Source organism: Podarcis gaigeae (genome assembly GCF_964106915.1).
Source record: "Podarcis gaigeae genome assembly, chromosome: 16".
Taxonomy (NCBI): domain Eukaryota; kingdom Metazoa; phylum Chordata; class Lepidosauria; order Squamata; family Lacertidae; genus Podarcis; species Podarcis gaigeae.
In genome coordinates this window covers 1,615,428-2,756,154 of record NC_139693.1, presented here as the reverse complement: position 1 = coordinate 2,756,154, position 1,140,727 = coordinate 1,615,428, and the positions used below count along the sequence as shown (strand labels likewise).

Below are 1,140,727 nucleotides of genomic sequence, written 5' to 3'. Positions count from 1 at the left end.
TCAAAAGCATCCATTCTTCGGCGATCAGCCTTCTTTGTGGTCCAGCTCTCACTTCCATACATCACTACTGGGAAAACCATAGTTTATTATTATTATTAGCATACTTTCCAGTGCATGCCACCTTTTTGCAATGGCTCTAGGTGTGAGGGGGAGCACCCCCAGAGCAAGAGCCCCCCTTCTCTCCTGTCTGTCTGTCTGTCTGTCTGTCTCTCTGCCTAATCTGTACCAGTGTCCAGCATAATAGAGGAGGGTTTCGGGTGGTTTTGTTGTTGCAAAGGAGGAGCAATAGGAGCAGCAAGCCGAGACAAGGCCCAAGGCATGGGCAGTGCCCTCTGCCACACACAGGTCTCAGCCAATGCCCCACGCTGCTGCTGCTGCTCCCCAGTGCCTTTCAAGGCTGGCGATTCCCTTCCCATCTCACCCCCACCCCACCCCATGGCTAATAGCCTCAGCGCCGCCACCTCCAAAGCGTTAGACTTGCGGAACCTCCTCTCTCGTAAGAGGCCCTCGGCGCCTCGGCGTGGGGATGGGCGAGATGCCCGCCCGTGTAATATATATTGGCATCTGTCGAGGAGCGTGCACTGTTTGTTGATATTGGAGATGACAAGATGATTTAAGAATTTGCTCGTTTCCACGATGATCTCATTCGTGCTTGGGGAGGGGGGGGGGCGTGCAGAAGAATGAACTCTCCACTTTCCCTCTCTTTCCCTCTGTCTGTGTAACATACACACATACACACACATACACACACCACTTGTCTTATGCTAGCAGCCTGGTTCTGAGATACTCCCCACCCTCCCAGAGGCCAGTATTTAATTTTTCAAAACGAACGGTGTTTTGCTCAGCTGTAATCCGTTTTGACCTGGATTACGGTGGATCAAATCAAGCGGAGAGGCAGTAGATCTAGAGCGCAGGAAAAGGTGTGCTTAAAAAGGGAGGCAGGCGGACAGCCCTCAAGACTCTCAGGGAGCCAGAGTTGGAAGGGACCCTCAAGGATCATCTAGTCCAACACCCCCCCCCCCACAAAGCAGGAATCATAACGAAAGAATCCCTGACAGTTGTTCTCTTGCAAAAGCATTCCTACATTTTCTGGGGGTGATGCCCTGTAACCAGAAAGGTCCATCGCTGGAGAGCTCTAAGCAAAAAAGGGCTGCGTACCATTCGGTGGGGGTAGAATCAGATTTGCAGGGAAAGTGTTTTCCAGGCAAGGCAGTGGAGTCTGGTGCTGCTCAGTTAACTCCAATGCAGTCTGACCAAAGCTTGTCCAGGTGGGTTGATGCTTTAATTCTAGAGCATTTTAGTCCAAAAGCAGGTTATAAGTCAGGGACCAAAGGTGCCCTTCAGGTAGGGTTACCAGAAGTCCCCATTTCCCAGGGACAGTCCCCGGATTTGTGAATAAGTCCCCGGACAAATTCCATCCCCGGAATGTCCCCGGATTTCATCTAATGTCCCTGGGAAGCGTAGCAGCGGCAGTCTTAGCAGCCTGGAGCAGTTGGCTCTGGCTGGCTTCAGGAGCTGCTCAGAAGTCCCCATATGATGGTTGTGCAGGGGCTCCAAGACGCAGCTTCCGGGCTGCCTCCACCTTCCCTGACCCCAGCAACTAAGCTGCGAAGGGAGGCTTCATGCTGCCTATCGGAGCTTGTGTGCAAGTAGGAGGGGGCAGGGATCTCTCAGTGAGGCAACGGGAAGCCTCCCTTCCCAGCTGAGGGATCCCTGCCCCCTCCTGCTTGCACGCAAGTAGGAATGGGATTGGGGCTGCCCCGATGGGAAGGGAGGCATCGCGCTGCCTGAGAGATCCCTGCCCCCTTCTGCTTGCACGCAAGTAGGAGTTGGGATGTGGCTGCTGCTCAATGTGTAGTCTTTACATATTTATTTAAAGTGTCCCTAGATTCAATGGAAAATAAATCTGGTAACCTTACCTGGGCTTCAGGTGCTGTTGAACTCCCAGCTCCCATCAGTCCCAGGCCTTAGAGGTCCCGGGCCCTAAGGAAGTCAGACTATCCTCCACCAGGGCCAGGGCCTTCTCAGTGATGGCTCCAACCTGGTAGAATGCTCTTTCCCAGGAGACCAGGGCCCTGCAGGATTTAACTTCCTTCCGCAGGGCCTGTAAGACAGAGCTATTCCGCCTGGCTTTCAACTTGAACTTAACCTGATCTTTTATTCCCCTCCCTTCCCTCCCCCTCCCCTTTTTATGAAGATTACTTGCTCTGGGATCCCACAGCTAATTCTCCCCTGGTCTCCTCGCTGGCCCAAATAGGACTAATTTAGCCAGCTAGCCCTGGTGATCATCTTATGTTTATTGGATGGATTTCCCCCCTAAATTGATTTTTGAATTCTGAATTTACTGTTATTCACATTTTATACTGTATTTTAAGCTGTTTTTTGTTGCATCAATTAAGTGTTTTAAGTTTGTTGTTAGCCGCCCTGAGCCCGGTTTTTTGAACCGGGAAGGGCGGAGTATTGATAAAAACTTCTTCTTCTTCTTCTTCTTCTTCTTCTTCTTCTTCTTCTTCTTCTTCTTCTTCTTCTTATTATTATTATTATTATTATCAGAATTTAAAGACCCATTCTAGCTAGGAATGATAATAACAAAATGAATGTGGGCTAATCTGGGCTGGGGAGAATCCTAAGGGCCAGAAAGACAGGGCTGGGGGCCACATCCTAAAAACCTGCTCTAATACTTTTGGTTTTGAGAGCCCGTTTAAACCTGGGAAGGGGTGCAGAATGTGCTTTCTTCGACAGCTTTGTTATCCGTCAGCTTTGTACCAAGGAGGGGGGGGGAGCTGGTTGGATGGAAGGAACATGCACTGGGGAGGGGGGGGGGGGGCGTCAAGGCGAGCCTGAACAGCTTGAGCCCTCCATGCCAGGGGGTGGAGGGGAAGGAAGAGAGAAAGTGGGTCAGGAGGCAGCCCGTGGCTTAGAGAGACGGAACAGCTGCTGGAGACGGAGGAGGGCAAAAGGCAGGTTTGGCGGAGGGGCGAGAGGGGAGGGGGTGTCCCTCCATCCTGATTTGGAGACCTGCCAAGGTGAGTCTTAGCAAGAGTTTGGGGGGGGGGAAGGGCTGCTGGGAATGGCCTGCCTTTTCCTGGATGAGCTGACAGGTTTCCCCAGCTTATTTCTGACCGTGAGAGGTGATAAGACGTCTCTGCACCCCAAAACTTAAACCAGCTTTTATACAGTCACAGATAACAGGAAACACAGGGAACTGGCTTGTGTTCGGTTAGGACATAGGTCCATCTACCTTAGTACTGCAGACGCTGACTAGCAGAAGCTGTTCAGGGCTTCAGGTCTTTCTTGGCCTTGTATTGGGAGATCTCACTGGAAGGACAGATCCTGAAGCTGAGGCTCCAAGACTTGGGCCACCTCATGAGAAGAGAAGACTCCCTGGAAAAGACCCTGATGTTGGGAAAGATGGAGGGCACAAGGAGAAGGGGATGGCAGAGGACGAGATGGTGGGACAGTGTTCTCGAAGCTACCAGCATGAGTTTGACCAAACTGCGGGAGGCAGTGGAAGACAGGAGTGCCTGGCATGCTCTGGTCCAGGGGGTCACAAAGAGTCAGACATGACTAAATGACTAAACAACAACAACAATTGGGAGATGTTGGGGGTTGAACCTGGAAGCTTGAGAATGCAAAACAGGCATGTATGTGATAAAGGGGAGCCATACCGGGGTGAAGGTGTCTTCTTCTATTTGTCTCCGTGTCAGTTTTAGTTTTGGGGACGCAAGTGGCGCTGTGGTTTAAAGCCCACTGAGCGTAGGGCTTGCCGATCAAAAGGTCGGCGGTTCGAATCCCTGCGAAGGGTGAGCTCCCGTTGTTCAGTCCCTGCTCCTGCCAACCTATCAGTTCAAAAGCACGTCAAAGCGCAAGTAGATAAATAGGTACCACTCCCGCAGGAAAGTAAACGGCGTTTCCATGCTCTGCTCTGGTTCGCCAGAAGTGGCTTAGTCCTGCTGGCCACATGACCCGGAAGCTGTACACCGGCTCCCTCGGCCAGTAAACGAGATGAGCAACGCAACCCCAGAGTCAGCCACGACTGGACCTAATGGTCAGGAGTCCCTTTACCTTTACCGTTACAGTTTCAGTTTATTGGTTAATTTTTCTAGTAGGGCTGTTTCCCATACTATTTGGTACCACAGTGCCCCAGTTCACACAGGATTTTGCTCCGAAAGTTAAGACAAGGTCCCTTTCTGCTGTTTGGAAGAACTGGGAGCTGAAACCCAGAAAGAAATTCAAATTCCAGCAGTATCTCCAGTTAATTCCAGGGAAACCTCAAATGCAAGGATGACCCAGGGGGATTGGGATAGAGATGAGAAGTTGCACCTTCTGAGACCATATGTGCCTATCCCTTCAGATTTGTACTTCTTTAAATGTTGTGATGTTGTTCTCCAGCAACAACAAAAGTGTACAGAAATGCTTATATTACTAGGGTAAAGCATGCATAAGGACACATATGTTAGTGAGAACAACCTGCCAAAATAAATCAGAGGAAACTGCAAATCCTCATACTGAAATCCTCACTTTCTACAAATTTTGCGATGCTGTTCTCCAGCCAAGTTATGTGCACAAAAATGCATATATTGTACTGGGATACAAGTATGCATATACTGTAAACATATATATTAGGGGAAGTTGCTTTGCAAAAAAATATATGTGTGTACTTTGGGCCAGACAACATACAAAAACGTGTATATTGGGAGTAATTTGCACTAAACCACTGAAGGTATTTTGCATGGACTTTTTAAACAACAAAAATGTACAAACTGATGGAGAATGTGGTGAACGGAACTTAAGATTGTGGAAAAATGAGAAACTGGAATTGACTGTATTTGCTCATCCTTATCCTGTCCCAAAGGGGATGCGGATGGCGCTGTGGGTTAAACCACAGAGCCTAGGACTTGCTGATCAGAAGGTCGGTGGTTCGAATCCCCACGACGGGGTGAGCTCCCGTTGCTCGGTCCCAGCTCCTGCCAACCTAGCAGTTTGAAAGCACCTCAAAGTACAAGTAGATAAATAGGTACCGCTCCGGCGGGAAGGTAAACGGTGTTTCCGTGCGCTGCTCTGGTTCGCCAGAAGCGGCTTAGTCATGCTGGCCACATGACCCTGAAGTTGTCTGTGGACAAACACCGGCTCCCTCGGCCTATAGAGCGAGATGAGCGCTGCAACCCTAGAGTCGTCTGCGACTGGACCTAACGGTCAGGGGCACCTTTACCTTTAAAGGTAAAGGGACCGCTGACCATTAGGTCCAGTCGTGACCGACTCTGGGGTTGCATTGCTCATTTCGCTTTACTGGCCGAGGCAGCCAGCGTACAGCTTCCAGGTCATGTGGCCAGAGTAGTGCACGGAAATGCCTTTTACCTTCCCGCCGGAGCAGTACCTATTTATCTACTTGCACTTTGACGTGATTTCGATTTGTTATATCATGTTGTTTTTTTTGAAAGAGAGAAGGGGGTGTTGAAAGGATGCAGCTGATCATTTGACAATCAAGGAGAGAGATAAGGGACGCTAGAGATAAAGGAGGCTGCCTGGGAGGGGGGAGGTAAAAGCTCATGGATCCTCAGGGTTTTTACATTGGGTCATCCCAAATTCACCATCAGATCACATGTCTGTGGCCACAGCATGAACCACAAAAACCATACATCCACTGTTGCGTTCAGAATAATTTCCCCCCCCCCTTGTTTTCCTCCTCTAAAAGCTAGGTGAGTCTTATGGAGCGAAAAATACGGTAAACAGCAGAGCTCAGGGTTGAGGAAGAACCATTTCCAGCTTGAGGGCCACATTCCAGACAATGGGCCCAAGTTAGCCAAATCCCTTAACCTTAATGGGTCTACTCAGAGTAGGACCAAGACTGGCAACAACCCTAGCCAGATTTCTACATGTGCTCCTCTCTATCCAAGGAAGGAAGGAGCACGGCTGGAGTCCGAGGGCCCAATCCGACCAGGCAAAAACACTCCAGGAGAGGGTGCAATGCAGGGTTGCAGAAGAGGGCAGCCTGGGCTTTTATAGAGAGGACTTGACGGTCGCATTCAGCCACTGGCTTTGCCTTTCCAACCAAGGAAATGGAAAAACCACGACCCACCCCCTCCTGACTTTGCACCCCTAACCAATGCCTCCCTTGCCAAGCTCTTGCCAGCTGCCTCCTTGCCTCCTGCTGGGATGAGGGAGAGCAGCTGGGGCACCTCCTACGGCAAAACATGGAAGGACCGCGGGAAGCAGCTTTCTTCACGTCTATTATCTGCTCCCCACAGAGAGAGGGGAGGAAGGAGGAGAAAGGGGGGGCACAGAGGCGGGGCTACAGAAGGGACCTGTCTGAAAAGCTGCGGAGTGGGTGGGGTGGATGGGAGATGCTGCCTTCCCAGCGGGGGGCCCTGAAGACGTCATCTCTTGCAGAAAGGGAACTGGGCTGATACAGCTCCAGTGACTTCTGGGAAGGCCTGGGCCGTATTCAGCATATCTGGTGCCGTGGTGCAAAGATCCCTCTGATGCACCCCCCTGGCAACTCCAAAACAAGGGGTGGGGTGGAAAATGTCCTCTGCCTCCCCCACCGCCACAATCCCTGGCGTGGTGGCGGCGATCGAGCAGGAAAACGTGCTGATGGACAAAAGGAAGGCTGCGCGCCACCTTTTGGAGGACAATGATGACTGGGATCAGGGCCGTCTTTAGCAGATGCAGAGGGCTCTGCAGGGGTCGCTCTCCTCCCGAGGAGGCTTAGGAAGGAAGCTACACGCCTGCTGTCCATATACCGTATTTTTCGCTCCATAAGGCGCACCTGACCATAAAGCGCACCTACTTTTTTTGGGGGGGGGGGGATTCAAGAAAAAAAAAACGCGGCTCTTGGGGGCTTTTGTGGGAGGTGGGGGAAGTGAGAGAGCCTCGCTCTGTCCCTTCCCCCACCTTCCGCAAAAGCCAGGGACAGCTGCGCGAAGTCTTCCCAGGGCAGCAGGATGAAGCCTTCCCGCTGCTCCCCAGGCCTGGCGGTGGGGGAAGTGTGGCTTTCCCCCACCGCCAGCCCCCAAGCTGGGGAGCAGCCTTTCCGTTGCTCCCTGCGTTTGTGGGGCTGGCGAGGGAAGCCCAGGTCCCCCCTCCCAGCCCCAGGGACCATACATTCGCTCCATAAGATGCACAGACATTTCCGCTTAGATTTTAAGAGGAAAAAATTGCGTCTTATGGAGCAAAACATACGGTAGTTGGAGGGGCGCAGCTGGCTGGCGTGCAAGGAAAGGGGAGTCTGTCGGCAAAGCCGCGCAGCCTCCCCTCTCGCTGGGGCGCCCCTGAGTGGAGGGCGCCCTGGCACAACACACCACTAACACCAATGGGAAAGACGGCTCTGGGGACGGCAGAACTGGCTCCTTTCTAAAGGTGGCCACAGGGCTCCTGTTTCCCAATATGCCTGTGGCTGCCCCTCCTCACCCAACCGCTGCCTGGTCGCCTTCACAGCGACAGAGAAAGCAACTATATAAGAGGCAGCGTGGCCTAATGGTCAGAGTGTTGGACTAGGACCTGGGAGGCTGGGATTCGAATCCTTGCTCAGCCATGAAGCTCCCTGGGTGAGCCAGCCACTGCCTCTCAGCCTGGAGTTGCCAGGGGCCGACCCTCTGCATGCAAAGTGGGGGCTCTTTCCCTTAGAATAGGGATGGAAGAACTGTTAAGGGCACTGGGAAAGGGTAGCTCTGTGAGGGGGGAGGCTCCTAACAATTCTCAGCACCCCAAGCAGCCTACATTTCCTTGGGGGGAAGCTGTGACTGTTTGAAACAGCACAATAGTGGTTTAAGAGCACAGTGTGGGTGCGACCTAGCTTCAGATATTGTTGAACCAATATGGCATACCAGATGACAGAGGGCGAGATGGTGGGACAGTGTTGTCGAAGCTACCAGCATGAGTTTGACCAAACTGCGGGAGGCAGCGGAAGACAGGAGGGCCTGGCGTGCTCTGGTTCAGGGGGTCACGAAGAGGCGGACACAACTAAACAACAACAATATGAGATTTGGAAGGACTCAAGCCAGGAAAGCTGCCTGCTGCATTTTGGACCAGCTGAGGTTCCTGAGCAGTCTTCAAGGGCAGCCCCACATAAGGGACATTGTAAACAATCAAATCCAGCCAAAAAGGATGTGTGTGTGTGTGTGTGTGTAACATCAGATCGATTGCCCGGTGCTTTGCCAGGTTGCAGAAAGAGGCCCGTGGGCTGCTGATTGCCCTTCAAGGAGCAAATGTTCAAACGACTGTGTTTAGCGATGCCACGGCCGCCTCCGCTCGTCAGGAGATAATTGTAATTATCCTGCCAGGCCAGCTTCCCACCACTGGCAGCGCCATGCGCAGCAGCCTCTGTGAAGTGACGGGAGGCGGCGAGGAGAGGAGAGCCCGTCCTCTCAATTGGCAGGGCTTAATTTGCAGCGAGGCAGCCGACAGATCAGTTTCCAGTTGCCATGCTCATGAGAACGTAAGTGGAGCCTGTTACTTTAGACCAGGGGTAGGCAAACTGGGACGCAGGTGGCGCTGTGGGTTAAAGCCTCAGCGCCTAGGACTTGCCGATCGAAAGGTCGGCGGTTCGAATCCCTGCGGCGGGGTGCGCTCCCGCTGCTCGGTCCCAGCGCCTGCCAACCTAGCAGTTCGAAAGCACCTCCGGGTGCAAGTAGATAAATAGGGACCGCTTACCAGCGGGAAGGTAAACGGCGTTTCCGTGTGCGGCTCTGGCTCGCCAGAGCAGCGATGTCACGCTGGCCACGTGACCCGGAAGTGTCTCCGGACAGCGCTGGCCCCTGGCCTCTTGAGTGAGATGGGCGCACAACCCCAGAGTCTGTCAAGACTGGCCCGTACGGGCAGGGGTACCTTTACCTTTACCTTTAGGCAAACTAAGGCCCGGGGGCCGGATCTGGCCCATTCGCCTTCTCAATCCGGCCCACGGACTCAGTGGGTTTTCATGAGTAGAATGTGTCCTTTTATTTAAAACGCATCTCTGGGTTATTTGTGGGGCACAGGAATTCGTTCATTATTTTTTTCCTTCAAAAATATAGTCCGGCCCCCCAGAAGGTCTGAGGGACAGTGGACCGGCCCCCTGCTGAAAAAGTTCCCTGACCCCTGGATTAGACCAAAGGCCCATCTAGTCCAGTAACCTGGTCCTACTGTAGCCAAATATCCCTAAAAATCTAGGAATCTAGATAGACTCCCCCTGGAGCTGGAGGTTTTATAAAACAACCCTGGCTGAATCAGGTCAGGGGCTCCCCATCTAGCGCAGAATCCTGTTCTCACAAGTCATTGCCACTAGTCCTTTGTGCAACAAAGCACATCCTTTGGCACTCAAAGCATCTCTCTCCATCTCTCTCTCTGCCAGTTTCTCCTTTCCTCCTTCCCAAAGGTCGCTGCTCTACCCAGAAATCTCAAACCAAAAGTCATCTTGGCGCAAAATATCGACTCTGGAGTGTGTGGCCTTCTTGCAGGCAGCTATTTCGGGCCCTCCTCGTTTTCCCACTTTCCCTCTTTTAATTAGAACCTGGAGTGGAAACACCTCTCTCCATCCCTCTCTCTTCCCTTCCCCATTCCTCCATCTGACATTCACTTGAAAGAAAAACTTCCCTACAGGTTTAAAAAAAAAACAAACACGGGGGGGGGGGACGACGTTAATATATCCAGGAGAGTGAATTTGGCAATGCTTGCCAAACCACACCCCCCCCCCGACTCCACCTGCCCAGAGATGCTGGCTGGTTTGTGAGAATTTCTTCTTGAAAACTCACTAGATGGAGGCCTTGCTGGTTTGTGAGAATTTCTTCTTGAAAACTCACTAGATGGAGGCCTTGCTTACACACCCTTGCCAAACCCCACGACGCTCCAGGGGGCAGCCGTTGCCAGCTCTTAGCCTTGCTACAGGGAACCAGGCAGAGGGCCTTCTCGGTGGTGGCGCCCGCCCTGTGGAACGCCCTCCCACCAGATGTCAAAGAGATAAACAACTACCTGACATTTAGAAGACATCTGAAGGCAGCCCTATTCAGGGAAGTTTTTAATGTGTGACATTTGAATGTATTTTTAATCTTTGTTGGAAGCTGGGGAAACCCAGCCAGATGGGCGGGGTACAAATAAATTATTATTAACTATTATTATATTAACCCTAACCCCCCCAAACTTGAAGCATGGGAAGTCCCAACAAAAAAATTATAATTTAGGCAGAATATTTGGACTATTTGAAACGTATTTGTAACATTCAATGTGATTTGATTGGATTGTTAAAATGGGAAACTTAATAAAAATGTTTTTTTAAAAAATAAAAAATTATTATTATTATTATTAATCATTATTTATTATTTATTATTATTATTGTTATTATTATTATTAATTACTCATTATTATTATTATTATTGCTGCAGTGCCTTGGTGCTGTGCTTACCTCTTTACCTGCCCCGCTCGGAGCATTGCAAGAACGCAGCCTCAGTTTCCCTTACGGTCTCCTCTCTGGGCAGTAAGGCAGCTCAGGGGCAGAGGGCATGTAGGTGGCATGGCTTTGGAGCGAACCCCTGGTGGGGCACGAACCCCAACAAAAAGCCTGTCGGAAGATGAGATAGAGAAGGAAAGCTTCTGAGCATGGGCAGAGTGCCCACCTTGCCAAAGGGCAAGAATGAGTTGCTGGGTCAGCCTGCACCACAATACCGTGCTGACTCTTTCTGTCTCATTTTTGTTTTCCTTAATTAACCAACGCTGATACCCCATTCAATTTTCGTGCCCTTGGTGTGGGGAGAGAACTTTGGAAGGTTGGTTTTAACCTTTCCGCCGCCATCAAACCATTTTGCTGCAAATTTCTCTTTTCATTTTGCCCCCCACCCCGCACTCCCGCTCCTTGGCCATTTTCAAGGGAGGACTTGCGGTCGCTCGGAGAAAATAAATAAATCTATTTATACAACCGCACAGCGAAACGAAAGAGGCTGCAGATAGGACTGGGAGGCTGCCAAGGCCCTGAGGGCTGGAGAGGCTTAAGATAAACTCACGGGTCAAAACACTAACTGCCAGTGCCTGCCCAACACCCCGGAGGCTCACATGCCTTTCCCAGCTGCACATTCAGCCAGAAATCCAACTGGTGAAGTTCTCTCCCCCCCCAACTGCACCTGAAGAATTCCTGCCTGTGTTAAAGGCACAGCGCTTGTGCCAGCTCTGCTGATCGTGTTTACTTCTTCACCTTATTTATTTGTCGACTTTCTTACCCTTCGACAATTCTCAACCTCAGCTGCCTCACAAGGTTGTTGTGTGAGTGCAGAATGGGCAAAGAAGTGGGAGAGAGAGTCAGGTATGGCACACCTTGAGCTCTTTGGAAGAAAGGTGGGATATAAATGAAATCCCTTATTTTTCGCTCCGTAAGACGCACCTGACCATAAGACACACCTAGTTTTTAGAGGAGGAAAACAAGGAAAAAAATATTCTGAACGAAACAGTGGATGTACGGCTTTTGTAGTTCATGCTGTGGCCACAGACGTGTGATTTGACAGTGAGTTTGGGGTAGCCCAATGCAAAAATCCCGAGAATCCATGTGGATCCGTGATTTGTAACCACGTTTTTGCGCCATTGTGTCCCCACGTAACAGCGGATGCGTGATTTTTTTGGTGCAGGCTGTAGCCATGGACATGCTATGTGATCTGATGGTGAATTTGGGGTGACCCAATGCAAAAATCCTGAGGATCCATGGGTTTTTATCTACCCCCTCCCAGGCAGCCTGTGCTAGTCCCTTATCTTTCTCCCGATCCCACCGATCAGCTGTTTCCTTTCAACATTCCCTTCCCTCTTGTTTGCCTTAGTGTCTTTTCCTTAGCTGGAGCAGTTTTTTGCTCCTCCTTTTCTTCTAATTTCTCTCCTCGTTGCTTTCGTCTTCCTGTTTCGCCCCCTTTGCAAGTTTGCTGTCTTTACCTCCCCCCTCCCAGGCAGCCTCCTTTATTGCTAGCGTCCCTTATCTTGCTCCCAATCGCTTGCCGATCAGTGGCTTTGTTTCAACGCCCACTTCCCTCTTTAAAAAAAGAGAACACGATCTGCTTTTTGCCCCTGGGCAATTCGGCTCCGGGGACCACACATTCGCTCCATAAGACGCACAGACACTTCTCCTTACTTTTTAGGAAGAAAAAAGTGTGTCTTATGGAGCCTGAGGTATAAACAGTGCATACCCTGAAGGAAGGAAGGAAGGAAGGAAGGAAGGAAGGAAGGAAGGAAGGAAGGAAGGAAGGGAGAGAGAGAGAGAGAGAGAGAGAGAGAGAGAGAGAGAGAGATGGAAGGAAGAAAGAAAGGAGAAGGAGAAGGGGGCAGAGAGAGAGAGATGGAAGGAAGGAAGGAGAAGGGGGGAGAGAGAGAGAAAGATGGAAGGAAGGAAGAAAGGAGAAGGAGAAGGGGGCAGAGAGAGAGATGGAAGGAAGGAAGGAAGGAGAAGAGGAGAGAGAGAGAAAGATGGAAGGAAGAAAGAAAGGAGAAGGAGAAGGGGGGGAGAGAGAGAGATGGAAGGAAGGAAGGGGAAGGAGGAGGAGGGAGAGAGAGAGAGAGAGAGTGCGAGTGCCTGCTTCCGGAGGAATCTGGCGGGGATCCTGGCATGCGTCTCTGTGTGTCTCTGTCCCCATGGCAACGCCAGCCGCCTGCCTGCCTGCCTGCCTGCCTGAGCATGGCGCTCCGTGACATGGTGGACTTGGACTCCGGCCTGCAAGGCCAGGACTGGGGGGCCCTCAACCCAGAGCAGCAGATCAAGCTCTCCCACTTCAAGGTGGGTCAAGGGGAGGAGAGGGGGGTGTACGGGGGGGGTCCCTTAGAAAAGACCCACAAAGCTCGGCACTGTGGCTTCGCTTTCCCAAGGCATGCTGGGAGTCTGGTTCACGCTCCCTGCAAAGGGGCTTCTCTTGTAGTTTGGGGGGGGGGGGGGCAAAGCGGGTTTGGAGAGGATGCCTTAAGGCAGCTGGGCAAGAAATAAAGCGGATGAAAGGTGCGAAGATGGGGAGCACGGGGAAATAGGCAGTTTAGTTTTGGGGTGTGCAAAAGTCACAGCCCCCTGGAGAAGTTGCTTAGCATAATCACATTGTGGTTATGTTTATGATTACTATTATTAAACCTGTTTCTTTCAGAACAGAGTTTTAAATAACTGCCTGCTTCGCATTGGCTTCTTTTTGTTCTTCTCTCTCTCTCTCTCTCTCTCTCTGTCTAATCTCTCTCTCTAATATCTATATCTATCTATCTATCTATCTATCTATCTATCTATCTATCTATCTATCCATCTATCCATCTATCTATCTATCATCTATCTATCTATATCTATCTCTCTGTCTAATCTCTCTCTCTCTAATCTATCTAATCTCTCTCTCTCTCTTCTATCATCTATCTATCTATCATCTATCTATCTATCTATCTATCTATCTATCTATCTATCTATCTCTATCATCTATCGCTCTCTATCTCTGTCTAATCTCTCTCTCTAATCTATCTATCTATCTATCTATCTATCTATCTATCTATCTATCTATCTAATCCAGTGTTTCCCAACCTTGTGCCTCCAGATGTTTTTGGCCTACAACTCCCATCATCCCTAGCTAGCAAGACCAGTGGTCAGGGATGATGGGAGTTGTAGGCCAAAAACATCTGGAGGCACAAGGTTGGGAAACACTGACTAATCTATCTATCTTATCTCTCTCTCTCTGTCTTATCTATCATCTTTTGTCTTCTTTTATGTGATGGCGCAATTTGGAGCGGGATTGACTTTATTTTTCCAGTGCAAAAGCTTCCAGTATTTGTCCATTTTGGGCGAGCCTCTGGGGCTGGCGTTAGCGATGGCTGCAAACTTGGATGGGTTTGAAAGAGGACTAGGCCTGCTCACAGAGGATATAGCTCTCGGGGGGGGGAGGGGCTGGCTGCAAGTGCTCATCAGCACTCTACACATGCTCAGAGGTACTTATTTTGCACTCAAAACACTTGCCTGCAATTAATGGTGATCTTTGCAGGTTGGGCTGTGCTGATACGACAAGCAGCAGTTAACTGTACTTTCCGGAAACAATCGAATACATTTTTATTTTATTTCCAAACTGGATAAAAAGATCTCTGCTTTGGCTTTTCTTTGCTTACCATCTTCAAAACTCTCTCTCTCTCTTTTTTTTTAACGATACGACGGCAAATGGCCTTGAGACATGAATGTAAAAGCAGATTCGTAAATTAATAAATCATCGCCATCCTTTTAAGTAGACGCCCTCCCCGGTTTGCAACAGCATCAGGATTGTTTTGAGATATTTTAATTGCTTTCTCGTTTGTGCAGTTGCTGCCCTGGGCTCCTCTGGGAGGAAGGGTGGGATATAAATTTAATAAAATAAAACAAAACAACCACAACCACCATAAAAGCTAACCGAGGCCGTATTTTAACTGTGACACGTTCCGGAGAGGGTAGCCTGGAGTTACGTCTCGATTCAGCCAACACGGGGGAAAAGAGGAGCGCCGTGGCATCATCAAGACAAAACAGATTTATTGTGGCAGACGGTTTCATGGACTGGAGCCCAGCACATCAGGCGCATCCAGTCTGCGAACATTTATGCCACAATAAATCTGCTAGTCTTTAAAGGTGCCACATGGATCTTTGTTGTACATTTTAATGGCCCTCTCTGCAAGCTAAAGGTGTCTATATTATTATCGGAGTGGGTGGGGAGGATCCCTGTGGTCTTGATTTTCTGGGTAGTCTATCCCCTGCCCTTATTTTCCCCTTTAAGGAATGTTTTACTAAAATGGCTCATGTGGACTACAAGCCCCATCGTCCCTGACCATTGGCTCTGCTGGCTGGGGGCTGATGGGCATTGGAGTCGGAGAACATTGCTGAACTATAATTCACACCCCCTTGGCCACTGGCTGTGCTCAGGGCTGATGGGGCTGTAATAAGTTACCTCCCACTGATTCTTCAAGACCAACTTTGCTGGGCTGGTCATGTTGTGCGGGTGCCTGATGATTGTCTTCCAAAGCAACTCCTCTATTCCGAACTTAAAAATGGAAAGCGTAATGCTAGTGGTCAACAAAAGAGGTTCAAAGACTCTCTCAAGGCAAATCTAAAAAAATGTAGTATAAACACCGACAACTGGAAAACACTGGCCTGCGAGAAATGGGTTGTGAACAGTCTCCTTCAACAGCTACCAGGTTTTTCGCCATAGCCTGCAATAAGATTTGGAACTGGGGAAAAACCTTGCCTCCAAGTCAGGACAAATATGCTTAGATGCTCAGATCTTAGCTTCTTCTCAACTCTTTCCTCCACCCAGATAAACACCAGGATCGCTAATGAGAAATACCTTCGTGCGCACAAGGAAGTGGAAATGCTGCTGTCAGGATTTCTCAGGTAAGTTTTTCGACTTCTATGATTGGCGTGTGTGTGTGTGATCAGCCTTGGAAGAATCAGCTGGCGACCCACCATTTCACTGAAAAAGTTCTTTTAATTTACAAGGTGCCCAGGGTATTTCTTGCGAGGCTGCAGTTCACCCTCACGGAAAAAAAGTTTGGCAATTTCCCCCCACCCACCTCGCTTTCCTAGCTGCCTTGCTAATTGCTTTATCGATTCCCAATGAAGGAACCGTTGTAATTACGAAGAGGTCTTCTTAATTGTTATAAATATTTCCTCGGCCCTGTGACGGTTGTACGTTCTTGTTCCTTGTTTTTAATATAAAACTCCATCACACACACACATCCAAAGGTGAATGCAGATGTAAATTAAACGTTTCTCCCCGGTTGCTAATTGGCTTATCGATTCCCAATAAGGAAAGAGTGATTTACCAATTTGTCTTGCGTACCTTTGACAAGGACTTACAAAATCAACAGAGAGGAGAAAGGGGGGGCACACAATCAACTGCTTAAAAAACTCCCTTTTAAAAGTCTTTTTTTTCCCCTGTCCACCTCTCTCCCCCTCCTCCCTGCTCCATGTTTCCAGGGAAGTTCTGCTGCAAAGACCAAATAATATTCGGGAGTTTGCTGCTGGTAAGAGTTCCATTTCCTAGCCTTACATATTGAGAGATTTTACTTTTTCACATACCAGGTGCTGGAAGGAACTGGAGGGGAGTATTTTCTTGGGCTCAAATCACGCACGTTTCCCACAGGCATCTGGTTGCACTCAGGATGTTCAAACAGAAGGGCCAATGGCCTGATCCTGCAAATGCTTCCTATGCTATTAGAGCAGGTAGCACAGCAGCGCCTGGCGATGGGGTACCTGCAGCCATCTGGAGGCTGTTGGGACTCCCAGCATCCCCTCACCCTTGGGCACCCATAGGTGTCCTCCATCCATCGCTGGCCTCGTGCGTGCAACACCCGTGCAAAAGATTGTGGAGTCCGTCCCTGGCCATTACCTCCACAGCTGGCAGGACCAGCTTATGTGAGATGGCACTGGGCGTCACGGAACGCCCACAGGCATTTCAACTGTGCAAGGGAGAGAACAGTCACGGTCCAGTTCCCGGGCGGTCGAAGTCCCGGATAGGGATCTTGGAACCGGGGGCAAGATGGCGGGGTGGGAGCAGGAACGGGGGTCCAGAAGCCAGGAAGCCAAGAGTCCAAGGGTCAGAGAGCTGGGAGTCACGACGTCAAGGGGTCGCAAAGTCAGGGGTCCAAGGGTCAGGAAGCAAGGGGTCATGAAGTCAAGGGTCCGAGGGTCAGGAAGCAAGGGGTCATGAAGTCAGGGGTCCAAGGGTCAGGAAGCAAGGGGTCATGAAGTCAAGGGTCCGAGGGTCAGGAAGCAAGGGGTCATGAAGTCAGGGGTCCGAGGGTCAGGAAGCAAGGGGTCATGAAGTCAAGGGTCCGAGGGTCAGGAAGCAAGGGGTCATGAAGTCAGGGGTCCGAGGGTCAGGAAGCAAGGGGTCATGAAGTCAAGGGTCCGAGGGTCAGGAAGCAAGGAGTCATGAAGTCAGGGGTCCGAGGGTCAGGAAGCAAGGAGTCACAAAGTCAGGGGTCCGAGGATCAAGTAGCAAGGAGTCACGAGTCAAGGGTCCGAGGATCAAGGAATCAAGGAACCAAACGCAGCAAGGCAGGGAATGTGTTGCTGTGGCAAAGAGCCGAAGGGAAATGCTGACCTTATATCCCTTCCCGGCTCTTGCCACCAGGTGCAGTAAGTTACCAATTGGCCTCACCTGTGCGGCCGCGCCTTGCCTCTCCAGAACAAACTTAGGAAGGCCCCAGTCCTGCAAAGCCCTATTGGTCACAGGGCCTGGCTCCTGCACGCACACCTGGCAAGAACCAAGCACACCTGAATGAACAGCACACCAGTTTCTGCGCGGAGACGATGTGCGCTTGAGCTTCTGCCATGTACCAAGGAGGTTCCCACCTTCCCGATTCTCGTCCCTTGTAAATCAGCGCCCCCGTTTTTCCCTTTCGAGAGCGTCCGGTCAAAATTTAGCCAAGAGTGACCAGTACTGTTCTCCTTCAGGGAACCCAACCCATGGCCTTCTGAAGGCTGATGGATCCCAGTTCCCACCAGCCCCAACCACAGGAATGATGGGAACTGTAGTCCCAAGAACAGGTTGGGGGCCATGGCTTCCCCTGGAGTGCCTTTCCCTCACGACACCACAGGACCCACCTGAAAAATCAAGTTTTTTTGAAAGAGGAAGGGGTCTCTCGAAGTGCAAGGGGCGCCCAACTAACAACCCAGCCGCGTCAGAAATCAAATATCAGGAGGGAGACACGGCTTGCAGAAGGAATATAAACCGAAGTCATTCCAACAAGGGCTGATGGGCTGGTCCCCTGGGTTTCCATGAGGCATAGTCTGAGTCCAGTCCGAGGTCGAGGCTGCAGTATTGAGGCCGTCTGTCAAAGCTGAAGCTGGGTCCAAGGCAGGGAGTCGGGTGAGGTCAGGAGATCCAGCAGGACAGGATGCAGGCAGGATCTGGCTCCCGCAACCTGGGACTGGCTGGCTTTTATCTGTCCTGAGGCATAGGGCGGCCCCGATCCTCAGGTGACTCGCCTCTCCTGGCCTGGAGGCGAGCACTCCTCCTGCGGGAACTTAGTTCCCTCCGCCTCTCTGCCCTGAGCCTCTGCAGCTCAGGAGAGGCTGGAGGGTTACCGGTCCCAGAGGTAACCTCCTCTTCCCCTGATGGGGCTGAGAGTGGAGTGGGTCCTCCATCACCTCAGGGGCCAGAGCAGACTCAGCTGGTGCCTGCACCTGAGGATCCAGCACAGGTGAGGACCCCAGGCTCAGCTCATGCCCCAGGCTCAGCTGGTTCTGGAGGCAGGGAATCCTGTGCAGGCTGGGATCCCTCAGGTTCAGCATCTGAGTCCGAATCCCAGGCCATCACAGCTGATGCTCTGGCACTGGGAGTGGCGCTCAGGAATGGCCAGAGCATGTAATACTCGTTGGGTCTGTGACAAAGAGAACACCCCGTATGGATGTGGCCATTCAATCATGGCTGGGGTGGGTGGAAAGAGAACAGGAAGCCGAGGCCTTGCTGTCCCTTTCTACTCTGCGCCCTGGAGCTTTTATGGAGGAGCATGAATGGATGAGGCAGGCAGATCAGCACCAGGTGTGCCTGGGGGCTCCATGCGGCCCCCAAACCTCTCTCCCTGGCCCTCGGGGAGCTCTCGCCAGGCCACGTCCCTCACCAGCCCTGCCCCACAGATTCCTTGCTTGTTTTTCTCTGGCTGGGATGTGCCCTCTAGGGCAAAGGATGGGGAACGTCAGGAGCCAGGTGCGGCCCTCCAGACCTCTCCGTCTGGCCCCCGAGAGTCTCCCCAGGCAACACTTCCCTTCCACAGCCACACACGACCGGAGGGCTTTTGCTTGGCTGGGATATGGCCTTGAATTCTTGAGGACCCCTTGGAGATGCAATAAATCTGTTAGCGGCACCCAGCTTCCCTCTCCCTTTGGCTAACCTTCTCGTCTTCCTTCACTCTCTCCTCCCAGACTACTTCACCAACCCGGAACTCCCCAAGAAGATCAAGCAGCAGATGATGGAGAAACTCAACGAGGCTGTCTAAGCGATGCCTCGCACTCGGGCCCCTCTTGGAGGAAAATGCAAACTCTTCGCTTTTGGACTTCCCATCGCAAATGAACAGACCTTCCCCTGGAAATGGGTTGTTTGCGACTAGCTTCTGCTCAAGAGGAAAACCTCTGAAACCAACGTCCACCAATTTCAGTGGGTCTCCTCAGAGCAGGAGTGCAGAGCAGACAACCCAACTCTTTTACTCTTTTGCATTTAATTTAACCTCTTCTCCTCCGGGTCCGGAGGGGAGAGAATAAAGCTGGACTTCCAAAACAAGGGTGATGTTGACTTCATTTGCCTCGACAATTATTTGCTTGGGGATTAAAGGTGTAAGGCAGAGAGTACCCACGAACGGTTAGAACAGGGGTCAGCAAACTTTTTCAGTAGGCCTTGTGGGGGGCCAGACTATATTTTTAAGGGGGGGAAAGTAAACAAATTCCTATGCCCCACAAATAACCCAGAGATGCATTTTAAATAAAAGCACACATTCTACTCATGTAAAAACACACTGATTCCCAGACCGTCCATGGGCCAGATTTAGAAGGCGATTGGGCCGGATCCGGCCCCCGGGCCTTAGTTTACATACCCATGGGTTAGAAGGTATACCTTTGTAAAAGGAAGTATGCCATTCTAAGTAGCCTTCCTTGGGAGTAAGGCCACATTTACTTTAAACAGCAATACCACTGTCAGGGCTACCCCCCAAAAAATTCTGGGAGCTGCTTTTTGCACCCTAGTCAGAGACCCCAGTTCACCTCACAGAGCTACAACTCCCAGAACTACTCTGGGAATTGTAGAACGAAGCTGCATGCCGGTTCCCTGCTCAGTCCACTTTTGCCCAGCGTGGATTCAGAGTTAAAAAAAAACCCCTCTCGTTTCCTCTTTGGTTCATCTAGCTGGTCCCTGGATACCCAATGAACCCTCTGCTATTTGTGAGGCATGTTCTTTGAGGGATGTGCTTTGATAGCAGGCTCAAGGGACAGCAGGGCCTGGGCAGGGAGGGCAGGGTCTTTAGGATACCTGCAGGATACCTGCACCGCAAGGATGTTAGTTACAAAAACAAGGTAGTTTGGGGAAATGGGTGGCGAGAGGCAGAATTCGCTTAGCGGTTCGAGGAGTCGAGGGCAGGATGAGGGCAAACAAGACAGGGGAACGCCCTCGTAAATCACCCAGAGGTGTGATTCGGCTGCCACCTGGTGGTGCCAAACAGGAAGAGGGGGGAAATTTACGTTGTCAGGGCTGCAAAATGAATAAAAATAGCAGCCAAACTGTAGGGAGGTAGACACCAACAAAAAAGGGGAGGTGAATCTCTGCTTCATTAGTGCAGATTGTTCTTCCCCTCTGCTCACAGCTCCCCAAGACTCCTAAGAAAATAACATCATCATCATCATCATCATCTTCATCATCATCATTTTATTACTTATACCCCATTTGGCTGGGTTGCCCCAGCTACTCTTGTGTCTAGGCCCTGAGCTCTCACTAGGGTCCCAGATGGCATTTGTTTCATTATTTACTGTATTTTTTGCTCTAAAGACTCACTTTTTCCCTCCTAAAAAGGGGAAATGTGTGTGCGTCTTATGGAGCGAAAGCAGGCTGCGCAACTATCCCAGAAGCCAGAACAGCAAGAGGGATTGCTGCTTTCACTGCACAGCGATCCCTCTTGCTGTTCTGGCTTCTGAGATTCATAATTTTTCTTTCTTTCTTTTTTTCCACCTCCAAAAACTAGGTGCATCTTGTGGTCTGGTGCATCTTATGGAGCGAAAAATACAGTATATTCTGCTTTCCTACTGGAACAAAGCTGCTCAGAATTTAAGAAAGGGGAGAGGGCAATGGTGACCAAGAACTGGTGGCCACCCCTCTAGTTCCACTGGTCAACCTCTGGAAGAGCCGGTGTAGCAGTGTAGCAATGCCAGGCCAGGACTCTGAGTGACGAGGGTTCAAATCTACACTTGGCCATGAAGTTCACTGGGTGCAAGCCTTTGGCCCTATCTGAAGTAGCGTCTCCACCTCCATCGTTCTGCCCGGACATTGCGGTCCAGTGCCGAAGGCCTTCTGGTGGTTCCCTCACTGCAAGAAGCCAAGTTACAGGGAACCAGACAGAGGGCCTTCTCGGTGGTGGCGCCCGCCCTGTGGAACGCTCTCCCATCAGATGTCAAAGAGAACAACTACCAGACTTTTAGAAGACACCTGAAAGTTTGATGCATTAAAAAGGTAAAGAGTCCCCTGACCATTAGATCCAGTCGTGACCGACTCTGGGGTTGCAGCGCTCATCTCGCTTTATTGGCTGAGGGAGCCGGCGTACAGCTTCTGGCTCATGTGGCCAGCATGATTAAGCCACTTCTGGCGAACCAGAGCAGCGCACGGAAACGCCGTTTACCTTCCCACCGGAGCGGTACCTATTTATCTACTTGCACTGGTGTGCTTTCGAACTGCTAGGTTGGCAGGAGCAGGGACCGAGCAATGGGAGCTCACCCCGTCGCGGGGATTCGAACCGCCGACCTTCTGATCAGCAAGTCCTAGGCTCTGTGGTTTAACCCACAGCACCTTTAATGTTTTGTTGGAGGCCGCCCAGAGTGGCTGGGGAAGCCCAGCCAGATGGGTGGGGTATAAATAATAAATTATTATTATTATCACTTCATCTCAGCCTGACCTACCTTGCAGGGTTGTTGGAGGCACTACAGAGAAGGGGGAGAGCCGTGCATATGCCGCCTTGAGCTCCTTGGAGAAAAAAAAGATATGGAAGAAATTCAATAAATAAACGCTAAATGGCTGGGGAGTATCTACAGGGGATGGGGAAGAGGCAGTAGGCCACACAATGGCAGGAGAACACTGCAGGGATAGCTAGCACAGCTTCTTCCAGATATTGTTGCCACTGGCCAGGCATGCTGCTAGCAAAAATGCTTCTGAAAATTGGTTGCTGGAAACCACAGGAGGGGAGACAGTTTGAACGCTTTCCTTTGGGGCGACTGGTTGGCCACTGTGAGAACAGGAGGTGGACCAGATGGGCCATTGGCCTGATCCATGAAGGCTCCTCCTGTGTTCCTATGCTGATGGGAGTCTGGCAAGATGTAGAGGACCAAGGGTTAAGGCACCCCTGAGCTAGCTGAGGACGGGTGTCTATAGACTGTGGGACGGACTCTCTCAGAAGGCAGCGGACTCTCCTTCGCTGGACGTTTTTCAGCAGAGGCTGCATGGCCATCTGTCAGGAATTCTTGGGCTGCGAGGGGGTTGGACTGGATGACCCCTGGGGTCCCTTCTATGCTGGGCTCAGGAGTAACCCGGGTAACGTGGTCCAGGTCCGGTCCTAAATCCAAGTGTGCCGCGAGGAGTCAGTCCGCCAGGACACGAGGCAGGAAACCAGGCAAGGTCAGGCACCGGATCTCAGGCAGGATTTAGCATACAGCAATGTTGCTCCTGCAACCTGGGGCAGGGTCCAACAGCCTTTTATCTTTGTTAGGGTAGTGGCCGGTCCTGATCCCCTGGCTACTCACCTCCCTGTCTTGCCCAAAGGCGAGCACTCCTCCTGCGAGTACTCAGGTCTCTCCTTCTCTCAGACCTGAGTCTCTGCAGCTCGGGAGACGTCGGTGGGTTACTAGACCCAGGGGCCGCCTCAGCCTCCCCTGACCCAACCGGTAGTGGAGCAGCTGTAAGTGATGGCCCAGCTGGAGGCAATGAAGGAATCCCCGCATCTGGAGCCAGGGCAGGCTCAGGCCCCGGACTCAGCCCAGCTAGTGCTTGTTGCAGGGGAACCTGTACAGACTGGGGCTCTTCAGGATCAGGCCCCAGACTAGGTTCAGATGCTGCCTGGGGCAAAGGATCCAGTGCAGACTGAGACTCCTCTGAGTCCCAGGCCATCACACCTCCCAACTCTACCATTCTATGACCTTTCAGGTGCTGTTGGGATTCCCAACTCCCACCAAGAGCGACGGAACTGGGGGTCCAACCACATATGGATGGCACCACGATGACCGACTGCGCTTCGCAGCAAAACCAGTGTGTGTGTGTGTCTTTACTCGCTAGCGGATGGCCAGATATTTGCATCCCAGCTGGGAGATCAACTTCCCACATCCGTTCCATTAAAGGACGAGACAGGGGTCAGTGCGCCACACCCTCTCCCTCCACCAGCCCCACCCCCCGTCCTCTGAGCCGCCTTCCCCTCCCTAGCTTGGAAGAACCATCCTCTGACATTATCTCGGGAGTCACCTTGACGAGGTGGGACGTCAGCCTCGCCATAACTGATGGGCCTTCTGCGGCAAAGGGCCGAGCGCCTCTGTGAATATTCATAGCTGTGTTCCGTCTCCCACCGGCAGAGAGAGCCCCTCCGCCGGCCCACGTAAGGGGCTTAATGACACTTTTGGCAGCTTCCTCTGCTTTGCTTTTAAGAGGGAGGAGGGAGGACGACATAAAAAGCTTTCCCGGCTATCTTCCCCGCGGGGAGGACGCAGCAGCACGCCCACACTTTCTTCCTGCCCGGGCCGCTCCAAGCGCTTCGCGGCTAAAGTGAGCGAAAGCTCGTGTTCCCCTCTAGCGAGGGAGGGTGGGTTTTTTTAAAAGGAGGAGGCAGAGGGCCCCATCCATCATCTGAAGGGCTGGCTCCGAAGGCACACCGCCCCAGGCGTGAATTATTCCAGGGCGCGCTTCAAATGCCATTGTTCATGCCGAAGGTGCGCAATGCTGTAATTAATGGCTGTGGAGGAGAGACGCAGACCCGAATAGGTGAAAGTCCACAGGCTGGGCTGCCAGGTATCGTCCAGGATGGAGCCATCGGTTCTGTCTCCTTTTGCACGAACCGGGGAAGGGGTCGCCAAGGCGGCAAAGTCTCCTTAGTGGCGGGACACACCGCAGAGGAAGATGGGTCGCTGCCGCAAGTCCTTCCAAGAGTTCTGTTCTCGAAAGGTTCAAAACCTCAGCTGGGGCACTGCTCAACCCACGCAGACTGCCAGCAGCTCTCCAGCGTCTCAGACAAGGATCCCAGCCCTATCTGGAGGTATCATGACACAATGACCCTAGTACCTTCTGTATTGCACTGAGCGACGGTGCTTCCTTTAAAAATAAAGCAAGATTCCAACTCTGGATACATGATTCTGATGATGCATGGGTTTCTCCGACCCACAAGCGCCTTTCCTCTAAAAGGTAAAGGGGCCCCTGACCATTAGGTCCAGTCGTGGACGACTCGAGTTGCAGCGCTCATGTCGCTTTACTGGCCAAGGGAGCCGATGTACAGCTTCCAGGTCATGTGGCCAGCATGAGCAAGCCACTTCTGGCAAACCAGAGCAGTGCATGGAAATGCTGTTTACCTTCCCGCTGGAGCAGTACCTATTTATCTACTTGTGCTTTGATGTGCTTTTGAACTGCTAGGTTGGCAGGAGCAGGGACCGAACAACAGGAGCTCACCCCATCACAGTGATTCGAACTGCTGTCCATCTGATCGGCAAGCCCTAGGCTCAGTGGTTTAGACCAAAGTGCCACTCCTCTAGCCTGCTCCTTTTCCTGGTTTCCTGCCCTCGCAACTCTTCCTCCTCCTGACCGTCTCCCTGTTTCCCCTGGGACCTCTCCCTCTTCAAACCTTCCCGTTCAAGCCTTCTTCCACCTCTTTGCTGGGATATTCTGCCAGCCCCACCCCTCTAGAGGAAACCGGGGGCAACTCAGCCAATGGCCATTGACAACTGCCTCAGCGTCAGGGCAAGCTCGGCCAATGGCAAATCCGTAACCTTTAGGGTCAGAGCAAGGCTCGGCCAATGGCAGATCAGCGGCTCCCTTCCATCTCCACACCCCACGACCGAGGCAATCAATGGAGGCCAACTCGTCCATCGCCATCACAAAACCCTTTCAGCGCTTTACTATCCAGATGCCCTTGGACATTAAGAGAGGAGAGACGCAGAGTGCTTCAGCGGCTGATCTCCCTCCGACTCTCCTTCCTGGTCCACAGGGGATCTTGGCCAAATTACTCACTGCAACCTGGAAGAGTTTCTGATTTTGAAACATTTTTATTCGTAAGAGTCTCGACATTCTGTTGCTCCTCAAGAGAGGAGAGAAATCATAGAACTTTAGTTGGGGTTTTACTCGAGAGAAACGTGTCCGTCAGAGATGCCTTTGAACATTTAGGACAGGAGTACACCCCCCCAAAAAAATCTCCCACTAATCTGATGAAGATCTTGTCCAAACCCGATCTGATGAAGGTCCCTGGATCTCCTGAGCTGTGCAGGCAAGCTGGGGGGCCCCCCAGTCTCCATCGCTTGTTTTGAGAGCCCCCGCTGCTCCCTTCTCCTCCTGGGGTGGGGCGGACTTCAGTGATATTGCTGAGGAGCGTCTTCCGGCTGAGCCAGCCAGACTCTGTAGCTTTCAGGCTTGGGCTCTGCAAACCGCACCACGGAAAGAGGGACCCGGACGGTGTTGAGGTCATTCACCTGCAAAAAGAGGGCAGAAGTGGGACAGGGGGCCCGGGTGTGTCCCCCAGAGCCAAGACGATGGTCAATCGAAAGAGGAGATGGGGAAGACATTTAAACTCCCCTGCTGAGACTAGGACTGCCTTTCCCCATCCCTGGCCAGCTACGGTCCCTTTCAGGCAGACGCATCGGCCATGGGACTCTAACGTCCAGGCTGGATTATCGCCCCCACAGAAGGCAGTGATGGCCTCATCCAGCAGACTCTTCTTAAGCTTTCATTATTACTGCCATGCGCTCTATGTGGGGCTGCCCTTGGAGATACTTCGGAAACTTCAACTTGTCCCAAACACAGTGCCCACATTACTAGCTGGGGTTCCATTTAGATGAAACGAAATACTTTACTGTCACTTGTACAACTTGTATACAGTGAGATTACACGAGCACCCCCCACTCAGCTCTCTTAGTCTTAATTTAATCTTAATTAATCTCTTAGTCTCATATGACGCCACCGTTTTTAAAACAGCTGCCTGGGCTGCCAGTTTGTTTCCAGGCCCAAATCAAGGTGCTCACTTTAGAGTTTGAAAGCCCTAAATGACTTGGGCCCCAAATATTTGAAATATCATCTCTCTGTACCCCACAGACACTCTCGGGTGCTAGGATCAGTCGAGGGGTCTCTCTTGGCAGTTCCAACACCCTCAGAAAATTTGGGGAATGTCCCTTGGCCTGGGGAGGGGGGGTCTTCTCTGTGGCAACCCCCTAACCTGCGAAATTTCCTCTCCTGGCACCATATAGAGCTTCTGTTGTATACAGAAGACACACCTCTTTCCTCTGATACCTGAGATAATTTTTTTTAAGATCCGCCCTAATCTTGCTCCCATAACTTGTTTTGAACTGGCTTTCATATTGTACTTCTTAAATTGCTGGGACGTTGTGGTGAAGAGTGAGCAAAAAACCCCGAATAAACAAAGAAACAAACGAACGTATTTTACACAATACATGCATCATCTACCCTGGCATTTTGGAGAAAAAGAGGGCACAATTTTCCTATTACAAATATCCCAAACATTGACCTGTGCCAATGTACAGGAGGCAAACTTACCGTAACTTCGCACCAATATTCCCCCAATTCTGTGATGGGCTCGTCCGGAAGCTTCAAGGTATGCGGCAGAACCACGACCCCGAGCTGGAAGGACCAGGGCACAGCGTTATCAGAGCAAACTACTTCAAGCGGGGCAGGGGCACGTTGTCGGAGACCTCCGCATCCCCTAGGAAAACTCCTCCTCTCCCCTCAACCCTACCTGCAAGGATATATGCCGCCGAGAGCCCTCCCTTATCAGGTAGAGATCAACTCAACAAAATGCTCTTAAAACCCTCCGTTGCTATACCTCACCACCCCGTAACTCATTAGGGCTCTCACCCAAACATCCTTGCCTTTCTTTTTTTGCAAATGGAAAAACGCTGTCACAAATCTAATGGGCAAAACAACAACAAACCTCTGGTTACGCGAAACATTCAATAAGCACACAAGACATAACTGGCTGTACGTTTGAAAAAAATAATATGTATTAAATTGTAGATTACAACAGAAGTAGCTCAAAGTTCAACGAAAAAAGTAGAAGACCCAGTGGATCAGTTCATTCTCTAATCGGTTTATGCATAAGGTCCATATATGTGACAGTGTCTATTCCACCTGCCTGTTCATCGAGTCCAACAGTCCACACAAAAGTTTGTTGCAGTTTCACAGAATCCTTTCACAGAGTCTAAGACAAGGATTTCTGGAATATGAGTCTTGTTTCGCCATCCTAGGCTTCATCAGTAGTATAAACTCTAGGCAATGCAAATAAATACAGTATCGTAATCTCACACCTTTTTACAGCAAAAATAATATAAAAACCGTCAACAACCATACATACCATATATGATATCACAGGACAGTGGATCTTTTACAGAGCGGAGTTATATGGGCAAGCACAATACTGATTCGAGTAACAGGTGTTGGCAATCAACAGAAACAAAATTTCTTTCTTAAAGTGACCCATATGGCACAGCAGAAGTAAAACAAACTTAATCCATACTCAGATGTTATAAACAGTAATGCAACTCATACAAAAATGTAATCAAATATCAGAACATATTATTTTTTCAAACGTACAGCCGGTTACGTCTTGTGTGCTTATTGAACAAGTCTAATGGGCAGCATGGCCATTTTGGCTGACGATTCCTACCATCCCCTGCCAAGACGGCCATTTTTGTACTACGGCTCCCATCAGCCAGCCCAGGACTGCGTCGGCTGGGACTGAGAGGAGCCAGCCAGATCCCCTCCGTTCCCCATGCCAGGAAGGCAGGACGCCAACGGCCGCGCAGGCGGGTCTCACGTTTCTCAGGAAGTGCCGTGCCACGATCTCGTGGGTCAGCTCAAACTGCTCGCAGTCGTTCACTCCGACTTCCAGGGTGCACTTGCGCAGGAACCGGACGGTCTGAAAACCGGGAGAGGAACAACAGAAAGCCTTAAGAAAAGAAGCCCTCCAAAAAACTACACCCGGAAGATCGTCTTTCGCCCATGGCAGAACACCTGCTTTGAATGCAGAAGGTCCCAGGTTCAATCTCAGCATCTGGGGCTAGGGGAGACCCCCCCCCCAAATAAAACCCCTGGAGAACTTCTGCCCATCAGTGTAAATGCGGAGCTGGATAGGCCAGTGGTCTGGCTTGTGTAAGGCAACTTCCTCTGTTCCTATTTATCAGCCCTTCGTTCAGAACAATGAGGACTAGACGCTTGCTTTTCTTTCAGGGGAAAGGTTTAGCTCAGCGGACAGAGCAGAAGGCACCAGGTTCAATGGAGAATGGGAATGGAGTTGAGAGATGACCAAACCTGGGGAGAAAACAGCCAAGACCCGATGAAGAGAGCACAGCAGAGGTTATATTTTCTGAGAAGCCTCCGGGAAAACAATCTCTCAAAGGACCTGTTGATGGCATTTTACCATTGTACTGTGGAGAGTGTATTAACTTATGGTCTGTGTGTGTGGTTTGGGAGCTGCACGGTCAGGGGAAAAACAATGCAGTCCAGGGTTGTAAAGCCTGCGGAGAGAATAATTGGGTGCACTCTTCCCACCTTGGATCAAATCTACGCTTCCAGGTGCCATAAGAAAGCTGCAGAGATAGCGCAGGATAGTGCGCACCCCGGAAATGATCTCTTTCAGCTTCTGCCTTCTGGAAGAAGGTCCAGGGTTATAAAGACTAGGACCAGCCGCCTGAGAAACAGTTTCTACCCCAATGCAATTCTGGTTTTAAACGCAGTATAAGGAGTCTCTGGTGGATGATAGTCTGACTTCCTTAGTGCCTGGGACCTCTAAACTATGGTTATTCATGGACCTTAAGGTCCTCTGCGGGGCAGACCAGGAGAGGCGGTCCCGTAAATACAATGGCCCTAAGCCACAAAGGGCTTTAAAGGTCAAGACCAGCACCTTGAACCTGACCCTATTCTCCACCGGGAGCCAGTGCAACTGTTGTATTCAATGTACAAGATGTACTCATATTTTTTTAAAAAAATAATATTTATTAAATTTTCCAGAATAAAAAGGAAAGATAGAAAGAAAAGAAAAATATAGTTTACACTTAGTTTCAGTAACATCTTTCCCGGACTCCCCCCCTCCCCCTCTTGTATTCCATTTCCCTTAAGTTGATTCCACAAATTCTTACCCCGAATTTTAAAGCCTTATTATAATTTTAAATAACCCATTTATTCCAAATTAATTTATCTTATTTATCTTATTTAACCATTTCTCCTTATATTTTATATACTTCCCTAAGGTCGACCCCATTTCCCTTCCACGAATTCCCCTATTTTCAAACAACAGACAAGAAAAAAGAAAAGAAAGAAAAAATATGTGATTTTACAGCCTTTGGGTTCCAAATCTCCCCCCCCCCCCAATCCCCGGTTCCGATCCCCAAAGTTCATCCATTGTCTACTGCCAGCCTGGTGCATCCATGTCTATATCTCAGTTCCACTTTGCCGTCTTTTGATAGCTTTTGATTTCAGAAAGTCCAATCCCGGAGAAACTCTCAGAAAAGTTCATTCTTCTTCAAGATGTATTCAATGTATAAAGGGAGGTTAAGGATCCGGCCTGCTAGCTATCTCCAGCTCCCTACCCCTCACCCCCACCCGGGAATCCATGATTTAGGAACTCTCACAAGATTTGCAACGTTCACGAAAGCGGCAAGCACTCAGCCACATGCGTTGCCACTGATCTGGTAGTGCCAGGTTCTCCCTCTTGTGCCAGGCAGGGAACTTGAAGAGTTTTAGTAAACTTCCACTTCCCAGCATTAGATTTTTGTGCTCAATTCCTGCTTTCAGGTTTCCCAGTGGACACTGTCCTACCAAAAAACTGCATTTACACACACGCCGCAGATCTGCATCAGTTTACCTTTTCGCCAGTGTGGGTCTGCAGCCTCGGCAGTTTCCCTTCCTGACGTAACTAAGGGGTGAAAAAACAGAAGAGAAGTCAAGGACGAGCGAGACAGCTTCCATATTGTCCCACTCAGCCCAGGTGGACCAAGGCTACAGGCATACACATATCAATATTGAGGAGGGGTGTAAAAAATAATAATCATGCGCTTTCAGGAGAAAGCGGATAATCTTTTCTCCCTCGCATATAATACGAGAGCACGGGCCGTGCAATGAAGCCAGATAACGAAGATTCAGGGCAGAACAATGCACTTTTTCATACAGCAAATAATTAAATGATGCTGCCACAGAGAGTATGTTGATGTCCACCGATTTTGTTAGCTTCGCAGGCATGCATCATCCTCAAATCCACCTTTTTGTACACAATTCTGGCCAATATGCATTTTTTTGTTTTGTTTTTGCAAGCTGTAGAGACATAAGAGGTTTCTCTCACTCTCTCATCATAACTAGAAGTTGGGGACATCCAATGATGATGATGATGATAATAATAATAATTTATTTATACCCTGCCCATCTGGCTGGGTCTCCCCAGCCACTCTGGGAGGCTTCCAACCAAATATCAAAAACAATACAGCGTCAGACATTAAAAACTTCCCTAAACAGGGCTGCCTTCAGGTGTCTTTTAAAAATAAAATAGCTCTTTATTGCCTTGACGTCTGATGGGAGGGCATTCTACAGGGCAGGTACCACCACCGAGAAGGCCCTCTGCCTGGTTCCCTGTAACCTCACTTCTCGCAGGGAAGGCCCTCGGATCTGGACCTCAGTGTCTGGGCAGGATGATGGGGGTGGAGACGCTCCTTCAGGTATACTGGACCAAGGCCATTTAGGGCTTTCAAGGTCAGCACCAACACTTTGAATTGTGCTTGGAAATGTACTGAGCTTCAGAGATTCAGTCCAGGCAAAGGGAAAGATCTCTTCACACAATGTGGTTAAATTGTGACGCTCAATCCCACGAGAGGCATCAAAGGCCCCCAACTTGGAAGGCTTCAAGAGAGAACTGGACAACTCCATGGAGGTGAAGCCTATCAATGGCTCTGTTCTGCTGTCACTGTCAGAAACTGCTTTTGTACTTGTGGGGCACCTGATTGGCTGCTGTGAAAACAGGATGCTGGACTAGATGGCTCCCTTTGGCCTGATCCAGTAACCAGGCTCTTGTGAGGTTCTTCTGGAACCTCCAAGTCCAGGGGCAGTCTATCTAGATTTCTAGGTTATACGGGGCATTTGGCTGCTGTGAGGACAGAAGGCTGGACTATGATGAGCCCCCCCCCCCCCGGCCTGATCCAGCAGCCAAGGTCTTCCAGTGTTCTTACAGCACTCACCCGGTTTTCCTCCTCAAATATCTTCTTGTTTTCCGGAGAGGCGTAAACGGCTTTGTTCTGGTTGAGGAGACGGCTGCGGCCGAAAGATTTGGGCACCCGGACTGTGTCGCCTCGGCTTCCCACATCTGTGAACAAGAAATGTGGAATGTTTTCGCCTGCAAAGCGGGGTAGGAACTAAAGCGCTCTCCCAAAACACAGGGCAAGAGAGAGAGAGAATATGCTCCCTTTACAAAACACACCCGGTGTATAGTTCCTTCCTGGGAATCCCAGCTCAATTTTAAAATAAAAATTAAGGCAGGAGAGAAGTTTCCAGTCTGTATCACAACAGCTCCTAACCTGATGCTCTCCAGATGGTTTCGGACTACCCCCTACTAAAGATACTTGCATATATATTTAACTGCACTATCCTAGCATCTATGTTTGGATGAAGATGCGATTTAGAGAGCATGAAGAAATAAATGTGTGGTCCCTGGAGCCGAATTGCCCAGAGGCGAAAAGCAGATCATGCTTTTTTTTTTTTTTTTTGAAAGAGGGAAGTGGGTGTTGAAAGGAACCAGCTGATCTGCAAGCGATCAGGGAGGGAGATAAGGGAGCCTAGAGATAAAGGAGGCTGCCTGGGAGGGGGGAGGTAAAAGCCCATGGATCCTCAGGATTTTTGCATTGGGTCACCCCAAATTCACCATCAGGTCATACAGCATGTCCATGGGCTACAGCCTGCACCACAAAAATCATACATCCACTGTTTCGTTCAGAATATTTTTTTTCTTGTTTTCCTCCTCTAAAAACTAGGTGAGTCTTATGGAGCGAAAAATACGGTAAATTCGGATTAGCATGGACTTCTGCATCTTCTGCAGAATAGCACCGGATGTGCAAGTAAGATGAGGAGCTACGTACCGTCCACGGTTTGGGTGAGGATGAGCTCCAGAGGCTCCTTGGGTTTGTGTTTGGTGTCCTCCACCAAGCGGTAGACCTTATACCGGCGGTGCTTAATTCGAGGCTCCCGGCCCACCTTGCTCAAAGGCACCTTCCACCAACGCTCCACGATGCACGTTTCCTGAGCAGTGGAGACAGAGAACTTGGGATAAGCCACCACCACCTCCGCTCTTGGCCTGCCTCCTTGCCACTCCCTGTTAGGAAGCCCCCTCTCTAAAAACAAAGGTTCTAGTCCTCATGGTTCAAATACAAGCATAGGAAGCAGCCTTGGGGCAAAAGCCAGTTCTTTTTTTAAAAAATTATTTGCTATAAACTTATTACATACATACAAAAAGGAATGTTGTTGTTGTTGTTTAGTCGTTTAGTCGTGTCCGACTCTTCGTGACCCCCTGGACCAGAGAACGCCAGGCACCTCTGTCCTCCACTGCCTCCCGCAGCTTGGTCAAACTCATGCTGGTAACCTCGAAAACATTATCCAACCATCTCATCCTCTGTCGTCCCCTTCTCCTTGTGCCCTCCATCTTTCCCAACATCAGGGTCTTCTCCAGGGAGTCTTCTCTTCTCATGAGGTGGCCAAAGTCTTGGAGCCTCAGCTTCAGGATCTGTCCTTCCAGTGAGCACTCAGGGCTGATTTCCTTCAGAATGGAGAGGTTTGATCTTCTTGCAGTCCATGGGACTCTCCAGAGTCTCCTTCAGCACCAGAATTCAAAAGCATCAATTCTTCGGCGATCAGCCTTCTTTAAAGGTAAAGGGTCCCCTGACCATGAGGTCCAGTCGCGGACGACTCTGGGGTTGCGGCGCTCATCTCGCTTTACTGGCCGAGGGAGCCAGTGTACAGCTTCCGGGTCTTGTGGCCAGCAGGGCTAAGACGCTTCTGGCGAACCAGAGCAGCGCACGGAAACACCGTTTACCTTCCTGCCAGAGTGGTACCTATTTATGTACTTGCACTTTGACTTGCTTTCGAACTGCTAGGTTGGCAGGAGCTGGGACCAAGGAACGGGAGCTCACCCCCTCATTGCGGGGATTCGAACCGCCGACCTTCTAATCGGCAAGTCCTAGGCTCTGTGGTTTAGACCACAGCGCCACCCGCGTCCGATGTGAGTATTGTACCCCTAAACAATTTTTTAGAAAAAAAGCACTGGACACACACACACACACACACACACACATAAGAGAGATGGACACTTCCCAGACACCGTTCCCACCTTGCATTCTCTCTGAATTCCCCCCTAGTCACCCCACTCCAGAGCCCCCCAACTGCATTCTCTCTTCTCCATTTTCTCTTGCATCCCCTTACCGAAAGAAAAGTCTACTCTTAAAGGCAGCAAATGCCTAGATTTAAATACATAGCAAAACATGGCCACGTGCTTCTCTTGTGCTCCAAAAGCAACCCCAAAGCCCCCCTTCCCCCCCCAAAAAATCTTTGCTCTCCCCCATCTCCTTTGTCTAAACTTACACCCCCTGGCAGCAGAGACATACCTGCACTGTAAAGACATAAATGCACAGAGTCCATTGAACACCCCCTTTTACCGTCTCTCTCAGCTCCCACCCCCCAAATAAAGAAATCCCAGGGCCCCCTCTCCATCTGCACTGCCCCCTATATTGTGTGTCTACTACATTCCCCCCCCCCCCCGCCCCACAAAAGAAACTCAGCCAGATGGGCGGGGAATAAATAATAAATTATTATTAAGGCAGCAAAGGCATAGATTTAAATTCAGCCCCACACCTGCCCCCTGAGACTCCCCTCCCCAAAAAGCGACCCCCAGAGACACCCCCCGCCCTGTAATTTCTCTGAAATGACCCCCAACCTTCGTCCCCCCCCCAAAAGAGCCTCGTTTTAAAGGCCTCCATTTAGATAGGCATCACACTCCTGCCCCCTTTCGCCCCCTTAGCAGTCTCCTCCAAGCGACCCCCCTGCACCCCCACCCCCTATATTTCTCCCCAAATCTAATATTTTAAAATATTACTCTCTTTCCCCCAGGGGTCGATTTGGGGGCCCACCCACTTCTCCCCATACATTTTACCCCCCCCCCCTCTTTCCTCACCAGGGGGGCCGAGAGGCGAATCCCCCTACATACGAGCGGGACCCCCAGGGCGGCCCCTGCCAGGATCAGGCCCCTCGCCGCCGCCGCCGCCGCCAGCATCGCCCTTCCCCTCACGCGCCTCGCCTCGCGCAGGCCCCGCAGAAGCCTCGGCCTCGCCTGGCTCCGCCCGCCGGGGTGGGTCGACCGCGGGGCGGGCAGCGCGGGAGGGAGGAGCCGTCGGAGGGACGGGGCACCCGGCACGCTTTCTTCCCCCAGGATTTATTTACTCCTTTTCTCTCTCTTTCTCTTGCCTATCGTGACACGGTAGCAAAAACCCAGCTCCCTCGCCGCCCCCCAAATAAAAGCATGTCAAGAGTGCCACTGAGCATACGCAGAGTGCAAAAATTATTATTATTTTTTGCCAAGAGGAGTCCTTTGCTGCAACCCGCCTAGGGTTAAGGCTGAGTAATCGATTTACATTCACTAGTTGTTATCCCTAGAAAGTTTTTGAATTGATTTTCTGCTGAAATGAGGCTGCATTTTAATGTTGTGTTTTAATCTTAAATTGTATTTTAATCCATTTTTTAAAATGAATTTTATTAGTATTTTCCACACAGCAACAACACGAAAGATATCAAAAAATAACTACACAACACACAAAAATCAACATTCGAAAACTAAACAAAAAACAACAACAAAAACAAAACAAACAAATCCATATCTTACAAGTTAATATTATAAACACTAAAACAACAACAACAAGACATTCAATGTCTTGGAAGTCAATGTCTTAATCCATTGTTTTTATACCTGGTGTTAGCTGCCCGATCTTGGCTGGGGAGGGCAGGGTATAGATAAAAATTATTATTAATAATAAGAGATGGTGGAACAAGATTGGAAAACTTAAAGTTTATTTATGGAAATACTGTAAAATTAATGAGTGATAGAAAAATCGTGGAATGTTATTATATGGATTTAGTAGAAATGTTAGAAGAAGTTAAGAATAGATAAGTAATTTAATCTTAAAGGGAAATAAGGTTAAAAAATATGTTATTTACAAGACGATAAAAAACAGAGAAAGATGGAAAGGATTTGCTGAAACAATTAGAAGAATTGGAATACAAAAAGGGAGGTGTGAGGAAGTCGAGGAAACAAGGAAATGAAGGATAGAATATGGAAAAGGAGAGATGTATTTTAAATTGTTTTCATTTTGATTTATTTATGTATTTAGTTTAATGGGATTGGGATGGGGTTTATACTATATTGTATTGTGGTGTTTTTTCCCACTTTTTTGTTTTCTTTCTTTCTTCTTTTTAAACTTTCTTTTCTCTTCTTTTTCTGTAACTTTTAAAAGTAATAAATATTATTTTAAAAATAAATAAATAAAAATTATTAATATTATTCATATTTCTATTGCCAGCAAGTTCATCGTTAAATTTATTTACTGACGCCCTGGACGCCGGTGCGGTTGGGCTGCATGGTGCCCGCAAGATGGGCACTGGAGCCCAGTGCGGAAGCCTGGTGAGTAATGGGGTAATGATCTCCCTTGCTTTGAATAACCTGGACCAGTGGCTCTGGGCTGTGGGCCGGCTCCAAATACGTACTGGGAAACAAGATTCTAGTCCTCATGATTGCAGCCGAAAGCTTTGCTATTGGGCTCTGGGCTCCAGGCAGGTTTGTCCACAGACAGCTTCCGGGTCATGTGGCCAGCATGACTAAGCCGCTTCTGGCGAACCAGAGCAGCGCACGGAAACGCCGTTTACCTTCCCGCCGGAGTGGTACCTATTTATCTACTTGCACTCTGACGTGCTTTCAAACTGCTAGGTTGGCAGGAGCAGGGACCGAGCAACGGGAGCTCAGCCCGTCGTGGGGATTTGAACCACCTACCTTCTGATCAGCAAGTCCTAGGCTCTGTGGTTTAACCCACAGTGCCACCCGCATCCCTGTTAAGACAACAACTAAAAATCTCGGCCCAATATGGATCATAGAATCCTAGAGTTGGAAGAGACCACCAGGGCCATCGAGTCCAACCCCCTGCCAAGCAGGAAACACCATCAGAGCACTCCTGACATATGGTTGTCAAGCCTCTGCTTAAAGACCTCCAAAGAAGGAGACTCCACCACACTCCTGGGCAGCAAATTCCACTGTCGAACAGCTCTTACTGTCAGGAAGTTCTTCCTAATGTTTAGGTGGAATCTTCTTTCTTGTAGTTTGGATCCATTGCTCCGTGTCCGCTTCTCTGGAGCAGCAGAAAACAACCTTTCTCCCTCCTCTATGTGACATCCTTTTATATATTTGAACATGGCTATCATATCACCCCTTAACCTCCTCTTCTCCAGGCTAAACATGCCCAGCTCCCTTAGCCGTTCCTCATAAGGCATCGTTTCCAGGCCTTTGACCATTTTGGTTGCCCTCCTCTGGACATGTTCCAGTTTGTCAGTGTCCTTCTTGAACTGTGGTGCCCAGAACTGGACACAGTACTCCAGGTGAGGTCTGACCAGAGCAGAATACAGTGGCACTATTACTTCCCTTGATCTAGATGCTATACTCCTATTGATGCAGCCCAGAATTGCATTGGCTTTTTTAGCTGCCGCGTCACACTGTTGGCTCATGTCAAATTTGTGGTCAACCAAGACTCCTAGATCCTTTTCACATGTACTGCTCTCAAGCCAGGTGTCACCCATCTTGTATTTGTGCCTCTCATTTTTTTTGCCAAGTGCAATACTTTACATTTCTCCCTGCTAAAATTCATCTTGTTTGTTGTACAGCCCAGGTTCGCTAGCACCCTATTTAACGGGCAAGGAGGGTCGAGTTTGTTCAGGGGTGGGGAACCGGGTCCTTCACACCAACCACAAGCCCCTCTTTCCCCTTCTGATTTCAGGACATCGACGTCGGTGCAGAGCTGGTGCGGTTGGGCTACACTGTGCAGTGCCCGCAGGATGGAGACGGCGGGGCTGGAGATGGGCCCGATCCGTCAGACAAAGGTTCCCAGCACCCCTGGTGAGTAATGGGGTCATTGATCTGCCCTCCCTTGCTTTGAATAAGTTGGACCAGTGGCTCTGGGCTGCGAGCCGGCTCCCGATGCTGGGAAACAAGATCCTAGTCCCCATGATTTCAGCCGAAATATTTGCTCTTGGGCTCTGGGCTCCAGGCAGGCTAGCAAGTGATAAGAACACAAGATTCTAGTCCTTAGGATAGCAGCTCTTGCTTGAAACGGGGAGTGGGTGGGGGGCAAGATGTGGGGGGGCGCTGTTTGATGCATCCCAAAGTCTGGACTGCATCCGTCCACATTGGTGGAGCAGGAAGTCACAAAAGTCACAAATTAGCAGGGTGCTCTCTCTCTTTTTTATAATACTTTTTATTGATTTTAACATATAAATTATAATACGTTCCACAAAACTTTATCACTTATATAATCTTTTTGGACTTCCATCAGCACCTCTGATGATCCACCGTTTTAATCACTTCTTATGCATTTCTTAACTTTATTTTACCTTTAAATGTCTTAACTCATCATCCTCCCCCTTATCCATTTTTGCAATAGTTCCAATAATACTCCTCACAAAACTTCTTGCAAACCTACAAACATCGTCTGATCTTCACAAATACTTTTCAAATAATCCGTAAATTTACTCCAGTCTTCTGTGAATCTCTGGTCCCACCGATTTCGAATCCTTCCTGTTAGTTTGTCCTGTTCTGCACAGTCCATTAATTTCATCCTCCAAATTAGCAGGGTGCTCTCAATGGCCTCTGAGCATTCACCGAGTGTGTTTCTCCTTTCCTTTCTGCAAGCACAGCATAAAGGTGATTTTTAAATTTATTTAAAAAGTCGTAAGGACAAAGTGACCCAGAACAAGCACGCTGTGTCTTTCTCTCACCAACAACCCCCACAGAATCGAGGCTCTTCAAAAAGGAAGAGCAACGTGCCTCTGAGCGTGTGCAGAGTGCGCCCCTGAAGATAATTCGCTTTTTTTTTAAAGAAATGCATAGAAAAAAATGAAATGATTTTAGAATGTTGCACCATTTTAATGTTGTTAGCCGCTTCGGCTGGGAAGGGCGGGATATAAATAAAATTATTTTATTATTATTATTATTATTATTATTATTATTATTATTGTTAATGCAGAAGGTCCCAGGGTTGGTCTCCAGCATCTCTTAGACCCCTGCCTGAAACCCTGGAGAACAGCTGCCAGTCATTGTGGACAATACTATGGGCAGTCCCGAACCATAGATTTAAAGCACACCCATGCACATTTCAAACACATGGCTTCCCCCAAGGAATGCTGGGAACGGTAGTTTGCCAGGGATTCTGCGAGGGAGGGAAACTACAGCTCCCATGATCCTCCTGGGGAAGCCGTGAGCCGGATATATGTGTGTTGGATGTGCTTTAAATGCATCCCATTTGGTGCGGACCCAGAGCCAGGTGTCCTTAGGAGGGAGAGGATGCTGTGGTACCCAGGAGTGGGAGGAGCTTCGTCTGGGTGTGGCCAGGAGGGGGCGTGGCCTCTCACAATGATGCTTGTGTCACAGCCGAGTTGCCATGGGGCAGAAACTCACGCAGGTCACAATAGGGGTCCCTCGGGTACTTAAGGCGGAGGCCCTGCCACCTAGGACCCACTTTGCCCGGGGCCGGGAGGCACTGCCCAGCAAAACGCGGCCGAACCGGGCACCCAGAAACACCCTTTCTTGGACCAAGAAACGGCCTTTCTCCGCTCTCATTCTCCATCCCCTCTTTCTGCGCCATCAGCAAGCGCCGCCTTAGATATCGGCGGAAAATGACGCCCAGTGGCAAGAGGTAAGAGGGGGGCTACCTTGGGTGCAAGGGACATGGGTGGCACTGTGGGTTAAACCACAGAGCCTAGGTCTTGCCGATCAGAAGGTCGGTGGTCTGAATCCCAGCAACGGGGTGAGCCCCATTGCTTGGTCTCTGCTCCTGCCAACCTAGCAATTCAAAAGCACATCAAAGTGCAAGTAGATAAATAGGTACCGCTCTGGTGGGAAGGTAAACGGCGTTTCCGTGCACTGCTCTTAGAAGCGGCTTAGTCATGCTGGCCACATGACCCGGAAGCTGTACGCCGGCTCCCTCGGCCAATAAAGCGAGATGAGCACCACAACCCCAGAGTTCACCACGACTGGACCTAATGGTCAGGGGTCCCTTTACCTTGGGCGCATGGGTGCCACATAGGTATCTTGGAGGACGCCCCCCCCCCCCGCCACCCATACAGTTGTACTTCGGGTTAAGTATTTACCGTAATTCGTTCCGGAGGTCCGTTCTTAACCTGAAACTGTTCTTTTTTTTTCTTAATACAATAAATAAAAACAAACAAAGTAACATACAATAATCATACTTTCTTCACTTCATTGGACTTCCTCACGTCTCTCATTCCTGCGTTCCAAGTTTATCAAACTTTATCCAGCAATTTATTACCTTATTTCAATTCTTATTTTATAATTTTCAAATATTGTATCCCTAATTTTAGATAATTTAACCCTAACCTTAAAAGCTTAATTTTGACATGATATTTATCCAAAGTTTAACTTTTCTTATATTTTCACTTATCTTCATATTCCTTTCGACTAATTTAATGGTGCCATATTATTTATAATCTTGCATCTTTCTTAACACTCATACAATTTACAATATTTTTGTAAATAGTCCTTGAATTTCTTCCAGTCCTCTTCCACGGCCTCTTCTCCCAGGTCTCGAATTCTGCCGGTCATTTCTGCTAACTCCATATAGTCTATCAGTTGCATCTGCCATTCTTCCAGTGTGGGCAAATCTTGGGTTTTCCAGTGCTTGGCGACTAGTATCCTTGCTGCTGTTGTTGCATACATAAAAAATGTTCGGTCCTTCTTTAACACCCTCTGGCCGGCGATGCCCAAAAGAAAGGCCTCTGGTTTCTTAAGGAAGGCATACTTAAATACCTTTTTCAACTCATTATATATCATTTCCCAGAAAGCCTTGACTCTAGGGGAGGTCCACCAGAGGTGAAAGACCGTTCCTTCAGTTTCTTTACATTTCCAACATTTATTATCAGACAAATGGTATATTTTTGCAAGCTTGACTGGGGTCATGTACCACCTATATATCATTTTCATAATATTTTCTTTCAAGGCATTACATGCCGTGAATTTCAAACCGGTGGTCCATAACCTTTCCCAGTCAGCAAACATAATATTGTACCCAATGTCCTGTGCCCATTTTATCATAAGCGATTTGACCGTTTCATCTTGTGTATTCCATTTTAACAGCAAATTATACATTCTGGAAAGTACCTTAGTCTTAGGTTCTAACAGTTCCGTTTCCAACTTTGATTTTTCCACCTGGAATCCTATCTTTTTATCCAATTTAAAAACCTCTTTAATCTGAGCATAATGTAACCAATCTCGCACTTTATCTTTTAATTTCTCCATACTCTGCAACCTCCAATTATCTCCATCCTTTTCTAGTAATTCCCAATACTTCGGCCATTTGGCCTCCATATTGGGTCTTTTCAGAGCCTTAGCTTCCATAGGCGACAACCACCTTGGGGTCTTGTTTTCTAATAAGTCTTTATATTTTGTCCAGACATTAAACACTGCTTTCCTAACAATATGGTTCTTGAAAGTCTTATGAATTTTAACCTTGTCATACCACAGATATGCATGCAATCCAAACGCGTTATTAAATCCTTGCAAATCTAAAACATCAGTGTTTTCGAGAAGCAGCCAGTCTTTCAACCAGCAGAAAGCTGCTGATTCATAATACAACCTTAAGTCCGGCAGGGCAAACCCCCCTCTTTCTTTTGCATCAGTTAAAATTTTAAACTTAATTCTGGGCTTTTTGCCCTGCCAGACAAATTTAGAGATATCTCTTTGCCACCTCCCGAAACACTCCATTTTATCCACAGTCTGTAAAGTTTGAAACAAAAACAGCATTTTTGGCAATACATTCATCTTTATAGCAGCAATTCGGCCCAACAAGGAAAGTTTCAATCTTGACCAACCTTCTAAATCCCTTTTAATTTCTGACCGACACTTTTCATAGTTATCCTTAAATAGACTCAAGTTCTTAGCTGTTATATTTACCCCTAGGTATCTTACTTTTTTAACCACGTTTAACTCTGTCTCTTTCTGAAACCTTTCTGATTCTGAAGGTGTCAATTTTTTTCCCAATACCTTAGTTTTCTGCTTGTTAAGTTTGAATCCCGCCACCTGACCAAACTCCTGAATCAATTGTAATACCCTTTTCGTACTAGATTCTGGCTCCTATAAGGTCAAAACCAGGTCATCTGCAAAAGCTTTGAGTTTATACTGTTTCGCTCCGACCTGAATTCCTTCCACCAACCGGTCCCCTCTAATCATGTTCAGGAGCACCTCCAGGACCGAGATGAATAACAAAGGGGAGATAGGGCTACCTTGTCGTGTTCCTTTTTCAATTTTGAACTCTTCCGTCACCACATTGTTCACTATCAGTTTAGCCTTTTGTTCTGAATAAATTGCATCTATCCCATTCTCAAAACCCCGTCCCACTCCCATCCCTTCCAAGTTTTTCTTCATAAACTTCCATGAAATATTATCAAAGGCCTTCTCCGCATGTATAAATATTAACACTGCTTTTGTATTAATATTTGTTTGCAAAAGTTCCAAAATGTCAATAATGTTCCTTGTGTTAGCAAACAAATATCTACCTGGGAGAAAGCCTGCCTGGTCCTTGTGGATTACCTCATTTAAAACTTTTTTAAACCTACTTGCTAAAATGTCAGCAAATATTTTGTAATCCACATTCAGGAGGGAGATGGGGCGGTAGTTCTTGAGTTGTGTCTTTTCAGTTTCTAGTTTAGGTATCAATGTGATGAAAGCTTCTTTCCACAACCTGAAGCTGTTCTTAACCTGAAGCCCCACTTTAACTAATGGGGCCTCCTGCTGCCTCTGTTCTGCTGGAGCACGATTTCTGTTCTCATCCTGAAGCAAAGTTCTTAACCTGAAGCACTATTTCTGGGTTAGCGGAGTCTGTAAACTGAAGCGTATGTAACCTGAAGTGTATGTAACCCGAGGTACCACTGTATATTGCTAGGCACATATAGTAAGCACAGCTAAGGATCAGAGACTATGGGAGTGGCTGCAATGTCCCCCATCCCTGTATTAGGACTGGGAACTTTTGGACCCCCAGATTTTGTTGGGACAGCCGTCTGGAGATGTAGAAGCACCATAGTTCAATGGTGGCACAGCTGCTTGTCATACAGAAGGCCCCGGGTTCTAGGCCTGGCTTCTCCAGGCAGAGCTGTGTCAGAGACATGTTTTCAGAACGATGAGGACTAGGATCTTGCTTCATTTTTAAATCTCAGTGGTAGAGCATCTGCCTTCAAGCAGAAGGTCCCAGGTTCAGTGCCCCCACCATTTCCAGGTGGGGCTGGAGGAGACCCCTCTCTGAAATGCTGTTACGCTGCTGCCGGCCTGTGTAGACAATATTGAGCAAGATGGACCAATGGCCTGACTCTGCTTAAATCCGCTCGCTTGCTATTTCCCTATTTAAGTCAGCCCATTATACTGCAGATATTAATATTGCACAGCTTGAAGCAAGTGGAAGCATACAAACTGACTCCTTGTTGTCCAGACCCACAGGTTTGATTTGAGCTTTGCTTTTCCTTCAAAACAAAACAAAAACATCAGAGATACATCCAGATAATTCCATGCACTTATCTTGTGCGTGTCTAGCACAGGCTCAGCATCTTAAAAATAACTTTGAACAGGATTGAGATCAAAACTCTTGTCTGTCCCCCATTCCAGCCTGAGACTGCAGGCGCCTGGAGAGCTTCCTTATCGCATCTGGCTTCTACTCTGTTTGGGAACAAAAGACTATAGTCATACATTGGGTTAGATGTGCTTCAGGTTGAGCATTTTCAAGTTACACTCCACGGCAACCCGGAAGTAATGGAGTGCATTACTTCTGGGTTTCGCCGCTCGCGCATGCGCAGATGCTCAAAATGACGTCACACGCATGCGCGGAAGCGGCAAAACGTGACCCACGCACGCGCAGTCGCGTCTTACATTTTACTCAGGATGCGAACGGGGCTCCGGAACGGATCCCGTTCGCATCCAGAGGTACCGCTGTAAAGGCATCTCCCTTTCAACATGAGGATTTGCAACCCAATACTTCCCATGTGATCTAAAGTTAAACACATTGCCAGAACTAGCAGATAACAGTAACAGTTCATTTCCAACCCATCGAGAACCTCGGAGGAAAATCTCCCATGTTAAAAGCCTTCAGGCATTTTTCATTTCAGTGTGAATTGAGCCATTATACTTTGCACATTATTATTCAGAACTATGGGGCCTAATGTCAAGTTTCCAGTCCCTTCTGTTCAAGATACCTGCCAATTTCAGAACCTGCTTCCCGGGCTTATCCATGCCGTCTTATTTTCTTGTTTCCGTTCTGCGGCACAGCTCAACCCTTACCCAACGTGAGAGTTTGAGTATCCGGCCTCGCTACTGCCCGCAGTGCTCCTGAGTTCGTGGGCGGCTGCCCAGACAGGAGAAGGAGCCTCGAAGGAGACCAAGCGAGCCTTAAAGAGGTATATAAGGTAGGCCTCTTCTGGCTCGGGCCTTTCCGGCCTTGCATATGATCATTATTTATTATTATTATTATTATTAGAAAGTTTATTACGGTCCAGGGACCCAACAAATCCTTACAAAGCAATGCACAATTCATACAGACTACCTCCAGGTTAAACAAGCATTTTGTTCAGACTTAAAGATAGAGATCATTGGTTCTTGCAACCACCGATAAAAACTTCACCACTGCTAGTGTTCTAGCTTTTGTTCGGTCTTCCAATAGGAACCTGACATAGTGAGCCTCTGATTTTCCCGGGAAAGGTACCAGCAAAGGTAATATCAGCTCAGCCCTGGCTTGCTCATACTTTGCACAGTGCAGCAAAATATGCTTTATGGAATCGATGTCTTGAGCACACGAGCAAAGTCTGTCCTGGTAGGGAACTCCTCTCCACCTGCCATCCAACACTGCAGAAGGAAAGACGTTTAGTCTGGCTTTGGTGAAAAGCCTTCGATAGTTAGGTACTGTCAGGTTTTTAATGTAAGATGTTAACTTAAAGACATACCCATATTGAACTCCTGCTGCCAGTGGACTGCGTGTGATCGAGATCGCAAGTCACTGTGTGCATTATCCCATAATATTTGCTTTAAAATCTTTTGGGTGCCTTCATAACCCAGGTAATACAGTTGGGGGGGGGGGAGACAGACCAATAGAGGTGGCTTTTCTAGCCCTGGTTTTCTGCCAGTTGCTGACAAACTCCTCATTGGTCAGGTGTTGGTACAAACCCTTCCCTATATCAAACACTGAAATCCTGAGCCAATGTTTTAGGGCAGCCCATTATGCTTTAGTTAAAATTGGGCATTCACTAGCTTCTAACAGCAGTATGGCGTTGGGGACACAGTTGGGTACCTGCAGCAGAGATCGGAGAAATTTTGCCTGAAAGCCATCTATAACTTAGGCAGGTCCCCATTATGCCAGACATTTGCAGCGTACAGGAGTTGGGAAATGGATTTTGAAAACCCTTAAGGCTGCTGGAACGTATTTGCCGCCCTTTGTGTTATAATAGACCACCATCTGCTTGCACAATGCTGTACAAAAGTGCACAGAAAGGGTCTCAGCCCCAATGAGCTTACAATCTGAAATCTGACAACAGGGCTCCCACCCCCATTATATATCTACCCCACCTTTTTTCTGCAAGGAGCTGAAGGTAGTATACACAGTTTGCCCCTACCCCCCCCCCAACCTCAGGGAAATATCCTCTGCCTGAAGTCCTGAACAGCTGCTGCCAGTTTGTGTAGACAACACTGGGTTTGATGGACTCATGGTCTGGCTCAACACAAGGCAGATTTCTCCGGGGAGAATATTCATTCAGCCTTTACTGACACAATTTAGACAATAAAAATCACATAAAATATTTGCAATACAGACCTTTTGAACACATATAAAACATATAAAAGACTCAGTAGCCACCATTAAGTAGTTTTAAATGAGACTTTGAAAAAATCTCAACTAAATAGTCTGAAACCATCTCAGTAGTTGGGGGGCATATCATCCCTCTGCGGATATTGGATTACAGATACTTTGCAAATAGATACTTTCAGCTTCAAAGGAGTCGCCAGCAGGTCTCTCCGAAGAGCGTCGATTTCACAAACTGAGTTAGGGGGGAAAACGGTTGTGGACTCATTGTTTTGTTAGTTTCCTTCCTTCGACTGGTTTAAATATATTGCATGGGATTGGGCAATATATACGCTCTAGGGTCTCCTTCCAAAATCTACAATTTTCTAATGAAATGTTGCCATAACTCAGCAATTGTGCAAACCAGCTGACATCTCCCTCTTGCGCAGGGATGGAGGCATTTTAGCAAATCAATCAATCAATCAATCAATCAATCACCAGCACTCACCACCTGAGGGTTGGAAAGAAGGGGGATTTTGCTAAGGTGTTTTCTAACCAGTAGTTGCAAACGTTTCACCCAATAACGGCACAGGCTGGGAATCTCACTGTTTTTGCCGGCGAACGCCAACGTCCCGACCAGCCGGTTCAGTTGGACTTCCATTTTGCCCACGGCAGCCAGGGGGTCAGCCACTGGCACGGTCTCCTCCAGGCACGCACGGTTTTCCTCGACACGCCTCACCTCGCCCTGGACTGCAACAGCCGCGAAAGGTGAGAGCAATTCTCGGCTGCAACTGGGTGTCAGAAGTGGGTGGCTTTGTCATTGCGCGCAGTGTAGATCCATTGAATGTCCTTACATTGGCTGTGCCCGTTCTTCTCAAGACATCTGCTCTGAGTTAGGACTAACGTTGGAAACAGCCCAGCTTTTTCCCAGCAATTTAATTTAGAGACCACCACTCATCCCGAACCCCAGCTCTCATGGGGGGAAATATTAGAAGCAAAGCGAGGGAGGCAATAGTTCGGAACCAATGGAACCCAAACCCAAGGCACTGAGGATTTATTTATGGGCAGAGATGCTCTTGGTGCTGTCGCCTGCACCTGACTGTGGGAACCTAAGATTTACAGAAGTAGGAAAAAAGTTGATGGGTTGGGGTTGAACTTCAGAAACAGCCCAGAGTGTTCTGAGCATGCTCAGTGATAATGGGTTGCTAATTTTTGCATGTGTAATAGAAGAGCCAGAGGGAAGGAGGAAATGGAATAGAGTACTGTATTTTTTGCTCTATAAGACTCACTTTTTCCCTCCTAAAAAGTAAGGGGAAATGTGTGTCCGTCTTATGGAGCGAATGCAGGCTACGCAGCTATCCCAGAAGCCAGAACAGCAAGAGGGATTGCTGCTTTCACTGCGCAGCAATCCCTCTTGCTGTTCTGGCTTCTGGGATTCAGAATATTTTTTTCTTGTTTTCCTCCTCCAAAAACTAGGTGAGTCTTGTGGTCTGGTGCATCTTATAGAGCAAAAAATACGGTATCTTCAACAAGAGCTCCTTGCGCTGCAATTCTTTGCTGCAGCTAACGTCAATAGATTTCCACCTCCCAAAATGGCCGATTTGAACCGCTAGCAAACTCAGCACTATGCTTTGGCTCCGTAAATAATTGTGGGGTGTGTTCAAAGGGAGTGGGGTCAGACTGGGGCGCTTATGGCTGGACCTCCAATTTTAAACAGGGAAAAAATACACACCACCTTTCTCTGTATGTAGAAATCTAGCATGTCAAGGAGAAGAGTAGCCTTTTCTGTGACAGTCTGGTTTTCTAGGTCCAGGGAATTCTTTCTATGGATACACTCATGGGAGCTCTCACCCACATTTCAGTGGTATGGGCCACACACAACCTGAACGCCTTACTGAGGACTAGTCCCTTTGCAAGCCCTGCTTGCAAGAGAACAGCACCCTTAATAATAATAAACGCTCAATACGTACCCTGTGGCTGTTTCTGCTCCTAGCCTGACTGCAACGCTGGAATACGTGGAAGAAAATACAGAGGCGGACCAGGTGCTTGTTAACTTCCACAAGTCTCGACGGGACAGGGGTAAGGAAAGAAAAAGATCCCCCTTGCTAACAGAATCTGGGTTTTGATTCCTGGACTATTCCACATGCCAGAAATCTGGAAATGATATAGAAAAGGGCAAAGGGGGGGGGGGAAGGATCCCAATTCCATATTTGGGCTTTTATTAGCCAGAAAAAACCACCATAAAAAGCATTAAAAAGGGCCAGAATATTTTGGTTGAGCGTCATCCAATTTGGTCACCAGGCAGGTCCAGGAGAGAACCTTACCTGAAACCGCAGAGATGCTGCCGATCAGTGCAGACAGACCTAGCTGGACTAATGGTCTGGCTCTAAGGCAGCTTCCTATGTTCCGATTCAAAGCCACGTTTTTTTCAGAACCATGAGGACTGGAACCTTTACTTTATTCCAAGGGGGTCCCAGGTTCAATGCCCAACGGCATCTCCAGGTAGGGCTGGAATCTACCTGTCTTTAGAGTGTGAAGTGGAAAGCGGAGTGAAAACCAGTTTGCTACTGGACCACTTATGTTCATTCACAAAGCCCTCCAACAGCTGGGTGTCCAAACACTCCCTGATCCTTTATGCTCTGCCACGATCCTCTGGCAGGGCGCTTTCAGAGGTTGCTCATGCACCTCTTGAAGTTCAGTCAGCTCTGTGGCCCTGCGGAACTCCTTGCCACTAGAGGTTGGGCAAGAATAATCCCTGCCTTGCTTTTGATGTCTGTTAATCTGACAGGCCTCTGCCATGCAGTTTTATTTTTACCAGCCAGCACCAATTGCTGTTTCTACTGCTCTTAAGGGAAGCGTGTATATACAGTGGTACCTCGGGTTAAGTACTTAATTCGTTCCAGAAACTATTCTTAACCTGAAGCACCACTTTAGCTAATGGGGCCTCCTGCTGCTGCCGGAGCACGATTTCTGTTCTCATCCTGAAGCAAAGTTCTTAGTCCGAGGTACTATTTCTGGGTTAGCAGAGTCTGTAACCTGAAGCGTAGGTAACCCGAGGTACCACTGTACACTGCATTTTTATGAAAGTGTGGCTTGACAAACATGCAGATAAATGGGATAAACCAGAGGAAAGATCTTCTCGCCCTTGGTTTCCTAATCCTCTTCTTTTTCTCCCCTCGCTCGAAGGAGACTTGCTACGAGCCTTTGGCTTCTTGGGTTTCACGCTCCTGCGGCCGGATCACCCTTCCCTTCCTCCCTGGGAGGACGTCATCTTCATGGCTTACCCCATGGAACGAGAACTTTGCCAAACGGAGGAGGATGAGAAGTGGAGGACCCGGAAACCAGACCCATCTGGGCGGCAGCCTGGGGCTGTTCTAGGCGGACAGGCTCCTTGAATGAGCAGATCACCCATTCCCCCAGAGGGTGGCATTAAACTGGCACCACAGCTCACAGCATCCCGTTTGTTTCTTTGTTTAAAGGTAGAGGGACCCCTGACCATTAGGTCCAGTCGTGACCAACTCTGGGGTTGCGGCGCTCATCTCGTTTTATTGGCCGAGGGAGCCGGCGTACAGCTTCCGGGTCATGTGGCCAGCAGGACTAAGCCACTTCTGGCGAAACCAGAGCAGCACACAGAAACACCGTTTACCTTCCCGCAGGGCCCCCAACCAGTGACTAGTTCCTAAGTCAGCTGATGGCAAGCGCAGTTTGGGTCTCCCTCTTCCCCCTCCCCATCTCCTAAATCCCTGTTATGTTAAGACGGAACAGGTGTCCTTTGTTCTCTGGTCATGGTACCACATCTGTATGAGGAGGGTCAGTTGAGGTCCAGCGCCGAGGGCCTTCTGGTGGTTCCCTCACTGCGAGAAGTGAGGTTACAGGGAACCAGGCAGAGGGCCTTCTCGGTGGTGGCGCCCTCCCTGTGGAACGCCCTCCCACCAGATGTCAAAGAGAACAACTACCACCAGACTTTTAGAAGACATCTGAAGGCAGCCCTGTTTAGGGAAGCTTTTAATGTTTAATAGGTTATTGTCTTTTAATATTCTGTTGGAAGCCACCCAGAGTGGCTGGGGAAACCCTGCCAGATGGGCGGGGTATTAATAATAATAATATTACTATCATAGAATCATGGAGTTGGAAGAGACCACAAGGGCCATCGAGTCCAACCCCCTGCCAAGCAGGAAACACCATCAGAGCACTCCTGACATATGGTTGTCAAGCCTCTGCTTAAAGACCTCCAAAGGAGGAGACTCCACCACACTCCTTGGCAGCAAATTCCACTGTCGAACAGCTCTTACTGTCAGGAAGTTCTTCCTAATGTTTAGGTGGAATCTTCTTTCTTGTAGTTTGGATCCATTGCTCCGTGTCCGCTTCTCTGGAGCAGCAGAAAACAACCTTTCTCCCTCCTCTATGTGACATCCTTTTATATATTTGAACATGGCTATCCTATCACTCCTCAACCTCCTCTTCTCCAGGCTAAACATGCCCAGCTCCCTTAGCCGTTCCTCATAAGGCATCGTTTCCAGGCCTTTGACCATTTTGGTTGCCCTCCTCTGGACACGTTCCAGTTTGTCAGTGTCCTTCTTGAACTGTGGTGCCCAGAACTGGACACAGTACTCCAGGTGAGGTCTGACCAGAGCAGAATACAGTGGCACTATTACTTCCCTTGATCTAGATGCTATACTCCTATTGATGCAGCCCAGAATTGCATTGGCTTTTTTAGCTGCCGCGTCACAATGTTGGCTCATGTCAAGTTTGTGGTCAACCAAGACTCCTAGATCCTTTTCACATGTACTGCTCTCAAGCCAGGTGTCACCCATCTTGTATTTGTGCCTCTCATTTTTTTTGCCCAAGTGCAATACTTTGCATTTCTCCCTATTAAAATTCATCTTGTTTGTTTTGGCCCAGTTCTCTAATCTGTCAATGTCATTTTGAAGTGTGATCCTGTCCTCTGGGGTGTTAACCACCCCTCCCAGTTTGGTGTCACCTGCAAATTTGATCAGGGTGCCCTATCCATCCGTTTTTCTAAACCTCTTTTAAAGCCCTCCATACGCCCTGCTCTTGAGGCAATCCCATGGTTTACCTATGCGCCGTGCTCAGCACTGGTTTCTTGCTGACAAGAACTCGAGAACAATCCAAAAACGAGCCTTTATTTAAAGAGGAAAACAAGAATCAATGTAATAATGCATGTAACGCACATCGAGTTCAAACACCGCATTTTGTTTGTGGGGGTAAGAGGTGGACACAGCGCCAAAGGCGCTTCCAACTTTTATGTGCGATGCCCAGTCTTGTCTGTCCCCCCCAGACGCAGACATGAGAAACTCCCACCATGTCCAAAACTAGGATGCTTTTAAAAAATAATGGGAGCAGGAGGAAATGTCTCTTTTGGACAACACAATCTTCTTGCTTCTGAGAAAAGGCCAAGCCCCTTTTAACACCAAAAGAATGGGGCTCACCCATGGATGATGGGTGTTGTAGTCCGGGAACATCCGGATGCACAAAGGTCCCCCTGCCCTGCTCTAAGCTGGACTCAGCCTCCCTTCCCTGGCCCATTTCCATATCTGAAACGTCAAGCTTCCCATTGCCACTGCCATTTACAACCACCCTTGTGAGAGGACGGCTGTCGTTCAGCCTGTCATCTTAACGATGGTTTGCCTCCTTTGAGCTTGGCCTAATCGATGGTCTTGCAGCCCATCAACACATGCAACAAAAGTCACCCGATGCAATCCTGGCGGGCTGTACTATTTAAGGATATGGCTGGGGGATAGGAGAGCCCTTTGCGGACAATCCCCTCCATTTCAAATGCAACAACGCTGCTAGGAGAGAACTCCACTGCCCTCTCCGCAATATGATAAGGAGGCATTGAATTTGGACTGGGTGTGGTGGGAGCATTCGCACCGTTCCCCCCGGGCAAGTCGAAAAATGGTACGGCCCTGGAAACACGTGACCCACAGAGACCGGATGAACGAAGGTCGCTGCAGTTGGTTCCCTACCCACCCTGTGACAGAGGGAAGAGGAGCAGTTAGCAAAGCCAACAGAACTTAGAATAAGGTTGGCAACATTCCTCTGCCGAGGCCAGCTGACCTGCAGGAAAAAAGACGATGACTCTAGTAGCTGTGCTCGTCTCCCAGCTGCTAGTGCCGGTCGAGGATCAAGAGGACAGAGTCTCAACCCACAGCTGGGCATCTGTGCGTTGGCAAGTTCCTCAACGGAGCGCTTGACCCTTCACCACAACGGCGCTAACAAAACTTTGCAAATAAACAACAGCAGCACATGCGGATCCTTCTCGGAAATCCCTTTGGGAAAGCTGTGACCATGCGGAACAGAACACAGCTCTGGGCCTGCCGAAGTCTTACAGTTTTGCAAGCTTTGAGAAGGAGCAAAAGTCTTTTTTTAAAAAAATAAGGCTCTTCGCGGCTACAGCCAACAGGTGACCCCTTCCCCTCGGACGTGGTGACACGCTGAAAGCGTCAACTTCCCCCGGCCGGTCAAGAAGTTGGGATGTTCCCAAGTCACTGAGCAAAGCTGGAGGAACAGGCGATTCCCTGTGCTGCTCAATTCCAGCCAGAAAATCTGGAAGCAAAAGTGAGGACAAGAGAAGGAGAGATCAAATTCCCTGTGATTTACAAACAGCTGCCACCCGTTCCTTCTAATACCCAAATCGGCTGCTTTTGTGCCAAGCGTTTGCCCAGCACAGCAGCTGCCCATTTCTCCCCAAATGGTTTCTCCACGTTTGGGAGACTTGCCAGGTACGTAGAAATGTTAAGTGTGCAAATTTAAAGCCCCTCAAAAGTGGGCAGGCAGGAACTTGAGAAGAGCCTGTTGGATCAGGCCAATCGATTGGGCACCGAGGTTCTTGCTCGCTCACGATCCTTCCTCTCTCAGGAAGGGCCCCCTAGGGACTCGGCACCCCTAGGAACTCACCGGCTTCACAGCGGGGCTCCCCACCTGCGTAGCTCAAGGGGTCAAGGAGCCACTGTCCAATGGAAGGAACTCACCAGCCTCTGAGACAGAGGCAACTTCTGCAGAGTTGAGAAAAAGTGAGTGTTAGGACGAGGTTTGTTGGGGGGTTTCGCACTACCGTTAGCAGCGACAGTGTGCCACAGGGAGTGTAGCTGTGCTCAGAAAGCACCCCAGGAGTGCAAGCCCCTTCGAGCGAGTGCGTTAAACCCCACAAGAAGCAGGATGAAACCCGGGATTTGAGCCTGACAACCACCGACTTGGAGACCCGTGCTGTTACATCATATTCTGCCTGGTGCTACCAGAGGATGGGAGATCTTTCAGCAAAGCGGACCCCAAAGGTCCGAGTGGGTGCTGCTGCAATGGGCAACAAAGAGGACGGACAACCACGCTTGTAATTTTTAGCTGATCGCATATAAAACGGGCGGCTTTTCCAAGATGCTGAGGACAAGGCAATAGCTCAGCAAATCATGAAAGAAAGCTACAGCCTGCGGAAAGGTCCCTTTCACGGAGTACGGTAGATCCAGGAAAACCTGAAGGAGGTATTGGGATCGTGCTACTCGCGTGTAGGACCCTGGCAGAGACATATGCCCGACTGGCACGTTCTCTCCCTCTTGGTTGTCGTTTGGGAGCTTCAAAAGCTTTCTTCAGCCCGAACATCACAGTGACTGATTCCAACAGACACCGGCACACATAAATAATAATAATAATAATAATAATAATAATAATAATAATAATAATAACAACAACAACATTTATTTATATCCCACCCTCCCCAGCCGAAGCCGGGCTCAGGGCAGCTAACAACAATAAGGGATCCGCAGAGTTTGCGCACTTGCATAACAGATCTCAGCAACTCAGCATTTTGGCTAATCTACTTTATTTATATATAATACACTTGGGGCATTCTGCCTTAAGCTCCTTCCTCTTTCTCATCAGACAGCAAAGAGAAGAACACAGGAAAATAGTCCCACTTCATGAAACACAGTAATACCAAAACATCCCGTCTCTGTCACTTCCCACACTGTGGAATGAAAACATACACCATCATGTGATAGAAAACAATCCCATGACTGCGAACACAGAGCAAGAATCCTAGCAGGAGGTCGTGTGTCAACTTCCAGTCTCGATGGCTCCCATTAGCCTTCAGGGGTCAACCAACTTAAATGAAAATCGATTAATCTACGCATAAAAAGTAGCGGCTTTCCCCCAAATACCTAAGGTCCCAGTCCTCATGGTTCTGAATAAAAGGGTTGATACTTGAAGTCTGGTGGGGGCCCCACGGTCTCCTACCTAGGGATGTTTCCCCTCCACCCCCAGAGCTCTCCAGAACACAACCGCCGTCCCAAAGCAGAGGTGACCAAGGCAACCGAAGCTGGCGTCCCGTGTGTGGCAGGCAGTGTGCCCAGTGGCCCCCGGCTCAAGCGCAGTGCTCCCCCTTCAACACCTCCAGGAGTGCCGCTTCAAGCGGAGAGGACCATACCTTCCCTCCCGCTGCCTTCAGAAACGGGGCTGGAGGGGCTGCAGGACGTGCTGCTAGGCTCGTCGTCGAGAGAGGGGGACCCTTTGCAGTAGAAGACCGAGGAATCGCAAGTGTCCCCAGACGAGGAGAGGTAGTAGAAGTAGCCCCGGGGAGAGTAGGTGCTGCTGTCCGCCTGGCTGATTGACAGGTCCTCCTCGCTGGGGGAGCCTTCACTCGAGAGCCAGGGGGACGAGGCCCCCTCTCCGGGTTGGCAAAGACCGCTGGGGGTGGAATGCTGTTCCGCTTTGGCCGCCCACAGCTCAACGTCCGGCAGAGGGGTCAACTCCATTGCCGCCTCTGCCAGAGCGGGCGTTTCTGGAGGCAGGTTCGAATGGGAGCGCCCACTGCCGCCCCCTGTTTCACAGGGGCGAGGTGTGGAGCGGTAACCCTCCGAGGGGGTGGCAAAGGGGAGGGAGAGCTGCAGGGACTCCAGCGAGGGGGGGAGACCTTCCAGGGTGGATGCCAAGCAGTGGGGGGGCTCCATCTCGTCCCGAGGTCCTTCAACAGGCTCATCTGAAAAGGGCTGAGTTCATTTCACACACAAAAAGACACACACTGCCTGGTTGCAAAAAACCTCAATGCGGTTTACAAAAAAAAAGAAAAAGATTACTGGTATGAAACAATCTTAAGAATTCCGGAAAGCTTTTTTAAAAAATAGACTTAAAGACAGATTAAAACTCGCATCAACTTCCCAGTATGCTTTTAATATTCATAAAATAAGTATTAAAATATTGGAGGGAGCTATTGGTTTTATTTTTATTATGTATTTTGTGGTTTTATATCTTGGTTTTATTCTGTGAAGTGCCCTGGTATAGGGCGGTATATAAATTCAATAAATAATACTAATAAATAATGTCAGGGGTTCAGAAGGTGAGACACAGGAGGGGGAGCAAATGGAGAGTGAGGAGGAGGAGTACGAGGGGGGCGCAGGCAGTGACAGTGGCCAGAGTTATTCCACAAGCCTCTCTAGCGAATCGGAGGACTCACAGAAGGGAGCGCCGGTGGCCAGAGCGAGGGGGGTTCCAGGGGGGAAGCCCCAGGAGGAAGGGGCCAGCGGGGAGTCCCTGAGCAGCAGTTGGAGATCAGGACCAGCGTCTCCACCAGAGCGCAGTGGGGAGGGGGAGTCCCAGGAGTCGGGACCAGTGTCCTCACCACCAGAGGGAGGAGAGGAGTCAGGTTTGGCAACGCCCACATCAGGAAGCGGGGAAACGGTCAGAAGGAAAGTCACCGGCTGGGCGCGCGCGCCAAGTTCAAATGTACAGGAGCGCGGCACAGCGGGGAGCCCGGGAAGGGAGCCAGGTCCTAAAGCCCGCCGGAGGGAGGGACAAGACTCAGGGGGCTCAGCGTCAGAGGAGTCCAGGAAGGAGGAAACCCCAGAGGGTAGAAGGACCCAGCGAAGGAAAGAACAGCGTAAGAGGTGGAGCCGGGCTAGAATCTTAAACTGGTGTGGGTGGAGCAGTGAGTCAGAGGGGACTTAGCCGGTCTAGCGTCAAGACGTGGGTCTGCGCGCCCAGAGCTTTGAAATGGAAACTAAACTTCAATAAAGACTTTTGTACATTATATCCACCGGGCGTTGGTCCTCTGTGAGCTGGGATCTAGAGGCAGACCTGACAAATAATAACTTGCGTATTGCCCTACACCCGTAGCTCTCAGGGCATTTCACATAATACAATATAAAAAACACACAAAATACATAGTAAAAACAAGAGCTTGTGTAAACGCACGTGTTTTTAAGCAGGTGGCAAAAAAGAGTACAGCGAAGGCGCTTCGCTTCTCAATCGGCAGGGAGTTCCAAAGTGCAGCTGCTGCCACGCTAAAATGTTGAGTTCTTACAAGGGCGGAATCGGTGGTAGATGGCACTTGTAGAAGTGTCGATTCTGCCAGGGCACTTATGGGGTAAGGCTATCTCGTGGGTAAACTGGTGCCGAGTTGTTAAGGGCTTTATTCACTAGTAGTAACTCCTTGAACCTGGCACCGTTAAACACGCACCGGAAGCAGCCATCCTTCGCAAAGGGCTGCTAAGACTCTAAAGCTGGAGACAGGACACTTTCTAAGGGAATCAGCAAAAGGCTGTCTCTTGCTCTAATTCCCTCTGTAAAAAAACAACAACCCCAAACACACTCCATTTACACTGTGTCAGGAGTTATTCAAGGTGCAGGATAGAGAAGGGGTTGCATTCAATGCAACACTAATAAAATTGTTCCAGAACTTTCTTCCTCTCTCCTGAATGGTCCTGAGTTCCCCCCAGACTGCAGGAGCAGATTTGGGGGCAACATGAAACACACATTGGGGAGTTTTTTTTGGGGGGGGGGAGGGAAGGGGAGTCACACTGACCCCTGTGTTAGCGCAATTATTGAGCTGAATACTGAGCAAAATATAAATGACTCTCCCCATAGTGCAGAAGATTTGATAGGAAAACTACCGTCCAGAGATGTTCATACTAAATGCGGCCAAGACAAAAGAAAATGGTGGTGCGATTTATTTATATATAATGGAAGTGTGGCTTAACGGTTAGTGGGTTAGGCCAGGGCTCAAATCCCCACTAGGGATAGAAAGCTGACTGGGTGTCACTTTCTCTCGGACAAACCTACCTCGTTGTGGGGATAAAGAGGATGGGGTTGTGGTAGAGGAAGAATGCTGAATGTCATTTTGAGAAACTTGGATATAAATGTCAGTAGCGAATACACCAGTTGCTGATTTGCTACCTGGCCAGGTTCTAGGTGCTGTTTTCAGTCAATAAAATAAAGCCCCTGCTCTATGTTTGTGAGAATCCATCATGGGAACTCCCTGCCTATTGAGGCGCCTTTGCTGTGCCCTTTTCTGCACCTGCTGAAAATGGTTTTGTTTGGAAACTGAGAAGGCTCGAGTGCGAAAGCAGGGACTGGCAGAGCTGTGAAAAGCCTCTCTGCTTTGAGAGCCTCTATGGGGCTCACAGACCAAGCGCCCAGAAGTCAACTTTAGGCGGCTTCCGGTGTCCTTGCGTTCCTGTTTTGGAAGTGACCAGGGCACACCGGTGCACAAACCCACCTGGCGGGACAGAGGAGCTTACCGGAAAGGCTGAGGCAAGACAAAGTGAGGGGCATCTCGTCGGGGGTCTTCTGCGTGTCTGAGAGAAGGCTCTCCAGGGACACCCCTGTCGCATCTCCCTAGGGGCCGAAACAAGGGCTTTCAAGGCACATGCAGAATGAGAAAACATTTGGCCCTGTCTCTCTTTTTCCACTGGAAATATGGCTTACAGAGTTTGGTGCTTCTTCCAGATTCATAAAGCGATAAAGAAATGTAGAGTTAGAAGGGACCCCCATGGTCATCTAGGCCAACACCCTGCAATGCCAAAACATCTCATAAAAACAGGCTGCTGGATGAGGCCCAAGACTCTGGCATCCTGTTCTCACAGTGGCCGATGAGATGCCTCCTTGTGAGCAGAACGAGAGCGCAAGAACCCTCTGCCCCTTCCACCAACCGGTATTCAGAAGGGTATCTGAACGTGAAGGCAGAGCACAGCCATCGTGGATGGACAAAGCCAAGACTTTGGGGTGCAGCATAAGTGGAAGTCACAAACTATACCCACAAAGGAGGAATGGATTTGTAAACTAAATGAATATTTAATTTTGGCAAAATTAACTGCTCTAATAAGAAATCAGTCGAATCAAATTATTTTAAAAGGAGTGGAAATGTTTTGATGAATACTGTGTATGGCAAAATATTGCTAAAAAAAAAAAAAAGATATGCTAATGTGCCTAGATTAAAATGTGAAGTACTGGATGGAAGAAAAATTAGTAAGGAAAGATAGAAAGACTATATAGATGATCTGAGAAGACTGTAGAATGCAAAGATTATTGTAAATTGTATAATGTGGAGGAAATCAATTGATGGATTGAGGAAATATAAATGTAAGGGGGGGATGGGGAGGAAACGGTGTTGGCTTTGGAACATCTGTATTGTAATGCAATATGTGAAAACCAATAAATAAATTTTAGAAAAAAGAAAAGAGAGAGAGAGACAGAGAGAAAAGACTTTGGGACGCAGCAAACGGCACCCCCCCAACATCTTGCCCCCCACCCCACTCCCCGTTTCAAGCAAGAGTTTCAGCTGCCATCCTAAGGACTAGAATCTTGTGGTCTTCTCACTTGCTAGCCTGCCTGGAGCCCAGAGCCCAAGAGCAAATCTTTCGGCTGCAATCATGAGGACTAGAATCTTGTTTGGAGCCGGCCCGCAGCCCAGAGCCACTGGTCCAACTTATTCAAAGCAAGGGAGGGCAGATCAACGACCCCATTACTCACCAGGCTTCTGTGCTGGGCACCTTTGTCCAACGGATCGGGCCCATCTCCAGCCCCGCCGTCTCCATCCTGCGGGCACTGCACAGCGTAGCCCAACCGCACCAGCTCTGCACCGACGTCGATGTCCTGAAATCAGAAGGGGAAAGAGGGGCTTGTGGTTGGTGTGAAGGACCCGGTTCCCCACCCCTGAACAAACTCGACCCTCCTTGCCCGTTAAATAGGGTGCTAGCGAACCTGGGCTGTATATCCATATTGGGCTGAGATTTTTAGTTGTTGTCTTAAGAGGGATGCGGGTGGCGCTGTGGGATAAACCACAGAGCCTAGGACTTCCCGATCGGAAGGTCAGCAGTTCGAATCCACGTGACGGGGTGAGCTCCCGTTGCTCGGTCCCTGCTCCTGCCAACCTAGCAGTTCGAAAGCACGTCAAAGTGCAAGTAGATAAATAGGTACCGCTCCAGCGGGAAGGTAAACGCTGTTTCCGTGTGCTGCTCTGGTTTGTCCGGAAGCGGCTTAGTCATGCTGGCCACATGACCCGGAAGCTGGACGCCGGCTCCCTTGGCCAGTAAAGCGAGATGAGCGCTGCAATCCCATAGTCGGCCACGACTGGACCTAATGGTCAGGGGTCCCTTTACCTTTTTAAGATCTTAACGCTCAACCCACAGAAGGGCGCCACACAAACCGTGACCTACCTGCCTGCTGGTGGTATTGTACAATCTGACGTGAGGCCAGGTGCTGCTCCCAGCAGGCAGGTAGCTGGAGATCTTCGCCAGCACCGGCTTCCACTTGGCGCAGTGTGTGAGGCGGTCAAACTCGTCCAACGCGGCTTCGGACCAAGACTCTCCTGTTCAAGACACGGAAGCAAAAAGACATGAAGGTCAAGCAGCCCCACCCTAAGCGCGTCTCCCCTGGAAGGGGGATCCCTGCCAGATTAAAACTGTGCACCCCCAAACCAAGCGGTGCATGGAGGGTGGCAACATGAGAGCAGAATGCTTTCCTCAGGGAGATGTGCCTGGCACCGCCCTTGCCAGTCTGCGGCCTTTTAACTCAGGCCTTTGGCAATCAAGTTTCCTTCTCCCGCGCTTCTCAACTTTTAGTGTTTTAATTGATTCAAAAAAGTGTATAGCCGGAGGCCTTTACAATGAACGGCAGAGGGCAAGAGCAAGAGCAAGGCTTTCTTCTGAAATCACACAGCATAGCCTATGAAATTTTACAGCATTAAACATTCGCAGCATAAAGTTTTAAAATGAGAACGCATCAGCAGAATGGAAGAAAGCAGCAACGGAGCTGGAATGGAGCTTCTCAGCTGCCAGAGCAAATTTGACTACCAGGCATGTAATTTGTAGATCTTTATCGGCTAAAAAGCTTGACTGTCACTTCCTAGGGGAGGCGACACCTTTTAGGAGGGTAGACTGGACTTGTCTTTATCAACAGCATGTTGCTGGTGAAACTCGAAAAATTAGAATATTGTGGAAAAGTTCATTTATTTCAGTAATTCAGCTTAAAAGCTGAAGGCTGCTATTGAAGCATCCTGGTCTTCCATGACACCTCAGCAGTGCTACAGGCTGATAGCATCTATGCCATGCTGCATTGAGCCAGTAATTGATGCAAAAGGGGCCCAAACCAAGTACTGAGTATATATGCGTGCTTCTACTTCTCAGAGGTCCAATATTGCTCTATTTGCAATCCTTGTTCTGCTGATTTCATTTAATATTCTAAATTTCTGAGATTGTTAATTTGGGGTTTTCATCAGCTGTATGCCATAATCATCACAATTATAACAATTAAAGGCTTGACATATCTCGCTTTGCATGTCACGAGTCTATCTCATATATTAGTTTCACCTTTTAAGTTGCATTACTGAAATCAATTAACTTTTCCACGATATTCTAATTTTTTGAGTTTCACCTGTATATCCTGGTTCCATTGCCTGCTTTGCAGGGCGACTTGGTTAAGAACATAAGAGCATCTGAGCTGGATCAGGCCAACCAAATCCAGCACCCTGTTCTTACAGCAGCCAAACAGATGCCTCTTCTGGGAATCCCGCAAACGGGACCCAGGCGTGGCAGCAACGCTCCCCACTTGCGATTCCCAGCATCTGGTTTTCAGAAGCGATTCACCTCTGAGAGTGGAGGGAGAACATTGCAGCTAGTAGGCTTTGGTGGCCTTTAATAATAATAATAAATAATAATAATAATAATAAATTTTATTTATACCCCGCCCTCCCCAGCCAGAGCTGGGCTCAGGGCGGCTAACACCAGTAAAAGCACAGTAAAAACATAACGGGGGGTGGGAAAGGGGGGGACCAATTTAAAATACAGATTAAAATGCAATTTAAAATGCAGCCTCATTTTAAAAGTAGCCGATAGATCAAGACCATAAGGGGAAGGCAACATAAGGGTCAGACTGAGTCTAAACCGAAGGCCAGGTGGAACAGCTCTGTCTTGCAGGCCCTGCGGAAAGATGTCAAATTCCGCAGGGCCCTGGTCTCTTGGGACAGAGCGTTCCACCAAGTCGGGGCCAGTACTGAAAAGGCCCTGGCCCTAGTTGAGACCAGCCTAACCACCTTGCGACCTGGGACCTCCAAAGTGTTATCATTCGTGGACCTTAAGGCCCTCCGCGGGGCATACCAGGAGAGGCTGTCCCGTAGGTACGAGGGTTCTAGCCCGCATAGGGCTTTAAAGGTCAAAACCAGCGCCTTAAACCTGACCCTGTACTCCACCGGGAGCCAGTGCAGTTGGTAAAGTACTGGATGAATGTGATCCTGCAGCAAGGACCCTGTAAGGAGCATTCTGCACCCGCTGGAGTTTCTGGGTTTCTTTATCCTCTGTGGATGTGTCTGTGCCTACGAAGACTCAATCTGGTGGTTCCTGAGCATGCAACTCACCCGCTGGAGCGATTCCGGCAAGGCCACACTCTATCGCTTGGAAGGGGAGGCTGAGGAAGTCACTCCTGGGAAAAAAGAAGATGGGGAACAGGCCTTAACCACCTTAAACAGGGGCTTATGCTTACTTCCAGGGAACAACAACCTCCCAGATGCCTTGGTGCACAGTTTCAAAAGAGCCAACAGAAGCGGCGAAGGGACTTAAACCTTCAGAAGGGGACCAATTTCTCTTGCTTTGGGGGTGCCGGGGGGGGGGGCGCTAAACGTACAACCTCCCAAAGGACTGGCCGCCGCTGCCACAAAGGCAGCGGTCGAAACTCCCATTGCTCCAGGCGCATTTTGCAACAGAGAATTCCACTTTTTTTAAAAAAAATAAATTATAAATTTTATTAGTATTTTACAAACAACAACCACAGCAGGAAAAATATCGAAAAATAACAGTACACAAAACACAAAAACCAACATTCAAAAGAACAAACAAAAACCAAATCCATCTTACAACTTAATAATATAAACACTAAACAGAAAAACAAACATTGGCTTCCACCAGTCCCACAGCACCTCCTTTATCTCTCATTGTGTCTTCCTGTTTTCCTGATCATCTCTAGTCTAGCATCCCGATACAAATCCCTCTTTCTTATCCTTTCACTTCACAAGGTTATTCCAGACTCAGCCATATTTCTGTCCTCGAACCTTGGCTTTTAAGGTATTCATTTAGACCCTCCCGTTCCTTTTTCACTTCACTTTTTGGTTTTTGTCTTATTATATCTGTCAATTTGGCTAACTCTAAATATTCTGAAAGCTTACATAACCATTCTCCCCTAGTGGGTAACTGATTCCCTTTCCAATACTTAGCCACCAGGGAATTCCATTAGTGCGAGCAGTTTCTGAGCTCCAGGCGCAGCACTGCGGCTAAGATTTCAGATTAAAATTGCCACTAGGGGAGGAGAAATTCCTCCCCGCTGAACTCCCAAGAGATGCCAATCTGGCTTTCGACACAGACAGACCAGTTGCCTCGCAGCAGCCGCTCCATCAGGCTACCTGGAATCGTTTCCCCTTAAGACCCGGGGTCTGAGATTGCCTTCTTCCTCTTCCCTCCCCTTCCGTTTCTCCTCCTTTTCAGACTACAGATGTCTGGCCGCAGATGTTTAAAGCGCTCTCCAGACCCGTCCCGGTTCCTCCCGGGAACTGCGGTTTGCAAAAGGTGCCCAGTGTTGTTAGGGGGACCCCAACACAGAATCACACCTTTAACAAGCTACAGTCCCCGGGGTCCTTAGGGGGAAAGGCACAATTCTTAAAAGTGGTGCAAGAGTTGAGGCACGTAGAGAAACCATTGACCCCCTGCTGGTGAGGCTTGCTGACCTCCCAGTAAAGCAAAAATTCGTTCTCCTGTTAGGCAAAGACCACAAGATGACCCGAATTGTCACCAGATTCTGTGCACAGATCTGTAGGCGCAGACCACCCCCTGATTCAATCTAGTTTGTTAAGAATATTCCCAAACCCAGATCCATGGGCGACTTTGGGTCATTTCTCTAAGGGAGTCTATTTTAAAGTTTTTATGTGTTTATATGCCTATCGTTGGGACATGGCTGGCACTGTGGGTTAAACCACAGAGCCTAGGACTTGCTGATCAGAAGGTCAGCGGTTCGAATCCCTGTGACGGGGTGAGCTCCCGTTGCTCGGTCCCTGCTCCTGCCAACCTAGCAGTTCGAAAGCACGTCAAAGTGCAGGTAGATAAATAGGTACCGCTCCGGCGGGAAGGTAAACGGCGTTTCCGTGCGCTGCTCTGGTTTGCCAGAAGCAGCTTAATCATGCTAGCCACAGGACCCAGAAGGAAGATGTACGCCGGCTCCCTCGGCCAGTAAAGCGAGATGAGCGCCGCAACACCAGTCGGCCACGACCTAATGGCCAGGGGTCTTTTTTGATATGCCTATCACACTTTTAAACTTAAAATCCATTGTTGTATAGTTTTAAATGTTTGTTTTGCTATTGGGATTGTAGTTCCATTTGTGTTTCTCAAGCTGGTCTCTGACTGTAATAAATTTCATGTTCAAGTAGTGCAAGGGTGTGTTAAATGCATGGGGCGGATGTCTCTTGCTGTCGGGTTTTCACAACCTGCTCTGGGGAGCCTAAACAGCAGGATAATAATGCTTTACAGCAGGCTTCCTCAACCTCAGCCCTCCAGATCTTTTTGAGACTACAATTCCCATCATCCCTGACCACTGGTCCTGCTAGCTACGGATCATGGGAGTTGTAGGCCAAGAAACATCTGGAGGTCTGAGGTTGAGGAAGTCGGCTTTACACAGAAATGAATGCGCTTCTTTTAAAAAAAAAACCTCGACAGATAAAATCCAACAGGCCAATTGATTAAATCCTCTTTTTTTAAAGGAGCATCCCAACACTCAGGAATCGGGACGCAGGTGTGGCGTTTGCCTCCTAGGTGAGTCATAAGGAAAGGGTTAAATAAGTGAGATGTGATTGGCCAGTGGGAATGCAAGGGGAGGAGTAAAAGTTAGAGTGGGAGGTTTTGAAAGTCAGTTGAGGTTTGGGAGTTGAAGAAGGAAGGGGGAGGATTAGATGTAGGTTGGTAGAGTTGTATTGTGAGAGAGTGAGAGGAATTGTTAGGTGGAGTCAGATAGATAGTTGGAATAATCAGTTTGGAGTTGTTAGGAACCAAGATTAAAAAACTGACAAGAAAAAAATAACTGAAACCATACGTTTGTTCCTGCATTTAAAAATAAAGTTGATTATTTGTTAATGTTAACACCTGTCCGGACTCCATGTGTCCCCGTGAGAAACGAGATGGTGGCAGCGAAGAAAGCAATCACAGTGATGGCACAGGGTCAATAGACCGTCAAACGTCTGGGGGCCCTGTGTGATCGCCACAGCAGGTTAGAGGTCTCAGCCTCTTTCCTCCCTCACCGTAACGGCTGCAGCTTCTCCAAAGGGGCCTCTCCGTTGTCACCAAAGTCCACGTAGTACAGGTCCATGTTTCCATTGCCCAAGGTGCCGAGGACTCTGGCCCTGTACCAGGCGCGGTCTTCGGGGTACGGGGCGGCCACGATGTCCCCCACGTTCACCTTCAGGGGTTCCGGCTGGGGAGCCTGAGTGAAGGAATGGGTTTCCCAAATCTAAAAGCGGACTGTGCAGTCACTCTGAAACGGGCCCCAAAATCCCATTCTCCCTTCTCCAAGGGTGCATTAGCTAAAAACCATTAACTTGAGCTCTTGAACAAATGTATAACAGGAACCCATCTGTATAAACAGAGCTCTCTCCTTTATCAGTCCGTGATGCCTAATGAATGGCCTTGTCAGTTCCAAAGTGAGCAGGGATGACACATCTGGGTCTTATCTTACATCCTGACCACACTGACGCACAGACCTTGTCAGTCACCCGGGAAAGGCGCCAAGAGTGCTCTTAGAGTTGGTGACCTTCTTACCGCAAGATTAAGGAATACAGGAACAGGAACACCCTTTTATGGTTAAGAGTACAGGAGCAGGAACATCTGTGATGTCAACCTGCGTGTATAAGCTGACGTGGCTGGATTCCTGAGGAAGGGGGGGAGAGGGTGCCTGAAGGATATATATACTGCATGGAATCTCTCATTTCTTTGGACTTGCTGTCCGCGCAAGTGCCTTCTGCTATCTGGAGAGCAGAATAAACTCTTTCTCTGAATCAACCTCGGTGTCATTTGACTTCCTTTCTCCCTCCCGGGAGCAATGCATACCCCACCAGTTGGTAAAGTCTAAGAAGGCTACATGAGGGACAGAGGCACTAGGAGGGGACCCTCGCACACCCACACACTAGCACTGAAAAAGGACCCGGAGTTCAGACCGGGCGGGCGAGTGAACGAAGGGGGCGCCCTCCTCTCCCCCACGCCAGGGGCCTCCCCTGCCGCACAAAGCCTCACCGAAAGGCTGCTGTCGTAGTACTGTGTCATTTCGCGGGTGAGCTTGTCCAGCTGGAAGGTACGCGAGCCGATAATCTGGATCCAGAAGTGGTTCGGGCTCTCGGAGGCCGAGACGTAGACCTCCAGGTGCTCATTGGCGTGGAAGCTGAAGTCCGGGCTGGGGACTGAAGACCCAGAAAGCGAAGAGTGAGGAGCAGAGGCCAGCCCTCTCTCTAAACCAGCCTTTCTCAACCTGTGGGTCCCCAGATGTTGTTGGACTACAACTCCCATCACCTCTAGCTGGCAAGGCCAGAGCTCAGGGATGATGGGAGTTGTAGTCCGACAACATCGGGGGACGACCCACAGGTTGAGAACCGCTGCGAGTCTAAACCCTCCCAGACGCATGGCCAGAGGGGTCAGGGTCTGACTCATAGCTTCCCTCCCATCTCTTCCTCCCTAGACAATACCCCAAAGATGGCGCCTCCACAGGACCCCCCAGCATCAGATAAGACTGCAGTTGTGGGAAATCTATTTCAACCTATCCTACCAAGAAAAAGGCACTAGTCCTCATGACTACCGTATTTTTCGCCCTATAGGACGCACCGTCCCATAAGGCGCACCTAGTTTTTTGGGGGGGAAATAAAGGGAAAAAAATTATTTCCCCCCCCAGGCGCGGGGCTGGGGCGGGGGACGCCCGCCGGAGCTTCCCCTGACCCCAGCCCCCAAACAGGCAGCTCTCTGCAAGCCGTGGGAGCCCAGGGCTGGCTCCCGCTGCTTGCGGAGAGGTCCGCGAAGCCTGGACGCGCTGAGCTCAGTGCGCCCAGGCTTCCGCATGCAGGCACCTCTCCGCAAGCAGCGGGAGCGCTCCCCCCGCTTGCGGAGAGGTCCGCGAAGCCTGGACGCGCTGAGCTCAGTGCGCCCAGGCTTCTGCATGCAGGCACCTCTCCGCAAGCAGCGGGAGCGCTCCCCCCGCTTGCGGAGAGGTCCGCGAAGCCTGGAGAGCGAGAGGGGTCTGTGCGCACCGACCCCTCGCGCTCTCCAGGCTTCAGCGAAAGCCTGCATTCGCCCCATAGGACGCACACACATTTCCCCTTCATTTTTTGAGGGGAAAAAGTGCGTCCTATAGGGCGAAAAATACGGTACCTCCTGGAAGCGGGTTAGCACACGGCAGAGAGTCAACTATCTATTGTCAAAGGTAACAGTTGCTTCTACAGTTGTAGATATCTACGCAGACCAATCTAGCAACTAGGTCAGGCATAGGCAAACTTGGCCCTCCAGATGTTTTGAGACTACAGTTCCCATCACCCCTGACCACTGTTCCTGTTAGCTAGGGATGATGGGAGTTGTAGTCCCAAAACATCTGGAGGGCCGAGTTTGCTGATGCCTGGACTAGGCAGTTATAGAAATATAATCATCACCATCATTATCATTCCCAGGTGGGAAGTCAATACATGAAACAATGTAACTGTTTAATTTGTTGTTTTTAAAAAAATTATTTGGTTTTTCAGATTAAAATTTTAGCCACATGTCAAGCATACAACATAAAAACAAGAATCCAAGGAATCTCTGGAACTTCCCTCCTACCCTTTGTGGGTCCTATTGTTAATAATTTTCTCCTGCTTCTTTTAGAATACTGTTGTACCTCGGAAGTCGCTCAAATGCCTTGTGTCTTGAATGTTTTGGCTCCCAAACGTTCAAATCCCAGAAGTGAGTGTTCTGGTTTTCAAACGTTGTTTTGGAAGCCAAACATCCGACGGGGCTTCTGTGACTTCTGATTGGCTGTAGGAACTTCCTGCAGCCAATCGGAAGCCATGCCTTAGTTCCTGAATGTTTTGGAATCCGAACAGACTTCCGGAACAGATTCCGTTTGCCTTCTGAGGCACGACAGCAATCCAAATCTTTTTGTCTCTCCATTGTATCCAAAATTCACAAGGAATATTCTAATCCAATGATTTCAACTGTTTACAGTGGTCTTTGAGATAAGATATAAATTCCCCCCATTCCTTATTAAAATTTAGGTCTTCCTGATTTCTGATTCTTTAAATTGAAGCTAATTTGTAAAAAAAAATGGAAACACAATAAAAATTATATTGGGTGTGGGAAGGTTTCTAGTCCCCACAACTGAATTAACCTAGCGCCACTAGGTATGGGGCTGCCCACCGTCTTAAGACGGCTTCTAAAGCGTCGAGGAAGAGATCAGACAAGCTCACAGAGAAGTCAACCAGCAGCTGATAATTAAATGGAACCTCCAGCTCCAGAGACAGCCTACCTCTGAATGGGCTTGCTGGACAACAGCGCAGGAGGCGAAGGGGAAATTATTATTTTTTAAAAGAGAGATATAAAGGCTGCCTTGTTCCGCTTACCTTCAAAAGCATAGCTCAGGCAAGAGGTTTCCGATAAGGACTCCTCGGAGGAGCCGCCTTCGCTCCTCAGCTCCTGGGGTTCCTCGGGGGGATATTCTGGAAATTTCCCAGCGGCTCCTTCCTGGCATGGGGTCCCCAGCGGCTGGCGGAAAGCTTCTCCGGCGCAAGGAGAATCCCCCCTCCGATCGCCGCTGCCGCCAGCGTCCTCTTTCCTCGTGCCCAGAGGCTGCTTCCGCTGGGACCGGGCCAAAGCCGCGTGCGAGAGTTTCTTGTGGAAGGCCTCATCCTCCAAAACCTTCTCCGCGATCAGTTTCTATGGGAGATTTGGAAGAGTAGCAAATGATGCTGATGGGCCGGGTGCGAGTTCCCTTTGTCTAGGGCAGGCTGCAGTCGGAACTGGCTCCCAACGTATTTCAGGGGTCCCGATTCAGCTTGCAGCCTGGCTGGCCAAGGAATTACACCCCTGCAGAGGCCTAGGACTTGCCGATCAGAAGGTCCAGCTCCGAGGGCCTTCTGGCAGTTCCCTCCCTGTGAGAAGCAAAGTTACAGGGACCCAGGCAGAGGGCTTTCTTGGTGGTGGCACCCGCCCTGTGGAACGCCCTCCCATCAGATGTCAAGGCAATAAACAACTATCTGAAGGCAGCCCTGTTTAGGGAAGTTTTTAATGACTGAGGTTTTAATGTATTTTTAATCTTTTGTTGGAAGCCACCCAGATTGGCTGGGGAAACCCAGCCAGATGGGTGGGGTAAAAATAAATTATTATTATTATTATTATTATTATTATTATTATTATTATTATTTGTGTGTGTGTGTGTGTGTGTGAGAGAGAGAGAGAGAGAGAGAGAGAGAGAGAGAGAGGAGGGAATGAATGAAACTTCCTCACCTCTGCCATACAACGAAACAAAAATCTTTTTAAAAAAAAGAACAAGGAGCCCAGTATAGTAGCAGCCAGGCTTACAAAAAAACCCAGCCTTGGAAATAGGTTGCACTTAACAGCAATTACAATTGAAAAACTAATAAATTTGAAAACTAATAATAATTATAAAAAAGGAAATGAGTTTCACAGCGAAGCTTCTCGCCCCCCCAATAAAAAATAAAAACCCAACAGCGCCACTTTCTGAAATAGAACTGGCATAGACACCACATATTTACCTCCTCTAGAATCCCCAAACTGTAGTTTAACCCTCACAGAACTACAACTCCCAGCACCCTTAAACTGCACTTCCCAGGATTCTTTGGAGAGGGGTGTTGGGCCCCCTGCTCAGAAAGGAGGTTAGGCCTGGAGCTTCAGAGGGAGTAGGGCAGGCCTCCTTGGGGCCAGGATCCCAGCACACGGCGAGATTTAATCGGGGTCGCCCACCACGACCTCACAGAACGACGCCGGTAGCTGGGGAGCAGTGCAGGGGGCTCACCTTAGCTGCCAGCACCTCCTTGCGAGTCCCAGAGAGCGTGATCTGGCGGGTGAGCGAAAAACTCCCTTCGCGGTCGCAATCAATCTTGGCCCCTGTGCTCTGGTGGATGGCTCGCACTGTCTCCCCGCCCCTGCCTGGGGGACGAGAAAAGGTTAGCAGAAACCGCAAGGATCATGTCCTGTCCCCTCCGCTGTCCTCTGAGGGCACCTCCGTTGCAGCACTGGGAGAGACTGGAAGAGGAAGGCTCCCTCCATCAGCTTCGCCGGAGGCCCATTTGGTTATTGGAGCAGCTGTTTAGAAATCGGTGCCTGAGTGTTGGGGCTTTTGTTTTCCTCTACCCTCCCAGTTCCTCTTTCCTTGTGTGCTGTCCTTAAAAAAAAAAAAGATCGCAAGCTCAGAGGTAGGGACTATCTTCTTTTGACCGTATGTAAATCACTCCTGGAGTCTTTATGCCTGAAGCGGAGGGCACCAAATGCTCCAAATAAATAAGAACAAACTATATAGGCCCAAAAAGACTAATCTACAAGTTGCAAAATATTTGCCCTGTTAACTTTCTGCTCGTTTCCTCCTAGGGTGATGAGTCTGCAAACTCTGTTATGGGGGGGGGGTAAAGGCAGAGTCCAGCAAAGTGACTGATTAGAGTTTGCAGAGCCTGGGCTTTGTGGAGACCGCTGACCTGTGCAGGTAATAAAATTTAAAAGTAATATTTAAATATCTAAAGGGCTTTCATGAGGAGCAAGCTTGTTTTTTTCCTTCAATTTTTTTTACTGTTTTTCAACATTTATCACAAAAACATTAACACACAACAAAGAAAAACACACCACACTACAACAAACTAAATACATACACAAAAAGTTCTTCAAATATCCAACTCCCATCACATTGATAACTGACTTCGAGTCCTCTCTAACTGAACTTCATTATATCTCCTGCATAACAGTTCTCCAAGTTCATATTTCTAATAAAATTATCTCCTTTCATTTACTAACTTCTTCTCCTTTATTGATATTCTGATCCTTAACATTTACTACCACATATTCTTATTCTACCCCTAGGCCTATTTGTTACTTCCAAGAATTTTCTATTTATCTTATATGACAATATTTAGCTAAATATTCCTTGAATTGGAGCAAGCTTGTTTCCTGCTGCCCCGGAGGGCAGGACCTGAAGCTATGGATTCAAGAAAGGAGAACTTTCTGAGCCATTCAATAGGGGAAGAGATGGCTCTTGGGGGAGGCTGCTAAACGGAGTCGGGTGGCCGCCTGTCGGGGATACTTCAGCCGTGCTTCCTGCTTTGGAGAGGGCTGGTCTAGATGGCCCCTGGGGTCCCTTTTCCAACTCTACAATTCTATGTTTCTATGAAATAATAATATAGATGGTCCCCGTCCCCCCCGCATTTCACCCTCACAACGCAGCAAGGCACATTAGGATGAGGGACTGTGACTGGCTCAGTGTCACCTGGTGAGCTTCATGGCTAATAAAAATAATAGGGTGAAAAAACCCAATTTAAAATACAGATTAAAATGCAATTTAAAATGCAGCCTCATAGTAGCCGATAGATTGAGACCATAAGGGGAGGGAAAAAGAAGGGTCAGACTGAGTCCAAACCAAAGGCCAGGTGGAACAGCTCTGTCTTGCAGGCCCTGCGGAAAGATGTCAAGTCCTGCAGGGCCTTGGTCTCTTGTGACAGAGCGTTCCACCAGATTGGGGCCACAACTGAAAAAGCCCTGGCTCTGGTTGAGGCCAGCCTAACCTCTCTGTGGCCTGGGACCTTGAAGATGTTTTTGTTTGAAGACCATAAGGTCCTCTGCGGGGCATACCAGGAGAGGCAGTCCCGCAGGTACGTGGGTCCTAGGCCGTATAGGGCCTTAAAGGTCAAAACCAGCACCTTAAGCCTGACCCTGTACTCCACTGGGACTTGAACCCTTGTCTCCCAGGTCCAAGTCCAAGACTCTAACCACTAGGCCACACCAACCCCCAACAGCAATGGCACCTGAAGTTCCCTTGCTGTTGGTTTATAAGCCCAGGACAGGCGCCAAGCGTGCAGGCTTCCCGCCACCCAATCAAAACAGAGCGCAAGAAAGTTTTGAGGGATTTAGAGGACGCAGAACAGGGATTACCAATGATGCGCCCCACGGCACGCTGGGGCACGAGGATCTTTTCCGTCACGGCCATGTTCTCCTCCAGGATCTGGTGGATGGCGGCTTTGGCCTTGCACACCTGGACGGCGGAGCCACAGATGCGGATCAGGCGCTCCTCGCCAGAATCCTCCACGTCGACGTCAATGCGGGCCTGGGTCTCCTTCCGCAGCTGCGGAGAGAGGGGACAGGGCTCTTCAATCTCCAAAACAGCGACAGCTGGGCCGGGTCGGAGTGCGCCCGGTTCCCAGTAGCCTCTACGGTGGGGGCCTCATCCAATTTTATAGACAGCGGCAGAGCCCCATTCATACCAGTGTGATGATTAAACGGTCGCCGCTTCCCTCAAAGGATTCTGGGAACTGTTGGTTGTTCAGAGTGGTATGAATTGTTAGGGGACAGCCCTCCATTTCCTTCCCAGAGCTACGATTCCCAGAAGGCGGACAGGTTGTTAAAGCCCTCTAGGAACTGCAGCTCTGTGAAGGTGTAATAGGGCGCCTAACTACCCTCAACACCCTGAAACTACAGCTCCCAGAATTCTTTGGTTAACTAATTCTACCCTTAATAATTCTAGCCTGGTCCTGATGTCCTCTTCCCTGATTTCTGCAAGGCGATGTAGAGACTAAGGCTGCATTCACACCAAACATTTAAAGCACCACGATACCAATTTAAGCAGTCGTGCCTTACCTCAAAAGAATCCTGGGGGGCTGCAGTTAGTTAAGCGAGCTGTTAGGAGACCCCCACTGCTCCCCTCATATAGCTACCCTTTCCTGCCACTACAGATCCCCTCTTTTTGGGTGACTCTGGGGAACCGTAACCCGGTGAGGGCCTTAACCAGGGGTCAGCAAGGGTTACTGGGCATGGGCTGAATCACTCCCACGGAGATCCTCCATGGGCCGGACCAGCGCAGCCGGACGCCGGAAATCGCGCCTGCGCATGCCCAGATGCTGAAAATCGCGCTTGTGCAGAAGCGATTTTTGGCGCGGCAGACATGTGAAGACACAATTCCCAGCGTCTGGGCATGTACAGAAGTAACTTCTGGCACCACAGACACACGCAGACACAATTTCCAGTGTCTGGGCATTTGCAGAAGTAATTTCTGGCACTACGGACACACGCAGAATTAATTTCCGGCGTCTGGGCATGTGCAGAAGTAATTTCTGGTACGGCGGTCCAGCGCAGACACAATTTCTGGAATCTGGGCATGTGCAGAAGCAATTTCTGGCACCGTGGACATGCGCAGACACGATTTCTGGCATCTGGGCATGTGCAGAAGCGATTAGTGGGGCCGCGGAAGAGAGTCCCCACTCCACCGGTTTAGCACAGTAAGCGGGGACTCACCAAGCGGGCAGCTCGGTTCGGGGGCAGCTCATGGGCCAGTTAAACAGCCTCCATGGGGAGCTTCCGGCCCATGGGCTGCAGGTTGGGTATCCCTTGCCTTAACCCAGAGATGTTGGGGTCAGGCCCTAGGCGCCGTTTTCTCCCTCCCCGTTGGGCTGAGGGCAGCGCCGAATTCACACGACTCCAGGAGTCAGCAAACCTACCTGCTTGACGTTGGCTCCGTGGCGCCCGATGAGCAGCTTCACGGCATCCTTCGGGACCTTCATCTCCACCTGGAGCTCCTCCTCGCCCACAAACGTCACCCGCTCCTCTGGAAGCCCCAGCCAGGGAGAAAGACAACAGACACACAGGGCGATGAGGACCCAAAACTTCCCTCCACTTTTCAGGCAGCTGTCTCTCCTCGGCAGCCGTGAGCCCATCACCCCAGGGAAGAGATGGTGGCCGGCCTCCCTGCCCACTCCTGAGCTCAGGGACCTGCCCACCTACTAGCCCCAAAGGCTCTGTGCCACCTCCGCTGCGGGAGGCACAGTGCCACTGAATGCCCGTTGCTGGGAACAGCAAGCGGGGAGATGTGCTGCTGTGCTGGGGTCCCGCTTGTGGGTTTCCCTTGGGGGCGTCTGGCTGGCTGGTGTGAGAACAGGATGTGGGGTTAGAAGGGCTCCCTTTGGCCTGATCTTCTCAAGATATTACAGAACTAGAGGAATTCCCTATCAATGGCTGCTGGCCATGGCTATTATACTCTGTTCTGCACGGTTGGAATCAGCAAGACTCCTGAATACCAATGGACATAAACCACGGCGGGGGGGTTGCACTTGCTTTTGAGGGCCTGCTTATAGGCCTGTGATGTGGGCTAGATGGGCCTGATCCACCTGTATTTTAAATTTGCTCCCCCCCCCCATTATGTTTTGATTGTAATTTTACTGGTGTTAGCCGACCTGAGCCCGGCTCTGGCTGGGGAGGGCGGGGTATAAATAAAAAAATATTATTAAGGGCTCCCGTAATATTCTTGACCAACACTGCTACCCCCATGGAGCAGGCTAGAAAATAAGGATGGGGAACGGTGAACCCGGCCAATTTTTATTAGTACAGTACTGTTAATAATTCAGACGGCGGCTGCGCTTTCCCTCTGCCATCACAGCATCTCCTTGACACAGCATAGTGCATTTCAAGAGGAGAAAACAAACTCTTACGCATTGCAATGACTCTTTGGGTTCCTTCCAGCTCTCCAATTCTGTATGAACCTGTCTATAGAGACCCAGCACTTTCCTTGCTGGGGTGAGGGAAGAGGAGACCAGTAAGTTGGAAGAGCAGAGAGCAAGCACCCAAGCAGCCCGCGCTCTCTCCGGGATTTCAAAAGGGGTCCTTGAATTCCTGATTCTGACCCATCACGTGCCATGTGGGGATTTAGGAGGCTCCACCAAACACAGCTGGACTCAACTTCCAAGCAAGAATAGGCTGAAAGCACTTAAAACTTTACACAAATATTTATGTATGCAACTACAGTGGCAAGGTTATTGATTGCCAAAAATTGGAAAAGCAGCAGCGTCCCACCTAAAACAAACTGGTTATCTAAAATGATGGAATACTTCCAGATTGCCGAACTAATAGGGAGCATAAGAGGAGAAATGGTATAAAAAGTGAATAAGGAGGGGGCTATCTTTAAGGAATACATCAACATTTATGTGGAAAAAGTAGAATTTCTGACAGATACTGAGTGAATCCAGAAAATGATTGTGAAAGGAGAGTAAAGTTAAGATAGAAGAAGAGATTAAAGAAATAAAAGAAATGCGTTTAAGCCAGTTGGAAAAATAAAGTAGAGTAACAAGAACGGCTTGAAGTCAAGTCACTTGGTGGGTGTCCGTGTGGGGTAGGTGTGTTGATATGTATAGTATAGGTAGGTATTATATAGAGTAATGTAGGTATGTTTTATGTTATGAAAACTAGGTAGTGGGTTGTGTATGTGCATTGTGTAAATGTATATGTATGTGTTTTATATGTCAACAAAATAAAAGAAAAAAGAAAGCACTTAAAAGCTCCGCTTGCCACCCATCGGGTTTCACCAACGACCCTGCCCTCCGCCTGAGCCCAAGGGTGGAAAGATGTCAATATGGGATGCGTGTACGAAATGACAGAAAGTGTCAAGCGAACGCTCGAGGGCAGGCTCTGGAAGCTTTCCCAGAATGAGCGGCGCACGCAGACAGGAGAGGAGTACAGCAGGCAGGCGCGGTCGATTGTTCACAGCCCAGTGCCACCCACACAGCAGATGCCAGCCGCACAGCCGCGCTTCCCTCCGGCCCAGGGCGCACACCCACCTTGGCTCTCCCGGTAGCGGCGGTACAGGATGTAGAGAATCGCCCCGCTGGCGGGGACCCCGAGCGCCAGGGCCACCTTCTGCAGCGTGGTCAGACTGCTCCAGGAGCCCTTCCCGGATGCCATGGCCCCTGCCGGAGGCGCCCTAAATGGGAAGGGGAAAAATTTCCTCAGCTGCATCTCCCCTCGGGAGAGGCCGACCAAGTACATCGCCCTGCAGGGAAGCAGCAGCAGCAGACGGGATCCGCCAGACAGGGACCGCAGCTCCGCGGTGGAAGCAACCCGGCCAATGCCTGAGAAATGACTTTGCTTCTCAAAGGTTTGGACAGCTGCCTGGAGCTGCCTGCAGCCAACCTTGCTGTCCCAGGCGGAGGTTTCCCCTCCCCACCTCGGGAGAAAGGAAGAAACGGAGGTGGTGCCAGGTATTGTGTTTCAAAGAGGATGGCCGAGCCAAGGAGCTAAGCCAGGGTGCGTGTGAATCAATGTGGTTTCAGAAATGCACTTTCAGGGCTGACTTCCACCACCCACTCCTGGCAGAACAGGCCAAGAGTCCATTTAACCAGGCCTGGGGAACACAATGTGGCCCTCTGGACCCCTGCATCTGGCCCTCATAAATTCCCCCAAGCCACACCCTTCTATGGCCCTGTTTTGCACCCAGGGTTTTCTGCTTTTTGCCTGGCTGTGAAGTTTGAAGGGACGCGGGTGGCACTGTGGGTTACACCACAGAGCCTAGGGCTTGCTGATCAGAAGGTTGGCGGTTCGAATCCCTGTGATGGGGTGAGCTCCCGTTGCTCGGTCCCTGCTCCTGCCAACCTAGCAGTTCGAAAGCACGTCAAAGTGCAGGTAGATAAATAGGTACCACTCCAGCAGGAAGGTAAACGGCATTTCCGTGCGCTGCTCTGGTTTGCCAGAAGCGGCTTAGTCATGCTGGCCACATGACCCGGAAGCTGAACGCTGTCTCCCTTGGCCAGTAAAGCGAGATGAACGCCACAACCCCAGAGTCGGCCACAACTGGACCTAATGGTCAGGGGTCCCTTTACCTTTACTTTAAAGTTCCCTTGAACTCTTGAGCATGCCTCTGGATGAAGGATTGCGGCATCTTGAGTGGGTGCAGAAACCAGTCACATCAGTTCCCGTACCCAGTTCTGCCCACCACTGGCAAGCGGCCCTTGGAAGGTTTCCGAAGAGGGAATGTGGCCCTCAGGGTGAAACACAGGTTTCCCCCGCCCACAGCAGCATGTTCCCATGAAGCTTCACACACACACACGGGTTGAGGATTGCCTTCCTTTCTTCCTTCCTATGTCCCCAGCATCTAACACTCAGGTATACTGCCTCAGTATCTGGAGGTTCCACTCCTAACTAGCATAAAGACCAAAAGAGCCCTGCAGGGTTGGAATGAAGGACTGAATTCTGTCTCCCACAATGGCCAGGCCACATAACCCTGGGAACTGCAAAAGGAATGCTTGAAGCACAGCCCTGTTTTTGCCCCTCATTCCAGCAAGTGGAATTCACATGTTAAGCACTCTGAACATGGACATTTTGCCTAGCCTTCATGACCAATGTCTTGATTATTTCCCCTCCACAGTGAATTGGCTTGATGGCCTTTTAAAGCCATCCAAGTCTGTGGCACTCGCGACTTCTGGTGGCAGCGAGTTGCACAGCTCAGGACACACCCTACACAGCAGCCCGTATTCTTCTATATGCTCCAAACCTTCTGCCCACCAGTGTCCCTGAGTCACTACCAACACCCTGAAATGTTTTAGCAAGGCAAGGAAGGGTTTTGGTTTTTTTTACATGCATGCCCCTGCATCACAAAAGGGGGTGGGCCTTTGGGAACTCCATATACTGGTGACACAGCTCCCATCAGTTGCAGATGAGAGGTGCAACCCCGCAACATCTGGTTGCAGCCGCTGCCTCACCATTGCTCTGAACCTCTGTGCAAACAGCGGCCATTAACCCATATGCCTGTTGTTGCTTTTTTATTTAAACGACCCCAGAGTTGAGGGATTGAAAACAACGCAAAAGCCGTGGTCCAACATTTGGAACGTTTGTTGAAATCACAAGATACATGATATACATCTCTATCCTTTTGAAATTTGCTCTTTGCTCAGCAACACACAACTTTCTCCCCAACCCCACACAGAGCCCTTCTCAGCCACACCCTGTGAGGGCTTTGATATCCCCCCTCAATGTAGCTATTTGGGGGGCTTCTTGGAAAGGGGTGCTCTGTAGGAGCAGAAAATTAGGTTCAGGTAATTATAAAAACGTAGGGCTTTTAAGAAAAATGATGCAATCTTTTTCATAGGTTAGAAAATATTTGCGTCCCACTTTATTCAAAATGTCTGATACGCTACTTGTATCCAGAAACACTTAAAAAATTTATAGCACCTATTAATTAAAGACACTCAGCCTAGAGAGTCATCTCCCAGCAACGGACAGCGGGCCTTTCTGTAAAGCCTATGAAACAGGCTCCCTTCTGCGAACCAACAGGCATCTGCTGTAAAACATATTAACTTGGCAATAAAATTAATTAAAATTATCGACAACATGCACACATAATCTTAGCCTCCCCACATGTGGGGATATTGACACTATACAAAGCACCTGAATTTCAGCAAGGACTGCTGGGAACCTTAGTTTGTTAAGAGCGGTTTACTATGTCAAGAGAAAACTACAGTTCCCAGGATTCTTTGGAAGAAGTCATGTGCTTTAAATATATGGTGTGTTCCTCTGCTATTCTTAGTGTGATAGGCAATGAAGGAAATACTCAGAGTAGACACACTGAAAGTACATGTAAACAAGGCCTTGGTTCAAATTTATCAACCTGGTAATAAAATGAATGAAAAATACAAGTAACACGCACACAGAATCCTGGCCTACCTGTTTTTATCTGATAAAATCCTATAAACCCGACAAGCAAACGAACGAAAAAGTAAATAAAAGCCCACAAAGAGAACGCTGTCATCCTTATTTCTCAGTTAAGACATATAAACCTGACAATAAAATAAAATGAATATAAATACTCCCACACAGAATCCTGCTCTCCGCTTTTAATCTGAGATAATCTAAACCTGGTAATAAAATAGATAACGTAAATGAAATTCGAGCAGAATCCTGGTTCGTTCCCATTTCTCCCAGCTGACCTAGTAAGCAGGTAAATAAAGAATAAGATATAGATGGAGAACCTTGCCCTTTCAAATTCCTCCAAGCAAAACCCATTAGCTTGCTATTTTAAAAACATCACATCTGCAGAGAATCCTAATCTCTCATTTGGGTTTTTTTTAGGTAATAAAATATATAAAGCCCACGCAGAATCCTGTGCTCTGAGAAGATCCTAGAAGCCTGGTAGGAAAAATGAATGAAAATGTAAATTAAAAGCTGTGCCTGTAAATAATGCAATGCAAGTCCTGCCGTCCCCGTTGCCTTTAGTTAAAATACATTAAACCTGGCAGTGAAATGAGCATAAACAGAGGCCCTGGCCTCCCCACGACGACACCCGCCAGAGACCTTCCTGAGCGCCTCCCCGGAGCCCTCCGCTCTCCTCCGCGCCGGAATACAAATGAGAACGACGACGCCCAGCGCAGGCTGCTCCTCCCTCCCGCTTACGTAGCAGCTGCTTAGCCGCGCCCCTTGCCCTTCATTGGCCGAGGGGAGCGGCCACAAGCAGTAGGGCGGAGAAACAGTTGTCATTGGGCGAGATACCGGGACGGACGAACCATTCTAATTCGACGCTACCCTCAGAGAGGGAGGGGGGGTAAAGAGAGGAGTCCATTCTAATTGGGCGATTGCGGAGGAGAGGAGGTTTTCATTGGGCACCAAGGGCCGGAGGGCGTTGCGAGGAGAAGCCCCGCCCACCAGCTTCCCAACGAGTCCTCGACCAATAGGCAGAGCGGTGCTGAGTTTCTGAGGCAACTGGAGGAGGGGTCGTAGTTACTATGGGGGCGGAGGGAGAAAGGTGGCAGCAGCCAATTAGGAAGAAGCAAACCGCCCGAGGCGTAGGGGTGTGAGCGAATGTGGGGATAGGTGCCTGAGGAGGGAGGACATAAAAGCCGACCAATAGGCAAGGGAGAAGTCCAGACGGCAGCCAATCCCGCGGGTGGAAGGGGAAGCGAGCCTTAACCGTCGTCCTCTCGCGCAGGTGTAACTGTTTAAGCATCACAGGTGGCTCAGAAGTGGTCCCATGATGCGCTGCGCCCATAGGAGCCAGCTGGCTACCCATAATGCACTGCGGGGGAAAAAATGGGCCTACGGGGTTGCCATGGTTACGCACATAGCATATGAAATTAAAAAATTAAAAAATTGTCCAGTAGCACCTTAGAGACCAACTAAGGTGCTACTGGACTATATATATATATATATATATATATATATATATATATATATATATGCTTTCGTAGATTTTCACGGGTACAGGAATGCAGGTTTTGGTGTCCTCGGGTGTCTTCCCGTGTAAAAGTTGGGGTGTCTAGGCGACGTTTCGACGAGGTCTCACTCGTCATCTTCAGGCTGGTGCTTTCGGCTTCTTGTTACTGGAACAGAGCGGGATCTCAATGTTTGAGTTCCTATAAATACTGTAGAGGGGGTGTGGTGTCTAGCCTCCAATGTTCTGGGCAGAGAGGAAGTTCCCAGGCTAGTGTGCCTTTTCTTCTTTTGTTCCTTAATTACTTGAGAGATACCTTGAGTGATTTCTTGAGTGATATCCTGAGTACCACTTAGGTGGGTCATTAGGTGTGGATTAGTTGCTAAAGTCTTTGTGTCTTGACCTCTTGAACTTTGTGAAGAGTTTTCCTGAGAAGATGGCTGTATTGCACTTAGTTGTGCTTTGGCTTGGCTTCGTGTATAGGGGCGAGCTGTGGTTTTGTGGCTTGTGTCAGCCAGATCTGTGTAGGGATTGCAGGGGGGTGCAGCATCCGGAGGTGCCACCATGGATTGGCTACTGGATGGTGTCAGTAATTCATCTGTGGAGAGGGTCTGGGTTTGGGTCTGGTGTGGTTGATTGGTGTTGGCGTTCTGTGTGCCTCTGGATCTGGTGTCAGTTTTTGTGAGAATAATCATGGAAGCCATCGAGATAGAGAAACACCCTCACAACATGAACAAGCGTGACGACACATCCCGCTTGCCAGACATCTGGAAATTAGCCCTCCCCACAAAAACTGACACCAGATCCAGAGGCACACAGAACGCCAACACCAATCAACCACACCAGACCCAAACCCAGACCCTCTCCACAGATGAATTACTGACACCATCCAGTAGCCAATCCATGGTGGCACCTCCGGATGCTGCACCCCCCTGCAATCCCTACACAGATCTGGCTGACACAAGCCACAAAACCACAGCTCGCCCCTATACACGAAGCCAAGCCAAAGCACAACTAAGTGCAATACAGCCATCTTCTCAGGAAAACTCTTCACAAAGTTCAAGAGGTCAAGACACAAAGACTTTAGCAACTAATCCACACCTAATGACCCACCTAAGTGGTACTCAGGATATCACTCAAGAAATCACTCAAGGTATCTCTCAAGTAATTAAGGAACAAAAGAAGAAAAGGCACACTAGCCTGGGAACTTCCTCTCTGCCCAGAACATTGGAGGCTAGACACCACACCCCCTCTACAGTATTTATAGGAACTCAAACATTGAGATCCCGCTCTGTTCCAGTAACAAGAAGCCGAAAGCACCAGCCTGAAGATGACGAGTGAGACCTCGTCGAAACGTCGCCTAGACACCCCAACTTTTACACGGGAAGACACCCGAGGACACCAAAACCTGCATATATATATATATATATATATATGCTTTCGTAGATTTTCACGGGTACAGGAATGCAGGTTTTGGTGTCCTCGGGTGTCTTCCCGTGTAAAAGTTGGGGTGTCTAGGCGACGTTTCGACGAGGTCTCACTCGTCATCTTCAGGCTGGTGCTTTCGGCTTCTTGTTACTGGAACAGAGCGGGATCTCAATGTTTGAGTTCCTATAAATACTGTAGACACCACACCCCCTCTACAGTATTTATAGGAACTCAAACATTGAGATCCCGCTCTGTTCCAGTAACAAGAAGCCGAAAGCACCAGCCTGAAGATGACGAGTGAGACCTCGTCGAAACGTCGCCTAGACACCCCAACTTTTACACGGGAAGACACCCGAGGACACCAAAACCTGCATATATATATATATACACACACACACACACACACACACATATATATATATATATATATATATGCTTTCGTAGATTTTCACGGGTACAGGAATGCAGGTTTTGGTGTCCTCGGGTGTCTTCCCGTGTAAAAGTTGGGGTGTCTAGGCGACGTTTCGACGAGGTCTCACTCGTCATCTTCAGGCTGGTGCTTTCGGCTTCTTGTTACTGGAACAGAGCGGGATCTCAATGTTTGAGTTCCTATAAATACTGTAGAGGGGGTGTGGTGTCTAGCCTCCAATGTTCTGGGCAGAGAGGAAGTTCCCAGGCTAGTGTGCCTTTTCTTCTTTTGTTCCTTAATTACTTGAGAGATACCTTGAGTGATTTCTTGAGTGATATCCTGAGTACCACTTAGGTGGGTCATTAGGTGTGGATTAGTTGCTAAAGTCTTTGTGTCTTGACCTCTTGAACTTTGTGAAGAGTTTTCCTGAGAAGATGGCTGTATTGCACTTAGTTGTGCTTTGGCTTGGCTTCGTGTATAGGGGCGAGCTGTGGTTTTGTGGCTTGTGTCAGCCAGATCTGTGTAGGGATTGCAGGGGGGTGCAGCATCCGGAGGTGCCACCATGGATTGGCTACTGGATGGTGTCAGTAATTCATCTGTGGAGAGGGTCTGGGTTTGGGTCTGGTGTGGTTGATTGGTGTTGGCGTTCTGTGTGCCTCTGGATCTGGTGTCAGTTTTTGTGGGGAGGGCTAATTTCCAGATGTCTGGCAAGCGGGATGTGTCGTCACGCTTGTTCATGTTGTGAGGGTGTTTCTCTATCTCGATGGCTTCCATGATTATTCTCTTGTGGTGATGTTCCGTGTTAAAGAGCAATTTGGAATCTGCAAAATTAATTTCGTGTCCTGTTTCTTTCATGTGTTGGAAAAGAGAGGAAGTTTTTTCTTCTTTTTTGACGGCATTCTTGTGTTCTGCGATACGTGCATTTATTCGTCTGTTTGTTTGTCCAATGTACGTGGCTGGGCAGACTTTGCAGGGTATTTCATAGATCCCTTGGTTTTCCAACTGGATTTTATCCTTGGGGTTTCTGAGGATATTGGCTATTTTTTGGTTGGTGCAAAAGGCTGTTTTGATATTGTGTTTATGGAGGATTTTGCTAATTTTATCTGTAGTGCCCTTGATATAAGGAAGGAGGGCCATGCCATTGTTTTCTTCTGTGTCTTGGTTTTTGGGGGGTGTTTCCTTTTGGATTAGCTTCGTAATCCTGTTTTGCTGGTATCCATTGGCAATTAACACATTTGAGAGATTCTGTAACTCAGTTGTCAAGTGGTCTTTGTCAGCCAGGCGTTTGGTTCTGGAGATGAGAGTCTTGGCTACGGAGTTTATTTGTGCAGGGTGGTGGTGTGATTGTGCATGTAAGTAGCGGTTGGTGTGTGTTTTTTTCTGGTAGATAGTGTGTCCTAGGGAGCCATCAGGTTTTTTGTAGATTAGGACGTCAAGGAAGGGAAGTTGGTTGTTGGCTTCTATTTCCATAGTGAATTGTATTTTGGGGTGTAAGTTGTTGAGATGTGTGAAGCCGAAAGCACCAGCCTGAAGATGACGAGTGAGACCTCGTCGAAACGTCGCCTAGACACCCCAACTTTTACACGGGAAGACACCCGAGGACACCAAAACCTGCATATATATATATATATATATATTTACTACCTCAGACCAACAAGGCTACCTACCTGAATCTACAAAGCAAATGGTTTTGGAATTAGGGCGTGTGAGCAGGAAATGAGTTCATCAGTATTATTAGGATTGTGCCCAACACGTAAAATTCCCCTTGCAATTAAAGGTCCCATTCATTTCAATAGGTCTATTCTGAGTAGTGTGGCTGGATGCCCAGCGTAGAATAAAAATAAAGAGTTAAAACCACAGCAAGCGTTAAATCAATTTATTCACTCATCAAATCTATAGCCCCCTTTTTTCCTCCCAAGGTGGCGTTTGTAGTTCTCACCCTGTGAGGTGAGCACCCCATGTCACGCCCAGTGAACTGCATTCGCAGAAGCGGGATTCGAACCTCGGGTCTTTCCTGGCGCTCTAACCACTGCACCACCCTGGGAATATAGAAACATTTGTTTGTTTTGTTCAAAAAAAACCTTTTCAAACTTTATTGACAATATTAAACACTTTATTTTTTTCTGCAAACCGCTTAAGAGGTTCTATTTACAATCAAGCGGCGGATACATTTTGCTAAATAAAATAAATAGCATCCCTGGCGTCTGTCCTAACACCATCGTCCATGCTGTTTTCCCACAGTGAACCGACCAGATGCCTCTGGGGATCCCCAAAACAGGACTCTCCTCACCCATCTCCCCCAGCAGCTGGCATTCAGAGGCATGGCGCCTCTCAACCTAAAATATGAACCCCACCACTGGAATTGTCCAGAAATTGCTGAATCTCTTTTTAAAAGCCAATTTTCCCAGTAACTTGTGGGCAGAGAAGAGGCGTAGCGTGGAGGGTCTGTGGGGTCTGTCACCCCAGCTGCAATTTTGTGAAGGGGGCGCACACCCATGCTTCAGCCCCGGGTATCGTGGGCATACGCTCCGCCGCTGGGGCAGAGGTGCAGTTATCTTAGAAGTTTCCTGGTTCCTCTCTTTCAATTCCCAAGTTTTTTTTTGGGAAAGAGCATGCAGCCTTCACCCCTCTTGTGTTTGGTTCAGTTCATTATGCATTATGAAACCCAAAACCCCTTCTCCACTTTCAGCTGGTCATCAACCCACGGTTGCATTCCTTCATAACTGAAACCTTCCTCTCGCTCCTTTACAGAACCTTTCCACTGATTTATATATATATATACAAAATGCACTAACTGCATGCACTGTTAGGATTGTAAACATTATATAGGCTGGGCCTTGCACACTGACAAACTGGAAAAAGAAGCTAGGAATCATTGGCGTGAGGGTACGACGGCAAAAAGCGTCCAACTTTGATCTTTTTGAGATAATCCGCTTCCGGGTGAATTCAAAACACACAGGCAGTTGAGTTCTGGCAGATGTTGACAGCTGTTTTGGCATCCAGCTTATGAAGTAAGGCAGAAGTTTGGCCAACATTTGCTCCAAAATGGCAGCCCAGGCCCAGAAGCTGTTTCGCTACATAGAAATCCCAATTCTTAAGAGTTGGGCATGGAACCCAAATCAATCCCATGGCTTCTAGCAGTAAAGATTTCACAGACTGTGCAGCTCATGCAGCAAGACAAAGCCTTGGGTTATTATGTCCAGAATCTAGAACAGAAATGTAACAATAAAGTGTGGAGTGCATTTCTTTTCATTACTGGAAAATGGTTTGCTTAAAAAAAGGAAATTAACTCTGGGTAAACCCTACCCACGTTGGGAAGGGCCACTGGGAAAACAAAATGGTTTGCGGGGTTGGATTGAGCCAGATTTTAGTCCAGGATGGCTCAATAAATATTCTTTCATTGCTAATCATACTGGAATGGACAAATCAAACAATCAATGACAAGTCTTGCCTTCCTTGATTCTCCTCTGACTCTCAGCATTTCCTAGTGAAAGGCTATTCTGGAATTAGGAGCCGGGGAATTAATTCTCTTTTTGTGTGTGTGGGATGAAATAGTGGACTTGGAGAAAGTTGATGGATGATGGATCCATTTTTGTTGAATTGGGTGCGATTTGCCCAATGCTCAAAAATGGGCAGGTGGGTTGGGATAATTTGGTGCCCCTTGTTTCGTTTTCAAAGACAGACAGACAGACAATTCGTTGGCAGTGTGTGAAGAGATCTGCAGCCTGGTCTATAGCAAGAGAATTGTTATGGTGAGGAACAAGATGCCCATAGCCATGACTGCCACGGAGACCTCTGGGATCCGGCCGCTGTTGAGGGTGACTTTGAAGGCCGTGATTTCCTCTTGGTAACCTTCTTCTCTGGAAGTGCATTTAAAGACCCCCTGGTCCATCGGGGTGCTCTCTCCGAAACGGAGGGTGCAGGACTGTTCGTCCATGGAGCATGGGTACGTCTTGTCATCTTTGACCCAGGTGTAGATGGCGTGGTGAGACCGCAGAGGGCACGGCAGGTAGATGTAGCCAGTGGGATCTACACTCACTTTCTTGAGAGCCTCCTGGGCTAACTTTTCTTTAAGGGTCAACATTTAAAGAGAGAGAAAGAGAAAAAAACAGAGGAGAAACCATTTTTAGGTTTGTTTGCAGGTTCAACTAAGGCTCCTCTTCCAGAAGGCCTTCAGAAAGTTGCTCTGAAAGGAAGGCAGCTTTCAGTTGGATAAAGGTTCCCAACCCCTGTTCTAGAGAATTGGCACCCATGTAGAACTTCACTTACCATCAAGACATTTAACAGAAACCAAGCCTCGCATCACTTAAGGCCAATGGGCTTGCATTGAAACAGCAGTTTATTCCATTTCCCCATTATATCTGAGCTTTCATGTGATGTAAAAGCCACTTAATGGAAACCTAATGGAATATAGCACATGCTCAGCATTCATTTCCTTGTTTTCTAATTCCAGAAAAAGCTCATTTTGCAACCCACTGAACCCAGAATATTGCAGGGGTAAAGTGACCAAATGTGGGACAGTATGTTAGCACTCAGTTCTTTCTTGAGGTTTCCATAGAGGAACAGAAAGCATGCAAGTGTAGTGATGTTGTCCAGTGGCATTCATTGTACTGTATCATATCACGCCCACTGGTGTGAATGCAATTTAGCATAAAATGCTGGTATATTTGTCAATAAGCCACGGTTCCATAATGCAACAGGTACTGTGTAGAATCACAGAACTGCAGAGTAGAAAGAAACCCGAAGGGTAATTTAGTCCAACACCTTGCGCTGAATGCTCTGCGCAAGGAACATTAGAAAATGGGACACAAGCACAAGCGTTATAATCAGGAAAACTAATGCAATATTCTCCCCCTCTGAATACAGCCTAGGCCTAGTCCTGCCCTTTGGAATCAGCAGTAGAGAAGAAATCTTTGGTAGTTAATTGTTTCAGTCCTTGGGCCAATCAAACCTGTGTTGGAATTATCTGAGGGTTCAGGGAGAAGAGGGCTAGAAGAAGCCTCAAGTAAAAAGAAACCTAGGCTTTTCATTTCCCCATCATCTGTGACCCTTAAAGACAACCCAACCCAGCCGTTTGCATCCACAGGCCTAAAAGGTTTCTATGCGGCATCGTCTTACCTTCAGCGTTTTCGCACATGGAAGCTGTGCTCGATGAATCTAGGTTCTGAAGCAAGCTGTTGAAGGAAACATACGGGTGTAAGAAGAGCCCAGCCGGAACAAACCAATGGGTTGGACTGGGTCCCGGGGGACTCAGCTACGTTAGTCAAAAAACAACGCTTTGAATGCATGATAAACATGCAAGACCAGGGACTCAGCTACATTGGCAAAGAAAAAACGTTTTATATGTTTTGTTTATGCATTCTAACACTGCGACGCCAGATGGCGCTGTGGAGTCCTGTTTTTGCCAACCTGATTTCTCATACAAAGTTTGCAATGTGTTAACTGAAACAGTTCTTTGATGTGTTTAGACCTAGCCCTGATGGTAAGGTAAAGGTAAAGGGACCCCTGACCATTAGGTCCAGTCGTGACTGACTCTGGGGTTGCGACACTCATCTCGCTTTATTGGCCAAAGGAGCCGGGATACAGCTTCCGGGTCATGTGGCCAGCATGACTAAGCCGCTTCTGGCGAACCAGAGCAGCACACGGAAACGCCGTTTACTTCCCGCCGGAGTGGTACCTATTTATCTCCTTGCACTTTGACGTGCTTTCGAACTGCTAGGTGGGCAGGAGCAGGGACAGAGCAACGGGAACTCACCCTGTGGCAGGGATTCGAACTGCTGACCTTCTGATCGGCAAGTCCAAGGCTCTGTGGTTTAACCCACAGCGCCACCCGTGTCCCTTAGCCCTGATGGTGCTGGAGAGCAAATATCTATCTATATCTATCTATCTATCTATCTATCTATCTATCTATCTATCTATCATAGCGTTTCCCCTCCTTTTGTTATACTGGTTTAATTTCTGAAGTATTTATAGTGGGGTTTTCCTGTGTGTAGATCCACCCCAACTCTACAATTCTATGATTTCTATTATCCTGTTCCCCACAGTGGCCAAAGAGATGTTTCAAAGAAGTATAAAAGCAGCACACGAGGGCGAAAGCTCCACCCTTGTGTTTTGGGGTTTCCTTAGTCCCAAGCATGGGGTACTCAGAGGTGCAAATGGACCAGCAGTTAGAATGGATAAATATGTCAATTTTGTTTCCTATCTCCCTTTTCCACGCTGAAGTTCAGCTATCCACATTTCCATATCAGCTTGTGCTTTTCTTAAAACAAGTCCTCATGAAAATTTAGCAGGGTACCAGTGCAAATTCTTCCTAATGTACACGTTTTAGGGATGCAATTTTGCCAAACACCCTCCCCACCTTCCACTAGTCTGGAGGGGCCATCAGTTTCAATAGATCAACTTTGAGTATCACTTAATTGGATGCAGGTAAAGGTAACGGTAAAGGTAAAGGGACCCCTGACCATTAGGTCCAGCCGTGGCCGACTCTGGAGTTGCCGCGCTCATCTTGCTTTATTGGCCATGACAGCTTCCGGGTCATGTGGCCAGCATGACTAAGCCGCTTCTGGCAAACCAGAGCAGCGCACGGAAACACCGTTTACCTTCCCGCCGGAGTGGTACCTATCTATCTACTTGCACTTTGACGTGCTTTCGAACTGCTAGGTTGGCAGGAGCTGGGACTGAGCAACGGGAGCTCACCCCGTCGCAGGGAATCGAACCGCCGACCTTCCGATCGGCAAGTCCTAGGCTCTGTGGTTTAACCCACAGCACCACCCACATCCAATTGGATACAACTTCATAGGAAAATGCAGCAATTAGACTAAAGCAACATGCGGACGATGGGGAGGAGGCGCTTTGGAAAGTCGATTTATCAGGATCAGACACCCCAAATTTCCCTTCCCCTTTTGATTTTGGTCCAGACCTGCCAGTGGAGTTACTGTCCTGGGAGACGGCGGAGCAGGTCTTCTGTTCCCCATCCCATCCACAATATGGGTCACGGGCCAGGATACACTTCCAGCAGTTTTCCTTGTACTGGTCGCAGTCCGCCAGCAGCAGGCGCACCACCTCGAACTCGGTGCTGGCGTACAGGTGGCCCTGCCGGAGAGAAGACGGATTAGAGCGAAGGGCAGAAGAAAGAAAGGGAAAAGAGCTGCCTGAAGGGGACCCCACCCATTGCAAGGAAGAGAGGTCCGTAAGATGCTAACCTACGTAGTTTGGGAAACTAAGATGGATCACTGAGAAAGGGATTTTTTAAATTTTCTTTTTTTGAGAAAAGCAACCCTGCTTGGCTGTTCTTTTAGGAGGGGAGAAAACATTCTTGCACTTGCCCAACTATGCTGTTTGTCTGCACTCTTACCGAATCGTCGTCCAAGATCATAGAAGAGACAGGGGCTTCCTTCTTGAAGGGACTCAGCTCAGCAACAATCACCGTCTGGTCTTTGCTTCTCAGCACCTTGTGGATCTTCCCTTTTGCTGCGGCAGCGAGAGAAGGAGAGGCGTTGTGTTTAAAGGAAGCTGCTTATATTGAGTCAGACCACTGTTCCATCTACCTCAGTCCTGTGTACAGTGGTGCCCCGCAAGATGAATGCCTCGCAAGACGAAAAACTCGCTAGACGAAAGGGTTTTCCGTTTTGGAGGTGCTTCGCAAGACGAATTTCCCTATGGGCTTGCTTCGCAAGACGAAAATGTCTTGCGAGTTTTTCTGACTTTCCCCCCTTTCCCCCCCTTTTCTAAGCCGCTAAGCCGCTTATCCGCTTATCCGCTAAGCCGCTAAAAGCCGCTAATAGCGCTAATCCGCTAAGCGGCTAATGGGCTTGCTTTGCAAGACGAAAAAACCGCTAGACGAAGAGACTCGCGGAACGGATTCTTTTCGTCTTGCGAGGCACCACTGTACATTGACCAGGAGTGTTGCCCTCTGCAGTTTCCTGGCAGAAATTTCTCCCTGCCTTACCCGGAAATGCCAGGGATTGAATTTGGGACCTTAGCGCATCAGGCGCTGCACCACTGAGAGTTGTCGGTTTCCTCCTCCTCAGCATCAGACCACATTCACTCTGTGCTTTTAAAGCACTGCAATACTTTACAGTGGTCCAGTGGTCCAGGCTGATTGCCAAAGAAATGATGCTTTTGAATTCTGGTGCTGGAGGAGACTCTTGAGAGTCCCATGGACTGCAAGAAGATCAAACCTCTCCATTCTGAAGGAAACCAGCCCTGAGTGCTCCCTGGAAGGACAGATCCTGAAGCTGAGGCTCCAAGACTTTGGCCACCTCATGAGAAGAGAAGGCTCCCTGGAAAAGACCCTGATGTTGGGAAAGATGGAGGGCACAAGGAGAAGGGGGCGACAGAGGACGAGATGGTTGGATAATGTTTTCGAGGTTACCAGCATGAGTTTGACCAAACTGGGGGAGGCAGTGGAAGACAGGAGTGCCTGGCGTGCTCTGGTCCAGGGGGTCACAAAGAGTCAGACACGACTAAAGGACTAAACAACAACAACTGTACAGTGGTACCTCGGGTTAAGAACTTAATTCGTTCCGGAGGTCTGTTCTTAACCTGAAACTGTTCTTAACTTGAAGCACCACTTTAGCTAATGGGGCCTCCTGCTGCCGCCGCACCGCCTGAAGCAAAGTTCTTAACCCAAGGTACTATTTCTGGGTTAGCGGAGTCTGTAACCTGAAGCGTATGTAACCTGAAGCGTATGTAACCTGAGGTACCACTGTATAAGGGCAGGCACACTTTTGTTCTGGGTTCCTCCTCCCTCCTACGTGTGGTGAGTCAGGACCCTGTTGCAACAGATCAATGAAGATCAAGTTTACTAAGCTGCTTTGCTTCTCAATATTCTCTGGTTGGCCTCTGTTCTTTTCTCCTACCAATAGGGAACCTATGTAAGGACTCTGTATGGGCTCTTGGGTACCCCATAAAGGAAAAAGGGCAGATTATTTTGTTTACAACACCTCATAAGGGAAAGGGAGCAGTTTTTTCTTATACCACAATGATCCCCACAGACAAGCCGTTCCACAGAGCAAGAGTGTGGTGCCGGAAGGCTGGTCTCCCCTCCGTGGCCGCCAGCCAAGCTCACCTGTTCCCAGGAAGAGGACATCGCGGGAGATTCCGGCAGCATCCTGCACACTATCCACCACCACCTGGGTGTATGTGTCATTGTTCTGGAGGATGTAGAGGGGGTGCTCTTCATCCGGGTAGATGACCGAGTCTATTTCGGGGTGGTCCTTAATGAAGGTCAGGGTAGATTTGGGCAACGGAGGGTGACCATCTGGTGGCACACACTGAGCAAGAGGAGAGAAAGGTAGACAGGGATAAGTCAGCGCATGTGTAGGAGAAATGAACATTTTGTACAAAAAAAAAATAAAGATTCCTGCTTTTTGGTTGTTTATCTTTATTAAAGATTTTCTTGATTTACAAAAGTGTGTGCAATGTCTCTCTCTGGTATTCCCCCCCCCCCCATGTAACATTTTTTACAAATCAGTTTCTTTTGTGGAGACTTTAGGAAGAAAAGGGGGAAAGATGGGTGGGGTCGGGGTCAGGTGGCGATGCTTCTATTTTACGTACTATATGTGGGGTTTGGTGTCAGCGTTGCTTGTGCAAGTTCTCTGCTGTTCACTCGTGTTCCTTTGGTGGTGAGAGAGGTTGGGGTTGGCCAAAGTGTGGCTGTTCATTTGTGGTTGGCTGTGGTGGTCTTTGTTTTCGTGTGTGAGTGGGGTGGGTGGGTGTTTTGGATCAGGTTAGCCATATTGATTTGTATGCTGTTGGTGGATTTTTGTCGTTGTCTTGTTGGGCTGTGTATGTGATAAAGGGGAGCCATACCGGGGTGAAGGCGTCTTCTTCTATTTGTCCCCGTGTCCGTTTCAGTTTATTGATTAATTTTTCTAGTAAGGCTGTTTCCCATACTATTTGGTACCATTGGTCCATGCTTACTCCTGATAGGTCTCTCCCGTGTCTGGCTATGATGCTTCTGGGTGTGATGTACTGAGTGGAATAGGATTCAGAATGCAGCGGTCTGATTGGTCCTAGAACAATAGGATTCAGAATGCAGCAGTCTGATTGGTCCTAGAACAACAGGATTCAGAATGCAGCAGTCTGATTGGTCCACAGGAGCCACCCAACCCAACTCCAGGTGGAAATGAATCCACAACCTGATTGGCCTACAGGAGAATCCCGGAATTAGCCAATCACATGGGGCCCATTGTGTAAATAATGTATATAAAGCAGACATTTTGGGGGAACTTCCATTCCTCCTCACCACTATGACCTGAATAAAGAGCATGAAATCCACTCTCGACTCCCAGTATATTTCAGTCATTCATTTCAGTGGGTTATGAGTTCTTTGTGGTGTAAGTGGGCATTATTGTCTTGGAAGATGTTTAGTAAGGTTTCTGCTTTTTCAAAAACCCAGAGACCAAAGAATGACCTTACCATGCCAGGTCTGGGCACAGGGATGGGGCCAGTGACCCCCTTGAACTTCGAAGTCTTGAAAACGTCGCTGATCCGGTTCATCGAGTACGAACAGACAGCAGATGAACCCCTAAAGGGGGGAAAACCAAAAACACTGGTGTAATGTCAGTCTTACAGCCGACTGACCATTCCAGGAAGCACAAAATCACAAACGCAAAATCGGCTTTTCTCTGCAGTGAATACTCCTAGCACGTATGTGAAACGATACTACAAAGACATTTGGTCAAAAGCAGCTTCTGACATAGATGCTGCCGCCTGTCAGGGTCTCTGAAGCGCAACAGTAGAAATGGCATAAAAAAAAAAATCAGACTCAATTATTGTAGCATTAAAAGAAATCTGGAATTGATTTACTTCAGGAAGAAAGTAGCACACAAATTATGGGCCATTTTGACTCAGTTGTGGTGGTATTTTATTCCATATAGTTTAGTTTCAGATTTACAGGTGCATCCGCCATGCTGGATAGAGAAATATGGGTGTCATGATTTTAGATTGGGTGTTATCATTCAATATGTTTAGGTTTTGCATGCCCTTGCCTTTAGTTAGATGTACAGTGGTACCTCTGGTTAAGTACTTAATTTGTTCCGGAGGTCCGTTCTTAACCAGAAACTGTTCTTAACCTGAAGCACCACTTTAGCTAATGGGCGATTTCTGTTCTCATCCTGAAGCAAAGTTCTTAACCTGAAGCACTATTTCTGGGTTAGTGGAGTCTGTAACCTGAAGCGTATGTAACCTGAAGCGTATGTAACCTGAAGTGTATGTAACCCGAGGTACCACTGTATTATTGAATTTTTATTACCTGTCTTCCTGGCTTTATAATAATTGGAATTGATGGAAAGGAGAGCGTCTCTCCAGGGCTGTCTTACGCATATGCGGCGCCGGGGGGCAAAGATCCGCCTGGCGCTCCTTTCCCAGGTTGCCCAGTCCCAGGTGCGCAGGAGGGCGGAGCCGACGGACCGCTTCAGCGTCTCGCTGACTCAGTCGCCCCCGAACTTGTGGCGCAGAGCCGCCCGCAGCAGAAGAGCCCGTCACGGTGCTCTGACCGATGGGCAGACTCTTCCCAGGACTCAACTCTCGGGCCCCTGACTCTCGGCCTGGCGCCCCTGAGAGCCCAGCGCCCGGGTGCCCCGCACCCCTAGTGCCTATGGGTAAGACGGCCCTGTAGCTCTCCATGAAGGGAACTTCGCCAAACCTGTTGCACAGGATCTTGGAAGGTACAAACCTTATAGCGCGCTTAATGCGACTAATAATAATAATAATAATAATAATAATAATTTATTATTTATACCCCGCCCATCTGGCTGGGTTTCCCCAGCCACTCTGGGCGGCTTCCAACAAAGTAATAAAATACAGTAGTCTGTTAAACATTAAAAGCTTCCCTAAACAGGGCTGCCTTCAGATGTCTTCTAAAGGTCTGGTAGTTGTTTTTCTCATTGACATCTGGTGGGAGGGAGTTCCACAGGGCGGGTGCCACTACCGAGAAGGCCCTCTGCCTGGTTCCCTGTAACTTGGCTTCTCGCAGCGAGGGAACCGCCAGAAGGCCCCCAGAGCTGGACCTCAGTGTCCGGGCAGAATGATGGGGGTGGAGACACTCCTTCAGGTATACTGGACTGAGGCCGTTTAGGGCTTTCAAGGTCTTAAAAGGCCTACTTAGGTAGACTGGCCTTGATATTGGAGCTGGGTTGAATCCTGCCCTGCCCTTAACTCACCACGCACTGGAGAAGACGCCGTACAGCACCGTCTCGCCCTTACCGCCCTCCTTCTTGGAGACGAAGGCGTCCTGGAGGCGGTGGAAGCGCATGGGCTCGGTGGGGTGTCCGCACACCAGCCTCGCCTTGAGGAAGGTGCTCCAGGAATCCGCCATGACAGGCCTGCCGCCTTGGTCCACCTGGAAGGGCAGAAGACCTGATGTCATGGGCAGGCTGGGTCCATGCAGAGGAGAGGAGGGAGGCACCAGCTGGAGAAGAAGACTCAGAGCTCAGGGAGTGGTGGTGGGACGACAACAACGGGTGGTCACAGGGAGCAGACTGGGAGGAGGTGGGCGAGGTAACAGGGTTTGGTGAGCAGGAGGAGGCTGTGGCAGAGAGCAGCCCAGACTCCGAGGCAGAAGAGGAGGCTGGAGGGGAGTGGGGCCTGGAGACAGGGAGGAGCCCAGCTGGTGAAGAAGCGAGGGCAGACCCTCCAAGTGTCTCTATTTTCCAGGGACAGTTTGGGATTTACAGAATCCTGGTTTCTGATTAGATCCTGGAATGTCCCATTTTCCCTTAGGAAATCCCTATTTTCATTGGAGAAATGTTGGAGGGAGTGGAAGAAGATGTCCCTCTTTTCATCGGAGAAATGTTGTAAGGTATGGAAGGGGTAATAATAATAATAATAATAATAATAATAATAATAATAATAATTTATTATTTATACCCTGCCCATCTGGCTAAGTTTCCCCAGCCACTCTGGTTGGCTCCCAATCGAGTGTTAAAAACAATATGACCAGTTCTCCCAGAAGAGGGATGAAGTGGAGCAGAGACAGACAAGGCAAGGAAGTCTCAGATTGCTTGGGAAGGACCCAGGGGTAGGAACAGACTTATGCAATTGTGGGAAGGCAGGGATCTTTAGTTGGGACGCGGGTGGCGCTGTGGTCTAAGCCACTGAGCCTAGGGCTTGCCGATCGAAAGGTCGGCGGTTCGAATCCCTGCAACAGGGTGAGCTCCCGTTGCTCGGTCCCTGCTCCTGCCTACCTAGCAGTTCGAAAGCATGTCAAAGTGCAAGTAGATAAATAGGTACCACTCTGGCGGGAAGGTAAACAACGTTTCCGTGTGCTGCTCTGGTTCGCCAGAAGCGGCTTAGTCATGCTGGCCACATGACCTGGAAAAACTGTGGACAAAGCCAGCTCCCCCGGCCAGTAAAACGAGATGAGCGCCGCAACCCCAGAGTTGTCCGCAACTGGACTTTACTGTCAGGGGTCCTTTACCTTTACCTTTTAGGGACCTTTAGTCCTTGCAACTGCCTCATATGAGCAAGTTCTATTGTGACAGGTTGCTGTGCTCACTAGGCCTGGGTTCCTGAGCTGCTTTGTCTCTGAATAAAGAGCTTCACTGACTCCGTGAGTTATTACTGACCTGCTCCCGGCACTTGTCTAAGCGGCCTTCCAGGTGCTGCTGGGACTAAAACTCCCCCTAGCCCCTGCCCACGGGCCATGTCACTGGTCCGCACCCCATCCCTCCATCCTTCTCAGATGTCGCTGCCTCGCTCTAACCTTGCAGACACGCCCGAGCCCAGCTTTGTAAGGCTCCTCGTCCAGCCCGGCCGACTGGTTGACCTCATTGTAGAAGAAGAAGATTTCGTCTTTGGTCTGGTCCTTCTCCGCCAGCAGGGCGGCGCCAACAAACTCCACTCCTGCTGGGGCGGGAGAGAATTGAAATGGTACGGCTGGTATTTAGGACCTGTGCTCAGAAAAACACACACAAGAGGAGCCCTTCTCAAGGGATAGACTGGATCTACCCATGGAGGCCCCATTGTTGCAGTCAACTGCTGATGGGCAGCCATGTATTGCAAGGGATTATTCCTGTTAGATGTATCTAACCAGATTCCAAAAGTCCTCTGCAAGCTCTCCGTTAATAAGCAAGAACAATAACTACAGTGGTACCTTGGTTTGCAAACAGTCTGGTTTGTATATGTTTTGGATTACAAAGACGTCAAACCTGGAAGTGCATGTCCCGGTTTGCAAACTTTTTTGGGATTACAGCCCATTTTTTTTTGGATTACGAACAACTTTTTTTGGGAGGCCCCATTGGCGAAAGCACGCCTTGGGTTACTGTTATGTACTGAAGTTCTCACCCTGGGCCAGCAGGGGGATACTGTAGATAGTTCAGGTCCACATATGCAAATAAGGGATTGAAAGTGACGTTCAATGACTGGATAAGTACAGAAAGTGGTTACTGTTGCGTTCTAGTGGAGCTCTATATAAGCAGGTTGGCTGAACCCTTCAGTTCAGTTCTGTTCTGGCCTGTGAATAAACAAGAGCTGTTTGAAGAATCGCTGTGTCGTCTGATATGTTCACCCACAACTTAACAGTTACAACCTGTTTTGGTTTACAAATGGACCTCCGGAATGGATTATGGTTGTAAACCAAGGTACCACTGTACTTCCCCTAAGAGCCAGTGGGACAGGAAGGAACAGACTAGCAAAAAGGAGGTGTTAGGAAGAGAGACAGAGAGATGGGGAAAGGCTGGTACCACCCATGTTTGTCATTGGGCCTGTGGACCAGGACAGGCTACCCGCAAACAAATGTGTCTGTCAAAATGGCGGGGGGAGAAGCATTTCAGAGGAGAGATGCAAAGACATTAGCTTTATGAGCAATCACGGCCGATGGCTGATGTAGGTGCCTTCCCCCCAATGATGGGGCTGAAATAAAAAAATTAAGGTATTTTATATATATAATAAATGTTCATAAATGTACCAAGCAAAAACGTACATAAATATATAAACCACATGTTTGAAGCAGCACAGGAAAAGAGCCCTGAAACCATTTTGACTCCCAAACTGACCAAATGATTTCTCCGCAAGGTCAAGGCAAATGGAAAAGCCTCCCCATTGTCTTTTCCTTCACAAATCCTGTCTTGAGGGTATGTCTGTGTATGAATAGGGTGAGCCTGTGACTTGGCTCAGGAACTAAGTATTTGACATTACAAAAGACTGGCCAGGCTCCCCAGGGTATCCAATCAAGTGAGCATTAACAGGTAACCTGCCAGACAGGAGGTAAACAATGCACTCAGATTTCTGTTGTAGACCGCCCTTTCTGTGATGTAGGTATGATGTTTCTGGGGGTGGTCTTGGACTCCAGGGCGGGCAATTTAAAATGTCTATATAAGGGTGGACACACCTTTGTTTGGGGTCCTCCTCCTTCTCCTGCGCGTGTGAGGGGAGCACCCTGTTGCAACAGTTCAATAAAGATCAGGCTTACCAGCTGCTTTGCTTCTCAATATTCTCTGGTTGGTCTCTGTTATTTTCTCCAACCGATGGAGAACCTGCAAAGGACTCTATAAGGGCTCTTGTGTTCCCCATAAGGGAATAAGGGCAGAATTTTCGTTTATTACAGGGTGATTGATGGCTGCCATTTTGTGGCCATGCCCATTTCCTGCCCTCTTAAAAAGTACAGCGGTTTGTGCTACGCCGAGCCTCCACGGCAACCATTTTGTGTTTTGCACAGACACTCGCACCACTTCCTCAGAATTACAAAAGGCCAGAGACCCTAACGGTGTTTTCCTTATCCACTCCCAGCCTTTATTACTTGCAGACGATGTTGTATTTATTTTAATGTATTTATTTCACAGGGTTTCCATACCGCCCAATGACCCGAAACCTTGGAGCCGTTTATCTAAAATATTCCTAAAAATGCCAGTGAAAGCAACTGTTCAAAAACAAGCCATTTGATGCACATGGCATCTCCCTTGCAGAAGAGTCATGAGAAGTGTAGTATGCCCCTCACAAAGCTATGCTTCCCAGCACCCTTAACATACTACAGTTCCCAGAATTCTTTGGGGGAAGTCACATGCTTTAAATGCAGGGTCTGTAAGCTGCCCCCGGTTGATCCCAAACCAACCAAAATATAAATAAAAACCAGGAGTTTTAAGGCATATACAAAGGGATGGAAGAGGGAGAGAGTTTCTTACGGGGCAGCCAGCTGTTTTCTGTCTTCAGTCCCTTCTTCTTCCCATAGCTTCTCTGGATGCTGCTTTTTTCTCCAGACAATGCAGAGTAAAGGGTGTCTTCTGAAATTGGAACATGCAGGGGAAGGAAAAAATGTGAGTTGCCCATTGCAAACTTTGAAATTATGAGAGCTGAAACAAACACTGCCTTCTTCCTGACTCCTGGTGCCTGTGATCACACTTATACACTTACATATTTCTTCCACCATATGGACTAGAATTTTACATCAGTGCAATTGACTCCATGAAGAATTAGTGGGACGGACAAGAGCCCTTTGTACAGTGCCGGATTCACGTATAAGCTAAACAAGCTATAGCTTAGGGCCTCACTCTCTTGGGAGCCAGTGTGGTGTAGTGGTTAAGAGCGGTAGACTCGTAATCTGGGGAACCGGGTTCGCATCTCCACTCCTCCACCTGCAGCTGCTGGGTGACCTTGGGCCAGTCATACTTCTCTGAAGTCTCTCAGCCTCACTCACCTCACAGAGTGTTTGTTGTGGGGGAGGAAGGGAAAGGAGAATGTGAGCCGCTTTGAGACTCCCTAGGGTAGTGATAAAGCGGGATATCAAATCCAAACTCTTCTTCTCTTCTTGGGGCCCCCCAAAAAAATTAAAGGAAGAAACACACCTGGATGTACATCTCCAAAATATAAGATAAAAAGCAAATAAAATAAAACCTACATACAGCAAAAGTGTTTTGTGTTGTGTAGGCTCCTATGATGTAAGTCATGGGCCCCGCCTGCTAGCCTGCTCCCTAAATATCACTGCTTTGCTCCTTTCTATATATAGGGTGCCTACATGGAATGACTGCATGGCAACATGTGCAAATGGATTTAGATACCTATGAGATCCATCAATTACCATATACAGTGGTACCTCTGGATGCGAACGGGATCTGTTCCGGAGCCCCATTCGCATCCAGAAGCAAATGCAACCTGTGTCTGCGCGTGCACAGGTCGCGATCCGCCACTTCTGCGCATGCGCGTGATGTCATTTTGACCATCTGCGCATGCGCGAGCGGCGAAACCCAGAAGTAACATGCTTCATTATTCCTGGGTCGCTGCAGCGCACAACCCAAAAATACTTATCCTGAAGCTACTTCAACCTGAGGTATGACTGTAGCATATATTCAACACAAAAAACAGTGACAATTTGTTGCGGACAAAGGACAGCTGGACAGGGCCTCATCAAACCTAAATCGTGCTCTGCCTTTGTGAACCAAGACTGTTATGTACTGAAGTTCTCGCCCTGGGCCAGCAGGGGGATACTGTAGATAGTTTTCACTCAGGTCCACATATGCAAATAAGGGATTGAAAGTGACGTTCAGTGATTGGATAGTTACAGAAAATGGTTACTGTTGCGTTCTAGTGGAGCTTTATATAAGCAGGCTGCCTGAACCCTTCAGTTCAGTTCTGTCCTGGCCTGTGAATAAACAAGAGCTGTTTGAAGAATTGCTGTGTCGTCTGATATGTTCACCCACAACTTAACAAAGACATTTTGCCGTTTGAACATTCGAAACCCAAAATCTGAGCAGAACAAAACCAGCCAGGAAGATTCCCTCTGCGCCTTTCCTTACTCCGTACCTACAGTGATGACCACGGCGTTCTGGGATGGTGATGCTGGGGAGATGTTTTCCCCTGAGGCGGTGATATTCCGGCCTTGCTTGTCCGTTTGGAAGGTCGTGGTGTTGACCTTGGAGTAAAGAGACAAAAAAGAAAATTGAATGCATTTTGATATATCAGCTGAACTCGTGGCCTCTCGATTTTCATGTGACTTCCTGCCACGTTTTTTAAAAATTGTTTTTACAGATAATTTCATTGCTTTATTCTTATTTAAACTGCTCTGGGGGTAGATTTCCCCACCCCCAATCAAACAATATATAATTTATATGAAATGAAAATAGGCAAAAGACCTGCAGATTCCATTGACCACTCTGATATTTCTCAAGCTCACCAGAAACCAGCACTTGGGAGAAGCCGCGTTGGTTCCGCAGACCATCATTTTGTTGTCCAGCTTCTCAATCACTTGGATGAAATTATCGCAGTCCTCCTTTGAGGAAAGGTGATGGGGAGGGGAGAGGAAAAACACAGAAGCGTATTGATTTATTCTAACATTTATGACCCACACTTCCATGGCATCCCTCAAGGTGGCTTCAATAAAACCGATCCATCAATATTTGTAAAACAACAACAACAAAAACACAAACCACAATAAAAGCAGCAATGTATATTCGTTAGAGATGGGGACAGTTCTACTCTGTTAAAAAGTGATCTGTGCTCCACTGTGAATTTAAAAATTGCCGCTGTTTCTCTTGGATAGAAGTTGTAGGGAAATACCTTTTTTTCCTCAAGCCACCCTCTGCTTGCCATTGATAACCTCATGCTGCTGGAAAACATGAGTTTGCATTTTGCATACACACACTTGAAATATTAGCATTTAACATTTTCAGTGCAATAAATGCATTTTTTTTAAAAAAAACAAAACAGCAAAAACTTTCTACCAGGAAATAGGGGAGGGGGATACAGAAAACAGAGAAGAAATAAAGGTATATATACGGTATATATGGGTGTGTGTGTAAAATAATACATTTCTAGCGAGCATGAGTTGATTAACCATGCCCTCCTTGCCATTAGGGGGCGCCAACTATTTACCGTATTTTTTGCTCTATAAGACTCACTTTTTCCCTCCTAAAAAGTAAGGGGAAATGTCTGTGCATCTTATGGAGCGAATGCAGGCTGCGCAGCTATCCCAGAAGCCAGAACAGCAAGAGGGATTGCTGCTTTCGCTGCGCAGTGATCCCTCTTGCTGTTCTGGCTTATGAGATTCAGAATATTTTTTTTCTTGTTTTCCTCCTCCAAAAACTAGATGCGTCTTGTGGTCTGGTGCATCTTATAGAGCGAAAAATACGGTAATTTAATGCAGCCTTTCTAGCCCTAAGGGTTGGGTGGGTTATACAGTAAAATGCATCCCAAAACAGACGCCCAGATTGGCTGTGGAGGTGCTGATCCCAGGAGATTTACACAATGGTCTGTGCCAGCTGTTGGCTTAACATCTGTGAAGGGTCCTCAACAAACATGGAGGCCGGGAGTTCTGTCAGGGTGGCCCCTAAAAGCTGCATTGCGCAGACTGAGACCTGAGTCAGCGGTAGCTTAATTGGGCCAGCTGGGATCCTATTGGCTCCTTGCGTCGTCACGTGATCCCTGCTGGCGCTGCAGTACCCCCTCCAGCCACTGATGGCGCTGCAGTACAAGTGGGACAGGAAGTTGAGACACGCCCCCCCCCACCATAGTTCCTTCTTACTTAGGAAACTTTTTGTAGACCACTGATACCGGTCCCCACAACTCCCTCCTTACCCACGCTGCTTTGGACTTGCTTTTACAGTCCTTTTCCGCCTTCTCATCAGCCTTCAGGGGGACCTGGAGCAAGGAGAGAGACCCTGGTGAGGAAACTGGGGGGCGCCAACCCTACGCCCCCCGCGAAAACTAGGAGGCTATTTCGCTCCGCGCTGGTCCTGGGATGCAGCTCACGAGAAAGAGGACATCAGGATAGGAACCCAGGAATTTGCCTTCTACTGAGCCGGACGTTTTCTCAGACTGGTGATTGGGAGCGGCCACCGAGACCACATAACACCTGAAAGACCAACATTGGCTCCCAGTACGTTTCCAAGCGCAATTCAAAGTGTTGGTGTTGACCTTTAAAGCCCTAAATGGCCCATGAAGGAGCATCTCCACTCCCATCATTCACCCCGGACACCGAGGTCCAGCTCCAAGGGCCTGCTGGTGGTTCCCTCCCTGCGAGAAGCCAAGTTACAGGGAACCAGGCAGAGGGCCTTCTCTGTGGAACTCCCTCCCCATCAGATGTCAAGGAAATAATTAACTATCTGACGTTTAGAAGACATCTGAAGGCAGCCCTGTTTAGGGAAGTTTTTAATGACTGATGCTTTCATGTATTTTTAATCTTTTGTTGGAAGCCACCCAGAGCGGCTGGGGAAACCCAGCCAGATGGGTGGGGTATAAATAATAATAATAAAAAATAAATAATTGTCTACAATGACTGGGAACATCTCTCCAGGGTTTCGGAAAAGGGAGATTCCCAGCCCTGCCTGGGGAAGCCAGGGATTGAACCTGCGACGTTCTGCAAGCAAAGCAAGAGCTCTACAGCTGAGCTACATCCCTTCCCTGGTTGTTCGTTTCAGCACCACGGACACCTCCTAGGGAGAAACGTGCTCCCTAGTAACTCAAGCTCTTCTGAGCCTTGACCTCAGAACATAAGAGCTTTGCTGGATCAGGCCAATGGCCCGTCTACTCCAGCACTCTGTTCTCACAGTAGCCAGCCAGCTGCCCCAAAGGGAAACCAGGATTCGAACTCAAGAGCAACTCTTCCCTAGCTGCAGTTTTCCAGCAACTGGCATTAGAAATATCACTGCTTCCAGAGCCCAGCGATCAGGCCTAGCAGCCACCAAGGGGCTCCATGAATTTGTGTAACCCTCTTTTAAAACCATTCCGATTGCTGGCAATCTGTTCCTCCTGTGGCAGTGAGTTCCGCAGATTAACTGTGCCGCCTGTACCTCTTTCGGAGTGACTTCGGAGTCCGTAAACGTCAAGAGCAACAGCTTCCCCCGGCCTCCGACGAGGACCTGGTTGGAGCCGGGCTCGTGGAACATGGCCGCCGGTCTCTCACGTTCACTGAAATTGAACCTCTGGGCATCTGAAAAGAGAGGGGGTCATATTGGTCATTGTTGGAGATGCGGTGGAGAAATAGGAACAACAATACAGTGGTACCTCAGGTTACATACGCTTCAGGTTACATACGCTTTAGATTACAGACTCTGCTAACCCAGAAATAGTACCTCGGGTTAAGAACTTTGCTTCAGGATGAGAACAGAAATTGTGCTCTAGCAGTGCAGCGGCAGTGGGAGGCCCCATTAGCTAAAGTGGTGCGTCAGGTTAAGAACAGTTCCAGGTTAAGAACGGACCTCCAAGAACGAATTAAGTACGTAACCAGAGGTACCACTGTACATATGTGGTGGAGGTGTCCTCCAAGAACGAATTAAGTACGTATCCAGAGGTACCACTGTACATATTTTTAATTAATTTTTTTTATTAATTAATTTAATTAATTAATAAATAATTTAATTAAAAAAATTAAGAATTTTAATACGGCGTAGGACCCTCGTACCTACGGGACGCCTCTCCTGGTATGCCCCACAGAGAAACCTACGGTCTGCAAATAATAACATCCTCAAGGTCCCAGGCCTCAGAGAGGTTAGGCTGGCCTCAACTAGAGCCAGGGCCTTCTCGGCTGCGGCTCCAATCTGGTGGAACGCTCTGTCACAAGAGACTAGGGCCCTGCGGGACCTGACATTCTTCCGCAGGGCCTGCAAGACAGAGTTGTTCCACCAGGCCTTTGGTCAGGGCGCAGCCTGACTCCCTCCTCTGGCAACCTGCTTAGAATCTTGCTTAATTAGTTGCCATTAATTTGATTTTAATTGATTTTTATAATGAAATATTTTTAGAATGTGTGAATATCTGATTGTTTGATTGTTGATTGTTGTTAGCCGCCCTGAGCCTGGCTTCGGCTGGGGAGGGCGGGATATAAATAAAATTTATTGTTATTGTTATTATTATTATTATTATTATTATTAGTGGTGGAGGTGTGAGTGGTCATAAAGTTATTATTTAGCGACTTTCAGAGATTTATAAGATTTCTGTTTATTTGGTTTTGGAGTTCCTACGGAGCAGGCTTCGGAGATCTTCGCGACTTGCAGTAGAGACTCTCCCACGAACCTCAGCAATCTGCTGGGCATGCAAGGGATAAAGCCGTCTTTTGAAATGTTACTGTCCTGTCCGCACCAGCATGGGGCTTTGGAGCCTGAATGGATCTGGGCCCTGAGGTCTCCTTGGAGGAAGGGGGCGTGCGTGTAGAGGAGCTGTATGATTGCATAGAGGGAAGATTTGCTTTTGTTGCTCCGCCTCCTCTGTGGCCCCCAGATAGGCTGCCGAGAAGGGATCATGGCCCTCAGACTGGGAAAAAGGTTCTGCTTTCTCTCTTCGGAGAGAGAAAACAGGAACTGGCTTCCACTTAAGCGCGTGTACAACGGAACAAGCTCCATTCTGCTGCCTCATCCGTCCAGAGAGCTCCTCTTCCAGGGCGGCGATATTAATGCGGTTAATGCATAATACATGGGCTTAAAAAATAAAATCAGGCAGAGAAAGGGCAGAGGAGAACACTGAACAGTGGGTGGCGGCACAGAAACCAAGAGCGGCAGTGGGCTCTTTACAAAAATATACAATTAAAAATAAACCTGCCCTGTTTTAATTACACCCCATGAGCAGGGCTGGAGAAGCAGGGCTGGAGGGCCACCCTTGGCCCTGAACCCGAAATTCCCCGTCACGGATTGATCTTATATCTTATCCATCCATCTATGGCAGGCATCCCCCAAACGCGGCCCTTCAGCTCTTTTGGGACTACAACTCCCCTCATCCCTGACTACTGGTCCTGTTAGCTAGGGATGATGGGAGTTGTAGTCCCCAAACATCTGGAGGGCTGAGTTTGCCTATGTCTGGTTTAGGGTGTGGTTGTTTGTTTGTGATTGGCTGTGGCGAATTTTATTTTCATGTGTGAGTGGAGTGGGTGTTTTGGATAAGGTTAATAATAATAATAATTTATTATTTTTACCCTGCTCATCTGGCTGGGTCCCCCAAGCCACTCGGGGCGGCTTTCAACAAAACACTAAAATACAATAACCTATTTGTCAGGGGTTCAGAAGGAGAGACACAGGAGGGGGAGCAAATGGAGAGTGAGGAGGAGGAGTACGAGGGGGGCGCAGGCAGTGACAGTGGCCAGAGTTATTCCACAAGCCTCTCTAGCGAATCGGAGGACTCACAGAAGGGAGCGCCGGTGGCCAGAGCAAGGGAGATTCCAAGGGAGAAACCTCAAGAGGGAGGGGCCAGCGGGGAGTCCCTGAACAGCAGCTGGAGATCAGGGCCAGCGTCTCCACCAGAGCGCAGTGGGGAGGGGGAGTCCCAGGAGTCGGGACCAGTGTCCTCACCACCAGAGGGAGGAGAGGAGTCAGGTTTGGCAACACCCACATCAGGAAGCGGGGAAACGGTCAGAAGGAAAGTCACCGGCTGGGCGCGCGCGCCAAGTTCAAATGTACAGGAGCGCGGCACAGCGGGGAGCCCGGGAAGGGAGCCAGGTCCTAAAGCCCGCCGGAGGGAGGGGCAAGACTCAGGAGGCTCCGCGTCAGAGGAGTCCAGGAAGGAGGGAACCCCAGAGGGCAGAAGGACCCAACGCAGGAAAGAGCAGCGCAAGAGGTGGAGCCGGGCTAGAATCTTAAACTGGTGTGGGTGGAGCAGTGAGTCAGAGGGGACTTAGCCGGTCTAGCGTTAAGACGTGGGCCTGCGCGCCCAGAGCTTGGAAATGGAAACTAAACTTCAATAAAGACTTTTGTATATAATATCCACTGGGCGTTGGTCCTCTGTGAGCTGGGACCTAGCGGCAGTCCTGACAGTAAGTCCCCTCTCCTTTTTTCACCAATTTTGCAACCTCGTGGAGTGCGGGAAAGCAGCGAGGGGTGAAGATTGGTGCTTCGCGAGCTCACGAAAAACAGGGAAATGACTACCGAAGAGAGGATAGCGAGTTTGCAAAACGCAGTGACGCAGTTGACTGCAGAAATTGCGGCTTCCAGAAAGAAAGAACAGGAAGCAGCTGCTGCCTGCCAGGATCTGCGAACCAGGTTAGAAGTGCTAAGTACACAGAGGCTACCGGCCACCAGACCAGAAGGGATTGGGCTGGGAAACAGAGGAGGGAGCCTGGTTTCTCACTTCAATGGGGACCTGCAGGAGTATCCTAACTTCAGAGCAGATGTAATTTATGCATTGCAGCTGCTGGACAAAGACTTTAAAAATGAGGAAGAGAGAGTGGGATTTATTATTTCGCATTTACGGGGGGAGGCAAAATCATGGCTGCGCAATCTATGGAGAGACAAGGATCCAGCCCTCCAAAATGCGGCTGCCTTCATTAAAGTGATGGATGCGTGTTTTTTATCTGAGATTGATGTGGATATCGCTAGGAGGGAGATTCACGGACTAAGACAAGGTAAAGCCACTGTGAGGCAATATCATTCACGTTTTTTCGGATTGGTGAATGTACTAGCCTGGGAGAAAGAATCGCCTGCCGTCAGAGACCTGTTCTGGGAGGGGTTGAGCGGAGCTGTGAAAGACGAGATCGCAAGGGGGGGAAGACCCCAAACCACCAAGGACGTGGTGGAACGGGCACTCTCCATTGGGGTTCGGTTGGAAGGACGCCCTTGGGGCAAGGAGGAAGGGCATTTGGGACGCACGCCAGCGAGAGGACTGCCTCCCTTCCCCAAGGAGGCGGCGCGCGCTCGATCCATGCCTCCGCTGGGAGGGGGAGAGGAGCCGATGGAGATAGGTGGTGCTAAGGCTCACTCCACAGTCGGAGCCCTAACTCCGGGAGCAGTCAAGATGAAGCCTCCTAGAGGAACCAGGAAGTGCTACATCTGCGACAGTGCTCAGCATATGGCAAAAGAGTGTCCCCAGAGGTTTCACAAGCATACTGCAGCCGCAGCGACAGTAACAGACGCAATTCAGCAGAGGGAGTCGCAGCAGGAAAACTCCACTGTCTGGCTGGAGATGGCGTCTCTGGGGACCAGCCAGACAAGTCAGTGAAGCAATCCCCAGGGATCTTACAGCCCACCGACCCCCTCCCACCCAAACCAGTAGTGCAGCTCACCGCATCCCTTCAGCTCCCCAATGGGCTACTTGTGGAAATTCCCATCACCATCGACTCGGGGAGCAATGCAGATTTTATAGACATGCAGTTCATCCAGCAACATGGCATAGCCCTTCTGCCAGCGGCGGTACCTCTGAAAGTCGTCACAGTGGACGGCAGGGAGCTACTGGGAGGGCAAGTGCTACAGCAGACGCCGCCAATGGTGATGCGCATTGGAAACCACCGTGAGGTCATCAGCTTCAACGTCACCCGCCTGTCAGACACGCCCATAGTGTTGGGAATGAGTTGGCTGGATAGGCACAGCCCGGCATTAGCTTGGTACCAGCGGCAACTGACCTTCGGCTCCTCTTACTGCGCAGAACACTGCATCCTGGCGGACTTGGAAGATGAGGGGCACGAGGATGGACCACAGCTGAACTTGGGCATGTTGCAAGCGGTGCCTAACAAATACAAGGAGTTTTTGGAGGTCTTCTGCGAGAAAGAGGCGGATAAGCTGCCTCCCCACAGACCCTACGACTGCAAGATCGACCTCCTGCCCGGGGCGACGCTCCCAACGGGGAAACTGTACTCCATGTCTGAGGATGAATTGCAAGAGCTCAGGGAGTTCATAGATCACAACCTGAAGCGGGGATTCATCCGGGAGTCCAAGGCGGCAGGGGGCAGCCCTGTATTCTTTGTAAAGAAGCGGGACACGCCCCAAAAGAGGCTGGTCGTTGATTTCCGCTTCTTGAACCTTAAGACCAAGCCCTCAGCCTTCCCTATGCCCAAGATCGATGACCTGCTGGCGACGGTGAGGAAGGGTCGCATCTTTACCAAGTTGGATCTGCGCGGAGCGTACAATCTCATTCGCGTACGGGAAGGCGACGAGTGGAAAACAACCATGTTTACGCCGCTGGGCACTTATGAATACAGAGTTATGCCTTTTGGATTAAAAAATGGTTCCCACTGCTTTCAAGCCTTCATGCATCATGTCTTGGCGGGTCTCCTCTACAAGAAGTGCGTCTGCTTCCTGGATGACATCCTAATCTTCTCGGAATCGCCGGAGGCTCACGAGAGAGATGTTAGGGAAGTTCTGCAGAGGCTGCGGGAGCACAGGCTGTACGCCAAGCTGGAGAAGTGCCAGTTCGACAAGACGGAGGTGGATTTCTTGGGCTACAAACTGTCCGACAAGGGACTGGCTATGGACGGTGCCAAGGTACGTGCAGTACTGGACTGGAAGAGCCCACGCAATAGGAAGGAAGTACAGAGGTTTGTCGGTTTTGCCAACTTTTATCGCAAGTTCATCAAGGGTTTCGCCATGCAGACAGCGGCCATCACCGACACCCTCAGTTCCAAGAAGAAGAGGTTCATCTGGACGGAGCAGGCAGAGCAGTCCTTTCAGAAGCTCAAGCAGCTCTTCGCTTCCGAAGAGAACCTACTGCACGTAAATCCCAGCAGGCCCATGAGAGTGGAGACGGACGCCTCAGACAGGGCCGTGGGAGCCGTTCTGTTGCAGCAAGACCACCAGGGGGACTGGAGGCCGTGCGCTTTCTACTCCAGAAAACTCAGCAAAGCGGAGCAGAACTACACCATCTGGGACAGGGAGTTGCTGGCCATACATGCAGCCTTCAAGGCGTGGCGGCACTTCCTCGTCGGAGCCAAGCACACGGTGCAGGTCCGCACAGACCATAAGAACTTGGAGTACTGGCGCACGGCGAGGTTCCTGAACCAGCGACACATCCGCTGGGCGGAGTTCTTTGCAGATTTCGACTTCAGAATTGAGTACATCCCAGGAAACAGCAACGTCTTGGCGGACGCGCTGTCCAGAAAACCGCAGTATCTGGAGGCAGAGGCACCGGCGGCGGCCAAGCACATTTTCACACCACAGGCGTGGGCATGCGCGTCAGCCACGGTGGACCTGGACGCGGTGCGCCGCGCGCTGCAAACGGACTCGTTCGCCCGAGCCAAGATGGAGGAGGTGTGCAGTGGCAAGGCGAGGGGCGACGAATTCCAAGTGCGCGACGGCCTGCTCCTACGCAAGGGAGTCCTCTACGTACCAGGAGACAGCCTCCGCGCGAAGGTCCTGCAACAGCTGCACGACGCGCCCAGCGCGGGGCACTTCGGCAAGGAGAAGACGGTGGACTTAGTAGCCAGAGACTTTTGGTGGCCTAAGATGCGGGGGGATATCGCGGACTATGTCAATAGGTGCGACACCTGCCAAAGGGCTAAGCCTGTGCACCAGCCGCCGGCGGGCCTGTTGGAACCGCTACAGACACCGTTCGTACCGTGGGAGAGGGTGGCCCTGGACTTTGTCACAGATCTACCCAGCTCAAGGGGCAAGACGGCAGTGCTCGTGGTAGTGGACCTGTTCACCAAGATGGCCCACTTCATTCCGTGCGCGAAGGTGGCCACGGCCGAGCAGACCGCTAAGATGTTCATAGACCACGTGTTCAAGGTGCACGGCCTACCACGGTCTATTTTGTCCGACCGGGGGCGCCAGTTCATCTCCAACTTCTGGCAAAAGCTGATGGGATTCCTGAACGTCAAGGTCAGCCTGGCGTCGGCGAGACACCCGCAAACTAACGGGCAGGCGGAAAGGGTCAACGCCATCATGCAGCAGTACCTGAGATGCTACGCGAACCAGCAGCCATCGACCTGGGTGGACTATCTACCGTTGGCCGAGTTTGCCTACAACAACACGAAGCACGGGTCCACGGGGGTGACACCATTTTTCGCCAACTACGGGAGGCATCCCAGAACCTTCCCGGGTCTGGACACAGTGCGGGAGGGGGAGCCACAGGGAGCAGAGGACGTGGCAGCGGAGTTGCAGGAGATCCACGAGCAGCTCAGGAGGCAGTTAGAGTTGGCAAAACAGGCTTACAAAGTGCAGGCAGATCGACACAGGAGGGTTGGGGAGGACATCCAGGTGGGAGACTGGGTCTGGTTGGCAGCACAAGCAGTTCCAGCCAGATCGTTAGCCAAGAAGAAACTAGGGCACAAGCAGCTAGGGCCTTACCAAGTAGAGGCGCAGATCAACCCAGTGGCCTTCCGGTTGACACTCCCGGAGGGTTCCAGAATGCACCCGGTCTTTCATAGATCAGTGCTCACGCCCTACAGAGAGCCCCACAGGTTTCAAGCACCGGGGAAGGCGCCAGACCCGCTCAGGGAAGCGCCCAAAAAAGGGGGGTCGCCGAAAGGGGAGCCACTTAATGAAGCCACTGAGATTTTAGACTCAAGGTGGGGGGAGGACGGGATTGAATATCTTCTCGCCACAGAGGACACCCCGGCCAGCGCCAACAGGTGGGTGCCGGATTACGCAGTGGAAGAGCAGTTGCTCAAGGAAGAATTCCACACACTTTTCCCGCACAAGCCTATGCCGGCGGGCTTTTTCGAGGATTGTTTGTTCACACCCACACTCTCGGCCAGCACTTTCCGGGGTTTCTCGTCAGCTGAGGACTCGGCTCCGGGAGGCAGCTCCCCGGAGGGATCGCTTTCAGGTTTTGGCACGGGGGGATCTTATTGGTGGGAGGACCAACCCGAAGTGGGCTGGCGCAGAGACATGCCGAAGGGGCCCTGGGAGGTGGACCCCCATCAAGCAACAGGGGGAGGAGGGCTCTTGGGTGATTTGGGGTCGAGCTCAGATTTCGAGCACACCGCGCAGGAGATGGAAGCGGAGGAGGTCGTCGTCGACGAGCCCATGGGGGACTTCCCGGACTTATCTCGATGGTTGCAAGCCTCAGGGGACGAGCTGTATCCTGGACTCACCCCTACAACAATGGAGCACCCGGAACCCGCACCGGAAGAGGGGGAGGGGGGAAGGGGGGGCTTCGAGGGGGGGATGGATGTCAGGGGTTCAGAAGGAGAGACACAGGAGGGGGAGCAAATGGAGAGTGAGGAGGAGGAGTACGAGGGGGGCGCAGGCAGTGACAGTGGCCAGAGTTATTCCACAAGCCTCTCTAGCGAATCGGAGGACTCACAGAAGGGAGCGCCGGTGGCCAGAGCAAGGGAGATTCCAAGGGAGAAACCTCAAGAGGGAGGGGCCAGCGGGGAGTCCCTGAACAGCAGCTGGAGATCAGGGCCAGCGTCTCCACCAGAGCGCAGTGGGGAGGGGGAGTCCCAGGAGTCGGGACCAGTGTCCTCACCACCAGAGGGAGGAGAGGAGTCAGGTTTGGCAACACCCACATCAGGAAGCGGGGAAACGGTCAGAAGGAAAGTCACCGGCTGGGCGCGCGCGCCAAGTTCAAATGTACAGGAGCGCGGCACAGCGGGGAGCCCGGGAAGGGAGCCAGGTCCTAAAGCCCGCCGGAGGGAGGGGCAAGACTCAGGAGGCTCCGCGTCAGAGGAGTCCAGGAAGGAGGGAACCCCAGAGGGCAGAAGGACCCAACGCAGGAAAGAGCAGCGCAAGAGGTGGAGCCGGGCTAGAATCTTAAACTGGTGTGGGTGGAGCAGTGAGTCAGAGGGGACTTAGCCGGTCTAGCGTTAAGACGTGGGCCTGCGCGCCCAGAGCTTGGAAATGGAAACTAAACTTCAATAAAGACTTTTGTATATAATATCCACTGGGCGTTGGTCCTCTGTGAGCTGGGACCTAGCGGCAGTCCTGACAGTAAGTCCCCTCTCCTTTTTTCACCAATTTTGCAACCTCGTGGAGTGCGGGAAAGCAGCGAGGGGTGAAGATTGGTGCTTCGCGAGCTCACGAAAAACAGGGAAATGACTACCGAAGAGAGGATAGCGAGTTTGCAAAACGCAGTGACGCAGTTGACTGCAGAAATTGCGGCTTCCAGAAAGAAAGAACAGGAAGCAGCTGCTGCCTGCCAGGATCTGCGAACCAGGTTAGAAGTGCTAAGTACACAGAGGCTACCGGCCACCAGACCAGAAGGGATTGGGCTGGGAAACAGAGGAGGGAGCCTGGTTTCTCACTTCAATGGGGACCTGCAGGAGTATCCTAACTTCAGAGCAGATGTAATTTATGCATTGCAGCTGCTGGACAAAGACTTTAAAAATGAGGAAGAGAGAGTGGGATTTATTATTTCGCATTTACGGGGGGAGGCAAAATCATGGCTGCGCAATCTATGGAGAGACAAGGATCCAGCCCTCCAAAATGCGGCTGCCTTCATTAAAGTGATGGATGCGTGTTTTTTATCTGAGATTGATGTGGATATCGCTAGGAGGGAGATTCACGGACTAAGACAAGGTAAAGCCACTGTGAGGCAATATCATTCACGTTTTTTCGGATTGGTGAATGTACTAGCCTGGGAGAAAGAATCGCCTGCCGTCAGAGACCTGTTCTGGGAGGGGTTGAGCGGAGCTGTGAAAGACGAGATCGCAAGGGGGGGAAGACCCCAAACCACCAAGGACGTGGTGGAACGGGCACTCTCCATTGGGGTTCGGTTGGAAGGACGCCCTTGAGGGTGGTGAAATTACCTAGGGGGTGCCAAGAGGCGGTGGGGGGTCACTGGGGGTGTAAATGACCACCAGACTCCGAAAAGCTGGCATCACCAGAGCACGTACATTGAATTAATTAATCTGAACAGTTTTGGTTACATTTGCAATTAACCGTTACTGTTTCGAATGTGATCGTGTTTTTATCGTGCAAACTGCTATTCTGAATAATGCTTTTTTATAGGGGAAAAGGACATTGGGGTGGGTTGGCGCTGTGGGTTCAACCACAGAGCCTAGGGCTTGCCGATCAGAAGGTCGGCAGTTCAAATCCCCACGACGGGGTGAGCTCCTGTTGCTCGGTCCCTGCTCCTGCCCACCTAGCAGTTCGAAAGCACGTCAAAGTGCAAGTAGATAAATAGGTACCACTCCGGCGGGAAGGTAAACGGCGTTAACGCGCGCTGCTCTGGTTCACCAGAAGCGGCTTAGTCATGCTGGCCACATGACCTGGAAGCTGGACGCTGGCTCCCTCGGCCAGGAAAGCAAGATGAGCGCCGCAACCCCAGAGTCGGCCACGACTGGACCTAATGGTCAGGGTCCCTTTACCTTTTTACCTTATGGAGCAAAGGTTTGGGGACCACTGATTCTTGCAATGCCGTGGTTTGGGCTAGATCCTTCTGGATCCTTTCCAGGTCTGCGATTCTGCAATCCTATGCTTCAAACCTCCCTAGCTCCTTTGCCCTGTGCTAACATTTTTGAATTCTGGTGCTGGAGGAGACTCTTGAGAGTCCCATGGACTGCAAGAAGATCAAACCTCTCCATTCTGAAGGAAATCAGCCCTGAGTGCTGACTGGAAGGACAGATCCTGAAGCTGAGGCTCCAAGACTTTGGCCACCTCAGGAGAAGAGAAGACTCCCTGGAAAAGACCCTGATGTTGGGAAAGATGGAGGGCACAAGGAGAAGGGGACGGCAGAGGAAGAGATGGTGGGACAGTGCTCTCAAAGCTACCAGCATGAGTTTGACCAAACTGCGGGAGGCAGTGGAAGACAGGAGGGCCTGGCGTGCTCTGGTCCAGGGGGTCACGAAGAGGCGGACACGACTAAACGACTAAACAACAACAACAACATTGCAGTGGGGTTGAGGAGCGGGGAGAGCGTTTATGGGGAAATTTCCCCAAGGTCCCTCTTGGCTGGAAACTGTCCATCATCCACAAGTGGGGGAGCTGAACTGGGAACCCAGAATGGGCATTCAAAGGGCAGGAAACCAGAGCATCCCACCTGGTCCTTGAGAGACTCTCTCTCTCTCTCTCTCTCTCTGTCTCTCTCTCTCTCTCTCTCTCTCTCTCTCTCTCTCTCTCTCTCTTGCAGAAATGCTGCTTAAACCCACAGGCTTTCCTTTCTGGGGGCTTTGCTAACAAATGTGTCGTGATGAAGAGCAGCGTGCAATTTGGGTCTGCGAGGGCGAGCCCTGCGGGTGGCAACCGCGTATCGGAGAACGAATCTGGGGCGTTGTTTTTGTGTTCCCTGCCTCCCCTCCTCTCGGAGCTCGCAGCTCTCTTTTTATCCGCACTGCAGAGAGTGCCAAGTCTAGCCTGACCCAGTCTATAAAATCTCCTCCTCCTCCTCTTTTTCTCTGCAAAAAAAGCCTCCTGTTTTTGGAAGAGAGTGGCTGTCTTGCTGGCTGCCGGCCAGGCCCTGCAATCCAATCTCAGGTGTGGCACTGCCTCTGGTGCCAAGGGGAAAGAGATGCCCAGGTCTCAGGTATGCCTGAAAGCAGCACTATCTGGTCTGGGAAACCTCCGAGTGTGCAGCGATCCCCTGAGGAGGTGCAGAGTGCCTTTCCTACCTTCTTTAAAGCGTTGAGAAAAACCCGATGTGCAGAGATTCTCTGAGGACGTGCAGAGTGCATCTTTCTGCAGCAAAGGGGACAAACACCTGCTTGGCATCTTCAAAGGCCATTTATTCCTACCTACTAGACGTTGCTCAGATCCCAGGGGGCAGAACCGGTGTGTGTGTGTGTGTGTGTGTCTAGACCCCAGTTGTGCCAGTTCCTAGATGGCTATGGAATTTGGGGCCATGATTTGGCAAAAGCCAGTTAATCTGGGGGAGAGGGGCAGCATAGGGGTTTTTAATGGCTGTAGTTAGCTATGAAGACCCCCATGGAGCATCCAGATGCAGAGGCAGTCTACCTGTAGCAACGCGGATGGAGAAGGCTGTTGCCATGGTGGCCTTGTGGAGGGCTTCACAGGAGTGTCTGAATGGCCATCGTGGGGAACTGATCTAGGCCAGACCCCATCAGAGGGTTCTTCCTGCTAGCCATGGTCGTTCAGAATAGAACCTCCATTTACAAAGGCAGTCTACCCCCTTCATTAGGGCACAGGGAGAGCCTCGCCTTGCAGCGTAAAGGAAGAGAGCTGGTGGTTTCAGACCTCATGTGTGGGCTTCCCTTGGTCTGACACATCGGGGCTGTCCTTATGTCCATCCCCGTCCCCCCAAAAGACCCCTCGTAGTGTGGTCGCTAGAGTGTCAGACTAGGACCTGGGAGAGCCCAGGGTTCAAATCTGCACTCGTCCACTTGGGGGCCAGTCACTGCCTCTCAGCCTATCCTACCTCGCAGGACTGTTGTGGGCATTAAATGAGGAGGAGAATTGAGCTCCGTAGAGGAAAAAGGTGGAACGTAAACGCAATAGCAAGAAATAAATAAAAGCCAAAGCATTCGTGCATTTGAGGCCTTAGCCCCAGAGTAAAACAAAACAACAACCCAGCCAGAGTGAAAATGTTGGGCAGGCCCAATGTCCAGCCTCCCTGCTTTCGCATCAGCCAAATGCCCCCGGTTACCTAGAAGTCCAGATAGACTGCCTCTGGACCTGGAGGTTCCACAAGAATCTCAGAAGAGCCCGGTTGCTGGATCAGGCCCAGAAGGGCCCATCTAGTTCAGCATCATGTTCTCACAGCAGCCAACCAGGTGCCCCAACGAGAAGCCCTCCAGCAGGACCCAAGCGCAAGAACACCCCTGTCCGTTTGTGGTTCTCAGCGACTGGCCTCCAGAGTCCAACAGAGGATGGAGAACATAATCATTGTGGATAGTGGCTTCTCCTCCATGAATTTGCCTCGCCCCTCTATTAAAGGGTTGCTAAGCTGATTCATTTGCTGCCGAAATGGCCTATTTAGTGGCACAAGGCCCTCAGGAAGCTGGTCTTATGTCCTTGGTCTATCTAGCTTAGTATTGCCCACACTGACTGGCAGCGCCTCTCCGGGCTTTCAGACGGAGGGTCTCTCCCGGCGATTGAACCCGGGACCGTCTGCAGGCGAAGCAGATCGCGCTAGCCGCTGAGCTGGGCCACTTCCTTCCCCTAAAAACAACAGTCAAGGTCCCTTGCTTGTGTAAAGAGGAACGCTGAGAGCAGCCTTGTGCAAGCCAGGCTCCATCCAGTTCAGTATTCCCTGCACTGACTGGTAGCAGCTCTTTGGGTTTTCAGAGGGAGAGGGGCGGAGATTGAAAGTGGGGCCAAGCAGGTGTTGTGCCCCAGAACCGCTGCTCTGCCCAACAACATCAAGATGGAAACTTCTTGTGCCTCTTCAAATCACGCACCTGTGAATCACAAGGGTGAGATAAGCCAAGAGGCCATTTGCCACCCGCCCCAGATGTCTATGGGTCCAGGAAAAATTGTGGGGGTCTTGGATTAGGGATGTAGGAAACCCATCTCCTACCAGATCAGGCTGTTTGTCTGTCTGGAGCAGGCCTGTCAGCTCTGAGTGACGGCATCTTTCCAGGATCTGAGGCCGGGGGGAAACAAAATCCCCTTTCATCTGCTAACCTGGTTTTTATTTTTATTTTTAAATCCCGGGGACTGAACCCATCTGCTGATGCCCTACCCCTGAACTACAGTTTCCCCAGCAAGTTCTGCTGAAATCATTCCGCAGAAGTGGAAGCCGGTCTCACGATGACACAGCCCTCTCCCTTCTCTGAAATGAAAGAGACTCCTGCCTCTGGAGTTTAAATGATTTTAATTGCGAATATGGAGGTTTTCACAATTATAAAATGCACAGTATATTAGGAAGGTGTATGCCTCTTGAAAGGCGACGATGGCATTTCATAAACAAACAATTCGGCTTCGGACACACCCTATATTTAGAGCCCAATGCTGGGAACTGTAGTTTAAGGGTGCAGGGAATTGCAGTTTGGTGGGCGGTCAACCACAGTTCCCAGGATTCTCAAGTGGTGGGAAGTCATGTGATTTAAATTTAGGGTGTGGAGGTAGACTTCGTCCCACGCAATGGTGATGCTTAATCCTAGGATCACTCAGAGAAGCTCGCAAACGAGTTTGGTGCCTAATTGCTTGTACTGCAGCATCCCTGATTGCCTATCACCACCGATTTACAGAGTTCAATGCACTCATCGCTATGACGCCTCATGATGTTCAGGCTCCTTCAGGCTTTTGCCACTGAGCTCATGGCTCAGTATAGGATCAGAGGAAGCTGCCTTATACCCAGACAGAGCTTCACCGAGCTCAGAAGTGCCTACACTGACTGGCAGCAGCTCTCCAGGGTTTCAGGCACGGGTGCGGGTGGGATCTTTCCAAGCCCTATCTAGAGATGCCAGGACTTGAACCCGGGACCTTCTGCAAGCCAGGCAGATCCCCTACCACCAAGTAATGTGCCTTCCCTGCTGCAGACTAGCAAGGACCACACCTGAAAGCTGCAAAACTGATTTAAGGAAGGCGTTCGCTCCAAATCTTCCAACCGACCCTAGATATGTTTTTAAAAAACCTGTCATTATCTTATGTAATATTTGAAGCATGTATGGAAGTGAGAGCTGGACCATAAAGAAGGCTGATCGTCAAAGAATGGATGCTTTTGAATTATGGGGCTGGAGGAAACTCTTGAGAGTCCCACGGACTGCAAGAAGATCAAACCTCTCCATTCTGAAGGAAACCAGCCCTGAGTGCTCACTGGAGGGACAGATTGTGAAGCTGAGGCTCCAGTACTTTGGCCACCTCATGAGAAGAGAAGACTCCCTGGAAAAGACCCTGATGTTGGGAAAGATGGAGGGCACAAGGAGAAGGGGATGGTGGAGGGCGAGATGGTGGGACAGTGTTCTCGAAGAGACCAACATGAGGGAGGCAGTGGAAGACAGGAGTGCCTGGCGTGCTCTGGTCCAGGGGGTCACAAAGAGGCAGGCATGACTAAATGACTAAACAACAACAACAACAATATTTGAAGCCTGTTGGGCCTCCCTCTCCGCGCTGCTTTGGAAAAGCAGGATTCTAGCTGCTCAGATAGACTGCACCTACTCAGAAAGCTCCGGTGCAAATAGATAAAGGAAACCCCCCCCCACCCAATGCTGTCTAGTGACACAGGGACATCGCCCGCCTTCCATCTCTGCCCGGGCAGCGGGATGATCTGCCTGGAAGCCACATCTGACCCCCTCCCCAGACATCTGCATTGCACAGCAAGCAAGATTTGGTTCCAGCAAGAAAGATTTGCACTGCCGGGTCTGGCAAAACAAAACGTCTTGACCCAAAGGAAGGGGCAGATGGTATTATAATTGCCTGGGAGGGGTGCGCTTGGAATGCACTTTGCTGTGTCAGGCTGTAGCCACCAGAAGAAGGTTAATAATAATAATAATAATAATAATAATTGCCTTTGCTGCCACGCCCTGTGACCTGACTGCTTTCCTTGGAAGTTGCAGGCTGGCTTCATTCAAAAGAGACTTTTGTCTGGCAACAGGGCGTGGGGTATCGAAGTTCTGAGTCGGCTTGTTGGCAGGACACCTGCCTGGCATGCAGAAGGCATGCAATCCCCAGAGACATCATCCCCAGGCAGGGCTGGGAAAGACTTCTGGTCTGGAACTCGTTAGAGCAGCTGCCAGTCAGTGTTGGCCATGCTGAGCTCCAGAGACCAATGAGTCTGTCTTGGTAAAAGTCAGCCTCTCATGCGTTGCCTCCGGCGCTAGGCGTTCTCAGAGTGGACCCAATGAAACCAATCCTTTCAATGGGTCTACTCTGAGTAGATGGGGCTGCCCATCCTGCCCACAAGTGAAATCCCCGCCTGTCAGACTTGAGAGCGAGAGATGAAAACAAGCAGCTTGGTCGGCTCAGAGTGACTGAGCCAGACCTGGTCCTCTCCAAAATGTGCTTAATGATAAACAGGTTTCCGTGGCAACCGCCTCCTCCTCCTGCAACATGCCTCTGTGCAAAAGGAATGCATAACATCTTAGGTTATATATCTGTTTTTCTACCGAGTATCTCACAGCTGAGATGGGGGGACAACACCCACAAATGACCATGAAAGAATCAGCAGACCCCCAATTTTCAGGCTGGTGGGGTGAGCCCCTCCTGACTCCCCAACAAATGCAAAGCAACCACCTAGGATGTCCTGAACTCCTCTTTGCAAATCTGCAAATAGTTTCTCATGCAGAAAGCTGAACAGAGGCAATTCTAACCTGTTCTTATTTCTAATCTCCTGCAACTACCATGCATTAAATAAACTTAAAAGCTATCGTATATACACCCCCCCTTTTCTTTGAGGCGAGGGAATGTTTCTGGTTAGATCATGTAAGACGAATGCAAGATTGGCTTTTTTTTTAAAAAAAAAAGAAATTGCGGGCACTATTATAATAAAAAAAATAGTTCTCTCACAAACCTTGCAGATTGAGCTTCAGCCTGGGCACCTTTTGGGAGGAGGCGAGGCAGAGGATGGAGAGCAGGTAAAAACGGAGGCCTCTCATCTTTTTTTTTGGGGGGGGGGTGGGTATCTGTGTGGGGAGGAAGAGAGAATGTCTGCTTGCTGAGGATGGATGTCTGCAGCAAGGAAAACTCCACAGGCGCTGTTTTTCCTCTGGCTTCTGTCAAGAGCTGAGTGCACTCCTCCTCCCAGCCCTCGCTATCCTAATTTATAGCCCCTTCGAAATAAATAAATAACTACATCCCCACCAACCCGGCAGAGGAGAAACAAACGTCAGCATAGCTTCCTCGAGGAGAGAGGGGGGCGGGAACCATGACCAACCATCGCTGCCTGCCCTGCCCCTTTTTTTAAGTCGCAGGCGAAAGAGAACCACACAGCAAAGAGATTTGCAAGGTGGCAGAAGGAAAATGGGGAGAAGTCCAATCTGGTCGCTCGGGGAATGTCCCTGGGGGGAAATGGCCAGCCCAGAAAGGGGTGGGATGCTTTCAGAGCCGGCTCTGTTGTTGAGTGATGGGCAGAGGTGGCCCTTAGCGCCTGGCTTATGATGGACACATTGTCAGTCAGTCGGTCAGTTTTATTGCACATAGCCAAAGGCTGCCGCAATGTAAAATATCCTGGCTATTTTCAATGATGGTTAATTAATTAAAGACTCCCTGCTTTAATGACACAAAGGGGGTAGAGTGAAGGGGTTGTGTTCATGGGATAAACGCTCATTTATGTATCAGTTTATATATCAGTGGGGCTGTGGGTTAAACCACTGAGCCTAGGACTTGCTGATCAGAAGGTCGGCGGTTCAAATCCCTGCGACGGGGTGAGCTCCCGTTGCTCCGTCCCTGCTCCTGCCAACCTAGCAGTTCAAAAGCACGTCAAGGTGCAAATAGATAAATAGGTACCACTCCAGTGGGAAGGTAAACGGCGTTTTCATGCACTGCTCTGGTTCGCCAGAAGCGGCTTAGTCATGTTGGTCACATGACCCGGAAGCTGTACGTCAGCTCCCTCAGCCAGTAAAGTGAGATGAGTGCTGCAACCCCAGAGTCGTCCGCAACTGGACCTAATGGTAATCCAAGCGGGAGATAACTAGAGCATAGAATCATAGAATCATAGAATCCTAGAGTTGGAAGAGACCACCAGGGCCATCGAGTCCAACCCCCTGCCAAGCAGGAAACACCATCAGAGCACTCCTGACATATGGTTGTCAAGCCTCTGCTTAAAGACCTCCAAAGAAGGAGACTCGACCACACTCCTTGGTAGCAAATTCCACTGTCGAACAGCTCTTACTGTCAGGAAGTTCTTCCTAAGGTTTAGGTGGAATCTTCTTTCTTGTAGTTTGGAACCATTGCTCCGTGTCCGCTTCTCTGGAGCAGCATGCACCTGCCTATTTAACAGCCTAGCAGCCGAGTCCCATACGAGCTTCAGCCTCTGGACAGTCTTCCAGGGTAGCCCCACGGACAGCACATTACAGTAGTCCAAGCGGGAGGTCATCAGAGCACGGGCAACTGAAGCCAGGGAGATCTGCCTACTCAGACATTTAGAAAGTTAATGCAGGTCTTCACCTGCTTTTAAAATCTATTGTTATTTCCTAAGGGCTTTCACTCCTGCTGTTAATTTTCCCTAGCGGCAAATCTTATTGCTTTATCTTTTTTTTTTTTGCATTGAGGTTTTTTTAAATACGTATATAAACAACCCAGCGGCGTATAAACTTTATGAAATAAATAAATAAAACGTGGACACTCTGTTCCGTTAGCACAGGTTTAAGTGCTCCCAGGACACCAATGATTGGCGTGTACTGGCTCAGAACAAGATAATAAAAATTTCCCACGCAGGGCAAGTAGGGAGCTTTCTACAGTAGTTGCAGAAGTGAACACAGTGCTTTTTTTTCCTCCCCTCAAAAAATGTTTAGGGGTACTCTCACTTCTCTACTCCTATTGAAATACTGCCCCCCGATGAAGCCAAACTTAGATTCACAAAATGTTTAGGGGTGTGCGTACCTCTGCGTTTCCCCAGGGAAAAAAAGCACTGAGTGGACATAACAAGCGTCTGGCCGTTCAGTCAGATTAAAGACAGGCTCCTAGAGTGCATTGTCCTTTTCTCAAAACAGATTCCGCAACGGGGAGCCTGCAAGCAGCACCCCAGGACAAGACCTCTCTCTCCCCTCCTCTGGTTTCCAGCAACCAATATTCACAATGCTGGGGGAGACTCTGGAGAGTCCCACGGACTGCAAGAAGATCCAACCTCTCCATCCTTAAGGAAATCAGCCCTGAGTGCTCACTGGAAGGACAGATCCTGAAGCTGAGGCTCCAAGACTTTGGCCCCCTCATGAGAAGAGAAGACTCCCTGGAAAAGACCCTGATGTTGGGAAAGATGGAGGGCACAAGGAGAAGGGGACGACGGAGGACGAGATGGTGGGACAGTGTTCTCGAAGAGACTAACATGAGGGAGGCAGTGGAAGACAGGAGTGCCTGGCGTGCTCTGGTCCATGGGGTCACGAAGAGGCGGGCATGACTAAACGACTAAACAACAACAACAACAACATTTGAAGCCTGTTGGGCCTCCCTCTCCGCGCTGCTTCAGAAAACCAGGATTCTAGCTGCTCTGATTCTAGGGTAGAAGGAGAAGGGGACGACAGAGTACGAGATGGTGGGACAGTGTTCTCGAAGCTACCAGCATGAGTTTGACCAAACTGCGGGAGGCAGCGGAAGACAGGAGTGCCTGGCGTGCTCTGGTCCAGGGGGTCACGAAGAGGCGGACACGACTAAACGACTAAACAACAACAACAACGATATTCCAAAGCATTTCTGCCTGCACCTGCGGAGGCTGAACAGACATCATGCCATCAAAAGCCCTCTTCCCCAAGAATACGCTTTTATTTTTTATTATAATTTTTTATTGATTTCTTAACATATCAGTTCCAACAGTCATACAACATATCTTCTCATCTTATACAATGTTTTAGACTTCCATCAACACCTCTGATGATTTTCCGTTCTTTATCACTTATTCTGCATTTTTTAATTTCTATATTGCATTTAGTTGTCCTTAATTCTTTCCATAGTCTTTCTTGTAATATTTCAAGAAAACCCACCTTACACAACTTCTTGCAGTCCTACTAGCATAATCTGTTCATCACAATTACTTTTCAGATAGTTCATATATTTACTCCAGTCCTCTAAGAATCTCTGATCCCGCAGGTTTCAAATCCTTCCTGTTAATTTATCTAATTCTGCATAGTCCATCAACTTCATCCTCCATTCTTCTTTCGTCGGTAGTTCTTCTTGCTTCCATTTTTGTGCCAATAATATTCTTGCTGCTGTCATTGCATATAAAAACAGCTTACAACCCTGTCTGTTAATATCATCTCCTACAATGCCACCAAGAATCCTCTTTTAAAGCCATCACCGCCTCATGTGTCAGGGAGTTCCATAGTCCAGCTATGAAGGACTGTGCTGGATCTTCGCTTTGCTGAATGTCCACATTCCCTAGTCTTACGAGAGAGGAGGAAGAGCTTTCCTCCGCCTGCTTCCTCCAGGTGAAGCATCATTTTGTAAACTCCCGTTATGTTTTTTTAAAATCGCTTTTCCTATGTGTGGAAGAATACATGACCAAAAGATGCTCCAACAAGAATTTATTGATATGTATAGACTGATTTCACAAAGTTAAGTTAAGATAAGCTAAGCAGATATATAAGAATGAATGTTTAATTATTAAGATACAAAATTACAATCTCAATAATAAAGTTACAAAATAATAACAAGGTTGGGTGAAGACACAGGGCAAGAAATAAGAAACGGATAAATGTTGGTACATAATGAAATGTGAAAGTGTGAATTTGCGAATCTAATGTATATGTGTCAATATGTAAAGATTTCATTATGTATTGCAACATTAATAATAAATAAATAAAGTGCATTTTTTTTTAAAAAAATCGCTTTTCCTCCAAACTAAAAAAACAAAACCCAGAGGCTTTTCCTCACAGGGGAGACACTCCACCCCCTTGATCCTGTGGATCGAATTCCCCGCTGGAGGCGAAATCAAGCCTTAGATGAGCTCTCCTTCCAAAGGAATCGCAGGGCTGGAAGGGAACCCCTGAGGTCATCCATCCCAACCCCGCCCCTGCAATGCGGGAAGTCGGACCTGATCTCTCTCTCTCTCTCTGCCCGCTGGAGTCTCGCCAGAGGAGAGGAAGCATCGCACCAGTTGGAGAACGAAGATGCTCTTCTGGCACAGCTTGAACTAAAAAGGGAAAGCATTTTAAGATCAATTGGGGATTGCGTGGGAAACAGGAGGCAGCGGAGCTGGCAGGACATCCATTTAGTATTGCCCATCACAAGCAGAAAGCCTCCGGCCTCCTCTATCTCCTCCTCCCAAAGCATCTCTATTCCTGGTGCCTGAAACCTTAATCGCTTCTGGGAACAGCAGGTTGGGTACCAACATCAGCACCACCGTCTCTGATGCGGCGCCCTCTTCTGGTCACGCCTGGGCTCTGCAGCCCCCTGGCGCACCCAAAATGAAGAAATAAATCCCCACGTTGCCGTGTCATGCATCTTTAAAGGGAGCCGGAGGGGGGAAAGCGCTTCTTTTATTTATTTCCTTAACGCGTGCGTAAAAAAGGGCTTTGTATCCGAAATCAAACTGCCCATCTTCACCGCCCTCCCCAGCAATAATGTGGGCAGAGTCCAGGTAAGCGCTACTACTCAGAGTAGACCCATTGAAATGAATGAATCTAAGTAGTGTCTGGATTTTTTGCCTGCGTGTGACTATGCAAAAATATGCACGTTGTATTCAGAATTCTGTTTTTTTTAATTTTCAAAGATCTTTATTGAAACTTAACATATAATACATAATAACCAAAATTCCCAATGATTCCCTCACATAAAATATAATACCTAAATTACAACAGATGCATAATTATACACTTAATTATAAAACCCACCTCCCACCCTCTCTTCCCTCCACAGCAATTCAACTTCTTTATATTTCTTTCTACCTTTTCCCCTTGCATTCTATAATAAATTATTTTTGTTAAATTCTGATTTTTCCTTCCTTCTTTCTTTTGTTATTGCTTACATTTTTTTTTATTCTAAGCCTATCAACATGTCAATTTTAGAACAAATGTATTAGGCAACTATGGCAAGTTCTTAAAGAAATGGGAGTGCCTGATCACCTCATCTGTCTCCTGAGAAATCTCTATGTGGGACAAGAAGCTACAGTTAGAACTGGATATGGAACAACTGATTGGTTCAAAATTGGGAAAGGAGTACGACAAGGCTGTATATTGTCTCCCTGCTTATTTAACTTATATGCAGAATTCATCATGCGAAAGGCTGGGCTGGATGAATCCCAAGCCGGAATCAAGATTGCCGGAAGAAATATCAAAAACCTCAGATATGCAGATGACACAACCTTGATGGCAGAAAGTGAGGAGAAATTAAAGAACCTTTTAATGAGGGTGAAAGAGGAGAGCGCAAAATATGGTCTGAAGCTCAACATCAAAAAAACGAAGATCATGGCCACTGGTCCCATCACCTCCTGGCAAATAGAAGGGGAAGAAATGGAGGTAGCGAGAGATTTTACTTTCTTGGGCTCAATGATCACTGCAGATGGTGACAGCAGCCACGAAATTAAAAGACGCCTGCTTCTTGGGAGAAGGGCAATGACAGGTCTAGACAGCATCTTGAGAAGTAGAGACATCACCTTGCCAACAAAGGTTCATATAGTTAAAGCTATGGTTTTCCCAGTAGTGATGTATGGAAGTGAGAGCTGGACCATAAAGAAGGCTGATCGCCGAAGAATTGATGCTTTTGAATTCTGGTGCTGGAGGAGACTCTTGAGAGTCCCATGGACTGCAAGAAGATCAAACCTCTCCATACTGAAGGAAATCAACCCTGAGTGCTCACTGGAAGGACAGATTGTGAAGCTGAGGCTCCAGTACTTTGGCCACCTCATGAGAAGAGAAGACTCCCTGGAGAAGACCCTGATGTTGGGAAAGATGGAGGGCGCAAGGAGAAGGGGACGGCAGGGGACGAGATGGTTGGATAGTGTTTTCGAGGTTACCAGCATGAGTTTGACCAAACTGCGGGAGGCAGTGGAGGACAGAGGTGCCTGGCGTTCTCTGGTCCATGGGGTCACGAAGAGTCGGACATGACTAAACGACTAAACAACAACAACATTAGGTTGTATTCAGAATTAAGCTGCCCCTCTTTCCTCTCTTAAACAGCGTTTAGCTACTCAGAGGAGACCCACTGAAATGGATGGGCCAGAGTTAGTTTGCTCGGAGTGGAATTAATGTCGGATAACCCAGCCCCATAATTTTGCAAAGCGTTTGCTGGAGTGATTTGCAGAGATGTCTGAGAATTATGAGCAATGTTACATCAGCACGGCTTTCAGTCAACAGGAATCTGCCATTTTTGGCACCCACAATCCGTTTGATTTCTTGTCGCTATGGGGACTTGGAATAAATTTTCCCACAAAATGACAGAGGGCAAGGCGGATCTGTTGCTGAGTTTCATTGCTTCAGCCCAGATGGGTGTTATTTCTTTGGGAGAACAGCCCAGTCACTCTGGGCTTAAGGTAAAAGGTAAAGGTACCCCTGCCCGTATGGGCCAGTCTTGACAGACTCTGGGGTTGTGCGCCCATCTCACTCAAGAGGCCAGGGGCCAGCGCTGTCCGGAGACACTTCCGGGTCACGTGGCCAGCGTGACATCGCTGCTCTGGCGAGCCAGAGCCGCACACGGAAACGCCGTTTACCTTCCCGCTGGTAAGCGGTCCCTATTTATCTACTTGCACCCGGAGGTGCTTTCGAACTGCTAGGTTGGCAGGCGCTGGGACCGAGCAGCGGGAGCGCACCCCGCCGCAGGGATTCGAACCGCTGACCTTTCGATCGGCAAGTCCTAGGCGCTGAGGCTTTAACCCACAGCGCCACCTGCGTCCCTCACTCTGGGCTTAAGGCGTCCTAAATAGGTGTTCCCTGATTCCTTTTAGTATGTCCCCACAAATTTTGTTGTTTAGTCGTGTCCAACTCTTCGTGACCCCCTGGACGAGAGCACGCCAGGCACTCCTGTCTTCCACTACCTGGTCAAACTCATGCTGGTAGCTTCGAGAACACTGTCCCACCATCTCATCCTCTGTCGTCCCCTTCTCCTTGCGCCCTCCATCTTTCCCAACATCAGGGTCTTTTCCAGGGAGTCTTCTCTTATCATGAGGTGGCCAAAGTCTTGGAGCCTCAGCTTCAGGATCTGTCCTTCCAGGGAGCACTCAGGGCTGATTTCCTTAAGGATGGAGAGGTTGGATCTTCTTGCAGTCCATGGGACTCTCCAGAGTCTCCTCCAGCACCAGAATTCAAAAGCATCCATTCTTTGGCCATCAGCCTTCTTTATGGTCCAGCTCTCACTTCCATACATCACTCCTGGGAAAACCAGAGCTTTAACTATACAGACCTTTGTTGGCAAGGTGATGTCTCTGCTTTTTAAGATGCTGTCTAGGTTTGTCATTGCTTTTTTCCCAAGAAGCCGGCATCTTTTAATTTCGTGGCTGCTGTCACCATCTGCAGTGATCACAGAGCCCAAGAAAGTAAAATCTCCCACTGCCTCCATTTCTTCCCCTTCTATTTGCCAGGAGGTGATGGGACTAGTGGCCATGATCTTCCACAAATTTACGTATACTAATTTATTGCAGCTAAGAACCTTGTGCTTGAGTTTGCTTTCTTTCTCTTCCCTCCCAATTCATTTTCCTTTTGTGCTGTGCCTTTAAAAAAATATCAGGGGTGGGGAACTTCTTTTAACCTGAGGGCCAGATCCAAAACCAGTCCACCTACTGTGAGTCTTCTTTTTAAAAAAACCAGATGGGGAGGGCCCCTATGACACCTGGTGACTCAAAGTTCATGCTGGGAGACAGGCAAAGAGTTGAGCAGCCTCTCGCCTCTCTCCAAAGGAAGCTTGTGGTAATCCCCTTTATTCCGGCGCCAGGGGTCCCAACACTCTGCGTTTCGTCATCCTACACACAAGGTCTCTGGAACAGCTAGGGAATCCTAGTTCAAGTTCAAGCTGCCCCAAAAGGAACTGATCTCAGTTCACGTTTGACCCTTTATGAAACAGACTAGTTAAGTTGCTAGTTCAATCTGAGCTCCTCTCAAATGCCTCTTGGCTAAATTTCTTTCCAGCGTTCAAAGCATTGCAAGCTGCTCTGCTGAACTATGAAATAGACTTAAGAATGCTAAGAAAACATCAAAACACACACAGCAGTGGAATGTAAATGACTCATTTCCTTCCTATACTTATGATCTTAAAGGCCTAGAGTTCAGAAACTACAGAAGAAGTCAAAGGTGACTGTTATAAGTTTGTGGGGTGAGTGGGCAGATCCCCCTAAATTCTTTAATTAATAAATGTTATAATTTAGCTAATATTTGGAGTATTAAGGGAAGAATGCCAAGCAAAGGCCGGTTGTACTAGCTAAGGCTTCACAATTGGGACGTTCAGGAGATGACAACTGTGAGATATAAATTCCCTTTCCATGTTTTTATAATTTTAAGGATGCTTTTAGTAATGCTTTCCCATGCGGGTCTAAAGACCTAGATCCATACTTCTGACATTTTAAAGTATGTTCTTAAGCAACAAGGATGTTCTTAAGCAATTGTCTATAGGACAATAGTGTGTGTGTGTGTAGAATTTGACAGGAGTTGCAAAATCTGCTCCCCTTCCCTGGGGGCGGGGGGCGTGTTGCTAACTGGCATCTGGGACCCCCAGTGACCTGGATTGGGGGCGGAGGACTGCCGCCCACGTCACCAAGATTCCCGGCCGCATCACGCCCGTAGCTGACCGTGGCCACAGGATATTTAAACTGAAGCGCGGCATGACCTCCTTTCGCCTCTTCTATGGATCTCCCAGTCCACCCGCCCTCTTTTTTCCCCCCAATAGATTTTTATTGAGATTTTAAAGGTTACAAAAAGAAAAAATAAAGAACAATACAAGAACAAAGAAAAAAAAAGAAAAAAAACACACGAAAAAAGATGCAGATAATAAAAAAAAAACAAATCAATCCTTTACATAACTTTCTTTCCTTTGCTTATTTCCTTGACCTCCTCACACCTCCCTTTTTTGTATTCTAATTCAATTAGATATTTCAGCAAATCCTTTCCATCTTTATTTTTATCCTAATGATTTATCTTAATATACTATAATTTTACATTCTGTTCTTTCACCAATTAACAATCCACTTTTACTTAATCCTTTATATCATTTCTGCTAAAACCACATTACTTCATTCCAACATCCTTCTAACATTCCTTAATTTTACAATGTTTCTGTAGATAAACTTTAAGTTTTTTCCAATCTTCTTCCACCAACTCTTCTCCTTGGTCTTGGATTCTGCCAGTCATTTCCGCCAGTTCCATGTAGTCCATCACCTTCATCTGCCATTTTTCCCGCACCCACCCTCTTTTTAAGTTTCCATATGACTTGACCTTGCTAGGGACATATGTCGGCCACCATATTGGTGGGGCCGGGTAGGAATTTTCCCCACTTGGCAAATTGGCACCAGCCTTTTGGTTTTTGCCTAGCTTGTAGCAATCGTCACAACTTTGTTAGGGAAACCTTTGGTAGCCTATACCTGCCCCTATCCCTTCAAAGGGGGTGTGGATCCTGTCCAAAGCTTGGTCATGGGCTAGGACCATGTCATGACCCACCGGCGCCCCTGGGGGCACCCCAATTTGATGTATATCATGTAATAAACAAAAATCTGCCCTTATTCCCTTATGGGGGACACAAGAGCCCTTATAGAGTCCTTTGCAGGTTCTCCATCGGTCGGAGAAAAGAACAGAGGCCAGCCAGATAATATTGAGAAGCAAAGCAGCTCGTAAGCCTGATCTTTGTTGAACTGTTGCAACAGGGTGCTCCCCTCACACGCAGGAAAGGAGGAGGACCCAGAACAAAGCTGTATCCGCTCTTATATAGACATTTTAAATTGCCCGCCCTGGAGTCCAAGACCACCCCCAGAAACATCATACCTACATCACAGAAAGGGTGGTCTACAACAGAAATCTGAGTGCGTTGTTTACCTCCTGTCTGGCAGGTTACCTGTTAATGCTCACTTGATTGGATACCCTGGGGAGCCTGGCCAGTCTTTCATAATGATAAATACTTAGTTCCTGAGCCAGGTCACAGGCTCGCCCTATTCACACACAGACATACCCTTAAGACAGGATTTGTGAAGGAGAAGGCAATGGGGAGGCTTTTCCATTTTCCTTGACCTTGCAGAGAAATATTTGGTCAGTTTGGGAATCAAAATGGTTCCAAGGCTGTTTTCCTGTGCTGCTTCAGACATGTGGTTTATATGTTTATGTACATGTTTGCTTGGTACATTTATGAATAATATATATATATATATATATATATATATATATATATATATATATGACCTTAATTTTTTTATTTCAGTCATAAGGCTCCCCCTTCCAGTGGTTTACCCTTAGGAGACTCCGTGCAGATGGGCAGAAGTTGGGATATAATCTGGTGTCACCCAGTTCCTAAGTCAAACCACTCACATCTGTAACCAATAAAGTTGTGGCCTATTTTTGCCCATTAACCTAAATTATCAGTGTCCTCGTGTATTTATTATACAGTGGTTCCTTGGTTCTCAAACGCCTTGGTTCCCAAACGCCGAAAACCCGGAAGTAAGTGTTCCAGTTTTCAAACTTTTTCCAGAAACTGAATGTCCGATCTGGCTGTTGGCTATTGTTTCCAGGGCACCCGCACCAATCAGAAGCTGTGCCTTGGTTTTTGAACATTTCAGAAGTCAAACGGACTTCCGGAACAGATTAAGTTTGGTGCTTTTGCTATTTATTTTGTGTTTTTGTTCTTGAGGCTTTTTCGGTTAATTTGTTTTTGTGACTGTGTGGAACCCAGTTCAGCTACTGATTGATTGATTGATTGATTGATTGTGTGACTGCGGAAACAATGATTATCATCAGTGCAGGTAAGAAAAAAAAATAATTTTATTTTTTATCATCTACAATACTGTCTTATTTATTTTATAGTACAGTGGTACCTCTGGTTAAGAACTTAATTTGTTCTGGAGGTCCGTTCTTAACCTGAAATGTCCTTAATCTGAGGTACCACTTTAGCTAATGGGGCCTCCTGCTGCTGCCACACGATTTCTGTTCTCATCCTGAAGCAAAGTTCTTAACCTGAGGTACTATTTCTGGGTTAGCGGAGTCTGTAACCTGAAGCGTCTGTAACCTGAGTTACCACTGTACAGTACATTGATTATTGCTTTCATTTTATGGATCAGTGCTCTCGTTAGATAGTAAAATTCATGTTAAATTGCTGTTTTGGGGGTTGTTTTTAAAGGTTGGGAACGGATTAATCTGTTTTGCATTACTTTCTATGGGAAATAACACCTTGGTTTGGGAACGCTTTGGTTTTGGAACGGACTTCCGGAACGGATTAAGTTTGAGAACCAAGGTAGAATCTAATAAGGGTTGCAAATGCTGAGAATGTATAACTGATAGGTGACCACAAGCTGAGAACATATATATCTGATAGCTGACCACAAACAGTTTCAAGGTGACAGATATACACATTTAGCAGAACTCGTGGTTACAGTGCTTGTAAGATGTGTGGCTTGTGGTCAGAGACCCAGACATGGAGACCTCTTGCACCTGGGACTGGATCATTTGGTAGGCAAATTGTGGTTTGCCTTTTAGCTTTGTCAGATGAGAAACTAGCTTGTGCCTGTATATGTGGTTAACGCACATAACTGGGACAAATTGCGGTATATTGTTTACGTCAAATAGAAGGGGGCTTTGACCATATTTGCACAACGATTAACAGGGGAAGTGGGGTGGTCATATGTTAATAAGGCGGACGCGATACGCTGTAAACTTTGCACACCCCTTCCTGGTGGGCGTGTAGAGGAGGGACTTTTAAGCTCAGGAAAAGGATATAACCATAGCTGTCAACTTACAGATTTGAAAATAAGGGACCAGCAGCCTTGAAAATAAGGGATCAGCAGCCAAAATAAGGGATTTCCCAAGGGGCACAGGTATGTTCAACCCCTGGCCCCTCCGAGCCAAAGGCACAAAGCCCAGCCAGCAGCCAAACGAAGCCTCAAGCGGTGGTTCCCACAGCGCAGCAACCCGGCAAAGGGGATGCAGCAAGGGAAACCACCGTCACCTCTCCGCTGGGATGCGCTGAGCAAAGGTGAGTCCCCAGGCATCGCGGCCGATTTGATTGGCACAAAGCATGCAAGCTCCACCCCCCAGTCATTCTCAGACTCCTTATTGGGTGAACAACGCAGCCAAGCAACACAGTTGGAGCCTCCCTCCTCCCTGGCCGGCAGGGAGGGAGGGAGGGAGAGGAGCTGCTTCCTTTGAACCCAGGAAATTTAAGGGACATCATCAATAAGGGACAGCAGCGGTACACGGCACTGGGATAAGGGACTTTCCCGCCAAATAAAGGACGGTTGACAGCTATGGATATAACGCTGCGTTGGTCACCCATCTTGCAATGATGTTTTTCTTTCAATAAACTTTTGCTACTTTGCCAACTTTGCCCAGAACTTATTTAAAGGATTCTGGGATTTTTAAGTCTTAGGAACCAGTGGTGTTTTTTGTGTGTTTTTTTTGTTATCTCTTACAACAACCCAGCATGGATCATTTCTGTCCAGAGAGAAAAGGCACCAGAGACGGAGAGTTTCATGTGCAAAAAAAGAAGAATCATATTTATTTATAAATGTACAGGCTGATTCGAAATCATTGAGCACCAAGCGTAGGCAGAAGGGATCTCAAGGCAGGGTTCAGATCCCAAGGAGAACATTATTATTATTATGCCTCTTCTTCCTCTTCACCTGAAACTGCAGGGAGCTCAGCTGTCAGAATTCGAACCCAGCGCTGCTGAGAGCTTTGCTGCTGACATTCATCTGAGGGAAGTGCCCTAAGAAACTTGCTTATGGAATTGAAGGCAACACCATTGTCGTGTACTGTACTGAAGTCATTTTCCTCGTGGACCCTGTTCTTCGGCACAGCTCCCAAATCTGATGCCGTCCCCTGGGGTGAATTTATGGCATCCCGTCTCACTTCCAGGGAGCAGAAGGCGCTGCGTGTGGCAAATATGATCCCTCAACAAGAAACCCACAGACAGGACCTTGAGAGCTACAGCAACTGGGATTCAAAGACATCTCGCCTCCGGCAGCTGATAAACCTATCCGTTGTGGCTAGAAGCCACTGATAGTCGCAAGAAGAATTACTGACAAAAGAAGAATGGAGGATGAAGTTGACAGACTATGCAGAATTAGATAAATTAGCACGAAGGATTCGAAACCTGCGGGATCAGAGATTCTTAGAGGACTGGAGTAAATATATGAACTATTTGAAAAGTAATTGTGATGAACAGATTACACTAGTAGGACTGCAAGACGTTGTGTAAGGCGGATTATCTTGAAATGTTACAAGAAAGACGATGAAAATAATTATTAGTTAAGGACAATTAAATGCAATATAGAAATCAAGAAATGCAGAATAAGTGATAAAGAACGGAAAATCATCAGAGGTGTTGACGGAAGTCTAAAACATTGTATAAGATGAGAAGATATGTTGTATGACTGTTGGAACTGATATGTTAAGAAATCAATAAAAATGTATATATATATATATATATAGAAAAGAAGCCATTGATGGTCTTCTCATCTGCAAATTTGTCCAATCCTCTTTTCAGGCCACCCAGGTTGTGGGCAGTCTCCTGTGGCAGGGAGTTCCCCTGTTTAACCCTTCACTCTGGGAAGAAATCCTTCCTTTTCTCCGTCCCAAATCTTTCAACGTTCAGATTCCAGTGTTACGAGAGAGGAACAGAAAGCTCTCTCTGGTCGCCTCTGGACAACTCTTTTACAGAGCATTCGCCCCGATTTGTTCGCGGTGAGGTCAGATGCTGCTATCGGGCACTTATTCTGAATTTTTGGGTGCCATTCTGTCAAGCAAGTATCACCTCAGGGCATTTCACCGTCACTTTCCTGAAAGCAAGAAAATGGTGATGTTCGTGGCGAAACTGGCATTCATCGCGCAACCCTGAATTTGTTGGCATGGAATCGAATCCAGCAGAAAACAGCCTCTTCCACTAGGGTTGCCATAAGTCCAGAATTCCCCGGACGTACCTGGAATACTGTGGTCGAAAGCAGTGTCCGGGTGGAAATAGGCAAGATGTCCGCATTTTCACTTTTGAAAAATATGGCAACCCTCCACCCGCTTTGCCCACAGTCGTTGGGGCCCTGATCCATTGGCCCCTAATAGGCTGGCTTCCAATGGATGTGACTAAAGAGTCCATATAGTCCGCCATCTTGCTTCTCTCAGCGGCCAACTAGACGCTTGCGAGGCAGGAGATGAAGGCGGCGGTCCCTCAGCCACTACCGTTCACCTCCAAAAACAGCCCCTGGGCACACGGCGGGGCTTACTCCTAGGGAAACATGCATAGTAGTGCAGAATTTCATCCCACCCAGGCGCTCAGGTCCTGGAAGTGACAGAGGACGAGCCCTTTTTGTTGTTGTCCATTTGCAACCTAGTATAACTCTTACAGGACGTGGGTGGCGCTGTGGGTTAAACCACATAGCCTAGGACTTGCCGATCAGAAGGTCGGTGGTTCAAATCCCCGCCACGGGGTGAGCTCCCGTTGCTTGGTCCCTGCTCCTGCCAACCTAGCAGTTCGAAAGCATGTCAAAGTGCAAGTAGATAAATAGGTACCACTCCGACGGGAAGGTAAACGGCGTTTCCGTGTGCTGCTCTGGTTCGCCAGAAGTGGCTTAGTCCTGCTGGCCACATGACCCGGAAGCTGTATGCCGGCTCCCTTGGCCAATTAAGTTTGATGAGCGCCGCAACCCCAGAATCGGCCACGACTTGACCTAATGGTCAGGGGTCCCTTTACCTTTACCTATAACTCTTACGCCCCTGGGGAGACATCTGAGCCTGGAGAAAACGTGGCCTTGTTTGGGGTGGCTCCATTTCACTTCAAAAAAATGAAAGGCACTCGGTTTGGCATTAGAAGTGAGCGGTGGCTGATTCAGGTATGAGAGAAGAATGGGAGTGGATTTGCTTTCATGGAACCAGTTGCAATGTTGATTGGGATTCCTGGCAACGCCCTCTGAGGGACCCCCCCTCTAACACCGGCACCCCAACTTTGACAGGAGGTAGCAGCAGATAAAAAGCCCTAGGACACCCCCCTCCTGGGAGAGCCCTTATGCATGCAAAGCAGATGCTCAACCACTGAGCTATCAGGTTTAGTGACAGATATAGTCTCCGTTTACTTTTTATTGGAATATGCAACGTACGGGGAATGGGACCATTTTTGGCCAGAGGCTTGGGTCAAAAAGGGAGCAAGCCTCTGCAACTGGGGCCACTGTGATAGGTGAATGCCCATCTGTCAATCACTGGGTACCCTGTGACGTCAGGCACATCATGCGACCTCAGGTGTTTCCTCTCAGGTGAGGGAAAGTTCAAGGTGCAGGAGCTAGGGGAGAACCGGAAGCCCGTTCTGAGCCTGAGGGGGGGCTCCCAATTCTTCATTTCCGCCTGCTGCTTAAACTTCCCTCTTTGAGGTGTCGTATTCTCATTACTCAACCCGAATTCACGACCTTTTAGTGTTTAAAGGGCTCTACCTCTAAATCAGAACCAGTGAAGGCGGTGAAGGTCCTGTGTGAGTGTCTGGAGGCGGTTGGAGGATGGATGGTGGCTAACAGATTGAGGTTGAATCCTGACAAGACAGAAGTACTGTTTTGGGGGGACAGGAGGCGGGCAGGTGTGGAAGATTCCCTGGTCCTGAATGGGGTGACTGTACCCCTGAAGGACCAGGTGCGCAGCCTGGGAGTCATTTTGGACTCACAGCTGTCCATGGAGGCACAGGTCAAATCTGTATCCAGGGCAGCTGTCTACCAGCTCCATCTGGTACGCAGGATGAGACCCTCCCTGCCCGCAGACAGTCTTGCCAGAGTGGTGCATGCTCTGGTTATCTCCCGTTTGGACTACTGCCATGCGCTCTACGTGGGGCTACCTTTGAAGGTGACCCAGAAACTACAACTAATCCAGAATGCGGCAGCTAAACTGGGGACTGGGAGCGGCCGCCGAGACCGCATAACACCTGTCTTGAAAGACCTACATTGGCTCCCAGTACGTTTTCGAGCACAATTCAAAGTGTTGGTGCTGACCTTTCAAGCCCTAAATGGCCTCGGCCCAGTAGACCTGAAGGAGCGTCTCCACCCCCATCGTTCTGCCCGGACACTGAGGTCCAGCTCCGAGGGCCTTCTGGTGATTCCCTCCCTGCGAGAAGCCAAGCTACAGAGAACCAGGCAAAGGGCCTTCTCAGTCGTGGCACCCACCCTGTGAAACGCCCTCCCATCAGATGTCAAAGAGAAAAACAACTACCAGACTTTTAGAAGACATCTGAAGGCAGCCCTGTTTAGGGAAGTTTTTAATGTGTGACATTTTAATGCATTTTTAATATTTTGTTGGAAGCCGCCCAGAGTGGCTGGGGAAGCCCAGCTAGATGGGCGGGGTATAAATAATAAGTTATTATTATTATTAAAGCCCTAAATGACTTAGGCCCCAAATACCTGAAAGACCACTGCCTTCCCTACAAAGCCTCTTAGGTGCCAGCTTGCCAGAGGAGGCCCCCTTCGTTCTTACTCCCCCCTCAGAGGTTCAGGGGTGGCAGCTTGGGGGAGGGTCTTCTCTGTGGTGGCCCCTCAGCTATGAAGCTCCGTCCCCACAGAGATGCATGCCTGGTACCTTCACTAGACAGTTTTCGTCGTATGCGGAAGGCGCACCCTCCTTACCTTTGACACCTGATACATCTGTAGATAATATTACGACTCTCGCTAGCCTCGTGATTATAATTTGTTGTCATTTGTTTCTGATATCATAGTTCAAATTGTCGTGACCACCCTGGGTTCTTATGGTCATAGGCGGTTAAGAAAAGTAATAATAATTCTCATATGATAATAAGAGCCTCCTGGATCAGACCATTGGCCCATCTAGTCCAGAATTCTATTCTCCCAGGGGCCAGCCGGATACCTGGATTCAAACCCAAGACCAACTCTCCCTTTCTATGGTTTCCAGCAACTGGGATTCAGAATTATCACTGCCTCTGACTAAAAAGCATCCATCTTGGTTCTAAAATTATCTGGGAGCAGGGGCAGGGAATCTACACCTTCCTTTGGCAAACTTTACACTGCCTGGGGCCAAAGAAGCAGGCGAAATTCTGTGTAAACTATGAAAATCAAAATGGCTTCCTTTGGTTCGTAAAGCACTGGCATTCCAAGAGAACCAACATGGCGGCCTTCAGACGCTGAGCTGGTACCTCATCTGGGTTTCTGGGCCACCCTTTTGTGCCTGTTTGTTACGGCCTTGTAGCCCCGGGAATATCGGGGCACGGCGTTGATGATGTGGTGCTTGGCGGTCCCTCTGCCCTTGTTCCAGAGGGAGATGAAGACGAAGCAGACGGCCACCGAGCAGAGGAAGGGCACGATCCCAATCGCCAGGATCCCCGCCAAGGTGCTGACGTCAAGGAGGAACGGGAGGGAAGTGCTCGAGGTGTTGAGGGCGCTGGCGTTGACCCTGACGGAGAAGTTGCTGAAGACGCGGAGGTGGGCCCACATGGTGTCATTCCCAGCGGCATTGCGGGCCACGCAGAGGTAGGCCCCGCCATCTTGAGGGAAGGCATGGTGGATCCTCAGTGTGCCGTTGGGAAGGACCGCAAGCCGGCCTTTGCGGCTGGCGTCCAGGGAGACGTTGTGGGGAGACACCCAGGAGATGGTGGGGGGCGGGTCGCCGTCGCCTTTGCAGGTCAGCATCGCCCGGCCGCCCTCTTCCACGTTCAGTCTTTGAGGAGGGCTCTCCTTCTCGATGGTGGGCTTCCTGCAGGTGATGTGCCCGGGAAGGATGTCGGAGAATTTGCGGAAGACCTTCCCCTCGCCCGTCGAGTTGGTGGCGCAGACGGGTTGCCGGGCCTCGAAGTTCAGCCTCCGCTGCCTGCGAATGATCCAGAGGAGGCGGCAGTCGCAAGCCAGGGGGTTTCCGTCCAGCCGTAGGACCTCTAGGTTCCCCACCGAGTGGAAGGCGCCCTCCTCGAGAGTCCGCAAGCCGTTGCCCGAGAGGTTGAGGACGCGGAAGTGGACGAGGCCGTGGAAGGCGTGGGCCTGGACAGTGGCCAATCGCCCGCCCGTGAGGTGGAACTCCTGAAGGCGGGAGAGCTCGGCCAGCTTCTTCCCACGGAGGACAGATATTGGGTTGTGCGAGAGGTCGAGGAACCGGAGGTGGACCAAGTGCTGGATGGCTTTGTAAGGCACATCGCGGAGGCTGCACCGGGTGATGGACAAGGCGGTGAGGTTCAGGCCCGCCAGGCTGTGAGGCCTCAGCGCCGTCAGAGAAGGCCACTGGTGGATCTCAAGGACCTTGAGACGATGCAGTTTTTGGAAGGAGTGGTCGGGGACAGAGCCGATGCTCAGGACCTTGAGCCGCAGCTCCACAAGATGGCGGAGATGTGAGAGGGCTTCTGTTGGGACGCCGGTCAAGTTGCACTTCTCCAGAGTGAGTTGCCGCAAGCTCTGGAGGCCACTGAAGGCCTGGGACGAGACGAAGATCAAGTGGTTGTCTCCGGCCTCCAGCTTCCGGAGGCTAGAGAGGTCCTTGAAGCTGTGGTCTTGGAAGAGGACGATCTCGTTCTCGCTGATGTCCAGGACGGCGAGGCTCGGAAGCCCCGTGAAGACGCCAGAGGGGACCATCTTCAGCTTATTGCCGGTCAGACGGAGGGTCATCAGCCTCTTCAGGCTGTTGAAAGCGCCCGGCTCGATGTTGCAGAGGGCGTTGTAGCTCAGGTCCAGCTCTTTCAGAGCCTGCAAGCGGGAGAACATGCCTTGTTGGAGGGTGCGGAGGACGTTCTGGCTTAGGTCCAGGAGCTCAGAATCCGGAGGGATCCGGCCCGGTACCGCCGTCAGGTTGCGGCCGTTGCAGAAGACAACCTTGTCCTGGGACAAGCACCTGCACCGTGAAGGGCAGGCGTGCCTGGATCCTGTCAAGAAGGTGGCTGGGATGACGGCGAGGAGCAGCACCAGGGGCCGCCATTTTGTCCCGGGGAAAGCCTTCATCTTGCGTGTTTTCCTGAAGATAGTAATGACAGCAAGAGAGCCTTGCGGTTAGAGGGAGAGGGTTGGAAAGAGAGAAAGCACAGCTCCCTGATCGTGTGGAGACACGTCCGCCTTTGAGGGCCTTCTGGCGGTTCCCTCATTGCGAGAAGTGAGGTTACAGGGAACCAGGCAGAGGGCCTTCTTGGTGGTGGCGCCCGCCCTGTGGCACACCCTCCTCTCACATGTTAAGGAAATAAAGAACTACACAATTTTTAGAAGACATCTGCAGGCAGCCCTGTATTGGGAAGATTTTTTAAAAAGAAATTTAATGTAATATTATGTAGTTATATAGCTGTTGGCAACCCAGCCAGATGGGTGAGGTATAATAATACAGTGGTACCTCGGGTTAAGTACTTAATTCATTCCGGAGGTCCGTTCTTAACCTGAAACTGTTCTTAACCTGAAGCACCACTTTAGGTAATGGAGTCTGCCGCGCTGCCGGAGCACGATTTCTGTTCTCATCCTGAAGCAAAGTTCTTAACCTGAAGCATTATTTCTGGGTTAGCGGAGCCTGTAACCTGAAGTGTATGTAACCTGAGGTACCACTGTAATAATAATAATAATAATAATAATAATAATAATAATAATAATAATTTGAGGTGTTTGTGTGAAACAGGGAGAGCATGTGAGAGAGGCTCTGTGTTATGTGTGACACAGAGAAAAAGAGTGGGGGAGTTGTGTGTGTGTGTGTGTGTGTGAGAGAGAGAGAGAGAGAGAGAGAGAGGGGGGGGGGATTTTCCTGCATTGGAGGGGGCTGGACTAGATGACTAGATCCAAAAACTCCCTCTTGGAGAGCCGTTGGTGGTGCCATGCTTGCAAAGTCAGACATAAGACTAGGCAGATTTGATTTCAAATCCCCTCTTGGCCTCAAAACTCTCCCTGGGCGACTTTAGTCTCTCAGCCTAACTTTCCTGGCAAGGTTGCTGTGAAAACTAGACCAGGACAGGGGAAAGAAAGACCGCTGCCTTGCGCCCCTCCCGGAGCTTTGCACAAAGAGCAAAATGCAAATGTTAAGTACTTTCTCTTCCCCCCCTCTTTTTTTTTAATTGCAAGAAAAGCAAAAAGAGAAAACACACATACCAAATTTCACACAGGAATAACCATAGACCCATAATGTTCTTAACAAACGATAACACATAACTTGGTCTTCACACTAAAGACCCAACCTCCCGTCAATTTCATATAACATTGCCAGTACACACTTTATCATCATTAAACTTTTCCGTAATATATCTTAATTCTTATATCTGCCTTTCAACTACTACTGAAGTTCCTCGAATGCTGCAACCGTTTAAACTACAATATTTATATTTCAAATATTCTTTGAAAACCTCCCATTTTGAAACAAATTCCTGTTTTGATTTATTCTTTATTTTTTCAGATGGACCATCTAATTCTGCATATTCTGTCGGGATACAATCTTCTATATGAGAAGAGAGCAAATGTTAAGTACTTTCAAGTGCTTAGGAAAATAAATGAAATGGTTTGGTGCCTGGAGTCCTTGGAGGAAAACAGGGGCAAGGGTCTTCGTCCTCTCGGCTGGCAGAGGGAGGATTTGCCTTCCCTTCTCCACCACCCTGCAGATCAGGGACGGACTTCTCAATTTCCCCCTGTCTTCACCTCCATTCACCACATTTCCAAGTCAGTTTGTGTGCTTAAAACGAACAACTTCAAACTTACACAGTGGCCCATCTAGTCCACCATCCTGTTCTCACAGTGACCAACTAGGGAAACCCACAAACAGAAGAGCCCACCCATTTGTTGTTGTTGTTTTTTTGGAAATGTTATTTACAACATAACATAAAACCCCCACCCCCCAATACAGAAATCCACCCTCATTAAACGTGAACATAACATACAATAAGCATAACATACAACAATATAAACAACCAAATAAAAGTCTTCCTTCATCCTGTATCTGGCCTCCTTATTTACTGTATTTTTCGCTCTATAGGACGCACTTTTCCCCTTCTAAAAAGTAAGGGAATATGCGTGTGAGTCTTATGGAGCGAATGCAGGCTGCGCGGCTAAGCCCAAAGCCAGAACAGGGAGACAGAGCGCTGCTTCAACAGCTGTCCCCGAAGCCATGACAGCAAGAGGCTATCCCAGAAGCCGGATCCCTTAACTAGCCAGAGAAAGCCGCTATGTTGTCAAAGGAACTACTTCATCTGGCTTCCCCTTACACATCCTACCTGACGCACATCGGATCACAGGTTTAGAAGGGGAACCAGGGCTTCATCCAAACGGACCCCCAAACACTTAACTATATACAGTCATACCTCTGGTTGCGTTCGCTTCATGTTGCGGATTTTCAGGTTGCGAACGCGGCAAACCCGGAAGGGTATACTTCCGGGTTTCGCCGCATGCGCAGAAGCGATCTTTGCACTTTGTGCATGCACAGAAACAATCTGCAAGCTTCACACATGTGTAGAAGTGCTCTGTCGCACTTCGCACACGCACAGTAGCGGTGCTTTACTTACGGACTTTTCAGGGTGCGGACGGTACCCCGAAACGGATCATGTTCGTAAGTAGAGGTACCACAGTGTGTGTGTGTGTGTGTGTGTGTGTGTGTGTGTGTGTGTGTATGCATTTTAATGCACACTAACCCTTAAAATGTGTATTGATGCACACCTATTTTCGCTGAAGAACTGCTCTGGTGTGAGTTTCAAAGGATATCGGTTTCTCGGATTATCTCGGGAACGAAGTACGAAGGAAGGTTTGTGTTAAAATGCAAACTGCATAGAATTTCTTTCTCTCCCCTCCCCCCTCCCCTAAACCAGACTCATGCCCACTTTGCAATTTCTTTTTATAAAGAATCTATGCGATTTTACTTACGTATAGTTGTGCGAAGAAGAACCGTCCTCAAAAGGCGCCCAACTCTTTTCTTAAGTTCCTCCAAACGCACCCGATTTCCGTTTATACGCTTTTTATCTGCGCCTGCCCCTTTTGGAAACAAAAAAACACAAACAGAAAAAGTGCTGTACTGCAGGCGGAACCTAATTTGAGGTGAATCATCGTTTCATATAGTTAGATCCTCATTAAACGTGGCATTTAGCTCAAAGGACCCGCGTAACCCGTTGAGGCCGAAATTAGCCACGGCCCGCAGTTGCAAATTCCCCTGTGCCTTTCGAAAAAGACAACAAATCTTTGAAGCTGGCGGTGAGGAACTTGTGCCGCTACAGATGTGGAGAAAATTGATGGGGATAAGATCCTTCCCCCTATTTCTCGCTGTGACACTTGAACTCGCGTTTAGCTGCCTCTGGAGACAGTTCAGAAACTTCAGCCAGAGGCACGCCAACGAACAAACGTGTTTGCATTAGGGGATTTCCTGAAGTAGAAGACAATGTGCATTATATTTTGCACTGTCCGTTATATAATGAAGCAAGAATTATGGAAAGAAGGTTTAAAATTTACTGCATGTAATGCGCTAAAAGAAAATGTGATGAAAATGATGTATAGATGGTACATTACACCAGTAAAGTTAGCAAAAATGTATAAAGTAAGTAACAAATGTTGGAAATGTAAGGAAAAAGAGGGAACATTTTATCACATGTGGTGGGAATGTAAAAAGGTGAAATGCTTCTGGGAGATGATATATAATGAATTGAAAAAAATGTTGACATATACATTTATAAAGAAACCAGAAGCATTTTTACTGGGCAATGTGGGAGTGATATAAATAGAAAGGAATGTAAGCTCTTTTTATATGCAATAACAGCAGCAAGAATGCTATTGGCCCAAAAATGGAAGCAAGAAGAATTACCAACAATGGAAGAATGGAGGATGAAATTAATGGAATATGCGGAACTTGACAAACTAACGGGAAGGATCCAAAACCAGTGGGACCAGAAGTTTACCGAGGACTGGAGTAAATTTACTGATTATTTGAAAAGTATTTGTGATGACCAGACGATGTTTGTAGGTTTGCAAGAAGCTCTGTGAGGAATAATATTAGAAATATTGCAAAAATGAAGGAGATGGGATATATATATATATATATATATATTGAAGCAAGAGAATGATTTTTTAGCACCTATAATGACAAGCTCCCCTGGCCAGAACCCCTCTGACATGATTTTATATCTCTTCGCAGACACAGATGAGTATGTGACCTGGCGTGTAGCACTCTGTGCAACTGCCGCTGGGAAAATCAGAGCAAATTATATAGCCAAGGTAGCTGTAAAGGAGATGAATTTATTTGACCCTATCCACATCAAGCTATATTCTTTATCACCATACTCCGAATATAAGTGCACACTGTATTAACATTTTTTTAAAAAAATATAATAGTGGCCATGTGATAATTTTAGGTTATAAGTGTTATTCTTTAATGTCTTAATTTGTATATTAAGGTACTTTTATAGCTCTGTTTAGAGTAGGGAATGTCTTGATAATAGAAATGTTTTAGGTTTTTTTTGATCAATCCAGTATATTTTCTTTTAATTGTTGAATGATTTTGTGTACATTGCGGCAGCCTTTGGCAATGTGCAATAAAACTGACTGACGGAAACTTCAGCTGGTGCAGAATTCAATGGCCAGGTTGCTCAGTGGACCATCCTGGTCTGACCGCACCGGCTGCCAATTAGTTTCCGGGCCCAATTGAAAGTGCTGGTTTTGGAGCCTTAAACGGCCGAGGACTGCAACACCTCAAGGACGGCCTCTCTCCATATGAACTTTACCCGGACCCTGAAATCATCATCAAAGTCCCTTTTTCATGTGCCTCTTCCAAGAGAATTTCAGAGGGTGGCAACACGAGAACAGGACCTTTTCTGTGGTGGCTCCCCATTTGTGTGATTCTCTCCCCAGAGAGCCTCAGCTGGCACCTTCCTTGCATATCTTCGTGCACCAGGCAAAAACATTCCTCTGTAATAACTATCTGTGGGCTTTTAGACGTGGGTGGGATGTTTTTAACACACTCCCCCTCCCCGCTTTCAATGTATCTATGTGTGCGGGATGTGTGTGTGTGTGTGTGTGTGTGTGTGTGTGTCTTTGTTTGTTGCTTTGGGTTGCCTTGGGAAAGATAAAGCAACTAACAAATTTAATAAATAATAATAATAATAATAGTAACCACAGCATCTTGGGAGCCTAGCGAGCTTCAGGGCTGAGTGAAGATTCGAACTCTGCTCTCCCAGGTTACTTAGCTTGACACACTAATTGCGATGCACATACTGTTTGTCTCTGCCCATTGTGTTTCTTGTCTTGCTCTCCCGGCTTCAGCAAAAGGAACCCGAAGCCTGCGGAGCGCAGCGGGAACTCGCGCTGCGCTCCAAAGGCTTCGCGTTGCTTTCGCTGAAGCCTGGAGAGTGAGAGGGGTCGGTGCGCACCAACCCCTCTCGTTCTCCAGGCTTCAGCGAAAGCAACGCGAAGCCTCCGGAGCGTGGAGGGAGCACTCCCTCTGCGCTTCGGAGGCTTCGCGTTGCTATCGCTGAAGCCAAGGAGCCTGCATTCGCTCCATAAGATGCACACACATTTCCCCTTAATTTTTGGTGGGGGAAAAGTGCGTCCTATAGAGCGAAAAACACGGTGAATCTCTAGTGTTGATGGGATCAGCAGAGGATCTTGCAGCCATCCCTTCCTCGCTCTGGAAGGCCTTCCACGTCCCTGACTGGCCGGAGCACAACACAGCCTCGCCGTCTCTGCCAGGGAACCAGAACTCAATTTATTCTAAGTGTCCCCTTGGCACGACTCCAGAAGATGCATTAAAAGGGAGGGATCAAAGATGATTTATAAGCAAAAAAGGCCGAGAGAGAGAGAGAGAGAGAGGCATAAGGTGCTGGCCGAGGTGGGTTTGGAAAAGGACGCAGGCATTTTGGGACGGGTGACGGCACTTCCTGCAAGGCTGCTCAAAATCCTGTCCTTCCCATCTGAGACCAGAGGATGGCGGAAGGTGAAATCATCTCCCGTTTTCTTCAGCCTATGGCTATAACGTTTGAGTCAGTTCAAGGCAATTGGTGTAAATTTGTGGGATACTGTATCGGAATAAAAAAATTGTACACAGTATTTTTGTAGTATTTTTGTACTGCGTACATTTTTTTTTATTCAGATACAGTATTCCACAAATTTTGGAAGATCCTAAGGGATCTAAAGTGATGGAAGTGAAGAGCAGAGGTAAAGGAGAATTACGGTAAATAACAAAAGAAGTGTGGTTTAGGCGATGGAAGTCTTTTAAGATATTTTAATTAAGATTTTTATTTTATAATGTATGTAAGTGTAATTCTGGAATTACTGTTTATGGAAAACAGCATTTTCTCTCTTTCTTCTTCTTTCCCCCCATTTTTTTTTCTTATTTTCTATCCTCTTTCCCAGTTTATGTTTGGCAAATATGTGAATATTTGTGTTTTTGCAGAAATTTATCTGGAAATTTGTATAATTCAATAAAGTTATATTTTTTTAAAAAAATGTACACAATTAATTTCATTAGTAGGATTAAGGTAAAAATCAGGGAAGTAACTAATAAATGGATTAACGTAGGTGTCAGGACTGCCGCTAGGTCCCAGCTCACAGAGGACCAACGCCCAGTGGATGTTATATACAAAAGTCTTTATTAAAGTTTAGTTTCCATTTCCAAGCTCTGGGCGCGCAGACCCACGTCTTGACGCTAGACCGGCTAAGTCCCCTCTGACTCACTGCTCCACCCACACCAGTTTAAGATTCTAGCCCGGCTCCACCTCTTGCGCTGCTCTTTCCTGCGCTGGGTCCTTCTGCCCTCTGGGGTTCCCTCCTTCCTGGACTCCTCTGACGCTGAGCCTCCTGAGTCTTGCCCCTCCCTCCGGAGGGCTTTGGGACCTGGCTCCCTTCCCGGGCTCCCCGCTGTGCCGCGCTCCTGTACATTTGAACTTGGCGCGCGCGCCCAGCCGGTGACTTTCCTTCTGACCGTTTCCCCGCTTCCTGATGTGGGTGTTGCCAAACCTGACTCCTCTCCTCCCTCTGGTGGTGAGGACACTGGTCCCGACTCCTGGGACTCCCCCTCCCCACTGCGCTCTGGTGGAGACGCTGGTCCTGATCTCCAGCTGCTGCTCAGGGACTCCCCGCTGGCCCCTTCCTCCTGGGGCTTCCCCCCTGGACCCCCCTTCGCTCTGGCCACCGGCGCTCCCTTCTGTGAGTCCTCCGATTCGCTAGAGAGGCTTGTGGAATAACTCTGGCCACTGTCACTGCCTGCGCCCCCCTCGTACTCCTCCTCCTCACTCTCCATTTGCTCCCCCTCCTGTGTCTCTCCTCCTGAACCCCTGACAGTAGGAAATGCAGTGTTAAAAATTAGCATTATAAGAAACCTCAAAGGGGTGAAGGAAAGGCCTCTTTCTCTCTCTGTATATATACGTATATGTGTGTTTATTGGGAAGTTATTCGATTTGTATGTCTGTAAAAAAAAAAATCTAAAATTGGGGTGGAAATGTATAGAGACGAATGAATGAATGAATGAATATGAAGGAATGGGTTTCTGTGTAGCCAGTTTGAAACGGGACCCCAAACCCCCCTTTTCTTCTTTCTCAAAGGGAGAATTTCTAAAATGCATTAACTTGAGCTGTTGAGCAAAATGCATAACAAGAACACAACTGTATAAACAAAGCTCTCTCCTTTATCAGTCCATGACGGCAATAGATAGCCTTGGCTGTTCCAGTGGAGCAGGGATGACATGTCTGGGTCTTATCTTACCACACTCTGATGCGCAGACCTAGTCTGGAAACAGCGCCTGAGTGTGTTCTTGGAGTTGGTGACCTCTTGCTCCAAGATAAGAGTATAGGAACAGGAATACCCTTTTATGGTCAGAAGTACAGGAAGGAAAATCCTTTTATGGTTAAGAGTACTGGAGCAGGAACATCTGTGATGTCAACCTGCGTGTACAAGCTGACGTGCCTGGATTCCTGGGGAAGGGGGGAGAGGGTGCCTGGAGGATATATATACTGCATGGAATTTCTCATTTCTTTGGACTTGCCGTGGACTGACTACGCAAGTGCCTTTCTGCTGCTCCGGAGAGCAGAAATAAAGAACTCTTTCTCTGAACCAACCCTCAGTGTCATTTGACTTCCTTCCTCCCGTCCGGGAGCAACGCAGAGCCCACCAATCGGTAGAGTCTAATAAGGCTACAAATAAAGTGAAACCTTTGTCTTTCTCCGGGGGGGGGGGGGCAGGGGGCAGGAAAGGCCAGAACTCGCAGGCATCTCAGGAAGCTGAATGTTGGAAGAGTCAGGACAGGTGGCGGGGGAAACTGACAAGCAGCGTAAATTAATAATGCAGGGTTTTAAAGAATAAAAGCTTTACTGAATTAAAATAAATTTAAAATTAAAATAAAACATGGGTTTCGGCATGCAGCGCAGAGTTAAAGACTGTGGAACTCCTTCCCACAAGATGCAGCGATGACCAACAAGCCGGATGGCTTTAAAGGACAAATTCATGGAGAAGGAAAGGGCTATTCATGACTACCATTCATATGTGGTGGGATTGTCCGTTAGTTAATGAATTTTGGAAACCGATTGGTATAGAAATATCGGAAATTGTGGGTAGGAAGGTAGAAATATCTAAATTAATGGTTCTTATTAGTCTGAGTAGCACTGAGATAAAAACAAAAGAGGAATGTAAATGGGTAAAACTGATGGTAATTGCAGCCAGACAGGTTATAGCGAGTAACTGGAAAAATGCTGAAGAACCCCAATGGAGGGGTGAACCAATAGAGGAAAAAACTGAATAATATTATAATTTTAGAATATCTAACTGGGAAGATACACAGAATGAAAGGGTTTAAGGTCAGTGAGAAAGAGGAGGACTGGCTTGAGAAGATGTTGAATTATTTGGGTAGGGTTGAACAATTTGGGGCAATTAAAATGTTAAAAGTTAAATAATCCTTGTGGAGTGAGGAGTGTTAATGTATATGGAATTGTACATACGGTCGATTTGAATATTTTATTATTGATTAGGTATACTCAGTGTATCAGCCGCCTGGGGGGGGGGTTCACTGTTGGGTTTTGGTTGTTAGTAAAAAATAATGAATAATAATAATAATATGACTACCATTCATGATGGCTGTGCTCTAGCTCCACAGCTTCTGCATCCCGGTTGCTGGAAAACTGCAGGAGAGGAGAGCTGCTCTTGAGAGTTTGGTTGGGCCCCTGGGAGAACAGCAGGTTATTCTCAAGTTTTTAGGAAAGAATGAGAAACCTCTGGGGCAGATCCTGAACCCCACAGGCACATGTCAGCCCCAGATGAGCCGCTTCCAGCCCCTCTCCTTGTCTCCGCTGAAAATGTAGGAAAAGCTCTGCTGGATCAGGCCTAAGGCGACCCATCTAGGACGGTGTCCGACTCTCCCAGTGGCCAAACAGATGGCTGAGGAAACCACCCAACGCAGGAGCTGAGTTGACCGGGCTCCGCTCCCCACTTGGGTTGGGTTTCTGAGCAATTGGTATCCAGTGTCTTCTTGCCTCTGATCCTGAAGGCAGGAGACAGCGCTGATGATTAGCAGCCACGGACAGTCAACCACTCCAAAAATTTCTCTAACCATTTCTAAGGTCGTTCAGGCCGCTGACCATCAGTTTTGGTAGTGAACCCCATGGTTTAACTCAAGGGTAGGCAAACTAAAGGGACGCGGGTGGCGCTGTGGGTTAAACCACAGAGCCTAGGACTTGCCGATCAGAAGGTCGGCTGTTCGAATACCCACGACAGGCTGAGCTCCCGTTGCTCGGTCCCTGCTCCTGCCAACCTAGCAGTTCGGAAGCACATCAAAGTGCAAGTAGATAAATAGGTACTGCTCCGGCGGGAAGGTAAAAAGGTAAACGGCGTTTCCGTGCGCTGCTCTGGATCGTCAGAAGCGGCTTAGTCCTGCTGGCCACATGACCCGGAAGCTGGACGCCGGCTCCCTCGGCCAATAAAGCGAGATGAGCGTTGCAACCCCAGAGTTGTCCGTGACTGGACCTAATGGTCAGGGGTCCCTTTACCTTTAGGCACACTAAGGCCTGGGGCCCGGATCCGGCCCAATCACCTTCTTAATCAGGCCCGTGGACAGCCCCAAAATCAGCATGTTTTTACATGAGTAGAATATGTGCTTTTATTTAAAATGCATCTCTGGGTTATTTGTGGGGCCTGCCTGGTGTTTTTACATGAGTCAAATGTGTGCTTTTATTCAAAATGCATCTTTGGGTTATTTGTGGGGCCTGCCTGGTGTTTTTACAGAAGTAGAATGAAACTTTTATTTAAAATGCATCTCTGGGTTATTTGTGGGGCCTGCCTGGTGTTTTTATAGGAGTAGAATGTGTGCTTTTATTTAAAATGCATCTCTGGTTTATACTTTTCCAAAATATAGTCTGGCCCCCCCCACAAGGTCTAATGGACAGTGGACCGGCCCCCTGCTGAAAAAGTTTGCTGACCTCTGGTTTAACTGTCCCCCCAGTACTTCATTTTGGCTGTCCCGAATCTCCCAAACATTTCGTTTCATTAGATTTGCAAAAACGGCACTTTGCAGCAGTGGCTGTGCAACTTCTTTTCTCTTTCAGAACAAAAGTTTGCTGGTGCCAAACTGATTATTATTATTATTATTATTATTATTGATAAGAAACACATTGGAAAACAAAAAGAAACAACTCCCAACATGACTTGATTTAAAGCGCAGAACACAACAACTTAATAATATGATCATGGGACATGCAGAAAGTATAAAACAGCACAGCTACATAAAAGCATGAATCATTTGCAAAACGTAGTTATAAATGAGCCTCTTCAGCATGTATTGCAAGCTCAATGAGAGGTGTGAGCTTGCTTTGGCCGGGTAATCTCATTTGCATGAGGTCTAATTTGAGAGAGAAACTCTCATCTCCTCTTCAACACAAAGAAGCCTTTGTCTTTTCTGACCTTTTGTATTTGTCAGAGTTGAAAATCCCTGCTCACGACAATATGTCATGGAGAACTCTAGGAGAATAGCCAATGCTTTTGAATATCCAGTGCTTTTTTTTGGAGGACGGGACACACGTTGTTGCTGTTTAGTCTTTTAGTCGTGTCTGCTTCGCCAGGCCCTCCTGTCTTCCACTGCCTCCCTCATGCTGGTAGCTTCGAGAACACTGTCCCACCATCTCGTCCTCTGTCGTCCCCTTCTCCTTGTGCCCTCCATCTTTCCCAACATCAGGCTCTTTTCCAGGGAGTCTTCTCTTCTCATGAGGTGGCCAAAGTCTTGGAGCCTCAGCTTCAGGATCTGTCCTTCCAGTGAGCACTCAGGGCTGGTTTCCTTCAGAATGGAGAGGTTTGATCTTCTTGCAGTCCGTGGGACTCTCAAGAGTCTCCTCCAGCACCAGAATTCAAAAGCATCCATTCTTCGGCCACCAGCCTTCTTTATGGTCCAGCTCTCTGTTTAGGGACACACATACCCCTAAACATTTTGTGAATCTTTGTACTTTTGCCCATTTACTATATTCATTTCCCTCCAATGTGAACTATAAAATTGTGGTTTTCTTGAGTGAAAATGAGAGTACACTTAAACATTTTTTAAAGAAAAAAAGCACTGTGAATATCTATCCATATTCTGCAAATAATTACACACACACACACAGACCTAAGTTTAAATGTTTCTTTGATTGTCCTTGAATCTTCTCCTGCCAGGAGCTCAGGGAGAGAGCGTCTGCTTTGCATGCAGAAGGTTCCAGGTTCAGTTCTTGGTGGCATCTCTAGGTAAACGCTGGGAGGGACTCCTCGCCTGAAACCCTGGAGGGCTGCTGCCAGTCAGTGTTGACAGTACTGAGATAGTTGGAGCAGTGGCCTGACTCAGTCTAAGACAATCTAAGACATTCATATTTTTTTTGCAGGGGGAAAGGGGAAACCAGGCCTGCAGGGGGATGGGGGGAGGAACATCTTGAACAGAAGCACTTTGTGCCGCAACATTTTGTTGCAGCTCCCACGTTTTTATATGTATTAGTGCCATGCTAGCAATGACTAACCTAGACAGCATCTTAAAAAGCAGAGACATCACCTTGCCAACAAAGGTCCGTATAGTTCAAGCTCTGGTTTTCCCAGTAGTGATGTATGGAAGTGAGAGCTGGACCATAAAGAAGGCTGATCGCCGAAGAATGGATGCTTTTGAATTCTGGTGCTGGAGGAGACTCTGGAGAGTCCCATGGACTGCAAGAAGATCAAACCTCTCCATTCTGAAGGAAATCAGCCCTGAGTGCTCACTGGAAGGACAGATCCTGAAGCTGAGGCTCCAAGACTTTGGCCACCTTATGAGAAGACTCCCTGGAAAAGACCCTGATGTTGGGAAAGATGGAGGGCACAAGGAGAAGGGGACGACAGAGAACGAGATGGTGGGACAGTGTTCTTGAAGCTACCAGCATGAGTTTGACCAAACTGCGGGAGGGAGTGGAAGACAGGAGTGCCTGGTATGCTCTGGTCCAGGGGGTCATGAAGTGTCGGACATGACTAAATGACTAAACAACAACAACAGCGCCATGCTTTGAACGGAGGCAAGAGAGGCAAAGCGGTTGTGGGAAGGGCCTCGTTCCCTGAATGGCAGGAGGCGGGGGAAATAACCTCTCTCTGACAGCAGAGAATAGCTGCCAGGATGTGTCCTCAGCCTAGCGGAGAAACTTAATCAGGCTAATGCGATCACATACAGGCCAGAGACCGAAGGAACAAGGTGTCTGGAGCTTCGTGCGGGGGAAATATGAAATGCTTTCTGCCAAAACCAATCTCCTGATGGCCCCGCTTTGGCCGAGGCCCCGACCCTCTACCAGCAAAGCAGAGAGAGCCTGCAAAAGGTGCGAGACTTAAACGGGACTGAGGAGAGATGCACAGATCTGCATTGAACCCACCAAGCAAATAGGATGGCTTCTTAAATTCTCCTCATCTGAAGCTCTCTCCAGATTTGGGGCTTCCAAATTCCTTGGTCTCCTTTCCGAAACAGAATCTGGAATGTTTGGGTTCTCATTGAGGAAAAAGGGGATTTTAAAGCTGTCTCGAGTTGGGCAACAGCTTGCAGGGTTCTAGACCTCATGGAGGAAAAAGAATTTTCAACTGTGCTGAGCTGAAGCCCAGCTTCTCAGAGCTAATTCTTCACCGGTTCCCTTTGGCTGTGAGTGTTTTCATTTAAGAAACCCCCCTCATTCGGTGGTGCCCATTGTCCATAGCAGACCAGTAGCAGGGGTTTGTCATGATGACCCTGGAGTCTTCCTGAACTACAACTCCCATCACCGGTGACCTTTGGGCCATGCCTGGCAGCTGGGGCTGCTGGGAGTTGTAGTGCAGAAGTACTGTTTTGGGGGGACAGGAGGCGGGCAGGTGTGGAGGATTCCCTGGTCCTGAATGGGGTAACTGTGCCCCTGAAGGACCAGGTGCGCAGCCTGGGAGTCATTTTGGACTCACAGCTGTCCATGGAGGCGCAGGTCAAATCTGCGTCCAGGGCGGCTGTTTACCAGCTCCATCTGGTACGTAGGCTGAGACCCTATCTGCCTGCGGACTGCCTTGCCAGAGTGGTGCATGCTCTGGTTATCTCCCGCTTGGACTACTGCAATGCGCTCTACGTGGAGCTACCCTTGAAGGTGACCCAGAAACTACAACTAATCCAGAATGCGGCAGCTAGACTGGTGACTGGGGGCAGCCGCCGAGACCACATAACACCGGTCTTGAAAAACCTACATTGGCTCCCAGTACGTTTCCGAGCACAATTCAAAGTGTTGGTGCTGACCTTTAAAGCCCTAAATGGCCTCGGCCCAGTAGACCTGAAGGAGCGTCTCCACCCCCATCATTCTGCCCGGACACTAAGGTCCAGCGCTGAGGGCCTTCTGGCAGTTCCCTCACTGCGAGAAGCCAAGTTACAGGGAACCAGGCAGAGGGCCTCTCGGTAGTGGCACCCGCCCTGTGGAACGCCCTTCCAGCAGATGTCAAAGCGATAAACAACTACCTGACATTCAGAAGACATCTTAAGGCAGCCCTGTTCAGGGAAGTTTTTAACGTGTGATATTTTATTGTATTTTTGGTTTTTATGGAAGCCGCCCAGAGTGGCTGGGGAGGCCCAGCCAGATGGGCGGGGTATAAATAATAAATTATTATTATTATTATTATTATTATTATTATTATTATTATTATCTGGAGGTCAGAGAAGGCTGGAGTATACCAGTGTAGAGAGGCAGCGGTGGTGTAGTGGTTAGAGTGTCGCACTAAGACCTGGGAGACTTCGAATCCCCACTCAGCTATGAAGTTCGCTGGGTGACCTTGGGCCAGTCTCCTGGCCTAAGCTACCTCACAAGGTTGTTGTGGGGATTAACTGAGGAGGTGCAGAACCACTTTGAACTCCTTGGAGCAATAAATAAACAGCAAATAGTCCAAAAGGACATGAGGATCTGAGGCTGAAAAACATCGCCACAGAGTTGGGTAGGCAAACTAAGGCCCGGGGGCTGGATCTGGCCCAATTGCCTTCTAAATCTGGCCCACGGACGGTCCGGGAATCAGCATGTTTTCACATGAGTAGAATGTGTCCTTTTATTTAAAATACATCTCTGGGTTATTTGTGGGGCATAGGAATTCGTTCATCCCCCCATATAGTCCGGCCCCCCACAAGATGTGAGGGACAGTGGAGCGGCCCCCTTCTGAAAAAGTTTGCTGACCCCTAGACGGAGATATATATTTACTGATTACATGGGTCTTCCTTATTTTATCCTCAACTTTGTGAGATAGATTAGGCTGAGAGATCCATCTCTGTCCCACCCCCCAATGTGCCTCCTGTGGCCAATGGGGATTTGAACCCAAGACTCCCAAGATTCCCAGGGCTCTAACCACTACACCACACTGCCTCTCAAGAAGGATGGAGTCTCTCTCGCACGAGTAGCCATGGCTTCTTGAGTCTGGGCGCAGGAGACCCCAATGGCTGGCCTGCCAACGCTCAGCGATTTGAGACTGAGAAGCGGTGGGCGGCGGCGGGTCAAGCCTCCCTCCCCGCAGAGCTTTCCCCTTCCAGATCCTCCTCCCCCAAGCTGCTTTTGCTACTCATTACGCATGTAACACCTCATCCCACCCGCTAAGCTCAGCCTATTCCGAAGAGGGGGCGGATGTATTTCCCAAATGTGTGCAAGCCTCCGTTCCCAAGTCATCGTTTAATTTTCAGATCTGGCAGGAAACATCCATTTAAGTACGCGGGAGTTTGCGCGGGGGTTTTTGCGCGCGCGCGTGTTTCTGCAGGGAGAGGGGCGTGGGGTGTTGAAGTCGGAGTTAACTTACCATTGTCTGCTGTGGATCTCTCCGCGCTTTAAAAAAAAAGCCGGTTAGCATTTGCAGCTGAAGCGCAAACTCACCCCCTTCTCCCAAATGTCGCGAAAAGCTTCCCACGAAGACTGGGAGCCACCTGGATCTTGGCAGACGGAGCCGGCAGCATCATATTCGCTGTCCGCCTTTTAAAAATAAAAATGAATGAATGAACAACTGGGGAAACGGAAGAGAACTGTGATGCTTTCGGGCTGGAAAATCCCTTCAGACGTGCGGGTCTGGGGGTCCATATTCCGGCAATGGAGTCTGGTTCATGGGGGCAAACGGGGTACAGACTCACTAGCCCCCCATAGCCAGCCCCCTTACTCACATCCAGTCCAAGGGGTGCCCCTCCCTGCCAGTTAACATCCTCTTTTTCCTTAGTCCCAGTGTTGCCCCTTGCAGAAGGATGGGGACAAAGCTAAAATCATTTGGCTCCGCCTCTTGTTGGCTTTGGCTCCGCCTACCGTTTTGGGTCCCCTTTGCCAGCCCCAATGGGCAAGAGCCACAGCTGCACCGAAAGAGATTTAGTGGATCTCAGCTGTAAGCCAACAGCTGCAGGGATCAGGAGCCACAATCGTGATTCTAATGAAAATAATTATCCCTTCTAAATTCCGCTCAGAGCAGCAGACCCAGCGAAATTCAGAAATCGAGGTGAGCCGCGCCCATTTAACTTCAACAAGTCTACTCTGAGTAGGACCGGCACTGGGTACAACCCAAAGCATCCCGCCTCCTAATTTTCCAAAAAAAATAAACCCAGCTAATCTTTATATCTGCAACATAGATTCTTTCAAAGCTGTAAATGAGGAGGTATGAAAGGCAGCAAAAAGCAAAAGTGAGTTGTAACTGAAATACGGAGTGTGTGTAAATAAATGCAGATGTTCTCCCCCCCCCCAACCCCCGCTCAAATTTCTCTCTTTCCTCTGGAGTCCCTGCTGTGTTGACTTCCTGATTGGAAGCTCTTCGCGGGCAGGGACCTTTCAAGTTTGGGACACGGTGGAGCAGAGCTGGTTTGTTTCAAAGCACCCCCATTCCCAACCTCACGCGCACGGATGTTGCCGGCAAGTAAGCCTGGGATTTCCGCAGCACATAGAAACCTAGAGCTGGAAGAGACCTCCAGGATCATCTAGCCCAGCCCCCTGAAGTGCAGGAATCATGACATGCTTTCATTCTGAATTCAGCAACCCTGCCTTTATACTGGAGCAGACCATTGGTCCATCCAGCCCAAGATGCTCGACTTGGACTGGCAGCAGCAGCAGCAGCAGCAGGTATTGGCCACGATTCCTTCCTTCCCTCGCCACGGACGGAGGCAGCAAGGACTCGCCGGTGGAGACAAGAGTCCTGCTGTTGCGCTCCTCCCACGGGGCATCTGAGAAACCATGACTCCGGACCAGATGGATCCAGAAGGGCTCTTACGCCCAGGTCACCTTCTGTCCCAAATCCTCCCCCCCAAAACCGGTTCCAAACCGGGAATCCCAGGACAGGATCGTGAGAGCGCTCTTCGCGCAAAGGAGATGCGCAAACCAGGTGAATGGTTTTGCAAACCTCTCTCACCCTCTTCCTCCCTCCTTGAGCTTTCCGAAAGGTCCAAAAAGCACGCAACCAGCTTTCTCCCGTGGCAAAAAGGATCGAGCCGCTTGCCGATACCCCCCCCCCCTTTTTAAAATCTGCTCCGGACTCTCCAAGGGAGCGAGCCGGGCGGCTTACCTGGAACGTGCTTCGGGGAGACACAACAAGGAACCTTCTCTCTGCCCAATGATGTCTCATGTGTGTCTCTTCCCCTGCCTGTCTCTCTCTCCCGCCCCCCCCCCCCGCTTCGCCACCTCCCTCTCTCTCTCCCCCCCTCCCTCCGCCAGCCACGTGGATGTCATTTTGCCAAGGGAATGTTCCATCCCAGAGTTTCTTCTCTGTGCTGAACAACTCAGCGCAGACGGCGGCGTCGTCGAAACAGCCAAAGTCACCATCGTTCCAAGACAAGGTGGCCTGACAAAAGAGGCGAAGCGAAAGAGAGTTAATTGCTGGCACCCATCTGTCTCGGGAGACAACGGAGAACGGTGCCTTTGGGGGCGAAGTCAGACTGTTGGAGAGTTACAGCGCCTGCTGTGGCTGTAGAGAACAATACGGGAGGGAGATGTTTTGTTGCAGCTGGGGCAGGTGAAGGCGTCTGGCACCTGTTCGCTGCTGCAGGTGCCCCATGGTGTTTCTTCTCTCTGCCCTCCTCCCAGCGGTCATTCCTCCTGTGGTCACTGCTATGGGCACTGAGGTCGGTCATTTGCAGGGGATTCCCACATGGTTGGGTTGATGTTGCCGAAGTCTTTGTAGCACAGATTTGGTCCGACAACCAGTCTGGTGCCTGAAGCCAGCTCCCAGTAGAGCACATCCTTAATAATAATAATAATAATAATAATAATAATAATAATAATAAATTTATTCTTTATACCCCGCCCATCTGGCTGAGTTTCCCCAGCCACTCTGGGCGGCTTCCAATTGAGTGTTAAAAACAATACAGCATTAAATAATAAAAACTTCCCTAAACAGGGCTGCCTTCAGATGTCTTTTAAAGAGAAGATAGCTGCTTCTTTCCTTGACATCTGAAGGGAGGGTGTTCCACAGGGCGGGTGCCACCACCGAGAAGGCCCTCTGTCTGGTTCCCTGTAACCTCAGTTTTCGCAATGAGGGAACCGCCAGAAGGCCCTCGGCGTGGATCTCAGTGTCCAGGCAGAACAATGGAGGTGGAGATGCTCCTTCAGGTATACTGGACTGAGGCTGTTTAGGGCTTTCAAGGTCAGCACCAACACTTTGAATTGTGTACTGGGAGCCAATGCAGCTCTCTCAGGACCAGTGTTATGTGGTCCCGGTGGCCACTCCCAGTCACCAGTCTAGCTGCCACATTCTGGATTAATTCAATTAATCCTTGGGGATTCTGCCGTCTTCCATTCTGCGCACATGGCCAAGCCAGTGTAGACATTGTGGGATGTGAAACCCAAGAGCTGTCAAGTACAACATTCCTAGAGTGAACCTGTTTACACATGGGGAGGAATGTTTGTCCAGCCAGCAGGTAAACTTCTTGTTTCCTTCTAGGCTGGGACAGACTTCCTCTGCATGGGACTAGAGGTGGGCGTGGCCTCACCTGTGCAGGTAACAACAAAAGCACAGGGCAGGGTCTCTCTCTCTTTGACTACATGCATCGAAGAAGCAACATCTGCTTAGCCAGAGATGCTCTCTTGGCCTCTAGCCAAGACAGGACAAAGGGACTCCTCTCCTTATGGGATAGTTTCCAGGTGTATGTTGCTTTTCTAAGATAAGTCTGCCTTCTGGGATCCGATTGTGAACAGAATGTGAGTACAGTGGTACCTCGGGTTACATACGCTTCAGGTTACGTATGCTTCAGGTTACAGACTCCGCTAACCCAGAAATAGTGCTTCAGGTTAAGAACAGAACAGAAATCGTGCAGTGGCTAAAGTGGTGCTTCAGGTTAAGAACAGTTTTAGGTTAAGAACGGACCTCCGGAATAAATTAAGTACTTAACCTGAGGTACCACTGTAAACTCTTTATATACTTTTATAAAAGACTGTGTCGTGTCTTATCTTTTATGAGGGAATAAGGGGAAAATACCAGAACAGTTATTATAGAGGCTTTAGCGAGCCTGAGCAAACGCATCCGCTGTGAGTTTAAAAGGGGGAATGTTACTCTGCTAAATTGTGAACTTGTTCATGCAAGTTGGAAAGGCTATAATCAAACAATATATCCTCTCCTGCATCCCTGAACATTCCCACAGACACCGAGACAGCAGTGCGAACGTGCTGGGGATGTGAGCTTAGCAGAGAGCATCTTTCTTTCAGACTCTGCCCTGCCCAAAATCTTCCTGACACAGTGCATGTGGCAGCTGTTGATGTGTTGTTCCTGGAGGGTTCAAGTTCCCCATGTCTCACAACCACAAAGCAGTGTGCTCAACATGCAAGCCTGCTAGAACTTCACCTTGGTATTGGCCGCTAAGCATCACATTCTACCAGACCCTTTCGGAGAGACGAGCCATTGCTGTAGCTGCCTTGCCAATACAGTGGTACCTCAGGTTACATACGCTTCAGGTTACAGGATGAGAACAGAAATCGTGCTCTGGCAGCGCAGTGGCAGCAGGAGGCCCCATTGGCTAAAGTGGTGCTTCAGGTTAAGAACAGTTAACCCGAGGTACCACTATACACTTGTACAGCTCAGCATCGATGGAGAGGTTGCTGGTTACGGTGGAACCCAGGTAGACAAAATCACCTACGTGTGTGGTCACCAATTCTGAGGCGTGGAGTGCATGGCCATTCAAATGATGTGTGTGTGCGCGCCATGTAAGTGATGCGTGGCAGGGCTTACCTGGTCCCTCCCTGCCACATTTTATTTTATTCAAGTTGGTGCCCCTCTGGAAAGCCCAAGAGATGTTTCCCCATTATGGTTGCCAGGCCAGGTACACCCCACTTGCTGAGACTTCAGGACCCAAACCTGAGACCTAGGTGATGTGCCCCTCTCAGCGCTGAGCTCAGGAGACGGAGGTTAATTAGGAAAGTGGAGGCGGTGGTTGTGGCGGAGGGCACACCCCGCAGAAAGCTATGCAATGATTTGCAGAGATGGAGGTTAATTGGGAGCGGAGGAGGCCTGACCCCCCCCGACAGTCTTATGCAATAATTTGCATTCGTCTCCTGCCAGCCTGAAGCTTAGAATCATGGTGAAATAAATAAACTCCATCGAATTCTGTGGAACCTAGGCCACAACCCCACTTTAAAAAGCCATGGTGTCCCCCCAAAAACCCTGGGGACTGTAGGTTTTTTTTAAGGGCGCTGAGAGTCGCTAGGAGACTCCCTTATTCCCCACAGAGACGTACAATATCCATTTCACAGGGGACTCTGGGGAATGTAGCACTAGCACCTCTCGGCACCCTGAACGAACTACAGCTCCCAGAATTCTTTAGGGGAAGCCACAAAGGTTTAAAGCGGCATTGTGGTGCTTCAAATGTGTGGTGTAAATTTGGCCCTTCTCACTCCCTTGCACATTCTGAATTTATTGTTATTCATGTTTAATACTGTATTTTATGCTGTTTTTTGTTGCAGCAATTAAGTGTTTTAAATTTGTTGTTAGCTGCCTTGAGCCCGGTTTTTTGAACTGAGAAGGGCAGGGTATAAATAAAAATGTATTATTATTATTATTATTATTATTATTATTATTATTATTAGGAAATATACACTTTTCAGAAATAAGCCTTGGCATCCCTGTGATGTTTGTCACCAGCAGAACTTTTTAAAAATAAAATTCAGAGAGGTTTTGGGATGCACACACACAACACACACACACACACACGTGTGGGGAACACGTGGGCAAAAAAGGGAGGCTGGTGCTTTTATTTTGCTTTTATTTTTGCTTTCTGACCTCTCACGTAATTCATAGGCGGATTTAATCCGCCGATCCAAACCCATACAACAAACTGACTAAGCGTACTTTAACTGAGAGACAGTCCTAACAAAAGATACAAGGAAAAGGTAGGTTTACATCACCCAGTGGTAACAGTTCCCCCCTTCTCAATCCCGTTCCGGAAGAAGAGACAAGGAGTTTTCCACACGCCCGGTCCCCATTTCTGTGCAAATTACAATCCCCAGAATTTGTTGAGGCAAATGTTAAACTGGAACAAGACTGATAAAAGTTTTTAAGTGCAGGTGTGGTTTGGGGTGAAGGAAAGCTATGAGGGCTGGTTAAGCAAGACTGGAAGTTGCTGGTGGTGGGGGTGGGGAAGCTACAGAAAAATGTGACTTTGTTAATTCAAGTCAAGTTTTGCAGCTATTCCCCTCCTTTCTTGGGCTATCCAGTCCCAATCCAACCTCAGTTTCCATTTATTTGCTGTCCTACAAACACAACGGTCCTTCTGTGCTTAAGCCACACGGGAGGTTTCTCCCCAGCCAGCCTGACCTCCTCACTTCCCTCACAGAAACCGCACAAGCTGTCGACATCCTTCCGTCGACCTTTTTGTGCCCAATCTTGTTTTAAGCACAGAAGGAGCGTTACAGAAGGTGACATTGGCTTCGCGAGACATTTGACATGAGGTAACCCCAGGCAACTCCTCCGGTTCATCGGGAAACTGCTTGGGCAAAAGTTACCCAAAAGCATTTGGGTTTGGTGCATATGTGCCAATATTTCCCCCCTCCCATTTTAAAAGAAAGCAAAAGCAGCAGGATGTGAGGTTTGCGGGGCGTTGTTGGTTTTTGGAAGTTGCTGGTGAGTTAGAATCTAAACCGAGAGGTCAGTCTGTGTGTGCGACACACACTCACAATGAGAGAAAAAGACAAGAGACTCTTTCGTTATCAAATACAGAAGCGGACAGACACTGAAAAATAGAGATCTATCTTATAGAACCACATTTGTCCACAATATATATATATATATATTATATTATTTCTTAAAAACTTGGTTTCAAGAAAAAACACAAACAGAACAGCTTGGTTGAGTCTTGTGCCATTAGGCAGCAAAAATGAGGTATTTCTTGGCTACCTAAGTCAGCCATTTTGGCCTCGGCGTTACAACGTGGGCAGCTAATTGGACTTTGCCCCTCCAGTGAGACTTCGTCACGGCGAGAGCTTCCTCACGCTAGGAGTGCTGTTTGTCCACAAGACCCTCCCCTTACTTAATACTTTGAAGCTTCCACAGCGGTAGACTTCCGAATGCTTTCCAAAGCGCTTCGCACACACGTGGCCTAGTCCCTCAGCCCCGCGTTTTCCTGTGAGGGGTTAGTGTGGGCTCGCTCCGTGCTTATCCAGGGACGAAGAGACGCGGTCAAGGTTGCGTACCAAAGCTGGTGTCAGAAGTGGGGATCTTTCGAACACAAAACCCAGGCATTCCACTCCAGCTGCTCCGCTCCGCTTTGGGCAGGCAAACATGGCAGCAGGATTGTTTTGGTCTTGGTTACCATCTCCTGCCCCTTCCCACTCTGGTGCCGGTTGCAGAGGAGAAGCTGGAGAAAGGCAGAGAGAGAGGGGGTCCTCGCCCTGCTGGGAGTGGGGGGATTATTCCCCTGCTGTTCCCTGTAGAGGGTCGTAGTCTGCGCTGAAGAGCTCTTTGTACAGGGGCGGGAAGACGGCGTGGACAATGATAGGGTACATCTGGCGGAAGGAACGCAGTTTCTCCACATGCTGGCAGCAGAGGCTTCGAAGCTTCCCTTTGGGGGGCAACTGTCGGAAGTGAGAAGAGAGAGAGATTACATATATCTTCCTATATACATAACAATGTAAGGCTGTCGTCATGCTGCAGTCTGCGTAGCTGGCGAAAGGGGGCCACATCAATTCCAGCATGACGACAGAATGGCAGGCAGGCAGGCAGGCAGGCAAAGAGGGAGAGCTTGCTATATCTTCCTATAGACAAAAAATGTAAGGTTGTCAACATGCTGCAGTCTGCGCAGCTGGTAAAGGGGCCACATCAACTCAACCATGACGACAGAATGGCAGGCAGGCAGGCAGGCAAGCGGGCAAAGAGGGAGAGGTTGATATATCTTCCTATAGACATAAAAACGTAAGGTTGTCGTCAGGCTGCAGTCTGTGTAGCTGCCAATAGGTGGCAGCATCAACTCCAGCGTGATAATAGAACAGCCAGCAAGCAGGCAGGCAAGCAGTACAGGTAGCTGGTGATCTAGGTGAGTGTTTAACGGAGGGAGGTGCTTAAGACAGGGGGAGGGTCTCTCTCGCAGCCACCAAAGTCCCCAGCAGATACTCACCTTGGCCAGGATGCCTTCCCGGTGGTTTTTCCGTAACATGTGCCTGAAGGCCAACTCCAGATTGTTCTGCAGACGCTCCACCTTGCTCTTCTCTTGCAACCAGGGACGATCTGCAAGGAAGGACAAAAACTTGGAAAGAGTCCATTGCGGCTGTTGGGAAAGCTGGCTGGCTTACAATTTGCCTGGGGTGAGTAGTGAACTGTCTGCAAGCGACACCTGACCTCTTTCGAACATGCAGATCAACTGGCTCTTCAAAGGAAACATCAACATTTGTGGTGAGGAACCTCAGTCCTGGGGGCTGGATGAGGCCCTCCAGGGCTCTTTACCCGGCCCTCAGGACTCTCCCAGACCACCCCCCCACCACTGGATTTTCTCAGTGCCCCTCTCCATTGCGGATAAGTATAATCACTGGGTTGAGATCAAACCACTTGGTGTCTCTGGTATATTAAAGGGGGGCGAGTTTCTTCGCTCCGGTGGAACCCTAGAGTCCCCACTCTTCCGTGGGGGGTTTCTTGGGGGTGCACTGAGCCCTGGCGGCACCCTCAAGCCTTATTTTCCGGGACCGTGTCATCTTTTAATCGGATGACACGGAGCTCGCCGCCATTAGCCTCCCGCAGCGGACCGGAAGTGAGCTCTCTGGTATATTTAAGGCAGCTACGTAGAGCAGTCTAGGTAGGATTGTAAGTAAACTACAACTCCCAGGATCCTCTGGGGGGCAAAGTAGGGGAAGAAAGTGCAAGTGTAGCAAAAAGTTTACAGCACAGACTTCTCCACCGGGGCATGATGGGAGCTGAATTGGCAGCCTCTTACTTGAGTTAATAAGCACCAGCGCCGTGAAGAGGGCCATTTCGTTCTCGGAGAAGTGCAGAGCGCAGAGACTGTGAGCGAAGTCGAAGATGGAGTTGATCAACTCGTTGCATCCTGGAGGTAGAGAATGGGGAGACTTGGGTCAGTGACAACAGCAAAAAGGTAATCAACCTATTTATTAGTGAGTTCCTATCTCTATTTCTAGGGATGCGGGTGGCACTGTGGGTTAAACCACAGAGCCTAGGACTTGCCGATCAGAAGATCGGTGGTTCGAATCCCTGCGACGGGGTGAGATCCATTGCTCGGTCCCTGCTCCTGCCAACCTAGCAGTTCAAAAGCATGTAAAAGTGCAAGTAGATAAATAGGTACCGCTCTGGTGGGAAGGTAAATGGCGTTTCAGTGTGCTGCTCTGGTTCGCCAGAAGCGGCTTAGTCATGCTGGCACATGAGCCGGAAGCTGTACGCCGGCTCCCTCGGCCAATAAAGCGAGATGAGCGCCGCAACCCCAGAGTCAGCCACGACTGGACCTAAAGGTCAGGGGTACTTTTACCTTTACTTTATCTCTATTTATTTGGGTTCCAAAGCGTTAATAAAGCAGAACTTTCTTCAAAACAGACTTACAACAATAGCGATACGTTCAAATAGTTGCCCAAAATCATGTGCTTGTTCAAGCACAGGTACATCTTCATAGAAATGTAAAATTACTCCAAACAGAACTGAAACCAAAGTTCTTTCTCTCCATGCAGCCTGCATCTCCACAGAGAGAACCATCTGCACAAGGCGGCTTGAGAACAAAGACAACTCCCGCAAAATGGAGATTTGCAGCTGAATACCCCTCCCATGTAATCTAAGTTAAACACCGCATGAGAGAGTAGCAGAGATGCATTCTCAGTTAATTATCAGCCTGTTTGGTTTACAGAGAGCTTCACTTAGCTTTAATGGGCATTTCCTTTTTAAAAACTATTTGTTTGGGGGGGGGGCATTCATATCTCACCTTTCGCTGCCCGGAGCTCAAGGTGGCAAATATGTGGGTCTGTCTACCCCCTCATTAAATCCCCGCAACAAACCTGCAAGGTAGGCCAAGCCGAGAGCTCAAAGCATGGCCTGTTACACCCTGGCAAACCCCCGCCTCCAAAGACTTATCCCCCTTTCCTCAACTTCTTTTCGATGGCACAACTATCGGCCTTGGGACCCATAGCGGGCTCATTCCCTTTTTTTAGTCTATCGTCCTGAGATGTCGGTTGCCGTCGTACCGAGGGATTTGAAGAGCTCTGGGCCGGCATATTTCCCTTCAAAGAAGACCGTCCGGTTCTCAGAATTGAAGGCACGGCACATTCTCACCAGAACTACTTCCATGGCACCTGGGGAGGCAGAAACAAAACGAAAATAAAGACTTAAAAGGCAAGGATGAAGCAAAAATAGGAAGGTGCAGGCTTTTCTCTCAAAACCGGCCTCGCCTTTGGAAGGGGCCGGGAATGTGAGGGGCAGCAAAGCTCCAACACCTCATTCCCAGGACTAGAGTGGGAAGAGACCCCCCCCCGCAAAAGCAAGTATCAATTTTTCATTCCTCCAGCCTTGTTCACCAGTTTGAGATTTAAAAAAATATCTTCGCCGAATCAGCTTCCCTAAGCTGTAAAAAAGCTATTGCAGATTGCGATTCTTCCTGTAATCTTTCTAAATGAACATTTTCAATCTCTAATACCCGTTTTTGCAAACCTGCAACTTCTGTTTTAACCTCTTGGAGGTCTTTGTGCAAAATTCCAAGGCCTTTTTTAAATTCCCAGAGACAGTGCTCTGACCTCAATTGCAAGACTCTGCAAACCCTGCTTAATATCTTTCATAAATTCCAAAATTTGCTCTTGGAAAGTCTGATCTTTGGAGGCTTTTCTTGTCTGTAGTTTAAGATTTTAAAAAATATCTTCACCAAATCAGGTCAGCATATTAATGTTTGCCTTTCTCCTTGCCCAACATAATATGTTTTCAAGCAATTTAATACTACAATACACTGCACTGTATTATTTTTTGCAAATATACCCATTTTTAATTCAAACTTTCCCCCCAATACATTGGGTTTGCATCCACCGCTTGTCCTCCTCAGAGTGGGCTCGTGGTTCCAATCATTTCGGTGGGTCTACTCTCGAGTAAAACTGTGTTGTAGACAACCAATGTGCAGGGCGTGCATGTGCGGATTGTTTAACTACGCTGCAAAATCCAGAGAGCTGCGAATTTCCGAGAGCGGCTGTAAAAGGGCTATTTTCTCAGGAGTTGGGTAGGATTGTGTACAAAATTAATGGAATATTTCTCCCACCCTGGGTGCCAGCAGTAAAAGGGCAGATAAAGAGAGCTGGGAAAGAGGAGACTTGGAAGAAGCATAAACGCCTTAGCCCTCAGACGTGAGCTGGGATGGCTCAGTCAGTACAGCAGGAGACTCTTAATCTTAGGGTTGCAGGTTCGAATCCCAGGTTGGGCAAGAGATTCCTGCATTGCACAGGGTTGGACTAGATGACGCTCGTGGTCCCTTCCAAATCTACAATTCTAGGATTCTATGACCGTTGCCATAGCAGGAACTCAAAACTCATCTCAGACTTGGGCCTAAATCCTCAGCTCTCTCCCCAAACGAAAATGAAATTTCCCTGCCTCTCGCTGCTTCCTCCTCATTTCCCAAAGGTCTGTCTTCGGGTTTTAGCCAGAAGGCAGAAATATAACCAAGAAGGAGCCAGTCTAGATTCTCTTGGGAGGGTAAAGCTTCTGGGAAATGATTTACAATGAGATGGAAAAAAATGTTGAAATCTACATTTATTAAGAAACCAGAAGCATTTTTACTTGGCATTTCAGGAGATGATATAAATAGAAAGGATTGGAAGTTGTTCTTATATGCAATGACTGCAGCAAGAATACTATTGGCACAAAATTGGAAGCAAGAAGAATTACCGACGGAAGAAGAATTGGAGGATGAAAATGGTGGACTATGCAGAATTAGGTAAACTAACAGGAAGGATTCGAAACCTGCGGGACCAGAGATTCTCAGAAGACTGGAGTAAATTTACAGACTACCGTATTTGAAAAGTACTGTAATTGTGATGAACAGAATATGCTAGTAGGTTTGCAAGAAGTTTTGTAAGGTAAATTATTTGAAATATTGCAAAAAAGACAATGAGGAGAATTATTAGTTAAGGATACTAAAGGCAATATGAAATTAAGAAATGCATAATATGTGATAAATAATGGAAACCACCAGAGGTGTTGACGGAAGTCCAAAAAATACTGTATAAGTTCTGTTGTATGAATGTTAATTTATATGTTAAAAATGAATGAAAATGTATATAAAAAAATAGATTCTCTTGGGAGGGGATTCCACAATCTGGGAGCAGCCACAGAAAAGCCTCTCTCTCCTGTGTCAGTCTGTGATATTGATGGGAACGAGAGACAAGGATTTTAAGCTCCTGGGCAGGTATGTATCGGGAGATGCAACCTTGCAGACAGCCTGGGCCAAAGCCACATCGACTCTCCTCTCTCTTTCTCAGCTGATTTCGCTCCATAAAATGTCCGGGGACTACAGAAGCCGAACTGTGACCCGCCCAAAGAAGCGCCCTTCCTCACCCGCTTTGAGGAGCACGATCTGGTCGTTTTGGCACAGGTCCATGAAGCTGTCCATGCGCTTGGCAAACTCCACCACGTACTGGATGGCCTCGGTGATGCGGCAGGCGCAGCGCTCCCACATCTCTTCCATGGACTGGAAGGAGAGAGAGAGAGAGAGAGAGAGATTGGGGTGGGAGGGAAAACCCAGTAGAGTGACAGGAACGAGCTAGCAGTAAATCACAGTGAGCAAGCAAAAGAGAGGGATTCATCCCAGGGCTCTCTCAGGCTGGCGCTGAGAGGTGACTTGCCCGCCTCCCTGGCCCATCTGCTAGGCTGAGTCACTGGTTCAGTCATTCAAGGCACACACGGAGCAAAGGATCACTTGTTACGGGAGCGGCTGAAATCAAAGGGAGCTTTCTCCCTCGCCCCAAACCACCCCATTCCACACCGGTTTAGGCATTCCACCAAATTAAGCGCATGGCAGCAGAATGCTTAAGCATGGTGGCGTTGGCAGTGAGGGAGAGGAATCGCCCCAAGCCTGGGGTGTTACCATTAGTATATAAATAATAGCGCTTAAGTGCTTGGGGCTAGTTCACCTGTGAGATCGCCTCGCCCCCCCAATTTGCCCACTCGGCTGGTTCAATCTGCAGAACTGGCGCAGTCACAGAAGCCTTTATTTAATTCTGCGAACCGCCCTGAGAGTGGCATATAAATTCAATAGCAGGCTTGCCGGCTGAGTTTATGTCGACAGACACCACAACCTGCAAGGACTCCATGAGATTTTCGTAAGCCGTCAGGGCTTATTAATCTACTGATAAATTGCTAATTATAATTGGTCTTAACTTCAGTTTGTGAAATCCATCTCTTCTCAGCTGCAATTGCGATCTCAGGTGTCCATTTTTTTCTGCGCAATGCTGGATCATTTGCTTTATCTATTTCCTCATGTTTTACCTAAGAGCGCTGAATTGAATTTTGGCCAGTAGTGGAGATGATTAGAGGTAGGTGGTCACTTTCAGTCCTATTATTGATGTTGAATTTTTTAATTGATTCAAAAGCCTCCCTGTTAGTGAGGCAGTAGTCTACTATGCTGGCTCCATTTGTATTTATGAATGTGTACTTGCCTTCTCTGTCCCTGGGGAACGCCCCATTAACAATGATAAGGTCAAGACTTATTTGTAAAAAATTCAGGCAGAAGCCGGCATAGTTGATTTGACAGTCTTTCAGATGTCCACAAGGGGATGGGTTTAGAAAGAGGGCATTATTTTCCTTTAGATCTCTTAATATTGGGAATTTTATTTCCAGGCTTTCATTTGAGCCTATTCTGCCATCCATATCTCCCATTATGTAAAATGGCAAACTGATGTACTTAATTTGCAGGGAGTAAAGGAAACTGTAGGGACGCAGGTGGCACTGTGGTCTAAACCACAGAGCCTAGGACTTGCCGATCAGAAGGTCGGTGGTTCGAATCCCCGCGAGGGGGTGAGCTCCCGTTGCTCGGTCCCTGCTCCTGCCAACCTAGCAGTTCAAAAGCACAAAGTGGAAGTAGATAAATAGGTACCGCTCCGGCGGGAAGGTAAATGGCGTTTCCGTGCGCTGCTCTGGTTTGCCAGAAGAGGCTTAGCCATGTTGGCTACATGACCCAGAAGCTGTCTGCGGACAAACACCGGCTCCCTTGGCCTATAGAGCAAGAAGAGCTTGCAACAAAGGAAACTGTGGAATTTACACCATGTGCTCTCGATCTGTTTGCACTGGATATGGTGGGATATAAGCTGAAACCAGAATGATACTCTTGGATTCCAGATGCAAAGTTATCCCCAGCGCCAGCTGCTCGAAAACTGAGTGCTCAGAAGAAGCGTTTGGATTTGATATCCCGCTTTATCACTACCCGAAGGAGTCTCAAAGTGGCTAACCATCTCCTTTCCCCTCCTCCCCCACAACAAACACTCTGTGAGCTGAGTGGGGCTGAGAGACTTCAGATAAGCGTGATTGGCCCAAGGTCACCCAGCAGCTGCGGGTGGAGGAGCAGGGAAGCGAACCCGGTTCCCCAGATTACGAGTTGACCGCTATTAACCACTACACCACACCTGTGACGCCAATTGAGTGGAAACCAGAGTTACTAGGTGCCCCCCCCTCGGTCACCCCCTTCCAGTCTCTGGACCGTAATAAAGATTGATTGATTGATTAAGTCAATAAATAATAATAATAGGACAGCTTAAGACAATACCCCACACAGTAAAGAGGCGGAGCCTTTCGGCACTGAGGAGAGCCCCCTCACCTTTTTCTGGTAGCTCCCCACTTCCTCCCGGGTAAAGGTCTCCCATCTCAGCAGCTGGAGGTCCTCCAGGCGCAGCTGACACGTCTCTCGGTAGGACTTGATGACGTTCTGTGTGAGGTGCTCTGCGGAACGGCGGAGAAGAGGCGAACAGGTCAGGGTTTGCGCGGACTCGGCTAGCCACTCCCCCTCCTCTTCTGGCTCCTCCCCCTGTCCCATCGGAAAAGAGGGGAAATGGCGGGTGTGGGTGCTTCTGACCCAAATCATAGCCTGCGCATTCCCTGTTCTTCCATCCACCCACCGGAGCAAACCCGGAACACAGGGCGGTCTTCCAGACTTGACTTCGTGACTCCTTGCTTCTTGACCCTCAGACCCCTGACTTCATGACTCCTTGCTTCTTGTTCATCAGACCCTTGACTTCGTGACTTCTTGCTTCCTGACCCTCGGACCCTTGGCTTCTTGACTCCTGGCTTCTGGACCCCTGTCCCTGCTCCCACCCCACCATCTTGCCCCCAGTCCTGATGCCCCTGCCGGGACTTTGATTGCATGTGAACCAGACCGTGACACCATGGTGTTGGAGAAAGGGACCTTATTGCAGAGCCAGCAACAAGCCTTTGACCTGCCTGGCCACCACAACCCCATACTGCTTCACCCCTTGGTGCCATGGCTCAAAATTGCTGAGCTAGACAAGTCCACCCTCTTCCTTCCACTCACCGATCTCCGTCAGGGACGAGTTTGGGGACTCCAAGAGGCTGGTGAAGCTGGGGGCAGTGTAGAAGTCGAGGCTCTCCCCCTCGCCGCACGCTGGCCGCTTGGCCCCGTGGGTGTCTGGGTGCGAGAGCTCCGGCGATGCCTGCGTCCCCAGGGCGTAATAGACGCTACCCCGGCTCTCCATCTTGATGCGCTCCGGGCTGTACTCCTTGGTGAAGGGGGCGCGCAGGTCCTCTCCCAGAATGCTCTGGGCCTTGGCAAGTCCGTTGGAGTAAGCCAAGGCGGTCGTCTCGTCCGGGCACTGGCTGAGGCGCGCCTGGCCGTTCAGGAGGGCGGTGGTGGAGCAGGCCGAGGCCTCCAGGAGGTCCGGCGGGGGAGCCAACTTCAGCTGCCCGTTGGCGACACCCAGGGAGTAAGGCGAAGCCTCTCCGTCCTGCTGCTGCTGCTGCTGCAGCTGCTTCTGGACTTCAGCGTGGAGGCTGTCTCGCTGCTTCTTGGACATCCGGCCAAATTTGACGGCTGGGGAGGAAAAATGCGATTTGTTACTTGTCGGTCGGATGTTCCTGCCTGAACCAGGCAGAGGGCCTTCTCGGTGGTGGCACCCGACCTGTGGAATGCCCTCCCAGCAGATGTCAAGGGGATAAACAACTACAGTGGAGGCTCGGGTTGCAAACGTGATCCGTGCGGGATGCATGTTCGCAACCTGCAGACTTCGCAACCCGCAACAGTGTGTCTGTACACTTGCGGGTTACGATTCGGCACTTCTGCGCATGCGTGACCCCCAAAACCCGGAAGTAACCCATTCCGGTACTTCCGGGTTTTGGCGGGTCCGTTCCGTAACCTGAAAAAACATAACTTGAAGCGTCTGTAACCTGAGGTATGACTGTATCTGACTTTCAGAACATGTTAGAACACCTGTTTAGGGAAGTTTTTAATGTTTGATGTTTTAATATTCTGTTGGGAGCTGCCCAGAGTGGCTGGAGAAACCCAGACAGATGGGTGGGGTATAAATATTTATTATTATTACAGTGGTACCTCGGGTTACATACGCTTCAGGTTACAGACTCCACTAACCCAGAAATAATGCTTCAGGTTAAGAACTTTGCTTCAGAATGAGAACAGAAATCGTGCTCTGGTGGCGTGGCGGCAGAAGGAGGCCCCATTAGCTAAAGTGGTGCTTCAGGTTAAGAACAGTTTCAGGTTAAGAACAGACATCTGGAACGAATTAAGTACTTAACTCGAGGTACCACTGTATTATTATTATTATTATTATTATTATTATTATTGATATGATTAAGGCCACATTCACACTAGTCAGTAAGACTTGATTTAAATCTTTTTTTTTTTACAGAAAGACTCATTCTTGTTGGTACAATCTTATATTTTTACAACCAGATGAAGGTTTCATTTTTGGAAGAATAAATTTCCAGAGTAGTTGTTACAGTTATATCAAAAACACTGATTTGGTTATACTATTAGAAACACATTGACAGATAATCATGAAATTATTGTGAGGTTCAATAAGCTCACTGTTTATATTTGGACAACTTTTCTGCTGTACTTTATTGGAAGGAGAAAAATAAACATTTCCTTAATAAAAATTTAAGCAATTTATTTAACTAAAGCAGTAACATTATAGCATATGTATCTATTTTTGTTAACTGATGTGGTTAAACGGTTTGTTTCTTTTTAAACACCTTAGACTGACTTTTAGCACACATGAAAAGCTTAAAACAAATCCTTATTTCCCAATGAGTAGCCTTTGGAAATTGAAAACTATCCTTAGAAAGATTTTTCCTCCAAAAGCATTTTATTTTAAAATCTGATTTAAATTTTAAAAAAATCATTGATTTTTATCCACCCTGCCACCCCCCCCGTCTCTTACCGTCCCGAGACATGCCGAGGCTGAGACATTTCTGCAGGCGGCAGTGCTGGCACCGGTTTCTGCTGGTACGGTCGATTTGGCAGTTCTGCTGTCGGGTGCAAGAGTAGGTCACATTCCCTTGCTGGCTCCGCCGGAAGAAACCCTGAGAGCAGAAGGCCGAGAGAGAGAGAGAGAGAGAGAGAGAGTGAGTTGGACTGTTAAGTTGTGGGTGAACATATCAGACGACACAGCGATTCTTCAAACAGCTCTTGTTTATTCACAGGCCAGGACAGAACTGAACTGAAGGGTTCAGCCAGCCTGCTTATATAGAGCTCCACTACAACGCAACAGTAGCAACTTTCTGTAACTATCCAATCACTGAACGTCACTTTCAATCTCTTATTTGCATATGTGGACCTGAGTGAAAACTATCTACAGTATACTCCTGCTGACCCAGAGTGAGAACTTCAGTACATAACATGGACCCCCTCAGAATACGGGCATCATCCGCACTACCCATTTAAAGCACTATCACCCCACATTAAACCATTGCGGCATCCTCCAAAGCAGCCTTTCTCAACCTGTGGGTCCCCAGATGTTGTTGGACTACAACTCCCATCACCCCTACCTAGCAAGGCCAGATGATGGGAGTTGTAGTCTAACAACATCTGGAGACCCACAGGTTGAGAGCCGCTGCTCCAAAGAATCTCGGAAACTGCACTTTGTTATGGATCAGGGCCAGATTTAGGTTTGACGAGGCCCTCAGCTACTGAAGGTAATGGGGCCCTTTCTATGTCCAGCTGTCCTTAAAAAGGTAAAGGTAAAGGGACCCCTGACCATTAGGTCCAGTCATGACCGACTCTGGAGTTGCAGCGCTCATCTCGCTTTATTGGCCGAGGGAGCCAGCATACTGCTTCTGGGTCATGAGGCCAGCATGATTAAGCCGCTTCTGGCGAACCAGAGCAGCGCATGGAAACGCCGTTTACCTTTCCGCTGGAGCGGTACCTATTTATCTACTTGCACTCTGACATGCTTTCGAACTGCTAGGTTGGCAGGAGCAGGGACCGAGCAATGGGAGCTCACCCCGTCATCGCGGGGATTCGAACCGCCGACCTTCTGACTGGCAAGTCCTAGGCTCTGTGCTTAACCCACAGAGCCACCCACGTCCCTTCAGCTTCCTTAGGCAATATCAAATTGTCACTGTTTTTTTGTTGTTGAATATATGCCATATGCTAATTTATGGACCTAATAAGTATCTCAAGCCATTTGCACATGTTGCCCTTCAACCAGTCCATGCAGAATGTAGGCACCCTATATATAGAAAGGAGCAAACCAGTGATATTTTAGGGAGCAGGCTAGCAGGCGAGGCCCATGACTTACATCCTAGGAGCCTACACAACACAAAACACTGTTGCTGTATGTAGGTTTTATTTTATTTGTTCTTTATCTTATATTTTGGAAATGTACACCCAGTTGGTTTTCCCTTTAAATTTTGTTGGGGCCCCCCAAGAGAGTGGGGCCCTAAACTATAGCTTGTTTAGCTTATATATAAATCTGGCACTGTTACAAAATGCTGAGAGATGTTGTCTTCCCAGAACGACAATCCCCAGAGTTCCTCTGGGAAAAGGGATCGATTGTTAAACCACCCTGGGAAAACTGCTGCTCTCTAACCCTAACCCTAACAACACTAACAGCTAACACTAACAAATAGAATTAAGAATATTGTATTGAACGTAACATTCCATAATACATAACACTATCCCCCCCCCTTTTTATAGCAGTCATGGTTTTCTTTCCTAACCTACAACCAAAACAACATCCACAATTAAATCCACATTTCAGTTTTCGTAATTTGCCCAAAGCTCCTATTTTTACTTAAGAAGACCAAAAATGTTTTATATGGAGCTGGAATGGATCTACCAAAATCCTAGTTTATTTATAAAATCAGATGTTTTGGGGCCACGACTCCCACTGAATTGTTGTTGTTTGGCCTTTGCAGGATAACACCCTTAGCTGATCTGGGTTTCTATGGCACTGGTGAGTGCCATGGAACCCATAGCCATAGCTGTCAACTTACAGATTTGAAAATAAGGGACCAGCAGCCTTGAAAATAAGGGATCAGCAGCCAAAATAAGGGATTTTCCAGGCACAGGTATGTTCAACTTCTGAGGCCCTCCGAGCCAAAGGCAGAAAGCCCAGCCAACAGCCAAACGAAGCCTCAAGCGGTGGTTCCCACAGCGCAGCAACCCGGCAAAGGGGATGCAGCAAGGAAAACCACCGTCACCTCTCTGCTGGGAAGCGCTGAGCAAAGGTGAGTCCCCAGGCAATGCGGCCGATTTGATCGGCACAAGGCATGCAAGCTCCACCCCCCAGTCGTTCTTAGACTCCTTATTGGGTGAGCAACACAGCCAAGCAACATAGTTGGAGCCTCCCTCCTCCCTGACCGGCAGGGAGGGAGGGAGGGAGAGGAGCTGCTTCCTTTGAAACCCGGGAAATTTAAGGGACATCATCAATAAGGGACAGCAGCGGGACACGGCGCTGGGACAAGGGACTTTCCCACCAAATAAGGGACGGTTGACAGCTATGCCCATAGCAGGTTGTGGTTGCCTCTTCTGACTCACTTTGCACCCTTCACAAGTGATGACGCCGTAGTGGATCCCAGAGGACTTGTCTCCGCAGATCTTGCAGGGGATCACCTCGATCTGGGCTGTAGTAAGGGAGGAGGGAGAAACAAAGAATGCAAAATCTGGTTAAAATAAGAAACAAAGAAGGCAAAATCTGCTTAAAATAAAAAACCTCCATTTTAGGCTTGCGTTCATTAGGAGCTTGCAGAAATTAGGGTTGTTTTTGTTATTGCAACTGATTTGTTAATCGCTTTCCAAACCGGCGCCTCAAGGCGATTCACACATACACAAGGTAAGCGATAACAGTTTTAAAAACACAAAAGCAACATATAGGTTTAAAAGAAGGCTAAAACTCTAACAAGTTGCAAAGGCCCATTTGTGCAGCTGGGTAAGCCTGTTGGAACAAAAAATGTCTTCAGTGATTTCTGATGCCTCTCGCCAGGGATGCTGTTCCACAGAACAGGGACAGCCACCCTAAAAGCCCTGCTCTGGGTTCCTGTGGAGGATGATTGTGAGATCTTTGAAGCTTGCGGGAAAGGCTTTCTCGTGGATTGAAGTGCTCTACTAGGTGTATATGGGAAGCGGGTGGCGCTGTGGTCTAAACTACTGAGCCTCTTGGGCTTGCCGATCAGAAGGTCAGTGGTTCGAATCCCGGCAACGGGGTGAGCTCCTGTTGCTCGGTCTCTGCTCCTGCCAACCTAGCAGTTTGAAAGCACGTCAAAGTGCAAGTAGATAAATAGGTACTGCTCCGGTGGAAAGGTAAACGGCATTTCCGTGCGCTGCTCTGGTTCGCCAGAAGCGGCTTAGTCATGCTGGCCACATGACCCGGAAGCTGTACGCCGGCTCCCTTGGCCAATAAAGTGAGATGAGTGCCGCAACCCCAGAGTCAGCCACGACTGGACCTAATGGTCAGGGGTCCCTTTACCTTTACCTGTTTTACTAGGTGTATAAGGGCTAAAGCGGTCTCTCCATTTACCTGCTTCTGAGCTGAATAGGGAGTTAGGAACTCATCCCAACATTCGTTTTGTCATTACAAACTTGGTTCACTTCATCACACATTAGTTAAAATGGCATTGATCTCACTCAGCCCTGCTTGGACTACTGCAATGCGCTCTACGTGGGGCTACCTTTGAAGGTGACCTGGAAACTACAACTAATCCAGAATGCAGCTGCCAGACTGGAGACTGGGAGAGGCCGATGAGACCACATAACACTGGTCCTGAAAGACCTACATTTGGCTCCCAGTACATTTCCGAGCACAATTCAAAGTGTTGGTGCTGACCTTAAAAGCCCTAAACGGCCTCAAAGACCCAGTATACCTGAAGGAGCGTCTCCACCCCCATCGTTGTACCTGGACACTGAGGTCCAGCACCGATGGCCTTCTGGTGGTTCCCTCCCTGCAAAAAGTGAGGTTACAGGGAACCAGGCAGAGGGCCTTCTCGGTAGTGGCACCCTCCCTGTGGAATGCCCTCCCAGCAGATGTCAAGGAAATAAGCAACTGAGTTTTAAAAGGCATTTGAAGGCAGCCCTGTTTAGGCAAGCTTTTAAGGATTGAAGTTTTATTCTGTTTTTTGTGTTCTGTTGGTGGCCGCCCAGAGTGGCTGGGGAAACTCAGCCAGATGGGTGGAGTATTATTATTAATAATAATAACTATTATTATTATTATTCAGTAGCCAAACCTGGATTTGTTTTGCTCACTTGCATTCGGGTTTTTAAACTCTTAAGGAGCGGCCTTACTGCATGCATCAGATCCATATGAGCACAGGATGATGAGCCTACTGAGTCAGGCCAGTGACCCATCTAGGTCAGGATCCTGCCTCAATGGGAAACCCACAAGTACGGTCAGAGCCCTCTGCCCTCCTGTGGCCTCCAGGAACCGTTATTCAGAAACTGGTATTGATTGATTGATTGAAGCAATACTGCCTCCAACTCTAGCAGCCATTCACACCCTTGGCCTCCATGAATTTGTTTAATGCTCTTTGAAAACCTCCTGAAAGACCACAACTCCTATGCTAGGTTACTTCCTGCTTTTGAGATATGGAGTCCAGCTGGTTGTGTCCTCACTTAAATCTGGATTTATTTATTTAACTTCTATACCGCTTTATATTTTTAAGAAAAAAACTCAAAGCGGTTTACAGTATATTAAATCAAGAAAACATAAATAAAACAATGTGAAGAAAAGTCAGATATAGAGTATAACGTGGAAAACATGCTCTGGTCTTAAATGGAAGCAGAACCTCTGCTTTTTCAGCCCACATGTGAGGATCTGAAACGAGGTCCAGATCTCGCAGGTTCTGATTTGAACTCCAAACTTCACTGCCTAGAGCACAAAGTACCCTGTCGTCCTTGAAAGATGCTACCTGGTGATTTGGGGCATAATGTACATTTAGAAGATTGGGAAAAACTGTGGAAAGAAGGATTAAAATTTACAGCTTGCAATGCTTTGAAAGAAAATGTGATGAAAATGATGTATAGGTGGTATATTATCCCTGTGAAATTAGCTAAAATGTATAAAACAAGTAACAAATGTTGGAAATGTAAAGAAAAAGAAGGAACTTTTCATCACATGTGGTGGGAATGTAAGAAAGTGAAAAACCTTTGGGAAATGATATATAATCAGATAAACCAGAAGCATTTTTACTTGGCATTGTTGGGGAGGATATTAACAGACAGGATTGTAAGTTGTTTTTATACGCAACAACGGCAGCAAGAATATTATTGGCACAAAAATGGAAACAAGAAGAATTACCAATGAAAGAAGAATGGCAAATGAAATTAATGGACTATGAAGAATGAGATAAATTAACAGGAAGGATTTGAAACCTGCGGGATCAGAGATTCTTAGAGGACTTGAGTAAATATTTGAATTATTTGAAAAGCAATTGTAATAAACAGATTACGCTAGTAGGATTGCAATAAGTTATGTAAGGAGGATTATGGGAAATACTGAAAGGAAGACTGAAAAGAACGATTAGTTAATGATAATTAAAAGTAATAGAGAAATTAAGAAATGCAGAACAAGTGATAAAGAACAGAAAATCTTAAGAGGTTGTTGATGGAAGTCTAAAATATTGTATAACATAAGAAGTTATGTTAAATGACTGTTGGAAATGATATGTTAAAAATCTAATAAATATATGTAAATAAAATAAAAAGAAAGAAAGATGCTACCCTGCTTTTGCTACTGCCAGGAAATAAGGCAAAAAAGTTAGAGAGGAAATGGACGTCTTTGGAGCCCAACATCCCAGCGAGTGACATTATGGGGCTTGTTAGGAGAGAGTTATTCTTCTGTCTTTTTCCAGACTGTTTAGGAAAGATAGGGGCATTTTGTCCCCTTTTGGCAAAAAGCACCAGCTGCAATACAGATCTTGGTCCACTGGGGGGCACCCTTGCACTACATTCTTCCTTGCTGGCTTTCAGAACACCACCCGGCAAGAGAGCCTCTGAGCATATGACAAGTGTCTTTCCCTTTCTGCTTTCAAAATCCTTAGCAGCTCACATGTTTTCGGTAGGGGTTTGAGGTGGTATGGGAAAGGACTTCCTGCTCATACTTTCTAGGAACCAAAATAAACCTCCCCAACTTCCACAGGGACCTGAGTTCGAATCCTGCCTGAACCAGTCACCGCGGAGAAATCATTACCTCTCAGTTTTGCAGGAAAATGGGCCTAGGTCCCCAGAGTTGCTGTTAGGACCAATGAAATAGCTCAGTGCTTTTGCAAACTGAAAAGGATGGCGTGAGGACAGATTTTTAGCAGGGCCCTTAGTCTGGAGCTGCCTGCCTGCCTGCCTTATGTAAGTTACACAATGCCGCTGCCTGGATATTTCCCCAAAAATCCCCTACACTGGTTTGGGGCAGAGCTAAAAGGATCTGTGTTGTGTGTGAGAAAATAAATGGAATACACCCCAATATCTCCAAATCTCACTCCCTGGGAACCAAGATGTTGGTTCCTCTCTTGTTGCTTTCATGCTGGCGATGAAAAATATGCCATTTTTAGTTGTGAATTTCTTCCCCTCGACCCCTTTTGGGTCGTTTTGGTTTTTCGCTTGCAATTGAGATGGTTCTGCCTTTGCTATCATGCTAACAGTCGCTGCAGGACTCCTCTGTCCAAGTCCCTAAACTGCAGAACCTTCTTTTTCAAAGCCACCGCGCAGCCCCGGGACCACGAGCCGCGAGTGGCAAATTGTCATCGACAACAGTGCCCCAAAGCGCGTGCAGAGACCATTTCCCTGCTGACCCCGCTGAATAACCGCAGCTCAGCTGCGGCGAGCGATGGCAGTGGGAGCAACGAGGCAGCTGCTTCGAGGCGGAACGACCCCCTCGCTTCTCGCACCAGAAATGTTTAACCACCCTGGGGTGGCTCCGGGGAGAACCCACTGTGCGAAGGCAGGGATGTCGGCGTGGCAAACCACATGAAAGTGGAGGGGGCTGCATCACACCTCTGCAGGTGGCTGTGGGAAGGGGGGGACGAAAGACCCCCCCAGATGTGAGACAGAAGCACAAGAAAATCTATTTTCCCACCCTTTGTCACGGCATTTTATACGACGTTAAGAAGAGCTTGGCTGCTGGATCAGACCCCAAGGACCCATCTGGTCCAGCATCCTGCACTCTTTCACACGACCCCTTGCCCATGTGCAGAGAGGCGGCTTGCACCCGTGTCCAGAGTAATGTGAGTACAAGCCTTGTCTCTCAGCTCAAGTGTGTGGGTAGAAATTAGATCTGGAGTGGGTGTGTTTTGCTGCAGGGCTAGGTCTTATGAGCTACACCTCATCTCAGTCCTACTCAAACAGATCCACTGAAAATAATAATAATAATAATAATAATAATAATAATAATAATAATAATAATAATTTATACTCCGCCCATATGGCTGGGTTTCCCCAGCCATTCTGGGCGGCTACCAACAGAACACTAAAATACAGTAACCTATTAAACATTAAAAGCTTCCCTAAAGAGGGCTGCCTTTAGATGTCTTCTAAAAGTTTGGTAGTTATTTTTCTCTTTGACATCTGGTGGGAGGGAGTTCCACAGGCCGGGCGCCACCACCGAGAAGGCCCTCTGCCTGGTTCCCTGTAGCTTGGCTTCTTGTAGAGAGGGAACTGCCAGAAGGCCCTAGGAGCTGGACCTCAGCGTCCGGGCAGAACGATGGGGGTGGAGACGCTCCTTCAGGTATACTAGACCGAGGCCGTTTAGGGCTTTCAAGGTCAGCACCAACACTTTGAATTCTGCTCGGAAACGTACTGGGAGCCAATGTAGGTCTTTCAGGACCGGTGTTATGTGGTCTCGGCAGCCGCTCCCAATCACCAGTCTAGCTGCCGCATTCTGGATTAATTGCAGTTTTCGGGTCACCTTCAAAGGCAGCCCCACGTAGAGTACATTGCAGTAGTCCAAGCGGGAGATAACCAGAGCATGCACCACGTGGCACACCCTCATTAATTTCAACGGGTCTACGCTGAGTAGGGAGTTATACTGCTGGCTACAAACCTAAGTCATTTGCGCCTGACTCAAGTTGCCAGCCCCCGGAAGTCTAGTTTAAAAAATAATAATGAAGTCAATCTGGAAAAGTTGGCATCTTTCCATTCCTGCCTTAGCCCACCTTGCAGGGCTGTCGCAAGCAGACCCTCAGGGCACGATTTCTGCTTCGTGAGAGTCTCTGGGTCTTCACAGGCAGGGAAAACGACACTTTTTTTTTGCATTGCATCACCTGCAGCTACCTAAGTGTAATGTCATATTAATAATAGAAAGGGGGGTGGAAATTAAACCACGGAGGCCAGTGGTTTCTTCCCTGAACCACAAGAAGCCGCATGAGTCAGCCCCTAAATTAGTCAGCCCATCCACCTTGAAGATTCTGCCAGTAAAGAACAACTCTCACTTTTATACACAGATTGATGCCAGTAAATCCGCCCTCCTGACGCGAGGTCAGCAGAGCTCTGGGTGCACACGATTGGGTCGATTGCAAAATGAAGTGGAGAGCAAAAACACACAAACCAAATAAGCAAAAAAAAATCATATATGTATCTGTATTTTATATACGTGCTGATGCAGTTCGGAAACGGGGAGTTAATTCCCGTCTAAGCTCCGCGTCACAGCTTCCATTGCCTCATCGGAAACGGCGCTTGCGTCAGCAGAAAAAGGAAGGAGGGCGGACCCCATTCGCTCCGGGTGAGGAGCTTTGCTATAAATCCGCTCTTTCGAGACAAACAGAGCCCCCTCCCCAATTCTCTGTTGCCCCTCAGGCTGGGGAAGAGATTCGGTTCTGTTTGCAGCGAAAAGCAATCTTCACTTCAGCTGCGTTCGCACCATATATTTAAAGCACTGTAATACCATTTTAAATGATCATGGCTCCCCCCCCCAAAGGATTCTGGGAGCTGTGGTTTGTTAAGGGTGCTGAGAGCTGTTAGGTGGTGCTTCAATTTCTCCCACAGAGCTAAAATTCCCTGAGAAGAGGGATTGATTGTTAAACTACTCTGAGAATTGCAGCTCTGTGGGGCTGTCCTAGCTACTCCCAGAACCCTTAACAAATTTAAGAATTCTGGGAGCAGCCATGACTGTTTAAAATGATATAACAGGGCTTTAAAAGTATGGGGTGAATGTGGCTCTAATCTGCACTTTTAGAGAAGTATCCTTTGAAATTTGCACTGCTCTGAATTTTGCAATCTAATTATCTAGGCCAGTCCTGTGCATGAAAATACTATACTAGTGTAAAGCGTGCCTTGAAATGCATGCTTTTCAGTGAAAATAATACACTTAAAATGCGCGAGGGAAACCGTTTTGCAAAGAAACGTGTGCATTAAAAAAGCGCACATGAAAATGTGTGCAACGGGAGAAATTTTGGACTGAAACATTGATGAATTTTCACGAGGACTTTAAAAACACATATCACAAATTGATGAGGAAACACGGAGGACTGAACTCAAACTGAAAGAATGAGAAACCAAAGTGGGCACATTCGCCCACCCCTAGTTGCCACCATCTTGAATGTAATGCCACTTGGAATTGAAGAGCAGGGTGGAAAGAAAACGACAAAGAGATTTTTGGGTGCCAAATGGTGTTACAGAAACTAGAAAGGATGAAAAATATCACTGGGTTGGACTCCAGGCTCAGAAACTACAGGAAAACTCCCTTCCCTCTTGTGAAACTGCTGACTATCAAGAACGGCAGGCAAATTGGAGGGCCTGCCTGACAGAAGATGGCAACCCCAGGCTGCGTTACTATAGCAACCGGACAGGGCCCGACACCATCTTGCCTTCGTTTCTCAAGGACACCACACTAGGGCGCCTTTGAAAGGCCCTACCCCGAACAGAAAACATGGGCTCCCTTGGGCATGAGTGAATTGTGTATGTGTCGGGTGTCATCTGAACCGACAAACACAACAAGTACACAATCTGGGCATCACACGAAGTCACAGCAGGGTTCTTTGTTCGTGCGGCGTTCCCCCAACGTGTCCACGCACTCTCACGCATCAGGAAAAGCAAAGCATAGGAACGAACGATGCAACCTATGACTGCACTAAGATCATTCTCTTTTTTTGGCCACATTTCTTATCCCTTTCCATTTACGAATCCATGACCTGAGGGGTGGGGTTCATGGCCTGATGCATCAAAGTGTGCAGGGACGCAGAGCTCTCAGGAGAAAATGGGGAAATCAAAACGAGGTCGGAGCAGAAGATTTCTAGATCGGCATCACTCCAGGAACAACTTTCTTAAGGGGGAAAGGTTGTCGTGTTTGGGATTTTTTAGTGCAGAGAAAAGGGACGCAGGTGGCGCTGTGGGTTAAAGCCTCAGCGCCTAGGACTTGCCGATCGAAAGGTTGGCGGTTCGAATCCCTGCGGCGGGGTGCGCTCCCGCTGCTCGGTCCCAGCGCCTGCCAACCTAGCAGTTCGAAAGCACCTCCGGGTGCAAGTAGATAAATAGGGACCGCTTACCAGCGGGAAGGTAAACGGCGTTTCCGTGTGCGGCTCTGGCTCGCCAGAGCAGCGATGTCACGCTGGCCACGTGACCCGGAAGTGTCTCCGGACAGCGTTGGCCCCTGGCCTCTTGAGTGAGATGGGCGCACAACCCCAGAGTCTGTCAAGACTGGCCCGTACGGGCAGGGGTACCTTTACCTTTACCTTTAGTGCAGAGAAAAAGCGAGGAAAAGGTGATGTGATAGAAGTCTGTAAGATTATGGCCTGGCCGAGAGAAAACGGGTAGAGAGAAAAATTCCTCCCTCTCATGACACTGGGACTTGGGGACATTCAGTGAAAGCTAAATGTTGGAAGATTCAAAACAGAGAAAAGAAAGCCCTTCTCTGTGCAGTGCAGAAACTGTAGACCTTGATTCCACAGCCTAACCACCAACTAGGACAACTTCAAAAAGAGAATTAGACAAATTCATGGAGGAGAGGGGCATCGACGGCTACAATGCTTCTGAATACCAGTTGCAGGAGGGGAGAGCTGCTATTGAGTTCAGTGTCAGGAGTGCGTGCAGGAGCCGGGCCCTGTGACCAGTAGGGCTTTGCAGGACGGGGGTCTTCCTAACTTTGTTCTGGAGAGGCAAGGTGCAGCCGCACAGGTGAGGCTGATTGGTAACTCACAACACCTGGTGGCAAGAGCCGGGAAGGGATATAAGGTCAGCATTTCCCTTCGGCTCTTTGCCACAGCAACACGTTTCCTGCCTTGCTGCGTTTGGCTCCTTCTTTCCTGTATGTCAGACCTTGACTTTGTGACTCCTTGCTTCTCAACCCTCAGACCCTTGACTTTGTGACTCCTTGCTTCTCAACCCTCAGACCCTTGACTTTGTGACTCCTTGCTTCTCAACCCTCGGACCCTTGACTTTGTGACTCCTTGCTTCTTGACCCTCGAACCCCTGACTTTGTGCCTCCTTGCTTCTCGACCCTCGAACCCTTGACTTCGTGACTCCTTGCTTCTTGCCCCTCGAATCCTTGACTTCGCGACCCCTTGCTTCTTGACTCTCGGACCCTTGACTTTGTGACTCCCTGATTCCTGACCCTCGGACCCCTGGCTTCTGGACTCTTGTTCCTACTCCCACCCCACCATCTTGCCCCTGGTCCCGACATCCTCAGCTGGGACTTCGATCGCCCGTAGACCGGACCCTGACACTCGGATCCTGCTTGCAACTTTCCCACAGGCAACTTGGTTAGCCACTGTGAGAACAGGATGCTGCCCCAGGTGGGCTCCTTCGGCCTGACTCTGCAGGGTCTCCTTTTGTTATTAAACGGGGGAAAGTAACCCTGGTTTTTTCCAAATCCAGAAGGGACCTGGATTTGGGAAGGCAGCCAAATGAGCATTCCTAGTTGCACATGGGAGAAGAGGACGATTGTCTGCTGGCTAGCGCATGCACCACAATGCTCTGCGCTAAGGAACGCATCAGCAGCCACCCTAAGGGCTTGGGCGTGGGGCTCAAAGCAAACCATCGCTTGCAACTCTCCCTGCACACAAGAGCAGTGTTTCCCAAACCGGTTGAGATGACAACCTGTTTGATGCGGCCGTTTAACCCTTCGCCCTTCGGGGCTGAAAACTCTTTCCCCCCTCCCTGATTGGGGTCATGGGGAAGAGGCGCCGAGGGGGTATGTGAACTAGGCGAGAGGGGCGGCAGCGGGTGAGTGGGGCAGAAAAGCGCCTGTTGGCTTTTCGGAGACCCAGGCTGGGGTGTGTGGGTTTGGTTTCCTGGAAACCCTAAACTTTATTTTATTTTTTGGTGTGCTTTCTAAGGGGGGCTGAAGATGACAGTAGACCCAGGAGCGGTATAGCTGTTTGTGCACTGCCAAGGGTCCTGATAACATCAGAGGATGCCGTGGCGAGGAGAACGTGATCAGTAAGGGGGCTCATTTCTACTCCCAGCTGTGGTATTTGGGGTCACAAAGGCACAGGCATCAGCTGTGACAGACTGTGGGTAGGAGATTAAAAAAAAGAAAACTCACCTAGTTCTTCTATACAAAACAGAGAGAGCTGAATAAACCTCAGGCACCCAACAAGCTACAGAGCGCCACTCTGGACCAATCTGAGACCACTGCTGCCCTCATTTCCCAAGGTACCCAGAACAGCCCTGAGTTTTGGTTTCCTGGGAAACCATCCTTTTCCTGATTTTCCCTTTGGGGGCAAGGTTTGTTTTTTTTAATGTTCATATGTAGAGTTGAATAATAAGTGGTATTCTGATGTGTCACAACTCTAGCTGGGGCTTTTGAAAATTCAAGCACTGTAATCACTTGAATCTGTGATGGCCCATTTGCGTGTGCAAGATGTTCCTTGCAGGTTAGAACCATCCAGCGGTCGGTCTGAATGTGAGGATGTTAACGGCACTTTCCGTTCTCTGATCCTAGACACCTATAAATACCGTATTTTTCGCTCCATAAGATGCACTTTTTTCCTCCTAAAAAGTAAGGGGAAATGTGAGTGCGTCTTATGGAGTGAATGGCGCTGTGCAGAGAGGTAGAGCTGCGCAGCACCCCTTCAGTGAAGCGGGAGGAGGAACGGAGCCCCTTCAGTTCCTCCTCTTGCTTCGCTGAAGGGGTGCTACGCAGCTCTACCTCTCTGCACAACGCCTCTCCTGCGAAAGAGAGGCACTGCGCAGAGAGGGAGAGCTGTGCAGCGCCCCTTCAGCGACGCACCTGTCCTGGCTTCTGCTTTCGCCACGCGCAGCCTCTTCCGGCAGGGGGAGCCTTCATCCCGCTGCCCCGAAGAGGCTTGGCGCAGTTATCCCAGAAGCCAGATCCTCTTTGCTGTTCTGGCTTCTGGGATTCAGAATAATTTTTTCTTGTTTTCCTCCTCCCAAAACTAGGTGCGCCTTATGGTCAGGTGCGTCTTACGGAGCAAGAAATATGGTACTTCCAAGCAGCCAAATGGCTCCTTTTGGGAGGAACAATGGACACGTATTCCCACAGTTGTTCCTGAACTACGATGCTATTACCCTCGACCGTTGCTTGCGTTCGTGGCGACTGATGGGAGTTGGAGTCCTAGCACCTGGAAAACATTACAGATGCTCCCCGCCCCTGTGTTAAACTCTTACTGATGTTGGGGTTATGGTCATAGCTGAGTCACTGGCTCCCACTCGGTTTGTACCTTCCCGCTCAGAGCTCTCCCTTCCCCAGAGAGGGGATCCATCCCACTGCTGACACCACTTCCTGACCTCCCGGGAAGATGAAGAGCGCACCTTTCAAACCACAGCCTGCCTTCCTGTCCCTACCGCACCCCTTGGTATCTGGGAAGTCCACAACATGCCAGGAAAGGGTTTTGAACCTGGCCAACTCTAGGTTTGAAAGGCTACCACCAGCACGTTCGACATGGCATCGAAATCTGCTCTCGCTCAAAAATTGCACCTGTTATAAAAGAGAGAGCAAAACAAAGCCCAACCGCAACGCAGGATGAAAGGCAAAGAGGCATTCGAGATGACTGTGTGTTTATTGCTGCCGATTCATGGCCCCCCCTCCTCTTCCTTCCCCCTCTTGCAGCGTAGGGGCAGCCGCAGCAGCAGCCTGGAGGAGGGCTGAGTCGTTGACACTCTCGCCACATGAATCAAAGCAGGAAAGACGCACAACACAGCAGGCGCCCCCGGGAGAGATGGAAACCCAACTCCCACCCGCTTTGCGTGTCTTACTCAGTCCGCCCGGGCGCTCTGGCAAGAGTGAAGGTGCGAGGGAAACAACCCCAAACTCCCTTTGCCGTGACCGAGAGCGGCAGGATCCCAGGGGTCCTGGGACGGAAAGAGCCCTGTGAGGTTTGGGGATGGAGAATCTCAAGGGGAGCCAGGGTGGTGAAGCGGGTCAAGTGCGGACCTTGGGGAACCATGGTTCAAATCATTCCCCCAGGAAGTGGATTTTGGTGGGTCAATCCCTGCCTCTCGACCTAACCTACCTCACAGGGTTGTTGCAGGGGTTAAACGAGGGGGGGGGAACCATGTATAGCACCTTGAGAACATAAGAAGAGCCTGTTGCATTAGATGGGAACCTTGCAAGCAGGCACCAAGCGCAAGAGCAATTCTCCCCTCCTGGACTTTTTATCATATGTGGTGGGAATGTAGAGAAATTAAAATTTGGGGGGAAATGATATATAACGAGTTGAAGAAAATGTTTCGATTAACATTTGTAAAAAAAAGCCTGAAGCATTTTTGTTAGGGATTGTAGGGAAAGACCTGCCAAGGAAAATGAAGAACGGCGGCAAGAGTTTTAATAGCACAAGGATGGAAGAATGAAGAAATCCCGACCAAAGAACTGTGGCAAGGGAAATTAATGGACTATGTGGAACTGGCAAAACTGATGCACAAACTACGTGATAAGGACAGCTGTGATTTTAAAGAAGAATGGGAAACTTTTACAAAGTACTTAAAAAACAACAACAAAATGAGCTGGACTCCTTGGCAGGCTTTGAATAAACATACACAAATTTCTTTGTTAGTGTAATAGATGGATAACTTAGAGATTTTTACAATATGCAGAGAACAATACATGTTAATAAACCAGAAAGAGGAACTGAGGGAAATCATAGGGGGGAGGGAGGGGTGTATGTGGGGGTGGGAGGGGGAAATGGGGGGGAGAAATACAATTGTTGAAATAATTTGTTATGTGAAAATAGTCAATTTTTAATTTTTTTATTAAAAAAGGGCAACTCTCCCCTCCTGTGGTAACTAGCATTCAGAAGCATCACTGCCTGAAATTGCAGAGGCAGATCATAGCCATCTTGACTAATAGCCATTGACAGCTGTCTCCGAGAATGTGTCTCTCTCGCCCTGACCTAGCCACTGTGGTCCACGCGACGGTCACCTCCAGACTTGATTACTGTAACTCGCTCTACGTGGGGCTGCCCTTGAGACTGACCCAGAAACTCCAGCGGGTGCAGAATGCCATGGCGAGACTCCTTACGGGGTCTTCGCTGCGAGATCACATTCACCCGGTGCTTTACCAACTGCACTGGCTCCCGGTGGAGTACAGGATCAGGTTTAAGGTGCTGGTTTTAACCTTTAAAGCCCTATACAGCCTAGGATCCTCGTACCTACGGGACTGCCTCTCCTGGTATGCCCCGTGGAGGACCTTACGGTCTTCAAATAAAAACATCTTGGAGGTCCCGGGCCACAGGGAGGTTAGGCTGGCCTCAACCAGAGCCAGGGCTTTTTCGGCTGACTGGACCTAATGGTCAGGGGTCCCTTTACCTTTTTTACCTTTAGATCACAGTCTCTTGGAAGTTGGACATGCCTCATTTAGACCATACTGAGGTGCACGGATCGAGGGTGTAGTTCACTCTGGTTTCAGATAGTACATGGGGAAAGGTAAAGGTAAAGGGACCCCTGACCATTAGGTCCAGTCGTGGACGACTCTGGGGTTGCAGCGCTCATCTCGCTTTACTGGCCAAGGGAGCCAGCGTACAGCTTCCAGGTCATGTGGCCAGCATGACTAAGCCGCTTTTGGCGAACCAGAGCAGCGCACGGAAACACCGTTTACCTTCCCTCTGGAGCAGTACCTATTTATCTACTTGCGCTTTGACATGCTTTCGAACTGCTAGGTTGGCAGGAGCAGGGACCGAGCAACGGGAGCTCACCCCGTCGTGGGGATTCGAACCGCCGACCTTCTGATCAGCAAGTCCTAGGCTCTATGGTTTAACCCACAGCGCCACCTGCGTCCCTTGACTCAGAGTAGACCCACTGAAATAGACTCCTCCTTATTGCCCCAATGATGACTGTGCCCCACTGAGCACAGGATGTGTACACCAACTGCCTGAACCTTCGGTTGCTCTGGTAAAGAGCAGGGTTGCTATCACAGCAGAACATCACCTGCGGGGCAAAGCTCACCTGCCTCTGCCCCCACTGCCAGAGAAAGGATGCTTTTGGGTACCAGTTGCTGGGAACTTCAGGTTGACGATGGAGAAACTTTTCCATTTCTGGCAATTTCTCCTGTTTTCCACCCAAGTTTGCAATTTTATCTTAAACTCCTCACAAAAACATGACAATATTTTACACACCATTTTTCCTAAAATGCATTTTTTTGGGGGGGTGCCATTGTCTCATAAAACATTTTAAAAATATTATTTTTTATTAGATTTTTTCAAAGGTTTTTAACAAGTTTACCTCACATACAATATATCATTCACTTATATTTCCCTTTTTGACTTCCCACCCCTCGCACCCCGGTGTTTTTATTCTTATCTTTATTCTAATCTTATTAATTGCTGCATTATACTTATTGCTCACCCCATTATACTCCATCTTGTCATTTTTTTTAAAAAAAGATTTTCACCAACATTCCCCAAATAATAGAGGAAATGAGGAGGTTAAGTCGGTTATGATTCATTGGGCCAAAGATTTTTAGTATAATATACCGTTGAGTGATTGGATAAAATTATGGAAGGAAGGCTTAAAATTTACTGCACTAAAAGAATGTAATGTAATGCACTAAAAGAAAATGTAATGAAAATGATGTATAGATGGTATATTACACCAGTGAAGTTAGCAAAAATGTATAAAGTTAGTAATAAATGTTGGAAATGTAAGGAAAAAGAGGGAACATTTTATCACATGTGGTTGGAATGTAAAAAAGTGAAATGCTTCTGGGAGATAATATATGAGTTGAAAAAAATGTTGAAATATACATTTATAAAGAAACCAGAAGCATTTCTCTTGGGTATTGTTGGAAACGATATAAATAGAAAGGAATGTAAGCTTTTTCTATATGCAGTAACAGCAGCAAGAATACTATTGGCCCAAAAATGGACGCAAGAAGAATTACCAACGATGGAAGAATGTAGGATGAAATTAATGGAATATGCGGAACTTGACAAACTAACGGGAAGGATCTGAAACCAACGGGACCAGACGTTTACAGAGGATTGGAGGAAATTTACGGATTATTTGAAAAGTATTTGTGATGACCAGACGACGTTTGTAGGTTTGCAAGAAGTTCTGTGAGGAATAATATTAGAAATATTGCAAAAATGGAGAAGGAGCCGTGATATGTTAAGAAAGTAAAGGCAATATTAAGTTAGGAAATGCGTAAGAAGTGATTAAGACGGAGGGTTGTCAGAGGTGCTGATGGAAGTCCAATAAGAATGTATGCGATAAATTGTGTGGTATGTTTTATAAATTTTGTATGTCAAAAACCAATAAAAATATTTTTTTTAAAAAAATAGAGGAAATGAAGAACATTGGAAGAGCTGTGCTGGATGAGCCCAGCACCCTATTCTCACAGTGGCCAAATGCCCTGAAGAATCTAAGAATCGAGATAGACTATTCTGGACCTGGAGGTTCCATAAGGACCGAAGAAGACTCCAGTTGAATCAACCCAGTATACTGTTTCCACAGTGGCCACCCAGATGGGAAACCTGAAAACTGAATATGAACCCGATTTGAACACAGGCTTCAAAAAGGCAAGGAGGATTATTTTGGAAAATATGTGTGTCTTCATATTTCCTTGCTTCTCGCCCCGCAACCTGTCTCTGACCCGAGACTGTCTTCCCACAGCTCTATGATTCAGCTTTGCTGCCTCGCCCCTTACCGGCGGCGATTTGCCCCCAAGCAAAAGTTCCTCTGCCGTCAGTCGTTTATCCCTTTGATTGTGACTCACAAAACAGGAACATGACTGCAGTGATCTCGGCACCCAAACAAAGTGGCCGCGGTTGCAGCGACCAAGTCTAGATCAGCCCTTCGCCCACCTGTGGAAGCCCAGCCAACGTGGCGACCAGACACGGATGGCCTTTGAATTGATCGAATAATAATAATAATAATAATAATAATAATAATAATAATAATAATAATAATAAACTTTTATTTATATCCCGCCCTCCCCAGCCGAAGCCGGGCTCAGAGCGGCTAAAAACAGTAAAAGTAACAGTTTACATAAAATCACAATCAATTAATCCTCTTTTAAAGACACCTGCGCTGGTTTGAGGATGTAAGATTAATGTTTGTTTATAGAAAGTTGCTTTGTGAGGTGTTATATGTCGGATTGGACGAAGTGAATTTTGTTTCTGCATAGTGGATGGAGAAAGAATTGGAGGTTCTTTATTTTCTGAATCTTATTTCTATCTTTGTCTTTTAACCTCCTTCCTTCCTTCCTTCCTTCCTTCCTTTCTTTCTTTCTTTCTTTCTTTCTTTCTTTCTTTCTTTCTTTCTTTCTTTCTTTCTTTCTTTCTCCTCCTCTATTTCTTTCTCCCCATCCTGCCCCTTTGTGTTTTTATTGTACCTAGATAAAAGCCCTGGTTCGGTTTTTTAAAAAGGCAAAAGATTTTAAGTTTGGCATTTCCCCTCTACACACCTTAATAAAATTTATTAAAAGATAAATACAGTCGCCCAAGATGGCGGCCATCTCTGCCTGCTGTGCAGTTTAACCATGCACTGGATTAAGGACTTTTTTTTCATCTCTCCTGAATCTCCCAACACTCCGCTTCCTTGGAAGTCCACAAATTCTAGTGTTACGACAGGGAGGAAAACATTTTCTTTATCCACTTTCACAGAATCATAGAATTGGAAGGGACCCAATGGTCATCTAGTCCAACCCCCTGGAATGCAGGAATCTCAGCTAAAGCATCCATGACAGATGGCCATCCAACCTCTGCTTAAACACCTCCTAGGAAGGAGAACCAACCACTTCTAGTGGGCGTCTGTTCCACTGTCGAACAGCTCTTACCGTCAGAAAGTTTTCCTGAATGTTTAGTGGGAATCTCCTTTCTTGTAGCTTGAAGCCACGGGTTCGAGTCCTACCCTCAAGGGAAGTATCGTTTCATAAACCTCTATCAAGTTACTTCCTTCTTGACTTTTCTCTAAACCAAGAAGTCCCAAACGCTGCCCCCTTATCTTACAGGTGAGTTGCTCCACCCCTTTGATCATTTTGGCTGCCCCCCATTCTTTTACACTAATGGGGTCTGAACGGAAGGCCTTGGGGCCGTAGCACATAATATAAATGCTGACCCAGTGCGTGGGAAATGAAATTCCCATCTTATGGACCATTAGGAAAGGGCTTGGAAGCAAAACTGCCAATAACTTAACACCATTATCTATCTATCTATCTATCTATCTATCTATCTATCTATCTATCTTGGAATAAATGTAAGTGGGAGGGTTCAAATCACAGGTGCAAACGGGGATGGGATAATTTCACTTTCTCCTAGTTTCCCATTTCTCCAACCTTAAGGCCGGTCACTGACCATAACAATAAATATTTGATCTCCAATTTTAAGTTCCGTTCTCCATATTGGTTTGCGAATTTCTTTCCTTTCCTTTTTCTTTAAGGCAGTCATCATGAAAAACCATTTTGTGACAAATTTCCCCTTATACCTCTGCGTGCAATTCCCCCTATTTCTGCTGAACAATTCCTCCTTGTAGAATGGTTTTGTACATCATTTTCACAAATGCATGCGTTTCTCGGCATACTCTACTCTGTCGTATGCCTTTTCTTGGGCACATTCCTTAGCTGGAGAGTTGCACAGCAAAAATCTACAGAAGTGCTTATTTTTAGAGAGACAGTGGTGGTGGTGCAGTGGTTAGAGTGTAAGATTAGGACCTGGGAGGGACCAGGGCTGAAACCCCCACTCATTGGGACTATATGGAACTGGCGGAAATGACTGGCAGAATCCGAGACCAGGGAGAAGAGTTGGTGGAAGAAGATTGGAAGAAATTTAAAGACTATTTGCAGAAATATTGTAAAATCAGTGAATGTTAAAATGATGTTGGATTGAAATGAAACAGCTTTAGCAACAAGGTTAAAAAGAGTATGAAAAAATGGATGGATAATCAGATGAAAATATGAAGTTATAATATGCTAAGATATAGAATTATGATAAAAATAAAGAGGGAAAGGATTTGTTGAATCAACCATGTGAACTGGAATACAAAAAAGGGAGGTGTGAGGAAGTCAGGAAACAAGTAAACAAAATATAAGATATGAAAAGATTCATTTGTTTTTAATTGTTTTTATTTTTTATGTATTCTGTATTTTTCCTTTGTATTTTTGTACCTTTTTATTTTTATTCCCCCCCCTTATTCTGTAATTTTTTCTGTATGTAAAACTTTAATAAACATCATTTAAAAAAAAATGAAACCCCCACTCATTGGGTGTGACACTGGGCCACTCGTTCACTCTCAGCCTACTTTAAACGGGTGTTGTGGGGATTAAATAAGGACAGGGAAAGCTGTGCTTCCCACCCTTGAACTCCTTGGGGGGAAAGGCTAGGATGTAAATGCAACAAAATAAATAGATCTTTCAAACTCCATCCCCAAAGAAGTAAGGACACTGAGGTCCAGTGCAGAGGGTCTTCTGGCGGTTCCCTCGCTGCGAGAAGCCAAGTTACAGGGAACCAGGCAGAGGGCCTTCTCGGTGGTGGCACCCGCCCTGTGGAACGCCCTCCCACCAGATGTCAAAGAGAAAAATAACTACCAAACGTTTAGAAGACATCTGAAGGCAGCCCTGTTCAGGGAAGCTTTTAATGTTTAATAGGTTATTGTATTTTAGTGTTCTGTTGGAAGCCGCCCAGAGTGGCTGGGGAAACCAAGCCAGATGGGTGGGGGTATAAATAATAAATTATTATTATTATTATTATTATTATTATTATTATTATTATTATTATTAGAACACCAGAAGAGCTCAGTTTGTTGGAGGGTGGTCCTGATAACGTCATGGTTGCAGGTTTGATCCCTGTATGGTACACCTGCATATTCCTGCATTGCAGAGGGTCGGGGCTTGATGATCTGCAGGGTCCCTTCCAATTCTATACTTCCATGGTTCCATAGCTCTGTGGCTGGATCAGGCCAGAGGGGCCCATCTAGCCCAGGATTCTGCTCCTACAGTGGCCACATGCCCTTAAGAACCTGCAAATCCAGATAGACTGCCTCTGGACCTGGAGGTTCCATAAGAAGAGCTCTGTAGCTGGATCAGGCCCAACACCCTTCAAAGTCCAGCATCCTGTTTTCACTGGGGCCAACCAGGTAAGATGATGATCTCAAACTCCCGAACTCAATTAGATCAGCACTTTTGAATTGATTTGTTTCGGACTCAACCAAAAGCTCACACAACTACAGGTATTAATTCGGCAGAGTGAAGTTAGGAAGTTTGCATCATTACCAAACGCTAGAAAGGTCGTGGGTTTTTTTTGCGTGTTTGTATATCTGCGATATCTGCTGTCGTTCTTTTTCTCGTTCTTCATTTGCTGTGTTTTGACGGCTGTCTTTTTAAAGTATCCGTTTCCTCGTATTTCGGCGCATTGTTTTTATTCTCTGCGTTTTTTTAACGGAGAAATCGCTTTGAGGCATTTCACCGGAGGCGATTCATAAATGGAATCAAAGAAAACACGCAAAACAATATAGCGGTTTAACGTTGCAAGCAACCACCCTGCTAAAGACAGAGGACATCTCTATAGAAATCTTATTCGGCGGCATTTCTAGCCAGTGAATGGGGACACAGGCTTTAGAAACACATTTGAAGAAAAGTAAGAAAGAGACCACAAGACAGAAGGTTATAAAATTATGCTTGGCATGGATTAGGTGGATGGAGAATAGCTTCCCTCTCTTTCTCTCCTAACATTAGAACTTGCAGTCGGCCAATGAAGCCGAATGTTGGAAAATTCAGGGCAGAGATAAGAAAGCATTTCTTTAGTTAAACTAGAACTCCCTCCTGCAGGGGCCAGAGTGATTTAACAGCCAACCTCTCTTCTCAGGGGAACTCTGGGAATTGCAGTACTCCGAGAGAAATAGTGGCTCTCCTGACCGCTCTCGGCACCCGTCACAAACTACAGCTCCCAGAATCCTCTGGGGAAAGCCAGGACTGCTTAAAGTGGCACCATAGTGCTTTACATGGAGGAATGTGACCTGTGTGTTTGTGTGTGTGGAAACTAGAGTACCGTACAAAGGAGAAAATGCATGTGTCACCCCCTCACTTAAACCTCTGGCCCTGTCCATCACAGGCATGCAGCCCTCAGGAAGTCTGCCAAGAAGGGAGTGTGGGCCTCAGTCTCACTAATAATAATAATAATAATAATTCACCCACACCCATCTGACTGGGCTGCCGCAGCCACTCTGGGCAGCTCCCAGCAGAATATTAAAACACAAAGAATATCAAACATTAAAACCCTTCCTGAACAGGACTGCATTCGGAAGTCTTCCAAAAGTCAGATTGTTCCTTGACATCTGATGGGATGGCATTCCTCAGGGCAGGTGCCACTACCGAGAAGGCCCTCTCCCTGGTTCCTTATAACCTCACTTGTTGCAATGAGGGAACCGCCAGAAGGTCCTTGGAGCTGGACCTCTGTGTCCAGGCTGGATGATGGGGGCCAAATATGTTTAAAGATGAAGCTTCCTGCCCCCTGATCTATCTGCTTAACATTTCTCAAGGGGAATAAATAATAAAAAATAATAATATAATATTTCTACCCTGCCCATCTGGCTGGGTTTCCCCAGCGACTCTGGGCGGCAGAAGGTTAAAAATACATTAAAACAGCAGTCGTTATTAGCCAAAAATTGGAAATCGCAAGAAATACCAACAATAGAAAAATGGCAGATGAAGATGTTGGATTTTTTGGAGCTGGCCGACCTGACTGGAAGATTCCGCGACCAGAAAGAAGAGGAGACACAAGAGGACTGGAATAAATTCAAAGAGAAAATCCTTGAAAGTAACAAATAGGCCTAGGGGTAGAATAAGGATATGTGGTAGTAAACATTGGAATATTAATAAAGGAGAAGAGATTAGTAAATGAAAGGAGTTAATATTATTGGAAATATGAACTTGGAGAACTGTTATAAATGTGATTTAATGAAATTCAGTTAGAGAGGATTTGAGGAAGTCAGTTAGCAATGTTATGAGAATTAGGTATTAGAAGAAATAATTCCTTTTTGTGTTTAATTTTATTGTACTGTAGTGTGTTTTTCTTTGTTGTGTGTTTCGTCATGTCGTTTTCTGATAAATGTGGAAAACCAATAATTTTTTTTGAAAAACAAAACAAAACAAAACAAAACAAAAACACCAGTAGTTAAAAACATCCCTAAACAGGGCTGCCTGCAAAACCTACAGAGGTGCTTGTGGCCACGACAAACCCACCGGACTCTAGAGGTGCTGCAAAGCTCTCCACAGGCAGGCGCATGCTTTAAAAGGGGGTCTCCGGCGGCAACTTGAGGGGGTCTCCGACGGGTGCTACAAGCGGCGGCAGTGCGGTGGGGGGCAAAACTGCCACGAGGAACGGAGGAGGAGGGTTTGCATGCAAAGCTTAAGCCACAGAGCTGACGCTTCAAAGAGGAGCTCGCTGGTTCCTCTGGCAGGCCTTGAAAACAAGCCTCCCCCCTCAATTTCCTCCTCTTGCTTTAACATTTCGGTCTGCTGGCGCATGGCGTCAACCCACATCCGAGTTCCATCAACCCCCTCAAGGCTTTCTCCCCACATCCCTTCTTTTCAGCCCCCTGCGAACGGGAAAAACCTTCTCTGAAAGGAGCCCATGGGTGGCTCCCGGACCGGTTCCGGGTGCAACCCCCCCAGGGCAGTTTATTCCATCTCCCCAACATTTCCCTAACCAGTAATTTCTGCGTTATATTTGAGTTTCTGCACTGCGCAGAAACTAATGCTAGGAAACTAATGGACTACCACACATGCTTAAACATCAGAGGGGAATTTCTGATGGTAAGGGCTGTTTGACTGTGGAACGGTCTCTTTTGGGAAGTTGTGGTCTCTCCTTCCTTGGAGGTTTTTAAGCAGAGGTTCGGTGGCCGTCTGTCATGGATGCTTCCAGTTGAGATGGCTGCATTGCTGGGGGTTGGACTAGATGACCCTGGGGTCCCTTACAACTCTACAATTATACGATTCAGTGTTTTCCGATTCCATTAAAAATGTGTTTCCCTGTTTAATTCCGCATGATATTTGAGCTTTCCTATGACACAAAATTAAGAGACGCCTGCTTCTTGGAAGGAAAGCAATGACAAACCTAGACAGCATCTTAAAAAGTAGAGACATCACCTTGCCAACATAGGTCCGTATAGTAAAAGCTATGGTTTTCCCAGTAGTGATGTATGGAAGTGAGAGGTGGACCATCAAGAAGGCAGATCGCCGAAGAATTGATGCTTTTGAATTATGGTGCTGGAGGAGACTCTGGAGAGTCCCATGGACTGCAAGAAGATCCAACCTCTCCATTCTGAAGGAAATCAGCCCTGAGTGCTCACTGGAAGGACAGATCCTGAAGCTGAGGCTCCAAGACTTTGGGCCAACTCATGAGAAGAGAAGACTCCCTGGAAAAGACCCTGATGTTGGGAAAGATGGAGGGCACAAGGAGAAGGGGACGACAGAGGACGAGATGGTGGGACAGTGTTCTCGAAGCTACCAGCATGAGTCTGACCAAACTGCGGGAGGCAGTGGAAGACTGGAGGGCCTGGCATGCTCTGGTCCATGGGGTCACGAAGAGTCGGACACGACTAAATGACTAAACAACAACAACAAAATGACACAAAAGCCACTTCCACAAACATAATGGACTATAAAGTAGGTTTAGCATCTTATTTGCATGTTATTTGATTCCGGGGGGTGGGATTCCAGTCCTCATGGCTCTGAATGGAAGACAGATTTAAATAGGGGCATAAGAATGCTGCCCTACTGAATCGGAAAGCATCTAGGTTCCCATGCACCCATGGAAGACCTTCTCCACGTGCAAAGTGGAAGATCTTGGGATCAGGGCCACCCGTTGCAAAGAACCTTTAGGCCACCAGGGGTCACTGTGCTCTCACCAGTCCCAGCTAGCAATTGCAAATTGCGCAGGAAGGTAAAGGGAACAATGAAGGGAACAACTATGAGGAATTGGGGAGGGGGAGAGAGAACAGCCGCAATCAGCAGTATAAAATTAAAACCACACACACTAAAATTAAACTTGCCCATGACCTTTTGCAAAACCTTGGGATCCCCTACCTCTCATCAGATAGGCTGTGACAGATGAGCCTAGCAGATTTTATCTGCCACAGACGAAAGGCGTTTATTTCTCAGAACAGAGAGTGGGAAGGAAAGTGTGGGTCGGGGGGGGTGAGAAGGAAAGCAAGAGGAGGGGGGAGCCTTAAAAAACCGGTGCCCATTTCACCACACGCAGAAAAACGGAAGGTGGCAACTAATTTTGAAGTCTTCACACCCTTTTCAAAACCCCGGAGAGAGGCGTTTTGCGCACGGAAAGGATTTAAGCTGAGTGAGCAGTGATCTCCTTTTGGGGAGATTGCCAAAGGAACGACTTTTCTGGTTTCTGGGCGCCTGCCGGAAATTTAAGTTGTGGGGAGCGGGAACAACGTTGTTAACTCAAGCGCAAAGTGTTTCCTTGAGAACAAACTTGCGGACGGGGCAAGCAAAAGAGGGTACCGCTGAGTCAAAGCCAAGGTTTTGGAAGTCCTAGCAGAGATTTAAATGTGGGCTTAGACAAGTGGTGGTGTTGGTGGAGACAGATGTTGTTGGACTCTAAGTCCCATCAGTTTGCATAGCTAGCAGTCAGGGATTATGAAAGCCTAGCAATGTATAGAGACCCCCAGACTCCTCATCCCTGACCTAGGTGAATTCCTATTTAATAATAATAATAATAATAATAATAATAATAATAATAATAATAATTTATTATTTATACCCCGCCCATCTGGCTGGGTTTCCCCAGCCACTCTGGGCGGCTTCCAACAGAATATTAAAATTCAATAACCTATTAAACATTAAAAGCTTCCCTAAACAGGGCTGCCTTCAGATGTCTTCTAAAAGTCTGGTAGTTGTTCTTCTCCTTGACATCTGGAGAAGAACATTTGGTTGTTATTTTTCTCTTTGAAATCTGGTGGGAGGGCATTTCACAGGGCGGGCGCCACTACTGAGAAGGCCCTCTGCCTGGTTCCCTGTAGTTTGGCTTCTCGCAATGAGGGAACGGCCAGAAGGCCCTCGGAGCTGGACCTCAGTTTCCGGGCAGATCTTTTGCATCATCATACACAAACTTATCAGTGTTGTGTCCAATTACTCAGCTTATACCGACTGAAATTAATGAACCTACGGTAGTTGCACTCATTAACTCTCAGTAGGACTCCCATTTAATGTGACTCTGCACCGCTAAATCAAGAAAACAAAACACTCTCAAAGAGGTGTCTGAAGAGCAACGGTAGGAATAAAATAAAAAGGCAAAGATCAGAATGACGTAAAACTTGGGTCATGTTGTATGTAGGAGCGAGGGGAGAAATGCAATCCATTTCACACCTAAAAGTGGACCGGCCTGCGCTCAACTTTGCAAAACGATACAGGAATTCAAAACAAACCCATCCTTCAAAACCCGCCCTTCTCAAAGTTTTGTAAAGCAGATCTTTTTGTATTCAAAAAGGAAGTTGCCAGAATAAAATATGCATAGAAAGCCATATGCATGTGAAAATGGCACACGAAGTTGTGCTGTGTTTTTTGGGGGGGAAATGGATGCATTGGCAAAGTGCCACATAAATTTGTGGATATTAGAAGAAACTTTCGCAAAAATGCTGACGAATATTCAGTGGGACCTTTTCTTTTTGAAAAATAACGATCACAGACTGGTGTGGGAATGTGCAGAACTGAACTTTGCAGTGGAAAAATGAAAAAGAAAAAAGAAGACGAGAGAAACTGAAATTGACACTTTTGTCCAACCACAGTCACCCCAGCAACAAAAAAATTAGAAGCTGCTTTTAAAGCAGAGGCCATAATGGGCTGAACATATTCATGCTTGTGATATTAAGGGACCCATCCTTCCAGATGTTATATAAGGGGAAGTTAGCAATGCTTCTCTAACAGATCTCAAAGAACCTGGAGGAATTTGTGGAGAAAGATAGTTCTTCAAGCGGGGGAGGAAATATACATTCCCTTTCTGTTTTTCCAAATCTCTGTGTTTTTTAAAAAATGCAACCCAAAATGTTGCAGCAGAAATAAAAACAACCATAATCAACACCCAATAATATTCTCCCGCCGATCCAATTTATTTCTATTTACTTAATGCATTTATATCCTGCCTTTCTCCTGAACTATTTGGGTTATAGTTCTCTTTTTGCAATGTTCCTGGGCTTTGCTTTGCTCTTTAACCTCCTAAGCAAAGGAAGTTTTCAGACTTCCGTCAACAGATGAAAGAGAGATGGAGAAGATTTCTCCTCTCTCTTGACGTGTTGGGAAATCATGGCTTTAAGACGGGGCCCAATACTCTCGGCCTGTGAAAGAAAACTCACAATCTGCAGCATCACTGAAGCCAAGGAACCCCTGAATTATGGGATCAGTAGAGCTTCATAGTAGCATAAATTAACCACCTCCAAAACACAGGGATGCGTCTGTGCTCACTCGTCACAATGTGTTGCCTTCTGAAATTGATAATTTAAGGGTTGTAGTTGAGTGAACATCTGCTTTGCACACAGAAGGTTCCCAGTTCACTCCTAGCATCTTCTGGTAGGGCTGGGAGAAATCTGCTGCCTGAAATTATACGATTATAGGATATCTTTATTGTCATTGTCCCATGCAGAACAATGAAATTGAAAAACTACATAAAACTACATAAAAACTACATAAAACATTCAAAACTCTGAAACCCCATTTTAAAATACACTATACTATAGAGACCCCTTAAGCTGCGTTTAGAACCAAAATCGCGTTTGGATAGAAACTGTTTCTCAGGTGGCTAGTCCTGGTCTTTCTAACCCTGGACCTTCTTCCAGAAGGCAGAAGCTGAAAGAGATAGGTGAAGGTGATAGACTATATGGGACTCGCAGAAATGACTGGCAGAATCCGAGACCAGGGGAGAGAGACAGAGGAAGAAGACTGGAAGAAATTTAAGGACTATCTCAAGAAATATTGCAAAGTTAATGAATGTTAGAATGACGTTGGTTTAGAAACTGTGTGGTTTCCAGCTGGATTGGATAAATATTAAGAAAAGAAGGGTTAAAAACTAAATGAAATTAAGGGAAAGGATTTGCTGAATTAATAAAATAGAAATTGGAATAGAGAGGGGAGGTATGGGGAAGTCGGGAAAGTAAGTTATAAGAAAATAAGGGAATGAAATTATACTTGTTTTTTGTTTGTGTTTGTTTGTATTGTTGTTATGTTTTGTTTTTAATATAATTTTTGAAACCTTAATAAATATCTATTAAAAAAAAACAAAGATAGGATTTTGCAAAGCTAAAAAAAAGAAAAAAGAGATAATTTCTGGGGTGCGCACTATCCTGCGCTATCTCTGCAGCTTTCTTATGGCACCTGGAAGCGTAGATTTGATCCAAGGTGGGAAGAGTGCACCCAATTATTCTCTCTGCAGTCTTGACAACCCTGGACAGCATGGTTTTTTCAGCTTCTCTTGGGAGAGTCGCTGCCAGTCGGTGTATACAATACTGAGGTAGATAGACCAGCGGTCTGACCCACTAGAACACAGCTTCCTGTATAAATGGATAGTTTGAGAAGACTGGAGTTAACAGATGCTTTTGTCTGAGTGGAGCTGGAGCAATAGGCTGCTGATCAAGTCCTTGCATCATAACTTGTATAGGGAGTGCAGAGAGAGAGAGGGGTTGATTTTCCCTCTATTTAAGACAGGCACCGCCAAACTCGGCCCTCCAGATATTTTGGGACTACAATTCCCATCATCCCTGACCACTGGCCCTGCTAGCCAGGGATGATGGGAGTTGTAGTCCCAAAACATCTGGAGGGCTGAGTTTGGGGATGCCTGATTTAAGAGCTCCTTTCTATAGATTGGGTATATTTTTGGTTAAGGGACACTTCTTCCCATATTACTGAGACGGCTGCAAAATACATTCAGATCCAGACAATTTTTCGGGTCACTTCCTAGTAGGGTGGAATTTACAGGTGGTATTCGATGCTAGTCCTACGCTGAGTAGACCCACTGAAGTTCATATACATGACTGAGTTAGGCTTCTTAATTTCAATGGGTGCAACTTTGAGTGGGACTTCACTGGATGAAACCATTGGTATTTTTCTGTCTTTCGGTTCCTGGGTGCTGTTGATTTTGGAAGATTCACAATGCTGATTTGTGTGATTTCATGTTTTGAAACAACATTGCTAGTTTTTAAGGCTGAAACAGGTGTTGAGGACTACCTCATTTTTTTGTCTTGAGTTCAGTTCCCAACATTTATGCATCAGTTAGAGATTCTTTTCTTTTCTTTTCTTTCCCCAAGTCCTCGTGAAGATACTTCACCATTATATTTGCGTCTTGTTTTAACCAGCTGCATAGTTTAATTGTGGATTCACTTCTATCGGTCAGCGACCACAACAAATAACCCATTCATTCAAGTGTATCAGAGCTCCTTACTAACTGCTATTACTAAGGATGACAAAATGAAACAACCCAGCTTTCTTCTGAATTTCTCACCTCGCCATCAGGACTAGTGGCAACCAGTTTCAAGATTCAAGTTTCAGTTCCTGCCTGTAGATACTTGCCTGGGCATTTGCTAAACCCCACAAAATCATCCAGACCGCTTTATATTGAATCTGAGCCCCCCCCCACTAAAACACCTTGAGGACTAGCACCAAATATTTTAATTTTAGATTTATTTTCAATTGCCTAAACATAGAACTGTTTCATAAGAGCCCTTTTGAAGAGGCCAAGACTAATAAAAATAGTTTAAGAATGACTTTCAGAGTGCAGAGAAACACGCCGAATTAGTAGTTAATTCAAACAATTAGCTTTAAAGATGACACATTTTTTAAAAAAACAAACAAACACAGAAATATTTGTGGACCAGATGCAAGAAGATTAAAGCATGTGGGAGTGTGGCAGAGCTAAGAAAATATGAATAGTTTCAGTTGCATAAGACAGTGCTGGATATCAGAAATACATCTTCTACTGAAATGCAGAAAAGGGTGGCTGTAAATTAAGTGGATGGGCTCGATCCTGACCACCTTTTGGAAAGAAGTTATATACTGATTTTAAGAGTATTGCAATCTAACAACAATTTTGTAAGGTAGGGCAGTTCTTACTAAGACACACTCAAAACTGGGGATGGGCAAATCTGTCCACTTCTGCTCCTCTCATTTCCCCCCAGTCTCAAGTTCATTTTCCTGCATTTCCGTATCAGTTTGAGAATTTTTGAAAGAAGCCCTCAATTAAAGTCATCTGCAGATTTCGCCTCGTATACACTTTTGCAATTTTGTCCAATATGTAAATGCTTGCAAAGCGATTTTCCCTAATTTTAATGCATTTTTGTATGCTGCTGTCGGAAATGTGCATTTTTACACACCCGTAACCCCAGTTATTATGTCTCCTTGGAGACATGATTTTGAGGGAAGACTGCACTGCAAAATTCAGAGAAATGCAAATGGCAAAGGATAGCCAAGTTTCAGTTTGCCTACCATTTTCGAAAGGGCAAATTATAACGGCAGACCCCCTCCTATTGACCCTAACCTTAAGTCCATGTTAATCAGACACAGAAGCTTGTTCTGTTCACCTTCGCCTCTTTCTGCCGTCTCCCTGGTGTCAATTTTTTACAGGTCCTTGGGGGGCAGAGGATCTGGTCCATCCTTTCTACTTTGTCAAATTCAGATCAATGGTAGTCCATTAATAGCATTAAAACCATGATTCTACCCAACTAGAGTTTCACACCTGACCAACTGGGGGTGCTCCGTTTAACCCTGAAAAACTCAGGTTGTCTTTGCGAAAGGAGGAGATCTGGGGAGAGGCTGACTCAAGAGACTTCTAGATGGCCAGGCAATGGAGAAAGAAAAATATATTTGCCCCCCAACCCAGGAAAATCAACATGTTGTAACATGACTCAGCAATGCCCCCGCCCAGAAAGAACAGAATATGCATGAGCCTGATTTGAATTAAATGTTATGAAGGTGAGAATATTTTAACTGGGGTGTGTAGAGAAACAACCCGTGATTCATTACCAGAAGGAAACGGTTTTAAATCCCCCGTCATTTTCGACTGTGTCGAATGCCGAGTTCCAGCAAGAAACAGGCAAACTCCCATTGCAAATCTTGACGCAGCACAGATACGTGAAGAGGTCGCGAATTAAACTATCACGGTTTCCTTTCATCCGTAAAATGGAGAGAATAAGAGCAAACTTTCACTGACTTTCAGTGACAGTATGACCAAGATACATCGAAAGGTATCCCGAAGACTAAAAAAAATTGATGACCGTATTAGTATTTGCTTTTGCTTATTTAAATAACGTCAGTGCCAGAGAAGGGGTCCTTGTAAAGCCATCTAGTCAAACCAACTGCTCAATGCCAGATATCGAGAGTTAGGTCCTCCCTGACGGACGGCTGCCCATCTGGAAGAGCTCTGGTGAGAGAGAGAGTTCACCACAACCCTTTTGGCAACTGCTGAATTGCTCTGAACTGCTGAGAACCTTCAGCCAAAATCTCTCCCTCCCTCCATAACTTAAGCCCATTACAGTCTCACCTTCTTGCAAAGCCCAGAAAAACCCTACGGCCCCGTCCCTGTGATAGACAGAGATCTGAGGTCGCATTTTCTTCCTTCATTGGAAACATCTATAATCTACACCCATAAATTCCAGAGTTAAAATTACAACCAAGATGTTTAACCAAGGACCATGAAATCCATCAATCTAGGATGTAAAATAAAATGAAATGTCCTCATGAAAATTCACTAGCCTTCTTGTGCAAATTTCTCCTAACAGACACACGGGCAAATATTTTTCCCAACCCACATTTTGGCAAAGCCGTTTCCCCGTATTCCCTAACATGACACTTTGGGGGGGGGGGTGCATATCTCATTTTTACCATTGTGCATATGCCTTTTTTCCTTTTTGATGCGATGCTTGTCCAGAGAACCAGACTGCAAAATTCGCAGGTGTGCAAATTTCAAAGGACAGCAAAGTTTTGGCTAGGAAAGTACAAATTAGGGCCGGATCACTTTCCAGTGCGAACCAGTTTAATTTGAGCTAATTAACAAGGCAACCAAACACAGGTTGCAGCCAAACAGACCAGACAAATGTAAAACACGCATACAATTTATATATAAGCTATACATACAATTCAAATTTCTCGCCAAACCCCTACTCCACAGACTCCAGGAATGTAGGCAAGGCAAGAATTCAGCATTGCACACTATTATCAGCTCACCAGCGATATTAGCATTATTATTATTCTGAAGGGGGTTCCTAGAGCAACACAGCCATTAAATTAGGAAAGCCACAACTTTGGCCCCGCTCAGGGATTGGGCCTTTTGGGGTCCCGTCAAAAACACGATTGTTCCATGTGGTGGATATGTACACAACCAAAAAGTTTTGGAGGAAATGATATAGAATATAATGAAGAACATGTTTAAATGGGCTATTTCCGAAAGACCAGACCTTTTCCTTACATGTATAATAGGGACAGGTGTCCCAAAGAGGGTGACCAAACTATTTATGTCTGTGACAACAGCAGCTGGAATATTATATGCACAGAAATGGGAAGAAGAGACAGTTCCAACAAAGGAAGAGTGGCTTTTGAAAGCAATGGACTATGCAGAAACAGCAAAATTTAGAGATCAAAATGACCAACTCTTCATAGAGGACTTTTGTGGACTATATATATATATTGCCGAAGAATGGATGCTTTTGAATTCTGGTGCTGAAGGAGACTCTTGAGAGTCCCATGGGCTGCAAGAAGATCAAACCTCTCCATTCTTAAGGAAATCAGCCCTGAGCGCTCACTGGAAGGACAGATCCTGAAGCTGAGGCTCCAAGACTTTGGCCACCTCGTGAGAAGAGAAGACTCCCTGGAAAAGTCCCTGATGTTAGGAAAGATGGAGGGCACAAGGAGAAGGGGATGGCAAAGGACGAGATGGTTGGACAGTGTTCTTAAAGCTACTAGCATGAGTTTGACCAAACTGCAGGGGGCAGTGGAAGACAGGAGTCCCTGGCGTGCTCTGGTCCAGGGGGTCACGAAGAGGCGGACATGACTAAACAACTATATATATAGTTGTGTTTGTATGTATGTTTGTGTATACACACACACACAGTCAAATCGTGGGCAGTATTTGAGATCAAAGCAGGGGAAGAACCATGATAAAATAACTTCAATAGAGAAACATTTTTTTGTGATAGGCAAAGATATAATGCAGTAGGAAAGGTGTGAGGAAAAACACTGCGGAGGTGAAGGTGAGAAAGTCAACTTAGGAAACAATGCATTTGATTTGAAGGTTACCGTGAAAACGTTTGAGAAATTCAGTGCAAACACACACACACACACACACACACACACACAGCCCGATTGTTCTGGGCTCTGGAGCTGGCTTTAAAGCCACAGGTGGCATGTTGCAGCCTTGCCTCCGCTCAGTTATGGGTTTCTGGGGGCCCCATCAAACACCCCATTGCTCGGGCGCCGGCTATAAGCCAACAGGTGGCCCCAAGCAGTCGCTTTGCCTCCCCCAACCTCTCCCCACATACCTCGCATGGTGAAGACGGCTTGTGGGGAAGGGGACTGGCAGCGGTTTGATTCTGCAACACCTGTTCGTCTCTGGGCATCAGCTGCAACGAGCGAGAAGCACTCTTGGTGTGTGTGTGTGTGTGTGTGTGCAGTCAGATTTCCTTTTTTTAAAAAGGCAGCATCATCAGCAGACTGACAGGTGACGCAGCACCCCACAGACTGGCGCTCCCAACGGCCAATCAGAAACTCCGGTTGTAATTTTTTTTGGGGGGGGGATAAGAGCGAGAGACAGCAGTGAGTTGGAAAGTTCCAAACCCACAAAAGGCCAAAGAGAAAGGCAGAGAGAAGATGAAAAAGCCACAAGAAAAGTTTCCGTTTGCGGGGGGGGACGTGGATGGATGAGAGGGTCTGAGGCGGGAGATGGCGAGAACACAGAAAACTCTGAGGCTGGAATGTGGCTTTCTGTTTCAAGGGGAAAGTCATGTCAAGGGTTGGCCGCCATGGCAATGTTGTCCCTGGGATGGCCAAAGGTACCACACTCCGGCTCAGGATGTTTAAGGGTTAAAAATCAGCGCCCAGATTTGGGCCTGGAAACAAACAAGCAACTGGCAAAAATCGGAGCCGAATCGGTGTGATATGGCCCAAAATGCCTGGTTCCAAAAGCTGGATCAGGCCAGAGATGCATTGCTCCAGCACCTCGTTCCCACAGTGACTTAACACAGTGGCCCCCAAAGAGAAACCAGCGTGGTGTAATGGTTAAGAGTGGTAGTCTCGTAATCTGGTGAACCAGGTTCGATTCCCCGCTCCTCCACATGCAGCTGCTGGGTGACCTTGGGCCAGTCACACTTCTCTGAAGTCTCTCAGCCCCACTCACCTCACAGAGTGTTTGTTGTGGGGGAGGAAGGGAAAGGAGAATGTTAGCTGCTTTGAGACTCCTGAAGTGGAGTGAAAGGCGGGATATCAAATCTAAACTCTTCAAACAGGACTCAAGCGCAACGGCTGAACTCTCCTCGCTCCTGCAGTTTCGAGCAAGAGGTCTTCAGACCTGGGACCCCTTCGGACACCACTGACTGCGTGCGCACAGTTGATGTGGCTAAAACCAAGCGTTCCGGATGCGCAGCGTACAGCCGTTTCTGGAGTGTCAAGAAAGGACTCCAAATACGGAAGTAAAGAAGGAGAAGGAGAAGAAGGAGAAAGGAAGTGTGTAGCTGCCCATTTAGGGAGATTTCTCCCCACAAATAGCACCCCAACAGCGCACCTGTCCAGCACTCAGATCAGAAAGGAAAACGTTACTGGTGGTGCCAGTTTCCCCCCCTCCCTCATGACGCTTGAACTCATCAACACGCAATGGATCACAGGTGGTACCTGGTGCCAGAAAGGCTGGCAAAAATGAATAAAACATATAATAATAAGTGCTGGAGATGTAAGAAACAAAAAGGAACCTTCTACCATATGTGGTGGACATGCCCCCAAATTGGGAAATTTTGGAGCACGATCCACAAAGAAATAATGAAAATACTAAAAATACCATATAGTAAAAGGCCAGAGGCATTCCTTTCAGGAATTGTAAATGCTGATATTCCAAAAGACAAAACTAAATTTTTCTTATACGCGATGTCTGCAGCAAGAATCCTGGTGGCTAAGTACTGGAAAGGGAATCAGCTACCCACAAGGGGAGAGTGGTTATGTAAGCTTTTATAGTATTTAGAATTAGCCAAATTGACAGATATAACAAGACAAAAACCAAAAAGTGAAGTGAAAAAGTAGCGGGAGTGTCTAAATGAATACCTTAAAAGCCAAGGTTCGAGGGCAGAAATCTGGCTGAGTCGGGAATAACCCTGTGAAGTGAAAGGATAAGAAAGAGGGATTTGTATCTAGATGCTAAGACAGAGATGATCAGGAAGACAGGAAGACACAATGAGAGATAAAGGAGGTGCTGTGGGACTGGTGGAAGTCAATGTTTGTTTTTCTGTTTAGTGTTTATATTATTAACTTGTAAGATATGGATTTGGGTTTTTTGTATGCTGGTTTTTGTGTTTTGTGTATTGTTATTTTTTGATATTTTTCGTGTTGTTGTGTGGAAAATACTAATAAAATCTACTATTAAAAAAGGGGGGGGAGAACACACAATGGATGTTGCGAGATTCAGGGATGCTGGACTATAGATGGGTCCTCTTTGGTCTTCTGAGGTTCTTATGGAACCTCCAGGTCCAGAGCCAGTCTATCTCGATTCCTTGGTTCTTTGGGGGGCACCTGAACGTATGGAGAGCCCTGCTGGATCAAGCGGGTGGCCCATCTAGTCCAGCGTCCTGTGCTCAAAGTGGCCAACCAGATGCCCATTATGCAAAACCCACACCAGGATTTGAGTACAAGAGGTCTTCTCCCCTCCTGCGGTTTCCAGAAGCTTAACTGCCTCCAACAGTGAGGGAAGAACATAGAAATCGTGGCTAATAGTCATCGGTGAGGGTGAAAGAGGAGAGTGCAAAATATGGCCTGAAGCTCAAAATCAAAAAAACAAAGATCGTGGCCACTGGGCCCATCACCTCCTGGCAAATAGAAGGGGAAGAAATGGAGGCAGTGAGAGATTTTACTTTCTTGGGCTCCATGATCACTGCAGATGGTGACAGCAGCCACGAAATTAAAAGACGCCTGCTTCTTGGGAGAAAAGCAATGACAAACCTAGACAGCATCTTAAAAAGCAGAGACATCACCTTGCCGACAAAGGTCTGTATAGTCAAAGCTCTGGTTTTCCCAGTAGTGATGTATGGAAGTGAAAGCGGGACTATCAAGAAGGCTGATTGCCGAAGAATTGATGCTTTTGAATTCTGGTGCTGGAGGAGACTCTTGAGAGTCCCATGGGCTGCAAGAAGATCAAACCTCTCCATTCTGAAGGAAATCAGCCCTGAGTGCTCACTGGAAGGACAGATCCTGAAGCTGAGACTCCAAGACTTTGGCCACCTCGTGAGAAGAGAAGACTCCCTGGAAAAGACCCTGATGTTGGGAAAGATGGAGGGCACAAGGAGAAGGGAACGGCAGAGGACGAGATGGTGGGGCAGTGTTCTCGAAGCTACCAGCATGAGTTTGACCAAACTGCGGGAGGCAGTGGACGACAGGAGTGCCTGGTGTGCTCTGGTCCAGGGGGTCACGAAGAGGCGGACATGACTAAACGACTAAACAACAACAAAGCCCTCTCCTCCACAAGTTTGTCCATCCACCCAACATGGCAGCCATGGCTACATTTGGCCGTGGTGAGAAGAAGGGGCGAGACAAGGTGGGCCTCAAGACTCAAGGCCTGCACCCTTGTTTGGACACATCTGACAAGGCCGACCTGCCTCGCCCTCCCTGTTTATCGAGGTCAAACACCCCCTCCCACCGCAAAGCACGACGTCAGGCCAGGACGCCCTCCGTTTCCCGAGATGGAGCCCCGCTCAGCGCCTGGGCGAGCCCAACCGCATCCCGTCGTGCAGAGAACCGTGGTGCTGATCTGCGTCCCACAGCGACAGGAAGGGGCCCACCACACAGATCTTGTTCCAGGCACCAAATAAGAGGGGGAAATACGCCAATGTCCCCATTTCTCTCCCCTACCAGCCCCAACCCACAGAGGCACCGGAGGTGGAAAAGAAAGTAGGTCCTGGGGCGTCAAGAGAAAAGCAACTGAGCACAAGGCGCTGCAATAGAACGAGGTACGACAAGGGCCCACTGGCACGACCGTGCTGAAGGTGGCTGGACTCTGGCTCCTGGCAACCAGCAGGACTAGTGGTCTGAATAGACAGTTCCAAGCTAGACGAGCCAATGGACTCCAATTCCCATCATCCCTGACCTTTGGCCATGTTCATAGGTGCCAACTCCCTGGGGCCCTGGCTGCCCGAGTCTCAGGGAACTGCCATCGCCTCAGAGGCGAGAAATAGAAGGTCAGTTGTGTTACAGGGAGCCTCTGAAAATCTTCCAGGGAGGAGGAAAGCCCCACCTCCAGTGGGGAAGAGAGGCAAGGACCAGAGGATGCTGGTGGGAGCCTTAACACCGTTTCTGGGCACGCCGGACAGGAGGGAAACACACCCTTGCCACCACCCATCCTGCGCAGTAGTTTGAGGCGCAGAAAGGGGAGGAGACGGTTGGGGGTAACGAAAGTCTTATGTTGGGGGAGGTCCAAAAAAAGACCACTCCCGGATTCTGCTAGCGATTGAGCCAGACATGAGCTTTGGGGCTCTTCACTGTAAATAGTTTGCACCAAAATAAAGCCTGTAAAACACAGGTCGGAGTCCTCCCTGGTTACTCTCGAGCAATCGCAACAGCCACCTGACACCAAGCATCCACAAAATTCCCCGTGAAGGGTCTGGGCACCCACAAATATCCATGCCCCTAAGCTGGCCTCAAAACCAATCTCTGTATATGCTGATGATGCGGTCCTCTTATCCCAAACAGAAATAGGCCTAAAAAGACTGATAAGAAAATTCTCAGTGTATTGCCAGAGATAACACCTGGTTGTAAACTACTGTATCAGAAAACCAAAGTTATGGTTTACTCAAGAAAATAGAGGCCCCACAGTTGGCGTATGAACAATCAGCCAATCGAACAGGTCAACGCTTTCAAATATTTGGGCCTTATCTTCCAGTCCACGGGGTCATGGGCAGCACACCAAAAATGTGCAAAAAAAAAAAAAAAACATCCCAAAGTGCCAAGACTTTGACTCGCTTTTTCCATGAAAAAGGGTGGCAAACATATACCATCAGCCCTAGAAGTCATCCAAGCTAAACCCCTAGCACAGCTACTATACAGGGCTCAGATTTGGACTGGTAACCATCTTAGCACTTTGGAAGCTGTTCAATCAAAGTTCTTAAGGCAGATTTTTTTCTGTACCGCCATGCATCCCAAACGCATCATTGAGACTGGAGGCAAGTCTCCCTTCAGTAGAAGTATGGACTTGGCAAAGAACTCGTAACTTCTGGCTCCGCCTAAACTCAAATCCCCCTTGTTTACTACCCCTAGTACTTCAAGACTCCCATAAAAGTGCCTGGCTTAAAACCATCTATCAAAAACTTCACTCTTGTGGCCTGTCCCCACAACACCTACTCACTATGGGCCCTACTAAAGCAAACAGTCTAATTGGTCAATGTCTAAAAGAGATCAAGCATCAGAACAACCTGGCCACTATAAGGAAATTCTGCCCTTGGTATGTTCATTTTCCACCTCTCCATTTTGATTCTCTGGCCCCGTATCTGCACAAACTTATTATCCCAAAATACAGACGTGCTTTTACACTTGCAAGACTGGATGTTTTGCCATCTGTGGTGCTTGAGGGTCGATTCCAAAAGATCCTGCCTGAGAAACGTTTTTGCCCCTGTGGAGATGGTAGCACCGAAACAGCGGCACACGTCCTCCTGTCCTGTACTCTCTACAAAGACCTGAGGAACGAGATCATCACCCCACTCGTACTAACCATCCCAGGGCGCTCAACCACTGCCGCAATGTCCTTTCTTCTATCAGATCAAAATGAGCAGATAACAGCAAAGGTTGCCAGGTTCATAGCAGGGGAAATCAGAATAAGGGCCACTAAATGACTGCTGATTCAGGACTTTAAATTGTGCTCTTTTATCAAATTTCCTTTATACTGTAATGTTTTACTGTTGCTATGGCCATTGGTTAATGCGAATAAAGTTTTATCAACTCAACTCGGTGCCAGGTTCACAGTAGCCATGGCCCCCGGGCACCCACAGTTGTGGGGCCAAGTTAGTACTCCTGGCCATGTTGGCTAGGGCTGATGGGAACTGGAGTCCAAGAACATTGGTGGTCCAACCATCCCTGCTGGCCATGTTTGCAGGGGCTGATGGGAGTTGGAGTCAAAGAACGCCATTGGACTACATCTCCTGTCAGCTTCAGTCGGCATGGCCAACAGGCAGGGATGATGGGCGTTGTAGTTCTATGATGTTCGTGAACTCCAACTCCCATCAGCCCCAGCCATTCTGGCCAACTCTCAAGGATATTGGGAGCTACAGCTCAGCAATAGCTGGAGGACCATAGGCTGGGGAAGGCTGCACCTAACCTATTTGACAAATACACAGAGGAACGGGCCGAAGATGGTCGCCAAGCCACAACTGCTGAATGGAGCCTCCATGTGCGGTGACACTTTACCTGCAAATGCCAGTTACTGAAGGCTGATCCCTGGCACTTCCAGGTAGGGGGCACCCTGGTCTGAAATACTGGAGAGCCTCTGCCCGTCAGTGTAGGGAGTCCTGATCTAGATGGGACAATGGCCTTGGTTTGGTGTGAGACATCTCTCTGTGTCACTAATGGATTTCAAGACCTGCTTGCAAGATCCTTTAAAGGTGCTGACCTTTAAAGCCCTAAATGGCCTCAGTCCAGTAGACCTGAAGGAGCATCTCCACCCCATCGTTCTGCCCTGACACTGAGGTCCAGCGCTGAGGGCCTTCTGGCGGTTCCCTCGCTGCAAGAAGCCAAACTACAGGGAACCAGGCAGAGGGCCTTCTCAGTAGTGGCGCCCGCCCTATGGAACGCCCTCCCACCAGATGTCAAGGAGAAGAACAACTACCAGACTTTTAGAAGACATCTGAAGGCAGCCCTGTTTAGGGAAGCTTTTAATGTTTAATAGGTTATTGTATTTTAGTGTTTTGTTGGAAGCCGCCCAGAGTGGCTGGGGAAACACAGCCAGATGGGTGGGGTATAAATTATCATCATCATCATCATCATCATCATCATCATCCTAGGACGCTGTTCTTTTTAAAGCATTTGAGCGTTGCGTTTGCAGCTGCCGATCATTAACTCGTGAAGGAGCCCACCAGTTGTTGCAAAGTGCTTAGCAGCTGCCAGGAAGATACAGGGGAGAGACTTTCTAAGCGCTTAGAAAGTCCGTTCTCCGCTGTGGTTAACCTGATGTTGAGTAGTGGGTAGGTCTGCACTCGCTCAGAGATCGGGGTGAGCTGAGGAGCGAGGGGCAGGAAAAATCTGGTAATTTCATGGATTTGCAACACCTTTCCTTTTTTTTAAAAAAAAGCTACCGTCCTCCTACCAAACCCAACAAATAATGAAATTCCACTCACACGTGTGCGTCTTCTTCATTGCTGCTGACCCTGTGAATCAAGAAGAGGGCGAGTTAAGATAGGTTCATTCGTTTTCAAGAAATAAATAAATGAGGCCAAACACAAACCAATGGTCCAAAGGAGCATAAGCTGCCTGCCTGCCTGCCTGCCTGCCTGGTGAAATATCTTCGCCCACAGCCCTGGCCTGCTATTGGCCAAGGTGCTGTGATGTCACAGAACGTTCGGCAAGCCACGAAAAGGTTGGCTGCGGAATTAAAGCCTGCTCAGAGCGACTGGGAAAGCTTGGCTGGAAAGAACTTTGTCAAAGGGAAATGAGATGGGGCGGTGGAAAGGAGGGAGAGAGGGGCATGGTCAGGTGAGGTCCAGTGCCCAGATATTAAGGAGGAAGCAGAGCTAGGGGGTAGCAGCAAAGAGGCAAAGTGGCCGAGAAACCAAGAGGTAAGGACAGAAAAGGGCAGAGGTCTGTGGAAGAGAGAAGTCAAGAGTTTGGTATTTGACGTACCAAAATTGCTTTTTCAGGGAGCAGAAAATATCGGGTTTTTAGGCTCCATATTAGGGATGCGGGTGGTGCTGTGGGTTAAACCACAGAGCCTAGGACTTGCTGATCAGAAGGTCAGCGGTTCGAATCCCCGTGACGGGGTGAGCTCCCGTTGCTCAGTCCCTGCTTCTGCCAACCTAGCAGTTCGAAAGCATGTCAACGTGCAAGTAGATAAATAGGTACCGCTCTGGCGGGAAGGTAAACGGTGTTCCGTTGAGCTGCTCTGGTTCGCCAGAAGCGGCTTAGTCATGCTGGCCACCCGGAAGCTGTATGCCGGCTCCCTCGGCCAGTAAAGCGAGATGAGCGCCCAAAACCAGAGTCGGCCACGACTGGACCTAATGGTCAGGGGTCCCTTTACCTTTACCTTAGGCTCCATATTACCACTAGTTTGCAAGATGGGAGCAGCCTCCCCTGATCCAAGGGCAGATGGGAAAGTTAGGATGGTATAATTCAGAATGGGTTCAAGTGCTTTGTGGTCTCAGCACAACAAATCCCTTTTAGGGCATAGCCCCGAAAAGTGTGAGGTGGGAGACCGATTAACAGAAAGTTGGGATTGTAGGATTTATCTGTTTCAGTTGTCGCAGTTTCTTAAATTCGCTTCTCCACATTCCCAAATCAGTTTGTGACTTCTTTTTTTTAAAAAAAATCCTAATGAAAATTCTTCAGCATTTTAGTGCGAATCTCACCCCAATGCGCAGATTTTTACACACTGTCTTGACAAACGAAGACATTTTTGCAAGCAATTTCTCCTAATACAATACATTCCCTCCTATTATTTCCACAGATGTATTCGTTTTATGCACTTTTCCCTGATACAAGACATTTTTAAAATGTTATCATCACAGATATATTCATTTCACCCCCCATGCATGCATTTTTGCAAACTCTGTCCGAAGAACTCCATCGCAAAATTCAGATTAGCGCGGATGTCTGCTTCGAGGTTCTCATACTGTTTCTGAAATTTGCAAATTTCATAAATTCGATGTTAAATGCAAACTGAATCAATCCCCCCCCCCATCCCTAATGGGAAAAGCTGTCTGACACCCCACAAGCAAATCAGGATGGATTCCCAGAAAACATCTGGATTTCTATTTGACAGTAAACATTCTCAAAAAGTGTTGCAGTTTTGCACTTTGGCCACAAGAGGGAGACCCAAACAACCTGGTAGCGAGGAGAGTTAAAATAACTTCTTCGATCGAGAGAATCAAACCGATCAATTGCTTTTGGATAAAACCCTGGAGTTTCGCTGCAGCACGCTCTGTCCTTCGCATTGGAGCAACAGTTCCCAAATGCTCGCCCACCCCCCAGCACAGACCAATTGAAAATAGTTGAGAGGTTTTGCCGGATCAGTTAAATAATTTTCCTGCCAGGTGCAGGAATTTTAACGCTGTGTGCTAGACGTGGTCTGATTTTTCAATTGCATTCCTTATTGCTCCTTTTATTTATTATATTGCATTACAATTTGAATTCCAGTTTTTGTTGTTGTTGTTGAGTCGTTTAGTCGTGTCCGCCTCTTCGTGACCCCCTAGACCAGAGCACGCCAGGCACTCCTGTCTTCCACTGCCTCCCGCAGTTTGGTCAAACTCATGCTGGTAGCTTCGAGAACACTGTCCCACTATCTCGTCCTCCGTCATCCCCTTCTCCTTGTGTCCTCCATCTTTCCTAACATCAGGGTCTTTTCCAGGGAGTCTTCTCATAAGGTGGCCAAAGTCTTGGAGCCTCAGCTTCAGGATCTGTCCTTCCAGTGAGCGCTCAGGGCTGATTTCCTTCAGAATGGAGAGGTTTGATCTTCTTGCAGTCCATGGGACTCTCAAGAGTCTCCTCCCGCACCAGAATTCAAAAGCATCCATTCTTCGGCGATCAGCCTTCTTTATGGTCCAGCTCTGGAGGAGGAACCGGCAAGCTACTCCAGTATCCCTGCCAAGAAAACTCCATGGACAAAGACAACAGGCATTCCAGTTTTAAGATTTATTATTCACAGAATCACAGAATTGCAGACCTGGAATGGTATGGATAATTATTTTTGCTACTTCCACGACATTTGCTCCCCGACTTTTCCTCCAAGGAGCTCAGGGTGGCGCATAGAGTTTTCCCTCTTTTCCGCCACGTCCTAACAACCACCCTGTGAGGCAGGCCAGGCTGAGAGAGTGAGACCGGCCCCAGGTCATCCGCAGACTCTGGACTGCAATGCAATAAACTATAATGTATGAAATGTGCACAGAACACGAGACTCTCAATCTCGGGATTGTGCGTTCAAGACCCATTTGGGGCAAAAGATTCCCCTGGGAACACCTTCCACGATTCTAAATATAAGAAGTACCGTATTTTTCCGTGTATGACACGCCCCCTACCTTTGGGGACCCCAAATTTAGAAAATGGGCACATGCACTATCCATCTTTAAGGCGCCCCCAGATTTTCAACCTTATTTTAAAGTAAAAAAAACAACCATAGTCTTATACACGGAAAAGTACGGTAATTGAAATGGAATTGAAAAGATAATATATTTGATGCGTACACACTGCAGACCACCTGATGAAACACAACTTGGGAACCTCTGAATTAAGGGCAGGTTGCTTAATCCTGCCTAACCCCACAAATCACAGGGACCATATTACAGACATGGTCAATGGGCAAGGATCCTGCTCGCTGTGCTTGCGATTGAACCATGGGTGTAGCAGTGGCAGCCACTTAAGAACGGAAGAAGGGCCGTAGCTGGACCAGGCAAAAAGTCCGTGTAGTCCAGCCTCCTGCCTCTCAGAATCTAGATAAGACTGCCCCTGGACCGGGAGGTTCAGGAGAACTTAAGAAGAGCTCAAGGGAAGCTCACAAGCAGAACCCGAGGGGAGCAGCAACGCTCCTTATTGCGACTCCCAAGAACCGGTAGTAATTCAAGTTGCACTGCCTCCAACCGTGGAGGAAAAACAGCCATTGTGGCTAGTAGCCACTCTCTGCTTCTGACGAAGGACGGTACAGAAATCTAACAAATAATCCTCTTTCAAAGCCACCCAGGCAGCAGCAGGGAGTTCCGCAGATCACCGTATTTTTCGCGCCATAAGACACACCTGACCATAAGACACACCTAGTTTTTAGAGGGGGAATGCAAGAAAAAAAATATTCTTTAAAGGGAGCGCTGAGCAGAGCCTGTATGCATCTCAGGCCTGTATGCATCTCAGGCTCTGCTCAGCGCTCCCTTTCACAAGCCGCACGGAGCATGTGTGCGGTGCTTGCAGGCTTTTCCCCAGGAGGGAGAAGGGCAACCCACCAGTCCCTTCTCCCTCCTTGGGGAAAAGCCCCCAAGAGCCACACGCACACTCCACGTGGCTCTTTAAAAGGAGCGCGGCTCTTGGGGGCTTTTCCCGCCTGCCTCCCGCCTGCATTCGCTCCATAAGACGCACACACATTTCCCCTTACTTTTTAGGCGGGGAAAAGTGTGTCTTGTGGAGGGAAAAATACGGTATCTGTTATGCCCCGCTCTGAAAAAGTCTGCCCTTGCCGTTCTTGCAATCGCTTTGAGCTGTTTTGTACACCTCTTCCACATTACTCACCTTTTCTCAACTCCATCAGTGGCGAACACCTGTGGACTGCCAGAGGCTGCCGGACTCCAAATCCCATCAGGCCTGCAGATCGCCACGGCCAACAAACAAGGACAATGGGAGTTGGGGGTCCTGCAGCAACTGCGGAAAGGGACAAAGGTGCCCCACGACTAAGCGGCCCCAAAGGTTGTCGCTAGTCCCCATAGGGGGCTGGCTGCAACCCCTCGATCATTTCGGCCGCCCTTTCCTTCAAAGCCGTGCTGTGTACGTGTGGCAGTGAAATCCCCGTACCGTTGATGAGCTAATTGGAAGATCCTCTGCGGTAGCTAAGCCACGTCTAAGCCGCTTTACCCTTTCTGTTCTTCATCTTCACTCCTTTATCTCTGGGTCTATTTATAATTGGGCTAGGATGCACTCTGCACATTGCAAAACAGGAGCACCACTCTCCCAGCCCACTCCGCCTCTGAGAAACTCAGCTCTACCGCTTTATTCTATTTTTTTGAGCAAGTCACTAGTCCTTAAGGGTGCAGAGCTATTCCGCAAACAGAATAATAATGATAATAATATTTTTTTATTTATATCCCGCCCTCCCCAGCCGAAGCCGGGCTCAGGGCGGCTAACAACAATAAAATAATACAACATTCTAAAATCATTTCATTATAAAATTAATTCAACTCAAATTGATGGCAACCATTGGGCTAGAGTTCTGTGAAGATTGCCAAAGGAGGGAGTCAGACTGTGCCCTGGCCAAAGGCCTGGTGGAACAGCTCTATCTTGCAAGCCCTGCGGAAAGATGTCAAGTCCCACAGGGCCCTAGTCTCTTGGGACAGAGCGTTCCACCAGGCCGGAGCCACAGCCGAGAAAGCCCTGGCTCTGGTTGAGGCCAGCCTAACCTCTCTGTGGCCTTAATAATAATAATAAAAATTTAATAAAGAACTGGGGGAGCAGGGCATCACACACCCGCGATCTGGCACAGAACTAGCCTTCCTGAGAAACTTAGCCAGGTTTCATTTTCAGAAAAGAAACAGAGACCTCCGTGGTTCTAGACCTCATGACGGCTTTACAAGGACAGCACCTGCCGAAGTCTCAGGGGCGATTTGCAGCGGCGGCTGGGTAGGTGTGGAGAGAGACGCAGGACTGACAGGGGTGGGATTGCAATTCCTGCATCCTTTGGACCTTTTCCTTTGTATTTATTTAGCCCAATTTTCTGCCTGTGGAGCAGCGGTTTAAAAAGATCTGAAAAACAACAGCACAGTTGCACTAAAACCCAAACTGTTTAAAGACACCCCTTCCTCTCCTCTGGTCAAAAAGTCAACCAATCCCTTAATTATGGCCAATAACCATAATACGAGTCACAAGTCTAGAATGGATACCAAGCCAGTCCTCTGGTCATAACCATGAGAACGGGAAACTCGCTTTTCAAAGCTTAGAGTCACTGAAAATTGGTGTTGGTCTTCTGCCAGTGTATTCCGTAAGATCTCATCGCCACAATCTCAGCGCATTAGTGGTACAGCTGTACAGTGGTACCTCGGGTTACATACACTTCAGGTTACAGACTCTGCTAACCCAGAAATAGTACCTCAGGTTACGAACTTTGCTTCAGGATGAGAACAGAAATCGTGCTCTGGCGGCGCAGCGGCAGCAGGAGGCCCCATTAGCTAAAGTGGCGCTTCAGGTTAAGAACAGTTCCAGGTTAAGAACGGACCTCCGGAATGAATTAAGTACGTAACCAGAGGTACCATTGTACCTTGGTTTTCGAACAGCTTAGTTCCCGAATGTTTTGGCTCCTGAACTGTTCCGGTTTGCAAACTATTTTCAGAAGCCAAATGTCCGGCTTGGTTTCCGAATGTTTTGGAAGTCAAACGGACTTCCGGAACGGACTCCGTTCGACTTCCAAGGTATGACTGTACACAGATAATGGACTGTCCACACATCTTTCTAATTTCTTAGTTTGTTCTGAGTTGCTTTCCCAACAGCAACGCATTTTTGCTGTCCAAAAGGGTCACTCTTGCACTCCAGCGCAAGAGATTTAAACTGGAAGATTTGTGATATAAAAAGATACAGGATTTCAGCAGGTTACAGGCCGGGAAACCTCTGGAAATGAAACAGGATCCGCCCCCAAAAAAACATTCTCCGAGGAGTTCCAGGCAGTGTACAGACTTATCCTCCTCCCCCTTTTATCCTCACGATAACCCTGCGAGTTCAAGGTCACACACCCAGCGGGATTTGAACCCGCGTCTCTCCCAGGGTTCTCTGAACACTACACCACCGCCGGCTGCTTTGAACTGGGGGTTCTTTTGCCAATACAGTCGTACCTCGGAAGCCGAGCGGAATTCGTTCCGGAGGTCCGTTTGACTTCCAAAACGTTCGGAAACCAAAGCGAACGTTTGGTTTTCTTAACCTATTTCTTAACCTTCCGATTGGCTGCAACCGATTGGTGGAGTTCGGGAGCCGAAACGTTCGATTCCAAAGGCGTTCGGCTTCCAAGGAATGACTGTAATTTAACCATGTTATTCTTTCCATCAACCGCTTTGAGGTTTTATCGCCACATCTCGTAAGATAAATAAATTAAACACATCTGGCATGTTCTAGCATTCTGTTTCTCCCCATCTGAACTTTTTATTTTTCATAAGAAAAACAGCAAAGGTTTGTTTGCCTTTCGTTTCTGTTTGCTTCCTTTGCCCCTGAACTTCGATTTCTCTGAAGAAACTGCAAAATCCATCAGTTTTTGGGTGGAGAAGAGTTCTCTTCTCCTAGCAGCCAGCTTTCATAATCACTAAAACGCTGCCAGAACGTAGAAGGTCCTTCTCTGACAAACTGGTACCATGAAGTATAGCAAACACAGCCCTTGTGGAAACATTTAAATAATAATAATAATAAAAGGATTGGCACAAGGCTGAAGCACGAACACACTTTTGCAACCGAATGGCAGAGCTTTATAAAGCACATGATTAAAAAGAAAAAAAATGAAAATAAAGGACAACCTCTCATGTTATAAAACGGCTAAAGATTTGCCTTCTCTACAAAGAGCAGCCTGCGACAAGAACTTGCTGTGTTATTTTGCACGTATCGCCTAAACGTGCAGGCTAGGGTGGGATATTCCATTATTTTTACGTATGCTGTTGCGATATGTTGAAATAATTTTATAAAGAGGGAGGGTGGGGAGGAAAATCAAACCAGGAGGAGACAGGAAGAAGAAGAATAGGATGAGGAGGAAAAAAAGAACTCTACAGATCCGAGGGCGAACATGGTCATTTTGCACTCACTGCCTAAACACCCAACTTCTGGGTTTGAGCATTGATCTGCATGGTGTTGTTGCATGTTGAAATAATTTAATAGAAAGAAACGGAGGAAGGAAAATCAAAAAGACGGGAAGAATATGCGCACTGCCTAAACACCCAACTTCTGGGTTTAAGCATTGATCCTCACGGTGTTGTTGTCGTATGTTGAAATAATTTAATAGAAAGAAACGGAGGAAAATCAAAGCAGAAAGAGAGGAGGGAGGGGAAAAGAGGAACCGCACGGATCCGAGCGCGAGAAGCGAGTCCCCGTTCCTTCCCCTCCGCCAAATCCCTCTCCCTCTCTTTCCTCGGATGAGGTTTAAATAAGGAAGTGAGCCGGTCGCTAGGGGAGCCTGCAGCCAGATGAGAGAGCTGTCCTCACGCGAACCCGGCCGTTACATAACTCAGCTACCAAGCTTTGGCAAGCGGCCAGGCCCCAGCGGGTGGAAGCTTCTCCAGCAAGCCGAGCCGAGCCAACGCCAGCTGGGGAGTGCCTCTCGCCTTCTCCACCCCGCTTGCAGCCCTGCACAGGCCAGGAAGGGGAGAGGGAGAGAGAGAGAGAAGGGGAAGGCTTCGAGAAACGGCTGCTAAAAGAGGCAGCAAGAATAAGGGACCCAGCCCCTGTGATCCATGCAACAGCAAAGCAGTCAACTTTCAGATTTGAAATAAAATGTCAGCAGCCTCGAAAATAAGGGATCAGCAGCCTCACCTGTCCAGGGGACAGTCTAGTTCAGGGGTCTGCAACCCGCGGCTCCAGAGCCGCATGTGGCTCTTTTATACCTTTGCCGCGGCTCTGGGGCGGATACTAGCGAGGGGAGGAGGCGCATTGTGTGCCCCGACATTCCTCACTATGGCGGGCGCTGTACTGGCTGTGACGTCACATGGGGGCAGTGCGTGCATTGGTCACGCACCGTCCCGACGTCACCTTTCCGCCCGCCCGCTACATTGTAAGGGGCATGTACGCTGGTCACTGTTTTGAAGGGGAGTGAAGAACACACACACACACACAAAAGGTAACTTGTTAATTTAACGTTTATTTCTATGAGGAGGAGTAATTCTGAGGGGTCAAACAAAGAAATAATAAAAAAGTGCCAAAAAAGTTATTTTTATAATGACGAGTTTTGCGGCTCCCAGTTTTTTTTCTCTTCGGAAACGGGTCCAAGTGGCTCTTTTTGTCTTAAAGGTTGCAGACCCCTGGTCTACGGGATATCTAACAATCCGGGATAGCAGCGGGAAGCAGCGCTGGAATAAGGGAATTTCCCGCAAAAAAAGGGAAGGTTGGCAGCTATGTGCAATAGTCACCTCTCGACTCGATTATTGTAACTCGCTCTATGTGGGGCTGCCCTTGAAGCTGACCCAGAAACTCCAGTGGGTCCAGAACACCGTGGCGAGACTCCTTACGGGGTCCTCGCTGCAGGATCACATTCACCCGGTGCTATACCAGCTGCACTGGCTCCCGGTGGAGTACAGGATCAGGTTCAAGGTGCTGGTTTTGACCTTTAAAGCCCTATGTGACCTAGGACCCACATACCTACAGGACCGCCTCTCCTGGTATGCCCCGCGGAGGACCTTACGGTCTTCAAACAAAAACATCCTGAAGGTCCCAGGCCACAGAGAGGTTAGGCTGGCCTCAACCAGAGCCAGAGCTTTTTTGGCCGTGGCCCTGATCTGGTGGAACGCTCTGTCCCAAGAGACTAGGGCCCTGCGGGACTTGACATCTTTCCGCAGGGCCTGCAAGATGGAGCTGTTCCACCAGGTCTTTGGCCAAGGCACAGTCTGACTCCCTCCTTTGGCAATCTTCGCAGAACTCTGGCCCAGTGGTTGCCATTTATTTGACTCTGAATTGATTTTAGAATGCATTTCAATTAATTGATTGTGATTTTATGTAAACTGTGTTATTTTTACTGTTGTTAGCCGCTCTGAGCCCGGCTTCGGCTGGGGAGGGCGGGATATAAATTAATTATTATTATTACTATGATTATTATTAAAATCACCCACAGAAAAACAACAACCACACTCTCCCTACCGCCTCTCCAAATCTCTCTCCCCCCTCCCCAAAAGGCTCTCGCAGTGCAGCACTCCGAACACCCAGCTCTCAAGCGTGGCAACAGACGCCACTGACTCAGCCCCCAAAGCAGGGCAGGTGGGGCAAACGGGAATCGATCGCCTGGCACGGGGCTGCGGCCGGTTCTGGGGTGGAGCAGGCCACCAGCCAGTTTCCATTTATACATTTGGAAGTGGGGAGGTGGGGAGGGATAGGCACCCGTATATATGCTCTAAATTTGGGAGAGTCGGCAGAGGGGAATAATAATAATAAATAATAAATTTCTATTTAAACCCTCCCTTCCTGGTTCAAAAACCGGGATCAGGGTGGCTAACAACAAATTTAAAACACTTAATTATAAAAGCAGCATAAAATACAGTATAAAATCATGAATAACAATAAAATCCAAAAATCAATTTAGGGGAAATAAGCATTAGATAATCCCCAGGGCTAGCTGGCTGAATTAGTCCTACTTGGGCCAGTGAGGAGGCCAGGGGAGAATTAGCTGTGGGGTCTCAGAGCGTGTGATCTTCATAAAAGGGGAGGGGGAGAGAAGAGAAGGGAAATGAAAGATCAGGCTGAATTCAAATTAAACACCAGGCGGAATAGCTCTGTCTTACAGGCCCAGCGGAAGGAGGTTAAATCCTGCAGGGCCCTGGTCTTATGGGACAGAACATTCCACCAGGTCGGAGCCATCACTAAGAAGGCCCTGGCCCTGGGGGAGGATAGTCTGACTTCCTTAGGGCCCTAAGGGAGGAGGTGGCTCTTACGGTGCGGTCCGCTTTGGAAAAGAGGGGAAATGCGATGCAGAGGGAGAGCAGACATCCCCCCAGGCTTTGGGGCTGTGTACAGAGTGCTTGTAGCCATGTGCAGAGTGCTGCCCCCACGGGAGTTCAAAAACACGTCAAAGTGCAAGTAGATAAATAGGCACCACTCCAGTGGGAAGGTAAACGGCGTTTCCATGCACTGCTCTGGTTCGCCAGAAGCGGCTTAGTCATGCTGGCCACATGACCCAGAAGCTGTACGCCGGCTCCCTCGGCCAGTAAAGCGAAATGAGTGCTGCAACCCCAGAGTCGGCCATGACCGGACCTAATGGTCAGGGGTCCCTTTCCCTTTCCCTTTATCTCTCCTGGCCCTCGATCCGACATGCTGCGCTCCCTCAACACCGCCCCCCAAATCATTTTGCAACTCTGTGAGAACGAAGTCTGAGAGTTCCTCAAACAGCAATTAAGCCTGATTTAAAAATCTCTCCTTCCCACCGCTCTCTGGTCGCCCCCCCCCTACCCTCACCAGGTGGCTGTGTACCATAGCTGTCAACTTTCCCCTTTACTTGCGAGGAATCCTATTCAGAATAAGGGAATTTCCCTTTAAAAAAGGGAAACGTTGGCAGCTATGCTCTGTACAATGGACTCAGGGGCTGCCTTTGCCTTCAGTCCAACCTCCTGGGTCCTACGTGTCAGAGGTGGGCGGGGCCAGAGGCAAAAGGGGCAGAGTAACGGGTGCGAATCGCACCATCGTCCAGCAGATTAGCTTCTGCGCATGCACAGACATACTTACCTCTCTGCCTTCATTTCGGGAAGGAAGAGGAAAATTCAGACACATCCCTCCTAGACTGGGGCTGCAGAGCATGGATCTGTGGCCCAGGGTAAGTCTCAAGGGCCACACAGAGGGGTCTGGAGGGCCACATCCTGCTGCCCCCCCCCCCCGGGGCTGAAGCTACCTGAATACTGCCGTACAGACTACCTAGAAACATGAAAGGCTTTGTAGAAGTGGAAATCCAATGAAGCCAAACGTTGGAAGATTCTGGACCAATAAAAGGTTTTTTCGCCCCACAGCAGTTAACCTGTGGAACTCCCCTCCACAGGAGGCCAGTGACAAACACCAAGATGGGTGGTTTTAAAAGAAGATTAGACAGACTGAAAAGGCTATCAATGGCTAGGAGCCGGGAAGGCTCTGGTCGGCCACTGTGTGTAAAGGATGCTGGACTAGATCCAGTGCTCTTGTAGAACCTCCAGTGCCAGAGTATAATTTCAGGATTCTTGGGGATATTTGGCCACTGGGATAAGACAGCGCTGGGCCAGATGGACCACTGGCCTGATCCAGCGGGCAGGCTCTGGATAACCATAGTTTAGAGGTCCCGAGCCCTAAGGAAGTCAGACTATCCTCCACCAGGGCGTTCTCAGTGATGGCTCCGACCTGGTGGAATGCTCTGTCCCACGAGACCAGGGCCCTGCAGGATTTAATCTCCTTTCGCCGGGCCTGTAAGACAGAGCTGTTCTGCCTGGCTTTCAACTTGAACTTAGCCTGATTTTTATTCCCCTTCCTCCCCTTTTTATGAAGATTCCCCACTCTGGGATCCCACAGCTAATTCTCCCCTGGTCTCCTCGCTGGCCCAAATAGGACTAATTTAGCCAGCTAGCCCTGGTGATCATCTAATGTTTATTGGAAGGATTTTCCCTCTAAATTGATTTTTCAATTCTGAATTTATTGTTATTCATGTTTTATACTGTATTTTGTGCTGCTTTATTGTTGCATCAATTAAGTGTTTTCAATTTGTTGTTAGCTGCCCTGAGCCCAGTTTTCTGAATTGGGATGGGCAGGGTATAAATAAAAATTATTATTATTATGTTCTGAATGCACACAGAAACAAAGCAGGACATTTTGTGGAATATATTGAGGCGATGGCGGAAAGGAATAGGGAATATTTCTAGTATTTCCCCCCCCCCCGCCCCGAAGCGATACAGAGATTCTCAAACAGATGCAACCACCCCACCCATCTCCCCGCTCCCAGATTTGGAGTTTCCTGGAGTTACCACATCAGGATTTCGTGGGGACACAAAATCATTCCATGGGGTTTTCCCCTTCCTCTCCCCCTAATTCCCCCTTTATTTCCCCTCCTCTTCTAAAAGTTTCCACTTCCTTCAACACTCCTTCCCTGCAGAGCCTTCATTTGCTGTTCTCCCTGCAAGTACAGGAGTGCCTTGGTTCTCAAACGCCTTGGTACTGAAACAACTAGGAACCCAAACACTGCAAACCCGGAAGTACAGTCATACCTCAGGTTACAGACGCTTCTGACGTTTTTGGGTTACAGATGCGCCGAAACCCGGAAGTACTGGAACGGGTTACTTTTGGGTTTCAGTGCTCGCACATGCGCAGAAGCACTAAACTGCGCTTTGCGCATGCACAGAAGTGCCGAATCGTGACCTGCACATGCGCGGACGCTGCGCTGCGGTGTGTGAACGTGCCTCCCGCACAGATCACGTTCGCAACCCAAGCGTCCACTGTAAGTGTTCCGGTTTGCGAACTTTTTTCAGACGAGTTTGGGGGTGCCTGTTTCAAAGGATTGTAATATGTGTCTTGGAAGTCTAGAAAATTAGCAAGAGTTTAAATCTGTGTTCCGTCTGTTATTGCTTTAACCTTTCCGACATCTTAAATTGTTTTTCTTGGTGAAAATTTGCCTTGCCAGCAAAGGTCCGTATAGTTAAAGCCATGGTTTTCCCAGTAGTGATGTATGGAAGTGAGAGCTGGACCATCAAGAAGGCTGATTGCCGAAGAATGGATGCTTTTGGATTCTGGTGCTGGAGGAGACTCTTGAGAGTCCCATGGACTGTAAGAAGATCCAACCTCTCCATTCTGAAGGAAATCAGCCCTGAGTGCTCACTGGAAGGACAGATCCTGAAGCTGAGACTGCAATACTTTGGCCACCTCATGAGAAGAGAAGACTCTCTGGGAAAGACCCTGATGCTAGGAAGGATGGAGGGCGCAAGGAGAAGGGGACGACAGAGGACGAGATGGTGGGACAGTGTTCTTGAAGCTACCAGCATGAGTCTGACCAAACTGCGGGAGGCAGTGGAAGACAGGAGGGCCTGGCGTGCTCTGGTCCAGGGGGGTCACGAAGAGTCGGACAACAACAACAATGTAATATGGATTTAAACTGGTAAGAAAAGAAATGAAGATTGTAAATGGAAAGAGTTAATCATATTAGAAAGATAATCTTGGAGAACTGTCACAAAGGTGTCACAATGAAATTCAGTTAGGGGGGATTTGAGAAAGTCAGATAACAATGAAAGTTAATTTGGATTTTAGAAGTAATAAGTGTTTTTATTTTTATTTTATTTTTAGTATTGTAATGTGTTCTGTTTTGTGTCTTTTATATGTTATATTTGTTATAAAGGTAAAGGGACCCCTGACCATTAGGTCCAGTCGTGGCCGACTCTAGGGTTGCAGCGTTCATCTTGCTTTACTGGCCAAGGGAGCCGGCATACAGCTTCCGGGTCCTGTAGCCAGCATGACTAAGCCGCTTCTGGTGAACCAGAGCAGCACACGGAAATGCCGTTTACCTTCCCGCCGGAGTGGTACCTATTTATCTACTTGCACTTCGAGGTGCTTTCGAACTGCTAGGTTGGCAGGAGCAGGGACTGAGCAACGGGAGCTCACCACGTCGTGGGGATTTGAACCGCCGACCTTCTGATCAGCAAGCCCAAGAGGCTCTGTGGTTTAACCCACAGCGCCACCTGCGTCCCTATATTTGTTATAAATGTGGAAAATTAATAAACTTTTTTTGAAAAACAAACAAACGTTTGAGGAAGCCTGGTCTAATAGTACCTGGCCCAGTAACAAACTGGGAACCAGCGCAGACCTCGGAGCGCAGGTGAGATACGCAAACCCAGCCTCACTCCCGTCAGCAATTGCGCTGTAGTTGCAGCTTCTATGATCAGGCGCGGGAGAAGCCCCACGTAGAGAGCATTGCGGCAATCTATCGTCCCACCCGCAGCTCACAACAAGGGCATTACACACACACACAAACACATTCCATCCGTGGAGACGGTTTGGGCTTTGGCACGGACGCGCCCAGGTGTGCCAACGCCAGGCGGCACGCCCTCCCCTGTGCAAGGAGATTATGTAACGCCCTGATGCGAGGCATGCGCCTCCGCCCAAGTCACGCACCCTGCCAGATCTGCTTACTTCATCCCGGCTCCGGCCCCCGGGCACGCAGCAGGGCGACAATTAGGTGAGCCGCCCTCGGGTGTTCGGCCAGCTGTTGTCAAAGTGGCCATCGCCCAAGTAGGCACCCGGGCACGTGGACCCGGTGGCGCTTCCGGGAATTTTGCTTCTGTGCGCAACATGGGGCAAGGAGTTCCAGAGGCAGCCGGCAGCTCAAGCCGGTCCCAAAGGTGGACTCTGTGTTGGGAAGACAACTCACAACGCCATGTTACCGTCAGAAGAGCCGGGTTGTTTGGCGAGACCACAGGAGGACCATCTAGGGCTGCCATACGCCTGGAAATGAAAACAATTTCCAGGGAAAATCCCCACTTAAATGTTGGGGAAATCCGGTTCTATGGCAACCCATGTTGGAAGTTGTAGATTTTGTATAGCTCAAATATAGCTCAAAAACTTCTCTTTTGGGGGGAGATTTTGCCACCCCGAATCTGAACAACTTGGCCAAAGCTCAACAACTTTTGTGTCCGGATTTTCACTGTTTGAAATATGGAAGCCTAGGCCACTCTAGTCCAGTTTCTTCTTCTTCAGCGATCCCTCGTAGCCGAGTAAGATTGTCTTCCATAAACACGGTTTTAACAATGAGTCCGTAAGTGACTGTGGAGGCCAATTCTGGACCCTGACAGTAAGAGCTGTTCGACAGTGGAATTTGCTGCCAAGGAGTGTGGTGGAGTCTCCTTCTTTGGAGGTCTTTAAGCAGAGGCTTGACAACCATATGTCAGGAGTGCTCTGATGGTGTTTCCTGCTTGGCAGGGGGTTGGACTCGATGGCCCTGGTGGTCTCTTCCAACTCTATGATTCTATGATCCTATGATTCTATGGACCCACACGTCCTTCCACAGCAGGGACATTGGTATGGCTTGTTTGGAAGGTTTGCCAGGAGAAAGCCTCATCTCTCCAAAAAGAACATGGCAGCATAGCTTAGGTTTGCAAAGTTGCATCTGAACAAACCACAAGACTTCTGGAACCATCTCCTTTGGACAGCTGAGACCCAAGTCCACAGCTGTCAACGTTTCCCTTTTTTTGCAAGGAATCCTATTCAGAATAAGGGAATTTCCCTTTTAAAAAAGGGAAACGTTGAGAGCTATGCCCAAGTCTTCTTCTTTGGCAATCCTTCGTAGCCAAGTAAGATTGTCTTCCATAAACACGGTTTTAACAATGAGTCCGTAAGTGACTGTGGAGGCCAATTCTGGACCCACACATCCTTCCATAGTGGGGACATTGGTTCCCGGGCGGGAGTTAATCATGGTGTGGATTTGCCAAGCGTGCCTTCCTCCTAGCACATTTCTCCCTTGCGTCCTGAGTTCGAATGTCTTCAAAGCCCATGACACCTTTGGCAAAGGCTGTTCTCCAACTGGAGCGCTCACAGGCCAGTGTTTCCCAGTTGTCGGTGTTTATAGTACATTTTTAAAGATTTGCCTTGAGAGAGTCTTTAAACCTCTTTCGTTGACCACCAGCATTACGCTTTCCATTTTTAAGTTCGGAATAGAGGAGTTGCTTTGGAAGACGATCATCAGGCACCCGCACAACATGACCAGTCCAACAAAGTTGAAGAATCATTGCTTTGACACTGGCGATCTTTGCTTCTTCCAGGACACTGGCAATAGTTCGCCTGTTTTCACTGTTTGAAATATGGCAACCCTAGGCCCATCAAGTCCAGCATCTCATTCTCACAGGGGCCCAATGACCCTAAGCTTATGGATAGACTGCCTTTGGACCTGGAGGCTCCATACGGACATCAGAAGAGCCCTATAGCTCTACCACCCCGTCCTCGCATCCCAACTTTTTTGCATAGCTCCGCCCCTCTGCTTCCTTTTTTGGGGGGCTGCAGAACATTGGCAACTTTGAGGAGCTGCTAGTTAAGCCCCGCCCTCCTTGGAGGGGTGTGGCTTCAGCTCAAGGGGCGGGGACACTGCCTCTGAGGGGAGGGGCTTCTGCACAATACATTAACTCAGCCCCTGAAAAACCTAAACGCGGAAGCAGATCCCAGGAGCAAAACTCTGCAAGACAGCTTCGTCCTTACTTAAAAACTCAAGCGACAACCCTGCCTGACGCACGTCAACAGAAAATCTAAATCTCTCACCTGAGGGAACATTTCTGGGGAGTGCGTTTATCTCCTTTCTCTCTCCCCCCCCCCCAAATCCGAGTAAACTCCTTTCTCTGAGCTAATTTCTTTCCCGCGAAGCCAGAGAGTCGAAAGTGGGGAAAGGGGCTCTGTTAAGACGGAGCAAATCGGCTCTCGGCTAATAATCCGCCTTTATAAATAGCTGTGCTTTCTCCACAGGACTCAGGAAAGGCCAGTTAAGGGCGCTGGGAAGGGACCTTACAATGCCTAAATCCCATGAAGACAAACCGTTCATTAAAAAAACAGACACCTTTGAATTTTGCGGTTATTTTCTTCTTAAAGTTCCGTATCAAGGAAAGCTCAATTCTAACTAGTTGGGCATCTAAAACCCTAACCCGTTCCACAGTTGTAAGAACTCTATTCTTTTAGTGTGGCAGCACCTGAACTTTGGAACTCTCTGCCTCATGAATATCCGACAGGCGCCTTCTCTGTGCTCTTTTTGGAGCCTGCTGAAAACATTCTCATTTAGACACGCCTACCCAGATGTTTGGAAAGTTGATATGAGTTTTAATCAGTTTTTAGTCTCTTGTTATTTTAACTTTTGAAAGTCTTCTGTTTTTGTTAGTCTTTCTTATGGATAATTTTATTGTTTCAACTTCTTTTGTAAGCTTCTTTCAAGTAGCTGGTTCTTTTCTTTCGTTTACAATCAAGCAGAGCACAAGTTTTATGAAAACAACAACAACAATAACAACAATAATAAATTAATTTGTACCCAGACCATCTGACAAGACACAAGCAGTTCAGATCAACGCAGGTTGCTGATACCCAAGGCAGCTCAATGCTAGTAAAACGAGATTGGGTCAGAACCACCCATCTCTGAGTATAAATCCATCACAGTGAGGTTTATTAAATCTGGAATTCGGCTCCCGCTTAAAAATCCAAAAGCAATCTACAAGAAAGCTTTTTAAAATGCAAAATTAAACAACCACCAAGCTGCTTGCCCCCCCCCCCCCCTTATGACGGAAAATCACATTCAAAGGAAGGACATTTCGGAATATATTGTCAAGGAGAGGTTTCTAAAATGCAACACAGGTGGCTTCTTCAGAAACACTTCTAAGTGCACACACACACAACAGAAAAAGCCCTCCCCAAACCCATCACAACCACAGATCCTGAAGGGACCCGAAGAGTTATCTAGTCCACCCCCTGCAAAATGTCTTCTTTGCAAATTCTCTCTCTGAAATGTCCCACGAGAGCAGACACTCTTGGAGGTATTCTGGGTTTCCAGAACCCGCTTCTGAAATCTGTGAGTGGCTGGGGAAACTCAGCCAGATGGGTGGGGTATAAATAATAAATTATTATTATTATTATTATTATTATTATTATTATTATTATTATTATTAATCTGGAAGATCAGATCCGAAAGGATGGAAAGGCGAGAGCGATAAACTCCTTCCTTTTCTTCCAATCTACGTCTCCCAGAAGCGGAAGGAAGATCCAGCTGTGTTTTGCACAAAGGGAAAAAAGGACGGTCCCTGAAATCTGGGATGTTATAGCAGGGACTTACCGTTCCAGGGTTCAGACACACAGAGGACACGCAGAGAAAAACTCCCCTTGAAAGCAGGGGAAACCCTTTGGGTGAAATCTCCAGGGACCCAGTGGGGCAAGAGAGGCAGAAGTCGGCGGAGCAACACACAGACTGCTCAACATTTTGTACAGTAGTCGAGCATCTGCGGGGGGTCTCCTTCTCCCAGGAATGCAAGAGGCGTTGCCTAAGTTCAGGGGCAAATTCCAGCCAGGCCAAAGCACCTGTGGGGGGCAGTGTGGAACCCCGAGGGCCAGGCAGGGAGTCCTGGGGGCCGCCTTCTTACAGCGACCAACCAGGCACCTCCAAAAAACCCTGTAAGTGGGGCTCTCACTTTTCATGGTTCCTGGTACCTGCCAGAAGCATGGCTGTGTCTTGGTAGCTACAGAGTGCCTGCTTTGAACGCAAACGGTCCCAGGTTCGGATCCTGGCCTCTGCAGGTAGGCTCCCCTGCCTTAAACCCCGGAGAGTAACTGCCTGTTAGAGTAGGCAGCCACAATCTGGAGAGGCTGATGGGCGGACTGGGAATACAAGGCAGTTTTCTAAGTTCCTGCCTTGCCGATCAGAAGATCGGCAGTTCGAATCCCCGCAACGGGGTGAGCTCCCGTTGCTCGGTCCCTGCTCCTGCCAACCTAGCAGTTTGAAAGCACGTCAAAGTGCAAGTAGATAAATAGGTACCACTCCGGCGGGAAGGTAAACGGCGTTTCCGTGCTCTGCTCTGGTTCGCCAGAAGCAGCTTAGTCCTGCTGACCACATGACCCAGAAGCTGTACGCCGGCTCCATCGGCCAATAAAGCAAGATGAGCGCCGCAACCCCAGAGTTGGCCACGACTGGACCTAATGGTCAGGGGTCCCTTTACCTTTTACCTTCTATCTAGAACCATGAGGACTGCCTCCTTGGTTTATTTGGAAGGGAAGGGCTAACCCTGGGTGGCAAGCCACGCAGTTTGGCTCAGCCTCCGACATCTCCAGGCAGGCAGCTCCTGAGCAAGACGGGCCGAGGGTCTGCCTGGGCCACATCCTAGGCTCCTCCTGAAATCAGTTCGATGCAGAGTCATGAGGACTGGAAACTTGCTTAATTTCATGAGAGCAAAGGCCACACAGCTCAGCGAGCAGAGCACTGGCTTCGAATGCAGGATAGCTCAGACAATGCCAAGGTTGCTGTTCTCCAATTAGAGTGCTCCCTGGAAGGACAGATCCTGAAGCTGAGGCTCCAAGACTTTGGCCATCTCATGAGAAGAGAAGACTCCCTGGAAAAGACCCTGATGTTGGGAAAGATGGAGGGCACAAGGAGAAGGGGGTGACGGAGGACGAGATGGTTGGACAGTGTTCTCAAATCGACCAGCATGAGTTTGACCAAACTGCGGGAGGCAGTGGAAGACAGGAGTGCCTGGCGTGCTCTGGTCCAGGGGGTCATGAAGAGGCGGACACGACTAAACGACTAAACAATAACAACACCATCACACACACACACACACACACACACACACACACACACACACACACACATATAGTTAGGATTTTACACCAGGACATATACTGCCACAGGGACCGGATTAAATCAATCAAAGGCGGATTTTTGACATGCCTGAACTAGATGATTCTCAAGGCCCCTTCTAACTCTGCAAGTCGTCTAGGAAACCCCGGCAACTCCATCTCAGGGCTGCTGGGGAAATATCTCCCCTTTGGAGAGCTGCTGCCAGCCAGTGCCAGAAATACTGCGCTAGGTGGACTCGGCGCAAAGGCAGCTGTTGACGTTACTGCCTTCCAGCTGCTGCCTGAATATAAGGGGAGCGGTGAGGAATGTCCCCAAAGCTTTTCGCCCAGGCCTCCGGAAGCAAGGAAGGTTCGAAAGCCAAGATTTCTGTGGCACCTTCCTAGAATTCCTCAGCGCTGAGCTGGCTTATCCGATCTCTCTCTCTCTCTCTGAAACGCACACATACGTGAAGACACACACACATACAGCCTGTTCTCCCTGATCTGCTCCAAGAGCTTCGCCCCAAGAGACGCACCCCTCCCAAATCCTGCCCTCCTCCTCCTTCTCCTGCTGTTGTTCCAGCTCCTTTTTGGCTTTCTCTCCCGAGTGCCTGAACTACCCATCGCTCCACCCCAGAATCAGGTGCATTTTGCCGCTGGGAGAAGCAGGGAGCTCCAAAAGGGAGCCGACTCTCCAGTACCAATGGGCAAATGAAAATGTGCCATTTTCTCTCCCTCTTTTTTAAAAAGGAATTCGGTTCTCCAGATTGATGCTTCAAGTTGCCATCCCTTCCCCAAAACGTCCGCATAGCATGGCTCAATAATGTTCCTGCCTTTCCGGGGGGTTTGACTAGATGTCGCCTGAGGTCCTCCTTCCAGCTGTTAAGGTTCTGTGTAGTCTCCACATATCTGAGAGGTCATATTTGTCTACCATATCAAAAAAACAATTTTGGAAGTCTGCCTGCATTTTGCACGCTCTGCTCTTGTGATTTATCCATAAATGTGGAGACTATTCCATTCAAATCTCCCATTAATATTATTTTCTATTCCAGGTAGTCATTAAGTTTAGAGTCCAAATTTCTGAAAAATTCTACTTTTCCATCATTTGGTGCATAAATTCCCCCAAAAAGATATTTATCGCTTTGTGCTGCAATTGCCACGGCAATGTATCTTCCTTCCTCATCCTTAAACAACAACTTGGGGTTTCATTTTTCTTTGACATGAAAAACCACTCCCTTTTTTTTAACTTTGTCTGATCCCCCTTCCAACTCTTAAGGTTCTGTGATTTAAAGTCCGGGATCAACCGTCAGCATAGCTGCCATCTTTTCCCTTTTCTTGCAAGGAATCCTATTTGGAATAAGGGGATTTCCCTTTAAAAAAGGGAAACATTGACAGCTATGACCGTCCGCACACCTGGCAAGGCTGGAACCCCCAACCCAGTAATAACTCGGGGCTCCCAATCCAATTTGAAACCATACCGGACCCTGCCTTAAGCTCTGTTTTATTGCCATCAGTTGCTATCCAACTGTCCCCTCCGCATTATACATACAGAATGCAGCACAAAATGAAATTTAAAAATATATCTTCACCATCAAAAACAAAAAAAGGACAACCATCTCGGATATAACCGTGCCTGAATGTCTTACAGAACACAGACGGACGAGGTTAAGCTAGCTGTTCCACTCAAACTGAATTGAATCCCCCCCCCAAAGGACAATGGGGGCTTTATAATAATTAACAACAATAATAATAATTTATTATTTATACCCTGCCCATCTGGCTGAGTTTCCCCAGCCACTCTGGGCGGTTCCCAATCGAGTGTTAAAAACAATACAGCTTTAGGATTTAGGCCCAGGTTTAGACCAAGATGACAGCACAGGTTGAAAGCATCAGACGTCAAGGAAATAAAGAATTCTCTGACTCTTAGAAGACATCTGAAGGCAGCCCTGTTTAGGGGATTTTTAAATGTTTGAGTCTATTTTTAATATTCTGTTGGGAGCTGCCCAGAGTGGCGGGGAAACCCAGCCAGATGTATAAATAATGTATTATTCTTATTCTTATTATTTATTTTAAACACTTTAAACACTCCTGGTTTCCCCCAAAGAATCCTGCAAGTTGCAGTTTGTTATGAGAGTCGCTGGGAGATTCCCTTCCCAGAGCTATAATCTCCAGAGTGGTTCAGCAATCAATCCCTCTTCCCAGGGAGCGAGGAAAGCAGGATAAAGTGTGGACAGTCCGGTATCAACCAATTACTGGTGCATTTGTTGTTGTTTAATCGTTTAGTCGTGTCCGACTCTTTGTGACCCCCTGGAGCAGAGCACGCCAGGCACTTCTGTCTTCCACTGCCTCCTGCAGTTTGGTCAAACTCATGCTGGTAGCTTCGAGAACACTGTCCCACCATCTCGTCCTCTGTCGTCCCCTTCTCCTTGCGCCCTCCATCTTTCCCAACATCAGGGTCTTTTCCAGGGAGTCTTCTCTTCTCCTGAGGTGGCCAAAGTCTTGGAGTCTCAGCTTCAGGATCTGTCCTTCCAGTGAGCACTCAGGGCTGATTTCCTTCAGAATGGAGAGGTTTGTTCTTCTTACAGTCCATGGGACTCTCCAGAGTCTCCTCCAGCACCAGAATTCAAAAGCATCAATTCTTCGGTGATCAGCCTTCTTGATGGTCCAGCTCTCACTTCCATACATCACGACTGGGAAAATCATAGCTTTAACTATACGGACCTTTGTTGGCAAGGCAAATTGTCACCGAGAAAAACAATTTAAGATGTCGGAAAGGTTAAAGCAATAACAGCACCAGAATTCAAAAGCACCCATTCTTTGGCAATCAGCTTTTTTTATGGTCCAGCTCTCACTGGTGCATTATCATTGTGCAAATCACAACCTCCCACCCCCCAAAAACCCCCAGTCTGGAGGGGCTCTTCAGTACGACCAACGATGCAACCTTCTCCAGGACAATGGCTGAACCCCAGGACACCCTCCTGAGGAAAGCACCCGTTGCATTCTAGGAAATAATAATGATAACGATAATGATAATATTAACCCGCCTTCTTTCCTGATGGACACTCAAGGCAGGTTACAGATGAAATGAGTTCAGCTAAAAACATGGGCGGGGGAAAGCAATAATTAAAACAACAACAAAGCATTAAGAGAATTAAAACTACACGCACACGTGAATGCACACACAAATGTATTTAAACCATACCAATAATTATAATAAAAACATCATGGCACCAGCCCTTTCATTAAAAGTAGTCAGGTCCCAGATGTTCTGTTGGAACAAGAAAGTTTCCTCCAGCTGTGCTGGAGCCCGGCTGGCTTCTCCAGGGAGCGAGTTTCTGGGGGCAGAAAGGTTGAAAATAAGCTGCCTTCTGCAGAGCCAGTAGTTTGGGATCGCCAGCACTGACCGGTAGCAGCAGTGGACCTCCGGGGATTCAGACAGGGGACGGAATCAGAGACCTTCTGCATGCAAGGCACATGTCACAACCCTCCCCACTGGTCTCGATCCGCCTTCTCAAAGTCAGCTCCAACCTTCCCTTCCAAGAAGGGCTCTGCCCCACCGACAGCTGCCACTCTCAACGGCCTTAACTTTCAATCTGCCAAATTTCTGCTGTGCTTGCCACGTTTCCTTTTGAAACTTCAATTTCAGTCTTTTCATACTCGGTTATTTTGATAAGCCGCACCTCGAGTGGTTGTCGTTGTTTCAATAAAGAGAAGAAAGGCGAAGACGCTTTCAAGAAAGAAACCCTAAATGGCAACGTAATTTTATTACGTGGATTTGTGATTCTTAGTTGCTGGGCTTTATATTTTGATCATCTTATTACAACTACCTATTTTTTTTTAAAAAAAGTGACAATTTTGGGCTCCTCTGATGACCGGCAGGCTCATCTAGTGGCTCATTTAGTCCTTACAGTGGCTCATCTAGGCAGGCTCACCAGTAGCTCATCTGGTCCTTACAGCGGCCAACCAGATGCCCCGATTGGAAACCCCAAAACGAGACCCAAACGCAAGAGCAATTCTCCCCCCTACTGCGGTTTCTAGCAACTCATATTCAGAAGAATTGCTTGCTGATTGTAAGGTCGGTGGTTCGAATCCCCGCAACGGGGTGAGCTCCCATTGCTCGGTCCCTGCTCCTGCCAACCTAGCAGTTCGAAAGCACGTCAAAGTGCAAATAGATAGACGGCGTTTCTGTGCGCTGCTCTGATTCTCCAGAAGCAGCTTAGTCATGCTGGCCACATGACAAGGAAGCTGTACGCCGGCTCCCTCGGCCAGTAAAGCGAGATGAGCGCAGCAAACCCAGAGTGGGCCACGACTGGACCTAATGGTTAGGGGTCCCTTTACCTTTAAGCTGGGGGCCATTCCGCTCTCTTGTGGCAAGGAGTTCCACAGTTTAACTGCACTGCACAAAGGACTTTCTTCCATCTGTCCCAAATCTCCCAAACCTCATACTCCCTTGGAAGTCCACAAGTCCCTGTGTTATGAGACAGAAAGAAAAACCACTTCCCCCCTCTATCCACTTTCTTTATCATTTCATAAACTTCTAGTAGGTCACTTCCTATTTGACTTTTCTCTAAACTAAGAAGTCCCAAACGCCGCCACCTTTCCTCACAGAGTTGCTTCACCCCGTTCATCATTTTGGCTGCCCTTGTTTTACACCAGGGGTCATCAAACTTTTTCAGCAGGGGCCCGGTCCACTGTCCCTCAGACCTTGTGGGGGGGCCGGACTATATTTTGAAGAAAAAATATGAACGAATTCCTGTGCCCCACAAATAACCCAGAGATGCATTTTAAATAAAAGGACACATTCTACTCATGTAAAAACATGACAATTCCCGGACCGTCCGCAGGATGGATTTAGAAGGCAATTGGCCTTAGTTTGCCTACCCGTATTTTACACTAATGGCATCTGAACAGAAGGCCTTGGGGTCGTGGCACATAAAACAAAATGCTGAGCCACAACGAAAGAAGAGTGGCAGACGAAGATAGTGGACTTTGCAGAACTGGCGAAGCTGATGGGAAAAATCCGAAACCAGCACAACCAAGTATTCCAAAAAGACTGGAGTAAATTTACACAATATTTAAAAGATCGTTGTAAGCAACTAACAACACTAGTAGGGTTATCCGAAGACTAGTAATAAGAATCCCCCCCCCTTCTATATTTATTTATATTATGAGGTATTTTGTAACGAGTTATATTAGAATTGGAAAATATATAAAATGCTGTGATTACTTTTGAAAGCAAAGGGGTGGGGAGGGAAAGAGGTTGACAAGCTCTAAAGAGTCAAGGAAGGAAAGCGAATAATAACGATGTTACTATATACGTTTAAATGGAAAATCAATTTAAAAAACTATATATATATAAAACAAAAACAACAGAATGCTGAACCAGTGTATGGCAGCTGTAAAAAAAAAAAAGATCCCAGCGATCGTTAGGAAAGGACTTGGAAGCAAAACTGCCAAGATCCTAATGGCGTTATGAAAATCTATGGTGCAGCCACACTTGGAATGTAGATTTATAAACTTCTGTTGTGTCAGCTGTTAGTCAGGTCAAGAGAAAGCCGTATCAGTTTCACCAGTGACTCAGTTTCTCCTTGATGACGCTTTAATTGATGGGATGTGCCCCCATACACACCTTTAGAAACTGGGGGTGGGTGGGGGGAGGAAGGAAACAGAAACAGCTTTCTGGGAAATTGGCCTCATTCCCACAACACTCACTTAAAGCACCTGAATTGTAGATTGTCGGAGGTGCTGGGAAACGTAGCACGGCAAGGGGGTAAACTACGGTTCCCGTGATTCTTCGTGGGCATTAATTATGGAATTATGGAACCGAATGAGACCTCATAAGGTCTTCTAGTCCAGCCTGCCTGCGCTAGACGAGGGTGTTAGTTTCACTGTCAAACTGTTCTCACCACCCATATTTTTCTCCTAATGTTGAACGGAAATGTGCCTTTCTTAACATTTTATCACATGTGGTGGGAATGTAAGACAGTAAAAATCTTCTGGGAAATGATATATAATGAGATGAAAAAGATGTTGAAATATACATTTCTTTAAAAACCAGAAGCATTTTTACTGGGCGTTATAGGGGAGGATATTAATAGACAGGATGCAAAATTGTTTTTATACGCAACAACAGCGGCAAGAGTATTGTTGGCTCAGGAATGGAAGCAAGAAGAAATTCCGACAAAAGAAAAATGACAGACAAAATTAATGGACTACGCAGAATTGGATAAAATGACAGGAAGGATTCAAAACCTGCTGGACCAGAGATTTACAGAAGATTGGAAGAAATATACAAACTATTTGAAGAGCAACTGTAATCAACAAATTACGCTAGCAGGACTGCAATAAGTTTTGTAAGGAGAAATATATGAAATATTGCAAAGAAGAGAAAGAAAAGAGATATTAGCTATGAGATTTAAAAGTGAAAGCTCCGATCTGGTGGAACGCTCTGTCCCAAGAGACTAGGGCCCCTGCGGGACTTGACATCTTTCCGCAGGGCCTGCAAGACAGAGCTGTTCCGCCAGGCCTTTGGCCAGGGCACAGCCTGACTCCCTCCTTTGGCAATCTTCACAGAACTCTAGCCCAATGGTTGCCATCAATTTGATTTGAATTAATTTTATAATTAAATGATTTTAGAATGTTGTATTATTTTATTGTTGTTAGCTGCCCTGAGCCCGGCTTCGACTGGGGAGGGGGGATATAAAATTATTATTATTATTATTATTATTATTATTATTATTATTATTATTATTATCATTATTAAAAAAAATAAGAAATGTAAATAGAGTGAATAGATTGAAAAATTTTCAGATGTGATTGATAGAAGTCAGAAAATTGTATATGATGTAAAAGTACGTTTAATTATTGTTGAAAATGATATGTTGAAAAACTAATAAAAATTTATATATATAAAAAAGGAAATGTGCCTTTCTTTTGTCGCTTCAAGCCATGCCCTCTGGAGCAGCTGAAAGCGCCAGCAGAACCCAACCAAGTCCAATGCAGAACAGAACCACGGAAATTAATGGAATAGAGGAATTGCAGCTACCGAACCCCACTGATTCTCTGAGCCCATTGATTGATTTTGCTGGGTCTGAGTAGGGATGGAGGAGGAGTAGACAATCAAAAACAAAGTCGTTTCATTTGAAACACGCACTTCTCCAGATGTTGCAATGCAAAATTCCCCAGTTCAGTAACGTGTCGCCAAAAAATGCACATACCAGGGTATTTATTTGTTATATTCGCACCCGCCTCTTCCTCCCCAAAAGGAGCCCAGGACAGAACAGACACAAAACATTTAAAAACAAGAGTGCAAAGCGTTCTCACGTTTAGTGCAAAAGGTAAATATTTGAGTGAAAATAGCGGGAACCGCATTGTTAAAAATGGGTGCCTTAGGCAAAAATGCATACAGACATGGGTATATTGGGAGGGCTTTGCACTTGAACGCTGAAGGACTTAAAAAGACAAGCTGATGTGGAAATGTGGAGAACTGAGTTTGATACTGGAAAAACTGAAACTGGATTTATTCGCCCACCCCTAAGTCCGAAACGGACTTAGTTGAACGCATCAAATCTTTGACCTCTTCTCATTTTACTGCCTGGAGCTGGAAGAGTTCATCCAGGAAGATGGAAAAGGGATTGTAAGGGTCTAGGGACGCCGGTGGCGCTGTGGCTTAAACCACAGAGCCTAGGGCTTGCTGATCGGAAGGTCGGCGGTTCGAATCCCCGTGACGGGGTGAGCTCCCGTTGCTCAGTCTCTGCTCCTGCCAACCTAGCAGTTCAAAAGCACACCGGAGCAAGTAGATAAATAGGTACCACTCCGGCGGGAAGGTAAATGGCGTTTCCGTGCGCTGCTCTGGTTCGCCAGAAGCGGCTTAGTCCTGCTGGCCACATGACCCGGAAGTTGTACACCGGCTCCCTCGGCCAATAAAGCGAGATGAGGGCCGCCACCCCAGAGTTGGCCACGACTGGATCTAATGGTCAGGGGTCCCTTTACCTTTACCTATGGTTTTCTCTGTGGAATACCTTTAACCAACAAGGAAAAAAACAATATCCTCTTTCCTGACAAATCAACCCAGGACAAATGTTAGCTGGGTGAACGGATTAAGGAACTGCAAGTTCTTGGAAATGTGTGGCGGGCTCACAAGACAGGTGAACAAGGGGGTCCCTATTGGTTCAAGGTTGACACCCCTACACAAAGCGCTAGCTGATGTTCTGAATTCTTTTTCCGTGTGGTTTTTACTGTTTATAACAAGCACACGAGGAAAAAAACCCTGAGAGGTCAGTCCAATGGTCTGTCACAGCCCAGCGTCCTGTTCGTCCTGGTCAAACGCCCCCGGGGACCCAGAAATTCTAGATAGACTGTGTCTGGACCTGGAGGCTCCATAAGAAGAGCCCCGTCAAGGATCAATGGTCTCGTAAGATAGCAAAACCCATGTTAAATTGCTATTTTAGGGGTTGTTTTTAAAAGTCTGGAACGGATTAATCCGTTTTGCATTCCCTTCTATGGCAAAGCGCACCTTGGTTTTGGAATGCTTTGGTTTCGGAATGGACTTCTGGACCGGATTAAGTTTGAGAACCAAGGTACCCCTGTACTTTATAAAACAAGCAGATTGAGAGAGGAGTTCCAAAGCCTTTACGTTCAACAGTCACTTTCTGAGTGGAGAGACTCGCGGCTCAAAGCGCTGCCGACCATCCCTCCCATTTCACAGATGGGGAAACCGAGGTGCTGAACCGAAATCCTGCCCTGGTGGTTCTCTCTCTGCTAAATTTTGCACATCCCAAATCAGCATCACCCTTGGGCAGGTGAGAATGAATCGCTGGGTGCTTGTGTGTGTGGGCCTCTCCATCTCCCTGGACTTTGCTCTGCTCTGCTGCTGCCTTCAACTCTCCATGTCTCCCTACCCTCCTTAATTGCTGTGAAACTTTCAGCTAGCCCCGAGCCAGGATCCTGGGGGTACTGCTGAGTATCTCCCGCTCTGCTAACTCCAACTCTTGAATTGGCCTGGAGCTTCTATCCCCCAGCTCTCCTTGTGTTCCTTTTCCACCAGAAAAGTGCGTTCTCCAGAGAATCTGTGGCCCCTCCAAGAAGTTGCTGGGCCTCCACCTCCCATGGGGAAAGGATACAGCTCAGGGGGGAGAGCACTGGCTTCACCTGCACCAGATCCCGGGTTCAAGCCCTGGGATCCGCCAGCAGGGCTGGGAAAGGCTCCCACAGCTCCTGCATCCCTGCCGGTCCAACTCGGCAAAGCTGAGCGAGGTGCAACAGCGGTAAAAAGCAGTTCGCTGCATCCCCCTCCCTAGGGCACCGGATGGGTGCATTTGGGGCCCCAATCCTGAGATTTTCCACCATTTGTCGGTCAGGAGCAAACTGTTTTTAAAAATGCCTTTGCAGCGGTACCTTGGTTCTCAAACTTAATCTGTTCCAAAACCAAAGCGTTCCAAAACCAAGGCGTGCTTTCCCATAGAAAGGAACGCAAAATGGATTAATCCGTTCCAAACTTTTAAAAACAACCCCTAAAACAGCAATGGATCCATAAATTGAAAGCAATAAGCAATGTACTGCAGGCAGACAATCAATCGATTGATCAATAGCTGAACTTGGTTCCACACAGTCGCAAAAACAAAAACTCAAAATAAATAGCAAAAACAGACAGACTTCAACGTAACACTCAAAACGAAAGTATAACACTCAAAACGGAGCACGTTCGGCTTCTGAAAAATGGTTTGCAAACTGGAACATTAACTTCCAGGTTTGAAGTGTTTGGGTTCCAAGGCGTTTGAGAACCAAGGTACCACTGTATTCAACCTCCTTATTCAATGCTAGCCCTGCTCAGGGCAGTTCACAGACACAACCAGTTTAGTTCCGTTCATTTCCACAGGTCTACCTTGAGTAGCATTTGAACACAGCTCCCAGAGGAGCCCTGGGTGGCAAACGCACCTGCTTGTTGGTTTTTAAATTAAAAATAACATTTAAACCACTGCTAAAAACACGGAGAAAACAATTAAGCATGACAAATCACTTTAAAAGCAAGCAAAACGAAAACCCGCAAATGTAAACCAAATCATATGTCTGGATCTAAGCCTGTTACAGCAGCGATGTCTTCCGTGGGGGTCTTAAAGGGAACAGTGATTCGCCAACTTAATGTCAAGTGGCAGGGAGTTCCGAAGGAGAAGTGCCACCTCACTATTGGGGGAAGAGATCAGGGGCGGGGCACCCCTGACCAGCGGCCCTTCTGGGTGGGGCTGGTGGGTCAAATCCATCCCTTCATGTCCACCGCAGGTTCTTCGGAAGGAAGTGGAGCACCGCTGTCGCCAGGCCGCGAAAGATTTCCCCTTCTGAAACCCAGGAGCGTCGCTGCTGCCGGTCAGTGTAAGCAGTGCTAAGCTAGGGAGGCAATTGGTCTAATTGGGTACAAGGCAGCTTCTGAAATTCCTCATCTCCCTAGAGCCGAGGCCCCAAAGTTCAAACAAAGAGGGTTTTTCTGATTTGCTTTATGCAGCAAAAGTCTCTCCGCCTACGCAGGGGAGAAAATTTGAGTTTCTTGTGAGGGAAAGGCAGCCGGTTTCTTGAAAGCGCCCTCCCCGCCCCGAAGGGTGCAGCAAACCCACCTGACGGCCGGCTTGACCGGAGGGGGCCATGCCAGCCCGTTTGGGGGGGGTGATTTTGGAGCTGGGAGGTGGGGCAGAGATTACCAGCAGCTTAAGAATCACGTCTGAGGGAGATCAGCTGGTCCCCCAGCAAAGAGCCCTTGCCCGGCGCATTAACATATTAGCTGAAATCCTAAGCGGTTAAAAATAAAAGCAATTGCTTGCAAGAAGGGAGCGGGAACAGAGTTTACCCGGGTCCAACTCCCGGGACGCCAATCAGCCGGGAAAACTGCAAGGTCTCCGGAGGGTTCTTAGATGTACCTTTTGTCATTTCCTTTCCAACTACATTCCACTTAGAATAAATTCACTGAAATGGATAGGCCCCAGGTTAGGTATGTTTTCCAATTCAATGAGTCTCCTGGGAATAGCGCTAGGTGAGAGGCAGCGGTGGTGTAGTGGTTAGAGTGGCGGACTAGGACCTGGGAGAGACCAGGGTTCGGATCCCCACTCTGCCAGATGAAACTCACTTGGCGACTGTGGTTGGCTCTGAGGTTGTCGTACCTCACAGGGTTCTTGTGGAGATTAAACGAGGAGAGCCTAATAATAATCATAATAATAATACTAATTTATACCCCACCCATCTGGCTGGGCTTCCCCAGCCACTCTGGGCGGCTTCCAACAAAATATTAAAATACAGTAATGCATCAAACATTAAAAGCTTCCCTAAACACTATATGGCCCAGCTGCTAGACTGATGGAGCCCTTGTGCTTGAAAAACTCCCCCACTCTGTACATGCTCAGAGGCACCGTGACCACAGACAAAGTGCGCGCTGCACATTCGAAGCACATCAAAAGCATGGTTTTCCATACACACATCCAAAGAAAGAATACTGGGTGCTGGGAACTGTAGCTATGTGTGGGGAATATACTACAGATCCCAGCGTTCTGTTTCGGGTGGGGGGGGAATGGGCTTTCGATGGGGGCTCCAACCCAGCTCAGGACCAGAGCCTGAATAATTTGTCTTGAAGCCCACCGGGAGCATCTAATAAGAATGGAAAGAGTGCCTCTGAGCAGATGCAGAGTTCACCTGGCTTTTCTTCCAAGCAGACCAAATCATGGGTAGGCAAACTAAGGCCCAGGGGCCGGATCCGGCCCAATCGCCTTCTAAATCCGGCCCACGTATGGTCCGGGAATCAGCGTGTTTTAACATTAGTAGAATGTGTCCTTTTATTTAAAATGCATCTCTGGGTTATTTGTGGGGCATAGGAATTCATTTATTTTTCTTTTCTTTTCAAAATATAGTCTGGCCCCCCACAAGATCTGAGGGACAGTGGACCGAAAAGTTTGCTGACCTCTGGACCAAATTTAGGATTTTGGCAAAGAGGGGAGTATTAAGGTTAGAACAGGCACCCCCAAACTTGGCCCTCCAGATGTTTTGGGACTACAACTCCCATCATCCCTAGCTAACAGGACCAGTGGTCAGGGATGATGGGAGTTGTAGTCCCAAAACATCTGGAGGGCTGAGTTTGGGGGTGCCTGGGTTAGAAGATGAGCTCAAGGGACATTGTGATAACACTCTCTACACGCAAACACATGTTTACAGTCCTGAACAAGTCAACAAGAGAAACAGATGCACTGTAGTTAAATGAACAACATCGCAGCCGCATGAAGCTCTGCTATGCCAGCTACCTGAAGCCATGGGTTGCCTCTTCCACTGTCCCACAATGCACACACTTCCAAGGAATCCAGTCCTCAGCTTTTGAGATTTGCAGACTACACACGTCCTTTCCAGAACTGGCCACAAACCTCTGCTCTGACTGTTAGGCATCACTACCCTAACTGGGAATAAAAATCCCAGCAACGTGACATGCAAGCACTCTCCCCCAATGTTCCTAATCATCATGGTTGTGGAGCCAGGATGGAAAATATGGTAGGATTCTGCTTTCAAACCCCAAACTGAGCACCCAGGCAAACAACCCAAGACCATCCTCATCTGCTAGCTCTGCAAGGAGATAAAAAATTGGGGAAGACGCGAGATCCAGGTGTAAATATTTGGCAGCTGTTAGCTGGGAGAAGAAATCAGACTATGGAGAAAATAGGCTACTGGGGTGCAGGGCTACAATTTGGTAACAACCAGGCTACTTTGTGGACAATATTTGGGCTAACAGGCTACTATAGTAGGGAGCCAAAAAGGCAAATCTATTAGAAATCAGTGGAAAGGGGAAATAACTGATTAACACAGGTCATTCATTTGAAATGGGTCTACTCTGCGCTGTGTCCTCACCGCATTTTCAAAGCGCACAGCTTCCCTGAATTTCTGGGAAGCGTAGTTCGCAGAGGGTGCTGGGAATTGTAGTTCGGCGAGCCGGCAAAACTATACATCCCAGGATTCTTGTGTTGGGGGAAAGGTTGCAGGCTTTAAACGTATGGGGTAGAAAACAGCCTGCTATTCTGGAAGCTCTGATATGAGGAACACAACTTCTGGAAGAAAAACCAAATAAATAAAGGAGCTAGACATTACTGAGAAGGCCGACAGGGACGGACTACATACTTGTGGCTTTTTTAAGTCTCAGGGGCTTCACCCTGTGAAACAAATGTTTAAACATTTTTAAAATAGAAAAAATAGAATCAAAGAATGGTAGGGCTAGAAGGGACTCCAGGAGGCCATGTAGTCCGACCCGCCGTTTGGTTAGCTGAATATGTTTTGATTCCCACGAACCGCCTCAATTTCTTTTTACGGCACGCAAGTGTTTTCATTAAATAAATGAAGTAATTAACCTGCACCCCAATTTGCATATGCTGATTCACACACAGAGAGATGCAAATTTAAGCCTCTGCCCTAAGCGGAGAGGGTTCTTCGTGGAGTGCCCGGGAACATTGAAAAGCAAAGTAATATATATTTTAAAATAATAATAATAAAAAAGGCAGAAAAAGCCCCTCTCCTTTAACAACGCCCCCACCAAACTCCTGGAGACAAAACATGTCAAATTTGCAGAGTGAAAACGGAAGCCAGATGTTGAGCTGAAAACTTTGAAAGTATTTTTGTGGGGAGGTTGAAAAAGAGAGGTTGAAAAAGATTTCGGCGAGATGAGAGCAGCGCCGGTTCTTGGAGGTGATGGCTGGGGAGCAGTTGGGGGGGGGAGGAAGAGGAAGAAGAAGAAGAAGAAGAAGAGGAGGAGGAGGAGGAGGAGGCTGGGTGCACCCTCTGTACCAGGGAATCCAAAGGGTTCTGGGCCACCTCAGTCCCAGGAGAGATGGAGAAAGGGAGTCTCCTCTGGGGTGGCAGGAGATGGCTTTAACAGGAGAGCGAAGGTGTTCATTAGGGAGGCAGAAGACGCTGCGGAACGAAACCCAGCTTCGCTCTGAAACTGGCCAAGCCGCGTTCACAACTCATCTCTCTCTCTCTGCCTCGGAGAGAGAGAGAGATACGATCTCTTTTCCTCTCTCTGCCGGAGAGAGCGAAGGACTCGAGATTGCCGCTGTGCCGTAACCACCATGCAAATGACTTAATTGGGGCGCTCTCTCTCTCTCTCTCTCTCTCTCTCTCTCTCTCTCTCTCTCTCTCAGATGGGAGGCGGGTTTTGTCAACAACCCCAAAGGGGACAAAAATAAAAAATAAAAAGAGAGGGTAGAAAAAACCGCAGCGAAGAGGTGGCGGTGGCAAGCTGGGCCTTAGAATAATTAATCCTACCAGGATTTCAGCCCAGGGCTCCCTTTGCCTGTGTAAGCACCATAGATTAAAGCACCCCCCCCCCAATAAAAGGCACATGGGAACTGTAGTTTAGTCCTCACAGAGCTACAGTTCCCAGCACCCCCAGAAACTACAGTTCCCAGGATTCTTGGGGTGAAGGAAAATGTGCTTCAGATGTATGGCATGCCCCCAGGAAGGTGCCTCAACAGGGGATCAGGCTAGAGAGACATAATCCCAAAAGGTTTGGGGGTTGGTGTCAAAATGCGCAGGGGAAATGTCCCAGTCTCACATTTGACCCCAGAATGCTGTGTACCATGTGAAATTGTTAGTCCGCCCAGCTCAGCCTCGTCCACACTGACAGTTTTCCTGGTTTTCAGGCAGGGCACATTCCTGACCTCACCTGGAGATGCCAGGATTTGAACCTGCAACCTTCCACCTGCAAAGCAGACATCTAGAGAATGAACTATATGCCTTTACCCTTCTTAATAGCGAAGGGTGTTTGCAAGCACATTTCGGATACTTTTCCTTTGGGGGCTTATTTGGGGAGAATGTGCCTTCGTGAAGATTCTCTCCCTTGAGAAAGAAACAGGAGACGGTTCCTCGAATTCAGGACTGTCAACCCCGACTGCCCAGGACCTGTACTCAAGGTCCAGGACTAAGATTCTAGTCCACCTAAGTTATGCACAAAGGCCTGGTTTAAATGAGAATAAACGAGATGCCTTCATACAGTCAATGAATCCTTTTCATGGATATCAACAAAGTTTTATTTTTTGGGTGGGAGCGTAATCACAGCTAAGGGTCGCTGCAGAGCTGGTTCTATGGTAGCCAGGACAGAGGAAGAACTGGGTGGCTGTCAAAGGTAGCAGAGCAAGCTGACGTTCCAGGGACCAGGAATTTCATTCTGCACATGCCACCCAACTCTGAAACAACTGGGAAGCCCCTTCCCCAACCCCAAGAACAACAATTCTCCAACACACTTAACCTGCTTTAACCCTACTTCTGTTCCCACACACTGGTAAAGAGGAGCTTGCACCTGCCTCACAGAGCTGCCTCAACTTTCCTCCCTGTGAAATGGGCCCCACTCCCAAGAGACTTTTTTTGTTCAGAAAACTGAGCATGTCAAAACTGAAATCCCGCAAAAATAGAGGAGGAGGAGGAGGAGGGAGGAGGAGAAGGGAGGAAGCAATAAAATACATTGAGGCATAAACATGGCTTCTCCTTATTTTGGAGAGGTGGTTCCGATGGCCAATAGGTCATTTTGCAAGGGAAGATGTGGGACAGAAGATATATATATATATATATATATTGTAAACAATGCAACCACTCGCGTCTCGCAGGGGAGGGGGCTATCAGGGGCTACTGGCCATAACACCTATGATCGGCCTCCCCTGTCGGAGCCACATTTGACTCTCAATCCCAGTTTTGGGGAATCCCAAGCGGGGAATCTAGTGGTTGTCCTCTGAGGCTCGGATGGAACCTCCAGGTCCAGCGGCAGTCTATCCACACTCCTGTGTCCTGAGGGCATTTTTGCCCACTGTTCAGAACAAGATGCCAGATCACACAGCCCTATCCAATGTCTTTATTGCCTGATACAGAGGGAAAACGGCAGTGCTGTTTTTTTTAAAAAAGAAGAGGTGCCGGAATTCACCACGAACAATTCCCTCCTTCTTTTAGAGTGGCAACGCCACACACCTGAGAGGGGCCGGAACTGAGTTCCGGTGAGTTCCCCCTGGGGGGGGAAAGCTCTGGAAGAGAGAATATAACATACCCACCCCCAAAACCCCCACACGTTGGGCACAGCCTGATCCCAACAGATTGAGGAAATAATCCATGGCACTTCTGAACTTCTCTCGGAGGTGAAGGCAAAGAATAACCACCGCTGGTTTCATTGAGGGGATATAACTGCAAATCACTCTCACCAAAAAAGCAACAAAACAAATCTGATTTTTGCAAAGCATAGTGGAAAAGCATGGAAAGACAACATTTTAAGGGGAGTGGTTTTTTTTAGTGGGGGGGACAGCAGCAGAAGAGGACACACTGGTGCTCAACGATCTCGAAGTGATTGCAAAAGGGTTAGAAACCCCTCTGGCTAGCCCCCCCCCCCAACAATTTTTGGGAAAGCTGAGTCCCTACAGCGATACTCTCTAAATAGGGTTGCTTAAAAGAGGGTGGGAAAAGAGCCCTACTTTGCGGACCCCCCCATATTTCTGCCAGATATCGCCGCCCTCACTGGAGTCACCGATGCCCCTTGCTGAGATGCAACCACCCCTTTCTCCACCCACCCAAATAGCCCCCTCCCAACTTAATTCTCTTTTGATACCCCCCCTCCCATAAATAACTATGCCTTTCCCCAAATAACCCTCCTGCCTCTGGATCGTGGAAGGTGGGCGTGTCCAACGCCAACCCCCCCTCTCCCTGTGCCACCCACTTTCCCCCGCTGGATACCCGCTTGCCAAACTTACCTCGCCTCGGAAACCACCTCGCGTTCACCCCGCCTCGCCCCCCCCCCGTCTTTAAGGACCCCCCTTTTCACTTTTTGTCCCTCCCATCGGGGAAGGAAACAGCTTTGCTTCTCTCCATCCCAACACCAGAAAAAGCCCCGCGCCCCCTCCCTTTGGGGGTGTTTTCCTCCCCACCGCCTGGACCCCAGCGGGGCAGAGCGCGCCTCCAGGACGCACCGGGGCGCATTCGTGGGTAGCTTTGCGCGCTTACCTCTTGCGACGGCGGCGGCGGCGGCTTCTCTACCCCGCTTGGCTCCCGCGGGGCTGCCGAGGCTGGCGTTGAAGTCCATGGAGCCGGCGCGGAGTTTGCGCCGCCCTGCGCCTCTCCAGCTGGCTCCGGCCGCGGAAAGAGCGCGCAGCCGCCGGCGCTCCGGGAGGACCCTGCTGGGCTGACTTGGCTAGAGGCAGACGCGGCTCCGGCGGAGCAGGGGAGAGCAGTGGCGCTCCGAACCGGCGGCGGCGGTGGCGCGCTTGCACCGGCCGCACGCGGCCGCCAGGGGCGCACCGACGCGGCCCGGCTCCTCCCCGCGCGGCTTGCCTGCGCAACAGGCGGCAATTAAACCGGTTCAGCTTCCCCGCCCGGACCGCGGCATTCTCCCGGCTGGAAAATCACGCGACGGGCCCTGCGCTTTCTGCCTCTCTGCCTAACCAAACTCTCGCCAACAAACACCTCCCGTCTGGGCAGCAGGCAGAAGTTCGTCTGGTCAAGCTTCCCCGCCCTGATGCTTCCCCGCCACCACTCGCCAGCGCTGCGTTGGAAAAGATTCGTCACCCATTGATTTGTTTTCCCTTCTGCCTGTGCTTAACTCTCGTCCCCCGTGCAACAGGCAGCAATTAGACTGGTCAAGCGTCCCCTCTCTGATTAATGCTCCTCCCTCCTCGTTGGAAAAGATTTGTCACCCGTAGACTTTTCGCCTGTGCTTAACCAGACACTCGCTCCCTTCACCCCGTGCAACAGGCAGCAATTAAACCGGTCAAACGTCCCCTCTCTGATTAATGCTCTGATTCTGCCTGCGTCACTCAAAGCGCCGCTTGAAGTTGTTTTTTTAATGCTTAACAACTGGAAAACAGGCTGTCGTTAAACTGGTGAAGCTTTCCTAACCACCTTGGGTCGGGGAAACGCGCGCACAGCACCAGTTGCATTCCTGTCTGCTTCGTGGCGCTTATTTTGTGCCAGGTGTTCCATAGTTATTGTTGTTATTCTTAGGGAGAGGGTTCTGTTAGCCGCCCCTCTCTTACAAGGCGTCTGAAGCTTTTAATAACTGCGGCAACAGGTTTTAATTAAACAGGTGAATCAGAAGGTGTCACCGTGGCTGGAAAGCAGACCTCACCAGTTGGATTTTTGTCTGTCTCGCAAACGCTTGCTCTGCCGCAGCTCTAAAGCTTAGATACTGAAGAACTGCACAATTATGGGCTGTCATTAAACAGGTGAAGCGTCTACTTATCCTTCTCCCAAACTTGAAGAAACATCACCTGTTGCTCTACCGCCTTTATCCTGGCAAGGAAGGCTTTTCCCCCCACTCCCTCTCTCATAAGACATCTGTGCCTTTAAGCACTGAACAGTAAGCCCACACCAAAAAAATCTAGGGGGGCATTACCTGTTGAATTTCTGTCTGCCGCATTCCCTACTCTGACCCTTTGCCATTAAACCAACGAAGCTTTTCCCTAAACAACATCACCAGTTGCATTTCTGCTGGCCACGCAACCCTCGGCCCCTCCCTGCCTCGTTATATAAGACTGCCACCCCGCCCCATGAGGCCTCTATTCCTACCAACATCGCAGCAAGGCCATAATTAAACAGGTGAAGCTTTTCCTGCAACTAGCACCTCACCTACCTGGAAGAAAAGACACTGCCAGCTGTATTTCTGCCTCTCGGGCGGCCCTACTCCACCTGTTGGATGGCAAAGGGCTTTATCTGCTCGCCCCGCTCCGCATGCAAACGTGAAACATTAGGCTTGCCAGCTGTCCCAGCGAGGCCTGCTCTTTTGCGTTTAACACCCGCGTAATAGCTTGCACATCAGACAGAAACTCAACAGGTGGTGTGTCCCTCTAAAAAACGGAATCAGTGTTTTTAACGCGCATTTGCCAAACTACACGCTGCAAATTAACTGGGGTGAGGTCTGCAAAACAAATAAATAAAATGATTTCCTCTTTGTAAAAGTTTTTATAGGGACATTAAGTCCCGTATATACAATCTCCCCCTCTATTGGATTGTGCAGGTTGCTATTATATCTCGTTTATAAACAGAGCGGCTGTATTTTCATAGGCATTTGTTAAAACAATCTTTTTAAAGAATTACATTTTGGGGGACAAAGTTTCGGATAGGAATCATTTTGCGGAAAAAATGAAGGAAAGCCACATAGGCCCAGCCCGTATTTTCCCCAAAGTGCCCACACTCTCATCTCCTGCTCACTGAAATGTCCCACGGCGGGCAGAAATCCAACTGGTGCTGTTCTTCGACATCCCTACCCTGAAAACGTACTTTCCACTAGAAACCTGCAACCTTTTATTTTCTTTTTTTCCTGGTGAGGCTGTGGTGGTTTTAGCTACTGCCGGACAGGCAGAAATATAACTGGTGCAGTTGTCTGGGTATGAAACGCCGCCTGCCCTTGCAGTATTTTCTGATGTGTCCTGCAAATGTCTCCTTCCTTAAACGCCTTCTTTGACAGGCACAAGTACAACAAAAGCAGTTTTCTAGGCATACAAATCGCGCAGCCTCACAAAGAATTGCCCAGCAGTTGCCATTCTCCTCCTCTTGTTTATGCGTAACAGTTGCACAGCTGGCAGAAATGCAACCGGTACAGCGCCCTGCGCACGCAGTTCCCGCTCCTATCCCCCAGCCCCCCTATTTCTCCCCAGCTGGTCTTTGGCTGCCTCTCCCACCCCCGATTCCCCACCTTTCTCTCAGGCAGAAATGCAACCGGAGCGCCTCTCCTCCCAACAGTACTTGGGTTATCCCCTCTTCTCCTCAAACCACTCGGTACTTTAACAGGGGCAGGCAGGAATCCAACCGGTATAGCTCCACTACCCCACCCTCCATACGTTTCCCTGCGGTATCTTCCTTTAATTGTTGCATTAACAGGCGGGGGGGGGGGGGAAGGAAGGTTAAATCTCTCAGGGATTCTTCCAGTTGTGATGCCTGCATTCCGGTGGGTTGGAGTAGATGACCTTTGGGGTACCCCGTTCCCATTCTGTTATCCGACCAACGTCCCGTTCTGGCCGCCCGCTCTCCTTCCTCTGACAGCTGCCTCAACAGGCAGCGATACAACCGATAGAGCTCCCCTGAGAGGCACGGGAAGCCTAACCCTACGAAATACCCCCCTCTCTTTTTTGCATTTGTGTTTCTCGGCACATCTCAGTCCTTGACAGGCAGAAGCACAACCGGTGCAGCTCCCCTGCGAGGCACGGGAACCCTAACCCTACGAAATAACCCCCTCGCTTTTTTTTGCATTGTGTTCCCTTTTCTCGGCACATCTCATTCCTTGACAGGCAGAAACACAACCGGTGCAGCTCCCCACGAGCACGCAACCCCCACTAGCCAATCATTTCCCAGCGGATGCCACTTGCAATCCCCCTTCGCGGCCGAACTGCCTCCCCCTCTTTAACATCTCCCTCGACAGGCCGAAATCCAACCGGTGCAGCACGCCCAAAACCCACGGGTTTGGGCCCTTTTCCATTAAAAAAAGAGCGAGCCCGGCTGGTACCCAGCGGCTCCGACCAGCAGCACTCGATTAGCCGGGGCTGGGCTTTGCTCTGCCACATTACACAACGAGCTCTTGCTCCGTGTCATTCCAGCCCGGGCGCTGGATCGGGGCCAGCAGCGCCTCGCCAAACTCCGGGCGGTAAACACAGCCGCGCAGGCAGCCACGCCGAGGCCGCGTGACTCCCCCTGTCCATCATCCCCCTCGGCCCCGCCCACCCCTTCCCCACCCGTCACGTGGAGCCGGGCATGGGCGTCGGGAGGCTTGCTTCCTTTATTTTATTTTATTCTATTATTTTATTTTATTATTTCAAAACTCCTCCTCCTCCTCTCTCTCTTATAAGGCTCTTAGTTCCTGGAAGGTTTTGCATTACATATGCAATTGAAAGAATCCTAGAATCCTAGAGTTGGAAGAGACCACCAGGGCCATCGAGTCCAACTCCCTGCCAAGCAGGAAACACCATCAGAGCACTCCTGACATATGGTTGTCAAGCCTCTGCTTAAAGACCTCCAAAAAGGAGACTCCACCACACTCCTTGGCAGCAAATAACACTGTCGAACAGCTCTTACTGTCAGGAAGTTCTTCCTAATGCTTAGGTGGAATCTTCTTTCTTGGAGTTTGGATCCATTGCTCCGTGTCCGCTTCTCTGGAGCAGCAGAAAACAACCTTTCTCCCTCCTCTATGTGACATCCTTTTATATATTTGTACATGGCTATCATATCACCCCTTCACCTCCTCTTCTCCAGGCTAAACATGCCCAGCTCCCTTAGCCGTTCCTCATAAGGCATCGTTTCCAGGCCTTTGACCATTTTGGTTGCCCTCCTCTGGACACGTTCCAGTTTGTCAGTGTCCTTCTTGAACTGTGGTGCCCAGAACTGGACACAGTACTCCAGGTGAGGTCTGACCAGAGCAGAATACAGTGGCACTATTACTTCCCTTGATCTAGATGCTATACTCCTATTGATGCAGCCCAGAATTGCATTGGCTTTTTTAGCTGCCGCGTCACACTGTTGGCTCATGTCAAGTTTGTGGTCAACCAAGACTCCTAGAATTCCACTCGTGCCATCTTTGAAAAGGCGTTTTAAAGAACCTCAAGTTCATATGGTAGCTTGGCATTTAAAGAATCCCCTCTTCCTCTTGTCAAGGCATCTAAAACCCCCCAAATTTATATTGGATTTTTGCATTGAGAAGAATCTCCTCCTCCTGTTGTCCGTTGTTTAAAATCCCCCCAACTTTTGTGTTGTTGTTGTTTAGTCATTTAGTCGTGTGTGCCTCTTCGTGACCCCCTGGACCAGAGCACACCAGGCACTCCTGTCTTCCACTGCTTCCCGCAGTTTGGTCAAACTCATGCTGGTAGCTTCGAGAACACTGTCCCACCATCTCGTCCTCTGCCATCTCCTTCTCCTTGTGCCCTCCATCTTTCCCAGCATCAGGGTCTTTTCCAGGGAGTCTTCTCTTCTCATGAGGTGGCCAAAGTCTTGGAGCCTCAGCTTCAGGATCTGTCCTTCCAGTGAGCACTCAGGGCTGATTTCCTTTAGAATGGAGAGGTTTGATCTTCTTGCAGTCCATGGGACTCTCAAGAGTCTCCTCCAGCACCAGAATTCAAAAGCATCCATTCTTTGGCAATCAGCCTTCTTTATGGTCCAGCTCTCACTTCCATACATCACTCCTGGGAAAACCAGAGCTTTAACTATATGGACCTTTGTTGGCAAGGTGATGTCTCTGCTTTTTAAGATGCTGTCTAGGTTTGTCATTGCTTTTCTCCCAAGAAGCAGGCGTCTTTTAATTTTGTGGCTGCTGTCACCCTCTGCAGTGATCATGGAGCCCAAGAAAGTAAAATCTCTCACTGCCTCCATTTCTTCCCCTTCTATTTGCCAGGAGGTGATGGGCCCAGTGGCCATGGTCTTCGTTTTTTTGATGTTGAGCTTCAGACTATATTTTACTCTATATACCCATTTAAAAGTCTTTTCTCCTGCCTCTCTTGCAAGAATGTTTTCTCTTTTTTGTGGGAAGACCAATGCTTTTCATCTGTTTTGTTTTGTTTCCTTTTTTTTGCATTTAGAAAACTCGCCTTTTTCCTGGTCGGGAACAAAGATCCGCAGGAAAAACCACACCAAGACAGTTGAGAGCTCTGTATTAAATTGGCAGTGGGAGCTGCACCAGTAGTATTTCTGCCTGCCATGGCTTGCTCCCAGGTTAGGACTGCAGCCTTTGCCTTTTTCATGAGGGCCTTACCCTGCAACTGGACACTTCTTGCATAAGCTCTACCCACTAGGCCAGCCTTCCCTAAACCTCACCTCCTCTGCATGCTGGTCTGCAAACTTAAAGCAGAATCAGACAGACCTGCTTCAAAAATTATTATTGAATAATTATTCAATTATATTATTATAACACTTTATTTGATGGTTGATTATAAAAGCAAGAAACAATTACCAAGCCCTCTAACCAGGCTTCCTCATCCTCAGCCCTCCAGATGTTTTGGGACTACAATTCCCATGATCCCTAGCTAGCAGGACCAGTGGTCAGGGATGCTGGGAATTGTAGTCTCAAAAACATCTGGAGGGCCAAGGTTGAGGAAGCTGTTTACAAAAATATAAAGTAATAAGGCATTGAGCTTTTCTCTCTCTTGCAGTTAAAGAAGCAAACTCTAAACAGCTGCGCCGCAGGCAGAAGTTCAACTGGTGCAGCGCTGAGAAGAAATGTGGAAATTTGCCGTTTGGTTTAAATAGCAAAAGGCTTGGCAAATATATGGAGGAGATTGGTCAGTAGTTGTCGGAGGCTACTTCCACTGTTGGATGGCTACTGGCCAAAATGGCTACGTCTATTTAGTGCAGCTTCTCAGTCCAACCGGATGTTTCTGGCAACTACAGCTCTCTCTTCCTCTCTCCCTCTCCCCTCCCTCCCTCCCTCCCTCCTTCCTTCCTTCCTTCCTTCCTTCCTTCCTTCCTTCCTTCCTTCCTTCCTTCTTTCCTTCCATCTCTCTCTCTCTCTCTCTCTCTCTCTCTCTCTCTCTCTCTCCTTCCTTCCTTCCTTCCTTCCTTCTCTCCATCTCTCTCTCTCTCCCTCTCCTCCCACCTTCTTCTTCTTCCCACCAGGGCTTCTTCTGATCTCCTTATGGAGCCTCCAGGTCCAGGAGCAATCTATCTAGATTGCTTGCTTCTTTAGATTGCATTGCAATCTAATCAAAATCTCAAACAGGAATGGAAACTTGTAGAAGAATACATGACCAAAAGATGCTCCAAGAACATATTGATATGTATAGACTGATATCACAAAGTCAAGCTAAGCTAAACTAAGCTAAGCCGGAAGCAATATCAACAACCTCAGATATGCAGATGACACAACCTTGATGGCAGAAAGTGAGGAGGAATTAAAGAACCTTTTAATGAGGGTGAAAGAGGAGAGCGCAAAATATGGTCTGAAGCTCAACATCAAAAAAACGAAGATCATGGCCACTGGTCCCATCACCTCCTGGCAAACAGAAGGGGAAAGAAATGGAGGCAGTGGAAGACAGGAGTGCCTGGCGTGCTCTGGTCCAGGGGGTCACAAAGAGGCGGACATGATTAAACAACTAAACAACAACAACAAAAGCTAAGCAGGTATATAAGATTGAATGTTTAATTATTAAGATACAAAATTACAATCTCAATAATAAAGTTACAAAATAATAACAAGGTGGAGGGAAGACACAGGGCAAGGAACAAGAAATGGATAAATGTTGGTACATAATGAAATGTGAATTTACGAATATAATGTACATGTATCAATATGTAAAGATTTCATATATGTATTGCAACATTAATAATAAATAAATAAAGTGCAAAAAATAATAATTCCTAGGTTCTTATGGAAGCCCAGCCAGATGGGCGGGGTAGAAATAATAAATAATAAATTATTATTATTATTATTATTATTTGGTCCCTGTGCCAGCAGAATGCCAGACTCTTGGCCACAACCAGCCAGCCAGCCAGCCAGCCTGTTCCTTATGTTCTTTATGTAATTATTCCTTTGCTGCTTTTAAATACCCATGATTAGAGCAAGGTGTGATCATACGAAGGTGAGGACCTTAAAGCATTTAACCACAACCTCCGTGAACTGAGGAAGTCTACCTGTGACTTCCAAGCGGAAACTCTTGTTATAAAACACCTATTGGAGAGACTGAGATCCGGCACTAGGGGGCAGTACAGAGGCCATCAAATATGTCAGCATTTTTTTGGGGGGATATGCACCTCTAAATAGCCCCCTGCCCCAACCAGGGAAGGATGGGAAAATTGATGTTCAATAAGTGCTAATGGGAAAGTGAGCTCCTTTATTTTCTGTCCAAGGGAGAACTCCACTGGTAGAGTATGATTAATGTCAGGGTTGTGGGTTCGAGTTATACACTGGGCAAAAGTTTCCTGTATTGTGGTCCCTTCCGACTCTACAATTCTATTTATTGCATTTGCAGCTTGTAGCTTTGCAAGGCACACCCTCAAGTGCCAGGGTGGTGTAGTGTTTAGGACCTAGGAGAGACCAGGCTTCGAATCCTGACTCGGCCACATGAACAGGGCTGCATTAAGCAAAATAAGCCTGGGGTTTTAGGGAGAACCACAGAAATTTCCACTGGTGGATTTTTAACATTAATGGTCCCAAATGGCTCAGCTGAGCATTCGTTTTTTTAGTCAAAGTGTATCAAAAATCCCAACTCTGCACAACTCTGCAGCAAGGCCGGCTGGTTGCCGTATCTCTGCTAAGCACAGAAGTCGATGTGTTACGTAAGATTTGTTTTGAAGATCTGATCAAAGACTTTGCCATCAGAAAAAGTAGGAGGAACTGATGGAACTCCTATTTGGGGACTTCCCTGGCTTTTTTCTGGCCCACGTAGGACCAGTCTGGATAGTTAGCCTTGGTGAAGACTTGACGTTTTCATCCCCAAAAAAGTTTTTGAGTTTCTGCTGAAATGAGGCTGCATTTTAATGTTGTATTTTAATCTTGTTTTTTTAAGTTGTATTTCAATCAATTGTTTTATATCTGGTGCTAGCTGCCCTGAGGAGGGCAGGGTATAATAAAATTTATTATTATTATTATTATTATTATTTTCATGTATAAATAAAGTGGAAGTATACAAAACTAAAACACCACTTCCCATCTTACATTTCGGAAAAAGACAACCACCAAATTTTATTTTACGTTTTATTATTGTTTCTGTTTTGAATTAGATATCTGTGGGGGCAGTGGCGTAGCGTGGGTTATCAGCACCCGGGGCAAGGCAAGTAATTTGCGCCCCCTAACCCATGGATTTGCGCCCCCTAACCCGTGGATTTCCCTAACCCCCAGATGTTGCGCCCGGTGCGGCCGGCCCCCCCTGCACCCCCCACGCTACGCCACTGTGTGGGGGCAGCAACATCTTTTGAGGGTCAAGACCCAGCCCTGCGCATGAAATGCATTGGGTGTGTGACCTCAGGGGCCAGTCAAAATCCCCCTCAGCCTCAACTACCTCGCAGAGTCGTTGTGAGGATTAAAAGTTACCTTCAGCTCCTTGGAGGGGAAAAAAAGAGGCCATAAATGCATACATTGGGCGACATCCCCATTAAAAATTCCCAACCCCTTTCTCCTGTGGGACACACCCAGTTGCTTGACCCAGGGATAATTACTGTTTACCGGGATGACTTTCGGAGACACATGGCTCCACACCTGGGGCTGCACGTGGACAGTGACGCTCAGTGGCTAGAGCACAGGGTGCGGCTGGGCTGAGGGGCCCGATCCTGCCCACCGCCCCCGGGCTTCGCCTTCCCTCTGCTCCTTCTGGCTCCCTGACAATGCCAGGTGTTGCTGAGCCTTTGAAAACAACTCGCCCGGGCAGGATGCCACCTTCGCTCCTTCTCATCGCCAGAAGGGCTCTGGCGGTGCTTCTAATTCCTCACCAAAGATATGCGGACGGGGAGCACCGCAGTTTCACAGGTGCAGCTTTTACCGGCACAACCGTATCACAGGTGCAGTTTGGCCAACGCCGTATCTGTTAGGGGCTGGCTGACGCAATGTGCAGATTAGGAAGCCTCTTGGCCCATCTCGTTCAATAATGTCTGCACGGACAGGCAGCTGCTCTCCAGGGCGCCTTGCCCAGCCCTGCATGGAGCATAGCTGTCAACTTTCAGATTTGAAAATAAGGGATCAGCAGCCTCACCTGTCCCGGGGACAGTCTATGGGATATCTAACAATCTGGGATAGCAGTGGGAAACGGCGCTGGAATAAGGGAATTTCCTACAAAAAAAGGGAAGGTTGACAGCTATGGCGTGGAGACACCTAGAATCTAAGTGGGGAATTTCTGCCTGCAGAGCAGGAACTCAGCCTCTGAAATTGGCCTTTCCCTGAATTGTTCAGAATTGGCCTTATCCTCATTGTGTTCATGTTGGTTCTTTTATGGAAGGACCATAGCTCAGTGCTAGAGGATCTGTGTTTCATGGAGAAGGTTAAAGGAAACTGCAACTAATCCAGAATGCGGCTGCCAGACTGGTGAGACTGGGAGCGGCTGCCAAGACCACATAACACCGGTCCTAAAAGACCAACATTGGCTCCCAGTACGTTTCCGAGCACAATTCGAAGTGTTGGTGCTGACCTTGAAAGCCCTAAACCAGGCACAGGCAAACTCGGCCCTCCAGCTGTTTTGGGACTACAACTCCCACCATCCCTAGCTAACAGGAACAGTGGTCAGGGATGATGGGAGTTGTAGTCCCAAAACATCTGGAGGGCCAGGTTTGCCTATGCCTGCCCTAACAGCCTCGGCCCAGTATACCTGAAGGAGCATCTCCACCCCTATCGTTCTACCCAGACACTGAGGTCCAGCTCCGAGGGCCTTCTGGTGGTTCCCTGCCTGCGAGAGGTGAGGTTACAGGGAACCAGGCAGAGGGCCTTCTCGGGGGTGGCGCCCGCCCTGTAGAACGCCCTCCCATCAGATGTCAAGGAAATAAGCAACTATCTGACTTTTAGAAGACATCTGAAGGCAGCCCTGTTTAGGGAAGCTTTTAATGTTTAAGGTTTTTTCGTGCTTTTATATCTGTTGGAAGTCACACAGAGGGGCTGAGGAAACCCAGCCAGATGGGAGGGGTATAAGTAATAAAATAATAATAATAATAATAATAATAATAATAATAATAATAATAGTTGATATGTTTATGGCCACATACACACCATGCATTTAAACAACCACGGCTTCCCCCAAAGCATCCTGGGAGACACAGTTTGTTAAGGGTGCTAAGAGCTGTTAGGAGACACCCCCCCCCCTCAATTCCCCTCATGGAGCTATTATTTCCAGAGCTGTTAAATGATGTCTCTTCCCAGAGAACTCTGGGAATTGTAGTTCTGGGAGGGGGGGTCTCCTCTCAGCAACCTTAACAAACTACAGTTCCTCAGAATTATTTTGGGGGGGAGGAGCCATGACAGTTTATAAAGTAGCATCACAGTGCTTTAAATGTTGGGTTGTGAATGTCCTACTCAGTCCTACTCAGAGAAGACTCATGGAAATATTATTATTATTATTATTATTATTATTATTATTATTATTATTATTATTTCCTCCATGTGTGCTTGCCTAAAAGTAACCCTTTTAAGATGGGTGGGGTAACAAAAATAAACAAAACAAAACAAGAACAACAATGCCCACCGGTGGTTTCTGAGATCTTGTGGACTCCCAAGGCTCTCTTGAGGACCGGAAACTTGATTCTCTTTTTAAAGAGATTTGGAGCGGGGGATGTTGTGCCTGGTTCTGAAACCTTCACGGATGAGGAACTGTTTCAGAACTGGTGCAGCTCTGCCTATTCATTCTCCACTCATTCGCAGATATACCTGAGACCCCATGTTCCCTTTTGAAGCGCATTAAGGATCACTCGCGCAGCCCACTGTCCTTCAGTTAATGTGTCTTTCTCGTTACTACCCCCGAATTAATGCCCCCCTTCCCTTAAGGTATCACTATGCCCTGTCCGGTTGGGATGAGATAAGAGCTGGCTACTGACTAGTAAGGCCTTCAAGGGTCTTGGGACATCCCAAAAGATTGTGTCACCCTGAATATTAATAGATAAATGTGTAAAACTTGCAGGGGTAAGCAAGAAAAAAAAAATAAAAGAACCAATTGAATAATTATTAAACTACAACAATACAACAATATGGAAGAAGTAAAAAAAAAATTGAACTCACACATGGGTGAAAGGGAGTGGGGGGTATAGGGGAATTTATAAAAATTACTACTGTAATATTTCGAATTGTGTTGCATTTATATACAGCAACGGGAAGTCTATAGCAATTAGGTATATTTTAATCTAGTCAACTATGTAATAGGCTTATATTACAAAACGAATATGGATTTTGAATTTGATGCTTGTAATTCTTTTTCGGTTTTGAAATAAAGTTTAAAAGAGGGAAAAGAAAAGAAAAAGATTGTGTTGCTCTGCAGTTAGGGGAGGTTTGTGATAACCGTTCCCCAAACAGGTCAAAATCTTCGGAAAAGGGATATGTTTGCTCAGGCGGTTGATCCAAGAAGAAAAAGGAATTCTGGGTGTCACCCTGGCACTCCCAGAAAGCCTGTTTATGGGACAGTTTCTGAATCCTGTAATATGACTCTTGTTGTCATTGTGCTGTTTCAAGTACAGTCGTACCTCTGCTTATGTATCCCTCTGGATACGTAAACTTCGGGTTGCGAACGCGGCAGTGTATACTTCCGGGTTTCACCATGCGCGCATGTGAAGAAGCGCTTAATTGCGCCGCGTGCGTGCACAGAAGGGCGCCTCCGGTTACAGACTTTATGGGACACGGCCAGGCCTCCGAAACGGATCCCCTCCGTAACCGGATATACCACTGTATAATTATTTTTAGTTATTTTAATCGTGTTTTATAGATTGCAATGGTTTTTACTGACATTTGCTTGCTATTCTGTATGATACATGTTTGTGATGTTCTAATACAATATTGTCATTGAAATTTTGCAAGCTGCTTTGCGAACCATGCAAATGAAAGGCGGGAGAGAAATCCAATCGATCAATCACACCAAGTTCACAGGTTTGATCCCTATAAGAGACAGCTGCACATTCTTGCATTGTAGAGGGTTAGACTAGATTATGCTCAGGGTCCCTTTCTACTCTTATCCTTGATTCTATCAATCAATCAATCAATCAATCAATCAATCACCCTCCTCCTGCATCACCCTCCTCCTCAACTTTGGCTCTGGGTCGATCACCCATTCTGGTTTGTTTGTGGGGAGGCTGGACGACGGCGCATCAAAGCAAGTTCTGTTTCCATTGTGTTTCCCCATCACTTTCCTTACAGCAAAACATCCTTTCTTTTGCGGAAACAGGTTTCGTGGTGCCACAATTATCCAGTCTGCTCTAATTGCACCATCTGGATTTGCCGGCATGTGATTGACTCTCATCCGAACATGGCAACAGCCCGGAATCTCCTTGCATAAATCCACCTTCGCATGTGGGCAATTGGATTTTTTTTGGGGGGGAAGTCCCAATCTAGTTTTTCTTTTTCAAAAAACCCCTGCATTTCTGTCTTTCGGGAGGGAGGTGAATCTCACTCGCATTATGCCAAGTAGTTGCCCTTGGGCCAAGATGGGCGTTTGAATATTGCAGGGCTGTGTTGCCACTGAGCCCAGGTCTGCGAAGGTGCTTATCTGCCCTGCGTGCCAATCTGGAGTGACTCCTGTCTCTGAAATCGACACCCTCTCCCACTCCTGCGAGGGAGACGCCCGGTTTAAAGGCAGGTGATCCCTCTTCCCTCCCTCCGTCCTGCGTTTGAAGTTGTATGTTTCCCAACTCCGGTTGGCTTTCCTCCTAAACAACGCTCTTGGCAATCGGTCAAAATCTTTCCAAGGCGCAAAGAGCTTGTTGTGAAATATTCCATGTCTGATGATGATCGATTTCCCCCTATGTCTCTTGGTCACGCCTGCCTTCTGGTGCGCTGCCTCCTCCTGACCTCTAGCGGGCTCAGGGAGGTGGGTGACCATGGGACACCAAGAGCCATAACCTTGTTGTGTCGCTGTTGTTGCAACACAGTTTTCTTTTTAATTGCAACAGAAAACCAAAACCAAGGAACCCCGTCTTAAGAGACTAGAAAAATGACGACTTTTAGCTGAGGTTTTTGGACTTCTAAACAATGCACCCAGTTCTAAAAACTCTCCATTTGCAGGGCACTATAGAAGGATTGCTGTTGTTTAGTCATGTCCGCCTCTCCGTGACCCCCTGGACCAGAGCACGCCAGGCACTTCTGTCTTCCACTGCCTCCCGCAGTTTGGTCAAACTCATGCTGGTAGCTTCGAGAACACTGTCCCACCATCTCGTCCTCTGCTGTCCCCTTCTTCTTGTGCCCTCCATCTTTCCCAACATCAGGGTCTTTTCCAGGGAGTCTTCTCTTCTCACGAGGTGGCCAAAGTCTTGGAGCCTCAGCTTCAGGATCTGTCCTTCCAGTGAGCGCTCAGGGCTGATTTCCTTCAGAATGGAGAGGTTTGATCTTCTTGCAGCCCATGGGACTCTCCAGAGTCTCCTCCAGCACCAGAATTCAAAAGCATCCATTCTTCGGCGATCAGCCTTCTTGATGGTCCAGCTCTCACTTCCATAGCTTTAACTATACGGACCTTTGTTGGCAAGGATAGACTCACAGAATTGTGGAATTGGAAGGGCCCACGAGGGTCATCTAGTCCAACCCCTTGCGATGCAGGAATCTTTTTGCCCAATGTGGGACTCAAACTCGCAGCCTTGAGATTAAGAAGCTCATGCTCTCCTGACTGAGCTATCCCAGAGGATAGCTGAAACAGTTTCTAAAAAATATCTAATACGGTTCTATCCTCCAAAAATGTCCCACAGTCAACATAGAAGCATTTCAAAACCCAACAAGTAGTCAGCAATTAGCAAAATCCAATATAATGGATTTCATATAATATGGCAGGAATAATATCCACAAAATGTCAGCAAATGATGATGAAACCATGAAGTTCAGTGGGAGCCTAGCCACCCTTTCTCTCAGCCGAAACTTCCTCATGGGGTTGTTGTGAGGCTGAAATGGGAAGCTGTCAGAAATGTCACAATAAACGGAACTCCTTGTCCTTGCACTGGTTTTTTGCATTCTTGTTTAGGCAAGCCTACCCAGATGCTTAGAAAGCTGCGGTGAGTTTTAATTTCTTCCTAGTTTACTGTTATGTCAACTTTTGGAAAGTTTTCCATGATTGCTAGTTTCCCTTATGGATGATTTTATTGTTCCATCTTTTTTGTAGACTGTTCCAAGGTTTTGTTTTTAAAAATGAAATAAAATAAAAAAGAAACAATCTGGCCGTGTATAATTCTTATATTATTTTTTTATAAATAAAGATGAACAATTAAGCTCACCTCCTCGTCGATTACGACAGATAAATTTGAAAAATTTGAAACGGTCCCCAGCAATGCTTATCAAACTACAGTTCCCAGAATTATTTGAGGGGCAGGGGGCGTGCATTCCAAACATGCCTTAAAGTCCTGGCTCGGCAGTAGACATACTCACTTACACATGTATATACACATGATTGGCATCTGTCTGTCTCGGGGGACAATGGAGGAGTGCGCCTTAGGGGCGGAGTCAAGCCATTGGAAAGTTAACAGTGCCTGCTGTGTCTGAAGAGACCGATACAGGAGAGACATGTTTTGTTGCAGCTGTGGCAGGTGAAGGCATCTGGTTGTGCTGTTTTTTCTCTCTGCTCTCCTTCCAGCGATCATTTCTCCTATGGTCTCTGCTGTGGATACATGACCTGTCTGTCTGTCTGTCTGTCTTTCTGTCTCCAGGTGCTGCAGTCACCTGCAAGGAATCCCCACACAGCAGGGTTGAGGCTCCCAGCCGTCGTGTTTCGTTTTCAGAACATCTCTGTGATGCACAGCTGGTCCACCAGTGGGCCTAGGGCCTGAAGCCAGCCCCCCAAAGAACAGATCCTTGGGGGATCCTGGCATCTCCCCTTCTGTAAGGTAAGGTAAAGTAAAGATAAAGGGACCCCTGACCATTAGGTCCAGTCGTGGCCAACTCTGGGGTTGTGGCGCTCATCTCGCTTTACTGGCCGAGGGAGCTTCCAGGTCATGTGGCCAGCATGACTAAGCCGCTTCTGACGAACCAGAGCAGCGCACGGAAACGCCGTTTACCTTCCCGCCGGAGCAGTACCTATCTATCTACTTGCACTTTGAGGTGCTTTCGAACTGCTAGGTTGGCAGGAGCTGGGACAAAGCAACGGGAGCTCACCCCGTCATGGAGATTCGAACCGCTGAGCTTCTGATCGGCAAGTCCTAGACTCTGTGGTTTAACCAGTGCCCGGGCCTTAGTTTGCCTACCCATGCCCAAGAGGCTCAGTGGTTTAGACCACAGCACCACCTGCATCCCTTTACCTTTACCTTTCCATTCTGTGCACATGGTCAAGCCAGCATCTCTGAGGCAGAAGTGCAAACACGGAATTGTAGCGTTAGAAGGGGCCACTAGAGAGTCATCTAGTCCAACCTCTTGCAATGCAGGGATCTGTTGCTCGGCACGTGTCTCGAACCCATGACCTTGAGGTTAAGAGTCTCATGCTCTATTGACCGAGCTATCCCAGCTGTGGATGTGGAACTGGGAGAGAACACCTTTGTTTGAGACTCTGTCCTGCCATGTAGATCGAGAGACACAGATACACAATTCATAGCTGGTTCCCTTTTTTAAAGGGAAATTCCCTTATTCCGAATAGGATTTCTTGCCAGAAAAGGGAAAAGTTGACAGCTATGATACTGAAGCTCTGGTTTTCCCAGTAGTGACGTATGGAAGTGAGAGCTGGACCATAAAGAAGGCTGATGGCCAAAGAATGGATGCTTTTGAATTCTGGTGCTGGAGGAGACTCTTGAGAGTCCCATGGACTGCAAGAAGATCAAACCTCTCCATTCTGAAGGAAATCAGCCCTGAGTGCTCACTGGGAGGACAGATCCTGAAGCTGAGGCTCCAAGACTTTGGCCACCTCAGGAGAAGAGAAGACTCCCTGGAAAAGACCCTGATGTTGGGAAAGATGGAGGGCGCGAGGAGAAGGGGACGACGGAGGACGAGATGGTGGGACAGTGTTCTCAAAGGTACCAGCTTGAGTTTGACCCAACTGCAAGAGGCAGTGGAAGACAGGAGTGCCTGGCATGCTCTGGTCCAGGGGGTCACGGAGAGACGGACATGACTAAACAACAGCAATCCTTCTATAGTGCCCTGCAAATGGAGAGTTTTTAGAACTGGGTGCATCGTTTAGAAGTCCAAAAACCTCAGCTAAAAGTCATCATTTTTCTAGTCTCTTAAGAGTCGGACACGACTTACCGACTAAACAACAACATGATACTGATACAAGCTGATCCCCAGAGCCACGCTGCCCCCTAGTGGAGACTCGCCCACCTGCATCGCCCAGCATCTTGCCAACAGCCTCAAATCACGTAGGTGCCTCTGCCAGGTGGTTATATAACAGGCTGGATGACTCAACATACTTTTGATCGCGGAGCCCTTGGGTGGGGCTCTGTTTCTCCTTCTCTTAATTTCAGTTCCCAAAAAAGTTGTGAAGAGCCGTCCCTGAAGGGCTGTATGGGTGGAGGGGGCTCCTTTAGCCCGCAGAGCTTTTGACTGCGGGGTGACAAGGCCTGGGAAAAGGTGCCAGCCTGAGATCAGCACTGCAAGGGTGTGTGGGGCGGAGATGGAGAAAGCAGATTTGGAGAGGCTGATTCCCTGCCCCCGCCTCCCGTCTCCAGCACATCCCAAGTCACTCACATGATGTATGCGGAAGTTTCTTGGCTCATCGAGAGCAACTCCCCAATCATAGAATTGTAGAGTCGTCAGGGACCCCCTTAAAAGGGACACGGGTGGCGCTGTGGGTTAAACCACAGAGCCTAGGACTTGCCAGTCAGAAGGTCGGCGGTTCGAATCCCTGCAACAAGGTGAGCTCCCATTGCTCGGTCCCTGCTCCTGCCAACCTAGCAGTTCAAAAGCACAAAGAGCAAGTAGATAAATAGGTACCACTCTGGCAGGAAGGTAAACGGCGTTTCTGTGCGCTGCTCTGGTTCGCCAAAAGCGGATTAGTCCTGCTGGCCACAGACCCGGAAGCTATACCCCGGCTCCCTTGGCCAATAAAGTGAGATGAGCACCACAACCCCAGAGTCGGCCACGACTGGACCTAATGGTCAGGGGTCCCTTTACCTTTTACCTTTAAGAGACTCCCTTGCAATGCAGGAATCTCAGCGAAAGCAGCCATGGCACACGGCCATCCGACCTCTGCTTAAAAACCTGCAATCTCCCGAGGTAGACCGTTCCGCTGTCAAACAGATCTTGCTGCCAAAAAGTTCTTCCTGGTGTTCGATGAACTATGCAGAACTGGTGAAACCCAGAGTTGTCTGCGACTGGACCTAATGGTCAGGGGTCCCTTTACCTTTTATACAGTTTTACAATATGCAGAGAACAACGTGAGTTGAGAAATCAGAGAGAGGAGGAGAGGGAATACTTCGGGGGGGGGGAGGGTTTGTTGGGGAGCTGGGAGGTGGGGGAGAAATAATGAGGAAGATTTGTTTTGATAATTTGTTATGTTGAAATTGTTAATAGAAAATTTATTTTAAAAAAGTTCTTCCCGATGTTTAGTCGGAATCTCCTTTCTTGTAACTTGAAGCCACAGGTTCGAGTCCTACCCTCCAGAGCAGGAGAAAGCAAGCTTCTTTCATCTTCTGTGTGGCAGCCATTCAGATACTGGAAGTTAGGAAAGGGAGCCATGTTTGGGGCTTTTTAGGTCAGTGAAAAGGGGAGGAAGAGGAGGCATGAGAGAAGTTTATAAAATTAGGAGAAAGTGGGCAGAGAATTTTTTTATATACCTCTCTCGTCACCGTAGCATAGAACATCTGATGGACATCTGAAGAAGCTGAATGTTGGAAGATTCGAGACAGGTGAAAGGAAGGGCATCTTCATATGGTACATAGCTAGACTTTGGAACTCCCTGACACAGGAGGCAGTGATGCAATGTGACCAGCAGCCCTGTATTCAAAGCAAACTTGTTTTTTTCAAGGATTTTAAAAATAACGAGAAAAAAGGACCCTGGATCTCTCCCTGGTCTAATCTAACACCTACAGTCCAAAGTCACGGCAAAGTATGAACTTCCATTACCTCCGTCTGTCACGGTTTGGATGTTGCAAAATAATTTCTGTTCATCAAGGAATGCTGATTACCCAATCATTCGAGCAAGCATTATATTATTAATGCTTCCTTTAATTTTTTTAGTTAATGACATTTACGCCGCTGCTTACTGGTTTGCTCAATCTACGAGTGCATAAGAGCAGCCTTTTCCAAAGGTTTAAATCTCTCAATCGAGCGATCAGTTTGGTGTTTGATTAACTTTTTATTAGGCCACCCTGCGCTTCTGAAAAACTGGCCTGTTTTGCATTTAGAGTGGCAATTTTCTGGAGAAAAGTTTGTGGGGGTGATACAGGTTAAATTATTCAGGGGAGCAAACTCTTATCTGACAGAATACATGGTATTAATAATTATTTTAACTCTCTAATGCATTTTATTTTGTTTTATGTACATTGTCTTTCATCATGGCTTCGGCCGTGCAAATAAATACCGTATTTTTTGCTCTATAAGACTCACTTTTTCTCTCCTAAAAATTAAGTTGAAATGTGTGTGCGTCTTATGGAGTGAATGCAGGCTGCGCAACTATCCCAGAAGCCAGAACAGCAAGAGGGATTGCTGCTTTCACTGTGCAGCGATCCCTCTTGCTGTTCTGGCTTCTGAGATTCAGATTTTTTTTTCTTGTTTTCCTCCTCCAAAAACTAGGTGCGTCTTGTGGTCTGGTGCGTCGTATAGAGCGAAAAATACGGGTAATAGCCATAAACGTTTGTATAGCGCATGATTGCAAGAAAACCTCCAAGAGGTTTGCAAAAACATATTAGAAATAAAAGATATACAAAATAAAAGATTAAGATTCTCAGTTGTTAAAAACAGGTCTTTAAAAGGTGATTAAAATCAACATTAGCTGGGAGATAAGCACCTGTGACGTCCAGGTGTCTGGGTAGGGTTGCCTAAGCGAAGGAGGCACCGAGAAAAGGGCAACAGAGAAGGCTGCCCGTCTGATGTCACCAGGCAGGGAGTTCCAAAGTGTAGGCACTGGGATGCTAAAAGGCCAATTTCTTAAAGGGTGGGGTGTGTATTGTGTGGCACCTGTAAGAGTGCCAGTTCTGCAGATTAGAGCGGTTGAATGGGCACATAGCGTTTGTGGCGAAAAAAATGAAGTGTCTTGATTTGGGTACCTCAGTTGCTGGAGGGTATGAAACTGGTACCAGTCTAGAGGGTCCCCAAGGCAACATGATCTTTATCTCGGCAGTTCCTAGCTCCTTCCTAACACAAGGAGTGTTGTAAACAAAAGTTGCCCTTTCCCCTTATGGGGTATCCAAGAGCCCATATAGAGTCCTTACGTAGGTTCCCTATTGGTAGGAGAGAATAACAGAAGCCAACCAGAGAATATTGAGAAGCAAAGCAGCTAGTAAGCTTGATCTTTATTGATCTGTTGTAACAGGGTCCTCACTCCCCACACAAAGGAGAGAGGAGGAACCCAGAACAATAATCCGCAAGGCCTTATATGGACTTTTGAAATTGCCACCCTGTAGATGAAGACCACCCCCAGAAACATCATACCTACATCACAGAAAAGGCGGTCTACAGCAGAAATCTGAGTGCGTTGTTTATCTCCTGTCTGACAGGTTACCTGTTAACACTCACTTGATTGGATACCCTGGGGAGCCTGGCCAGTCTTTTGTAATGATAAATACTTAGTTCCTGAGCCAGGTTACCCTATTCATACACAGACATACCCTTAAGACAGGATTTGTGAAGGAAAAGACAGTGGGGAGGCTTTTCCATTTTCCATCGACCTTGCAGAGAAAACATTTGGTCAGTTTGGGAATCAAAATGGTTCCAGGTTGGCCTTCCTGTGCTGATCTATGTACGTGCTTGGTTGGTACACTTATGAACATTGAACATATACCTAAGACCTCAAATTTGCTATCACAGGAGCAAGCAGGTGAAATCACGGCTGGTTGTCAACATGACATAGCAGGCCCGACAAACAGTTGTTTTGGGGAGCATCTCCTGCCAAGGTCAGCCCAGGACACTCCCTGGCATTCCCACGGGAGACGGGCATGGATTAGAGGAGGCGCAGGCCGTGTGGGGCGGGGGGACACAAAATTGGGGAGGTATTTTTTGGAACAGCAGGCCGAATGCTTTCATTTCAGTGGCTCCACGCCTCTCCTCAGCTCCACCACCCCAGGCAGGCCGCTCTATCGCCACATCTGAGGAGGCTTCCAGGAGAGTGAAGGGCGCAGCCCAGGAAATGGGTGCCAAGACAGGAGAGCGCAATATTGGTTCGGCTTTTTGCAGTGAGCCCCGAGGACTCAGTGGGGAGGATCTGAAAAGGAGAGATTTCTCATGAGCCCCGTGGTGCTGCCAGGATCGGGGTGGGATTGGCAGGTCCTGACGGAAGAGGAGGAAGAAAGAGAGGCAACAGAAGTGGGGTGCAGCGGAACTGTGGGAACCTGCTTTCTTGTATTGCAGAGCTAGAATGACCCTCTCGACCCCTTCCAAACTTGAGGTCCAGCGCCGAGGGCCTTCTGGTGGTTCCCTCCCTGTGAGAAGTGAGGTTACACAGGGAACCAGGCAGAGGGCCTTCTCAGTGGTGGCTCCTGCCCTGTGGAACGCCTTCCCACCAGATGTCAAGGAAATAAACAACTATCCGACTATTAGAAGACATCTGAAGGCAGCCCAGTTTAGGGAAGTTTCTAATGTTTGATGTTTTATTGTGTTTTTAATATTCTGTTGTGAGCCGCCCAGAGTGGCTGGGGAAACCCAGCTAGATGGGTGTGGTATAAATAGTAAAGGGAACCCTGACCGTTAGGTCCAGTTGTGGTCGACTCTGGGGTTGAGGCGCTCCTCTTGCTTTATTGGCCGAGGGAGCTGGCGTACAGCTTCCGGGTCATGTGGCCAGCAGGACTAAGCCGCTTCTGGCGAACCAGAGCAGCACACGGAAATGCCGTTTACCTTCCCACCGGAGCGGTACCTATTTATCTACTTGCACTTTGACGTGCTTTCGAACTGCTAGGTTGGCAGGAGCTAGGACCGAGCAATGGGAGCTCACCCCGTCACGGGGATTCGAACTGCCAACCTTCTGATCGGCAAGCCCTAGGCTCTGTGGTTTCACCCACAGTGCCACCCATCCCTAATAATAATATTAATAATGTTCTTATGTTCAGGAGGTGGGGTGAGAGGCAGGATGTCATCACCCAATGCTCTTTGCCTGATTTATTTCCCTACACGCATCTCCAGTTCTCTGAACTCCACATGCACACATGAGATGTGCATGTCTCAGCTCAATCACGGCTTCTGTTTTCAAATCGGATGGAAGATGTTTCGAAGGAAAGCGCACCAAACAAGTGTCTCTCACAGGAAGCGACAGGGATAACTATGAATCTCAGTGTATGTCGCAAGCAGTGGGACTCCACCGGAGCAGGAATAAGCGGCTAGGTGTCAATTTCCCCCAGGTGAAATGGACTAAATGTTATTCCCATTTCGAAAATAAAGATCTCCAGCCAATGCCCCTTTGAGATAATAGCTTGGCCGGCTGCCTTAGGTGCCGGCGACCTCTTTTCCTGACTCCGCATCTGGCAATTAAAAGCGGTGCGACTGGTCCTTATGATGGCATTGTTGTGGTCAGGAGAAACCCTGGGATGCCCAGCGCTTTTTACCCCCATTAAAAAACGGGGAGTGGCTGCCTTGCCCGTAATTTACCAAATTAAAAACTGCCAACCCTGCCCAGGTACAGGGAGGCAGCAGAATTGGCCAAGAATAAACACGAGTCTTTGCTGGAGAATTGACATACGTTTCCCGTCGCTGAAATTCTTGGTCCAAGGTTTCCATCTGGTGGTAGAAAATGACGTGACAACATTTCCCCCTTCCTAATTCCTGCATTCCTCCCCGGAGTGAGTCAGGGCCACACAGCAGATGTTAAAGATGCATTTAACATGGCAGGTGGTTTTTTTTAATGACTGAGGGATGGAGGCTGAAAATAATCAGATTTGCAACAGGCGTGAAGCATGGGAGGGGGGAATTTACCCTTTCCTCTCTTGCTGTGGTCCCGCGGGAAATCTTTTCCATCTGAACTACACAGTTAAAACTTTACCATTCCATTTTAAAACAGTCGTGGCTTTCCCCAGAGAATCCTGCAAGTGTGGCTTTCTCCCAATTGAAGTGCAGAATGTTTGAGGACTGGGACATTCACAGGGAAACCAAAATGCTTGTTTACAAAGCAATTTTACTACCAACCTTACTATATGCTTGTGAAACATGGACCACTTACAATCGTCATCTCCAACTCCTCGAAAGATTCCTTCAATGGTGTCTCCAAAATTTTTTACACATCACTTGGGAAGACAGGTGAACTAATACTAGTGTATTGGAAGAAGCAAAGATCACCAGTGTCAAAGTAATGATTCTTCAACATCAACTTCGTTGGACTGGTCATGTTGTTCGGATCCCTGATGATCGTCTTCAAAAGCAACTCCTCTATTCCAAACTTAAAAATGGAAAGCATAATGCTGGTGGTCAACAAAAGAGGTTTAAAGACTCTCTCAAGGCAAATCTTTGAAAAGGTAGTATAAACACCGACAACTGGGAAACACTGGCCTGCGAGCGCTCCAGTTGGAGAACAGCCTTGACCAAAGGTGTTGTGGCCTTTGAAGACGCTCGAACTCAGGACGCAAGGGAGAAACGTGCTAAGAGGAAGACACGCTTGGCAAATCCACACCGTGAACAACTCCCGCCCGGGAACCAATGTCCCCATTGTGGAAGGATGTGTGGATCCAGAATTGGCCTTCGCAGTCACTTACGGACTCATTGTTAAAACCGTGTTTATGGAAGACAATCTTACTCGGCTACGAGGAATCGCCAAAGAAGAAAAAGCGTTTGTTAAAGGTGCCAAGTTGTTAGGACACCCCCCAAAATTCCATTCACAAGGCTACAATTTCCAGAGTTACCTGGGAAGACGGATTGATAATTAAACAGCTATAAAGTTTCTAGCTCTGTAGGGGGAATAAGGAAGGGCTCCTAAGAACTCCCAACAAATTACCCTCCCCGTGATTCTTTTGAGGAGTGATACTGCTTTAAATGTACAATGCAGAAGGGGTCTAAATCTTTTTTTTTTTTGGGGGGGGTGTTATATGCCCTATTATCATCCTCCCTGCCTGCAGTGCAAATTATGAATTTTAAAAGAAGCCTGTGTCTTGGAATCACAATGGAGACTGACTGGGAACAAAACCCTGAGTTCCTAGCAGTAACTGTGAAAAAGGAGAATCCCACGCTAAGGATTGTTAGAAAAGGGATTTAAAAACACACACAAAAACACCTGCCAAATATTGTAATGCTGTACAACTGCACTTGGAAGACTTTGATAGAGTTCTGGTCGCCACACTTGAAAAAGGATATTGCAGAATGACTGGAAGAGTTAGAGGGTACTCAATGCAGAAGGTGAATAAAGAATGGATAGTGTTTAAAGAATATTTGAAAACCTATTACGATAGCGAAAACCTCCTGGCAGACCTTAAATGATTCTTGTAATGTATAGACAACAAACTGAAGAATATTTCTCTGAAGGAAATTAAGGAAACAAAGTATAATAATATGATACTGTGTGAAAAACAACAAATGAGACTTAGTTTTTTGAGAACAATCGGAAGTTTCTTTTATGCTTCTTACTTTTGTTTTTTTATTTCCTTTTCCTTTATTTTTCTTGTGTGGTGTTTGTGCATAAGCAGTAAGATGGCAAATTGTTGTGTAAATATGTGTTGAAAGTTGAATAAAGATTTATTTTAAAAAAATTAAAAAGAAAGAAAAGAAAAAGGATATTGCAGGATAAGGATAAAGGATAAGACAATGATCAAGGGTCTGGAGAGTCCCCCCTGTGAGGAAAGGTCATAGCATTTGCAACTTTTTAGCTTAGTTTCCTGCCCTGCAGGGGGGTTGGACTGGATATCCTTTGGGTGCCTCCCAACTCTAAAATTCTAACTTAAAGAGGATTGCCCTCTAGTGCTGGAACCCACTTTTTTTCCCAATTTCAGTCGGCATCGCCCAACAGGCTTTCATGCCCATCTTCTCCATCAAATGGACTAGAAACTTTGTTGTTGTTGTTGTTACAGCTACAGTTCTCAGGAATCCGATTTCTGTGGCGCTTCTGGTGACATGAGGAATCTTCCGCTACAAACCTGTCTCTCTAATCAGTTCCCGCACATCTCCGGGATTCATCCCTCCCTCCCTCAATCCATTAAAACATTTTATTTTTACCCACGCAATGGAAACTTGCCTGCGTTGGAAGCCCACCTGACGCAGAATCAATATTGATATAGGTTTATTAGACCATCTGTCTTCGTTTTCAGTGGTGGTGGAATATACCGTTTCTGCACGCTCCCGCAATTCTGTCAGAGACGGAAGGTGCAAAAAGGCTTCTCTTTCAAGCAAACCCGGAGAGTGGATTTCAGGATCGCAGGAAGCGGGCTTTGCAGAGTTAGGCGACTGGGAGATGCCAGGATTCGAATCTGGAACCTCCCGCATGCAAAGCACTGAAAACAAAGTGATACGCACCTATTCTCCTGGTTGCGGAAAAAAGGCTGGATTTTAAAAGGGTTGCAGGAAACTAAACCCCTGGTTCCTTTCGCTCAGTAACCTCAACCCTGGCAGTGCTTAGGGCAGGGGTCAGCAAACTTTTTCAGCTGGGGGCCGGTCCACTGTCCCTCAGACTTTGTGGGGGGCCGGACTATATTTTGAAGGGGAAAAAATGAATGAATTCCTATGCCCCACAAATAACCCAGAGATGCATTTTAAATAAAAGCACACATTCTACTCATGTAAAAACACTCCGATTCCAGGACTGTCCGGGGGCCGGATTTAGAAGGCTATTGGGCCAGATCCGGCCCCTGGGCCTTAGTTTGCAAACAAACTATTCCGCAATGTCAGATGCGTCTTTTCAATCAATTTGTGGCTTTTTAAAAATAAGTAAAGATAAAGAGCTGGACCATAAAGAAGGCTGATTGCTGAAGAATGGATGCTTTTGAATTCTGGTGCTGGAGGAGACTCTTGAGAGTCCCATGGACTGCAAGAAGATCAAACCTCTCCATTCTGAAGGAAATGAGCCCTGAGTGCTCACTGGAAGGACAGATCCTGAAGCTGAGACTGCAATACTTTGGCCACCTCATGAGAAGAGAAGACTCTCTGGGAAAGACCCTGATGCTAGGAAGGATGGAGGGCGCAAGGAGAAGGGGACGACAGAGGACGAGATGGTGGGACAGTGTTCTCGAAGCTACCAGCATGAGTTTGACCAAACTGCGGGAGGCAGTGGAAGACAGGAGGGCCTGGCGTGCTCTGGTCCAGGGGGTCACGAAGAGGCAGACACGACTAAATGACTAAAGAACAACAACAAAATGTAAAAATCTTCAGATGGAGAGGGGCAATAATTATCGAGATCCCAGTGAGCAGAGAGAGCTGTTTAACTCTCTTCCAAATACACTTGTAGGCAGGGAAATCTGTGTCTCAAATAGGATGGAATGAATCTGTCAACATCAGTTTTTCTAGTATTTGAGTGGCGTTCGCTACATTTTGGCATTACTGATGTTTATAAGACCTCTCGAAAATTCATCAGGATCTCACGACGCCTTTCTCCTAAAACGCACAAATATTTTGCATGCTATCTACCCCGATATGCACCTCTTTGCAAGAGACGTTTGCTAAATTCTTTGCATTTTTGACCATCATTTTCACAAATAGACACCCGTTCCCTCAATCTCTGCACATATAAATATTTTGCCACACTTTTTGGTGCCTTGTAAGGTTTGGCAAGGGATGTGGGTGGTGCTGAGGGTTAAACCACAGAGCCTAGGACTTGCTGATCAAAAGGTCAGCGGTTCGAATCCCCGCGACGGGATGAGCTCCCGTTGCTCGGTCTCTGTTCCTGCCAACCTAGCAGTTCGAAAGCTCTTCGAAGTGCAAGTAGATAAATAGGTACCACTCTGGCAGGAAGGTAAACAGCATTTCCATGCTCTGCTCTGCTTCGCCAGAAGCGGCTTAGTCATGCTGGCCACATGACCCGGAAGCTGTACGCCGGCTCCCTCGGCCAGTAAAGAGAGATGAGCGCTGCAACCCCAGAGTTGTCCGCGACTGGACCTAATGGTCAGGGGTCCCTTTACTTTTAAGGTTTGGCAATGTGAGGACAGTTGCATTTTGGACTGTGGGTGGTTTTGGGAGGAGTTGAATTTCTTCCCCAGCCCTCACCTGGAAAATAGACCCTTCTGCATCTATTTGAACTTTTGGAGTGACCCAGAAGTCTCAGGTTCTGCACCTTTCCTTGGCGCAGCTGCATTCTTAAATGCCCTCTGTCATTCCTTTCTGTCACCCACCGGCTATTATTAGAGGAAAGATGAGACAGGATTAATTTCTGCTGCCCTGGTAGCTAACCCTCCTCTTTTTAAAAAAATAAATAAATATTGAACTGCACTGAAAATGAAAAGTCTGCTGGCACCAGCGAAACTGTCACTTGACCACTTTGATTGGCAGAACTGGCACCAGAAGCTACAGGCACCACATAATACCTGTTCCGCATTTGTGAGAACTCCCTTGTTTAGTGTGGCAGCGCCTACACTTTGGAACTCCCTGCCTCTTGATTTCCAGCAGGCACCTTCACTCTTTAGGTTAGTCTACCCCAGATCCTTAGACATGCCAAGGTGAATTTTAATCTGCTTTAGTATACTATATACAGTGGTACCTCGGGTTACATACGCTTCAGGTTACAGACTCCGCTAACCCAGAAATAGTACCTCGGGTTAAGAACTTTGCTTCAGGATGAGAACAGAAATCGTGCAGCGGCAGCAGGAGGCCCCATTAGCTAAAGTGGTGCTTCAGGTTAAGAACAGTTTCAGGTTAAGAACGGACCTCCGGAACAAATTAAGTACTTAACCCAAGGTACCACTGTACCAGTGGCGTAGCATGGGGGGTGCAGGGGGGGCCGGCCGCACCGGGCGCAACATCGGGGGGGGGGGGCGCTTGAGACTTGAGTGCTAAAATCCATGGGTTAGGGGGTGCAAATTACTTGCCTTGCCCCGGGTGCTGACAACCCAGGCTACGCCACTGCACCGTACTAGTATTTTATATACGTTAAAGTATTGCATTTCCCCCTTGGTTTCCTTGTTTAATCTTGTTGTAAACTGCTTGGAGCGTTTTCTTTTTTAAAAACAACAACAACAATCAAGTAGTGTGTAAATTTTATGAAACAAACAAATACCATAAGAGAGTTGGTATATTTTAATGTAGACACATTCTGCCACAGCAGTTCCCAAACCTTCTCTTCCCAACGTCCTCTTGAAAACAGGAGCTTCCTGCAGCCAATTGGAAGCCGGGCTTTGGTTTCCGAACATTTTGGAAGCAGAACGGACTTCCGGAACAGATTCCAAGCTCTGACTGTATTTCAAACCCTTGGAAAACATGGAATCAGAGAGTTGGAAAGGAAGCCTGAGCGTCATGTAGCAGGGCGATAGCTGATGGGAGGAGGAAATGGATGTGAGAACTTGGCAGCCCAAAAGGAAGGTGCTTGTTCTGGGTGCTGGCCGGCCATTTCTTTCAAAGCAGGGAACACAATACAGTGGTACCTCAGGTTACACACGCTTCAGGTTACACACTCCACTAACCCAGAAATAGTGCTTCAGGTTAAGAACTTTGCTTCAGGATGAGAACAGAAATCGCGCGGCAGCAGCAGGAGGCCCCATTAGCTAAAGTGGTGCTTCAGGTTAAAAACAGTTTCAGGTTAAGAACGGACCTCCGGAACGAGTTAAGTACTTAACCCGAGGTACCACTGTAATAGTATGAGCTAGATGACTGGCAGACCGTTATACCAACCCCTCCTTTGCTCAGGGCACAATCTTGTGACCACAGCATCCCTAGCCGATGGCTGTCCACCCTCTGCTCACATATCTCCCATGAAGAAGACCCCATCATCTCCTGAGGCAGGCTGCCCCAATGCTGAATGGCTTGGGTGCAGGGAACCAGGCAGAGGGCCTTCTCGGTGGTGGCGCCCCTCCTGTGGAATGCCCTCCCATCAGATGTCAAAGAGAAAAACAACTACCTGACATTCAGAAGACATCTGAAGGCAGCCCTGCTTAGGGAAGTTTTTAATGTGTGACGTTTTAGTGTATTTTTGGTCTTTGTTGGAAGCCGCCCAGAGTGGCTGGGGAAACCCAGCCAGATGGACGGGGTACAAATAATAAATTATTATTATTATTATTATTATTATTATTATTATTATTATTAGGTATTCCCCACCCGCAGTGCATGTGTTTTCCCTTTCGTTTCCCACCAAGTAGACCCAGCGGCGTAACGTGGGTTGTCAGCACCCGGGGCAAGGCAAGTAATTTGCTCCCCTAACCCCTAACCTGCCGCCGCTGCCAGCTTCTTCTTGCTGCTGCCTGGGCTGGTTGGGTGTGGTTCTCTCCCGCGCTGAGCGCTGCGCTGGGCGGCCGCTGCACTGTCCCTCCCCCAGATAGTCCCTCCCTCGCTCTCTCTCCGCTCTGCACCGCAACGCACGCCTGGCACCCTCCCCCTCCACAGTGGGCGGCGACCCGGCAGCTCGGATCGGATTCGGACAGCCAGCACTGTGAGAGAGAGTGAGTGAGCCAGGTAGGGGCAGAGAGATGCGAGTGCGCCCCTCCCAAATGTTGCGCCCAGTGCGGCTGGCACCCCCTGCACCCCCCACGCTACGCCACTGAGTAGACCTTGCAGTTCCTTCTGACACCTCCCCTCTGCTCCACTCAGGCTGTTAATCCTGTTGGCCCTTGCTTCCTGCATTTGGCATGAGAAGGAGTGGTGGGAGAATCACAGAATCATAAGACTGTAGGGCTGGAAGGGACCGCGAGGGTCATCCACACCAAGCCCGTGCAATGCAGGGATGTGTCACCTTGGAGACACACATTTCAAGCGTGGAGAGGATTCCAGCGGCTCATATTGAGGGTTCCAGTCAGGCCAGTGTCATGGGCCTCAGAGGGCATCATTCTTGGTCCCCCAACAATTGGCCACCTCAAAAACTGCAGATCCTCCTGCTGTGTTGGTAGCACCCAAGTGCTGAAATGTGTAGCCCGACAGCGCCCTCTGCTGTTGGCATCCAGTCATGAGCCTGGATGTGGTTACCAGAGTCCCCACTTTGAGACCTTTCCCCCGGAAATATTTGCAGGGTGTGTGTATGTGGTGTTGTTGTCAAACGCAGCCCGGCGGCTCAAAACACAGGAAGAGCTGTTTCTTCACACCATCCACAGATTGATTTGAAACAAGACCCATCCGGCTGCGGCCCAGAGGTCTTCCATGACACAATGGCGGCCGAGTGGGCTTGTGGGATTCCCAACGCAGGCCTTGGGTGTCTCATGGTGAGATGCTGGACTGGATGGGCCTGATCCAGCAACCAGGCTCTTCTTTCATTCTTACAAAGGTCTACCCGGCCGGCAAAAAGACCCTCTTTGCTAAGATGGAAGACCCTGAGCAAGAGAAGCCACGCCTCTTCCTGCCAACTGAACCGACTTCCTGCCGACAGCATCCACTTCCTGTCAGGGAGTTGCCCATGCCTCTTCTTGCCAACGGAAGTGACTTCCTGCTGACAGCATCCACTTCCTGTCGGGGAGTTGCCCATGCCTCTTCCTGCCAACTGAACTGACTTCCTGCCGACAGCATCCACTTCCTGTCGGGGAGTTGCCCATGCCTCTTCTTGCCAACGGAAGTGACTTCCTGCTGACAGCATCCACTTCCTGTCGGGGAGTTGCCCATGCCTCTTCCTGCCAACTGAACTGACTTCCTGCCGACAGCATCCACTTCCTGTCAGGGAGTTGCCCATGCCTCTTCTTGCCAACGGAAGTGACTTCCTGCTGACAGCATCCACTTCCTGTCGGGGAGTTGCCCATGCCTCTTCCTGCCAACTGAACCGACTTCCTGCCGACAGCAGCGACTTCCTGTCAGTGAATTTCCCACCCACCGGCGCCCCCTTCAGGGCAGCAGGCAATCCAGCGGGACGTCGCACTCCCCCAGCACCGCGTCCCTCCGGAGGCCAGAGCCCTTGTTGAGCACCTTGAGCCTCAGGCTGCACCTGGACAGCTCCTCCGGGGAGACGCCCTCAAAGAAGAAGTCCTCGTTGAAGATGGGGTTGCGGCTCCTCTTGACGACGGCGCTGCGCTGCCTCAGGCCTTCCCCGGGCCGCAGCTGCAAGGAGACGCAGCAGCTGAAGTGCCGTGGGTCGCAGTGGGGAGGATAGAAGGCCTCAGCACACACCAGCCGGATGCGGAGGCGCCCCTGGGGCTGCAGGTACTCGCTGGAGAGCCTCAGCCGCCCGCCTTTGCTCACCGTCAGCACCACCTCCTTGGTGAGCCGCTCGTGGCAACGGATCAGGTCCAGCGGGAAGAGCGGCAGTGGGGCAGGGGAGCCCCAGGGGGGATCCTTCTCCCGGCGAGGAAAGCTGGGGCTGGTGTCGGCAGAGCTGGTCTCCTCCGTGGACAAGGAGCTGGGCCGCGGGACAGCGCTGAGGTCGGTGGAGCAGAAGGCGAATCTTCGGCGATGCCGGTAGGCCGGACAGAACGGAGGGCAGCTCAGAGGCCGTGTCAGCAGGGGAGAGCTGAAAGGGGACGTCTCGGTGGAGGAGGCCGTGTCGCTGTCAAACATCAAACCGGGCTGCAGGGAAGGCCTCGTTGGCGGGCCGGAGAACCGGGCCCCTTGCAACCGGCGCGGCAGGCGTCCGCCGTGGAAGAGGGACTCTCGGCGGCGAGTGTGCGGGCTCTCGGGTAGGTAGGGCAAGCCTGCGGGGCTGGCAAGGTGGGGCATGGAGGAGGTGCTGTAGAGGCGCCCCACGGCCTGGACCTCCCCCTCCTCTGGGCTCTCCACCTGGATGACGTGCTGCTCGGCCGACCGGGCCAGGATCCCTCGGCCGTCGGGGCTGTCGCTCCTGCATGAGAGCCGCCCCTGCAGGCTGGCCAAGTTGGGAGGGATGAAGAAGGTGGGGATCGTGTCCGGCGTGATCACGTTGGGGCAGGCGGGGCAGGGGCTGGGGGGCTTCCTTCTGGAGAACATCTCAGGGCAGGAGGAGGCCGGGCGAGGGGGAATTCACTGCGGGATGGAGGGCAGAGGTCTTGTGAGAGCACCAAGGATTCTCAGGGTGGTCTGGAAAGAAAGATGGAAAATGGTTAGCACCTGAGGGAGGAAGAGGCTATTTGCCACGGCCAAAGTCCCAGGGACACGTTCAATCTCTCTGCTACAGCTTTGGAGGGTGTCAAGTATCCAAACCAACCCCTGTGTTGCAAAGAGAACATCAACAATGTCTAAGCAACACAATGACCATATATACCTAATAGACAATCTTTATAGAATTGTTGCTTTTGAATTCTGGTGCTGGAGGAGACTCTTGAGAGTCCCATGGACTGCAAGAAGATCAAACCTCTCCATTCTGAAGGAAATTAGCCCAGAGTGCTCACTGGAAGGACAGATCCTGAAGCTGAGGCTCCAAGACTTTGGCCACCTCATGAAAAGAGAAGACTCACTGATGTTGGGAAAGGTAGAGGGCACAAGGAGAAGGGGGCGACAGAGGATGAGATGGTTGGACAGTGTTCTCGAAGCTACTAACATGAGTTTGACCAAACCGCGGAAGGCAGTGGAAGACAGGAGGGCCTGGCGTGCTCTGGTCCAGGCGGTTACGAAGAGTCAGACACGACTAAATGACTAAACAATAACATAGAATTCCTTCAAATCATAAAAAGTTCAAAATGAAATCTTTAGTCTCAAAGTCTCTGAAAATCTTTAAATGAAGTGATTGCCAAACCTTGTACGGTGGAAAACAAGCTGTGAAGCTTTGTGTATTCAACAATGATGTCCAACACTGAACTGTAATTCTGGATATTGACTACTGTTTTGTAGAATTCTTCACCAGCGTGGTGGGTGGATATAGAATTCTTCATAAACCCATCTTATTTCAAATGAGTGTATATAAATGAAAATATCAAATTCTGTGGAACAGTGCTCATGTAATAATGTAGTTACTGCTGAAATAAGATGGTTTCACAGCTTGTTTTCCACCGTACAAAATTCAGTGTTGGACATCGTTGTTGAATACACAAAGCTTCAAAGCTCGTTTTCCACCGTACAAAGTTTGGTCCCTCGCTTCGTTTAAAGATTTTCAGAGACTTTGAGACTAAAGATTTCATTTTGAACTTTTTATGATTTGAAGGAATTCTATAAAGATTGCCTATTACGTATATATGGCCATTGTGTTGCCTAGGCATTGTTGAAAGAATTGCACATGGCTGATAGTTAACTCTTTGTGGTCAAAGGTAACCCTCTCTCGGCTCCAAATACCGCCCCCCCCCACTAGCCTAGCATCTATGCAGCTATTCCCAGGTCTATGGAGCAGTTGCAGAAAGAGGGGACCCCCTCCCCAGTTATATACCTTTCCCTCAATGCGCTATGCACAGACAGCCAGAGACTAGGCCTGCATGGAAATGCCCTTTGCTCCTCCCTTTTCACCCCCTCCTGGTTCTGGGAGGCAGTGGTGCCGGAAAGGGTGGGAAAGTCCACTTGCCTGGCCTGCCTCTTCGTCCTCTTCCTCCAGCGCTCCACCCTCCAGCTCTGAAGCTCCCCCTCCCTCCAACTCTTGCCTCCTGCCTGATACAGGTCCCCACAAATCACAGACCCCTCTCCCCAGTCAGACTCCAGCCCCCCTTCCCCCGGTGCACATTCACCAGTGTCCAGCCAGAGGGTAAAGAACAAAGCATTTTCAGGTCTCATGAGGACTAGAAACTCTTATTTTCTTTCAGGTTTCCGAATTCAAAACCAGATGCTGGGTTCCAGGCTCGACAATCTCATGGATTCCCGCACCCCCCCCCCCCCAGAAGGGGACCTGCCTTCCTCCATTACTATTTCCACCCTTCCACAGAGAATTTGGAGGATGCTTTCTCCTAGAGCGAAATACTTTACAGAGTTGCCACAAGGCTGAAAGGAGCTAAGGGTGTTGGAAGAAAATCTACTTGCTGTGCACTGGTGCAAAGTGGCTGATCCACTCACTAGGCACTGCTGCCTTTCAGCCCACCAATACACTCCCATCAACCCCTGTTTATTTGTTTGTTTTCATACTTCCTCCTTTCCTAAAACCACAACCCCTTTTGATTCTCACATGCGCCACTAAATGCAACTGTACTGAACAACCCCCTTCATCACCGCTCATAAGAACGTAAGTTTAGCCCTTCTGGATCCGGCCCATGGCCCATCCAGTCCAGCACCCCTTTCTCGCAGTGCCCATCTAGATGCCTGCGTGGGAAACCAGCAGTCAGGATTCGAACACAGGAGTGCTCTCCCCTCCTGCTGAGCCACTGTGGCACGCAGCCATTGATATCATTTTCCTTCACGGTTTCCCCCAGTCCCCTTTAAAGCCGTCCAAATGGGGTGGCCACTCCTGTGGGAGGGAGTTACACAGTCCCGTGAAGAAAGAATTTGTCCCATCCTCTTTCAAAGTCATTTGGCCACCTGAAAGCCTCTTTGCAAACTGGAGCAGTGCCCTTTCTATTCCCCATGACCCCGTGGTCTTTGCTTCCTTCGAAAGGGACGTGTGGGAGAGAGCGAGGGAGTTGTTGCCTCTGGCAAAAGCCGAAAGGTGGCTCTAGCACCTCCTAACAGAGTCATTAAACCGGCTGCCTGTCGGAGCGTAGCTAAGTAGCTCTTTGCCACTGACGTCATTCTGCTCTCGTGGGCCCTCTGAAAAGTTTTCAAATGTCAGGAGGAGGAGGGAATTCGAAGCCGGAGCTCTCTCTGTACAGGGTGGAAAGCTGAGCAACGTATCTCCTTGTCGAGGCTGATCCTGGGATCTCCTGTGCTCAAAGCAACTGCTCTAACCCATGAGCTATGGCCCTTCCACAAAGATTCTAGTCCTCACTGTTTTAAACCAGGGCTTTCTCCTATGGAATAGGATGTCCCTATTATCATCAGAGAAATTTTAGAGGATATGATGTTCTTAAAGGTAAAGGGACCCCTGACCATTACTTCCAGTCGTGGCCGATTCTGGGGTTGCGGCGCTCATCTTGCTTTATTGGCCGAGGGAGCCGGCGTACAGCTTCCGGGTCATGTAGCCAGCATGACTAAGCCACTTCTGGCGAACCAGAGCAGCGCATGGAAACGCCGTTTACCTTCCCGCTGGAGCGGTACCTAAATATCTACTTGCACTTTGACATGCTTTCGAACTGCTAGGTTGGCAGGAGCAGGGACCGAGCAACGGGAGCTCATCCCGTCACGGGGATTCAAAACGCCGACCTTCTGATCGGCAAGTCCTAGGCTCTGTGGTTTAGACCACAGTGCCACCCGCGTCCCCAGCACCACTTGCCTGGTGTCTAATGAAGGCACAAGCCGGAGCTCCCTGGGGAGAGCATTCCAAAAATGGGGAGCCACCACTGAAAAGGCCCTAGGAGTTGGTGCCTATAGTGCCAGACTAGCTGAGCCACTGGCCTGATCCAGAAGGGTCTTCTGACATTCTTACGATTACAGTCCTGTCGGCAGTGGCTGGCTCCACTCGCTGTTACAGGGAATGATATATGAAGAATCGTGAAGCGGGAGTCCCAAATCTGGCTGGTTTGTTGTGTGGTCATTTATGTCGCCACACCACAAGAGGACGTGCCATGCAAAGCAGGAGAGTATCCTGACCGTCTTGGCAACAGGGACATATTTCCTGTCCCCTGTCCCTCAAGGCAGTCCTGCAAACCTTTCCACGGCAATGCAAAAAGTGACCCAAAATGAAAGGCTTGTTTCTTTGTGGGAGGGTAAGCTGCTCTCAAAAGGTGCACCTGAAATTCCAACTTGCACACTCCTAATTGTCCTCAAACATAGTGGCATGGCAGCTGTGGCCAATGGCATGCCTTGCGTTCTGTGGTCCCAGAAATTGGATGCCTCCGATCAGCCTGGTGAATGCCAAAAAGGGAAAAACATAAATATGCTGTGATTTTTCCTGCAGGAGCACAGATCTCACCTCTCGTTTCCGTTTTAAAAACAGGCAAATTCCTGCTCCATGTGCCCCCCAAGAAACACCCTTTGGGTGTTTCCAGCTGAAATCTCCAAAAGCCACACGGTGCAATGGAATTTCCCATCGCTGCAGGCCGAGCGTAGAAAGTTCCTTGCACGCCGTTGCCATCGCATAGACGTGTGTGCACGATGCACGACAGAATGCAAAATAGATAAAAGGTGAAAAATTTCAGGATCTGTAGAGCTGGCCACCTCTGGAGTTTCCTGGCACACACAGCCTTGCAAGGTACCAGCCTCAAGCAGTCTGCTTTCCTCCATCGTACATCACGCAACCTGTCTGCTAGGAAGAAAAAGTTATCCCCACCACGTCTTGAGTTTTCTCCCCGCTCTCTCTTTCCTGGGAAAACCTCTCCAGCTAACTTGCACCCCACAACCCAGCCCAACAGAGCCAATTACCTGCCATTGTTCCTTCATGTCCCCCTTTCTCCTTTCCTTGAATTCCCCCGTCTCGTTTCTTCGGATCTCTGGGTGACCAGCTGGCATCAGACAAGCTTTCCGTCCCGCTGTTTATACCTTGGGCTTTCCGACGTCACTCTTTTGTGTGACTCACGGCGAGTTGCTCAGTTTCCCACTAGAGGGCTTTCGGGCCGGATAAACACAACCATTCATATTTTTTTCCTTTCCTAAACCCACTAGCGTGCTAAGAAACTCAAGAGTACATTTGAGGACGGTGCACAATTTGGAGGGAGGCGGAAACTCCAGCCCATGATACAGAGTGTCCAGTTCTGTCGACATGACAGCTGATCTATCTTCTTGGGTTCTTTCTGGATTCAGTGCCGGGCTGAAATATTCTCCCTGCTCCCCGATTCTTTGGCAAGCTGCCTGCCTTGGTTTTGCTAGGTAGCTTAGCACAAAGGAATCATTCTTCCAAGCGGTGGCAAATGTTTGCAAATACTTTAGCGGCAAGTCCTTCCTGCCTCTTTGAAACGATGCGTTAAAGGGGAGTTTGTTTGGCACATAACAGCTCGAGCAACTCACTTCTCTGGTTTGGCGCATAACAGCGCGGCCTCATTTATCCAGTCGACATTTGGATAACTGGAGAGATAGGAACTGACAACTTTGTTGTTGTTTAGTCGTGTCCGCCTCTTTGTGACCCCCTGGACCAGAGCACGCCAGGCACTTCTGTCTTCCACTGCCTCCCACAGTTGGGTCAAACTCATGCTGGTACCTTTGAGAACACTGTCCCACCATCTTGTCCTCTGCCGTCCCCTTCTCCTTGTGCCCTCCATCTTTCCCAACATCAGGTCTTTTCCAGGGAGTCTTCTCTTCTCCTGAGGTGGCCAAAGTCTTGGAGCCTCAGCTTCAGGATCTGTCCTTCCAGTGAGCACTCAGGGCTGATTTCCTTCAGAATGGAGAGGTTTGATCTTCTTGCAGTCCATGGGACTCTCAAGAGTCTCCTCCAGCACCAGAATTCAAAAAATTCAAAAACATGAATGGGCATCATGTTGCATTCCGCCCGTGTTATGTACTGAGTTGACTAGGATCCAAAAGGCAGTAGTCTGATTGGTCCTAGAACAATAGGGTCCAGAATGCAGCAGTCTAATTGGTCCACAGGAGCCACCCAATCCAGCTCCAGGTGGAAGTGAATCCGCAACCTGATTGGCATACAGGTGAATCCCAGAATTAGCCAATCATGTGGGGCCCATTGTGTAAATAATGTATATAAAGCAGACATTCTGGGGGAACTTCAATTCCTCCTCACCACTATGAGCTGAATAAAGAGCATGAAATCTACTCTCGGCTCCGAGTATATTTCACCCCTTGTTTGCCTCAAGCAACGGCGCTTCCCTTCCGCTGCAGAACTCCTCGATGAGAGATACAAATGAGGCCAAATGTGGGAAGATTCAGGAGAGACAAACAAATGGACTTCTTCACAAAGCTCATAGTTAAACAATGGAATTTGCTCCCACCAGAGGCAGCGATGGCCACCGAGTTGGATGGTATTGTTATAAGAATTCTATGGTTTCAAATACAAAATAAATATTCACAAATGTACGAGGCAAGCACATACACAAGTATATAAACCGCGTGTACAGGAGAACAATCCTGAAGCCATTTTGTCTCTCTCAAATAGACCTCAAATATTTCTCTGCAAGGAGGAAGGAAATGGGAAAAGCTTTCAGATTGTCTTTTGGGCTTACACCTCCCTTTTCAAATGCAGTCTGGGAACTACAATTCCCACAGCCAGTGCTCTCTTTTCCCAGCCAGAGTGCGCTCTAGCGCAGTTCTGGCACCTCTCAGTTGGGCGCCATGAGCCGCCACTCCCCCTGGGGTTTTACCTGCCAAGATCATTTTTCACCTGTGATCTCAGCCTTGATAAGCTGTTTAAGAGGGAAAGAAAACCCAGAAGCTTAATAGGTCGAGACAGAATTGGGCAATGTTTATTGAAACCTGGCATAGTTCTCCACAAGATTCAGAATGTTTACTTGAGAGGATATCGCGTATACCAAGTGACGAAAGCAACAGCTTTAATGTTAAAACTTGAGTTACAACTTGGCCATTTGACAGACTAGGGCAGCCTTCCTCAACCTCGGCCCTCCAGATGTTTTGAGACTACAATTCCCTGAAAATGATGTATAGATGGTATATCACTCCTGTTAAGCTAGCGAAAATGTACAAAACTAGCAATAAATGTTGGAAATGTAAAGAAAAAGAGGGAACATTCTATCATATGTGGTGGGAATGTAAAAAGGTGAAATGTTTTGGGGAAATGATATATAACGAGTTGAAAAAAAATGTTGAAATTTACATACATTTACAAAGAAACCAGAAGCATTTCTATTGGGAATTGTGAGAAGTGATATAAATAGAAAAGAATGTAACCTTTTTTTATATGAAGTAACAGCAGCTAGAATACTATTAGCCCAGAAATGGAAGCAAGAAGAATTGCCAACAATTGAAGAATGCAGGATGAAATTGATGGACTATGCAGAATTAGACAAATTAACAGGAAGGATTCGAAACCGGCGGGACCAGAAATTTACCAAAGACTGGAGTAAATTCACGAACTATATGAAAAGTATTTGTGATGAAAATTATGAAAAATAGAAAATTTATAAAGAAATAAAAAATAAAGAAGTAACAAAGATAAGAAACAAAGAAATCAAAAAAAGACAAAGTTATTTACATAGTAAAAGGACTCATCGGCACAATCTTTCCCATCCTTCTCATTATACTGTTTGATATAACATTCTCTTTTACACAGGTTTACACTACATAATATCATTTCTTTCTGCATGGTATACACTCCTTTCATCTTTTTCTTTACAAATATCACTCAGTTTCTGCTAATGTGGAGTTACTTGTACAATAAAGTTGCTTTAAATGTGTTACTAGCCTAAGACCTTCTCTAAACCAGAGTTGAACCCATCCACGTCTAAACAGAGAAATCTGAGGATTAGGAAGTGTTGTGTTTCCAAGACATTCCAACCTTGCAGAAGTGAAGGTCAGGGCCGTCTTAAGCGTATCTGGCGCCGTGGTGCAAAGCTCCATCCGGTGCCCCCCCCCTGTTTCCCAGAGTTGTCCACCTTTGGCAGCTAACAGATTGAGGTTGAATCCTGACAAGACAGAAGTACTGTTTTTAGGGGACAGGGGGCTGGCTGGTGTAGGGGACTCCCTGGTCCTGAATGGGGTAACTGTGCCCCTGAAGGACCAGGTGCGCAGCCTGGGAGTCATTTTGGACTCACAGCTGTCCATGGAGGCGCAGGTTAATTCTGCGTTCAGGGCGGCTGTCTACCAGCTTCATCTGGTATGCAGGATGAGACCCTCCCTGCCCACAGACTATCTCGCCAGAGTGGTGCATGCTGTAGTTATCTCCCGCTTGGACTACTGCAATGCATTCTACGTGGGGCTACCTTTGAAGGTGACCCGGAAACTACAACTAATCCAGAATGCGGCAGCTAGACTGGTGACTGGGAGTGGCCGCCGGGACCACATAACACCGATCTTGAAAGACCTACACTGGCTCCCAGTACGTTTCCGAGCACAATTCAAAGTGTTGGTGTTGCTCTTTAAAGCCCTAAACGGCCTCTGCCCAGTATCCCCGAAGGAGCGTCTCCACCCCCATCGTTCTGCCCGGACACTGAGGTCCAGCTCCGAGGGCCTTATGGTGGTTCCCTCCTTGTGAGAAGTGAGGTTACAGGGAACCAGGCAGAGGGCCTTCTCGGTGGTGGCGCCCGCCCTGTGGAACGCCCTCCCTTCAGATGTAAAGGAAATAAGCAGTTATCCTATCTTTAAAAGACATTTGAAGGCAGCCCTGTTTAGGGAAGTTTTAAATATTTAATGCTGTATTGTTTTTAACACTCAATAGGGAGCCGCCCAGAGTGGCTGGGGAAACTCAGCCAGATGGGTGGGGTATAAATAATGAATTATTATTATTATTTTAGGGAGGACCGTGCTGCCAGCGGTGCTGGAGGAGGTGGGCAGTGGCTGAAGGGTGGCTCCTCTGGCGGGGAAGAGGCACAGGCTGGACTCAACCCCTCTTGGCTCAGCTGACTGCTTCGTGCCACAGTGGCCACGGCAGATGGAGGCTCTGGGCGTGGCGTGGCGCTGCTTTGGCGCGGCCTGACGGACGAGGGCAGCGAGCTGATGCCAGGAAGCGCCGCATCCAGCCTTCGCCTTTTTCCCTGGAGCCCTCCAGAACTTGGTGCCCGGGCGCCCCGCGCCACTAGCCTCTATGGGTAAGACGGCCCTGGTGAAGGTAAAGGCTATGGGGGTGGGGAAAAGAACCCTCCTTTTCTTGTTTTGAAGCAATAATAATAATAATTTATTATTTATACCCCACCCCTCTGGCTGGGTTTCCCCAGCCACTCTGGGCAGCTTCCAATGAAACACTAAAATACAATAACCTATTAAACATTAAAAGCTTCCCTAAACAGGGCTGCCTTCAGATGTCTTCTAAAAGTTTGGTAGTTATTTTTCTCTTTGACATCTGATGGGAGGGCGTTCCACAGGGCGGGCGCCACCACCAAGAAGGCCCTCTGCATGGTTCCCTGTAACCTGGCTTCTCGCAGGGAGGGAACCGCCAGAAGGCCCTCTGTGCTGGACCTCAGTGTCCGGGCAGAACGATGGGGGTGGAGATGCTGCTTCAGGTATACTGGACCGAGGCTGTTTAGGGCTTTAAAGGTCAGCACCAACACTTTGAATTGTGCTCAGAAACGTACTGGGAGCCAGTGTAGGTCTTTCAAGAAGTACCAAATCTGCGTCACCTTCATGCCCCGCCTAAATTACTGCCAACAAATTTTCCCATTCGGGGGCAAAGGTCCTGCTGGTGGGTGATCTAAATGAAAGGTTAGGGCCAGATGACTCCAGTTTAGCAACCAAATACCGGTGCAAAATTGGGTTTCCCGAGACGTCTAGCCCAGAAGCCTGCCAGACCCCAAGGCTATCTAAGGACCAATATTCAAACTATGCCGGCGCCTGCCTTTTCAAATTTTCGAGGCAGCTAAGTTTACACATTCTAAATGGTGATATCTCTGGGGAATATACATTCCTGTCCACCCCAGCTTTTACTACAAAAGAGAGTGATACCCTTTTTGGAGGCTTGCAAGAAAAGGCCGTTGGAAGGTAGACTCGTTGACGTCATTCTTGGTCAGCGTCCAGTGAAAAGAAATATAGGTCAGATCCTGTCTCCTCACCAACAACTCCCCGCCCTCTGCGTTGGGAACAGCAAGACTTTTTCTTGGCAAAGGAGAGGTTGGCGTGGAGAAAACAAACAGAGCAGAGTTGTCTTTCGCCCTGCTAGGTGCTGAGGATATGTTTAGTCCCTTGTTGCTGTTTCGTAAGGGCACCATTACCATGACTGATAGGCTGCGATTTGTGAAATCCGCAACAAAACGTTGCAACACGAAGTGTCCTGGTTAGGTTGACAGCCAGCCATAGCCTCAGGAAGGACACTCCGTTCTATTTCAGTTCCCACCTGGTTTTCCGTGCAGTCAGTCGGGCATTCTGTGGCCGCTGAGCATGCTCAGTCTTTTTCTGATGTGTTTGAGATCCCACCACCCACCAGCACAAAGTTTTCCCCCAAGGAGTACTTCTGCAAACCTCTGTGGTCCCACTGTGGGTGGATCAACACATGGGGGGGGGGGGAACCAACGCTATAAATAAGTCAGAAATTAAATCGTTATAATGAAAGAAAGAAAAAAAACCCGCTATGCAAAGTTGCTTAGAATTTATTTTGCTCTCCAGTGCCACATGGTGTTGCATGTTTATAATGCATTCAAAACACTGGCTTTTTATTTTATTTTAACTAAAGTAGCTGAGTAGCTGAGTTTTCTAGTGCCTCTATATTGCTTGTGGTTAGCGCTTTCCGGGGCACCTGCACCAATCAGAAGCTGTGTTTTGGTTTTTGAACATTTTGGAACTCAAATGAACATCTGGAACTGATTAAGTTTGGCGCTTTTGTTTTTGCTATTTATTTTGCGTTTGGTTTTTTTTAGGCTTTTTTGATTAATTTGTTTTTGTGACTGTCAGCTACTGACTGACTGATTGACTGATTGTGTGACTGCAGAAATGGATACCCCCCATCCAAACAATGAGTATCATCAGTGGAGGTAAGAAAAAAAAACATTTTCATTTTTATCATCTACAATACTGACTTTTTATTTTATAGCGCAGTATATATATATATATTTTAAGTCTGGAATGGATTAATTTGTTTTTCATTACTTTCTATGAGAAAGCGCGCCTTGGTTTTGGAATGCTTTGGTTTTGGAACAGAGTTCTGGAACGGATTAAGTTTGAGAACCAAGGTACCACTGTACTTAATTTTTTTTTTTTGCGAGCAGATGTTTTCCTGCAGAGTGTGACCGTTTAATCTCTTTTCCATTGAAGAAAGAAAGAAAAACAAAACAGGTAATCTGTGACACATGAAACAGGAAAAGCATTCACTGAAGCCAAGAAATGATGGGAAAAAACAAGAGAGAGGGAACTCTCTGTCTCCCTGAGAAATGATAAGCAAATAAAATCCCCAGCCCAGTCACTTATTGAGAAGTTATCACAGGTTCTTCTGATAATGCACAAGGCAGTGTGCATTTCAGATGACAAATATTGGAGCATTTCTGACTTGTTCATCCAGATAACTTCACTTTATCTTTCCAAACTAGCAGCTTCCGAGGCCTCATGGCTGCAAAGAGAAATCCTGGAATCACAGGGATAGAACAACTTAAATTGTACATAAATTTATTCATGTATGCGGCTACAGCGGTGAGAATGTTACCTGCCCCAAAAACTGGAAAGAAGAAGAAGTCCCAGCAAAGGAAGAATGGATACAAAAACTTACGGAATATGCAGATGTGGCAAAACTTAACGGAAGAATAAGAAATCCAGATAAACTTTTTATAAAAGAGCAGAAATGGTTTATTGGATATTTGCAGATAAATTGTAAACAGATAAAAACACTGACAGGATTACTGAAATAACCTGCAGCTACATCAGAGTATAGGTACGTGGGTGGCACTGTGGGTTAAACCGCAAAGCCTACAACTTGCTGATCGGAAGGTCAGCGGTTCAAATCCCCGCGACGGGGTGAGCTCCCGTTGCTCAGTCCCTGCTCCTGCCAACCTAGCAGTTCGAAAGCACACCAGTGCAAGTAGATAAATAGGTACCGCTCCAGCGGGAAGGTAAACGGCGTTTCTGTTCGCTGCTCTGGTTCGCCAGAAGCTGCTTAGTCATGCTGGCCACATGGCTCCCTTGGCCAATAAAGTGAGATGAGCGCCGCAACCCCAGAGCTGGTCATGACTGGACCTAATGGTCAGGGGTCCCTTTACCTATTTGTTGTTTAGTCGTTTAGTCGTGTCCGACTCTTCGTGACCCCCCTGGACCAGAGCATACCAGGCCCTCCTGTCTTCCACTGCCTCCCGCAGTTTGGTCAAACTCATGCTGGTAGCTTCGAGAACACTGTCCCACTATCTCATCCTCTGTCATCCCCTTCTCCTTGTGCCCTCCATCTTTCCCAACATCAGGGTCTTTTCCAGGGAATCTTCTCTTCTCATGAGGGGGCCAAAGTATTGGAGTCTCAGCTTCAGCATCTGTCCTTCCAGTGAGCACTCAGGGCTGATTTCCCTAAGAATGGAGAGGTTTGATCTTCTTGCAGTCCTTTACCTTTACATCAGAGTATATATTTAAAGGGGGGGGGGATGAGTAAGTTAAGTTGATATGCAGAGGATATTAAAAATAGATTTAAGGAACCGCAGAAAAAGGGGGAAGGAAGTTGAGTTTTGAAATGTCATAATGATTGTAAAACCAGTGAAATGTATATATCTGAAAAGTATAAATAAAATTAAAAGAGAAGAAGATGTGGGCGTTGCATGTTGAGGGTTAGGGCCAGCTCTAGCTCTGAGGGGAAAAGGGGTGCTGTTGTGCCCCCTCCACCTTGAACTGTGCCCCCTTCCTTCTCTGCTGGGGGCAGAAAGCGGCGCTCTGAACAGCATTGCAAGGAATACCAGGGGATTGAGTCTAGCTGGAGCTCAACAACTCTGTCTGGATTTTCCCTTTTGGGGATACAGAAACCCTATGTCTGGGCAAACACCAGGACTGTTTTAAAGTTCCTATTGAATGTTAATTACAGACACACCACATTCTACAGACGGGGAGCCACCACTAAGAAGGCCCTGCCCGGGGAGGGGTCAACGTCAGCCAGCCAGCACCCCGCAGCAACAACACTAATAGGGGAGCCCCCTGCTAATCTTAGGGCCTGAGGTGGTTGATATTGTGGAATTGTGTGGCAGTGAGATAAAGCACAGGAAAGGAAGGATGATCAAGAATGAGGCAAGCCTTGTTTTTGTGAGTAACGGGTTGGCTCTAGAACACTTCAATTAAGTGGTTAGAATTAAAGTCCTTGGCCAGTTCATGCAACGTTTTCGGAATGGTTTCAGGAGATCGCGATTTGTGTGTCTTGGTGTGTATGTGTGTTTTTCATCATTTGCGGGAACGGATGTGAGTAACGTTGTACTGTGCACACCTGAGTTACTGTCCGATGCCCAGCTGGGCTAATTACACCCTTGACCCTTTCGGTAATGACATCTTAAGGGATTCGCTCATTAAATTTGGGCGGGACTCTTCCAGAAAAATTAGAACATCTCTCTCTCTCTCTCAGCATTTTTGCATAAAATAATGCATTACGTGGGAAGTGGGTGGCGCTGTGGGTTAAACCACAGAGCCTAGGACTTGCTGATCAGCAGGTCAGCAGTTCAAATCCCCGTGACGGGGTGAGTTCCCGTTGCTCGGTCCCTGCTCCTGCCAACCTAGCAATTCAAAAGTACGTCACAGTGCAAGTAGATAAATAGGTACCGCTCCAGTGGGAAGGTAAAGGGTTTTCCGTGCGCTGCTCTGGTTCGCCAGAAGCGGCTTAGTCCTGCTGGCCACATGACCCAGAAGCTGTACGCCGGCTCCCTTGGCCAGTAAAGCGAGATGAGCGACGCAACCCCAGAGTCGGTCACGACTGGACCTAATGGTCAGGGGTCCCTTTACCTTTACCTTTAATGCATTATTGCATGTTACCAATATATGCACCTCTATGCACGCTTTCCCTCGGTGTGTGCATTTTTGTACAGATTACTCAGCAGGAGAAGCGCCTTGCAAAATTCAGGGAAGCGTCAATCCCGAAGGATTCGCTGCATTTCCATTCGCGTGATGTTTTCGGAAGTGTGAAATTGGCCGTGGGTTCGCCGAAAATGATTGCTAAGGAAAAGTGGTGGTGACGGCGATGGGAGGAAGAGGCCAAAGGTGGCTACACCTCTGAAGTTACACCTTTGGAGGAGACGGTGAAGCAGACAGGGTGGTGCTGGAGATGAGTCAGGCATCATCCAAGGAGGAATTTGACTTCCACTCCTACAATTAGGCGCCATTTAAAAAGGGGTTGGATCTCCAGCGTTCGCCAGCCTACTCCCTTGAAGCCTGCAGATTATTCCTGTTACTGACCTGGGTGAGTTGAAATATTGCGGTATCTTGGGCACAAGAGATAGGTGATAGTATACTGTTTGAAGATTGGGAAAGACTGTGGAAAAATGATTTACAATTTACAGATTGTTCTTTACTGAAAGAAACCTATATGAAAATGATGTATAGATGCTACATAACACCAGTACAGATAGCAAGAATGTATAAAACCAGCTCAAATGTATGTTGGAAGTGTAAGGAAAAAGAAGGGACTTTTAATCATATGTGGTGGGATTGTAGAGAAATTCATTTTTTGGGGGGGGGGAATAGACATTGTTGAGCTAGATGGACCTATGGGTTTGACTCAGTACAGTGGTACCTCGCTTCAGGTTACATACGCTTCAGGTTACAGACTCTGCTAACCCAGAAATAGTACCTCGGGTTAAGAACTTTGCTTCAGGATGAGAACAGAAATTGTGCTCCAGCGGCACAGCAGCAGCAGGAGGCCCCATTAGCTAAAGTGGTGCTTCAGGTTAAGAACAGTTTCGGGTTAAGAACAGACCTCCGGAACAAATTCAATACTTAACCTGAGGTACCACTGTATATGGCAGTTTCTGATGTTCTGACTCTTCCCTCAAGGAGTAAAGAAGGAGATGCATGGATGGCAATTGTCTTCCTTTCTTTAACAAGTCCCAGCGCAACCTTCGGAAAGATGTCTAGCCTTCTGGACAACATCTGCGCCATCAAGGGGATCTTTTACAAGCACGCCCAACATTGCGGCGGGAGATGAAAAGGCTGATTCAGGAGGAGTTTGCTGAGGTCATTGAGGTGAGCTCGAACCACCATCAAAAACATACTGGTTGCAGTGGTGGCTGCAAGGCGAAAGGCAGGGAGCCAGACACAAGAGCCAGTGAAAGGTGGGGACAACTCATTCTAGGGCAGACTGGGGAGGAAGAGGTAACTGACAGGCAATGCCAACCCCAGGACAGCTTGTGAACAAGAGGACAGGTAGGTGGGGGCTGGGTGAGGGCAGACCGAGGGCGGTGCGGCAGTAAGCTTGAAAGACTACATAGGCTCCCAGTACGTTTCAGAGCATAATTCAAAGTGTTGGTGCTGAGCTTGAAAGCCCTAAATGGCCTTGGGTCCAGTATATCTGAAGGAGCATCTCCACCCCCAACATTCTGCCCGGACACTAAGGTCCAGCGCTGAGGGCCTTCTGGCAGTTCCCTCACTGCGAGAAGCCAAGTTACAGGGAACCAGGCAGAGGGCCTTCTCGGTGGTGGCACCCGCCCTGAGGAACGCCCTTCCATCAGATGTCAAAGAGAAAAACAACTACCACCAGACTTTTAGACGACATCTGAAGGCAGCCCTGTTTAGGGAAGCTTTTAATGTTTAATAGGTTATTGTATTTTAATATTCTGTTGGAAGCTGCCCAGAGTGGCTGGGGAAACCCAGCCAGATGGGCGGGGTATATTATTATTATTATTATTATTATTATTATTATTATTAAGCTGCAGTTCCCAGAATTCCCTGGAATGAAGGATTGATTGTTAAACCACTCTGGGAATCATAGTTCTGGGAGAGGAATGGGGGGGTCTCCAGAGACCTCTCAGCACCCATAACAAACTACAACTCCCAGGATCCTTTGGGGGAAGCCATGGCTGTCTTTAGTGGTAAATCATGCTTTAAATGTATGGGAGTGAATGTGGCCTTTGTCAAATTCAGCTGGCCATCTGGTTAGATTCCCACCCCACCCCCCGGATTGGAGATTGGGTGAGGGGCCAGCCACCACTTTCCTTTTCAGGTGGCGAAATCCCTGGGATCAGCCCCACAAATGCACATAAATACATGTTGTGCTCCGCTGCCCATGTACAAACCGAGTCCTTACATAAATATTACTTATCACCAATAGCAACGCTTTGCAAGAACAAAGCTATGATTATAACATAAGGCAGGGTACCTCAGGATGCTGTGAATCAGGGTTTCCGAAACTTGGGTCTCCACCTATTTTTGGACTACAATTCCCATCACCCCTGACCACTGGTCCTGCTAGCTAGGGATGATGGGAGTTGTAGTCCAAAAACAGCTGGAGACCCAAGTTTGCTGGGGGGAAATGAAGGGAGGCATACAACTGAAGAATTTGGGTTCAGTTTGTAAATAAAGAAGATGTTGACGGATGACATGTGGTGGATTGATCCAACATTCTAGCTCCATTTCTCCCCCTCTTCCAGAACCCTCGTGACCCTCAGACCCTTGAGCTGATGTTCCAGCTGCTGGACATCAACGGGGATTGTTTGGTAGAGTTCAACGAATACCTGATTCTCATCTTCAGAACGGCCACGGCTTGCTGTTGTCGCCTTGAGTCCGGAGAATGCGGGAAAATCTGCCGAGAGCCGTGTGAATGGGAACTGCGGGGAGACAGAAGGGACTGTCACCAGCTGCGGGGCGGTGAAAGGAAATATGTCGGTGAGAGACGAGGTGAGCCTGAGGCCCGGACGGATGAGCGGAGCCACCAAGTGTGTGACCCGGAGTCGAGAGATGACCACAGAGCCCGTCCCTCCTGCAAGGCTCAGGAATGGGAAGATATTTGTGAGTGCCGGAAATGTGGATCCCAGCGACAGTCCAAGGTGACCCGTGACCTTGAGCCGCAAAAGGTCAAAGCCACACCTTGTCATCTGCTAGGAGAGGATGGCCAGGGACGGCAGCAATACTGTGACATGAAAGACATGGAAGGAGAGAGTGAGAGGAGGAAGGTTCAGCTGATCACAGCTGAACTGAGGGACGAGAAGAGGAAGAGGGGTCACAGCCACGAACGGCGTGCGAGCGAGGACGGCCAGCGAAAACCGCAGGGTTGTGAGCCCGAACTGCTGGGGGGTCAAAGAAGATGCTCTCTGGTGCGGGGACGGCTCCTGAGACGAGGGCGAGTGCAGTATTATGAACCTGAGCCCCTGGACAGAGATGCTGACCCAAGGAGGACTTGAGGATGCGAACCCACACGGAGAGAGACTGCATCTTTGGAAGGAGACTCTGACCAGGAATGTGATGCCAGACCCAGGGAAGTCAAGAGGAGGAGGTCTCAGTCGTGCGGGCCAGAACTGAGGGAGAAGATTGAGAGGGATCAACAGTCTTGTGATTCTGAACCCCTGGGAAAGGAGGGTAATAGGAGAAGGCCTCAAGGACGCGGGGTGAGCCTGAGAAAGGATGCTCAGAAACAGCGTTGTGATCCTGAGAGTCTGGAAAGGGATGCTCAGAAGAAGACGTCCCAAGCTTGCGCACCAGGATTGCGTGAGGACAGTCAGCGGCGTGGTGAGGTAGGAGGGTTAGAAAGAGGAGACGAGATGAGGAGGTCTGTGCGACGCGAAGTCACTCGCAGAGAGGATATTTCGGGGAGGCAGGAGTCTTATGAGACCGGAAGCCTGGAGAGCGATGATGATGATGATGATGATGAGAGGAGGAGGCCTCAGGTGTGAAAACCAGGATTGAGAGATAGTGTCCTGAATAAACAGCTGTGTGGTGAGCCCAGAGCCCTGGAAGGAGAACGTGACAGGAGAAGGCTCCAGCCTGAGGTGGAGAGGAGAAGAGAAATTGCATAACGCAGAGTTATGGAGCCTCAGAATTTATCCAAAGACCTAAAGCAGCACATGCCTTTCCTCTGTCCCATACAATTGGCGACTCAAGACAGATTTGGCTGTAATATAGTCAGACGTCTGAGATAACTGATCAAGCTCTGCCCCAACACCGCTTGAGTTCTCTTGAGTGCCTAGATTTACAAAAAAATAATTATAGCTGCCTTTCCGCTCTTCTGTATTGCTTCTGCATGAGACAATAAAAAGAGATTGCAAATCAGAATAGGTTTTTATGTTGTTTCTCTGTACAATTCCAGCATTTCCTTATTAGGAGAAAGGGAGCTCCTTTACTTACGAGTCAGATCACTTAAAGCAGGGGTGCCCAAACTTTTTCCAAAGAGGGCCAGATTTGCGGTTGGCTGTGGTGGTCTTTGTTTTCGTGTGTGAGTGGGGTGGGTGGTGTTTTGGATCAGGTTAGCCATATTGATTTGTATGCCGTTGGTGGATTTTTGTCGTTGTCTTGTTGGGCTGTGTAAATGAATAACCACACCCTAGGCCAACCCCAACCTCTCTCACCACCAAAGGAACACAAGCGAATAGCAAAGAACCTGCACAAACAACGCTGACACAAAACCCAACATATAGTAAGGGAAATAGAAGCATCACCACCTGACCCCACCCATCTTCCCCCCTCCACCTCTTTTCCCCTTTTCTTCCTAATGTCTCAACAAATGAAAATGATTTGTAAAAATGTTACATGGGGGGGGGGGGAAACCGAGAGAGAGACATTGCACACACTTTTGTAAATCAACAAAATATTTAATAAATAATAATTAAAAGCTTTTATTAGAGGTCAGGGAAACAAAAAGAGGGCGAGATTTGATAAAGTGAACATACATGAGGGCCGACCAAAGTTGTTGACTTTTTTTTAGGATTGAGGTTCTTGAGCTTTTTTTTTTTTAAGATGGAAGGAAATAAACTGCCACAGGGGCTGGATTAAACCGACTGGTGGGCCAGATTAGGCCCCCCAAAACAGACTTTGGACATGCCTGACTTAAAGGGTCTCAGTTTTGAGGGAGTTGTGTGTTAGTTTTTACCCGGATTGCTACCTGAGATTGCTCTGGTCGGAGATGGCAGGGGTGGGAGTGGAGCTGTTTGCATGCAAATTGTGCACTTAAAAAGAGGTTGAGGGACATTTGAAACTTAGCCACCCCTCCATCAATCTGACTGCTTTCTTCTCTGATGTGGAACAGACCCTCTCTGGGGCCTTTCCAGTTCCTGGAATTCTAATAACTGGAGTTTAAATTTGGCATGGGCTCCACCTTTGCATTTTGGTGCTTCCCTGCAGAAAAGTCTTTCGGCTGTCACCCTTTCATGATAAAGCAAGATCTCCATTCAAGAGTTTTATGACCTGATTATTTATTTGTTTATCTAGTACCTTTTATACACACACATCTCAAGGTGTAGCACGATAAAAACAGCTTTAAAAAATTCAAAACACAAAAGAACTGCAGATACATTTAAAGCAAAAACACAAACTAGGCACTCATGACAGAACCCCTTCATCCATTCAGGGAAGACAATAAAGATTCAATTGATCAAGGCCTTTTGTTGATAAGCCAAGATGTTAATGCAATATTATCCATGACGCTTAAAGGTAAAGGTAAAGGTACCCCTGCCCGTACGGGCCAGTCTTGCCAGACTCTAGAGTTGTGCGCTCATCTCACTCTATAGGCCGGGAGCCAGCGCTGTCCGCAGACACAATTTAAAATGTCTCTATATAAGGGCAGGCACGCCTTGGTTCTGGGTTCCTTCTCCTTTCCTGTGTGTAAGGGGAGCACCCTGTTGCAACAGATCAATAAAGATCAGGCTTACTAGCTGCTTTGCTTCTCAATATTCTCTGGTTGGCCTCTGTTATTTTCTCCTACCAATAGGGAACCCACGTAAGGACTCTATACGGGCTCTTGGATACCCCATAAGGGAAAAAGGGCAGATTTATTTTGTTTACAACAGGTGATGCACACAATTTGCACGCAGGAGGTCCCAATTCAACCCCTGGTGTCTCCAGCAAAAGCAATCTCAAGTAGCAATCATGGTTAAGCCCTCAACCCTGCACCCAACTGAGACCAGAGATCTGACTCATTTATAAGGAAATTCCCTGTCTCCAAATAGCAATACGGTGGACCTCTAGCCTGGGGAGGGGCAAGTGGGCCTGGGGTGTGTGAGCCAAGGAACAAAAAAAGAATCCTGGGTGTGTGATATTAGATTCCTGGGCCTGAGATTCCACACCTGCGGCACTGAAGCCATTATAGAGAACTGAACGGTTAATGTGGAGGCTCGCTGTCTCTTAATAAAGATAGCGCAGGATAGTGCGCACCTCAGAAATGATCTCTTTCAGCTTTTGCCTTCTGGAAGAAGGTAAAAGTTAAAGGGACCCCTGACCGTTAGGTCCAGTTGCGGACGACTCTGGGGTTGCGGCACTCATCTCGCTTTATTGGCCGAGGGAGCCGGCGTACAGCTTCTGGGTCATGTGGCCAGCAGGACTAAGCCGCTTCTGGCGAACCAGAGCAGTGCATGGAAATGCCGTTTACCTTCCCGCCAGAGTGGTACCTATTTATCTACTTGCACTCTGACGTGCTTTCAAACTGCTAGGTACAGGGTTATAAAGACTAGGACTAGCCGCCTGAGAAACAGTTTCTATCCAAATGTGATTTTGGTTTTAAACGCAGTGTAAGGTAGTCTCTGTGGGAGTATATTGTATTTAATTACGGGGTACCAGAGTTTTTTGGTGGTTAACCAGGCTAGGAGAGCTGGGATAGCAGGCTTGTGGGTTTTTGAATGTCTGATGTAGATTTTTTCAGTTGCGTTGTTCTGTATGGGACAAAGACAATAAAGATTATCGTATTGTATCATACAATGGGGTAGTACGGAGAAAGGACACGCAATCACATTCTCATTTGCAATCTCTTTATTTTTTCATGCAGAAGCAAGGCAGGAGAATGCGGTGGGGAAAGCACTTATTTCACTCTATCTCAGACGTCTGGATACATTAAAGGCTTGGGCGATGCTTTGACAGATATGTGCTCTTGCTGGTCTTCCTCCGAGTTGGGCTAGCAGAGGCTCCTTCAGCATTTGGTGCTGGGGTCAGCAAAGTTTTTGTGGGTTGGGCCAGTTCACGGTCCTGCAGACATTGTGGTGGGCCAGAATGTGTGTGTGTGTGTGTGTGTGTGTGTGTACACATGGGCATGCACAAATGCATGCAGCTTCCTGCAGCCAATGGGAAGCCGGCCAGCATCACAGAAGGCGATCCCCATTCTGTTCCACGCCTGCTTCGCATGGCGCACAGGAGTCGACCGAGTGGGCAGGAGTCGACCTGCTTCCAGACAGGAATGATCAAATTACTTTAATAGTGGCTGGATTTTTGAGTGCTGTGCACGTAGAAAGACTGGGCCATTATAAAGAGATCTAGTAGTTCTTAATTGATCGGTGATGTGGTAGTGTTGTATTGTATTATTTATGCAAATTGATTTCCTCTGGAATTAAAGTTCTGACTGGGACAAACCTTGTTGTGCTGAGCTCGTATTTTGCACAATTTATATACGGCGTCTGCTTGATAATGTGTGGTTTGCTATGCCTAATAAAGGATATTTGATTGACTCCCCCCCAGGGCCGCTTGTGGTCCATGGGCCTTAGGTTGCTGACCACTGATTGGGTGGCTCAGACCCTGTTCTTTTTTGGGGATTCCTAATCCCGTCTATAGATTGACTCTGCCAAAGCGGGAGGCAAAAAGGAAAAGCATGCACTGCTCTGGTTCCTTGGCTAAACTTCAGGACTCTTTGGTCAATGTTGGGTGATGGCTCTCCTCCTCTCAACCTCTTGCTGGCCCCCTCCTCTCATCATTGCCTTTCAGGGGTTCAGACTCATAACGCTCCCGTCTCCCGTTGCTGTCCTCTCGGCTCGCCACTTCACGTCGTATAGACCTCTTCCTCTCAGCACCTCTTTCAAAGCGCCCAACCTCACAGTGCTGCTTCAGGCTATCTGCACATGGTCCTGGTTTACCTCGAAGAGACCTCCTCCTCTCAGCTTCCCTTTCGAAGGCCTCAGACTCACAGTGCTGTCGGTTCTCCAGGCTGTCCTCACGGACTCCTGGTTTGCACCGCAAAGACCTCCTCTTCTCAGCACCCCTTTCGAAGGATCCAATCTCACTGCGCTGCTCCTTCTTCTGGATATTTTCACAAGGTCCTTGTTTACAAACATGAGATCTTCTCTGCTCAGCGTCCCTTTCTGGCGTCTCAGGATAACATTGCATCCTCCGTTGAATAGCTTCTTGGGAAGCAACCTCACGCCGTAGAGACCTCCTTCTCTCCTCTCCTCTTTTGAACCCTCCAAGATCTGGATTCGGCTCCTTCTTTTGATTATCCTCACATACTCCTGGCCTGCAGGCATGACACCTTCTCCTGTCGCTCTCATTTTCCAGGTGTTCATGCACATAATATCGTTGATTTCTCTGAGCCTTGTCACACAGTGCTGGCTCAGAGGACGGAGACCTTCTCCTCTCACTTTCCCTGGAATCAGCACAGTATACTTGTTGGGACCTTCTACCTTCAAGCCCTTTTCCCAGCGGCTCCTTCCTCTTAACATCATCTCTCAGTGCTTCCACTATCAGAAACCTTCGCCTTCCACCATCTCTTTGCAGGGTTTTCATTTCACGATCCTCCTTGCTCTCTTCTTCATCATCTTCTCTTCGTGGCTGTGTCCTCCTCCTCTCACCTTCTCGGGGTCCACGCTGCCGTGGTCTCCTCAAGTTCTCCTCCTCATCCTCCACATAGCACTCTTGTGGCCGACATTGCCTCCGATCGTCTCCTCTTTGTGTGGAACCTTCCTCCCTTTCATCACCTTCCCGTAGTTGAGACCTACGAGAAGGAGGACATCTCTCAAGGTTGTCCCTCTTCACAAAATCTCGGCCGCCAGCTTCATCCCTTTGCAGGTCTTGTTTGTCCGATTGTCGGCAACTCTCCACATCTTCCTTTTCCAGATATTCACTTGATGAACTGCTTGATGAACTACTTGAAGAACTGCTTGATGAACTCTCAGAATCACTTTCCGATTCAAGATCGCGTCTATAGCAGCTTCTCTCATCTACTTGTGTCACAGACTCATGTAGAAGGCTGTCTCTCCTCTCTTCTCTTCTACTGGAACCATCAAATGGATGAGGGCCCATCCAGTCGGAATCTCCAATCTCATAATCATCACTTCCTTTCCGTACCACATTGCGGAGCTGGCGGGGGATGGTTTCATTCCTCTGAAGTTCTCCTTTGCAAAGATCTCTTCTGACGTCTCCTCTGGGCTCCCAGTGATAGAGGCAGGCCTTGGCCATGTTGGAGAGGAGACGCAGGTACCCATTGACGTCAACCAAGCCTTCTTTGTTGTGCTCCAGCTGTTGGAAGACCAGCTCCAGGGTCTGGGGGTCACAAGGGTTCTGAAAGGTGCGGAAAAAAGGCTTAGCGCGTTCGGTTTTTAGGTTAGAGGTTAGTTTTGTAACCATTCCTGCAAGCTCAGTACTCCAAAACACACCAGTCTCCTTTTCTCCCTTGTCTTCTAAATTATTCTTAGTGGTACTAATGGTCTTTTTTTACTTTTCAAAGTTATTGTGTGTAGGAAGGACATGTTTCCATATGTGAATGAAGAGTGCATATTTATTTCTGCACAAGTAGACCTTTTATTCACACATACAGAGTCAGCGAGGACTGGGACACCCAATGTCAGGAGTGGAGAGTAGGCAGCCTCATCACGACATCAGCTACACCATCAGATCTTTGCTATGTGGGTTATACCACAAAGCCTTGGGCTTGCTGATCAGAAGGTCAGCGGTTCAAATCCCCGCGACGTGGTGAGCTCCCGTTGCTCGGTCCCTGCTCCTGCCAACCTAGCAGTTCGAAAGGACGTCAAAGTGCAAGTAGATAAATAGGTACCGCTCTGGCAGGAAGGTAAACGGCGTTTCCGTGCACTGCTCTGGTTCGCCAGAAGCGGCTTAGCCCTGCTGGCCACATGACCCGGAAGCTGGACGCCGGCTCCATCGGCCAGTAAAGCGAGATGAGCGCCGCAACCCCAGAGTTGGCCACGACTGGACCTAATGGTCAGGGGTCCCTTTACCTTTACCTTTAGGGATCCCCATATCTCAGCTATTCCTGTTCCTTCAACAATCACCTAGTTTGCTCTGTTCCGAATCCCCTCTAGACTTTCTTGGGGGGTAAACATCTTCTAGGAACACTGTAACTAAGCTATAAGGTAAAGGTAAAGGTACCCCTGCCCGTACGGGCCAGTCTTGACAGACTCTGGGGTTGTGCGCCCATCTCACTCAAGAGGCCAGGGGCCAGCGCTGTCCGGAGACACTTCCGGGTCACGTGGCCAGCGTGACATCGCTGCTCTGGCGAGCCAGCACCAGCGCAGCATATGGAAACGCCGTTTACCTTCCCGCTGGTAAGCGGTCCCTATTTATCTACTTGCACCCGGAGGTGCTTTCGAACTGCTAGGTTGGCAGGCGCTGGGACCGAGCAGCAGGAGCGCACCCCGCCGCAGGGATTCGAACCGCCGACCTTTCGATCGGCAAGTCCTAGGTGCTGAGGCTTTAACCCACAGCGCCACCTGCGTCCCTTGTAACTAAGCTATAAGCTTGTTTAAAAGGAACCTCTCCAGCTATGGAATGTAAAACAGCAAACTTCACATGTCATGATGCCTTAGTGTTCATGCTCATGCATTTAGAAGAGAAGAAGAGTTTGGATTTATATCCTGCTTTATCACTACCCTAAGGAGTCTCAAAGTGGCTAACATTCTCCTTTCCCTTCCTCCCCCACAACAAACACTCTGTGAGGTGAGTGAGGCTGAGAGACTTCAAGAAGTGTGACTGGCCCAAGGTCACCCAGCAGCTGCATGTGGAGGAGCAGGGAAGCGAACCCGGTTCCCCAGATTATGTGACTGCCGCTCTTAACCACTACACCACCCTGGAAGAGGGTGGTGACACCACGAAGAAAGACTCCACTAGGAAGCCGCATCATGAAATATATTTCCCAGACACAAGCTGCAGAGACACATAGTCATCAGTTCCATCTCACCTTTATGATTTCAGAAAACTCCTCCTGGATCAACCTCCTCATCTCCCTCCGGCTCAAGGTGAAGCCGTCCCCATGACGCAAGGCGTGCTTGTAAAAGACCCTGCTGATGTCATGGATGCTGTCCAGAAGGGAGGCCATCTTCTAGAAGGTTCTGCAGATGTAAGGTTTCAGGCAATCATTGAAAGCATTCAGGACTTTCCAGTTTACCAATAAAATGAAATACTGAGTGTTGTGGCAGTAGCTGATAATGTTTTGAAAGATGTGGATTAATGGGAGAGAAGAAATAATGTGAGAATATGCGGTCACTCAGCGAAATAGATGGCTGTCACGTTTAGAACAATCAAAAGGAAATACTTTAATACAACACAGACAGTTGGACCCTGGTTGTCAAACTCCTTGGTTCTCACACTTAACGGCTCCCGAACGATCAAAACCCGGAAGTGGGTGAGTAATCTGAATGTTTTTTAGGAAGCTAAACCTTCTGCTATTGTTTCCAGTGTGCCTGTGCAACCGGAAGCCAATTGGAAGCCGCGGCTTGGTTTCCGAACATTTCGGAAGTCAAACGGACTTCCAGAACGCATTCTGTTCAAAAACCAAGGTACGACTGTATTTAATTTAGAGGCGTTAATCAATGAAAGCCTTGATGTCACCTCATCTGGGCTATTTGTAACATTTCGTTAAGCACGTGACATTGCTTGTTGATGATTGTGCCCAGCATTTAATATTCAGAGGCAGGCTGCCTTGCTCAATGAAAATGCTCTGTTTGGCTATCATGACTAACACTCATCAAGGAACCCTCCAGTTCCATTAATCTGTTTTAAATCCTCCTAAGCCCTTGTAACATTTTCTGAATTCCAAATGTTCATTCCAAGTCATGAACCTCCTCCTAGGTAACGGGTAAAGGGACCCCTGACTGTTAGGTCCAGTCGCGGACAACTCTGGGGTTGCGGCGCTCATCTTGCTTTATTGGCCGAGGGAGCCGGCGTACAGCTTCCGGGTCATGTGGCCAGCAGGACTAAGCCACTTTTGGCGAACCAGAGCAGCACATGGAAATGCCATTTACCTTCCCACCGGAGTGGTACCTATTTATCTACTTGGACTTTGACGTGCTTTCAAGCTGCTAGGTGGGCAGGAGCAGGGACTGAGCAACGGGAGCTCACTCCGTCGTGGGGATTCGAACCACCGACCTTCTGATCAACAAGCCCTAGCCTCTGTGGTTTAACCCACAGCGCCACCCACGTCCAAACCTCCTCCTGGTAAGCTTTAAATGGATGATCCCAGGAGTGTCTCTCACTGTATACCATTCATAACTTCATAAATCACTGTAATATTTCCCCATATGGATTTATTTCCCCTTCCAACTTTCAGCTTCTTCCGTTCTTCATGGAAAATGGGATCCCTCCTCCTGATCATCTTCCCTTTCCCTTCTTCAACTTCAATAACATCCCCCCCCAAAAAAAACAAGGCTCCTTCTAGACTTATCCCCAATCACCTCCTGGAATACCCCTACCCCCATCCTATGAGTTATAAAACGCCATAAGAGACCAACTCACCTAAGTCAGAAATGGCCACTGCTTGCCGGCTTTGGAGAATCAGGGTGGAGAATACTCTGGCACTGTCCCTTTTTATACGGTTCTTAATTGTACCTGTGGAAGACAACACCCTCCTATGATGATGGTTTGATTCATCTCTAGCCCAGCCCAGCTCAGCCCCGTTATACCGTCACCTCCTCCAAATGGAGTGTTTAACTCATTTCCTGGGCTTTTACCTTAGTGCTTTCCCCTCCCTCTCTTATCCCAAATTAGCTACATGACAACTCTAACAGCCGACAGAATCACACCTTTCCTGGTTAGTTACTGGTCTCAGCGTAGCTGTATCTGCAGAGAAAAGAAAAAGCAATAACTATTTAGTTTTATTCATTTATTAAACTTGTTAGTTGCATGTCACTCAAGGGTCTCCAAGCTGCTTCTAGAATCAGAGTTGGAAGGGACTCGGAGCGTCATTTAGTCCAACCCCTGGCAGTGAAGGAATCACAGCATTTACTTACATTTGTGTGTGTATATATACTGTGTATATGGGTGGCGCTGTGGGTTAAACCACAGGGCCTAGGACTTGCCGATCAGAAGGTCGGTGGTTCGAATCCCCATGACGGGGTGAGCTCCCGTTGCTCAGTCCCAGCTCCTGCCAACCTAACAGTTTGAAAGCACGTCAATGTGCAAGTAGATAAAGAGGTACCACTCCGGCGGGAAGGTAAACGGCGTTTCCATGCACTGCTCTGGTTCACCAGAAGCAGCTTAGTCATGTTAGCCACATGACCCGGAAGCTGTACACTGACTCCCTTGGCCAATAAAGTGAGATGAGCACCGCAACCCCAGAGTCATCCGTGACTGGACCCAACGGTCAGGGGTCCCTTTACTCTTATACTGTATATATACATAAATACATTATACCATAGAAATGATGAGAAGAGAATAATCTAATACATTAATATTCCATGTAACATATTGGGAAAACAAAAACCACACTCCAGCACCCTGTACTCTTGATGGATTCTCTTGAAAACATAGAACCAAATAAACATAAGTCTTATAGTTACAGATAGGTAGCCGTATCTATAGGTAGTGTATCTGAAGAAGTGTGAAGGTGTGATAGGTAGTGTATCTGAAGAAGTGTGCATGCACACGAAAGCTCATACCAAGAACTGACTTAGTTGGTCTTTAAGGTGCTACTGGAAGGAATTTTTTTGATAAGTCTTATAGGTCTCTGATAGACCCACTGTTTCATGGAACTCTTCTTCAGCACAGCAGAAGGATACAGAAATGCTTCATAAACTCATCTATATGGTGAATGGAGTTGTATAACAACAATTGCTATGGAGCAGTGGTCATAAAATTATGTATATAAAGTGGGTATATCCGGAATCGCTGTTCACTACGTCTGTTTCGGCAGCATTGGACATCATAAAACAAAGCTTTAATGGCCTGTTTTCACCTGATAAGAACCTGACCCATTGCTTCTATCAGAGACTTTCATAGCCCACAAAGACTTTCAGAGACCTATAAGACTTATGTTTATTTGGTTCTATGTTTTCAAGAGAATCCATTCAAGAGTGCATATTTTGTGACTTTCAGAGATTTAGGAGATTTCTGTTCATTTGGTTTTGCAGAGGGTGCATATTTCATATATTTCATATTGTTCAATGTTCTGTATAGATTATACAAAGAGTTTACAGTGACATCGTGTTGTTATACTTGGTCATCGTGTTGCCTTTGAATATTAGGGTAAAGAGGAGACGGAGAGGAGATAAAATAGCCATCTTCAAATATCTGAAGGGCTGTCAGCTGAGAGTTGTTTTCTGCTGCTCTGGGAGACAGGACACGAACAAATGGATTCAAGGACACTGACAAACTGGAACGTGTCCAGAGGAGGGCAACCAAAATGGTCAAAGGCCTGGAAACGATGCCTTATGAGGAACGGCTAAGGGAGCTGGGCATGTTTAGCCTGGAGAAGAGGAGGTTAAGGGGTGATATGATAGCCATGTTCAAATATATAAAAGGATGTCACATAGAGGAGGGAGAAAGGTTGTTTTCTGCTGCTCCAGAGAAGCGGACATTTTTTGTTTTGTCCTGCTATGGCTGTATGCTAATGCAATAAAGGTTTGATTGATTGATTCCACCTAAACCTTAGGAAGAACTTCCTGACAGTAAGAGCTGTTTGACAGTGGAATTTGCTGCCAAGGAGTGTGGTGGAGTCTCCTTTGGAGGTCTTTAAGCAGAGGCTTGACAACCATATGTCAGGAGTGCTCTGATGGTGTTTCCTGCTTGGCAGGGGGTTGGACTCGATGGCCCTTGTGGTCTCTTCCAACTCTATGATTCTATGATTCTAAGTTTCAAGAACTGGGGTTCTGACTAAACGTTAGAAATAACTTCCTGATGGTAAGAGCTGATTGACATTGGATCAGACTTCTAATGGAAGTGGACTCTGTTGCGCTGGAGGTTTTAAAGCAGAGGTTTGGTGGCCATCTATCAGGGATTCTTCAGCTGTGACTCCTGTCCCTCAGGGTCCCTTCCAACTCTACAATTCTATGATTCTATAAGCATCTTATCATACAGGAGCAGGGGAGCTTTTTTAGTCCATACCCTTCTGGGGGCCACATGTTGACAGCAGGCAGGACCAAAAGCCAATGTCCACTTAGACCATTTCATTCACATAATTGTGCATTTAGTCAGTGCTTTTTTCCTGAGGGGACGCAGGGGGACGCATACCCCTAAACATTTTGTGAATCTTTGTACTTTTGTCCATTTACTGTATATTTTCCCCGATTTGAACTATAAAATGGTGTTTTTCTTGAGTCAAAATGAGAGTACCCCTAAACATTTTTAAAGGGAAAAAAAGCACTGCATTTAGTTGCATTTAAATAACCTTTTGTACATTTGTTACACATAAGAATAATACGAATGGTTCTGTTCTACTTACTGAAGAAAAGAGAGACCTAAGTTAGTCACATCCATTAATTTTCTTGGATCTGCTCTGAGTATGACTAACTTTGGAAACAACAAAATAATAATGGTAAGAGTGGCTCTTTTTTGTTCCATTTTGCACTGCAATGTTCCAGTTTGTGAGAAGAGGATGATCCAGACTGAATGACCAGCTCGCTTAAGATCTCATTATCCAAAGGGTCAATGGTGTAATTAGTCCAAACTTGGAGATAAGAGTCTAGCGCCGCTGTCTACAGCACAGTCTTACTCATGCCCTTTTTGGAAGCAAGCAAGAATTAAAGGGAGGAGGAATGTGGGAATTCATTCAAGTCATTTTGTAAATGAGGCTTAGCATGGGTGAGGATTTAACAACCATGCAATTTAATTCATGCTTTTTTCAAACACAGCCAACCATTTACTCACAGAAAGCAGGGCTTATCTAAGCCTCCTTGACCCCTGCTTCTTCATCCTTTATTTCCCAGAAAGTGGAAGAAGCAACAAGGGATTCATCTGTCATGGAACTGGTCCTCACCAACAGGGAGCAACTGATTAACAAAGTGGAAGTAACAGGAACCTTGGGAGAAAGTGATCAGCCCTCCTGGGTTTCACGATACAGAGGCAAGGGAAAACTGAGTGCATTCGGACATGCACTCTGGACTTTAAGAATTAGACTGATTTCAAAAAGCTGAAAGAACTACTGGGTGAGATCCCATGGTCAGAAATACCCCAAGAGAAGGAAGTCCAAGATGGACGGGAGTTTCTCAGAGGTGAAATTTTGAAGGCATACATGCAGACAATTCCAACGAGGAATAAAAAGTGGGAGGCATCTAAATAAACTGGTGCGGCTACATAAGGAGCTTACAGATGAACTGACATTTAAGAAGAGCATGTATAATAATAAATAATAATAATTTTTTATTTATACCCCACCCTTCTCGGTTCAGAAAACCGGGCTCAGGGCAGCTAACAACAAACACTTAATTGATGCAACAAAAAACAGCATAAAATACAGTATAAAACGTGAAGAACAATAAATTCAGAATTCAAAAATCAATTTAGGGGGGAAATCCATCCAATAAACATTAGATCACCCCAGGGCTAGCTGGCTAAATTAGTCCTATTTGGGCCAGCGAGGAGACCAGGGGAGAATTAGCTGTGGGGTGTCAGAGCAGGTGATCTTCATAAAAAGGGGAGAGGGAGGAAAGGAAGGGGAATAAAAGATCAGGCTAAGTTCAAACTGAAAGCCAGGCGGAATAGCTCTGTCTTACAGGCCCTGCGGAAGGAGGTTAAATCCTGAAGGGCCCTGCTCTCATGGGACAGAGCATTCCACCAGGTCAGAGCCATCACTGAGAAGGCCCTGGCGGAGGATAGTCTGGCTTCCTCAGGGCCCGGGACCTCTAAACTATGGTTATTCATGGACCTTAAGGTCCTCTGCGGGGCAGACCAGGAGAGGTGGTCCCGTAAATACGAGGGCCCTAAACAACAAAGTATAAGAAATGGAAGAAAGGAGAAATCACAAAGGAAGATGAGTAACCAACACTTGCAGAGAGAAGGTCTGGCAGGCCAAAGCTCAGAATGAGCTCAGGCTTGCAAGAGAGGTTAAAAGTAACAACAAAGGTTTATCCAGCTATGTTCGAAGCAAGAGGAAGAACAAGCAAGTGGTAGGTCCTCTGCGTGGGAAACACAGAGAAATGCTGTTGGGTGACAGAGAGAAGGCGGAACTGCTCAACACCTGCTTTGTCTCTGCCTTCACACAAAAGGAAAGAAGTGTCCAACCTGTAGATAACAGACTAAATGAAGGGGGAAAGGGAGTAGCAGTCCAAGAAAGGGAAAGTAAGGGAACACCTGGCTAATCTAAATGAATTCAAATCTCCAGGGCCTGATGAGCTGCATCCAAGGGTACTAAAGGAGCTTGCAGATGTAATCTCAGAGCCTTTGTCTATTATCTTTGATAATTCTTGGAGAACAGGTGAGGTTCCTCAGACTGGTGGTGGCCAAATGTTGTCTCCATCTTCAAAAAGGGGAGAAAGGAAGACCCAGGTAACTACAGACCAGTGAGCTTGACATTGATACCAGGGAATTTTTGGTGTCTTCCTGAAAAAACCTCAACAACTACTTTCATGGTTACAGGTAGGTAGCCGTGTTGGTCTGCCGTAGTCAAAACAAAATACAGTTGTATCTCAGGTTAAGTACTTAATTCGTTCCGGAGGTCCGTACTTAACCTGAAACTGTTCTTAACCTGAAGCACCACTTTAGCTAATGGGGCCTCCTGCTGCCGCCGCGCTGCCGGAGCACAATTTCTGTTCTCATCCTGAAGCAAAGGTCTTAACCTGAAGCACTATTTCTGGGTTAGTGGAGTCTGTAACCTGAAGCGAATGTAACTTGAAGCGTATGTAACCCAAGGTACCACTGTAATAAAAAAAATCCTTCCAGTAGCACTTTAGAGACCAACTAAGTTTGTTATTGGTATGAGCTTTTGTGTGCACGCACACTTTTGGTGCTAGAGGAGACTCTTGAGAGTCCCATGGACTGCAAGAAGATCAAACGTATCCATTCTGAAGGAAATCAGCCCTGAGTGCTCACTGGAAGGACAGATCCTGAAGCTGAGGCTCCAAGACTTTGGCCACCTCATGAGAAGAGAAGACTCCCTGGGAAAGACCCTGATGTTGGGAAAGATGGAGGGCACAAGGAGAAGGGGAGGACAGAGGACGAGATGGTGGGGCAGTGTTCTCGAAGCTACCAGCATGAGTTTGAGCAAACTGCGGGAGGCAATGGAAGACAGGAGTGTCTGGCGTGCTCTGGTCCATGGGGTCACGAAGAGTCGGACAAGACTAAACGACTAAACAACAACAACAACACTTCTTCAGATACACTGAAACAGAAGTCACCAGACTCTTCAATTTAGTGAGAGGGTAGGGAAGGGTATTGCCACGTGGTGAGTCCTTTTGGATAGCTCCATTGCTTTTGTAAGACTACCAGCAGGGAGCCAATGGGAGCTGTAGGCCCCCAAAACTTGGAAAGGCCGCCCAAACTGGGTAAGGCTGCTTTAGATCAGGGGACCTCAAGCTTCTTGGTGGTGGCATCTCCATCCCATAATGCCTTCCCTAAACCAACCAGGCTAATTCCTCCAGGGAAGCAGAGCCTACCCAGATCTCATCAGCCCATATTAGGATTTCATTGGCCCTCTGCAGAGAAAGCATGGACCAGTTGGATCCTCTTGGGACCTGTTCTTCTCTGACTTTTGCTTTGATCTAACTTGCCTCTACTGGAAACCGCATGTCCTGAAAATGCAAAGACTAACATTGCCACATAATTCCCCCCACTCCAACAACTTGTAAGCCAATCCAGAAGCTCTGAGTTGGGAGAGAAACCCAATAAATATGTAAAGAAACTGGGCACATTTCCACTAAGCTGGTGGCGATTTCTTAACATTGGGAACTGTGTTAAGATGGACTGTTGGTCTGATTGAAACACAGTTGACCCAAGGTCTTTGGCAGACTGAGAGCAAGCAAGGGAAATTTTCCTTCTGAGAAAACACACACACACAAACCAATCAAAGCTTTTTATTCTTTTATTTTGGCAAACACTGTTTTCCAGAACACTCAGCAAAGTGCCAGGAGAGTTAACAGATAGTCAAGTAGTTATGGATGAATCTGCCCCCTTTTTATTTTTAATTGAGCTTGACAGACCGCACAGCTTCCCAACAAAGTAGAATAGTTTTTGCCAACCTCATCTATGAACCAAATTCATTCCCTGACAAGCCCAAGTGACATCAGCAGCAGAACAAAGAAGTCTAATCTCTCCCTCGTAATCCAGGTTTGAGCTCTCAGACAGAAGCTTCTGCCTGGCTGCTCTGTCACCAGTGGCTGGGAGGGAGGTTTCTGCCCCCAGTCCAACAACACATAGAATTCCATTCAAAAGGTACTAGGGAAATGAACTTCCCCATCATCACCAATACCCTCATTATGGCGAGTTGGGAAAATTATACAACCCAAGGCTCCTACACTGCTGGTGGTGGAAGAAGTGGAGTATATAGACAACACCCACTGTCACAAATGCTGCCGTCACACACCAGAGAGCTGTGTCCCAGCCTGAAGCCTTTGGGTGGTGCTCCACAACACAAAAATACATGCAGATGGGGTCTCTAGCCCAACCCTCCTTACACAAAGGAGGAAGCAACCTTCCATGTTTTGTAGCCATTTAAATGCTCCCAAATGTCACTCACTAAAAACCTCTGAATGTTTCTTTCTCTGCTCCAACCTACAGTTGCGTCCAACTAAGTTCTTTTCAGAGCAGACCAACCGAGGGTGACCCTAAGCTAGCCACGTCTATTGATGACAATGGATCTACTCTGAGTAGAACTAGCATTTGCTACACCACCGTTTTCCTACGCGGTTGGCTGCTGGCAGGAGGGGAGAGGACAGAGAAGGGCCTCAAGAGGATTTCTCACCATGTGGGAGGCAAATTTCTTTCCAAGAACATCTTGTGAGTCAGAGGCAGCCAACACGAGGCCCTCCAGATGGCGGGGGACTCCAGCTCCCATCATGCACAGGGGGAGTGAAGTGCAATGACACCTGAAAAGCCCCCTGTCTGACAGCAAACTGACCCTTATTGCATACTTAAATGGTAAAAAAACACACGTGAATTTCCACTACTGCTAGAATGCTATGGAAGAACCAGGCCCCACCAAACACCCTGGCGGGAGCTTAAATATATTTGATCTGCACAAACTCTTAAGGTTTATTGGGAGGGAGGGATTGGGAGAAGCAGCACAGGTCTCTTTCAGGAGTGGGGAACCTTTGGTTCTTCTACAGATGTTGCGGAACCACAACTTCCATCAGCCCCAGCAAATATAGCCAATAGCTAGGGATGGTGGGAGCAATAACTGAGGGGGGGCACAGGCTCCCCACACCTGCCTTATTAGAAGGCCAATAGAAGAGCTCCCTTGGCTGCACCCCTCAAAAACTTAGGAGGAAGAAGCTTTGATATGAAATATCAGCTTACATGGAAGCTTTATAGGCACTTTTTTGTTCCTATCAACAGGCTCAAAGGGAAGCTCTGAACATGTGTTCACCAGCTGAAGACCGGCCGAGGGTTTGCATGCGTGGCGCTCAGCCCAGACGCATAGAAAGTGCACAGTGCACAGTTGCTGTGATTTCTGGAAGCCATCAGCTCAGTTTGAGTATTCGTGGAACTAAAAGGTTAGGGCAGAGAATATGCCTCTTTGGGAAAACACGGCACTACATGAAAACACACAATGCATGTACGACCCAGCAGTTTCCAGTAAAATGCTATTATGAAAGATGGGTGTGTTGACACTGCAGATTTTTATGATTTGTATTGGGCCTTGATTTGTATGAAGAGCGTTTGCTTTCCACCAGCTAAGATTCTCTCTCTCTCTCTCTCTCTCTCTCTCTCTCTCTGTGTGTGTGTGTGTGAGAGAGAGAGAGAGAGAGAGAGGGAGAGAATAGCAGGCAATGATCCTCTTCTTGTAGGGCACCAACACCTCTGATGTAAAGGTAAGCATGGATTGCACTCAACTAAGTTTTACTCAGAGCAGGCCCACTGAAATTAAGAGACCTGTGTTGGCCACATCCATTGAGTTCAATGGGCCTACCTTGGGTAGGGCTAATGGTAGGATACCACCCTACATGTCTGGACTCCAGAGAACACCTCTGCTTACTCCGGTTCAAAAATGGGACATATCTGGCCAGGTTTCCCCACCAATAGTTAGACTGCCTGATAAGCGACCAGAACAGCACATGGGTACAAGTGGAGCTGATCAGCAGGTGTTTGAAAAAAGGCAAGGTCTGCTATGGAAGGCATAGTGAGAGGTTGCCCTAAGCTTGCTAGATAAGCTGTTTTACAGAAAATACTTTCCATGGTGCTATGAGTTAAGTTAGGCACACGCATCCCCCCCCTGCAAATATATTACTCTGCTTATTATATAATATATATATATATAAATTTGCCCTATATACAAAAAACCCCCTATGTGCCCTAGACGTGGCACAAGTCTGCTTAAATAGCAATGACAACACTGTTTGGCGTAAATCGTTTTCTCCAGAAGAAACAGCCACCTTGAATGTAGAAAGGATCCAGATTTCCCAGGAACCAGTTTCTAGGATTGTAGCATTTCCCCAAAAGGAAGGTTCTTAGGCAGGGTGGAAGGAGAAAGAACTTGCCCATGTGAAGACCACCTGGTGGAAACCCTTACACATATGGTTTTTAATTGTAAACTATATGCTGATCTCTGCCAGCAATTTCTAGATCAACTCTGTATCCCCCGATGGAAACCAGAGTCGGAGGTCATACATTTTCTATTACTGGGGAATGATCAGGAGCTCACCAAGTTAGCGGCTCAATATCTCTATTTGGTTTTCTCTCATCGAAACACACTGCAGATGTCTGATCTCCCTGGAGACCAAGAGATGTGACGATAGACTGCTCTGCCTCCTTTCTTTCAGCAAATGTTTTGTGCCACTGGGGAAGTGGTAATTCCGTACTGATTTGTTTGGATGTTGCATGTGATGCCAATAAAAGGTTTGAGGATGATGATTTCCCCAAAAGGTAGAGAGGCAAGGTTCCTTCCTGAAAGAGGTGCTGTGTTTTCTGGACAAGCTGAGGAGGGTTGTTGGCAATCGGAGGCAGACAGGTCAACAAGAGAGGAAGTGGAAACCCATTGTTGATAGCAGGCGAGCTTAGCTTGGCAAAGGCCGGAAAACACTGCTTCAAAGTTCAATACTGCATCACGGAGAATGGTATATGAAAGAGCTGCCACGGTTCAGCTCTGAGAGCTCTGTTTAACAGGAACAGCCCTAGGGATACGTTGAGGAGATACTGGCCAAGAAGACAGGACGCACTTTGAAGTCAAACGTGGGAAGAGGAAATGCATGCTTGCCAAAGTGCGCAGAGGTGGTTTAGGAGGGAGCCCAAACGCTTTTGCAGAGGTCGGTCTCCCCAGGCTCAAGTGCTTAAGGCTAGGCATTGGACTGGACCTGTTCAAGACGCCCAGCTTTCAGGGGGAAAGACTGGACTTCCTCTGGTGGGCTATTTGGAAGAGGCTTGCTGCTGGATGGAGTCCTTTAACTGGAACTGGATGAAGAGAGCTAAAACAGAAACAGGAGGGGGACAATAAAATGCTGTGTGAGTACCAACATTGAAAGATTGGCAACATAATTTTTTTTGAAATGACTGAATTAGCAAAAATGACGGCAACAATTAGAATGCAATCTAATCAAAATCTCAATCAGGAATGGAAATGTGTGGAAGAATACATGACCGAAAGATGCTCCAACAAGAATTTATTGATGTGTATAGACTTCACAAAGTTAAGTTAAGCTAAGCTAAGCAGATATATAAGATTGAATGTTTAATTATTAAGATACAAGAATACAACCTCAATAATAAAGTTACAAAATAATAACAAGGAAATCACGCACAGGTGGAAGGAAGACACAGGGCAAGAAATAAGAAATGGATAAATGTTGGTACATAATGAAATGTGAAAATGTGAATTTACGTATATACTGTATATGTATTATTATGTAAAGATTTCATATATGTATTGCAACATTAATAATAAATAAAATAAAATAAAATGCTGTGTGAAAGCTTTGACGTAGCACCAATGACAGCAGCAAACGATAGCAAGAACCAAGCCATTACCTGTGGCCTCTGTGTGAACCGTCTCCCCATCGACACTCTGCACATGCCCAGTCACAAACACCTTCCGGCCCTCTATCCGGTCCAGCTTGCTCTCCACCAGGACTACGGAGCCCAGCGGGATAGGACTAACGGGGGGGGGGGGGAGATGTTATTTTATCCCAAAATGGTTAACAACAATAAAACAGCAATAAATATTTTTATACAGATTAATATTCTTCATAGTTAGATCTATACCCAAATATTTTGCTTTCTTAACAGTATTTTTACCATAAGTTTTATCTTTTCCATATTCATTTTAAAGCCAGACACTTTGCCAAAATCATATATTATCTTCATTGCTTTAGCGATACTTGCTTCTGGTTCTTCTGTTGCTAACAAAATATCATCCGCAAAGGCCCTGATCTTACAACCTCTTTTCCCAATGTTATTCCTATGATCTCTTTGTCTTTCCTTATTTCCAACAACAATATTTCTAATGTCAATATAAAAAGGAAAAGTGAGAGAGGACACCCTTGTCTGGTGCCCTTCTCCACTGGAAAGCGTTCTGTCCTGACACTATTAATTATTAGACTAGCTGCTGCTTCTCGTAAATCACATTTATACCTCTGCATAAATAAATTCAATAAAACACATATAAAACTGTCAGGGGTTCAGGAGCAGAGACACAGGAGGGGGAGCAAATGGAGAGTGAGGAGGAGGAATCCGAGTGGGGTGGAGGCAGTGACAGTGGCCAGAGTCATTCCACGAGCCTCTCCAGCGAATCGGAAGATTCACAGAAGGGAGCGCCGATGGCCAGGGGAAGGGGGGTGCCAAGGGGGAAACCCCAGGAGGAAGGGGCCAGCGGGGACTCCCTGAGCAGCAGTTGAAAATCAGGACCAGCTTCCCCACCAGAGCGCAGTAGGGAGGGGGAGTCCCAGGAATCGGGACCAGTGTTCTCACCACCAGCGAGAGGAGATGAGTCAGGTTTGACCACGCCCACATCGGAGAGCGGGGAAACGGTCAGGAGGAAGGTTACCGGCTGGGCGCGCGCGCCAAGTTCAAATGTACAGGCGAGCGGCACAGCAGGGAGCCCAGATAGGGAGCCAGGTCCTAAAGCCCGCCGGAAGGAAGGGCAAGACTCAGGGGGGTCAGCGTCAGAAGAGTCCAGGAAGGAGGAGACCCCAGGGGGCAGAAGGACCCAGAGGAGGAAGGAACAGCGCAGGAGGTGGAGCCGGGCTAGGATCTTGAACTGGTGCGGAAGGGATAGTGACTCAGAGGGGACTTCGCCGATCTAGAGTCAAGACGTAGGGCTGCGCGCTCTGGGGTTTGAAATGGAAACTAAACTTCAATAAGACTTTTGTACATTACATCAACCGGGCGTTGGTCCTCTGTGAGCTGGGACCTAGAGGCAGTCCTGACAAAAACCATTATATATCTATTAAAATTCAAATCCACAGCCAAAACAGACTGGGATTTAAAAAACCCCTCAACCTTTAATCAATCATTTATTGTGTTTGACTAAATGCCATTACAGATCCAGTTACAAAACGAGAAACTGCAATAAAACCTATTAAGGAAGATCCAGAAATAAACAACCATTTACAATAAATCCAATTAATGAGTCCTCTGCACAGTCTACAGCATTGTCTTTTAGGTGACTAGCACAAACACTTTTAGCGGCTTTTGCAAATAAGTCTGTTTTATATGTGAGTTGCAGTCAGATAATAGCCAACATATCTTCACTCCAGGGTTCTGTCCCTGTAGCGGTGCCAACATCTGTTCAAAAAAATCTCTGGTGTTTTGATGGAGCTGGCAATGAAGTACCGTATTTTTCGCTCTATAGGACGCACTTTTTCCCCTTCAAAAATGAAGGGGAAATGTGTGTGCGTCCTATGGAGCGAAGATGCCATAGCCTCGCGACCCTCTCCCGGCTGGAGAGTTGGCGCGGCTATGGAAGGAGCCTCTATAGAGGATAGCAGCCTGCTTCCCGGAGCGCCAGGCACGCTGAAATCAGAGCGCCTGGCGCTTCGGGAACACATCCGCAGCCTAGGCAGCCTTGCGGGAGTTCCCCACAGGGCTCCCCATGCTGCGGATAGTAGTCTGCCGCCCGGCGCGAGGGGCGCCCTGAAGCAGAGCGCCCCTCGCGCCAGGCAGACATCCGCAGCGAGGGGAGCCCTGCAGGGGCCATAGCCCCGCGCCTCTCCGCTGTGCCTTTCCGCTGCTCCCTGACCTGCTCTTTGGGGCTGGTGGTTGGCTTCCCCCCGCCAGCCCCACAGAGCAGGTCGAAAGGAACCTGAAGCCTGGAGAGCGAGAGGGGTCGGTGCACACCGACCCCTCTCGCTCTCCAGGCTTCCAAGGTAGCCGCCTGAATGCACCTTAAATGGCACCTTGTTTTAGAGCGGGAAAACAAGAAGGGGGAAATTCTCCCCCTCTCTGCGCAGCGCCTCCTGCCACTTCGCTGAAGGGGCGCTGCGCAGAGAGGGGGAGAATTTTTTTTCTTGTTCTCCCCCCTCTAAAACAAGGTGTGTCCTATTGTCTGGTGCGTCCTATGGTGCGAAAAATACGGTATGTAATGGGGAAGGTCTTCTATTTCATCTACGCCACAAATACTGAATCTTAAATGCCTTGGAACTTTCCTATATCTTCCATCTAAGACTGATGTGGGCATTGTTTGAAAGCGGAGAGCTTTAAGTGCAGTTATCAGGGAGGCAAAGATAAGTGTCTGCAAATATTGGGCTCTGGTGTGGTTAGACTTCAGCAAATGGTACCAACGGGAGAATTTTGAGATATAGATTAAAGATAAGTCTTTTATACTTCTTTATACTTCTTTTATAGTCCGTTATCCTGCTTATAGATCCAATCTCTGAGCAGTCTTTTAACTCCAGGGAATACAAAAACGTCTGTTGTCAGGTTTTTTGAGGCTAGGAAGTCTTGTACTAGCCTGGCCCAATCACCCTTCTTCCACTGTTTCTCCAGGCAGAGTAGGCAAACAGTCCTCTCGGATATCCAGGACGCTTTTATAGTACGAAAGAGCAGCCATCTCCATCTTAGCTTTTACAGACACCACACCTGTCTCTGTCCTAAGGAAAGCAGCTGGGGTACCTGGAGGTACTGCCAACAGACACCTTAGGAACTTACTCTGGCAGACTTCCAGGTCATTATTATTTATTATTTATTGAATATATATACCACCGTATACCCAGAGGCCTCAGGGCAGTTCACAGAACAAAATCAAAATATAAAACCACAAAATACATAATCAAAATAAAAGCAACAGCCCAATAACCCCTCTCCCAAAAAACCCCCCACATTTTAAAAGGGCATAGGGTGTCAGTCAAATCAACCCAAGGCCTGGTTAAAAAGGAACGTTTTGCCTGGTGCCGAAAGGTGTATAATGAAGGCACCAGGTGAACTTCCCTGGGGAGAGCATTCCACAGAAGGGGAGCCACTGCAGAGAAGGCCCCGTTCCCGTGTTGCCACTCTCTGGACCTCTCGGTTGTTGTGATTTATCCCCCAGATCTCAACACTATACTGCATTTGAGCTACTACTTCCCCTAGTTAGACTTTTAGGGCTGGAATTACCAGCCTGCCACCTTTAGAATAGAAAAACTTCAGAGTAGCATAGGCTGACTTCTGTACTGTTGCTAGTTTGCGGCTTAGGTCCCTTGTCTTGACAGGACCGCCTCTCCTGGTCTGCCCCGCAGAGGACCTTAAGGTCCATGAATATTCTGATTTCCTTAGGTCCTGGGCCCTAAGGAAGTCAGACTATCCTCCACCAGGGCCAGGGCCTTTTCAGTGATGGCTCCGACCTGGTGGAATGCTCTGTCCCACGAGACCAGGGCCCTGCAGGATTTAACCTCCTTCCACAGGGCCTGTAAGACAGAGCTGTTCTGCCTGGCTTTCAATTTGAATTTAGTCTTTTATTCCCCTTCCTTCCCTCCCTCTCCTCTTTTTGTGAAGATTACCTGCTCTGGGATCCCACAGCTAATTCTCCCCTGGTTTCCTCGCTGGCCCAAGTAGGACTAATTTAGCCAGCTAGCCCTGGTGATCATCTTATGTTTATTGGATGGATTTGCCCCCTAAATTGATTTTTTAATTCTGAATTTATTGTTATTCATGTCTTATACTGTATTTTATGCTGTCTTTTGTTGCATCAATTAAGTGTTTTAACTTTGTTGTTAGCCGCCCTGAGCCCGGTTTTCTGAACTGGGAAGGGCAGGATATAAATAAATTTATATTTATATTTATAATACACACACACACACACACACACACACACACAGTATGTTTTGTAGCTTAATCAACTTGAAACCAGACGGACCCTTGGAAAAATTTAAATAAGAACCTAGGAGAGTATATGTTCTATTCAAATGTCCAGAATTCTTATTATTGAATGGACTCTTGCTTTGCCAAATGTGTTGAAAGATTTGCAGGGTGCTTAAAATCAAACCCATGACCTATGCTGGTCATGCGCCAATTCCCTAAGTTCTTAGTTCTACAAAGGCAGGTTTGCTCACCTCTTGTAGTTTATGGTGAGGTTTGCAGTCAACACCCTGCCAGCGACGAAGATGGCACATGTGCCAAGGACGCTGTCCAGGATGGTGGCAATGCAGCCGCCGTGTACAAACCTGTAAAAATGAAAAGTTAATTTAAAAATAAAAACCACACAAACTTTGTGGGAACAAAGAAGACGATGCGCAAAGATGACTTCCGCGCATGGCTCTGGAGGCAGGAGAGCGTGGATTCAGGGAGACACGAGGTCCCAGAGCAGGAGTGGATACCAAGTACTCCTGGACGACTGCCTGTTTAAAGAGGCACTACATTTGCCCCCTGTTGCAGGAGAAGGCATATTGCCATTATCGTTGGAATAATTATTACTGAATTTATAACCCACCCTTAAGCAACAGGTCCCAGAACGTGGGTATAACAATGCAAGATTCAAGATTCAGAACATTTAAAACAGATCACAGGCACAGGAATAGGGTAGTGAGAAATATAAATAAAAGTTTTAATATACAGTGGTGCCCCGCAAGACGAACGCCTCGCAAGATGGAAAACCCGCTAGACGAAAGGGTTTTCCATTTTGGAGGCGCTTCGCAAAACGAATTTCCTATGGGCTTGCTTCGCAAGACGAAATGTCTTGCGAGTTCCTGCGGGTTTTTTTCCCCTTTCCCCCCCTTTTCCTAAGCCGCTAAACCGCTTATCAGGTGATCCCCCTCTCTGCACAGAGTCCCTTCAGCGAAGCGGGAGGAGAAATGGAAGGGGCTCCATTTCTCCTGGCACTTCGCTGAAGGGGTGCTGAGCAGAGAGGGGGAGATTTTTTTTTCTTGTTCTCCCCCTATAAAACAAGGTGTGTCCTATAGAGCGAAAAATACGGTAATTCCACTGGATCCTGCTTTTATCCACATCCCTTGGAAAAGTGAGGTGTATACATGTGCAATTTCTCTATTGGGAGCGCTGATCCAGGGAAGGGCACAAAAAAAAGGCCAGTTAAGTGGTGCCCACCAAACTCACTCAAACACCTCCAAGGGCCCATGGTTTAGAAAACGGTTCATGGTTCTGGTTCACTCCTTACCCTGGAGGCCCTTCGAGGTAGGGACCAAGCTGGAACATGGACACCATCCTTTTCTCCGATGGGTTGAGAAACATCGCATATTCAAAGCCCATGCCTTCCTCGTCGAGGTTCCTGAGGAAGAGACGGCTGGCTCTGTCCTTTAGCTCGTTCCCTTGCCTCATCCTTACTGTGGGAGCAGCATCAAGTCGTGAATGAGCACGGTCTTATTATGGACTCACCTGCATGCAGTAACAACACCGAGTAACTCTCAGTGCCTGGGAAAGAGGAAGAGGCAGGGACGAGGGCAGGGTTTCATCAATTAGCTTTTAGGTGTCTTCCTTTTAGGTGCTCCTGCCACCGGCCTGCTCAGACAGGCGCCTTATGAATGATTTTTAAGGCGCCCACTAAATATTATTAGTTATTAAATGGATATGCCAACCTTCGCCCCAAAATCACAGGGAGGTATACAACAAAATACAAAATGAAAACACAAATACACAACAACAACAACCCCCTTTCAGCCACAACACTAGAAGCCCAATTCTGACATTCTGCAGAACAGAACAAGAACAATTGGAGTCCACAGAAGGGAACAAATGCAATGAATAAAACAAATACAAACATCTGTACAACTATTTAAAAATCAATTTCAGCAGAGATACAGACTGGGGAAAATCTCTACTTAAATGGCATCTTGGAAATGGAAGGTCTTCAGTGGGCACCTGTATAGTAGTATTTAAGAGGAGGGTGATTCCAAGGGAAAGGAGATACAACACTAGAAGCCCAAATTTGACATTGGGCAGAACAGAACGAGAACAATTGGAGTTGGAATCAAAGAACATGCAGAGGACTACCAGTTTGCCATCCCTCGTATTCTGGATGAAACAGAGGCTGGTGGCAAAGGTTTTAGCAAGGAGAGAAAGAAAGGAATGAAAAAGAGGTCCTTGCCTGGAACGTGATCTGCAACATTCCTATAAGAAGGCAGCCTTTTCCACGTTCCGTCTTCCGCCATCGCCATGAATCTGTTGAACTGATTCACCATCTCTGGAGTCCAGCTGGCGTTGGGGATGGCATAGTCCTTTGCATGCTCAGACTCATGGAATAGTGCCTGTAAAGAAGGGGAATGTACGTAAGCCAGGGAACTAAAGGTGCGTAGAAAAGAGGGGGTAAGGATCCAGGTTATAGCACAGCAAACACATCACCTGCGACTTGCTGCAATTTTCCACCCGTGACTCACACAGCTTTCTTCCCATCCTGCTCTGCTCTCCCACCCTTCAAAGCTCCTAGGTACAGGCCCAGCTCCAGTTTTTGCCCCTGACACTATCACCAGCTGCTGAATGCATTCAATCTAGGGGTAGGGAACCACTTTCAGCTTGAGGGATGCATTCAAACTCTTTGAATCTTCCAGGACCCAGGTTCGGGGGGGGGCGGGGCATGGGCAGGGGCCAAAAAGGGGGGGGGTCACCTAAGCATGAGGAAGCAACAACAACACCAAAACATTTATCAAAGTTTTTCCCATGAATTCCTGTTCAAGTCCTCCTTTGAATTCATATACATATACACACACACACACACACACACACACACACACACAGTGGTGCCTCGCAAGACGAAAAGAATCCGTTCCGCGATTCTCTTCGTCTAGCGGTTTTTTTGTCTTGCGAAGCAAGCCCATTGACAGCTTAGCGGATTAGCGCTATTAGCGGTTTAGCTGATAAGCGGCTTATCAGCGGATCAGCTGATAAGCGGCTTAGGGCTTAGGAAAAGGGGGGGGGAAGGGAAAAAACCCCGCAGGAACTCGCAAGACATTTTCGTCTTGCGAAGGAAGCCCATAGGGAAATTCGTTTTGCGAAGCGCCTCCAAAACAGAAAACCCTTTCGTCTAGCGGGTTTTCCGTCTTGCGAGGCGTTCGTCTTGCGGGGCACCACTGTAATTTCATTTTTAATTTGTATACCACCTTTCTATATCACTATTCACAAGGCGGTTTACAGCAACAAAGTATACAGCGAAGAACACACACCTAAAACATAACTTTAAATTGGAGTAACTTAAATCAAATAAAGTAACATAATTAGAATATAATAGTACACAGTAAAATCATGATGTTCCATCAGGGGTCAGCAAACTTTTTCAGCAGGGGGCCGGTCCACTGTCCCTCAGATCTTGTGGGGGGCCTGAGTATTAAAAGGACACATTCTACTCATGTGAAAACACGCTGATTCCTGGACCGTCTGTAGGCGGGATTTAGAAGGCGATTGGGCCGGATCCGGCCTCCAGACCTTAGTTTGTCTACCCAGGTGTTACATGATTGCTGGATGAGTGGGATAGACCTGGGTGTGTGGGTGTGAATCACTACCAAAAGCTGGAGGCTGCTTTCTGCTTTCTGACGTAATGGGCAGACAGCTAAGATGACACTCTGCCTCAGCTGGCTCCGAGCCAGTTTCAGTGGTAATTATTTATTTTATAAAAATTATACTCCACTTGATTGTAAAAAAATACCTCAAAGATAAAACAAGAAAATCAAGAAAAAAATAACAGCCATACTCTAAAAAGACGCAAAAATTAAAATACTAAAACAGATTTAAATTGCCTCAATGTTATAAGCATTTGAATAGACTTGTCTAAACCAGGGTTTCTCAAGCTTGGGTCTCCAGCTGTTGTTGGACTACAGCTCCCATCATCCCTAGCTAGCAGTACCAGCGGCCAGGGATGATGGGAATAGTAGCCCCAAAACAGCTGGAGACCCAAGTTTGGGAAACCCTGGTCTAAACAATAATGTTTTTAGCTGTGGGTTAAACCAAAGAGCCTAGGACTTGCCGATCAGAAGGTCAGCGGTTTGAATCCCCGCGACGGGGTGAGCTCCTATTGCTCGGTCCCTGCTCCTGCCAACCTAGCAGTTTAAAAGTATGAAGTGCAAGTAGATAAATAGGTATCACTCCTGCCGGAAGGTAAACAGCGTTTCCGTGCGCTGCTCTTGTTCGCCAGAAGCGGCTTAGTCATGCTGGCCACATGACCCGGAAGCTGTACGCCGGCTCCCTCGGCCAATAAAGCGAGATGAGCACCACAACCCCAGAGTCAGCCACGACTGGACCTAATGGTCAGGGGTCCCTTTACCTTTACATTACTCTTATAGTCACATCAATGCGCAATAACGTGACATGGGCTTCACACTCGATACAGCACCCATCTTGCATGAGAGCGTAATCTCTTTATTTACAACAGGGGTGGGGAATCTTTGGCTCTACAGATGTTGCTGCATTCCTGCCAGCCCGAAAGTCAGGGAACATGAAAGCTACGAAAGAACTGGCAAAACTTCAGCTCCCCTAATAAACTTCTGTTTCCTGTGAAACTGGTCTCGCTGGCGCTCAAAACTGATACTGTATCTGAATACACACCATACGTTCAAAGCACCCGACTTCCCCCAAAGAATGCAGGAAACTGCAGTTTGTTGATGGGGCAGGAAATGGTAATTCTGTGATGGGCAAATTACAGTCCCCAATATTACGTCAAGGGCAGATGCGAGCTTTAAGAGTAGGTTGTGTACACAGCCCCGAGCTGTTGAAATCTGCACTTACCGAGTCCGAGCACCTATCCTGCTACCAGCACAGTGCTATTAGTACAGTCAGGCTGTGTGACAAGAGCACAAAGGGTGGTATGTTTGTGACAGATAAAAAGTGCTCCTCCTCAGAACCAGAGAAGGATGTTAGGTGACATTGCAGGGTAGGGGAGTAGTATCAATAAAATCATAAAAATCAAATTTAAAAGAAAACCAATAAAAACACAGCAAATCAGACAACTGGGCAGCAGTCTCTGTGCCCAAAAGCACAGGCAAAAGGTCAAGCTTTAAGCCGTCATCGAAATAATACCAAATTTGACCTCATTTGGTGGATCTCGTTTAGATGATGGCTTGAAATGTCAGTGTCCCAGAGCCACAAATAACATCCACCTCATGTACGCTGTGACTGCAGAGGGTTGGACTGGATCACCCTTGAGATCCCTTCCAAATCTACAGCTCTATGATCCTATACTCACTGCGGCTTTCCACAACGGCATCTGGGAAGAAGGCAAGACTCCTCGAGATGCTGCTTCTGCTCCTGGGGGACCACATCTGGGGGCCCCCCAGCGAGCGAGCCCCTTAGCCAGCCGGGCGAAGCTCCTCAGCATGTCCCACTCGTACGCGTCTCAGGGATAAGCGCCAGTCACTCTTCTTGCTGATCAAGATGCGGCTGGAAGGGACGACACCTGCCAAGGGAGATTGGCCCAGTCACAGTTTGGCAAGAGAAATGCAAACCTCGCAGGTTCTCCTGGCATCTGGGCTTCGGAGGGATGCTGGCTTCTGACTAAGAAGGGACAGCGGAGGACTTGGCAGCCTCACCCTCTTAATAATAATAATTATAATAGTATTTTTTTATTTATACCCCACCCTTCCCGGTTTAAAAACTGGGCTCAGGGTGGCTAACAGCAAATATAAAACAATGATCGAAATGGGACTTAAGAACAGCAGAAAATACAACATAAAATGCAGCATCAATATCAATGAAATTCAGGGGTCGTTTTGGGAAAAACAAAAGAAAACAAAACGCAGTCAGTAGACATCAAATGATCACCAGGGTTAACTGGCCAAGTTGGTCCTACTAGGACCAGCAAGGAGACCACGGAAGAATTTAAATGTGGGGTCCCAGAAAGGGTTTCATCATAGAAGAGGAAAGGGAAAAGGGGGTAGAGGATCAGGCTAAATCAAATTGAAATTACTGTATTTTTCGCTCTATAGGATGCACTTTTTCCCCTTCAAAAATGAAGGGGAAATGTGTGTGCGACTTATGGAGCGAAGACGCCATAGCCCCGCGACCCTCTCCTGGCTGTAGAGGTGACGGCGGCTATGGCTGGAGCCTCTATAGCCGCGCGTCACCTCTCCAGCCGGGAGAGCGCGCCAGGGGGCTAAAGAAGCCATAGCCCCGCAACCCTCTCCCAGCTGGAGAGGTGACGCACGACTATGGCAGCAGCCTCTCCGCTGCGCCTTTCTGCTGCTCCCTGACCTGCTCTTTGGGGCTGGTGGTGGGCTTCCCCCACCAGCCCCAAAGAGCAGGTTGAAAGGAACCTGAAGCCTGGAGAGTGAGAGGGGTTGGTGCGCAATGACCCCTCTCGCTCTCCAGGCTTCCAAGGTAGCCGCCTGAACGCACCTTAAATGGCACCTTGTTTTAGAGCAGAAAAACAAGAGGGGGGGAATTCTCCCCCTCTCTTTCGCTGAAGGGGCGCTGGGCAGAGAGGGGGAGAAATTTTTTTTCTTGTTCTCCCCCCTCTAAAACAAGGTGCGTCCTATTGTCTGGTGCGTCCTATGGTGTGAAAAATACGGTAAGATTTTGTCCTGTCCTGGCCATCACCATCTGCAGCGGGAGCAGAGTCCAGCTTTAACTACGCACCGTGCGGAGAAGGCCTCCCTTCTGCCCCTCCCGAAACTTATTCAGCTTTGTTGGGTGGCAAAGCACTGCAAGCATGGAGCAAAAACTTGCTCATAATTGCATTCCCCACTAACACAGGTCCCCACCCGGCAATTTTTACTAACTGCCAGGAAATAAATGAGAAGCTTGCCTCATCCTGAGTCGGACCATTTATGCATCTGGGTCAGCACTGCCTACACTATCTGGCAGCTCCTCCTCCAGGGTTTGAGAGCGGCAGGGCCTCTCCCAGACCTCCCTGGAGAATCTGCCAGGGACTAAGCCAGGGGCCTTTCTGGCTGCTCTGCCACCACGGAGCCCCTCCTGGAGGAGCTTTGAAAGGACTTAAGATCCCAGTCCACATGGCGCTGCTTTTAATAAGGTCAGTTTAGGAACCTTAATACAAATAAGTCACAAACGTCATCACAGCAGGCGGCATTTGGTGCTTCAATTAAATCTATAAAAAGGTAAAGGTACCCCTGACCATTAGGTCCAGTCGCAGATGACTCTGTGGTTGCACCACTCATCTCGCTTTACAGGCCGAGGGAGCTGATGCTTGTCCGCAGAAGGTTTTTCCGGGTCATGTGGCCAGCATGACTAAGCCGCTTCCGGCGAACCTTCCCACCGGAGTGGTACCTATTTATCTACTTGCACTTGGACATGTTTTCGAACTGCTAGGTTGCCAGGAACAGGGACCGAGCAATGGGAGCTCACCCCGTTGCGGGGATTTGAACCGACCTTCCAATAGGCAAGCCCAAGTGGCTCAGTGGTTTAGACCACAGCACCACCCGCGTCCCTTAATTAAATCCATAGGTAAAGGTAAAGGGACCGCTGACCATTAGGTCCAGTTGCGGACGACTCTGGGGTTGCAGCGCTCATCTCACTTTATTGGCCGAGGGAGCCGGAGTACAGCTTCCGGGTCATGTGGCCAGCAGGACTAAGCCACTTCTGGCGAACCAGAGTAGCGCACGGAAACGCCGTTTACCTTCCCACCAGAGTGGTACCTATTTATCTACTTGCACTTTTTTGTGTGCATTTGAACTGCTAGGTTGGCAGGAGCAGGGACCGAGCAACGGGAGCTCACCCTGTTGCGGGGATTCGAACCTTCTGATTGGCAAGCCCAAGAGGCTCAGTGGTTTAACCCTGAGCGCCACCCGCATCCCTTAATTAAATCTATATATCACCATAAAACATATATAACATAACAATTTCAAAAAAGTTCAGGAGTGTCTTTATGTATGCTACAGTTGCTGCCAGAATTCTTATCGCAAAAGGTTGGAAGGGAGAGGAAACCCTCAGACTGGCAAAATAAATTAAGAGAGTATGCTGAACTGGCGAGTCTATCAGCGAGGTTACAGACGAAAAGGTTATCTATCAGAGAGTGGGACATATACAGAGTTTATGGAAAAGAATATCAATCCGTTGGCAGGTCTTGACTGAAGTTCTGTGTGTAAATAGGATAATCTTCCAAGATTTAAAGCAAGTTAAATAACACGGAGGGAAAAAGAGAGATAAGTGCGCAGTTAAGGAATTCAATTCGGGAACATAATGGGAAGATCGGAGGTCATGTTAAACTTAATTACAAAATTATGTGCAAAACAAGTATCGCTTAAGGATACTTATCTTTATTTTGTCTTTAGTATTTATTGATTATTTCTGTTATACAGTTGGCAACCAATAAAGCATTCATAAAACAAAACAAAACAAAATAAAGAATAAAACATATAAGTTCATAAAACCAACGAAAACAAAATACAAATTAAAAATAAAACATATAAATTCATGAAACCAAAGAAAATAAAAAATAAAACATATAAGTTCATAAAACCAAAGAAAATAAAAAAATAAAACATATAAGTTCATAAAACCAAAGAAAATAAAAAAATAAAAATATAAGTTCATAAAACCAAAGAAAATAAAAAAAATAAAAATATAAGTTCATAAAACCAAAGAAAATAAAAAAATAAAAATATAAGTTCATAAAACCAAAGAAAATAAAAAATAAAACATATAAGTTCATAAAACCAAAGAAAATAAAAAAGTAAAACATATAAGTTCATAAAACCAAAGAAAATAAAAAATAAAACATATAAGTTCATAAAACCAAAGAAAATTAAAAAAATAAAAATATAAGTTCATAAAACCAAAGAAAATAAAAAATAAAAATATAAGTTCATAAAACCAAAGAAAATAAAAAATAAAACATATAAGTTCATAAAACCAAAGAAAATAAAAAAGTAAAACATATAAGTTCATAAAACCAAAGAAAATAAAAAAATAAAACATATAAGTTCATAAAACCAAAGAAAATAAAAAAAATAAAAATATAAGTTCATAAAACCAAAGAAAATAAAAAATAAAAATATAAGTTCATGAAACCAAAGAAAATAAAATAAAAACATTAAGTCATGAATATTCATATCCCCCATGACTCCAGGAAACTCCACGGTCACCCCTCCCCCTCCTCTGACCTTTGACCCATATTCCCCCCCCCAAAAAAAATAATAATTAAATTCCGGATACAGCAAACTTTACCTCTTCCCTCCTTCTCCGCTCTCACCTTCTGCCTCAGTCAATATCAGGAGCCGGCATCTGACGTCCGTTAACGTCACTTCCGCCAACCCTCCCGAGGGTGGGGGGAAAAGAGTGAGTCAGGCTCTGCTTCTGCGCATGCGCCTATGTGCTTCTCTCGCTCTCCGGGCGAGAGGAATCCTGGGAGGCGGCGCCACGCTTTGCGCCACTGCGCGTGCGCGAGAGGCTCCCACGCTTCCCGCCCGTTGCTATGACAACGCGGAGAGAGGCGCCCCGGGGTGGGAGAGAGATAGAACTGTAGGTTGGATGTCTATTGGTGACTGACGCTACGCGCAATCCTTCATTGGCTCTGGCTCCTGTCAATCAACTTGTAAAAGCCAATAAGGCGCCTCCCATCTTTCCCTCCGAGGCTTCGAAATGAGCGGCTGTTCCGCTTTGCCCGCCCTTCCAACTGATACCGGGTGCTGATTGGAGAGCCGGATCATATGTCTTTTATGCTAATTTCTGAGAGGTTCTTAGTTTTCATTGGGCGGAGGAGGGAGACCCGGATGACCAAAGGTTCTGGAAACCAAGCCTGATGAGAAACGGTTGTAGCAGCTGGGGGTGTTTAACCTGGAGAAGAGGAGATAGGCTGGGCACCTTCAGATAGAATAATAATAATTAAAAAATTATTATTATTATTATTATTAATAATAATAATAATAATACAAAATAATTCTATTATTTATATGCCTGTTGTCTTTGCCGACAAAGGTCCGTATAGTTAAAGCCATGGTTTTCCCAGTAGTGATGTATGGAAGTGAGAGCTGGACCCTAAAGAAGGCTGATTGCCAAAGAATGGATGCTTTTGAATTATGGTGCTGGAGGAGACCCTGGAGAGTCCCATGGACTGCAAGAAGATCAAACGTATCCATTCTGAAGGAAACCAGCCCTGAGTGCTCACTGGAAGGACAGATCCTGAAGCTGAGGCTCCAAGACTTTGGCCACCTCAGGAGAAGAGAAGACTCCCTGGAAAAGACCCTGATGCTGGGAAAGATGGAGGGCGCAAGGAGAAGGGGATGGCAGAGGACGAGATGGTGGGACAGTGTTCTCGAAGCTACCAGCATGAGTTTGACCAAACTGCGGGAGGCAGTGGAAGACAGGAGGGCCTGGCGTGCTCTGGTCCAGGGGGTCACGAAGAGGCGGACACGGCTAAACGACAACAACAATTATTTATAATTTATACCCTACCCACCCTGGGTGGTAATAATAGAATATGGAGCAAGCTTGTTTTCTCCTCTCCCGAGGGTAGGACTCGAACCCATGGCTTCAAATTACACTGGAGATTCCGACTAAACATACAGAAGAAACTTTCTGACAGTCAGAGCTGTTTGACTGTGGAACGGTCTTCCTCTCCTTCCTTGGAGGTTTTTAAGCAAGAGTTTTTTTAAAAAATTTATATATATATATATTAATTTAAAATAAATACATTTATGAAAAAACAGGTGGACAAACAAGTAAACAAACATACAATCAAACAAACAAATGACAGAAAAATCAAACAAACCACCACACTATAAGATTCAACAAGATTAATATAACCATTGTCACATATACTCCTGGGCAGAGTTTTTAGTGGCCGTCTGCCATGAATGCTTTAGCTGAGACTCCTGCGTTGCAGGGGGCTAGACTAGATGGCCTTTGGGGTCTCCTCCCATTCTACAATTCTAGGACATCTACGGATCGGGTTCTGCCCTAGAAGAAGTTCTCTTCTTGCTGTGTTTTGTTGCTTTGTCGGCATGCAAACCGCCTTGTGCGCAGCAATATAGTAAGGCAGTATACAAATTCAAAAGTGAGAGGAAATGGAAATTAAATTTGGCTGCTCCTCTTCTAAAGCCGTCCAAGTTGGGTTACCATCCCTGTCTCTTGTGGGTGGGAGTTCCACAGCTGAACTATGTGCTGCGTGAGCAAGTCCTTTCTTTTGCCTGCCCTGAATCTTCTGCTTTTTCAGACGCAAGAGGGAGCAATTGGGCTAAACTGCGCATGGCCTGTTCTGCTAACTCCAGACAGCCTAACAATGGTGCTTTTGCCAACTCTGATCCTGACGTTTTATTTGCAGGGCTTTCAGGGCGGATGGCAAGAAAACTCTTGTCTCTGCTAAGCAACAGGAACGTGATCAAATACTGTACCGGAGGGTGGAGGAAAGAACAAAAAAAACTACTAGAACACTGTGTAACAGTAAATATATTTTTATATTCGTAATGCTTCATTTGGCAACTTATCCTGCCTGCAGCCCTGGCATTAAATCCACACTGCGTCCCTCGGAAACTCTGTCTGGGCTATGGTGCTTCAGGGATTGCAGCGGGAGTTATGCAGTGTTAGAAACTGAGATATGAAATCTAGGAGCTATATGGCACCTTAAATCGAGGTTATGGGTGCAACAACAGATTGTGTAGGCACTCTTTTTTAATAACGAGAATACAAAGCTGGAAATGAATGAACTGCAGCTAAAATATTACGCTCATTTTCCACATGGTCTAGTCCAGGGGTCAGCAAACTTTTTCAGCAGGGGGCCAATCCACTGTCCCTCAGACCTTGTGGGGGGCTGGACTATATATTTTTTGGGGTGGGGGAATGAACGAATTCCTGTGCTCCACAAATAACCCAGAGATGCATTTAAATAAAAGGACACAGTCAACTCATGTAAAAACATGCTGATTCCCAGACCATCCGCAGGCCGGATTTAGAAGACGATTGGGCCGGATCCGGCCCCCGGGCCTTAGTTTGCCTACCCATGATCTAGTCCTTCCCCTGCCCACCCCCCTAATATTCTTAAGAGGGTCTCTTCTCCAGTCTTCAGAAAGTGGCTAGAAGTGGTGAATGGTGACTCCCAGTCCCTAGTCTGGCTGCCGCATTCTGGATTAGTTGTAGTTTCCGGGTCACCTTCAAAGGTAGCCCCACATAGAGCACATGGCAGTAGTCCAAGCAGGAGATAACTAGAGCATGCACCACTCTGGAAAGACAGTCCGCGGGCAGGGAGGGTCTCATCCTGCGTACCAGATGGAGCTGATAAACAGCTGCCCTGGACACAGAATTGACCTGCGCCTCTATGGAAAGCTGTGAGTCCAAAATGACTCCCAGGTGTGCATTTTAGGTAAGGCCCCTGTTCGGTAGTCAGGCTGGCGCACTGCTCACCAATAGACCAAATCTCTCCAGTGGATGCTCCTGATTGAGTTACACTGTAAGGCGAGGCTGGTTCCCAATCCATGAGAGGCCTCCCCTTCCCTGCTAGAAAATGCTGACCATCAACCCAGATCCTCTTGGGGAAAATAATGTATCCTGGGTGGAGAAGAGAACTGGGGGAGTTGAGCATGTGTGGAATGCGCATGTTAAAAAAATTTTCAGGCCTGACTTCCACCTTAGACTGGAATTCAGCTCGCATGCCTGGGAGCGTCCACTTCAGTCTGGCCTCGGTCCATGAGGTGTGCTGATAATGCTCAAAGCTGCATCTGCTACACGTCTCATTCCAAGGATTGCTCCGTAAGCTTCACCCTCCCGCTACACCACTGAGTACTGTCGGAGACTTTTTGCCATCTTCCCATGAGCCTTTTTTCAGACTGTTCTGGGCAAATTTATTGGGGACCCCTTGCCAGCAGCGGGCGAGGCACAATGGACAAGTGGGTGGGACACTGAGTGCAAATTTCACCCTTGATTTTGATCTGATTACCTCTGATTTAATATTTGCACTCCACTTTTACAGCAACGGCGTTGTGAGCTCAAAGTGGCTCACAGTGATAACAACATCACTGCTATATAATAAAATTGTAGGACTGTTGTCACGCTGCCAAAAGGCAGCTACGACAACTCCAGCTCAATAGCAGGAGCTTGTGCCTGAGTATGCTTTCCCCTCCTCCCTCCTGTTCCTCTTTCCTTGTGTGCCATGCCTTCTCAGAATGAAAGCTCGAGGGCAGGGGCTGTTTTTGAATAAATGGTGGGGTAAAAAGGTAAAGGGACCCCTGACCATTAGGTCCAGTCGTGGCTGACTCTGGGGGTGCGGCGCTCATCTCACTTTACTGGCCGAGGGAGCTGGTGTACAGCTTCTGGGTCATGAGGCCAGCATGACTAAGCTGCTTCTGGTGAACCAGAGCAGCGCACGGAAACACTGTTTACCTTCCCTCCGGAGTGGTACCTATTTATCTACTTGCACTTTGAGGTGCTTTTGAACTGCTAGGTTGGCAGGAGCAGGGACCGAGCAACAGGAGCTCAGCCCATCATGGGGATTCAAACCGCCGACCTTCTGATCAGAAAGCCCTAGGCTCTGTGGTTTAACCTACAGCGCCACCTGCGTCCCTAATGGTGGGGTACTAATGCCATAAACAAACGGTTACCAGGGACGGAGCTGAGCGATGGCCAGCCCAGAAACCAAGCAGGCTGGGTTGTAGAGGGTGGGAGAGACATCTCCTTCCTCAGTCCTCCCACTCGCCCTTTGTGGAGTTCCTGGTCGCCTATGGCGATCAGATGAGTCGTTAATGGCAACCCTGCTCTAGCTAGTGCACCCTGAAACTCTCCCAGGTCTTGCTGTTCATCATTTGATGCAAAGTCTGAGTCATCAATGTCCTCTCCTCCATTCCCCCAGCTCTCTCTTCTCCACTACAAGACTGGTTGTACAGAGTGACTGTTTCATTCCTTTACGAGCCTCTGTGGTTTGCTGTTCGGCAAGAATGAGTCAGGGGCTTATGCACAGGAAGGGCGTCTCTTTCCCCTCAATTTTTTTCTCTCTCCAAACAAGTATCTTGATTACGGATCCTGTTCTGAGAGAAAGCGGCTCTTTCCCCCTTGGGCTGACTGCCGGAATTAAGATAGTGCAAAGCCCCCCACAATTATATTTTAAAAAAATATATTTTGTGAAAATTCTAGCTGAGCCCTTGCTACTGCTTTTTTTCCACCTGTTCTCTGGGTGAGTTCACACAGCCGACACTGAAAACACATGGAATCCCACATCCCTGCCCTCATGAGATCCTGGGAACTGTAGCTTAGCCCTTTCATTTGTAGATAAGGAGGAGCATGGTCAAGAACTGGTGTGCACCTTGCAGCCCTAAGTCTTATTTTCCAAGCTGTGGTTGCGTTGCTTGCTTAAAGAACCATGTGTTGAGTTGGAAGGCAAGGGTCGTCTCCATAATAAAATAAGAATAAAAACGATTTACAAAAAGAAAAGTTATCTATTGCCTCATCCCTGGAGATATACCCAGAATTCCGCAGGCGAGGCAAACCCACTTCCTGCGCAACCGTCCCAAGTGAGCTAAGCAGTTGCGAGCAAGCAAGAGCGAAAACAAGAAACCCCACACGGCAACTGCTGTGGGTGGTGGTGCTGTGGCAGGAATTCATCCCCGTCGCCCTGGCAACATCAAATATTTTTGGCAAAACACACACCCGGGACAGGAACCGTGGTGGGTGACTCATAGCCGCTGTAGTGTGGAGTTTGTGTGTTTGTGGTTAAAGTTTGATAGTGAGCGGTGCGCAGGGAGCTGTTTCTCATTCAGCAGAGAAGCTCGCTTGTGCCAGGCCTACGGAAGGGCAGACTGACTTTTCGTCTTCCGCGGAGAAGATCCCAGTTAACGGGGAAAATTGAAGACGACGGGCTGAACTTGCGGCTGCTCAGATTGTTAAACCCCTCTGGGGCATTGTTCAGAGACCCACCCTGTTCCCCTCGCAGAGCTACAATTCCCAGAGGGGTCAGAGAATCAATCCCAGGGTACTCTGGGAATTGTAGCTATGCGGGGGCTGCAGTTCAGAGCCGCCTAACAACAGCTCTGAAACTACAGTTTCCGCCCCCTCCCCCCCATCCTGCATTGCTGGGGTTGGACTAAAGGTAAAGGACCCCTGACAGTTAAGTCCAGTCGTGGCTGACTCTGGGGTTGCGGCGCTCATCTCGCTTTACTGGCCAAAGGAGCCGGCGTACAGCTTCCGGGTCATGTGGCCAGCAGGACTAAGCCGCCGCTTCTGACGAACCAGAGCAGCGCACGGAAACGCTGTTTACCTTCCCGCCAGAGTGGTACCTATTGATCTACTTGCACTTTGACGTGCTTTCGAACTGCTAGGTTGGCAGGAGCAGGGACCGAGCAATGGGAGCTCACCCCGTCGCGGGGATTCGAACCGCCGACCTTCTGATCAGCAAGCCCTAGGCTCTGTGGTTTAACCCACAGCGCCACCCGCATCCCTTCTAACAAAGTGACCCTCTGGCAAATCCTGCAGCTGAGCAGAGTAATACTACTGGAACATCTGCTGGCCTTGCAAAACACGCGCTGACAATTCCTCCTTTCTCTTTGCCCAGCTGTGAATTCTTAGCATCCCATCTGCGCCAATGGAATTCATTCCAGGGGGCTATTTCTGGACTGCTCCACCTCAACAAACCATGTACTGTCCTGCCTCAGTCATGCCTCCGGTATTTCTGTATCCCAGCCCAACCCTGGGGGGGGGGTGTGTCATCCTGCTAGCCTCTCAAGCTGGCCGGTGACAACATCTTGAGGCGTGAATCGGGGTGTGTCATAGCTGTCAAGCGTCCCTTATTTGGCGGGACAGTCCCTTATCCCAGCGCCATGTCTCGCTGCTGTCGCTTATTGATGATGTCCCTTAAATAAGCTGCTGAAGGTAATGGGGCCCTTTCTATGTCCAGCTGTCCTTTGTCAACAACAAATTGTTGCTGTTTTTTTGTGTTGAATATATGCTATATGGTAATTTATGGACCTAATAGGTATCTAAAGCCATTTGCACGCAACAAAATATGTATTTTATCAAAGTAATTGTTGATCCCTTATTTTGGCTGCTGATCCCTTATTTTCGAGGCTGCTGGTCCCTTATTTTCAAATCTGTAAGTTGACAGCTATGGTGTGTGTGTGTGTGTGGACACAGCAAGCAATCTTGAAGGTGTCCGAGTACAAATGCCACGAAATGTCCATTCTGCACCGGGAAGGAAACAGCTCTTTTTGTGTGGAGGCACCTATCCTTTGGAACTCTCTGCCCATTGAAATTAGGCAGTGGCTGTTCTCTTCTTGGTGCCTGCTGATAAAGCAAGCCTAGCTGTAAAAATCGGACATGCATTTCAATGTATGTGTTTTTATAAAGCATATTTCAGGGTGTTTTACCCATCAATACGTCTTCCCAAGGAACTCTGGGAGTTGTAGCTCTGTGAAGGGACACCCATAACAAACTACAGCTCCCAGAATTCTTTGCGGGGAGGCAATGACTGTTCGAAGCAGTACGGTACTGCTTTAAATATATAGGGAGGATGAGGATTTAAAATGTATAAATGGAGATGGATGCACTGATGGTCATTGTTATCAGTAAAGTTAACAGGTGTTTTCTTTCTCCTTCCCTTATTTTTAAATCGCTCTTAAAACATAAAGCGATCCCTGATAAAGATGAGCTTGGGAGTGGAAGTTGAGAGGTTGGGAGTGTTTTTGTTTTTCATATTTTGCCTCGGTTCCAGGAGCTTCCTTGATAAAATTCCTCTGAGCTGATTGTTTTGCGCTTGCTCGTGACACACATTCCTATGCCGAATGAACGAGGGGGAATCTGGAAGCGGTCTGTTTCCTGGAGATGAAAAGCTCTTCGGGATTGTGCAGCGTTCGGGGCCGTAATTACACCAAGCCGCCTTGGCGACACATTAATCCGCAGGGGATTCCACCTTTGCCAGCTCTGGTAATGCCATCGCAGACTAAAAGCGAGAGAGGGGGTGATGCCCGTCGACAGTTGAGACAAAACGAAACTGGCGGATTGTAATGTGGATGGGGATTGAGAAGCCAACGCAACCAACAGCACCGTGGAAAACAGGCCTTGGCCGCCATCTTCCCAAATAGTACTGCCAGACTGAGGTGCCACACAACACATAGTTAAACTATGGAACTCACTGCCACTGGAGTGGGGAGGTATACCACTTTTAAACAGCCACGGCTTCCCCCAGAAGATTTATGGGAACTGTAGTTTGCTAAGGATTATGAGAGTTTTTAGGAGACCCCTATTCCCCTCACGGAACTACAATTCCCAGAGTCCCCTGAGAAGAGAAATTGTTAATCCACGCTGAGAATTGTAGCTCTGGGACTGCCAGACTGAGAGGAGGATAGGGACTGGAAACTTTCAGCACCCTTAACAAATAAAAGCTCCCATCATGCTTTGGGGGAAGCCATGATTGTTCATAGTGGGACTGCCCATTTAGGATGCAGCAACACCATACATTCAAAACACATCAACTCCCCATAAGCATTCTGGGAGCTGTCATTTCCCCTCGCCGAGCTACAACTCCCAGCACCCTCAGCAAAAGACAGTTCTCAGGATCCTTTGGGGAAAGCTATGAGCTTTAAACACACGGCTGAGAACGTCCCAAGTCCCCTCACCGTTTTGGGTGGGAGAAATCCACATGAGCTTTGTGGAGTAGTTCAACCCTAGGCTGGTGCATATTAAGGCTAGTTTACAGGGCACAGGGGCCGTGTTGACAGATGTTAGAAAAACTATACCTGGTGAGGAACCGTGCTCAACTTGGGTGCTTTGAAGCATTTCTTTTCCTTTCCATCAGCAGACCCCTGACCATTAGGTCCGGTCATGGCCAACTCTGGGGTTGCGACGCTCATCTCACTTTATTGGCCGAGGGAGCCGGCGTACAGCTTCCGGGTCATGTGGCCAGCAGGACTAAGCCGCTTCTGGCGAACCAGAGCAGCGCACGGAAACGCTGTTCACCTTCCCGCCAGAGTGGTACCTATCTATCTACTTGCACTTGATGTGCTTTCAAACTGCTAGGTTGGCAGGAGCAGGGACCGAGCAACGGGAGCTCGGTCCCAGTCAAGGGGGATTTGAACCACCGACCTTCCGATCGGCAAGTCCTAGGCTCAGTGGTTTAACCCACAGCGCCACCCGCGTCCCTCTTACCATATATTTACCCTGGATCAAAACAAGCATTTGCATGTTTTGAAGCTGTTTTCGTCTAGAGAAAAGGCAAGAAAGGCAAAGGGACATGGTAGAAGAAAGGAAGTTTATGTTTGGCATGGATGACCCAACATTAGGGACATCGAATGTTGGGAGGTTCAGGGCAGGCTAAAGGAAGGACTTCAACACATGCCACATTGTTATAACTGTGGAATTTGTACCATGAGATGACGTGAAGTTGGACGGCTTCAATTCACAGAGGACAAGGCTATCAAAGACTATTGGTCACCAGTGGCTACATCTAGTTTGCCCATGTGGAGACCACCTGGTGGAAACCCTTACACATACGGTTCTCAATTGTCAACTATATGCTGATCTCCGTCAGCAATTTCTAGATCAACTCTGTATCCCCAAATGGAAACCAGAGTCAGAGGTCATACATTTTCTATTTGTTGTTGTTTAGTCTTGTCCGCCTCTTTGTTGACCAGAGCACGCCAGGCGCTCCTGTCTTCCACTGCCTCCCGCAGTTTGGTCAGACTCATGTTTGTAGCTTCGAGAACACTGTCCCACCATCTTGTCCTCTGTCATCCCCTTCTCCTTGTGCCCTCCATCTTTCCCAGCATCAGGATCTTTTCCAGGGAGTCTTCTCTTCTCATGAGGTACCCCTGACCGTTAGGTCCAGTCACGGACAACTCTGGGGTTGCAGCGCTCATCTCGCTCTATAGACTGAGGGAGCTGGCATTTGGCCGTAGACAGCTTCCAGGTCATGTGGCTAGCAGGACTAAGCCGCTTCAGGCGAACCAGAGCAGCGCACGGAAACGCCGTTTACCTTCCTGCCGGAGTGGCACCTGTTTATCTACTTGCACTTTTGGGTGTGCTTTTGAACGGCTAGGTGGGCAGGAGCAGGGACCGAGCAACAGGAGCTCACTCCGTCGCGGGGATTCGAACAGCCGACCTTCTGACCGGCAAGCCCAAGAGGCTCAGTGGTTTAGACCACAGCGCCACCCACGTCCCTAATGACCATACTAGCACTGCTCAATCTCTGGCACATTCATGAAAAAGCTGCAGCTCCGTGGTGGAGCCTCTGCTTTGCATGAAGAAGATCCCAGATTCAATCCTTGGAATCTGCTTGCAAGGAGGGAAAGATCCCGTCTGAGAACCTGGACAGCTGCTGCCAGTCGGTGGAGGCAGTGACAGGTAAATAACTGCCTTTAACAGATGCCTGACATGCATCAATGTGTGGGAAAGCACATATTTTCCAAGGGACCCTTCAATCGGAAGAATTCTAAAGGAACGAGCAAGAAACAAACACCTGGGCTGCGCACCCGGATTCGAGTCCTGACATCCGTCAGCTGCGACCTGGGGTTGACGGAACCAGTTCTTCTCCCTTTCAAAAGCTAAATCCCTCCAGCTCCACCCTCGCCTCACAAAGATGGGACGAGCTTGAAAGAACACGTTGCTCTTAGGGTATTTATCTTTTCTCGAAAGACAAAAACAGGCCTTCTGGGTTTTAGAAAAATGTTTTATTTCACGGCCAAGGAGAGGGCACGGCTGAGGGAGGAACGAAAAGGGCTGACACATCCCTGGCAACGAAGCTTTGGGATTTCACAGAAGGGGTGGACAGGGAGGTCTTTGTTAGGGACTGCATTACTCCGCACGTAAGGCTGTAAACTTTAAAGCGCATCCCAATCGCATTCCCCCGTCAAAGAAACTCCATCGCCCAGAATCCTTTGAGGGAAAGATGCTCTGCGTGTATCAATGGTACTTCAAAGGTACACAGCCGCAGTTGTGTTATTATTAAGATCGGAGGCACGACACGACCTTTTATTTTTAAGCAGGAACAGTCGGCTCTGGAAAGGTTAAGCAGGTAAGCTTTTCTGGGGTTATCAGCACCGTGAGCCTAGCTGCGCCAAAGCGCGCCGCCAGTGCTCTGGGTGCGAGATGATGCACACTATTCTGTCAATACTTCTTGACTCCCGTTGGCTTCATCTTCTTCACGTAATACTCGTTGCATCCATTGGTCAGCCCAGCAATGAGAGAGAGGTAGCCCTCAAAGTTGACTTTGCCATCCCGACACTCTTCTAGGTTTTTCATGATCCGGTCGATGGCCATCGGATCTTTCTGGTTCTGAGAGAAAAAGAGGGGGAAGGCAGGGAAAAACAACAACAGGCCATTATCATTAGGTAAAAAGACCCCTGACCATTAGGGCCAGTCGTGACCAAATCTGGGGTTGCGGCGCTCATCTCACTTTACTGGCCAAGGGAGCCGGCATACAGCTTCCGGGTCATGTGGCCAGCAGGACTAAGCCGCTTCTGGTGAACCAGAGCAGCACATGGAAACGCCGTTTACCTTCCCGCCGGAGTGGTACCTATTTATCTACTTGCAGTTGGACTTGCTTTTGAACTGCTAGGTTGGCAGGAGCAGGGACCGAGCAACGGGAGCTCAGCCTGTCGTGGGGATTCGAACCGCCGACCTTCTGATCGGCAAGTCCTAGGCTCTGTGGTTTAACCCACAGTGCCACCCGCGTCCCTGCCATTATCATTACTGTTACCTAAAGGGCCGTCCCGTGGAAGACGGAAGCAAGCTAGCTTCCTGCTGCTCCCGAGGGCAGGATCCGAACCAAGGGATTCAAATGACAAGGAAGGGGATTCTGAGTAAATGTTGAGAAGAACTAAATGAGGGTAAGAGCCGGCGGACAGTGGAATGGACTCCCTCGGAACGTGGCCTCCTCTTTTTCCTCGGAGGTTTCTAAACAGAGGTTGGGTGTCCATATTTCTAGGGCTATTTTAGCTCCAATTCCTCCTTTTGTAGAAGGAGAAATTACAAAGAGGTAGCGGCCTTGGCCAGTTGCAGGATCGACTCCCACCAACCCCCGCTGCTGTGCCCCAAATAAAAAAAAAGTAAAGGTAAAGGACCCCTGGACGGTTGAGTCCAGTCAAAGGCGACTCTGGGGTTGTGTCGCTCATCTCGCTTTCAGGCTGAGGGAGCCAGCGTTTGTAGACAGCTTTCCGGGTCATGTGGCCAGTAGGACTAAACCGCTTCTGGTGCTGTGACACAAACCAGAGCGCACGGAAACTCTGCTTACCTTCCCGTCACAGAGGTGCCTATTTACCTACTTGCACCGGTGTGCTTTTGAACAGCTAGGTTGGCAGGAGATGGGACAGAGCAATGGGAGCTCAGCCCGTCACGGTGATTCAAACTGCCAACCTCCTGATCGGCAAGCCTTAGGCTCTGTGGTTTAGACCACAGTGCCACCTGCTCCCTTTTCATGTCCCAAATAGCACAATTTAAAGCCAGTGCCCTCCAGACATACTGGATTTCTGCTGTCACCAGCCACCGTTGGTCAGGGATGATCAGAAAAACATTCGGGATGAATTGGGCCCTGTGGTCTAAACCACAGAGCCTAGGGCTTGCCGATCAGAAGGTTAGCAGTTCGAATCCCCGTGACAGGGTGAGCTCCCGTTGCTCGGTCCCTGCTCCTGCCAACTTAGCAGTTCGAAAGCACACCGGAGCAAGTAGATAAATAGGTATCACTCCGGTGGGAAGGTAAGAGGCGTTTCCGTGCACTGCTCTGGTTTCACCAGAAGCGGCTTAGTCATGCTGGCCACATGACCCGGAAAAACTGTCTGTGGACAAATGTCGGCTCCCTCGGCCTGTAAAGCTAGATGAGCGCCGCAACCCACGACTGGACTTAACGGTCAGGAGTCCTTTACCTTTATTGTCTCTGCCTGTGATTGGCTCTGGTTCCACCTATGCCTTCCTACACCCTCCTCTGCAAACAATGACATCAACGTCATCATCTGCAGTCTGAAAAGTAATAATAATAATAATAATAATCCAATAACAATCCCGTTTCAGCCTTACTCACTTCCATATACCCAGGGACTTCCTTCTCCATCAACTGCCGAAGATCATCCTTCGTCAGATAGTTCTTGTCACCCGCAAATTTGTGGAAAGTGAACATGATATTCTCCATGGCGTGTTCTAGCTGGGATGGCATCTTGGCGCTGGTTTCTGGGTCACGAGGAAGTCTGTAGAGAAACGGGCGAGAGAGAAGGAGATGTTGAGTTTTGCTGTCTTAAATTCCCCTGGTGGTTGATGGAAGAAGCGTAGGAAGTGAAGACTACTAGACTGGACCAATTCTCTGTTGCTGCATTGATGCTTAAAACAAGAAAAAGCAGGGAAAAGGAAAGGAAAGGAAGGAAGGAAATAATCTAAGGCCAAGCAGGTGTTTCCTGCTTGGTAGGGGGTTGGACTCGATGGCCCTTGTGGTCTCTTCCAACTCTATGATTCTATGATTCATACTGTCATGAACCCAAGGGCCACACCCCCTCCTGGGCAATGTTTCAGGGGCCACATGCCAGGTGGGTGGGACCAGAGGGGGAAATGGGCGGAGCACAAACACCCCCTTCTGTATCCTCCATCCAATGAATGAAAAGGCATGATCAAAATTCGCAGACGCGCTCCAGTCTTGCAAAACCACACACAGAGTGGAGCCGAGAGAGTGTGCGGCATAAGGAGTTTCTTGAGGGCCAAACAGAGATGCTTGGAGGGCCACACTAGTCTCCCAAGCCTGTGGGTTCGCCACCTCTGATCCAAACTGCCAGAACTATGCGAATCACAGGCATTGAGCAAAACAGGCATGATTTATTTCATTTGGTGGAATGTTTCGCAGTGTGTTATTTTTAACTATTTTGCATAATCCGTACAGTCATACCTCAGTTAACAGACGCTTCAGGCTGTGTTTTTTGGGGGTTGCGGACTGCCGAAACCCAGAAGTCCCGGAACAGGTTTCTGGGTTTCGGCGGTCACGCATGCGCAGAAGCGCCAAATCGCAACTCGCACGTGCGCAGACGTGCATTGCAAACGTGCATTCTGTATGGATCACGTTCACAACCCGAGCGTCCACTGTACTGGTTTTCCTCGGTCATGGGCAATGGGATGAGGAGCCAACACAGGACAACCTAGCTCATTCCTCAACCACCGTTCCATCACCTCTTGGGCTTCAGAGCAGACTTAGCCGAGACACAAATATCTTGGCGGCACCAAGGCCTGGAAAGTTTGATTTTTGAAAAAGAGAGTGAAGATTCTCTGTAAGATGCATCCTGTGTACCCTTCGTAGGAGCCAACTCCCTGGGGCCCACAAAATGCCCCATGAAGGGGCCGGGCAATCACAAATTTTGGTGCCAGGGCCAGGCACTCTGCATGGCATCCCTGGCCCTGGGCACCCACAGTTGTGCGGCCAAGTTGGCACTTCTGGTTCCCGTGGAGTACCGGTGCAGCTGTGCTGCTCTTAAAATGGCCTTGGTGGTTCTGAGGAGTTTTTTAAAAATTTAAATAGCATATGTTCCTAGTCCTCATGGTCAGACAGAAATGCACAGCAAAAGAACAAGTATGGGTGTGAGAAACAGGGCCATGGAGTCTGGCTTTCTTTCGCTGGCCATACACTGGAAGACAGGACAAAATTCAACCGGTGCAGCTGTTCTTGGAAGGGTGATTGGTTTCAGTTACCTCTGAAGTCATCCCCCCAGATGAACAACAATCCCCATATTCTGTGTGTTCATGAAGAAAGGAATATGTTTCTAGCATGTGCAGAAACTGAGTTAGGTGGCAAAGTGTAAAGGCACTATTTTCTGTCAGTGCGAAACTGGCCTGTTTCCCCCAGTCTCTTATTTTACCCTGCCCTCCACTTAGCAAGAGATTCCTGCAGACGCCACAAAAAATGCCAAGCCTCTGGGATGAGTGTGTCGCAATGCTCAGGAGGTCGTCTGAGCATGTGCAAAGTGCACCCCACCAACAAACCAACACTGCGCAACTGGGATGGTGATAGCAGGTCCTGACCTCTTGGGAAATTCCTCCCTAAGGACAGAAAGCACCAATCCTGACTGGCTGGTTCTGTGTGGCTCAGTGGAGTTCATTCCCTTTCCTGCTCCCTTCACATTCCTTCCACTAAACGCTTTGTCTTTGATCCCTGGACCCTGCAGGCTGCCAAGAACATCTGGACTGGGGACAGACCATCTGGTTCCTATCTGGGGAGGGCTGTGCCTGGGGCAGGAGGCGTTGGCCGGCGTCCCAGCCAAAGAGTCTCTCCCACCCATCCACCCGCCTTCCTCTTGCTCCTCCTGGCTGGCACTACGAGGAAGAAACACAAGGAAACAGCACACGCTGACCCGGGATCAGCCTCCTGACTCAGCCTCTTAACCCTTCACCAGCAAAGACTTCCCTTAAGCACATGGCACACTCCTCTCCAGACAAGAAGTGGCGCTTCAGGCTCCCACTGGGAGATTTGCACTTTGTACAAGCACACCAGCCGGCCAAAATGCCACCCTTCCCCCCTTTTTTAATTTAAATTTTATTAATATATAAAACACATACATATACATTTACACAATACACATACACAACACACTACCTTATTTTCATAACATAAAACATACCTACATTACTCTATATAATACCTACAGTACCTATACTATACATATCAGCAAACCTACACACGGACACCCACCAAGTAACTTGACTTCCAGCCATTCTCGTTACGCTACTTTATTTTTCCAACTAGCTTAAACGCATTTCGTTATTTCTTTAATCTCTTCTTCTATCTTGACTTTACTCTCCTTTCACGCTAATCATTTTCTGGATTCACTCAGTATCTGTCAGAAATTCTACTTTTTCCACATCAATTTTGATGTATTCCCTAAAGATAAAGGTAAAGGGACCCCTGACCGTTAGGTCCAGAGTCCTGGCCGACTCTGGGGTTGCGGCGCTCATCTCGCTTTACTGGCCGAGGGAGCCAGCGTACAGCTTCCGGGTCATGTGGCCAGCATGACTAAGCCGCTTCTGGTGAACCAGAGCAGCGCACGGAAACGCCGTTTACCTTCCCACCAGAGTGGTACCTATTTATCTACTTGCACTTTGATGTGCTTTCGAACTGCTAGGTTGGCAGGAGCAGGGACCGAGCAACAGGAGCTCATCCCGTCGCGGGGATTCAAACCGCCGACCTTCTGATCGGCAAGTCCTAGGCTCTGTGGTTTAACCCACAGCGCCACCCGCGTCCCTTTACTGTACATATCAGCAAAGCTACACACCTACCCCCACAGGGACACTCACCAAGTGACTTGACTTCCAGCCGCTCTTGTTATGCTACTTTATTTTTCCAACTAGCTTAAACGCATTTCATTATTTCTTTAATCTCTTCTTCTATCTTGACTTTACTCTCCTTTCACTCTAATCATTTTCTGGATTCACTCAGTATCTGTCAAAATTCTACTTTTCCCACATAAATTTTGATGTATTCCTTAAAGATAGCCCCCTCCTTATTCACTTTTTGTACCATATCTCTTCTTATCCTCCCTGTTAGTTTGGCAGTATGGAAGTATTCCATCATTTTAGATAACCAGTCTGTTTTAGGTGGGACGCTGCTGCTTTTCCAATTTTTGGCAATCAATAACCTTGCCACCATAGTTGCATACATAAATATTGGTCAGACCGTTCTTTTTATTTCCTCTGACATGACACCTAAGAGAAAGGATTTTAGTTTTCCCCCCAAATGAAAATCTAAACATATTTTCCAGTTCGTTATAGATATTTTCCCAGAATCCCGCTATCTCGTTGCACTCCCACCACATATGTAGAAAGGTTCCTGCTCCGTTGTTGCATCTGCAACAGACATCACTACAGTTTTTATACAAAACACCACCCTTCCCAGTTCACGGGCAATTTCTTTTGACATTTATATTGATATCTGACAGCCAAGCAAAAATGGCATGCGCCAGAGTCAGAGAGATAGCTCAGTTGGTGAGAGCATGGCACTGGTAATGCCAAGGTTGCAAGTTCCATCTCCCTGAAGATTCCTGCCGATGTGAGGTTGGGCTAGAGGATCTTCGGGGTTCCCTTCCAATTCTATGAATCTATGATTCTACAAGACCAGACCCGCTAAGAGATGACTATGAGCTCAATTCCCGGCGCAAATTGCAGATGCACAGAAACACCAAACAATCTTGAAGAAAATACACAAGACGGAGAGCCAGCAAAGATCATTTACAGATTTCTAAGCTAAGGAGGAAAACTGTCTGGGTATATAACACATGCCCATCGTGGGTGGCAAGAAATTTGGCAGCGGGTGGGGAAGGGCGGTTGTCACAAAACAAACCCAACAGAGGCAAAGCCCCTGAGAAGTAACTCCTCTAAGTTGTCCGTTACCAGCCATGACTTTTTCTACCGCCGCTAAATTGCCAGACCCGACTCCACTGTCCCTTTAAGGTGAAGTGGAAAAGGTACGGCCGACTCTGGACCAGTTCCAACCTGGCTGCTGTAACCAGGTGTGCAATTAGGATAATGAATTAATTCAACTATTAATACATTAATCCGCTGGCATTTTCAGCTGTGAATTGCATCTTGGTCATGCCAGGGCGGTTTCCTCCCTGCGAGAAGCGAAGTTACAGGGAACCAGGCAGAGGGCCTTCTCAGTGGTGGCGCCCGCCCTGTAGAACGCCCTCCCATCAGATGTCAAGGGGATAAACAATTACCTGACGTTTAGAAGACATCTGAATGCAGCCCTGTTTAGGGAAGTTTTTAATGTTTGAAGTTTTATTCTGTTTTTAGTGTTCTGTTGGTAGCCGCCCAGAGTGGCTGCGGAAACCCTGCCAGGTGAAGAAGAAGAAGAAGAAGAAGAAGAAGAAGAAGAAGAAGAAGAAGAAGAAGAAGAGGAGTTTGGATTTGATATCCCGCCTTTCACTCCCCTTCAGGAGTCTCAAAGCAGCTAACATTCTCCTTTCCCTTCCTCCCCCACAACAAACACTCTGTGAGGTGAGTGAGGCTGAGAGACTTCACAGAAGTGTGACTGGCCCAAGGTCACCCAGCAGCTGCATGTGGAGGAGCAGAGAATCGAACCCGGTTCCCCAGATTACAAGACTACCGCTCTTAACCACTACACCACACTGGATGGGGCAGAAATAATAAAATTATTACTACTACTACTACTACAAGGAGAAGCTGGACAGCCCTGCATTTTAGAAGCTCTGTTTCCAGGCTGCCTGCTTCAAATGAGTCGGGTTGGTCTAGCAGACCTTACATGGCCCCTCCTACACTTACAAAGTCTCAACTCCTACTTTCATGTGGTGGCATCTTCCCTCTCTCTTGGGAGGTCAACAAAGAACTGTGTTGAGGATGCCCTGGCTATCTGCTTTGAGCTGGGTGGGCTGTTCTGGGCGACCTTACGGGGGCCAATGCCAAGCTCTCCAAAGTCCTGTTGGCATCCTGCCTGAAGGCAAAGACACCATCCGCTCCATCTGGAAACCGGACGCGGCGTAGAAAGGCTCATGGCACAACTGTTGAGTCTCTCTCCCAGAAATCCCACAACCCTCGAGGTTGCTCACATTGACTGAGTTTCCCCTCCCTTCCTCAGGAAAGTTCCCAGAGGTTTAATAATCGCAAGACTGGAACGGAGCCAAGTCTGAGATAAATCTCAGTGCAAAGAGCAGGGTGGGACGAGAGAGGCAGGAGGAGTCCAAATACCCGAAGGGCATGGCCCCCAGGTTGTCTTAAGGCCTAAGCCGTCTCCTCTTGGCTCCCGGCCCATTTGCCTGCTCCTAACCTGCGGCTTCTTGCCTGACGCCTGGAGCCTTCTGGAAGGAATCCCATACTGCCAATGGGGCATTGGTTCCCTTACAATTGCAATTCCTCCCCCCCCCCCCCCGGCATGGTAAATCTTTATTGATTTAAAATACAAACGTACAACGAAGATAAGTATAGAAGAGTTAAATACAGAAGAGGTAAAGGTAAAGGGACCCCTGACCATTAGGTCCAGTCGTGGCTAACTCTGGGGTTGCGGCGCTCATCTCGCTTTACTGGCCGAGGGAGCCGGCGTACAGCTTCCGGGTCATGTGGCCAGCAGGACTAAGCCGCTTCTGGCGAACCAGAGCAGCACACGGAAACGCCGTTTACCTTCCTGCTTGAGTGATACCTATTTATCTACTTGCACTTTGACGTGCTTTCAAACTCCTAGGTTGGCAGGAGCAGGGACCGAGCAATGGGAGCTCACCCCGTCGCGGGGATTCAAACCGCCGACCTTCTGATCGGCAAGTCTTAGGCTCTGTGGTTTAACCCACAGCGCCACCCTAAATACAGAAGAAGAAAACATCAAAACATAAAAGAATTTTTTTTTAAAAAAAGGAAAAAAGACAAAGAACAAACAATTTATACAAAATCATATCCATCAAATAAAAAATTTCTGCATAAAACTTCCAATCGTTGTCATTATACTGATTCTATTGTCATGGTTTCATCACAGTTGCAATTCCAGTCGCTGCTGGAAACTGCAGGAGAGGGGAGAACGCTCTTGAGTTCGAATCCTGCTTGCTGGTTTCTCACAGGGATCTGGTCGGCTGCTGTGAGAACAGGATGCTGGACGGGCCCTTGCCCTAATCCTGCAGCTCTCTTCTGATGTTCTTACTTTGAGATCCTTCCTGCTAAGTAAAGTCAGCACTGACTGGCAGCGGCTCTCCAAGGGCAGGGGAGATTCCCAGCCCTACTTGGAGACGCCAGAGATTGAATTTGGTACCCTCTGAATGCAAAGCATGAGCTTTAAGGCTTAGATATGGCTCCCGCCCAAATAAGAAAGAAAGATTCCAGTCCTCATGGTTCCAAATGAATGGGCTCTGAGACAGGGGACGATTGCCAACCCTTCGTGCAGAAGCTGGGGATCAAAGCTGAAACCTTTGGCATGCAATAATAATAATAATAATAATAATAATAATAATTTTTGATTTATACCCCGCCCTTCCCAGTTCAAAAACTGGGCTCAGGGCGGCTAACAACAAATTTAAAACGCTTAATTATAAAAGCAGCATAAAATACAGTATAAACATGAATAGCAATAAAAATCAAAAATCAATTAGACAATCCCCAGGGCTAGCAGGCTGAATTTGTCCTACTTGGGCCAGCAAGGAGGCCAGGGGAGAATTAGCTGTGGGGTCTCAGAGCGGGTGATCTTCATAAAAGGGGAGGGGGTAGGAAGAGAAGGGAAATAAAAAGATCAGGCTGAATTCAAATTAAACGCCAGGTGGAATAGCTCTCTCTTACAGGCCCGACGGAAGGAGGTTAAATCCTGCAGGGCCCTAGTCTCATGGGACAGAGCATTCCACCAGGCCGGAGCCATCACTGAAAAGGCCCTGGAGGATAGACTGACTTCCTTAGGGCCCGGGACCTCTAAACTCTAAGCCACAAAGGGCTTTAAAGGTCAAGACCAGCACCTTGGCAAAGGCTCTGGCCCAGAACTACTGCCTTCCCTCTAAAAAAGAGTGCAAGGTTCTGGTCCTCATGGGGCTGGCTGAAGAGGAACACAGAAGGCTGCACACTCCAAGCTATGGCTGCAGAACACTCTTTCAAATGGGAAGCGATTTTGCTTAATCACACATGTTTCCTGTCATTGCCCGCTCCCTTCTGGGTGTTCCCCTTGGGTGGGTGTTGGCTGGAGGCTGCAGAGGAGAAGTTGTCTTAGGAGGAGGGCAGGAGGGGGGCAGAGGGGAGGGGAAGGACTCCTCATCCCTTGGCTGTTAACACAATGACTAAACAGGGCTTAAGAGATCCTGGCAAACTCCCCAGCTCTGCTGCTGTCTCTGGAGTGGGACAGCCCTCCCCACGGAGTGCCAGGCGGATGGGCGAGGCCTGGACTTGGTTAGCATTTGCCAACAGACGGCCTCGTGGGTAGATGACTCTGGGAGATAGCATCTCCAACACAAGAGACAGAGGACACAAACTCCCCGAAAACAAGATGAAGCAGAATTGTTGTTGTTGTTGTTGTTGTTGTTGTTTAGTCGTGTCCACCTCTTCGTGACCCCCCTGGACCAGAGCACTCCTGTCTTCCACTGCCTCCCGCAGTTTGGTCAAACTCATGCTGGTAGCTTCGAGAACACTGTCCCACCATCTCGTTCTCTGTCGTCCCCTTCTCCTTGCGCCCTCCATCTTTCCCAACATCAGGGTCTTTTCCAGGGAGTCTTCTCTTCTCATGAGATGGCCAAAGTCTTGGAGCCTCAGCTTCAGGATCTGTCCTTCCAGTGAGCACTCAGGGCTGATTTCCTTCACAATGGAGAGGTTTCATTTTCTTGCAGTCCATGGGACTCTCAAGAGTCTCCTCCAGCACCAGAATTCAAAAGCATCCATTCTTCGGCGATCAGCCTTCTTGATGGTCCAGCTCTCACAGAATAGAGGGAAAGAATTTAGGATGTCCTGTTTTGCAGGTTGCACCATCTTTTTGCGGACCGTAGTCTGGTGAGCAGCTGCTTTGCATACAAAATGAGCTCTGGTCAGACCTCACCTGGAGTACTGTGTCCAGTTCTGGGCACCACAGTTCAAGAAGGACACTGACAAACTGGAACGTGTCCAGAGGAGGGCAACCAAAATGGTCAAAGGCCTGGAAACGATGCCTTATGAGGAACGGCTAAGGGAGCTGGGCATGTTTAGCCTGGAGAAGAGGAGGTTAAGGGGTGATATGATAGCCATGTTCAAATATATAAAAGGATGTCACATAGAGGAGGGAGAAAGGTTGTTTTCTGCTGCTCCAGAGAAGTGGACACGGAGCAATGGATCCAAACCACAAGAAAGAAGATTCCACCTAAACATTAGGAAGAACTTCCTGACAGTAAGAGCTGTTGGACAGTGGAATTTGGTGCCAAGGAGTGTGGTGGAGTCTCCTTCTTTGGAGGTCTTTAAGCAGAAGCTTGACAACCATATGTCAGGAGTGCTCTGATGGTGTTTCCTGCTTGGCAGGGGGTTGGACTCGATGGCCCTTGTGGTCTCTTCCAACTCTATGATTCTATGATCCTATGATTCTATCTCCAGGCAGGGTTGGGAAAAACGCCCTACCCAAAACCCTGGAGAGCTGTTGCCAGTCAGTTGTTCACAATATAGAACTAGATTGACTGCAAACTTGGCTGCAAGGCTGTTCTTCGCTGGCCTTTTCTCGGCCCGGAATCCATCTCACAAACGCCAAAATCTCAGTCCTGATGTTCAGCAGCTCTGAGATAGTCCCTTGGGGTCAGTGCTGAGAGGTTTTCCAGGCTCCAGCTGCCCCGAGTGTGGAAATTGAAGGTCCATCTGCAGCCGGGAGCCTCGGCCATCGCACAGAGAGAGTGTAAAAGATTTATAAGCAGACGTCAGCCGGTGCTGAAACCCACAAACCTTTTTAACGGCTTCTCGGAAGCGTCTGTGCAATGCAGAGAACATATACTGTACCGGGAAGAATACAAACTGTTTTTCTTTCCCTCTCTCTTTAAAGACACCCACAAATACATATGTTTTAACACCCCTGGACATACAATGAAGCTGAATGTTGCAAGATTCAAGACAGAAGAAAGAAAGAATATAGAAAGAAAGATAGACCAATGTATCACGATGTCTGAAATGAAGATGTAACTTTGTAGAGGAGGACAGGGTCATATCCTGGCAACTGGTACTACTAATTAGGTAGGGCTGCCATGTTTCAAAAAGTGAAAATCCGAACACAAAAGCTGTTGAGCTTTTTTGGGGGGGGGGAGGGGGTGGCCAAAGTTGCTGAGCTTATGTTTTTGAGCTATTTTTAATGAAATTCGCCAAAATCTACTCTTCCGACGTGGGTTGCCCTAAGTCCAGATTTTCCCGGACATTTCAGTGATTTCCAGTGTGGTGTAGTGGTTAAGAGCGGTAGTCTTGTAATCTGGGGAACCGGGTTCGAGTCTCCGCTCCTCCACATGCAGCTGCTGGGTGACCTTGGGCCAGTCACACTTCTGTGAAGCCTCTCAGCCCCACTCACCTCACAGAGTGTTTGTTGGGGGGGAGGAAGGGAAAGGAGAATCTTAGCCGCTTGGAGACTCCTTAAAGGGAGTGAAAGGCGGGATATCAAATCCAAACTCTTCTTCTTCTTCTTCCGCCCATGGTTTCCAGCAGGCAAATCTCAGCTATCTCTGGGTAATTCCGGACATATCACAACCTTAATTTAGGGGTCTAAAACTAGCACTCTTTTTATTTTACTTTTATTGCTGCAACTGTTGTTTTATAGTACAGTGGTACCTCAGGTATACAGTGGTACCTCAGGCTAAGTACTTAATTCGTTACGGAGGTCTGTTCTTAACCTGAAACTGTTCTTAACCTGAAACACCACTTTAGCTAATGGGGCCTCCTGCTGCTGCTGCGCCGCCGGAGCCCGATTTCTGTTCTCATCCTGAAGCAAAGTTCTTAACCTGAAGCACTATTTCTGGGTTAGCGGAGTGTGTAACCTGAAGCGTATGTAACCTGAAGCGTGTGTAACCCGAGGTACCAAAGTACAGAGCAGAAGGGCGGTGGGAATAATAAAAGAAGCGATGTCTGGCTTCACGGTTTTTCCTACATCATGTCTTTTTTTACATAGCACAGGCACACATCATGATACATTGCCCGGCCCTAATGAGTGTGTGCCTGGGCTATGCAAAAGTCACGATGCAGGAAAAACCTTGAAGCCAGATGATGCCTCTTCTAGACAGCGCCATCCTTATTTCAGACATTGTGATATATCGGTATATCGCGATGTTTAGCTGGCGATAGACAGTATCTTGATCTTGAAAACCGGATACCGCCTTGTCCTAAGCGTGTGGACCAAGAAAGAGGCGTGGCCTGGAAGGGGCGTGGCTTAGCAAGAGGCCACTCCCACAGCATCCATTCAAAGCGCATGGCTTCCTGCAAAGGATCCTGGGAATCTTAGCTCTGTGGTGGGAAAAGCCACTTTGGGGGGAAGCCATGACCGTTAAAGGAGTAGACATGTTCTTAAATTGTATGGTGTGGATGTGGGCAGAGATGTCCAGAGGACTGCATCTGGTTCTGGGGCCTGAGGTTTCCCCCCGCCTCTGCACTAGCCATCACACGATACTGCCTTCCCTCTTGATACAGGGCAAAGAGAATGATGGTGCTCTGAGTCAAGGGTTAATCTCTTTGGTTAAGAGTGTGAGCAGCCTCTCATTCTCCCCAAGTAACTCAGAGATGGAATTCCATTCATGATGAGTAAGTCTAGCAATGGGGTCCTATGCTTCCGAAGGCATGCGCTCATGCGCCCACACCGTGCCAAACCCTGTTTATTTTAAGGGCTGTCCTTTGTTCAAAGAGCAATCCCTTTCTTACAGACTCCACCCAGAATTCTGCTCAGATCTCGACAGTCGGCCACAGATGCCCTTATTCCATGGTGAGATTTCTGTCTCTCTCTGTGTGTTTGTGTATTTGCACACGCACAGACATGTACACACTTGCACAAACCACTGGGTTTACCAGAGTCTTCTAGCACAGCGGATCCACCAATATCAAAACAACTATTTTGACAAGCAATAGGATTTAGTTTTCTAGCACACAGTTTCGACAAGCAATAGAACTTAGCAGCTGTAAATGGAAAGGTATTGGTGCAGATATAAGAGGATAGGAATAGCCTCCAGAATCAGGCCAATGGCTCACCAATGAGCCCAGGATCCTGTTCTCACAATGGCCAACCAGAGGCCTCTTTTTGGAAAACTCCAAAGCACAAGAACACTTCTCCCTCCTCTGGTTTCCAACAGCTGATGCTCAGGAGCATCGCTGCCTCCAGCCACGTAGGGCAGAGCCGAGCCACCAGGACTACGAGCCATCGATAGCCCTCCCTTCCTCCAGGAATGGCTGTGTAATCCGCTTTCTGAGCCATCCAAGTGGGTGGACATCCCTGGCTCCTGTGGCAGGGAGTTCCACAGTTCAACTGTGTGCTGCGTGAAGAAGTCCTTCTGTTCATCTGCCACAAATCTCCAAACGCTTGGCTACGTTGGATGTCCAGTGTTAGGAGGGAGAAAAACATTGATCTGCTCACTTTCCGCAGGCCAAGAACCATTTTATAAACTTCTATCACGTGGCCTTCCTCTATCTATCTATCTATCTATCTATCTATCTATCTATCATCTATCATCTATCTAACTACCTACCTACCTATCATCTACCTACCAATCATCTACAGTATCTCTCTCTATCTATCTACCAACCATCTATCTATCAATCAATTATCTATTTATCTACCTACCTACCTATCATTTATCTATCAATCAATCAATCATCTATCTATCTTTCTATATATTTATCTACCAATCATCCATCTACCTACCTACCTACCTACCTACCTACCTACCTACCTATCATCTATCTATATCTATCTATCTATCTATCTATCTATCTATCTATCTATCTATCTCTATCTATCTATCTATCTATCTATCTATCTATCTATCTATCTATCTATCATCTATCTACCAATCATCTATCTACCTACCTACCCACCTACCTATCATCTATCTATCAATTATCTATCTAACTATCCATTGATCTGCCTCCCCTTCCTCCCAAGGGGAGTGAAGAGCAGCTAACTAGATCACTTACATGATAAATAATAATAATAATAATAATAATAATAATAATGAAACAATGTGGCGGATTTTGGTCCATTTTAATTGCAACGGGTCTCCTCTGAGCAGGACTTTGTTGGGACACCCCTGCCCTTCTCTGGCAGCTTGCCACAGTGGGCTGAAATTGGCACTCTTAATTCCATTTACGCATCTCTCCCCCAGGAGGCAGCTCAAAGCATTTTACAAGAAAGCAGTCCCATCGGTTAAAAAACAATTGCATGTAATTGTTTTTTTTGTTTTTTAAAAAATGATGAGGCAATTATAAGCATAGAGACGCTTTTAAAAACAACAACTCATACACAGAATCAATTCAGAATCTGGGACAGGGCGAGACAAATTCATGGAGGCTGTTCAACGGCTGCTAGCAGAAATGGCGCTGTCCCCTGTCGGAGGCAGTATGCTTTGCAACGCTAGTTGCTGCGAAATCAGAGAGGTTGCTGTGAGAACCAGGTCAGGCTTTAGATTCGGATCTAAAGCACATCTGAATCACGTTGGAAGTGCACGCCTTCCCCCAGAGAATTCTGGGAGCTGTGGTTTGTTTATTACTGGCCCGGGTTCGAAACCCGACTTGGCCACATGACACTCCCTGTGGGCCAGTCACTTATCCCTCTGAGCCTATAGCCCTACCTCACAGGATTGTTGTGGGGGTCAAATGAGGAGACAGAGAAACATGGAACCCTACTTTGAGTTCTTTGGAGGGAGAAAAACGCAGAAAATAAATGGAATATATAAAGAGGAAGCGTTCTTTCCTCGCATGTCATGCTCACAGCCAGAAGGCATTCTGAACTGGCTCGCTTCTTCTTTTCCACTGGGGCAACCAGTTAATTTATTCAGGGTGGCCCACGGCGTCATCGGAGGAATGCGAGGAGAGGAGGGCTGGGGAATCCTTTCCGCCCCGAGGGCCAGATCCGTAGTCTGCCAGCCCTCCGAGGGCCAAGTGGGTGGGAGCAGGGAGGATGCTTCATCTAACTGTTGCAGCACTGTTGCATCAGTTCCATTGGTCCACCTACCTCCATAACGTCTACACTGACTGGCAGAGGCTCCCCAGTGTTTCTGGCCCATGCAACCTTCCCAACGCGACCTGGAGAAGCCACTGGGGACTGAACCTGTGACCTTCTGCATGCAAAGCATATGCTCAAGCCGCTTGGCTATAGCACTTGAATGAAAAAAACTAAAGCAGGTTTCTAGTCCTCATGAATTAAAACCAGAGTGATTTAACAGCGAATCCCTTTTCACAGGGAACTAGAACTCTGAGACAGTTTCCCAAGAGGTCTCAGCGCCCGTAACAAACCACAGCTCCCAAACTACAGTCACATGTCCCCCCCCCCAAATAACCCAGGGAACTGTGGTTTGTGAAGGGCACTGCAAAACGTGTGGGGCAAACTACAGTTGATTCCTGGCCATTAAAAGTGGCAGAAAATAATTAAATGTACTGTTTGTGGGCATGGCCTGTGACTGCGAGGAACTGAACCTCCAGGGACAGGGATAGTCTACCTCGGAGGCTTAGATGGGGGTGACAGGCGTGGCTGTATTACGACCTGCTTGGAGGAACCAAGGGAGGAGGAGGAGGAGGAGGAGGAGGAGGAGGAGGAGGAGCTGGCCTTTGCTCTGATTCAGAATGGCTCCCTGCTTATCTTATTATGACCCTGCGAACAGCTTTGCCACCCTGGGAAAACAAATATCCTTTTGAGAAACTTCGGAGGCACCCCACCCAGCTCTCTCTCTCTCCAGATCTGGGAAGAGAAATTCTCTTCACCAGGACTACTGATCCAACTCTTGTGACATAGCCAGGGAGGGTCTCCCCCTGCCAACAAACATGTGGTCTGACGCTGCCTTAAGTAGGTCGCAGAAACGCACAGGGGGAACGTCTTCTCCAACTGTGCTGTCTGGTTACAGTTCACTCCGGGCCCTTCCATTTCCTCACCCTGAAGCCCGACATCAGAGTCCCCTTCTGACAACTATGCCCCACAATTTGCCCCCAGAAACTGCGGCTTTAAAACGCTGCAACGGCAGAGCTTTTTAACAACACACAAACCCTTCGAACCGTTTGCTGGCTTCCTTTGAGATCTCGACAGGCCTGCAACCTTCGGACACATTTTATCGAGCAACGGTTCTATCTCTACGGTGACGCTTAGCCCCATGTTGGGCAAAAGGTCCCTGCATTGCAGAAGGTTGGACTAGATGACCCTTGCGGTCCCTACCAGGCTCTCCAGATGTTTCTATAGAACCTCCAGTTCCAGGGGCAGTCTATCTAGATTCCTAGGCTCCTCAGGGCTTTTGGCTGCTGCAAAAACAGGCTGCTGCAGGAGATAGGTCCTCTTTGGCCTAATCCTGCCACCAGGCTCTGTGTGGCATCCCATACAGCAGAAACATCATTTTCCAAGACCACCATCGTCGCAAGCCCAGCAAATCCCAACCATGAAATAACCCAAATCTTCCTTCTTTAGGCGAAGAAAACATCTCGCTTTTTTCCTTTCGCGACTCGGAGATACGTTCCCAAACCCATAGGCAACCGAACTTATTTTAACGTGCCTGTTTTGCATTTTTGGGTGTTTTAAAAAACATTTCAGTCTGTTGCTACAATTATCCTCTCTGTGTTTCCTATGCATGAAACAACAAACCTTTTACCCAGACGCAAAACTGTTTGTTGTTACTTTAAGGGGTCGAAACCGAGGGGAGAGGATGGGAAGATCAGAGAACTGAAATTCAGGGCTCCGTGGAAAGAGCTGTAGCTGAGCGGTCCCCCAAATCCAATCCCCAGCCCATCCTAGCAAGGAAGGAAGGAAGGAAGAAAATCCTCTATCCTTGTCCTGTCCTGTAACAGACTCTCCCTGTTATAAGAATGCTCCTTGGGTAATCAGGCTGCATGCCACACCCTGGGAGGGGGGGGCGGAATTGTAGTGTGAAACAGGGGAAAGCAAATAAGAGCCTTTCTGCCCATAGACTGGAAGCTACATCAAGGACTGCTGGCCAAGTTTCGAATGGGTGGATACAAAGCACGACCCTCCAGACCAGGGATCAGCAAACTTTTTCAGCAGGGGGCCGGTCCACTGTCCCTCAGACCATGTGGTGGGCTGGACTATATTTTTTGGGGGGAAATTGAACGAATTCCTATGCCCCACAAATAACCCAGAGATGCACTTTAAATAAAAGAACACATTCTACTCATGTAAAAACACCATTTTAAATAAAAGGATGCTGATTTAAATAAAAACACGCTGATTCCCGGACCGTCCATGGGCCGGGTTGAGAAGGGGATTGTGCCGGATCCGGCCCCCCGGGCCTTAGTTTGCCTACCCATGTTCCAGACTGACACCCAATGCCAATTCCCATCAGACATAACGGCCCATGGTCACTCACATATCATGCATTCTACACACCCCTTTTAATTTATTCAATCATTTATCAATCATTAACAAAAACCCAAGAAACTGCTCCAGGGGAAAAACCCACGCCCAGATCGCAATATTCCGCAAGAAAACACAACTATCGCAAAATTAAAACATCTCTTCTAAACCTGCAAAAGCAACTTGGCTTTGCTTTCATGGGAGGTGGTTATTTTCTCAAAGAGAGCAACCAGTTCTCCCAGAATTTATTTCTGAATTTGCTTGCAATGCTTTGCCTTAGATATTATTTTTGTCGTTGGAGACGGCTTCCCCAAAAACTTCATGGGGCCACTCTTTCCAAGCTGGCAGCCATGCGGCTTTCAATTTTTGAGCCACACACCATACATTTAAAGCACATTCTCTCTCCCCAGCACCCCAGAGAATCCTGGGAAGCACAGTTTGCCAAGGGTGCTGGGAATTGTAGCTCAGTGTGGGAATAAAGTGCAGTTTCCAGGATTCCCCCCACCCTTTTGGAGTTGTGTGTGTGTTTAAAAACGCAGCCAGTAGGGTCAGTCTGACAACATCTGAAGGCAATAGCTTTGGCTGTCTCTGGCCTAGGAACCAAGACTCATTCTGAGCAAGATGGACTTTGACCTCAGCTGGAGGGGCTGGGGCCTATCTGGGTGTGGAATGCAGGTAACCTCACACAGATCCATCACAACTTTGGAACCTTCTTATGCGTGCTCCCGTAGCAAATGCAAGGGGTTTCAGTCCCCAAAGGAACAGGCTACGCTAGATTGACAGTGGCGCGGTCTAGTCCCAGAGAAGTAGCTAGGCCCTACTCAAGAGTAGACCCACTGGATTTAATGACCCCAAACTAGCCATGTCTATTAACGAGCCTACTATGAGCAGGACATTCATTTGGATCTATAACCCGGTTCATTTCTTTCTCTCAGTGCAGAATAGTCACCCTCGGCTACGGGTCCAGGACACCCCCAAAAGGTGTCCTTACTCAGTGGGAGAGCAGGTGCTTTGAATGCAGAAGGTGGCAGGTTCAAGCCCACCATCTCCAGCTAGGGGTGGGGAATGTGCCCCGTCTGAAACCTCAGAGAGTTGCTGCCAGTCAGTGCAGACAACACTGAACTGGATGGACCAATCACCCGACTCGGTCTAAAGAAGCTTCTTCTATTCCTACATATTTCAGAAATGCACCCATTTCATGGATCCGCACTTTCCCGCTCTCCACAACTGGGATTAGTCAGCCACATGGCTGGGTGGGGAACTCGAACTCCAGACATGTCCCTAGTGGGAAGCACACCCTACCCAATGATGGCAGGACACACCCAGCCCCATGTCCCCCAAATTCGGCCTTTGGAACCCCCACATCCTCTAGTTTTAGTTTTGGGGTGTTGATGGTCGGCTCCTCCGCCCCTTCAAAGCACTAAACTTGGGGTTACCCCCTTCCACAACCCCCTCCCCCTAAAAAAAGTCTTCCTGTGGAACCCAATCTCCCCTATTCTAAATGGGGAGGGGAAAACGAATCACCCTTTTTGCTCAGGACACCAGATTTTAAAATCCCCCTAAAATAAAAATAAATACGCCCTCCCCAATTTTAGCGATGCTTTTCAGACCCAGAGGTTTTATTTTATTTTATTTCTACTGCAAGCCCGTACGCAAGAATAAGGACGCGGGGTTTCAATCCACTTGGTCCGGTTCACGAGTAGACCCAGTGGAATCAAAGGGACCTAAGCCCCCCCCCCCCGTGGCCATTCACGGCAATGGACCTGCCTCTATACTCCAAGCCAGATTAACGCAGGACACACACGAGGACTCCAAAATGAATTCTGAGCGGAGACCGATTGATTCAGGAGAAAAGACCCCCTTGCCCCAAGACACCCAACCCACTTTCTCAAGAGGAGACCACCCCGCTCTCATTCCCCAGGGCGGACCACACCCTTTCCCCAGAACTGCAGGCTTTTCCACTGCAGAAAAAACAAACGTTCCCTTGCAACCCCCCCAAACTTATTTGGTTTCCAATAAAACTGCACAGCAACCTCAGTCCAGTTTCCCCCCCTCCCTAGGGTGCAGAAATTTTTGGGTGAGGAGGAGAGTGTTCCATTTCAATGGGGAGAACCCCACTTTTCTGAATGTTTCTTCCAGCCCCCCCCCCGCCTCACCCCTTTTCTATCCTCCTCTAGCAAGCGAGCGCGCAAGCGAGGCGCGCGTCTTTTTCTGCGCCTCTCCAAAAAGTCCCCGTTACGCGCGGCTGCAACGCCCCAAAGAGACTCACCGCGGAGGAGCTGCAGAGAGCGAAAGAAGGAGCCCGGAGCGGCGGCTGGCAGGAGGCAGAGTGAGGCCTCTCGGCCAACGCCTCCGCAACCCTCGCCAGGCTGGGCTGGGCTGGGCAAGAGGGGCGGAGACCGAGGCCGGCAGCTCCAGCCCCGCCGGGGGAGAGCCAGAGAGGACCGGCCTCTTGGAGAGGAGCCACGTGGGGTTTCCAGGAGGAGCCCAGCGCGCCTCAGCCCCACCAGCGAAGGGGATCCGTTTCACAGGATCCACTGGACATTTCTTGCTTTTTCTCCCTTTTCCAAAAGGGCTTTTCTGCCTCTCTAGAACAAACGCAAGGCAGACATTCAGCAGGTGCAGAAAAAGAGAGAGAGAAAGGATGCTGGACTAGTTCACTGGCTAACTACAGGGATCTTCTGATATTCTGGTGGAACCTCCAGATCTAGGGGCAGTCTATCTAGAGTTTTAGATTCCTTGGGACATTTGGCCACTGTGATAATTAATAGGGTGGTGTGGGCCTTTGGCCTGATCCAACTCGGATCTGCTAGACATCTTCTGTCCTCTGGCTGCCCTCCAAATGGAGGAATTGCATTTCTTTACCCTGAACTTTAGGAATGCGGGTGGCGCTGTGGGTTAAACCACTGAGCCTGGGACTTGCCGATCAGAAGGTCGGAGGTCCCTGCTCCTGCCAACCTAGCAGTTCGAAAGCACATCAAAGTGCAAGTAGATCAATAGGTACCGCTCCGGTGTGAAGGTAAATGGCGTTTCCGTACGCTGCTCTGGTTCGCCAGAAGCAGCTTAGTCCTGCTGGCCATGTGACCCAGAAGCTGTATGCCGGCTCCCTTGGCCAATAAAGAGAGATGAACGCCACAACCCCAGAGTCAGCCACGACTGGACCTAATGGTCAGGGCTCCCTTTACCTTTACCTTACCCTGAACTTTGACACCCAAGTTCTACATTCAAGGACTCATCCTGTTCTCTTGACTGTGTTTTGGTGTAAACTGATTTTAATGTGGCGTTTTTAAATAGTTCCCACACTCGGACCTTATGGTGAGTTGCAGGTAAGTAATCAAAGTATAAGAAAAACATCAACAATGAACCAAAATGGCCTGATCCCTCATATTCCACTGAGATCTCTGGGGGAGTTCCTGCTCCTCACCCACTAGAAGCCACAAATTCAGTATAATAGGCCGCAAAGCCTCTGGAACTCCCACCCACCTGACAGCCACCCTCCTTGCTGAACTCCAGAGCATGACTAAGCCTTTTTTGTTCCAGAAGGGATTTTAAGGTAGGGTTCGGTTTTACGATAATTTTTTATTGTTTCTTTTTGCTGCCTGGGTTGCTTTTTATGGATGCCACTTAGGAATGCCAATTATTCGGTGGCGCATAAATGTCTCCTGTAAAATAAATGATCAATAAATCCACGAGAGCTGGATGCGACAAATGGTCTGGCTTGTTCTCAGCCAGCTTCTTAACACTGCTGTTTAAACCACCCCTTTATTCAGCACCAGTGAGGACTGGAATCTTAACCTTTATTTTCAGGGAAAGGGTTGCTTAGCTCGGGGGCAAAGAAACTGCTGTGTGCCTGTTGAGGATACTATTTGTAGGAGACACACAGGGCCACTTTCTTTGACTTCTGGCAAGCAGGGCCTGAGCACAACTATTATTCAATTATTATTAATTTATTATGTGAGTTTCCCCAGCCACTCTGGGTGGCTTCCAATCAAGTGATAAAACAATACAGCATTAAATATTAAAAACTTCCCTGAACAGGGCTGCCTTCAGATGTCTTTTCAAGATAGGATAGCTGCTTATTTCCTTCACATCTGAAGGGAGGGCGTTCCACAGTGCAGGTGCCACCACCGAGAAGGCCCTCTGCCTGGTTCCCTGTAACCTCACTTCTTGCAATGAGGGAACCGCCAGAAGGCCCTTGGCACTGGACCTCAGTGTCTGGGCTTAACGATGGAAACAGCACTCTTTCCCCATCTGATTGCAAGCAACTGGGTCCCCTCCAAACTGAATTGGCTGAGATCCTTTTAGCAGCTTGGAGAGACACAATGCCTTTAAAACACGTAAAGGTAAAGGGACCCCTGACCATTAGGTCCAGTCGTGGCCGACTCTGGGTTTGTCGCTTTACTGGCCAAGGGAGCCAGTGTACAGCTTCCGGGTCATGTGGCCAGCATGATTAAGCCGCTTCTGGCGAACCAGAGCAGCGCACGGAAACGCCGTTTACCTTCCTGCCAGAGTGGTACCTATTTATCTACTTGCACTTTGATGTGCTTTCGAACTGCTAGGTTGGCAGGAGCAGGGACCGAGCAACGGGTGCTCACCCCGTCGCAGGGATTTGAACCACCAACCTTCTGATCGGCAAGTCCTAGGCTCTGTGGTTTAACCCACAGTGCCACCCACGTCCCGTAAAATCCATACAGTAGTTTAAATATGACTTTCCTTAGGTAGTCATCCTTGTGGGTGGCTGTAGACTACATATGCTGTTTTAAATGTGCATTTCATACCTTAGATTCCAAAGTCAAATGTTTTGGCTCCCGAATGCCGCAAATCTGGAAATGAGTGTTCCGGTTTGCGAACGTTCTTTGGAACCTGAACACCCTCCACGGCTTCTTATTGGCTGCAGAAACTTCCTGCAGCCAATCAGAAGCTGTGCCTTGGTTTCCTAAAATTTTGGAAATTGAACCGACTTCTGGAATGGATTCCATTTGACTTCTGAGGTCCCACTGTATTTGACTTCCTTTTGATTTTGAAACATTTAAGATTATTTTGATACGTTTGATTTTGAAATGTTTAAGATTATTTTGTTGCTAACTTTTCTATGTTCAACGTGACCTCCATTGCAATGTTTTATTTTGAAACTTTTTAACATAATATTTTAGTTTCCCATTAATTACGCTGCTTTGAACTTTGTATTCGACTTTCTTTTGGATTGCGTTGTTTGATGTTTTAATGTAGGGCTGTAAACCACTTTGAGATTTTTGGCTTGGAAACAGAATGCGGTACAGAAATGAAATGAAAAATAATGATAATGGCTCCCCATGCACGCACACAAGAATCCCGGGGACTGAACTTTGTGAAGGGTTCTGGGAATTGTAGTTCTGTGAGGGGTGGAACTATGGTTCCCAGGATTCTTTGAGGGAAGCCATGTGCTTTAACTGTTCAGCATGGATCTGAGAGAGGAAGAGGAAAATGAGTGTGAAAGAGATGTTGGAGTGGCAGAGAGAGAGAGAGAGATAGAAGGAATGAGAGAGAGAGAGAAGGATGACAGAGAAGGGTTATTTATATTGCCACTACTGCGGTCCATGTTTTGTTAGCCCCAAAATGGAAAACGCGCGAGATTCCCAGCCAAAGAAGAATGGCAATTGAAGTTGACGGAATATGCGCAGCTTGCAGACTTAACATATAGAATAAGAGAACAAGAAGAACATATGTTTAGAGAAGATTGGAAAACGTTGATTGAATATATGGGAAATAACTGTGTACAGGTGGAAACTCTGACAGCATCGAGATACATCCAACAGTGTAAATAAGTTTTGATGGATGCAATAATGGAACACTGAATGGTTTAGTTCACGCATAGGCAACCTTCGGCTCTCCAGATGTTTTGAGACTACAATTCCCATCATCCCTGACCGCTGGTCCTGCTAGCTAGGGATCATGGGAGTTGTAGTCCCAAAACATCTGGAGGGCCGAAGGTTGCCTATGCCTGGTTTGTTGTTGTTTAGTTGTTTAGTCGTGTCCGACTCTTCATGACCCCCTGGACCAGAGCACGCCACGCCCTCCTGTCTTCCACTGCCTCCCGCAGTTTGGTCAAACTCATGCTGGTAGCTTCAAGAACACTGTCCCACCATCTCGTCCTCTCCTGTCCCCTTCTCCTTGTGCCCTCCATCTTTCCCAACATCAGGGTCTTTTCCAGGGAGTCTTCTCATGAGATGGCCAAAGTATCGGAGCCTCAGCTTAAGGATCTGTCCTTCCAGTGAGCACTCAGGGCTCATTTCTTTAAGAATGGAGAGGTTGAATCTTCTTGCAGTCCATGGGACTCTCAAGAGTCTCCTCCAGCACCAGAATTCAAAAGCACCCATTCTTCGGCCATCAGCCTTCTTTATGTCTGGTTTAGTTTTTGTAAAAGCGGCAGGGATTTATGACCTGCAAAACGAACCATGGAAAGATAAGAAGGGTAGTTTAAGGATGTTCAAATGAGTGCTTTAAACTGTAAAACAGAAAAATTTGATAAAAAAATATATATTTACAAAAGAGAGAAAATGTGACAAAGTATGTGAAAAGGGAAAGGGTGGCTCCACCCAAGATCATCTGGGTGCACAGCAAGGACCCCGCCCACTCAGCTGTCAGCCCACCCTGCTGCGCTGATGTTTCTTTTTCCATCACACGATAGATAACCCTGGCCATCTCCCTCTGCCCCCCCCCGTCCCCCACCTTTCCCCTCCCCAGTGCTCTTAAAATTCCACTGGCAGAGCGTCAGCAGAAGGCTTGCATGTTGTTCTTGGCTGTCCTCCCCATGTTGCAAACGCCTCCACTCATACGTGGTTGGGTTTCCCCCCCTTCTTTTTGTTTTTGCAGAGGTGGGGAGGGTCTTCCTCAATGGATGGGTGTAGTGAAATTGGGATATCTTGGCATGCCAAAAGCTGGTTCATGCAGGAGTGAGGCATTATGGGAGAGATAAAATTGTGGCCTTCTGGGGAATGGGTGTTTGGTCTCTTTAAATGTAAAGCTATAGAAGGGTGAGTCAGTTATGTCTTGGCTCTAGGCAGGTTGAGATGTTATCTGATTTGCAGACCCTGGCACAGCTGGGGGCCTGAGTGTGGATTGGGTTGTAAAAAGGCACAGGAGGCTATCAAGTAATTTACAATTTAGGAGCCTGATGCCTGGGAAGGAAGGAAGAGCCTTTTGGTCTTAAGGTCTCTGAGACTAAACAAAGTTCAGCTGTGCTGGTCTCCTGACAATCAGGAGATAGAGTCATACAGCCATTGGTAAATTGGTAATTAACCAATTAAGTATGGTTTTAGCTAGTTATATTTTGCAATGTTTTTATTTTTTGTTCTCCCTTCTGAGAGGGAGGTGGGTGGCGATGTGGGTTAACCCACAGAGCCTAGGATTTGCCGATCAGAAGGTTGGCAGTTCGAATCCCCACGACGGGATGAGCTCCCGTTGCTTGGTCCCTGTTTATTGAATTGAAGATTGGAAGACGTTTATTGAATACAGTGGTACCTCGGATTACATACGGTACGTTTCAGGTTACATACAGACTCCGCTAACCCAGAAATAGTACCTCAGGTTAAGAACTTTGCTTCAGGATCAGAACAGAAATCGTGTTCCGGCGGCGTGGCAGCAGCGGGAGGCCCCATTAGCTAAAGTGGTGCTTCAGGTTAAGAACAGCTTCAGGTTAAGAACGGACATCCAGAACAAATTAAGTACTTAACCCGAGGTACCACTGTATATGGGAAATAACTGTGTACAGCTGGAAATGCTGGCAGCATTGAGATAAATTCAGCAGTGTAAAGAAGTTTTGACGGATGCAATAATGGAATACTGAATGGTGTCGTTTCTGTAAAATATGCAGGGATATGTAAAATGAGCCATAGAGAAGAAGGGAAGTCATTTGGTATTTTAAGGATGTAAAAATGAGTGCTTTAAATTGCAAAACAGAAAATATATAAAAATAGAATGACTGTGGAAGCAGAGCCGAGCCATCTTGCTGGTAGCTCTCAGTATCCCTTTCCTCCCCGAAATGTTGAGGAGTGCCTTTCAAACTTGATATCTGCCGCGTTGCATTCTTAAGTGTTGATTTATGGCTCAAAATTGCTTTGGGAAGAATGCGATCGGTGGTGTTTTTCCCCCTCCCAAATGTGAGCCCCATTGTTCTCCTGAAGGGCGTAGCACAGCTGCTGCCGCACAGAGGTACGATGCTTCCTTTGTGGCTTTGCTGCTGTGGTTAGGCTACGGAGCTTTCCACGCCTCACCTGTTAATCCCATTCCTGTCTGAAAAAGCAGAATAAAATGGGAGAGCCATCTTAGAGTAGCCCACCTACTGAACACTGGCGGAACCGCCCCAGCTTGTTCAACTGGATCTTCCCTAGATCAGATGACACAGGAAGTGGCTTTACCCTGAGTCAGGCCGGGGGGGGGGGGGGGGTTCCATCGAGCTTAGTATTGTCCCACGGACTGGCAGCAGCTCCCACAGGGCAAATCCTCATGGTTCTGGCTGATTTAAATAGGAAGATAGGACACTGCCTTCTTGCAAGTCAGGCTATTGGTCTATCTCACTCAGGATTGTCTGTGCCAGGGGTCAGCAAACTTTTTCAGCAGGGGGCCGGTCCACTGTCCCTCAGACCTTGTGGGGGGCCGGACTATATTTTTTGGGGGGGAGGGTGTTACGGAAGGGGGGGCATGTCTTCTTCACCTTCTTCTTCGCTACAATATATCAATTTATTTCCAATTGTCAATGTCAAAAGGGACTAAAATCTATAAAATTCATAGAAAATCAGCGTGCCAGTTTGCTCAATTTCTCTAGGACTCCATCACACCTCCCCTGTCCAGCATAATCCCTCAAGCAAGGTGTCAAGACCCTAATCCTTTCAAATTGCTCTGATCAGCCTTTCCTCCAGACAATGTCAGGTGGCAGACTATGCATATTTGGGACCATTGTTTTCTCATCCCCAGGAAGTGTTTATCTGTGCATATCTCCAGCTCTGCATATTCCCCCCTCCCTCCTCCATATGTTAATCTGTGTAACCCAACCTCCCTTTAATATATTCATGATGTAATCTGTGTAACCAAACCTCTCTTTAATGTATTCATGACGTGTTTTGCACTGTATTCTGGGACATGGAGGGAGTTTCAAAAAACTCATGTCACCCCTTTCTCGCTGTTCAATCTCGCCTTGAACCTGTTGCGCAATAAACTTGGATCTTCTGCAGTTTGCTCCTGTCTATGGCTGAGCTCATTTTTCCTCCGCAGGGACCCACGGACTTAGTCCGATGAGCTGGGTGGCAGAGCAGCCTCGCACCCAGATTTTGCTGTAACAGAGGGAATGAATGAATTCCTTTAAAAAAAAAAAATCATTTTTAATGATTTTCCAACAAAAAACATCCAATTAAATATGCAGTCATAATACTTCAATAAAAAAATTAAATTAAAAAAATCAAATTATAGTCCAAATTGTCTTTATTAATTTCTTGGGGCTCCCCATGGTCTGGAGCTCTGGAGCATATCTCTGCATCTTAGTCCTGCTTCTCAAAATGAACAAATTCCTATGCCCCACATATAACCCAGAGATGCATTTTAAATAAAAGCACACATTCTACTCATGTAAAAACACGCTGATTCCTGGACTGTCGGCGGGCCAGATTGAGAAGGCGATGGGGCCGCATCCAGCCCCTGGGTCTTAGGTTGCCTACTCACTGTCTGTGCTTTCCAAGATTTCAGGCGCCAGCCTTCCAAGCCACACCTGGACTGAACCTGGGACCTTCTGCCAGGACTCTTCCCACTGAACCTCCTCCCCCATTTTGTGAACAAAATCTGCCCTTCTTCGCTTCTGATTTGATGAAGTGGAGGGCTGTGAGGGCCAGCCAAAGTTGTTGACCTTTTTTAGGGTTGAATTAGTTGAGGTTTTTTTAAGGGTTTTATCCCAGGAGATAAATTGCCGCAGGGGCCGGATTAAATTGACCAGTGGGCCGGATTAGGACATGCCTGGTTTAACTACTCTGGGAATTTCATAGTCTGGGAGTAGAAATACCCTCTGTGTTCTTTCTTGAGCAATACAGTCTGACTTCCAGAGTGTTCCTGCATCCTCCGTCTAAGTTTAAATTTATGTATTTTTCAACTGTTGCTATATCTGTATTGTCCCTGTTATACCTGATTGCAAATTCAAATGTATCCCTGTTGTATTTTATGACTTCCTTGATATTGTATGTGGGCTGGAACTGGTCTGGGACCGAAATGATAAAATTCATTCATTCATCCTCTGTTATCTTTGGTGTGTGTCCCTTGATTTCTTCGATTGCTTCTCGGCCTTCCCTCCCTCTCTGGCTCCTTGTCTCTGGTCTGCTTCTACTTTCTTGCTGTGGAAAAGCTGAAGAAAGATCTGGAGGTCCATCGGTTTATAGTTTTGACACCTTCCCAGACCATGGATGCTGGTAGGCTGGAAGAAAGGGAGCCCAGCAGTAGGTGGCGCCAGAGTGCCGATGGCAGACCAATTCTAGTTTTGTTCCCACCCTCCTCCCTGTTCAGTCCTAGAAGGGGTCAATGCTGAGTCTGAGGAGGAGAAAACTGATAGCCAGCCCCATCCTTGGGGCTGTTCATCAGTCAGAAGGTAGGCAGAGGTTGGTGAGGCAATGCCCCATTTGCCCAGAGAGACCAACTGGCAATGAGCCTTCAAAGTAGGACACCTTGCCAGGCTGAGATTAGGTGATTCAGTGAGAGAGATTGAAAGAGAAAGAGAAGAGTGTGATTAAGCTGTTCTCTGAGTTTCCAACAGGCAGAGAAACCTCTGTATTCTTTGGGGAGCTGCCAAGCCAGCAGGAAATAGGAAGTGATGGCTGGGGCGATAGCGGCTAATGGGCCTTTATTGACGACAGCCCATTGGAGTCCACCTGGAAGAGGGGCCGGAGGAGCCGCGCAATGGGAAAGGAGACCAGCTAAGGTGAAGGGTGGACTTTGCTGGACAGTTAGCTTTGGAGCAAGCAGCCATACGTTTTGCCCAGACTCTGGACGGATTGCGGTAGACGTAGCAAGTCCCAGGTCCTTAGCCTCTTCAGGTAGCGCTGAGGGAGAGACACCCCTTTGGCCGAAAGCTCAGAAATAATAATATTTTATTACTTATACCCCGCCCATCTGGCTCTAGTTTCCCTAGCCACTTTGGGCAGCTTCCAACAAAAGATTAAAAATACATTAAAACATCAGTCATCAAAAACGTCCCTAAACAGGGCTGCCTTCAGATGTCTTCTAAAAGTCCTTGACATCTGGTGGGAGGGCGTTCCACAAGACGGGAGCCACCACCGAGAAGGCCCTCTGCCTGGTTCCCTGTAACTTCACTTCTTGCAGTGAGGGAACCGCCAGAAGGCCCTCAGAGCTGGACCTCAGTGTCCGGGCAGAATGATGGAGGTGGAGACGCTTCTTCTGGTCTACTGGGCCGCTGCCAGTCAGTGCATACAGTATTGAGCTTCTTGGACAATGGCCTGAGGTGCTGCGAGGTGGCTTCCCCTGATCCTTTTTAAACCAGCCCTTCAGAACCATGAGGACTAGAACTGTACTTTATTGTTAGAGGGAGGGCCGTGGCTCATGCGCCCACTTTGCTTGCAAAATGTCCCGGGTTCGATCCCCAGCATGTGCTGGGAGCTCTGGCAATGCCCCCTGCCTGAAATTTCAGGGGGTTGGGCTAGATGACCCTCAGGGTCCCTCCTACAATTCTACGATTCTATAAAATGCTGTAGAGCTTCTGGCGACAACTGCAGGCGATACCCAGGTTCCTGTGGGAAACCAGCAAGCAGGATTGGAGCTGTGGTTTTTTAGCAACTGGTATCCAGAAGCATCGTTGCCTCTGGCTATGGAGGGCAAAGTATAGCCATTGTGGCTAATACAGTGGTACCTCTGGTTAAGTACTTAATTCGTTCCGGAGGTCCATTCTTAACCTGAAACTGTTCTTAACCTGAAGCACCACTTTAGCTAATGGGGGCTCCTGCTTCCGCTGCGCCGCCAGAGCACGATTTCTGTTCTCATCCTGAAGCAAAGTTCTTAACCTGAAGCACTATTTCTGTAACCTGAAGCGTATGTAACCTGAGGTACTACTGAACCATATGTAACCTGAAGCGTATGTAACCTGAGGTACCACTGTAATTATAATAATAATAATAATTTATTTATATCCCGCCCTCCCCAGCTGAAGCTGGGCTCAGAGCAGCTAACAACAATAAAAGTAACACAGCATTTTAAAATCAATTCGTTTTAAAATCAATTCAAAATCAAATTACAGTCATACCTCGGGTTAAATACGCTTCAAGTTGAGCACCTTTGAGTTGCGATCCTTGGTTTCGCCATTTGCACATGCGCAGACACTCAAAATGATGTCACGCGCATGCACAGAAGCGTCAAAAAGCGACACGCGCTTGTGCAGACATGCCGTCACTAGTTACATTTACCTCTAGATGCGAACGGGGCTCCGGAACAGATCCCGTTCGTATCTAGAGGTACCACTGTAATCGCGTTGGCCATTAATAGTCATTGGGCTAAAGTTCTATGAGGATTACCAAAGGAGGGGTCAGACTGTGCCTAATTTCTCTAACGCAGAATCTACACACACATTTTAAAAAAACGCTGTGAATTTTTAAGGTTTTAAAATATAGATGGAATTTGCCATTAGCTCACCAGCGCCACCTGGTGCCACCTTTGTACAATGCACCTAAAACACACTTAAAATGTTATATTTACAGCTGCCTAACTGAGTCCTTGTTGGAGATGCTGCCCAGAGAACATGTCCCTGATTTAATCCCTGTTGAGGAGCAGTTCCTTTATTTGAGTTGCATGTACGCTTTCAAAAACTACTGCACCTTCCTGCCCCCACCCCAGCATTTCTGAGAAAACAAGGAACTTTCCAATGCCAACCTTCAAACTGGTTGCACAATTTTGTGGGTTTTTGCGTGTTCCCTGACGGGAGGATGTTGGCGACACACGGTGTGTATCAACAGAGGGTTGTTGCCTCAGAAAAGTTTCCTTCCTTATAAACAAGACCAGTTGAGATCATGTGGTTTTTTTTGGGGGGGGGGAAGGGTTGCCAGATTTACCTGACCCTAAGTAGGATCTGAATAGATTGAGTTGATCTAAGCAGTGCGGTCAAGTTTATAGGGCCACATTCACCCCATACTTTTTTATAAAAAAAAAAAATATTGATAATTTCAACATACAAACTATCTAAACCTAACATATTCATTATTTCCCCCCTTTCCCCCTCTTCAAACCCTTCAAAGACTTCCCTCAGCTCCTCTCTGATTTTTCAGCACATGTTATTCTCTGCATGTTATAAAATTGTACATATCCTTACGTTAACTATCTGTCATGTTATCAACCAATAAATTTGTGTATGTTAATTCAAACCCTGCCAAGGAGTCCAGTTCATTTTGTCGTCTTTTTAGATAATTTGTAAAAAGCTCCCTCGGACATGCAGATGACACAACCTTGATGGCAGAAAGTGAGGAGGAATTAAAGAACCTTTTAATGAGGGTGAAAGAGGAGAGCGCAAAATATGGTCTGAAGATCAACATCAAAAAACGAAGATCATGGCCACTGGGCCCATCACCTCCTGGCAAATAGAAGGGGAAGAAATGGAGGCAGTGAGAGATTTTACTTTCTTGGGCTCCATGATCACTGCAGAGGGTGACAGCAGCCACGATATTAAAAGACGCCTGCATCTTGGGAGAAAAGCAATGACAAACCTAGACTTGCCTAGCTCAGCCTTTCTCAACCTGTGGGTCCCCAGATGTTGTTGAACTACAACTCCCACCACCCCTAGCTAGCAAAGCCAGAGCTCAGGGATGATGGGAGTTGTAGTCCAAGAACATCTGGTCACCCAACAGGTTGAGAACTGCTGGCCTAGCAACTCTCAGCACCCTTAACAAACCGCAACTCCCAGGATCCTTTGGGGAAAGCCATGACTATTTAAAGAGGTATCCTAGCACTTTGAGGGCCAGTGGGGTGGGATGATTAGAGTACTGGATCATGACCAGGGAGAGCAGGGTTCAAGTTTCCACTAGGCCATGAGAACCCCCTGGGAGACCTTAATAATAATAATAATAATTTTTATTTATACCCTGCCTTCCCCAGCCAAGACCAGGCTCAGGGCAGCTGACACCAGCTATAAAAACAATTGACTGAAATACAACTTAAAAACAAGATTAAAATACAACATTAAAACATTAAAACCCAGGGCCAGCTACACGCTTTGCTTGGCTTTCATGACTTTCCTTCAGCCAGATCAAGCCCTATCTTGTTTGCACAGAGAATTTGCTGCCTCTTTTTTTCTGTTTGATTAAGAACCGCTTCCGTTTACGGCTGCTTTAAGTGTGCTTTAAATAAATACACTAAACCTGGACTTTAAACAAATACCTACTCAAACTAAACAAAGGCACCCAAACTGGCGAGCCTAGATATTTTTCCGCGTCCGGCTTTTGCAGCCTCTACTTCCAGCGGGAGGTGATATTCTGGCTGCGTTGCAACCGTGTGGATCTCACTTGGTGGTTCCCTCATCCTGGCTTGGCAGAGGTGGGTATCTGCTGGAGGGAAGATTTGCCAGGCCCTTGGAATAAAGGAGGCTGATTCTTCCAGCTGCTGGCCAGATTGTTGTTGTTGTTGTTTAGTTGTTTAGTCATGTCCAACTCTTCGTGACCCCCTGGACCAGAACACGCCAGGCCCTCCTGTCTTCCACTGCCTCCCGCAGTTTGGTCAAACTCATGCTAGTAGCTTCGAGAACACTGTCCCACCATCTCGTCCTCCATCGTCCCCTTCTCCTTGTGCCCTCCATCTTTCCCAACATCAGGGTCTTTTCCAGGGAGTCTTCTCTTCTCACGAGGTGGCCAAAGTCTTGGAGCCTCAGCTTCAGGATCTGTCCTTCCAGTGAGCACTCAGGGCTGATTTCCTTCCGAATGGAGAGGTTGGATCTTCTTGCAGTCCGTGGGACTCTCAAGAGTCTCCTCCAGCACCAGAATTCAAAAGCATCCATTCTTTGGTGATCAACCTTCTTTGTGGTCCAGCTCTCGCTTCCATACATCACTACTGGGAAAACCAGAGCTTTTACTATACGGACCTTTGTCAGCAAGGTGATGTCTCTTCTTTTTAAGATGCTGTCTAGGTTTGTCATTGCTTTTCTCCCAAGAAGCAGGTGTCTTTTAATTTCGTGGCTGCTGTCACCATCTGCAGTGATCATGGAGCCCAAGAAAGTAAAATCTCTCACTGCCTCCAGAGCAGCTATTATTCAGCAGCAATAACAAGGCACTCATCCTGCACTGGGCATGGAACACCCGCTTGGCAGTGAATCCCACCGGAGTCAGTGTGGGCTTCAGCAGAAGTTTGTGAAACATTGGCCACCTTCACACCAAATGTTCAGAGCACTGTGATACCACTTTATTATTATTTTTCAATTTTTTAATTGATTTTCCAAAATTATAACAAACATAACGACAAACAAGAAAAACATTACAATATCAAAGAACAAACAAACAATTATCCTAACTGTTATAGTCCCACTTTTGTTATCATTGTTGGGTGACTTCCTCAAATCCCCCTAGCTGAGTTTCCATATAGCTCATTGTAGCAGTTTTCCAACACTATTTTCCTATAAGATTTACTTGTTCAATTAACATCTTTCTTTCTTTTCATTTTGACTTCTATCCATAGTGTTATACAATTTCACATATTTAAATCCTAGGCCAATCTGTTACTCACAAGTAATTCTATTTAAGTTATCTTAACATATTTAACTAAATAATCTTTAAATTTCTTCCATTCCTCTTGATACTCCTACTCCTTCTGGTCGCGCACTCTTCTGGTCAGGTCGGCTAGCTCCCAAAAGTCCATCATCTTCATCTGCCATTCCTCCACTGTTGGTACTTCTTGTAATTTCCAATTTTTGGCCAGCAAAATTCTAGCTGCGGTTGTGGCATCCAAAAACAACCTGACATCTTTCTTGATACCACTTCAAGTAGTTATGGCTTCCTCCTAAGAACTCTGGGATCTGTAGTTTAAGGGTGCTGAGAGCTGTTAGGACAGTGATGGCCAAACTTGGCCCTCCGGCTGTTTTGGGACTACAATTTCCATCATCCCTGACTACTGGTCCTGCAGGCTATGGGTGATGGGAGTTGTAGTCCCAAAGCAGCCGGAGGGCCAAGTTTGGCCATCACTGTGTTAGGAGACACCCCCCATTCCCCTCCCAGAACTACAATTCCCAGAGTTCCCTGGGAGGAGTGATTGACCCTTAAGCCACTTCTTGCCATGAGCCCGATCCGGCAAGCTCGTTTTATGTTGTTGGAAGCATTTTAGTATGGATTTTCCCAAGGGTGCAATATTCCTCTTTCGGGTATTGCTCAAGTTGCACACTTTTGCAAAGCAATTCCCACTAATATATTGACTTCCTTGTGTGCAATTTTCACAAGCATATGCAATTTTTTATTGCACAGGTTATCCTAGGGCAGTGATGGCCAAACTTGGCCTTCCAGCTGTTTTGGGACTACAACTCCCATCTAACAGGACCAGTGGTCAGGGATGATGGGAACTGTAGTCCCAAAACAGCTGGAGGGCCACGTTTGGCCATCACTGCCCTAGGAGATAACATTTTGCATACCCTTCTCTCACACTGCATTGCAAAATTCAGAGAGGTGCAGGTTTTGAAGGAAGGTAGCTTTTCGGTTGGCATGTTGTGTTGGAAAGTGTGAATTTTGTAGGTCCAAAATTAAATGTGACCTGAATTGAACCCCCGCCATCCCTAAAGAAACATGGGAGTTGTAATCCAACAACATTCAGAGGGCCACACGTCCCCCTGCGCGGCCCTAGGAGGACCTGTGGCCCTTCATAGGTTGTTGGACTCCAATTCCCATCCTCTCCGCTGGCTATAGACTATGCTGGTTTACCGAGGCTGATGGGATCTGTAGTCCAACAACATCTGGTGGGCAAGAAAGAGGCTTCCCTGTGTAAGAGATGAAAATTCTGCCCTTATTCCCTTATGGGGGACACAAGAGCCCTTATAGAGTCCTTTGTAGGTTCTCCATCGGTCGGAGAAAATAACAGAGGCCAACCAGAGAATATTGAGAAGCAAAGCAGCTAGTAAGCCTGATCTTTATTGATGTGTTGCAACAGGGTGCTCCCTTCACACGCAGGAAAGGAGGAGGAACCCAGAACTAAGGTGTGTCCACCCTTATATAGACATTTTAAATTGCCCACCCTGGAGTCCAAGACCACCCCCAGAAACATCATACCTACATCACAGAAAGGGCGGTCTACAACAGAAATCTGAGTGCGTTGTTTACCTCCTGTCTGGCAGGTTACCTGTTAATGCTCACTTGATTGGATACCCTGGGGAGCCTGGCCAGTCTTTCGTAATGATAAATACTTAGTTCCTGAGCCAGGTCACAGGCTCGCCCTATTCATACACAGACATACCCTTAAGACAGGATTTGTGAAGGAGAAGGCAATGGGGAGGCTTTTCCATTTTCCTTCGACCTTGCAGAGAAAACATTTGGTCAGTTTAGGAGTCAAAATGATTTCAGGGCTTCAGACATGTGGTTTATATATTTATGTACGTGTTTGCTTGGTACATTTATGAACATTTATTATATATATATATAAGACTTTAATTTTTTATTTTACCTGAAATGCAGCTCACACCCTGCGACTCTAAAACTCAAAAGAGAGCCATGGATTCTCTCAGTGCCCCTTGGGAGTTGTCCTTTGGCAGGAGCCCAGCACAGTGGCGTAGCGTGGGGGGTGCAGGGGGGGGCCAGCTGCACCGGGCGCAACATCTGGGGGGGCCGCTAATCTAGTGGAAGAGACTCAAGTGCTAAAATCCATGGGTTAGGGGGCGCAAATTACTTGCCTTGCCCCGGGTGCTGACAACCCACGCTACGCCACTGCCCCAGTATTCCCTATGAATGGGTCAGTCCCATCGCGCCGGATTGCAATCTCCCTAAATCCCCAGAGGCTGGGTAGAGGAGAGTCAGCTGGACTGTGTGTGTTATATCAGATTAGGCAGGAATGCAAATGGCACTTAAGAATTTGGCCTTCCGCCACAGAGAGCTTAGGCTAGCTGATTCGTAGGCATGGCAGCGCCCCCCAGTGGCTAACCTGCGCACCAATCGCGATGATGGACTTTTCAGAGCTAGCTGACCTGACTGAAAGAATCCGCGACCAGAAAGAAGAGGAGTTCCAAGAGGACTGGAGGAAATTTAAGGACTATTTGAATAAATATTGTAACATAAAAAATTAGAAATTACTTGAAAGAAGACAAATAGGCCTAGGATTAAATTAAGTTATAATTAAATAAATGGGATTTAGAATGTTAAGAAAAATGAATAAGATGGACTATAATTGGAAATTGTTTTAGTTTAATAATGATATTGGAAAGCTGTTGCTTTTAACTACAAGGAAACTCAGAAGGGAGGGACTTGAGGAAGTCAACCAAGATGCTTAAAAGGTTGGATTTGTGAAGAAATAAGTTTGTTGATATTGTTTATCCGGTTATTCTTTTTCTTTTCTTTTTATCTTTCTTTTTCAGTTTTTGTGTATCACTCTGCTTTGTGGTTTTTGTTATCATTGTAGAAAATCTAATAAAGTTTATATATATATATATGTGTGTGTGTGTGTGTGTGTGTGTGTGTATATATATATATATTATATATATAAAGTTATATATATATACATACACACACACACACACACACACACACACACAGTTGGAACAAGCCTTCTTTGCAGCGCCTGAAATCTTGCTTCAGATTTTGCCTGCGCCTATTTTTTGCCGCAAGGGACCGCAGAATGTTCCCTCTAAACCAGCGGTTCTCAACTTGTGGGTCCCCCCAGATGTTGTTGGACTACAACTCCCATCATCCCTGAGCTCTGGCCTTGCTAGCTAGGGGTGATGGGAGTTGTAGTTCAACAACACCTGGGGACCCACAGGTTGAGAAAGGCTGCTCTAAACTGACCACATATAAGATGTTCTTGAACTAAAACCAGCTTTTCCCCTAACTGGTACAGTGTTACCTTGGTTTTTGAACATAATCCGTTCTGGAAGACCATTCAATTTCTGAAATGTTCGAAAACCGAAGCATTTACTTCCAGAAGCATTTACTTCTGGAAAACTCAGTACAGAAGCCATGTGGTATATTTGACTTCCGAAAAGCATTTGAAAATGAGTTACTTCTGGGGTTTTGGTGTTTGGAAACCGAAAAGTCTGACTTTCAAGACATTTGAAAACCGAGGTACCACTGTGGTACGAAAGGGTAAAAGCACTTGGTCTTTGAAAAAGCATTGGACAAAGTACCTCACCAAAGATTCCTGAGTAAGCTGGGAATAAGGGGAGAGGGCCTCTTGTGGATCAGGAATTGGTTAGGCAGCAGGAAGCAGAGAGGAGTGAAATAAGTGCACAGTTCTCTGCATGTAAAGGGACCCCTGACCTTTAGGTCCAGTCGTGGCCGACTCTGGGGTTGTGGCACTCATCTCGCTTTACTGGCCAAGGGAGCCGGCGTACAGCTTCCAGGTCATGTGGCCAGCATGACTAAGCTGCTTCTGGCGAACCAGAGCAGTGCACGGAAATGCCGTTTACCTTCCCACTGGAGCGGTACCTATTTATCTACTTGCACTTTGACGTGCTTTCAAACTGCTAGGTTGGCAGGAGCAGGGACTGAGCAACGGGAGCTCCTCCCGTCGCGGGGATTCGAACCACCGACCTTCTGATTGGCAAGTCCTAGGCTCTGTTGTTTAACCCACAGCGCCACCCACATCCAAAGATGGAGGTCCCCCATGGGTCAGTATTGGGACTTGTGTGTCACTGTGTACATGTCTGCAAAGCATTTTGAGGATGAAATCACTTCCACCCGCCAGGACCTTGGCTGCGATCCAGAGATAGGGGTGAGCTGTGAGGTGCTTACTGTTTGCTAATGAGATTAAATTGCTCAGGGTCTTTTAAATACAAAGAGCTCCAGAAGGACCTCTCTAAGCTGAGTAAAAAGGCAGTAAAATGGCAAATGCAATTTAGTGCAAAGAAGTGCGAAGTGGGCAAGGAAATATTAATTTCACAAATGCACTCAGGAGTTCTGAAATTGGTGGCAATAAGACCTTGGCGGCGTCATGAACAGTTCAAGGAAAACGCCAACCCAGCCATGAAAATGGCGAATCCCACACTGGCCATCATTAGGAAAGGAATTGGAAATAAAATGGCCGGTATCATAATGCTGTTATGAAAATCTGTGATGCTGCTGCGTTTGAAATACCGTGTGTGGTTCTTGTCAGCTCAGAAAGGATATTGGAGAGTTGGAAAAGGGGTGAACAAAATGATCAAGAGGTGTCCAAACTTTTTTTCAAAGAGGGCCAGATTTGATGAAGTGAAGGGCCGTGGGGGCCGACCAAAGTTGTTGACCTTTTTGAATGATTTTACCCCACAGTTCGGCTTTTTTTTAGGATTGGAGTTGTTGAGCTATTTTTAGGATTGGAGTTGTTGAGCTTCTTTTAGGATTGAAGCTGTTAAGGTTTTTTTTAATGACTTTACCCCAGGAAATAAACTGCCACAGGGGCCAGATTAAAGTAACCGGCAGGCTGGATTAGGCCCTTAGACATGCCTGGTAGAGGAACTCCCCTAAGAGGAATGATTACAGCATTTGGGACTTTTTATCACCTTTGTGCTCAAAGGATCTCCCCTGCCAGGAATGTTTTGCTGCCTCTGCAAAGGAGAAGGTGGTTTGTAGTGGTGTAGCATGGGGGGTGCAGGGGGGGCCGGGCTCACTGGGCGCAACATCTGGGGGGGCGCACTCGCCGCCTCTGGAGTCGCCGAAGAGCCTCGGGCGCAGGCTGCAGCAGAGCCCCATGTCTTGCGGAACCGGCGAGCTGTCCACGCGTCCGGGCTGAAGGCGTCTGGCAGGCAGCGGCTCTCAGCGCTCGCCGCAGTCCCCACGCGTCAGGGCCGCAGAGGGCGCGCCAGACAGCCCCTCCTCACAGCCCCACCACCGCCACTGCTGCTGCAGCTGCTGGGCCATGTTGTATTTTCCTCGCCTCTCTGCCCTCCTCCTCCGGGCAAGCGGCGTCGTTTGGGCGGCAGTGCCAGCGGCAACTCGCCTCGGATCACCTGACACGGACCCGCCGCCGCCACCGTGGCTACCTTACCGTAAATACCCCAGCCCAGGCCGCAGCAAGAAGAAGCTGGCAGCGGTGGCAGGTTAGGGGTTAGGGGCGCAAATTACTTGCCTTGCCCCAGGTTAGGGGGCGCAAATTACTTGCCTTGCCCCGTGTGCTGACAACCCACGCTACGCTGCTGGTGGTTTGTGGCCTCCCACTCCCCATTCAGCACCCAGAAACCAACCGGGTTGACGGTTATCTCTTGGACGCCGCCAGTGGGGCAGTTTCCACCACCTCTCATGAGGTCAGCATGCCAGCTTTTAGGGGGATCAGGGCAGGCTTCCCAGTACACAGAACTCTGCAGTGTTGGCTGGTGCCCATTGCAACTGGTCAGAGCCGTCTTTCCCATTGATGTTAGTGGTGCGTTGCGCCTCTCAGGGGCGTCCTAGCGACTGAGGAAGCTGTGCAGCTTTGCCGGCAACCTCCCCTTTCCCTGCACGCCCGCCAGCTGGGCCCCACCAACTATATGGCGTGCGGGCGTGCAGCTTCCTTCCCAAGCCTCCGCAGGAGGAGAGTGATCCCCACAGATCGCATGCAGCTTCCCTCCCGAGACTCTGCATCTGCTAAAGACGGCCCTGATCCCAGTTGTCGTCGTAGTCCTCCTGCTTCCTGGTGAAAGGCGATGTGCAGCCTTCCTGGGCTGCCTTCTCGGGCGCCCCGACACTGGAGAGCATATCCGCCAGCTTGATCCTGCTTGATCGCTGCCACCACGCTGGGGATCTGGATGGTGGGGGATGCAGAGGACATTTTCCACCGCCCCCTCTCTTGTTTTGGAGTTGCAGGGGAGGGGGCATCAGAGGGATCTTTGCACCACGGCGCCGGATATGCTTAATACGGCCCTGTAACTGGTAGAGCAGAAACGGGGCCAGATTTAGGTTTGATGAGGCCCTGAGCTCCTGAAGGTATTGGGGCCCTTTCTATGTCCAGCTGTCCTTTGTCCACAACAAATCGTCGCTGTTTTTTTGGTGTTGAATATATGCTATATGGCATTTTACAGACCTAATAGCAGTTCGAAAGCATGTCAGTGCAAGTAGATAAATAGGTAAAGGACTATAGAGTCTTATTTTTTAATTGTTTTTTAAAAAAGGGAAAGTTCAGAATTCTGGGGCAGGGGCCTCACATGGGTAAGTCCTCTGGCAAGAGTGCAGTCAAATGTTTCCTACCGGGTGCTTTGTACAGAAAACAACGAGACCTTTGTGTTTAGCCCATCCGTTTTATTGAAAAAAAAATAATATGAAGAGAGGGTCGCTCGCTTTTCCGTGTCGGATGTGTTTTGGTGACTCACAGAAGTGCAAGATTTTGGAATGTTTGGGAGGACGTTGGTCTTGGCTCGGAAAGGCCAAGAAATTGGGGTGTTTCATGGTTTTGGGGGGACACCAGCTGTGGGGGATGCCAGGACCTGGCTGTGGCAGGCCTGGGCCAAGCCCCCAATGAGGTTCAAGAACTCGCCAAAGTCCAGCTGTCCATCGTTGTTCATGTCCAGCTTCTTCATCATGCGATCGAGGACACCCGGGTCTTTCTGATTCTGAAAGGAAGAGTTTTGGATGAGGATTCACTCTGCATAAGGCTATACAACACACACACACACACACACACACACACACACACACACTACATTGAAAGAACCACGATGCCACAATAAACAGTCATGGCTTCCCCCAAAGAATCCTGGGAGTTGTAGTTTGTTATGGGTGCTGAGAGTTGTTAAAGGTAAAGGTAAAGGGACCCCTGACCGTTAGGAGCGGTACCTATTTTACCACTGGAGCGGTACCAGTGGGCTGGATTAGGCCCCCAAAACGGACTTTGGACATGCCTGGTTTAACCGCTCTGGGAATTTCATAGCATGGGAGTAGAAATGACCTCTGTGTTCTGCCCCTTTCTTGAGCAATATAATCTGAGTTCCAGAGTGTTCCTGCATCCTCCGTCTGTTTAAATTTATATATTTTTAAACTGTTGCTATATCTGTATTGTCCCTGTTATACCTAATTGCAAATTCAAATGTATCACTATCGTGTTTTATGACTTCCTTGATATTGTATGTGGGCTGGAACTGGTCTAGGACCGAAATAATAAAATTCATTCATTCATCTTTGGTGTGTGTCCCCTGATTTCTTTGATTCCTTCTCGACCTTCCCTCCTTCTCTGGCTCCTTGTCTCTACGCTGGTCTGTTTCTACTTTTTTGCTGTGGGAAAGCTGAAGAAAGATCTGGAGGTCCATCAGTTTATAGTTTTGACACCTTCCCAGACCATGGATGCTGGTAGGCTGGAAGGAAGGGAGCCCAGCAGTAGGTGGCGCCAGAGTGCCGATGGCAGACCAATTCTAGTTTTGTTCCCACCCTCCTCCCTGTTCAGTCCTAGAAGGGGTCAATGCTGAGACTGAGGAGGAGAAAACTATAGCTAGCCCCACCCGCTGGGCTGTTCAGAAGTCAGGAGGCAGGCAGAGGTTGGTGGGGCAATGCCCCATTCGCCCAAGGAGACCAACCTTCTCTGCTCCAGAACCTTTGGAAACCATACCTTGCTGAAACTCGCCAGCTCGGTGTTCATGAAGGTCAGGAACTCCCTTTTGGACAGGGTACAGGCGTTGCCATCCCGGCCAGCATAGCGCTGGAAAACGGCAAGGAGCGATTCGATGCAGCGCTCTGTTTCCGTGGGACCGACAGGGTACTTGGACGACTGGAGGAACGAGAGAGCGATTTGTTTTGTTTTGTTTTTTTAAGAGAAGAATAATACTTTATTTAGAATTCAACACCAACAAAGGAAAACACCCGCAGTAATTGTTACATCAATTCACTACAATTCACCGATTTTAACAATATATATGGTAAATAGCAATAGAAAAATTACACAACATCACTTCCGACTTACTGAAGTTTTCATATGATACTTTTATGGTTGAAAAAATTAAAGGATTTCAGTAGGAAGCTATGGGCCATGTGCTGATCAGAAAGAAGCAGGAGCTTAATTTTTTTTACGAATACAGTGGTACCTCTGGTTGCGCGTGGGATCCGTTCCTGAGCCCTGTTTGCAACCAGAGCAGAACGCAACCTATGCCTGCAGGTCGCGATTTACAGATTCTGCGCATGACGTCATTTTGTGCATCTGCACATGCATGAGCGAAGAAACCCTAAAGTTAGCTGTTCTGTTACTTCCGTGTTACTGCGGGACACAACCTGAAAACACGCAAACTGAAGTGTCTTTAACCCGAGGTATGGACTGTAATTGGATGTTAATCAGTGAATACTATATTTAGCTGTAAGACACAGAACCAGAAGTATTTTTTAAAATCTTTTCCCCTTTTCTTTTTCCTTTATTTTGCTCTTTTTCCTTGTTAGATTAGATTTTTAAAGTATTTCTTTTATTCTGATGTACGGTGGTACCTTGGTTCTGGAACCTAATCCGTTCTGGGAGTTTGTTCAACACCCAAAACCGTTAGAAAATGAAGGCGAGGCTTCTGATTGGCTGCAGGAGCTTCCTGCAGCCAATAGGAGGCTGCGTCGGACATTCAGCTTCCAAAAAATGTTCGCAAACTGGAACACTCACTTCGCGGTGTCCAGGAGCTGATCTGTTCGGGAGCCAATCCGTTTGACAACCGAGGTTCCATTGTATTATAAAAATATACTTTGTATTGGGTATCAATCTCTCTGTGTGTACAATTTTGCAGCTGCAAATGGTATTGAAAACAGGTGTGCAGATAACCACCCTGATATTGTTATCTTTAATGCATAATAAAAGGAACATCTGGAAGCAGCTCACCTCCTTAAAATCTGTGTTTGCACTGGATTCGAATCACAGTGGTGCCCCGCAAGACGAATGCCTGGCAAGACGAAAAACCCGCTAGACGAAAGGGTTTTCCGTTTTTTGAGGTGCTTCGCAAGACGAATTTCCCTATGGGCTTGCTTCACAAGAAGAAAACCCATAGGGAAATCTCCGGGAACCTCTTTTAAATGCTGGCGGTGGGGAGCAAAGCCTTTTCCCCCCCTCCGGCCTTCAGAAGAGGTCCAGGAAGGCCGGCGGGGGCCGAAAGGCTTTGCTCCCCACCACCAGCATTTTAAAAGCGGTCCGGGATAGCAGGGAAGCGCTTCCCGCTATCCCGGACGGCTTTTGAAGGCGGGGGGGGGGGGGGAGCAAAGACTTTTGCTGGACCTCTTTTGCTGGACCTCTTCTGAAGGCCAGCGGGGGGCAAAAGTCTTTGCTCCCCCCTGCCTGCCTGCCTTCCCGGGAGAGCGGAGAAACGCGTGTTTCTCCGCTCTCCTGGGAAGGTAGGCAGGTTTTTTAAAAATGCTGGCAGGCAGCAGCGAAGGCTTCTCTGCCGCCCACCAGCATTTTAAGATCGCCCCGGACAGCGGAGCAGTCCTCCGCTGTCCTGGGTTTTTTTTAAATGCTGGGGGTGGGAAGAAAAGCCCTTGTCCCCCCCCACCCCCAGCCTTCAGAAGGGGTCGGGGGACAGACTGTCCCCGGACCTGGTCTGAAGGCGGTTTCCATAGGAACGCATTGATTAGTTTTCAATGCATTCCTATGGGAAACCGTGCTTCGCAAGACGAAAAACTCGCAAGACGAAAAAACTTGCGGAGCAAATTAATTTCGTCTTGCGAGGTACCACTGCATTTGTAAATCTGAAATTGTTTTAATGAAGAACATCAGAAGACTAGGCCAATGGCCTGCCTTGTCTAGCATTCTGTCCTTGCCGTGGCCGCATACCCCTGAGAACATAGGACTCTGGATCAGGGGTTCGCAACGTGTGGCTCATAGGCTGGATGCGGCCCACAAAGACCGTTTTACTGGCCCATGAGCCGCCCCTGAACTGAGCTGCCTGCTAAACCGGTGCGGGTTCTCAGTGAGTGGCACCGGAAATTGCGTCTGTGCACGTGCAGATAGTGGAAATTGCGCCTGCGCATATCCAGACGCCGAAAATTGCTTCTGTGCTGGCGTGATTTCCGGTGTCTGGGCATGCATAGATGCAATTTCCGGCGCCATAGACATGTGCAGATGTGGTTTCCAGCGTTGCGCTGTGCCAGTCTGCTCCACGGATGATCTCTGTGGGAGCGATCCGGCCCATGGCCGGTACACCTTGCCGACCCCTGCTCTAGATAGACTGCCTCTGGTGGACCTGGGGGTTCCAGAAGGACACCGGAAGACCCTGGCTGGATCGGTCTAAAGGGGGGGGCATCTAATCCAGCCGGAACCAAGCCCTTTTCCTACCTGATATTCCCAGTAACTAGGAAGCCTTCCTGCTATCAAATAGGACTCTTGGCAGAGCCGGGTTCAGATTCTCGCTCGGCCGTCAACCCATCTGTGTCTCTCAGCCTAACCTACCCCACCAGGTTGTTGTGAGGATGAAATGGGGAGGGAGAAAAATTGTGCATGTCCCCCCCTTGAGCTTCTGGGAGGAAAAAGGTGGAATGGGTACGCAGAGAATACATTTAGACCAGATCCAAAGAAATATAAGCTGCCCTCATTCCGCACTCTTGTGGCTTTATGTGTCCTTGCAGCCTCTGAGTGCGAAAGAGAGAGAGAGAAAGAGAGAGAGAGAGAGAGAGAGAGAGAGAGAGAGAGAGAGAGAGAGAGAGAGAGGGGAGCCCTGGGGCAGCAGTGGGGTGGGGTAGAGTGGTGTGTGTGTGTGTGTCATGGGTGATGAGTCATTTTTGGGAGCTGCTCCCGCGCTGACTCTGCCCTGCCAAGAAAGCCTGTGTGAAACGGCCTGTTTGCTCAGAGCAAAGGAATGAGCGGACCGGGTGGGTGGATGGGAAACTTGGGCGGGTCTGGATGAAATTTGCGGGTTGTGTTTTTTTTTTGGGGGGGGGGGCGTTGGAGGGGAGGGGAAGGAGGCAGATGATCCCTTGGGCCTCCTTTCCAGCCTAGCCATTTTTTTGCCCTTGTGTGACAAAAACCTGGAAGGCAGAACATCGGAATCGGCCTTCTACTGAGTCAGGATCTGCCTAGCTCAGTTTTCTTGGCACTGACTGGCAGCTGCTTAGATATGCCTCCTCTTCTCCCCAAATTAAAGTAAGATTCTAGTCCTCATGGTTCCAGGTAAAAGGGTTTTGAAGGAGGGGCATTAAAGATGCCCAAGTTTATTTGGGTTTTTTTGCAGGGGATGTAAGAAGCTGCCTTATGCTGAGTCAGGCTACTGGCCCATCTTGCTTGATACTGTCTACACGGGCTGGCAGCATCATTCCAGGGTTCTAGGCAGGGGAGATTCCCAGGTAAAGGAATTTTGAAGGAGGGGCATTAAAGATGCCCAAGTTTTTATTTTTGCAGGGGATGTAGGAAGCTGCCTTATGCTGAGACAGGGCACTGGCCCATCTAGCTTGATACTGTCTACACGGGCTGGCAGCATCATTCCAGAGTTCCAGGCAGGGGAGATTCCCAGCCCTACTTGGGTCCTCTTGCATGCAAGAGAGAGGCTCTATTGGAGCTGTGGAATTTCTGCAGTTACTAATTTATGACTTGGGGTGTCATGAGGAATTGAATAGGGACTCTTCAATTGCGGTTCCTTCCCTTCGAACTCTAAAATTCTGCGATTTTTTAAACAGGGGCAATCAAATAGGGGAAAGGGCCGTTCCTCATGGATTCAGAGCTCAAGGTTCCCCGCCAGGCGAGGAACTCTCTCTGTTGGGTTTCTGCCTGTTGGAAGCGCAGTTACGCTGTGAGGAAGTTGGCAACCCCTCGGATGAGCCACGCAGAAGGGAGGAACAATTGGCATCATTGTGGGGTGGGGGGGAGAGCATGTTTGAAAGGGAAGTATGACGAATAAGCATTTCTTCCTCATTCTTCCAGCCGCTATTGTCTTCTAACCCCCATTCCCCGGAAATGCACGAAGCTAAAATAACAGGGCCTTTTTTGGCTGAAAGAGGAAAGCTGCCAACTCTTCTCAGCACTTCTGTAATCCAATATCCTGGTGGCTCAAGAGAACAGCAGGCTAAGATCACAAGAAGAGCCCTGAATTTGGGTCAGGTCCTGAGGGGGCCCATTTGGTCCAGCGCCCTGCTTCTGGCAGTGGCCAAATACCCTCTAGGACAGTGTTTCCCAACCTTGGGCTTCCAGCTGTTTTCAGACTACAATTCCCATCATCCCTGACCACTGGTCTTGCTAGCTAAGGATGATGGGAGTTGTAGTCCAAAAACAGCTGGAGGCCCAAGGTTGGGAAACGCTGCTCTAGGAATCCAGATAGACTGCCTGTGGACCTGGAGGTTCCATAAGAACGTCAGAAAAGCCCGGCTGCCGGATCAGGTCCAAGGAGACCCACCTAGTCCAGCATCTTGTCCTTGCATTGGCCAGCCAGACACCCCAGCAGGAAGCCTGAATCACAGCAACCCTCTCTACTTGCGAGTTGCACCAACTGGTATTGAGAGGCTTCCTGACTCTGAAGGTGGAGAGATTTCATTTCGGGTGCAAAATCTCCACCTCCTTAGCCCTAATAACAATAGTAATAATTGTAAACATTTGAAAACGTTTGTAGGCTTAAACTGAAATGTTTTGTAATGTGAAAAGAAGGACCTGATTTACATATAAGGAGGTAATTATCATAAAAAAGAAGAAGCTTTAAGGTAAAAAAGTGATTATAGAAATGCGAGAATTTAGCAAAAAATGTTTGGAAGTCAGAAAGAGGGGGAAGGAAGTCAATGCTCAGTATGAGCAATGTTTTATGTTATAAATTTGTGTAATGAGATGTAATTAAATATGAAAACTCAATAATAATAATAATAATAATAATAATAATAATAATAATAATAATAATACATTTTTATTTATACCCCGCTACCCCCCCTCCCCGGCCAAAACCGGGCTCAGAGCGGCTAACATCAAGTGTGCAACACATTAACATAAAATCAGGCAATCAATTAAAATACACCCTAAAATCAGATCAGGATCAGAATAAAATCCAATCGGATGGCACCCCGCAGATTAGGGTTAGGAACCTTAAATATTCTGGGCTGGTCCAGTTTGGGGCCCAGGAGGAGTTGGGAATATATCCATGGTGTTACTGTGTCCGACGCAACAGCTCTTTTGCTTGCTCAACTCAATTGGGAAATTTTATTTATTTGACTTTTCTTTTTCTGTGGGGAAAGACTTCAGCAAGAGCCGACCACCGAAAGGAGGCTTGACCTTCTCTGCGTTTTCAGTAGCATCTTGTTCAGGGTAGAAAACTGAAATTATGGCACCCTCCCAGCACATGTGCGCCAAAGTAAGAGACGGAGAGTTCAGTGCGCTGGTGTGGGAGATGTTCAACAGGTGAAGCTTTTAACAGCAAGGCGGAACAGCACCGGGGCAGGCTGTACCTGTTAAATATTTCCCGTTGCACAGATTAAATGGCGGGTTGTTGTCTTCTCCTTCGTGGTAAAGGTGCCCATGCCACGTGGCAGGCAGAAATCCAACAGGCCTTGCTAAGCACTCATGCAAGGAAGGAAAGCTTCACCTGTTGAACGGCTGCCAGAGTGGGAATCCTGTTACATGCTGATGCTTCCCTGCCCTGGGATCTATGGCATTTTGCTGGCCTCAAGATGCTCATCGTCCTCTACAGCGCATAGAGGCACACAAGCTGATGTGCTGTGCGCTATGGGTGTGTGCATGTCTCGAGGTGGCAAATGCAGCCACACCCTTACCTAGGTCTCCCTTGAGCACAACTGAAACTAGCCAGGAATGATTCCAGAGGTCTTATTATGATAATAATGCCAATTTTTGACCCTTGCTCTGAGTGGTTATGGTGGGATCCAGCCAGGCCCCCTGTCTGTGGCCTGCAGCCCTTTGAGGGAAGACATGCATCTCAGACGTCGGGCATGCCCGCCATGTTTCAAAGGGAGGCACACCTCTCTCCAAACACCAGAGCATTTTTCCCCAGCTTGCCAGAACTCTGTTCCGGCACCTCTCATTGCCATTATAAGAGAACGAGGGAGGTGTTCATGGTGAGATGTAGGCAGCTCATTTTTCTAGAAAAACAGCACCGGCAAACACCATGGCCATGCATGGCTCTCTGGCGCACAGCTATGCGCCGCCATGCACCTCCCCTCTCCAATTGAAATGTTTGCTGCAGGGAATGAGCGGCGTCTTCCATGCGACAAACACGAACGAATGAGGAAAACTAGAACTGGTGCCCGCAGGGCTCAGCCATGCAACATGCGTGTCTTCCAGGAGCCTCGATTGGAGAGGATGAGCTCCCTGCCAAGGCCCTTTCCACTCCCCGCTTTGCCTCCCCACCAAACGGAAACAAACTTTCTGGGCCTGCTGTCTTGTTAGAAAAACTGGACGAGAGTTCTCCCTTCCCCTGTTCCTGCGCATCACAGCGCATAAATCCCTCTGCCCTCTTGCAAGGAGGGCCAAGTGCCGGGGCGTCAACTTACCATAGTGCTGGTAAGCTGTCAGTCGATAGGACGCAGAGACTTGGCTGGCCGGCTGCTGAGTTGGAAAGCTAGCTCTGAGCGAGGGATTTGATGCGCAACGGGTGGCTCTGTGGCCCCTCCCCTCCCGGCCAACGCCCTGCTCCCCCCCTGTTAAAAAGACGGCCTCCCCCTTCCCCTCCTTGCTTGAGCAATTGCTTTCAAATGACAAAGCCAGACTTGCCTGTTTGGAGAGCATACAAGCCCCACCTTCCTTATTCGCTCAGGAATGTGAGACGAAAGGGGAGGCAGAGAAAATTTGTTTCTCTTGGCTTCCCTGTTATCTCTCCACACACCCCCTTCCCTCTTGCTGTATATATAAGTTTTCTGGTTGTGGCGCTGTGCAGGCAGGCAGGAATCCAACAGGCGAGGCTCCCCTTTTCTCAGAGTCAGGGGAACTCTGAGATTCAGCTTCTCAGCTAAAGCCTCTGTTCAGCTTGATCAAAATATCTTCCAGGTGACCACCCTTTAGATATTCAAAGATATCTATCAGCTGGATCAGACCAAAGGGCCCCGATTCACAAATCTACAGGCTGAATAGGTGGCAAGCCAGCCCAGCAGTTTAGAGGCAATGTCAAAGCGATACTGAGACACCATCCCAATCTCTCAGCAGCCCTCAAACTCCAGTTCTAGCTAAGGGCTGGAGAGGATCTAAGGAGACAAAGATTCAATATTTTGTGGGGGAAAGAGGACATTCCTCTTGAGTAACTGGACTCCTCCTGTCATCAGACCAAGAAGAGTTTCCCCATCGCCACTTGTATTACCCGTTGCCAAAGGCTCTTTGTTGCCTCTGCTGTGTCCACACATTCTGCAATAGCCAGTTCCTTATTATGTTACCAAAAGAGAGAGAGAGATGTGCGCTGCAACAAAAAGTTGCAGTATAACCTCTTGCCCATCAGAAGTGCTGGAGGCTTCCAGACAGCCATTCCTTCCAAGCAGGGCTTTCCCCTCTCTCCCCTCTCTTGTTTCCCTCTCCCCATTTCTCTCCCCCCTTTCAATCAGATACATTCAGGGTCTACTGAGCATCACTGGTTGTGTGGCTTTGTGTGTGTGTGTGTGTGTGGAGTGAGGCCTGAGACTGGTGGAGATGGTTCACATTTTTTGCTCTGCCAGACATGCATCCCCCAGAAGGTTGCATGTGGCAATGCAGCCCTCGGGCTTAAAAATCTTTCCTACCGCACATGAAAAAGGGCTGTATCTTCTGAGCCCAATTCTATGAAAGGGTCTGGGGGAGGGGATGAAAGGGTCTATTCTGTGGGGTGGGAGTGACAGGGGGTGAGAAAGCTGGGAAGGTGAACTGAGATGCAAAATCCAGCTTCCTGGGAGTAACTATATATATATGATTCCATTCCTTATCATTGTGAAGTTCAGTGGAATGGCCCATCTATGAGTGTTCCCAGTGTGATGGAATGCACAGACGTGGGTTGCATTCCTTTCATGTTGCGAACGAGGCTCCAGAATGGATCCCGTTCACAACCAGAGGTACCACTGTATAGGACAATGAAAAACTTTTGCATCTCCAACAGTTAGATACCTTAGGTAAAGGTAAATGGACCCCTGACCTTCAGGCCCAATCGTGGCCGACTCTGGGGTTGCGGCGCTCATCTCACTTTATTGGCCGAGGGAGCTGGTGTACAGTTTCCGGGTCATGTGGCCAGCATGACTAAGCCGCTTCTGGTGAACCAGAGCAGCGCACGGAAATGCTGTTTACCTTCCTGCCAGAGCGGTACCTATTTATCTACTTGCACTTTGACGTGCTTTCGAACTGCTAGGTTGGCAGGAGCAGGGACCGAGCAATGGGAGCTCAATCCCCTAACACGGGGATTCGAACTGCCGACCTTCTGATCAGAAAGCCCAAGGCTCAGTGGTTTAACCCACAGCGCCACCCACGTCCTTAGATACCTTAGATAGCCCTTTTTAAAACAAACATAATGGGGTCCAGTATATTCTGCTTTTACAGGCTGTTTGTAAGGAAGACCTTAGAAAACAACAACCAAGAGTTGATATCTGGTAGGCATCGGCTAGCAGGAAGTCTGTGCCCTCCCTGTGACTTTTCGGACTTGGTCACTTTGCAGAGGTCCTGCTAAGATTTCTTACCCTGCAATGTGCCCAGACAGAAGATATTGTGGTTGTGACGCCCTTCCAGGGCAAGAGTCTTGCAAATTTCAGAAGAAATGATGAAAGAGGCCCTGGTGAAATTCTAAAGCCCTGTAATGTTCCCTAAACAGAGAATCTCTATCTAATACTTACAGAAACAATGTACAGTAATGAAATGGTCTCACTAGCAGGTTTTGATTAAATACAACTACCAAAATAAATGCAGAAAATATAACAATGTTAAAATATCAAGAGGATAATAAGAATTATTTTAAAGGCTTTGAAAGTAAGAATAACAAAACAAGCAGGAGAAATCAATATGTAAAAAAACTAGAAGAGAAAGTTGAGGGAAGTCACGAGGGGGATGACGAAATGAGAATTGTATTTTTCTGTTATGTGATATGACATTGTGATGATAAAGTCATGCAAAATTTTATTAAAAAATATTTTTTTTAAAAAAAGAGTTATGTGTTATGTGATATGACATTGTGATGATAAAGTCATGCAAAATTTTATAAAAATATATTTTTATTTTTTTTAAAAAGAGTTGAGCGGAAAATTCTCACTGCCCTGGGAAAATTTCAGAGATTTTTCTTTTAGCTCAACCTTTGAGGTAGGGCTGGGGATGCCCTGTCTGAGATCCCAGAGGGCCACTGCCTGTCAGTGTAGACAGTACTGAACGAGGTGGGCCAATTGTCCTACTTTATTGAATATTGATTATTCTGATGAGTTTGTCGTTCGCTTTATTTATGTGTGATATGTACGATAGTGATTGCAACTTTTTTTAAAAAATGCTATTATGATTATTGTGAGCCACTTTGAGCTCAACATGTGCTGTAGGAAAAGCAGAACACAAATATTAAATTGAACCAGTGTAAAGCCACTTCTCCTTTAAATCAGCCCTTCTTAAGAACAATGAGAACTGGAAACTTGATTTATTTTTAGGGGAAGGGCTGCAGCTCAGCCTGAGAGCTTGTGCTTTGCGTGTAGAAGGTCCTAGACTCAACCCTTAAAGAGGTCCTCTGGCAGAGTTGGGCAAGGCTCTGCCTGAAACCCCGTGAGCTGCCAGTCAGAGTCTGGGCAGCATAGGCCGAGGTGGACCAATAATTCAGCATCCTGTTTTCCTACAGGAAAACAAAACAAAAGGAAAACAAGTCTCTGCACCTGGGATACCTGGGCAGGTTCCAAAAATATCGTGAGGAAAAACGAGGGAGTGCCTGGCGACGGGGAGGAAACAATGGCTTGGTTTCAGATCAACGCCAGTGAGTTGGTGGAAGAAGAAGTCAAGCTACACACCCAGGAGTGTGCAATTGTGTGTGTGTGTGTGTGTGTTTTAAATTCTCTGTTCCATGGGGGCAAGTTCCAACAAGAAAGAAGGGGGAGAAATCAATAAGCTTCACAAAATCCCTGTACAAACTTTCCAGTGACTCATGCGATTAATCATCGCCTTCCCAGAGGCAATTAAGCAGCTGTCAGGTTGTTGGCTCTCTGACTCCACCTGGTGGTCGAGAAGGGCCATCTCTACCGGCTCGCTGGCACCAATTTGAAGACCTCCTTTTCCCCATTATCCTTTCAAATACTTCTCTGCAAGGAGGAAGGAAATGGGAAAAGCTTTCCGATTGTCTTTTGACTGTAGGGGCTTACACCTCCCTTTCTGAATACAGTCTGGCAAGTATCTGTTAAGCTGAGCACACTATCAAAATATTATAATAATAATAATAATAATAATAATAATAATAATAATAATAATAATAATAATTTATTTGTACCCCGCCCATCTGGCTGGGTTTCCCCAGCCACTCTGGACGGCTTCCAACAAAGATGAAAGATACACTAAAATGCCACATATTAAAAACTTCCCTGAACAGGGCTGCCTTCAGATGTCTTCTGAATGTCAGGTTGATGTTTATCGCTTTGACATCTGATGGGAGGGCGTTCCACAGGGCGGGTGCCACTACCGAGAAGGCCCTCTCCCTGGTTCCCTGTAACTTGGCCTCTCGCAGTGAGGGAACTGCCAGAAGGCCCTCGGAGCTGGACCTCAGTGTCCGGGCAGAACGATGGGAGTGGAGACACTCCTTCAGATATACTGGACCGAGGCCGTTTAGGGCTTTAAAGGTCAGCACCAACACTTTGAATAGTGCTCAGAAACGTACTGGGAGCCAATGTAGGTCTTTCAAGACCGGTGTTATATGGTCTTGGCGGCCGCTCCCAGTCACCAGTCTAGCTGCCGCATTCTGGATATGGGTAAGAGATTCAGGAACTATTTACCATCTCAAATGAATGACCCGGCTACCCAGAAAAGGCACTCAGATAAGGCATGATCAGGTATCCTGGCAGACAGGAGAGAAGCAACACACTCAAATTTCTGTTGGGAACCACCTTTTTCTGTGATGTATGTATGATGTTTTTTGGGGTAAAGGTAAAGATACCCCTGACCATTAAGTCCAGTCGAGGCCGACTCTGGGGTTGCGGCGCTCATCTCGCTTTACTGGCCGTGGGAGCCGGCGTACAGCTTCCGGGTCATGTGGCCAGCAGGACTAAGCTGCATCTGGCGAACCAGAGCAGCACATGGAAACGCTGCTTACCTTCCTGCCAGAGCGGTACCTATTTATCTACTTGCACTTTGACGTGCTTTCGAACTGCTAGGTTGGCAGGAGCAGGGACCGAACAACAGGAGCTCACCCCGTTGCGGGGATTCAAACCGCCAACCTTCTGATCGGCAAGTCCTAGGCTCAGTGGTTTAGACCACAGCGCCAGTTGCAATTTCAAAAGTCTATATAAGAACTTGCACACCATGGTTCTGGGTTCCTGTTGCAACAGTTTAATAAAGATCAGGCTTACTAGCTGCTTTGCTTCTCTATATTTTCTGGTTGGCCTCTGTTATTTTCTCCTGATAGAGAACCTACATAAGGACTCTATACGGGCTCTTGGATACCCCATAAAGGAGCACTTGTTTTTTCTTATAACACTTCTTTGATGTTGGACATAGTTTTGAGAAAGTGAGGCATTGGGAGGAGCTGGCTAATGGGCAAGCCAGTGGGCAAGCCACACAGGTTATCTATAAAATTGGACGGTTTGGCAGTGGCGTAGCGTGGGGGGCAGGGGGGGCCGGCCGCACCGGGCGCAACATCTGGGGAGGGCGTGCTCGCACTCGCAGCTCTCTGCCCCCTGCTAAAATCCACGGGTTAGGGGGCGCAAATTGCTTGCCTTGCCCCGGGTGCTGACAACCCACGCTACACCACTGCGGTTTGGGCAGAGTTTTGGAGAAGTTTGTGCATGGACTGATTGGCCGCAGGGCTGTGCAAACTGAGGCTACCGTTTCTTGAGGGCTTCTAAGTGGCAGATTGAAGTGGTTGCTTGTATATGTCTACAGTGGTATCTTGGGTTTTTGAACATAGTCCATTCCATAAGATCTTTTGAGTTCTGAAATGTTTGAAAACTGAGGCACAAAGAGCGGTCTGCAAATTTAATAGAGAAAATTGAGAAAAATAACATATACAGTGGTTTGACTTCCAAGGTGTGTTCGAAAACCGAAGGGCCTTCTCGGTGGTGGCGCCTGCTCAGTGGAATGCCCTCCCATCAGATGTCAAGGAAATAAGCAGCTTATTTTTCAAAGACATCTGAAGGCAGCCCTGTTTAGGGAAGTTTTTAATATTGTATTGATTTTAACACTCGATTGGGAGCCGCCCAGAGTGGCTGGTTTAATTCAGCCAGATGGGCGGGGTATAAATAAATAAATAAATAAATAAATAAATAAATAATTTACTTCCGGGTTTACGGTGTTTGAAAACCGAAATGTTCGTAAACGGAGATGTTCAAAAATCAAGGTACCACTGAACATTGCTTGCTGTTTTAGAATAAAATATTTAATCTTCTCGCTCAGTTGTGTCTTCTGTATTGCTTCTGAATCTCGTTTTAAAAGAAGCAACTTGCCTTGGGCAAGACAGCCTCTTCGAAAGCCAGCCAGCTTGGTGGGATTCACAGCTTCCTGAAGCAGTGAGTTCCTTAGTTTAACACAAAGAAGGACTTTCTTTGATCTCTCCTGAACCTCCCAACATTCAGCTTCACTGGATTCCCACAAATTCTAGCAGGAGAAAAACATTTCTCTGTCCACTTTCTCCATGCGGTGCATCGTTTTTATACAAAAAAACTTCTGCAATATGTCCTCTTACTTGCCTTTTCTCTAAACTAAAATGTCTGAAGTGTTGCAACCTTTCCTCAAAGAGTTTATGGCCTGGGACTCGGGCTCAGACTCCAGCCACAGGAGTCTCAGTCCGCACTGGATCCTTTGCCTCAGGCGGCATCTGAACCAAGTCTGGGGCCTGATCCTGAAGAGTCCCAGTCTGCACAGGTTCCCCTGCAACAAGCGCCAGCTGGGCCAAGTCAGGGGCCTGAGCCTGCCCTGGCTCCAGATGCGGGGATGACCTCGTTGCCTCCAGCTGGGCCATCACTTACAGCTGCTCCACTACTGGTTGGGTCAGGGGAGGCTGAGGCGGCCTCTGGGTCTAGTAACCCACCGACGTCTCCCGAGCTGCAGAGACTGAGGTCTGAGAGAAGGAGAGACCTGAGTACTTGCAGGAGGAGTGCTCACTTTCAGGCGAGACAGGGAGGCGAGTCGCCGGGGGATCAGGACCGGCCACTACCCCGACAGAGATAAAAGGCTGTCAGACCCTGCCCCAGGTTGCGGGAGCAATGTTGCTGTTTGCCAGAACCTGTCTGTGATCCTGTGGCTGACCTTGCCTGGTTTCCTGCCTTGGTCCTGTTGGACTGACTCCTCGCGGAACACTTGGATTTGGGACCGGACCTGGACCGCGTTACTCAGGTTATCCCCGGGGCCAGCACAAAGAGGAGTCACTAGAATAACAGGAAGAATAAGGGACCAAGATGAACAGAAATTTCATGACAACTGGAATAAATATTGGATGTATATTGGAACCAATATGTAGATGTCACTGGCGGGGTTGGAATAACTCTAACAGTAAGGGATTACTATGTAAGACTAAAAATAAAATACGTGACTATAGAATTTATTTGACACTTACCAAAGGGGTGGAGGGAAGTCCAAGGCTTGGCAGAGCCTAAAATAATGTTTTTTGGTTTTTTTCTGTTTGATTTGGGGAGTGGATATACTGTAATATGTGTAAGTTATATAAATGAATTTTGTATATGTTTGTATCTTTATTTGTGTAATACTAATAAAAATGTATCATAAAGAAAAGAGGAGTCGCTGCACCCACTTGATCATTTAAGTTGAAAAAAGAGGATGAAACAGGAGCCAATGCTTTCATTCTAGAGCCATTTATTGAGTACCATGACGTAATACAGAAGATCTATAGCTGCAAGCACTGGAGGGCCCTGCCTTCATGCCCCTACAGCAATCCAACTCAACCCCCTTGCAAAGGAGGTCAGAGACAAGGGTTCTGTTCTTCAACCAACTGCTGGTGGAGAGGTGTTGCATCTGAAGGAGGCAGAATTTAATAGGCAGAGGCATTTAATCACAGTCCCTCTGAAACCGCAATCATTATCCCCTTGCCAGAAGCAGGAAAAGAGTCGGGCTGCCACCCAATTCAATCAACGTTAGCAGATTAATCATATATGTTTTAGTTGTGATTATTGAGCGATTATTGAGGAGTACAAGTGTAGCTCTGAAGGAGAAAAGCAAAATTCCGTTGTGCTTACATGATCCCTGATTGGCTAGGATCGCCTTAAGGATGATGCGTGTGGGTGCCTGCGTGGTCCCTGATTGGCCGGGACAACTTTGGGAATGATGCATGTGGGGTACTGACGTGGCCCTTGTTTGACCACATGAATGATGTGTGTGGGTGCCTGGCTGACTGGGATCACCTCAGGAGGAAGGCCATTTTTTGAAACTTAAATGGCACCAAGACAGCAGATTATCAACAGAAACAGATGTGACCTAGGACAAAGATCTCACCAAACAAAGATAAAGAAGGGGTGTTTGTGTGTCTTCCTCCCCCCCTTGAAAACCCCTCTTTTAGTCCTCAGGTTTTTGCGGGGAAAACTCAGCACAGTCCCAATTATAGGTAGTCTAGGTCCTTAATTTAGAACATTTGTTTATACCAGAACCCAGTCCATCCTGATCTTTCAAAGCATACATAATCTGAGTTGGCTCTGTTGAATGTAGCAGGGCTTACGTCAGAGTAAACACGAGTAAGATTGTGCTGTGTGAGAGAAGTGTAAGCCATGAACCACTATGCCTTTCGAGTAGGGATGCTCAGCGTACATATATATGGTAGCGTGCTAGCATAAATACCAATTATGTGAAGCAAAGGGCTGATTTAGAGCTGATTAGAACTGATTAGAAGATCTACTGAGGGAAACAGGCGATCTAAATTAATGGCTGTCATCTAAGAGGCCAGGGACACATCAATGGTGTGCTCTCCCTGATTGGTTGGGACCACTGATGTAGGGTTGATTAGAAGAGTGGATGAAAACTCAGGAGGGTCATTGGCAACCCAAAGCAGGGTTGGGGGGACACCTGTGGCCCTTCAGATCTTGGTAGACCCTGACTCCCACCAGACTGTTCATTGGCCATGCCAGCTGGGGCTGATAGAGTCCAACAACATCTGGAGGGCCACAAATGTCATCCACCCCTGATTTTGATTGCACACTGTGGATGGACAGATGGCAGAGGAGGTGTGGTCTCAGCCTGGGTTGCCTATGGCTGCTCTTGCTTCTTCTGGGCCAGGAGATATTGATAGAGCGGGTTGCAAACCAGCGGCACTTTGTCACCACACAGAAAACCCGGCTTCTCCTGGGAGCTGGATTCAGGGGTGCTCTCGCTCACGGCGCCACCTGGTGGTCTTTCTGCGCCAGGCTCGCCAACCTCCTCCAATGGTGGCTGGGCTTCTCGGGCCTGTGGGCTGCTTCTGTCACCGTCCTCGGACTGCCGTTCCATCGACCCAGGGCAGCCACTTTCTTCTTTGCAGGATACGCCCTGAACTAGGTTTTGGCGTTGTTCAGCAGCCCTAGACTGTTGTTCCCGAGCCCCTTCTCTCCCTTCAGATTTGCCTTCAGCTCTGGGTTCTGTGTTGGGTCTTCCTCGCTGGCGCTCCGTGGCCTGTGGCTCACGAGGCTGGGAGGTCTTGCCATCAGTGGATCCAGGGTCTTGAGTCTGTTGCCTCCTTGAGTCTCCTTCCTGGGCCCCTGGCTGACATGGCTGGCTTCTCTCAGCCCTTTCTAGACCACACAGGCCTCTTGTGGACTGCCTTGGATCGGGCCCACCTGGGCGTGCTCTGCCCTGCTCCCCATCGCTCCTCTGAGGCTCACGTGACTGGGCTCTCTCCCGTTCACTTGGTCTTGGTTGAGCTTCTCCAGACACAGCCGGCCCCTGCCTTCCCACCACCCTCTCTGCAGCTTCCTGCTCTCGTGGTCGTGGCCTCCTGGCCATGTCAACACTGGGTGCAACCTCACGTGGGGGTGCTCTGCTCCCCTCAACATCTTGCGCTAGAGGCTTAGCTTGTCGGACACTGCTTGGCTGAGCCATTTGGGTTTCTGGCACAACTTGCCTCCTTTGAACATTGTCCTTGGGTTCAGAATGACGGGGCTCTTCTTGGGATGCCGCCTGCTCGGTGTCACGTGACTCGGTTTGTCTTTGCTGCCCTCTCTCTCTTGGGCCAGCCTCACTGGTCTGGGTTTGCCTCTGGTCACCGTCTATTGGTTCAGTGTCACTTGACTGCATTCTTCTCTGCTGTTGAGCATCTCTTGAGTCAACATCACGGGTCTGAGTTCTCCTTTGCTGCCTGCCGTCACTTGCGGCAGCAGTTCTGGCATCCACACTGTGCAGCCTTTGCTCTCTGTCACTTTGTTCAGGGTCCCGTGACACGACTCGACGCCGCTGCGCATCATTTCTGGGGTCAGCATCACGTGTCGGTGTCCGCTTCTGGTCAACATCTGCTGGTTCAGCGTCACGCGATTGGGTTCTCCTTTGCTGTTCACCTTCTCTTGGGTCAGTGGCACGGGCCTGGGTTTGCCGCCGGTCAACATCTGTAGCATCAGTGTCCTGTGATGGTGCTCTTCTTTGCTGTCCATCACACCTTGGGTCCCCTGATCGGGTTCTTCTCTGCTCACCATCTGTTGCATCGCTGTAGTGTGACTGGGTTCTCCTCTGTTGGCTGTCTCTTTGTTCAGTGTCATGTGACTGGGTTTGGGTTCGCTGGTCGCCATGTCTTGGGTCAACCTCATGAGTCTGGGTTCGCTCCTCGTTACTCCCTCTAACATCAGTGTGCCTGGATAGGGCTCTCCGCTGCTGTTCACTATCTCTTTGGTTAGTGTCACGTGTCAGCACTTGCCTCTGGCCACTATCCCTTGCATCAGTGTCACGTGACTGGGTTCTCCTCCACTGCTCACTGTCTCTTGGCTCAGTGTCACGTGACTGGGATCGCCTTTGCTCAGTATCTTCAGCATCAACGTCACGCAATGGGGTCCTCCTCTCCTGTTCTTCACCACTTTGGTCAACATTGCGCCTCTGGCCATCAGTGTCACGTGACTGGGTTCTTCTCCGCTGCTCACTGTCTCTTGGCTCAGTATCACGTGACTGGGATCGCCTTTGCTCAGTATCTTCAGCATCAATGTCACGCAATGGGGTCTGCCTCTCCTGTTCATCCCGACTTCGGTCAACAGTGCGCCTCTGGCCATCAGTGTCACGTGACTGGGTTCTTCTCCGCTGCTCACTGTCTCTTGGCTCAGTATCACGTGACTGGGATCGCCTTTGCTCAGCATCTTCAGCATCAATGTCACGCAATGGGGTCCGCCTCTCCTGTTCTTCATGACTTTGGTCAACATTGCGCCTCTGGCCATCAGTGTCACGTGACTGGGTTCTTCTCCGCTGCTCACTGTCTCTTGGCTCAATATCACATGACTGGGATCGCCTTCGCTCAGCATCTTCAGCATCAATGTCACACAGTGGGGTCCGCCTCTGCTGTTCATCCCGACTTTGGTCAACAGTGCGCCTCTGGCCATCATGGTCACGTGACTGGGTTCTTCTCTGCTGCTCACTGTCTCTTGGCTCAATATCACGTGACTGGGATCGCCTTTGTTCAGCATCTTCAGCATCAATGTCTCTCAATGGGGCCCGCCTCTCCTGTTCATCCCAACTTCGGCCAACATTGCGCCTCTGGCCATCAGTGTCACGTGACTGGGTTCTTCTCTGCTGCTCACTGTCTCTTGGCTCAGTATCACGTGACTGGGATCGCCTTTGCTCAGCATCTTCAGCATCAATGTCTCTCAATGGGGCCCGCCTCTCCTGTTCATCCCAACTTCGGCCAACATTGCGCCTCTGGCCATCAGTGTCACGTGACTGGGTTCTTCTGCGCTGCTCACTGTCTCTTGGCTCAATATCACGTGACTGGGATCGCCTTTGCTCAGCATCTTCAGCATCAATGTCTCTCAATGGGGCCCGCCTCTCCTGTTCATTGCCACTTTGGTCAACAGTGTGCCTCTGGCTTCGCCTCTGGCCATCAGTGTCACGTGACTGGGTTCTTCTCTGCTGCTCACTGTCTCTTGGCTCAGTATCACGTGACTGGGATCGCCATTGATCAGCATCTTCAGCATCAATGTCTCTCAATGGGGCCCGCCTCTCCTGTTCATCGCCACTTTGGTCAACAGTGTGCCTCTGGCTTCGCCTCTGGCCATCAGTGTCACGTGACTGGGTTCTTCTCCGCTGCTCACTGTCTCTTGGCTCAATATCACGTGACTGGGATCGCCTTTGCTCAGCATCTTCAGCATCAATGTCTCTCAATGGGACCCGCCTCTCCTGTTCATCACGACTTAGGTCAACAGTGCGCCTCTGGCCATCAGTGTCACGTGACTGGGTTCTTCTCCGCTGCTCACTGTCTCTTGGCTCAATATCACGTGACTGGGATCGCCTTTGCTCAGCATCTTCAGCATCAATGTCTCTCAATGGGACCCACCTCTCCTGTTCATCACGACTTAGGTCAACAGTGCGCCTCTGGCCATCAGTGTCACGTGACTGGGTTCTTCTCTGCTGCTGATTGTCTCTTGTATCAATATCACGTGACGAGGATCGCCTTTGCTCAGCATCTTCAGCATCAGTGTCACACAATGGGGCCTGCCTCTCCTGTTCATCATCACTTTGGTCAACTGTGTGCCTTTGGCCACTGTATTCCTGTCGCCTGCCCCAATTGCACTCCCTTCGGCTGCCTACTGATGGATAACACCTGTCATCTTCTCTTGGTCTAGAAAGGGACTGTCTTGCCTGGGGCCTTTCCCTCTCATCATCACTGAAGTCAGCCTCCTCAGGTCTCCTCCTCTCATCTTCCCGGGACTCAGAATAACGTGACTGCGGCCTTCTCCTGCTCCCTCTTTCTTGGGTATCAGGGTCAGAATACTGCTGCCTTCCTCGTCTACCCTCTCGTCGAGCAGATTCTGGGGCTTCAGGCATCCTCCTCTCAACATCTCTGTCCAAAGGCTCAGAGTCATAATATTGCTGCCGCCTCTGACCATCACCTCTTTGTTCTCGTTCACGTCTTTGAGGCCTGCAGGATTCATAGTCATGAGGTTCAAGGTCACCAGACAGGGGTCTCCTCCTCAGATTCTCCTCCTCTTGGGCCTCATCCTGATGGTACTGCTCCCGTCTCCTGCCTTCTTCTGGTGTTTGTGCATGTCTTTGGGACCTTCTCCGGTCACCCTCTCTGAGCTCTGACTCACGAGATTGGGGCCTTCTCCTCTCACCGTCTGTAGGTTTACGTTCGTACGGATGGAGCCCACTCCACTGACGCTCTCTGTGTTCTGGATCACGAGACCCTCGCTGATCTTCCAGCTCTGCTCTTGTGGTTGACTCCCGTGGATAAGGTCTGGTCCACTCGTCTTGACCCACAGGCTGGCGCCTCCTCCGTTCAGATTCTCTTATGCCAGGCTCATGGAGCTCAGCCTCTCTAGACTGAGCTGTGTATCGTCTTCTCTGCTCATCCACTCTGTAGTCAGGATCACTAGACCTGGGTCTCTCTCTGTATTCTTCCTCAGGCATCTGAGACCTTCTCTGCTCTTGTTCTGCATCACGGGACCGAGATCTCCTCTCGCCCTCTCTAGGAAATGAGTAGCGTTCATCATCAAAGTCTACTGGTTCACGGTCAGATCTTTGGTCCCTGTGTGCATCAGATACACGCTGGTCACGTCTGCTAGACCTCCGCTCAGCTTCACGTACGTAATCCTCCCTCCTTCCATCTTCCCGTTCTCGGGGTTCATGGGATGGGCGAGATCTTCCATAATCAGATCTGATTTCCTGTACTGCACATCGACGGTTGTGGCTTTCTTCATCCATCCGTGGTCCAGACATATGTGGCCTTCTCAGGTCCTCTTCCTCCTCCAGTTGATGCTCAGTCTCTCGTACTTGATGTCGCCTCTCATCTTCTTCTCTTTGTGTGGCCTCTTGGGAATATCGCTCACTTTCCCCCCTTTCCCGTAGCCGAGGATCACGTAGCAGAGGACGTCTTTCACCATCTTCTCTCTGGACACGCTCCCGCGATTGGCGCTGATGGTCGTCTTCCATCTCTGGTTCTCTACGTCTTAGTTGACGACGGCCAGCATCACTCCTACGTGGCTCATCTCCAAGGGGCTGCTGACGAGTCCCCACATCTGCCTGCTCTTCGGACTTACGTGGCCAGTCCTCATGCTCATTTTCCGAATCCTGAGGCTCACGGGATGGATGGTCCCTCCCACGATCATCCCTCAAGTCCTGATCACGAGCATGACGGCTCCTCTCAACTGCTCGGGCAGCAGTGTCCCGTGGAAAGGAATCTCTTCTCCCCTCGTCTCTAGTGGCAGCTTCCAGCTGATGAAGTCGTGGGCGGTCAGAGTCCCGCCTCTCGCGATCGTAGCTTCCTTCCCTTTCATCCTCCCTTAGATGGCGATCGTCTCGTCCTTCTCCTCGAGTTTCCCTTTCACGTAAGGCTCTACGGGCTTCTCCCTGCTGAAGGAGGCATTCTCTGGGCTGCAGGTGGCTGTAGCAGGCCTTGGCCACTCTGAAGATGAGCAGCAGGTATTCGTTGAAGTCCACCAAGCCGTCCCCATTGATGTCCAGCAGCTGGAAGGTCATCTCAACCGTCTCAGGATCAGAAGGGTTCTGAAAGATGGAGAAGGCAGAGGGTGTTACCCTTTAGCTCTGTTGAAATTCTGTTCCTCAGCAAAGGTTCTTGCTATCTCTAACCTTGGTTGTGTTAGATATGTTTGTGGAGAATTAGATCTCAAACTTAAACAGCTGTTGAGCCGTGGTAGCTTAGAACTGGGATACCTTGCAGAATTTGCATCCTGAGCAGTGGCATGGAAAACGTTGGGAAAATGCTCTTTTATCTTTTTTATTATTATTGGAAATTTTATTTACAACATAACATAACCCCCCCAATACAGAAACCCACCCTCATTAAATGTGAGCATAACATACAATAAGCATAACATTCAACAATACAAACAACCAAATAAAATACTTCCTTCATCCTGTATCTGGCCTCCTTATTTACTTCTTATAAGCTGTTTCCTTTATGAATAATTATTAAGATTTTTCTAATTATAACTTAAATTTCCACAAAGTCTCCTGCAGACATTGTTCGAAACAAGTCCAGGTGTGTATTTTAGGGCACTGTTTTGTGAAGTATTCTCTGCATTTCCCCCATGCTTTTTTGAAACTCTTGTCTAGTGTGATCCCTAATTGCCTCCGTTAATCTAGCCAGTTCTATATACTCTAACAGTTTGTCTTGCTATTCCTTTTTTGTTGGCACAGTTTCTTTTTTCCAGTTTTTAGCAATTAGGATCCTTGCCGCTCCTGCGGCAAAGAGGAATATTTTCTGATCTTCTCTTGCTAGGCAAAATGCTCTTTTAGATCAAGCAACACAAAAGGGGACAACAGATAAAGGACCCATTTGAGAAAGTATGGAAAGGGCTTATGGACTCTACAAGTCCAAAGGTTAATGCCTCCAGGAACCTTTTGATTTACCTTCTTCACCTCGAAACTCCATAAAGAAAATATACACATGATGGAAAGTATTACGATGATCTGTGCATATTGAACTGCCTTGAGCCTGTTGCATCTGTTTCATTTATTTATTGTTTCATAAAAATTAATTTCTGTACCCCCCCCAGACCCTCAAAGCAGTTCACAAAAAGGTAAAACAATAGATTCATCAATAAGAAGAATTAATAGCAATTTAAATTTTCCCAGAAAAATGAAATAACTATAGACTAAAAACAAGATGAATTTTAACAGGGAGAAATGTAAAGTATTGCACTTGGGCAAAAAAAATGAGAGGCACAAATACAAGATGGGTGACACCTGGCTTGAGAGCAGTACATGTGAAAAGGATCTAGGAGTCTTGGTTGACCACAAACTTGACATGAGCCAACAGTGTGACGCGGCAGCTAAAAAAGCCAATGCAATTCTGGGCTGCATCAATAGGAGTATAGCATCTAGATCAAGGGAAGTAATAGTGCCACTGTATTCTGCTCTGGTCAGACCTCACCTGGAGTACTGTGTCCAGTTCTGGGCACCACAGTTCAAGAAGGACACTGACAAACTGGAACGTGTCCAGAGGAGGGCAACCAAAATGGTCAAAGGCCTGGAAACGATGCCTTATGAGGAACGGCTAAGGGAGCTGGGCATGTTTAGCCTGGAGAAGAGGAGGTTAAGGGGTGATATGATAGCCATGTTCAAATATATAAAAGGATGTCACATAGAGGAGGGAGAAAGGTTGTTTTCTGCTGCTCCAGAGAAGCGGACACGGAGGAATGGATCCAAACTACAAGAAAGAAGATTCCACCTCAACATTAGGAAGAACTTCCTGACAGTAAGAGCTGTTCGACAGTGGAATTTGCTGCCAAGGAGTGTGGTGGAGTCTCCTTCTTTGGAGGTCTTTAAGCAGAGGCTTGACAACCATATGTCAGGAGTGCTCTGATGGTGTTTCCTGCTTGGCAGGGGGTTGGACTCGATGGCCCTGGTGGTCTCTTCCAACTCTATGATTCTATGAGGTTAATTAGGAATCTGCACCTTCAGCAAAGTGCAAGAAAGGTTTATTCATTTTTTTAAAATAAGAGGGATGGTCCTGATTGCACTATCCTTGTCCCTGGCAGACTGGCCAATACTCCTCCCCCCATTGGTGATTTTTTCTCCATCAGAACTCCAGCTCACCTTGATGACCTCACCAAACTCCTTCAAGATGAGCCGCTTCATCTCCCTCCTGTTCAGGGTGGAGCAGTCGCCATGCCGCTTTGCATACTTGTAAAAGACCCCGATGATAGTGCAAATGCTGCCCAGGAGGTAAGGCATCTTCACGAGGGTTCTGCTGGGACTAGTCAGAGAAAGCGTCACCATTAGCACACGATACTCCCCCACCCCCCGCAGCGCCCCTGAGGGCTGAAACAGATGGCTTAATTAAAAAACAACAACCCTTTTTTGTTGAATTAAATAAATAAATTCAACAGTGTACAGTGCAACCTCAGGTTAAGTACTTAATTCGTTCCAGAGGTCCGTTCTTAACCTGAAACTGTTCTTAACCTGAAGCACCACTTTAGCTAATGGGGCCTCCTGCTGCCACCACACCGCCGGAGCACGATTTCTGTTCTCATCCTGAAGCAAAGTTCTTAACCTGAAGCACTATTTCTGCATTTGCGGAGTCTGTAACCTGAAGCGTATGTAACCCGAGGTACCACTGTAAACGAGTTTTGGCGGATGGAATAATGGAATACTGAATCATTTAGTTTATGTAAAATATGCAGGGACATGTTATGCAAAACGAACCATGGAAAGAGAGGAAGGGAAGTCGTTGATATTCTAAGGTTGTTTAAATGAATATTCTAAAATGTAAAACAGAAAATTTAATAAAAAATAAAAATAAAAAACCTTTTTATTGAGATAGACTTATTGGAGGAAAATATCCCATAAACTGAAAATCTCTGTTCGGTCCAGTGCAAATGACAGGTTTTAGGCACAATGAAAGCATACCGAACTCTACTTACCGTAGCTTTGCAAATGTGCTAGCAGTTTTATTGCCGCACCACTAGGAGTTTGGTTTGCTTTAATATCATTCATGAATACGGAGGAATACGGACCAAGGGTCAGTTCAGTTTATGTTATAGAATGGGCTACATGAAAAGGCGATTGATAAGATACAATACACCCATGCTCTCTTATTTTATTTTATCATATTCTTACCATATCTCTGTCTAGATGGTGTACACATAATAAGAAGGCAAGGGAATTAGGATAAACATTTTCGTTTGATCCACCATGTGTTCAACATATTGGTAAAGGTATGCTTTTTTGTGATGTGCAAATGACATGAGAAAACTTGGTATACTTATTTGTATAACATTCTTGTTTATAAAATAAAATAAAAACAATATATATTCTGCCTTCATGTTCCATGTCTGCATTGATGCTACATAGTGATATTCTTCTGGCATCACCCCACCCCCCTTCTCATTCTTATTTTCCTCTGTAAGTTTCTTTTCTTTTCTTATTGTTGTAAAACTTCAACTTTGGGTTGACATGGGAGATATGTCTGGCTAATTTACTAGGAATCCCCTTCCTCCACAATTCAGAACAGGGTTAGAACAAGCATGTGGGGGTTGTGTGTGGTCAGGCAATTGTGGTCCTCCAAGTCTGCCTGCTGGAGGAGACTCTTGAGAGTCCCATGGACTGCAAGAAGATCCAACCTCTCCATTCTGAAGGAAATCAGCCCTGAGTGCTCACTGGAAGGACAGATCCTGAAGCTGAGGCTCCAAGACTTTGGCCACCTCATGAGAAGAGAAGACTCCCTGGAAAAGACCCTGATGTTGGGAAAGATGGAGGGCGCAAGGAAGGGGACGACAGAGGACGAGATGGTGGGACACTATGGAAGTACCGGAACGGATTACTTCTGGGCTTGCTGCTCGCGCATGTGCAGGAGCACAAACTGCACGTGCGTGCACAGAGCGGCACTTTGTCGAGCGTCTGGGTCTCTGGAACGGATCCCGGACTCAAAACAAGGTACCACTGATGTATAGATGGTATATTACACCAGTGAAATTAGCTAAAATGTATAGGACAAATAATAAATGTTGGAAATGTAAAGAAAAAGAAGAAACAATTTATCACACGTGGAGGGAATGTAAAAAAGTAAAGAACTTATGGGAAATGATATATATAATGAGATGAAAAAGATGTTGAAATATACATTCTTAAAAAAAACCAGAAGCATTTTTACTTGGTATTAAAGGACAAGCCATTAATATACAAGATGTCAAATTGTTCTTATACGCAACAACAGCGGTAAGAGTATTGTTAGCCCAGAAATGGAAACAAGGAGAAATTCCGACGAAAGAAGAATGGCAGACAAAATTAATGGACTATGCAGAATTGGACAAAATGACAGGAAGGATTCGAAACCTGTGGGACCAGAGATTTACAGAAGATTGGAAGAAATATACGAACTATTTGAAGAGCAACTGTAATCAACAAATTACGCTAGTAGGACTACAAGAAGTTTTGTAAGGAGAAATATACAAAGTGTTACAAAGTAGGAAAAGATAGAGATATTGGTTATGAGTTTTAAATGTAATAGGGAAGATAAGAAATGCATACTAAGAGATTAGACTGGAAAATTTTCAGACAGGACTGAGGGAAGTCAAAAAAATTGAATAAGATGTAAAAGTATGTGTGTTTACTGTTGAAAATGATATGTTAAAAAACTAATAAAAATTTATATAAAAACAAACAAACAAAACAAGGTACGACTGTACTCCCAAGATACATACGCACTCCTTCAGAGGGAGTGTTACCCCACCGAGTGTGGGCAATCTGAATTGTATTAGTTCCCCTACTTCAAAATAGTTCATTAGCGCATTAAAGCTGCATGAATAGGCATGGGAGGTAAAAACAAAGGCTCTGAACAACCCCCACACACACACATGCACAGCAACTATGGATGTTTTGCCAGTGCCATCATTACCAACAAAAACATCTAAACATAAGAAAATAAAAAAAGCATTGGTTCTTGACCAGGTCAGATTTGTTTGTGAAAGATTTAAGCATTTCCCAATGGCTTTGTTTAGGAACCGCTTGATTTCAAGTGAGATGAGCTTAGGCTAATCCACGCATGCAATAATAATAATAATAATAATAATAATAATAATAATAATAATAATAAATAATTTTATTTATATCCCGCCCTCCCCAGCCGAAGCCGGGCTCAGGGCGGCTAACAATAATCAAATAATCAAACAATCAAATAAGCACACATTCTAAAAATATTTCATTATAAAAATTAATTAAAATCAAATTAATGGCAACCGATTAAGCAAGATTCTGTGCAGGTTGCCAGAGGAGGGAGTCAGGCTGCGCCCTGACCAAAGGCCTGGTGGAACAACTCTGTCTTGCAGGCCCTGCGGAAAGATGTCAAGTCCCGCAGGGCCCTAGTCTCTTGTGACAGAGCGTTCCACCAGATTGGAGCCACAGCCGAGAAGGCCCTGGCTCTAGTTGAGGCCAGCCTAACGCATGCAACAGGAGTGAATGGGCTGCTTCTGCTCCTATGAGGCACAGGAGCTCTTGGATCCTGCCCGGTTTGTCACCCAACAATGGCAGATGAATCAAGCTGAGAGCCTCTTCTGTTACTAAGCGGGATAAACATACGTTTAATAACACTAATTAAAGGTTGTAGCCAGCTTAAGTTCCACTCAGAGCAGGCACATCAGAATGAATGCACATGGCTGATTTAGGTCCATTGTGTTCAGTAGGGCTACACGGAGTAGATCTTTGTTGGCTACCACCCTAGGACCCTGCCAGCCAGTGTTGACAGCACAGTCATACCTTGGATCCCGAACGCCTTGCGTGTCTAATGTTTCGGCTGCCAAACGCCACAAACCAGGAAGGTGCGTGTTCCAGTTTGTGCACGTTCTTTGGAACCCAAACATCCGATGCCACTTCTGCAGCTTCCGATTGGCTGCAAGAGCTTCCTGCAGCCAATTGGCAGCCGCGCCTTGGTTTGCAAACGTTTTGGAAGTTGAAAGTACTTCTGGAACGGATTCTGTTCGATTTCCGAGGTACCACTGTACTGAGTAAGATGGGCCAGTGGTCTGCATAATGCAGCTTCCTAGATTCCTAACATTCTAAAACCTTTTCTGAAATGGAGTGCCTATTATTATTATTATTATTATTATTATTATTATTATTATTACCACTACTACTACTACTACAAAAATTGTCTAGAAACAGTTGCATAGAATTAGAAAACACTGAGTGATATCCAACGAAGGCCACATTCGCACCGTACATTTAAATTGTTGTGACACCACTGTAAATAGTCACGGCTTCCCCCCCAAAACCCAGGGAGCTGTCATCTGTTAAGAGTGCTAGAAGTTGCTGGGAGACCCCTTGCACCCCCTCTCTGGGTTACAGTTCCCAGAGTGGTCTAACAACCAACCTCTCTTCACAGGGAACTCTGGGAGTTGTAGTTCACAGAGGGGAATAGGAGGGGTGGTTTTCCCTATAGTGATGTATGGCAGTGAGAGCTGGACCATAAAGAAGGCTAATCACCGAAGAATGGATGCTTTTGAATTCTGGTGCTGGAGGAGACTCTTGAGAGTCCCATGGACTGCAAGAAGATCCAACCTCTCCATTCTGAAGGAAATCAGCCCTGAGTGCTCACTGGAAGGACAGATCCTGAAGCTGAGGCTCCAATACTTTGGCCACCTCATGAGAAGAGAAGACTCCCTGGAAAAGACCCTGATGTTGGGAAAGATGGAGGGCACAAGGAGAAGGGGACGACAGAGGACGAGATGGTTGGACAGTTCTCGAAGCTACCAGCATGAGTTTGACCAAACTGTGGGAGGCAGTGGAAGACAGGAGTGCCTGGCGTGCTCTGGTCCAGGGGGTCACGAAGAGTTGGACATGACTAAACGACTAAACAACAACAACAAGAAGAAGAGTTTGGATTTGATATCCCGCCTTTCACTCCCTTTAAGGAGTCTCAAAGCGGCTAACATTCTCCTTTCCCTTCCTCTTCCACAACAAACACTCTGTGAGGTGAGTGGGGCTGAGAGACTTCAAAGAAATGTGACTGGCCCAAGGTCACCCAGCAGCTGCATGTGGAGGAGCGGAGACACGAACCCGGTTCCCCAGATTACGAGACTACCGCTCTTAACCACTACACCATACTGGCTCTCAACCTCCAAGTGAGAGAAGGAATGTGTCTCCAGCTGGGCTTGCGAATGTCACTGCTTCCTTAACACCCCCCCCCCCCGCCCCAAGAGCCATTAGCAGTCAATGTAGACAATCCTGAGCTAGATCGACCAACAGCGCAACTCAGTAGAAGGCACCTTCCTACGTTCCGTGCAACGGAAAGTTCTTTCCCACATCCCTGCTGACCACTGATTTCCCCCTCCGCCCTTCAGGCTACGAGACAAGGCTACTCACCTGGCTCTGTAAAATCGAATGGTTCAGAGGCTTTGGGGAAGTAGCTTTCGTTGCCCTGTGGAGCAGGTCCCTTTTTATACGGTTCTTAATTGTGCCGGCAGAAGGGAGGCGACACCCTCCTGGGATGACGGTCTGATTCATCTCCAGCCCAGCCCAGCCAGTTACACCTTTGTCGCCTCCAAACGGGTTGTTTAGCTTTATATATATTTCTATATTTTCTGGCTCTTCTAAAACCAATCCGTCAAAGTTATATATTTTAAAAAACCTAAAATAGCACCATCTGCTCTGTGGCAACAACCAGGGGGAAATGGACACCCACCTTTCTCAGTGAGCTATTGGACTTGACATACCCCCACTCACCTTCACAGCATAGGTTTGGGTGAACAAGGATGGGGTGGAACATAAAAACATTATGTCTCTTGAATCAGGCCAAAGTCCAGCATCCTGGACGACCAATTGCCTGTGGTACGACCACAAGCAGAATCTGAGCAATGGGCAACCAGAGATATACTACCTCAGTAAAAGGAGAACGTCATGACTCGTAGTCATTGATAAACTTATCTTCCAGAGAAACCATCTAAGCTGGGAAGTGACCTTCGAAATCAGACCAAATGTCAATCCGGGTTGCCATCCCATCTCCAATTGCAACCATCTGGAGATACCTCTTGAGGTTCCAGCATAACATGAAGGTATAGTTCCTCTGAACACAGAGTTGTAGTCATAATAAGAACCACTGAAAGCTCCATCCTCTTCCATCAATTTGGTCCAATCGGCATTGAAAGCCATGAAAACAAGACAGGGCCAACACTTTTGTTTCATTATAAGGAAGTTCTAGAATTCATGCTTTCAGGCTTCCCACTGGGGCATCTAGTTGGCTTCCATGAGAACAGGATGCTGGACTTTAGGGGCCTTTGGTCTTAGGTACCCAGATATGTTGGGATGCGGGTGGCACTGTGGGTTAAACCACAGAGCCTAGGACTTGCCAATCAGAAGGTCGGTGGTTCAAATCCCCACAACAGGGTGAGCTCCCGTTGCTCGGTCCCAGCTCCTACCAACCTAGCAGTTCGAAAGCATGTCAAAGTGCAAGTAGATAAATAAGTACCACTCCAGCGGGAAGGTAAACGGCGTTTCCGTGCACTGCTCTGGTTCGCCAGAAGTGGCTTAGTCATGCTGGCCACATGACCCGGAAGCTCCCTCGGCCAATAAAGTGGAGAAATGCAATTTTCACAGTTTTTGGCATGACTTAGCAATCTCTCCCTGTTCACAGGCAGCACCAGATTTAGGGCGGTGAAAGCAGTTCATATGCTGCTGGACTACAACTCCCATCTGCCTGGCAACAGCTGACTGTGGATGATGGGAGTTGGAGTCTAACAGTGTCCATATGGCCTAATGGTCTGGGGTCCCTTTACCTTTACCCATATAAGTTATTAGGTACACGGAGGGAGGGCTTCATGCCTTCATCCCCTACCTGGGGGTTTCCTGAAGGACTCTGGTTGGCCACTTTGAAAACAGGGTGCTGGACTAGATGGGTCTTTGGGTCTGATCCAGAAGGCTCTTCTGAAGTTCTGAGGCTCTGCATTCTCCCCTCCCTAACAATTGGGGGCAGAATCTTGCCCTGTAATTTCTCTATCCTCCCCAGGTTTGGATATGTTTTTCCCGAGTCTTGCTGATCGAGTTTGTCTACTTCGATATGCATTTTGTTTCCACCACTGGGAGGGGATACCATGCCAAATTGAGCTCCATAACAAACCAATCAAGGTGGGTCTTTCATACGCTTGTCATGGCTGTCGCAGATCAACAGTTGCTATTTGGGGCCGTGTTGAAGGAACGGCAGCAGATCTTCTCTCTTAGGAGCCCAGATTTTACAAGACAAAACCATGTTAAACTTCAACCACTATGTGATCGGTTCAGGGTAAAAAGGCATCGTTTCCCCCTCTGCCCTGTATGCATCGCATGCAACGCTGTTTCTGCTCTGCTGCGGTTCGTCTTCCACAAAAATGAAATTTCGTGATGAGTTACAGAAATCATGTATATTACATTGTCATCATCTTATTCCACCACATTCATTTCGGGGCAACAGAAACACAATGCAAATGGGGGGTGGAATCACCACCACTTAACGCAGGAACATGACAGGAAGTTGCTTTACATGGTTAGCTCAGTGGGTTAGAGCATGGTGCTGATAAGATCAAGGTCACAGCTTTGATCCCCATATGGGACAACTGCATATTCCTGCATTGCATTGTGTGTGTGTGTGTGTGTGTGTGTGTCTGTGTGTCTGTGTGTGAAACACAATGATGCTCAGTGTCCCTACCAACTCTACAGTTCTGTGATTCTACATGAAGTCTCGCTCAGTATTTTCAACACCGCCTAGCAGTGGCTTCTCCAGAGTTTCAGCCACAACTGACTCCCAGTCCTACCTTGAGATGCCACCAAAGATTGAACCTTGGACCTTCTGCATGCAAAGAAGATGCTCTACCACTGAACTGCGGCCGTTCCCCGTATCACTTGCAGACACAAAGGACCAGCAGCAGTGCATACTGAATGTGATGGACTATATGGAATTGGCGGAAATGACTGGCAGAATCCGAGACCTGGGAGAAGAGTCAGTGGAAGAAGATTGAAAAAAATTTAAAGATTATTTACAGAAATATTGTAAAATTAATGAACTTTAGAAAAATGGTGGAATGAAGTTATATGGCTTTGGCAGAAATGTGATAAGGAACTAGGTACAGATAGATTGTTAATGCATTAAAGAGAAAAAACAAGGTTAGAATATGTTAAGATTAATTACAGGACAGAAAACAGAGGTAGATGGAAAGGAATTGCTGAAACAGTTAATTGAAGTGGAATACAAAAAGGGAGGCGTGAGGAAGTCAATGAAACAAGTGAATGAAAGATAAGATTGAAAATATTGGAAGTGTTTTTAATTGTTCTTGTTTTGTTTTGTTAATTCAATGCTTTATGTAGTGTTTTTGTTTTTGTTTTTGTATTGTATTATATTGATTTTTTAAATTCTTTTCCTTTCTTTTTGTAATCTTTAAAGTCTTAATAAATATTATTTTTTTAAAAAAGAAGCAGTGGATACTGAATGTATTTGCTGAATTACGGTAATTTCCATCCCGGACGTGAGACGACTAATCAAATACCAGTGATTTCTACCCCTGTTTTGGTTGTAATTCTCTGACATGCCTAGTTCCCGGTGGTGGGTTCCAGTCTCCCTCAGAATTCTCTCTTTGTGTGTGTCTGTCAACATGCATTAACAATCCAGGCCCAATTCAAAGCGCTGGCTTTGACCTATAAAGTCTTATGCAGCTCAGGACCCCAACATCACAAGCACAGCCTCTCCCCACATGAACCGACTCAGATCCTGCAACTGTCCTCTGAGGCTCTTATTTTTTTATTTGTTTATTTATTTAAGCTTTTTAAAAAAGAAAGAAAAATATATATACAAAAGTTAACATCAAATACCAAGCATTTTTAACATGAAAACTAAAAGAGAGAAAAGAAGGGGAAAAGAAGACCTCTGATTTTCCATCTGCTACATGTTTAGTCGTTTAGTCTTGTCCGCCTCTTTGTGACCCCATGGACCAGAGCACGCCAGGCCCTCCTGTCTTCCACTGCCTCCCGCAGTTTGGTCAGACTCATGTTGGTAGCTTCGAGAACACTGTCCCACCATCTTGTCTTCTGTTGTCCCCTTCTCCTTGTGCCCTCCATCATTCCCAACATCAGGGTCTTTTCCAGGGAGTCTTCTCTTCTCCTCAGGTGGCCAAAGTATTGGAGCCTCAGCTTTAGGATCTGTCCTTCCAGTGAGCACTCAGGGCTGATTTCCTTCCGAATGGAGAGGTTTGATCTTCTTGCAGTCCATGGGACTCTCAAGAGTCTCCTCCAGCACCAGAATTCAAAAGCATCAATTCTTTGGCGATCAGCCTTCTTTATGGTCCAGCTCTCACTTCCATACGTCACTACTGGGAAAACCATAGCTTTAACTATATGGACCTTTGTCGACAAGGTGATGTCTCTGCTTTTTAAGATGCTGTCCAGGTTTGCCATCGCCTTTCTCCCAAGGAGCAGGCGTCTTTTAATTTCGTGGCTGCTGTCACCATCTGCAGTGCCATCATGGAGCCCAAGAAAGTAAAACCTCTCACTGCCTCCATCTGCTCCATAGACTTATGCAAAACCCTTACTTCAGAATAGCACCCAAATCTTCTATCCATAAATCAACATTTTCCCATTCTTTAAATCCAGGTATCACAACTTCATTTTCCTTTAGGCACAAAAAGTCCATAAGGGGCTTGCAATCATTAAGACATGCCAACATGATGTTTCTCTAATTAAACATGTCAGCTTGGCCATCACAGTCAGATCCATCAATTTCTATAATCATTCTTCAATAACAGGTAAGAGTAACTCCTTCCATCGGAGGGTCTCTTCTGTGTGCCCCCTCCATGGGAGGTCCGGGGAACAGCAACACAAGAACAGAGCCTTTTCGGTGGAGGCTCCCCATTTGTGGGATGTTTTGCCTGAGAGTCTCCACTGATGCCATAATTACATACCTTCAGACACCAGGCAAAACCAATCCTGTTTCATCAGGCCATTGGCTTTTAACTGTCTATGGCAGGGGTCATCAAACCTTTTCAGCAGGCGGCCGACCCACTGTCCCTCAGACCTTGGGGGGGGGGGGGCGGACTATGATTTGAAAATAAAAATAAAAATGAACAAATTCCTATGCCCCACAAATAAACCCAGAGATGCATTTTAAATAAAAGGACACGTTCTATTCATGTTAAAACACGCTGATTCCCGGACCGTCTGCAGGCCGGATTGAGAAGGTGATTGGGCCGGATCCAGCCCCTGGGCCTTAGTTTGCCTACCCATGGTCTATAGCCTTTCTGCAAGGGTGACACAGTTGACAGGAACCCAAAGGAAACCAAAGGGAAGGAAAGTCAAGTTGAAATTTGCAAATGATTCACATCCGCTCAGATTTCCGGTTTAATTATTCAGATGTTTTCATTTGAAAATTCAGATGTGCGTTGAATGCCAAGTTCCATAGAATTGTAGAGTTGGCAGGGTCCTGAGGGTCATCTAGTCCAACCACTGCAATGCAGAAATCTCAACTAAAGTATCATTGACAGATGGCCATCAAACTCTGCTTAAAAACCTCCACCATTTCACTTCAGTGTTTCAAACTCAGCTGCTGTAGATTTACCGGCTGTCCTTGATCAATTCACCTGGTGTCGTATATGAAATCCCAGGAGGGGTAGGTGTCAGATGCTCAGCACCACTGCATGTTAGTTCTTGGAAATGGAATACAACCATTGCATGTCAAGTAGCAAGGACTGTCGAATACCAAACATCAACGGGAAAGACCCAGCACTGAGATAAACAATAAAAACAGCACCAAGATTGAAACACAGATTTCAAACATTTCACAAAGAATCTGTTCCCTAGAACCGGGATGGGGAACCTGTGGCCATATGGACACTGTTAGACTCCAACTCCCATCATCCACAGCCAGCTATTGCCAGGAAGATGGGAGTTGTAGTCCAGCAGCATATGAACTGCTTGCACCGCCCTAAATCTGGTGCTGCCTGTGAACAGGGAGAGATCACTAAGTCACGCTGAAAACTGAGAAAATTGCACTTCTCCACTGAATGTTCTCCATCCACTATATAGGCCATATTAAAGGTAAATGGACTCCTGACCATTAGGTCCTGTCATGGCCGACTCTGGGGTCGTGGCGCTGATCTCGCTTTACTGGCCAAGGGAGCCAGCGTACAGCTTCCGGGTCAGGTGGCCAGCATGACTAAGCCGCTTCTGGCGAACCAGAGCAGTGCACGGAAACACCGTTTACTTCCTACCAGAGCGGTACCTATTTATCTACTTGCACTTTGACGTGCTTTCGAACTGCTATGTTGGCAGGCGCAGGGACTGAGCAACGGGAGCTCACCCCGTCGCGGGGATTCGAACCGCCAACCTTCTGATCAGCAAGTCCTAGGCTCTGTGGTTTAACCCACAGTGCCACCCGTGTCCCAACATATCTGGGTACCCCCATTTTTTTAAATTAAATTTTCCACAATTATAACAAATATAACATAGAAAAAAGAAAATATTCCTCTTCCTTCTGGTCTCGGACCCTTCCAGTCAGGTCGGCCAGCTCCAAAAAGTCCAACATCTTCATCTGCCGTTCTTCCACCGTTGGGATTTCTTGAGATTTCCAATTTTTAGCTAACAGCAGTCTTGCTGCTGTAGTGGCATACAAAAATAATTTAACATCTTTTTTGGGCGATTCCATTCCTATTATTCCAAGTAGAAAGGCCTCTGGCTTCTTAATAAATGTATTTTTCAACATTTTTTCCAATTCATTATATATTTTCCCCCAGAAGTCTTTCACCTTGGGACACGTCCACCACATGTGAAAAAAAGTGCCTTCTTTCTCTCTACATTTCTAACATGTATTATCATTCATGTGGTAGATCTTTGCCAATTTTACTGGGGTTAAGTACCATCTAGACATCATTTTCGGTTCTTCCACAACCTTTCCCAATCTTCCAACATTATATTATGTCTAACATCACTTGCCCAATCAGGGGGGAAGCTTTGACTGCTTGCAGTGTTGCAGGGGAACTTCAAAAGTATGGGGCATCAGCCTTGACGTCGCCTCATGGCATGCGATGGAGGAAACGCTGACTGCCTCAGGTGTTGCAATACTCAAACTGGATCCCTCCAGGTGCCCTGGACTGGCTGAGGACAAAGCGCTGTTACTAATATCCCTTCTTTTGTTTTGAATCAAATCTTGCCTTGGAGATAAATGATCCTATGGCGCAAATTACACCCCACGCCCCTAGACTAATGATACCTCTCCTGGGGCAGTAATTTCATGTTAGGGACAAAAGACATCTGATAGTGGCGGCTGCTGGGGTGGGGGGGGGGAAACTCTGGAAAAACCTCTTCTGTGGCGGGGCAAAGACGCCAGCTGTGGAGCCGCCCTACACAGCCCTGTGGTTAGGAATATAGGAAAGCTCATATATATATATATATATATAGTACAAATTAGAAAACATACATATTCACAACAAAAGAAAATACAAAAGAAAAAGAAAATACATCTAACCAAGGGGGAAAAAATAGAGAATATTTTGTCTCTTTTCATATTTACAGTTATTTATACCTCTATAAAATGCTATTCACAATAAAGCAGTGAAATGAAAGATATCAGAAAAAAGAAAAAAAGAACAATCTCATATCCCAGATCTATCTCATATCCCAAATCATGCTCCCATTTTAACATGTTTTCCTCTTCTGTCTCTTGTTCTAAGGTGGTTTTTTTGCAAGTATTTTTTTATCACTTTGGAATATTTCCTTTTCTAATTTTGAAGTTTTATTTTCAAATCTCCCCCTTTTTATGTCTTTTTCATTTGTTGCTTTGAATTGATAATATTGTAACCAATTTATTCCAAATGATTGTAATTGTTCGTAAGTTTTTAATATAGGAATATAGGAAAGCTCCTTATGCAGAGTCAGGCCACGTGAAACGGCTGCGTACTGGGCTAGACTCTGGGTCCATCTAGTTCAGCATTGCGTGCACTGGCTGGCAGCAGCTGATCTCTGCCAATCCTACCTGGAGATCCAGGCTTTACCTCTGAGTCACCGGATTCTGCACAAGTGCCGCTTCTGAGCCACAATGTTTCCTGTTGACTCTGCTCTGAACAAGCAGATTCCGTCACGACTACGCTTGCCTTGACCCGGCCGCCAGCCTCACCGCTCTAAATGGCTGATTTGCTCATGGAGGTGCACCCTCTCCAGCATTTTGGTGAGGTTCCTGGGTGTATTAGCGCTAGTTTCCTTGGTGGCGCTGTGGGTTAAACCACAGAGCCTAGGACTTGCCGATCAGAAGGTCGCAGGTTTGAATCCCCGCGACAGGGACGGGGTGAGCTCCCGTTGCTCGGTCCCTGCTCCTGCCAACCTAGCAGTTCGAAAGCACGTCAAAGTGCAAGGAGATAAATAGGTACCGCTCTGGCAGGAAGGTAAACGGTGTTACCGTGCGCTGCTCTGGTTCGCCAGAAGCAGCTTAGTCCTGCTGGCCACATGACCCGGAAGCTGTATGCCGGCTCCCTCGGCCAGTAAAGCGAGATGAGCACCGCAACCCCAGAGTCGGCCACGACTGGACCTAATGGTCAGGGGTCCCTTTACCTTTACCTTGGTGTTAGATACCACCTGTAAGTGAGTTTCAGAGTGAGTTCTTTCCTTTTTGCTGATATGGATTTAAAGAGAGGTTTAGACTACATCCTGATCTACTGAGTGGGGTTAATCTCATAGCCTATGTCGCCCTCCCATTGTTTTTTGGATTACGTCTAGGGCATTTGTGGGATTTTCGAGTAGTACAGGCATCCCCAAACTCGGCCCTCCAGCTGTTTTGGGACTACAACTCCCATCATCCCTAGCTAACAGGACCAGTGGTCAGGGATGATGGGAATCATAGTCCCAAAACATCTGGAGCCGCGCTTGCCTATGCCTGCCCATGGCCAACCCCGACCTCTCTCACCACCAAAGGGGCGCAAGCAAATAGCAAAGAGAACCCGCACAAGTGATGCTGACCCCCCCATACATGAAGTAAAATAGAAACATTGCAACTCGACCCCACCCCACTCACCATTCCCCCCTCCACCTCTTTCTTCCTAATGTAACACTAATGTCTCAACAAATGAAACTGATCTGTAGAAAATGTAACTTGAAAAAAGAGACATTGCACATACTTTTGTAAACCAAGAAATCTTTAATTAAAAATAAAGGTAAAGGGACCCCTGACCATTAGGTCCAGTCGTGGCTGACTCTGGGGTTGCGGCGCTCATCTTGCTTTACTGGCCGAGGGAGCCGGCATACAGCTTTCGGGTCAGATGGCCAGCAGGACTAAGCCGCTTCTGGCGAACCAGAGCAGCGTGCAGAAACGCCGTTTACCTTCCTGCCAGAGTGGTACCTATTTATCTACTTGCTCCGGTGTGCTTTCGAACTGCTAGGTTGGCAGGAGCTGGGACTGAGCAACGGGAGCTCACCCCGTCATGGGGATTCGAACCGCCGACCTTCTGATCGGCAAGTCCTAGGCTCTGTGGTTTAGACCACAGCGCCATCCGTGTCCCTTAATTAAAAATACGTTTTAAAAAATAAATGATAAATAAATGGCTGATTTGCATGATCTGTTTGCTGAGGGAAGTCTCTTTGCTGTGCTCAGAGTTCCTAGGAAAGTAGGAAACAGCCATGTACTTCATCAGTCCTAGATCCATCTGGGTCTGTATTGTCTGCACTGAACGGCAGTATCTCTCCCAAATTTCAGGCAGTAATCTTACCCAGTCCACCCGGAGATGTTGGCGATTGAAACTGGCACCTTCTGCATGCGAAGCAGGTGCCCGACCCCTTAGCTGGGATCGAACACAGCCCATAGTAACACAGGATGCTGTTGCATGCTTCATCAAGCTCTTTGGTCCATCTAGCTCAGTTCTGTCCTCAGAGACCAGCAGCAGCAATTTCAGGTGTTGATATTTCCCAGATCTAGCTGTAGACCTAGCTTCTGTATAGTAAAACCTATGGTTTTCCCAGTAGTGATGTATGGAAGTGAGAGCTGGACCATAAAGACGGCTGATTGCTGAAGAATGGATGCTTTTGAATTCTGGTGCTGGAGGAGACTCTGGAGAGTCCCATGGACTGCAAGAAGATCCAACCTCTCCATTCTTAGGGAAATCAGCCCTGAGTGCTCACTGGAAAGACAGATCCTGAAGCTGAGGCTCCAAGACTTTGGCCACCTCATGAGAAGAGAAGACTCCCTGGGAAACACCCTGATTTGGGAAAGATGGAGGGCGCAAGGAGAAGGGGACGATGGAGGATGAGATGGTTGGATAGTGTTCTTGAAGAGACCAGCATGAGTTTGACCAAACTGCGGGAGGCAGTGGAAGACAGGAGGGCCTGGCGTGCTCTGGTCCAGGGGGTCACAAAGAGGCGGACATGACTAAACAACAAAGCTGTAGATGTTGGGAGGGGGAGGGATTGAATGTGAAGCCTTCTGTGTGCAAGGCAGGTGTTCTGCCACTGAGCTTCTCCCATTCCCTAAAAAAAGGAATAGCAGGATTCCAGTCCTCATTGCTCTCTATAAAGGCCTGATTTAAAGAGGAACACAGGCAGGGCTGTCTTTAGCATATGCGGCACCAGAGTGCAAAAATCCACCCAGTGCCCCAATTTTTTTTGGGGGGGGGGGTGGGGTTGGCAGGTCAAAGTTGTTGAGCTTTTAAGGAGGGGGAAACTGCTAACATGAATGTGTGTGTGGGAGGTTTTTGTGATCTTGTGAGAATGAAAGACACCACTAGGGGGTGGCGCCGGATACATTGATTCTGCAGCTCTTCAGGAAATAATAATAATTTATTATTTATACCCCGCCCATCTGGCTAAGTTTCCCCAGCCACTCTGGGCTGCTCCCAATTGAATGTTGAAAACAATACAGCATTAAATATTAAAAACTTCCCTAAACAGGGCTGCCTTCAGTTGTCTTTTAAAGATAAGATAGCTGTTTATTTCCTTGACATCTGGTGGGAGGGCGTTCTACAGGGCGGGTGCCACCACCGAGAAGGCCCTCTGTCTGGTTCCCTGTAACCTCACTTCTCGCAGGAGGGAACCACCATAAGGCCCTCAGAGCTGGACCTCAGTGTCTGGGCAGAACGATGGGGGTGGAGACGCTCCTTCAGGTATACTGGACCGAGGCCGTTTAGGGCTTGAAAGGTCAGCACCAACACTTTGAATTGTGCTCGGAAACGTACTTGGAGCCAATGTAGGTCTTTCAAGACCGGTGTTATATGGTCTCGGCGGCGGCTCCCAGTCACCAGTCTAGCTGCCGCATTCTGGATTAGTTGTAGTTTCCGAGTCACCTTCAAAGGTAGCCCCACGTAGAGCGCATTGCAGTAGTCTAAGCGGGAGATAACTAGAGCATGCACCACTTTGGCGAGACAGGCCACGGGCAGATAGGGTCTCATCCTGCGTACCAGATGAAGCTGGCTGACAGCTGCCCTGGACACAGAATTGACCTGCGCCTCCATGGACAGCTGTGAGTCCAAAAAGAGACTGGAAATGACCCATCGACCGCAGTCACCCAGGGGTCGTGGTTAAGAGCTTAGGCAGCTTCAGCACTGGGTGCCCCCCAGAATTCGGCGCCTGGGTGCACTGCACCCCTTGCACCCCTGGGTAAAGACGGGCCTGAACACAGGTTAGGCTATGGGTCCAGCTAGCTCAGTATGACCCTGATTGCCAGGGGCTCCTCTGCATTTCAGTCAGGGGGTATTCCCTGCCCTTGCGGGAGATGCCAGAGATCTGAACCCAGGGCCTTCTGCATGCACCTGCTCTGCTGCTGATCTGTTGTCCTTCCCTGTGAGGAAGCCTGCTAAAGCATGTTTGGTGTCTGTGAAAAAGGGGAAACCAGAGACATTTATAGAATGTTAGTAGAAATGGAAGATCAAGAAGACAAATAAAAAGAGGTGTGGGGGAAAGGAGACAGTCAAACTGGGGGGGGGGGATATGGGAGAATTGTACGTAGAAAAAGTTGTCCATAAGAATAAAAGAAAATTATTATAAATTAATTTGGAGATGGTCTTTAAACACCAGCCAGATTAAATCAAATAAACAAGGAATATTTGGTGTTATGTTGGCGGGGATGCCAGGAAACAGGGAATTATGTTCACATGTGGTGGAGGTGCAAATATGTAGAATTTTTGGGGGGTGCAAAGGGTGTTTATGGAGATAACAGAAATCACTGGGTTAAAGCTGACCAAAAGTCCAGAGGTAGCATTAGTATCAATTTACGATGGGGTGGAAGGTTCACAGGTCATGAAGGACTTGCTCAGAAATTTATTGTCAGCTGCACAAATTATTATAGATAGGAAGTGGAAGGGGTAAGCAGAATATAAAATGGAAGAATGGTATAAAGAGGTGTGGGATATAGCTATTAATTATAAATTAATATGTGCCATTAAGGTAAGATGGGGAATATGCAGGAGAAATGATTCTGAGGAGATACGGAAGGCGTTTGTAGAATTTGTACTGTTAAAACGGAAAGGGGTCAAACCATCGCAAGAGGTGTTGAAATTTTGGGAGGTTGGTTAGTTACAATGGAATGGTCTTGGTGGTGGGGTGCACATCTTTATTTTTGTTTATGATTATTACTTTGCAAAAGAAATGTAAAGAAATGTATAAAATATAAATAAAAGAATGAATGATGATGATGATGATGATGATGATGATGATGATAATGTCTATCATCCTGGCTCACCACCTTTGATGGAGCAGGTGTCCTTGGCTAAATGGCTGAGCCTTAGATGATCAGATAGATCCAGTGATCTCTGAGAAACCTTGGCAGGTGGTTGCCATTCCCAACGGAAGTCAGAACATGACTCAGGATGAGTGATGGAAATAAATTTCCTTTAGCCTGTGTCCAGCAGTTAATTCACCCCAGTTGTGAACTCCTTTCCAAGTTAAATGGGATATATTTTGCCACGTCAGGTCATGGGTTCATCTGGCTACATCTGGTCTATACCAGGCTTCCTCAACCTTGGCCCTCCAGATGTTTTTGGCCTACAACTCCCATGATCCCTAGCTAGCAGGACCCTCCCCTCTCCTCTCCATGTGCACTGTTTTTTTTTTTTTTTGGGGGGGGGTTCTCCCAACCACCCCAGAACCGATTTTGGGGGCAAGGTGTGTGTGTGGGGGGAGGGAAGAGCCCTGTGGCAGTAGTGGAAGTCCTTGTGTTGAATTCCATGAGTGGAAACATTGATTGATTAATTGATTGATTAATTGATTGATTGATTGATTGATGATTGTGTTTCTATCCCACCATTTCCTCCCAAGGAGCTCAAGGAGATGTACATGGTTCTTTTTTTTTTTAAAATAGAATATTTATTAAAGTTTTCCAGAAATAATACAATGTAAAATAAAAAAGGAAAAATAACATAAATACAAAAATATAAAAATACAAAAAAATTAAAAAACACATAGAATTTCCATTACTTATTTTCTTGTAACTTATTTTCCACACCTCCTCATACCTCCCTTTCTTGTATTCCAATTCAAATTGTTAGTTCAGCAAATCCTCACCATTTAATTTTTACTTATTTCTAGACCTTATTTTTTCATATCTCTTAAGCATTACAGCTGGAAACCCCTTAATTTCTGTCCAACATCATTCTAACTTTCATTAATTTTGCAATATTTCTGTAAATAGTCTTTAAACTTCTTCCAATCTTTTTCCGCCGACTCTTTTCCGTGGTCTCGGATTCTGCCGGTCATTTCTACCAGTCCCATATAGTCCGAGATGTACGTGGTTCTCTCCTTCCTTATTAATCCTCCCAAGGCTACACAGTGGGCTTCATCAGCAAGTGAGGATTCAAGCTCCTAGTCTTACACTTTAAATCAGCATTTCCCAAACTTGGGTTGCCAGCTCTTTTTGGACTACAACTTCCAACATTCTGGGCTAGCAGGACCTGTGGTCAGAGATGCTGGGAAAGGTAGACCCAGAACAGCTGTTTGGGAAACACTGGTTTAAACACTACTTGACAAAGTAGGACTAACAAGGGCTACAACACTCCAGGTAATAGCCAACTCAAGAGTGAGTCCATTGAAATTAATGGAAACTAAGGGGGGCCCTAAATTCGTCATGTGGTTTTATTTCAATGGGTACGACAAACATTTGATGCAGTCCTCCATCCACCCATGACCGGATTTAAGTGTGATGAGGCCCTGAGCTATTGAAGGTAATGAGGCCCTTTATATGTCCAGCCATCCTTTATCAACAACAAATTGTTGCTGTTTTTTTTGTGTTGAATATATGCTGTATGGTCATTTATGGACCTAAAAGGTATCTCAAGCCATTTGCACGTGTTGTCCATGCAACCAGTCCATGCAGAATGTAGGCACCCTATATATAGAAAGGAGCAAACCAGTGATATTTTAGGGAGCATGACTTACATCATAGGAGCCTACACAACACAAAACACAGTTGCTGTATGTACTGTAGGTTTTATTTTATTCTATTTTTATCTTATATTTTGGAAATGTACATCCAATTTTTTTTCCTTTAATTTTTTTGGGGGCCCCCCAAGAGAGTGGAGCCCTAAGCTATAGCTCAGGGGTCAGCAAACTTTTTCAGCAGGAGCCTTGTGGGTGGCCGGACTATATTTTTTTAAAAAATAATAATGAATGAATACCTATGCCCCACAAATAACCTTCAGATGCATTTTAAATAAAAGGACACATTCTACTCATGTAAAAACACGCTGATTCCCAGACCATCCATGGGTTGGATTTATAAGTTGATTGGGCTGGATCTGGCCCTCGGGCCTTAGTTTGCCTACCCACGCTATAGCTTGTTTAGCTTAGACGTAAACCCAGCACTGTATCCACCTACTGTCTGTCTTTGGAAGAGGCCAGTTTTCCAAGTGCCGATCATTATATAGCTATAAAATGGGGTTGAGATGGGAGAAGGAAGCCCCAAAGACGGCTCAGCTGTCTGCAGCTCTGGACAGGAGTCCTCCACGCTGCAGCAACTCATCACAGGTCACCCTCGCACCACAATGGTTATTAACAGCAAAACACGTCAATTTGCAAACAGGTGACTGTCACCTCCAACAGTTCCGTTGGCCCCATGGCCCTGAAATATCCTTTGCACCTCATTCGTCAGGGACCTTGCCCTGTTACGACACAGCTTTTCCAAGGTGACTCCAAGTGACCTCAACGTTAATAAAAATGTGTATTTTGCTGTTGGCAGGAACGGATGTGAGCAACTGTGTTTGGCACACACCTGTATACCCAGCTGGGATCTAATTACAGCCTTGACCCTCTGGGCTAATGATATCTTAAGTGATCCAGGCGGTTAATTTTGGACCAGGTTCTTCTCCAAAGGCTGGAACATGAGGCAAGGGGATCCGTCCTTACGTAAGGTAAGGAAGCTGGTCGGACAGGGATGCGCTTACGTGAGAGGTCAACGTACACCCATCGGGAAGGAATGCCGTGCCTAATTTCCTTTCTTCCTCGGCAAAATTGATTCGCGTTTTGTGACGGTCTCCACGCTGTAAAACATCCCCACCCTCCTCTCTCGTCAGCCTCCTCCTTTTCAAAAAATACTTCACACCCAGCCTTCTCCAAGTCATCAAGTGTTTCGTCATGGGGCTTAAGGGCTGTGATTTCAGGAGGGTTTGGCAGCAGGTACGATGGATGCAGGAGCAGGCAGGGAGAGATATGGCCTGCGATGGCTCCATGAGCCCGGGAGACTCCCCAGCTCATTGCTGGGACAGTGGGACCAAAACCCCAAATAAATCCTTTTTGTGGCGTCCCAATTTGGGCAGCTGTGGAGCAGTGTGTTGGGATTGCAGAGTTTGTGTGTGTGTCAACGACCCACTGGTATTGCTGCAGGAGAGTCCTGTTTCCCATGTCCTCAACATCTCAAGGCAGAACTGCCAAAAATGGTCCACAATGTTGCTTTCCACGATGACATGAAAAGGCAGCGCTTATTCCAGTCACAGAGGGATATGGGGAAGGATAGCAGAGAAACTGGCTCTGGTTTGCACTGTAAGGCAAACACAGAGGCTTTGTGGAGTAGTGGTTAGAGTGTAGGACTAGGACCTGGGAGGTCCTTCACTTTGGCCATGAAGCTTACTGAGGTGACCTTGGGCGTCAGTCACTCACTGTCAGCCTAACCTACCTCAGAAGGCTTTTCGGGAGCTATTTAGGCACTGAGAAATGGACTTCTCTATGTTGTTGTTGTTGTTTAGTCATTTAGTCATGTCCGCCTCTTAGTGACCCCCTGGATCAGAGCACGCCAGGCACTCCTGTCTTCCACTGCCTCCCGCAGTTTGGTCAAACTCATGCTGGTGGCTTCAAGAACAGTGCTGGGTTTACGTCTAAGCTAAACAACCATCTCGTCCAACCATCTCGTCCTCCATCGTCTCCTTCTCCTTGCGCCCTCCATCTTTCCCAACATCAGGGTCTTTTCCAGGGAGTCTTCTCTTCGCCTCATGAGGTGGCCAAAGTCTTGGAGCCTCAGCTTCAGGATCTGTCTTTCCAGTGAGCACTCAGGGCTGATTTCCTTCAGAATGGATAGGTTTGATCTTCTTGCAGTCCATGGGACTCTCAAGAGTCTCTTCCAGCACCAGAATTCAAAAGCATCCATTCTTTGGTGATCAACCTTCTTTATGGTCCAGCTCTCACTTCCATACGTCACTACTGGGAAAACCATAGCTTTAACTATACGGACCTTTGTTGGCAAGGTGATGTCTCTACTTTTTAAGATGCTGTCTAGGTTTGTCATTGCTTTTCTCCCAAGAAGCAGGCGTCTTTTAACTTCTCTGTATTGTAACCAAAATCTTTAGACCACTGGATCACCACTGATTTAATCTCCTCCTCTTTCACCTCCCAATCCAACAGGAGCCTATACTTTTGGAAAGTAGTCTGTCCCTGCTTTGTAGTAAGTCTTTCTCAAGTTTCGATGTTTCAGTAGCAAACCCTTTTCTTTTGTCTAATTTGAATATACCACTCAGGTGGTGGAATTGTAACCAGTCAGTTAAATGATTTCTAATTTCTTCAATTTTTTCCCCAATTTCAACTGACCTTCCTCCTTCTCAAGTAATTCTTTATATGTTGCCCAATTTTTGCCATATTCTTATTCTATAACGGAATCGCCTCTAATGGCAATAGCCACCAGGTTGCTTTTTGCTCCAGCAAGTTTTTGTATTTACAGCGATATTCTTATTGCGTGCTTTAAAAAACCTCTGTGCACTTTGACTTTTTCATAACATAAATATGCGTGCTAACTGAATCGGTTGTCAAAGCCCTCGAGATTCAACAAATCTGCATCTTGTAATGCCATCCATTCCTGTAGCCAACAGAGGCAGGAAAAAAACCTGGATGTACACTTCCAAAATATAAGATAAAAAAACAAATAAAACCTTCATACAGCAACAGTGTTTTGTGTTGTGTCGGCTCCTATGATGTAAGTCATAGGCCCTGCCTGCTAGCCTGCTCCCTAAAATATCAAACTTAATCCGTTCCAGAAGCCTGTTCCAAAACCAAAGTGTTCCAAAACCAAGGTGCGGTTTCCCATAGAAAGTAATGCAAAATGGATTAATCTGTTCCAGACATTTAAAAACAATCCCTGAAACAGGAATTTAACATGAATTTTACTATATAACGAAACCATTGATCCATAAAATGAAAGCAATAATAGTGATAAAATACATATGTTGTTATATGCAAATGGTTTGAGATACTTATTAGTTCCGTAAATTACCATATAGCATATATTCAACAACAACAACAAAAAACAGTGACCATTTGTTGTGGACAAAGGACAGCTGGACATATGAAGGGCCCCATCACCTTCGGTGGCTTAGGGCCTCATCAAACCTAAATCTGGCCCTGCCATCAACCAATGAACCCCTTTGGTTTCAGATAGTACATGGGGAGACAACTCTAAAAAGCCTGGGACACAAATTTTTATGGCGACTACAGGGGTTCATTAACCAGAAGTCATGTGTTTAGTGTTAACTCTGGAAGTGTAAGCTTGACCAAACTAAGTTTCCCAGAGCAAAAATATACACCAGCAGGTTGAGTTGGATCAGAATTGAGTATACCTTCCAACCTTTCTCCTAAGGAAAAGTAGGACATTCTGGGATCGAATCAGAAACTGGGACAGCATAGATCTGGGGCTGTCCCTGGAAAATAGGGACACTTGGAGGCTCTGGCATGGGCCTATGGTGTAAGGCAGTTCCCCATGTCCTGAGGATAGTATAAGTATAAGCCACTCAAGTTCCCAAACCAGCCACTCATTGCCACACTGTCCCCGTACCCTCAACTGAGGCAGAATTATACCCTTGTTCCCATGAACCAAAAAAAGACTTGTTCTGGCTACAGGCTCCTCCTCCTTGTTCTTGCCTACTTGAACATGAAATTACCACCCCAGATAAGGTATTATTAGTCCCAAGGGTGTGGTGTAATTAGCAGAGTGTATCATTTGCCTCAAAGGAAAGATATATTTTCAAAGGGAGGGATTGTTAGCAACAACCCTTCATGCTTATATATCTCAGCGCTCTGATGGACTCAGTCAACAGTGATGCACATGAATTGTGAGGCATCTGGTCACTCAGATGGGATGCCGTGCTGGTCCTTCTCATTGCTAACTTAGGTTCATTTGTGGGCTGCATCCATTGCAGCACTCAGCTCTGCTTAAGCTGGGACCTTCTGCATGCAAGGCAGCCGCTCTGCTACGGAGCCAGGCCTCTTCCTTTACAAATATTCTAGTCCTCACCGTCCTAAATAGAAGGCTGATTTGCACAGAGCTTTGGTGGACATAGCTCAGGATTGTCACCACTGACCAGCAAAAGCTCCCCAGGGTTTCAGACATGCAAGGAGGAATGAATTTGTCATTTACTGGAAGCCAATGTTCAAGCATAGCTGGCCAAGGGCTGGGGGCAGGTCCCCCCTCCCAGAGTTAAAGGATAAGCTTGCAATCCGTTTCTATGTAACAAAATAGAATGCAGAAATGGTGTTCTTTGCTTTGTAGAAATAGTGTTCCTCGTTCCGTGGCAACTGTATAAGCCTAATGGCATGACCCACCCTGTGAAACTGGAATCGATATGGTTTCCCCTCCTCCTGGTGACCCAAAAATAATAATAATAGTGCCTGGAAATCACCAAACATGGTGAGCAAGGGCAGTGTAGCAAGAGACCCCCAACACCTCTCGGCAAAGCTGGAGGGAGCAGAGAACATTCAAAGGGAAGGAATGCGGAGGCAAGGTGTTTTGAGAAAGGTGAGTTGCATTTCTCAGGGCTGTGCTATGATGATAGCCAAAAACTGCACCTTGTAGGTTCCTCCCAATGGGATGAAGGACGGAAGGCAGGCAGGCTTCTGCAAACAAGCAACAGCGCTTCACCAATGCTGAGACTCCCTCTGCATCCTTGGAACTACCTTCAGGTGGAGAAATTTGATTGGGAGAAGCAGAAGAAGAGGAGGAGGAGGAGGAGGAGGAGGAGGAGGAGAAGAAGAAGAAGAAGAGGAGGAGGAGGAGGAGGAGGAGGAGGAGGAGGAGAAGAAGAAGAAGAAGAAGAGGAAGAAGAAGAAGAGGAGGAGGAGGAGGAGTTTGGATTTGATATCCCGCTTTATCACTACCCTAAGGGACGCGGGTGGCGCTGTGGGTTAAATCACAAAGCCTAGGACTTGCCGATCAGAAGGTCGGCGGTTCAAATCTCTGCGACGGGGTGAGCTCCCGTTGCTCGGTCCCTGCTCCTGCCAACCTAGCAGTTCGAAAGCACGTCAAAACGCAAGTACATAAATAGGTACCGCTCTGGCGGGAAGGTAAACAGCGTTTCAGTGTGCTGTTCTGGTTCATCAGAAGCGGATTAGTCATGCTGGCAACATGACCCGGAAGCTGTACGTCGGGCTCCCTCGGCCAATAAAGCGAGATGAGCACCGCAACCCCAGAGTCGGCCACAACTGGACCTAATGGTCAGCGGTCCCTTTACCTTTACCTTTTAAGGGGTCTCAAGGCGGCTAACATTCTCCTTTCCCTTCCTCCCCCACAACAAACACTCTGTGAGGTGAGTGAGGCTGAGACTTCAGAGAAGTGTGACTGGCCCAAGGTCACCCAGCAGCTGCAGGTGGAGGAGAGGGGAAGCAAACCCAGTTCACCAGATTACGAGTCCACCCCTCTTAACCACTACACCACACTGGCTCTCAAAGACCCCCGCTCTTGTGTTGTCATCCTCCGGACATCCTGTGGAGGAAGCACAAGGAAAAGGCCCTCAAATGATGATTTCAGAGTCTGGTTTAGGCAGAGCCATCTTTCCCATTGCGTTTACTGGCACGTTGCACCAGGGCGCTGGCCTCTCAGGGGTTCCCCAGTGAGTAGGGGAGCTGTGCGGCTTTGCTGGCGGCCTTCCCTTTCTCTCCTGCACTCTCGCAAGCTGCGCCCCGTCAACCATATGGCTGGTGGGCATGCAGCTTGCCTCCCAAGCCTCCGCGGGAGACTAGCTATCCCCGCAGAGGCTTGGGAAAAGGTTGACAACTCTGGGAAACGGGGGGTGGGGTGCCAGAGGGATCTTTGCACCACGGTGCTGGATATGCTAAGACGGCCCTGGGTTTAGGATTGAACCTGGGGACCTTTGCACGGAAAAGCACGTGTCCTGCCACTGAGCCAGGGCAGTCCTCCTTAAAGTGAGATCCCAGTCCTCATGGTTCAGAATACGAACAGAGGAAACTGTCTTATGCTTTCTGAGGTTCAGGCAGGATTCTCACTCAAGCCTACCTGAAGTTGAACACTGGACCTTTTCCACGCGAAACATTGTACAACCATTTGTTGGAATTTGACAGCCTGCAGACTATTTTATGACAATTGAGCTGGCCTAATGCGGGTGGCGCTGTGGGTTAAACCACAGAGTCTAGGACTTGCCGATCAGAAGGTCGGCAGTTCAAATCCCCGTGACGGGGTGAGCTCCCATTGCTTGGTTCCTGCTCCTGCCAACCTAGCAGTTTGAAAGCACGTCAAAGTGCAAGGAAATAAACAGGTACCGCTCTGGCGGGAAGGTAAACGGCGTTTCTGTGCGCTGCTTTGGTTTGCCAGAAGCGGCTTAGTCATGCTAGCCACATGACCTGGAAGCTGTACGCCGGCTCCCTTGGCCAATAAAGCGAGATGAGTGCCGCAACCCCAGAGTTGGTCATGACTGGACCTAATGGTCAGGGGTCCCTTTACCTGTAATGCAAAGTATTGGCCCTGATATAGAAAAACAGGGGAGCCACCCATGCCTATTTTTCTATATCAGCCCCAGTTCTGGTATTTTCATGTGCACCAACCATAACTGCCGTATTTTTCACTCTATAAGATGCACCAGATCACAAGACACACTTAGTTTTTGGAGGATGAAAGCAAGAAAAAAATATTCTGAATCCCAGAAGCCAGAACAGCAAGAGGGATCGCTGCGCAGGGAAAGCAGCAATCCCTCTTGCTGTTCTGGCTTCTGGGATAGCTGCGCAGCCTGCATTCGCTCCATAAGACGCACACACATTCCCCCTTACTTTTTAGGAGGGAAAAATTGCGTCTTATAGAGCGAAAAATACCATACCTTTAAACTTTACTTACTCGACAGTATACATTTAAAGCACTGTGATAACTCTATAGCAGCCAGGGCTTCCCACAAAGAATGTTGGGAGCTGTAGTTTGTTAAGGGCACCGTGAGTTTTTAGGAGACCCCTTTATTCCCCTCCCCACAGAGCTACAAATCTCAGAGTTCCTTATGAAGAGGGACTGATTGTCAAATCAGTCTGGGAATTGTAGTTCTGGAGGCAAAGAATTAAGAGTTCTCCTAACAACTCTCAACACTTTTAACAAACTACAGCTCCCAGGATTCTTTGGGGAAAGCCATGAGGGTTTAAAGTGGCATCATAGTGCTTTAAATTTATATTGCAGGTGGGGCCTAATACGCAAACTGAAACAGATCTATCCTTCGAAATGTGCGCTTCTCCGAATTCTGTGAGCCCCTTCTCCAACGAAACATGTACAAAAATGCATTTCTTACAGCGCATGGAAAATGCTCCTTTCAGTGCAAGCAAAAAGAAAAAAAGAAAGCCATTCTGTTCTGGAAAATTGCTTGCAAAAGTGTGTTCAAGTTAAAATTGCACACAAAAACTTGTTGATTCGCTGAAATCCATCCTAAAAAGCTGATGAATTTTCAGGACTTTTTTTTTTAAATGGCAACTTACTGCAGAAATGCAGAAACTGGGTCCTCCCCCCAATGGGTCTACTCTGAGCAGGTCCAAGGTTGAATACAACAACCCTCTGAGTTCATCAAGTGACAGGTATAGTGACGGATTGGAGGTGTGTAAGAGAGAAAGGAGTTGAAATGTCCACTTGTAGGTGATGAAAGTACAACAGGCTAGTCTGGATGAGTGCATCATTCAAGGAGGTTGCCGCCTTCCATCGGGATAACCAGCCGCTGTATAAAAAAGGGACCAGCTCCACACATTTCTTCAACCCGCTACTTCGAGTCCAGTGAGCTGTTGCATTTACCGACTCTGGTAAGTTGAAATTTCCATGCTTTCTTGCAATCAAGCGGGGGGTGGGGGGAATTGGTGGATGGTGGAGACGTTTAGAAGGAGCCCTGATTTTTCATTTAATTGTTTTGATTATTATGCTAGAGATGGAAAATCACCATAATGTGTGCCTTCTCTGCTATGAAAGGCTTAATGGTTGTTTTTATTTTGAGAAAGGCAACAATTCAGATGAAGAGGCATTGGCTGAAGTTTCTAAATTTGTAAGATCGTGAGAGATTAGGGATGGAGGGGAACTGCGTCAAAGAAGGAATGCCTCAATGGTATTAGAAGGAGCATTCTCTGCTGTGGAGGAGAAGTGGTCCTGAGTCACAGCGGGATCAAAGAGCCATTATTGTTTCTGCGGGAGGGTTCCAGCATCCTAGATCGCCCCCCAACAACCAGCAAAAAAGGGAAGGTTTTTAGCTACTGAGAAAACCCTTTGTGCCGGTTGGAACCAATCAAAGGGAAAGGAGGTTGAGTCAGCCACCGAGGATGGGCTCAGAGGGTCACTCTGGAGACGACACGCAGGAGGAACACTGAGAAGCATCTGCTCTGAAGCTCAGGAACATGGAAAACATAAGGTGCTTCAGTTTCAGGAGAATGGTGTGCAAGTTCTGTTACATGCAATGGAACTTTGAGGAAAACACAACCTAGGTCACCCTGAAGCAAGATATTTGAGCGGTTCAAATGATTTGCCCATTAATAGATCTAGCCCAGGGGTCAGCAATTTTTTTAGCCGTGGGCCTGTCCACTGTCCCTCAAACCTCATGGCAGGTTGAAGAAGTGGCACCAGGGGGTGGGGAGCTGGAAGAGGCATGGGGGTCAAGTAGACACCATTTAGGAATGATTATGTGGTATATGTTGTTGTTGTTGTCGTTTAGTCGTGTCCGACTCTTCGTGACCCCCTGGACCAGAGCACGCCAGGCCCTCCTGTCTTCCACTGCCTCCCGTAGTTTGGTCAAACTCATGTTAGTGGCTTCGAGAACACTGTCCAACCATCTTGTCCTCTGTCGTCCCCTTCTCCTTGTGCCCTCCATCTTTCCTAGCATCAGGGTCTTTTCCAGGGAGTCTTCTCTTCTCATGAGGTGGCCAAAGTCTTGGAGCCTCAGCTTCAGGATCTGTCCTTCCAGTGAGCACTCAGGGCTGATTTCCTTCAGAATGGAGAGGTTTGATCTTCTTGCAGTCCATGGGACTCTCAAGAGTCTCCTCCAGCACCAGAATTCAAAAGCATCCATTCTTTGGTGATCAGCCTTCTTGATGGTCCAGCTCTCACTTCCATACATCACGACTGGGAAAACCAGAGCTTTGTTGGCAAAGTGGTATCTCTGCTTTTTAAGATGCACTCTTTTATATACATGGTATATTAATGTCTAAAATGAATAAAATGAACATAGGGCTCTTCTATGATCTTAGAAGAGAGATTCCACACTGCATCAAGGAGAGGGATAAACGTCTCTCCTAATGTGCTTTTAGCATTGCATCCTGCATGAAGGATAAAGGAAACACCTTCCAAATCACATTTCTCATTAAAAAAGAGGTGTTTTCAGTTGAGGAAGCAGCTTGGAAACATTACAGTCCATGGAGATGTTGGTCCTGCGCTAACCACTGCTGTTACCTCCAACAGGTCCCAGCAGAACCTTCTGAAAGATGGCTCATCTCCTGGACAAAATGTGCACCATCATGGGTGTCTTTTACAAGCACGCCAAGCAACGTGGAAACTGCTCTGCCCTGACCAGGAGGGAGATGAAGACGCTTCTCCAGGAGGAATTTGCGGGGGTCATAGAGGTGAGTGGAAGCTGCGATGGGGAACAAGCAGTGATGGATGAGGGGGGTCTGGGGCTGGACACTCTTACAAGCAGCGGTGGGTGCTACCCAAGGAGACTGGTAGGGTGGAAGGCAGGGAGACCAACAGGAGGTGGCACCAGAGCCAATAGTAGGCAGAGGCAATTAATTGTGTGCTGAGAAAAATATAGGAGGGCCCTAACAGACCAGACAACTTCTTGGAAGGATTATAAGTCAAAAAGAGGTGGGTCGGGACTGGCTGAGGTTGGTGGGGCAGTTCCCCTATGTGCAGCCTCCATTGCCTGCCAGAGACCAGGTAGAAGACAACTAGGGCTGCTTCTGATGTACAGCATCTAAATGAAGCTGAAAGTTCACTCTTTGTGCTTTCCTCATTCTTCAGAACCCTCACGATCCTGAGACACTCGAGCTGACCTTCCAGCTTCTGGATGTCAATAAGGACTGCTTGGTGGACTTCAATGAGTACCTGTTCCTCATCTTCAGAGTTGCCAAGGCCTGCGACAGCCACCTGCAGCCCAGAGAACGCCGCGTTCAGTGGGGAGAAGCCCGCAGAGCCCCACATGAAGATGAACTTCGAGGGGAAGCACGAGACCACCGCCAGCTACGGGAGGCTGAAAGGGAAAGGGGTTATGTCTGTGAGCGACAAGACTCTGACCGCCCAAGACTTCGTCAACAGGAAGGTGCCACTAGACGTGAGGGGAGAAGAGATCACTTTCCACAGGAGCCTGTTGCCCGATCAGATCAGAGGAGCCGCCAAGCTCATGATCAGGACTTGAGGGATAATTGTGGGAGGCACCGTCCATTCCAAGCTCGTGATCAAGAGCTGAGGGATGATTGTGGGAGGCACCGTCCATCCCATGAGACTCAGGAATGGGAGGATGACTGCGAGGACCGGCCACGTGGGTCTGATGAGCAGGGAGAAGTGGAGACCTGCCAGCAGACTCATGAGTGTGAGTCACGAAGGGATGAAGCTGGCCATCGTCAACTAAGACGAAGAGAACCATCAAGGGAAGAGGACCATCAGCGGCAGTCATGGGAGAGAGATTATGATCAAAGAGATTGTCTTCCACGGGGAGGAGGTGACAGACAGCGACATTCCCAGGAGGCCACTCAAAGAGGAGAAGATGAGAGGCGACGTCAACCAAAAGTGACTGAGTGTCAAATGGAAGAGGAAGAGGACCTGAGCAGGCCACGTGTGTCTGGACGGCAGGTGGGTGAAGAAAGCCACACCCGCCGGTGTGCAGCACAGGGAATCAGATCTGATTATAGAAGATCTCGCCCATCTTGTGAACCCCAAGAACTGGAAGATGGAGGGAGAGAGGATTACATATGTGAAGATGAGCGAAGGTCCCACAGACGTGACCAGCGTGTAGCTAATGAGTGCTGGGACCAAAGATCTGATCGTAAACCAGTAGATTGTGATGATGAGTCCCACTCATTTCCCAGAGATGGAGAGAGGAGATCTTTGTCCTGTGATCCAGAACGTGAGCAGAGAAGGTCTCAGAGGTGTGATGCAGAACACACTGAGAGATCCATGTCTGACGGCAGAATGTATGAGCGGAGAAGCCAGGGTCAGTACAGACCTCAATCCAGAGAGGCTGAGCTCCGTGAACATGATGTAAGAGAATCTGAACGAAGAAGACGCCAGCCTGTGGATCAAGACGATAGGACCAGACCTTATCCATGTGAGCCAACCATAAGAGCAGAGGTGGAAGACCAGCGATGGTCTCGTGTTCTAGAATGCAGAGAGCGTCAGAGGACTGGGCTCCATCCATCTGAATGTGAACCTGCAGATGGTGAGAGGAGAAGGCCCCAGTCTTGTGAGTATGAGCCCAGAGAGGGTGACCGGAGAAGGTCCCAAAGACATGCACAAACACCAGAAGAGGATGGCTGGGGACGGGAGGAGTGCCATCAGGATGAGGCCCAAGAGGAGGAGAATCTGAGGAGGAGGAGACCCCTGTCTGGTGACCTTGAACCTCGTGACTATGAATCCTGCAGGCCTCAAAGACGTGAACGAGAACCAAGAGGTGATGGTCAGAGGCGGCAGCAGTATTATGACTCTGAGCCTTTGGACAGAGATGTTGAGAGGAGGATGCCTGAAGCCCAAGAATCTGCTCGACGAGAGGGTAGACGAGGAAGGCAGCAGTGTTATGACTCTGAGCCTTTGGACAGAGATGTTGAGAGGAGGATGCCTGAAGCCCCAGAATCTGCTCGACGAGAGGGTAGACGAGGAAGGCAGCAGTGTTATGACTCTGAGCCTTTGGACAGAGATGTTGAGAGGAGGATGCCTGAAGCCCCAGAATCTGCTCGACGAGAGGGTAGACGAGGAAGGCAGCAGTGTTATGACTCTGAGCCTTTGGACAGAGATGTTGAGAGGAGGATGCCTGAAGCCCCAGAATCTGCTCGACGAGAGGGTAGACGAGGAAGGCAGCAGTGTTATGACTCTGAGACCCTAGAAAGCAGAAGAAACAGGCCACAGTCACTTTATTCTGAGTCCTGGGAAGATGAGAGGAGGAGACCTGAGGAGGCTGACTTCAGTGATGATGAGAGGGAGAGGCCCCAGGCAAGACAATCCCTTTCCAGACCCAGAGAAGAAGACAGGTTCTACCCATCAGTGGGTGGCCGAAGAGAGTGCGATCGGGGCAGGCGACAGGAATACGAGTCTGAGCCCCGGGAAAGCGAGAGGAGACCACGTCAGCGACGTGAACCTGAGGATTATGAGGAGAGGGGGCAAAGGTATTGCACACCAGGAGCCAGAGAGCAAGAAGGGAGCAGACCCCAGAGATCATGTGATACTGACCCAATAGGTGTTGACGGGAGGCGATGCCAGACTCGGGAGGATGACCCAAGAGAGCAGCAGAGGCGAGTCCGGTGCCGTGACACTGAACAAAGGGACCGCGAGAGAAGCCAGACCCTGAGACGTGATGGTGAGGCAAGGCAAGGTGACCATAGGAGGAACTGGTCCCATGACACTGACCGAAGGGATAGTGAACAGCAGAGGAGGACCCAGTCCTGTGCTGATGATGTTGGAGATGTTGAGCCCAGGAGAAGAGGGGTGGACCTGGGACTCAGTGAACAGCAGAGGAGAGGCCCATCACGGAGCTCTGGTGCTGCAGACGCCGACCAAAGGAGAGTCCAGGCACGTGAAGATGACCTCAGGGAAAGTCAGAGGAGAAGGGTCGTGCCTTCTGGGCTAGAGCATGAAGCATCTCAACAGCGTAGACCCCATTGCTGCGACTCTGAATCCAGAGAGAGGGAGAACAGGAGGCAAGATTTACATGACCCAGAAGAACGCAGTCGTGAATCTAGAGCGGGCAATCGACATGTCTCCAAGCCACGTCACACCCAATCTTGTGCATTTTCTTGTAACTAAGGGTGTCATTCTGGCTCGACGATGGCTGCGTACACACCATACGTCAAAGCACGTTCCTCTCCAAAGAACCCTAGGAACTAGTTTGCTGAGGATGCTGGGAATTGTAACCTTGTGATGGGGTAAACTACAGATCCCAGAATTCTTTGTGGCCAGGAGAAATGTGCTTTGAATATATGGTACTTATGCAGCTGATGGCATGGTTTAATGTTGAACAGTTCTTAAGTGATCTTTAATCCAGAACATCCTTGTATATCACAGGGGCCCTTCAGATGTTGTCAGACACTAACTCCCACCTGCCCCAGCCACCGAATGTCAGGGCTGATCAGAGTTGGGGTTTCTCAACGTCTCATGGGACAAGGGGAAGGTCTTTTCTTAGATGAGGAGAAGGAAAGCTGGTGCCCTCCAGGTGTTATTGGGCTCCAAATCCCAGCCAGCCTGGTCAATGGCAAGGATGATGGCAACAGTAGTCCAGGAATATCTGAATGGCCACATACTTGCCACCCCTGATGTACATCACGAAGGGCAATCCTGTCCTTTTTAATTAAATGAGACATTCTTCCTTCCTCCCTGCATGGAACATCATAAAGTAAATTTTCAAGGAAAACAGAGGGCCTGTAATGGGTAGAAAAAATTAAATGAGTTCAGTTCAACAGACTTCTAAAAAAAAAAAAAGGTATGCAAATCCTCCTTGGCTTCTCTGGCTTCAAATCACTTTTCTGCGGCCTCTCATTGGCCTCCTGCTTAGCCTTCTTCCTGATTGGGTGGGCAATCCTTGGTCCCCTTCCTGGGTCGGCTTCCTAGTCCTAGATATTTCAGGCGCAGCATGTTCCCTGCTTCTCTCTCTGCCTCTAAAGGCAAGAGATGTGGTGTAGTGGTTAGAGTGTTGGACCTGAGAGACCAAGGTTCCAATCCCCAACTCATTCATGAAGCTCACTGGGTCACCATGGGCCAGTCCCTGTCTCTCAGCCAAGTCTACCTCACAGAGATGTTGTGAGGATCAAATGGGGGAGATGGCAGTATGCTACCTTGAACTTTTTGGAGGAAAGGCGGATAATAATAATAATAATAATAATAATAATAATAATAATAATTTATTTCTACCCTGCCCATCTGGCTGGGTTTCCTCAGCCACTCTGGGCAGCTTCCAACAGAATTTTAAAATACAATAACCTATTAAACATTAGAAGCTTCCCTAAGTGTGATAAAGCGTGATAAGTATGATAAAGAATCCATAGATTAGTTGATTAATATCTTTGTTGCTTTATCAGTGTGTTTGTGTATGTGTAGGGGGAATATGCTGTAATCTGTGGGGCTCTGCGGACCATTCTTCGATGCTTAAGGGAATTTGGGTTCTGGTGTGTTACTGCAAAGCAATAAAGACAAACTTCCTTTCAAACAATGAGTGGTACTTTCTATTCGCTCAATTGCAATATATATAAAGGTGGAATTTCTTATGGTTTCCTTAGGAGGAGGAGGTGTGCAGTTTCAGGTCTCCCAAGATTGGGGTGGGAAACCCTTTTCAGCCTGAGGGATATGGTCCATTCTGGGAATGGAGTGTTCAGTGCTGGGCGGGACCAGAGGCAAAAGTGGGTGGAGCTACATATGCAATTTTTACCTTTGTGTAGTCAATAGTCTCTGCCCACACTTTCCTCCCTCTACTCTCCATCCAGACAAGCAAGAGGAGACCTTCCAGCCAGGCAAAACCTCCCCAGCTGCAGAAGCAGGGCCAGTGAGGAGTGTGGCCTGGGGAGAATTCTGAGGGCCAGGTATAGGGGCTGGGAGGGCCACATTCCAACCAGCACCCCCATGGCAATAATAATCACCAAATGTGGGTGGATTTTATAGAGGATTAGACAAATTGATGGAGGATGAGGCTGATAATGATAATACAGTGGTGCCCCGCAAGACGAATGCCTCGCAAGACGGAAAACTCGCTAGACGAAAGAGTTTTCCATTTTGGAGGTGCTTCGCAAAACGAATTTCCTATGGGCTTGCGGGTTTTTTCCCCTTCCCCCCTTTTTCTAAGCTGCTAAGCCACTTATCAGCTGATCCGCTAAGCCGCTAAGCCGCTTATCAGCTGATCCGCTAAGCCGCTAATAGTGCTAATCCGCTAAGCCGCTAATGGGCTTGCTTCGCAAGATGAAAAAACCGCAAGACGAAGAGACTCGCGGAATGGATTCTTTTCGTCTTGCGAGGCACCACTGTAATAATAATAAGCTCCCATCCCTAACCAATGTCCACTCTAGGGCTGGCGTGAACTAGAGTTCAACAACATTTAGTTGGTCTCCAAGGTGCTACTGGAAGGAATTTTTAAATTTTGTTTTGACTACGGCAGACCAACACGGCTACCTACCTGTAACTAGAACATTTGGAGGGTAACAGGTTCTGCATACAGCAAATACTGCAAGGAAGAAAAGTGCTTAAAGATCAAATGAGCCAGATGAACTTATGAATAAACACTTGCAAAAGTGACAAGGGCTGGGGATAAACTGATCTGTTCCTCCCAGAACAAACAACAACAACAATATCATTTGTACCCTGCCCATCTGACTGGGTGGCTTCCAACATATACAAGAACATAATAAAACATGACACCTTAAAAAACAGGGCTGCCCTCAGATGTCTTCTAAAGGTTATATAGTTACTTATCTTCTTGGGAGGGCATTCCACAGGGCGGGCGCCACTACCGAGAAGGCCCTCTGTCACCTGATTCCCTATAACCTCACTTCTCGCAGGGAGGGAACCGCCAGAAGGCTCTCGGCGCTGGACCTCAGTGCCTGGGCAGAACGATGGGGGTGGAGATACAGGACCAAGGCCGTTTAGGGCTTTCAAGGTCAGCACCAACACTTTAAATTGTGCTCGGAAACGTACTGGGAGCCAATGTAGGTCTTTCAGGACAAGTGTTATGTGGTCCCAGCGGCCGCTCCCAGTCGCCAGTCTAGCTGCCGCGTTCTGGATTAGTTGCAGTTTCCGGGTCACCTTCAAAGGTAGCCCCACATAGAGTGCATTGCAGTAGACGAAGCAGGAGATAACCAGAGCATGCACCACTCTGGTGAGACAGTCCCTGGGCAGGGAGGGTCTCATCCTGCGTACCAGATGGAGCTGGTAGACAGCTGCCCTGGACACAGAATTGACCTGTGCCTCCATGGACAGCTGTGAGTCCAGAAAGAGAATAGAAATGATCCATCAACCGCAATCACCTGGGGGTCGCAGTTAAGAGCTTAGGCAGCTTCAGCTGTGGGTGCCCCTCAAAATTCAGCACCCGGGTGCACTGCACCCCTTGCACCCCTGGGTAAAGACGGGCCTGAATACAGGTCAGGCTATGGGTCCAGCTAGCTCAGTATGACCCTGATTGACAGGGGCTCTTCAAAGGTAGCCCCACATAGAGCGCATTGCAGTAGTCCAAGCGGGAGATAACCAGGGCATGTGTCACTCTAGCGAGACAGTCTGTGGGTTGTGTTTATCCTCCGCTGGGGAGAGTTGCTGTTGCTCTCGGACCCTTTTTCTGGGCTTCCCCATCGGGGCATCAATGAGAAGAAGATGCTGGAATAGTTGGGGCACCAGCCTGACCCAGCCGGGCTCTTCTTATGCTTCTACAAGCGACTCATGATGGAAAGTAGGGAATGGAATTCCTCCACACCCAGATTCTCACTCTTCACTTTCGCTCAAGGAGCCTAAAGTGCTTGATACCATCATTAAAGGCTGCCTAGAGGCCTACTTAGGCCTGTTAGTCATAAATTGTATCTTGGAGACAGTGCTGCTGAATACACTTTTCATGATGGCAACATCACAGTTTGACGGGAAGGGCGTTCTGCTAAAAAGCCATCATTTGAAGGAGCGTGAGGAAGAACAGCATCTTGTCCCAGAGAATTCAATGGGAATCGCTGAAGACCTAATCTGTGCTTCTCTCCTAGGGACGGGGGAAAACTGGTTTTTGTTTTAGTTTCAATGAGAAATCACCTCATCTGCACTTCTTGATTTGCAAACGAACTGAAACCAAATGCTCACCGAAATTTGCACTTCCCTGAACTTTGCAACCAAGCCACACAATGTGTACAGAATGCATATATCCGAGGGAAGTATGCATGAAAATGGATGCCGTACAAAAACACAGTAGAAAAATGCAATATATAGGGTAAAATTGCATGGAAAAGATGTGTATTAGTCAAAAGAGTGCACAAAATATTTATATTCAGGGAAATTCATTCTAAAACACTGGCAAATAATCATGACTACTCCCCCCCCCCAATTGCTGAAGAGACATGAAGAGGTAAATTTAAAATTGGGAAAATGAAAAATCATCCATCCGCATTCTCTCCTTGCTCTTGCCTGGGTGCTGACATTGGTCACATGAAAGTGTGACAGATGGCTAAAGCAGTGGTTCTCAACATGTGGGTCCCCAGATGTTGTTGGACTACAACTCCCATCATCCCTGAGCTCTGGCCTTGCTAGCTAGGGGTGATGGGAGTTGTAGTTCAACAACATCTGGGGACCCACAGGTTGAGAAAGGCTGGTCTGAAGTGTTGCGTGGGTTCACTTAAGGTTTCCTAAATTCCATTATCAAGGGAGAGACTGGTAGAACTGTCAATGATGCTGGCTGTAACTTTAAGGACTTGCACTTGAACTTTGCTTTTTCCTCCTCTCTCAAGTTCCTTCTTCCTCCTCTGCTGTGACTTCTTAGATTATGAACCCAAGGGCCAGGGCTGGATTAACCAATAAGCAAAATAATCATGTGTTTATGGCATCAAAGGAAGGGGGCACTACATAATTTCACCATTGCTTGATTTACCATGGACCATATGGTACAGTTGAAAAAAGGCTCCCATTTTGAGTCCTTTTTGTTGGGGATAATTCAGATGAAAATTCCCAGGTGTTGAAAAAGGTTTCTTATGTATTCCACTGCTGTGGCCCATGTTTTGTTAGCTCAAAAATGGAAAATGAGCGAGGTCCCAACTAAAGAAGAATGGCAACTTAAACTGATAGAATATGTGCAGCTTGCAGACCTAACATATAGAATAAGAAAACAAGAATAACATGTTTAGAGAATATTGGAAAACGTTTATTAAAGATATGGGGGGGGGGGAATTGTGCACACTTGAAAACATTGGCAGCATTAAGATAAATTCAACAGTGTAAATAAGTTTTGATGGCTGTAATAATGGAGTACTGAATGGTTTAGTTTATATAAAATAAGCAGAGATTTATGTTATGCAAAATGAACCTTGGAAAGAGAAGAAGGGAAGTTTTTGATATTTTAAGGTTGTTTAAACAAATATTCTAAATTGTAAAACAGAAAATTTAATAAAAATTGTTGAAAAAGGATCCTATTATAAATGAAAAAATAACACACACACACAAAATAAAATAGTAATACTAGATATTAATGTTACACATTAGTCTTGGGGATACAACAAAATTAGAATCTGTTAACTGGTAAGCTGCCACTCGGTCTACCAAGGCTCACATGTTTATATTTTGAATTAGATACATATAGGGGCACCAAAATCTTTTAAGTGCTTAGGGTCTTAATCTGGGAGGGGTATACAAACTGTCAATAAATAATAGTAATGGCAATACTGCTGCTTCATTGCATGATTGCAAACACAGCAGCCAGAAATGGCAACGCTCCTGGTATTTTAAGAACAGCAGATCCTGGGGCGCAGCGAGCAAACAAAACGTCAGTTCTGGACACAGACTTTATTGGACTCAACGTTTCAAATTCTACACCATTTGGCTGGTCAAGCCTGCTGGACCCTCCCCTCATGACATGAACTCCAGCCACCACGAGATGGCAGCATAGCACCATGGAATTGTGCATTATAAATCCCACCCCTCTCCCCACCTCCCTCCCCCATTCCACTCCATCCTTCCGCCATATGCATTTGATCATTTTATAGATTTCCCTCTCCTGGAAGAGAAACGCTGGTTGCAAATTGCTGCGGCTAGATCAGGGTTTTCCAAATTTGGGTCTCCAGGTGTTTTTTTGGACTACAGTTACCATCATCTCTGACCACTGGTCCTGCTAGCTAGGGATGATGATGGGAGTTGTAGTCCCAAAATGGCTGGAGACCCAAGTTTGGGTCTAGATTGTTGGTGGGGACAGATTACCACCAGCCCACAATCCCAGTGCTAAATAGACTCAGAGTTCTGATATTATGACAGAGGGGAGAACCAATCCTCTCTCAACAAATACTTATAAAAATATTTACACACCATGATTCCTTAAAAAATAACAACAGAGGGGTTTACAACAATCACATTGGCAGTACTACAGATGTCTCATAATACAGTGGTTCCTTGGTTCTCAAACGCCTTGGTTCTCAAACACCGAAAACCTAGAAGCACCTTCGTACCACCTCTCTGAGCTTTCCCCACCTGCCCATCAGAAGACAAAACAAGGAATTGTCATTCATATATATATATATATATATATATATATATATATGGTATATCTTTTTTATTGAATTTTTCATTGTAGATTTAAATTCAAACAATAAGCATCACCGTCATCATTTAGGATTCCCTGAAGCCTTTGACTCTACCGCTTCACTTATTTTCTCTATTTTTCTTATATAATCCAATTTTACCTTAGTTTTTAGAACATTACAGTGGTACCTCAGGTTACAGATGCTTCAGGTTACAGACGCTTCAGGTTACAGACTCTGCTGACCCAGAAATAGTACCTCAGGTTAAGAACTTTGCTTCAGGATGAGAACAGAAATTGCGCCATGGCAGTGTGGCGGCAGCGGGAAGCCCCATTAGCTAAAGTTAAACTCAGCTTAAGAACAGTTTCAGGTTAAGAATGGACCTCCAGAACGAATTAAGTTCTTAACCTGAGGTACCACTGTACAAACGTTACTCAAATCCTGCCAAAGTTTTTTACAGTGTTCTCTTTAAGTACATTGTAAACTTTCCCCATTCTTTCTTAAAGTTCTTCTTTTCCTGGTTTCTGGTTTTCCTGGTCAATTTCGCCATTTTGGCTTAGTCCATCATCTTCATCAGCCATTCTTCTCTGGTCGGGAGTTCATCTTCTTTCTATCTCTGGGCCAGTAGTATCCACGCTGCTGTCATCGCCAGGGCTGGATTTAGGTTTGAGGAGGCCCTCAGCTACTGAAGGTAATGGGGCCCTTTATATGTCCAGCTGTCCTTTGTCAACAACAAATTGTTGTGGTTTTTTGTGTTGAATATATGCAATATGGTAATTTATGGACCTAATAGGTATCTCAAGCCATTTGCACATGTTGCCCTGCAACCAGTCCATGCAGAATGTAGGCACCCTAGATATAGAAAGGAGCAAACCAGTGATATTTTAGGGAGCAGGCTAGCAGGCGGGGCCCATGAATTAAGGGATCAGCAAACTTTTTCAGCAGGGGGCCGGTCCACTGTCCCTCAGACCTTGTGGGGGGCCGGACTATATTTTGAAAAAAAATAATGAACGAATTCCTATGCCCCACAAATAACCCAGAGATGCATTTTAAATAAAAGCACACATTCTTCTTATGTAAAAACACCAGGCAGGCCCCACAAATAACCCAGAGATGAATTTTAAATAAAAGGACGCATTCTACTCATGTAAAAACATGCTGATTCCCAGAATGTGCGTGGGCCAGATTTAGAAGGCTATTGGGCTGGATCTGGCCCCCAGGCCTTAGTTTGCCTACCCATGACTGACATCCTAGGAGCCTACACAACACAAAACACTGTTGCTGTATGTAGGTTTTATTTTATTTTATTATCTTATATTTTGTAAATGTACATCCAGTTTTTTTCCCTTTACATTTTTTGGGGGCCCCCCAAGAGAGTGGGGCCCTAAGCTATAGCTTGTTTAGCTTATATGTAAATGCGGCACTGGTCGTCGCATACATAAATCATTGTCTCTGCTCCTCAAAACAAGGGATTTCAACTCACACAGGTCTGTAAGTGCAACAGCTCAGAGAAGCACAGAACTGGTCCTTTCTTCTACTTTTCTTAATTGCGGGAGTGGAAGACAACACCCTCCTTGGGCGAATCTGATTCACTTCCATCCCATTCTGCCTAGACCAGCTGGCTACACCTTCTCCACCTCCAAACAGGTTGCTGGGCTTATGCTATCTGTCAACCCCGCTATTGTCATCATTTTTGATGTCCAGAAATAGTATCCGTTGCCACAGGGCAACTACAACAAGCAATCGGAATATCACTTTTAATTTCCTAATGGGGGGTCTCCTAATACAGTTTCCCAGGATTCTCTGGGACTTTTTAAAGTGATGAGATACTCTTCTTCTCTGGCGATCCCTCATAGCCAAGTAAGATTGTCTTCCATAAACACAGTTTTAACAGTGAGACCATAAATGACTGTGGAGGCCAATTCTGGATCCACATGTCCTTCCACAGTGGGGACATTGGTTCCCGGGAGGGAGTTGATCACAGTGTGGATTTGCCAAACGTGCCTTCCTCTTAGCATGTTTCTCCCTTGCGTCCTGAGTTCGAGTGTCTTCAAAGCCCATGACACCTTTGGTCAAGGCTGTTCTCCAGTTGGAGTGCTCGCAGGCCAGTGTTTCCCAGTTGTCGGTGTTTACACTACATTTTTAAATATTTGCCTTGAGAAAGCCTTTAAACCTCTTTTGTTGACCACCAGCATCACACTTTCCATTTTTAAGTTCGGAATAGAGGAGTTGCTTTGGAAGATGATGATCAGGCCTCCGCACAACATGACCAGTCCAACGAAGTTGGTGTTGAAGAAGCATTCCGGCCTGTGGGACGCCCTCCCATCAGATGTCAAGGGGATAAACAACTACAGTGGTACCTCGGGTTACATATGCTTCAGGTTACAGACTCCGCTAACCCAGAAATAGTGCTTCAGGTTAAGAACTTTGCGTCAGGGTGAGAACAGAAATCGTGCTCCAGCGGCGCAGCAGTAGCAGGAGGCCCCATTAGCTAAAGTGGTGCCTCAGGTTAAGAACAGTTTCAGGTTAAGAACGGACCTCCGGAACGAATTACGTACTTAACCCGAGGTACCACTGTATCTGACTTTCAGAAGACATCTGAAGGCAGCCCTGTTTAGGGAAGCTTTTAATGTCTGATGTTTGATCGTGTTTTTAATATTCTATTGGGAGCTGCTAAGAGTGGCTGGGGCAACCCAATCATATAGGAATAATAATAATAATAATAATAATAATAATAATAATAATAATAATAATAATAATATGGGTCAGTGTGTGTGGCTGTTAGCCAGAAGGTTGGTGGTTCGAGTCCACCCAGGGTTGGCTGTGGGCAGAATTCCTGCATTGCAGGGGGTTGGACTAGATGATCCTTGGGGTCCCTTCCAACTCTATGAGTCTATATTATTATTATTATTATTATTATTATTATCACTTTTAATGTATATTTTATATTTTACGTATACCGCTCAGAGGATTTGATGGGTAAGTATATATAAAAACTGCTGAATGAATGAAGAAATATGTCAATATGTATTTATTTGGACAAAGGATTGGACAGATCCATGGAGGGGTAGGAGGAGGAGGAAGAGGAGGTGGCTATTGATTGTTACTCGCCTTGATGGCTCTGCTCTGCCTCCACGGTTCTGTGGGATGTGAAACACAAGAGCAGTCAAGTACAACATTCCTAGAGTGAACATGTTTACACATGGGGAGGAATGTTTGTCCAGCCAGCAGGTCAACTTCCGTGGCCTCCAGCCAAGAGAGGACAAAGGGACTGTCTCCTTATGAGATAGTTTCCAGGTATATGTTACTTTTCTAAGCTAAGTCTGCCTTCTGGGATCTGATTGTAAACAGAATGTGAGTGAGTAAACTCTTTATACTTTTATAGAAGACTGTGTCATGTCTTATCTTTTATGAGGGAATAAGGGGAAAATATCAGAACAGTTATTATAGAGCCTTTAGTCAGCCTGAGGAAATGCATCCGCTGTGAGTTTAAAAGGGGGGATGTTACTCTGCTAAATTGTGAACTTGTTAACACAAGTTGGAAAGGCTATAATCAAACAATGTATCCTCTCCTGCATCCCTGAACTTTCCCACAGGTTGGAGCAGCAATACGTCTGAATCCCAATTGCTGGAAACCACAGGAAGGGAGACGGTGCTCTTTTGCTCAGGTCCTGCTAGTGGGTTTCCCATAAGAATTGGCTTGATCACTGTGAGAACAAGATGCTGGACTAGATGAGCCATTGACCTGACTCAGCAGGGCTCTTCTTATGCAATTCCCACTGTAGTTCAACAGGACTTACTCTGAGATGAGTTTGCCTAGGATTTCGGTATTAAAAGCCAATACATTAACCCAAAATGGTCAAAGGCCTGGAAACGATGCCTTATGAGGAACGGCTAAGGGAGCTGGGCATGTTTAGCCTGGAGAAGAGGAGGTTAAGGGGTGATATGATAGCCATGTTCAAATATATAAAAGGATGTCACATAGAGGAGGGAGAAAGGTTGTTTTCTGCTGCTCCAGAGAAGCGGACACGGAGCAATGGTTCCAAACTACAAGAAAGAAGATTCCACCTAAACATTAGGAAGAACTTCCTGACAGTAAGAGCTGTTCGACAGTGGAATTTGCTGCCAAGGAGTGTGGTGGAGTCTCCTTCTTTGGAGGTCTTTAAGTAGAGGCTTGACAACCAGATGTCAGGAGTGCTCTGATGGTGTTTCCTGCTTGGCAGGGGGTTGGACTCAATGGCCCTTGTGGTCTCTTCCAACTCTATGATTCTATGATCCTATGAAAAGCATGTGCGATAAACCTTTATCAGCCTCAGGGCTGCATTACCCTGTGTTAAAACCTTCTGGGGGCACATGCCAGAAGCAAAAGCAAGTGGTGCAATGGATGTGACTTTATACAATAGGCCACTGCGTGGTCACACACGCATATCTGTTCATATACACCAAGATGATAATCAAGAGGCATTGTGATCTTTCAAGGTCACATTCTAGTCAATCGAAAGCATTTACGGAGGGCACAGAGCAGGGCTGACAAGGAACATGGCCCAGAGAGAGATTCAATGGCCTCGCCTCCAGCCTCCAGGGTCTCATGGAGTACAGCTGAGATGTCATGATAGCCAGTCCTAGCCCAGCATGGCCGCATGTTTGTTTTGAAGCGGGGGGGGGGGGGAACCATCTCAGTTGCAAAGACAAAGGACGCGACATTAAATTCTGGTTGCGATTTCTTTTATTGACTATCAAAGAAGCAAGAAAGCATTCCTTTAGACTAATCTATGCAGACAAGAAGCCAAAGTGTACCATGTTGTATCCTGACAGCCCTGAACCCTCGAATCCAGGCAGCTTCCTCCCAGTCCTGCCATTGTATGAGTGGGACATCAGCTTTAATAGAGTGATTTGGGGCCAATTCTTGCATTAACCTAACACAGGGATAGAAAATTCATGCCCAATAATCCCAAACATTCTAGCTGGGTCTTACAGCATCTAGAGGGCCACAGGTCCCTCATCCTATCCCTTGAGCTCATCTGAGGACTAGACAGGAAGTGGGTGAGAATGAATATTTTGCTACTTGGCCGGGGTGAGGGTGAACATGTCTCTTTACAAGGAGCAGCAATGGTACATTAACTAAAAAGCAAAGCGGCTCAATGATTCTCATTCCCAGATGCCCACAATTAAGCCTGACACCGTCCCTGCCCAACTAGTGACCCATCAAGCTAAATACAGCCAATCAGCCACTTCTTCTTGGCAATTGCTTGCACACACACCTGCCAGAGTTAGTGGGAAACAAACCAAATCCAGATGTTTTCCAGCTCCTGTGAGCCACCCACCCTCTTCTCTCTGGGTCACAATCTTTTATACGTCAGCCTTTTTTTTTTATCTAGAAGGGTTTTGGTTTCGTTGGGGAGACTTTAGTGCTTTGGGGACCATGGAGAAGGGAACTGCAATGCTCTGCGCTGTTGCTGAGGCCAAGGTCGGAAGGGCTGCCTGGCCAAAGAATCGATCAGCCCCTGGGAAGCTGGACTCTGTGTCGGTTCACAGCTCCCTTCTCTCTCCGACGTCTGAGGTGTTGTCTCCTCTTGAGGGAAAATGGCCTGCTCTGGTGTCAGAGGCCGGCATTCATGAGGGCAATATTGGATCTGCCCAGAGTTTTGAGGTTTCCCCTCCTCTGGGTGAGGCTGATGCCTTGCTGATGAAGACTGACATTTCCAACGGCCAGTTGTGGCCCTCTCTGGAGCCTCTGTCTCCTGACTGCTTGATTCTTGCTCTTGTTCACAAGGATTTGTTTCCTCCTGAGGGGAAATTCCCCGCTCTGATTCTGAAGACTGACGTTCATGGTGATCTTTGCTCTGCCTTGGTTTTTGAGACTTCTGTTCCTCTGGGCAGGTCTGGCTTTGTTCTGATGTTGAAGACTGGCATGCATGACCACCAGATGAAGCCTTCCTAGGAGTCTCCACAGATTCACAGCTTGCTTCTCTCTTTGACACCTGAGGTTTCATCTCCTCCTTAGGAGAAAGAGCTTGTTCTTGCACCAGAGGCTGAGATTCTTGACAGTGATGCCTTGGTCTTTGAGGTTTTTGTTCCTCTGAACGGGATTGGCATCGTTCTGATGTTGAAGGCTGACATGTCCGACCACCAGATGTGGCCTTCTCTGGAGTCTCCACCGACTCACAGCTTGCTTCTCTCTTTGACACCTGAGGTTTCATCTCCTCTTTAGGAGAAAGAGCTTGTTCTTGCACCAGAGGTTGAGATTCTTGACAGCGATGTTGGCTCTGCCCTGGTTTTTTTGGCTTCTGCTCTTCTACATGGGGTTGACATTGTTCTGATGGCCGACTTCTAGAAGTGGCCTTCTCTGGAGCTTCTGGTGGCTCACAGCTGGCTTCTCTCTCCTGTGTCTGAGACATCTCTTGAGCAGAGGGGACCTGCTTTGGTGTCCGAGGCTGGCATGCATGACTGCGATGTTGAGGCTTACTTTCCTCTGGACAGGGCTGACGTCTTCTTAAAGATGGACATTCGCAACGGGCAGTTGTGGCCTTCTCTGAACCCTCTGCTTCCTCTCTCTCCCGTTTCTGAGATGTTGTCCTCTCCTGAGGGAAAGGGCCCTCCTCTGGTGTCAGAGGTGAACATTCATGACTGAGATATTGACTCTGCCCTGGCTTTTGAGGCTTACTCTCTTCTGGACAAGGTTCATGTTGTCTTCTTGTCAAATGTTGACCTTCATGACAGCCAGTTGTGGTCTGCTCGGTACTCTCTGTTGGCTCACCGCAGGCTTCCTTCTCGGATGTCTGAGGCTTTGTGTCCTCTTGAGGAGAAACAACTTGTTCTGGTGTCAGAGTCTGACATTCATGGCGGCGGTAATGGCCCTTTCCAGAGCACTGAGGCTCCTGCACGTCTTGATGTGGTTGATGTCGTACTGTGGTCAAAGGTTGACGTTCATGACAGCCAGTTGTGGCCTCCTCTGGGGATTGAGACTCTTGCTCTTCTTGGCCAGTCAAGGCCTGCTCATGACCTTGTGACTGACATTCCTGTTGGTGAGTTGATTGCTTTCCACGTGTCAGAATCCCACCATCTGGCTTGCAACTCTGAGCCTGTTCCGGTTCTTGAACTTCCTTTGTTGGCTGTTGGCAAGAATCATCCTTTGCTTCCTGATACTCTTCTACAAGTCTACGAACGGCACCTTTCCCCCGTGTCTGAGGCTTACATTCCTGTTGCTGCTTTGACCGCTCTCCTCTCCAAGGTTCCTGCTCTTGACAACGGGTTGAATGTTGCTCAGACGTTGACGTTCTTTCTTTCCCACAGCCCAATGAAGGCTGTTCCTCCTGACGATCTCGGCAGGACTGGGAAGTTGATTTCTGTTCTGGTGCTTGAGGTTCCTCAACCCCCCTTTGGGCTGGTCTTTGAACCGCTTTCTGTGATTCTTGCCACTTGGGCTTCACTACATCCTGTTCCCTCTTCAGTGGCTCTTGGGTCTGTCTCAGAGCTTCCTTTCGGTGGGAAGTAGGTTGCTGAGCTGCCTGCTCTTGCTCCTGTGGCTCCCTGTGGCCCTGTTCCTCCATCTGACATGGCTGGGATGGTTTTTGGACTGTGCTCTGTTGAGTTCCCTGAGTCTGGCATTCATCTGGTGTGACAGGTTCCTGGCGGCTTTGTCTGCTTATCTGCTCAGCTACGATTTGGGGTTTCCGCTGCGAGGGCTTGGAGCGATGCTGCACTTCTCTCTGAGAACCTTGGCAAGATGGCTCCTTCTCTGCTCTTTGGCCTTCCTCTCTCTCCCTCTGGGCTGGACACGTCCCCGATGGCTTCTGTGAAAATCGGGAACCCCGTTCTTGTTTTATGGGTTCTTTACTTTGTCTGTCAGAGAGTGTCTCTGATTTAGGGGACTCCTGTTTCTCTTCTTGAGATGGGCACTGAGACTCAGGTTCAGAAACCTTCTCCGGTTCTTGGGCAGGTTGTTGAGTTGAGCCTTTGCTCAGCGCTGATGTCTCCTGTCTCCTTGCACTGCTCCTTCCCCTACTGGACTGCCCTTCTGCTGTCACTCCACACTCGTGTTCCTTCTTATGGCAGGCCTTTGCCACTTTGAACACCAGGACGGTGAACTCCTCAAAGTCCACCTTGCCATCACAGTCTTTGTCAAGCAGCTGCAGCATGGTCTCAATTGTCTCAGGGTCCTGTGGGTTCTGAAAGGAAACGCACCAAGCTTGTTACTCACTTAGCAAGGCAGTATAGCACCATTATATTGAGTTGCGCCATTGGACCATCTACCCTATTTTTCGCTCCATAAGACGCACCTTTTCCCTCCTAAAAAGTAAGGGGAAATGTGTGTGTGTCTTATGGAGTGAATGCAGGAGGGAGGCAGGCAGGAAAAGCCCCCAAGAGTCACACACACGCTCCACATGCTCTTTAAGGGGAGCACGGCTCTTGCGGGCTTTTCCCCAAGGAGGGAGAAGGGACTGATGGGCTGCCCTTCTCCCTCCTCGGGAAAAAGCCTGCAAGCACCACACACACTCTCCTTGCGGCTCATGAAAGGGAGCGCTGAGCAGAGCTTGGGATGCATACAGGCTCTGCTCAGCGCTCCCTTTAAAGAATATTTTTTTTCTTCTTGCATTCCCCCTCTAAAAACTAGGTGCGTCTTATGGAGCAAAAATACGGTATGTCCCTGTTGCCCAGATGATGCATATCCCTAGCTCAACCTGGAGATGCCCAGGGATTGAACCTGGGACCTTCTGCATGCAAAGAAGAAGGTTCAAAGGAGGTGCTCCTCCATACAGGTATGTCCCACCCTCTCAAAAATCAATTAAGAATCCCAGTCCTCAAAGTTCTAACTAAACGGCTGGTTTAAATAGGAACATACTGAGTCAGGCCATTGTTTCATTTAGCCCAGTATTGTCTGTGTTGACTGGCAGCAGATCTCCAGAGAGACAAGGCTATCTCCCAACCCTACCTAGATGTGCCAGGGATTTGAACCAGGGACTGTCTGCATGTGGAGCCGATGCTTTGTTGCTGAGCCACGACCCTCTACTTAAATAGGAACAGAGGAAGCTGCCTTAAACAGAGGCCATTGGGTTCATCTAACTCAGCATTGTCTACATTGACTGACAGCAGCATTGTCCACAACACTGACCGACAGTGGATACTTCCCAGCCCTACCTAGAGATGCCATTGGGGGACTAAGCCTGTGACCTTTCGCTTGCAAAGCAGAGGCTCTGCAACTGAGCCATGACCCTTCTCCAAAGCTTCATTAACCTTGGCCAGCATTGTTCCCTATCTCCTGGTCTACAAGGCCTCCTTCACTCCCTGGTCCTCCTTAACTTGAAGCCCATTCACTTGACTTCCCCAATAGCTTAAATCCACCCATAGCATGCAAGTCTTCCATACTTGGTCTCTCTTCCTCTGCCCTGCGATCCTCCCATCCCATCCCATTGTCCAAGAAGACCAACGTAGACACTCACCACGATCACCTCGGCAAACTCCTTCTGGATGAGGCTCTTCAGCTCGCCCTTGCTGAGCGTCGCACATTCCCCATCGTCCTTTGCGTACTTGTTGAAAGCACCGATGATGCTGTGGATGTTCCCGAGGAGCTGAGACATCTCTTGGCAAGTTCAAGGGGGATCCTAAAATGAAAGAGCAAGGTGTTCACAACTGCGCTGCTCAAAAGCTTGCGCTGGCTGCCCATATGGTACCAGGCCAGGTTCAGGTTTCTTGTATTCATTCACAAGGCCCATAACAATTTGGGTCCAGGGTGCTTTAAGGACATCCTGATCGCTGAAGTCTTCAGGGAAGTCAAAGTTAGGGCTTAGCCACACTTTCCTCCAGGCTTTCTATGCAGGTCTCTGAGGGGAATAGGGGTGATCTCCTAACAACTTTCAGCACCCTTAACAAACTACAGTTCCCATAATTCTTTTAGGGACAACATGGCGGTTCAAAGCAGCACCATAGTGCTTTAAATGTGCAGTATGAACGTGGTCTTAAAGCTGACTTTAATTGAGCAACAAATTGTCGAAATAAATGAATAAATAATAATCTTCAAATAGCAAAAGGCTGTCACAAGGGAGATGGAGCAAGCTGGTTTTATGCTGTTCCAGAAGGGAGGACACCTGAACCAATGGATTCAAATTACGAGAAAGGACGTTCTGACTAAACATTAGGAAGAACCTTCCAAGGGTAAGAGCTGTTTGAAGGTTGAACCGACTCCCTTGGAAGGTGGCGGACCGACCTCAACAGAGGCTGGATGGTCATCTACGAGGGATTCTTGAGTCGTGATTCCTGCATTGCAGAGATGAACCCTAGAGATCTTTTCCATCTCTATATTCTATGATTCTAGAACAGTACAGAGAAGCACACTTAGCCTCAGATACAGCAAGACATGGTGTAGTGCTCAGCACTGGCTGACTGATTCCTAATGGGTCAAACAATCAATGAATCAATTCAATTTTTGGAGAGGGGGTGCTCCTACTGGCTCCTCATTCCTTGCAACCATTCCAAATCCTTGCATTTGCTGAACTCACCTGTCCTTCACACAAGCAGAGGCACGTTAGACTCCAGGTCTCCGTTGGTGAGCAGGTTGGCAGCCGGAGATCATTATATAGGAGCCGCTTAATCACCGCCTTGCAGCGGGAGGCTCCCTCTCTCTGAGCAGACCTCTGATTCAGACCCTGGCAAAGTCCACAGGCACCTCCTTCACTCAGCAAGTCCCCGGCAGAGCTGACACTCACCTGTATTGGCTTTGCTGCACAGCTTCCGATGCTGGCCGACCCACCTGCCTTCGCACCCGCCCAGGAGTGACAGATCCTTATTTTTTTAATTTTACACGCAAATTCTATTTCTGACCTTTTGTAGCCTTTAGCGGGACACGGTCCTCTCGAATCCCGTTTGGCAAAAAACCTGTTGCGCAAGGGCGAGGCACGTCAAGCAGAGGTCCCTCATTGTCGCTGGCCCTGCAATTATGACTTTAACGGCAGTGAAAGAAAATCCACGGGGGTGAGTGGATTTCCGGCGTGGTCCTGTTATCACCCCTTGTGTTTGTTTGGAGCTGCCTTCCACTCTGGTCTCCTCTGTACCACATATTTAAAGCACTACATAAGTGGACTAGGAAACCCAAATGCTTGTTTCTAATGTTATTGTACTACCAACCTTACTGTATGCTTGTGAAACATGGACCACTTATAAATGCCATCTCCAGCTCCTCGAAAGATTCCATCAACGGTGTCTCCAAAAATTGTTACACATCACTTGGGAAGACAGGCAAACTAATGCCAGTGTCCTGGAAGAAGCAAAGATCACCAGTGTTGAAGCAATGATTCTTCAACATCAACTTCATTGGACTGGTCATGTTGTGTGGATGCCTGATGATCGTCCTCCAAAGCAGCTACTCTATTCCGAACTTAAAAATGGAAAGCGTAATGCTGGTGGTCAACAAAAGAGGTTTAAAGACTCTCTCAACGCAAATCTTAAAAAAGTAGTATAAACACCGACAACTGGGAAACACTGGCCTGTGAGCGCTCCAGTTGGAGAACAGCCTTTACCAAAGGTGTCATGGGATTTGAAGACACTTGAACTCAGAACGCAAGGGAGAAACGTGCTAGGAGGAAGGCACACTTGGCAAAGCTACACCATGATCAACTCCCGCCCGGGAACCAATGTCCCCACTGTGGAAAGACGTGTGGATCCAGAATTGGCCTCCACAGTCACTTATGGACTCACTGTTAAAACCGTGTTTATGGAAGTCAATCTTTCTTGGCTATGAGGAATTGCCAAGGAAGAAGAATAAGAAGACACATTTAAAGCACTACATAAGTGGGGTAGGAGAGCTGAAAATAATGGCAATATAGTTCACATCTGGAAACCAATGTGCCTCCTTTGGTTTCAGATAGTACATGGGTAGTACATACGTTTATTGAATATTTGGGGGGAATATATGTGAAAACATGGGCAGCATTAAGATAAATTTAACAGTGTAAATAAGTTTTGATGGATTTGCTGGCATGTCCAACGGGTTGATCGTGATCTACTGGTCAATTGCAGGGGTGCCCCAGGTTGATGGTGGGGATCTCCCCCCAAGAAGCTCAACAACTCTGGGCAAAGACAATGGGTAGATCACTGCCAGTTTTGTTATACTAGGAGTAGATCTCAGTGTCTATGGAGCTGGACGTGGCTGTAATAATGGAATACTGAATGGTTTAGTTCAGGCTTCCCCAAACTCGGCCCTCCAGATGTTTTGGGACTACAACTCCCATCATCCCTAACTAACAAAGAGAGGGAGAAGAACTTTTCCCTATTCACTTTCTCCAGGCATAATTTAATTTAAAGGATCCTGGAAACTACAGTTTCTTGAGGACACTGAGAGTTGCTGGGGGAGACTCCGACTGACTGCAGGCTCAGGAGCAGTGGAGTCGGTGACAGGGTGGAAGTACACGCAATTGCAGAAGAGACGGGGCAGCGTTGGAATGAAATAAGGCCCCAACTTTATCAATTACAGATGGGATGAGGCAGGGTGAAGCGTCTTCACTTTGCCATGTCCCTTTCACAAAGGCAAGGTGGCTGCAGTGGTTGGTTGGTTAGTTAGGTGGGTAGAGGGCTGAGTCGGCTTGGCCCAGTTGGGTGGGCATCACATATGTGATGTCATGCATACGCGAGGGACCCCCCCCCCCACATTGGGCACAACTCAGCGCTTCTGCAAGAGGGAAGGATGCTGTTATACGTACACCAGTGGCCAAAATTGTTGGAACCTTTTGGGGAAAGTGTATTTCTGAGGTTGGTGGCAGTCCACTGTCCCTCAGACCTTGTGGGGGGGGGTGGACTATATTTTGAAAAAAATAATGAACGAATTCCTATGCCCCACAAATAACCCAGAGATGTATTTTAAATAAAAGGATACATTCTACTCATGTAAAAACACACTGATTCCCAGGCCGTCCATGGGCTGGATTGAGAAGGCTATTGGGCCGGATCCGGCCCCTGGGCCTTAGTTTGCCTACCCATGCTTCAAACACTCATGCTCATTGGCTATATTCAAATGAAGGAAAGCTATCAATCTAAGCAAGCTGTGCTTCCCTTTTTCTGGTTATTTGGCTATAACTTTTGATAGGATAAAGATAACTAAACAAACATTATTGCATTACATTCCTCATTAAATTATCTTTCCATTGATGTATAATGTTATGGTATTACTCCAAAAGAAAGTGGTGTTATGAGCCGTCAAACCTCAGAAGTACACTTTCCCCAAAAGGTTTCCGCAATTTTGGCCACTAGCGTAGGTCCTGCTTATGGGCTCCATAGAAGATGCTGGACTAAATGGACCATTGGCTTGATCCAGCCGGCTATTCTTACCTTCTTAAGAGTAATTTCATCTCCAGTTTTGCTTTAAAGCAGTGTCACCCAGTGGCCGATTCAGAATATGACAGGGGAGGAAAGTTGGCTCAGAACCATTGAATTCAAAGGAAGAGAAATGGACTGGTGAATTCGAAGGATATTGAGAGATGTGATTAGAAGAATGATGTGAGTTTGTAAAAAAAAAAAATCAAATCACTTTTAACACTTTTTCTTGCATTCTTTCCCACATTTGCTAATGCATAGCTCTCGGAATAAAAAACACCCAGACGTCTTTGTAAAATTATATAGGTTTTTTTTTTAATTAGTTCCATTAGGGATGGGGAACTTGCAGATATCTTTGGACTCCAACTCAGCTTTCTTAATGTTCCAGCTCTCACTTCCATACATCACTACTGGGAAAACCATAGCTAGAACTATACGGACCTTTGTTGGCAAGGAGAAATGTCGGAGCGTATGTAAACTTCTGGCTGTGCTCTCTTTCCCCTGCCAGAAGCAGGATATCCCAGAATTATCCTGGAAATCACAAATGGGGAGTGTTGCTGTTGCTCCCAGGTCCTGCTTTGGGGCTCCCCCCCCCCCACTGCGAGAAGAGGATGCTGCACTAGGTAAGCCATTGTCCTGACCCAGCAGGTTCCTATTCGGTTATCTTCTCAACAACAACCCTGTGAGGAAGGTTAGTGAGATCTACATAGCTGAACGGGGGGATTTGAACCCTAGTTTGCCAGGTCCTAGGTACGCGGGTGGCGCTGTGGGTTAAACCACAGAGCCTAGGACTTGCCGATCAGAAGGTCGGCGGTTTGAATCCCAGTGACGGGGTGAGCTCCCATTGCTCAGTCCCTGCTCCTGCCAGCCTAGCAGTTCGAAAGCATGTCAGAGTGCAAGTAGATAAATAGGTACCACTCCGGCGGGAAAGTAAACGGCGTTTCCGTGCGCTGCTCTGGTTTGTCAGAAGCGGCTTAGTCATGCTGGCCACATGACCTGGAAGCTGTACGCCGGCTCCCTCGGCCAATAAAGCGAGATGAGCGCCGCAACCCCAGAGTCAGCCACGACTGGACCTAATGGTCAGGGGTCCCTTTACCTTTACTTGCCAGGTCCTAGCCCACTCCAATTAGGATGCAATTGGATGTTGCCCAGGGAGAGAGATCACAACGGTGACATCTTGAATACAAATGCAATTAAATCACCGCTCTAATAACAGTGGCCATCAACAAATCTTGTGGCGGTGAATTCTGCATGTTCCTAAAGTGGGAGAGGCCATTAAGTCACAGCTCTTTAGTCACCTTTGTCTAGGCATCATGGCGTCTTTAGGCATTTCAAAGTTTTCTTTAAACGTTCCGCAGAGATGTGAAGTCTCCTACGCTTGGCCTAGTCACTGAAGGTGCTCCAAAAACAGAACATCCCGGTCAAGTTTAGATGCCAGCTTGGTCATTCGCTGCAAACAACAGCTGACAACCTGGATAAGAATGCCTTCCCTGCTCCCCAACTGACAAATCTGTGGCAGCATGGCAAATCTTTAAAACATCCAGGAGCTCATCATGATGGCCTCATTGCCCTGCCCCAAGAAAAGCCACAAAATGCTGTTTAAAAATTGGTGCTTGACTTTGCTTTTTTCCTCTTCCCTCCCTGTGCCTTTCCCCTTGTGTGCTGTGGTTGTGTGTGTGTGTTTTTTTTTTAAGATTGTAAGCAGGCAGGCAGGGGCTGACTTGTTTTCATTGATTGCCTGCAAATCACTCATGGAGCCTTTTTGACTGAAAAGCAAGATACCAATGTTCTCAGTCAATAAATAAAACATGGGGAGCTGTTTTGATCCATATCGATACCCTTCCCTGAAAGGAGATGTGCACAGTAAACAGCTTGGGAAACCACCAACTTTTGGGTGCAGACGTGGCCCTCTAGGAAATCTCCAGGTTCTTTGTGTGCTCAAGTAACTCTGTTTAATCCCTAGCATCTCCAGGCAGGGCTGAGAAAGGCTCCTTCTTGGAAACCCTGGAGAGCTGCTGCCAGCCAGTGTCTACAATACTGGGTTAGATGGACAAATAGTCTGATTCAGTAGAAAGCAGCTTCCCACGTTACGTTGTTGAATTGTTGTTGAATTGTGACGATACCTGCTTGCTTCCCTGGATAGAAGGAGGCAGAGGGGTCTCTCTGTGTGTAAAACCCTAAGGCCTGTATCTTAGACCCATTAAAATGAATCCACATTGCTAACCTAGGTGACATTTTCATCCTCCCAAAAGTTTTTGATTTGAGTTCCTACTGAAATGAGGCTGCATTTTAATGTTGTGTTTTAATCTTTTTTTAAAGTTGTATTTCAATCAATTGTTTTATACCTGGTGTTTGCTGCCCTGAGCCCAGTCTTGGCTGGGGAGGGCGGGGTATAAAAATATTATTATTATTATTATTATTATTATTATTATTATTATTATTATTAACCTGGGTCCACTGATTTCAGTGGGTCTATACAACCCTATGACTTTGGGGCGCTGGGATTTTGCAGACTGTACAGAGGCAAGAATCGCACTTGTGGCGCCACCCAACTTTTTCATTCGGCCCCACCCATCACTGACCCATGCCCCTTGGGAAGCTGAATAGGTTTCCCCAAGCCTGACATGGCATGACATCAAATGTATTAGAGTCAGCTGACAGTCACAGAGGGTCCAATTGTGCTATTCATGTAAGTGGTACAGTGGTACCTCTGCTTGCGAACAGGATCCGTTCCAGAGGCCTGTTCACAACCTGAAAGGAACGCAACCATTGTCTGTGTGTGTGGGGGGCATGATTTGCCGCTTCTGCGCATGATGTCATTTTGCGCATCTGTGCATGCGCCAGCAGTTAAACCAGGAAGTAACCCTTTCTGGTACTTCTGGGTCGTCGTGGGACGCATCCTGAATATGCTCAACCTAAAGCAAACGTAACATGAGGTATGACTGTATCTCATTCCCAACTTAAAAATGGAAAGCGTAATGCTGGTGGTCAACAAAAGAGGTTTAAAGACTCTCTCAATGCAAATCTTTAAAAAAGTAGTATAAACACCGACAACTGGGAAACACTGGCCTGTGAGCGTTCCAGTTGGAGAACAGCCTTTACCAAAGGTGTCATGGGCTTTGAAGACACTCGAACTCAGGACGCAAGGGAGAAACATGCGAAGAGGAAGGCACGTTTGGAAAATCCACACCGTGATCAACTCCTGCCCGGAAACCAATGACCCCACTGTGGAAGGACGTGGGGATCCAGAATTGGCCTCCACAGTCACTTATGGTCTCACTGTTAAAACTGTGTTTATGGAAGACAATCTTACTTGGCTATGAGGGATCGCCAGAGAAGAAGAGTATCTCATCACTTTAAAAAGTCCCAGAGAATCCTGGGAAACTGTATTAGGAGACCCCCCATTAGGAGACTCCCCCCTTTTCTCATCACAGAGCTATAATTCCCGGAGTTCCCTGCAAAGAAAGAAATGATTGTTAAATCACTCTTTGATTTATAGCTTTGGGAGAAGAATAAGGGGGTCTCCTAATTATGCTCAACAAACTACAGCTCCCAGAATTCTTTGGGGGAAGCCATTGCTGTTTAAAGTGATATCACAGTGGTTTAAAGTGATTTCATGGTGTGGAAGTGGATTTCTCGGACCGTCTGCAGATCTGTGTTCAGACACTAGAGGCCTCTCTCTGCTCAGGTGAGGAAAGCCCTGGGGACAGTGGACAGAAAACAGACACTGCAGCAAATGAACCAAGACTCACCCACACTATCTCAAAAGCTGCCTTGCTTTTCAGTTGCTCCATCATGTCCCCCCACCCCCCAGATGAACCATATGCCGTTTCTACTGACTGGCTGACATGCTGATTTATGTAAGGGAAAAATCCAGCTTTCCACTAACCCGCAGTAATGCCCAGTAAGGTCAGAACTGATCAGGGACAGGATAGTGCATTTGCTAGAGTCTGAGACTGTTAATCTAAGGGTCGTGGGTTTGAGCCATGAGAGATCGCCAAAGAAGAAGAAGGTCATTTTGTGGTTCACCTCAGGTGCCAAGATGTCTTTGGCCAACCCAATTATATGGTGATTTGCTAGGCAGCATGTGGGTGGCACTGTGGGTTAAACCATAGAGCCTAGGACTTGCTGATCAGAAGGTCGGTGGTTCGAATCCCTGCGACGGGGTGAGCTCCTGTTGCTCAGTCCCTGCTCCTGCCCACCTAGCAGTTTGAAAGCATGTCAAAGTGCAAGTAGATAAATAGGTACCGCTCCGGCGGGAAGGTAAACAGCATTTGCGTGCACTGCTCTGGTTCGCCAGAAGCGGCTTAGTCATGCTGGCCACATGACCCGGAAGCTGTACGCTGGCTCCCTCGGCCAGTAAAGTGAGATGAGCGTCGCAACCCCAGAGTCGGCCACGACTGGACCTAAAGGTCAGGGGTCCTTTTACCTTTACCTTTATGCATTTAATATATAATGGTTCCATACCCTCCAATATTTCTCTGATGAAAATAGTGACGTCCTATTTAACAACAACAACAACAACTTTATTATTTATATGCTGCCTACCTGACTGGGTTACCCCAGCAACTCTGGGCGGCTTCCAACATATATAAAAGCAAAATAAAACACCAAACTTTTTTTTTTATATAAAAAACTTCCCTATACAGGGCTACCTTCAGATTTCGCCTTGGGTCAGGGGTCGCATAACTCCATACCCTTCAACATTTCTCTGATGAAAATAAGGACATCCTAGGGAAGAGCGTGAAAAATCAGAAACCGGCTTCTGTAAATCCGGGACTGTCCCTGGAAAATAGGGACACTTGGAGGGTCTGTCATTCTTCTGTTGCCTCAGTTTTTTGCCCCTTTCGAAACCCCACCTATTTGTCATTATGCATGTCTACATTGCAAGGTATGGAAGTATACAGAAATCAACATTACTTTTCATTTCAGTGTAGGTTTTGTTTCATTTTGAAAAACAAAAAAATATTTTATCATTTACTGTTTATTATATTAGATATATGTGGGGGTACCAAAATCCTTTGAGTGCTTAGGGCTTCTAGAGTTCTTTATCTGGCCCTGGTGGAACCAGAACCAGTGATAGGTGGAGCTGCGTTTGACAAGGGGCAACCTGGTGGATAAGGAGGAGGAGGAGGAGGAGGAAACCCCTTGGACTGGTTTTTAAGAAGGGAGGTAAGCAGGAAGGGAGTTGGCTGAAGACAGAGGGAGGATGTTGGGGCAAAAGGTAAAGGTAAAGAGGTAAAGGACCGCTGGACAGTTAAGTCCAGTCAAAGGCAACTATGGGGTTGCGGCACTCATCTCGCTTTCAGGCTGAGGGAGCTGGCATTTGTCCACAGACCATACCTGTCAACTTTAACCTTTTCTTGCAAGGAATCCTATCCGGAATAAGGGAATTTCCCTTTAAAAAAGGGAAATGTTGACAGCTATGCCACAGACAGCTTTCTGGATCATGTGACCAGCAGGACTAAACCGCTTCTGGCACAACAGAACACCGTGACAGAAACCAGAGTGCACGGAAATGCTGTTTACCTTCCCGCCGGAGCAGTACCTATTTATCTACTTGCACTTTGACGTGCTTTCGAACTGCTAGATTGGCAGGAGCAGGGACCGAGCAACGGGAGCTCACCCCTTCACGGGGATTCGAACCGCCGACCTTCCAATAGGCAAGCCCAAGAGGCTCAGTGGTTTAGACCACAGTGCCACCCGTGCCATCCCATTCACTCAATTGGACCGGCCCCCCATTGGTTATAGCAGGATATGAATTTAAAACAAAACAGAAGGAAATATTACATAATTGGTGGTTCGAGCATTGCTGGAGCACCCTGGCTTCTATTTGGCAAGTCTTGTTTAGCCAGGTGCTGTCGGAGGAAAAGCAGCAGTAAATCAAATCAGTTTGCTGGCAGGGAAATGACTTCATTAAATCTGAAGTGGCAGGTGGAAATTTAGATTGCTGGTCAGGACAAGCCAGCTGAGCTGGAAATAAAAATTAAAAAATAGCTCCTTTATATATATATATATGGTAGAAACAGTGTCATAAGAAAATGAGAGAGCAACCTTTCAGGATCAGACTCATCTAGTCCAGTATTCTTTTCTCCCAACAATGGCCAGCAAAAGCATAAAACCTTCAGGTCCCATGTCAAATAGTTTTAGAGGTAGACTGCCCTCGAACATGGAAGTTCTATCACTATCTTGGTGAGCCAGGTTTTTGCATTTTGTGCAGAAAGGCCTCTGAAACTGCTTAAACTTCCTTGATTCGCCAGGCATTTGAAGGCTTCTTTTGTTCTAGGGGCTGTGTGCCGCCACGCTCCGCTCAACATCCCCTCTGCCATTCTGTCCTGCGCGTTCACTCTGCCAAGGGTCTGGGAGAATATCATGCGAATATCCAAGAAGAAGAAGAAGGTCTAGCAGGCTTGCATTTTGAGCAATCCCATCTCTTGCGAGGGCTCAATTAGTGCCAGCGCCTTCTGTCAAGAGCTTGGGTGTAACCTTCGAGGCCTCCCTTTCCATGGAGGCGCAGGTTGCAGACACAGCAAAGGTGGCATTTTTCCATCTCCGCCGTATTAAGCAGTTGGTCCCTTAACTTGCTCGCCCTGATCTGGCCACAGTGATCCATGCAACGGTCACTTCCAGGCTTGATTATTCTAACTCTCTCTATGCAGGGCTGCCCTTGAAGCTGACCCAGAAACTCTAGTGGGTGCAGGGTTTCTTTCTAGCGGCGGCGAGGTTCCTTACGGGGTCCCTGCCACGGGAGCATATTCATCCAGTGCTTTGCCAACTGCACTGGCTCCTGGTGGAGTACAGGGTCAGGTTTAAGGTGCTGGTTTGACCTTTAAAGGATCCATGTACCTATGGGACTGCCTCCCCTGGTATGCCCCACGGAGGACCTTAAGGTCCACAAATGGCAACACTTTGGAGGTCCCAGGTTGCAAGGTGGTTAGATTGGTCTCAACTAGGGCCAGGGCCTTTTTTAGCACTGGCCCCGACTTGTGGAATGCTCTTGTCATAAGAGACTAGGGCCCTGTGGGACTTGACATCTTTCCGCAGGGCCTGCAAGACAGAGCTGTTCCTCCTGGCCTTTGGTCTGGACTCAGTCTGACCCTTATGTTTCCCTCTTATGGTTTTGATCTATGAGCTACTTTTAAAACGAACAGGAACAGCTGAGAGGCGGGAAAAAGGGAGATCCCCGGCTGTGCCTCCGTTAAATAGGGCAGGCCACACCCCCAGAGCCAGCCGATTGGCTGGCCAGGGGGTGACGCGGCCGGGGATTCCCCCAATCACACGGGGGCTGGGAGCGTGAAGCCAGCAACCCCACCTCCTCTGCAGGGCGGAAGTAGCTTTGCAGAAGATTAAGTGCTAGTCTTACATCTGCTCAATGATGAAAGCTAATTGGGGGAAATCCATCCAATAGACATTAGATGATCGCCAGGGCTAGCTGGCTAAATTAGTCCTATTTGGGTCAGCGAGGAGACGAGGGGAGAATTAGCTGTGGGGTCCCAGAGCGGGAAATCTTCATAAAAAGGGAAGGAAGGGAAAGAAAAGATCAGGCTAAGTTCAAACTGAAAGCCAGGCGGAATAGCTCTGTCTTACAGGGGACGCAGGTGGCGCTGTGGGTTAAACCCCAGAGCCTAGGGCTTGCTGATCGGAAGGCTGGCGGTTCAAATCCCCGCGACGGGGTGAGCTCCCATTGCTCGGTCCCTGCTCCTGCCAACCTAGCAGTTCAAAAGCACGTCAAAGTGCAAGTAGATAAATAGGTACTGCTCTGGTGGGAAGATAAATGGTGTTTCTGTGCGCTGCTCTGGTTCGCCAGAAGCGGCTTAGTCCTGCTGGCCACATGACCCAGAAGCTGTACGCCGGCTCCCTCAGCCAATAAAGCGAGATGAGCACTGCAGTCGGTCACGACTGGACCTAACGGTCAGGGGTCCCTTTACCTTTACAGGTCCTACAGGAGGAGCCATCACTGAGAAGGCCCTGGCCTTGGTGGATGTCTGCAAAAATGACACAAAGGCTGGCAGCACCAGCTTTGCTGTGTGGGACTCCCTTGCAGGCAGCCGCAGTGCCTGGAGGAAGACAGCGAGGTTGTGCGTCCACAGCAGTGACCAGTAGAGAGAGGAGCGCAAAGAGAAGAAATATCACCGTGCAACTGCAGCAGCGCAAACGGGTGCCTACTTCTGCCCCAGCTGCAACACAGCATGTCTCTCTTATATCAGGCAATGCAACTTTCCAACAGTTTGACTTCACTCCTCTATTGTCTCCCGGGACAGACAGATACAAGAGACTGGTGGCGCTTATACAAATGTTTCATATTGCAAGAGGAAAGTCCCCAGGGCATAATTATGCAGATCTGTTGAATGTTCGTTATCTCTTCTTTCTCATTTAAATACTGTATATCTGCATTTATGGGGGGGGGGGAATCTGTGGAGTCTGCACATAGAAACTTCTCGGCATTCTTGTTTCTGATTTTGATCAGTTGGTTGGAGTCTAGTTTTTGGGATGTCCTTTTCCCTTTTGATAATTTTTTTGATGGGCCGTGCTTGTCGCTCAACTTGAGAAGATAAGAAAAAAGCATTTATTACTGAATATTATTGAATATGTATATTATTGAATATTGTATGCCCAATGGATCAGCCGCCTGGGGGGTTTCACTGTTTGTGTTTTGGTGGTTTGCAAAAAATAAAATATCATATATTTTTTTAAAAAGACCTCCCAAAAGTATTATTATTATTTTTTTACAAAGTTCTCTCCCGACACATCCTTGTTAGCAAAATTTGCATGATTCCCTTTGAAATGACAGCGATGGGCCAAGACTTCTTACATCACCGCAGCCCTTTGTTGACCAGGGACCAGAATGTTCCCTCCTCCTAAGGTGTGAACCCTATCGGCCAGTGAAGGTGCTCATTAAACCAGAAACAATTTAAATTACAGAGCAAGGCAGATCCATTGGTCCATTTAAACATCCGCTGTGAATCAGCATCTGGACAGGGAACCGAAAATAGCCTCCTAACAATGTTGTGGAGATATACCTTCATCTAATAATGGCTTTTAAATTCCTGACTAATGATAGGGAAGGCATTCCTGGGCGAGGCTTTCGGCTTAGAGGTGTCCCATGACCCTGTGTTCCTAAGCAGAGTTCTATTTTAATTTTTTCCCTTCCCCTAATGCAATCTGTGCCTGCCAGGGTGCAATTACGCCGAAAGGAAGATGAGTAGATCCTGAACCAATAACTTGGCGCCAAGAGATCTTTTCTGAATTCGGATGTGCAGTGGGGAAAACAAAACAGAGGATTCCTTCTCTGCCTTCAAAAGATTATTTGCTTGTTTAAGAGGAAGTGAGGTTGGTAAACGTAGGATAATAATAATAATAATAATAATAATAATAATAATAATAATAGTAATAATAATTATAGCCTGCCCATCTGGCTGGGTTTCCCCAGCCACTCTGGGCGGATTCCAGCAGAATATTATAATACAATGATTCATCAAATATTAAAAACTTCCCTAAACAGGGCTGCCTTCAGATGACTTCTGAAAGTCAGATAGTTGTTTGTTTTCTTGACATCTGATGGGAGGGCTTTCCACAGGGCGGGTGCCACCACCGAGAAGGCCCTCTGCCTTGTTCTCTGTAACCTCACTTCTCACAGGGAGGGAACTGCCAGAAGGCCCTCGGCGCTGGACCTCAGTGTCCGGGCAGAACGATGGAGGTGGAGACGCTCCTTCGGGTATACAGGACCGAGGCCGTTTAGGGCTTTCAAGGTCAGCACCAACACTTTGAATTGTGCTTGGAAATGTCCTGGGAGCCAATGTAGGTCTTTCAAGACAGGTGTTATGTGGTCTCGACAGCCGCTCCCAGTCACCAGTCTAGCTGCCGCATTCTGGATTAGTTGCAGTTTCCGGGCCACCTTCAAAGGTAGCCCCACGTAGAGTGCATGGCAGTAGTCCAAGCGGGAGATAACTAGAGCATGCACCACTCTGGTGAGACACTCTGCGGGCAGGTAGGGTCTCATCCTGCATACCAGATGGAGCTGGTAGACACCTGCCCTGGACACAGAATTGACCTGCGCCTCCATGGACAGCTGTGAGTCCAAAATGACTCCCAGGCTGCGCACCTGGTCCTCCAGGAGCACAGTTACTCCATTCAGGACCAGGGAATCCTCCACACCTTCCCGCCCCCTGTACTTCTGTCTTGTCAGGATTCAACCTCAATCTATTGAATGCCATCCATCCTCCAACTGCCTCCAGACACTCACACAGGACCTTCACCGCCTTCACTGGTTCTGACTTAAAAGAGAGGTAGAGTTGGGCATAAGAAGAGGAATAAGGGATAAGTAATAAATGATGATGATGATGATGATTATAAGAGCCTGCTGAATCAGTGGCTCATCTAGCCCAGCCTCCTGTTCTCACTGTGGCCAAGCAGATACCTGTGGGAAACCAGAAAGCAGGAGCACAAGAGCACTTTCACCTGCAGCACCTGATCTTCAGAAACATTGCCGTGGTGGTCAGCTAGTGGCCATTGATAGCTTTGCCCTCTGTTAATTTGTCCAATCCTCTTTCAAAGCCATCCAAGTTGGTGGTAGTCATTGCCTCCTGTGGGAGGGAGTTCCACAGTTCGATTATGAGCTGTGTGAAGGGATGCTCGCAACTCACACAGGGGTTATGTCGAAGGGATCACGCCTAAAGCCAAAATCGCGTATAGTCAAAATAACATTGGGTGCAATGGTGTGTGGGTGGGTGCCAACTTGAATATAAAATGGTAAGATGTAGGGGTGCAAATATCCAGAGTGTGGGGGTCAGTTGGGATTGCTATGAGGAATTACGAAATATGTAGCAAGCTGTTGTGTCCACAATGAAAGCATTGCGTCGACTGGGTATGATTCACTGGCAATAATTTCTGATCAAATCCCACAAGCCTCCGCACCTCTGCCATTTGCTTTCTCTACGCCTGACAGGCACCTACAGTGGTGCCTCACAAGACGAAATTAATCTGTTCCGCGATTCTCTTCGTCTAGCGGTTTTTTCGTCTTGCGAAGCAAGCCCATTGACAGCTTAGCGGATTAGCGCTATTAGCGGTCTAGCGGCTTTTAGCGATCAGCGGAACAGCTGATAAGCGGCTTAGCGCTTAGGGAAAGGGCGGAAAAAAGCGGGGGGGGGGAACCGCGGGAACTCGCAAGATTTTTTCGTCTTGCGAAGCAACCCCATTGAGAAATTCGTTTAGCGAAGCGCCTCCAAAACGGAAAACCCTTTCGTCTAGCGGGTTTTCCATCTTGCGAGGCGTTCGTCTTGCGGGGCACCACTGTTTAAGGACCCTAAACACACAGGCCAGTTGTTCACCAGGCATCCTGGGTCACAAAGATAGAAGGTAGCTTTGATGTAGTTTAATCTTTAGATAGATCTTAAAGGCCAGGAAGAGAGTTCACAAGGAGATGGCAAATACTGCCATCATTCTCCTCCTGTTTATGACCTCTGCGGTTTTGCTGAATGCATCCCTCCTTTTATTCCTATTTTATTTACTCTGAACTACACATGCATGCTCAAGTAGGAAATAGTTTCCTTGTAGCTGAAAGAATTTCTTCTGACCTCACTTTGTCCCGCGTAGGTTTTTTTTTGAAATGCTCAGAGGAAATCTGATTGGTTCTTACAAACACTGTGTAAAAAGTTCTTTTGTGAATAAAACGACCTGGGCCAAGGAATTATTATACGCACTCCTCCCAGAGTCTTGCTGTTCAAGCCTCATGTGTATTCTATTAATCATAGTCCAATCCTTCCTTGTTTTGGGAACGCAGATAAGCCCCACTCCACCCAATGGATCACATAACACACACACCGGATCTGAATGGCAATGCGCTTCAACTTTGGGGCCCCTGCCCCCCCCCCCAATATTTTGAAATGAAATTTATTACGGTCCCAGACCAGCGTCACATACCATACGAAGCACCCCTCAAATATTTTATTGGGGAGATCAAAGGGACCTTGGCCCCTAGAAGTTGGCTCCTATGGGTGGGTGTGAAGTCTTCCCCCCCCCCATGCCTGCCTTCTTTCTGTCCCCAGTCTTATTTTATTTTTATTTTTTTGCTGAGAGCAGAAAGTCGAATGCACGCAAGTTAAATTGTGCATAAGTTGTGGCCTTACTATATTTCCCTTTGTTAGAATTCCTGCTCCGTGATTGCAGTCATGGGATTATTGTCTATCGCATGACGTTGTATGTTTTGACTCTACCGAGTGGGAAGTAACGGAGACAAAATGTTTGTTGCTGTGTTCCGTGAAGTGGGACTATTGTCTTTTGTTCCTTTTCTCTCTGCTGTCTGATGCTAGAGAGAGAGGGAGCCATGTTGCAGTGCTCCGTGTGTGTTTATATGTAAATAAAGTCGATTAGCCAAAATGCTGAGTTGCTGAGGTCTGTTACGCAAACTGTGAAGACTCTGCGGATCCCTAAGTCTGCCGTTGTCTGTTGGCATCGGTCGCTGTGATGTTCGGGCTGAAAAAAGCTTTTGAAGCTCCCGAACGAACGACCAGGAGGGAGAGAACATGCCAGTCAGGCATGTCTCTCTGCCAGGGTCCTACTCGAGTGTAGGACGAGCTCCTGACACCCTTTACCTGTACCGAATCTTCCAACAAAGTCTGGGTTATAATAATAATTTATTATTTGTACCCCGCCCATCTGGCTGGGTTTCCCCAGCCACTCTCTGCTGTCTGATGCTAGAGAGTTGTGTTACTTTGTTGGAAGTGTAACTTTGAGTAACTTCGGAGAAGGTAATGGGTCTTCTTTGCCCGACTATGCTCCTTTTCATTCCATAAAGTGGTGGGGAACATCTGTGTCCCTCCAAATTGTTGGAATGCAGCTCCCATCAGCCCCTGCCAGGTCCTAGCACTACACTCTAACCACTACACAACACTACCTTCCTCTATGTTCAGTTCCAGATATACTGTTTTTTTACATCTGCTGTTATACTTTGTTGCATTTTATTAGAAATAAACTTACAAGGGGTGAAATAGGCACAGACTATTCAGTCCCTCTCTACCCAGATACCCAAATATTTTCATCTCTCCCCAGTCTGCCGATAACAATCAACACCTGCACAGCGCTGTTGTTACTGCTGTGTACATCATACCCGGGCGCTGAAGCAATACTTTGTGGTGAGAAGGAGTCAAAACAGCATGAATAACCTCCAGGGGAATGTTCCTCGCAGTATTCCTCACCCAGGCATCCTTGTGTGACTTTCCACTCGTCAAAGTTTCTTGCCTATGGAATTCTCCAGGGAGGTGGCAACTGAAAAGCTGGCCGTGATGTTATTTCCGTCCCTAGGGAATTATCTCCCACAATGCATTGGGCAGCCAGTCTCCTGAGACCAAACGCCTGGAGTTACACTGGCAGCACATACCATACAGTATTTGGCTAATAATAATAATTTGGCTAATAATAATAATAATAATAATAATAATAATAATAATAATACTTTTTATTTATTTATATCCCGCTCTCCTCAGCCGAAGCTGGGCTCAAAGCGGATAACAACAGTAAAAATAACACAGTTTACATAAAACGACAATCAATTAATTGAAATACACTCTAAAATCAATTCATTCTGAAAACAATTCTAAAAACAATTCCGAGTCAAATTAATGACAACCATTGGGCTAGAGTTCTGTGCAGATTGCCAGAGGAGGGGGGTCAGGCTGCGCCCTGACCAAAGGCCAGGTGGAACAGCTCCGTCTTGCAGGCCCTGTGGAAAGATGTCAAGTCCCGCAGGGCCCTAGTCTCTTGTGACAGAGCGTTCCACCAGATTGGGGCCCTTGCTGAAAAGGCCCTGGCTCTGGTTGAGGCCAGCCTAACCTCCCTGTGGCCTGGGATCTCCAAGATGTTTTTATTTGAAGACTGTAAGGTCCTCCGTGGGACATACCAGGAGAGGCAGTCTCATAGGTCCGAGGGTCCTAGGCCGTATAGGGCTTTAAAGGTTAAAACCAGCACCTTAAACCTGATCCTGTACTCCACCGGGAGCCAGTGCAGCTGGTATAGCACCGGGTGACTGTATCCCGCGGCAAAAACCCCTTGAGGAGTCTCGCTGCGGCATACACTATTCTATTATTTTTTTAATTAGGAATTTCAACATAACAATTTATCAAAGATACATCCTCCTCCCCCCATTTCCCCCCTCCCCACAAAACAAAACAAAAACAACAACCCAATAACCCCCCATCCCCAAAACCCACATTTTAAAAGGACACAGGAGATCATTCATTCATTCATTCATTCATTCATTCATTATATGGGACACTAAATATCACAATTCACTGTGTAGCTTACAAAGATAAAATGATAAAATACTATCTTAAATGCCTTAAAAATATATATGACAGCATCAATATCCATATGACCAATGAGATAAAAGCATTTCTCAGCTATGACCAGCAGAGGGAACTGAATACCAGATCAAGAGAGAGAACTCTAAGCAAAGCTTGTGAAATTGTAGGGTTATGAGAATGCATTTTGGAATGCTTTTAAAAAAATAAAAAATGAAGTCCAGGAAACCCAGTTTAAGGTATATACTCAGTGTATGCTCAGGAGCACTCTGTCAATATTTTCATTTTGTTTAAAATTGTGCAATTCTATCCAAGGTTTAGGGACACAGGTGGCACTGTGGGTTAAATCACAGAGCCTAGGACTTGCCGATCAGAAGGCCGGCGGTTCGAATCCCCGCGACGGGGTGAGCTCCCATTGTTCAGTCCCAGCTCCTGCCAACCTAGCAGTTCGAAAGCACGTCAAAGTGCAAGTAGATAAATAGGTACCGCTCTGGCGGGAAGGTAAATGGCGTTTCCGTGCGCTGCTCTGGTTCGCCAGAAGTGGCTTAGTCCTGCTGGCCACTTGACCCGGAAGCTGTATGCCGGTTCCCTAGGCCAGTAAAGCGAGATGAGCGCCGCAGCCCCAGAGTCGGTCACGACTGGATCTAATGGTCCCTTTACCTTTTTATCCGAGGTTTAAGGGCACAGAGAAGATTGCATCTCCGTGGCTCGACCAGGATGTGCAAGCAGAATTTGCAGGAAGGATGGAGACAGACAATGCTAAAGCTTTGCTGATCAAGCTTTTCTGCGCTTATGCATGGCCAACCATGAAAAAAAGATCATTTGGAATGAGAAGAGTTTTTATAACACAGGGAAATCAGCAGTGTGAGAATCGCAAGCCACGGCTTGCAGCAGAAACATTGCCAGAAGGAACATTAAAAGGAAACACTGCAAACTTGTGTTGTGTTTTGTTTTTTTAAAAAAAGAAAGCCGCAAAATTTAAATTACATGTCACAATAACTTAATCAGATGCCTGATTTTGCACCATGAACTGTGTTGCATCAACAATGTCAGACTAAGGCGGCGGCAGTTGGATTGCTTTAGGGCAGTAAGACTCCCACAATATAAAACTTTGAAAAGATGCGAGTGATCTTGGAGATCAAATGGGAAGGAAAACAAGGCCCCCTAGACATCAATAGGAGTATAGCATCTAGATCAAGGGAAGTAATAGTGCCACTGTATTCTGCTCTGGTCAGACTTCACCTGGAGTACTGTGTCCAGTTCTGGGCACCACAGTTCAAGAAGGACACTGACAAACTGGAACGTGTCCAGAGGAGGGCAACCAAAATGGTCAAAGCCCTGGAAACGATGCCTTATGAGGAACGGCTAAGGGAGCTGGGCATGTTTAGCCTGGAGAAGAGGAGGTTAAGGGGTGATATGATAGCCATGTTCAAATATATAAAAGGATGTCACATAGAGGAGGGAGAAAGGTTGTTTTCTGCTGCTTCAGAGAAGCGGACACGGAGCAATGGATCCAAACTACAAGAATGAAGATTACACCTAAACATTAGGAAGAACTTCCTGACAGTAAGAGCTGTTCGACAGTGTTATTTGCTGCCAAGGAGTGTGGTGGAGTCTCCTTTTTGGAGGTCTTTAAGCAGAGGCTTGACACAACCATATGTCAGGAGTGCTCTGATGGTGTTTCCTGATTGGCAGGGCGTTGGACTTGATGGCCCTGGTGGTCTCTTCCAACTCTAGGATTCTATGATTCTATGACATTGCGCATTCATGATAAGATGTGCTTACAGTGGGAATCAGGGCAATTGTATGTGTTTCCACTTTCAATATTGTTTCTGCCTGCAAAAGTTTTGGAGCAGACATGCTGCTTCGTTTCCAATCAGAATATGTCCCATAACTTTCTGCTGAAATCATTTTTGCTTTCATACCACAAATGGCCCGGTTTATTTATTTTTCTGTCCTGCTTTTGTTCTGTTGCAGTGTAAGAGTGTCCCTCCAGATGGCAACATTTCAGTAGCATTGGGGAAGCATCACAGAGTAACTAACACAGTGGAAATGAAGGACCCGTTCCATATCTGCTATTGGGTCCCCGGAGCACAGATTCACACCAAGTGGCAAATGACCTTGCAGGATGCAACAGGATTTATTCGAAATGCCTATACATAGCAAAGGTGCAGCGCAATAAGCTCGCAATCTGCACACCCAATTCTGAGTGTGCCAACTTTTTATACATTTGCAGAATACTAAACCACCTGATTTCTTGTAAACCACCTGATTTCTCGGAAATAGAAAGTTATAGTAAGTTTCTATGTCCTTACATGGGCATTGCCCCCCTCATCCTTGCAATGGCCCCACCGGCCCCACCACGCCACGGCAACGTGCATTCCTGAGTCCTCCTTATCTATTTACAACCTTGAACAAACATTTGAGAGGCCCCTTAATGCCAGCTTTGTTCTCCTGGTGGACCTCTCCTTTCTCAGAAAGGCTGTTGGGGGGCGGGGTTCCTTATGGCCCTACAGAATGAGGTCTGAATGATCCAGGATCAATCCGCCCCTAATGCACTGTTATTGCATCAATGACATGTTGCAGAATACACTCACCTACCAACCAACCCTTGTGGAAGACAGGAGTGCCTGACGTGCTCTGATCCAGGGGGTCACGAAGAGTCGGACACGACTAGACGACTGAACAACAATCAACTGACCCCCCAACAAACAAACACTATCCAGAGGGGCCCAAAATTCTTTTCCTTCTTCCTTTTGAAGTTGTGGGATAGAGAAGGCAGGGTGGACAAGATGCATTTTATCTGCAAATAACAATTGCATTTTATCTGCAAATAACTTGGATGATTTCTACCATGTGTGGTTGAAATGGTGCAAATTAATGGCATACAAGGAAGAGAGCTTAAAACTTCCATTTGCACTGGGCTTTCCTGGCACAAAAATCGATTACCAGGTTCTGGGATACTCCTGCAAGAGCATCCCATGCCCTGTGCAAGAGGATCCTGATGTCTGGTTCGTAAGGTGGAGAACCTGATTAACAATAACAATAACAATTTTATTATTTGCATCCCACCCATCTGACTGGGTTGCCCCAGCCACTCGGGGCAGCTACTAAATTATCTATCTATCTACTATCTATCTGTCTAACTATCATCTATCTATCTATATCTATCTATCATCTATCTATCTATCTATCTATCTATCTATCTATCTATCTATCTATCTATCTATCATCTATCTATCATCTATCATCTATCTATCTATCTATCTATATCTATCTATCATCTATCTATCATCTATCTATCATCTATCTATCTATCTATCTCTCTCTCTCTCTCTCTCTCTCTCTCTCTCTCTCTCTCTCTCTATCTCTATCTATCTATCTATCTATCTATCTATCTATCTATCATCTATCTATCATCTATCTATCTATCTATCTATCAATCATCTATCTATCTATCTATCTATCTATCTATCTATCTATCTATCTATCATCTATATATCTATCTATCTCTATCTATCTATCTATCTATCTATCTATCTATCTATCTATCTATCTATCTATCTATCATCTATATCTATCTATCTATCATCTATCTATCTATCTATCTATCTATCTATCTATCTATCTATCTATCTATCTATCTATCTAATCTATCTATCTATCTAATCTATCATCTATCTATCTATCTATCTATCTATCTATCTATCTATCTATATCTATCTATCTATCATCTATCATATCTCTCTCTCTCTCTCTCTCTCTCTCTCTCTCTCTCTCTCATCTATCTATCTATCTATCATCTATCTATCTACCTATCATCTATCTATCTATCATCATCTATCATCTATCTATCTAATCTGTCCATCTATCCATCTATCCATCTATCCATCATCTATCTAATCTATCTATATCTATCTATCTATCTATCTATCTATCTATCTATCTATCTATCTATCTATCTATCATCTATCTATCTATCTATCATCTATCTATCTATCTATCTATCTATCTATCATCTATCTATCTATCATCTATCTATCTATCTATCTATCTATCTATCTATCTATCTATCTATATCTATCTATCTATCTATCTATCTATCTATCTATCTATCTCTATCTATCTATCTATCTATCTATCTATCTATCTATCTATCATCTATCTATCTATCATCTATCATCTATCATCATCTATCCCATGCTGATCTCTGGGGCTTGGAGAGAGCTGTGAAGGATTGGGAAAAGGATTGACATGTGGAGCAAGAAGGAGTGGCAGCCCCTCGTATTATCTATATATTGGCAAGTGGCTTGTTTGGTCACTGGACATGTGGACACTTCATACGATATAATAACAAAATTTCACATGATGGTTCCTGAGCTAGAGGAGCAACTTGCTGTCTAGGTTTGGGTACAATTGGCTGCCATCTTGAATCAAGATGGCGGACTGCCTCTTTCAAGCCTGCACAGATTATAGGCCAGTTCTACATGATGCAGTTAGACCCTATTTTGAATCAAAATTCAGGACTGAACCTTCCAAAACTTCCCGGAAACCCTGAAGAATGGCTGTCGGACACTAGACGTAGCAAATGACAAATATAATCAATCAGTCAGTCAGTCAGTCAGTCAGTCAATGAATAGCTTCCTTCCCAAATAATCATCCTAATAAGGGACCTCTAGAGAATTCCATGCTGTAATTGGTGGTTGGCTCAGTGAGAAGATCTTAACCACCCTTGACTGAGATGATTCACCTCCCATTATCTAGTGATCGTTCTTTCCTCTTCCTGGAAACGTGAAGGCATGTCTCTCTGCGTGGATGGAGACATTTGGCGCATGCAAATGGGCTCATGGATCAGGTCCACTGTTTGCGTTGGAAGAAAATCTCCCACTGGTGTGAATTGGATTTGCCCCTTCCTTTCGTCGCAGTGCAGATCGGCAGAGGGGAATCTTGATCGGGAATGTAGCAAGGATCATGGGTTCATTTATTTAAAGCATACGTATCTCACTGCCTAAGGGATAAGATGGCTGAAAAGGGGGAGGGGGGAGCCAACTCTAGCACGTGCTTCATTACAGAGTTCTTGTAATGTTTTACTTTTTGGTGCTGGGGGGCAATTAATTGGTGTATAGATTTGATGGCATTTAGTATTTATACCCCACCCATCTGGCTGGGTTTCCCCAGCCACTCTGGGCAGCTTCCAACTGAATATTAAAAACAATACAGCATCAGACATTAAAAACTTCCCCAAAGAGAAAACAAAAAAATTCCTTCCAGTAGCACCTTAAAGGCCAACTGAGTTAGTTCTTGGTATGAGCCTTCGTGTGCATGCACACTTCTTCAGATACACTGAAACAGAAGTCACCAGACCCTTCTATATAGTGAGAAGGTGGGGAGGGGTATTACTCAGAAGGCTGGTGGGAATGGGTGATTGGCAGATAGCTGTGATGAGCCTGTTGACGACTCTTAACGACTGCAATAGGTCTTACAGGAAAAAGCAAGGGGTGAGAAGGTGAAAAATGGCTTTGTCATGTATAATGAGATAAGAATCCAAGGTCTTTGTTCAGACCAGGTCTCTCCATGGTTTTAAGTTTGGTGATAAGTTGCAATTCAGCAGCTTCTCTTTCCAGTCTATTTCTGAAATTCCTTTGTAGTAAAACAGCTACTTTGAGATCTTGTATAGAATGTCCTGGGAGACTGAAGTGTTCTCCTACTGGTTTCTCTGTCTTGTGATTCCTGATGTCCGATTTATGTCCGTTTATTCTTTGGCGTAAGGTCTGGCCTGTTTGTCCAATATAGAGAGCTGAAGGACACTGTTGGCCCAAAGAGGACTGCCTTCAGTTGTCTTTTAAAAGTAAAATAGTTATATATTGCCTTGACATCTGCTGGGAGGGCGTTCCAAAGGGCGGGTGCCACCACCGAGAAGGCCCTCTGCCTGGTTCCTTGTAACCTCACTTCTCGCAGGGAGGGAACTGCCAGAAGGCCCTTGGGAGATGGACCCCGGTGTCTGGGGTGGAGACGCTCCTTCAGATATACTGGACCGAGGCCATTTAGGGCTTTAAAGGTCAGCACCAACGCTTTGAATTGTGCTCAGAAACGTGCTGGGAGCCAATGTAGGTCTTTCAGGACCAGTGTTATGTGGTCTTGGTGGCCGCTCCCAGGCCCCAGTCTAGCTGCCTAGGACCTTCTGCATGAAAGGTCAGTGCTCTTTTGTGGACCTTACCCCTCAAGATAAAGTAATATTCTAGTCCTCATCGTTCTGAAGAAAGAGCTTCTTCTAAAAGGAACAGAGGAACCTGCCTCAGATTCAGTCCATTGACCAACAACCGCAGTACAGTCATACCTCATGTTACGTTTGCTTCAGGTTGAGCATATTCAGGATGCGTCCCGCAACGACCTAGAAGTACCGGAAAGGGTTACTTCCTGGTTTCGCCGCTCATGCATGTGCAGACACTCAAAATGACGTCACGCGCATGCACAGAAGTGAGTTGAGTTCTGCTCATGTTGCGAACAGGCCTCTGGAATGGATCCCATTCGTAACCAGCGGTACCACTGTATTGTCTAGACCAGAGCTTCTCAAACTTATTTGGCTTACTGCCACCTTTTCAGAAAAAAATTACTCAGAACCCTCCTGGAAATCTACCATTGGCCAAATAGGCAGGCAAACTGCAGTCCGCTTTCTGGGTCTGGTTAAAGTCGAAAAGGGGCTCCAGCACGACTGTCAGATCCAGGGAGAAATTGTCACTGTCCATCAACACACCCTACCTAAGTGGTAAATATTATTTCATAACAGATGAAACATGTACAAAGGCACCTTTTATCATATGTGGTGGTCTTGTAATAAAAGCATTCTGGGAAACGATATATAATGAATTGAAAAAAAATGTTTAAATTAACTTTTATTAAAAAACAACAACCAGAGGCTTTTTTCCACTAGGAATTGGAGGTGCTGTTTTGCCAAGGGAGCAGAAAAGACTTCTAATGTAAGCAACCAGAGCTGCCTGGATGCTGTTAGTCCAGAGATGGAAGGAACATTAAGTCCCTACTAGAGAAGAGTGGCAAATAAAATTGTTGGGCTATGCCGAAATGGCAAAACTGACCGGAAAGCTCAGGAACTGAAATTTCAACAAAGAATGGGGGAAGTTTATAATTTATCTTGGAGACCACTGTAAGCAGATGAAAACATTAGCAGCATCGCAATGAGACTCGTAACGTTGCAATTACTGTGGAGTTAATGGAGTTGATTAAACATGGACTATTGAAAAAGATGGAGTAGAAAAGCTGTAATAAGAGGAACCATGGAGGGGAAGGTGGGAAGTCAACACATTTGGAAGAATCTATTAACTGTTGATGCGCATGGTTGTATTGTTATAAAGCCACTTCCAGCCCCCGCGAGATTGAGGGAATCCTCTGGGGGCGTTAGCTCCCTGCCTAGCCAATCGGCTGGCCAGGGAGGCATGGCCTGGGCTATTTATGCCCAGCGTGCCCGAGGTCCGCCCTCTCTTCACCTCTCCAGCTGATCAGGTTTCCCACCCTGCCCGCCCTTTAGTTTCTCCTCTGACCTTGCTATGGACTTCGGTTGGTCGCTCTCAAGGGGCCTGGTATGAATTTTTTCCACTTGGCCAATTGGCACCTGCCATTTGGTTTTTTTCTCCTACCTCATAGCAAATCGTCACAACTTCTTGGTATTGGAGGTTAGGCATTGGTAGGGGTATTTTTATGCAAATGAGGGGGGAAGACAGTGCCATCACCTTCCCCCAAAGCAAAGGGTAGTCCGGTAAAGGATTCCGGGGGGCGTTGCCCTGTCCAAAGCCTATGGAGGTGTGGGCCTAAGGCACGCCCCCGAGCGGTGACCCCGGGGGAGATCCTAGTTGATGTACATTAGCAGGACTCCCCCTACTGGTGGTTAACCCTCACCGGTCTTCATGCAATCGGGCTGAAGCCGGTTAGCTGATAGGACCAATGCCTAAGCCAATACCGCTGAATTCCTGCAATCAACAAAGTTGTGGCCATTTTCCGCCCATTAACCTCATATACCGTGTCCTGTGTCTTTATTTCTCATGGGGGGAGGGGGACTTGCCACACAATTTTGTTTTTGTAAATTCAAATAAAAATTGTTTCAAAAAGAGAGAGGAAACATGTACGAATGGTTTCCCAAAATTCCTTTCTCTTTTTTCTTTATGCTTCCACCGCCCCCTTATTTTTATTCAATGCCTTCCCCAATTGCACCCGAGGCTACTACACCACCCCAAGGATCGTTCCAGCACCTGTGGGAGGCGTTATTGCCCACATTGGGAAACACTGGTTGGCGGCGGCCTCCCAGGGTTTCAGACAGGGCTCCTCTCCCTCACCCTCAGCTCTGCCTGGAGATTCCAGGACTTGAATCTGGGGCCATCTGCATGCCAAACACATGTCTACCATGAAGCTATGACTCTTCCTGTGCCCGGAAGCAGAAGCAACTAAGAATGATGTTGACGCGGATAAACTCCTTGACCGCTCTAGAGAAGAGCGGAATTTGCGGAAGGGCGATGGCACGAGGCTTCACCAAGCAGGAATGTTTCCTCAGCTGAGCCATTGATGGAGAATATGGGGAGTTGGCCCTAGTGAGATCTCATTGGGTCAATTAGATAATTGAGCAATCTCTCCTGTCCACATTTCTCTGCCCGGAAGAGACAGTGTGGAATCGGGTATAAAAGAGAGGCTGGCAGCTCCTGGCTCCTCAGTCCATTGGGTCGGCTTCACCTCTTTGCTCCGTCTTGTGAATTTGGGTAAGTCTGGCCTTCTCACTGCTCTCTGAGCTGTGCAGGTTAGCTGTGCATTCTCTCTGTTTTCCTCTATGAGGTTTTGGGAAAAGGGCTGTAGATACGATCTCCACAGAGACTGGCATGATGTGGAAATAGCAGTCCATGGCGCTCTGCAACTCAGCCCCGGGCTGGAGCATGAGGCAACACCATGAGAATCTCAAGCGAGGTGGCATACTGATCTCTTTGCATGGAGGTGGGATTTAAATAATCTGTTTACTGGATTTCCTCTAGAGTTTTCCTCTGGGGAAAAATGATGGCTTGTCGATGTGGTAACCACAGTGCCACCTCACGGTTGATTCCCAAGTTTTGGGAAATCCTAGAGTGCACTGCCCTGAAAGAGATGTCCCTCTCCGTGCCATAGTTGGAGCTTTGGTGGAACACCTGCTTGGCATGCAGAAGGTTTTTTGCAGGTTCTGCTACCTTCATGCACTGGCCGTGGGCTTCTGAGAAGCATCTGGTTAGTCTACCATTGTGGAAGGAAGGAGCCAGGGTGGATGGGTGCCTTGGCTCAGTAGGCAGAACAGCTGCTTGGCATGCAGAAGGATTCAGGTTCAATCCCTAACAACTCCATGTAGGTCTGGCACTGCCCCTGCCTGAAGGGCCACTGCCAGTCCATGTAGACAACACTTCCTCCTACATTCTCAGCCCTTCTGCATGCTCTAACCACTGAGCTGCTGCCCCATTGCACTATGGTCTCTAGTTGGGAATGGAGCCTCCAGGGAAAGAGACAGTGTATCTCAGAATCTCGATTACGTGGCGAGTTCCCGCATCCCCCCATCGGAAATAAAAACACATGGCACCAATATTTTAGGTTAATGGGCAAAAAATGGCCACAACTTTATTGGTTACAGGTAATAAGCGGTATTGGCTTAGGCATTGGTCCTACCGACTATCCGGCTTCAGCCTGATTGCATGAAGTTCGGTAAGGGTTAACCACCAGTAGGGGGAGTCCTGCTGATGCACGTTAACTAGGAGCTCCCCTGGGGTCACCGCTTGAGGGCGTGCCTCGGGCCCACACCTCCATAGGCTTCGGACAGGGCCACCCCCCCCAGAATCTTTTACCAGGCTACCCTTTGCTATGGGGGGAGGTGATGGCACTTCCTCCCCCCTCTCATCTACATAACAATACCCTTACCAATAACTAACTGCCAATGCCAAGGAAGTTGTGACGATTTGCTACGAGGTAGGCAAATAACCAAATGGCTGGAGCCAATTTGCCAAGTGGAAAAAATTCCTACCAGGCCCTTTAACGGCGAGCAACCGAGGTCCATAGCAAGGTCAGAGAGTCAAACCTAAAGGGTGGGGTTGGGGGTTGGGAAACCGGAGCAACTGCAGTGCTGAAAGAGGAAGCTCCTTGGCCGCGCTGGCCCTAAATAGCGTGAGCCACGCCTCCCAGGCCAGCCGATTGGCTGGCAAGGGGAATGACGCGGCCGAGGATTCCCTTAAGGAGGCGGGGGCGTGAAGCCCGCAACCCCACCTCCTCTCTAGCTCGGAAGTGGCTTTGATGGGAGAGAAATCAAAAGGGGAGGGTGGTCACTGCCACGTCGTTCTTACAGGGCTTCTCAGAAGTGTCTGGTTAGCCCCTGTTGGGAACTGGAGTCGGGGATAAGGTCAACCTCTCTTTGCTCCCCTAAATTATTCTTTGTTCCTTCATTCTGCCTCTGCAGGTTTATCCACCCACTTTTGGAAACATGTCCCAGTGCAAGCAAGGCTGCAAGGCACCCCCCACCAAATGCCCACCCAAAACTGCCCAGTGCTGCCCCCCAGCCGTGAAGTGTCCCCCCAAAACTGCCCAATGCTGCCCCCCAGCTGTGAAGTGTCCCCCCAAAACCAAGCAACCTCCCAAGGGCTGCTGTTGATTATGTTCTTTCTCGGCCGCTGGAAAATTGAGGGGAGCTCCCTGCGAAAGCAATTCAACATTGATCACCTGCTGGACCTCACTGATGCCATCGAAGCCAGTCCCTTCTGCACTCTGCTTTGACGTTTTGCTTTCTCCAAAATGTTTGGGTTTTGCTTCATCCTATCCTATACAAACATCACAGCATTTCAGGGAGTCTTGTTGACCAACTGAGCTCCTGTCTGGAATCTCCTTCTTGATATGTCGTGACCCAGCCATGCTGGTTGTGAAAAGCTCAATGCCCTGATGGGTTTCCTCACCCTCACGGGCAGGTGAATGGCAATAAAAGCAACTAGTTTCCCAGCACCAGTAGATTGTTGGACTGTTCTTTCCTCTGTTCTTTCCTTCTTAAAGGTAAAGGTAAAGGTAAAGGTAAAGGACCCCTGATAGTTAAGTCCAGTTGTGGACAACTGGGGTTGGGGCACTCATCTCGCTTTACTGGCCAAGGGAGCCGGCGTTTGTCTGCAGACAGTTTTTCCGGGTCATGTGGCCAGCATGAATAAGCTGCTTCTGGCGAACCAGAGCAACGCACGGAAACGCCGTTTACCTTCCCGCAGGAGTGGTACCTATTTATCTACTTGCACTTTGAACTTTGACGTGCTTTCGAACTGCTAGGTTGGCAGGAGCTTACTAATTTGTTAAATCAATGTATTGGGGCCAAACACAACCTTACACACACACACACACACACACACACACACACACACACACACACTGCTAGAGATGGAGAGACAGTGGTGGGGATTAGATTCAGTTTGCTTTTTAAGGTGAACTTTGCTAAACTGAACTTTACAGAATAACCTGTGAACCGAAATTTGCACTTTCCTGAATTTTGCAATGCAGTTCTCCAGTCAAGTGACGTGTACAAAAAAACAACAACAACCAGGGGAATGCGTGGATAAAAATGCACATATCCGTGAAAATAAAATACAGAAATGCATTATACAGTGGTACCTCTGGTTAATAACTTAATTCGTCATGGAGGTCTGTTCTTAACCTTAAACTGTTCTTAACCTGAAGCACCACTTTAGCTAATGGGGCCTCCCGCTGCTGCTGCGCCGCCAGAGCACGATTTCTGTTCTCATCCTGAAGCAAAGTTCTTAACCCGAGGTACTATTTCTGGGTTAGTGAAGTCTGTAGCCTGAAGCGTCTGTAACCCGAGATACCACTGTATTAAGAGAAAGTATCTTGCTTAGAAGGGTGTATTAGGCAAAATTGCATGCAGATATGTGTACACTAGGAGAAATTGGTACAAAAATTTCACCAGGACTTTTAAAAATTGCAAACCGAGGTAGGAATGTGGGGAAGTCAATTTAGTCTTGTCAAAATGAGAAATGGAGAGAATTTGAAATTGATGGATTTGCTCATCCCTGGATGGTAGCTGTAATGGCTTTAGGGGTTGCTTGTGCCTAAGTTACCGCCTCTCTGGGCTAGGTTGCCTGGTTAAACCGTTTCTCGCTGGACAACCATCCACTCCGTGGCTGTTCAGTCGCTGGCAGAATCCGTCAGTGGGCGTTTCTTGAACCTCTTCCAGCAAAGAAGCTCTTTGACACCAAGTCGCCGCCTACTTTCCCTGCACGGAAGTCTTCTGCGCAGGGTGGGTGTGGGCAGCAGAGGACCTGTGCTCTCCTCGCTGGTCTCCTGCGAAGAGTCCTGGAGCCTCCTCTCTGCTTCCCCCATCAGCCCCCCTCTATCCCTGGTGTAGCGCTGATTTTCTTCCCCAGCCGGAAACCTGCCTCTCTCCCTGCTTGGCCCCTCTCCAGCATCGCTGTGGAGCCTCGCCTTCTCTGCTAGTTGCGATGGCAGTTCCCTGACAGTAGCATAGTGGGATTCAACGCCTACTTAACTTCCACGAGGCCCTATGCACTGCCCCACTTCTCTTGTCTTGCCATACTTACAGTAGGGATCAGGGCAGTCTTAAGCATATCCGGTGCTGTGGTGCAAAGATCCCTCTGGCACCCCCCCTTTCCCAGAGTTGTCAACATTTTTTAGGGATGGAGGAGGAGGGCAATGGCTGGAGGGCAGCTCCTCTGGCGGGGAAGAGGCAGAGGCTGGACACGGCACCTTCTGGCTCAACTGGATTGTGGCTCAGCTGGATTGTGGTGGCCACGGCAGATGGAGGCTCAGGACTGCTTTGGTGAGGCATGGCAGAGGCGGGCAAGGGCAGTGAGCTGATGCCAGGAGGCACCGTGTCCAGCCTCTGCCTCTTCCCTGGCGCCCTCCAGAACTTGGTGCCCTGGCGCCCCACGCCACTAGCCTCTATGGGTAAGACGGCTCTGGTAGGGATGCCCCAGCCCTCCTTATCTGGCTCTGTAAAAATTGCAATGGCAGCATCCGAGAGGAGCCAGGGATCTTCAGGAAAGCAATCTCCCCAGGCTACCCAAATCCTTGGTACAGTGGTACCTCAGGTTAAGAACTTAATTCGTTCCAGAGGTCCGTTCTTAACCTGAAACCGCTCTTAACCTGAAGCACCACTTTAGCTAATGGGCCCTCCTGCTGCCACTGTGCCACTGGAGCATGATTTCTGTTCTCATCCTGAAGCAAAGTTCTTAACCTGAAGCACTATTTCTGGGTTAGCGGAGTCTGTAACCTGAAGCGTATGTAACCTGAAGCATATGTAACCCGAGGTACCACGGTATATACAACATTTCCCAGTTACAGATAGGTAGCCGTGTTGGTCTGCCATAGTCAAAACAAAAAGAATTCCTTCCAGTAGCACCTTAAAGACCAACTAAGTTAGTTCTTGGTATGAGCTTTCGTGTGCTACTACACGAAAGCTCATACCAAGAACTAACTTAGTTGGTCTTTAAGGTGCTACTGGAAGGAATTCTTTTTGTTTTGACAACATTTCCCAAGTCGCCTTGCCCTGAGATGTTGTTGAGCACTCTCATTTCTCAGATTTAATCTCTCTGAATCAGTCTATTCTACTCCCATGCTACTCCAAGTAGCCGTCCCCACACCTTCCTGCTTAATATATTTGTTGATACATACATTCCTCTACCGCTGAACCACAAAAAAGGTCTTTCAATGCAGGATACAAAAAAGCAAAAGTAAAAAAACAAAAAGGACAAACGGGTGCTATTCGTCTGAAATTTACACAGAACAGAACTGTTGAAATTAATGGACTGAACTTACATTCATTCATTTCAATGAGCCTATTTTGGGTAAAGCTGTCCAAACGCAATTGTGACTTCTTGCTGAAGATGTGGTGAGGCGGAAGGCTCAATGCTACATATGTGGTGGACCTGCAAGAAAATAAAAGAATATTGGGATGTAATCTATAATAAACTTAAAAGAATAATTAAGGTGCCCTTTGTAAAACAAACAAACAAACTTTAGGCTTTCCTTCTGGGGATTTTAGGCTCACATACCCCAAAATGTGAGAGAAATATTCTTGTATGTTGCTGCAGCGGCAAGAGTATTAATAGCTATGAACTGGAAAGGGGAGAAAACACTGACAGAGCTGGAGTGGCAAAATAAAATGTCGGAATACGTGGAGACGGCAAAATTAACAGGAAAACCAAGAGGCCACACCGGTCAAATGTTTATTAAGAAATGTGATATGTACAAAAAAGATTTAAAGGATTACTGTAACTATATGATGTCTGTGGCAGCCTTTGAATGACTTTTGTGGGAGGATGAATAATTAAGAGATTTCACAATTTTGACGAAATGTAACAAAAGAAAACAGAAATATATAGTGCGTTAGATAAAACACGGTGGGGTGACGGAAAGTTGATATAAACTTAAGAAGAAAAACGTATCATGATGCAATGTAATAAGTTTTATTATTTTTCTTTTTTACATTTATGGATAACTCTTCTGTATGTTTCTTGGTTTTAATATTAATAAAGCATTTTTATTTTTTTTAAAGAATTATGTAACTTCCATTCCCCCTTCATGGATCACTGCCTTGCCGTGGCGAAGGGGCTTGAAGAACTCAGAGAAGCTATGAACTATGCCGAGCAGGGCACCCAAGATGAACAGGTCATAGTGGAGAGTTTTGACCAAATGTGATCCACCTGGAGGAGGAACCGGCAAGCTACTCCAGTATCCCTGCCAAGAAAACTCCATGGAGTTTTCTCCCAAGGAGAAGGGGACGACAGAGGACGAGATGGTTGGATAGTGTTCTCGAAGCTACCAGCATGAGGGAGGCAGTGGAAGACAGGAGGCCCTGGGGTGCTCTGGTCCATGGTGTCACAAAGCGTCGGACACGACTAAACGACTAAACAACAACAACAAACTTCCATTCTGTGTCAAATTTAGGCTAGTGTGGTTCATGGCCCACAACACAGACCAGTCATGTTGGGAAAAGGGAGCCCGACTTTCCTCCTTTCCTCAGTTCCATGGAAGAGCAGAAGGATATCCATGTAATTAAGATGCTTGGGCTGATGGCTCCTAATTAACTTGGTTAGCCTCCAACGTGCTACTTGACATAATGATGGCTTTGTTATGAAGACAGGTGCCTCCATGGTGGTCCTCCCTTTGCAATCTGAGGCCAGGATCTCAATGGCTTCGGAGGGAGAGAGTGAGACAAGAAAGGAACCCCCTCTGGCTGATACAGATTTCACGTCCCTTCTCTGATGGCGTTAATTGTCACCAGGAGCATTGCCTGTCCCTTCTGCTGGCTCAAAGCTTATCTTTATGCCTTTTTGATCGTCCCTAAATGAGACAGTAATTAAGGGGTGAGGCAAGGTGTGGCAAAGCACAGCTCAGCTGCTGCTGATGGTGGTGGCATCTCAAGAACTTCATCCCATTTTCCCCACGGATGAGTTTCAGAAGGAAGAAGTGCTGTCGCTATGCTTTTAAGTGTGCGTGCACACGGCAAACTTTATAAAATGAAGTCCCAGCAGGAGAGTGGAGCTTGGAAGAAGCTGCCATGCCATAGGCAGTTAGGGTTAGGTCAACACCAACACTTTGAATTGTTCTCGGAAACGTACTGGGAGCCAGTGTAGGTCTTTCAAGACCGGTGTTATATGGTTATGGTGGCCATTCCCAATCACCAGTCTGGCTGCCGCATTCTGGATTAGTTGCAGTTTCTGGGTGACCTTCAAAGGTAGCCCCACATAGAGCGCATTGCAGTAATCCAAGCGGGAGATAACCAGAGCATGCACCACTCTGGCACAGTTACTCCATTCAGGACCAGGGAATCCTCCACACCTGCCTGTCTCCTGTCCCCCAAAAGCAGTACTTTTGTCTTGTCAGGATTCAACCCCAATCTGTTAGCTGCCATCCATCCTCCACACAGGACCTTCACTGCCTTCACTGGTTCTGATTTGAAAGAGAGTAGAGATGGGTATCACCCATATATTGATGAACACCCAGCCCAAACCCCCTGATGATCTCTCCCAGCGGCTGCATATAGATGTTGAAAAGCATGGGGGAGAGGACAGAACCCTGAGGCACCCCACAAGTGAGAGCCCAGGGGTCTGAACACTCATGCCCCACCACCACTTTCTGAACACGGCCCAAGAGGAAGGAGCAGAACCACTGTATGACAGTGCCCCCAGCTCCCAGCCCCTCTAGATGGTCCAGAAGGATGTTATGGTTGATGGTATCAAAAGCCGCTGAGAGATCTAGCAGAACTAGGAAACAGCTCTCACCTTTGTCCCTAGCCCACCGGAGATCATTGACCAGCGCGACCAAGGCAGTTTCAGTCCCATGATGAGGCCTGAATCCCGACTGGAAGGGATCCAAATGGTCCGCTTCTTCCAGGCATGCCTGGAGTCGTTCAGCAACCACTCACTCAATCACCTTGCCCAAAAATGGAAGATTTGAGACTGGGCAATAGTTGGCCATATTGGCCACATCTAAATATGTTTTTTTAAGAAGCGGTTTGATAACTGCCTCTTTCAGCGGGTCTGGGAAGGCTCCCTAACAGAGAGAAGCATTCACCACCCTGCGAAGCCCATTGCCTAGCCCTTCCCGGCTAGCTTTTATAAGCCAGGATGGGCAAAGATCGAGGAGACAGGTGGTTGGTTTCACTTGTCCAAGCAGCCTGTCCACATCCTCAGGGGTACCAGATTGGAATTGATCCCACGCAACTTGACTAGACAGGACTCTAGCACTCTCCCGCCCCAGCCCTGCTCCCACAGTGGAGCTCTTCCCGAATCTGAGTGACTTTATCTGCAAAAAACTTTGCAAAATCATTGCAGGAGATCATGTGGCCTGTACTGGGCCCCAATGTAGCAGATGGTTCCGCTAAATTGCAAGCCACCTGTAAGAGTGGTTTTATCTTAAACAATTGTAAACACAGTAAATAAAGAGTTTGTAATATGTCAGTGGTTGAGTCTCTCTGAGGATGCCTCAGATAAAAAAACATTGGCAGGATTATTGTAATAACCTGCAATTTCATAAGAGTATACATTTAAAGTAGATAATTAAATGAGCAAATGAAATGTATTTGGATATGCAGAAGATATTAAAAAATAAATTGAAGGATTTGCAAGGAAGAGGGGGAAAGAAGTCAAACTTTGAAATGTTGAAATGATTGTAAAATTAATGAAATGTATAAACTTAAAAAGTATAAACCACACGCACACATCAGTGGTTCAGTGCTCATTTCTTCTCTTTCCAAAACAGATTTTATCTTGAACAATTGCAAATGCAGTAATAAAGCGTCCATTTGTGATATAGCAGTGTTTCAAGTTGTACTTGGAGTAGACCTATTGAAATGAATGAATGAGCTCAAGTTTGTTGTGTCTATTAATTTCTATAGGGCTAGCATTGCATCCGACCCTCAGTCTCGAACCTTTAATTTCAAGCATCTATTCTAAGTGTAAGGAATGTTGAATACCCTTTGATATTTAACCAATTAACCCATCATTTAAATATTCATGCTTTATTTAAATTTCTAGCTTTGTTATCTGTGGCAGCCACTTATTATTGCCTGATCTCATGATGGATGGAAGCTTACTTTGGAATGATGGGTATGGATTAGAGAGAAAAAATAAATCAGTTTAATCCACAATTAACAATTCAATGTGTCCTGGAAATATGATTCAGGAAGTGCTGACTCAATATTTCAGAGTACATCCTGTTTGCCAACAGTGAACTTATTCTTTGAGTGTAGGTCCTTAATGCAGACAACTCAGAACAAAGCAGATGGAGGAATAACCAGATTTTCAGTCTTAAATTCAGCTCTTCCCATTGCCAAGTTTTTCAAAATAGAATAGGCCCACATGAAAATATACACTCAAATATATCAGGGCCTCCCTTAAAGAGGGGACATATTGTGGTGAGACCTGGACAAATGACACCCTGTGTTGTGGGTGGGTATGATTGGTCAGCCACAACACCCGATTGGTAGGTCGCTCGAAGCTGGGTGCAATCTGGCCAATGGGACACAGTCCAAACGGTTTGAGGGACCTATTTATGCCCATGCACGTGACCCAGAGCTTCCTCTTTCGGCTCGTGCATTCGGAACACCCGCCCACCTCTCCCTACTTTTAGGGCATTTTGTGCTTGACCTTGCTATGCCGCCGTGTGTCATCTGTCATTGGGACAGGGGCACAGCAGGAATTTTCCCAACTTGGCTGATTGGCTGTTGCCATTTGGGTTTCACCTGCTATGTGGCAAATCGCCACAACTTGTAAGGTTGCAGATAGGCTCTGGTTCAGGTGATAGGGATGGGAGAACGCTCTTGCCATCCCTATGTGAAAGGTATTCCATTAAAGGAATAATAATAATAATAATAATAATAATAATAATAATAATAATATCTTTATTGTCATTGCCCCCTCTCGGGAACAACGAAAATTACTTGGCTGCTCCATCCACCCAGGTAGGGCACTCCACACAAAATCAGAACAACTATAAAAACACTAATTAAAACAATACAGTATAATACAGCAAGGAAGATTAGATGACTTTCAAAGTCCAGGCTTCCCATTCAGGGCCGAGATCGCTCTGGAGAAGAAGCTGTTCTTGAGACGGCTTGTTCTTGTCATCATCGTCCTGTATCTCCGTCCCGACGGCAGGAGCTCGAAGAGACAGTGACCAGGATGCGATGGATCTTTTACTATGTCCAGTGCCTTCCTATGGCACCTTGTGGCATAAATCTGCTCTAAGGTGGAGAGCGGGCAGCCAACAATGCTCTCTGCTGCCTTCACAACTCTGCACAACCCCATCCTGTCCTGGGTAGTACAGCTTCCGTACCACACACATAAGCCATAAGTGAGCACGCTCTCAATGGCACAGTGATAGAAGGCAAGCAGCAGTTTCTGCGGAAGATGGTTTTTCCTTAGGATTCTCAAAAAGTACAGTCTCTGCTGCGCCTTCTTCACAAGCCCCCTTGTGTTGACACGCCAGGACAGATCCTCTTGTAATTCAATGCCCAAAAATCTGAACGTTGTTACCCTCTCCACACAGACCCCATCAATCAAAAGTGGCTGGACATTGCTCTTCTGTCTCCTGAAGTCCACCACAAGCTCCTTTGTCTTCCTTGTATTTATGAGCAAGTTGTTAGCTCTGCACCACTCTGTCAGCCGCTCCACCTCATCTCTATAGTCCGTTTCACCCTCCCTTTCAGAGATGAGCCCAATCACGGTTGTGTCATCTGCAAATTTGACAACCCTATTACTAGGGTGAGCAGCGACACAATCGTACGTGTAGAGAATATAAAGGAGCGGACTAAGTACGCATCCCTGTGGTGTTCCTGTGTTAGTCTTAAGTGTATTAGAGGTATCAGGGCCCAACCGAACCCTCTGGGGGCGGTCTGACAGAAAGTCCAATATCCACCCACAAAGTGATAACGAATCCAGGGACTCAGTGGTTGGGTCAACCCCTGAGTCCAGGGGGGGGGGCATTTGGGTGGCAGAGATAGCCTGTTCCCGGCTTTCCGTTTATCCAGGTGTTCACCCTTGGCTGACCTATGCTGGAACCCTGGTTCAGTGCTACCTGCAAGGTACCTCCTCCTCCTCCTCCTCTTCTCCTCCTCCTCCTCCCAGTCTTCTCCCTCTGACCACTCATCATCCCACCACCAATCCCTGGCCTCTGAGCCTTTATCCTTTGAGGGTTGCCCAGTTGGTTCCTCGCACCATTCCTCTGTGTTCAGCCAGCCCATGGCAACTCAACAGGCCAGAGCTAGCAACAGAAGACCTTCCCTGACCCCCCAACCCTCTGTGAAATCTTTTGGAAAACCACACCCTTTTGGAGAGATGGATTTCATTGAGTCAGTGCTCCTCCCCCCGGGTGATTTTGTGATTTTGAAAGAGTGAGTTTGCAATGGCTTTGTGGCTTCCCGGGAAAATTAGAGCGAGGAAGATCTTTCTTTCTTTCTTTCTTTCTTTCTTTCTTTCTTTCTTTCTTTCTTTCTTTCTTTCTTTCTTTCTTTCTGATGAAAGGCATTTTTCCTTAAGTGCCCCAACCTGCTTGCCTGCACCCTCTCATTAGTGGATTAGATTCAGCTAATTCCTCTCAGTGGGAATGTTGAGGGAATAAGTTCCCTGATTAGAGGATGCCTCTCAGATGCCGGTAAACAAGGATGTTAAAAACAACAACACACTAAGCCTTAGATCCCTACAACCTCTGGTTGCAGAAAAGGTGGAGAACAGCAGGCTCTGGAGAGAGGGAATGATTCCTAGACATCTCAACTTTTTATAGATTTTTCTGATCTGTAACAAAAAAAAATCTGATCTATGACCTGTAAGAAAAGGTTGCACTGTGGAAAGCGGTTTTTCAGATTCCAGACATGCATGTCCAATTTGAAGGTGCTCCATTCTATTCGGCTCCCCCCTCACATTTTAATTTCTAATTTCTTTTTTTCCCCTTTTACCCACAACAGACAGACAGGAAAAAGCCGATCTGTTGATGACAACAAGTTGTTGGGGATGAAATAAAGAAAATGCTTCTTTGAAACATATGTTTACACAGTGTTCAGTGCTGGGAATTTTTTTTGGGGGGAAATATTGCCTATATAACTCTTATTATGGGGAAAGGGTTAAAAATTTCAGAAGATAATGTAATCTTAAATTATATACCTAATATATGGGGCATGACTACTGGTCAGCATAAATGGATTCTCTCTATCCTTAAATCTGTAAAAAGATTGATATTGATACATTGCAAAAATATGGCCTCTTTTCATCAATGGATAGATGACATGACAACTATTGCAACCCCTGAACGGATCACTTCCTGAAGAAGATTATGTATGGACAGATTCAGTGGTATTTGGAACATATTTATCAAAACCATAAAGACTCACAAATTTGAGGGAAACAATAAGTTCATACATTTGCATATATTATTTTGTAAATAATAAGCAATATGCCATGTTTCAACTGCACATGTCAGCCAATGCATTAAGGCAATGCTCATGCTGCTATTTTGAACCCAGCGGGTTTTTTTCCAGCTGCGGTTCACATGTCATACAAAATGTGGTGGGAAGTAAGTACATATTTTGCAGCAGTTTGTGAACTTTAAAAATCCTCACGGAGATTAATCATTTTAGGTTGAATTTCTCCTAATAAACAATTTTTACATGAAGTTCTGGCTAACGTGCACATTTTTGTCAAGCAATTTCCCCTAATATGATGAACTTGTAAATATTTGCATTACTATCTTCATTTTTCTGCACACTTTCCTTTATTGCAGGGTTTCCCAAACAGCTGTTTTTGGGCTACAATTCCCATCATCCCTTGACCACTGGTCCTGGAGACCCAAGTTTAGGAAAAATGCTCTGATGGACGCAATTTTCTTGTTTGGAGAACTTCACCGCAAATTTCAGATAAGTGCAAATTTCAAAGGATAGCTGTGCTTTGGTTCTCACATGGTATTAGAAAGTGTGAATGTGGTGCATTTAACTTCAAATGCAAATTTCTCTTCCATCCCTAGTGAAGGGAAAACTACAGTTCCCAGAATTCTTTGGGGGGGGGGCAATGTGCTTTAATAGCATGCTGCTCACACAGCCTAGGTGAGTTGGATCCAAATCTATGAATCTATTTTCCCCGTTTCCATAGGCTAAACATTCCCAATCCAGCCCTCGGAAGAATACTCCATAAAGCAAGCTTTAAAAACAAAAACACACACGAAAGAAACACCCTCCAGAAAGTTTAGTGACAGAACATAGCTTTTTATTATACAGACCCATAGGCACAGATGAGAAGTTCCGCAAAAGCTCCCCAAAGTTCTTGTTGTGCTAAAGCAGCGATGGCAAGTTGAGACAACATCAAAGGTGCAATTCCTTATTCCGCAGGCCGAGACACAGATCTCCAGACACTGATGAGATAATCAGCTGACGACATCAAAGCAGAATGTCAAAACCACCACCAAAAATCCCCTCTCAGAAGCAGGAGAGCCCATGGAGCTAAATGAACACCGCTGGGAACAGGAGGAGACAACCCCTTCCAGGGTCGGTTCCACTGTGAAATTGAGTGAAGCAGGTGCCTCAGGTGGCAGATTCTGGAGGGTGGACAGCAGGACAACCACTCCTCTAATCTGTTTCCTTCAGTTGTAGCAGAAGTTGGGTATCTGTCACTACTGTTGGGGTATGATTCAGATACCACTTCAGTTGGCTTCTGTGCCTGGAATTTTGGGTGGTGTTGGAGCCATCTTCTTCACCGTAGGCACCAGATTTTCTTGCACCAGTCCTGAGCAGGTTTCTGGGGTTTCTGGGTTCGTTGGGTCTTCAAGTCTCAGGAAGGGTTTCCTCAGAACCAAATTTTGCACCCCTTCTAGACTGAGGGTTGGATGGTGGGGCTAAGGTTTTGTGCACCAGTAAATAGTCTGAAAGCAGCTCTTTGTCCACCAAAAGGAGGAAGTGAGACAAAACCCAATATTTGTTTAGTTCCACAGAGCCCACGAAGCCTAGAGCTGGTGAATGCATAACCCCAAGCAGCCTGATTAGTAGTCTGAAATCTAATCTCTAAAGCTCTGCTTTTGTAGCAGAAAGGATGCAGGCCCCGCAAAGGGAAGGACTTAGGGGAATCGTTTCAAAGTTCAGTTTGGGTGGAAGGGAAAGAATTCACAGCAAGGGTGTAGCAGGGAATTTGTTCCACCACAATCCCAGCCCACCATTTTGCATCTCGTTTTGGTTGGTGGGTTTTGAGCTTCTAGAAAACAACAGAGAAGATCCCACAAGCCTGAAGTGTGCTGACGTCTGGTCCTTCCTTCTTGATTCATCCACCTATTATTCCAGAGACATCACCTTGCCAACAAAGGCCCATATAGTTAAAGCTATGGTTTTCCCAGTAGTGATGTATGGAAGTGAGAGCTGGACCATAAAGAAGGCTGATCGCCGAAGAATGGATGCTTTTGAATTCTGGTGCTGGAGGAGACTCTTGAGAGTCCCATGGACTGCAAGAAGATCAAACCTCTCCATTCTGAAGGAAATCAGCCCTGAGTCCTCACTGGAAGGACAGATCCTGAAGCTGAGGCTCCAATATTTTGGCCACCTCATGAGAAGAGAAGACCCTGATGTTGGGAAAGATGGAGGGCACAAGGAGAAGGGGACAACAGAGGACAAGATGGTTGGACAGTGCTCTCAAAGCTACCAGCATGAGTTTGACCAAACTGCGGAGGCAGTGGAAGACAGGAGTGCCTGGCGTGCTCTGGTCCAGGGGGTCACGAAGAATCAGACATGACTAAATGACTAAACAACAACAAATTATTCCTTACTTTTGCCTCCCTCTCCTTCCCTGATGCATCTCAATCCACTCACCCACCGTTCTTCCTGATCCATCTCCAACTGCCCATCCATCCATCCATCCATCCATCCATCCATCCATCCATCCTATTCCTTAATTCATCTTCACCTAGCCACCCATTCTCCTTCCTCATATATCTCCTCCATCAACCTACCAGCAATGCACCCCTCCACCCACCCTCCATCCATCCATCCATCCATCCATCCATCCATCCATCCCTCCATCCATCTAATCTATCCACCCATCCTTCTTCTTGATACGTATCCACCCACCCATTTCTTACAACTCCCCTCCTTTCCTTCCAGACCCCCCACCCACCCACTCCTTGAAGAACCTCAGTTGAGGTTAATACGTCATGCATCTGACCAAGTGGTTTCCTTAGTTCATGAAAACATCTGCCACCATCAATCCCTTTGCCGCCCAAGTGCCGTGAATACCCCTTGCTGCATTTTAGGAAAAGTGAGGGATGTAGGCATTCAGAAAGACAGACTCGCAGCTCCCCACTTCCACCTCAGGGCCTGGCTTCACCTCTACGTGGCCAGACGGATTCAAGGACACAATGGAGCCTGGCACCACGTAAGACCCCACAGCTTCTCCGCTCGGGGCTGCGGAGGCCCCTGAACATTCCCAGCTGCTGCACAGGGTCGCACAAGGGGGAGCGCATGGATCTGCATTGGCTGGGATGGTGGGCAGCTCGCATGGAGCAGAAGACACCTCCACACTGGGAGCGGCGCAGAGCTCTTCACAGGCACTGCAAGTTGACGCGGGCGCTGGTGCGCTTTCGGCCTGGCACAGCGGCGTGCAGACAGGTGGCGGGAGGCAGGGCTGCTTGGACTGGTACGACGCAGCCGAACACGGCTCTGCACATGGATCTCCGCAGGTCGGGGCGCATGCGCCTCCACTGTCAGTTGCGCACTGCGGCACACCAATGGGCGGAGGCAGGCAGGGCTGTCTGCACTGGTACGCCATGCTGGTGGGTGTTTGAGGTTTGCTGGAAAAGCAAATAGAGAAAAAGAAACCTTCCAGTTATGATACCTGGTAATTATAATCATTATCCCCGTAGCGCGGCAGACAGAGGACAATTTGCAAGGCGAAACCACAGCTTTGATGTCGGGCAGGAGTCTGGGTGAGACATAAGAGCTCTCCGAAACCTACGAGCTACTTGCTAGCTTATGAATTGCATATTCTTTTGGGGAGTCAGAAGAAGAAGAAAAAAGTGTCCTCCTGCTATTTGGAATGAGATGGGGTGGCCTTTTATACAATCCCTACTTTTCCCGAGGAAGCAGGAGAAGGAAGCGTGGGGAAAACATCTGAAGAAGTGTGCATGCACACGAAAGCTCACACCAATAACAAACTTAGTTGGTCTCTAAGGTGCTACTGGAATGAATTTTTTTTATTTTGGGGAAAACAAAGTATTTCTAAGTTAGAAACCCCAGGACAGGCTAGGGGAAGAGGACATACCTAGTTCTTACGTTACTTTATTAAGTCACACTATACATTGAAAGCACTGTGATAGCATTGTAAACAGACTTGCCTTCCCTCAGATAATCCTGGGAGCTGTAGTTTGTTAAGAGGGCTGAGAGTTGCTATTCCTCTCCCAGTTCCCAGAGCTCCTGGTGAAGAGGGATCGGTTGTGAAACCACACTAGAAATTGCAGCTCTGGGAGGGAAATGGGGGGAAACCATGAGTGAATAATAATAATAATAATAATAATAATAATAATAATAATAATAATTTATTATTTATACCCACCCATCTGGCTGGGTTTGCCCAGCCACTCTGGGCGGCTTCCAACAAAACACTAAAATACAATAACCTATTAAACATTAAAAGTTTCCCTAAACAGGGCTGCCTTCAGATGTCTTCTAAAAGTCAGGTAGTTGTTTTTCTCTTTGACATCTGCTGGGAGGGCGTTCCACAGGGCGGGTGCCACCACCGAGAAGACCCTCTGCCTGGTTCCCTGTAATCTCACTTTTCGCAGCAAGGGAACTGCCAGAAGATCCTTGGAGCAGGACCTCAGTGTCCGGGCAGAACGATGGAGGTGGAGACGCTCCTTCAGGTATACTGGACCGAGGCCGTTTAGGGTATCATTGTGCTTCAATGTATGAATGCTGGATCAGGCCAATGGCCGATCTTGCCCAGCATCCTGTTCTCACAGTGGCCAAGCAGAACCTGTGGGTAACCTGCAAGCAGGACTTGAGCACAAGAATATCTCCTGTCTCCTGAGGTTTCCTGCAAGTGGTGCTCAGAAGCATTGCTGCCTCCATCTCTGGAAGCAGAGCACAGCCATTGTGGCCAGCAGCTGCTGGTTGCCCTTATCCTCCACGAACTTCTCCCATCCTCTCTTAAGGCCATATGGGTTGATGGCCATCACTGCCTCTTGTGGGAGCAACCATGCGCTGTGTGAAGCAGTCCTTTTCTTTGCCTGTCCCGAATCTTTCCACATTCAGATTAAATGGATGCCCACAAGTTCCAGTAGTAGTAGTAGTAGTAGTAGTAGTAGTAGTAGTAAGGTAAAGGTAAAGGAAATCTGCAGATGACACCAAACTGGGAGGGGTGGCTAACATCCCAGAGGACAGGATCACACTTCAAAATGACATTGACAGATTAGAGAACTGGGCCAAAACAAACAAGATGAATTTTAACAGGGAGAAATGTACAGTATTGCACTTGGGCAAAAAAAATGAGAGGCACAAATACAAGATGGGTGACACCTGGCTTGAGAGCAGTACATGTGAAAAGGATCTAGGAGTCTTGGTTGACCACAAACTTGACATGAGCCAACAGTGTGACACGGCAGCTAAAAAAGCCAATGCAATTCTGGGCTGCATCAATAGGAGTATAGCATCTAGATCAAGGGAAGTAATAGTGCCACTGTATTCTGCTCTGGTCAGACCTCACCTGGAGTACTGTGTCCAGTTCTGGGCACCACAGTTCAAGAAGGACACTGACAAACTGGGACGTGTCCAGAGGAGGGCAACCAAAATGGTCAAAGGCCTGGAAACGATGCCTTATGAGGAACGGCTAAGGGAGCTGGGCATGTTTAGCCTGGAGAAGAGGAGGTTAAGGGGTGATAGGATAGCCATGTTCAAATATATAAAAGGATGTCACATAGAGGAGGGAGAAAGGAGCAATGGATCCAAACTACAAGAAAGAAGATTCCACCTAAACATTAGGAAGAACTTCCTGACAGTAAGAGCTGTTTGACAGTGGAATTTGCTGCCAAGGAGTGTGGTGGAGTCTCCTTCTTTGGAGGTCTTTAAGCAGAGGCTTGACAACCATATGTCAGGAGTGCTCTGATGGTGTTTCCTGCTTGGCAGGGGGTTGGACTCGATGGCCCTTGTGGTCTCTTCCAACTCTATGATTCTATGATTCTATGAACCCCTGACCGTTAGGTCCAGTCTTGGCCGACTCTGGGATTGCGGCGCTCATCTTGCTTTACTGGCTGTGGGAGCCAGCGTACAGCTTCCGGGTCATGTGGCCAGCATGACTAAGCCACTTCTGGAGTACCAGAGCAGCGCACGGAAATGCCATTTACCTTCCCGCCAGAGCGGTACCTATCTATCTACTTGGACTTTTTGGCATGCTTTTGAATTGCTAGCTTGGCAGGAACTGGGACCGAACAACAGGAGCCCACCCCGTCGCAGGGATTCAAACCGCCGACCTTCCAATCGGCAAGCCCTAGGAGCTGCGGTTTAGACCACAGCGCCACCCGCGTCTTAATAATAATAATAATAATAATAATAATAATAATAATAATAATAATAATAATTTATTTCTACCCCACCCATCTGGCTGGGCTTCCCCAGCCACTCTGGGCAGCTTCCAACAAAAGAGTAAAAATTCATTAAAACATCAGTCATAAAAAACTTCCCTAAACATGGCTGCCTTCAGATGTATTCTAAATGCCACATATTTGTTTATTTCTTTGACATCTGATGGGAGGGCATTCTAGGGGGGAAAGCTCTTCTCTAACCACTTGCTCCATGCCATGCATAGTTGTGTGTACTTCTGTCATGTTGCCTCCCACTCGCCTTTTGCTTTGGCAGAGTTTTATCAGCATGGACGTGGGTGGCGCTGTGGGTTAAACCACAGAGCCTAGGACTTGCTGATCAGAAGGTCGGCGGTTCGAATCCCCGTGACGGGGTGAGCTCCCGTTGCTCGGTCCCTGCTCCTGCCAACCTAGCAGTTCGAAAGTACTAAATGCAAGTAGATAAATAGGTACTGCTTTGGTGGGAGGGTAAACGGCATTTCCGTGCGCTGCTCTGGTTTGCCAGAAGCGGCTCAGTCATGCTGGCCACATGACCTGGAAGCTGTACATCGGTTCCTTCGGCCAATAAAGCGAGATGAGCGCCGCAACCCCAGGAGCAGGGACCGAGCAACGGGAGCTCACCCCGTCATGGGGATTTGAACCGCTGACCTTCTGATCAGCAAGCCCTAGGCTCTGTGGTTTAGACCACAGAGCCACAATTCTAGGGTTCTATGAAAGGAACGCACAGCCCGCATGGGGGAATGACCCCCAAATGCTATCAGAGAAATGCAATGCTTCGTTTTGCCCTGTCTCCTGCTCTGCAAAATGTTGCAATAGGCTCAAGTTGGGGAGATACTCGCAGCATCTCAGACAACCTTTGGGAACAGATTTCAAGCCATTCTCTCCCTCTCTCTCCTTCTCTCTTCCTCTCCCCACCCCATCTCTCTCTCTCTTAAAAATTCCCTCCCTGTTTGGTACGCTTCCAATAATATTAGCAACAATTCAACAGGGGACTTACCCAACTTTCCAAGCACCGGCAAGGAACAGTGCCAACGACGAAAGGGGCTTGTTGAGAGGCGTGGTGAGCTGGGAGCTCTTTTTTATACAGCTGGCGTAGGAACCAGGACTGCAAGGATGTCTCAAGTCTGCTCCGCCTACACCTCTCTTAATGGATTATATTAGGCTAATTATGAACTGTGGCAGCAACAGGCTGAGATGCCCCTTCTCTACACCCTGTGACTCCCGCAGAATATAAATTTGAATCACTCCAACCTGTTATTTTCTTGTGAATGTGATCCAGGAAAATACTGAGGTGTGACCAGGAACTTATGATTAGGGATGAATTAAGCTATCAATTTAAGCTTCTTTCAGTTTTCCTCTTTATATATATATTATATCATCACCATTGATTTATTAGTTGCCTTCTAAACTGATGTCTCAATGTGATTTACTCACAAGATAATTAAAAACAACAAGTGCATTTAAAACTAGATCAAAACCTTTGAAAGTGGATAGTCACAGGGGAAGCCTGTCAGAACAAAAACATATTTGGTTCTTTTTGCCTTATATTCACATGTTTTGCACATTGCATGTTATTTTCATCTCTCTCTCTCTCTCTCTCTCTCTCTCTCTCTCTCTCTCCCTCTGTTGCGTACATTGTTTGCCCGGGAAACTACATTACAAAATTCAGATACGTTTCAAATTTCAAAGGAGGGCACTGCCTTGGTTCACATATTGCTTCAGAAAATTTGAAATCACTAAGTGTGCCTTTCCAAATATTATTATTATTAATTCAAATTACATGTCACCCTTTATCAAAAGATCCCAGGGTGGTGTAAACCATTAAGAACACATGAACCAAATTGAATATCTCTTAAGTCTCCATCTGCGATATCATCTGGTTTCTCTTTCCTGGTTGATCTTGTTGACTCCATGGGTTGTTATCCAAATGTGAGTCCTGCTCAGTGTAGACCTGTTGATAAGAATGGGCATGATTAACTCATTTCAATGGGTCTACTCTTAGCAGGAACATCGCTGGATAACAACCTTAAGCTTTAAAGGGTAAAGTTAAAGGGACCCCTGACCATTACGTCCAGTCGTGACCGACTCTGGGGTTGCAGCGCTCATCTCGCTTTATTGGCCAAGAGAGCCAGCGTACAGCTTCTGGATCATGTGGCCAGCATGACTAAGCCGCTTCTGGTGAACCAGAGCAGTGCACGGAAACGCCGGAGCGGTACCTATTTATCTACTTGCACTTTGATGTGCTTTCAAACTGCTAGGTTGGCAGGAGCAGGGACCGAGCAACGAGAGCTCAACCCGTCGCAGGGATTCAAACCGCCAACCTTCTGATCTGCAAGTCCTAGGCTCTGTGGTTTGACCCACAGTGCAACTCGCGTCCCTTAAGCTTTAGGTAGTCACAAATGAAGACCCTCATGATTTGGAGCTGAATTGCCTAGTCTAGTGAGCTGCCTGGGATAAGATAATCTTATGTATCAGAACCATGTTAAGAGCATAAGAAGACCCCAGCTGGATCAGAGCAATGATGCATCTAGTCTGAGGGTAGCCAATGTGGTGTCTTCTAGATGTTGTTGGACTCTAGCCAGCCCTAGCCAGCAGGCCCTTGGTCAGGGTGATGTTGGAATTTGAGTTCCAACAACATATTGAGGATAACATATTGTCTATCCTCAATCTAGTCTAAAGTCCTGTTTCTAAAAGAGGCCTAGAAGACCTCTCTGGGCGGCCCTCAAAGAGGACAATCCTCAGAGACTGATTTCTCAGAAATAGACGGCATCTGTACACGTAGGCTGTCTCTATCATTAACAAAATGAGAGGCACAAATACAAGATGGGTGACACCTGGCTTGAGAGCAGTACATGTGAAAAGGATCTAGGAGTCTTGGTTGACCACAAACTTGACATGAGCCAAGAGTGTGACGCAGCAGCTAAAAAAGCCAATGCAATTCTGGGCTGCATCAATAGGAGTATTGCATCTAGATCAAGGGAAGTAATAGTGCCACTGTATTCTGCTCTGGTCAGACCTCACCTGGAGTACTGTGTCCAGTTCTGGGCACCACAGTTCAAGAAGGACACTGACAAACTGGAACGTGTCCAGAGGAGGGCAACCAAAATGGTCAAAGGCCTGGAAACGATGCCTTATGAGGAACGGCTAAGGGAGCTGGGCATGTTTAGCCTGGAGAAGAGGAGGTTAAGGGGTGATATGATAGCCTTGTTCAAATATATAAAAGGATGTCACATAGAGGAGGGAGAAAGGTTGTTTTCTGCTGCTCCAGAGAAGCGGACACGGAGCAATGGATCCAAACTACAAGAAAGAAGATTCCACCTAAACATTAGGAAGGACTTCCTGACAGTAAGAACTGTTCAACAGTGGAATTTGCTGCCAAGGAGTGTGGTGGAGTCTCCTTCTTTGGAGGTCTTTAAGCAGAGGCTTGACAACCATATGTCAGGAGTGCTCTGATGGTGTTTCCTGCTTGGCAGGGGGTTGGACTCGATGGCCCTTGTGGTCTCTTCCAACTCTATGATTCTATGATTCTATAAGGAGAGCACTGCTAGATCAGAGTAAGGGGCCATCTAATTATCCAAGTGGGTTTCTAAATGGAGAGGCTACTAGCCATATGGCAACGTTCTACCTTCACTGTTTGAGGCAGCATGTTACCAGGATCACAAGCAGGGAGAGATGCTTTTGCACTTGGCTCCTGCTTGCCAACTTTCCCTTGGGGCATCTGGTTGGCCATTGTGAAACTAGGATGCTGGACTAGATGGGACTCCTTCAGCCTGATCCAACAGAGTTATTTTGTGATGCCCACTCATGTTCCTCCGCAACTGCTATTTAGGATCATGGTACCTATTGTTCTGGGACGCAGATGGCGCTGTGGTCTAAACCACTGAGCCTCTTGGGCTTGCCAATCAGAAGGTCGGCGGTTTGAATCCCTGCGATGGGGTGAGCTCCTGTTGCTCGGTCCCTGCTCCTGCCAACCTAGCAGTTCAAAAGCACACCAAAAAAGTGCAAGTAGATAAATAGGTACCAGTCTGGCGGGAAGGTAAATGGCGTTTGCGTGCGCTGCTCTGGTTTGCCAGAAGTGGCTTAGTCATGCTGGCCACAAGACCTGGAAAAAACTGTCTTTGGACAAACGTTTGTTTGATTGATTGATTGATATATTTATTTATTTATTTGTTTATTTATTCATTTCATGTATATATGGATAAACCCACTGTTTACCCCATTAGAAATCCTAAACAAGAAGTGCTATGAACACTTCCTGTTTGAGCTCTAGGTGGACTTTTGACCTATGGCTCAGCTCTGTGATGGAACTGCTAAAGTGCCCTTTCCAGGCCTACATTGAGTGATTTGTCCCCTGTAATGCATTGGTGATGTCAGAGTCACACGCCCAGCCTTTTCCACCTTCTTTATTGTTCCTTGAACAAGGTGAAAGGGTAAGCACTTAAGACGTGCATTTCCTTCTAAGGTGACATGCTGTCATCATAGTTTCCTGTCACACGAGTTATGTTTGGTTGTGATGGGAATGAATTAATTCCAATTACGGGATCTCTCAACTCATCTCACGGGGAATGACAGGCGATCAACATCGATGATTTAGGCGAGGTGAAATGCCTTCATGAAGGGACGAGGACATTGGATGTTGATGGTGGGTGGGTTGATGGGGGATGACTGGATGGTTGAGTGATGCTTGACGATGGGTTGACTATGGATGCTGTTGTGGCTGTTGACAGTGAGTGAGTTTGTACACATGGTCCAAGATGAGAAATGAGAAACTTGGGAATTGGATAGCTTGTCCAATAGTCAGGGATGATGAAAGCTGTAGTCCAACAACATCTGGAGACTTATGGGCTAGTCCAGTGGTGCACAAACTTTTTTCAAGGAGGGCCAGATTTGATGAAGTGAAGGGCCGTGAGGGTCAACCAAAGTTGTTGCGCTTTTTTTAGGATTGAAATTGTTGAGATTATTTTTTTTTAGGGTTGAAGTTGTTGAGGTTTTTTTTGAGGATTTTACCCCATAAACTGCCGAAGGGGCCGGATTAGGGCCCCCGAAACGGACTTTGGACATGTCTGTGGTAGAGCCTTTGGCCAACAAGGGAATCAAAGGTGTGCTAAAGGTGGGAAAGGAGATTGCAGAGGAGCTGAACGGATTATTTGCATCTGTCTTCAGAGCAGAAGAAGACTCGCGAGTAACATAAAAGTAATAAGGTGAAACAGAAGAGATGGGAGCCAGGAAGGGCGACGGAAGGGCCCACCGGGCGGTGACTCACCTCGCAGGCGGTGCCCCATCCCTTTGGCCCAGGCGAGGTGGCGAGGCGGTGGCGGCGGCTGCTCGGCGAGCTCCTCGCCCGTCTCCTTGTGAGGAAAACGCGGCGTCGGCATCAGGGTGCCTCTGGCGGAGCAAGGCCACTGGCCTTCACCTTCCCCTCCGCCTTCCTCCTTTTCGCCGCGCTGCCTGTGCGTCCGCTGCCTACCGCTCTCGATGGGCCCTGTCAGGCGTTGGGCTCCGAGGGCGAAGGCACCCCTCCTCAGCCCCACTCCACCATGCCCATCTGCAGCATGGGCTCCACCGCCGCGCTCCCACCAGCTGCCCTGGCCGCTTCGCCCACCTCCTCCTCGGGCTCGAAGCCTGGGTTGTCCTGGCTCCAGGCCTGCCTTGAGCAAGATGAGAGCAGCAGCGATGGCGAGCAAGATGGAGGAGGAGGAGGAGAAGCAACCGCGACGACTCCGCCGCTGCCACTGCCTGGCGGGTCCCGCAGCCGACCCAGCTCCAGATGCTCCAGGCCGCCGGGAGGGCAAAGTCCCGCCATGGCCCCCCGACCCTGAACGAAGGCTGCTGCCGCCTCAGAAATTTTCTCTCAGGCCGGCTGAGTAACGGTGTGGGAAGGGAGTGCCTTCGCTTTCTCCACCGCCCACCTTCCAGCTCCCCATCCTCGCCCACAGCACGCCGCCTCGCAGGGGGAAGCAGGCAGGCCGGGCTGGTGGCTACATGGGCCACATGACGAGGTCTGGCGGGCCGGATTCGGCCCACGGGCCTTGTGTTTGACACCCGTGGGCTAGTCAGTCTCCACATACACAATACTGAGCTAGGGGGACAAATGCTCTTGTGTGTTGGTTACAACACAGAAGATAATCATCTGAATAAGGCTACACATAACTGTATATGTGAATGGTCTGATGAGCATGCGTGTAGTGGTTCGGCCTTCACACACCCTGGTTTCTCTACACCAAAGAACACGGGTGGCGCTGTGGTCTAAACCACTGAGCCTCTTGGGCTTGCCGATTGGAAGGTCAGCAGTTTAAATCCCAGTGCCGGGGTGAGCTCCTGTTGGTCTGCCCCACCTCTTACCAACCTAGCAATTCGAAAGCACACCAGTGCAGGTAGATAAATAGGTACCACTGTAGCGGGAAGGTGAATGGTGTTTCCATGTGCTCTGGTTTCCATCACGACAGAAGCGGTTTAGTCCTGCTGGCCACATGACCCGGAAAGCTGTCTGTGGACAAATGCCAGTTCCCTTGGCCTGAAAGTGAGATGAGCACTGTAACCCCATAGTGTCAGTATCCAGTCTCTTACGGCTTCTCCGCCAGAAGCGTCTTGGGAAATCAGGGCTTGATTTTGCTAATGCACAAATAATGATGTCTATTCTTGGTGCACAGGGACATATACAGGGCAACTGTGAAGGGCAGACCCTGTCCAGACACCTTATTCAAAGTCTCTTGTAAAAGATGTTGCAAGGTGAAAGTGCGGTTGATCTTTGATACTCTTATACTGGACTGTATGGAATTTATTTATTTATTTAGCCTTTAATAAATAATTTTTATTTTAATACTTTGGCCACCTCATGAGAAGAGAAGCCTCCCTGGAAAAGACCCTGATGTTGGGCGCAAGGAGAAGGGGACGACAGAGGACGAGATGGGTGGACAGTGTTCTCGAAGCTACCAGCATGAGTCTGGCCAAACTGCGGGAGGCAGTGGAAGACAGGAGTGCCTGGCGTGCTCTGGTCCAGGGGGTCACGAAGAGGCGGACACGACTGAACGACTAAACAACAACATGCAGATGGTGTGCCGATCTAATTCTGACAGTTGACAACTGAAGCCCAGTCATCAGCGTCTCAAACTAGCCAGGGATATCACATCCTGAGGCTAAGATCTAGCCTAGTAACTAAACGATCAATGACTACCGGCGTATTAGGCGACTGGGCATATAAGACGACCCCCCCCCAATTGGTAGCTGCCAATTTGGGGGGTCGACTTATACACCCAGTCTTATATGTGGCAGCTTTGCTGGGCAGCAGCAGTGGGCAGCGGGTTCCGCTCTGAGCCGGGAGGAAGCTGCCTAGCGAAGCCGGGTTAGAATCGCTGGCCAGCTTCACCAGGTGGCTTCCTCCCGGCACGGAGACCGCCGCCCACTGCCGCTGCCCAGCGAACCCATATCTGGAGTATAAGATGACCTCCGACTTTTTAGAGGATTTTTCTCGGGTTAAAAAGTTGTCTTATACGCCGGAATCTACGGTAAGTCTCTCTCTCTCTCTCTCTCTCTCTCTCTCTCTCTCTCTCTCTCTCTCTCTCTCTCTGCCTCTCTCTCTCTCTCTCTCTCTGCCTCAGAGCCCTCTGGAGGCAGGTTTATGTATAGCTTTGGGACTTCCAAATGGCAGGCATTCTATAGACCAGGGTGGACCAACTTTCCATACAGAATAGGCTGCAAGAGGACTTTGACACGGAACCTGCGGGTCACACACTGCCTTGGTGTGTGCCAAAATTTGACGCCCACCTCTCGTCCTCGAGCTGCTGTCCCAAAGCCAGCTAAGCAAGGCATTGGGTTTTGGGAAGGGGGAGCTAGGCTTTGAGAAGGAGTCAGGAGGACTCTAGGACCCTGTAAAAGCCCTTGCGCCTCCTTCCCAAAGCCCAGGGCTTCACTTCCTCTCTGAATTTGGGAAGGCAGCTCAAAGGGGGGGGGGGTATCAAATGTGACCGAGGGCCGTTTAAAAAGGTTGCCCTTAGGCTTTGCATTGAGCCACTCTGCTATAGACACTTGGTTGGATAAAATATATTCCCCATAGTAAATTTGTAGCATTTGTAGCATTTGTAAGTAAAGGTAAAGGGACCCCTGACCATTAGATCCAGTCGAGGCCGACTCTGGGGTTGTGGCGCTCATCTCGCTTTATTGGCCGAGGGAGCCGGCGTACAGCCTCCGAGTCATGTGGCCAGCATGACTAAGCCACTTCTGGTGAACCAGAGCAGTGCACGGAAACACTGTTTACCTTCCTGCCAGAGTGGTGCCTATTTATCTACTTGCACTTTGACATGCTTTGGAACTGCTAGGTTGGCAGGAGCTGGGACTGAGCAACGGGAGCTCACCCCATTGCGGAGATTCGAACCGCCGACCTTCTGATCGGCAAGTCCTAGGCTCTGTGGTTTAACCCACAGCTCCACCCGCTTCCCTTCTTGTAGCATTTGTAGAATGAAATAAAATCAACAGGCACTACTCTTTGGAGGGTGAGAAACTAATGGGTCCCAACCCATTGTGGGTTGTTTCCAGATGATTTTTACTCAAAGCAGACCCATTGAAATGAATGAACCTAACTTAATAACGTCTATTGACTTCAACCAGTCTAGCATTAGACTAGCATTGGATATAACATGCAGTGCTTTAGTTTGCCCCGGAAATTTAAGCAGACCCCCAGGCACAGTGACATAGCGTTGGTTGCTAGTGCCCCAGGCAAGGTAAGTATCTTCTGCCCCATCCGCTGATAAGCTGGAATGAAGGGGTAGTAGCTCAGTGACCTACCTGAGTGGCAGACCTGGCACCCTCTGAGTGTCAAATATAGCGGAGAGTGGGACAGGGGATTGGGTGGAATCAGGTACCTTTCTAAAACCCATGCAAAGGTCGCCTTAGCAACTGGCTGTCACCCAAATCCACTCCCAAGTCCACTTGCGCAAACATTGGGAGATTTTCTGGGTGAGGGGGAGGGCGCCCTGTTTTTTAATTTATTATTACTGCTTTTTCTTTTGAATTTTTGGCCCCCAAATAATTTTGTGCCCAGGGCAACCGCCCCGGAGGCCCCACCCTTGCTACGCCACTGTCCATGCATCAAGATCAAGAGTGTTGTAGTGGTTAGTCCTGGACTCAGTCATGAAGTTTCCTGAGTGTGACCTTGGGACAGTCCCTGCCTCTTTTAGCCTGTGGGGAGAACCATGGGTACATGGGTACAGAATGCTGCAGCGAGGCTCCTCACGGGGTCTCTGCCATGGGAGCATATTCACCCAGTGCTTTTCAAGCTGCACTGGCTCCCGGTGGAGTACAGGGTCAGATTTAAGGTGCTGGTTTTGACCTTTAAAGCCCTTCATGGCCTAGGACCCTCATACCTACAGGACCACCTCTCCCAGTATGCCCCACAGAGAGCCTCAAGGTCCATAAATAGCAACACCCTAGAGGTCCCGGGCCCTAAGGAAGTCAGATTAGCCTCAACCAGAGCCAGGGCCTTTTCAACACTGGCCCTGGCTGGTGAAACGCTCTGCCTCATGAGACCAAGGCCCTGCAGGATCTGATTTCTTTCCGCAGGGCCTGTCAGACAGAGTTGTTCCACCTGGCCTTTGGCTTGGAGCCAATTTGATCCCCTCCCCCTCTTTCCTTTTTCCTTTCTCCTTCTGTGATGGAACTCTTATTTGGGGACTTCCCTGGCTTTTTTCTGGCTCATGTAGGACCAGTCTGGATAGCTAGCCTTGGTGAAGACTTGATGTATTCATCCCCCCAAAAGTTTTTGAGTTTCCACTGAAATGAGGCTGCATTTTAATGTTGTATTTTAATCTTGTTTTTTAAGCTGTATTCTAATCGATTGCTTTTATATTTGGTGTTAGCCATCCTGAGCCTGGTCTTGGCTGGGGAGGGCGGGGTATAATTATTATTATTATTATTATTATTATTATTATTATTATTACCACCTCCAGCTCCTTAGAGAGAAAGGTGGGGGGTATAAATGCAACAAGCAAACATTTTGGGTGTCAGGGATTGGCTGGATGAGGAGGAGTGGTGGAAGCCACCTGACCCCTGGGAGCCCATCTCCCCTGGGAAAACTTAGAGGGAGAGGACTGGGATGCTGGCTCCTGGGGGTGGGAAACCGGTCGCACCCCAGAGGAGGGGACAAGCTGAGAAGTACTGGAGGCCAGGAGCTTGAAGGATGATGAAGAGGAGGAAACAGGTGCCCCAGGACAGGGCAGGGGCAGAAGTTAGACTTGGATGCTCTCCCACAGACCCCCTCTGACAGCTTCTCCGCTAACAGCATGCAAGTCCACCACAGAGCCAGTGTGGTGTAGTGGTTAAGAGCGTTGGACTCGTAATCTGGTGAACTGGGTTCGCTTCCCTGCTCCTCCACATGCAGCTGCTGGGTGACCTTGGGCTAGTCACACTTCTCTGAAGTCTCTCAGCCCCGCTCACCTCACAGAGTGTTTGTTGTAGGGGAGGAAGGGAAAGGAGAATGTTAGCCGCTTTGAGACTCCTTCGGGTAGTGATAAAGCGGGATATCAAATCCAAACTCCTCCTCCTCCTCCTTCCCAGAATGAGGCGTTTATTGCATGTTGCTGAGCAGAGAGGGTCCCCTGAAGCTCACCATAGACAGAGGGAGGAGCCTGGAAAAGAGGGCCAGGAGTGAAGGGGGAATTACAAGCCAGGCCAGGCAATTGCTTCATCTAGACAGGAGCAACCCTTAGCAGTTTCCGCGTGTTCTGTGTTCTGCTTCCTCAATAAATAAACTAACTGTAAGTCAGCCAAGTTTCACTCTCTTTCTCTGACCTATGAACGACCTGTTCTCCTTGTCAGCTCCATGACCTTGGGCCAGTCACTGCCTATCACCCGAACCTACCTCACAGGGCTGTTGTGAGGATGAAATGGAAGAGAGGAAGAACCAGGCATGCCGCCTTGAACTCCTTGGAGAATAAGTGGCGTGGCATTTGCCCACCTAGGTGTGTGACATCATACTGGGTTCATAAGGGAAGGGTTAACTAAATCCGCTCCACTTCCCAGTGGGGAGGAGTTGCGGTGGACCGCGTGGCGACCCTCTCCCCACCAGGGGCGGGGGACTTTGTCCCCCGTTGCCTGGGGGATCCCAGCCACGTCACAGCCCATCCAGCCAATCCGCTGGCCGGGGGTGGGGACGTGGCCAGGGGGCGTGGCCGGAGGAGCGAGCCAGAGGACTTCCTCTTTGGCTCGCTTCCTCAATCACCCACCCTCCCTCCTTATTTTGCAGGTTAGGCAATGGCCTTGCTATGGACTTCGGTTGGTCACCTTGGTTGTCCGAGGGGCCTGGTAGGAATTTTTCCACTTGGCAAATTGGCACTGGCCACTTGGTTTTCGCCTACCTCATAGCAATCATCACAACTTTGTTAGGGTTGCGGTTAGGCATTGTTTGACCTTGTGTGGGGGAGGGGAGGTGTGGCCACCACCTGCCCCTCCATGCTTAAGGGTATTCCGTTAAAGGAATTTGGGGGTGTTGATCTAGTCTGAAGCCCGGCTGGGGGCTAGGGCCTTGACACGACCCCGATGGGGACACCAGGGGGAGCTTGAGTTGGTTCACATCGACAGGGCTCCCCCTACCGGTGGCTTACCTTTACTGGGACTTCCTGCACAATGGGCAGAAGTCAGATATAGTCAGGTCCAATCAATGCCTAAGCCAATACCGCTCACATTCTGTAATTTCAATAAAGTTGTGGCCAAAATTTGCCCAATAACATAAACCTAATATCTGTGTTCTTGTGTGAGTTATTTCCAACGAGGGGGTGGCTGCGGGGTCTCGACACGCAATTGTAAAATGACTAACCAATGGGAACCCAAGGGGCAGAGTTAGGGTGGTTGAGAATACAGTCAGAGGTTTGGAAGAGACAGAGAGGATAAATCTGTGGGTTGGGCTAGTCTGGAGTGAGAGAAATTGTTAAGAGGAGTCAGTCAAACAGTTGAGATAATCAGTCAGAAGGTATTAGGAGGGTATAGGCCAGTAAAGATACTGACAGGAATATTATCTGAGAAACCATAAAATTGTTAATGTTTGTAAAATAAACTTGGGGGTTTTTTTGGTTCACTTTTAACAACTGTCTGGACTCAGTGTTTTACCAGAGAGTAACGGGTTGGTGGCAGCGGGGAAGGGAGCACAGTGGTGGCACAGGGATCAATAGACCGTTAAACGTCCGGGGACCCTGTGTGATCGCCACAGGTGGGTTATGAACGTAACGAACCAATAAAAATAAAAGCTCTTGACGAAGAATATCAGAATGCAACATGTAGATGTCTTTATATTTGCTCTTTATTGCTGTCTATCTAACATGGAAGTTCTGGGAAGGCAATGCGGGGTGTGTGTGTTTCCCACCACCAAAGAATATTCATAGCCCCTCGCTCTTTCTCCAAGCCAGATGTGATATCTTGGGGAAGATCGTTACTTGTACATCGAGATTCAGGGCATCTAGAGGAGAGGAGAGCAGAGAACGTGGACCAAGGAAGACTTGAGGAAGGAGATGTCATCCACTCTCGGAAGGAAGCTCTGCAAAAGCTGGGCTGCGGGGATTCAAATTAGGATCTGACCTTGTGGCCACTTAGCATTTCTTGACGTTGCATTGCCCCATGTTGATGGAGGGACAGGCCTTCACACAGGTTTGGTCAGAGCACACGGTGACGCAGGGGTTCCCGCACTTTGTGGCGCATGTCTTCACCCCGCTACAGGGGTTGGAGCACTTAGTAGCACAGGGAGTGATGCTCACGTTGCCGCAGGCGTCCTGGCAGATGGTGGCGCATGAGCCCCCAGTTGGGGCTGGGATGGGAGCCACGCAAACAGCCCCGCAGGGATCCTGGCACACAGAAGCGCACTGACCCTTGCTCGGGGCCACGCAGACGGAGCCGCCAGAGCTGGTGCACACCGTGGCGCATGAGCCAGAACTCTGCTGTGGGGTCACACAGACGGAGCCGCAGGGACCCTGGCAGGCGGTGGCGCACTGGGGCTGCTGCGGTGTCACACAGACGGAGCCGCATGGGCCCTGGCAGATGGTCGAGCATTGACCCTGGCCTTGTGACACGCAGACGGACCCACCGGGGGTGGCGCATACGGTCGGCCCCTGGTTCTGCAGGGGGGTCACCGAGATGGAGCCACAAGGACCCTGGCAGACGGTGGCACACTGGGGCTGCTGTGGAGTGACGCAGATCGAGCCTCCTGGAGTGGCACACACGGTGGCACATTTAGGAGTGCACGCATCTGCGCACGATGACTGAGATGGGGTCATGCAGACGGCGCCTCCAGGGGCTGCACACACGGTGGCACTCTTAGTCTTCACGCAGGAAGGAGGAGGCAGGCAGGGTTGCTTGCACTGGTAAGACATCTTGGTGGGGAGGTTTTAAGCTCTGGAAGAGAAATAAATCATATGAACAAAGGAGGGACCCACTGAATCAGGCCAGTGGCCCACCTAGTCCAGCCTCCTGGTGTCACAGTGTTCAGATCCCACCAGCAACTGTGAAATCTAGGCCTCTGGAGCTGGAGGTTCCATAAGAGCCTAGGAAGAACCTGCTGGATGTGGAGACTGTGGCCCTCCAGACGCTATTCAATGAGAGCTCCCATCGTCCCTGACCATTGGCCGTGCCAACAGGGGATGGTAGGGTTTAGACTCCAAGAACATTGGCTGGTGGAAGGTATAGTCCAAGAACATTTTGAGGGCTACAGATCCCACATCCCTGATATAAAGACTGCAAGTTAGATTAACCTCCACCAGGGCCAGGGCCTTCTCAGTGATGGCTCCGACCTGGTGGAATGCTCTGTCCCATGAGACCAGGGCCCTGCAGGATTGAACTTCCTTCCGCAGGGCCTGTAAGACAGAGCTATTCTGCCTGCCTTTCAATCTGAACCTGGCCTGATCTTTTATTCCCCTTCCTTCCCTCCCCCTCCCCTTTTTGTTAAGACTACCTGCTCTGGGATCCCACAGCTAATTCTCCCCTGGTCTCCTTGCTGGCCCAAATAGGACTAATTTAGCCAGCTAGCCCTAGTGATCATCTAATGTTTATTGGATGGATTTCCCCCCTAAATTGATTTTTGATTTTATTGTTATTTAAGCTTCATACCGTATTTTATGCTGGTTTTTTTGTAGCATCAATTAAGTGTTTTTAATTTGTTGTTAGCAGCCCTGAGCTAACACCGGGAAGGGTGGGGTATAAATAAAAATTTATTACATTATTTATTATTAAGCTCTCTGATACAATAGTTCCCTGCAGTTCTTGTCCAGTTCTCCCTGAACAGTGTTGAACTCAATCCTGCTGTGACATCACAGCTGCTTAGCCAATGACAAGGGATCTTGACACCTTTGCTTGTAAAGACACACAACGACACTGAAGGAGATGAGCCAATGGTTCCAGCCAGGAGCACAGAGTTTGGGAAGAGTGTTGTGATAGTGGAGACAGCAGAGGTTATTGTGGGGGAAGAAAATTACAGATCATACAGATGGGCCCTTAGCTATGTAAATCATAAGCAGCAGCAGAGCAACTGTTAATTATAGTGTCTAGGGCTGAACAGCTGCTTCTAACAAGTTCTTACGAATGCATTACGAGTACATTGGCAGTTGTTCCTTGAAAGTTGCCCCATAGCTCTTAAAGGGTATGGGAGATGCCTTTCGACCGCAAGTGGGTGTCCATAGATGTTGTTCAACACAGTCTGGGTGTATCATAACCTCATTTTTAAATGAATGGAGGTTGGGGCCACACTGATGCACACAAACCAGTTTGCTCACGGTGACCTTAAATAATGCTGGGTTGTCTCAAAGGAGATTATGGCACCTCCTCAGTCCCTTTGCAGAAAAATAACAATGAGAGGCTCTAGTTAAGTGTTGGAGGTGACTCTTGAGAATCCTACGGACTGCAAGAAGATCAAACCTTTCTATTCTTAAGGAAATCAGCCCTGAGTGCTCACTGGAAGGACAGATCCTGAAGCTGAGGCTCCAATACTTTGGCCACCTCAGGAGAAGAGAAGACTCCCTGGAAAAAACCCTGATGTTGGGAAAGATGGAGGGCACAAGGAGAAGGGGACGACGGAGGACGAGATGGTGGGACAGTGTTCTCGAAGAGACCAACATGAGTTTGACCAAACTGCAGGAGGCAGTGGAAGACAGGAGTGCCTGGCGTACTCTGGTCCATGGGGTCACGAAGAGGCAAACACGACTAAACGACTAAACAACAACAAAGTTAAGTCAATGTAGCTCATATGAGACTTGAGATAGATCTCTACCTGTGGCCCTAAAAATATTGTTGGGCTGCAACTCCCATCAGCCCCAGCCAAAATGGCCAATAACCATACATGATCGAAGGTGCAGCCTGGCAACATCTGCCTATATACTGCGATTCCACTGGAACACAGAAACCCTGCAGGATGTGACATCAGCCATGGACTTCCTCTTTTTCAGAATGCCATTTTCAGCTCCCCTGCCTTTATGGTTCCCATGTTGTGCTTGAAAGAGCATGGGCAAAGGGGGCTGAAATGACAGAAGCCGTCATGGTGGCTGCATAAGATTGCCAGTGGGCAAGGGAAGGGGTCTTCAGCGCTCCTCCATCCTCCTTGCCCTTCTCTCACTCAGAGGAACCTGGCTGCTGGATCAGACCAATCAAAAAAAGTTGGGGATGAAAACGTCAAATCTTCACCAAGGCTAGCTATCCAGACTGGTCCTACATGGGCCAGAAAAAAGCCAGTGAAGTCTCCAAATAGGAGTTCCATCACAGAAGGAGAAAGGAAAGAGGGGAAGGGGATCAAGTTGATTCCAAGCTGAAGGCCAGGAGGAACAACTCTGTCTCACAGGCCCTGCGGAAAGAAATCAGATCCTGCAGGGCCCTGGTCTTATGAGACAGAGCGTTCCACCAAGTCGGGGCCAGTGCTGAAAAGGACCTGGCTCTGGTTGAGGCTAATCTGATTTCCTTAGGGCCCGGGACCTCTAGGGTGTTGCTATTTATGGACATTAAGGTCCATAAATAGTCTACCATATCCTGTTCTCACTGTGGTCATCCAGATGCCCCAAGCAGGACCTGACTGCAAGAGCAACTCTCTCTCCCTGATTGTGGTTCCCTGCAACTGGTGTCCAGCGACATCCTGTCTCTGACCGGAGGGAGAACGCAGCCCTTCCATATAGCATATATTGTCAGCCTTATGCCGCTGTGAATTTGCCTAATCCTGCAAGACGAATCATCAGCAGATACAGAGTACATTATGCAAATGAGGAAAATTTTATGAGTGCGTGTTTCATTTGCATAATTTTAACAGGGCGTTCAGCTTCTGTTGTCCCAGAATTTTGAACGGCTGTGGCGCAGCCTTGCAAAATTCCACAATTCATTGCTGATGGATATATATTCAATGTGCGTGTTAGCACAAGCCTGGGATGCGCCTTGCATGTGGAGGTGCCATTGCTCAGAGGCAGAACACCAGCTACTCAGGCAGTAGGTACCTTTCTCAGTCCCTGCACATCTCTAGGTAGGGCTGCTGGGAGGGATCCTTGCCTGAAATCTTGGAGTGTTGCTGCCATTTGGTGTGGACAGTACTAGATAGACCACCTGTCTGACTTGGCATAAATCAGCTTCCATGTTCCTTTGTAACCTGTAGCTTACTAGTAGAGCGCATGGTTTTTTCCCCCATGCTGATGATCCCCAATTCAATGGCACCTCCAATTGAAAAGATCAAACAGCTGATGACAATAAAGACTTCTCTGTCTCTTCGAGACCCCAGAGAGCCTCTGCTGGTCACAGTAGACCAGCGGTTCTCAACCTGGGGGTGCCCAGATGTTGTTGGACTACAACTCCCATCATCCCTGAGCTCTGGCCTTGCTAGCTAGGGGTGATGGGAGTTGTAGTTCAACAACATCTGGGGACCCACATGTTGAGAAAGGTTGCAGTAGACTATTCTGAACTGGGCTTGGTAGTAGACAGCTTCCTGTTTTGCCTCTACTGTCAACACAAGAGCATCAGAAACTGCACTAGATCCATGGATCCTATCATCTATACTGATAGGATCCATGGATCCTATCATCTATACTGATCTCCAGGATTTCAAGCAGGGAGCCTCTCCTAGTCTTACTTGGAGATGCTGAGGATAGGATCTGGGACGCTAAGCGTGTAATTCATAGAATCATAGAAGTGTAGAGTTGGGGTCCCATCTAGTCCCACCCCCTGCAATACAGGAATCTCAGCTCAAGCATCCATGACAGATGGCCACCCAACATCTGCTTCAAAACCTGCAAGGAAGGAGAGCCCACATCATCCTGAGAGACTCCGTTGTGAGAAAGTTTAGTTGGTATCTCCTTTCTCCTCACTTGAAGCCATTGGCTCACGTCCTCCCCTCCAGAGCAGGAGAAAACGAGCTCGCTCCATTCAGATGCTCCACCACTGAATTATGGCCACATGAAAAGTGTCTGCTGGATGTGGCCCAGCACCCTGTTTTCACAGTGGCCAAACGGATGCCTACGGCAACCAGAACGAGAGTGTAACAGCCCTGAGGTTCTCAGCAACTGGTAATCAGAAACATACACTCTCTGATACAGCTCCTTCCCTTTCAATGCATGTTTGAAACATCCTCATAGACAACCAGCAAGCTTTGCTCTCCCTGACACTCCTCCTTTCTGTATGGGTTGGCCATATTGCAATATGGTGGATAGGGACAGTGGCTTCCACTGGAAACAGCTTAAGTTACGGGGTGCAGGCCAGGCTGTGTGACACACATAGCTTTGCTCTCTCCCACACTGTTGTCACTTCTTGTTCACTGTTCTATCTAGCTTCTGCCACAACCTCATCGCAACTGTTGCCCAAGGCATCTGCCCCACTCTGCCTTATGGTAGAGATGGTTGCAGACAGCTAGCGGACAGTTTTGTATGGAGGATTCATTCAGACTAGACCCTATCTGCAGTCTGAAGTGGTATAAAGGCATCCTGGCCTTCTCTTGGTGAACATCAACAAGAGGAGAAGCAGGAGAATCCACCAGCCGTATTTCTGAACCTGTTGGGTTTGAACACTAAGATTTGTCAATGGTGGGTTGTTGTTTTCTGTATTAAATTTTTTTTTAATTGAGCTTTGAGCAGTTGGAAGAGCACCATATATATAATCTATTTGAATGAGTGAATAAATAAATAAATAAATAAATAAATAAATAAATAAATAAATAAATAATATTTGGGACAGCCTCAAACGTCTATTTAAATGGGCAAACAAATACTGAACAATAATAGAACCAACAGCATAGTGAAGCAACAGGAAGAACTTTCTGACTGTAGGAGCTGTTTGGCAGGGAAATGGTCTCCCCTAGGAAGTTGTGGACTCTCCTTCCTTGCAGGTTTTTAAGCAGAGGTCAGGGATGCTTTAGCTGAGATCCCTGCATTGTGATGGATTGGATGAACCCATCCCTGGCGGTCCCTTCTAACTCTACAATTCTATGATTCTATGATACTACTTCTCCAACGAAGATCAAAAACTGGGGTGGCCCAAACTGGTAAGTAATTTGGATGAGGAATGACTGTTGTTGGGCCAAGCCCTAGTTGGCATGGCCAGTAGTCAGGGACGATGGGAGTTGTAGTTGAACCATGTTCTTGGTGTCCAACTCCAATCAGCCCTCGTTGGCATGGTCAATGGTCAGGGATGATGGGAATTGTAGTTGAACCATGTTCTTGGTGTCCAACTCCAATCAGCCCTAGTTGGCATGGTCAATGGTCAGGGATGATGGGAGTTGTAGTTGAACCATGTTCTTGGCGTCCAACTCCAATCAGCCCTTATTGGCATGGTCAATGGTCAGGGATGATGGGAGTTATAGTCCAGCAGGACCTGGAGCTTCTGCATCCCTGCAGTAAAGGATGTAAGGGCTCTTACTGCCTATTGTAATTTAGAACCCATTATTCCACCCTCCTGCTCCTACTCCCTGTTATTATTCCTATTTTTTACCATGCCACCAAGGTGTCGGCTGCTAATCCCATGTTTAAGAGAAGCCACTTACACCTCCACTGAAGAGAGAGCTGCTGATGGTATCACCACCATCAGGCATTCTCCTTCTACCTCTCTTGTTCTCTGATCTCCTTCCTTACGTCTTCCTTACATCTTGGTTCTTTCGCCCTCCTGGCACTTCTTCACTCCTCTGTAATTCTCCTCTGTTGCCACTCATTTATTTTAAGAAATTGCCTCCTCTGAAATGAAGGCAGGGAAGTCCCCCAAAGGCAGCACCTTGAACAGAATGGCCAAAATCTCATTGGCTGTCGTAAACCTTCCCCGAAGCCATCGGCGGAAATTGCAACCTTTGGTACTACTAATTTTTCCTCCAAGTGGGGAATAAAACCCAATAACCAAAAGAATGCTGTAATAAGCAAGCAGCCTGGCTGTAGCCTAAAATTGTTTGTCAAGAGCTCAATTGAGAAGGGCTCTTCCATGAGAACAAGAGAGATCCCAAGATACTCACCACGGTAGATGCAAGAGTAGGATGATCCAAGAGTCCAAGTTGAGTTTGGTGGACACACCGAGCTGGCCGCCTCTTTTATATGACTTCCAAGAGGCAAGATCCCGGAAAGATGGTGCCCCGAGGGATGGGAAGCTTGTTAAGAGCACCCAAAGCTCGCCCCACCTAGTCATCTCCAAATTGCTGACAGCCCTCATTAGTTTGAATGGAATCCTCCTAACATGAGCGGAAGGACTTTGGAAATGAGAAGGCTGGGTCACGTGAAGCTGGCTGGACCCACATGGAAGTGGGAAAACAAAGAACGGGGATAAATTGTTTATTTTAAGGAACTAAATATGGATAGATGGATGAATGGATGGATGAATCCTCACATCTGCTGCTGTCCTCACATCCATTCTTTAGGCCCTGAGTCACACAGTATGGAAAACCACCCTATTCCTTGGGATGCTCTTTGAACCTCCAAACCATTCCTTGGTACTGATCACAAGCTCAAAAGTTCAGAACAGGCATATTCAACCTCTTCAGACCCACTTTTAACCCATCTGCGGACCCATGGCTTCATCTTTCACCATATATCCACATGGCAGCCGTGTTCCTGTTATGACCCACCTTGGACCAGGCTGTGATCCACTAGCAGCTAAGGACCACTGGTCACAACGTATGGATGGAGGTCTACCAGGGGAGAACCCAGGTCCATCCAGATCCAAGAGAGAGAGCTGGCCTCTACTCCAAAAGCAAAATGTAGGGGAAGGGCCATAGCTCAGGGGTGGAACATGCAGAAAGTTCAATCCCTAGCATCTCCTAGTGGAGCCACGAATGTCAGAATGAGAGCCAGAGGGGACATCAGGAAGGAGGGAGAGAAAGCCACTTCCGCCCTACGAAGGAGGTGGGGTTGTGGGCGTCACGGCCCCACCATGCGTTGGGCGGCTGGAGCCCAGCCCTCATTGATTGGGGGGATCCCCGGCAGCGTCACCCCCTGGCCAGCCAATTGGCTGGCTCTGGTGGGATGACCTGCCCTATTTAAGGCAGGACATAGCCGGGGATCTCCCTCTTTGCTGCTCATCAGCTGTTCCTGCTTTTCCCACCCTCCTGCCCTACAAGGTTTTTGTTCCTTGACCTTGCTATGGACCTTGGTTGGTCGCCATTGAGGGGCCTGGTAGGAATTTTTCCACTTGGCAAATTGGCTCCAGCCTTTTGCCTTCCTCGTTGCAAATCACCACAACTTTCTTGGTATTGGCGGTTAGGCATTGGTATTGTTCTGTAGATGGAAGAGGGGAGGTAGCGCCATCACCTGCCCCACATATTGAAGGGTAGTCCATGAAAGGACTCTGGGGGCATGGCCCTGTCCGAAGCCCGGGGAGATGAGGGCCTAAGGCATGCCTCCAGTCGGTGACCCCGGGGGAGTTCCTAGTTGCTGTGCATCAGCAGGACTCCCCCCACTGGTGGTTAACCCTTCCCAGACTTCAAGCGAACGGGCTGAAGTCGGATAGTCGGTTAGGACCAATGCCTATGCCAATACCGCTCATCACCTGAAACCAATAAAGTTGTGGCCTTATTTCGCCCATTAACCTTAATAATTGTGTCATGTGCCATTATTTCCACTGGGGTGGGCAGGAACTCGCCACGCAAAAGAGGCTGTCAGACTGAGTGACAGAGTATAGTTTCAGGAAGAAGGAGGGAAAGTGGTGCCAGGCAGGGGCCTATGAAGGGGGGCGAGTGAGGTGTGGTCCGCCCTGGGTGTCACCCTGATGAGGGGTGTGTGACAAAATGGCGGGCGGCACTTGTCACCGCAGGGCCTGCAGCGTGCAGGAGGCATGTGTCTTGGTGCCCGCAGGCTCCACGCTATCCGCCTGCTGCCCCCCCCCCAGCTGTAGGGCGGCTGAGGCCCTACTATGCGCCCCGTCTCTATGGCCACCGGGCACCCCGTCTCATCCTGTATGGGTGCCACACGCCCTGACTCGTCCCTATGGGTGCCACGCCCCCGAGGCATGCGGCGCCCATAGGGACGGCACTGGACGGCACGTCATGGGGTTCACGGCGTCAATAATAATAATAATAATAATAATTTATTATTTGTAGCCCGCCCATCTGGCTGGGTTTCCCCAGCCACTCTGGGCGGCTTCCACAGAGACCAAAAATACACTAAAATGTCACACATTAAAAACGTCCCTGAACAGGGCTGCCTTAAGATGTCTTCTGAATGTCAGGTAGTTGTTTATCTCTTTGACATCTGATGGGAGGGCATTCCACAGGGTGGGCGCCACTACCGAGAAGGCCCTCTGCCTGGTTCCCTGTAGGTTTGCTTCTTGCAATGAGGGAACTGCCAGAAGGCCCTCGGCGCTTGACCTCAGCGTCTGGGCAGAACATGGGGGTGGAGACGCTCCTTCAGGTATACTGGGCCAAGGCACGGATGCCACGTTCAAAAAGATCTTTCCAGAATTCCCAGTTCTTGATGTCATCGTGAGCTGTTAACATTTTGGTGGAATGCAATGTTGTCATGATCACCTGGAGAGAGATAAAATGAGATTTATTGTGTTTTAATAAATGGGTTCTGAGTCATTATTCTTACCTTTGGAGCCAAGAAGGACAGATCAGTCAATCTGGGAGGGTGAGGTGCCTGGGATGGAATTCTGCCCAGTCACCTCCGAAGAGGATAAACAATGGAAATGGGAAGGAGTTCCATTGCCCTTTCATCTTTCCAATTAATTAATGGCGGATGCCGCGTGAGTCAATAAATGTCTTCTTCCTCCTCTTTTATTTTCCCTCAGCTGAACAAAAGCTACCAAGATCTGTCCTTCTGCTTCACCCCTTGGCAGGATTTGAACCCGTCCTGCGATGATATCTGATGGGAATGTGGTCTATGTGCAAAACTCAAAACAGGTACTGCCTCTCCCTGGGAACGGTGCTCCTTAAACGAGATACATACACCAGAGGTGTTCTTAGTCCTGGCTGAAAACAGGGTTAGTTCTAACTGAAAACCAGGCTTTTAGTGTTGAATCGCCAGGAATAAATTGTCCGGAATAAATTACCAGCCGGGATGAAGCATGTGCCCCATGTCCTGATGTTTATGTGCCCATTGAAGATGCTTTTGTTTAAGGAGGCTTTCCAAGTCATTCATGGAATATTAACTGTACACCTGTAGCAAAGGTTGTACCATTGTGGGACAATTTTGAGAGTAATAATAATAATAATATTTATACCCTGCCCATCCAGCTGGGCTTCCCCAGGCACTCTGGGTGGCTCCCAACAGAAGAAAACATCAAACAGAAGAAAACATCAAACATTAAAAACTTCCCTAAACAGGGCTGCCTTCAGATGTCTTCTAAAAGTCAGATAGTTGTTTGTTTCCTTGACATCTGATGGGAGGGTGTTCCACAGGGCGGGAGCCACCACCGAGAAGGCCCTCTGCCTGGTTCCCTGTAACTTGGCTTCTCACAGGGAGGAAACCACCAGAAGATCCTCGGAGCTGGACCTCAGTGTCTGGGCAGAATGATGGGGGTGGAGACTCACCTTCAGGTATACTGAGAGATCTTTACTTTTCCCTGACCCCCTTCCTTTCATAATAAATGTAGAGGATATATATACACAAGTAAACTTATACTTTTTTCTTTTGGGCCAATACTACAAGATAACTGAATTGCTGTTTACTTTAATATTGGGAAACCTTGGACTACAATTCCCAACATCCCTAACCACTGGTCCTAGCTAGGAATGATGGGAGTTGTAGTCCAAGAACTGCTGGAGACCCAAGTTTGGGAAACACTGTGTTACAGGAAAGTGTGCTTTTGTCTGTGTGCAATGAACGGGTGGTGCTGTGGGTTAAACCACCGAGCCTAGAGCTTGCTGATCAGAAGGTCGGCAGTTCGAATCCCCGCGACGGGGAGAGCTCCCGTTGCTCGGTCCCTGCTCCTGCCAACCTAGCAGTTCGATAGCACATCAAAGTGCAAGTAGATAAATAGGTACCGCTCCAACGGGAAGATAAACGGCGTTTCCGTGCGCTGCTCTGGTTTGCCAGAAGTGGCTTAGTCCTGCTGGCCACATGACCCGGAAGCTGTACGCCGGCTTCCTTGGCCAATAAAGCGAGATGAACGCCGCAACCCCAGAGTCGTCCACAACTGGACCTAATGGTCAGGGGTCCCTTTACCTTTGAACAATGATGGTATATTTGGGTTTTGATGTATCTCCAAACACTCAAAGATCCCCTTCCAAGTTCACCCCAAGGGATTATCTTTCCCACTTACCTTTCCTCTTTTCTTTTCAGGCATGGTCTTCACCTTAAAGCTCAAAGCCTGAGCACCCTTTCTTCCCCTCTGGAGTTTCCTCTGTGAAAGCCTGCTCTTTAGCTCACAATCGGAGCAAACATCCATCTGCGAAAAACCCAAATTGATGACCCCTTGAAAGGTTCCAGCTCTCAGATACTCTTGACCTGGATGTTGGCACCTGCTACAACCTCAGTTGCCCCAAATGGAAAACCTTGCAACTTTCACTTGGGTATAAAAATTATTTTGGAGTTTAGAATCAGCTGAAAAAAATAACTCATAAATTAGGTGGTGCCAAAAGCTTGGAAGATGCTGAAAAATTCTATGCTGTTTGGTGAGATTTTACTCTCTATACAACAAGTACAGACACACAGGACTTCTTCTCCATGGTAGAAAATGAGATTCTGTTTTCCTAATGGTTTTAAAATTCTTTACCAACCTAATATTAAGTCTCTCTTGGATATACTGTGCTTTTTTGTACTTCTATAATTTTTATTGGAGCAATTTGTTTTATTTACTTCAATGAAATCTTTCAAAAAATGCATCCCTTTTTGTGAATTGATCACCAGTGAAGAAAATGCTAACTCTCCATCCTTGTGAAAGTATTCATGAAGATGTCAGATTCCATACTATCTCTAATTTGAGTTTTAGAATGTGTAGAAATTGTTTTATTCTGTTTGTACATTTTTAGAACTTCTACTTTTTGTGTTTTATTTATTGGTTTAATTTATCTAGAACGTTTGGTGCGATCAAACAAGATAGGCCCTATCCATAGGCTTACAATCTAAAAAACACCACACTCAAAGAAAAAGGGAGAAGGAGGGGAGAGGAAAATCAAAATCAAAACTCAGGCACTAATTTTAAACAGTTGTCCCTATAATGACCAGCTGGCACAGGTCGGGGCAGAGTTTTGTGGTGTAATAATAATAATAATAATAATAATAAAAATAAATTTTTTTATTTATATCCCGCCCTCCCCAGCCGAAGCCGGGCTCAGGGCGGCTAACAACACTAAAACAGTACAACATTATAAAACATTATAAAAATGAATTAAAATCAAAATTGATGGCAACCATAAACTAAAGTTTTGTAAAGATTGCCAAAGGAGGGAGTCAGGCTGCGCCCTGACCAAAGGCCAGGTGGAACAGCTCTGTCTTGCAGGCCCTGCGGAAAGATGTCAAATCCTGCAGGGCCCTTGTCTCTTGTGACAGAGCGTTCCACCAGGTTGGAACCGCAGCCGAAAAAGCCCTGGCTCTAGTTGAGGCCAGCCTAACCTCTCTGTGGCTTGGGACCTTCAAGGTGTTTTTATTTGAAGATCGTAAGTTCCTCTGTGGGGCATACCAGGAGAGGTGGTCCCGTAGGTACGAGGGTCCTAGGCCGTATAGGGCTTTGAAGGTTAAAACCAGCACCTTAAACCTGATCCTGTACTCCACCGGGAGCCAGTGCAGCTGGTATAGCACCGGATGAATGTGATCTCTAAGCGAAGACCCCGTAAGGAGTCTCGCTGCGGCATTTTGCACCCGCTGGAGTTTCTGGGTCAGTCTCAAGGGCAGCCCCACGTAGAGCAAGTTACAATAATCCAGTCTGGAGGTGACCGTCACATGGATCACAGTGGCTAGGTCAGGGCGAGAGAGGTAAGGAGCCAACTGCTTAGCTTGGCGGAGATGAAAAAATGCCGCCTTTGTTATAGCTGCAATCTGCGCCTCCATGGAGAGGGAGGTATTGAAGATTACACCCAAACTCTTAACGGACGGTGCTGGCACTAATTGCATCCCCGCAAGAGATGGGAGTTGCCCCCTCAGTCCCATGTCGTCCCGTCCCAGCCAGAGGACCTCTGTCTTCGAAGGATTTAACTTCAACCAGCTCCCACGTAACCATCCAGCCACAGCCTCCAAGCATCTGATCAGTGTGTCTGGGGCCGAGTCTGGGTGGCTGTCCATCAACAGATAGAGTTGGGTGTCATCAGCATACTGATGGCAGCCCAGCCCAAAACTCCAGACAAGCTGGGCGAGGGGGCGCATAAAGATGTTAAAAAGCATCGGGGAGAGTATTGCACCCTGGGGCACACCACACACCAAGGAGTGGCGGGATGACAATTCCCCCCCAAGCGCCACCCTCTGTCCCCAACCAGAGAGAAACGAGCGCAGCCATTGAAGGACTGTGCCCCGGATCCCCACGTCGGCAAGGCGGTGGTCCAGGAGTTCGTGATCGACCATGTCGAAGGCTGCTGACAGGTCTAGAAGAATCAGCAGCCCCGACCTGCCTCGATCCAGCTGCCTGCGGAGATCATCTGTTAGGGCGACCAGAGCCGTCTCGGTCCCATGACCAGCGTGGAAGCCGGACTGGAATGGATCCAGAGCCGATGTTTCATCCAGAAACCTACCAAGCTGTTCAGCAACTGCTCTCTCAATCACCTTACCCAGGAATGGAAGATTCGAAACCGGGCGGTAATTGGATAGATCTAAGGGATCTAATGATGTTTTCTTTAAGAGCGGGCGCACCACTGCCTCCTTCAGTTCCCCTGGGAATGTCCCGGTGCCAAGGGACAGATTGATGATATCCCCCAGGGGGGCCCGCACCTCGTCTGGACGTGCTCTAATCAGCCAGGATGGGCACGGGTCGAGAGGACAGGTGGTGGGCTTTCCAGCTCGGAGGAGTCTGTCCACATCGGCTGGGGATATCCGGTCAAAGTGGTCCAATACTGAACCCGAGGACAGTCGAGGGGCCTCCAGTTCCTTTATTGTATCCAAATTGGCAGGGAGGTCATGGCGGAGCATCAAGACCTTGTGGTTAAGAGTGGTAGACTCGTAATCTGGTGAACTGGGTTCGCGTCTCTGCTCCTCCACATTCAGCTGCTGGTTGACATTGGGCTAGTCACACTTTGGGTAGTGATAAAGTGGGGTATCAAATCCAAACTACTACTACTACTACTACTACTCTTCTTCTTCTTCTTCTTCTTCTTCTTCTTCTTCTTCTTCTTCTTCTTCTTCTTCTTCTTCTTCTTCTTCTTCTCCTCCTCCTCCTCCTCCTCCTCTTGTTCTCCTCTTGTTATTTTTATTTATTAATTTGCTATATCATCCTTCATTCGAGGATCACAGGGTGGCATACAATATAAAAAGACAAAAATGCACAACATACTAACCAACAAAAACAACACCCCACCATAGTTTGAAAGGCCATAGGTTGTTTAATAATTAGCCAAAGGCCTGGGTGATATTATATTATGCATTGTTGCCCACTGCTTGGATGACCTCAGGCTGTGATTTGGTTTATAAATTTGGAAGAAGAAGAAGAAGAAGAAGAAGAAGAAGAAGAAGAAGAAGAAGAAGAAGAAGAAGAAGACAGTTCCCCCATGGATGCAAAACTATGCTCCCTTTATGTGGCTATTTCATGCATTCTTTGTGGCTGAGTATTCCAGAAGCTGGGAGCTGTCAGAACGAGTAGGAAAGAGATCAAGGGTTGAAATTCCACCACTGAGCCGCTTTCCTAATCGTTTCCTGGCCCAGGAGATCACACCAATAATACTCAGAACAACCACAAGCTCATCTAGTTAATTCTCCTATTTGTGTAAGGTGTCGTTAGGCAACAGAGATTACTCATGATCATAATCCCATTGTCATTCCTTTGCGGACATGGCATTCCAGTGTGTCCGGCATCGTTGTAAGGGATGGACTTCGGGGAGAGTTCTCTCCGGTGGTAGCTATATTATTGAGGACCCTCCAATGCCTGCAGAACCTTTCTTATAGCAGGTCCATATAGCATAGGGTTGTCTACTGGCAGGAGCTCTCTGAATTTTCAAGCTGGGGGCATATGACTGAGAACATGTGACACTTGTTAAAACAGCTGTGCTGGCTGCCCACCTACTGCTGAGACAGATTCAAGGTCCTTGTGTTGATTTATGTTTCTGTGCACAGTTCAAAGTGTTGGTGCTGACCTTTAAACTGGGAGGCAGTGTGGTGTAGTGGTTAAGAGCGGTGGACTCGTAATCTGGGGAACCGGGTTCGCGTCTCCGCTCCTTCACATGCAGCTGCTGGGTGACCTTGGGCCAGTCACACTTCTCTGAAGTCTCTCAGCCCCATTCACCTCACAGAGTGTTTGTTGTGGGGGAGGAAGGGAAAGGAGAATGTTAGCTGCTTTGAGACTCCTTCAGGTAGTGATAAAGCAGGATATCAAATCCAAACTCTTTTCTTCTTCTTCTTCTTCTTTAAAGACCTAAATGGCCTTGGCCCAGTATACCTGAAGGAGTGTCTCCACCCCCATTGTTCTGCTCGGACACTGAGGTCCAGCTCCAAGGATCTTCTGGCGGTTCCCTCCCTACGAGAAGTGAAGTTACAGGAAACCAGGCAGAGGACTTTCACGGTGGTGGCGCCGGCTCTGTGGAACGCCTTCCCATCAGATGTCAAGAAAATAAACAACTACCTGACTTTTAGAAGACATCTGAAGGCAGCTCTACTGGGAAGCTTTTGGTGTTTGATGTTATGTTTATATGTGTTGGAAACTGCCCAGAGTGGCTGGTGTCACCTTGCTAGATGGGTGGGGTATATTATTCTTATTGTTCTTATTATTAATATTATTACCCTGAACAACTTAAGTGAAGGATACTCCAGGGACTACTCAGTCACTGAGATCATTAGCACGAGTGTTGCTGGAACAGCTCATTTGGCAACAATGAGAAACTAAGCCATTGGAGTCATGGCTCCAGTACTGTCAAATACTCTGCCAACAGAGATTGAACAGACACTTTCTGTGTTTAAGACACTTGCTAAAAGCTTTTCTATTCTGCCAGGTCTATGCAGGCAATTAAGAAAACACACATTTCCATAGCTGAGAGCTGATTTCTGATTCTAAACAAATTTATATGGTTTTTATTGTGGGGCTCTACATTTAATTGTTGTAAACTGCTCTGATGCTTTTCTTTTTTAAAACAACAACAACAACTCGTGTATACATATTTTTTATAAATAAAGAAACTTTGGTTCCCCAGATGTTGTTGGACTACAACTCCTGTCTTCCTTGACCATTGTCTAAGGCGACTGGGGGATGATGGGAGTTCTGACCCACTGAGACCTGTTCACTCAAAAGCTGAAGGACTGATCTAGTCCAACCCTTTGCTCAGTGAGGTCCTTGAAAGGTCAACATCTGTGACAGATGCTGTGGTAATTGATAACATAATTTCCAAGGATCCCTCCAAACCCACTTCAAGTATGGAAACCACCATTCTGGGATAATGATTTCATACCCTCCAACACATCATGACAAAAAAACAAGGTGCCATCTTCCAGGGCCACACTCCAGGGTGAGTCAAATGATTTGTGTGTGATTGCAGCCCTGATAAAGCACTTTTTGGGGATTGTGCCCCTGAAAAAGTAGTTTTTTGGGGGGTGATATTGCAGCCGCTAAAACAGCCAGCATGCTCTCGCAGGAAAAAAAAAAGGGGGATGTCCCTATTTTTCCAGGACAGTTGAAGGGTATGTGATTTGTTTGGTCCCTGCTTTCCATTCTACTTTCACAATGTGTTTTTGATTTCCTTTTAAATCCCTGGAACTAGGAGGAGATGCTTCCTGAGTGAAGAAGCTATAAGTCCTCCTCTTTAGGTGATCTGGAATTTTGGCATGTGATATGGAGGACACACACACACACACACACACACAAATGCACAAACACATCTGATTTCTGAAACGCTTCCATGCCCTCCAAACCCCTTCTGTGTACCCTGGAGGTAGAAACTTGCTCTTTTCATTTTTAGATGACGCTAATGTTGCCAGGATGCTTCCCTGACCTTTGATGCGACACCGTAAAAGATCTAATTCATTCCTAGTGAATTCTTCGTGACTTTCTGTCTCCATTTCATCTATCTCTGCGATTCTCAGACCGAACATACAGGAAGATATACAGCAAGGAGATAGATAAACACAACAATGGTAATGCCCCCCTTTTTTTTTGGTGCCACAAAACCGTAGCGTTTATTTGCTGGTTTTTTTTTAAAGCAAGGAGGAAGAGAAAAGATTATCTAGACAGGGGAAAGGGGAATAATCCAACACCAAGGGGTTTATGCAGGCCTGGCGTACCCCGAAAGGTCATAGCTGGCCATTTCCTTATTCCTTAAAGCAGGGGTGGGAACCTTTTCGTTTGTTTGTTGAGGACCACATTCCTACAGAAGTAATCTGCTTGAGGCAGGTGCTAGTGATAGGTGGGGCTAAATCTTGGGTGGTCAGGATTAGAATTGGTGAGCCGGCAATCTTTTCTGTCCGTCCCCCTCTTTTGACACCCATTCTCTCACTTTATGACATTCCTTTGCTCCTTGAAATCCCATTCTCTTTCATTTGGATAACCCATTTCTCTTTTCCCTTTCTCTCTCTCTTTTTACACCCCCTTCCCCTCTTTTTTTACACCCCTCTCACACATTTTGAGGACGCGGGTGGCACTGTGGGTTAAACCACAGAGCCTAGGGCTTGCCAATAAGAATGGTGGCGGTTCGAATCCCCGTGATGGGGTGAGTTCCCGTTGCTCGGTCCCTGCTCCTGCCCACCTAGCAGTTCAAAAGCACGTCAAAAGTGCAAGTAGATAAATAGGTACCGCTCCGGCGGAAAGGTAACCGGCATTTCCGTGCGCTGCTCTGGTTCGCCAGAAGCAGCTTAGTCCTGCTGGCCACATGACCTGGAAGCTGTACGCCAGCTCCCTCGGCCAGTAAAGCGAGATGAGCGCTGCAACCCCAGAGTTGGTCACGACTGGACCTAATAGTCAGGGGTCCCTTTACCTTTACCTTTACCTTTACCACACATAAGCGGCCTCGGTCCAGTATATTTGAAGGAGTGTCTCCACTTCCATCCTTCTACCCGGACACTGAGATCCAGTGCCGAGGGTCTTCTGGCGGTTCCCTACCTGAGAAAAGTGAAGCTGCAGGGAACCAGGCAGAAGGCCTTCTCGGTAGTGGCACCTGCCCTGTGGAACGCCCTCCCACCAGGTTTCAAAGAGAAAAATAATTACCAAACTTTTAGAAGACATCTGAAGGCAGCCCTGTTTAGGGAATCTTTTATTGTTTAATGGGTTATTGTATTTTGTGTTTTGTTGGAAGTCGCCTAGACTACTACTACTACTACTACTATTATTATTACTATTATTATTATTTTGACCCTCCCTCTCTCCCTCCCTCCCTCCCTCCCTCCCAGACCCCCTCTTCTTCCCTCTCTCCCTCTAGGCTCCCCATGCCATCATGGAATGAGGCCGAGGGCAAACGTGCGCCCACCCCTGCCTTTAAAGGATAGGAGAAAATGATACCAAGAGAGAAAGGAGGAAAAAAGTTAGGAATGAAACGAGTAGGGGATTTTTCAGAGAGCCCGAATCATTGTTAAACATAGCAAAGGCAGGCAACAGCTTGCCCCATGCTGCTCTTCGATCCGTTCGTCAATTCCTCATCCATCAGTCCCATCGCTGCCATGTGCCCGGGTTCTACACACATCCAGGGGCGGCACAGCAGCTGGCACTGGTACAGGGCGCGGCAGCGACGCAAGTGGGCTGCACCAGATTCAGTGTTACCGGTACACAGCTGCTCAAGGGAACCCCGCCACAACCACATCCTGAGGAGATCACCAAGGGAGATGAGACACAGCTTGGGACCAGTGTGGCCTGTGCCCCACAGGTGGTCTGCTGTGGCAGGCCGCACACAGTCAACGCCGGCGCACCGCAGCAGGTGGTCTGCTGTGGCAGGCCGCACACGGTGAGTGTCGACGCACCGCAGGTGGTCTGCTGTGGCAGGCCGCACACAGTCAGCGTTGGCGCCCCACAGGCAGTCTGCTGTGGTACCCCACACACGGAAATGGTCTTGGCCCCACAGGAGGTCTGCTGCGGTATCCCACACACGGAAATGGTCTTGGCCCCACAGGAGGTCTGCTGTGGTATCCCACACACGGAAATGGTCTTGGCCCCACAGGCGGTCTGTTGCGGTATCCCACACACTGTGACAGGCGTATCAGCACAGGCAGAGCAAGGCGACGGGGCTGCCCCACACACTGTGACCCCTTTGGTGGCCTGAGGAGCAGCGCAGACCGCAACTCCCTTCACACAGGTTGGTGGGGCCGTGGCAGGCAGCTTGCACTGGTGAGTCATCCTGACGGATCGAGAGCTGGAAGGAGAGAGAAAAGTCCTTACAGCCAGGAAAAAAACATTTGCTCCACTGGAAGTCCCCATCGCCCCACTGCAACAACCCTGGGGTCTGCAGGCCTGCTGTGGGTGTGGCCACAAACTGGGCGCGTCCTCCTCGCAGTCTCTCACAAACCCCACATCACACTTCACATCACAGCCCCTGCACACACAGAGCTCAGTAGCCAATGCGGAAGAGGCACTTATCTGGCTGCATCACTGCTCCTTATCAGGAGGTAGAAGAGGAGCAGCTAGGCAAGAAGTGAGGCCGGCGCGGTGCAAACACGCCAGCGAAGCCAGTCTGATGCTCCTGACGGCGTGTTAGCACTGCACCGACATCACTGCTAGGACTGGGCCAAAACCGGTTTGAAGTCCATCTCTTGATATCTGTTTCACAATTTCTGACCCGGCGCTATATTATGAATTGTGATGTGTTTAGGGCTGAGCAAAGTCTGGCTTTCAACGTCATGATATATCGCCAATATATCACGATGCCTGAAATAAGGATGCAACTATGCAGAGGTGAACAAGGTCATGTCTTGGAAAACTGCTACTACTTAGGGGTCTAAAACTGCAACATATTGTTAGAACTGCTATTTTATAGTACAGAGCAGCAGGGGTTGCAGGAATAATAAGAGAAGCGGTGACCTCTTTTTTTTTTTACATAGCACAGGCACACATCGTGATTTGCGATATATCTCCATGTTGAATGTTATGAAACCATTACCACGATGTGGGCTTCAAACCAATTTATGATGATGTATCAATATTGCCTAGCCCTAATGAGTGTGCTGTGCAAAAGTCACTATGCAGGAAAAACCATGAAGCCAGACGATGCCTTTACATAAAGGTAAAGGGACCCCTGACCATTAGGTCCAGTCATGACCGACTTTGGAGTTGCGGCGCTCATCTCGCTTTATTGGCCGAGGGAGCCAGTGTACAGCTTCTGGGTCATGTGGTCAGCATGACTAAGCAGCTTCTGGCGAACCACAGCAATGCACGGAAATGCCGTTTACCTTCCCGCTGGAGTGGTACCTATTTATCTACTTGCACTTCGTGCTTTCGAACTGCTAGGTTGGCAGGAGCAGGGACCGAGCAACGTGAGCTCAGCCCGTCGCAGGGATTCGAACCGCCGACCTACTGATCGGCAAGTCCTAGGCTCTGTGGTTTAACCCACAGCACCACCCGCGTCCCTTTACATAGTTCCATCCTTATTCCAGAAATCGTGATGTATTGGTGTATCACAATGTTTAGCTGGTGATATATCACCATGTTGAAAGCCAGATATCGCCGAGCCCTACTCCCTCCCCCAAGGCCTCTCCCCCTCTACTTTCTGGTAAACTGCAGCAATGCAACCAGTCAGAGGTCAGATGAGGGCTGCCTCCTCACCATACCCACCCTATAGATAGGGCTTAACCACATTTGCTTATCCTTCATGCTTTGTAGGCATGGTCCACATGCCAAAGCTTCCTCTCTGAGTGCCAATTTTATTGCTCTCCCTGTGAAAAACCACTCTTTAAAGTACAATCAGAGCAAATGGCAATTGATGAGAAAGCTGAATTGCTGTTTGTTGATTGAGTGGGGAAATCTCTGGGGGTGGGGGGCAGGAAAGGGGCTTGGACACGAAGCTTTAAAGCATGGCTCTGTGCCCAGAAAGAGTGGGGGCAAAAGGTTAGTGAAGTCCAAAGAGCTTGTCCAAGCAACTCTGTACACCATCACAGCCCTGGGTAGAATCTCCACAGTGTTGCCAAAATCATCTGGGGAGCCAATAGCAATTGCTTGGGGGCTGGGCAGCGTCCAGATTGGCAGCTGAAGGCTTGTCATTCCTGTTTTGCATAGATCTCAATTTTGTAAATGGTTAACCTGTTTCTCCTTTGGTGGAGATACGGATCTCTTTTCTGCCTTTCACCATAAAGTCCCAGGGCAGCTTACACCAACATCAAAATGCAACAGTATATTCAGTTTGAACTATTTACCAGCAGGAGAACAGAGTAGGTCCTAACATCTGTATCTATATCTGTACCATCTATTTATCAGGTGTCAAATAGATCTCAAAGTACGCAGATGTTTAAGCTGTCAAATATTTCTCAGTGCAATCACTGAGATATAATAGGTCTTCAAGACGAATTTTGTAATAAAATACATACTGATGTACAGATTTCTGTGCAGATTATTTTTAAAAAACACAGATGCACAATGGAGCCATATCTATACCAGACATTAAAGCACTCTTCTACTACAATAACAGTCATGGCTTTCCCCACAGAATCCCAGGAAATGTAGTTTATTAAGGGTTCTGAGTTGTTAAAAAAGGTAAAGGGACCCCTGACCATTAGGTCCAGTCGCAGACGACTCTGGGGTTGTGGCACTCATCTCGCTTTATTGGCCAAGGGAGCTGGTGTACAACTTCCGGGTCATGTGGCCAGCAGGACTAAGCCGCTTCTGGCGAACCAGAGCAGTGCACAGAAACACCGTTTACCTTCCCGCCGGAGCGGTACCTATCTATCTACTTGCACTTTGACGTACTTTCGAACTGCTAGGTTGGCAGGAGCAGGGACTGAGCAACGGGAGCTCACCCCATCGCGGGGATTCGAACCGCCGACCTTCCGATCGGCAAGTCCTAGGCTCTGTGGTTTAACCCACAGCGCCACCCGCATCCCGTCTGAGTTGTTAGGAGGCCCTTATTCCTCTTGCAGAACTACAATTCTCAGAGTTCCCAGGGAAGAAGGATTGGTTGTTGAACCAGTCTTGGAATTGCTGCTCTATGAGGGGGGAAAGGGGGATTTCCTAATAAATATCAGCGCCCTTGATAGCCCCCAGCATTCTTTGGGGGGAAGCCCTGCCTCTAATGTATTAAATGCATGGAGAAAGTGCAAGCTGGGAAGGGCAAGATCTCTGAATCAACTCCTTCGAAATTGACATGAGTTGGGATTAATACCCTGATCTGACCATCCCCAGGCTAAATAACCGCTGTCTGGAATGGGAGAGTGGCAGCTGATTTTCAGGTTAGATATGAAGAAGGCTTTCTTCTCACACCACTGACTTTTGATGAAATTGTCCCAGAGGCACCAGCAACTACAAGAGGTGTCAACTCTTCCCAACCACTTTAAACTCTTCCTTTCATCTAGGCGGCTGCTCTCATTGCCCACAATTGCTCTGCTTTGGGGCTTAGTCATTTAAGTGCCGTGGAAGCTAATGTACAGATTTTCACCTTGCCTTCTTATGTTCTCCTCCCCACACCCTTTGAGGTCCTTATTATCCCTCTATTCTTCTGGTCTGGTCTAAAACCGAGTCTAAAACAGGCAACCCATTCCAAAGAAGCAGCCACAACATAATCTCTGTGTAGATCAGATCAGATTCTGTAAACCCTTGTTTCCTAAATTATTTCTGAAATACAGTTGCCGAATGTGTTCCTCCTTAAAGGACAAGATTGACCACCATGCACTTATTCCACCTCATTTCTGAATCACTTTCCATGTCTGCACTGACTGGCTATGGCTCTCCTGGGACTCAGGTGAGAGTCTTTCCCTGGGAGATTCAACTTGGGACATTCCATGCACAAAGTAGTTCTCTGTTTCTGAGCTATGGCTTTCCCTTAAAGACGACTGCAATATTCCATTCCTCATGGTGCTGAATAAATAGCCTCATATGGCCTTGTACTAAGCCAGAAGACCCAATGGTCCATCTAGCTCACTATTGTCTACTCTGCCCAGAGTGGCTCTCCAGGGCTACAGACAAGAGGAGACCTGGAGAGGCTGAGGATTGACTCACCATGCAAAGCAGGTGCTCAGCCACTGAGTTTATGGCCCTTCCCCAAGGATTCAACCTCCAGGGAATCCAGATCTTCTTTTTCCAATCACACTCCACACCTGATTTTTCTGCCAGAAGCTATGGGCTTCACAATCTCTTCTTTATTAAGTCAAATGAGGATTTGGAGAGCCAAGGTGGCTTAGCTCCTTCACAGCCAGGCTCGGAAGCCGGCGGACTGCAATATATTATCCTCCCCAAAATCCCACACATCCAAGGATGTTCTCCATTGCCAGCATCAACTCAGCCCAAAATGACCCCAAAATCTGCTCCATCCGTATCCTCCCATGGTCAATGTCAAAGGCGTGGAGCAGCGTCCCCAAGGCAGATATCCACCAAGATAAGTTCTAGCAGAATCGGGAGACTTACCTTATTTCTGGTTGTCAAGGCAAGATGAGGAGCAAAGTAGAATGGGCAACTTTGGGATCGGATCCCTTTTATATGGTTCCTAGGAATGTGAACTCCGGAAATGAGGTGCCCGGGGGAAAGACACGTCCCTATGAATTCCAGCTGGCTATACCCACTCATCCGTCAATTGCTTGCTTCCAAGTCTCATTATATTTAATGGAATTTTCTTAATTTGAAGGGAAGCTGATCATGGGACCTGGACTTGTGTTGTTTACTGTCCTCTGATTTCCGGCCTCCATCCTTGTCCTTATATGGTTGATTGCAACCAACCCAATTTTATCTTTAAACACAGCTTCAACGTTTCTTATTGTTGCGTGTGTTGAAGTATAATAGATTTGCCCCAGATTCAGGTAGCTAACTGTGTTGGTCTGACGCAGTCAAAAGAAAAAAATTAAAAAATAGTCCGGTAGCACCTTAGAGACCAACTAAGTTTGTTCTAGGTATAAGCTTTCATGTGCATGCACACTGAATTATCTGAAGAAGTGTACATGCGCACGAAAGCTTATACCTAGAGCAGATTTGCCCCAGCCGTCATTCATCGCTAGTCATGCGTAAATCACGTGCATCAATGTTTCCATTCCACTGCGGTTCACCTTCCACGGAATGCTCCATTAATAGTGGTTAAATTGCACAAATCACACAATTAACTATGGGCTTTATCCTACTATCCTCCTACTGAGCTTTAAAGAGTGGATTTTTGAAGGGAAAGCTCCAAAGCAAAAAGAAGTGTGCTTGAACATGGAACTTTAAACCAAGGACTGTGCCTGGATAGACCGGAGGAAAGGGAGCAGTGGATAAGCCCTAACTCTTCAGGATAGCCTTCCTTCTAGAGTGGCTCCTGGGCAATGTATTGTAGACACTGAAAGCAACATGATCTAGGCTTGATCTCCAGAGCATAGCCGTCAACTGCCCTGGTGAAAAAACGGGACACCCTGTTTTTTCTCACAATAGGACAGCAGTCAAAATGACTGCTGGGATATAGAACAATTTCAGGTTGCATTTTTTGGGGGGGTTGGCACACTTTTGGGGCACTGTGAGCGAAAAAGGCATTCAGGGGGGGCCTGTGATCTCACACAGGTCACATGACTCATGTGGGAGTGCGGGCCCGGAAGATGGCACCCCAGATTTGGGCCATGTCATGTTGGAACGTATGCTGGAGTTCCCTGGAAAGAGGAATTTATTGGAACTGCCATTTGCTAAAGGGGCTGAGAGCTCTTAGGAGACCCCCTCATTCCCCCCAGAGAGCAATAATCCCCAAAGTGGCTTAGCAATCAATCAGTCAGTCAGTCAGTCAGTCAGTCAGTCAGTCCATCTGTCCATCCATCCATCCATCCATCCATCCATCCATCCATCCTCTGGGGAACTCTAAGATCTGTGGCTCAGGGAGGGGAATAGGGGGTTCTCCTAATGAATCTCTGCACCCTTAACAAAACGCAGTTCCCAGAATCCTTTGGGGGAAAGGCATGATTGTTTAAAGTGTGGCCTCTTTCTTTTCTATAGCGGCAAATGCCTGTTCTGAAAGTCAAATATACATAAGGACCTGAAGTTCATGGAAAACTGTCTCTCTTTCGATTCTGGAATAAATCCCCCCCCCCCCTTTCACTTCCTCGAAACACAACCACCAATTTAATCGAGGAGGAGCGGAAGACATGGAAGAGGGAACCAGGGAATGAAAGGGGAAAACCCGCTTGTTGCTAATAACAGTAATAATAATAATAATAAAAGCAGATTAAATAATTGGTACTTTTATGAGCTCTCAAAATCCTCTGCCTGAAGCTGATGCCTCATTTTGACTAATGTGAGGCTGTCAAGTCCCCAGTGTTGAGTTGACATGTTATAAATTTAATGTTTAGTTTCCATCTCTTTTTATTGTGTATCTCCATTTCCTTGCTCTGCTCTGCCTTCTGCTGAGGATAGAAGAATCTGTAAATTTGTCTTTGTTATTCATGGTTGGATGAGCAGGAGTAAAGAACTCTGTTGTTGTTTTTTTAAGAAGGTTATTGACAAGCTGGAAGTTGTGCAGAGGAGGGCAACCAAGATGATGAAGGATCTGGAAACCAAGCCTGATGAGGAACAGTTATGGGTATGTTTAGCCTGGATAAGAGAAGACGGACAGGAGATATGAAAGCCAGCTTCAAATATCTAAAAAGCTGTCCAATGGAGGTTGGAGCAAGGTTGTTTTTTTGCTGCTTCAGAGGGTAGGATCTGAACCAACAGATTCAAAGGACAAGAAAGGAGATTATGACTAAATGTTAGGAAGAACTTCCTGGTGGCAAGAGCTGTTCAACAGTGGAATGGACTCCCTTGGAAGGTAGTGGATTTTCCTTTATTGGAGGTTAGATGGCCATCTGGCAGGGCTTCTGTTGCTGTGATCCCTGCATTGCAGGAGGCTGGACTAGATGAACTTTGGGATTCCCCCCAAATCTACAATTCTATGATTTTATTAGTTATAGTCCCACCTTTTCACTCCAAGAAGCTCAAGATGGTGTACATCATTCTCTTTCTTCTTCATTCCCCTTCCAATACTACAATTCCCAGAGCGGTTTAACAACTGATCCCTCTGCATAGTGAATATTGGGAATTGTCGCTTGGGGAGGGAAGGGGGAGTCTCCTGACAGCTCTTGGCACCCTTAACAAACTACAGTTACCAGGTTTTTGGGGGGATGTGTGTGTGCGAGCCATGACTCTTAAAGTGGTATCATCATGCATTAAATGCATGGTGTGAATGTGACCTACGTATTCTTAAAAAACAACAATACGCAACAAACAAAAAATTGGCCATAATTAAAATAAGAATCCAGGTGACCCCTGGGCATCTCAGATCATGGAGCTACTGTATCACTAAAGTCTTTAATGAAGAGGTGCAAATTCATCTTTCTTCTGCCCCAGAGCTGTTTCACAAACCTAGGGCTTTTGATGTTGATTAAAACTTAAATCAGGTGCTCTGTCCCATTCTGACTGTCTCATTACAGGTGTCAGAGCAATCAGCTGGACCTGAGTTCCCCTAACGAGTTTCCCCATAACCCTTAATTAGCATACGCTGCAGCAAACAAGATGCTTGCGAATATATGAGTTTCCGCCAGTATGTGACTGTGTCAAGTATTGGTTGGAACCGATACGCGAATTCTTGGCGTTCCACAATGTTCTGTCATACCTTGCCGTGAACAAGAGATGGAACCCCAAGATGGGGCTAAATGCAGATAGTAGAAACTAGGGCCGTGCGTCGGGTTCAGCTGAGAACTTAATCCAAACCTGAATTTGGACCTAATCCAAAACAACCAAAGTGCTGCACCAAGAAGTACAAAACAACCCCTCTGCAGGGCAACAAATTCAATTCAATGGTGTAACTTTGGAAAGTGTTGATCACTTCTCCTACCTGGGCTTTACACAAGGGTCAACATTGATGCCGAAATCCAGCATCACCTGGTCTCTGAGAGTGCGGCTTTCTCCCGATTGAAGTGCAGAGTGTTTGAGGACCAGGACATTCGCAGGGAAACCAAAATGCTTGTTTACAAAGCTATTGTACTACCAACCGTACTGTATGCTTGTGAAACTTGGACCACTTACAAACGCCACCCCCAAATCCTTGAAAGATTCCATCAACGGTGTCGCCAAAAAATTTTACACATCACTTGGGAAGACAGGCAAACTAATACCTGTGTCCTGGAAGAAGCAAAGATCACCAGCGTTGAAGCAATGATTCTTCAACGTCAACTTCATTGGACTGGTCATGTTGTGTGGATGCCTGATGATCGTCTTCCAAAGCAACTACTCTATTCTGAACATAAAAATGGAAAGCGTAATGCTGGTGGTCAACAAAAGAAGTTCCCACCCAGAAACCAATGTCCCCACTGTGGAAGGATGTGTAGATCCAGAATTGGCCTCCACAGTCACTTATGGATTCATTGTTAAAACCGTGTTTGTGGAAGACAATCTTACTTGGCTATGAGTGATTGCCAAAGAAAGAGAGAAAGAAAGAAAGAGAGAGAGAGAGAGAGAGAGAGAGAGAGAGAGAGAGAGAGAAAGAAAGATGTTAGGTTATTTTAAACATTTTTTTCCCCAATTCATTATACAGTCGTACCTTGGAAGTCAAACAGCTTAGTTGTCGAATGTTTTGGCTCCCAACCGTTGCAAACCAAAACGTTCGGGAACTAAGCTGTTTGACTTCCAAGATACGACTGTATAATGAATGGGGGGAAAAATAACTTTTTATTAAAAAACCCTGAAGCCTTTCTTTTAGAAATTCTAGGTGCTGACATCCCAATGGAGCAGAAAAGACTATTTATGTATGTGACCACAGCTACGCAGATGTTATTGACCCAGATATGGAAAGAAGATAAAGTTCCTGCCAGAGAAGAATGACAGATTAAGTTGATGGATTATGCCAAAATGGCAAAAATGACCAGAAGAATCAGAAATCAGGAAGACCAAAATTTTAATAAGGATTGGGAAAAAATTATAATTTATCTTAAAAGCCATTGTAAACAGCTAAAATTGTTAGTAGGATTGGAATAACACTTGTACAGTGGCACCTTGGTTTACGAACTTAATCCGTTCCGGAAGTCCATTCTTAAACCAAAACTGTTCTTAAACTGAGGCGCGCTTTCCCTAATGAGGCCTCCTGCCGCCAGTGCCCTTCCACCATTCAGATTCCGTTCTTAGACCGAGGTAAAGTTTGCAAACACTGCTTCCGGTTTTGGGGAGTTTGTAAACCGAATCATTCATAAACAGGGCTACATTCATAAACCAAGGTACTACTGTAGTTTAATGGTAAATTTTGGACATACTGGAGATGTAAAAGATTTGGAGTATTATGAAAGATGAAGGAGGAAATGACTAACAATAGGACCCACAAAAGGGAAGAAGCAAGTCCAGGAGATTCTTTAGAATTTTGCTTTTGGATATGTGATTGTAAAACTTTAATCTGAAAAACCAAAGAAACAAGGAGACGTGGGCATGAGCGAGGAAAAGACCAAGAAACTGCATAAAGGCGAGATCTACCAGATGACCTGCTTCTTCGTAGGAGAAGTTGGGAGATTCCTCTCCCACCAGGCATCTCCTACATAATCATTTAAAATATTCTTACGAAAGGTTCTCTGATGTGGCTATAAAGGAAGCTTCGTTTAACCAGTTCGTAATAGAGAATGTAGAAGCGTCCTTCCAGCCTTGAGCCACAACTAAACGGGAGACTCTTAGCAAATGACTTATCAGTATCTTGCTATGTAAATCGGAGTTCTCTCCCACCAACATGGAAACCCATTCATTTCAATGCAAAAGAAATACAGCGCAAAGTGTGTGTGTGTGTTGTGTTGGAAGGGGGTTGTTTTTGTGTAATAAACAAAAATCTGCCCTTATTCCCTAATGGGGGACACAAGAGCCCTTATAGAGTCCTTTGTAGGTTCTCCATAAGTCAGAGAAAATAACAGAGGCCAAGCAGAGACTATTGAGAAGCAAAGCAGCTAGTAAGCCTGATCATTATTGAACTGTTGCAACAGGGTCCTCACTCACCACACGCAGGAAAGGAGGACCCCGAACAAAGGTGTGTCCACTCTTATATAGATATTTTAAATTGCCTTCCCTAGAGCTCCAGACCACCCCTCCATACATTATACATACATCACAGAAGGGGTGTAGCCCAAGACCACCCCCACAAACATCATACCTACATCACAGAAAAGGTGGTCTACAACAGAAATCTGATTGCATTGTTTATTTCCTGTCTAGCGGGTTACCTGTTAATGGTCACTTGATACCCTGGGGAGCCTGGCCAGTCTTTTGTAATGATAAGTACTTAGTTCCTGAGCCAGGTCACAGGCTCACCCTATTCATACACAGACATACCCTTAAGACAGGATTTGTGAACGAAAAGACAATGGGGAGGCTTTTCCATTTTCCTTCGACCTTGCAGAGAAATATTTGAGGTCAATTTGGGAGGGACAAAATGGTTTCAGGACTTTTTCTGTGGGGTTTCAGACATGTGGTTTATATATGCAGTTATCAAAATTTATTTTATATATACATATGTGTGTGTGTGTGTGTGCGCGCGCGCACACACACACACACACACACACACACATACATAAAGCTATGGTTTTCCCAGTAGTGATGTATGGAAGTGACAGCTGGACCATAAAGAAGGCTGATTGCCAAAGAATGGATGCTTTTGAATTCTGGTGCTGGAGGAGACTCTTGAGGGTCCCATGGACTGCAAGAAGATCCAACCTCTCCATTCTGAAGGAAATCAGCCCTGAGTGCTCACTGGAAGGACAGATCCTGAAGCTGAGGCTCCAATATTTTGGCCACCTCAGGAGAAGAGAAGACTCCCTGGAAAAGACCCTGATGTTGGGAAACATTGAGGGCACAAGAAGAAGGGGACGACAAAGGACGAGATGGTGGGACAGTGTTCTCGAAGCTACCAGCATGAGTTTGACCAAACTGCGGGAGGCAGTGGAAGACAGAAGTGCCTGGCATGCTCTGGTCCATGGGGTCACGAAGAGTCAGACACGACTAAACGACTAAACAACAACATATATATATATAATCTTTTTTTTATATTTCAGTTGTAATCAATTATGTATCATTTGCACACTGAAAACAACAACAGTGAACGCTAACTGAATTTGCTGCGTTGATTTTCCCATTCTGGATGTGGGACATCCTGCTTTCTGTTTCATTTTTTTGGCAGATTCTCCAAAATGCCTTCATGCCTCCCTCAGCCAACTTGCAATGAGAAGGTAAACTCAAAACTGTTTCCTAGGAGGAAAAATGGATTTTCTTCCATGGGAGGCAGGGACTTTTGAAAAAAATGGAAGGCAGATGACAACAAAGTCCAAGGTCAAACCAAGCTCCCAGTTAGCTTTCAACCAGAATGAATCACCGCAAGGAAGCACAGCGAAGGAAATTCATACATTTCATTGCACTATCTGGTTCAGGGATCTGCAAGTCAGATTTCAGGTTGCATCTTAAAATTACAGCTGTAATTTTGTCTGGGGAAGACAAACAACTCAGAGGACAATAATTAGCAAGGGACAAATAAGAAAACATGTTCTTCAGCAAGAATGCCAAGAGGGATATTTTCTGCAGATGTGGACCTTAACCATGGAAAGGTGTGGGATACAACCCACTGAGAGATCAGTTGCAGCAGAATTACCACTGGGATGAAGGTTCTTTGCAGAACCTTTTCACTTATAAGAACATAGTAAAGTAAAGGGACCCCTGACCATTAGGTCCAGTCGTGGATGACTCTGGGGTTGTGGCGCTCATCTCGCTTTATTGGCTGAGGGAGCCAGCATACAGCTTCCTGCTCATGTGTCCAGCATGACTAAGCTGCTTCTGGCAAACCAGAAACGCCGTTTACCTTCCCGCTGGAACGGTACCTATTTATCTACTTGTACTGGCATGTTTTCAAACTGCTAGGTTGGCAGGAGCTGGGACCGAGCAACGGGAGCTCACTCCGTCATGGGGATTTGAACCGCCGACCTTCTGGTTGGCAAGTCCTAGGCTCTGTGGTTTAACCCACAGCACCACCCACGTCCTGTTATAAGAACATAAGAAAGGTAAAAAAAAGGTAAAGGACCCCTGGACGGTTAAGTCCAGTTAAAGGCGACTATGGGGTTGTGGCATTCATCTCACTTCAGGCCGAGGGAGCCGGCGTTTGTCCACAGACACAATGGTGGAGCTTCGTGCTCCAGCATCAGGGGGTGGAGAGCAAGTGGGGACAGGGCTGGGGCATGGCCCAAGGGTGTTGTAATCTCACAACATCTGGAGGCCTCCAAGTTGTCTACCCCTGCCCTAAACAAATGATGCTCTTAGTCTAAGCATGGGACATGCTCAGGACTTTGTCCGCATTAACACCCCACTGCTACACCGTGAAGACACACGCCTGTAGATTGACAGCTGTTATCAAAGGCTTTCCTAGATGAGGCTAATTGCTCTGTTGACTGCAACATGAAAGCAGAGATTGAAGACCTACCTGGGTGTTTTCCTGTTTATGTTGGGCAATGAGTGATGGAAGACTTAAAAGTATTAACTGGAGGCTCATAGCCTCTGGATTTCCAAGTGGAACACTCCTGAATCAAGGCCCTCGTGACTGCCTTTCTTCTGCCTTTGGGTCTACAGCTGTTCTGAAGCTTTCGTTCAGAACTTATCTGCCAGTTTGGGGGAAAGACAGATTTGTGTGAACCAAAGGGGGAAACGAATGCATCTTTGAGTGTGGCTGACCAAACGCTTCAACTGTTTTACAATTAATATTATTTGTACCAGGGGCTGCTGCCCTTGCTTGCTCCCTCTGAGATCCGTGTATATAGGGCGATATACAAATTTAAGAAATAAAATAATAAAAATTTTTTGTGGTCCTCTAGATAGGAACAGGTGAAATTCATGTGAGGAATGGGAAAAATTTATAAGTTACTTAGGAGACCCACTGCAAGCAGATGGAAACGTTGGCAGGATTTTGATTTCACTTGTAGTGTAACCATTACCAGGGATAATATGGATTGATATAAAAGTATGGAAGAAGCAGCAGTTGTAAACGTTCAAAATGGGACCCCATGGATATATATATATGGATACATAGTTGGATTTTTATAATTTTGTATTTGTGAAATCAAATAAAAATGATTTTTAAAAATAATAAAGTTATGTTGATTATTTTCAGCAGGTCTACTCTGAGTAGGTCTCATGTTGATTACAGCCCTACATGCACTGTTGTGAAATCCAAAGAATGGGAGGCTAGCTGTTAGTATTTCAACATATTTATTTATTTTTATTGTGAAATAAATAACTGCCGGAGGGTGGAGGATACCTTGAAGGCTGAGGGTGGTGGAAATGGGTAAGCTGAAGGCCTGGAGGCAAGGCCTGCAGGCAGTTTGTTGTTGTTGTTGTGATGCCTCTTTGTCAGCGGCTGATATAGTCAATCCCATGGAATTAGGTTGCGGTGGCTGTTTGTAAAGACCAAAGCAGAAAGAACTGTATTCATAGATGGAAGATGAGATCTGGTGGTTCCATAGACATAAGCCCTATTTAGAGGAGATGGCATTCAGTGGCTACTAGGTACCTTGGTTCTCAAACTTAATCCTTTCCGGAAGTCCGTTCCAAAACCAAAGCGTTCCAAAACGAAGGCACGCTTTCCCATAGAAAGTAATGCAAAATGGATTAATCTGTTCCAGACTTTTAAAAATAACCCCCAAAACATGGAGTTTACTATCTAATGAGACCATTGATCCATAAAATGAAAGCAATAAACAATGTACTGCAGTCACACAATCAATCAATCAGTAGCTCAACTGTGTTCCACACAGTCACAAAAATAAAATAAAAAGAGCCGCAGAAACAAAGCACAAAATAAATAGCAAAAACAGACGGACCTCAGCTTGTAACGCTCCAAATGGAAGTGTGGCACTCAAATTGGAAGCGTACCACTCAAAATAGAGCTCGTTTGGCTTCCGAAAAAGGTTCACAAATCAGAACACTTACTTTTGGGTTTGTAGTGTTTGGGTTCCAAGTTGTTTAAGTACTAAGGTGTTTGAGAACCAAGGGACCACTGTACAATGGCTATGTTCTACTTAAGAACCTTGGAAGAGCTTGCTGGATGAAGCCAACAGCCCATTTAGTCCAGCATTCTGTGATCACAGTCGCCGACCAGAAGTCCACATGCAGAACATGAGCACCATGAGCCATAATGGCTATGTTCTACTTCAGGGGTCAGCAAACTTTTCCAGCAGGGGGCCAGTCCACTGTCCCTCAGACCTTGTGGGGGGCTGGACTATATTTTGAAAAAAGAAAGAAAAAAGAATGAATTCCTATGCCCCACAAATAACCCAGAGATGCATTTTAAATAAAAGCACACATTCTACTCATGTAAAAACACGCTGATTCCTGGACCATCCACGGGCCAGATTTAGAAGGCAATTCAGCCTGATCCGGACCCCGGGCCTTAGTTTGCCTATCTATGTTCTGCCTCAACCATTGGAGGCACTAAGCCTTTGAACACCAGTTGCCAAAAATCACCAGTGGGGAGAGTTGGTCTTGCCCTCAGGTCCTGCTTGTGAGAACAAGATGGGACTTGGGCCTGATCCTGCACCAGGGCTCTTCTGACAGTCTTAGAATTACAAGAAGAAACACACACATTGCGAGCATTAGGACGGCAGTGGGAAATGCTAACTCGGGAGGTTGTGAACTCTGTTTTGATTCATTAAGTGTAATTATAGACCACACATCTTTTTTGCTTCTTGGTGTGTTTCATGAATGACTCAGTAAACCCCATAGCTATATTTTATACTTCTTTGCTGGTAATTGCGAAAACTTTTTTTAAAAAAACACAAACCATTTCTTTTCTTTTTTTATGAAACCTGCTTGCTGCTATTAAGATTCAGTAAAATGTATTTTTTTGGGGGGTGTAATGAGCTCTCCTTCGTTAGAGATTCTCAGGGAGAAGATGGATGGTCCAACCCAGGCATTGGCAAACTCAGCCCTCCAGATGTTTTGGGACTACAATTCCCATCATCCCTGACCACTCGTCCTGTTAGCTAGGGATGATGGGAGTTGTAGTCCCAAAACATCTGGAGGGCCAAGTTTGTCTATGCCTGGTCCAACCTATCAGGAGTGCTGTTGGAACAGATGCTCCATATCTCTCTCTCTCTCTCTCTCTCTCTCTCTCTCTCTCTCTCTCTCTCCCCCTCCCTCTCTCTCTCTCTCTCTCTCTCTCTCTCTCTCTCCCTCCCTCCCTCCCTCTCTCATTCGCTCTCTTCATGTATTCCAGGGTTGGATTTGAAGACATTTGAGGACCCTTCCAAGTCTATGATTCTGTAGTTCTACACTGAAGGATTTGGAGAACCGAGGACAAAATCCAGAAGCACAACAGTTCTCTATAAATGGCAAATAGCTGTTTTATTAAACATATGTGTACGGTTGAAAGGTAGAATGAGGAGTAGAGGACAAGGAGACTACACTTCAGACAGATTTGCCCCCAATATCACCCTAAAACATACACAAGAGTACATTTGTGTTCCAAGCGCATCACTGTTTCTGGCCAAGCTGTGACTTCTACCCAAAAGATGATGAGTGTGATGAGAATTCTCCAGGCCATCTCTCTTAAAACTACAATTCCCAGAGTTCCCTTGGAAAATGGAATGTCCATAAAAGCAATTTAAGACCACAGTCTTATGCCTATGTATCAGGGAGCGAGGCTCGCTTAACACAGAAGCATTTAGGAACTAGGGATGTCAGATAATTCCATTGAGAAGGGAAATAAGTGGAAATTGTGGGTGACTGCTTATTTTGGAATCAATCCAGAGATCGCCAATTGGCTTGGCTGTTGTTTAAAATCAGCACATGATATATAATTGATTACCCCCTTTCCCCATTTAAGTGGCTTGCCCTTTGCACTGGAATGAAAGGGGTGGAAATGATCACACCATTAATCACGTCCAATTCACAATTTACATACATCACATCAATGACTCTGTAAATTACATTTCACAGCAGATGGCAAGAGAATTAAAACAGCATTTTGAGGAAACCGAACTGCAGCAGAATGGAAACAAAACCAATTGCGCCAGAGACAGGTTGGAGCTGCCTCCTTACATTCCTACTGAGCTCCTTTGAGAGGAAGGGTAAGGCATAATGTCCGTAGAACATTTGAGAGGAGGGGCAAGATCTGAAGGAACGTCTCCACCCCCATCGTTCTGCCCGGACACTGAGGTCCAGCGCCAAGGGCCTTCTGGCGGTTCCCTCATTGCAAGAAGCAAAGCTACAGGGAACCAGGCAGAGGGCCTTCTCGGTGGTGGCGCCCTCCCTGTGGAACGCCCTCCCATCAGATGTCAAAAGTGATAAACAACTACCTGACATTCAGAAGACATCTTAAGGCAGCCCTGTTCAGGGAAGTTTTTAATCTGTGACATTTTAGTGTATTTTTGGTCTCTGTGGAAGCCACCCAGAGTGGCTGGGGAACAAATAATAAATTATTATTATTATTATTATTATTAGTTTAATAAATACACAAATAATATAAATACTTGGAAGAAAACTTGCATAAGATTGGACTGCCCCAACGTAAGTTATATCTGGGCACATCAGTGCATTGCATACCACTGTGGCAGAAAGATAGAAATTTAGCAAATAACTGATAGGGTACACATTTGAAAGGCAAAGAATTGAGGTAAATTAATGTAGAGGAGAGCATAATATATGTGAACATGTTTTTAAGATTTCCACAGGACGCAGACAAGACAGGGTAGACTAGGAACCAGCTCAGAGGATGTATTGCTCAGTAATGCACCCCTTTCGCAAATGTAGAGATGTTTGATGACTTCATGTGCACAGTTACTTCTTGCAGGATCCCTCACAGGGGCACGATGTGGAACATGAAACCCCACCTTTGGTTGAGCCACAGGCACATGCGTTGGAGCATGGAATCCCACATCTCATGGCCCAAGTGTGTATCACTTGGGGGACGCAGGTGCCACAATATTCACAGCCTTTTGCAGCGCAGGGGGTTGTGCCAGAAGATGTTGCACACGGGACCGACGTGGCACATTTTGTGGCACACGGGACTGTGGCGGCACCTTTCCAAGCACTGCAGCAATCGCAGCATTTTGTGGCACAAGGGGTTGCGCTGGTGGATCTCGTGGTACATGGGACCGACGCAGCACATTTTGTGGCACATTTCATGGAGTCAGCAGCTTTCAAAGCAGCATAGCATCTTGCGACACAAGAGGTTGTGCTGGTAGATCCTGTGGCACATGGGACCGACGTGGCACATTTTGTGGCACATTTGTTGGAGGCAGTGGCTTTCAAAGCGGCACAGCAAGCATAGCATTTTACGGCACAGGGGATGGTGCTGGTGGATTTCGTGGCACATGGCGTGCCGCATTCTGTGACGGAGGCAGCGCCTTTCAAAGCACCACAGCAATCGCAGCATTTTGTAGCACAAGGGGTCGTGCTGCTGGATTTCGTGGCACACGGGACCGAGGTGGCACATTTCGTGGCACATTTTTTGCAGGCAGCAGCTTTCAAAGCCTCGGAGCAATCGCAGCATCTTATGGCACAGGGGTACCAGCTGGTGGATTCCGTGGCACACGGGACAAACGTGGCATAATTCGTGGCAGATTTGACGGAGGCAGCACCTTTCAAAGCACCGCAACCATCGCAGCATTTGGTGGTGGATTCTGTGGCACATGGGACTGACGTGGCACATTTTGTGGCGCATGTGACAGAGGCAGCACCTTTCAAGGCATCACACCCATCGCAGCATTCCGTGGCACAGGGGGTTATGATGGTGGATTCTGTGGCACATGGGACCGATGTGGCACATTTTGTGGCGCATGTAATGGCGGCAGCACCTTTTGAGGTGCCACACCCATCGCAGCATTTCATGTCGCAGGGGGTTATGATGGTGGATTCCATGGCACATGGGACCGACTTGGCACTTTTTGTGGCGCATGTGACGGAGGCAGCACCTTTCGAGGCACCACACCCATCGCAGCATTTCGTGGCGCAGGGTGTGGCACATTTCGTGCTGCATGCAGTCGTGCAGTCAGGACTTGCAGCCCATGGATCAACGCAGGTAGCAAAGCAGGCACCTGGAGAAATGCAGGGGAGCGGGGGCGGAGTTTTACCACCACTGCTGATAGGAGGCTCTCCGGTTGTGGCGCATTGATCCAAGCAGAGAACTGGGATTGGGGCCTCAAAGATGGAAGGGCTTGGGCCCCCACTTGCATCCTCACATTGGGCGACATCTGTGCAAGGAGGGCTTGAGCATGGTGCTTCAGAAGCAGCAGCGCATGGAGGGGCACATGAACCGGTGCATTCAGGTGAGGTCGGGGCTGCACATGAGGCTTCTGGGTTGTGCACAAAGGCAGGATTGCACCCAGCGGCACATGCCTCTATGCATTTAGCAGGGCACACTTTTGGGCATGGAACTGCACATGTCTTCACGCATGGAGGGGCGCAGGTCCCTGTGGATTTCGTTGCACAGATCGGAGGGGGCAGGCAGGGCTGCTTGGTCTGGTACATTCTTTCAGGGCGGCACTTTGACCTGAAGGAGGAGAAAGAAAACAGAGTCCAGATCTAATTTGGTTTCAAACCTAGTGAAAATCTGAACGAGTGTCTCCACACCCATCATTCTGCCCGGACACTGAGGTCCAGTGCTGAGGGCCTTCTGGTGGTTCCCTCCCTGCGATAAGCGAGGTTACACAGGGAACCAGGCAGAGGGCCTTCTCGGTGGTGGCGCCCGCCCTGTGGAAAGCCCTCCCACCAGATGTCAAAGAGAACAACAACTACCAGACTTTTAGAAGACATCTGAAGGCAGCCCTGTTTAGGGAAGCTTTTAATGTTTGTTGTATTACACTATTTTAATATTTTGTTGGAAGCCGCCCAGAGTGGCTGGGAAAGTCCAGCCAGATGGGTGGGGTATAAATAGTATATTTATATTTATATTTTTATTTTTATTATTATTATTATTATTATTATTATTATTATTATTATTATTATTATGTCAGGATTTGGGGAATCAGATTCCTCCCACGGTGGCAGCCAAGAAGCAGAGAAATGACAAAAGTTCTTGCCAAGCAATTCATTCAATAATTCACAGTGTGTGATGAAGGAATGCAGTCTCCCCTAAATAATGGCGCTACTCCAAGTAAAGTCTCACCCCCTACATTCCCCCTATTCTACGCCACCCCTGTGTGAGCTAATCTGAACTTTCTGCCTCTGAGCTTTCTGTTCCACTACTCTCAATGCTTGCCTGGTCCTGGGAAGAAGAAGAAGTGTTTGGACTTGATATCCCGCTTTATCACTACCCTGAGGAGTCTCAAAGCGGCTAACATTCTCCTTTCCCTTCCTCCCCCACAACAAACACTCTGTGAGGTGAGTGGGGCTGAGAGACTTCAAAGAAGTGTGACTGGCCCAAGGTCACCCAGCAGCTGCATGTGGAGGAGCGGGGAAGTGAACCTGGTTCACCAGATTACGAGTCCACCGCTCTTAACCACTACACCATGCTGGCTCTCCCATGCTGGAAGAGGGGTCGGGGTCAGGGTCAGGAATGCTTCCCAAGGACACTGAGTCTGTCTTATGTCTCTCCCAGGTGCTTCTTCTTCCTGCTGTTCCTCTTCCAATATTTCCCAGCTTCTCCGCTCTGCAGCCTCTGAACTGTGCCCTTCTGCAAACCACTGTTCTAAATCTATACTGTCCTCCTGTTCTCAGGAAGGTTAAGGGGGGGGGGTCGTCTCTGACACCTAGACATGATTCTCATGCTGTTTTTTTTGTTTGTTTCCTGGTTGAGGTAAGAAGGGGGAAAAGGACTTTGATCCATGAAGAAATGTTGGCATTTGGGACAGAGGAAAGGTTTTCTCCCTCTCTCATAACACGAGAATTTGCGGATATCTAATGAAACTGAGCATTAGGAGATTCGGGATGGAGAATCATCATCATCATCATCATCATCATCATCATCATCATCTATACTTTGCCCATCTGGCTGGGTTTCCCCAGCCACTCTGGGCGACTCCCAACCGAATATTAAAAACACAATACAGCATTAAACATTTTAAAACTTCCCTAAACAGGGCTGCCTTCAGATGTCTTTTAAAAGTAAGATAGTTGCTTATTGCCTTGACATCTGGTGGGAGGGTGTCCCACAGGACAGGCCCCGCTACCTTCTGCACACAGTACACAGTAACACTACGGAACTCCTTGCCACAGTGATGGCCACCAGCTTAGATGCCTTCAAAAGAGGACTGGACAAATTCAGAGGGCCCTCAACGTCTACTAGTCATGATGGTTATGTTCCATGGCTGGAGGCAGTAAATGCTTCTGAATAAGAGTTGCTGTGAAGCCCAGGAGGGCAAGGTGGTCCTCTGCTTGGGTCCTGCTCAAGGGATTTCCTCCATGGGGTATCTGACTGGCCACTTTGGGATCATGCATAGACAAAGGACTGCCTGGTTGCTCGCAGGACTGGAGTCACTGGTTCACTCCGAAGCCATTAAGAATGAAAACAAATGCCTTCTGCAGATTGACACAATGTTCAGTCCTCCATCCGTCAATCAAGCCGCCCACACACTAACCACAACGAATTGGCTTTGGGCCCAGTCAGTGCTAAGACCTGGCTTTGAACCTTCACCGCCAGCTTCTGTGCTTGTAGGCTTAACTACCCAACATCATCCTTCCCCCAAGCATTTTCCCATAAGTTGCAGGTATTTGCAACTGCAGACCTTCCCTGTTTTCCAGGGACAGTCCTGGATCTACAGAAGCTGTCCTGGTTCCTGAATTGATCCCGGAACGTCTCACTTTTTCTTAAGCCATCCCTATTTCAATGTTGTATTTTAATCTTGTTTTTAAGTTGTATTTTAATCAATTGTTTTTATTTCTGGTGTTAGCCGCCTTGAGCCCAGTCTTGGCTGGGGAGGGCAGGGTATAAATAAAATTTATTAATATTATTATTTTCCTAAGAGAAAGGTTGGAAGGTATGGAATTATGTGACACTGCCAAGCCAAGGAGATAAATGACCTTTAGAAGACATCTGAAGGCAGCCCTGTATAGGGAGGTTTTTAAATGTTTAATGTTTTATTATGTTTTTATCTATGTGCTTGGGGCAGCCCAGTCAGATGGAGGGAATAATAATAATAATAATAATAATAATAATAATAATAATAATAATAATAGAATGGGACATCCCTTTTTTCATTGGAGAAATGTTGGAGGGCGCGTTGATCTTTGTCGGCGTTTTAAAATGTAAAACTTCTGCCATTGTTTTTGTGCAACACAGGGTGTTGCCTTATACTGAGTCTGTCCATTGGTCTATCCAGCCCAGTATTGTCTACACAGACTGGCAGCAGTTCTCCAAGCTTTCAGGCAGGAGATTTCTCCCAGCCCCACCTGGAGATGTTGGGAATTTAACCAAGAACTGCAGGCGAAACAGATACTCTAACCACTGAGCTATCGCCCTTCCCCGAAAGGGTGGATTCACAGTGATCACTTGCACACCAGATCTGAGATGGCACAAAGGTCACCCAGTCACAGCTTCACCCACTGCGGTGAGATGAATTGCATTTCTTTTTCAATTATAGTCATCACTTCCAAAATTTGCATCGATGCATATGAATCTGTGCATGCCAGTTTTATGCAAAACACTTTTGCCCTATTTTGGGTGTCGTAAGAACACCAGAAGTTTGGGACTCGGGTGGCGCTGTGGTCTAAACCACTGAGCCTCTTGGGCTTGCCGATCGGAAGGTCGGCAGTTCAAATCCCCGCAATGGGTGAGCTCCTGTTGCTCGGTCCCTGCTCCTGCCAACCTAGCAGTTCGAAAGCATGTCAAAGTGCAAGTAGATTAATAGGTACCGCTCTGGCGGGAAGGTAAACGGCATTTCCATGCACTGCTCTGGTTCGCCAGAAGTGGCTCAGTCATGCTGGCCACATGACCCGGAAGCTGTACACCGGCTCCCTCGGTCAGTAAAGCGAGATGAGCGCCGCAACCCCAGAATCGTCCGCAACTGGACTTAACTGTCAGGGATCCTTTAAGAACACCAGAAGTGCCCTGCAGGATCAGGGCCATTTCCCATCAGGTCCAGCATCCTGTTCTAATACAGTGGTACCTCGGGTTACAGACGCTTCAGGTTACAGACTCCGCTAACCCAGAAATAGAACCTCGGGTTAAGAACTTTGCTTCAGGATGAGAACAGAAATCATGCTCTGGCAGTGTGGCAGCAGTAGGAGGCCCCATTAGCTAAAGTGGTACCTCAGGTTAAGAACGGTTTCAGGTTAAGAACAGACCTCCAGAACGAATTAAGTACTTAACCCGAGGTACCACTGTATTGGCCAACCAGATTCCTCAATGGGAAACCCACAAGCAGCGCATGAGCGCAACAGAACTCTCTCTTGCTGCTGCTTCCAGCAACTGTTATCTCCAACTATGGAGATGGAGCCATCACGGCCAGAAGCCATCAGTAGCCCTTTCCTCCCCTAATTCGCCCAGTCCTCTTTTAAAGCCTTCCAAGTTGGCGGCCATCACTGCCTCTTGTGTCAGGGAGTTCCCCAGTCTAACTTTGTGCTGCGTGGAGAAGCCCTCGCTTTGATCTGTCCTGAATCTTCCAACATTCGGCTTAGTCCCTCAGAGCAGCTGGATCTCATCAGCTGACTGGTATCCTTGTTGTTTTTCTCTTCCAGCTTTAGACCTGGTGCTCAACCTCCTTCTCCCTTGCTATCACCAACTGACATTCCCCCCTAGGAATTCTGCCTCATTTTCTACCTCCTCCCTCCCCACGCCTCGTTGTCAGCTGTTCCTCTCTTCATGAAAGCTATTTAAGCCTCCGCCCTTGCCACTAATCCGTATAATATGGAATTAGGATAAGGGAAAACAAAACAAAACATGCCAAGCAGCCGATTCAAACCACCACACAGTTAATGGGATTTGAGAGGCCAGAAGGGAGCGAGTTGTGTGAAGTAGCTGTCCTGAACTACTTTCTTACATCTTGAACTACAAAGAGGATTTGCTGTGTTGTGCCATCAGCTCCACTGGACCTTTTCTTTCCCCAAACATTTTCAAATCCGGTTGGTCATATTCAAGGTGTCTGTAAGACCTTCACGAAGCGTTGCCTAAGCTTTCTCGCCTTCCTTTACCCTCCCCTTCCCTCTTTCCTTTTGCGCCATGTCTCTTAAGTTGCGAACCTGGAGGCAGGGATTGTCTTGGGGTGATTTTTAAAAATGCAAAAGTAAACGAGCCTTATCGGGTGAAGAACAAGAACACGCTTAAATAAATCATGCAAAATCATTGCGGCCATCATCTCTACAAATTAGAGAGGCAGAGGTTTTGTTCAGCCGGAAATCACAGGAACTCAGTTCCTCTCAGGTTGGTGCCATTGCCATTATAGGAGAACAAGTACGTTTCTGAATGCAATTCAAAGTGCTGGGGTTTGGCCCAGTAGACCTGAAGGAGCATCTCCACCCCCATCATTCTGCCCAGACACTGAGGTCCAGCTCCGAGGGCCTTCTGGTGGTTCCCTCCCTGTGGGAAATGAGGTTACAGGGAACCAGGCAGAGGGCCTTCTCGGTGGTGGCGCCCGCCCTGTGGAACGCCCTCCCACCAGATGTCAAGGAATTAAACAACTATCTGACTTCTGGAAGACATCTGAAGGGAAGTTTTTAATGTTTGATGTTTCATTGTGTTTTTAATATTCTGTTCTGGGGCAACCCAGTCAGATGGGTGGGGTATATATAAATTATTATTATTATTATTATTATTAATCCAAGGGAGGTGTTCTTCTTAGTGAATTCCGGCACCTCCTTTTCTAGAAAAATAACACTACAGAGAGGCCACATCTACACTGTACATTTAAAGCAGGTACCAGGAAACATTGGCCCTCTGGAGATTCCTGAACTACAATTCCCATCACCCCTGACCATTGGCCATGCTTGGCAACTGCGGTTCATCAACATCTGGATGGGAGAAAGGTTCCCCACACTGTACATTTAAAGCCCCTGCACAGAGAAGAGGGGTTCATCGTTAAACCACTCTGGGAATTGTAGTTTTGTGAGGGAAATGGGGGTGGTGCCAGCTAACCACTTAAAAAACTACAGTTTCCAGAATCCTTCGGTGGTGGTGAGGTAGAGAGCCATGACTGTCAAAGTGGTCTAACTGCTTTAAAGGAAGGGTATGATGTGGCCCAAAGGTCCTTGTCCTGAAATACTCCTTGGGAGGATCACTAGCAGAAATAACCATGTAGGCCAGAGAGAGAGAGAGAGAGAGAGAAAGAGAGAGAGAAGGATCCCAAGAATCTGAAACTTACCTGCTTGAGTGACAAGACAGGTGGACGGAGACCCGGCAGGAGTAGGGAGACTTCAAGAGCAGCCCTTCCTTTTATGGGTTCCTCAAGGAGATGCTCTGGGAAGGAAGCAGCCCAAGGACAAAAGGAAATGTATGGTTGCAGAGTCAAACCCCACGTCACCTCCTAATTTTCTTCTTAGCCTCCATATTTTCAGTGTGGCCCTCTTAATTTGGTGGGGTGCCTGATGGTGTTTTGGCACGTGATAGCTGGGGCATGTGAGTTATTTTTTCTCTTCCTGGCATAACTATTGTTGCTGCTTGGGGAAGTTGGGAGGAAGAATACGGATTGAAAGAAAGAAAGAAAGAAAGAAAGAAAGAAAGTGCTATTAATGAGGAACGGCAAAATCTCCCCATTTCAGCTTCTCATTTTCCCCAATCTTAAGATCACCTCTCCTCATTTCCACATCATCTTACATTTTAAAAAGTCCTTGTGAAAACACAGCACCCTTTTAGTGCACATTTCTGCTAATACATCTATGTTTGTAGGCATTTTTGCCAAACATGTGGCAATGCACTGTGCATTTTCACAATTATACATGTTTTTATGCATGCTTTACTTCAGCGCATGCATGGTTCTGCACATTACTTGGCTGGAGGGCTACACTGCAAAATTCAGAGTGATGAACATGTCAAAAGATGGCGGTGCTTAGGTTTGTGTATTATTTATGGGCTTGTCCAGACTTCCATTTGTCCTGAGCGTGGAAAACACAAGTCCGAGTGGATTTCTGTGTGTCCCCTGCTTCCTGGGCACAGGTCTGAACAGTTTTCCCTTTCCCCCACCACTTTCCCTTGGAAACCTGCTCTTTAGTGCTCAATTGGAGCAAACATCCACCTGCGAAAAACCCAGTTGATGTCTGCTCCAATTCAGCAGTAATGATCAGATTTTCCTGGGTGAAAATTGATGGGAAAGCGGAGTTCTAAATGAGCTCTCAGTTAGATTTGTCTTTAAATGTGAACTGAATCACAGGTCTTGTCCCCATCCCTAAATAAAGGTAAAGGGACCCCTGACCATTAGGTCCAGTCGTGGCTGACTCTGGGGTTGCGACGCTCATCTCACTTTATTGGCCGAGGGAGCCGACGTACAGCTTCCGGGTCATGTGGCCAACATGACTAAGCTGCTTCTGGCGAACCAGAGCAGAGCACGGAAACGCCGTTTACCTTCCCGCCGGAGTGGTACCTATTTATCTACTTGCACTTTGACGTGCTTTCGAACTGCTAGGTTGGCAGGAGCAGGGACTGAGCAATGGGAGCTCACCCCGTCGCGGGGATTCGAACCGCCGACCTTCTGATCGGCAAGTCCTAGGCTCTGTGGTTTAACCCACAGTGCCACCCGCGTCCCCCATCCCTAAATAGCAACCAATAAATCCCCCATCTCCTTTAAGAGATTCCCAACCCTTTGAAGAGAAATGGATTTTTCATCATTGCCGGATGGTTGCTGGCATTGGGCTGCCTTCAGAACCATTTCACGTAGGGACAGAGAAAGGCTGCTGTCTCTTGAGTCAGGCTGCTGCTCCATTTAGCTTAGCACTTTCCAGAGTGCATGGCAGGGCCTTTTCAGACTTTAGATGTTCTCAGTCCTACCTGGAGATGTGGGGAATCGAACCTGGAACCTTCTGTGTGAAAAGCAGACACTCTGCCACTGAGCCGCAGTCTTCCCAGCTGCTGGAAACTGCAGGAGGGGAGAGGCCTCATGCTCAGGTCCCCCTTTCAGGTTTCCCACAGGCTTCTGGTTGGCTGCCATGAGAGCAGGATGCTGAACTAGGTGGGCCTGATCCAGCAGCCAGGCTCTTACTAATGTCCTCCCTGAGCTAGGGCTCCTCCCCATAACAACTATTCATTTCTGAAGAGGTGGAATGTTGTTTTAGATGTCTCTGCGTTAGACGAGAGGGGGAAATGACCCATTGGCATTTGCCAAATTGAGTCATGCATGGGCCTCAAGAATGCAGAAAGAAGACTCTTTTTATATTCCCCCCACACCATAAAAATTGATCATCTTACTAGATGATTCTGAAATCCTTTATGTACTTTTGCTTTTTCATACCATAAATATGCATGCCATCCAAACCTATTGTCATCTCCTTCCAAATCTAAAATACCTACTCTTTTCAATATTATCCATTCCTGGAGCCAGCGGAAACAGGACACCTCATAATATAGTTTAAAATCAGTAGGAAGGGGAATTCCCCAGAAGTCAAGGGATGTATCAACTGGGCAAGCATCTGTCCTGACAAGCAGCCAGACATTTCCAATGAGTATCATCACCATTGCCTTGTTCTAAGTGAGATGGAAACGACTTCAATCGCCTTTCTTGAATGCCTTTGTAAAGGGCAAGACGACTTGAAGAATGATGTCGCCTGTTAAGAGGTGATCTGAGAACCCTTTCCAGATATCTAAAGAGTGGTTTGCTGGACAGTGGAGCAAGGCTGAATGCACGCCAAATTATGCTAGCAAACTGCTGGGCTTAAACTGAAATGTGGGTAACTGGGAAGGCTGCCAACTCACAATCCACTGGGGAGATGATTCGCAGAATGAAATAAAGGACGCTTGCAAATAGGGAAAAATGCAAGGCTCTACACTTAGGCAGGAAGAACCAGATGCACACATATAGGATGGGAGTCACCTGGCTTGACAGCAGTACATGCGAAAAGGATCTAGGGGTCTTAGTGGACTACAAGCTTAGCATGAGTCAACAGGGTGAGGCAGCAGCAGCAGAAAAAAAATTGCAATGCAGTTCTTGCCTGTATGAACATATAATAATAATAATAATAATAATAATAATAATAATAATAATAATATATTATTTGTACTCCACCCATTTGGCTGGGTTTCCCCAGCCACTCTGGGTGGCTTCCAACAAAGATTAAAAATACATTAAAATGTCACACATTAAAAACTTCCCTGAACAGGGCTGCCTTCAGATGTCTTCTAAATGTCAGGTAGTTGTTTATCTCTTTGACATCTGGTTGGAGGGCTTCCCACAGGGCGGGTGCCACCACCGAGAAGGCCCTCTGCCTGGTTCCCTGTGACCTTACTTCTTGCAGGGAGGGAACCACCAGAAGGCCCTTAGAGCTGGACCTCAAGGTCCGGGCAGAACGATGGGGGTGGAGACGCTCCTTCAGGTATACTGGGCTGAGGCCGTTTAGGGCTTTCAAGGTCAACACTTGGAATTGTGCTCTGAAATGTATAGCGCCCAGGTCAAGAGAAGTTGTAGTCCCACTGTATTCTTCCTTGGTCAAGCCAAAACTGGAGTCCTCTGTTCATTTCTGGGCAACACACTTTAAGAAGGACATTGACAAGCTGGAACGTGAACAGAGAAACACAGCCAAAATAATCAAGGACCTGGAAACCAAGCCTTATGAGGAATGGTTGAGGGAGCAGGGTTTGTTTAGCCTGGGGAAGAGAAGACTTAGATATGATAGCCATCTTCAAAAGTATGTAAAGGGCTGCCAGAAGGAAGATGGAGAAAGTTTGTTTTTTGCTTCTCCAGAGGGTAGGACCTTAACCAATGGATTCATACGGGGGCGGATTTAGGTTTGACGAGGCCCTCAGCTACTGAAGGTAATGGGGCCCTTTCTATGTCCACCTGTCCTTTGTCAACAACAAATTGTCGCTGTTTTTTGTGTTGAATAGATGCTATATGGTAATTTATGGACCTAATAGGTATCTAAAGCCATTTGCACATGTTGCCCTGCAACCTATATATATAGAAAGGAACAAAGCAGTGATATTTTAGGGAGCAGGCGGGGGCCCATGACATACATCATAGGAGCCTACACAACACAAAACACTCTTGCTGTATGTAGGTTTTATTTTATTTGTTTTTTAATCTTATACTTTGGAAATGTACATCCAGTCCCCCCCCCCCAGAGAGTGGGGCCCTAAACTAGAGCTTGTTTAGCTTATACGTAAATCCCTCACTGGATGCATATGGTGAGAAGAGAGATTTCAACTCAGCATTGGGAAGAACGTTCTGCTGGTAAGAGCTGTTTGACAGTGGAATGGACCCCCTTGGAGGGTAGTAGACCCTCTTTCATTGGAGGTTTATAAGCAGAGGTCAGATGGTCATCTGTCAGGGATTCTTCAGTTGTGATTCCTGCATTGCAGGAGGAGTAGATGGCCCCTTCCTAGTCTGCAATTATATGATTCTATACCCCCTGACAGCCTCGACAGCAAGGTATTGTTGTTGTATAGTCGTTTAGTCATGTCTGACTCTTTGTGACCCCCTGGACCAGAGCACGCCAGGCCCTCCTGTCTTCCACTGCCTCCCGCAGTTTGGTCAAACTCATGCTGGTAGCTTCGAGAACACAGTCCCACATCTCGTCCTCTGTCTTTCCCTTCTCCTTGCGCCCTCCATCTTTCCCAACATCAGGGTCTTTTCCAGGGAGTCTTCTCTTCTCATGAGGTGGCCAAAGTCTTGGAGCCTCAGCTTCAGGATCTGTCCTTCCAGTGAGCACTCAGGACCGATTTCCTTAAGAATGGATTGGTTTGATCTTCTTGCAGTCCATGGGACTCTCAAGAGTCTCCTCCAGCACCAGAATTCAAAAGCATCCATTCTTCGGTGATCAGCCTTCTTTATGGTCCAGCTCTCACTTCCATACATCACTACTGGGAAAACCATAGCTTGAACTATACGGACTATATGACAGCAAGGTAAGCACATTGAAAACACTATAAAATCTAACTCCACTGTGGCTTTGGGGAGTAATAACTCTGTTTCCAAAATCTCTGCTCCAGCTGTGGAAACAGCTGTGACTCCTCCACCTGGAATTCCTGCTTCACTTTGTCCTTAAAAGCCAGGCCTTCAGGGTTCCAGACGCCATGATTAAGCATCAGGAGACAGGCAGGGAACCCATTACCTCTTCCTGACTTGTTCTAATAACAGAGCCCCAGCTGCTCATTAACTGTTACTGACACATGCCTGTCACAACAGGGAGTTATTGACACATCACCAGCACCTGTTCTCTGGATGCAAGCAAGGTGTGGTGTGTGTTTTTTTAGCTCTGTTAATGGGTTTGGTTATTAGGGAAGGCGTAGATCCCCATAAACGGCGATGATGGTAATATTTAGATAATGGATTAAAGTGACAGGTAAATCAAGCAGCTATTACTTATTTTATAGCTTTTGATTGTGTCTTAATTCAGCTGATCTTCATTCCCTACCATGTTCCCATACAAAGGTATAAGGTCAGTTGACCAGGGAAATGGCTCCATTTCAGCTTCCCCTTTCCCCAACCATAGTTTGTTCTCCCTATTTCCACACCAGTTTGCGGTTTTTGTTTTAGAAAGGTCCCCAGGAAGATTCAGCAGTATTTTAGTGCAAATTTATCCTATTATTGTTTATTATGATTATTGGTAGTGGTCATTGTTGCTGTAGTAAGGAGGTGTGTTGCAACAATTTAAAATTCAGAATTAGAAGCTTTCATAAAACCAGATTGCAGCTGCAGGAACTCAGTGGGGCCTGAAGATACACATCTCAGGTGTTAGTGGCAAATAATAATAATAATAATAATAATAATAATAATAATAATAATAATTTTATTTATACCCCGCCCTCCCTGGCCAGAGCCAGGCTCAGGGTGGCTAACACCAGTTAAATTACAATAAAAACATAATTGGGGGGGGGGGGTAAAAAAACAGGTCAAAAATACAATTTAAAATGCATCCTCATTTCAATAGTAGCCCATAGATCAAAACCATAAGGAGAGGGAAACATAAGGGTCAGACTGAGTCCAAACCAAAGGCCAGGTGGAACAGCTCTGTCTTGCAGGCCCTGTGGAAAGATGTCAAGTCCCGCAGGGCCCTGGTCTCTTGTGACAGAGCGTTCCACCAAGTCGGGGCCAGTACTGAAAAGGCCCTGGCCCTAGTTGAGACCAACCTAAACACCTTGCGACCTGGGACCTCCAAAACGTTGTCATTTGGTGGACCTTAAGGTCCTCCACGGGGCATACCAGGAGAGGCGGTCCCGTAGGTATGTGGGTTCTAGGCAGCGTAGGGCTTTAAAGGAGTTGCATCTTCAGCATGACACCCCTCGGCCGGTTAGGGAGTCCCACAACTTAGGGGAAGGCCCTCTCCCCCTGGGCTACCACCACCCCGAGGGAGGTGGAACAAGCCATCTACAGTGCTACTTGACCATAGACCTCAGGGGACTGCCATCGGAACAGGGGAGGGAGGCAGGGGGCCGTTGGGATACAGAGAGCCTCCGAAACTACTGAGGAGCAGTTCCTCTTCCAGCAGTGGGAAAAGCCACACCTCCAGAGGAGAAGAGAGGAAAGGGGCCAGCCAAGCGAGGAGAGGGCTCGAGGATGCTGAGGAGAGCCCCCAGCGCCTCACCTGGCCAGGCTGGAAGGAAAGGGTTCGAGGATGATGCTGAGAGCCCCAGCGCCTCACCTTGCCACGCTGGCCAGGAGGGTCGCACGCCACTTCCGTCGCCCAGCTTGCGCAGAGGGGTGAAAGGCAAGAAGGGGAGGAGGAGCCTTGGGGTGCCGAAGTTCTTATGTTGGGGAAGAAGCCGGAAGGGGCCACTCCCAGATTCTGCAAGTGACTGAGACGGACATGAACTTTGTAGATCTGCACTGTAAATAGTTTGCACGATAAAACCTGTAAAAGACAGGTCAGAGTCCTGCCTGGTTACTCATGAGCAACCACCCCCAGCATCTGACACCTGCCCTACAAAATTCAGAAAGGTGCGAATAATCAAAGGATGGTTATTTTCTGGTTTACATCTTGACCTCCTGAGGGCTAGGGGTGAAGTGGTCCCAAAGCTGGCTCACTGCAGAGCTAATGCAATAAAACTGCTGTTATGTCTGTTGTGCTCGTGTCTTGCTTGTGGGCTTCCCATTGGGGCCTCTGGTTGGCCACTGTGAGGACTGGACTAGATGGGCCATTAGCCACAAGCTCATCTTACATTCCTAAATTATAGACTTCTGCGGACCAGGCAGAGTTCATTTGGCATCCTCCATCCCTGATCACATTCATCTGGTCCAGGTTTGGAGAACTTTTGTCCCTCCAGATGTAGCTGAACTACAACTCCCATCATCCTTGACCATTAGCCATGGTTGCAGGTGGCTAGTGGGAGTTACAGTTCTGCAACATCTGGAGGGAGAAAGGTTTCCAGAACCTCATGGAGCAGCAGGAGTTTCCCTCTTTCATCACTTGCGTGGCAAGTTCCCGTCTCCCTCCTCAGAAATAAAGACACGAGACACAAGAATTTGAGTTAATGGGTCAAATCAGGCCACAACTTTATTGATTACAGGAATTGAGCAGTATTGGCTTAGGCATTGGTCCTAACAACTAACCAGCTTCAGCCCAGTTGCTTGAAGTTCGGTAAGGGTTAACCACCAGTAGGGGGAGTCCTGCTGAGGCACGTCAACTAGAAGATCCCCCCGGAGTTACCGCTTGGGGGCGTGCCCTGGGCCCACACCTCCATAGGCTTAGGACAAGGCCACGCCCCCCAGAATCCTTTAACGGACTACCCTTATGTTTGGGGGAAGGTGATGGCGCTTCCTTCCCCCTTCATCTGCATAACAATAGAACAATACCCCTACCAATGCCTAACTGCCGATACCGTGAAGTTGTGACGGTTTGCTACGAGGTAGGTGAAAACCAATCTGCCAATTGGAAAAATTCCTACCAGGCCCCTTGACGGCGACCAACCGAAGTCCATAGCAACGTCAGAGAGCCTAGCCTAACGGGAGGGAGGGAAGGGAAAACCTGTCTGGCTGCAGTGCGGCAAAGAGGGAGACCCTTGGCCGCGCCAGACCTAAATGTTGCTAGGCCACAGCCCCCTGGGCCAGTCGATTGGCTGGCTCGGGAATGACACGTCCGAGGATTCCCCTGGTATCGCGGGGGCTGGCTTCAGCGTTATTCTTGTCTTCCTATGGCTGCAAACGTATGGATTCCGCCAAGGAAATTGGCCGCAAAGAGGTAGGTGTTGCCTGTCTGCAAGTCGGTGCTGGATGAAGCTTAATTATTTTTTAATAGCTCGTAATGGGACTTTGTGAAATTACGCAGAGGCGGAATTAAAAAACAACCACCACCAAGCAAAAGGTCCGGAGGTGGGTGTTTGGGTGGGAGGAAGGGGAATTATGGGAGGGAGGGATCCTGGCAAGATTTGCTCCACACAGAGGCAATGGCATTTATTGGTTCTTCTTGCAGGAAATGGGTTGCTCAACTCTGACACGCACCAAGTAAAGTGGAAATTGACAAAATAGCTGCATCACAGGCCAACCTGGAAGTTTCGGCAGCTATCTTTGATCAACTGGCCAGCCCTGCAGAAATCTCCAAAGCATTCATTAAAAAGCTACAGGGCATCTTCATTCTAAAATAACGAGAGCCTAAGAAGAGCCTGCAGGATCAGGCCAATAGTCCACCTGGTACAGCAACCTGTTATCACGGTGGCCAACCAGGTGGCCAATCCTGCTGGAAACCAGGAAGCAGGATTTGAGCATAAGAGGAGCTCTCTCCTCTTCTGAGGTTTCCAGCAACTGGTTATTGTTGTTTAGTCGTTTAGTCATGTCCGACTCTTCGTGACCCCCTGGACCAGAACACGCCAGGCCTTCCTGTCTCCCACTGCCTCCCGCAGTTTGGTCCAACTCATGCTGGTAGCTTCGAGAACACTGTCCCACCATCTCGTCCTCTGCTGTCCCCTTCTCCTTGTGCCCTCCATCTTTCCCAACATCAGGGTCTTTTCCAGGGAGTCTTCTCTTCTCATGAGGAGGCCAAAGTATTTGAGCCTCAGCTTCACAATCTGTCCTTCCAGTGAGCCCTCAGGGCTGATTTCCTCCAGAATGGATAGGTTTGTTCTTCTTGCAGTCCATGGGACTCTCATTGCACCAGAATTCAAAAGCATCAATTCTTCAGTGATCAGCCTTCTTGATGGTCCAGCTCTCACTTCCATACATCACTACTGGGAAAACCATAGCTTTAACAATACGGGCCTTTGTTGGCAAGGTGATATCTCTGCTTTTTAAGATGCTGTGTAATGCTGTCTCCAGCTGTGGAGGCAGAAAATAACCATCCTTTAGTAAGTCTGAGTATCTGGAGGTCTTACATCAATGCCACTTTTATTTACATAGTTGGTGTATATGGGCCATACCGTATCTAAGTGATGGTGCTTTGCTTGTCCTCTTAAGAACCCTTCTGAGTTGCATTGGGATTTAGCTCTTTCTGAGCATCCAAACTTTTCTGTGCACTCAGGCATGGGGTTTCCAAAACCTGGGAGCCAGAGCGAAACACATTCCAACATTCTACACATCCGGATAGGCTTGCCTAAACAAACAAACAAACAAACAAACAAAAACAAACAAACAAACAAACATTTTTATCAGGTGCTAAAGAAAGTACAGCAAAGGTGCTTGCCAGACGTCAGTAGGTAGGGAGTTCCAAAGTGTGGGTGCTGCCACATTAAAAGATTTTTTATTTTATTTTTTACAAATGCATGAAGAGTATTGTGTGTCTCCTGTAATGGTGCCAGTTCCACAAATTGAAGTGGTCAGGTGGGCTTCAATCTTATAGGATAAGGCAACCATAGATAGATTATATTAGATAGATAGATGATGATGATAGATAGATAGATAGATGATAGATAGATGATAGATAGATAGATAGATGACAGATGACAGATGACAGATGATAGATAGATATAGATAGATAGATAGATAGATAGATAGATAGATAGATAGATGATAGATATAGATAGATAGATGATAGATGATAGATAGATAGATGATAGTTGATAGATAGATGGATAGATATAGATAGATAGAGATGATAGATAGATAGATATAGATATAGATAGATAGATAGATAGAGAGGTAAAGGGACCCCTGACCATTAGGTCCAGTCATGGCCGACTCTGGGGTTGCGGCGCTCATCTCGCTTTACTGGCTGAGAGAGCCAGCGTGCTTCCGGGTCATGTGGCCAGCATGACTAAGTCGCTTCTGGCGAACCAGAGAGGCACACGGAAATGCCATTTACCTTCCTGCCAGAGTGGTACCTATTTATCTACTTGCACTTTGACGTACTTTTGAACTGGTAGGTTGGAAGGAGCAGGGACCAAGCAATGGGAGCCCACCCCATCATGGGAATTTGAACCACCGACCTTATGATCGGCAAGTCCTAGGCTCTGTGGTTTAACCCACAGCACCACCCGATAAATGATAGGTAGATAGTTAAATAGAGATTTGCGAGAAGTGAAGTTACAGGGAACCAGGCAGAGGGCCTTCTCGGTGGTGGTGCCCGCCCTGTGGAACACCCTCCCACTAGATGTCAAGGAAACAAACAACTATCTGACTTTTAGAAGAAGACATCTGAAGGCAGGCCTGTTTAGGGAAGTTTTTGATGTTTGATGCTTTTGTTTTGTTTTTAATATTCTGTTAGGAGCTGCCCAAAGTGGCTGGGGTGACATACTAACAACAATAACCAGTTGTGATTGTAATTTATCTTTCACTATTTTTAATGTTGTATTTTACATTGTGACCTGGGTCTGAGAACCTGTGGTGAAAGGCATTTAACAATGATGGTGGTGACTATAAACACTTGTGTGATTTCCTTTCCTAGCCGCTGATGAAAGTGTGAATTGCAGCAGTTTCTTTTCTCATTTCTGACACTGTTCTCATCATCTGACACCCCGAGTTACCGACATCTATTTTAAATTAATTCAATGGGGCTGAAAAGGTTTCCTCTCATGGCTCAGGGATCCGAACTTCTCAAACAGATTGCGATGAATTGCCCGGTTGAGGACGTCTTGTGACTTAATCTCTTGGACGGATGATTTCTATGCAATGGCGATGGGTTCGAGAGACAAGTTTGGATGTGACCTTGGTGGATAGATTGATGGGTGGCAGGGCAGTCAGATGGATGGCTACTAAGTCAAGGGGTAAGACCAACAAGTAGGTAAAGAGAAATTATTTCTCCAGATAGTGCATATCTAAACTACCACAAAAGGTAGAAAAGGTCACTAACATGGATGGCTTTAAAGGAGAATTAGACAAATCCATGGAGGATAATAAGCCTATCAAGGGTTCTTGATGACCATCTAGACATGATGGTCATTTCTTACCTCCACAGTTGGAGGCATTATACTTCTTCTGATCACCTGTTGTTTGGAATCACAGGTGGAGAGAGGTGAGGTTGCCATCAGGTCCTGCTCAAGGGCTTCCCATTAGGGCATTTTGTTGACCCACTAAGAGAACAGGACTCTGGACTAGGTGGGCCTTTTACCAGATCCATCGGAGCTCTTCTTGGTAGGTTCCTATAATGAAGATAAGTGGAAATTTTTACTTGATCATTTGAGTGTGTTGGTCTAGGGCAGACATGGCCAAACTTGGCCCTCTAGCTGTTTTGGGACTACAACTCCCATCACCCCTAGCTAACAGGACCAGTGGTCAGAGATGATGGGAATTGTAGTCCCAAAATAGCTGGAGGGCTAAGTTTGGCCATGCCTGGTCTAGGGGAAGAGAAGTGACCCAAGGTAGAAGCCCAAGACCAATGGTGTCCCATGAACTAGACCTTTCCAAGTCTGCGGCTCCTACAGTGGGCATGGCAGTGTTCACCTGGCAGTATAGTCTCCAGTCATGGTCAATTTAGGAAGGACTTCAGAATGGCATTCCTGAACATTGACTAAAAGCATGGGAAAGATCCATAGCTCAGTGGTAGGTCATCTGCTTTCCATGAAGAAGGTCCCAGGTTTAATCCCCATCATTTCCAGGTAGGTCTGGGAAAGACTCCCTGCCTGCAACCCTGGAGAGCCAAGACCAGTCAACGTAGACAATCTGAGATAGATAGACCAATGATCTGATTAAGCAGAAGGCACCTTCCTATGTAAGTCTGCTCTTAGAATAAGAAGGACTGGGATCTTACATAGCTCAGTGCTTGCTTCACCTGTAGAAGGTCCAAGCTTCAAACTCTGGCATCTCCAGGTTGGGTTGGGTAGGACAGCCTGTCTGAAACCTGGAGAGCCACTGACTGTTGTCGTAGATGATACTGAACTTGATGGGCCAAGAGTTTGACTCAGTTCTTGTCAACTTCCTATCCTTCCAAGGACCACAGTGGTAGAACGTCTGCTTTGCATGCAGAAAGTCCCAGTTTCAGTCTCCGGCATCCTTAGGTAGGGTTAGGAATGTCTGGAGAGCTTCTGCCAGTCCATTTGTAGACTGGGAGCTAGGAGGGCCAATGGCCTGACTCTGTCTGTTCCAGTGTCTGTGTTGGAACACTGAAGTTTTGAAAGAAGTTCATGCAAGGCCCCAATTTCAATTAAAAAAACAAGTCTGTTGCAAGGATCCGTGTTCCCATTCAGATATTGTTGGATTGCAACCCTTATCAACACCCCTAAACATTGGCCATGCTGACTTCTGGCAGTGTTAGAAACTCAGGTATATAATCTAATCTTCAAACGGCATCTTAATTTTATTGCTATACTGTTTATATTTTAAAGAACAAATCTCAAAGCCGGTTGCAGCACATTAAAACGTCAAGCAATCCAGAATGAAACAAATTCAAGCTTCAAGAAATATTTCAGATCCTGTTCCAAGGGATCTTTTGCTTTTCCCCATCACCAACCTTGTATCCAGGGATCTCCATGCTTGTTGCAAAATGCGCTTGGCGCCTGCTAATTTCTAACACTGGCTTCTGGGGCTGCTGGAAGTTGGAGTCTAGCAGCATCTGAAGGGTCGCTTATATCCCTCAGTTGTTTTAACTCCAGGTTGTTTTGACACCAGAAAGGAAGAACGATGCAGAAACCAAAACCAGCAAATACTTACCTTTCTGGGAGCCGGTGGGTAGTTCCCATCAAATTAAGATTTTCCATTAAATATCGTGATGCAAGGGAACAATTTTGAGGATTAATGGCTAGAGCAAGGCTGAGTTCTTAATGTCAGGTTTTGGCTTCCCTGGGGCTCATTGTTTCCGGATCCCGGCTTGGTCGGTATTGTATAAAAGAGTCTGTGCTTCTTTGTTCCCTCATTTCCTCCTGGCCTCTCTGTCCATTTGGTCCTTTGAGATTTGGGGGTAAGCATTTAACCTATCTATGCATTTATATTCTCCTCCATGAATTTATCTAATCTTCTCCTAAAGCAATGCAGGTGGTGGCCCCTCACTGCCTGCTGTGGCAGTGAGTTCCACAGTTTAACCATGCTTGTGTGGATGTGACACAAACTTTCTTCTTCTTCTTCTTCTTCTTCTTCTTCTTCTTCTTCTTCTTCTTCTTCTTCTTCTTCTTCTCCTCCTTCTCCTCCTTCTCCTTCTCCTTCTCCTTCTCCTTCTCCTTCTCCTTCTCCTTCTCATTATTGCAGCATATTCCTACAATGTGTCTTTCCCCCCTTCCCTGTCCTGCAGGCAAAGCCAATTTCCTTTTCGGACAAGATGTCTCATCAGTGCAAGCAGCCATGCACACTGCCTCCATGTTGCGTGAAAGGGACCACTGTCAAGTGCGGAACCGCCTCATGTGGCACAACCAAGTGCGCCACCGACGTGTGCTCGGCGCCTTGCCAAACCTCCTGCGGCGAGGCTGTCAAGGCGCCTGCCACCAAGTGTGTGGACTCATGCACCAAGTGCACGGACCCATGCACCAAGTGTGCAGACCCATGCACCAAGTGCGCCTCGCCCTGCCAAAGCGTCTGCAGTGGCGTCAAAGCTGTGGCACCCTGCCAGGGCACCGTCTGTGCCACCCCTTGCCAAGGTCAGACCTGTGTCTCTGTCTGTGCCACCCCTTGCCAGGCTCAGACTTGCGTCCCTGTCTGCGCATCACCGTGCCAGGCTCAGACCTGCATCCCGGTCTGCATTCAGCGCTGCCCCTGCGGATGTGGCAAGCTCATTTTGGTGCCCCAGACCTGTTGCGCGAGTCCCTGCAGCACGGTCTGTGCGGTGCCAGTCCAGGTCCAACCCTGCTGCTCTTCGACCTGCTGCAAGCCGACGTGCTGCGCATGACCATCGGTGTTTGGAACGAGGGAGCGATCGATCCATACATGACCCACACCGTGTCGCATATACCAGATGGTGTGTCCCTTCTCTCAGCTTCAACCTTTCGCTTTATGCCTTCCTGCTTATGACAACACACAGAATTCTGCGCCATCTCTTGGAAAAGGTAGTATCAATGACCTTGGAGAGATCGACTGCGTGAATGGCCTATCGGTGGTGGACCTGGGACTGAGAGCTGAAAGATAAGAAAGGAATTGTCGATGACTCGGCATGCGAAATCCAGATTCTGACATTTTAACTCCAGTTCTTGAAATCTTAAGCGCTTTAGGCTTGCTGGCATCTTTTGATCTCAATGGCTCCTGGACAACAAGCAGGTATGAAATCTCCTGTGCAGGTGCCATCCGATTTTACATGCCCCTGCATATCAGTTTTCCGAATATAATTAAATCCTATTTGCTGTTGCATGTTGGTCATAAAATGCTAAACACAATTGCGTGTCAGAGTAATAGAGTATCTGCTTTGCATGCAGAAGGACTGGGGAAAACTCCATGCCTGGAACCTGCTCAAAAAGCGTACATGAGCATCTACCAACCAGCCATTACTTCAACATCACATGGAATGAATGCAATTGCAGAGGCCATCTGGGAAACCTTACACACAACGGCATTTACGCTTTTTGAGCCATCTTTCTTAATTGCTAGATGCATGGGAACATAAGAAAGCTGTCTTAGACTCTGTCAGACCAGTGTTGTCCAGGTTCCAGGCATGGAGTTTTCCCCAGTCCTTCTGTATGCAAAGCAGATACTCTATTACTGAGCTATGTTCTTTCTCCTAAAAAATGAAGTAGGATTCTAGCCCACAGGGCTCTGACTAAAGCGCTGATTTAATTGCAAGCTGCCTTACACCAAGTCAGATTGTTGGACTCCATCTAGCTTGTCAACACTGACTGGCAACAGCTCTCCAGGGATTCAGGCAAAGGAGATTCTCAGCCTTACCCACAGATGCTGGGGACCGAACCTGATATTTACCATATTGTTCGCTCCATAGGGCACACCTAGTTTTTAGGGGGGGGGGAATCCCGCTGGCTGTCTTGGCTTCCTCTTTAGCCGTGCACAACCTCTCCAGCCGGGAGAGGCTTCGTGCAGCTTTGGCAGAAGCCAAGACAGCGAGCAGGATGGATCCCGCTCATTGTCTTGGCTTTGTTTTTAGCCGTGGGGCTGGGGCAGGGGAAGACCGAGCTTCCCCTGACCCCAGCCCCCAGAATGGGCCCGGGAGCGGAGACGAGGTTGCTCCCGGAGCTTGCTGCTATCCGTAAGCCTTCTGAGCCCGGCAGGAACTTCCACCACGCTCCGAAGGCTTGCGGATAGCTGCCTGAAGAGTGTGAGGGGTCGGTGCACACCATAGAATGCACACACATTTCCCCTTCATTTTTGGAGGGGAAAAAGTGCATCCTAGAGAGCGAAAAATACGGTATTTATTTATCTTGCATGCAAAGAATTTGCACCTCTCCTGCCAAATGCCATTACACGTCAAATATCAGATACGGTTAATGATCAGCTGTCGAATTAAACAGGAAAAAATAATCTGGGATGAAATATCATGGAATGGCAGATGTGCGGACACGAATATGAAACATGATATATGTTGACTGTCGGTCATCAGCATTCGGAAAAAGCAATGTCAAGATGAGAATTTCTGGGAGGAAAGTTGATCTTGCTGTGCTTGGAAAGTCAGTTTCACTCTGCTTGGAGTCTTCCCCTTTGCAAAGCAGCTCCCCCCACCCCATGTATGTAAAGATGTATCAAATAAAAAAATATATTCTCTGTGGCACTGCATGACTCTCTGGTCTTCCTCCGTCCGCTTTAGCAGAGAGATGCCCCGGTAAGTCTCGTCAAAAGTCGCCCTTGGCGAAATCTGAAGCAGGGATGAAGGTTCGGCTTCGAAAGCAGAACAGGGGGGACTTTGTGGCTCAGGGGCCACACTCTCTTCTGTGAAACCTTCCAGGGGCCACATCTTGGGTGGGCAAGGCCAGTGGATTAAAGGGGGTGGAGCAACAAAAGGATATTATTACCTTTTGTATAGCAGGCTACTTCCTACACACACACACACACACACACACACACACACACACACACTAAAGCACCCCTCTCTATGTTCTTCCGGCATTGACTAGATGACTCTTGGGGTCTTTTGCAACTCTACTATTCTATTGTAATAAAAAAATCTGCCCTTATTCCCCTCTGCGGGACACAAGAGCCCTTATAGAGTCTTTCATAGGTTCTCCATCGGTAGGAGAAAAGAACAGAGGACAAGCAGAGAATATTGAGAAGCAAAGCAGCTAGTAAGCCTGATCTTTATTGAGCTGTTGCAACAGGGTGCTCCCCCCACACGCAGGAAAGGAGGAGGACCCAGAACAAAGGTGTGTCCACCCTTATATAGACATTTTAAATTGCCCACCCTGGAACTCCAGACCACCTCTCCTTACATCATACATACATCACAGAAGGGGTGTAGCTCAAGACCACCCCCCAGATACATCATACCTACATCACAGAAAAGGTGGTCTACAACAGAAATTTGAATGCTGTTGTTTTTCCTGTCTTCCAGGTTATCTGATAATGCCTTATCTGATTGCCTTTCCTGGTAGTCTGCCCGTTCCTTTGAAAAGGTGATTACCCAATTCCTGAGACAATGGGAAGGTTCCCTCACCCCCTCCCTCCTTGCAGAGAAAACATTTGGTCAGTTTGGGAGTCAAAATGGTTTCAGGGCGGTCTTCCTGTGCTGTTCCAGACATGTGGTCCCCATATCTAAGTACGAGCTAGATTGGTACATTTATGAACATTTATTATACATATAAGACCTTATTTTTTTTATTTCAATATTATTCTTCCAACTCTACAATTCTGAGACTCTATTGTTCTCCCCGGACAAGGCAAGAAGCACTATCGGAGTTGAAGGCTGCCTTTGAACAAGCCAAAAACATTCAAGTGGGAGGGTGCAAAGCTGGGTTTGCAGAGGGATGTTGTCTAGGAGAGAGGGCCTGTTAGAGCAGGCATCCCCAAACCCAGCCCTCCAGATGTTTTGGGACTACAATTCTCATTATCCCTGACCACTGGTCCTGTTAGCTAGGGATGATGGGAGTTGTAGTCCCAAAGCATCTGGAGGACTGAGTTTGGGGATGCCTGTGTTAGAGGAACCCCAAGCCTGAGCTCCCCACTCATCCATGATGTAAAGGATCTGTAGGAAAGATGAGAGTGATTTCAATAAACATAGCTGGCTTTCTCTGGTGGGAATGGATTCCTCACACCTGAAAGGTTACACATGGAATCATATAGGATTGGAAGGGACTGCTCAGGAGTCATTTAGTCCAGATCCCGGCAGTGCAGGAATCACAGCTGAAGAATCCCTGACAGATGACCATCCAACCTCTGTTAAAAACTTCCAAAGGAGGATGGTCCACCATCTTCCAAGGGAGTCCATTCCACAGCTCTTACCACCAGAAAGTTCTTCCAAACGTTTAGTCAGAACTTCCTTTCTTGGAATTTGGATCCATTGGTTTGGGACCCCCTCTGTCAGGAGTGTGTGCAGGAGCCAAGCCCTGGGACCAGTAGGGCTTCACAGGACAGGGGCCTTCCTAAGTTTGTTCTGGAGAGGCAAGGCACGGCCGTACAGGTGAGGCCGATTGGTAACTTACTGCACCTGGTGGCAAGAGCCGGGAAGGGATATAAGGTCAGCATTTCCCTTCAGCTCTTTGCCACAGCAACATGTTTCCTGCCTTGCTGCATTTGGCTCCTTGCTTCCTGAGCCTCAGATCTTGGCTCCTTGACTCCTTGCTTCTCAACCCTTGGACCCTTGACCTCGTGACTCCCCGACCCTTGGACCCCTAGCTTCTGGACTCCCACCCCGCCATCTTGCCCCCGGTCCTGATGTCCTCAGCCGGGACCCCGATCGCCCGCAGACCAGACTGTGACACCATCTCTGGAGCAGCAGAAAACAAGCTTGTTCCATCTTCCATGTGACAGACCTTCAGATAATTGAAGATGGCTCTCATATCCCTTCTCAGTCTTCTTTTCTCATCCCCATGTCCCTCAACTGTTCCTCATAAGGCTTGGTTCCCAGGCCCTTTATCATCTCAGTCACCTTCCTCTGCACACATTTTAAGGTTGTCATTATCCTTCTTGAACTGTGGTGACCAGAACTGGGCAGAGGACTCCAGGTAAATATGAGATATGGTCCTAACCATTGTTTAAGGGTGTGGCACATTTCACCCATCCTTCCTCTAATGTGCTCATGATGTTCATTGTTCTCTCTCCCTCCACCTCCCCCAATTAATCCTCAACAAGTCTTGGAAGGTAGGCTAGGCTCAGATTACGACCATTTGAAGGTCACCTGGCCGCCTCATGGAAGTGAAGGGATTTGAACTTGAATCTCCTTAGTCCTTGCCCAATACTGTAGTCCTACACCACCGATGGATTGCACTGATCAGAATACTGTATAAAAACCTTGCACACCCTCACATTAACCAGCTTCTTCTGCCCCAGCATAGCTTCCCACAAATTTCACAACTGATGACAAGCTTCCTCTGTTTGTCATATTCTTGCCACAGGTGCCATCTACTGGCCAGGTGTCCTCTATGCAGGACTGCTTTGCCCAAATACGTTCAAGCAGAGATATGCACCCATGAGGACTAGGAACTTGAAAGCTGAGGTGTTTCTGGAAGTTGAATGCTAGGACCAATACCATATCCTTTTGCTCATCTGCCTTCCAACAGAATTTATGACACAGTCAGTCTTTTATGTTGAGAAGAACATATGTAGAGTCTGCTGGATCAAGCCAGAGGTCCATTGGTCCAGCAAAAAAATAAACTAAGTTTCTAGCCCTCAAGGTTCTAAATGAAGGGGTGATTTAATGGGTACATAGGAAGCTACATTATACCAAGTCAGACCATTGGTCCATCAATTTCTATATTTTCTACACTGACCAGCCGTGGCTCTCCAGACTTTCAGGCACATGTCTCTTCTAGCCCTAACTAGGGATGGCCCACAAATCAGTGTTATGGCCCTTTCCCAAAAGAACATAGGAAGATATCTTATATGGAGTCAGATCATGGGTCCCCATGGCTCAGTATTTTCTTTCTCAGGCAAAGCAGGTGTTGACCTACTGAGGTATGGTCCTTCCTAAAAATGAAATAAGATTCCAGTCCTCATCGTTCTCAACCAAAGGCTTATTTAAATGAGGGCTGAGGAAGCTTCCTCATTCAGAGTCAGGCGATGGGTCCACGTAGCTCACCACTGTCAGTATCGAGACAGAACTCTGGTCTGTCCAGTTCTGTATTGTCAAAGCTGACCAGCAGAACCTCTCCAGGGTTTCAGATGAGGGATGTTCCCAGCCCTACCTGAAGATGCCAGGGATTCAACCTGGGGCCTTCTGCATTCAAAGCAGGTGCTCTACCTCTGAGCTCCAGACCTTCCCAGGCGTGGATTCACAACCTGATCATTTGAATGAGGACACACCCTTCTCCAGCTCATCTTAGGCCAAATAATTATAGTTCCTCCAACTTTTTATGGACGGAAAATGAGGACACCATCCTAATAGCCACTCTGCTGTCACACTTGCCCCACTGTAGAGTCCTTAAGGGCTCTTCTCCAGCTTAATAACACCTTCGCATGAGGCGGACGGAGAAGGAACATATAATTCTGTGTTATTTTTCCATGCGGCTCAATTTTAGTTTTCCTGGCTGAGTGTTAAAGCTACATTCCTCACTCGCTCTTCTGCGTCTTCTCTCTCTCTCTCTCTCTCTCTCTCTCTCTCTCTCTCTCTCTCTCTCTCTCTCTGGTTCCCCTGCTGCCCTTTAAATACAGGACGCCTCTGGACCATCACAATGCATGGAGCTTAATCATCTGTTCTGCTTAAAAGCCAGAGGCCCAGAATAGAAAACCCAAAAGGGCTTCATCATCAGAGGGGAATCGGCATTACTGCCTGTGGATTGTGAAACGACACCTGGACATTGTGGATTCCAGAGAAGAAATCATAAGCAAACTCTAGATTCAGTTCCAAGCCACCCAGGGGGGCATAGCTGTCAACTTTTCCCTTTTCTTGCGAGGAATCCTATTTGGAATAAGGGAATTTCCCTTTAAAAAAGGGAAACATTGACAGCTATGCAGGGGGTTTGACTTGACGTACTTAGGAGGCAAGATTTCGCCAAAACTGAATGTTGCATGTTTGAAGGTGTGTTTTTGTTTAAGGGCTCATCTAGATTTCAATTAATGCTGTGATCTGTAAGCACAGATGTGTGCTTTCCAGACATGAGCCTGGAGTGATTTAATTTTGTCCCACCATTCCCCCTGGGAAAATCTGCTGTTTACTGCTGAATGAGAGCCAGGATCCACCTGCAGAAAACATGATTGCCATTTGTTTTGATTCAGATGTCTTGGCTGGGGAGGGCAGGGTATAAATAAATTATTATTATTATTATTATTATTATTATTATTATTATTATTATTATTATCATCATCTGGTCCAACCCTCTGCAATGGAGGAGTCCTGCCCACAGCTTTTCCTGGGTGGCCTTGAACCACCAACCTTCTGGTTAACAGCGAGAAACACTGACCCATTGTGCTACCTCACAGAGCTGCGGTTTCCAGAGTTCCCTGGGAAGACAGAATGACTGTTGAACCACTCTGTGTTTGTAGCTCTGGGATGAAAATAGGGGTCTCCTAACAATTAATGAATTTAATGAATTACACCTGCTAGACTTCTCTGGGGGAAGCCATGACTGTTCTAAGTGGTGTTGTAGTGCTTTCGATGCACGGGGGGGGGGGCGGCGGGGGGGGAGGGGCCTAGGTTTTATTAATTCATTCATAAGTTAATTCTATATACAATGGTACCTTGGTTCTCGAATGTAATCTGTTCTGTTCGACTTCTGAAACGTTCAAAAACTGAGGCGTAAAGGGCTGGCTGCAAGTTCAATTGGAAAAAAAGAAGAAAGAAAAACAAACAGTGGAAGCCGTTCGACTTCCGAGGCACGCTCAAAAATGGAAGCAATTACTTCCAGGTTTTCGGCGTTCGAAAACTGAAACATTCAGCTTTCGATAAGCTCAAAAGCCAAGGTACCACTTTTTGTGTGTGTGTGTGTATTTATAATAATTAATAAGTTTTATTAACTTGTTTATTGATACCTATTCATAGATATACACAAATATACACACATTACAAAGTATCTTTTGATAATATACTAAAACAGCTACTTAGAAAGGAGGAAAGGAGACACTTAAAAAAAAGAGAAAGGGAGAGAAAAGAAAAACCACAGAAAAGAGTAAAAGGACTTTTGGCTCTCTGTCCTGCAGCTACATATAATATTCATTCCTTAAGACACAACCATTCTATCTTGTATAAACCAGTATTCTTTCAATCGTCAAACTCAAAAGTAACACACAGACTTTTTTGCAATCAGATTTCCTCAATATAATGCTTCTTGTATGCTGCAGAAATAATTCCCAAGCATGGTTCATTACATGATTTCATGCGAAGAAGGCACTGATAAAGGTAAAGGGACCCCTGACCATTAGGTCTAGTCACGGACGACTCTGGGGTTGCGGCGCTCTTCTCACTTTATTGGGCGAGGGAGCCGGCGTACAGCTTCCGGGTCATGTGGCCCGCAGGACTAAGCCGCTTCTGGCGAACCAGAGCAGCGCACGGAAACACTGTTTACCTTCCCGCCGGAATGGTACATATTTATCTACTTGCACTTTGACGTGCTTTCAAACTGCTAGATTGGCAGGAGCAGGGACTGAGCAATGTGAGCTCAGCCCGTCGCGGGGATTTGAACCACCGACCTTCTGATTGGCAAGTCCTAGGCTTTATGGTTTAACCCACAGTGCCACCCACATCCCAAGGCACTGATAGTTATGTTCAAATTTCCATTTTGCATGGCATAGTTTACTTGTAGCACCCCAACCTCATGGGCGCTGTGTGTTTTCAAAACTAGGTCAAGAGGGAAACGACTTTTTGTGACCATCGCCATCCCTGCAGGTGTTGGGTTGCATTACAATATCTCCATGGCACAGCGGAGCAGGTCTCTGAGGTACTTCCAAAGGCATGTGCCCAAACATATAGGTTAATATTTTCCACTCAATAATTCCTAGGAATCATTTGTGATCTTGTTGGCAGTGTAGTCACTGGCTTGGTTTTCTTGCACAACCAATGGATCATTTCTTTTTTTAGGAGCCTTGGGAAGCATATAAAAGTTCTCGCTTCCCTTGGCTCCAGACTGCACTTCACTGTATTCCTCCTTCGGTCCTGGTGGGTGAATTGGGTAAGTAATTTTCATCCTGGGCTTGCTGCTTCCTTCCTTTTTAGGGCTGCTGCCCGTGTCTGAAGATGCTACGAAGCTATCTGTGTCTGAAGATGTCCTGCGTCTGACAGGGTAGGACCGTAGCTCACCTGTAGAGCACCTGCCTTCATGCTGAGGGTGCTGGGACCAGTCTTCAGCATCTCCAGATAGGGATGGGAACCATGAGGACTAGGATCTTGTCTTCTTCTGGAAGAAGGGCCATAGTTCAGCACTACTCAGATGAAAACTGGGACATCTTCTACATCAGTGCCCGACCCCACATGCCTCCTTTTCAAGGATGCAGACCAGTGGCTGAACAAAGCAAGCAGAGCCAAGAGACCATAATAGATGCTCTTCAGCACCCATGGCCCCTCAGCACTCATCACAGTCGTGGTGGCGGTCTCATAGACCTCCACCTCCATCGTTCTGCCCAGACGCTGAAGTCCAGCTCTGAGGGCCTTCTGGCGGTTCCCTCATTGCGAGAAGTGAGGTTACAGGGAACTAGGCAGAGGGCCTTCTCGGTGGTGGCGCCCGCCCTGTGGAAAGCCCTCCCATCAGATGTCAAAGAGAAAAATAACTACCAAACTTTTAGAAGACATCTGAAGGCAGCCCTTTTTAGGGAAGCTTTTAATGTTTAATAGGTTATTGTATTTTAGTGTTTTGTTGGAAGCCGCCCAGAGTGGCTGGGGAAACCCACCCAGATGGGCGGGGTATAAATAATAAATTATTATATTATTATATTATATAGACAGGCCCCGTTCCCTTAGCTCCCCCACCCAACTTTCCTTCTTCATGGGAGACCCATCAACTGAGGAGTGGAGAAACAGTGAAACATTCTCTGAGGGGCATTCAAGTGACCGGGATCTTCATGAAAGCAGGAAGTGGCGCCATATTGAGTGGTGGGAGGGAAGAAAGAGGGAGGCATTGTTCTAAGAAACGTGTTAGATGCATGGATGTGAATTTTCAGTAACAGGTTGAAACGCTGTACAGAAGGGAAGGCCCCTTGGGAATTTGGGACTCTGTAAAAAAAAAGTGAGAAGCTGTTATGGTAGACCCTCAAAATGTCCCTATTTTCAGGGACATCCTTGATTTAGAGAAGCCATCCCGGTTTTTGATTTGATCCCAGAATGTTCCACTTTTCCTTAGAACGTCCCTTTTTTCATTAGAGAAATGTTGGAGGGTATGGAGTTATCCGACCCCAAGATATCTCAAGGCAATTCTGCCCAGTGATACTTTGGTAGTCGAACACCTTAGTTATAGAGCAAATTGGCTCCCGAACATTGCAGACCCGGAAGTGAGTTTTCCGGTTTGCGAATGTTTTTTGAAAGCCAAATGTCTTACATGGCTTCTGCGACTTCCGATTGGCTGCAGGAAGCTCATTCAAGATCTACTAGGAGGTTTTTGCTATCACAGTAGCTCTTCAGATATTCCTTAAATATAATCCATTCTTGGTTTACTTTTTGCATTGAATATCCTCTTACCCCCCCTGTCATTTTTGCCATTTGCAGATATTCTAACAATTGAACTTGCCATTCTGATTTTGTAGGTATAGTTTCATTCTTCCAACTCGTTGCAATTAGAATTCTAGCTGCAGATGTTGCATACATAAAGAGAGATCTTACTTCTTTTTTTAATTTCAGTTGACAATATCCCTAATAAGAAGGCTTCTGGTCGTTTTGCGAATGGGATTTTTAGCATCTCTTTTATATATTTCATCCCAAAACTCCCTGGTTTTTCTACATTCCAACCAGATATGCACGTATTTCTGTTGTCTTCTAGGGTTCGGCTTCCAGGCACAGCAAAAAGATGTCTTGCCATCAACATCAGTGCAAGCAGGCTTGCCTGCCACCTCCATGTGTGAAGTCGTGTCAACCATGTGCACCTCAACAGTGTGTGAAGACTTGCTGCCCGCCATGTGGCCCTAAATTTGGCCCAGCCTGTGGCCCCAAATGTGCTCCAGCCTGTGGGTCAGGCTGTGGCCCCAAATGTGCTCCGGCCTGTGGGTCAGGCTGTGGCCCCAAATGTGCTCCGGCCTGTGGGTCAGGCTGTGGCCCCAAATGTGCTCCAGCCTGTGGGTCAGGCTGTGGCCCCAAATGTGCCCCAACCTGTGCTCCGGCTTGTGCACCCCCCTGCGCTCCCCAATGTGTGAAGAAGTGTGCCACCAAATGCGTGGAGCCCTGCACCCCGAAGTATAAATAACCAACGAGACGTTGGCATCGCCTAAAAAGCACAAAAGGCTTTTGTGAAAAGGGCGAACGGCTGGCAGGCCAGGCGTGGGGACTGTTAAGCTTCATCAAATTTAGTCAGCAATGTAACCCAACTTCGTCGGCTAGTGAAAGCCGAGTTCTGCAACATGAATAAAAACATGTCAAATTAAGCTGATTTGTGTGGTGTTTCTTGCACAAGATATACCGTATTTTTCACTCCATAAGACACCTTTTTCTTCCTAAAAAGTAAGGGGAAATGTTTGTGCGCCTTATGGAGTGAATGCGTGGTCCCTGGAGCCGAATTTCCCAGGGGCAAAAAGCAGATTATGCTTTTTTTTTTGAAAGAGGGAAGGGGGTGTTGAAAGGAAGCAGCTGATAGTTTTCTGATCGGGGAGAGAGATAAGGGACGCTAGGGATAAAGGAGGCTGCCTGGGAGGGGGGAGGTAAAGACAGCAGACTTGCAAAGGGGGGAAACAGGAAGACAAAAGCAATGAGGAGAGAAATTAGAAGAAAAGGAGGAGCAAAAAAACTGCTCCAGACACTAAGGCAAACAAGAGGGAAGGGAGTATTGAAAGGAAACAGCTGATTGGTGGGATCGAGAGAGAGGCTAGCGGAGGCTGCCTAGGAGGGGGAAGGTAAAAGCCCATGGATCCTCAGGATTTTTGCATTGGGTCACCTCAAATTCACCATAAGATCACATAGTATGTCCATGGCTACAGCCTGCACCAAAAAAATCAAGCAACCACTGTTTCCTGGGGCTGCAATGGCGCAAAAATGTGGTTACAAAGCACGGATCCACATGGATCCTCAGGATTTTTGCATGGGGTCGCCCCAAATTCACCATCAGATCACATGTCTGTGGCCACAGCATGAACCACAAAAACCATACAGCCGCTGTTGCGTTCAGAATATTTTCTTTCTTGTTTTCCTCCTCTAAAAACTATGTGCGTCTTATGGAGCGAAAAATACGGTAATACATTTTCACCTGCTTTTCACTCCCCACCCCTTTTCTGGTAGTTACAACTATGCACAGGACCAGGCATCGGCAACCTAAGGCCCAAGGGCCACAAGCGGCCCATGGGGTCATTTAACCAGCCCCCGAGCCGCCCCGAACCGAGCAGCCCACTCGTTGAGTCCCCACACGCTGCGCTAAATTGGTGCAGTGCGGCAAGGGGACTTGCTTCCGCGGCGCTGAAAATTGCATCTGCGCAGACACCGAAAATCACATCGACACAGTCACCGGAAATTGCGGCGGGGTGGGAGTGAGCTCATGCACATGCGCAATTCAGCCCACTGAGGGATCTCTGCTGGAGTGGACCAGCCCAGGCAAGGTAAACCTTGCTGACCCCTGCTCAGGACTATTGGTATCTGAGCACTGATATTAAACCCACTTCTGGAGATAGCACAAATTTAACACTCATTCCTGTGCTATTTGATTTCTGGAAAAGATCCATTTGTTGCCTCGTTAACCTGGAAAAATGTGGGTGCAAAGGTGACTGAGAGCAGCTGACGGGACCATATAACACCAGTCCTAAAGGATCTACATTGGCTCCCAGTATGTTTCCGAGCACAATTCAAAGTGTTGGTGCTGACTTTTAAAGCCCTAAACAGCCTCGGCCCAGTAGACCTGAAGGAGCGTCTCCACCCCCATCGTCCAGCCCAGACACTGAGGTCCAGCTCCAAGGGCCTTCTGGTGGTTCCCTCCCTGCGAGATGTGAGGTTACAGGGCCTTCTCGGTGGTGGCATCCACCCTGTGGAACGCCCTTCCATCAGATGCCAAGGAAATAAGGAGTTATACAACCTTCAGAAGACGTCTGAATGAAGCCCTGTAAAGGGAAGTTTTTCCATGTTTGATGTTTTTATTTCTGTTGGAAGCAGCCCAGGGTGGCTGGGGAAACCCAGTCAGATGGGCAGGATATAAATATTAAAATTGTTGTTGTTGTTATTGGGGCACAGTTTGGGTGGACACACACCATTTCCCACGTATTGTTTACACAGTACATTTGTTACTGTGGCTGATACTTCTTGCACTCAATTATATGTAACACTCAGGCCCAGAGGAGACAGTTTATCATTTTTTTCCTTTAGTGACAGGGCGAATCATGAGACCAAATACAGTGGGAAGGGTTTTCTCTCTCTGAAATGTAAAGCACACTCTGAACATTTTGTTTCCTTTCTTGTTTGATGTGGTCAAATCCAATAAGGGGAGATGAAGGTTCTATGGTCCTATTTTCCGGGGTTCGACCAGATGAGCTTTGGGGGGGGGGGTCCCATCCAACTCTACAATTCTGTGATTCTATGGATCTATGATGTTTTTGGAGGGGAGGGGGATCCTGATGTATATTTGGGTCTAGGGGGCTTAGTTTGCTCAGAATTGAGTATATACTTCCAGAACCAATGCTAAACACATTACTTCTGGTAAATGTGCCACCATAGCTGCTAAAAGGCTGTGAAAATTTGTGTCCCAGGCTTTTTAGACTTGTCTACCCATGTACTGGGACACGGGTGGCGCCTGTGGGTTAAACCACAGAGCCTAGGACTTGCCGATCAGAAGGTCGGCAGTTCGAATCCCCGCGCGGGGTGAGCTCCCGTTGCTCGGTCCCTGCTCCTGCCGACCTAGCAGTTCGAAAGCACCTCAAAGTGCAAGTAGATAAATAGGTACCACTCCGGCGGGAAGGTAAATGGCATTTCCGTGCGCTGCTCTGGTTCGCCAGAAGCGGCTTAGTCCTGCTGGCCACATGACACGGAGGCTGTACGCCGGCTCCCTCAGCCAATAAAGCGAGATGAGCGCAGCAACCCCAGAGTTGGTCATGACTGGACCTAATGGTCAGGGGTCCCTTTACCTTTACCCATGTACTATCTGAAACCAGAGTGGTGCCTTGAGTTGCCAGATGTGAAATATATTGGCATTTTCAGCTCTCCCACCACCACCATAAAGGAAACATTGCAAATTGGTTCTACCATTATAACCAGGAAAGCTAATACCATGATCGCCATGTCTGAAAACCTCCTTAGTCATGCCTCTTAGCTTCAGTGAGTCTACTTTGAGTAGGACTAGCAATGGAGATGACTCCAGTTCCCTTTAGTATTCAAGAATGTAACATACTTTTAATCTATAGTGTCGCTGACAGGGTTACAGAGTCTGTGGTCCTCCCATAACCTCCAATATTTCTCTGATGAAAATAGGGATGTCCTATGCCATAATAATAATTTTCATATTTATACACTGCCCTACATCTGACTGGGTTGCCCCAGCCATTCTGAGTGACTAACAACAGATACAGAAACATAATAAAACACTAAATATTAAAAAGCTTCGTTTTTATACAGGGCTGCCTTCAGATGGTTTGGGGGTCAGATAACTCCATACCCTCCAACATTTCTCCGATGAAAATAGGACATCCTGAGGAAAAGTGGGACATTCCAAGATCAAATCAGAAACTGGGACAGCGTCTCTAAATCAGTGTCTGTCCCTGGAAAATAGGGACACTTGGATGGTCTGCCCTCCAAGACCTGCTGGATTGCAGATCCCATCATCCCTGACCATTGGTGAAGGCAGTTATGGGAGATGCAGTCAGACAACCACTAGATGGTGCCAGGGTCCGCATCCGTCCTTGCTTTAAGTAGAGCAATTTCTGTGGCAGGATGAGGCAACAGTTTCCTCTGCTGGCAGTTAAAGGAATATCACTCAATGCACCTTAGCATGGCTTGCTTAACCGATGAACTCTGAAAAACAAGCCATACGGAACCCTGAACAATTGGGTAATGTTTCCAGGGGAACTGTTCACAGCGGACACACAAGAATTATAGGTGAGAAGAGAAGCCAGAGAAATAAAATGCCTTCTCAGTATTTGTAATGATCTGACCAACCTCTTTCCTTTTTATAGAGTTGTTTTTCTTCAATCCTAAAATAATTCAATGTTGTTGTTGTTGTTTAGTCGTTTAGTCATGTCCGCCTCTTCGTGACCCCCTGGACCAGAGCACGCCAGGCACTCCTGTCTTCCACTGCCTCCCGCAGTTTGGTCAAACTCATGCTGGTCTCTTCAAGAACACTATCCAACCATCTTGTCCTCTGTCCTCCCCTTCTCCTTGTGCCCTCCATCTTTCCCAACATCAGGGCCTTTTTTTAAAAAAAATAATATTTATTACTTTTCCAACAGTTTGAACACTACAAAAAAATTAAACAAGACAATACAATACAAAAACAAAAACACTACATAACACTAACACATTAAACTAACAAAACAAAACAGAAACAGTTTTAGACACATCAAACAATTTCAATATCTTATCTTTCATTCACTTGTTTCACCGACTTCCTCACACCTCCCTTTTTGTATTCCACTTCTGTTAATTGTTTCAGCAATTCCTTTCCATCTTCCTCTGTTTTCTGTCCTATAATTATCTTAACATATTCTAACCTTATTTTTTTCCTTTAATACACCAATAATCTATTTGTACTTAGTTCCTTGTAACATTTCTACTAAAGCCATATAAGTTCATTCCAACATTTTTCTAACATTCATTAATTTTATAGTATTTCTGTAAATAGTCTTTAAACTTTTTCCACTCGTGTCCACCTCTTCGTGACCCCCTGGACCTGAGCACGCCAGGCACTCATGTCTTCCACTGCCTCCTGCAGTTGGGTCAAACTCATGCTGGTACCTTTGAGAACACTGTCCCACCATCTCATCCTCCATCGTCCCCTTCTCCTTGTGCCCTCCATCTTCCCCAACATCAGGGTCTTTTCCAGGGAGTCTTCTCTTCTCCTGAGGTGGCCAAAGTCTTGGAGCCTCGGCTTCAGGATCTGTCCTTCCAGTGAGCACTCAGGGCTGATTTCCTTCAGAATAGAGAGGTTGGATCTTCTTGCAGTCCATGGGACTCTCAAAAGTCTCCTCCAGCATCAGAATTCAAAAGCATCCATTCTTCGGCGATCAGCCTTCTTTATGGTCCAGCTCTCACTTCCATACATCACTACTGGGAAAACCAGAGCTTTAACTATACGGACCTTTGTTGACAAAGTGATGTCTCTGCATTAATGTTCACAAAGACCTTCTGTCTGGAAGAAGAAATCTTTCTCAGCAGAAGGGCCACATTTCCTTCTCTGCAACCTTCCGGGGGCCACAAGCCCATACCCTCCAACATTTCTCCGATGAAAATAGGGACATCCCATTCCATAATGATAATTGTCATATTTATACCAAGCCCATCTGACTGGGTTGCCCCAGCTACTCTGGGTGACTAGCGACATATATAAAAATATAATTAAACATTAAAATGCTTCCCTTTACAGGACTGCCTTCAGACGGCTTGGGGGTCAGATGACTCCATACCCTCCACCATTTCTCTGATAAAAATAGGGACATCCTAAGGAAAAGTGGGACATTCCAGGACCAAATCAGAATTTGGAATGGCTCTTCTAAATCAGGGACTGTGCCTGGAAAATAGCAATGGGAAGGGCCGGGGGAGAGGGGAAGTGGGCAGAGCAATTAATTAATTAATAATAATAATAATAATAATAATAATAATAATAATAATAATAATACCCTGCCCATCTGGCTGAGTTTCCCCAGCCACTCTTGGCGGCTCCCAACAAAATTAAAAGCACAATAGAACATTAAAAACGTCCCTAAACAGGGCTGCCTTCAGGTGTCTTCTAAAAACCAGAATCAGCAGTTCTCAACCTGTGGGTCCCCAGATGTTGTTGGACTACAACTCCCATCTTCCCTGAGTTAGCTATTTTGCTTAATGTATGTGTGGGTTTTTGTGTCAGCGTCGCTTGTGCAGGTCTAGCTCAGTATTGTTGACACTGGCTTGGCAATGGCTCTCCAGGGTTGCAGGCAGGAAGTGTTTTCCAAACTTACCTGCAGATGCTAAAAATATATGGATGCATGAATCTGCCTTACTGCAAGTCAGAGCCTTGGTCCATTTAGTTCAGTATCATCTATCTATACTTCCAGCGCCAGAAGCTTGGCTCTGTCCTCGCCAGCCCTGGAAGGAACCTTTAAAAGAGTCCCATATGCTCAGAGACTTTGCGCCTGTTCATTGGGGGAGATAGGAAGCCCAGAGCACTTGTTCTTTAGATGTCCCTTTTAGGAAGAGGCACGGAGTGAGACCATTGATCCCCTCCTGGTGAGACTCACTGACCTCCTGGAAAAAAAAAAGACCTTTTCCTGTTAGGCAAAGATCATAAGACGACCCGGATGGTCGCCAGATTCTGTGTACAGATCTGTAGGCGCAGACCACCCCCCGACCCAAACTAGTTCGTTAAGAAAATCCCCAAACGCGGTTCCATGGGTGTCTCTGGGTCATCTCTCTGCCGTAGCTTATCTTAAAGTTTTAAGTGTCTATACGCTTATCGCATTTATAAATTTTAAATTTATTGTTGTACATTGTTTTAAATGTTTGTTTTCCTTCTGGGATTGTACCCCCAAGTGTGTTGTATAAGCTGTTCTCCGACCGTAATAAATTATCTCTATACTGCCAGTAACTCTCCAGGGTTCCAGGTAGGAGATATCTATGATTACCTCATTGGTGCCAGTCAAGAAAACACTCCTCTCTCTTTCTTTCTTTCTTTCTTTCTTTCTTTCTTTCTTTCTTTCTTTCTTTCTTTCTTTCTTTCTTTCTTTCTTTCCTTCCTTCCTTCCTTTCTCTCTCTCTCTCTCTCTCTCTCTCTCTCTCTCTCTCTCTCTCTTGTAGCTGACATGGTCAAAGCAGAAAAGAATACCAATGCACCTTATTCCAGAGATTATTGAGTTGGAGACTCACCTCTGGAAATCTGCAAACCAAAAAAATGCAAATTTAGAGTTCCCACCCAGGCCCACTTTAAATATCTATATCATCTCACTGGGCAGATCCATGGTATAGTTATGTGTGAGTTTGTTTTTTAATGCTGAAGGAAACAGTCTAATGAGCTAGACTGATTCATAAGCAGTTTATTGCAGAACAATTGCATTTAATTCATACTGAGATCATATTGCATGCAGGCAATATCTGGAGAGTTATGCATGATTTCTCGACATGGAATGTGTGTAATCCCAAAGAAGCTGCTTTTCCTGGGATGGGTCTACAGCAGCGATGGCGCCAAGACTTGAAACTGGAGTTGGGGCTTGAATTATGAACTTGGCTATTTCCTCAGTAAGTCCATTAAGAGCAGAACCCAATTCCATAGGTGTCAACTTACAGATTTGAAAATAAGGGACCAGCAGCCTCGAAAATAAGGGATAGCAGCCAAAATAAGGGATCAACAATTACTTTGATAAAATACATATTTTGTTGCATGCAAATGGCTTTAGATACCTATTAGGTCCATAAATTACCATATAGCATATATTCAACACAAAAAAACCAGCAACAATTTGTTGTTGCCAAGTACAGCTGGACATCGAAAGGGCCCCATTACCTTCAGTAGCTTATTTAAGGGACATCATCAATAAGGGACAGCAGCGGGACATGGCGCTGGGATAAGGGACTGTCCCGCCAAATAAGGGACGCTTGACAGCTATGACCCAATTCTCCACTGGAATTCAGGCCTGGCTCACATTAGTGGACAAATCTAAGTCCCATTATTATTATTAACCTGCCCTTCATTCTAAGATGAATAAAACATCTTAGATGTCAAATTAAATTAACATCTCAAATCAAAACACAACATAACATAAAAACATAATTAAAACATAACACTGAAACTGTCTAAAACAACGATCATAAAAATATTGTGTGTCAAAAGTCAGGGTAAAGAGGTGAGTCTTCATTATTCATGGTATAGAGAAGGTGCCAGACATACCTTTATGGGAAGGAGTTTCACACCTTAGGGGTTGCCACAGAGAATGCCCTCTCCTAAAACACCACCATCCCAATACAGTGGAACCTCGGGTTGCGAACATGATCCATGCAGGAGGCACATTCACAACCCGCAGTGTTCGCAACCCGCAGTGCCGCGTCTGTGCACGCACGGGTCGCAATTCGGTGCTTCTGCGCATGCGCGAGTTCCGAAACTCGAAAGTAACCCGTTCTAGTACTTCCGGGTTCGGTGCAGTGCACAACCCGAAAATGCAGAACCCGAAAAGTCTGCAACCCGAGGTATGACTGTACTCTGAGGGTGGAGAAACTGCCAAGAGGGCTACATCTGTTGATCTCAGCACCCAAGAGGGTCTACAATGGTACCTCGGGTTATAGACGCTTCAGGTTACAGACTCCGCTAACCCAGAAATAGTACCTCGGGTTAAGAACTTTGCTTCAGGATGAGAACAGAAATCGTGCTCTGGCAGCATGGCAGCAGCAGGAGGCCACATTAGCTAAAGTGGTGCTTCAGGTTAAGAACAGTTTCAGGTCAAGAACGGACCTCTGGAATGAATTAAGTATGTAACCAGAGGTACCACTGTATAGGGAAGGATATGGCCTTGCAGATATTTGGGACCTGAGTAATTTAGGTCTTTAAACACCGAGGTGAGCACCTTGAATTATCCTTCCGGTAGAGGTGATGGTGTCATTGGCCTTGGTCCAGAAGCTACACCTGCAGGTTCCACAACCTGCTCCAATGAAAACAGCAAAGGGATGACTAAGGGTGCAAACTGTGCAAATTCTGCAGAAATCCCATTGAGGCATCTGGTTGGCCACTGTGAGAACAGGATGCTGGGCAAGATGGGCCATTGGCCTGATCCAGCAACTTCTTCTCTTCATACCTACAGGACCGCCTCTCCTGGTATGTCCCATGGGCGACCTTACGGCCTTCAAATAAAAACATCTTGGAGGTCCCGGGCCACAGGGAGGTTAGGCTGGCCTCAACCAGAGCCAGGGCTTTTTAGGTTGTGGCCCCAATCTGGTGGAACGCTTTGTCTCAAGAGACTAGGACCCTGCGGGACTTGAGATCTTTCCGCAGGGCCTGCAAGACGGAGCTGTTCCACCAGGCCTTTGGCCAGGGCACAGTCTGACCCCCTCCTTCTATAATCCTCACAGAACTCTAGCCCAATGGTTGCCATCAAATTGATTTGATTTTAGAATGAATTGATTTTAGAATGCTGTGTTACTTTTATTGTTGTTAGCTGCTCTGAGCCCGGCTTTGGCTGGGGTGGGCGGGATATAAATAAAATTTTATTCTTATTCTTATTATTCTTTTGTTCACACACACACACACACACACACACACACACACACACACCAGTGCTTCAAAAGTTCATTTTAGAAACCAATTAGTTCCTGTTCACCCTCTTCAAAAAGTTCAAGTTCGTCCCCTTTAAAAAGGAATTCCAGTTAATTTCACAGTTCAATTTACAATTCATTCACCTGGTTCTTGGCATTTCCCTCAGCCTTCAGCTTGATCATTAAACCACCCTGAGAATTGTAGCTCTGTAAGGGGAATAATAGGGACGCAGGTGGCGCTGTGGGTTAAAGCCTCAGCGCCTAGGACTTGCCGATCGAAAGGTCGGCGGTTCAAATCCCTGCGGCGGGGTGCGCTCCCGCTGCTCGGTCCCAGCGCCTGCCAACCTAGCAGTTCGAAAGCACCTCCGGGTGCAAGTAGATAAATAGGGACCGCTTTCTAGTGGGAAGGTAAACGGCGTTTCCGTGTGCGGCTCTGGCTCGCCAGAGCAGCGATGTCACGCTGGCCACGTGACCCGGAAGTGTCTCCGGACAGCGCTGGCCCCTGGCCTCTTAAGTGAGATGGGCGCACAACCCCAGAGTCTGTCAAGACTGGCCCGTACGGGCAGGGGTACCTTTACCTTTACCTTTTAAGGGGAATAATAACCCTCAGCACCCTTAATAAACTACAGCTCCCAGAATCCTTTGAAGGAAGTCATGGCTGCTTGAAGCTGGCTTCCTCAAGCTCGGTCCTCCAGATGTTTTTGGCCTACAACTCCCATGATCCCTAGCTAGCAGGACCAGTGGTCAGGGATGATGGGAATTGTAGTCTCAAAACATCTGGAAGGCTGAGTTTGAGGAAACCTGGTTTAAAATATCACCATAGTGCTTTAAATGTGTGGTCTGCATGTGATTTAACAGCACACACACACACATGAATATAAACATTTTTTTTTAAAGTTATTTCCCCAAGTAATTATGATATTTAAGCTTAAACAAGACTATTGCTTTTCAGATTGGTAAAAACACAATGACCAAAGTCAGGCACCCCAACATATAGAATGTATTGAATTAAAGCTATAGTTGAATTGAATTAAAAACAACCTGCAAAGGGAGCTGAATTCAAGTCCAGTTCACATGAAAATTATAGGAACTACTTTCACATATAACTGGGTCCCAGATTAGATCTGGTGGGCATGTACCCCCCAAATCACTAACACACCATTAGCTTGGCAGGAGATGGAAGACTTAATTTGATTTTGCACCAAATGATGATGTCAATTACTTTCCAACAACAATAATTAATGATATGACTTTGAGGCTCGTGACTTTGAAAAGCCTGACCTCCCATTGGGGGATAGGCCAGATGTTTGCATATTCATATGCCCCAGAGGGTTGCAAATATATTATGTAAAGAAGTCAGATAAAGCAGATAGGGTCAGGTGACTCAAGATAATGAGACCGCCAAGGCACCCTAATCTGCATCCCTCAGCGATTAATTGCCAGGAGCCGAGACTCCAGATCTCCTATAAAAGCCCTCTCCTTCTGATTGCACTCCATCAACTCGCCTTCTCTGATTTCTACTGCAGTTCAACTGAACTAGGTAAGTCATTGACTTCTGGGAAAACTGATTCTGCTGCTGAGCTCAAACTCCTTGCCATAGAACAGCCTTTCTCAACCTGTGGGTCTCCAGATGTTGTTGAACTACAACTCCCATCACCCCTAGCTAGCAAGGCCAGAGCTCAGGGATGATGGGAGTTGTAGTCCAACTGCATCTGGGGACCCACAGGTTGAGAACCACTGCCATAGAACAAGGGTGGGGGAAGGGAAGGATCTGGTGCCTTTCGGATGTTGCTGGACTTCAGCTCCCATGAGCCACTGCCAATGGTCAGGGGTGGTGGGAGTTGGAGTCCAGCAACATCTGGAGGTCATCAGGTTACGTGGGGCCAATCCAGAATTTGGTTCTGCTTCTGAATACCAGTTGCTGGAAACTGCAGGGGGAAAGAGGGCTCTGGTACCTAGGTGCTGCTTGTGGGATTCTGACAAGCATCTGGGTAGCCAATGCTGGAATAGATGGCCCATTGGTCCAATGCGTCAGGGCTCTTTTGAAGTTCTTATGGAACCTCCAGGCCATTGGCAGTCTATCTAGATTCCTAGGTTTTGGGGGGCAGTTGGTCACTGTGTGGATGCCGGACTAGACGGGCCATTGACCAAGCAAAGCTATCCTAATGTCCTTAAATTCCCTGTGTTATTTAACAAGAAGGTGTGTGTGTGTGGAATCTGTGGACCTTCAGATGTTGCTAGCCTCCAAATCCCATCAGCCCTAGCCAATATGTCCAATGGTCAGTGGTGTCAGGAGTTGGATTTCAGCAACATTTGGAGACCTGCAGGTTCTGTGTCTCTACTATAGAACTACATGACTGTTTGGCAAATTTGATTTGCCAGATCTCTGCTGGAGATGCGTCCACAGCAACTCCCAACCTTCAACTTCACAGTGCAGTCAGTTGCAATCTTTATCCCACCATGGACAACAATGAAGTAGTTCATTTAGGACAGCCTTTCTCAACCAGTGGGTCCCCAGATGTTGTTGAACTAAAACTCCCATCACCCCTAGCTAGCAAGGCCAGAGCTCAGGGATGATGGGAGTTGTAGTCCAACAACATCTGGGGACCCACAGGCTGAGAAAGGCTGATTTAGGAGGACATGAGGATGGGCCAAGGGGACCGGTGGAAGACCAGAGTAGGAGGTGAAGTTCAGAGTAGTTCTGAAAACCTCTTATTGAGAACGGGCACTTTAGCCTTATAGCCCGTCTCACCCCAGATAATGAGAAGAATAATCCATGCTGGTGGAAAGTTGCAGAAGAATCTTCCATTGATCTTTCCAAAAGAAACGACTAGAGAGGAGTTGGAAGGCATGGTATAAATTGACTGGCGTTGAAGAATATCCCACAGACAAGAGGAACATTTAATTTCAAGTTGACGAAACCAGTTGTGTACTGTTACAGCTTTGCAATTCTTTTCCTCAAAGCTTGTGAAGCTTTGCAACTTTGGAGTGCTAGAGAGCATCTGCTTTGTATGCAGAGGGTCTTGGGTTCAAGTCCCGGCTTGAACTGAGAAAGACTATTGGTTTGAAATTCCAGTGAGCTTCTGCCAATCTTCATAGACAGTACAGAGCAAGACAGACCAAAGCTCTGACTCGGTATAAGACAGCTTCTGAGGGCTCCTTTATTTTTTATTTCACAAGATTTGAATACCACTGAATTGTAAATAAAACCTCCAAAGGGGGGGGGTCTACAAAGGGGTTCATTAATAATAATAATAATAATAATAATAATAATAATAATAATAATAATTTATACCCTGCCCTTTCCGGTTCAAAAATTGGGCTCAGGGCGGCTAACAACAAATTTAAAACACTTTAAAACAATTATAAAAGCAGCATAAAATACAGTATAAAAACATGAATAACAATAAAATTCAAAAATCAATTAGATAATCCCCAGGGCTATCAGGCAGAACTGATCCTACTTGAGCCAGCGAGGAGACCAGGGGAGAATTAGCTGTGGGGTCTCAGAGCGGGTGGTCTTCATAAAAGGGGAGGGGGAGGGAAGAGAAGGGAAATAAAAGATCAGGCTGAATTCAAATTAAAGGCCAGGTGGAATAGCTCTGTCTTACAGGCCCGGTGGAAGGAGGTTAAATCCTGAAGGGCCCTAATCTCATGGGACAGAGCATTCCACCAGGTCGGAGCCATCACTGAAAAGGCCCTGATGAGGCATAATAAAAATCCCACAAGATTTAGCGACGGCCACCAAATTGGGTGGCTTCATGGAGGATCAGGGCATCTGTGACTGAACCCTACATACACCCTCAGAGGCAGTAAGCTCCTGAGTACCACTTGCTTGCAACCACAGGAGGAGTTGCTGTTGGGCTTACATTGGGCTCTGTGAGCTTCCCAGTGGGTCATCTAATTGGCCACTATGAGAAGAACAGGCTGTAGGACTAGATGGACCCCCTGATCCAGTAGGGATCTCCCTATGTTCTTAACAAAATTCAGATTTCCTCCTTCTCTTTTTCAAAGCATTGCCTAAGCCCTTCCAGGATGTCCAGCCAGGAACAACAGAAGAAGCACTCCTATGTGCCCCCTGTGGTCCACCACCCGCCACCCCAGCAGAAGCCCCCATACTGTGGCACGGAGACCCATCACGTTGCGAAGCCCCCCAGTTGCGGCAAGCCCAAGCCGGACCAGCACCACCAGCAGGAGGAGGAACAGAAGCCCAAGCACAAGAGCTGCCACTAATGGAGACCTCCTCAGGGGCTGCAGGACCAAAGATCCAGTCATTCCTTGCTTGCTTGCAACATCAGCCACCTGCTTACCTATCAGGAATCCTGGCACCTGCTTTCCTATCAGGAATCCTGGTACCTGCTTCCTAAGCTCCTTGTTTCTTTTGCTCTCCCTCTCCCTGGCCTCACTGCCAGCCGCAATAGCTAGGCTCCGTCTCCACCGCTAGAAGCAGTTTGTCTCTGAATAATAACCAGCAGCTGGGAATTGCAGGCAAGGAGAGTTGCCACTGCGCTCAGGCCTTGCCGGTCAGCTCCCCATCTGACTGACCACTGTGAGAACACGACGCTGGACAAAATTACCATACCCGGCAGGGGCCGTGCTTACAGTCTTATGCCCCATCTCTGTATAAGATGCGAGCAGCCTCAGGTTGCAATTCCACCTTGGTTTGGATTTTAAAGCCGTCACTTCCTTGCTGAAACACGATTCTCCCGCGAAATCTGCGCTGCTCTGTATTTTGCCATGTGTGCATTGGGGAAAAACTGTGCCTAACATGTGAAAATAGCATATAAATATGTGGGCATTAGGGGAAATTGTGAAAAATATTTATACCGGGTAAGAAGATGCATGGGTGGCACTGTGGGTTAAACCATAGAGCCTAGGGCTTGCCGATCAAGAAGGTTGGTGGTTTGAATCCCCACGATGGGGTGAGCTCCCATTGCTCAGTCCCAGCTCCTGCCAACCTAGCAGTTTGAAAGCACCTCAAAGTGCAAGTAGATCAACGGTGTTTCCATGCGCTGCTCTGGTTCGCCAGAAGCGTCTTAGTCCTGCTGGCCACATGACCCGGAAGCTGTACGCCGGCTCCCTCGGCCAGTAACGCGAGATGAGCGCCGCAACCCCAGAGTCGGTCACCACTGGACCTAACGGTCAGGGGTCCCTTTACCTTTACCTTTAAGAAGATGCATGGGAAAATGGACATACTCACTGAGCATCCCTAGTTGCTGTAGCAACAGGAAGTGGAGAGACTGAGAGACTGGTCTGTCCTTGTCCCAGATCCACTTACTTTGGAAAGTGAGCACACTGGGACTGACTCTTGAGTAGTCATGCTCAAGACTGCCCTGTTCTCCAACAGTAGCTAGGGCGCCTTCGTGATTGAAGAAGCTCACCCTGATGAGACCCCCTTTGGACCTTACCACACCAGCTCAATTCTCTGATGATATCTCAGGGCTCCAGTAATCTTAGTCTCGCCTGCAAGGCATTCTGTGCTCCACCTTGCAAGCGATTCCTTTTGTACGACATCTGCCTGATGGGCCATTTTATTTATTTGCCCCCCACCCTTGCCTCCCGCTTTGGCTGAAATAAAACATTTGCAATTCATTCAGATGCTGTGATTGTTGGTTTTTCCTCGAGTCTGTTAAGAGATGGTCAGTGGTGTTTGGGTAAAAAAGTAGAAGAGATGTGGGGGACAACGGCCCCAGGTGTACGGTGGGGAATGAGACCCTCCAGTTCTCCGTGCCTGGTCCTTGGAATGGTCCCTAATAAACCCATTCTTCAGACACACCCCTTGGCCTTGCTGTGCACAAACTCCTTGAGTATTTCTGCCTGGCTAGGGTGTGCCCCTGAAGATGAATCATGCCTCCTGATGGCTTGGAGGGAAGACAGAGACAGGGATATATGAAGCTACCTTATAGCACCAAGGGAAAACATGAGAGCTGTTGCTCTGCCCACATTTACCACTGGTCCTTCTGACTACTGGGATGTGGCCTTCAGAAGGTTGGCCAGAAAGAAATGTGGCCTCCAGGTTCTGCCCCCCTTTTATAGACTGGCCTGCTTGGGCTACATGGTTGGAGTGGTTTTCTCATAAGGACCTAATGGGCACATGGGGGAAACATGTTTTTGTCAGTTTTGTTGAAGGATGAAAAGATCTATTTATAGTTTTCCATCCTTAGTGGGCTGTTTGGGAAGTCCACCCTCCCCAAGAATTCCCACCTTTTTTCCGCATTCTGCAGAACATGTGGAACTTCATATGCCTCATGGATGGTGCCATTCAGTGGCGACCATAAGCATGATGACTATGTTCTACCTCACTTTTGGAGGGTAGTATGAATCCTTCCCAGAGCTACGGTTCCCAGGCTGGTTTAACAATCGGTCCTGAGGAACTCTGGGAATTATAGCTCTGCGAGGGCAACAGGAGTCTCCTAACAACGCTCACGTCAAGGGCAGCCAAACCTGAAACCCTGGAGAGCTACTGCCAGTCAGTGTAGGCAATATTAACCTAAATGGACCAATGGCCTGACTTAATATAAGGCGATGTCCTATGATCCTATGCTACAAGGAAGGTTCATGGATGAGTGGTGAAACATCTGCTTAACATACAGATTGTCCCAGTTCCAATCTTAGGTAGGGTTGAATGCCTAGAGAGCTGTTGCCAGCCAGTGTAAACAATACTGAAGTAGATGGGTCTGATTGAGTATAAGGGGGCTTCCTTTGCACCTACATGTTGTAAACTGCCCTGTGCCCCCACTTTAAAATAAATAATTTGCTTGAGACGGGACATGCGAAGAAACAGGTTTTATTGATGCACACAGATTTGTAACAGAAGTGACCCGTCACCAGCAAATCGTCAGTCAAACCCTACCCAAACATTCAGAAGAGGCAAGGAATGGTTGGTCTTTTTCTTGAACAGAACAAGAGATCTACCAGAAGCAAAATTATTATGTCAAATCCAACACCCATCAGGCAGGGCTTCTCAAACTTTTTGGCCCTGGGACCCACTTCAGAGGGTTGAAAATGAGACCCACCAGTCACAAAATGGCAGCGCAGGGGTGGAACTTGTCACCAAATTGTAGCAGATGGAAGTGGAGTTTGGCATGACCAGCTGGCAATTCAAAACATGACACCGGATGGACATCTAATCACTCTTGGCTAGTGGATTTGCTACAAGGATTGCCTGGTGTCCAAGATACTATGCTTTCCTTCAACAAATATTGGCTCAGAAGGTCTATTGAGACTCAGCCTTCACATATAAGACATCACTGGCTGATGCAAAAGCTCCAAGGAAGAGGTAGCCATTTGGGTTCCTTCTAAATATTGTGGACTCCAACTCCTGTCGACCCCAGCCAGCATCTGGCATGGTCAGGGATGGTGGGAGTTGTAGTTCATAACATCATTGGCTACCCCTGCTTTGAGTGCAGAAGGCTTTTGATTTATATTTTCAGCTCCCACCTACCCCCGTATTTGTACTCATCTCCTATCATGTCTCCTCTTCTCCTTTCACCCTTAAATTATACCCCACCAAACTGCCAGTTTAATTCATCCCTCTTCCTTTTACATTCCCTTCTTCTGTGTTTAACAGCTTTCTTCTCTTATTTCCTTCCTTTGTGTTCCCAGATTACCATCACCACCATCACCATCATTTTGAAAACATTAACCTTTTACCTGCCTAATTTCTTTCAAAAGCTCCTGTTGCATTTTCGCCTCCCTTTCCCTGGGCTTCTCAGTCTCCTGACCTCCATTCTGGTTTCTGGTACCGCCATTGGTTAAATGAAAGGTCTATAGCACCACTAAGCAGGGAGAATGAGTTGTGGCCCCAAGCATTACCTGAAAGTGGTCTGATGCTACTGATGGTTCCTGGGTCACCATTTGAGAAGCACTGCCGTAAGGGATCAGACCCTTTAAGAGTAGACAGTCATCAACAAGATCATGAAACCAAACATTGAACAGTTGAAATATTGAACCCATCACCAGCACAGAATATCAAAGAAATCACCCTGAGGTCAAGTCACCACACTGGATTCTAGTATGACAGCAGTTATGGGATAAAATAGCTGCACACTGATTTTTCCGTGGGGAGAAGGTGTTGGTAGCAGAGATGATATTGGGCCTATTCTAACCCCAATCCACTGCTCACCCGCAGACTTCATAGCAGAGAAAGTTGCAAAATATACACATTAGAATTTGGGTTGCACCCAGCTAAATTCTACTCATAATAGACCCATTGAAATCAATGGGTATAACTTGACCACACCCAGTTAATTCAATGGGCTTACTCTGAGAAGGACTTAGCTGGAAAGAACCTTATGAATCCAAAGAGTTTTGCAAGAAAACCTGAGCTGAGAGAATGTGCTGAAACGTGGCCTCTACCCCACCACAAATTCACCCACCCTCAATCCAGAATAATTCTGAACACACCCATTGCTGTTTTTAAAAGGTGTGTAGGGTTGCCATACGTCCTCTTTTTCCAGGACACATCCTCTTTTTCATGGCCATGTAAAATAAGTGTCGCCATTGCGATCCATAGTTAAAAGCAGAAGCCGGCAAATGTGTCCTCTTTTTTGCTCTTCAGAATATGGCAACCCGAATTAGGAGGTCATGGATTGGACACTTTAGAAGAGATGGGAGCCACATGAGACAAATGGCTCTTGGCTAGATCAGCATGCTATGAGACAAAGATTATCATTTGATTGCTTAAATAGGGGTGCTTGCCAAATCCTCCCCATCCAAATTTCTCCCTGGGTTTTGTTGTTGGACAGTGCAATCCTATACCTCAAGCTTGAGATCCCGATCTCCACACTTGCCAAGTCTGATAAGTAGGATGGGCTGCCTGCCTACCAATCATCTGACATCACGATGATCGCAATGACATGGAAATGATCTCAGGCCTGTGGCACTTCCCAAGCCACAACAACTGGCTGGTAGTTGGTGCTGGAGAAGCAGTACCTGCAATGGCCCTTGACTCTGGGGTTTACCATTCGAGGCCCCTCACCTGATGTCATATAGGGCATCAGGTGTAGAACAGGTAGTCATGGCTTGGCTGAGATGGGGAGCCCTAGAGCAGGTGTTGTTGGACTACAACTCCCATCATCCCTGAGCTCTGGCCTTGCTAGCTAGGGGTGGTGGGAGTTGTAGTTCAACAACATCTGGGGACCCACAGGTTGAGAAAGGCTGCCCTAGAGCACCTGGTTAGGCATGTAGGCTGGAGGTTTGCCCTCCACTCTGGTCCGATTGAGTTCAATGGGAGGTTACTCCCAGGAATCTGGGCATAGGATCGCAGTGCGAATAACTTCAACTTGGCATGGAGCCTTGCAACTTTAGTTAGCAACATTAGTTTAAGTTTTCTGCTATGTTGCTTTGACTGTACATTTTATATTTGACTTTCTTAAGATGGTTCAATTTATGTTTTATCAATTTAATATGCTATAAACCGCTTTGAGATTTCTCATGAAAAATATAAGGCGGTATAGAAATTAAATAAACAAACATGCTTGTGCTTCAATTTAGCTCCTTTGCCAGGCAATGCCCATAAATACAAAGAAGTTTGTCCTTTCCCCCCTTCTTACAGGTCATTGATAAATTCAGGAGCACCTGAGCATTGAACAAAATCTCAGAGCAATAGAAAAGAGAAAGAGGAATCCTGATGCAATTATATTATCTCATTTTTTTTAATAAAAAAAGCACCAGGATGCTATCAATGAACAGCTGCGCTCCTGGAGCACATCAATAGCCTTTAGGGAGGGGGGGGGGGAGGCACAAACTGAGGCAACCATGTACTGCTTGCAAAATTTGGTTTTGAGATTCTCCACGTTAAGACGGGAGGCAAGCGATGGCAGAGCAAACCAGGGGAATAATACTGAAATGGAATGGGGCTGGGTTGGGGAGAGAGAGACATGCAAACGTTAGTAGCCTTCGTAAAAGAGATCTAGGCTGTCGCAAGGACATGGCCGCCCACACTGAGAGCAGCACGGGTAGCCGCAGGGTGGATACCCACAGGAGATTTGAGGATACTGGTAGCTTGGCTGCAGACAGATCCCTGGCCTGGGGTACACACATTGAGGGGCACATGGATAGCCACCGATGGGTCGGCATGGAGACAAGCATGGGGACAGGCATGGGTTTCTGTAGATAGGATAGCATGGCGAGACGCACTGTGGTCTCACACAGATCGGGCTGCAAGGGCCACACTGAGGCTGGCACGGATACCCACAGATGGGGCGGCACGGAGGGAGACACTGAGGCAAGTAGGGACGCCTGCAGAGTGGATAGCATGGAGAGACACACTGTGGTCCGCCGTAGATGGGAACGCATTTAGAAGGGCCTATTCCACAGGACTGAGATCCGCAGATGGACTTGCAGGGGGTCAGACACCGAGGGTGACAGGACTTCGCGCAGGGGTCGAAATATTTAGAAGGTGGGATGTGGATGGACTGGGCGTGGGATGGCTGGACGAAGTAAGGAGCCTTGGTGGGTAGGCATTCTGGGCTCTGCTTGATCAGGACAGTGGTGCCAGTGTCCAGCAAGATGGGGCCAGAGACATCGATGAGTTCTGGATACGAGTGAAGGAATTCCATCTTTCTTTCCTGGGTGGTTGTGGTACAAAGAACCTGAAAGGAAGGAGGAGCTCAGTTTTAGAGACCAATGGAAACGTCCCGTATATAGCCAGATACTGACGCAATCGTTTGCAAATCAAACAATCACTCATTTTGTGGTGCAGCTCTACTTTTCTTCAAAGAAATGCCCTGTGGAAAGAGACTCCTAGGAAAGTCTCTGAAGAGTTGCAGCCTTTTAGCGCAATCCCATAAATGCCTCCTTGGAAGTTATCCAAGTGGACTTATTTGCAGGCGAACGAATATTTGGATTGCAGCCTTTTCTTTTTTTTAAAAAAATATATTTTTTAATTGAATTTATTTACAACATAAACACATAGCAAAGAACAGCAACAAAATCAACCCCTCCCAAACATCACACACAAATAAAACGAAAAAACAGAACAAAACAAAGGACAGCAAACAAAAGAATACTGAACAATATATGTATACCCTATTTCCATTCTTCTTTTCTTCCATTTGACTTCCTGCATCCTTTACACAATTTTCTTTTTCATTTCTAGTAATCTGTCTCTTTCATAGTTTATCATTACTCCTTTTTTAATACTTAAAAACCTAAGTATCACAATTTCCGCCCTCCCTTCCCAACAGGTGGGCAGGGTTTGCGACACTGGCCAGGCTTACCTGGCCTGGTGCCTCCCACCTGGGTTAGGCTGGCTATCATCCCGCCCCTGGCCTGGGAGGACAATGGACAGCCAGGGGCAGGGGTGGGTGGTGGGGCAAGGACCAGAGGAAGGAGGCCACCCCCTTCAGCCAAACCTCACTTTGTTTCTTTTCTTCCAGGTCATCTTGCAAATCATCTTGCAGAAGTTACTCAAAACAAGTCCAAGTATTAATTTGGGGACACTGCTTTTTAAGGTATTCTCTACATTTCCCCCATTCTTTCTGAAATTTTTGCTTGGATTGACCCCTAATTGCCTCTGTTAGTCTGGCCAGCTTGATATATTCCAATAATTTATCCTGCCATTCTTTTTTTGTTGGTGTCATTTCTTAACCACTATTTCCCTATTCTTCCTCTATCTCCTTATTTGATACAGGGAGCCCACATGGTTCTAGAAGATGCTGTTGGACTCCTTTGGCACAAGTGATTATCAGCGATGTTGAGAGGTGGAGCCCAACAACCTCTGGGGGAAACCACATCAGCTATCCTTGTTGTAGATCTTAAATGAACATACATAAGAACATACGAAGAACCCTTGTGGATCACCCTAACCCAATGGCCCATCTAGCCGAGCATCCTGTCCTCACAGTGGCCCACCAGATGCCTGTGAGAAACCTCCAAGGAGGACCCAAATACCAAAGCCCTCTTCCCTCTTGCAGATTCCAGCAACTGGTCATTGTAGTCCACCTTATGCCTATTAGCAGCAAGGTGGTACACAACAGTGTTACTTAGGAGGAAATTGAAAAACTTGCCTGTTTGCTGAGACTTCTGTCCCTGGCAACCCTGAAATTATTAGTTTGAGAGCACATGCTTGCTTTTAGGAGTTTTATACACTTTTTAGAAGGCTATCTTTCAGTTGTATTATTGTTGATATATTGGCAGCCCTGGGCTCCTTTGTAGGAAGGTGCAAGGTATAATCTAAGAAAGAATCACAACCACTGCCATCATTGTAACCAAGAATTACATATGAAAAGTCCTAATCGCAGTACATCTTGAACTAAGACAAATTAGACAATCTGCATGGCCTGTTAACTCAATGATAACCATCTGGGCAGATGGGTTTGTGTCACATACAGAACAGGCATATCATTCCCATTCCCTGAACATGTTTTCTTTTCTTTTTTAAACAGTTTATTAACCATCTTATCTGTATACGTTATCTTATTACATTGCATATCTCATTATAGCATAACTTCCAAGATGTATACAAAGTTTATATACAAAATGTATATAAAAATGTATATACCTAAAAATAAAAAAACAAAATAAAAAACAAAAAGACAAAACTATTCCCAGATCATATATATACCAACACTACAGACTTCCTGTCAATCATGTTGTATAATTCTTTCTTTACAGATGAATGTACTCTTATTGTTATATATTTCTTTGCATTTTATCTACTACATTCGTATATCAAATTGTACCCTTAATCTTGTTTCTCGATTCCCCTGGACATGTTTTCTGCTAAATTCTGGGGTCACCCAGAATTGGAACGGCACTGAGCCTTGCGTATGTGACACAGACACTTTCACCTTGCCCCTGCTATCCAAGATGCCTCTGGCCACGCCCATAGCATGCACCCCGCCCCCCAGGATCCCAAAGCCAAAGGCTGTGGAAGGTGACTAGAGACCACCCTGAACCCAATCATGACTCAAGATCCCTGTTCATCATTCTTAAAATTCTTTCGCCTGCCCAGACAATATCCAAACCAAGCCAAACCAAATCCTTACTACGCCACTCTGAAAAGCCTATTACCATAACCCAACTGTATGGAGTAGGCAGAAAAGGAGAGTTCCCAAACAGAGGTAAACTTGGATAATATGGATCCCAAATGGATTATGTCAATTATGGATCTTCTCAATCTTGCACTTGGCTCTGCACTCTGGGCGAGGGAACCATCCTTAATCTGGCTAACCAGAGGCGCTCGCTATATTAAAAAAAAAACCTGCACAGCCCCGTGAAAAGGCAGCTAGCAAAGTCCACACTCTAGAAGGAGGGGAAACCTATGAAGAGCCTGCAGGATCAGGCCAGTGATCTGTCATGGTCCAACATCCCATGGGATATAATTCTTAATGAACAAGCAAGCAAACCCCCCAACCCCGTGCGCAATTGCAATGATGGGCATTGCTGCTCACCAAGTAATAAATCTCCCCATGAGTCCCCCATGTCACAAAACATTTAGCACCCAGGCAGAGGAGGGAGGCCAGAGCATAGGAAGCTGCCTTGTAATGAATCAGGCCATTGGCCCTTCTAGCTCAGCCTTCTCTACAGAAGGGGAATCTTCTCCAGCCCTTCAGCAAAGTTGGCGAGATTGTGGGGTTGATGACACCAAGGTTGCAGGTTCGATTCCCTTAAGGGACAGCTTCGTATTCCTTTCCTCCCCCCAAATAACTTTTTATTGTTTTCAACATGCAATTCTTTTTCCAACAATCCTTATTGTCACATCATAATCCCTTTGACTCTGCCGAGTCCTGACTTCCCTCTCTCCCAACCGCTGGTATACGCATCACATACTTTTTGCGTATATTTTTGTCATAACTCTACTGTTTTACATTGGAGGTGTTGTTCCAGTCCTGCTAGTGTCTTAATATTTTTGTTGTTCTCCTTTATATATTCAATAAATTTATTCCAATTGTTATTGTATCTCTGGCCCTCTTGGTCCCGGATCCTTCCTGTCAATTTGGCAAGTTCCGCAAAATCTATCATCTTCACCTACCACTCCTGGATGGTGGGTAAATCTTGTGTTTTCCATCTTTGGGCCAGTAAAGTTCTTGCAGCGGCTGTGGCGTACATGAACAAGTTCTGGTCTTTTATTTTATTTTAATTTCTTTTCCCACCAGACCTAGCTTCATATTCCTTCATTGCAGGGAATTGGACTAGATCAAGGTTTCCCAAACTTAGGTCTCCAGCTGTTTTTGGACTACAACTCCCACCATCCCTAGTTAGCAGGGCCAGTGGTCAGGGATGTTGGAAACTGTAGCCCCCAAACAGCTGGAGACCCAAGTTTGGGAAACACTGGACTAGAATATCCTCAGGGTCTCTTTCTATGATTCTATGAGATGCAGAAGATTGAACTTGTGACACAAAGCAGGTGCTCTACAACTCTCCCACAGACATAGATCGCCAGGAACTAATCTCAGCTGCAGAAAAAACATGTCTTTATTTTTGACTCTCTTGGGCACAGGAATTTAACCTCAATTATTTACAATTTTTGTTAAACCCACAAGAAAGAAGGGCTTTTTCGCTGGCTAGGTTCAATTCTAATCCTTCTAACCTCCTTTGCGGTATGTTTGGCAGAAGGAGATAGGATCTGCCCATGCGATGCCCACCTGGTGGAAACTCTAGTTCAAATGGTCCTTAAATGTAAAATGTATGATGATCTCTGCCAACAATTTCTACACCATCTATGTATTCCAACATGGAAACCAGAGACAGAGGTTATACGCTTCTTATTACAGGGGAGAGACCAGGAGCTCACCAAGACAGTAGCTAAGTTCCTCTATTTGATTTTTTTGTCGCCAAGGTACGCTACAGGATCCTGCCCTTGCTGGAGACCCCCAGAGATGAAATAGATTCTCGCCTCCTCTTCCCTTTGGCAAATGACTGTACTGTTGAAATGGCGACGAGATCGCACTGGCCTATTTATTCTGAATGTTTGTAAGTGATGCCAATAAAGGTTTGATGATGATGATGATGATGATGATGAACTCTCACACAAATCTGATTACAGAGCTGAATTAATTCAGTCAGTTCAATTGCCTCTGCAGAAGGGGGTTGATGGGAGCCCTGATCTAATGATATCTAGAGGTCCAAAGGATTATCCGCCTAGAAACAAAGGAATCTGCCTTCAACTGAGTCCCTTGGTCTAACTAGCTTAATAATAATAATAATAATAATAATAATAATTTTATTATTTATACCCCATCCATCTGGCTGGGCTTCCCCAGCCACTCTGGACGGCTTCCAAAAAAATATTAAAATACTGTAATACATCAAAGAAGATGTCTTCTGAATGTCAGGTAGTTGTTTATCGCTTTGACATCTGATGGGAGGGTGTTCCACAGGGCGGGCGCCACAACCGAGAAGGCCCTCTGCCTGATTCCCTGTAGCTTTGCTTCTCACAATGAGGGAACTACCAGAAGGCCCTCGGCGCTGGACCTCAGTGTCCGGGCAGAACGATGGGGGTGGAGACACTCCTTCAGGTATACTGGACCGAGGCCGTTTAGGGCTTTAAAGGTCAGCACCAACACTTTGAATTGTGCTTGGAAATGTACTGGGAGCCAATGTAGGTCTTTCAAGACCGGTGTTATGTGGTCTCGGTGGCCGCTCCCACTCACTAGTCTGGCAGCTGCGTTCTGGATTAGTTGTAGTTTCCGGGTCACCTTCAAAGGTAGCCCCACGTAGAGCCCATTGCAGTAGTCCAAGCGGGAGATAACCAGAGCATGCACCACTCTGGCCAGACAGTCCGCAGGCAGATAGGGTCTCAGCCTGCGTACCAGATGGAGCTGATAAACAGCTGCCCTGGACACAGATTTGACCTGTGCCTCCATGGACAGCTGTGAGTCCAAAATGACTCCCAGGCTGCGCACCTGGTCCTTCAGGGGCACAGTTGCCCTATTCAGGACCAGGGAGTCCTCCACACCTGTCCACCTCCTGTCCCCCAAATACAGTACTTCTGTTTTGTCAGGATTTGGTCTCAATCTGTTAGCCACCATCCATCCTCCAAACACCTCCAGACACTCACACAGGACCTTCACTGCCTTCACTGGTTCTGATTTGAAAGAGAGGTACAGCTGGGTATCATCCGCATACTGATGAACACCCAGCCCAAATCCCCTGATGATCTCTCCCAGCGGTATTGTCTCCAATGACTAGCAGTGGCTCTCCTGAGTTTCTTGCAGGGGGCAATTGTCAGCCCAACCTGGAGATGCAATTGGGGATCGAACTTCTACATGCCAAGCAGACGTTCTGCCACCAAGCTATGACCCTTCCCTGCTAAAGTTGTTGAAATGTTACTTACCCTCTGCTCCTTCTATTAAAGATGACTTAACAGTCCAGCAGGTTGATAACAACTGGGAAAGGAGACCTTATATACTGCTCCAAGCCTTGCAGTGATGGCACGTTACGTGGAAGAATAATAATGTCCTACCCGGTAGTGTTTCCTGCAATTTCCCCCCTCTAACTTGTCATTAAAAAGAATCTTCCTTTCAGTGCTGTTGGCTGCTGGCAAATTAGGGAACACATTCCTTTGGTCCTGAAGTGGGAAGAAGAAGAAAACAACAACAGTTTATCTCGTCGACTTATTAATCTGCTCTTATGTTTACTCAACCTGTCGCACGAAAACTCGACATTCTGGAATTTGCAGAAAGGAGAGCTTCCCTTCCGTTCTGTGACTGTAATGGTTGTAAGGGGTTACTTGTGTGTAAGTTGCCTGCTAGTTGTGTCCGATTGCCTGGTTCACCATGCCTTGGCTGACAGCCCACACTCCGTGGCCGGTCAGTCGCGCTTGCAGAATCTGTCAGTGGGCGTTTCTTGAACCTTTTCCAGCATAAGAGCTGTTTGACCCCAAGTCTCCTCCTATTTTCCCTGCACGGAACTCTTCTGCGCAAGTAAGGGGAAGGCAGGGGTGTGCCAGCGCTCTCTCCACTAGTCTCTGATGGAGGGTCTTGGAGACCAGTCTCCAATTCCTCCATCTCCCTCCCTTCTCTACTGGTGTCGCGCTGAATTCCTTCCCCCCTGCTGGTCCCCTCTCCGGCATCGCTCTGATGTCAGTTCCCTGACAGTGACATTTACCACAATTTTTATAGTGGTCGGGTCCTGAATGTGGGATGTGAGCATGCCCGTGTTATTTTGATGTAGCTCAGTGCTTTGCATGCAGAACATCCCAGGTTCATTCTCTTGCATTGCCAGGTAGGGTTCTGGGCTGCATCAATAGGAGTATAGCATCTAGATCAAGGGAAGGAATAGTGCCACTGTATTCTGCTCTGGTCAGACCTCACCTGGAGTACTGTGTCCAGTTCTGGGCACCACAGTTCAAGAAGGACACTGACAAACTGGAACGTGTCCAGAGGAGGGCAACCAAAATGGTCAAAGGCCTGGAAACGATGCCTTGTGAGGAACAGCTAAGGGAGCTGGGCATGTTTAGCCTGGAGAAGAGGAGGTTAAGGAGTGATATGATAGCCATGTTCAAATATATAAAAGGATGTCACATAGAGGAGGGAGAAAGGTTGTTTTCTGCTGCTCCAGAGAAGCGGACACAGAGCAATGGATCCAAACTACAAGAAAGAAGATTCTACCTAAACATTAAGAAGAACTTCCTGACAGTAAGAGCTGTTTGACAGTGGAATTTGCTGCCAAGGAGTGTGGTGGAGTCTCCTTCTTTGGAGGTCTTTAAGCAGAGGCTTGACAACCATATGTCAGGAGTGCTCTGATGGTGTTTCCTGCTTGGCAGGGGGTTGGACTCGATGGCCCTGGTGGTCTCTTCCAACTCTATGATTCTATGATTCTATGACCTGCCAGTCAGTGTGGGCATCATTGAGAAAGATGGACAAAGGGTCTGTTTGCATCTAAGGCAACTTCCTATGTTGCAGCCGAGGGATGGGCTGAGCAGCTAATTCTGTTCCCTTTCAGTCTTGCTGGCATTGCATCATAGAGCCATCCTGTTGCATGGAATACCATTTCACTCCATTGTACACTTTTTATGCAGACACTTTTATGTTCAGACTTTTCGATTCATTCACCTGTAAAACAAGCATTCTGTAAGCATCGTTACACAAAAGCATAGATGTTTGTGCTGCCTTAAGTCTACAGGATCTATGATATGAACTGATGATGCAGTGCGACTATAAGCAATCCAGTAAGACTACAGAACTGATGATGCAGTGCAACTATGAGCTAGACACTCATATGCTGAAAGAACCATTTCAGACCTTTTAACTGAAGGGAGCAATAGATAATACTGAAATAAGGGCAGCACGGAACCAAGAATTCCCTTATGGTTTTTCTTTTTCTTTTACAAACATTTTTCTATGTTTGTCACACATTGATATCTAATATATACATAACAATTCATATGCTGATAGAAAAAGTCTTCAAGAAAATTCTCTAGCAATTTAGTGCATTTCCCCCCCCCCCCAATATAAATTTTTTTTTCCTATGCAATTTTACCTAACGTAGGGTACTTTTTCGGCAAAGCAATTTCCCCTATTATAATGGATTCTGGGTGCAATTTTCACAAGTATATGCATTTATATGCACACTTTGCTGTTGGATATGTTCCAGTACACTTTACTTGCCTGGAGAATTTTGCTATATTGTTTTGCAAAGAGCAACTTAGGTGGAGTTGCCAATAGATCAGAACTGAATTTCTTCCCCGTCCCCACCAGAGATTGAACCTGGAACCTTCTGCCACTGAGCTACAGATCTTCCCATGCCTCTGATCACGGCCAACTTTAAAATATAGCTGCCATTTTTTAATATTCCCCTAAAATGCTCCTTGGGAGCAACTTATTTGAAGTATGGAAACTGAGTGCATTCCACTCTTAATTGTGTGGTCTCTGCCCATTGTCTAGCTTTTGAATGCCTAATAATTTGCACGTTATTAGGTTTTTAGCTTCGCATCTCATGCCCAACTCGCTGTCTTATGCTGCAGGCAGTGAGCCTAACTTCAAAACCTCATTGCAAAATGTCTGTGCAGATCCTCCAAGTGCCCCTGTTTTCCAGGGACAGTTCCGGGTTCACAGAAGCCATCCCGGTTTCTGATTTAATCCTGGAATGTCCCTCTTTTCCTTAGGGCATCCTTGCTTTCATTGGAGAAATGTTGGTATGCTTTTTAGTCTATCTGTTCCAGCGCATCCCATCGTTCAGCTGACTGGCATGCCACAAAAAGTATCTTTTAGTGTATGTTGTCTTAATTGTAGTTTCCTTAGAACGTTCTGATTACTAGGTTAATACCCTGCCTTTGGGGACAGGGTGGTTTAAAAAAGAGATAACCCAAGAAATTAAAGTCCTATTTCAACACAGGGAGCGATCCTTTCAAGCCTAATTTTCACAAAGAGCAGGACATGTGGGGAAACCTGTCTGTGGTTTGCAACACTTACAGTGACAGGTGGTGGTGGGTTATCTAAGGACATTAGAGGAGCCTTGAAGCTGGAGGGCCTTAGTCGTATCATTCTGTGTCCACAACAGGCTTCTCCAATCTGGCGGCCTCTGGATGCTTGGGGCTGCAACTCCCCTCGGCCCAAGGTTCAGAAATGGGCAACCAAAATGATGGAGGCGATGGAATGGCTCCCTGATGAGGAAAGGTTATTTAGAGGCTATTTAGTTCAGAGAAAATGTGAGCTGATCTCCCTCTCCCATAACACTAGAATAATAATAATTATTTATTATTCATACCCCACCCATCTGGCTGGGTTTCCCCAGCCACTCTGGGCGGCTTCCAACAGAATATTAAAATACAATAGTTGCTGTTTAGTCATTTAGTCACATATGACTCTTCATGACCCCCTGGACCAGAGCACGCCAGGCCCTCCTGTCTTCCACTGCCTCCCGCAGTTTGGTCAGACTCATGTTGGTAGCTTCAAGAACACTGTCCCACCATCTTGTCCTCTGTCATCCCCTTCTCCTTGCGCCCTCCATCTTTCCCAACATCAGGGGCTTTTCCAGGGAGTCTTCTCTTTTCATGAGGTGGCCAAAGTATTGCAGCCTCAGCTTCTGGATCTGTCCTTCCAGTGAGCACTCAGGGCTGATTTCCTTAAGAATGGATAGGTTTGATCTATGTAACGAGAACTATGGATACAACGGAGTTATAAAAAACTCAGCTTATTTTTTAAAAATATGCAGTAGAAATGTTTTAATAACAGATACCATGGAGGGGAAGGTGGAAAGTCCAGTGATTTGGAAGAATCATGTGACTTTGGATGCGCTGTGTTTTGATTGTAAACTTAAATATGTCAAACCATATATATATATATGTGTGTGTGTGTGTGTGTGTGTGTATATAATGAAAAAACAACAACAGAAAACTAAGCAAGGAATTGCTTTGTTAGTTCACTGCCTAGGGGGAAAATAATTCTAAAGACTTGGAGAGGAATATATTTATATATAATAAATTTATTTAATACATTAAAAAGAAGAAAGAAAGAAAGAAAGAAAGAAAGAAAGAAAGAAAGAAAGAAAGAAGATTGGACAAATAATTGGGAGATAAGGCTTCTGGCCACAATGGCTCTGCTCTGTCTCCATGGTCAAAAGTAGCAGTGAATATCAGTTGCTAGGAATCTTAGGAGATCATACCCTCCAACATTCCTCAGATGAAAATGGGACATTTCTCACTCCCCTCCAAACGACCCTCCTTGAATCCCCATTTCTTGTTGTGCTCCCTCTGAGCATTTTCTATCAGAAGAAGGATGTTTGCCATCACCACGACACTAATGGGACACAACACACACACCTTCCATCATCCTCCTGCACTGTCCCTGGGAAACAGGACCCTCGGAGGGTATGGGAAGGGAGAGGAAGTACTGAGTTCAGGTCAATTTTGTGGGTTTCCAAGAGGCATCTGAATGGCCACAGTGAGAAAAAGATGCTGGATTAGACGCGCCATTGATCCAGCTCAATGTTTATGTTCTTAGCCTGAGCACGTATTATAGGAGTTGCAATCCAAACATCTGGAGGGACCGGCTTGGGGGAGCCTAATGTGGAAAGAGAACGAGTGCATTAGAGAGAAAAGAAAAGAGGTAATAGGAAATGCCTGGAGACCTTAGATGGAGATAAACCGGAGTATCTGTAATCAGGTCTAAAAGGATGGGGCTGGGTATGGTTATTAAGCCATTATAGCTTTGCAGTCAAACAGCCCTGATATAATTTGAAAGGGTGGAAACAGCCTCTCTCTGAAGGTTTCACCTGCCTAGCTGTGCCTAGATCACCCTTCAGGTTTCCTTTTTTGCCAAAACATCTCTGAGGACCCACAACAACATCCTTCTAGTGGCTTGGTTTCCTGATACGGCTGTGCTGGGCCCAGGGGTAACCTGAGAACCATGGTCCAGGTCGGATCCAGAATCCAAAGGTTCCACTAGGAGTCAGTCCAACAGGGTCAAGGCAGGAAACCAGGCAAGGACAGGTGCAGGATCTAGCAGACAGCAATGTTGCTCCCGCAACCTGGGGCGAGGTCTGACAGCCTTTTATCTTTGTCAGGGTAACAGCTGGTCCTGATGCCCTGGCAACTCACCTCCCTGTTTCTCCCAAAGGCAAGCACTCCTCCTGCGAGTACTCAGGTCTCTCCTTTTCTCAGACCTCAGTCTCTGCAGCTCAGGAGACGTCAGTGGGTGACTAGACCCTCCCCTGACCCAACCAGTAGTGGAGCAGCTGTAAGTGATGGCCCAGCTGGAGGCAACGAGGTCATCCCCGCATCTGGAGCCAGGGCAGGCTCAGGCCCCTGACTCGGCCCAGCTGGTGTTTGTTGCAGGGGAACCTGTGCAGACTGGGACTCTTCAGGATCAAGCCCCAGATTTGGGTCAGATGATGCCTGAGGCAAAGGATCTGGTGGGGACTGAGACTCCTCTGGTTCCAAGTCCGAGCCCGAGTCCCAGGCCATCACAATAGCACAGTAAAAGAACACAACCGTCCCACTGTTCCATGTTCTTTGTCACAAGCTGGGGATGGAGAATCAGTGGGTCCCCAGGCATTGCTAAACTCTAGTTCCCATTAGCTCCAGCCAGAACAATGCTTCTGTAGACCAGCTGCTGGAAACCACAAGAGGGGAGAGTTGGTCTTGTGTTTGAATCCTGCTTGCAGGTTTTACCACAGGCAACTGGCTGGCCATTGTGAGAACTGGACACTGGACTAGGCAGGCCATTAGCCTGATCTAGCATCCCCTTCTTATGTTCTCGGCACCAAAACTCCTGGCAGAAATTCAGCACAGAATTTCATATACATTTTTCCACATCAGTGTGTGCTTTTTTAAAGTCCCTATGAAAATTCATGAATGTTTTAGTGCATATTTCCCTGATATGCACATTTTGGTTTGCCTAATATAGGCACCCATTCAGCAATCACGAAATTAAAAGACCCCTGCTTCTTGGGAGAAGAGCAATGACAAACCTAGACAGCATCTCAAAAAGCAGAGACATCACCTTGCCGACAAAGGTCCGTATTATTAAAGCTATGTATGGAAGTGAGAGCTGGACCATAATGATGCCTGATCGCTGAAGAATTGGTTTTGAATTGGTTTTGAATTCTGGTACTGGAGGAGACTCTTGAGAGTCCCATGGACTGCAAGAAGATCCAACCTATCCATTCTGAAGGAAATCAGCCCTGAGTGCTCACTGGAAGGACAGATCCTGAAGCTGAGGCTCCAAGACTTTGGCCACCTCATGAGAAGAAAAGACCCTGATGTTGGGAAAGATGGAGGGCGCAAAGAGAAGGGGACGACAGAGGACGAGATGGTGGAACAGTGTTCTCGAAGAGACCAACATGAGTTTGACCAAACTGCGGGAGGCAGTGGAAGACAGGAGTGCTTGGCGTGCTCTGGTCCAGGAGGTCATGAAGAGGCGGACACGACTAAATGACTAAACAACAACAACAACAACAATATAGCCACTTCTTCTTCTTCATCATCATCATGTATTTTACCCAATATTTATATTATCACACACACATTTATATTTTTATGTTTACTGACAGGCACTCTTTGCCCTAGTGTATATGCACTTTTATACATATTATTTGGCTGGAGAACGACATTGTGAAATCCAGAGACATGCACGTTTTGAAAGTTTGGCTGTGTTTCGACTTCCACCTTGTCACAAACAGTGGGAATTAGGTAGTTAAATGAAAACTGAGTCGGTCAGATGGTTTTCCCACCCTGACTAGACACCCTTGTTCAAAGCAGGGTGTGTGACTTCGACATTTTCACATTTTTCAACCTCACTGAAGTTGGAGCAAATGCATTTCATCCTTGATGAGCTGTCACAGGAAATAGTTGTTGCCTTTCTCAAGAGACAATGGAGTGCAACTCAAGGGGTGAAGTCAAATGGCTGCATTAGCATCACTCAAGTGACCTGCCTGGGGCACAAACCTGGACAGTGTGTCTGGAGGTCCTGGTCAGATGACAAGACCCCTCCCCTTTCAGTCTCACTGATGTGATGCAAAGGAAAGCAGAACAGTATGTTTGACACTAGCAGGAGCTGCCAGAAGAAAAAATATAAAGCACTGTCCAAATGACTTAGGAATGCTACTCTAGATTTGTATAGGGTTTAACTCAGGGCTGGATTTAGGTTTGGTGAGGACCTAAGCTACTGAAGATAATGGGGCCCTTTATATGTCCAGCTGTACTTTGTAAACAACAAACGGTCACTGTTTTTTTGTGTTGAATATATGCTACATGGTCATTTATGGACCTAATAGGTATCAAAAGCCGTTTGCTTATAACAAAATATGTATTTTATTAAAGTAATTGTTGAAAAGTCCATGTGGAATGCAAAGTCCATGCAGAATGTAGGCACCCTATATATAGAAAGGAGTAAACCAGTGATATTTTAGGGAACAGGCGAGGCACATGACGTACATCACAGGAGCCTACACAACACAAAACATGGTTGCTGTATGTAGGTTTTATTTTATTTGTTTTTTATCTTATATTTTGGTAATTTACATCAAGTTTTTTCCCCTTTAATTTTTTTGGGGCCCCCCCAAGAGAGTGGGGCCCTAAGCTATAGCTTGCTTAGTTCATACATAATTCTGGTGCTGGGTTTACTACACACACACAATTTTTTTAAATTAAGTTTTCTGTTTCTTATTTTAAAATCCTAATTGTACATCCTTAAGGTATCAATGAGTTCGCTTCTTCTCTTTCCATGGTTCATTTTGCATATCATAAATCCCTGCCTATTTTACAAAAACTATACCATTCAGTATTCCATTATTGCATCCACTAAAACTTATTTACACTGTTGAATTTATCTGAATGCTGCCAGAGTTTCCACCTGTCCACAGTTATTTCCCATATATTCAATAAACGTTTTCCAATCTTCTCTAAACGTATGTTCTTCTTGTTCTCTTATTCTATATGTTAAGTCTGCAAGCTGCACATATTTTGTCAGCTTAAGTTGCCATTCTTCTTTGGCTGGGAATCTCACGCGTTTTCCATTTTGGGGCTAACAAAACACAGGTCACAGTAGCAACATACATAAACAACCTTTTTTGACACCTGGAAATTTCAGTCTGAATTATCCTCAACAGAAAGGACTCTGGCTTTTGGGGGAAAGTACTTTTAAACATTTCCCCCCCCCCCATTCATTATGGATCATTTCCCAATACAGTCATACCTCGGGTTGTGAACATGATCTGTGCGGGAGGCACGTTCGCAACCCGCTGTGCTGTGTCTGCGCATGCGTGTGACGTGATTCGCCGCTTCTGCACATGCGCCTGATGTCATTTTGCACTTCTGTGCATGAATGAGCGCCGAAACGCAGAAGTTACCCATTCCAGTACTTCCAGGTTCAGTGCAGTCCACAACCCAAAACCGGGCAACCTGCAGCATTTGCAACCCGAGGTATGACTACTTTTTTTACCCTTCTACAAGTCCACCACATATGTATAGTGTTTCCTCCTTAGGCTTTTCTTCTCCTGGAGGTTGAGGCTCAAACAGAGATAGAAAACAGAAGTTTGGGAAGGGTTCGGGTTAGGCAGGAACGTCCTGTTGGGACACAGGCAGAAAAGCCTTGAGGCAGATGTTGCCCTAGGCAGTTCAGAAACTCATTATCTGTTGAGATAGAAATGCTTTGCCTTTGAATGTTTATACAGGTTCTAAATAACACAGAGGGTGAGTGAGCCACACCACGGGGCTGTCAAATTAAACAGGAGTCAAGGATGCCAATCCCCAAATATCAATAAAACAAACTGACGGAGAGGACTGGTATCTTGGTTTTCCTATTAATATTTATACAGGATGCATTTGTGGCTTCCTCAAGCCCAGTGCGTCAGTAGGCACATTCCAGGGAGCTTTCCTCTGCTGGTCATGTTGTTGTTGCTACGAAACACAACCATTGCCATCAGTGATGCTTTTGAATTCTGGTGCTGGAGGAGACTCTGGAGAGTCCCATTTACTGCAAGAAGATCAAACCTCTCCATTCTGAAGGAAATCAGCCCTGAGTGCTCACTGGAAGGACAGATCCTGAAGCTGAGGCTCCAAGACTTTGGCCACCTCATGAGAAGAGAAGACTCCCTGGAAAAGACCCTGAAGCTGGGAAAGATGGAGGGCACAAGGAGAAGGGAACGGCAAAGGACGAGATGGTTGGACAGTGTTCTCGAAGCTACCAGCATGAGTTTGACCAAACTGCGGGAGGCAGTGGAAGATAGGAGTGCCTGGTATGCTCTGGTCCAGGGGGTCATGAAGAGTCGGACACAACTAATCAACTAAACAACAACAAATCTAGCTGGTGGCATTTGGTTAGGATTCAAGAACACCAGAAATTGCATTATACCGATTCACATCAGCTCAGTATTGTCCACATTGTAAGGCAGCAGCTTTTGAGGGTCCCAGGAAGGAGTCTTTCCCCAATTTTACCTGAGTTTGCTGAGAGTTGAACTTGGGATATTCTTTATGCTCTCAGCTATGGTACTTCCCACAAGAAGGCCACCTATGAGGTCAGCAGAAGCCCCAGGAGCAGCACCCTGGCTGGTGCCTCATCCATCCCACTTCTGACACTTCTGATGGCACCGGCAGCTGTGCCAGCTTCTGGCAAGATCCCACCAAATATTGCAAGATCTTGTGGAGCGCACACAATCTTATGGGATTTTTTTGTAAGATCTCACAAGATCTCACCAGAACCTGCCCTTTGTCACTGCCACTTCATGGGTACTGCCACATGGCCCAGGTAACGGATATAGTGGCCCTGTGGTCACACAGTGGCCTAGCAGCACATTCTCATTTCACCTCAGCTGGTACTTCCCTTGAAAATAAAGCAAGATTTCTAGTCCTCATGGTTCTACACAAAGGGCTGGTTAAATAGGGTCATAGGAAGTGGCCTTGAGTCAGACCATCGGTATCTCTCATGGGTATCTCTCAGCCTTAGTTGAAGATGCTGGAGATTATATCTGGGACATTTCAGTTGCACAAAACAATATTTGTGTTAATATCCCATATGGGGGAGAAGGAAGGAATGTAGAGCCCATCTGCACTATACATTTAAAGCAGTATCAATCCACTTTAAACAGTCATGGCCTCTCCCAGAGAATCCTGGGAACTCTGCTATGTTAAAGGTGCTGAGATTTGTTAGGAGACTCCGCTATTCCAGAGTGGTTTAACAGTCAGTCCCTCTTTCCAGGGAATTCTGGGAACTGTAGCTCTGTCAGGGGAATAAGGGGTGGTCTCCAAACAACTCTCAGTACCCTCAACAAGCTACAGTTCCCAGGATTCTCTGGGGGAAAGCCATGACTGTTGCGTGATACTGCTTTGAACATGTTCTTCTTCTTTGGCAATCCCTCATAAATGAGTAAGATTGCCTTCCATGAACACGTATTTAGAAGTGGGTCCGTAAGTGACTGTGGAGGCCAGTTCTGGATCCACACGTCCTTCCACAGTGGGGACATATGGTAGAGTTGAGGCCTACATAACCAAGTCAGAAGTACAATCCCTACATTTTCCTTGCCGGGAGAAAAAATCCATCACTCTGCAGGTGATACCAGGAAGCAGATGATTGATGTTTGTGTGCTCCTAATTAAAGTGAGATGGAGCTGTGGATAATTGACATTACAACATGATAAAATGTTTCCTAATATAAAATGAGCAGTAAGCGCCTTCAGGGCACCGTCAGCGTCTCTGGGGAGCAAAGCTCATTCCAGTCCCAATAAGTGACATCACTGTGGTTTAAGGACATAATTAAATAGAATGGTAGATATGCCAGGTCAAGCCTCTTGTTGCAGTATATCTTAGGAATGAAACACTCCCGAAGTATTCCTATAAAAATACTCCTTAATACTTCCTTAAGTGCACCTGAACGCTCCTGAGGTACTCCTTAAAAATATCACATATAGTCCTGAGGTATTCTTTGAAAGTCGCTCTGAAATACTCCTCAGATACTCCTTTAAAGTACTCCGTAATGCTACTAAGGAATTCTTTAAAAAATACTCCTTAATACTCCCAAGGAACTCTTTAAAAATACTCCTTAATACTTCGAAGGAACTCTTTAAAAATCCTCTTAATTCTCCCAAGGAATTCTTTTAAAAATACTCTTTAATACTTCTGAGATGCTATTTAAAATACTCCCAAATACTCCTTAAAATAAAAATAAAAATAAATGTTAGCTTTGGTATCATGCTCCAGAAATACTCAATCATAGTACAGGCAACTACTCCCCATTTGTGCAGGGATTGCATTCCGACACACCATGCACATTGTGGTAGGGGCAAGTGTAAGCCCATTCTGCCCCACCTCACCCCCATTCCACCCCCTTCCAGGGCCCAAAACGGTGTGCACATTGGCTATCGTGCGCATGCCGAACACTGTATTTGATTTCAGATTTATATTACGCCAATATTCCTTATATTTGTTACTCATTTCATGCAAAAGGTAAAGTGACTTAATGAGACAAAATACAGACAGATAACATCAATTAACAGCCACACACACAATATGCTATGCAAAATTCTTCAATGTGCTGTTTCAGTAACACAATCGGGAGAAATCTTACTTCACCCTACAAACAAATGAGCATTATAATAAAGGCTGACTTAAATTTTACCATGTGCTGAAATGACAGGGCTGGGAGAGTTGTTCTTGTGCTTGAAGGTTTTCTACAGGCACCTGGTGGACCACTGGGAGAACAAGATGCTGGACTACATGGGCCATTGCGTTGACCCAGAAGGGCTCTTCTCAGGGCCGTCTTACCCATAGGCACTAGGGGTGCGGGGCACCTGGGCGCTGGGCTCTCAGGGGTGCCAGTCTGAGAGTCCGGGGCCTGAGAGTTCAGTCCAGGGAAGAGCCCGCCCACCGGTTGGAGCACTGCAGAGGGCTCTTCTGCTGTGGGAGGCTGTGCGCTGTGAGTTTGGGGGTGACCGAGCCAGCAAGATGCTGAGGTGGCCGGCCGGCTCCACCCTCCTGCACGCCTGGGACTGGGCAACCTGGGGGGGGGGGGAGTGGCGCCAGGGAGATCTTTGCACCCAGGCGCTTCATATGCTTAAAACAGCCCCGTCTCTTCTTATGTTCTTACGGAAGATTTGGGTCAATGAAAATGTCTTAGCCTGGTGCCTAAGACCTAACCATGACGGCGCCATGCATGCTTCCCTGAGAGGAGTAGGGCACAAAAGGGGGCCACCACTGATAAGTCCAGTTCCATGCCTCCCTTGGAGGGGACATGTGGAGAAGGGCCTCAGGTGATGAGCACCATATTCAGATCGTTTGATGTGGCGAGAGGCTGTCCTTGAGGTGTCAGGGTCACATAAAGCCTTCTGGGTCAAACCCAGCACTTTGAATTGAGTCTGGAAACTAATTGAGCTCCACATCACACCCTCCCACTGTATTTATTTTATTTTATTTTATTAATTAGTACATCTAATTGAAAACAATAAAAAGAGAGACAGAGAAACCAGTACATTAGATATGGTACAGGGTTATGTCCTTGCGATGATTGCTTATCTTCCATTGACATTGCCTTAGCTAGCATTGTTATACATGAATATATGCAGCATTTTAAAGATTCTGATTACTACTTGTACATTAATACATGCAGTTGCAACATAGGGGGAAGAGATGCATGGTGGGATGTTTCCCAGGTCTTTCTCGCTCCAAAAATTAATGAGCAGTGAGAATCCCTCTATAGCAGGGGTCACCAATGTTTTAGGCCCATGGGTATATTGGGATTTTTGAGGTGGTCACTTCTCTTCCCAGCCCTCAGATCAGCCCAGCTCTGAGCATTAGAGAGCAAGGGAAATGTTGATCATTTTAGATTCACAGCTCTCCATGGAGGCGCAGGTCAATTCTGTGTCCAGGGCAGCTGTCTACCAGCTCCATCTGCTACGCAGGCTGAGACCCTCACTGCCTGTGGACTGTCTCACCAGAGTGGTGCATGCTCTGGTTATCCCCCGCTTGGACTACTGCAATGTGCTCTATGTGTCATTTACCTTCCCGCTGGAGCGGTACCTATTTATCTACTTGCACTTTGATGTGCTTTCGAACTGCTAGGTTGGCAGGAGCAGGGACTGAGAACGGGAGCTCACCCCGTCGCGGGGATTCGAACCACCGACCTTCTGATCGGCAAGCCCTAGGCTCTGTGGTTAAACCCACAGCGCCACCCGCATCCCACTTAGAACAGTAGCCATCTAAAAATAGTGCACAGATTAAACAGGGCAGCTAAAGTGATAAATCAGCAGATTGGAACAGATGAGGCTTTCCAAGGAGTAATCATGCAAAGTAAATTAAGGCAAGATGAATACAAATTATATTCTGCTGTGAATACAGAATGACTGAACCAAGCACTTTAAACCCTCAATGAATTAACCAGGTTTATGGAACACACACACACAAATTTCATTTTTAAAAAAGAGAGTCTTAATTATATCCTGACTAACTGTGAAACTCTTTTTAATTAGCACTTTAAATGCCTAGTTGGATATATCTGATTTGAGCAAATTTGTACTGCGTAGACTTGGCATATGTGAGTGTTGAGTGAAAGTTCAAAAACGAAAAGCTTGCCAGAAATACATAATGTTATTGCTGTTCTTCCATTTCTCCTTTGTCTTTTCTCCCAAGGAACTCAAAGTGGTGCACATGGTTATCCCCATTATAACCTTACAGCAACCCTGCAAGGTAGGTTAGACTGAGAGTCAGTGCCTGAGCGAAGGCCATGCCAGCAAGGTTCATAGCTGGGTGGGGTTTGGAGCCCTGGCTTCCCAGTCTCTGGTCCAACACACTAACTACTACATTGTTGATCTGTTTATTTGAGTTATATACCAGCCTTCATCAAAAGATCTCCTGTAGACCTGAAGGAGCGTCTCCATCCCCATTGTTTAGCTTGGACACTGAGGTCCAACTCCAAGGGCCTCCCTGAGAAAATTGAGGTTACAGGGAACCAGGCAGAGGGCCTTCTCAGTGGTGGCGCCCTCCCTGTGGAACACCCTCCCATCAAATGTTAAGGAAACAAACAACTATCTGACTTTTAGAAGACATCTGAAGGCAGCCCTGTTTAGGGAAGTTTTTAATGTTTAATGTTTTATTATGCTTTTATATGTGCTAGAAGCCACCTAGAGTGGCTGGGGCAACCCAGACAGATGGGTGGGGTACAAATGATATACAGTGGTACTTCGGGTTACAGACGCTTCAAGTTACAGACGCTTCAGGTTACAGACTCCGCTAACCCAGAAATAGTACCTTGGGTTAAGAACTTTGCTTCAGGATGAGGACAGAAATTATGTGGCGGCAGCGGGAGGCCCCATTAGCTAAAGGGGTGCTTCAGCTTAAGAACAGTTTCAGGTTAAGAACAGACCTACAAAACAAATTAAGTTATTAACCCGAGGTAAAGGTACCCCTGCCCATACGGGCCAGTCGTGTCCGACTCTAGGGTTGTGCGCCCATCTCACTTAAGAGGCCAGGGGCCAGCGCTGTCCGGAGACACATCCAGGTCACGTGGCCAGCGTGATGAAGCTGCTCTGGCGAGCCAGCACCAGCACAGCACACGGAAACGCCATTTACCTTCCCGCTATAAGGCGGTACCTATTTTTCTGCTTGCACTTAGGGGTGCTTTCGAACTGCTAGGTGGGCAGGAGCTGGGACCGAAAGACGGGAGCTCACCTGCCACGGGGATTCGAACTGTCGACCATGCGATCGGCAAGTCCTAGGCACTGAGGTTTTACCCACAGCGCCACCTGGTACCCGAGGTACCACTCTACTATTACTATTACTATTACTATTACTATTACCATTACTATTACTATTATTACTATTCTGTTCTGGGAGGAACAGATCAGTTTATCCCCAGCCCTTGTCATACTTGCAAGTGTTCATTCATAAATCCAAATGGCTCATTTGATCTTTAAGCACCTTTCTTCCTTTCAATCTTTGCTGTATGCGGAACCGGTTAACCTCCAAATGTTGTTGGACTTCAACTCTCACCAGCCCTGGTGTGGGCAATGGGCAAGGGGAATGGGAACTGGAGTCTAGCACCACCCACAGAGCCACTGGGTTCCCCATCCCTGTCCTGGTGGTGTAGTGGTTCAGAGCAGTGGACTCGTAATCTGGGGAACCGGGTTCGCTTCCCCGCTCCTCCACATGCAGCTGCTGGGTGACCTTGGGCCAGTCACACTTCTCTGAAGTCTCTCAGCCCCACTCACCTCACAGAGTGTTTGTTGTGGGGGAGGAAGGGAAAAGAGAATGTGAGCCACTTTGAGACTCCTTAGGGTAGTGATAAAGCGGGATGTCATATCGAAACTCTTCCAAACTCTTCTGATAGGAAATGCTTTGTGAGGAGGCAAGGGGCAAAAATGGGAGGGTCAAGAAGGATCTAGCTGGGAGAAGGAGTGAGATATGTCCCTATTTTCATCTGAGGGATGTTTGTTTGTTGTGGGGGAGGAAGGGAAAAGGAGATTGTTAGCTGCTTTGAGACCACCTAGGGTAGTGATAAAGCGTGATATCTTCTTCTTCTTCTTCTTCTTCTTCTTCTTCTTCTTCTTCTTCTTCCTCTTCCTCTTCCTCTTCCTCTTCCTCTTCCTCTTCCTCTTCCTCTCCTCCTCCTCCTCCTCCTCCTCCCTGGACACATGTCCCAACCAATCAGGGATCACATATTAAATGGACTTCCAGAGGTGTAAATCAGAAATGGGAAGCCCATGGTATTTCATCCCATTATGCTATCAGTGGCATCTTGGAGGAGGCCCACTCAGGTGCTGGGTGGGGAGAGTCTGAGGGCATCTTAATCCATGACTTTTGGGCCAGATGGACAAAGGAGTGGACTTGATATAAAGCAGCTTCTTGTGCTCCTATGCGTGTGAGCCTTTGGCTGTCCACTGTGGGAAACAGGATACTGAGCTAGGTGGAGCTGCTTCAGCCCTCGAGGTATCCTGTCATTGTCTTCAGTTGCAGAGGTTGCTCATCAAATTCCAGTTTCTTAATGAATGACTGAAATGTCTCATATTCTTTGAGGGCTTTTCGCTTGTTATCACTACCGAGGATGGAATGTGCACCCCATTATCAGCTAACTACCGAGGAATTTAGTATCTTCCCAACTCCCCATCACTGCACATTAGATAAAATCACATAATTGGCTCAATTTGGGAAGCACACCAAAAATGTTGCATTTCCAAGATGTTTTCTGGGTGAACTCAGAAGTTAATTGCGTTTTGCGCTTGTCGTGACAGCATCACAAGAGTGATGGGGTGATAGCTAGAAAGCTCTTGGCCATGCATTAGTCAGGCCTACCATCATAATTTTTGCGAGCATCCTTCTCTTCCTCCTCCGTGTTTCAGAGTTTCAGTGAAAAGCACTTATACTTTAAAATGGGCAGTAGGAATGTAGTTATTAGAGTGTTGGACTTGTACCAGGGAGACCAGAGTTTACAGCCCCATGGTTGCGAAGCTCACTGGGTGTGGGGATTAAATGAGAAGGGGAAGAAGCATGTATTCCACACTGAGCTCCTTGGAAGAAGAGTCAGGAAAATATGCAACCCATCCATTCACCTATTCACCCATCAATTAATCAAATAAAACCAGGTGTAGGCAGAGATGGAGGAGAACATTAGCAGAGCCATCATGGATCATACTCAAGGCCCACCCCGTCCATAATTCTTCTTCCCAAAGTGCCCCACGAGGTGCCTTCAAGAATCCTTCAAGGAGAGCATGGAAGGAATAGCTCTTTCCACTCTGCCCTCCACATTTTTTTAACACAGAGGCTACATATGGCCGTTGTGACTTGTGTTTTCTTTTTAAATGAAAGAAGTGGGCACACACTGGGAGGAACCAATCACTTCATCCCCAGCCCTAGAGACTTTTGCAAGTGTTCATTCATCAATCCATCCCATCCCATTTATGGAATAATCTCTGAGATAGATGCACCAGCCCTGAGAGCTAGGTTCTACTTCCACTCTCAGAGGCTATATGCATCTGAATACCAGCTGCTGAAAACCTCTGTAGGGGAGTGTTGCTGTTGTGCTCAGGCCTTCCTTGTGGGCTTCCCATTGGGACATCCGATTTGCCACTGGGAGAAGAGGATGGTGGACCAGATGGTTCTTGGGCCAGACCCAGCTGGAGTGACGGAGGGCTCTTGCAGTGATGGCTGCCAAAGTTCATGGAGGATAACCCTGATGTTCTCCTGCCACAGATGGAGGAAGGATACTCTTGAATGCTAGTTAAGGGGCATCACAAGTGGGGAGAGTTGTTGTTGTGCTCAGGTCCTGCTTCTGGGATTCCCATTGGGGCTTAGTTTGATTGGCCAATGTGAGTAGATGACGCTAGACCCGATGGACCTTTGGTCTGGATCCATCAGAGTGCTTCTTATGTCCATATGGGTGTCAAGGAGAGAGGGGTTCTTGCCTCCATGCCCTGCCTGTGGGCTTTCTGAAGAATCTGATTGTCCATTGTGAGAACAGTATGCTGGATTAGATCTGACCCAGCAGAGTTCTTCTTATGTTCTGTCCCTTCAAAACACTACAATTCCCAGCGTGATTAAACAACCAATCCCTCTTCGCAAGGAGCTCTGGGAATTGTAGCTTTCTGTGGGAAATAAGGGTCTCCTAACAAATCTCAGCACCCTTAACTTCTTCTTCTTTGGCAATCACTCGTAACCAAGTAAGATTGCCTTCCATGAACACGGTTTTAACAATGAGTCCGTAAGTGACTGTGGAGGCCAATTCCGGATCCACACGTCCTTCCACAGTGGGGACATAGATTTCCAGGCAGGAGTTGATCATGGTGAGGGTTTGCCAAGCGTGCCTTCCTCTTAGCACATTTTTCCCTTTCGTTCTGAGTTTGAGTGTCCTCAAAGTCCACGATGATTTTGGTAAAGGCTGTTTTCCAACTGGAGCATTTGCAGGCCAGTGTTTCCCAATTGTCAGTGTTCATACCACATTTTTAAAGATTTGCCTTGAGAGCATTTTTAAACAGATTTTATTGTTCAATGGTATTTGGCTTTCCATTCTTGAGTTGGGAATAGCGTAGCTTCTTTGGAAGACGATCATCGGGCATCCAAACAACATGACCAGTCCAACAAAGTTGATGTTGAAGAATCATTGCTTCAACACTGATGATCTTTGCTTCTTCCATGTAATTTTTTTTGGAAACACCATTGATGGAATCTTTCAAGGAGTTGGAGATGGCATTTATAAGTGGTCCACGTTTCACAAGCATCCCAGAATTCTTTGGGAAGAAGCCATTGCTGTTTCAAGTGCCACCCTAGTGGTTTCAAAGCATGGTGTGACTGAAGACTGTCTTTAGATTTAGGTCCCCGTTATTTGATAGACCACATCCCCTCATACAAAACTTCCAGGGCTTTGAGATCTTTAGGGGAAGCCCTTCTCTGAGTTCCATCATGCTCACAGACACACTTGGTGGAGACACAGAAGAGGGCCTTCTCAGTGGCTGCTCCCAGACTTTGTAACCCTCTCCCTAGAGAAGCCAGATTGGTTCCTTCCTTGTTGTCCTTCCACTGGCAGGGGAAGACTGTTTTATTCCAGCAAACTTTTGGGAACAAGTTTCTTTTTATTAAAGCGCTTTTAATATTCCTGTGCCGCTTTTGTTATCTGTGTTTTAATGAATGAGGGTTTTTTTTAAAAAAAGGTTCTATTAGAGTTTAATTACTTTTTATCAACCATCTTTTGTACGTCTTCGTTATCTTATCTGTGCTGTTTCGATTTGTGTAAGCCATTTTGAGTCCCAATTTGGCAAAAAGGCAGGATTATCTTCATCATCCTCATCCTCCTCCCAGCATGTTTCCTGCAACTCGGCTCGACTGCATTTCCATTGCCCCATAACATTCCATGGAATTCCACCCCCTTCCCACAAAAAAGGAAGCTTGTCGACATGTGGTAGCCCTTAAGATTGGGAGGTTTCCCTGAGTAAATAGCAACCCAAACAAGCAATTTGGAGTTGTGTGGGAGGAACGCATGCTTCACCCCCTCGGGGTGCATCATTTCCGGAACCCAGTTGAACGAAACCATATAAAACCAGCTTGCTCGCTGTTACTCCTGAACTGACTCTCTTTGGCTTTTGGTTGGCGATCCATTTAGGTGAGTGTCTCAGCGCACAGTGTTGATTTGTATCCCCTGCTTCCATGGTTTATGGACTGCGTGAGGTGGCTTGGAAGAAGCTTTTGTGCTGTTGTTTTCCTGTTCTGCTACCTTGTGGGCTTGCAGGCAGACCGCTGTGAGAATGGGGTGCTGGGCTAGATCCTTGGGCCTGATTCAGCGGCAGGAGTAGTCTGATGTTCGTATGGAACCTCCAGGTCCACAGACAGTCTACCTCGATTTCTAGGTTCTTAGGGGCATTTGGCTGCTGCTAGAAGAGGTTGCTGGGCTAGATCCTTCAGCCTGATCCAGCAGGGCTTCTCTGATGGTCTTATGTACACTGAGGAAGGGCTCTTGCCTTCATGTCCTGCCTGTGGCCTTCCTGGAGGAATCTGATTGGCTGCTGGATGGAGAACAGGATTCTGAACTAGATGATCCTTTGGTCAGGTGCAGCAGGGAATCTTCTTGTGTCCTTTGGAGGAGCCATAGCTGAATAGCAGGGCATAATCCTTTGCATTGCTCTCAGGTTGAACCCCTGACTTCTCTAGGCAGGCTCCTCTCTGAAACTCTGGAGAGCCAATCGGGATGGACAAAAGTGAACTAGATGGACCAATGGGGAAACTCGGTATATAATATGGTTACCAGACATCCCAGTTTCCCGGGGACAGTCCCCGGATTTACAAATCTGTTCCCGGACAAAATTCGTCCCCGGAATGTCCCCGGATTACATTTAATGTCCCTGGGTTTATATTTTAGCTGTTGTAGATTTATTAGTAGGGAATGAATGTTGCATTATTGGTTCAAAGGCACAAGACACATCATATGGGGACTTCTGGCGAGGCAAAATGGCGGGCGCCACGGCAGCGGGCAGCTCCTGAAGCCAGCCAGAGCCAACTGCGCTACCAGGCTGGCTCTGGGCTGCTGAGACTGGTGCTGGCACTGCCAAGAGGGAACCGGGGACACCTGGCATGTCAACTGGGGGAACCGCTGACCCCCCAGCAACCCAAATCGAGCTGGGAGCAAGAGCACCCAGCCACCTGGCCAACTACCCACAGAAGAGAAGATATTACTTCTTTAAAAAAAACAACAAACTTTTAAAAATAACTTTTCCTCTCTCTTTTTTGTAAAAAGTGTCTCCAGATTCTTTGAAAAAAATCTGGTAACCTTAGTATATAAGGAATCTTTTAATGTTCCCATTTAAATGTCCTTTATTCAGAACCATGAGGAATGGGATCTTATTCTAGGGGTAGAGCAACTGGTTTTAGGTCCCATGTTCAATCTGAAGCATCTCCAGGTAGGGCTGTGAAATACAAGATGGGTGACACCTGGCTTGAGAGCAGTACATGTGAAAAGGATCTAGGAGTCTTGGTTGACCACAAACTTGACATGAGCCAACAGTGTGACGCGGCAGCTAAAAAAGCCAATGCAATTCTGGGCTGCATCAATAGGAGTATAGCATCTAGATCAAGGGAAGTAATAGTGCCGCTGTATTCTGCTCTGGTCAGACCTCACCTGGAGTACTGTGTCCAGTTCTGGGCACCACAGTTCAAGAAGGACACTGACAAACTGGAACGTGTCCAGAGGAGGGCAACCAAAATGGTCAAAGGCCTGGAAACGATGCCTTATGAGGAACAGCTAAGGGAGCTGGGCATGTTTAGCCTGGAGAAGAGGAGGTTAAGGGGTGATATGATAGCCATGTTCAAATATATAAAAGGATGTCACATAGAGGAGGGAGAAAGGTTGTTTTCTGCTGCTCCAGAGAAGCGGACACAGAGCAATGGATCCAAACTACAAGAAAGAAGATTCCACCTAAACATTACAAAGAACTTCCTGACAGTAAGAGCTGTTTGACAGTGGAATTTGCTGCCAAGGAGTGTGGTGGAGTCTCCTTCTTTGGAGGTCTTTAAGCAGAGGCTTGACAACCATATGTCAGGAGTGCTCTGATGGTGTTTCCTGCTTGGCAGGGGGTTGGACTCGATGGCCCTGGTGGTCTCTTCCAACTCTATGATTCTATGATTCTAGGACTCCTTGTCTGAAACCCCAAGAAGCTGCTGTCAGTCAGTGTAGGGAAGACTGGTGTTGGTGGGCTGGTGCAAGCAGTTTCTTATGGGTGGGTTCTGAGTGACCTTTCTCCAAAATCGGTGAACTAGGAGTCTCACCTTATCTAATCATTTAATTTTTCTTGTCACTTATCACAAGAATGAATAACAACATGACACATGGCACTCAAAACAGTGGAAATAGTAATTCTGCTAAGTTTGCAATGAGACAAGTAGATAGTCATCCAGAGACAAACAGATAGATAGATTGGGTGGAGATTGGGATATACTCTAATCATGGGTGTGGTTTGGATTAGCGAACCACACTGAGTTTCTTCTAAAAAATTAGGCGGGATGCAAGTTTCTAAAGTAGAATAATGTGATATATAAACTCATGGGAAGAAAGGGAGCTTTGGATCCTTTGTTGTTGTTGTTGTTTAGTCGTTTAGTCGTGTCCGACTCTTCGTGACCCCATGGACCAGAGAACGCCAGGCACCTCTGTCCTCCACTGCCTCCCGCAGTTTGATCAAACTCATGCTGGTAACCTCGAAAACACTATCCAACCATCTCATCCTCTGCCGTCCCCTTCTCCTTGTGCCCTCCATCTTTCCCAACATCAGGGTCTTCTCCAAGGAGTCTTCTCTTCTCATGAGGTGGCCAAAGTACTGGAGCCTCAGCTTCACAATCTGTCCTTCCAGTGAGCACTCAGGATTGATTTCCTTCAGTATGGAGAGGTTTGATCTTCTTGCAGTCCATGGGACTCTCAAGAGTCTCCTCCAGCACCATAATTCAAAAGCATCAATTCTTCGGCGATCAGCCTTCTTTATGGTCCAGCTCTCACTTCCATACATCACTACTGGGAAAACCATACCTTTAACTATACAATCCTTTAATTATGACCAGATTTGAGTCTTGGTGGACCTTGGGAGATAGGAATAGATTTTTTGAAGTAAGCCAAGGTGAAAAGGACCTGAAATGTATCTTAGTTCTTCACTGATGAGTGTCCTCTGTCATAGCTGAGCTAACAGGAACACGTAAAGACCAGGGGCACCAGCTCTTGGGGGCTAAGTCCTTTAGGGGCTCCAAAAAATTTGGGGGTTGGGGGCCAGGTCCCCCCAATGTCCAAAAAGCAGAGAGGTAAAGCACAGAGCAGAGCATGGCACAGCTCCTCCTGACATGCTGACATCATGCGCATGATGTCATAACGTCACTTGTGATCATGCGCATGACATCAGGACGTCACACGTGATGTCATGTGTATGACATTGTCCTCCCCCATTGCCCTTGCAAGCTGGCACCTCTGGTAAGGACATAAGAAGTGGCCCAGCAAACTGTCTCTGGACCTGCGGGTTCCATAAGAACATAAGAAGAGTTTTGTAGCTGGATCCTGCTAAGTTGGGGGTTCATCTAGTCTAGCATCCTGTTTCCACAGTCTCAAGCGTCCCTAAGACATTAGATAGACTGCATTTGGATCTTGGCATTGCATAAGAAGATCAGAAGAGCTCTGCTTCTGGATCAGGCCAAGACACCACTGTTAAGTCCAGCAACCTAGTTTCACAGTGGCCAAATGCCCCAAGGAATCTAGGTTGGAATCTGTCTTTGGATATGAAGGTTCCATAAGAGCCCTGAAGCTGGATCAGGTGAAAGGCCCATTTGGTCCATCGACCATCTATATGTCTTAATGAGAAGCCCACACAGCATCAACTCTCCCCACTTGCCATTCCCATTGACTGGCAAGGGCTCTGTCTCCCAGCACATTCCCATCTCTGCTTGCCCCATAGTATCTGCAGCCCAAGGTAGCTACCTCAACATGAATCTGTTTTCTCTTGCTTTTCTCCCCACAGACTTTCCTGAGGACCCATCGAAGATGGCTTGCCCATTCCAGCAGTGCAAGCAGCCCTGCCTCCCGCCCCCGATCTGCGGACAGAAGGGCTCTGTGAAATGTGGAGACGTCTGCCCGTGTTCAGCGCCCTGTGGCCCGAGCATCGTCCAGCAGTCCCCTGGCCAGTCCGTGACTGTCTGCTCCCCACCATGCTCAGGTCCATGCGCTAAGATTGGTGGAGACCCCTGTGCTCCCGTCTGCGCTCCTCCATGCGCTCCTAAGTGTGGTGACGTATGCTCCCCCAAATGTGTGGATCCGTGTGGCCCCTCCGTCTGTGCCCCACCGTGTGCACAGGTGGTGGCTCCGTGCGCCACAAAGTGCCCAGACCCGTGTCAATCAGTCTGCGCACCGCCACAGTGCATCCCAGTCGCTGTCGGTTCATGCTCTTCAAAGTGTGTCCCGGTGGATCCATGCGCTAAGCAAGGCCCTTGTTGATGATGCTGAGGCTGCCATTGGAAGACCCGGGAGCAGAATTCCAGAGTTGTGTGTGGCATCAATCAGGCTTTGCCACCTGGCCTTTCAAATTGCACCTCATATCTTGCCTCTTGGAAGAGGGAACCCAAAAGCTTGGTCCTTTGCCATATTTAATATTTGCACCTTTTTCTTGGGATGTCTAAGTCACCGGCTGTTCCTCCCACTTGGGCTATTGCATGCACTCAAGGGGGATGTTTATGTACAGTGCAACCATACACAATGTTCCCTTCCTAGAATTTCAAAACCTGGAGCGTTGCCTCGCAATAAATAAAAAGCTATACTCTGTAGCATCACCTAGATCTCCAAATTAATATTTTTGTCTCCTTTCTGGTAGAACTGTGATGACTACCCCACAACATTGTTGTTTAGTCATTTAGTTGTGTCCACCTCTTAGTGACCCCCTGGACCAGAGCACGCCAGCCACTCCTGTCTTCCACTGCCTCCCACAGTTTGGTCAGACTCATGTTTGTAGCTTCGAGAACACGGTCCCACCATCTTGTCCTCTGTCATCCCCTTCTCCTTGTGCTCTCCATCTTTCCCAACATCAGGGGCTTTTCCAGGGAGTCTTCTCTTCTCATGAGGTGGCCAAAGTGTTGGAGCCTCAGCTTCAGGATCTGTCCTTCCAGGGCAGATTTCCTTCAGAATGGATCGGTTTAATCTTCTTGCAGGCCATGGGACTCTCAAGAGTCTCCTCCAGCACCATAATAATAACCCACAATAATCAGATCTAAATATCCTGAAAAATAATCACATATGAACCAGAAAGGGGGAGAGAGAGAGACACTCAGTTGTGCTTCATGTTTGGACATGTCAAAATCTACAGACGAGAGGGGTGGAACACAAATATTTGTTCAACAACCAACTCCTTAACGGAAGTGTCATAAAACCATTCCTTCTATATGCTTGAAGCTATCCAGATTGGCGGGGTACTATTATTATTATTATTATTATTATTATTATTATTATTATTATTATTATTATTATTATTATTATTATTATTATTCTGACTGCCTCCAGGATATTCTGCACTGTAGGAATATGGACTGTGGAATGCAAACCACAGAGACTTGTTAGATGCAAGCAAGGAGACTTACACAGACACTTTAGCCACCTCAAAAGTTAATGCAACCCCCCCCCCGACCTCCTGATGCTCTAAAGGTGAAGGTACCCCCTGACTGTTAGGTCCAGTCGCAGACAATTCTAAGGTTGTGGTGCTCATCTCGCTTTATTGGCCGAGGGAGCCAGCGTACAGCTTCCGGGTCATGTGGCCAGCAGGACTAAGCTGCTTCTGGCGAACCAGAGCAGCGCATGGAAATGCCGTTTACCTTCCCGCCAGAGCGGTACCTATTTATCTACTTGCACTTTGACGTGCTTTCGAACTGCTAGGTTGGCAGGAGCAGGGACTGAGTAACGGGAGCTCGTCTCGTTGCGGGGATTCGAACCGCTGACCTTCTGATCAGCAAGCCCTGGGCTCTGTGGTTTTGACCACAGTGCCACCCGCATCCCTCATGCCCTACTTGTGAGCATTCCCACTTTTGAGCAGTGCAAGTAAAAACTGTGAATGGAGCGAGAGAAAGCCACTAGAGGGATCTCAATCCCAAATTTAAGGGACTGTCGTTCTTCCTAATCACTGCACTGCCTCAGGGCCAAGAATGACTTTGCTCCTTGTCACTTGAGGAAATGAATGAGGAAAGGGAAGAGCTCTGGCTTAAGGTGTGGCATGCCTACTAGGCATGCAGAAAACCCTCTGGTTTGATCCCTGACATCATCATCAAGCAGCACTTTGTTCAGAACCACGAGGACTGAAATAATGGGGGCTGAGCTGTTTTGGACCCCCTTAATATTATTGGGTGGAGAGGCCCAATGTGCTGGGTGCTCTGGCGCATGAGTGTGGAGTGGTGTCTCCACCTCCATCGTTCTGCCCGGACACTGAGGTCCAGCTCTGAGGGCCTTCGGGCAGTTCCCTCCCTGCGAGAAGTGAGGTTACAGGGAACCAGGCAGAGGGCCTTCTCGGTGGTGGCGCCTGCCCTGTGGAAAGCCCTCCCATCAGATGTCAAGGGAATAAACAACTACCAGACTTTTAGAAGACATCTGAAGGCAGCCCGTCTAATGCTTGATGGACTACTGTATTTTAATATTCTGTTGGAAGCCTCTCAGAGTGGCTGGGAAAACCCAGCCAGATGGGTAGGGTATAAATAATAAATTATTATTATTATTATTATTATTAGTAGTAGTAGTAGTAGTAGTAGTAGTATTCTCCTCCTGGCTATGGGGTGCTCCAGCGATTGGGGCAGGGCACCTAGCATGGGGCTCAGGACAGTGCCTGGACATGGGTGCTGCGTCTGGTGCAGCGTCTGGCCTTCTGTCAAGCACATGTCGCATGTTGCACATATGATGTCACAATTGTACATCACGTGTGTGTGATGCCGGGCCCCCTCAATCTTTAGTGCAAGGTGGCGCTGCTGATGAGGGTCATCTAGTCCAACCCCCTGCGATGCAGCAATCTTTTTGCCCAAAGATTGAGGGGCTCAAACCCATAACCTTGAGATAAAAGTCCCATGCTCTACTGACTAAGCTACCCCACAGGCTTTGGTTTACTAAAGTATTTATCGGCTGCTTTGCATGCAGAAGGTCCCTTGTTTAAACCCTGGCATTGCCAGGTCAGGCTGGACAAGACTCCCTCCCTGAAACCTTGTAGAGCCACTGCCAGTCAGTGTGGGCAGCACTGCAGGAGACGGACCAGTGGTTTAACTCTGTATAGAAAGAACTTCCTATGCCTCTATTCAAATCAGAACCATGAGGACTGGGGACTTGCATTCTTTTGAGGGGAAGGATCATGAGCTCAGCAGACAATGACTTGACTTGGTACAGAGCAGCTTCGCATGAGTGAAGAACCTGGAATGAGTTGTTTTTTTAACTACCTTGCTTCGTCTCCTAATTCATTGTGTCTCGCTGCAGTCTGATCTATCTTAAGTGTTTTGCCTTGTTTTTAATTCCCAGGGTAGAGTAGCAATTAGCCTCAAAGGTACGGGGTGTGTTTTTGTCATCTTTGCCAAATAACTCTTCTGGGGGTTCGTGGACTGATGGGGATGAGGAGAGCACAAAGCAACCGGGACTCGCCTTCGCAGCCCATCTTGTTCCAACATGCAGTTGCAATGATTAGGAACAGCCCAGGGGGAGGATCAAAAGTTTGCAGCTTCTCCAGACAGATAATTGGAAGGAGCTATTTTTTTTTAATTCAGGGGCATAACCTCCCAGGTTACCTAAAGGTGCTTTATTGCTGGAGGGGTAGGGAAAAGGTGACTCCCATGGAGCCTCTCTCTCCAGCGGCAGTATATCTGTGAATAGCAGATCCTAAGAGAGGGTGATCTCCTCCATGTCTTCCTTAGGAGCTATGGGACTGGCCCTTCCATGAGGCAGGTTGAGGCTGCAGGTTCAATTGGCAGGTGCTGTGTGGTGTGTGCAATAAACTTGAGGTGTTGGAGGATGGAGGAAAGAAAGAAAACGGTCTTATACTGAGCCACACCACTGGTTGGTCCAGCTAGCTCAGCATCGTTGACACTGGTTGGCAGCAGCTCTCCAGGGTTCCAGACAAGACTCTTTCCCACTTCTACCTAGAGTTGTTGAGGATAGAGCTGGCAGCCTTCAAGGTTCTGAATAAAGGGTTGGTGCAAAGAGAAAGATCAGAAGTTTCCTTATGGAATCAGAACGTCAGCCCAACTCATTCAATATTGTCTGCACCAATTGGCAGCATCTCTACAGTGTTCCAGACAGGGGTCTCTCTCAGACTTACCTGGTGTCATAAGCTGGCTGGATGCACAGAAGTGGTGGGAGGCAGCAGCCGGGGAACCCTGAGGAGAAGAAGGCTCAGAGGCAGGGGATTGGTGGTGGGACGATGATGAGCGATCAGAGGGAGAAGAAGGAGCGGACTGGGAGGAGGAGATGTCAGAAGCAGAAGAGGTGACAGGGTCTGGTGAGCAGGAAGAGGCTGTGGCAGAACACAGTTCAGACTTTGAGACAGAAGCGGGGGGCTTGAGAGGGGTGGAGCCAGGAGACAGAGGGGCAGGAGGCTGAAGAAGCCAGGGAGTCTCCTCCTGCTGCTGAGACCAGCTCCCATCCACCCTGGTCTCCCAGAACATGCTGAGATATGAAACAGGCAGAGCAGAGGGTGGTTGTGTGCAGACACAGCCTGACACTGCGTGGGAAAGACCCCGGAGAAGAGGAATTCTAGTGGACACTGGGAAAATGGGGACCTTCAGGCATCACAGCTGCTTCAGCAGAGCAAGACCTCCTGGAAAGAGTTGCTGAGATCGCTAGACCTGAACGGTGAATTGTTTCCTTGAATAAAGAGTTATCTTCACTGGCCTTGGGTGGTTTATTGTTTCATTGCTGACCCATGCCTGACTCCAGCCCTGACACCTGGAGATGCCGGCGATTGAAGCTGGAACCTTTGGTACACAAGGCAGATGGTCTGCCATTGAGATATGTCATAGTTTATACCAGCCTCCTCCAGTTTGATGCTCTCCAGATGAATCTCTCAACATCCTTGACTCTTAGCCATGCTAGCTGGGAGTGATGGACCCCAGAGTTGGTATGGGTATTGTTATGTAGATGGATGGGGGGGGGAGGAAGTGCCATCACCTCCCCCAGATAGTGAAGGGTAGTCCAATAAAGGATTCCGGGCGGATTGGCCCTGTCCGAAGCCTATGGAAGTGAGGGCCTAAGGCATGACCCCAAGTGGTGACCCCAGGGGAGTTCCTAGTTGATGTGCATCAACAGGGCTCCCCCTGCTGGTATTAACCCTTCCCGGTCTTCAAGCAAGCAGGCTGAAGCTGGATAGTTGGTTAGGACCGCTCATCACCTGTAACCAATAAAGTTGTGGCCAATTTTAGCCTATTGACCTAAAATACGGTGTCATGTGTCTTTATTCCTACTGGGGGGAGGCGGGAACTTGCCACGCAAGGCAGATGCTCTGCCATTGAGATATGTCATAGTTTATACCAGCCTCCTCCAGTTTGGTGCTCTCCAGATACGGTTGAACTGCAGCTGTCAACATCCTTGACTCTTAGCCATGCTAGCTGGGAGTGATGGACCCCAGAGTCCAACCACATCTGGATTCTAATTCCAAAATTTATCACCCAACAGAGCAGGGTGAGCAACCTGAGTGGCCCCACTTAGATGTTGTTCAACTTCCACCATCATCCATGCCCATTGGCCATGCTGGCTGGGATCTGATGGGAGTTGGAGTCCAACAAACACCTAAAGGTCAAGGATTTTCCATCCTTGTTTTACACCTCTGTAAGTGCACTTCAAATATGGTCCCTGGTTGGTTGGGACATGTGTCCAGGACAGGTTTGAGGACTCTGAGGTTCTCCAGATGATATTGGGCTTTTGGAAAGCCACCACAGGTGAGGTGGGGGTAAAGTTTGCATGCAAATTCTGCACCAAAGTTGTCATGCATGGACTACAAACATAATGAGATTAAGCTGAGCCAACAGAGTCAATAAGAAAACATGGAGTCAAATTGATTGCTAATAGTGGTACTTTAATCTCTTGCTAGCTGAGGTACATAAGGAAGCCAAACATCATTGCATATGCAACATGGAAAGTGTAGAAAGAAAGCAAAGACCAGGTTCAGATAACTGTGCTTTGGTAGGTACAGCCCTTTGATATGCTTATTATTATTTTATCCAGATGTTCAGTAAAAAAAAAAAGACACCCCCAAAGTGGCTTACAAATATCAGTGTTGAGACATTCCCTGCCCTCAGGTTCCCAGTCTAAGAGACATGTCACAAAAGGGAAATGGATTGGGAGGGAGAAGGAAAAAACAAGCTCAGGAAGTCAGTTACAGGGATTTTGTAATAAGCAGCAATAACTGGAGGTCAGGAGAATGGAGAAGAGTCAGAAGTTGCTGGTCATTCAGCAGAGCCAATGGAGATGGGCTGGCAGTCCCATCTCCTTCCACCTCTCATAGCTGTGTGGTCTGAAGTAGCCTTTGTGACTTGCCAGGATAAATATATGCATGAAACCAGCTTCATAGGAAATAATAGAGTTCTGTGGCTAATGAAAGTAGAACAGGAGGTCATGATGTTGACTTCAGGAGTGGTGCCTTCTATCTCTTGATGGCTGACTCTGTAAAGGTAACTTAGTATGACTGGGTGCCATGAGGGTGACAGGCTGGAACTTGGTCGTCACAATCTTTCCCAGATGGCCATTGCCCTGGCTCTTGGCTCAGAGATCCACCTGACCCCTGCCAATGAGATCCAGTTGAGCTGTGACAGTCATATCCACCTGACCCTTGGCCATAAGATCCAGTTGAGTTGTGACAGACATATCCACCTGATCCTTGGCAGTAAGATCCAGTTGAGTTGTGACAGTCATATCCACCTGATCCTTGGCCATAAGATCCAGTTGAGCTGTGACAGTGAGAGCCAGTTGACCCATGCCACTGAGGCTCATTGGACTTTGCAGGATTCCCACAGGGCCCTGACGGGCACACAGGGGGCTGTTGGCACTGTTGCTTGTGTTGATGAGACATTGTCTTTGACTGTAGGCTGACCTGGAAGAAGAGGAAGAAGAAACTGCATTGGAACTCCCTCGCTCCATCACAATGATGTACTGCTTTGCAGAATTAATCTTGGAATCTTTGGAAGCAACCTAACCTCATGGCATGCCCGAAGTTTAGCCACTCCCACCTAATGGTACATCCATAAATTGGGGCATGCCCATTATCTCTGAAGCCCAGGGACCTGAATTCCTGCCTAAGTTCATCCAAGCAAGGACAAAAAGGAGCTAGGGAGGGCCTAGCAGCTTGCTGTGGGAGAGCACATGTTGTGGCACGCAAGGTCTCAGGTTCATCTGAAGTTGAGAGAGGAAAGACCTGTGCCTGAGGCCTTGGTTGGGTACCTAGAGCTGAGTGGGTAGAGCACCTGTCCCATGTTCAATCCCCAACATCTCCAGGTGAGCTGGGAATGGCCCTGTCTGAAACCCTGCCAGTCAGTGTAGACAATGCCAAGCTAGCTGCACCAATGGTTTAACCTGGTGCAAGGCAGCTCCTACATCCATATTTAAAGTGGCCCTTTATACCTGAAGAAGCGTCTGCACCCCCATCGTTCAGCCCGGACACTGAGATCCAGCACTGAGGGCCTCCTGGCGGTTCCCTCATTGCGAGAAGTGAGGTTACAGGGAACCAGGCAGAGAGCCTTCTTGGTGGTGGCGCCCATCCTGTGGAACACCCTCCCCCTTCAGATGTGAAGGAAATAAGTAGCTATCTTATCTTTAAAAGACATCTGAAGGCAGCCCTGTTTAGGGAAGTTTTTACTATTTAATGCTGTATTATTTTTAACACTTGATTGGAAGCTGCCGAGAGTGGCTGGGGAAACTCAGCCAAATGGGCTGGGTGTCAATAAATAATAATAATAATAATAATAATAATAATAATAATAATAATAATAATAATAATAATAATAATAATTATGAACCATGAGGACTGGAATATTACTCTTTACAGGGCAAGGGCTGTAGCTAAGCAGCAGAGCACCTACTTTGCATGCAGAAGGTACCATTTTCAATCCCTATCATCTCCAGGTAGTCTAGAACCCCGGAGGACAGCTGACCATCAATGTAGACAAAACTGAGGTGTTGAGAGAACAAGATAGTTGGGTACCTGCATTGCTTTTCACCCAGGAGATACTCAAGGGCATGTAGTACCGGCACCTCTTTTGTTATTAAAAAATTAAAAAGTGTGACAGTTACTATAACAACTTCATGGTGAGTACCAGCAGCTCTTTTTCTGGGGGGGGGGAGCACTGGGTACCTGGGTCACTGACCTAGCAGGCTCATCTTATATTCCTAGGTAGATGGATTTGATATAAAGCATCTGTGTTCCCTCCCCGCTGGCTTCAGACTTTATCTAAGCTAAGCATGCAGAACTGAAGCAATCACTTACTGCTTCCATGTTGACCCGTCGTGACTGGTGCCTACTGGGATTGGTGGGGTGGAAGGCAGGGAGCCCAAATAATTGATGTAACCAGAGTCAGTGAGAACCAAGGAGTTCTAGTTTTGTCCCCATCCTCCCTGTTCAGTTCTACAAGGCCAACATTGAAGCTAAGCCAATAGTGGCCAGTGCCCATTATGACAGGCAGGGCATAAAGCAGGGAGACAGTAAGGTAAAGGTAAAGGGACTCCTGACCATTAGGTCCAGTCGTGGCCGACTCTGGGGTTGCGGCGCTCATCTTGCTTTACTGGCCGAGGGAGCCGGCATACAGCTTCTGGGTCATGTGGCCAGCAGGATTAAGCCGCTTCTGGCAAACCAGAGCAGCGCACGGAAGTGCTGTTTACCTTGCCACTGGAGTGGTACCTATTTATCTACTTGCACTTTGACGTGCTTTCGAATTGCTAAGTTGGCAGGAGCAGGGACTGAGCAATGGGAGCTCACCCCATGCCGGGTATTCGAACTGCCAACCTTCTGATTGGCAAGTCCTAGGCTCTGTGGTTTAACCCACAGTGCCACCCACATCCCTTTAGGGAGACAGTAGGGGGAGTCAGAAAGCTAATGGCAGGTGGAACCAAAAGTCTTCCTTCCTTCCTTCCCTCCTTCCTTCCTTCCTTCCTTCCTTCCTTCCTTCCTTCTCTCTCTCTCTCTCTCTCACAATTATTCCAATGACTACCATTAATGCTGCAAAGCAACTTGCAACCACTTGCAGCTTTTTTCAGCTGGACTTTTAAAAGCCTATATCTCTTTAATCCCAGGGCCCTGTGGTGTCAGGGGCCCATTGGGGCTTGTAGGGTGGAAGGCAGGGAGCCCAACAGTAGGGAGCACCAGAGAGCCAATGGCAGGTCACACCAGCTCATTCTAATATTGTCCCCATCCACTTCCCTGATGGGTTCAACAAAGGCAACACTGAGGCTAAGAAGCTGATAGTTTGGGCAACCATTTTGGACTGGTTGCAAGACAGTAGACTTCATCTAACCCAGTGCCCTATAGACCACAATGATCAGTGATGTGCCTCCACAGGAACTAAAGAAGATCCCTGCAGCATCCTCTTCTCACAGTGGCCACAGAACCCTATGCTCCTAGGAGTCTAGGTAGACTGCCTCTGGACTTGGGGATTCCATAAGAACATGAGAAGAACCATGATGGATCAGTCCAATAGTCCATCAAGTCCCACATTCTGTTCTTACAGTGGCCTGGGTGGAAAAGCACTCTCCTCACTAGCGATTCCCAGCAACTGGAATTTTTCAGAGGCATCCTGTCTCCAACAGTGAATGGAGAATATAGCCAACATAGCTGATAGCCCTTTGCTCAATGAATTTGTCCAATCTCTTTTAAACCCAATCAACCATGGAGCGAGTCACTGATAACTACTGACAGATCTCCTCCATGAATGTGTCCAATCCTTTTTCAGAGCCATCCGAGTTAGTGGCCATCACTGCCTCTGGTGGGAGAGAACTTCATAGCATGCACTGTGTGAAGAAGGCCTTCCCTTTGTCTATCCTGAATCTTCCAACATTCAGCTTCATTGTATATCCATGAGATACAGTGGTACTTCGGGTTAAGTACTTAATTCGTTCCGGAGGTCCGTACTTAACCTGAAACTGTTCTTAACCTGAGGCACCACTCTAGCTAATGGCGCCTGCTGCTGCCGCGCCGCCGGAGCACAATTTCGGTTCTCATCCTGAAGCAAAGTTCTTAACCTGAAGCACTATTTCTGGGTTAGCGGAGGCTGTAACCTGAAGCGTATGTAACCCGAGGTACCACTGTAGAGAGAAAAACATATACCTATCCACTTTCTCCATACCCAATCAGCTGGTGACGCAACCTCCAGTCCTGAGGAAGGGATATTTGCACCCAACACTCCCACTCTTGGTGGGAGTGACCTCAGCTTCCAGGTCTCTGTGAGGGCTGAACCCTGATAAACATGAAGTTGGCAGTCTTCTCTACAATGGATACACCCAGATTCTGGAACTGAGTGGTATACATGACATGGAGTTGATCTTTAAGCATCATGGTTAAGAGATGAGAGACATCTCCTCTTCCTTCTCCTCCATGAACCTGTCAACTCCTCTGTTAGCATTGTCTAAACTGGTAGGTATTCCCAGCAAGATATGTCAGCCCTCTACTGATGGCAGCCATCAAGAATCTCTTAACAATAGAAACAGTAGTACACTTACACAACACGGTCCACTGAGAAGGATGGAAGAAGGCAGAAGCAGAAGACTGGTTGGTGAAAGCTGGGAAGGGAAGATCTTTTATAGGTCTCTTGACCACTGAAGGAAAGAGATGTGAGTCTCCAGTGATTTAAGTCTGACGTGATGTGACTCTCCAGTGATTTACGCTCATATCCACCCCGTTGTCACTGGTAGAGTTTTATGAGAAGGATATGTTTCCTTTCCTGAAGCAAACACCCTTTTCTTTGAGAATGTTCCCAATTTTATGAGAGAGCAGAACCTGCTTGCGAGGACAGCGGATGAGAACGGGGTCTGGTCATGTCAGGTGATAATGCTGCAGCAAACTGCCATGGCTGACTTTTGCTGGTATCTGAAATATTTGGAGTCTTGTCCCCACAAGGTTATCTGCTAAAGGATGCCCATCTGGCAGAGGTCTTCTCCAGTGCTGGCTAGCTGAGATCCTTTTAAAATTTGATATGGCACTGAACGGACATAGTACCATCTCCCTGGGCCCTCAGAAATGATATTGTAGAGTTGGGAAAAGAAATTACCAATGACTCCCTGATGAGGAAAGGTCACATCATTTGGGACTTTTTAGTTTAGAGTAAAGGCAAGTAGGATGCGGGTGGTGCTGAGGGTTAAACCACAGAGCCTAGGACTTGCTGATCAGAAGGTCGGTGGTTCAAATCCCCGTGACGGGGTGAGCTCCCGTTGCTCGGTCCCTGCTCCTGCCAACCTAGCAGTTTGAAAGCACGTCAAAGTGAAAGTAGATAAATAGGTACCACTCTGGCGGGAAGGTAAACGGCGTTTCCGTGCCCTGCTCTGGTTCGCCAGAAGTGGCTTAGTCATGCTGGCCACATGACCCGAAAGCTGTATGCTGGCTCCCTCGGCCTATAGAGCAAGATGAGCGCCGCAACCCCAGAGTCGGCCACGACTGGACCTAATGGTCAGGGGTCCCTTTACCTTTACCTTTTAAAGGCAAGTAAGATGTAACATGATAGGAACTAATGAAACCATGTGTGGCATGGAGGGAGAACTCATGGACATTCAATGAAGCTGAACCTTGGAAGATTCAGAACAGATAAAAGTAAGTCATTTTTTTATACAACACATGAGGACCACCAACTTGGATGGCTTTGAAAGAGGATTAGACAAATTCATGGAAGGCAAGGCCATCAAAGGCTGCTAGCCATGATGACTACACTCTGCCTCCACAGTTAGAGGCAGTGATGCTTCTGAATTCCAGTTGCTGTGACTGGACAGAGTCCAGGTGGGCAGAGTGCTGTTGCATCTCAGATTGTGCTTGCAGGCTTCCCAGGGATATCTGGCTGGCCACTGTGAGAACAGCATGCTGGACTAGCTGAACCTCTGGCCCATCCAGCAGGGCTCTCCTTATATGCTCTTGAGCCAGACCATCTAGCTCAGTATTGTCACTGGCAGTCATTCTGCAGGGTTGGGGATGGAGGTGGAGAGAGAAGGGGTTGCAGGAAGAGAAAAAGAAAATGGATGACACATAGAGAGAAAGGGGTAGGGGAGGGAGGGAGGAAGGATCGAAGGAAGGAAGCATCGAAGGAAGGAAGGAAGGAAGGAAGGAAGGAAGGAAGGAAGGAAGGAGAGAGAGGAGAGAGGAGAGAAGACAGAGGAAGGAAGGAAGGAAGGAAGGAAGGAAGGAAGGAAGGAAGGAAGGAAGGAAGGAAGGAAGGAAGGATCCTGCTTACTTTTATTCTTCCCCATTTTGGGCTTTAATCCTGCATATTATTACCGCCAGGGCAATTCACCCCTCAGTAAGAGCACCAAAGGTTCTCAAACCCTCTTCTGAACTAAAAATGCCTGAATACTGCAAGACTTGGTGCTCTTAAGTTCTTAAACAATTCAGTTGCCCCCTGGAGCACTTTCCCCACTTCCCACAGACTGCGTCATAGATTTACGTATAAATGCATGAGAAGGCAGGCAGTTTTATTCTGACCTCTGCTTCCCAAGCTTGGGCAAACTGAAGACGTCTTCCCTAACTCATGCACTCTGAAATGGGACAATTTTTGCCCCAGAGAGCACCCAGCAGCTATACTCTCTCAGGGTAGTCTCCAACTAGGTTCTGCTTAGACTAGGCCCATTGAAGTTCATGAACCTCGGATTCATCAGGTCTACTCTGAGCAGGACTAGTGCTGATTTCATCCCTTACTCCGCACCCCACCGCAAGCCACACATTTTGGGAGTGGTCCAGTTGAATGTAGCAAGTTCCTTCTTCTGACAGCACTGGGATGGTTCTTCTGCCCATGAGTGCTTTGCCAGACAGGATGGCGGGGTTGTAAATCCTACATGTGCCCTTTCTTCAGGGATCTTTCAAGACATGAATTAAATTGGACATGTTGTTCTTGCAAAGGGTGGTGCCCCTCGTTAGTCCTTTCTTCTTGGAAAAAATAGAGAATCGGGTGAAAAAGGCCCTGACAATGTCAGAAGGGTGGATTCTCCATGTGTCAATCTCAATTGACTTGTAGGACCAGCGTCATCCTCATTTCCTGATGAGACAGTGCTTACAGGGCCTATATAAAGCCCTTCTTTTCCTCACTCGGAAAAGCACCCAGCTCTCCTTCTCAACTCACCTGTGTTGGCATATTGTCGGGTAAGTTGGTTCTTGGCTTTAATTTCCCCGTGCTGATAAGAAAAACTTTTTGTCAGCTTCTTCCTGCGATTTCATGGCCAGAGTTGGAGGCCGCATTCCAGTTTCTGAAACTTACGACTTTCTGAACCTTAATCTCAGGAAAGAGAACAATACCACTTTACTTAGCTGTGGTTACTCCTAAAACAGAGCTTTTACTTTTCAGTAGGAATGTGCCTGTAATTCTCCTCCTCCAAAATTTCTCCCTGGCTTTATTTATTTATTTATTTTTAAAAATAGATATACTGCTGTTTCATTGAAGTAGAAGAAGCAGAAATGAGCTCAGATCTCTTCTTATTTGTCTGCATAGGCTGGGTGGAATAGAAAAGTTCTCAACAGGCATTGAAAAGTTGAAACTCAATGGCTTAGGGATAGATGAATATTTGATTTTGGTTTCTCTGTTTCTCACCCCCCCCCCTTTTCTGCACGAGTTTGAAATTTTGTTTTGTTTTTTAAATCCACATGAAAATCCTTACACATTCTGGTATGCATTTTTCTTAATATCTCAATTTTTGTATGCAAAATGGATGCAGATATTTGCAAGCATTTTCCGCCAATGTAATGTTTTTTCATATCCTATTTTTACCAAAATACTTTCCTTGTGTACATTTATTTATGTTTTTGTACACATTTTGCTGTTGGAGATCTTGGCATTGCAAAATTCAGAAATGCGTGAATCGTAAAGGTTGGCTTCCTTCTGGTTTAATAAGCAATTCCACATCTCCCCCCATCCCTAGAATTGGTTTCTGAAGCTGTGCTGCTACATTGCAAACCCACCACTGTCCTTTTTGCTTGTTTGATTTGAAAGTTCTGAATTTTGCAGTAATCCAACGTACAGCATCTACTGTACTTTGCATGCAAAAGGTCCCCGGTTCAACCTGTGGAGTCTCTAGCAATGCCTGGGAAAGACTCTCAGCTTGAAATCTTGGAGAGTTGCTGCCAATCCGTGTGGCTGATGCTGAGCTAGACAGCGCAGTGCTCTATCTTGGTATAAGGCAGTTTCCTACAGGGCCATCTTACCCATAGGTGCTAGGGGTGCGGGGCACCCGGGCACCAGGCTCTCAGGGGCGCCAGGCTGAGAATCTGGGGTCAGAGAGTTAAGTCTGTGGAAGAGCTCGCCTGTCGGTTGCAGTGCTGTGGCGGGCTCTTCTGCTAAGGGTGGCTCCGCGCCGCGAATTTGGTGGCGACCAAGCCAGCGAGATGCTGAGGCAGCCAGCCAGCTCTGCCCTCCTGCGCGCCTGGGACTGGGCAAGCTGGGGGGGGGCACCAGGCGGATCTTTGCACCCTGGCACCACATATGCTTAAGACAGCCCTGGCTTCCTATTTAAATCAGCTCCTTTTTTCAGAACCTTGAGGATTAGAACCTAACTTTGGGTTCCAAGAGCTATTCTATGTGCCCCGTCACTCTGCTTGGAAAATCTCACTCTTTGCTGTTCAACTGGAGCAAACATCATTCTGCAGAAAACTCGACTGTTGTTTGCTCCGATTCAGTGGTAAAGAGCGTGTTTTCACAAGCAGAGTGGTGGGGCAAGCGGAAGTGTGGGTGAGCTTTATTTTTCAGGGCAAGACCATAGCACCACCTTTCCATGGAGAAGGTCCCTGGTTCCACCCTTGGGCCTCTGCAGCTTTGGCAGATGATTTTCTGCTGAGCTACGGCCCTTTACAAGTGCATGGCTGGGGGTTTCACCAACACTGCCCACTGTAAACAAAGATAATTTAATTTCTTTCCCCAAGGGGGAGTAAGCAGGAGATCTGGGGCCAGTTGCAAATTAACCGGGGCTCACTCATTTCCTTAAGGAGACCTGAAATATACTCAGAGTCGAGAGTGGATTTCATCCTCTTTATTCAGCTCATAGTGGTGAGGAGGAATGGAAGTTCCCCCAGAATGTCTGATTTATATACATTATTTACACAATGGGCCCCAAATGATTGGCTAATTCCGGGATTCTCCTGTAGGCCAATCAAGTTGCGGATTCACTTCCACTTGGTGCTGGATTGGGTGGCTCCTGTGGACTAATCAGACTGCTGCATTCTGGGTTCTATTGTTCTAGGACCAATCAGACTGCTGCATTCTGAATCCTATTGTTCTAGGACCAATCAGACTGCTGTATTCTGGATCCTATTCAACAAAGTACATAACAAGACCCTTAGTTCCAAGGTGACTTATGTCGAGACATAGATCACTGCCTGTGACTGAGAGCTGCTGGAACTTACAGCCTGGTTTCATTTCAGGTCTCCCGAAATCAGCAGAAGAAGATGTCACAGCAGTGTAAGCAGCCTCCTTCCTGCCCACCTATCTCCTGCGGGCCTCCCTCTTCAGGATGCGGGAAGACGGGCCAAGTGCCAGCGTGCCAGGGGCAGGTTGAACCTCAGTGCCCTGTGAATCCGTGCCAGGGGCAGGTTGAACCTCAGTGCCCTGGGAACCCATGCCAAGGGCAGGTGGATTCACAGAGCTTGGGGAAACCCTGCCACGGGTCCGGTGGTGGAAGCCAAGGCCACTGCCAGTCGGCCAAGGATGGCGGCTCTCATCACCAGCACCACCAGCACCATCAAGACAGCCAGCAAGGGAAACAGTGCTGAAGCTGTGGTTCCTGCATTGTGGGTGGTTGGACTTTGGGTCCGTCTCAGCTCTACGATTCTATGATTCTATCCCTCATAGCCAATGCAGTCTTCCAGAAATGAAAGCATATCAGTAAATGCTTCCTGCAGTCAGCTGCCCGCATCTGTGTCTCTTCGCTCTCTGTGTCATTCTTTGCATTCAGCACAGACCTATCTTCCTTCTGCTAGGTCGATTTCATGTGTATGTTATATGGTACGGTATGGTTTCATGTGCATGAAACCCAAAGGGCTTCTGAATTTCAGGGGCTCATCCTACACTCGAGTAGGACACTGGCAGAGACACATGCCCGACTGGCACGTTCCCTCCCTCCTGGTCGATCATTCGGGAGCTTCAAAAGCTTTCTTCAGCCCAAACATCACAGCGACCGATGCCAACGGACACCGGCACACTTAGGGATCCACAGAGTCTTCACAACTTGCGTGACAGACCTCAGCAACTCAGCATTTTGGCTAATCTACTTTATTTACATATAAACACACACAGAGCACTGCAACATGGCTCCCTCTCTCTCTAGCATCAGACAGCAAAGAGAAAAAGAACAAAGGACAATAGTCCCACTTCACAGAACACAGTAATACAAACATCCCATCTCCGTCACTTCCCACTCTGTGGAGTCAAAATACATACTGTCATGTGAAAGACAACAATCCCATGACTGCAGTCATGGAACAGGAATTCTAACACTGCAGACACACCAAAGGACTCTTTTAAGCACACCAAAGGGCTGTTCTAGATACAACAAAGGGGCTGTTCTAACCACCTAATGTTCTAGAAACATTATAGGGCTGTTCTAAACATACCAGGGGGCTTCTCTAGCCATACCAAACAGCTATTCTAGGCACACCAAAGGGATACTGTAGCCACACCAAAGGACTGTCCTAGATACACCCAATGGCGGCTTTCGCCACACCAAAAGGAAGCTTTAGCCACACCAAAAGAGCTACTCTAAATACTCTAAAGGACTTCAGGGCACCCCAGACCCAGAAGGATGTTTACATCTTATTTGTCAACACTCACACCCGATCCCACAGTTCCTCTGATTCTTATCCACTCCGTCAGCATTCGTAACAAAGCTAGGTCACTGACTGAACTGATGTTAAGTGTCTGTGATTTAAAGGTATTTCAGACCTTTTGAACCATTAGAGGTTTCAGCTGGAAGCAATGTGTGGAGACTTTCTAATAAGTTTTACTGGTTTTATTAATTATTATTATTATTTTAAGAAAAAGCAACATTAGAGCCTTGTTGGATCAGATCAACAGCCTGCCTAGTCCAATGTTAGGAAAGGGCTGAGGTTCAGCTGTAGAACATTTCCCTTGCATGCAGAAAGTCTCAGGTTACAATCCCTGGCATCTCTCGGTCTGAAACCCTGAGCAGCCCCTGCCAGTCAGTGAAGGCAGCACTGAACTAGATGAACCAATGGTCTGACTTGGTATAAGGCAAATTCCTATACTGCCATTGCAGCCTTGCAGTGTCAGCCCAATGCTCAGAGTGGCTTAACACCCATTCCCTCTTCAGAGGAATCTTTGGGAATTGTAGCACTGGAAGAGGAGTTTCCTAGTACCTCTCAGCAATTAGCGACACGAAGCCTCAGAAATAGATTGCCACATTCTTAGGCTGGTGCATATTTACAAGTTTATTCAGCGTTGGTCAAAGAAAAACATGACCGCCTGCTACCGTGTTCAGGTGCCTGAACACGCTAGCAGGCGGTCATGTTTTTCTTTGTTCTGACCAACGTAGAATAAATTTGTAAATATGCTCTCCTGCTGTGCAACTTTCGCTGTGTGAATTCTGCTGATAGAGTGTGCACCAGCCTAAGAATGTGGCAATCTATTTCTGAGGCTTCATGTCGCTAATTGCTGATACTGCACGTCTACGGGGGATCGATGGACGTCCGGAGTCCGGCTGGAGGCAATGACGGTCAATGTCTCCCTGGCAGTATCCCAACAACATCGTGCTTTAAATGCATGGTGTGAATGTGGCCTTAGCTAGACTTCAACTCTATACCATTCTCCCACTCTCCCCTATTATGTGAAGGATCAGGTACTACACATGCTCCGGACATGGGCAGCACTGTGGTCTAAACCACTGAACCTCTTGGGCTTGCCGATTGGAAGTTAACAGTTCGAATCCCCGCAACAAAGTGAGCTCCCGTTGCTCTGTCCCAGGTCCTGCCAACCCAGCAGTTCAAAAGTGCAAGTAGATAAATAGGTACCACTGCGGCGGGAAGGTAAATGGCATTTCTGTGCGCTCTGACTTCTGTCACAGTGTTCCATTGCACCAGAAGTGGTTTAGTCCTGCTGGCCACATAACCCAGAAAGCTGTCTGTGGACAAATGCCGGCTCCCTTGGCCTGAAAGCGAGATGAGCACCACAACCCCAGAGTCACCTTTGACTCGACTCAACTGTCCAGGGATCCTTTACCTTTACCTTTTACACATGTTCCATCCATTTCACACATTCCTCATATCCCAGCACCCAATGATGTGCAGTCAGTGATCCTAGAATCATAGATGCCTCAGCGGTCATTTGGTCTAAAGGTAAAGCTAAAGGGACCCCTGACCATTAGGTCCAGTCGTGGCCACCTCTGGGGTTGCTGCGCTCATCTCACTTTATTGGCCGAGGGAGCTGGTGTACAGCTTCCGGGTTATGTGGCCAGCATGACTAAGCCGCTTCTGGTGAACCAGAGCAGCACGGAAACGCCGTTTACCTTCCCACCGGAGAGGTACCTATTTATCTACTTGCATTTAGTTCTTTTGAACTGCTAGGTTGGCAGGAGCAGGGACCGAGCAATGGGAGCTCACCCCGTCGCGGGGATTCGAACCGCCAACCTTCTGATCGGCAAGTCCTGGGCTCTGTTGTTTAACCCACAGCGCTTGCAAATGCAGGAAATTTACAGCTATGTGCCAAATTTGGTGCCCAAGCAGATGGTAAATTATAGACACTCTGGAGGAAAGAAGGTACAATTATGGGGCAGGGTGGTGTCCGTGGAGAAACATCCTGGGTACCTGAACACTTCCTCACTGTTCCAAAAAGCAAAAATATGCCTATGAAAATTCTGTAAGCTCCATAGAGCACAGATATCATTTCAGTCAGTCAGTCAGTTTATTGTGTTTTAGCAGATAACAACAACAATAACAAGAATAGAGATTTACATTTCTGCTCCTTAATCTTTAAAGATTAAATCCAGTGCTTTTTTTCCCTAAAAAAACCACACGTTTAGGGGTACTCTCATTTTGAATCAAGAAAACCACCATTTTATAGCTCAAATTGGGAAAAATAAATACAGTATATGGACAAAAGTACCAATATTCACAAAAGTACCAGGATCCCCTGCATCCCCCCAGAAAAAAAGCACTGGATATATCATTTCCCAAACCCACTTGAAGTTTCATTGCACGGATTTATAGAGGCTTAGTGGTACCTCAGGTTACATACGCTTCAGGTTACATACGCTTCAGGTTACAGACTCTGCTAACCCAGAAATAGTGCTTCAGGTTAAGAACTTTGCTTCAGGATGAGAACAGAAATCGTGCTCCGGCGGTGCGGCAGCAGCTGGAGGCCCCATTAGCTAAAGTGGTGCTTCAGGTTAAGAACAGTTTCAGGTTAAGAACGGACCTCCGGAATGAATTAAGTACTTAACCCGAGGTACCACTGTATTCTGAAGGATATATACTTCTTTACACCAGAGCAAAAAACAAATCTTTGCTAGGGATAACCTTCCCTTCTGTGATCTTAACAATTCAATCTGCTAGTGGGAGGACATTTGATCCTGGGAGGACATTTTTTGCTGGTATTCCTCTGCCAAGGGCCTCTGGTGCATCTTCCCCTACCCAGAATAGCAGCTTGCATGACCCACTAAAGAATATAATAATGCAAATTCCTAACAGTAGCAACTAATTGCACATTGATTCAAAATCCAGTGAAAACTACTCAGTTTAATTAATTAAAAAATAATAAAATATGAACTTGATCCAGCAGCTTTTCAAAGCAGCTTTTCAAAGTCTGGTAGACAATTACATCTCCGAGCACAATTCAAAGTGTTGGTGCTGACCTTGAAAGCCCTAAATGGCCTTGGTCCAGTATACCTGAAGGAGCGTCTCCACCCCATCGTTCTACCCGGACGCTGAGGTCCAGCTCCGAGGGCCTTCTGGTGGTTCCCTCGCTGCAAGAAGCCAAGTTACAGGGAACCAGGCAGAGGGCCTTCTTGGTAGTGGCGCCCGCCCTGTGGAATGCCCTCCCACCAGATGAGAACAACTACCAGACTTTTAGAAGACATCTGAAGGCAGCCCTGTTTAGGGAAGCTTTTAATGTTTGATGCATTACGGTATTTTAATATTTTGTTGAAAGCCGTTCAGAGTGGCTGCAGAAGCCCAGCCAGATGGGCGGGGTATAAATAAATTATTATTATTATTATTATTATTATTATTATTATTATTATTATTATTTATTCCGGCATCCCCTGCTGCCCTTTTAGTACCTCCCTCAGGTAACCCCACAGCCACTCTGGGGCTCTATTGCCCAGTTTGAGAACTCCTGGCCTATATCCATTAACGATGCTGTGCAAAGCAATTAATACTGCTATGCTTAATGCTTAAGAGGCTAGGCGTCTCTCAAGCCAAAATGTAAGAATCGTTGTCCATACTTGCCCGTTCTTAGAAAGACAGGGAGATGCAATTAAGAATTTGGAAGACCTAGTGGTTGAGCAGGTTTGGGTAGTTCAGTGGAGTCTTCCTGGAACCCAGCACAAACGAAGAAACCAGTTGTCAGCTTTCTTCCTTTGCTCTTGACAAAGTAACTTTTGCCGCCACATGTTTCATCAGGCGAATATGAGATGATAGGAGTTGATAGGAATCCAGGACTGGAGTAATAAATTGGGTCCACTTCCCGGTGGGGCTGGGTTGCTGTCGGGCCACCTAGCCTCCTCCCGCCTCAGCGTGGGGGCGGGACAATACCCCGTGTCCCGCTGGGAGAGACCCCGGCCAGGTCATGTCACCAGGTGGCCAATCAGGTCGCTTGGGGGCGTGGCCAGGGCCAATTGAAGCCATGGTGCGACTCTGAGGCTTCCCTTTCAGCCTCACGGGGCATATCTCCCACCCTCCCACCCTTTTTTCCAGTAGCGTCTTTGGCCTTGCTATGGACTGCAGTCGGTTGGCGTTGAGGGGCCTGGTAGTACTTTTTCCACTTGGCAAATTGGCACCACGAAATAACCCCCAAGAAGTGAAGTAACCCCCAAGAAATGTCAAGATAACTGAAGACTTGGCAGCTGAATCTCTCCCCTTTCATTTCCACTGGCAACAATTCAGAAGGCTATTGGCACAAGGCAATTGTATATCCTGTCCCATGCCATTCATTGTCCATGCTTCGCCACACTTTCCCATGCCATTGATTGTGTTATTCCCATGCAATTGACTCTGCTTACCCATGCTACCCACCCTGCTTCTCCACACTTCCCCATGCAGTTGACCATGCTTATCCCCACATGGTGATGTGCAGGCTTTGGTGCAAGCAAAGCTGCATCATGAAGTGACCCAGGAAACGTGTGGGCGAAATTTCCATTTTGCAGATTCTCCCCTTTCACCATCCCTGACCATAGGCTATACTGGCTGGGGTTGATTGGGGCATGGGAAGCTGCCAGGTACTAAAGCAGGACCTTTGCTCCATCTAACCCAATATTGTTTACTCTGACTAGCAGGGCCTCTCCAGGGTTTCAGGCAGGGTGCCCTTCTCAGCCCTTACCTGGGGATGCCTAGGGTTGAACCTGGAGCCGTTTGCATGCAAAGCAGGCTGTAACTCAGTTACAGCCCTTCCCTCTAATGTTTGCTGGCATCAATGTGGTGCTAAACCAACTGTTATACAGTGGTGCATCGCAAGACGAAAATAATCCGTTCCGCGAGTCTCTTCGTCTAGCGGTTTTTTCGTCTTGCGAAGCATCCCTATTAGCGGTTTAGCAGATTAGCGCTATTAGCAGCTTAGCGGCTTAGCAGCTATTAGCGGCTTAGCGGTTTAGCAGTTAAGCAGCTATTAGCGGCTTAGCGGCTTAGAAAAAGGGGGGGAAAGGGAAAAAACTCGCAAGACTCGCAAGACATTTTCGTCTTGCAAAGCAAGCCCATAGGGAAATTCGTCTTGCGAAGCGCCTCGAAAAACGGAAAACCCTTTCGTCTAGTGGGTTTTTCGTCTTGCGAGGCATTCGTCTTGCGGGGCACCACTGTACCAATAATTGTGACCTTGTCCAAACAGTGGGGTTGTCATATTTCAAGAAGTGAAAAGTTGAGCTTTTCTTAAAAAAGAAGTTTTGCCCAAGTTGGAATCTTCTGGAGGGACTGAAGAAGTCTTTCTTTGCACATTCTTAATTTATTTTATATAGGTATTTTCATACTGCCCTTCATACAGTCATATTCCCCACCAAAAACAAATCTCCAGATTCAAATTCATGTTGAGGCTTTTTATTTGTATTTCGGAAGTTCAGAGATTTAGGAACAATCCATTTAATCCCAGAAGAATATACAGACGGATGAACAATAAACAGTAAGATTTGGGACATGTCATCAGCTTCCTGGCAATGCCATGATCACCCCTTTGCAATCATGGCACAAAAGCCATCCAATAAAATCCGCTTCCTTTTGTGTCAATTACCTTAATTAAATTCACAGTAAAATAATACTCGGGCATCACTGGGAACAATTTCTTTTTGAAGTTTAATGCGTTGCCTCAGATGAGAAGCTCTGATTATTACGTTCTCTGCCAACATCTCAACAAGGATGTATTTAATGAAGACAGAAACAGTCCTCGCTACTTGCCTACTAAACATCTGGGGTGGGTGGATAAGGAAAAGTACATGCAGGAAATGGGATTTGCTCACGAATGTAAGGAAAACCCTACTGGATCAAACCTAGTTCAGCCCCCTGCTTCCCACACTAGTTAATCAAATTCCTTAGGGAAGACAACAATTGGGGCATGAGTTCAATATCCCTCTTCCACACCTATTCTCCAGCAACTGGTATTCATTTCACCATTCTAGGTGGGATGAGACTTATGCGGCAGGGGTCTTCCCTATTTTAAGAACTGGATGATCAACAAAATAATCATTAAGCAATAATAAATATTGAAGAAACAGGGATACCCGGGAAAGGATGAGATGGCTTCTCCTATCCTTCGTACAGAATCCAACCAAACTAACAGTTGAATTTTACTTCAGTACTGACAACAGGACAGTGTCCTCCATCACAGAAGAGAGTACCATGCTACATTGGGTAAATCAGGGGAAATGGGAAGAACTTTTATCATCTGAGGCGTCCACCAGGGCCAGCCCCAAGAAGGAAGAAACTAAGAGCTCATTGCATTGCCACCAAAAGCCAAATTTGACAGCCTAACTCCAAAATACTTCCTCTTGAAGCAATGCAAATGTAACTTGCTGGTGGCAATTATGCTGTTTACTACTATTATCATATGGAGAACAACATGGGAAATATAATAACAGAAGGGTTTTTAAAGGAATTTAAATAAACAAAAAGGATGAGGTATATTGAAAGCTGCAGGTTGTGAGCTGGACGTGTTGATCATGCTGACTTCCTGCGCCGTTGTTGTTGTTTCTCATGCTTGCTTACTTCTGCTGGTGAGGCCACTGGCAAGGTTGCTTCTTCTGCTGTTGATCGCAAGGGGGTGGGCATTTTACCTCAGGTGGGCAACATGGGACAGTGGCTGGCTCCTTGCAGGGAGGCTGCTTCTCTGGGCATGGAGTTGGGACAACCACTACTGGTGTCTCCTTGCATGGAGGCTTCTCTTGACATGGTGTTGGCTGAGGGCATGGAGTTGGGACAACGACTACTGGTGGCTCCTTGCAGGGAGGCTTCTCTTGACATGGTGTTGGCTGAGGGCAAGGAGTTGGGACGACCACTACTGGTGTCTCCTTGCAGGAAGGCTTCTCTTCACATGGTGTTGGCTGAGGGCATGGAGTTGGACAAATCACTGCTGGCGGCTGCTTACATGGCTGCTTTTGCTGAGGACACGGTGTTGGCTGAGCGCAAGGAGTTGGAACAACCACTACTGGTGGTTCCTTGCATGGAGGCTTCTCTTGACATGTTGATGGCTGAGGGCAAGGAGTTGGAACGACCACTACTGGTGGCTCCTTGCATGGAGGCTTCTCTTGACATGGTGTTGGCTGAGGGCATGGAGTTGGGACGACCACTATTGGTGTTTCCTTGCAGGGAGGCTTCTCCTGAGGACATGGTGTTGGCTGAGGACAAATCACTACTGGTGGCTCTTTGCATGGCTGCTTTTGTTGAGGACACGGTGTTGGCTGAGGGCAAGGAGTTGGAACGACCACTACTGGTGGCTCCTTGCATGGAGGCTTCTCTTGACATGGTGTTGGCTGAGGGCAAGGAGTTGGAACGACCACTACTGGTGGCTCCTTGCATGGAGGCTTCTCTTGACATGGTGTTGGCTGAGGGCAAGGAGTTGGGATGACCACTACTGGTGGCTCCTTGCATGGAGGCTTCTCTTCACATGGTGTTGGCTGAGGGCAAGGAGTTGGGACGACCACTACTGGTGGCTCCTTGCATGGAGGCTTCTCTTCACATGATGTTGGCTGAGGGCATGGGAATGGTTCTGGTGCTGTTTTGCACAGTGCAGGTGGCAAGGTGGTTGCCTGTTTGCACTGCTGCTGGTTGTTGAATGATGCCATTTCTACTGATGTTCCAGAAAGCCTGCAGGTAAGAAAGAATGGGTTTCACCTGTCATTCAGAAATACCATCACACAAACACATCTAAACCATTTGCCTTGCTTGTTGTATGTCTACAATTATTGACAGAGTCTCTCCAAGAATTTAAGACAAGGGTCCATCCATTGATTTCAAAGTCTATGCTGAGTACAACTAACATTGGATACAACCCATTGAATTTAATGGGTCTAAGTTAGTCATGCAAATAACAACAACGAAACAATAAAACTCAGGTTGAATAAAATCATTCTATCAACTAATAAAAGCATAATCTAAAATGGCTGAGTGAATTTTTAAAAGTTTTAACCCGGTGCTGAAAAGAGCATAGTCTTGGCAACAGGCATCCCTCCCCCAGGAGGATATTTCAGAATCTTGGAGCCAGCACAAAGAAGGTCCTTTCTTTTGTACATCAATGATGTATATCAAGGGAATAATGAGTTTCATTCTACATGATAGACCCATTGAAATTAATTGACTTAAGCTAGTCGCGTCCACCATCCTCAATGGCTCTACTCTCAGTAGAACTAACACTGGATAAAACTAATTGAAATCAATGGACCTCAGTAATCATGTCCATTAATTTCAAGGGGTCCACAAGTAGTGTTCCTAAAGTTAGATACAACCCTGTGTTAGATACAGCCCCATCCCCCCTACCCCCCCAGAATTTAACTCCTAAAGATCTGGAGGGGTGGGGGAAAAGACCTGGGAAATGGCCGCTTTAGCCACCGGAACTAGCAAACAGGTTAAGATCTTCCTGCTATTTCCCCCAATCAGTCTTCCCCTGGAAGGAAAAGGAAGAACATGTTCCACCCAATAGATTGAATATGTAAATTGGGACTGTTCCTGATAGCTAGCGACTGTGGGAGGATGAACAATTAGCAAGACTTACACAAGGGGCATTGACAAATTCGGAACACTGACGTAATGGCAAGCTACTTTGAAGACGCAACGCCCCAGGTATTTTGACATCTCCAGTGCAGTCCAAAGGCAACACCTACTCAAACCCTCCACATTGTTAAAATCAATAGAGAGGTCCATCTCATAGTTCTACCCCTCTCAGAAATTCAGGGTGGTGGGGACCCGGGAGAGGGCCTTCTCTGTGGCAGCTCCTAGGTTGGGGAATTCCCTCCCCAAATAAGGGCATCTTCACTTCAGCTTTTGGTGAATGCTGAAGACACACCTCTTTGCCCCGACCTTTGACCACTGGGTTGTGTGTTTTCAGGGCCCACCCCCCTATCCTTCCTTCCCTCCCCCTCCCCTTTTTGTTAAGACTACCTGCTCTGGGATCCCACTGCTAATTTTCCCCTGGTCTCCTCGCTGGCCCAAATAGGACGAATTTAGCCAGCTAGCCCTGATGATAATCTAATGTTTATTGATGGATTTCCCCTCTAAATTGATTTTTGATTTTTGAATTCTGAATTTATTGTTATTCACGTTTTATACTGTATTTTATGTTTTTTTTTTATTGTATCAATTAAGTGTTTTAAATTTCTTGTTAGCTGCCCTGAGCCCGGGAAGAGCGGGATATATATAATTTTTTTTTACAATTATTATTATTCCTGTGACTGGGGTCTGCTTTAGCTGCTTTTAATTTCTCATTTTTAAATGGTTGTAATACATAGAATCATAGAATTGCAGAATTGGACGGGACCATGAGGGTCATCTCGTTCAACCCCCTGCAATGCAAGAATCTTGAATGAAGCATCCATGACAGATGGCCATCCAATCTCTGCCTAAAAACCTCCAAGGAAGGAGAGTCCACCACCTCCTGAGGGTTTCTGTTCCAGTATCTAACACCACTTACTGTCAGAAAGTTCTTCCTGGTATTTAGTCAGAATCTAGGCAGCATTATACAGGTGCCTCCAAAATTACATGTGGCCAACTCACACATGACCGCATACATGTGAGGTGCTGAGAAATAATTTAATTCAAACCCAGAAATGGCAGGAGGAAGCTGGAGAGTCCTCATAGCTCACAAGGAGACCCTCCCTGCAGCCCAAAGAGGACGTCAGTGAGGGCGGAGGAAGCCCTGAAGAGACCTGAGATGCAGTAGGGCTTTGTTTAGGCTGCTCAGCTTCCCCGCCTAACAGCTGATGTACAGGGTAGCGCAGCAGCACGTGTTCCCCGTGTCCTCCAACCTTCAGACAACCCCAGAGCTTCAACTCCAGGTATTTTGGTCTGGATTGGGGAGAGAGCAGGAGAGGAGAAGAAAGTGGGCATTTGGAGATTTTTCAGAGGATGCTCTCCACTTTATGCAATTTCAGTTATGAGCCCTTCCCCATCTTGTGCACCTCATCCAAGTTCCTATTCACCCTGTCATTCTATTCCTAGGATAATCTGAATGGCACCAGCCAGGTGTATTCAGATAATCTGCAGGGGGGCGGGGAAGAACTTTCAGAGCTTGTTGGGAGGATCTCAAGAAACACAATATTTCTAATTAATTGAGAAGCAATAAAGCTGTTTGTCTCCTACTATTATAGAAGGGCTGAAATGTTGGCTTGCATCTCCAATGCCAAAGTAGATAGACCCATTGAAACCAATGGACCAAAGTCCATTGCTTTCAGTGGGTCTGCACATAGAAACAGCATTGGATACAGCCCATTAACACTAGCATTACTAGTAATAGCAGAACAACTATGAGTAATAGAGTACTATGAGGCTGAGGAGAAACACCACCCCTACATTTTATGGTTAGCAGAAAAAAGGCTTTTGGAAATAGCCTTGCTGGTTTTATGCTACTATTACAGTCTTATCTAAAACAGATTTGCCCAAAGCATGAAAGAGACATCTACTACTGCTTTGACTAGTTACAACCACCACCATGCAGTTCCTTAGTGTCAGCTGAAAGAGACTTACCCAATTGGTCACTGAGACGCTGCTGGAAGGAATTAAGTGGCTCCAGGAACAGCAAATGCTTTTTATCCTCTACTGAAGCCCAGCCTCCGGATACAGTGTGTAAATCTGGATGACTCCATCCTTACACAATGGAGTAGGCTCATCATGCATTTCTACATTTCCCCCATGCCACTCCTTTCTTAGACTCTGCTTCTGCGATGGCTGCGGGCAATTTCATGCCAATCTCCTCCTTGACTAAGATACGTGGCCAATGTTCTAAAAATAGACACCCCAAACCCCAGGAGGTCACAATCTTCACGGATGTGTCAGCTGAGTCTGGGTGGTGTCCAACTAAGTCCTAATCAGACCCATTGAAATCAATGGACCTAAATTAGACCCCCCTCCTCTGTGTGATACATTTAGAACAATGTCATAGCACTTTAAACAGTTGTGGCTTCCCCCAAAGAATCCTGGGAGCTGTGGTTTGTTAAGGGGGCTGAAAGTTCCCATTAGAGAGCTACACTTCCCAGAGTTCCCCAGTGTCAAGGAATGGTCTGAAGACAAGGACTGGGGGATACATTCTATGGCAGACCAGCTTCTCTCTGTTGGAGAATTGGAGGGGGAAGAGTCATACCCCTTGTTCACAATGTGTTCAGAAGCAGAGAGAGAGACACAATAATTGGGAGAGAATAATTGGGTGCACTCTTCCCACCTTGGATCAAATCTATCCGTCATTTAATTTAATATAGTTGGTCTTTTTGTAACTTCATGTATTTGGCTTTTATTTTGCTTGTCCTTAATGGAACACTGCTGGGCTCCATCGCAGAGTTGGGGGCACTGCTCAGTTTTATTTGGGAGAAATTGGATGGTGGGGGCTGTTAAATAAACCCACTTACTAATTTTGGTCAAATCACATCCCAATTGCCATCTAAAAAGAGCAGGTAATGGGACAATCACAAAAGAGGAAGTGGCTGGTCTCTCTCCATCCCATGTAGACTTTGAGCATTGGGTTGGGAATGAATAGATCTTCCTGATGTTAAGTTGGAGTCTACTTTCTTGTAACTTGAAACCATTGGTTCAATTCCTACCCTCCAGAGTAGGAGAAAAGCTTGCTCCTTCTTCCATGTGACAGACCTGGGGCGGAGCTACCTGCCCTGGCAACCAGAGCGACGCAGAGGTGGGGCTAGCCACCCGCACGGTGAGCGGGGTGTGGGGGGCGTGGAGAGGTCACCCACCCTCATGGCTGACACCCTCCCTGCCCACAGACTGCCTTACCAGAGTGGTGCAACCTCTGGTTATCTCGCTTGGACTACTGCCATGTGCTCTATGTGGGGCTACCTTTGAAGGTGACCCTGAACCTACAATTCAGAATGTGGCAGCTAGACTGGTGACTGGGAGCAGCCGCCAAGACCACATAACACCGGTCTTGAAAGACCTACATTGGCTCCCAATACATTTCCAAGCACAATTCAAAGTGTTGGTGCTGACCTTGAAAGCCCTAAATTGCCTTGGCCCAGTATACCTGAAGGTGCATCCCTCCCTGCGATAAGCGAGGTTGCAGGGAACCAGGCAGAGGGCCTTCTCAGTAGTGGCACCTGCCCTGTGGAATGCCCTCCCACCAGATGTCAAAGAGAACAACAACTACCAGACGTTTAGAAGACATGTGAAGGCAGCCCTGTTTAGGGAAGCTTTTAATGTTTAATAGGGTATTGTATTTTAATATTCTGTTGGAAGCCGCCCAGAGTGGCTGAGGAAACAAACAAACAAACAAATAAATAATGTTAGTTTGGGCCCAGTTCTCCAATCTGTTTAAGTCATTTTGAATCCTGATTCTGTCTTCTGCAGCATTGGCTACCCCTCCCAGTTTGGTGTCTTCTGCAAATTGATGAACATTCCCTCCATTCCTTCATTCCAGACATTTATAAAGACACTGAACAGCAACAGGCCCAGGACAGAACCCTGCAGCACCATGAGGAACCATTAATGAGGAACCATTAATGAGTCCACTTTGGGTTGGATTATCAAATGCCATCAGAAGTCAGTTGCCTTGCCCAGTTAACCTCAACCACCTGTTCATTATTTTTGTAGGTAAACCCTGTGATAGGTCTCAAAGCCTATCAATGTAATTTTCCAGTTACAGTGGTACCTCTAGTTACGAACACAGATCCTTCCGGAGGTCCGTTCTTAACCTGGAACTGTTCTTAACTAGAGGCGTGCTTTCACTAATCGGGCCTGTTGCTGCCACTGCACTGCCAGCACACGATTTCCTGGGGCAAAGTTCTCAACTCGAGGTAACTCTTCCAGGTTAGCGGAGTTTATAACCTGAAGCATTTGTAACCTGAGGCGTTTGTAACTCGAGGTACCACTGTATGGGGCATCCACCAAGAAACCATGGAGCTCCGGGGAAGATGGTTTGTGGAGCTCCAAGCACAATGGTTTGTGAAGTTCCAGGCAAGGTGGTTTGTGCATCTTCAGGTAGGACAATTTTGTGGAGTCGTAGGCAAAATGGTTTGTGGCGCTACTTCCATTTGGGTCCTAATTATTCTGGGATGTGCATTTTGTTTTATTCAGTTGGAGGCAGTGATGCTTCTGAATAGCAGCTGCTGGAAGCCATGGAAGGTGAGAGGGCTCTTGTGCTGTGGTCCTCTTGGGGTTTTTTTCACAGGCATCTGCTTGGCCACCATGGGAATAGGATGCTGGACTAGATGGGCCATTGGCCTGGTCTAGGAGGGCTCTTATGTTCTCATGAACTTAAGGGTTTCATTGCTACAAGGTATGGTGACAACCATGAGCTCAGATGGCTTTAAGGAGGATTTTATCAATCCATGAAAGGGTAGGGCATTCAGCAGGTCTTAGTCACAGAAGCTAAATGCAACATTTGCTACTTCATGTCAAACAAAAAAAAGGGCTGAACCGTTCTCCCATGTCCTTTTTCTGACCTGTCACAGGGATTGGGGCCAGCTGCTCTTTGAAGAAGAACAGTTGGCTCTGATCCTGATGTGATGTGGGCATTCTGTGGCTTCTGTGTCAATGTCTTCCATGCAGCAATATACCAAAACGCTACCACCCTGGTTTAACTGGATGAATTGTCAATCCTTAATGGCTTGGGACCCAACTACCTGAAAGAGCATCTCTCTATATACGAGCCTGCTCATGTCTTGAGACTGTGACGGATCCAAGGCATGTAATCTCCCCAAGGAGAGGCAGAGGAACATTGTTTTGATGTCTCTTTGCATCTAGTGAACAGAGTGATATTCATGAGTATGTTTGGAGAATGACAACGTACCCTCCAACATTTTTCTGATGAAAATAGGGACGTCCTATTTAATAATAATGATGATGATGATGATGATGGTGATAATTCTTAATCATTTTTCATTCATTTCATGTTTATACCACTTTATATTTTTATGAAAAGAATCTCAAAGTGGTTAACAACATATTAAACATCAAAGTATACATTCAAGGTAACATAATTAGCAGGAAACTAAAATATTATGTCAAAGATGTCAAAACAAAACATTGCAAAGGAGGTCAACTACAGAATGCATATTTAACACAGAAAAGCTAACAAAAGAAATCAAAAGAAAACATTACTAAAGGAAGTCAAGTATAAAATGCACATTTAAAACAGCATAGTTAGCAAGAGACTAAAATATGATCCTAAGCATAGAACACATCTTCTGGGCAGTGACTGTGGAAGCTCAGGCTCAGTGACCTAGATCTGCACTCAGAGACAGCCAGGACACCATCAAAATCACTGCAAGTCATACTCAATCTCCTTATCTCTTTTAAAAGCTTTTAGCTGTGTAAATCTGTCACATTTCTGATTAATACAAGCACATTTCTGAAAATCAGCTGGAAAGAAAAATTGGCCAAAATCCACCAGAAAAACATGATTATCCTCAAATTCAAGTTACGGCTGGAGTCAGAATGGATGGGCGAGGGCCAGAGTTAAGGAACATCATAAGCAGCATTAAAGGACATCACGAGCTCTGAGTCTCTGTAATTCACAGCAAACCTTGGGCAGGCTCCTTCTGGTCTCATCCTACACACCAGGCTGGTATGAAGCCCTGGCGGAGCCGGCGAACCCCTGGTCGCTTATTGAGACGGCTTAGTAGGCTGCTTTCTCACTCCACTTCCGGCAGATGAAAAAGATGATCCCAGATGCCAGCAGGATAGCAGCCACAACACCCAAAATGGTTCCCACAATGAGCCCCAGGTTGACCAGTTCCTCCCAGGCCATGTCCAGATGCTCCTTTGGGCTGTCATACTCCACGTGGCACTGGTAGTGGTCCCTCTCGTTGGAGTCGATCTTGACACTAAGCAAGACATGGTAGGTCCCATCAATCTCCTTGGCGTAGAAGCTGAGGACTCCATGCTGTCATAGTCTGCCTCCCTGGTCACCTTCGCCACCGGAGCCACTGTGCTTTGCAGAGTCTCCTTCCCGTAGTCCAGGTATCTCTGCAGCCACTCAATGCAAGTCTCCGCCGGACAGGCTTTCCGGTGATGGTTCTGGGCCAGTTCAGGATCCCACTTCCTCTTGCTCACTTGGGCCTCCATATCAGATACCGTCCAGGTGAGGGTTTCCTTGTCAAAGCTGATGAAGTCCCTCCCGTCGTAGCCGTACTGCCAATGCCCTCCTGCCTGGGCTCCACTCACAGTTGCACAAACACTGAAGGGTTGTAGCAATTCCACAGAATCTGCATATTTGCCCTGAACATCAGCCCAGTGCCCTGAAGCTCATGAGTCTACCTGTGCCAGTACTGAGGATTCACCTTTTCCGCCTTGCTTATCCCTTGGTGTTATTGTCGTACTGAAGAAATTGCTGGTCATCCACGTAACCGACAACAATGGACTGAGGCAGCCCCTGACCAGGCGTTGATACAGCTATGAAGACAATAATAATAATAATAATAATAATAATAATAATAATAATAATAATTTATATCCCACCAGTCCCAGCCGAAGCCGGGCTCAGGGTGGCTAACAACAATAAAATAATACAAGATTCTAAAATCATTTCATTAAAATTAATCCAACTCAAATTGATGGGAACCATTACACTGTGAAGATTGCCAAAGGAGGGAGTCAGGCTGTACCCTGACCAAAGGCCTGGTGGAACAGCTCTGTCTTGCAGGCCCTGAGGAAAGATGTCAAGTCCCGCAGATAAAGGTAAAGGACCCCTGGATGGTTAAGTCCAGTCAAAGGCGACTATGGGGTTGGGGCACCCATCTCACTTTCAGGTTGAGGGAGCCAGCATTTGTCCACAGACAGCTTTCCGGGCCATGTGGCCAGCAGGACTAAATCGCTTCTGGCACAACTGGGCACTGTAACAGAAACCAGAGCACATGGAAATGCCCTTTACCTTTCCGCTGCAGTATGCCTATTTATCTACTTGCACTGGTGTGCTTTCAAACTGTTAGGTTGGCAGGAGCTAGGACAGATCAACAAGAGCTCACTCCGTCATGGGGATTCGAACTACCAACCTTCTAATCGGCAAGCCCAAGAGGCTCAGTGGTTTAGACCACAGCGGCACCGGCATCTACAGCTATGAAGAAGTAGCACAGGGAGTGCAAGGTGGAGCCAGCACATTCCTGGAGCAGCAGGTGGGCAGCTGCCCACAGGATTGGGGGGGCAATGGAGGACCCCCATCTTGACAAAAACAACATCTGTCTGAGTCTGTTGTTTCTCCCCAGTGAAGTCCTTCTCCCTCTACTCACTCTGATTAATAATAATAATAAAAATAATTTATTTCTACCTCGCCCATCTGACTGGGAAGCTCCAACATCTTAAAAAATATAATAAAACATTAAACTTTTTTTAAAAAAAATCTTCTCTATACAGGGCTACCTTCAGATGTCTTCTAAAGGTTGTATAGTTCCTTAACTCTTTGGCTCAGGGGTCGCAAAACTCCCTACCCTCCAACATTTCTTCTTTGAAAATAGGGACATCCTAAGGAAAAGCGGGACATTCCAGGATCAAACTGGAAACCGCGATCGCTTCTGTAAATCAGTCCATGGAAAATAGGGACACGGAAGATTTGTGACAGGTCTGAGTGTTTTGTTCATTCATTAATTAATAATACTTACACCCCCATTTCCCCCAAGGAGTTTAAGGGGCACATATAGTTCTCCCCAGTCAACATTTCCTCCCCACAACAACCTTGTGAGAAAGGTAAGGGCAAGAGAGACAGGGTCACCTAATGAGGATTTGAATTATGCCCTCCCAGGTTTAGTTGTGACTGCTGAACCACTGTACTATGATGACCTATGTGGAATATCTATACTTTGCCTACCTGTAGAAAACCACCATCTCAGCCTGTCAAACTTTGGTTTCATCACCTAGTAACCACAAGATCACAATGTACTAATATTTCAAATTTGCCCCAGTCCAATCTGGGATGACCCAGGGCTTGACCCAACCTGGATCTGGAAACATAACCAGTGAAATGCCCTTTCCTTATTCCAGTCTCCCTCAACTGGGTGTTTCCTTCCAGATGTTATTGCTGGACTCCAACTCCCATCAGCCCCCAGCCAGCCTGGTGAACAGTCAAGGATGATGGGAGTTGGTGTCTAGAGGTTAGATACCAGAGGTTAGAAGAGGGTATTTTACATGTGCAATGGGCTCAAATGGAGTTGTTTTGATTGTTATCTGAGAGCCTCGCTCCATGAGAGGTCTGGAGGGTGGCAATTGATGACTCCCTGCTTGTGAAATGCTCTTCCCAGGCAAACTTGCCTAGGCACCATCATTACATTTATTTATTTATACAAATATTTAAATAGTACTATGTCACATGTCCTGCCAACCTAGCAGTTCGAAAGCACGTCAAAGTGCAAGTAGATAAATAGGTACCGCTTCGGCGGGAAGGTAAACAGCATTTCCGTGCACTGCTCTGGTTCGCCAGAAGCGGCTTAGTCCTGCTGGCCACATGACCCGGAAGCTGTACGCCGGCTCCCTTGGCCAGTAAAGCGAGATGAGTGCCACAACCCCAGAGTCGGCCACGACTGGACCTAACGGTCAGGGTCCTTTATGTCACATGTAGTTTACAGCAGTAAATCATAAAACCATACAATAAAAACTTTACAAGAAGATTAAAAACAGAGATCAAATTAGGCACCAGGGGGAAAAAACCAACAACATTTCTTTCCCACCAGGCCATTGGCTTTTAATTACCTGCACCCTCATTGAGTATGCAGGGTGTTTAAACCCCGCCTTTTAAAAGTAGGATGGCTTTTAGATTTTTTTCTAAAGGTTAGTTTTATGTGTTTATTTAATGTTGTGAGTTACTCTGAGCTGCTTTTGTAAGAAAGTGACAAATAAGTTTAATAAGTATTATTACTACTACTACTACTACTAATTTCAGTATCAGGTGAAGATGTGTTTATTTTCCCAGGCGTTTTGAGTTTTGTAAATTGATTATTGTTTCATGATCTCTGTTGGTTCTTTAGCTTCTTCGTTTGATGGTTTATTTTAGTATGAGCTGTTTATTCTATGATTGGAATGGTTGTTTTAATTATGTGGGCTGTATCCTGCCCTGCTTGTTTCTGTATTGGTGAAGGAGAGGGTGTGTATGTGTTTATTACACATGGGTCCAAAAACCTAACTCCCATTTTAAATTCTTCTAGCAAAAAGCTTTGGCTTCTGCTGCCATCATTTGCTCTCATATAAGAGCTCAGATGCACCTTCGTTAACTGAAGCCAAGCAATGCAGCAGCAGCCAAAAACACGAATGCAATTCAAGGCTGCTTTAGTTGAGAAGGTCCCTTCAACTCTACAATTCTATGATTCTGTCCTCTAGGTTGAGACCATGCAGTATTGATATGTCCAGTGTGTACATTCCAGAGGCAGTGTGGTGCAGTGGTTAGAGGGCTGGAGTAGGACTTGGGAGACCAGGGTCTGAATCCTTACTGAGCCATGAAACTCATTGGGCCAGTCACAGTCTCTCATCCTTAAGCTACCTTGTAGGGTTGCTGTAAGGATAACATGAGGCGCAGGAGAATGGTGTGTGCCACCTTGAACTCCTTGGATGGAAGATAAATTATAAATCTACAGTCGTACTTCGGAAGTTGAACAGAATCTGTTCTGGAAGTCCGTTCAGCTTCCAAAGCATGGCTTCTGATTGGCTGCAGGAAGCTCCTGCAGCCAATCAGAAGCCACGGAAGCCCCGTCGGACGTTTGGGTTCCAAAAGAATGTTCGCAAACCGGAACAGTCACTTCTGGGTTTTGATCATTCAGGAGCTGAAACGTTCAACTCCAAAGGTGTTCAGGAGCCAATGTATGACTGCATTTAACAAATAAAGAATAAATAATAATAAACTAACCTCAGTGCTTTCTGATGCTTTCATTACAGTGGTACCTCTGGTTGTGAACAGGATCCGTTCCGGAGGCCCATTCGCAACATAAGAAGAGCGCAACCTGAAGCGCTGTATCTGCACAGGTGTGTGGCGCGATTTGGCGTTTGTACGCATGCGTGAAGCACGATTTAGCGCTTCTGTGCATGCGTGAGTGGCAAAACCCAGAAGTAACCCTTTCCAGTTCTTCTGGGTCACCGTGGGACGTAACCTGAAAGAACCTAACGTGAAGCAAACATAGCATGAGGTATGGCTTTCATCTCCCTCTCTCTCTTGTTCCTTCTCTCTCTATATTGGCACAATTGGTCAGTGAATCTGGCCCTTAACCAGAAGGTTGGTGCTTTGAGCCCACCAAGGGACAGCTGTGGGTAGGATTCCTGCATCGCAGGGGGTTGGACTAGATGACCCTCAGGGTCCCTTCCAACTTCACAATTCTGTGATTCTATTATTCTGCGAAATAACTGAGGTGTGTGCAATCCATCCATCCACCCAGTCTGAATTCTGCTTCCATTTTCCATCAAACTCTCTCACTTTGAGGAGGAATCTTCAAGTTCAAACTAATTTCCAAGTACGGGTCATTGGCTGCAATAAAGAGATCGATTGATTACCATCGCTACTGTTTGGTTGTCATTCCAAAATTCCCCCCTTCGCTTTCTCCTTGTTGTATCTCAAGGAATGGGGATGTAACCCCTCCAAGAGACTGTTGCGCTCCCAGAAGTCCCAGCCACCATGGTCACATTGTCTGGGATGATGGGAATTGTAGCGCTGTGACATATTCATATCGACGGCTGCACTACATGGAACTGGTGGAAATGACTGGCAGAATCCGAGACCAGGGAGAAGAGTCAGTGGAAGAAGATTGGAAGAAATTTAAAGTTTATTTACAGAAACATTGTAAAATTAAGGAATGTTAGAAGGATGTTGGAATGAAGTTACGTGGTTTTAGCAGAAATGTTATAAAAGATTAAGTAAAAATAGGTTGTTAATTGGTGAGAATGTAAAGTTACATTATATTAAGATAAATTATTAGGATAAAAACAAAGATGGAAAGGATTTGCTGAAATAGCTAATTGAAATAGAACACAAAAAAGGGAGGTGTGAGGAGGTCAAGGAAACAAGCAAATGAAAGATAAGACATTGAAGGATTGATTTGTTTTTTCTTCTTCTTAATTGTTTTTATTTCTCTGTGTTTTTGCTCTTTTTTTCTTTTCTTCTTTAAATTTGTAATCTTTCAAAACCTTAATAAATATTATTTTTTTAAAGACATATTCATATGGATGGCTACAGGCACGCGACCCGGATGCATCTGCATTAATGTCGTTTGCAAAGAGCATTTTGTATTTTTCCATACTAGGAGATAAACAATGACCTCACCTGGCGATAAGGGCAGAAATGCGTTTTGCCGCGTATCTGCATTCCTTCAGCTTTTGCAACCGGCTTCCCACGTAGCCCACGAGCGCAGCACAGATTCGTGCTGAGTCAACAACATCACCCATCCCCTTTAGGCAAGTCAGTGCAGACAACGCATTTCTTAGGCCTCTGAGTTTGCACAATGATTAATTAAGCCCAGCTGAACAGTGTTCCCAATCGGCCGACAATATCCGCTGTGGCATTTTTGGGTGAGGATATTTACCTTGCCCGAATCAACTCCCAGACAGGACGCACCAGACTCTGAATTAGGAAAACAAGAGGAAGAGACAGGAAGCAGATTTCTATTGAATGCTGACTGGTGTAGATCATTTGCCTGAACTTCCTTCCAGAATGGAAACAATGATGGATTGAATTGATTAAAAATCCTAGCACTGGAACAGATCGTCTACAATTGTTCTGTTCCTCGGGACTGGGGACAAAACGCAGCTCTAGCTAGCGCACCAGTCCCACCACTAGTGATCATGCGAGGACATAATGTTTGAGTTGGACCTCTCTGTGTTCTACCAATGCACTTACACTCCCTTCCTACAGCTGATTTCCTAGATAATGTCTGGAAACCCAAGCTTGATCTGCATTGCATTGGCCACAAAATATTTTGCATTTGCAGGGACAGCGCCACCATTAAGCTTCAGGCATCAAAGGTTGATGGGTAACAGCATTTGATTTTTTTTTCTTAATCAAAAATTTGTATTGCTTTTCCGCATTTATAACAAATTTAACATATAAAAAACATAAAACAAAACATCTTACAATACTAAAAGAAAATAAAAGAAAAAAGAAAAAAAGAGTAAAAACAGTCATTACTTTCTGAAATCCAAGTTAACTTTCATTGTAGTCTGACTTCCTTGATTCCCCCCTAACTGAATTTCATTGTATCTCCTTTGTAGCAGTTCTCCAAAATCCTCTTTCTAATACAATTAACTCATTCAACTATCTTCATCTTTCTTTTTTGACTTAAATCCATATTACTATACAACATGCTTATTCCACTCCTAGGCCTATCAGATACTTTCACGTATCTTCTATCTTCTATTACTATATTTAGCTAGATAATCTTTAAATTTCTTCTTGGTATTCCTCTTCTTTCTGATTGCGGCTACTTCCAGTCAGGTCTGCCAGCTCCAAAAACTCCAACATCTTCATCTGCCATTCTTCTACCGTTGGTATTTCTTGAGATTTCCAATTTTTTGCTAATAGCAGTCTTGCCGCTATAGTGGCATACAAAAATAATCTAACATCTTTTTTTGGCAATTCCAATCCTATTATTCCAAATAAAAAGGCTTCTGGTTTCTTAACAAATGTGTTTTTCAACATGTTTTTTAAACACATTATATATCTTTTCCCAGAAGTCTTTCACTTTAGGACACGTCCACCACATATGATAGAAAGTACCTTCTTTTTCTTTGCATTTCCAACCTAAATTATCAATTGTATGATGCATCTTTTCTAATTTCACTGGGGTTAAGTACCATCTATACATCATTTTCATAATATTTTCTTTTAATACAGTACATGCAGTAAACTTAACCCCTTTCTTGATGGGTAACAGCACCAAAATGTTTGTCTGCTGTTAGCAGTGGAGGACTTTGGGTTCTCAAATTTTAGCGGTGCCCCGTCTGACGATAAAATTGTGTGCCCTTACACCTCTTGCGCTCTGTTCTATGGCATTGTTGTGGCACCCCCTGCAGCATGGTGCCCACTGTGGACAAACCAGTTGTGCTACTCTGAAACCACTTCTGATTTTAGCCTTCATGCGTATGATATAGAACAAACATCTACAAGTATTTGAAACCTGACAAGGTTTTTATCACTGAGGGTTGTCTCCAACTCAGTCCTAGGCATAGCAGACCCATTGAAAATAATGAACCTAAGCTAGGCAAGCTCATTAATTCCAAAGGTTTGACTCAGAGTAGGACTTACAATGTCTACAAACCAGGGTTGTTGCTTTCTTTTTCAGATGGTGGCATTTCTCTGTTTCATTTAAAGCTGTGGTTGACACCAAAGCGTTGGTACATTAGCTTTCTAAATATTTTAAAGAATTGCCAGTCAATTCATAGGATTTCTGAAATCACCAGAGAGTTAACCAAGAGCTTTCAGTTAGTCTTGAGATTTACTGGTATAGTCTGAGATTTCCCACTGGCTTCCCTAAAATAAATAAATAAATAAATAAATAAATAAATAAATAAATAAAGGAAATAAGCATGAATCTGCTTGGCTTCAGTGAGAACAGGATGTTTGCTACACTAGATTGGCCATTGGCCTGATCCAGCCTGGCTCTCCTAATGTTCTTAAGCATGAAGCATTATCACATGGCCCCTAGAGCATTGGAGAAGGGAGAGCAAGGCTCAAGGAATTACTAAAAAAAACAAAGCTTACTCAGAGACACTGGAAAATTATTGTAGACTATCCTAACTCATAATATTGATGTGAGGCTAAAAGACGGAAGCACCATTTAAACGCTCCTGATCTCATCAGAGGAAGAGGAGTATGAAAATCAATGTAAGAAGCGGAAGAGGAGTATAAATATTCAAATAACCATGTCAACATTCCTTATGGGAAGTGAATTGGTCAGAGCAATATTCAGTTGCTAAATGCCCATATGATCTAGGCTTAACATCAAACAGCATGCTAATTGAAAGGGCACTTAAGCCCTGTAAACCAGCAAACAATCTTAATTTGCTCTCAGTTCAGATACAATCTTTACTCTGGCACATTTAAATGTTCTTCCAACAATGGCGGTGAAGGAAAACTCCATATTATCAACATAAATTCTTCTCTGAATCTGGAGAGGTAGAATCAATATCTTGGGTTCTTCTGCATTGTCTCTTTATCGTGATATACATAAGATTTTTAATGAACTCATTTTTAATTGAAATTCCCAAAATGACTGGATGCATTTTGTGCTTTTTAAAAAAACTCCTTTCAGATCAAAATACACACATCTCCTCCACAATGTCTAAAGGTTCTACTGCTACCTTTAAAATTCGCCAAGGACTAATTTTAGTAAACTTATAATTTTGCTTTCCATTCATTCTGTAGAATGAAACACTTCTTAGTCATTTTATTGTAAAGGTAAAGGGACCCCTGACCATTAGGTCCAGTTGTGAATGACTTGTATTGCGGCGCTCATCTCGCTTTACTGGCCGAGGGAGCCGGCGTACAGCTTCCGGGTCATGTGGCCAGCATGACTAAGCCGCTTCTGGCGAACCAGAGCAGCGCACAAAAACGCTGTTTATCTTCCTGCCAGAGCGGTACCTATTTATCTACTGGCACTTTGACTTGCTTTCGAACTGCTAGGTTGGCAGGAGCTGGGACTGAACAACGGGAGCTCACCCCGTCACGGGGATTCGAACCGCCGACCTTCTGATCGGCAAGTCCTAGGCTCTGTGGTTTATACCACAGCACCACCTGTTATTGTAGTGGTTCCCTATTTTGCTTTGTTTGGTGTTATTGTTGTGGTTTCAGTCTGGATGATGCCCTCTTTCAATTCTTGGGGTCCTCCACTCAAGGAGGTTTAGAATCTAATAAGGGAAGTTGACAAATGGGTCGGGCAAGTTTCTCTGTAAGACAATGATCTCAACTGGCCACTTCAGTGTCTTCATCAGCATCCCAAAATAATGAGCCAGGTTGCTGAAAGTACAACTAAGTGATGGTTACCTCTAGCCCAGGCATGTCCAGCTCCCAAGAGACGATGATCTATTCCCAGTATAAAAAAAAACCCTGGCAGTCTCTATCCATAGTTACTGAGTTTTTTTGGGGGGGGGCAGAGTTGTTCAACTTTTGCAGGAGGGAGGTGCTGAAGCCTACTAACGTTTCCACAATCGTCGGGAGCATACGACAACATAGCGCACAATTTATGTGATGGAAGGATAGAGAGATGGGGGCAGGGGCGGAGACAGGAATTCAACAATTCCCCTCCCCCCAGAAGATCAATATGTAGACTGTGATTGGCAGCGATCGACTGTGATCTTCAGGGGATCTACCTGTTGATTGTAGTTGACCGGTTGGACATCGCGGCTCAAGCCTAATGGCTCAGCCTTTCCTTCACCCTCTCACCTAGCTGATAGGTAGTAGAATAATGGCCAAGATGTGGCTGAGCTGAGCTGGAATCAGGCTGGAAGCTGGAGACACAGAGATGGGCTTGTTCTGTGTTGCACCCAAAGCTGTGACCAAAGAAGAAGCAAAATCCGTTGGGGTGTTAAGGCTGTGAGACCACCCTATGCCCAGGTTGCATATAAAGGTATAGGGACCCCTGACCATTAGGTCCAGTCGTGACCGACTCTAGGGTTGTGTGTTCATCTGGCTTTATTGGCCGAGGGAGCCGGCGTACAGCTTCCGGGTCATGTGGCCACCATGACTAAGCCACTTCTGGCGAACCAGAGCAGCACACGGAAACGCCGTTTACCTTCCTATTTATCTCCTTGCACTTTGACGTGCTTTTGAACTGCTAGGTTGGCGGGAGCAGGGACCGAGCAACGGGAGCTCACCCCATCGTGAGGATTCGAACCGCCGACCTTCTGATCAGCAAGCCCAAGAGGCTCAGTGGATTAGACCACAGTGCCACCCGTGTCCCATCCAGGTTGTATATATGTGTAAATAAAACCCTATATTCTAAAAACACTACTGTCTCCACTGACCTTCATTCCAAGGAACCCAAACCTGGGTAAGTGCCTGGAACAAAATCTCACACTCAGAGATTTGGTGACATGCAACATTGTTTTATAAATTTGTTCAAAGGTTCTGTTTGGGTATGGGTCCTTGACTGCAATAAAGAGATAGACTGATTGAATGTCAGCATTCGTTGGTTTATTGAGAATTACTGCTAACGCAGACAAAATGTAATAACCATGAAAGTGAATGTCCAAATTGTGTTGAACTGATCAGACTAATTCATGTGCTCATCAATCAAAGTGTGTGTGCACGCCAGTTTATTCATAAGCATCTTCTGTCTCATTTTTTTATGCATTGATATGTGAATTTTGAAGTAGTAGAGTGGCTACAGTGCCGGACTAGGACCAAGGAGACGACGGTTCATATACCCATGAATGAATGATTTTCTCTTGTGTCCCCATATCCAGGGTATGATAACACAAACAATGCATAGGTTAGGTGTGCCACCATAGCCCTAAATGTAAATGTTCTGCCCTATGAGAAACCTGATGGAGTAATTTATTTGATGGGTTACTCATTCCTGCCCTGAACTAATGCATTGTTTCACAACTGCTTGACCTGAAGCCAGCGCATACAGAAAACTCTCAGGTGACTTGCAAATGTACCTACTGGTGAAACAAGACTGGCAAGATGAATTGGGTGGGGCAGCCATGGCCACCCCTGTGAAGGGCGCCTGGTCAAGCTTGCAACTGAGTGACATCAGCTTCCTAGGGAAATAGGAATGCCAGAATGGGGGAAAACACTTTTTGCTCAGCAGTGGGTGAAGGCGATTAATTTCTGGCAGCCCCAAGCAGCTGGTGTGTTAGCTGAATCTCGGCTGCTCCAGAGACAATATTCAGGCTCTGAAGAGCAGTGGGAAATTCAGAAGTGAAGGGTCAGAACAGCAACAGGTGAGAACCAGTGTGGTGTAGTAGTCAGAGTGTTGGACTAGGATCTGGGCAGAGTTGTTGTTTAATCATTTAGTCGTGTCCAACTCTTCGTGACCCCCTGGACCAGAGCACGCCAGGCACTCCTGTCTTCCACTGCCTCCCGCAGTTTGGTCAAACTCATGCTGGTAGCTTTGAGAACACTATCCAACCATCTCGTCCTCTGTCCTCCCCTTCTCCTTGTGCCCTCCATCTTTCCCAACATCAGGGTCTTTTCCAGGGAGCCTTCTCTTCTCAGGAGGTGGCCAAAGTCTTGGATCCTCAGCTTCAGGATCTGTCCTTCCAGTGAGCACTCAGGGCTGATTTCCTTCAGAATGGAGAGGTTTGATCTTCTTGCAGTCCATGGGACTCTCAAGAGTCTCCTCCAGCACCAGAATTCAAAAGCATCCATTCTTTGCCGATTGGCCTTCTTTATGGTCCAGCTCTCACTTCCATACATCAACTCCTTGTGTTCCTTTTCTGCTAAATCTGCTATGTTCTGTGCACGTTCATGGGCAAACGATTTGGAGCTCTTCAACATCAACTTCTGGAGTGACTTCTAGAGTTGTGTGGAGGTTCCAGAACTTGCACGCCTTTCTCTTGAAACTGAAGGACCTTGTGTTTCCGCCGTTCCCAAAGGCTTAGCTTTGGAGAATACAGAAAATCTGCTCCTCAGCAGCTTTATTCTTCCCTTCCACCTGCTCCAGAGTGGCCCTCGGAGCCGATCCTTCATGACTAATTCCACTATTTTCAGTTGAATGGGCTCTATTTGGCACAAAGGGCGAGAAGAGTTCCTAGTGACTAAAAAGGTCCATTTCCATGCTGATCTGGTGGCTGTAAGAGAGTGGAGACAGGAACCTTGCAACATATACCTCCGAGTATCGCATGGCGTATAAATTGAATTACTACTACTACTAGTACTACTACTACTATCATAACGTGTCTTCAACCCCCTGTTCCCCTTGAACACCGCACCACTGTCCGTGCTTATTTTGTCCATCAATGAAGAACGACATCTTCAGTTGACTCCAGCTAAGTTCTATCCATTGAAATTAGCTGAAATGAGTCCTGTCTATAAATTTCAGTGGGTCAGCTCTGAGTAAGACTGTGGGCTACAGCCCAATGTTCCTAAGCACACAAACTTAATTGAACGATGACTAGTTCTTTCACCCCTGTCATAGCCAGTGTGGGGTAGTGGTTAGAGTATTGGGCTAGCACTTGGGAGACCAGGATATGATTAATAATAATAATAATAATTTTATTACTTATACCCTGCCCATCTTGCTGGGTTTCTCTCTCTTAGCCATGAAGCTCTCACTGGGTGGCCTTTGGCCAGTCGCTGCCTCTCAGCCTAAGCTACCTCACAGGGTTGTTGTGAGAATAAATGAAGGGAGGGGGAATCATGTATGCCACCTGGAGCTCCTTGGAGAAAAAGGTGAAATAATAATAATAATAATAATAATAATAATAATAATAATAATTTATTTATACACCGCCCTCCCCAGACCAGGCTCACGGCGGCTAACACCAGGTATAAAAACAATTGATTAAAATATAACTTCAAAACAATGTTAAAATACAACATTAAAATGCAGCCTCATTTCAGTAGAAACGCAAAAACTTTTTTGGGGATGAAGGCCAACTATCCAGACTGGTCCTACATGGGCTAGGAAAAAGCCAGGGAAGTCCCCAAATAGGAGTTCCATCACAGAAGGAGAAAGGAAAAAGGAAAGAGGGGAAGGGGATCAAGTTGATTCCAAGTCAAAGGCCAGGCGGAGCAGCTCTGTCTTGCAGGCCCTGCGGAAAGAAATCAGATCCCTCAGGGCCCTGGTCTCAGGAGAGAGAGCATTCCACCAGGCAGGAGCCAGTGCTGAAAAGGCCCTGGCTCTGGTCGAGGCTAACCAACCAACCAACCAACCAACCAACCAACCATGACTTTCTGACTTTACGATAGCATGCCATGAGATTCTATGATGACTCAATAAATACTACTTAAAAATGAGTAACATTTCGGATTTCTCTTCTTCTTCCTCCTCCTGCCCCTCCCACACAGCGACAGAAAAACCAGCTCCCCAGAAAAGCTTTAAGCCCAGCCCTGCTAGTACTTACTCAGAAATCAACATCCACTGATTTCTATGGGGGTTACTCTTGAGGAGGTGTGGACAGGATTGCATCTGTTTCACACACTGAACTCTTTCACCTTCGCCTTGGATAAATCTGGCACCCAGGAGCAGACACATAACATTCATGATCTTGTACCAGGTTGCATCAGGCAACAGCAGCCATCTATTTAGGTCATCAAATCATTCATGAACAGTGAAACAATCATCTTTCTTGATAATGTTATAGGTTTCTAGGTGTTAGCATTTCATTAAGGCTTGAGCTGTTAAGACCATGTATCAGACCCCCCAAGTGTTAGAATGTAATTAAGATGTGTGTTAGCCTCTTTTAATCCTCTGGAATTAGCATGTGTTCAAGCTAGGCAAACTTCTTAAACTGTGTATTAGACAACGCGCCAATCCCTTGGAATCAACATGTGTTAGAAACTAATTAAGTCAGGCAATTTCCTTTTGAGGGGCGAGGCTGGGGCACCACAAAGGCTCAAAGTGAATCTCGTTTGCAAATGAGTGGGTTTTCTCCCTTTCTCACCTGAGAGTTTAGTTTAAAAGACAATGCCCGTGTTTGGGGTGAGTGTTTAGGCATGGCAGTGGGGAGTTATGTGAAGGAGTAAACAAGCAAGGGGCTGGAGAGAGGGTAATAGTTTTTCTCTCTTTCTAATTTCCCTCAAGATCTCTTCTGGTCCTTTCTGCACAGAGGAGATAGTCCTTACTCTCCATGCCGGTGAGTTGCTGTTGCAGGCTTTGATCCAGCCAAAAGGCCATGTCATGATTAATGTGGGTGGGTGGGAGAGTGGGGAAGCTCGGGGTGGGTTGCAGCACAGAGGTCCACAGGTGGTCCCAGTACACCAGAATGGGATCATTGGAATTCCTTCTATCTCTGAAAGATCCTTTGACACGGCATTTAGCTTAAGCAGTCATGGAAAGTTGTGAGAGTCAGACTGGTTCTTCTTTGGAGGAACATCTCAGAGGCTTCCGTAATTATACCCTCTCAGCCAATAGGGCTTGTTCTGTCATGCATTATGCAGACAAGCACTCCCTCTGGTTTTTGGAAGCCAGTACTGTATTTATAAAACCCACACAGGCCATGTTTTGATCTGGCTGAGATTCCTGCATTGCAGAGAGTTGGACTAAAGGACCCTTGTTGGCCCTTCCAACTCTATTCTATGATTCTACGTTTGAGCTAAGTTTGGTTTCTTTGCAATTACATCGTAATATCTTCCAGGTGCTTGAATTCTAGGTGTGGAGCACATTACCAGTGTGGGAAAAGTATAGGGAAGTAGAAAGTGGCCTTATCGTGAGTCAGAAGGTTGGTGGCTCAGTATTGTCTACCTTGACTAGCCGTGGCTTTCTAGGGCAGGCTTTCTCAACCTGTGGGTCCCCAGATGTTGTTGAACTACAACTCCCATCACTCCTAGCTAGCAAGGCTAGAGATCAGGGATGATGGGAGTTGTAATCCAACAACATCTTAAGAACTGCTGCTCTAGGTTTTCAAGCAGGAGACATTCCCAGCCCTGCCTGGAGATGCAAAATACTGGGACTTTCTGCCACTGAGCGACAGCTCTTCCCAGGAACAAAGGAAGCTACCTTCTCCTGAGTCAGACCTCGCTCCCATTTTTATTTTAAAAAAGCAAGATTCCAGATCTCATGATTCTGAAAAAAGGTATGATTTAAATAGGAATCTGCCACCGATAAAGTCAGACCATTTCTCAATCTGGCTTAGCATTGTCTACACTGACTAGCTGTGATTCTCCAGAATTTCAGGCAGGGTTTCGGTAACGCAATTATTTTCAGAAAGTTGATTTCTTTTTAAAATATATATATAATATGTCATTAATTTTTCCATTTTAATAATCCAATAAAACCACATTAAAACATTCCAAATTATAATACAATAAAAAAGCCAAATATTCCATGCCAAATGATATATCTTTTGGGTGACTTCCCATGCTCTGAAGTTCTGAATGTTAATTTCACTAATAGTAAAGGTATAGGTAAAGGCACCCCTGAGCATTAGGTCCAGTCGTGGCCGACTCTGGGGTTGCGGCGCTCATCTCGCTTTACTGGCCGAGGGAGCCGGCGTACAGCTTCCGGGTCATGTGGCCAGCATGACTAAGCCGCTTCTGGCGAACCAGAGCAGCACACGGAAATGCCATTTATCTTTCCGCCGGAGTGGTATCTATTTATCTACTTGCACTTTGATGTGCTTTCAAACTGCTAGGTTGGCAGGAGCTGGGACCGAGGAACGGGAGCTCACCCGTTGCGGGGATTCGAACCGCCAACCTTCTGATCGGCAAGTCCTAGGCTCTGTGGTTTAACCCGTGTCCCAATTTCACTAATATATTCATTTTAATGAAAACCTCCCACTAATATGTGCATCTTTGTAGCATTTTTTGCTTAAATTTGAGAACTGCTACGTTCTACCTCCACTGTCAGAATGCTTCTGAGTACCAATGGTTAGGAATCACAGGTAGAGAGAGTTGCTGTTTTGCCTGCTTGCAGTCTTCCCATCCGGGCATCTGGTTGGCCACTGTGAGAACAAGTTGCTGGACCAGATGGGCCATTGTTCTGATCCAGCAGCTTCTTCCTTTGTTCTTATATATACACACCAGTGCTTCAAAAGTTCATTTTAGAAAGCAATTAGTTCCAGTTCCTTCTGCTCTGAATGTGTGTGTTGTCATGTGTGGGCAAGGACACAGAAGTAGACGGCTGCCAAATCTCCAAGAAAGGTCTCTGCCACAGAAGCTTAATTAAAATGCACGTGGTTTCCTCATGGCCAGGTCCGTCTGGTTTTGCTAGGTGCACACAGTGCCAGAGAGAAATGGAATCTGGTTCAAAGGATGAGCCACAACAGGTGGAATGCAGGTGTGTGCACCTTGAAGTCATGTCGAACAAATGAGGACAAGAAAGGGTGGGGAGAAGTCAAGGATAATAAGAAAAAGGAGAAGAGGGCAACCCATAATCAAGTAATCTAGGGTGAGGCGCGCCCTGGAAAATCTCGTCCCACAGCTCTAGATGGTTACAAGGAAGCTCATTCCAGGGCTGGGAGCACCTCATTCCCTGCCCAGTCCATGCCTTCCCTAAGGGAACGCGGATCTGGAGAGGTCTGCCGAGAAAGAGTGAGAAGGCCGAAAGGAAATGGAGGCCGGAAGACAACTTGAGTTATGTCACAGGAGAAGCTCGGTGCTGTTTCACAAGGTGTCGAGAATGTGTTGCGTAGAAAGAACCAGACACACAGTATTGAGGGGAGATTGCCCAAGTCCCGGCATCAACACTAAAGCAGCCTTCCAGGATCAGATCTGGCCCAACATCCTAGAATCATAGATCACATTCACACTGTACATTTAAAGTGCTGTGGTCCCACTTTAAAAGGCTCCCCTCACCCCAGTTCCTAAGTTTATTGTTCCAGCCAAAGGTCAAGACAAGCACTATTAAGCAATGGTATTAATAAAATACAGTGGTACCTTGGGTTAAGTACTTAATTTGTTCCGGAAGTCTGTACTTAACCTGAAACTGTTCTTAACCTGAAGCACCACTTTAGCTAATGGGGCCTCCCGCTGCCGCTGTGCCGCCGGAGCATGATTTCTGTACTCACCCTGAAGCAAAGTTCTTAACCTGAAGCTCTATTTTTGGGTTAGCAGAGTCTGTAACCTGAAGTGTATGTAACCTGAAGCGTATGTAACCCGAGGTACCACTGTAATACAATACCTGCATCCATAATATAAAAACCTGCAAAGACTTTGAGTATTAAAACACAGCATTCCTTTGCACATCTCTGACAGCTGCAATTCTAATACTACTTTGCATTTTGAAAATCCAATTGCCAACATCCATGCTGTAAGAAAGAGAAGTTTCCAGAGATGCAAACAAACTCAAATCCAGCTTCATTTCAGATTAAACCTCTGAATGGCCACAACCATTGACAGCAACGTTATCTAACTCCCCTTTCCAGATTTTTTTCCCAGCCAGTACAGTGGTACCTCTGGTTACAAACTTAATTCATTCCGGAGGTCCGTTCTTAACCTGAAACCATTCTTAACCTGAGGTACCACTTTAGCTAATGGGGCCTCCTGCTGCTGCCATGCTGCTGGCGCACGATTTCTGTTCTCATCCAGAGGTAAAGTTCTTAACCCGAGGTACTACTTCCAGGTTAGCAGAGTCTGTAACCCGAGGTGTTTGTAACCCGTGGTACCTTGGTTTATGAACTTAATCTGTTCTCAAAGTCTGTTCTTAAACCAAAGCCATAGCAGCAGGGGACTCCATTTACAAATGGAACAAACTCAACATGTTCTGCTTCCAAGGCAAAGTTCACAAACCAAAACACCTACTTCCGGGTTTGCAGCGTTCTTAATCCAAGTTGTTCATAAACTAAGCTGTTCTTAAACCAAGGTAGCACTGTATTTCTGTCTGGGTGTGCTTGCTTGCTTTGTGTGGACAAAGGCCTCAGAAAGTGTTCTCTTGGGTCTCTATATAAGGGGAAGGCTAACAGAAGATCATGTCTTCCACCTGAGGTTGACCAAAAATACAAAGTATCTCTGCTTCCTGCAGACTCTGGAAAGTGTAGTTTGTTGAGAGTTCTTATGAGACGCTTATTCCCACCCCCAGAAAACTACAATTCCCAGAGCTCCCTGTGAAGAGGGATTGATTGCTAAACCACCCAGGGAATTGCAGCTCTGTGAGTGGACAGGTTTTTGTAGCAATTTGAGAACATAAGAGTCCACTGGGTCCACCTAGTCCAACCTCCAACCAGATGCCCCAATGCCCCAATGGGAAGCCCAACAACCCTCAGCAGCTTCAATGAACTACGGTTCCCATAATTCTTTGAGGGAAGCCATGACTCTTCAACATGGTATTATAGGGCCTCAGGTGGATGGTGTGAATGTGGCCATGGACTCAATGAGTTGCAAGGGGCCTTTTAGGCTATCTAAACCATGGGTAGGCAAACTAAGGCCCGGGGGCCGGATCCGGCCCAATCGCCTTCTAAATCCAGCTTGTGGATGGTCTGGGAACCTGTGTGTTTTAACATGAGTGGAATGTGTCCTTTTATTTAAAATGCATCTCTGGGTTATTTGTGGGGCATAGGAATTCATTCATTATTTTTTTTCAAAATATAGTCCGGCTCCCCACAAAGTCTGAGGGACAGTGGACCGGCCCCCTGCTGAAAAAGTTTGCTGATCCCTGGAGAGAAGAGATGAATGGGGTTGGGGTGGAACATAAGAACACAGTCAGCTGACTCCTCATGATTTGGTCCACAGGACCACCCAACTCCGCTCTGTCTACCCCAAGGGTGGCCAGTGTGGTGCCATCCAGATGTTGTTCTTAGACTCCAACTTCCATCAACACCAGCCAGCATGTTGGAAGTTGTAAGTTAACAACATTTGAAGGCTGCTACATGGACTGCCACTGAGGTCCCTCCCCATTTTTTCTACAATGGTGTTGTTGTTGTTTAGTCATTTAGTCATGTCCGACTCTTTGTGACCCCATGGACCAGAGCATGCCAGGCACTCCTGTCTTCCACTGCCTCCTGTAGTTTGGTCAAACTCATCTCCGTAGCTTCGAGAACACTGTCCCACCATCTCGTCCTCCATCATCCCCTTCTCCTTGTGTCCTCCATCTTTCCCAACATCAGGGTCTTTTCCAGGGAGTCTTCTCTTCTCTTCTCATGAAGTGGCCAAGGTCTTGGAGCCTCAGCTTCAGGATCTGTCCTTCCAGTGAGCACTCAGGGCTGATTTCCTTCAGGATGGAGAGGTTTGATCTTCTTGCAGTCCATGGGACTCTCCAGAGTCTCCTCCAGCACCAGAATTCAAAAGCATCAATTCTTCAGCGATCAGCCTTCTTGATGGTCCAGCTCTCGCTTCCATACATCACTACTGGGAAAACAATGGTGTATTAACTTTATGAAACAAACAAGCCATGATAGTTAAATGGAACCTCCATGGCTAGAGATAGTCTACCTCTCAATACCTTTGAGTGGAGGGTGTTCCTCTGATATTCTCATTGCAAGATTCTCAACCTATTTTTATACTGGTGATTTCTTTCCAGCCCCTTTGAACAATTCAAAATATGTGTGTGTTTTCAAAGAAGACCTAGGACTGATGGGTGGTGGTTTTTGTTTTAGTGGTGGTGGGGGAACTACTGGGTGAGGCGAGGCAGGTTTTTCAAAGGTACAGCTCAGAGATGTATGTTTTCTAAACATGCCACACTTGGGAGTTTTCTGTCCTTGGAATGGCCCAAACTGATAATTTGAATGAGCTGATGGGGTTGCAATGCATTCCGAAGCAAAAGGGTATGTTTGACTCACTGAAACAGCACCCCAAACCCCAAACTGTATAAAAGGGACCACTCTCTTATCTTCCCCTCCAGAAACAGCTTTGCAGCGACAAAGGACAAAGGACTCCAGTTTGACTTCAGGGTTTGGGTAAGTATGATGTTATATACCGTTTTGCCGTTTATTCTATGGTCAACTTTGGACAACCAAATGGGGAGGAGAAGGGAGCAACCCAACAGAGTGTCATTGCAGCCTGGTGCCCTCCATATGTTCTTGGACTTTGACTTCCACCAGCCCCTGCCAGCGGGGCCAATGCTCAGAGATTCTGGGAGTTGTAGTCTAGTGACATTCAGAGGGTACCAGGTTGTGGAAAGGTGGACTAGACTAGTGCTCTTCAACTTTAGGTCCCCCAAATGATGATGGACTACAGCTCCCACCATCTCTGACCATTGTTTAGAATAGCTGGGGATGATGGGAGTTGTAGTCCAGTGAGGAGCACACCAGGTTCTGGATGGGTGGGCTAGAGCAGAGGTCGGCAACCTAAGGCCTGTGGGCTGGTTCTGGCCTGAATGGGTTCTGGATCTGGCCTGCAGAAGGTCCAGAAATCGCCGCATGGTTCTGATTCATATCATTCGGGCTGCACCATTTTTTCTCTGGAAATCGCATTTGCGCAGGCATGAGAGAAAAAGGGGGGGGGGGAGTAATTTTTAAAATATATATATTTTTAAAAAATTAAGAAGTAATATCTTCTCTTCTGGGTCTTCTCTGTCATGTGGCCTTCCTCTGGGCCCTGGCCTGATCTCTTGGAGCGCTAGCCGCCATGGAGTAGGCTCAGGTTGGGCCTGGGCTTGGCCACGTGTCCTTGCCCTCCCAGTGCTCTCCTACCTCTCTTCCTCAGCGGTGGTGGTGGCAGCAGTGTGGCAAGGTTGGGGCTCCCCTCTTTTTTCTCCTTCCTCTTTCTCTCTTCCTTCTCCTTTCCTCCTCCTCCCTGCATCGGTTCTGAGGTTTTTACTGGCCCTGGAGTGCTGCTGGGCAGTCGGCCAGGTGGCCGGGCGTTCTCACTCCCGGCTCAATTTGGGTCATGGGGTGTGTGTGTGTGTCAGCGGTTCCCCCAGTTGACGTGCCGGGCATCCACGGTTCCCCCTTGGCAGCGGCAGTCTCAGCAGCCCGGAGCCAGCCTGGTAGCACAGTTGGCTCTGGCTGGCTTCAGGAGCTGCCCGCTGCCGTGGCGCCCGCCATTTTGCCTCACTGGAAGTCCCCATATAATGTGTCTTGTGCCATTGACCCAATCACAAAACATTCATTCCCTACTAGTAAATCTACAACACTTAAAATATAAATCTGGGGACATTAAATGAAATCTGGGGACATTCCGGGGACGGATTTTGTACGGGGACAGATGTGTAAATCCGGGGACTGTCCCCAGGAAACGGGGACATCTGGTAACCATAATCCAGGTAGCTCTGTTTCTCAGCAACTTAAGTTTCTGAACCACCTTCCAAAGCAACCCTGTGTGAAAGGCATTGCAGCAGTGCACTTTGGAAATAACTAGGGCATGGCTTGGGTCTATAACCCTGGGGAAGGTCTGTAGCTAGGCGGTTGGACATCTGCCTTGCACACAAAACGTCACAGGTTCAATCCCTGGTGTCTCCAGGTGTGTCCTGGGAAGTGCTCCTTGTCTGAAAGGCTGGGGAGGCACTGCCAGTCAGAGTAGCCAACACTAAGCTGCAGGGACCAAGAGTCTGACTCAGCGTAAATCAGCTTCTACGAGGAACTGAGATCAGATTGGGCTGATCCAGATTGAACTCCTCTAGATATGTCATCGCTCTGCCAAACCAGGTTGGATGCATGGCACTGTGACATCACCCCTTTCGCTCTAGGATTCCTGAATGGTTGGTATCGCTTAAGTGACTAATTTAGGAAAGAGGAAGATGTAGTGTTTCAACAACCTGGCCGATGAGGTGGTTCAGGAGTGGGCGGGAAGGTGGATATTCAGATATCTTCAGGTAATGGTCTGAAGGCAGATGGGGTTATCCTCTTGCTGAAGCTAAACTGGGCTGGGTCTGGTCAGTGCCTGGAAGGAAGACCACCTGGGAAGCACATGCATGGAAGAAGGGCAGGATATAAATAGAAGGAAACAAAAATAAAAGAAATGTATGTGTGTGTTATTTTGTTAGGAGATAAAGTCTCTGTTAGTAGCACATGTTCTCACTCACTCACTCACTCACTCATGAGATTATTGTCATTTTGACTCTGGGCAAAAAGATTTTTGCCTTCTATGATTTGTGGGCAGCACCAATGACATGTTGTTGTATTGTGACATTTAGTATTATTAACCATTCATTATTAACGATTGATTACTAATTGCTAATTCTTCTTTCATATCCCGCTCAGAGTATGTGCATAGAAACTAATTGACCTATTATTCATGTCTGTTAATTTCAGTCAATCAGCTCCAACTGGCACTAGCATTGTATTAGATCTATTATTATTATTACTTTAATTTTATTTAATTGCTTTTTCACGGGGCATGACCCCAAGTGACTTATAAAATCATATAAAACATTGAAACCGAGTATAAAAGAAACCCTGAACAAAATGAAATCCAACACTATAGTGTGTGTGCTTATGTGTACTAGAACACAACTGATTTACGGGTATAGGGTGATATACAAATTTAGTAAGTAAAAATAAAAATAAATAAAAATTAAATGACAAGCAAGAAATAGGCTCAAATACTTTTTTAAGAACAATCCTGATGTCATTTTATTATTGTATTTCCACTTGGTTGCAAATCACTTAGAGATGTTTTGTATCGGTATGTTGCCGATGGTGGGAGTGATGTCCACATTTAATAAACTAAACTAACTAAACCACCATGTTGATATTACAAGTTTTTATCCCCTCAAAAAACAGATTTGGAAAATATTTGGTGCAGCTATCCATGATTTGCACTGCCCTGCTTGCTCCTTGTGGCAAGATTTATTTATTTTTTACTACCATTATTTACGAAATGTTGTTGCTGCCTTTTCCAGGTTGAAATAAGAGTTGGAAGATGTCGGCAGAGCAAAGTCATCAGCAGCGGAAGCAGAGCCCTGCCCTGCCCCGTGCCCTGAGCAAGATGAATCCAGAACCCACCCTAGAACCAGAACTGCTCCACAAACCTGAAGAAGACCAGGAACATGACCCCCCAGAAACCAAAGAACCAGAAGATCTTCTCCAGGGAGAGAAGGAGCCCCAAGCAAGGAAGGAACCATCTGACAAGCTTCCAACGTCTGACATGGACAAGGAAGATAATCCAGAGCCCAAGCAGGGACCTCCATCAGGAAAGGAGAAGGAGGGCCCACCCCAGACTCAACAGGAGCACAAGGATACTCCAGCTTTGCCCCGTGCTCTGAGCCAAGAGTCCCTGAAGCCAACACATCCTCCTCTCCCTTCTCCTAAAGAAGCTGAAGGCCACCTCTGCACTCAGCCTCCTCCTCCTGTGGAACAGCACCAGCACCAGCAGAAGAAGCAGCCATCCCAGTGGCCCCCAAAGTAGTTCTCCTACAAGGGAAGGTCAACGGAGATCCAATGTACACATTATGATTTCTGATATGGTTGATTGCCTCTCCTTAGGTGTTCCTTCAACTGTTTTTCTGTTATTGCCACCTTCTTAAGGCAATGCTGTGGGGTGGGATTTCTGGAAGCTGGTCCTGGGGAAAGAGATTCAATGGACAGACCATTCATGGAGCTGTCCAGTGCATGAGACTCATAGGAAAACCCATACAAGCCAGTGGGTTGTGTGAATCTGATACTAAATGAAAGATTCCATCTTTGGCATACCAAAGTGGAGAACGTTCTCCCCCTCTATTTGATATGACCCTCTTCTTCTTCTTCTTCTTCTTCTTCTTCTTCCCACCACCTTTTTCCCCAAGGTGGTATACATGGTTTCCCCCTTCCTCATTAAAATTCCCACAACAACCTCTGAGGTAGGTTAGAGTGAGAGGCAAGGCCTGGTCCAAGCTTACTCAGTTGGCTTCATGTAGCCAAATGGGGATTTGAACCCTGAACTCCCAGGTCCTTGTCTCAACACTCTAACCACTGCACCACACTGGCTCTCCTACACTACAAAAGCTCTCATAATGCGTTCTTTCACAGGATCTTCTCCAAAAGGCTCCTCAAGTGGGAAAACTTTACACCAGAACTAGTCTGATATTGCTTTGCTACCTGGATACCCAACAACCAAAGTAAGTCTCTTTTGAAGAGACCTATGAACGAGGTGGGATTTGACCTCACGGATGTTCAGTTCACAGCGTGATGCATTATCTCCCTCTAGTGTCCATGGTGGATAAATTTGTATTAGCAGAATCTACTTGTTGAAACTTTTCCCATTCAAGCAAATGTATCGCGGCACCTGAAAGACTGACAGATCAGTGGTGGCCTGGAAATAACTTCTTGCATTCATTTTGAGCTCAGTCAAGACCAGATTCCCCCCCCCCCCTTAATTGTGGCCTAAATAAGTTTGCTTGTATTCATTTTTAGGACTCAGTCAAGATCAGGAATGTCTTCTACTATGGGGTGTTACACTACAAATGTAGCAGCAGTAGTGGTGAGAACATTAAAATAATAATAATAGTGAAAACGTCTGTTATCACCAATTACAGCTGTTGCAATTGGCTGCTGTGCTTCTCTGTTATGTACTTGAACTTTATATATAAATTAAATAGACATTAGCCCTTGTCAGGCATTAAATAAATGTGTGAGGGATGTACAAGCAAGCAAGCTCTGCCTCACTCCTATTGCAATAGCTCTCCATGATTTGGAGGGTACAGCAGAGACTGATCTGTTAGGACAAATGGGGCACTGCCCCACCAATCTCAGTCTGCCCTCATCCAGATCCAGTCCAGGAGGTGGCACTGCTGCTCACCTTTCTCCTCCTCAGTTTCAGTGTTGCCCTTGGCAGAACTCAGCACTGAGGAGGAGCAGGATGGGGAGAAAGCTACTGTTAGTTGGTCCTGCCTGCCATTGGCTCTGGTGCCATCAACTTTCCTGCTCCTTTCTCAAAACACAATGACTCTTGAAAGTAAGGAAGAGATCTTCAGGCTAATAGGAGTATGGGATCAGCAGCAAGTACAAGATACAGAAGTCAAGATTCCAAGGAACATGAGCAAGGCAAGAGGTCCATCACCGCAAAGAAGCTACGAAGACGTCCCAAGAAGTTGACACAGCCCTCCAGCCAAGTTTTTATAGATGAGGGTGAGCTCACTCTCTCGCCTTATGGTCTTGCTGCACACACACACACACACACACACACACACACACACACACGTGCTCTCCATCTGGATGGATGTATCTGATCTCACCTACAAAGGTTGCACTGGACTGTGTCCTGTCCCTATTCCCCCGGCTCTGTAGCCACCTTCTCCTCCCTGTCATGAGATTCTGCACAGTGCAGGAGGGGAGACAGAGCATCAGAACATGAGATGAAACTGCTGCATCAAACCAATGGCCCATTTAGTCTGGCTTCCTTTTCTCATGGTGGCTAACTGGATTCCTTTGGAAAACTTGCACAGGGGCCTCCAGAGGCTTCTGCTCTATGTCTCCCATCTTCCATGGGAATGATGGATGATGCCAATGATAAGAGGGTGCTTTAAATTGTTAAACTGGAGCAAGCAGATTCTTAGAATTTCATAAAACACCCTCTACCATCTTCCTCCAGCTCCCCACCCTCCATAATACAGAGGCCGCACACCAGTTCCTCTCCATTAATCCATCGATCCAGAGTGAGGCCTAGCAAATGGTTCATGATCCTAAATGTGGCCTACAATGGAGACAGGAAATTCTGTGGCTCTGCAGTTATTGTCGGACTCAAACAGCCCCAGACAGATTGGCCAACTCTTGGAGATTTGTTTTTTAATTACATGTACATCCCAAAGGAGCCCAGAGCAGCAGCTGCACTTTGCTCCTCTGATCAGCAGGTGGAGCTGAAGATGGGAGCTGGAGTCTAGCAACATCTGGAAGACCACAGGTCTAGAAGATTCCCTGCTTCACAGATAAGAATGCCCTGAGATGAAGCAGTGGATATATAACCCAGATTTGCAATTACTCCCCGAAGTTACTGGTCCCACAAATCATTTAGCGGCTTATCCACTCGCACCTTCCATTGGTGGCCTTGTGATTGGTGGTTGCTTGGAGGTGATCTTTGATCTGCATGGGTGACCATATTAGCATCCATTCACATGCTTAGTAGAACCCCCATTTTCAATCGCCCTCATTGGCTAGATCCAAAGACCGCCATTGTGACATGGGAGAATACTTCCATGGGGTATGTTCTCTGTCTCCCACAACACACTGGGAATAAGTGTACGGAGGAACCTGTACTTGAAGGAGAACTTCCTCCTGGCTCTACCTGCTGGTTGGAGGAAGGAACTACAATCCATTCCATCCAGCAGCCCACAAGTCTTTCTGGTCCTGGGAATCAGGTGCAGTGGGAGAGCCAATTGGATGCAACTGAAGGATTTAAAGACTCACTTATGAAGTAGGCTGTTGTGAGCATACAAGGGGAGCACTGATGGGGCAGGGAATATGCAGATGAAAGGTTTTGACTCCTACAGACCCCAAATCCCCATAATCAAAGAGGCAACACACTCCTGGCAGTGGCGGAGCTTCATGCTGGGGCACCAGGGGGCGGAGACCAGGCGGGGGCGGGGCTGGCCCAGTGCAGGTGGGGGGACAGCCACAATGGCACCCCACTGGGATCACGCTTCCTAGGGCGGTGCGTTCCCCCCACACTCCTCCAGGACCATCTAGTTCAGATGACGCCTAATTGAACAGTCCACCTCCCCCCAGATGAAAAGTCAGCCCACAAGGTGGACCCCATTTAGCTCCACTGAGATTTGTAGAGAACTTCAGCATCATTCTTGCCTCCATAAAATTCGGTACCGCAACTCTGACCCACCCCTGATGTTCTGTCTGCAGATTTAGCTCGACTCTACTAAGTTATCTCAGGATGAACACATGATCCTATCCAGTGTTATTTATTGTTTCCAATACAGTGGTGCCTTGCAAAACGAAAATAATCCGTTTCGTGAGGCTCTTTGTATAGCGGTTTTTTCGTCTTGCGAAGCAAGCCCATTGACAGCTTAGCGGATTAGCGCTATTAGCGGTCTAGCGGCTTTTAGCGATCAGCTGTTAAGCGGCTTATCAGCGGATCAGCTGATAAGCGGCTTAGCGGCTTAGGAAAAGGGTGAAAAAAGCGGAAAAAACCCGCGGGAACTCGCAAGACATTTTCGTCTTGCGAAGCAACCCCATAGGGAAATTCGTTTTGCGAAGCGCCTCCAAAACGGAAAACCCTTTCGTCTAGCGGGTTTTCTGTCTTGCGAGGCGTTCGTCTTGCGGGGCACCACTGTAAGCGTAATCATAAACTCTGTAATTTAATCTACCCTTCCTTCTGAAAGAATGATCAATAAATCACAGAGTATCACTTTGTTTCTGTCTTTCTTTGGATGCATGTCATTGTTTTATAACCTATGGTCATGCCTAAAGCTTGGGACTCAAGGTGCAGTTTTGCTCATGTTCCCCTCCCACAAACTGAGATGATACCCAGGGCAGCTCCATTTGAGCTTCAGAAGATGAGAGTCTGCTTGGTCAACTGATGCTCTGTCACAGGAGACGCTCTGTCCCAAGAGACTAGGGCCCTGCGGGACCTGATATCTTTCCGCAGGGCCTGCAAGACGAAGCTGTTCCACCAGGCCTTTGGCCAGGGCGCAGCCTGACCCCCTCCTCTGGCAATCTGCACAGAATTTTGCTTAATGGTTGCCATCAATTTGATTTTAATTGATTTTATAATGAATGTTTTTAGAATGTTGGATTATTTTGATTGTTGTTAGCCGCCCTGAGCCCAGCTTCGGCTAGGGAGGGTGGGGTATAAATAAAATTTATTATTATTATTATTATTATTATTATTATTATTATTATTATTATTATGCTAATCCAGCATCCTATTCTTACTGTGCCCACCCATTCTGTGTCCAGGGCAGCTGTTTACCAGCTCCATCTGGTATGCAGGCTGAGACCCTCCCTGCCCACAGACTGTCTCACCAGAGTGGTGCATGCTCTGGTTATCTCCTGCTTGGGCTACTGCAATGTGCTCTATGTGGGGCTACCTTTGAAGGTGACCCGAAAACCACAACTAATCCAAAATACGGCAGCCAGACTGGTGACTGGGAGTGGCCACCAAGGCAATATAACACCAGTCTTGAGTGGCTCCCAGTACGTTTCCGAGCACAATTCAAAGTGTTGGTGCTGATTTTAAATCCCTAAATGGCCTCGGTCCAGTATACCTGAAGGAGTGTCTCCACTCCCATCGTTCTACCCACACACTGAGGTCCAGCTTTGAGGGTCTTCTGGCATTTCCCTCACTGCGTGAAGCCAAGTTATAGGGAACCAGGCAGAGAGCCTTCTCGGTGGTGGCGCCTGCCCTGTGGAATGCCCTCCCATCAGATGTCAAGGAAATTAGCAACTATCTGACTTTTAGAAAACATCTAAAGGCAGCCCTGTTTAGGGAAGTTTTTAATGGCTGATGTTTTATTGTATTTTTAATCTTTCGTTGGAAGCCGCCCAGTGTGACTGGGGAAACCCAATTATTATTTTAATTATTATAATAAATTATTATATATGCCTGTGGGAAACCTACAAGCAAGACGTGATCATAAGTGCACTCTTCCCTCCTGTGGTTTCCAGCAACTAGTATTCAGAAGCATTACTGCCTCTTGGGCTTGCCGATTGGAAGGTTGGCGGTTCAAATCCCCGCGATGGGATGAGCTCCCGTTGCTCTGTCCCAGATCCTGCCAACCTAGCAGTTCAAAAGCACACCAGCGCAAGTAAATAAATAGGTACCGCTGCAGCGGAAAGGTAAACAGTATTTCTGTGCACTCTAGCTTCCATCATGGTGTCCCGTTGCACCAGAAGCGGTTTAGTCCTGCTGGCCACATGACCTGGAAAGCTGTCTGTGGACAAATGCCACCTCCTTCAGCCTGAAAGTGAGATGAGCACCGCAACCCCATAGTCACCTTTGACTGGACGTAACCGTCCAGGGGTCCTTTACATTTTACCTTTACTGTCTCCAACCATGGAGGCACATCATAGTCATCATGGCCAATAGCCATTGATAGCTTTTGCCATGAATTTGTCTAATTTTCTTTTTAATCCCAAGTTTGTGGCAACTACTACCTGCTGTGCCAGTAAGTTCCATAGTTAGTGCTGTATGAAGAAGTCCTTTCTTTTATATGTCTCAAATCTTCCAACATTCAACTTCATTGGATGCCCAGAAGTTTTAGTCTTGTGGGAGAGGGAGAAAACCTTTTCTTTATGAACTTTCTCCAGGCCAGGGATCACTTTTATAAACTTCCACAATATCAACTCCTACTTTTTGTCTAAACCAAAAAGTCCCATTGGACCACAGAGCTAGGATCCTTATTTGTTTTTATCGTCTTCTTTTTTTTAAAAAAAAAACCCCACTACATTTTAAAATTTGGTTTTTAAACAAATACGAAAACAAGAACTTTTTAAATACTGAAGTTCTTTGGCTCCACCTTCTGTCCAGACCTGGTAGCTGATGTCAGACTGGGATATCTGGATTCCCAAGGTTACGTGGTTGCATCATAATTTTCAATTACTCCAAAGTTGCTGATCCCTTTTTCTCAATTAAAAGGGCGGTGGCAGCTGATGTTCTCAGATCTTGAAGGACATCTCATCACCTTCTGCCACTCCCCTCTCAGGGGCGTTTTCACAGTTCTGCTTCTCATGGTTTGCTCAGAAGCTCAGCCTGTGCTTACACTGGCTGATTTCCTTTTCTCTTGTTGTTGTTTAGTCGTGTCCGACTCTTCGTGACCCCCTGGACCAGAGCACGCCAGGCACTCCTGTCTTCCACTGCCTCCCGCAGTTTGGTCAAACTCATGCTGGTAGCTTTGAGAACACTGTCCCACCATGTTGTCCCCTTCTCCTTGTGCCCTCCATCTTTCCCAACATCAGGGTCTTTTCCAGGGAGTCTTCTCTTCTCATGAGGTGGCCAAAGTATTTGAGCCTCAGCTTCAGGATCTGTCCTTCCAGTGAGCACTCAGGGCTGAATTCCTTCAGAATGGAAAGGTTTGATCTTCTTGCAGTCCGTGGGACTCTCAAGAGTCTCCTCCAGCACCATAATTCAAAAGCATCCATTCTTCGGTGATCAGCCTTCTTTATGGTCCAGCTTTCACTTCCATACATCACTACTGGGAAAACCATAGCTTTAACTATACGGACCTTTGTCGGCAACGTGATATCTCTGCTTTTTAAGATGCTATCTAGGTTTGTCATTGCTTTTCTCCCAAGAAGCAGGCATCTTTTAATTTTCTGACTGCTGGCTAAATCCCAACATGCCAGTTTCCACACAGCCACAAAAAGATGCCACAAAACTACAAAATGCACAGGGTTTGTTCCCTCTATGGGGAAGGGTCAAAGCTCAGTAGTAAAGCCTTCGCTTTCCATGGAGAATGTCCCAGGCTAAATCCTGGCATTCCTAAATAGGGCTGGGAGAAACGTTGGGCTGGAATCCTTGAGAGGCTGTGCCCCTGAGTGTAGAGAATACCTGGATATGCTGCGGATTGAACCTTTGACCTTCTGCACGCAGTGCAGACGCCGTACCACTGAACTCCAGCCTCAAGACTTGCAGGACTCCATCCTCCCCCCTGCCTCCACTGCTGTGGTCCCTAATGCTCAGCAGAGTTACTGCAGATGGTTTCTTGAGCTGGAAAGAAATCTTCTGCCAGTTACCCAGCTGGTAGAAACGTGCTTTTTAGTATTTGTACTGGTAATGTATTTGTTAGAAAATGTACTTTACAAAGAATAAAGTGTACTGGGTAAAAGAGAACCTATGTAATGTAACAGCTGCAAATCTTGTGACTCTAATTAAGGTCACAGAGAGGCTGAATCATTGCATTGTCAGTTTGCTTGCTCTTTTAAAAGTGAGAATGTGTGTGTCGTAGGTAGTGGTAAGAGGGGTGGGAGTTAGAGGTTGGCTGGTTGTTCTTTTGAAGAAGAAGAAGAAGAAGAAGAAGAAGAAGAAGAAGAAGAAGAAGAAGAAGAAGAGTAGTTTGGATTTGTTATCCCGCTTTATCACTACCCAAAGGAGTCTCAAAGCGGCTAACATTCTCCTTTCCCTTCCTCCCCCACAATAAACACTCTGTGAGGTGAGCGGGGCTGAGAGACTTCAGAGAAGTGTGACTAGCCCAAGGTCACCCAGCAGCTGCATGTGGAGGAGCAGGGAAGCGAACCCAGTTCACCAGATTACGAGTCCAACGCTCTTAACCACTACACCACACTGGCTCTCTTTTGCCATTGTTTTGCTGAGTGTGGCGACTCCATTAACACGCTGCCCAGAGTAGTTGGTGAAGACAGACAAGCTATAATTTATGGACTGCTTTGAAGAAGTTTTGGAAGCAAGAAGCAGGAAAACCCTCTCTTGGGCTCAAGGGAGAGAAACACATTGCATTGGACTTGATATGCACAAATAATACTGTTTGTAATAGTTGCCGTCCTGCAAGTAAAGAGCCATCGTCCAAGTCTTGTGTGTGGAGCCTACTTCATTGCTAGGGCTACAGGGGCGAAACTGCTGCAACACTTTGCATGATTCAGAAAAATAGCCAACACTGCTGACCAAACATGAAGCAGACTTCTGGTTGGACATGGAGAGTGGCTGTGTGGTAGAGCGTTTGCTTTATATGCAGAAGGTCTCAGGTACTATCCTTTTCTTCTCCAGGTAGGGTTGGGAGAGGCTTTCTGTCTGAAATCCTGGAGAGCCACTCCCAACCAGTGTAGGCAGCACTCAGCTAGATGAACCATTGGTCTGACTTGGTGTAAGGTGGCTATGTTCAGAAAGGGTGGCATATCAAGCAGCTGGTGTGTTCGCTGAATCTCAGCTGCTCCAGAGACAATATTCAGGCTCTGAAGAGTAGTGGAAAAGTCAGAAGTGAAGGGTCCATTCAGAAAAGCAACCGGTGAGAACCAGTGTGGTGTAGTAGTTAGAGTGTTGGACTAGGACCTGGCAAGAGTTGTTGTTGTTTAGTCATTTAGTCGTGTCCGACTCTTCATGACCCCATGGACCGGAGCACGCCAGGCACTCCTGTCTTCCACTGCCTCCTGCAGTTTGGTCAAACTCATGCTGGTAGCTTCGAGAACACTGTCCAACCATCTCATCCTCTGTCGTCCCCTTCTCCTTGTGCCCTCCATCTTTCCCAACATCAGGGTCTTTTCCAGGGAATCTTCTCATGAGGTGGCCAAAGTATTGGAGCCTCAGCTTCAGGATCTGTCCTTCCAGTGAGCACTCAGGTCCTGAAGGGCAGATCCTGAAGCTGAGGCTCAAAGACTTTGGCCACCTCATGAGAAGAGAAGACTCCTTGGAAAAGACCCTGATGTTGGGAAAGATTGAGGGAACACAGAGAAAGGGACGACAGAGGACGATATGGTTGAACAGTGGTGGTGAAGGGGCTTGAATAACTCAGAGAAGCTATGAGCTATGCCGTGCAGGGCCACCCAAGATGGACAGGTCATAGTGGAGAGTTTTGACCAAACGTGATCTACCTGGAGCAGGAACCAGCAAGCCACTCCAGTATCCCTGCCAAGAAAACTCCATGGACAAAGACAACAGGCATATCAAGGATAGAACAATTTATCTAGCAATGGGACAGTGTAAGCAAACATTTGCAGGGATGAGCTGTCACTCAGTGGCACAGCATCTTCCTTACATGCAGAAGATACCAAAATCCCTGGCTTTTCCAGGTAGGGCTGGTTAGGACTGCTTCTGGAACCTTGGAAAGCAGCTGCAAGTCAGTGTCATAGAATCATAGACTTATAGAAATCTAGAGCCATAGAATTGTAGAGTTGGAAGTGACCCCATGGGTCACCTAAGTCCAACCCCCTGCAATGCTAAATCATACATAAAAGATGGCCATCCAACCTCTGCTTAAACACCTCCAAGGAAGGAGAGTCCACAATCTCCCACTGTCAGACAGCTCTTACTGTCGGAAAGTTCTTCCTGATGTTTAGTCAGAATCTCCTTTCTTGAATCCATTGTTTCAGGTTCTAGCCTCCAGGGCAGGAGAAAACAAGCTGACTCCATCCTCTATGTGATAACCCTTTAGCTATTTGAAGATGTCTATCATATCTACTCTTGGTTGCCTCTTTTCCAGTCAAACATACCCAGCTCCCTCAACTGTTCCTCATAAGTCTTGGTTTCTAGACCCTTCGTCATCTTGGTCCTCTGCAAAATGTTCCAGCTTGTCAATACCCTTCTTAAATTGTGGTGCCCAGTACTGGACACAGTGTTCCAGGTGTGTCAACAGCTCTGAGCTAGATGGACCAGTTGTTTGACTCACCAAGGCAGTCTCCTATGTTCCTATGAATTTTCAGTCGGAGAAAGAAAAAGCAATTGGGGAATATGAATAAATGGCCTGAACTTTTACGTGACTATGTTCCTAGTGTTCACAGCAGCTGCAGCTCTCACCATCTGCCTGTCCCATGAGCTGGTCCCATCAAAACATAATGAAAAACTGGTGGATCATGCTGATGGCCCATCTAATCCACCATCCTGTTCTTACAGTGACCAACCAGATGCCCCTAAGAAACTCTCAAACAGAGGGCTCATCTATACCTTTTATACCGCAATTCTAGGCAAAGCACTTTGTCCAAGTGCTCCCCACCCCCGTTTTTTGCCATGACACTTTCCCTGCAAGATCCTGCTGTTTAACACTGGATCAGAACAAATGGCAATTCCGGTTTTCCGCAGTTTGCAATTTGCTCTGTTTCACCAGTAAAGAGCAGGTTTTCATGGGGAATGTGTTGGCATGGGGAGTGCTCAGTCACAGTGCTTTGAAGCTTGGATCTGTGTCTAGAAATGTGGCAGAAAAGGAACTCTGGATGAGTCCAAAGTCATTTTTTTGTTTCAGTGTGTGAAGAAGCTGAAGTGTGTGGAACTGAATGGAATTGCACATTATTTTGCTTCTCTCTTATTCTCTCCATTCCATCTCTTTGTTGTCACCTAAGGACATCAGAAGAGTCTCACTGGTTCAAGTCAAAGAGGACCTATCTAGTCCAGCATCCTGTTCTGTTCCCACAGTGGCCAACCAGATGTCTTTTGGAAGTCCTCAAGCAAGACACAAGTGAAACAGCTCCTGGCTCAAACTCCAGATGTCCCTCAGGTTCATCAGTAGGCTGGTGTAAGAGCTGCAGATCTTAACTGGCAATGTACTCCGTGTGCCAGTGTTGTAATCTCAGCTGATGCAACCTAATGATTTGGTTTGTGCCTCACGCCGTGACATGAGATAATGGCAGCTCCTGAGCCACGTGGCCCTTGCATTCCAAACCAGAGCATCTTGGGATGAAGCCATACGGACATGGCAACCATACCACTCAGATAGCATCAATAAGAGGAGGGAGGAAGCAGCCAGTTGGTTGTGGGTCAACAGCCAAGCACTTCCTTCCTGTTCTTCTTCAGATCTCTCCTCCACCTGCACATGAAAAAGCAGTGGTGGTCTAAGTAGTGCCCTGCAGATGTTGTTGGATGTCTTCTGCTCCACTCAGTATGGACAAAGGTCAGGGGTGTTGGTTGTTGGACCCAAAACGGTGGGGGGCAGCAAAGGTCTCCCCACATGTGTTCTGGACTATAAATTCCTTTTTGAGATGAGTGGTAGAATTTCCTAAGAGATCGTAAAGGTAAAGGTAAAGGGACCCCTGACCATTAGGTCCAGTCGTGGTCAACTCTGGGGTTGCGGCGCTCATCTCGCTTTACAGGCCGAGGGAGCCGGTGTACAGCTTCCGGGTCATGTGGCCAGCACGACCAAGCTGCTTCTGGCGAACCAGAGCAGCACACGGAAACGCCGTTTACCTTCCTGCTGGAGTGGTACCTATTGATCTACTTGCACTTTGATGTGCTTTCGAACTGCTAGGTTGACAGGAGCAGGGACTGAGAAACGGGAGCTCACCCCATTGTGGGGATTTGAACCACCGACCTTCTGATTGGCAAGTCCTAGGCTCAGTGGTTTAACCCACAGCGCCACCTGCGTCCCCTCTAAGAGATAGTAGTGTTGGCCTATTTCAGTCAGCCACTGACATTATTATTATTATTTCAATTTTTATACTTCCCCTTATCAAAAGATTTCAGGCCGGCGTACAACAACAGCCCCACGGCAGATGTTAATGCAGGAACGGGCAGCCTCTGGACTGCCAGATGTTGGGGATGTTGGGAGTTGCTGTCAAACAAAGAATGTACCATATTTTTTGCACTACAACACTCACTTTTTTCCTCCTAGAAAGTAAGGGGAAATGTCTGTGCGTGTTATGGAGGAAATGCCTACAGGTGGCATGCCTACGGATTTTCCTCCTCTAAAAACTACATGCGTGTTATGGTCGGGTGCGTGTTATAGAGCGAAAAATACTACTCCTTCATGCAGCACATTGTTAAGCTATGGAACTCAGTCGCACAGAAAGCAGTGATGGCCACCAACTTTAAAAGATAATTAGGCAAATTCATGGAGGAGAAGTCTTTCAATGGCTAGCAGTCACAATCTGCCTCCATGGTTGGAGGCAGTAATGCTTAATAATAATAATAATACATTTGTACCTTGATGAAGAACACTTTAGCAATCGAGCATTTTGGCTCCCAAATGCAACAAACCCGGAATTGAGTGTTCCCGTTTGCAAATGTTCTTTTGGAAGCCGAACATCTGGTGGGCTTCCGCGGCTTCCCAATGGCTACAGGAAGCTCCTACAGCCAATTGGAAGCCGTGCTTTGGAAGCTGAACGTTTTGGAAGTCAAACAGTCTTTTGGAACATATTCCATTCGGCTTCTAAAGTACGACTGTAATAATAATAAGCCACCCATCTGACTGGGTTGCCGCAGCCACTCTGGGGGGCTCTCAACAAAATATTAAAAACACAATAAAACACCAACCATTAAAAACTTCCCTAAAGAGGGCTGCCTTCAGATGTCCTCTGAAAGTCAGATAGTTGTTTGTCTCCTTGACGTCTGATGGTAGGGCGTTCCACAGGGAGGGCGCCACTACCGAGAAGGCCCTCTGCCGGACCCCTGTAGCTTCATGTCTTGTAGTGAGGGAACCACCAGAAGGCCCTCGGAGCTGAACTTCAGTGTCCGGGCTGAAATACCAGGAGGGGACAGAGTGCTTTTGTGCTTGAGTCCTGCTTGAGAGTGTTGTAAACAAAAATCTGCCCTTTTTTCCCTTATGGGGTATCCAAGAGCCCATATAGAGTCCTTATGTAGGTTTCCTATAGGTAGGAGAAAATAACAGAGGCCAACCAGAGAATACTGAGAAGCAAAGCAGCTAGTAAGCCTGATCTTTATTGATCTGTTGCAACAGGGTCCTCACTCACCACATGCAGGAGGGAGGAGGAACCCAGAACCAAGGTGTGCCTGCCCTTATATAGACATTTTAAATTATCTGCCTTGGAGCTTAAGACCACCCCTCCATACATCATACATACATCACAGAAGGAGTGTAACCCAAGACCACCATTGGAGTATCTGCTTGGCCAGGATGCTAGACTAGATGGGTCATTGGACCGGTTCCAGCAAGCTCTTTTCTTATGTTACATTAACTTCTGGAGATCACCTTGTTGGCTAACCATGCTATATAGATGTGGAGAAGCCCAGAGCAAGCACATTCCTCAATGACTTACTTCAACGCCGTTTAACTGTCGGATTATCCAGATGCCTTTGCCATCCCTCACTCAAGAACGAATACAGTCCCTCTACCCTCAAATTGTGAATAAGCTCTAGGCTATTATTATTATCATTATAGCGACTTACAACCAAAATAACAGTTCTGAAACTTCTTGCTCTTTGAGGCACATAGGGCAGCTACTGGATTGGTTTGGCATAGTCTGCCATTGATCAACCCAGCAGACTTCACAAAATGATCTCAGTGGACTGGAATTTTCCAGGGAAGCAAAGGAATGATGGCGGCTAGCCAAGCATGCTTTCATTCCCCTTCTTGAAAAATTGCTTCACATCCTCATCTGAATGTGATATGTGCCAAAAATGGTTGGCACACAGCAGCACAACAAATTGATGTCCCCGCATAATTGCCAGGGCACGAAACTCAAGTTGTAACCCCAATTTAGCATACGGAATAATGTCTCTCCAAGGTGGCACAAGATAGCAGCCTAACTACCTATGCCTATGCTCTAGTAACCTCAAGGTTAGATTACTGCAATGTGTTATATGTAGGGAACTCCCCAGGGAAGTCTGCCTGGCGCCTTCATTATACACCTTTAGGTGCCAGGCAAAAGTGTTCCTTTACTTGATTTGATTGGCATCCTATGCCCTTTTAAAATGTGGGTTGTTTTGTTTGTTTTTTTGCATGGGGGGTTATTGTGTTTATTTTGATTGTGTATTTTGTGGTTTTATATTTTGATTTTATTCTATGAACCACCCTGAGACTTCTGGGTATAGGGCAGTATATAAATTCAAAGAAGAGGAAGAAGAGGAAGAAGAGGAAGAGGAAGAGGAAGAAGAAGAAGAAGAAGAAGAAGAAGAAGAAGAAGAAGAAGAAGAAGAAGAGGAGGAGGAGGAGGAGGAGGAGGAGGAGGAGGAGGAGGAGGAGGAGGAGGAGGAGGAGGAGGAGGGAAAAGAAGAAGTAGAATGCCCTCTTTTTGCTTGCACATGTTTCTTGTAAATTTACCCTGTTGTGAGAATATCAAATATCCTGCCTTTCAGGATACAAACCATTCAAAGGTATCTATCAAATTAAACTACATTTTTTTTAAAAAAAGCAACACAATAAACCAGGGGTTGACAATGTGTCAGCTATGGGAATCAAGGTGCCCACTAGAATGTCCTGGGAAAGGTCACAGGAAATAGCATGAGAGACAGTTTGCTCTTTCTTCTAAGTTCTGTTAATCCATCTGGGAAAGTCTGTCGGAACAGAAAATATATTTCATCATTTACAGAAAACACCGGTAGTCAGTGCCTGTTATCTCTTGACAGGGATGCTGTTCCATAGCATAGGGGCAGCCACACTAAAAGCCCTGCTGTGAATTGTTGCTTAGTGGGCTTCTGAAATCTTTGGAAATGGCAGGAGATGCTCTCCTGCAGACAGCAGTGATCTACTGGGTGTATCAACATCAACTTCACTGGGCTGGTCATGTTGTGCGGATGCCTGATGATCGTCTTCCAAAGCAACTCCTCTATTCCGAACTTAAAAATGGAAAGCGTAACAAAAGAGGTTTAAAGACTCTCTCAAGGCAAATCTAATAACATGTAGTATAAACACCGACAACTGGGAAACACTGGCCTGCGAGCGCTCCAGTTGGAGAACAGCCTTTGCCAAAGGTGTCATGGGCTTTGAAGACATTCGAACTCAGGACGCAAGGGAGAAATGTGCTAGGAGGAAGACACGCTTGGCAAAGCTACACCATGATCAACTCCCGCCCGTAAACCAATGTCCCCACTGTGGAAGGATGTGTGGGTCCAGAATTGACCTCCACAGTCACTTACAGACTCATTGTTAAAAGTGTGCTTATGGAAGACAATCTTACTCGGCTACGAGGGATTGCCAAAGAAGAAGAAGACTGGGTGTATAAAGGATAAGGCAGTCTCTCGGGCAACCACACTCCCATGGGAGCTATTTTGTCACTGGTGGTCAGGGCAGTTTCTCAATATTCAAAATATGCCCACCGCCCCCCAAATTTGCCCACTGGCCCTGGCAACCACATCATAGTGGTTGTATCTACTCAAAGTAGACACACTGGAATTAATCAACATGGTAAGCAAAGGTCCATTGGTTTCAATAGGTCTACAATAACAACAGTCCTGCTGGATCAGGCCCATCGAGTCCAGCATCCTGTTTTCACAGTGGCCAACCAGGTGCAGATGGGAAGCCCACAAGAATGACTTGGGTGCAACAGAAGCTTTCAGCATCTGGGCCACAAGAATGACTTGGGTGCAACAGAAGCTTTCAGCATCTGGGCTTCCCATCATTTAGAAGCTTACTGCCTCCGACAGCAGAGGCAAAACTTAGCTGTCAGGTTTAGTAGCCATGAATCACCCCATCCTTCATGCATTTATCTTATCCTCTTTTTAAAGCCATCCAAGTTGGTGACCACCTCTAGGGTTATATTTTCCAGTTAAGTCCTACTCAGGTTTGACACTAGTCAAACCTATGGGCATCCCTAATTTAAGGCCGTCCGGTGTCAATAGGTCTGTTCTGAGCAGGACTTACAGAAAGCAATCAATTCTGATAGATAAATAAGTAAATTAACCGCCAATGTTTGTCTGGGCTGTTTATGGAGTCCCATTGTCTGGAAGCCTTTGATCTCCTGCCTCTTCCTCCTGCTAAACAGCTGCAGGGTGTGACCTCCGCAGCACCTGCCAATTAGCCCTGACATGATAATTAACGATAACACAAGTTGGGCTCCACGTTCTCTCTTGGCGAGTCACTGGGTCTACAGCAGCAGGTAAAAATGTCTGTGTAAGGCTGAGAGGAATCCCATTTGCACATGCAATCATCTCTGCCTCGTGGCCACAAGACCGTTGCAGGAAACTGCATAAATTCTCTGCCCCTTCACCTTGCTCCTCTGTTCTGGTCTGTGTGTCCTGCTCTCCTCTCCTCCTCTCCTCTCCACTGAGCAGGGTAAGCGTGATCTTTCCTCTACTCTTAATTGCTCTTCTGCGCCAGGCAGACTGTTGGATGAGGGTGTGGAGCCGTCCAAATGATAGTTCTGCTCCATTTGACTTTGTAATGTCTGTCTGGAGTTGCAATGAGAGCGATGATCAGATGGGTCTGCTTCCTTATCCACACGGATGCCTTAGACAGAGGTTCCTTCCTCTGGGATAGCCCCAAGCTTCAGGCAATTGAGCTTGTATTGGTAGTGGCAAAAAGTTCTGTCGCCGGGATGAGTTTTTGTAAATCGAGTTTTTATGACAATGGATTGGTATATAAACCCTGGAAAATATAGAAGATAAATAAGTCAATAGGGTGAGTTTGGTGTAAGAACTGGATGCTGCAAAATGATCTTGGGGATGAGTGGTGATGGAATGAGTTTCCTCCCTGACCTTGATGTCTTCAGGCATTAAAAATTGCATCTCTTCTCTGATCTACATAGCCTGAGTTTTGCTTCTTGGTTACATAGGTGTGTGACAGAATGTCGATAGTTTCTCTCTCTCTCTCTCTCTCTCTCTCTCTCTCTCTCTCTCTCTCTCATGCTTGCCCTCCATCATATAATACAGTGGTACCTCAGGTTAAGTACTTAATTCGTCCCGGAGGTCCGTACTTAACCTGAAACCGTTCTTAACCTGAAGCACCACTTTAGCTAATGGGGCTTCCTGCTGCCGCTGCGCCACCAGAGCACAATTTCTGTTCTCATCCTGAAGCAAAGTTCTTAACCTGAAGCACTATTTCTGGGTTAGCGGAGTCTGAACCTGAAGTGTATGTAACCCAAGGTACCACTGTATATTTAACCCAACCAATGGAATTATATTAATATATTTCTTAATGATTTAGGGTGTTATCCACTCAAGTAATTCTCAGGGTAGATTTGAAATACAGTCGTACCTCGGTTCTCGAACAAGTGTGGCTTCTGATTGGCTGCAGGAGCGTCCTGCAGCCAATCGGAAGCCGCGGAAGCCACGCCGGACGTTCAGCTTCTGAAAATCGTTCAAAAACTGGAACACTCCCTTCTGGGTTTCAATTCTTTGGGAGCCAAGGCGTTCAAGGCTCTCGCTATTTGTTAGGAAGGCTGAAGAGCCTCTTTCTGTTCTTCCCTTGGGAAATATTAATACAGGGACAGATTTGCCCAGTTTTCTAAGCTATTGCTTGTTTACTGCTTAGACTTGATTTTTAAGCCCCTTTGTGGGAATAAATGCTGAGTTTACTGGAACAGCGTCCAGGTCTTGACTAGCAAGTTGATGTTCCTTCTATGAAATACACGAGAGATTGTGAAGAAAAAGACTATGTCTATATTTGTCTGCTTATCTATACTGCTTATTGTGGTCCTTGGTGATATATTTTCCTGTGACTATGCATTGTGCTATTATATCACCACCCTCTGCATTGTCTGTCACAGCGCTTTAGGGTTTCAGGCAGGTGGTCTCTCCTGGCTCTTCCTGGACATGAGAAGGGTTGACCCCGGGACCCTCTGCATGCAAGATGGGTTTTGTGGGTTGGGAAAGAGTTGATGGAGGATATTAGGGGGGGAAACCCCATTAAGGTGCAGAGAGAGAACTTTAAATTAAAAGAACATAGGAATTTGCCACCATGTGGTGGATAGCTCCTAGCTTAGAAGGTCTTTAATCATTCTACAGTGGCACCTTGGTTCTCAAACTTAATCTGTTCCGGATGTCCGTTCCAAAACCAAAGTGTTTCAAAACCAGGTTGCGCATTCCCATAGAAAGTAATGCAAAATGGATTAAGCCGTTCCAGACTTTTAAAAACAACCCCCAAAACAGCAATTTAACATGAATTTTACTATCTAACAAAACCATTGATCCATATCATGAAAGCAATAAACAATGTACTGCAGACACACCATCAATCAGTAGCTGAACTGGGTTCCACACAGTCACAAAAAACCCCCCAAAAATGAGAGACACAAAAATGCAAAATAAATAGGAAAAACAGACAGACCTCAGCATAACACTCAAATTGGAAGCATTACATTCAAAAGGGAGAATGTTCAACTTCCGAAAAACATTTGCAATTAACAAAACAAATCTAGAAATAGAAATATGATGTGAGAATGATAAGAGAATAATAACTATTTTAAAAATCTTAAAGGATAGAAATAACCAATCAGCAGGGAGAGATAATTCATCCAAAAAAACACAAAACAAAACAGAAAAGGAAGTTGAGGGAAGTCACTGGGGGGTTGGGGACCTGTTGTTGTTGTTTAGTCGTTTAGTCGTGTCCGCCTCTTCGTGACCCCCTGAACCAGAGCACGCCAGGCACTCCTGTCTTCCACTGCCTCCCGCAGTTTGGTCAAACTCATGCTGGTAGCTTCGAGAACACTGTCCCACCATCTTGTCCTCTGTCGTCCCCTTCTCCTTGTGCCCTCCATCTTTCCCAACATCAGGGTCTTTTCCAGGGAGTCTTCTCTTCTCATGAGGTGGCCAAAGTACTGGAGCCTCAGCTTCAGGATCTGTCCTTCCAGTGAGCACTCAGGGCTGATTTCCTTCAGAATGGAGAGGTTTGATCTTCTTGCAGTCCATGGGACTCTCAAGAGTCTCCTCCAGCACCAGAATTCAAAAGCATCAATTCTTCGGCGATCAGCCTTCTTTATGGTCCAGCTCTCACTTCCATACATCACTACTTGGAAAACCATAGCTTTAACTATACGGACCTTATTCAATTCCACCTCCTATCCACTTTTCCATCCCTTGTTGTGTGGGGTGGGGGAACACTGCCAACAGTCAAATCGATATTCTGTCACCATTGGCCGAGTATAGACAAGCAGACAAATCTCTCCCTGTATTAATATTTCCCAAGGGAAGAACAGAAGGATGATAAGAAATAACCAATAAGCAGGGAGTGATAATTCATCAAAAAACCAGAGAAAGAAGTTGAGGGAAGTCACCGGTGTGTGTGTGTGTGTGTGTGTGTGTGTCTGTGTGTCTGTGTTGGAGATCTATATTTTATCTTTTCTTATTTTGTTTCCTCCCCTTGAAATAATGATTGTGATGATGATAAAAATGTAAAATCCAATAAAATTGGTTGTTTTTTTTTTAAAAAAGAAAAATAAGTAAGTACATAAGAAGAGTGCTGTTGAGTCAGGCCAATGGCCCATCTAGGCCAACAACCTGTTCTCACAGTGGCCAGCCAGTTGCCTCAGTGGGAAACTGGAGTGCTAGAGCCCTCTCCTGTGCTTTCCAGAAACTGGTAGTTAGAATCATTACTGCCTCAAAGCATGTTGCTCAAGGGAACCACTTGAAGCATCCATTGTGTTGAGCTGTTTCAATTGCTTTTGTTTGATTTGCTCATTGCAAATAGCTAGATGTCTGCCCATTTTAATAATAAGCCTTATTTGCAATGGCTTTGCATAATTCCAATTGCAACTGTATGTTCTGACCGTCTCCTGTTTTCTCTCTCCCAGGTTGCCTGTCGTTGAATCACCAGCCCCCCAAGATGTATTGCTACGAGCAGCAGTGTAAGCAGCCATGCCTACCACCCCCTATTTGCCAACAGAATACTGGCATCAAAGGCACAAAAGGGTACAGACCTCAGAGCCAGCAGCCATACATCCCACCATGCTCTCCCCAGTGGCAAGATTCTTGCACACCTGGGTACCTCCAGTCCCCTTACTCTCCACAGAGCCCCCAGAGCTATGCACCAGAATACATACAGCCATGCTCTCCTCAGTCCCAGTCATGCTATGAACCTCAAAGCACACAGTCTTGCTCTCCGCAGACCTACGGCGCACCATGCATCCCAGTCTGCTGCCCGCAGGCCCAGAAGTGTGTGCCACCTCAATGCATCCAGTCGTGTTACCCGCCGCAGCAGAAATCGCTCAGCTCTTCGCAGTACACCCAGCAGACCTGCTGCCCCCCATGCAAATCGGCCGCTTTTAGCTGCCAGCAGCCATGCGTCAGCCAAACCACACAGCAGTGCACTCCGAAAGGCAGTAGGCAGTGGGTTTCCCAGCAGAGCACAATCCAGTGTTCGCCGGCATGCGCAACGAAAGGAGACTGGCTGTGCGCGACCAAAGGAGGCCAACAGTGTGCGAGTCAACAGTGCAGCACCAAAGGAGGCCCCTGTAGCCAACAATATTCAAGCAAGGGCCAACAACAGTGGTCAAGTGGTATGACAAAGGGAGGGCCGGTCTACTCCACAAAGACCGGCCAGAAGAATTCGAGAAAGGGAGGCCAATCCTTTGGGCCACAGCAATGCAAAACCCAAGTGAAAATATCAAGCAAGGGTCAGAAATATTGTTCCGCTGGTAAGTGGCCCTTTTAAAGCAAAGGCAAGCTGGGAACATTTGCAGCAAAGGTGGAACACATTACTACGCAGATGAATAAGGGCTTCTTCTTCGCATGACGCATTATTTGCTTGTGGAACTCAACACCACAGGGTGTGGCTTCAGGGTTGTTGTTGCTTTTAAATAGATGAGTATTTTGATAAATACTCATGATATTACAACAGGCTGAAAGCAGCATAAAGTTTATCGTTAAATTTATCGTTCCGAAACTTTGCAAAAATGTCACTTTTCACATAAGCCTGTTAGGCTGGTTTATATGTATTGTTTTCTAATAAGTTAGTTTAATCATAGTTACTATCGTCCAGATTTGGATACAGCAGGAGATATAGGCTTCCCCAGTTTTTAGCTATCTTAATCTTAGCAGCAGATTAAATACTGCTTCTGACTGGCTTTGGTGGTTTTGAAAGGGGATTTGACAAGGTCTTAGACAGCTTTAAAAGGGAATTAAGCAGATTAATGGCCACATCTTCATCTCTTGTTAGTGGTGGTAGTCAAACTGAGCTTCTATGTTAAAAGGCCTATTACCTTTTATTATCATATGCAGGAGATAACGGAGGGCTGACTTGATACTTTCACAACTGGCTTGTGATGTTCCCAGTGGCACTTCTCTCCTCTTATACATACTGTGGCAAGTGGACCTGTGTTAGGAGGGGAAATATGAATTATTCCATTGGGCCATGACAGGTTAGCTCATCATCTAAACCAATAATGGGGGATTTGTGGTCCTCCAGATATTGTTGAACTACAATGTTCATGTAGGGAACAGATTGACAGTTTTGGTTTCACCATCCAATGGATGTTTCACCATTGGGAATGTGGATTCCACCATAATAATAATCTATTTATTTATACCCCACCTGTCTGACACCCTGGAGAGCTGATGCCAGCCAGTGTAAGCAATACTGGTCTATATGGACCAATAGTCTGACTTGATATAACACGGCTTTCTGAAAGAAGGTTAGAAGATGGAATTTGCAGATTTGCAAATCCGGGAGCTGTTCCCAGGAACTGGGGACGTCTGATAACCCTAAAGTAGATGCTCCACTGGGAAGCACCTGAGCACAAGAGCGCCCTCCTGACTTGTGATTCCCAGAAACAGAGTCTGAGATTTACTGCCTCTAGAACTGGAGGTTCTACTGAGCCAGAAGTCTCTCCTCCTTGAGTTTGCCTATTTGTCTTTTAAAGCTCCCTGAGCACCACAAGGATTCAGCGAGACTCTGCTGCATCGAAAGGCCAGAGGCCTGTCTACACTCTCTCTTTTTAAAAATAGTATTTATTAAGTTTTACAATTTTATATTCATCACATTCATCATGATCACAAAGAAAGAGGGGGAAAATCCCAGTCTCTCCCCCCCCCCCATGACTTCCCTTTTCTGGTTCTTTAAATGCTTTTTTCTCCTGCTTATTTTATTTTATCTTAACATTGTAGTCGTTAAATTAAGGAATGGCAAATTTTTGTACCATATTTTTTTTTCCAAATTACATCTTACTCTTTGTTAATCTCCAGTTCTTACATCTTAGCTTCTGTTTTTGTTTTTGTTAATTGTAAGTGTTTACTCAAAGTCCGCTTCTTTACAGTGTTTTTGTAAATACAACATAAACGGTTCCCAGTCTTTTTAAAAGTCTCTACAGTGGGACCTCGTGTTCCGGGTGTAATCCGTGATGGAGGCACATCTGCAACCCACAGCATTCGTAATCTGCAGTGCCACGTCTGCGCACGTGCGTGATGCGATGTGGTGCTTCTGCGCATGCGCGAGCAGAGAAACCCGGAAGTAACCCTTTCTGGTACAGTGGTTCCTCGCAAGACGAAATTAATCCGTTCCGTGAGGCTCTTCGTATAGCAGTTTTTTCGTCTTGCGAAGCAAGCCCATTGACAGCTTAGTGGATTAGCGCTATTAGCGGTTTAGCGGCTTTTAGCGGATCAGCTGATAAGCGGCTTAGGGCTTAGAAAAAGGGGGGGGGGAAGGAAAAAAACCCCGCAGGAACTCACAAGACATTTTCGTCTTGCGAAGCAAGCCCATAGGGAAATTCATTTTGCGAAGCGCCTCCAAAACGGAAAACCCTTTCGTCTAGCGGGTTTTCCGTCTTGCGAAACGTTCGTCTTGCGGGGCACCACTGTACTTCCGGATTTCCTGCGGTCCAGATTTCCTGTGGTTCGCAGCCTGAAAAACACGTAACCTGAAGCGCTGGTAACCTGAGGTACCACTGTATTGTCCTTGTCTCTGTGTCTACACTCTCATCCTGTGGCCAAACAGTCACTTTTGAGAAACCATAAGAATGAGACGAATGACACAGCTTGGGTTCCCATCTTCAGGCTCTTGAAGTCACCCAAAGTCAAGAGAGCAGCACATGAACACATATTCTTGGGTGGGGAAAGGAGAGAGGAACTCTCCTTGCTGTAACTTGCTGCTACATCAATGGGTTTACTTTGGCTAGGATATCTGGGTGGGTGGTAGACAGCTGCCCATCAAAATGCAGAATGTTATTATGTAAATGCTGCTGGGCTGGGTTGGGTTGGGATGGAAGGTTGAAGGCAGCCAACCAGCTGATAAATAACTGATAAAAGAGGAAACTGATACAACACTATATTTTATCAGCTACTTTAAAATGATTTATCAGCTACTTTAAAATAAGGCTGCATTTTAAATTGCATTTTAACCTGTATTTTAAATTGCCCCCCCCCCTTTCCTCCTATTATGTTTTTACTGTGATTTTATTGGTGTTAGCCGCCCTGAGCCCAGCTCTGGCTGGGAAGGGCAGGGTAAATAAAATGTAGTATTATTATTATTATTATTATTATTATTATTATTATTATTATTATTTTATTCTGTCAAGAGGCACACAAGGGGCTCATTTTGATAACATTTGCGTAAGGGAAAAGTGCATGTATTTGTGTCTGCATTCCTGTTTTGACTTTTACTTTTTCTGTTTGTGTCTCACCTTTCCATACTACTTTGTGCACTAACAATGTCCAAACCTGTGTTAAATTTAATTTTATTCAAAGCCCACTGTTGTTATTTTTAAGTCCCTTCAGAATGCAATGTTGGCAAAGAGTCTCAGCAGCAGTTTTGTTGTTGTTGTTGTTGTTGTTGTTGTTGTTGTTGTTGTTACCACCACCATCGCTGTGATGCATCCCATCATTCCATACTCATGCGGGCAAGAACTTGGGTTGTAAAACACATTCCTTACACAGAGATGGTTCCAGGTTTGATCCATATGATTCTTATTTTTGCCCTTGAAGTTAATTGTTTTCTTTCTGAACATACCATTATCATCACTTCATGGTAATGAACTCAGTTACTCAATTAAACAAGTGGCACAAACTCTGTAGCAATGAGAAAGCATAACATTTGGCAAATCGCCCTTCTTGAAAACACCTAACCTAAGCTAAAGAGGACCAGGGGTCAAAGTGCAATTTAGTCAAATATTATATATGTTATATGTTATATGTTATTAGCAGATAAGGAGCATATGCCTGTATTTAACCTAGTCCAAGGTTATTTTTTATCTTTTTATTATAAAAAACTGTTGTTGTTGTTACAGATATTGATAAAAAACAAGAACACTAAAAGTAAAAAATCCTATTTGTTCTAATTCAGACTACGGGACCCTTTCCAATTACAGACCACACATATTTTCCCTATTGGTGTGTTTTATCATTATTAAAATTCAATAAAAAAATCTGAAAAAAGAAAAAGTCGAACATCTTGGCTATTACTATCATTATTACTATTTTCTGTATGCATTTGGTTGGTTGTTCAATCACTGCTCTGCTTCCATACTCATTTATTTACCTACGTGCAGATCAATGCTATTTATTTGACAGTTACAAGCAAAAGCATTCTGACCAGTCAAGGTCAAGCCCATGATATTCTTTCAAGGACTCTGAGGTTAGCTGAATTCTGGAGCACATTTTAAGTGGGAAAATTGATTCCCTTAGAGAATAAGCTCAAGGTAATTGCAAGCAAGATACATTTGGCCACCTCCATCATTCTGCTTGGACACTGAGGTCCAGCGCCGAGGGCCTTCTGGTGGTTCCCTCCCTGCGAGAAGCCAAGTTACAGGGAACCAGGCAGAGTGCCTTCTCGGTGGTGGCACCCGCCCTGTGGAACGCCCTCCCACCAGATGTCAAAGAAAGAAATAAGTACCAAACTTTTAGAAGACATCTAAAGGCAGCCGTGTTTAGGGAAGCTTTTAATGTTTAATAGGTTATTGTATCAGTTACAGATAGGTAGCCGTGTTGGTCTGCCATAGTCAAAACAAAAAAAATTCCTTCCAGTAGCACCTTAAAGACCAACTAAGTCAGTTCTTGGTATGAGCTTTCGTGTGCATGCGCACTTCTTCAGATACACTGAAACAGAAGTTTCCAGACCCTTCTATATAGTGAGAAGGTGGGGAGGGGTATTACTCAGAAGGCTGGTGGGAATGGGTGATTGGCAGATAGCTGTGATGAGCCTGTTGACGACTCTTGACAGCTGCAATAGGTCTTACAGGAAGAAGCAAGGGGTGAAAAGGTGAAAAAAGGCTTTGTCATGTATAATGAGATAAGAATCCAAGGTCTTTGTTCAGGCCAGGTTTCTCCATGGTTTTAGGTTTGGTGATAAGTTGTAATTCAGCAGCTTCTCTTTCCAGTTGAAGTGTTCTCCTACTGGTTTCTCTGTCTTGTGATTCCTGATGTCCGATTTATGTCCGTTTAACAACTCCTAACCCACAATAAACAACTCCTAACCCACAATAATACTACAACCAGACCTAACACGGATACTGGCACCAGAGCCTGCAATAAACCCAGATGCCAACTTTGCTGCCACATACACCCGGACAACACCATTACTGGCCCCAACAACATCACACATACCATCTCAGGACTATTTAATTGCTCATCGTCTAACATTGTGTATGCCATCAAATGCCAACAGTGTCCTTCAGCTCTCTATATTGGACAAACAGGCCAGACCTTACGCCAAAGAATAAACGGACATAAATCGGACATCAGGAATCACAAGACAGAGAAACCAGTAGGAGAACACTTCAATCTCCCAGGACATTCTATACAAGATCTCAAAGTAGCTGTTTTACTACAAAGGAATTTCAGAAATAGACAGGAAAGAGAAGCTGCTGAATTACAACTTATCACCAAACTTAAAACCATGGAGAAACCTGGCCTGAACAAAGACCTTGGATTCTTATCTCATTATACATGACAAAGCCTTTTTTCACCTTTTCACCCCTTGCTTCTTCCTGTAAGACCTATTGCAGTCGTCAAGAGTCATCAACAGGCTCATCACAGCTATCTGCCAATCACCCATTCCCACCAGCCTTCTGAGTAATACCCCTCCCCACCTTCTCACTATATAGAAGGGTCTGGAAACTTCTGTTTCAGTGTATCTGAAGAAGTGTGCATGCACACGAAAGCTCATACCAAGAACTGACTTAGTTGGTCTTTAAGGTGCTACTGGAAGGAATTTTTTTTGTTTAGGTTATTGTATTTTAGTGTTTTGTTGGAAGCCACCGAGAGTGGCTGGGGAAACCCAGGCAGATGGGCAGGGTATAAATAATAAATTATTATTATTATTATTATTATTATTATTATTATTATTATTATTATTAGCCAACCAAAACTCTCTCTCTCTCTTTTTATCCACATTTACCAACTTCTGCATTTCTTGACACAGGTTCAGGTTTTCCAGGTCTGTGTCTGAATGCTTTTGATTTATTTATTTATTTATTTATTTATTTATTTATTTATTTGCTCCATTGTTTTCCGCGCTGAACTGGAGCAAACAGCCACCTGCAGAAAACCTGAATTGTCATTCTGATTCAGTGTTAAATAGTAAGTTTCCCTGGGGAAAGTGGCAGAGCAAACAAACAAACAAGACCCAGGCACTGACTGCGAAAGTGTGAACCCGTGCCTAGAAAGTATGGGATAGAAGATAAGTGTGGATATTATATTATATTCTTATAAAATCCACTGGATCACACCCATTTTGTTTTGTTTTGTTATTAAGTTGATTGCATCTCTTTCCACTTATCTGTGTGTAAGAGCATTTGTAGTTGTGATTCGAGTCGTCTGTTTGGTAAGAGATGAATCAGAAGTTCATTGCTGTCTTTCTTAAATGATGGCTTTTAAATGATGGTTATCATTGCTGCTTTATTGTGGCAGGAACACTCTTTTATATTTTCATCTGATCTACTTTTTTAACACTGGTTATGTACTTGAATAAAAAGAGGGCTGTATATCTGCTATTAAATGTTGTCTCTCACACACAACACCTGCCTCCTAGGAGATATTTTGCCAGATATTATTTTATATAATAATACCTGGACTGATTTTTCTGGAACATCACAGTATCACATTACTTCCCTTCTGGCAATTCCTGTTTCCTGTTCAATCTTTATTTACAACAAACACCCATCTGAAAGGAGGACAAAATACATAAATGCCTTGCTTGCTGCTTAGGCTCATCGGGTCTACGAGAAAGGAAATTAGCTGGAAGGCGAAGGTTGATAATTTTGGCAAAATTGCTCTTTACTGGAATGCCAACCGGCTTAAGATGTCTGCTAATCTGGCCCAACTTTATTTTCTAATGGGAAACAGCCTTGGGGAATATGTCTCCCAAACAGGAGTTTTTACAGGAGGGGTTGGGTAGGTCATGACGAGACGAATATTATCTTTTGCGCATCAAGGTCCCCAAGACACCCCCAAATTTTTGTTTAAGGTTTTTGGCATAATTTTGGCCACAATTTTATTCAAATTACAACAATGTGAGTGGTTACTTAGGCATTGGTAGCACTAACTGACCCCGCCCAGGGACAGCTCTGACATTTGCACCCCCTGCGAAGTCAGGAAGGGTAAGTCACCTGGGGAGAGAGACGGGACTGGGAATCATGCCTCATCTCTCCCCAGAATGCTCCCAGGGCTTGCGTGGCCCTAGCCCCTTGCCAGGGGGTTTCGGACAAAAGCATGGGGGAGCCCCTGGGTTACTTTAATGGAAAACCCTTGCAGCAGCAGCAGCATTTTGGAGGGGCAGGCACAGCCAAATCCATACCCCTCCACTAGCCAATTCCCAGACCAATGCCTAACCTCAACCTTACAAGTTGTGACGATTTGCTACTCAGTAGGCAAAACCCAAATGGCACACAATAATCAGCCAAATGGACAAAATTCCGGTCAAGCAAACCGCCTAACAATAGGGAAGGGAGGACGGGTGATCCGAAGCACGCAGCGAAAAGAGAAAGTTCGTCGCTGCGTGCATTGTATTTAACAAATAGGGCTGTCAATCAACAAATGGCAACATCTAGATTTCCCCAGTAACAGCCCGCCCCTGCTTAAAGGATGGCCAAACCATTTGCCTCGCAACAGTGAGGTGTCTCGTCAGCCCCAACCGCAACTCGTGCTCTCCATGAGGGAGAACTTTGCTGGAGAAAAGAGGAAGCTGTTATGGCTGTGCCAGGATCATGAATCCAATGAACCAGAATATGGAACAGGGGCTGGAAATAAGATAGGCGTGTTAGTTAATCACTCCACCGAGGCTACATTTTGTGATTATTGGAAATCACACCGTCTGTCTCAGAGGAAGCGTGAGAACAGGATATAGTCCTTTCTGTATGTATTATGTGATGTACTTTCACTTTTGCCCGTTCTCTCTCGGAGCTGAACAAGAGAGAGCAACATGATTCTGTGTCTGTACAGTGTCAATAAATAGTAGTTAAAACTACAATGCCTCCTTCTTTTGCTTTGTCAAGAGAGAAGGTTAAAAGGTAAAGGGGTAAAGGGGTAAAGGGACCCGGTAATTAGGTCCAGTGGTGGCCGACTCTGGGGTTGCGGCGCTCATCTCGCTTCATTGGCCGAGGGAGCTGACGTACAGCTTCCGGGTCATGTGGCCAGCAGGACTAAGCTGCTTCTGGCAAACCAGAGCAGTGCACAGAAACACCGTTTACCTTCCCGCCGGAGTGGTACCTATTTATCTACTTGCACTTTGACGTGCTTTCAAACTGCTAGGTTGGCAGGAGCAGGGACCGAGCAATGGGAGCTCACCCCGTCATTGCGGGGATTCGAACCACCAACCTTCTGATCGCCAAGTCCTAGGCTCTGTGGTTTAACTCTGGAGAAGGAAGGGGTGCCTTTTCCAGAGCTTTGCTCACCGGAGGACACTTGGAGATCTGGGGAGCTGCAGATAGCCTGGAGCTCTCTCCCAACAAGGTGCTCACAATCATGAATGAAGGAGCTCATATGGCATAAACCATGGGTAGGCAAATGAAGGCTCGGGGGCCCGATCCGGCCCAATCGCCTTCTAAATCTTGCCCATGGGCAGTCCGGGAATCAGTGTGCTTTTAACTGAGTAGAATGTGTCCTTTTATTTAAAATGCATCTCTCAGACTGGTGACTGGGAGCGGCAGCCAAGGCCCCATAACACCGGTCCTGAAAGACCAACATTGGCTCCCAGGACATTTCTGAGACCAATTCAAAGTGTTCCTGCTGACCTTTAATGCCCTAAATAGCTTCGGCCCAGTATACCTGAAGGAGCATCTACATCCCCATCGTTCTGCCCGGACACTGAGGTCCAGCTCCGATGGCCTTCTGGTGGTTCCCTCACTGTGAGAAGCGGTCCGGGAATCAGCATGTTTTTACATGAGTAAAGGGACCCCTGACCATTAGGTCCAGTCATGCCCGACTCTGGGTTTGCGACGCTCATCTCGCTTTATTGGCTGAGGGAGCCGGCGTACAGCTTCTGGGTCATGTGGACACATGACTAAGTTGCTTCTGGCGAACCAGAGCAGCACATGGAAACGTCATTTACCTTTCCGCCAGAGCGGTACCTATTTATCTACTTGCACTTTGACGTGCTTTCAAACTGCTAGGTTGGCAGGAGCAGGGACCGAGCAACGGGAGCTCACCCCATCGTGGGGCTTCGATCGGCAGGCCCAAGAGGTTCTGTGGTTTAACCCACAGTGCCACCTGCATCCCTTGCAACATTTGCCATACAGTTGACCAATTTGTCACATCTACGGGACACTTCTCCCGGTGCCTGACAGTGTCGGCTACCACAACCTCCTACAAAGGCAGCATTGACATGTAAGGCATAGCAGAATGAACGGGAGAGGCAGGGAGAGTGGATCTGGGGCAAACAGCTTGGTGACGCTGGCCTTAACGGAAGCTCCAGTACGCCCTTGTGTTTACTCTCTTCTTGAACGCAGCAAAGGGCTATTTTCATTCCTCCTCCACCTCCTCAAACGAAAGGGCTTGGCCTCCCATTTGGGGCTAGATTTTAATCAAGGGCAAATCAATAGTGCTTGTTTTGTTCTGCTTTTTCATTAAAAAGGGAGGAGGAGGAGGAGGAGCAGCAGGCAAAGGCATCAAGGGCATCAACTGCCCTCCCATTGTCTCCCGGGGCTGGCAGGTACGCAGGTGTAATTTAGTAGTTGTGCAGCTTGAAATTAAATTAGCTCTATTGGAAGGAGGCTACTGGGAAGCACGGTTCCTTGAAGAACAATGGAGGTGTCACGGCTCCACTGTTGGAAAAAATAAAATACAGATTAGTGGCAGGCACCCTGTTACTCCCAGCTGCACAGGGTATAAATAATACCATGGAATCCTAGAGTTTGAGGGGACTTTGAAAGCCATCAAATCCAATGCTCTTCAACATCCAACGCTTACCTTGCATGCAGAAGGTCCCATGTTCAGTCTCCAGCATCTTCCAGGTAGGGCTGAGGAAAACCCCTGCCCACCAACCTGGAGAGCTGCTGCCAGTCAGTGTTAGCACAACTGACCTAGATGGACCAATGATTGAACTTGGTATAAGGCAGCTTCCCACGCCCCTGTGTCACAGGTAGAGCATCTTGCTTTACATGCAGAAAACTTTCCTTATAGGAGCTGCCCTCTATGTTCCCCCACTCACTGTCTTCGTTGCCCTCCTCTGGAGAAAGTTCAAGAGGAATTGTGGCTGGACTTTGTCAATGAGTTGCCTCGGATTATGTGTAAACTTAGTCAATGAGCTGCCTTGGATTATGTCTAAACTGTGTGTAAAGTGTTTTTTGTTTCATATCTTTGTTTCATTTCATTCACACCCTGCCTTTCTGATAAGTGAGTCTAATGCAAGAGGGTCCTAAATCACATCCTGAATTAAATTAAAGGTGTATCCTGGATCAACATGAATATGCATCCCAAGGATGAAGACCTGGATACAATTTCTGCCTTTGTTCTCGAGTAAAAATATTCAGATTCACTGATTCTGATTGTTCGCATGTTTATACTAATGAGTGAGAGGGGGTTAGTCATCACACTTAATAACACGTCCTGGTTACCCCATGGAGCCTAGGCGAGGTTCTCTGGGATGAAAGGAACTCCTGAGGCTTTCCAAATGTTAATTAAAACCACTTAAATACAAAGCACAATATTATCGTGGCTGTTAATAGCTCTGCATCTTCAGTTGGACCCACACACCAAGTAAGAACATTACTTAGGGAGGTGTCGGCAGGCAAGCGTTCATCTCAGCCTTGCTCTGGAATTAGCTGGGGCAAGATTTGTGCCACTATTAGTAAGTTATTTCCCCCACAGCTGTTTTTGAAAAGCAGAACGAAAACAAAAGGTTTTCCCTCTTGCTGTATCTCCTGTTCCTGGTTGGTCCCAAGTAACTCTGGATACTCGCTCTGTCCCTTCTCTCCAGGCCTGTCTCCAAGGAGTTGGGGTGCCAGACCTCCAGGACTGACCTGCAGCCTTCAAGCGGTCAGTGTAGGGCTTGAATCTTCAGTAGCTGAGATAGATTTTAAGAAGACTTGCAAGCTTCAGCCCAGCAGAGCCAACTGGAAATTACTGCACAGATTGTCTCGGAAATCTGTCCTCTTCCACTCTCCCAATTAATCTGACATAAAGGTGGGCCACCCACATGGCATTGCTTAGGTCTCATTCGTGGGCCCAGAAATTTCAGGGTCTGGCATGCTTCTGACCTGGTGAGCCTACCAAGAGGTGATGAGGAAATATGCTTCCTGGACCCCGGGTGGGGGGGACAACTCCCTCAGTTCTGCCATGAATTATGTTTCCAAAATTCTGCCGATATAATGCACAGTCTGTCTAATTTGTATTTGCTGAAAGAATACATGAACTGAATCACAGCTGTCCTTTGAGATTCAAACTTCTGCAAATCCAATCAAGATATGTGGGGAGCAATGCAAATATTTCATAGCGTCATGGAACTATAGAGTTGGACAAGGGCTCGAGGTTAATCTAGTCCAGTTCATGAACCACAGCTGAAGAATCACTGACAGATAACCATCCAACCTCGGTTTAAAACCTCCATTGCAGTAGAGTCTATCATCTTCCGAGGTCGTCCATTCCATTGTCAAACAGCTCCTACCATCACTAAATTCCACCCTCAGAGTCACCCTTTGTAAATTATGATTCTTAAAAAGTGTTTGCTAAACTGTTGGGAGTCATTTGTTCAGCTTGTTCTTGAATGAATGAATCTTTATTTGCGTTAGCCATCGGCCATAGCAACAAAACAGCAATGCAATATACCAAATACTGGAATAAAAAAACCTTGCAACATTTGCTGTCACCTGCTCCTCCTGATCTGCCAGGAGAAACGACACTGGGGCAGTGGCTGGGTGACCCGAAATGGACAATAAAAGAGGGCTGATAATCTTATTCCTCAAGTCTTTATAAAGAGGACAGGCCAGAAGGGCATGCACCACTGATTTGGTACTGCCATCTCCACAGGGACATAAGCGTTTTGTGTGTGGAATCTGTAGGAATCGTCCCTCAAGTAGAATCAAGGGCAATACATTCAATCTTGCGAGGGTAAAAGCGCGTCTATATTTTGGGAACTTGTGCTTGTTTTCTGTCCTTTCTCAATCAACCCCAGTACCACCCTTATATATTTTTTTTAAAAAAACAGATAGATGGCTGTCCATTTGTTTGTTTGTTTGTTTGTCTGTTTAGTATTACCAGTTGGTAACCATAAACCATCAACCATAAGAAGGACTTGATTGGAAAGAATGACAGCCCCTGAAGTTACTCATCTGTACTTTGGGAGAGTTAATCCACTCTGTAGGGGCCACCGAGTTTGCCAAATTCATATCTCTATGTGCAAAAGCAAAAACTTTATGTCCATCTTAATTTTTAAACACCGTATACTTCAGATGTGTCTAGTATGAAAAGCCATGGAACTACCCTTCTGAAATTTGGCAAGGCAAATCTCCTCTTGAGGGGCTATAGTGTCCCCCAATTTTATGTCCCTATGTAACCCTCTCCCCAACAAAAACCTCCACCATGTTTTCATTTCACAATGCAGACCAATAGGTTTCTAGAGATTTGTAAGATCCAAATCAGGTCAGACAGGGTCTGGATCATTCTTGACCAGATTGGTCCTCATCTAGATTTACATATTTGAGCCACAAACCAGACCAAGGGGTTTATGCACAGCCATACCCTAAATCCATTTTAGCTGGGGGCTATTGCCACAGCTATTGGTAAAAAGAATTCCATACACTAATGTATTGGAGAATTTGAAGAGCAGAAGGCAGAACAGACTTGTTCTCTTTTGTGCCAGACACAGGAAACTGTAGCAAAGCAGATTATGGCACCAACATTAGGATAACCTTCCAAGTGATAAGCCCGAGTGATAGAGGAGAAATCCAATTCAGTTAGCCTTTCAAGGTGAAGCTACCTAATTTGGACTTTTCAAAACAACCTTCAAACTGAAAAAACAGGCATCCTCCAAAAATTCACACATCTCTGAATTTTGCAAAGCTGCTCTCCAGCCAAGCAACATGTACAAAAATGTGTCTGTTGCGGTGAAATTTGCACATGAATGCATATATTCATGAAAACGGCATAAGCAAATTTGTGTTGTATTTGGGAAGATTGCATCACAAAGGTGCATATATTTAAGAATGGGTATGTCAGGACCATGTTTCCTAACCATTCACCCCACCCCATTACTCTTGAAAATCACTGAGGGTCTTGGTGGAACACTTAATTATTTTTCTCCCCATTGCAGCAACAGTAATGTGCAGTGCTCAGTGCTGTATGGTTTTTACCTGTACGGTGGTACCTTGGTTCTCGAATGGCTTGGCTCCCGAACAAATCGGCTCCCAAATGCCACAAACCCGGAAGTAAGTGTTCCAGTTTGCTAACTTTTTTTTGGAAGCTGAACGTCTGAAGTGCAGGAAGCTCCTGCAGCCAATTGGAAGCTGCGCCTTGGTTTTCAAATGGTTCCGGGAGTCAAACAGTACTCCTGGAATGGGTTAAGTTTGACAACCAAGGTACCACTATATTTTTACATAGATGCTGCTGACCACCTGAATGAAGCTCGTAGACTACTGGTTGTCCATAATCTTGGGACACCTGTATTGGGTTGGGAGAATTTTGCACTGAGATGCTGGTGAATTTTCACAAGATCTTAAAAAAAGCAAAAAACAAAACAAACCAAACTCTTGTGAAAATTTGGATATCTTAACTGGAATTGAAGAAATGGAGGGAAGTTGAAACATTTCTAATATTTAGCGACTAACTTGGTGAGCTCCTGATCATTCCCCAGTAATAGAAAATGTATGACCTCTAACTCTGTTTTGCATTTGGGGATACAGAGTTGATCTAGAAATTGCTGACGGAGATCAACATATAGTTTACAATTAAGAACCATATGTGTGAGGGTTTCCACCAGGTGGTCTTCACACAGGCAAGTTATTCCTTCTTCTACCCTGCCTGAGAACCTTCCCCAAAGGAGGTTTGATGGATGTGAATTAAACTTGGCCAGCGAAAATGCCCTTCTTTCTTGAGGGTTGGCCACTGTGAGAACAGGATGCTGAGCTAATAAGAGCTTCCAGATGGTGGAAAAGACTGGCTCAGTCTGGTGGGATCTCCTTTCCTGAAGATGTTTAAGCAGGAAGTTGCCTTCTACTCTATAGCCCCTCCAATGTTTGTAGGGCTGACTAGATGACATAAACTGAAGTACCTTCCAGCTCGATAATCCCATGAATTCGGATCAGCAAGTACAAGTAGCTGTTGCTGATCGGTGGCATGTACTTTGCATGAGGCACAGCCCTGCTTGCAAGCTGTAGGACTTCCAATGGACGTCTTTGCAATTTAATTTAATGTTTTAGGAGGAGGAAGAAACAGCCTTCATTTGGAAGCTTAGCATATTACCTCGGATCACGATTTGCAGGTTGCCAGTGACGTCGCCCCAAAAGAAGTGCCTCACGTCCCTCAGGGGGATTTTAAAAACCACATAAAAAGCTCTCCTCATCCCCAGCCTTTGCTGACACTTCTGTCCAGACTCGTTTGCGTCTGGAAGTCAGGTAAGTTAGGAACTGCTTTCCCCCTCTCTGTGCACTCTCTGCTACTGAATTTCTGGATATTGCTTCGAGACAAACTCTAAATGGGACCAGGACACCTGAAGGTCTAATAGTCTGCATCATCGTGAGACTCTCATCCTGGTATATTTGTCCAAACTGGAGCATTTGATAGAATTTTGCTATTTGCGTGAAATGTCACATGTTGTGAACTTGGTTGTACCCTTGGCTCTGGGAGAAAAGATCCAAAGAACGTTTCCAAAGAAGCGTGTGAGGTGGTCTGTGCATTGTGGAAACTAGCAGAGTTTTCAAGGTGGAATACTAAAGAGGGTCTTTGCCCACTTTTCCTCCCAGCAGAGGATGCTGAGAATGAAATCGGAAGCTATTTTGGATGTCTCTTAGGCAATATATCAGTGAGACAGAAGGTCTGGAGCCCAAACCCTTGGTATAAGCCTCTCAAAATCTCGCAAGGGTGTGTGCCTGCCTCTTGCACAATTTTATGTTGTTTGTCAACTGTGCCTAAGGTGGCATTCAAAATACTATTCCACCTCCTTCCTCGGAAGAAAACATCTGAGGGATTTCTAAGAAGCCTAAAAGAGATTTGACGAGACTAATAGTGATGGTTTTCCCCAAGGGATTTTGTCCCTGGTGCAAATCTTCGTGGATGGGTCTCAAATACCCTTCTCTGACCTCATTTTCTAGTATGTGGGGGAGGGACAGAAGGGTAGTCATTGGATTGTATCAAACTGAGTCCTACTCAGGGTAGACCTACTGAAATCAATTTACTTAAGGTTAGTCATGGCCATTGAATTCTTCACCAGCTGAAGTTTCTGAACCATCTTCAGAGGCAGCCCCAATGTATAACTCGTTGCCGTAATCTAACCCAGATATTACCAGAGCAGAGATGACAGATTATGCTATTATTAGCTGGTGGGATGGTTTTATTCCTCTTGATTTTTATTGTTTGGTGGTATTATTATTATTATTATTATTATTATTATTATTATTATTACTACTACTACTACTACTACTATTATTACTATTATTATTATTAGTTCATCATTTTATTATTGTATTGTTGTTGCAATGTGCCTGTTTGGGTAATTTAAGCATTTATCTGTATCATGCCCTGATATCCCCCCACTTTTTTTTTTTGAGAAAGATCCATTTATAGCTTGTAAACAAACAAATAAAGATAATTTGGAACACATTTCCTATCAGAATCAGAAGGGTCAAGTGCTTTAGTAGAAGAAAAGATAAATTTGTAACGCAGCCTGAAAGCCCCACTGCTGTTACAGACTTTGGTTGGACACCGAAGCAGCGAGAGATTTGTCTGCAAGGTACCAATGTGTTAAGCCAGGAGTCAGCAAACTTTTTCAGCATGGGGCCGCTGTCCCTCAGACCTTGTGGGGGGCCGGACTATTTTTTTGGGGGGGGAATGAACGAATTCCTGTGCCCCACAAATAACCCAGATATGCATTTTAAATAAAAGGACACATTCTACTCATGTAAAAACACACTGATTCTTCATTTTCAATTTAAATTAAGATACTGACTTAAAAATCATTTGGGATGCCAGCAAAGCTGTTCTTAGAGGATTTTTTTATACAGCAAAACTCAATTCAAAGAAAACAGAAAGAAAAGAAAAAGTGGTAGAAGAGATTAGGAAGAATGAAATAGAATTATATAAGAAGCCAGATAACGCGGAAATAAAAAGAAATATTAAAATGCTACAGTCACAATATTCTGTGATAATAAATGAAGAAATGGAGTGTAAATCAAAATTAATGAGACAGAGAAATTTTGAGTTCACTAACAAGCCGGGCAAATTACTGGCTTGGCAGCTAAAGAAAAGAGAGTGATTTAGATTTAGAAGGCGATTGGGCCGGATTCGGCCCCCGGGACTTAGTTTGCCTACTATACACAAAGGAAGCTACATAAGCTGGCACCAGTAGCGCCATTAACTCAGCGCTGGTTTAGAGGTCCCCTCCCCAGTTCTCATCCATCTCTAAGATAAGGGAGGAGTTGACAAGCAGTCGGTGTAAGAAACCTCCCCTGTCCCAATTAGCTATGCGTCCCAAGCCCACAGGCAAAGAGAGCATCGAAGGAAGCCGATTAGCATAAATCAAAACAAGAAACATCTATGAGATCAGTCTTGCAGAAACTAGTCCCGGAGTTATCTTGACTACCTAGATGGCGCTTGCAGGCCATCCAGAACATTTTCACTTTTTGGTTTTGTTTCTCTTTCACCCAGCATTTTTACAGAATTAATTTGATTCATTCTCCATTTTAGGAAGCTATCATTTCATGTGTTAATGACTTTACTGCACACGCCCATAACATATATTTTTAATGAAATTACTATCTATTTCACCTGGCGCCTTCATTATACACCTTTAGGCGCCAGGCAAAAATGTTCCTTTTTAACCAGGCCTCTGGTTGAATCGACCTACATCCTATACCCTTTTAAAAATGTGGTGGGGTTTTTTTTGGGAGGGGGGGTGAGGCTCTTGTGTTGTTTTTGTATTTATTAGATATTTTCTGGTTTTATATTTTGATTCTATTCTGTGAACCGCCCTGAGACCCCCAGGTATAGGGTGGTATATTAATAATAATAATAATAATAATGGTGTTTTGTGTGATGTGTGTAGATAGATATACTCTAATAAATAAATGAAGCAGTCAATAAATGTGAGATTTAGTTATGAAAGGGGGAAAGAAGAAGAAGAGTTTGGATTTGATATCCCGCTTTATCACTACCCGAAGGAGTCTTAAAGCGGCTAACATTCTCCTTTCCCTTCCTCCCCCACAACAAACACTCTGTGAGGTGAGTGGGGCTGAGAGACTTCAGAGAAGTGTGACTGGCCCAAGGTCACCCAGCAGCTGCATATGGAGGAGCAGAGACGCGAACCCGGTTCCCCAGATTACGAGTCCACCGCTCTTAACCACTACACCACACTGGTAGAAGAAATTGGATAATACTGAAAAATGATGTGAAATTATGAAATTCTGCTACCCATTCACCCCTTTATAATTTCAGGTTGCTACGTAACTTCTTCCCAGTAACTCCCAGTGACTTTGTCTCTGCTCCTGATTTGGTGCACATGGAGGATGCTGCTCCTGGTCTTCCATTGAACTTCTCTCATCGGTAAGCAGGTGTGGCTTTGGGAGACAAATGGATGAGCTCGAGGGAAAGCCAAACTCTCCAAATCCTGCTCAGGTTTCTCTTCTCTTCTCTTCTCTTCTCTTCTCTTCTCTTCTCTTCTCTTCTCTTCTCTTCTCTTCTCTTCCCTCCCCTCCCCTCCCCTCCCCTCCCCTCCCCTCCTCTCCTCTCCTCTCCTTTTTTGCCATTCAAGATTCATGATGATTTTAATTTTTAGCACCACATACAGTATCTAACATTTCACTCAGGATTCGGGAGAGAAAATCCTTTTTCTCAACTTAAGGCCTTTTTCTCACAGTGGCCAACCCTCAATAAAGAAGGACATTTTTATTTGATTTTCCAAAAAACATAAACATACAACAAAACCAATTAGGAATCTAATTATCGAGATTACTCTGAATCTCCTGACCTTCCCTCCACACTAACTGCAGCATGACGACAGCCTTGCGTTTTTATGTATATAGGAAGAAATTGCAGGTTGTTGAGTAAACAGGACAGTGCCGACTTATGGGTGAACGTGAGCAAATGTGACACCCATCTCTACATGCAACACTTCATTGCGAGGTAGTGATTGTCAAAACCAGTAAATGATGGGGACAGATACGTAGATGGCAACTTGAATGACTTTAAAAGAGGATTAGACAAATCATGTTCTTCCTTCTCTGTCAGAGCCAGCATGTCTCTCAATTGCTGTTGGCAGGAAGTACAACTGAGAAGTGATGGGGATGTTTTGCTGTGAAAAACTATGTTGCATGGGACCGCCGGTCCTGAGTTGCTGGGAAAATAACAATCAAGAATAATGAAAGAATAGCCATTCCTTTGCATGTTTTACCTCTGCTACTAGAGTGGTACCAGTGGTAGAGACTCACAAGTGGGCAGGGCCATTTTAAGCATATCCAGCGCTGTGGTTCAAAGATCCATCTGGCGATCCCCTTTCCCAGAATTGTTGACCTTTTCCCAAGCCTCTGTGTGGATTGCTCTCCTCCTGCAGAGGCTAGGAAAGGAAGCTGCACACCTGCCGGTTCCCTCCCTGCAAGAAGCCAAGTTACAGGGAACCAGGCAGAGGGCCTTCTCGGTAGTGGCACCTGCCCTGTGGAACGCCCTCCCACCAGATGTCAAAGAGAAGAACAACTACCAGACTTTTAGAATACATCTGAAAGCAGCTCTGTTTAGGGAAGCTTTTAATGTTTGATGTATTACAGTATTTTTGGGGGAAGCCGCCCAGAGTGGCTGGGGAAGCCCAGCCAGATGGGCGGGGTATAAATAAATTATTATTATTATTATTATTATTATTATTACTGCCAGCCATATGGTTGATGGGACACAGCTGGTGGGCGTGCAAGGAAAGGGGAGGCTGCCAGCAAAGCCACACAGCTCCCCCACTTGCTGGGGCACCCCTGAGAGGCCAGCGCCCTGGCGCAACATGCCAGTAAGCCCAATAGGAAAGACAGCTCTGCAAGTGGGAGAGACTTGCTGTTGCGTTCTCTTCTGGTGGGTTTTCCATTGGGGAATCTGGTTGATCACTGTTAAGATAGGATGTTGATCTAGGTGGCCCTTTGTCCTGATTCAGCTCCAGGCCTCTTCTGATGTTCTTAGAGGAGATGACCTTCTCAATTCCTTCTTGCAGGTATCGCCGGGCCAGCCAAAAGGTGCCGTATTATGGATACACGTCTGGTCGGCCATTGCCACCCTTTGTCTCGAAAAGGCTACCCAGGTCTGGCTCACAATACTACCCCTTCTATGGGTCAAGATACCCTGCATACAAAACCCTTCCACCACGTGGGAAAGCTCCTTGTGCTCAGCTCTACTCTCCACCCGGTGTGACCGGTTATCAACCACGAGGTGCAACGGTCTACCCAGACCCACACACAGCGAGGTACTCCAAGCTAAACAAGAACCCGACGCAGCCACACACAGCTATCTATCAGAAACCTTTACCAACCCAATGTCCATACAGTGGCATGACCAAAGGCCGACATGGCCCCATTAACAAGGGCTCGCTACCATGTGTCACTGGCGCCCCTCTACCCCGTGTGACCAAAGGTCCTGTAATGTATCCCACCAATGTCTCTCAGCCGTGCTTAAACAAGGCCCCGCTACCGCGTATGACCAAAGGCCCTGTGCTGTACTCAAGCAAGGACCTATTGCCACATATTCATGACCCACCACCCCGCGTGGCGAAGGGACCGCTACCACGGATGACCAAAGGCCCTGTATTCTATGCAGCTGAAGACCCACAGCCAGGCCTAGGCAATGCCTCACAAGCAAATGGGACAAAGGGCACCCAGCCACACCTGGCAAAGGGCACTCTCCCACGTGCTTCCAAGGGGCCTCGTCTCGTTGTGACCAAAGTCCCGCGGTTCAGCGCACTGAGGGCCTCGCGATACTTCCTGAAGAGGGCTTCGCGGCCCAACCTGACGAGAGGCTCTCAGCCAAGCTTGGTCAAGGGCTCGCGGCCGTCCCTGGCAAAAGGCTCCAGGGTCTCGTTGACTAAAGGCTCCCAGCCCAGCCTGGTCCGTAACACCACAAACCAGGCGGCCTCAAAGAAGCTTCCCAAAAACGTCAAGATCGCAAGCACTGGGAAGAAGTACTGTTCGGCCACCAAGTGGCCTTTCTGAAGACGACAGGGATGTGGGAGAAACTCATTTGACTTTCACACACCAAGGAGCCGGGCACACATCAGTGGCGGTGGACGGACGGCTTGCTTGCCTTCCCACCCAATCCATGGCGAACTAAGCCAGTGACTCAACATGACTCCTTATTCTGCAGACAGATTTCACTGTCCATAGCAAAAGTTTCATTTTTGACAGTGGCGTATGTGTTTTGATCCATTTTTATTTGATTTTAGGATCCACCCTGTTCTAGTGACTAATTTGTTTTGAGCTGCTTTTGAAGTTGGAGTTGCCTCCAAGGTTATACTTACTCAGAGCAGACCCATAAGGAGTTTCAACAAGCCATTTCTAAGTAGTTTCAATGCTAATAATAATAATAATAATAATAATAATATATTTGTACCCCGCCCATCAGACTGGGTTCACCCCAGCCACTCTGGGCAGCTTCTGACTTAGATTGTTGTGACCTGCCCTTGGCCCTTATGGTGATCTGCAGATATTTTATTAAATTAATAATGTTAATAGTTTTTCGAGACTGGGCTAGGTCAGTTGATGCAATCAATTTTAATGCTACTCATGTAATTTATTATCCTCCCATCATCAGTCCTGCTCAGAGCAGACATGTTGAAATCCATGGACTGACTGAAAAGAGAACTAATAGCTTTGGGTTGTATCCAACCACGCAGAAGAGACCTATTGAAAATAATGGTCCTAAGTTTGTCGCTTTCATTAATTTCTGCGGATCTACACTGGGTAGGGCTAATATTGGACACCACCTGCTGAAATTAATGGACCCAAGTTAGTCATGCCCATCACTGGGCCTACTCTGAGTTGGTTTAAGTAACCTGTTTTTCCTATGTATTTTACTGTATTCACCCTTTCCTTTGAACTAAAGGATTCTAGTCCCACTCAGAGTAGACCCTTTGAAATGAATAACATAGGTCCATTCATTTTAATGGGACTACTCTGAGAAAGAGTTAGTTGACTGCAACCCTACATCCCCCATTTTACCTCTTTCCGTTCTCAGTGTGTTAAGCTTCTGTTTGGAACTAAAAGATTGTTGTATACTTGGTTGTATCACCAGGCTTCTACCGTCCTTAAAAAAATAGTGTTGTTCTGCAAAATACAATCATTCTGTTAATTGTCTCCCTAATTGTGTAGTTCCTTCCCCTTCTGTTTTGTTTATGTAAATTCTCTGTTCCCCTCTCAATAGACTGGGTGTATATGTGTGCGTCATTTTTATACCTTCAGCAGCAGAACTGTGTTCCATGCAGTGCTTTTTCCCTAGGAAAATAGGGGTCGGTACTCACCACAAAGTTGTTACAGTGGGAGCCACACTTTTTCACAACAACAAGAACAATGGTATCGTTTTCATGAAGGAAAACTGGAAGTCAAAGGGAAGAAATCGGAGACCTATAGCTTAACCCCCTCTGCTATTTTCTTCCAAGTTGTTCCAGATCTCTCAGTAGTTCTTCCTCCCAGTTTACGCTCCTGAATGAGTATAGGTGACACTCCACTTAAGTGGGAGTTACATTCTGGGCTCCCATGAGCATAAGTGAAATCTTGTGAAGTGGTGAGCACTGAAGTGGAGAGCCAAAGTGGTGTAGTGGTTAAGAGCAGTAGACTCGTAATCTGGTGAAGCAGGTTCACTTCCTCGCTCCTCCACATGCAGCTGCTGGGTGACCTTGAGTCTCTCAGCCTCACTCACCTCACAGTGTTTGTTGTGGGGAAGGAAGGGAAAGGAGATGGTTAGCCACTTTGAGACTCCTTTGGGTAGTGATAAAGTGGGATATCAAATCCAAACTACTACTACTACTACTACTACTACTACTACTATTCTTCTTCTTCTTCTTCTTCTTCTTCTTCTTCTTCTTCTTCTTCTTCTTCTTCTTCTTCTTCTTCTTCTTCTTCTTCTCTCTAAACCAGGCATAGGCAAACTCAGCCCTCCAGCTGTTTTGGGACTACAACTCCCATCATCCCTAGCTAACAGGACCAGTGGTCAGGGATGGAGGGCCGAGTTTGCCTATACCTGCTCTAAATACCCTTTAAATGCCTTCTCTACTGCACTCTTTTCAATCTATGCAAAAAGCCCCCCACTGTATCCAAAAATATCCCCAACTAGAATTAAGGCTCTGGGTCTGGCAGTAGGCTGCAGGACACATGGGAAAGCAGCTGCTGCTGCTGCGCTACCTTGCACATCAGCTGTTAGGCGGGGAGGCTGAGCAGCCTAAACAAAGCCCAAATGCAATTCTGGTCTCTTCAGGGCTTCCTTTTCCCTCACTGACATCCTCTTTGGGCTCCGGGGAGGGTCTCCTCGTGTGCCATGAGGACTTTCCAGCTTCCTCTCTTCATTTCTGGGTATGAATTTAATTATTTCCCGGCGCTGTGTGTCTACACGGTCACATGCAAGTCAACCGCCCATTTGCGAGTGGTGCGATTCCTGTAATGTAATTCCCATTCCTCATATCTCTTGTTTGCATCCCTCCAGACCACCTGCCATCTAAATCCAGGCCTCAGTATTACATTCTTTTTAATAACAAACATGAGTTAATTTGTGTGTGTGTGTGGTTTTTTTTAAAAAAAAAACAAATAAAACACTGTTAAGAAAACCACTGCAGCTTTTTCAAGAATAGTTAAATTTCTTTCAGAATTTGCAGCATAGAGCTTTGCAAGCCCGCTTCATATTAAGTGCCAACAAAATCAATCATGCTTGCACCCAGATACTTGTAGTTAGGACTCGAGTCTTACTATTATTATTATTATTATTATTATTATTATTATTATTATTATTTGCTGAATTAAATATTGCTCTATTCCTGGAGGTCTCAAGGCCGTTCACATAAAAGATCAACATAAAAACCACAATATATATAATCAAAATAAAAACAACAACCCAATAACACATACTCCCCCCCAAAAAGGGTATAGGATGTCAATCAGATTGCCAAAGACCTGGTTGAAAAGCAACATTTTTGCCTGGCGCCTAAGCTGTATAATGAAGGCATATAATGAATATAGTAATAAAAGTGTATAACGAATGTTGACTGTTTCACAGTGGTATTTCCCGAGCCCCTTCAGTTTGTGGTCTCCACATGAACCCATAAAGGTGGGAACGCTTCGCCACTCAAGATTAGAAGCAGTACACCATGTGGATAATCCCAACCAATCAGGATCACATAACGAGCAGGATGAGGCCATGACACCCCGGTATTTGAAATGATTGGATGGTTCCATTACATCACAATACACTCTCCAACAAGAACAGACACACAATGTCCTTCTCCATTGCGTTGTGAAAGATTGCCACCTGGTGGCTCCTATGGTGGCATACAGTATTCTTTAAAAAAAAAAAAAAGCAATACAAAACCTTAAATTAAGCTCATTGGCTGGTCTTTAATTGCTGGATAAAATTCTCCGAGAATGAGTTGCATTACAGTGGTACCTCTGGTTACGAAGGTAATTCATTTTGGAGGTCCGTTCTTAACCTGAAACTGTTCTTAACCTGAAGCACCACTTTAGCTAATGGGGCCTCCCGCTGCCGCTACACGATTTCTGTTCTCATCCTGAAGCAAAGTTCTTAACCTGAGGTACTATTTCTGGGTTAGCGGAGTCTGTAACCTGAAGCGTTTGTAACCTGAGGTACCACTCTATTATCATTCATTATTAGTGGTAATATTATTACTTACCCGCCCTTCACCCTAAGACCCCAGGTCTTGCAAGGTGGTTGGCCATCCGAGACAATGGAGGAGATGAAGGCATCCGGTTGTGCTGCTGCAGATGCCCCATGACGTTTCTTCTCTCTGCACTGCTCCCAGTGGTCATTCCTCCTCTGGTCACTGCTATGAATGTCTGACCTGTCTGTCTCCAGGCACTGCGGTCATCTGCCAGGGATGTCCACATGGCAGTGTCGATACTGCCAGCCTTTGCTACTTATAAAATATTACAGCAGATACAAGACCTCCAGTCCATCTCCTGACCATAGCTGTCAAGTGTCCCTTATTTGAAGGGGCAGTCCCTTATTCCAGCGCCATGTCCCGCTGCTGTCCCTTATTGATGGACGTCCCTTAAATGTCCCTTAAATGATATCCCTTAAATTTCAAAGGAAGCAGCTCCTCTCCCTCCCTCCTTCCCTGCCGGCCAGGGAGGAGGGAGGCTCCAACTGTGTTGCTTGGCTGTGTTGCTCACCCGATAAGAAGTCTAAGAATGACTGGGGGGTAGAGCTTGAATGCCTTGTGTGTGGCTAGTTAATGCAAGCTGAGGGGTTTTTTGATTTTAAGTAATTTTTATAATGTTTTTATAATGTTGCACTGTTTTAGTGTTGTTAGCTGCCCTGAGCCCGGCTTTGGCTGGGGAGGGCGGGATATAAATAAAAATTATTATTATTATTATTATTATTATTATTATTATTATTATTATTATTAATTATTATTATTATTATTATTATTATTATTATTATTTTGGTGCACGTGCTGCTGCAAACTTTGCAGTGCAAAGTCAGGCTGGGGAGCCATCTTAAGTTTAGGCTGCATAGGCCTTGTGGTGCATGTGATTCAGATTCTCTTCAGTTGAACCTCTGGTTACAAAGTTAGTTGGACAGTGTTCTTGAAGCTACCAGCATGAGTTTGACCAGACTGCAGGAGGACAGGAAGACTGGAGTGCCTGGAGCAGGTGAGGCTGCAGGTCCCTTATTTTGGCTGCTGGTCCCTTATTTTCAAGGCTGCTGGTCCCTTATTTTCAAGGCTGCTGGTCCCTTATTTTCAAATCTGTAAGTTGACAGCTATGCTCCTGACACAATCTCCTGGTGATGGACAGAGAGGTCCCATGGCCTACAGAGACCTCCCCACCCCTTGGTCTGCCATAGTGCTACATAATGGATCTGGGTCAGTAGAGTTGGGTGAGATCAGGTCCGCTCTACGTTGGGAAACACTGATCTAGTCCAACCCCCTGAAATGCAGGAACCACGATCAAAGAATTCCTGATAGATGGCCACCCAACCCATTTAAAACCTTGTTGCTCCAACCCCTTGATATATATTATTTCCTGAACAAGCCTTTTCTGTCTTGCACTGCACCAACTCTCCAGAAGATGGCAAGAAAGACTGCTTTATTTCCCCTTCTTTCTACATAGGCAGGTGTATTAAGAAATCACTGCAGGGAGACATTATGATGGCTCTTGAGGCCACCAGTGCAGCTGGTAGGAGAGGGTTGTTCTACAGTGTCTGGTTTGAACATCAGTGAAGTCTCATATATGAATCCAACTGACCACCATTTGGCTGTCTTAACTGGGGTTGGCCAAGATGTTGCCCTCCAAATGTCATTGGTCTCCAGCTGCCATTGTCTCTTACCATTGGCTTGCAGGTAAAAGGTATCTCCCGCTTGGACTACTGCAATGCGCTCTACGTGGGGCTACCTTTGAAGGTGACCCGGAAACTACAACTAATCCAGAATGCAGCAGCCAGACTGGTGACTGGGAGCGGCTGCCGAGACCATACAACACCGGTCTTGAAAGACCTACATTGGCTCCCAGTACGTTTCCAAGCACAATTCAAAATGTTGGTGCTGACCTTTAAAGCCCTAAAGGGCCTCGGTCCAGTATACCTGAAGGAGCGTCTCCACCCCCATCGTTCTACCCGGACACTGAGGTCCAGCGCCGAGGGCCTTCTGGCGGTTCCCTCACTGCGAGAAGCTAAGTTACAGGGAACCAGGCAGAGGGCCTTCTCGGTAGTGGCGCCCGCCCTGTGGAACGCCCTCCCACCAGATGTCAAAGAGAATGACAACTACCAGACTTTTAGAAGACATCTGAAGGCAGCCCTGTTTAGGGAAGCTTTTAATGTTTGATGTATCACAGTATTTTAATATTCTTTTGGAAGCCGCCCAGAGTGGCTGGGGAAACCCAGCCAGATGGGCGGGGTATAAATAATAAATTATTATTATTATTATTATTATTATTATTATTATTATTATTATTATTATTGTAAAGGGACCCCTGACCATTAGGTCGAGTCGTGGCCGACTCTGGGGTTGCGGCGCTCATCTCACTTTACTGGCCGAGGGAGCCGGCGTACAGCTTCCGGGTCATGTGGCCAGCATTACTAAGCCGCTTCTGGCGAACCAGAGCAGTGCACGGAAACGCTGTTTACCTTCCCGCCGGAGCGGTACCTATTTATCTACTTGCACTTTAATGTGCTTTAGAACTGCTAGGTTGGCAGGAGCAGGGACCACCGAGCAACGGGAGCTCACGCAGGGATTCGAACCGCCGACCTTCTGATCTGCAAGTCCTAGGCTCTGTGGTTTAATCCACAGCGCCACCCGTGTCCCATGTCCCATGACCAGGCTTACAGCTACTCCTGGAGTAAATTTATGCCAAGTGCACTGGTGGAATTATCCATAGCATATGGAATTATGGAATTATCCATAAACATATATAAAATGACAGGCTAGCACCCATCAATACAGGGCCATTCTGTCAAGCAGTCTGTTCTGCTAGGGGCCAGTCATATGCAAACAGGACCTGGGTACAACAGCTCAGTCTTACAGGTCTGATGGAAGGAGGTTAAATCCTGCAGGGCCCTAGTCTCATGGGACAAAGCATTCCACCAGGTCGGAGCCATCATAGAGAAGGCCCTGACCCTGGTAGAGGATAGTCTGCCTTCCTTAGGGCGCGAGACCTCTAAATTATGATTATTCATGGACCTTAAGGTCCTCTGCTGGGCATACCAGAAGAAGCGGTGTCGTAGATACGAGGGCCCTAAGCCACAAAGGGCTTTAAAGTGTAGGTACCCATGAAATCCTTTTCAGCTCCATGATCCTATGAAAAAAAATGTGGGATCGTGCATTTCATAGAATCATAGAATCATAGAATCATAGAGTTGGAAGAGACCACAAGGGTCATCGAGTCCAACCCCCTGCCAAGCAGGAAACACCATCAGAGCACTCCTGACACATGGTTGTCAAGCCTCTGCTTAAAGACCTCCAAAGAAGGAGACTCCACCACACTCCTTGGCAGCAAATTCCACTGTCGAACAGCTCTTACTGTCAGGAAGTTCTTCCTAATGTTTAGGTGGAATTTTTTTTCTTGTAGTTTGGAACCATTGCTCCGTGTCCGCTTCTGTGGAGCAGCAGAAAACAACCTTTCTCCCTCCTCTATGAGACATCCTTTTATATATTTGAACATGGCTATCATATCACCCCTTAACCTCCTCTTCTCCAGGCTAAACATGCCCAGCTCCCTTAGCCGTTCTTCATAAGGCATCGTTTCCAGGCCTTTGACTATTTTGGTTGCCCTCCTCTGGACCCGTTCCAGTTTGTCAGTGTCCTTCTTGAACTGTGGTGCCCAGAAATGGACACAGTACTCCAGTACTCCATTTCTTCCCACTAATGTGGAGGATAAATTACTGTCTTAATGAGAGATCCCGTACTAGTGAAAACAAAACCAGAACACAGGTCATATGAAGCACGTTTTGTTTAATGATCTAGAAGGCATATACAGATAGTGTCAGAGACATAAAGGAAAATCAAGAAGTAACCATGGTTTGCATTTGAAGAAGAACATAGCAGACACTCAAGAGTGGGGAAAAATGGAGCATAGACATGATAAGGAAGTGTGGAGACCTGGATTTCAGATGTATTCAGGGCGGCCATGATCCACTTCATCCGGAGATCGTGCGCGCTCGTCGTTTCTGAGAACCAGGCTCAGAAGCTCAGCTGCAGAACTTTTGTCCAAAGTCCATTGCTGGGTCATTTCTTGGGTTTCTAGGGAGTCCGTCTGGCCTTGGTCTAAGCAGAATCTCACCACCCCCAGCAGCCAGAACGGCACCCACGGCCACCCCAGCTTCCAGAACCACCCCAGCTGCCATAGCCACGGCCGCCCCAGCTACCATAGCCCCCATAGCTGCCACAACATCCACGGCCACCCCAGCCCCCACGGCCACTCCAGCCACCATAGCTGCCATAGCCGCCATAACCCCCAGAGCCGCCATAGCCACAGCAAGGTGCATCAGTAGACACGGCACATGAATCGTCAGCACAGCTCAAGATGGCTCCCGGGACAGTGACGCAGAAGGGAGGAGGCTGGATCCACACATGGTGTGGGGGGCATTGCGATTCGCAAGTGAAGCCGCAGTATCCGTAGCCGAAAGTCATCTTTCTGCAATGAGTCGGGGTCTGAAAGAGCAAACGAGGGAGTCCCGTTAACCAAAAGCAAGCAGAGACTAGACGCATGAAACTCTCAAGTCATTACTTTTCAGAATACATGAAGGAAAGCTGTGAACCCTCAATGGGTAGCAGAGTCCTCCGTTTTGACTTTGTAGCAGTCGCAATGAAGTCGAAACTGGTCTAAACAATAGCTAGAATCCAAGAAATTTTTTTTCTACTCAGAGTAGGCCCACTGGGATCAATGGGAAGCAACGAGGGAAGAATTCATAGTGAGTTCTGGCACCTCTCTTTCTAGAAAAACAGTTCTGGGCTGCATTGAACTATATATCTAAATCCGAATCATACTACATGGAACAGTCAGCTTCAGGTCCTCTTAACTTGAACTGCCTTCAGCTGATTAATGAGAGCAAAACAGGAGCTCCCCAATTCCACATTTCACTTTAGGGGGCAAAAATGTTGCCTTCAAGGAAGTAGAAGAATGCAGGCCAACATTCCAATTTTGGTAGAAAAAGTAGCACTTTATTAATCCCCCACACAGTGCAGGAATTCTGGGGGAACACACTCTGAGGTCAGGGTGTGAATAAGCAATAATGAGGAAAATGTGTGAAATCAGGAAGCGAGAAGTTTAGATAATGGTGTTCTAAGCAGTCCCTTAGGAAGCATAGGGCATCTGAGCACAGTACGTTTCCAAGCACAATTCAAAGTGTTGGTGCTGACATTTAAAGCCCTAAATGGCCTCGGTCCTATATACTTGAAGGAGCATCTCCACCCCCATCATTCAGCCCAGACACTGAGATCCAGCGCCGAGGGCCTTCTGGCTGTTCCCTCATTGCAAGAAGTGAGGTTACAGGAAACCAGGCAGAGGGCCTTCTTGGTGGTGGCGCCCGCCCTGTGGAACACCCTCCCACCAGATGCCAAGGCAATAAGCAACTATCTTACTTTTAAAAGACATCTGAAGGCAGCCCTGTTTAGGGAAGTCGTTAATGTTTGATGCTGTATTGTGTTTTTCATATTTGGTTGGGAGCTGCCAAATATTATTATTATTATTATTATTATTATTATTATTATTATTATTATCCATTTCTGTCTCCACTCAGCCATCCCTCACCATCCTGGCTACTTTCTTACAACAGCCAGGCCAGGGGGTGACCTTGGCTGTCAGCATCCTGCCTCTCAGGCTGAGTGTTGCCTTCGTAGAGGTTCATGGGAAGAGGTGGGGGAGAAAGCTAGGATGAGCTGGCTTTGCCTATCATTGGTTCTAGCACCACCTATTGTTGGACTTCCTGCCTTTTGTCTCACCAGTCCCAATGGGCACCAGCCAAGTCTGATCCTAGGTGATAGGGATCATGAGATCCCTTCCACCTGACCTCTGGCTCCTCGTGCCTTCTTCTGAGCTCATATTTAGCTTGATGGTATTAATGGCACCATCTACCTTGGGGACGTGGTCATAGCTCAGTGATACAACACCTCTTTTGCATGCAGAGGGCTCCAGATTCAATCCCTGACATCTCTAGGTTGGACTGAGAGATACTTCTTCCCGAGACCCTAGACAGCCACTGCCCTTCAAAGCAGACAATACTGAGACAATACTGGTCTAAGGCAGTTTCCTATCTATAAGGAAACTGGATTAGATCAGAACATACCTGGTCCTCCAAGAAGAAGATGCCTCAAGATGCTCTTTCCTGAGTGAGGAGAAGCTGATGGTTAGGTCCTGGATGGAGAGCTCTTTTTATACTCTCCTCCTTGGGCACGCTCGTGGGTGTGACACACCCTGTGGGCAGATCCAAGTTCAAATTGATTGCTGACTTTCAGATTATGGTAGGGATCACACCCAAATCACTGCAATTGTTCTGATGCTGCAGTTTGGGAGATGCCAAGGATGCTTTCTGGTCTCCTCAAGCAAAGAGAGATGTGCCGTAAATGGACTGAACGTGTGATGCAATTGTGGCTTACACAAAGGTGTAATTTCAAGAAGCGCTGGGGTGCTTGTGGAATTCTCCTTACCTGAACTTTGGACTGGTGGTCAGAAGGACATAAGCCATTGACCCATCTAATCCAGGACACTGTTCTCACAGTGGCCAACCGGATGCCCCCATGGGAAGCCCAAAATCAGGATTCGAGCACAATAACAATTCTCCCCTCCTGTGGTTTCCAGCAGCTGGTATTCAGAAGCATTCATGCCTCCAACTGTGTAAGCCGAGCCGAGCCATCATAGTTGAATCCCCTGAATGCCCATACCTTGGTTACCAAAGTACCCCTGATCTGATCCTTCACCGGACACTTCTTCCAGTTTTGGAGTCTCAAGTAATGTTAGAAATACCCAGAGTAGATCCATTGGGTTGTATCCATCTGAGTTCTACTCATGGAAGACCTGTTGAAAATAACAGGCCAAAATTACTCATGTCCTTCCTTTTTAACAGGTCTCCTCTGAGCAGGATTAACATTGGATACAACCCATTGAAATTTAGGTCCCATCTGGTAGCACAAGGATGGAAGACTGAAGAAACCCCAACTAAAGAATCATGGCAAGAAAAACTGACGGACTATACAGAACTGGCAAAATTAACACATAAGCTATGGGTCAAGGATAACTGTGACTTTAAAGATGAATGGGAACCCTTTACAAAGTATCTGAAGACGCAACTAAGTGAACTGGACTCATTGGCAGTTTTTGAATAAACATTCACAATTTTTTTATTGATAATAATCAGCTAAATAGTTTGAGGATCTATACAACTTCGTAACATGCAGAAAACACCAGTCTCAGAAAAACCAAAGACTGGAACTGAGGGAAGTCAGGGGGTGGGGTGGGTGGCTTTTGTGTAGGAGGGGGGGAGAGGAAAAATGGGGTGGGGGAAGAAGGATGATATGTTTTTGGATAATATGTCTTGTTTTAATTTTGAATAAAAAAACTTTAAAAGGAAAGAAATTAAGGTCTCATCTGCACTATATATTTGAAGTTGTACCATACCACTTTTCTTCCTCTACAATATCCTGTTTGAGGGGAGACAACAGAATAGAACAGAACATGCAAAATGCAGCTGCACCAACAATTTGTCTAATGACCTTTCCCAATTCTCACACCTCCAATCCACAACTTGTGCCCCAAGATATATGCATGTGCTTACATCAGTGACTCCCAATTAGCTAAGTCAAGCCAAGCCACAGACCCCTTACTTTTGAAAATGTCGACATCTCTGTGGTGGATTCTGTTATGCAAATGGTGCCACCATACCCTCCAACATGTTCCAGCACAAAAGTGAGATGTGCATGTTCTGGGCTGTGTGCCTGTCTTTCCTCCTCGGGGGAAAACCCCCAAGAGCCGCACACACACTCAGTGTGCTCTTGAAAGGGAGCATGGCTCTTGGGGGACCCTTAGCCGTGTGCAGCCTCTCCTGGGCAAGGGGAGCCTTCATCCCCTGGGAATGGCTTTCCCATAAGCCAGGACAGCCAGCGGGATCACTGCGCTGTGATCCCGCTGGCTGTCCTGACTTCTGGGATTCTGAATATAGAAAGAAAGAAAGAAAGAAAGAAAGAAAGAAAGAAAGAAAGAAAGAAAGAAAGAAAGAAAGAAAGAAAGAAAGAAAACAAGTACGTAAGTAAGTAAGTAAGTAAGTAAGTAAGTAAGTAAGTAAGTAAAACAATCTGCAGAGTGGGCTCTGAGCACATGCAGAAGCCAGCATGGAGTGGAACACATGCAAAAGTGACCCAGAATGGAAATGTGTTGATCTGCCCATCTGTAGCTTAGGGTCATGTCCTCAACCCAAGGCGAATCTGAGCCCAAAACCAGCCTTCCACAAGCCCTCGTGCACCTGCATGTTAAACAAGGACAATGATGCCCATGTGTGGAAGACATGAAGTGTTGCAAAGCCACCCCCAAATGGAGGCTTTCTCCGGAAGGCTTCACAAACAGCCATTAATGTTTAATATGCATCATTGTTGTGATGTACGTTGTTCTTCTTGGGGCATTTAGCATCGCTGATTAAGAGCGTTGTTTGTGGGGGTGTCCACCAAACAGGCTCAGGTCTGCAATTTGCGTCATTATATGAGCTCAGAAATGGATGCCAGCCTTTTAGTTGGGATCACAATGATGTGGGTTTATTTTATTTTTCCTGTGCACATAATTGCATGCAGTTTTGACCCAGGATTAATCACGGCCACATTCCTATCATGTTGACTGTCCTGAATCTATAACTTTCAAGTGACCTTGGGTGTATAGATTTGTTCTAGGAGGCAGGGCTTTCCTTCTAGGAAAAAAAACCATGATGCCAGTACTGCGTACGCTTGAGTACCCCTAGAAAAAACAACAACACGCTGCTAGTATTTTATTTTTTTAAAAAAGGTAAAGGACCCCTGACAGGTAAGTCCAGTTGCGAATGACTCTGGGATTGCGTCGCTCATCTCGCTTTACATTTGTCTGCAGACAGTTTTTCTGGGTCATGTGGCCAGCAGGACTAAGCCGCCTCTGGCAAACCAGAGCAGCGCACGGAAATGCCGTTTACCTTCCCACCGGAGCGGGACCTATTTATCTACTTGTGCTTGATGTGCTTTTGAACTGCTAGGTTGGCAGGAGCAGGGACAGAGCAACGGGAGCTCACCCCGTCGCGGGGATTCGAACCGCCGACCTTCTGATCGGCAAGCCCAAGAGGCTCAGTGGTTTAGACTACAGCGCCACCGCGTCCCCGTAGGAATGGTCAAATCTGTTCATTTCCGGTTCTCAAGTTGGTGTTGTGGATAGAGACCAGGGACGGACCAGGGTAGTTTTGGGGATTAAATGAGAAAGAGGAGAGCCATGCACCTCACCTTCAGCTCCTTGGAGAGGAAAGATGCAATAAGTAATGAAATTCTATGATTTAGCTGTTCTTGCTAGGCTGTTGCAGTACTCATGCTCCCATCTGCTTTGTAGACTATGTTGCAACCGCCAAACTTCATTTACAGCAGCCACCCAAGAATGTCAGGATACGTACAATTTTATAACATGCAGAGAATAATATGTGCAGAGAAATGAGAGAGTGGAGCTGAGGGAATTCCCTGGTGGTGGGGGGAAGTGAGGGATGGAAGGGGGGTGGGAAAAGGGGGGGAAATAATGTATTTGATTATTGATTTGATAATTTGTTATGTTGAAATTGCTGAATAATTTTATTTTTTTAAAAGGACACAAGGAGGGGACCAGACCAGATTAAACTGTAATTAAAATATGCAATAAAACAATCCAATTAAACATTAAAAAGAAAGAATGTCAGATGTTTCCAGTTGCTAGTAGGCACCAGCTATCAAGGTCATTGAGCCATCATCAAATAAAACCGCAAGGCCATTCTGCGTGTAAAGAGAGGGTGATTGTGACATCACATGAAATTAAAGGGTCCTACAAGGAGAGGAGTGCCTCTAATTTGGAAATAATGGCAGACCCAGCGGCAAAGCAAGCTCATTGTCACCTAGCAATTATAACCCGAAGGTCAGAGTTTACAGCCAACAAATCTTGGCTGGTAAATAATTGCATAAACTCTAGAGAGCATTCCTGCGCTGGCTTCCTCACAGTATAAAAAGGGCTCCCATCAAGCAGTCCTTCATCGGTTGCTCTCCCAGCATTCAACCACATCATCTCTTGTCTTTTGCTCCTCAGAGAACAGGTGAGCTGGAATTATTTCCTTTTAATTAAATATAAAAACAAGTTCAAATGGTTCAGAAAAGTGCAAGGGAAATCACCAAGGTTCTGGAGAACCGTGAGGAAAGGTTGAAGTGACTGGGTTTGTTTCACTGGAAGAGGAGAACAGGAGGTTGGTAGGTGGAACATGGTAACGTCCGAAGGCTTGTCACATAGACAGCACTGAACATTTGTTCTCTGCTGGCCCACCAGATGGGTCTGGATGTCAGGAGTTGTCCTACCCAGAGGTGACCCATTTAAACAATGGACACAGCTAACTACCTCGGAAGGTAGTAGATATTGTTTCACTGAAGGTCCATTAGTCCCAGTGGGCCTCTTCAGAGAAGAAATTATTTTTATACAACCCTTGGATTCTAGCTATTGTTTAGACCAGTCTCAACTTCATTGCTTCTGCTCTGAAGTCAAAACCGAAGAGTCTTCCACCCAGGCTGAGTTCGTAGGTTCCCTATCTTCAGCAAAAAAATAATGATGTGAGAACATTGTGTGTCTAGTCTCTGCTGTGTTCCTTGCCTTTTGGTTAACGGGACTCCCTCGCTTGCTCTTTCAGACCCCGACTCATTGCAGAAAGATGACTTTCGGCTACGGACACTGCGGCTTCACTTGCGAATCGCAATGCCCCCCCCACCATGTGTGGATCCAGCCTCCTCCCTTCTGCGTCACTGTCCCGGGAGCCATCTTGAGCTGTGCTGACGATTCATGTGCCGTGTCTACTGATGCACCTTGCTGTGGCTATGGCGGCTCTGGGGGTTATGGGGGTTATGGCAGCTATGGCATCTATGGTGGGTGGGGAGGCCATGGGGGCTGGGGTGGCCGTGGATGTTGTGGCGGCTATGGCAGCTATGGCAGCTGGGGTGGCCGTGGGGGCTGGGGTGGATACGGAAGCTGGGGTAGCCGTGGGTGCTGTTGGTAAGATCCTGCCCAGACCGAGGCCAGACGGAGCCCATAGAAACCCAAGAAATGACCCGGCAATGAATTTTTGACAAAGTTCTGCAGCTGAGCTTCAGAGCCTGGTTCTCAGAGACAATGAACATGCATGATCTCCAAATGAGGTTGATCGTGGCTTCTCTGAGTACCTCTGAAATCCAGGTCTCCACACTCCATTACCCTCCATTTTTATTTTGAAAATTCTCTTTACTATGCTGTTCTTCAGATACAAACCATGGTTGCATCTAGATCTTCCTTTATGTCTCAACTTGTTCTGACACTTTATGTCTCAACTTGTTCTGTGCATGTGCTTTCAATATCATTAAAAAAAATATGCTTCATATCCCCTGTGTTCTGGTTTTGATTTTGATGGTGTAGGGGTAATCGCTAAATAGTAGCAAGAAATGCTGCAAAGCAAACAAACCCACAACCACATTTATCAATAGAATAGAAACTGGTATAGGAGCTGCTATTAAAGTAGTAGCAATTTGCACTCCAAGCTCACATATATTCATATAATCACAGAACTGGAAATGATCTCAGAGTTCATCTCCACTGACTCCATAGACATGACTCTGTGCAACATGCTAGTCCTTTCTTGCTTCCTTTAGTGTGCAACATGTGGGTTGCTGGGCATGCATTCCAATGGGGACAAATGTAAGGTTCTGCACTTAGGCAGGAAGAACCAGGTGCACCAGATGGGGGACACCTGGCTTATCAGCAGTGCAGGTGAAAAGGATCTAGGGGTCTTGGTGGACCACAAGCTGAACATGAGCCAAAAGTGTGATGAAACAGCAAAACAACAACAACAACTAATGGTATTCTAGGCTGCATCAACAGAACTATAGTGTCCGGATCAAGGGAAGTCATGGTACCACTCTATTCTGCCTTGGTCAGACCATACCTGGAATACTGTGTCCAGTTCTGGGTGTCACAATTTAAGAAGGACGTTGACAAGCTGGAAGGTGTGCAAAGGAGGGCAACCAAGATGATAAATGAAACCAAGCCTGATGAGGAATGGTTGAAGGAGCTGAGTATATTTAGCCTGGAAAAGAGGAGACTGACAGGAAATATGAGAGCCATCTTCAAGTATCTCAAGGGCTGTCCCATGGAGGAAGGAGCAAGCTTGTTTTCTCCTGCTCTGGAGGGCAGAACTTGAGCCAGCCCCTTCAAGTTACAAGGAAGAAGATTCTGACTAAACATCAGAAAGAACTTTCTGATGGTGAGATCTGTCTGACAGTGGAACTCAGGAGATTGTGGAGTCTCCTTGCTTGGAAGTTTTTAAGAAGAGGTTAAATGGCTATTTGTCATGAATGCTTTAGCTGAGATTCCTGCATTGCAGGAGGTTGGAGCAGACAATCCAGCTTTAAGATTCTACGATTCTATAATAAGTCTAAGAGGTCAGTGGGAATTTGTACAATGGCTGCTGGTGTCTTGATGGCACCGATGGCTGCTTAAAAGTAGAGGGGAAGTGATATTTCTCTGTAATGGAAGTGCCAGTTGTGTTTGTCCTAATCTCCTCACTGTGAGATAGGGAGTGTGGGGCCAAAGGCTGGTGAAGAAACTCCTGAAGAAGTTATCAAAGTGGTTAAGATCTGGCAGGTGTATTAAGGTGTATGTAAGATCAGGCAGGTGTATTAAGAAATGACTGCAGGGAGACATTAAGATGGCTTTTGAGGCCACCAGTGCAGCTGGTAGGAGAGGGTTGTTCTTCAGTGTCTGGTCTGGACATCAGTGAAGTCTCATATATGAATCCAACAGAGCACCATTTGGCTGTCTGTCTTAACTGGGGTTGGCCAAGATGTTGCCCTCCAAATGTCATTGGTCTCCAGCTGCCATTGTCTCTGACCATTGGCTTGCAGGTAAAAGGTATCTGCCGCTTGGACTACTGCAATGCGCTCTACGTGGGGCTACCTTTGAAGGTGACCCGGAAACTACAACTAATCCAGAATGCAGCAGCCAGACTGGTGACTGGGAGCGGCTGCCGAGACCATACAACACCGGTCTTGAAAGACCTACATTGGCTCCCAGTACGTTTCCAAGCACAATTCAAAGTGTTGGTGCTGACCTTTAAAGCCCTAAACGGCCTCGGTCCAGTATACCTGAAGGAGTGTCTCCATCCCCATCGTTCTGCCCGGACACTGAGGTGCAGCTCCGAGGGCCTTCTGGCGGTTCCCTCACTGCGTGAAGCCAAGTTATAGGGAACAAGGCAGAGGGCCTTCTTGGTGGTGGCACCCACCCTGTGGAACGCCCTCCCACCAGATGTCAAAGAGAACAACAACTACCAGACTTTTAGAAGACATCTGAAGGCAGCCCTGTTTAGGGAAGCTTTTAATGTTTGATGTATCACAGTATTTTAATATTCTTTTGGAAGCTGCCCAGAGTGGCTGGGGAAGCCCAGCCAGATGGGCGGGGTATAAATAATTTATTATTATTATTATTATTATTATTATTATTATTATTATTATTATTATTATTAATAATAATAATAATATTATTAGACCCCTGACCATTAGGTCCAGTCGTGGCCGACTCTGGGGTTGCGGCGCTCATCTGGCTTTATTGGCTGAGGGAGCCGGCGTACAGCTTCCGGGTCATGTGGCCAGCAGGACTAAGCCGCTTCTGGTGAACCAGAGCAGCGCATGGAAACGCCGTTTAGCTTCCCGCTGGAGCGGTACCTATTTATCTACTTGCACTTTGATGTGCTTTCAAACTGCTAGGTTGGCAGGAGCAGGGACTGAGCAACCGGAGCTCACGCAGGGATTCGAACCGCCGACCTTCTGATCTGCAAGTCCTAGGCTCTGTGGTTTAACCCACAGTGCCACCCGTGTCCCATGTCCCATTTCCAGGCTTACAGCTACTCCTGGAGTAAATTTATGCCGACTGCACTGGTGGAATTATCCATAGCATAAGGAATTATGGAATTATCCATAAACATATATAAAATGACCGGCTAGCGCCCATCAATACAGGGCCATTCTGTCAAGCAGTCTGTTCTCCTAGGGGCCAGTCATATGCAAACAGGACCTGTGTACAACAGCTCAGTCTTACAGGTCCGATGGAAGGAGGTTAAATCCCGCAGGGCCCTAGTGTCATGGGACAGAGCATTCCACCAGGTCGGAGCCATCACAGAGAAGGCCTTGGCCCTGATGGAGGATAGTCAGCCTTCCTTAGGGCCCGAGACCTCTAAACTATGATTATTCATGGACCTTAAGGTCCTCTGCTGGGCATACCAGGAGAAGCGGTCTCGTAGATACGAGGGCCCTAAGCCACAAAGGGCTTTAAAGTGTAGGTACCCATGAAATCCTTTTCACCTCCATAATCCTATGAAAAAAAATGTGGGACTATGCACTAATGTGGAGGATAAATTACTGTCTTACAAGCATTAGCCAGGACAGAAGAGACAGAAAGGACTTCCGGGGTGGTGCCACCGGCAATGGCGGACTCCCTCTGAACTGGAGGGAAAACTCCGTGGGAAACGGGTCTTCTCCGCTACGGCGAAGCGGGGACCCTTTCAAAAATCACAGGCGGATGAAGCCTGTGACCATGGGACTCAGCGGGCACCTTTAGCGCCCCCCAACTCGCTAGGGAACCCACTAACGTGCTCCGAAGTGAAGAGGGGGAAGTGGCACGGTGCTGAGAGTCATCGGCTATTTCCGTGGAGCAATGCCGCATAGCCGTTGCCGGAGAGCGCTGCCTCTTTCCTGGGACAATTTGGACTTTAAAACAACAACCCGTGAGTAGTACGGAAATTGGATTTCTAAAAGACTTTTAAATTTGGCACTGATTGGGGAAGGTACAAACAGGAAGTCTGCCTCCCCTTTCTGTAAATAATCTAAAGCAAAGAACCTCCAACTAAGGTCGTGGAGAGCCTTATTTTTTGTAAAAGACTTTAATTCTACTGATTGAGATTATAAGAAAATTTATTTGGAAGCAGGGGAACCTGCAGGAGAAGAACTAAATTTAAGAATTGATGTGCCACCCCCACCCCCACCCCCCGGACCCGGGAGTGGGCTGTGAGAGCCGGTTGATGAGCAATTGAACAATTTGACAGCTGTCAAGTTAGCTGTCGAGATACAATAAGAGGACTTTGTCTCTACTGTCTACATTTGATAAAAATTAGGTTAGAAGGATTTGCTGAAACAACAATTTAAACTAGAATACAAAAATGGGAGGTGCGAGGAGGTTCAAGGAAATAAGTAAAGGAAGAAAGTTATGTAAAGGTTTGATTTGTTTCTTTTTTCTTCTTTTTTAATGATTGTATGTTATTTATTTATTTATTTAATAATTTTTTATTAATTTTCCACACAAATAAAAACAAAACAGTCAACACACACAAACAAACACCAACATATAAACATGTATAATTTCAAATCTTTTTTTTATAACCTTACTTCTCAGACTTCCCCCTCCCTCCCCTTCTCTGCTTCCCTATTTTAAATGTTTCTTCAACAACCCTTCAGATCGGTTAATTAATCACTTATTGTCTTTTTAAATTTCTTCTGGTAATTAATCTATCAGTCAATTACAGCTGTAATTCCATATTTTCCTTTACCTTGACATTTTAACATTCATCAATATTACAACAGTTCTTAAGATATACTTTAAACTTCTTCCAATCTTCTTCCACCGTCTCTTTCTCTTGGTCACAAATTCTGCCAGTCATCTCTGCCAGTCCCATATAGTCAATCACCTTCGCCTGCCATTCTTCCAGCGTGGGTAGTGTCTTCCAATACTTTGCTAGGAGAATCCTTGCTGCTGTGGTGGCATACATAAAGAACGTCCTATCCTTCCTTGGCACCAATTGGCCGACCATGCCCAGGAGAAATGCCTCTGGTTTCTTATGGAAAGTACATTTAAGTACCTTTTTAATTTCATTATAAATCATTTCCCAGAAGGCCTTAATCCTCGGGCAAGTCCACCAAAGGTAATAGAAGGTACCTTCAGTCTCATTGCATTTCCAACATTTATTATTGGGCAAATGATAGATTTTTGCAAGCTTGACTGGGGTCATGTACCACCTATAAATCATTTTCATAATATTTTCTCTTAAGGCATTACATGCCGTAAATTTTATCCCGGTGGTCCATAACTGTTCCCAGTCAGCGAACATAATGTCATGACCCATGTCTTGTGCCCACTTTATCATAGTTGGTTTGACTGTCTCATCTAGTGTATTCCACTTCAACAGCAGGTTATACATTCTTGATAGGTTCTTAGTATTGGGTTCTAACAGTTCTGTTTCTAGTTTTGATCTCTCCACCTGGAAGCCAATTTTCCTGTCTTGTTTAAACACCTCCATTATTTGATAATAATGAAGCCAGTCTCGTACCTTAGACTTTATTTTCTCAAAACTCTGTAGTTTAATTTTTCCACTCTCTTGCTCTAGGATTTCACAATATTTTGGCCATTTAGAATCCATATTAGGTTTTTTCACCTCCTTAGCCTCCATTGGTGATAACCATCTAGGAGTTTTATTTTCCAGCAAGTCTTTATATCGAATCCAAACATTGTATAGTGCTTTCCTGACAATATGGTTTTTAAAACCTATATGAACTTTTACCTTGTCATACCATATATATGCATGCCAACCGAATCTGTTATCAAATCCTTCCAAATCCAGAATGTCTGTGTTCTCAAGAAGTAGCCAATCTTTCAACCAGCAGAAAGCTGCCGATTCATAATACAGTTTTAAGTCCGGCAGGGCAAACCCCCCTCTATCTTTAGCATCAGTTAATATCTTAAATTTTATTCTGGGCTTTTTGCCCTGCCAGACAAATTTAGATATGTCTTTCTGCCACTTCTTGAAACAGTCCAATCTGTCCACAATCTGTAATGTCTGAAACAAAAATAACATTCTAGGCAATACATTCATCTTAATTACAGCAATTCTGTCCCATTAAACTTTAATTAGTTTAATGTAAATGCCCAGTGCGCTTCCATCGTCACAAGTCCCACTACAGCAGAGTATTTCGCACAGCAGTTGAAGAAGGGCAGGAAAGGCAGTATCTTTTCAAAGAGGAGTCTTGGAGCATGCGGTTTGTAACTTAAAGATAATGTTTATTTACAAAACAAAAAACAACCCTGGCGAAGAACCACACATCTCAGCAAACACGCCCAAAAAGGGGAGAAAAAGGGAAGAACAAACACACAGGAGACTATTTATACAAACTCATGTTCCTGGAAGCCTAATGACCTCCAGCTGCTCAGTGATTAGAGCGTTTCTGCTACCCTTTAACCCTTTGATAGCAACACCCCCTCTCGCTCGTAACACTGAGCTGTACCAACCTTAATTCAAATTTAAACCTGAACAGAAACATTTATGAGATTGCGGACCCAAAGCTTTCGTAAAACCGTCTGCAAGGTTTTCTTGGCTTGGACAATACTTTAGTTCAATTAAACCTTGTTTTACACTTTGGCATACATTTTGATAACGGATATCCAAGTGTTTTGTGTGTGCCTTGAATTGACCTGATTTAGCTAGTTTAATACAAGGTTGATTGTCTTCCCACACTCTGATAGGTAGGGAACATTCTCCAAACAATTCTTGTACCAGTTGCTTATAAAATTCCAGTTCTCTACATACATCTGATAATGCATTGAACTCAGATTCAGTTGAACTTAAAGCTATAAGTGATTGCTTTCTTGATCTCCAACCAATTAGTGCATTTCCAAATTTTATCGCCATTCCTGACACTGATTTTCTATCTGGTCCAGCATCTGCCCAACTACTGTCGGCCCAACATTCAAGTTGTGTGCTGCCCTCTGCTGATAGTTTTAAGCGAAACCTTTTGGTAGTTTGGAGATACCTTAAAACTCTTTTTACTCCTTGCCAAGCATGCATTGATGGTTTTTCAGCTTGTCTACACAGCATGTTGACAGCATATGTTATATCGGGCCGAGTCCACTGTGCAATGTGGAGTAGACTGCCTATCGCTGACTGGTAAACCCCGGGATTACTGAACTCTGCCTGTTGCTCAGTTTGAGCATCCTTTATGTAACTTAGCTCCATTGGGGTTTTAACACCAGCACAGTTGTCCATTTTAAACCTTTCCAGCAACTGCTGGATCTTAGCTTCTTGGCTGAGCCAATAGTTCCCATTTTCATCTTGCTGAATTTTAACTCCTAGATAAACAGATACATTGCCTAGTGATTTTATCTGAAACCTTTCTCCAAGCTTTGTGGCAAATTGTTGTGCAAGTTTATCATCCTTTCCACTGTATAATAAATCGTCAACAAATATCAAGACTGCTTCTTGTTCACATCCCGAGCCTTTTAGATAAAGACACGCATCTGCTGCGCTCTTTCTGAACCCCATGCTCTCTAGAGCATCGTTTAAGCAGGAATTCCAATTACGGGCGGACTGTTTCAACCCATAAATGGATTTGTGTAGGCGCCAGACCTGGTTTGGCTTGTCTCCTTCAAAACCCGGTGGTGGTGTCATATAGACTTCCTCCTGTAAGTCTACATTTAAATAAGCCACATTGACATCAAAATGAAACAGCTTATTTCCCTTCTTAGCTGAAGAGGCTAAAAGCATTCTTAATGACTCCGACCTTGAAGTTGGGGCATAGATTTGAGAATAGTGAACACCTTTGCGCTGCGAAAACCCTTTTGCAACTAGTCGGGCTTTATATTGCAACTCTTCAGTAGTTGTGGGCTTTAAACGATATACCCATCGACAACCTACAGCTTGTTGCCCTTTCGGAAGCTCTGTACTTGTAAACACACCGAGAGACTTCATTGAAGCCATCTCTTTTTCCATTGCTTCCTGCCACTTAACGGCTTCTGAGCTTGGAAGCTGTTGTACTTCCATATAGCTACCTGGCTCACACTGTGCCATATTTACGTATACACTTGTCACCTTAAACCGCTCTGGCGGCTTGCCCTTTGTGGCACGATTTGACCTGCGCAATTGTTCCTCTTGTGCCCCCTCTGACCGTTGGCTGTCAGAATTTGTCTCAGACTTTATACCTGGATGTGCCTCTAGGGATAAAGACCTCCGTTTAGATACCTCCCTTGGGCTTGGTGTTGCAGGTGACCTGCTTCGCTTTTGCTGTCTGCTAGGCCTACTGACTGGCGATGTTGGAACACCCCTAGATTCTGGCTTTTCTACCTTAGGAGAAGAACCTTGTGCCTGGTCAGAATCTGCATCTGAACCATGTGCACCATCCTCTTCTGGCTCACTACTCTCTGGACTTTCATTCTCAGCATAAATGCCTAAATCATCTCTCAAAATGTCAGGGTTAGCATGTAAGTGAGTCCATCCAGACTGCTCACAAAATTCAGCGCTCCTACTGAGGACCACTCTTGTAGTATCCCCATTTGGGTTCACGAACCTCCAAGATTTGGCGTGTGGTTCGTACCCACAAAAGATGAGTTTCCTAGCCCTTGGACCTCCCTTTTTCCTTAACGCTTTTGGGATAAGTACATAGGCTGGACATCCAAACACCCGAAAGTAATTAATTTTGGGTTTCTTCCCATATAAAGCAAAATAAGGGGTAGTGCCAATTACAGAATTATATACTCGGTTCAGAATATGAGTAGCCGCCTGCCAGGCTTCCGCCCAGTAACTTTGAGGGAGTTTAGCATCAAACAACATAGAGTTTGCCAACTCTTGCAGAACCCTGTTTTTACGTTCGGCCACGCCTCCTTCTTGGGGGGAATAAGGTGTAGACAGACGATGCTTAATTCCCTTTTTCTTAAAGAAATTCTGCAACACAGACCCGGTAAATTCTGACCCTCTGTCTGTCTGAAAAGCAAGTACTCTAGTACCGAATTCAAGTTCCACTGCATGAACCCAATTTTTAACTGTTTCTGCAGTATCTGCTTTTGTTTTGAGAGGAAAAAACCATGTAACCTTTGTTTTGTCATCCGAGAGACACAGTGCATACCTCGAACCTCCCATGCTAGCAACTGGCATTGGGCCACATAGGTCCATATGCACAAGTTGGAATACTTTGTCAGATTTCCTATCTGAACTGGGATAGCTGCATCTATGAACCTTCGCCCTTTTGCATGCAGTACAATCCAAATACTTAGTACATTTGTTCATTTTGCACCCTTCTGATAATTCAGGTTGCCTTTTAACATACTGAAAATTAATATGTCCCAGACGGCGGTGCCATAAATGGACACAAGAATTATGGGTAGGCGTGTTCACACAACCAGCATGAACCTGTTCAACTTCATCTGGACTTGTCTCAAAATAATATAACCCATCTCTGCATTCCACCTGCAAAAGAGATACGTTATTCTTTGAAATAGTGCAAACCCCATTTTCAAACACAGTTTTAAACCCATTTCTATCAAGTTCTGACACAGACAAAATACACCCCTTCAATCCCTTTAGCACGTAGGCATCAATTTCTGTTTGCAAACATTTCAAGAACACTGTGCCTACGGTCTCTAAGGAACGTTTAGTTGAATCTGCCATTGTCACAACTTTAAGGGTTTGCAAATGTCTGCAATTCTGGAAACGGACACTAGATGGCGCCACCAGGTGGTGAGATGCACCACTGTCGATCAACCAGCGTAGATTGCTGCCTTGGCCACGCCCTTGCATCAACGCCATTACTGAAGCCATGTGCTGTGTGCTGTGGGAGTAGCCACGACCTCCTCCTCTTCTTCGACGTCCCCTGGAACTCCTTGTCTGGTAACTAGGGGTAACGGCCTTGGTGCTGTCTTGACCAGGTTCACGTGTGCAATTCCTAATTAAATGGGAAGGGGAACCACAGCGAAAACAGTGTCTAGCTGCAAAAGCATTTACTGTGTGCTCAAACTCAGCATCAACACTCTTAGGCACAGCATAACTCCCCTTTAAAGACAAACCTCTTTCTCTTTGCCTCTTATCCTGTTCATCTGCAAGCCGAGATGAAATGTATTCAAGGGTTAATTCAGTTGAAGGCATAGCTTCCAAAGTTAGAGCTAGAGTCTCATAGCTTTTATCAAGAGAAGACAACAATATGTATGACTGCTGCTCCATAGAGAAAGGAATGCCCAGCTGTCTTAGTTGATTAAAGGCAGACACCATTTTGGCAATATGTTCTTTTACACACGCTCCCGGTTGGAGACGTAAATCAAACAAACATCTTGTAGCATGGATCTTGGCCCCCGCAGTGTTTCTGGAATTTAGCCGCTGCAGAACCGTCCAGACCTCATGCGTGTTCTTTAACTCAGAAACATAAGGCATTTGCTCTGGTCCCACTGCCAAAACTAGTAGACCTTGGGCTTTCCTGTCACGTTTCTGTGAAGCTGCTGCTGTTGCTTTGTCTTCTGCAGACGCGTCTGCAGCTGCCTGTAAAGGCGGTGCTTCAGTACAACTCCACAACTCTTTTGCTTGCAACCAAACCCTCACTCTAGCCTTCCAATCTTGCCAATTTTTCCCATTGAGTCGCGTAAACGGGACAGAAAAACTTTCCTGGGACTCTGCCATCCTCCCTGGGGCTTAGGAACGATACTCACACACCTGTAGACTGTCTCCCAGCTGCTGAGGTGGCTCCTTGAGGAATAAGACGTCTTCCAGCGAGTACAAACTGCTCAGTGCCTGTTTAAAACTTTTCTAGGCACTTTGCAGGACTCAAGCTGCTTTGAAGGCTTTCGTTGTCGGCAACCGCTTCTGTCTTCGCTCCAGTCCTTTCATAAATCACTCTGAACTGCACTCCTTAGCTCCTTCTTGACGTACAAACACCCATAACCTGTCCCATTAAACTTTAATTAGTTTAATGTAAATGCCCAGTGCGCTTCCATCGTCACAAGTCCCACTACAGCAGAGTATTTCGCACAGCAGTTGAAGAAGGGCAGGAAAGGCAGTATCTTTTCAAAGAGGAGTCTTGGAGCATGCGGTTTGTAACTTAAAGATAATGTTTATTTACAAAACAAAAAACAACCCTGGCGAAGAACCACACATCTCAGCAAACACGCCCAAAAAGGGGAGAAAAAGGGAAGAACAAACACACAGGAGACTATTTATACAAACTCATGTTCCTGGAAGCCTAATGACCTCCAGCTGCTCAGTGATTAGAGCGTTTCTGCTACCCTTTAACCCTTTGATAGCAACAATTCGGCCTAACAAGGAAAGCTTCAAGTTTGACCATATTTCTAGATCTTTCTTTACCTCTGTCCAACATTTGTCATAGTTATCTTTAAATAAGTTCACATTTTTAGATGTCATATTAATCCCCAAATATTTAACTTTCTTTGCCACCATTAATCCAGTTTCATTTTGAAACCTCTCTCTTTCAATATTTGTTAAGTTTTTCTCCAAGACTTTAGTTTTTTGCTTATTCAACTTAAATCCTGCTACCTGACCAAAATCTTGAATTATTTCTAAAACTCTTTTCGTACTAGTATCTGGCTGTTGTAGGGTCAATACTAAGTCATCTGCAAAAGCCCTCAGTTTATATTGTTTGGCTCCGACCTGAATTCCTTTAACCAGCTGGTCCCCCCTAATCATATTTAACAAAACCTCCAAGACAGATATAAAAAGCAATGGGGATATTGGGCACCCCTGTCGTGTCCCTTTTTCTATAAGAAGTTCTTCAGTAACCACATTATTTACAATTAACTTTGCTTTTTGTTCAGAATATATTGCACCTATACCATTTTCAAACCTTTGGCCTACCCCCATCCCATGGAGATTCTTCTTCATAAAACTCCAAGAAATGTTGTCAAAAGCTTTCTCCGCATCCACAAATATTAGTACAGCCTTCGTATTGATGTTAACTTCTAACAGTTCTATAATGTCAATTATGTTTCTTACATTATCTGACATATGTCTCCCAGGGAGAAAGCCAGCCTGGTCCTTGTGAATCTCCTCCACCAACACCTTCTTCAACCTTTTTGCTAAAATGTCAGCAAATATTTTATAATCCACATTAAGTAATGATATAGGGCGGTAGTTCTTGATCTGGTTCTTTTCAGTCTCAGTTTTTGGTATAAGTGTAATAAATGCTTCTTTCCACGATTCGGGTGCCTTTCCCCCCTCTAAAATTTCATTGCAGACCTCCTTCAACGGTTGTATTAACCATTCCTTCAGAGCTTTATAATATCTGGAGGTCAATCCATCCGGTCCTGGAGATTTCCCCAATTTCATATTCTGGATGGCACCCTCTATTTCTTGTTCTGTTATTTTCTCATTCAAAACCATCGTACTTTGTTGTGAAATTCTTTGTAGTCCATATTTTTTTAGAAAATCATCTATTTCTCCTTCATTCTCCGGCCCTCGTGCGTATAGTCTTCTGAAATAACTCTGAAAACAATTACTGATCTCATTTGGTTTAAAAATGTTCTTTCCTTCCACCTCCAAACTTGTAACAGTATTCAGTTTTTGTCTCTTCTTCAGTTGCCATGCAAGAAGTTTCCCACATTTATCTGCTGATTCAAATGTCCTTTGTCTCATTTGCTTAATTTTCCATTCAATCTCTTGATTCATCAGTTCCATATACTGCATCTGGTAGAACTTAATTTCTCTCAAAACCTCATGAGACTTTGGTTTGGATCTCAATTTCTTTTCACCTTCTTTTATCTTTTCCAAAATCTTACCTTTCTTCTCATTTTGTCTCTTCCTCTTTAAGGAGTTCTGTCGTATTAGGAAACCTCGCATCACGGCTTTACTTGCGTCCCAAATTACTCTTTTCTCAACCACTGTCTTCAGGTTTATCTCAAAGTAGTCTTTCAAAGTTTTTTGGGCCTTTTTGTAAATCTCTTCATCTCTAAATAGGGTGTCATTCATTCTCCATCTGAAGGAACCAGCTGTTGTTAATTTCATCTCCATCTTTACAGCATTATGGTCGGAGCAAGTCTTTGGGCAGATTTCTACTTTTTTTATCTTTGGAGCCATCCCACTAGTAATCCATATTTGGTCAATTCTTGTCCATGTCATTTTTGCTTCGGAGAAAAAGGTTCCCTCTCTCCCAAGAGGGTTCCTTGTTCTCCAGATGTCATTCAGATCCATATTCTCAGTCATTTCGAAGAAAGTCTTTGGTAATCTCCCATCCTTAGAGACCACCTGTCTTTGTGCTTTATCCATGATTGTATGTTTTTTATGGTTTTTTTTAAAAAAATTCTGTTTTGCCCTTTTTTATTGTAACCTTTAAAATTTTGAATAAATATTATTCTAAATAATAATAATAAATTACTGTCTTAATGAGAGATCCCGTACTAGTGAAAACAAAACCAGAACACAGGTGATATGAAGCACATTTTTTTTTAATGATATTGAAAGCATATGCACAGAACAAGTTGAGACATAAAGTGTCAGAACAAGTTGAGACATAAAGGAAGATCTAGATGCAACCATGGTTTGTATCTGAAGAACAGCATAGTAAAGAGAATTTTCAAAGTAAAAATGGAGGGTAATGGAGTGTGGAGACCTGGATTTCAGAGGTACTCAGAGAAGCCACGATCAACCTCATTTGGAGATCATGCATGCTCATTGTCTCTGAGAACCAGGCTCAGAAGCTCAGCTGCAGAACTTTGTCCAAATTCCATTGCTGGGTCATTTCTTGGGTTTCTAGGGAGTCCATCTGGCCTTGGTCTAAGCAGAATCTCACCACCCCCAGCAGCCAGAACGGCATCCACGGCCACCCCAGCTTCCAGAACCACCCCAGCTGCCATAGCCACGGCCACCCCAGCTGCCATAGCCCCCATAGCCACCACAACATCCACGGCCACCCCAGCCCCCATGGCCTCCCCAGGCACCATAGCTGCCATAGCCACCATAACCCCCAGAGCCGCCATAGCCACAGCAAGGTGCATCAGTAGACACGGCACATGAATCGTCAGCACAGCTCAAGATGGCTCCCGGGACAGTAACGCAGAAGGGAGGAGGCTGGATCCACACATGGTGGGGGGGGCATTGCGATTCGCAAGTGAACCCGCAGTGTCCGTAGCCGAAAGTCATCTTTCTGCAATGAGTCGGGGTCTGAAAGAGCAAGCGAGGGAGTCCCGTTAACCAAAAGGCAAGGAACACAGCAGAGACTAGACACACAATGTTCTCACATCATTAATTGTTCTGAAAAAAGGGAACCTACGAACTCAGCCTGGGTGGAAGACTCTTCGGTTTTGACTTCAGAGCAGAAGCAATGAAGTTGAGACTGGTCTAAACAATAGCTAGAATCCAAGGGTTGTATAAAAATAATTTCTTCTCTGAGTAGACCCACTTGGACCAAAGGACCTCCAGTGAAATAATATCTACTACCTTCCGAGGTAGTTAGCTGTGTCCATTGTTTAAATGGGTCACCTCTGGGTAGGACAACTCATGACATCCAGACCCATCTGGTGGGCCAGCAGAGAACAAATGTTCAGTGCTGTCTATGTGACAAGCCTTCAGATGTTACCATGTTCCACCTACCAACCTCCTGTTCTCCTCTTCCAGTGAAACAAACCCAGTCACTTCAACCTTTCCTCACGGTTCTCCAGAACCTTGGTGATTTCCCTTGCACTTTTCTGAACCATTTGAACTTGTTTTTATATTTAATTAAAAGGAAATAATTCCAGCTCACCTGTTCTCTGAAGAGCAGAAGACGAGAGATGATGTGGTTGAATGCTGGGAGAGCAACTGATGAAGGACTGCTTGATGGGAGCCCTTTTTATACTGTGAGGAAGCCAGCGCAGGAATGCTCTCTAGAGTTTATGCAATTATTTACCAGCCAAGATTTGTTGGCTGTAAACTCTGACCTTCGGGTTATAATTGCTAGGTGACAATGAGCTTGCTTTGCCGCTGGGTCTGCCATTATTTCCAAATTAGAGGCACTCCTCTCCTTGTAGGACCCTTTAATTTCATGTGATGTCACAATCACCCTCTCTGGACACGCAGAATGGCCTTGCAGTTTTATTTGATGATGGCTCAATGACCTTGATGGCTGGTGCCTACTAGCAACTGGAAACATCTGACATTCTTTCTTTTTAAGGTTTAATTGGATTGTTTTATTGCATATTTCTGTCCCAGAAACTCCAGCGGGTACAGAATGCTGCAGCCAGGCTCCTCACGGGCTCTCTGCCATGGGAGCATATTCACCCAGTGCTTTTCAAGCTGCACTGGCTCCCGGTGGAGTACAGGGTCAGATTTAAGGTGCTGCTTTTGACCTTTAAAGCCCTTCACGGCCTAGGACCCTAGTACCTACGGGACCGCCTCTCCCGGTCTGCCCCACGGAGAGCCTCAAGGTCCATAAATAACAACACCCTAGTGGTCCCAGGCCCTAAAGAAGTTAGATTGGCTTCAACCAGAGCCAGGGCCTTTTCAACACTGGCCCCAGTCTGGTGGAACGCTCTGTCTCCTGAGACCAGGGCCCTGCAGGATCTGATTTCTTTCCGCAGGGCCTGTAAGACAGAGTTGTTCCGCCTGGCCTTTGGCTTGGAGCCAATTTGATTCCCTCCCTCTCTTTCTTTTTTCTTTTCCTTCTCCTCCTGCGATGAGGCTACATTTTAATATTTTAATGTTCCATTATTTTAATGTTGTATTTTAATGTTGTTTTTAAGTTGTAATCATTCATCTTGTTTTTATTATTGCTTGTAAGCCGCTCTGAGCCCGGCCTTGGCTGGGGAGGGCGGGGTATAAATATAATAATAATAATAATAATAATAATAATAATAATAATAATAATAATAATAATAATATTTTAATGGCAGTTTAATCTGGTCTGGTCCCCTCCTTGTGTCCTTTAAAAAAAAATATTCAGCAATTTCAACAAAACAAATTATCAAATATCACATATATTATTCCCCCCTTTTTTCCACCCCCCCTTGCATCCCTCGTCCCCCCCCACCAGGGAATTCCCTCAGTTCCTCTCTCTGATTTCTCTGCACATATTATTCTCTGCATGTTATAAAATTGTACATATCCTGACATTCTTGGGTGGCTGCTGTAAATGAAGTTTGGCGGTTGCAACATAGTCTACAAAGCAGATGGGAGCATGAGTACTGCAACAGCCTAACAAGAACAGCTGAATCATAGAATTTCATTATTTATTGCATCTTTCCTCTCCAGCGAGCTGAAGGTGAGGTACATAGCTCCCCTCTTTCTCATTTACCATACTTTTCGCTGTATAAGATGCACCAGACCATAAGATGCACCTAGTTTTTGGAAGAGGAAAACAAAGAAAAAAATATTCTGAATCCCAGAAGCCAGGACAGCCAGCGGGATCACAGCGCAGCGATCCCACTGGCTATCCTGGCTTATGAGATAGCCGCGCGCAGCCTCTCTTGGGCAAGGGGAGCCTTCATCTCCCTGCCCTGGAGAGGCTGTGCATGGCTAAGGCTCCCCCAAGAGCCGCGCTGCCTTTAAAGAGCGCATGGAGTAGTGTGTGCGGATCTTGGGGGCTTTTCCCCAAGGAGGGAGAAGGGCAGCCCTTTTTCCTCCTTGGGGAAAAGCCCCCAAGAGCCACTCACACGCTCCGTGCAGCTCTTTAAAGGGAGTGCTGAGCAGAGCCTCCTGCCTCTATTCGCTCCATAAGACGCACACACATTTCCCCTTACTTTTTAGGAGGGGGAAAGTGTGTCTTATAGAGCGAAAAATACGGTAATCCATTTTCTTTCTCATTTAATCCCCACAACCACCCAGCAAGAAGGTCGATTGGGAATTTGAACCCTGGTCGCTCTCTGGTCTCAGCCTGACACTCTATCCACAACGGCAACTTGAGAACCTGAAATGAACAGATTTGACCATTCTTATGGGGACGCGGGTGGCGCTGTGGTCTAAACCACTGAGCCTCTAGGGCTCACCAATTGGAAGGTCGGCGGTTCGAATCCCCGCGACGGGGTGAGCTCCTGTTGCTCTGTCCCTGCTCCTGCCAACCTAGCAGTTCAAAAGCATGTCAAAGTGCAAGTAGATAAATAGGTCCCGCTTCGGTGGGAAGGTAAATGGCATTTCCGTGCGCTGCTCTGGTTTGCCAGAGGCGGCTTAGTCCTGCTGGCCACATGACCCAGATAAACTGTCTGCAGACAAATGTAAAGCGAGATAAGCGACGCAATCCCAGAGTCATTCACAACTGGACTTACCTGTCAGGGGTCCTTTACCTTTTTTTTTTAAAAAAAAAAAATACTAGCAGCGTGCTGTTGTTTTTCTAGGGGTACTCAAGCGTACGCAGTACCGGCATCATGTTTTTTTTCCCCCTAGAAGGAAAGCCCTGCCTACTAGAACAAATCTATACACCCAAGGTCACTTGAAAGTTATAGATTCAGGACAGTCAACATGATAGGAATGTGGCCGTGATTAATCATGGGTCGAAACTGCATGCCATTATGTGCACAGGAAAAATAAAATAAACCCACATCATTGTGATCCCAACTAAAAGGCTGGCATCCATTTCTGAGCTCGTATAATGACGCAAATTGCAGACCTGAGCCTGTTTGGTGGACACCCCCACAAACAACGCTCTTAATCAGCGATGATAAATGCCCCAAGAAGAACAATGTACATCACAACAATGATGCATATTAAACATTAATGGCTGTTTGTGAAGCCTTCCGGAGAAAGCCTCCATTTGGGGGTGGCTTTGCAACACTTCATGTCTTCCACACACGGGCATCATTGTCCTTGTTTAACATGCAGGTGCACGAGGGCTTGTGGAAGGCTGGTTTTGGGCTCAGATTCGCCTTGGGTTGAGGACATGACCCTAAGCTACAGATGGGCAGATCAACACATTTCCATTCTGTGTCGCTTTTGCTTTTGTTTAGGCAAGCTTTTAATGTTTAATAGACTATTGTATTTTAATATTCTGTTGGAAGCCACCCAGAGTAGCTGGGGAAAACCAGCCAGATGGGCGGGGGATAAATAATAAGTTATTATTGTTGTTGTTGTTGTTGTTGTTGTTTTGCATGTGTTCCATTCCATGCTGGCTTCTGCACATGCTCAAAGCCCACTCTGCAGATTCTCTTTCTTTCTTTCTTTCTTTCTTTCTTTCTTTCTTTCTTTCTTTCTTTCTTTCTTTCTTTCTTTCTTTCTTCATTTTTTTATTTGATTTATTTCTTAATAAGTGATACAGAAAATTAGAATGAAATGAACAAACAAATACTGATACAGTGGTACCTCGGGTTACATATGCTTCAGGTTACATACTCTTCAGGTTACAGACTCCGCTAACCCAGAAATAGTACCTCGGGTTAAGAACTTTGCTTCAGGGTGAGAACAGAAATCGTTCTCTGGCAGCACAGTGGCATCAGGAGGCCGCATTAGCTAAAGTGGTGTATCAGGTTAAGAACAGTTTCAGGTTAAGAATGGACCTTCAGAACAAATTAAGTTCTTAACCTGAAGTACCACTGCACAAAGTTAAAAAAGAAACCATACATATATGTACCAATCAAATGTCTGGGGCATCCTGTTTTGAGGGGTCTTGCTCTTTCATGGCACCCCAAAATGTGTGAGATTGTGGCAGACCCATGTCTTGAGAGAGAACATGGGGTCCAAAAACAAACGTTTTGGGGCGCCATGCTCTTGTGCTGGTAACATGACTCACACGGGCACACAGCCCAGAACATGCACATCCCACTTTTGTGCAGGAACATGTTGGAGGGTATGGTGGCACCATTTGCATAACAGAATCCACCACAGAGATGTTGACATTTTCAAAAGTAAGCGGTCTGTAGCTTGACTTAGCTAATTGGGAGCCACTGATGTAAGCATGTTTTGGGACACATGGCTAAGCTGCAGATTGGAGGAGTGGGAGCTGGGAAAGGTCATTAGACAAATCGCTGGTGCAACTGCATTTGGAATGTTTTGTTCTGTTCTGTTGTCTCCCCTCGAAAAGGATATTGTAGAGCAAGAAAAGTGGTATGGTATGACTTCAAATATATAGTGCAGATGGGACCTTAAGTTCAATGGGTTGTATCCAATGTTAATCCTGCTCAGAGGAGACCTGTTAAAAAGGAAGGACATGACTAATTTTGGCCTGTTATTTTCAACAGGTCTTCCATGAGTAGAACTCCGATGGATACAACCCGATGGATATCTACTCTGGGTATTTCTAACATTACTTGAGACTCCAAAACTGGAAGAAGTGTCCGGTGAAGGATCAGATCAGGGGTACTTTGGTAACAAGGTATGGGCATTCAGGGGATTCAACTATGATGGCTCGGCTCGGCTTACACAGTTGGAGGCATGAATGCTTCTGAATACCAGCTGCTGGAAACCACAGGAGGGGAGAATTGTTATTGTGCTCGAATCCTGATTGTGGGCTTCCCATGGGGGCATCCGGTTGGCCACTGTGAGAACAGTGTCCTGGATTAGATGGGTCAATGGCTTATGTCCTTCTGACCACCAGTCCAAAGTTCAGGTAAGGAGAATTCCACAAGCACCCCAGCGCTTCTTGAAATTACACCTTTGTGTAAGCCACAATTGCATCGCACGCTCAGTTCATTTATGGCACATCTCCCTTTGCTTGAGGAGACCAGAAAGCATCCTTGGCATCTCCCAAGCTGCAGCGTCAGAACAATTGCAGTGATTTGGGTGTGATCCCTACCATAATCTGAAAGTCAGCAATCAATTTGAACTTGGATCTGCCCACAGGGTGTGTCACACCCACGAGCGTGCCCAAGGAGGAGAGTATAAAAAGAGCTCTCCATCCAGGACCTAACCATCAGCTTCTCCTCACTCAGGAAAGAGCATCTTGAGGCATCTTCTTCTTGGAGGACCAGGTATGTTCTGATCTAATCCAGTTTCCTTATAGATAGGAAGCTGCCTTAGACCAGTATTGTCTCAGTATTGCCTGCTTTGAAGGGCAGTGGCTGTCTAGGGTCTCGGGAAGAAGTATCTCTCAGTCCAACCTAGAGATGTCAGGGATTGAATCTGGTGCCCTCTGCATGCAAAAGAGGTGTTGTATCACTGAGCTATGACCACGTCCCCAAGGTAGATGGTGCCATTAATACCATCAAGCTAAATATGAGCTCAGAAGAAGGCACGAGGAGCCAGAGGTCAGGTGGAAGGGATCTCATCTCGTGCTGATCCCTATCACCTAGGATCAGACTGGGCTGGTGCCCATTGGGACTGGTGAGACAAAAGGCAGGGAGTCCAACAGTAGGTGGTGCTAGAAGCAATGATAGGCAAAGCCAGCTCATCCTAGCTTTCTCCCCCACCTCTTCCCATGAACTTCTACGAAGGGAACACTCAGCCTGAGAGGCAGGATGCTGACAGCCAAGGTCACCCCCTGGCTTGGCTGTTGTAAGAAAGTAGCCAGGATGGTGAGGGATGGCTGAGTGGAGACAGAAATGGATAATAATAATAATAATAATAATAATAATAATAATAATTTATTATTTATTATTTATTATTTATTATTTATTATTTATTATTTATTATTTATTATTTATTATTTATTATTTATACCCCACCCATCTGGCTGGGTTTCCCCAGCCACTCTGGGCGGCTCCCAACCAAATATTAAAAACACAATACAGCATCAAACATTAACAACTTCCCTAAACAGGGCTGCCTTCAGATGTCCTTTAAAAGTAAGATAGTTGCTCATTGCCTTGGCATCTGGTGGGAGGGTGTTCCACAGGGCGGGCGCCACCACCAAGAAGGCCCTCTGCTTGGTTTCCTGTAACCTCACTTCTTGCAATGAGGGAACAGCCAGAAGGCCCTCGGCGCTGGACCTCAGTGTCCAGGCTGAATGATGGGGGTGGAGATGCTCCTTCAGGTATACTAGACCGAGGCCATTTAGGGCTTTAAATGTCAGCACCAACACTTTGAATTGTGCTCGGAAACGTACTGTGCTCGGATGCCCTATGCTTCCTAAGGGACTGCTTAGAACACCATTATCTAAACTTCTCGCTTCCTGATTTCACACATTTTCCTCATTATTGCTTATTCACACCCTGACCTCAGAGTGTGTTCCCCCAGAATTCCTGCACTGTGTGGGGGATTAATAAAGTGCTACTTTTTCTACCAAAATTGGAATGTTGGCCTGCATTCTTCTACTTCCTTGAAGGCAACACTTTTGCCCCCTAAACTGAAATGTGGAATTGGGGAGCTCCTGTTTTGCTCACATTAATCAGCTGAAGGCAGTTCAAGTTAAGAGGACCTGAAGCTGACTGTTCCATGTAGTATGATTCGGATTTAGATATATAGTTCAATGTAGCCCAGAACTGTTTTTCTAGAAAGAGTGGTGCCAGAACTCACTATGAATTCTTCCCTCGTTGCTTCCCATTGATCCCAGTGGGCCTACTCTGAGTAGAAATAAATTTTCTTGGATTCTAGCTATTGTTTAGACCACTTTCGACTTCATTGCGACTGCTACAAAGTCAAAACGGAGGACTCTGCTACCCACTGAGGGTTCACAGCTTTCCTTCATGTATTCTGAAAAGTAATGACTTGAGAGTTTCATGCGTCTAGTCTCTGCTTGCCTTTTGGTTAACGGGCCTCCCTCATTTGCTCTTTCAGACCCCGACTCATTGCAGAAAGATGACTTTCGGCTACGGACACTGCGGCTTCACTTGCGAATCGCAATGCCCCCCACACCATGTGTGGATCCAGCCTCCTCCCTTCTGCGTCACTGTCCCGGGAGCCATCTTGAGCTGTGCTGACGATTCATGTGCCGTGTCTACTGATGCACCTTGCTGTGGCTATGGCGGCTCTGGGGGTTATGGTGGCTATGGCAGCTATGGTGCCTGGGGAGGCCATGGGGGCTGGGGTGGCCGTGGATGTTGTGGTGGCTATGGGGGCTATGGCAGCTGGGGTGGCCGTGGCTATGGCAGCTGGGGTGGTTCTGGAAGCTGGGGTGGCCGTGGATGCCGTTCTGGCTGCTGGGGGTGGTGAGATTCTGCTTAGACCAAGGCCAGATGGACTCCCTAGAAACCCAAGAAATAACCCAGCAATGGAATTTGGACAAAAGTTCTGCAGCTGAGCTTCTGAGCCTGGTTCTCAGAGACAATGAGCATGCATGATCTCCAAATGAGGTTGATCGTGGCTTCTCTGAGTACCTCTGAAATCCAGGTCTCCACACTCCATTACCCTCCATTTTTACTTTGAAAATTCTCTTTACTATGCTGTTCTTCAGATACAAACCATGGTTGCATCTAGATCTTCCTTTATGTCTCAACTTGTTCTGACACTTTATGTCTCAACTTGTTCTGTGCATGTGCTTTCAATATCATTAAAAAAAATATGCTTCATATCCCCTGTGTTCTGGTTTTGATTTTGATGGTGTAGGGGTAATCGCTAAACAGTAGCAAGAAATGCTGCAAAGCAAACAAACCCACAACCACATTTATCAATAGAATTGTAATATTTGGAAGAGATTGCATAGGCCATGTCATTCAGTCTTGTTCCTGTGACTAGTTCTTGTTCCTTTCCTTAATGTGCCTTGTGTTGATTCCTTAGCATGCAAATAGGTCTGAGTGGCTGATGGGTTTTGTAATGATTCTAGGGGTTGCTCGTGCGTAAGTTGTCGCCACACCTGGCTGGGTTACCTGGGTGAACCCTTTCTATCCGGACAGCCACCCACCCGTGGCTGTCTCAAACGCTGGCAGAATCCATCAGTGGGCGTTTCTTAAACTTCTTCCAGCAAAGAAGTTCTTTGACGCCAAGTCTCCTCCTAATCTCCCTGCGCGGAGGTCTTCTGCGCAGGGAGGGTGTGGGCAGCGGAGGACCCGTGCTGCTCTCCCTGCTGGTCTCCGGCGAGGAGTCCTGGAGCCCTCTCACCGATTCCCCGATCTGCCCCCCTTCTCCACTGGTGCTATGCTGATTTCCTTCCCCAGCAGATGGGCTGCCTCTCTCCCTACTAGGACCCTCTCCGGCATCCCTCTGGAGCCTTCCCTCTGCCTCTGGCTCCGATGGCAGTTCCCTGACAGGGATTGATAGAATGGTTTATGATTTCAATATCAATTAATACTGAGCTTTGTGTTGCCTTAGTTTAAAAAAACCCAAAACTGGTATAGGAGCTGCTATTAAAGTAGTAGCAATTTGCACTCCAAGATCACATATATTCATATAATCACATAGTTGGAAATGATCTCAGAGTTCATCTCCACTGACTCCATAGACTTGACTCTGCACAGCATGCTAGTCCTTTCTTGTTTCCTTTAGTGTGCAACATGTGGGTTGCTGGGCATGCATTCCAATGGGGACAAATGTCAGGTTCTGCACTTAGGCAGGAAGAACCACTCTATTCTGCCTTGGTCAGACCATACCTGGAATACTGTGTCCAGTTCTGGGTGTCACAATTTAAGAAGGACGTTGACAAGCTGGAAGGTGTGCAAAGGAGGGCAACCAAGATGATAAATGAAACCAAGCCTGATGAGGAATGGTTGAAGGAGCTGAGTATATTTAGCCTGGAAAAGAGGAGACTGAGAGGAAATATGAGAGCCATCTTCAAGTATCTCAAGGGCTGTCCCATGGAGGAAGGAGCAAGCTTGTTTTCTCCTGCTCTGGAGGGCAGAACTTGAGCCAGCCCCTTCAAGTTACAAGGAAGAAGATTCTGACTAAACATCAGAAAGAACTTTCTGATGGTGAGATCTGTCTGACAGTGGAACTCGGGAGATTGTGGAGTCTCCTTGCTTGGAAGTTTTTAAGAAGAGGTTAAATGGCTATTTGTCATGAATGCTTTAGCTGAGATTCCTGCATTACAGGAGGTTGGAGTAGACAATCCAGCTTTAAGATTCTACGATTCTATAATAAGTCTAAGAGGTCAGTGGGAATTTGTACAATGGCTGCTGGTGTCTTGATGGCACCGATGGCTGCTTAAAAGTAGAGGGGAAGTGATATTTCTCTGTAATGGAAGTGCCAGTTGTGTTTGTCCTAATCTCCTCACTGTGAGACAGGGAGTGTGGGGCCAAAGGCTGGTGAAGAAACTCCTGAAGAAGTGATCAAAGTGGTTAAGATCTAGGACCACAGAAGTTGATCAAAAGAGAGGTATGAAGGTTCCTCACATGAAAACGTCCATTAGACAGAGTGAGGTGTGGTGGATTTCCTCAATAAACATGTCACTGTGATGTCTTAGGAGACTTTACTTGGTCAGAACAACAGTGGTTTCAGACAAACTCACAAAAGTGGAGTCTACAGGCCTATAAACTACACAGGTTTATATGAAGGCATTCTTCGGCTCAGCTTTGCACACGCATAGAAATTAAGTCGCGTTCTCGGAGGAAAAGGATGCCTGCATTTTCAGAGCTGGATGTCTGATTCAGTGAGAGGGACAGGGTGTGAACTCTCTACCAGGCTAGCTCAAGGCTGATCTTTTCCTGTACAAACCTTCTTAACACATTCTAATATCCATTCAGAGTAAGCAGATTCCCAAACAACATCCTTTCACACATTATTTTTTTACGTTGCTTCACGTGTAGGCAATCTATCCAAGCATATACTATAATTCCCACTGCACCTGTGGAAGGTTCCCCCTCCTTAAGGTAACCAGTAGGGCTGCTGTCATCCAGCATTTTGCTTTAACATGCAGCTCATGTCAGTCCTGAGATTGATGAAAAGCATGTCCCGAAGCAGGACAGGTTATAATTCATATGACTCATCAACGGAACAAAGATAGCATCAGCTTCTCTCTCTCTCTCTCTGCATCTGTCAGGAGTGTATGCAGGAGCCAGGCCCCGTGACTGATAGAGCCTTTCTGAGTTTGGCCTGGAAGGGCAAGGCGCGGCTGCACAGTTGAGGCTTGACAGAAAACTTGTAGCACCTGGTGGCAAGGGCTGGGAGGGGTATATGACCAGCATTTCCATCTGGGTCTTTGACACAGCAACACGCTACCCACCTAGCTGTGCTTTGGCTTCCTGACTCCTGGTTTCCTGACCCTCGGACTCTTGGCTTCCTGACTCCTGGCTTCCTGACCCTCAGACTCCTGGTTTCTTGACCCTCAGACTCTTAGCTTCCAGACTCCTGGTTTTCTGATTCATGGACTCTTGGCTTGCTGACCCTGGACTGCTGATTCCTGCTTGCTGACCTCTGTCCCAGTCCCGACGTACCAAGCTGGGACTCCAACTGCCTGTAACCTGGACCATGACAGCATCTCTTAAGAAGAATCAGGGGGGGGGGCATCCCATTTCACCACCTGAGAGGAAATAGGAAGGTGCCACTCTGTGCATGTATCATGCACCAGCCACCAACCCACCTTGCCCCCACCCCACCAAAGCATCACTTACTGGGTCACACTGCTGAGGGTTCCTGCAAGATCTCGCAAGAGCCCTATGAGATCTTGTGAGAGCATGCAGAGGCCTCTGAAGGTTTCATGTAACCTTCCCGGTAAACATGACATCTCCCTCACTTCTGCCTAGCTTACCAGGGTCTCAGGAAGGTCACATGAGACCTCTGGAGGCTTCAGCACAATTTTGTGGGCCTCTCACAAGATCTCACCAGAAGCTGCTGCTTCTTTGTTTTTCCGGCTGTGGCAAGAGGCCTCTGTCTGTCTCATGGGTGAGTTGGCCCTGAGAAGACTACGATCCCACCTCCCTTTATAAAATGCAGAAAACAGAAGCACAATGCGCTCACCATGCTGAAAGATACCCTGGAGGCAGTTATGGCAGAGAAGAGTCAACTTTGCAGCTGGCTTGGAAGAACATGAGCCTGGTGGTGTCCTGGATGTTCTGACATTCTCATGATTGATTGATTCATCCATAACACTGACATGTCATGAATGGATGAATCATAAGAATGTTAGCTGCAGGGGAGAGTTGATGAGAAGCCATTGATTTTAGTTTCCCTAATTTCCCCCTTTTCCCTACATGAAATTCAGCTAACATCATTTTCACATCTTTGCTAATATGGCCTACATAGATTATCCTCTTTTAACCCCTACAAAAAACACACAACCCTGTTAGGCTGAGAGGCATTGAGCTTCTCATGGCCATGTGAGGATCAAAGTGGTCAAGAAAATTCAGCAGCAGCTTAGTGCAAATTTAACAAGCATTTCTTTTTGGATTTAATTTTGCACAATATGCACAATTCTCACAAGGTACAGTCTTCAGATAGGGCTGGAAGAGACTTCCTGTCTGAAATCATGGAGAGCCACTGCCACTCAGTGCAGACTATGCTGGGATAGATGGATCTAGGTTTTTGTTTGTCCGTTTGTCAGGCAAAGCCACTTGAATAGAGCACGAAGCAGAGTACTGATAGGCATAGCCTGGCAAGAGACACAAGGGCCAGCTGGAGGGTCTGGAAGACCAGATCCAGCACCTCAGATCTGTGTTTCCCCACTTCTGTTCAGAGTGGTTATTTGCCCCCTTCCCTGACTGTGGGGCTTTGATCCCAGGGTGCATCACTGGGAATAGGATATGGGGCTGAGGAAGATAGAGGGACAATAGGGACACACACACACACACACAAACACACACTCATCTAATGGACAACACCACAGCATGGTTGTTAACTGGGTCTAATTGTATGGTCTATGCTTCACCCATCATGGTCAAACTGCTCTGACTGCCATTTTGCTTCCAGGCTCAATTTGTGACTCAGATTCTTGTCTATAAACCAGAGGTGTAGAACTGGATCGGACTAGTGGACCAGACTGTTATCTCCCCCACCCACCGCAGGGCTAATTTGACAGATGAGTGGCGTCATCCTTCTGTCCACCACCTGACATCACAGTGACACCAGGTGACTCTTTTTGGCCCATGTGGCTTGAGATCAAACCATGTGGACAAATGCACACATGACCCACAAAGCACCATTCAAAATGCTCAGTGTGACAGTCAGCTGATTTTCAGGAAGCCTTCGGAAAGACTCAGCAATAAGCTGGTTGCCAGGTCTTGTGTAGCCCATTTCAAAGCTCTCCACAAGACCTGGGCAACCAGCTGATAAATTTCCAAGTACTCTGAGCCCTGCGAGTCCTGACTTGTCCTGCAAGATTTTCCATGGCATGAGGTCTCACTCTAATTGCCTTGCCCACAGTTGTCTGACCCCTGGGCCAACTGAAGGCAATCCTGTATAGGGAAGGGTTTTTTTAAAAAATGTTTTATTGTGTTTTTATATATGTTGGAAGCTGCCCAGAGGGCAACCCAGTAAGAAGTGTGGGGTACAAATTGTAAAATTATCATTATGGAATGGGATGTCCCTATTTTCATCGGAGAAATGTTGGAGGGGATGAGATAGGATCAGAACATCACAGAGTTTGACCTGGAGTTTCAGGGTTTTATCCTGTCATGTGGAAGGAGTAAAATCTCAGAGTGAAGGAGACAAATAATAGGAGGCAGTTATGCACATAGCATTTGGGAGGGTTTTTTTCTGAGGGTCAGAGGCCCTATCATTACTGACTCTTGTTCCGAACTGCTTTGCCCACCCTGTATTTGGGTCCTGGTACTACAAAATAGTAGTGCTGGATATCTAGTAAGCTGCCATTTAAAACTGCCTTTAGTTCCCTGGAGTGATGCCACCAGCAGTGGTGTGAAGCTCACTGGGGCACTGACATTGGCAGGTGCATGACAAGGTCACTTTGTCCTCACACCTGCACCTGGCCTGTGGTCACTTGGCTTCCTTCCCCTGTGGCAGTAAAACGAAGATCAAACGAAAGGAGTGTTTTACCAGTTAGAATTTTTAATAATTACAGAGAGAGAACAAAAAGCACATCTCCTAGAAATGGCTGTGCTCCCATTTAAGGCTCACATCCCCTCCTTCCCTATTAGTCTACGTCACCAGTGGCGTAGCGTGGGGGGTGCAGGGGGGGCCAGCTGCACCGGGTGCAACATTTGGGGGGGGGCGCTCGCACTCGCAGCTCTCTGCCCCTACCTGGCTCACTCACTCTCTCTCACCGCAGTGCTGGCTGTGCGAATCCGATCCGAGCTGCCGGGTCGCCGCCCACTGTGGAGGGGGAGGGTACCAGGCATGCGGAGATAGAGCGAGGGACTATCTGGGGGAGGGGCAGTGCAGCAGCCGCCCAGCACAGCGCTGAGCGTGGGAGAGAACCACACCCGACCAGCCCAGGCAGCAGCAAGAAGAAGCTGGCAGCGGCGGCGGGTTAGGGGCGCAAATTACTTGCCTTGCCCCGGGTTAGGGGGCGCAAATTGCTTGCCTTGCCCCGGGTGCTGACAACCCACGCTACGCCGCTGTGCGTCACTCCTACTTCTTGTAATCTGAGCTCATACCTTCTGTGTTTTCTATTCTGAGATTTTCTGAGCTCTTCGGGAGACCTTGGGGAGAGCAGAGGAATGCTGTCCAAGGACTGTGAATCTGTTAACCCTCTCTCTTCCAGTCAGGGCCGGATTTAGGTTTGATGAGGCCCTAAGCTACTGAAGGTAATGGGGCCCTTTATATGTCCAGCTGTCCTTTGTCAACAACAAATTGTCACTGTTTTTTGTGTTGAATATATGCTATATGGTAATTGATGGACCTAATAGGTATCTAAGGCCATTTGCATATAACAAAATATGTATTTTATCAAAGTACTGGTTGAAAAGTCCATGCAGAATGCAAAGTCCATGCAGAATGTAGGTACCCTATATATAGAAAGGAGCAAACCAGTGATATTTTAGGGAGCAGGCGAGCAGGCGGGGCCCATTACTTACATCATAGGACCCTACACAACACAAAACACTGTTGCTGTATGTAGGTTTTATTTTATTTGTTTTTCATCTTATATTTTGGAAATGTACATCCAGGGGTTTTTTTTTCCTTTAAATTTTTTTGGAGCCCCCAAGAGAGTGGGGCCCTAAGCTATAGCTTCTTTAGTTTATTCGTAAATCCAGCACTGCTTCCAGTGTTTCTTCTCCTTGCTCTTCCCCATCCGGTAATTCCCAGCTTCTGCATTCTGAACTATGCCCCTCTGCAAACCACTGCTCCAAATCTATACTGTCCTCCTGCTCCTGGGAAGATTCAGGATCTGGAGCAGGAGCAGGGGGAGGGGGAGGCTCCCACGGTTCCTCCTCAGTGCAGCCCTCCTCAGCATGGTCCCTGACAGTTCTCCCCTCTGACCAGCCTGGGGATCTCATCTCTCCAAGGTAAGCACTCTATCTCACCAGGCTCCAATATGCTTCCTACAGATGCCCCACCCCATAGCTCATAGGATCCACTTCTGAACCTCACAGGAGGCGTGGCATCTTCTAGCCAGAGATGTTTTCTTTCATGTCTACTCCAGAACAAGGCCTCTGAACCGCTTCAGGTTACATAAGCTTCAGGTTACAGACTCCGCTAACCCAGAAATATTACCTCAGGTTAAGAACTTTGCTTCAGGATGAGAACAGAAATCGTGCTCCAGCGGCGTGGTGGCAACAGGAGGCCCCATTAGCTAGAGTGGTGCTTCAGGTTAAGAACAGTTTCAGGTTAAGAATGGACCTCCAGAACGAATTAAGTACTTAACCCAAAACACCATGGGAACCAAAACAACAAAGAAATGGACAAAAGCAAGAGACAGCTACTACATGAATGCCATAACAAGTTTTATTGCAGAAGGGGGGGGGGGAGGGAGAGAAAATAAGTTCACAGACAGAACAAAAAGGTATACATTTGGAAAGGTATCACTCATTCAAGGGAGGTTGAACTACCCTGTGTGTATGCAATTCATTCACGCTGATCAAACAAGGATAAGTCCCCAGAGGTGTATCTATACAGAAGCATTTGCAGGGAATAAAATATGGGCTGATGGGAATATGAGCCACACAACCACCATGGTACATAGGCACGGCCACTCATAGAAACCTTTGGAAAGCTTCTACAGCACACCAAGGAAATTCTGGGTGACACAGACAATGCAACAACCTTTGGCTGTGATATCCCACAAGTCTGAATTTGCACGCATGGAACAAGGAGCGTGGGGAATTCCCTAGGAAACGGCACACAAATCGAGCCCATGGACTTGTTGGTATCTTACGCACACAGCTGAGGGTGCATTACCACCAACTGGTAACACATTCCCTCACCCCCAGGGAATTCTGGGAAGCCTGGTTCAGTGAGGGAAGGGCCCTTGTCAAATGAGAGTTCCCAGAGTCCTTTGCAAGAAACCATGCCATGCAATAATACTTGAGACGGTAGAAGAGGAGCTTAAAAATGTATAGAAAAAGCACTGCTCAGGAAAGAAGCATTTGTGAGCCTGGCCTTCAAAGAAGATCTGAAGGCCCACAACAACTTTCATATAGGTTGCTGGATCAAATCAGATGTAACTTGGCAGAGTTCTTTGTTGGTGAGGTCGTTTCTTTATCCATTGATGTTCCTTCTGTCGTGGTCAAAGCTCTCACCAGCAGCCACCATAGCACCCCAACCACAGCCAAAGCCACCCCAACCACTGCCATAGCCACCACGGCCCGCACCGTAGCCATAGCCGTAGCTGCATGGTGACGTGCAGGAAACCGCACATGAATCATTGGCACACGACATGATGGGTCCTGGGACTGTGATGCAGAAGGGAGGGGGCTGGATCGGCACGTGGTGTGGGGGGCATTGGGATTTGCAGGTGAAGCTACAGTTTCCAAAAGCCATCCTTCTAAAAGATCTGAAACGATAACATTTGAAAGTGTGGTTAATGGGATGCTATAGGTAAAAATGGGATGGATTGAGAGCGACCAAGCTGATGTGGGATGAACATTGATGAAAGACAACACAGGAATGCATTGAGGTTCTTTTATTGCAGTGTTTAATTCATGTGCAGCTTTAAGAGCATTAGAAGAGCCTGGGTCAGGCCAATGGCAGACACTCCATTTCTTTAACCTACCTAAAGATATGAGAGTTGTTTCACACTGGATCATACCATTGGTTGATCAGTCAGGATAGACCAGGAATAGGCTATATGGTGTCAGGCTTCAGGGAATCGACTTCCCACCCCCTTTGGAAGTAGATAAGCAGAACAAAGAGGAAGGGGTCTCCTTACCAGTTAGAAACTTTAATGATCACAGCGAGAGAACGAAGGATCCATTTCCTAGGAATGGCAGTGCTCCCCATTAAGGGTCCAGCCAGTTCCTTCCTAGTCACCCACGCCACTACCGCATCTCACAACCTGATCTCGCAACCATTGTGCTTTCTGTGCTGCTACCTTATCTGCTCTCCTTGACCTTGGTTTTTTTTTTTAATATTAAAATGTAAAATAAGATTGGAAGGTTTCTGATTAAGGTGGTGATGGTGGTAAAAGGTAAAGGGACCCCTGACCATTAGGTCCAGTCCTGACCGACTCTGGGGTTGCGGCGCTCATCTCGCTTTATTGGCCGAGGGAGCCGGCGTACAGCTTCCGGGTCATGTGGCCAGCAGGACTAAGCCGCTTCTGGCGAACCAGAGCAGCGCACGGAAACACCATTTACCTTCCCGCCAGAGCGGTACCTATTTATCTACTTGCACTTTGACGTGCTTTCGAACTGCTAGGTTGGCAGGAGCAGGGACCAAGCAAAGGGAGCTCACCCCATTGCGGTGATTCAAACCGCCAACCTTCTGATCAGCAAGTCCTAGGCTCTGTGGTTTAACCCACAGCGCCACTCACGTCCCTTGGTGATGGTGGTGATTAATTGATTGATTGCCTTCTACATCACCATCTCAAGGTTATTTACATATAATATTATTTTTATCTATCACATTTATAACACACTTATTTTTCCACAGAGTTCAAGTTGGTATATACATTGTTCTCATTTAATCCACACAGCAACCCTGTAAGGTAAACTAAGCTGAGAGGCAGTGACTGGCCCAAGGTTAAACACTGAGCTTCATGGCTGGGTGGGGATTTGAACCCAGGTCCTAGTCAAACCCTTTAACCACTATCCCACACTGGCTTTCAGATGAGGCAAGATTAAAACACTAGCAAGGGGCACTCATGCTAAAGACCCATTTGTCCACCCGAGAAAGCCTGTTGGAACAAAAATGTCTTCGACCAGGACTTTTTTTCCAGCCGGAATGTGCTGGAACTCACTTCCCACATCTCTCAGGCAGGTGCCATTGCCATTATAAGAGAACAAGAGAGGTGTTCATGGTGAGTTCTGGCACCTCTTTTTCTAGAAAAAATAGCACTGTCTTTGACCAATTCTGGAAAGTGTAGATCCAGTGGACATCTGTTGTTATCTCGACAGGGTTGCTGTTCCACGGAACGGGGCAGCCACAATCCAACCCAATGTGGCCCAAATGGTTGTGCTCCTCTAGATCTGCCTGGGTCATATGCTGGTGGTAGTTAGTTCTGGACCAGAGCATTGATTGAAAAGCTGAGATATCACCTTCCCAACAAAGTCCTGTATAGTTCAAGCTATGGTTTTCCCAGTAGTGATGTATGGAAGTGAGAGCTGGACCATAAAGAGGGCTGATGGCTGAAGAATTGATGCTTTTGAATTCTGGTGCTGGAGGAGACTCTTGAGAGTCCCATGGACTGCAAGAAGATCAGACCTCTCCATTCTGAAGGAAATCAGCCCTGAGTGCTCACTGGAAAGACAGATCCTGAAGCTGAGGCTCCAAAACTTTGGCAACCTCATGAGAAGAGAAGACTCCCTGGGAAAGACCCTCATGTAGAGCAAAATGGAGGGCACAAGGAGAAGGGGACGACAGAGGATGAGATGGCTGGACAGTGTTCTGAAAGCTATGAACATGAGTTTGACCAAACTGCGGGAGGCAGTGGAAGACAGGAGTGCCTGGTATGCTCTGGTCCAGGGGGTCACGAAGAGTCGGACACGATTAAATGACTAAACAACAACAACATAAGACTCTAGTCCTCAAGGTGCTGAATATTGGACTTATTTAAGTAAGAAGCTGCTATATGCTGAGTCAGACCATCGGTCCATCTATCTCAGTATTGTTGACACTGGCTGGCAGTGGTTCTGAGCGCTTTTCAGGACAGGAGTCTCTCCTGGTCCTAACCTGGAGATGCCAGGGATTGAACGTGTGGGCTTCTGAATGCCAAGCAGAAGTTCTGCTGAGGGGCAGACTTTGGTCTTTCTGATTTCAGCGGCGCCCTGGGAGAGCCCAAAATTTGGCACCCCCACCTCTCGCCTTCTGTTCTGCTCAATTTGCTACATTATTGTTTGGATGGCATGTGGCAGCCCCTAGGCTTGGCACCCAGTACAGTGGAACCAGCTGTGCTGCCCTAAATCTGCTTCTACTCTGCTGCTGAGCAGTGACACTCTTCAGAATTATTTGTTTGCTTACCAATGCTTTACAGAAAGACAATAACTCATTTTACCAAGTGGCACGATGGGAGTGGGGAGTGCAGAAAGAGGCTGAAGGGCTGCAAGGCTTCCTCTAAATGAAAGCTTTCAACCAGCTTCATAAACAGTCATCAAACATTTATATGAGCTCAAATGCTTGGATTGTTTCATGGTTTGTTTATGGGAGATTTCTATACTCTCTGGCAGCATCTTTAAGGCGGGGAAAGTAAACGCAACATTATTTTTTTTATGCATCCGCTAATTGGGTCACTGTTTATAGGCGCCTTATCTGGGTATATATTTATCCTGAAATATTCCTCTGTAATAATTGCATTGCTATTGTTGTTTTCGCTTGTTTACAGGACCCATCTTCCACTGGTCTGAGTTGATGCAACTGAGTTGAATGGGAGATAAACTGAATTCAGTTTGCACTGAAAGGTGAATGTAACCTAATTTGAATGAAACAATGAACAGACCGAAAGCGCAATGATTTTTGAAATTTGCATTTCTCTGAATTTTTCAATGCAGTTCTCCAACTGAGATCTGTCCTAAAACTAGGCCCATTCCAGCATAAAAATGAGTATTTTAGTGAAAATAGCATACACAAATACATATTGTTAGGGGAAGCGGATTTGCAAAAATGTGTACACGAAGCAAAATTGCATGCAAAAAATTGTATATCTGGACAATTTTGCACTCAAATTCTGATGAATTTTCATGAGAATTTTTATTATTATTGCAATTTTTCTCCATTGACGTTACGGTGACACACGCAATTTCCCCTCTCCTCATTTAATCCCTCCAACAACCCTGTGTGGTTAGGATAGGCTGAGATTCGTTGACCAGCCCCAGGTTGCCCAGTGAGCTTCATAGCTGAGTGGGGATGTGAACCCTGGACCCCCAGATGATAGTCTGACACTCTAACCACTACACCACACTAGCTCTCCAAAATTGTTTGTGGAAATGTAGAGAACTGAACTGAACTGATACTGGCAGAACTTTACTGCAAGATTCAGGAAAGCTAAAAGAAATGAATTCTTCATGCAGCACATAGGTAACTATAGAACTCACTCCCATAAGAAGCAGTGAGGACCACCAACTTGGATAACTTTAAAAGAGGAGTGGATAAATTCATGGAGGTTGTCAGGGAACTGCTATCAGCTCAGAGGCGAGAGGTGGAATGGCAGTTGTGTTACAGGGAGCCCCCGAAGATCTTGCGAAGCAGTTCTTCCTCTGGCGAGGAGGGAAGCCCTGCCTCCAGTGGGGAAGGGGCACAGGGATCAGAAGGGGAGGGAAGACAAGTCCCCCTTTGCCGGCGCCCACATTGTGCAGTAGATTTGCACACAGAGAGAGGAGGAGAAGGATGGGGGTCACATGACTGTTATGCTGGGGAAGGTATAAGGACCCCCCACTCCCAGATTCTGCTAGCGACTGAGCACACATGGACTTGCGGTGCTCTGCAATGTGAAATAGTTTCACAGGTTCACAGCCAAAACCACAACAATAGCAGGGAGAGATCAAGAAAGCATCTGATGGGAGAAGGACACAGCAGTTGTTGATGTTCTGCTGAGTTACAGGGTGTGATTTTGAAACCCACATTTCCACCGTCCTCATTTACCCCGCTCCTTGCTGCACTGTTGGAAGACTACCAGGGCAGATGGAGTCAACAGAACCAAATGAGAAATCAAAAATTAACAAATCACATCTCACTGTGCATTGAGCGCGGCTCTGGTTTTAGATACTCGGCTTTTACTCTGCTTAGAAATTTCCAGAAGTCTTGCAGGGAATTCAAGATGCTCCTTTCACATGAAGAGGAGGTGGGGGAGGAAGATCTCAGAGGAGGGGAAGGGAAGACAACAGAGTAATAGGGAAAAGAAAATACAAGGCCCAGGACCCAGGTTTCCCAAGGGAACTCAATGAAGAACCTTAGTTCAACAAATGAGATTTTGGAGACCTTGGCTCAGAGGCTCAGGCACAAATTCTCAAGGTGGGTTTCCATGGATAGTTCTACTTTCCAAAAATAACCATGTGGGGATGCCCTTGGTCAAGGACCTCACCAGCCCCATCCTCTGCCTCCACAGCAACCACCTCCGTAGCCGCCCCATCCTCCTCCGTAGCCACCCCATCCTCCTCCGTAGCCGCCCCATCCTCCTCCGTAGCCGCCCCATCCTCCTCCGTAGCCACCGCAACAGGGTGCATCACAAGACACAGCACAGGAGTCACGGGCACAGCTCATGATGGGCCCTGGGATGGTGATGCACATGGGGGGTGGCTGGATCCCCACATGGTGTGGGGGGCACTGAGATTCGCAGGTGAAGCAGCAGTTTCCGTAGGTCATCTTTCCTGGAGATAGGAAGGTCTGAAATGGAATGGGTGAATCAGTCAATTTTAGGGTCTCTGAATTTCTGATTGTTTAATGTTTCCAGTGCCCCACATTCCTTTATCAGTTTATGGGTTTATTTTATCTTTTTTTCAAAATAATATTATTAGTAATTCCACACACCCTTATGAAAATGTATCTGCATTCTAGTGCTAATTGCATCTAATATTCACATTCTTGCTAACCCATTTCCCCTAAAAAATAATATATGTATATGGGTCTTATAGTCAGTAATATATGCATTTTTTCTATAAAGGCTTTAATTCTTTGTATATACATTTGTGTATTCAGTAATTGACTGGAGAAGAGCATTGCAAGATTTGGAGCACACTAAATTTCAAACAATTGATGTATTTTAGTTCACATTTCCCCCCAGAAAATGATAATTGAGTTGGTTTGCCTTTGAATATGGACTGTATTGGATTTCTTAGAATCATAGAATCATAAAGTTGGAAGAGACCACAAGGGCCATCGAGTCCAACCCCCTGCCAAGCAGGAAACACCATCAGAGCACTCCTGACATATGGTTGTCAAGCCTCTGCTTAAAGACCTCCAAAGAAGGAGACTCCACCACACTCCTTGGCAGCAAATTCCACTGTCAAACAGCTCTTACTGTCAGGAAGTTCTTCCTAATGTTTAGGTGGAATCTTCTTTCTTGTAGTTTGGAACCATTGCTCCGTGTCCGCTTCTGTGGAGCAGCAGAAAACAACCTTTCTCCCTCCTTTTGTGACATCCTTTTATATATTTGAACATGGCTATCATATCACCCCTTAACCTCCTCTTCTCCAGGCTAAACATGCCCAGCTCCCTTAGCCGTTCCTCATAAGGCGTCGTTTCCAGGCCTTTGACCATTTTGGTTGCCCTCCTCTGGACACGTTCCAGTTTGTCAGTGTCCTTCTTGAACTGTGGTGCCCAGAACTGGACACAGTACTCCAGGTGAGGTCTGACCAGAGCAGAATACAGTGGCACTATTACTTCCCTTGATCTAGATGCTATACTCCTATTCTTCACCATTCCGAATCTGAGACCATCGAAGTGAGCATGTCATTCCAGAGATGGCACCATTGCTAGTTATAACAGACGACTGAAAAACAGTGAACACTGAAGTTGTCTCTTTCCCCTACCCTCCCAAAATGCAAATAAGATAGTTGATTGGGTGCTAAAGAACTGAACTATGCCCAATGCACTAAATCCAGAACTGCAGAACAAATACCCGACCAGCCATAGGGAAGTAGATGGACCTTCTAAGGTCATCTAGCCCAGGTATCTTCAACCTTCTCAGACCCAGGATTCACTTTTAAACCCAACATGCATTTGGGAATACATTTCTTAATTTGTTACTATATACAGTGGTACCTCGGGTTACATACGCTTCAGGTTACAGATGCTTCAGGTTACAGACTCTGCTAGCCCAGAAATGGTACCTCAGGTTAAGAACTTTGCTTCAGGATGAGAACAGAAATCGTGCTCCGGCGGTGTGGCGGCAGTGCCAGGCCCCATTAGCTAAAGTAGTGCTTCAGGTTAAGAACAGTGTCAGGTTAAGAACGGACCTCTGGAATGAATTAAGTACTTAACTTGAGGTACCACTGTCTTTGTACAATGCTGATGGGGTGAGCTCCCATTGCTCGGTCCCTGCTCCTGCCAACCTAGCAGTTCAAAAGCACGTCAAAGTGCAAGTAGATAAATAGGTACCACTTCAGTGGGAAGGTAAATGGTGTTTCCATGCGCTGCTCTGGTTTTGCCAGAAGCAGCTTAGTCATGCTGCCCACATGACCTGGAAAAACTGTCTGTGGACAAACGTCGGCTCCCTTGGCCAGTAAAGCGAGATGAGTGCCACAACCCCAGAGTCATTGACGTCTGGACTTAACTGTCAGGGGTCCTTTGCCTTTAGTGTTCCTATTGCAAGTCAGCTTGCAACAAGGCACAAGCCACTAGTGGGTCCTGACCCACCAGTTAATCACCAGTGATCTAGTCAATGCCTGATCTCTCTGAAGGGGATTCAGTGTTTGAACAGCCCCTGCAGAAGTGTGCCCAGCCTCCACTTAAATCCCTCCACTGTGGGACAGGCCATCCACACTCAAGGTACGTTTAGTTCCACTGTCAAATCACTCTTTCCTTCAAGAGGGGTTCACCCACCAACGCTCGATCCAAGTCTACCCTCATGTCACTTAAGCCCATGCTACACCTCCTACTTCAAACATTGCTTCCTAAATCCCCAATTCTTACCAAAGCCCACTCCAAATCAAATCAAAGACTTTAACCTCACTGCAGAGGCTCAGTTAGACTTACTTCCTCAAAGGAGAAGGATTCTGGAGAGGTTGTTCGTCAAAGGAGCTGTTGGAAAATCTGAGCATCGGTGGAGCTTTTTATACTGAATTTGAGGCGGCCGAATGGGCAGACAAATCCACTGCAGTTGACCCATTCACAGGCTGTATATCTTGTGTCACGCCAGACAAATGTAAATGTCACTCTATTTGTTTGTTTGTGCTAATTATTTGGTGGCATGACATAACCAATGCAAGCGGATTCCGCCCTGCACCATCCTTTAATTTTCAAGTCCTTTATGAGCTCTTCTTTCCCCTCTCCCCTTCTTCCCCATTTATGATCATTTTCATAATGTCCTACTGTGCTCTGGGATTGACCAAAAAACTTTGGCTAGATTCCTAACACTATGGATAGCTCTGGAGACACAACTGCTTCACTGGGATCGTCTTTTGGTGGGACTGTCTAACTGTCTAATAGTCAGATTGTGTGATTTTTCACCACCAACCAGGTATAACCACCAACTGGTGCAGCTTTAAAAGAGCATTTGAGAAATTCATAGAAATTCATATCAATGGCTGCTAGCTATGATGGAGGCTATGCTCTGTCTTCATGGACCATAGAGATGATGAACGGCCTTGGTCCAGTATATCTGAAGGAGCGTCTCCACCCCCATCGTTCTACCTGAGGTCCAGCGCCGAGGGCCTTCTGGTGGTTCCCTCCCTGTGAGAAGCCAAGTTACAGGGAACCTGGCAGAGGGCCTTTTCGGTAGGGGCACTCACCCTGTGGAACACCCTCCCACCAGATGTCAAAGAGAAGAACAACTACCAGACTTTTAGAAGACATCTGAAGGCAGCCCTGTTTAGGGAAGCTTTTAATATTTGATCATTTATTGTATTTTTAATATTCTGTTGGGAGCTGCCCAAAGGGGCTGGGGAAACCCAGCCAGATGGGAGGGGTATAAATTATTATTATTATTATTATTATTATTATTATTATTATTATTATTATTACTGCACTTGTGCATCTCTCCCCTGGTCAGGTTCAGAATCTGAGCCAGTGTGTTGGATCAGGTCCAATCCAGTCCAGGATAACACAGACCTGAGAAGAGCTGGGGGCTTTGCAGAATAATTAAACATCGGTTTTGCATTAATAATAATAATAATTTATATTCTGCCCATCTGGCTGGTTTTCCGCAGACACTCTGGGCAGCTTACAGCACATATAAAAACACAACAAATGTCTAACATTAAAAACTTCCTGATACAGGGCTGCCTTCAGATGTCTTCTAAAAGTTATGTAGTTCTTTATCTGCTTGTCATCTGATGGGAAGGTGTTAGAATCATAGAATTATAGAGTTGGAAGAGACCCCAAGGGCCATCGAGTCCAACCCCCTGCCAAGCAGGAAACACCATCAGAGCACTCCTGACATATGGTTGTCAAGCCTCTGCTTAAAGACCTCCAAAGAAGGAGACTCCACCACACTCCTTGGCAGCAAATTCCACTGTCAAACAGCTCTTACTGTCAGGAAGTTCTTCCTAATGTTTAGGTGGAATCTTCTTTCTTGTAGTTTGGATCCATTGCTCCGTGTCCGCTTCTGTGGAGCAGCAGAAAACAACCTTTCTCCCTCCTCTATGTGACATCCTTTTATATATACAGGGTGGGAGCCATAGCTGAGAAGGTCCTCTCCGTGATTTCCTGTACCCTCACCTCGAGAAGGCCCTTGGAGCTGGATCTCTGTGTCTGGGCTGAGTGATGGAGGTGGAGACACTCCTTCTGGTACCCAGGGTCGAGACCATTTAGGGCTTTAAAAGTCAGCACCAACACTTTGAATTGTGCTCAGAAATGTATGGAGAAGAAGGAGACCCAGGCCAAGACTCTCCCCAAAAGTACAAATGCAGGTTTAATAAATGTTAAAAGCCCTAATTAAACATGTGATCAGCTCCAAGGGGTGGTGGGAGGTCAAATGGTGACAGTCCATGCCTACATTCACACTATACACCTAAAGCACTATGATACCACTTTGAACAGTTATGAATTTCCCTGAAGAATTCTGGGAGCTGCAGTTTGTTGTGGGTGCTGAGAGGTGTTAGGTGGACACCCACTGCTGCCACCACAAAATTCCTCTCCCAGAGCTGCAATTCCCAGATTTCCCTGGGAAGAGGGATTGGTTGTTAAACCTCCTTGCCATTTCCCTAAAAAACAACATTCCAGTTTTCATGGTTCTGAATTTAAGCTCAATTTACGTAGAGACGGGGTTGTTACGGAGTTAGTCCATTTGTCTATCTAGGCCTGCAGTTCTCCATTCAAATCATATGCTCTGCAAAATATTCCACCCAAGATGATCCCACTGTCTCCAGTGCCTTCCATCATGTTAACAAACTAAGCTAAGGCTTTCAGATTAATCCTAGAATAGGAGATTGTGAAATAATAATAATTGGGGAGAGGGTGAGAGAAGGGAACAGCTCATAAAACAGCTGAAAATTAAAGGATGGTGCAGGGCAGACTCTGCTTGCATTCGTTATGTCATGCCACCAAATAATTAGCACAAACAAATAGGGTAACAATTACATTTGTTTGGAGCGACAGAAGGTAGGCAGCCTCTGAATGGGTCAAACGCGGTGGCTTTGCCTGCCCATTCGTCCGGCTCAAATTCAGTATAAAAAGCTCCACCAATGCTCAGATTTTCCAACAGCTCCCTTGAGGAACAACCTCTCCAGATTCCTTCTCCTTTGAGGAAGTAAGTCTAATTGAATCTTTGCAGTGAAGCTAAAAACTCTTTGTTGATTTGAAGTGGATCTTGGTAAGAATTGAATATTTGGGAAACAAAGTTTGTAGTAAAAGGTTTTTCTGTCTGTCTGTCTGTCTGTCTGTGTCTATGTGCATTGGGAGGGCAGAACTCAATCCAATGGGTTTACGTGACAGGAGATAGATTTTGGTTGGACATGGAGTGGGAAAATGCTTTTGATGTCAGTAGGAATTTAACAGTGGAACCAAGTATACCTAGAAGAGTGGTGGACTCTCTCTTCTCACTGGGGGTCTCAAGCAGAGGCTGAACAGACTTTTGCAGGAGACATTCTGCTGCTGGATGACCTGCAGTGTTTAGAAGGCTTGACTAGATTTACCTTACAAGGTTGATGCTTCATCTCCGAATTTACTATACTAAGTGAAGCTTGCATTTTCTGAGCACATTATCTTTAGCACATGTTAAACTTTCTAGTTAGTCCATTAATTTTTTGAAGTTGGGAATAAGTCTAGGGATGGGGGAATCTGTCCATTTTGGTTTCTCTCACTGTCTTAGCTTATCAGTCTTTCTTCAGTTCTCTACATCACACACACACACACACAAACAAACAAACACACACACACACACAGAGAGAGAGAGAGAGAGAGAGAGAGAGAGAGAGAGAGAGGAAGGAAGGAAGGAAGGAAGGAAGGAAGGAAGGAAGGAAGGAAGGAAATTAAAAAAAATGTCCAGTAGCACCTTAGAGATCAACTAAGTTTGTTCTGGGTATAAGCTTTTCAGATATGTGTGTGTGTGTGTGTGTGTGTGTGTGTGTGAGAGAGAGAGAGAGAGAGAGAGAGAGAGATCAGCATTTTAGTAGGGAACATCCCAACATTTGCATGCAATTTTGCCTAATATGCACATTTTTGCAAAGCTATTCCCCTTCACACAACACATTGTTGTATGTTATTTTAGGAAATGTATACATTCATAAGCACACCTTACCTTAGTACATGTATTCTTGTACACAATACTTTGCTGCAACGATGCATTGCAAAATTCAGAGAAGTGAGAATTGTAAAGGACAACTGCATTTCCATTCACCTATTGATTAAAAAACTGCAAATTAAGTAGGTCTTCCTTTAAATGTGAACTGAATTGAATTTCTCCCCCAACCCTATAAAATAATAATTACTCCAGGATTGTTGTTCACCAGTCATCCACACCAATGCCAAATGGTGTCCCTAGACTTATTCACTCACCCTTTCCATTTCAGACCTTCCTATCTCCAGGAAAGATGACCTACGGACACTGCAGCTTCACCTGCGAGTCTCAATGCCCCCCTCACCATGTGGGGATCCAGCCGCCCCCCATGTGCGTCACAATCCCAGGGCCCATCATGAGCTGCGCCCGTGACTCCTGTGCTGTGTCTTGTGATGCACCCTGTTGCGGTGGCTACGGAGGTGGCTGGGGTGGCTATGGAGGAGGCTGGGGTGGCTACGGAGGTGGCTGGGGCGGCTACGGAGGAGGATGGGGCGGCTACGGAGGAGGATGGGGCGGCTACGGAGGTGGTTGCTGTGGAGGAAGAGGATGGGGCTGGTGAGGTCCTTGACCAAGGGCATCCCCATGGCCATTTTCAGAAAGTAGAGCTATCCAGCAATGGAAATCCACCATGACAACTTATGCCTGAGCCTCTGGGCCAAAGTTTCCAGGAACTCACATGCTGAGCCATTTTTAAATTTCCTCACTGAGTTCCCTTTAGGAAAGTTGGGTCTTGGATCTTTCAAGATGTTGCATTTTCTTCCTGTGTTCTCTTCCCTTCCTCTCCTCTGAGATCTTCCTCCCTTACCTTCTCACTCAAGGGCTTGATCAATTTTGGTTTGGTTCTTTTGTCCCAATCTGTCTTGGAGGTCCTACCAACACACAGGTAGGAACTGGGTCAGATGAAGGTAATGGAACGATAGACTCCGGTATCAAGCTCTAAAGCTGAGCAGAAGAAGGAGAAGTGTGTCCCTCTCTCATTTGAAGTTTTTGTGACGTCTCTCTGCTATTATTGATGTGATCTTGGCTATTCATTTTCTCCCTGGAAGCAAGAGCTTTCCTTGGAAACTCGTCTTTTATTTCTCAATAAAGTGTTATTGCATCTAAGCTTCAGCCTCTTGTTTTTACTTTTCTTTCTCAGTTGCATGAAATTCACACATGCACTCAAGGTTAGAATACAAAGGAGATTGTTGGATCAGAGCAAAAGTTCAGTTGAGTTCAACGTCTTGCTCAACCTGATGGCCAATCAGATGGAGCCAGGATGTCCACGAACAGATCATGGAGGCTAGAGCTCTCTTCCCATCTTGTTTGCCCCTAACATTTATTTATTTACTTATTATTTATTTGTAGCATCTTCACCCTGCTCTTCAGCCAAAAAGGCTCCCAGAGCTGTTTACACACAATCTGAACAAGACAGTCCCTGCCCAGAGGATCTAAAAACAAAGTACCACAGAGAAGGGGGAAATGACAGGGAGGGGAGAGGAAAATCAAAATCAAAACCCAATTTCTAATCAATTGTTCCCTGTAATGAGAAACTGGCATATTTCAAGTTCCTGATGGAGCTAGGCTTTTGGAACAGCTGGTGAATTGAGAAGGGTATGGAATCAATGCTCCTAGAAGATGGTTGAGGGCAGTGCTATTTTTCTAGAAAAAGAGGTTCCAGAACTCACCATTAATGCCTCCCTTGTTTTCTTATAATGTCAACGGAGCCCACCTGAGAGGTGCCAGAACTGAGTTCCAACGAGTTCCAGCTGAAAAAACAAAACACCCTAGTTGATGGGAGAGGAAGTCTGGTGGAGCCTGATTTGGATCACAGACCTTCCCTCACTTGCCATTATCCCCATCCCAACTGAAAGGAGATCCATAGATGGATGGTATGGCCCATGATTTGCGTGGACAGGCAGAGTCCCCCACAACCCCAGGCAAGCCCCGGGTGGAATAATGACTCAAGACACTATGTTATGGGATTAAAATTGGCCACAACTTTATTAAAACTTCAGATTCAGGGAGACCTTGGCTTAGGCACTGGGCATTTATCCCTCCCAGTCCCCGGCCAGAGATCTTGGGAACATCAGGGTTATCTAAAATGTGTGGGGATTGGGCTGGCTCTGGAGAACGTCTGTTCAAGCAGAGAGCCTGCCCCACATCTCGCTGCCATCGTAGGGGAGAGCAATGACAACCTCTTGGCGTATGGCCAATGCCTCCCCTCAAAACAACTCCTTTAAACGGGGAACCCTGGGATTGCTGCTGCAGGGGGAAGGCGTGGGTAACCCCTTCATGCCCCCCCCCATTTAGGGAAGATAGACTAAACGATTCTGCCCATGGCCTGAAACCGCCAAAGTTGTGACATTTTGCTAAGGGGAAGGCAAGACCTGCCAATGCAGGGAAATTCATTGCCGGCCCTTCAACACCAACCGTGACACAGCAGCACCCACATACCTGTGAGGAAGAGGTTAACCTGAAAAAAAAGGCTTAACTAAGGGAGGGCAGGGTGGGAGAAGCTGTGAAGTGGACTGAGAACTCCCAGGTAAGTTCCGCCCACTACTGTGTGGGCAGGACGGTCCCTCCCCTTACCTGGCCAAATCTCCTGGCAACGCCTCCTCAGCGGGGATTAGGTAACTGGTAGAGGTAGGCGGAGACCTCCAGGTGTTCGGCTTGGGAGGGGGCAAAACCAGGCTGTACTGCTAGGAGCCGCATAGGTCCAGGGGAGCTGCATGCGACCACACAAAAGGCACCCCCCATTTGATGTGGGGAGCAGTCATTCCCTGATGAAGCCCCCAGGTAACACCCTCCATATAAAGCATGGAGAAGGGAGTATGTGGACCCCCAGATGCTGTTTGACTCAGTGGCGTAGCGTGGGTTGTCAGCACCCGGGGCAAGGCAAGTAATTTGTGCCCCCTAACCCATGGATTTGCGCCCCCTAACCCGTGGATGTGCGCCCCCTAACCCTAACCCCCCGGTGCGGCCAGCCCCCCCTGCACCCCCATGCTACGCCACTAGTTTGACTACAACTCCCATCATTTATTGATTCATTCAATTTATACCCTTCCCTTCTTCCCTAATAATAATAGTAATAATATTTTTTTATTTATACCCCGCCCTCCCCAGCCGAAGCTGGGCTCAGAGCAGCTAACAACAATAAACATAACACAGCATTCTAATATCAATTCATTCTAAAATCAATTCAAAATCAAATTAATGGCAACCACTGGTCTAGAGTTCTGTGAGGATTACCAAAGGAGGGGGTCAGACTGCGCCTTGGCCAAAGGCCTGGTGGAACAGCTCCGTCTTGCAGGCCCTGCGGAAAGATGTCAGGTCCCGCAGGGCCCTGGTCCCTTGGGACAGAGCGTTCCGCCAGATCGGGGCCATGGCCAAAAAAGCCCTGGACGAGATGATTCCCGGAGGTTTCTTCCAACTCTACAATTGGATTCTATGAGTTGTATGTGATTCTATGAATTCCATGCAATTCCGTGAGTTCTAGCATAGCCACATCTGCCCTATGGATGAGGTGGGGTTGTGGGCTTCATGGCCCCTCCATGTGCGCGGAGGCTGAAGCCCAGCCCCCATGCGATTGGGGGGATCCCCGGCCGTGTCACCCCCTGGTCGGCCAATCGGCTGGCTCAGGGGGTGTGGCCTGCCCTATTTAAGGCAGGACATGGCTGAGAATCACCCTCTTTCTCGCCTGCCAGCTGTTCCTGCTTTTCCCACTATCAGGGAACTGCCATCGGCTCAGAGGCGAGGGACAGAAGGGCAGTTGTGTTACAGGGAGCCTCTGAAAATCTTCCGGGGAGGAAGAATGTCCCACCTCTAGTGGGGAAGAGGTGCAAGGACCAGAGAATGCTTGTGGGAGCCTTAACACTGCTCCTGGGCAAGGCGGACAGGAGGGAAACACGCCCTTGCCATCGCCCATCCTACGCAATAGCCTAAGGTGCAAAGAGGGAAGGAGAAGGTTGGGGGTAATGAAACTCTTATGTTGGGGGAGGTCCAAGAAAAAACCACTCCTGGATTCTGCTAGCATTTGAGCCAGCTTTGGGGCTCTTCACTGTAAATAGTTTGCACCAAAATAAAAACCTGTAAAACACAGGTTTGGAGTCCTGCCTGGTTACTCTTGAGCAACCACAAAAGCCATCTGACACCTGCCCTTCCACCCTATAAGGTTTTCGTTCCTTGACCTTGCTATGGACTTTGGTTGGTCTCTGTTGAGGGGTCTGGTAGGAATTTTCCCACTTGGCAAATTGGCACCAGCCACTTGGTTTTCGCCTACTTCGTAGCAAATCGTCACAACTTCCTCAGCATTGGCGGTTAGGCATTGGTATTGTTCTGTAGACAGAAGAGGGGAGGACGTGCCATCACCTGCCCCGCATATTGAAGGGTAGTCCATTAAAGGATTCCGGGGGGGCATGGCCCTGTCCGAAGCCTATGGAGGTGAGGGCCTAAGGCACATCCCCACTCAGTGCTCCGGGGGGGGGGGTTTCCTAGTTGATGTGCATCATCAGGACTCCCCCTACTGGGGGTTAACCTTTCCCGGACTTCTAGCGCAGTGTTTCCCAACCGGTGTTCCGCGGCACACTAGTGTGCCGCAAGACGTTGCCTGGTGTGCCGTGGGAGGGAGGCGGGCGAGTCGGGCGGCGAGAGGCGGGGCGGCGGCGGCGAGCACACGCGGGGCGGCGAGCGAGCTCCCTCCCACATCCCATCGCCGCTCGCTTCGGCCGGCCTACTGGGCTGTCGCAGGCGGAAGGCCTGCGCATGCGCGAGGTTTTTGCGCCTTCGGGATTCCCTTCACGCCTTCCTCCTCCCGGGTCCTTGAGAGCGCGGGAAGCGGCAGCGTGAGACAGGCGTTGAGACAAAAACGCAAAGTTCCATTCAGGGCTCCCCTTTTGCCTCGTCGTCTCACAGTTTGGAAGATAGCAGCTCTCCAAATTAATAGTCCTCTTTGAATAGGCGGGGCCTGAGCGTTCCACCAATTTAGGCCTCCTGCCGGGATGTGATATGGCTCCACCTTCCTCAGGGTGGTTCTGCTTTTAAATATTTTCCACCCAGTCACCATGAGGACTAGCGACTTCTTTTCGTAAAATATAAAATCGCTGCTCCTTGCTCTCGTGAGACTGTGTGTTTTAATTCGAAAAGGGTGTTCCGTGTACATTTGTGTGAGCTGTGCTGTAAAAAAAAGGGGTCTGTATCAGCTTTGTGTTCAGCCAAACAGGCCCAGGTTGCGCACTGAATAAAGTATTTTATAATTTTTCATATTTCTGTTTACTTACTATTTCATAATAAAGTAATTATAAAATACTTTCTTTGTGTTTATTTGATTCCTATTAAAGAGAGTTACTTTATATATAGTCAATATAGGCACAGAGTTAATTTTTTAAACATTTTCTAATGGTGGTGTGCCTCGAGATTTTTTTCATGAAACAAGTGTGCCTTTGCCCAAAAAAGGTTGGGAAACACTGTTCTAGCGGATGGGCTGAAGTCGGATATAGTCGGTTAGGACCAATGCCTAAGCCAATACCGCTCATCACCTGTAACCAATAAAGTTGTGGCCTTATTTAGCCAATTAACATTAATAATTGTGTCATGTGTCATTATTTCCACTGGGGGGGGGGGGCAGCGGGAACTCGCCATGCAAGTGGATATGCAGGAACATCCTTAGGGTCAGCCCCTCCTGTGCAAAGTTGTAGCTCAAAGCTACTCAGACAAGGAATGAGAAACCATCATTTTCAAATGTACCTTTTATTGTTTTGATAACTCAAGCACATTCATGTACAAAATCAAAAGACCCCTGGCTTGTTTGCCAAGGTTTGCTTTTAAGAGAGGTTGGGGATATCTCCTACATATTTAAACCTGACTGCTGCTTACAATTTGTCAGAAGGAATCTGGAAATGAGTGAATGGCTTAAATTCCGTCCATCGCTGATGAACCGCATCTACTCCCAGGAGCCTTGGGAAGATTTCAGTTTCCCCAGCCAGACCCCCAGGGGGAAGAAGCGCAGGGCCTTGGGTGGCCCCATCCACCGTAGCTCCCTTGGCCGCCACATCCGCCGGAACTAGCGAAACTGCTGAAACCGCTATGGCCACCCATCCGGCCAGAGCCACCATAGCCACCTCCACAGCTTCCACAACCTCCGAAGCTACCAGAGCTGGCATACGATCCATAGCTGCTTGGCTCATAGCATCTGGGCCAAGACGTCGTCGAACCAAACCAATGGCCGGAGCCTTGGCTAGATGGTTCCCGGCCTGATTGGTTGCCGCTGCATGATGACAGTCCGTACGTCCCGTAGTTACTCATCCCTGGGAGAGCAAACAAAGGCCTGGAACAGACAAAGCAGAGACAAATCTAATGCAGGGAAAGTGATATGAGGCAGGCAGAGAGAGACAGAGAAAGAGACATACACAGAAATAAGCATAATAGGAGACAGGTGTGAAAAGAATTAGAGGAAAATGGGGCAAGAAGGTCGGAAAAACGTGTCCTTAATTCACTTGGACCAGGGGTGCAAGTGCCAACTTGAATAAAATATAGACAATACTGAGGACTCAGCGATACATCTGCAAATAAAATGTTTTAATTGTGTTGTAAAGTGCAGTATACAAATTCGACACTAGATGGTAGGAGTGAGCTATGGTAAATTCCATATAGTTTTCAAAATGTTTAAAAAACAAAACAAATACCAATTAAAGAACAATGGCAAGAGAAGTTGATGAACTATGCAGAACTGGCAAAAATGACAGACAGACTAAGAAAAGGACAACAGCGACTTTGAAGAAGAATGGGAACCATTTATATTATGTTTGCAGAAACAAAGAAAGTCAATAGACTTGATGGCAGGAATTAAATAAACATTCACAGTATTAGTATTAGAAAATGTTTAGAAGATAGAGAAATACAACAGTGTATTTACTTTTACTTCTATGTTTTTAGGTTGAATGTTATGTTATTAATAACTTTTTCTGTTAGGAGGTAGCAAAGTGGGTGAAAGGAGAAAACAAAACCAGAAGCGGAAGTTGGGGGAAGTCTTAGAGGGGAGGGAGGAAGGAATACAGTGGTACCTCGGGTTACATACGCTTCAGGTTACATACGCTTCAGGTTACAGACACTTCAGGTTACAGACTCCGCACTCCGCTAACCCAGAAATAACCTTGGGCTAAGAACTTTGCTTCAGGATAAGAACAGAAATTGTGTGGCAGCAGCGGGAGGCCCCATTAGCTAAAGTGGTGCTTCAGGTTAAGAACAGACCTCTGGAACAAATTAAGTACGTAACCCGAGGTACCACTGTACATAATAAATGTTAAGAATCTGAAATGTATATAATGAATGAATAAGAAAAATGAATATATTTTTTAATAAAACAAAACAAAACACTCCAACAGCATTTTTTAATATGTTTGTAGATTCCCCCTGAGCTGGATGGACCAATGTTCTGGTTTGGTACGATTTCTCGCCAAACCAGAGAAGGCCCTATAGCTTCTTGGCAATGTAAACATCTCAGTGCCTCATAAAGTTGCTCTTTTTTGCTTTGGTGGCCAAAAAGATGAGAAAGAAGACCCTGGATCTTATAGCACTGAACTGTAAGGGAGACACAGAGATCTAAGCAGATGCTATGATTTGAGTCACAGCAGATCTTTACTTGTCAGCACAATAAAGTTATTTGGATTGGGTTTGCTAGGCGGCCACTTCCCAACTCCCTGTTTAAATTGCCTCTTTAATTGGAAACGTAAGGACTACAACCTTGCCATTATTATCTTTAAGGAAAAGGTCAGTGGCAGAGCAGCTGCCTTGCATGCAGAAGTCCCCAGCTTCAACCTTCAATAGCATCTGCAGGTTGAGCTGGAACCTATATTCCCTGAAAATCCCTGAAACAAGAAGTAATCGACTAGAAATATTATCTTGTGGAAATAAACTAAATAATAAAAATCAAAAAAGTTGAAGGAAAAAATTAGAAAAACCTAAAATTGAACAGCTCACTGGAAGGACAGATCGTGAAGCTGAGGCTCCAAGACTTTGGCTACCTCATGAGAAGAGAAGACTCCCTGGAAAAGACCCTGAGGTTGGGAAAGATTGAGGGCACAAGGAGAAGGGGACGACAGAGGACGAGATGGTGGGACAGTGTTCTCGAAGCTACCAGCATGAGTTTGACCAAACTGCGGGAGGCAGTGGAAGACAGGAGTGCTCTGGTCCAGGGGGGTCGCGAAGAGGCGGACACGACTAAATGACTAAACAACAACAACAAAATTGAACAAAGCCTTAACAGGATGCCGGCTACAAACCTCATTTCACTGAACTGTTCAGTTTCCTCAGAAGGAAATAGAAAAATCATAAACCTTAAATGACCAGAATTCAAAAAAAGGGGGCAGAACTCCCAAAAAGTCTGAAGTATTATAATCCTAGCTCGACCTAGGTGAAGCAAAGCTCAGTAATAAAGGGTTGAGTACTCAAAGGTACAGTTTCTAATACTGAATTTACAAAAAAGGGTTTGAAAATCTAAATGGCAAGTTTTAGACAAAGCCCGACTTAAAGAAAGCAAAGAACAGTAATAAAGAGTTGAGGAGTCAGCTGTGAAAATTCTAGCGTTGCCTTTACAAAAAGGTTAAAAAAACTCAAATGGCACAAATTCAAAGAAAGGAATACAAGATAAGCTGTTTTAGATTTTAAACAAACTCAAGAACAGGGCTGAGACGCTCCCATGGTCTAGATACTACTGCTGATGTTAAAGACTGTTCAATTTTAGGTTTTTCTAATTTTTTCCTTAAACTTTTTGATTTTTATTATTTAGTTTATTTCCACAAGATAATATTTCTAGTCGATTACTTCTCGTTTCAGGGATTTTCATGGTATTTCATTTGTTTTGTGCAATTTATTGGTTCCGCAACTGTCTTTTTTTCTATTGGGATATACCGTATTTTTCGCTGTATAGCACACACTTTTCCCCCTCCAAAAATTAAGCAGAAATGTGTTTGCATTCTATGGAGCGAATGCAGGCTCCTTGGCTTCAGCGAAAGCAACGAGAAGCCTCCAAAGCGCAGAGGGAGTGCTCCCTCCATGCTCCTTGGCTTCGCGTTGCTTTCGCTGAAGCCTGGAGAGCGAGAGGGGTCAGTGCGCACTGACCCCTCTCGCTCTCCAGGCTTCAGGGATAGCCGCCTAAAACCTTTGGAGCGCAGCACGAGTTCTTGCTGGGCTCCGCAGGCTTTGAGTTCCTTTTGCTGAAGCCAGGAGAGCAAGACTCTCCTGGCTTCAGCAGAGAGGGAGAGCTGCGCAGCGCCCCTTCAGCGAAGTGGGAGGAGAAATGGAAGGGGCTTCTTTTCTCCTGCTGCTTCGCTGAAGGGGCGCTGAGCAGAGAGGGGGAGATTTTTTTTCTTGTTCTCCCCCTCTAAAACAAGGTGCGTCCTACAGAGCGAAAAATACGGTATTCCCTGCCTGAATCCCTGAAGAGCCACTGCCTGTCAGTGTAGACAAAACTAAGGTAGATAGAGCGATGGTGTGACTCAGTACAAGACAGCTTCCTACGTATCTCTCTCTCTCTCTCTCTCTCTCTCTCTCTCTCTCTCTCTCTCTCCCTCTCTCTCTCTGCGTAATGCTCAGCTGAAAAATCAAATAGCTCAAGCAAACACTCTTAGGGTTCTAAAGGCAGATTTAGTCAAGCTGGACTCACCCAAGTCTTCCTCAGAATGCAAAACGAGAGAAGCCAAGAAAATGCATCTAGGAAATGCCTGGATTCTTGGACACTTTTATACTCTTGCCACGGACAGCTGCGTCCTTACAAAACACCTTCATTGTGCAACTTTCAGGGTAATTATAGGCCCAGGATTGTTGAAGGATTCACAGCCAGAAGTATCTCGTTGTCGCCCCCCCCCCCCCTTGTCGCCTCAATGTTTGTATGTGCTTATTAGCTTTTGAACTTTCTTGCTTTGTAGACTTAGCAGACTGCCTTCAACGTGCATTTTATTTACACATTGTGGGGAAGAGAAGAGAGTCCCTTTGCAAGCACACCCTGGAATAATGAACTGATGCTCGAGTGAACCTGGGCTATGGTTTATTAGCTCCCACAAGATGTGCAATTCAAGACACGCGCAATTCAAGACATGTGCAATTCAACTCTCTGTTGCCCCTTCAAATGCAAAAACGAAAAGAGCCGTGAGATGTTCAGACCATGTTCAGGACTTCTTATGTGGGAGGCTGCTGAGAGTCGTCAGGAAATCCCCATCCCTCTTCACAGAACGACAATTCCCAAAGCTGTTTATCAGTTAGTCCCAGAAACTCTGAGATTTGTAGCCCTGTGAGAGGAAGAGGAGGGTCTCCTCTTAACAGGTCCCAGCACCCTTAAGAAATTACAATTCCCATGATTCTTTGTGGGAAGCCATGACTGTTGAAGGCATGAAAGACACTCTTCACCGGGGGTCAGCAAACTTTTTCAGCAGGGGCCCGGTCCACTGTTCCTCAGATCTTGTGGGGGGCCGGACTATACAGTGGTACCTCGGATTACATACTCTTCAGTTTACAGACTCTGCTAACCCAGAAATAGTACCTCGGATTAAGAACTTTGCTTCAGGATGAGAACAGAAATCGTGCGGTGGCAGCAGGAGGCCCCATTAGCTAAAGTGGTACCTCAGGTTAAGAACAGTTTCAGGTTAAGAACAGACCTCCAGAACGAACTAAGTTCTTAACCTGAGGTACCACTGTATTTTGAAGAAGAAAAAATTGAACAAATTCCTATGCCCCACAAATAACCCAGAGATGCATTTAAATAAAAGCGCACATTCTACTCATGTAAAAACACGTGGATTCCCGGACCGTGCGAGGACCGGATTTAGAAGGCGATTGGGCTGGATCCAGCCCCCGGGTCTTAGTTTGCCTACCCATGATTTAGATGTTGCAGCAGGTGAGCTTCATGCTATCTTTACCTGCAGATGACATGTTTCTCAGTAGCGATAGTATCCTGTCATGAGGACTAGATTGCACGGCTGAAAACGATCAGCCTCCGGCCCGGAAGTGGGCAGCCACACAGCGCTGGTAAGAGTGGGCAGCAGCAGCGGGCGGCGGGTGTCGCCGCCGGCTGGATAAATGAGTTCCTCGGGCCTTATCTGGTCCACGGGCCTTAGTTTGGGACCCCTGGTTTATGGCTTCATGCTCCACCGACTTTTATACAGAGGATTGGACAAATTCATGCAGGAGAAGACTATTGGTGGCTGCTAGTCAGCATCTTAAAAAGCAGAGATATCACCTTGCCAACAAAGATCCGTATAGTAAAAGCTCTGGTTTTCCCAGTAGTGATGTATGGAGGTGAGAGCTGGACCATAAAAAAGGCTGATCGCTGAAGAATGGATGCTTTTGAATTCTGGTGCTGGAGGAGACTCTTGAGAGTCCTATGGACTGCAAGGAGATCAAACCTCTCCATTCTGAAGGAAATCAGCCCTGAGTGCTCACTGGAAGGACAGATCTTGAAGCTGAGGCTCCAAGACTTTGGCCACCTCAGGAGAAGAGAAGGCTCCCTGGAAAAGACCCTGATGTTGGGAAAGATGGAGGGCACAAGGAGAAGAGGATGACAGAGGACGAGATGGTGGGACAGTGTTCTCGAAGCTACCAACATGAGTTTGACCAAACTGTGGGAGGACGGGAGGGCCTGGCATGCTCTGGTCCAGGGGGGCACAAAGAGGCGGACACGGCTAAACGACTAAACAACAACAAAGTCACAATGGCTCGGCTTTGCTTCTGCTCCTGGGGCAGTGATGCTTCTGAATGCTGCAGGAGGAGAAAGATGCTCATGTTCTTGGGTCTTGCTTGTACATTTCCCACAAGCATCTGGTTTTGCCTTGTGAGAGCATGACCCTGGACCAGGTGAGCAACTGCTCTGAAAAGCTGGGCTTTTCTTAGGCTCTTAGGCATGGCATTCAAACAAAACACACCACAGGCATAGCCAAGCTCTTAGGTGTGTTTCATGGCAGGTTTCGGGATCTTGGCTATGATGTACATATATTTATCCACCTATAAAATCGAAACATTAACAATGGGGAGAGAGAGGGAGATTTCCTCTGAAGAGAGTCTGTTGAAGAAAGCTTCCAGACTTACTGTAATTAGCTCTTCAGATGTGGGTAGGGTTGTGAAATGTGGGTTTTCCTACAAAACGAAAGTTATACGCTTGGGAAACAAAGGCTGAGGCTGGATCTCTAGACACATCAAAGAAGCATTTCGGTTTCAGCTTTGTAAATGTAAACAGGGAAAACAGGTAAAGAAAAACACGATTCTGTGTCGCCATCTGGTGGCACAATGTTGCATCGCACATACAACGCATATAAATCTAGTTACAGATAGGTAGCCGTGTTGGTCTGCCATAGTCAAAACAAAAAGAAGAAGTGTGCATGCACACAACAGCTCATACCAAGAACTAACTTAGTTGGTCTTTAAGGTGCTACTGGAAGGAATTTTTTTTTTGTTTTGCATATAAATCTGTGTTTGAATTTATAACGCTTTAAATTGAAATGCTTCTTTGATATGTCCAGATCCAGCCTAGCTGAATCCTAGTGTTGTTTTTAAAAAAACAACAAAACAAAACAAAACAAAACAAAACAAAACAAAACAAAACAAAACAAAACAAAAGTCAGTTAGGGAGATCCCTTCCCCATCAACTAGTCAAGTAGAGAATTTATCACCCTGCTTATTCCACAAAAGGGAGGTGAAAGGTCTGTGAGTGCCTCCTGCTGGAATTTAAAGGAACATAAATGAGACCTATAGATGCCCTCTCAGATTCTGGCATCTGTCCTCCACCCCAGAGTCGGCCACGACTGGACCTAATGGTCAGGGGTCCCTTTACCTTTACTTTCTCTTGAGTCAGACTATTGGGGTCTATCTGACTGGGTATTGCAGACCCTTGGCAAGTGTCCCTATTTTCCAGGGACAGTCCCAGAATCCAGAAGCCGTCCTGGTTTCCGATTTATCCTCAAATGTCCCACTTTTCCTTAGGACGTCCCTATTTTCATTGGGAACATATTGGATGGTATTGAACAGGATGTCCCTATTTTCATCGGAGAAATGTTGGCGGCTATGGCACTGTTGACACTAGCAGCTTCTTTCCAAGGTATCAGTCTTTTCCAGCCCTCCCTGGAGATGTTCAGAACATGGATTCTGTCATCGAACTACTGTTCTTCTCTTAAAGTGGAATTAAGAATCCAGCCCTGGTGGTTCTGAATAAAGGGCTGAGCATAGAAATCTGCCTTGCACCCAGGTCAGTCCAGCAGCCTATCTAACTCAGGGCTGTCTACACTGATAGATCATCACTCTACAGGGTTTCGGACAGGATCCTTCCCAGCCTGATCTGGGGACGCTGCAGACTGAACCTGAGGTCTTCTGTATGAAAAGCAGATGTTCTGCCACTGACCCACAGTCCTTCTATGTCCTTGTTCTGGCCAAGTACCAAGGTCCGTATAGTTCAAGCTATGGTTTTCCCAGTAGTGATGTATGGAAGTGAGAGCTGGACCATCAAGAAGGCTGATAGCTGAAGAATGGATGCTTTTGAATTATGGTGCTGGAGGAGACTCTTGAGAGTCCCATGGACTGCAAAAAGATCAAACCTCTCCATTCTGAAGGAAATCAGCCCTGAGTGCTCACTGGAAGGACAGATCCTGAAGCTGAGGCTCCAATATTTTGGCCACCTCAGGAGAAGAGAAGACTCCCTGGAAAAGACCCTGATGTTGGGAAACATTGAGGGCACAAGAAGAAGGGGATGGCAGAGGACGAGATGGTGGGACAGTGTTCTCGAAGCGACCAGCATGAGTTTGACCAAACTGTGGGAGGCAGTGGAAGACAGGAGTGCCTGGCATGCTCTGGTCCAGGGGGTCACGAATAGTCGGACACGACTAAATGACTAAACAACAACAACAACACTTTTCAGTACCGGCTGAAAACAAGGCAAGCTTTTGGTGGCCACAAGAGACATCACCAAAGTACAAAATGAGCCATGTAAATGCACCCCAAAAGCAGTTTTGTTGCTGGAACTCATCTATGAACTTGAGTTAACTAGAACCCCTGACTGGTTCAACTTCTGGACTATGCAATGCATCATTTCTGCAACTGCCAGCGCTTGTGTGTTCCTGTCGAGGGAAATAGCACCATCTGCACTATCCTTTGCAAACGAACACACACAAAATGTTGGTCTCTGCCCTGACGAGGTTCTGGTCTAAATTAATATGTAAAGGCATCAGAGGGAGAGGGGGGGGGGGAAGCACAGGTAACAATGACCATCTTGTTATACAAAATGTTCTAAAGCAAGGATGCTTTAGGATTTGACTGGACAATGAAGACCATCCAAGTTGCTTTTTAACAGAGCAGGGGAAATAAAGAACAAAGGAAGAGGAAGCAGACAATGTCTTATGTCTCATCAGTTGCCAGAGAATCGTTTTATCTTCTCGGGCAGGATACGGGTCAAACTCCTGACAGAAGATTTGTGTGTGACGGGCGCGGCGGCACTTTTTCCTCTCACGCCGTTGGGCCCGCTCTCACTCAGACGAATTGCCCCCACCTCACTGAACAACCCTTTACCCGAAGGTTTTTGTTTCCTTTCTTCTTAAAATTCTAGCCCAAGTATCCTGTGGGGGACCTTTGTCAGGGGGTAACGAGTAAGTTGGAGTCTCAGACAGGTTTTCTTTAAAACAACAATAAAGATTAATTTATGGCAAGATAGTATGCAACACAAATGGGTTGAACTTAGGTTGCTTTGAGAATACAGTGCAGTTTCACTTTAATTCATCCTCAGTTGTTTTTGCATTATAGGTTTGGCTCCTTTATACGGTCATACTTTCAGTTATCCATCCCCTTTTACAATCCTGCTCCTGAGGTACTTTAAGTAATAGACCAAAGGGCTCTCCACACACCCCTCCCTTCACTGGGTTTGGGAGTTTCTTCATTTCAATAATAATAATAATAATAATAAAATTTATTTATACCCTGCCCTCCCCGGTCAAGACCAGGCTCACGGCGGCTAACACCAGGTATAAAAACAATTGATCAAAATACAACTTAAAATTTTGATTCCTTTTGAAGAATCTCTCCCCTCCAGACTAGATTTGAGTCCCAAGGAGACTGTTCCTTTCCTGCTCCTACTTCTCCTGGCTCAACCTCTGCCTCCCAGTAAGATTCTGGTCTATTCCTCAGTCCTTCACAATACACTTAGAGTGGAAGTAGTCTTTCCAGAAGTAGTCTTTCCCATCACTCTTTATACCTCAGCCTGCCTTCTAACTTGTCTCCCTTCTATCTCCCAAACTCTCCAGCCCATAGCTGTTAACGTTTCCCCTTTTAAAGGGAAATCCCCTTATTCTGAATAGGATTCCTCGCAAGAAAAGGGAAAAGTTGACAGCGATGCTCCAATCTCAATTCCAACCCACTTCAACCAACCCTCTCAACTCACTGTCTCTCTTCAAATCCTCTCCTTTTAAACCCTCTCTCCTGGAACCACGGCCAATCAGAGACTGCCATTCATTAACCATTTGCTGGCAGGGAAAGACAGAAAAAAGAAAGACTTGTTGTCAATGGTGAAGCTGCATGTTCCACTAGCGGGGGTGGAGAGCATGCAGGGCATGGCTTGTGCTCCCTGGAGGCATGGCGCATGGCACGCCGCCCACGGGGCATGGTGTGCGTTCTGGGGGCGTGGTGCGCTGCCTGTGGGGGCGTGGCGTCCAGCTAGCGCAGGGGGGTGCGCGGAGCATGTTTGGGGTGGCCGCTGTGATGGCACCCTACCAGAATAGTGGTGCAGGGGGGCGGTCCACTCCCTCCGCACTCCCGTTCCTCCACCAGTGCTTGTTGTTCCAACCAGTCCAGCAAAACCAACTTTTCCGCCACAGTGTGCAGCCCTGGTCTGCACTGAGATGTTCTCACTGAAGCCTTAAATACTATCCGGGAGTGCTGAGAACACGTCATCACCTGTGGTTGGGGTCACCTCCCCATGGCCTTGTCTATGTTTATGTCCTGCAAGGTCATAACAAAGGTCATAGCAAATGTCAGGCTGCAAAGGGATGGGGCAGCCTGAATATTCCCATGCTGCTCTGCTGTTATATGACTCACATGGGTCTGAGGATACCCCACGTCTTCACTCCTTTTGTCATGTGGCCTTTCTATAATAAGCGCTGATTCCAGCAAGCTGTGATTAACTCCTAGAGAGTGCTAATTGACAGAGCGGCACTCTTTACGGCGAAATCTAGGTCTCTGCCTAGATGCAGCTTTGAGGGCATCAAAAGGGGAAATTTTCAGGGCATCGTGCCTAACTCCTCATAATACAATGGTATTCTGGATATTCCCTACCTTAATTTTTTGATGAATTAAAGTATCTCTGCATAGATCCAGTCGTATGGTTAAAACTGTGATAGGTTTTGCCAGTGTTCGAGAGGCAGTGTGACCTCCATGGCTAGATAAGATTTTTTTTAAAAAAGAAAAGCTTATTTAAAAAATGAAAAACCTCTTCTACATAACAACGTATAATCTAGAAATGTTATGCTTGCATAGATGGTATCGCTATCCCCGAAATTCAAACCCAGTCCCTTGGAAAGGCAGGGGTGGTGGAAACCCTGATGGTTAAAGTGTTCATAAAAAGAATTAATTACTGTTTCATCTTCATTCAGATCGGGTGCAACCATCGAATTGAGAGGCACAAATGATTACCGTTTGGGGGGAGATGACCTGTGAAGCAATTACTGCATTTTTTGTTGTTGCTGTTTTCCAAACGAGTCTGTTATTAAATCTGGGGTTATATAATTGCAAGAACAAATTAGGGGCATAACCCAAGATCGCTTGACATGTGCAACCACTAATGAATGCTTGCAAGGAGCGCTGAAATTCTTTGCAACAAAAGAACCTCATGAAATGCCCTCCACCACAATGGTATCATGATGATTTCTTTCTAACATATGCACTCTGACAGAGGGCGGGAATCACCAGAATAGGATCACTCGGCTGACCTAAAATTAATCCCATTAAACTCAATGGGTTGTCTTCAGAGTTACTACTATTTAGAGCAGATCCACTGAAATTCATGGGCATGAGTAACGCAAGTCTGTTAATTTTAGTGGGTCTACTCTGAGCAGGACTAATTTTGGATAGAACCCACCGACATTTCTGCATAGACCATTATTGAACTGTGCTGTTAGACACCCCCCTCTTTTTTCTTCTAAAAGACTACCTCGGGTTAAGAACTTAATTCGTTCCGGTGGTCCCTTCTTAACCTGAAACTGTTCTTAACCTGAAGCACCACTTTAGCTAATGGGGCCTCCTGCTGCTGCCATGCCGCCAGAGCACAATTTCTGTTCTCATCCTGAAGCAAAGTTCTTAACCCGAGGTACTATTTCTGAGTTAGCAGAGTCTGTAACCTGAAGCGTATGTAACATGAAGTGTATGTAACCCGAGGTACCACTGTATTGATTGCAACGATTCTCAAAATAACTGGCTCTGGTGATGCATTTGTGCTCTTCTTGGGTAAAAGACACAGCGGGTTTGAAAGAGCTGCAATGCAATGTTGCAGCGTAAACCGCTCTCGCTCAGGGGGCCCAGCCAGCCAGCCAAGACTTTTCCAATGCCACTGCAGCACCTTTGGAACTCCCTGCCTATTGATAGCAAGCAGCCACCTCCACTGTACTCTTTTTGACAGCTGCTAAAAACATTTGTTCGCTTGGACAAAGTTACCCAGCTGTTTAAAAAGTTGGTGCAAGTTTCATTCTGGTATTAGTCTGTTGTTACGTCAACTTTTCAAAAGTCTTAAATTAATGTTGTTAATTTTTATGGGTGATAATTTTATTGCTTTATCTTTTTTCTAAACTGCTTTGAGTTGTTGTTTTTTTAAATCAATTGGTGTATAAAATTTTATGAATTTAAATAAATAGATAACCCACATGGTCCTTTGCCAGTTTTCCAACCTTCAGACTGTTTTATCCCTTCCCTTTAACACTTCAAACACAGTTTTTATTTATTTTCATGGTACAGAAGATACATTTTGAGAAAACAATTGTTACAACAGTAAACACCAAGTAACTTGTCTCGATAAAATTACATAAATTTTTATCATGTCGTGTGTTAAAGCTTCATTTGATAAACACCAAATAACTTGTCTTGATAAAAATACAGATTTTTTTATCATGCTAAAACTTAATTTGATTAGTCGAAGAGATCACGTCACATTTCCCCATGAGTGCTGGGTGGATTCCTGCCACAGTCTGAACAATTTATGTATTCAGTAATACCTTTGCCATTCCTTATAAAAGGAATATTGATTGTGTTTGTTCTTTGCTACTCTCACCTGGCATGTTCGCTTCTCAGCCAGTGCTGAAGAATCAATACTTACCCAAACAGTGGTTTTTCAACATCTGGCTAGCTCCATACGGACAGCAGTCAATAGAAAGGTTCAGAGGTCATCTTTAGGGTAATCCTGAGCAGACAGGATCCTAAGCCCAAGTAGGGTCCAGAGTTCATCTCCCCATTCCACTAGCACCCTCCTGGAGTCGCTCAGCACCAATTTACCAACTGCACTGGCTCCCGGTGGAGTCCAGGGTCAGGTTTAAGGTGCTGGTTTTGACCTTTAAAGCCCTTCATGGCCTAGGACCCTCGTACCTACGGACCGCCTCTCCTGGTATGCCCCACGGAGGACCTTAAGGTCCACAAATGACAACACTTTGGAGGTCCCAAGTCACAAGGTGGTTAGATTGGTCTCAACTAGGGCCAGGGCCTTTTCAGTACTGGCCCCGACTTGGTGGAACGCTCTGTCACAAGAGACCAGGGCTCTGCGGGACTTGACATCTTTCTGCAGGGCCTGCAAGTCAGAGCTGTTCTGCCTGGCCTTTGATTTGGCCTCAGAATGACCCTTATGTTTCCCTCCCCTTATGGTTTTGATCTATGGGCTACTTTTAAAATGAGGCTGCATTTTAAATTGCATTTTAACCTGTATTTTAAATTGGGTTTTCCCCTCTCTATTATGTTTTTAATGTAATTTTACTGCTGTTAGCCACCCTGAGCCCATAGCTGTCAACTTTTCCCTTTTTTAAGGGATATTCCCTTATTCCGAATAGGATTCCTCGCAAGAAAAGGGAAAAGTTGACAGCTATGCCTGAGCCTGGCACTGGCCAGGGAGGGTGGGGTATAAATAAAATTTATTATTACTATTATTATTATTATTATTCCCCCAGCTCCTCCCATTCCTCTTCAATATTTGACCATCCCCTTTCTGACCACACCATGGGGCTCAGGATGACACGGTCAGCAAACTGATTACATCTATTTGCGTTTTCATTCGGTGGTGGTGCTGGGAAGCTGGGAAGCAGACAATAGGCTTCCAGATCTCTCCACAAACAGTCATTAGTGTTTTATATGCTTGAAATATGTTGCTGTTATTATTATTATTATTGCCTCTATGGCTTGACACCCAATCTTAATGGGCTCTGATGTTATTTTGGTATAATAGCCTCGCAAGAGGTCATCAACCACAGCAGACTGTGTCACAAGTCTTCCCAGTTTACGTCGTGATGTGGAGCGTGGTGGGTTGGAGGTTGTGGGAGGCTGGAAGGGGACTTCTTCTGCTCTAGTTTTCCTGATTTATCTGTGACAGACCTAACTGGCTAGTAAAAATTGCTAAATTTTTGTGTGTGTGGCAGTTGGGAGGTGCATTTTTTTAAAAAACAAACCAAAAGGTCTCAGCATGTCCACTCCATGTCCATTCCTGTGTGTTGTCTGAAAGTTAATCCTTTGTTTGTGGGAAACGGGACACCTAGCCTCCAGTGCGTATTCATGTCAATGAACGCCCATTGCCACCAAGGACAGGCTCCAGACAATTTCAGGGGTCAGCAAACTTTTTCAGCAGGGGGCCGGTCCACGGTCCTCGGACCTTGTGGGGGACCCGGACTATATTTTGGAACAAAATAATGAACGAATTCCTACTCCCCACAAATAACCCAGAGATGCATTTTAAATCAAAGGACACATTCTACCCATGTAAAAACACGCTGATTCCTCGACTGTCCGTGGGCCAGATTGAGAAGGCAATTGGGCCAAATCCGGCCTCCGGGACTTAGTTTGCCTACCCAAGATTTAGACGTTGCTGCAGGTGAACTTCATGCTATCTTCACCTGTAGATGGCATGTTGCTCAGTAGCGATAGTATCCAGTCATGAGAATTGGATTGCACAGCCGACAAGGATCATATGTTTAAAACATGGGTAGGCAACCTAAGGCCCGGGGGCCAGATCCGGCCCAATTGCCTTCTCAATCCGGCCCGCGGACGGTCCAGGAATCAGCGTGTTTTTACATGAGTAGAATGTGTGCTTTTATTTAAAATGCATCTCTGGGTTATTTGTGGGGCATAGCAATTCGTTCATTTCTTTTCTTCCAAAATATAGCCTGGCCCCCCGCAAGGTCGGAGGAACGGTGGACCAGCCCCCTGCTGAAAAAGTTTGCTGACCCCTGATTTAAAACAAAAAGAGAATTGAGGTCTTATATGTGTTTAGCTTCTACAGTGGTACCTCGGGATGCGAACAGAATCCGTTCCGGAGCCCCGTTCACATCCCGAATGGAATGCAAGTTGCGACGGTGGGTCTGTGCGTGTGTGGGTCGTGTTTTGCTGCTTCCGCGCATGCGCTGACATCATTTTGAGCGTCTGCGCATGCGCGAGCGGCAAAACACGGAAGTAACGCATTCCATTACTTCAGGGTTGCCGCGGAGCGCAACTCGAACGTGCTCAACCTGAAGCACATTCAACATGAGGTATGACTGTATATGCTTTGGAGTTCATACCTTCCAACATTTCTCCAATGAAAACAGGGACGTCCTAAGGAAAAGCGGGGCATTGTGGGATCAAATCAGAAACCAGGACAGCTTCTGTAGATCTAGGACTGTCCCTGGAAAATAGGGACACTGGGAGATTCTTGGAGTCTCTGTTAACACTTCTCTCCCACCTCCACTGGAACACAATTGTTTTCCATTCAAACCACTCTGAGGTGACGGTTTGGTTGTTAGTTATTTTTTTTACAGTTAGGCAGTATATAATTTTAGCAACCAAGAGGGTCAAAGGAAAAGGCTTGGCGAGGGTTGGGGCTCAGATGTGAATACATTTCTAAGCTTCATACCCTATGAGGACTGGAATCTTGTTCTGAAATGAAACAAAAATGGGGAACCTCTTGCCAGCCCACCGCACATTCCTATGCTTCTCAAATCTGCTAATTTGCAAGCCAGTTGGTTCTTTCTGCTGGGTTTATGGCTTGGTGATGTTTCTTTCAAATCATCATTGATGTTTTGGCCTTCGCGGTTTGAAACATCACAAAAGCAGCATTTGAACAACTTCAGTAGGAGTTTTAAATCTGATGGAAAACCTAGGATAGAATAAATAACATTAAAGCCAAAATATGCTATACAGTAGTACCTCGGGTTACATACGCTTCAGTTTACAGACTCTGCTAACCCAGAAATAGTGCTTCAGGTTAAATACTTTGCTTCAGGATGAGAACAGAAATCGGGTTCCGGTGGCGCAGCAGCAGCAGGAGGCCCCATTAGCTAAAGTGGTGCTTCAGGTTAAGAACAGTTTCAGGTTAAGAACAGACCTCCGGAATGTATTAAGTTCTTAACCTGAGATTCAACTGTAATATGGCAGTGAATAATGGATGAGAAATAGAAGGAGTAGACGGGAAGTCAGCTATATAGGAAAAAGTCATTTTTATGTTAAATGTATTGTGAGTAATACTTAATGTTTTGGTGTTGGTGTTGTTGTTTATTTTTATTTTCTCCTTTTTTACTTGTTAGGAGGTGATGGATATTTGTGTGTCTTTCTATTTTCTTTTTGTGTGTGGTGCATTAAAATGAAATAAAAACTTTATAAAAGAAAAGAAAAAGAAACACCACAAAATCAGAACACACACACACAGACAAAAACACACATGTGGCATCTGGCCTAGACTTCACCGTATTGAGCATATTTTTTCTACATTTGCATGCTAAGCACGTCCCTTTGCCATGTTTTGCTTGTCCCTCAGTGGTGGACCATTTGGACAGGTGCTTCGGAAGCAAACCAGTCCAACTGCCTGCACTCCCGGTTTGAGTCCGATGGAAACAGTTGATTCAATGGGAAGGAATGAGGCCCATAAATGTATGGAGCAACTGGAACCATTGGGAACGGACGAGGACGTCCTCATTTTTATTTTTATTTTTAACTCTGGTGTTCCTAAACAGGAGCGCTGTTCCCATACAGCAATTTGAGCCATGATGCATGTGTGAGTTAAGTATGAGTTAGCTGCTAACAGGTGTCATGCCACGCACATTCCTACCCATGAGGTGGCTTGGGAAACGGATATAAAAGCCCTCAACTCTCGGGGTTCCTCCAAACACTCTTCTGGACTTCAGCTCCTCAGAGATCAAGGTAACGCAGTCCTGCTTGGAAACATTCTGAATCTGGATCTGTGCTGTTAGAATTGCAGTTTTAAGAATGTGTTCGCTAGGAGAAAAATAGTTCTAGGAGAAGGGGCATAGGTCATAGAGCAGTTGGGGCAACCCAACCAGATGAGCGGAGTATAAATAATACTGTTCTTATTCTTATTCTTATTCTTAACAGAGTATCTCCACTGTTAGAGACAATATGCTTCTGTATACCAGTTGCAGGAAACTGTAGGGAGGGAGAGTTGCTGTTGCATTCAAGTCCTGCTTGCAGCTTTCTCACTGGCAACTGGTTGTCCACTGTGAGGACACAATGCTGAACTAAATGGGGCCCCTTTGGCCTAATCCAACTGGCTCTTCTTATGTTCTTATGGATAAGGCTCCAGGTTCAACTCCCAGTATGAGGACTAGAATCTTACTCTTAGGGGATGGGACGTGGTGTGCGCTTTTTCATGCAGAAGGCATCCCCAGTAGGGCTGCAAACCCCCCTATCTGAAGCTCTGGAGAACCACCATCAGCCAGTAGAGACAACGCTGAGCTGGATGGACCAAAGTTCTGACTTAGTCGAAGATCTCATGTCCAAGGCTGGGGATAAACAATTAGTGAGACCATGCGTTCATTTCATTACTTCAGGAACTAATGACGGCCACCAACGTGGATGGCTTGAGAAGGGGATTCTGCATATCAGTGGGAAATAAGGCTATCAGGGTCTATTAGCCATGGTGGCTATGTTCTGCCTTCACCATCAGAAGTAGGGTTTCGGGACTCACAAGAGGGAAGGGTGCCGTTGTGCTGAGACTCTGCTTGTGGGCTCCCTGCTGGAACCAGGTTGTCCCTTGTGAGAGCACGATGCTGAACTAGACAAGGCCCTTTTCATGTCCTGTTGGTGGAGGTTTTAGGCTTTGTGGGTGTTTACTTGGCTTCTCAAGCCATGCCTTGTTTAGCTTTTTCTCCCAGCCTGCCCTGCTTATAAAGCAGAACTAATGACAAGGCATCTCTGGGATTTATAGCCATGCACATCAAGATGAAAGCACAAAAACTGGTTCCTTAAATGTCAGCCTGAGTGTTTGTGGAATGGGTAGGAGGTTGGGGAAAGAACTTCCTCTTTGGGATGAGAAGGAACTCAATTGGTTGATGCTAATTCGAGGACAGAGATTGTGCAGAGGTCTGGCAGTGAACGACTAAAGCCTCACATACCCAAACACAGCTTCCTACCAGACACATCCTCTCAGGGGATGTGATTGGCAGAGAGGGTCCTCTTGATAGTTCCTCCACCCCAGAGGCTCAGAGGGTGGCAGCCCAGGAGAGGGCTTTTTCTGTGGTGGCCCCTAAGCTGTGGAACTCCCTCACCACAGAGAAATCTTCATGAAACAACTTTTGCAGAAGGCTGAAGATGTGCCTCTTTACCCTGGCTTGTGACACTTGAGGTGCACATTTTTAGGACAGACCTTCTTTTCTAATATTATGTTTTAATGTTGTAAACTGCCCTGGGATCTGAATGTGGAGGGCAGATAAATCATCATAATCACCATGGATTTTCTAGAAAGGGTCAGGAGCTTTCCATGGGTTCCTTTTAAGCAGATAGCCACTTCCATGAGGGCTAGAAGCATTATTTATCAGTTTGTTTCCTGAAGTGGCTGAGATGCTTTACGATCCCTGAACTTTTTATGTGCTCCTTTCAGAATGCTCACAAAACCCAAACCCTGTGCCTTAGACACCCATAACTACTGGGACCTGGAAGGCCGCAATCTCATTCTCCCCTTCGGCCTGAGGTTCCCCACTGTGGTGTTTGCCCGTTCGTTGGAAAATGTCTGTACAGGGGGAGAGAAAGGGTTAATGTGTAGACCAATAGGAAAGCCGGAGGCGGAGCCTACCTGTTTATAAAAAGGCTTAGCCTGAGGTTTGGGTAGTGGGTAGCTGGTTGGTTTTAGTGGGTTGGGAAAGGCAGTTGGGAAAGCAGTTGGCAGGCAGCTGGAATTAGAGAGACAGTTAGTTCAGTTAGTTCTTGTTTGAGGGGAGGTAGAAGAGTTAGAGACAGGATAAAAATAAAGCTAAGAAGGTAAAGAGTAACAACGTTTGGAATGCAGTTAAAGTTCATTTGTGTCTGCAATAAACTACACTCTTCTTCGTTAACTTAAGAACATGACTGAGACTAAATGGTTTATCTGGAGGACCTGGTTGGTGGCAGCGGATTAGTGGTGAGACAATAGTCCCTGAGATGACTGGGAGCTCTGTATGAACGCCACACTCATCCTTTATTGAGACCATGCATTGAGCCAGGATGTTTGGGCTACTTGGCCTTTGAAATCCCTTGCGATGCCACAATTCTAATGAGGCTCCTTTTGCTTCCCAGTACTTTGCTTTCCAAATCCACCACCACTACCCGCACGATGACTTGTGGCTACGGAAACTGCTGCAGCCCCTGTGGCTCCGGAGGATGGGGCTATGGAGGCTACGGCGGCAACTGCGGTGGTAACAGATGTGGCGGCGGCTATGGAGGCTATGGAAGCTACGGAGGTTATGGCGGCAACTGCTGCAGCAACAGATGTGGCGGCTACGGAGGTTACGGAGGTTACGGCGGCTACGGCAGCAACTGCTGTGGTAACAGATGTGGCGGCTACGGAGGTTACGGAGGTTACGGCGGCTACGGCAGCAACTGCTGTGGTAACAGATGTGGCGGCTACGGAGGTTACGGAGGTTACAGCGGCTACGGCAGCAACTGCTGTGGTAACAGATGTGGCGGCTACGGAGGCTACGGAGGTTATGGTGGCAACTGCTGCGGCAACAGATGTTGTGGCGGCTGGGGATGGTAATTCTCCCTCACCTACATGAGAAGCATCTGAGTAAAGAACTTGCCTCCAACACTAGCCCTACTCAGAGTAATCCCAATGAAGTGAACGGACACAGCCCACTTTGGCTCATTCATGCCAGTGGGTCTACTATGAGCAGGACTTGGTTGGACACAAGAGAAGGTTTTCCTCCAGGTTGAGTTTCCTGGAAGCTCCATGAATAGGGTCCTCAAGGGTCTCAGTCTCCAGCTCAGATGCCTGCCTTTCCCCTGCTGTTCCTCACTGTTGCTTCCACATCACCTGTATGGTTTGGTCTTCTCCACAAGAGGACATCCATCCCCTTCCTCATCCCCTTTGTACCTTCCTTCCTACCTGTTCCAAATTAAATACCATACTGCATCAGAACCAATGTCTACTGAGTTTTCATTTCCATTTTGTTTTCCTTTGAATCTAGCTGAAATTCCCGATTTTCAGCAGTTGGGTTTCATGGAATTCTATTTAGTATTGATCCAGAGCAGATTCCAGTGTGTTGTTAACAGAGTAATAACTTAAACGCATTGCAGGATTCCCCCCAAAATAGACCAGAGGCAATTATTATTTCCTCCAGCAGAGCTTTACTGCGACTGAAGGCAAATGAGCATACTGATCACAAATCCATATACATTCAGGATTGGCACTGTCCACAAGAAATCCAGTTGCAGCAGACTTCACTCATACTTACAATAAGTTATAATAAGTCTAAACCTCAACAATAAGCATACTATGTACAGAACACCACAATAGAAGTAAAAGAGATAGAAAGAGAAGGTGAAACCCAGGCTCCTTCTAACCCTACTTTTATAGTCAGCATGACCTTGACAGAAAGAGATAATGTAGGAAAACCAGCATTGGCTGAAAGAAAGAACTCCACACCGCTATGGAGAAACTCAGAAAGTTGATTGTAAAGTACGGTACTTGCTAGCAAGTTGACTCAGAGGAATAATTTCCAAAGTCTGAGCCCTGAACTCAGGGCTCAGCAAATATTTATAGGACTTTTTACGTCACAACATGTAAGAGAACATTCAGCAAATTACAATCTAACAGCAGCCTTCTTTACCTGGATGAAAACGATAAGGCACATGTCGAATACCGTTATCTCCTTTTATGGCTCATCCTGTACCGTGGTGACTATGCTATGAAGGAACCATCATGGCCAGCGTTCAAGCTTGATGAGTGTTGCAGTGCAGAAACACCTGCAGGGCGCCAGATTCCCTTCTCTTCTGCTCTGACAGGCAGCGGTTCCATTGGGTTTTTAGGCAGGGATTGAACCTGGGAACTTCTACATGCAAGGCAGATTCTCCACCACTGAGCTGCAACCTCTCTCTTCCACCAGATGACAAAAAGTCACCAAGCGATGAGTGAAGTGACTATCCCAGACCACAGCAGTTCATTAATAGAATCATAGAATTGTAGAGTTGGAAGGTTCCACAAGGTTCATCTAGTCCAGCCTTTCTCAACCTGTGGGTCCCCAGATGTTGTTGAACTACAACTCCCATCACTCCTAGCTAGCAAGGCCAGAGCTCAGGGATGATGGGAGTTGTAGTCCAACAACATCTCGGGACCCACAGCTTGAGAACCACTGATCTAGTCCAACCCCCTGCAATGCAGGAATCTCAGCTAAAGCCTCCATGACAGATGGCCATCCAACCTCTGCTTAAAAGCCTCCAAGAAGGGAGAGTCCACCACCTTCCGCTGTCAAAGTTCTTCCTGATGTTTACTCAGAATCTCCTTTCTTGCAACATGAAGCCATTGCCTTAAGTCCTACACTCCAGAGCTGTTCCCTCTTCCATGTGACAGCCTTTGAGATATTTCATAGAATCATAGAATGATAGAATCATAGAGTTGGAAGAGACCACCAGGGCCATCGAGTCCAACCCCCTGCCAAGCAGGAAACACCATCAGAGCACTCCTGACATATGGTTGTCAAGCCTCTGCTTAAAGACCTCCAAAGAAGGAGACTCCACCACACTCCTTGGCAGCAAATCCCACTGTTGAACAGCTCTTACTGTCAGGAAGTTCTTCCTAATGTTTAGGTAGAATCTTCTTTCTTGTAGTTTGGATCCATTGCTCCATGTCCGCTTCTCTGGAGCAGCAGAAAACAACCTTTCTCCCTCCTCTATGTGACATCCTTTTATATATTTGAACATGGTTATCATATCACCCCTTAACCTCCTCTTCTCCAGGCTAAACATGCCCAGCTCCCTTAGTCGTTCCTCATAAGGCATCGTTTCCAGGCCTTTGACCTTCCAGTTTGACAGTGTCCTTCTTGAACTGTGGTGCCCAGAACTGGACACAGTACTCCAGGTCAGGTCTGACCAGAGCAGAATACAGTGGCACTATTACTTCCCTTGATCTAGATGCAATACTTCTATTGATGCAGTCCAGAATCGCATTGGCTTTTTTAGCTGCCGCGTCACACTGTTGGCTCATGTCAAGTTTGTGGTCAACCAAGACTCCTAGATCCTTTTCACATGTACTGCTCTCAAGCCAGGTTTCACCCATCTTGTATTTGTGCCTCTCATTTTTTTTGCCCAAGTGCAATACTTTACATTTCTCCCTGTTAAAATTCATCTTGTTTGTTTGGGCCCAGTTCTCTAATCTGTCAAGGTTGCTTTGAAGTGTGATCCTGTCCTCTGGGGTGTTATCCACCCCCCCCCCCCAGTTTGGTGTCATCTGCAAATTTGATCAGGATGCCCTTGAGTCCATCATCCAAGTCGTTGATAAAGATGTTGAATAAGACCGGGCCCCATACAGAACCCTGTGGCACCCCACTAGTCACTCTTCTCCAGGATGAAGAGGAACCATTGATGAGCACCCTTTGGGTTCGGTCAGTCAGCCAGTTACAAATCCACTGAGTGGTAGCATAGTCAAGACCGCATTTTACCAGCTTCTTTACAAGAATATCATGGGCCACCTAGTCAAAATCCTTGCTGAAATCAAGGTAGGCTACATCCACTGCGTTCCCTTCATCTACCAGACTTGTAATTCTGTCAAAAAACAAGATCAGGTTAGTCTGACATGACTTATTTTTCAAAAATCCATGCTGACTATTGGTGATCACAGCATTCCTTTCTAGGTGCTCACAGACTGTTTGCTTAATGATCTGCTCCAGAATCTATTTGAAGATGACTATCCTATCTCCTCTCAGTCTCCTCTTTCCCAGGCTAAACATACCCAGCTTCTTCAACCGTTCCTCATCAGGCTTGGTTTCTAGACCCTGGATCATCTTGGTCGCCCTCCTCTGCACACGATCCAGATTGTCACCATCCTTCCTAAATCGTAGCGCCCAGAACTGGACACAGAATTCCAATTGTGGTCTGACCATCCCACTATTCCATCCCACAATTTCCCAAACTGTTGATTTCTATCTTCTATTTATTTGAAACAAAATTTAAAAAATCCTTCCAGTAGCACCTTAGAGACCAACTAAGATTGTTACTGGTATGAGCTTTCATGTCCATGCACACTTCTTCAGGTATTTATTTGTTTCTTCATTAAAACTATTAGTCACTTGCTACCTGATGAGCTCTAGGTTTAGGGTTGCCATATGTCTGGTTTTTCAACCTCAACTTTGATGTTGATTTCCCAAACCTTTTGTGTCTGGACCTTTACTTCTTGAAATATGGCAACCCTATCTAAACAAAACCTCTATCCCTTACCTAGACCAAAAACCTTTCACACTGAACCAACAATTTCCCCACCCCACTCAAAAGTCTGACATCGGGCCAGGTGGGTCCAGCATTCTCTTCCATGGATGGTCTGCCATCTTGCCTCTCCCTTCAAGGAGGAACAAGAGCAAAGAAATGGTGTCAGAAGTTTTACCTGATGGGCAGTTGTCCTGGTTGCGGCTTCTCTCCTGCAGCTGAGAACTGCTTGTGAGGATCCTGAGGCCTTCAAAGCTGTGGCCGCCATGAGATGGGACCAAATGCCTCTATCAGAAAATTGTATCCACACCTAATTAAAGTGCCTCACTTGCTCAATTATTTGACCATTTGTGTTTATAAGGACTTGCTCCAAACACTACAACTTTTCTATTGGCATGATTTACGCTCAAACATTCATTGTGGCAAATCATCGCCCCCAAATTTTAATAATCGCCTCATATCCACTTGTGATTGTGATAATGAAACCATATCCTCAGCATGCAGGGGTGTCCAGACTTTTTTCAAAGAGGCCCAGATTTGATGAAGTGAACATTTGTGAGGGCCAACCAAAGGGCCGACCAAAGATGTTGACTTTTTTAAGGATTGAAGTTGTTGATTAGGCCCCCCAAATGGACTTTGGACATGCCTGCCATATAACAAAATGGGTACAGTGGTACCTCAGGTTACATACGCTTCAGGTTACAGAATCCGCTAACTCAGATATAGTGATTCAGGTTAAGAACTTTGCTTCAGGATGAGAACAGAAATTGTGCTCCGGCAGCGGGAGGCCCCATTAGCTAAAGTGGTGCTTCAGGTTAAGAACAGTTTCAGGTTAAGTACAGACCTCCAGAATGAATTAAGTACTTAAGTATGTACTTAAGGAATGAATTAAGTACTTAACCCAAGGTACCACTGTACTTTATGGAATAAAACCAAGGAAGGAAAGTATTTTGATCGGTCGGCGCCAGCGCTTAATGGCGGTTCTCTCTCTGTTCTCCGGGGAGAGGGCTGCTCCACGAGTTCGGGTCTGACCGCTACGGCGAAGCGGGGACCCCTAAAATCACAGGCGCGGAAGCCTGTGAACAAGGAGACTCGGTGGGCACCATTTGCGCCCCCCCCTTACTGCAAAAGAGCCTTTTTAAAGGCTCCGGAGGAGCATCGGGGGATCGCGCGGTGCTGAGAGTCACTACCCAGCCCGTGGAGTGAAGCCGCATCGCCATAGGCGGAGAGCATTGATTCCTTCCTGAAATTTGGTCTGAAAAAGAGCACCCGTATGTAAGATTGGATACCTTACTGGGATTACAAACAAAAACCTTTTAAATTTGGCTGAAAACGGGGACGGTAAATAAAGGAAGTCTGCCTCCCCCGGACTGCATGATCGCTAAAGCAACGGAAATAGGAAGCTGCAATTGAAAATTTACTGTGAACTTTTTGGATTGGGCTAACCCTAACACTGAAGTTAATTCCCCCCCCCCCTGTAAGCAGGATCAGGGGGGGAAGAAGTAGAAGAAAAGGTAACCTGCATAAGGGAGTTTAAAAGGACAATTTCCCGCAGTCTCTGACTCTGGGAACGGACTGCCTGGGTGAAGCACTTTGACAGGAACTGTCAGATCACCTTTGTTTTAAAGTGGACTTTATTGGATATAACTTTTGAGACTTTGTGAAATAACATTGTTGCAACTAAAAGACTGATAGACTTTTTTAGAAACTTTTCTCCTCTGAGGGCTGTTGGATTCTTTGTTTCCTTTGCTTACTGGACACATTGATGCTCCCTCTAGAGGGGCTGAAGGTAACAGTTGCAACATAGGCTTTAAAAAGAAAGTCACTGGATTTTTCCACTGTAAACCTGTTCCTGTGAGAACGACCTTGGGACATGAGCGGCCCTGTAGACGAAATAGCAACAAGGTCTAAAGCTAAAGCTGCACAAAAGAAAAGGGGCTCGCTATCAGGACTACCGCCAACAGGTGCAGCAGGACAGGAAAAAGGAATAACAGCATTCATGGATTCAGTGACACAGGCATTACTTAAAATAAATGAATCTTTAGAAAATTTGACCAAGCAGAGTACGGAAAACACTAAACAATTGACAGAACTTACAGCAAAATTAGACTTAAATACTAAAAGTATTACATCTAATACAGAGACTATAAATAAACTGGTGCAAGAAAACGCCACAATCAGGAAAATTGCGGAGGAGGCCAAATTTACAGCGGAATCCACACAGGAAAATTTAGTACCGGTTTGCAAGAAGCTTGACCAGCATGAGGCGACCTTGTCTTTGTGGGAGATGCAGCGTAAGGAGAAGAATTTAAGATTGAGATTCGTCCCAGAGAATGAAGGGGACAGCCTAGTGGACTTTCTCACAAAAGAACTTTCGGAATTTTGGCAGGTGAACCTAGAGGAAGAAGAATTCGAGATAACAACTGCCTTCAGATTGGGCAGAAAGCAAGGTAGGAAGATCCCAAGGGATTGTCTGATAACTTTGAGATCTAAAGAGGAAAGAGATAAAATACTGAACTTGCATTATCAGAAAACTCTTCAGATTGAAAACGCTACTGTGCAAATATACAGGGACATCCCAAAATACATCTTAGAGATAAGGACCTACTTTAAGAACCTGGTTGACCTGCTGAAGAAGAACAACATACCTTTTAGGTGGGAATATCCGCAAGGCCTGTCCTTCAATTTCAAAGGAAAGAAAGTTAGGATAAGAACAGTACAAGATAAAGAACAATTCCTGGACAGATACGAAGAGGATCTGGTGAAAGGAGTGCTGGACTCGACATCGGATACAGATTTGGGAAATTTGACATTTGGACTTAAATCACCTCCAGAGGGAGAACCGCCGCAGGGTGCGGCTGGAGGAAACTAACCAACAACGTCTCTGCGATTTTTAAGTTGGAACTGTAACGGTTTGAACCTTCCCAGAAAAAGACGTGAAGTTTCCCATATCTTAAAAAAAGAACAATTGGATTTGATTTGTTTACAAGAGACCCACATAACAAGAATACACAGAAAATTGCTTATAAACAAAAGGTTAGGACAGGAATTTATTTCATCGGATAAAGTTAAGAAAAGCGGAGTGGTGATCTATGCAAAGGAGAAATTGGCCCCAAAACTGATTTTTAAAGATGAACATGGAAGAATATTGGCAATTGAAATACAAATCCAAGGAAAAAAGTTTTTGACAGTCGGCATATATGCTCCAAATGAAGGGAAGGCAGAATTTTATAAGAAATTGCATGAGACACTGATGGACTACCTGGATTATAAGGTGATTCTTTTAGGAGATATGAACGGTGTTGTCTCTACATATATGGACAAAGCACAAAGACAGGTGATTTCTAAGGATGGGAGATTACCTAAGACTTTCTTTGAAATGACCGACAATATGGACTTGATAGATATTTGGAGACTAAGAAACCCTCTCGAGAGAGAGGGGACATTTTTCTCAGAGTCCCAGATGACATGGACAAGAATAGATCAAATATGGATTACTAGTGGAATGGCTCCAATGATAAAAAAAGTGGAAATCTGCCCAAAGACACGCTCCGACCACAATGCGGTAAAGATGGAAATGAAGGTAACAACAGCTGGTTCCTTTAGATGGAGAATGAATGACACCCTATTTAGAGATCCAGAAGTCTACAAAAAGGCCCAAAAAACTTTGAGGGATTACTTTGAGATAAATCTGAGGACAGAGGTGGAGAAAAGAGTGATCTGGGACGCAAGCAAGGCCATGATGCGAGGTTTCCTAATACAGCAGAATTCCCTAAAAAGGAGGAAACAAAATGAGAAGAAAGACAAGATTCTGGAAAAAATAAAAGAAGGCGAAAAGAAATTGAGGTCTAAACCAAAGTCTCATGAGATCTTGAGAGAAATTAAGTTTTACCAGACGCAATATATGGAACTGATGAATCAGGAGATAGAATGGAAGATAAAGCAAATGAGACAAAGGACATTTGAATCAGCAGATAAATGTGGGAAACTCCTATCATGGCAATTGAAGAAGAGACAGAAATTGAACACTGTTACAAGTTTGGAGGTGGATGGAAAGAACATTTCTAAGCCAAATGAGATCAGTAATTGCTTTCAGAGTTATTTCAGAAGACTCTATGCACAAGGGCCAGAAAATGAAGGAGAAATAGAAGATTTTCTTAAGAAATATGGATTACAAAAAATTTCGCAACAGAGTGTGCAGACTCTGAATGAGAAAATAACTGAGCAAGAAATAGAGGGTGCCATTCAGAATATGAAACTAGGGAAATCTCCAGGACCAGATGGACTAACCTCCAGATACTATAAGGCGTTAAAGGAATGGTTAATACAGCCGCTTAAGGAGGTTTGTAATGAAATATTAGAGGGGAGGAAGGCACCTGAATCGTGGAAAGAAGCTTTTATTACACTTATACCAAAGACTGAGGTTGATAAAAAACAGATCAAGAACTACCGCCCAATATCTTTATTGAATGTGGATTACAAAATATTTGCAGACATTTTGGCAAAAAGATTGAAGAAAGTGTTGGTGGAGGAGATTCATAAGGACCAGGCAGGCTTTCTCCCGGGTAGACACCTATCGGATAATGTAAGGAACATAATTGACATAATAGAAATGCTGACAGTTAATAGTAACACAAAGGCAGTTTTGATTTTTGTGGACGCGGAGAAAGCCTTTGACAATATTTCTTGGAAGTTTATGAAGAAGAATCTCCATGGGATGGGGGTAGGCCAAAGATTTGAAAATGGTATGGGTGCAATATATTCGGAACAAAAGGCAAAATTAATTGTAAATAATGTGGTTACGAATGAACTTCTTATAGAAAAAGGGACACAGCAGGGGTGCCCAATTTCCCCGTTACTTTTTATATTAGTCCTGGAGGTTCTGTTAAACATGGTAAGGGGTGACCAGCTGGTTAAAGGAGTTCAGGTCGGAGCCAGAGAGTACAAACTGAAGGCTTTTGCAGATGACTTAGTTTTGACCCTACAGGAGCCAGACACTAGTACAAAAAGAGTTTTAGAACTAATCCGAGTTTTTGGTCAGGTAGCAGGGTTTAAATTGAACAAACAAAAAACCAAGGTCTTGGAAAAAAACTTAACAAGCGTGGAAAGAGAGAGGTTCCAAGAGGAAACTGGTCTAATTATGGCAAAAAAGTGAAATACCTGGGAATTAATATGACACCTAAAAATGTGAATTTATTTAAAGACAATTATGATAAATGTTGGACTGAGATTAAGAAGGATCTAGAAATATGGTCGAACTTGAAGCTTACCTTGCTAGGACGAATTGCAGTGATTAAAATGAATGTATTGCCTAGAATGTTATTTTTGTTTCAGACATTACAAATTGTGGATAAACTGAATTGTTTCAAGAAGTGGCAGAAAGATATATCTAAATTTGTCTGGCAGGGCAAAAAGCCCAGAATAAACTTTAAGATACTTACTGATTCAAAAGAAAGAGGGGGATTTGCCCTGCCAGACTTAAGACTGTACTATGAATCGGCAGCTTTCTGCTGGTTGAAAGACTGGCTACTACTTGAAAACGCAGACATTCTGGATTTGGAAGGTTTTAATAACATGTTTGGTTGGCATGCATATATCTGGTATGGCAAGGTTAAAGTGCACAAGGGTTTTAAAAACCATATTGTCAGGAAAGCATTATATAATGTTTGGACTCGGTATAAGGATTTGCTGGAAAATAAAACTCCCAGGTGGTTATCACCAATGGAGGCTAAAGAGGTGAAGAAGCTAAACACGAGAACCAACTGGCCAAAATATTCTGAGATTTTAGAAATAGAGAGTGGCGAATTTAAATTACAGAGTTTTGAGAAGATAAAGTCCAAGGTACGAGATTGGCTCCATTATTATCAAATAATGGAGGCCTTTAAACAAGACAGGAAAATTGGGTTCCAGGTGGAAAAATCGAAATTAGAAACTGAATTGTTAGAATCCAATACTAAGAACCTATCAAAGATGTATAACTTGCTGTTGAAGTGGAATACAATTGATGAAACTGTTAAATCAGCAATGGTTAGATGGGCACAGGACCTAGGACATGACATTATGTTCGCTGACTGGGAACAGTTGTGGACCACAGGTATAAAATTTACGGCTTGTAATGCCTTAAGAGAAAACATTATGAAAATGATTTATAGGTGGTACATGACCCCAGTCAAGCTTGCTAAGATTTATCATCTGCCCAATAATAAATGCTGGAAATGTAATGAGACTGAAGGTACCTTCTTTCGCCTTTGGTGGACCTGCCCGAAGATTAAAGCTTTCTGGGAAATGATTTATAATGAAATTAAGAAAGTACTCAAATGTACTTTTCATAAGAAACCAGAGGCATTTCTTTTGGGTATGGTGGGCCAACTGGTGCCAAGGAGGGACAAGATCTTTTTTATGTACGCCACAACGGCAGCAAGGATTCTACTAGCAAAGTATTGGAAGACACAAGAGCTACCCACGCTGGAAGAATGGCAGGCGAAAGTGATTGACTTTATGGGACTGGCAGAAATGACCGGCAGAATCCGCGACCAGGAGAAAGAAACTGTGGAGGAAGATTGGAAGAAGTTTAAAGTATATCTTAAAAATCGCTATAAAATTGAGGAGTGTTAAAGTGTGAAGGGAAAGGAAGATGTATAATTACAGGTATATCTATTCTTTTTCATTTAATGTGATATTGAAAAGGAGAATAAGTTTAAATTTTAATTGGTTAAAAGAGTTGCTGAAAAATTGTGAAACTAGGATGCAAAAAGGGGAAGGTATGGGGAAGTCCGAGAAAAGAGGCTTATGAAAAGGAGGTTAAGAAAGTTGGATCTATCTTTTCTTTTTGTGTGTGTCTGTTGTTGTATATATTGTTTAGTGTTGCTGTGTTGATAAAATTGGAAAATCAATAAAAAATTATTTTTAAAAAAAGAACTTTGCTTCAGGATGAGAACAGAAATCGTGCTCCAGCAGTGGGAAGCCCCATTAGCTAAAGTGGTGCTTCAGGTTAAGAACAGTTTCAGGTTAAGTACAGACCTCCGGAATGAATTAAGTACTTAACCCAAGGTACCACTGTACTTTATGGAATAAAACCAAGGAAGGAAAGTATTTTGATCGTTTAAGTTCAAGTATGACATCATTTACATATATATTATACAAAAAGGGAGCTAATACACAGACTTGTCATACTCTCTTTGATGTTAGAATTTGAACTTAGAATACCTGTTCTAGCTAATGACTTACTGTTTAAACAATGGCCAAAAATATTTATCCAGGTTTTTGTGGCAAGGGGTGGGAGAAACCACGTGTTATACAAATTAGTACAAGATGCAAAGGAAAGGGGGAGATTGGGTGTACCAAACCTGAAATTGCAATTTGTAGCCTGTTGTTTAATGTGGAAGAAGGACTGGTTGACACTGAGAAATGAGAAGTTCTTGGAGATGGGAAAGGACCTAACGTTTGGATAGCATAGTTATTTGTGGTCTGATAAAGTTAAAGTTCATGCGGACTTTAAAAAATCACTTTAATAGAAGTGCCATAATAAGAATCTGGAATAAATACAGACCTAGGCTGTGACAAAGGAGACTATGGATTTCACAGCAAGCATATTTCCGCAAAAAAAAAGATGACAGGCAAAGAGAAATGGAAAACATACCAAGAACTGAGAGAATTTTATCAAGATTAGAAAATTAAAACAAGGGAGCAATTAAGAAGGGAATCTCATTTTCTCATTATACATGATAAAGCTGTTTTTAGCCATCTCATCCCTTGCTTTTCCCTGTAACATCAATTACAGTTGTTAACAGTCATCAACAGGTTTACCACACCTATCAGCCAATCACCCATTCCTACCCCTTCTGAGTAATACCCCTCCCCACCCTCTCACTATATATAAGGGTCTGGTGACTTCTGTTTCAGCGTATCTGAAGAAGTGTGCATGCACATGAAAGCTCATGCCAATAACAAACTTTGTTGTTGTTGTTTAGTCATTTAGTTTTGTCCGACTCTTCGTGACCCCCCGGACCAGAGCACACCAGGCACTCCTGTCTTCCACTGCCTCCCGCAGTTTGGCCAAACTCATGCTGGTAGCTTTGAGAACACTGTCCCACCATCTTGTCCTCTGTCATCCCCTTCTCCTTGTGCCCTCCATCTTTCCCAGCATCAGGGTCTTTTTCCAGGGAGTCTTCTCTTCTCATGAGGTGGCCAAAGTATTGGAGCCTCGGCTTCAGGATCTGTCCTTCCAGTGAGCACTCAGGGCTGATTTCCTTCAGAATGGATAGGTTTGATCTTCTTGCAGTCCATGGGACTCTCAAGAGTCTTAGTTGGTCTCTAAGGTGCTACTGGAAGGAATTTTTTTTTTTATTTTGACTATGGCACACCAGCAGGCGACATACCTGTAACTTGGACCAGCACTGTCAGGGATATAAATTAAGCTCCACCTGGCATGATCAAGAAATAGGTCTGATTAAGCTATAATTAATCACCTTCATTGCCATGAACTCTCAGAAATGCAGCCACGCAGGGGGTCATGACAGACTGTCCTCTTTGGGCATATAACTCAAGAGTCAACCGGAGTGATTTATAATTAAATGGGCTTTTATTTGCACAACACATAAACATGAGCACCTGTTGAAGCCCTTTGTTAAATGGGAGCATTAGAAACACACCTTTCTCATCAAGGGGTTATTATCCTTGGGTTTAGTTTGGGTTTTTTTTTTAACTGAAGAATGTCAAAAGATCTAGGTGTGTTTAAAGGCAAAGAAGCATTCAAGGTGGCCTACATGGAAAGGTCAAACTTTGAAAGAGTCATCACATGAATGTCATCATGTGCCAGGGTGCTGTCAAGGTCCTGTCAACCCTGACATCATGGCCTGGAAGAAATGTAGATAGTAAGCTCATTTCAGTTCAGCAGTGGAACCAGTGACCTTGAGGGGTCGGGGGTGTTGGTTTCTGTTTGTGCCACTGTGCAGTGCTTGGAGTTACAAGACTCTGTTTTGCATTCCAGAGATTCCAGGCTGTTGGAAGTCTCACGGAAGACAGAAGACAGATGTGATGTTACTGGTTTCCTGTTCCTTTGTTTTCCAGGTTGCTCTCTGCTTTCACAGAGAGAGCATGTATATTTCTTTTCTGTCTGCGTAACTAGAAATAAAACTCTTTGCAATGTAGCTCATATTTCTCGTCCTTCCCTGAGTGCTTTGATACTCTGCTGAATGGAGAACATGCCTGGAGCCTTATCAAAGGCTCAAGTCCTTAAGCATCGTCGGAGGAGATTATGAAGGCTCGACCGGAGGATGAGCTTTTCAGCTGGGTCGTAGCGGAGATTCCGATAGGGGGATGGGCAGAGGAGGAGGAGTGGCGGAGAACACCTCCCCATTATGACCCTTCCAAGGAGGAGGAAGAGGAAGACACTATCGATTTAGAACAGGGGTTTGTGGGAGGTCATCGCTCAGAGGCAGATGGGGGGGGGGGAGTTAGGAAATAATGGGAGAGGAGGAATAGCATTCCAGACCCACTATCTCCCAGAACCTGGCAAGCCTTAAAATTAGTAGAGCAAAGAGCTCAAAGACAGAGGGCATTTAGCTGCACCAACAAAGGAGGTGATGATGACAATGAATGAGGAAGTGGGAGAGAAGCGGGGTAGAGATTCACTCGGGACAACGCCATTATCCAAGAGGCTGGGTTCTATAGCCTCTCTCTGTAAAGTTTGAAATAAAAAAAAGGACAGTAAGAAACTTTTCCTTGTCTTTATACTTTCCTGGGCAACCAGCCAAGGCCACTGATATCATCCTGACAGCTGGGGGCTTTCCAGGAAGAAACTGGAAATGTGTCTTGTAGGCATTCTCCAGGTGTATCTTTTCCACTTTGAGCAGTTGGTTAGACTAGGTGACGTTCCATGGTGCCCTCTAACTCTAAAATGCTATGGAGTAGCCAATTGGATGGCACATTGCGACAGTATGTCTGAGTGTTAACATCCCTGGTACTCCAATTATTTTCTATTCAGATGTTGCCGACCTGCAGCTTGCATCATCTCTGGTGATGGCTATCTTCTACCTCCACTGTCAGAGGAGTTATCCTCCAGAACACATATTGATGCGAATTGAGAGTAGGGTTAATTGCTCTTGAGGCTGGGTCCTGCTTGTAAGGTTCTCATTATGGCCAACATGAGCTGAGGATAGGAGCTGCAGTCAAGCACACCAGAAGAGCCTGCTAGATCGGGCCAATGGCACATCAAATTCAGGATCCTGTTCTCACAGCAGCCAACTAGCTGCCTGTGGGAAGTCCTCAAGAATGAGCTGAGAACATCAACACTCTCTCCTCTTGTGATTCTCTGCAACTGACGGTGAAAGTATTCTAGCCATTGTGGCTAGAAGCCATTGATGCCTTTATCCTCCATGAATTTATTGAATCCTCTTTCAAGCTATCCCTAAGTCAAGCCTTCTGGTCCAGCATCTAGTCCAGCATCCTCTTCTCATCATGGCCACCCAGAAGCCTGTGGGAAATGCAGAAACAGGAAGCATGCACAAGAACGCTCTCTCCCCTCCTGTGGCTCCCAGCAACTGATATCCAGAAGCATTTCTGCCTCCAACTGTGGATGAACAGCACATCCATCAGGGCTAGTAGCCATTGATGGCTTTAAGCTCCATGAATTTGTCCATTCCATCCAAATCGGTGGCCATCACTGCTTCCTGTAGGAGTGAGTTTCGCAGCTGCATGAAGAAGTAGACACAATTTGAGCCAAAGATTCCCATTCCCTGAACCATAGACAAGCTTCTAGTTTCATATTCCCAATCCCTGAACCATATGCAAGCTTGCATCAGATGGAAAGATGGAACGATATGGGTTCACGGACGCAATGGATGTCTGTCCAGGAGATGGGGATGCTTGAAGCACCACTGGATTTCTACCATCTATGTGGGGCAAGTGATAACTTAATTATATGCTGATGATCACAAGTGATAGATGCGTTGATTCTTATTCATTTTCATTCTTAGTCCCTCCCTTTGTACTCTTGTTTAACTTAATCACTAGAACCCCTTCTTTTCCTTTTCAATGTCCTCAACATTCAAAAAATTTACAGTGTTTCTGTAAGTAAAGTTTAAACTTCTTCCAGTTCTCTTCCACCTGCTCTTCTCCTTGATCTCGAATTCTGCCGGTCATTTCAGCCAGTTCCATATAGTCTATTACTTGCATCTGCCATTCTTCCAAGGTGGGTAGATCTTGCGTCTTCCAATGCTTTGCAATGAGTACTCTTGCTGCTGCTGTAGCATACATAAAAAAGGTTCTGTCCTTCTTTGACACCAATTGGCCGACCATACCCAGGAGAAAGGCCTCTGGTTTCTTCAAGAAGGTATACTTAAATACCTTTTTCAGCACAACAGGGGGTTGATCTAGATTGGGATCCCTTCCAGCTCTACAACTCTATGATTCTTTGATTTCCTGCTCCTGAGACTCTGGAAGTGTTGTTGAACGCTATTGTCTACTCCAGGCATGAGTGGGGTGGGTGGATTGCCCAGAGTTGTTGAGTTTTTTTTGGGGGGGAGGATTGCACAGAGATTTTTAGCTCCCCCCATCACTTTTTGTACACAATAAGGATCCTGCAATCTACCAGGATCAGCTGAGGATCTACCGGTAGATCACGATCTACTGTTGGACATCCCTGGTACTCCAATTATTTTCTATTCAGATGTTGCCGACCTGCAGCTTGCATCATCTCTGGTGATGGCTATCTTCTACCTCCACTACCAGAGTAGGTATCCTCCAGAACATATATTGCTGCGAATTGAGAGTAGGGAAAATTGCTCTTGAGGCTGGGTCCTGCTTGTAAGGTTCTCATGATGGGCAACATGAGCTGAGGATAGGAGCTGCAGTCAAGCACACCAGAAGAGCCTGCTAGAGCGGGCCAATGGCACATCAAATCCAGAATCCTGTTCTCACAGCAGCCAACTAGCTGCCTGTGGGAAAGTCCTCAAGCATGAGCTGAGAACATCAACACTCTCTCCTCTTGTGATTCTCTGCAACTGACGGTGAAAGTATTCTAGCCATTGTGGCTAGAAGCCATCAATACCTTTATCCTACCTTTATCCTCCTTTCTTCTTCTTCTTCTTCTTCTTCTTCTTCTTCTTCTTCTTCTTCTTCTTCTTCTTCTTCTCTCATTTATTTATTTATTATTAATGTTGCAATACATATATGAAATCTTTACATAATGATACATATACATTACATCCGTAAATTCAAATTTTCTCATTTCATTATGTCCCAACATTTATCCATTTCTTATTTCTTGCCCTGTGTCTTCACCCGTGCGTGACTTCCTTTATTATTGAGATTGAAATTTCGTATCTTAATAATTAAACATTCAATCTTATATACCTGCTTCCCTTAACTTTGTGAAATCAGTCTATACATGTCAATAAATTATTGTTGGAGCATCTTTTGGTCATGTATTCTTCTACACGTTTCCATTCCTGTTCAAAGTTTTGATTAGATTGCATTCTAATTGTTGTCGTCATTTTTGTCAATTCAATTCAATCATTTCAATAAATTTATGTTGCCAATCTTTCAAAGTTGGTACTTCATCTGATTTCCATTTTTTTGCAATCAATAATTTGCTGCGGCTGTTGCATATAAAAAGATTCTCTTCATATCTTTGGGGGTGTCATTTGTTATAATTCCTAAAAGGAATGTTTCCGGCTTCTTACCAATTGTTGTTTTAAACATTTTTTTCCCCAGTCCCTCATGTATATTCCCCCCCCCCAAAAAAATAATTTTCTCACATCCCCACCAGACCATGACTTTGTCCATTCCATTCAAGTTGGTGGCCACCAGTTCTGCAACTTAACTATGCTCTGCATAGAAGAAGTAGACCCAATTTGAGCCAAAGATCCCCAATCCCTGACCCATATGCAAGCTTGCATCAGATGGAAAGATGGAACGATATGGGTTCACGGACGCAATGGATGTCTGTCCAGGAGATGGGGATGCTTGAAGCACCACTGGATTTCTACCATCTATGTGGGGCAAGTGATAACTTGATTATACGCTGATGATCACAAGCGATAGACACGTTGATGCACGCATCAAGGCAACCTATTAAAAGAGCTTGAAGCGGCAAACAGCCAATTTTGGTTGGCCCCAAATTAGTACTTTGCTGAAGTTTCTTCACATCTGCCTCCCAGAATCGTATATAAAGGAAGCTGCCTCGGTGCTTCTCTCAACAGCTTCTCCTAACCTGGAACAGCTCCTCTTACCTTCTTCACCTCAGAGAATTGGGTAAGTCGGACAGCGCTGAGAAGGGTCTTGGAAAAGGAGTTGGATACCAAGCTGGGCAGGGCTGGGAGACCTGTGACCCTCCATGTCACTGGACTCTAACTCCCATCAGTCCTAGCCAAGAAGGCTGATGGTCAGGGGTGATGGGAATTGTAGTCCACACCTGTAGAGCCTGTGGCCCTCCAGATATTGTGGGACCCAGCATACTTGGCCAATGGTCATGAATAGTGGGAACAGCATTCTTGGACTCCAGCTCCCAGCAACCCCAGCCACCAGCATAGTCAAAGGCCAGGGATGATGGGATCTGTAGTTCAACAATGTTCTTGAACTCCAAGTCTCATCAGCCCCAGAAAGACTGGCCAGGGACAATGAAATTTTATTTCAGCAACTTCTGGAGAAACACAGGTCTCCCCACCCTTGGACTATGGGATGGATTACAAATATTGACACTAGGGTGGATTGTGCACTTGGAAGGCCGGCAGCTCAGTGATAGAATTCATCCCTTGAGTGCAGAAGGTGCAAGGATCAAGACCCACCATTGCCAGTTAAATGGATTTCAGAAAGCAAAAATAGAAAAGACGGAACTTTGCTTGAGACCTTGGTGAAATTCTGTAACTCAAGGCAGACAGTAATCCAAACCAATGGCCAGATTCAGTAGAAAGTAGCTTTCTTTATCCCTCCTTTCTTTGGTAAGCTTAATAGATGTGAATCTATTAAATTTAATTATATAGAATTATATTAAGTTGAAGTATTAATTGACATGTAATAGATGTGAACCAAGAGTGGTTTAAGTTGGTGAGGGGCTATTTAGCTGGAGTGGGTGGCTATTACGTAGTCAACAACCTTCGGGATTAGAGAGAGCATATTCTCAATATGGAGAATACAAACTACATTTTCCTGCCTACTTGTGGGCTTCCTATAGATACCTGGTTGGTCTTCTCCAATAGTACTTAAGATCAATGTTTCAAGGTGGGTTGACTATAGCTGGGTTCTCCAACAAGGTGCCTTCCATGTGTTTGCAAACCCCATGAGTCTTAGTCAATGTGGCCAAGGGTCAAGGATGATGGCAGCAAAGGTCTTCAACCTTGGGTTCCCAGATGTTGCTAGACCACAGTTTCAGCCAACCCCAGTCAGGTTAGCCAACAAGCCAACAGCCAGATATGATAGGACTTGTAGTGTATTTGCACAAAGTCCCACTGAATTCATGGGATGGAGTGCTTTAAGATTACACTGCACATATTCTCTGCATTAGAACATGGACTTATTTTTTTCCTCCTCTCTCTCTCTCTGTCATTTTCCATTAGAACTTCCACCCTCACTGCTAAGATGGTCTCTGGAAGCGGTTGTGGTTTCACCTGCGAGTCTCAATGCCCCCCTCACCATGTGGGCATCCAGGCGCCCCCTTTCCTCATCACTGTCCCAGGGCCCGTCCTGAGCTGTGCCAATGATTCATGTGCCGTGTCAACTGATGCACCTTGCTGCGGCTATGGCAGCTATGGTGGCTATGGCGGAGGCTGGGGTGGTTTTGGCGGTCATGGAGGCTTTGGCGGTCAAGGCGGATACGGCGGATATGGTGGCTATGGTGGCCGGGGATGCGGATTCGGACCAAGGTGTGCCGGAGGCTATGGAGTCTGTGGATGGTGAGGACGGGAACTGATCGGCAAGAAGAATGGCTGCAACATGGACAGTAGATCTCTTGGTTCTGCTTTTATGAAGGGCTAAGTAAGCACTCACCGTTTCAGAAGAAGCCGTGAGTGTCCAGGTCCTCGGAAGAGCAGATCTACCTTTCCTTTCCGAAGATATTGAGCTATGTCCCCACCATGACTACCACCTTCTTCTTGCTGCCTTGCTTTGGGAACAAAACGGCATGTTGACCCCAAGGACTTGCTTTGCTTAGCTTAGCTGGTGTAAGGGAATCGATGGCAGTCAGCTGCCTCCATGGAACTGGGTGATCTTTGGGAGGGGCCTTAAATGAGACCAAATGGGGCTTAGTACAGAGCAAGTTCTTGGATTTGCTACCACCCAATAAGAAACTACTCGTGTGTGCTCATACTACTGTTAGTTCATTTGCACTCTTGTTACGCTTTTTCCTGCCATTTGTACCCTGTGCACATTCCCCATATTAAAACCCCTAGTCTTCATCAAAGCAATATGAGTACTTGTCTTTATTATTATTGTTGTTATTTAGCATTTCAATCAGGGTTTTGGCACAGAAACTACTTTGGTTGCACTGTCGGGAGAGAGACAGGGGAAATGTGTCCCTGTTAACTCTCCTCAACCTCTTTGTGACTTTTGATACCACCTGGGCCAAATACCCAGTTTGGCACCCCAAACACATTTACAAACACACACACACACACACACACACACACAGTTTAACATCTGCATGAAACTACTGAGTAGGGCATGGGTAGGCAAACTAAGGCCCGGGGGCTGGATCCAGCTCAATCGCCAATCGGCAATGGGCGTTCATTGACATGAATACGCACTGGAGGCTAGGTGCCCTAGTAGGGCAGGAATTGTTCCTTGATAATTTGTCACGCCCCTCCACGATGGCACCGAGGGTGACCCGCCCCCCGCCCCTCCTTCCTACTCCCCTGCATCCAGGCCCAATTCAAAGTGCTGGTTTTGTCATATAAAGCCTTTAATGTCTCAGGACCACAATACCTCAAGGACCACCTCTCTCCATATGAACCTACCCAGACTTTGTGTCCATCATCTGAGGCCCTTCTCTCTTTGCCGCCTGCATACAAGGCCCAGAGGCCAGCAACATAAGAACCGGCCTTTCTGCAGTGGCTCCTTGTTTGTGGAATTCTCTCCCTGGGGAGGAGTGAAAATCGAGCTGGAACACTTAAAAAAAAAAGAAGAAATCTTTATTCCAAAACCGAAAAAGAATTACAAACATCAAATTCAAAATCCATATTCATTTTGCAACATAAGCCTATTACATAGTTGACTAGATTAAAATATACCTAATTGCTATAGACTTCCCTTTGCTGTATATAAATGCAATGCAATTAGAAATATTATATTACAATTTTTTATAAATTCCCCTATACCTCCCCTCCCCTCCACCAATGTGTGATCTCAATATTTTTTTAAAACTTCTTCCATCTTGTTGCGTGGCTATTCCCTCCCCTCCCACAAGTGTGATAAATAAAGACACCGGACACAAGAGTTTAGAGTTAATGGGCGAAAATGGCCACAACTTTATTGATTACAGGTATGAGAGGTATTGGCTTAGGCATTGGCCCCTAACCGACTATCCGGTCTAACCGGGAAGGGTTAAACACCAACAGGGGGAGCTACCCGAGATGCGTATCCCTAGGCGCTCCCCGAGGGGTTACCGCTCGGGGGCGCGCTTTAGGCCCTAGCCTCCGTAGGTTTCGGACGAGGCGACGCCCCTCGGAGTCCTTTAACGAACTACCCTTCAAGCATTGGGGGAGGTGATGGCGCTCCTCCCCCCCGTCCTCATTTGCATAACAATACCCCGGCCAATGCCTACCGCCAAAACCAAGGGAGTTGTGACGATTTGCTACGAGGTAGGCGAAAAAACCAAGTGGCTTCCACATGCCAATTAGCCAAATGGAAAAACTCCTACCAGGCCCCTTGCGGCGACCAGCCGAAGCCCATAGCAAGTCGATGGCGAAGCCTAAAGGGCGGGTGGGCGGGAAACCAGGATCGCTGCAAGGGGAGAAAAGGGGCAAGCCGAGGGCTGCCCCGACCTTAAGTGGCCTATTGAAGGCCCGCCCCCGCCGCCAGCCGATTGGCTGGTGCCGCGGGGGGATGCAAATTGAGGGAATCCCCGCTTCCCACGAGGCTGGGGCTAGCCTCGCGGGAGTGTGGGGCGGGATCGGGAGCCCGCAACCCCCCCTCTTCATGAAATCGGTAGTGGCATTGCGTGGCTATTCCCTCCCCTCCCACAAGTGTGATAAATAAAGACACCGGACACAAGAGTTTAGAGTTAATGGGCGAAAATGGCCACAACTTTATTGATTACAGGTATGAGAGGTATTGGCTTAGGCATTGGCCCCTAACCGACTATCCGGTCTAACCGGGAAGGGTTAAACACCAACAGGGGGAGCTACCCGAGATGCGTATCCCTAGGCGCTCCCCGAGGGGTTACCGCTCGGGGGCGCGCTTTAGGCCCTAGCCTCCGTAGGTTTCGGACGAGGCGACGCCCCTCGGAGTCCTTTAACGAACTACCCTTCAAGCATTGGGGGAGGTGATGGCGCTCCTCCCCCCGTCCTCATTTGCATAACAATACCCCGGCCAATGCCTACCGCCACCTGAGCCGGATTATCCGGCTCACCGCCAATACCCTCGAACCTGTAACCAATCCCTAAGTCCCTGAAAGATATCTGCCAACCAAATGTCATTGCCAGCATCGGATAGATGCACGCCATCCCAGCGATAGAGCGTGTCCCTGTTGTATTGTATTTCAGGGTGCCTGATGACACGACCGCCCCAGGCGGCAACTCTACGTGCTACAGTACGCTCAACAATCCTCCTGGCCCTGTCAATGGCCGCGGGTTTTGCCACACCCCTCCAAAATCGCCTTTCCAACAACGATGACCAAATTATTGTCATATTAACGTGGGATGCCTTCAAGAACTCCAAGTCCTTAATAATGTTCCACATCAGGTTCACCCCTTTTCTGCAAACCAGGTCGTTCTCGCCCAGTTGAATGACCAAGGCGTCAGGTGAACCCTCGACCGCTATTCTCCCGGCTATAGCCGGGAGAAATTCCTCCCAGAGCATGCCCCGCCTGGAGATCCATACTACTTTGACGTTGCTAGGCAGCAGTAGGTCAGCGACCCGACCCCTACGGTCCGCGCGTTGCTTTGCCCAATGCACAATGCTGTGGCCGATAATCCACAGTCGCACCACACTTGCTCCTGGAATGAAAGAACAGAAAATACCGGTCAAGGGGAAGACAGGGGGTGGGGGGTGCTGCTAGGGGGGAAAGCCATAGGGGAATTAACGAGGCTTCCGGATGTAACCCTTATACGCGTTGGATTTCCAACGCCCCATGTCCATAATCCTCTCCGCCGGTAAACCCATATGGGCGGCGGTGGTGGCTGCGCCAATGCGGAAAGAGTGAGCGGCATACTCCTCCTGTGGGAGACCAATGGCTGCAATCGCTTTGCGCATAACCCTTGTGAACTGCTGTTTGGAAAGGGGGGAACCGTCGGCGTGTAGAAAAAAGGGGCCGCTTGCCTTTGGCCTTAAATACAGGTATTTCCTGGCATCCTTAACAGGGCAAGGACCAGCCTTCAGGGTTGCTTGGAGGCGAACCAGCGCCCCCTTACCGAGCTGATCCGTCTTGGAACTACGGATCTTTAGCACCACATGCGAGCTAGCCACCGTCACATCCTCAAACAACAGACCCCTCTGTGACAGGCGGTCCGTGCAGACCACCTCACCAATGCGCAAGGCCCCAAAGAATGCGAAGGAGAATGCGGCGGAGAATAATCTCGCTTCATACTTAGACCAACACAGGGCCCTTAGCTTGAAGCGGATTTGTGTGAGTATGTCAAGTGTAATGGGCCTTCTAACGTCTTGGCTGCGAGGTGCGGACCTGCGCCAGCCCTCCAGCATTTTGCGCACCACGAAGTGTGAACAGGGGTCGACAGAAAACAAGGCTTTAGAAAAGAAGGATATTGACGCTGAATGAATATTGAGAGTTTTGGGGGCGCGGCCTAAGTCGCGCAGGTGAACCAAATACTCTATGACTTCGGACTTGGACGGTGGCCTGCCTGGCTTGAACCGCTCCTTTTTCCTGCGGAAGGATGTAAAATCTAACCAGGCTTTGTTATAAGACCTTAGGGTAGAGGGCGCTAAAGCTGACAATACTCCCTTTATTGCTTCTCGTTGCCAATATTCCAGAGGTGCTCCGGAAACGGTTGCGGCTGCAGCTGCGCATCCGGCGCCAATGAGCGAAAGCGTTCCATCTGGAAACGAGATAAAGCATCCGCGATGTTATTGTCTATACCGGGGACGAACTTGGCTGAGGCGTGGAGATTCAACCGTAGGCATGAGAGGACGAAATAACGCAAAAGGGAGGCTACTCTAGGAGAGTGGGCCGACTGCTTATTCAATACTGTCACAACTGCTAAATTATCTGTCCAGAAACAGACCCTGTGATTTTTGAAGTGTTCTTCCCATATATGGATTGCGACTACGATAGGAAAAAACTCAAGAAAAGTTAAATCGCGCAGAATTGGTTTTCCTTGCCAGGAGCGAGGCCAAGGCTGAGCACACCACTGACCCCTGAAGTAGACACTGAACCCCAAGGACCCGGCTGCGTCCGAGTGTACCTGAAAATCTGAATGAAGGGCCAAGCTATCCTGCCATAGTGAAATTCCATTAAAACCATCTAAAAATTGCAACCAAACTTGAAGGTCCGCCTTCACTGCCCTAGAGAGGCGTACCCTATGGTGAGGGGAACGTAGACCCGCGGACAGCTTAGCCAACCGACCACAAAAGGGGCGACCGGGGGAGACCACACGGCAGGCAAAGTTAAGGTGCCCCAGGAGGGATTGAATCTGCCTCAGGGTGACCTTTTTTAGGGGCAGCATTTGGCCGATAAGTTCTCTTAAGGCCGCCAACTTTTCGGCTGGTAAGCGCGATGTTTGGGCTAGGGTGTCGAGTTCGATACCCAGGTAAGTCATGGTCGTGACTGGGCCCTCGGTCTTCTCACTGGCCAAAGGGACCCCCAGGTCTCCAGCCAATGACTCAAAGGCCTGAAGCAGGGCTTTGCATTCTTCCGCACTACTCGCTACCAAAATAAAATCATCGAGATAATGCCCTACCCCTTTTGCGCCGGTTCTAAATTTCAGGGCCCATTCCAAAAACGTGCTGAAGGTCTCGAAAGCAGCACAGGCGATAGAACAACCCATGGGCATGGCTTTATCTATAAAGTAAGCTCCCTGGAATTTAAAACCCAACCAACGATAATCATCTGGGTGGACAGGAAGAAGGCGGAATGCCGACTCGATGTCGCATTTTGCCAGAAATGCACCTCTACCAAAACTCCTCACCAGCCTGACCGCCTGATCGAAGGAGGCGTACTTTACCGTGCACATTTCCTGGGGAATGGCATCATTAACTGAGGCTCCCTTGGGATGGGATAGGTTATGAATCATTCGGAATTCTCCTGGAGCTTTCTTTGGAACGATGCTGAGAGGGGAAATATGTAAGTTATCAATGGGAGGTATTGCGAATGGGCCAGCCACCCTTCCGGCGGTTATCTCCTTCTGGATCTTTTTTGTAGCAATATCGGGTCTCTCCAAAACTGATTTTTGGTTGGGGGGGCAACCGGCGTTGGGGGTGAAGGCAACAGGTATTCTAAAGCCTTGTGAAAACCCTTCCTCCAGGAGCTGAGCCGTTGTCTATTCAGATATAACTTCAACAATGATCTTAGGGGCTGTAGTTTAATCGGGGAATACGCAAGACTAAGGGAGACATTAGTATCGAGCCCCAGGCGGCCCTTGGGCGGGACCTGAAGATCCAGCAGGGGCACCTCGATTACCCCGGGTGAGGTGACCCCTGCCTCCACGAAAGGGCTGCTGCTTCCCTTTGTAGCAGTTGAAAGCGGGGTGGCTGCCCATGCACTTGTCGCATTCATGCACATACTTACAAGTTGCGCGCTGACAGGTACGCCTGTTGAAGTCCCAGCACTGTCTACGGCGTTGAGGCACCACCTTACCCGTTTTGGGCTGCTCTGAGGTTTTCTTTTCGATGTTAGGCCCAACATGTTCCAACCAGCAGTTATTGTCTTTTTGATCCCAGCGCGTTGAAGACAGTTGGGAGGCATTCCTCCGAAATTCCTCATCATAGGCTAAGGCGGCCTCATCCCCTGCCAACTCCCGCGCTCTCCTGACGTGCGCCAGGTAGGAGACGAGGTGCATCCCACGTTTGGGATAACATCCTGACACTACTGCCATAAAAACTTGATAACCGTTAAGCCAATTTTCAAAAGTCCGTTCAACCCGGGGCGTCCTATACCTCTTCTTACCGTAGTACCTCCTTTTTTCCCCTTTTCCCTTAACCTGAGTTGGTGGAATCAATGAAAACATCTACATAATCACCATTCAGAATCTTATTCCTCTTTCTCTTAGAGAGGTGATTTCCCAAAACAAAATCAGTGGCAGAGTGAGTTGCAATTTTAACATCCTGGACTAGGGCACCATCCTTCCAATCCAGGGTACCATTGAAGGATTTTCTGTGTGAATTGGCCCGCCTTTCATGAACCCACAGGGGGGCTCCTGTGTCCTCCCCCTCCCCCCAATAGGTCTCCAGCGGAGCGTCACTATCCCCATCTGAAGAAGACGTACCTGTCTCTTCCTCAGAGTCAGAAGTGTCCTTCTTCTTACTACTCTTGGATCGATGCTTCTTCTTCGCTTTCCGCTTCCCACCCCGTGAAACGCCGTCACTTGGGGCTGGGTCATTGCTCGCTGCGTCCGCCTGCTGAGGAGGCAACTCCTCATCCGATGTCATCGCCTCTGAGGAGCTCTGTGGTCCCGAATTGTCCTGAAAAACACTTGGAACATCGATTACCTCCTGCTGTGGTGCTGGGTTGGCAGCCACCGGAGGTCTAGCCTTTTGGGAATTGGCCCTGGCCTTTTTTGTGGGTGCCTTACCCTTCTGCGTACCTGACTTAGATTTTTGCGCCCGCGCAGTTTGCAAGCGTGTCTGGGGCCTACTGGCGGCCTGTTGATCGGAAGCAGCTGCACTAGTGGAGGGGCCATCCTGACCCTGCTGACTCTGGGGGGTGTCCGGTATACAATCCTGCGTCACCTCCACTATGTTTGGGGATGGAGTTAAAGGGGCCCTGCACTGGGCATAGAAGGATTGCAATGCGGAAAAAAGCTGAGCCAGGGCCTGAGGGTTATAAGGGCCTGCTGGAACCAGCACACTACCGGGCTGAGGTGCATGGGGAGCGCTGTTGTTCTCCATGTTTAGCAGCAGGCGAGAATTCCCTAGCAGGCGAGTCACCAAATGCCGGCCGGTACAAATGGGTACCGCACACCGATCGCTGCCTGGCTTCTAACTCTAGTGAGGAACCAGACCAAATCGCTAGACCTATTGACCAAACACAGGGATTTAACTTCCTGGATGCCTAGGCCTGTTCAATCGATTTTTTTTTTAAAAAGTATATATAATTATTTAATTACTATGTAGTATTTTGTTATTATTATTATTATTATTTATTTATTTATTTATTTATTTCAGAATTACCTATTGTAGTGAGATGTAGTTCAGTATTATCTACACTGTACTGTTCAGCAATTCCACCCCCTGGTTGCACTACCACCTTGGGACGGGCTAGCAGTGACCAGAGTGCTAATAGCGACCAATGGCCCAGCTGTTGAGACACTCAGAGAAATCCAAGCAAATAGCACACAGTGGAATGATTGCTAAAACGGTTGCCTGTGAAAGTATTAAATAAGTCCCACTTATAAATGTAAATCACAGAAATAACTATGTGTTTTAATTACCTGAGCTACTCCTCCTACCAGTCAAACTCAATATATGAGACTAAATGTGCAGATATTATACTTTGCAGTAAAACAGTAAAACAAAATATATTCCGCCTTTTTCTAGTAATCTGATGTTAACTTTTCAACACCTGGTCTCCCATCCAATTTGAGACCACATCGGACCCTGCTTAGCTTTGCAAATGTGCTAGCAGTTTTATTGCTGCACCACCAGAGGGACTCTCCAATCTTGAGGGAAACAGGAGCTTAACTTCCAAGAGGCAACTAAAGCTTAGCTAGTATTTTAGCTGCTGAAGCCAAAATACTGTCTAGCACTACTAGGCAAATAAGCAAACCTGATAGGCACACAACCACAGAATAAAATAACTAGGAATTAAATCACAGGCTGCTGCCGAATTAAAGGCATAAAATAACTAGGAATTAAGTAATTAAAGGAACAAAATAACTAGACAAATAAGCAACCTGATAAGCACACAACCACAGGCTGCTGCCGAATTAAAGGAATAAAATAACTAGGAATTAAGTAATATAAGGAACAAAATAACTAGGCAAATAAGCGACCTGATAAGCACACAATTACAGGCTGAAGGCAAATTAAAGGCACAAAATAACACTTCCGATAAAGCTGCTAATATCACTCCTGCCGCTAGATGGCGATGTTCACCCGGAGCGTGCTTGTAAACGCTGGAGGAAAAGCTTACCAACGCTCCTCAAATTGAAATTAAATGTGCAGCCCTACAATAACCGGCAGCAGCCAATGATGCTGCAATGGCCAATGAAATTATCTATAAGTTCAGAGGAATAGGAAGGCAAGAATTTAACGATCAAAAGTAATTGCCAGGCCCTTGCCCTTAAACAAAATGGCTGCCCCTGTCCTCACACGTGGTTGCCCAAAATGGCGGCCCGTGCACTCTGCCCTATCTCAAAATGGCCCCTCAGGCTTCTGCATGTGACGTTAGGAAGGTGGGGGTGGTCGCTGTTCCGCCCTCAGTTGAAATGGCTACCAAGCCTTCACCACAAGGCTCCTCAAAGTGGCGGCCGGAGGGTGGATGAGGTTGCTGGTCTGCCCTTAGCTAAAATGGCTTCTGAGCCTTCACCACGTGACGCCCACAAGCTTCTATAGCAACCAGCACGGAGATGCACTCCTGCGCGAAGCACAACCGAACGGCAACCTGAACTACTGATGAGAATAATTAAACCAGCCCACGCCGTAGAGGTAAGGGGGTAACGGGGGAGAGTGAAAAAGGAAGCTGAAAATAAACCGCTAGCACCAAGCAGACAGGGTTCCGGCACACAAGGATTCAAGGGTTTGCTTTTTAAAAGGACAAACAGAAAGGGGGGGAGGAGGGCTAAAGGAGGGGAAGAAGGACGCACGAAGGGGGGAGGAATCGGCTCCAAAGAGCAAGGAGGTTTAAATGAACCACACAGAGAAGGGAGACCCGGCAATCGCGTGTTACCCTTTCCAAGCGCGTGGAAACCTCTCAGCTGGCAGGATCGCTGCAAGGGGAGAAAAGGGGCAAGCCGAGGGCTGCCCCGACCTTAAGTGGCCTATTGAAGGCCCGCCCCCGCCGCCAGCCGATTGGCTGGTGCCGCGGGGGGATGCAAATTGAGGGAATCCCCGCTTCCCACGAGGCTGGGGCTAGCCTCGCGGGAGTGTGGGGCGGGATCGGGAGCCCGCAACCCCCCCTCCTCATGAAATCGGTAGTGGCATTGTGTTGTTGTAGTTTAATAATTATTCAGTTGATGATTCTTTTATTATTTCCTAGCTTACCCCTGCATGTTTTACACATTATCTATTAATATTCCAGTTCCGGAACCATATTTTTTCATGTTTCATGTCAATATATATATATATTAGCTGGAACACTTTAAAAGGGTACTGCAGCGGATAGGGGCCAGGAGAAAACCGCAAAGGGTCCTAGCAGCTGAAATGAGAATTGCAAATAGATGGCTTTAGCTGGTGTATTAATCTCTGTTTACCTACTCACACTGTAAAATGGTTGTTTTAAAACTTGCTTTCTCAAACAGGGCAACCCATTGCCTCACTAAAACCTTCCATAAACGTTAAGAAGGTGCAGTTAAGGAGAAAGGGGCGGATTTCTTTGGGGGGCTTCCCTTGCCTCCCTTGATTCTTGGAGCGTAGGCTACAAGTCATGGATATAACTCACACATTTACCATTGCTGCAAGTTTGGTTTCTAGCCATTGCACCAGATTGGAAGGAGGCATAATTTTCATTTCGTCAGCTTCCAAACACATATGGGATTTGATCCAGATGAATGAGGCCCCAGCATGAACTGAGTTTCGTGATAATTCATAGCTAGCAGTAGATCAGTCTCTCATGAGCAGCTGGCTCCTGTGCCTTCCCTACGGTTGAAATCCTGCTCCAGGGAGTTATATAAACAGCGCCAGGAAAGCCCTCTTTCACACCCACCTCTCCCACTTCACACAATTTCTGCCCGTTAAATATGAGCAGCTGCCAGTATTGACTGGTGTTGCCCATTGGGACTGATGGGGTGGAAAGCAGGGAGCCCAACAGTAGGTGGCGCCAGAGAAAATTACAGGCCCACTCTAGTTTTGTCCCCACCCTCAGATTGTGTCTGTTGCTTGCAGGAAGGCAGATAGGCAGGTGTGTGCAGAAACTAGCCTACTAGACAAAGGTGAATTTTGCATCTGTTGTTTCCCCTACTTTTCCCTCTGGTCTTGGTCACCACTGACTTGTGGCCACCAGAAGTGGCTAAGGAATGTGGCCTTCAGGCTGAGGAAGGTCCCCCAGCCCTGCTCTCAAGAGGGTGGGTTACTGTAAGACCATCAAGTCCAGAATCTACATTTCCCTTACTCTGCCACTGACTAGATTTCAGTTCCTAAATGTTCCTTCCATTTGCCCAGCTGAAATACCCTCCAGTGAAATGCTACCAGAAACTGCAATTGTACCTTCTCACACTTTGCGTCCTTAAGATTGAGAATGAGCAGTACACTCCTAATAATAATAATAATAATAATAATAATAATAATATACCCAACCCATCTGGCTGGGTTTCCCCAGCCACTCTGGGCGGCTTCCAACAAAATATTAAAATTCCGTAATACATCAAACATTAAAAGCTTCCCTAAACAGGGCTGCCTTCAGATGTCTTCTAAAAGTCTGGTAGTTGTCGTTCTCTTTGACATCTGGTGGGAGGGTGTTCCACAGGGCAGGCACCACTACCGAGAAGGCCTTCTGCCTGGTTCCCTGTAACTTGGCTTCTCGCAGTGAGGGAACCGCCAGAAGGCCCTCGGCGCTGGACCTCAGTGTCCGGGCAGAACGATGGGGGTGGAAACGCTCCTTCAGATACGACCAACTCTACCTCTGTATGCCCCAGTCTTTTCCTCCCACAAATGTTGCCCTTTCTATCTGGACCTCCAAACCCACCCTCTGAGATACTCCTCACTGGCTTTACACCTTTCTTGAGTTTTAGCTTGGCTGGAATGTGGCCTTGGACTCTGACCTCACCTCTTGACTGCCTGGATGGAGGACAGAGAAGGGCGTTTCATAGGATATGTGGAAGCTATCCTACTGGACAAAGGTCACATTATTGGCTCCACCCACTTCTGCCTCTGGCTGCTCCCAGCAGTGGCATGTGGTCTCTGGGAGGTTGCGCAGAAGAGGATGTGCTCCTCATGGTTGAAAAACACTCCCCAGCCCTAAACCACCTTTAGCATTAATAGGAGGGGAAGGGAGTCGTAGGGAGATAGCTGTAATTCATGCATTTCAGGAGGTCGAAGTGGGTAAAGCTTGGCGTCCCTCCCATGTCTACAATTCTATCATGCTATAAGATAAATTCAGCCACAGACCAAAGAACATTATGATGCAATGAGATGTTTTTAATAGCAAGTCAATTACAGAAAGAAAACAACAACATGGAAGGATAAGGAGTCCGATTTCTAGGTTTCTTTTGAAGGGAAATGGGGTTGTGCTTGAAGCGTTGAGGAGTCTAGCGTGCAAAAGGAGGTAGATAGGTTTCTCAGCATTTTTAAAAAATCAGATATTCTGCCAGTGGGTTATTCTTGGCCATCTGCCTTCTTTCCTCCTGTTCCTGCAGGGTGGGATAGTTGTTTACCAGCCACGTCCCCATCGAGAATAAGGGTAGCATCCTTTGGAACCGTAAGCACCATAGCAGCCAGATCCTCCATAACAGCCGTAACCACTGTACCCTCCATATCTGCATGGATCATAGCACCCAGTACGACACGTTGTTGAGCCATACCAGTGCCCATAGCCGCTGCCATAGCAGCAGGGATCATAGCAGCTGGTGCTACAGGAGGAGTAGCCATAGGGCCTGCAGTAGCCACCGTAGTAAGTCATGGTCTTCGCTTGAGTTAGATCTGCGGACACAGAGTTGAAAGCGTCATTCCTTCCAGAGATCATTTATTTCAGAACTGACATCAGAATCATGGGATCGTAGCATTGTAGAGTTGTAAGGGACCTCAAGAGTCATCTAGTCTAACACCCTGTGATTCAGGAATCACAGCTAAAGAATCTCCAACAGAAGCCCCCCCAAGCTCTGTTATAAACCTCCAGAGAAGAAGACCACCCCTCCAAGTTACTCCATTCCGCTGTCAAACAGCTCTTGCCACCAGAGTTCTCTGCAATGTTTGACTGATTAGGGAAAAGAGAAGACTGCAACACACCTAAAAATACTCGGTTGCAGCCAATGCTAGTCTTACTCAGAGCAGACCCGTTGAAATCAATGGACCAAAGTTAGTAATGTCCATATTAGTACAACCATGAGAAAGCATCTCTTTAAAAAATAATAGTACAAGTACAAATCCGTTTATTGTGAGGACCATGCCTGTGCACAAAAATCAACACTACAGTAGTTAAAAATTGTTAAAATTCATTACATACTATGCCGACAAAACCTTCTTCCCACGAAATAGAAAAGGAGGGAAAACGAGCAGCGAGTCAAACAGACGATGAAGGGGTCTTTACATTGTCGTTCATAAATCTTTCCCTGGCTTTCATGGCCTTCATCACAAAGACCGCTACCACATGGGTAATGCGTGGGTTTGCATCAACTAACAAAAATTTTACTCTATCTTCAGGACTGGTTATAGAGTTGGGTATAATTTGCAGCAATGCATCTCTAAAGCCCGAATAAATGGGGCAATAGAGGAAATAATGTGTAAGGTCCTCTTTAATTTTCATAAGGCAAGGACATAGACGATGTTCTACTGGGGTTTTTGTGTATCTACCGGTCAGGTAAGCAGTTGGCAATGTTTGAAACCGTGCCATAGTAAAAGCTCTCCGAAGGGTGGGATCGGTGATATCCACCAAGTAGTTGGCACAGATTTTGACTGCTTTTACTCGGGGGAGCCAGTAGGAAAACCCAGAGTTTTTTATCTTGGTGGAGTCCAGAAAGGCATCTTTTTCAAAGATCCATTCCCAAATTTTATCAGGGCTCCACAGTTTGAGAGTATTAAACTCAGGTAGGTTGTATCTGGATAGAATGTCTAGTAGGCTTTTATGCCAAGTGGTATTATTTTGTAATGATACAAAGGCTTGTTTAGCCAATAAGGTGTTCGGGGCATCTATGAGGTTCGTAAAAATACGCAGGAATCTTAAGTGGGCCCTGGCAGACACAGAAGGTAATCCTACTTCCACTCTTAGGAGAGCTGCCGGAGTACTCTGAGGGAGGCCTAGAATTCTTCTGAGATAAAAATTTTGGAAGATTTCAAGCCGTTCTAACAGCTTCTGATTCCAACCCCAGAGTTCTACTCCATATAACATCTGTGGAATCACTTTTCCAACAAAAATTTTTAGTGCCGGGATCACCAATTGCCCTCCCCTCGAATAAAAAAAGCTGAGCAGAGCACCAGTTGTCCTACGTGTTAGAAGGGCTACAGTCTTGAAGTGGGCAAGCCAGCTAGATGTGGCTTGGAAAGTGATACCAAGATATTTAAAGAGGAGACATTGTTCAATTTTGTGTTCATCTAGAGACCATCTAAATGTATGTCAAGCTCTAGTAAACACCACAATTTTTGTTTTATCATAGTTTATCTTTAGAGAGTTTTGAGAACAATAAGCTGCGAGTCCCTCCAGCATGCTGAGTAGGCCCCTTCGAGTGAGTGCCATGACCGCCATGTCATCAGCATATAGCAGTATATTCAGGTGTTTGCCTTCCAGGGCAGGAGCTGATGACTTATACTTTGCCATATGTTGAACAATGTCATTTATATAGAAATTAAAGAGGAACGGTGCTAACAAACAGCCCTGTTTAACCCCCTTTCCCAGTGGCAGAGGGTCAGTATAGTTGCCTGACATCCCAGTTCTGATTTTAACTGTGGTGTCTGAATGTAACTCTCTAAGTATTTTGAGAAGTCGTCTATCAATATCCGTGTCATATAGTTTTTGCCATAATTTGTCCCTACAGATTGAGTCAAAAGCGGATGTGAGATCTACGAAAGCCACAAAAAGTTTGCTCTTATATGTCTTTGTATACTTATCTATCATTGTCTGTAATACCAAACAGTGGCCTATTGTACTATGGCCCTTTCTAAACCCTGCCTGTTCCGGATTAAGTAAGTTCGAGTGGTCAGCCCAGTCAACCAATTTATTTAGCAGGTGGCGAGTATAAAGTTTATACACAATGTCCAGGAGACTTATGGGGCGATAATTTGAGGGGTCTTGGGGGTCTCCCTTCTTATAGATAGGGGCTACCAGGCTCAGTTTCCAATTTTCTGGGATTTTGTATGTATCATTTATTGCCGTGAAAAGTTGGGCCAAAAAAACAGCCCACCACTGGGCATTTAGTTTAAGCACCTCAGGAGGAATCATGTCTTCACCGGGAGCTTTGCAATTCTTGAGTGTGTTAATTAGCTGTAGGCATTCTGATTCGGTAACAGGATCCCAGCCCATTAATAGATCGTTTTTAATAGGAGGAAACTGGCTCGGCTTAGCAATGTTTGGAGCTGTGTATAGCCGGGAAAAATGCTGGTACCATAAGTTAGATGAAATACTATTGGTTAAAATTTTCCCTTTGGCTGAGACTCCCTGAGCAATTATTTCCCAGCTAAAGAATCTCCAACAGAAGCCCCCCCCCAAGCTCTGTTATAAACCTCCAGCGAAGAAGACCACCCCTCCAAGTTACTCCATTCCGCTGTCAAACAGCTCTTGCTACCAGAGTTCTCTGCAATGTTTGACTGATTAGGGAAAAGAGAAGACTGCAACACACATAAAAATACTCGGTTGCAGCCAATGCTAGTTTTACTCAGAGCAGACCCATTGAAATCAATGGACCAAAGGTAGTAATGTCCATATTAGTACAACCATGAGAAAGCATCTCTTTAAAAAATAATAATCATGTGATCTCCTAAGAGACCAGCATCACAACACTACTATCATCTAAAATGCTAAAATGATCCATTTCCACTTGTTTCTTGCTTATAAGAAAAAGTAATTTTAAATTATTATTACTACTACTACTACTACTACTACTACAATTTTGCCTGATTCAGCAGAGCCCTTCTAATCTTATGTCATATCACGGAAAGGAGCCAAAACTTAACTTTCTCATGTTAATTTATCATTTCCTAGATATGGATATCCTTTGTGTTATTGGGTGGAGCTGTTTTTTCTTTATAGTTTTAAAAGCCATTCCATTGCTAAAGAACAAGTCGAAAAACCAGGAACGGAAAATTTGAAGAAGAGTCAATCTTTCCGTGATCTTGAAGCAGCTGGAACGAAGAAGTGCTGTGTGATCAGCAATCCGCATTCTTGTTCCTTTTATACTTTTTCTCTGGCGCATAATAATAGTAATAATAATAATAATTTTATTATTTATACCACGCCCATCTGGTAGGGTTTCCCCAGCCACTCGTGATTTGTGCATCAAATCCCCTTTGATGTTCTAATTAGTTACCATCCAGTTAGGACCTTGTTCACCAGAAAATATCCCTCCCAAAGAGCTGTCATTATTTATTGCACTGTGGGTCATAATGAGTGCACCCTCCCGTGGGTTCCTTTTAATTTAAAACTTTATGGATCCCCTTTGTTCCGGTAATGTACCAACAAGCCAGCATCTCTCCTCCTGCCTCTCATGCAGGGGTGTGGAACATCTAAGACCATATGACGCAACTGCTGAATTAGGACAACGGCCCACCAAATCTGGCATCTTGTTCACAAGACTATCCAAGTGTCCCTATTTTCCAGGGAAGTCCCTGATTTAGAGAAGCTGTCCTGGTTTCTGATTTGATCCTGGAATGTCCCTTTTCCTTTGTGGTGCTGAGTCATTTAGTCATGTCCGACTCTCCATGACCCCCTGGACCAGAGCACGCCAGGCACTCCTGTCTTCCACTGCCTCCCGCAGTTTGGTCAAGCTCATGTTGGTAGCTTCGAGAACACTGTTTAAAGGCAGAGAAGCGTTCAAGGTGGCCTACATGGAAAGGTCAAACTTTGAAAGAGTCATCACATGAATGTCATCATGTGTCAGGGTGCTGTCAGGGTCCTGTCAACCCTGACATCATGGCCTGGAAGAAATGTAGATAGTACGCTCGTTTCAGTTCAGCAGTGGAACCAGTGACCTAGAGGGGTCCCTTCCAAGGAGGAGGAAGAGGAAGACAGTATAGATTTAAAACAGGGGTTTGTGGGACGTCACCGTTCAGAGGCAGATGGGGGGTGGGAGGTAGGAAATAATGGGAGAGGAGGAGTAGCATTCCAAACCCACCATCTTCCAGAACCTGGCGAGCCTTAAAAGTGGGAGAGGAAAGAGCTCAAAGACAGAGGGCATTTAGCTGCACCCACAAAGGAGGCTATGATGACAATGAATGAGGAAGTGGGAAAGAAGAGGGGTAGAGATTCACTCAGGACAACGCCATTATCCAAGAGGCTGGGTTCTATGGCCTCTCTCTGTAAAGTTTGAAATAAAAAAAGAACAGTAAGAAACCTTTCCTTGTCTTTATACTTTCCTGGGCAACCAGCCAAGGCCACTGATAGTATCCTGACAGATGGGGGCTTTCCAGGAAGAAACTGGAAATGTGTCTTGTAGGCTTTCTCCAGGTGTATCTTTTCCACGTTGAGCAGCTGCTTAGACTAGGTATCCTTCCATGGTGCCCTCTAACTCTAAAATTCTATGGAGTAGCCAATTGGGTGGCACATTGCGACAGTATGTCTGAGTGTTAACCAGAAGGTTGGGGTTTTGAGCCCACCAAGGGACAGCCATGGACAGGATTCCAGCACTACAGGATCCTGTTCTCACAGCAGCCAACTGGCTGCCTGTGGGAAGTCCTCAAGCATGAGCTGAGAACATCAACACTCTCTCCTCTTGTGATTCTCTGCAACTGACGGTGAAGGTATTCTAGCCATTGTGGCTAGAAGCCATCGATCCCTTTTTCCTCCATGAATTCATTGACTCCTCTTTTCAAGCTATCCATAAGTCAAGCCTGCTGGACCAGCATCTAGTCCAGTATCCTGTTCTCGCCAGGGCCACCCAGAAGCCTGCGGGAAACGCAGAAACAGGAACCAAGCACAAGAACGCTCTCTCCCCTCCTGTGGCTCCCAGCAACTGATATCCAGAAGCATTTCTGCCTCCAACTGTGGATGAACAGCACATCCATCAGGGCTAGTAGCCGTTGATGGCTTTATGCTCCATGAATTTGTCCATTCCATCCAAATCGGTGGCCATCACTGCTTCCTGTAGGAGTGAGTTTCGCAGCTGCGAAGCAGACGCAATTTGAGCCAAAGATCCAATCCCTGAACCATAGACAAGCTTCTAGTTTCATATCCCCAATCCCTGAACCATATGCAAGCTTGCATCAGATGGAAAGATGGAACGATATGGGTTCACGGACACAATGGATGTCTGTCCAGGAGATGGGGATGCTTGAAGCACCACTGGATTTCTACCATCTATGTGGGGCAAGTGATAACTTAATTATATGCTGATGATCACAAGCGATAGACGCGTTGATGTACGCATCAAGGCAACCTATTAAAAGAGCTTGAAGCGGCAAACAGCCAATTTTGGTTGGCCCCAAATTAGTACTTTGCTGAAGTTTCTTCACATCTGCCTCCCAGAATCGTATATAAAGGAAGCTGCCTCGGTGCTTCTCTCAACAGCTTCTCCTAACCTGGAACAGCTCCTCTCACCTTCTTCACCTCAGAGAATTGGGTAAGTCGGACAGCGCTGAGAAGGGTCTTGGAAAAGGAGTTGGATACCAAGCTGGGCAGGGCTGGGAGACCTGTGACCCTCCATGTCACTGGACTCTAACTCCCATCAGTCCTAGCCAAGAAGGCTGATGGTCAGGGGTGATGGGAATTGTAGTCCACACCTGTAGAGCCTGTGGCCCTCCAGATATTGTGGGACCCAGCATACTTGGCCAATGGTCATGAATAGTGGGAACAGCATTCTTGGACTCCAGCTCCCAGCAACCCCAGCCACCAGCATAGTCAAAGGCCAGGGATGATGGGATCTGTAGTTCAACAATGTTCTTGAACTCTAGTTCTCATCAGCCCCAGAAAGAATGGCAGATGGCCAGGGGTGATGGAAATTATATTTCAGCATCTTCTGGAGGCCCACATGTCTCCCCACCCTTGGACTATGGGATGGATTACAAATATTGACTCTGGGGTGGATTGTGCACTTGGAAGGCCAGCAGCTCAGTGATAGAATTCATCCCTTGAGTGCAGAAGGTGCAAGGATCAAGATCCACCATTGCCAGTTAAATGGATTTCAGAAAGCAAAAATAGAAAAGACGTACCTTTGCTTGAGACCTTGGTGAAATTCTGTAACACGAGGCAGAAAGTGGTCCAAACCAATGGCCAGATTCAGTAGAAAGTAGCTTTCTTTATCCCTCCTTTCTTTGGTAAGCTTAATAGATGTGAATCTATTAAATTTAACTATATAGAATTTTATTAAGTTAAAGTATTAATTGACATGTAATAGATGTGAACCAAGAGTGGTTTAAGTTGGTGGGGGGCTATTTAGCTGGAGTGGGTGGCTATTAGTCAACAACCTTCGGGATTAGAGAGAGCATATTCTCAATATGGTCTCTGGAGAATACAAACTACATTTTCCTGCCTACTTGTGGGCTTCCTATAGATACCTGGTTGGTCTTCTCCAATAGTACTTAAGATCAATGTTTCAAGGTGGGTTGACTATAGCTGGGTTCTCCAACAAGGTGCCTTCCATGTGTTTGCAAACCCCATGAGTCTTAGTCAATGTGGCCAAGGGTCAAGGATGATGGCAGCAAAGGTCTTCAACCCTGGGTTCCCAGATGTTGCTAGACCACAGTTTCAGCCAACCCCAGTCAGGTTAGCCAACAAGCCAACAGCCAGATATGATAGGACTTGTAGTGTATTTGCACAAAGTCCCATTGAATTCATGGGATGGAGTGTTTTAAGATTACACTGCACATATTCTCTGCATTAGAACATGGACTTATTTTTTTCCTCCTCTCTCTCTCTCTGTCATTTTCCATTAGAACTTCCACCCTCACTGCTAAGATGGTCTCTGGAAGCGGTTGTGGTTTCACCTGCGAGTCTCAATGCCCCCCTCACCATGTGGCCATCCAGTCGCCCCCTTTCTGCGTCACTGTCCCAGGGCCCGTCTTGAGCTGTGCCAATGATTCATGTGCCGTGGCAACTGATGCACCTTGTTGCGGCTATGGCAGCTATGGTGGCTATGGCGGAGGCTGGGGTGGTTTTGGCGGTCATGGAGGCTTTGGCGGTCAAGGCGGATATGGCGGATATGGCGGCTATGGTGGCCGGGGATGCGGATTCGGACCAAGGTGTGCCGGAGGCTATGGAGTCTGTGGATGGTGAGGACGGGAACTGATCGGCAAGAAGAATGGCTTCAACATGGACAGTAGATCTCTTGGTTCTGCTTTTATGAAGGGCTAAGTAAGCACTCACCATTTCAGAAGAAGCTGTGAGTGTCCAGGTCCTCGGAAGAGCAGATCTACCTTTCCTTTCCGAAGATATTGAGCTATGTCCCCGCCATGACTACCACCTTCTTCTTGCTGCCTTGCTTTGGGAACAAAACGGCATGTTGACCCCAAGGACTTGCTTTGCTTAGCTTAGCTGGTGTAAGGGAATCGATGGCAGTGAGCTGCCTCCATGGTCAATACAAGGCTCTTTTGGTACCACCAGCAGATGCAAAGCATTGTGGAGAACCATCACTATTAGTTTCCGACCTGTTGGCTGGAGATGAACCTCCCTCAGCTAAGTTTAACTCAGAATAGACACACTGAAAGTTATTGAACCCAAGTTACTGATCTCTATTAACTTTAATGGGCCTACTCTGAGTAGGATTAGCATGGGATACAACCCAACCCACCTGCAATACGTGGATCAGCAATAACAATTCAGGGTCATTGCAAAGATGACACCAAGATAAATGCTTGTGGAGTGCTCTGAACACCAGTGTTATCCCCTCTGTTCTTGGTGATCATTTTAGGCTTCAATCCTATACATGTTGCCCTGTAAGTAAGCCCTGCTGAACTCAGTTTGGCTTACTCCTAAGTCAACATGCATAGGAGTGCCCTGTTAGTGAATGACTGATGATTGTTGTTGCAGGAACTGGGTGATCTTTGGGAGGGGCCTTAAATGAGACCAAATGGGGCTTAGTACAGAGCAAGTTCTTGGATTTGCTACCACCCAATAAGAAACTACTCGTGTGTGCTCATACTACTGTTAGTTCATTTGCACTCTTGTTACGCTTTTTCCTGCCATTTGTACCCTGTGCACATTCCCCATATTAAAACCCCTAGTCTTCATCAAAGCAATATGAGTACTTGTCTTTATTATTGTTGTTGTTATTTAGCATTTCAATCAGGGTTTTGGCACAGAAACTACTTTGGTTGCACTGTCGGGAGAGAGACAGGGGAAATGTGTCCCTGTTAACTCTCCTCAACCTCTTTGTGACTTTTGATACCACCTGGGCCAAAGACCCAGTTTGGCACCCCACACACATTTACTTACACACACACACACACACACACACACACACACACACACAGTTTAACATCTGCATGAAACTACTGAGTAGGGCATGGGTAGGCAAACTAAGGCCCGGGGGCTGGATCCAGCTCAATCGCCAATCGGCAATGGGCGTTCATTGACATGAATACGCACTTGAGGCTAGGTGCCCTAGTAGGGCAGGAATTGTTCCTTGATAATTTGTCACGCCCCTCCACGATGGCACCGAGGGTGACCCGCCCCCCGCCCCTCCTTCCTTCTCCCCTGCATCCAGGTCCAATTCAAAGTGCTGGTTTTGTCATATAAAGCCTTTAATGTCTCAGGACCACAATACCTCAAGGACCACCTCTCTCCATATGAACCTACCCAGACTTTGTGTCCATCATCTGAGGCCCTTCTCTCTTTGCCGCCTGCATGCAAGGCCCAGAGGCCAGCAACATAAGAACCGGCCTTTCTGCAGTGGCTCCTTCTTTGTGGAATTCTCTCCCTGGGGAGGAGTGAAAATCGAGGTGGAACACTTAAAAAAAAGAAGAAGAAATCTTTATTCCAAAACCGAAAAAGAATTACAAACATCAAATTCAAAATCCATATTCATTTTGCAACATAAGCCTATTACATAGTTGACTAGATTAAAATATACCTAATTGCTATAGACTTCCCTTTGCTGTATATAAATGCAATGCAATTAGAAATATTATATTACAATTTTTTATAAATTCCCCTATACCTCCCCTCCCCTCCACCAATGTGTGAACTCAATATTTTTTTTAAACTTCTTCCATCTTGTTGTGTTGTTGTAGTTTAATAATTATTCAGTTGATGATTCTTTTATTATTTCCTAGCTTACCCCTGCATGTTTTACACATTATCTATTAATATTCCAGTTCCGGAACCATATTTTTTCATGTCAATATATATATATATTAGCTGGAACACTTTAAAAGGGTACTGCAGCGGATAGGGGCCAGGAGAAAACCGCAAAGGGTCCCAGCAGCTGAAATGAGAATTGCAAATAGATGGCTTTGGCTGTTGTATTAATCTCTGTTTACCTACTCACACTGTAAAATGGTTGTTTTAAAACTTGCTTTCTCAAACAGGGCAACCCATTGCCTCACTAAAACCTTAAGTAAACCTTATGAAGGTGCAGTTAAGGAGAAAGTGGTGGATTTCCTTGGCTGGCTTCCTTGCCTCCCTCGATTCTTGGAGTGCAGGTGACAAGTCATGGATACAACTCACACATTTACCATCACTGCAAGTTTGGTTTTTAGCCATTGCACCAGATTGGAAGGAGGCATAATTTTCATTTTGTCAGCTTCCAAACACATATGGGATTTGATCCGGATGAATGAGCCCCCAGCATGAACTGAGTTGTGCGATAATTCATAGCTAGCAGGAGACTCTCGTGAGCAGCTGGCTCCTGTGCCTTCCCTACGGTTGAAATCCTGCTCCAGGGAGTTATATAAACAGCGCCAGGAAAGACCTCTTTCACACCCACCTCTCCCACTTCACACAATTTCTGCCCGTTAAATATGAGCAGCTGCCAGTACTGACTGGTGTTGCCCATTGGGACTGATGGGGTGGAAAGCAGGGAGCCCAACAGTAGGTGGCGCCAGAGAAAATTACAGGCCTACTCTAGTTTTGTCCCCATCCTCAGATTGTGTCTGTTGCTTGTAGGAAGGCAGATAGGCAGGTGTGTGCAGAAACTAGCCTACTAGACAAAGGTGAATTTTGCATCTGTTGTTTCCCCTACTTTTCCCTCTGGTCTTGGTCACCACTGACTTGTGGCCACCAGAAGTGGCTAAGGAATGTGGCCTTCAGGCTGAGGAAGGTCCCCAAGCCCTGCTCTCAAGAGGGTGGGTTACTGTAAGACCATCAAGTCCAGAATCTACATTTCCCTAACTCTGCCACTGACTAGATTTCAGTTCCTAAATGTTCCTTCCATTTGCCCAGCTGAAATACCCTCCAGTGAAATGCTACCAGAAACTGCAATTGTACCTTCTCACACTTTGCTTCCTTAAGATTGAGAATGAGCAGTACACTCCTAATAATAATAATAATAATAATAATAATAATAATAATAATATACCCAACCCATCTGGCTGGGTTTCCCCAGCCACTCTGGGCGGCTTCCAACAAAATATTAAAATTCCGTAATACATCAAACATTAAAAGCTTCCCTAAACAGGGCTGCCTTCAGATGTCTTCTAAAAGTCTGGTAGTTGTCGTTCTCTTTGACATCTGGTGGGAGGGTGTTCCACAGGGCAGGCACCACTACCGAGAAGGCCTTCTGCCTGGTTCCCTGTAACTTGGCTTCTCGCAGTGAGGGAACCGCCAGAAGGCCCTCGGCGCTGGACCTCAGTGTCCGGGCAGAACGATGGGGGTGGAAACGCTCCTTCAGATACGACCAACTCTACCTCTGTATGCCCCAGTCTTTTCCTCCCACAAATGTTGCCCTTTCTATCTGGACCTCCAAACCCACCCTCTGAGATACTCCTCACTGGCTTTACATCTTTCTTGAGTTTTAGCTTGGCTGGAATGTGGCCTTGGACTCTGACCTCACCTCTTGACTGCCTGGATGGAGGACAGAGAAGGGCGTTTCATAGGATATGTGGAAGCTATCCTACTGGACAAAGGTCACATTATTGGCTCCACCCACTTCTGCCTCTGGCTGCTCCCAGCAGTGGCATGTGGTCTCTGGGAGGTTGCGCAGAAGAGGATGTGCTCCTCATGGTTGAAAAACACTCCCCAGCCCTAAACCACCTTTAGCATTAATAGGAGGGGAAGGGAGTCGTAGGGAGATAGCTGTAATTCATGCATTTCAGGAGGTCGAAGTGGGTAAAGCTTGGCGTCCCTCCCATGTCTACAATTCTATCATGCTATAAGATAAATTCAGCCACAGACCAAAGAACATTATGATGCAATGAGATGTTTTTAATAGCAAGTCAATTACAGAAAGAAAACAACAACATGGAAGGATAAGGAGTCCGATTTCTAGGTTTCTTTTGAAGGGAAATGGGGTTGTGCTTGAAGCGTTGAGGAGTCTAGCGTGCAAAAGGAGGTAGATAGGTTTCTCAGCATTTTTAAAAAATCAGATATTCTGCCAGTGGGTTATTCTTGGCCATCTGCCTTCTTTCCTCCTGTTCCTGCAGGGTGGGATAGTTGTTTACCAGCCACGTCCCCATCGAGAATAAGGGTAGCATCCTTTGGAACCGTAAGCACCATAGCAGCCAGATCCTCCATAACAGCCGTAACCACTGTACCCTCCATATCTGCATGGATCATAGCACCCAGTACGACACGTTGTTGAGCCATACCAGTGCCCATAGCCGCTGCCATAGCAGCAGGGATCATAGCAGCTGGTGCTACAGGAGGAGTAGCCATAGGGCCTGCAGTAGCCACCGTAGTAAGTCATGGTCTTCGCTTGAGTTAGATCTGCGGACACAGAGTTGAAAGCGTCATTCCTTCCAGAAATCATTTATTTCAGAACTGACATCAGAATCATGGGATCGTAGCATTGTAGAGTTGTAAGGGACCTCAAGAGTCATCTAGTCTAACACCCTGTGATTCAGGAATCACAGCTAAAGAATCTCCAACAGAAGCCCCCCCAAGCTCTGTTATAAACCTCCAGAGAAGAAGACCACCCCTCCAAGTTACTCCATTCCGCTGTCAAACAGCTCTTGCCACCAGAGTTCTCTGCAATATTTGACTGATTAGGGAAAAGAGAAGACTGCAACACACCTAAAAATACTCGGTTGCAGCCAATGCTAGTCTTACTCAGAGCAGACCCGTTGAAATCAATGGACCAAAGTTAGTAATGTCCATATTAGTACAACCATGAGAAAGCATCTCTTTAAAAAATAATAGTACAAGTACAAATCCGTTTATTGTGAGGACCATGCCTGTGCACAAAAATCAACACTACAGTAGTTAAAAATTGTTAAAATTCATTACATACTATGCCGACAAAACCTTCTTCCCACGAAATAGAAAAGGAGGGAAAACGAGCAGCGAGTCAAACAGACGATGAAGGGGTCTTTACATTGTCGTTCATAAATCTTTCCCTGGCTTTCATGGCCTTCATCACAAAGACCGCTACCACATGGGTAATGCGTGGGTTTGCATCAACTAACAAAAATTTTACTCTATCTTCAGGACTGGTTATAGAGTTGGGTATAATTTGCAGCAATGCATCTCTAAAGCCCGAATAAATGGGGCAATAGAGGAAATAATGTGTAAGGTCCTCTTTAATTTTCATAAGGCAAGGACATAGACGATGTTCTACTGGGGTTTTTGTGTATCTACCGGTCAGGTAAGCAGTTGGCAATGTTTGAAACCGTGCCATAGTAAAAGCTCTCCGAAGGGTGGGATCGGTGATATCCACCAAGTAGTTGGCACAGATTTTGACTGCTTTTACTCGGGGGAGCCAGTAGGAAAACCCAGAGTTTTTTATCTTGGTGGAGTCCAGAAAGGCGTCTTTTTCAAAGATCCATTCCCAAACTTTATCAGGGCTCCACAGTTTGAGAGTATTAAACTCAGGTAGGTTGTATCTGGATAGAATGTCTAGTAGGCTTTTATGCCAAGTGGTATTATTTTGTAATGATACAAAGGCTTGTTTAGCCAATAAGGTGTTCGGGGCATCTATGAGGTTCGTAAAAATACGCAGGAATCTTAAGTGGGCCCTGGCAGACACAGAAGGTAATCCTACTTCCACTCTTAGGAGAGCTGCCGGAGTACTCTGAGGGAGGCCTAGAATTCTTCTGAGATAAAAATTTTGGAAGATTTCAAGCCGTTCTAACAGCTTCTGATTCCAACCCCAGAGTTCTACTCCATATAACATCTGTGGAATCACTTTTCCAACAAAAATTTTTAGTGCCGGGATCACCAATTGCCCTCCCCTCGAATAAAAAAAGCTGAGCAGAGCACCAGTTGTCCTACGTGTTAGAAGGGCTACAGTCTTGAAGTGGGCAAGCCAGCTAGATGTGGCTTGGAAAGTGATACCGAGGTATTTAAAGAGGAGACATTGTTCAATTTTGTGTTCATCTAGAGACCATCTAAATGTATGTCAAGCTCTAGTAAACACCACAATTTTTGTTTTATCATAGTTTATCTTTAGAGAGTTTTGAGAACAATAAGCTGCGAGTCCCTCCAGCATGCTGAGTAGGCCCCTTCGAGTGAGTGCCATGACCGCCATGTCATCAGCATATAGCAGTATATTCAGGTGTTTGCCTTCCAGGGCAGGAGCTGATGACTTATACTTTGCCATATGTTGAACAATGTCATTTATATAGAAATTAAAGAGGAACGGTGCTAACAAACAGCCCTGTTTAACCCCCTTTCCCAGTGGCAGAGGGTCAGTATAGTTGCCTGACATCCCAGTTCTGATTTTAACTGTGGTGTCTGAATGTAACTCTCTAAGTATTTTGAGAAGTCGTCTATCAATATCTGTGTCATATAGTTTTTGCCATAATTTGTCCCTACAGATTGAGTCAAAAGCGGATGTGAGATCTACGAAAGCCACAAAAAGTTTGCTCTTATATGTCTTTGTATACTTATCTATCATTGTCTGTAATACCAAACAGTGGCCTATTGTACTATGGCCCTTTCTAAACCCTGCCTGTTCCGGATTAAACAAGTTAGAGTGGTCAGCCCAATCAACCAATTTGTTTAGCAGGTGGCGAGTATAAAGTTTATACACAATGTCCAGGAGACTTATGGGGCGATAATTTGAGGGGTCTTGGGGGTCTCCCTTCTTATAGATGGGGGCTACCAGGCTCAGTTTCCAATTTTCTGGGATTTTGTATGTATCATTTATTGCCGTGAAAAGTTGGGCCAAAAAAACAGCCCACCACTGGGCATTTAGTTTAAGCACCTCAGGAGGAATCATGTCTTCACCGGGAGCTTTGCAATTCTTGAGTGTGTTAATTAGCTGTAAGCATTCTGATTCGGTAACAGGATCCCAGCCCATTAATAGATCATTTTTAATAGGAGGAAACTGGCTCGGTTTAGCAATGTTTGGAGCTGTGTATAGCCGGGAAAAATGTTGGTACCATAAGTTAGATGAAATACTATTGGTTACAATTTTCCCTTTGGCTGAGACTCCCTGAGCAATTATTTCCCAGCTAAAGAATTTCCAACAGAAGCCCCCCCCCCCAAGCTCTGTTATAAACCTCCAGCGAAGAAGACCACCCCTCCAAGTTACTCCATTCCGCTGTCAAACAGCTCTTGCCACCAGAGTTCTCTGCAATGTTTGACTGATTAGGGAAAAGAGAAGACTGCAACACACATAAAAATACTCGGTTGCAGCCAATGCTAGTTTTACTCAGAGCAGACCCATTGAAATCAATGGACCAAAGGTAGTAATGTCCATATTAGTACAACCATGAGAAAGCATCTCTTTAAAAAATAATAATCATGTGATCTCCTAAGAGACCAGCATCACAACACTACTATCATCTAAAATGCTAAAATAATCCATTTCCACTTGTTTCTTGCTTATAAGAAAAAGTAATTTTAAATTATTACTACTACTACTACTACTACTACTACTACAATTTTGCCTGATACAGCAGAGCCCTTCTAATCTTATGTCATATCACAGAAAGGAGCCAAAACTTAACTTTCTCATGTTAATTTATCATTTCCTAGATATGGATATCCTTTGTGTTATTGGGTGGAGCTGTTTTTTCTTTATAGTTTTAAAAGCCATTCCATCGCTAAAGAACAAGTCGAAAAACCAGGAATGGAAAATATGAAGAAGAGTCAATCTTTCCGTGATCTTGAAGCAGCTGGAACGAAGAAGTGTTGTGTGATCAGCAATCCGCATTCTTGTTCCTTTCATAGTTTTTCTCTGGCGCATAATAATAGTAATAATAATAATAATTTTATTATTTATACCCCGCCCATCTGGTAGGGTTTCCCCAGCCACTCGTGATTTGTGCATCAAATCTCCTTTGATGTTCTAATTAGTTACCATCCAGTTAGGACCTTGTTCACCAGGAAATATCCCTCCCAAAGAGCTGTCATTATTTATTGCACTGTGGGTCATAATGAGTGCACCCTCCCGTGGGTTCCTTTTAATTTAAAACTTTATGGATCCCCTTTGTTCCGGTAATGTACCAACAAGCCAGCATCTCTCCTCCTGCCTCTCATGCAGGGGTGTGGAACATCTAAGACCATATGACGCAACTGCTGAATTAGGACAACGGCCCACCAAATCTGGCATCTTGTTCACAAGACTATCCAAGTGTCCCTATTTTCCAGGGAAGTCCCTGATTTAGAGAAGCTGTCCTGGTTTCTGATTTGATCCTGGAATGTCCCTTTTCCTTTGTGGTGCTGAGTCATTTAGTCATGTCCGACTCTCCGTGACCCCCTGGACCAGAGCACGCCAGGCACTCCTGTCTTCCACTGCCTCCCGCAGTTTGGTCAAGCTCATGTTGGTAGCTTCGAGAACACTGTTTAAAGGCAGAGAAGCGTTCAAGGTGGCCTACATGGAAAGGTCAAACTTTGAAAGAGTCATCACATGAATGTCATCATGTGTCAGGGTGCTGTCAGGGTCCTGTCAACCCTGACATCATGGCCTGGAAGAAATGTAGATAGTACGCTCGTTTCAGTTCAGCAGTGGAACCAGTGACCTAGAGGGGTCCCTTCCAAGGAGGAGGAAGAGGAAGACAGTATAGATTTAAAACAGGGGTTTGTGGGACGTCACCGTTCAGAGGCAGATGGGGGGTGGGAGGTAGGAAATAATGGGAGAGGAGGAGTAGCATTCCAAACCCACCATCTTCCAGAACCTGGCGAGCCTTAAAAGTGGGAGAGGAAAGAGCTCAAAGACAGAGGGCATTTAGCTGCACCCACAAAGGAGGCTATGATGACAATGAATGAGGAAGTGGGAAACAAGAGGGGTAGAGATTCACTCAGGACAACACCATTATCCAAGAGGCTGGGTTCTATGGCCTCTCTCTGTAAAGTTTGAAATAAAAAAAGAACAGTAAGAAACCTTTCCTTGTCTTTATACTTTCCTGGGCAACCAGCCAAGGCCACTGATAGTATCCTGACAGATGGGGGCTTTACAGGAAGAAACTGGAAATGTGTCTTGTAGGCTTTCTCCAGGTGTATCTTTTCCACGTTGAGCAGCTGCTTAGACTAGGTATCCTTCCATGGTGCCCTCTAACTCTAAAATTCTATGGAGTAGCCAATTGGGTGGCACATTGCGACAGTATGTCTGAGTGTTAACCAGAAGGTTGGGGTTTTGAGCCCACCAAGGGACAGCCATGGACAGGATTCCAGCACTACAGGATCCTGTTCTCACAGCAGCCAACTGGCTGCCTGTGGGAAGTCCTCAAGCATGAGCTGAGAACATCAACACTCTCTCCTCTTGTGATTCTCTGCAACTGACGGTGAAGGTATTCTAGCCATTGTGGCTAGAAGCCATCGATCCCTTTTTCCTCCATGAATTCATTGACTCCTCTTTTCAAGCTATCCATAAGTCAAGCCTGCTGGACCAGCATCTAGTCCAGTATCCTGTTCTCGCCAGGGCCACCCAGAAGCCTGCGGGAAACGCAGAAACAGGAACCAAGCACAAGAACGCTCTCTCCCCTCCTGTGGCTCCCAGCAACTGATATCCAGAAGCATTTCTGCCTCCAACTGTGGATGAACAGCACATCCATCAGGGCTAGTAGCCGTTGATGGCTTTATGCTCCATGAATTTGTCCATTCCATCCAAATCGGTGGCCATCACTGCTTCCTGTAGGAGTGAGTTTCGCAGCTGCGAAGCAGACGCAATTTGAGCCAAAGATCCAATCCCTGAACCATAGACAAGCTTCTAGTTTCATATCCCCAATCCCTGAACCATATGCAAGCTTGCATCAGATGGAAAGATGGAACGATATGGGTTCACGGACACAATGTCTGTCTGTCCAGGAGATGGGGATGCTTGAAGCACCACTGGATTTCTACCATCTATGTGGGGCAAGTGATAACTTAATTATATGCTGATGATCACAAGCGATAGACGCGTTGATGCACGCATCAAGGCAACCTATTAAAAGAGCTTGAAGCGGCAAACAGCCAATTTTGGTTGGCCCCAAATTAGTACTTTGCTGAAGTTTCTTCACATCTGCCTCCCAGAATCGTATATAAAGGAAGCTGCCTCGGTGCTTCTCTCAACAGCTTCTCCTAACCTGGAACAGCTCCTCTCACCTTCTTCACCTCAGAGAATTGGGTAAGTCGGACAGCGCTGAGAAGGGTATTGGAAAAGGAGTTGGATACCAAGCTGGGCAGGGCTGGGAGACCTGTGACCCTCCATGTCACTGGACTCTAACTCCCATCAGTCCTAGCCAAGAAGGCTGATGGTCAGGGGTGATGGGAATTGTAGTCCACACCTGTAGAGCCTGTGGCCCTCCAGATATTGTGGGACCCAGCATACTTGGCCAATGGTCATGAATAGTGGGAACAGCATTCTTGGACTCCAGCTCCCAGCAACCCCAGCCACCTGCATAGTCAAAGGCCAGGGATGATGGGATCTGTAGTTCAACAATGTTCTTGAACTCTAGTTCTCATCAGCCCCAGAAAGAATGGCAGATGGCCAGGGATGATGGAAATTATATTTCAGCATCTTCTGGAGGCCCACATGTCTCCCCACCCTTGGACTATGGGATGGATTACAAATATTGACTCTGGGGTGGATTGTGCACTTGGAAGGCCAGCAGCTCAGTGATAGAATTCATCCCTTGAGTGCAGAAGGTGCAAGGATCAAGACCCACCATTGCCAGTTAAATGGATTTCAGAAAGCAAAAATAGAAAAGACGTACCTTTGCTTGAGACCTTGGTGAAATTCTGTAACACGAGGCAGAAAGTAGTCCAAACCAATGGCCAGATTCAGTAGAAAGTAGCTTTCTTTATCCCTCCTTTCTTTGGTAAGCTTAATAGATGTGAATCTATTAAATTTAACTATATAGAATTTTATTAAGTTAAAGTATTAATTGACATGTAATAGATGTGAACCAAGAGTGGTTTAAGTTGGTGGGGGGCTATTTAGCTGGAGTGGGTGGCTATTAGTCAACAACCTTCGGGATTAGAGAGAGCATATTCTCAATATGGTCTCTGGAGAATACAAACTACATTTTCCTGCCTACTTGTGGGCTTCCTATAGATACCTGGTTGGTCTTCTCCAATAGTACTTAAGATCAATGTTTCAAGGTGGGTTGACTATAGCTGGGTTCTCCAACAAGGTGCCTTCCATGTGTTTGCAAACCCCATGAGTCTTAGTCAATGTGGCCAAGGGTCAAGGATGATGGCAGCAAAGGTCTTCAACCCTGGGTTCCCAGATGTTGCTAGACCACAGTTTCAGCCAACCCCAGTCAGGTTAGCCAACAAGCCAACAGCCAGATATGATAGGACTTGTAGTGTATTTGCACAAAGTCCCATTGAATTCATGGGATGGAGTGTTTTAAGATTACACTGCACATATTCTCTGCATTAGAACATGGACTTATTTTTTTCCTCCTCTCTCTCTCTCTGTCATTTTCCATTAGAACTTCCACCCTCACTGCTAAGATGGTCTCTGGAAGCGGTTGTGGTTTCACCTGCGAGTCTCAATGCCCCCCTCACCATGTGGCCATCCAGTCGCCCCCTTTCTGCGTCACTGTCCCAGGGCCCGTCTTGAGCTGTGCCAATGATTCATGTGCCGTGGCAACTGATGCACCTTGTTGCGGCTATGGCAGCTATGGTGGCTATGGCGGAGGCTGGGGTGGTTTTGGCGGTCATGGAGGCTTTGGCGGTCAAGGCGGATACGGCGGATATGGCGGCTATGGTGGCCGGGGATGCGGATTCGGACCAAGGTGTGCCGGAGGCTATGGAGTCTGTGGATGGTGAGGACGGGAACTGATCGGCAAGAAGAATGGCTTCAACATGGACAGTAGATCTCTTGGTTCTGCTTTTATGAAGGGCTAAGTAAGCACTCACCATTTCAGAAGAAGCCGTGAGTGTCCAGGTCCTCGGAAGAGCAGATCTACCTTTCCTTTCCGAAGATATTGAGCTATGTCCCCACCATGACTACCACCTTCTTCTTGCTGCCTTGCTTTGGGAACAAAACGGCATGTTGACCCCAAGGACTTGCTTTGCTTAGCTTAGCTGGTGTAAGGGAATCGATGGCAGTCAGCTGCCTCCATGGTCAATACAAGGCTCTTTTGGTACCACCAGCAGATGCAAAGCATTGTGGAGAACCATCACTATTAGTTTCCGACCTGTTGGCTGGAGATGAACCTCCCTCAGCTAAGTTTAACTCAGAATAGACACACTGAAAGTTATTGAACCCAAGTTACTGATCTCTATTAACTTTAATGGGCCTACTCTGAGTAGGATTAGCATGGGATACAACCCAACCCACCTGCAATACGTGGATCAGCAATAACAATTCAGGGTCATTGCAAAGATGACACCAAGATAAATGCTTGTGGAGTGCTCTGAACACCAGTGTTATCCCCTCTGTTCTTGGTGATCATTTTAGGCTTCAATCCTATACATGTTGCCCTGTAAGTAAGCCCTGCTGAACTCAGTTTGGCTTACTCCTAAGTCAACATGCATAGGAGTGCCCTGTTAGTGAATGACTGATGATTGTTGTTGCAGGAACTGGGTGATCTTTGGGAGGGGCCTTAAATGAGACCAAATGGGGCTTAGTACAGAGCAAGTTCTTGGATTTGCTACCACCCAATAAGAAACTACTCGTGTGTGCTCATACTACTGTTAGTTCATTTGCACTCTTGTTACGCTTTTTCCTGCCATTTGTACCCTGTGCACATTCCCCATATTAAAACCCCTAGTCTTCATCAAAGCAATATGAGTACTTGTCTTTATTATTATTGTTGTTATTTAGCATTTCAATCAGGGTTTTGGCACAGAAACTACTTTGGTTGCACTGTCGGGAGAGAGACAGGGGAAATGTGTCCCTGTTAACTCTCCTCAACCTCTTTGTGACTTTTGATACCACCTGGGCCAAAGACCCAGTTTGGCACCCCACACACATTTACTTACACACACACACACACACACACACACACACACACACAGTTTAACATCTGCATGAAACTACTGAGTAGGGCATGGGTAGGCAAACTAAGGCCCGGGGGCTGGATCCAGCTCAATCGCCAATCGGCAATGGGCGTTCATTGACATGAATACGCACTTGAGGCTAGGTGCCCTAGTAGGGCAGGAATTGTTCCTTGATAATTTGTCACGCCCCTCCACGATGGCACCGAGGGTGACCCGCCCCCCGCCCCTCCTTCCTTCTCCCCTGCATCCAGGTCCAATTCAAAGTGCTGGTTTTGTCATATAAAGCCTTTAATGTCTCAGGACCACAATACCTCAAGGACCACCTCTCTCCATATGAACCTACCCAGACTTTGTGTCCATCATCTGAGGCCCTTCTCTCTTTGCCGCCTGCATGCAAGGCCCAGAGGCCAGCAACATAAGAACCGGCCTTTCTGCAGTGGCTCCTTCTTTGTGGAATTCTCTCCCTGGGGAGGAGTGAAAATCGAGGTGGAACACTTAAAAAAAAGAAGAAGAAATCTTTATTCCAAAACCGAAAAAGAATTACAAACATCAAATTCAAAATCCATATTCATTTTGCAACATAAGCCTATTACATAGCTGACTAGATTAAAATATACCTAATTGCTATAGACTTCCCTTTGCTGTATATAAATGCAATGCAATTAGAAATATTATATTACAATTTTTTATAAATTCCCCTATACCTCCCCTCCCCTCCACCAATGTGTGATCTCAATATTTTTTTAAAACTTCTTCCATCTTCTTGTGTTGTTGTAGTTTAATAATTATTCAGTTGATGATTCTTTTATTCTTTCCTTGCTTACCCCTGCATGTTTTACACATTATCTATTAATATTCCAGTTCCGGAACCATATTTTTTCATGTTTCATGTCAATATATATATATATATTAGCTGGAACACTTTAAAAGGGTACTGCAGCGGATAGGGGCCAGGAGAAAACCGCAAAGGGTCCCAGCAGCTGAAATGAGAATTGCAAATAGATGGCTTTAGCTGGTGTATTAATCTCTGTTTACCTACTCACACTGTAAAATGGTTGTTTTAAAACTTGCTTTCTCAAACAGGGCAACCCATTGCCTCACTAAAACCTTAAGTAAACCTTATGAAGGTGCAGTTAAGGAGAAAGTGGTGGATTTCCTTGGCTGGCTTCCTTGCCTCCCTCGATTCTTGGAGTGCAGGCGACAAGTCATGGATACAACTCACACATTTACCATCACTGCAAGTTTGGTTTTTAGCCATTGCACCAGATTGGAAGGAGGCATAATTTTCATTTTGTCAGCTTCCAAACACATATGGGATTTGATCCAGATGAATGAGCCCCCAGCATGAACTGAGTTGTGCGATAATTCATAGCTAGCAGGAGACTCTCGTGAGCAGCTGGCTCCTGTGCCTTCCCTACGGTTAAAATCCTGCTCCAGGGAGTTATATAAACAGCGCCAGGAAAGACCTCTTTCACACCCACCTCTCCCACTTCACACAATTTCTGCCCGTTAAATATTAGCAGCCGCCAGTACTGACTGGTGTTGCCCATTGGGAGTGATGGGGTGGAAAGCAGGGAGTCCAACAGTAGGTGGCGCCAGAGAAAATTACAGGCAGAGGCAGCTTACTCTAGTTTTGTCCCCATCCTCAGATTGTGTCTGATTGTGGCAGATGGGGGAATCGGCGAGGGGGCTCTAGGACTCTTCGCCGGAGACCAGCGGGGAGAGCACGGGTCCTCCGCTGCCCACACCCTCCCTGCGCAGAAGACTTCTGCGCAGGGAGAGTAGGAGGAGACTTGGCATCAAAGAACTTCTTTGCTGGAAGAAGTTCAAGAAACGCCGACTGACGGATTCTGCCAGCGACTGAGACAGCCACAAAGTGAGAGGCTGTCCAGACAGAAAGGGTTCAACCAGGCAACCTAGCCAGGAGTGGCGAGCAACCCCTAGAACCATTACAGCAGGTGTGTGCAGAAACTAGCCTACTGGACAAAGGTGAATTTTGCATCTGTTGCTTCCCCTACTTTTCCCTCTGGTCTTGCTTACCACTGGCATGTGGCCACCAGAAAGGTCCCCCAGCCCTGCTCTCAAGAGGGTGGGTCACTATAAGACCATCAAATCCAGAACCTACATTTCCCTAACTCTGCCACTGACTAGATTTCAGTTCCTAAATGTTCCTTCCATTTGCCCAACAGAAGTACCCTCCAGCCAAATGCTACTAGAAGCTGCAATTGTACCTTCTCACACTTTGCTTCATTAAGATTGAGAATGAGCAGAATAATAATAATAATAATAATAATAATAATAATAATAATAATAATAATTTATTTATACCCCACCTAACTGGCTGGGCCTCCCCAGCCACTCTGGGCAGCTCCCAACAAAATATTAAAATACCGTAATACATCAAACATTAAAAGCTTCCCTAAACAGGGCTGCCTTCAGATGTCTTCTAAAAGTCTGGTAGTTGTCGTTCTCTTTGACATCTGGTGGGAGGGTGTTCCACAGGGCGGGCGCCACCACGGAGAAAGCCCTCTGCCTGGTTCCCTGCAACCTCGCTTCTCGCAGTGAGGGAACTGCCAGAAGGCCCTCGGCGTGGACCTCAGTGTCCGGGCAGAACGATGGGGGTGGAGATGCTCCTTCAGATACGACCATCTCTACCTCTGCATGCCCCAGTCTTTTCCTACCTTTCTATCTGGCCCTCCAAACCCACCCTCTGACACACTCCTCACTGGCTTTACACCTTTCTTGAGTTTTAGCCTGCCTGAAATGTGGCCTTGGACTCTGACCTCACCTCCTGACTGCCTGGATGGAGGACAGAGAAGGGCGTTTCATAGGATATGTGGAAGCTATCCTACTGGACAAAGGTCACATTTATATTATTGGCTCCACCCACTTCTGCCTCTGGCTCCTCCCAGCAGCGGCATGTGGCCTCTGGGAGGTTGCCCAGAAGAGCATGTGCTCCTCAGGGTTGAAAGACACTCCCCATCCCTAAACCACCTTTAGCATTAATAGGAGGGGAAGGGAGTCGTAGGGAGATAGCTGTAATTCATGCATTTCAGGGGGTCGAAGTGGGTGAATCTTTGGGTCCCTCCCATGTCTACAGTTCTATCATGCTGTGAGATAAATTCAGCCACAGAACAAAGAACATTATGATGCAATGAGATGTTTTTAATAGCAAGTCAATTACAGAAAGAACACAACAACATGGAAGGATAAGGATTCCAATTTTTAGGTTTCTGGTGGAAGGTAAATGTGGTTGTGCTTGAAGCGTTGAGGAGTCTAGTGTGCAAAAGGAGGTAGATAGGTTTCTCAGCATTTTTTAAAAAATCAGATATTCTGCCAGTGGGTTATTCTTGGCCATCTGCCTTCTTTCCTCCTGTTCCTGCAGGGTGGGATAGTTGTTTACCAGCCACGTCCCCATCGAGAATAAGGGTAGCATCCTTTGGAACCGTAAGCACCATAGCAGCCAGATCCTCCATAACAGCCGTAACCACTGTACCCTCCATATCTGCATGGATCATAGCACCCAGTACGACACGTTGTTGAGCCATACCAGTGCCCATAGCCGCTGCCATAGCAGCAGGGATCATAGCAGCTGGTGCTACAGGAGGAGTAGCCATAGGGCCTGCAGTAGCCACCGTAGTAAGTCATGGTCTTCGCTTGAGTTAGATCTGCGGACACAGTGTTGAAAGCGTCATTCCTTCCGGAAATCATTTATTTAAGAACTGACGTAAAAACAGGCATAATCTAAAATGCTAAAATGATCCATTTCCACTTGTTTCTTGCTTATAAGAAAAAGTAATTTTATACTATTATTATTATTATTATTATTATTATTATTATTACTATTACTATTACTATTACTATTACTATTACTATTACTATTATTACTATTATTATTATTATTGCCTGATCCAGCAGGGCCCTTCTAATTTTATGTCACATCATGGAAAGAAGTCAAAACTTAACTTTCTCTTGTTAATTCATCATTACCTAGATATGGATAACTTTTGTGTTGTTATTGGTGGACCTGTTTTTTCTTTATAGTTTTAAAAGCCATTCCATCGCTAAAAATCAAGTCACAAAACCAGGAATGGAAAGGATCAAGAAGAGCTTAGGACGGAGTCAATCTTACCGTGATCTTGAAGCAGCTGGAACCAAGAAGTGTTGTGTGATCAGCCATCAGCATACTTATTCCTTTTATACTTTGTCTCTGGTGCATAATAATAGTAATAATAATAATTTTCTTATTTGTACCCCGCCCATCTGGCTGTGTTTCCCCAGCCACTCATGATTTGTGCATCAAATCCCCTTTGATGTTCTAATTAGTTACCATCCAGTTAGGACCTTGTTCACCAGGAAATATCCCTCCCAAAGAGCTGTCATTATTTATTGCACTGTGGGTCATAATGAGTGTACCCTCCCATGGGTTCCTTTTAATTTAAAACTTTATGGATCCCCTTTGTTCCGGTAATGTACCAACAAGCCAGCATCTCGCCTCCTGCCTCTAATGCAGGGGTGTGGAACATCTAAGACCATATAATGCAACTGCTGAATTAGGACAATGGCCCATCTAGTCTGGCATCCTGTTCACTAGACCCTCCAAGTGTCCCTATTTTCCAGGGAAGTCCCTGATTTAGAGAAGCTGTCCCGGTTTCTAATTTGATCCCAGAATGTCCCTTTTCCTTTGTTGTCATTTAGTCTTTTAGTCGTGTCCGACTCTTTGTGACCCCATGGACCAGAGCACGCCAGGCCCTCCTGTCTTCCACTGCCTCCCGCAGTTTGGTCAAGCTCATGTTGGTAGCTTCAAGAACACTGTCCAACCATCTTGTCCTCTGTCGTCCCCTTCTCCTTGTGCCCTACATCTTTCCCAGAATCAGGGTCTTTTCCAGGGAGTCTTCTCTTCTCATGAGGTGGCCAAAGTATTGGAGCCTCAGCTTCAGGATCTGTCCTTCCCTTTTCCTTAAAAAGGTAAAGGGACCCCTGACTATTAGGTCCAGTTGTGGCCGACTCTGGGGTTGCGGCACTCATCTTGCTCTATAGGCTGAGGGAGCCAACGTACAGCTTCCAGTTCATGTGGCCAGCATGACTAAGCCGCTTCTGGCGAACCAGAGCAGCACACAGAAACGCCGTTTACCTTCCCGCAGGAGGCGGTACCTATTTATCTACTTGCACTTTGAGGTGCTTTCAAACTGCTAGGTTGGCAGGAGCAGGGACCGAGCAACGGGAGCTCACCCCGTCGCAGGGATTTGAACTGCCAACCTTCCGATCAGCAAGTCCTAGGCTCTGTGGTTTAACCCACAGCGCCGCCCACGTCCCTTCCCTTTTCCTTGGGGTGTCTCTATTTTCATTGGAGAAATGTTGGAGGGTATGGAATTATCTGACCCCTGAGCCATTTGAAAGCAATCCTGTATAGTGAAGTTTTTTTTAATGTTAAATGCTTTATTGTGTTTCTATATTTGTTGGAAGCTGCCCAGAGTGGCTGGGGCAACCCATTAAGAAGTGTGGGGTATAAATAGTAGAATTATCATTATGGAATGGGACCTCTCTATTTCCATTGGAGAAATGTTGGAGGATATTGTTCACACCACAACTAACCAGATGCATCTGGGAAGCCTGAAACCTGGACATGAGCAAAACAGCACTGTCCCGACCCACAATTCCTTGCAACTGACATTCAGAGGAATACTGTATTTGGCAGAGGTTGTGGAGCACAGCCATTGTGGCTATCAATTACTGATCTCCTTCTCCTCCATGAATTTGTCTCATCCTCTTTTAAAGCCATTCAAGTTTGTGGCAATTGCAGTCTTCTGGGGGATTGAGTTCCAGAGTTTAACTGTGCACTACATGAAGAAGGTCCTGAATGTTCCAAAATTTGGATGTCCATGTCTTTCAGTGCTATGAGAAAGGGAGAGAAAAACTTTCCTCTACCTACTACCTTCATGCTATGCATAGTTTTATAAACTTCTATCATGTCTGTAAACTTAACTTGCCTTTTCTCTTAAGGTCCCAAACGCTGAAACTTTTCCTCACAGGGGTCCTTGGGCCTTCCAGCATCACTATGGCAAAACCACAGTAATTAACCACTTTGGTTAATTAGGAAGGGGACCCCAGGGCAATTCCAATGGGCATCTCATCACACGTCTGCACATTCCAGCCAAATTGCCCTTGTAAAGTTGCACACGAGCTTCATCGCCACCTAGAAGTTTATACAAGCAGGTCAGCTATTGCAACCTTTTCATTATTAGTTATAGGGATGCTAACATTTCTCAAGGGAACCTATAAATGCAAGCAACGAAAATTAGTCATGTAATGGTGTATGGAGTTTTGTGCAACTCCAGTGTTAAGAGGTATTTGGTCATGTGCTTTGATTCAAACTGCGAACAAAGGAGATTCCACCACGTTCATTACAATAATGGGTGTTCGGTTCATGCCCCCAGATTGTGGTTGAGTTGGCCACATCTGGAACACCAATGCTCAGTAAACCATTCTAGGCTTGAGGGTAGGATAAGGGCTGCCATTTCACGGCTTAGGACCACTCTCCCACATCAAACATCTAATACAAATTCAGCTGTGCTATAAGGGTTCATGCAATTCCTTTGTAAATTAATACAAGTTAACTTTGAACGATGGAGTCTCATGTTGCTGGGCAGCAGTCTGGACACAGCATTCTCTATCAGCTGGAGCTTTCAAATGACAATCGAAGGCAGCCCCAAACAGAGCACATTTCAGTCATCAAGCCTCAAGGGTGCCAGCATGCGGGCTTCAGTGGTCAAGTGTTGTTGGACTACAACTCCCATCAGCCTTGCTGCTTGCTGGGGCTGATGTGATAGGTAGGTTAGCAACAGCTAAAGGGTCAAACATACCCCCATGTCAGGGCTACAGGTCAGGACAAAATACGCAAGGCTTCATTGTCCATGAAATTAAATCTTTATTGAAGGAAATGGCATACTTAGCAACCCTTCCCAGCAGGTCTTGCCCCTATGGATAATAATACTGCTAATAATTTATTATTTATTGGATTTCCCCAGCCACTCTGGGCAGCTTACAACAGAATATTAAAAACACAATAAAACATCAAACATTAAAAACTTCCCTAAACAGGGCTGCCTTCATGTGTTTTATAAAAGTCAGATAGTTGTTTATTTCATTGACATCTGATGGGAGGGCATTCCACAGGACAGGCGCCACTACCGAGAAGGCCCTCAGAGCTGGACCTCAGTGTGCAGGCTGAACGATGGGTGTGGAGACGCTCCTTCAAGGATACTGGACTGAGGCTATTTTGGGCTTTCAAGGTCAGCACCAACCCTTTGAATTGTGCTCAGAAATGTATTGGGAGCTAATGTAGGTCTTTCAATACTGGTGTTATTTGGTCTTGGTGGCTGCTCCCAGTCACCAGTCTAGCTGCCACATTCTGGATTAATTGTAGTTTCTGAGTCACCTTCAAAGGTAGCCCCACGTAGAGCGCATTGCAGTAGTCCAAGCGGGAGATAACTAGAGCATGCACCATTCTGGCGAGACAGTGGAGCACTTGACAGGACGGAAGATCCGCGCCTTCCACCCTCTCTAAGCCTCCTCCTCTCCCAGATATTTCCCAAGCAGTCTCAAACTGTGCCTGCACAACTTTAGTCTCTGTTCCACTTTTCTCATTATCCTGCGAATTCTTAGAAACCAGGGGGAGGGGAATTTGTTGCAGCAGGAGAGGGAAGACTCCCTGGATTTTTCGGCAGTCTCTTGACTCCCTTCCTCTGCTTCAGCCTCAGAGTCTGAACTGCTCCCTGTTACTAGCTCTTCCTGCTCACTAAACCCTGTTGCCCCTTCAGCATCCAGCCCCTCTACCCAGTCCTCTTCCTCTGACCTCTCCTCAATGTCCCACCACCAATCTCCTGGCTCTGAGCCTTCCTCATCTCAGGGTTTCCCTTGGGGGTTCCCCGGCTAGTGCCTCCCACCGCTCCTCTTCATCCAGTCAGTCTTTGACACCCCACTCCTGCTGTAGATAATCCTGAGCTAGATGGACCATTGCTTTGACTCATTATCAAGCAGCTTCACATGCTCCTATACACATTGTTGTTGTTTAGTCGTTTAGTCGTGTCTGACTCTTCGTGACCCCCTGGACCAGAGCACGCCAGGCACTTCTGTCTTCCACTGCCTCCCGCAGTTTGGTCAAACTCATGCTGGTAGCTTCGAGAACACTGTCCAACCATCTCATCCTCCGTTGTCCCCTTCTCCTTGTGCCCTCCATCTTTCCCAACATCAGGGTCTTTTCCAGGGAAACTTCTCTTCTCATGAGGTGGCCAAAGTATTGGAGCCTCAGCTTCAGGATCTGACCTTCCAGTGTTTCCTGGCTTCCTGGCATTTAAGTCATGCTACTGAGATGACACAAGAGGAACTCAACAAATGGGTTGTGTTAGGAAACCATTGACGCCAGTAGAAAGGTCCCAGGAAATACTACAGTTCCCCTAAGTGCTTAAGCAGCAAAGGAACTATTAATGATATCCCAAGATGCTGCATTAATAACACGGAGTGTTTTTTAATCATGAAGAACAGCTGTAACAATTAGGAATGATGGAAAGATATTGCATACAACCTGAGGAGCTAATTAGCCGTTGGATAATTAGGACAGTCTATTGCATTCCAAGGTGTTGTTCCTGGGCACAAAGAGGCCATCAATTGGTATAAAAGCCATTGCCAGTCAGCCTTCTTCCAACAACTTCTGTTGACTTCTCTTTCTTCTCAAGGAAGCAGGTAAGTTAAATTCTACTCACCTTCCCCGAACTAGCTGTGGGCAGGCTTCAGGCTTGAACTTAGAAAGCTGCCTATGCTAAATCAGACCATCAAATCATCTTGGTAAATAGTCTTTACAATTTCTGGCAGTGATTCTGTAAGGTTTGAGATAGGGGTCTTGTGCTGGCGAGTTCTTGCCTGTAGACAATATTGAACTAGATTGACCAATGGTCTGACTTGGGGAGAGGCAGTTTTCTCTGTTCCAATTTAAATCAGCCCATTCTTCAGAATCCTTAGGACTAGAATCTGATTCCATGTTTAGTGAAAAGGCAAAGAACATCTACTTTGCGGGCACAAGGTTCCAGATTCAATCTCTAGCAACTCTTCGTAGGGTTGTGGCAGACTCTGGACTGAAACACTGCACAGTGGCAACCAGTCAGTCTGGAAAATGTGGAGCTGGTTCTTACTCAGTATACAGGCAGTTTCCTATATTCCTGTCCTCCTCTTCCACATCTGGGGGAAGCAGACTTGTTTACTGGAACTTCTTGCATTCCTGATCGCACCATTGGATGCAATGCAGAGCAACAAGGAGTGTGGAGACAGAAGAAAATTGGGGGCAGGGACAACGGCAAGATGGGATTACTAAAGCACATGGTTTAAGGAAACAAGTCATATCTTTGAGTCTCTTTAGCGTATTTTCCTACTCATTCATATTCTGGGTAAACCATGCTATTAACTCCCTAACTCTTCATTCCAGACCCTCCGGTGTTCCAGCCAAGATGACTTACTCCTGCAGTGTTGCCTGTAGGCCATGGAGACACCAGTCTTGCTATGACCCATGCGGTTACGGCTATGGTTACGGCGGCTGGTGCAGTTCTGGGTATTGCGCCCCCAGATGTTATGAGCCATGTGGGTATGGCTATGGCGGCTATGGCGGCTACGGTTGCTATGGCGGCTATGGCGACTGGTGTGGCTCAAGGTGGGGCTACCCCTACTCCCGCTGGGGGTGTGGTTGGTGAACACAACAAGGTCAGCTGGATCACCTGCAGGAAAAGGAATCGCCGGACCTTCAACTGAGCTTGCCTAGTGATAGTCTTGTGAGAAGCTGATCGCCCAGAATGCCAACCAAAGTCAAAAGTAGCTGCGGCTTCTCAGCACCTCTAAAGCTTTCCATTAGTTGCATCTTCTGTGTATAATTCCGTCATGCTTAAGCAAACTTTTCTGTGATTTCATCTATATCTTTGCAAATCGGCATTATATCTTCACCTGTGTGAACTGCAGAACTATCCTCATTAATAATAAAGCTATTGCACTTTGAGAATTGACCTCTGGTTGTCCTTTTTTGCCATCTGATCCTTGTAACGCTTGATGACAGGAGTCCATGCATCAATGATGGTGGGAAACACTTGTCATCTTATTTCTAAACAGTAACAAGGGAGTCCTTTGTACAGCTAAAAAGTATCAAAAGAGTTTTTGCCAGCTGACTCCTACTCAACACAGACCCATTGAAAATAATACACCTAAGTTAGCCATGTCTATTGAATAAGTCTACTCTGAGTAGAAGTAGCATTCCTAGGACCTTGTCCATGTGACTCCACTAAGGGAGGTGAGAGATTGGTGACACAAGTACAGGCCTCCTCAGTGGTGACTCCTTCTTTATGGAACGCTCTCCACAGGGCCACACACAGCACTATCACTCTGGCAAAAAATATTCACCACTTCTGCAGGTCTGTCTAGCCTCCTGAACCCCTTTGCTGTTTTTTTCTGGACCACAATACCTCAAGGACTGCCTGTTTCCCTATGAACCTACCTGGACCCTGAGATCATCTTCTGTGGCCCTTCTTAGTGTTGCTCCTCCTTGAGAGGTTCGGAGGGTGGCAACACGAGAACGGGCCTTCTCTGCAGTGTCTTCCCATCTGCGGAATGCTCTCCCAAGGGAAGTTTGCCTGGTGCCTTCATTATACACCTTTAGGCGCTGGGCGAAAAGGTCCCTTTTTAACCAGGCCTTTTGTTGATTTGATTGACATCCCATGTCCTTTTAAAATGTGATTCTTTTTTGGGAGGGGAGAGCTATTGGGTAATTGTTTTTATTTTGATTATATATATTGTGGTTTTATATGTTGATCTTGTTTTGTGAACTGCCCTCATTATGGCCCAGACCGGCTTCCATCAGCTTTGACTGGGGACCCAGTTATGCCCCTATCTGGACAGGGATAGCCTAACTACTGTTGTCTATGCTCTGGTAACCTCAAGGTTAGATTACCGCAATGTGTTATACTTAGGGCTGCCTCCGAAGATGGTTCAGGAACTTCAGCTAGTGCAGAATTCAGCAGCCAGGTTGCTCAACGGAGCAAAATGGTTTGAGCATATTACACCGATCAGGGTTGACATCCTATGCCCTTTTAAAATGTGGCTTTGGGGTGTATCAGTATTTCCAGTGCAATGGCTGATGGGAATCACCTGAGAGGTGGGAAAGAAGGCAGGATAATATAATAAGGTTTATCTTGGATAGCCTGAAATGTTTCCCTTGGGAAAAGCATGCACCCCAATAACTGTTTCCCATGCCTTGTTGTGTTTTAGCAAACCATTCTTATCCTTGCAGTGTCAAGATAGTGTATCTTTTATCTTTGTTGGAAGCCGCCCAGAGTGGCTGGGGAAACCCAGCCAGATGGGCGGGGTACAAATAATAAATTATTATTATTATTATTATTATTATTATTATTATTATTATTATTATCAAGAGCTGTAACACCAATCCCTGGGCTAATCTCAGACCTATTTGCATATCTAACAAACCATAAATCCTACACCAGAGATGCCATTTTGATTGAGGGGGCCCAACATGACGTCCTGATGTCACACACATGACATTGCGAGAAAACGGAGTGGAGCTGAACGGTCTCTGAATATTGAGGGGCCCCAGCCCCCTCAGAAAATACATTGGGTGGGTGAAACTGCCTCAGCCCCTAGGAGATGGTGCAGGTCTTCCACAGCAAGTTAATAATCCAGGAAGCAAAGTGGTATGGAAAGGTGAACAGCCAACTTATCAGTTATAACAACTGAGGGGCAACGCAGGTTGAGAAACCAGTTTGAAGAACTTGATGGATAGAAAGTTTGGAGAACTTGATAGATAACAAATTAAGATGATGGCAGAGAAGGGCTAAGACATGCATGGAGAAACCTGTGATGACGCAGTTTTGGTATATTGTATATTGAAACAGAAATAAATAGTTGTGTGGCGATACTCGCCCCCTCCCGCAGGTGGAATAAATAAAGACACATGGACACCAGAATTTAGGTTAATGGGCGAAAAATGGCCACAACTTTATTGATTACAGGCAAGTGTGGTATTGGCTTTAGGCATTGGCCCTATTAGACTAACAGGCATAGAACTGGGAAGGGTTAAGCACCAACAGGGGGAGCCCCCGAGATGCACATCCCTAGGTGCTCCCCGAGGGGTTTAAGCCCTAGCCTCCATAGGTTTCACACTTTAAGCCCTAGCCTCCATAGGTTTCGCACTTTAAGCCTTAGCCTCCATAGGTTTCGGATGAGGCGACACCCCCCGGAGTCCTTTAACGAACTACCCTTCATCATTTGGGGGAGGTGATGGCGTTTCTCCCCCCAACTCATTTGCATAAAAATACCCCTGCCAATGCCTAACCGCCCAAACCAAAAGTGTTGTGACGTTTTGCTACGAGGTAGGCGAAAAAACCAAGTGGCTTCCAAAATAACGCCAATTAGCCAAGTGGAAAAACTCCTACCAGGCCCCTTGCGGCGACCAGCCGAAGCCCATAGCAAAGTCCAAATGACAACCTAGAGGGTGGGTGGGTGGGAAACCACAGCTGCCTGTAAGAAAAGAAAGGGGCGAGCACGGGCTGCCCCGACCTTAAATGAACTCCACTAAGCCTGCCCCCTGCCGCCAGCTGATTGGCTGCCACAGAAAATGATGAATAATAACTAATCCTGGGATTCCCAAGTCCCGCGGGGCTGCAGCCAGCCCTGAGAGGATGCAGGAGAGGCATGAGCCCGCAACCCCCCCTCCTTATGTCGGGAGTGGCTTTAGGTAAGACAGATGGTTGAAAGAATAAAGAACCCAGGTGCTTTTGGAAGAAACTGGTTTTCTGGATCCATTTCAATCGAGGTTTTGGCCTGGTTTTGGCACAGAAACTGCTTTGGTCACCCTGTATGATGACCTCTGTCGAGAGAGAGACAAGGGAAATGAAATATACTCAGAGTCGCAAGGTGATTTCATGCTCTTTATTCAGCTCATAGTGGTGAGGAGGAATGAATGAAAGTCCCCTCAAAGTATCTGCTTTATATACATTATTTACACAATGGGCTGCACATGATTGGCTAATTCCAGAATTCTACTGTAAGCCAATCAGGTTGTGGATTCACTTCTATCTGGAGCATGATTGGGTAGTTCCTGCCAACCAATCATACTGCTGCATTGTTCTAGGACCAATCAGACTGCTGCATTCTGAATCCTATTGTTCTAGGACCAATCAGACTGCTGCCTTTTGGATCCTATTGTTCTAGGACCAATCAGACTGCTGCAGTTTGGATCCTATTCAACTCAGTACATAACAGGAAACATGTCCCTGCTAATTCCTCTTGACCTCTCAGCGGCTTTCGATACCATTGACCATGGTATCCTTCTGGAGCAACTGACTAAACTAGCGGTGGGTGGCACCTCATTGTGGTGGTTCCAGTCCTACTTGGATGGTCGTTCCCAGAGGGTGTTGCTTAGGGAATGCTTTCCAGCCCCATGGAACCTTCAATGTGGGGTTCTGCAGGGCTCAATCCTATCCCCCACATTGTTTAACATCCACATGAAACCATTGGGTGGGGTTATCCAGAGGTTTGGAGTACATTGTCAGCAGTATGCTGATGACGCTCAGCTCTATTTCTCCATTACATCTGCAGGTGAGGCTGTGGAAGTGCTGGACCAGGGTCTTGCCTCAGTCATGGACTGGATGAGTTACCCCTTGTTACGTTTGCTTCATGATATGTTTTTTCAGGTTGCATCCCGCGGCAACCCGGAAATACCAGAAAGGGTTACGTCCAGGTTTCGCCACTCGTGCATGCGCAGACATGCAAAATAACATCACATGCATGCGCAGAAGTGGTGAATTGCGACCTGCACATGCGCAGACATGGGTTGTGTTCCTTTCAGGTTGCGTACGGGGCTTTGGAATGGACCCCGTTCGCAACCAGAGGTACCACTGTATTGTGGTTAACAGACAAAGGCTCTATCATAAGGACAGAAGCTGAGCCAGCTGGATCAAGTCAGGGGACCCTGTAGTCCAGCACCCTCCTCTCACAATGGCCAACCAGATGACTGCAGGAACCCCACAAACAGGATTTGAACACAATAACAGTCCCCCCTCTTGTGGTTTCCAGCAACTGGTGTCCAGAAACATTACTATCTCTGACCATGGAAGCAGAGCAGAGCCATCTTGGCTAGTAGCCATTGATAGTTTTCTCTGTGAATATGTCCGGTGCCCTTTCAAGGCCATCTGTAGAAATAATAATACAGTGAGTCTAATCGGAAGTCAAATATGTTTGTTTTGCTGTGTTTTCTTCCTCCTCTTTTCTTCTTTCCCCTTCCTTTTACCCCCCCCCCTCCTCTTTTTCTCTCTTCCCTTTTGTGTTTCCTTTCTTGGTCTTTCTCTTTTTGATATGTTAAGAAAAAGATAAAGAGATAAAAGTGTATTATGAAAACCTCAGTAAGTTAAAAGTGATGCTATGTAATTTCTTTATTAGTATTTATAAAATGTTAACACTGGATCATTGTAATGATTTGATGTAGCAACTACTGTGGTTTTTTCTCTCTCTTTGTTATTGTTGAATTCTAAATAAAGTTTTATTCTGTTGGGGGGAAAACAAAACCATCTGTCCCTCCTGTTGCAGTGAGTTCCATAGTCTTACTATGCGCTGTGTGAATAAGTCCTTTCTTTTATCTGCCTGGAATCTCCCAACATTCCATTCCATTTCATTGTCCATGCGTTCTAGCATTATGAGAGAGGGGGGGGGGACACCTTTTGTCTATCCATTTTCTCCACGAGAAAGTGCATAATTTGATAAACGTCTATCAGCCCACCTCTTACTTGCCTTTTCTTTAAACTAAAAAGTCTCATATGCTCTCCTGGGCAGGGGTAGGCTGGCACAGCTGAATTTTACACCAACTGGAACTTTCAACAGGGCCACTATGCTCAAATGTGTCAGATGATGCAGTTGTAAAAAAATACTATTGCTCAGCTGGATAACTCAGTTGGTTAGAGCATGGTGCTGATAATGCCAAGGCTGCAGGTTCAGTCCCTGTAAAAGGCAGCTGAATATCCCTGCTTTGTGGGGGGTTGGATTAGATCAGGGCTGTCCAACTTCCAAGAGACTGCAATCTACAACCACTATTAAAAACAAACAAAACTGGCAGTGATCTTGACCAAAGTTGACCAAAGTTGTTGAGCTTTTTGGGGGAGCCACACTTGTGTTTTTTGGAGGGTGAAGAGGGTCCCACAATCGACCAGGATTGACCAGGGGCATCCCTTAATCAACCAGTAGATCGCGATCAACTTGTTGGACAGCTCTGGGTTAGATGATCCTCAGGGTTACGTCCAACATTATGATTCTTGTCAGAGCTGCCCGAGGTCCCAGCTCACAAAGGACCAACGCCAGTTCATTGTTATATACAAAAGTCTTTATTGAAGTTCAGTTTCGATTTCAAAGCCGCGGCGTGCAGCTCTACATCTGAAACTCTAGACCGCTGAAGCTCCGTCTGAATCTCCTCCCCCCAGACACCAGTTTAAGACTCTAGCCTTGCTCCACCTCTTCCTCTGCTCTTTCCTCCTCTGGGTCCGCCTGTCCGCTGGGGTCTCGCCCTTTCTAGACTCTTCTGATGCTGAGTCCCCTGAGTCTTCCCCCTCCCTCCGGCGGGCTTTAGGACCTGGTTCCCAATCCGGGTTTCCTGCTGTGCCGCGCGCCTGTACATTCGAACTGGGCGCACGCGCCCAGCCGGCAACCTTTCTCCTGACTGTTACACTGCTCCTGTCACTGCTTCCCCCTTCGGAGAGGCTAGCTGGACCTGACTTCCCCTCCGTTCCCTCACTCTCCAACAGAGGCGTGGTCAGCCCTGATTCATCTTCTCTCCCTGCTGGAGGAGAAGCTGGCCCTGATACATGGGACTCTTCCCCCCCACTACGCTCTGGTGGAGGAGCTGGTCCTGATCTCCCACTGCTGCTTTGGGAGTCCCCGCTGGCCCCTTGCTTCTGGTGTGTCCCCCCTGGGACCCCCCTTGCCCTGGTCATCGGCGCCCCCCTCTGGGAATCTTCTGAATCGCTGGAGAAGCTCATGGAATCTCTCGGGCTACTTTCATACTCCCCTACGCTGCCCTCCGATTCTTCCCCTTCGCTCTCCATTTCCTCTCTCCCCTGTGCCTCTGCTCCTGAGCCCCTGACAATTCTATTCTATTCTATTCTATTCTATTCTATTCTATTCTATGCTAGACCAAGGAGCTAGGAAGCAGCAGTGGCTCATGCTTGGGTGTAGATAGATTGGGTGGACGGGATGATCAAGAAAAGAAATGGAGTGGGAAGATACTGAAACTCAGCCCAGTTACCTATTGGAGCTCATTGATACATGGGATTCTGTCATCAACTGTAACCAGGATCAGATGGTTAAAAATGACAAACAGAGGTCAATTCTCAAAATGCAATAGCTTTATTATTAATGAGGATAGTTCTGCATTTCACACAGGTGAAGATATATTGCTAATTTGCAAAGATGTAGAAGAAATCACAGAAAGAGTGAGTTTGCTTAAGCATGACAGAATTATACACAGAAGATGCAACTAATGGAAAGCTTTAGAGATGCTGAGAAGCCGCAGCTGCTTTTGACTTTGGTTGGCATTCTGGGCAATAAGCTTCTCACAAGACTATCACTAGGCAAGCTCAGTTGAAGGTCTGGTGATTCCTTTTCCTGCAGGTGATCCAGCTGACATTGTTGTGTTCACCAACCACACCCCCAGCGGGAGTAGGGGTAGCCCCACCTTGAGCCACACCAGTCTCCGTAGCCGCCATAGCAACCGTAGCCGCCATAGCCACCATAGCCGCCATAGCCATACCCACATGGCTCATAACATCTGGGGGCGCAATACCGGGAACTGCACCAGCCGCCGTAACCATAGCCGTAACCGCATGGCTCATAGCAAGACTGGTGTCTCCATGGCCTACAGGCAACACTGCAGGAGTAAGTCATCTTGGCTGGAACACCGGAGGGTCTGGAATGAAGAGTTAGGGAGTTAATAGCATGGTTTACCCAGAATATGAATGAGTAGGAAAATACGCTAAAGAGACTCAAAGATTTGACTTGTTTCCTTAAACCATGTGCTTTAGTAATCCCATCTAGCCATTGTCCCTGCCCCCAATTTTCTTCTGTCTCCACACTCCTTGTTGCTCTGCATTGCATCCAACAGTGTAAGGAATTCTGCTTCCTTTAGATGCAGTGCAGAAGTACAGGAAGATAGGAAGCTGCCCTTATACTGAGTAGCATTCTTGATTCATCTAGTTCCATATTTTCTACACTGCACAGATCATATCAGCAATGCTGAGATGAGGGTCTTATCATCTGGGCAGCCCAGGACCTCCATATGCACTGTCCAGGTTTGTGCCCCAGAGAGGTCACTTTGAAGAAGAAGAGTTTGGACTTGATATCCCGCTTTATCACTACCCTAAGGAGTCTCAAAGCAGCTAACATTCTCCTTTCCCTTCCTCCCCCACAACAAACACTCTGTGAGGTGAGTGGATCTGAGAGACCTCAAAGAAGTGTGACTAGCCAAGGTCACCCAGCAGCTGCATGTGAGGAGTGGGGAATCGAACCCAGTTCACCAGATTACGAGTCTACCGCTCTTAATCACTACACCACACTGGCTATCTTTGGTGCTGCTAATACAGTGGTTTGACTTCACCCCTCATCAACAACAACAACAGAATGACCAATGGACTGACTTGGTATTAGCAGGTTCCTACATTCAGATCTGAAGCTTGCCTATAGCTGGTATGGAAAAGGTGAGTAGAATTCAACTTACCTGCTTCCTTGAGAAGGAGAAGTCAGTAGAAGTTCTTGGAATAAGGTTGAGTGGCAAGAGCTTTTATACTGGCTGATGACCTCTTTTTGCCCAGGAACCACTCCTTAGAATGCAACAGATAGTCCTAATTAGCCGACGCCCAATTAGCTCCTCAAGTTGTATGCAATATCTTTTTGTCCATTCCTAATATTTACAACTGTTTTTGATGATTAAAGAACACTTCATGTTATTAGTGCAGCATCTTGGGATAATCATTTATATTTCCCCCTTGCAACTCAAGCATTTCTCAAGCAAAACAGTTGTATTTCATGGTACCTTTCTGCTGATGTCACTGGCGTCCCAACGCCACCCATTTGTTGTGTTCCTCTTGGGTCATCTGGGCAGTATAACTTGCATGTTAGGAAGCCAGGAAGCTTTTCAGTGAGTATGGCTAGAAAAATATAAAGTTCCCTTCAGTTTTTGCAATTCTCTGGATTTTATAGTGAAATTCTTTCCTAAAACGTACCCAAAATGCAAATATCAAATGGATAGTTTAGTTTAAAATATGTGTGAACATTTTAGGATAGAATATATACAAAAAATCTGAAGTACAATGTTCTTAAAAAGGCATTCTGGGGGGAAATCTCTTTCAATCATCAGGGTTTTTTTATGGTTTTTTTAAAATCACATAATGGTGCAGAAATGGGACAAAATGGATTTATGAATGAAGGAAATGAATGGCATGGATGAAAAAAAGAGAAAAGATAGCTAAACCATGGAAGTCACTCCCACAGCAGGCAACGACTGGTTCCTTTAAAAGAGGGTTACACAAATTCATGGCGGACAAGGTTATCAATGGCTGCTAATTCCATTGACTATCCTACACTTCCACAGTTGGAGGCAGCAACACTTTCAAATACCAGTTGCTGGAAGATACAGGAAGGGAGAAGGCTCTTGTGCTCAGTTTCTTGTGCTGGTTTCCCACAGGCATCTGGTTGGCCATTGTAAGGACATGATGTGAGACTAGATGGGCCATTAGTCTGATCCACAGGCTCGGCTTACAATCTTAATGAACTTGAGTAATATGGGCATGTTGTTGTTGTTTAGTCATTTAGTCGTGTCCGCCTCTTCGTGACCCCTGGACCAGAGCATGCCAGGCCCTCCTGTCTTCCACTGCCTCCCGCAGTTTGGTCAAACTCATGCTGGTAGCTTCGAGACACTGTCCCACCATCTCATCCTCTGTCGTCCCCTTCTCCTTGTGCCCTCCATCTTTCCCAACATCAGGGTCTATTCCAGGGAGTCTTCTCTTCTCATGAGGTGGCCAAAGTCTTGGAGCCTCAGCTTCAGGATCTGTCCTTCCAGTGAGCACTCAGGGCTGGTTTCCTTCAGAATGGAGAGGTTGGATCTTCTTGCAGTCCATGGGACTCTCAAGAGTCTCCTCCAGCACCAGAATTCAAAAGCATCCATTCTTCGGCCTTCTTTATGGTCCAGCTCTCACTTCCATACATCACTACTGGGAAAACCATGGCTAGAACTATATGGACCTTGATATGGGCATAGACTAGAAATAAACCCGCTAATTCATATTCCATATTCCATATGCTTGAGCGCTGAAGGATATCTTTTGATGTGGGAATTGAATCTGTTTCCTCTTTCAATTTCTAGGGATGGGAGTGAGATTCCAGTTAGTTCACACTGAAAGGCTGGCTTATCCAATTCACATTTTCCCCAGCTTTCCCAAAATAGCAGAAAGAAAGATGAATTCATGTGATTCCAGTAAATGTTCTATCATTTTTACAATATGATATGATATGATAATCTTCATTCTCATTGCCCCATATTGAACAACGAAATTGAAAAACTCTATATCAGACATTCAGAAACCAACAAGCCTGCTATCCCAGCTATCCCAGCCTGGTTAACCCCCTAAAAAACTCTATTACCCCATAATTAAATACAATATACTCCCACAGAGACTAGCTTACACTGCATTTAAAACCAAGAACTAGAATGCCCACAGTGTTGTTGTTTTTAGTGTGGACCAATTCTATGTGTGCTATCCAGTGCTAGTCCTGCTAAGAGTTAGGGACTGGGCGGAAAATTGATTCCATTCAAATTTAAAGCTGGATCTATCAAATATTCACATCCCCAAACAATATGTATTGTGAGAACCAGCCGTCCTTTGAAATTTGCACTGCTCTGAACTTTGCATTTCAGTTTTTCAACCTAGGTACCATGTACGGAAATTCTAAAGTGTTTGTACAAATGCAAATAATAGCAAAAACAACATATAAGCATGTGTTATATTATGGGGAAATAGCTTTGCAAAAATGTGTCTATTGGGCAAAAAATGTTTACAAAACAGAGAGTGTATTGGAAGAAATTCACTCTGAAATGCTGGTGAATTTTCAATATAAAACAAAACATATAAATTGCACATGGGTGTGATAATGTGGAGAACCGAATTTAGGACTGGGAAAATGAGAAATTGAAAGAAACTGAAATTGACTTCTCCCCCCAGTCCTCTAACGAAGGCTGCCGTGTCCAGAAGCCCAGATCAGCAGTTCCTTCCGAGAGCTGTAGGAGTCTGCATGTTGTTTTAATGAGACTTAAACGCTGCCCAAGCACAAACTAATTATCCTCTTAAACACCAACTGAAAGCTCCCTTGAAATGCGTGTCACTCATTACCTCCATTTTATGGATGGGAAAATAAGCACCCCGGGTCTATGAACAGAGAGGCTGACTCACCCAAGAATAACCAGAGGTGAGATGAGGATTAAAAAAGCACCACCCGTTGGCTTTTGAACATTTCTGGGAGTGACTGTGGATGCTTGGCTGAATGGAGGAAGTCTATTATCCTCTAAAACACCAATTGGAAATTCCTTACATCAGGCATAGGCAAACTCGGCTCTCCAGATGTTTTGGGACTACAACTCCCATCATCCCTGACCACTGGTCCTGTTAGCTAGGGATGATGGGAGTTGTAGTCCCAAAACATCTGGAGGGCTGAGTTTGCCTATGTCTGCACCATGCCTTTAAAGCACTATGGTGTCACTTTAAACTATCATGGTTCCCCCCGCCCCACAGCATTCTGGGAGCTGTAGTTTGCTAAGGGTGTTGAGAGTTCACAGGAGAGCCTCTTTTTCTCTGCTGCAATTCCTTGATTTCCTTGTGAAGAGCGATTGACTGTTAAACGACTCTGAGACTTATAGCTCTGTGAGGGGAATAGAGGATTTCCTAATAACTCTTGTCACCCTTACCGAGCTGCAGCTCCCAGAATTCTTGGGGAGAAGCCATTGCTATTTAAAGTGGTACCACATCACAGTGCTTTAAATATGGCCATCTGCATCTTACAACTGGGAAGGGTTTGATATCAGTGGGAGGGCATGCACTGTTCATGCTGAAGGGCTCAAGTTCAAGCCATAATATCTCCAGTTGAAACGATCTCCAAAACCCTGCTCATAGTAAACCAATTGAAATCAGGGGTCATGGGATGTCTGTTGGCCCCTGACATCCCAAAAGACAACAAAAGTGTTGCATGCAATAATGGCTGCTAGGATAGTAAATTGCAAAATACTGGAAAAGTAACACAATTCCTACAAAAGAAGAATGGCTATTAAAATCAAGCGAATACCTTGAACTGGCGAAATTAACAGAAATAGTAGGAAACCAGCCAAGTGAAAAAAATCAGGAGAGAATGGGGTGTCGTTACAAACTATATGAAGAAAGTCGGTTCCCAAAATTAGGATTGGCTTGATCTAGATTGAAAATTCCACAGGTAAACAAATTGTCTCTCCATAAAGCTTAAAATGATTATGGACAACCAAAGATAAAGAGATCATTTAAACTATGTAGAGGTCAAAGGAAGTCAGTTTTTTCTACCGTTCTCCTGCCTTTTTATAATCTTTCTATTTCTTTTTCTAGCTTTCTTTTTCTTTGATATGTATTATTTTCTTTTCTTACTAATCACTTTTTTGATATTTGGTAACCTGTGCCATTTGTATAACTGTACTTTTTGGCATGTATGTAATACGTATATAGAAAATTTAAAAATATTAATAAAAAAGAAATCAGGGGTCATGACTACCTTAGGTCCATTCATTTCAATGAGCCTACTCTGAGTAGGACTAGCATTGGCCAACTCTATGATCCTATGGGCCCAACTCTAAGAATCCAATCTTTGGAGTTCTGAATAAAGTGCTGATTTAAAGAGTAAAGGTAAAGGGACCCCTGACCATTAGGTCCAGTCGTTGCCGACTTTGGGGTTGCGGTGCTCATCTCACTTTACTGGGCGAGGGAGCCGGTGCACAGCTTCCGGGTCATGTGGCCAGCATGACTAAGCCGCTTCTGGCGAACCAGAGCAGCGCACGGAAACACCGTTTACCTTCCCGCCAGAGCGGTATCTATTTATCTACTTGCGCTTTGACGTGCTTTTGAACTGCTAGGTTGGCAGGAGCAGGGACTGAGTAACGGGAGCTCACCCCGCCGCGGGGATTTGAACTGCCAACCTTCTGATTGGCAAGTCCTAGGCTCTGTGGTTTAACCCACAGCGCCATCCATGTTTAAAGAGTAACACTTCCATTTAGCTCAGTATTTTCTGCCCTAATCGACGGTAGCTCCTCAAGGTTTCAGGTGGAGGTCTATCTCAGCCTTACATGGAGACGCCAGGGATTCAACATGGCGTCTGCTGCATGGGAAGCAGGGTCTCTATCACTGAGCGACAGCTCTTCTTTATAAAACATTTAGAAGAATAGGAAGCTGCCATTGAGCTCAATTTGTCCATCGAGCTCAATATTGTCAACACTATCTGGCAATGGCTCTCCAGGGCTTCAGATACTTTGAAGTCCCAGCAGGAACTGAACATGCAACCTTCTGCAGGCAAAGCATGGACTCTCGTGCTGAGATATGGGCCTTCCCAATGAGAGAGGGTGTTTGGATTGCATGGCCTTGGTGCAACTACAAAGGGATGAGGGAGTGTCAACTGGGATAATTTGGCCCAATAAAGCTTCAGAATCACAGGAACCAACAGGGTGGGGAAGACTTGCTGATGGGAAGGAGGACCATAATTCGGCCTAATGACGGCAGACCTCACGTTAAAACTATGGCAATAAAAATGTGATGCAGAAACCGCATTTTTTGTTGCTGGCCTTGGTTCAATAATTAGTGGTTCATATGAGGGAAGGCTCTCTCCGATGCCCTCAGGGCTGTTTCAGAAACCATATAAATGCAAGAAGAACTTTGAGCTTCCATCAACTTTCTCAGTTCCTGATTGCTCCTGATTGTATTCTGTTCCTTCACAGTTCAGGTACGTTGTGTTTGACTTGTAGTTCTGTTTCTGCTGAGATGTAACACGGGGCTACATTTTGTAATGAGGGGAGCAGACGTTACTGTTAATTGTTTCTCCGTTTAAAGGTCCAGGCAATTCTGCTTTCACCAGTTGCTCTGATAAAAATTATGCTGTGTTCCAAGGTGGGAGTTATAAAGGTTTGAGAATGGGGTGTTCAGAAGGGCTTTTTCCATTCACTGAAGCTAGGAGATGCTGGAACTATCTTCTAGGTTGAGGCAATGTAGGTGTTAATGTGTTGAGTGATAACTTCTGGATCACATACTGACTTCAACCTATAGCAGGGGTGGCCAACTCTCAAGAGACTGCGATCTACTTTCAGAATTAAAAACTGGCAGTGATCTACCCCCTTTTTTAGGGGTTAAAAAAGCTTTTTTTTGGGGGGGGGGAGAAGTTCTGTTTTTGAGGGGGTTAAAGGCAAGGGACAAAGGGGTAAAGTCACTCACAAAAAGATCACTGTAGATCAAAACAGCAGCACAGTGAAAACTCCATCTTCCCTTCCAGAGATCATACGACAATGGAGGGCGGGGCAGGAGTCAGTTTTAGCGACGCTAAGGAAAGGGGTGCCAGAGATCTACCAAAACCTCACGGGGATCTACCAGTAGATTGTGATCGACCTGTTGGGCATCCCTGACCTAGAGGATAGGGCCGCCGTCTCTTAGCTTCAGTGAACAAAGTCCTTTTGAGCTCTAGAGCTCTAATCAGAGGAGCCCATGAAGGCTTTTCTTATGTTCTTACAACCATGAAAGGACTTTACATCTTCAGGAATCAACTCCACCACACACAGTGGTGATGTGATTGCTTAGATTTCAAACTAGACCCACTGCATATCTGATCAGTGAATTCTTTCATACCAACCATTGTCCAAATAAGGGCTTGGAAGGGCTTCTCATTGGCCCAACCCATTTGCCACTTGCCACCTTTGCCTCCTGCTGGCATCCTAGATGCTTTTGGGTAGTGGGCATCAGTTCTGTTTTAAGTCTTCCAAAATGTGATGCCTAGGCTCATAGAATTATGAAATGCATTGCTTTAATGGAGCTCAACTTAGGGAAGAAAGTGATGGACACCGACTTGGATGGTTTTAGAAAAGGACTGGACAAATTCATGGAGGAGAAGGCTATCAATGGCTAATAGCCACAATGGCTATGCTCTGCTTCCACAGTTGGGGGCAGTGATGTGCCTCTGAATACCAGTTGCTGGAAATCACAGGAGAGAGAGAGAGAGAGAGAGAGAGCGAGAGAGAGAGAGAGAGCTCTTGTGCTTGAATTCTGCTTGTGGCTTTCCTACACGCATGTGGCTCATAGCTGCCAACTTTTCCCTTTTCTTGTGAGGAATCCTATTCGGAATAAGGGAATTTCCCTTAAAAAAGGGGAACGTTGACAGCTAGAATCTGGCTGGTCACTGTGAGAACAGGATGCCATACTGTCCAAGTAACCCCATTTTCCAGGGACAGTCCCAGAATTACAGAAGCCATCCTGGTTTCTGGTTTGATCCTGGACTGTCCCAGTTTTACCTTTTTTCTCCCTTCCGTGTCTCGGAGAACAATTAAAAGTGGTGGAGGAATCAGATCCCCAAACCTGCACCAGATGAAGCCCTTCCCATAATTTTGAAGGAACATGTAACCAGCCCCCTTTAAATTCTTTAATTGCAATACTTCAGCATCCAGCAATTTTGTTTAAGGAAATGCATGGCATGTTTATTCCTTCATTTCAAATTGAGACTCGCACTGCAAGCCTTTACATGCCTACTCAAAAATAAGTCCCGCTCTAGGCAATGGAGCTTACTCCCACGTAACTGGGTAAAAACTGTGCAGCCTTACACTGGAATCCTAAGCGTTCTTACTCAGAACAATGTTTCACTGAGTTCAACAAGGTTTACTCTCTGGTATGTTCCTGATCATTTTCACAGTTGTTGTTGTTGTTATTATTATTATTATTATTATTATTATTATTATTATTATTATACCTTTTCCCTTGACAGGGACTCAAGGCATCTTAGAGCTAAAACTTTATCTCATTCCATTTATCTGTTGAAGGTGTTGTACATGATCCCTTCCCTCACCCATTTTTTTTTCTTTACAACAATCCTGCGAGGTAGGTTGGGCTGAGAGGTCGCAATTGGCTCAAGGTGGGATGTGTATATGATGTCTATGTGATCAAACACAGGAGAAGCTTCCTGATGTCCCTATTTTCATCTGTGGACTGTTGAAGGGCTGGACTAGATGGTCCCCCATTGGCCTGATCCAACAGGCTCCGCTTCTGTTCTTTTTTCCCATTTTTTATTGGTTTTCCAAATTTATAGCAAACAAATAAAACAAGAACATCAAAAATAAACAAACAAAAACATTTATCTTAACTATAATAATTCCACTTTTGTTGACATTGTTAAGTGACTTCCTCGATTCCCCCTGGCTGAGTTTCCATATAAATCATTGTAGCAGTTTTTCAGAACTAATTTCACATAAAATTTACATAGTCCTATTAACATCTTTCTTTCTTTTCATCTTGCCTTTTATCCATAATGTTCTACAACATCACATATTTAGATCCTAGGCCTATATGGTACTCGCAAATAATTCTATTTAAGTTATCTTAGCATATTTAACTAAATATTCTTTAAATTTCTTCCGTTCCTCTTGGTACTCCTCCTCCTTCTGGTCACGGACTCTTCCGGTCAGGTCGGCTAGCTCCGAAAAATCCATCATCTTCATCTGCCATTCCTCCACTGTTGGTACTTCTTGTGATTTCCAGTTTTTGGCCAGCAATATTTGGCCTCTTCTGTTCTTGTGATTACACGGAGCTCAGGCTGGGAAATGGAGTGGGGTCCTGGTTTGCCCTGACCGTTTTATCTGTGCCCATGTGCTTTCAGGTCCACCTTCCGCTTGCATCAACATGGCCCTCTGCAACTACAGCTGCAACTCTCTGTGTGGTATCAACACCTCCTGCGTCTCCCAAATCCCACCGACAGAAATGGTCATCCAGCCCCCGGCTTTCCACATCACAATCCCAGGACCAATTATAACTGCCAGCCCCGAACCAGCCGCTGTGGCAGGAAACACGCCGTGTGCCACCGGCAGCTGCTACGAGCCCTGCTACGGTGGATGGGGCGGCTATGGGTACGGCTCCAGGAAGTGGGGTTCCAGCTCTGTGTGCTCATACCCGTACTCGCGTAGCTGCTACAAAGGCTGCTATTAAGTGAGAAGCTGGGTGTGTGAGCAAGGAAGTTCCGGTTGCAAAATACGAAGCAGCTGCAGCTCTCCAGGCCAGCAGGAATGGGAGATCCTTGAAACAGCCAAACCAGCAACAACTCTGATTTCTGTTTAACATCTCCCTCTTCTTTGGTGGAGGGATTTGCCAACCCCAACCCCCCCCCCCATAACATGCTTTCCTGGGTTTTTCTATGGGTCCAATTTCTGCTTCCCATTTCTGAGACCTCTGATGGCCAAATTCATTTCTCACCTCTTTCCTGTTTCCTTTTGGATCATTCGGGTGCTGCAAGCTCGCCACCTTGGGGCCATGAAGTGGCACTGCAAGCTCTCTGAACCCTCCAAAGTTGCGTGATGGCCCTTGATTTGGTTCCCTTTGAAATGAGCCCATGTTCTCAGCGGCTATGGAACGTTAACAAACATCCCAACTGCTCAGGGGTGGATGTTTGTTAACATCAACAGGAAACATGGGGTCACGTGGTTCTGGGTTTTTTGTTTTGTTTTTTTGCTTCTCTGGGCAAAAGGGCAAATTCTCTCTCTTGAACCATCTCTGGTTTTATCCCTCCTTAACCTATGAAGCTCATCTGGAAGGTCATCACCTCGGCAAAACCTTGGGACTTTAGCTTCTTCAGAAGGCACAGATCATATACCAAAGTTGGATTCTGGCATTCCAGAGACAAGAAGAATGGGCAGGTCAAGTTGAGTGAGGTCTCTTGCTCAGCTTCCTCACATCCCATCATAAGCCAAAGGCAGAACCAAGGAAAACATGGTGGAGCATTTGAATCCCTGCCACAGCGGTTGGGCAGCTTGAGATAATTAAATAGCCACCGTTTCATTACAAATCTGCTACTGACATCTGAGCTTCGGGGTACGTCTGTGACATTTTCCCCTCCTGGCTTTGTATCCTGTAACTGTTCGAGTCCCTTTTTACAATAAAACTCAACTCTTAAAGCATCAGAACCACCTCTTGCTTGTTTTTATTTCACTACCATGTGTCATCATGTGCACAGGCTAAAAATAAAAATGCATGCTTATACTCATGGCCCATGTTTCCCTGAAGAACAGTGATCGGGGAATCTGTGGACCTTCATATTTTGCAGGGTTAAAACCCTTACAACTGGCCATACTGGCTGGGATGTTGGAGTCCTACAGTAATTTTAATAATAATAATTTTATTATTTATACCCCACCCATTTGGCGGGGTTTCCCCAGTCACTCTGGGTGGCTTCTGGCACATATAAAAACATAATAAAAGGCCAAACATTAAAAAAATCCTGATACAGTATCTGAGGGGATTGCTAAACCAACCTAAAGTGCTTCCCCCTCACTTCAGACCATCAAATCCAGAATCAAAAGACACATTCACACCATAAAGTGCTTTGATAAAAGACCCTCCAAGTGCCTCTAATTTCCAGGGACAGTCCTGGATTTACAGAAGCCTCCCCAGTTTCTAAATTGATCCCAGAATGTTCCACTTTTCCTAGAACGTCCTTATTTTCATTGGAGAGATGTTGGAGGGCATGGAGTTATGTGATCCCAAAGCCAAGAAGATTAGTAACTACACAACCTTTAGAAGACATCTGAAGGCAGACCTGGATAGGGAAGCTTTTTAAATGTTTAATATTTTTAATGTATTTATGTATGTTCGAGGCTGACCACAGTGGCCAGACAAATGTGTGGGATACAAATAATAAACTAGTTCTTCCTCCTCCTCCTCCTCCTCCTCCTCCTCCTCCTCCTCCTCCTCTTCTTCAGTAGGACACTCCTATTTTCATCAGAGAAATGTTGAAGGGTATGCAACAGTAATGGCTTCACCCAAAGAATTATGGGAGCTGTCATTTATTAATGAGAGTGGTAAAGGTAAAGGTAAAGGTAAAGGGGCCCCTGACCATTAGGTCTAGTCGTGACCGACTCTGGGGTTGCGGTGCTCATCTCGCTTTATTAGCCAAGGGAGCCAGCGTACAGCTTCCAGGTCATGTGGCCAGCAGGACTAAGCCAATTCTGGAGAACCAGAGTAGCACACGGAAACGCTGTTTACCTTCCCGCCAGAGCGATACCTATTTATCTACTTGCACTTTGGTGTGCTTTTGAACTGCTAGGTTGGCAGGAGCAGGGACCGAGCAACGGGAGCTCACCCCATCACGGGGATTCGAACCACCAACCTTCTGATCGGCAAGTCCTAGGCTCTGTGGTTTAACCCACAGTGCTTAGGAGACCCCTATTACCCTCCTGGAGCTACAATTCCCAGAGTGGTTTAACATAAAACCCTCTTCACAGGCAATCAACCCATCTCTTGGCTGGAGAACTGCATTGTAAACTTTGTAGAAGTGTGAATTACGAAGGACGATTGAGTTTTGGATCGTGAATTGTTTTGGAAAGTGCAAATGAAACATGTTTGCCTGCAAATGCAAACTATACTGAACTTCTATCCCATCCCTACTGATTCCTCAACCCTGCTCTAAAAGTTTCAGAACAAAGCTTAGAAATCTTTTCTAATCTTGGCGTCTCTGTGTTGGTGAGAAGGGGGGGGGGAAAGCGCTTTGGCAATGATTTTTATCTAAGGAGAACCAGAGTGCTTTTCAATAGGGTGCAATTTCAGGCTTAATTGGTGCATTATGGCAAAATAATGATGCAGATACAAGAAAAACTTGCGGTTTCTTGAGAGCGAAGCATTATTCATGAAGGTGTTTCAACTGGGAGCAGTTTACTGCAATTATAATTTGCTGCAGAACTGGCCTGGCTGGGAAAGTGCTGTAAAAGAGCTGAATAACCTCGCCGCACTTTAAAAGAAGTTTAAAGTGCTTCAACTTTAATAGGTTCAACTAAAACCCAATTAAGTATTTAAAAAACAAACAAGCAAGCAAGCAAAAAAAAAAGCCACAACTTTTTTATTTTGCAAAGGGTTGTATCCAAATTATTTAGTTAGTTAGAGCATTAGTATCTGGCTCTCCAGAGTTGCTGGGAGAGTGTGGAAAATACAAATCAGGGGTTCTTTAGCTGTGATTCCTGCATTTCAGGGGGTTGGACTAGATGACCATATGAGTCCCTTCCAACTCTACATTTTTTTGGATTCTCCCCCATCCCTAGAGGGACTGCAGATTCTTGCAGTAGGATTGGTTCATTCGTGGTTCATTCGGCAGGGCCATTAAGGATGGATACGTGCGATGCACCCAGCTGTAACTGTTAAGTACTGAAGTTCTCACCCTGGGCCAGCAGGGGGATACTGTAGATAGTTATGCAAATAAGGGATCGAAAGTGACGTTCTGTGATTGGATAGTTTTAGAAAATTGTTACAGTTATGTTGTACTGGAGCTCTATATAAGCAGGCTGACTGAGCCCTTCAGCTCAGTTCTGTTCTGGCCTGTGAATAAACAAGAGCTGTCTGAAGAATCGCTGTGTCGTCTGATATGTTCACCCACAATTTAACAGTAACACTCCCTTGGAGAGGAAATCTTTAGATCAAAAAGGCCAGTTAAATAAAGAACGCCCGCCCAACCTAGGTACGTCAAAGACAGGACACTCCAGTAGCTCCTTGGATGATCTTGAAATTCACCATCCATTACCCTGGCTGGAGCCCAATCAGCCATCGCCAAGTGATGCTCCTCCCAAAGGAAACGTGACACACAGACAAACAGAGACAGATTTAATTGACAAAGCCCCCCCCCCCGATTGCCTTAGCAAATGTCACCAGGGTCCATAGATTAATAACTGACACCCCGGAGGTAGAGGACAAAATACATCAGGATCCGTCCGGGGCTTCAAGTTATAGCCAACCTTCTGATGTGCTCCTAGATTGACTTTATGACACGGCTGGGAACCTGGTGCAAAATTCCTCTCTGCAGTTGTTATTGTGGAATGTGGCAGGGTGGTTTTCTAAGCTGTGTCTCCCTGATTTCACAAAAACCACTTCAAAACTCCCCTGTCACCGCATCTGCCTCCTTTGCTGCCCACTCAGCTCTCTTGATCTTGTTATCTCTTAACTTTCTCCGCCATAAAGGAACCTCTCCAAAGGCATCAACATTTTGAGCAATTGCCTCATTTAACTCTCCATCATTCTTTTTGTCTCAAGCTGTGGGTCCCCAGATGTTGTTGGACTACAATTCCCATCATCCCTGAGCTCTGGCCTTGCTAGCTAGGAGTGATGGAAGTTGTAGTTCAACAACATCTGGGGACCCACAGGTTGAGAAAGGCTGGACTAGATGAACCTTGGGGAACCTTCCAACTCTACAATTCTATGATTCTATTAATGAACTGCTGTGGTCTGGGATAGTCACTTCACTCATCGCTTGGTGACTTTTTGTCATCTGGGAGTTGTAGTCCAACAACATCTGGGGATCTACAGCTTGAGAAAGGGTACTTTAGGGACTTGTAAGTTGATTCCTGCTTGCACCTGTAGTAGCATCAGTCCCATAAACAAGGGGTTCCCTACCTGATGTTGACCTGATCAATCTGTTGTTGTTTAGTCATTTAGTTGCACTCCTGTCTTCCACTGCCTCCCGCAGTTTGGTCAAACTTCTTCTTCTTCTTCTTCTTCTTCTTCTTCTTCTTCTTCTTCTTCTTCTTCTTCTTCTTCTTCTTCTTCTTCTTCTTATCATTATTATTACCAAACAAGAACAGCAAGAAGCTGGTTTATGATGCAAAGGAAGCTTTATTAGAAAATGAAGAGTATCAAGAAAACATACAACCAAGCTATGCAACAAGAGAATAATTTCTCAGAAGTGAGACGTGTAGATGTAGGATGGACCTTTGGTCCTTATGTAGCTGGAGAGCAATGTGGAAAAGGGAATATACACTTAAGGAAAGTAAATAGATAGGAGGAAAGAATACATAACAGGGCTTTCATCTTTCACATACATGGAGAACCATTCATAAGTCTGGAGTTCAACATTAGTTGAAGCCCAGACCCATAAACTTGGCTACAGAGTCCGTACTGGTGGGTTGGCGATTTCTGGATAGTCCTAGTCTTCTCACAATGGCTTAGCAGGGGTAACCCTTGGATGACTGGCCACCTCTGTAGCCACCACCGAGGTAACCTCCAGAAGAGGAACCCACCCCACAGCCATAGCCATAACCAGAAGACCCATAGCCATAACCAGAAGACCCATAGCCATAACCAGAAGACCCGTAGCCATAACCGGAAGCACATGGACTGTGACCTCCCACAGATATTGGCTCGCTTGAGGTGAGGATGGCTCCTGGGATGGTCACCACAACTGGAGCTGGCTGGATCACCACTTCTGATGGTGGAATTTGGCTCATGCAGGAAACATTGGCCCCGGGGACTATGCCAAGGCTGCTGGATGATACGCCGCCACCGAAGCCACCACCTCCGATGATGCCACCTCCCATGCCACCACCTCCGATGATGCCACCTCCGATGCCATATCCACCGCCGTATCCACCGCCGTATCCACAATGTCCAAGGCCAATTGATGGGACAGCACAGGATTGACTTTTAGAATGCATGGCTGTGTTTTGGAAGTTGGCTGTAGAACAACAGGAAGGATAAATATTAATGGATTAGAAAATTTGGTCTGGAATAAATTGTGGATTTGTGGGGTGGGTGGGTGGCATAAGGAACATGTTTTCTCCTAACACTAGCACTTGTGGACATCTAATGAGTCTGAATGTTGGAAGATTCAGATCAGATAAAAGAAAGTCCTTCACACAGCGCAGAGTTGTACTATGGAACCTGCTCCCGCAGGAGGCTGTGATGGCTACCATCTTGGATCACTTTAAAAGTGGATTGTCCAGATTCATGAAGGATGAGGCTATCAACATCTACTAGTCACAGTGGCTTTCCTCTGCCCTCCATGGTGAGAGGGCAGTAATACTTCTGAATACCAGTTACTGGAAACCACAGAAGGGTAGAGTTGTTCTTGTGTCTGGGTCCTACTTGCAGGTTTCCTACAAGTTGGCCACTGTGAGAAGAGGATGTTGGACTAGGTGGGCCTTTGGCCTGATCCAGCTAGGCTTATCTGAAGAAGAATGGGTCAGGAGAAAGGCACCTCATCTCCAAGTGGCAGTTGTTCTAGGAGACAGAGCTGAGGAGCCTCCCAGCAAGAGCATCACAGCAAGGGAAGACCATCTTGGCCCTGTCCATTAGCCAAAGAAGGAGCTGTTGTAGTGCTTCCCTTCTTTTTACCAAAGTGAAGGTCCTTTACCTAAGAAACAGTGGGTTTGCTTTCCCCCTCTGCCTTCCTCATCCCTTCCTTCTTGTGCCATGTCTTTGAGATTGTAAGCTTGAAAGCAAGGGTGTTCTATTTTTGAAGAAGTGTGCATGCACACAAAAACTCATGCCAATAACTAACTTACTTGGTCTCTAAGGTGCTACTATGGGATGCGGGTGGCACTGTGGGTTAAACCACAGAGCTTAGGACTTGCTGATCAGAAGGTCGGCTGTTTGAGTCCCCACGATGGGGTGAGCTCCCATTGCTTGGTCCCAGCTCCTGCCAACCTAGCAGTTCGAAAGCACGTCAAAGTGCAAGTAGATAAATAGGTACCTTCTGGCAGGAAGGTAAACAGTGTTTCTGTGCGCTGCTCTGGTTCACCAGAAGCAGTTTAGTCATGCTGGCCACATGACCTGGAAGCTGTACACCAGCTTCCTCGGCCAATAAAGCGAGATGAGTCAGCCACGACTGGATCTAATGGTCAGGGGTCCCTTTACCTTTAAGGTGCTACTGGAAGGAATTATTTTGTTTTGTTTTGACTATGGCAGACCAACACGGCTACTTGCCTGTAACTAGAACTATTTTTGATTGTTGTAAAAAGCTCTGGGAGCCTCCTCCTCGCTGCCCCCCCCCCAATGAATGTAAGAAGAGTCCTGCCAGAGCAAGCCATAAAGGGCTCATCCAGTTTAGCATTTGGTTCTTCCATTGGCCAACCAGATACCACAATGGGAAGCCCACAAACAGGACAAGTAACAGCAAGCCTCCCCACTTGTGATTCCCAGAATCCCCTGCTCTTCAGAGGCATACTGTCTCCTAAAATGGAGGTAGAACAAAGCCCTCATGGCTTGTAGTCTCGTCCTCCATGAATTCCTCTAGTCCCTTGTTAAAGGCATCCATGCTGGTGACCATTGCAACCTCTTGTGTTAAAATTTAGCCTGGAAACCTCATTTCCCTGGACATTGATGGGGTTATTAGAGGTAAGTAGATATATAATAAAGAGTTCCTCGTCAAGACAAATGGAAGAGCCACTTTGGTGCATTAAGATATTGACTCTCAACTAGGCTATGAGTGCAACCGAAGCTCCTTCAGCCACCACACCTTTTGAAAGGTTGAGTCAAGAACTGTACTGTATCATCAACAGCCAGAGCCTGAGGAGAGTGCTATACACACACCCAAACATCCCTAAATATATTGCACCATGGCTGCCTGTTACAAGTTGGAAGCAGCAGAGGAAGGGCCATAGCTCAGTAGGTAGAGCATTTGCTCTGCATGCAGAAGACCCGGGTTCAAGCCCCAGCATCTCCAGGAAGGGTTGGTGTAGATCCCCTGCCAGTAACGTTGGAGAGCCACTGCCAGTCTGTGTAGACAATACTTAGCCAGGTGGACCAACGGTCCATCTTGGTATAAGGCCAATTCTTACGTTGGTAGTCAATCTGCCAAACATAATAAACAAAGAAATGAATAGATTATCAGTCTTACCTGGTTAGAAGAAGTTTCGTTTGGATGTAGAGAGGAAAGGAGCGATCTGAAAAGTCTGGGGCTCCCCTGTCCCTTTTATACAGTTTCATGTTTGGGCCCTGAACTGGAAAGAGAGACACCCATCTTTGCCCGAGGGCTTAATTAATCTGGGATGATATGAGCAGTTGAGAGCCAGAAATCCCAAATTGCTTTGTTGTGTTCTGGATTCCAGGCCTCCATCAGCCATCTGAAAACCGCACATTCCACCTTTGAATTTATCTGTCTCATCTTTTGTGAAATTGCCTTGGATTTAATTGAGGTTCCACCAATGATTACCCACAGCCCTGTCATTTAGATCTAGCGCTTCCTTCTCTCTCTTCTCTTTTAACCAGGCAGTCAGCATTAATCTCCCCAAGAAAATTGCAGAGGTTAATTGCCTTCTACTGAGTCAGGTCAATGGTCCATCAGCCCAATAATTGTCTGCTCTGCCTAACAGGAAGCAACTTAGTCTTGGGCTGAGGGGTCTTCCTTGGCCCTGAAACCTGAGATGCATTCACGAGACCCAACGTTTGAAACCATGTGAGCCATGATGCCCTCTCTTGTCAAACAATGTGCAACTCAGAACGTCTCTTGCAACCAAATAAGGAACAGGAAATAAGGGAATTGGTACACTGCAGCAACAGAAAGTGGAAGAGGTAGGATCTCATTGAGGCCTCAACATTTGAAGAGTCCTGCTGGATGAAGCCAAAGGCCCATCTAGTTCTCATAACATAGACCATAGAGCACCACAGCCCATCAACCTATTCTCACATTGGCCAATCAGATTCCTCCAGGAAACCCACATGCAGGGCAAGGACACCAGAGCCCTCCCTCTTTGGTACCCACAAGAGCGTATGAGGAGCCCCACTTGATAAAGTTCATCTAGTCTAGCACCCTGTGCTCACAATGGCCAACCTGATGGCCTTAGGAAGCCCACAACCAGAACATGGGCACTAAAGCAATCTCCCCACCTATTTTCGGCAACTGGTATTCAGAGGCATACTGCAACAGTGGAGGTAGAGCTTAGCCACTATGACTACTCGTAAGCTTTTTGCCCTCCATGAATTTGTCCAGTCCTCCTTGGAAGCCATCAAGGTTGGTGGCCATCAATACATTGTGGCACTATCAAGTTCCATGGATTCAACTGTGCTGTGTGAAGAAGTGTGTTATTTTATCTGTTCTGAATCTTCCAACATTTAGCTTCATTGGATGGCCCCATACATGGAAGAGGAAAGAAGAACTTCTCTCTATTCACTTTCTCTGCACCACCCATAAGTTATGTCCCACTTACTTGCTTTTATATATATATAAAGAGCTCCAAAGGTTGTAACCTCTTTCATAAGGGAGAATCTTGGGTAGGGAACGTCCGCTTTCCTTGCCCTCAGTCTTCAGTGCCACGCATACCCATTACTGCTCTCGCCCCTCCTCCCACCCCGTTGACTCTAAGGAAGCAGTGTAGGAGGCAAGGCTCTGAAACCAGTCTTGGATCTGAAACCAACCCTTGTCATAACAAAAATGTTAAGCACATGATAAACCAATTAATGGCAATTAAAGGCATGGCTCAGAAGTCAGTGGGAAGGGAAATGAGGGTTGCAACCCATGGGCTGGATACAATGAATAAGTCCCACTGGTGGTAGCCCACACAAGGACTTCAGCTAGCGCAATGGGGTTCCCCCATTTTTCTCCCCCTGCAGCCCCAAAATTGGCTTGGAGGAGGAGGTAAGGGAGGTTATTCTGTCTGGCAATCTGGAATGTGCACATTGATGGTTGCTGTAGTATTATTATTTTTTATGTCAGTTCTGCAAGGAGAGCTGAACTCTCCACTCTTATTTGGAAGCAACCAGTTGTGTGATACTACTTTCCTTCATGTCTGATGGAAATAGTCTGGATAATTCAGATAATTTCTGAACCAGGGACCTCTCCATTTCCTATGTTTGCTAGGCTGAAAGCAAACCAATAAAAGTCAGCACTGCCGTGGATTGGTGTTCCACATGTTTGTGTTCCAGCAAGGCTGTTGTGGAACTTTTCCAAAGCCTAGTAGCTCCCCATAGGAACATATCTCCATAGTGGGGTAAGAGAGCTGGAAAAGAAAATGACATCTGGCAACCCAAGTGCCCGTTGGGTTTCAGATAGTTCATGGGTAGTCAAGTCTAAAAAGTCCAAGACCCAAATTTTCACAGCCCTCCAGCAGCTATGGTGTCTCATTTACCAGAAGTAATGTATTTACTGTTAACTCTGGAGGTGTATATTTAATTCTGACCAAATGAAAGCCTCCTGCTGTATATTGTGCTCTATGCAGCTTAGTTTGGTCATAATTGAGTATACACTTGGGTTGCCAAGTGTGAAATATATTGGCATTATTTTCAGCTCTCCTATCAAGCCCGCAGAGGCTAACTCAAGAATCTGTGACTGGAATTAGATTTCTCTCTCTTTTGATTTCAGCAGTCTCTCTTATCAGGAGTTCTGTTACACACAATGTAAAAACAGGGCCTTCCTTGTGTTGGCAGCTACCCTTTGGATGTCCTTCCCCTCGAATATTAGACAAGCGTCTTCCACGTTGTTATTTTTGTCACCTGTTGAAGACCTTCCTCTTCCAACAAGACCTTTGAGCAGAGGTGCTTCCCGGTCTGCATCCACATTAATATCATTTTTAAGAAGAACTTACTGGCCTAGGCCAGTGACCCATCTGGTCCGCCATCTTGTTCTTAGAGTGGCCACCATATGCCTCTATGGAAAACCTGCAAGCAGGATTTGAGCATAAGAACACACTCAGACTCAATCCAATATACCTGAAGGAGCGTCTCCACCCCCATTGTTCAGCCCAGACACTGAGGTCTACCTCTGAGGGTCTTCTGCCAGTTCCCTCACTGTGAGAAGTGAAGTTACAGGGAACCAGGCAGAGGACCTTCTCTGTAGTGGTAGTGGCAGCCTCCCTGTGGAACACACTCCTATCAGATGGAAATAAACAACTATCTGACTTTTAGAAGACATCTGGAGGCAGCCCTGTTCAGGGAGGGTTTTATTGTTTCATGCTTTATTGTGTTATTGATATTCTGTTGGGAGCCGCCCAGGGTGGCTGGGGAAACCAAACCAGATGGGCAGGGTATAAATAATAATAATTATTATTACTCCCCTTCTCTGGTTCCCAGCAACTCATATTCAGAAGCATTAATGCCTTTGTCCATCATGGCTAGCAGCAAACCATTGCCTTGCCCATCATGAATGGTTCCAATGCTCTTTTGAAGCCCTCTAGGTCGGTGACCATCGCTTCCTCCAGCAGATGTGAGTTGCATAGTATAACTAAATGACGTTTGAAGAAGTACTCTCTTTTGCCTGTCCCAATCAACATTCAGCTTCATTGGATGTTGACAAGTTCTAGTGTTATGAGAAATTGAGACATTGTTTTCTCGATCCACTTTTTCCATACCATGAATAAGATGTATTTTTTATTGTTTTATCACAGACTGCTTGACACTCTGGGCTCCTTTGGAAGGAAGGGCAGGATATAAATTTAATAGATGGTTGGTTGGTTGATTGATTGATTGATTGATTGATTGATTGATTGAATGAATGGATAGCTAAAATCATATCACTGGTGATCTGCACTTTACAACCTTTCTGTGTTCCTGCACTTATTGAAAACCCTGAGGCATTTTCAGCTGGGCTTTTCTGCAAGCCAGGACAAGGAACCTCAGGAGAAGGGTGTGTGCAAACGTGGCCCTCCAGGCTTCTCTTGTGTTTCGAGGCCCTGTAACCACCCTGTTTCCTAAGGGGCAAGTAACTAGACAACACATGGCATATTGGTTTGGCCACAACTTTATTGGTTACAGATGTGAAGACTTGGCCATAGGCATTGTGTTAAGCAACTGTGTGTGTCACTCCTGCCCGACCACTGGGAGTGTTACTAAGGGTGAAGCCAGTGGGGGGAAATGACCCCCTATGACCTACGTCAAATCAGAGCATCCCCCAACTGGTCCCCTTTGGAGAAGAAGTATGGTCCTTGCTCCCATCTGGGCATCGGACAGGAGCCACTCCTTCCAGATCCTTTTAAAAGGATACCCTGTTAACAGGTCCCAGGTTCAGACCCTGACATCTACATGGCTAGGGAAGACGCCTCCCTGAAACCCTGGAGAGGACACTGCCCCACCAGTCTCAGTCTGCCTGCCATTTGTTGTTGTTGTTTTTTTTTAGTCGTTTAATCATGTCCGCCTCTTTGTGACCCCCTGGACCAGAGCACGCCAGGCACTCCTGTCTTCCACTGCCTCCCGCAGTTTGGTCAATCTCATGTTGGTAGCTTCAAGAACACTGTCCCACCATCTCGTCCTTTGTCGTCCCCTTCTCCTTGTGCCCTCCATCTTTCCCATCATCAGGGTCTTTTCCAGGGAGTCTTCTCTTCTCATGAGGTGACCAAAGTCTTGGAGCCTCAGCTTCATGATCTGTCCTTCCAGTGAGCACTCAGGGCTGATTTCCTTCAAAATGGATCAGTTTGATCTTCTTGCAGTCCATGGGACTCTCAAGAGTCTCCTCCAGCACCAGAATTCAAAAGCATCCATTCTTCGGCGATCAACCTTCCTTATGGTCCAGCTCTCACTTCCATACATCACTACTGGGAAAACCATAGCTTTAACTATATGGACCTTTGTCAGCATGGTGATGTCTCAGCTTTTTAAGATGCTGTCTTTTTACTTAGAACCAATTGATTACTTAGCCCTGACTGCCAGTCTTCCTCTTCCTTAGTCTCAAGCAGGGAGGAGAATGGAGACAAAGCTAAAAGCTATTGTTGACTTTCTGGTGTCACCTATTACTAGTATTCCTGCCTTCCACCTCTCCACCCTCAAAGGGCACCAGTCATCCCTGACCTCAACCTAAGCAGGACTGTACCTATCATGAGACCGGACGAGATAATTGCCTGAGGCAAATAATACTGGAGGGCAGCAGTGGCAGTCCCCCACTCCCAACCTTTCCTCTAGAGCTCCCTAAGACCCCTTGTGTTGGAAACCAGAGCTATGTATGCTACAGATCTGTTCTGCAGCTGCTAAACTATGGTGCTGCCTTCCAGGGCTGGAAACTAGCGTGCTACTCACCTGTTGCTAGAAACATTGTTTTCACATTGCATGGGATAAAATAAGTCTCAGCTTCCAGTCCAGCCACCTTCCATGCATGGAATTAGGGGTAGTGGTCATGTTTGCACTATCCTGTTCTTAGATTCAGAAGCAGCACAAGACATTTTGCTGCCTGAGGCTAAGAACTCAAATAGCTCCTATGCCAATAACAAATCAAATAGCTGGTGGCAGCTGAAATAGTTCACCGATGGTCTGGCTTAGTGAGAGGAAATGTCTCATATTTATTTGCATATATTAATTGGAAGAGGGGAGTGCACTGCTCAGGAGTAGAGCACACACAGTTTCCATTTAGAATATTCGAGGTTTGGTCTTTGGCACCATTTACAGATTGTATTCAGGGAAGGTGTCATTCTTAACTAAAATGGCTTATTGTAATACATAAATCAAACAGATTAAGTTGAAAAGTTGGAATCTGGGGACGAAAGTTGGAATCTGTGGAGGGACCTCAGTTTCAGGGAATCTTGGATGAAATGGATTATCTAGACCCATTTCAAGCCCCCTTAGACTTAGCTTTGGTCACCCTGGTAGATCTGATGCCAGCAACCACCTGTTGGGAAGGTCCTTCAGAAATACCCTCACCTACAGTGGTCCCAGTCCTTCCTTAGGGGTCAGTTTCAAAAAAATAAAATCATTGAGGCACCCCATAGAACCTTTGGGGATTCCACTTTCTGGCACTGTCCATTTATTTCTACTCTCTCTGCTTCCCATTATTTTTACCATAAGACAGCAGGTCCTCTCATTCCATGACTGATACATTTACTGAGAGGGGAGATTCTTGTCAAAAGCACACAGTCTAAGTACACAGTATCTTCAGAATCACCCCCATCCACATACGTTGGCAGAAGCCATGCTGATTCTTCTTCAGCAAGACTTGTCCTTCTGTTTGCTTGATTCTCTCTGTCTCTGTTTCTCCCTCTCTTTCATATTTCATGCTGTTAGAAACTATTTTACCAAGAGCATATTTTAAGCACCCCCAATCCCTTTTTAAAACTTGGCTTCTTTCCAGGAGGGACAAAGAAGGTTAGTGTGTTTCTCTATAAAATATATAAATATTTTTTAAAAAAAAGATGTGGTGATGTGATCATGGCAAGTATTGAATGTTAGATCCACAAAGCAAGTCTTCAAGATGGTTGTTTTTATTTGTATAAATATCTCCAAGACATTACAGTGTACAAATCAACAATTACCACTAAGCCTGGAGTAATGTACCACTGCCATAGCAGACCAAAGCTATTATAAAATCTTAGTAATTTGCACTTGCTGGCCCTTAGTACAAACACTTGAATTTAGATAATTTCAAAGGGATCCATTAGTATGTGTGGAATTCTTTAATAGGGATCCTCTGCCAACATGCAAAATAAAGAGGATCTAAGTTGTATTGATTGGCACTAAATTTAGTGCAAATAGTTTAAACTCACAATTTAAAAACTACTGTTTCATAAAATAAATAACATAGCCAAGAACTATCAAATGTTTCATCTCCATTTACAATCACATAAAATTCACTATGCATTCAAAACAATTCAGATAATTTTAGACCAAATGTCCACCCAACCTAAGGTGAGTGGGTATATCCAGCTTACACTATACAGTACAAATATCTTCCAAAGTGAAGCTTCCATAGGCAGATGTGTTTCAACCCAACTGTCCTCCTAAATGGCAAATCAACAAGTCGAAAAAACCAGCTTGAATCTGAATCCATGGGCAGGGAATACACAGATTTTTTGAGATTTGTGTTGATTGTATCGACTTCAGAAACACTTTTAGAAAACTCCATTTCCAAACCAAGGGTTGCATCCAACCAAATCATACTCAGAGTAGACCCACTGAAACCAATTGGTTTAATTTAAACATGTCCATTGATTTCAAAGGGTCTGTTCTGAGTAGGACTACCACCGGATCCTACCCTATAGCATATCATCCCTGTAGATTCATGTCCCAACCAATCAGGGATCACATTAAATGTACTTCCAGAGGTATAAAGCAAGGATGGGAACCTGTGGCCCTCCAGATTATGATGAACATTGGGGTCCTCACTCCTTATTTTGACTCTATTTATACTCTACTCTTTGTAAAAAGGTTCTGAGAGAACCTATGAATGTCATGAAGAACTCCTGAGCATTTGTTTGCTTTTTTATATGGTGGGGTATAAATGCTTTTTAAAAGTTAGGAAGACATAGAAATGAAGCATATGTGGGAGAACCTTTGACCCTCTATATGTTGCTGAACTATGAACTTCATCAGCCACAGTCAAAGGTCAGGGTTGATGGAGGTTGTAAGGTTCCTGCACCCTTGCTATGTCACGTGCAAATATACAGTGGTACCTCGGCTTACATACGCTTCAGGTTACAGACTCTGCTAACCCAGAAATAGTACCTCGGGTTAAGAACTTTGCTTCAGGATGAGAACAGAAATCGTGCTCTGGCGGCGCGGCAGCAGCAGGAGGCCCCATTAGCTAAAGTGGTGCTTCAGGTTAAGAACAGTTTCAGGTTAAGAACAGACCTCCAGAATGAATTAAGTACTTAATTCAGGTACCACTGGACAGGGTATCTGTGTACCCAGTGCTATTTTTCTAGAAAAAGAGGTGCAGGAACTCACCCTTGTCCTCTTATAATGACACCCACCTGAGAGGTGCTGGAACTGATTTCTGGTGAGTTCCAGCCTGAAAAAAGCCCTGTGTCTACCTACCAATTCTTCGGAGTCCTTTCATGTTCATCAACTTCTTCAAAAATGAATGTCTTAATGTTGCAATGCCTCGTTTCTGGGTTCACTGCACAACGTTTCACAATATTCCCCCCCCCCTCCTGCCAACAAACTCCCTTTATGACTTCATCTTGCTGAGCCTTGGATGATTCTGAGATATTAATGGGAACAACAGCCAGAGGTGGGGCGGAGGCTGCAATTTTTCAGCCTCCTGTTACCGAAAGGATTTCAGACGGCTTTGTGAACCCTTTAATTAGTCGGATGGCAGTTCTTTTCTTCTTTCCATGCCTGCAATATTATGATTACTTCTAATGGAATGATTTTAAATTCAACACCCCACTAATGAATAGCAATAAAATTTTCTTTGACGAGGGGGGGAATGCCTGCTTAAGACATTCCAGATCTATCTCACGATCGCAGCAAATAATTCACTGTGGTGGCATCCAAAGAGATTTGAATTAAATTCAAAGAGAGTTAGGAAACGCTTCTAGAAACCTTTGTAGAAGCAGCCTGTGTTGTAAACAGGTGGTAGTCCAGTGGTTTTTGTGGGCTGATAATAACTTTTCCCCACATGGCGTTGGGTGGAACGAAGAGTTCCATGAATTAAGGCCTCCTGTTTTTGAAAACAGCTCCGTGTCGGTTTCCTCACCTCCATAACTTCTGACACAACTGACCTGCATACAGTGATGTGGAGCAGAGGCTGATCAGGTATGACCGGCCCATTGGGATTTATGATACGTTTCATGGGTGACCAAAAGATTTGAGCAAGAAGTGCTTCTCTCCCTAAGATCAGATTTTATTTTTTTAAAATGTTGTTTCTAATATTATTGGTCAGTCGTTGAAACTATGTCCTACTGTGGCCCTTTTAGACCTAACTGCCATGCTGTTTACCACTGCCCACTTAGATATCACCTTCCATTGGAAAACACCCCAAAGGTCCATCTCTGAAAGGATGACAAGGGAACATTTGGGATCTGGCTCTTTCCAGGCATTTAAACCAGGCAAAGGCAAACTTGGCCCTCCAGATGTTTTTGGGACTACAACACCCATCTTCCCTAGATAATAGGAGCAGTGGTCAAGGATTATGGGAAGTGTAGCTCCGAAACATCTGGAGGGCCGAGTTTGCCTATGCCTGATTTAAACCAACACAGAAGGGTTGTTAGCAGACAACTTAAACATGATCATTTTGTCAAGGTATAGCTCCCTAATATCAACTATGTAAACACACAAGATGTCAGTGTGAGACCTCCAGCCAGTCATACCTACCTATGGGGAGGCTATGACATGGATAGTTGAAACCTTGACAATGCTTTTACAATGAGCCAGTTATTTGACAGTGCCCTTGCTCAGTTTCCCTTCTCATATTCTAAAAAATATATAAATAGTTCAGTGGTTGGCACCTTGGTGCCCTTCCAGCACTATTAGAGTCCTACTCTCCCTGATCCTTGACCAAAGGCCCAATAGTGCATCTTTGCTCTATCTTACTCAGCAATGTCCACACTGATATACAGTGACTCTCTGAGGTTTCAGGCAGGGAGTTTACCTTTGCCCTAGCTGGAGATGTTGATGGTTGAACTTGGAACATCCTGCATGCCAAAGAGGTGTTCTGTCACTGAATCATAGAATCATAGAGTTGGAAGAGACCACAAGGGCCATCAAGTCCAACCCCCTGCCAAGCAGGAAACACCATCAGAGCACTCCTGACATATGGTTGTCAAGCCTCTGCTTAAAGACCTCCAAAGAAGGAGACTCCACCACACTCCTTGGCAGCAAATTCCACAGCTCTTACTGTCAGGAAGTTCTTCCTAATGTTTAGGTGGAATCTTCTTTCTTGTAGTTTGGATCCATTGCTCCGTGTCCACTTCTCTGGAGCAGCAGAAAAACAACCTTTCTCCCTCCTCTATGTGACATCCTTTTATATCTTTGAACATGGCTATCAATTCACCCCTTAACCTCCTCTTCTCCAGGCTAAACATGCCCAGCTCCCTTAGCCGTTCCTCATAAGGCATCGTTTCCAGGCCTTTGACCATTTTGGTTGCCCTCCTCTGGACACGTTCCAGTTTGTCAGTGTCCTTCTTGAACTGTGGTGCCCAGAACTGGAGACAGTACTCCAGGTGAAGTCTGACCAGAGCAGAATACAGTGGCACTATTACTTCCCTTGATCTAGATGCTATACTGAGTGATGGTTGTTCCCCTGCTCAAGGAAGATTCCGGTCCTCATGACCTTCCAGGTGTTTTTAGACTCTGTCAGGCTCAGCTGATCAGCATGGCCAATCATCAAGGATGGTGGATTTCAAAAAACATCTGGAGGGTCAAAGGCTTCCCACTCTAGACTGACCTTCCCCAGCTTGATGCCTTCCACAGTCTAAAACTCACACTCTCTCTGACCACTGATGATATTGGCTGTGGCTGTTCTCCTGCTTAACTAGGGCTGCTTTCAACAGAACCATAAGAATCTGCCTTATGACAAGTCAGATCTACCTTCGTATACACTGACTGGCAGAGGGTCTCCAATGTTTTGAGAAGGGGTCATTCCAGCACCTACCCAGAGGTGCTGGGGATTGAAATCAAGGACGACTGAGTACAAAGCTGTTTCTCTACCACTTAGCTATCTCATTTCATTTTCATTTATTGAATTTATATATCTCCCTATTCTTAAGCAAAAGAAGGTGTCTTCTATCACACCAGAACACTGGTCTGTCTTCTTCCATATTGGCCATGTTAGGGATGGAGAAACTGTGGCCCTTCAAACATTACTGGACCACACCTTTCCATCACCATTGACCATGCCAGTGAAGGCTGATGGGCATTGCGAGTTCAACAACATCTAAAGTCCAGATTAGGGAAGACCATCCTAAGATATAGGTGACCAATCTGCAGTATGGGAGTCAGAAGTGCTTTGATAATACTTTTGCCTGGGTCTGTAACCCAAGTGGTATGAATAGCACTGTATCTTGACAACTGTTACTGGACTCGAACTCCCACATACATGGCAAAAATGGTGGTGTAAGCCATACTCTATTTTGAAGGCTTGCTTCCCCTCTGCCAGCCTTAGGCCAGCTCAGTCAGCAATATCCCCATTCCTAAATGGTGTTTGTATCTAGCATACTTTGTAGCAGCTCATCTTAAACCAGTGTAAATTAAATTGGCTTTCCATACTTAAGATTGCACCTTAACTTTGTTGGCAGTTTTGTTGCTAGTAACAGCTGCTCTGCCCAAGGAGCTGCTTTAGGGATGGGCAAATCTGTCAATTTTGCTTTCTCTTCGTTTTTTTATCTTTCCTAGCCTTAAGTTCAATTCTCCACATTTCTGCATTGGTTTGCAATTTTTTTTTTCCTTTTAAATGTTCTCGTGAAAGTTCATCAGCAATATTTTTTCTGCACATTTCTCATAATATACACATTGATTGGACACCCTTTCCCCTAATATGTATATATTATTTGCATAGCTAATTTCTCAGCCATAGTTTGGATTTGATATCCCACTTTATCACTACCCGAAGGAGTCTCAAAGTGGCTAACATTCTCCTTTCCCTTCCTCCCCCACAACTCACCTGTGAGGTGAGTGGGGCTGAGAGACTTCAGAGAAGTGTGACTGGCCCAAGGTCACCCAGCAGCGGCATGTGGAGGAGTGGGGAATCGAACCCAGTTCACCAAATTACGAGACTACTGCTCTTAACCACTACACTACACCGGCTCCCGGTGCATTTTTGTAAGCTCATTTCACTGATATATGCTTACTATTTTCACACTTTCTGCAAATATATGCATTTTGCTACACATTACTTGGCTGTGGGCTTGCATTGCAAAACCTAAAGAAATGCAAGTTTCTAATGAAATCAAATCTTCATTGTTAACAGTCAATGACTGTTTCAAAGGACACCTGTGTTTTGGTTTATACACTGTTTTTGGAAAGTGTGGATTAGGTTGGCTTACCATTACAGTGGTACCTCGGGTTAAATACTTAATTCATTCCGGAGGTCCATACTTAACCTGAAACTGTTCTTAACCTGAAGCACCACTTTAGCTAATGGGGCCTCCTGCTGCTGCCGCGCCGCCAGAGCACGATTTCTGTTCTTATCCTGAAACAAAGTTCTTAACCTGAAGCACTATTTCTGGGTTAGCGGAGTCTGTAACCTGAAGCGTATGTAACCTGAAGCGTATGTAACCCGAGGTACCACTGTAACTGAGAGATGAATCTAATTTCTTCCCCATCTCTCCTCTGCCAGTGATGGGTCTGGAAGGTGGGGAAACTCCTATTGCCCATCACTTTCCTGCGGAATGTGAAGTTAGCCCAATGAAGAAATGGTTGCCTAAGACATAATCTGGTGTTGACATTCCCGCTTGGACATGTGTTTTAGATCCAGTTCAGATAGATGCCACCAAGTTGATTCAACTTGCCTCTCTCTCAACAAGGGTGGGGATACACTGCTGCCCTATTTACTAGGGTTTTTGTTTTGTTTTTTAGTCATGGGAATTTTACCAAGGGCAAATGACAAATAAAATGTAGGGTGGAGTTTAAGAAGAGCGAGTGAGAGAGATTATGATATACCAGGAAGGCGAACGACTCATACTTCATAATAAGCAAAAAATAAATATGTCCAATTAATTGGGGCAAAGATAGAGATAATAGATCAAATGCTTGTTGAGAAATAATTAAATCTCAAAGTGGAAGGCGGTACGCCTCTCATCCTGTGGCCTGCGCCTTGGAAAAAAGGTATAAAAGGCCAGGCTCCTCCACAGTCTCTTCAGCAGCAACTCTCAAGCGCATCTCTTCATTTCTGCACTCTAGAGAACCGGGTAAGAGGAACATTCTTGAGAGTCTCCCCGTCTGTCTCTCTCAAGTTCTGTCTCAGAGGAAGCAAGACTCTGGGTGCTGGGAAAGGCAAGTGGGGAGAACTGCTCTTGCACACAGGTGCTGCTTGTGGACTTCTCCCTGGGACCTTGGTTGGCCACTGCGAGAACAGGATGCCAGGCTAGATGGGCCACTTTTGGCCTGATCCACCAGGGCTGTCCTTATGTTCTTTTTGGATTAGGTAAATACATGGAGAATGTAGCTATCAGCAGCTACCAGCCATGATGGCAATGTTCTACCTCTACTGTTGGTGGCAACATGCCTCTGAAAAGCCATTTCTGGAGACTGTGAGTGGGGAGAGGGCGGTTGCCTTCTGGGTGGTTGCATTCTGGGTGGTCAATGTGAGGACAGGAAGCTGGACTAGATGATGGGCCTTTGTCCTGATCCATCAGCAGAGTTCTTCTTAGGTTCTTAAGCTGCCACTGAATGTTGCTTGAAGTGAAGTTCTGAGAGGGATTTGAAGGTTCCTGATGGGGTGAGAACCTGCAAAGAATTATGAGAGAGGGAAAGAAAGCTTTGCTCAGTTCAGAATATAGATAGATAAATGCTAGATACATAGATGGTAGATATAGATAGGAAGATAGAAAGGAGAGAGAGAGAGTCCATATGCCAGGGATGAGGAACCTGTAGCCCTCCAGATATTGTTAGACTAGAACTCCAAACAGCCCCCAGCTAACATATGGACAATTGACAGGAAGGATGGGAGTCAGAGACCAACATATGGAGGTCCACAAGTTCTCCATGCCTGCAGTCCAGTAATAAGTTAAGGGATAGCTTTTAGGCGAGTGATAGAGCCTGTTGAAGGTCCCAGAGGAAATCCACTCACCCCACCCCAGTTCAAAGAGTTCTCAGATGACAGAAGCCGAGCCCTTGGAACATAGTCAACCAACCAGAAGAAACCATGCTAAGATAGACTCAGTGGGCTGTATGCAATATTAATACTACTCAGGGGAGACTCAATGGGCATAACTCATTCCTTATCTCCATAACAAGAATCCCAAATTGTTTCAAAAAATTTTTTTTTACAAAACATAATAATCAGGTGGTTGTGATTTGTTGCTTTTTTATTGGGAGGTTTGTAGATTTCTTGTGGGTTGGAGATGAACAACAACAAAACTTTATTCAAAAATTAAATCTGGCCTAGTGAGAAGATTGAACTTGAACAATCTCTCTCTCTCTCTCTCTCTCTCTCTCTCTCTCGTGTGTGTGTGAGAGAGAGAGAAACAGAGAGAGAGAGAGACTGAGAGAGAGAGAGAGAGTTAATTTGCTCCTGTGTTACCATCTCTTGACAAAGAAGCTCAAAGCCACGCCTGGTGTCAGTGAATAGATGTTCCATACCAGCCTGTTGTTTTACATCAGTTAAGAATTTTGCCCTTGAGGTCTCACAATTAAGATTGTGTGTGCTTACTCATTAACTATTCTGGCTCACCTCCTAAGCTTTCGAAACCAAAGATCGTTGCTTTGATGATTAAAATAATTTTTTTTTTAATGCCCTTGTTTATTTTTCCGAGATAACATCGCTGTGTAGAGATAAATTGTCATAGTTAATGTAGGATGTAATTTCCATACTAGAAGAGTGGATAACATAATAATTGCCTTGTTGGGTCAGGCTAAAGATTTGCCAGCCATAAATAAATAAATAAATAAATAAATAAATAAATAAATAACCTACAACTTTCAGCGAAATTGGGGAGGACTAGAATTTATATTGGGAAAGTGAGAAACTTAAAAGTGGTGGATTCAACCTGCCCTGCTCCACGCTACGTGGCCTTTCTGCACCTTCTTCCAAATTAATGAATTGCTTTTCTCCTTGCTGTTGTTCCCCAGGCTCACCTATATTCTTCAGACATGTCTTTCTTCTCTCAGTCATCGTGCTCCATCCCATGTAGCAGGCCTTCCCATGGTATTGGACAATGTGGCATCGGCGGTAGCATCGGTGGTGGCATCGGCGGTGGCATCGGTAGCATCGGCGGTGGCGTTGGTGGTGGCATCAGCGGTGGCATCGTCAGCTATGGCGGCGGCGGTGCTATGTCATCCAGCAGCCTTGGCGTTGTCCCCGGTGTCCCCCAGTCCTGTATGAGCCAGATCCCACCGTCTGAAGTGACGGTCCAGCCAGCTCCAATTGTGTTGACCATCCCAGGAGCCATCCTGTCCTCCAGCTGCCAGCCCTTGGCCGTCTCCGGCTATTCCCCATGTGCTAGCGGCTATGGGTATGGCGGTGGCTATGGCGGCGGATATGGGTATGGTGGTTCCGGAGGCTACGGCTACGGTTCCTCCCGCTACGGACTGGGGGGCTCTGGAGGTGGGTACCTGGGCAAATCCTGCTATGGGTCAAAGCGCAGGCAAAGCATCTGCGGGTATCCCTGCTAAGATCAAGTAGATTATCCATCGGGATCTGGGGCAACCTGGGAATCTGACAACCGTGACCGAAACCGGCAACTGAATTTAAGGACCTGAGCTTTCACAAGTGCTGAGCTGCTGCAGTTTCAAGCAGAAGCCGTGAGTTGCTCCCTGCCTCTGAAATCTGTACCATGACATTCACACATTGCACTTTTACTGAGATACGTTGCATTGTCTCTGGTATTTATTTTCCACCCCCTCTGCTTGCTTTTTTGTGCTAGATGCAGGAAAACCTTCCCCAAAGGAAGGCAGGACAGAATGTACTTCACCACATGCTAGTTGTGTCGTGTAAAACTATATTCGATGCTGTTGTAATACAAACATCTCCTCCCACCCGTATCGCTCTTTCCCCTGCTCCATTAAAGCTTTTGTTGCAGCACAGTCTTTGTTTTCTCTTTCCTGGGGGGAGGGGTGTGGTTTAAGGTAAAGGTAAAGGGGCCCCTGACTATTAGGTCCAGTTGTGACTGACTCATCTCGCTTTATTGGCCAAGGGAGCCGGTGTACAGCTTCCAGGTCATGTGGCTGGCATGACTAAGCCACTTCTGGCAAACCAGAGCAGCACACAGAAATGCCGTTAACCTTCCTGCCGGAGCACTACCTATTTATCTACTTGCACTGGTGTGTTTTTGAACTGCTAGGTTGGCAGGAGCAGGGACTGAACAATGGGAGCTCACCCCGTCACAGGGATTCAAACTGCTGACCTTCTGATCTGCAAGTCCTAGGCTCTGTGGTTGAACCCACAGCACCACCCGGGGTTTAGGTACTGTAATTTTAAAGTTCCATGTAGCCTCCAGGGGTTGTCCCCACTTAGAATGAATTGCAGTAGTCAAGCACGAGAGAACGAGGTGCCGGTGTAAGGAAAAAATGGAGTTAGACTCTGAGCTCAACATCAACCCCCTAGGATTGGCAGGTAGCACAAAACCCCTCCATTGACTGAATCTGCTTAAAAAGTCACTGCAACCAAGGGCTGGAGATGGGCGGAGTTTCTGCCTTCTAGATCAGGCAAGTAAAAGAAACAGAGACTCCTAATATTTGCTTACACCAGCCCTGGCCAATCCACTATCGCATGCCTCTACCACTGGCCAATGAAAAGGCGCATGTTCCACATTCCTATTCTCACAATTGCCTGAAGAGGACTCTGGATTCCATTTCTCCCCTTCTCGTCTTCCCACGTCCTAATCCCTGAGCATGTTACACATTATCTTTCCAGATCATTTAATCCTTCAGCAGAGTTTTAAGAAAGACAGTTCTTTTTTCCCTTAATTCACTCAAGTTAAACAAAGTGCTCCTCCAGCCCACACAAGCTATTCTCCACAGCCCACACATCCTTAAACTTGCTCGGCTGCTTCCCTGGAACAACAGAGGAATCTCACCTGAAGCAGAAGGTGCGCGTTCAACTTGAGGAACACTTACGATACTTGAGTACAGGTTTTCCATCTTAGTAGTTACACTTTGCATTCAGCGAGGGCTGTGAACCTCTGTACCCAACTAGGTGAGCTGTACACCTGTCTGCTATTATCTTATTTATTATTTTATTGAATAAAATGTGTACAACGTTTGATTGCAAAAACACCACCACCACCACCTCAGATTGGCTTATAGAAAGATAAGCAATGCTGGTTGCATTCAACTAGTGTACCTCTGTACACAGCTAGTTGAGTTTCACCCTTCTATGTTACTCACATGTAACCTTCAACAAGTGTACAATTTGTGTACCTCTGTATGCGAACATGAGTTTGACCAAGCTGTGGGAGGCAGTGGAAGACAGGAGTGCCTGGTGTGCTCTAGTCCAGGGGGTCACGAAGAGTTGGACATGACTAAACAACTAAACAAGTATGCACCAAGATGAGCTGTACATTCATAAGTTATTCACATGCAATATACAATGGGTGCACAGTCTCCGCGTACACAATTAATTGACCTGTTCAACAATTTACACTCTTTCACAATATTGTACACATGTAGAGACAGCTTGTGTCTGTGTTCAGTGTAACATGTGAACAGGCCTTTCATCTTAACTGTCTCAGATTCCAATTTCTAGAAGTCAGAACTAGAATATAATAATTCCAGGTCTGATCCATGCTAGTCCAGTTCTGCTTAATTGGACTGGGTACCTTTTTCTTTCCCATTACCTAAAATCCTTTATTTTATTTTTTTGAACCAGAGATCGACCAGGAATCTCCTACATGCAAAAAAATGTGTTCTACTAAGCTGTGAGCTCTTGAAACAAGAATATAGGAAGCTGTCTTTGACTGGTGATTGGTCCATCCAGTCCAGTACTGCCAGCTCTGATTGGCCACTGCTCCTGAGAGTGACAGTTGAACTTAGCTATAATAGGAACATAGGAAATGCTCTGTCGCTGCATCAGGCCAATGGCCTTTCCAGTCCAGTTTCCTGTTTTCACAGTGGCCAATCAGATGCCAATGCAGAGCCCACAAGTAGGACCTGAACGCAGCGGCAAATCTTTCTTTCCATATTCCCCAGAAATTGTTATTCAGAGAGATACTGCTTCCAACAGTAGAGGTAGTACACAGCAAATAAATTTAAGAAGAGTCGGCTGGATCAAACCAGTGGCCCACCTAGTCCAGCATATCACAGAAGCCAACCTGAAGCCTCAGTGGGAGAACTGGAAACAAGATCTGAGCTCAACAGCACTCTCCTCTCTCACGATTGCTGACCACTTGGATAGCTCAGCTGGTTGGAGCATGGAGCTGGTGAGTTGCAGGTTCGATCCCCTTATGGGACAGCTGCACATTCCTGCTTTTCAGGGGGCTGGACACTAGATCGTCCTCAGGGTCCCTTCCAACTCTACAGTTCTTTGATTCTATGAATCCACATGGCCTCCAATGGATGCAGCTCATAGTGGTGATGCCTATTAGCCATCTAACCTTCTTTTAAAGCCATCCAGGCTGGTGGCCATCAATGCTACTCATGGGGTTAAATTTCCCCGTTTAACTATCATTATAATTCCTTCTGTTTGCAGTCTTCAGTGGGTGAGTGCCACGCCTCATGCAAAGAAGTTTATCACCACCCACATGCAAGAGGGAAGTGGAACAAGGCTCGTGGGTAGGGATGGTCTGTACTGCCTTTAATTGTTCTGTTTCAGTTTTACTGGCACTCCAATTATTGGTCTAGCTTTTCCTGTGGAGTTTTTGAAAGAATGTACAGAAACTCCACACTTAAAAAGCATGATGAAGAAGAAGAGTTTGGATTTGATATCCCACTTTATCACCACCCTAGGGAGTCTCAAAGCGGCTAACATTCTCCTTTCCCTTCCTCCCCCACAACAAACACTCTGTGAGGTAAGTGGGGCTGAGAGACTTCAAAGAAGTGTGACTGGCCCAAGGTCACCCAGCAGCTGCAGGTGGAGGAGCGGGGAAGCAAACCCAGTTCACCAGATTACGAGTCCACCGCACTTAACCACTACACCACACTGACTGGGGTACCCACCTTTTACATAACATAAACATTTCCAAATCATTTCACTATACTTCATATGGTAAAATACCTACTTTCTTTCAATATTTCCCAAAATATATGCAATGTGCGAGCACTTTCTGTGTTGCAGAATCCAAAGGATGCGCACACTGACTAGGAGTTGCATTCTAATCTGCAAGCATGTTTGAAAGCAACAGATTGGAACGGTCAATAGTATTTGTGGTTCTCTACCTTCTATATGGCCACTGCCCTTCATTTTGGGCAGATCTACTTGACAGGACACTGTTGGGAGTTTGAGTAACAGAGGTATCGGATCCTTCTTCCTGGCGAATGAGAAGGCCCCCTGCATGTGTCGACCCTTTGCCAGGATTTCTGAACTCCACTATAGGTTGCTCCAATCCAAGGAAGCTCTATGGCTTTAGAACATTTCCACATGAACATTGGCAGAATTGGGTATTTCTGCACTCCTTTGTGGCAATGGGACACTTCTATTTTGAAATCCCACATCGTGGTCCAGACACCTGACTTTCTTTGTTTCTCTCCTACTCTTCCCTCTACCCCATTGTTGTTTTTGGTGGAGTTGAGTGAATCATTGTTCTTTTTTTAATGAAAAGATACAGGAGTGATTATTATGATGCTGCAAAAGCTTTAATAGTAAATAGGGAAATCAAAAGGATACATGTTCCAACAGTAATTTATACAACAAGAACAAGAACAGTGATCAAGCAGAAGGAGAAATAAATTGATGCGCTGTGCTTTGATCCTCTGGCTCTAGTGAGTGCAAGCAAGTTGTAGAAACATATTCTAGCAGGGGTGGCAGACACCCATTCAAGGACAAGTTGTAACCCCTGTCCCCAGGATTCCACAAATTTTGGTGATGACAGCAAACACAAACATGTTTTAAAGGAGACCGAACACTGTCCCTCTGTGTGCCCCATGTTTGTGTGTCCTTTGTATGTTTGTATCCTGTGTGTGTCAATGAATGTGTCTATGTGTAAGCAGGGGTGTTGCCACGGACACCATGGGCATGGAGCCCTCCCACCCTAAGATGGGGTTGGACAAGGGTGAATGCAGCCCCCACACTGAAAGAAGCAGCAAGGTTATCCACCACTGTGTTACAGGATGAAACAGCAGAGAGCAAGAGACAGATACCTGGGCTTGGTCTCACAGGTGAAGAACACCTTGAACCTCAGCCAGGTATGCACAACACCTGAAACACTATGGATTCAGGCATGGATTGTTCTTGGTCTTGACAGTTCCTGGTTGTTCAGACCATCATGGCTGAGCTTGGGTTTAGCAGGGGTACTTGCAGATGCTTTGTCTACGTTTTGGTCCACAGATGCTCCCAAGGCGTCCATAGCCGCCTCCGTAACCTAATCCGTAACCTCCGTAACCTCCATAACCTCCAGAAGCACATGATGAGTAGCCTCCGACTGCCACGGGCTCACAGCTGGCAGACAGGATGGGTCCAGGGATGGTCACAACGACCTGAGGTGGTTGGATCACCACTTCAGATGGTGGGATTTGGTTGAGGCATGAGGGGTGGACTCCAGACAGCACCCCAAGGCTGCTGGCTGAGACTGCGCCACCGCCTCCAAGGCTTCCATAGCCAATGCCCCCATATCCAGAGCCGACACCACACCGTCCAAGACCAATGACAGGTTTTGAGGCGCAAGATGGGATGGCGCAGGATGGGCCACAAGATGGGATGCAGCAAGACATGTTTTGGCACGGAAGGTGAATCTGAAAGGACATGTTGAGAAAGGCCCGTATTAAGCAGATGCCCATTTGGGGAATCAAGACATAATTTAGAGTAAGTCTATATATGGCAAACATGGATATTTACTCATTTAAATTATTATTAGTAGATGTCAAAGAGGAAAACAACTACCAGACTTTTAGAAGACACCTGAAGGCAGCCCTGTTTATGGAAGTTTTTAATGTTTAATAGGTCATTGTATTTTAGTGTTCTGTTGGAAGCCACCCAGAGTGGCTGGGGAAACCCACCCAGATGGGCGGTGTATAAATAATAAATTATTATTATTAAAGTATTATTATTATTATTATTATTTAATTATAAAACTGAGTTACTCACCTTCCTGCCACCCAAGTTGGTACACTATGAAGATGGATTGTATGGTTTTGGGATTCTTGAACTGATGGATCTCTGGTCAGTGATTTGGGTTGAAAGAAAAGCTGTTTGGAGGTGGGGGCTCAGCTATAAGAACATAAGAAGAGCCTGCTGGATTAGGCCAATGACCCAACTAGTCCAGCATCCTGCCCTCACTTTTTCCACTCAAATGCCTCTGTAGGAAACCAGCAGGGAGCAGCCCTCTCCTCTCTCCTGGTTTCTAGCAACTGGCATCTAGAAGCTTTGCTGCCTCCAACATTGAAGGCAGATCATAGCTATCATGGCTTGTAATCATCAAAAAGCCGTAAAAGAGGATTTGTCTAATCCTATTTTAAGGTTATCTAGGTCAGTGGTCACCATTGCCTTTTGTCGGAGTGAGTTCCATAGTTTAACTATGGGCTCCTTCAGCAAGTACTTTATTGTACTGAATTGAAATTGTAATCCTTACATTTTTTGCAGGTAGAGATTTTTGCATAGAGGCTAAACCTTCTTGAAAGATCTGCATTTGCTCCCAGTACATTTCTGAGCACAATTCAAAGTGTTGGTGCTGACCTTTAAAGCCCTAAATGGCCTCGGTCCAGTATACCTGAAGGGGCGTCTCCACCCCCATCGTTCTGCCTGGACACTGAGGTCCAGATCTGAGGGCCTTCTGGTGGTTCCCCCCCTGTGAGAAGCGAAATTACAGGGAACCAGGCAGAGGGCCTTCTCAGTAGTGGCACCTGCCCTGTGGAATGCCCTCCTACCAGATGTCAAGGAAATAAACAACGATCTGTCTCTTAGAAGACATCTGAAGGCAGCCCTGTTTAGGGAAGCTTTTAATGTTTAACAGACCACTGTATTTTAATATTTTGTTGGAAGCCACCCAGGGTGGCTGGGGAGACCCAGCCAGATGGGCGGGATATAAATAATAAATTATTATTATTATTACTAAAGCCTCCAAGACGTCAAATCTAACTTGAAATACTCACAAGTGACTATGGGAGGGAGATGGTTAAATGTGTATACGACAAGAAGAATAAGAAGTTCTGATAAACCGGTAACCCTCGAAGCTGCAGTGCTGCTGACAGCTGCTTGTTTTCTCTCTCTAGGAAATGCCACTGGTTCATTCCTTATCTAGAAATATGCTCATGGAATGCAGAGTGCAAGCTATGCTTGCCTGAAATCTGCCTAGGGCGGAGTGCTGTGTGAGTGCACTTGGGTGGTCTAGCAATATTGCTTTGAAATAAGGTGGTATTGGCAGATTTTTATCCCTAAATTGAGGCCGACGTCTTGTTTTCTTCAACAGCTAGTTTCTGCACGCACACACACACACACACACACCTTCCTTCTTTTCCCAAGGACAACATTAACCATCCCTTGTTCCTCATCAAGTAATTGAGGACTCTATCCTCATCAGGGCATTTGGTTTTGTCCAACACCAACTCTGTTTCTGCTTGAAATTGGTTTTATTTTTGCCTCTGTCACCAAATTTGGTGGTCCTTGGGGAAGAGGAGGCAAAATGCTTGAGGCTGATGATGGATCAAGTCACCCCTGATTTTTTGTGTGTGTATGTGTGGTAATTGTTTTCCACCCCCTAAACAAAGCTCCCAGTATGAACTGCAATAGTCCGTATCCAACGAAATTCTACTCAGAGCAGAGCCATTGAAATTACTGCATCTAAGTTAGTCGTGTTGATTAATTTCTTTTCTTTAGCTCTCCATACTCCTAATATGGTCATTAATTTCAGTCGGACTACTCTGAGTGGAATTAACGTTGTCTACAACCCAGTAGATCTAATGTACAATGAAATAGACAAGAATTGGGGGGGGGGGGCAAATGCATGCATTAAAATAAACCACCACAACAACATCACCTTCCACATATATGTTACAAGGCAATGCTCACAATATAATAAATAAGCTAAAAACAGTTTAAAACGGCACAGTAAATAACAAGTATATAATAAAAACAGTAAATTTGGGTAAAGAATAAAATGAGAATTCCCTGGATGCTTAGTTCCAGGTTTAGGGACAGGTACTATTTAGTGAGAAAGCCCCAGCAGAGATTTAAAATCAGAAAACATGAAGCAAAGTAAAGCGTGGAAATAAAGGCTGTTTGAGCTTTAAAATATCCCCTTCTAAGTTCTTTCCAAAAAATTTCACTTCCCTTAATATAGAAAGAGACCACATGTTTTATAAGTTTAAAATGCTTTACTTACAAACTCTTCAAAAGGTCAGAGCTGTGTTTTTCCATACAGCAGCAAAAAAATTGCAGGCAGTGCAACTTAGTTTCAAAAATGGTAAGAGTTTCTAAATTATTTGTATAGAAACACAAAGATGACTTGCTAAAGGCACACCGTTTGAGCTGTGTGCCCAGAACAAAGAGACTTTCCTTCCAAGATGGAGGTGTGTGACCTAGCTGAGCCTGGCAGGACAGCTTACTCTATGGCCTTAACCCCTTCATGCATTAATTAGAGTTGAGCATGTTGATTATATGAGGCTGGGTTTGCCCCACAAAAAGACCCTTGCCTGAAATCCTGGCTAGCCACTGACAGTGCAGATGATATCAAAACAGATGGTCTCACTCAGTATAAGGCAGCTTGCTATGCCCCTAACATTCGGAGAGCTTCAGGTTTCCCCAGCCCTGGATGGACTGTTTTGACCTTCAGAGAACAGAACTCAATTCACAGAACATAGAATGTATCACAGCCACTGATAGAAAGAATGTGAATGAACTTACCTGAATCTTGAGAGTGCTGAAATGAAGAGAAGTAGTGGAGAGCTCAGGGATGCTGTTGAACATGTCATGGTGCCTTTTATATCCTTCCAGAGGAATTCTAATGGGTGTGATACATGATCTATGCCTGAGGATTTAATTATTGCACAACTAGTCGTTTCCTGAAAATGTTATCTGCATGTTTAATCTTAAACCCCTATGCATTAAATAATGGTACGTTACAAATTATTATGCGGTGGGGATTCTTGTTTTTGCCACCTTTGCTCATTTTAGTTCCACCCTAACCTATTTCTTTCCTTCTATTATACCATGCTTATCTCTCTGTTTTTAAATGATCAAGGTTTGGATGTTCCCGTAAAAGTGCGGCATCCATCCTGGCCTTTGGCAAAAAGGTTACAAGTCAAACTGGCTATGCGGGCCACATCTTCTGGGAACCAAAACCATTGTCCGCATCCTGGATTTGGAGTGTGCATAATTTTTTGCACGACAGCACAAATGGGTTGCCTGTTATGTGAAACTCAAGACAAACATCTTTTCTGGGAGTCCATAATGGAACTCTGATGAATCAGATCAAAGGCCTAGTTTGTCCAACATCCTGTTTCTCACAGTGACCAACCAGACCATCAATGGGAAGCCCACAAGCAACAGTGTTCTCCCCACTTGTGAACCCCAGAAACTAGCATTCAGGGGCATATTGCCTCCAACAGTGGAGGTAGAATCTAGTCATCATGACCAGTAGTGACTGATAGCCTTAGCTTCCATGGATTTGTCAAACCTCTTTTAAAGCAATACAGGTTGGTGGCCATCGCTGCCTCCTGTGGAACCAAATTCCCTATGAGCTGTGTTTCTTGTGTTTTCTCTGTATCTTCCAACTTTCATCTTTGTTAGATGGCCCTGCTGGATTCTATCATTATGACTTCTGATCCCATTTACATCACAGACTTGTAGAGTTGGAAGGGTCATCTTGTCCAACCCCCCGCAATGCAGGAAGTTCAACCAAAACATTCATGGCAGATGGCCATCCAACCTCTGCTTAAAAACCTCCAAGGAAGGAGAGTCCACAACCTCCTAAGGGAGACCACTGAATGACAGCTTAAAACTTGGCAGGTGCAGACCCAGAAAGAATCCCACCTGTGTCAGGGACTGGGCAGGTGAGGAGGACTAGTGGAGACTGCCACCTCAAGAGGCTTCCAGGGAAGAGGAAGGGAGTATGGATTCAGGATTGTGGTGGTCTGAAACAGGTTAAACCTCAGAAGAAGAAAGGAGCTGGGAAATAATGTATGGTGAAGAACAGGAGAAGGGGTAGCAGGTGCACTAGCCCTGAACAGAGACAGGAGTCAGATGTGTTAGAAACAGTACAGCAGCCAAGTCACATGCTTTCTCTGGACACTGTGTTAGACCTTACCCTAGAACCCTAGAACCAGGCGTTTCCTGCATATCACAGAGCAGAAAGCCAAACAGAGACAGAGGGATTCCCTTAGTGGCCACCATGGACAGCAGGACAGGTCTCAGAGATAGGAAGTACCTGCTGGGGGTGAGGAGCAGGCACTCTGAGCAACAGTTCAAGATTGAGGGAGCACACTACATGGTCTCCATGTATTTCTGTTGATTTAAATAAAAGAACTGAAAGACATCCTCTGTGTCTCTGATTTCACCAGGCAGTTAGCCTAGTGAGCTGTTGATGGCTTCCTCAGAACAACCTGTGAATCAACCAACCAATTATTGACCTAGTTAACAGATTTCACAATAAAATGTATACATCCATTAATGTACAAGACAAGATGTAAGTTAAATTGAATAGCTATATAGCAACATAGGAATCTGTCTGAAACCAAATCAGATCATTGGTCCATCTAGCTCAATATTCTCTAGCCATGTCTCTCCATCATTTCAGATAGCAGGCATTCCAAGCCCTATCTAGAGATGCTGGGGATTGAACCTGAGACATTCTGCATGAAAGACACATGCTCTACCACTGAGCTATGGCCCTCTCCTGGATCTACTATGCATGTGACTAACATTGGATACAATTCTAAGTCTTGTTGTTGTTTAGTCGTTTAGTCGTGTGTGACTCTTTGTGACCTCATGGACCAGAGGACGCCAGGCCCTCCTGTCTTCCACTGCCTCCCACAGTTTGGTCAAACTCATGCTGGTAGCTTCAAGAACACTGTCCCACCATCTTGTCCTCTGTCGTCCCCTTCTCCTTGTGCCCTCCATCTTTCCCAACATCAGGGTCTTTTCCAGGGAGTCTTCTCTTCTCATGAGGTGGCCAAAGTCTTGGAGCCTCAGCTTCAGGATCTGTCCTTCCAGTGAGCACTCAGGGCTGATTTCCTTAAGAATGGAGAGGTTTGATCTAAGTCTACAGTACCATTTATAATTTACAAGATTTATATTCCACTTTTTTCCAGCATGGACCTCAAAGTGGCTTATGTAGAATCAGTAAGTTGGAGAGGTCCTTGTAGGTCATACTCTTTAAACCTCTCCTGAATGCAGAAAGATCCTTAGCTAGAGCTGCACAGCCTCTGTTTGAAGATCTTCAACAAGGGCAAATCCAGCACTCCTTTAGATAGTCAATCCCATTATCAATCAGCACATATCAAGAAGGTGTTTTGTAATGTTCAAACTGAAATCTACCCATTGGTGTCTTAAACACAATGGGTTGCGTGCAACTCTAGTTGACATGACTAACTTAAAGTAAAGGTAAAGGTACCCCTGCCCGTACGGGCCAGTCTTGCCAGACTCTGGGGTTGTGCGCCCATCTCACTCAAGAGGCCAGGGGCCAGCGCTGTCCGGAGACACTTCCGGGTCACGTGGCCAGCGTGACATCGCTGCTCTGGCGAGCCAGAGCCGCACACGGAAACGCCGTTTACCTTCCCACTAGAAAGCGGTCCCTATTTATCTACTTGCACCCGGAGGTGCTTTCGAACTGCTAGGTTGGCAGGCGCTGGGACCGAGCAGCGGGAGCGCACCCCGCCGCAGGGATTCGAACCGCCGACCTTTCGATCGGCAAGTCCTAGGTGCTGAGGCTTTAACCCACAGCGCCACCTGCGTCCCTTATGACTAACTTAGGTTCATGCATTTCAATGGTTTTATTCTCAGTAGTGATGTAATTAGAGATCTCATCTCACTTCGTTCAGTTTCTGTGAATTAGTGAACTTATTCCACTTCACATTTCTTGAGAAATTCTGGTGGTCTTTCGTCCCGGTGCACTGAGATAGGATTCATAATTGCTATCAGAAGTAATACCCACCTATATAGTAATCACTTGCCATGTAATTTAAACATTAAAGTCCTTAAATTCAGTATATTCAGTGTGGTGGAATGGGTAGAGTGTTAGACTGGGAGACCAGGGTTCAAATCCCTACTTGACCATGAAGCAGCCACTGGCAATCTGAATGTCGCTGGAATATGTGTGTGTGTGTGTTGTTGTTGTTGTTGTTGTTGTTTAGTCGTGTCCGCCTCTTCATGACCCCCTGGACCAGAACACGCCAGGAACGCCTGTCTTCCACTGCCTCCCACAGTTTGGTCAAACTCATGCTGGTAGCTTCGAGAACACTGTCACTATTGGGAAAACCAGAGAGAATCCTTGTGTGTGCCTAGAGGGGTGAGAACAGCCAAGTGATTCCAAGGGATAAAGGAAGCCTACCATAGCAGAATTGACATTAGAATATTTGCATAATTTTCGGAGAAAAGTATGGTCCAGGGCTCTGGAATCTCACAAATACTCTTTCAATGTTCAATTGTTTTATTGAGGGCATGAAACAGCGAATCATGCAATAGTTCCTAAGCTATTTCATAAAGGGTGAACTTTGTATGCATCCCTAACTTGGAGTAGAACTTGGCTGAATGAAACTTAAAAAGGACCCCTGACCATTAGGTCCAGTTGCGGATGACTCTGGGGTTGCAGTGCTCATCTTGCTTTATTGACCAAGGGAGCCGGCGTACAGCTTCTGGGTCATGTGGCCCGCATGACTAAGCCGCTTCTGGCGAACCAGAGCAGCGCACGGAAATGCCGTTCACCTTCCCGCCGTAGCGGTACATATTTATCTACTTGCACTTTGACGTCCTTTCGAACTGCTAGGTTGGCAGGAGCTGGGACCGAACAACAGGAGCTCACCCCATTTTGGGGATTCGAACCGCCGACCTTCTGATCGGCAAGTCCTAGGCTCTGTGGTTTAACCCACAGCGCCACCCGTGTCCCTGAATGAAACTTAGTTTGCTTCATTCATCTGTCAGGGATTCTTTAGCTATGATTCCTGCAATGCATGGGGTTGAATTAGATGCTGACACGTTGGGTTCCTTCCAACTCTATCATTCTACGATTGTGACCCACAATCCAATCCATTCTTTTAAGCTTGATTGCTATTATGGATTATTTCAGGTATCTTCTCCATTTAGGAACATAGGATGCTGCCTTATATTGAGCCAGAACATTGCTCCATTCAGCTCTGTATTAACCAACACTGACTGGTAGTGTCTCCTCAGTGTTCCACCCATACCTGAAGATGCTAGAGATTTATCCTGGGACCTTCTATATGCAAACAAGGTTCACTCTGAGCTATGTCCCATCCTCATTGTTCACTTAACATGCTGCCAGGATTCTTCAGAGGAAGCCATGTGCAACTGGGGTTGTAGTCAGCTTAATTCTACTCAGAGTTGACTCACTGACATTGATGGATTAGTTAGTGATGCCTCTTAATTTAAGAACATAAATGCTGGATGAGGCCAATGACCCATCTAGTCCAACATCCTGTTCTCACAGTGGCCACCCAAATGCCTCAGGGAAATTGTTGAGCAGAACCCAAGTACAAGAGCCACTCTCCCCTCTGAGGGCTTCGGACAACTGATATTCAGAAGCATTACTGCCTCCCACCCAATTTTAATGGGTCTGTTCTGGGTGTCACTAATGCTGGACACCACCCATTAGATCTAACTGTGCCCTCCATGGCGGCAGAGAATGTGACAACGCTTCTGGTCTTTGAAAGGTGCTGAAGGTTCCCAGCTGAACTTCCACCTAGGACTTGACGAAACCATACTTATTCAGCAGTTGCATGTATTAGTTTTAGGCCAGGGTAGACAACCTGTGGTCCTCTGGGTGTTGCAGGACCCAATCTCTCCTCCTACATGACAATTGGCTATGCTGTCTGGGACTGGTGGGAGCTGGGTCCCAAAAACATCTGGAGGTCCACAGATTGCTCACCACTGCTATATAGTAACAGATGTTCTGGTGTAGGGTAAAGTTGGATCCCGGTAAACCCTGGGTTTAGAAATGCAGGTCCATCCATGATAGCATTAGATGAGGTATTCAATATCTGCCCGAATGATCAACAGATCCCTTCAAGTTTAAAGCCCTTGGATTTCAAGGTCAAAATTGCTACATGCAAAATAAAAAATTGAATGTAGAGCTCAATTTTGGATTCATCCCTCCTCATTCCTGCAAATTCTGAATCTCTGTGAATATTCATTTCATCTGTACAATGTCCTAGCATGTGATGTAGTGACTAGAGTGTTGGACCTAGCAGAGGTAAAGGTAAAGGTAAAGGGACCCCTGACCATTAGGTCCAGTTGTGGCCGACTCTGGAGTTGTGTGCTCATCTTACTTTATTGGCCGAGGGAGCCAGCATACAGCTTCTGGGTCATGTGGCCAGCAGGACTAAGCTGCTTCTGGCGAACCAGAGCAGAGCACGGAAACGCCGTTTACCTTCCCGCCGGAGCGGGACCTATTTATTTACTTGCACTTTGACATGCTTTCGAACTGCTAGGTTGGCAGGAGCAGGGACCGAGCAACAGGAGCTCACCCAAAGTTCAAATCCTCACTCATTGGGTGATCTTGGGCCAGCCATTGCCTCTCAGCCTAACCTACTTCTCAGGGTTGTTGTGGGCACTGAATGAGGAGGGGGAGAGCCACACATGCCGCCTTGAGCTTCTTGGAGGAAGGTGGCATAAAAATGCAATAAATAAATGAAGAGAGATCTAAATTAAAATCTTATTTTTGAATGTTTGATAAATGCATTGAATGCAAAACTCTGGTTTGAACACCAGCTTTGCTTCTGGCTCATGATGTATTTGCTGAATAGATAGTTTCACCTGTGTGCGTTTCCTGTTTACCACATGATTTAAACGATGGGAAAGGGGACAATAGAACATGAAATTAAAGGAAGTTTAAAATATGTGAACCTGATGAACAACTAATAGCAGAAAATTATTCAATTAGCATGGGGGGAAATCAAGATACAGATAGCAAAACAAGCCAAAAAGTAATTAAATCCTTGGGCAGAAATGTTGTCACCTATCATTAACCTGTCACAGAACTGTTATAAAAGCACTCCATCTTTTCCATTTCTTCAGCAACAGCTCACCACAAGACACTCGTTCCTTCTCTTCGGTCGACTAGGTAAGTCCATTTTTTTTGCTCACTCTCATTCCATCTTTAGCTTGGTGTGTTTGCGTTTATAGCAGAAGTCTTCTTCTTCTTCTTCTTCTTCTTCTTCTTCTTCTTCTTCTTCTTCTTCTTCTTCTTCTTCTTCTTCTTTGGCAATCCCTCTTAGCCGAGTAAGATTGTCTTCCATAAATACAGTTTTCACAATGAGTCCGTAAGTGACTGTGGATCCAATTCTGGATCCACACATCCTTCCACAGTGGGGCCATTGGTTTCTGGGAAACTTTGGCCCTCCAGTTGTTGGCCACACTAGCTGGAGTGGATGGGAGCTGGAGCCCAACCACCTCTGGAGGTCCACAGGATTTACACCTCTGTAAGCACATTTAATATGTGGTCCCTGATTGGTTTGGATATATGTCTAGGGCAGCAGTGAGGATCCTGTGGCCCTCCAATTGTTCCTGGACATTTGTTCCCATGACATTTGGCCAGGCTGGCTGGGGTTGATGGGAGCTGGAGCACAGCAACACTTGGATGGCCAATGGTTGCCCAATCCTGGTGCCTCATTGCCAGCTAAACAGAAACCTTTGTGGGTCTTCTTCTATGCTGGTAATGCACTTTCCTTAGGATTCTTTACTTGCCTCCCATATTCCCCGGCATAATTCTTCTTGTTCAGTAAATGTGCGGCAGATACTGGCAGAGAGCGTTGGGTCATACTAATATTTTAATAAGAGGATTTCATTTATAAAAAGATAGAGTGAGAGAGAAAAAAGAATAGAAGGGGGAAAGTGATTGAGAATGAAAAGATAAAATTCTGTTTTTATTACCATACAGTTGTGTATATTCTTGTTATCCTAATACACATATAATTGTCAATAACCTAATATATTCTGTGTAAACTCATTCCAAATATCATTGTATTTATCCAAAGAAAGTCTGAGTCTATAAGCTGTCCATCTATATGTTGCCAAATGTTACCATGTTCTCAAGCCATTGATTAAGGAGAATCGTAGCTCTATTCTTCCAATTCATCAGTATCAGTCTCTCGCCACCATTAGGTCACGCAGAATCCATTTTTGCTGTCCTGTTGTCAATTTCCATACAATGGGTATATAGTTCAAGAGCATATTCACCTCTGAAAACCTTAAATTTTCCCATAGTGTCTTGTTTGTGTAGTCTAGCATGTTCTCCCAGAACTTAGTAAGTGTGGGACACAGTAAAAGCATGTGTTTCAATAAAGCATTGTGCATATTGTATCTCCAACCAAGAGCTACATTAGATAGTCCTTTCTTATACAAGAGAAGGTTGGGTAGCAAAAGAGCATAGGGTGTAGACCCACAATGTTCAAGTCAGGCCCAGTTCAAATTGTCCCAGCCCCCTGGACCATTCTCCATCAATTAACAAGAAAAAAAGGCGTTCAAAATTTATCATTGGTGAATGATGGGAAGGGGGAGGTAAAATTCTAAAACATGGGAAGGATGGTTTTTGTTGTTGCACCTCCTTTGTTTTCAAGGTGGTCAAAGGGTGAGTGCACTTTCTTCCATTCTACAAATGATCTCTCTGCGGGGTCTGTGCTCTTCAGCTTCTCTATTTCATGAATTCTGTTTGGCAGCCTCAGCTGGGGTTTACTGTAAACCAGTGGCCCAACAACTCCTAAAACGGGCCACCAGTTCATCATCCCTGTTGGAGATGCTGTTTCGTGAAGCCCAGTGGTGGAACACAGGTCCTGTCTCCATATAAAGCACTGTTGGGGGAATCTGATGGCCCTCCCTGCAGTCTATTGACTACAGCTTCCATCATCACCCTTGGTCATTGGCCCTACTGGATGGGAGCAATGGGAGCTGGACTCCAGTAACAGCTAGAGAGGGCTATATTGTACTCCTGGTACAATACACAGCAACTGTTGCCCCTTGAACTGTGTGAAGGTTTTCCCTAGATAAACTCACATTCCCTTTCTAAGAAAAAAGAAAACTTCTGTCTGCCAAGATTTCAGAGTTTCAGTCTATATTCTTGTTATTTTTTAATAGCATTTTAACACTTTTCATTATTTTATACATAAATTGCATTGTGACGATGGTTTAGAAGGTGATTATTACTATTCTTAGTATTGCTTTACTTTATTACTTGCCCTTCATCCTATAATCCATGGTGGTTTACAACAATTTAAAATGCAACATTAGAAAGCAATGGGGGGGGGGCTCTTACAATTAGAAAAAAATTACTTCCAGAAAAAATAACATCTAAAAAAAATTAACAATAGCATCCAACAAAAGTAGCAAATGCTTAGACAGTTGTTTATATTATATTTATATGTCCTATTAAAATAGATGATGATTGTGATAAACCCACCACCACCACCAAGCTCCTCTGATTTTAACAGCTGCATAGTAGCTAGAAATTTCTTTCAGCTCTTGCTGCTTCGCCTGGCAGAAATATTAAAAGGGCAAGCTCAACTTATAAACTTGCAAACTTATCATAGGCAAGCTTTTAAAACAGCTTCCCCCTTAAGTGGTATTTAGGCAAAACTCTAATTAAACTTGCAAGAATGTGAAAACACCGGGTTTTTGTTTTTCAAAGTGAGGACTTAAGGCAATTGTGGGCAACCTGTCACTCTCAAGATATTGTTGGAATGCAACTCCTATCAGCCCCCAGCCAGCAGGTCAGTTGTCAGGGATGATAGGAGATGCAGCCAAGAAACACTGGGAGAGATTGCCACTCCTTACTAGACACTGACTGTCCCCCTCTCTTGACATTTTTCTATTTAAGGAACTACCTCAAATAGGGCTTAGAATTAGTCAGGGCAGCAACCACTGAGAAACAGGCATGCTGGGCCTCTTTGAGCTTAGGGTCCAGATGTTGCTACAGAAGAAGGTCCAAACAATCAAGGATGCAAGGAAGGGTCTTTGCATATGATCTTAAGCAACAAGGCAGTCCATTCATGAGAAAGTGGATGTTTAAGGATGCAGTGGTACCTTGGGTTACAGACGCTTCAGGTTACAGACGCTTCAGGTTACAGACTCCGCTAACCCAGAAATAGTACCTTGGGTTAAGAACTTTGCTTCAGGATGAGAACAGAAATCGCGTGGTGGCAGCAGTGGGAGGCCCCATTAGCTAAAGTGCTTCAGGTTAAGAACAGTTTCAGGTTAAGAATGGACCTCCGGAACGAATTAAGTTCTTAACCCGAGGTACCACTGTATTGGTCCTTAATCCACTTCATTCAACAATTTTGCAGAGTCCAACATCCCCACCTGGTGGGAAGGAGTGGTACTGTTTAGGGGTGGCTTCACTGAAACACTGGTTTTTCTCCCTATATATATAAGATTGTAACAAGTCATCAGGGTTTGCATAGACATGGGAGTTTGGCAGGCTATTTAAGGGGGACTGGAGAGTGCCACAAGCAGGGACAGAACCCCTAGTTGTTGTTTTTCCCAAATTAGCCTAACTCTTCCTTAATGTTTGTGTCTTTCCCCCCAGATTCATCCCCAGAACTCAACATGTCTTGTTGCATCCCATCTTGTGGACCTTCTTGCGCCATCCCATCCTGCGCCTCTTCTCCAGTAGTTGGCCTTGGACCGTGTGGGCCTACCTCTGGCATCGGCGGTGGCCTCATTGGCGGCGGCATCATCGGTGGTGGTGGTGTGTCAGCAAGCAGTCTCGGCATCTATCCTGGTGCCCAGGTTGGATGCACCACCCAGATCCCACCATCCGAAGTGGTGATCCAACCACCTCAGGTCGTTGTGACCATCCCTGGGCCCATACTCTCTGCCAGCTGTGAGCCCATGGCAGTCGGAGGCTACTCACCATGTGCTTCTGGAGGTTATGGAGGTTACGGAGGTTATGGATTAGGTTACGGAGGGGGCTATGGACGCCTTGGGAGCATCTGTGGACCAAAACGTAGACAAAGCATCTGCAAGTACCCCTGCTAAACCCAAGCTCAGCCATGATGGTCTGAACAACCAGGAACTGTCAAGACAAAGAACAATCCATAGCGTTTCAGATATTGTACATACCTGGAATTCTGGCTGAAGTTCAAGGTGTTCTTCACCTGTGAGAACCAAGCCCAGGTATCTGTCTCTTGCTCTCTGCTGTTTCATCCTGTAACACAGTGGTGGATAACCTTGCTGCTTCTTTCAGTGTGGGGGCTGCATTCACCCTTGTCCAACCCCATCTTAGGGTGGGAGGGCTCCATGCCCATGGTGTCCGTGGCAACACCCCTGCTTACACATAGACACATTCATTCACACACACAGGATACAAACATACAAAGGACACACAAACATGGGCACACAGAGGGACAGTGTTCAGTCTCCTTTAAAACATGTTTGTGTTTCCTGTCACCACCAAAATTTGTGGAATCCTGGGGACAGGGGTTACAACTTGTCCTTGAATGGGTGTCTGCCACCCCTGCTAGAATATGTTTGTACAACTTGCTTGCACTCGCTAGAGCCAAAGGATCAAAGCACAGCACATCAATTTATTTCTCCTTCTGCTTGATCACTGTTCTTGTTCTTGTTGTATAAATTACTGTTGGAACATGTATCCTTTTGATTTCCCTATTTACTATTAAAGCTTTTGCAGCATCATAATAATCACTCCTGTATCTTTTTTTAAAAAAAGCAACGATTCCCTCCACTCCACCAAAAACAACAATGGGGTAGAGGGAAGAGTAGGAGAGAAACAAAGAAAGTCAGGTGTCTGGACCACGATGTGGGATTTCAAAATAGAAGTGTCCCATTGCCACAAAGGAGTGCAGAAATACCCAATTCTGCCAACGTTCATGTGGAAATGTTCTAAAGCCTTAGAGCTTCCTTTATTTGGAGCAACCCATAGTGGAGTTCAGAAATCCTGGTAAAGGGTCAACACATGCAGGGGGCCTTCTCATTCGCCAGGAAGAATGATCTGATACCTCTGTTACTCAAACTCCCAACAGTGTCCTGTCAAGTAGATCTGCCCCAAATGACAAGGCTCACAAGAAGAGCAGTGGCCATATACAAGGTAAAGGTAAAGGTACCCCTGCCCGTAGGGGCCAGTCTTGCCAGACCCTAGGCTTGTGCACTCATCTCACTCTATATGCCGGGAGCCAGCACTGTCCGCAGACACTTCCGGGTCACGTGGCCAGCATTACAAGCTGCATCTGGAGAGCCAGCACAGCACACGGAACGCCGCTTATCCCTATTTATCTACTTGCACCCGGGGGTGCTTTCGAACTGCTAGGTTGGCAGGCGCTGGGACCGAACGATGGGAGCACACCCCGCCGCGGCGTTTCGAACCGCCGACCATGCGATCGGCAAGTCCTAGGCGCTGAGGTTTTACCCACAGCGCCACCCGCATCCCCTATATAGAAGGTAGAGAACCACAAATACTATTGACCGACCCAATCTGATGCTTCCAAACATGCTTGCAGATCAGAATGCAACTGCTAGTCAGTGTGCGCATCCTTTGGATTCTGCAACACAGAAAGTGCTCACAAAGTGCATATATTTTGGTAAATATGGAAAGAAAGTAGGTATTTTACCATATGAAGTATAGTGAAATGATTTGGAAATGTTTATGTTATGTAAAAGGTGGGTACCCTAGTCAGTGTGGTGTGGTGGTTAAGAGCGGTAGACTCGTAATCTGGTGAACTGGGTTCGCTTCCCTGCTCCTCCACATGCAGCTGCTGGGTGACCTTGGGCCAGTCACACTTCTCTGAAGTCTCAGCCTCACTCACCTCACAGAGTGTTTGTTGTGGGGGAGGAAGGGAAAGGAGACTGTTAGCCGCTTTGAGACTCCCTAGGGTAGTGATAAATTGGGATATCAAATCCAAACTCTTCTTCTTCATCATCATGCTTTTTAAGTGTGGAGTTTCTGTACATTCTTTCAAAAACTCCACGGGAAAAGCTGTACCAATAATTGGAGTGGCAGTAAAACAGGACAAGAAAAGGCAGTACAGACCTTCCCTACCCACGAGCCTTGTTCCACTTCCCTCTTGCATGTGGGTGATGATAAACTTCTTTGCATGAGGAGTGGCACTCATCCACTGAAGACTGCAAACAGAAGGTGTCAGGTCTGCCTCTAGATCCCAGCTCACAGAGGACCAACGCCCGGTGGATATAATGTACAAAAGTCTTTATTGAAGTTTAGTTTCCATTTCAAAGCTCTGGGCGCGCAGACCCACGTCTTGACGCTAGACCGGCTAAGTCCCCTCTGACTCACTGCTCCACCCACACCAGTTTAAGATTCTAGCCCGGCTCCACCTCTTACGCTGTTCTTTCCTTCGCTGGGTCCTTCTGCCCTCTGGGGTTTCCTCCTTCCTGGACTCCTCTGACGCTGAGCCCCCTGAGTCTTGTCCCTCCCTCCGGCGGGCTTTAGGACCTGGCTCCCTTCCCGGGCTCCCCGCTGTGCCGCGCTCCTGTACATTTGAACTTGGCGCGCGCGCCCAGCCGGTGACTTTCCTTCTGACCGTTTCCCCGCTTCCTGATGTGGGCGTTGCCAAACCTGACTCCTCTCCTCCCTCTGGTGGTGAGGACACTGGTCCCGACTCCTGGGACTCCCCCTCCCCACTGCGCTCTGGTGGAGACGCTGGTCCTGATCTCCAACTGCTGCTCAGGGACTCCCCGCTGGCCCCTTCCTCCTGGGGCTTCCCCCCTGGAACCCCCCTCGCTCTGGCCACCGGCGCTCCCTTCTGTGAGTCCTCCGATTCGCTAGAGAGGCTTGTGGAATAACTCTGGCCACTGTCACTGCCTGCGCCCCCCTCGTACTCCTCCTCCTCACTCTCCATTTGCTCCCCCTCCTGTGTCTCTCCTTCTGAACCCCTGACAGAAGGAATTATAATGATAGTTAAATTAGGAGATTCAATCCCTTGAATAGCATTTTTGGCCACCAACCTGGATGGCTTTAAAAGAAGATTAGATGGCTAATAGGCATGATCACTATGATCTGCATCCATTGGAGGCCATGTGGATTCATAGAATCAAAGAACTGTTGAGTTGGAAGGGACCCTGAAGACATCTAGCCCAGCTCTCTGAAAAGCAGGAATATGCAGCTGTCCCATAAGGGGATTGAACCTGCAACTCACCAGCTCCATGCTCTAACCAGCTGAGCTATCCAAGTTGTCAGCAATCGTGAGAGAGGAGAGTGCTGTTGAGCTCAGATCTTGTTTGCAACTTTCCCATTGAGGCATCTGGATATTCTGGCTACGGAGTGGGGTCTTATGGAGGGTACATTGGTGGGCGCTACGAAAGCATTTGCCAGCCAAAACAGGTTCAGCATCTGTGGTCTCTTTGTTAAGCCCGGAAAGACTAGACCCAGCTATGGACCTGTCCTTCAGAAATGCTGAGCACCTGAGCTTCTGTCCGAAGACTGTCAAAGCTGAGGGTCCTCAACACCAGTCAAGACCTGATGGATCTATGATTTACTCTATGTCAAGTTTAGCCAATACAATGGACTACAGCTCCCATCACCCCTGAGCACTGGCCCTGCTGGCTTGGACTGATGGGAGCTGTAGTCCAACAATATTTGGAGGGGAGGAAAAATGACCTTGGCCATTCATATCCTATACTTCCCCTGCCCTGTATGTTTGCTTTTCTTTAACCACTTACACCTGTGCAATTATCTTGATAACACCACAAGACCTTGTGTACTTTTTGCAAGAATTTTCTTGTTCCTCTGCATGTTCAAGGAATGGTGGACTACTGAGACATTCATACTCGTTGGTTTTGGTGCATTGACATTTCATTCAGCTGGACCTCTTGTCTTCATTCTTCCTCCCCTCCAATAAACCTTTCCTTGCATCAGAATCCCTGCATCTGGGCTTGTTCTCAGGGGTGGGGTGGAGGCACAGCCTAGTGGTAGAACATCTGCTTTGCATGCAGAATGTCCTGACTTCAATTCCTGTCATCTCTAGTGAAGGCTGGGAAAGGTTTGTGGCTAAAACCCTGGAAGGTTGCTTCCCGTCACTGTAGACAGTACCAAGCAGGATAGACAAAGGATCTGACTCAATATAAGGTGATTTCCTATGCTCCTGTCTCTGACTATTGACCACTCTGCCCGGGATTGATGGACGTTGGAGTCCTAGAAGATCCACAAGACTAATGGTTCCCCATTCTTGAATGCCATGAGCCCCGTGGAGATGAATGGATTCCAAAAGGTGGGGGGAAGAGATTGGGGAATGGGAGCTAGATGACCCAAGGGAGGGTATGTGCAGGATGAGGGAGGTGAAACTGGCACCTTAAGAAATGCAGAGCATAGTCAAATTATGGAATTTACTCCCATAGGAAGCAGCGATAGCCACCAGACTAGATGGCTTTTTTTAAAAAAAAGATTGGACAAATCCCTGCAGCAGAGGGATATGTATGGGTGCTAGCCATTCATTATTTTGGAAACCACGAGAGGGGAGAGTGTTCTTGTACTTGAATCAGAGGCACCATCTTCTAAAGAACATTGAGGGGGCCTGACGCAATGTGCTGACGTCGCATGCACAACATCGCTCAATGTCCTGATGTCGCTCCACACTCAGCTCCGCATTTGGCCTCAAAAATGGGAGGGGTGCTTTGAAAAGAACCTGTGTCTAGGGATTGAATCCTTCTTGTTGGTTTCCCATGGAGGCATCTGGTTGGTTGCTGTGATTACAGGATGCTGGACTAGATGGACCATTGGCCTGATCCAGGTGACTCTTCTTATGTTATTATAATTGATCCCCCACCCCCGGACAGCTTTTCTTTCATCCCAAATCACTCATAAGAGAGTCCTCAGTTCAAAAATTCCGGGACCATACAGTCCACCTTCACAGCTCATTGCGTGAACAGGCGGAGTCCCCCCAAACCCTGGGCGGCCCCCATGTGGAATAACGACTCAAGACAACGTGCTATGGGATGAAAATTGACCACAACTTTATTATGTTTCACCTTGGCAATGCCTCCCCAGGTAGGATTGGGCAACTGGCTGAGGTAGGCGGAGACCTCCAGGTATCCCACCTGGGGAAGGCAAAGCCAAGCCTGTGCTAATGGTGCTGTATAGGGTCCAGGGGGCTGCATGCGACCACACAAAGGGCACCCCCCCATTTAATGTGGGGAGAGGTCATTGCCATGCGGGACAAGAAAATGAGTAACTCACATTTATAATTACAATGGTACCTCTGGTTAAGAACTTAATTCGTTCCATGATAGACTATATGCAACTGGCAGAGATGACCAGCAGAATCCGAGACCTGGGAGAAGAAAGGATGGAAGAAGATTGGAAGAAATTTAAAATTTATTTACAAAAATTTTGTAATTTGATTGAATGTTAAGAAGGATGCTTGATCATAAATAATTGGCCACCACTAAACTAGACTGAAATTAGATGATAAGTGAGATTAAGGAAAAGACAAATCCTTTGGGAGAACTATTTGATCATATTTAAATGAGTGGATATAAGATTGAAAACAAGATGATAATTTGCTTGGAAAAACTTTTTAACAATGTAAGTGGGAGCGGGAGACGTGAGGAAGTCCAAATGAGTTATGGAATTTTGTGTATGACATAAGCATTGTTGTTTGTTATCTATGCTTCTTTCTTATAAAAATCTTTAATAAATATTTATTAAAAAAAAGAACTTAATTCGTTCCGGAGGTCCGTTCTTAATCTCAAACTGTTCTTAACCTGAAGCACCACTTTAGCTAATGGGGCCTCCTGCTGCCGCTGCGCCACCAGAGCACAATTTCTGTTCTCATCCTGAGGCAAAGTTCTTAACCCAAGGTACTATTTCTGGGTTAGCGGAGTCTGTAACCTGAAGCATCTGTAACCCGAGGTACCACTGTAAATGAGTAAATATCCATATTTGCCATATACAGACCTACTCGGAAACATCTTGATTCCACAACTTGGCACCTGCATAAAATGAGACTTTCATAACATTTGGGTATCTGGCAGGTGGTGGTGGGGCACTGTGAGAATAGGATGCTGGACTAGATAGGCCATTTTGTCTGATCCAAAAGGTTCTTCCTATGTTCTTATGATGGAACTGGTGAAAGAGGCCAGTGATCAAGAGAGTCAGAAGAAACATGTCATGGCCTTGTCATATCAGACACCTCTTGTCAGGCAGTTCTTAAAGATCAGCCTCTGCAGGCCCTCCTGCCATTAGGGAGTCTCCTCCAGGAGAAACACCTGAGAGTCTATGTCAGTGTTTCCCAACCGGTGTTCCGCGGCACACTAGTGTGCCGCGAGACGTTGCCTCGTGTGCCGCTTGGGAAACACTGCTCTAAGCGAGAGGGGACTCTGCTCAGGCTGCATCCGCCGTGCGCGAGGGAGGCGCTTCCTCTCGTGAGGGAGGCGAGAAGAAGGGAGGCGGGGCCGAGCAGGCGGATTGGCCCGGCGGCGGCCGTGACGTCACCCTGCGTGCGGCGGCAGATTCGAAACTCCTCAGGCGCAGGCGCGGCTGGAGCAGGAAGGCCGCTCTGCTTGAGAGGAAAGAGAGGGAGCCGCCGCCGGCGGGATGAAGAACACCGTTCCGCGGAGCACCGTGAAGAAGCTGCTGAGCAAGCACAAGCCGCACTTGCCTCAGGGTCTTACTGCCCACCCGCCTCTGTTTCCTTGCTGTGCTTGCTCAAACGGAACAAAGAGCAGGGAAAGCCCCTCCCCTCCAGGCAAGCAGGCAGGAGGGGGAGAGAGAGAGAGAGAGCGTGCGAGCTGGCTGGCTTGGGTGAGTAGGTGAGGGAAAACTTTTGCCTTCCTTTCCTCCCTCCCCGTTATACCCCTCTCCTGCATTCTTAGCCAGCTGCTTCTCTGCACACCCCTCTCGTGCTCCTTGTCCGTTCTGTGTTTTTCCTTCCCTCCCCACTTAAAATGTGGTTTAAAAGCATGGATCCACATGGATCCTCAGGATCTTTGCATTGGGTCACCCCAAATTCACCAACAGATCACATAGCATGTCCATGGCTACAGCCTGCCCTCCAAAAATCACGCACCCACTGTTGCCTGGGGCTGCAGTGGTGCAAAAATGTGGTTACAAAACATGGATCCACATGGATCCTCAGGATCTTTGCATTGGGTCACCCCAAATTCACCATCAGATCACATAGCATGTCCATGGCTACAGCCTGCCCCCCCAAAATCACACACCCACTGTTGCCTGGGGCTGCAATGGTGCAAAAACGTGGTTACAAAACATGGATCCACAGGGATTCTCAGGATTTTTGCATTGGGTCACCCCAAATTCACCATCAGATCACATGTCTGTGGCCACAGCATGAAGCACAAAAATGATACATCATTAATATTCACTGCCCACGGCGGCAGCCAATCGGCTGCCGCAAAGGGCGGGCCCTCACAGGTTCACTGAATAAAGTATTTTATAATTTTTCATATTTCTGTTTACTTACTATTTCATAATAAAGTAATTATAAAATACTTTATTTGTGTTTATTTGATTCCTATTAAAGAGAGTTACTTTATATATAGTCAATATAGGCACAGAGTTAATTTTTTAAACATTTTCTAATGGTGGTGTGCCTCGAGATTTTTTTCATGAAACAAGTGTGCCTTTGCCCAAAAAAGGTTGGGAAACACTGGTCTATGTCAGGTACTGAGCCAGCACTTCCATTGCCAAGGATACGGAGGCACCAGAACGGGCATGAACAAGCCTTACAGGCCCAGGGCACTCACAGAAATTCTGGTTGGCTTGCCCAGAGTAGAAATGCCTGTTGTTTGCCATGCTAAGGCTTGTGGCTGCCCCGCCCTTCCTTAGGCAGAGGTAGGGAGAGTGGATCTTGGTGAGTCAACATCTCAGCTCCCTTTTTGCCTCCCAATTCACCTGCAGCACCTTTAGTTCTGGTCTTGCTTGGGCACCGCTCATATTTATGGATTAAAGAATTTGGCAGAAACAGAAACCTGAGTTCAACTTCCTCAGCATGTAGTGAGAGCCAGGTCACTGAATTAGATAATTGCATTGGGGAGAGAGGTTGCCCATCGAGTCTTTTAGCTCATATCATGTAGTCATAGAATCATAGAATTGTAGATTTGGAAGAGACCCCAAGGATCAACTTGTCCAATTCCTTGCAATGTAGGAATCACGGCTAAAGACAGATGGTCATTCAAGCTCTGAAAACCTCCAGTAAAGGCAAGTCCACCACCTTCCAAGGTAGTCTCTTCTACTGATGAACAGCCCTTAGCATCAGACAGTCCTTACTAACATTTAGTTCATAGGTAGGCAAACTAAGGCCCAGGGGCCGGATCTGGCACAATTGTCTACTAAATCCGGCCTGCAGATGGTCCGGGAATCTGGCGGTTCCCTCATTGCGAGAAGCAAAGCTACAGGGAACCAGGCAGAGGGCCTTCTCGGTGGTGGCGCCCGCCCTGTGGAACGCCCTCCCATCAGATGTCAAAGTGATAAACAACTACCTGACATTCAGAAGACATCTTAAGGCAGCCCTGTTCAGGGAAGTTTTTAATGTGTGACATTTTAGTGTGTTTTTAGTCTGTGTGGAAGCCGCCCAGAGTGGCTGGGGAAACCCAGCCAGATGGGTGGGGTACAAATAATAAATTATTATTATTATTATTATTATCATCATCATCATCATCATCATCATCATCATCATCTTGCTTTTACATGAGTAGAATGTGTGCTTTTATTTAAAATGCATCTCTGGGTTATTTATGGGGCATAGGAATTTGTTCATTTCCACCCCCTTCAAAATATAGTCTGGCCCCCCACAAGGTCTGAGGGACAGTGGACCGGCCCCCTGCTGCAAAGTTTGCTGAACCCTGAGTGAGATTTGCTTATGTGTGGGAGTGTGTGAGGGTGTGGATTTTTGGATCAGGTTCATGTCACTGTTATAAAACTACCAAGGAGAATTATTTTGACGCAAGTTCTCCTAGCGTTCAATATTTGCCAGATAAGGAATTTCCCTGCCAGTCAGGGAGTAAACCTGAAGCTTGCAGCCAAGTGAATACAGAAGCAAAGTGGCTAGTAAACCAGATCTTTATTTTAAAATAGTATTGCAAGGGGGTCTCTGCTCACAACAGCAAGGGGAGGAGAGAAGACCCTGAATAAAAAGACGGTTTTACCTTTTATACCTTCAGATTTGCAGCAGTTCCCTGGTTAGGGTGTCCTCCCAAAAATGTCAGACATGTGTCATCATCGGGTGAAACAAACAGGTAGGGTCATTTACAAGGTGCAGGTCTTATCAGTACATTCCTGATGTCAGGCACTTTCTAGTGACAAGACAAGACAAGTTAATTGAATTCAGGACAACCCTTTTGGCATGTTGAGCAAGATTTATTCTTTGATATAATTCCACATTTGCACAGATGCATACATATACTTGTTTCCTTTCAGAGTGGAAAGGAAGAATTTGCATTGGATATTTCCAGTTTATTGTGAGAGTTCCCTGGATTATGTGCAAGGAGGGATGTTCCAGATATCTCCCAGGGCTGTATTCGGAAGCTTGGTCTTCCATCTGTGGCCAAGTGAAAAGAAAATCTTTATTGAACTGCTTTTGAGCAAGTGAGGATGTGTTTCTCCTTTAGAAACTGTGCACAGTGGTACCTCTAGTTGCATTCACCTCTGGTTACATATCCTTCAGGATATGTACATGGCAAACCAGGAAGTATTTTTCTGGGTTTCGCTGTGCGTGCATGCGCAGAAGTGAGAGCTCAGGTTGCAAATTCCTTGGGATGCGGTTGGAGCTCCAGAACGGATCGTGTTTGCAACTGGAGGTACAACTGTATATAGAAAACTTCCTTCCCTAACAGGTGTTCCAAATTATTTGTAGCAGTCTGTCACCCCCCCCCCCAACTGTATTACCTGGGTTATGAAGGCGCCCTAAAGATGTTAAAGCAAAGATTATGGGATAATACACACAGTGACTTGCTATCTCGATCACACGCAGTCTGTAGTCCGTTGGCAGTAGGCGTACAATATGGGCATGTCTTTAAGTTAACACCTTACATTAAAAACCTAACAGTACCAAATGATCGAAGGTTATTCACCAAAGCCAGACTAAACGTCTTTCCTTCTGCAGTGTTGGATGGCAGGTGGAGAGGAGTTCCCTACCAGGACAGACTTTGCTCGTGTGCCCAAGACATCGATTCCATAAAACATATTTTGTTGCATTGTGCAAAATACGAGCAAGCCAGGGCTGAACTGATATTACCCTTGCTGGCACCTTTCCCGGGAAAATCAGAGGCTCACTATGTCAGGTTCCTATTGGAAGACCGAACAAATGCTAGAACACTAGCAGTGGCGAAGTTTTTATCGGCGGTTGCAAGAACCAATGATCCCTATCTTTGAACAAAATGCTTGTTTAACCTGGAGGTAGTCTGTATGAATTGTGCATTGCTTTGTAACAATTTGTTGGGTCTCTGGACCATAATAAAGATTGATGATGTTGCAGTGTAAGACAGGGTCTGTCTTGCAGTTCTGAATGTTCTACTACGGTTACCTGCCAGATACAGAAGGTGGCACTGTCAAATTTTAAGGGATTTTTTAAATATAGTTTTGACAGCTTGAAAGCTGGGTCATTTAAGGGGTACAGTGCATTGGGGTGCATTTTATGTGGGTGCAATTCTTATAACATCTCATCTCCGTCTCTTCTTTTCCAGGCTAAACATACTCAACTCCTTCCACTGTTCCTCATAAGGCTTGGTTTCCAGACCCTTCATCATCTTGGTCACCCTCTTTGTCACACCTTCCCACTTGACAATATCCTCCTTTAAACTGTGGTGCCAGAACCGGACTCAGGGCTTCAGAGACTCAGCTACGTTAGTAAAGAAACTGTGCATTGAATGTGTTTTAAACATGAAACACCAGATAGCGCCAGAGAGCCAGAATTGTTTAAAACACCATTTCTCACTATATATTTTTTTTCTTTTGTTAAAGCGATCTAATTTCTGACTTATTCATAGTGCTTTTTTCCTGTTTTGAGATCCACACCAGGTGGGGGTCTAACAGAGGCAGACTCAATCAATTGATCATTTTATTTGCATGCCGCCTTTCCAAAGCTAAAACCATGGCGGCTTATATAAAAAAAAATCACATAGCTACAAAACATAACAAAAGTAGTCCTAAGCAATAAACAAAGCATCAAGAAGCACACAACCAAACTGAACAATTTCCAATATCATAAGATCCAAAAGAAAAAGACAAAAAAAAAAAAATTAACAGCAGCAACACAACTGTTCCTGTGCGACGGCCCCCCTCAAAATAATACCCCAGCCAAATATTCTGTTCTGCAGCCTCAGCTACTGTAGCTGGAGTCAGTCAGGGTCCCGTCCTCCCATGGCAAGATGGGAAAAGGCCAGTTTCGATACCTTTCTGGGCTGTGACTTCACTGGGGGCTCTTCCTTGTCTGGTGGACTTTTGGCTAACAATTTCCTTATACACAACGAAGGTCTTGTTCCTTTGTGGCATCAGCAGCAGGTTGGAACGTGGCAGAAAAGAGCAGTACTATTACTTTCCTTGATGTACTATACTTCAAAGAAAGAATGAATCTTCATTTGCATCAGCCACCAGCCATAGCAATAAAAAAACCAACAAAATGTGGTGTACAGAAGATGATATAATAATAATAATAATAATAATAATAATAATAATAATAATAATAATATAATTTATTATTTATACCCCGCCCATCTGGCTGGGCTTCCCCAGCCACTCTGGGCGGCTTCCAAAAAAATATTAAAATACTATAATACATCAAACATTAAAAACTTCCCTAAACAGGGCTGCCTTCAGATGTCTTCTAAAAGTCTGGTAGTTGTTCTTCTCTTTGACATCTGGTGGGAGGGCGTTCCACAGGGCGGGCGCCACCACCGAGAAGGCCCTCTGTCTGGTTCCCTGTAACCTCACTTCTCGCAGGGGGGGAACCACCAGAAGGCCCTCGGTGCTGGACCTCAGTGTCTGGGCAGAACAATGAGGGTGGAGACGCTCCTTCAGATATACTGGACCAAGGCCGTTTAAGATAAAGGTAAAAAGTAAATTCCTTCTTCAAGGAAGGCTAGAAGTTGGATGCTGTTAGTAAGAGGTAATCTGAGTTGAGAGCCCTTTTTATTCTGTTCCTATGGGAGCCGTAAGGGTATGGGTCATGTCAGCTGCTGACTTGGGGTGAAACATATTGCACATGTTGACTCATCAAACTCTTGCTTTGTGATCATCTACTTACTGCCTTCCCCTCCTCTTATAATAGGATTTGCACATTACTCTCTAAAACTGCCTATTATTTCAGAATACTAAAAGCCAGGGGTTAATACCAGTAGAAGATTTCTAACAATCTCACTGAAAGTGGGGCAAGACTGAAAAATCTGCCTTCTGTAGCTCCACCCTGATAGAATCATCTCCTAGTTGAAATCAGACAGCACCATGATGTTTAGGTGCCTGCTGAATGCATTTTTTGTTTAAGATGGCTTTCCCTGCCATTTAACACAGATCCGCTTTATGTCTGGTAAAATTCGTCTGCTCTAGCCCTTGATAGCCTGGTCCTCCAGGAGTGTTTATCATCCTCTTTTAAAGTCATCCAAGTTGGTGGCCATCACTTTCTCTTGCCATATTGAATTACATGGCTTTAGCTACATGCTGTAGGAATCGTTTTATTTTGTCTGTGCTGAATCTTCCTGTTCCATTGAGAGTCTGTCAAGGCTGCGAACAGTGGCAATGTTGTGGTGTCCAGTCCACTTCCACTGTGCCAGTCCGCTTCTCCTGGCTACAGCAGAGTATTTTGAGCAGCGGTGTGTCTGTGTGGAAGGAATCTCAGCCATGCAGTGAAACTCTCTTACAACAGCTTCTTCTATTCTCCTTCTTGTTGTTTAGTTGTTTAGTCATGTCTGACTATTTGTGACCCCCTGGACCAGAGCACGCCAGGCACTCCTGTCTTCCACTGCCTCCCACAGTTTGGTCAAACTCATGCTGGTAGCTTCGAGAACACTGTCCAACCATCTCGTCCTCTGTCATCCCCTTCTCCTTGTGCCCTCCATCTTTCCCAACATCAGGGTCTTTTCCAGGGAGCTTTCTCTTCTCCTGAGGTGGCCAAAGTATTGGAGCCTCAGCTTCAGGATCTGTCCTTCCAGTGAGCAGTCAGGGCTGATTTCCTGAAGAATGGATATGTTTGATCTTCTTGCAGTCCATGGGACTCTCAAGAGTCTCCTCCAGCACCAGAATTCAAAGGCATCAATTCTTCGGCGATCAGCCTTCTTTATGGTCCAGCTCTCGCTTCCATACACCATTACTGGGAAAACCAGAGCTTTAACTATATGGACCTCTTCTATTCTACGAAGCTTTATTGTACAGCAGCAAAACAACAAATCAGCCAGGAGGGAGCAAAGACATGATGTTTCTCCTGCTGCAGCCAAAACAGAAAATAAAAGTGTTCACATAACAAAGTACAATACCCATATGTGAACACCTCCCCACCCCCCCACCCCCCAGTGACAGGACGTCATTCCCCTTGAGCTGTTAACTCTGTAAGCTCTGGGTATCCTCCCACCCCCTCTCGTCCTGTACCACTGGGGTGAGTATAAGTACTACCATTTACCCCAAACACAACCCTTCGCAGAATCCCCCATGTCGTCGGAAGTTCAAAGATTTTGTGAACCCTTATTATGTGGGGCAGTATTAAGAGTGAGGCCTCCATAGAATGAGAGTGAGTTGAATGTATTATAGGGGATAGGGCGTCTGCAGAGGTCTTCAGAGGGCTTGTTCTTGGAAAGTCAGATCTTTCATTAGACAGTTGTAGCCCTTTCAGTGGTAAATTCCTAGACGGCTCTTCCAAATTCTTCACCAAGACTTTGTTGCCCTTTGATGGAGCAGTTCAAGGTTACTTGTGTTTTCTTCAGTTCCCTGTGCAGGGATACTATTTTGGTTACAGTAGCCAGTTTTGCTTTAGGTTTTACTATTAGAGGAATTGAGATCAGAGGAAAGCAGTATGATATTGGCAGTCTTATTTTCAGTTCCTTTCCTCATTATTCCTTGCTGGGAATTTGGATTTTTTGAAGCTGCTGCACATGGGGTCAACACCTTCTCTGTCCTGTCTTCATTTTCTGGTTTGCTGAAGCCATAGAATTAAATATAAATGTGTGGTTGCAACTCTCCAGAACTGTTAAATGGCAGGAGGGCTGTTTTCCTGAATATTAGAGGGCGAGAGTTTCAGTTTAAGGAGGAAGGTGAGGGAAAGCACTGAGTCTCAATGAATGTGCTGCTGAGATTAATGCTTGGCTGCCTTAATAGTAATTAAGGCCAAAGTTATAGCCTGGCAAATGCCAGGTGTTCTTACTCAGGTGCTCCTGGGTGCTCCAGAGGGCAGATTTTCCTGAAGGCACCACATAAAACTTCTAAGGAATAGCTACTTTGCACGAAAATCCAGGTTGCTATTATGTTTATCATTACTATTATTCCAATCCAAATAATAGTCCAATTCAAGCACACTGAAATGTTTGAACTCATGGCACCTGCACAGGGACTGGGTGTTTGTCTTTCTTGATTTCAAGGGCCATATTTGAAGTACTTAAACAAGCAAACAAAAACAAAAGTTGCACTTTGGCATAAATTTATGAGTTCATCCATGGGATTTTGAAGGAAATACAGTGGTACCTCGGGTTAAGAACTTAATTCGTTCTGGAGGTCCGTTCTTAACCTGAAACTATTCTTAACCTGAGGTACCACTTTAGCTAATGGAGCTTCCTGCTGCTGCCGCACGATTTCTGTTCTCATCCTGAAGCAAAGTTCTTAACTTTAGGTACTATTTCTGGGTTAGCGGACTCTATAACCTGAAGCGTCTGTAACCTGAAGTGTCTGTAACCCGAGGTACCACTGTAATAATAATAATAAATGTTTCAATAAGTCGCAAAACATAGGACATTACTGTAATGTAATGTAGTGGCACTGTGGTTTAAACCACTGAGCCTCTTGGGCTTGCCGATGAGAAAGTTGACGGTTCAAATCCCCATGTCGGGGTGAGATCCTGTTGCTCTGTCCCAGCTCCTGCCAAGCTAGCATTTTGAAAGCACGCCAGTGCAAGTAGATAAACAGGTACCGCTCTGGCAGGAAGGTAAATGGCGTTTCCGTGCGCTCTGGTTTCCATCACGGTGTCCCATTGCACCAGAAGCAGTTTAGTCCTGCTGGCCACATGACCCGGAAAGCTGTCTGTGGACAAACGCTGGCTCCCTCGGCCCGAAAGCGAGATGAGCGCCACAACCCCATAGTTGCCTTTGACGGGACTTAACCATCCAGGGGTTTCTTTCTTTTTCCAAAACTGAAATTTACACTGAAAGGGCACAGATTTCCCAACATTTCACATGTCCAAGCTGCTGTGACGAGGGAACTGAAAGCAGTATGAAAAGAGGACTTCTCTAGAAGTTTCCAACAATTCTACGAATGTTGTCAATGGTGCATTGTATCAGAGGGGGCATCCTTTGAAGGCCTGTAAGGTATGCATGTTCAAATATTTCTTGCTGTCCGATTTCTGTGACCATTCACCAAACTTTCTGGTCACACCTTGTGTATATATGATTCAGAGGTGATACGATAGCCATCTCCGAATATCTGAACACACAGAGAGAATTACAATGGAACCTTGGTTATGTACCGTCCTCCTTACAAATGCTTCAGGTAACAAGCTCCACTAACCCGGAAGTAGATGCCCCTTGTTGCGAACTTTGCCCCAGGATACGAGCGAAAGTCACACACTGGTGGCGCGGCAGCAGCAGGAGGCCCCATTAGCGAAAGCACGTCTCAGGTTAAGAACGGTTTCAGCTTAAGAATGGACCTCTGGAATGACTGAAGTTCATAACCAGAGGTACCACTGTATGTAGCTGTGCTGGGCCCGGGGGTAACCCATGAAATGCAGTCCAGGACTGGTCCAGAATCCGAAGGCTGCGCTAGGAGTCAGTCCTACAGGGCCAAGGCAGGACATGAGGCAGGAAACCAGGCAAGGGCAGGTGCAGGATCTAGCATAGAGCAATGTTGCTCCCAGAACCTGGAGCAGGGTCTGACAGCCTTTTATCTTCGTTGGGGTAGTGGCTGATCCTGATCCCCCGGCAACTCACCTCCCTGTTTCACCTGAAGGCAAGCACTCCTCCTGCGAGTACTCAGGTCTCTCCTTCTCTCAGACCTTCGTCTCTGCAGCTCGGGAGACATCGGTGGGTTACTAGACCCAGGGGCCACCTCAGCCTCCCCTGATGCAACTGGTACTGGAGCAGCTGTAAGTGATGGCCCAGCTGGAGGCAACGAGGTCATCCCCGCATCTGGAGCCAGGGCAGGCTCAGGCCCCTGACTCAGCCCAGCTGGTGCTTGTTGCAGGGGAACCTGTGCAGGCTGGGGCTCTTCAGGATCAGGCCCCAGACATGGTCCAGATGATGCCTGAGGCAAAGGATCCGGTGCAGACTGAGACTCCTCTGGTTCCGAGTCCAAGCCCGAGTCCCAGGCCATCACAGTAGCTTGATGCTGTTGTATGGGGGGGGGGGAACCCATCCTCCACCTTCAAACAGAGGCAGTTTTGGGGTGGAACAAGCAGTGTGGTGGCACTGAGTGCCATGCTTCAGGGGCAACCGCATCAATGTTGCGTAACAGAGCGCAAGAGGCAGGGGGTGACAAATGTTCGGGTCACACAAAGCGCTAGTGAAATCCGAGAGCCCCAAATTCCCCACTTCTCCAAATGAGCATCTATAATCTGCGGGACAGGGAGTCATTTTACTAAGGGTACTGTAAACAATGACCCTGAAAATTAACAGCTAATACAAATGATCTCTAACTTAATGACCTCTGGCTGATGAAATGTCCCAATTATCCCTGTAATATTCTCCAATGAAAGGGTGGAATCCACAATGAGATTAGGAAGGGGCGTATGATCACAAAACACGAAAGGCTGGCAAATGTGGCCATTTGGCTTATGAAACGTATAATGAATGTCCTGGGCCACTTCATTCCCCTCAGGCTCCAAGTGAGATCTTTATAAAAGCTTTCAGCATTACTCAGATCTTTCCAGCAGCTTCTCTCACCTCCTCTTGACTTCTCAACATCAGCTATTGCCAGTAAGTTGGATTTATATATTTAAAGGAAGGGGCCTGGAACTATTTCTACACTGGCTTCTCTTGACTCATTTTCCCAACCTGCTCTTCTCCACATTTCCACACCTGTTTGCTTTAAGTGCAAGAAAAATGTCTTCATGAAAATTTGTTAGCATTTTAGTACAAATTTCTTCCCAAACACACATTTTTGTATGTACCGTATTTTTCGCCCTATGGGACGCGCTTATTCCCCTCCAGAAATGAAGGAGAAATGTGCGTGCATCCTATGGGGCAAATGCAGGCTTTTGCTGAAGCCTGGAGAGCGAGAGGGGTCGGTGCGCACCGACCCCTCTCACTCTCCAGGCTTCAGGAAGCTATCCGCAAGCCTTGTGAGCCCGGCGCGACTTCCCGCCAGGCTCCCAAGGCTTGCGGACAGCAGTCTGCAGCCTGAAACCCGGGGAGCGCAGCAGAGCACACCCTGGGCTTCGGGCAGATATCCGCAAGCCTGGGGAGACCGGCGGGCGTTCCCACCGGGCTCCCAAGGCTTGCAGATAGCAGCCTGTTCTGGGGGCTGGGGTCGGGGAATCTTGGGAATAACCTCCCCCCAAAAAACTAGGTGCGCCCTATGGGTCGGTGCGCCCTATAGGGCGAAAAATATGGTAAATTTCCCCAATATATGAAAACAATCCTTTAATGTCATGCATTTGCGTGTTGTTTTCAGAAATATGTGCATTTTTATCCCAGTATATGCATTTTGGTCCACATTACTTTGCATTGCAAAATCTGGAGAAGCGCAAGCCTTTAGCTGTGTTGCCAAGCAGGCCTTGATCTGCAAGTGAGGCAGAGAGCTTGACATCTCTTTTTGTCCCAAGTTACCCAAGCAGTCCTGATCCAAAATGGGCTTTAAGCTCTCCACCTTGCTTACACTGAACTCGTGCAATTTCATCCGGTCTGCTTTCAACTGCTTGTGGCTGAAATCGCGCAAGTTAAACGGGTGTAAGATGTGATCGCACTATATGAAAATTTTGCGTTCTTTTAGATTCTAGTTTTAAATTTGAAATGGTTTTATTTCTAGTTTCAAAAAGATTTGGGTTTTATTCAGTCTTGTCTTCTTTCAGGCTCACCTGCATCCTCTCCAAAATGGTGTCCTGTTATTCTGGTCCATGCTGCACTGTTCCTTGTGGTCAGTCTTGCTGCACCCCATCCTACACAGTTCCTCTCTGTGGCCATCCCTGTGGGGTCAAGTCTTGCAGTGTCCCATCCTGTGTTGTCCCTTGTGGACCCACCTATCCAGTTAGCAGCTGCCAGCCATCCTGTTCCATTCCATGTGGACCTGTCCATCAGATCATCAGCTGCCAGCCTTCCCATGTCCAGTCCTGTGCCGTTCCATGTGGGCCCATATATCCAGCAAGCAGCTGCCAGCCACAGTGTGTCCAGCCCAGTGTTGTCAAGTCTTGCAGTGTCCCATCCTGTGTTGTCCCTTGTGGACCCACCTATCCAGTCAGCAGCTGCCAGCCATCCTGCTCCATTCCATGTGGACCTGTCCATCAGATCATCAGCTGCCAGCCTTCCCATGTCCAGTCCTGTGCCGTTCCATGTGGGCCCACCTATTCAGTTAGCAGCTGCCAACCCTGCAGTGTCCCAGTCTGCTCCATTCCATGTGGACCTGTCCATCAGATCATCAGCTGCCAGCCTTCCCATGTCCAGTCCTGTGCCGTTCCATGTGGGCCCACCTATTCAGTTAGCAGCTGCCAACCCTGCAGTGTCCCAGTCTGCTCCATTCCATGTGGACCTGTCCATCAAGTGAGCATCTGCCATCAATCCTGCCTCCCATCCTGTGTCATTCCAAGCGGACCCATCTATCCAGTTAGCAGCTGCCAGCCCTGTGCCCAATCCTGCATCCCTTGCTGTCCCCCTTGTTAAAACGTCAAGGGGCAGCATCCCTCGTAGACAATTACACCGGAAATTGAATATTATGGTACAGATTCATGGCTAAGCGTATGGGTTGCATCCAAATAAGTTCAACTCAGAGTAGACTCATTGAAAATATTGGACCCAAGTCCTGTCCATTATTTGCATTGAATTCACTCTGAGTGGGACTATCAAGGGATACAAGGGGTATCAAAAGTGCTGAGTTTTCACAGTTCTATCTAAGGTGTACTCTAATTTCTATGACTCCTTTGATAACTGGTGTTAACATTTTGCTTCTTGCTGGAAACAAATCCTTTTCTGGCTGTGATGCGAGTTCTGCTCAGCAGGAGTCCAGGTGACTTTTTTAAAAAAACCAACCCTCCCTTCAAAAGAACAATGGATACATTCTCACAACACTAGATATAGGAAACATTGCTCATCCTTGCAAAGTTCCTTTCATGTCATTGTTCCACCCATCCAATGGCTACCCTTGGTATCTTTAAGAATATTTTCAGGGTAGATCCATTGAAATTAACAGACATGATTAACCTAAGACCATTATTTCCAATGGATCTACTCAGAGGCTACCCATAGTGTAAATCCAGTAATTCATTTGACTTAAGATGTAGCTGCAAATTTGTGTGCATCCCCCCTCTGAAAGAAAAATCAGACCAGTGACTAATTTGACGATGAAATTTGAACTGCATACAAAGACTATCTATGTCATAATTGGCTTCAGTGGCTAAGGATAGGGACCCCAATTCTATTCTCATTTTCCTTAGCTTTGAGCAATCTTTAGTTATAGGTTCTTTTAACAATTTTCTGATGCATTCATTGAAAACAAAACAACTGTTCGTTTTTCTGCTTGGTGGTCTGTTGAAACTGAAAGTGTATTCAACCTATTTTCTCCATGTTTCTCTTTCAATAAAATCTATTGTATTGCATGGAAATATTTGACTACTGGGTTTATTTTCTAAATTCATCCAAGAACAGAAGAAGAGCCAGTGGCCCATTCAGTCCAGCAACTCATTCTCTAATTAGCCAACAAGAAGCCAAAATTAGCCAGTGGGAAACCTCCAGGCAAGATTCCTTGAATTTGCCCAAGCCTCTCTTAAAGCCATCCAAGTTAGTGACCATCACTGCCTTCTGTGTGAGAGGGTTTCTTTGTTTAACCACACACTGCATGAAGGAACACTGTCTTTTATCTGCCCTGAACCAAAGAATGCCACTTTCTGTTTTCTGCACAAAAATACCCAAATCCTGCCATTGGGAATAAATTGGGGTTTTCCCCCTGATGGAACCTTGATTCCCTTCCTCCTTCTTCTTCTCCTTCTTTCTCAAGACTTCTGTGCCACTCAGTTATGAAAGTTTTCTGGGCAGCTCATAACATACCAAATACTGAGATCAGGTTCTTAAACTTTATAAAGCTAATGCAACATAAAACCAGCAAAAGGTGGATAGCATGAGTTCAACAATGGTCACGGCAGCATCAAAAGTGTTGCAGATCTTAACATCCTAAAAATATACAGAGGGTCTGTACTAAAAAAAAAAAAATGTTAATCACGTGCATACATCTGCTAACCCAAGTGGCTGGCTTAAACACGTTATGGGGTTTCTTTTTCTCAGACACATAAGACGAGCCCTGCAGGATCAGACCATAAGCTGATCTAGTCCAGCATTCTGGTCTCATTGTGGTAAAGGCAAAGGACCCCTAGATGGTTAAGTCAAGTCAAATTCAACTATGGGGTGCAGCGCTCATCTCTGCTTTCAGGCCAAGGGAGCTGGCATTTGTCCACAGACAGTTTTCTGGGTCATGTGGCCAGCAGGACTAAACCGTTTCTGGTACAACGGGACACCGTGACGGAAACCAAAGTTCACTCCATCATGGGGATTCGAACCGCCAACATTCTGATCAGCAAGCCCAAGAGGCTCAGTGGTTTAGCCCACAGTGGTGCCACCTTCTCATGCACACAAGACAACTCTGGGAAACCCACAAGCAGAAGCTGAATCACTCTCCTGTTTGTGATCTTTAGCAACTGGTATGCAAAGGAACCATTTTGACTACTCTGCTGCATTGGCTGCCATTTTGTTTTCAGTCCCCAATTTTAGAAAATATTTTAGAAAGCCTGAGACATGTTGGCAACTGAGGCGAACCACAAAACGTTGCCTCCTTCTATTTAACCTGACTAGTAGCAGTGGCAGAGGAAGCCTCTTGGGCACCTGGGGCAGGGCAAACCACCCATAGAGGCAGGACAGGGTGCATGGCACCCATAGGAATGGGACGGGCAGTGCCCATAAGGACGGGATGGGGCGCATCACACCCATAGGAACAGGGCGTGCCATGGGGCCTCAGCTGCCCTACAGTTGGAGGAGAAGCAGTGGGCAGACAGTGTGGAGTCTGTAGGCACCAGAGACACATGGTTTGGGCACACGGCAGGCCCCGCAGTTGGCGCCGCCCACCATTTTGTCACCCCCCTCAGTGGAGACACCCGGGGCAGACTGCACCTACTGCACCCACCCCCTTGCTATAGTCTTGTGAGCTCTTATCAACTGTGGCTCCAGCATGCCTCTTCTGGGGAGGTTGACATAGAATCATAGAATCAAAGAATCATAGAAGAGTTGGAAGAGACCACAAGGGCCATCAAGTCCAACCCCCTACCAAGCAGGAAACACCATCAGAGCACTCCTGACATATGGTTGTCAAGCCTCTGCTTAAAGACCTCTAAAGAAGGAGACTCCACCACACTCCTTGGCAGCAAATTCCACTGTCGAACAGCTCTTACTGTCAGGAAGTTCTTCCTAATGTTTAGGTGGAATCTTCTTTATTGTAGTTTGGAACCATTGCTCCGTGTCTGCTTCTCTGGAGCAGCAGAAAACAACCTTTCTCCCTCCTCTATGTGACATCCTTTTATATATTTGAACATGGCTATCATATCACCCCTTAACCTCCAGGCTAAACATGCCCAGCTCCCTTGGCCTTTCTTCATAAGGCATCGTTTCCAGGCCTTTTACCATTTTGGTTGCCCTCCTCTGGACACGTTCCAGTTTGTCAGTGTCCTTCTTGAACTGTGATGCCCAGAACTGGACACAGTACTCCAGGTGAGGTCTGAGCAGAGCAGAATACAGTGGCACTATTACTTCCCTTGATCTAGATGCTATACTCCTATTGATGCAGCCCAGAATTGCATTGGCTTTTTTAGCTGCCGCGTCACACTGTTGGCTCATGTCAAGCTTGTGGTCAACCAAGACTCCTAGATCCTTTTCACATGTACTGCTGCTCTCAAGCCAGGTGTCACCCATCAATCCAGGAATGTGGCCCAGACCACCACCTCTAGCACTTAGGACAGGGAGGTCTAACCAGACACACTGACTCCGGAAAGATACTGGGGGGGGGTTTGATGTTGTGTGTGACATCATGACATCAGAACGTTGTGTCCTGGCATCACACATGGTGTCACGATGTCATGCAACACTGTTGCACGTGACATCCAGGTGTCACGTGGCAGCTTGGCTTCCATGAGCAGTGGATCCTCCATCTCCTCCTTCTCCTGCCACAGCCATGGTCCAGGGGCTGCTTCCTCTCCACAGCAGCAGCAGAGGGAGAAGGAGCCACCACGGAGCAATGGTTCCAAACTACAAGAAAAAAGATTCCACCTAAACATTAGGAAGAACTTCCTGACAGTGAGAGCTGTTCGACAGTGGAATTTGCTGCCAAGGAGTGTGGTGGAGTCTCCTTCTTCGGAGGTCTTTAAGCAGAGGCTTGATGACCATATGTCAGGAGTACTCTGATGGTGTTTCCTGCTTGGCAGGGGGTTGGACTCGATGGCCCTTGTGGTCTCTTCCAACTCTATGATTCTATGATTCTATGATTCTATGATTCTATGACCACATACCCAGCTCATGTGACTACCCAAGGACCAGATGTTGCAAACAATCGTGCCAGGCGTCATACGCAACAGCAACACATCTGGGCATCATGCCCAGATGAGCATTGAGGGGGCACAGACCCCACTAACAAATACTGGGGGGCTCAGAGGGGTTCAGCCCCCAGGAATCAGCACTTTACAGACCAAGTGGGACACAGTAGTCTTTTGACACTGAAATAAATTTCCATATTGTAAATTAAGGTTAGTGTTATTGAATAAACAGCATCAATATATATATATTGTGTGTGTAAATAATTATGCAGTTAAATACATCATTAATATATTTAGCTTATTTATTCATTAAACAAAATCTAATACACAAACAGATGTATGCGCCTTTGTTGGTAGAGGGTAAAGGGACCCCTGACCGTTAGGTCCAGTTGTGGACGACTCTGGGGTTGCGCCGCTCATCTCGCTTTGTTGACCAAGGGAGCCGGTGTTTGTCTGCAGACAGTTTTTCCGGGTCATGTGGCCAGCATGACTAAGCCTCTTCTGGCGAACCAGAGCAGCTCACAGAAATGCCGTTTACCTTCCCGCCAGAGTGGTACCTATTGATCTACTTGCACTTTGACGTGCTTTCGAATTGCTAGGTTGGCAGGAGCAGAGACCGAACAACGGGAGCTCACCCCATCGCGGGGATTCGATCCACCGACTTTCTGATCAGCAAGTCCTAGGCTCTGTGGTTTAGACCACAGCACCACCCGCGTCCCTTCGTTAACAATGCTGACATCATCATCATCAACATCATCATCATCATCATCATCATCTAGAATGTTTCTAAAACCCAGCCAAATGGGTGGGATGTAAATAAGAATGTATTATTATTATTATTATTATTATTATTATTATTATTATTATGTTTACTATTAGATGGAGGGAGTCCACAATTTTCAGCTTTGTTTGCCTTGGTACTCTGTGCAGCATCGATACAGACTGAAGAGTTGGTAGGAAAACTGTCCGCTTCCTCATAGTGAGCCAGATCCTTAGTCCATCTTGGTTTTTCTAGCTCAGTATCATTCAACAATTGTTTCTAATGGTGCCTTTTAATGATGTAACCAACACTGGGACCTTATGGTGACAGGTGGGTGATAAATAAATACGTAAATAACTAATCTACGCTGACTGGTGGTGGCTCTCCAGAGTTCCAGGTGGAGTTCTCTGCCAGCCCTACTTAGGCCTTCCATGGACCAGACCTGGGACCTCCACTTAGCTGAGGCACCTTCATCTATCTTCCTCTCCAGGAGACTTTTCTGGCTGAGTTCTGCTTTTGAGCGTTTAAGCCTAGCAAGGGTCTGGTAGAAAGACTGCAAATCCCACAGGTGATATTGCACTGGTCTGACTTTTAATCAATGTGGGGTATTTCCCCCTGGCCCTACAAAACTTCTGGGATTTGGGGGAAGGATTTATCCCATTAAATTAAAGGGATTTATCTACCTGTCCAACCGGTTGGCTGCGATCAACAGGTAAATCACCGGGGTGATCCTCGTAGATCGTGGGTAGATCGCGGGATCATGACTCAACAACTCTGGGCACTCCCCCCTAAAAAAACACACGCTCCTCCTCTCTCCAATGGGTTGATCACTGGCAGGTTTTTTTATATATATACTGGGAGTAGATCACATTCTCTTGTGAGTTGGACATGCCTCAGCTATACCATTCCCTATGGAAATGTATGGAGATTTCCCATTTTAGCCATGCAGGGGACCATAATCCTTAGGGGAAACAGGGTTGTTATTGGTGGATGACGTTTTCCAGCCATGACACTTTCCCCCACCTCAACCCTACAAAGCATGTTCCCTTACTGTACCCATTCCTGCAATCATTCTGAAAATGAGCAGTCTCCATTCCTTTTAAAAGACGTGACCGTGCCTTCGCGGTCCAGTTCTGGAGTGGGTGGAATGAAAGAAAAAGTATCTGCCTACAATCTGGCAGGTTGAAACCACGCTTGCCTTCAAAGGAAACAGAATATTAAATCGACATTTTCAAATATGTGCCATTTATGCAGGAAAAGTCCACCTATTCCTGATGATGTAATTGGGATTATTTTACGAAAGCAAATATATATATATATATATATATATATATATATATATATATATATATATATGCAGGTTTTGGTGTCCTCGGGTGTCTTCCCGTGTAAAAGTTGGGGTGTCTAGGCGACGTTTCGACGAGGTCTCACTCGTCATCTTCAGGCTGGTGCTTTCGGCTTCTTGTTACTGGAACAGAGCGGGATCTCAATGTTTGAGTTCCTATAAATACTGTAGAGGGGGTGTGGTGTCTAGCCTCCAATGTTCTGGGCAGAGAGGAAGTTCCCAGGCTAGTGTGCCTTTTCTTCTTTTGTTCCTTAATTACTTGAGAGATACCTTGAGTGATTTCTTGAGTGATATCCTGAGTACCACTTAGGTGGGTCATTAGGTGTGGATTAGTTGCTAAAGTCTTTGTGTCTTGACCTCTTGAACTTTGTGAAGAGTTTTCCTGAGAAGATGGCTGTATTGCACTTAGTTGTGCTTTGGCTTGGCTTCGTGTATAGGGGCGAGCTGTGGTTTTGTGGCTTGTGTCAGCCAGATCTGTGTAGGGATTGCAGGGGGGTGCAGCATCCGGAGGTGCCACCATGGATTGGCTACTGGATGGTGTCAGTAATTCATCTGTGGAGAGGGTCTGGGTTTGGGTCTGGTGTGGTTGATTGGTGTTGGCGTTCTGTGTGCCTCTGGATCTGGTGTCAGTTTTTGTGGGGAGGGCTAATTTCCAGATGTCTGGCAAGCGGGATGTGTCGTCACGCTTGTTCATGTTGTGAGGGTGTTTCTCTATCTCGATGGCTTCCATGATTATTCTCTTGTGGTGATGTTCCGTGTTAAAGAGCAATTTGGAATCTGCAAAATTAATTTCGTGTCCTGTTTCTTTCATGTGTTGGAAAAGAGAGGAAGTTTTTTCTTCTTTTTTGACGGCATTCTTGTGTTCTGCGATACGTGCATTTATTCGTCTGTTTGTTTGTCCAATGTACGTGGCTGGGCAGAAAATCCAGTTGGAAAACCAAGGGATCTATGAAATACCCTGCAAAGTCTGCCCAGCCACGTACATTGGACAAACAAACAGACGAATAAATGCACGTATCGCAGAACACAAGAATGCCGTCAAAAAAGAAGAAAAAACTTCCTCTCTTTTCCAACACATGAAAGAAACAGGACACGAAATTAATTTTGCAGATTCCAAATTGCTCTTTAACACGGAACATCACCACAAGAGAATAATCATGGAAGCCATCGAGATAGAGAAACACCCTCACAACATGAACAAGCGTGACGACACATCCCGCTTGCCAGACATCTGGAAATTAGCCCTCCCCACAAAAACTGACACCAGATCCAGAGGCACACAGAACGCCAACACCAATCAACCACACCAGACCCAAACCCAGACCCTCTCCACAGATGAATTACTGACACCATCCAGTAGCCAATCCATGGTGGCACCTCCGGATGCTGCACCCCCCTGCAATCCCTACACAGATCTGGCTGACACAAGCCACAAAACCACAGCTCGCCCCTATACACGAAGCCAAGCCAAAGCACAACTAAGTGCAATACAGCCATCTTCTCAGGAAAACTCTTCACAAAGTTCAAGAGGTCAAGACACAAAGACTTTAGCAACTAATCCACACCTAATGACCCACCTAAGTGGTACTCAGGATATCACTCAAGAAATCACTCAAGGTATCTCTCAAGTAATTAAGGAACAAAAGAAGAAAAGGCACACTAGCCTGGGAACTTCCTCTCTGCCCAGAACATTGGAGGCTAGACACCACACCCCCTCTACAGTATTTATAGGAACTCAAACATTGAGATCCCGCTCTGTTCCAGTAACAAGAAGCCGAAAGCACCAGCCTGAAGATGACGAGTGAGACCTCGTCGAAACGTCGCCTAGACACCCCAACTTTTACACGGGAAGACACCCGAGGACACCAAAACCTGCATTCCTGTACCCGTGAAAATCTACGAAAGCATATATATATATATATATATATATATATATGCAGGTTTTGGTGTCCTCGGGTGTCTTCCCGTGTAAAAGTTGGGGTGTCTAGGCGACGTTTCGACGAGGTCTCACTCGTAGATTTTACCCGTGAAAATCTACGAAAACATATATATATATATATATATATATATATGTGAGTGTAAATAAAGCACTATGGGAGGCTTCCTTTTGAGGAAGCTCAATGATAGAGCATGTTTAGGGAAGTTTTTAATGTTTGATGTCCTATTGTGCTTTTAATTCTGTTGGGAACCGCCCAGAGTGGCTTGGGAAACCCAGCCAGATGCGTGGGGTATTATTATTATTATTATTATTATTATTATTATTATTATTCAGGTATGCAGAAAATGTCACATTGAATTATTGGGGTCTCCAGACAGAGCTTGGAGAGACTGAATTTCTGGAGAGCTGCAGTCAGATGGACCAAGTCACATGGTCACATGGACCAAGGTCTGATTCAGCATTAGGCAGTTATCTCTATTCTTGTATTGCTGGGCTCCATCTCCCATCAGCCCCAGACATCATGGTCAATAGTCAGAGATGATGCAACTGTGGTACAGTAACACCTCTGCATTAACTATTTCTCAGACTTGGTAGACTCTGTTGTTGCTGAGTTTTTAAACAAAGGAATTAAAAGAGACCAGGAGACAAATCTTTCCTTGCATAGAGTAGACTTTATTGAGAAACAAGCATGAAGTGAACAGACCAAGACCATTTGCAGTTTTCAAGAAGATACCACATAGAAAACAACGAAGAGACGGGAGCAGTGGGTGAACTGAATCTACTACTTGCAATGGGAATGCAGACAGAACTCCTTTGGCAGGGAAAACCGACCACAATGTGTCACACTTCCCTGGTTAAAGAGAGCCAACTTTAAAGCTAGCAAAGGGGTTTTTCCAGAAAATAAAGGGTGAAAGAACATCAATGCAGGGACTGAGCCTCAAAGATGCTGTGCAGGCACAGAACCAACCTCAGCTAGAACTGTGAAAGCTTAGCATTTTCGGCACCTGTACCGTATACCCATAAGCTTAGCCATGAATCCGTACCATTATTTTTTTTCCCAATTCCCAACAGGATTGTGTACCAGGGGGGGTTGTCCCTTGACACTTTAGCAAGGAGAACCACAGGGATTGCAGATACTGATTGGGATGCAGGAAGAATGGCAGCTACTAACTGGGTAGATGGGGCCACAGGGAATGACACAGGATGGAGAACAGGAAGACTGGCAGGAAGGTTGGATACACAGCGGAGCGATGGGTCCACATGGATAGGAGCAGGTTTGATGGCAGGGTTGATGGCAGCTGCTAACTGGGTAGATGGGGCCACAGGGAATGACACAGGATGGAGAACAGGAAGACTGGCAGGAAGGTTGGATACACAGCGGAGCGATGGGTCCACATGGATAGGAGCAGGGTTGATGGCAGGGTTGATGGCAGCTGCTAACTGGGTAGATGGGGCCACAGGGAATGACACAGGATGGAGAACAGGAAGACTGGCAGGAAGGTTGGATACACAGCGGAGCGATGGGTCCACATGGATAGGAGCAGGGTTGATGGCAGGGTTGATGGCAGCTGCTAACTGGGTAGATGGGTCCACAAGGAATGACGCAGGATGGAGAACAGCAGGGTTGGCAGCTGCTAACTGGGTAGATGGGTCCACAGGGAATGGCGCAGGATGGGCGACAACAGGACACCATGTTGGAGAAGTTGAAGGTTAGCCTGGAACGAGATGTGAAGAACAAAAATGAATACGCCAATGCATGTGAGACTTACTCAGAATTGACCCCTTGGAACCAAGGGCCATATTGAACTTAAGTCCATTCATTTCAACAGGCCTATGTTGAGTAGGATTAGTTGGATGAAGTCCCAGATCCCCACCTTGGAAGACAGGCAAGTACAGTGGTACCTCAGGTTAAGGACTTAATTCGTTCCAAAGGTCCATTCTTAACCTGAAACTGTTCTTAACCTGAAGCACCACTTTAGCTAATGGGGCCTCCTGCTGCCGCTGCACCGCCGGAGCACAATTTCTGTTCTCATCCTAAAGCAAAGTTCTTAACCCGTGGTACTATTTCTGGGTTAGCGGAGTCTGTAACCTGAAGCGTATGTAACCCGAGGTACCACTGTACATCTACAGAAAAAGCTGAGACATTGTCCTTGCACAAACTGGACCCAAGAGCTGGTGCTTCATTGGTCCATGAAGCTGCAGGTGTTGATCATTTATGGAAGGTAGAGGGACCTCATAAAATGACGGTCATTTTGAGAAGTGTAAGAGCAAGTAAACTTGTTTTACAAACACAACTGAAAAAAAAAGCACCTCACAATCTACAAGCTGTAAAGAAAGTTGAGTTAAATCCAACTTACCGGTGAGAGCTGATGAAGAGGAGAAGTCAAGAGGAGGCGAGAGAAGCTGTTGGATGTGTCGAGCAATGCTGAGAGCTTTTATACAGTTTTCAAAGAAGCCAGAAGGCATCTTTGGTCACAAGGACTATCATTTACTGTATTCCTCATAAGTCAAGCTGCTCCAATCACAGCCCTGTTTTGGTTTTGATCACTTGCCCCTTCTTAATCCTCGAAGTTTGGGTGTGCTTATTCCACCCTAATTTCTCCTTTCATTGAAGAATATTACAAGTCTAAGCACCACATAGCAGGTTAGTTTCCTGGAAGCAGACCATTAATTTTAAAGGTAGGTCACAATAGCTATTTTCAGGACCATTTGGGCAACAAGGTCAACAGTATGGCTTCTGTGTCTTGTCTTTGAGATTTCTGGGGCTTCGTTTGGAGAAAACTGATTTGGTATGCATTTAAAACTGAATCTATCAAATCTACACTTTCCAAAACAATATGAAAATTGAAACTTAGCCATTCTTTGAAATGTATAAAAGGTAAAGGTAAAGGGACCCCTGACCATTAGGTCCAGTCATGGCTGACTCTGGGGTTGCGACGCTCATCTCGCTTTATTGGCTGAGGGAGCCGACGTACAGCTTCCAGGTCATGTGGCCAGCATGACTAAGCCGCTTCTGGCGAAACCAGAGCAGCGCACGGAAACGCCGTTTACCTTCCCATCAGAGTGGTACCTATTTATCTACTTGCACTTTGACGTGCTTTCAAACTACTAGGTTGGCAGGAGCAGGGACTGAGCAACGGGAGCTCACCCCGTCGCGGGGTTTCAAACCACCGACCTTCTGATTGGCAAGTCCTAGGCTCTGTGGTTTAACCCAAAGTGCCACCCGCGTCCCTTGAAATGTATGCTTATCTGAATTTTGTGGTGCAGTTCTCCCACTAAAGAATGATTGCCTTCAGAGAGCTCGAGGGTGGAATAACTTCATACCCTTCAACATTTCTCCTATCAAAATAGGGACAGCCTAAGTAAAAGTGGGACATTCCAGGATCAAATCAGAAGCCAGTACAGTCATACCTCGGGTTAAACATGCTTCAGGTTGAGCGTTTTCAGGTGACCCAGAAGTAGCGGAATGCGTTACTTCCAGGTTTCACCGCTCGCGCATTCGCAGACGCTCAAAATGACATCACGCATATGCGCGGAAGCAGCGAAACGCGATCCGTGCATGTGCAGTCGCACAGTCGCATGTTATGGTCTACTCAGGATGCGAACGGGGCTCCGGAACGGATCCTGTTCGCTTCCAGAGGTACCACTGTACAGTTTCTCTAAATCAGGGACATCCCTGGAAATTAGAGACACTTGGAGGGTCTGTGTTTCTTTGCACAAGCACACAATATCATGTTGTTGTTTCTCCAGAATCCCCAACAGAGAGTCCAACAAGCGCAAGTTGAAAAATTGGCCTTACTTTAACTGACATTAAAGGAATGCTATCCACATAGTCCCTAATGTAGAGGATTTGTGCTGGCAGCACAAGACCCTAACCTCCTTAACAGCCATGGAAGCGGGGGCAATTTTAATGGTGAACATTCCCCAGTCATTACCAAGTTTTACATTGGGTTTGCACAGCCAACACACATTGACACTGGAACGGGAAACTGCTTTTCCTCAGATATAGGCGCTTGAACACAAGGCCTTTATGAGTGCAAAAAGAGAGAGCATTGGGAAATATTAGTGTGAGGTAGAGAACCAGTTTTAAGCAGTTTTTTGTTTGTTCTGATACAGCGGTAAAAAGCGATTGTTCACATTTTTGTGCCACGATATGAATGAAAAGAATTTTGGACAAGTATTACTGATCTGATGTAAATTGTAAGAAAGCACTGAACAAATGGAAGTGGTGACAGACCCACAACTTTAAGCAATAGAGTAAGTTGTGATGCACGTGCGGTTGCAGTGTTTGTGATGCCCATGATGGTTTCCCCAGTTTGCAAATTTACCCCCAATCTAAAAAGTTGGTGAACCTCACAAGGGCAAAATACAGTGGTACCTTGGTTCTCAAATGCCTTGGTTCTCAAACGCGGAAAACCTGGAATGAATTGTTCTGGTTTTTGAACGTATTTCAAACATCTGGTGCTGTTGTCAGCTATTGTTTCTGCACCAATCAGAAGCTGAGCCTTGGTTTTTCAACATTTCAGAAGTCAAACGGACTTCTGGAACGGATTAGGTTTGGTGCTGATGCTTTTGCTATTTATTTTGTATTTTTGTTTTTGAGGCTTTTTTGGTTAATTTGTTTTTGTGACTGTGTGGAACCCAGTTCAGCTACTGATAGATTGATTGATTGTGTGACTGCAGAAATGGATACCCCCCATCCAAACAATGGGTATCTTCCGTGCAGGTAAGAAAAAAGTAATTTTAATTTTTATCATCTACAATACTGTCTTATTTATTTTATAGTACAGTACATTGATTATTAAGGGACGCGGGTGGCACTGTAGTCTAAACCACAAAGCCTAGGGCTTGCCAATCAGAAGGTCGGTGGTTCGAACCCCCGTGACAGGGTGAGCTCCCGTTGCTTGGCCCCTGCTCCTGCCAACCTAGCAGTTTGAAAGCACGTCAAGTGCAAGTAGATAAATAGGTACTGCTCCGGCGGGAAGGTAAACGGCATTTCCGTGCGCTGCTATGGCTTGCCAGAAATGGCTTAGTCATGCTGGCCACATGACCCGGAAAAACTGTCTGCGGACAAACTCCGGCTCCCTCAGCCAGTAAAGTGAGATGAGCACCGCGAGCCCAGAGTCGTCTGCGACTGGACCTAATGGTCGGGGGTCTCTTTACCTATTTTTTTTACATTGATTATTGCTTTCATTTTATGGATCAGTAGTCTTGTTAGATAGTAAAATTCTTGTTGTATTGCTGTTTTAAAAGTCTGGAACACATTAATCCATTTTGAATTACTTTCTATGGGAAAGCTCACCTTGGTTTTGAAACGCTTTGGTTTTGGGACGGACTTCCGGAATGGATTAAGTTTAGAACCAAGCTGCCACTGTGATGCATATGCTAGGAGATCTGTAAATGGCTTGTGAAAGACCACCCATTCCTCATCAAAACCTTACACAAACATATTCTTAAATCACAAAGTGGTAGTGTTGGTTTGACACAAATTAGCACCCAACCTGACTATTATTTGGAAGTGTGTTGTGGTGTTTATACCAAAAGGTGCTGCCTGAGGCTGTCCGAGTAAGAACACCTGCTGTTTTTCATTTAATAACTTCAGCTTTAATGACTCCCATGGGAGCCAGGATCTAATAGGAGCCATAAAGATCTGAGCAGCTCATCCCAAAATTGAACACTCCAACCCTCTAATATTGTAGAAAGCAAATACTAGTGACTGGACATTTTAGCAACTCAGATGGCTCATGCCTGAGTATTTAGATTTAATTCTATGGCTTCACCAAATCAAAGAGAGGGGAAGTGCTAAAGAAGCTTCATTCATGCTCCAGGCCTTCATCATCGTTGATTTAGAGAATGAATCTAAAGTTTGGCAGAATCTCTCTTCCCCTGTTATTTTCTTTTTCTTTTCAAAAGTTGCTGCAAGCTTCCATGACCATAAATCCTAGAATCGAAGAATCCTAGAATTGGAAGGTCCAAAGGTCGTGTGGTCCAATCCCTTGTGATGCAGGAATCTCAGCTGAAGCACCTATAACAATGCTTTTAAGCTCTGCTTAAAAACCTCCAAGGAAGAGGAGACTACAGCCTCCCGAAGGAGACTGTTCCACAGTTGAACAGCTCTTTCCATCAGAAAGTTCTTCCAAGAAAATCTTCAATAAAGAAAGCTCTTCCTGATGTTCGGTTGGAATCTCCTTTCTTGTAACTTGAAGCCATTGGTTCAAGCCCTACCCTCTGGAACAGGAGAAGACAAGCTTGCTCCACCTTCCATGTGACAGCCCTCGAGATATTGGAAGATGGCTACCATATCTATTAGGGACGCAGGTGGCGCTGTGGGCTAAACCACAGAGCCTAGGACTTGCCGATCAGAAGGAAGCTGTATGCCGGCTCCCTCGGCCAATAAAGTGAGATGAGCACCACGACCTCAGAGTCGGTGATGACTGGACCTAATGGTCATGGGTCCCTTTACCTTTACCATATCTACTCTTAGTCTTTTTTCCAGGATAAACATACTCAACTCCCTCAAAACATTCCTCATAAGGCTTAGTTTCCAGACCTTGACCATCTTGGTCGCCCTCCTCTGCACACCTCCCAGCTTGTCAATATCCTTCTTAAATTGTGGCACCCAGTATTCTGTGGGACACAGTATTCCAGGTGGGGTCTAACCAAGACCAGAATAGACTGGGACTATTATTTCCCTTGATCTGGTCACTATACTTCTGTTGATAGCAATAGCTGTTTTTGCTAATGTATAACACCATTGATTTGTGTGCTGGGGTCAGCAAACTTTTTTAGCAGGGGGCCAGTCCACTGTCCCTCAGACCTTGTGGGGGGCCGGATTATATTTTGAAAAAAATATATGAACGAATTCCTGTGCCTCACAAATAAACCAGAGTAGTACTTTAAATAAAAGCACACATTCTGCTCATGTAAAAACACCAGGCAGGCCCCACAAATAACCCAGAGATGCATTTCAAATAAAAGGACACATTCTACTCATGTAAAAACACACTGATTCCCGGACCATCTGCAGGCTGGATTTAGAAGGTGATTGGGCCGGATGTGGCCCCCAGGCCTTAGTTTGCCTACCCATGGTGTTAAGCTTGTGATCCACTAGGTTCTCCTACCTGTTAAAGTCATCTTGAATCTCAGTTCCATCTTCTGCAGCATTAGTTTCCCTCCCAGTTTGGTGTCATCTGCAAATTCCATCATCCCAGTCACTTACAAAGACATTGAAAAACAATGGGCCCAGGACAGAACCCTGCAGCACCATGCTTGTCCTTTGAATTGAATGTTGAAGGCGTTGTTTAATGTTGACATCTGTAGGAATTTTGAAGAAAGTTTAAAAGGAATTCTGTAAAACAGAGGAAACTGTCCCAGAATGAGAAAATGGAGTGTACAAACATCTTGAGGATGCAGTTGAAGGGGGCTTGCAGACTTGACAGGTGTATGCAGTGCTATTTTCCTAGAAAAAGAGGTGCTGGTACTCACCACAAATGCCTCCCAAGTTCTCCTATGTTGGCAAGGGGCACGGGTGGCACTGTGGTCTAAACCACTGAGCCTCTTGGGCTTGCTGATCAGAAGGTTGGTGGTTCAAATCCCCATGACGGGGTGAGCTTCCATTGCTCTGTCCCAGCTCCTGCCAACCTAGCAGTTCTAAAGCACACTAGCGCAAGTAGATAAATAGGTACCGCTCCGGCGGGAAGGTAAACGGCGAATTTGTGCGCTCTGGCACTCATCATGGTCCTCCGTGCGCCAGTAGCGATTTAGTAGTCCTGCTGGCCACATGACCCAGAAAACTGTCTGCGGACAAACGCCAGCTCCCTTGGCCTGAAAGCGAGATGAGCGCCACAACCCCATAGTCTCCTTTGACAGTACTTAACCATCCAAAGGTCCTTTACCGTTTACCTTATATTGGCAATGGGGTCCACCAGAGGGTTGCCAGAACTGAGTTCTGGCAGATTCCAGCTGGAAAAAAAGCCTGTGTCTATGAAAAGGAGGAAAATAACAATTTTTTAAAGTGCACTAAATAATCACAGGTATGAACAGCTAGATGATGAGAGAGGTTTGGCAGTGTACAATTTGAAAATAATAAACACAGGTCAGGTAAGGAAAGGCTACATAAAAACAGGTTGGATTAATTAGTAGGCACTTTGTTAGGCAGAACACCTGTAGACGTTTTAGGCTTCAAGGGAGGGACTTACTCTCCTTGCACCGTATAAAAGGACCTTTGAGTCGCGATTCTTCCATCAGCTCCTCTCAGCTCCACCTGAATATTTCACTGAGAACTTGGTAAGTGAGAGAATTTCACATCTTTTATTGCCTCTTCCATATGAACTGCATGCTCTCCATCTCCTTCTTTGAACCTAGAACTGCTTCTGCTTTCTGATCATGTTTAGCATCTTGCACTCAACTTTAGAGAGTTAGATTTTGAGGAAGATGCATTTTCCATGGGGTCAAGTTCACAATTGTCTACGCCATGGCTAGGGAACATCTTTGGTTCTTCAGGAGCTGCTTCCTCTTCAGGGCTTTGAACAGGGCTCTTTTCCTGACTTACCTTGAGAGACCAAGGAGTAAACCAGGGGAAATGAGGTAGAAAGGCACGTGATCTGCTCATTCTTTCTATGTTTCTCAGAGTTAGGTGCTTCCAACAACCATGTAAGTTAGGTGAGTGTCATCATCCCAATATTGCACATTGGCAGCAGTAGTTGTGAGGGAGGGCTAATGGTGAAAAGAGAGAAGACCCAGAAACGTAGCTAAAGTCTAAAAAATAAAATAAAAAATCACATGCACCTAAGTAATAATTTCAGGGTTTCTTGGAACAGATTTCTCAGACACCAAATGCCTGGGCAGACAGGAATGGTTTTACATCCTTCCTCAAAGTTAATAAGGCAGGCAAGCAGAGCTCAGTGGGGCTGGCATTCCAGAAATGGAAGCTGCCCCTCAAGGTCACTTCATTTGCCACCCCAGTGACACCACAACTAAGAAGGGCGCCACTGTTCCAGTATTGCTGGTTTGGATTCATTGATGATAGGTTTTTAATTGAATTGCTTATTATTTAATTTAAAACCTGCCACTTGACCAAATCTTTCCACCTCTATAAGAATATTTTTGGTGCTCTCCAAAGGTTCTTCCACCATTTAAACCAGATCATCGGCAAAGGCTTTAACCTTATATTCATTCTGGCCTACGTCTACCCCTTTTATTTATATGTCTTAATATTTTCATCTTTGCACTATATATCTCCCAGACCCTGCTGGTGTTGGTGATCATTATTTATTGGTTTTTCTTAAAATAAATGATAAACTGTTGATTGTAAGAGGGTTGGGGGGGGGAACTGAAAGAGGTTTACAAAGCAGGTGCTGCTGCTGATACAATTTCTCAAAACTGAATGAATGAATCATGAATGAAGAGGGTGGATGTTTTACCTATCCTCAAAACCTCAACCTATCCTTTCAGACCCAGCTCCATCCCTCCACAATGTCTTGTGGCTTCGTCTCATCCTGCCAGCCCTGCTGCGCCCCATCCTGCGTCAGCTACCCGGTCGGGAGTCTGGGCTCACTGTGCTCCCCTTGCGGTGGTGGCATCTCAGGGGGCTTGGCGTCCTATGGTGGAGGAGTGTCATCGAGTAGCCTTGGCCTGACCTCTGGGGGCAACGTTGGCTGCGTCAATCAGCTGCCACCATGTGAAGTACTCATCCAGCCACCTCCCAGTAGTGTGATCATCCCAGGAGCAGTCCTTGCCACCAGCTGTGAGCCACTTCGAGTGGGAGGATACACTGCCTGTGGTGGAGGGTCCTCTCTTGGTGGAGGGCTAGGAAGCGGCCGCTCTAAATATTGTTGCTATTAAAAGGAGAGCCCAGGCAAGGCACCGCCTCCTTTCATTAAAGCTTAGCTTCAGCATGGAACCTGTTCTCTGTGAGTTTCTGTTGTGTTCCTCCCACACTTCAACACCACCACCCCACATTTCAATTTCCAGCACTAATCGAGACCCCTAAAATGCATAACACCTTTTTTTGTGTGTGTGGGCATGGGAGCAATTTTACTATGCTAAGCTAAATACTAAACAAAGGAAAGTGTCAGGGGTTTTTGTTTAATAATAATAATAATAAATATTTTTTATTTATACCCTCCCCTCCCCAGCCAAGGTTGGGCTCAGGGCGGCTAACAAGCAGGGGACTTGTATGTATTATTATTTTTTTCCAAATCCCAATATGCTAGCAAAAGAAGACCACCAGCAGCAAAAATCAGGATCAGATCTTCCCTTTTAATAGAGAGAGGTTGGAATTCCCAGATGCCCTGAAACATCTTCTCTTTCAGATTTCAGAATGCGTGAACATTCTGTCCCTGTGCCATGTGAAACATCAGGTTGATCGCTAGATGGCACCACAACCTATGGTGGCCTGCATTTTCATTACTTATTTCTTGCTTTATAGGCAAGATGGAATTGCTGTCACATTCAGGGAGGCCAGCAATAGGTAGGAGCAGAGTCTGCTTCATGTTGCTGGAAGGACTCTGTGTGGAAGCGTTTGGTTTTGCTTGGTTTAATTGGCAGCTAGTCTGGGAAGGAAGGGACAGGTTAAGAGTGGTGGGTTCATCAAATGAGGCAGCATTGCATTGAGGGCACTCTTTGTCGATTATGATGAGATCAAAGACCACTTTCAGAGTTGGTTGCATTATCGACAACTACATGAAACATATAAAGAAGACTGTAAGAAAGGATTTAGTTATACTAGATCTAGGTTTCAAACGGAAGTGATTGAAGGCAAAGTGAAACTACTGAAGGCCGCATATAGCATACTATTAGAATGGGAGACGAAAGATGAAGAGGTAAAATCAGTTATGATTAAATGGGCACAAGATGTAGGTCACAACATCATGATGGAGGATTGGGTTAAATTATGGAAAACTGACTTAAAATTTACAGATTGTTCCCTATTGAAGGAGAATTACATGAAGATGATGTACAGATGGTACACAACACCAGTGCAGTTAGGGAAAATGTACAAAACTAGTTCAAATATATGTTGGAAGTGTAAGGAAAAGGAGGGAACATTTTATCATATGTGGTGGTGTCAGGGGTTCAGAAGGAGAGACACAGGAGGGGGAGCAAATGGAGAGTGAGGAGGAGGAGTACGAGGGGGGCACAGGCAGTGACAGTGGCCAGAGTTATTCCACAAGCCTCTCTAGCGAATCGGAGGACTCACAGAAGGGAGCGCCGGTGGCCAGAGCAAAGGGGGGTCCAGGGGGGAAGCCCCAGGAGGAAGGGGCCAGCGGGGAGTCCCTGAGCAGCAGCTGGAGATCAGGACCAGCGTCTCCACCAGAGCGCAGTGGGGAGGGGGAGTCCCAGGAGTCGGGACCAGTGTCCTCACCACCAGAGGGAGGAGAGGAGTCAGGTTTGGCAACACCCACATCAGGAAGCGGGGAAACGGTCAGAAGGAAAGTCACCGGCTGGGCGCGCACGCCAAGTTCAAATGTACAGGAGCGCGGCACAGCGGGGAGCCCGGGAAGGGAGCCAGGTCCTAAAGCCCGCCGGAGGGAGGGGCAAGACTCAGGAGGCTCCGCGTCAGAGGAGTCCAGGAAGGAGGGAACCCCAGAAGGCAGAAGGACCCAGCGCAGGAAAGAGCAGCGCAAGAGGTGGAGCCGGGCTAGAATCTTAAACTGGTGTGGGTGGAGCAGTGAGTCAGAGGGGACTTAGCCGGTCTAGCGTCAAGACGTGGGTCTGCGCGCCCAGAGCTTGGAAATGGAAACTAAACTTCAATAAATACTTTTGTATATAACGTCCACTGGGCGTTGGTCCTCTGTGAGCTGGGACCTAGCGGCAGTCCTGACAGGTGGGGTTGTAAAGTAATTAAAAAAAATTGGGAAATGATATACAATGAACTGAAGAAAATGTTCCATTTAACATTTGTTAAAAAACCCGAGGCATTTTTGTTGGGGGTCATAGGGAAAGACCTGCCAAAAAAGTTGAAAAACATCTTCATGTATGCGACAATGGTTGCGAGAGTTCTGATAGCACAAGGATGGAAGACTGAAGAAATCCCAACTAAAGAATCATGGCAAGAAAAATTGATGGATTATGCAGAACTGGCAAAATTGACTCATAAGCTACGGGACAAGGATAACTGTGACTTTAAGGATGAATGGGAACCTTTCACAAAGTATTTGAAGACACAACAACGTGAACGGGACTCCTTGGCAGGTTTTGAATAAACATCCACATCTTTATTTTTTTTACTGATAATAATTATCTAAACAGTTGGAGGATCTATACAACTCTGTAACATGCAGAAAATAGCATTATTGGAGAAACCAAAGACTGGAATGGAGGGAAGTCAGGGGGTGGGGTGGGGTGGGGGGAGGGGTTTTGGGGGGGAGGGGGAGGAAAAATGGCGAGGGAATAAGGATATGTATTTGGAAAATATGTTTTGTTATAACTTTGAATAATTTTTTTTTTTTTTAAAGGGCAGTCTGTCGCCCTGCTTGGCTTTGCAGGGGTTTTTTGGAGCTTCCCTTTCATCTGGCATGCACATTGGGTTGAATGCTGAGCCCGCAGAGCCACAGGGAATAATAATAATAATAATAATAATAATAATAATAATAATAATAATTAATAATTAATTTATTTATACCCTCTTCTCACTGTGTGACTTTTGTGGATGAGATGAGAGTTTGTTTGAGCCCTGGGTGAGAACCTGGAAGCTGAGAGGGAGGATGTGTCAGAAGGAAAATGAACTGATTTGTACATATCAATAACTTTGTATTAGTGTGTTATTTTTCTATGAAACTGTGTTATTGTAATATTTTGTTTAAGTAGTCTGTTGTTTCTTCAGTTTTCTGTACACCACTTAGATCTATTTAATCAGTATATAATCAGTCAGTCAGTCAGTCTGCAGTTGCTTTAGATCCTTTGCCACCTGCCAGCTCAGGTAAGCTTTATTCCTCTTGTATCACAATGAAGAAGATTTCCAGATTGAGGTTTAGCAATATGAAAACACAGCTGCCTTTAATAGTTTAATGAATCAATTAACTGACTAGAAGCTAAAGGATTAAATAAAGCATCTCTGATCTTCGGCTGATTCATAACCATAATATTCTGTGCCCTTGAGCTGTGGAAAAAGTGTGGGAGAGATATTTCTTCCCAAGTACCTTGTCCCAGTTCAATTGTGCTTAGAATATGCACAACCTATTGTACAAGAACTCTGCAATGGTTACCATTGTGAGAAGTGTATTTGTGAATGGTTCGAGCCTATTGTAGACCATCAGAAATTCACGTGCCATTAAATTTCTGAAGTTGTCCAAATAGGGTAATGTTTCAGGAGTGAATTCAGTTTGGCTTGCATATAAAGGTGATTCTATCAAATCAATCTGCACTCGAGTGTCAGATGCTACAAAAAGGCTCAGGAAGCAAACTTTGGAGGAAGGCTTTATTTATTGAAATGTCACAACTTTGAGGATTTGCAAGACCAAGTAAGCTGCCGAGACCATATAGCATTGGTCCTGAAAGACCTACATTGGCTCCCAGTATGTTTCCAGGCACAGTTCAAAGTGTTGGTGTTGACCTTTACAGCTTTATATAGCCTTGGTCCAGTATACCTGAGGGGAAGGTCTCTCATCATTCAGCCCGGACACTGAGGTCCAGTTCTGAGGGCCTTCTGATGGTTCCCTCATTGCGAGAAGTGAGGTTACAGGGAACCAGGCAGAGGACCTTCTCGATAGTGGCACCTGCCCTGTGTTACACCCTCCCTTCAGATGTCAAGGGAATAAACAACTACCAGACTTTTAGAAGACATCTGAAGGCAGCCCTGTTGAGGGAAGTTTTTAATGACTGATGTTTTAATGTATTTTTAATCTTTTGTTGTAAGCCGCCCAGAGTGGCTGGGAAAACCCAGCCAGGTGGGAAGGGTATAAATAAATTTCTTATTAATTATTATTATTATTATTATTATTATTATTATTATTATTATTATTATTCCCTGTGGCTCTGCGGGCTCAGCATTCAACCCAATGTGCATGCCAGATGAAAGGGAAGCTCCAAAAAACCCCTGCAAAGCCAAGCAGGGCGACAGACTGCCCTTTAAAAAAAAAAAAAAATTATTCAAAGTTATAACAAAACATATTTTCCAAATACATATCCTTATTCCCTCCCCATTTTTCCTCCCCTCCCCCCAAAACCCCTCCCCCCACCCCACCCCACCCCCTGACTTCCCTCCATTCCAGTCTTTGGTTTCTCCAATAATGCTATTTTCTGCATGTTACAGAGTTGTATAGATCCTCCAACTGTTTAGATAATTATTATCAGTAAAAAAAATAAAGATGTGGATGTTTATTCAAAACCTGCCAAGGAGTCCCGTTCACTTTGTTGTGTCTTCAAATACTTTGTGAAAGGTTCCCATTCATCCTTAAAGTCACAGTTATCCTTGTCCCGTAGCTTATGAGTCAATTTTGCCAGTTCTGCATAATCCATCAATTTTTCTTGCCATGATTCTTTAGTTGGGATTTCTTCAGTCTTCCATCCTTGTGCTATCAGAACTCTCGCAGCCGTTGTCGCATACATGAAGATGTTTTTCAACTTTTTTGGCAGGTCTTTCCCTATGACCCCCAACAAAAATGCCTCGGGTTTTTTAACAAATGTTAAATGGAACATTTTCTTCAGTTCATTGTATATCATTTCCCAATTTTTTTTAATTACTTTACAACCCCACCTGTCAGGACTGCCGCTAGGTCCCAGCTCACAGAGGACCAACGCCCAGTGGATGTTATATACAAAAGTATTTATTGAAGTTTAGTTTCCATTTCCAAGCTCTGGGCGCGCAGACCCACGTCTTGACGCTAGACCGGCTAAGTCCCCTCTGACTCACTGCTCCACCCACACCAGTTTAAGATTCTAGCCCGGCTCCACCTCTTGCGCTGCTCTTTCCTGCGCTGGGTCCTTCTGCCCTCTGGGGTTCCCTCCTTCCTGGACTCCTCTGACGCTGAGCCTCCTGAGTCTTGCCCCTCCCTCCGGCGGGCTTTAGGACCTGGCTCCCTTCCTGGGCTCCCCGCTGTGCCGCGCTCCTGTACATTTGAACTTGGCGCGCGCGCCCAGCCGGTGACTTTCCTTCTGACCGTTTCCCCGCTTCCTGATGTGGGTGTTGCCAAACCTGACTCCTCTCCTCCCTCTGGTGGTGAGGACACTGGTCCCGACTCCTGGGACTCCCCCTCCCCACTGCGCTCTGGTGGAGACGCTGGTCCTGATCTCCAGCTGCTGCTCAGGGAGTCCCCGCTGGCCCCTTCCTCCTGGGGCTTCCCCCCTGGACCCCCCTTTGCTCTGGCCACCGGCGCTCCCTTCTGTGAGTCCTCCGATTCGCTAGAGAGGCTTGTGGAATAACTCTGGCCACTGTCACTGCCTGCGCCCCCCTCGTACTCCTCCTCCTCACTCTCCATTTGCTCCCCCTCCTGTGTCTCTCCTTCTGAACCCCTGACATCCATCCCCCCCTCGAAGCCCCCCCTTCCCCCCTCCCCCTCTTCAGGTGCGGGTTCCGGGTGCTCTAGAGTTGTCGGGGTGAGTTCAGGATACAGTTCGTCCCCCGAGGCGTGCAGCCATCGTGAGAAGTCCGGAAAGTCCTCCATGGGCTCGTCGACTGCGATTCCCTTCGCTTCCATCTCCTGGGCGGTGTGTTCGAAATCTGAGGCCGCCCCCAAATCACTCACAACCCCTTCTCCCCCTGTCGCCTGAGGTGCCGCCACTTCGCAGGGTCCCTCCGGCACGTCTCTGCGCCCTCCCACTTCGGGTTGGTCCTCCCACCAATAAGATCCCCCCCGTGCCAAAACCTGAGAGCGATCCCTCTGGGGAGCTGCCTCCCGGAGCCGAGTCCTCCGCTGACGAGAAACCCCGGAAAGTGCTGGCCGAGAGTGTGGGTGTGAACAGACAATCATCGAAAAAGCCCGCTGGCATAGGCTTGTGCGGGAAAAGTGTATGGAATTCTTCCTTGAGCAACTGCTCCTCCAATGCTTAATCCGGCACCCACCTGTTGGCGCTGGCCGGGGTGTCCTCTGTGGCGAGAAGATATTCAATCCCGTCCTCCCCCCACCTTGAGTCTAAAATCTCAGTGGCTTCGTTGAGTGGCCCCCTCCTCGGCGACCCCCCCTTTTTGGGCGCTTCCCTGAGCGGGTCTGGCGCTGTCCCTGGTGCCTGAAACCTGTGGGGCTCTTTGTAGGGTGTGAGCACTGATCTATGAAAGACCGGGTGCATTCTGGACCCCTCTGGGAGTGTTAAACGGAAGGCCACTGGGTTGATCTGTGCCTCTACTTGGTAAGGCCCTAACTGCTTGTGCCCGAGCTTCTTCTTGGCCAACGATCTGGCCGGAACTGCCTGGGCTGCTAACCAGACCCAGTCTCCTACCCGGATATCTTCCCCAACCCTCCTGTGTCGGTCTGCCTGCACTTTGTAAGCCTGTTTCGCCATCTCTAACTGCCTCCGGAGCTGCTCGTGGATCTCCTGCAACTCCGCTGCCACTGCCTCTGCTCCCTGCGTCTCCCCCACCCTCACTTTCTCCAAACCCGGGAAGGTTCTGGGATGCCGCCCATTGTTGGCGAAAAACGGTGTCACCCCCGTGGACACGTGTTTCGTGTTGTTGTAGGCGAACTCGGCTAGCGGTAGGTAGTCCACCCAGGTCGAGGGCTGCTGGTTCACGTAGTATCTCAGGTACTGCTGCATGATGGCGTTGACTCTCTCCGCCTGTCCGTTAGTCTGCGGGTGTCGTGCCGACGCCAGGCTGACCTTGACGTTCAGGAAACCCATCAGCTTTTGCCAGAAGTTGGATATGAACTGGCGCCCCCTGTCGGACAGGATGGACCGTGGTAGGCCGTGCACCTTGAACACGTGGTCTATAAACAGCTTGGCGGTCTGCTCGGCTGTGGCCATCTTCGCGCAAGGAATGAAGTGGGCCATCTTGGTGAACAAGTCTACTACCACGAGTACTGCCGTCTTGCCTCTCGAGCTGGGCAGATCCGTGACAAAGTCCAGGGCCACCCTCTCCCACGGCTCGAACGGTGTCTGTAGCGGTTCCAAGAGGCCCGCCGGCGGCTGGTGTACTGGTTTGGCCCTTTGGCAGGTGTCGCACCTCCTGACGTATTCCGCGACATCCCCCCTCATCTTGGGCCACCAAAAGTCTCTGGCCACTAGGTCCACCGTCTTCTCCTTGCCGAAGTGTCCCGCGCTGGGCGCGTCGTACAGCTGTTGCAGGACCCTCGCGCGGAGGTTGTCTCCCGGCACGTAGAGGGCTCCTTTGCGGATGAGCAGGCTGTCGCGTATTTGGAAGTCGTCGTCCCTCGCCGTTCCGCTACGCACCTCCTCCATCTTGGCTCGCGCGAAGGAGTCTGTCTGCAGCGCGCGACGCACCGTGCTGACGCGCATGCCCGTCCACCGTGGCTGACGCGCATGCCCACGCCTTGGGTGCGAAAATATGCTTGGCCGGCGCCGGCACCTCTTCTTCGAGATACTGCGGTTTCCTGGACAGCGCGTCCGCCATGATGTTGTTGTTTCCAGGGATGTATTCTATTCTGAAGTCGAAATCTGCAAAGAACTCCGCCCAGCGGATGTGTCTCTGGTTCAGGAACCTTGCCGTGCGCCAGTACCTCCAAGTTCTTATGGTCTGTACGGACCTGCACCGTGTGTTTGGCCCCGACGAGGAAATGCCGCCACGCCTTGAAGGCTGCATGTATGGCCAGTAACTCCCTGTCCCAGATGGTGTAGTTCTGCTCCGACTTGCTGAGTTTCCTGGAGTAGAAAGCGCACGGCCTCCAGTCCCCCTGGTGGGTTTGCTGCAACAGGACGGCCCCCACGGCCCTGTCTGACGCGTCCGTCTCCACTCTCATGGGCCTGCTGGGGTTCACGTGTAGCAGGTGTTCCTCGGACGCAAAGAGGTGCTTGAGCTTCTGAAAGGACTGCTCTGCCTGCTCCGTCCAGATGAACTTCTTCTTCTTGGAACTGAGGGTGTCAGTGATGGCCGCTGTCTGCATGGCGAAACCCTTGATGAACTTGTGATAAAAGTTGGCAAAGCCGACAAACCTCTGGACTTCCTTTCGATTGCGTGGGCTCTTCCAGTCCAGCACTGCCCGTACCTTGGTACTGTCCATGGCGAGTCCCTTGTCGGACAGTTTGTAGCCCAGGAAGTCCACCTCCGTCTTGTCGAACTGGCACTTCTCCAGCTTGGCGTAAAGCCGGTGCTCCCGCAGCCGCTGCAGGACTTCCCTGACATCTCTCTTGTGAGCCTCCGGCGACTCCGAGAAGATGAGGATGTCGTCCAGGAAGCAGACGCACTTCTTGTAGAGAAGACCCGCCAAGACATGATGCATGAATGCTTGAAAACAGTGGGAGCCATTTTGTAATCCAAAAGGCATAACTCTATATTCATAGGTGCCCAACGGCATAAACATGGCCGTTTTCCACTCGTCACCTTCCCTCACGCGAATGAGATTGTACGCTCCGCGCAGATCCAACTTGGTAAAGATGCGACCCTTCCTCACCGTCGCCAGCAGGTCATCGATCTTGGGCATAGGGAAGGCTGAGGGCTTAGTTTTCGCATTTAAGACGCGGTAATCAACTACAAGCCTCTTTTGGGGCGTGTCCCGCTTCTTTACAAAGAATACAGGGCTGCCCCCCACCGCCTTGGACTCTCGGATGAATCCCCGCTTCAAGTTGTGATCTATGAACTCCCTGAGCTCCTGCAATTCATCCTCAGACATGGAATACAGCTTCCCCGTCGGGAGCGTCGCCCCCGGCAGGAGGTCAATCTTGCAGTCATAGGGTCTGTGGGGAGGCAGCTTGTCCGCTTCCTTCTCGCAGAAGACCTCCAAAAACTCTTTGTACTTGTTGGGTACCGCTTGCAACATGCCTAAGTGCAGCTGTGGTCCGTCTTTGTGCCCCTCATCTTCTTGGTTAACGAGGATGCAGTGTTCTGCGCAGTAGGAGGAGCAGAAGGTCAGTTGACGCTGGTACCATGCCAATGCCGGGCTGTGCCTGTCCAGCCAACTCATGCCCAACACAATGGGCGTGTCTGACAGGCGGGTGACGTTGAAGCTGATGACTTCGCGGTGATTACCAATGCGCATCACCATTGGCGGCGTCTGCTGCAGCACTTGCCCTCCCAGTAGCTCCCTGCCGTCCACCGTGACGACGTTCAGAGGTACCGTCGCTGGCAGAAGGGCTATGCCATGTTGCTGGATGAAGTCCATGCCTATAAAATCTGCATTGCTCCCAGAGTCAATCGTAATGGGGATCTCTACAGTGAGCCCATTGGGAAGTTGAAGGGATGCAGTGAGCTGCACTACTGGTTTGGGTGGGAGGGGGTCTGTGGGCTGTAACCTTACTGGGGATTGCTTCACTGACTTGTCTGGCTGGCCCCCAGTGACTCCATTTCCAGCCAGACAGTGGAGTTTTCCTGCTGTGATTCACTCTGCTGAACTGCTTCTGTTACTGTCGCTGCGGCTGCAGTGTGCTTGTGAAACCGCTGGGGACACTCTTTCGCCATGTGCTGAGCACTGTCGCAGATGTAGCACTTCCTGGTCCCTCTAGGAGGCTTCATTTTGACTGCTCCCGGCGTTAGGGCTCCGGCTGTGGACTGAGCCTTAGCACCACCTATCTCCATCGGCTCCTCTCCTCCTCCCAGCGGAGGCATGGATCGAGCGCACGCCGCTTCCTTGGGAAAGGGGGGTGGTGCTTTCGTTGGTGTGCGGCCCCAATGCCCCTCCTCTTTGTCCCAAGAGCGTCCTTCCAGCCTAACCCCAATGGTGAGTGCCCTCTCCACAATGTCCTTGGTGGTTTGGGGTCTCTCCCCCCTTGCAATTTCGTCTTTCACAGCTCCGTTCAGCCCCTCCCAGAACAGATCTCTGACGGCAGGCAAATCTCTCTCCCACCCCAGTGCGTTCACCAATGCAAAAAAACGGGAGTGATATTGCCTTACAGTGGCTCTACCTTGTCTTAGTCCGTGAATCTGTTTCCTAGCGATATCCACATCAATCTCAGACAAAAAACACGCATCCTTCACTTTAAGGAAGGCACCCGCATCTTGTAGGGCTGGATCCTTATCTCTCCAGAGATTGCGCAGCCACGTTTTCGCCTCTCCCCGTAAATGCGAAACAATAAATCCCACTCTTTCTTCCTCATTTTTAAAGTCCTTGTCAAGTAGCTGCAGTGCATATAGTACATCTGCTCTGAAGTTAGGATACTCCTGCAGGTCCCCATTGAAGTGAGACACAAGGCTCCCTCCTCTGTTCCCCAGCCCAATCCCTTCTGGTCTGGCGGCCGGTAGCCTCTGTGTAGTTAGCACTTCTAACCTGGTTCGCAGATCCTGGCAGGTAACAGCTGCTTCCTGCTCCTTTTTTCTGGACGCCGCAATTTCTGCAGTCAGCTGCGTCACTGCGTTTTGCAGACTCGCTATCTTCTCTTCGGTAGTCATTTCCCTGGTTTTCGTGAGCTCGCGAAGCACCAATCTTCACCCCTCGCTGCTTTCCCACACTCCACGAGGTTGTAGAATTGGTGGACAAGAGGAGAGGGGACTTACTGTCAGGACTGCCGCTAGGTCCCAGCTCACAGAGGACCAACGCCCAGTGGATGTTATATACAAAAGTCTTTATTAAAGTTTAGTTTCCATTTCCAAGCTCTGGGCGCGCAGAACCACGTCTTGACGCTAGACCGGCTAAGTCCCCTCTGACTCACTGCTCCACCCACACCAGTTTAAGATTCTAGCCCGGCTCCACCTCTTGCGCTGCTCTTTCCTGCGCTGGGTCCTTCTGCCCTCTGGGGTTCCCTCCTTCCTGGACTCCTCTGACGCTGAGCCTCCTGAGTCTTGCCCCTCCCTCCGGCGGGCTTTAGGACCTGGCTCCCTTCCTGGGCTCCCCGCTGTGCCGCGCTCCTGTACATTTGAACTTGGCGCGCGCGCCCAGCCGGTGACTTTCCTTCTGACCGTTTCCCCGCTTCCTGATGTGGGTGTTGCCAAACCTGACTCCTCTCCTCCCTCTGGTGGAGAGGACACTGGTCCCGACTCCTGGGACTCCCCCTCCCCACTGCGCTCTGGTGGAGACGCTGGTCCTGATCTCCAGCTGCTGCTCAGGGACTCCCCGCTGGCCCCTTCCTCCTGGGGCTTCCCCCCTGGACCCCCCTTTGCTCTGGCCACCGGCGCTCCCTTCTGTGAGTCCTCCGATTCGCTAGAGAGGCTTGTGGAATAACTCTGGCCACTGTCACTGCCTGCGCCCCCCTCGTACTCCTCCTCCTCACTCTCCATTTGCTCCCCCTCCTGTGTCTCTCCTTCTGAACCCCTGACACCACCACATATGATAAAATGTTCCCTCCTTTTCCTTACACTTCCAACATATATTTGAACTAGTTTTGTACATTTTCCCTAACTGCACTGGTGTTGTGTACCATCTGTACATCATCTTCATGTAATTCTCCTTCAATAGGGAACAATCTGTAAATTTTAAGTCAGTTTTCCATAATTTAACCCAATCCTCCATCATGATGTTGTGACCTACATCTTGTGCCCATTTAATCATAACTGATTTTACCTCTTCATCTTTCGTCTCCCATTCTAATAGTATGCTATATGCGGCCTTCAGTAGTTTCACTTTCCCTTCAATCACTTCCGTTTGAAACCTAGATCTAGTATAACTAAATCCTTTCTTACAGTCTTCTTTATATGTTTCATGTAGTTGTCGATAATGCAACCAACTCTGAAAGTGGTCTTTGATCTCATCATAATCGACAAAGAGTGCCCTCAATGCAATGCTGCCTCATTTGATGAACCCACCACTCTTAACCTGTCCCTTCCTTCCCAGACTAGCTGCCAATTAAACCAAGCAAAACCAAACGCTTCCACACAGAGTCCTTCCAGCAACATGAAGCAGACTCTGCTCCTACCTATTGCTGGCCTCCCTGAATGTGACAGCAATTCCATCTTGCCTATAAAGCAAGAAATAAGTAATGAAAATGCAGGCCACCATAGGTTGTGGTGCCATCTAGCGATCAACCTGATGTTTCACATGGCACAGGGACAGAATGTTCACGCATTCTGAAATCTGAAAGAGAAGATGTTTCAGGGCATCTGGGAATTCCAACCTCTCTCTATTAAAAGGGAAGATCTGATCCTGATTTTTGCTGCTGGTGGTCTTCTTTTGCTAGCATATTGGGATTTGGAAAAAAATAATAATACATACAAGTCCCCTGCTTGTTAGCCGCCCTGAGCCCAACCTTGGCTGGGGAGGGGAGGGTATAAATAAAAAATATTTATTATTATTATTATTAAACAAAAACCCCTGACACTTTCCTTTGTTTAGTATTTAGCTTAGCATAGTAAAATTGCTCCCATGCCCACACACACAAAAAAAGGTGTTATGCATTTTAGGGGTCTCGATTAGTGCTGGAAATTGAAATGTGGGGTGGTGGTGTTGAAGTGTGGGAGGAACACAACAGAAACTCACAGAGAACAGGTTCCATGCTGAAGCTAAGCTTTAATGAAAGGAGGCGGTGCCTTGCCTGGGCTCTCCTTTTAATAGCAACAATATTTAGAGCGGCCGCTTCCTAGCCCTCCACCAAGAGAGGACCCTCCACCACAGGCAGTGTATCCTCCCACTCGAAGTGGCTCACAGCTGGTGGCAAGGACTGCTCCTGGGATGATCACACTACTGGGAGGTGGCTGGATGAGTACTTCACATGGTGGCAGCTGATTGACGCAGCCAACGTTGCCCCCAGAGGTCAGGCCAAGGCTACTCGATGACACTCCTCCACCATAGGACGCCAAGCCCCCTGAGATGCCACCACCGCAAGGGGAGCACAGTGAGCCCAGACCCCCGACCGGGTAGCTGACGCAGGATGGGGCGCAGCAGGGCTGGCAGGATGAGACGAAGCCACAAGACATTGTGGAGGGATGGAGCTGGGTCTGAAAGGATAGGTTGAGGTTTTGAGGATAGGTAAAACATCCACCCTCTTCATTCATGATTCATTCATTCAGTTTTGAGAAATTGTATCAGCAGCAGCACCTGCTTTGTAAACCTCTTTCAGTTCCCCCCCCCCCAACCCTCTTACAATCAACAGTTTATCATTTATTTTAAGAAAAACCAATAAATAATGATCACCAACACCAGCAGGGTCTGGGAGATATATAGTGCAAAGATGAAAATATTAAGACATATAATAAGCAATTCAATTAAAAACCAAAGGTACACGACAAGGGTGTCCACTTTCGCCATTGTTATTCATCATGGTCCTGGAAGTCTTTTTAAACTCTATAGGAGAAAATGAGGAAATAAAAGGGGTAGACGTAGGCCAGAATGAATATAAGGTTAAAGCCTTTGCCGATGATCTGGTTTAAATGGTGGAAGAACCTTTGGAGAGCACCAAAAATATTCTTATAGAGGTGGAAAGATTTGGTCAAGTGGCAGGTTTTAAATTGAATAAGAGAAAGACCAAAATAATTGCTAAGAATATGGATCAAGAAACGATACAAATAATGCAACAGCAAATAGGAATAGAAGTGGTGAATAAGGTGAAATATCTGGTTAAGCCCTAAGAGTATTGATTTATATCAGAATAATTATATACCAGTGTGGAATGGAATAAAGAAAGATCTGGAGGTGTGGGGACGAATGGAACTATCAATGTGGGGGAGGATTTCAACGATAAAGATGAGCGTTCTGCCAAAATTATTATTTTTGTTTCAGACAATTCCAGTAATCAGAGGGACGGCAATTTTTAAGAAATGGCAAAGAACAATTTCAAGGTATATCTGGCAGGGTAAGAAGCCAAGAATTCAATTTAAGTTATTAACAGATGCTAAAGAAAGAGGAGGCTTCGCCCTGCCAGACCTGAAATTATATTAGGAAGCGTCATGTCTCTGCTGGTTAAAGGAATGGATAAAACTAGAAAATACGGAGTTGTTAGACTTAGAAGGATTTGATAATAGATTTGGGTGGCACGCATATTTATGGTCTAGAAAGAAGAAAGGCCATAAAGGTTTTGAGAACCACATTTTCCGAAGATCGCTGAAAGAAATCTGGGATAGGTATAAAAACCTACTCGAACCAAAAACTCCACACTGGCTGTCCCCATTAAAGGTAATGAGTGTTAAAAAAACTAATATGAGGAAAAATTGGATTACATATGGAGATTTAATTGTTAAGGAAGGGGGGCAGATGGAAAATGAAACCCTATGAAGAGGTAAAAGAGCATGTGTATGATTGGTTGCATTATTTACAAACAAATGAGATGTTTAAGAAGGATTTTAGAGAATATGGATATGCAGAGAAAGAGTCAAAATTTCAAACAGAAATAATAAATAACGAACACAAAATATTATCTAAAATGTATAAAATTTTGCTGGAATGGCATACAAAATATGAGGAAGTTAAATTGGTTATGATAAAATGGGCCAGGGACTTTGGATATAATATACATATGGATGACTGGATTAAATTATGGAATGAAAATATGAAATTTACTGCATGTACAGCGTTAAAAGAAAATATTATGAAAATGATGTATAGATGGTATATTACACCGGTGAAACTTGCAAAAATGTATAAAACATGTAAGAAATGTTGGAAATGTAAAGAAAAAGATGGTACTTTCTATCACATGTGGTGGGAATGTAAAAAAGTGAAGAGCTTTTGGGAACTGATTTATAATGAATTGAAGAAAATGTTGAAATATACATTTGTTAAGAAACCAGAGGCTTTTCTTTTAGGAATCATAGGAAATGAGGTAAACAGAAAGGATTGTAAACTTTTCCAATATGTAGTAACAGCGGCGAGAATATTACTGGCCCAGAACTGGAAACAAGAACAAATACCAACATTAGAGGAATGGAGAATGAAGCTGATGGACTATGCAGAACTTGACAAATTGACAGGAAAGATCAGATATCTATGAGACCAAAAGTTTATCGAGGACTGGGGAAAGTTGGTGGAATATTGGGAAGGTATAAGTGATAGAGAAATAACGTTGGTGGCATTTAAAGAAGCTCTGTAAAAGTCGAAGAAATATTGCAAAAAAGAAAAACAGGTATCAAAGGGTATACTAAAAGGCAATAGCAAATTTAAGAAATGTGTAATTAAAAAAATTAATTTGGATGATTATCAGAGAGGCTGAAGGAAGTCCAAAAGTGAAAAATTTGTTAAAGCTGAAATGTGATGTAATATGAATTCTTATGATGAAAATTAATAAAAATTATTTTAAAAAAATACTAATAATGATCACCAACACCAGCAGGGTCTGGGAGATATATAGTGCAAAGATGAAAATATTAAGACATAATAAGGAAGCACCTAACTCTGAGAAACATAGAAAGAATGAGTAGATCACGTGCCTTTCTACCTCATTTCCCCTGGTTCACTCCTTGGTCTCTCAAGGTAAGTCAGGAAAAGAGCCCTGTTCAAAGCCCTGGAGAGCTGCAACCAGTCTGTGTAGACCAGGAATGAAGTAACTTCTGAGACCTTCCAGATGCTGATGAACTCCAACATCCATCAGCTCTGGATGGCAGGGCCAAGGGCAAAGGCTGATGGGTGCTGTAGACCAGCAGCTCCTGAAGAACCAAAGATGTTCCCTAGCCATGGCGTAGACAATTGTGAACTTGACCCCATGGAAAATGCATCTTCCTCAAAATCTAACTCTCTAAAGTTGAGTGCAAGATGCTGAACATGATCAGAAAGCAGAAGCAGTTCTAGGTTCAAAGAAGGAGATGGAGAGCATGCAGTTCATATGGAAGAGGCAATAAAAGATGTGAAATTCTCTCACTTACCAAGTTCTCAGTGAAATATTCAGGTGGAGCTGAGAAGAGCTGATGGAAGAATCGCGACTCAAAGGTCCTTTTATACTGTGCAAGGAGAGCAAGTCTCTCCCTTGAAGCCCAAAACGTCTACAGGTGTTCTGCCTAACAAAGTGCCTACTAATTAATCCAACCTGTTTTTATGTAGCCTTTCCTTACCTGACCTGTGTTTATTATTTTCAAATTGTACACTGCCAACCCTCTTTCATCATCTAGCTGTTAATACCTGTGATTAGTGCACTTTAAAAAATTGTTATTTTCCTCCTTTTCATACATATGCCAAGGCTGCGAACTCCCAGTGAACTGTATCCTAGAGGTGTTTGTAAACTCCACCCTCCCATTCTGGGACAGTTTCCTTTATTTTACAGAAGTCCTTTTTCATTTCCCTTAAAATTCCTACAGATGTTCACTTTAAACCAAGTCTACGAAATTCAACTCAAGGGGCAAGTGGGGTGCCGCTGGGTTCTATCCTGGGCCCGTTGATGTTCAACGTCTTTATAAAGGAGTTTATAAAGGAGTTTTCAGACCCAGCTCCATCCCTCCAAGATGTCTTGTGGCTACATCACATCCTGTCAGAGTCCGCTGTATCCCAACGTGTGTCCCATCTAGTGTCAGCTACCTGGTTGGTGGTCTATTCTCACTATGTTCAGAACTGCTTCCAATGTGTTATTTTGTGAGAAAATGCCTTTTTAAAAAATAGGTTATTTTGGACTCTTTAAAAATAAATAAATAATAATAATCAGCTGCTCACAGATTAATGGGAAGCTAGGATGAAAGGAGCACATGCTAGAGCAGCCTTTCTCAACCTTGGGTCCCCAGATGTTTTTGGCCTACAACTCCCATCATCCCTGACCATTGGTCCTGTGAAATAGGGATCGTGGGAGTTGTAGGCCAAAAACATCTAGGGACCCAAGGTTGAGAACCACTGTGCTAGAGTGAGATAGATTGAAAACAGATAGATCCATACATTCCCCCAAGTCTCTCCACATACTGTGTAACATCTTGTGTTATCCAGTACGCAATACTTCTTTGAATATTGTTACCTGTGTTTTGCTCTTCCAATGAGCAGAAGGTGGGGTATACATGATCCTACCTCTCTTATTTAATCATCACAACAACCCTGCAACTTGACTGGACTGTGGAATGTTGATTAGCCCAGGTTCCCCAGGAAGTTTCATGGCAGAAGTTTTATCTCCTGGGCCCTAGCCCAACACACCAACCAGTGTATCACACAATCTCTTGGTACAGTGGTAGCTTGGTTCTGAAACATTCGAAAACCAAGGACTCAACAGCCAACAGCTAGTTCTCAGGATCTTGCACTCAGAGGAAGCCGTGTGGCATGTTTGACTTCCGAGGCGTGTTTGAAAACCGAAGCATTTACTTCTGAGTTTACAGCATTTGTAAACCAAAATGTCCATCGACGGAGACGTTTGAAAACTGAGGTACCACTGTATTATGATGATACTCTGCATATATTTATGTAATGAGTAGAAAGATAGGTAGATACAGACAGATCATCATGGAAGCTTGAAACAATTTTAAAAACAAAATGCCACAGAAAAATAAAGTAACTTAATTAAACACAACAGGGGAAGTGTGATTCCCCCACCTTTAAGCTCATTCTCAAAGCCAACTATGATCAAGCATCACTGCCTGGTGTATGACTGAACCTTATTTAGCACCTCCCCTCCCTTTGATTTGATGGAGGCATAGAATTAAATTCAAATGCTTATACATAAGCTGCCTGAGCTGCTTAGTCGTTTGAACAGTTGCTTTGATCTCTTTCATATGAGATGGTAGCCACATGCAATTAAAAAAAAAGGAATGAAGGAGAAAAAATTATCAGATTTATGGACACATCACTCATTAAAGCTGAAGTTAAATGAAAAACAGCAGGTGCTCTTGCTCTGAGAACCTTGGCTAGCCTCAGGTCACGCAACAGCAGACATCCAAATAATAGGTTGGGTGCTAATTAGCATCTAACCAATCCTATTTCTTTCTGGCATGTCTGTCTGGGGCTTTGACCAGGACTGGGTGACCTTTCTCAGCTAGGCCCATTCTGCCTTCACAAATCATGTATCAAATCGCCAGCATATATATTATTTTGCCATGGTGAGCTTACCCAACTTTTTAGGTCCAGGAAGGGCTGCAGGTCAGTGGTAGAGCATGTTTTGCATGCAAATTGTCCCCTTTGCAACCACTGGCCTCTCCAGGTAGGAGTGAGAAAAGACTCCTAGTTGGCCCAAAAATGGAAACAAGAAGAATTACCTATGATTGAAGAATGGAGGATGGAATTAACGGACTACGCAGAACTTGATAAACTAACAGGAAGGATCCAGAACTGATGAGACCAGAAATTCACTGAGGACTGGACTAAATTTACAGATTATATGGAAAGTATATGTAATGATCAGGCAACGTTTGTAAGTTTTCAAGAAGCTCTGTGAGAATTAATAGTAGAAATATTGTAAAAAAAAAAAAGAATAAGAAAGGTTAAGTTATTATTATAGGTAAAGGTAAAGGTACCCCTGCCCGTACAGGCCAGTCTTGACAGACTCTGGGGTTGTGCGCCCATCTCACTTAAGAGGCCAGGGGCCAGCGCTGTCCGGAGACACTTCCGGGTCACGTGGCCAGCGTGACAAAGCTGCATCTGGCGAGCCAGAGCTGCACACGGAAACGCTGTTTACCTTCCCACTGGTAAGTGGTCCCTATTTATCTACTTGCACCCGGAGGTGCTTTCGAACTGCTAGGTTGGCAGGCGCTGGGACCGAGCAGCGGGAGCGCACCCTGCCGCAGGGATTCGAACCGCCGACCTTTCGATCGGCAAGTCCTAGGCGCTGAGGCTTTAACCCACAGCGCCACCTGCGTCCCCAAGTTATTATTATAGTGCAATATAAATTAGGGAATGTGAAAGAAGTGATTAAGATGGAGAATTATCAGATGAGCTGAGGAAAGTCAAAAAAGATGATGTTGGTGATAAAGTGGATGTTATTGTTTCTATAATTTTATATTGGAAAATTAATAAAAATATTGAGAGAGAGAGAGAGAGAGAGAGAGAGAGAGAGAGAGAGAGAGAAGACTCCTAGTTGAAACACTGGTGAGCTGCTGCTAGGGTTTCCCTATGTCCAGAATTTCCAAGACATAGCTGGGTTTCTGCTGTCTGGAATTGCTGGAACATCTGGGCAAATCTGGACGTATGTCAAGCCATGTTGGCAGTGTAGATGAAAGCGAATTTCCTTAAAATGGCTCAAATTTCACCCAAAAAACCCCACCTCATGTGTCTGAATTTTCACTTTTTGAAATATGGCAACCCTAGCAAGCAACTGTCAAATAATAAAGACCAAAAATTATCAAGAAGGTGTGTCCCATAGTCCCTATCCATTATTCATGCTAGCAGGAGAAGATGGGAGTTCCAGTCCCACAATATCTAGACGTCATCTCACTGGTTACCCTTGGAGTAAAACAATACTGTGCAAGATGAGCCAACAGTATTACTCAATACAAGAAGAAGAAGAAGAAGAAGAAGAGTTTGGATTTGATATTCCCCCTTTCACTCCCTTTAAGGAGTCTCCAAGCGGCTCACATTCTCCTTTCCCTTCCTCCCCCCCAACAAACACTCTGTGAGGTGAGTGGGGCTGAGAGACTTCAAAGATGTGTGACTGGCCCAAGGTCACCCAGCAGCTGCAGGTGGAGGAGCGGAGACACGAACCCAGTTCCCCAGATTAGGAGTCTACCGCTCTTAACCACTACACCACACTGGCTCTCAATTGTTATAAGGTTTTGTTATAAGGTTTTTTTTGGGGGGGCAAGACCTCAAGATTCAACAAAGGGTTCGAATTTCAGCAAACTAATAAATTTGTGAATTTAGCAAGGGCTAGGAATAACACCAGCTAGCTAGTGATGGCTCACAGGGGGTGGGTCGTTGAAGGCTGGTAATGGCTTGGTTTGTTTGATAATGGTAATGCAGCCACAGAACATAAGACTCTCTGCCCAGCACAGAGGGAAAGGGGCAGTGGGCAATTCTGTGGAAAGAGGAGAAGTTGTTTCTGCAAGTGGTTCTGGGAAGAAGGAGGAGGAGGAAGTGGCAAGAACGCCATGGGGAGAGATGAAGAAGAGAAGAAGAGTTTGGATTTGATATCCTGCCTTTCACTCCCTTTAAGGAGTCTCAAAGCGGCTAACATTCTCCTTTCCCTTCCTCCCCCACAACAAACACTCTGTGAGGTGAGTGGGGCTGAGAGACTCCAAAGAAGTGTGACTGGCCCAAGGTCACCCAGCAGCTGCATGTGGAGGAGCAGAGACGCGAACCCGGTTCACCAGATTACGAGACTACCGCTCTTTAGGAGGTTAGGGGTGATATGATAGCCATTTTCAAATATATAAAAGGATGTCATATAGAGGAGGGAGAAAGGTTGTTTTCTGCTGCTCCAGAGAAGCAGACACGGAGCAATGGATCCAAACTACAAGAAAGAAGATTCCAGCTAAACATTAGGAAGAACTTCCTGACAGTAAGAGCTATTCGACAGTGGAATTTGCTGCCAAGGAGTGTGGTGGAGTCTCCTTCTTTGGAGGTCTTTAAGCAGAGGCTTGACAACCATATGTCATGAGTGCTCTGATGGGGTTTCCTGCTTGGCAGGGGGTTGGACTCGATGGCCCTAGTGGTCTCTTCCAACTCTATGATTCTATGATTCTTAACCACTACACCACACTGGCTCTCAGTGATGAGGAGGACAAACCATAACAATGAGGCATGGGCAGCAGGGTTCATTCCTCTGTTTGTAGATTCAGGTTTGCTGCTCTTAGAACAAAAAAAGGGCTCTTTTATGATGTGGATGCCAGGAACTGTCTCCATCTAGGCGCAGGCAAATAAACCTTGCCATGTCGAAGGGGCTTGAATAACTCAGAGAAGCTATGAGCTATGCCATGCAGGGCCACCCAAGATGGACAGGTCGTAATGGAGAGTTTTGACCAAACGTGATCCACCTGGAGCAGGAACTGGCAAGCCACTCCAGTATCCCTGCCAAGAAAACTCCATGGACAAAGACAACAGACATATTTCACAAAGACACTGCTATATCTAGTTGTCCAAAAGGAAATACAAGGTAAGCCCAGAGTGGCTGGGGAAACCCAGCCAGATGGGTGGGGTATAAATAATAAATTATTTTTAGTATTATTCTCTTGTCACTGCTCGGCAGAGATTGGGGATGGCATGTACAGTAACACTATTTCTTACAAGCCTAATTTCAACAGAGCAAGGAGCCCCCTCTGAGCAACAGGGAATGTTTCTGGTGCTTCCTGATCTGCCTTTGTAGCTGGAGGTTCAGGTAGCCGCAGCAGCTAGGAGTATCTTCTACCATCTACATCTGGTATGTCACCTATGGCCTTTCTTGCAAAGGGATAGTCTGGCTATGGTGATCCATCCATTGGTAACTTGAATACCAGATTATTGCAATATGCTACCTCTTGGGCCACTCTTGGGCCTGGTCTGGAGGCTCCAGATGGTACTGGCTCAGGTCACACTGTTGATGGTGACAGACTATTACCAGCACAGAATTCTGGTGGTCAAAAGCTTGTACTACCTGCCCATACACCACTAGGGCAGGTTTAAGATTCTTGTATTAATTTACAAGATCTTCTGAAAACTTGGGAACATGATACTCTTATCGCTGATCACTGACATCTTTGAGGGAGTCACTGTGGGTGGTCTCATATGACCACTAAGTCCCCACTTTCTCCTTTAACTGCCATTACATGTTGTAATTTACGGATGTGGTGGAAAACTCTCGGCTTGAACAGATCAGGTGGAGAAATGTAATTCCCATTCATGAAGCCTTTGAGGAAGGGTTGAAATGGGTCCTGCAATGTCAAAAGCCACAACTGCTGCAAAATGGGCCAATGAAGAGGCAGGGATGTTGCAGTGACATGTTTGACCAGGCTTCCCTAAGCCCTTCTCCCAGGCTGGAGCACGGTTCTATGTGTGCTCCTCATACACCGTCCCAAAGCATGTGGCAAACTCCCTCCCTCCTTTGATAGCAGGCTGGTGATCTCAGAATCATTGGGTTGTACTAAGAGCTGACTCAGTGAACTCAATGGAATGGTCATTCCCATTGATTTCAATGGGTCTGCTCTGGGTAAGATATAACTCATAGAGGTGGGGAGAACTTTAAAGGGTTTCTATTCCAACCCACAGCCAGTACATAAATAATCCTACTGATGTAGTATCCCTAGTCTGGACACCAATAACTTCTAATTTCCGTAAAATATGCAAAGCTATAAACACTTTTGGGTGGGAGAACTATATCACAAAATTCAGAATTTCCAAGGATGGCTGTGATTCAGTTTTCATATTGTTTCAGAAAGTGTGGATTTGATAGATTTGGTTTTAAATGTGTACCTGGTCAATTTTCTCCTGCATCCCTACTTCCAAATTAAGCCCCAATAATCTGAAGGACAAGATGTAGTCAGCATACTGTGCAGTTGGTGCTCAAATTGTCCTGAAGAAAATAGCCATTGTGACCGACCTGTAAAATTAGTGGTCTGCTTCCAGAAAACTAACCAGCTGTGTGCCACTTAGGCTTGTAATAGTCTTTATTGAAAGGAGAAAGCAGGACAGGATGAACACATCCCAAATCCCAGGGTTAGGAAGGGGTGGGTGATAATAAACCAGAAGAAACCTGTGATCGGAGCCCTTTGACTTGAGGCAGGCAGCAAATGATAGTGTCAGTGGCCAAGGCTGCCTTCTGGCTCCTAAAGAACTTGTATAAAAGCTCTCAACATTGTCCTACACTTCCAACTGCTTCTGTCGCCTCCTCCTGACTTCTTTTCATCAGCTGTCACAGGTAAGTTGGATTTAACTCAACTTTAGTTGAATCTGGTGGGATGTGAGGTGGTGTTCGTAAAGTAATTTAAATTTGTTACTTGCTCTTACACTTCTCAAAATGGACATCATTTTCTGAGGACAACCAACCACCACTACCTCCACAATTGACCCAAACTATCAGGTTTTGGGTCTAACTTAGTAGTTAGAAAAGGTCGTAGCTGGTTTTGTAGCTGTTCTTACTTGCCTTCCAAGGAGACATGTACCCAATTACGTCTTGCTCAGAGTAGTCCTATTGAAATACATGGTCTTGAGTTAATGATGGCTATTTATTTCAATGGATCTTCTCTGAGTAGGGGTTAGTAGGCAAGAACATTTGATTAACATTGATCCAAAGTATTTAAACTGGGAGATTGAATGAGTGTAAAGGTGATGAACACTGGTTCTCCAGATGCTGTTGATGGACTCCTACCAGTCTTGACCTGACCATTGGTCATCATGGTTGACTGGGCTCATTGGAGCTAGGGTGAAACAACACCTTTGGTGATACCTGTGTTGCAGGAAGTTGGACTAGATGATCCTGATGGTCCCTTCAAACTTTACAATACTATGATCTTATGAATCTGACCTAGTTAATGTGAAGTTATGTTTAGTAAAGAATTTATATGTACAACTTGTTCTCTTGTTTCCTGAAACAGAATGGACTCTATCCCATCAAGTTCTATTCAGGGTAGAATCATTGAAATTAATGCATCAAAATGAATCATGCTCATAACATTCAATGGGTCTACTCTGAGCAGGATGAACTTTGGATGCAACCCTATGTTTGTTTTCATGGTCAATTCCCCCCCCCTTCTTTTCCTTAAAAAGAACAAAAACAACTGGTCCCCTGGCCAATGGATCTCTACTTCTTGAGTTTAAGTTGGCCAGAAAGTTAGTGTATCCATCAATGTATTCTTCATCTTCATCCCACACTAGGCCCAGATCTACCCAACCTTCCACAGCTCTTTCCTCCCCAGCCACCTCCCGCAGATCCACATACCCCACAGCTCCTACCACCCCCATCCAAACCCTTTCACCCTTCCAACTCACCCACCACCCACTCTCCCCTAAGGTTTGAAGAAGTTGGAAGGGTGTTGAGGGAGTTTTCCTCTCCTTTCCTTCAGAGAGTGGTTAGGCTTTGGAGGTCTCCTGTTCCACCCTTCTCTTGCTGATCTCCAATGCCCATCCTGCTGCTCTGTCAGTGGGTGCTGTGGCCTCCACCAGACACTCCCTTGCTGTATTCTGCTGCCCATCCAGATGTTCCCTCACTGACCTCAGCTATCCAGCCATCACTCTCCCATCTGTTGGTCTCCACTGCCTGCCTGCCTGGCCAGTAAGGTTGTCATCATGCTGTGCTTTGCAGTGCCAGGTATTGGTGGCCAAAAGAATCGCAAAGTTTGTTGACACTCCTAGATCTTTATGTGTATATAGGAAGAGTTCTGTTTGCAGATACTTGTTTATTCATTCTCGTACTTCATATATTGTTCCAGGCTAACCTCCATCTTCTCCAACATGATGTTCTGTTGCCTCCCATCATGTGCCATTCCATGTGGACCCATCTATCCAGTTAGCAGATGCCAACCCTCTGCTGTCCAAACCTGCTCATTTCCATGTGGACCCATCGCTCCACTGTGTGCCCAGCCTTCGTGTTCTCCATCCTGTGCCATTCCTTGTGGTCCCATCTTTCCAGTTAGCAGCTGCCAACCCTCTGCTGTCCAAACCTGCTCTATTCCATGTGGACCCATTGCTCCACTGTGTGCCCAGCCTTCCTGTTCTCCATCCTGTACCATTCCTTGTGGACCCATCTATCCAGTTAGCAGCTGCCAGCCTTCCTGTTCTCCTTCCTGTGCCATTCCTTGTGGACCCATCTATCCAGCTAGCAGCTGCCAGCCTTCCTGTTCTCCGTCCTGTGCCATTCCTTGTGGTCCCATCTTTCCAGTTAGCAGCTGCCAACCCTCTGCTGTCCAAACCTGCTCTATTCCATGTGGACCCATTGCTCCACTGTGTGCCCAGCCTTCCTGTTCTCCATCCTGTACCATTCCTTGTGGACCCATCTATCCAGTTAGCAGCTGCCAGCCTTCCTGTTCTCCGTCCTGTGCCATTCCTTGTGGACCCATCTATCCAGTTAGCAGCTGCCAGCCTTCCTGTTCTCCGTCCTGTGCCATTCCTTGTGGACCCATCTATCCAGTTAGCAGCTGCCAGCCTTCCTGTTCTCCGTCCTGTGCCATTCCTTGTGGACCCATCTATCCAGTTAGCAGCTGCCAGCCTTCCTGTTCTCCGTCCTGTGCCATTCCTTGTGGACCCATCTATCCAGCTAGCAGCTGCCAGCCTTCCTGTTCTCCGTCCTGTGCCATTCCTTGTGGACCCATCTATCCAGTTAGCAGCTGCCAGCCTTCCTGTTCTCCGTCCTGTGCCATTCCTTGTGGACCCATCTATCCAGTTAGCAGCTGCCAGCCTTCCTGTTCTCCGTCCTGTGCCATTCCTTGTGGACCCATCTATCCAGCTAGCAGCTGCCAGCCTTCCTGCATCCCAATTAGTATTTGCAATCCCTGTCGTTCTCCTTGCTAAAACACCAAGGATACCAACTCTGCTGGTGTGCAATCATGTTGGGAATTGATAGTTATGGTATAGATTCAGTGCAATGCTTACGGGTACTGGGTACCCAAAATGCTGAGCATTCACAATTCCAGCTGAGGTTGGCTCTGCGTCTGCACAGCATCTTTCATGCTCAGTCCAGCAATGATCTTTCACTCTTTTGTTTTTTTAAAAATTCCCTTTGCTAGCTTGCAAGATAGCTCTCTTTAGCCAAGGAGGCATGACACATTGTGGTCGGTTTTCCCTGTCAAAGGAGTTATGTCTTCATTCCATACAAATAGTAGATTCAGCTCACCCACTGCTCATGTCTCTTCATTGCTTTTGACGTGGCATCTTCTTGAAAATTGGTCTTGATCTGTTCACTTCATGCTTGTTTCTCAATAAAGTCTACTCTATGCAATGAAATATTTGTCTCCTGGCCTCTTTTAATTTCCTTGTTATAAAATTCAATACCAACAGAGTCCACCAAGTTTGCGAAATAGATTAATGAAGGGTTGGAAAACCCTGTCAACCTCCAGGTGTTAAAAAGGTAAAGGTAAAGGTACCCCTGCCCGTACGGGCCAGTCTTGACAGACTCTGGGGTTGTGCGCCCATCTCACTTAAGAGGCCAGGGGCCAGCGCTGTCCGGAGACACTTCCGGGTCACGTGGCCAGCGTGACAAAGCTGCATCTGGCGAGCCAGAGCTGCACACGGAAACGCCGTTTACCTTCCCGCTGGTAAGCGGTCCCTATTTATCTACTTGCACCCGGAGGTGCTTTCGAACTGCTAGGTTGGCAGGCGCTGGGACCGAGCAGCGGGAGCGCACCCCACCGCAGGGATTCGAACCGCCGACCTTTCAATCGGCAAGTCCTAGGCGCTGAGGCTTTAACCCACAGCGCCACCTGCGTCCAGGTGTTACTGGACTACAATTCCTATCATCTCTGAGCACTGACTATGCTGACAGGGGCTGATGAGAGATGGAGCCAGCAAAAGAAGAATAGAGATAACCCTTATGCTGAATCAGACCATTGGTTTATGTGTTAGCTACATATGCACGAGGACAAGTAGGTATTAGGTATCTCAGGTGAGATACCCAGCAGTGAAAGTTGCTCCCAGTACCAGTCAGCACATGGAAGCAGGGATGGGTTTACTGTTTCAGAAAGTAAGGCTCAGTAAAACAGTTCTGGACACAGATGCATACAGCTTTTAGGCTTTTGCAGATATAGATATATGCAGATACAGACAAGCACAATGCATCTCCATTACTCTAAATACGTCCAGCAATTCAAGATGTGGCACTGGACAAGTAACACTAACTGCAGACTAACAGACAAACGACTGAGATGGCATGCATTAATCACAGATACAGTTGGGGCACTAGGCTGTTACCACAGCAACCGGCTTGACTGATTTATGCTCATGAAAGAAATTAATGCTTTCTCATCTCCAATTACTCCAACACTATCCTGATGGCTAGATGGTGACTTTGTGTTTTGCAGCAAACATGGCATATTACCTCCCGGACACCAAGATGCCAGGGAGGGGTCCCAGACAGCAAAAATGTGGTGTGCGTATATGTAAGGGGCAAGCCCCCTGTAACTCTTTGAGGGTATCAAAGGGGCACAACCTATGGTCATCCATTAATGGCTTTTTTGATTGTGTTTGGGGGGTGTGTGGGGTGGAAATCCCCGCCTCCCAGATGAGAAGGTGAGGGCGCTGGGTCAATTACCCGATCCAAGGGCAGCCTCAGCAAGCTACCATGCTGAGCAGTGGAATACCTTTGAATCTGGACGTAATTGTCAAGCAAAGAGGCGTCCCCTGATCAGACCCTGATTTATGCAGCAGGAGAAAATATTGTTTGTTTGGAAAGAAGGAAAGACGCTGGTTTTTGCTTTGCTTGAACCGTGGAAGGAAGGTAGGGTAGGCAATATTCTTGAGATCTCCCTATCTACTCTTCCCCAAAGCAATGGAGTGTAAAGTTTTCGGGAAGAGTGGGCTTTAGATACCTCTCTGTGGCTGATTTATTTTATAACTAAGGATACTTCCCCTCATTGGCCCCGCTTTGCCGCTTCCTGGAGTGTTTTTGCCTGGCTGGATTGTGTCCTTGAATATTACTTCCTTGCCTAGGAGGGCCTGGCAGATCCTAACACACAAAAGCATGCTTACCCCCTTCCAGCAGAGCGGTGCCCCCTTGTGGAGCCAGTGTGGTGTAGTGGTTAAGAGCGGTGGACTCATAATCTGGTGAACCGGGTTCGCGTCTCCGCTCCTCCACATGCAACTGCTGGGTGACCTTGGGCTAGTCACACTTCTTTGAAGTCTCTCAGCCCCACTCACCTCACAGAGTGTTTGTTGTGGGGGAGGAAGGGAAAGGAGATTGTGAGCCACTTTGAGACTCCTTCGGGTAGTGATAAAGCGGGATATCAAATCCAAACTCTTCTTCTTCTTCTTGACACATTTTCCTACAACGCTTTTTAAAACTCCATTTCAGGGTCCCTGTGATGGTCCACTGAAGAAATAAAAGGGCCTTAGCTCTGCATGAGAAAGTCTCCTTTGCCTTTTCTTTCTTCCCTGCACTGCCTATTACCCTATATCCTGAATTTCCCCTATCTCTAGTTTTGTACTTGTATCCAAGTATTTTTTTTGTAATTGTATCCAGGTAATTTTAAATAGTATCTAGTTTTCTTTCTTTCTTGTAATTGTTTCTTCACTACTTGTAAATGTGAATCCCTAAGGCAGGAGTCAGCAAACTTTTTCAGCGGGGGGCTGGTCCACCATCCCTCAGACCTTGTGGGGAGCTGGACTATATTTTGGAAAAAAGAAGAAGAAGAAGAACGAATTCCTGTGCCCCCCAAATAACCCAGAGATGCATTTTAAATAAAAGCACACATTCTGCTCATGTAAAAACACCAGGCAGGCCCCACAAATAACCCAGGGATGCATTTTAAATAAAAAGGGCACATTCTACTCATGTAAAAACACACTGATTCCCGGACCATCCACGGGCTGGATTGAGAAGGTAATTGGGCCGGATCCGGACCCCAGACCTTAGTTTGCCTACCCATGCCCTAAGGCCACCCTTATGCAATGGTTACATTTGGCGTCTTTGCAATGGAATTGAGTCCCCTTGTATCCTTGTGCCTTATTAGTGTTTGTTCAACTTCTCAGTGAATGTAACTACCTTTCAGGAAAATAAGAAGCTCCTACGTAAAAGCAGAGCAAGTCAGAAACTGAGCTGGGTGAGTGTTTTGTGCCCCTCTTGTCCCCCTTCTCAGAAACAGAAGGTGTTGGCTGTCTATCTAGCTGTGTTATAAATATCAACTGGGGTCCAAATTATCTTCCTTTGAACATCAAAGAGCCAAGGTGTGAAAATGCAGGCCAGGAAACACCAAGAAAGTTCGTGCCTCATTTTAAATATATCTGATCACATCTTGTCACCTTCCGCTGGTCCCTTGTGCTACGCGAGGATGTCCATTTTAGATGTTACTTCTCAAAGCTGAAGAATATTGGCTTGGCTCTCACATAAAGTCTCTCAGTTTCAGTTTATATTATGGCTTATATATATGGATTATATATAAACAGGCCAGTTTGAACCAAGTGTGAATTGGGTCTATGCAGCTACAAAACGAGTCACAACAAATTCACATTGATCAGGAGTGATTTAGACTATTCTGGAGGTCAAAACTCTCAGAAAACCAGACAGCCAGTCTCCAAAGTGTTGAAAATTTTCCAAATGGCACCTTATAAGGAGAACACAAGGATTCAGAGAGGGCAGCTGCACATGGCTCTCTCTCTCTGAACGTTAGGAAGTTTGATGGAGTTTGGTCACATTTGGTCAGCTCATCTTTTGTTTATCCATACCAATAACCAGCCTTTCTTCTTACAGGTAGGTAACAAGAAGTGTGCATGCAAACGAAAACTCATACCAATAACAAACTTAGTTGGTCTCTAAGGTGCTACTGGAAGGAAATTTTTTTATATTTTGTTTCAGCCTTTCTTATACACCTGTTTGCTTCCTAATCCTTTCCCATCATTACCCAATCAAGCTCAGTTGCTTTTAGTTCTGTAGGCTGCGTCCCTTCCCTTCCCTTATACTCCCCACTACACATTTTGTCCCTCTTTTTGTGTTTCATTTACAGCTGTGCCTGTACTTCTTAGTATTTTGTCACCTCTGTGTGTGGGGTGGGGCTTATCTGCACTGTCTCAAATATTGGCTAGAAGGTTGCCTGTTTCTTTATTTCTTTATTTTTGTGGTATGGGTTTTCCATGTCCAGATGACATGTCAGTTTCCCTAGAGATAAACCTAACTGATAGTCATACAATGAGCTGAAGAAAATGTTCCAGTTAACATTTGTAAAAAAAAAAAAAGCCTGAAGCTTTCTTGTTAGGAATTGTAGGAAAAGACCTGCCAAGGAAACTAAAAAAAACATTTCCATGTATGCGACAACGGTGGCAAGAGTCTTAATAGCACAAGGATGGAAGAATGAGGAAATCCCTACCAAAGAACTGTGGCAAGAGAAACTGATGGACTACGCAGAATTGGTAAAATTGACACATAAACTACGTGACAAGGATAACTGTGACTTTAAAGAAGAATGGGAACCTTTTACGAAGTACTTAAAGAAACAACAAAATGAACTGGACTCCTTGGCAGGTTTTGAATAAACATTCACAAACTCTTTATTGGTAATATACAGATAGATAAACTGAGGATCTTTACAATTTTAAACATGCAGAAAATAACATGTGCTGAGAAACCAGAGAGAGGAGCTGGGGGAAGTGGGGGAGGGGAATTGGAGGGAGGATTTTTCTTTTATGGGGGGAGGGGGGAAATGGGGGGGGGAGGAAATGAGGATGATGTATTTTTGGTAAATTGTTATGTTGAAATTCCTAATAAAAATATTTTTAAAAAAAGGTTTTCTTTTTTATATTAGGTCTGCATTTTATTTAAAACTGATTCCTGTGTCTTTACTAATACTTTGTTGTGTGTGTGTGTGTGTGTGAGAGAGAGAGAGAGAGTCTTTTGAGTACATTGTACACAGTGTACACAGTCCGAAGCATCACACAGAGTGTATAAAGTATAAAGTTTAATTAAAAAAACTTAATGGAACAGGCGAAACAGGAGCATGTGGACTGACATGAATGAGCACTAAAACCTTTCTTTCTTTCTTTCTTTCTTTCTTTCTTTCTTTCTTTCTTTCTTTCTTTCTTTTTGCAAACTTTAAAGGTGGCTTGCACAAACCCTATTTGAAATTCGACGGGGTTAATCACCTCTTGAGGGAATACAAGGTCTTCAAATTTCATGCACCTACATCCAGCGACACAAGGGTGTGTGTGCGTGTGGCTGTTTTGGATTCCCAGTGCAAATGAATGCACTGGAATTGAGTTGAGTTGGGTCCAAATTGATTCAAAGCAAATCAGGGACAGATCCAAATCAGGATCCGAACCAATTTGGGGTGGTCTGGGTTTCCACACCCCTAAGTTATATCTGTTGCTCATGTATATTTAATACAATTAACCACATTTCCAAATCAGTTTGTGAATATTTTTAAGACTTCGTGACAATTCACTAGCATTTTAGAGCGCATTTTTCCTAATTTACCGGTTTTTTTGCATGTATACAGTGGTACCTCGGGTTAAGTACTTAATTCGTTCCAGAGGTCCGTTCTTAACCTGAACCTGTTCTTAACCTGAAGCACCACTTTAGCTAATGGGGCCTCCTGCTGCTGCCATGCCGTTGCTGCACGATTTCTGTTCTCATCCTGAAGCAAAGTTCTTAACCTGAAGCACTATTTCTGGGTTAGCGGAGTCTGTAACCTGAAGCGTATGTAACCTGAAGCGTATGTAACCCGAGGTACCACTGTATGTGGTTTTACAGTTGTTGTTTTTTACTTTGTTCTGAGCTTTTAAATTTTGTAAGTGGTTTCTTTGTTTTGAAACTGTAATAAAATGACTTGGCATGCTATTTTATTAAATACTGACATTTTTGCAAGCAATTTTCCCAAATAAAATGCATTATTAATGTCATCCTCCTCTTGTTGGATTACAACTCCTGCCCTCCCTGGTTTAGTGAAGAAGATCACTCTGCTTTATTGTATTGATTTGTTTCATTCATGCATCACTTCCCATGAAACATCCAAAGCAATTTAACGATAAGAAACATCAACAATAAAAACAGCTATAAAAACAATTTCAAATTCAGGTGGGTATAAAAATATCCCCACTCAAAAGGCTCGCTAAAAAGTTCATCAACAGGTCCTGAAAGGACCATAGAGACCTCCTGATGAGATGGTCTCTCCAGAAGGCAGAAAAACCATCAAAATTTGTTTATTCCACCTCCTTCCCAAACAAAATATTCCCAAAATACACCTTTAGAAACGAGAAGAGTTCTCTCATCAGAATTTTTAAGGCTGCAGGTAGGGACTAAAAAGTGCAAATCAAACATGTCAGACAAATGGATTTTAAAAAGGGAATATTGTGGGATTCGCATGGGTCTCCCTCGAAGGACTTCAGCAGATTCATTGCTATCCTTTTCTTCCAAATATGTACACCAAGGTGAGAATTGTGATCTGCACCAAGAGTCCTAGAAGAATGAAGATAACTCTCAGGCTTACCCAAGACATAGGGATGTTTTCTCCTGTAGGGGAAGAGAAGACATTGAAGGAGGCAGCCATCAGAAAATATCTGGGGATATCCTACTCCTGATGAGAGCCTCGCAATACCTCCTCCAAAAAGCTATGAGCGTAAGAACATATAAGAGCCCTGCTGTTGAGTCAGGCTAATATTGTGGGCCTGCCCTGTCTGCCCCAGTGGTAAACATTGGAGCCAAGCACCCTTCCTTCAGGGTCCTGAGATGGAGAATGGGTGCTCCAGGTGGTTTCTGAGAGACCCAAATGTGCTCCGACATCTTGCAACCTTCGATAGCAGAGCTCTGGTTGGTTTGCAAAGTTCCCAGACCCCGGAATGTTCAGGCACTGGTCTGTCATTTCAGAATGTGAGACTCCACTCAGAGAAAATCCAGAGGGGAAGACCTGCATTAAAAGAAGATTTTGCTATGCCTCCCCACAATTTGCAGGCGGTGAACCCCAATAAATATTTTACTTCCCTGGCCCAGTTTTCTTCTTTTAAAAACATACTTGAGTTAGAGATTTGTTTGTTTATTTATTATTTTATTTATTAAAATTATATACCGCCCTTCATCAAGAGATATCTTATCTTTAAAAGACATCTGAAGGCAGCCATGTTTAGGGAAGTTTTAATATTGTTTTTAACACTCAATTCGGCACCACCCAGAATGGCTGGGGAAACTCAGTCAGATGGGCGGAGTATAAATAATAAATTGTTGTTGTTGTTATATCTCAGGACAGTTCACATAATAAAACACAAGATGAAACACAAGTAGGGTTGCCAGCTTTGTTCTGACAAAATACAGAATAGGGTTGGGAGGGGCAGGGCAGTTGGGGAGGCGATTTTTCTTTTCATCTGGTGCTGAAATGACTTCAGAGCAATCTATTACCATCTATTACAGCCTAACAGCGTGGCCCTCTGGGATTTATCACACACATACACACGTGTTCGTAAATCTGTCTGTGCTTGGCTACCCATAGCATGAATACATGACCAATTCATGACCTTTCACACATCCTTTCAAACACATGCATTTGAAGAGGATCCCTAACAGGACATAGCATTTTATATTGAAATACGGAAATCCTGTATTGTACACAGCCGATGGCAAACCTAAACACAAGCATAGTGGTACCCCAGTTTAAGAACAGTCCGGTTTAAGAATGATTTGGTTTACAAAGTCCACAAAACCGGAAATTGTGTCTTGGTCTGAAAACTTTACCTCGGTCTAAGTTGAAAGGTGAAAGGTGAAGGGCTCCGGTGGCGGGAGGTCTCATTACGGAAAGTGCGCCTCGGTTTAAGAATGGTTTTGGTTTAAGAACGGACTTCGGGAACAGATTAAGCTTGTAAACCGAGGTACCATTGTAAATATTTAAACCAAAGCAGCACCCCTTTATCACATACACAGCCCAACAAAACAATGACAAAAATCCACCAACAGCACACAAATCAATACAGTGGTACCTCGGGTTACATACACTTCAGGTTACAGACGCTTCAGGTTACAGACTCCGCTAACCCAGAAATAATACCTTGGGTTAAGAACTTTGCTTCAGGATGAGAAGAGAAATCGCGCGGCGGCAGCGGGAGGCCCCATTAGCTAAAGTGGTGCTTTAGGTTAAGAACAGTTTCAGGTTAAGAACAGACCTCCAGAACAAATTAAGTACGTAACCAGAGGTACGACTGTATGGCTAACCTGATCCAAAACACCCACCCACCCCACTCACACATGAAAACAAAGACCACCACAGCCAACCACAAATGAACAGCCACACCCCAGGCCAACTCCAAACTCCTTACCACCAAAGGGACACAAGCAAATAGCACAGAACCTGCACCAGGGACGCTGACACAAAACCCCACATATATTAAGTATAATAGAAACATTGCCACCTGACCCCACCCAGGTGAGCCCAGCCTTGGCTGGGGAGGGCGGAGTATAAATAATAATAATAATAATAATAATAATAATAATAATAATAATCTCTCCCCCTTTCCCTTTCTTCTTCTTAATGTCTCAGTAAATGAAACTGATCTGTAAAAAATGTTACTTCGAGGGGAAAGAGAGAGAGAGAGAGAGAGAGAGAGATTGCACATACTTTTGTAAACTAAGAAAATCTTTAATAAAAATACATTAAAAAACAACAACAGTGACCCCTCCAATTCACCCACAGGTTTGCCAACTCACCCCTAGTCTGGCAAATATTGAGCACACTGAAGGAGATGTTCTTCTGATCGTCTGGACTGGTGACCAGGCAGGTAAAATTGGGCTCTGAGGAGTTGAGCCACCAGGACATGTGGAGGTCCTTGCCATTGTTAGAGAGCTGGAACCAGTATGAGCCAACATCTATGTCCCTGAGGGGGCTCCCTCTTCTCCAGGAGATGTTAAATTCTCCCGTTCCGGACACCTGACATTGCAAGGTCACATTGCAGCCATATGGAGTATTGGACACATTTTGGGGGAGAATCTTCGGCTCTGGGACCGGCTCTGTGGGGAAATGTAGGGAAAGTTTGTGCCATCGGTGCCACTGATGGGTGTCAGTAACAGCCCAGTAAAAAGACAGCAGGGGATGGGAAGGGCTGGTTAAGCATCAAACACAAGTGAGAAAACAACCACTTACCGTACACAGTGAGGAGGAATGTTTGATCTTGAAAGTGTTGTGTAGCAAAGCTCACGCGAGCCCTGTATGCTCCACTGTCCTCCATCTGCAGATCTTTGATCCTCAGTGTGCTCTCATTGACCATTTCTAGCCGCTGCCCAAATCTGTCTCTTGGGTGAGGCCTCTCCAGCTTTCTGCCCCTGGATTCAGCAAACCAGAGTTCCAAACCAGTTTTAAGCTTGAAATCCCATTCAATTTTGTCTACGGTGTCTTCTGAGGGAACGTTCACGTGCAGCAAGACTGATCCTCCTGCGGTGCATCTTACCTGATACTGGGGAGGAACCTCTTCTGGATTACTTAGAGGCCCTATTCATAAAAGAGAAAGGTGAGGGAGAATGTTTATGACCCAGTAAAAATGAAATCGGCACGCTGTTCACAGTCCTCGAAACTTCCATCTGCATTCAGTCGTTACGTTCACCTTTCACACAAAATACCTCCTCATCCAAACAGCCCTTGTTTCTCTTAACCCTTAAAAGCTGGCATCGGTATCCTTTTTAACTCTGGGAAGGATCACCCATGCAAAACAAGGAAATCAACCTCTGGACACATGGCAGGAGGATCCCGAGTCATCCTGGGTACTGCTTGGCTGCAGATGTCCTGCCAGATGTCCTGTCTCACCTGCAGATTGGATTGTCCAAAGCAACATAATTAGCCAAGTGGTTTGGGACTCCATCTTCTTTGCCACTGTCCCGTTTCAGAGCTGGAATGGCCTCCACTGTGCATGGCTAAGCCCCTCCTGCTTTGACCACAGCCCCCACAACCACAGCAGTTTCCGCTTTTTCTTTTTCTTTTGGCCCCTTATCTTCTCTGCGACATCTCACTTCCTTTTCAGGATAGAGTATCATAGAAACAATTTACCACCACAATGCCTCCTTTTCTGCACCAGCCTCATGTTATTGATGGAAGTTATTTTGCTGACCAAAACAAGGCCTTTGGCTGATTAAGCTACCTATGGCCTTTTAAATAATAATATTATTATTATTATTTATACCCCACTCATCTGGCTGGGTTTCCCCAGCCACACTGGGTGGCTCACAGCATATATCAGATCATACTGAAACATCAAACATTAAAAACTTCCTGATACAGGACTGCCTTCAGATATTTTCTAAAATAGTTTTTAATCCCCTTGGCATCTTACAGGAGGGCGTTCCACAGGGCAGGCGCCACCACCGAGAAGGCCCTGGTTCCCTGTAACCTCAGTTTTCACAGCGAGGGAACTGCCAGAAGACCCTCGATGCCAGAAGCGAGGGAACTGCCAGAAGGAACTCAATGTCTGGGCTGTATGATGGGGGAGGTGATGCTCCTTCAGGTACACTGGGTAATTTGTTGATTACAGTTGCTCTTCAAATAATTCATATACTTCTTCCAATCTTCTGTAAATCTCTGGTCCCGCAGGTTTTGAATCCTTCCTGTCATTTTGTCCAATTCTGCATAGTCCATTAATTTCATCTGACATTCTTCTTTCGTCAGAATTTCTTCTTGTTTCCATTTCTGGGCTAACAATACTCTTGCCGCAGTTGTTGCATATAAAAACAATTTAACATCTTGCCTATTAATGTCCTCCCCTATAATACCAAGTAAAAATGCTTCTGTTTTTTTTTTTTAAATGTATATTTCAACATCTTTTTCATCTCATATATCATTTCCCAGAAGTTCTTTACTTTTTTACATTCCCACCACATATGATAAAATGTTCCTTCTTTTTCTTTACATTTCCAACATTTATTATTTGTCTTATACATTTTAGCTAATTTCACTGGTGTAATATACCATCTATACATCATTTTCATCATATTCTCTTTCAAAGCATTACAGGCTGTAAATTTTAACCTTTCATTCCACAACCTTTCCCATTCTTCAAGCTGTATATTATATCCAAAGTCTTTTGCCCAATGTATCATTACCGATTTCACTTCCTCATCTTTCAAATGCCATTCCAACAGTATTTTATACATTTTAGGCATTGTTTTACATTCATTGTTTAATATTTCTATTTCAAATTTAGATTTTTTATCATCAAATCCTTTCCCCTTTAAATCCTCTTTATATATTTCATTGACTTGGTGATAGTGCAACCAATCATTTACATATTCTTTAATCTCTTCATATGATTTCATTTTCCATTTATTTCCTCCCCCCCCCCAACAATTTCTCATAGGTAACCCAATTTTTACTCATATTTATCTTTTTCACACTCATAGCTTCTAATGGAGATAACCACCACGGTGTTTTACGTTCTAATAAGTTTTTATACCTGTCCCATACTTCATATAAAGATCTTCGAAATGTGTGATTACCAAATCCTTTATGGATTTTTGTTTTATTATACCATAGATATGCCAGCCAACCAAATCTATTGTCATAACCTTCCAAATCCAACAAATCTGTATTTCTTAACAGCATCCATTCCCTTAACCAACAGAGACATACCACTTCATAGTACAACTTCAAGTCTGGCAGGGCGAAGCCCCCTCTTTCTTTAACATCTGTTAACAATTTATATTGTATTCTTGGTTTCTTCCCCAGCCAGGCATATCTTGAAATTGCTTTTTGCCATTCTTTAAAAATTGCTGCCCGCTTGATTATAGGAATTGATTGAAACAAACATAACATCTTTGGTAGCACATTCATTTTTATAGTTGAAATCCTTCCCCAAAATGATAATTTCATTCTTCCCCATATTTCCATGTCTCTCTTAATTCCATTCCACACCGGTGTATAGTTATTTTGAAATAAATCTATGTTCATTGTGGTTAACCAAATTCCTAAATACTTAACTTTTTTGACTACTTCTATACAAATTTCCTGCTGCAACATATCAACCAAGTCTTGTTTCATATTTTTAACTAATATTTTAGTCTTGCTTTTGTTTAATTTATTGTTCTATTTCTTTAATAACTTTTTTGGCATTATTTAATGGTTCTTCTATAGTTAGTACCAAGTCATCTGCAAAGGCTTTCACTTAATGTTATTTCCGGCCAACTGAAATTCCTTTTATTTTCTCATTTTCTCTTATTGTCCTTAGAAAGACTTCCAGTACTGATATGAATAATAGTGGTGAGAGCGGACACACTTGTTTTGTACCTTTCGTAATTTCAATATTTTCAGTTATTATATTATTTACTATCAATTTTGCTTTTTTGATCAGAAGATATAGCTTTTATACATTTTATAAACAATTCTCCAATGCCCATTAATTCAATATTCTTTATTATAAATTCTCAAGATATATTATCAAAGGCCTTTTCCGCATCTACAAACATTAACATCCTCAGTCTTCCATCCTTGTTCTATTAAGACACTCGCTGCCATTGTCGCATACATGAAGATATTCTTCAACTTCTTTGGCAGATCTTTTCCTACAATCCCTAACAAAAATGCTTCAGATTTTTTAACAAATGTTAGATGGAACATTTTCTTCAATTCATTGTATATCATTTCCCACATTTTTTTTATTTCATTACAATCCCACCACAATCCCTCCTTTTTCTTATACTTCCAACACATATTTGAGCTAGTTTTATACATTTTTGGTGATCAGCCTTAGCCACAGACAAATTAGCTCTTATTTCCGCCTCTCCTCCAACCCCCTCCCATGCAATTCCTCACTGGCAACTGATATTCCCCTGGCAACTGATATTCAGAGGACAACTGGCTCCAATACTGTAGATAGGGTACAGTCATAATGACTGATAGCCATTATTAGCCTTATCCTTCATAAATTTATCTAATCTCCTTTTAAAGTCCAAGTTGGTGGCCATGACTACATCTTGTGCTAGTGAATTCCAAAGTTTAATTAAGTGCTGTGTGAAGAAATACTTTAATTCTCCAACATTCAGGTTAACTGGATGATGCCTGGGCTTCTAGCATTATCCCTAAACGAGAAACAACAAATGCCCCATGCACAATATTAAACACATCTATCATGCCCCCTCTCCTTATTTGCTTTATTTCTTGGCCATTTATCCAAAGAAATCCAAACCTATCATGGTGTTAAACAAGGCTGCATCCTTGTGCCTACTTTATTCAACTTCTATATTAACTCCTTAGTAGGAAACATGGAGAAAGAAAATGCCCACCCCCCTAAATTGGCTGGTACACCACCACCCCGGTTCTCTTATATGTGGATGACGCAGTTCTAATTTCCTTCTCCTGTGTAGGCCTAAGAAAACTTCTAAGATCTCTCACTCTTTATTGTAATGCCGAACAATTAACTATAGCAAATCCAAAGTTATGGTGTTCTCTAAAAAAAGAATGAGACACAAATGGAGAATTGACAATTGACCTATTGAACAGGTATCATCTTTTTAATACCTGGGTATAACCTTCCAGGAAAAGGGCTCATTGTATTATCAGGCTGAAAATACTATTGCAAATGCCCAAAGGGGCAAGAAGCTGAGAATTCAATTTAAGTTATTAACAGATGCGAAAAAAAGAGGAGGCTTCGCTCTGCCAGATTTGAAATTATATTATGAAGCATCATGTCTTTGTTGGTTGAAAGAGTGGATAAAATTAGAATCATAGAATAGAATCATAGAGTTGGAAGAGACCACAAGGGCCATCGAGTCCAACCCCCTGCCAAGCAGGAAACACAGAACTGTTATATTTGGAAGGATTTGATAACAGATTTGGATGGCATGCGTATTTATGGTGTGAGAAGAAGAAAAATCATAAAGGTTTTGAGAACCACATCTTCCGGAGATCTTTAATTGAAATATGGGATAGGTACAAAAACCTACTGGAACCAAGAGCTCCACACTGGTTATCCCCGTTAGAGGTTATGAGTGTAAAGAAAATCAATATGAAAGGGAATTGGATTACATATGGTGAATTGATAGTGAAAGAAGGAGGAAAATGGAAAATGAAACCTTATGAACAAGTAAAAAAGTATGTATATGATTGGTTGCATTACTTTCAAGTAAATGAAATGTTTAAAAAGGATCTTAGAGGAAAATGGATATGTTGAAAAAGATTCAAAATTTCAAATAGAAATAATAAATAATGATTGTAAAATTTTATCAAAAATGTATAAAATGTTGTTGGAATGGCATACGAAGGACGAGGAAGTCAAGTCGGTTATGATACATTGGGCTAGAGATTTTGGATATAATATACAACTAGATGATTGGGTAAAAATATGGAAAGAAAATATAAAATTTACGGCATGTACTGTGTTAAAGGAAAATGTTATGAAAATGATATATAGATGGTATATTACACCGGTCAAACTAGCGGAAATGTATAAAACCTGTAATAAGTGTTGGAAATGTAAAGAAAAAGAAGGGACATTTTACCATATGTGGTGGGAATGTAAAAAAGTGAAGGGTTTCTGGGAGATGATATATAATGAACTGAAAAAGATGTTGAAATATACATTTGTAAAGAAACCAGAAACTCTTCTGTTAGGAATAGTAGGAAATGAAATAAATAGAAAGGACTGTAAACTTTTCCAATATGCAGTTACAGCGGCGAGAATATTAATGGCCCAAAGATGGAAACAGGAGGAATTACCGACTCTGGAAGAATGGAGAATGAAAATGATGGACTATGCAGAACTGGACAAATTAACTGGGAAGATCAGATATCAACGAGACCATAAGTTCATCGAGGACTGGGGAAAATTTGTAGAATATCTGAAAAATATATGTGATGAACAAACAACGTTCGTGGGATTTCAAGAAGCTCTGTGAAAGGTTGAGGAGTATTGTAAAAAAGAAAATAAGATTAGGAAGGCATATAAAAAGGCAGTATTAAATTTAGGAAATGCGTAACTAAGATTTAATTACGGATGATTGGCAGATAAGCTGAAGGAACTCCATAATATATAATTTGTGATAAACCTTTGATATGGCATTATATGTATATTGTATTGAAAATTAATAAAAACTTTATATAAAAAAGCAAATGCCCAAAGATCCACCAAAGCTATTATAAGGTTTTTTGGTTGAAAAGGGGGCCAATATATTCCAGCAGCCTCCCAGGTCTTTGATGCAAAAATATTAACACAACTGACATACGGCTCTCAGATCTGCAGCTTCTCAAACCTTGCTCCCTTAGAATCATTCCAAACTAAGTTCTATCACTGCCTGCTAGGGATCCCTTCTTGTGTGTCTAACATAGCTGTCAGCCTGGAGGTCAGACAAATCCCTGTTAGTGCTCAGATATGGATTCTGAAGATCCATTATTGGTTAAAACTTATCTTTTCCCCTGTTGGGTTGACACCCTTAACCCTACTGGATTCCTACCAATCCAAATGGAAAGCTACACTGCATGAAAAGCTAAGAGGCTTTGGGTTTTCTCCACAGGCCCTGATAGCTGTAGGTTATGAGAAAGCTAGAGCAATAATCCGCCAATGAATTTGGGATGTGGAACTGCAATGCCACGTGTGCGAGATGAATAAACACCCAGCAATAAAAGATAATGGGAGAGGATTTACCCCAGCAAATTATTTGTCAAAATTACAAATACCTAAATACAGTGGTGCCCCACAAGACGAATGCCTCGCAAGACGGAAAACCTGCTAGACGAAAGGGTTTTCCGTTTTGGAGGTGCTTCGCAAAACAAATTTCCTATGGGCTTGCTTTGCAAGACGAAAATGTCTTGTGAGTTCCTGCGGGTTTTTTTTCCTTCCCCCCCTTTTTCTAAGCCGCTAAGCCGCTTATCCGCTAAGCCGCTAAAAGCCGCTAAGCCGCTAATAGCGCTAAGCCGCTAAGCCGTCAATGGGCTTGCTTCGCAAGACGAAAAAACCGCTAGATGAAGAGACTCGTGGAACGGATTCTTTTCATCTTGCGAGGCACCACTGTACAGACGGTCATTTACCCTCGCTAGATTCAACGTACTTGCCATCTGCCTTATTGCAGGGCAGATTTGAGGGTAAGGAATGAGTCTTCCCCTGCGGCTTGATGGAGGTAGAAACTGTCTCTCATGCCTTGTTATTCTGCCATTTCTACAGGGATATACACTTGGTATTTATTACCCCTGCTATGCAAAAATCTCCAAATGATCCGAACTTCAATGTCTAAAATCCCTAGTAGAGGACAAGGATCCTGAGATCGCGTTAAGGGTAGCCAAATTCTGTGTGATTGCCATAAAACTTAGGGAACAAGCTTTGCTATCATAATGATTACGGCCTTAAATGAAAATTTTAGGTTATATGTTAGTGACTAAGTTTTAATTTATATATATTTTTAACGGTTGCTATATCTGCATTGTCCCTGTTATACCTAATTGCAAATTCAAATGTACCCCTATAGTGTTTTATGACTTCCTTGATATTGTATGTGGGCTGGAACTGTTCTGTGGCCAAAATAATAAAATTAATTCATTCAAGATAGGTCTTCATTGAAATACAAATGTTCCTAGCAACAGCTAGGAGGAGGCTGCTAAGAACCACATCCAAAGCAATGTTTTTTATACCCTTCCAGATCAAACATGTCATTTCATTTCACCAAAGGATGACAGCAACTTTGATGTCAATAGTGTGGGATGTAAGAATCAGGTGCAGTCAAACACAACATTACTAGAGTAGACATGAAGGTTGTCTCAGTCCTCCAGCCAGAACTTCCTGCTTTCCAGCACTGAGACAAAATCTCCTATGTGTAACTTGAGATGGGCATGGCCTCTCCTGAAGTAGAAAGAACTAGAATAACAGGCTGGCGACCATCTTGCCTTTCCTGTCTCTATTGATGCCATCTTAACAACAGCACTACTAAAATGCACCCTTGGCTCCAGGCCAAGAGAGGATTTCTGGCCAGGAAGCTCCATCAGTTGAGAAGGAACGCTCCGGCTGTTGAGAAGGGGACGCTCCATCAGTTGACAAACGATACTCCGTCTGTTGAGAAGGGGACACTCCATTAGTTGACAAGGGATGCTTCGTCTGTTGAGAAGGGGGAGCTCCATCAGTTGACAAGGGATGCTCCGTCTGTAGAGAAGGGGGAGCTCCATCAGTTGACAAGGGATGCTCCGTCTGTTGAGAAGGGGACGCCCCATCAGTTGACAAACGATGCTGCGTCTGTTGAGAAGGGGACGTTCCATCAGTTGACAATGGATGCTCCATCTGTTGAGAAGGGGGAGCTCCATCAGTTGACAAGGGATGCTCCGTCTGTTGAGAAGGGGACGCTCCATCAGTTGACAAACGATGCTCCGTCTGTTGAGAAGGGGACTCTCCATCAGTTGACAAGGGATGCTCCGTCTGTTGAGAAGGGGACGCCCCATCAGTTGACAAACGATGCTGCGTCTGTTGAGAAGGGGACGTTCCATCAGTTGACAATGGATGCTCCGTCGGTTGAGAAGGGGGAGCTCCATCAGTTGACAAGGGATGCTCCGTCTGTTGAGAAAGGGACTCTCCATCAGTTGACAAGCGATGCTCCGTCTGTTGAGAAGGGGGAGCTCCATCAGTTGACAAGGGATGCTCCGTCTGTTGAGAAGGGGACTCTCCATCAGTTGACAAGCGATGCTCCGTCTGTTGAGAAGGGGGAGCTCCATCAGTTGACAAGGGATGCTCCGTCTGTTGAGAAGGGGGAGCTCCATCAGTTGACAAGGGATGCTCCGTCTGTTGAGAAGGGGACTCTCCATCAGTTGACAAGCGATGCTCCGTCTGTTGAGAAGGGGGAGCTCCATCAGTTGACAAGGGATGCTTCGTCTGTTGAGAATGGATGCTCCATCTCTTGAGGTGTAGCCTGCACCTGTTCATGACTTGGAAGCTCTGGCTGTTGTGTTGTATGAAATGTTGATGTTGCATTGAAACAAATATTTGCTCTGGTTCCAAGAGACATGCCTGCTCTCCCGAACCCTTGGTCTGTGAGGTACCTTGTTCATCTTCTGAGGTATATGTGTCTGCTAGTGGGTCAGAATGGATAGGAAGATCGGATTTCCAAAGTGGTTTGGAACTCCTTTGAAATACCTCACTTTTGCAGAAAACCTGCAGGGGCAGAGAAAAATACAACCAGCTACAGAACATGGCAGGAGACTCTCAGATGCAACTCCTAAAAGAGTCTCTGAGCATTTGACCCACCTAAACCCTGACATAAATTGAGCCTTTGACCAGGCCCTGCAGTGCCCTAAGGAAGGTCTCAGGGCTCTTCCCTATCTTTCCATTTCAGTATTAGGGTTAGTGTTTGGTTGTACAGGCTCCTGGATCATTCCCCATAGCTAATAAGAGAGCAGCTGAAGCTGCCCATTTTTAATAAATAAAAGTGTACTCTTTCCTTACTCCAGGAGTGACATTTTTAAAGGTAAAGTCTATGTGTCAGTTATTATATAGGAGTGTGATGGCCTGGGATTTGGACTCAGAGGCTGAACCTGAGGGATCCCAGCCTGCACAGGAGTCCCTGCATTCAGAACCAGCTGAGCCAGGGCCAAACTTAGATTCACAAAATGTTTAGGGGCATACATACCCCTGCGTCTCCCCAGAAAAAAGCACTGCTCATATCAGCCCAGTTCACTTTGGCGAAATCCAGTGCACAACCCTAAAGATTACCCTTCATGAATCTGGTGAAGTGGATTCTAGTTCACAAAAGTTTGTGTTGTCATCAATGTGTCAGCTCCCTTGATTAGGGGATTGGTAAGCAGGAGGTGGAGTTATGGTTGAGCCCTGGTACCTGAATTCTGTTTTGTATTTCAATGGTTTTTAAAAATATCAAATTACAACTTTCAAAATATGTTTATACATAATAAATACTTCCCAAACATACTGGTTGCTTCCATTGTTATTTTCTAGTATCATCCCTGCTTTGCATGCTGATCTTACCTGAAAAGCAGAAAGTTGTGAGTGCCTCTCTTCTGAGTTCTGGTGTGTAATAACATTTTTTTCCTTCTCTGGAAGCCTATGGTCAATTTCTATGGAGTGTAACATGAGAAACAATATTTATTCCATGACACTGACCTAATTCTGCTTCTCATGATAAACACAGTAAAGGTAGAGGCATATTGGTAGGGAGCCCCAATCCCAGGTGAGACAGGAAGAAGATTAATAGAGATGGTTCTACCTCCTTGATGCATTTTTCTCCACTGGCATACTGCAAGCAGAATCACAATTCCCAACAAAAAAACTGCAGAGAGAGCAGAAATAAGTCTCAGGATCTTCTGGGTTCCAATGTGTTCACCTGCAATGTGTAAATAACAGACTCTTGAAAATGCTTCAATAGCAACAAGCAAGTGATTGTCCTATAGGACTGAGAGAAGCAGAATGAATGAATGAAAGAAATGCCAATCCATTCTATTACTTCAGGGACAGACTTCCAAAACAAAAATGCCTTCCGTTAGGATACAAGAAGCTGGTGAGATGAAGGGGAGACATGAAAAGAGGTGTTGAAACAGGGGCAGGAAATATGTTGCCCTCCAGATGTTTCTGGACTCCAGTTTCCATCAGCTCCAGCCAGCAGGCCCAATGGGCAGGGATTATGCTGGCGGGTAGAGTCTGGCAGCCTCTGCAAGTCACCACGCTGGCTACTGGGTGGTGTATCCATAGGGCTGGATCCAGAATTACAGCACAATCCTGTGTGCAGTCAAACATTGCTGCAGCCTTCACTTTTGCCTGCTCCAAATGTAGTTTATTTACCTAGGGGTTTGAGGAGGAGGAAGAAGCAGAAGCAGCAATTCAGATGGGTCAGGGCAATCTTCAAGCAGGACTGAATTTGCTCTAACACTGCTCAACAAGCATGTGAGGAGGCGTGTTTGCATATATGAATGTCTCTCCTGGAATCCCCATAGGGTGTAAGCTATCCAAGACCCCAAACAGCAACTCTGGATAAAGAAGGGAAGGATATATTGCTCACCTTCAATACTTGGGCAGATGTGGAACAAATCCAGTGAGGCTCTCTTTTCAATGACAGGGAAGCTGACCAGACAAGTGAATGTGGAGTCAAAAGGGTTGGTCTTCCAGAAGATATGGAGCTGCCTCCCACCATCAGAAAGCTGGAACTCATCCAGGCTGCTTTCTAAGGCCCTGGGGGGATTCCCTCTTTCCCAGGAGACCTTGAGTTCTTCCCCTCCAGGTGTCTGGCATTGCAGGGTCACATAACATCCTGCTGGAGTACTGGATACCACTTGATGGAGTAATTGTAGTTCCAGCTCTGTGGAAAACAAATGAAAGCAACATCAAGTTTGGGTCCCACTGCTCTCAGTACCTATGTAAGGAAATGGTGCTGATCCTATTCCATGAGCCAAACAGTGAAAACTATAACTTACCATAAACAGTGAGGCTGAAACTCTGTTCTTGAAATTGAGATTTAGTGAACCAGATGCGAGCATTGTAGATCCCACCATCATCCAACTCCAGGTCTTTGATCCTCAGTGTTGTCTCGTCCACCATGTCTAGCCGTTGTCCAAACCGGTCAGTGGGACTTTGGTGCTCTGATTTCCCATGACTGAATTCCCCCAGCCAAAAGCCCAGGCCACCCCTTTGGGGTAGAAAGTCCCATTCCATTTTCTCCACTGTTACTGCTGAAGATACATTTACAGGAAACAAGACTGATCCTCCCAGGATTCCCTTCAGCTGATGGGTTGGATTCCCCTCTGCATGGCTTGAAGTTTCTAATGAGAGGTGGGTGGTGGGGGAGGAGATACACACACACACACACACACACACACACACACACAAAGGTGAAAATTAGTATCATTATTGTTTCTAGCTCCTTATCCATTCTTCATCATGAGGTCTCAGAGCAGGTTACAACAATTTAAAATGCAGTCTTGAAATGTAATAGGACGGGTCCTAAAAATTATATTGCAGAGGACTTCCATTTTTGCCACCATGGTGTGCAGCACTTCCAATGATAGCGGACCCTGGACATGCAGTCAATTAAAGATAATTTGAGAGTAATTAACCTTGCAAGCCCCCCCTCCCCAGGTCGGGGGGGGGAGCTCTCACTCACAGATTGTCTGATACCTGCCTCCTGCTCCTACAGAATGAAGGGAGGAGGGGACGCTGAGTGCATAGCACTGCATGAATCAGAAACTCTCCAACGCAGACACCATGAGTGGAGATTCTTCTGTTTTTTAAGATATATCAGAATTCAGACTTAAGAAACAGGCATGTTCTGGAAGAAGGAGACAAGTTAAACTGCCAAATGAATCAGCCACTGAGTGCCAAGGTCTCGATCCGGAGAAGATTTTCATTGTGTTTGGATTGGTATGTGGTGGAGAGAAGTCTTTGCTTTCTCTTTTATGTATTCACTATGCTGTTTTATGATTTGGCAGCTCTTCACTGAAGATGAAAGTTAGTTTCTAATGGATTGTGATTATTAATGGACTGCAAGAGGGAATCAATAAGAACTTTATAATGCTTATGGATTAATTGAAAGAATGGAACTGTGCGGGAAATATTGGGATGTTCTGTGGCAACACCCTCCTATGGAGGACTTGAACTTTGATTTATTAGGGTGTTGTTGAGATAACAGCTTGTTATTGGGTTGGAAAGAATTCAAAGAAAAAAACGAAATCAGCCTGGAGTAATGGCTAGATACCAGACGCCAAACCACTTTCAGTTTTAAGAGAAGCAAGAGGGTGAAAGGCAGTAAAATTGAGTCCTTGGAGTGTGGGGGTGGGGGATGCCAAAAATGATTGATTACAACAAGAAAAGAAGGCTGAACATTTTAAAAACAACAACAATTCCACACAGAGTTACCAGATATAAACTTCTCTTCCAAATTAAAGGATATGGAACAGTTAAATCCAAATGAAAGTCAACACACTACCGCTATATTATTTGGATCAAAGAAGTGGATTGGAGCAGGAACAAGGAATCGGCATCTCCTAAAAATCTCCCAAAATCAGAACAGGGGAAGTAGACCAAAATGTTTAAGTTGGAATCTGACAATTGGCTTTTTTAATTGAATTATTATTTGGTATTGTAATTATGTGGTCTATGTTGGATTGTTATTAATTAAAAATAATAAAATAAATATTATAAAAAGTAAAATAAAAATCATATTGCAGGTGTCAATGGTAGGGTAAAGAGGTGACTCTTCAGCATATAATGGAAACTCTACACTAAAGGTGCCGTGTGCAACTCTGTAGGGAGGGACATCTACAGTTTAGCAGCCTGTCACAAAGAAGGTCCTCTCCTGGGCTGGCACTTCCCCAACAGTTTGAGGGAGGTGAAACTACCAAGAGTGCCCCTAGTTTTAACAGCTGAGATGGACTATGATGAAGAAAGTAGTCTCTCAGGTATTTGGGACCAAAATCCAAGAAGGTTTACAATATCCAAGATTAATCTTAACTGTTGCTGAATTGTACATTGACCTACTTGAACTGCCCAACTCTCTCTAGTTAAACATTTATTCCATTCTCCTAGCTGTTATAGCAACGTGGCCCTTTGCTGTAAGAGAAGGAAGTTGTTACAAGTCCAAAGTTACTTTCCAAGAATCAAGTCCTTGTTATTCTAAAGCAGCAATGCTGCAGCAAGCAAAGGCTCTAGCAGCTCAGTCTGCTGCTTGTGGCTGGAAAGCCAAACAGGAAGTCTGTGACTGTTGCCATGGAAACAAAGGGGCAGTCCATTCTCCTTATTGAGCACAGGATGTGAGCTCAGTGTGTGTCATATGACCTGTACAGGATGTACATGGGTGGAGTTTAGGAGTTTCTCTCTGTTTGTTGAAGAGAGCAGACATCTTTTACTGTATGACTGCTAAAGATAGAAATAAAGACATGTAGATACGTTTCTGTCTGAGTCTGATTCCCCTCCCTGGGGATATGCAGGGAGGAGGGGAAGGAGGAGAAGCAGTTGGTGTGTTTTTCTCACAGCCTGGGAAAAATCGCCGGAACGGACCTCGTGTGTTTTTCCTGCCAGGAGTCGCTGGAGGGAGGTCAAAGGAATTCAGCCGGTGCCTGGACAGATAGGCACATACCTCTGACCGGGCCTGAGTTCCAACAGTCCTGGTGTCCAGGAACTGGGATCCAGAAAAACTCAGACAGAAGATTGGCCCATAATATTTTTTTTTAAAAAAAGTATACAGTTTAGAAATAAAATAATGTGAAGTCTGAACATCATCTGTATATAAAGCAATCAATTAAACACTTAGATCTTTTCAAAGCTGCCCATTGGTCAAATTTTGGGGAAACTGACTCTGTTCCACCAAGATCCCCAGTTGCCTTTTCCTGCTCATTGGTTGGCTCCTCTAATTCACTGCTGGCTCTAAACTGACATTTATTTTGTACTGGTGAATAACTGACACATCATAGGAAAATATCCCACAGGAAAACATTTCTGCCCTAGAGATGAGGTCAACCTGCAGTGACCATATCCTGTGCTTTTATTCCATTCCACTCCACACCTTTAGGGGAGATGATCACCACCATCATTCATGCAGATTGTCCTCCCAAGTTCAGCTCAGTAACAAATATCACACATACAATTGAATTCTCAAAAGCGTTCTGTTGGAGCTTCCTTTGAAGCCAGCCAGGGTGTTCTGGGAGGGGTCCAGCTGGGGAGAGGAGGCCCTGAGTGTTAGTTACTAATATTGCCAATAATTTATCTCTTCATAACAATGCATACACGTGGGTTACTTGTGGTTTCTGAGTGAGAGAAAGAAAGAAAACAGTGAAGTCCTTACCCAGGGAAGAGTAGAGCAATAGTCTGAAGAAGAGGTCCTCTGTGAGAAAAATCCTCCATCGTATCTCTCCAGAGGTGCAGAGAGCCATGAGCAACAGTGGGGCACCAGAATGCCCCTTTATGGGACTCACCAATGGGGAGACTTGCTGCTGTTGAGCTCAGGTCCTGCTTATGGGTATTGAGGCATCTGTTTCACCACCCTGAGAAGGACAGCTTCATTTGTCTACACAGGATAGGTGCTCTAAAATAAGCCAGTTCATCCATCTTATAAGCATTGCCCGAGTACAGGGTCTTATTCGCAAGAGTCGTGAACTTGCGAACACAACGGTCAGCTCCGTCTGTCCTCTCGCTTAGCAGCAGATCAGATCCTCCTCTTTATACCAGCAAGGCTATCTGTGCTCACTTTCTTTGTTCCTCCCCTTATATACCAGGAAGGATAAGAGAAGTTACAGGTACAAAGGTAATTCCAAGCAAGAACCAGGGGAGGAGGAGGAGGAGTGTGTGACCTCAGGGTGCTTCTTTGTGTGTTATACACCTGCCTGTGTGCCTGTTAAAGGTTTCTGTTAAGAATAGGTATTTGATTCTCACCAGCATTTGGAGACCACCAACCTTTCAGAGTCCTGCAGCTAAACCCTTGCAAAGAAGACAAACAGTTGCAAATGTGCAGAAACACATCCCAGGAGTGGAGACTGTTCCCTCCCTTAGGATAGCGTCCACCTGTCCTTAACCATTCCTCACCTGTATTCCTTTTTTACTTTCTACTAGCCTCCCACTTGACCCTTCCTCCTTAGTTGCTCTCAGTAGGGCAGGCAGTGAGAGAACTAGAATAATTTGGTTCTACCCAGTGCTTTTTTCTTTTTACAAAATATTTTTTTAGGTGTACTCTTATTTTGACTCAAGATAATCACCATTTTATAGTTCAAATCAGGAAAACTAAATACAGTAAATGGACAAAAGAACAAAGTTTCACAAAATGTTTAGGGTTATGTGCACCCTGAGTCCCACCCCCCCAGGGGAAAAAAGCACTGGCTTGACATATCATAGGCTATGGACCCACCTACAGTGGTGCTCTCTAACTTCTGCCTTTGTCATACGCATAGATTATTCTACAAACTGAGCTCAAAGAACAAAGGTCACTCTGGCATTGCCCACCCTCACTAGGAACTGGGTGCTAGTAACCAAGATCAGTTGTCTCAGATACTTCCCTCTTGATTGGGATTGATTGAGTTTATCTATATGTGTCCCTTCCACAATGGGCTCACAGCAAACATTCAAAACATGAAAAGACAGAGCATTGGAATGTATGGAATATGGAATATGACAGTAAATACCCCCCCCCCAAAAAAAAATCCAGGCTTAAGTACATAAATACAAAGCAACATAAGCGCTAACTGAGAATAACTGGCTTAAATACAGTTCAGAGGGGAGGGGAAGATGGCATACAGCTGGCTCCCATATCCTTCTCCAGACCTTTCTAGGATCCTCCACATCGATGGCTCATTGAGCTCCCCAGGATCTGTCCCAGGCTAGCTGGTCCCTCTAGGGCTTCTCCTCCCTGTCCTCAGCCTCATCTGGCCAGCGCCCCCACCCTTTGGATCCATGAACAGCCACCATGATTGTTTGGGCCAGAATGAGAAAGCTGTGGTGGAAAGAGGAGAAGGTCTGGTGGGGTGGGGGCTCTTGTCAGTGGAATGTGAGCCCCCAGCAGGTGCCAAACCACATTGACCCTGAGATGGGGGGGGTTTCAGGGAGGGGGCCTATTCTCCAGATGAGCTCAGCATTATCAGTTACATTCCCCTTCATAACCAAGAAAACCTACAGATTGTCCCCCTATGTCAGGCACCCCAAACTCAGCCCTCCAGATGTTTTGGGACTACAACTCCCATCATCCCTGACCACCGGTCCTGTCAGCTAGGGGTGGTGGGAGTTGTAGTCCCAAAACATCTGGAGGGCCGAGTTTGGGGATGCCTGCCCTATACATTCAGCTTTTCCTACCCAGGGACTTACCCAGGGAAGAGAAGATTCATGGGCCAAAGGAGAGAAAGATCACGTGGCTCCTGATTTTATTCCCAGGCATAAGAAAAGCTGCAGCCCCAAAGCTCCCTCTAAGAGGGAAATAGTGCGAAGTAACTGACAAGCCTGTCCACAGTCATCCAGGCTGAGAAAGCTGTGAGGTAAAAACAGGAAATGTGCACCAGGTGCCCACACAGAAATTCAATTCAAGTTGCAGTTCTTATATTTCACACTGTGACGACTTGAGGCATTACCTTTTCTGTGTACAGTGGTACCTCGGGTTACATACGCTTCAGGTTACATACGCTTCAGGTTACAGACTCCGCTAACCCAGAAATAGTGCTTCAGGTTAAGAACTTTGCTTCAGGATGAGACCAGAAATCGTGCTCCGGCAGCGCAGCATCAACGGGAGGCCCCATTAGCTAAAGTGGTGCTTCAGGTTAAGGACAGTTTCAGGTTAAGAACGGACCTCCAGAACGAATTAAGTACTTAACCCGAGGTCCCACTGTATATGTTTAGTAACCCCCTGTTGATTTTAACATTTAGTTTGAATCATAGGATTGCGGATTATGAATGGCTCCCAAGGGTCATCTATCCAACCCCCGGCAATGCAGGAATCCATGACAGATGAAATCCACACTTGTCTGAATTTTGCTTTGCTGTTCACCAGCGATTAATATGTACAAACATGCATGTACTGGGAAAATGTGTGCACATCAGAGCATGAATGTTTTGTATGCATAAATCATAAAGTGCACAAAACAATACAAACATTAGTGGAAATAAAAAAAAATGTGTTAAATTAAGTAAAATTGCTTTGCTAAAATGGAGGGGAGGGGAGGTGGGACCCTGTGGACACCAGGGAAGGTCTCTGTGGGCCAATCTGCCTCCAGGGTCTCTAGCCCAGCTTATTTTGAGAATTTCAGGGGAGAGCAAGCCACTCTGGGGTGGATATGGGGGTGCTGAAGCTGGGATTCTGCCCCACTTGTTGAACTTGTGACTCTCTCTCTCTCTCCTTTTGAAGCATGACACCTGGAGATCTTCTCTGCCTTAAGACAAAATACACGTTTAAGCTTCTCACAAACTCTCCACCTCATCCCACAGTCTGATGAGGGGTGAGGTTGGCAGCACTACTCTTTGGAACTCCCTGCTTATTGACACCAGACAAGCACAGTCACTCTGCCTTTGTTAAATATTTGCCTCCCTCCTTTTAAGTCTCCCTGTTAGGGAAAACATGTCTCCTTCCAAAAAGAAAATCTATTTTGCGGATGTTTTGCAAGGGAGAAGAGTGAAAACAACCTTGTGCTCCAGTCCAATGTATTGTTGCAAAAGTCAGGTGCCTGCCCCCCTCTCTGCCCAGTTGAGGCAAGAGCCCATGGGACCCCAGGCATGCAAAGAGGGTCTGTGTTCCTTTGGAGAATGGAAGACATGACAGAGACTGCTGTAGCTTTAAGAAATGGGGTTTATTCACCCATTTACACCTTCAGGCTACATAGAGGGAGTCCAAGCTCAATAGGAAAAGAGAGTCGAGGCAAGGGAAGGCACCTGGGTTGAAGGAGCCAGAGACCTCTGCTGTTTCCAGCAACAGGAAAGCTCAAGGGGATTGTCTTATGTACCCTGTTTGCAGCTGGTGATGAAGGCATTTCTGGGACTCCTTGCGCTCAAGGAGACCCTATCCATAGTCACTGGATAAGTTTTGGTATGTTGCTCTCTGTCCTGGTCACAAGACTTTTGGGGCCAGTGTTGAAGGCTGCTGGGTAGGCTGTAGCTCAGTGAATTCCATCGCAGTGGCTACAGGAGATGTGCCTGATCTCCCATATTGGTCTGTGGTATTCAGTGTTCAATCAGTCTCTGAGGGCTCTGTTTCTGAGACTGCATAAGAACTGAGAGAATGAAAGATTTCCCTGGGTTGTATGGAGCTGCTTGAGAATTCCTCTCTGTCCGAGTCAACCTGCAAGGTTGGTGTATGGGATGCAGAGTTCAATCAGCATTGAGGCCAGCTCTTCCATCTCCTTGGCAGTGTTGGCCTGCAACGTTACCTCTGCAGGGACCTCTTGGCAAATAGGAGGTGCTGATCCCATGCTTCTTCCTGAGTTTGGTCAGACTCATAGAATCATAGAATAGAATCATAGAATCATAGAGTTGGAAGAGACCACAAGGGCCATCGAGTCCAACCCCCTGCCAAGCAGGAAACACCATCAGAGCACTCCTGACATATGGTTGTCAAGCCTCTGCTTAAAGACCTCCAAAGAAGGAGACTCCACCACACTCCTTGGCAGCAAATTCCACTGTCGAACAGCTCTTACTGTCAGGAAGTTCTTCCTAATGTTTAGGTGGAATCTTCTTTCTTGTAGTTTGGAACCATTGCTCCGTGTCCGCTTCTCTGGAGCAGCAGAAAACAACCTTTCTCCCTCCTCTATGTGACATCCTTTTATATATTTGAATATGGCTATCATATCACCCCTTAACCTCCTCTTCTCCAGGCTAAACATGCCCAGCTCCCTTAGCCGTTCCTCATAAGGCATCGTTTCCAGGCCTTTGACCATTGTGGTTGCCCTCCTTTGGACACGTTCCAGTTTGTCAGTGTCCTTCTTGAACGGTGGTGCCCAGAACTGGACACAGTACTCCAGGTGAGGTCTGACCAGAGCAGAATACAGGGGCACTATTACTTCCCTTGATCTAGATGCTATACTCCTATTGATGCAGCCCAGAATTGCATTGGCTTTTTTAGCTCCCGCGTCACACTGTTGGCTCATGTCAAATTTGTGGTCAACCAAGACTCCTAGATCCTTTTCACATGTACTGCTCTCAAGCCAGGTGTCACCCATCTTGTATTTGTGCCTCTCATTTTTTTTGCCCAAGTGCAATACTTTACAGTTCTCCCTGTTAAAATTCATTTTGTTTGTTTTGACTCTAATCTGCCAAGGTCGTTTTGAAGTGTGATCCTGTCCTCTGGGGTGTTAGCCACCCCTCCCAGTTTGGTGTCATCTGCAAATTTGATCAGGATGCCCTTGAGTCCATCATCCAAGTCGTTGATAAAGATGTTTGTAGCTTCGAGAACACTGTCCAACCATCTCGTCCTCTGTCATCCCCTTCTCCTCGTGCTCCTCGTGCCCTCCATTTATAGCTTTATTGACCCTTATTTGCTTTGTTTATTTATTGCTTTATTGCCCAAATTTATCACTGTCCAAAGTCTTATTTGCAAGAGTCATGAACTTGCGAACACAACAGTCATCTCTTCCCGTCCTCTCGCTTCCTAGCAGGTCTGATCCTCCTCTTCAAACCAGCAAGGCTGTCTGTGCTCGCTTTCCCTCCCCTTCTCATCCAAGCAAGACTGCGTTTTCCGTCCTTCGTTTCTGACTCCTCCTTTCACTGCCCTGTGTTCCTCCCCTTATAAACCAGGAAGGATCAGTGGAGGAAGAGGAGGAGTGTGTGAGCTCAGGGTGTTCCTCTCTGTCAAAGGTTTCTGTTAAGAAAAGGTCTTTGATTCTCACTGACATTTGGAGATCACCTATCTTTTGGAGTCTTGCTAAACCCTTGCAAAGAAGAGAAACAATTGCAAATGTTCAACGCACCACAGCAGTGGAGACTGTTCCCTTAGGGTGAGTGGGGCAATGCCTGCTTGAGCCTGTCCTTATCCAGTCCCCACCTCAGCAGCAGAGCATATGCCGGCACTGCCCAGGGCATGTGAGCTCCCGAGGAGGGCGGGACACAAAGGATGCTCTCCCACGTGCCACAGTTCAGGGGAGGAGAGGGGCAGGGAAGCTGCTGCTCACTCTCCTCCTCCTCCTCCTCCTCTCTACTTCTGGGTCAGACATGACCCAGCGGCGGAGCTACTGCAGCTGGGCACGAGGCACCAACGCCAAGGAAGGCAGGTGGCAGCGTTGCTGGTGACTCTCCTACTCTCTGAAACCAGACCCGGAAATGGAGCTACCGCGGGAAGGTGCACCTCGCCATGGCTGAGGAGGGCTGCTCTCTGCCGCCAGGTCAGAAGAGCTGCTACCGCTGGGCATGAGGTGTGCCGCCCACTCGCCTGCCATTTTGTGACCCCTAACCCCAGTGAGGACACCCAAGGCGGTCCGCACCCCCTTTCTATGCCTCTGCCCCACCTGTCTTCTTTTTTCACTTTCAGCTAGCCCTGGCACTGCCTCCTCCTTAGTGTCTGTGATCCTCTTGTAGCTCTCATTGGGGCAGGCGGAAACAGAACTAGAATAAGTTGGCTCTACCTATTATTGGCTCTGGCGCCACCTATGGGTTGTGCTCTCTGTGTTCTGCCTTCGTCTTATGCACAGATTGTCCTACAAACTGAGCTCAAATAACAAAAATGAGCTCAAGTAACAAAGATCACTGTGGCATTACCCCACCCTCATGAGGAGCCGGGTGCTAGTAAACAATATGAGCTGTCTCAGTTACTTCCCTCTTGATTGGGATTGATTTAGTTTATTTATATGTATCTGTTTCACAATGAGCTGTGCCCAAAGTGGCTCACAGCAAACATTCAAAACATCAAAATAAAGAGCATTGGAAATACAAATGTACGAAATACGGAATATGACAGTAAATTTAAAAATGGCAGAAAACACATTTGGCAAACACAGAATAAATTCAGTAGTAACCCCACCCCCCTGAGGCTTACGTACATAAATACAAAGTGTCAGATGCTGTTGGTGGTTGCTCGCGAGTAACCAGGCAGGACTCTAAACCTGTCTTTTACAGGTTTTATTGTGCAACCTATTTACAGAGCAGATCTACCAAGTTCATGTCCGTCTTAGTCCCTTGCAGAATCCAGGAGTGGCCCTTCCGGCTTCTCCCCCAACCTAAGAACTTTGGCACCCCAAACCCCCTCCTCTCTTCCTTGCATTTCACCCCCTGCGCAAGCTAGGTGACGGAAATGGCATGCGTCCCTCCTGGCCAGGTGAGGTGCTGGGGGCTCTTCTCAGCATCCTCGAGCCCTTTCCTTCTAGCCTGGCCAGGTGAGGCGCTGGGGCTCTCAGCATCATCCTCGAGCCCTTTCCTCTCTTGGCTGGGCCCTTCCCTCTCTTCTCCTCTGGAGGTGTGGCTTTTCCCACCGCTGGAAGAGGAACTGCTCCTCAGGAGTTTTGGAAGCTCTCTGTATCCCAATGGCCCCCCTGCCTCCCTCCCCTGTTCCGATGGCAGTCCCCTGACACAAAGCAACACAAGAGTTAAAAGAGAATGAAGTTTCTGGTCCTGGTCTTGCTACATTCCAAGCAGCGTGGCTTAAATGCAATTCAGAGGTGAGGGGAAGATGCCATACAGCTGGCTCCCAAATCCTTCTCCAGAGGAGTCTGGCAGCTGCAAGAGGCAAATGTCAGGGAGGACAACGCTAGTCAGTCTCTTCCGCCGCCTCCTGGAAACATCAGCTGCTGGTGCAGGTCTTGCTGGTCCTCAGGACAAACAGTGTGGGAATTATCCAGAGGAAAGTACAGCAGCATTTTGAAGAGGAAACATCTGCAAGAAAAAGTCATGTTAGCTTCTCTACGGAAGTGTAGTGCTGGGTGTGCATTGTGGGGGCGGAACAGAATCACTCTCTTTGCAAAGATTGGCTATTAACAAAAGTCCTCTGACAGATCTGGCCGCATACAACAGAGGCAGAGCTCGCTGCTCCGGCTCCCAGGAGGAGCGTCCCACCGATAGCTCAGCACTTTGAGAAGGACAGCTGCATTTTTCTGCACAGCGCAAGATAGGAGCTCTAAAATAAGCAATAAGGTTGATCGTACCTTATAAGGTCAGCTCCTTCCGTCCTCTCACTTCTCAACAGATCAGAAAAGATCACAAGGTTGTCCATCAGATAAGATAACAAGGCTTGCCATCCCCCCCCCCTTCTCATCCAAGCAAAGCTGTGTTTCCCTTTAATTGTTTTTGACTCCTCCTTTCTCTGCTCTTTCTTCCTCCCCTTACAAACTGTTATGTACTGAGCTGAATCCTAGAACAATAGGATCCAAAATGCAGAAGTCTTACTGGTCTGCAGGAGCCACCTAATCCAGCTCCAGGTGGAAGTGAATCAGTGACCTGATTGGCCTGCAGAAGCAGCCAATCAGGCTCCTGGATGAAGTGAATCAGCAACCTGAATGGCCTACAGGAGCAGCCTGGATTAGCCAATCATGCAGGGCCCATTGTATAAATAATGTATATATAGCTAGACACTTTGGGGAAAGTTTCATTCTTTGCTACTATGAACTGAATAAAGAGCATGAAATTTGCACTCGACTCTGAGTATATTTCACAAACCTACAAGAATAAGCAGGAGCAAAGGCAGGGCAGGAACCATCTTTGTCCCCTGCTGGAGAGGAACAGCTTTGCTTTCCCTTTTTTTTTGGTAGCCACCCCATTCTCCAATAGGATGCTTTTTTTTTTTTTTGCCACCAGGTGGCAGCTATTAAAAGCTCCTGGTAGTAACTAAACTTCCTCTTTTCTGGAAGAAAGGGATCCACTAGCGGAGGAAGAGGAGTGGGGGGGAGTGCACCGCCCCCGCAGCGCGATCCCAGTGGGGTGCCATTGCAGCTGCCCCCCCCCCACGGAGCTGGGCATCACGCCACTATGGGTGCCACGCCATGCCCCTACCTGCTATCCATCTCCCGGTGCCAGAGCATGAAGCTCCACCACTGAAGGGATCTTCTGCACTCAGAATGATTGAAAACAGACATTTTCAAAATTTGTTTTGTTCATTGCAACCCTCCTTGGTTCTGTACCAAGTTCTGGTTCTTCACTGTTCTCACATTCTGCTTTAACAGGAACACATTCCTTGCTTCTTTGGATCTTGAGGCCCATTGCTCCCTTTAAAAAACCCACCAGCCATGGACCCTTTGTCATCAGCTGAAAAACACACACTAATGCTCCCTTCCATCACTATTTCCAGTAAACTCTGCTTATTTCTCTCTTACTTACTGTTACACTCTGACACGGTTCCAGGAGCCAGAGACCTGTGCTGTTTCCAGCAACAGGAAGGCTCAAGAGGAGAGTCTTATATTCTCTGGCTGCTGTAGATCTTTATGCATTCCTTGATCCATTGCAGATTTTTATCTCTTCACCTCCCCTGTTCCTGATGTGTATCTTCACCAACCCAGTCTTTCCTGTGCTGTTTCCATCAACAGCAAGGCTGAAGAGGAGTGCCTTAGACACTCTTGCTGGTGCTGGTCATGAAGGCAGTTCTGGGACTCCTTGCCCTCAAGGAGAGACCACCCATAGTCACTGGATAAGTCTTGGTATTTTGCTCTCTGTCCTGGTCACAGGACTTTTGGGACGAGTGTTTAGAGATGCTGGGTAGGCTGTAGCTCCGGCTCAACTGGCAACATTGAGAGATTAGCAATGGGTCTTTCCCCTGAGGAACCTTCAATGAATCCCTTGGCAGTGGCTCCAGGAGATGTTCCTGATCTTCCATGTTGCTCTGTGGGATGCAGTGTTGAATCTCTGAGGGCTCTGTTTCTGAGACCGCATAAGAACTGAGAGAAGGAAAGGATTCCCTGGGTAGTCTGGAACTGCTTGAGAAGTCCGAGTCACCCTGGAGGGGAAGAGAAAAAAATGGCAGGAGGTATTCTTAGGAGTTGCACCCCCTGAGTTCCACCTGAACCCTGGACCAAGAGTCCAGGTCCAGAGTTCTCTAAGAAAGGACACCAATTTGCCTAAAAGCAGGCATCTTCCCTACACCTCAGTCCCAGCCTTTAGGGTTAGCTTTCTAGTTCCACTCGAGAACTTGCCATAATTAAGTCCCTAAGAGAGCAGGTCAAATTGCCCATTTTGAATTGACAAAACGATGTCATTTCCATTCTCCAGCACTCAGTTATTATCTGAGATTCCAGGTTAAATCAACATTAAAATTAGTACAGTCATACCTCTTGTTACGTTTGCTTCAGGTTGCGTGTTTTCAGGTTGTGTTCTGCGGTGACCCAGAAGTACCAGAAAGGGTTACTTCTGGGTTTTGCTGCTTGCGCATGCGCAGAGGCGCAAAATGATATCACGCGCATGCACAGAAGTGGAAAATCGTGACCCGCAGAGGCAAGTTGCATTCTGCTCATGTTGCGAATGGGGCTCCGGAACGGATCCTGTTCGCAACCAGAGGTACCACTGTATTTCGGGAAGAGTCCAGAACAGCTGGTGAGGGGAGAGTGCAATCCTGTTGGGCTCACTAGGGGAAGGATGTGGGAAGCAGAGCCCTGCGGCCAGAGGGCTCAGTTCTCCATTCACTAGCTGGAGAGGGGAGGGTTCAATTCTGCCCACTTTAACTGTGCATATTTCCCTGATGGGAACAGGATCTTTGCACAAGCTGCCTGCCTCCCCTCACAGCTGTCTTTCCCCTAGGGCTTAGTTGTGCATTGTGCCAGGGCGTCGGCCTATCAGGAGTGACCCAGTGAGTGGCTTTGCTGGAGGCCTCCCCTTTCCCTGCATGCCCACCAGCTGTGCCCTGCCAACTGTAAGGCTGGCAGGCGTGCAGCTTCCCTCCCGAGCCTCTGTGGGGTTCACTCTCCTCCCGAGGAGGCTAGGGAGGGGCCCAACTTCACTCCCAAACCTCTGTGGGGATCTCTCTCCCGCAGCGGCATGGGGGAGAGTTGCGCCCCCTGATGGCTGGCAGTGCACAGCTATGGCCACCTCAACACTAACCATGGTAATTTCGGGGGGCTGGGTGGATATTTGCACCCCAGCACCACATATGCTAAACACGACCCTGCCTCCCCTTGTGCCATAATCAATTTCTAAGGTCTTTTGATCAGGAGGTTTGGGTCACTGGCCTGTTTTTGTTTTCTTTCATACAAATAATTGTTATTAGTTTTAATGTAAATACAAGAGCAACATAAACTACAGTAACTTGTTCAGTGATGCAATCTTATTAAGTTTCATATACAGTACGCAAGCAATACATTTATTTATGTATTGTCAAATCAAGTAGCCTCTCCACAGAGATTCTTATGTTGTGGATGGAATAAAAGTATATTCTGCCTCATTTTATAAAGGATAAGAATGGAAGCCAGATCTTGCCAAAAGTGTCTGTTTTTGAAGTGCCTTTAATTACCCAACTATGGCTAAGTAAGGAGTTCTGATAGAGCCACATTCAAAATGTTATTTACCCAGATTCCAAATGGAATCTATAGGTTGTTTCCAGTATCAAGCTATTGTAAATTGGACTGCTGATAATAGTCTCTGCCTTTAAGGTTATTGCTTAAATTTGAGTCTAATGATAACAAGGCAAGAGCTGAAGTGAGTGGAAGGGATTGCTTCATAATTTTGGAAATAATGTGAAGCACCTTTTCCCAAAAGGCGTAGACCAACGTGCAACTTCACCATACATGAAAATGAGCCTCTTTCTCCGAAGCCTTCCCAGCATAAGGGAGAGATGCTAGAGTTTATTTTGGCTGGGTGGGATGGAGTCCAGAGCCAGCAAAAGGTAATTTTAAGAGAAGCCTCCTGCAGACAAGCAGAGATGGTTCGTAGGGATGGGTTGTGCCAAATTGATGGCTGTTTATTATTGGGTCACTGGCCTGTTTGAAATCTGTTTGTTGTTGTTTTTGCTGGACTTTTTTTATAAATAACAGATTACAACTTTAATAATAATATTGTAAGTAATAAATGTCTCCCAAATGTATCAGAAATGGCGAGGTACAGCTAATTAGTTGTTGTTATTGTTGTTGTTGTTATACACCAATCACCCCGTCATTGCTTTCCACATCGATCATCTCACCTCATAATCACCATCTTCTGAGTGGCTACTGTATTGTATCATGACGCGAAAACCTGTGGAGTGAACATGAAAGACATTATTGAGTCCATGGCACTGACCAATCTCTTCCTATCAGAATAGCAAAAGAAAGGTAGACGTATATTTGGCAAGAAGCCCCCATCTCAGGAGAGATCGGAAGAAGGTCAATAGAGATGGCCCTACCTCTTCTAGGCCTTTCTTTTCTTATCTTCCAGCACATCAACATCCACATCACCATTATCCACAGAAGAACAATGAGGGCAGTGATAAGCAAAGGACTCCAACTTAAGGGTCCAAACTGTCCAGCTGCAATGAGCAATAAGAGTCTCTCAAAACATAAACACATGACCCTGAGATTCAAAGTCTTATGCTCACACCTCACTGAGAGTCTTAAAATAAATAACAAGAGATAAGGAAGTGCTACTAATCTGTCGCATTTGTATTGCAATGATTTGTGATGTAAATGCCCTGTCAGACACACTTGCCTGCCCTGAATCAATGTCTTAAGCTAGGAATAGGAGGAGAGGGGGGCGGCGGCAGCAATTCAGAGGATCAGATCAGTCTTCCAGGAGCTCTGTGTATGCTCCAATCCTGCTCACAAGCATGTGAAGAGGGGCATTTATTAATACAAACATATCTCCTCAAATCCCTCATGTTAAGGGCCAGTCTGCGTATTTGCCACCACGAGCACCTCCTCTGGATAATGAAGGAAAGGATATATTGCTCACCTCCATCACTCTGGCAGATGTTGAGCAAGTCAAAGGAGGCTCTCTTTTGATCAACAGGATTGCTGACCAGGCACGTGAATTTGGAGTTGAAAGAACTGTTCCAGTAGAAGACACGGAGCTCCCGGCCATTGTCAGAAACCTGGTACTGATTCACACTCTTTCCTAAGGCCCTGTGTGGATCCCCTGTTTCCCAGGAGATCCTGAGTTCCTCCCTTCCAGGTGTGTGGCATCGCAAGGTCACATTACATCCACCTGGAGTCTTGGAATCCACTTGGTGGTCTATCTGTGGTGTTGGCACTGGCTCTGTGGAACACAAATGAATTAGCATAAGGTTTGGGTCCCATATGCTTCCCAGTACCTATGTAATGAAATGGTCTGATCCTATTGCATGAGCCAAACAGTGAAAGCAATAACTTTCCATATACAATGAGGATGAAACGCTGTTCTTGAAATTGTGTCTTAGTAAACCAGATGCGAGTATTGTAGATTCCACTATCATCCAACTCCAGGTCTTTGAGCCTCAGTATTGTCTCGTTCACCATGTCTAGCCGTTGTCCAAACCGGCCAGTGGGACTTGGATGGTCTCGGTTCCAGTGACTGAATTCCCCCTGCCAATAGCCCAGGTCACGCCTTTGGGGGCGGAAGTCCCATTCCATCTTCTGAACTGTTATTCCTTGAGATACATTGGCAGGAAACAAGATTGATCCTCCCAGCATTCCCTTCAGCTGATGGGTTGGGTTCCCCACTGCATGGCTTAAAGCTTCTAGTGAGGGGAGGGTGGTGGGGGAGGAGATACAAAGAAGAAGAAGAAGAAGAAGAAGAAGAAGAAGAAGAAGAAGAAGAAGAAGAAGAAGAAGAAGAAGAAGATTAGAACCATTAACATTTTTAACTTCTTATTCATCCTCCTTCATAAGGTTCCCATAGCAGGTTACAATCATTTAAAATGCAGCATTAAATACAGCAGCTTGCCACAAAGAAGGTTTCCTCCTGGGCTGACACTCCCCCCAAAAGTTTAAGGAAGGTGAAACTACCAAGAGTGCCCCTTCGGCTGGTTTTAACAGCTGAGATGGTCTATGGGGAAGGAAGTAGTCTCCCAGGTATTTGGGACCTAACTGAAAGGAAGTTTACAATTTCCAAGATTAATCTTAACTGTTGCTGAATTGTACATCAACCCACTTGAACTGCTCAACTCTCTAGTTAAACCAGGCACCCCCAACCTTCGCCCCCCTGATGTTTGGGACTACAGTTCCCATCATCCCTGACCACTGGTCCTGTTAACTAGGGATCATGGGAGTTGTAGGCCAAACATCTGGAGGTTGGGGATTCCTGAGTTAAACATTTATTACATTCTCCTAGCTATCCTAACGATGTCCTTTCCTGTAGGAGAAGATTGTTACAAGTACAAAGGTAATTCCAAGCAAGGAGTAGTGGTGGAGGAGAAAGAGTTGCTAGCTTCTATGCTCAGGGTGCTTCTATGTGTTTTAGCAATGCACACCTGCTGTACTCCTGCCTGTGTGCCTGTTAAAGGTTTCTGTTAAGATTAGGTGTTTGATTCTCACCAACATTTGGAGATCACCAACCTTTCGGAGTCCTGCACAACCCTTGCAAAGAAGATGAACAGTTGCAAATGTGCAGCAACACTTCACAGGAGTGGAGACTGTTCCCTGAGGGTGAGTGGGGCACTGCCTTTGCCAGCTTCAGCCTGTCTTTAGCCATCTTTTTTTATGTTAAACTAGCCCTGGCACTGCCTCCTCCTTAGTGTCTGTGTTACACTTGTAGCTCTCAATAGGACATGCGGGACAGAACTAGAATTAGTTGGTTCTCCCTCTCGTTGACTCTGGCACCACCTATGGTTGGGCTCTCTAACGTCCACCTTCATCATATGTGCAGATTCTCCTACAAAATGAGCTCAGTAACAAAGATCACTGTGGCATTGCCCCACCCTCACAGGGAACTGGGCTCCAGTGACCAACACTGCTTTTTTTCCCTTAAAAAAAATGTTTAGGGGTACTCTCATTTTCTCACTCATATTGAAATATGGCCCCCAATGAGGCCAAACTTAGATTCACAAAATGTTTAGGGATATTTGTAACCCTGCGTCCCCACAGAAAAAAAGTACTGGTAACCAGTAAGCAGCTGTCTCTTGACTGGGATTGATTGATATGTGTCTGTTCCGCAAGGAGCTGAGCCCAAAGTGGCTCACAGCAAACTTTCAAAACACAGAGCATTGGAAATACGAATGTACAAAATACAGAATATGACAGTAAACTAAAAAATGACAGAAATAAACAATTTGGCAAGTACAGAATAAATTCAATATTAAACTCCGCCCCCCAAATGGGGGCTTAAGTACATAATGACCACTCCCCACATAAAAGAGGGGGCCCCTTTGCGTGGTCGCGCGCAGCCCCCCCATCCCATACGGCTTTCAGCAGTACAGCCTGGATTCACCCCTGCCAGGCAGGACACCTAGAGGCCTACCTTTGCCAGTTGCCCAATCCCAGCTGGGGAGGTGTTGCCAGGAAAGAGTTGGCCAGGTAAGGGGAGGGATCGCCCAGCCCACACACAATAGTGGGCAGAACTTACCTAGGAATCCTCACTGGCTTCACAGCTTCTCCCACCCTGCCCTCCCTCAGTTAAGCCTTCTTTTGCAGGTTAACCTCTTCTTCACAGGTACTTGGGTGCTACTACGTTATGGTTGCTGTTAAAGGGTCAGAAAGGAATTTCCCTGCATTGGCAGGTTTTGCCATCCCCGTAGCAAAATGTCACAACTTTGGTGGTTTCATAACTAAGAGACTCCTCACTGAATTGATCCCAAGGTTTGGATTACCTAGATGCATTGGAAGTGATAATGGGCCAGCGTTCATTGATCAAGTAGTACAAGATGTATGTCGAGTCCTACAAGTAAAATGGAGACTGCATGCAGCATATAGGCCTCAGAGTTCAGGGAAAACTGAAAGAATGAATCGGACTCTGAAAACCCAATTGGCAAAATTAACCCAGGAAACGGGATTGGGATGGGTAGATGTGTTACCCATAACACTGTTTTGTGTTCGGTGTGCACCCACAAAAAGACTTAAGTTGTCACCTTTTGAGCTCCTGTATGGGAGGCCGCCCTCCTTTGTTCAGGATATTCCAGCTGACCTTAAACAAATAGGAGACCATGTGACACAGGGACAAGTGCAATCTCTCTCCCGTGTTTTTGTTTCTCTTAACAGGTGGGCCCTCGAGCGCACGCCGTGCAGCATTGCCGAGCCGATTCATCAGTTCCAGGCTGGCGATAGCGTATGGGTGAAAGAGTGGAAACGCGATCCACTTGCACCTAAGTGGCGTGGACCTTACACCGTCTTGCTCTCTACTCCAACAGCGGTGAAGGTAGCTGAGGTGACCCCCTGGATTCATCACTCTCGTTTGAAGAAGTCCGAAGGCAGTTGGACGTGCAAAGGTGACCCCTCTAATCCTTTAAAACTAACTCTCTCCAAAAACCCCTGTATCTAGCCCTACCGGGAACGGGCTAGGTCACGGGCAACATTTAGACGACCGGCCTGCTGCAGCCACAACCTGGAAGCTGGCTGACCTGTGCACGCCTGAAGCTTGAGGAGCGTCTGAACCAGCGACTGTGAACGGGAAGATTCTCTTATACAATTGATTGACTGCCCCCTTGTGGAACAATTATAAAGGATATTACTCATTGGGGATCCTCGGGATATATGTTTTGGTCTTGGTGGTTCCCCATTTCTGTCACTGGGGGAATTATATTGGGACTAATATTTATTTGCTATCACAAGAAGGTAATCTTTTGTGGAAGGAATGCATATGCTAGACATCAACATGATTTTATTATTAATCCTGATCCCTTGGGAAGGGGAAGGGTCCTTGAATCTGACCAAATTTGCTAAATATGGATTCCGCCATGACCACAATATGTGGGTAGGCTTAGCTGAGATGGTAGCCAATGTTGCAAATAGGACTAATTGCCTTGTTTGCTCTCTTGGGCCAGATGATTCAGAGGGAGGTATGCCCTTATTACCAATACCATTAAGTGCCATTGGTATGGTAAGCGAAATGCCACACCAAACAGAAGTACAGAATTTTCCCGGATGGAACTCAACTAAACCAATACGAGTTATACCTGTACAAGGGGAAATCTGTGTGCATAAATCATCAGATGCAGCTGATCCTACCATGATAGGCTCTTCTCATTGCCACTATACTTGGGATTATATTAAGAATAGTCAAACCTGGGCAAACGGTACTACCTATCGAACTCGGAATACCTTGCCCTGTGCACCTCCTTTTATTCATGCATGGAAAGTGGTATGGAACATAACTGTGACAGAAAAAGGCAATCTAACATACTGCACTGTGAACTCTCTACCCCTTTTGATATTTCGCCTTCTGCACTCCACGTACCAAAAACCTCAGACCCGATGGTTGTGGTGGATATGTGGAGAATGGGCATACAAGAAACTCCCTTCCAAATGGAGTGGGACTTGTTTCTTGGGATGGGTATTACCACCAATGTGGATTATGCCCACTAGTTCGGCCAAGCGTACACGAAGAAACGCTGATATTTCTCATATAGCAGGAGGAAGTACCCAAAGTTGGAGTGATACTGATGATTGGCCACCAGAGCGCATCATAGCCTATTATGATCCTGCCTCCTGGAATCCTGGTGAGCTCATACAAGGGGCACGGGATCCTATTTATAATCTAAACAGAATAATTCGATTGCAAGCAGTAGTGGAACTTGTAACCAATGCAACGGCCCAGAGTTTGAGACTTATTGCACAACAGTTGGATGAAAGTAGAGCCGCCATTTTGCAGCTGAAAATGGGAATGGATTATGTACTTGCCAGGCAGGGAGGCCTATGTGGAGTCTTGAACTTGACAGGGAATGCCTGTTGCTTTAACATTTCTGATAATGGTGAGGCAATCCGTGTGTTGGCCACAAAGATGGAGAATATAGCACATGTCCCAGTACAAACATGGGAAGGATGGGATATGGGATGGCTCACCAATTGGTTACCTAATGTCGCAGGACTCAAAGGGATACTATTGTCTTGCTTGTTTTTCTTGACAGTAGTAGTAATGGTTTTATGTATGATGCCACGTATCATTTCATGTTTTAGAAGTACAATTAGCAAGATGATTTCAAATGAAACTTTACCTCATATCATGGCCCTATACAGAGCTTTACCTCAGGAATATGATGAAGGTCAAGCTATCAAGGAAACTTGGGATGAAGGTCCTTGAGCTTGAAAGGGGGGAATGAGGCATCTAATCATAAGCCTGCATTTTTTATCAAAGCTTATATATTTCAATCAGGGCCTGTATGTTAAAGATTTTCAAATGTTTCATGCCAGGCAAAAGACCAGCTGCCTAAAAGGCCTTGGCAATGTTTTTCCTCCTAGACAAGGGGCCCCCTGATTTATAGCAGAAAACAATTCTCAAAGTCGTAAAAAAGGAAATTACAGGCTGAGAGCGGACACCGATCCTACATGTTACAGAAGATAAAAAAGCAGAGATAAACATAATTAGGAATGAGTAAATAATAAAATGATACCATGTGCCTCCCAGTAAAATGAGCCATATCTTCTTCCTAAGGTTAAAAAGGCCAAGAGCAATGGAGAGGCATCTAGCTGGCAGAAAAAGAGAGCATTTTAAGGAAATCTTTTAAAGCTGTTTCTTTTTTTTAAACTGAGAGAGTTAAAGGGCAATAAATGTTGGGAAGAGCTAATGGGAAAGCAGCTGGCTGGAAAGGAGGGGTGAAAGGAGGGGTGTAAACTGAAGAGGCTTCTTTTGAAGCTGTTTTTTTTACTGAGTTCCTTTTTTACTTTACAAAGGCCTTATTCCTTTTAAAAGGCTACCTATGATAATGTATTAAATATATTGGCTTAAATGTAATTATGCAAAGGATTTAAGAAATGCTAGATTCTTATTTCATATAGTTGTAAGAGTTTTAACTATCCTGAAATTAAGTCAGCCACCAGCCTAGCCCCCTGCCAGACAGGAGACACCATAGAGCACTCCTGATATATAGTTGTCAGGCTTTTTGTTTAGAAACCTTCAAATGAAGGAGATCTTTCAATGTTGATGTGAACTCAAGATCCTTGACATCTGTTGAAGATAATAATTCAAGATTAACTATCTGTTTTGGAAGGCAATAGGGCAAGGAGGGCAAGAGGTGAGCTGGTAATTAAGATTCCTAGTTGAGACACATGTAAGATATATTACTACTTATTTGTCATTTATAGATGGAAGAATATATAGCTCTTTGTGTTCCATAAAAGGACAGAAGGAAGTGGGTGTATCTTTTGTGATTGGTTCTAGCAAACAGCCAATAGGAATTTCAACCAGGCTGATTGGACAGAGGCAGCCAAAGGAGGAGCAAGGGGGCTGGATTAAGGAAATATAAGTGCTGGCCAGAATGGCAGGAGGCCAGGCCAGAGCTTGGTAACCATATACCACTGTGCCTCTCATTTATTTGTCTGACAAATAAATTATTATTTTAATTCTCTATTGCTGCGTTGAATATTTCATTCCAGCTAAGCGTTAACCACAAGCAGGGTGCTACATTGTGACAGATCAGGGCAAAGGAAAAGAAATGAAAAAAGCTGGCAGCTTTTGCAGACTGAGGAGGCTGTTACAAGTTTAACAACAGCAAGAGCATTCTACTTGCCCAGATTTTTATTTGCTTGAAAGAGGTTCAAAGAAGCAAAACTCAGAGGTCACTGAACCCCAAAGAAATGTTCAAATGCCCTCAAACCCCAAAATTAACTGAAGAGGCAGATCAGGAAAATCAGAACATAAGAAAATCCTGTCTAGCCTGGCATCCTGTTCTTCTCACAATGGCCAGCCGGATGCCTGTGGGAAACTGGCAAGCAGGACCTGAGCGCCAGGATGCTCTCTCCTTCTGTGGTTTGCAGCAGCTGGTATTCAGAAGCATGGCTGCCTGCAATGGAGAAGACAGAGGAGAGCCATCCTGCCTAGAATCCCTCAACAGTCTTCTCCTCCTCCACAAATGTATCTCATCCTCTTTTCAAGCCATCCAGGATGGTGGTCATCACTGCCTCTTGTGGGAAGATGCCTCTCCTGTGGGTGGTGGGATCGTGGTAGTTAAGAATATAGTTGGGTGTGTGATGAACCAAGGGGTGAACGAAGGTTGTGGATGTTGCTCATTGCCTAGAGAGCCTGGAAGACAGTGCTGGAGAGGAATCACTGGCCACAGTGCATGTTGGCACCAGTAACATGGGGAAATGTAGTGTAGAGGGCCTGGAAGCCAAATTTAGGATGCTGGGAAGGATGCTGAAAGTCAGGACCTCTAAGGTAGCCTTCTCTGAAGTACTACTAGCTCCATATGCATGGCCAGACAAATTGTTGTTGTTGTTGTTGTTGTTGTTGTTGTTACTACTACTACTACTACTACTACTAGTGGTGCCTCTGGTTACGTACTTAATTCTTTCCAGAGGTCCGTACTTAACCTGAAACTGTTTTTAACGTGAAGCACCACTTTAGCTAATGGGGCCTCCTGCTGCGGCCGCGCCACCGGAGCATCATTTCTGTTCTCATCCTGAAGCAAAGTTCTTAACCCGAGGTACTATTTCTGGGTTAGCGGAATCTGTTATCTGAAGCATATGTAACCCGAGGTACCACTGTATTATTATTTATACCTCGCCCATCTGGCTGGGTTTCCCAAGCCACTCTGGGCGGCTTCCAACAAAAGATTAAAAGTACATAAGTCATTAAAAACTTCACTAAACAGGGCTGCCTTCAGATGTTTTCTGAACATCAGATAGTTGTTTATTTCTCTGACATCTGATGGGAGAGCATTCCACATGGCGGGCACCACCACCCAAAAGCCCTCTGCCTGGTTCCCTGTAACTTTGCTTCTCGCAGGGAGGAAACTGCCAGAAGGCCCTCAGTGCTGGACCTCAGTGTCCATGTTGAACGATGGGCGTGAACACGATCTTTCAGGTATATTGGGCCGAGGCCATTTAGGGTTTGAAAGGTCAGCATCAACACTTTGAATTGTGCTCGGAAACATACTGGGAGCCAATGTAGGTCTTTCAAGACCAATGTTATGTGGTCTCGGCGGCCGGTCCCAGTCCCCAGTCTAGCTGCTGCATTCTGGATCAGTTGTAGTTTTCGGGTCACCTTGGACTACTGCCATGCACCCTGTAGAGTGCATGGCAGTAGTCCAAGCGGGAGATAACTAGAGCATGCACCACTCTGGCAAGACAGTCCGCAGGCAGGGAGGGTCTCAGCCTGCATACCAGATGGAGCTGGGAGAAATCTGCCCTGGACACAGAATTGACCTGCGCCTCCATGGACAGCTGTGAGCCCAAAGTGACTCCCAGGCTGCGCACCTGGTTCTTCAGGGGCACAGTTACCCCATTCAGGACCAGGGAGTCCCCCACAGCCACCCGCCCCCTGTCCCTGCAATCATTAGAATAGTATTAAATAATAATAACATATAAAAGTTAAACACAAATCCACTCAACAGTTACAATAAATAATGTCTAAACTATAATCAATAAAACAACGCCAAGCCACAATACATAAAATTATACAATAATAATACAATACAAATTGAGAAGCAGAGACTAGAGGGTGGAGCAGGGCAGGTGGACGGAGGCCTTGCCTGATGGAGTCTCTCCCCTCACAGAATGTGAGCCCCCAGCAGGTGCCAAAACACATTGACCCTGAGATTGGGGGGGGGGGAGAGGGACTATCAGGGAGGAGACCTATTCTCCAGATGAGCTCAGCATTGTCTGTTACTTTCCCTGTCACGACCAAGCAAACTTAGAGCTTTTCACCCTATGCATTCAGCTTTTCTTTGCAAGGACTTACCCAGGGAAGAGAAGATCAATGGACCAAAGGAGAGAAGGATCACAAAATTCATGAATATTTCTGGTCAGGAATAGAGGGAGCCTCTATTTGGCTTCTGCTGGTGGAGAGTTGATTTGCCCACAGTTGTACGGCAACAGGCTTCTGCTTTTATTCCCAGGCTTTTATTCCCAGGCATAAGAATTTTCTTATTCCCAGGCATAAGAATTGCTGAAGCGCACAGCCCCAAAGCTCTCTTTAAGAGGGAAAGGTTGCAAAACAATTGACATAGTGAAACCGTCTTCGAGGCTGAGAAAGCTGTCAGCTAAAGACAGGAAATGCTCTCGTGGTGCCCACACAGAAATTCAAAACTTCTGTAAGTCAGTTGAAGGTCCTGTCTTTCGCACTACGACAACATGAGGCATTAACTTTTTTGTATCTATGTTCAGTTTACTATCTATGTTGCTTTTAGCACTTAGTTTGAATCATAAAATCATAGAATGGTAGAATTGGAAGGGCTCCCAGTGGTCATCTAGTCCAACCCCCTGCAATTAGCTAAACCATCCATGACAGATGAAATCCACACGTGTCTGAATATTGCTTTGCTGTTCATCAATCTATTGATATATACAAACATGAATGTATTAGGAAAATATGTGCACATCAGTGCATGAATGTTTTGTATGCATTAATCATAAGGTGTTCAAAGGAATATAAACATTAGTGAAAATAAAACAAAATGTGTTAAATTAAGTAAAATTGCTTTGCTAAAATGGAGGGGAGGAGAGATGGGAGAGATGGGACCCTGTGGACACCAGGGAAGGTCTCTGTGGGCAAATGTGCCTCCCGGGTCTCTAGCCCAGCTTATTGTGAGAAGTTCAGAGGGAGAACAAGCCACTTTGGGGTAGATATGTGTGGTGCTGAAGCTGGGGGCCTGCCCCACTTGAGACTATCTCTCTGTGTCTCTCCTTTTGAAACATGACACCTGGAGATCTTCTGCCCCTTGAGACTAAACACAACTTCAAGCTTCTCAAAAACTTTCCACCTCATCCCCTGGTATGATGAGGGGTGAGGAGAAGACGCAAGGATAGAACCAAATGAAGATGGAGCCAAAAAGTAAGAAGAACTGGCTCATGTACAAATGCCAAAATGTTTTCTTTGTACTTCCAAGGGATCAATCTTTCAGGGTTAGCAACACTACTCTTTGGAACTCCCTGCTTATTGACACCAGACAAGCACCGTCACTCTGCTGCTGTTAAAAAATTTGCCTCCCTCCCTTTTAGTCTCAATGGTAGGGAAAATATGTCTCCTTCCCAAAAGAAAGTCTCTTTTTGTGGATGATTTGCCAGGGAGAAGAGGGAAAACAACCTTGTGCTCCAGTCCAATGTATTGATGCAAAAGTTGGGTGCCTCCCCCCCTCTTTGCCCAGTGGTGGCAAGAGCCCATGGGATCCCAAGCACCCAAAGAGGGTCTGTGTTCCTTTGGAGGAGGGAAGGCAAGACAGAGACTGTTGTAGCTTTAAGAACTATGGTTTATTCACCTATTTACACCTTCAGTCTCCCAAGTCCATTGCCCATTTTGTCATGACCTCCTTTATTTCTTCATCTATATTTTATATATATAGATAGATAGATAGATTTTTATTAGGATTTTTTTTAAAGGTTACAGAAAAAAATAAAAAATATAACAATCAAAAAAGAAAAGGCAAGAACAATACATATAAAACAGACATCTTCCAAAAACAGAAAAGAGAAAGAAAAAACAACAACAAATCAATCCTTTACATCACTTGCGTTCATTCACTTACTTCCTTGACCTCCTCACACCTCCCATTTTTGTATTCTAGTTCAATTAGATATTTCAGCAAATCCTTTCCAGCTTTGTTTTTATCTTAATAATTTATCTTAATATATTGTGATTTTACATTCTCTTCTTTCACCAATTCATTTTTACTTAATCCTTTATATCTTTTCTGCTAAAACCACATAATTTGATTCCAACCTCTTTCTAACATTCCTTAATTTTACAATATTTCTGAAGATAAACTTTAATTTTTTTCCAATCTTCTTCCACCAGCTCTTCTCCTTGGTCTCGGATTCTGCCAGTCATCTCAGCCAGTTCCATGTAATCCATCACCTTCATCTGCCATTCTTCCCGGGTGGGTAGATCTTGTGTTTTCCAATACTTTGCGTATTTCTTCATCTTTAGTGTCCCATTCCAATAATATATCATACATTTTGGATAATAACTTGGTTTTGCCTTCAATTATTTCTATCTGAAATTTAGATTTTATCTCCCTTATCCCTACTTTTTTATCTTCCATCCATATTGCATTTATTTGATGAAATTGCAGCCAGCCTTTTAATTTGTCTTTCAACTCCTCATATGTTCTCAATTTCCAGCCGCTTTCTGATCTTATCAGTAGGTCTTCGTAGGTCAATCTTTCTCCTTCTATATTTGCTTTTTTAGTTGTTAAAATGTCAATTGGTGATAACCACCAGGGTGTTTTCCATTCTAAGAGTTTTTTTTTTATTTTTCTCCCAAACTTCATATAGTGGCCCTCTAATAATATGGCTTGAGAACCTTTATGCACCTTTTATTTATTTTGCCACAAGTAGGCGTGCCAGCCGAATCTGTTGTTGAAACCTTCTAGGTCTAACAGGTCAGTTGAAACCTTCTAGGTCTAACAGGTCAGTGTTTTCCAAATTGATTCAATCTTTGATCTAGCAAAGGCAGGAGGCCTGAAAGTATAATTTCAGATTTCAGATTTTGCAGGGGGTTGGACCTCTTTCTTTTCGATCTGTGAGTAATTTGAATCTAATTCTCAGTCTTTTTCCTTGCCATATAAATTTCGAAAGAGTTTTCTGCCAATCTTTAAACATTGTGGAACCTCTAATCACTGGAATGTTTTGAAACAAAAATAACATTTTGGGGAGTATGTTCATTTTTATTGCCGCCATCCTTCCCGGCCACGAAAGTTTCACTCTGTTCCACGTGTCTAGATCTTTTTAAATTTCCTTCCATGTTGTCAAATAATTGTCCTGATTTAAATTTATATTTTTTGTAGTTAGCCAAATTCCCAGATATTTTATTTTTTTGGCCACCTTGATTCCATTCTGTATCTCTAATTTTTCTCTTTCATCTTTTCCCAAATTTTTACTCAGCATTTTTCTCTTTAATTTATTCAATTTGAAACCGGATAGTTTGCCATATTCTTCTAGTATTTCCAGAGCCTTACTGACACTTTTTTGCGGCTCTTCTAGGGATAACATCAAATCGTCTGCGTACGCTTTTAGTTTGTATTCTTTCGTTTCTACTTTGATCCCTCAAATCTCTGGTGTTGCTCTTATTTTGTTCGTAATTACCTCTAATACCATAATGAATAAAAGCGGGGATAGAGGGCAACCCTGTCTTGTTCCTTTTTCAATTTTGAATGAATTTGTTAAATTGTTGTTTATAATCCATTTGGCAGATTGATTCGAATAAATTGCTTTTATTCCTTCCATAAATTCACCCTCTAGCCCTGCTTTCTCCATGCTTTTTAGTAGGAACGACCCAAGATAGATATTAGCTCTTCCTCCTCCTCCTTCCTCCCATTAACCCTTCCCCCTCCCCCAGCAGTTACCTTTAAAACCTTCCAAATCCCCAGTCTCTGTTCACACCAGGGGCAAGGGCAAAGGAATTCTCTTTTATTGTTAGGTAAAGGTATCCCTGACCATTAGGTCCAGTTGCGGATGACTCTGGGGTTGTGCCGCTCATCTCGCTTTACTGGCCGAGGGAGCCGGTGTACAGCTTCCGGGTCATGTGGCCAGCACGACTAAGCCGCTTCTGGCGAGCCAGAGCCGCACACGGAAACGCCGTTTACCTTCCCACCAGAGCGGGACCTATTTATCTACTTGCACTTTGACATGCTTTCAAACTACTAGGTTGTTTACTGTTAGCACCCCTCAATTGTTTTCTATTTTCAGGTAGGTAGCCGTGTTGTTCTGACACAGTGAAAATAATAATAATAATAATAATAATAATAATAATAATAATAATAGTCCAGTAGCACCTTAGAGGCCAACTAAGTTTGTTCTAGGTATAAGCTTTCATCTGCATGCACACTTCTTCAGAAACACACACACACACAAGTATATAAAAGTGTTAACCAGATGTGGTGTTTGCCTCCTAGGTGGGTCATAAGGAAAGGGTTAAATGAGTGTGATGTGATTGGCCAGAGAGAACCTGATAGGAGGAGTTAGAGTGAGAGTCGGTGTGTGTGGAAGTCAGTTGAGAGTTGGGAGTTGAAGAAGAAAGAGGGAGATTAAGTCTGTGGGTTGGTCGAGTTGTGTGGTGAGAGAGTGAGAGGAATTGTTAGGTGGAGTGAGATAGATAGTTGGAATAATCAGTTTGAAGTTGTTAGGAACGCACAGGACAGTTAAGGAACTAAGATTAAGAAATTGCCAAGAAAGATTAACTGAAACCATAAGCTTGTTCATGCCTACAAATAAACTTGATTATTTGTTAAAGTTAACAACTGTCTGGACTCTGTGTGTACCCGTGAGGAGAAACGGGCTGGTGGCAGCGAAGAAAGCAATCACAGTGGTGGCACAGGGTCAAATGACCGTCAAACGTCTGGGGACCCTGTGTGATCGCCACACCAGAGTTCAAGCAAAATAGGAAGAGAGGCAAGGCAAGGTGCCTGGCTTCCAGGAGCCAGAGACCTGTGCTGTTTCCATCAGCAGGAAGGCTTAAGAGGAGTGCCTTATATACTGGTTGTTGGCAGTGATGAATGCATTCCTGAGACTCCTTGCTCTCAAGGAGACCCCCATCCATAGTCACTGGATGAGTCTGGGTATGTGGCTCTCTGTCCTGGTCACAGGACTTTGGGGGCCAGGGTTGAAGGCTGCTGGGTAGGCTGTAGCTCCGGCTCAACTGGCAGCATTGAGAGATCTTCAATGGGTCTTTCAACAGAGGGACCCTCAGTGAATTCCTCAGCAGTGGCTCCTGGAGATGTGCCTGACTTCTCATGTAATGTTCAGTCTCTGAGGGCTCTGTTTCTGAGACTGTACAAGAAGCGAGAGAATGAAAGCATTTTCTGAATAGTGTGGAACAGCTTGAGAATTCCTCTTTCTCCGAGTCAACCTGCAGGGTTGGTCTGTGGGATTCAGTGTTCAATCAGCATTGAGGCCAGCTCTTCCATCTCCTTGGCAGCCGCTTGCAATCTTGCCTCTGCAGGGACATCTTGGCAAGAAGGAGGTGCTGCTCCCATGCTTCTTCCTGATGTAGATATTTATGCATTTCATGCAGATTTTTATTTCTCCGCCTCCCTTGTTCCTGATGAATATCTTCACTCACCCAGTCTTTCCTGTGCTGTTTCCATCAACAGCAAGACTGAAAAGGAGTGCCTTAGACACTCTTGTAGGTGCTGGTCATGAAGGCATTCCTGAGATACATTGCTCTCAAGGAGACCCCATCCACAGTCACTGGATAAGTGTTGGTATGTTGCCCTTTGGCCTGGTCACGGGACTCTTGGGATGAGTATTTAAAGGTGCTGGGTAGGCTGTAGCTCCGGCTGAACTGGCAGCTTTGGGAGATCTTCAATGGGTCTTTCCCCTGAGGAACCTCCAATGAATTCCTTGGCAGTGGCTGCAGGAGATGTGCCTGATCTCCCATGTTGATCTTTGGGATGCAGTGTTCAATCTGCATTGGAGAAAAAATATGACAGGTGGGACTCTGGGGATTCAACTCCTAAAAGAATTTCTGGGCATCTGGGCTCACCTGAACCCTGGAGAAAATTAAAGTCCCGTCCAGGTCCAGAGTTCTCTAAGAAAGGATACCCATTTGCATCTTTCCTGCACCTCAGTTCCAGCCTTTAGGGCTTGCTTTCCAGTTCCACTGGAGAACATGCCATAACTAAGTTCCTAAGAGAGTGGGTGTAATTGGCATTTGGAATTGACAAAAATATGTCATTTCCATTCTCCAGCACTCAGTTATTATCACTGATAAAAGGATAAAATTAGTATTTTGGGGAGAGTCCAGAACAGTTGGTGAGTGGAGAGCACAATCCTGTTGGGTTCACTGGGGGGAAGAATGTGGGAAGCGGAGCCCTGCGGCCAGAGGGCTGGATTCTTCATTCACTAGCTGGAGGGGGGGGTTCAATTCTGTTCACTTTAACTGGGCATGCATGTTCCCCTAATGGGAACAGGATCTTTGCACAAGCTGCCTGCCTCCCCTTGTGCCATAGTTCATTTGTTAGGTCTTTTGATCAGGAGTTTTGGGTCACTGGCCTGCTTTTGTTTTCTTTAATCCAAATAATTTTTATTGGCTTAATGTGAATATAAGGAAGATATGTAACTACAGTAACTTGTCCAATGGTATATTCTCATTAAGTTTCATGTGCAGCACACAGTACCGAAACAATACATTTATTTATGCATTGTCAATTCAAGTATCCTCTCCTCAGAGATTCTTATGCTGTGCGTGGAATAAAAATATATTCTGTCTCATTTTATAAAGGAATAGAATGGCAGCAAAGTCTCGCCAAAAGTATCTATTTTGAAGTGCCTTTAATTACCCTTCTATGGTGAGTAAGATGTTCAGATAGAGCCACATTCCAAATGTTATTTACCCAGATTTCAGTGGGGATTTCTGGGAAACTGTCGTGTGACGGGCCAATGGCCGTAATAAAGATCAATCCAATCCAATCCAATCCAATCAGTGGGGATTTCTATAGATTGTTTCCAGTATTGGCCGATTGCTAATTGGGCTGCTGATGATTGTAAAAATACAAATTCTGTATTTAAGGTTATTGTTTGAGTCTAATGATAACAAGGCAACAGCTGATGGGTAGAAGGGATTGCTGCATAATTTTGGAAATAGCGTGAAACACCTTTTCCCAGTAGGAGTATCACAACATGGAGCTCCACCATAAATGGAACTATGAGCCTTTGCAGCATAAGGGAGAGATGCTAGAGTATATTTTGGCTCGATGTGATGGAGTCCAGTGCCAGTGAAAGGTAATTTTAAGAGAAGCCTCCTGCAGACGAGCAGAGATGGTTCGTAGGGAAGGGTTGTGCCAAATTGAAGGCTGTTTATTATCTGGCCACTGGCCTGTTTGAAATCTGTTTCTTCTTGCGTTTGCTGTTGTTTCTTTAAAAATAACAGATTGCATCCCAAATGTATCAGATGCTTTCATTGTTATTATCTACCAATCATGATTTCTTTCCTTTGCACACCGATCATCTCACCTCATCATCACCATCTTCTGTGTGGCTCCTCTCTGAGTTCAAAGAGCGAATACCTGTGGAGTGCAAAATGAGACACATTATTGAGTCCATGGCACTGACCAGTCTCTGCCTCTCAGGATAAGCAAAAGAAAGGTAGATGTATATTAGGCAGGAAGCCCCCATCTCAGGAGAGATGGGAAGAAGATCAATAGAGATGGTCCTACCTCTTCTAGGCCTTTTAAATATGATCTTCCAGCACATCCACACCAGCACCAGCACCAGCACCAGCACCAGCACCAGTATCACCAGAAGAACTATGAGGGAAAGGATAATCCATAGAATCCAACTCCAGAGTCCAAGCCCTCCACCTGCAATGAACAATAAGGGTTTCTCAAAACATACTCTAATAACAACCAACAGAATGACTGACTCTCATAGAAGTGTAGAGCTGGAAGGGGCAAATAGAGTCATTTAGTCCAACCCCCTGCATTGCAGGAATCTTTGGCCCAAGGTGGGGCTTGAACCCATGACCCCAAGATTCAGAGTCACGCGCTCACACCTGGCCGAGAGCAGTAGAATAAATAACAAGAGATAAGCAAGTGTTGCTAATCTGTCCCATTCATATTGCAATGATTCGGGCTTTTAATGCCCTGTCAGACACATTTGCCTGCCCTGAATCAATTTCTTAAGGCAGGCCGCAAGGAGTGCTGTGTTTGCTCTTATCCTGCTCACAAGCATGTGAAGAGGGGCATTTATTAATACAAACACATCTCCTCAAATCCCTCATGTTAAGGGCCAGTCTGCGTATTCACCACCACAAGCACCTCCTCTGGATAATGAAGGAAAGGATATATTGCTCACCTCCATCACTCTGGCAGATGTTGAGCAAGTCAAAGGAGGCTCCCTTTTGACCAACAGGATTGCTCGCCAGGCAGGTGAATTTGGAGCCCAAAGAACTGTTCCAGTAGAAGACTTGGAGCTCTTGGCCATTGTCAGAAACCTGGTACTGATTCACACTCTTTCCTAAGGCCCTGTGTGGACCCCCTGTTTCCCAGGAAATACTGAGATCTTCCCTTCCAGGTGTGTGACATCGCAAGGTCACATTACATAAACCTGGAGTCTTGGATTCCACTTGGTGGTCTATCTGTGGTGTTGGCACTGGCTCTGTGGAACACAAATGAAATCAGCATAAGGTTTGGGTCCCACATTTCCCAGTACCTATGTTGGAAAATGGTGCTGAACCTGTTCCATGAGCCAAACAGGGAAAGCAATAACTTACCATAAACAGTGAGACGAAAACTCTGTTCTTGAAACAGTGTCTTAGTAAACCATATGCGAGCATTGTAGAACCCACTGTCATCCAACTGCAGGTCTTTGATCCTCAGTGTTGTCTTGTCCACCATGTCTAGCCGTTGTCCAAACCGGTCGGAGGGACTTGGGTGCTCCAGTTTCCCATGACTGAATTCCCCCAGCCAAAAGCCCAGACCACCCCTTTGGGGTAGAAAGTCCCACTCCATTTTCTCCACTGCTATTTCTAGAGATACATTGGCAGGAAACAAGACTGTTCCTCCCAGGATTCCCTTCACCTGATGGGTTGGATTCCCCATTGCATGGCTTATAGTTTCTAGTGAGGGGAGGGTGGTGGAGGAGGAGATACAAACAAAAGGGAAAATTAGTATCATTATCATTTTGAGCTTCTTATCCATCCTCTTTTATGAGGTTCCAGAGGAGGTTACAACAATTTAAAATGCAGCATTAAAACGTGAGCAGGAGGGTCCACCAATGATATGGCAGGTATCAATGGTAGGATAAAGAGATGAATCTTAACCATATAATGGAAAATCTACACTAAAGGTGCCAGGTCACCACTTTGGGGAGGGACATCATTCTGCACTTTTGCAGCCTGTCACAAAGAAGGCCCTATGCGCTGTCTCCCCACTGCCTCCCACCCAGCTGTAGGGTGGCTGAGGCCCCACGGTGCGCCCCATCCCATCCCTCCCTAAGGGCACCATGCGCCCCATGCTGCGTCCCTATGGGTGGTGTCAAGGTGATCCGTGGGTGCTTGCAAAGATAACAGCCCGGGATTCCAGCCTGTCTTTTACAGGATTTATTAAGTGCAAAACTATGTACAATACGGAGCTCTTGAAAGCATGTCTGCCTCAATCGCTTTCAGTTTCCGGAAGTGGCTCTCGCCTGTTCCCCCTCTAGCAGAAAAGCTTCCTGAAACGCTCCCCCCCCTTTCTTCTCCTCTCCATACATGAAAAAGCTGCTCCTTTCTCTCTACTATAATATTCTCCCTCTCATCTTCTGTGTCTCCTGACAGTCCGTCCTCCTCGGACTCTGACGAAGTGCAGCTGCTCATCCAAGGAGGCTCTCTGTACATTCCGGTCTCTCCTCCCTTCTCTGCAAACTGATTCCTGACAGGTGGTTTGTGCCCCCCCCCCCCGGGCACACCACCCTAGGTGCCTGAGAGGCTTCTTCCGCTGCCTCTCATTGGCTAGAGAGTCTGGCAGACAGTGCTGGGGTGGAGTCAGTGGCACCAGTGACATGGGGAAACGTAGTCTAGGGGTCCTGAAAGCCAAATTTAGGGTGCTGGGAAGGATGCTGAAAGTCAGGACCTCCAAGGTAGCCTTCTCTGAAATACTACCAGTTCCATATGCAAGGCCAGATGGACAAGCAGGTGGATATGCAGCAGGTGCCATTTCTCACTAGGCAAGTTAAGACGTTGATCCCAAAAGCAGCATTCTATGGGGAGGGGAGGGGAGCAACTCAGCACAGCACAATAACGTTTTCCTGAGGCTGCACAAGGAAACGGCCCTCCTCTGGGCGGGTGGCTCTGACTTGTTCTGGCATTTCTGGGACCTATGCAAGGGGGGAGAAGACTCCTCTAGAGCAGACAGGGAAGGCAGCCTCCTCCTGAGAGATGGGGTGGGGCAGCCTCGGTCAGCTCCAGAGGTGGAGCCAGTGATGCCACAGATAGGGTGGTTGAGTCATAGCCTGACTCTGGCAGCTCTGAAGACGAGGCCAGTGCTGCACACTAGGGTGACTCACAGGGAGCCTGGATGGGACAAGGGGAAGCCTCCCCACTAAGACCTTTCTAGGAACCTCCCTGTGGATGGCTCATTGAGATCCCCTGGGTCTGTCGCAGTCTAGCTGGTCCCTCTGGGGCTTCTCCTCCCTGTCCCCAGCCTCCTCTGTCCAGCGCCCCAAACTCCCTGGGCCCACGACAGCCACAATGATTGGGCCAGAATGAGAAAGCAGTGGTGGAAAGAGGAGAAGGGTTAGGGTTGAGCTCAGCATTGTCAGTTACTTTTGCCTTCCTGACCAAGCAAAACAGCTTTTCACCCTATGGATCCAGCTTTTCTTTGCAAGAACTTACCCAGGGAAGAGAAGATCAATAGACCAAAGGAGAGAAGGATCACAAAATTCATGAATATTTCTGGCCAGGAATATAGGGAGCCTCAGATGTGGCTTCTGCTGGTGGAGAGTTGATTTGCCCACAGTTGTACAGCAACAGGCTTCTGCTTTTATTCCCAGGCATAAGAAATGCTGCACGTCACAGCCCCAAAGCTTGCTATAGGAGGAAACCACATGCGAGAAAAGATTGCAAAGCATTTGAGGCAGTGAAACAGTCTTCCAGACTGAGTAAGCTGTGAGCTAAAAATAGGAAATGTGCACGAGGTGCACATACTGAAATTCAGTACAAGTTGTAGGTCTTCCCTTTCACACTATGACAACACGAGGCACTTACTTTACTGTATCTATGTTGAGTTTAGTATCTATGTTGCTTTTAGCACTTAGAATCATAGGATCATAGAATGGTAGAATTGGAAGGGCTAACTAAGGGTCATCTGGACCAACCGCCTTCAATGCAGGAATCTTAGCTAAACCATCCATGACAGATGAAATCCACACTTGTCTGAATTTTGTTTTGCTGTTCACACATGTTAAATTAAGCAAAATTGTTTTCCTAAAATGGGGGGGAGAGAGAGATGGGACCCTGTGGACACCAGGGAGGTCTCTGTGGGCAAATGTGCATCCAGGATCTCTATCACAACTTATTTTGAGAAGTTCAGGGGGAGAACAAATCACTCTGGGGTGGATATGGGTGGTGCTGTTGCTGGGATCCTGCCCCACTTGTTGAACTTGTGATTCTCTCTCTGTCTCTCTCCTTTTGAAACTTGACACCTGGAGAACTTCTCCCCCTTGAAACTAAATACAAGTTCAAGCTTCTCAAAAGCTCTCCCCCTCCTCCCTCATCAGCAAGAGGAACTGGCTCATGTATAAATGCCAAAATGTTTGCTTTGCCCTTCCAAGGGATCAATCTTTCAGGGTTGGCAGCACTACTCTTTGGAATTCCTTCTTAGTGACACCAGACAAGAACCGTCACTCTGCTGTTGTTAAAATATTTGCTTCCCTACCTTTTAGTCTCCCTGGTAGGGAAAATATATCTCCTTCCCAAAACAAATTATCTCTCCTCCCCAAAAATAATTTGTATAAATTCTCCAAATTATTAATTAAACCCAATTACTTTAATATAATTTCTTGCAATTTCTTAAAATCAGGTTTCCCGCTCTGTTGCAAACATGTCAGTCATTTCCTCCCTCAGCTGCCAGATTTCTTATTTAGTGTCCATAAACAAAATCTTTTCTCAAATTCGGCCTCTTGCCAGATCCAATAGGCAACTGTTCATTCTTCTTGCTCTGCATTGCTCCATCACACTCCTGGTCCGATCCAAAATTAATTTTAAATAAAATCCATTCAACCTCAGTTGAGGGGAGAGGTCATAATAAATCCATGTTAAACTCCTTGCTGAGAATAAATCAAAGCCTCTCCCCAATTTTCCATGGTAACAGACAAAATAACATCGCAGTGGCTACACATGTCTCTTTCATTTTGCAGGGGAGAACAATAAGAAATAAGTCCGTATCTTTTGGGATTAATAACAAATGACATCCCCATAAATAAGAAAATGATATTCTTATATGCATCCGCTGCCACAAGAGTTCTTATAGCAAAGTGGGGCTGAGAGACTCCAAAGAAGTGTGACTGGCCCAAGGTCACCCAGCAGCTGCAGGTGGAGGAGCGGAGACGCGAACCTGGTTCACCAGATTACAAGTCCACCACTCTTAACCACTACACCATGCTGGCTCTCAAGAGTCCAGAACAGCTGGTGAGGGGAGAGCGCAATCCTGTTGGGTTCACTGGGGGAAGGATGTGGGAAGCAGAGCCCTGTGGCCAGAGGCCTGAATTCTTCATTCACTAGTAGGAAAGGGGAGGGTTCAATTCTGTTCACTTTAACTGGGCATGGATGTTCCCCTGATGGGAACAGGGTCTTGGCACAAGCTGCCTGCCTCCCCTTGTGCATAGTTCATTTGTTAGGTCTTTTGATCAGGAGGTTTGGGTCACTGGCCTGTTTGTTTGTTTTTTAACCCAAATCATTTTTATTGGTTTAATGTAAATACAAGGACAACATATAACTATAGTAACTTGTCCAGTTGTACATTCCTATTAAGTTTCATGTGCAGAACACAGTATGCAAACAATACATTTATTTATGCATTGTCAATTCAAGTAGCCTCTCCACAGAGATTCTTATCTTGTGGTTGGAATAAAACTTACCAACAAAGGTTAAAGCTCTGGTTTTCCCAGTAGTGATGTATGGAAGTGAAAGCTGGACCATAAAGAAGGCTGATCGCCGAAGAATGGATGCTTTTGAATTCTGGTGCTGGAAGAGACTCTTGAGAGTCCCATGGACTGCAAGAAGCTCAAACACATCCATTCTGAAGGAAATCAGCCCTGAGTGCTGCTCACTGGAAGGACAGATCCTGAAGCTGAGACTCCAATACTTTGGCCACCTCATGAGAAGAGAAGACTCCCTGGAAAAGACCCTGATGTTGGGAAAGATGGAGGGCACAAGGAGAAGGGGATGACAGAGGATGAGATGGTTGGACAGTGTTCTCGAAGCTACCAGCATGAGTTTGACCAAACTGCGGGAGGCAGTGGAAGACAGAAGTGCCTGGCGTGCTCTGGTCCATGGGGTCACAAAGAGTCAGACATGACTAAACAACAACAACAACATTCTGTCTCATTTTATAAAGGATAAGAATGGAAGGCAAGTGTTGCCAAAAGTGTCTATCTTTGAAGTGCTTTTATTTATCCTTCTATGGTGAGTAAAGCATTCTGATAGAGCCTCATTCCAAATGTTATTTACCGAGATTTCAATGGGGATTTCTATAGGTTGTTTCCAGTATCAGGCTATTGTAAATCAGACTGCTGATAATAGTAAAAATACAAAGTCTCTCCCTTTAAAGTTATTGTTTAAATTTGAGTCTAATGTTAACAAGGCAAGGAAGGAATTGCTGTGTAATTTTGGAAACAGCGTGAAACACCTTTTCCCAGTAGGAGTATTACAACATGGAGCTCCACCATACATGGAAATGCGAGTCTTTCCAGCATAAGGGAGAGATGCTAGAGTTTATATTGGTTGGAAGTGATGGAGTCCAGAGCCAGCGAAAGGTCATTTTAAGAGAAGCTTTCTGCAGGCAAGCAGAGATGGTTCGTAGGTACGGGTTGTGCCAAATTGATGGCCATTTATAATCAGGTCACTGGCCTGTTTGAAATCCGCTTGTTCTTGCTGTTGCTGTTGTTTCTTTAAAAATAACTGATTGCAACATAAATGCCTCCCAATTGTATCAGATGCTTTAATTGAAATTATCTACCAATCTCCCCTTCATTCCTTTGCACACTGATCATCTCACCTCATCATCAGCATCTTCTGTGTGGCTCCTCTCTGAGTTCAAAGAGCGAATACCTGTGGAGTGCAAAATGAGACACATTATTGAGTCCATGCACTGACCAGTCTCTGCCTCTCAGGATAAGCAAAAAAGGTAGAGATATATTAGGCAGGAAGTCGCATCTCAGGAGAGATGGGAAGAAGATCAACAGAGATGGTACTACCTCTTCTATTCCCTTCTTTTCTTATCTTCCAGCACATCCCCATCACGATCACCAGAAGAACTATGAGGGCAAGGATAAGCAATAGACTCCAACTTGAGGGTCCAAACTGTTCACCTGTAATGAGGAATAAGAGTCTCGCAGAACATGAACCCATGACCCTGAGATTCAAAGTCTTATGCTCACACCTGACTGAGAGCAGTTGAATAAATAACAAAAGATAAGGAAGTGCTGCTAATCTGTCCCGTTTGTATTGCAATAATTTGGGCTGTGAATGCCTGTCAGGCAAACTCCCCTGCCCTGAATCAATGTCTTAAGCTAGGAATAGGAGGACATGGGGCAGCAGCAGCAATTCACAGGATCAGGGAAGTCTTCAAGGAGCACTGTGTATGTTCCTATCCTGCTCACAAGCATGCAAAGAGGAGCATTTATTAATACAAACACAGCTCCTCGAGGGCCAGTCTGCATATTTACCACCACAAGCACCTCCTCTGGATAATGAAGGAAAGGATGTATTGCTCACCTTCATCACTCTGGCAGATCTTGAGCAAGTCAAATGAGGCTCTCTTTTGATCAACAGGATTGCTGGCCTGGCAGGTGAATTTCGAGTCCAAAGAACTGTTCCAGAAGGAGACACGGAGCTCCCGGCCATTGTCAGAAACCTGGTACTGATTCACACTCTTTCCTAATGCCCTGTGCGGATCCCCCGTTTCCCAGGAGACCTTGAGCTCTTCCCTTCCAGGTGTGTGGCATCGCAAGGTCACATTACATCCCCCTGGAGTCTTGGATTCCACTTGGTGGTCTATCTGTGGTGTTGGCACTGGCTCTGTGGAACACAAATGAAAGTGACATGAAGCCTTTGTCCCACATGCCCCTCAGTACATATGTAGGAAAATGCTGTTGATCCTATTCCTTTATCAAGACAGTGATAATAACAGCTTACCATAAACAGTGAGGCTGAAACTCTGTTCTTGAAACAGTGCCTTAGTAAACCAGACGCGAGCTGTGTATATCCCACTGTCATTCAACTCCAGGTCCTTGAGCCTCAGCATTTTCTGGTTCGCCATGTCTAGCCGTTGTCCAAACCTATCAGTGGGATTTGAGTGATCTGGTTTCCCATGTCTGTCTTCACTAAGCCAAAAGCCCAGGCCATCCATTTTTGGACAAAAGTCCCATTCTATTTTCTTCACTATTATTCCTTGGGATACATTGGCAGGAAATGAGACAGATCCTCCCAGGATCCCATTCACCTGATGGGTTGGATTCCCTACTACATGGCTTAAAGTGTCTTTTGAGGGGCGGGTGGTGGGGAAAGAGATACAAACAAAGGTGGAAATTAGTCATTATTTTTTTAGTAAAGTGTGAACTCCATCTGTAAAAAAACAACCAATTAAACACTTCAGTCTTTTCAAAGCAGCCCACTGGTCATATTTTAGGGAACTCTTCTTCTGTGTATCTCTTGGATCTGTGTAATTGTCACAAGGAAAAATTCTGAAAAAGAAGTAGAATTTCCCCAAACAAGGAACAAAAGTTCATTTATTTCACTTTGTAAGATTTATAAACTGCTTTGTGGTAAGAAAGTCTCAAAGCAGTCTACAAAATGTCTGCTGAAAACTCAACACAGAAAGATCTAACCCAGTGAAAAATTATTCTAAGCAGCAATCTAAAAACCATCTGCATGTGTGCTTCACGAAAAAATGATTCTGCACTATTTTCTTGTGAAACCGAGATAAATTAATACAGAGTTAAGAGAAGAAACTGACTCTGTTCCACCAAGATCCCCAGTTGCCTTTTCCTGCTCATTGGTTGGGTCCTCTAATTCACTGTTGGCTCTAAACTGATATTTATTTTGTGTTGGTGAATAACTGACACATCACAGGAAAATATCCCGCAGGAAAACATTTCTGCCCTAGAGATGAGGTTGACTTGCAGTCAGCATGTCCTGTGCTTTTATTCCATTCCACTCCACACCTTCAGGGGAGATGATCACCACCATCATTCATTCAGATTGTCCTCCCAAGTTCAGCTCAGTAACAAATATCACACATACAATTAAACTCTCAAAAGCTTTTTGTTGGAGCTTCCCTTGAAGCCAGCCAGGGTGTTCTGGGAGGGGTCCAACTGGGGAGAGGAGGCCCTGAGTGCTAGTAACCAATATTGCCAATAATCAGAGTCATAGCTAGGCAATCTTGCAGCCCTGGCACAACCGTCCAGATTGCACCCCTAGCCATGGACAAATTAGCTCTTCTTTTGCCTCTCCTCTCCCTGCATATCATATAAAGACCCTCTATTTAAAATCTTTTCTTATGAGGCAATAATCAATCTTTTTATTTATACACATATTTATGGACATATTTTTACCCGATTTTGTGGCCCTTTGCTTGCGCCCCTAGTGGAGGTCTTCCTCATCACCCTCTAGCTACCAATAATTCCCCTCTTCATGGCAAATCAAACTCAGAATGCCCCCTCCATGTATCTAGGTGGGGGGGGGGTTGTTTTGTTTTTTGAGGGAGAAAGCAGGCAAGTCCTTACCCAAGGAAGAGTAGAGCAATAGTCTGAAGAAGAGGCCTTCTGTGAGAAAACTCCATCATCATATCTCGCCAGAGGTGCAGAGAGCCATGAGCGGCAGTGAGGTACCAGACTAACTGTTTTGGGGACTCACAGATGGGGAGACTTGCGCCTGTTGAGCTCAGGTCCTGCCTGTGGACTTCCCATTGAGGCATCTGTTTCACCACGGTGAGGAGAACAACTTCATTTTTCTGCACAGGATAGATGCTCTAAAATAAGCCAGTTCATCCATCTTATAAGCATTGCCCGACTACAGAGTCTTATCAGCAAGAGTTGTGAACTTTTGAACATAACTGTCATCTCCTCCCGTCTTCCCGCTTCCCAGCAGATCAGATCCTCCTCTTTATACCAGCAAGGCTGTCTGTGCTTGCTTTCCCTCCACTTCTCATGCAAGCAAAACTGTGTTTTTCCTTCATTGCTTCTGACTCCTTTCACTGCTCTTTGTTCCTCCCCTCATAAACCAGGAAGGATCAGTGGAGGAGGAGTGTGTGAGCTCAGGGTGCTTTTTTGTGTTATACACCTGTTTGTATGCCTGTTAAAGGTTTCTGTTAAGAAAAGGTATTTGATTCTCACCAGCATTTGGAGATCACCAACCTTTCGGAGTCCTGCAAAACCATTGCAAAGGAGAGAAACACTTGCAAATGTGCAGCAACACTTCACAGCAGTGAAGACTGTTCCTTTAGGGTGAGTGGGGCACTGCCTATGCCTGCTTCAGCCTTGTCCTTAGCCAGTTTCTGCCTGCCTTCTTTTTTCACTTTCAGCTAGCCCTGGCACTGCCTCCTCCTTAACATCTGTGTTACTCTTGTAGCTCAGTATTGCAGGCGGGGACAGAAATAGAAATAGTTAGCCCTACTAATCATTGGCTCAGGTGCCACCTATAGTTGGGCTCTCTAACATCCATCTTCATCACATGCGCAGATTGCCCTGCAAATAGAGCTCAGTACCAAAGATCATTGTGGCATTGCCCCACCCTCACGGGGAACTGGGTGTTAGTAAGCAAGATCAGCTGTCTCAGTTACTTCCCTTTTGATTGGGAATTATAACAAATATAGAGTAAGCCATCTGTGTCAGCAATGAAAGCATTGCGTTGACTGGGTTTAAACTATTTTGATATGAGTCTTGATCAATCTACACCTCTGCATCCCTGTTCCATTTCTCTCTCCTCACATGTCACGTACACAGCAGTTGCTTCACCAGGCAGGCATCCTGGGCCATAAAGATAGTGGGCAAGTTTCTTTGATGTAGTTTTCTTATATATTTATCTTAAGATGTTAATCTTGGAGCCAGAAAACAGATCTCACATGAAGGTGATAGTGATCCAGTCTTTCTGGCCATCCTTCTTATCATGTTTACTACTCAGCTCTGGGGTTGCCAGATGCTCCTCTTTGTAGTTCTTAACTTATTTACCCCATGCTAATTAGTGTTGTAGTGTAACCTTTTCCCCATGTGGGGTTTGATGAAATGCTCAGAAGAAATGTGATTGGTTCTCACGAGCACTGTCTGAAGGATTCTTTTGTTAATAAAATGGCCTGGTGAGGGGTGTGGTGTACGCACTTTACTCCAAGAGCCTTGCTGGTCAAAGCCTCGTGTCTTGTTTTTAATCAGGGTCCAGTCCTTCCTTTGGCCTCAGAACGCAGCATAATGGATAAGAAAATATATGTTGGAGACTATCCTGGGTGTCAGACCTTCTCTCAGACAAACAAAGATGGTGCAGTAATGCAGTGAAAATAACAGCTTCTGAGAGCAGGAGAAAGCACGAAAATGTGGAAGCGTAGGTACTCTATACGATTGGATTACATCAGGAAAATGAAAAAATAGAAGGAGAACTAATATCTCACACAGGAAACATATTGGATACAAACTCCCTTTGCAGAAACAAAAGTTAATAAATTTGCAACTACGAATGAAAGTCAAGAAATCAGTGGCTGTTAAATAAAGGATAAAGATTGGAACTACTGTAAATGGATTAATCAAGAAAGCAGAAAGGAATAAGAATGTTGCATCCTGAAACCCTGCTCATGGGAAGTCACCTGAAATTGTTTAATTCAGTTTTTGAATAATTTTTTAATTGGATTGTAATTTTGTATTGTGGTAATGCAACTTTTATTGGATTTGTATTAAAATAAAAATTAGTATACAGAAAACGCAAATGGATAAAATACAGAATGTGACAGTAAATTAAAAAATGACAGAAATAAACAATCTGTCAAACACAGAATAAATTCAATAGTTCCCACCCCCACCCACCCCTAAAAACTAAGGCTTAAGTACATAAATACAAAGCAACACAAGAGTTAACTGACAATGAAGTTTCTGGCACTGGCTAAGAACTGGGCAGTGTAAGTGCAGGGGCACCATATAGCAATTCAGAGAGAATTTAGGCAGGAATAACCAGCAGCACAAATATAAGATGGGGGATACATAGCTTGCTAGTGGTTTGCTTAGTGGGGAACCCTCCCCACTAAGACCTTTCTAGGATCCTCCCTCTGGCTGGCTCATTGAGCTCCCCAGGGTCTGTCCCAGTCTAGCCAGTCCCTCTGGGGCTTCTCCTCCCTGTCCCCAGCCTCCTCTGGCCTGCGCCCCAAAACCCCTGGGCCCATGACAACCACCATAATTGTTTGGGCAAGAATGAGAAAGCAGTGGTAGAAAGAGGAGGTGGTCTGGTGTGGTGGGGGCTCTTATCAGTGTGAGCCCCCAGCAGGTGCCACACCACATTGATCCTGAAATTGGGGGGGGGGTGTTCAGGGAGGAGGCCTATTCTCCAGATGAACTCAGCATTGTCAGTTACTTTCCCCTTCACCCTATGCACCCAGCTTTTCTTTGCAAGGACTTACCTAGGGAATAGAAGATCAATAGACCAAAGGAGAGAAGGATCGCGAGGCTCCTGCTCACAAAATTCATGAATATTTCTTGTCAGGAATATAGGGAGCCTCAGGTGTGGCTGCTGCTGGTGGAGAGTTGATTCGCCAACAGGGTTCTGCTTTTATTCCCAAGCATGAGAAATGCTGCATGCATGTCACCGCCCCAAAGCTCTTTTTAAGAGGGAAAGGTTGCAGAGTAACTGAAGGATGATACAGTCTTCCAGACTGAAAAGGGTATGAGTTAAAAATAGGAAATGCTCACGAGGTGCCCACACAGAAATTCAATACAGTGGTATGTCAGGTTAAGAACAGTTTCAGGTTAAGAACGGACCTCCAGAATGAATTAAATTCTTAACCTGAGGTATCACTGTACAAGTTGCAGGTCTTCTCTTTCACAGTATGACAACATGAGGCATTAACTTTTCTGTATCTATGTTGAGTTTAGCATCTATGTTGCTTTTAGCACTTAGTTTGAAACAGAATCATAGAATGGTAGAACTGGAAGGGTTCCCAAGGGTCATCTAGTCCAACCCCTTCAATGCAGGAATCTTAGCTAAACCATCCATGACAGATGAAATCCACACTTGTCTGAATTTTGCTTTGCTGTTCAGCAGTCAATTGATATATACAAACATGCATGTACTGGGAAAATGTGTGCACATCAGTGCATGAATGTTTTGTATGCATTGATCAGAAAGTGCTCCAAGCAATACAAACATTAGTGAAAATAGAACAACAGTATAGATCGATCTTAGGGGATGAGAATTTGGATAAATTGGGTTATTGATGAAGAGTGTAATTTGGGGATAAGAACTTGTTGAATTTAATTGCTTATTTGGAAGATTTGGAACACAAGAGGGGGTAGGGAGGGGAAGTCCTAGTTATTGGCAAAAAGTTTATAGATTGGATTTAATTTGTTTTGATTTGTTTTAATTTGGAAAACTTTAATAAAAATTATTAAAAAAAAGAAAAGAAAATAGAACAACATATGTTAAATTAAGCAAAATTGTTTTCCTAAAATGGAGGGGGGAGTGATGGGACCCTGTGGACACCAGGGAAGGTCTCTGTAGGCAAATGTGCATCCAGGGTCTGTAGTTCAAGTTTTTTTGAGGGGTTCTGGGGCAGAAAAAAACACTCCAGGGTGGATATGGGTGCTGCTGCCCCACATCCTCCCTGTTGAACTTGTGATTCTCTCTCTGTCTCTCTCTCCTTTTGAAACATGACACCTGGAGAATTTCTTCCCTTGAGACTAAATACAAGTTCAAGCTTCTCAAAAGCTCTTCCTCTCCTCCCTCGTCAGCAAGAAGAACTGGCTCATGTATAAATGCCAAAATGTTTGCTTTGCACTTCCAAGGGACCAATCTTTCAGGGTTGGCAGCACTACTCTTTGGAATTCCTTCTTAGTGACACCAGACAAGAACAGTCACTCTGCTGTTGTTAAAATATTTGCCTCCCTACCTTTTAGTCTCCCTGGTAGGGAAAATATATCTCCTTCCCAAAACAAATTTTCTCTTTCCCCCAAAAAATAATTTGTATAAATTCTCCAAATTATTAATTAAATAAAATTACTTTAATATAATTTCTTGCAATTTCTTAAAATCAGGTTTCCCACTCCTGTTGCAAACATGCCAATCATTTCCTCCCTTAGCTGCATGATTTCTTATTTAGTGTTCATAAACAAAATATTTTCTCAAATTCAGCCTCTTGCCAGATCCAATAGGCAAGCAGGACCTGAGCACCAAAATGCTCTCTCCTTCTGTGCTTTCCAGCAGCTGTTATTCAGAAGCATGGCTGCCTCCAATGGAGGAGGCAGAGGAGAGCCATCCTGTCTAGAATCCCTCAACAGTCTTCTCCTCCTCCACAAATGTATCTCATCCAGGATGGTGGTCTTCACTGCCTCTTGTGGGAAGATGCCTCTCCTGTGGGCGGCTTAGTCATGCTGGCCACATGACCCGGAAGCTGTACGCCGGCTCCCTCAGCCAGTAAAGTGAGATGAGCGCTGCAGCCCCAGAGTCGGCCACAACTGGACCTAATGGTCAGAGGTCCCTTTACCTTCTTTATACACAAGCTAGATTGTGTGCAGAGAAGGACAACCAATATGATCAAGGGTTGGGAACAAACCTGTACTTGACCTCAGGCTGCTCCAGTTTCCCATCTCTGAACTCACAAAGGTGATATGCCCCGTGGCTTGTGGTGTAGACGTCCCAGATGATTTAATGACCATTTTCCCTGGAAGTATATTTACAAGAAACAAGTCGGATCCTCCCACGATCCCCTATGTCTCACAAGACTTTCCAGGAATGACCCCGCCCCTTTAAAAAATATGGTTTATTGACCTATTAACACCTCCAGTCTGCATGGAGGAAGTTCAGATCTGATGGCATGGTAATTTCATGGAGCAGAACCTCAAGCTGATGACACCTTGCCCAAAGCATCTGTGTGCCTCTGAGACGCACACCCAGGTCAGAATCAGGATGTGGCCAGGCCTCTGCGAGTTCCTGGATGGAGCAAAATTGCAAGCAGGTCTGGATTTTATTGTCTCCAGAAGCTGCAGTTGTGAGGCCTGCAGGGTTAAGGATACTGCCTAAGGACACACTTTTCAAGGGCTACTCCTTCCTCTGAGGGATCATCCATACTTCCGCTTGCCCCATGCCTGGAGAAGTGCTTGTGATTCCCCACTGCTTTCCCAGGGAAAACCTGCTCTTTAGTGGAAAACCCCATTGCTGCTTGCTCTGGTTAAGCACCAAAGAGCAGTTTCCCCCAGGGAAAAGCAACAGAACAAAAGGAAGTGTTGATAAGCCAGGGGTGTGAATAAGCCCTGAGTCACCTTATGGAACCAGCAATCACAGAACAATACCACCATTGCCCCTGGAGTTTGCCTCAGGTGCTAAAATGTCTTGGGCCAGCCCTGCCCACCCCTCCATGAGTAATTATTATTATTATTATTATTATTATTATTATTATTAATAATAATACCCCGCCCTCCCTGGCCAGAGCCAGGCTCGGAGCAGCTAACACCAGTAAAATTACAATAAAACCACAATGGGGGGGACAATTTAAAATACAGGTTAAAATACAATTTAAAATGCAGCCTCCTTTTAAAAGTAGTCCATTGATCAAAATCATAAGGGAAGGGAAACATAGGGGTCAGACTGAGTCCAAACCAAAGGCCAGGCGGAACAGCTCTGTCTTGCAGGCCCTGCGGAAAGATGTCAAGTCCCACAGGGCCCTGGTCTCTTGTGACAGAGCGTTCCACCAAGTCGGGGCCACTACTGAAAAGGCCCTGGCCCTAGTTGAGACAAATCTAACCACCTTGCGACTTGGGACCTCCAAAGTGTTGTCATTTGAGGACCTTAAGGTCCTCCGTGGGGCATACCAGGAGAGGCAGCCCCGTAGTCACTGCATTTTACTTCTTTATTTTTAAAAAAGCACTAACCAGAGTCCAAGCTAAATAGGAAAAGATTGGCAAGGCAAGGCAAGGCTGGGAAAATCCAGCCAGATGGGTGGGGTATATATAATAAATAATCGTTATTATTATAAGGCACCTGGGTTTAAGGACCCAGAGACCTGTTATAGGAATTTTAAGATATTATATATGTTATGTACTGAGTGGAATAGGATCCAAAAGGGAGCAGTCTGATTGGTCCTAGAACAATAGGATTCAGAATGCAGCAGTATGATTGGTCCGCAGGAGCCACCCAATCCAGCTCCAGGTGGAAGTGAATACGCAACCTGATGGGCCTACGGGAGAATCCCAGAATTAGCCAATCACATGCGGCCCATTGTGTAAATAATGTATATAAAGCAGATATTTTGGAGAAACTTTCATCCCTCACTACTATGAGCTGAATAAAGAGCATGAAATCCACACTTGACTCCGGGTATATTTCAATATATATAAAATAAATGTTCAAAACTGTACAAGGCAAACTCATACATAAATATATAAACCTCATGTCTGGTAACAGTACAGGAAAACAGTCCTAAAGCCATTTTGACTCTTTCAGTCACCTCAAATATTTCTCTGCACGGAGGAAGGAAATGGAAAAGCCTCCCCATTGTCTCTTCTCAAATCCTGTCTTAAGGGTGTGTCAGTGTATGAATAGGGTGAGACTGTGACCTGGACTCAGGAATTAAGTAGTTATCATCACAAAAGAATAGCCAGGCTGTCCAGGTAAACCCATCAACATCAATAAAGATCCGGCTTACTAGCTGCTTTGCTTCTCTATATTCTCTGGTTGGCCTCTGTTATTTTCTCCTACTGATAGAGAACCTACAAAAGGACTCTGTGTGGGCTCTTGGGTACCCTATAAGGGAAAAGGAGCAGTCCCCCCCCCCCTTCTAACAGGCCTGTACTGTTTCCAGCAACAGGAAAGCTCAAGAGGGGTGCCTTAAATACTGCTGCTGGTGATGAAGCCATTCCTGAGATTCCTTGCACTCGAGGAATTGGTATGTTTTGGTATGTTGCTCTCTGTCGTGGTCACAAGACCTTTGGGGCCAGTGTTAAAGGCTGCTGGGTTGGCTGTAGCTCCGGCTCAACTGGCAGCGATGAGAGATCTTCAGTGGGTCTTTCAACAGAGAGACCCTCAGTGAATTCCTCAGCAATGGCTCCCAGAGATCTTACAGATGTCTTATGTTGTGCCTGAACTCCCATGTTGGTCTGTGGGATGCAGTATTCAATCTCTGAGGGCTCTGTGTCTGAAACTGGAGAAGAATTGGGAGAAGGACAGCATTCCCTGGGTGGTGTGGAACTGGTCGTTAATTCCTCTCTGTCTGAGTCAACCTGGAGGGGAAGAGAAATTATGACAGTAGGAACTCTGGAGATGCAACTTCTAAAAATAGTTTCTGTGCATTTTGTCCCACCTGGACCAAATTAAAGTCCTGTCCAAGTCAAGTGTTCTCCAAGAAAGGATACCAATTTGCCTAAAAGCAAGCATTTTTCCTGCACCTCAGTTCCAGCTTTAGGGGTAGCTTTCTAGTTCCACGGGCTCCTGGAGAACTTGCCATAACTAAGACCATAAGAGAGCGGGTGGGATTGCCCATTTTGAATGGACAAAAGTATGTCATTTCCATTCTCCAGAACGGGGAGGGTTCAATTCTGTTCACTTTAACTGAGCATGCATGTTCTCCTGATGGGAAGAGGATCTTTGCACAAGCTGCCTGCCTCTGTATTTAAGGTTATTGTTTAAATTTGAATCTAATGATAACAAGGCGAGAGCTGAATTGGGTGGAACACATTACAGCGTAATTTTGGAAATAGCGTGAAGCACCTTTTCCCAAAAGGAGTAGACCAACGCACAACTCCATCATGCATGAAAATGAGCCTCTCTCTCCACAGCCTTTCCAGCATAAGGGAGAGGTGCTGGTGATTATTTTGGGTGGATGTGATGGAGTCCAGAGCCAGTGGAAGACAATTTTAAGAGAAGCCCCCTGCAGACAAACAGAGATGGTTCATAGGGACAGGTTTTGCCTGATTGCCATTTCTTATGGGGTGACTGGCCTGTTTGAAGTCTGTTTGCTGTTGCAGATTGCAACTTTAATAATCATTCCATAAGTAATAAATGCCTCCAAACTGTATCAGATGCTTTCATTGAAATTATCTGCAATCAACTCCATCATTACTTTGCACACTGGTCATCTCACCTCATCATCATCATCTTCTGGGTCAATCATTTCTGAGTTCTGGAGTGTAAGAGTACTCTCCCCCTTCTTTTCCATCAAAGAACCAACACCTGTGGATGCAACATGAGGCACATTATTTAATCCATGGCACTGACCAGTCTCTGCCTTTTGAGATAAGCAAAAGAAATGTAGAGGTATATTTAGAAGGAAGCCCCCATCTCAGGAAAGAGGGGAAGAAGATCAATAGAGATGGTCCTACCTCTTCTATTCCTTTCTAATCTGATCTTCCAGCACACCCAATTCACCATCACCATCACCATTATCAGCAGAAGAAGTATGACTGAAGAGATAAGCAATGGACTCCAACTCGAGGGTCTAAACTGTCCACCTGCAAAGAGTAATAAAAGTCTCTCAAATTATACTCCAGTGACAACCATCAGAGTGATTCTCATAGAATTGCAGTTGGAGGATGGATGGCATGTAATGGATTGAGGTTGAATCCTGACAAGACAGAAGTACTGTTCTTGGCGGAGAGGGGGCGGGCTGGTGTTGGGGACTCCCTGGTCTTGAATGGGGTAACTGTGCCCCTGAAGCACCAGTACACAGCCTGGGAGTCATTTTGCACTCACAGCTGTCCATGGAGGTGCAGGTCAGTTCTGTGTCCATGGCAGATCCATCTGGTACACAGGATGAGACTCTTCCTGCCCACAGATTGTCTTGCCAGAGTGGTGCATGCTCTGGTTATCTCCTGCTTGGACTACTGCAATGCGCGCTATGTGGGGCTACCTTTGAAGGTGACCTGGAAACTACAACTAATCCAGAATGCGGCAGCTAGACTGGTGACTGGGAGCGGCCGCCGAGACCACATAACACCGGTCTTGAAAGACCTACATTGGCTCCCAGTACGTTTCAAAGCACAATTCAAAGTGTTGGTGCTGACCTTTAAAGCCCTAAATGGCGTCAGTCCAGTATACCTGAAGGAGCGTCTCCACCTCCATCATTCTACCTGGACAATGAGGTCCAGCGCCGAAGGCCTTCTGGCGGTTCCGTCGCTGGGAGAAGTGAAGTTACAGGGAACCAGGCAGAGGGCCTTCTCAGTGGTGGCTCCCACCAGATGTCAAAGAGAAAAATAACTACCAAACTTTTAGAAGACATCTGAAGGCAGCCCTGTTTAGGGAAGCTTTAAATGTTTAATAGGGTATTCCAGCTGAACTATTTAAAATTTTAAAAGATGATGCTGTTAGGTGCTACACTCAATATGCCAGCAAGTTTGGAAAACTCAGCAGTGGCCAGAGGATTGGAGAAGATCAGTCTACATCCCAATCCCAAAGAAGGGCAGTGCTAAAGAATGTTCCAGCTACTGCACAATTGCACTCATTTCACACGCTAGCAAGGTTATGCTTAAAATTCTACAAGGAAGGCTCAAGCAGTATGTGGACCGAGAACTCCCAGAAGTGCAAGCTGGATTTCGAAAGGGGCAGAGGAACCAGAGACCAAATTACGAACATGCGCTGGATTATAGAGAAAGCTAGAGAGTTCCAGAAAGACATCTACTTCTGCTTCATTGACTATGCAAAAGCCTTTGACTGTGTCAACCACAGCAAACTATGGCAAGTTCTTAAAGAAATGGGAGTGCCTGATCACCTCATCTGTCTCCTGAGAAATCTCTATGTGGGACAAGAAGCTACAGTTAGAACTGGATATGGAACAACTGATTGGTTCAAAATTGGGAAAGGAATACGACAAGGCTGCATTTTGTCTCCCTGTTTATTTAACTTATATGCAGAATTCATCATGCGAAAGGCTGGGCTGGATGAATCCCTAGCCAGAATTAAGATTGCTAGAAGAAATATCAACAACTTCAGATATGCAGATAACACAACCTTGATGGCAGAAAGTGAGGAGGAATTAAAGAACCTTTTATTGAGGGTGAAAGAGGAGAGCGCAAAATATGGTCTGAAGCTCAACATCAAAAAAAACGAGCCACTGGGCCCATCACCTCCTGGCAAATAGAAGGGGAAGAAATGGAGGCAGTGAGAGATTTTACTTTCTTGGGCTCCATGATCACTGCAGATGGTGACAGCAGCCACGAAATTAAAAGACGCCTGCTCCTTGGGAGAAAGGCGATGACAAACCTAGACAGCATCTTAAAAAGTAGAGACACCATCTTGCCAACAAAGGTCCGTATAGTAAAAGCTATGGTTTTCCCAGTAGTGATGTATGGAAGTGAGAGCTGGACCATAAAGAAGGCTGATCGCTGAAGAATTGATGCTTTTGAATTCTGGTGCTGGAGGAGACTCGTGAGAGTCCCATGGACTGCAAGAAGATCCAACCTCTCCATTCTGAAGGAAATCAGCCCTGAGTGCTCACTGGAAGGACAGATCATGAAGCTGAGGCTCCAAGACTTTGGCCACCTCATGAGAAGAGAAGACTCCCTGGAAAAGACCCTGATGTTGGGAAAGATGGAGGGCACAAGGAGAAGGGGACGACAGAGGACGAGATGGTGGGACAGTGTTCTTGAAGCTACAAACATGAGTCTGACCAAACTGCGGGAGGCAGTGGAAGACAGGAGTGCCTGGTGTACTCTGGTCCATGGGGTCATGAAGAATTGTACACGATTAAACAACTAAACAACAACAAGGTTATTGTATTTTAGTGTTTTATTGGAAGCCAAATAAATTTATTTAAACAAATAAATTATTATTATTATTATTATTATTATTATTATTATTATTATTATTATTATTATTCTAGAGTTGGGAGTTGGAATGGACAACTAGTCCAACCCCCTGCATTGCAGGAATCTTTGGTACCAGGTGGGGCTTGAACCCATGACCCCGAGATTCAGAGCCTTATGTTCACACCTGGCCGAGAGCAGTAGAATAAATAACAGGAGATAAACAAGTGTTGCTAATTTTCCCCATTCATATTGCAATGATTTGGGCTGTGACTGCCTGTCATACACACTTGCCTGCCCTGAATCAATGTCTTAAGCTAGGAATGGGAAGACATGGGGGGAGCAGCAATTTGCAGAATCAGATCAGTCTTCAAGGAGCTCTCATCCTCATCCTTCGCTCATGTTAAAGGCTAGCCTGCCTTTTTGCCACCACAAGCACCTCCTCTGGATAATGAAGGAAAGGACATATTGCTCACCTTCATCACTCTGGCAGATGTTGAGCAAGTCAAAGGAGGCTCCCTTTTGATCCACAGGATTGCTGACCAGGCAGGTGAATTTGGAGTCGAAAGAACTGTTCCAGAAGGAGACACGGAGCTCTTGGCCATTGTCAGAAACCTGGTACTGATTCACACTCTTTCCTAAGGCCCTGTGCAGATCCCCTGTTTCCCAGGAGACCTTGAGCTCTTCCCTTCCAGGTGTGTGGCATCGCAAGGTCACATTACATCCACCTGGAGTCTTGGATTCCACTTGGTGGTGTATCTGTGGTGTTGGCACTGGCTCTGTGGAACACAAATGAAAACAGCATAAGCTTTCACCCCACCCCTACCAATGCCCATGAAGGGAAATGGTGCTGATCCCATTCCATGAGCCAAACAGTGAAAGCAATAACTTACCGTAAACGGTGAGGCTGAAACGCTGTTCTTGAAACAGTGTCTTAGTAAACCAAAAACGAGTATTGTAGATCCCACTGTCATCCAACTCCAGGTCTTTGATCCTCAGTGTTGTCTCGTTCACCATGTCTAGCCGTTGTCCAAACCGGCCAGTGGGACTTGGGTGATCCAGTTTCCCATGACTGAATTCCCCCAGCCAATAGCCCAGGTCACGCCTTTGTGGGCGGAAGTCCCATTCAATTTTCTGCACTGTTTTTCCTTGAGATACATTGGCAGGAAACAAGACTGATCCTCCCAGGATTCCCTTCAGCTGATGGGTTGGATTCCCCACTGCATGGCTTAAAGCTTCTAGTGAGCGGACGGGGGCGGGGGGGGGGGGAGGAGATACAAAGAAGCAGAAGCAGAAGAAGAAGAAGTTGAAAATTAGAACCATTAACGTTTTAACTCCTTATCCATCCTCCTTCATAAGGTTCCCGGAGCAGGTTGCAATAATTTAAAATGCAGCATTAAAACGTAATAGGAAGGGTCCTAAAAATGATATTGCAGATGTCCATGGTAGGGTAAAGGAATGAATCTTTGGCATATAATGGAAATTCTACAATAAAGGTTCTGGGTGCATCTCTGTGGAGAGGGACATCATTCTACAATTTAGCTGCCTGCCACAAAGAATCATCTATGGGAAACTTGCTAATGTTGCTCTCAGGTCCTGCCTGGTGGCTTCCCTTTCTGGCATCTGTTTCACCACCCTGAGAAGGACAGCTTCATTTTTGTGCACAGCATAGGTGCTCCAAAATAAGCCTGTTCATCCATCTTATAAGCATTGCCTGAGTCCAGAGTCTTATCAGCAAGCGTCATGAACTTCCGTCCTCTCGGTTCTCAGCAGATCAGATCCTCCCCTTTAAACCAGCAAGGCTGTCTGTACTCACTTTCCCTCCCCTTTTCATTCAAGAAAAGCTGTGTTTCCCCTTCATTGTTTCTGACACCTCCTTTCACTGCTCAGTGGAGGAGGAGAAACCTTTATGAGCTGTCTCAGTAACTTCACTCTTGATTAGGATTGACTGAGTTTATTTATATGCATCTATTCCTCAATGAGCTGTACCCAAAGCGGCTCACAGCAAACGTTCAAAACATCAAAATACAGAGCATCGAAAATACAAATGTAAGAAATACAGAATATGACAGTAAATTTTAAAAAGAGCAGAAATAAACAATTTGACAAACACAAAATAAATTTAATATTACCCTCCCCAAAAAAACACATTGAAGCTTTATCACAGTAAAGTTTCTGGCACGGGTCTTGCTACACTCCAGGCAGCCTGGCTTAAATGCAGTTCAGAGGGGAGAGAAAGATGGCTTACAACCGACTTCCCATATCCTTCTCCAGAGAGAGGAGTGCGGCAGCTGAAAGAGGCAAATGTCGGGGAGATACAATGATGCTTAGTCTCTTCCACAGCCTTTGGAAACACCAACTGCTTGCACAGAACTTATTGCTCTTCGGGACAAAGCAGTGTGGGACTTACCCAGAAGAAAGTACAGCAACATTCTGAAGAGGAATCATCTGCAATAAAAAGTCATGTTTGCTTCTCTGCGGAAGTGTATCCTTGCATGTGGTTTGTGGCAGAGGAGCAAGATTGCTCTCTATGGGAAGTGTCACTCTGTCGAAGTGTAAAGCTGGGTGTGGATTGTGGGGGAGGAGCTGAATTGCTGTTTGCAAAGCCACTTCCGGGCCTGCCCAGGAGGTGGGGTTGCGGGCTTCACGCCTCACCCCCACGTGAGCGGGGGCTGGTTTCGGCCCCCAGAGAACAGGGGAATCCCGGCCCGTCTGCCCCCCAGCCAGCCAGCCAATCGGCATGTCCACCTGCAATGAGACTCTTACTGCTCATTGCAGGTGGACATGGCCTGTCCTATTTAGGGCCGGCGCAGAGGGGGCTCGCCCTCTTTTCGAGGATAGCCCTCACCTTTGTTTACCGCATATCAGCTGTTCCTGCTCCTGGGAGATCTTATCTGGGTTGCCTGGAGCGTTCCTGCCTTGCTTCTTTGTTGCAGGGCACCTCGTGGAATTTGCTGTAGCTTCACAGAAAAAGCTCCCTTTCTTTTACAGGGAATTTCCAGCATTCGCTGCTGGTGTTGCTTGATTTCTAAACTGCTTGATTTTCAGGAGTTGTTATCTCTAGTTTTGTGGGGCTTTTCTCCTTCTGGGGGTTTCCCCCTTTGCGCTCCATTCCAGCTGCTGCAGTTTAACACCGGAGCTATAAGTGAGCTAAAATCAGTGTGTGTTTGCGTGTTTGTGTGCTTTCCTTCCAGCATCTCTTTCACGTCTACAGTTTTACAGGGAGCTCTGTGTGTTTCGGTGCAGGTTCCCTGCCCTCAGGAGCTTGCCATGCCTGCTGCTGCATGCCCCCTTCAGAGGAATTTATTCAGCTTTGTGGAGCTTTTTTCTGGTGCCTGCCCTCGACTGCTGACTGCCTGTTCTGCAAGGAGTTCAAGGAAGAACGTTTGGCTCCTCTTTGTTATTTCCACGGCCGTCTGGAGGACGCAGCGCACCCATCCAATCAGGTTTTGCTGTTGGGGCTTCAGGTTTTACCTAGGGGTTTGTGCAGGGGAGCGCGGAGCAATTAGGCGGGAGGAGAGCGGGCTGCGTTTTGTGCCGGTTGTGTTTCATTTTTACGGCCAGGGTGAGGGGCAGAATTTCTGTTTAAATAATCATTTCAGCAGCATTCTTGAGGGGGTGAGTTCTACAGGCTGTTTTATTTTCGCGAGGAAGTTTAGACTTGGAAAGCCTCGGAAGCAGCTGCGCCGTTGCCGGGCAACCAGCGCGCCCCGGCCGCCATTTCATCCGCCCACGTGGCCTTCCGGGCGGCCGCCATTTTACTATAGGCATTCCACGTGGGAAGTAATTTTACAAACCCTCCCTTTTAAGCCTAACCGGCGAGAAAATCAGGAGATTAATTAACGTTCATAAGGGGTATGTGGGGAATGCCTGCAGGTTTTGCTCTTTAGGCTGCGGAATTTTTTTCCCCCCCAGTGTTAAAGGGCTAGCGTTAAGTGTTTCCACACGTGTTCATTGTCGCTAGGCAACGGGAACGCATTATGGCCACCATTTTGATTGCCCATGTGGCCTTGCGGCGGCAGCCATTTTAGGAGAGGCAAAACCACGTGGGAGCTATCTCCTTTTCGAGTGCCCCTCACTTTCTCATTGGTTTTAAATTCAAAAGCAATATAAACAATATAAACAAAGGAAATAAACATAAGCAATATAAACAAAGGATGATAGTGCAATTATTAAAAGAGCCTAGCTTAAATAAGAGCACGCCAGGGGCTGCAGGGAGCCCCTCCTCTTGGTGCATAAGCTTGTATAGAGCTGGCTACAGCGGCTCTGGCTAGGCTGATCTTAGAATTAATATCCTCTAATTAATTTGACTGCTTTTGTTTATACTTGCACTCTTAAGAATTTCATTCTGGGAATTTACGAAACACATTTAAATTAAATTGAAGCATTAGTGCACAGTATATTGGAATTCAAATTATTTCATTCAGCTTGCGGTGCTCTGTGGAGCTGTGTCATTTACTCTCTGCCTAGGCATTAAGTTTTATAATTTGGTATAGTCAAACTGCCTCGGTCCAGTATACCTGAAGGAGCATCTCCACCCCCAGCATTCTGCCCAGACGCTGAGGTCCAGCTCCGAGGGCCTTCTGGCAGTTCCCTCATTGCGAGAAACAAAGCTACAGGGAACCAGGCAGAGGACCTTCTAGGTAGTGGCGCCCGGGGGAGCTCCTAGTCGACATGCCTCGGCAGGAGTCTCCCCCGATATAGTGTTAACCCTTCCCCGTGTCTCCAGCAAATGGGCTGGAGCCGGATAGTCAATATGACCAGTGCATAAGCCAGTGCCTCTCATTCCTGAATTCAGTAAAGTTGTGGCCTAATTCGCCCATTTAACCTTAAATTATGGTGTCTCGCATCTTTATTTATCCTGGTGGGGGGCGGGAACTCGCCACGCAAAGACTGGCTGTTAAGAAAAGTCTTCTGACAGATCTGGGCAGAGCCAAACCAGTGAAAAATGGAAGTAGCTTTTGCAGACTGAGGAGGCTGTTACAAATTTAACAACATCAAAAAGCATTCTAATTGCCCAGATTTTTATTTGCTTGAAAGAGGTTCAAAGAAGCAAAGCTCACATGTCACTAAACCCCAAAGGAATGTTCATATGCCCCCGAACTCCAAACTCCAGATCTGGGCAGAGCCAAAGCAGTGAAAAATGGAAGTAGCTTTTGCAGACTGAGGAGGCTGTTACAAATTTAACAACATTAAAAAGCAAGAGGCAAATGTTGGGGAGGACAAAGATGCTCAGTCTCTTCCACAGCCTTCTGAAGAAACCAGCTGCTGGCGCAGGTCTTGTTGCTCTTCAGGACAAACAGTGCGCGACTTACCCAGAGGAAAGTACAGCAACATTCTGAACAGGAAACGACTGCACAAAAAAGCTCATGTTTGCTTCTCTGCGGAAGTGTGTTTACTGGGTGTGGAATGTGGGGGAGGAGGAGAATTGCTATTTCCAAAGACCAGCTACATAAAAAAAGGTCTTCTGACAGATCTGGGCAGGGCCAAAGCAATGAAAAATGCAAGTAGCTTTTGCAGCCTGAGGAGGCTTTTACAAATTTAACAACATCAAAAAGCATTCTAAATGCCCAGATTTTTATTTGCTTGAAAGAGGTTCAAAGAAGCAAAACTCACATGTAACTAAACCCCAAAGGAATGTTCATATGCCCCCGAACTCCAAACTCCAGAGGTATGGAATTAACTCCATAGGGGAAATCAGGAACGTCAGAACATAAGAAGATCCTTTCATGGCTCATCTAGCCTGGCATTCTTCTGTTCTCACAGTGGCCAGCCAGACCTGAGCACCATAATGCTCTCTCCTTCTGTGGTTTCTAGCAGCTGGTATTCAGAAGCATGGCTGCCTCCAATGGAGGAGACAGAGGAGAGCCATCCTGCCTAGAATCCCTCAACAGTCTCCTCCTCCACAAATGTATCTCATCCTCTTTTCAAGCCATCCAGGATGGTGGTCTTTACTGCCTCTTGTGGGAAGATTCGTCTCCTGTGGGTGGTGGGATCGTGGTACTTAAGAATATAGATCAACATATAGTTGGATGTCCAATGAACCAAGGGGTGAACCAAGGTTGTGGATGTTGCTCATTGCCTAGATCGCCTGGCAGATAGTGCTGGGAAGGGCCACAGTGTATGTTGGCACCAGGGACATGGAGAAATGTAGTCTAGAGGGCCTGGAAGCCAAATTTAGGATGCTGGGAAGGATGTTGAAAGTCATGACCTCCAAGGTAGCCTTCTCTGAAGTACTACCAGTTCCATATGCAGGGCCAGATGGACTAGCAGAGCTTTGTGGTCTCAATGTGTGGATGACATGATAGCGTTCAGAGGAGGAGTTTGGTTTCATTCTGCACTGGGGGACATTCTGGGGCAACCTGGGCCTGTACAAAAGAGATGGGCTCCACTTGAATCAGGATGGAACCAGAATGCTTTAGTTTAAAATAAAAAAAGGTGACAGAAAATTTAAATGTGGGTGGCCGAGAACTGGGAAGTATAAGTTCAGCGGTACCATCTAGCAATTCAGAGAGAATTTAGGCAGGAATAACCAGCAGCACAAATATATGATGGGGGCCACCTGAGTTGCTAGTAGTACATGTGAAAGAGATCTAGGGGCTGTAGGAGATCACATGTTTAACAGGGTCAACAGTGTGATGCAGCAGCAAAAAAAATCCAATGCTATTCTAGGCTTCATTAACAGAATTATACTGTCTTGATCAGTGGTGGCCAAACTTGGCCCTCCAGCTGTTTTGGGACTACAGTTCCCATCATACCTGACCACTGGTCCTGTTCGCTACAGATGATGGGAGCTGTAGTCCAAAAACAGCTGGAGGCCCAAGTCTGGCCACCACTAGTCTAGATCAAGGAAAGTAGTAGTCATGCTCCATTCTGCCTTGGACAGACCACACTTGGAATACTGTGTCCCTCCAGCTGTTTTGGGACTACAGTTCCCATCATCCCTGGCTACTGGCCCTGTTAGCTACAGATGATGGGAGTTGTTGTCCAAAAACAGCTAGAGGGCCAAGTTTGGCCACCACTGATCTAGATCAAGGAAAGTAGTAGTCATGTTCCATTCTGCCTTGGACAGACCACACTTGGAATACCGTGTTCAATTCTGGACACCATGTGAATCCCCGCGATGGGGTGAGCTCCCGTTGCTTGGTCCCTGCTCCTGCCAACCTAGCAATTCGAAAGCACGTCAAAGTGCAAGTAGATAAATAGTACTGCTCTGGTGGGAAGTGTTGATAAGCCAGGGGTGTGAAGAAGCCCTGAACCACCTTATGGAACCAGCAATCACAGAACAATACCACCATTGCCCCTGGGGTTTGCCTCAGGTGCCAAAATGTCTTGGATCAGCCCTGCCCACCCCTCCATGAGTTATAATTGTAGTAGTAGTAGTAGTAGTAAGAATAAGAATACGAATAAGAATAAGAATTTTTATTTATATCCCGCCCTCCCCGGCCAGAGCCGCGCTCAGATCAGCTAACACAAGTACAATTACAATAAAACCACAATAGGAAAACAAATTAAAATACAGTGGTACCTTGGGTTAAGAACTTAATTCGTTCCGGAGGTCTGTTCTTAACATGAAACTGTTCTTACCCTGAAGCACTACTTTAGCTAATGGGGCCTCCTGCTGCCGCTGTGCCGCTGCTGCTCAATTTCTGTTCTCATCCTGAAGCAAAGTTCTAAACTTGAAGCACTATGTCTGGGTTAGCGGAGTTTGTAACCTGAAGCGTCTGTAACCTGAAGCGTATGTAACCCAAGGTACTCAAAGCAGCTAACATTCTCCTTTCCCTTCCTCCCCCACAACAAATACTCTGTGAGGTGAGTGGGGCTGAGAGACTCCAAAGAAGTGTGACTGGCCCAAGGTCACCCAGCAGAGTCCAAATCAAAGGCCAGTTGGAATAGCTCTGTCTTTTTTTTATTTTAATAATATTTATTAAAGTTCTAAATGTTACAAAAAGCGAAAGGCATAATTCCAAGTTAAACAAAAACATAACAACACATCACAGTAAAAAAAGAAGAGAATAGAAAAAAATAAAAAACAGAAAAATAGAAACAATTAAAAAAACACAACGAACCTTCCCATAACCTCCTCGCACCTCCCTTTTTTTGTATTCTAGTTCGGTTAGCTATTTCAGCAAATCCTTTCCATCTTTTCCAATTTTTATCCTATAATTTATCTTAATATAATGTAACTTTACCTTTCCTCCTTTAATCCATTAACAATCTATTTTTACTTAATCCTTTATAATATTTCCGCTAAAGCCACATAACTTCATTCCAGCCTCCTTCTAACATTCGTTAATTTTACAATGTTTCTGTAAATAGTCTTTAAATTTCTTCCAATCTTCTTCCACCGACTCTTCTCCCTGGTCTCGGATTCTGCCAGTCATTTCTGCCAGTTCCATGAAGTCCATCACCTGCATCTGCCATTCTTCCCGGGTGGGTAGATCTTGTGTCTTCCAATACTTCGCGATGAGTATTCTTGCTGCTGTTGTAGCATACATAAAGAAAGTTCTATCCTTCTTTGACACCAATTGGCTGACCATGCCCAGGAGAAAGGCCTCTGGTTTCTTCAGAAAAGTATATTTAAATACCTTTTTCATTTCATTGTAGATCATTTCCCAAAAAGTCTAAATCCTTGGGCATGTCCACCAAAGGTGAAAGAATGGAGCTTCAGTCTCTTTACATTTCCAACATTTATTATCGGGCAAATGGTAAATTTTTGCAAGCTTGACTGGTGTCATGTACCACCTGTATAGCATTTTCATTATATTCTCTCTCAAGGCATTACATGCCGTAAATTTCATACCTGTGGCAGAATAGCTCTGTCTTGCAGGCCCTGTGGAAAGATGTCAAGTCATGCAGGGCCCCCGTATCTTGTGACAGAGCATTCCACCAAGTCGGGGCCAGTGCTGAAAAGGTCCTGGCCCTAGTTGAAACCAACCTAACCACCTTGTGACTTGGAACCTCCAAAGTGTTGTCATTTTTGGACCTTATGGTCCTTCGCAAGGCAGACCAGGAGAGGAGGTGCCGTAGTCGCTGTATTTTACTTCTTGAATTTAAAAAAAGCACTAACCAGAGTCCAAGCTAAATAGGATAATATTGGCAAGGCAGGGCAAGGCTGGTAAAATCCAGCCAGATGGGTGGGGTATAAATAATAAATAATAGTTATTATTATAACTATTATACTACAATATTATATATAGTATATATAAAATAAAGGTGCAAAACTGTACAAGGCAAACTCATACATAAATATATAAACCGCATGTCTGGAAACAGTACAGGACAACAGTCCTAAAGCCATTTTGACTCTTTCAGTCACCTCAAATATTTCTCTGCACTGAGGAAGGAAATGGAAAAGCCTCCCCATTGTCTCTTTGTTCACAAATCCTGTCATAAGGGTGTGTCTTTGTATGAATAGGGTGAGACTGTGACCTGGACCCAGGAATTAAGTAGTTATCATCACAAAAGAATAGCCAGGCTGTCCAGGTAAATCCATGAACAGCCAGGTAAACCCATCACTGGTTTTGTGTCAGACAGGATTCTGTAGTAAACCGCCCCTTCTCTGATGTATGTATTGGGGGGTGGTCTTGGGCTCCAGAGTGGGCAATTTGAAAATGTCTATATAAGGGCGGGCACACCTGGGTTCAGAATCCTCCTCCTTCTCCTGCGTATGAAGGGAGCACCCTGTTGCAACACTTAATAAAGACCAGGCTTACTAGCTGTTTTGCTTCTCAATATTCTCTGGTTGGCCTCTGTAATTTTCTCCTACTGATAGAGAACCTACAAAAGGACTCTGTAGGGGCTCTTGGGTTTCCCATAAGGGAAAAGGAGCAGGGTTTTTTTCTTTTCTTATAACAGGCCTGTACTGTTTCCAGCATTATTATTATTATTATTATTAGTAGTAGTAGTAGTAGTAATAATAATAATAATAATAATAATAATAATAATAATAATAATTTATTATTTATACCCCGCCCATCTGGCTGGGCCTCTCCAGCCACTCTGGGCGGCTTCCATAGAAACCAAAAATACAGTAAAATCACACGTTAAAAAGTTCCCTGAACAGGGCTGCCTTAAGATGTCTTCTGAATGTCAGGTAGTTGTTTTTCGCTTTGACATCTGCTGGAAGGGCATTCCACAGGGAGGGCGCCACTACCGAGAAGGAGGCAACAGGAAGGCTCAAGAGGAGTGCCTTATATACTGCTGCTGGTGATGAAGCCATTCCTGAGATTCCTTGCACTCGAGGAGACCCCTTCCATAGTCACTGGATAAGTCTGGGTATGTTGCTCTCTGTCCTGGTCACAGGACTTTTGGGGCCAGTGTTTAAGGCTGCTGGGAAGGCTGTAGCTCTGGCTCAACTGGCAGCATTGAGAGATCTTTAATGGGTCTTTCAACAGAGGGACCCTCAGTGAATTCCATCACAGTGGCCCCCGGAGATGTGCCTGATCTCCCATATTGGTCTGTGGTATTCAGTGTTCAATCAGTCTCTGAGGGCTCTGTTTCTGAGACTGCATACGAACCAAGAGAAGGAAAGGTTTCCCTGGGTTGTATGGAGCTGTTTGAGAAGTCCTCTCTGTCCGAGTCAACCTGCAAGGTTGGTGTATGGGATGCAGAGTTCAATCAGCATTGAGGCCAGCTCTTCCATCTCCTTGGCAATGTTGGCCTGCAATGTTGCCTCTGCAGGGACCTCTTGGCAAATAGGAGGTGCTGCTCCCATGCTTCTTCCTGATGTAGGTCTTTATGCATTTCTTGATCCATTGCAGATTTTTATTCCTCCACCTCCCCTGTTCCTGATGGATAACTTCACTCATCCAATCTTTCCAGTGCTATTTCTATCAACAGGGAGGCTGAAGAGGAGTGCCTTAGACACTCTTGGCTGGTGCTGGTGATGAAGGCATTTCTGGGACTCTCAAGGAGACCCCTTCCATAGTCACTGGAAAAGTCTTGGTATTTTGCTCTTTGTCCTGGTCACAGGACTTTTGGGACGAGTGTTTAGAGATGCTGGGTAGGCTGTAGCTCCGGCTCAACTGGCAGCTTTGAGAGATCTGCAATGGGTCTTTCAACAGAGGGACCCTCAGTGAATTCCTTGGCAATGGCTCCTGGAGATGTGAATGATATTCCATGTTGGTCTGTGGGATGCAGTGTTCAATCTCTGAGGGCTCTGTTTCTGAGACCACATAAGAAATGAGAGAAGGAAAGGGTGAGCTGGAACTGCTTGAGAAATCCTCTATGTCTGAATCAACCTGGAGGGGAAGAGAAAAATATGACAGGAGGGACTCTGAAGATGCAACTCCTAAAAGAATTTCTGGGAATTTGGGCCCACCTGAACCCTGGAGAAAATTAAAGTCCTGTCCAAGTCCAGCGGTCTCCAAGAAAGGATACCAATTTGCCCAAAAGCAGACATCTTCCCTGCACCTCAGTCCCAGCCTTTAGGGCTAGCTTTCTAGTTCCACTGGAGAACTTGCCATAATTAAGTCCATAATAGTGCGGGTGGAATTGCCCATTTTGAATTGACCAAAGTATGTCATTTCCATACTCCAGCACTCAGTTATTATCAATGATAAAATTAGTATTTCGGGAAGAGTCCAGAAGAGCTGGTGAGGGGAGAGCGCGATCCTGTTGGGTTCACTGGGGGAAGGATGTGGGAAGCGGAGCCCTGCGGCCAGAGGGCTGGATTCTCCATTCCCCTTCTTGGAGAGGGGAGGGTTCAATTCTGCTCACTATAACTGGGCATGCATGTTCCCCTGATGGGAACAGGATCTTGGCACAAGCTGCCTGCCTCCCCTTGTGCCATAGTTCATTTGTTAGGTCTTTTTGGGTCACTGGCCTGTTTTTGTTTTTTCAATCCAAATACCGTTTATTCTCTCAATGAAAATGTCAGGGACGTTCTGACAGACAGCGAGGAATCCGAAGAGGAGGGAGGACAAGCTGAGAGGAGTAGAAACGGGAGTCTTACACACAGTGAGAGGGAGATAAGCCTCTCTCACTCTGACATGCTGCCTCAGGGCCATCTCTGCATTTAAGGTTATTGTTTAAATTTGAGTCTAATGATAACAAGGCAAGAGCTCATGTGGGTGGAGGGGATTGCTGCATAATTTTGGGGAAAAGTGTGAAACACCTTTTCCCAAAAGGAGTAGACCAACGTGGAGCTCCACCATGCATGAAAATGAGCACCTCTCTCCGCAGCATTTCCAGCATAATAGAGAGAAGCTAGTACTTATTTTGGCTGGATGGGATGGAGTCCAGTGCCAGCGAAAGGTATTGTATTTTTTGCTCTATAAGACTCACTTTTTCCCTCCTAAAAAGTAAGGGGAAATGTGTGTGCATCTTATGGAGTGAATGCAGGCTGTGCAGGTATCCCAGAAGCCAGAACAGCAAGAGGGATTGCTGCTTTCACTGCGCAGCGATCCCTCTCGCTGTTCTGGCTTCTGAGATTCAGAATTTTTTTTTTCTTGTTTTCCTCTTCCAAAAACTAGGTGCAGTTTGTGGTCTGGTGAGTCTTCTAGAGTGAAAAATATGGTAATTTTAAGAGAAGCCTCCTGCAGATGAGCAGAAATGGTTCGTAGGGACGGGTTGTGCCAAACTGATGGCCATTCATTATTATTATCAGGTCAGTGGCCTGTTTGAAATCCGCTTGTTCCTGCTGTTGCTGTTGTTTCTTTAAGAATAACAGATTGCAACATTAATAATAATAACTGAAGTAATAAACGCCTCCCAAATGTATCAGATGATTTCATTGGTAGATAAAAAAAATCACCCCATCATTACTTTGCGCACCGATCATCTCACCTCACCATTGCCATCTTCTGGGTGGCTCCTGAGCTCCTGATACTCTCCCCTTCCTCTCACATCTCAGAACACCTGTGGAATACAACATGAGACACATTATTGAGTCCATGGCACTGACCACTCTCTGCCTCTCAGGATAAGCAAAAGAAAGGAAGAGGTATATTTGGCAGGAAGCCCCCAGTTTGGAGAGATTGGAAGAAGTTAGTAGAGATGGTCCTACCTCTTCTATGCCTTTCTAATCTGATCCTCCAGCACATCCGCATCACCACCATCACCATCACAATTATCACCAGAAGAACGATGAGGCCAGGGATAAGCCATGGACTCCAACTCGAACGTCCAAACTGTCCACCTGCAATGTGTGGGAATGTTTATATAATTTAGCAGAGTTTAAACAATTCCCTGTCTGAGTTTAGGCAGCGACAAGCGGGTTGCTAACTTGTTTGAGTCCTATCAATAATTATACCTTCCTGGTTGCTAATCCCTTTGTGTCCCTCTTAGAGAAAACACACATCAATCTGAATCATATTAACATGGACTACTTTACTATCAGATTCATTCAGGTTTACAGAGTTGTTCCTGAAGGCAGGCTTAGGTTACATAACAGATATACTAGATCAGTGTTTCCCAACCTTGTGCCTCCAGATGTTTTTGGCCTACAACTCCCATCATCCCTAGCTAGCAAGACCAGTGGTCAGGGATGATGGGAGTTGTAGGCCAAAAACATCTGGAGGCACAAGGTTGGGAAACACTGTTAGATAGTAGTGAGTCATGAGAAGACTGCATCCGAGCAGTTACCAGTTAACACTCCTTGCAGCAACCGACCAACCAGCTGACAAAACTGCCTGCCTCATAGAGGCAGTTAGTCCTCTCGGAATATTGGCCTTGACTGACAGCTTTATATGCCACACAATGAACAATAAGAGTCTCTCGAAACATACTCTAATAACAGTTGTCAGAGTGACTCTCACAGAATCATATAATTGTAGAGTTGGAAGGGACAAGTAGAGTAATCTAGTCCAAACCCCTGCATTGCAAGAATCTTTTGTTCAATGCAGGGCTTAAACTCATGACCCCGCGATTCAGATTCTCATGCTCACATTCAGCTGAGAGCAGTAGAATAAATAACAAGAGATAAGTGAGTGTTGCTAATCCCTCATGTTAAGGGCTAGCCTGCCTTTTCGCAACCACAAGGACCTCCTTTGCATAATGAAGGAAAAGCTATATTGCTCACCTTCATCACTCTGGCAGATGCTGAGCAAGTCAAAGGAGGCTCCCTTCTGATCAACAGGATTGCTGACCAGGCAGGTGAATTTGGAGTTGAAAGAACTGTTCCAGAAGGAGACATGGAGCTCCCGGCTATTGTCAGAAACCTGGTACTGAATAGCACTCTTTCCTAAGGCCCAGTGCGGATTCCTTGTTTCCCAGGAGACACTGAGATCTTTCCTTCCAGCTGTGTGGCATCGCAAGATCACATCACATCCACCTGGAGACTTGGATTCCACTTGGTGGTCTATCTGTGGAGTTGGCACTGGCTCTGTGGAACACAAATGAAAACAGCATAAGGTTTGGGTCCCACCTTTCCCAGTACCTATGTTGCAAAGTGGTGCTGATCCTATTCCATGAGCCAAACAGTGAAAGCTATAACTTACCATAAACAGTGAGACTAAAACTCTGTTCTTGAAACCGTGATTTCATAAACCAGATGCGAGCATTGTAGATCCCACTGTCATTCAACTCCAGGTCTTTGATCCTCAGTGTTGTCTCGTCCACCATGTCTAGCCGTTGTCCAAACCGGTCAGTGGGACTTGGGTGCTCCAGTTTCCCATGACTGAATTCCCCCAGCCAAAACCCCAGGCCACCCCTTTGGGGTAGAAAGTCCCATTCCATTTTCTCCACTGTTATTCCTTGAGATACATTGGCAGGAAACAAGACCGATCCTCCCAGGATTCCCATCACCTGATGGGTTGGATTCTCTACTGCATGGATTACAGTTTCTAGTGAGGGGAGGGTGGTGGGGGAAGAGATATAAACAAAATTAGTATCATTATCGTGTTTAGTGAAGTCTGAAAAAGCAATTGATTAAACACTCAAATCTTTTTAAAGCTTTGCAATGCTGAAATTTTTGGAATGTCTGGCATTGTGTAATTGTCCCAAGGAAAAATTCTGAAAAAATAAGTAGAATTTCCCCTCACAAGGAACAAAAGTTCATTTATTTCACTTCACAAGATTAATGCATCTTGGTTATCATAAAACCTCAAAATGGCTTACAAAATCAGAACTTTGCAAAATGTCTGTTGAAAATTCAACACAGAAAGATCTAACCAAGTGAAAAATTATTCTAAGCAGCAATCTAATAACAATCTGCTTTTGTGTTTCAGGAAAAAATGATTATACACTATTTTTGTGTGAAACTGAGATAAGTTAATACAGAGTTCAGAGAAGAAACTGAGTCTGTTCAAACAGGATCCCCAGTTGCCTTTTCCTACTCATTTGTTGGCTCCTCTAATTCACTGTTTCCTCTTTCCTGACATTTATTTTGTATTAGTTAATGACTGACACATCATAGGAAAAAATCCTGCAGGAAAATATTTCTGCCTTAGAAATGAAGTCGACTTGCAGTCACCATGTCCAGCATTTTTATCCCATTCCTCCCCACACCTTCAGGGGTGATGAGCACCTTCATCATACATGCACATTGTCCCTCCTAGTTCAGTTCAGCAACAAATATCACAAAAAGGGATTAAACTTTCACAAGCCTTCTGTTGGAGCTTCCTTTGAAGCCAGCAAGGGGGTTCTGGGAGAGGGTTCCAGCTGGGGAGAGGAGACCCTGAGTGCTAGTAACCAATATTGCCAATGATTTTCCTCTTTGTGACAAATCAAACTCAGAGTGCATGCATTTAAGTGGGGCTTTTGTTTTATTTTTGAGGAAAAAGCAGTGAAGTCTTTACCCAAGGAGGAGTACAGCAATAGTCTGAAAAAGAGGCCTTCTGCAAGAAAAATCCATAACTGTAGTTTGCTAAAGAGCTGTGAGTGGGAGTCACGCACCAGAATACTTGTTTCTTTGAATCACCGATGGAGAGATTTGCTGCTGTTGAGCTCAGGTCCTGCCTGTGGACTTCCCATTGTGGCATCTGTTTCACTACTGTGAGGAGAACAGCTTCATTTTTCTGCACAGGATAGGTGCTCTAAAATAAGCCTGTTTATCCATCTTATAAGCGTAGGCTGAGTCCAGGGTTTATTTGCAAGAGTCATGAACTTTCAGACACAACGGTCTTCTCCTTCCGTCCTCTCGCTTCCCAGCAGATCAGATCCTCCTCTTCAAACCAGCAAGGCTGTCTGTGCTTGCTTTCCCTCCCCTTCTCATCCAAGCAAAACCGTGTTTTCCCTTCTTTGTTTCTGACTCCTCCTTTCACAGCTCTTTCACTCATAAACCAGGAAGGATCATTGGAGGAGGAGAAACCTTTATGAGCTGTCTCAGTAACTTCACTCTTGATTAGGATTGATTGAGTTTATTTATATACCGTTGTTCCGCAATGAGCTGTGCGCAAGGAGGCTCACAGCAAACATTCAAAACATCAAAGTACAGAGCACTGCAAATTAGTTGGCTCTACCTCTCGTTGACTCTGGCACCACCTATGGTTGGGCTCTCTAACTTCCACCTTCATCATATGTGCAGATTGTTCTACAAACTGAATAACAAAGATCACCGTGGCACTACAACACCCTCATGGGGAACTGGGTTCCAGTGACCAACAGTCCTTTTTTTAAAATAAATAAATAAATGTTTAGGGCTACTCTCATTTTCCTGCTCATATTGAAATATGGCCCCCATTAGAAGGGTCGGAGGAACAAGAATAAATCATGAGAAGATACGCCAAGACTTGGTATGGCAAATGACTGATGGGGGAGAGGGGAAAAACCTTTCCTTTCTTTCCTTATGTGATTAAACAAGAATCCCCTCCCCTTACAAGTCAGAAATGTCATATTAAGGACTTAAGCTGTGGATTTAAGGCTGTGTGGAGATAAACTTTCAAACCAAAGCATGTTTTAAGAAGAGCGTGGAATGTATAAGAGCTTTGGAATGACGCAGTTAAAAATGCCGTCGCCATATTGGGAAGTTCTGTCGGAGGTCTTGAGTCTGGCAGGAGAAATAGAGAAATGGAGCTGTTTTTATATTGTGGGTGAAACTCCTCGGACTTAAGAGCGACAGTTTTGTGAGATTAGTGATGGAAAGAGTGATGTTATCTATGAAGGCGATGATATATGGAAGCCATCTCGATTTGAGGATTGGAAGAACGGAAAAATTCACACAGGATTATTATTGGTGTTTATCGGCTTAAGGAGACTATCAGAAGAGATCATAAAGAAAAAAAGAGAGAATATATGAACAAGATGTGATGTGGAAACAGCAAGAAAAGACCGGATAGAATAATAATAATAATAATAATAATAATAATAATAATAATAATAATAATAATATTTTTTTATTTATACCCCGCCCTCCCCAGCCAAGGCCGGGCTCAGAGCGGCTTACAAGCAATAATAAAAACAAGATGAATGATTACAAACTTAAAAACAAAAATAAAATACAACATTAAAATAATGGAACATTAAAATATTAAAATGTAGCCTCATCGCAGGAGGAGAAGGAAAAGAAGGGGGGGAAAAGAGAGAGAGAGAGAGAGAGAGAGGGGGGGGAGGGAGGGAGGGAATCAAATTGGCTCCATGCCAAAGGCCAGGCAGAACAACTCTGTCTTACAGGCCCTGCGGAAAGAAATCAGATCCTGCAGGGCCCTGGTCTCATGAGACAGTGCGTTCCACCAGGCTGGAGCCAGAGTTGAAAAGGCCCTGGCTCTGGTTGAAGCCAATCTAACTTCCTTAGGGCCCGGGACCACTAGGGTGTTGCTATTTATGGACCTTGAGGCTCTCCGTGGGGCAGACCGGGAGAGGCGGTCCCGTAGGTACGAGGGTCCTAGGCCGTGAAGGGCTTGAAAGGTCAAAAGCAGCACCTTAAATCTGACCCTGTACTCCACCGGGAGCCAGTGCAGCTTGAAAAGCACTGGGTGAAGATGCTCCCACGGCAGAGACCCCGTGAGGAGCCTCGCTGCAGCATTCTGCACCCGCTGGAGTTTCTGGGACAGCTTCAAGGGCAGCCCCGCATAGAGCGAATTACAGTAGTCAAGCCTGGAGATGACCGCTGCATGGATCACTGTGGCCAGGTCGGGGCGGGAAAGGTAAGGGACCAACTGCTTGATGCGGCGAAGGTGGAAAAATGTCGCCTTGGCTGTTGCTGTAACCTGCGCCTCCATGGAAAGGGAGGCATCAAGGATTACACCCAAACTCTTAACGGAAGGCAATGGCACTAATTGGGCCCCCGCAAGAGAAGGGAGTTGGTCCCTCATCCCCATGCCATCCCGACCTAGCCATAGGACCTCTGTCTTCGAAGGATTTAGTTTCAATCGGCTCCCTCGAAACCATCCAGCCACAGCTTCCAAGCATCTGGTCAGTGTGTTCGGGGTTGAGTCGGTGTGGCCATCCATCAGCAGATAGAGCTGAGTGTCATCAGCATATTGGTGACAGCCCAGCCCAAAGCTCCGGATAATCTGGGCAAGGGGGTGCATAATGATGTTAAAAAGCATTGGGGAGAGAATTGCGCCCTGCGGCACTCCACACACCAAGGAGTGGCGCGACGACATTTCCCTCCCTAGTGCCACCCTCTGTCCCCGACCAGAGATAAAAGAGCACAGCCAGTTATGGGCTATGCCCTGTATCCCCACGTCTGCGAGGCGGTGGTCCAGAAGATCATGATCGACCATGTCAAAGGCTGCTGACAAATCTAAAAGGATCAGCAGTCCTGACCCGCCTCGATCCAGTTGTCTACGAACTCTGTTTGGATTGATTTGGACTGATTTGGACATTAACGCAGTAGCAAGAAGATGATCAGAATCCCCCTCCGGATCTTGAAATATGGGTCCCCCCAACAAAAAAATTAAAATTCGGCTTTGTAATTTGGAATTTATGTGATGTGATTTAATTTGATTTGGTTGGCCAGTTAATAAAAATTATTTTTAAGAAAGAAAGAAAGAAAGAAAGAAAGAAAGAAAGAAAGAAAGAAAGAAAGAAAGAAATATGGCCCCCAATGAAGCCAAATTTAGATTCACAAAATGTTTAGGGGTATGTGTAACCCTGCATCCCCACAGAAAAACGTACTAGTAACCAGTAAGCAGCCGCCGCAGTTACTTCTCTCTTGACTGGGATTGATTGATATGTGTCTGTTCCGCAAGGAGCTGAGGCCAAAGTGGCTCACAGCAAACTTTCAAAAACATCAAAATACAGAGCACTGGAAATACAAATGTACAAAATACGGAATATGACAGTAAATTAAAAAATGACAGAAATAAACAATTCGGCAAACACAAAATAAATTCAATATTGCCCCCCCCCCCAATAAATAAATTGAAACTTATGTACATAGATACAAAGCAACACAAAAGTTAATGGACAATGAAGTTTCTGGCCCTGTTCTTGCTACACTTCAAGCAGTGTGGCTTAAATACAGCTCAGAGGGGAGGGGAAGATGGCATACAGCTGGCTCCCAAATCCTTCTCCAGAGGAGTCTGGCAGCTGAAAGAGGCAAATGTCAGGGAGGACAACACTAGTCAGTCTCTTCCCCAGCCTCCTGGAAACATCAGCTGCTGGTGCAGGTCTTGTTGCTCTTCAGGACAAACAGTGCGCGACTTACCCAGAGCAAAGTACAGCAACATTCTGAACAGGAAACGACTGCACAAAAGGCTCATGTTTGCTTCTCTGCGGAAGTGTGTTTACTGGGTGTGGAATGTGGGGGAGGAGGAGAATTGCTGTTTCCAAAGACCAGCTACATAAAAAAAAAAGGTCTTCTGACAGATCTGGGCAGGGCCAAAGCAATGAAAAATGCAAGAAGTAGCTTTTGCATTTTGGGCCAGCTGAAATTTCTTTGCTGTCTTCAGGGCTTAAAAAAAAAATAGCAATAGTCTGAAGACGGAACTTCTGCAAGAAGTTTGTCTGTTTGCTTCTTTCCGGCAATGTAGCAAAGGTCTGCATTATTTGCAGAGGATATCGAAACTTGTAAAACCCAGAAAGAAAATTGATTCAGGTAAACATTAAAAGTAAAATGTTTAAAAATAAAATACTGGTCTACTTGATGTAGTCCAGAGAGTGTTATATCTAGCATAAATGTTTAAGAACAAACACTATTGCCGGTATGCATTCAGTTTTCTCCACAAGTCAGAATTAAACACTAGAATGACTCCAATATTTGTATGTTTCTGACCCAGGCATCACTCTGAAAGAATATCTCCATTCCTTATTCTGATATAGCAAAGTGATGTCTGAACTTCATTCATGAATAAAATGATCTATTTAAATTTTAAATCTATTCAAAGCTGCCCCAAGGTCAAATCTCAGGGAAGCAAACAAGCAACACAAAATAATTTGATTTATTCCACGTGTTTTATATTCCATTTTATTGTAACTAATCCTCAAAGGCCTTTGCAAAATCAGAGCAGTACCAAATTCAGCAGACAAAGCTCTAACCCAGCACTGTTATTCTAAGCAGCAAGGATGGAATCTAAAAGCAAAGTATTTTTCTATGTATGTATGTATGTATGTATGTATGTATGTATGTGTGAAATAGAGATGAAGCTAATACCAAGTTCAGAGAAGAAATTGAGTCTGTTCCACCAACATCGTCAAAACCCTTTTCTTGCTCACTTTTTAAAACACCACTCTGCTCATATAATTGTTTTGTATTGTTCAGTGGCTGTCAGGTTCCAGGACAAAATCCTGCAGGAAAACCTTTCTGCCCTAAGAAGCATTCAGCTTGACGTCACTTACCCTGACCCATGTTTTTCTCCCATTTCGTCTATACCTTTAGGGATGATGATCACCCTCATCAGACATACAGATTTTCCCCCAAATTCATCTCAGTAACAAAGATCACACACATGGAATTAAGCTGTTGAAAGCCTTCTGCTGAAGCATCCTTAAAACTTGGTTCCAGCGAGGGTGCTCAGGAAGGTGCTTCAAGCTCTAGAGAAGATGCCCTAACTGACTGTGAGTAACCAACATCAGACCAAACTCACAATCTCCCCCCCCCCCATGCATTGATAGGTGGTAGTGGGGTTTGCAAGTAGTCAGGGACGTACCAAAGGAAGAACACAAGAATATTCTGAAGAGGTGGTCTCTGAGAAAAATCCAGAATTGTGTGTCTGCTGAAGTGTAGTGAGCCATGATTCGTTGGCAAGGACTGGAAGTTAACAAAGGGCTTCTGTGATTCCCAGTTGTCTCAACTCAAGAGTGAAACCAAATTGCTGAGAGGAAGAGAGCACTGCCCACATGGGCAGGATGTGGGTAGTGTTCCAAGTTTAGCAACAACAAAAAGCATTCTCATTAGCCAGATGCTTGGGGAAAAGTTCACAAAAGAGAAGAAGCAAAATTCACAGATCCCAGAACCTGAAAGGAATGTTCATATGCCTCTGAACCCCAATTTTTTTGGGGGGGACCCTGCCCCATATCCTACATCTCCATGATCAGGAGACTTTACCCTTCAAGCCCAGCAATCAGTGGGTTTTCCATGCTGACAGAGTTATATCACTTGAAAGCTACCTTACACCAAGCCCAACAATCCTTTCCTTCTATCGAAATTATCCTGCTTCCACAACACGCATGTCTATGTGTGATGATGACATAATACAGTGGTACCTCTGGATATGAACGGGATCCGTTCCGGAGCCCCATTTGCATCCTGAGTAGAATGTAACATGCGACTTGTGTGTCTGCACGTGCACGGGTCACGTTTTGCCACTTCCGTGCATGTATGTGTGGCGATCACACAGGGCCCCAGGACGTTTGATGGTCTATTGACCCTCTGCCACCACTGCGATTGCTTTTTCCGCTGCTACCACCCCGTTTCTCATGGGGACACACGGAGTCCAGACAGTTGTTAACATAAACAAATAATCAAGTTTATTTTTAAATGCAGGAACAAGCTAAAGGTTACAGTTAATTTTTCTTGGCAGTTTCTTAATCTTAGTTCCTAACAACTTCAAACTGATTATTCCCAACTATCTATCTGACTCCACCTAACAATTCCTCTCTCTCTCTCACAATACAACTCGACCAACCCACACCTAATCCTCCCTCTTCCTTCTTCAACTCCCAAACCTCAACTGACTTTCAAAACCTCCCACTCTAACTTTTACTCCAGCCCTTGCATTCCCACTGGCCAATCACATCACACTCATTTAACCCTTTCCTTATGACCCACCTAGGAGGCAAACGCCACAGCATGTGATGTCATTTTGAGTGTCTGCTCATGCGCAAGTGGCAAAACCCGGAAGTAATGCGTTCTGTTACTTCCGGGTTGCTGCAGAGCATATCCTGAAAATGCTCAACCTGAAGCATATTTAACCCGAGGTATGACTGTAGGTTCTGCAAAATGAGGAACTTAGGAGCACAGGAAGCTGCCTTATACCAAATCAGACCATTGCTCCATCTAGCTCAGTAATGTCTAACACTGACTATCAGCAGCTGTCTGGGATTTCAGGCAGGAGTCTCTCCCAACATTATCTGGAGAAGCTGGGGACTGAACCCAAGACGTTCTGCTTGCAAGACAGTTATTCAGCCACTGAGTTACAGTCCTTGGCCCATACTGGGACTGAACCCATGGTTAGCACCATATTCTAACCCCGGGGGTCAGCAACCTTTTTCAGCCGTGGGCCAGTCCACCATCCCTCAGAACATGTGGGGGGCTGGACTATATTTGGGGAAGGGGGGAAATGAACAAATTCCTATGCCCCCAAAATAACCCAGAGATGCATTTTAAATAAAACCACACATTCTACTCATGTAAAAACACGCTGATTCCCGGACTGTCCGCGGGCCGGATTTAGAAGGTGATTGGGCCGCATCCGGCCCCTGGGCCTTAAGTTGCCTACCCCTGTTCTAACCAACTGAGATAACTGGCCTTTAAGTTGGGTGTGCCCCCTGCAAAATATGCCTTGGCCCCCCACAAATCAATACATCCACATACAGCATGCCTTGCAATGGGGTGGACTCTTCATGGGACATTCTGAAGTGGGGGCTGGATGGTCCACCCGGCAGGGATGTTGTGACTGGGTTTTCCATGCTGACAGCGTTATATAACTTGAAAGCAACCTTACACCAAGTCAGACTCTAGGGGTCCATCTCATTCTGATCAATCTACAGTGACTGGCTGTGGGCCTGATTTCTTGAGGCTTTGGGCAGAACATCCACCATCAGTGACATGAGGCTGGTGCAGAAAATAATGCTTGTTGGAGCTAAAAGACAGAAAGAAATTGCACTCTAGCCTAAAAGGGAAGTAAGATTGAAGCTGGTGGGCCAAACAATGGAAACTGCTGTGGTTGGGTGGGGTGCTGGGGGGCTGTGATCAAAGCAGGAGGGGCTGAACCAAGCAAGGTGGAGCCCATCTCATCTGACAAAGGACATTTGTGAGGAGGATAGAGTCAAAAAGCCTGGCTAATGCTCCTGCTTTTGACTGTCTAAACCACAGGTAGGGCAGGAATCTGGTAGGTGTGCTGGGCCCGGGGGTAGCCTAAGCCACGCAGTCCAGGTCCAGTCCCGAATCCAAGGGTTCCGCGAGGAGTCAGTCCAATAGGGTCAAGGCAGGCTAGGTCAGACACAGGGTGTCAGGCAGGTTCTGGCAAACAGCAATGTTGCTCCCGCAACCTGGGGCGGGGTCCGACAGCCTTTTATCTTTGTCGGTGTAACGGCCAGTCCTGATCCCCCAGTGACTCGCCTCCCTGTCTCGCCCGAAGGCGAGCACTCCTCCTGCGAGTCCTCAGGTCTCTCCTTCTCTCAGACCTCAGTCTCTGTAGCTTGGGAGATGTCGGTGGGTTACTAGACCCAGGGGCCACCTCAGCCTCTCCTCACTCAACCAGTAGTGGAGCAGCTGTAAGTGATGGCCCAGCTGGAGGCAACGAGGTCATCCCTGCATCGGGAGCCAGGGCAAGCTCAGGCCCCTGACTCGGCCCAGCTGGTGCTTGTTGCAGGGGTACCTGTGCAGACTGGGACTCTTCAGGATCAGGCCCCAGACTTCGTTCAGACACCCCCTGAGGCAAAAGATCTGGTGCAGACTGAGATTCCTCTGGTTCCAAGTCTGAGCCCGAATCCCAGGCCATACCAGCAGGACACCTGAAGCCAACCCAGGGGCCTCCTTCCATGTGTCCTCTAGACTGATTCCTTTGTGGTTTGTGGGCGATGCTCCCTAGTGTAGACAGAATGTGGATCCCAGATTGTAAGGGTTACCAGCAGCATTGACTATTTGAATGGGTGATGGATATTTTGCCAAATGCAAAGGCAATGACTGGATGCAGGTTGTACCTTGCAAAACCTGCAACCTCCTTTGCAAGGAGGAAGCCTCAAGCGTCATGGGTCGTGTGCCTTTGTCATTTTGTATTGGGACATAAGTCTTCCCTCTCTCCTTTCTCTTTTATAAATAGGACTTCCAAGTAATGCAGTGCACAATCCTTACTTGCATCGGGTGGGTGGGATCCTTGCTTGCTGTAAACATTCCCTCAGTAGAAGCCATGGAATGAATCAAATGGGAAAAGCTGGTTTGGCATTTTGGCTTGCTGAATTCAGGGATGAAAAACTGGAGGGGTCTAATCCAACAGACAGATTTGGGCAGAGGCTGAAAGTAGCCAGCAAGACCACTCTGCGGATCAAAGATTTGGAGACAGAGGACAGTAGAGCATATAAAGTTTGTGTGAGATTTGTTACAAAAGTGTTTCAAGATCACACCTTCCTCCTTTATGTATACGGTAAGTAAAAATTTCACTGTTCGGGTCTACTAGTTGTGAAACATAAAACAGGATCTCTTTAGGGAAATTTATAAAATGATAGCCGAGTATAACCAAACACGGTCAGGAAGGGGGAAAATCAGTTCAGCCCCCCCCCCCCCGGAATAATGACTGAAATGGACATCCCAGAAAGTGCACCACAAGCAAGCTTCACCGATGCAGCACAAGAGACGTGTCAGAGGCGAGATGATGTGGTCAGATAAACTTCAGAAATAGATGCAACCTTAACTAGTATTTGCTGGCCTGCTGTTTTGCACCTAGGCTCTCTGACATTTAAACTGCAGGAAGAGGGTTTGTTCTCACAGGTTGATATTTATAACACAGCTACAACAACGGCTGATATCTTCTATATCTGAGACATGGGAGGAGAAAGCCAAGGGTGGACTTATGGCCACAGGAAACAGTCAGCGACCTCAACATCCATCTCTCAGGGCCCATCCATTCCTTGGCTCAGTGTGGATTATGAACCCCTCGTGCATCTTCTAATTCCCCCCTTGTCCATTCGGCCTTCTCCTTCCACTCCTGACACCCCAGTCTTTTTCATCTGTAAATCTGCACATGTCCCATGCAATCAATGCAGCTCTCCTATTCAGATTTCTAAAGCATAGGGGAAGACGAAAGCACAGGGAAGCAGGAGTTGGAGGAATGAAGGTGGAATTAGAAGATGCACAAGGGGTTCACAATCCATTTTAAGGAGAGGTGTGGATAAGATCCAAGTCTGTCCTCTTTTGCATTTTCTGCATAGGAACTCAGAAAGCTGCCTTAGACAAAGCCAGACCTGTGCCAATGTCTCTATATTGATATTTTCTTAAGAAGAAGACAAGGCAAACTGAGCCATTGGAAGGGTTTATTTTAACATTTATAAGAAAGAAGGGATCAGTAACAACTATGTTCTCGCAACCTTTTTTTCCTGGGACTGTAGTTTTAAGAAGATTATTGCTATGCTCTTCTTTGGACCTGAGAGGGGTGTCTTTTCAACTGAGCAGCCCAGGACCTCAATATGCACTGCCCAAGCTTGCACCCCAGAGGTGTCACTTCAGTACTGCTAACATAGTGATGTGACTTCACCCCCAGAGGGGCACTCCATTGTCTCTCAAGACAGCTGGACGCCAACAACATCTCTTCTTGCAATAGTACTGTGAGGTAGGTCAGGTTGAATGACAGTTGATTGCCCAATGCTCTGGCTGAGAAGCTATAGAAATCCTGATCTCTGTGGGCTCTACTCCATCAGGCTGTCCATTGGGTCTTTTAGTTGTTGTTGTCGTCAAACAACTGGGAGTCGGAGAAATCCTTTTTGATCCATTGCTGTTCACCCAGAGATCCACCACTAGATCCCAGTCTACCTTTTACCCACTAGACCACCAGCTCTCCATTCAGATCTACCCCACAAAAGCTCTCTGTTCCAGGGCTGAGGCAATGGAAGAGGGCCCAGTCAACCTTCGCTCCCAATAATTGAAGCTTGACCTTGTTTCAGTGATCTGTTTGGATCTGGCTGTAGATAGTTGGAGAATTTGTTTCAGGATTCTGGTCTGGGGTTGCAGAGAGATGACTGACTTCCTGAAATGAAAAGGAAATGGAAAATGATGATAGACAGGGTATCTTTTGTGTGTTTACATGGAAAAGCTAGTAGGGAAGGAGACCCACTCTTCAGCCAGGGGAAATTAGCTGTGTGTTTGTAAAACAGGAGTGGGGATCAGGCAAAAGGTAGCAACTTCTTTTCTTTTCTTCATTCATTCATTCATAAGATTTTTACCTGCCCTTTATCGTAAGCTTCCAGGGTGAGTAGATAAATCTGGCTATTGTGACTAGTAGCTATCAATAGCCTTATCTTCCTTTTTCATGGAATTTCACTGCATTTTGCCAGGGTGAGTTCCATTGTTTAAATCGGGATTGAAGAAATCCTTTGTTTTTCCTGTCCTGAATCTCCTAAAATCCACCTTCATTTCCCACAAGGTCTATTGTTTTGAGGGCAGATTTGTCCCATTCCCCTTTCTCCAAACCATGTTTGATTTTAAATGCTTCTTTCTCACCTTTTCTTCAAGCTAAAATGCTCCCCAAGTGCAGAGTGTCTCTCTTTTAGTCCCACCATGCAAGACCACCTCGCTCTCACCTGGCTCTCATCCCCTTCTGAAGGGATCCATCTTTTGGGGAACTCTGCGTAGTGAAGCCCAGGACTGACATACCCCTCCTCTCCTCTCACAGAGGCCACAGCTGCAGGGGTGAGACATTAGACAAGTTTATTTGGTTGCACTGAGAAGGCCTGCCTTGCAGGAGAAACCAAAGGAAGGAAAAGGTGTTTGTGGCTATGCTGGCTGGCCAAAGATGGGCAAGGAAAGGAAGAGGAGTTGGATTTGATATCCTGCTTTATCACTACCCGAAGGAGTCTCAAAGCAGCTAACATTCTCTTTTCCCCTCCTCCCCCACAACAAACACTCTGTGAGGTGAGTGGGGCTGAGAGACTTCAAAGAAGTGTGACTGGCCCAAGGTCACCCAGCAGCTGCATGTGGAGGAGCAGAGACGCGAACCCGGTTCCCCAGATTACGAGTCCACCGCTCTTAACAACTACACCACACTGGTAGGAAAAGGTGTTTGTGGCTATGCTGGCTGGCCAAAGATGGGCAAGGAAAGGAAGACATCCCCTACCTCTTTCAGATAGATCTGTCCTGCTTTTCTTCCATAGCCAGAACCCCAGACCTGCTACCATCACGAGGAGAGGCACAATGGCAACGAACCAGAATGGAGGACCTGAGATGGAAGATCCAGAGCTACCTGCAGGGAGCCACAATTGCCCATCAAGAGATAATTGACAGCAACTGCCTCTGTGCCCCATCCCAGGATAAACATGGTTAAAAACACCTACCTTTATGAGCTGCTGCTTCTTCTTAAGGAAGTATTTGGGTTCTGTTCCATCACTATAAACCAATCCAGGCAGCACACAGATTATGGGCTTAATTTTATTCCACTTCATGAATGTATATTGTTATGTACTGAGTTGAATAGAGTTCAGAATGCAGCAGTCTGATTGGTCCTAGAACAATAGGGTCCAGAATGCAGCAGTCTGATTTGTCCACAGGAGCCACCCAATCCAGCTCCAGGTGGAAGTGAATCCGCAACTTGATTGGCCTACAGGAGAATCCCAGAATTAGCCAATCACGTGGGGCCCATTGTGTAAATAATGTATATAAAGCAGACATTCTGAGGGAGCTTCCATTCCTCCTCACTACTATCAGCTGAATAAAGAGCATGAAATCCACTCTCGACTCTGAGCATATTTCATATATACTGCTTAATTGTTGGGAACCTCAAAGTGGTTCACAAAAGGGGGGGGACTCAATGGGTGACTTTGGGTGCCTGCTGCTGCCCCTTAGCCTAATCTACTCCCCAGGCTTATGGGGGTTAAATAGTTAAATAAGGAAGGAGAGAACAATGGACGCCACCTGGAGCTCCTTGGGGGAAAAGGTGGGACAAAACGCAATTAACAAACAAACCATTGCTAAAATTATTTCATAATACAGTGGTGCCTCGCAAGACGAAATTAATCTTTTCTGTGAGGCTCTTCGTATAGCTTTTTTTTTGTGTCTTGCGAAGCAAGCCCATTGACAGCTTAGCGGATTAGCGCTATTAGCGTTTAGCGGTTTTTAGCAGATCAGCTGTTAAGTGGCTTATCAGCGGCTTAGGAAAAGGGGGAGAAAGGGGAAAAAACCCGCAGAAACTCACAAGACATTTTCATCTTGCGAAGCAAGCCCATAGGGAAATTCATTTTGTGAAGCACCTCCAAAATGGAAAACCCTTCTGTCTAGCGGGTTTTCCGTCTTGCGAGGCATTCATCTTGCGGGGCACCACTGTATATATGTTGCTTGATTGTGGAAACATCAGTGTCAGAGCCGTTGCTGTCTTAGATGCCCGCTAAAACCTTTTAAAAAATTCTGCAGATGTGCCCAGCCACATATTTAGCTGCGTATACTTTGAGTAGTTTTTACCACTAATGCTTATTTTATCCGTGCATTATTATTAATTATTTTATATTATTGTATGTACTCTGTTTAGAAATCTCTATTTTGTTTAAACTGGATAAAATACATGGAGAATGGCTCACTGTGGGTTTTGCAGACATTGAGCAAGTTGAAGGAGTTGCTCCTCTGCTCAGCTGGATTGGTGACCAGGCAGGTGTAGGTGGGCTCTGAAGAGTTGAGCTTCCAGAACAGGTGGAGGTCCCTGCCGTTCTCTGCAAGGTGGTACCTGTCTGACCCATCGTCTAAGTCCTTGAGGGCGTCCCCTCTTTTCCAGAATACATCAAATCCCCTCTTTCCAGGCACCCGACACTGTAGGGTCACATTGCAACCATCTGGAGTCTTGGAGACATCTTTGTGGAGAATCTTTGGCTCTGGGATGGGCTCTGTTGAAAAACATATGAAAAAAGACACATCCTCTGTGCTCCTTTCCCCAAGAATGCCAGTAACTTGATAGAACCAGCGCTCCCGCGTCCCTTCCTACGGCCAATTCCACAAGAAACAGATGAGGATGGCAAAATAATTACTTACCATATACAGTGAGGCAGAGTTTATGATCTTTCAACGTTCCTGTACTGAATGTCACACGAACTCCATATATTCCACTGTCCTCCATCTCCAGATCTTTGATCCTCAGTGTGGTTTCATTGGCAATTTCTATCCTCTGCCCAAATCTGTCGTTTGGATCCGGCCGCTCCAGCTTCTCATTCCTGAACTTAGCAATCTGCACCCTTATGCCATTCCACTGAAAGTTCCACTCAATGAAGGCCAATCGTTCTGCTGATGAGACATTGGCAGGAAGCAAGACGGATCGTCCCAGGATCCCGCTCACCTGATGCAGGGTCTGATTCTGTGATGAGTTGCTTACAGCACCTTTTTTTAAGGAGTGGAGAGAAAGAATGGGAAATGTGGTAAATCAATCAAATGTCTACTGGATAGATCATAGAATCATAGAGTTGGAAGAGACCACAAGGGCCATGGAGTCCAACCCCCTGCCAAGCAGGAAACACCATCAGAGCACTCCTGACATATGGTTGTCAAGCCTCTGCTTAAAGACCTCCAAAGAAGGAGACTCCACCACACTCCTTGGCAGCAAATTCCACTGTCAAACAGCTCTTACTGTCAGGAAGTTCTTCCCAATGTTTAGGTGGAATCTTCTTTCTTGTAGTTTGGAACCATTGCTCTGTGTCTGCTTCTCTGGAGCAGCAGAAAACAACCTTTCTCCCTCCTCTATGTGACATCCTTTTATTTATTTGAACATGGCTAAAATTAGCACCAGCTAAAGACAAAAGAACCACACCAGGAGAATTGCAGTGGTTTTTATTACACTTGGTTATAATAAAATAAATTAAAGATACCTGGGGGAACTCTGGACCAGCAATTACTAGCTCCATTGTGTTCCAGGCCAGCCCAATTTGCAGTGGTTGGAAAGCTTCATATATTTCTCAGCAAAATCTTAACTTTGGAGTATCCGATACAGTTCAAAGAAATCCACTCTCATGAAATGGTTTTGAGTTTGCTCATTCATTTTTATACCCCTAAATCAATGTGGGATCTATATATATGGGTGGGTGGGTACGATGTTCAAAGCAGAGGTGGGACAGAAACACTACGACACAGAATTATCATGTTTGCACACCTAACATCATTAACCAGAGGAATGAAGATCATCGGCTGGGAGATTAGGGGGTGAAGTCATGGAGGGCCGTGAAGGGAATCACATTAGTCTTAGAGTAGATGAGAAGCCAGTGTAGGGGCACAGAATCAAGCCTTAATCTTCTGTATTCTTAATAAATCTTGGTATTTACATAAGCTCTTTGTTAGATTCTGATGTTCTTTAAACAACTATTCCCAACTCTACAGTTCTAAGATTCTAAATCAGTTGAATTGATGAAGTAGTTTTAATTGGATTTTGAATAAAGGTGTAATTAATTGTTACTGTTTCGAATGTTGTAGTGTTATTATCTTCCTTATTTTCTACATCATGCAAATTGTTATTCTGAATAATGCTTTTTATAGTGTAGAGGGCACTGCAGTTGAATTTTTGGAACCAAGCAGCGGTGGCCCAAAAAACTTTGGGAAGTGCTTATCTAAATTAAAAACTTTGTCTTTTGAAGTTGATGCCATCAGTGAAATAGCTAGAACTCTTTCAACAGCACAGAAATGAACTAGAAGTCAGTGCAGTGAGTTAAAAATTGCAGGGCATTTATAGCAATGCTGTAATGTTTTCGAGCCAGGTGTACCTTCCAAGAGAGTCCTCCAGCTCAGCTCTACGTGATAGCTGAATCATTATCCTCTCTACATCCAGAAACATTTAGCTCCCATGTGATTTCCTAATATCGAGACTGAACCGTAGTCAGGACTCAGGACAAAGCATGTCAATTCTGCAATTATGAAAACAAAGCGAGCTACAAACAGGGAGAGTCAGTAAAGCTAATCAAACTCACAAATGACATCCTAGAGGACAGCTCTTAATTTCAGTGCTTGAGTGGAAAACAAATCTGATTAGATCCTGCTTTTTACATGTGAGGAATTTGAACCCTGTGAACCATGGAAGTAGAAGTAAAACTTTAGTCACAATTTGCTAGCAAAGGAGGGTTCTTTCTCCGCCTCTAACTACCATGTTTCCACTCAAATATATTTCATGAAAAAACTAAAAATGCTGCTTTTACTGATGCAGGAATTAAAGCTGGGTCTACCATTTTGGAAAAGTCAAAGTATTTCAATAATATTATGTTTTGTAATGCAAATTATATATTTTTATTGTTATTCATTCATTCATTCATTCATTCATTCATTCAACCCAGTAAGATAATATATTTTTATTGCTATAGACTTGATGTTTACAAAGAAACCCAACCATAGTTCTGTTCTTGAAAATGAACTAAAAAGACAGATTAGTAAGATACTTCTCAGCAAAACTGAAGATATTTCTATCTAACAAGATGCTACGACTCTGTGTCAACTTTATTTCCCCACAATTAGAAAGATTGGGAACTATCAGTCACACAGCTTGATAGATCTGCATAAAGAAACACAAGCTTTACGATAGACTACTGACTCTACAGCTAAGCCCACCCCTGATTTCTAGCCCATTCAACTTGCTTTTCCTCATCCTATTCACTTTTTTTCTCCAGTAATAGAAGTTTGATTCACCAAAGGTCTCCATCTTCACAACTCCATTGTCAAAGGTTTACAAGTGATCAAAGAACAGAAGCTGAAGTCGTGGTTACTCCTTGCGGCTATGGAGCTGATAAGTGTCTATCTATCTCCTCGTTGCAAAGCATGGAAACATATATTTCTGGTTTCCTCCTTCAACACCCACTCCCCATTAAAAATTCCGATGTGTTAAGGCTTTAGCAAGCCTTGGTCAACTTACCAGAATAGGAGCAGATTAACGTGCAGCAGAGAAGAAGGGTCTTGAGACTTTTGCTGGCGCACAACACAGCCATCCCTGGCCTCAGGAGTGGAGAGCTCTCCCACTGCACACAAACCCTTTGCTGCTCGCTTTTTTCTTTAGAGGAGGCTGTGAGGAGTCGTGTCCTGTGGGGCTGACATAGAACTCGCCAAAGGGGTTTGTCCTTTTTGGGTCAGCCCTTCTGGGTTGGACCGAAGGCAAAGGCACCACCCCTTTTTCTTAATTGTTTCTCCTGGAATGTTTGTGATCACTGCTGCTCAACAAGCCAACCCTCCAAATCCAAACGGAAGCAGAAAACTAAACCCAATCTACCATGCTGGATCTGTACATTAAGAAATGATCAACTGAAGGTAAAAATAGAAACTAGGGGAGTATTGGAAAAAAGGAGGTCAGAGTGTGGAAGTGAACCCAGGATAAACTTCCTACCTTCCCACAGGTTATAGCAGTGGGAGAGACATATGGAGACCTTTGTTTTTTTTTTTCCTCATTAAATTTTTATTTCATGGAAGTAAAGAATATGTACACACACACACATATAAACATACAAAAGTAAAAGTATTACACAGACAAATAAAGATAAAGAAAGAGATAAAAGTAAGAGAAATATATAAAAACTTAATTTTCACTTTGGTCACATTTCTTAATCTTCATTTTCAAAACTTCCTTTAGCTTTCCCGAAAATCATTCGAAGTAACACTTTAAATTACACATTTCTTAGTGTAATTTCCCGCTGCTCGGTCCCAGCGCCTGCCAACCTAGCAGTTCGAAAGCACCTCCGGGTGCAAGTAGATAAATAGGGACCGCTTACCAGCGGGAAGGTAAACGGCGTTTCCGTGTGCGGCTCTGGCTCGCCAGATGCAACTTTGTCACGCTGGCCACGTGACCCGGAAGTGTCTCCGGACAGCGCTGGCCCCTGGCCTCTTAAGTGAGATGGGCGCACAACCCCAGAGTCTGTCAAGACTGGCCCGTACGGGCAGGGGTACCTTTACCTTTACCTTTTTACCTCTCCAAACTGATCTAATTCCTTTAATATCTCTCCTGTTGCAGTTGTTGGTTCTTCTGTCATTATAACTACATCATCCGCATAGGCTCTGATCTTATATGCATTCTGCCCAACTAACACTCCTTTTATTTTTTGGTTCTGCCTTATAGAGTTTAGTAGTACTTCTAAGGTCATTATAAACAGAAGCGGGGAGAGCGGGCAGCCCTGTCTTGTTCCTCTTCGTATCTTTATCTCTTCTGTCACTATATTATTGATAATCAGCTTGGCTTTCTGATCTGTATATATGGCTTTTACTCCATTAAAGAAATCCTCCCCCACTTCTATATGTTCTAAATTTTTCAACATAAAGTCCCAAATAACATTATCGAATGCCTTCTCGGCATCGACAAACATCATTATGGCCTGTTTGTTAATCTTGACAGATAAATACTCTAGCATGTTAATTATATTTCTTGTATTGTCTCTCATCTGCCGTCCTGGCAGGAATCCCGCTTGATCCCTATGAATAGTCTCTGATAGTAGCCTCTTCAGTCTTTTTGCAAGGATCCCCGCGAATATTTTATAATCTATATTTAGCAGTGAGATCGGTCTATAATTTTTGACCTGAGTTAAATCTGCGTCTTGCTTGGGGATAAACGTAATGTATGCCTCTTTCCAGGTCTCTGGGAATTCTCCTTTCCTTAAAATGTTATCCATAGTTTCTTTCAGAGGTCCCACCAAAATGGATTTCATCTCTTTGTAATAACCTGCGGTGAATCCATCAGGACCTGGGGCTTTTCCCCTCTTTAACTCTTTAATTACGTCTTCTATTTCATCACTTCCTATTGGGGTATTCAGCTGTTGTCTTTCCTCCACTGAGATTTTTTTCGCCCCTTTATCCTTCAGAAATCTCTCTATTCTCCTTAAACTAATTTTCTCTTTGTTGGAATATAATCTTCTATAATAATTGAGAAACTCTCCCCTAATTTCTTTAGGATCTGATTTCTCTTCCTCTCCCACCTTTATTTTGTTTATTGTGCTCTTTTCCTTCCTCTTTTTAATTTGCCATGCTAACCACTTGCCTGACTTATTTGCAAACTCGAAGTTTTTTTGTCTTAATTTTTTTATATTCCATTCCACCTCTCTGTTTATTATTGTGGCAAATTGAGCTTGTAAAATTTTTATATTTTCTTTTGCTTTCTGGCAATTGGGTTTTTGGGATAATTTCTGTTCGTTTGCCATTATCTGCTTCAAAATCTCATCTTTCCCTTTCTCTCTCTTCTTGTTTTTGATTGCCTTCTGCTGGATAAAATAACCTCTTATTACTGCCTTACTTGCTTCCCATACTACGTTAGCTTTTGTTCCTTTACCGCGGTTTTCCATGAAATATTGCTTTAGTTTTTCCTGCGCTATCTCAACAATTTTTTGATCCTCCAGCAGATAATCCTTTAATCTCCATCTAAAAGTTCTTGGCTCCAGGCTTTTTAATTCCAACTCCATCGGATTGTGATCTGAGAATACACTCGGTCTTATTTCTATTAGTTTAATTCTTGGGCATAATTCGCTTGAGATTCATATCTGATCAATACGTGACAACGACTGGTTTGGTTCGGAGTGGAAGGTGAATTGTTTATCCAGTGGGTGTTTAAGACGCCAAATATCTATCAAATTACCGTTATCTACCATTGAGAAGAAGGATTTTGGTAGCTTCCCATTCTTACTTCCTCCTTCCCTACACCTATCAGCTTTTAGAGAGACCACCCCGTTCAGATCACCCATTAGAATAATTTTCTGATCGACAAATTCACATATTTTCTCTTCCAATTTTTTGAAAAATTCCGACTTATTATCATTTGGGGCATATACCCCAATTACCACCAAATTTTCTCCTTGCCAATTGATACGGACCCCTATTATTCTACCCTCTTCGTCTTTAAATATTGGTTTAGCCTCAATCTTATTTTTGATATAAAAAACCACCCCTCTTTTCTTCTCTTTGTCCAAAGACTCAAATTCATTTCCTAACCTCCTATTAATCAGTATTTTCCTGTGCCTTCTTGCTACGTGCGTTTCTTGGAGACAAATAATATCTAGATTTTTCTTTTTCAGATATTGTTCAATTTTATTCCTCTTTTTTTTGTCGTTCATCCCATTAATATTCCAACTCCAGATTTTTAACCCCATTGTTTCTATTGTTCCCTTAAATTTTCCTTATCTTTATAAATTTCCTGGATCTTCCTCTTCTAGCTCTCCTTCTGTCTCTTCGTCCGGTCCACTCCCTCCCCCTTCCTCCTCTTCTTTTGATTCAGATTCTCCTGAGGCTCCTCCTTCCGCTCCCCCCTTTCCGTTCATCTCCACCCTTAATTCTTTATATTTCCTCAAGAATTTCCCGGTTTCCTCCTGGTTTGATAGCTTATGCTTCTTGCCTCTATATATAAAGGATAACCCTTCCGGGAATTCCCATCTAAATTCAATTTTATTTTTCTTCAGTGCTTGCACCAACAATTTATAAGAATCTCTACGTTTAAGTAGTCTGATTGGGACGTCTTTAAAGATAATAATATAATTTCCCTCTATATTCAATCTCTTTTCCCTATTCCTTAAGAGTATCTTATTCCTCATTTCTTTATCCTTAAATGTTATCAGGCAATCGCCTGTATATTTCTTTACTCTTGTTGAACTGACCCGCATTCTAAATGTACTCTGCACATTTTTGGCCATTTCCTCGACTGTCATCCCCATCCATTCCGCTAACTCCTTTATTAATTTCTCCTTAACATTTTCATTTTGTGTCTCTGGCACCGCCCTCAATCTTAAGTTCACCTCCCTCTGCCTCAATTCATTCATTGCGATAATATCCTTCATCTCCTCCTGTGCCTTATTTAAATCCATCACTTCCGCTTTCATCTTTTCCTTTTCTCTTTTAATATCCTTTAAACTCCGATCTAGTCTTTTTTAATCCTTCTTCATTGAGCTGTGTTCTCCTAAATATCTCTTTTATTTGGCCTTTTAGTTCATTCACTGTCTCGTCCATCTTTTTATCCAATCTCCCAATCCTATTATCTACTTGTTCTAACTTATGTTCTACATTGGTTTGACTCTGTTTAATTTCAGCAAGCACCTTCAAAATATCGGTCTTAAAGTCTGCCTCTTGTTCCGACCCCCTTCTATCGCTAGGAGTTCCCCCGTTTGTTCCCTTCTTTCCTGTATGCGACATCCTGTTATTTTTGTGTTCCCACCCCTCCCTGGCGGTGCCTTCCCTCCGTATTTCTTTCTAACTCTTTTGTTATATCTATCAGTCTTCTCAGCCTTTATTATGTTGACTTTCTATCCTTGACCCTCCTGGGTTATCCAACCCTTATTTATATTTTCCTTAAAATCACTGTAGACACTATAGAAATTTTGCCCTTAAGTCCTTCAAATTCCTCTTCCGCCCAGTCCAGTTATTCCTCAATCAACTGGTCTTCTTTCCTCCAATCAGGCTGGGTGGTGGCTCGGAAACAACTAACAAAGGGATCGCAAAACCGAAAAGCAAGGGGAAGATAGAAAACAATTAGGGGGAGTAAAGGAGATGGAGAGAGAGAAGGGGAGAGAGAGAAGGGGAAGGGGAACCGGTCAAAGAATTAAACAATCTTCATTTCGCCACTAGATGTCGCCAGATCCTTAATTTAACATTAGCTTTTCGGCTTCTCCTCTCCCAAAGTTGCTCTCCCCTATATTTCCAAGATATCAATTCAGTCTTTCATAAACAAATAGCATTCCCAGCTTCTTTCTAAAATGTCCCTTTATCTTAGTTCTTCTGCTTTTAATCACTCACGTAAATCAATATTTGAAAATTCCGGTTTTCATGTTCCAGTCCAGTAAAGGAAAAGAAAAAGAAGTCAAGCGCCTCAGTAATATAAAGAAGAGAAAATCACCTACGGTGTGGTAGTTTCGCTGGTGTATATCACTGTCCTTTTTTCCTCTCCCCTTTCCGCCTATTGCCAGATTCACTCTCAAAGGTTTCTAATGGCGGCAGGGGCTTCTCTTCCGGTTTGGAATCCCTTGCGTTTATCGCACAGAACAAAGAACAAAGAAGCGTCTTTTCTCCTCCTTTCCCCCTCCGTTTCGCCGAGGACGCCTCCCTCCAGATATTTTTCCTTGGCCTCTCTCCTTCCCCCCTTCTGTAACAGTACACCACAAAATTTTTTTCCCCTTTTGTCCTGAGGGGACGGCTGAGAGGAGGTATCTTATCCACCAAGGCAACTCACTTTCACTTTCCTCTCACACTGGCGTCGCGCTGCGTCTGGGTTGATTTTCGGTTTTCAGCTAAACTCCGTTCACTCCTCTTTGTTGCTCCGAGACTTCCTTGTTGTTGCTTGGTCTTTTGACCACCAAATTGGAATGTTTTCTTTCGTTTCGGAGTTCTTAGTTTGAGAACGGACCGCTTTCTCCACAGGCTCAGGGCTTCGCTAATTGGAGGTAGGTAATGGCGTCCCTCGACCTGCAAGATCTCTCCGCCGCTCTCTTCACCTCTTAGAGGTTACCTGGCGGCCGGGTCGATCTTTCTCCTGGTCGTGCCGGGAACCAGACCTTCTGAACACCCTCCAGAAGTATTTTTGGGGGTCTCCGCGCCCTGGAGTTGCCCCCACCCTCCAAAATAGCTCAGGTTCTCCCCTCCCGGTAAGAACCTTGCTTGCGCTGAGATCGCGGTGCGCCGGAAGTCTACGACATATGGAGACCTTTGAGGAATGGTCTCTTGAACCCAAGGTAGGGACAATGTCCCCCAGAAGCCTCTGCAAACAGAAATTCACAGCTGATAACTTACTATTTTCACAGCACCACCATCACCGCAGTGCTTTGTCTGTGGGTGCACAGATGTCCAAAAGCTCCTTCCCCCACAAAATTAGGCTTCTAAGAAGTACTATATTTCTATTCCATTGTAACGCAAAATGGTTGTGGATAGTGGGGGGGGTGTGTGTGCAGAGACTAGTTTTGTGTAGTGTGAATGGGTTCAGTAATTGCATTACATGGTTTTTATTTGGGAGTAATATTTATGGATTTTAAAAAATATTTAATTTTATTAATTTAAAATTTATTTGATTTCATAAAAATTTGCTTGATTGCAAGAAAGCCCAACAACCTCAAAGTGGGTTTATCAATCATAGCAGCTTAAAAACAGCTGTTTGAAACATTCAAAACTAATTAAAATCACTTATGAAATATATTGCTGTTACATTGCATTTTGATGTATTTTGCTATATCTTGATGTTTTCTGTATGTTTTTTTTATGGTTCTTCGTTATACATGGTTTAATGATATTTATTTAACTACATTGTTTGAATTGTGGAATGATGATGAGCATCACTTGGTTTTGAATGTGGGACTTCTATTGTATTGCTTGCATTGATTCCTTTGTCGTTGGGAACCATAAGCTGCTTAGAGTTTCTGTTGAAATGTGAATCGGAATAGAAATGAACCAAAATAAATAATCAGTTGCAGCATGTATGTATTCTGCCCACTGGAGAAAATCTATCTACAAGACCAAAATGATTGGTGATGCCTCTAGGGCAGATGGGAGGGAGGAGGGAGGAGGAAGAAGACCACCAGTCTGATTCCAGAACTCACAGGAAAAGCAGCAAAGGGTGAGGCTGGGCTGCAGGACCACAGACAGCTCAGAGCAAGGACCTTTCTCCAACAAAAGTTGAGAGGAGACTGAGGCCTTTATGCCTCTGCTGCCTTGTGAGAACTTCAGTGCAGCCAACCCGCTAGCCTGAAGATGGGACCTCCTCCTTCACTTCATAGCCTACCTCCTAGGGCACTCCTGGACTGATGATGTGCAGCTGGAGGCATCTGGTTTCTTCTGGTGCAGGAAAAGACGTCCATGAGGGTCTAAGCTCTGGCCCTACAGGCCCTGGTGGTCCAGGAGGTTCTTGTGGGCATCCTTGTCCCACCACTTCAGACACACTGGTCTCCTTATCTTCCACTGCCATCTCTTAGCCCTAACTGAAACCCAGTTCCCTGTCTGGTGCCCTCACAGCATCTGATTCTGTGCCCAAATCACTGCTGGATACAGAGGTCACAGTGACAGCCAGGAAGTAACTCCAAGACTTCTTCATCTAAGAAAGCATCATCTGAGTCCAGGTTCTTATTTCTAGGAGTCCCAGGCTGTGGACACAACAATCGGCTCCCTTGGTTACCTTTCGACACATTTATCTGCACTTTCTGGCTCTTTGGAAACCATCAACCCAGTTTGTTTTCTGTTGCTGTTGCAACCAGCCCACAGCAGAAGGAAGTGGCAGAACGGAGGAGAGGAGAGATGCTCAGAATACTCTCTCTCTCTCTCTCTCTCTCTCTCTGTGTGTGTGTGTGTGTGTGTGTGAGAGAGAGAGAGAGAGAGAGAGAGAGAGAGAGAGAGAGAGAGAGCTTTGTGTTTGCCTGATTCATTGTTCGTGTTAGCAGTATTTCTGTTAAGGATTTGTGTTAAGCGATTGTCTCATATGTGCGTTTGAACTATATCTGTTAGGAACGTGTGACTGCATGTGTGCAGTTTTGGGGTGTTTATAAATGAAATACTTAGCTTCATTATATATATATATATATATATATATATATATATATATATATATATATTTCCACAAAGCAGCTTAGACCATACAAAATAAAATCAACACCAGGTTCTGGACACGAAAATACAAAAATGTTGCAGAATACAAACAAATAAATCAAATCAACATGCATTTCAACTAAAGCATAAACCAGTGTAAAAAGTAGGGTACATAAATAGATTGTAAAACATAACACAGATCACCAAAAGCGTATTAAGACATAAATGCCAATAAAACCCAAAACTGTTCAAGACAGAGTAGAGCAGCACAGAGTCAACCAAAGTGGTAGATGGTATAGAACAAAATAACTTCTCCGTGAAAGACCTGCAGGAAGTCATGCATCTTCTATGTATGAAGCTATGCAGCAAAGCTATTTAGAAGAAGAGAAGAGAAGAGTTTGGATTTGATATCCCGCTTTAACACTACCCCGAGGAGTCTCAAAGCGGCTAACATTCTCCTTTCCCTTCCTCCCCCACAACAAGCACTCTGTGAGGTGAGTGGGGCTGAGAGAACAAACAAACAAACAAAACTTTATTAGCAAAGCCAACAGGCCACAGCTATACAAGAATTAAAAATAGAAATAAGGATAAAAGGGAGAAAAGAACAAGCAAAAGGAGGTCTGTCACTCAGATGGTGGCCCTCAATTTCATAGCTCTTTCGATGTACCTCGCGACCTTCTCTGTTATCTGACTATCCGTATCAGATAAGAGGAAATACAGTGTGATGTCTGGTGAACGGCCGGGGTTGGAGAGAATGAGTGGAGTAATAATCTCATTCCTTAGGTCTTTGTAAAGGGGGCAGGATAGGAAGACGTGGGACACTGTTTCCGTGTTACCATCTCCACATGGGCAGAGTCGTTTTTCAAATGGAGTCTTTTGGTAGCGACCTTCGAGTACGGCAGAAGGGAGAACATCCCATCTAGCCAATGTAAAGGCACGTCTGTATTTTGGGATGGTTAATTTAAACAAATATGAAGCTGGAGAGTCAAAATGAGAAGGGGGAAAGTAGGTATACCATGGGCACAGTTTCTTTAAGATAGTCAGGTTGTTTTGCCGTTCAATGTCTTTCAGGCGCTGGCCTATTAGACTCTTTGCTTTAATGAGGCCCATTGATAGTAGGGACTGTGAATGCAGACCGCATGTAAGAAGTTTTTGATGCACAGTTTTGAACCACTTGCTTTTGTGGGGGTCTTGCATTACTAGAGTGGGGCTGAGAGACTTCAAAGAAGTGTGACTGGCCCAAGGTCACCCAGCAGTTGCAGGTGGAGGAGCGGGGAAGCGAACCCGGTTCACCAGATTACGAGCCCACAGCTCTTAACCACTACACCACACTGGCTCTCTATTTATCTTGTGAACCATCCTGAGACCTGCAGGTATAGGGCGGTGTACTAAATAAATAAATAAATAAATAAATAAATAAATAAATAAGGTGCTAAGGCACACTTTAGTGCAGAAGGAGTTCTGCAGTTCAGGTGCTGCCATATAGAAAGGGGCTCACCCAGACCACCACCCACTGAGCTTCTGACAGTGGTGGAACTGCCAAGTGGGAATGCAGGAAGACATCCTTTTCCTTCCTGCCTCGTCTTTATCGCCTGCACCACTGTTTCCATTCCACTACCGTTCATCTTCCACCCAAAACTACACTGTCTCACTGCTGGTAACGTCACGTTCGTAATTGCATTAAGTCGTTACGTTTTCCCACCCCAACCCTTTCAATGCAGGAGGAAAGCAATGCAAATGAGGAAAGAACCATAATCAATTGCAAATCGTTTGTCCTGGTTATATTCACTGGATTGCTCTCCATTCCAGAAATGGGACGAAGAAGTGGAAGCCAGCAATTTCTTCTTCTGTCTCTGTCTCCACTGGAATTATTGGACATCCCTTCTGTCAACAGGGCGCCCTCTGCTGGCCTTAACACCTGGGAGGGTCTGTAGAGAAGGAGCCACTCTTTCAGAAATTTGGGGCCTCCATCAGTTTCAACACTAATTGAATATAATGTATTGTGCCCAGAAACAAGGTTGTATTATTATTATTATTATTATTATTATTATTATTTTATTTATACCCCCTACCCATATGTCTAGGTTTCCCCAGCCACTCTGGGCGGCTCCCAATCAACAATACAGCATTAAAGAATAGAATAGAATAGAATAGAATAGAATAGAATAGAATAGAATAGAATAGAATCATAGAGTTGGAAGAGACCACAAGGGCCATCGAGTCCAACCCCCTGCCAAGCAGGAAACACCATCAGAGCACTCCTGACATATGGTTGTCAAGCCTCTGCTTAAAGACTTCCAAAGAAGAAGACTCCACCACACTCCCTGGCAGCAAATTCCGCTGTCGAACAGCTCTTACTGTCAGGAAGTTCTTCCTAATGTTTAGGTGGAATCTTTTTTCTTGTAGTTTGGAACCATTGCTCCGTGTCCGCTTCTCTGGAGCAGCAGAAAACAACCTTTCTCCCTCCTCTATGTCTCTGTGTGACATCCTTTTATATATTTGAACATGGCTATCAATTCACCCCTTAACCTCCTCTTCTCCAGGCTAAACATGCCCAACTCCCTTAGCCGTTCCTCATAAGGCATCGTTTCCAGGCCTTTGACCATTTTGGTTGCCCTCCTCTGAACACCTTCCAGTTTGTCAGTGTCCTTCTTGAACTGTGGTGCCCAGAACTGGACACAGTACTCCAGGTGAGGTCTGACCAGAGCATAATACAGTGGTACTATTACTTCCCGTGATCTAGATGCTATACTCCTATTGATGTAGCCCAGAATTGCATTGGCTTTTTTAGCTGCCGCTTCACACTGTTGGCTCATGTCAAGTTTGTGGTCAACCAAGACTCCTAGATCCTTTTCACATATTAAAACTTCCCTAAACAGGGCTGCCTTCAGATGCCTTTTAAAGACAGGATAGCTGCTTATTTCCTTCACATCTGAAGGGAGGGTGTTCCACAGGGTGGGAGCCACTACTGAAAAGGCCCTCTGTCTGGTTCCCTGTAACCTCACTTCTCACAGTGAGGGAACTGCCAGAAGGCCCTCGGAGCTGGACCTCAGTGTCCGGGCAGAACGATGGGGGTGGAGACTCTCCTTCAGATATACTGGACCGAGGCCGTTTAGGGCTTTCAAGGTCAGTACCAACACTTTGAATTGTGCTCAGAAACGTACTGGGAGCCAATGTAGGTCTTTCAAGACCGGTGTTATACGGTCCCGGCAGCCGCCTCCAGTCACCAGTCTAGCTGCCACATTCTGGATTAATTGCAGTTTCTGGGTCACCTTCAAAGGTAGCCCCACGTAGAGCACATTGCAGTAGTCCAAGTGGGAGATAACTAGAGCATGCGCTGTAGCACCCTGCTTGTGGTTAACGCTTAGCTGGAATGAAATATTCAACGCAGCAATAGAGAAATTAAAATAATAATTTATTTGTCAGACAAATAAATGAGAGGCTCAGTGGTATATGGTTACCAAGCTCTGGCCTGGCCTCTTGCCATCCTGGCCAGCACTTATATTCCCTTAATCCAGCCCCCTTTGCTCCTCCTGTGGCTGCCTCTGTCCAATCAGCCTGGTTGAAATTCCTATTGGCTGTTTGGTAGAACCAATCACAAAAGATACACCCACAAAAGATACACCCACTTCCTTGCCCTTATAAGGGAGACAAAGAGCTATATATGTGACAAATAAGTAATAATATATCTTACATGGAATCTTAATTACCAGCTCACCTCTTGCCCTCCTTGCCCTATTGCCTTCTAAAACAAATGTTTAATCTTACATTTTTATGTTCAACAGATGTCAAGGATCTTGAGTTTCACATCAACATTGAAAGATTTCCTTCATTTAAGGTTTCTAAACAAATGCCTGACAACTATATATCAAGAGTGCTTGGATGGCGTCTTCTGTCTAGCAGGGGGGCTAGGCTGGTGGCTGACTTAATTTCAGGATAAATACAACTCTTACAACCATATGAAATAAGAATCTAGCATTCCTTAAATCCTTTGCATAATTACATTTAAGCCAATATATTTAAGCTAATATATTTCATTCACTTATCATAGGTAGCCTTTTAAAAGAATAAAGCCTTTGTAAAGTAAAAAGGAACTCAGTAAAAAACAGCTTTAAAAGATTTCCCAAAAATGCTCTCTTTTCTTCTAGCCAAGCCAGTTGCCTTTTTCACTGCTCTTGGCCTTTCAACCTTAGAAAGAAGATCTGGCTCATTTTACTGGGAGGCACATTGGTATTATTTTACTATTTACCCTTGCCTTTAATTGTGTTTTCTCAGTCTGCAAGGGCAGCATATGTAATTCTCCCTTTTTATGACTTTGAGAATTGTTTTTCTACTATAAATCAATGGGGCCCCCCTTGTCTTAGGAGAAAAACCTCTTGCCAAGGTTCTTTCTGCCTGGCATGAAACATTTGAAAATCCTTTTTTTTAAGCTCATTTTTAAATACAAGCCTTGATTGCAATATATAAGCTTTGATAAAAAATGCAGGCTTATGACTAGATGCCTCATTCCCCCCTTTCAAGCTCAAGGACCTTCATCCCAAATGTCCTTGATAGCTTGACCTTCATCATATTCCTGAGGTAAAGCTCTGTATAGGGCCATGATATGAGGTAGAGTTTCATTTGAAACCATCTTGCTAATTGTACTTCTAAAACATGAAATGATACATGGCATCATACACAAAACCATTACCACTACTGTCAAGAAAAACAAGCAAGACAATAGTATCCCTTTGAGTCCTGTGACATTAGGTCAGTGTTTCCCAACCTTGTGCCTCCAGATGTTTTTGGCCTACAACTCCCATCATCCCTGACCACTGGTCTTGCTAGCTAGGGATGATGGGAGTTGTAGGCCAAAAACATCTGGAGGCACAAGGTTGGGAAACACTGCATTAGGTAACCAATTGGTGAGCCATCCCATATCCCATCCTTCCCATGTTTGTACTGGGACATGTGCTATATTCTCCATCTTTGTGGCCAACACACGGATTGCCTCACCATTATCAGAAATGTTAAAGCAACAGGCATTCCCTGTCAAGTTCAAGACTCCACATAGGCCTCCCTGCCTGGCAAGTACATAATCCATTCCCATTTTCAGCTGCAAAATGGCGGCTCTACTTTCATCCAACTGTTGTGCAATAAGTCTCAAACTCTGGGCCGTTGCATTGGTTACAAGTTCCACTACTGCTTGCAATCGAATTATTCTGTTTAGATTATAAATAGGATCCCGTGCCCCTTGTATGAGCTCACCAGGATTCCAGGAGGCAGGATCATAATAGGCTATAATGCGCTCTGGCGGCCAATCATCAGTACCGCTCCAACTTTGGGTACTTCCTCCTGCTATATGAGAAATATCAGCATTCCTTCGTGTTCGCCTGGCCGAACTAGTGGGCATAATCCACATTGGTGGTAATACCCAACCCAAGAAACAAGTCCCACTCCATTTGGAAGGGAGCTTTTTGTATGCCCATTCTCCACATATCCACCACAACCATCGGGTCTGAGGTTTTTGGTACGTGGAGTACAGAAGGCGAAATACCAAAAGAGGTAGAGAGTTCACAGTGCAGTATGTTAGATTGCCTTTTTCTGTCACAGTTATGTTCCACACCACTTTCCATGCGTGAATAAAAGGAGGTGCACAGGGCAAGGTATTCCGAGTTCGATAGGTAGTACCGTGTGCCCAGGTATGACTATTCTTAATATAATCCCAAGTATAGTGACAATGAGAAGAGCCTATCATGGGAGAATCAGCTGCATCTGATGATTTATGTACACAGAATTCCCCTTGTACAGGTATAACTCGTAATGGTTTAGTTGAGTTCCATCCGGGGAAATTCTGTATTTCTGTTTGGTGTGGCATTTCGCTTACCATACCAATGGCATCTAATGGTATTGGTAATAAGGGCATACCTCCCTCTGAATCATCTGGCCCAAGAGAGCAAACAAGGCAATTGGTCCTATTTGCAACATTGGCTACCATTTCAGCTAAACCTACCCACATATTGTGGTCATGGCTGAATCCATATTTAGCCAATTTGGTCAGATTCAAGGACCCTTCCCCTTCCCAAGGGATCAGGATTAATAATAAAATCATGTTGATGTCTAGTATATGCATTCCTTCCACAAAAGATTACCTTATTGTGATAGCAAATAATTATTAGCCCCAATATAATTCCCCCAGTGACAGAAATGGGGTACCACCAAGACCAAAACATATATCCCGAGGATCCCCAATGAGTAATATCTCTGATAATTGTTCCACAAGGGGGCAGTCAATCAATTGTATAAGAGAATCTTCCCGTTCACAGTCGCTGGTTCAGACGCTCCTCAAGCTTCAGGCGTGCGCAGGTCAGCCAGCTTCCAGGTTGTGGCTGCAGCAGGCCGGTCGTCAAATGTTGCCCGTGACCTAGCCCGTTCCCGGTAGGGCTAGATACAGGGGTTTTTGGAGAGAGTTAGTTTTAAAGGATTAGAGGGGTCACCTTTGCACGTCCAACTGCCTTCGGACTTCTTCAAACGAGAGTGATGAATCCAGGGGGTCACCTCAGCTACCTTCACCGCTGTTGGAGTAGAGAGCAAGACGGTGTAAGGTCCACGCCACTTTGGTGCAAGTGGATCACGTTTCCACTCTTTCACCCATACGCTATCGCCAGCCTGGAACTGATGAATCGGCTCGGCAATGCTGCACGGCGTGCGTTCGAGGGCCCACCTGTTAAGAGAAACAAAAACACGGGAGAGAGATTGCACTTGTCCCTGTATCACATGATCTCCTATTTGTTTAAGGTCAGCTGGAATATCCTGAACAAAGGAGGGCGGTCTCCCATACAGGAGCTCAAAAGGTGACAACTTAAGTCTTTTTGTAGGTGCACACCGAACACGAAACAGTGTTATGGGTAACACATCTACCCATCCCAATCCCGTTTCCTGGGTTAATTTTGCCAATTGGGTTTTCAGAGTCCGATTCATTCTTTCAGTTTTCCCTGAACTCTGAGGCCTATATGCTGCATGCAGTCTCCATTTTACTTGTAGGACTTGACATACATCTTGTACTACTTGATCAATGAACGCTGGCCCATTATCACTTCCAATGCATCTAGGTAATCCAAACCTTGGGATCAATTCAGTGAGGAGTCTCTTAGTTACCTCTCGTGCCTTTTCAGTTCGGGTGGGAAAAGCTTCAACCCATCCGGTAAGAGTATCTACAAACACAAGGAGATACTTGAATCCCTTAGAAGGGACCAGCTCTGTGAAGTCCACAATTAGACTTTCCATGGGGACATATCCCACATGTTGGATTCCAGGAGGTTGTACCGGTCCCTGCCTGGGATTGTTTTTAGCACAAAGAACACATTTCTGTGAAATGCAAGTTGCTAATTGTGATAGGTTAATAATATACAACTTCCGACTGAGACTCTCTCTGGTTGCAGTACCGCCAAGGTGAGTAGATTCATGATAATTTCTTACAATTGTGCCTGCTAGATGATGAGGTACATAAATCCTATTATCCGGCAGGATCATCCAACCGTCCTTCATAACCGCTCCTTCCTGTTCAGCCCACTTCCTCTCTTCTGGGGTATAGTGAGGTTTAACATCTTCTGGAACTACCTCTGGTATGAGGGCTGCTATAAATCCTCCCACAGGCTTTTGGGCTGCCTCTCGGGCTGCTTTGTCAGCAGCATGATTTCCTCTGGTTATTGGATCCCTTCCTCGTCCATGACCTTTGTAGTGCATTACAGCAATCTGTTCTGGAGCCCATACTGCTTCTAACAGGATTTCTACTTCAGGTCCATATTTCAAGGCCTTCCCGTGGGCTCCTATTAGACCTCTTTCTTTCCATAGAGCTCCATGTGCATGCAGGGTTAAGAAGGCATATTTAGAATCAGTATAGATGTTTGCCTTACATCCAGCTGCCAATTGCAGAGCTCTAGTTAAGCCTATAAGTTCAGCCTTTTGTGCTGATGTGCCAGCAGGCAAAGCTTCAGCTTCCACAACTTCCTCATTGGTGACCACAGCATATCCTGCTCGTCTGGCACCTTCATGCAGGTAACTGCTACCATCCGTATAATATACAACATCTGGATTTTTCAATGGTTCATCTTTCAGATCAGGTCTACTGGAATAAACTTCATCCATTATTTGGAGACAATCATGTGATTCTTCATCATCTACCTCTGGCAGAGGCAGCAGAGTCGCTGGATTGAGCATATTCACTACTCGTAGATGAATCCTGGGATTTTCACACAATAGGCCTTGGTATCTAGCCATCCTTGGGTTCGTTAGCCAATAACTACCCTTATATTCCATGAGTGTCAGAACAGCATGAGGTACATTCACATACATCGTCTGGCCGAAGGTAAATTTATCAGCTTCTTTGACAAGGCTTGCAGTGGCCGCTACTGCCCTTAGGCATGGAGGCCATCCTTTTGCTACTGAGTCCAATTGTTTAGACAAATAAGCTACTGGACGGTTCCAACTTCCTAATCTCTGGGTCAGGACTGCAGCTGCAATCCCATTCTGTTCATGTACATACAGCTGAAAGGGTTTTTCCGAATTAGGCAATCCAAGGGCTGGTGCCTCCATAAGTCGTTGTTTGATAACTAAAAAGGCTTGTTTCTGCTCAGGTCCCCATACGAATGGGTCCTTTTCTGCACCTCGAGTGCTTTCATGTAAGGGCTTGGCCAGACTGCTGAAATCAGGTATCCATAGTCTACAAAACCCTGCTGTTCCCAGGAATCCTCTAAGTTGTTTCCTTGTGGTAGGTTCCTTGATAAGGCAAATAGCTTCTTTCCTCTCTGGTCTCAATGCTCGTTGTTGGTGTGAGATGTCAAAGCCCAAATATTTGACCTTTTCTAAACATAACTGTGCCTTTTTCTGGGAAACTCGGTAGCCAGCTTCCCAGAGCAAGTGGAGCAGTTCCTCTGTCCCTTCTTTACAGGTATCAAAATCCTTTGCCGCTAATATAAGGTCATCTACATATTGCAGAACCACCTTTTCTCCCGGTATTGAGGGGTAACTTGTTAGATCCTTCGCCAAGGCAGTGCCAAATAAAGTTGGGGAATTTTTAAATCCCTGGGGCAATCTTGTCCAGGTTAGCTGGCCTTTTGTTCCTGTCAAAGGGTCTTCCCACTGGAAGGCAAATATAGGTTGGCTCTGTGGTGCCAGCCGGCAACAGAAGAATGCATCTTTCAAGTCCAATACAGTAAAAAATGTTGCTTCTGGTGGGATCAAACTCAACAAGGTATATGGGTTTGGTACATTTGGGTGCAAGGTCTCGATAGCCTGGTTTACGAGCCTCAAGTCCTGCACTGGCCTGTATTCATCTGTCCCAGGTTTTCGAACAGGCAAAAGGGGTGTGTTCCATTCTGATTGGCAAGGCTTAAGCAGACCATATTTTAATAGGCGGTCCAAATGTTTCTGGATGCCCTCTGCTGCTCGCCGGGGTAAGGGATATTGCTTTACAGATACAGGGGTAGCCATAGGTTTTAGGGTTACTACAATTGGAGCTATATTCTTAGCCATTCCTGGTGGGCTATTTTCGGCCCATACTCCTGGTGGCACCTGTAGAGTTCGGAGGAGCTTGTTTAATTCTGTATCCAATGTGGGTTGGACTTGCAAGGCTGACATTAGACGCCATGATTGTTCCTTAGGTACTGAGAGGGTAATTATTCCTGCTGCTTTTGATGGCAGTTTCATTTCTGGACCTCGAGGAGTGAAGGTGATTTGGGCCTGCAATTTGGACAGCATATCTCTGCCTAAGAGAGGTATTGGACACTCAGGTATATACAAAAACTGATGGGTTAAACGATGTCCCCCAATCTGGCATTCCAAAGGTTGGAGGAAAGACCTCTTAGCTGACTGACCAGTGGCACTTTTAATGACTACACTTTTGGATGCCTTTTTCTGCAATAGTTCTGGGAGTACTGAGTATTCAGCCCCAGTATCAATCATAAAGTCTATTAAATGGCTCCCTAATTGAATCGTGACCGTGGGCTCCTGGAAGCCTAACTTTATGGAGTCCGGTCATTCCTAGTCTTGAGTAAAATCCTCTTCTGCCAGTCCAATGAAATTGTCTCTACTCCGTCCTTGTCCTGGTCTCTGATATCTTCCATCTCGGATCATTCCCCGTCCCCGTCCCTGGTTTCTTGGGCCGGAGCCTGGGCCTGGGCCTGGGCCTGGGCCTGGGCCTGGGCGTACTTCTTCCAACCTCAGGGGTTCAGGACACTCCCGCTTCCAATGACCCTCCTTCTTGCAATTTGCACATTGATTCCTTCCCAGTGGTGGATTCCTTCCTCGCCCTCTCCCTCCATTTAAGGGGCGGTGGTCTTGCTTCACTGCTGTGGCTAGCATTACCATCTTTTCCTTCTGCCACTTCTTCTTCTCTTGCTTCTCAGCCTCATCCCTATTCCGATAAACTCGGCGTGCAATGGCCATAATTTGGCTCATCAGCATCCCTTCCCATCCTTCTGATTTCTGAATTTTCTTACGAATATCAGAAGCGCACTGGGCCACAAATGTAGCAGTAATCATTCTGCTGTTTTCAGGGGCTTCAGGGTCAAAAGGAGTCCATATACGATAGGCTTCTTGCAGCCTCTCTAAAAAGTCTCCCGGACTCTCATTTGGTTTCTGTTCTACTTCTGAGACTTTAGACATATTAGTGGGCTTCTGGCATGCCCTGCGGATACCTTGCACAAGTGTCTGGCGGTAGGTGGTAAGTCTGGCCAGATGAATTCCATTGTTTGGATCCCAATTAGGATCTTCCAAGGGAAAGTTATCTTGGAGATGACGGTCAATATTAAAAATATTTCCCACTCTGGCCTGCTCACGCAAATATATCTGTGCCTTTTCAATTATGTCTCTCTTTTCCTCAGTGGTGAAAAGAGTATTTAGGAGCTGGCGACAATCTGTCCAAGTAGGACTATGAGTATTTACTATTGAAGTCACCAAGTCCATCATAGCCTGAGGTTTTTCTGCAAAAGATGGGGTGTGTGTTTTCCAATTCATCAAATCTGTAGTTGTGAATGGAATATATTGCAGGGTCGAAGTTCGAGGTGGCCGTGGTCCGGGTTGCCCATTAACCAGCGCAGGCTCCTCAAGTGCATCAAATACTCTTCTAAGAGGGGCTACTACGTGATCTTTCTCTTCGCTTTGCTCTAGGGGCCTCAAATCATAGGGGATGGTATCTGTTCCAAGGCGTTCTTTTAGCAGCTTTATACGCCTGGCTGTATTGCTTGCTGACCGATTAAGGTCTCCCTGTAACTTCTGTAATAATTCTCTAGGACTTGGATGTACAGGGGTTTGGGGTGGGCAATCAGTTGTTCCACTAAAGGAGACTGTAGATGGAGGTCTATTAGGAGTCACAGGTGGAATAACCACTTCTGCTTGGGCTTTATTATAGGACTCCAATGCCTCCTGAAGATATTTATCATAATCTATCAAGGAATCAAGCTCTGTGACTCCACTCCCATTATTCATTCCACTTTCTTGCCTTGGGGTTACAACTGGCGGAGTGTTTGAATTAAGCTCCCTTCGATGTGGAGCATAGGGTGGAGGTGGAAGCACCTCTTCCTCTGGTCCCTCAAAAATGGGTTTGAGTTTATTTGGCAAGATTCCTTTCCTAGCTTCAGCTTTTACAGCCAATAATTTGCATCGTTTGACTTTGCATTCCCTTATCCATGGAGGATTTTTATTTAATGTGCTCAGCCAGGAATCTATATATGGAAATTGTTCTGGGCACCCTCCAGTTTCTTTGGCGATGTTAGACCAAAGTTTGCTTACTAAATTTATATCAAAGGTTCCCTGAGATGGCCATTCAGTATTTTGTTTCGGCCATTCTAGTTCACATAACGTTCTCAAGCGCTCTGGCGTCATTTTGACTCCATATGCCCCTGAGAAGGCTTTCTTAAAATTATTTAACATACACTCAAGAGGTGTATTTTCCCCCTTTGAACCCCCAACTCCCATTGTATGGCCCTGTGAAGTATCCACTCAGTCACTCGCACACACACTTCGTGAGTTTCCTTGCCCAGATGGAGTCGCCTCACTGGGAACCGAAGTACTACCCACTCCACACTCAGGTCAGCTACAGATTGCTCTGTACTTTCTCACACATACAATGCGCTGGATACTTCACCACACTCTACCTCCCAATCCTTCCCTTTTCCTCCACCAGACCAACATCTGATGTACCCAACCACCTAGCGTACTCAGTTTCCCCTTACTGAGACGCAGAAGTTTGATCAAGACTTCTCTTCCTCCCAATTAATTGGAGGGCCAAAAATCCCTTTGTGCACTTACCCTTGGTTGGTTCCCTGTTTCCCCCGGTCCGTCGCCGCCAATGAGCAGGGTATCAGACAGACGAGTCTTCTGCGTTCCCCCTGGAAAAATTTACCAGTGCGCGCTTTGGGTAAGCAGTTGTCCTCTCTCTTGTACCCTGCCCAGTAGGGCGAAGGGGCTGCGTTCCAGCAGACCACTTATCCGAGTCACAGTGGCACCATAAAATGTAGCACCCTGCTTGTGGTTAACGCTTAGCTGGAATGAAATATTCAACGCAGCAATAGAGAAATTAAAATAATAATTTATTTGTCAGACAAATAAATGAGAGGCTCAGTGGTATATGGTTACCAAGCTCTGGCCTGGCCTCTTGCCATCCTGGCCAGCACTTATATTCCCTTAATCCAGCCCCCTTTGCTCCTCCTGTGGCTGCCTCTGTCCAATCAGCCTGGTTGAAATTCCTATTGGCTGTTTGGTAGAACCAATCACAAAAGATACACCCACAAAAGATACACCCACTTCCTTGCCCTTATAAGGGAGACAAAGAGCTATATATGTGACAAATAAGTAATAATATATCTTACATGGAATCTTAATTACCAGCTCACCTCTTGCCCTCCTTGCCCTATTGCCTTCTAAAACAAATGTTTAATCTTACATTTTTATGTTCAACAGATGTCAAGGATCTTGAGTTTCACATCAACATTGAAAGATTTCCTTCATTTAAGGTTTCTAAACAAATGCCTGACAACTATATATCAAGAGTGCTTGGATGGCGTCTTCTGTCTAGCAGGGGGGCTAGGCTGGTGGCTGACTTAATTTCAGGATAAATACAACTCTTACAACCATATGAAATAAGAATCTAGCATTCCTTAAATCCTTTGCATAATTACATTTAAGCCAATATATTTAAGCTAATATATTTCATTCACTTATCATAGGTAGCCTTTTAAAAGAATAAAGCCTTTGTAAAGTAAAAAGGAACTCAGTAAAAAACAGCTTTAAAAGATTTCCCAAAAATGCTCTCTTTTCTTCTAGCCAAGCCAGTTGCCTTTTTCACTGCTCTTGGCCTTTCAACCTTAGAAAGAAGATCTGGCTCATTTTACTGGGAGGCACATTGGTATTATTTTACTATTTACCCTTGCCTTTAATTGTGTTTTCTCAGTCTGCAAGGGCAGCATATGTAATTCTCCCTTTTTATGACTTTGAGAATTGTTTTTCTACTATAAATCAATGGGGCCCCCTTGTCTTAGGAGAAAAACCTCTTGCCAAGGTTCTTTCTGCCTGGCATGAAACATTTGAAAATCCTTTTTTAAGCTCATTTTTAAATACAAGCCTTGATTGCAATATATAAGCTTTGATAAAAATGCAGGCTTATGATTAGGTGCCTCAGCGCCACTCTGGCGAGACAGTCTGTGGGCAATCAGTTGCAACCAGTGCAGCCATTGTAAACCCCCTGCTATGAGAGCTCAAGTGTCTCAGTGTTCCTCCACAATCCTCTTAATAGGCTGACTTGGTGTTACCTGCTCAGACAAACAATCATCATAGCAACAGCCTCCCCTTTGTATGTTCCCCCCTTCAATTCTTCATACAAAAGGCCTTCCTTTCTCTGTATGCTGTGTGGTTCCGGTGTTCTGGAAAGGGGGTGTTGTTGCGGACAGGAAGCGGGAGTGAGAGCAGAGAAAGGTTTCAAAAACACTCTGCACATACTCAGAGGCAATGTCCTTGTTCCTCCACTGTAGGAAAACAAAAACAAAAATCCTTTGTCATTCTGTGCATTATCAGGGCATGAACCTGTCTGTCATCCTCCTTTGTCTAGTTCTGTCTATCGCTCAGCTGGGTTTCCAGTTGCTCCACAACAACATTCAAGTGACCTCAGTGAGCACTTCAGTTTCAAATATTCTGATTATTTCTAGTTTTAGTTAAGTTTATTTATTTATTTATTTACTTGATTTGGAGGGGAGCAACTGCCCCCTCCCCACGGCTATGCACATAGTTGTTATTGTTGCATTTCTTTTACTGCCAGAACATGAAAAAATGCTTGTGGGAATTTCTGCCTCATGTCTGGCCAAAAGCACTGAATTTGGGGGGTGTCATTTGCTGATCTGTCTCAGGCAACAGAGTAGCCTGTAACAGCCTAACAAGGAACTCAAAGTTTAAAGAGGGTTTGAGGGTTGTTGTTTTTTTAAAAGGGTCTAGATTAAGGTTACCAGATGCCCCCATTTCCTGAGGACAGTCCCCAGATTTACAAATCAGTCCCCATACAAAATCCATTGAAGTTGAAAAGTGTCCCCGTATTCATTGGGGGAAAAACTGGTAAGCTTAGTCTCGATGGATGGTTAAATAAGTAAATACTGTATTGCTTTGATCATAAGCTATTACAGCGGTGCCCCGCAAGACGAACGCCTCGCAAGATGGAAAACCCGCTAGACGAAAGGGTTTTCCATTTTGGAGGCGCTTCGCAAAACGAATTTCCCTATGGGCTTGCTTCGCAAGATGAAAATGTCTTGCGAGTTCCTGCGGGTTTTTCCCCCTCCCCCCCTTTTGCTAAGCCGCTAAGCCGCTTATCAGCTGATCCGCTAAGCCGATAAGCCACTAAAAGCCGCTAAGCCGCTAACAGCGCTAATCCGCTAAGCTGTCAATGGGCTTGCTTCGCAAGACGAAAAAACCGCTAGTCGAAGAGACTCGCAGAACGGATTAATTTCGTCTTGCGAGGCACCACTATACTCTTAAAATGAGATTTCTTAAATTATGGCTTCTCTAAGAGAGCCAGTGTGGTAGAGTGGTTTTAGTGTCAGACTAGGACTTGGGAAGGGACGCAGGTGGTGCTGTGGGTTAAACCACAGAGCCTAGGACTTGCCGATCAGAAGGTCGGCGGTTCGAATTCCCACGACGAGGTGAGCTCCCGTTGCTCGGTCCCTGCTCCTGCCAACCTAGCAGTTCGAAAGCATGTCAAAGTGCAAGTAGATAAATAGGTACCACTCCAGCGGGAAGCTAAACGGCGTTTCCGTGCGCTGCTCTGGTTCGCCAGAAGCAGATTAGTCATGCTGGCCACATGACCCGGAAGCTGTAAGCCGGCTCCCTCAGCCAGTAAGGCGCTGCAACCCCAGAGTCAGCCACGACTGGACCTAACGGTCAGGGGTCCCTTTACCTTTTAGGACTTGGGAGGTCAGAGTTCAAATCATCCCACTTGGCCATGAACCTCACTGACTGTGTCCTTGGGGGGCATTGTGGCGATCACACAGGGTCCCCAGACATTTTTTTTTAAAGTAATATTTATTAAATTTTCCAATAAGAACATACAAGTACAAAACAACTACAATGAAAACAAACACAAACAAAAAACAACAAGTATAATTTCAAAACTTATTTTCTCAACCTTATTTCCCTGACTTCCTCATACCTCACCGTTTCGTATTCTAGTTTCATTATCCCATCAGCAACTCCATTCCCTTATTTCCCAAAGGTTTTTTACTAATTCCATTCCTTTTCTTACTCTAATGTCTCTGAAAACCAATATTTTTAAGTCCATGTCAATCTAACATTCTTTAATCTTGTAATATTTATTAAGATAGTCCTTAAATTTCTTCCAATCTTCTTCCACTGTCTCTTTCTCCTGGTCTCGGATTCTGCCCGTCATCTCTGCAAGTCCCATGTAGTCTGTCATCTTCATCTGCCATTCTTCCAGAGTGGGTAGATCTGATATCTTCCAATACTTTGCGATAAGGATCCTTGCTGCTGTTGTGGCATACAAAAACAAAGTTCTGTCCTTCTTTAACACCACATGGCTGACCATACCCAGGAGAAAGGCCTCTAGTTTCTTCAGGAAAGTGTATTTAAATATCTTTTTCATTTCATTGTATATCATTTCCCAGAAAGCCTTAATCCTTGGGCATGTCCACCAGAGGTGAAAGAATGAGCCTTCATTTTCTTTACACTTCCAACATTTGTTGTCTGACAAGTGGTAAATTTTTGCCAGCTTGACTGGGGTCATGTACCACCTATATATCATTTTCATAATATTTTCTCTCAAGGCGTTACACGCCGTAAATTTCATGCCGGTGGTCCACAACCTTTCCCAGTCAGCAAACATAATGTTATGACCAATATCTTGCGCCCACTTAATCATAACTGATTTAACTGTTTCATCCTGCGTATTCCATTTCAACAGCAAGTTATACATTTTTGATAAATTTTTAGTATTGGATTCTAACAATTCTGTTTCCAATTTCGATTTCTCCACCTGGAAACCAGTTTTCTTATCCATCTTATAAACCTCCATTATTTGATAATAGTGGAGCCAATCTCTCACTTTGTCCTTTAATTTCTCAAAACTCTGCAGTTTGAAGTTACTACCCTCCTGTTCTAAAATTTCCCAATATTTCGGCCATATACACTCCATATTGAGTTTTTTCACAGCTTTTGCCTCCATTGGTGAAAGCCACCTTGGAGTTTTACTCTCCAGTAGGTCTTTATATCTGATCCAAACATTGTACAATGCTTTCCTGACAATATGATTTTTAAAACCTTTATGAACCTTAACTTTGCCATACCACAAGTATGCATGCCACCCAAAGAAATTGTTGAAACCTTCCAGATCTAAAATGTCTGTGTTCTTAAGGAGCAGCCAATCCTTCAACCAGCAAAAAGCTGCTGATTCATAGTAAAGTTTCAAATCTGGCAGGGCAAATCCCCCCCTTTCCTTTGCATCAGTTAAAATCTTAAATTTTATTCTGGGCTTTTTGCCCTGCCAGATAAATTTAGAAATATCTCGCTGCCATCCCTTAAAACACTCCATCTTATCAACAATTTGCAATGTTTGAAACAAAAATAACATTCTAGGCAATACATTCATCTTAATAGCTGCTATTCGACCAGACAAAGAAAGCTTCAAGTTTGACCAAATTTCTAAATCTTTTTTCACTTGGTTCCAACATTTCTCATAATTGTCTTTAAATAAGTTCATATTTTTAGCTGTCATATTAATCCCCAAATATTTTACACTCTTAACTACTGTTAAACCTGTTTCATTCTGAAACCTCTCCTTCTCTCTTATTGTTAGATTTTTCTCTAATACCTTAGTCTTTGATTTATTTAATTTAAATCCTGCCACTTGACCAAACTCTTGAATTAATTCCAAAACCCTTTTCATACTGGATTCCGGCTCTTGCAATGTAAGTACCAAATCATCTGCAAATGCTCTCAATTTATATTGTCTCCCTCCGACCTGAACCCCTTTAACCAGCTGGTCTTTTCTTATCATTGGGTCCCCAGACATTTAATGGTCTATTGATCCCTGTGCCACCACTGTGCTCGCTTCCCACCTGCCACCAACCAGTTCCTCTCTGGTAAAACACTGAGTCCAGTCCGTTGTTAAAAGTTAACCAAAAAAACAAGTTTATTTTACAAACATTAACAAGTTTATGGTTTCTCAGATAATATTCCCATCAGTATCTTAACTTTAGTTTCTTTACTGGCCTATACCTTCCTAATACCTTCTGACTAATTATCTCAACTGTTTGACTGACTCCTCTTAACAAATTCTCTCACACCAGACTAGCCCAACCCACAGATTTATCCTCTCTGTCTCTTCTCACTCCAGACTGTCTTCTCAACCACCCTAACTAACTCCCCCCAAAAACCTCTGTGCTTAAACCTTAAAGGTAAAGGTAAAGGTACCCCTGCCCGTACGGGCCAGTCTTGACAGACTCTGGGGTTGTGCGCCCATCTCACTTAAGAGGCCAGGGGCCAGCGCTGTCCGGAGACACTTCCGGGTCACGTGGCCAGCGTGACATCGCTGCTCTGGTGAGCCAGAGCTGCACACGGAAACGCCGTTTACCTTCCCGCTGGTAAGCGGTCCCTATTTATCTACTTGCACCCGGAGGTGCTTTCGAACTGCTAGGTTGGCAGGCGCTGGGACCGAGCAGCGGGAGCGCACCCCGCCGCAGGGATTCGAACCGCCGACCTTTCGATCGGCAAGTCCTAGGCGCTGAGGCTTTAACCCACAGCGCCACCTGCGTCCACTGTGCTTAAACCTTATACACAGTTAACTCTGCCCCTTGGGTTCCCATTGGTTAGGCATTTTACAATTAGTTAACCCTTTCCCTATGAACCTAGTATGATGTCACACACATAGGAAGGCAAACGCCACAGGCAGTCACAGCCTCTCAGTGCCTTGAAGGGGGTGTTATTGGGTTATTGTTCTTATTTTGATTTTATATTTCACGATCTTTTCTGTGAACTGGCCTGAGACCTCTTGTTATAGGGCGGTATATAAATTCTATAATAATATATAATCCACTTCACAGGTTGAGTGATGAGAGGGAGAGCCACATACTTCACCTTGAGCTCTTTGGCAAAAAAGTTGGGCTAGAAATACAATAAATGCAATAAATAAAATGAGAGTGCAACCCTTATCAATGTGTTGATTAGGAGGTAGGCGGGGTTGTGGCTTAATACTCTCACCATTTTGTAATCTGCTTTTTTATTATTATTATTTTAATGTGTTAATAATTTTATAAGCATTAAGTGGCTCCCAAACAGATGAAAGGCTCCCATTGCTATTTCAAGTCATCCTTTCATTCAATTCCACACTCATCTCACCTGCTCATGTCTAATTTTGGGGAGTTTCCTCTTTGACTGTTGTGATGAAGGAGAGTGCTGGTTCTCTGGAATTGTGGAGGCAATCTCTGCAGAGTGTAAAATGAAACACACTGTTTGCTTATTAGGCAGATGTATATGCTGCTCAACTTAAAATTACCTATGTAGTATATGACATTTAATATATCATTCAGTATAAAAATTCAAATAAACAGCGACTAAGATCACTGTGTGAAGAAATAAGAGTAACACATGCGTCAAAAGACTTCTATGACTTATATGAACAGGGAGGAAATTCCATAGTCACAGATTAATAGGGATGTTCCTACCTCTTTTTAAATATGTATTTCCTCTTCCATATCATTACAGAACATGCCAGAGTTAAAATGAAGCTGATGGGAAGGCAGATCATCCACCGGAGTCTCTGCTGACTACCTGTAAGAGTCCGTTGAGATTTAGCACAATAGCAAACTGTGAGGTTAAGTTGGCAAAGATATATAAATTGAAATCCAACCTCTGTTGGAGATGTGGTGGAGAAATAGGAACAACAATACATATGTGGTGGAGGTGTGGGGAAATTAAGAAATTTTGGATAGTAGTACACAAAGAACGGGATGCGGGTGGCGCTGTGGGTTAAACCACAGAGCCTAGGACTTGCCAATCAGAAGGTCAGTGGTTCGAATCCCCATGACGTGGTGAGCTCCCATTGCTCGGTCCCTGCTCCTGCCAACCTAGCTATTCAAAAGCACGTCAAAGAGCAAGTAGATAAATAGGTACTGCTCCGGCGGGAAGGTAAACGGCGTTTCCGTGCGCTGCTCTGGTTCACCAGAAGTGGCTTAGTCATGCTGGCCACATGACCCAGAAGCTGTACGCCGGCTCCCTCAGCCAATAAAGCGAGATGAGCGCCGCAACCCCAGAGTCGGTCACGACTGGACCTAATGGTCAGGGGTCCCTTTACCTTTACCTTACACAAAAAACTAAAGAAGATGTTGAACATATCAATAAGAAAGAAACCAGAGACCTGTCTCCTTGGATTGATAGACGAAGCTGCTGGAATAGTGAGTGCTGCTAGGTAGAAGTCACAAATTATACCCACAAAGGAGGAATGGATTTGTAAATGAAATGAATATTTAACTTTGCCAAAATTAACTGCTATAATAAGAAATCAGTCGAATCAAAAATTTAAAAAGGAGTGGAAATGTTTTGATGAATTTATGGCAAAATATTGCTCAAAAAAAGATACGCTAATATGCCTAGATTAAAATCTGAAGTACTGGATGGAAGAAAAATTAGTAAGGGAATATATAGATGATTTGAGAAGGTTGTAGAATGCAAATATTATTGTAAATTGTATAATGTGGAGGACATTGAGTGGGGGCGGAGGGAAGTGGGAGGAAGCAGAAAAGAATAATATGATGGATTGAGGAAAGATAAATATAAATCCATAGGGTTGGATTGAGAGTGAGTCAGGCTTAGAAAATAAATCTTAAAATCACTGTCACCCAATTTAGTCATGACTACCTACAAGCTCGTTGGTGTCATGGGTTTACTCTAAGGGTGACTAAAGCGCAGATTCAAACTTGCACAGAATTTATGATCGGGAGATCATCTTTTAATCTGGGATATACATTCATCTCCATGGCAGGAATAGCACGTAAACCAGAGTCTTGAAGATACACTCCTAGGAAGCTGCCCTATGCTGACTCATACCATTGAGGTCTATGGCCTACACTGACTGGTAGAGACTCCCCAGGTTAAGGGTAGGGGACAAGACAGAAGTACTGTTTTGGGGGGACAGGGGGCGGGCAAGTGTGAGGGACTCCCTGGTCCTGAATGGGGTAACTGTGCCCCTGAAGGACCAGGTGTGGAGCCTGGGAGTCATTTTGGACTCGCAGCTGTCCATGGAGGTGCAGGTCAATTCTGTATCCAGGGCAGCTGTCTACCAGCTCCATCTGATACGCAGGATGAGATCCTACCTGCCTGCGGATTGTCTCCCCAGAGTGGTGCATGCCCTGGTTATCTCTTGCTTGGACTACTGCAATGCGCTCTATGTGGGGCTCCCTTTGAAGCTGACCTGGAAACTACAACTAATCCAGAATGCAACAGCTAGACTGGTGACTGGGAGCAGCCGCTGAGAGCACATAACACCGGTCTTGAAAGACCAACATTGGCTCCCAGTACATTTCCAAGCACAATTCAAAGTATTGGTGCTGACCTTTAAAGCCCTAAACGGCCTCAGTCCAGTATATCTAAAGGAGCGTCTCCACCTCATCATTCTACCTGGACACTGAGGTCCAGCACTGAGGGCCTTCTCGCAGTTTCCTCACTGCAAGAAGCAAAGTTACAGGGAACCAGGCAGAGGGCCTTCTTGGTAGTGGCACCTGCCCTGTGGAACACCCTCCCATCAGATGTCAAAGAAATAAACAACTACCTGATGTATAGAAGACATCTGAAGGCAGCCCTGTTTAGGGAAGTTTTTAACGACTGATGTTTTGATGTATTTTTAATCTTTTGTTGAAAGCCACCCAGTGTGTCTGGGGAAGCGCAGCCAGATGGGAGAGATATAAATAATAGATATTATTATTATTATTATTATTATTATTATTATTATTATTATTCCCAGCCCTGCCTGAAGATGCCAAAGGGATTGGACCTGAGACCTTCTTGCAAACAAAGAAGCAGTGGCTCTATCACTGTAAAGGTAAAGGTAAAGGGACCTCTGACCATTAGGTCCAGTCATGGCGGACTCTGGGATTGCAGTGCTCATCTCGCTTTACTGGCCGAGGGAGCCGGCGTACAGCTTCTGGGTCATGTGGCCAGCATGACTAAGCCACTTCTGGCAAACCAGTGCATGGAAACGCTGTTTACCTTCCCGTCAGAGTACCTATTTATCTACTTGCACTTTCATGTGCTTTTGAACTGCTAGGTTGGCAGGATCTGGGACTGAGCAATGGGAGCTCACCCCGTCGCGGGGATTCAAACCACCAACCTTCTGATTGGCAAGCCCTAGGCTCTGTGGTTTAACCCACAGCACCACCTGCGTGCCTCTACCACTGAGCACTGCTTAATTCTAAAAACACATCCTCTTCTTAGATTTCCAAATTCTTGTGGCTGGGAGACATGAATGGACCCTCCCCTGCTGCCTTTTCCCTGCCCCAATATATTCACAACCCTAAGCAGCGATATGGGGGTGATGGGGTAAAGGGGTGCAATGCATCGTTTGGAGGAAGGTGCCATAAATTACTGACCTTCATCATCAGTTGGGCAGATGCTGAGCAAGCTAAAGGAGACGTCCTTCTCTCCAATGGGATTTCTGATCAGGCAGGTGAAAGTGGAGTCGCTGGCTTTGGGCCACCACAACAAATGGAGACTGGTGTCATTGTCAGAGATCTGGTACCAGTCCAAGCCATCTCCCAAGTCTCTGAGGGGTTCCCCTCTTTTCCAGGAGATGTCAAATTCCCCCATTCCAGACACCTGACATTGCAGGGTTACATCACATATGCCTGAGCTGTTGGAGACGTCTCTAGGGAGAATCTGAAGTTCTGGCACGGGCTCTATTTGAAGAGAAATGGGGAAGATGTGATTTTTGCACCTTATGCCTGTCAGAAACCGGCCAAACGCTGTCAATCCTATTCCATTATAATAAAATACAAGAGTCATGTAGTTCAGTTGCTTGCAATGCAGGCATCACAGCTAAATAATCCCTGGAAGATGACCATCTAACCTCTGCTTAAATACCTCCAAGGAAGGGGAGTCCACCATCTTCTGAGGCAGTCTATTGGACTGCCAAGCAGCACTTACAGCCAGAAAGTTCTTCCTAAGATTTAGTAGAAATCTCCTTTCTTATCATTTAAATTCATTAGTTTGGGACCTACCATCTCAAGCAGCAGAGAACAAGCTTGTTCCAGATTCCATGTGACAGCCCTTCAAATATTTGAAGATAGCTGTCATATCACCTCTCAGCATGGGTGTAGCCAGGATTTTTATTGGGGGGGGGCTTTTGTTAGGGGGACAGAACCAGCATGATAGATCAGTTAGTTAAGTAAGCTGCTCTCTTGCCCCCACCAGCTTGGCTACACCCATGACTCTCAGCCTTTTCTCCTCCTCCTCCTCCTCCTCCTCCTCCTCCTCCTCCTCCTCCTCCTCCTCCTCCTTCTTCTTCTTCCCCCGCCCATCTGGCTGGGCTTCCCCAGCCACTCTGGGCGGCTTCCAACAAAATATTAAAATACAATGGTCCATCGAACATTAAAAGCTTCCCTAAACAGGGCTGCCTTCAGATGTCTTCTAAAAGTCAGATAGCTGTTTATTTCCTTGACATCTGATGGGAGGGCATTCCACCAGGCAGGCGTCACTACTGAGAAGGCCCTCTGCCTTCTACTGAGAAGGCCCTCTGCCTCTGCTTTGCTTCTCACAGGGAGGGAACCGCCAGAAGGCCCTCAGTGTCCAGGCAGAATGATGGGGGTAGAGATGCTCCTTCATTTTAAAGACACCCAGCTCCCTCAACGTTCCCCTTTATCATCTGTGTAGCCCTCCTCTGCATTCAGGACACAGAAAGTAGTTACTTACCATAAACCGAGAGGCTGAAACTCTGTTCTTGAAACAGTGCCTTAGTAAACCAGATGCGAGCATTGTAGATCCCACTGTCATCTAACTCCAGGTCTTTGATCCTCAGTGTTGTCTCATCCACCATGTCTAGCCGTTGTCCAAACCGGTCGGAGGGACTTGGGTGCTCCAGTTTCCCATGACTGAATTCCCCCAGCCAAAAGCCCAGGTCACCCCTTTGCGGTAGAAAGTCCCATTCCATTTTCTCCACTGTTATTCCTTGAGATACATTGGCAGGAAACAAGACTGATCCTCCCAGGATTCCCTTCACCTGATGGGTTGGATTCTCCATTCCATAACTTAAACTTCCTATTTGGGGTGGGTGAGAGAGGGGGGAAATAGGTGAGGAAATACTGAAATAGCTTTGAGACTGGACAAATGCTAGAACATTAGCAGTGGCAAAGTTTTTATCGGTGGTTGCAAGAACAAATGATCCCTATATTCTGAACAAAATGCTTGCTTAACTTGGAGGTAGGCTGTATGAATTGTGTATTCCTTTGTAATGATTTGTTGGGTCTCTGGACTGTAATAAAGATTGATGATGATAGCGTTGAGCCAATTTGGAAGATATAAAAGACCTAGAGCTACCTTGCATGTCTACTCAGAAGCAAGCCCTAGTGAATCTAATTGGCTTACTCTGTGGCATCCGGGTTTAGGAGCACCCCTTCCACATTGCAGTTAGCCTGGAATAAAAACTACCACGCTTTCAGTTCAATTTTGGTGGTGATAGTTTAGCCCCCTCTGATGTGATTTGCCATGAAATAACCCTTCTATTTCTGGTGGCAGGGAAATAAGAGGGCTGGGAAGAGATAGCTAGATCTGTGCTGCAGTTAGCCTATGGGAAGACATATGTTGGATACATTGGGAAGCTGCTCTAAATTAAGGTTACCAGATGTCCCCGTTTCCCGGGGACAGTCCCCGGATTTACAAAAAAAAATCCCCTGACAAAATCCATTGAAGTTGAAAAGTGTCCCCGGATTCATTGAAAAAAATCTGGTAACCTTTCTCTGAATCCTATTTTTGGGAGGGTTAGGGATGGAAGAGGGCCCTTTGCAGGCAAATATACAGACACACCCCACACATATACTATAGCATGGGTAGGCAAACTAAGGCCCGGGGGCTGGATCCAGCCCAATCGCCGTCTCAATCCAGCCCGCAGACGGTCCGGGAATCAGCGTGTTTTTACATGAGTAGAATGTGTCCTTTTATTTAAAATACATCTCTGGGTTATTCGTGGGGCATAGGAATGCATTTCTGAGCTATTTGTGGGGCATAGGAATTCGTTCATTATTTTTTTCCCAAAATATAGTCCTGCCCCCCCCCCAAAGTCTGAGGGACAATGGACTGAGCCCCTGCTGAGAAAGTTTGCTGACCCGTGCACTATAGTAATGACCTGTGGGGTAGAATGCAGCTTATTGGGGGGGGGAGGTTCCCAGGGCATGGGTGTGGGCCTTTTTTGAGCAAGTGCCCCTATACCTTCTGAGAACTCTGATTCAGACCAGAAGCTTGAAGCATTTGAGGAAGAGGACTTTGAATGGGAGGAAGTGTGGGGGGGGTGAGATTATGGAGCAGAGCCATGCCTTCCTTGCTCCCCACATATCCTGAGGAGGCAGGTGACCCAGAGGCTGCTTCTTTCCTGCCCAGGGGGAATGAGCAGGACACAGAGGAGCTATTTCAGAAAGCGGGAGGACATAGAAGGAGATGCCTACTTGGTGATGCTTGCAATGAGAAGGTGGCTCACCAAGAGGAAAGTTTAGGCTCAACACTGGCTAAGAGGAGTGCCCACCTTCAGGCCAGGGACTCCAGCAAGAGACAGGGATTTCTGTCAGTAGCTGGAAGGTTCTCCACCTCTGCATAATAGCTTAGCAGGTGAGTGGGGGAAATTCTTCGGGACTCCCAAGCAGGCCCAGAACCCTCGCTAGAAATCCCAAACTCCTGAATCTCATTCCTTGCACCAGAACCAGATGGATTCTTTCTGATTCTTTCTTTGCCTTGTGGGAAACATAAGGCTGGATTCTTCTCTTTCCAAGCAGCTGAGTTTAAAAACATCAGCCACGACAGTGGGATCTATCTATCGGCTTGTTTCTCTTGCGTATTTAGCAGATTAATTGTGCTGCAGAAAGCGTGCTGGGGAGACCACACAGGTTCAGGAAACAACGAAGAAAAGCAAAAATAACTTTTGCTTGGCTTTAATTACAAAAACTCCTCTTACATTAAATTACATTACATCTATATGTATGACCCATTCACCAGGGTACTGAGAGAGGTACGCACTGCTATATATATATATATATATATATATGCAGGTTTTGGTGTCCTCGGGTGTCTTCCCGTGTAAAAGTTGGGGTGTCTAGGCGACGTTTCGACGAGGTCTCACTCGTCATCTTCAGGCTGGTGCTTTCGGCTTCTTGTTACTGGAACAGAGCGGGATCTCAATGTTTGAGTTCCTATAAATACTGTAGAGGGGGTGTGGTGTCTAGCCTCCAATGTTCTGGGCAGAGAGGAAGTTCCCAGGCTAGTGTGCCTTTTCTTCTTTTGTTCCTTAATTACTTGAGAGATACCTTGAGTGATTTCTTGAGTGATATCCTGAGTACCACTTAGGTGGGTCATTAGGTGTGGATTAGTTGCTAAAGTCTTTGTGTCTTGACCTCTTGAACTTTGTGAAGAGTTTTCCTGAGAAGATGGCTGTATTGCACTTAGTTGTGCTTTGGTTTGGCTTCGTGTATAGGGGCGAGCTGTGGTTTTGTGGCTTGTGTCAGCCAGATCTGTGTAGGGATTGCAGGGGGGTGCAGCATCCAAGGGCACTACAGATAAAATTAGCAAAATCCTCCATAAACACAATATCAAAACAGCCTTTTGCACCAACCAAAAAATAGCCAATATCCTCAGAAACCCCAAGGATAAAATCCAGTTGGAAAACCAAGGGATCTATGAAATACCCTGCAAAGTCTGCCCAGCCACGTACATTGGACAAACAAACAGACGAATAAATGCACGTATCGCAGAACACAAGAATGCCGTCAAAAAAGAAGAAAAAACTTCCTCTCTTTTCCAACACATGAAAGAAACAGGACACGAAATTAATTTTGCAGATTCCAAATTGCTCTTTAACACGGAACATCACCACAAGAGAATAATCATGGAAGCCATCGAGATAGAGAAACACCCTCACAACATGAACAAGCGTGACGACACATCCCGCTTGCCAGACATCTGGAAATTAGCCCTCCCCACAAAAACTGACACCAGATCCAGAGGCACACAGAACGCCAACACCAATCAACCACACCAGACCCAAACCCAGACCCTCTCCACAGATGAATTACTGACACCATCCAGTAGCCAATCCATGGTGGCACCTCCGGATGCTGCACCCCCCTGCAATCCCTACACAGATCTGGCTGACACAAGCCACAAAACCACAGCTCGCCCCTATACACGAAGCCAAGCCAAAGCACAACTAAGTGCAATACAGCCATCTTCTCAGGAAAACTCTTCACAAAGTTCAAGAGGTCAAGACACAAAGACTTTAGCAACTAATCCACACCTAATGACCCACCTAAGTGGTACTCAGGATATCACTCAAGAAATCACTCAAGGTATCTCTCAAGTAATTAAGGAACAAAAGAAGAAAAGGCACACTAGCCTGGGAACTTCCTCTCTGCCCAGAACATTGGAGGCTAGACACCACACCCCCTCTACAGTATTTATAGGAACTCAAACATTGAGATCCCGCTCTGTTCCAGTAACAAGAAGCCGAAAGCACCAGCCTGAAGATGACGAGTGAGACCTCGTCGAAACGTCGCCTAGACACCCCAACTTTTACACGGGAAGACACCCGAGGACACCAAAACCTGCATATATATATATATATATATATACACTTTATATCCAAATACTGACACAGCTCAATTAACACAACTTAACAGCATCTGCTATACTGCTTCACAGCTCTAAAACTAAGTCGTGATATTTGCTCTGGCCTTTAAAGAGATACACATCTTGTGAAACAATATTGAACCTTAATATTTAAAGAAACCATTCAACAGTTTCTTGGCTTGCTGTGCGTCTCATGGCAGTCTTGGGCAGAGGCCAGGACGTCTAAGCAGCATTTTGAACTTCTGGGCAGAGAAATGAAGTGGGAAATGGCACCAGCCTCCCCTTGGTCAATTATTTCCCCTTCACAAAAGACCGCATTCTCCCCCCGGACATTTGCAAAGAGTTCCCTCCCAAGGACTTACCAAATGAAGTACAGATCCAAGGAGTGAAGAGAAGGATGACCAGGAGGCCTCTGCTCGGGACTTCCACAATCATTTTGGCCAGGAGCGAAGAAGGCTTTGTTTTCAGCCCAATGCCTTTTGTACAAGGGCTCGGCCACACTTCCTCTTGCCCTGCGCCTAGAAAGGCGGGGTCTCAGCGGTTTCCCACTTGCGCGCTCCTTTCCCAGGTAATTCCCACTCTATAGCTCTAAATCAGAACAAATTATTATTGCTTGCCCCGATTGAGTGCGCAGTCTTTCTTCTACTCTAGAAGATGCGAACCTGGTAAGGTCCAAAAGAGTCTTCTGGTGCTACTTCTTGTCGTAAGAAATTGTGCCATTTGCATGGCCGGAGTTATCAGTGGCAGCATTTCAGCCTGAGCCTGGCTTTTAAAACCGGATCGCCGCATCCCAACTTGAGTCAGACGTTTCTGCATTTAGCATAGCACAGGGGATTTTTAAAATATCCCGCATGCAGGGCTGGCCCGGGACTCTTCCCGCCCATGCCCCTCCCGCCGCAACTTCCTGCCCCCCACCGCCGCTGACCACTCACTGCCCAGTACTCAGCTCTAGAAGATGCTCGCTGCCGCCGTCTCCTGCTCCTCCTCCGCTGCGCCCAAGACGTATTAAAAGCGAGGTAATTTGAGACAGGACGAAAGCGGGCGGCGAGAAGGCGAGGCTGCTGCTGCTGCTGGACCGGGATACCGGCACTGGGCTAAATCCGAGACCCCCCTCAAAAATCCTCCCTTCCCCCTCAGCGCAGTTTCCCTCCCAGGCAGGACTTAGAGGAACCTCTTCAGGATTTATGGGGCAGAACCTCAGTTAAGTATTTGTATTGATTTACTTATTTGGGGGCAGCTGCCCACGCCCGCTTTCCAGACGGTTTTTTAATTTTCCTTCTCCATCCCCGCTCTTTCTTTCCAGATCCTGGTCTCTCTCCCTCTCTTCCCGATCCGACCTTCCTCTGGATTTTGCTCCCCCCCCCCCCCACCTTTCTTTCCTCTGCAATTCCTCGCCGGTTTCTCTCGTCTTCGTTTGCATGTCATCTTTCTTTCTGTCTTTCCTTCTTTCCTCCCTCCTCTATCTGCTTCCCCTCTTTCCCCTTTTCGTCCCCCTTATCTCTCCCGCCTACGCATTCTAGCGCCTCCCTTTTCCCTTTTATACACGCGCGCAGCTGCCTGAATGAATGTTTAGTGTCACTATGCAAGTCCCACGACAACGTTTCACTCTCTGCCACGGACATTTGTGCGTTCAGTCTTGCCTGCTGGATTCCATTCTTTTCTTGCCTGGAATCCAGCAGGCAAGACTGAACGCACAAATGCTAATAAAGGAATCCAGTAAGTTACGTCTCTGTCTTCTCCATGGTTTTATGTATGTGCATATATTTTTCTTTAATGTGAAGGTCCCTTGGAGGCCTTTGGGTGACAAGCATCCAGCAAGATAAATAAATAAATAAGATGATCAGAAATTAGCTTAAAATTTTGCTCTGCTTTTAGTAGAACATGATGTTTTGAGATACAGCTGCAAAACAGCAGCCTTGATCAAAAATAGTGGGAGGCTGATCAGAGATAAGGGCTCCTTCTAAGAATTTAGTGGCTCAACTCTGAGCACCCTTTCCCCTCTTCTTTTTGTTATGGGGTATAGCTAAAAAATAAAATAAAATGGTTACTACCGAAGGAAACTGTAAGCAAAAATCGGGCTGTTGCTTTTTTAAAGCGAATGCCTTCAGATCATTATAGAAGGCTGCTGTTTTGCTGTTTTGCATGGGGTTCTGTCAAGAATATTGGCCACTGTTCGGTCCTGAAACTTCTCTCTCAATCTGGATAGTATTCAACAAAACTCCACAAAGCTCTCATATGTAGATTTATTGAGGATAATCAAAGCACATGTAGAAATATTCCTCACATTCCAATAGGTTGTTCTTTGGCTCTGAATGAAGATGGATAGATTGCAAAGGGAGAAGGGAGGTTTCTTCCCCTCTGATCAGAGCCAACAGAAAGGAGAATATATCCCAACCTGCCTCGATGTCTAAAGAGGGGGCAAAGGCAGTATATTTTCTTAAAGGGGCAGCATTGTTATTCCTTCTACTTAATGCTAATACACAGATTTGCTATCACTAAATAACTGATCTTGGTGGGGGCAGAACACCCATCAAATCCTAGCCTACTTTCAAGATATATAGAATATCTACTGTACATGAAGGCAGATAATTTTATACATAGGAATTCTTCCATATTCTCATAACATTTAAGTTTCCCTATTTGCTCAATTGTATGAGCTTCATGCTCCAAGTCCTTATCATCTTCAACAACATTGTTTGCTGCTGAGACCAGAGTTGTAACACTTGTAGCCAAAACATCAATTTCCCCTTGTAATTTTCCCAAGAGAACAAATGTTCTTTCCAATTCAGTCTGAAGTCTCCCATTTCCAGCCATTGTTGTAATGTCCTAGACCCCCTCTAGGGGGATTTTAGTTTGTTAATGTTTTTCAGCTCAAGTCCAATAGCCAATTTATTGTAACAGTCCTTCCTTATTTTCAACAAATTGTAACAAGTATAACCAGCAGAAACAACAGAAACAAAGTTCTCTTTTTCCCTCTGACAGCCAATTTGACAGCTGTCAAAGTTCTCAGTACTTCATCAGCAGGCTCTCTCGCGGGACACTCCAGGGTCGGGGGGGGGGTGAAACTTCAGCTCCCACAATTAATCTTTTATCCTCCGGTAAAATTTCTTATAGTGTCAAAGCATGAGGGTTAAAGTCTTTTAGAAAGAAAAAAGCACTCTGTCATGGAATTCTATTCAATATTGATCCAGAATATTCCAGCGTATAGTTAGCAGAGTGAAAACTAAAACACATTGCAGATTTCCAAAAAATAGACCAGAGAATATAGATATAGATATAGATATATAGATATGTAGATATATACACACACTTTTATTAATTTTTTTAACATATCATTTCCAACAGTCATTTAACATACATTCTTATCTTATACAATATTTTAGACTTCCGTCAACTACCTCTGAAGATTTTCCATTCTTTATCACTTAATCTGAATTTCTTAATTTCGCTATTACTTTTAATTGTCCTTAACTAATATTCTCTTCGTAGTCTTCCTTGCAATATTTCGCATAATCCTCCTTACAAAACTTCTTGCAGTCCTACTAACTTATAGTAAGTCTAAACCTTAACCCTATATACAGAATACCACATCAGAAAATAAGATATAAAAGAAGTGAAACCCATGCTCTGTCTGGCCTTGTTATTATAATCAGCATGACCTTGACAGAAAGAGATAATAGAGCTAGTTTAAGCGAGCTATGCTCAGCTTCTCTGAAGGAATAACCCAAACATCATGAACCTCCTGCTTGTTTCTTTCACACAGAGAAGCTCCCAGAACCCTCTTAATTAATTAGAACAGGAAAGATCTCTCCCCTCCTGCAGGTTGCAGCAACTTGTCTTCTGAAGCATTATTACCTTTGACCACGGATGCAAAACATAGCCTTCATGGCTAGTAGCCAACCACTCCTCTCAGATGATTTGAATCATAGAATTGAAGAGCTGGAAGGGACCCCAAGGGTCATCTGGCCCAACCCCCTGCAATGGTATTTTGAGGTGAGTGGATAAATGAACTGTTCCAGAGCATTCTGGCTGGAAAAAAGAAGAAGCCCTGACTACTCCTAGTAGTACTAGCAAATGTTAAAAAATAATGCCATAGTATTATGTGACTTCCAAACATCTTACCCGCTCCTCCAGCCTTCCTTACTGTGCATGCTCATCTCAGTTGGTCATTACCACCTTTTGGGGGGTCTCCTCTGAGGAAGGGCGCAGGAGAGCCCTCTTGAGCTTGCATTGCAGAAGCAGCATCTATTAAAAAACAGTAGTGCATCAAACATTAAAAGCTTCCCTAAACAGGGCTGCCTTCAGATGTCTCCTACAAATCTGGTAGTTATTTTTCTCTTTGACATCTGGTGGGAGGGCGTTCCACAGGGTGGGCGCCACCACCAAGAAGGCCCTCTACCTGGTTCCCTGTAACTTGGCTTCTCACAGGGAGGGGACCTCCAGAAGGCCCTCGGAGCTGGACCTCAGTGTCTGGGCTGAACGGTGGGGGTGGAGATGCTCCTTCAGGTCTACTGGGCCGAGGCCATTTAGGGCTTTCAAGGTCAGCACCAACACTTTGAATTGTGCTTGGCAACATACTCTCAAGAGGAACAAGGGAGAGGCAGGCACACATTTGGCAGTCAGCCTCAATCCCAGGTAATTAAGGGGATTAACAGAGATGGTTCTACCTTTCTCCTTTCCCAACTTTTTCTTCTTCCATATCATTATCAAACATGCAGAAGCTCCAACAGCACAGACGAGAAACGGCAGGATCCCCCAGTACTTTTGTTGTCCACCTGCAACAAGCAATAAGAGGCTCTTGGAATGCACTGCAACAACAGCCACCAAAGGGACCTCCCCTATGTGACTAAGAGAAGCAGAACAAATACTTGTATTTACACAAATTGAATGAACCATCAAAACTATTGCACACCTCAATTTTCAAAACCTTGAAACCCAAAAAGTATTTGCTGGCAAATGCACCATCAAATCTAATGTGCACCCTAATTTTCATGATGTAATTTGGCAAAAAAAGAGATGTACAGTACATTACAAAGGTAAAGGACCCCTGGCAGTTAAGTCCAGTCGCAGACTGGGTTTGCGGCGCTCATCTTGCTTTTCTGGCTGAGGGAGCCGACGTTTGTCTGAAGACAGTTTTTCCGGGTCATGTAGCAGGAATAGCAAGCAAAGCACCTGAGTCCTGCTGGGGATTCTGGGAGTCCAATTGCAGGGAGAAGATGTTCTAAGAATAGCATGGCTCTCCAGATATCATTGCTGCTTTCACTTTTGTGGGTCCCAGGGCAGTTTCTCAGCCTAGGAATCAAAGAAGAAATCAAAGCAGCAGGATGGCTTAGTTGGTAGAGCATGAGACTCTTAATCTCAGGAGCAGCAACTCATAGGGTCAAGCATAGTCTGCAAGCAGAGCTGTTTTGGCCCAAACCTGCTAATAAGCTTGCAAGGAAGGAGTGTTTGCCTATACAATCCCTGTCTTGAGGGAATGCCTGAGTATTCACCACTCCGAGCAGAACCAGGGGGTTATGAAAGGGATGATACATTTCTTACCTTCCCCACTTGCACAGATTTTGAGCAAGTCAAATGAGGCACGGTTTTGATCAACAGGATTGCTGACCAGGCAAGTGAATGTGGAGTCAGAAGAGCTTTTTCGCCAGGAGACGTGGAGATTCCTTCCACTGTCAGAAAGCCAGTACTTATCCAAACCTCCTACTAAGACCCTGGGGGGATTCCCTCTTTTCCAGGAGATAGTGTACTCCTCCTTTACAGGTGCCTGGCACTGTAAGGTCACAGTGCAGCCTTCTGGAGACTTGGATTCTACTTTATGTTGTATCCATGGTCTTGGCACTGGCTCTGTTTTAACAGAAATGAAAGTGATTAGGTGTCAGGGATGTGGCTGAATCAAATGCCTAGGAAGAGTTTGACTCTGGAGATGAAGGAATGCCAGTACAGGGGAAGCCAGAGCCTGACTTTGGAGACAAGGGGTTGCAGCCACAGACAGAGCAGGAGTGGGTTAGTTCTGCACCACTTCATCAAGAATTCCCAGACTCAGAGCAGCAGACTCAGAGAACTCGCAGGCAGAGGGAGGGGAGGAGATAGATGACATTGAGGGGGTTGCTATGCAACCAGGAGGCAAGCAACGTTTAGAGGGATCTTTGTTTTATAGTGGGGGGGGGGGAGTTCACCCACCTCCTCCCCAAACCAGAAGAGCTGGAAATGTTAAAATGCAACAGAAGAACAAGAGAGGAAGGACTGGACTTTGGCACCCTTTTGTGTTGTGATAGGGTGGAGACTTAGACTGACCAACTCGTAGCAAAGAGTGGCAGGCTCAGAGCCATGCTTAGCATGTTAATTGTAAATAAACGTACCATAAAACTGCCAGAGACTCATGAATTCTTGTCGGGGCTTCCTTGCCTGCCTGAGATCATTACATTAGGAGTTTGTGCCCCACATGCCTCTCGGTAACTGTGTAGGGCAGGGGTGGGGACCTTTGGGCCCAGAGGCCAAATATGTCCCTCCAACCATCTCTATCTGGCCCTCAGGACTCTCTCCCAGAGTCCTTTCCCAGAGCCGCATATCCTTCCCAGACATACTCCCCTCATGGCCTTGATTCACACCCTCCTTGAGTTCTTTGGTCTGTCTGAAAACTATTGAATCTTGATGATGCTCCTTGCTTCCTGGATGGAGGATGGGAGTTGCACACATGTGAAGAAACTAGCATATTGTAGAACAGTAACATTCAGATTCAATGTTCCACATGTTAGTTCCTGTTTGCCACTGTGCAGTCGGAGGGCAATTTCGGAAGATGAGCTTTATCAGCTCGGTCAAATGGAGATTCCAACACCACACACTTATTTCCTCTGATTTTGTGCCCCACTGCCATGTGGCCCCTGGAATGTTTTTTTTTTAAATAATTTTTTATTAATTTTCCAAATTTAAAACAAAATAACATATACACATAAACAAACAAAAACATACAAACAAGTATAATTTCAAATCCTCTTTTTCGTGAACCTTCTTTCTCGGACTTCCCCATACCTCACCCTCTCTGCATCCTTATTTTAAAATTTTTCAGCAACCCTTCGCTCCAATTAAATAATAACTTATTTTCTTTTTCAATTTCATCCTAATTCATCAATCAGTTACAGCTATAATTCTGCTTCTTCCTTTCCCTTGACATTTTAACACTCATCAATTTTACAACAGTTCTTAAGATAAGCTTTAAATTTCTTCCAATCTTCCTCCACCGTCTCTTTCTCTTGGTCGCGGATTCTGCCAGTCATTTCTGCCAATCCCATAAAGTCAATCACTTTCGTCTGCCATTCTTCCAGTGTGGGTAGTTCTTGTGTCTTCCAATACTTTGCTAAAAGAATCCTTGCTGCTGTAGTGGCGTACATAAAAAAAGTCCTATCCTTCCTTGACACCAGTTGGCCGACCATGCCCAAGAGAAATGCCTCTGGTTTCTTATGAAAAGTACATTTAAGTACCTTCTTAATTTCATTATAAATCATTTCCCAAAAGGCTTTAATCTTTGGGCAGGTCCACCAAAGGTGAAAGAAGGTACCTTCAGTCTCATTACATTTCCAACATTTGTTATTGGGCAGATGATAAATCTTCGCAAGCTTGACTGGGGTCATGTACCACCTGTAAATCATTTTCATAATATTTTCTCTTAAGGCATTACATGCCGTAAATTTTATGCCGGTTGTCCATAACTGTTCCCAGTCAGCAAACATAATATCATGACCAATGTCTTGTGCCCACTTAATCATAGCTGATTTGACTGTCTCATCTATTGTATTCCACTTCAGCAACAAATTATACATTCTTGATAAATTCTTAGTATTGGGTTCTAACAATTCTGTTTCTAGTTTCGATTTCTCCACCTGGAAGCCAATTTTCCTGTCTTGTTTAAAGGTCTCCATTATTTGATAATAATGGAGCCAGTCTCGTACCTTGGACTTTATTTTCTCAAAACTCTATAATTTGAATTTGCCACTTTCTTGCTCTAAGATTTCAGAATATTTTGGCCATTTAGATTCCATATTAAGCTTCTTCACCTCCTTAGCCTCCATTGGTGATAACCACCTAGGAGTTTTATTTTCCTTGTATCGGATCCAAACATTGTATAATGCTTTCCTAACAATATGGTTTTTGAATCCTTTGTGAAGTGGCCCCTGGAATGTTGCCTAGGTCAGAATATGGCTGTGATGGCCTGAGAATCAGATTCAGAGACTGAACCTAAGGAATCCCAGCCTGCACAGGAGTTCCCGCCTCCAGGGCCGGCTGAGCCGGGGCTGGAGCTTGAACCTGAAGGGCCCTTACCTGTGCCAGATTCTCAGGAGCAGACACCAGCTGAATCCGCTCTGGCTCCGGAGGTGATCAAGGACCCATTGCCTGCAGGTGATCCTCTCCTTCCCCTGTCAGGGGAAGGCGAGGTTGCCTCTGGGTCCAGTAACCCTCCAGCCTATCCGGAGCTGCAGAGGCTCAGGGCAGAGAGGTGGAGGGAACTAAGTTCTCACAGGAGGATTGCTCGCCTTAAGGCCAGGGGAGGTGAGTCACCTGTGGGCCAGGACCACCCTAGGCCTTAGAGGAGAGAAAGGCCAGTCAGCCCAGTCCCAGGTTGCGGGAGCAACATCATTGGAAACCTGTTCCTGCCAGCATCCTGATCTGCTCTTCCGGAGTTCCTGACCATGCCTGGCTCCTTGCCTTGGACCCTGCTTTGCCCTTGACGGACAGCCTCCAGACCCTTGACCCAGGACCGGACTCAGACCACGCCGCACAGTACCCTGCCCCCTCGGGACCAGCACAGTGGCCCTCAGGCTGAAAAAGGTTCCTCATCATATTTCATGATCTCCCCATTCTATGCTCAGCTCCACTACAAACTGACAAAGATGGTGAAATCATTACTTGCCATAAATAGTGAGGATGAAGTGGTGTTCTTGGAACTGCGCAGCGTTAAACCAGGTACGAGCTTCATAGAGCCCACCATTCTCCATTGTCAGGTTCTTGATCCTCAGCGTGGTCTCATCAACCATTGCCAAGTTCTTGATCCTCAATGCAAAGGCATCACCAGTTTCCATCTGTTGTTCATACTGGCTCCTGAAATTTGACTGATCCAGTTTTCCATCCCTGAACTCACCAAGCAGGTATGGATCCCCAGATGTGGGATGGAAGGCCCATTCAATTTTGACAATTTTTTTGGCTTGGGATGTGTTTAAAGGAAGGAATACTGATCCTCCCAGGATCCCATTCACACGATAGGTCGGATTCTCTGTTGCTTGACTCAAAGTGCCTATTGGGGCAGGGGAGGAGGGGAAAGATGAACAAGGACATGGGTTAGCACCAATCACTCCTCACCCTCACCACCATTGTCTCCTCACTCCTCACCCTCACCACCATTGTCTCCTCACTCCTCACCCTCACCACCATTGTCTCCTCACTCCTCACCCTCACCACCATTGTCTCCTCACTCCTCACCCTCACCACCATTGTCTCCTCACTCCTCACCCTCACCACCATTGTCTCCTCACTCCTCTCCCTCACTACCATTGTCTCCTCACTCCTCACCCTCACCACCATTGTCTCCTCACTCCTCACCCTCACCACCATTGTCTCCTCACTCCTCACCCTCACCACCATTGTCTCCTCACTCCTCTCCCTCACTACCATTGTCTCCTCACTCCTCACCCTCACCACCATTGTCTCCTCACTCCTCTCCCTCACCACCATTGTCTCCTCACTCCTCACCCTCACCACCATTGTCTCCTCACTCCTCACCCTCACCACCATTGTCTCCTCACTCCTCACTCTCACCACCATTGTCTCCTCACTCCTCACCCTCACCACCATTGTCTCCTCACTCCTCACCCTCACCACCATTGTCTCCTCACTCCTCACCCTCACCACCATTGTCTCCTCACTCCTCACCCTCACCACCATTGTCTCCTCACTCCTCACCCTCACCACCATTGTCTCCTCACTCCTCACCCTCACCACCATTGTCTCCTCACTCCTCACTCTCACCACCATTGTCTCCTCACTCCTCACCCTCACCACCATTGTCTCCTCACTCCTCACCCTCACCACCATTGTCTCCTCACTCCTCACTCTCACCACCATTGTCTCCTCACTCCTCACCCTCACCACCATTGGCTCCTCACTCCTCACTCTCACCACCATTGTCTCCTCACTCCTCACCCTCACCACCATTGTCTGAGCCAGAGGAAGAGCTGAGTGAGCTGCAATGGTAATGAAATTGGTGGGGGAGGCAGAGCAGGAGTTACACTATTGGTTTCTTTTGTTCTTGTTTTTATTATGCATTTTGTGTTCTTAACTTGTATTTTATGCTGTGTTTTTTTCATGGAATTCTACTCAATATTGATCCAGAGTAGATTCCAATGTATAATTAGCAGAGCAACAACTTAAACATGTTGCAGGATCCACCAAAATAGACCAGAGACAATTATTATTTCATCCAGCAGAGCTTTACTGCTACTGAAGGCAAATGAGCAGAATGGTCACAAATCCAAAACATTCAGGATTGGCCCTGTCCATAACAAATCCAGTTGCAGCAGACTTAAACTTACAATAACTTATAATAAGTCTAAACCTTAACACTAAACATACTATGTACAGAACATCACACCGGAAGGAAAAGAGATAGAAAGTGAAACACAGGATCCTTTTATAGTTAGCAAGACTTTGACAGAAAGAGACAAGAGAACTACAGTAGTTCAAACCAGCTGTACTTAGCTTCTCTGAAGGAATAACCCAAACATCCAGAACCTTCTGCTTGTTTCTTTCACACCGAGAAGCTTCCATAACCCTCTTGAATTAATTAGAATAGGAAAGATCTCTACACATCAGATCCATACTTTCTGCTCTAAAAATGCAAACTGACCGTTTAGTCCTGAGGTCTTCAGATGAAGGGCAGTAAACGAATTACTATTATTATCATTACTATTATTATTATAGTAATAATACAGGACCGCCTCTCCTGGTATGTCCCACAGAGGAACTTATGATCTGCAAACAAAAACATCCTGAAGGTCCCAGGCCACAGAGAGGTTAGGCTGGCCTCAACCGGAGCCAGGGCTTTTTTGGTTGTGGCTCCGATCTGGTGGAATGCTCTGCCACAAGAGATTAGGGCCCTGCAGGACTTGACATCTTTCCGCAGGGCCTGCAAGACAGAGCTGTTCCACCAGGCCTTTGGCCAGGGCACAGTCTGACCCCCTCCTTCTGTAATCCTCACAGAACTCTACCCAATGGTTGCCATCAATTTGATCTGAAGTAACTTTTTAATGAAATGATTTTAAAATGTTGTCTTATTTTATTGTTGTTAGCTGCCCTGAGCCCGGCTTTGGCTGGGGAGGGCGGGATATAAATAAAATTTTATTATTATTATTATTATTATTATTAGGCCCCATGCTGGTATATGGACTCTCAGCAGAAGCCCAAATGTCCTGTTTCCACAGATTCAGGCTGGCAAGAATCCACAGCAAAGGCCACAAACCCACAGTTCAGATAAAGAGGAACAGGCAAGGTTAAGAGTAGTGAGTATGCTGATGCTGAGGAGCTCATTCCAGGCATCCAGCCCAATGACTCGAGAGAACTTAAAATAGATTCATAGACTCGTAGAATTGGATTCATCTAGTCCAACTCCCTGCAATGCAGGAATCTCAGCTGAAGAATCCCTGGCAGATGGCCGCCCAACATCTACTTTAAAATCTTAAATGAAGCAGAGTCCACAACTGTCACAGAGTTCTCCCTAAAGTTTAGTTGGTACAAACTGGCTTCTAATTTGAAGCCTACATTCAAAGTGTCCTTATCCACAGCTCCTTTTTTAATTTGTACAAATGACCACCATCAGAGGGATGTTCAGTAGCGATTAGGTGCCACAGCACACTCTAAAAGTTGTTCCCAACAATGTGAGGAAGGGGATGCAGGATCTCTTCAAGAGCACAGCTTTGCGGGGAGGGGTTCAGGTGCAGAGAGGGTTTTATCAGTGAGCCATGCTTTGCAATTCCATGCAAATAAGCAACAGGGAACCAAGAACGAACTTTATCATTGTCAATTATTTAAGCCTTCAGAACAAAACAGACTTACAACATTTCTGTGTACAGTGGTACCTTGGCTTACATACGCTTCAGGTTACGTACGCTTCAGGTTACAGACTCCGCTAACCCAGAAATAGTACCTCGGGTTAAGAACTTTGCTTCAGGATGCGAACAGAAATCGTGCAGCAGCTGCGGCGCAGCAGCAGCAGGACTGGAGGCCCCATTAGCTAAAGTGGTGCTTCAGGTTAAGAACAGTTTCAGGTCAAGAACGGACCTTTGGAATGAATTAAGTACTTAACCCGAGGTACCACTGTATTGAGAGGCTTGAGGGCTGTACAAGTACTGAAGGACTTACCAAAAGAAGAGTAGATTAACAGCTTGAATAGGAGAAGGATCTTGAGGCTTCTGCAAGTGTCTTCATTAACTTTTCTGATTGATTGTGGAGGGAGACTCAGGTATGGCTGCTGGTGAGACAAGAGCAGAGTTGATCTTCTCAGCTTGCAGACTGATATTTGGCCTCTGACATCCTGGCAACAACACAAAGCAGACATCGGTAATGTCTACAGTAAGCAGCTACAATTATCTTTAGTTCTCTCTGAGAGTGATTCTTGCTCTTTCTGGTCTTCTTGCATATTTCTGTGTGCTCTGGCTTCCGTCACAGTGTTCCATTACGCCAGTAGCGGCTTAGTCCTGCTGGCCACATGACCCAGAAAGCTGTCTCTGGACAAACGCCAGTTCCCTTGGCCTGAAAGCAGAGATGAGCGCTGCACCCCATAGTCACCTTTGACTGGACTTAACCGTCCAGGGGTCCTTGACCTTTACCTTTTTTTAACCTTCAGTTCTCTCTAAGAGTGATTCTTACTCTGCCGTTACCATTTATTAAAATGTTGGCACCACTTTTATAAGCTGGCCAGAAACACACCCACACCCACCCACACACCCCATGAGGGATAGGATATCCCTTGCGGGGCTCAGATTTCTCAATGATATTTTACTCTCTGCCTGTGACATTTAGTTTTTTTTTATTTTGGAACACATTTCTAAGCGAAACTATTTCGCTGTTCTATGTTCTCTTGAGGCACCTAATCATAAGCCTGCATTTTTATCAAAGCTTATATATTGCAATCAAGGCTTGTATTTAAAAATGAGCTTAAAGGATTTTCAAATGTTTCATGCCAGGCAGAAAGAACCTTGGCAAGAGGTTTTTCTCCTAAGACAAGGGGGCCCCATTGATTTATAGTAGAAAAACAATTCTCAAAGTCATAAAAAGGGAGAATTACATATGCTGCCCTTGCAGACTGAGAAAACACAATTAAAGGCAAGGGTAAATAGTAAAATAATACCAATGTGCCTCCCAGTAAAATGAGCCAGATCTTCTTTCTAAGGTTGAAAGGCCAAGAGCAGTGAAAAAGGCAACTGGCTTGGCTAGAAGAAAAGAGAGCATTTTTGGGAAATCTTTTAAAGCTGTTTTTTACTGAGTTCCTTTTTACTTTACAAAGGCTTTATTCTTTTAAAAGGCTACCTATGATAAGTGAATGAAATATATTAGCTTAAATATATTGGCTTAAATGTAATTATGCAAAGGATTTAAGGAATGCTAGATTCTTATTTCATATGGTTGTAAGAGTTGTATTTATCCTGAAATTAAGTCAGCCACCAGCCTAGCCCCCCTGCCAGACAGAAGACACCATCCAAGCACTCTTGATATATGGTTGTCAGGCATTTGTTTAGAAACTTTCAAATGAAGGAAATCTTTCAATGTTGATGTGAACTCAAGATCCTTGACATCTGTTGAACATAAAAATGTAAGATTAAACATTTGTTTTAGAAGGCAATAGGGCAAGGAGGGCAAGAGGTGAGCTGGTAATTAAGATTCCATGTAAGATATATTATTACTTATTTGTCACATATATAGCTCTTTGTCTCCCTTATAAGGGCAAGGAAGTGGGTGTATCTTTTGTGGGTGTATCTTTTGTGATTGGTTCTAGCAAACAGCCAATAGGAATATTCAACCAGGCTGATTGGACAGAGGCAGCCACAGGAGGAGCAAAGGGGGCTGGATTAAGGGAATATAAGTGCTGGCCAGGATGGCAGGAGGCCAGGCCAGAGCTTGGTAACCATATACCACTGAGCCTCTCATTTATTTGTCTGACAAATAAATTATTATTTTAATTTCTCTATTGCTGCGTTGAATATTTCATTCCAGCTAAGCGTTAACCACAAGCAGGGTGCTACACTCTCTCTGTCATTGATCTTCTTTACTTTTTTTTATGTTGGAACAACATTTCTAAGCCGAACAAAAAAAGTGTTTTTTTCTGGAAGGCTGACAGGCATTTAAATGGCATCAAAATGCAGTAGGATTGATATAAGAGAAAATCTGATGTCTGAACGAAAAATGCGTGTAATAAATTGATACTTACATATAAGACAGATTTGCGTCCCCAAACTGCAGTGAAATTCTGACAGCTATACATTGGCATCTACCTCAATGACAGTGAATATCAACAATTCACAAATGTCAAACCACCTCACTCATTCATTGAACACTAAGGACTCATTCACAAATGACTGCCAAATGGTGTTCCCCTCAACTATATTGTATGTACCTCACATGTTATTTACTTGGTATAAATAAGCCCAAGAAAGCTGAGATATGTAGGCAATAAGGTTTATTACTTAAACAAGAAATGATGAGACACTAAAAATCTGTACATGGTTGACCCTAGACCCAGGCCTCAGACTCTTTTCAGCACTTACTTTCTCACATTCCTGAAGTATGTGTCCCCTGCGGATTCCTGCGAAAGACAATGGCAGGTGATTGCTAGCATGTTTACCTTTACCTTACCTGTTTATCCTTTTATAAATCAAATCCGTTTATTGTGAGGACCATGCCTGTGCACAAAAATCAACACTAAAATCAGTAGTTAAAAATATTAAAATTCATTACATACTATGCCAACAAAACCTTCTTCCCACAAAGTAGAAAAGGAGGGAAAACGAACAGCGAGTTAAACAGACGATGAAGGGGTCTTTACATTGTCGTTCATAAATCTTTCCCTGGCTTTCATGGCCTTCATCACAAAGACCGCTACCACATGGGTAATGCGTGGGTTTGCATCAACTAACAAAAATTTTACTCTATCTTCAGGACTGGTTATAGAGATGGGTATAATTTGCAGCAATGCGTCTCTAAAGCCCGAGTAAATGGGGCAATAGAGGAAATAATGTGTAAGATCCTCTTTAATTTTCATAAGGCAAGGACATAAACGATGTTCAACTGGGGTTTTTGTGTATCTACCGGTCAGATAAGCAGTTGGCAATGTTTGAAACCGTGCCATGGTGAAAGCTCTCCGAAGGGTGGGATCAGTGGTCTCCACCAAGTAGTTGGCACAGATTTTGACTGCTTTTACTCGTGGGAACCAGTAGGAAAACCCAGAGTTTTTTATCTTGGTGGAGTCCAAAGAGGTGTCTTTTTCAAAGATCCATTCCCAAACTTTATCAGGGCTCCACAATTTGAGAGTATTAAACTCTGGTAAGTTGTATCTGGATAGAATGTCTAGTAGGCTTTTATGCCAAGTGGTATTATGTTGTAATGATACAAAGGCTTGTTTAGCCAATAAGGTGTTCGGGGCATCTATGAGGTTGGTGAAAAAACGCAGGAATCTTAAGTGGGCCCTGGCAGACACAGAAGGTAATCCTACTTCCACTCTTAGGAGAGCTGCCGGAGTACTCTGAGGGAGGCCTAGAATTCTTCTGAGATAAAAATTTTGGAAGATTTCAAGCCGTACCAACAGCTTCTGATTCCATCCCCAGAGTTCTACTCCGCATAACATCTGGGGAATCACTTTTCCAACAAAAGTTTTTAGTGCCGGGGTCACCAGTTGCCCTCCCCTCGAATAAAAAAAGCTGAGCAGAGCACCAGTTGTTCTACGTGTTAGAAGGGCTACAGTCTTGAAGTGGGCAAACCAGCTAGATGTAGCTTGGAAAGTGATACCGAGGTATTTAAAAAGGAGACATTGTTCAATTTTGTGTTCATCTAGAGACCATCTAAATGTGTGGCGAGCTCTAGTAAATACCACAATTTTTGTTTTATCATAGTTTATCTTTAGAGAGTTTTGGGAACAATAAGCTGCGAGTCCCTCCAGCATGCTGAGAAGGCCCCTTCGAGTGAGTGCCATGACCGCCATGTCATCAGCATATAGCAGTATATTCAGGTGTTTGCCTTCCAGGGCAGGAGCTGATGACTTATACTTTGCCATATGTTGAACAATGTCGTTTATATAGAAATTAAAGAGGAACGACGCTAACAGACAGCCCTGTTTAACCCCCTTTCCCAGTGGCAGTGGGTCAGTATAGTTGCCTGACATCCCAGTTCTGATTTTAACTGTGGTGTCTGAATGTAACTCTCTAAGTATTTTGAGAAGTCGTCTATCAATATCTGTGTCATATAGTTTTTGCCATAATTTGTCCCTACAGATTGAGTCAAAAGCGGATGTGAGATCTACAAAAGCCACAAAAAGTTTGCTCTTATGTGTCTTTGTATACTTATCTATCATTGTCTGTAGTACCAAACAATGGCCTATTGTACTATAGCCCTTTCTGAACCCTGCCTGTTCCGGATTAAACAAGTTAGAGTGGTCAGCACAGTCAGCCAATTTATTTAGCAGGTGGCGAGTGTAAAGTTTATACACAATGTCCAGGAGACTTATGGGGCGATAGTTTGAGGGGTCTTGAGGGTCTCCCTTCTTATAGATGGGGGCTACCAGGCTCAGTTTCCAGTTTTCTGGGATTTTGTATGTATCATTTATTGCCGTAAAAAGTCGGGCCAAAAAAGCAGCCCACCACTGGGCATTTAATTTAAGCACCTCAGGAGGAATCATATCTTCACCGGGAGCTTTGCCATTCTTGAGTGTGTTAATTAGCTGAAAACATTCTGATTCGGTAACAGGATCCCAGCCCATTAATAGATCGTTTTTAATAGGAGGAAACTGGCTCGGTTTAGCAATGTTTGGAGCTGAATATAGCCGGGGAAAATGTTGGTACCATAAGTTAGATGAAATACTATTGGTTACAATTTTCCCTTTGGGTGAGACTCCCTGAGCAAT

At 46.5% G+C, this 1,140,727-nt stretch overlaps 20 protein-coding genes, 10 long non-coding RNA genes and 1 pseudogene across 51 annotated transcripts; 11 read left to right on the top strand and 20 right to left on the bottom strand.

Annotated features, from left to right (window-relative positions):
* Positions 1-12,554: 12,554 nt before the first annotated feature.
* RIIAD1 (regulatory subunit of type II PKA R-subunit domain containing 1) lies at positions 12,555-19,199 on the top strand. Its single transcript, XM_083716126.1, has 4 exons — positions 12,555-12,715; positions 15,231-15,307; positions 15,893-15,939; positions 18,845-19,199. Exons 1-4 carry the CDS (start codon positions 12,617-12,619, stop codon positions 18,916-18,918), a joined length of 297 nt encoding a protein of 98 aa, XP_083572252.1. The 5' UTR covers positions 12,555-12,616; the 3' UTR covers positions 18,919-19,199.
* A 5,688-nt stretch (positions 19,200-24,887) lies between these two features.
* On the bottom strand, positions 24,888-34,315 carry MRPL9 (mitochondrial ribosomal protein L9). The gene is made up of 7 exons (XM_083716208.1): positions 34,066-34,315; positions 31,982-32,141; positions 31,088-31,212; positions 29,728-29,778; positions 27,682-27,783; positions 26,406-26,489; positions 24,888-25,327 (listed from the first exon to the last, which is right to left on the bottom strand). The coding sequence occupies exons 1-7, from the start codon at positions 34,162-34,164 to the stop codon at positions 25,208-25,210; spliced, it is 741 nt and encodes a 246-aa protein (XP_083572334.1). The 5' UTR covers positions 34,165-34,315; the 3' UTR covers positions 24,888-25,207.
* A 9,117-nt stretch (positions 34,316-43,432) lies between these two features.
* OAZ3 (ornithine decarboxylase antizyme 3) lies at positions 43,433-48,423 on the top strand (the record flags this gene model as incomplete). The annotated part of the gene is given in 5 exon segments (XM_083717914.1): positions 43,433-43,531; positions 43,533-43,607; positions 45,564-45,739; positions 46,965-47,050; positions 48,158-48,423. Coding segments are annotated over 5 exon segments (645 nt in total). The 3' UTR covers positions 48,367-48,423.
* A 1,668-nt stretch (positions 48,424-50,091) lies between these two features.
* TDRKH (tudor and KH domain containing) lies at positions 50,092-77,996 on the bottom strand. Of its 7 annotated transcripts, none has more exons than XM_083715659.1 (14): positions 77,772-77,842; positions 74,058-74,200; positions 71,949-72,055; positions 70,390-70,579; positions 68,270-68,403; positions 66,858-67,170; positions 64,516-64,679; positions 63,528-63,709; positions 60,609-60,673; positions 58,414-58,565; positions 57,728-57,850; positions 56,497-56,593; positions 51,890-51,987; positions 50,092-51,538 (listed from the first exon to the last, which is right to left on the bottom strand). In XM_083715659.1, exons 1-13 carry the CDS (start codon positions 77,825-77,827, stop codon positions 51,923-51,925), a joined length of 1,791 nt encoding a protein of 596 aa, XP_083571785.1. In that variant the 5' UTR covers positions 77,828-77,842; the 3' UTR covers positions 50,092-51,538; positions 51,890-51,922. The 7 variants fall into 7 exon arrangements, with proteins under 7 accessions (XP_083571785.1, XP_083571786.1, XP_083571787.1 ...); XM_083715660.1 differs by lacking the exon at positions 77,772-77,842 and adding an exon at positions 77,563-77,655; XM_083715661.1 differs by lacking the exon at positions 77,772-77,842 and adding an exon at positions 75,096-77,612.
* Positions 77,997-82,343: 4,347 nt separating this feature from the next.
* Positions 82,344-117,607, bottom strand: LOC310833215 (semaphorin-7A-like). Of its 3 annotated transcripts, none has more exons than XM_083715736.1 (14): positions 117,165-117,606; positions 100,976-101,115; positions 99,762-99,824; positions 98,362-98,457; positions 97,992-98,100; positions 96,377-96,475; positions 93,961-94,100; positions 92,420-92,598; positions 90,675-90,783; positions 89,323-89,527; positions 87,607-87,722; positions 87,172-87,344; positions 85,371-85,426; positions 82,344-84,320 (listed from the first exon to the last, which is right to left on the bottom strand). In XM_083715736.1, the coding sequence occupies exons 1-14, from the start codon at positions 117,247-117,249 to the stop codon at positions 83,983-83,985; spliced, it is 1,908 nt and encodes a 635-aa protein (XP_083571862.1). In that variant the 5' UTR covers positions 117,250-117,606; the 3' UTR covers positions 82,344-83,982. The 3 variants fall into 3 exon arrangements, with proteins under 3 accessions (XP_083571862.1, XP_083571860.1, XP_083571861.1); XM_083715734.1 differs by having other exon boundaries at positions 82,871-84,320; positions 93,961-94,103; positions 117,165-117,607; XM_083715735.1 differs by having other exon boundaries at positions 82,871-84,320; positions 93,961-94,103; positions 98,362-98,454.
* Positions 117,608-129,889: 12,282 nt separating this feature from the next.
* On the bottom strand, positions 129,890-150,141 carry LOC310833587. Its single transcript, XR_014558821.1, has 2 exons — positions 149,886-150,141; positions 129,890-133,254 (listed from the first exon to the last, which is right to left on the bottom strand). It is a non-coding gene; the product is annotated as an uncharacterized lncRNA (long non-coding RNA).
* Positions 133,552-153,362, bottom strand: LINGO4 (leucine rich repeat and Ig domain containing 4). Of its 2 annotated transcripts, none has more exons than XM_083715777.1 (4): positions 153,273-153,362; positions 151,542-151,711; positions 139,194-139,301; positions 133,552-136,332 (listed from the first exon to the last, which is right to left on the bottom strand). In XM_083715777.1, the coding sequence occupies exon 4, from the start codon at positions 136,317-136,319 to the stop codon at positions 134,535-134,537; it is 1,785 nt and encodes a 594-aa protein (XP_083571903.1). In that variant the 5' UTR covers positions 136,320-136,332; positions 139,194-139,301; positions 151,542-151,711; positions 153,273-153,362; the 3' UTR covers positions 133,552-134,534. The 2 variants fall into 2 exon arrangements, with proteins under 2 accessions (XP_083571903.1, XP_083571904.1); XM_083715778.1 differs by having other exon boundaries at positions 151,616-151,711.
* Positions 153,363-156,940: 3,578 nt separating this feature from the next.
* Positions 156,941-247,437, bottom strand: RORC (RAR related orphan receptor C). Of its 5 annotated transcripts, none has more exons than XM_083715813.1 (11): positions 247,386-247,437; positions 209,491-209,520; positions 171,157-171,242; positions 168,557-168,698; positions 166,675-167,190; positions 165,964-166,085; positions 163,710-163,842; positions 161,363-161,470; positions 160,114-160,224; positions 159,304-159,413; positions 156,941-158,764 (listed from the first exon to the last, which is right to left on the bottom strand). In XM_083715813.1, exons 2-11 carry the CDS (start codon positions 209,507-209,509, stop codon positions 158,600-158,602), a joined length of 1,512 nt encoding a protein of 503 aa, XP_083571939.1. In that variant the 5' UTR covers positions 209,510-209,520; positions 247,386-247,437; the 3' UTR covers positions 156,941-158,599. The 5 variants fall into 5 exon arrangements, with proteins under 5 accessions (XP_083571939.1, XP_083571937.1, XP_083571938.1 ...); XM_083715811.1 differs by lacking the exon at positions 247,386-247,437 and adding an exon at positions 245,999-246,203; XM_083715812.1 differs by lacking the exon at positions 247,386-247,437 and adding an exon at positions 245,999-246,193 and having other exon boundaries at positions 209,491-209,514.
* A 25,499-nt stretch (positions 247,438-272,936) lies between these two features.
* C2CD4D (C2 calcium dependent domain containing 4D) lies at positions 272,937-282,376 on the bottom strand. Of its 2 annotated transcripts, XR_014558638.1 has the most exons (6): positions 282,006-282,376; positions 276,448-277,715; positions 275,283-276,249; positions 274,379-274,727; positions 273,871-274,131; positions 272,937-273,500 (listed from the first exon to the last, which is right to left on the bottom strand). XR_014558638.1 is itself a non-coding variant. In XM_083715994.1 (2 exons), the coding sequence occupies exon 2, from the start codon at positions 277,623-277,625 to the stop codon at positions 276,552-276,554; it is 1,074 nt and encodes a 357-aa protein (XP_083572120.1). In that variant the 5' UTR covers positions 277,626-277,715; positions 282,006-282,124; the 3' UTR covers positions 275,945-276,551. The 2 variants fall into 2 exon arrangements, 1 of the variants encoding a protein (XP_083572120.1); XM_083715994.1 differs by lacking the exons at positions 272,937-273,500; positions 273,871-274,131; positions 274,379-274,727 and having other exon boundaries at positions 275,945-277,715; positions 282,006-282,124.
* Positions 282,377-310,198: 27,822 nt separating this feature from the next.
* LOC310833392 (acyl-coenzyme A thioesterase THEM4-like) lies at positions 310,199-327,896 on the bottom strand. 2 transcript variants are annotated; one of them, XR_014558673.1, is made up of 8 exons: positions 327,813-327,896; positions 323,875-324,084; positions 320,791-320,950; positions 319,864-320,029; positions 318,806-318,916; positions 314,310-314,434; positions 312,957-313,750; positions 310,199-312,918 (listed from the first exon to the last, which is right to left on the bottom strand). XR_014558673.1 is itself a non-coding variant. In XM_083716115.1 (7 exons), the coding sequence occupies exons 2-7, from the start codon at positions 324,004-324,006 to the stop codon at positions 313,692-313,694; spliced, it is 753 nt and encodes a 250-aa protein (XP_083572241.1). In that variant the 5' UTR covers positions 324,007-324,084; positions 327,813-327,896; the 3' UTR covers positions 310,199-313,691. The 2 variants fall into 2 exon arrangements, 1 of the variants encoding a protein (XP_083572241.1); XM_083716115.1 differs by having other exon boundaries at positions 310,199-313,750.
* On the top strand, positions 324,093-325,628 carry LOC310833602. Its single transcript, XR_014558836.1, has 2 exons — positions 324,093-324,595; positions 325,200-325,628. It is a non-coding gene; the product is annotated as an uncharacterized lncRNA (long non-coding RNA).
* Positions 327,897-338,205: 10,309 nt separating the features above from the next.
* On the bottom strand, positions 338,206-358,881 carry S100A10 (S100 calcium binding protein A10). Its single transcript, XM_083716207.1, has 3 exons — positions 358,739-358,881; positions 340,573-340,735; positions 338,206-338,831 (listed from the first exon to the last, which is right to left on the bottom strand). Exons 2-3 carry the CDS (start codon positions 340,702-340,704, stop codon positions 338,664-338,666), a joined length of 300 nt encoding a protein of 99 aa, XP_083572333.1. The 5' UTR covers positions 340,705-340,735; positions 358,739-358,881; the 3' UTR covers positions 338,206-338,663.
* Positions 358,882-378,818: 19,937 nt separating this feature from the next.
* S100A11 (S100 calcium binding protein A11) lies at positions 378,819-387,190 on the bottom strand. Its single transcript, XM_083716194.1, has 3 exons — positions 386,964-387,190; positions 380,140-380,298; positions 378,819-379,150 (listed from the first exon to the last, which is right to left on the bottom strand). Exons 1-3 carry the CDS (start codon positions 386,964-386,966, stop codon positions 378,983-378,985), a joined length of 330 nt encoding a protein of 109 aa, XP_083572320.1. The 5' UTR covers positions 386,967-387,190; the 3' UTR covers positions 378,819-378,982.
* Positions 387,191-446,921: 59,731 nt separating this feature from the next.
* LOC310833048 (uncharacterized protein) lies at positions 446,922-452,097 on the bottom strand. Its single transcript, XM_083715402.1, has 2 exons — positions 451,659-452,097; positions 446,922-450,386 (listed from the first exon to the last, which is right to left on the bottom strand). Exons 1-2 carry the CDS (start codon positions 451,794-451,796, stop codon positions 447,624-447,626), a joined length of 2,901 nt encoding a protein of 966 aa, XP_083571528.1. The 5' UTR covers positions 451,797-452,097; the 3' UTR covers positions 446,922-447,623.
* A 26,283-nt stretch (positions 452,098-478,380) lies between these two features.
* Positions 478,381-480,815, top strand: LOC310834462. Its single transcript, XR_014559248.1, has 2 exons — positions 478,381-478,576; positions 480,280-480,815. It is a non-coding gene; the product is annotated as an uncharacterized lncRNA (long non-coding RNA).
* Positions 480,816-496,289: 15,474 nt separating this feature from the next.
* On the bottom strand, positions 496,290-993,614 carry LOC310833419 (T-lymphocyte surface antigen Ly-9-like). Its single transcript, XM_083716154.1, has 4 exons — positions 992,796-993,614; positions 992,363-992,662; positions 989,631-990,184; positions 496,290-496,540 (listed from the first exon to the last, which is right to left on the bottom strand). Exons 1-3 carry the CDS (start codon positions 992,917-992,919, stop codon positions 990,072-990,074), a joined length of 537 nt encoding a protein of 178 aa, XP_083572280.1. The 5' UTR covers positions 992,920-993,614; the 3' UTR covers positions 496,290-496,540; positions 989,631-990,071.
* LOC310833600 lies at positions 574,974-577,402 on the top strand. The gene is made up of 2 exons (XR_014558834.1): positions 574,974-575,007; positions 576,805-577,402. It is a non-coding gene; the product is annotated as an uncharacterized lncRNA (long non-coding RNA).
* LOC310833059 lies at positions 621,591-626,537 on the top strand. Its single transcript, XR_014558539.1, has 2 exons — positions 621,591-621,838; positions 625,719-626,537. It is a non-coding gene; the product is annotated as an uncharacterized lncRNA (long non-coding RNA).
* On the bottom strand, positions 648,104-653,383 carry LOC310833483 (uncharacterized protein). Its single transcript, XM_083716228.1, has 3 exons — positions 653,250-653,383; positions 650,267-650,378; positions 648,104-649,915 (listed from the first exon to the last, which is right to left on the bottom strand). Exons 2-3 carry the CDS (start codon positions 650,354-650,356, stop codon positions 649,277-649,279), a joined length of 729 nt encoding a protein of 242 aa, XP_083572354.1. The 5' UTR covers positions 650,357-650,378; positions 653,250-653,383; the 3' UTR covers positions 648,104-649,276.
* On the bottom strand, positions 657,011-671,470 carry LOC310834451 (major histocompatibility complex class I-related gene protein-like; annotated as a pseudogene). The gene is made up of 3 exons: positions 671,419-671,470; positions 658,022-658,118; positions 657,011-657,903 (listed from the first exon to the last, which is right to left on the bottom strand). The product of its transcript is annotated as a major histocompatibility complex class I-related gene protein-like (transcript).
* Positions 715,138-722,328, top strand: LOC310833129 (uncharacterized protein). The gene is made up of 3 exons (XM_083715473.1): positions 715,138-715,268; positions 718,303-718,410; positions 720,053-722,328. The coding sequence occupies exons 2-3, from the start codon at positions 718,367-718,369 to the stop codon at positions 721,041-721,043; spliced, it is 1,035 nt and encodes a 344-aa protein (XP_083571599.1). The 5' UTR covers positions 715,138-715,268; positions 718,303-718,366; the 3' UTR covers positions 721,044-722,328.
* LOC310833075 lies at positions 884,724-887,916 on the bottom strand. The gene is made up of 2 exons (XR_014558545.1): positions 887,745-887,916; positions 884,724-885,581 (listed from the first exon to the last, which is right to left on the bottom strand). It is a non-coding gene; the product is annotated as an uncharacterized lncRNA (long non-coding RNA).
* Positions 900,233-903,223, top strand: LOC310833065 (uncharacterized protein). The gene is made up of 2 exons (XM_083715411.1): positions 900,233-900,387; positions 902,270-903,223. Exon 2 carries the CDS (start codon positions 902,291-902,293, stop codon positions 902,810-902,812), a length of 522 nt encoding a protein of 173 aa, XP_083571537.1. The 5' UTR covers positions 900,233-900,387; positions 902,270-902,290; the 3' UTR covers positions 902,813-903,223.
* On the bottom strand, positions 906,907-911,241 carry KRTAP1-4 (keratin associated protein 1-4). Its single transcript, XM_083716158.1, has 2 exons — positions 911,130-911,241; positions 906,907-908,023 (listed from the first exon to the last, which is right to left on the bottom strand). Exons 1-2 carry the CDS (start codon positions 911,190-911,192, stop codon positions 907,574-907,576), a joined length of 513 nt encoding a protein of 170 aa, XP_083572284.1. The 5' UTR covers positions 911,193-911,241; the 3' UTR covers positions 906,907-907,573.
* LOC310833040 lies at positions 956,568-958,226 on the top strand. The gene is made up of 2 exons (XR_014558528.1): positions 956,568-956,611; positions 957,779-958,226. It is a non-coding gene; the product is annotated as an uncharacterized lncRNA (long non-coding RNA).
* LOC310833074 lies at positions 970,790-974,127 on the bottom strand. The gene is made up of 2 exons (XR_014558544.1): positions 974,094-974,127; positions 970,790-971,237 (listed from the first exon to the last, which is right to left on the bottom strand). It is a non-coding gene; the product is annotated as an uncharacterized lncRNA (long non-coding RNA).
* Positions 993,615-1,005,550: 11,936 nt separating the features above from the next.
* LOC310833516 lies at positions 1,005,551-1,016,915 on the top strand. Its single transcript, XR_014558737.1, has 4 exons — positions 1,005,551-1,006,206; positions 1,006,708-1,010,612; positions 1,010,651-1,011,496; positions 1,016,403-1,016,915. It is a non-coding gene; the product is annotated as an uncharacterized lncRNA (long non-coding RNA).
* A 2,592-nt stretch (positions 1,016,916-1,019,507) lies between these two features.
* LOC310833159 (hemicentin-1-like) lies at positions 1,019,508-1,124,427 on the bottom strand (the record flags this gene model as incomplete). 4 transcript variants are annotated; one of them, XM_083715587.1, is made up of 13 exons in its annotated part: positions 1,123,935-1,124,427; positions 1,119,658-1,120,002; positions 1,070,584-1,070,886; positions 1,069,570-1,069,701; positions 1,057,454-1,057,798; positions 1,057,037-1,057,339; positions 1,043,776-1,044,120; positions 1,043,356-1,043,658; positions 1,037,155-1,037,499; positions 1,036,737-1,037,039; positions 1,036,100-1,036,243; positions 1,035,897-1,035,949; positions 1,034,056-1,034,349 (listed from the first exon to the last, which is right to left on the bottom strand). In XM_083715587.1, exons 1-13 carry the CDS (start codon positions 1,124,005-1,124,007, stop codon positions 1,034,056-1,034,058), a joined length of 3,288 nt encoding a protein of 1,095 aa, XP_083571713.1. In that variant the 5' UTR covers positions 1,124,008-1,124,427. The 4 variants fall into 4 exon arrangements, with proteins under 4 accessions (XP_083571715.1, XP_083571714.1, XP_083571716.1 ...); XM_083715589.1 differs by lacking the exons at positions 1,034,056-1,034,349; positions 1,035,897-1,035,949; positions 1,036,100-1,036,243 and adding exons at positions 1,019,508-1,019,698; positions 1,019,836-1,020,087 and having other exon boundaries at positions 1,036,989-1,037,039; positions 1,123,935-1,124,421; XM_083715588.1 differs by lacking the exons at positions 1,034,056-1,034,349; positions 1,035,897-1,035,949; positions 1,036,100-1,036,243 and adding an exon at positions 1,019,508-1,019,698 and having other exon boundaries at positions 1,123,935-1,124,422.
* On the top strand, positions 1,046,070-1,083,944 carry LOC310833534. Of its 3 annotated transcripts, XR_014558758.1 has the most exons (7): positions 1,046,070-1,046,084; positions 1,077,265-1,077,443; positions 1,080,872-1,081,192; positions 1,082,154-1,082,374; positions 1,082,977-1,083,009; positions 1,083,274-1,083,524; positions 1,083,817-1,083,944. It is a non-coding gene; the product is annotated as an uncharacterized lncRNA (long non-coding RNA). The 3 variants fall into 3 exon arrangements; XR_014558759.1 differs by lacking the exon at positions 1,046,070-1,046,084 and having other exon boundaries at positions 1,077,030-1,077,443; XR_014558760.1 differs by lacking the exons at positions 1,046,070-1,046,084; positions 1,077,265-1,077,443 and adding an exon at positions 1,078,380-1,078,805.
* LOC310833304 (SLAM family member 9-like) lies at positions 1,082,062-1,094,487 on the bottom strand. The gene is made up of 7 exons (XM_083715928.1): positions 1,094,363-1,094,487; positions 1,088,621-1,089,125; positions 1,085,773-1,086,114; positions 1,085,328-1,085,627; positions 1,083,875-1,084,000; positions 1,083,342-1,083,442; positions 1,082,062-1,082,788 (listed from the first exon to the last, which is right to left on the bottom strand). Exons 2-7 carry the CDS (start codon positions 1,088,691-1,088,693, stop codon positions 1,082,702-1,082,704), a joined length of 1,029 nt encoding a protein of 342 aa, XP_083572054.1. The 5' UTR covers positions 1,088,694-1,089,125; positions 1,094,363-1,094,487; the 3' UTR covers positions 1,082,062-1,082,701.
* Positions 1,124,428-1,126,868: 2,441 nt separating the features above from the next.
* LOC310833325 (SLAM family member 5-like) lies at positions 1,126,869-1,136,442 on the bottom strand. Its single transcript, XM_083715987.1, has 6 exons — positions 1,135,978-1,136,442; positions 1,132,478-1,132,858; positions 1,129,114-1,129,416; positions 1,128,240-1,128,347; positions 1,127,717-1,127,817; positions 1,126,869-1,127,601 (listed from the first exon to the last, which is right to left on the bottom strand). Exons 1-5 carry the CDS (start codon positions 1,136,171-1,136,173, stop codon positions 1,127,726-1,127,728), a joined length of 1,080 nt encoding a protein of 359 aa, XP_083572113.1. The 5' UTR covers positions 1,136,174-1,136,442; the 3' UTR covers positions 1,126,869-1,127,601; positions 1,127,717-1,127,725.
* Positions 1,136,443-1,140,727: the final 4,285 nt, after the last annotated feature.

Bases quoted from the DNA above. Each gene is read 5' to 3' on its own strand.
- LOC310833129 (XM_083715473.1), top strand. From the start codon at position 718,367: ATGGAGGATGCTGCTCCTGGTCTTCCATTGAACTTCTCTCATCG. The intron at 718,411-720,052 runs GTAAGCAGGTGT...TCCTTCTTGCAG, and splicing joins CCATTGAACTTCTCTCATCG to GTATCGCCGGGCCAGCCAAA.
- LOC310833065 (XM_083715411.1), top strand. From the start codon at position 902,291: ATGTCTTTCTTCTCTCAGTCATCGTGCTCCATCCCATGTAGCAGGCCT.
- LOC310833048 (XM_083715402.1), bottom strand. From the start codon at position 451,796: ATGTCTCAGCTCCTCGGGAACATCCACAGCATCATCGGTGCTTTCAAC. The intron at 450,387-451,658 runs GTGAGTGTCTAC...GTTTCCTTTCAG, and splicing joins AGTTTGCCGAGGTGATCGTG to AACCCACAGGACCCTGAGAC.
- LOC310833304 (XM_083715928.1), bottom strand. From the start codon at position 1,088,693: ATGGCTGTGTTGTGCGCCAGCAAAAGTCTCAAGACCCTTCTTCTCTGC. The intron at 1,086,115-1,088,620 runs GTAAGTTGACCA...CCTTAAAAAAAG, and splicing joins GTTAATCTGCTCCTATTCTG to GTGCTGTAAGCAACTCATCA. The intron at 1,085,628-1,085,772 runs GTAAGTAATTAT...GTTTTTCAACAG, and splicing joins ACTCTGCCTCACTGTATATG to AGCCCATCCCAGAGCCAAAG.
- MRPL9 (XM_083716208.1), bottom strand. From the start codon at position 34,164: ATGCTGGCGGCGGCGGCGGCGGCGAGGGGCCTGATCCTGGCAGGGGCC. The intron at 32,142-34,065 runs GTGAGGAAAGAG...TCCACTGCTCAG, and splicing joins TTCGCCTCTCGGCCCCCCTG to GAAACGTGCATCGTGGAGCG. The intron at 27,784-29,727 runs GTAAACTGATGC...CCCGGTTTTCAG, and splicing joins AGACCCACACTGGCGAAAAG to ACCGTCCGGTTCCTGCGCAA.
- LOC310833483 (XM_083716228.1), bottom strand. From the start codon at position 650,356: ATGGCATCATTCAACAACCAGCAGCAGTGCAAACAGGCAACCACCTTG. The intron at 649,916-650,266 runs CCTCAGCCAACA...GTAGTGATTTGT, and splicing joins CACCAGAACCATTCCCATGC to CCTCAGCCAACACCATGTCC.
- S100A10 (XM_083716207.1), bottom strand. From the start codon at position 340,704: ATGCCATCCCAGCTAGAACACGCCATGGAGAATATCATGTTCACTTTC. The intron at 338,832-340,572 runs GTGAGTAAGGCT...TTTTTCTCTCAG, and splicing joins AAGTCCCTGGGTATATGGAA to AACCAGAAAGATCCGATGGC.
- LOC310833419 (XM_083716154.1), bottom strand. From the start codon at position 992,919: ATGGTCAATGAGAGCACACTGAGGATCAAAGATCTGCAGATGGAGGAC. The intron at 992,663-992,795 runs GTAAGTGGTTGT...ATTTCCCCACAG, and splicing joins ATTCCTCCTCACTGTGTACG to AGCCGGTCCCAGAGCCGAAG. The intron at 990,185-992,362 runs GTGAGTTGGCAA...CTTCCCCTACAG, and splicing joins CAATATTTGCCAGACTAGGG to GAGAAAACATCCCTATGTCT.
- C2CD4D (XM_083715994.1), bottom strand. From the start codon at position 277,625: ATGTTCTCCAGAAGGAAGCCCCCCAGCCCCTGCCCCGCCTGCCCCAAC.
- TDRKH (XM_083715655.1), bottom strand. From the start codon at position 77,827: ATGGACTCCTCTCTTTACCCCCCCTCCCTCTCTGAGGGTAGCGTCGAA. The intron at 63,710-64,515 runs GTGAGGCTTTGT...TCCTTCACTCAG, and splicing joins ACTACGACAGCAGCCTTTCG to GCTCCCCAGCCGGAACCCCT. The intron at 56,594-57,727 runs GTGAGTAATGGG...TTCGGCCCCTAG, and splicing joins GTGCCCAGCACAGAAGCCTG to GGAGATGCGACAGGGGTGTC.
- RIIAD1 (XM_083716126.1), top strand. From the start codon at position 12,617: ATGGCGCTCCGTGACATGGTGGACTTGGACTCCGGCCTGCAAGGCCAG. The intron at 12,716-15,230 runs GTGGGTCAAGGG...TCCTCCACCCAG, and splicing joins TCAAGCTCTCCCACTTCAAG to ATAAACACCAGGATCGCTAA. The intron at 15,940-18,844 runs GTAAGAGTTCCA...CTCTCCTCCCAG, and splicing joins TATTCGGGAGTTTGCTGCTG to ACTACTTCACCAACCCGGAA.
- S100A11 (XM_083716194.1), bottom strand. The intron at 379,151-380,139 runs GTATGGTTTCCA...TCTTCCTTTCAG, and splicing joins AGCTGGCGAGTTTCAGCAAG to AATCAGAAAGACCCGGGTGT.
- LOC310833325 (XM_083715987.1), bottom strand. From the start codon at position 1,136,173: ATGTCTGCTTTGTGTTGTTGCCAGGATGTCAGAGGCCAAATATCAGTC. The intron at 1,128,348-1,129,113 runs GTAAGAAATGTA...TGCTTGTTGCAG, and splicing joins AATCTGTGCAAGTGGGGAAG to GTGGACAACAAAAGTACTGG. The intron at 1,127,818-1,128,239 runs GTAGAACCATCT...GTTTTTTAATAG, and splicing joins AAAGTTGGGAAAGGAGAAAG to ATGCTGCTTCTGCAATGCAA.
- RORC (XM_083715811.1), bottom strand. From the start codon at position 246,077: ATGGACTTCAACGCCAGCCTCGGCAGCCCCGCGGGAGCCAAGCGGGGT. The intron at 166,086-166,674 runs GTGAGTGGAAGG...GCCGTTCCGCAG, and splicing joins CTCGTCCCTGACGGAGATCG to AGCACCTCACACAGAACGTC. The intron at 163,843-165,963 runs GTGAGGGGGCTC...CTCTCCTTCCAG, and splicing joins TGGGGAGCTACCAGAAAAAG to TCCATGGAAGAGATGTGGGA.
- LOC310833215 (XM_083715734.1), bottom strand. From the start codon at position 117,249: ATGAGAGGCCTCCGTTTTTACCTGCTCTCCATCCTCTGCCTCGCCTCC. The intron at 96,476-97,991 runs GTACGGAGTAAG...TTCCAATTTCAG, and splicing joins CGCCGTGGTCATCACTGTAG to AAGACACCCTTTACTCTGCA. The intron at 94,104-96,376 runs GTAAGAAACTCT...CTCCCGCCCCAG, and splicing joins AGAAAACAGCTGGCTGCCCC to CAGGAGTGGAGTTTGTTGGC.
- LOC310833392 (XM_083716115.1), bottom strand. From the start codon at position 324,006: ATGCTGAGGAGCTTCGCCCGGCTGGCTAAGGGGCTCGCTCGCTGGGGG. The intron at 318,917-319,863 runs GTAAGGAGTGAA...TCATTTTTACAG, and splicing joins TACCTCGAAGGGCCTCCAGG to GTTTGTACACGGCGGCTGCA. The intron at 314,435-318,805 runs GTGAGCAAACCT...CCCCCCCGTTAG, and splicing joins CTCACCATAAACTACAAGAG to TCCTATCCCGCTGGGCTCCG.
- LINGO4 (XM_083715777.1), bottom strand. From the start codon at position 136,319: ATGAAGGCTTTCCCCGGGACAAAATGGCGGCCCCTGGTGCTGCTCCTC.
- KRTAP1-4 (XM_083716158.1), bottom strand. From the start codon at position 911,192: ATGTTCAACAGCATCCCTGAGCTCTCCACTACTTCTCTTCATTTCAGC. The intron at 908,024-911,129 runs GTAAGTTCATTC...ATGTCCTTTCAG, and splicing joins TCAGCACTCTCAAGATTCAG to ATTCACCTTCCGTGCCAAAA.